The sequence below is a fragment of the Lissotriton vulgaris genome, chromosome 5, assembly GCF_964263255.1.
Source record: "Lissotriton vulgaris chromosome 5, aLisVul1.2, whole genome shotgun sequence".
In the NCBI taxonomy this organism is placed as follows: domain Eukaryota; kingdom Metazoa; phylum Chordata; class Amphibia; order Caudata; family Salamandridae; genus Lissotriton; species Lissotriton vulgaris.
The window spans coordinates 1,155,551,475-1,156,704,907 of NC_141693.1; the positions used below are offsets into that span (position 1 = coordinate 1,155,551,475).

A 1,153,433-nucleotide genomic window follows, 5' to 3' on the forward strand; every position below is an offset into this window, starting at 1 on the left:
TTTAGAGTGCTTACCTTGGGAGAAGGTAGAGAAGAGTACTCACTTGAAGTTGGTGGGTCTGCCTGACTGGGCGTGCGTGACCACCCGGTCTATGGCAGCCAGTAGGGGTGTTCAAGAGGACCTGGAGCCTGAGAGGGAGGCCCATGAACCTGCCTTAGGGAAGTGACAGGGGGCGCTGGAAACCGGCCCCCGATGTTCCCACGGCCCAGGAGGAGGTAGTCCCTGAGGGGGATGCCCTGGAGCCTACCTAGGAACAGGTAGCTGAACTGGGAGACCTGCCTGAGCTGACCCATTGGCAGCAGGAATGAGGCCCTTTCTGCAAGGAGCCGAGAGAATGCCCTTCTCTTGAGGGCTTGGGGCAACAGGCTGCAAGCCAGGCAGCAGGCGATTAGTCTGGATCACATTGGATTTACTGGGAGAATAGTCTCCTGTATAGTGAGTATAAAGTTGCTGAGCCTGGGTCAGCCCGTTTGCTGGTGGTACCCCAGAGTTTCAGAGCCTTCCTACTGGGGCTGGCTCATGAATGATGTGCCATTGGCAGGACATTTGGGGCAGAACAATACCATTGAGAGGCTTGTCACCCACTTTCATTGGCCCCAAATGCGCAAGAGTTCAGACACTCATTGTAGGGCTTGTCAGACTTGCCAGGCAAGTGGAAAGAGTGGGAGGTAGCACAGGGCTCCTCTCCAGCCATTCCCTGTGGTCAGTACCCCCTTTGAGCGGGTGGGGATTGACATTGTGGGGCCACTGGACCCCAAGACAGCCATGGGCAACAGGTTCATCCTGGTCTTGGTGGACCATGCCACCGGGTACCCGGAAGCCATACCTCTGAGGACAGTGACGGCCCCCGTGGTGGGACCAGCACTGAAGGGAATTTTCTCACAAGTAGGATTCCCTCGCGAGGTAGTGTCTGCCCGGACACCAACTTTATTTCTAAATATATGAAGTCCCTGTGGCAGGAGTGTGGTGTGACCTACAAGTTCACCACTGCTTACCACCCCCAAGGAAATGGGTTGGTTGAAAGGTTTAACCAAACCCTGAAGGGTATGATAATGGGTCTTGAGGAACCCATGAGGCATAAGTGGGACATCCTCGTACCATGCCTACTCTTTGCAAACCGAGAGGTGCCACAGAAATCTCATGGGTCAGTCCCTTTGAGCTTCTCTATGGACACCCGGTCAGAGGACCTCTGAGTCTGGTCAAAGAAGACTGGGAGCAATCTCTCAGGAAACCTCCCCAGGATATATATAGCTACATGCTGACCTTCAGGAACCAGACTCGGCGTTTCAGACAACTCGCTGAGGTGAATCTGGAAGCCAGCAGGGGGAGATGAAGCAATGGTATGACCAGAATGTCACTCTGGTAGAGCTTCAACCGGGCCAGAAAGTGTGGGTCATGGCGACAGTGTAGCCTTGCGCGCTCCAGGATAAGTGGACCAGACCATATGAGGTTGTCGAGTGCAAGAGTCCAGTTACCTACTCGGTGGACTTGCGGTCTCCCAGGAACCCCTTAAGAGTCCTGCATGTCAACCGCCTTAAGCCCCACTTAGAGTGGTCTGACGTGGGCATGCTCTTAGCAACAGATGCTGGAATGGCGGAGGAGACTGAGCCTCTTCCTGACCTCCTGTCTGCAACAGAGCAAGATGGGTCAGTGGATGGTGTTAACCTCTCTTCCACCCTGAACTATGAGCAACAGAATGACTGCTGCCAGTTGCTGGGACAGTTTTCAGATCTGTTCTCCCTGGTTCCTGGTGTCACAGATTGGTACGTCCATGATGTGGACACAGGAGACAGCTTACCTGTGAAGCATAAAACTTACAGGGTAACTGACAAGGTGAGGGCTTGCATCAAAGAGGAGGTCTAAAAGATGCTTGCACTAGGGGTGATTGAGTCCTCTAGCAGTCCTTGGGCCAGCCCAGTTGTTTTGGTCCCAAAGGCTGCAGCGCCAGGTGCCGCACCCGAACTCCGGTTCTGTGTGGACTACAGGGTCTCAATTCGGCCATGAAGACTGACGCGCACCCTATCCCCAGAGCTGATGAGTTCATTGATCGGCTAGGGGCTGCAAGGTACCTAAGCACGTTTGATTTGACATCTGGGTACTGGCAGATCGCCTTGACTGATGGGGCAAAGGAGAGGTCAGCAGTCTCCACACCAGATGGGCATTTCCAGTTCTGTGTTATGCCCTTTGGGATGAAGAATGCCCCTGCCACCTTTCAGAGGTTGGTCAACCAGGTGTTGGTTGGGCTGAATGGGTTCAGTGCCACCTACCTGGATGACATTGCAGTGTTCAGTGCCAGTTGGAAGGAACATCTGCGCCACCTCTGGGAAGTGTTGTTGATGTTGCGGAAGGCAGGCCTCATGATCAAGGCGAGTAAGTGCCAGATCGGGCAGGGTTCCGTGGTGTACTTGGGACACCAAGTTGGGAGCGGCCAGGTGGCGCCCCTACAACCCAAGATTGAAACCATCGTGGCTTGGGAGCCCCCAAAACCCAGACAGAGGTGAGCGCCTTTTTGGGACTCACAGGGTATTACAGGAGGTTTGTCAAGGCGTATGGCAACATTGTTGCACACTTGAAAGCTCTGACTTCCAGGAAGCAGCCCAAGAATGTCATTTGGACTGACACCTGTCAGAACGCTTTTGAGGCCCTGAAAGCTGCCATGTGTACGGCGCCAGTGCTCCTGGCACCCAACTTCTCCAAAGAGTTTATCATTCAGACAGACTCTTTAGAGCATGGTGTGGGGGCTGTTTTGTCACAGATGAATGAGGAGGGCCTAGATCAACCCATAGCCTTCATCAGTAGGAAGTTAATTCCACGGGAACAGAGGTGGAGTGCTATTGAACGTGAGGCATTTGCTGTGGTCTGGGCACTGAAGAAGCTGAGACCATACCTGTTTGGGACTCACTTCCAGGTTCAGACAGACCACAGGCCCCTCAGATTTTTGAAGCAGATGAGGGGTGAGAATCCAAAGATGTTGAGGTGGTCCCTGTTAGAAATGGGATCCCTGGCTGGCCAGGGCTTGCGCCAAAGTCAGTCAGAGACCACCACTCCTAAGTCAGGGCAAGGGAGTTACACGCCAAGATAACCCCTGCTCACCCTCTAGGTAACGTGGCGCAAGCAGCAAGGCTAAACTTGGAGGTGATGTGAGTTAAGTATTTGCGCATGCACCCCAGCAACAACACCCAAGGCCCACCACAAAGGAAACTCCACACAAGGTTATATATAAAAATAGCCTTTGTATTACACCAAAACACATTAGATGAAAACACACACTTTACAATGTGCCAACAGGCACGGGCAGAATTTACAGGGGATATGTACAAGACAGGGCCACATGGACCACTGTCAGGAATATGCACTTTTAGAACTTAGCACTTGGTAGAATGAGCACTTAGAATATAGAATATAAATCACTGTAGCATAAAAAAGCACACAACCAGTAACTACTGGTAAAGATTAAGTACCACCTACGCAATCCTAACCACCTTAGGAACAGGTCACGCAGGGAACCAGGACCTCACTAGCAACACCTGTACTAGCAAGAACAACCACCTAAGTATCACAATACCTGTAGGGATATAAGCACATAACACATGATGCAGAACATACATTCAGAGGTGTAAGGAACAAGGCACATGATGCATAAACAACACATTCAGAGGTGCAGCAAAAGAACAATTGCGCCAAACTCACATTTAGGCAGGAACACCAGAACTGTCCCAAAGTCAGGGGCCAAAACGTGGCAGTTGCCCACAAAGTGCCGGGCAACTGGTGGAAACAATGGTGGGGACAACGTTGGAGCCTTCCAGGCTCTGCACAAACCCACTGACTGTCCTCCCAAGAGCCTCGCTGGACTCTAAAACAAATCTGGCACCTCGAGCCTGTCTCAGGGCTCTAAATACATAATGCCCCCTGAGCCCCTCTGGGCCCTACAAACAACTGTAGTGTTGGAGTCCCCTGCCGGATTCTGAGTAAACAGGGGGCGGTGGAGTCTCTCTCGGGGAACTCGTGGACCAATAATGCCGCCTGGAGCCTCTCAGGGCTCAACAACAAATGTGCCCCCGGGGCCCCGTGGGCCTCGCACCACAAATATGGTGCCTCGAGCCTCTCGGGGCTCTCTAACCAAGATGCCGCCTGCTTTGCTGGAGTCCCCCTCCTGGGGACTCAAAAACGACAATGGCCCCCAGAGCCCTCTCAGGGCTCGAACTCAAGGTGCAACACTTCGGGGGGAGCGGCCCTCTGCCAAAAGGGGCCACCCTTAGTGACCACAGAACATGGGGAGCCTCTAAGGCTCAACAGCCAGGCCCGTAGCTCTCCACCCGCCCGTCTACACTCACCGGGCTCTAAGGCGGAGTCTCCGACGTCGCGCTGGGTCTGGTCCCGTCTCCGGCTTGCCAATGGAACTCAGGGCACTCCGACGGGGCAGTAACTTCTTTCTGGAGCTTCCAAGGCTCCCTCGCACTCCTCTTCTGTCCCGATGCCCCGCCTACAACCAGGCGGGCCGCGGGCACTTCCGGGTCGCGCTGCTGAGGGCAGCCAATAGCAGCGCGGCCCTGGGGGTGTGGAGGCGGCACTTCCGGGTCACACTAGGCAGCGGCCCGGCAACGGATTCAATACCCCTGGGCTGCGGCGGTGATTTTCGGGGGTGGGCTCCCTCGCTTGGGGCAGCAAAACCAGTGGGGCAATGCCGGGGGGCACCGGCTGGGAAAGTGCGACAATGAGTGGGGTGGCACCCACGCCGCTCTGCTCCGCCACGCAGCGTGCAGGCAAATGCCAGGTGGGCACCGGCTTTTACAAACAAAGCGCTCCCTTGCGCCGTAACTGGCAAATAAAGAGCTCCCAAGCGCTTTAGGACAATCAACAGCGCTCCCAGGCGCTAGACCAAAAGGAAGGGCTCCCAGGCACCAGAGGTGAAAATCAAGCGCTTCCAGGCGCTATAGGGAAAGTCCAGCAACAAAGTCCTTGTTAGAATGCAGCAAGATGGGGGGGCAAGGCTGAGCCCAGAGCCAGCTCACTGGGTCTCCAGGCAGGGAGACAATCCAAGTGGCGGTCCTCCTGGCCAGCAACAGCAGCAGCCCCCTCAGGATCCTGGAAGAGAGCATTTTGTTAGGGGACACAGCCCCTTCTTATACTGTAAATCCTTTGTTCTGGCACAGGGTGAGCGGAGAAACCAGTCGCAGCTGGTTGGTGAGCACTCTTGATGTGCTCAATCACCCTTTTCATTCACTGGCAGGACTAGAGTCATCAGTTGCACCACAGGGGGTGGAGCCAGCATTGTGTGGGGAAAGCCCAGCCCTTCAGGAACCAGGTGCAGCCCTCCCCAGCCATCAGCATGCTAATCTCACACTCACCACCGGGCAGATCCATCCAGACTTCCTGGAGCCAGGCTCACCAGCCAGCTCCAGCCAATCACACACCAGGCATATTTTACACTAATATGCCAACTCCTAGAAGTGGCACTTCCGCACAAGACACAATCATTCCACATACATCATTGCGAAGCACTCAATCACACGAGTTTGCACATACCAAACTCGAGCATGCACACCTCACGCCTCAGGAACTACCAGGGACACAGACATTCCCCATGCATTCCTATGGGAGGGCAGGCCAACCTTACTCCACGCACTCAGAGTGTGCACGCACTTTCCACTGGGACACAGTGAAAGTGCGCACAACCCAAAAAATCACCATCACCAGGTCACCATTAAAAGCAAAAAGTTTAGGGGTGAACCTGCCAGAAGGGCCAAGTCCAACAGTCCATTTCCCTACAGGGTATGGACTTTACAGTGGAACACCGCCCTGGTACAGAACATGCCAACGCTGATGGTGTGTTCAGATTTTTCCGCCTTGATGAGAACTCCCAGGAGTTAGGGTAGTTCTCCCCACATTTCCGCTGGAGAGGACACTGTTAGACCTGGCACCATTGGCATGGGTCTCCCTTCCATTTTTACTGTTGCTCATGTATTTTTGCTGCCGTTAGATGTTTTGGGCACTGTGCCACTGCTGTCCAGTGCCACAGTGCAAGTGCTCCCTACTGTAAATTAATGTAGTGATTCGGGATTCCGTGATTGGCTTGTTTGGTTTACTTGTCAGACCCTAGTACAGTGTACTGAGTGTGCCCAGGGCTTGTAAATCCAAATGCTACTGGTGGGCCTGCAGCACTGGTTGTAACACCCCCAGAAGCAGCCTTGTAAAATGTGTCTAAGGTCTGCCATTGCAAAGCCTGCTTGCTGTCTGGTACTGTCATGCTGAATGGGCAAGTGCACCCACTTTCCAGTCCCTAAACCTTACCTTTTCTTCATATCAAACACCCCTATGGTAGGCCCAAGGGCAGGGTGCATTGTAAGTATACGGTAGGACAAGCCCTGATGTTTGTGGCATGTCCTAATAGTGAGTTACAGCCATTTTCGTTTTTCACTATTGCAAGGCTATCTGTTCTCCATAGGCCAGAATGGGCAGTTAGATTATTACATTCTTATAATCCTAACTGACTCAGATAACATGGTGGAAATTCGAGTTTAGTATGTCTGGACTCAGAATGATAAAATACATCTTTTAGTGAAGGTGGTTTTAACATTCTGTGTTTGAAAATACCACTTTTAGAAAGTGGGTATTTTCTTGTCTAACTATCCAAAGCCTGCCTCTGCTAGGTTGTGTGTTCCTTGTCTGAAGTTTGTGAGTGACGGGCTGGGGGATTCGAAGAGACAGGATGAGTCAGCCCAGTGGTGAATAGAGAGATCTGCATCCAGATGGGAGGGAGGAGCTGCACCTGAACTTTGAATAGGGCTGTGCCTGCCTCCCACAATACTGGCTCCACCTCCAGGGGTGCGGCTGATGTCTCTGCCCTGCACACTGAAAGAAGAGATGGAATTCTGTCAACAAAGTGCTGCAGGGCTGTGTTTTCCCTCCACAATGCTGGCTCCACCTCCTGTGAGGCGTCTGATGTCTCTGCCCTGCACTGTGAATGGAATGAAGGAGTCCTGTACACAGAGTGCTTCAGAACTGGTTTGGACTGGGCAAAGGCCCCTCTCCCCTCAGAGAACAAAGGATTTGGGGGTATAAATATTGGGACCCTGATCCCTTGAATTTGGATCACTTTTGGACTACAAAAAGAAACCTCTGCTGAGGAGAGGAACCTGAAGAAACTGAGGAGAGACTAATCCTAAGCTGAAGTGCTGCTTAGGGGATTGGCCTGCAGTGGTTGCCTGACTGCCAAAGAGAGGAGAAAGAACTTTGTGTACTTTGTTTTCAACTTGTGAAGGATCTCCAAGGGCTTGGAAACGAGCTTGCCTCCTGCTGAAGTCTCAGGGACAACAGACTTCACCCCCCAGCTCCCCAGAGTTCTTTGGAAGTGCCTGCTGCTGTTTTGGGCTTTCTGAGGGACTGCGTGTCGCAAGGAGCTTGAAGCGCGACTCATCGAAGAAGAAGCGTAACGCCGTCGCTGCTGCTGCCATCACTTCGTGAATGTCAGTGCTGTAGCTGTCATATTGCACCACATCAAGAGAAGCTTCTCGCAACGAAGAGGAAGCGTGTCGCTGTTGATGCTGCTTCCGTCGCAACTTTGAAGGAGGGTGTTGCCGTTAGCTGTCGTATTGCACCTCATCAAGGAGAAGAGTCTCTCAGCGAAGGAAAAGCGTGTCGCCGTCGCTGTTGCTGCCGTCACATCATTAATGTCGGCGCTGTAGCTGTCGTTGTAAGGCTGCCTGAGTGGTCTGTGCAATAAGGGACGAGGTCGTTGTAACCTTTGTTTTAAGTACCTTTTAACTCAGGACTTGTTTTGACTCTGCCTTGTAAGCAACTTATGTATAGAGACCGCAGGGAAAAAGTAAAACAAAAATAAGGATGAGAGATGGGTGATATTTGTCCGAGCGGAGCGTCTACTTCTCATCATGGGTTTTCAGGGCTTGCTGCTCCGGTGGCTTCTCCCCGTCTCAGGCTCCGTGCAAGGCAGAGGTAAAAATAAATAATGGGACCGGTTAATTAAACCTGTACTAATGAAGGCTATAGTGATACCGTCACCATGCGCAGTGTGCAGGGGAAAAAGGGGGAAGGTGTGCGGGAAGGAAGGCCGACAATGTCCGTGTGATTTTACTGCTTTTCACCCCACCCACACCACCAGAATGCTCCCCGTAGTGGCCCTTGCCTTGGGCCACGGCCCGTCAACTGGGCTGCGGCGTCCGGACCCGGGGCGTCCTCTCCCCTCCTCGGGCCGCCGGGTTTGTTTGCCTTATACACTCTTGGGTGGTTCTCCTCCTCCGGGCTCCGCTCCCTCTGTGGCTCCTCTCCTGCAGGCACCCCCGGTGGCTGGTCTCCTCCTCTGCTCGGCACCTCCAGCAGATGGGCTATTCCTCCGGTCGACTCTTCCGACAGCTGGGCTCCTCCTCCGGACGGTTCCTCCAGGAGCTGGTCTTCTCCTCCTCTCGGTTCCTCCCGTAGCTGGGCTCTTCCTCCGGTCACCTCTTCTTCCGCTAATCTCCTGGGCACGTCCAAACAACTCCGCTGCCCTCCCGCCATTGAGGGTCTGATTTTATTGGCCGTTTGCAGAGCCTGTGCTTCGACGTCACCTTGCAAAGCTAGACCGCGGGCATCTTCGGGTCTGGCTTGTACGTCCTCTCCCTTTTTCCTCCACTTCCGGTCATCGGCTTCCTGGTCCGCTTCCTGGTCCTTCTCACAGTCGTATTGCACCGCATCGAGAAAAGTGCCTCGCATCCCCCAGAGAAGCGCTCCGCCGTCAGAGCTGCTGTCGTCGCATCTTGAATGTCAGTGCTGTACTGTAGTTGTTGTATTGTGCAGAAGCTCCTGGCAAGGCCGGAGAAGAGTGTCGCAGCTGAAGCTGGTGACGTCGCATCGCGGAACAAGGGCATTCTCAGAGAAGCGTGCCGCATCTGGAAGATCTTCATGACTTTATTTCTTTGCACCGGAACAACCATTTTTAAGTATAGTATTGTGTATTTTTGTCATTTATGGTCTTGTGTTAAATCTCTATAAAGACACTCTTCGCCGGCATTGCGAGGAGCTTCCACACAATGCGACAACTACAGCGCCGACATTCAAGATGCAACGGCAGCAGCTCCAACAACAGCGTGCTTCTCCGGGGGATGCGAGACACTTTTCTCGATGCGGTGCAATACTACAGCTGCAGCGCTGACATCTACGATGCAACGGCATTGTGCCTCACTACTTGTGTATTTACTGTGGTGAATTGATATGCTTCTCCGTGCCTTTTGCGTGAGGCCGCCTTGAAGGGTCCTGGGCTCCGGAACGGGGACATGTTGGAGTTAAATTGAGGAGCCTGACCCACTTGTGCACCCAACCTATTGAGGCAAAGGCTAATGGAGCAAAAAATGGATGGCGTAAGAAAAGGATTCAGGCAGGATGATTTCCTGCCATGATCGTTCTGCATAATGATGTTTTTTATTTTCAAGTTATAACGGAAATGAGAACTTTGTGGTATTTTACCACCTCACCTGACTGCCTTTTAAAGTAGTCCACACCAACATCAGTGCTTGTGCTTCATATAATTTACCATCAAGGCAAATACTGTTGGAGGACTCCCAGTTATATGAGCAACTGGCTCAATGCACTGTGGGACTTGAAGTAAAGAGAATACAGTCACGTGACCTGACCCTATTAAAAGCACGCCCGAGCGCACCTGAGTGTTTGTTACTTCCATCTGTGAACAAGGCTAGGATGCCGAAACGTCGGAATATGGAAGCAGGCGCTGCCAGTCTTTGGAAATAAAAACCTCTGTTGCAGTATTGGGCCTCACTACTTGTGTGTTTACTGTGGTGAATTGATAGGCTGCTCTGTGTCTATTGCGTGAGACTGCCTTGAAGGGTCCTGGGCTCCAGAACGGGGGCATGTTGTTTGGGGATATATATATATATATATATAAATATATATATATATATATATATATATATATATATATATATATATATATATATATTCTCTCCTTTTGCACCCTTACAAACAACGGGGCACTCCTAGGTGGGTGCCGTATACACGGTGATGCTCCGTGTTTAATTATGCAGCTCCAAAGACCCCCTCTCCCAGCCGGGAAAGAAGAACCACACTCACGGGGTGATCGTCAGTTGTAGTTTATTCACAACGCTTCACAGACGCGTTTCGGGAAACTCCCTTCCTCAGTGTGTTCACGATATGTGAACCGAGGAAACATCTATTTAAAGAAGTTTAGCATTCAGGAAGTAACAATAGTCGAGGTAGGACTGATCACCACTTTCATTTGGTGAGCGCCATATTGTAGTGTGCAAATGTCACTTTTTTGACAATAAAACCAGTGTAAATGTTTAAATACATTGTCGTTATACATCCATTTAAAAAATATACATCAAATGTATAAAAAGACATATATTAAAACCTGGATAAATGGCACAAAAATCTTATGTTGTAAAGAACGATCTAGCAGTGGATCGGCGTTTGGCGGTTCCATACTATGGAGCCGCCATGTAACCTCTGAAATTAAAGCCGTGTATCGGCATATCATATGTACTTCACTGTTTGTGACATCTTTCTTTGAGACATATTGCTCACAAGTGGTTTACATAAAGGATGGTCTAATTTCCTAGGTGGACTGCTAGTTCTTCTCCGCTGTTCAAACCTGTAGGATTTTTTGTTTGCAAGTCAATAATATACCTGGATTCTAACCTTTTGAGTTTTAGTGTCATATCCCCCCCCCTTATATATATATATATATATATATATTTATTTATTTATTTTTTTCTCATAAAAGACCAGCGCTTCGGAGATCACACAAATGTGGGTGTCTTCCTCATTTCCATGCCTCCGTGACAGCCTGTGACCAAGGAGCACAAGAGCTCCGAAACGCGTAAGGCAACAGTTAATCTACCTGAGGGAAATTGAGCCATTGTGCAATAGAAGTTTGGAAGTTGTGTGATCTCGGAAGCGCTGGTCTTTTGTGAGAAAATATATATATATATATATATATACATATATATTGTTAGACCTGGCATCATTGGCGTATATATATACACATAAGGCGGGTCGCCGCTAAAACGCTTCTAGGCTTGGAATTAAACTTTCTGTGCCATATCCCCACGGAGTCAGCGCCTGTCTTTGTTGTTGCCAGGGCTGGTATTGTATAGATACATATATGACAGGTAGTATATGTAGATTAAAGATGCATTTAACAAACTCGGGCATTCTAGTGTTGTTCTACTTTAATCTCATTTATTTGTTTCATTTTTATTTTTTGTAATTCAATAGTGAAGCACATGTAAATGAATAGTAATGATAAAAGATTCACTTATTTATGCAGTCACGTATATACATGCTAAAAACATAAAATAATGTAGCTATTAGTAATATGTACATTTGTTAAGCAGAAATAACAAATATATTTTTAAAAACATAATTATTATGCATGTTTATACAAAACAATACACGTATATAGGTACATATCTATAGTCCAAATAGATGCTTAAAAACAGGGGGATATGCTGTATATTTCTGTTTTCCTATGTTGGTTATGTAGGACAAAGCCAAGTCTTCAGTGGTTTTCTGAAGATAAGGTGGTTATCCGTGGATTTTATGTTAGGGGGTATAGAGTTCCATAGTTTGGCCGCTTGAACAGGAAAGGTTGTGCCACTCATGGTTTTTTCTTGTACATTAGAATTTTGAGGCGAGGTGCCACTCTGGAGCAGAGGTTCCTTTGTTGAATGTGTTTGGTGATTTTATTCCTGCTGAAGAGTGGTCCTGTTCCAGGTATCACATTGTGGGTCATACAAAGCAGCTTGAAAATGGATCTTCTGGCAACCAGTAACCAATGAAGGGCTTTCAAGGCAGAGGAGATGCGTTCATGCAGCTTTATATGTAAGAATAGTCTGGCAGCCAATCCGTTGTTGTTATTTCATACTCTGTAAAAGTTATCCGTGGTGGAGGATAATGACGTAATGGAGTTTGGACAGAACAAGAGAGATGTTGGACTGGAGGACTTGTGGAAATCCCAGATGGGGGAAAATTTGTTGCAGAGTTTTTATAGTAACAAAGTTTGATCTTGCTAGTTTGTCCACTTGGGCAATTAATTGAAAGCTTGAAGTCCGTGGTCCTTCTGAGGTTTCTTACTTCCTTTGATACTTTAGGCAGTGTTCTCAGATCATCAGGCCAGGCTCCGAGGGGGTCCTAATTTTTCCAATCGTCGCACGTGAGTATTTCCATTTTGGAAGCATTCAATTTGAAATGGCTCAATGTCATCCATTGAGGCACAGCTCTGGGACAGCGGAAAATTGGTGAATTTCCAATGTCTTTGGGGCATTCCAGTTGAAGGTGTATTTTTTTCAACAAACCCCCATCTACCCACACCTGCCGAATAAAAGAAATTAATTAGGTATGCGCTGGTTCGCTCCGTATTCAGGATGATAGGGGCATTTAGGAAGATAGTACCATTGTATGACAATACACACTGTATTTCCTTACAGGGTAGAGTGTGAACGGAAACTACACAAGAACAGTGAGTAGATTTTGACTTATTGAAGTGCTGTGTTTAAAACAAAAGTGGCAGTACAGTTCTGCTGAGCTTTGTGTTTAATGTCATTCAGGTGGTCCTGCGCCGCGGTTCTGATGACTAGTACAATTGACTTGTCTTCAATTAGAGAGGTAAGATGCATGGAGGTGGCTGTTGAGCCAATTAGTAGTGTCTTATATGGTCAGAAGTATACACCTAACATAGGTCTCCCCTTCTCTTCATTTACAGTATGTGGTCCTGATGAGAACTCCACAAAAAGAAGAGTTCGAAACGCGTAGACCTTGTTGTATAAAGCCATAAGAACAGAGCAAAAAAAATTAATTTTGTAGATTGCTGATTTATGTTTACATTATAATCTATGGCTATGTAAAAAATTGTTTTTTGAAAGATTATTGCATTTAAGATTGTAAATAAGAGTGGTGTGATTGAGAGTATATCTGAGAGTGTTTGACAGAGATCTGTAGTGATAGTGAGTGTGATTGACAAGAGGGGGATGTTTTAATGTATAGAATGTTTTCATATATTGTTTGTTATAGGTTTTTTTGAAATGTGAAAATTTGGTAAAAAATTATCAAAACAGTTCAAATGAAGTAATACAAAATAAAAAGAAGGATTTATTCAAGAAACTAAGGTTCTCTCACTATTTGTTCTATTCGAAGGTGAGATGGAAGAATAGGTAGTGTATTTAGATAGGCAGCATTGGCATTTTTTGTTATATATTATATAAGGCAGTGGTTTGGCCTTTCTGCTTGGGAGCCCATACCCGGTGGTGTTTAGTAGTACTTATCTGCATAGTTATAGCATGTGATGCAAAATTGATTGATCAGTGTCGGTAATGACTTCATCTAAATGTTGAAAGGCATGGGTGAGATGATAGAGCCTTGAAGGACCCCTGCTTTTGTGAAGTATGGTTTGGATGAGAAAGGGGGGTATGGATGACATTAGTTCTGTTGCGAAGGTAGGATGTAGTCCAGTCAAGAGCAGTCCCCTGTATGCCAGCTTTGTACAGTCTTTGTCAACCATGGCAACCATCTCAAAGGCAGCCCAGAGGTTCAAGAGAAGTAGTGCAGCAACCCCTTTCTGGTCAACTGCGTTCTTCAGGTCACCCCAGATGGCAACGAGGGCAGATTCTGTGCCTCTTCCTGAACCGAATCCTGTTTGGAATTATCTTCAATGAATTGTGACACCTGGAAAATATAGCTCTTTCTATAAGTTTGCCCAGGAAATCTCAATTTGTAATTGGTTTGTAGTTGTCAGGGTTCAGCAAGTCCAAGTTTGTTTTCTTCAATAAAGAGTAGATGTATGACTTTTTATGTTCTTCTGGAAATATTCGAGTAGTTAAGGAATTATTAAAGATTCTTCCTACTGGTGTGGCAGTAGAGGTTATTAGAAGAATTCTCCAGAAGGTTTGCAGTGGACATGGGTCAGAAGGGCTCCCGGCAGGCCTGCTAGCTATGACCAGGTCCATAAATTTATTGTGTGAAATATGTTGGAAGGAACGAAGAGGCTGGGTTAGATAATTCTTAGATTATTGTTTTGGAAAAGGGTCAGTGCTTGGGCTTTGCCTTTGTTTTAAATATGAGGCCAACATTTCTGCTTTGGCTGTGTGATGATTTGCCAGTTTGTCTGTGAAATCTTGAGTAACGGATCAGCTCCTTCTAGGCAATTTGGTTTACGAAATTCATTGACAATTTTATAGGATTCTTTATTTGCACATTTTGCATTTTGAATTGTGTCTGAATAGTATTTTTCCTTAGCTTTTTTGATAGCTGACTTGTAATATCTGTTAAGTTTCTGTAGACAAAGTTTGTCTTGATTGATGTTTGTTTTGAGCCAGGCACGTGCAGCTTTCTAATTTGTTGTTTTATCTCTGTATTTCTCCAGGGTACTTGTTTTCTTTTTTTCTGTTGTGTCGTTTTTAGTGGTAGCAAAATATCAAAACCTTCCTATAGCCACTCATATCGTTTTTGAACAGAATGTATTGGGTCTTGATCTGTACTGGACATTAGTTGTGTTCCTAAGTGTTCCAAATTGAGTTTGTTCCATAGTCGATAGGTGGATGCATGTAGGGTGGTTTTCAGGTGCTTCGCTTTGTATTGTTTTATGTTGGAAAGTAAGCAAATTGTGGCCTGACCATATGACCGATGTCATTGTTTGAAAGGTAACTAGTTCTGTATTTGTAAAAATGACACCTAGGATGTGTCCAGCAATGTGTGGGGTTTGTGGCTAAATTGATGCAGGTTCATGGCATGATTACATGTATAGTATCCCAACCCAAAAGTTAATCATTAAGAATGTCCCAAATTCAACCTCCAAATGCCAGACAAACCTATAATTAAAAGCATAACTTATGTAATGAAGAAACATAAAGAGAAACAGTAACAGATGATGAACAAGATAAGGCATGTGCAAGGAAACTAAAAGTTAACGATGTCCTGAACATTGATTGGCAATCTCAGACAAAGATCGATCAGGGAAATTGGCTTTGTAAGGTCAGTTTTAGGTGAAGAGGTCAGTTTCTTACAGTTCATTTCAGAGTCAAAAAGAAACCTTAGTTAATGTATACATGGACTAAGAAGGCTAGGCCATTTTTTTCGCCAGGCTACCTTCACAGGCCTATGTGAGGGTAACACAAAATGGTGGCACAATATAAAATGGAGTCAGTCTTGAGAATTACAGAACCTCAGACCCTCTTTTGCCATTACGAAGGCAATAACCTAAGACTCATGTTAATCTGAATCTAGGTCTATATCGATATTCATTAGGTCGTCAAGGTGTTGCTGTAACATCATCTTTTTATTCTCTACTTCTCTCTGGACAGGTCTCCGAACACACATAGTAGCACAAAGACTCACTTCTGGTGGACCATTTTTGGATGCTAGAGGCGGAGCAACTTCCTCTTCCATGGCAATTCAGTCAAATGAGAACTTAATTAACATTTACTTTATACAATTGCACTGGAATTGCTTGTGCAACTGTGCCCAAAGTCCGTTCAAAGCCTCTCTGGCAGGCTTCTATCGTCCATCAAATCTGCTTCCATTGTCTTCTTCCGCATTGGGCATCTCGATTCAGGCCTTCCATGAAAATAGTTCTTCTCAGTATCCATTGGAGTGCCCTCCTGGCAAACACTCACAGCTCACTTGAAAGTCTCAATGTCTCAATGCCGTGCACCAGTATCTCTCCTCCGCGGCAGACACTACAGATAGTGTGCTCTTCATTGATCATGGGTACAGATCATCTCATGCAGACCCGGGTCTACATTCTCAGGCTCCAACACTCATTATTCAGTGTCAGAGGACGCTCAGGCTGCTCTTTCATGGGCACCATAAAGTAGTGCCTTTTGTCAATCTTGGATCCTCTGGTGCACTGCCCTTCCATTGGAGCAAAGGAAAAAGCGGAGTGTGTGGCCAAAACTCAGGCTAAGGGGCTCAAGGAACTGCACACTGTCAGAGGTTACCAGCACATGACAGGTAGCATTTGCTCTTTTGCACTGAAACTCTGGTTCTGTGGCAAAACGAGATCATCATTTTTCTCTGATATTCAACGCCTTCTGATGAAGCAAGCACAATGCTTTGAAGATACCATTGATGGCGTGCTGGTGCCTTGCTACTTTCTGGGTGCTGGAACTGTGTCCGCCTCTCATCTGTAGCTATCATTGATAGGAGTTAGGATTTGTCTTGATCACCGTTCTGCAGGGTATCATTCTTCCTTTGACTCTGGAAGATCCCCCAGAACCTAGTGATGTAGGAAATGTGACACAGTTGTTAGTTTCCTTCAATTTAGTACAAAAAACAGTTCAATGTAATTAACAAGGGGACTGCAAACAGGTGGCCTGCAATCTTCAAAGGAGTGGCCATACGCCATGGGACTATTGTGATCTAAAATACACTGTCATTCTCATAGAATACAAAGACAAAGGCAGTGGGCAAAACAGTGACTCTAGCCTCTTCAATTGGGTTTCCATATGAGAGCATATCCTCTACCATCTAAGGGTAGATAACTACATGAGAATTCTATATGAATGGATGTCCTCACACATAGTGATATCGTCTAATGGGGTAAACATTTTTTCTCTCTCAATGATTAAGTCTAAGTGTTCCTAAATTCCTTATTCAGAACTACTCAAAAGCGAAATCATATAATACAAATTATCAGGGACATGTAGATACCTCCCTTTTAATAATTGTGCATCAGGTGTACAATGCAATACAAAGGCTAATGATCAAAATTGGAAACAAAAAGACAAGAACTAGAGAGTCCTGGTATTTCCATTATTAAAACACATCTGCTCTATCAAAAATTAAAGCAGCAGAAAAATAAGAGAAACTGAAAACCACATTAGAATAGGCATTGATTTTGTCATATTAAAAAAATAATTAACATAAGGTATCTCCTATTGAGATGGAAAACTTGTCTTACTATAATATTAAGTCAGTTAACCAGTCTATCACTACTGTGACAGTCAGACTGGAAAACATCGAAGTAGGCCTAAAGAAAACTCTTGAAAACCAGTCTGGTCATACAAAAGAGAATTATACATAATATGGGGGTCCCTGGTACATCACTGCAGTCTGGAAGTGTGAACCTGAACAATACACCAATTATAATAAATGAGCTGACTGGTGAAAGGAATACGGAAAAGGGAAAATAGGAGCAGGACACAGCTAAAATCCCAAATAACTAGGCACAATGCAACATCAGTCAGGGGAGAAATGACAAAAGAAAAATGTATAGGAAGAACAAGAAATTACTCGAGTGATAGTCAAGTTTGTGACATAATACCAAGAGTATGGGTGATACACAAAAGTCACAGTAGTATACAAATGTTTACTCTACCACTGGCCCCTACACCATATACGGTAATCTCAGCTAATGGTCCAGTTCCTTCTTCAAGGGAAAAAATGAAAAGTTTTGTTCACGTTTAGCAAGAGCCACAAATCTATAATTTCATCCTTAGGTCCAATCAAGGAAACATAAATCTAGGGCTGCCTGTTCCTAAGGGAAAGGGCAGTCACGTGACTAACTGAAGGTGACACAATTTGATCCTGTATATCTCTTTTATTTTTCTTCAATATTATATAGCCAAATTTGACATACACTGGTGAAGTGTTGTCTGTCGTGTTCACAGCATGAAAAATCATATCTGTGAAATTTAATATCAGCACAAATTTCCCCAACTGTTGTGCAGCGATATGCATCGTCATGAAAAATCCCTTCACAACATAGGGGAACTTGTAATAGTATCAAAAGCAACAACATAAAACAAAAATATGCATAAGATAAAAAAAATACACACATGCCAAGCCATCAGATATACGCGCTGCATATCAAGCACAAAAAGCATAGACAAAGTACAATAGCATATGTAAATAAGCGGTGACACACAACACCATTGCATGCACTTTATGCACTGTGAACCTGCAGCCCAAAACCCAATATTCTGGCCTGCTTAATTTGTCAGGCTTAAAATCGAAATTACACCAAAATTACTTTCTATTACTTTCCTCACTTTTGACAGTGGATCACCAGTCAGTGGAGATCAGCTGTCAAATACAACTTACTGTGTCGCTTCTGACACACCGGACTAGCAGGAACAATTCATAAAAGGATAAAATGCAAAATCATGAAAAAATGCACGAACATTTCTTTTCAAAGAAGTCAAAATGAAAAACACATCTTATTTTCAACATACTGCTGACACTGCACAGAACACACAAAATATCAATTATAACCAAACATCTTTTGTAAACATGCTAAACCACCTTAATTTTGACTGTCCAAAAATAAAACTCTTTCATAGACACTCTGCGTGTCCCATGCGCCAACCCCCTTTAAGGCCCTGCTATTTTTGAAAGGCTTGTCAGAAATGCACTTCTCGGAGACAAAGCCCTAATGTAATAGGCTGCAGATGTCGATGCGAAAGCCTCGCAATGTGCAAGCTTTAATTTCTGTTTGTCTGAGGAGCTTTTCCAAGCAGTGATTTCTCCATCTGTTTTCACTTACTTCTAAACCCCATCTCACTGACCTTAAGGTCAAAATCTGCCTCGCACGCTCCGCGCTCCTCAGCCCCCCTCTCTTTTCCCTCACTCCGACGCTGACAAAGACAAAAAGCCTTCCTAACTCTTTCTAACCTGCAATAATCAACCCTATTGAAAAACACATGTTATATAAATGACTTCTTTTAGGGGCTAAAATGTATTTATTCTTAGATTATTAAAATATTTACTGTGAATAATTCGTAGAACATAATAACCTAACATACCAGCTTTAGAACAAATGTTTGCTACCACCCATGCAATGGTACTCATTTCATCAACCTCAAATGGATGAACGTTTCAGTAGGTCCTGCTAAAGTTAGAACCTTCAACCCTGATATTAAACACAAACCTCTGCACCGGGCACATTGGCTCACTGAGCTATCAAAAGAAACCTCAAATGGTAACAACCTGCAAGTTTGCATTATACACAAATGTATGCATTTACTGTAGCCTGAGACACATTAAAGCTAATGTAAATGACAAGAATGCTGTTTAAAAGTATATTTAACTCAATTTCGACTTTGATCTCTGGGGCACTTAAAAATAAATATCCTATAATTGTGCTACATATTAATCATCCTCAGAATGTTCTTTACAGATTGCAGAGATTGGACATTAGACATATCTCATGTAAATCCTTAGAAAAATGAGTTTTTTACGCCAGCGCCAAGTGAAATTCCCACATGCTAATTTTCTGATTATGCAGTAACACACAACTTAAATTAAATTCTAATGCTAGGAGGTCATAGTATGAGTATTAAGCTTTATAAATAATAAAAAACGAATTTAGAAGCACTTATTTTTAATAATTATTTTTCATAATTAATAATTATTTTTACTAAACCCAATCATTTTTGATAATTCCACATATAAAAGCAAACTGCATGTCTTGCCTATCATTTTTAGACGCATTCATTTATAAGCCTAAGCACAGAAGCCTAACTTAAAACGTGACAGATTTTTGCGCCACTTTTTTTCAAAAGGACAATCATTATTTAGCAACAGAACCAAGAATATGCTTACAAAAAATGCTTAAAGAGAAGAAAACCCTTAATTGAAATGTCTTCCTGCAATACAAAATAATGAACCTTAGTTTTGGAACCTTTTTAAAACAACATTCTGAAATGCAAAGATTCACCCATGTTAAACTGAGGGCGAAGTCCTGCCTGAGTAAACATTCCTGTCTATTCGTGATTGCTTCGTATTGCTTGCTTAGCGGCAGCAACAGCTGTTTCTTAGTGTTGAAAACGTGGGCACGGTGGCTGTCTATTTAAAACTAAAACTAAGACATTTCAAGTTTCGAAATGCGTGTGCAATACAGCAAAATCCAATGTATTCAGATGATGTTATTGCCTGTTAACCCGTTCCATGCTGATGACGGAGCTGCTCCGTCATCAGCTGCGGTTGGGCTGTGCTGATGCCGGAGCGGTTCCGTCATGGCCCGGCCGCCGCGCGGTGCTGATTTCGCGCCTGCGCGGCGCGTTCTATTGAGTGGGGCGGGCCATGACGGAACCACTCCGTCACGAGCACAGCTCAACCGTGGCTGGTGATGGAGCGGTTCTGTCACCAGCATGCGGCTGCCGAGCGGCCGCCCTGCCCCGTTAGCGCTGGGGCAGAATAGCCGCCGCAGCGAAAGGGTTAATATCTAATACAATGTATCTAAGGAAAATGCTGTAAGTTTATTTTTTGCAAAATACACAATTTCGTTTTAGAGGGCTTTTTTATTCCTAGTGAATGTGAATTTTAATTTTATTTTTTTTAAGCATTTAACAGTTTGTACATGTGTGTAATTGCTTACTCTATAAATTATATAGCAACATATAGCTATTTTAGCATATCACAAGGTTCATTTCAGGATTTTAATTTAATTTCTAATTAATATTAATTAACTAAAATTTTGCATAACAGACTGAAGACAACAAGAAAGACCACAAACACATATTGAGCTCATTTTAGACAGAAACAGAAAGGGGTCAAACACTCAGGACACACAATACGGCGCGCTATAGCCATTCATTTCATAAATAGCGCCATCGCTATTTACTTACAGAAGTTGCACTAATGGGAAAACCACATAAACATTTAAACACACATTTAACCCACAGATCAACACTTAGGACTGAAACAAAGGACTGCCCACAGACTGTACTGAAACCAAACCATTTGTAAATACTAGTTGTAAGTCATATTTACAAGAAACGCTTCTCAATAGTGTTCCAAAAGACTGCAAAAACAGCCCAACAGACTGCTGTATGTCCAGAAGCCGAAATACACTAAATTCACTAGTTTTTGCTGGCAGAGCACCAAAAAAAATCGCTCTGCATATCTCCATTCACAAAATTGCACAGAACAAAGGATCCTTATATGTATTATATCCATATTTTAATTTCCTGGGGATACAAAATCACCAAGGAAGAAATATGTTTTTATACCCAAACCTATTCAGGTATTCCCTCTAGGGGAGCTAGCTAATTTTAATTCCTATCTCACTATGGTACCTTCCAAAGAAGCAACAAATTCTTTGATGTGAGCTTGAAAACAGGCATGCCAAAAATATTGCAGAATATACAATATTATACCCAAAGTAGTGCTTAAAGTACTCTTCGTACGTGCACTGTTCAACAAAATCAGATAGAGAAAAATCTCCTCATTACCTGCCAATACAAATTGCAATTCACATATACAAACCTATACAAATACAAAGTTGGCCAACATAAATTCCAAAATTCCAAAGCTATACCAAACAAATGGTTGTCCAAATTCTAACTGCCAAGTTCTAAATGACCTAACAGTCTTTTTTTTAAATGCTCACGCCAAAAAGGTTCTCAGTCAGGAGTGACATCATGTGGAGGATCAAAATCAGGAAGATCAGAAATATACTGGGCTGCAGAGACAAAGAATCCCCAGAACCTCCGTGCACAGAGTACCTCCTTAGTAGAGTCCTGTCCTGTCCTCCTCAGTAGATTTCTGTCTTCTGACAAGATCACTCCCTCAGATATATAACACAGAAAAAAGAAGACCAGGTCAATGTATGGTGTGCTGTCCTAAATGGTGTGTAGGAATCACACGGATAGACATGTGGATGGATGTGCTAGGTTTCACTGGGCTGAAAAAGTCCCATCAGACCACCCTCTCGGTGGTATATCATCATTTGGGGATGGCAGTTATTCCATAACCCGCCTATGTGACAGTGCGGCCAAGGAAATCAACCGTATTCTGCCAACATAGTGCCCAAAATGAAATGTGTAATAAAGGAAAGCAGTGCTGTGAAATAGGTGATACTTAAAAATGACTACCTAGACTGCGGGGATAGCTTAGCAGCAAAAGTGTAGGTGTCATGATTAAAAACACGCCTAGTAGCGAGAGAGTAGAGCTACATTATGGCGCTGTGTGGAATGGTCGACTAGTTTCAGCTGTTAAGAGTAGTGCTCCAGCTTTCATCAGGACCTTAAATAAAGTGCGCTACTGCCAGATTAACTAAAGGGTGTACAAGTATGAGGAGGCATAGATTGCATCAAAATACTATATAAATGGAGACGTATCACCCAGACTTGGAAACTCTGTGTCCTCTGCAGACAGGAAAGAAATGTTCCACCTGTCGAATAAGCAGAAGATAACAAATCCATGTTACCACACAGTTAGCCACATAACTCTACACACACAATAAAGACAATCAACACCATTGCATGAACAATTTGCGTCCTGCATTTATAGATATGCATATTAGCTATATCTGAATAAGCATATTAGCTATATCACAAGGAGGCATTTCCTCTCAGTGATACTTACCCAGCTTTGTGTGGGTAATAGCCTCACCTTAACCGGCAACCGCTCGGGAAATTGAGGCCCCGCTCTAATGTGTAGAAAAAGGGAAAGGGGGAAGGACTCAATTAGCAACAGTTCAAAAAGTGTCCAGCCCACTAGCTCTATACACAAACCCAAAAAGCATGTGAAAGACTCCTAACTGTCCAAACCTTACCCTACTCTGTCAGTGTGCCCGCACCAATCGTTCATTAGTGCATAAGAAAATGACCCTAAACAAAATAGGCTGATAATCATACCAATAGTGACCATATAATGCACTGTAAGTGATGTTAAGGATAGCACTATGAAGTTGCTGCAAGGGAATGCTGCCAAATCAAGAAGTGTCCAAATCTAAAGTGCAACCCCCGAGTCTGAATCTAATATAAAGGTATACTAGCCGTCAGAGCAATCTCTAGTATACTCATCCACTCCCAAGACAGCCACTGCCTATATTAGGTGTAAAAGACTAAACCTAAACCTCCAACCGCTTGACTGTTTGGTCAGCTCTTTCAAAACTCACCTATCCGTCGGTGCCTCGGCTCGGAGTCGAGCGGAAGTGAAGGGACCGAAGGAGGTGCCTGTTAGATTTTAAATATTGAGGCTACTTGTTGTATCAGCCAATGACAGCCAAAGTGAGGGCCAAATTCCAGGTATGACTAGTACCGAAGGAAAAAACTCTCCCGCGTTAGTCGGGAAAGGAGCCAGATCTAGCGCGTCCGGCACTGCTCTAACCGAGCATGCGCATAAGTATGCAGCCTCAATTCAAGGAGCCATCTGCTAATGCGCATGCGTGGAGCTGTTCCACAACAGCAGGAGTATCGTAGCAGTCGATATGTAGATCGACAGTGAGCAGCGTATATGCTGTGAAATATGGACTCAGTGGGCCATTAATCTTAGAACCTCAGGACAGTATATGTATATATATCCCACGGATAGAACAATGGAAAAGAGCTCGCTGGTGTCAAGGTAGGCAGTAAATGGTTAGTGTGCTGCTCCAACCTTATAGGCAGCTGGGAATAGCGTTGCATGCAATGTTTGTCTATGAAGCAAGGTCTAACCGGAGAGGCTGTTCGCATACACTCACTAATAAATTTAGGAACCATGGCTATGGATAATGTTCCAAGTGCCTAAACTGGAGGGTTCAAGTAAGACAAGTGTAGTGGCAAAAAAAAGGGGGGCAGGAGGAGTCACACACAATGCAGTTTAGGTGAGCTTATATGATGCAAACAGTAAGTCCGTTGCATCTAGGAAAAAAGACCCGCAACTAGAAAGTTGCTCTAAATACTGAAAAACACAAGTGGGGAGGGTCAAAGGGGATATAATTTAATGACCTGTCAACTTATGCCCCAAACATACATATAACACAGAAAAAAGAAGACCAGGTCAATGTATGGTGTGCTGTCCTAAATGGTGTGTAGGAATCACACGGATAGACATGTGGATGGATGTGCTAGGTTTCACTGGGCTGAAAAAGTCCCATCAGACCACCCTCTCGGTGGTATATCATCATTTGGGGATGGCAGTTATTCCATAACCCGCCTATGTGACAGTGCGGCCAAGGAAATCAACCGTATTCTGCCAACGTAGTGCCCAAAATGAAATGTGTAATAAAGGAAAGCAGTGCTGTGAAATAGGTGATACTTAAAAATGACTACCTAGACTGCGGGGATAGCTTAGCAGCAAAAGTGTAGGTGTCATGATTAAAAACACGCCTAGTAGCGAGAGAGTAGAGCTACATTATGGCGCTGTGTGGAATGGTCGACTGGTTTCAGCTGTTAAGAGTAGTGCTCCAGCTTTCATCAGGACCTTAAATAAAGTGCGCTACTGCCAGATTAACTAAAGGGTGTACAAGTATGAGGAGGCATAGATTGCATCAAAATACTATATAAATGGAGACGTATCACCCAGACTTGGAAACTCTGTGTCCTCTGCAGACAGGAAAGAAATGTTCCACCTGTCGAATAAGCAGAAGATAACAAATCCATGTTACCACACAGTTAGCCACATAACTCCACACACACAATAAAGACAATCAACACCATTGCATGAACAATTTGCGTCCTGCATTTATAGATATGCATATTAGCTATATCTGAATAAGCATATTAGCTATATCACAAGGAGGCATTTCCTCTCAGTGATACTTACCCAGCTTTGTGTGGGTAATAGCCTCACCTTAACCGGCAACCGCTCGGGAAATTGAGGCCCCGCTCTAATGTGTAGAAAAAGGGAAAGGGGGAAGGACAAACAAACAACCCTAAACAAAATAGGCTGATAATCATACCAATAGTGACCATATAATCAGCCTATTTTGTTTAGGGTCATTTTCTTATGCACTAATGAACGATTGGTGCGGGCACACTGACAGAGTAGGGTAAGGTTTGGACAGTTAGGAGTCTTTCACATGCTTTTTGGGTTTGTGTATAGAGCTAGTGGGCTGGACACTTTTTGAACTGTTGCTAATTGAGTCCTTCCCCCTTTCCCTTTTTCTACACATTAGAGCGGGGCCTCAATTTCCCGAGCGGTTGCCGGTTAAGGTGAGGCTATTACCCACACAAAGCTGGGTAAGTATCACTGAGAGGAAATGCCTCCTTGTGATATAGCTAATATGCTTATTCAGATATAGCTAATATGCATATCTATAAATGCAGGACGCAAATTGTTCATGCAATGGTGTTGATTGTCTTTATTGTGTGTGTGGAGTTATGTGGCTAACTGTGTGGTAACATGGATTTGTTATCTTCTGCTTATTCGACAGGTGGAACATTTCTTTCCTGTCTGCAGAGGACACAGAGTTTCCAAGTCTGGGTGATACGTCTCCATTTATATAGTATTTTGATGCAATCTATGCCTCCTCATACTTGTACACCCTTTAGTTAATCTGGCAGTAGCGCACTTTATTTAAGGTCCTGATGAAAGCTGGAGCACTACTCTTAACAGCTGAAACTAGTCGACCATTCCACACAGCGCCATAATGTAGCTCTACTCTCTCGCTACTAGGCGTGTTTTTAATCATGACACCTACACTTTTGCTGCTACGCTATCCCCGCAGTCTAGGTAGTCATTTTTAAGTATCACCTATTTCACAGCACTGCTTTCCTTTATTACACATTTCATTTTGGGCACTACTTTGGCAGAATACGGTTGATTTCCTTGGCCGCACTGTCACATAAGCGGGTTATGGAATAACTGCCATCCCCAAATGATGATATACCACCGAGAGGGTGGTCTGATGGGACTTTTTCAGCCCAGTGAAACCTAGCACATCCATCCACATGTCTATCCGTGTGATTCCTACACACCATTTAGGACAGCACACCATACATTGACCTGGTCTTCTTTTTTCTGTGTTATATGTATGTTTGGGGCATAAGTTGACAGGTCATTAAATTATATCCCCTTTGACCCTCCCCACTTGTGTTTTTCAGTATTTAGAGCAACTTTCTAGTTGCGGGTCTTTTTTCCTAGATGCAACGGACTTACTGTTTGCATCATATAAGCTCACCTAAACTGCATTGTGTGTGACTCCTCCTGCCCCCCTTTTTTTTGCCACTACACTTGTCTTACTTGGACCCTCCAGTTTAGGCACTTGGAACATTATCCATAGCCATGGTTCCTAAATTTATTAGTGAGTGTATGCGAACAGCCTCTCCGGTTAGACCTTGCTTCATAGACAAACATTGCATGCAACACTATTCCCAGCTGCCTATAAGGTTGGAGCAGCACACTAACCATTTACTGCCTACCTTGACACCAGCGAGCTCTTTTCCATTGTTCTATCCGTGGGATATACATACATATACTGTCCTGAGGTTCTAAGATTAATGGCCCACTGAGTCCATATTTCACAGCATATACGCTGCTCACTATCGATCTACATATCGACTGCTACGATACTCCTGCTGTTGTGGAACAGCTCCACGCATGCGCATTAGCAGATGGCTCCTTGAATTGAGGCTGCATACTTATGCGCATGCTCGGTTAGAGTAGTGCCGGACGCGCTAGATCTGGCTCCTTTCCCGACTAACGCGGGAGAGTTTTTTCCTTCGGTACTAGTCATACCTGGAATTTGGCCCTCACTTTGGCTGTCATTGGCTGATACAACAAGTAGCCTCAATATTTAAAATCTAACAGGCACCTCCTTCGGTCCCTTCACTTCCGCTCGACTCCGAGCCGAGGCACCGACGGATAGGTGAGTTTTGAAAGAGCTGACCAAACAGTCAAGCGGTTGGAGGTTTAGGTTTAGTCTTTTACACCTAATATAGGCAGTGGCTGTCTTGGGAGTGGATGAGTATACTAGAGATTGCTCTGACGGCTAGTATACCTTTATATTAGATTCAGACTCGGGGGTTGCACTTTAGATTTGGACACTTCTTGATTTGGCAGCATTCCCTTGCAGCAACTTCATAGTGCTATCCTTAACATCACTTACAGTGCATTATATGGTCACTATTGGTATGATTATCAGCCTATTTTGTTTAGGGTCATTTTCTTATGCACTAATGAACGATTGGTGCGGGCACACTGACAGAGTAGGGTAAGGTTTGGACAGTTAGGAGTCTTTCACATGCTTTTTGGGTTTGTGTATAGAGCTAGTGGGCTGGACACTTTTTGAACTGTTGCTAATTGAGTCCTTCCCCCTTTCCCTTTTTCTACACATTAGAGCGGGGCCTCAATTTCCCGAGCGGTTGCCGGTTAAGGTGAGGCTATTACCCACACAAAGCTGGGTAAGTATCACTGAGAGGAAATGCCTCCTTGTGATATAGCTAATATGCCTATTCAGATATAGCTAATATGCATATCTATAAATGCAGGGCGCAAATTGTTCATGCAATGGTGTTGATTGTCTTTATTGTGTGTGTGGAGTTATGTGGCTAACTGTGTGGTAACATGGATTTGTTATCTTCTGCTTATTCGACAGGTGGAACATTTCTTTCCTGTCTGCAAAGGACACAGAGTTTCCAAGTCTGGGTGATACGTCTCCATTTATATAGTATTTTGATTCAATCTATGCCTCTTCATACTTGTACACCCTTTAGTTAATCTGGCAGTAGCGCACTTTATTTAAGGTCCTGATGAAAGCTGGAGCACTACTCTTAACAGCTGAAACTAGTCGACCATTCCACACAGCGCCATAATGTAGCTCTACTCTCTCGCTACTAGGCGTGTTTTTAATCATGACACCTACACTTTTGCTGCTAAGCTATCCCCGCAGTCTAGGTAGTCATTTTTAAGTATCACCTATTTCACAGCACTGCTTTCCTTTATTACACATTTCATTTTGGGCACTACGTTGGCAGAATACGGTTGATTTCCTTGGCCGCACTGTCACATAGGCGGGTTATGGAATAACTGCCATCCCCAAATGATGATATACCACCGAGAGGGTGGTCTGATGGGACTTTTTCAGCCCAGTGAAACCTAGCACATCCATCCACATGTCTATCCGTGTGATTCCTACACACCATTTAGGACAGCACACCGTACATTGACCTGGTCTTCTTTTTTCTGTGTTATATGTATGTTTGGGGCATAAGTTGACAGGTCATTAAATTATATCCCCTTTGACCCTCCCCACTTGTGTTTTTCACTCCCTCAGATAGCCACTGCTCTGATGAGGCCCGCGTTGGCCGCGCCATTTGTAGAAATCAAAAATCCACTTCTCAGGGGTTCCACTGATACTTAGTCCTTTTAAACTCACAAAGAACTTGATACAGAAGCTGGAATATAAAATAACATCTTTATTAAACTCAAATGAGTGAGACTACGTCACACAGAAGCCTTAGCAACTGAATGAGGCAGTCTGTTAGAATGGTCTTACTTCACGTATTATATACTCTTTATCCTGCCCCAGGCATGTAAGGGAGTTGTACCAATTACATTCCTAAACAAATGGAAAATCTGGAGGGTCAGCAGATGAGTAGCCTTTGGGGTTTTAGCAGGATATCGGCAAAACATTATAATTACATAGTTCACAAAGGTTAATTTGATTTAGATGGCACTGCAGGGCATGGCATGATTACATGTACAGTATCCCAACCCAAAAGTTAATCATTAAGAATGTCCCAAATTCAACCTCCAAAAGCCGGACAAACCTATAATTGAAAGCATAACCCATGTAATGAAGAAACATAAAAAGAAACAGTAACAGATGATGAACAAGATAAGGCATGTGCAAGGAAACTAAAAGTTAACGATGTCCTGAACATTGATTGGCAATCTCAGACAAAGATCGATCAGGGAAATTGGCTTTGCGAGGTCAGTTTCAGGTGAGTTTCTTACAGTTCATTTCAGAGTCAAAAAGAAACCTTAGTTAATGTATACATAGACTAAGAAGGCCAGGCCACTTTGTTCGCCAGGCTACCTTCACAGGCCTACGTGAGGGCAACACAAAATGGTGGAACAATATAAAATGGAGTCAGTCTTGAGAATTACAGAACCTCAGTGCTTTGGTGATAGTGTGACTTAGTTTTGTAGAAGAGTGAGCAGTATTTTGTGGGCTTGCAGCAGGTGTGTCCTTAGTGTTGATATTAGCTGTTTGAGGATAGGAATCGTGTAGCTGCTCTGTATTGTGTTTCTCGTCCCGCAGGTTAAGAAGGCATTTTTATGGGTCTGCATTTGTAGGTGGTGGGGACAGTGTTTGAGACTGAATTGGTGCGCTGTGTTGTTTTTGTAGTGCAACCTTGCTGTGTTCAGTAGAAATGGAGAAGCAAAGTTGTGAGGTGTGGCATGTTGCTTATTTTGTTTACGTCAGTTTAGGGCAGAAGGTGTATGAGTTAGGGGTGGTGGTGCAGCATGTGAGTCATATAGTAAGGTTTGAAATGGTCCAATGGGTGAAAGGCGGTTAAAAGAGAGTTGCTCTGTTGGTGTATATATGTCCGGTGTGGGGGAAGAGAGAAAGCTTGGCATTGGAGTTTGTTCATTTGTGTAGTCTGAAAGGTGGGTGCCTGTTTGTAATTTGTGATGGAAAGTATTATGAGGTATTGTGTGTGAGAGATTTTCTTGTGCTGGTGTGTGTTTTATGTTAGGTTTTGTTTTTGAGGAACAGTGAAATGAGGTCCTGATATTTTTGTTTTATGAGAAGGATTTGTTTGTATAGTATTGTTTGTGAGTGGAAGTTGCAAGTTAAAGGATGGTGATGTGTTTCTGAGTAGAGTGTAGAGGAGGTGGCAGTACGGTTCCAAAGTGGGATGATTGCTATCGGTGAGTGGATGGCAAGAAATTGCCTGACGCTCAATTCCGATAAAAGTGAGGTGGTTATCTTTGACACCCTTTCGCCAGTCTGGTCTGTAGCCTGGTGGCCATCGGCTTTAGGCACTCCTCCCTGCCCCACCGCTAAGGTTAGAAACCTAGGAGTAACATTCGATGACCAGCTTAATTTTATGGCTCACGCAAATAAGGTGGCAGCCAATGCCCATTTCAAGCTCAGAATGATAAGGAAAATTATACCTTACCTACCAGACACTGCCGCCAAGACGTTAGTCACCTCCCTGGTCCTGACATCTTTAGACTATTGTAATGGTCTCTTGCTTAATGCACAAAACAGAGTAACCAAAAAGCTACAGACCGTTCAGAACGCGGCTGCACGCGTGCTGTCTAAAAAACCTAAATTTGTACCCATCTCGGATACCTTGAAAGGCTACCATTGGTTAACCATCCAAAACAGGATAAAGTTCAAATCATTGTGCAGAGTTTATAAAATACTGCAGGATCAAGGACCGCGTTTCCTTAAAGAGCAACTAATTCCCTATAATCCGCCCAGAACACTCCGATCCACCTCACTTAACCAACTAGTGGTCCAACGCAGTAGAACAGTCTCTTGGGGCGACCGCCGCTTTCTAGTTGCGGCCGCTAAAATTTGGAACACTCTGCCACACCATATAAAAACAAGCCCCTCACTCCTTCAGTTTAGGAAAAAACTGAAAACATGGTTATTTAATCAGTAATTTTAGCTTCTGGGCTACTTCCTCATCTGTTCAGGGAGAGACATTATTGCAGTTTAGCGCCGAGACGCCCACGGGTAATTGTATGCGCTTTATAAATGTCATTAAATAAATAAATATGTTGTGTATAAGAAGGGATGAAGTAGAGTTAAGAGTGTTTGTCTTAGACTTGATTGCTGCAAGAGGTAATTTGTGTGGAGCAGTGGAGTGTAAGGGTTGTGCAGTAGTGTTATTGTGGTAGAAAGAAGAGGAAGGTGTTGTTCGGAGAATTGATGGAAGGCTGAGTATAGGTTTCTAAGTGACTAAAAGGGGTCTGTCGGGAGTAATTACAGCAGGCAGTGTGTGTCTGGATGGGATATAGTTAAGTATGGTACAGATTTGAGTTGTGTTATTCATGAGTGGATTGGTTAGTGGTATTGGATAGCGTTGTGCACTGTTTGTAGGTTATGGTGCAAATGTGTGTTAGCTGGGATAGAAGGGTGTATAGGTTTGATTTCTGGAGTTTTGTAATGGGTGCTGAAACATTGAACTTTGTCTTGGGTTGGTTTGTAATGAATGAGTAGAGTACATGTTATGTTACAATTTTTGTATAGTGCATGGCTGCCCAGGCGAAGGGCGTCCCAGCACTGATCTCAGTCAGACAGAGGGGCAGGGCAGAGGCAGGCGGAGAAGGAGATTACTTAGGGAAAAGATAGGTTATTATAGCCTTACAGAATACTACATGCTGCGAGTGTGTTACTCTGATTGTGGATGGGGTAGGTTGTGTGCTTTTGTATATGAAATTGGGCAGCATTTCTGGTCCTAGTCCCAACCAGTCTCAAACAGTGGAGAGTGGAGTGGAGAAGTGTGGCTCAATGATAAGAGCGGCAGACCATGAGTCAGAGGTCTAGCCCGGGACCAGGGTTCAATTCCCCGCCTCGGCGGGTCTTGGGCTCAAAATTCCACGGACCTGATAATTCTCGCCTCGGTGCCTATTCCAATCATGGAGTCCCACTCTGCAACTCTGGGCAATAGCTTGTTTAATCTCCACAACGACACCCACAACACTAAGGATGCCTGGCCCCCACCTTGGGGGTGCCCAGGAGTGGACGCCTCACAGGGAAAGCCAGGATGGGTTCCACAGCGGTATTCGTACAAGCGCCTTGAGACCCTTGCAGGTGAGTAGTGCGCTATACAAGTATCAATTTGCTATTTACAATTTACAAACAGGTGATTGCTCATGTTCTCTCTGCCCTTAGCCTCAATGACTGGGCTGGAATACCCTGAACCCTGGCCTTTAATAGCCCTAGTAATCTGGTGACCCCTTAAGCCAATGAGAACCCTAACCCTAACTAATCACAACACTAGACCTAAGCCCGAAATCCAATTGGACAGCAGCCTCTTTTAGCCAATCACAGCCCTAGTCCCAGCAGCCAATCAAGCACCAACGGGGAACAACCTTTACAACGCAACTTTTACAACGCACTACCATTACAACAAAACGTTTACAACGCAACATCCATTACAAAGCATGCCATTACAACGCAACCATTACAATGCATGACACTACAACGCATACCACTACAACGTATGTCATTACAACGCAATTACAAAGCATACCATTACAATGCATACCATCACAACACATAGTACCCTTACACTATCCAACACTTACCCTACTATTGCACCCCCTGGAGTTAGAATAGTAATTTTTACCCCTACACTATCCAACATTTACCCTACTGTTGCACCCCCAGGAGTTAAAATAGTAATTTTTACCCCTACACTATCCAACACTTACCCTACTGTTGCACCCCCCTGGTGTTAGAATAGTAAATGTTACCCCTACACAATCCAATACTTACCACACATGCAATATAATGGTCAGTGTTGTAATGGTAGGCGTTGTAAAGGTAGGATGCGTTGTGTGGAATGTGTTGTAGAGGTAGTTTTGAGAAATGTGTTGTAATGGCATGCTTTGTAATGGAATGCGTTGTAATAGATGTTGCGTTGTAAAAAATTAGTTGTAATGGCATGCGTTGTAAAAGTATGCGTTGTAACGTCATACAACCAGCACCAACCCCAAAGTCCTACATCCAATAGAAGGCCTAGACCAACTCTAGTCCCAACCCGAATCCCACCAGCCAATCATACAGGAACCCTAAGCCCTACGTCCAATAGAAAGCCCCAACTCTAGTCTCAACCCTAGTCCCAACCCTGGTCCCAGCAGCCAATCATACAGGAAACCCTAAGCCCTCCACAATAGCGGCCGGCATGGCTCGAGGAAAGGGGCCGCGAGGGGAGGGGTGAACAGATTTTTTTAATGTAAAACCTAGCTTTCCACTCGGTCCCAAATATTCACTGCTCCTGCTCTCCCGCTTTCCTGCCTCTGACAGTAACAGGAAGCAGGCAGCGAGGCTCCCTCCCCTAAGCCAACCACAAATCTGCAAGCAGTGTTGTGATTGGTCGGGACAGCGCCTATCCGGTGCTAACGGGGTGGCCATGTTCTCCATGCAGGCTGCAATGCAGCCTGCATGGAGAAGGGCAGAGTGTTTATGACTGGTATGGGCGGCCCGAGTGGGCCGACCAAGCAGTCTTTGCGGACTCAGGAGTGGGCAGACCACTCCTCCCCTGCTCAAAAAGCAAAACAGCCCCGCCCGCCCGCAATGCAAAGCAAGCATAAAATGGTAATAACTACAAGTTACTACCATTTTATGTTTTGGCTTTCTCACGATGCTAGAAAGCAGTGGGGAAACGCTCCTCTGCCCTAGTGGAGGAGCCGCCCCTAGACCTACGTCCAATAGAAAGCTAAACCCAGGAACTAATCCGAAAGCCTAAACCTATCCACCAATCAGATCACTAAATCTAAGCCCTACATCAATAGAATCACTGGCCCAGGAACCAATCAGCACCCTCAAATACTCAATCAACACTAACCCTAATCCAATAGAAACACCAGATAGAACCACTAATCAGTGCACACATGTAGCATCCAATAGCAGCCTATATAAGGTCCCTGTGACCTCAGCCAATGTTTGTGACCAGGGGGCTGGAAGTTGCTCCACAATTCAGAATCTCCTAGGAGATGCCCATCTCTCATGTATAAAGCCTCACTCTCATTTCTGAAATTGTAGGCGAGCAACTATTAATTTGTAAAATAATAAGTGCCAGTGCACAAAGTTTTGCTCAGAAAGCCACGGTCTGCACTACGAATATCAGGGTGCTGAATACCAAGGCTGCATAATCCTTTTAAGTTCAGAATAAGTTTATTAAACAAGAAGAGGTGTCAATACAATATATAAAGGTGATACAAAGATAAGAGTAATAGTATTTAAATAGAGCATTGCATCAATAATAAGAATTAGAATGGGCTGTGGAGAGACAAATGAGGCTGTACAATAAAAAGATGATAAAATAAACTGTGATAAAATATGGTAAAAATAAAGTACATAGGAACAATAAGGTCAATCAAGGGGGTTTAGAGACTTCTTGCTGAGTGGGAGATAAGTGAAATTATCATTTAGCACAGACATCAAGGTATAGAGTTATAGGAAGCCACAAATTAGTACGCTTTGTTGCCATATGAAGAGGAAAAACAAAGGCAGTGTCCAGTCTATGATTGTGACAAACATTATACCACCATGCTTTGAATGAGATATTTGCAAAATGTTTCCAATTAACAGTAATTTGTTGGAATGCAACAGCTATCAGTAAGTCAATGATCTGAACATTAAATGTAACGTGACCCCAACAGGGAGAAAGACTCCCTAAAAAATGTGAATAAAAGAAAAGGGAATTTGAGTGTGAAAGATATCATTAATTTGGGACCAAATTTGTTTCCAGAAAGTATGAATGACAGTGCAAGAAAAAAGCATGTGGAATAGAGTTGCAGTCGGTGAAGAGCAGGACCAACAGAGATAAGGGACTAAAGATAACTTTTTACTAAGCGTGTGTGGTGTAAAAAGAAACCTGTTATAAATTTTAAAAAGTGTCTGTGTTAGAGTGGCAGCTCTAGAGGATTTGCGAAGTTTGGTCCATAACTTATCCCACAAAGAAATGGGCCAGGAAGTGGCAAAGTCGCATTCCCATTGTTCCGCTACCTTAGATTTTGGATGAGGCGCAGGTGTTGCGCGGAGGAATTTGTATATAAGAGAGGCTTTGGAAGACGTAGATAAAAAGGAGTGAAGTTTTGAGGTTGGGTTAGGAGACGTAGGGCGAGTGTGAGAGTGCTGGAGACGGGTATAAGTGGACAAAACCGCTTCTTTAAGTATGAGGTATTTACGGGTAATAGAAGCGGGAAGATTAAAAGATTGGCTGAGTGTTGAAAAAGTAAGAAGGTAGAGTTAGAGAAGAGTTGGGGAAACTCAAATTAAACCCTTCTGTCTCCAAGACTTCCAATAAAAGGGCTTATTATTGATAAGGAGACTTCTGTTATGCCAAATGGTAGTGATTAAAAAATCAGCAACCGAGGAGGCAGGGGTAGGAGAGAAAGATAAGAGTAACTTGGCAGTAAACCTGCGTGTGGGAGTGGATAATAACTGTGGTTTACGAGAAAAAGAAAGAAATTCAGCAAAAGTAAAAGGGGAAAGTGAGAGACGTTCTACTGTAACCCATAAAGGGCAAGTATCATCTGGGTCTCGTAAACAAAAAGAAGCTTGGCGCAGAAGGAAAGCCTTGTGGTATGCTGGAAAGTTGGCTCCACCTTCTGATTTGGGACGTGTTAACCTAAGAAGAGACATACAGGGTTTTTTGCCCAACCAAAGAAAGGAAGAAAGAATGGTGTTAATTTTCCTAAAAAACGTCATGGGAATAGGAATTGGGATATTGGAAATAGTATACAGAACAATAGGGGATAACATCATTTTAATGGTGTCAAGACACCACCACCATGAAAGATAGAGGGGATGCCACCTAGTAGTGAGATGGGAAAGTTTCTGGGTGCATTTGTTAAGACAGAGCAAGACTGTGTCTACATGGGAGGGGGTGACATGTAAGCCCAGGTATTTGATATGAGAGGGACTCCAAGTGAAGTTGGAAGCAGCAAAGTCAGGTTTGAAAGTATATTTTGTTAAGGGTAGAATTTCGCATTTGTCATCATTTAGTTTATATCCAGATATCTGCGAGTATTCACGAACTTCAGCAAGGAAGGCGGGAATGGAGTCAGTATGGTTGGAAATAAAGAGCAAAATGTCATCCGCATAAGCAGCAAATTTGATGTGGGATTGGATGTCTGGAATCCATGTATGTTAGGATTTTGCCGAAGCTTGGAGAGAAAGGGTTCCAAAGCTAAGTTAAAGAGAAATGGGGATAGGGGACATCCTTGCTGGACACCCCTGCCCAAAGCAAAAAAAGAGGAGACTAAACCATTCGCACAAACCGCTGCTCTTGGATTGGAGTAAAGAAAGGAAATTAAGGGAATAAATTTAGGACCAAAACCAAATTGTTTAAGGGTAGAAAAAAGATAAGTTCATTCCACTCTATCAAACGCTTTTTCTGCGTCTAAGGCAATAGCCGCCAGGGAATTTTGAAAGCGTGGGGATTTAGACAAAACATTGAACAGAAGCCTAGTGTTGTCAGTAATAAAGCGTCCCTTAACAAACCCAGATTGCTCAGGTCCGAGTAAGTCAGGCAAAAAGGGGGCTAACCGTGCAGCGAGTGATTTAGCATATATCTTATAATCAATTTTAACTAGGGAAATTGGTCTATAATTTTTACAGTATCGAGTGTCTTTCCCTTCCTTAGGTATAATACAGATGTGAGTATCGGAAAAGGTGCCAGAAGAGCTGCCACGGGTGACAAATGAATCTATGAGGGAATGTAATTTAGGTATTAGCAATCTGGAAAAGTGAAGGTAGAATTCAACTGTGAACCCATCAGGTCCAGGGGCTTTGTCTTTCTTGAGAAGCTGGAGGGCAGAAAGTAATTCTTGTTGGGACATGTCCAATTCCAAAGAGGCTAAGTCAATAGGGAAATGGTGTAGTTGTTGGATAGTAGACAAGAAATTAGAGAGAGAATGGGCAGTAGGTTAAGTCTCAGAGGAATAAAGGGTAGTGTAAAAATGGGAGAATTCATCTAAGATATCATCGTCCTTGTTTAAGAACAGAATTTGCATCAAAAACAGATTCAATATTTAACTTATTGTGTTTGATTTCCAAGTAATTAGCCAAAATGTTCCTCATTTTATTCTTCCCTCCATAACATTTCGAACTAGATTTCAATAGATATAAAGAATCATCTTCTGTGGATTTTTTGTTGAATTTCATCTTGGCGTCAATAAGTGCTGTCAAGCTTTCCAGTGAATGAGAGGTGTAATAGGAGTGTTCCAAACCCTTGATTTTTTGGAGAAGATCGCTAGTGTATTTGCGAGCCACGTAACTGATGATGAAATCTCTAGCTGTGGCCTTGAATGCATCCCAAATAGTGTGTTTGAGAATAGAAGGGGTACCGTTAATAGCAAAATATTCATTAAAAAATCAATAAAAGAGGCAGTAAATTTAGGGTCTAAAAGCAAAGTATTAGTAAAACGCCACCTCTTAGGCCCAAAGGGTTTAGGTAAGATATCAATGTTAATTGAGACTGGAGCGTGGTCGGACAATAAAATAGGGCCAATTTCTGCGCGAGTGAGAGTCTGGGAAATGTGATGAGAAATAAAAATGTAATCAATTCGTGATTGGGAATGATGAGAAGGGGAATAAAAGGTAAACTCTTTAGTTGTCGGATGACATAAACGCCAAGCATCGACAAGTTTATGCTGTGACACTGCTTGAGTAAAAAGTTTATGAGGTTTGTTGGGATTTAAAGAAGCCTTAGAGTGTCGATCCAAAAAAGGATCAAGAGGCTGGTTACAGTCCCCTACCATAATAAAGTTATCATCAATGAATTTGGTGACACGGGTGGCCATCTCACGCCAAAAGGTTGGGTCACCGCCTGTGGGAGCATAAACATTTAGAAGAGAGAGTGGAACACCCCTCAAGGAAAGCTTGACATATAACCATCTACCATCAGAATCAGATTCAGTGGCTAGCAAAGAGTGAGAGAGAGATTTATTAACTAGAATAACCACACCATTGCGCTTACCATCACCAGGAGCATAAAATACTTCACCCACCCAACCTTTTTTAAGCTTGACAGATTCAGCATCAGACAAACGAGTTTCTTGCAAGAAAGCAAAGTCTACATTCAGATTGGCAAGGTGAGTTAGAATTCTTTGTCTCTTAATGGGTGAATTAAGACTTTTAACGTTCCATGAAACAATACGTACTGACATTAAAAGCAATAACAAATATGATAAAATGATAGCGAAACAATAAGAGAAAGCCTCAGGATGAATAAAATCGAAGAATGATGAAAAAAGGAAAAATAGAAATAGGAAATTCGAAAAGATACTTGTATTAGAGGACATCATTTTACAAGGAAGAATATGAGTGTCAGAGAAAAAAGGAAAAATATTAATTGGACTAGAAGGAAAGTAAAGAAGTAGTGAGCCATGTCTACAGCACAAAGAAAAGCAATGGAGTAAGGAGAGCAATGAGAAGGAAGCGAAGATAGAAGAAGAAACGACACCTGACTGAAAAGGAAGTGGAAAAAGACAGGACAGGAAAGGGAAAAGCAGAACCAAGAAAGAGATAAGAGGTAAAACATTGGAGAAAAAGACATGCTTATAAAGGAGGGAGGATGGGAGGAGGACGACCAGGAACAATACCAACGAAGGAGGGGGTGGAACCACATGGAACAGACGGCAAGGTACGACGACGTCCAAACGGAAGCCAGGAAGATGATAAAGAACTTAGGCTAGGAACGTGGATGAGGGGGGAAAAGAAACAAGTTAGGACAGAAAAAATCGGAACAAACAGAGACATCAATCATAACAAGCAAGGAAGTAAAGATAAGAAACAGCGAATTAGAGGAGGTATATAACTACAGGCAAAAACAGTACAAATCGAAGAAACCAACTACTAAGATAATCAGACTCAAAAATTAGAGAAAACCAACAGCAACAGGGTTAAAGTTACATTTCAAGTTCAACCATGAGGAGAGGAGGAGGTGTCCATATGAGGTGGGTGACATGAGTTAATGAAACTCTGCAGACGAATAGAATCCTCATATGTTGTCATCTTGTTATTGTAGGTGACTTTAAAAAAGCAAGGATGGAATAGGCCATATCTGGCTCCCAATTGGCGAAGGTCGGCTCTTATGTTTAGAAAGGCTTTACGACGAGCTGCAGTTGCTTTGGCGTAATCTTGGTGATGGATTAAACCCAGATCTTTTGACTGGGTGTGAGTGTTTGATTGATTCAGATGCTCCGTCCATCACCACCCCCTTTCGTACCACTTTTGGCCGCCATAAGTGTGGCAGGGTATGCTCAGACGTGAGTCCCTTGCTCACTTTGCCACTGGATTCAAGCAAGCTGGGCTGAAGACGGCTGGAATGCCAGAAACCGGTCCTCGGAAGCTTGTTTCCGGTCCAGGGAAGACATGGCTTGGCAGTTCGGGCGGGACTGTTCCCATGAGGCACAGGGTCAGACTGATTTGCATATAGCCATGTCTGAACTGGGGTGGCAAAGTGGGCTAAAGAACGGTGATGGATTAAACCCAGATCTTTTGACTTGGTGTGAGTGTTTGATTGATTCAGATGCTCAGTCCATCACCACCCCCTTTTGTACCACTTTTGGCGGCCATAAGTGTGGCAGGGTATGCTCAGAAGTGAGTCCCTTGCTCACTTTGCCACTGGATTCAAGCAAGCCGGGCTGAAGACGGCTGGAATGCCAGAAAACGGTCCTCAGAAGCTTGTTTCCGGTCCAGGGAAGATATGGCTTGGCAGTTCGGGCTGGACTGTTCCCATGAGGCACAAGGTCAGACTGATTTGCATATAGCCATGTCTGAACTGGGGTGGCAGAGTGGGCTAAAGATCGGTGATGGATTAAACCCTGATCTTTTGACTGGGTCTGAGTGTTTGATTGATTCAGATGCTCCGTCCATCACCACCCCCTTTTGTACCACTTTTGGCCGCCATAAGTGTGGCAGGGTATGCTCAGACGTGAGTCCCTTGCTCACTTTACCACTGGATTCAAGCAAGCCGGGCTGAAGACGGCTGGAATGCCAGAAACCGGTCCTCGGAAGCTTGTTTCCGGTCCAGGGAAGACATGGCTTGGCAGTTCGGGCTGGACTGTTGCCATGAGGCACAGGGTCAGACTGATTTGCATATAGCCATGTCTGAACTGGGGTGGCAGAGTGGGCTAAAGAACGGTGATGGATAAACCCAGATCTTTTGACTGGGTGTGAGTGTTTGATTGATTCAGATGCTCCGTCCATCACCACCCCCTTTTGTACCACTTTTGGCCGCCATAAGTGTGGCAAGGTATGCTCAGACGTGAGTCCCTTGCTCACTTTGCCACTGAATTCAAGCAAGCCGGGCTGAAGATGGCCGAAGATGGCTGGAATGCCAGAAACCGGTCCTCGGAAGCTTGTTTCCGGTCCAGGGAAGACATGGCTTGTTTGAAAATTTGTAAATTTGTTTACATTTTGCGTTTTAGTATCAGAGCGGGTTGTGGGTTTATAGGGGAATAGGGTGGGAAGTAATTTAATAATAATTAATTAATTAATATATGTTTGTAAAAAAATTTAATTAATAATTAATTGGTAATTAATTGGTAATTAATTATTATTAATTAGTTAATTAATTAATATAATTTTGTACACATTTTTAATTAATAATTAATTGGTAATTAATTAATAATAATTACATTAATTAGAGTAATTTTTTTATATATATAATTTTTTGTTATTGTTAATTAATTAATTGGGAAAAAATAATATTAATTATTAAATTTAATTAATTACAGCTAATGTGCCAATATATTTACTTTATTGTTATTGTTAATTAATAATTAATTGGTAATTAAATAATATTAATTAATTTTGGGTAAAGGAGTATTTTTAGGGTTCAGGGTCAGTTTTGGGTTTTTGGGTAAAGGGGTATTTTTAGGGTTCAGGGTCAGTTTTGGGTTTTTGGGTAAAGGGGTATTTTTAGGGTTCAGGGTCAGTTTTCAGTTCTTGGGTAAAGGGGTATTTTTAGGGTTCAGGGTCAGTTTTCAGTTTTTGGGTAAAGGGGTATTTTTAGGGTTCAGGGTCAGATTTCAGTTTTTGGGTAAAGGGGTATTTTTAGGGTTCAGGGTCAGTTTTCAGTTTTTGGGTAAAGGGGTATTTTTTGGGTTCAGGGTCAGTGTTCAGTTTTTGGGTAAAGGGGTATTTTTAGGGTTCAGGGTCAGTTTTGGGTTTTTGGGTAAAGGGGTATTTTTAGGGTTCAAGGTCAGTTTTGGGTTTTTGGGGTACAGTCGTACAGGGTAAAAATAAAATAAATTTAAATTAAATCAATTAAATGAAATTAAAAAAAAATAAAATTACATTACATTATTACGTTTTTAATTTATTTTAAATGCATATGTATTAGTTTTAATTTTTTTATTATGTTTTAATATTTTTATTTAATATTTGTAAAATTATATGTATTTTAAAATTATTTTTACATTATTATTAATACATTTTAAAAAACGATATTTTTAATTTCGATATTTTTGTACTACGATATTAATTTTTCGATATTTTTGTACTTACCTTTATGAAGATATGACTCCGATATTTTTGATTTCGATATTTTTGTGTCGATATTTTTGTATGTAGATATTCTGTCTGTCGATATTATGTCAGACATTCGACTCCACCATTGTGTCGGATTTTTGTGAGGAAGAGATGAGAGGGTCCTCAAGTCTAGAATACTCTGAAAAAATGTTTTGTTTTTAATAAAGGTGCCTTTCGATCTGATGGAAGGAGCTGATGAGTCCAACCGCTCCATAAAACTTTCACCAAGCAATCTCCAATTCAATATAAAGAGGATGTCTGGCAGCGTAATCTTGCTTTAGACAAAGAGTCTGGCAAGGGGAGATGCAGCGAAAGGAGATGTAAAAAGCGTGAAGCGGTTTAAAACAGTCACCTCAGAAAAAATTGGACACCAGCAGTAGAAAAAGGGCATAAAATACAATAAAATGCAGCAAGGAAAAACCTCAAGAAGGTCCACTTGTAAGGAGATATGCCAAGTGGATTAGAGTGCACCAATGAGTGTCACCAAATCAAGCAGGGAAAAATGTCCCAAAAATCGAATATCCATCAGTAGACCAATGACGAGTTAAAGGAGAGACCATATTCTGTGGAAAGAGAGAGAACCCTGAAGTAGCTGCGCAGGAGCATTAAAACTGGTGCCAAAAAGAAAAGGTATGAAGTATGCCACTATAGTCCTGTAGTCTCATGAAATAGGAGACATAAAAAAGCTTGTGAAGAAATGAAGAGGCGTGTTAGCAGGAAAAACGCCAAAAAGCAGGACCTCTGGGGGAGAAATGCGCCATCGTGCTAAGAACACAAAATGGCGGCCGCAGTGTGAGTCAACACCGCTACAAACTTACTGCGGTAAAAGGAAGAGAATGTTCGCACTCAAGCCGCCGCCATGCGGTCTATGTGCGTCCCGGCATCTTCCGACGCGATATAATCCCCTCCGTTCAGGTCGGAAAATACTGGAAACTGCATGTCTTCCAAACTGTCCGCGGAGCCTCAGTCGTCCGCCGCCATGACCGCCGGCTGCCAAGCCACGCCCCTCAAGGCTGCATAATCCTGATTTGACCACATGCCTCTGTTTTTTATCATAAGCAACTTCCTGAATCTTTCTCATTCTTGTCTGCTTTTTCCTCCCTGCTTTTTCTGGTATTAGTTCTTTCCTCCAGATCACATGCACAGTGCTGCATGACATATTGTTTACAATTCCCTGGAGCATTAACCAAGTATATGTGTTCGACCTTCGCTTTATGTCAATCCACTCTATGCAACTCCATTCTACTCTACGCCACTCTACTGTACTCTAAGCCACTCTACTCTATGCTACTCCAATATACTCTATGGCACCCCACTTCACTCTACACCACACCACACCAGTAGCGGCTCGTGGAGGGAGTGCCGCGGGGCGGTGGTGTGGGGGAGAGGCAGGGTGGGGGTAAGTAAACACTAGATCATGGTGAACCGGAGTAATGTAAACAAATAAATAAATAAAATGAATTTCATTGTGCACGCTGAAACGCCAAATGCTTTCAGCGCGCGCAATGAAATTTGTTTTATTTATTTATTTGTTTACATTACTCCGGTCGGCCGTGAGCAGAAGTTTACTACCCCTCCCCTGCTCCACCGCCCCACAGCACTCCCTCCACGAGCCGCTACTGCACCACACCATTATATGCCACTCTACCCTACCTCACTCTACTTTACACTACTCCAGTCTACACCAGTCTACACGACTTTATGCTACCCACTCCACTATGTGTTACTCCACTCTACTGTACGCCACTCCACTTTATGCCACTCCGCTCTAAGCCACTGAGTACCACTCCAGGCCAATCTACACCACTCCATTCTATACCACTCCACATTACTCTAATATGTACCACTTCACTCTATGCTACTGTATGCCACTCCATTCCATGCCAGTGTACACTAGTCCACTCATCGCCAATCAATTCTTCTCTATGTCACTTTCCTTTAAGCCACTCTCCCCTGCCCCCACCTCTAACTAAGGGGAAAGAACCTTTACAGTGTGGATTTTACACCTGGATACATTCACAATGCAGTTGTTGCAACGGCCATGTTGTTACAACGCAGTGCCTTTACAACGCAAGTCGTTACAACGGCTTATGCTAGATGGCACTCTAGACTAAGGAATAGTATGATTTACTATTTCAACACCTTCTCTACTGTTGCACACACTGGAGTTGGAATAGAAAACCATCCTATTCCTAAATCCAGCACGCGATATAGCGCAAGTCGTTGTAACGAGTTGCATTGTAATGGCACTGCATTGTAACAACGCAGTCGTTCTAACAACCCCATTGTAAATGTATCACGGTGTAAAATCTGCGTTGTAAAGTGTCATATTCCTAACTAAACCATTAGCTGTTGCTTAAATTAGGTCTATTGGGTTTGCTAATGCTTGTTTGGTCTTTCTCTTGCTCGTTTTTTCCCCCTTTCGTGTTTTTGTCTTTCTTGCTCTGGGTATAAGTATGATGAGGAAAAATAAGTAGAGATAGCGTCCTCCTGAAATGGAAGGCCGTCCCCACCGATCACTCCACTCATTTATATGTATTATCTTTTCTTCTAATAGTGCAATTTCATCCGAACTTGTATTCCAAGTTCTTTTAATTCACACGGTATTCTCCTAATATATTTAGTGTATCAAGTGTTCATAAATCACACTATAAGTAAAATGTCAACAAATATTTGTTGAAATTCCACCTATAGTTTGATTTATGAACACTAGATATATTAGGAGAATACCGTGTGAATAAAAAAATACAAGTTCGGATGAAACTGCATTTTTTGAAGGAAAGATTATACATATAAATTAGTGGAGTGGAACGTCCTTCCATTTCAGGAGGACGCTATCTCTGTTTATATACTTACGCCTATGGATCAGAAGTTGACACCCACCTGCAATCTTGAATGAATGACACTTCTACACAAATCGATAAACATGCAGAGTGCGATTGCCTCCGTCTTTGTCGTGAGGAAAAATAAGTGCCATTGGGCCCCACCTGCAACCACAGGCTCAAATTCAGCACTGGCAGTGAGAAATTCTCGAATGGCGTGCGCGTTCTGAATGTTTACATTTGTGTTTGCATTTAGAGGAGGAGTGCCTACTATGCCAGTATACAGTCTCGGTACCTTCTCTGTATTTTGTGTCGGTTTCGTCACATGATTTCCTCTGCAACCTTGTTCAAGAACACATATTAATGAGTGTGTGGTATGGCTTTGGGTATGTGCGTAGTGGCAATTATACCCCCCACCCATCTGACTTTTCGAGCTACAGATTAATTTCCTTTGGAAGTTATCAGTTTGAGCGCAGCTTTCTTTCACGATATGATAAGACTGGGTATGAGAGAGACGACAACTTCTTGTCCAGCATGTGGCTTTCACTGAAACACAGAAGTGATGGGTGAAATGCTTCCAGGCATCACAGCCACTGACAATCGATCGGGGCGTCACTCTCGCGCTCTTTCCTTCTTTCGTGCATCTTTGCGGTCTGTTAAACGTCTTTTTTTCGTTTTCGTTTTTTGTTTTTTTGATTAGGAAAAGGAAATGTGAGGCGATAGAGATCTGCGCGTGACGTCAGATAGATGCCTTCCCAGTGGGGGCTGCTGCCGTCCGCCTCCTGCCTGTGCGGCGCCTCCCCCTCTCTCGTGAGCAAGGACGCTGTGGGCCAGCAGCTGCACCCAGCAGTGACCAGTGGTGACCGGCAGGAGGGGGGCAGCTGCTGCCAGAGGAGTCGAAGAGGCGAGCAGCTCCTTTCGCCAGGGTAAGTGCCTTGGACTACTCCACCCACTTACAAGCAAGCCCCGACGAGTGCAACTCGCAGGCAGGGTCTGTGCGCAAACATCTTGCACGCAGTCTCTGCAGCTGTCTATTATGTTTAACGTCAGCACTGTAAATATTATTGCACGGTCGGTCTTGACACCCTCTCGCCCTCAGGCTATTCCAGAGTCAACACTGTGCAGATGTCCTGCACTCAAGGGTCAGCCACGTGCCTTTTTCCTTCAGTTTCCAACCATCCGCGACCCGCGACCCACCCTGGCCTCCACTCCCCGCCCTCCCCCGCCCACCTCGGGTACAAAACGGGAAATAAAACAATATACATAAATACACTTTTGTTCCACTGAGTTCTCTGTCTCTGGTGCTGCGCAACGGCTCTAGCTATGTAGTAAGGGGAGGCGAGCTTAGAATGCGCATAGAGCGCGCGGGGATGCGGGTTCTTTATATTTCAGCACTTCCTTAAACATAATAATAATAAGACAAATAATAGTAATAATGATTAGGATGTTTGAGTAGTGAGGCGGCAAAGAGGGTACACTTGGAAAGAGGACAATAAACATGTGTATACATACACACAAGCATACTTGTATATATGCATATGTATATACACACACAAAAATACTGAAATACCCCTTCCGGAATCTTGGCTCCCTTGGAAGCTGGTGCGGAGCCTGCCGGTCGATAAAGGCCACACAAGAGTCCAAATGTGCGCTCTTCTTGGACTCTTTTGTGTGATATATATATATATATATATATATATATATATATACATACATCGATCGTAGTCATAGTTATATTAATTTCAGTGATAATATTTCGACCTGTACAGGTTGCACAGGAGGCCTGGCCAAGTTTGGGGAAATGTCTACTTTTGTGACACACTTCCTTTAACACGCAGCGCTTCCTGCAGTGAAGGGCCGTAGGTAGCATTCGTAAATATATATCTGGGAGGGGCGTTATTGCAGTCTGTCGGCCCTTGTCGGGTACAGTATGTGTATAGGAAGCGCAGTCACGTTTGTGCCGCGAGGCAGGTGTGATTGCAGGGATTGCTTCTTTCTTGGCACGGAGCGAGGCTGGTGCGGGGCCTCCACGGGGCCCGTGGCTTCCATAGTCAGGCAAGGATGGAGGCTCCAGGGAGCCGGGCCACAGTCGTACATGGGGAGCACCTGTAGTGGAGCTGACTGCCCACAGACAGGTGTGCACTCCGTGCCAGAGTGTAGAGCGACTGTGCACGGTCGTGCATGGCAGATTCAAGGTTTCTTTTTTTCAGTTTTACAGCGAGTACTCGACCCGGAGGTTTTGGAGCGCTTTACTTGAGCGCCAGTTCCGTTACACATGCATTGTATTATTCTTGTTCGGCACTGGCCACGGGTAGTGATTTGCCCTCATTGTTACATTTGGTGCGCTCCAGGGATGGGCGGGCCCGGTTGCTCACAGTCATGAGGAGTTGCGCCAGGGTGTGACGTCGACTGCTCATGGTGAGGCAGGTCGGAGGGGGTACTGCACCCCATCGCGATGAGTGTAGCCCAGCGGGGGAGGGGGGGGGGACTGCACACAGTCAGGCTAAAGGTGGTCCTTAGAGAGAGGTGGGTGGTAGGTAACAGGCAGGGAGGGCTGGCTGTGCTCAGACATGCCAGGACTGTCCTCACTGTGAGTAAGGGCACACCTGTCACTGCGCCCAATCTGGCTGCTGTCACCCAGGTGGGGAGGAGCTCAGTGCACATCAGACAGGAGGGAGTGGACGCAGACAGGGTGTGCTGCCGCCTGCAGGCGGGACAGGCGACCCTTGCCAGACAGGAGTGCCCAGGGGGAGGGAGAACTCCCTGGTTCAAGGGGTCACGGTCAGAGACGGTGTACCGCGGTGGGGGATCTCTGACACGGGTGCCCTTGCTGGGTACCCCTTGGTGGTGGTGACTGATCACCAGTGGTGGCTGGTGAACTTTAAAAGTGGTAGGGCATAAATCCTTTTCTTGAGTTCGAGAATGGGGACTACACCAGAATTTATTGAGTTTGAACTCCTTGTGTAAGGTTTCTAACCCTGGGAAGATTTTTTAAAGAAACCGGGCAGATTGGTGCATTTTACAACACAGTTCAGAAACGTTTGGTGAAAACGCCCCGCCCTGAAAGAGCACTTTCATTCTATGCCAAGCAAGCCCTACCATCAGAAGGGGTCGTAAAACTCACCCTACTGAAGTAAATGTTCTGAACAGTGGGCTTTTTATGTAATGTCCCCTAAAAGTAGGTTAGAGCGTTATGAATTACAGGGAGTACAGACAATCTGGTCATGCAAGGCCAAATGTCTTTTTTATTTTGAAGACAAATATTCCATCTTTCTTCACCTTATTTTCCCATTTAGCACCTTTCAAGTAGATTCTTACTCTTAGGTTATGGGTGAGGCTAAATTGAAAAGGCAAGGTGCACAACTCACAAGTTACTCAAATTTCAATTACACAATCAGCACACTAGACAAATACTACAGATTCACTCAGCTACCCTATTACTCAGTTCACATGATCATGTTCAAAGAGATCACATGATCAGAAAGGAATTCTGTTAGCCTAACCCCCATCACCATGTCATTGTCACCATGCACTCACATACACTAGTTCAGATCGGCCTTTCCTATCAATTCATCATGGCAGGTCTATCATATGGTAAATTGTTTTACCATCCTTATGCAAGGGGTAGTCAGAATGTGGGTCAAGAATGGAATTAGTCATTCAGAATGGGCCATGTATAAGCCTAGAACAACCCGAATTTTGATTGGGATTATGGCAGGTTGGCAGGGAAAGGCCTCTATTTAGAAGGAGATAGCCTGAATGCACAAAGATGCACCTGAATGTGGAACGGGTGGTAAAATTTGGAGGGGTCATGGCAGCGGCTGCCATACGGCAATAGCTGCCCCTGGCAGGGAGAGCAGGCATTTCTCTGTTGGGGACATGAACAAATGTGTTTCTAGTGATAATGACCAGAGAGTGGGGACTGTGCTAGCCAGGCAGCTGTGGGCGTCCAAGGTGCTTTTATAAGGTTGGGCCACAGAGTAAACCAGCACTTTCAATGGTGGACCATAGCTAACGCATGTGTACTGGTCATAAGCCCCAACGCCAAAGATCCCAGGCAACACTAACAGGTAATTTTTATGTTGGAGTTAGCCAGCATGTCCCACGGGATGTACACAGTGTTTCACTAAAGGCCCCTAAATGTGTCCTGTAAAAATGCTCACAATATATAAAAAATCTGCCATTATTTTCTCAAGCTTCCCTGTGTGTCCCAAAGCATACCTAGAATATGTCATAAATGTTGTATCACTGTGTTGGGACTAGCTGGTATGCACCCAGCAATAGCCATAAAATGTCATGTCATGTGGAAGAGGTGTGGCGCAGCGACAGGGTGCCTTGCTCTGGACCATGGGGTTCACGGTTTGATCCCCGGTGCGGGTGGAAGGTCAGCCCAGCACCATGTGACTCTGAGCAATAGCTTGCTTAACCCCTCCCATGCTCGTGACGGAACCGTTCCGTCACGAGCCTTGGGTGGGCTGTGCTGGTGACGGAACGGTTCTGTCACGGCCCTCTTGCCGCGCCTGCGCGGCGCGAATTCCCGCCTGCGCTAACGTTCTCTAGTGCGGGCGGGGCCGTCACAGCTCACCCGCATGCCATGACGGAGCGGTTCCGTCACGAGCCCGGGACCGCGGCGCGGCCCCCCCACCCCCTTAGCACTGCGGCGGAATAGCCGCCGCAGTGAAGGGGTTAATCTTCCCGAGGGCACCCAGTGTCAGGAATCCACTTCGGAGGTAGCTGTGCGCATTACAAATTCAAGGTTATTATTGTTTTTATTATCATTATTATTATACCCCAGGGTTATCCAAGTCCAGTGATCAAACACATATAAAAATGCACATACGGTCAAACCAATATATCCACATACACATTTTGATCCTCAGTTGAGACTGAATCATTTAGGTAAAACTCGAAATTAAATAACCTAATATAGCTCCTGCTATTGCTCTTCTGAATGGTAGGTTGTGGTCTCAGAAAAATTAAAATGTTGCCATTTGAACCTGTAGCCTGAACTTAGTTTTCTTCCACAAAATCATGAATCTATTCAGCTATCTTATTTTGTAATCCAGTGCAGAGATTTACATGATTGCTTCCTGCATTCATTTTATTTTTTCTGCACACTCTCAAAGTGTCATATTAAAATATCTCTCTTATATAATATTTTTATTAAACAGCGCTGCATGAGTTGACCTACATTGCAGAAAGAGTACATAATTCACACAGCAGAGACACACATCTCAGGCCAAGAAAGAATATGTTAAAACACATAAAACTGAATTCAAAAAAATCTCAAAGATATGTACACCAATTTAATAACGAGTCCTGCGAGATTACACATAATGGATGCGAAGACATGGTGATTAAAACAGTGACGTGATTCTGAAAGCCTGCGTTAAAGTAAACGTTTCATTTCTCAACTTTGTGAGGTCAGATCTAAAACAACGGAAACATCATAGGCCACCCAGCGCTCAGAAGCAAACATGCAATGTGCTTAGAAAAACTTCACAGCCACTGCAGTAAATGCACTGTTTCTACCGTGCCCTCAGGTAACAGATGCCATTGGTTTGGAATACATGTATAAAGGAGGCAGCTGGGAGAGAGAGCGTGGGGTCCTTCAGGAGACTCACAAAGCATAAAGATGCTGTGACAGCAACTCCCTGTAAAGAGTTGTTAGACAAGATTTGATGAATAGCAAGATGACTGTAATAACAAATAAACAGAAGTGGATAAGGTATGTAGCTTACCACGTGGAGGCCAGGACAACCCTTAACCAGGTTCCAGTCCTCTGTGCACCAGCTACACAGCAAGCTCACACACAGCACAAGGCTAGATCAGCCTCTTGTTTTATGTCTTCCCAACACGAGTAAATAGTCGCATCCCTTCATCATTCCTCTCCCTTGGCTGTAACGTTGCCTTTGGTGAAATGAAAGGCACTCGTCATAAACAATAGGGTGCATGCAGCAGTCATGGCAAAGGCAGTGAAAGCGGCAGGCCCAGGCATTCTGTTTGCATAAAAAGTGAGAACTGACGCACAGCGTGAAGTGACGATCGTTTACGTCGTGAGCTTGAAGTGCCAGCTCATTCATGACGTGGGGAGAACACGCTGGGCTTCTACGTACGGCGCCCAACCATACTTAATATGTTCACCTCTATTCACCACGACCGGCGCTACTTTAATACAGTACAAGGGCTGAAAACAAATACGCCCTATGTCATGATGTCACCCAGTCAAAGGTTGTCAGTACGTACACGCGTGTTCAGCATTACATTGTGTTAGTGTCTGTCTGTGCCTGCAGTGTCAATCGGACGGCAGGTCAAACAGCAAGGTCGTTTTGTTATATTTACTGAATGCGGCGAAAAAGATAAATGTAAAAACGGAAATGTTACAGAGCGTCTGCAGATGAGAGGGGCGCAGATCACTCTCATAACATGGTACCCAAGGGCGAGGGCCCTCTTCGGTTGAAGGGGTGTCTGTTCACAGTCAAGCATAGGTGCTCCAGAGTGGGGCCGTCTCCTGTTGGAGGGGTCACAAACCTGTCAGTCAGACAGGTGTGCACCAGGGTGGGAGTCACTCCTTGTTTGGGGGTGGGGGGTGATAACTTCCAGAAATTGTGGGGGTCCTCTCTGATGGAAGGGGGTCACTGTTCACTGTCTGACTGGTGCACGGGGTGGGGTTCTCCCCTGTGTGTGTGTGTGTGGTGGGGGGGAGGGGGTGACTGTTCACTGTCAGACGTAGGCTCCTCTGGAGGGAGGGGCCACTGCTCACGGACGACTGGGGTGCTCAGGTGGGTTCCTCCCCGGCGGGAGGACTGTCTCTTCAGAGGGGGCGGTCTGAAGTGTCCCTGCTCCTGCTAGAGAGGGAAGGCTGCTGATGCTGTCGCTGTTGCTCTCTCGTTTCTGCCTGCAGAACACACCGCCCCTGCCCGGACATGGCTCTGCCCGAACTCAGCCTCCTGGCCTGGCTCCGGGAGGGCCGGCAGTCCCGGAGGCTCATCCTGCTGATCGTCTACATCGCGCTGCTGCTGGACAACATGCTGCTCACGGTAGTAGGTAGGTGGGCGCTAGCACTGCTGGCAAAACTGAACTTTTCGGCACAAAGAAATGATTTAGAGATGGAGTAAACCTACATAGCGCAATTCATTCATCAATTCATTCATATACCTATACGCACTTACATATTTGACCATTCATCCATCCATCTACCCACCCGTCCACCCTTACAGAATGTCGATCCTTCGTTCCTTGCTCTTCTGGTCCGATCACCCCCCTTGGTTTGACGGCTCGTGTTCTGGCGGAGGCGGAAGAGAGTGAACTCGCCGAGCCTGCCTCTTGGGACAGCAGCGGGGAGACTCTGGGCAAGTGCAGCGCCAGGGAAGATTCACAGAGAAGGAAAACTCACAGAGCGGCGGATCTCGGCGTCGGGGGCGGATTGGCATAAATGCATAATTGCTGCGATCCCCCCCACACACAGATACTGTCAATGCTCAGGGGGTCAGTCAGCGCTTTCATTACAGGCAGAAAATGTGCCCTGCGAGTTTAACAAAACAGCTGCTGATGCCACGAGGCACCAGAGGAGATGCAATTGTCTCGCGGCTGCCTCTCTTCCCGCCGTTTGATCTTATTCCTGGTCCAGCTCCCGATTCTCGTCACATCTCTTTCGAGGAGGGCGTGGGCGGCGGGTTTGCCCTGTCTCCGCTGTCGGTCTGGCAGCTGTCCTCCCAGCAACTCTTGGGGTGCATTTAGGATTGGTAGACCATGAAAGTCACCTCAAGCCCCTGAAAGAGAGCACTGGAGACCGGGGGACATCCCCGGCGGACGTGCTCCCTCGGCGGCGGGGTGGTGGTGTAAAGGTCCGGTGTTCAGAGCTGCTGCCAAACAGTTCCGGATTTTGTTGGTATAGAAAGGTGTATGCATTTATACATGTATTCGTGTAGGTTTAAAGTGTGGTTCAAAGCCCACTGCCCTCTTCTCCTCCCTGTTCGAACTAGTCCCCTGTCCTGGGATTCGGAAAAATGTCCGAGGCTGAGTTGTCCAGTGCAGGCAGTGGGTTACTTAATGCCTCGGACTCGGGGTCACCCACCTTATATCTCTCTTTTATTGTTTGCAATGGGCAAGTGCCTTAATTTAACAATCAATGCATACGTATACTATGGACCTATTAAACATTTGATTGATTGATTCATCAATTTGTTAATTCCTCCCACCTGTCTGTGCATCTATCCATCTGCCCACCCTACAGCAGTCTTTCCGTCTGTTATTCTGTCCAGCCTCCATTAATCAATCATCCATCCATTCATCCATCTTCCCATGCATGCATTGGCTCACCCATCTACCCACCATACACACACTCGTTCTTCTACACGTCGGTACAAGTGTTACATCCCTTGCTCTCCGTCCATCCAGCCATCAACCTACTCGTCTATGCAGCTTCACACCCTATATCTGCTCGTCTGTTCAGCCATAAATCCATACATCCATCCATTTTTTCGTCACCAGTCCGCCCGTCCACCCATCAATCCATCTATCCATTCGTCCACCCGTCAGTCCGTCCCTCCATCCATTCAGCCATTCACCTGCCCATCCCTGGAGACGCCCGCCATACACCTACTCTCCCTTCCTTCCACACGTCCGTCCATCCATCTATCCACCCTCCCACCCACAAAACCATCCGTCAATCCATCCATCCCTCCGTTGATCTACCCTTCTGTCCGTCCGCCCTCCCTGCACTCACCATTCAATCTACAGGTCAGTACATGCCTCCGCCAGTCTGTCCATCCATCCCTTGACCTACCCAGCTATGCAGCTGGCCACCGTACACCCATTCGCCCATCCATTCATCCGTCCACTTTGCTTCTCTGACACCTGTCCTCTCCCTCCTCGTCTCTCACCTTTGTAAAAAAATAAAAATAAATAAATAGATAAATAGCTCCTAAGCGGTAGCGCCTAACCTGCCACAAGGTCCCCAGGGCACCGTCTGCCCGTGATTGTCCTTTTGTGCGCTCGTTTCCTTCTGCAGTTCAGAACGAAAGGGCGCAACGAGGGTACAAACCCACAAATGCAAAGGAAATACAGAAAGTGGAACTAAAACGAGACATCTCTGTTTCCGCCTATAATGGCTGAAGCGCCAAAGTTAAGAGTGTGTTCCATTGACATTTTGTCATGCGTGAGTTGAGGGGCGTGATAACCGAGTACTAGTCGAATGTGACCCAACACCGCGCCAGACAAGTGGTGTTACAAGAGAGTAGTGGCATGGTGTCTACACCAGGGACATTTCTAAGACCGCAAGTGTTCACCAGGTATCCTTGGGAGCTAGACCCGCTAGTCCCCACAGCCGCGGCCGCCTCCAGCCGTGAGCCGCCGCTGAGAGCTCGTTTCGTTGCGTGATTTGACCCTCACGCCTCCACTAATGGCCCGTTCTTCTCAGCAGTCTAGCCAGGCTGTGAGAGACCACCAGAGACAGCCGAGGACCTTCTCCAACAACACGAACCATCTACCCTAGCGCCTAATCACCACACGTGTGTACAATGCATAGTGCCCAGAAGTGTTTCTAAAGCGCCACGATGGTTGCGATATATTGTATTGTATTGTATTGTAATTGTATTTATATAGAGCTTACTACCCCTGAAGAGGCGTCAAAGTGCTTTTTCGGTGAGTTGCACGCTACTCCGGGACCCATAGAGGATTAGTGTTGAATTAATATAGTGGAATATGAAAGTAATTTTAAGTGGTGGATGAGGTAGTCAGTTATTTGGATTCAGAAGGATAGCAGAAGGATAGAAGGGGAAAAAAGGTTTGTATTTATATAGCGCTTGTTAGACCTGATGGGTGTTAAAGCGCTTTTCTGGCGTATAGCACGCTACTCCAGAACCCATAAAGAATTAGTGGTGAATTAGTATGGTGAAATATGAAAGTAATTTGAGTGGTGGATATTAATCAGTTATTTGTAATGAGAAGGATAGCGGAGGGATAGAAGGGGAAGAAAGGTTTGCATTCATATAGCACCTGTTACCCCTGATGGGTGTTGAAGCGCTTTTCTGGCGAGTAGCACGCTACTCCGGAACCAATAAAGGATTAATGTTGAAAGTTAGTATAGTGAAATATGAAGTAATGTGAGTAGTGGATATGTTATTCAGTTATCTGGCTAGAGAAGGGTAGGTGACGGGATAGAAGAGGGAAAGAGGTTTGCATTTATATAGCGCTGGTAACCCTGATGGGGTTTTGAAGCGCTTTTTTGGCGAGTTGCATGCTACTCTGGAACCCATAAGGATTAATGTTGAATTAGTATAGTGAAACATGAAAGTGAATAGAGTGGTGGATATGTTAGTCAGTTATTTGGATTAAGAAGGGTTGGGGAGGGGTAGAAAAGGGAAAAAGGTTTGCATTTATATAGCGCTTGGAACCCTGATGGGGAGTTGAAATGCTTTATTGGTGAGTAGCGCGCTACTCTGGAACCCATAAAGAATTAGTGGTGAATTAGTATAGTGGAGTGTGGAATTTATGGCGCAACATTTAGTAAATAGTATATTTATGAGATGGCGCTTTCAGGCTAACATCACTGCAGCATTCAGGCGCTATATTAGCCTTTTTTGCGATCACTGAATATAAAGACCGGACGTTCCCTTTTAAAAAATTCGCACATTAAAAGGGGATTGGAGATTAGGTTTGATTTGTATCATATTCTTCTCGTGATCATAACTTTGAAATTGTCACGTAAATTCCGTTTTTTTATACACAGAACTTTTCAAAATATTGGACAGATAACTAGGAAAACACGGGCTAGAAACATAGAATCCCTCCAGGAATATGTTTAATTTAAAGACCCACTCAACGAACAAGTTACTTACCTTCGGTAACGATATATCTGTAAGAAACATTAGTTAGTGTTAGATTCCTTACCTTAGAATATCCCCAGGCGTCAGTCTGGATCCGGAAACTTTTGCGTAGCAGTACCCCTGCGCGTCGGTAGGCGTCGTCTGCAGGCGTCCCCTGCGGCTCCGCGTCCGTCGTCGGCGTCGTGCGCCGTGATGACGTCGCTGGAGTACATAGACGCCGCCTCCGCGCGCTGACGTCAGTTCTTTGCACACAGCATTTCCGCGCCAGGAGACGCAGAGCCATGAGAGAACCAACACTGGTGCCATGTAAAAACTAGGGCCCTGAAAGGGATGACCTTAACCCTAGGTATCAGTTCGCAGAACGGGGAGGATGGGTGGGTTCGGTAAGGAATCTAACACTAACTAATGTTTCTTACAGATATATCGTTACCGAAGGTAAGTAACTTGTTCATCTGAAAGAAACACGTTAGTGTTAGATTCCTTACCTTAGAATACATACCCCAGCAATACCAACCCCGGTGGTGGGTCTGCGAACCAATACAACTACACCAGAAAGTCCTGGAGGACAGAACGGCCAAAGAAGCCATCCCTCCGGACTTGGCTGTCCAGGCAGTAGTGCCTCGCAAAGGTGTGCAGCGAGGCCCACGTAGCCGCTTGGCAAATGTCCTGCAAGGGGACTCCCCGGCCCAGGGCAGTGGTAGCCGCCGTGGCCCGAGTGGAATGGGCCCTCAGCCCAACAGGAGGCTCCTTCCGAGCCAAAGAGTAGCACGCTTTGATGCAGAGGACGACCCATCGAGAGATGGTTCGTTTACAGACCGCCCGTCCCTTCTTCGCACCCACGTAGCCAACAAACAGTTGGTCATCCACCCGGAACTGGCGTGTGCGATCCATGTAAAATGAAAGCGCACGTTTTGGGTCCAGACGATGGAGCCGCTCTTCATCCTTTGAAGGATGCGGAGGCGGGAAGAAGGAAGGGAGGGTAATGGACTGCCCGATGTGAAAGGCCGAAACAACCTTGGGCAGGAAAGAAGGCCTAGTCCTCAGAACCACCTTATCAGGATGAATGGACAGGAAAGGAGGTTGGACAGAAAGAGCCTGGAGCTCACTCACTCTCCTGGCAGAGGTGATGGCAACCAGGAAAGCCGTCTTTAAAGTCAGGAGACGGAGAGGACAAGAATGAAGGGGCTCAAAGGGAGCACACATTAGAAAGGTCAGAACCAGGTTCAAATCCCACTGAGGCATCACAAACGGAACAGGTGGAAACATGTGAGTGATGCCTTTCAAGAATCGAGTTACAATCGGGGATTTGAACAAAGAAGGCTGATCAGGAAGCCTCAAAAAGGCTGAAAGGGCAGAAAGGTAGCCCTTGATAGTGCCCAGAGCAGAGCCCTGCTGGGCAAGAGAAAGAAGAAACAGAAGAACCTCCGAAAGAGGGGCAGAAAGAGGATCCACAGCCTTTGCTGTGCACCATGCCACAAATCTGTTCCACCGACAGGCGTATACCGACTTAGTGGAGGGACGCCTGGCTGCCAGAATAACATCACAGACTTCAGGAGGCAAGTCAAATGGCCTCAACTGCCGCCGCTCAATCTCCAAGCATGGAGGTGGAGACTGGACAGGTTCGGGTGGAAGACCGTCCCCTGCTGCTGCGACAGAAGGTCCTCCTGAAGGGGCAGGCGGATCGGGGGACCGACTGACATGTTGAGTAGCTCGGGATACCAGTATCTTCGAGCCCAGTCCGGAGCCACAAGGATAACTTGGGCCCGGTCGCGCCTGATCTTCTTCAGCACTCTGGGCAGAAGTGGTATAGGCGGAAAGGCGTATAACAGACCGCAACTCCACTCGCGCCGAAAGGCGTCGCCGTGCGAGTGCCGTCTTGGAAACTCCAACGCGCAGAACTGATGACATTGCGCGTTCTCTTCGGTGGCGAATAGATCTAACCAAGGCTCTCCCCATTGCAGAAAGATGCCTTGCGCCACGTCCGAGTTCAGACGCCATTCGTGATCCATCGAGCACCGACGGCTGAGTTCGTCCGCCCTGGCGTTCAGAGAACCTGCCAGGTGTTGAACCGTCAGAGTCACGCCCTGACGTTCCAGCCATTGCCAGAGGCGCAGAGCCTCCTGGCAAAGGGTCCACGACCCCACACCGCCCTGTTTGTTGCAGTACCACATGGCGGTGGTGTTGTCGGTGAACACCTGCACCACACTCCCGTTGACAAAGGGGAGGAATGCCTTCAGTGCCAGACGAATCGCCCGCAGCTCCAACAGGTTGATATGGAGCCGGGACTCCGCCGGAGACCAGATGCCTCTGATCTCTGCCTCTCCCAAGTGGCCACCCCAGCCCTGGAGGGACGCGTCCGTCACGACAACGTGCTCCGGTTGGGGAAGGGAGAGGGACTTGCCCCTGACCCAATCGCGGTCCGCAAGCCACCACTGCAGTTGTCTCGCAGTGCCCTCCGAGATCAAGACGTGGTCGGACAAGTTGCCCTGATGCTGGGCCCACTGAAACTTCAGGTCCCACTGCAGAGCCCGCATCCGCCACCGAGCGTGATGCACCAGAAGGATGCAGGAAGCCATCAGTCCCAGCAGCCGCAGCGTCAACCTGACCGAAACCCGGGATAGCGGCTGAAAGATGGGAATCAAAGCCTGAATATCCCGAACCCGCCGTTCCGGAGGATAAACCCGAAACTGCGCCGAGTCCAGAACCGCTCCGATGAAAAGGAGCTTTTGAGAGGGACACAGGTGTGATTTCGGCACATTGATGGAGAACCCCAGGTCGTGCAAGAGGTCTGCCGTCATCTGAAGGTGGTGGACGACTGTCTGGGGCGAGCCCGCCTTCAACAACCAGTCGTCTAGGTAGGGGAAGACTGAAACCCCCAACCTGCGCAGATGGGCTGCGACCACCGCCATCACCTTTGTGAACACCCGTGGGGCGCTGGTAAGGCCGAAGGGAAGCACGATAAACTGAAAATGCTCCTGGCCTACCGTGAACCGCAGGTAACGCCGGTGGGCCGGCAGGACGGGGATGTGAAAATAGGCGTCCTGCAAGTCCAACGCTACCATCCAGTCTTGTGGGTCTAGAGCAGCCAAGACCTGAGCTAACGTCAACATCTTGAACTTCTCCTTCCGGAGGAAGCCGTTGACGTTCCTTAGATCCAAGATAGGACGTAGGCCCCCCTTGTCCTTCTTGGGCACCAGAAAGTAGTGGGAATAACAACCACGCCCTACTTCTGGCCCAGGAACGCGCTCGATGGCCCCCTTGGCCAAGAGGGCCGTAACTTCCTCCTGCAGAAGCGTCAAGTGGTCCCCCGACACACGGTGGTTCTGCGGTGGCATGGCTGGAGGAGAGGTCTCGAAGGGGAGGGAGTAGCCCCTTCGGACGATTTGCAGCACCCACCTGTCCGAAGTGATCGTGCGCCAGTGAGCGTGGTGATGGCGAACCCTGCCACCCACTGGCGTCACATGGGGCCGAAAGCACGGACTAGGAGGATTTTGGGGTAGATGCTGCGGGGGAAGGTGTGGTCTGACCCCGCCGTTGTCCCCGACCGCCACCACGGCGGTTTCCACGGCCGCCACCGCGTTGGAAGGATTGTTGCGGCGCGTGGCTGGCAGCACGTGTGGGGGCGCCCCTTCCTTGGCCACGAAAGGGACGAAACGAACCCGGTTGCTGACGCTGGGTCGAGAGACCCAAGGACTTGGCCGTGACCCTGGAGTCCTTGAAGCGTTCCAGCGCGTGGTCCGCTTTGTCACCGAACAGGTGACAGCCATCAAACGGCATGTCCATCAGGGCATTCTGGACATCAGCCGAAAAATTGGCGGATCTCAGCCAGGCGTGGCGACGAATCGCCACCGTCGTAGACATAGCCCTGCCCAGCGAGTCGGTCGTATCAAGACCACACCGAATTGAATATTTCGCTGCATCTCGGCCCTCAGCCACAGCCTGACCGAGCTTTGCCCGCACCTCCATGGGGCATTCTGGCAGCAGCTCCGCGACCGTATCCCACACAGAGTGGGTGTAGCGGCCCAAGAGGCAGGCGGTGTTGCAAGACCGCAGGCCCAAACTAATGGACGAGAAGACCTTTTTGCCAAACTGGTCATACCTCTTGGATTCCCGGTCGGGCGGGGCCGACGGGAATGCGGACTGGGAGGTCGAGGCCTGGATCACCAGACTCTCAGGAGTGGGGTGGGTAGACAGGTACTTGGGGTCGTCCGGACAAGGACGGTGGCGCCTGGCCACGTTCCGATCAACAGGCGCACCTGAAGCGGGCCTGGACCACGTGCCCAACAGAACGTCAGACAAGGCTTCATTAAACGGCAGCAGTGGCTCCACTGGGCATGACTGCGGTTTGAAGACCTCGGTGAGGATGTTAGGCCTCACGGCCGCGACGGGGAGCTCAAGGTGTAAGGCCTTGGCAGCCCTCATCAGCACCACAGAATAGGCAGCTCCCTCCACCGATGCCACGGTTGGAGGAGAGATCAAACCAGGGTTAGGGGAGTCGTCCAAACCACTGGCATCCCCCAAGTCACCTGTCCAGTCCGGGTCATACTGGCACTCGCGAGCCAGAGGGTCCTCGGACCCCTCCCAACCTTCACCGTACTCCTCATCCTCTCCGTATTCGGAGTCAATGATGAAGACCGGCTCCTCGGGGTTCATGGGCCCCATCGGCGCCGGGACCGGCGTCGTGCGACGCCCGTCCGGCGCCGCGTCCGGCGTCGGAGAAGGTAAGGGGACGGCGCCGCCCGGAGCCGGCGTCGGAACCCCCCCGCCGGCCGGAACCGGCAGTGGAGAACCGGCGCCGCGCGGGGGCGGCGTCGGGGGTAACCCCGATGGCAACGGCGCCGGGGAGGCCGGAAGACCAGCCGGCGCCGATCCCGAAGGCCCCTGCGGCGCCGGGGTCGGAGCCGTCGGCGGCGCCGGGGCCGGAGCACCCGACGGCGCCGAGGCAGGGACACCCGAACCGCTAGGGCCCCCAGACGGTAGCACTGGGCCCGAAGGCGCCGTAGGCCCCGTCGGAGAAGCGAGCGCCCTCATGGCCATGAGGAACGCCTCGATCTCCTCAGGCGTCGCGCCATGCCCAGGGACCGGAGGGTATGAGGCAGGCCGCGCCGGCGACTCTCGCGGAGCCGCGGGGTTGGGGTCACCCGAGCCCCCGGCCGCATCGCGCGAGCGTCGGGGGGAGTCGGGGGTACGATGACGACGCCCCGACTTCTTGTGCTTCCTACCTGACGAGTGGTGTCGACTTCCGGAGCGCCCGGCGCGGCTCCGCGACCGCTCCCTCGAACGCTCTCTCGACCTCCGGCCGGACCGGGACCGCTCCCGGTCCCGACGTGGGGCCGACACCCGGAGCTCCAGCAGCTTGCGGGACCGCTCCCGCCTAGCCTTGTTGGTAAGGGCCCGGCAGTCGACGCAGGAGTCCACGTCGTGGTCAGGGCCCAGACACCGGAGGCAGAGGCGGTGATGGTCTGTGACCGACATCGTGCGCTCACAGTCATCGCAATTCTTAAACCCAGGCATCCTATCAGGCACCGAGAGGAAAAAACAATTGAAAAACTTGGTCAAAGACCGGAGTACTGCTCTTCAGATCTGCGTCCACTGGCGCGGAAAAAAGAAGAACTGACGTCAGCGCGCGGAGGCGGCGTCTATGTACTCCAGCGACGTCATCACGGCGCACGACGCCGACGACGGACGCGGAGCCGCAGGGGACGCCTGCAGACGACGCCTACCGACGCGCAGGGGTACTGCTACGCAAAAGTTTCCGGATCCAGACTGACGCCTGGGGATATTCTAAGGTAAGGAATCTAACACTAACGTGTTTCTTTCAGATCCACCGATGCTTCATTTCGCGCTTCACTTTATTAATGCATTATTGGCCCGATTTACAGATTGCAAGAGTTGTTCAAATGGTTGCAAATTTCGAACTTTTGCCCCCTTTTCATTTATAGCTTCATGCGTAAGTCACATTTCTGGCGTTCAATGGGTAACAAAACGACCATGTCACCAAGCAACTTGGTTACCAGTCCCAGCTTCTTTCCCTCATTAAACTGTGTGACCCTGGGTTTCATCTCCTCCTGCGTCACTGTTCCCAAACTGAGTGCACACACTACAACCTACAATAAATCCTCGGAAAATCCAGTCGGCGGCTCCTCGCGCTCGCTTGGCGGAAGCTGAAGGGAGTCCGAGGTAGAGACGCTTCGTAGCAGAGTAGCTCTTCAAATGCAGCCGGCAGTCACTCTGAGGAACTCCCCACAGCTAGGGCGGCAAGCCTTCTCACATCCATCGAGATTTTTTTATCCAAACTTAAGCACACAAGGGTCAGCAGGACTTTATGACTTTCCATAAATTTAGCAAAATTGCGGTGAAAGTAAAAAAACACTGGCAACGGAAAAGTGTGCATTTTTCCTAGAAAGTGCGCCATTGCCATAAAGATCGTGTTCTGTGCATGTCACAAAAAAAGCATCCTTTCCCGCTGCCGATGGCCACCCAGGCAGTACCACTTCATGGGAGGAGGTGTGGGGGACGGGACAAATCACCCCTGTACAGTGCCCCTCCTGACATCACGGGGTGCGCGCTGTGACGTCACCCGCCATGATGTCACCTGCATACTGCCTAACATGGTTACCCCACATCGTTTATTTTTTAGGACTTGCGCCCTGGGTGACGCAAAATGATGGATCCCCGTTCATCATATGGAGTCTTCCATATCCCACTGATATTCATTGGTCTTAGGCTGAACGAGGGCCCCTGAGGGGTTGAACCCACTGAAGGGTTGAGGGGCACTTAAATGGGTGTGCTCCACCCCCCCCCCCAAGTCGCAAATGCAGCTTGCTTAAGAATATTTGTTACTAAATATACCAGGAATACAATATTTCTGTCCTTTGAACATTGATCATGAGTAAGTAGTGGGCTGCATGCGTTAGTTATGACCCTGCCAGTCCATAAAGCGACGATGCGTGTCCCCCTGACCCGCGGCCACGCCATGCGTCCAGGGTAAACGGGGCTTGGTACATAAAGCACTTTGCACAGCGTTCAGTACATGGTGTATATTGCACACGCCACATGACGTGCAGCTAGCCACTCTGCACACTACATACAGGCGTGCAGCACACACTGGGCTGAGTAAAGAGTCAGACAGGCCATGTGCTGTGCGGACATCATACAGCTGCGAAGGACGTGATGCATTCACCACCACATGCCCTTCGGGGTTTTTTGGGGGGGGATTCTTGGCTTTGGGAACACACTTTAATAGGTTTTTTATTATATCACGCATGAGGCACCTATAACCTTCAGATACTCATTGATTCTATATCACGGAGAATGCAAACCTTGAGACAGTTGGTGAAGGCGATTACGTATATATGACGTAGTTTTTTTTTTAAACTTCCAATCTTCTAATTTGTATGCATTGTGAATTTTGTTGTAGACACCAGAACCGCACTCCCTTGAAGACTTGCAACAATCATCAAAGTTATCACAACCCCTGATGAAGGGTTCAGTGTGAACCCGAAATGCATTGGGTTCTCCTTTTTACTTTTTGTTCACTGAGTATGTTTGCATATAGTTTGTATAAATGTCATGATATAGCCAGGTTTTGTACACCATGGAATATGAGATACTTTATTTCAATGTACTTTGAATTATGAGGTTCTAACCATGAGATGAGATTTTTAAATACATATGAATAAAAGAGCAGTCAATGATCACCAAAGAGTTTATAGGCTTTATTGCCAATTAGCTGTGCTGAACACAGTCCCTGGTTTCCGGGGTCTCCTTGAATACATTTTTCATAGGGGGGGTGGTACTCTTCCCCATTGTTCATTCACGCTTACACATTGACAACAGTTGAATTACATTTCTTTAACCTTGAATAAATTGAGTTGACATTAGGTGTGCAGACCCACCCATATTTCACTTTTTTTGCGTTAAGACCCTGCCAGTCCTTAAAGCGACGACGCGTGTCCCCCTGACCCGCGGCCACGCCATGCATCCAGGGTATAGGGGGGCTTGGTACATAAAGGGCTTTGCACAGCGTTCAGTACATGGTGTATATTGCACACGCCACATGACGTGCAGCTAGCCACTCTGCACACTACATACAGACGTGCAGCACACACTGGGCTGAGTAAAGAGTCAGACAGGCCATGTGCTGTGCGGACATCATACAGCTGCGAAGGACGTGATGCACGTACTACATATAGACAATGGCCTGTGCAGGCCACACGGTATTGCATACTAGCGAGCACCTGCCGAACATTCAGGGCAGGATATAAGGCAACAAAGCACAGAAAGCCTCACCTGGCCCCAGATCCGTGTCCATCGACCCGGACCCAACCCCTCTCTGAACTGGTCCCACTTGGGCTGAGCGCGTCGATTCTGATATCCACAGCATCTCCACCCACCCTCGACGTCCACTCACTGGGCCTAGACTGTAGTCCCTGTCCACCTGTTTGGTATACAGTCATTTTCTATGTATCTAATTCACGCCCCGTCACACCACTTTTGCTACTACTACTACTTCTTTACTGCTCTATTCAGTACTTATAATTATAACAAGGGTACTCCCGCAGCTGATTTTAGGTCTAGAGGAGGGAGGAAGAAAAAAAGGAACTACAAGAGAATACCTCTTACCTGACCTATTTACTTTCAACATGAATACATCTACACATTTAAAAGGATGCAACACTTATGAGAAATATTCAGGTAGACATGTTATTTGTCATATTTTTTACCATTTATTTGCTTTTTCATCTTTCGTCCAATAATCTATGTCAGCAAGGGATGTTTTCGTAAAATGGGGCTAGTTCGTTAAATATAAGTTTCATTTCAAATTTGCCCATATAAATATTAGAAATGCTGGGGGCACAAGATGCCCCCATGCTTACTCCTTTAATTTGCTGGTAGAGGTCTTGTTGGAATTCAAAGAAATCGTTCTGGAGGACAAGCTCTAGGCATTCTAGGAGGAAACTGTCAGGTCTCTGCCCCGGTGTCCTAGCCAGGAGTGCTGCCACCGCATCCATGGCTAGGTCCTGGGGGATGTTAGTGTAAAGTGATTCTATGTGACACGTTACTAAAAATTGTGTGGTTTCACTGAAGGTTGTATGTTCCAAAACGGAGATCATATGGCCTGTGTCTTTTATATATGATTCATATGTCGAGGTAAGGGGACATGGAAAAGTGTCTAGGTATTTGAAAAGAGGTTCTGGGCTTGAATTTATGGATGCCACAATGGGTCTTAGAGGGGGATCTTCTACATTTTTATGTGTCTTAGGGACACCGTACAGCGCTGGGGTCACTGGGTTGGATTTAATAAGAAAATCCATTTCTTTATGGTAAATATAGCCTTCAGAGAATGCTTTGTTAACTGTTTCCTCTATCCGGATCTTTAACCTAGACAGGGCTCTCCTGCTGGTCTTCTTGTAATGTTCCTCAATGGATAGCATTTGAGTGATCTTATTGGTGTAGTGGATTGTGTCCATTACTACTATCCCTCCTGCTTTGTCACAGGGTTTAATAGTTATGTTTTCATTTTCCTGTAGTGTTTTGAGGGCTTGTCTCTCTGTAACCTCCAAGTTGGCTTGGGGTAAAGGGATATATTTCAGAATTTTCTCTAGTTCCTTGATCACATTTTTCTCAAAGATACTCACTTCCGGGCCCAGCATATCTATTGTCGGCATGAAATCAGATGGAGGTTTTCAACCAGAGGCATTAACTTCCTCTTCCCTCATTACTGTGCCATCAAAAAACGTTTTTAACCTAACTATGCGAAAAAATTAGAAGATGTCTTGGGTTATTCTGAAGCGATTGGCCATGGAACTCAGAACAAAGGAAAGGCCTTTGCTTTATACCTTTATTTCATCTGATGATAAAGTATGTTTCGATAAGTTAAAAATGGGGATTGTTGATGTGTCTCCCAGACTTACTGTCTCCAGTACTGTTGTTTCCTGGTTCGCATGTAAGACTGAGCATGTGGAGGGTCTGTTTGGGGATAGTAGTTGGTGTTTCTTCGTGGAAAGCGAGGTCTGCCCCTGCCTCTCAATAAAAAAGGCTGTTGATTATGTGCTCTGGTAAACCTTCCTGAAAAATGACTTCTTGAATTCCAATCTTGATAGCTATACTCGGGGTCTTCACCTCCTACTTGACCCTCGTAGTCAGAGGAATTAGTTTCAGAAAAATTGAGAATTCTCCCCCTTCTGTTGGCCCTTTGGTTGTGTTGTGCTTGGTCAAAGGACTTGGTATCATATTGGGCCTGTTCGTTTTGCCCTTCCTGAAAAAAGTCTGATCTAAGATATGGATAGATTTTTTCATGAGTAAACCATCTCATATCTTTTTTCAGTTTGTCTGTTTTCTTTTTTATCAGATATTTGTCAAATTCTACAATCTTTTCGTTTATCTCCTGTAGCGTTTTCTTAGCATCTTCTACTGCTGGACTAGCTTTCAGTTTCTCCTCAAGCTCTAAAATTTCTTTATGGCGTATAGCAACCATCTCTCGTACAGTTTCTTTTATCAAGAGCATCCAATCTCTTGAGCAGCGGTTAGCTATGAGCGACCATCGCTCAAGAAATTTACGTACCTCGACAAATAAAGCAGGCATGTTTCTCACTCTAAGCCCCGTTGGCATAACTCCCGATTTCAAATATTCACACATAAAAAATGTGTGTGACTCCATACGTTTAGCCTTTTTCTTTAAGTTGAGTAATTTCAACCATTCACTATTGCTATTTGGTGTGGAGTTTGTATTGACAGTGCTGCTGCCGGTTATCTGGCCTAGCATGTTCGCAAAATCCTCATCTGAGAAACCAAAAGATTTTAAAGTATCCATTAATGGAAGGTAGAATTCAAATGTAACAATGTAGTTGTAAAGAGAAAAAGACCAGTGTAGTATTACTGAAAAGAGTGCTAAAGTGAATTAGAAGCAAAAAAACAAAACAAGGCAGAGCAGCCCAAGAAGGAAACCAAATATGCCAAAGATCACTTATGCTAAATTAGTATCATCAAAGCACTATGAGAACAGAAAGAACAACCCCACAGTCAATACTCTTGAGACAGATAATTATAACAAGGGTACTCCCGCAGTTGATTTTAGGTCTAGAGGAGGGAGAAAGAAACAAGCACTGGCGTTGCCAATAGGTCTCGCAGTAGGAACGTTGGAGCTATCACAATTGCAAATAACAATGCCTTTTATTTTTGTTTTCATTTTAAAAACATAATGGGCTTTGTCATTTACAAAACCAATAGCTCCAACTTTCCTACTGCGAGACCTATTGTGCACTGCACAGTGTGGGTGAAAGTGGCACTGCGTGGGTGTGAGTGGCTTTGAGTGAGTGGCGTTGCGTGGGTGAGTGGCGTTGCATGTGTGAGTGTTGTTGCGTGGGTGAGAGGCGTTGCGTGGGTGAGTGGCGTTGTGTGGGTGAGTGGCGTTGCGTGGGTGAGTGGCGTTGTGTGTGTGAGTGGCATTGTGTGTGTGAGTGGCATTATGTGTGTGAGTGGCGTTGTGTGTGTGAGTTGCGTTGTGTGTGTGAGTGGCATTGCATGTGTGAGTGTGGCGTTGCGTGTGTGAGAGTGGGCTTGCGTGGGTGTGAGTGGCGTTGTGTGTCTGAAAGTGGTGCTGTGTGGGTAAAAGTCGATTTACAAAAGGGGGTGGTGATGAACAGAGTGTCTGAATTGAGCAGACCACTCTTACCCAGTCCAAAGATCAGGGCTTGATCCATCACCGTTATTTATCTCACTGCCCCATCCCAGCTCAGAACCTGGCTATATGCAAATCAGTCTGTCCCTGGCCCAGTGCATCATGGGAACAGGGCAGACTAAACTACCAAGCCAATTCTTTACCAGAAAGGAGACAAGCTACCGGGGACCGGTTTCAGGCATTTCAGCCTCTTCGGCCCGGCTTGCTTGAATCCTGATGGAGCAGTGAGAAAGGGACTCATGTCTGAGTATACCCTGCCACACCTATAGTGGCCAAAATCGATTTACAAAAGGGGGTGGTGATGAACAGAGTGTCTGAATTGAGCAGACCACTCTTACCCAGTCCAAAGATCAGGGCTTGATCCATCACCGTTATTTATCTCACTGCCCCATCCCAGCTCAGAACCTGGCTATATGCAAATCAGTCTGTCCCTGGCCCAGTGCATCATGGGAACAGGGCAGACTAAACTACCAAGCCAATTCTTTACCAGAAAGGAGACAAGCTACCGGGGACCGGTTTCTGGCATTTCAGCCTCTTCGGCCCGGCTTGCTTGAATCCTGATGGAGCAGTGAGAAAGGGACTCATGTCTGAGTATACCCTGCCACACCTATAGTGGCCAAAATCGATTTACAAAAGGGGGTGGTGATGAACAGAGTGTCTGAATTGAGCAGACCACTCTTACCCAGTCCAAAGATCAGGGCTTGATCCATCACCGTTATTTATCTCACTGCCCCATCCCAGCTCAGAACCTGGCTATATGCAAATCAGTCTGTCCCTGGCCCAGTGCATCATGGGAACAGGGCAGACTAAACTACCAAGCCAATTCTTTACCAGAAAGGAGACAAGCTACCGGGGACCGGTTTCTGGCATTTCAGCCTCTTCGGCCCGGCTTGCTTGAATCCTGATGGAGCAGTGAGAAAGGGAGTCATGTCTGAGTATACCCTGCCACACCTATAGTGGCCAAAATCGATTTACAAAAGGGGGTGGTGATGAACAGAGTGTCTGAATTGAGCAGACCACTCTTACCCAGTCCAAAGATCAGGGCTTGATCCATCACCGTTATTTATCTCACTGCCCCATCCCAGCTCAGAACCTGGCTATATGCAAATCAGTCTGTCCCTGGCCCAGTGCATCATGGGAACAGGGCAGACTAAACTACCAAGCCAATTCTTTACCAGAAAGGAGACAAGCTACCGGGGACCGGTTTCTGGCATTTCAGCCTCTTCGGCCCGGCTTGCTTGAATCCTGATGGAGCAGTGAGAAAGGGACTCATGTCTGAGTATACCCTGCCACACCTATAGTGGCCAAATCGATTTACAAAAGGGGGTGGTGATGAACAGAGTGTCTGAATTGAGCACACCACTCTTACCCAGTCCAAAGATCAGGGCTTGATCCATCACCGTTATTAATCTCACTGCCCCATCCCAGCTCAGAACCTGGCTATATGCAAATCAGTCTGTCCCTGGCCCAGTGCATCATGGGAACAGGGCAGACTAAACTACCAAGCCAATTCTTTACCAGAAAGGAGACAAGCTACCGGGGACCGGTTTCTGGCATTTCAGCCTCTTCGGCCCGGCTTGCTTGAATCCTGATGGAGCAGTGAGAAAGGGACTCATGTCTGAGTATACCCTGCCACACCTATAGTGGCCAAAATCGATTTACAAAAGGGGGTGGTGATGAACAGAGTGTCTGAATTGAGCAGACCACTCTTACCCAGTCCAAAGATCAGGGCTTGATCCATCACCGTTATTTATCTCACTGCCCCATCCCAGCTCAGAACCTGGCTATATGCAAATCAGTCTGTCCCTGGCCCAGTGCATCATGGGAACAGGGCAGACTAAACTACCAAGCCAATTCTTTACCAGAAAGGAGACAAGCTACCGGGGACCGGTTTCTGGCATTTCAGCCTCTTCGGCCCGGCTTGCTTGAATCCTGATGGAGCAGTGAGAAAGGGACTCATGTCTGAGTATACCCTGCCACACCTATAGTGGCCAAAATCGATTTACAAAAGGGGGTGGTGATGAACAGAGTGTCTGAATTGAGCAGACCACTCTTACCCAGTCCAAAGATCAGGGCTTGATCCATCACCGTTATTTATCTCACTGCCCCATCCCAGCTCAGAACCTGGCTATATGCAAATCAGTCTGTCCCTGGCCCAGTGCATCATGGGAACAGGGCAGACTAAACTACCAAGCCAATTCTTTACCAGAAAGGAGACAAGCTACCGGGGACCGGTTTCTGGCATTTCAGCCTCTTCGGCCCGGCTTGCTTGAATTTGGTTTGCCCTGTTCCCATCATGCACTGGGACAGGAACAGACTAATTTGCATACAGCCAGGTTCTGAAACTGGGATGGTGCAGTGAGCTAAAAAACGGTGTTGGATCTAGCCCTGATCTCTTGACTGGGTGAGAGTATTCTGTTTAATTCAGAGACTCTGTCCCTCACCACCCCTTGTTGTAAATATGTGTGGGTAAAAGTGGCACTGCGTGGGTGTTGCGTGAGTGGCGTTGCGTGGGTGAGTGGAGTTGCGTGTGTGAGTGGCGTTGCGTGTGTGAGTGGCGTTGCGTGTGTGAGTGGCATTGCATGGGTGAGTGTGGCGTTGCGTGTGTGAGAGTGGGCTTGCGTGGGTGTGAGTGGCGTTGTGTGTCTGAAAGTAGTGCTGTGTGGGTAAAAGTGGCACTGCATGGGTGTGAGTGGATTTGCGTGAGTGGCGTTGCGTGGGTGAGTGGAGCTGCGCGTGTGAGTGGCGTTGCGTGTGTGAGTGGCATTGCGTGTGTGAGTGGCGTTGCGTGTGTGAGTGGTGTTGCGTGGGTGAGTGGCGTTGCATGTGTGAGTGGCGTTGCGTGGATGAGTGGCGTTGTGTGGTTGAGTTGGGTTGCGTGGATGAGTGGGGTTGCGTGGATGAGTGGGGTTGCGTGGATGAGTTGCGTTGCGTGTGTGAGTGGTGTTGCGTATGTGAGTGGCGTTGCCTGGGTGAGTGGTGTTGCGTGGGTGATAGTGGGCTTGCGTGGGTGTGAGTGGCATTGCGTGTCTGAAAGTGGTGCTGTGTGGGTGAAAGTGGCACAGAGCCTTTGATGTGGCCTGGCGCAGGAGAAGAGCACAACGGAAAGACAAAATCAAATACGAACTAAAACATATAAACTTGTTTTGGAGGTGAACTACAAATATAAAACAAAACACAAAGAAACCAATTTAGCATTGAGAAACGAAACGGCGTAATAACAAAATAGATCAGAAAAAACGTATCAACAAAACACATGACATGTTTTTAACAAACACAGCAGGCTCGAGGACTGGATACGTGTAAATCCGGGGTTCCTTCTGATGGCAGAGACTGGGATGGGATTTTTTGATGAAAAGATAATTGTTTATTAATCTGAGAGACGTGCCCAAGTGTAATGACGCGCGCCGTCTCTGTGGGGAGTTCCTCCTCTCTGGAGTCAGAAGAGGCATTGGTAAATATTAGAGCCACGCGAGGGGGCCTCGCCGCTGTTCAGCTGCACAGCAAAGCCACGCTACTTTCAGAGGAGTAGCGCAGACAAAGCGGCCCAGAGAAAATAATTACTAGTTTTAGCTGGAGACGCTCTGGCTGCGGCGCACGGGAGCGCACGCAGTGCCGGCGGAAGACCACACAGCCACTCACAGGCGTGGCGGACGTGATGTCTGAGCAGGAGCGGGTGCGGGGCGAGCGAGACAGACTGGCGCGTTCCATGGAATGTGGTGTAGGGCAGCCAATGAGATGCCTTGGGACAGTAGCCTGTAACTACTGTTATTGTGTTGGGCTGTTCCTGGCGGAACAGCAGCTGCATGACTTGAGCTTACCTGCAGAGCCATGGACCTGAGTTAAGGGTAGCCAGGGACAGCAGCTGCAGCTATGCTTGGCTTGAGCACTGCCTGGTTGCAGACTTTCGAGGCTGCTGAAAGTATTTTGTGTTCAATTCAGCACATCCGCTGCCTGGTATAGGGTGGGGGGAGGAGTGGGCAGGTAGGGGGTGGGTCTGAAAAATCACGGCGGGCCCCCAGGGTTCCCTTGCTGTGGAGGTGACTCCTCAACTCCTAAGCCATGATATTGCATGCCTGGGAGAACATGTGCAATGGCATGATAAGAAAAATCTAAATGCTCGGAAAAGCCACTCTGTTTATGCAAGTAGAAAAACAAGCATTGAATAAAAAAAATAAAAAACAAGCGTCTGTAAAGCATTCAAGTCTTCCGTGCTGAAAGTGAAACCAGCCCTCGGCATTGCTGTGGTGGGGGGGGGGGCGGGGGAGAGGCAAGCAGGGAACAAGTTTTAAAAGGAAACGAAACTGAAAGCCTTTGAAGTACACAGGCATGCTGTGACGGAGGTGTGAGAGGTCTGGCAGGGAACAGATGGCCTGGCCGTGAAGCAGGGGGCGGGGCAGCGCTGGGGAAGCCTGTGGGAGGGTGATTGATGACTTTGATGTGGGGAGGGAGGAGAGCCTTTTGCGAGCCTGCAGGAGAAATGCTGCCGATGCGCGTGCATGTTTAATCACGTGATTCACGTGAACTGCATGAAAACCGCGGGGCTGAAAGCCCTTGGTTTGACAATGATTTTCGCCACTTGAATTCTCGCTCCGCTCGATGCGCTTGCGCGCATCGATAGGTCGCGAGACCTAAAAAAGGAACTACAAGAGAATACCTCTAACCTCACCTATTTACTTTCAACATGAATAAATCTACACATTTAAAAGGATGCAACACTTCTGAGAAATATTCAGGCAGACATGTTATTTGTCATCTTTTTTATAATTTATTTGCTTTTTCATAATTCAAAGTAGAAAAAAAACCTTTTTTATAATTTTTTTTTGCATTTTGTACAGTACATTCTATTATTCCAAGACTAGAAATTCATTCAATCCGATGATAAGCTCGGTATGAACCCCACATATAAATAAATAATGTAAACGGTCTCATCATCATTCATTCCAAAACATTCTCCGGTGTGTAGGGCCTACGTACGTTTCGGTGAACTCATATTATTTATGTCACCTTCATCAGGGCCAACATAGACAAAGTCAAGTGCATATACATATATATAAAAGCAGGGGGTTCGTCTTGTCTGAAATTAAAAATATCACATGCTGCATGTTATTTGGCTGCATCACTAGCATCCTTTACACAGTTATCACGTACATTTTATTATATATAAAGTTCTTCATAGTGAGTTACAGGCTAATGGTAGTGAGCCTATTGCTCCTATGGAGGATAGGATTAAAAAATATAGATAGCTACAGTGATCTCTAAGGCGGCTGCCAAGGTTTCAACCGAAAGAGAGAGTAGACGTAGAAGTGGTAGAGAGTTCAAAGAAGAGATAAACCAACATTTCACCTGGGGTGCCTGTTTCTTAATTGTTCATAGTGATCAGACCCTTCACCAAGCGTGTACCCTACTGAAATACCTACATTGGAGACGATATGGCAGCGTATTATGGAACGGTGCTAAGGGGTGCGCTGTCTCTTATTCTAGGTCAGTATCCTGTGAAGGAGGATAATCACGTGTGTTAGTTCTATGCTTTGTATTGTTCAATATCACGAGAGTTTAGCAAAACCTACAGTAGTGTTCCTGTACCTTTCAGTTTATAGCGAGCTTGTGATATGTCAAGTCAAGTCAAGTCAAGAAACTTTATTCGGTTGTTTAAAATAACAACCATAAAAGCATTACACTGTACATATATTGGCTCATACTTGCATAAAAAAGTTAAAAACGGTTTAACAAAGAAACGCTCGCAAAAAAGTTACAGGCAGATTATACATTCAAAATATTAAATAGAAATTTTTGAGAGCATAAAAAAGTTGTCTTTTCAATTAACAGCGCTATTATCCTTCCATACTTTTCCTGAATTTGATTGCCAATTTTAAAAAACTGCATACAAACAGAGTACAATCACAGCTTAGCATCTGAAGATAGTAAGCCTTAACCCTGTACTCGCAATTCCGGAAGCAGCTCAAGGCTCATCTGTTCACCAAATCCTTCCATTAATATATTAGCAGCTTGTTTTCCTTACTCAGCCCCAGCTCCTTCGCCCAGATTTCTGTTAGTTGTAGCGCCATGAAACCGCTGGTGTACGTGCGCTTTATAAATAACTTTAAATTCAAATTCAAATTCAAAGTGCTGGTCTAAATTGAGAAAAGTTCAAGTTTTTTAAGACAGGGTTTTAGGTATAGCCTCCTAGGTATGTTGTAAAATGGACAAAAAAATAAAAAGTGTGCCAGATCTTGCGGAGACTTTTCGTCGCAGCCGCAAGCGGCAACACTTGTCCACAATAAGATCCCTTAGGCACAGCCAGGAGTAAGTGAAATAAATCCAGCCTAAACCTTGTCAACAGAAAACGATCATAACTTGTCATCGGCCATGATAGGTATGGTTCCATGAGCAGGGTTGTCTTTATTAACACATGTTTTCGTATACTACCTTTCCTCATTTCACCAGTCTCCCTGGCTAAGTATCTGGAAGAGATAAAAGCCTTCTTCACAAGAATAACATCCAATTTCGTAATGGAGTTTGGTGTTAGAAAAAGTTCGGGTCGCCCTATATCATTAAAGCAATTTCTCAGGTACTTTATCCAAGGAACCTTCAGCCTATTTCCCCACGTTAACGCTTCCCTTAATATGAGCTGGGTAAGTGGTACGTCGTTATTTAACCAACAGTTTAGCCATCATACTAGAGGGTTTACTGCCATTTTATCACATAAAAATGGCATACACAGCTCTTCATGTACAGAAAAATTTGCTGTTCCCTAGGGACTCTTAGTAACTGCTTGAGAAAATTGTTTTCAACTGTCTCTAGGGCTCCTAGTGGGGTGTATCCCCATATCTCGCTGCCATAACATGCAGTAGTAATACTCTTGGCCTGGTAAAGTTGGAGTAATGCAGCGACTGGGCTGTTGCCCATTTTTCTTGCAAAATCAAATATTGCCGCATTTGCCCTGATTACCTCTCCCTTTTTTTTTGTATTACGGGTCCCCAGTTCAGTTGATGATCAAACAGGACTCCGAGATAGGAGAATGTATTTGTTACGGGAATTGATACTCCATTAACGTTTAAACGATTTGGCTTTTTATTACCTTGGCCAACCTTCATTACGAAAGATTTGGAGTTGTTTATACTCAAATCTCGGGATTTCATAAATGTGAAGAAGGAATTTAATAAAGTTTGAATGCCGTTAGCAGTTCTGGATAAAAGGACTGCGTCATCCGCATATAGCAGAACCGGCAGTCCCTTTCGTCCAATATAAGGATAGTCTGCATTTGTTCTTAGAAGGTGCTCCTCCAATTCGTTTATATATAAATTAAATAGGAACGGGGCTAAGATGCACCCTTGTCGAACTCCCCGGTACACACCAAAGTCTTTTGTCACGTTTAAATCTTGTGTGTACCTGACGTTTACTCTCGTGCCGGAGTGCATATCTTCTAACAGGTTAATTAGGTTCTGCTCTACGCCCGTTTTCATCATGGCGTCCCAGAGCTTTCTGCGGCTTACACAGTCGAAAGCCGATGAAAGATCCATGAACGCCATGTGAATTGTTCCTTGTCGGGCCTTGGTGTACTTCCCTATGATTAGGTACAAATTCAAACACTGGGTAATCGTAGAGTGACCGGGCCTAAATCCGTATTGAATTGGGGATATTACGTTATTTTCATCTGCCCATGTGACCAGTCTGTTTAAAATTACTCCCCCCACTACTTTAACAACAGAGTTGATTAAGGATATTGGTCTGTAGCAGAGGGGGCTATTACGGTCTCCTTTTTTGAACACGGGTACGATGGTGGATACCCCCATGACTTTGGGCAACCACAGGCCACGGCCGCATTAAGTATGGCAGTAAGAACTGGTGCCCATAGCGATATACAGGATTTAAAAAGGTCCGGTGGAAGACCGTCCGGTCCTGGAGCCTTATTGCTTGTCAACCCTTCAATTCCCTTTACAACCTCATTTATTGAGAAGAGCAACGGATTCTCTTTAGATTTAACCGAAATATATTCAGCCTGCAACTCATTACTTTTAAAAATAGAACTAAAATGATTAACCCACTCTTCCTCTGGGATATTTGTACCCACAGTAGAGTTTCTTGAATGATCAAACAGGGGTTTATTTATAATATCCCAAAACTTGGAACTGTTTCTCAATGTTTCAGGATCTAGGAGAGACTCTCAAACGCTTTTCTTTACCTCTCTCCTTCGATTAGCAAGAGACTTTTTATACCTAGCATGCGTGACCTTAATATGCACCGGATCTCTAGGTTTAGTTTTCAATGCTGTCTTGAGCTCACGGCTGGCCTTAGAGCAAACTTTATCAAACCACTTTGGATTGTTATTTACATTCCCAATAACTGACACCGTTAACATTGACCCTACTGTTAAAGAAATATCCTCAAAGGATGCTAAAATTTGTTGCGGTAATGACACAGGTGATATACATGATAAGAGTTCAGAACTACACATGTTATTAATTGAGGTATACAGATTTTCACAGTTCACCATTGACCATTTTAAGCGACGCTTTCCATTTATACATTTTATGGATCCACGATCCACACATAACTTTCGTTGTTCAAAGATTTTCCCACCCATTTTGATACATATAGGGTTATGATCAGTGCTTTAAATGGGAAAACATAAGTGCAGGTACTCATTAAAATGAGCTACAGTTGTAGTGAGTGGGCGGGGCTGGGTGGAGCTAGGGGCGGGGCTAAGGGCAAGACATAATGATAATTAACAACTTCCATAATAGTTGCAGCACACACCAAAGCACATGATAAATGTGTTTATATAAACAAAGCAGGTTAACTCATTATACAAAATGAAAGAGAAATGCGATAATATGTTAACTTTTCCTTTTTTTGCAATAGTTGCACCTTCTTAATGCCATACTGTTATTTGATGATGTTTGGCACAATACTATATATTTTTGAGCATGTGAGTAGGAAGAAACTGAAAATAACCCCACATCAAACCAAAGCTCTTATGGCAACTAGCAAATGAAGCAAATCATCATGACCCTCCCCAGAAGATATCTCTTGTCTCTTCCATTGATCTACACAGGCATCCTTTCTTCCTACCATTTACCTGCTGATGTCCACCATTTACCCTTTACATTCTGTCATCTATTCGGTTTTTCATCCATCATTCAGTTTTTCACCATCCTGTCTGTCCACCCTTCTTATCCAAACCTATCCATCCATCCTTAAACATATCCATTCATCCTTTCACTCATCCATCTCTTTATCCACCCTTTCACTCATCCATCAATCCTTTTGCTCATCTATCCATCAACCCTTTCACTCCTTTATACCATCCACTCAATACCTCCTTTCACTCATCCATCATCCACCCTTTCATCCATCCTCCCTCACTTCCATTCATCCATCCATCCATCCATCCAATCTTTCACTTACACATCCATCATCCGCCCTTTTATTCAATCATCCACCCTCTTTCACCCATACATCCATTCACTCATCAATCCATTCACTCATCCATCCATCAATACATCCACCCTAGCTCACTCATCCATCCACTCACTCACCCACCCACTCCCTCACCCACCAACATTCCCTACTACGTTATTCATGAACCTTTGTCACCACAGACGTACACACAACGTGCCACCCATTTTCTTTAAAATACCTCCTGAGCATGCCTTGATTCTCTCTCTCTCGCGCGTTTTCCTTACAAAACCAGTCATACAAATGCAGGCACACTGGGTAATTGAGATTTCTTTTTTTAGGAAGGTGGGTTTCTCAGTGCAGAACGCTGTTAGATTAGCGCTCAAAGAGCCTCTTCCATCGCATTGTCTGGGCATTAACCCTCTGATCCAGAAAGTACAGGAAGTGTGGGAATCCGACGCCCTTGCCACTGCTAAAATGTATATGTTTAAAGTACTTTTCACTTTCTGAAGTGCTGCGCTTTGAAAATCACACGCGTACACTAGCAGGTAAAATTAATCTCCACCCTGCTTTGTCAAGCACAGCGTGACCGTGAGCACCTCACATTATTCAAGTGAGCCCTGCCGATTAGCTCAGCAGGGGCTCAGATGGGGGCTACAGAAGTGGCGCCTTGGCTGACAGAAACGTCCCCACCTTCTCATTCGCACTCTCAGCCAGTGACCTCCCATGTCATGAGTACCGGTACTCTCCTCTGGCAGAAGAGAAGTGCCGGTACTCAGAGTGACAAATCTAAGAAGTGCCGGTACTCCCTACCGGTGAGTACCGGCCCATTTAAAGCACTGGCTATGATCACTATAAATGCTCATTTGGATGCAGAAGTCCAGAACAATATTAGCAAGATCAGCAGACAATAAAATGTGGTCTATGTATGATCCTGTTGCATGTCCTTTAAATGTGGGAATAGGAAAAAGAGTTTGGTCTGCCACTGTGGACATTGCTGAGATTAAGTTATTTTCATTCATTAGTGTGTTTAGTTCTGTTCCACGCTGCGAGTGATCAAAGTGAAAACTTTCCAAGCTGTTACAACCTAATCGGTCGATTGCGGTCTCTCCAGGGTTTCCACATGGATGTGTATTAAAATCACCTGCGATTAGTATTTGGCGGGGCAAGTGCCCAGCATTATCTCTCAAGAAATCACATAAAGACTGTATATTACAATCACCTGTCTGATTCACTGCATTATAAAAATTGATCAGAGTGAACTTAGTTTTACCCCTCTTTAGCTCTAAAACCTGAATGTTTCTGTTTCCAGTGTGATACTCAGCTTTAAGACATGTAAGAGCCAAGTTAACATAAATTGCCAGTCCCCCTTTTGCTCTGCCACTAGCTGAAGGTTCTGCTGGGATGAAAAAGCTTTGAAAACCCTCAATATGTACATTTTTGTCCACCAGCCATGTTTCTTGGAGACATATTACCGCATGTTGTTTTACTAAAGACAACCAACCAATATCACTAGATTTATCAAAAAGCCCAGCTATATTCCAAGATATTAAACTTTCATTGCAAGGTGATGATGAGCACAAAGTTTTGGTATCTGTATCTACATTAGCCTTTTCAACAGGGATGGGAAGCGTTGGGCCTATACATCTGTCTGCCTGTACTTCCACAAAGTTATGTGTTGTGTCAGCTTGGATAGGAGCAGGGTTTTGCATGTTTAATACATTTATAGGTCGACTTGTCTGGGCTGATGAAGCTATTGTCTCGGCATTAAATCCATGCAGCACAAATGTGTTATCCTCGTACCCTAATCCTCCACCTTGTTGTATACAGTTGCTATGGGCAGGAAGAAAGAGTGTATCGGGTAGTCATTCCACCCCTTCCAGCCCTCTCTGTCCATAAAAGGCATCAAACCTGTTGGAAATGGGAATGTTGTACTGGTTGTTAAAATGGGTAGGGTATTGGTATTCGTGTTAGTGTGTCTGTTGTGGCCCTTCCCACCTATCTAAACTGTGCCCCCAGTTGTTGACTGATGCACCTAAGCCCCATCCATTTGTTGTTCCAGTCCATACTGGCCTGGTATAGGTATGGGTTGTCTTGGGGTAAGTCATACTTCGCTGTTTCTTTCCAAAAAAATCTAAGGTAAGTGGAACAATGGTGCCTCTCCTGCGTTGAGGAGGGAGAATGTTTGATAGAATATTGGGTAGTACAGCTGAATTTGTGAAGTTTAAAATTATACAGTTACCTTTAAACTTTTTTGGATTTTGCCCTATCCAGGGTACCCTTCTGGCTGACTTAAGCTCTCCTGCTAGCTGTTGTTTCCCCCAAGGGGGCATCTGCATATTGCAGACAGCCAGTGCAGGGCCTTACTTGTTAGTGCTGTGGGGGATTCTATTTGGCCTGCAACCAGAGGGGGAGCATTTGCCAGTACCAACACTAGGGGTGAGGCATCTTCTATGAATTGTGGGGAATCTTTTTCTATGCTTAATTTGGTCGATTCAGATGGTTTTGGAGGCAGATCTTCTCTTATCATTGAATGATTATGCTCTATTGCTGGTGCCTGTCCAGGGGGGTTTGTCTGTGGTACATTTGCACTTCCCTCTATCCCTCTCGCGGTAAGCTCTTTGGTGGTATTAGCTAGATTTGTGACTATGGTTGATATATTTGTCACCTCTTCCGCTATCTTTTTCTGGACCGCGCCTAGTTTCTTTACATCAGCAGAGAGCTTATCTAATTTAGCCACTACTGGTTTAATGAGTGCCTTAAACTTGCAATCAATCATATCTGCTATCCTAATAAGAAGCTCTTCATCCACATTTTGTTTATCATTATCATCTCCTTGCCCCCTACTTTTATCCCTAATTTTCGGTGGCGATGCAACCCTCTTTCTTCCTGGGCGAGACCCTCCACGATTTATTTGCGCTTTTCTACACTTTCTGAACGCCCGTGTAACCGGCACAAGAACGGGGGGATCTTCAACCACAGTGTCTGTCTGTGGACTCTCCTGTATAGGAGGATCTTGTTCTATATCATCTACCTGAGAGTCGGTATCATTATCGTGAACCGAATCTTGGTCAGATTCTAGGAGTACACTGTGATTTGGGGTCTCGCTATTGTGTGTCTCAGTATCTAGGACTTCATTTCCTACATCCTGAGATGGTATATCTACCCACGGGGAATTTGGTGGTGGGCTCAGGGGGGAAGAATGGGGGATTGACTTAAACCTAGTGACTGTCTTCTTTCATTGTGAATCTTGGATACTACTGTACCATATAATTATCCATGGTGTTTGCCGCAGCAACAGGAATCTTTTTTGGCATCCTAAATAAAATTAGTTGCAGCACTAGAGCTTTACCATACGATTGGATTTGACAGTATAAGACAAGGATGGTACAATAGTAAACCACAAAGTGAATATAACCAAGAGCAAAATGTCTTACTGTGGCCGGGTAACTTGTATTCAACACGGGCAGTATATCGTGCCCAGTCCAGTCACGGCCTGTCTCAGACTGTCCACCCTTTGTCCGGGCTTAGTCCGACGTCCCGCTCGCGTCCCGCTCGTTGGGTGAGGGCGGGGTTAAATAGGAGGAGTAGGGGGCGGGAAGAGACTCCTGGTGCGCAGCGTTGTTCTGGCGCTGTGAACCCTGTGTCTCGCAGTCCCGGCCCCTGTGTGCAAACAGCAGTTGATCCCTTAAGTCCAAAGCTGGGTCAAAGATTTCAGGAAAGCAGCCTCCACAAGTGCAGTCATGGGCAGAGAAAGACAGCTACGAGCGGCACCCGCGAAGAGGGGGCCGCGAGCTGTAAATGCTCACAGATGCAGGGAGGAGCAGGGGGCGGGAAGAGACTCCAGGTGCGCTGCGTTGTTCTGGCGCTGTGAACCCTGGGTCTCGCAGTCCCGGCCCTTGTGATATGTTCCTATGCTCACTTTATGTCCTCTCAGGCTGGGCAAAAAGAGATGATAAGGGGCTCCGCGTTTGAAACATTGCCTGGAGACCTAATCTGGAAACAACAGTGCAAAAAATCAATGTGTGAGGGCTGTGTCATGCTGTCAATATGATCTAGCTGTGTGATGGACATAGTCGAAATCTAGTCTTACCTGTTGCTCGGAAATTAATTCCCTGTCACATTTCTTTAGTTTCCTGTGGAGAAGCTTCCTTAATGTCTGTGGTGCTGCGATACCAGTGCAAGCCTGTTACGGGAAAAGAGATAGCCAACTTTGTAGTTACACTTATGTGGCAGGCATATGCGCATGAAACTCAGATAGTTCCGTTTTTTTATGGGAACCGATATGCAGATTAAACATATGGGGTACAGGGTCTGTCTAGTACGGAGAGCCGTGATGATTAAATAGATACAGCGCCAGACTCATGCGAGGAAGATATAAGGGCTGACAAAGGTTGGGCAGTTTCGGCACAGAGCCACGTATTACAACGGGCTGTCAGTGATGTTTCGTCATTGCCGAGGATAACAGTAAATTGACTGCTAACTAATTCACGTGCTAGCCGACAGTGTCAAGATTTAAATAAAGAGATACCCGGTCCTGCTCCCCTGTTAAAGATTCATAGCCCACCCTTCGTATGGTCTCTGCCCAGAGTGTGATATTCACGTACCTGCCGTATTTCCAATTTGGTCCTATTTTGCTCTGTCCGGTGCTCGGAGTTTCCATAGCCGTTTGTTCGGATTTTTGACCTTATATATATATAGTCCTATAAGCTGCGACCTAACATCGGTGGTGCCAATTAGCACACATCCGCCTTTGCGAGAGTCTTGGACATAGATAATGGACTCCGGTGGCTGCTCCTATCTCGTATTCAGTTTCACATGCATTGTGAACATAGAGAAGAGACTATAAAATCATATTTCCACCTACCTAAGATGGCGCTCGTGTTTCGGATTCAAGATAATCTATATTCTGCTAGATGCAATTGTATAACTACATATACCTGTCTAGAAATATGACAGATAACATAATGTATCTAAGTTGAGAAAACATATATAGTAAATATGAAGAACTTACTTCCTAATGAGTTCTATAGTTGACTGCTCAGCTACTGAAAGCTCATTCGGAAATGTGTAGTGATAGTCTCTTTTTAAGTTGTTACTATCCATGTAATTTCCTCATTGTGTCCATGACGGACAGTGTCCAGAGTGTAGATCCAGTATGTTTCTCGCTGCTTTCTGAGTTTTGTCATGTCCTTACCTGGGGTATGGTGGATGCGCTCCAAGATGAGCCATCGCATATCTTTCTCTGTGTGTTGATATTGATGATAGTGTGCAACCATAGGTGCATTCAGTTTTCCGGTTTGAATTGCAGACTTATGCTCTGAGAATCTGACCCGAAACTCTCTTGCTGTCTCACCCACATAACCTATGTCACAAGGACATAGTATGAGGTAGATAATGTTTGAACTTTTGCAGTTAGTCATTTCTCTAAGCTGACCTGACTTTTTACCGTAGGTCCACGTTTGGCTTGTGATGGCCTGATCACATGCGTGGCATGTACCACATTTGTGATTTCCTTTTGGGAGTGGCTGACCATCTATAGTTGTTTGTCGCAGGTTTCCTATACTTCTCATTCTGCTGTGAACCAACTTGTCCCTAAGGTTAGGGTTTCTCCTGAAGGCCACCAATGGTCTTTTTAGTGCAGTAGTTTCTTCATTGGTGTTTAAAATCTTCCATTTTTTATAAATCACTTGTCTGATCTTATCATTTAGGCTGGAGTGATTAAGTACACATACTAACTGTTGGTTCTCCTGTTTGGGGGTGGTATTGATCAAGTTGTCTCTGTTGTAATATGTAGCTCTTTTTAGAGACTGGCAAACCAATCTTTTTGGGTAGCCAGCAGGCGATCTTGTCATTTAGATGCATTGAGCATGAAGTCCTTCATGCTCGCGCAGTTCCTCCTTATCCTGAGGAATTTCCCAAATGCCGATTGGTAACTACTGTGTTCTAATATGGTGTTTTTTGCCGTAGGTTTTCTATATAGGCTTACCGTTTACTCACCCTCTCTGCAGTGTTTCCAAATGTCCAGAAACTCAACTTGATTCGGGGAGAAGTTACAAATGAACTTAAGATTTTTGTCTGCTAAGTTGAGCCATTCCATAAATTCTTTAAGAGCTTCTTTCGTGCCAGACCGGATGAAAAAGATGTCGTCTATAAACCTATGCCAGCTAGTGATGTTTTCGTAAAATGGGCTAGTTCGTTAAATATATGTTTCATTTCAAATTCGCCCATATAAATATTAGCGATGCTGGGGGCACAAGATGCCCCCATGCTTACTCCTTTTATTTGCTGGTAGAGGTCTTGTTGAAATTCAAAGAAATCATTCTGGAGGACAAGCTCTAGGCATTCTAAGAGGAAACTGTCAGGTCTCTGCCCTGGTGTCCTAGCCAGGAGTGCTGCCACCGCATCCATGGCTAGGTCCTGGGGGATGTTAGTGTAAAGTGATTCTATGTGACACGTTACTAAAAATTGTGTGGTTTCACTGAAGGTTGTATGTTCCAAAACGGAGATCATATGGCCTGTGTCTTTTATATATGATTCATCTGTCGAGGTAAGGGGACATGGAAAAGTGTCTAGGTATTTGGAAAGAGGTTCTGGGCTTGAATTTATGGATGCCACAATGGGTCTTAGAGGGGGATCTTCTACATTTTTATGTGTCTTAGGGACACCGTACAGCGCTGGGGTCACTGGGTTGGATTTAATAAGAAAATCCATTTCTTTATGGTAAATATAGCCTTCAGAGAACGCTTTGTTAACTATTTCCTCTATCCGGATCTTTAACCTGGACAGGGCTCTCCTGTTGGTCTTCTTGTAATGTTCCTCAATGGATAGCATTTGAGTGATCTTATTGGTGTAGTGGATTGTGTCCATTACTACTATCCCTCCTGCTTTGTCACACTGTTTAATAGTTATGTTTTCATTTTCCTGTAGTGTTTTGAGGGCTTGTCTCTCTGTAACCTCCAAGTTGGCTTGGGGTAAAGGGATATATTTCAGAATTTTCTCTAGTTCCTTGATCACATTTTTCTCAAAGATACTCATTTCTGGGCCCAGCATATCTAGTGTCGGCATGAAATTAGATGGAGGTTTACAACCAGAGGCATTAACTTCCTCTTCCCTCATTACTGTGCCATCAAAAAACTTTTTTAACCTAACTTTGCAAAAAAATGGGAAGATGTCTTGGGTTATTCTGAAGCGATTGGCCATGGAACTCAGAACAAAGTAAAGGCCTTTGCTTAATACCTTTATTTCATTTGATGATAAAGTATGTTTCGATAAGTTAAAAATGGGGATTGTTGATGTGTCTCCCAGCCTTACTGTCTCCAGTACTGTTGTTTCCTGGTTCGCATGTAAGGCTGAGGATGTGGAGGGTCTGTTTGGGGATAGTAGTTGGTGTTCGTTTGTGGAAAGCGAGGCCTGCCCCTGCCTCTCAATAAAAAAGGCTGTTGATTATGTGCTCTGGTAAACCTTCCTGAAAAATGATTTCTTGAATTCCAATCTTGATAGCTATACTCGGGGTCTTCACCTCCTACTTGACCCTCGTAGTCAGAGGAATTAGTTTTAGAAAAATTGAGAATTCTCCCCCTTCTGTTGGCCCCTTTGGTTGTGTTGTGCTTGGTCGAAGGACCTGGTATCATATTGGCCCTGTTCGTTTTACACTTCCGAGAAAAAAGTCTTATCTAAGATATGGATAGATTTTTTCATGAGTAAACCATCTCATATCTTTTTTCAGTTAGTCTGTTTTCTTTTTTATCAGATAGTTGTCAAATTCTACAATCTCTTCGTTTATCTCCTGTAGCGTTTTCTTAGCATCTTCTACTGCTGGACTAGCTTTGAGTTTATCCTCAAGCTCTAAAATTGAAATTAGGCATGTTTCTCACTCTAAGCCCCGTTGGTATAGCTCCTGGTTTACAAATATTCACACATAAAAAATGTGTGTGACTCCATACGTTTAGCCTTTTTCTTTAAGTTGAGTAATTTCAACCATTCACTATTGTCACTATTGCTATTTGGTGTGGAGTTTGTATTGACAGTGCTGCTGCCGGTTATCTGGCCTAGCATGTTCGCAAAATCCTCATCTGAGAAACCAAAAGATTTTAAATTATCCATTAATGGAAGGTAGAATTCAAATGTAACAATGTAGTTGTAAAGAGAAAAAGACCAGTGTAGTATTACTGAAAAGAGTGCTAAAGTGAATTAGAAGCAAAAAAAACCAAACAAGGCAGAGCAGCCCAAGAAGGAAACCAAATGTGCCAAAGATCACCTATGCTAAATTAGTATCCTCAAACACTATGAGAACAGAAAGAACAACCATACAGTCAATACTCTTGAGACAAATAATTATAACAAGGGTGCTCCCGCAGTTGATTTTAGGTCTAGACGAAGGAGAAAGATAAAAAGGAACTACAAGAGAATACCTCTAACCTGACCTATTTACTTTCAACATGAATAAATCTACACATTCAAAAGGATGCAACACTTATGAGAAATATTCAGGCAGGCATGTTATTTGTCATCTTTTTTACCATTTATTTGCGTTTTTCATAATTCAAAGTAGAAAAAAAATAATTTATAAATTATTTTTGCATTTTGTACAGTACATTCTACTATTCCAAGACTAGAAATTCATTCATCCAATGATAAGCTCTGTATGAACCCCACATATAAATAAATAATGCAAATGTACTCATCATCATTCATTCCAAAACGTTCTCACAAAAACATACATACTCATACTGGTGATGAAAAACAACATAAACCGGCAATAACAATAACATGAAAAGGTGACATAAATATTATGAGTTCACCGAAACGTACGTAGGCCCTACACACCTGAGATCTACGCACAAGAGGAAAAAGAAACAAAGGAATTAATAGCTTATAACCTATGTACTATTAAGACACAGAGATGTGGATGTAAACTTGTGTAGAAAGATATACATTCTCAGTTGTACTGCCTTTTCATGTAATTGTTATTGCCGGTTTATGTTGTTTTTCATCACCAGTATGAGTATGTATGTTTTTATGAGAATGTTTTGGGATGAATGATGATGAGACCGTTTGCATTATTTATTTATATGTGGGGTTCATAAAAGTGAAGAGGAAAAATGGCAGGGGTCGAATGAATAGAGGGCAAATCAGAAATGGAGGGAATAAGGTAACACACCAGGTGTGATAAAGATGATAGAAAATAATTAGAGAGGTGAGAAGATAGACTCTTAGAGCAATGACGTAGGGGACAGACAACAGATCAAGGTTAGAAGATAGAGACTGAGGCAGTGAGGGTGTGGAAAGTGGGGCTCACTGGAGGAAGAAGCTGTGGCCTCCTTGGCAACATTTTCAGCACCTGCACTTTTTTTTTTTACAAACTAAGCACTGAACCTAATCCTGTAATGCGCTCTGATACTCTTGGGTCCAGGTAGCGCTATATAAAACCTTTCAAATAAATAAATAAATAAATAAATAATCCGGGGATTGGACTGCAATGTTGCAATGGCGCAGGTAAAATACAGCACAGTGCATATCCGTGGTCACAATAGGGAGGCCAACCTCAAACTTTCTAGCTGCATTCAGTTCAGCCAAACAACAGAGACTGGTGAAATCCGAAATAGATTCTTGGACACACCAAATGAGAATATTTCTATACACGATTTTGGAGAAAAAGAAACGTGCAACGTATTTCCATCACTCAATAAAAGGCGTGATTGCATCGCCCTGTGATGCACCTGTTTTAGGCTATCAGTGATAAAAAAAAAACAACTCCACCGTCATCCAGCTCCTCTGTTAAACAATGTGATCAAACTTTCACTGTCAAACCTGGGTGAGCGCAAATATCCTCTTTGGAATACTTTGCGTAGTTTTGTGTGGGGGGGAGTTATTGGTCAATTCGTTTCACGTAGACCCTCGCACCAATTTTCACAGTCCACTTGTCTCTGTAGGGTGACACACATTTCATCATGTTCACAGAGAAAAAAGGGGCCTCTTCCTTGTCTGTGGGTGGCAGGCACTGCGAAGAACATGCAGGCTGCCAAAGAAAGCCAAGGGTGTGAGGCTGCCCCTTGACATGCAGGAGGCTGGGTGGGAAGGGGCAGGTCCAGGTTTGGGACCGAAGATGATCTTCCCATTTCACTGAGGGAGGGTGGGGTTCTGTTGCGCAAACACCAACCCTCTGGATCATATCTTCACCATGGGAGTGTAAAGCACACCAATAGGGTCCATATGCTGGGAAAGTGTGAGGGATGAGAAGGAGGAAACCTAAAGAGGTTGTCAAGGGACCACTGCTACATATTGGTGGCAGCCCCCCTCTAGTAGCGGGCGACCATCAAAATCCACATCTCGTGTCCACACCCTCTCCTCCATAAAGCTTCAGACGCTTACAAAGGTCTTCCATTGTGTTGTAGTTTCTCCTTTAATAATGTACATTCCTTGCCAAGAATGTACCTATGTCATTGCATTGGAATATGATGTGGGGAGTTGGGATCAGTTATTACTTGGTCTTTGCTTGAACAACTTGCCTCCCTGTTGGGTGTCAATAAACCTCCTTTCACACTACTTTGTGTGTATTCATCTTTATATTACTGGCGATGAGGGACCCAACAGGTGTTGAAGAACTATCAGGTGAAGTACAAACAAAGATTTGATTCTTTAAAAGGTGCAAAGAGTGTTTCTTGGAAGGTGGGTGATTTTGTTTACATTAAAAAAGCGGTTTGGTCACCCAAGGGTGAGTCAAAGTATTTTGGGCCTAGACGCATCGTTATGGTCATGAAAAATGTTGTTATGCTTGCTGGCGGAGATGTTTGGAGTATGTCTCGCTCATCAAGGTGTGCGGAGGGGGATGGTATTGTGAAATCTGGTTCTGACGGATTTGTGGTAAAAAGTTCCAATCACTTACCTCAGAATGTTTCTTCCAATCACTTACCTCAGAATGTTTCTTTTCGCAGCACAAGTACAAGAGTTAGAAGACCTCCTTTGTATCTTCAGGATTACTGTTCTAAGTGAATTGTTCCTTTGTACTGTTTTTCTTGCTTTGTTCTTTTGTTTCTTTTCCTTCTTTTCATTCCTTTTGTTTTTGTTATTATAATAAGGGAGATGTGTTGTAGTTTCTCCTTTAATAATGTACATTCCTTGCCAAGAATGTACCTATGTCATTGCATTGGAATGTGATGTGGGGAGTTGGGATCAGTTATTACTTGGTCTTTGCTTGAACAACTTGCCTCCCTGTTGGGTGTCAATAAACCTCCTTTCACACTACTTTGTGTGTATTCATCTTTATATTACATTGCATATTGTGGGCATATTGGACACCATGATACCCATAGCACAAGGCGGTAATCTTAGGGAATACCGAAAACACCCGGTCCTCAGTATTATTCCATCCGAGGCATATGGTGGCCACCAATGGCTAATGATGGGCACTCTAGCACAGGCAAGCATCCCTGATATTTGGTGTCTGCTATTCACATGTCATGAGCATCCTTGAATGTGCTTACTGGGTTATTTGAGGTGGAATCTGTACAGGTGGAGCTGTAATATATTTGGACATTTGAATAAAATGATACACATATATCTGGAGGCCAAAAATATGGATTAGGTCAATGAAAACTGGTATTTGCGGAACAGAACAGAACAGAACATTCTTTTCTTTTAAAATGAATAAGCTTTTGTTCCGTGGAATTCAATATACTTTCAATAAACGAACATCCAAAATCAGGGAACATGTGCTTTGTTTGAGAAAATTTCAAGTGGATTTTTGGGGTGAAAATGATTCCTCTTCCATTGTATGTTTAATATTTGTCACTGAGTGATAATTTATGTATTGAGTTATGAAAAAATGGGTAACGTTATTTCATTGGTGGCAGAGGGTGCTTGCTGCTTTGGTTGTTATTTCATGACTCACATGGAGGCATTTCATCATTTATGGATATGTCTTCTGTCTCAACTTATTACGGTCTCTGTGCTCTTAGCACTTGTAGTAGTGTCCGAGCCTTTGAAATCCGTCTAACCAGAGTGATAGCTGAGATGTCTTATAAAATATGAAATATTGTAACATTTCACTTTCCCACCTTGTCCTTGGTAAGCAGATGCCTTGTTATGCTACATGACTCAAATTCTACATGGCAAGATGTAAAAATGCGGTGGAAGGTGGATATTCAGTAAGATAGTACTTACATCTTGGCAATAAAATGTGATAATGCCAAATGGCATGCTCAGATTATTTGAACTGCCTGCAAAACCAATGCTGCGCGAGCCACTTTTTTGAAGGTAAACCAGGCTGAAAAATGTATGATTGCACTGGGTTTATTGGGGGTGAGCCCCAAAATCTTAGCCACATTTTAGACAGATCTCAGATTTGGCTGGCATACCATAGAATATTTCTTGAGTGATGCTTAAAAACGGATTGAAAAACCCTACTAAATTTTTATTTCATTCTTCATGGGCAAAGATGTGCGACCCTATTTTGCAAGCGCAAACAGGTTTGTGACCCGTTTGCACATGCAAAACCTAATAGGACCATGTGCAATCCCTATTTAGCGAGATGCAATTTTTTTGTGACTCGCTAGATAGGAATTGCGAGTCTCTATTAGGAAGGGGCGTTTCAAGGGCATCCCTTTCTAATAGCAAGTCAGAGGCCTATGTAAGGATGTTTTGTGATCGCAATTACGATAGCAAAACACTCACAATTTACCGCCCTCTTCAAGAGGGTGGTAAATCACTCACAAATGGGAAGGGGTCCCCTAGGGACCCCTTCCCCTTTGCGAATGCAGGGGAAGATATTTTTTAGGGGCAGGTTGTGGTTCCAGGGACCACTACCTGCCCTTAAAAAATAAAACGAAAACGTTTCATTTTTCTTTTTTAAATGCATACCATATTCCTTTAAGGAAAACGGGCTGCATTAAAAAAAAACAGCTTTATTTAAAAGCAGTCCCAGACACTGAGGTCTGCTGAGCCCAGCAGGCTACCGTACCTTGGAGGGCCAGCCAATCCTAATGGGGTCGCAAATTGCGAGTGCCTTATTAATATGCTTGAGGCATGCAATTTGCAACCCCATTAGGAATCGCTAACAGTGTCTCAGACACTGCTGTACATGGCATTAAGTGACTTGCAAATTGTGGCTCGCAATTGAGCGCAATTTGTGAGTCGCTAAATGACATGGTCGCACATCTGGCCCTATGTCTATTGCATTTTACATCCTTAACAATAAGAGCATACATCCCTTAATTCAGTGGATCGATTAGGCACTTGTTAAAATGTCTGTGATCTGTGGTGAAAATTCAGATCCGGGTTCGCATCTTTTGTTGAGATCTCCATACTTCTAGCGGTCAATTGGTTAATAATTACCCCTGATTGGGTAATCATAATTTATACGTTCTCTAAAAAGTATTTTGATAACGTCTGTATATAAGTAAAACATGTTCAACATTACAGATTTAACTGTTCTCTTCACCCATTGTAAGAGTGTGATTTGTTTTAGCTTCCAGGTCATATTATTGTTTTTCTCAAGACAATGTACAATGATGTTTTCCAAGCCCATCAATTTAGATAACCAGTATCCATTCGGTAGATGTCACACCACTCTGATGTGGGTAACTGAAGGGATTTCTGGGTCTGAATGCAACAATATAATAGTAAATGGTGGGCTGATCAGAATGCAGACTGCAGGGAGTACCAACGGCTTAAAATATGCCCTATTTTGTTTCCATATCAGAAATAAAAGGAGGGTATGTAGCCCTGGGATTGAAGTGCATTCTGCAACACCACACTAATGTGTATGCAACAGCACGCAAGGATTTGGCATGCCACAAAGGTGGTGATGAGGGTTTTGGTTGGGACATAGGTTCCATCTTTTAAACCGGGGGACAAAACTGTCTGCAAGGGCATGAGATTTTTATGTACACTACGTCTGTCTACTAGCTACAGAGACAGCTTTAATTGTTCCCCATCCTCATGTGTTCCCAAAAAGCATAATAAAGTACATGTATACTTAAAAGGGCTCTGGATCTGTCCTCTTCATCAATTTGTCTGTGTAAGTGTCATTCATATTTTGTTTCTGCTCACCACTGCCTACAACATGGGGCAATGTCTCATCTCATTTTAGGCATTGTCTCGCTTCAATGGGAGTGATGGCATTCTGCTCTTGCTCATGTACACATTTGCATTAAAAAAGTCCTCTACAGTGCCAGACATGGTAGATCATTCTGTTTTTATTTCTGCTTTCATTTCATTTTTCATTTTCTTTATTTTTGCAAAGGATAATTTTTTATTTAATTTTTGGAAACACAAGGACACCACCTTTAGATGGCAAAACTTTTAAATAGTATCTCATTTACTTTTCAATATGCATTGCATATGTTTACAACAACAAAATTGTCAGGCTTTCCAAAACCAGATTTTTTGGCTTTACCAGTGCTTGTTTTACCCCCGGCCGTGTTCTGTCTGAGTATAGATGCTGCTGCATAATAGGTGTGCCGTGTGAGAATGCCACTGTTCTTTGGGCCACATATTGATCACTACAGAGTTCCCCCACAGACCCAAATGCATCTTGCTTCAGAATATTGGTAATTAACCATATCAGGATTATTTCTTGGAGCACATTGTGGGACCAGCAGGGCGGCGGGTTTCGGCCTTTGTTACCCGTTGCATCTCCTGCTTGTCTTGAGTGCACTTCTTTTGAAGGCTTGTGCTGCACAACAGACATTTATTTTGTTAGTGCGACGGAGGCATGGCCTTACCCAGGAGTGAATGAGTTCTCCACTCTGGGAGGGCGCGCGCGTATGCTAATCGATAACGGCCAGGTTTTCTAAAGATCCCTTAGGCCTTCGCATTTTTGCAAGTACATAACATCCCAAGGTTTGTTTATTGACTTATGCATCTTTATATAGCGCAGACATCACCCGAAGGTGTCAGATCGATTTACAATAGAACGAACGAATGTTACATGAGGAATTTAGAGTAACAGCGTTGTAGGGGGCAATATGTACAGCTACTACATTTACTCATTGTGAGAGTTACGTATTTATAAATTACATATTCACTACAAATTACATATTTAGAAAAGTTAAAGCGATTAGGGCTACATAAATACATATTACAAATGTACATAGTTGAAGAGGAAAGGTCTTTATAGCTCTTGAGGGTGTCATGTACCAGTAACGTCCACGCCATTGAATGTGAGGGCGCATGCCTGGTAGGGATCTTGGGGAGGAGTTTTATTGAGAAAAATGTCTTTGGGAGAGAAAAGTTTTAAGGTCCTTTTTGAAGGTCCAGAGAGAGGTGGTGGTGCGAAGGTTTAGAGGTTCCCAAAGTGACATAAGTGAAAGTGTAGGGACTTCCTCATTTCTAAAGGGACCTTCAGGGACCAACCTGGAATTCCCAGTAACTCACCTGCATACCTGGGAGCCACCGACGCCCCAGGTATCGGTAACAGCTTGGGGAGACAACAGGGATCTCGCAATGAGGCCAACTGTGTGATCTGGCACCTTAGTTCCTTCCTGAAGACTTAGATCCCTAATCTGTCAGCACTGGGGACTGCATATGCACGATCTAAGCATCACCATTACACAGACCCCCCAGGATATAGCGGCATGGATTAGCAAATTTAGCGGCACAAAAATGGAAATTTAGCGGCACAAATATGGAAATTTAGCGGCAATTTTGCGGCATTTTATGTGGCCATTTTTCCTACAACAAACACAGATATCTTCGTTTTTTTAGTTATTTAACAACATGAAGCTATGTATATTTGGTTTCTTTACAATGTAGACACTTTGGGGCAGATTTACAAGCCCCTTGCGCTGCTTTTACGCCGCCGTTGCGTCACTTTTGTGACGCAGCGGCGGCACAAAAGATGCACCATGGTGCGGGGTATTTACAACGTGACGCATCTCCCAGATGCGTCACGTTGCAAAGCCCTGCGCCAGAAGAGGCGTACCATTGCAGGTCAGTTTGTGTCTTGCAATAGCCTTAGAGCTTGGTGCCACTGTACCTGCTGCACTAATGATGGCTATACCTATCGCCCCTTTACAGTGTATTTTGAACACGACCTGATATCCCACCGGATGCCCGTTCGACAGATCTAAACACTAGAGAAAGAGCAGTCAAAACCGCCAAGTGGTCACTTGTTAAACAGTAGCGAACTGCATGTTGGTACTTGTAGTTTCGTTGCAAAATGTCAGCCTGCAAATCGTCTCCGATTTAAAAGCGGGGACTGGTTGAAGTTGACACCCATGACATGGGGCCACTTGACACCCGTGTTAAATTTCTCGCCTCTAGGATTTTCTCAACCCTCTGACTTCATCCCTTGTCCAGCGCGCCTCTGCAGATACCCCATCCCGTGTGCGCCTCAGCTCTCTCGGCTGAGTGGTTCTGTCTGTTTATCTTGAGGGACAGACATCTCTGCACGGCGCTCCATCTCCAAGCCCGCGAATAGGGTGACCAACTGGCATTGGTGCAAATTCAGGACGGTGAGTGTACAAATTCAGGACAAAGGGTCAAAACTCAGGACACAAATTCAGGACAGGAGGTCAAAATTCAGGACAAAACTTCAGGACAATAGGTACGTTTTAACACATCAGAGGTCGCGCAATAGTATATAAGTAAGCCCAGCCATTTCCAAACATATTCAACCGTTTGCAAACCTATCCATCATGTGTCCTTCCATCTATCATTTCACTCATCCATCCCTTCATCCATCCCCTCATCCATCCTTTCACGCATCTCCATTATCCATCCACCCTTTTACCCTATCCATCTGTACACTTATCCATCCACTCCTCATCCCATCCATCCATTCACTCATCCATTCAGCCATTTACCCTTTCACCAATCCAGCCATCCTTTCACTTACTAATCCTTCCACCCATCCACTATTTTAGTCATCCATCCATCCTCCCTTTCTCTCTCCATCGACCCTTTCACTTAGCCATCCTTCCTTCCATCCATCCTTTCACCCACCCATCATCCATCCATCCATCTGTCCTTCCCCTCATCATCCATCCTTCCCCTTATCACCCATCCATCCTTTTCCCTCATCATCCATCCATCCTTTTCCCTCATCATCCATCCATCCTTCTACCCACCCACTCTTCATCCATCCATCCATCCTTCCCCTCATCATCCATCCATCCTTCCCCTCATCATTCATCGATCCATCCACCCTTTCACCCACCCCCTCATCATTCATCCATTCCCTCATCATCCATCCATCCATCCATCCTTTCACCCACCCCCTCATCATCCATCCATCCATCCACCCTTCCCCTCTTCATCCATCCACCCTTCCCCTCATCATCCATCCTTTCACCCACCCCCTCATCAACCATCCATCCATCCATCCATCCCCTCATCATCCATCCACCATCCTTCCCCTCATCCATCCATCCTTCCCCTCCATCCATCCATCCTTCCCCTCCATCCATCCATCCTTCTCCTCCATCCATCCTTCCCCTCCATCCATCCATCCTTCCCCTCCATCCATCCATCCATCCTTCTCCTCATCCATCATCCTTCCCCTCATCCATCTTTCCGCTCATCCATCATCCAGCTACCCTTCCACCCATACATCCAGCTATTTACATTTTCTCTCCATCCGTCCCCTCTCATCAATCAATCCATCCATCCTCTCTCATTATCCATTTATTCAATCTTTCATTAATCCATTCACCCTTTCACTAATTCATCCAGCCATTCACCCATCCCTTCACTTACTTACTCACTGACCTTTCCATATTAATCTTGAGCTGAGCCTTTTGAGAAGAGGCCCATCAAGAACTTCACCCTCGCTGCAGGGGCCGTTCCAGGACTGGGACAGAAGCCACCCAGGGCGGAGACAGGATCCACCGCAGGGGGGGACAAGAACCATCACAGGTGTAGGTGGACTGGAGCCACAACATGGGGGGACAGGAGCCATCACAGGCGGGGGATGGACTGGAGCCACCACATGGGGGGACAGGAGCCATCACTGAGGGGAGGGCAGGAGCCATCACAGGAGAGGGAACAGGGTGGGCACAGGGGTGGGCATGCAGTATTCTAGTATCATCTTGGGCTCCTCGCCCCCTCCTGCAGAAGACAACGAGAAGACAGGCTCTCTGTCCAAAATGCCATCCCCCACTGTGATGTACATTACTTACAGGAGATGCTCTAAGAGAACTGATTGAACTGATTGTCCACCATACTTTTTTAATCAGTGTGGGTGCGATTGTGCCATTTCTTTATTTTCTTACATTATAGACTGCATGTTGAAGAACCGAGGTTTGCTTACAATTTAGTGACAGTAATTACGCTCTGTGAAGAGAACCACGTGCTGCCTCGGTGTAATCTGGGGTGTAATCTGGCCGAGTCTCGGATGTTTGGGGCCCTGGGTAGAAATGGAATGTGCGAGCCCCCTCCAAATAGCAGAGACATGATGCATTCAGGGCTGTTTGCATGTGAATAGATGTCGCTGCTCCTGAGCCTGCAGCCCCTCCCTCTCAGTCACCTTCGCAGTGCCTCTTAACAGGTCAGCAAGGGCTGGAGGTGTCAGGGCTGCCCCCCCCCCCTCCTCTCAGTCACCTTCGAAGCACCTCTTAACAGGTCATCAAGGGCTGGAGGTGTAAGGGTTGCCACCCCGCTGTGCCTCTCCAATGCTGCTGAGTATCTTGGCTGCTAGCCCAATTCACAGGCGATAGCCACATAAAGCAGACCCCCCAGGATATAGCGAAAAATGCTGCGATTTCTACAAAAAATGCCGATTTCGCGGGCATTTTTGTAAAAATCGCGGCATTTTTTTAAAAGTGCCGATTTCGCGGCAAATCGCGAAATCGCGATATCCTGGGGGGTCTGATTACATGCTATTTAACACTGAAAACGTATATATGATCATCAGTTAGGTTTCCGGTGGTTGGATGCCAAGTTTGAAACTGATGTAAACCAGGGTACCCCCTGTTTGCCTGCCTGCCTACTCAGCACCTCAGTCACTGGTCATTCATTCGAGGACAGCCCCGCTCAACAAGCACATTCATTCTCATTAGGCCTAGCCACTCCGTGTGCATACACATGGCAATCAGTAGCGCAGTCATTTTCAATCAGGAACAATCACACCCTAGGTACAGACAGCACATTGGGCATGGTCAGACCTATTAGGATCAGTTATCCCCACAAGGAGCTGTTGTCCACTTCTGGCACAGTCATCCCCACCATGCACATTTGCCCATTAACCAGAAACACAGCCAATCCTTTCAGAGGCAGAAAGAATGGAAAGAGCGAGAGAGATTGGCAGAGGTATAGATAGCTTTACAAAAAGTGGACGGGCATGAGAAAGACATAGAAAGAGAGAGCCTGAGGCAGAGAGTCAGAGAAATATTAATCAGGCACGAGCACCGTAAAGTGAGAGACTGACAGAGAAAAAGGGTCAGTCAAAGGGGAGAGACAGACAGAAAGAAATATTTAGATAGGCAGACAACGGCAAGGTAAATGAAAAAAGAACAGAGATTATGAGATGGAAATGGTAAAGGGTAGGTAGAGGCTGCAAGTCAAGGAGAGATGAAGACTGAAAGCAAGGAAAGCTGGACAGTTAAAGAGACAGAGAGGCACACACATACTTCTGCAAACGAGTGACAGTTAATACAAAGAGGGAGAGAGAGAAGGAGAATGAGAGAGAGACACATAGGGCCCGATGTAGGTAGGGCTTTACCGATCGGTATCGGCCGAAAATACCGATTTTTGGCCCTTACCGATCGGTAAACAGCCATCGAGATGTAGGGAACCAAAAACAGAACGATTCGGATAGAAAACCGATTCGGAATGAGTACCGAATGGGAAAGAATCCGATACGTACATACCGAAAATCGGATATGCTACGAATCGGAAAAACACCGAATCGGTTACAAAGACCGAATCGGTCCTACTACCGAATCGTTAGTGACACCGAATCGGAAAATCACCGAATCGGTCCTACTACCGAATCGTTAGTGACACCGAATCGGAAAATCACCGATTCGGTCCTACTACCGATTCGTTAGTGACACCGAATCGGAAAATCACCGATTCGGTCCTACTACCGATTCGTTAGTGACACCGAATCGGAAAATCACCGATTCGGTCCATGTACCGAATCGGAAAAAATACCGATTCGGACATGAGCCGAATCGGAAAACATGCCGATTCGTATGATTCTCCGATCGGGAAATTCCCCGATTCCGACAGTTGGGGAGATGTAGGGAGGCACAGAAACACCGAAATCGGCTCAAAATCGGTAGAATTCACTCGGTATTTACCATGGATTGCAATCAGGTGGTAACCAACTCCAACCCATATAAACAGTCCCAAAATGCATTGCAACTTGCAGGATGGCAGCTTTCTATGTCATTGCGAGGCGGCTACGGCTACAGCAGGAAGGACAGAGGGAATGGCTAAGAAATGAACAGGTCTACAGACAGAGGATAACCCTGTTCATGCTCACTGAGGCTGAGATCCTACAGAGATACAGGCTGGACTCTGACACCATACTTGAGCTCATCAGGGACCTTAAGCCATACTTGGATCACCACACCCCAAGGGCACACGCCATCCCTGCGCACGTCCAGGTGCTATGCAGCCTACACCTGGTAGCGTCTGGCAGCTATCAAAGTGGAGTAGCAGCAGCAGGAGGGGTGAGCCAGAGCAGCCTGTCAAGGTTCTTCCACATATTCCTTGACGCCATGATAGACAGGATGGACCAATACATCTCATTCCCTGCAACCCACGCAGAACTGCTACAAACCAAAGCTGACTTCTACCAGATGGCACAATTTCCCCAAATCATCGGTTGCATAGATGGCACGCATATTCCGATTTGCCCACCAGCGGACACCGAATACATATACCGCAATCGGAAATCTACACACACCATCAACGTGCAGGTGATCTGCAATGCCAAGTGCACCATCACAGACCTGGTAGCAAAATTTCCAGGAAGTACCCATGACTCCTATATATTCCAACAGAGCGGCATATATGCACGGCTGATGGCTGGCGAATTTGGAGAAGGATACCTCCTAGGTGAGCCACATCATCAGACCCCCATAACACATAGTAGGTAGGTGTAATACATGTATGCATGTGTCTAATGTGACCCCTTTCTCTTCCAGGCGACAGTGCATATGCCCTCCGCTCATTCATACTCACCCCCTACCTCAACCCCTCCACACCCAGCCAAAGGAGGTATAACCGGGCCCACATACGCACCAGGAATGTTGTTGAACGGACCTTTGGCATCTGGAAAAGTAGATTCAGATGCCTGCACAAGAGTGGAGGTGCAAGGCAGTATACCCCCATCACCTGCTGCAAGATCATAGCTGTATGTGCAATGTTACACAACCTTGCGGTCAAGAAGGGCACTGAGGTGGAGTTGTCTGACTACGAGGACTATGACGACGACGAAGCTGTGCCACTGACACAGCCAGCTGGGGTGTGTACGCCAAGTGATGGCAGATACAGACGTGAGGAGATCACTGAGAACTATTTCTGACTGAGTACAGATGCAAAGACAGCTAAATGTTGGTTGCAAAAAATGAATTTTTAATAGTGATGCACCACAGTTACAGCACTGATGTGCATCAAAAAATGGAGATTGTAAACTCAAATAAAGTCCAGTGTTCTGGTTTGCTCATCCCCCCTTGCCAGGCTATTTTTTGGCCCGCTTTCCAGACCCACTGGGGTGTCCCTCGGCCCCCTCCGAATGCCCAGCAGCATCAGCGGATCGCCTGGTGCTCCTCCGTGGCTCTGATGCAGCGCTGGCTGGGCTGCTGCGGCTGCTGCTGTCTCCAGCATCACCCAGGTCCAGGGCAGGATTGGAGGCAGCGTTTGATATTAACATGGCCTCCATGGCCGTGGTGATCCTGGCCATCCCCCTAGTCAGCTCAGCCGTATGCTGACTGAGCACAGACTCTTGATTGGAGCTACGATGGCACAGTTGTGCAGTCGCCGCTGCAAGGCGGGCCATGGCCCGGTTGAGCACCCGGGCATCCCTCCTGCGCGCAACCTCATGCTCCTCCTGTCGGGCAGATGAGTGGGTGATGGCAGTGGTCAGCCTGCCTAACCCTGCTGCCACCTCCTTGTTGCTGTCCACAACAGCCTGGAAACCCTTCACCAACTCCCCCATCTGCATGTTGTGCTGCAGGAGCTGGCGTTGGCAGGCCATGGTGGATCTGGCCTGTTGGCGCTGGATTTTGACCATCTGTCCCTCCAGGCCCAGGAACACACTGCCCTCCCGTGCTGGTGCAGCAGTGGTGGTGGTGGTGGCACGGCGTCGGGCACTGCTGCTTCCGGCCTGCTGAGTGGGCTGGGGTGCCACTGGTGGGGGTGTGGTGCTGGCCGGTCCCTGAGCCCCTGCTCCCAGGACTGGTTGGACAGGCGGCAAGGCCACGATTGTGGCAGGAGCTGCTGTAGGCGGAATGGTCTGCCTTGTAGGGGAGTTTTCTGGTGAGAATAGCAAGGGGGGTGTGCTGGACAGTACTGGGGAGTGCACGGCTTGGAAATCAATCACCAGGTCTCCCTCCATTCCTAGCCCTGGGGTGTCTCCTTCCTCATCCTCCTCCTCCTCCTGGCCAGCCGGGCAGGTGCTCGGCCCTGCGACTGCAGTGTTGTACGTTGCTGCTCCCTCAGCTGTCACAGTTGTGCCGCCTGATGGTGCCCCTAGGTACAAAGAAGCATTTGTAAACTGAGTGCCGATGTATTACAGTCAGTACAATTATGGCATTCCACATGTCCTTGCATCTCCTTACACCGTGTCACACTGTTTCCTGTCTTGTGATTCTGCACTGACATATTTGGCTAACTTCTGCTGACTACATGTACCATGATGCTTGTCTCTTGTATGTTGGTGACAGTACAGTGCTGGTGTTTGCCTATGCATTGTGTCTAATGGGGAGGTGTCTGGTAGGGTGTGTCATGATGCGCATGCTTCTTACCTGTAGCTGTGGCTCTCGCAGAGCTGTCCAGGGTCCCGATTCCTACAATGCTCTCCCTCTCGATGGTGCTGGAGACAATTTCCTCCAGCTCGGTGAGGGGTGGCGCCGGGTTCTTGCCTCCTCCGGTGTGTCCAGCCTGCCTTTGGATGTCAGCCAGCTTCCTCTTCGTGAGGCTGCGGAGGTCGTAAAGCCTTTTCTTCAGTTCCTCAATGGACCTGGGGGTGACACCAGCAGCATTGACCTTCTGGGCGATGTCGGCCCACATTCTCCTCTTGGTGCTGTCTGGCACGTTGAGGGACAGCTTGCCAAACAGCTGGCGGTGCACCCTCACCACCTCCTCAACCAGCACCTGAAGTTCGGTGGTGGTGAACTTGGGCTTCCTCTTTTGGGAGGACTTCTGGCTTCCTGCCTGATCTGCCATTTTCTGCTGTTCAGTCTGCAACCTCCTTCTCCCACTGCTGCTAACTGTGTGTGTTGGGCTCAGGCAGGCTTTCCAGAAACTTCTAGAAACTTCTTAATTAGCTGCACCTGCCAGGGTTGCCACTCCCTGTTTGGGTGGGGGAGGGGGAGCCACCTCATTGGCTGAATCGCCTATTGCCGAATCGGCTTTTACCGAATCGGTAATATCCGATTCGGTAAAATCCGATTCGGTATTATCCGATTCGGTAAAAGCCGAATCGGTTCATTCAATGCATTCCTATGGGCTTTTTCGCCATGGGTCTATGATTGCCGATTCGGATTTTACCGATTCGGCTTTTGCCGAATCGGTATTCGCCGAATCGGGAATATCCGATTCGGTGGTAGCCGATTCGGTGTTTTCCGATTCGTTGTTGGCCGATTCGGTAATTTCCGATTCGGCCCGAGCAGAATCGGAACGTACCGAATCTCATTACCGATGCCGGCCGATTCGGTATTCATTCGGAATTATTTTCCTACATCTCGTTTTCCGATTTCAGAATACCGATTCGGCCCGCCTCGGTATTTTGAAATCGGAAAATCGCGTTTACCTACATCGGGCCCATAATGTAGAAAAAGCAAGAATCAGAGAGGAAGAGAAATGGAGAGGCAGAAAAATATAGAGAAAAAGAGTTAATATAGAGATATATATAAATTCACACAAGAAACAGAGGTTACAAGTACGTTATAGTTAGGCTCACAATTTACACGCACAAAACCATGGAAATTCAGCAGTTATAGTTAATTATCTCAAGAAACTATAACGTATGCATCCACCATACACAGTTTTCTAATCAAATGTTTTATAGCAAATATTGCAGTGATATCAATGATGTCATAGAAGATGTCATGAGTAATGTAATATGTGGGGCAATTAGCAGTGCTTGACAAGGGCATGAGTTATAGTTACCTTAGGGCACGAGTTATAGTGTCTTGAGATAATTTTAACTATAACTGCTGAACTGCTATGGTTTTTTTAAGTTCAAAAATAATTTTATTCGGGGAAGGAGAAGAGGAACAAGGTGTCAATACAGAATACAGAGAACAATTTAAAATACGGGTAGATCAGTAAGCAATGGGCATAATACAGTTATAAACAATAATGAAAGCTAATCATAAACATCAAAACTAAATAAAATGGAAACAACAGTTGTAAAAATACAATTATGCAAAAGGAAGTACATACAGTTGATAATGTAGGAGAAACAGAATGTGGGGGGCACTTAAGGGGGCTTGAAAACTTCTTGCTGTGAGGGTTGTGGGTGAAATGAACGTTTAGCACATACATCGAGATAAAGCGTAACAGGAAGCCATAAGTCCATGCGCTTTACTGCCATGTGGGCAGGAAAAACAAAAGCGGTATCTAATCTATGATTATGGCAAACGTTATACCACCATGCTTTAAAAGAAATGTTAGAAAAATTCTTCCAATTAACTGTAATCTGCCGAAACGCAACAGCTAACAATAAATCAATAATCTGAGTGTTAAGTTCAGCATCCTCCCAACAAGGAGAAATACTTCCTAAGAAAATGTTAGTGTAAGAGAAAGGATTACAAGTATGAAACATTACATTAATTTGGGCCCAAACCTGCAACCAAAAGTCATGAACAGGTTTACATAGGAACAGCATATGAAACAAAGTTGCTTGCGGGGAAGAACATGACCAGCAAATGTGTGGAGTGGTTGGAAAGCATTTGTGAAGGTCAAATGGCGTGAAAAGAAGTCTATTGTAAATGAAGAACAAGGTCTGTGTCAGGGTCGCTGCCCTACAGGACTTGCGAATCTTATTCCAGATCTTATCCCATTAAAGAATAGACCAGCAAGATCTTGTTCCCAGCATTTCTCCACTTTAGATTTGGGTCTGATAAAGTATTTAGTGTGAAGGTGCTTGTAAATGGAAGAGGCTTTAGGAGTAGTGCGCAGAAAGGAATGAAGTAGTGAGGCAGGGACATGAGAAGAAGAAGGGGAAGGTGCGTGCAAGAGGCGAGTGTAAGTTGCCATTACAGCTCTTTAAGAAGAAGATATTTGTGGGTAAAAGAAGCAGGCAGACCATAGGTGGTGCGGAGAATAGGGAAGGGTATGAAAGAAGAATGCGAAAATAGTTGGGAAACCCAGATTAACCTTCTGTGTCGCCACGGCTTCCAGTAAAGGGCTTATCACGTATCAAGAGGGAGGTGTTCTGCCAAATGGTGGAGGCAAGGAAATCAGCAATAGTCGCGGGGGAGCAGGAGAAGAAGATAAAAGCAGTTTAACAGTGAATTTGTGAATGGAAGTGGGAATAGAGGAAGGCTTGCTTGAAAATGAAAGATATTCAGCGAGGGAGAAAGGGGAAAGAAAGAGGCGTTCAAGTTTAGCCCATAAGGGGCAAAGGGAAATCGGGTCTTGCAACCAAAGGGAAGCCTGTCATAACAGAAACGCCTTATGGTAAACTGGGAAATCTGGGAAATTAACTCCGCCTTCTGATTTGGGACGTATAAGCCGAGCAAGGGACATTCTAGGTTTTTTGTTGCTCCAGAGAAAAGATGCCAAAATTGAGGTAATTCTCCTGAAAAATTTAGAGGGGATGGAGATAGGAATATTAGAAATAGTGTAAAGGACTATAGGGGATAGCATCATTTTAATTGTATCAAGACGGCCCCACCATGATAAATAAAGGGGATGCCATCTAGACGTTAAGTCCAATCGTTTTTGAATGCATTTATTTAAGCAAAGGGAGACCGTGTCTGAAATAGAAGGGGTGATATGTAGGCCAAGGTATTTAATGTGTGAGTAACTCCATGTAAAGTTGGAGGTATTAAAATCAGGCTTAAATGTGAACTTCGTCAAGGACAAAATCTCACACTTGTCATTATTGAGCTTGTAGCCAGATATCTGGGAATAATCTCTTACTTCGGCAAGGAAGGCAGGAATAGATTCAGTGAGGTTGGAGATAAAAAGTAAAATATCATCCGCATATGCGGCAAGCTTAACTTGGGAGTCCAAGGCATGAAAGCCATGAATGTTAGGGTTTTGACGGAGTTTGGATAAAAAAGGTTCTAAAGCCAGATTAAAAAGAAAAGGGGACAGAGGACAACCTTGGCGCACGCCTCTCCCTAAATCAAAAAAGGAAGAGACTAGGCCATTGGCGCAGACTCCCGCCAGGGGAATGGAGTACAGTAAAGAAATCAAAGAAATACATTTGGGACCGAAACCAAACCATTTAAGGGTGTGAAATAGATAGGTCCACTCAACCCTATCAAAAGCTTTCTCAGCATCTAGGGCAATTGCTGCAAGGGCGTTGGGTAATTTATGAGATTTTGATAAGACATTGAACAAAAGTCTAGTATTATCTGTGATGAATCGGCTCTTGACGAAACCCGATTGATCCTCGCCTAAGAGGTTTGGAAGTAAAAGATCAAGACGCGCTGCAAGTGTTTTAACAAATATCTTGTAATTGATATTGACCAAGGAAATGGGCCTATAGTTCTTACAATATTGAGCATCTTTCCCTTCCTTGGGTATGAGGCAGATGTGGGCGTCAGAGAAAGAACCTGAGGAAGCACCTAAGGCAATAAATGAGTCTAGGAGAGAGTGTAATTTTGGAATGAGGAGTTTTGAAAAATGGAGGAAAAATTCAACAGTAAGACCCCATGGCCTAGGGGCCTTGTCTTTTTTGAGAGTTTGGAGTGCTAGAAGTAATTCACGTTGAGAAATATCTAATTCTAAGGAAGAAAGATCAAGAGGGAAGTGATCAGGTTTGTGTATGGTAGAAAAAAAATGATCCAAAGATTGGGAAGAGGGTTGGGTTTCAGAGGAGTACAAAGTTTTGTAGAGAGTGGAGAATTTGGTAAGGATGTCTGCGTCTTTATGTTGGAGATAAGATTGAGTGTCGTAAATGGATTCAATATTCAATTTGTTATGTTTGATTTTCAAATAAATAGCTAAGATTTTCCTGGCTTTATTTCTGCCGCCATTACATTTTGCACTAGATTTCAATAAATATAGGGAAGCATCCTCTGTGGATTGTTTGTTAAAGTTCATTTTGGCATTAACAAGGGCTGTTAAACTGTCTTGTGAATGTGAAGTAAAATAGGCGTGCTCCAATTTCTTGATTTCTTGAAGGAGATCTCCTGTAAATTTGCGGGCAATTTTCAGTTTCTTTGCCACATATCCAATTATAAAATCTCTTGCCGCAGCCCTAAAAACATCCCAGATAGTGTGTTTGGGGATGGAAGGAGTATCATTAAACAGAAAAAAATTGTCACCTCTTAGGCCCAACAGGTTTAGGAAGTATATCAATATGAACTATGGTAGGAGCATGATCCGAAAGTAGAATTGGACCAATTTCAGCATTAGTAAGAGTTTGGGCAATATTGTGAGTGACAATAATATAATCAATCCGGGACTGGGAACGATGGCATGGGGAATAAAAAGTAAACTCTCTCGTCGTCGGATTGCACAAGCGCCAGGCGTCAATGAGCTTTTGTTGGGAGATAGCTTGATTAAATAGCTTGTGAGATTTATTTGGAACATAGGGAGCTTTGGAATTCCTGTTAAGGAAGGAATCAAAGGGTTGGTTACAATCACCTGCCAGGATGAAGTTATCATCGGCAAATCTGGTGATATGATGGGAGAAGTCATGCCAAAAAGCAGGATCACCACCAGTGGGAGCATAGACATTAAGAAAGGAAATTGGAACACCCTTGAGATACAGTTTAACATGTATCCATCGGCCTTCAGCATCAGATTCCTGAGCAATTAGGGAATGGGAAAGGGTTTTACGACACAGAATAGCTACTCCATTTAGTTTACCGTCACCTTGAGAGTAATAAGCCTCACCCACCCAACCTCTTTTTGAGTTTAGCCGATTCTACATCAGATAAATGAGTTTCTTGTAAAAATGCAACATCCACATTTAATCTGGCTAGGTGAGATAAGATTCTTTGCCTCTTGATTGGAGAAGTAATGCCCTTAACATTCCATGTAATTATTTTCAATGACATAAAATATAAAAGAAAAGAAAAAGAAACCCAGTAGCAAAGTGAGAAGGAGAGCCCATGAAAGAAAGTAAGCAAAAGAGAAAAACAATGATCATACATGCCAGAAAGAAAGGAGAGAAGGAATAGGAAAAAAGAGAGAAATATAGAGGAGAAAGAAAAAAGAAGACAGTAAGGAAAAAAGACAGAAGAAGTAGGAAAAGATAGGCATATGCTAGGAAACAGAACAGTAAAAACCGAAGACGTAAGTAAGAAACATGCAGAGACAGGAGAGGATGGAGTAAAATCCTGACTATTAAGAAGGAAAAGTAAATAGATAAAAAAAGACACCTTTAAGCATAGAAAAAATACGAAAGCCAGGAAAAGGGGGGTAAAATGGAAAATAAACATGGTGAACAAGAAGGAAAACTGTAGTTACGAGAAGGGAAGGGAGCACAATCGGGAAGAAGATCAAACGAGAAGAAGAGGAAGGGGGGGTAGAGCCAACTAGAGGAGGTCGGGCGAACAGGGTCAATGAACCACCCAACCTAGGGGACAACACGGAACGCGATATGTAACCTGTGGATAAAGAAGAATAACATTAGGAGACAAAACCACTGAAAATAACGAGCCAAAAAGAGACCATGTAAATAGAGAAAGAAAGCAAGGAGAAAGGAAAACACAGGTAAAGCGAAGTGGCAGAAAGGCAAAAGGTGAATAAAGTGCTAGTGCAAGTAAGAGCTTCACATAGACAAGATAACAGTTTAAAAAATGCAAGTTAAAAAGTCAATAACTTGACACATAAGCTGTACATCACTTTGTAGGTTTAAAGTTAGCAATTTCTGGTCAGTGTATGCTTGTTATTCTGTTTCATGACTCATCACCTTTTGATTCAGCATTTTCTAGGTATGCCTCTGCCATGAAATCCAGGTCTACTTTTTATATTTTCAGAAAGATTCTATAGACCATGGAAATCTTCTTAACTTGAAAATTCTGAGATTTTGCGATACCCAATATAGGGGGTATTGTCCTGAAGTTTTCGTACAACCATAATCCCTGGCTTGAATTCCACTTTTTGCTGATGTGCCTCAGATGTTTTGCTGGTGTTCGATGCTCAGGGCACTGCGCCACGGCCGATCTGTGCCGCAGTGCAAGTGCTCCCAATGTAAAGTGTATATGTAATTGATTTCCACGATTGGATTATTTGGTTTACTGTCAGTCCCCAGTAAAGGGCGCGAGGAGTGCCGGGGGCTTGTAGATACAAATACTGCTAGTGGGCCTGCAGCGCTGGTTGCTCCACCCACAGAAGCGGCCTCGTAAGATATGTCTCGGGTCCGCCATTGCTGACCCCGCGTACAGTCTCGTACTGTCACGCTGACTTCGCAAGTGCCCACACTTGCCAGTCCCCGAACCTTCCCTCACCTTCATATCAGTCACCCCTATGGCAGGGTGCATTGTAAGCGTAAGGTAGGACAAGCTTAGAGTGTGGCATGTCCTAATAGTGAATTACCGCCCTTTTTTGTTCTTCACTATTGAAGGGCTACCTGTTCTCTTAGGTCAGATGAGCTGTCGGAGCTATTACACGCTATAGTACCGGTAGGCTCAGGGAACACGGTAGCAGGTCGAGTTTAGTATGCCTAAACTCAGAATATTAAAATACTTCCTTTAGTAAGGTTTATTTTAATATCCTGTGTTTGCAAACGCTACTTTTAGAAAGTTAGCCTTTGCTCGCCTAACTGTTCAGCCCGCCTCTGCCAGGATGTGTATCGGCTGTCTGGGTTTGCGTGAGTGACAGGGCTGGGAGATTCCCGGGGATAGTCCGGTGCTCCAGGTGGTGAATGGGGTGCTTACACCAGGATGGGTGGGCGGAGTAGTCCTTGACTAGGGTTGTGCTCCACCACCACAATGCTGGCTCCACCTCCTGCGGAGCGTCTGATGTCTCTGCCCTGCACCCTGAAAGAAGACAGCAGCGTTCTGTCAACAAAGAACTCCAGAACCGGGTTGAACCAGGGTCAGGCCCCCCGGCCTGCAAAGACAAAAGAAACACAGTGTAAATATAGGAGCTCCGCTCCTTACAAATCAGATCCAGTTTTGACCACGACAAACCTCTGCCTGACATGAAGGACCAAGAGAAGCTGAAGGACGGAAACCTGTCTGTATCCTGTTGAACTGGCCTGCAGGGGTGCCTTGCTGAGAACGGAGCGGAAAGGACCAGAGAGGACGTTGTAGACTTTTGCCTGAAACGATCTCCAAGGGCTTGATCGAGAGCTTGCCCCCTGAACGGAACCCCAGGACCATTGGGTTCTATCTGCTTGTGCCCGTCTGCTGTTGGGCCTCAGTTCTAATTCCCTCGCCAGAGTTGTGACTCGGGTGCCTTCACCCCTCCCAGGTCGTGACAGCTCGGAGCTTGGCCGCCCCGCCGTAGAGAGCCCCGCTCATCCCTGAGTCGCTCTCCGCTTCAGTGCCGGGCCGCCTGCTCTCCTGTCACCTCGCTGTTAACAGAACGCGCTGTGTGCCTCTCATCTTCTCCAGCCGGAATCGGCACGGAGAGCATTTCATAGCCTCGGACGGTCCGAACGTCGTAACGTACCCGACTGTCTCGCTTTGCGCTCCTGCATACCAAGACTCGTGCCGCACCTCAAGAAAGGTCTCCCCGTACCGTGGTACCGGAAGCCTGGTGCTGCACCCATCTGCCCGAGAACTCAACGCCCCTCACAGATCCATGAGTACGACCCGGCGTGCTAAGAAGTAGTACGTCCCGCAGGCCTGAACGGCACCTCGCCCCGTGAGCTGCATCGATCCCGGATCGCCGCAACCCTCCACAGTCTAGCTCCCCCGCCTCGCTCCTCGCAGGGGACTGAGCCGGAGAGATCCTCTGGAGAACCGTCGGCCTTGTTCGGTGTCCTCCCTCACCAGTAGCCGCGCCTGAAACGCCTCGGACTTCCACCAACAAGGTACACTTGAACTCCGTCCCGAGTTCATATCGGATCCAGGGTCCGCAACGTTCTTATTTCCCTGTCATCGTACCTTCCTGAACAACGATCATTTAAAGACTAAGCTTGCCTATTGTAATCTGGTGGCCTCAACTCACTAAACGTTATTTGGTCTTGTGATAATCCTGGTTGAATCTATCTTTTATATAAAGTATACGTATTTTTGATACAATCATACGACTGGTGTCCATTTGTGGTGGGCCAGTTACTGTGTGTGATCATAAATGCTTAACTTACTATCGCCCGGAGGATTAGCCTTGTCTGCTCGCGCCACACTACCAAGAGGGTGAGCAGGGGCTATTCGAAGGAGTAGTTCCCTTGCCTGGCGTGGAGCTGAGGGTCCTTGCTTGTCTCAAGTGCATACCTGTGCCAACCAGAGACCTCCGGTTCCAACAGCGGCGTAGGCGTAGACGCTCCGATCCCGCTGAGGGGAACAAGCGGTCCGCTACCTTCTTTTGACTCGCTGCAAGCGGGTTACTGTCTCGGAAATTGGCGAGCATGTCGTGAGCTCTACATGCGGCTCCTAGAGGCTCTCCATTGCTGTTTTTTTGGCCGCTGAATCTCCGGTTGCGGCTCTGTCATAGCCGTGGCCGCCATTTTGTTTCTACGAAGTGCCGAGGCTGCCTTTCAGGTATGCGCAGCTTCTCATGATGACCTCTCTTCTGCGCTCCTAATATGTGTTGAGCCATGTTTCCCATATTATTGACCCGCTATGCTCAATGACTGTGATTGCTTCTTCATGATGTTTCTGAATGTTGCCTTCAGCCTCTTCAGCTTTCCAATGATGGCGGCCATTTTATGAATAGTGCTACCCTTCTGAACTCTCCATTTATGGCTGCTGGTCTACCTAAATTTCCTTACTGCATTAGAGACTATTTTTCTTTTTCTTCTGCTACATTGCTCCCATTAAGTTGCTCTGCAGTATACGGAATTTCTGCGCATCTCCTATTTGGATGTCCTTCTTTTTTAACGGCTAGCTTACATGGGTAAACTTACGCTGAACGGCGCCACTAAACCTACGCAGCATATCTTCATTAAAAATTCCAAGGTGTTTTCGGCCTTTGCCCAGTTAGAAGCCTCTCAGACATCTTCTGTCTCTTACCAACCTAATTACTTTTTTGTTTTAGTTTTCACTGCAGTCAATCAAACTGTACAAATTTCACTTTCTGTTTTCAATGCGTATTTCAATGGTTGAAAAAAACCTGTTTTCAAACTAACTACCGAAAAATAAGCATGCAGTAAATGAAATACAGAACAGGTAGCCTGTGTAAAATAGTCCTGTCTCGAGGTTCTGCTGAAATGTACAAATAACCTGGTCTTCAAACTTGTCGTTTCTGATGTTATCAGAACCCCTTAAGGGAAATTTAATTATACTGTTATCTGGTATATACTCTCGACCCTCTCCCCTCGCTCTCCCTCTTTAGTTCTGTCTGGAACTTCTACTTCCGTTTGGGCAGTTCTGGATTCTAGAAAGTGGGATGGATTTTCGTCAGACATTACCCAGTAATATTGGCAATTGGTCACCATTGGCCAGTTGGGTATTTCACAAACTATAAATTTATCCTCAACTTTGAAAACAACGTCACTTTCAAAATATGCTCCTTACGACCTCAAAATATTTATAGCTATACATAACAATTCTCCAAATAAAGAAATTACACTGTATTGAAAGTAACATTATTCATAATATCAATGCAAAGGTGATATTTAATATCACCAGTGAAGCTGTCAATGACATTTGTGAAGTTATCTGTCACCTCATGTGTATCATTGTGAGCAGTGCTTTTGGTGGGTGAGGTATTGTTTTAGTGGTAGAGTGTGAGTTATAGCTTTTGTAACTAACCGTGACAGCCTAATGCCACTTTATTTTAGTTTTTTGCCCTTGATGTACTCCAGTAGGGCGGACTCCATACTGAAATCCACCTTAAAGCCAGTTTGGGATTCATGGAGAAGCCCCCCCTCTTCAATGTGTTTTTCCAAGGCCTTGTTTACATGCTTCTCTATTGCCTTAGAGAGAGCCAGAAGCAGAGAGATCGGTCTATAATTCGTCTGGTCGGGTTTGCATTGGCCTTTTTTATTAATGGAAGAATCTTTGCGTGCTTCCATAATTTTGGCATAAGGCCTGTAGAGAGGGAGGCATTAAAGAACTGATGTACTGTAGGGTGAATAGTGGGGGCTAGTAAGGTCAGAATGTTTGCTGGGCAAGGGTCGGACGGAGAGCTTGACTTAATGCTTTTGAGAAGGGCCATTGACTCGTCCGGCTGGAGCTCAGGGAAAGCATATAAGGTTGGTGGATCCACATTATAACATTTACTGTTAGTACTATGATAAAAAGACAGCTCCTCTTCTGAGATGTTAGAGAAAGCTTGTTGGATCACGGAGATCTTTTTATGAAAAAATTGGGCAATCTGGTTTGACCATGCTACTGTGCATGGCCCTTCATTTAAGCCAGCCTTCGGTGAAGAGAAGGTTTTGACTGTTCCAAAAATGTCTTTATTGTTATTTTTGGCAGTTTCAATCTTGGATTGGAAGAAATTTGTTTTGGCTGCTTTTACCAACAAGTAATGAGTTTTTAGGATGTCTTTGTACACTTTTCTGTCTTCAGGGAGGTAGAGTTTACGCCATTTTCGTTCTTTTTTTCTTCAATTCCTTTTGCTAGCTCTGAGAAAATCACTGTACCAGGGGGCCGGTGCAGCCGACCTCTTAGAGGAACGGGAAACAATCAGAACAACAGCCTCAATGTTAGACCAAAGCCAAGAGTCTATTTGAAGGGCATCCGAGTCCGGGTATTAGACAGCGCAGGACGAGAGTGGTCTAGGGATTCGCCCAGCTTAGGGATGGGTATTTTATGGAAGGCTCTATAGCTGGAGGCCTTTGGCCCTGCAAACACCTGAGGGGCTGAGGCAGAGTAGGGGATATCAAATTTGAGAAGAAAGTGGTCAGACCACGTGAGAAGCAGAGGAGGATTGGCTGATAAGTCAAAGTTATGAACGATTTGGTCAAGGGTATAACCTTTCCCATGGGTATCTGAGGCAATAGATGTAAGCATCTTAAAGGTCAGCAGCGTCTCCTGCAAGAAAGTGGCATGGGGATCATTCCTGTTCTCCGTGTGTATATTAAAGTCTCCCAAGATAAGGCAATCTTTGTATTTTAAGGCAAAGGAGGAGATAGCAGAATTTAATGCAGCGATAACATTTTTGATAGGACCCGGAGGTCTGTATATCAAAAAACCCACAATGATTTGATGAGGAGATAGAATACAATGGAAATCTAATAACTCTGTGTTCTCTATGGTTTCCGTCGAGATGAGAGAACACCGCCGAATATTGGGTTTGTATGTATTTTCTAGGGTCACATATTGACAGTATTTTGTGGTCTGCGTGCAAGCTTTGGGGCTAGTGTGTTCAGTGTACTCTGTATGGGGACTATTGAGGCCTCTGCAAATACCAGGGATTTTATGGCCACGGTATTTGGGGCTTCTGTGCAAAACATTCAGGGCTCTGTGTACATAACATTTAGGGTGTCTATGTATGAGGTTTTTCGGGTTTAATATTTGTGTAATATTTGAAGTTCTGTGTAATCGTGTTTCCTTTGTGCAGCATGTGTGGATTGTGTGTGCAGACCTTTAGCTTCAGTGTAGTCCCTTCTTTAGGCCTTCTGTGTGTAGCACCGGAGTGGTTCATCATGTGCAATATGTGGTTGGACGGATAAGTGAGTAGACGTGAGGGGGGGAAGGATGGATGGGTCGCAGTGCTTAATTTGTGCCGGTGGTTGCGTGTGGAAGGCATCAGCACTCATCCGTGTGTTCCAAATTGCATTTAGTCTTTGAGGTTTCGCCTGTTGCATCCTATTTTTTGCATGTGCAGGTTTATGTGGCGCGAACTTGACCCAAAGGTATCCGAGCACTTTAAATTTAAATGAGCACCAGATGCATTACAGATTGACACATTAATTTTTCTCTAACTTGGGCCCCCTGCTTCAAAGTCGTTCTCCGTAGCCGTTAAGCCACGGCGCACCTTTGGGTGCCAACTGCAGCTTCAAAGATAACTGAGAGGAAGGAAGAAAAATGAGTAAACGATAGCACAGAAGTCTCTGAAAAGGGAGCAGAAATATTTTAAGATCATGGATTCACAAGTACCTTCAGCAAACAGTTGTTTTACTTGATGCCAAACGGATATCCTGGCATTTCACTTGTGCACCCCTGAACTGTGTAATAACAGCTGTTCTCTTCTGTGCTTTGAAATGTCGAAATATTCAGAAAATGAATATCTTTCTCAAATGATGTAAAATGCAGTGCAGTAGTGTTTTGTGTGCACAGGGTTCCAGAGTTTACAATCAATAGAGCTTGTTTTTTGTGCCTTTCTGCCCCCTGTTAGACTCGTTTTTTGTGCCCTTATGCCCTCTGTTAGTCTCGTTTTTCCCTTCTTTTTCTGCCCTTCTGCCCTCTGTTACACTCGTTTTTTGTGCCTTTCTGCCCTCTGCATTACCACATCATCACTCAGCGCTACCCCAGCATCACTCAGCACCACCACATTATCACTCAGCACCACCACATTATCACTCAGCATCACCACAGCACCACTCAGCACCACCACAGCATCACTCAGCACCACCACCGCACCACCACAGCATCACTCAGCACCACCACAGCACCACTCAGCACCACCACAGCACCACTCAGCACCACCACAGCACCACTCAGCACAACCACAGCACCACTCAGCGCAACCACAGCACCACTCAGCGCAACTAAGCATGGGTGAATTTTGAGAATCTGGCGTTCGTGAATTTGCATATTTGCGAACTCGCAATCCGCAAAATCCGCGAATTCTCGCGAATTTGCGGATTTTTTTTGTGTTCGCAAGGGTTTTTGCCAGTTCGCGAGGGTTTTGTACCAGTTCGCAATTGCGAACTTACTTGTCGGCTCGCAACGATCACGACTATGTTGTTTCTACGTCTGGTTCATCATCACAGGTTCCCAGCACCCTCTGTTTCACCACTGCCACCCTCTGTTTCACCCATGCCACCCTCTGGTACATCAATGCCACCCTCTGGTTCATCATCACTGTAGATTATGGGGGGAAAAGCAAGCACTCCTGCCCTGCTTCAACTGACATTAATTAATTTGGGGTTGATTTATTAATGTGTTACTGTTTTAAAATTCCAGTCTGGCACCTGCTTCCTTATCTGTAATTTGCTTTCTGTTGCAGTGCAATTTTTTTTCCAGGACCTTTGTGGCCTACTTGTAGCTATTCTATGAGCCTGCTGTGAGGGTCAGAGCAGGGTCATAGAATTGTTGCAACTAGCAACCGAACTCTGGAGGGGCCCCAGTCTGGAAGCACTACAGGGAATGGTTACTAATGAGGAGTTTGAAGTTGAACTTTTGCACCTGCTGAGTGCTTTCAGTTTTGCAAAACTCGTTTTTCTGCAGAACAGCAACTGTAATGCCCCAAACAAACATAGGCAACTGAACTCTGGAGGGGCCCATCAGAAAGTACTACAGGGAATGGTTACTAATGATGAGTGAACTTTTGCACCTGCTGAGTGCTTTCAGTTTTGCAAAACTCGTTTTTCTGCAGAACAGCAACTGTAATGCCCCAAACAAACTTACTTGTGAAAGTTGATTTCTAATCCAAAAGTGATCCAAAGAAAGTCAAAAGGCCTCAAATCCAAAAAAGTGCAGGCAAATGTCAACCTGAGGAGTTATTCTGATAAAAATCATCATTTTCAGAAGGTCTATGCTGCTTGCTAGTGGATTTCTTGTGCAGAATTGCAAATTTTGTAATTTCGCGAGTGCGAGATTGTTGCTGCCCCCCGCACCTACATGTTCGCAATTGCGAACTCTCGCAATGCGTCGCCAAACTCCCGCGGGACCCGCAGTAAGATCCAAAATGGCGCAGCACTCACAAAATATCGAGAAAAACAACTCGGCAAACGCTGAATGACGGTAAGTGAACCCTGCACGCCGCAATATTGTATCACCAAGAAAAAAAATCCGCTGCCTGCGAATTTGCGGATTTTCTGTAAATTTGCGAGAGTTCGCGGATTGCGAATTTACCGAAAATCCGCAAAATCCGCGAGCGGAACGGATTTTCCGCCCATGCTTAAGCACAACCACAGCACCACTCAGCGCAACCATAGCATCACTCAGCGTAACCGCAGCATCACTCAGCGCAACCATAGCATCACTCAGCGCAACCACAGCATCACTCAGTGTAACCACAGCATCACTCAGCGCAACCACAGCATCACTCAGTGCAACCACAGCATCACTCAGCGCAACCACAGCATCACTCAGCGCAACCACAGCATCACTCAGCGCAACCACAGCATCACTCAGCACCACCACAGCATCACTGGTTCAAATATGTTCTCTCAATGTTTCAAGCTTTATTACAAATGTCACAAAAAATATGTTAATATTTCACTTCTGTTCTTAGATTTTCATCACAATAAAATACACTGAACATAATCTTCACAAAAGTTATTTACAAAAGTTTAAGCTATTGCCATTATAAATTACAATCACTTTTATTTAAGTATTAATTATTTTAAAAAAAATTAAAAGCCATAGTTATTTGTAATATCAATACATCTAAGTACTGTAAATACAAAGCATGTTGCATTACAAATGCTATAGGTGTCACATTTGCGAAAGTTATAACTATTGGCATTGTAAATGACAAAGCTATTAATTTAGCTATTTTCAAAACCAACACATAAATACAAAAATTGTCATTTACAAGACCAATAGCTCAAACTTTCCTAATGCGAGACCTATTGCATTGCAAATGCTTGTTTTACTTACTTGCTTACTTACTTATAATTTTGGTCATTGCAGAGTGGTTTTGGGGCTGTTGTGTAGAAGAAACCCATATTTCACAGGGGCCCATGAAATATTTTTCACGTTGTGTGTTCTTATAAATAATGAGTCTTTATACCATAACACTTTCTTCCATTCAAACACTCAAAGAATCATCTCTGAGATGGCTTACAATATCCTTTTACCATATGCAACAACTATTTTAGACCATATAGTACATGGCCTACCAATTATACGTTGCCAAAAAATATCAAGTCATTGATCCCTTACTTCTTCATATGACTGAGCCTGCTTCTTCATATGTAGAACACAGAAGAAATCTCTGCAGTGCCAAAGTCGATTCACCAATGCCACCAGCTAGCAGTGTGTTGTAAAAGCATAGATAGAGATTTTTAGGTAGGTCCCATTTAAAATAGCTGTAGATGATGTGCTGTAACCTCCAGAGTGATCCCTGCAATCGTTTCATGAATTACAGCTCTACAAAAATTAGCATGCCCCATAAATGTCTTCGATCTGCTAATAACTGCTAATAACTGTTATCTAGTTGCAGGAAAGTAATTGAAATTAGCTGAAAATCTAGCATTCATCATAATGGGTTAATCAGGTCTGACTCTTGACCTGCTTTCACACTGTCTGCTGGCACGGGCAGCCTCCATTCTGAAGACACAACTTGACTGTAACAAAGTATTACTGTTGAGAAGCCAGATGATTTTCTTATTACAGGTGACTAGTAATGTCAAAACTAGACTCCAGTTATAGTTAGCTGGAAATTTTACTGACATAAAACCATTGAAATTCCCACGTTATAGTTAGTTGGACTCACTATAACTTGCGCGCCTGCAATGCACTGCTGATGACGTCACATATTACATCACTCATGACATGGTCAGTGACATCACTCATGACATCACTGATGACACCATCCAGTGAATGTGTGTCTTTCTGAGAAATAAATATGTTTTATTTATGTATATGTTAAGGTCGATGGAAGAATAAATGTTTAAATAAGTGTCTAAATGGATTTTGTTTTAAAAAAAAATTGATTGGTTAACTGGCTTATTAAAAGTATCTTAATGAATACATATATTAGCGAGTAACTTTTAAATATTGAAATATATGTATCAGTGTTTCACTTTGTGTATAAGTGGCTGCATGGGTTGGTGACTGACTCACTGTTTGTATGTGTTTTGAAGACACCATATGTGTAGGATTGTAAGGGTGGATGAGTGTGTATATGTTTGTGTTAGTGAGTGAATGACTGTCTCACTAGTGTCTTTATTAGTAACAACATATGTTTTAATCTAGTATATGTGAGTATTGATGTATATAAGTAAGTATATGTGAGAGTGAGAGATTGTAAGAGTTCCTGTTTAAATAAGTATGTGTTCCTTTAAGTGATTGTTTATGAGAGTAAGTATGTGTAAGTTTCCTTAGAAGTAATGTGCTAGTCTGTGTATACTTGTATATGCAAGTAAATGGACGTTCAAAAGTTTATTTGCATGTGTGAGTATGTGTGTGAGTAACTTTTGGATGACTGTCGGTGTGTAATAGGATGTATATGTGTATCACTACATATGATGAGTGAGTATATGTATGAGTGACTATATAGAACTGTTGCTGAATGAGTGGATGTGTATATAGATGGTGGAATTACTGAATTGGTTGTTTTATCTGGTATGGGTATCTCCATTTTTTTGAAAATGTTAGTTTATATTTTTGAATATGTGTTTCAAGGGTTACATTACACTGAAAGAGGTCTGTCAGTCTGTCACAAGGATGGTGTCATCAGTGATGTCATGAGTGATGTCACTGACCATGACCATAACTGGTGTGAAACCTCTGGTTTTTTTCAGTGAATTTCATAGGTTTTTTAAATGCTAATTTCTAACTATGACTGGTGTGAAACCTATGGTTTTTTCAGTGAATTTCATTGGTTTTTTAAATGCTAATTCCTAACTATATATAGGGCCTCAAATCTCTGTTTTTTTTCAGTGAATTTCAAAGGTTTTTTAATAGCAAATTTCTATAGGTATGAAATGTAATATTTTTTATAATGAATCCTATATTGTATATTTATGTAATACTATTTTTTTATGTATATTGTTCATGTTTTGGTTTTTTTTGCCCTGGAGCGCTCCCGGTGCGCGTCCTGGTGAGCGCACCCGTAAGCGCAGTCTTGCTGCGCGCCCCAGGACGCGTACCGGTGAGCGTCCCGTTAGCGCTTTTGCCGCGAACGAAAACATCATCGTGGAGTATCGTGTAGCCGCGTCCGCGTGATACGCACGGCGTAAGCGCACTCGGAAGCACTCGAGCTCATACGATCGCGCTATGTAACCATCCGACACGCTTACGCCCCGGGGTGCGTAGCGTAAGCGCGTCGGGTCATGTGACCTAAAAATAACACTTTTTATTGGTTCAGGACAGTTTTGGTTTCCAAATGATGAAAGCCCTGGTCATGTGACCTGAAAATAACACTTTTCATTGGTTCAGGACAGTTTTTTTTTCCTAATGATGAGAGCCCCCACCTTTTTTCCTCATTCTCACTTTGTTCTTTGAGTGAGGAAGACCTGTTTTCATTCATTGAGAAATGGCTACAGTAGCAGCAGCAGCAGCAGGAGCATCTGCACCACCACCACCACCACCACAAGGACCACCACAACACCACATTGGTGGTGAAGAAGAGGAGGAGGAGGAGGAGGAGTTGGAGAGGACGTTCCTTCCTGAAGACAATCCCCCTTACAAACCGAGAGAGCACATTGTGTGGGAGTTTTTTAAATTCCCAAGAGGCCAGAAGAAAGTCAATGCAACAAAAGTGACTTGTCTGATCTGTGGCTGTGAACTTTCCAGGGGGAACCCTACAAAAAAATATTCTTTTGGTAATCACACCATGATTCGCCACATGCAACGCAAGCATCCTAACAACTATTCTGCAGCAGAGGTGAGAGAACTGTCCAGAAACCTTCCCCAATCTTCTTCCAGAACCTCAACAAATAAAGAGCCCACTCCATCGGGTCCGGAGGCAAGGGAGATGGTCCCAAACATCAAAACCAAGTTTGGATGTTTAAAAATTGTTTGTATCTATTGTGGGACTACAATTACATATGGCGAAAAAAGTATAAACCTAATCAACCGTGCAGGAGATAACCATATCTGCAGAAAAAAACCTTAATTTTTTTTTGCTCCAGTTGAGCCGTTTACAATTCCCTGTTTTTTGTTTCTCCCCATAAAAATAAAAAAAAAATATAAAACTGTTCATAAAAGCCAAAAAAAGTAAAAAATGTGGGGCGTGGCCAAGATGGCGGGGTGAGCGGACGCTTCCTCCCGTAGCTCCTCCGGCCCAGCTCAGCTCGAGCCCCGATTCCTGCGCTTCTCTCCTCCCGCGGCTGCACTGTGGGCGAGAGAACTGTGCCGGAGTTCTTGGGGCACATTTTGATGCCACTTTGACTTCTGGTGCCCCGGGGGAAGTCCCCGAAAAGTTTGATCAACGATCGATTCGAGGAGTGGAGCCTGGATCGCCCCGAGGAGAAGGGCCTGGAGGCGGAGCGTATCGCGGCGCTGTCCGCGCGCCTCGGCTGGGCCGAGTGCTGAAAGCAAGGGATCCCGAGGGAGCGGACTCGACGGACTCCGCGGAGTGCGGAGGCTTCCTGGACGGCGCCCTTGTGACCAGAGTCATCGCTGGGCGGCAGACCCCAGCCTTGCGCCGGCGATCTATCCCCCTGCCATGGGTGTCGGGGTGTGACGCCTGGCGGACCCCGAGCCTGGAAGAGAGGGACGGTGGAGTTTGAGCGGTGACCGAACTGGGCGTACTAGTTGGTGAAACTGGGGGTCACTGGCATCGCACTTTCCCGACCCGTTGATGTTTGAGGGTCGCCCATAGACTTGCTGGCCTGGGCTGCCCTCCTTGGTTCCGCCCTCCCGCCATCTTGTCGTTGAGGAGCTGGTATTGGTGACCCTCGCCCGCGCCCTTGTCACACGGGCGCCTCGGCTCATCCTGGTGCCTACGCATCTGCCGTCCTCCCTGGAAGCACGCGGCTGAAAGCCTCCGACCTGAACCTTGATTATCGCCCTGCCTGGCTCGATGGTCGTATCGCCCTGGCCCGTGCCGCCATTTTGTCGCCTGTGACGTACTACCCTTGTCCTCGGTGTGGTCTTCACATCTGGTGCCCACGAGCGGCTGGGCGCATCTACAGCGGCCAGCTCTAGGCTTCACCCACCGCGGAGGTCAAGATGGCTGGGAGACGAGGCGCGGCACGGGGAGATCGCACTCTGCCGGACATGCTCGGCAGGGCCCAGCAACTGCGAGACAGGATGCAGCCGTCCCCGGGGTCCTCCCGGGCCTCAACGGACGCCACCGGAGGCGAACCACCAGTCACGAGGTCCTTCATGGAGGACTTATTCAGCTCCCTCAAGGAGGAATTCCAGACTCTCAAGACGGAGGTGGCCGGAGAGGTCCATGAAGTGCGCAGAGAAATCGAGGGCCTGGGCGAGCGGGTCGACACTGTGGAAACGGCGGCCCAGCGTCGTGATGAAGAGATAGTTCATCTCCAGCAGGACGTTCTCCGCCTACGGGAGCAATGTGTCGAGCTCCAGGCCCACTCTGAGGACCTCGAGAACAGGTCCAGGCGGAATAACATCCGGGTGCGAGGCGTTCCGTCCGCGGATGAGGGTGCGGACCTAGTGGCCTACCTGCAGGACCTGTTTCGCGACATCTTGGGAGAAGGAGCGGACTTCCCGATCCGTATCGACAGAGCACACAGGGTGGGCCGCCAGCGCCAGTATTCGGCACCCCCACCTGATATCCTGGCATTCCTGCCGGATTTCCCCCTAAAGGAGCGCATTATGACAGAGGCCCGCAGGAAGCAGCCGCTGTCCTTCCGAGAACGACCCGTGGCGCTCTATCAAGACCTGTCTGCCATCACACTGCAGAAGCGCAGGTCTTTCCTCATCGCTACGGACTTTCTGCGGGAGCATGAGACGGCCTACTCCTGGGGTCACCCCTTCCGTCTTATCTTCCGATGGAATGGGGTGCTACATCAGCTGCGCTCCTTACAAGATGTCTGTGGGGTGCTGGGACTCACAGCTACGGAGGAAGAAAGGGCGACACCCGCATGGAGGCGCCCCGAGCGGCGGGGCCGACGGAGGTCGAGAAGGCGCCAATCGCCGGCGACGGCGAGTCGCCCTGACTCCCCTACCATCAGGGCGGATATGGCGGAGGCCCTGAGGACTGCGGCCAGGAACTTGCCTGAATCTAATGGCGTGGCCCAGACTGCCTAACTTTTCTCCGGGGGGAGAGACTCTTAGCTTCTTCGACGCTGAGCTGGGGCTGGGGGTTGGGGGGGAGAGGTCAGAGGTGTGTGGCTGGACGTCCACCTGACTGGTTTCTACAGACTCGCCCACTAGGGCTAGACTGAGACAATGGGGTGTTTTTTCTTGTTTTTGGTTTTGGCTGGTTGCCATGGGTTGGTTTTGGGGGGGTTCAAGAGCTGGTTTGGTGTTGGGGGAGCCCCGTCCGATATTGTCCGAACACATGCGAGGCCGACTCTGGCCTTCCCTGCACCCTTGCCCCGCGCGCCCCTTCCACTGATCCCTGGCTTGCTGCATAGCGCTTTGCGTCCCTGGGAGCGATGCCGTCCCTGAAAGTAGTGACCCTTAACGTTAAGGGTCTGAATAATCCTGTGAAGCGTAGGGCGATCCTTTCCCTGCTAGAAGGGTCGCAGGCGGATATCTGCCTCCTGCAGGAAACCCATTTACTCTCTAAAGATTGCCATAGGTTGCGCTCTGCCAAGTTCCCCACACAACTCTTTTCCTCGGCTGCGACTAAGACTGCGGGGGTAGCCATTCTTCTAGCCAGCTCCTTCAGGGGTGAGGTGTTGTATAAACATGCCGAGCAGAAGGGGAGGCTTCTAGCGTATCGCATGCGTCTGGGGGGTGTTGCCTTCACGGTTGGCTCCGTGTACAGCCCAAACGACCACCAGGATCGCTTCCTGGAATCTGTGTTGGTAGACGTTACTGCCTCGCCCGATCGCCACGTCATTTTGGGGGGAGACCTGAACATGGTCTTCGACTCCACCTTGGATAGGTCTGCCCAGCGCTTTCCGCAGACGGGGGAGCTCTCCAGAGCGGTACAGGACCAGATTGCAGAGATGGATCTGCATGACCTCTGGCGCACCATGCACCCCGCCGATAGGGACTACTCATATTTCTCCCACGCACACCGCACTTATTCGCGGTTGGACTACCTCTTGGTGAGCGGACCGCTTCGCTCGGCCGCCACGGCAGCAGACATCAGGGTTTTGTCCCTGTCCGACCATGCGCCGGTTTCCGGAGTTTTTGCTTGGCCGGCGGCCCCCCCTCCAGAGGGATGTGGCGGCTTCGGGACACGCTTCTCCATAAGAAATCGGTGGTGAAGCGAGTGGAGGAGGTCATTCATGAGTACCTGACCCACAATAACAACTCCGACACGTCCCTAGCCACGCAGTGGGCGGCTTTGAAGGCGGTTGTCAGAGGGGAGTTTATCTCCATTTCCTCGGCGGAGAACAGGGAGCGGCAACGTAAGAGGGAGGAACTAACGGCGCAGGTCAGGGAACTTGAACAGGTTTACCGCCGGACGGGAGCTCCTCGAGTCTGGAGGCAGCTGAAGGCGGCGCGGAAACTCCTCTCTGCGTTGGACCTGGACCGGGCGGAGTATGCGGCGTTGCGCTTGAAGCATGCCTTTTACACCGGCGGAGACAGATGCGGTAAGCTCCTGGCCCACCGGCTCAGGGCTGCGCAGCAACGCAACGTGGTAAAGGAGCTAGTGGGAGCGGATGGGGTCCCGGTTTCCGGTGACGCAGAGGTGGCGGATTCCTTCCGTGCCTTCTACGAGGCGCTGTACGCTGCAGAGCCCTCCCCACCGGGAGAGGCTGAGGCCTACTTGGAATCAGTAACCCTCCCTGCCCTGGATCCCGCCCAGGCGGACCACCTGGAGAGGGACATTCATGTGGAGGAAGTCATCTCCGCTATTGCACGGTTAAAGCACGGCAAGGCCCCGGGCCCAGATGGCTACACGGCCTTATTTTACAAGACCTTCTGTCCCACTGTCGCGCCTCTCCTGGCTCGCTTATTCAATTCCTTCTCTGAACCGGGAGCTATCCCACCGGACCTTCTCTCGGCGACTGTGTCGGTTATTCCGAAACCGGGGAAGGACCGGACTCTGTGCGGCTCGTATCGGCCCATCTCGCTTCTAAATGTGGACCTCAAGCTTTACACGGGGATCTTGGCGGCCAGACTGGGTCTGCACCTACCAGGTCTGGTGGAGGCGGACCAGGCCGGTTTTGTACCCGGTAGGCAGACGGTCGACAACACCAAGAGGGTGACGCACGTGCTAGAGAAGGCCTCACGCGTCCCGGGTGAGCGGATGCTGCTGTCGGTCGACGCGGAGAAGGCCTTTGATAGGGTCCATTGGCCGTACCTCGAACTGGTTCTCGGGAAACTGGGGATCGGCGAGAAGTTCCGCACTATGGTTTTTAACTGTTATAGGAGGCCGTCAGCATCGGTGCGTGTCAATGGACACAGCTCCAGCAGCTTTGCCATTGAGCGCGGCACGAGACAGGGCTGCCCCCTCTCGCCGCTCCTGTTTGCCCTCTATATGGAGCCGTTTGCCCAGAGGATTCGCGATAACCCGGACGCTATTGGGGTGAAGATGGGGCAATACACACATACTGTCAGCTTATATGCGGACGATGTCTTGCTGACCCTGGATGACCCCAAGCGGTCGCTCCCTGCCTGCGTCCAGGAGCTGACCTCCTTTGCCCGCGTGGCGGGCTTCAAAATGAATATGTCTAAATCGGCTGCCCTGGATGTGTCACTCTCTGTCGACACCAGGCGGGACCTCCAGCGTCTTTTTCCTCTGCAATGGTCCTCCTCCACGGTGCCTTACCTGGGGATTTTGCTTGCACCCTCCCTACCTGCAATGGTCACAGCTAACTACTCCTCCCTGGGCAAGAAGATTAAGGAGGAACTTGGCCGTTGGAACAAAGGCCTGCTCTCGTGGCTGGGCCGTATCGCAGCGGTGAAGATGACGATACTGCCTCAGATCTTGTATCTTTTTCGCGCTCTACCTCTCCAGCCCCCTGTAGGTTGGATACGGCAGGCGCAGGCTGACATCTCCCGCTTTGTGTGGCAGGGCCGTAAGCCTCGAATGAAACGGGTCCTCTCCATGCTAGCCCCGGAGGCGGGGGGTCTCGGTGTCCCGGACCTCCGGAAGTACTTTCAGGCGGCGCAACTCCGATATTTGGTGGAGTGGAGCCGGTGGGAATCGGACAAGCACTGGCTCTTTCAGGACCAGGCAGTTGCGGGTCGTACTCTCCAGGAAGTCCCGTTCCTGCGGCGCACTCACCGCCCGCCTAATCTCTACGCCTCCTTTATCACCCGAGTTCCGCTGCGAGTGTGGGACGCGGTGTGCGAGCTTCGTGAGCTCACCACTTTTCCATCACCGTTCACTCCCATTGCTGGCAATCCAGACTTCACTCCGGGTCTGGAACCGGGAGCCTTTTCCCACTGGGTGAGCGCGGGTTGCAGGGCGCTTTTCCAGATCTACGGGCCGGAGGGGGTGCTCCCCTTCCAGCAGCTCCGACAGGAATTTGGTCTGACGGAAGGGGACAGACTGCGTTATATGCAAGTCCACCACTGGGCTCTTCAACCCCCAGTGCGTGACGTCGCGGCCCGTTCGATTACACCCTATGAGCGGTGGCTGGTAACCCGGACCTCGGATGCCAAGCTTATCACCGACTTGTATAAGTTTCTCCAACCCCCGCCGTTTCATTACCATAACCCAGGGAGGGAGCGCTGGCACAGGGAATTGGGCAGGACCTTGAGCCACAAGGAGTGGGACAGGATCGCGTATCGGGCGAGGCACTCTGCGTACCACACTGGGCTGACGGAGACCTTTACTAAGGTGTCCACCTATTGGTACTACACCCCGGAGAGGCTCTACGAGATGCACAAAATCGGCGATAAAGGTTGCTGGCGCGGCTGCGGACAGGAAGGTACCCTCACGCACATTCTCTGGGAGTGCCCGGTGCTGTCGGCCTATTGGAAGGAGGTCTTGGATGAGGTGGACAGGCATTTTGAGATCGAACTCCCGCGCTTCCCTGCGTATGTCCTGCTAGGCCACCCCAATGACCTGATGTACCCGCTGAAGTCCCGCAGGGGTAGACAGATTGCGATTGCGCTAGGCTCGGCGGTTCAAAACATCCTTGTACTCTGGCATACCCCCACTGCCCCCTCTATCACTGGCTGGCTACACAGGCTCTGGCAGGTACTGGGTATGGAGAAGATGTCGCTAACAGTGGCTGGGAATGTAGACCAGTTTGAAGAGCTCTGGCACCCCTTTTTAGCGCTGCTGTCCACGGAATTTCGCGAGCTCACATGTCCACGGTACCTGCGACTCCTTAGGCTAACGCCGCCGGCGGCTCCAGCGGAGTGAATGTGGCGGGATCGGGGGTTTAGGGCTGGGGGTGGGAGGCGGGGTTACATGCTTCTAATGCTGACTTTCGGACGGGGAGGTTGGGGTATTGTTTTCCTTCTTTTTCTCCTTTGCTTTTCTTTCTTCTTTTTCTCAGGGGACGGGGGGTTGGAGGGATGGTGTGTTTTTCTTTGTGTTGCGGGACGCTACTCTAGCTCGGCCTTGCTCGGGGAATGGGGGTCTTCTGGAGGGTCATTTGTATTGCCTTATTGCCTTATGACTTATGCCTTGTTACCCTCCGGGGCTTCCTGCCTCCCTACTTTCCTTCTAAATCGCTGCACCGTTCCGCATCTTGTATTGTATGTTCGCTTGACCTCCTATTCCCTTCCCCATGTTTTTTGTACCTTAATAAAATACTTTAAACCAAAAAAAAAAAAGTAAAACATTTTCAAAAAAACAAAAAAAATATAAAACAACAAAAAGAATAAAAAAACAGTTATTTTTAGAACTACCTCCAATTTATAAAAAAATGCTTAATTTTTAAAAAAAATCTGTAATTCTTTATTCTTTATGGTACGCTCCCCGGTGCGCGTACCGGCCGCTCCCCCGCGCAAATCAAAAAAAATATATATATTTATTTTGCCCCGCGGGGCCCTTTTATGGTCCCCACATCAAACCTAGGGAGTCAGGGGGTCTACCCTGCCCCCTTTTGGTCATTTCCCCCTTTGTTTTTGCCACCTCTTGTGTCTCGATCCTACCGAGACACAAGATGGCGGCCGCTCCGGACTGTTTGGAAGGTTGACAGACACCCAAGAGCCAATCAGCTTTCCGCGTGCGAACTTGCGTAGCGTGCTGGTGCGCGCCCCGGTGCGCGTACCGGGCGCGCTTATAGATATATATATTTTTTTGAACCTAAATTACTCAAAATCCACTGGAGCACATATCTTGAGACATAGCAAAGGCACATCGGGCTACCAGTCCCTACAATTTTGCTAAGTTTGGTGGAAATCCATTCAGCCGTTCGGGCTAAAAGTGAGTTTGACCGCCCTATAGAAATTAACAAGGGGAAAACACGTTTTGAGACCCCCCTTTTATCTCGGCCCCCGCTTGACGAATCCCCCCAAACTTTCAGGGAAGGAGCGGGGCACCGCAAGGCAAATTTGAGGAAAATTTCAGGCAGATTCCTCAACCGGCGCCAAAGTTATTCCCAATAGAATGTTGCGAATTCCCTATACAAAATAATCCTAACTATAACTACCTACTGGCGACCGCCAGTAGGTAATATATATATGTGTGTGTGTGTATATATATATATATATATATATATATATATATATTCATGCTCCTATGGTACCCTCCGGTTGAGAAAGCACTCAAACATCTGCACTTGATTGAAAGTCTTTTTAATCAGGTATAGATGTTCTCAGCCAGCCAAACCCTTTCACAGCAATGCTGCGGTGCCTGACGCGTTTCAAATGTCTTCCTCAGAGGCAGCGGCGGCAAAGATCGAGTGAAGTCCGGTCACACCCTCTCCTAATAAACGTACTCACACGTCCCCTAATGGGCTGCACCTATGTGACTGTGCAAAGTATTATGGGAGCTGGAGTGCCGGTAGACGTGATGTTCTGTTGGATATTTTAGGCCCCCAGACGAGCCTTAGCAGATGGGAACATCCTAAATCCTTGTGCGTCCGCTCCAGGAACAGGATTGATAGTTACCAGTCCAACCGGCCCCCTATTTTCTCGGGGTGGTGCTCTCTCGGCAGCTGGGTTGCCGCCCAAATATTCATGCTCCTGTGGTACCCTCCGATTGAGAAAGCACTCAAACATCGGCACTCGACTGAAAGTCTTTTTAATCAGGTATAGATGTTCTCAGCCAACCAAACTGACTATATAGAACTGTTGGTGAATGAGTGGATGTGCATGTAAATGGTGGAATTACTGAATTGGTTGTTGTAACTGGTATAGGTATCTCCACTTTTTTGAAAATGTTAGTTTCTATTTTTGAATATGTGTTTCAAGGGTTACTTTACAGTGAAAGGAGGTCAGTCTCTCTGTCACAAGGATGGTGTCATCAGTGTTGTCATGAGTGATGTCACTGACCATGTCATGAGTGATGTAATATGTGATGTCATCAGCAGTGCATTACAGGCGCAAGTTATAGTGAGTCCAACTAACTATAACGTGGGAATTTCAATGGTTTTATGTCAGTAAAATTTCCAGGTAACTATAACTGGTGTGAAACCTATGGTTTTTTCAGTGAATTTAATAGGTTTTTTAACTGCTAATTCCTAACTATAACTGGTGTGAAACCTATGGTTTTTTCAGTGAATTTCAAAGTTTTTTTCAATGCTAATTCCTAACTAAAGTCTCACTTTATAAGTAAGACTGTTAGCGCTCTAGTTGTTCTTTAGAACACTCTGGTACATACTATCATTGGGCTATAGTTGCGCTACATCTGGTTGATATTTGGGCTACATTTGTATTTTTTTGTCTCTGGTGACCATCTTTGGGCTACATTGGGCTACATTGGGCTACATTTGGGCTACATTTGGGCTCTAACATATATATAGCCCAATGTAGCCCAATATATATTTTTTTAAAGTTAATTTTCTTAAAAACAACAGGAGCATATATCTTGAGACATAGCAAACGCACATCGGGCTACCAGTCCTTACAATTTTTCAAATTATTTTTTTTTGTATTTAAAAAAAAATAAAAAATTTGTCTTGGAGCGCTCCCGGAGCGCGCCCCGGTGAGCGCCCCGGAAAGCGTAGTATTTTGAAGCGCCCCGGTGCGCGAACCGGGAAGCGTCTCGTTAGCGCCAATGTCGCGATCGAAAACAACATCGTGATGCATCGCGTAGCCGCGCGATGTGTCTTATGACGCGCTGCGTAAACGCACCCGGAAGCGCTCCGCGGCGTGGCCCGGAGCGCGTGCGTAACGTAAGCGCGCCGGAGCGCGTAACGTAAGCGCATCGGGTCATGTGACTTGAAAATAACACTTTTCATTGGTTCTCATCATTTTTTTTCTCAAAATAATGAAAGCCCCCTCCTTTTTTCCTCATTCTTACTTTCTTCATTGAGAGAGCAAGAGCTATTTTTGTGCAAATGGCATCACTTGTTGCTGCAGCTGGTGCACCCCCACCACCAAGAAAAGAAGGTCCACCACCACAGTTTTTTGGAGGACAAGAAGAAGAGGAGGAAGAAGAGGAGGAGGATCAACAACGAAGGCGCTTCCTCCCTGAAGATCCAAGACAAAGGCACGTTAAAGTGCACTTCATTTGGCAATTCTTTTCTTTTCGAGATGACCAGAAAAAGGTGAACGCCCCCAAAGTCACCTGTCTTATTTGTGACAAAGTTCTCTCCAGGGGCAATCCCTCAAAGAAATATTCTTTTGGTAATTTTACCATGATCCGCCACATGGAGAGGTGGCATCCCAATAATTTAGCCCAGGCTGAAGTCCAGGAACTTCGCAACAACCCACCCCCTGTGGCCAGCACTTCCTCTTCTGTACCCTCACCATCCTACCGAGACACAAGATGGAGGCCGCTCCAGACTGTTTCGAATGTTTACAGACACCCAAGAACCAATCAGCTTTCTGCGCTCCCCGGAGCGCGTACCGGGGCGCTGTCATAGATATATATATTTTTTTGAACCTAAATTACTCAAAATCCACTGAAGCACATATCTTGAGACATAGCAAAGGCACATCGGGCTACCAGTCCCTACAATTTTGCCAAGTTTGGTGGAAATCCATTCAGCCGTTCGGGCTAAAAGTGAGGTCGACCGCCCTATGGAAATTAACATGGGGAAAACACGTTTTGGGACCCCCCTTTTATCTCAGCCCCCGCTTGACAAATCGCCCCCAAACTTTCAGGGAAGGACCGGGGCGCCACCAGGCCATTTTGAGGAAATTTTCAGGCAGATTCCTCAACCGGCGCCAAAGTTATTCCAAATAGAATTTTGAGATTTAACATTGAAAAAAATCCTAACTATAACTACCTACTGGCGACCGCCTGTGTTTGTGACGCCCATAGGGGCGGGACTTACTAATGAATAAATTAGATGTTTCCATACTGCCTGCTTCTTCCGTCATCATTGCCAGTGAACAAGAGCAACAATCTATGCTCGAAACGCGTATGGCTTAAATGGAAAGCTTGAGGCATGCTGTCAACCCTGCTACATGTGGCGGTTTGTGTGTTACCCCTCCGAGTGTGGCAATTCCATAAGGGCAACCTTTGTGTATGGATTAAGAGCGGCAGGTCCAGTCGCCGAATTGCCCCCCCGCTTGCTGGGCGGGTCCTGAGCGCCCAGTGATACGGACACTCGTGTGAACGGAGGGGGCCTGAGCCACAGGCATATATTGGTAAGATGCCAGCATTGTTGACATTGCTTTTCACCTAACGGGAATACATTTTAAGATTGACGGCGGCAGCAGCTCACCTGCTTTTTGATGAAACTATAAGTCTTATAGGCATACAAAGGAACTACCGTAACCATCATGCCTGTGTTTATGACGCCCATTGGGGCGGGACTTACTAATGAATAAATGAGATGTTTCCATACTGCCTGCTTCTTCCGTTATCATTACCAGTGAACAAGAGCAACAACCTATGCTCGAAACGCGTATGGCTTAAATGGAAAGCTTGTGGCATGCTGTCAACCCTGCTACCTGTGGCGGTTTGTGTGTTACCCCTCCGAGTGTGGCAATTCCATAAGGGCAACCATTGTGTGTATATATATATATATATATATATATATATATATATATATATATATATATTCCATCAAACATCTCCCTCGAGAGAAACACGAGTCGCACAGAACCTTGCCTTTAACAATTTATTCCGTGCAGGGTAACAGGACCAGGCATCTTTTCCGACATGTTTCGTTTTTTCTAAAATCTTTTTCAAGGTTGTGCCTGCCACCAAATCAGTTCGTTGGTTTGCCACAGGTAAGATTTTTCAATGTTTATTGGCTCTGAGTAGCTCCGCCCATTCAGGAATCATTTCCTTTAGATGACTGCATTCTGGTACCTGTAGTATTGCCAGCGTCCGATTTTGACTTTTTTAAAACCCTCCAGTGGGTGGTGCATATTAGTCCTGTTCTGGTACAAACCACTTTAAAACAACCTCTGCTGACGATGTTATGCTGCAGGTTCCCCCGGTGTCAGTCCACTCTTCGGATTAACTGGGGGCAAAATACCGGAGTCCAGTCCCCGGGAGCACCGCAGACCCCTAATCCGTGTAACGGTCTCTGGCAAAGAAGGTTCAGGTGCGGGGCTGCTTGGCGCTTCGTTTTGCTGTGCGTTTCTCTTCAGCTGAACCACGCTGATATTTATTCCATCAAACATCTCCCTCGAGAGAAACACGAGTCGCACAGAACCTTGCCTTTAACAATTTATTTCGTGCAGGGTAACAGGACCAGGCATCTTTTCCGACATGTTTCGTTTTTTCTAAAAACCTTTTCAAGGCTGTGCCTGCCACCAAATCAGTTCGTTGGTTTGCCACAGGTAAGATTTTTCAATGTTTATTGGCTCTGAGTAGCTCCGCCCATTCAGGAATCATTTCCTTTAGATGACTGCATTCTGGTACCTGTAGTATTGCCAGCGTCCGATTTTGACTTTTTTAAAACCCTCCAGTGGGTGGTGCATATTAGTCCTGTTCTGGTACAAACCACTTTAAAACAACCTCTGCTGATGATGTTATGCTGCAGGTTCCCCCGGTGTCAGTCCACTCTTCGGATTAACTGGGGGCAAAATACCGGAGTCCAGTCCCCGGGAGCACCGCAGACCCCTAATCCGTGTAACGGTCTCTGGCAAAGAAGGTTCAGGTGCGGGGCTGCTTGGCGCTTCGTTTTGCTGTGCGTTTCTCTTCAGCTGAACCACGCTGATATTTATTCCATCAAACATCTCCCTCGAGAGAAACACGAGTCGCACAGAACCTTGCCTTTAACAATTTATTTTGTGCAGGGTAACAGGACCAGGCATCTTTTCCGACATGTTTCGTTTTTTCTAAAAACTTTTTCAAGGTTGTGCCTGCCACCAAATCATATAAATCAAATACAGGCTCCTCCTCAAATCTCACAGCGCTAGGACCACAGCGCGCGCCAGCAGACGAGGGAGACGGACCACAGGAATCAGCAAAGGTAGTTTTTATTACAGCAACACCACAGAGAACAGCTACGCGTTTCAGGCTACACGCCCTTGTTCACGCTGTAACATTGCCACAAAAGACATGCTATTTTATATATGCTTAATTGTGTACACACCCACTTCTAGTGACATCACAAACCATGTGATTTAGAATAAAAAGTGAAGAAATACTTTGGCTTGTAATTTAAGCAACAAAAAATTCGATATTAATGTAGCTATAACATATAACAGGATAAATCCCAATACAGCCACATATAAAACAATATTGACAAACCATTATGACACGTATTGTTGAAAAAAATGTCAAAAGTAACATCTAACTGCATATTTAAATTGGGTTTGATGAATACTAACTGTATAAATACAGTTTGGTAGGGGGGCGTGGCTTGGACGCCGATGGCGATGGTCGCCTGAGAGCTCGGCTCCGGGACTGAGCCCGTGATTATCCTGCAGATCGGAGGCCGTGGGGCACCCTAGTCCCCGCACACCGTTGATCAGACTGATTGGGACCTGCCGAGGCACCTGGTGCAACTCGAACATGAGTTGATCCGACGGAAAGTCGAAGTTTGTGGTCCCGCGGAGTGCGGCCCAACATGGCGCCCGGACCTCTTTGTCCCCTTGGTCGGGACCTTTAGTCTGGAGGGGCGTCGTTAGCTACAGCGCACCCTCCACCCTTTCATCTTCCTGTGATGTGATGGTCTGGGTGTCGCTCTGATCGTACTTTGGACACGGTGATCGCTCCTGGATGATCGGATGCCCACACTACAGCGGACCTCGACTCACGGACGCCTGGCGGCCCTGGCTGCGGTGCCGACCCCCTGAGCCGTACCTGGCTGCATCCCCCCGAGTGACTAACCTCCATGGGCAGCACGGCGCCTTGGCGCCACAAAGTCTCCGGTGGTGTTGGAGACCCTCGTTCCAGATCCTCATCGGCCAAACGGGCCTGCCCGACCTGGCGCCGATTGTCCCCGCCTCCTCCTCAGTGCCCTCCGACGACACGGTGGTGGTGCGGCCCGAAGTTGTGGAGGTTCAACAGGCCCTGGAGGCGGAGATCGCCCGCCCTCGGCCCGAAGGCCACTAGCCGAGAGAGACATAGCCGACGCCTGCACTCGGTGGCGCCTCAGACTGGCTCTCCACCGTGTGACTCCTGCGCCATGGGGAAACCGAGAGGAGCCAAGGGGACCACCCCAGCCGCCTTAGACTCGGAGGCCCCGGACAAAGAAGAACGTGGGGACCCGGAGAGTTCTGGTGGTGCGCCATTGCAGCAACAATTTGACCGGGTCCTGGAGGCGATCGCGACCACACGCTCGGCCCTCCAGCAGGACATTGCCCAGGTGGCGACGAGTCTGGGCCTCCTTAGAGCGGACCACGGCAAGCTTTCGGATAGGGTCAAGGAAGTGGAGGGCTCGATAAAAACCTTAGAGCCGGCACAGAAAACCCTGGCCGCGACGATGAAGGATGTCCTATCCCGGATTGATGCCCTGGAGCGGCGAGCGGAGGATGCGGAAGGTCGCAACAGGTGAAATAACATTCGAGTGGTGGGCCTGCCGGAGAAGATCGAAGATGGCGACATGGTGGCCTACTTGGAAGCCTGGCTACGGGACACGGTGGCCCCGGAGGGTCTATCCTCCTTCTACACCCTGGAGCGAGCACACAGAGTCCCAGCGAGGCCGCCGCAACAGGGCCGTGCCCCCCCAACCGGTGGTGGCACGGTTATTGCACTTTCGGGACAGAGATCTCATCCTTAATGCCGCCAGACATAATGGCCCCTTCAAGGTGGCGAACAGCCAGGTGAATATCTTCCCGGACTACACCTATGAGACCCAGCGCAGGCGGTTCTCATTCCTGGCGGTCAAGCGCGAGCTCCGGAGCGAGGGCATCCAATACTCGCTCCTGTTCCCTGCAAGGCTCCGCATAGTTGTCGATGACAAGACTCAGTTCTTTGATTCCCCGGAGGATGTCTGTAACTGGCTCGAACTCTATAGAGCCGGAAAGGATGGCTTTGGCTCCTCGTCTCAACTAGCAGTGGAGCCTGGTCAACGACGGGGATCCAAAAGAATTCGGAGTCGCCGTGGCCGGTCAGGCGGACCCTCGACTGCGGAGACGTCGACGGAGCGGAAGGGAGTGTTGGAGTTGCTGTCTGCGCTGTCTGGCTCACGGGATGGTACCATAGAAGAGGAAGCGGACCTTGGTGACGAGGGGGTGCCAACGGACTCGGAGGAATCGGTGACCGACAGTGTCCACACGCCAGTGATCACTCCGAACTCGGTTGAGGACCTTCTGGATGGACAGGGTTGACGGGGTGAGCTGCGTCCATTTGGGTGGGGGCCCGCAGCGGGGGTGGCGGGAGTAGGCGATTGCTCATAATCCCCGGGGAAGTGGAGGTGGGGTGCCCTGCTCGTGCCTTGAGGGTTTTCTCTTATTGTTTTGGGCTCACTTTAGTCTCGGTGGCCCGAGCATCGAGGGCCCATTGCCAACGCCCAGCCCGCACCTGGCCCTTAAGGCCTTCCTGCGGTGGCGACTGCAGGATTAGTCGGGGACAGAGGGTTTGCTGGGGGTATGGTTTGGATGGGAACTAGATGGTACTATTTGGGTCCTGTTCTGGGGAGGGTGGGCAAGGGTTTGGGTCGAACCGGGGTTGTTGTGTTTTGGTTGGGGAAAATGGCTGCCATCAGTGCTGGGTTGATTGTTGTTCTTTCTTTGTTGTGGCCCGGATGGAGAGACTTTGCACGAACAATATGGGACAATGGCTGATGTTGCTAATGTGAAATGCATTACTTGGAATGTACGGGGGCTTCACACTATGTCTAGACGTCACAAAGTCCACGCTTATTTAGTGCGTAGAGGGGTGCAAATGGCGCTGCTGCAGGAGACCCATCTCAACAAGGCGGAAGGGGCGGCGCTACAGCGTAGGTGGAGGGGGCAGGTCTTTTGCACTTCGTACTCCGCGTATGCCAGGGGGGCGCTAATTTGGATCAGAGCTGGGGTTCCTTTTCAGGTTACGAAATCAGTGGTGGATCCGGAGGATCGATATGTGGCCATTTCGGGCACTCTGGGGGGGAGGGACCTAAACGTTTGCTGTGTTTATGCACCCAATGTGGACCAGCTTGCCTTCCTTTCCGGGTTATCGGGTTCGTTGGCCCACTTCTTTTCCGGGCACCTCCTGCTCGGCGGGGACTTCAATTCAGTAATAGATGTGGAGAATGACCGCTCACATCCCCCCCTCCCTGACTCTCCGGTTCGCCGTGTGGCTAAAGGTAGGAGGGACTGGCAGACGCACTGGGGTCTGACGGATATCTGGAGGGCACAGCATCCCGACACTAGGGACTATTCCTACTTCTCAGGCTTGCACGAGCTACACGTCCGACTGGACGGGTTTCTGGGCTCGGCAGAATTGGTTTCAGCGGCGGTCCGGTCTGAATACTTGACCAGGACCATCTCGGATCATAACCCTCTCCTGCTGGACCTTCGCTGGTTTCCGGGGGTGCCTGCTGTGCCCACCTGGAAGTTGCGTCCCGAAACCTTAGAGGACATTGTATTCAAAGCGGACTTAGAAGACAAGATCTCGGAGTACTTCTCGTCCAACGGGGGCACTGCAGGTTTGAGGGCGATAGAATGGGACGCTTTTAAGGTGGTGGTCAGGGGCTTCTGCATTTCCAAGAAGGTGGGCATGAGGCGAATCATCCTTGACGATTTAGACATGGCAGATCGGAAACTCCGTGAGTTGGAACTCCGCCGCCCCGGGTGCCCGGAACTCCAGGAACGCACGGCAGCGGCGAAGGAGGCGGTAGCAGCGGAGGTCGAACGGCTGCGCTGCTTCGACTATAAGGCCTATACTGTTAGGTCCCTCGCAGAGGGGGATAGATCGAGCGCATTGCTGGCGTGGCTAGCTAATCCTACGCGCCAGACCTCTCTGACGACGGCCATGCGTACGGCGGATGGGACCGAAGTGCACACTCAGCCTGAGATTCTGAGCTGTTACCTGCACTACTATGAACGCTTATACCGCAGTCGCTCTGCCAGAGACCCCGACCGGCTTGATGACTACCTGCGACCCCTAGAGCTCCCAATGGTGGAACCTGACGTAGCGAAAGCCCTGGGGTCTGACATTGAACTGGGGGAGATTCGCAGCGCCATTAAAAAGATGGCGAGGAATAAGACCCCGGGTCTAGACGGCCTTCCGGTTGAATTTTATGCCGCTTATGCTGATCTCCTGGCACCGAGGTTGCTGATCGTTTACAGAGAGGCGAAGCGGCTTGGTCGGCTCCCCGGCTCGATGTGCGAGGCCTTAGTGGTTCCCCTCCTCAAGCCGGGAAGGGACTCGTCCGATCCGGCGTCCTACCGTCCTTTATCAATGTTGACGGTCGATTATAAAATACTGAGCAGCATCCTGGCATCAAGATTGCTAGGTCACATGAGCTCTCTGGTGCATGAGGACCAGGCTGGATTCATCCCCAAGCGAAACACGACCATGAACATCCGTAGGCTGTTCCGCTTGCTGGGAGAACCACTCGTGGACGCCCCATGCCCGGTAGTCCTCTCAGTAGATTTGGAGAAGGCTTTTGACAGCCTGGAATGGGACTACCTGCGCACAGTATTGCTCCGATTCGGCCTCGGTGAGGGTTTCGTCAGATGGACCACGGTACTATATACCTCGGCGTCGGCCAGGGTACGGGCAGGCCCGCTGATCTCCTCGCAATATCCGGTGGAGAGAGGCACGAGACAGGGTTGTTCATTATCCCCACTTCTCTTCGCGTTAGCGGTGGAACCTCTGGCGCTGCTGCTCCGGTCGGGAGCCCACTATAATGGCTTATGGACGCCTTCGGGCCCACATTATGTCTCGCTGTACGCTGATGACCTGTTGCTCTTCCTTGAGGACCCGGTTGCTGCCCTGAATGGAGCTGCGACGGCGCTCACGGCGTTTGGGGAGGTCTCGGGCCTTCGGGTGAATTGGGCTAAGACCTGTCTTTTCCCGGTTCGCAAGGGTACACCTAGCCCTGACATCAGTAGAGAGATTAGGTGGGAACCTGACTGCTTTAAGTACCTAGGGGTGTACGTCTATCATGAACCATCAGACCTCTTGGATGGAAACATAGCTCGTAGCACTCGCGCGCTGCGTGGTAGCATGGACTTCTGGGCTACTCTACCGCTTTCGGTAGCTGGACGGATCGCTTTGCTTAAAATGGTGGCGCTCCCCAGGTTGCTATATTATTTCCGGGCGCTGCCGATTTGGATCCCGCCAGCCACATTTCGAATGTTACGGTCAATGGTGGTCGGATTCCTCTGGGGTTCGGGCCGCCGAAGAGTGGCCCTCAAGACCCTGACGAGGCCGAAAGCTGAGGGTGGGCTGGCGGTGCCGGACTTTGAAAAGTATTACTTGGCAGCGCAGCTGCAGACTTTCACCCAGGAGGTCGCCAGGGAATTCCGAGGCCCAGAGGATAGGAGGGGCACAGGGATAGCTAGGCATGTTCTCTCCTTCATAGCGCTGCAACAGCGTTTGGCCTTGCAGGACTTGACGCTTGAAGAGAAGACCATTCGCTTGTGTTGGAACCGAGCCCACGCCCGAGGCCAGTTGCGGATACCGTATGCACCCGAAATACCTCTGGGCATGCTGACGGCCCTGCCTCATGGCGGTGATTGGTCACGATTAGCGGATTGGGAGGACGCGGGCCTACAGTTGGTGGGGGACCTTTACGAGGGAGGGGCGCTTTTGCCCTTTCAGGAGCTCATTGATCGCTTCGAGGTTCCTCGCAGCGATTTTCTTTTGCACTCGGCCCTGGTCCGAGCGATTCAAGCGCACTGGAAGCACGGGCAGGAGGAACCTCCTACTTCTCCGGTGTGCCAGTACGTTATGATGTCTGCGGGAACTGTTAAGGTGGTCACTTGCCTATACGGCAGACTGCTCAATGAGGGGTTGGCCCCCCTCGCTACTTTAAGAACCCGTTGGGAGGAAGACATAGGGAAGGAGATCCCGGAGACGACCTGGTCCCAACTCATGAGGCGGGCCTGGAAGGGCACGCACCACGCCCGCTTTCAATTGGTCCACTACTACGTACTCCATAGGGCATATCTGACCCCGGCGAAGATCCAACAATATTTTGCCAGGGACTCCGCGGACTGCCCCAGGTGCCAGGCGCCTGATGCAGACCTTCTTCATATGTTGTGGTCCTGCCCGGGGCTGTCCTCCTACTGGCTGGAAGTGGGGGATACCCTAGAGGCGGTAACGGGGAGATCCTTATCGGTTGATGCGGCAGTGGGGCCCCTGCACTGGTTCCCACATACCCCCAAAAATAAAATCACTAGTAAATTCATTGATCTGGGGCTTCTCCTTGCTAAACGGGAGGTGACCAGGAATTGGAAGGCACGGGTTGGTCCAACGGGGGCCCGATGGCACAGCGAACTCTTGAAACGGGCGGCGGGGGAAAGCACGCTGCGGTACCAGTTGGCTAGGAGACAACACAACGAGAAGGCGCAGGAGGCAGCGCTAGAATGGGAGACATTAGCGCAGGCCCTCAGGGATTATTGCGCTCCCAGCGATTCCGAAAGTGAAGATGCGGCTCGCCCCGAGTCCCGATAGACGATTGCACTTTACATGTCTGCTGCTTTCCTCATGGGTCCTCTCACAGATCCTACTACGGCTGTTACCGTGCACTGATGGCGGGGTTGGGGGGGGTTTTGGTTTGGTTCATAGTGTTTTGAGGGGGGGGTTTCTTTTGGCTTTCTTTGTAGGATGGTTTAGAAAAGCAGATGACGGAGAGTGGATCATCCGGACCGGCTTCGACTCCCTGTTGAGTCCCCATTGGATATCGCCGCCCGACCCTTGGGTTCTGGGCTAAATGGCTGTGTAATGGTTCATCCTGGTGGGGGACGGAGGGAAGTATTCTACTAATTTTGATTGAATTTATAATGCTGGTCGCTTTGTAAAAATTTACTGATTCCTGCAATAAAAATATATTTTAAAAAAAATAAATAAATAAATACAGTTTGGTAGATGTACCTTTATACTCTAAATACTAAGAGTATCTTATATACATATCTTACAGTTAGTCAACAGTAGTGATCTACATGTGCAAAAATACAAGTAAGCAGCAAAGAAGTTCAGAAAAGTGCAATAAATTTGTGCAGATATATGTGCAAAGTAAGCAGCGAGGAAAATACAGTACTAATGAGTTCAAGAGACAATATCATATTTGTATTCATATTAGGAATTTGTCAAATCCCTGAGGTATAACCAGTATAAAATATGTAATATGTATGATTTTCATATATCCCTTAAAAACAGTTAGTATCAAAAAGTGTCTAAAAAGTATCAAAAGTATCAAAAGGTATCAAAAAGTTAAAACCCATAACCTAAAAACATCTGTAAACATATATATCTATACTACTATTATAAAGAGAGAACACAAACCTTTGAGCAAGGTAAACTCGAAAAGTACACCACCAATCAAAACACCCAAGACATCGTTGAAAACCTCAGGGCAAGCAGATGGACATAGGCTATTAAAAATAAAAAATATGCGTTGTTTAAAAAATTTCGAAATAAAAAGAAAGTAGCCCCTTGCAAGTAGCGCCGGCCGCGACGTCTGCGTGCTGACATCATTTGCGTTTGCGCTCCCTGGCAACACTTCCGGAAATGGCGCCGAAGATCGTGACCTGCTGGGAGGACTGCCGCGGCCCTGCTTGCTGCTGTGCGAAGTGGCGGCCTGTGCGGGCGGGGCGCCTGGAAAGTGGCGGCCTATGTGGTAGGGGCGCCTGGAGAGTAGCGGCCTGTGCGGGCGGGGCGCCTGGAGCGGGACCGTCGGCTGAGGTAAGGATCTCCGGGACACGGGCGGGAGGGGGCAGGAGGGGGCCGGGGGCAGAAGTGCATGCAAGCCTCAAATGCTGCCCCCAGCCCCTTTCTGCCCCAGGCAACGCTGAGGCGGGCGATATATTTACACACCAAATATTTGATAAACACCAAAGATATTTTGCTTCAGCAATCAAAAAAATCTATACATATATACATATACACACATACAAGAGAATATGTGTACATATATATACCATAAAAGAGTACAACGCTGCGAATATATTCATCAAGGAATAACATAGTCATCATGATAAATATTAGAATAAATAGAGAAATACAAAAATGCACTAATTAGTTTCAGACAGAATAGCAAGTTGGCGATGGAACTGGCCATAAAACTCATCAAAATCCTCTGACCCACTCAACCTTCAATAGGGAACCTAACTGACAGGGAGTGTGGATCATGGGGTACAGAGGATTAAAAAAACAATGTATCCAGTCTTTACAAAAAATGATGTAATTCATCTAAATTATTAAGTCCCTTCGGCCAACAGCTATCAAATTCAAGTATCATTCTAGTTTCAAGTTGTCTTAATAAAGTTTCTCGATCACCTCCTCTTTTCCATGGCAATATGGCCCCCACTAAAAATATTTTAGACAGGACAGGTCATTGTTATGAACTCTTCTGAAGTGGCGAGCAACCGGATAAGCCGGATCATTATGCAGAATTGCCCGAAGGTGTTGTAGTATCCTGACATGCACCTGGAGTTTGGTACTGCCTATGTACTTTAGGCCACAGGTGCTTGTCAGGACATAAACGGCATGATCCGTTTTGCAATTGTAATTGCCATTGATAAGTTTAGGGACAGTACTGAAAGGGGTGACATAATGAGTGGTGTTGATGCCGAATTTACAGGCACGACAACTAGAACACTTGAAGAAGCCATTGGAAGGTTGGAGCCAAGGAATTTTGGCTTTAAGTTCTGGAGCAGCTTTGTCTAAAATAGTACCCATACTTTTAGCTCGTCTGAAAGTAATAGTAGGATTGTTAGGTAGCCTGCGATTTAATACAGGGTCACTTAGGATGATAGGCCAGTTCTTTTTCATTATAGCTTTTAGCTTCCTGTCTTCACTGCTGTACGTGGTTATCATGCAGGAACTATTCTCTCTAAGTTCAGAGGATCCCTCCAAAACCGGTATATTTGTTGGGTTAGGAAACAAACTTTCTCTGGTTCTGGATTTGCCTTTGTCTATAGCCTTATTGAGAGTAGTCTCAGAATAACCTCTTGCTCTGAGTCTTGTTAACATATCTTTGAGGCAAGACTCAAAATCATCAGGCGAGCTACAGATCCTCTTTAGTCTTAAAATCTCCCCATATGGAATGCTAGCAATAGTGTGCTTGGGATGCATGCTAGACGCATGGAGTGTAGCATTCCCTGCAGTGGTTTTCCTATGCAGGGTTGTATTGATCTTACAGTTAGAGATATAGATTTCCACGTAAAGAATTTGTATTTTTTTGTTTATCAATATCTGCAGTGAATCTCAAATTGAGGGGATTATCATTCATATGTCTGACAAACGATAGAGCATCCTCCTTGGTCCCTTTCCATGCTATAAAGATGTCATCTATGTATCTTAGATAGCATTTTACATTGTTGTGCATCCATTGGTGGAGATCGACGGCAAGGACCTGCTCCTCCCACCAGCCTAAGTGCAAGCACGCATAGCTGGGGGAGAAACAGGCCCCCATCGCTACTCCCCTCAATTGTTTGTAAATCTGCTTTCCAAATAAGAATTAATTGTTGTTGAGGCACCACTCTATCAGCCACATGATTCCCTTGTTATGCTCATATAGAGTTATGGGACGTTTGTCCAGAAAATGTTTAATAGCAGAGAGGCCCTGAGTGCGGTCAATGTTAGTGTATAGCGATTCTACATCTAAAGAGATCAGCCACATATCTTGATCCCAGTCAATGTCTTGAATCTTTAACAAAAAATCACTAGTGTCTTGTACATAGCTGGGTAAGTTCTTTACTATATCCTGTTGGAAAAAGTCTATGTATTCGCCTACCTTTTCACCCATGCTATTTATGGCCGATATAATCGGCCTCCCCGGAACAGGAGTAATAGCTTTATGAATTTTGGGGATTAAGTAGAGGGCAGGTAATACAGGAAACTCAACAGTCATATATTTATATTCATCAAAAGAAATGAGTCCTGGGGCGTGGCTTCGAAGGCGAAGATGGCGGACGCGGCTCTGTAGAGCTCCTGCCAGCCCGATCTTTATCCGTTAATTTATCCTTGCCCTGCACACTCTTCCCTCATCTCTACTAGTGCAGGAGATTGCTGGAGTCAGGCGGAACACGGTGGTGTGGCTGCTGGAGCCCTGGACCCCGGATGGCACGGCCATTGGACGCCGGGCGCACAGGGCCTACTTGCCGCGTGGTGAGCCGGGGCCTCGATTTCTGTGTCCTGCCCACCGGAGGTCCTTTGCCGCCGGATAGGCGCCATCTACTCTCGCCTGCACCATCGGAGTGGAGTCACTGGAGCAGTGGATGAGGGGCCCGTCGGCCGCACCCAGGGGTGTGGTGCACAGACGAATCGATTGCACGGACCTGCGTTCATCCTGAAAGGCCAGCCCGTACGGACTCGAAGGGGCTGTGGCGCCGCCGGGAGAGGACGGACTGGAGGTGCCGTTCCGGCGATTCTACCCTGGGTTCCTGCCTCCTGGTGCCCGCGCCCTGGTGGGATGCCCTCCCTGTGGTTCCGGCCCTTCTTCAACAGGCTGAGGGCGGACTGGTTGTGTTTCTGCGGAGTGACCGGCAGCGTGTGTTTCTCATCGGACGACCCCGGCGGCGGCCATGACGAAAGGCAAAGGTGGTCCTCCCGCCTCCAAGGGACCTATAGACAAATTCACCGGCCCAGGGGGTGGTGCAGCTGGAGGGAGTCAGGCCGCAGGCCCGGACAATGCAGCGCTGCTGGCGGCCATCACACAGTCCCGGGATACCCTGGATGCGAAAATTGGCGAGGTGGGCGCCGATGTTATGCTATTGCGCCAGGATCTCCGCAATGCAGTCGCCCGCATCACGGAGGCAGAGACTAGGGTCACGACGGTGGAAGGCGACGTTGGCGCCCTGAAGAGGAGAGTCGCCGAATTGGAACAGACGCAGCGGGGCTTGGCGCACCGGGTGGAGGATGCCGAAGGATGGGCACGGCGGAACAATCTGCGTTTTGTCGGCTTCCCGGAGGACTGCGAGAAAGGGCCCATGGATGTCTTCCTTTCCCGGTGGCTGGAGAGTTGGTTGCCCCCGGACTCCCTGTCGCGCTGTTTCGTGGTGGAGCGCGCCCACCAGGCCCTGACACAAAAGCCGCCGGCTGGGGAGCAGCCTCGCCCGATCATTGCTCGGATCCTCAACTACCACGACAGGGACGTTATCCTCCGGGAGGCACGGTTCAAAGATACTCTGCTGTTTGATAACTGTAAAATCATGATCTTCCCGGACTACACTAAGCTAGTCCAGCAGCAGAGACACTCCTTCTTGGCGGCCAAGGCCAAGCTGCGGGGCTTGAAGATCCAGTACTCGCTGCTCTACCCAGCCCGCCTTCGTGTGATTTTCAACTCGAGGACCCACTTCTTTGACTCTCCGGAGGCGGTCTTCGCCTGGACCGACGAGGCGGTCCGGATCCGGCCACATGTCGAACCGGGGCTGCACTCCGGCTCCTCACGAAGTTCTTCCCAGGAGCGGAGCGACCACCCGAACAAAGGGAAGCGACATCGCAAGTCTCGTTCGAGGCGGAGGTCCCTGTCTCGTGACCCCCTCTTGGGTGACACACAGCCAGAGACGGACAACTCTGGCAAGGGGTCCTGACTGCTGTTCGCTGGCATTTGGATCCTTGCTTCTCTTCTGTGGCCGTCCGCTGCGGTGGCCGCCTGCCAGTCGGCGGCTCGGACACGACCCGGTGCAGTATAACCTGACTTTTTGCCTACTGCTTGGGACTGAGTGAACTGATACTCCTTACTATGCGGTGACTATCTTTTGCTTGTGCCTTATTCGAGGGGGGGGGGTGTTGGGGTGCATTCTAGGGGCTGCCTCCTCCTGTTGGGGTTGGGGGGTGTGTTGGGAGTGTGCCTGGTTGGTGGTGGGGGGTTATTTGGGATCCATTGGCATGCATGCATTTCGGGGCTGTGTTCTGGACCTGAAGTACCACATGCCGCGACAGATACTTCATTGTTTCTTGAGGTATTGGGGTGGGGGGTCTTGGATTGTTTGGGGGCTGGTTGGGGGGGTCTGTTCTTCCGGGGTTGTGGGTAGCGGGGCTCCGTTTTGGGGGGTGCACGTGGTCTTTCTGAACTTTGCAACAGTGGGGGTTGGGGCTTGGGCCGGGGGCCGGGGATTGTGGGGTTTGGTACGTTGTACTGATGGTTGATGTCTCACGTTCGGCGCCTTCGAGCGCCTCTATGCATGTTCTTAGCTGGAATGTCCGGGGTCTCTTGGACAAGATTAAACGAGGGGCTGTGCTTCGATGGGCTAAGAGGGACCTGGCGGATGTGCTCCTTCTCCAAGAGACACACATGTTAGGTACGAAGGCCTTGAGCCTGCAGCGCTTTGGCTTCCACCAGGTGTTTCACGCTGGCTTTACCAGGGGCTCCAGGGGGGTGGCTATTCTTGTTCACAGGCGTTTGGCGTACACGCATGAGCGTCAGTGGCTCGATCCCCAGGGGCGCTATGTGTTTGTTCAAGGGAGGATTGGCACGGAGCCGGTGGTATTTGGCTGTGTGTATGCTCCCCCCGTTGCAGTGGGCCTTGGCTGAACGATTGTTTGCTCTTTGGGCTGAACTCCCCCACTCTCTGGCTGTGATTGGTGGCGACTGGAAAGATGTGATGGATGTGGCGCTAGACCGTCAGAGGAGGCTCGGGTGACACCTGTGTCCTCCCCAACGCGGTTGGGAGCTATGGTTGATAGTCTGGGGTGGGCGGATGTATGGAGGCACTTGCATGCTGAGCGGCGCGAATACACTTTTGTCTCGGCAGTCCATGGCTCCCTCTCACGCCTAGATTGCGTGTTTGTTCCGAGGGCCTTCCTTGCTAGAGTGCGGGGGGCGGCGATCCGGCCTCGTGGGCTCTCTGATCACTCCCCTGTGGCGGTCCAGATCGACCTGCGCCAGACGCGCCAGCCTTTCAGGTGGCGGATGTCCACGTGGCATCTACAGCGCCCTGATTATTCCCAACATCTCCGTGGTGCGATTGCCCAGTATTGGCGGGACAACCTCGCTGCGGGTGTGGACGCGGTGACTGTCTGGGAGGCCATGAAGCCCACCTTGAGGGGTGTGGACATTGCCTGGTGTGCCTCTGCCCGCCGGACTCGGCTGGAGGGCATTGTTGCTGCGGCGGGGCGGGTGGAGGACCTCGAGGCTCGCCACAGGGAAGCGCCTGATGATGTCGTCCTGCGGCTGCTCCTGCAGGCGCAGCAGTCCTACTCTTCGGTCTTGCTAGACGAGGCCCGACAGGCATGGTTGGCCACCCGTAGCCGGGTGTATCAGTGGGGGGACAAGTCGTGCACTATGCTCCATAGGCTTTGCCAACAGACCTTGCAACCTCTTACATTGCCGGGTCTAGCGGATGACGCTGGGGTGGCGATTACTGACCCTGCTACTCTTGCCACGAGCTTCGCGCTCTATTATGGGCGTCAGTATGCCTCCCGGGAGGTTCTCTCCCCTGCTGATATTGCCGATTATCTCGCCTTGGTTCCTCCTTCGGCGGTGTCGGATGAGGTACGCGATGCCCTGGATCTTCCGCTGACGGCCGAGGAGCTGGGGGATGCACTGGGTCAACTGAACGTGGGCAAGGCCCCTGGGCCTAGCGGCTTCCCCAGTTTTACAAGAAGTTCCATCTGCAGCTTGGACCCCACTATCTGCGTGCCCTGGAACAGGCGCGAGAGCGTGGCTGCCTCCCACCGGACTGGCGTCATGCCGAAATCGTGGTTTTTCTGAAGCCGGGCAGGCCCCCAGATCGCCATGAATCCTACCGCCCCATCTCCCTTATCAATTTCGAGGCCAAGCTCCTAGCCAAGGCGCTCGCGAACCGTTTACTTCCTCACATCTCAGCTCTTGTCCACCCTGACCAGGCGGGCTTTATGCCGCGCCGGGCTACAAGACATAATATACGGCGGGCGCAGGCGGCGATTGAGGCAGTTGGGTCTTCGGATGATCAGGCCGCGCTACTGCTGGCCGACATCGACAGTGCCTTTGATTCGGTCAGCTGGACCTTTCTTTTTACCCTGTTGCCGCTGCTGAATTTTGGCCCAGTCTTCCTCTCCTATGTCCGGCTACTTTATACTGAAGTCACGGCCTCAGTGCGTGTCTCGGGGGCGACTTCGGCTCGGTTTCCGGTGACCTGGGGCACGCGTCAGGGGTGTCCGCTCTCCCCCTACCTTTTTGCGCTGGCCATGGAGCCGCTGGCCACCAGGGTATGGCAGGATGCGCTCTATCGTGGCTTTGTGTGGAGTGCGGATCACTCGGACCGCATAGCTCTATATGCGGACGACGTGCTGTTCTTCATGACAGCCCTGCAGCGCACGGGTCCTCGTGTCCTGGAGCTGATGCAGGACTTTGGTCGGGCGTCGGGGTTGTTTTTGAACCCGCGCAAATCAACCCTGTGGGTGCTGGGGAGCGGCGTAGTGGACTGTCCTTGGGCTGCGTCCCTTCAAGTGGCTGTGGAGGGGGTGAAGTACCTAGGGCTTTTCCTCTCTGCTTCACCGACAGTGGCATGGAACCGGAACATCCAACCGGTGTGGGACCGGGTCCAGATGGACATCAAGACGTGGTCACGTATGCCTCTTAATATATACGGCCGGTCGGCCATCTTTAAGATGGTAGCCTTGCCCCGTCTCCTCTACCAACTACAGAATCATCCCTTCTTGATTGATCCGCAGTGGTTCCGCAATGTCGACTCTGTGCTGGGCCGGTTTCTGTGGGCCGGGGGTGCCTCCAGGGTGGCGCTCCGCACCTGCTTCCTCTCTACCTACTGTGGCGGCTTGGCGACGGCAGACATGTTGTCCTACTACCAGGCCTCCCACCTTCTCGTGCTCAACGAATGGTGGTATGGGGACCGCAGCGACCCGGCCTATGCCTTGGAGCATTCTCTGATGGGCGACACTTCCCTCCACACCTTGTTGTACTCGGCCAGGCGGGGGCGCTTGCTTCCCGGGGTCACTCAGGTGGTTTTCGCTGTCTGGCGGCGGGCCCTACACCGTATGGGTTGGTGGGGTAGGCTGACGGCCGAGACCCCGTTGTGGCGCAATGGTCTGCTCCCGGAGCTGGCATCCTTGCGGGGGTTTGACGGCTGGGACGCAATCGGGATATCCTCCCTTGGGCAGGTCCTCTCAGGCACTACCCTTAAGTCCTTTCAAGACCTCAGCTCCGAATTTGACATGCCCAGGTCACAATTCTTCCGCTACCTCCAATTTCGCCTCGCTCTTACACCTAGCTTGGTGGGCTTGGAGCAGCTCCCTGACTTCAGTCCCATCGAGGCCAAACTCTTTATGGGAGACTTGGGCGACAAGAAGGTCTCTCAGATCTACCGCTCCCTGGTCACGCACTGCTCTCCCTCGCTCTCGACATTGAAGGCCTCGTGGGAAACATATGTTGGTCCTCTTGATGAGGATGACTGGCGCGAGGCCCTTGAATCTCCCCGTGGCGCTGCGATAGCTGTCCGCCTCCGCTTTATCCAGTTCAAGTACCTCCATTGAGCTTATTTTACTAGGGAACGTTTGTGGCGGGCGGGACTCATTGCATCCCCGGAGTGTCTGCGGTGTGGTTCTGAACGGGGCACCCTTCTCCATACTGTGTGGTCCTGTGTGAGGCTGGCTCGATTCTGGGCAGGGGTGTGGGATTGTCTGTCTGAGGTGCTGGGGTGGGATCTGCCCCCTACTCCTAGACTGGGCCTGCTTCATGTTCTGGAGGACATTGGGGGCAATGTCTACAAGCGTCATTTGTTGTTGCTGGGGCTTGTGGTGGCGAAAAGGGATCTAGCGCAGGCCTGGAAGAGCGAACGCGCCCCCTCACTTAGTGCCTGGAAGGCGGGCTTGGACTTCCTTAAGGGCCTGGAACAGCCTGTTTTCGAAGCTCGGGGGTGCCCCCGTAAACATTTCAAAATTTGGAAAAGGTGGGTGGATTACAGGGGTCTGCCCCTTGACCCCCCCCCGGACATTGACGATGCTTTGCAACTGGATCTTGATCCCGCGCCCTAGGCTACTGGCCAGCTCCACCTCTGTATGTCCTCTTATACTGCTGAACTATGATCACGTGCACCGGGGTTAGGGTGGGATAAGGGGTGGGTAGTTGTGGGAGGGGTTGGCGGGAGTTTTTGGGACTGGGAGGGTGGGTGTTGCTAAGAATGTCTTGCTCTGTAAACCTGGGTTCAATGCTATGTCATTACTGTGTCTATTCGCATCTATCGTTGACAGTCTCCTCCTGACTGTGGAGGGCTGTGCTGAACCTTGCTTGAACTCATAATAAAAACGGTTTTGAAAAAAAAAAAAAAATGAGTCCTTCTTTCCTCCATTGCCCCAGCATTTTGTGTAGAATCGTCTTGGCATTATCGTAATCTAGATTTTTTATAACAAACAGGGTCACTTATTTGTCTAGTTGCTTCGTTTACATAGTCTATTTTAGGCCAAATGACCAGGTTGCCACCTTTGTCAGATTTCTTGATTACTATTTCATGATTTTCTCCCAATTTTTTCATTAGTTTTGTATATTCCCTTTTTAAATGAGTGATCTTCTTCTGTCTCTTTTTATTGGTTCTTGAATATAGTTTTTTGATGTCATTAGTAACACACTCATGGAAAACATCAATCGCGTCCTTCGGCATAACAGGCATAAATTTTGATTTCCGTTTGAAGGGGGTCAGCCCAGCTCCTCTTTGTGGGATCGAAATTTTGCTGAGTCAGCACCCGCCCTGTGTTCGGAGTTTGAGGTGGGTCTGGTGTTATGGATATATCTCTCTCTCTGTTTATATATATATATATATATATATATATATATATATATATATACATATAGTATTTTATTTATGTCCATCATTTTTGACATGTGACTGCACGTTATCACTTTAAATGGGCAAAAAGCAATCTGTATCGCCATGTGACCAAGGCCGCTGGGACGGCCGAAACGCGTCATGACACACTACCTAATGGCTGAATAAAAGAATGCTGAGAAAAAGCTGAAAAAAAAAAAAAAGAATGCTGAGAAAAAGCTGGTCCTTGCCTCGAGTCTCTTTGTAAGGAGCGCTGCTGCGAGGTATTTGCAGATGTTTATCGGCATAGGATTGCTGCCGATTTTGGACCCCCTCCGCGGAAAGCCGGCTTCACTGTGAGCAGTCCTTCGTCGCCTGGCAACCCTCTGAGCTCCTTTCTTGTGGAGGAGAGTTGGCAGGGACCCCGGGGGCACTTTGGATATCCCATTCAAGGGAAGGAGTGGAGCCATCCGATCTTGCACCGTGCGTGAAAGAAACGCCGAAAAAAAGAGAAACGCTAAGAGATCCCACGCCGTGAGGCTGCATCAGAGCGGGCGCAGTTGGGGGATCATCGTGCTTTGTGGCGCCGTGCGGCGCCGATCCACAAACAGGCAGCTGGTCCCGACCTGCGTCCTTGCATCCTGGAAAGGAACAGCCAGAGGCGCGTAGAGGATAAAAGCATATACGGTGACACTCGGAGTGTGGAGGTACGTGTCTTACCGCTAGAGTCAGCTGTTGCTGACACTGACTATTGAAGCACAAATAACAGCGGTTTGCTTTACACGTTATTCAGCACTTACTATTAATTGCCATTAGGTAGAAGATGTCAGGCGATATACGGAGGGCCCGTGAGCTCGCTGCACTAGCAATGTTTTCAGACGATATTGAGCAGGAGGTAACTGCTGAGAAGGAAGTCGGGGCAGGGGGGCCTGAGGGAGCTGCAACGAGTACCGCCAGAGACTTGTTCAGGGAATTGGAAAAGCTAAAACGAAACGAACAGTCCAAATGGTGGGAAGCCCGCTCCCTCAAAAGATATTTGGATGTTGGGAGAGTCCCCAGAGGACTGCGCATCATGCTGGCCCCCAGCTATGAAAACCCCAACCCCTTAATGATGGAGGAATGGGGTCAGTGCAACCTTGAGTCCTCACGCAAATTAATGCAGATCTTAGTGAAGTTTGCTGAGATTGATGGTGAGGAACTTCAGACCAAGATAGATGCTCTTGAAGAGGACATAAAGGCACTACAAGGTGACAAGGAAAACCCGCAGACTACCAAAATGAGGAGTGAAATGTTAACTAGACTTTCAAAGGAGGAAAAAAAAATCAAAACAAGAAAAATATATAAATTCAAAAGAGATCGGGACGACTACGCGAATGGCCAAATATTCACATTTGCACGTCGATACGACAACCTAAGAAGAGCCACAGTAAATAAGAGAGGAGCAGCCAGTGCAGGGGCAGTGCCGGCGGAATCTGAGGAAATATCCACATACAGCTCGGCTGCAGAAAGCGGCTCAGACAATGAAGGGGCAAGAGGCAACGTTGTTCTGACGATGGGGGAAGAGTTGGCGGTCTTGAAAGATGGCAGAAAGGCAACCCTAAGATCGCACTTCCAGGGAAAATTGTCCCAACCAAATCCCAACGCAGGAGGGGCAGAAGAAAAGCAGCCAAACAAAGGCGAGCCAACCAAGCGGGGACGAGGTCGGGGACGGGGAAGGAGCAAGAAACCCCAAGCCTAGTCAAAGACAACACTATGGATTCTTCAATAACTGCGAGCTGTGATGGAGATCAATCCAGCAAGAAGAAACAAGCTAAATCGATAATTAACCTCAGCCCAATAGAACTATCAGCTGCAGAAGAGCAACTACTAAGCTTAGGCCTAAGCTTTTGTCCTGAGTCGAATTTTTCGTATACAACCATGAGGGCAGATATATACAGATTCATAAGGAAATTAAAATTGAAAAAACAATTCCTAAATAAGACAGCCAGCACAGAAAATGCCCCAACAAGATCTACAACTAGCACCTCTGAATTGGCAGTCAGTGACCTAAACCTGTATCGTGACATGTGCCAGCTGGGGATTGATGAGGCTTTGGGGACACAGGAGATAGTGGCATCCAGTGGTCAAAGGAAACCAATTACCCCATTCAAGCCCAAGTCCAAAGACATTCCCCTGGCGGCACGGGATGGTCTTGACTCATTCAGTGATGTTGTGGTGCAACAAGTGAAAAAGATGGCCTTAAAGACTGACAAGAATAAGCGTCCATTTACGAACCAGGAGAGAAAAATAAATCAATTATCCATCAAATTGAAAAATGCTGAAGTTATTGTTCGAAATTCAGATAAAGGTGGGAACATTGTTTTATGGCCAGCTACGGAGTACCTGGAGGAGGCTCATAGGCAACTAGATGACCCACAATGTTATTCCAAGAGCACCCCCCAGAAATACAGGGTGATGTTGGAGGCCTTATCTAAGAACCTGGTGGCATGGAAGGGCCTTGGTATGTTAAGTGGAGATGAGTTTAAGTACGTTAAAAAAGATCATCCACTCACTCCATATATTTATTTCATACCAAAAGTCCACAAGAGTATCTCCAAACCTCCAGGCAGACCCATAATCGCAGCGTGTGGTGGCCCCTTGGAAAATCTTTCAAGGTACATTGATTACTTTTTGCAGCCACACATGAAGTCTTTAAGGTCATATGTACAAGACTCAAGTGACTTTTTGCGAAAGTTGGAAGATGTAGAATGGAGCCCCGACTTGTTGTTGGTAACGTTGGACGTCAGTTCATTATACACATGTATAAAGCACAAGGATGGCCTGCGGGCATGTGAGTATTATCTTAGCCGCAGGGGGCCAGTTTCTCCCCTAGTTATGCGTGCCTCTTTATGGGGTGGTGGGAGGAACTGGTCCTCTTGCGCAAATTTGAAGAATATTGGACTACTAACATCACTTGTTGGCTCAGATTTATTGATGACCTATTTATTGTATGGCGTGGTTCCGAGGAAAGTGTTTTAAATTTCATACATGACATCAATGACAATGATCTTAATCTGCATTTTACCTCTGATGTAAGCAGGGAATCGGTGACATTTTTAGATGTACAGGTTTTTATATGTAATAATGTGATTACCAGTACTCTTTTTAGAAAACCGACGGCAGGTAACACTCTTTTACATGCTACGAGTGCTCATCCCCAACATCTAATCAAATCAATACCTTATGGCGAGATGCTACGCATCCGCCGTATTTGTAGCAATCAGGAAGACATGATTGTCAAACAACAGGAAAGTTTTCAAAGATTTGTAGATAGGGGTTACACTGCTAAGATAGTGAACACTGCTATAAAGAAATCTAGGGTCAAAGAAAGAGGTGATTTGCTGACTAAGAGAGTGAAACAAAGTGACAATATCAATGAAGTTAGACTCATTCTGACCTACTCCAAACAGGAGAAAGAACTTAGGAGTATCGTCAGGAGAAACTGGCACTTTGTAAAAGATGATCCCATGATTGGTGATGTGATGCCCCCTAATCCATCTATTACTTTTCGGAAAAGCCTTAGTATGGGCTCCATCCTCTCTAAAAATAGTCAAGACTACATAGGCAAGGAGCCTTGGAGACCGACCAGCAGGGGCTTCTACAAATGCCTGGCATGTAAAGCCTGCCAACATGGTGTCAACACCAAAAAATATACAACAGTAATCCCCAGAACTACTAGGGAAATAAAACAACACCTAACCTGTAGAACGGAATACTGTGTGTACATTCTAGAGTGCGACTGCAAACTCAAATATATTGGCAGCAGCAAACTGCAAATTCATAAGCGTATTCTACAACATTTGCACGCCATTGTAAATAAGGACCAGAGCTATCCAGTGGCCAGACACTTTGAGGCGTGTCACAACAGTAAGCCTCAGTGTCTCAAATATTTTGCCATTGAGTCCGTACCGCTTACCAGAAGAGGAGGCGACAGGGAGGCGTGTATGCGCAGGCTCGAAACCAAATATATTTTGGAGTTTAACTCAAAGTGGCCGGGAGGTCTTAACACCACAGAGGACCTCCACACATACCTATGACCACTTCATGATAATGTCAGCCTCTAGCCATATAGTTAACACCATGACACAACCATAATCTAAATTATAAGAGGAGTTGGTCCGCACTGTGCACTTTGTTTACATATTTATGTTTATATTGCAATGTACTATGGATAATTTATTTATATATTGAGTGTACTAAATTTCGGTGTGTGTAAATATATGAATTGATTGATTTTAGCCGTCGTTTTAAATATTAGGGTAATGTGTTTTTTATCCTGATTTTTGATGTGATAGCTGATTTTAGTCATGTTACCGATTCCCTCTTTTTTAGATTGCTTTTATGGTGTGATTTTTTCTATGTGTGCAACATTGATGATGTATGTAAGTATCTTGTCTTGAAAATGGAGGTAAAGCTCTGTTTCAATAGGGTTTAGACTTCCCTTCCCCTTTATCTCAGTACTGTATAACCTCCAGCACCAGCCACTTTAGCTGTATTTGCACTTTGACTGCACGATGTCACTTTAGAGGAAGAAACTATAATTAGTTTTTCCAATTGACACGAAGTCACTTTAAACATAAGTGCAACAACATGGCAAAGGATTAGAATGATACAATGGAACCGGAAGAAAGTTAAGGCGCCATATTCTCTTCTTCCGAGCCTTATTTGGCTGGTACAATTTCCGTCATGAATTCATTACTTCGTGTTTCTTTTTTAAAAAGATTCACACAGATAAAATTAATTTTTCCTTTTTTTTGGATCTTTTTTTCACTACTATCATTAAATAGCAGTGATCAACAGTATAAATTTGTATTATAATTTAATACACACGGGTGAGCACTATTTTTTGCACAATACTTGCTATTAGATTTGATGGACTACATGGTATATTCTTTCTCATCACCATCTTGAAGAGTTATATGCATTCATGCAGTTATACTCAATTCTTGTTAAACTGATAGTACTCTTCGCACAATGAATTGAAGTTGTATATGTATATTTTTAATCTTTTGATACATTATGCTAAATGTGACTTATTTATGTATTTATACAGTTATTTCACTTCTGTATTGGCACTAAGAGAAAGTACAGGCAAATGTATTTATACATATAGTATTTTATTTATGTCCATCATTTTTGACATGTGACTGCACGTTATCACTTTAAATGGGCAAAAAGCAATCTGTATCGCCATGTGACCAAGGCCACTGGGACGGCCGAAACGCGTCATGACACACTACCTAATGGCTGAATAAAAGAATGCTGAGAAAAAGCTGGAAAAAAAAAAAAAGAATGCTGAGAAAAAGCTGGTCCTTGCCTCGAGTCTCTTTGTAAGGAGCGCTGCTGCGAGGTATTTGCAGATATATATATATATATATATATATATATATATATATATATATATATATATATATATGTGTGTATGTATATATATATATATATATAATGGCCGACGGAACAGCAGCTGAATAAACAAGCAATTTTCTGCACCAATTTGGGTCTGTGCTCCACGTTTCTTTCCGTGAGAGAGAGCGCAAGCAACCTGCTCGTGGGAGTGGAGTGGCTAAGATATATAAAAAACCATAGGTTTCACACATGTTATAGTTAGCTGGACATTTCACTCATACAAAACCATTGAAATTCCCCCGTTATAGTTAGTTCAGCTAACTATAAGTCGCACGCCCGCAATGCACTGCTGATGACGTCACATATTACATCACTCATGACATGATCAGTGACATCACTCATGACATCACTGATGACATCTCAAATGACATCACTGATGACATCATCCTTGTGAAAGAGTGGCAGACCTCCTCTCACTATGCTGGCCCTTTTTTGTTGGGGACTGTGGGGGGTCCTCAATCCCCCCACGGTCCCTGCCGGCTGCCCGCGTTCTGCGGGAGCCAGCATTTCTTTTCTACATGGGGAGCAGCTAACATGCTACTCCCCATGTAGAAAAGCAAAAGGCTTTGGTTTTTGGAAGAGAGAGCAGGTTTCCAGCTCTCTCTTCCAAAAAGCAAAGCAGTTTGCTATGGTAGGGCTGGAGCAGTGTTCCGGGGGTGGGCACCCTGGGACACTGCAGGAGCCGGCCCTGGGGGGTGGCGGTCCTGAGGGCCACCACAAGGCTCCAGGAGGGGGGCCGCACAGCCCCCTCCCAACATTTAAATGCCCCTGGGGGTGGTGGTCCCCGGGGCTGGGGGGTCCGTCAAGGACCCCCCAATTAAAAAATTTAGTGCCCTGGAGGGGCGTGTGGGGGGGCTTGAGCCCCCCCCCCTCACACAGGTTTTCTTTATTTTCTTTTTTTAAAAGAAGCCCCGAACTGCCAAGCCAAGTCTTCCCCGGACCGGAATCAAGCATCCTAGGACCGGTTTCTGGTGGTGAATGTTTTGCCAATGTGCAACATTCCGTCCATCATCTTGTGTGTTTTGCTGTTCACCCTATGTGGGAAGGGTATGCCCAGACGTGGGTCTCGTGCTCAGTACGCCACTGGAGTCAAGCTATTCTGGCTGTTGACGGCTGATAGCCGGAAACCGGTCCTAGGATACTTGATTCTGGTCCATGAAAGACATGGCTTGGCAGTTCGGGCTGGACTGTTCCCATGAGACACAGGGTCAAGACTGATTTGCATATGGCCATGTCTGAACTGGGGTGGCGTGGTGAGCAAAATAACGATGGATTAAATCCGGATCTGTGACTGGGGGTGAATGTTTTGCCAATGTGCAACATTCCGTCCATCATCTTGTGTGTTTTGCTGTTCACCCTATGTGGGAAGGGTATGCCCAGACGTGGGTCCCATCTTCACTACGCCACTGGAGTCAAGCTATCCTGGCTGAAGATGGCTGATAGCCAGAAACCGGTCCTAGGATGCTTGATTCCGGTCCAGGGAAGACATGGCTTGGCAGTTTGGGCTGGACTGTTCCCATGAGGCACAGGGTCAAGACTGATTTGCATATGGCCATGTCTGAACTGGGGTGGCGTGGTGTGCAAAATAACAATGGATTAAACCCAGATGTGTGACTGGGGTGAATGTTTTGTCAATGTGTAACATTCCGTCCATTATCTTGTGTGTTTTGCTGTTCAATTCACAAAGACATAAAAAATTGATCTTTCTTAGCTAACACATATTTAGTTATCACCATGCTCAACCTGAGGCACTGGTCACACAGCAGCTGCTCCCAAGTGATCGGGCAGCATGGTAGAAATGCTTTGAAAGAGTACTTGCATGCCGCTGCCAGATGCTAACTTGCTCATCTGGTCCTGTCCTGATCCTTGCTTTCCGGATGCTCACGAATTGCTGCACTCTGCACAGGTTCCCAGAAGCGGCTCTCATGCTGGGAATGTTATTGCCATCATTAGAGAAGCTTTAGGATTGGTCTGAGTGGCCTGGTTAGGCACTCAGACAGGACCTGGGAGCCTGCGTCAGTGCTCCACCTGGCTGTGCAACATAGCTCAGGTTGGAGAAATGCTAAGTGTTTATGTCAGTTTGACCATGCTAAGGCAGCAGGCCAAACCGACATACTCACTTAGCAGTGCCCATCACTCTTCCACATTGATCCTGAATCTCATTGCGATGGTCCCGCCCCATCCCTGCCATAAGACTCCCCTGGCTTTGTGAAAATAAAATGATTATATTTTATTTTTCACTTCTGCCTCTGCTGGCTGTCAGCAGTGGTGCGACGCTCTTCCACCATAAGGGTGGAGCCGCCCCTGACGTGTCAATAGTCTCTTTTCCCTTCTAAAACCGTACTGTGTTTTCTCTAAGATGTTCCTTTTCTCTGCCCACTCCTCCAGCCTGAGCAGTAACAGATACCCCATAAGTTTGGCCATACTGTCAATCGGAGAGATAGGTCTATAATTTCCCCTTTTTTTTATATATGGGTACAATTACAGATTGCTTCCAAGACTTTACTGGGCCCTTCTTGGCTATTGAATTAAAAGCATTCACCAGTAGTGGTGTCCAATGTTAATGGTGCTCCTAAAAGAGGATAGCTCTGTGTGTGATCTGTGAGCCCAAGGCGGTCTGATATATTTTCTCAAAATGAGCCACCCATCCTGTTTCCTCAATATGCACGTCTAGAGTAGGATCAGTTACTTCTTTTAGAAACGGGGCATTCACCACCTTCCAGAACTCATAACTGTCCCATTTGCAAATTCGCATAGGCTTCCGCCCTTCGACTCTTTATCCTGAAGGATCTCTCCTCCATATATTTGGTCCTTAAGCTCCGGACCAGGAAGTTATCTCTTGGACTATGCCTAGAGCTGTTTGCAAGTTTGACAGTGCTTTAGTGCATAATGAGTCAAAATATCGGACTGGCAAGCTATTGATCCAGCGCTCCTACTAAAATTCTGCATAAATGATGTCACCATCTACCACCAGACTTACCAATCAATACCAGGCCCATAGAAACAACAGAGTAGCTGAATCATGAGGCGAATGAATCTAATATGTTGTTTTTAAACTTTCTACAATAAACAAGACCAGCTTGTCATTTTAAAAGTTTATTTATAATTTTCAAATATTGCATAAACTTTATTAGCTCTTTATTAATATAAAACATTTAATTTTATTAATTCAGTATAAAACATTAATCATTGGCTCAAAGATCCGACAGTTCAACATTGTAAAAATAATATGAATTAAAGAAAACATTCTATTCCCTAAGTTAGCTTTCTGACCTGAAAAGGAAAATAAATCAATAAACGGTTGAATGCTTACAATCCAATGGGAAATCGGACAGCACTTCGCCCTCAGGAAACAGTCAGCCCCGTTGCCTTCAAGAAGCCCAATTTTTATACTATTTTTGCTCACTAATTTAACTAAATGTAATTCTTCGAGAGACTTCAGCACCCTGATTGGTTGATGACTGTCAGACCACCAAAACCACCTCTTCCAGGGAATGAACGTCACCCAACTATTGTTCATTGACATAGAGTGACATTGACTTCCGAGCGTTATTGCAACATTTTAAAAGTTGCTTCTCAGGCTTCCTCCAAAGCTCGGCAAAATCATCCCTGTTACTTCCTCGGCCTTGTAAAAAGAACATCCAGAGCAGTTCGTGAATAAGTCTCTATTGTCAGAGCCACAGTCTTTTCAAAGGTGAAGCAAAAACATAACTCTCCATGGAAAGCTTCCAAGATGACTGCACTTGGCTCCAACTCTGCTCACGTACAGGCCGACCAACTTTTCTTCAGAACCAGAACCAGAACTAGGCCTTAAACCACTTTCGAGCTAGTATTTAAACAAACACAAAAGAGTGATTAATTCAGGTAAAACAAACCCTTCTGTTGCCCACCCGACCATTGCTAAGTATTAATTAACCCATTAATAAATGACATATAGCAGAAGCAAACAAATAAAACAGCACATAAAATATCTACCATTCTTCGTAAAGTCCAGCTTAGAGTTTCTGAAAAAGTAAAAAGATGATTAAATGATACACAGACAGACAAACACAACATAGGACAAACATATAAGCACATATAAAAAGCACATGCCATGAATAATCAGCCGCATGTTAATAGTGACAAAGACAAAAGGTCAAACATGACAAACAAAACAATATTAATCACGTGTTACAAAACAGACTCGCAAATGCAACAAGAGCACATGTTATTAGTTCCCGCGTGTTTGTGTGTGATGCAATCTTAATCTAAGTTGATTAATAAAACAAATCAGGCAACAGCTCATTAATAAATTAATTCATGTTATAGGAAATTGAATTCACGAGTCAGAATAAAATAATTTCTGAAGCTCGCTTCATCACTATTCTTATGAGGGAGCGCCTGTGCCAGATTAATTTTGATTTCTTACATCAGAGAGATGCTACGGTCACCTGTACTGGAGTAGAATCAGCGTTTAAGCATACAATCACCTCAGACTGCTTGCGATATAGAACCACAGGTTGAAATCTCTCTTTGTCCACTTTATCCCACTTCAAAATGGAACTGTTCTTCCTAGTTAGGGGGGTCAGCTTTGCGGAGTTATCTGATTGTGCTTCATGTGTACCCTCAAACTTTATTACACAAGTGAGAGGCATGGTCACTAAAGCCTGAAAAGTTCACCTCTCTCTTAGTTATCCAGACACTGATACGTTCTGAGGCTATGATGTAGTTGATCATAGACGCCTTCTCTGCACTCCCATAAGTCTTGGCCAAACATCCTTGTTCATACTGATCAGTTACCTATTTAAAGAGTACCCATAATCACTATGTTCAAAGTGTATGATAGCCATAACCGATGGCTGGTCCCTCATTGATTGTGCCACGAGCATACAAGATGCTTCACATCAATAGAGCAAAAAAGCCTGATTAGAAAAAGAAAAAGCCACCCGTTCATGACTCGTTACATCCTTCCTTTCAGATAACAAACTGCTACAACATTGGCCTTCAGGGCACACAGAAAGTGTTCTAACTTGGATCTAATCTTTTAACAAAAACACCACATACTAATGTCTAAACTCCTCAAGTTGGATGTGTTACACCACTTTAAATTCGTGTTAACATTTTGACCTTAATGCAGCCTCCCCATGTTAACAGTAGACAGAAATGGTGAAATCTTGAGAACCACCATATTTTTGCGATCAGGCCTTCCGTCGTTAGAATAATGGCCCAATGGACATTGGGCCGTCGGTCAGTGGACACCGTTCGACGTCATTTTTGGCCATACCATAATAAACTGCAGAGGGTGTGCAACCTCTCATTGATCTTTACTGAACTGTGGCATCGTTTCTAAATAAAATAAACAATGCTTAAAAACAGCAGCACACACGTGATCCAGAAAGGCAGAGATGAGAGTATGGATAACTGAAAGTTAGTCCCTCTGGGACACCGGTGGTGGTGGGAGGAGCTTGGTATCTATGGTCTCTAAAAGTCACAGGGATTAATCTAAATGTGAGATAAAGGCAGAGGGGGAGGGAGTCTGCTGATGATGTTCAGACTATGTGGGCCATCAGCATTTAACTTTTGGAACGGCAATATGTTTTTGGTATTATGCCTGGCTTGACAGGGCAGCTTTTGCCAGACTGTATGTAATCAACAGAAAACCAGCTTTCTGAAGTGCCACTGAGAAAGGGCTCATGCTTGCACACATGTTGGTTTCCTTCAGTACAGCATTTGACTGGACAAAAGTTAGATGCTTCCACTGAAAAATAGATCTTATGTTGCATTTTATTCCTTGTAGGAAAGTGTCTGCTCAAGATAGCAGGACTGAGTTGGATAGTATGGTGAAAAGCCAATGATCAAGGCTGTAGGCCTGATCAGTATATAATGGCAAGTTATGGTAAAAGCATTAGACCTGACATGTTAATTCTGAAAAAGCATATGTTACAGTCAAAAGGCAGCTAAGAGTGGATTGTTATGTGTTTGTATTAAAGCCCAGCACATTCGTTTTTTGTTACATGGACTCTGAAGGGTTACCATAGTGGTCAAGGATTTTGGTGGTGATTGCTTCTGACAACCTTGACAATAGAATATTTGCACTGCGATAATCCTTGTTAGGTTCCCAGAATAGAGACAGTATTTTGCTTTGTCAACAGTAATTTTGTATACATTTGTAAATATATGACTGTATGCCTGATGGTTGCCATGTGGGAAAGCTTCCATACATTAGGCCCCAGTAGATTATAGTGACAAGCCAATGATTAAGGTTATAGGCCTGATTGGCTCACTAGTAAGCATGGGCAGAAAATCCGTTTCGCTCGCGGATTTTGTGGATTTTCGGTAAATTCGCAATCCGCGAGATTCGCGAATCTCCCGCAAAATCCGCAAATCCGCGAGCAGCGGATTTTGCTCGCACTGTTCGAACTGTTCGCGTGAGTTCGCGGCTTCCCAGTACAACTTCGCGCCCCGCGAATAAGTGCAAAATTGCAGAAATACGATCTTAGCAAAACTGAAACTACTTACCAGGTTCAAAAGTTCAGGCTCATCATTAGTAGCCATTTCCTGTAGTGCTTCCTGAGGGGCCCCTCCAGAGTTCAGTTGCCAGTTGGAACTATTATGTGACCCTGCTCTGAACCTCAGAATAGTTACACATATGCCACAAAGGTCCTGAATTACAGCTAAGGGAGACAAGCAGGAGCCAGGCTGGAAGTTCAAATCCATTAATCAGCCCCTAATTCATTATTGTCAGTTGGGGCAGGGCAGGTGTTGTAACTAATTTTGCAACAATGAAAGCACTTAGCAAGTGCAAAAGATCACTAATCAGGAAGCACTAAGGAAGCAGGTGCCAGCTAAAAAAATATTCTGTGACACATTAATCAGCCCCAAATTAATTCAGGTCACTTGAGGCAGGGAAGGTGTGCTTGCGTTGCCACAATAATGTACACTGACTGGACAACCAGAGGGTGCTGTGATGAAACAGAGGGTGGCATGGGTGGGCCAGAGGGTGGCATGAGTAGTCAGAGAGTGGCAGTGGTGACAGAGAGTGGCAGTGATGAAGAAGAGTGTCCCAAACAGGCTGGACACGTAGAAACAACAAGTTCGCGAAACTTGCGACCCGACAGGTAAGTTCGCAATTTGCGCCATTGTACAAAACCCTCGCGAACTGGCAGAAACCCGCTCAAACACAAAAAAAAATCCGCAAATTCGCGAGAATTCGCGGATTTTGCGGATTGCGAGTTCGCAAATCCGCAAAATTCGCGAACGCGAGATTCGCAAAATTCGCCCATGCTTACTCACTAGGATAAGTTATGTCTGACACAACAGGGAGGATCTGTATATTATGAAAAGATAGTTGGCCTGGTTTATTTATGATAGGTTGCATATGTTAAAGGCAATAGGTCTTTTCAAGGTACTTTGTTATTGCATCATAATATGACGGTGAATATCTCCTTCGTTCCTCTAGGGGTTAAAGAAAGATTATATATGTACCAGATTTGTAGTAACATTTAAAAGAAAGAAATGTTTTTGGCCCCTGGACCACACCACCAGGCCTAGGGGTCAGGGTATTCCTATCCTGCCCCCTTCTTTTTTTCACCTTTTTTCTTGATATTCAGATGAGCCCAAGTCCCAATATGGGCGAGAACACTTCAAGGTTGAAGTGTTGGCAGCCAATCAGATCTCAGCGTTAGATCTGTCAAGTCTGCGGAGGATTCAAGTCCCTTGATATACAAATTATTTTTCCTTTGATAACTCCAAGACTACTGAACGTATTTGCGCCAAATTACATAAATCACTCTTTCTGGACTAAGGGCCTTATTTAGATCCCGGCGGATGGAATACTGCGTCTCAAACGTGACGGATATCCCATCCACGATATTACGATCTCCATAGGATATGTTGGGATATAATGGGATTGTAATATGGCGGACTGGATATTCAACCACGTTTGTGATGGAGTATTCCCCTCCACCAAGATCTAAATCAGGCTCCGAGATCTAAGTTTACGCCAAATTTTGTGTACTTCAGTTCACCAGTTCAGGCTGTAGTTGTGTCTAAACTCCCCGTGAGAAATTGCATGGGGAAAACACGTTTTGGAACCCCCTTTTTTCTCAGCCTCCTCTTGACGACTCACCCTGACACTTTCTACACAGCAGTTGATGTAAGTTGCAAACTAGTTTTGAAAATGTTGCGAAAATGTGTCAAACGGTGCCAAAGTTATTAGCAAAACACAAAATGCTTAATCCATGGAAAGAGGTCGTAACTACAGGCAACCACTAGTAGGTAATACAAAGGATTTAGGTCAGCCATCTCTTATCACAAGTCTGTGCGATTTACACTCTGTTGAATATAGACTCCTGGTGGCCTAATAGTTTAGGACCCCCTCCCCCACACACTCCGAAAAAGTCCTTAAAAAGTTTAGGAGTCATACTGGATGTCAATCTAGATTTTAAGGAACAGGCACGGAAAATGGCAGGGACCTGCTACGGTCTTCTGCAGATGATCATGAAAATTCCCCCCTTTCTACCTTTCTTGGCCAGAAGAATGTTAGTACAAGCATTAATCCTGTCCAGGCTGGACTATTCGAATGCTATCTATCTTGGAGCTCCTTTTTCCACCACTAAAATATTACAGACTGTTCAAAACTGTGCAGCCCGGCTTCTTTTAAAAGTTCCTTTGAAGCTAAACCTGCTTTAGCTTCATTACACTAGCTTCCAATCCAAGAAAGTATTCAATTTAAGGCTATATGCATCACACTTAAATCACTGGCAGGAAAATGATCTCTGTTGACTCAGGCTTTGATTGTCCCCTATCAGCCCAAAAGAGTCCTAAGATCAGAGGGTAAATACCTTTCAACAGTCCCAAAACTTAAACGAACAAGAAGTGGAGGCCGTATGTTTTTACATAGTGCTGCCAAGCTGTGGAATCGTGTTTCCCTTCATATCCATTCCCAATCTAATCACCATCATTTTCGTAAACAACCTAAACTTTTCCCTTCCCCTGATATGTTATGAATCTGACTTAGCGTTTCCTTAGCGCTGGGATGCCCTTGGGTAACCAGGCGCTCTATAAGTGCTTGCTCATTCATTGCCATCATTACAAGACACATTATGATGCAAGGAGCCATCACATTCAATCACTGACTTCCTTGCCCTGTGAGTGAGGGTACTTGTATGACAAGATGTGTGCATTTGCCTGAAAATGAGTAGACTTCGGAGGCGTGGCCTGCAACCAACCAAGATGGCTGCAGCTTAACTAAGCTCTGGCTGACTGCTGCGAAAGAACGGCAAAAATCTAGCATCATCCTGATGGGGATCGATCTCCGAAGATGGGGATCTAGGCCTGACTCCCTCACAATCGCACGGGGCTAAGGGAAAACTGTATTGGTTTGTGAAGAAGCGCTAGCACCGAGGCGCGGCCTGCGCGAAGAAAAGTTCCACCTACTGCGGGCGCCGGAGCCCGGATGAAATGGCCGGGCTCGAATAAGGCAATGTGTGAAGCTCAGAAGCACCTGTGCCGGTAGGAAGAGCTTACGATCCTGCGGGCTTTGGTGACGTATGTGGCAGGAAGAAGTTGAGGGACCCTCCGGATGCCATGACCCGCCTGTTGATGTGGACAAGGAGGCCCTAACGAGAGGAAATGTTGGTGTGCCGAGTCGCCTACATCTGCGGAACCGATCCTGAGCCTGAAGATCGTCGGCGGACTGCAACACATACCTGTCCACACTCCAGGATTTCATTGGGCAACAACTGGGAGACTCTACCAGCCATCGTGATTGGGAGGGATGACTTCCACAACAGAGTGAGTGCAGGCCTCGCAGGGAGGTGTGACCCCTCCTTCGGGTTTGAGTCCCCCAGTGCCTTGAAGGAGATGCAGCAGGCCATTCGTGACCGTGAATATCTACAGACCGGGTGAGGCACAACCGCAGCGGTGTCCCGACTCAGAGGTGAGGCAGCGCTGAGTGGCCAAGGAGATCTTCTCTCCTCGACCTGGGACAGTGATAGCTGATGTGATCCTGCCCCGATACCTGAATCCCCCAGCAGGGCTCGAATGCGGGGCAGGGGCTGGGATGGCAAGATCTGAGTGCTGGCAGGAGAGAAGTTGATGATCTTCTAGGCCCGGACACTTTTAAATATAGTCCTCTTGGGGGCGTGGTCAAGATGGCAGCGGGGTAGGATGTGTTCTCCTTAGCTCCTGCCCGCCGCCTCCTGAATTGGCACAGCACGGCCTTTTTGGGGCATGTGATAGCCCGAGGTTCGCTGATATTGCGGCGGGGGGCCCTCCGGAACCATTAGGTGCCCAAGTCCAGGCCGAGAGAGTGGCTGCCGGCAGCAACATAGAATGGCCGGGAGGCAGCCCCGGCCTCTCTGAGTTCGAGAGGCCCCGACAACGCGGCGCTCCGCATCGCGGACCATCGAGGCCAGCACCTCCCCTCCCGGCCACAGCGATACCGGTATGGAGGCCGGTGAGCCATACGACAGGCGCCCGGCGGCGGCGACAACACCCGGGTTGGTCAAGGACCGGGCCTGAGCAGAGTGGGCGCCGTCCCCGGAGGCCGCAGGGAAGAGGAATTCACAGAGAAACAACCGGCTGCCCTGCTGCGGCGGCGCCGTCGTGCTTGCCCCAGGGTGCCGGTCGAGTGCTGCTGCGGCCCAGTTTCCAGCATCCGACTGGGCCGCGCAGATCCCCGGCCCACGGTAGGCGGAGTACCCAACACAGCTCCACACTATGCGGCGAGGCAGCAGGCGAGGCCACGGCGTCCCGGGTGTGGGCCTGCAGCTGTTAATGCCCCTTGCGCTGATTTTCCGGGCGGACACGAGCCCCCCTGCCCCCTATCCACCCCATGCCAGCTGGGGGGGGTCATCTGAGGACCGCGTCCTGGTTCCGGGCCTGGGAGTGGCTGCTCCATGGCGCCAGCACCAACAGGGAAGACCTTCTGAGGCCTAGAGTGGGAAGTGGACCTGCAGCCGGGAGGACAGTGGACTGGGACTGGAACACTCGCCTGCCGGATTTGAATGACTGGGGGGCCCGCTCAAGAGCTCTTCCCAGGGCGCAGTTCGAGTGCTGCTATGGCCCGGTTTATAGCATCTGGCTGGGCCGTGCAGATCCCCGGCCCACAGAGGGCGGAGCACCCGGCAAAACACTACACCACGCGGTGGTGCAGCAGGTGAGGCCGTGGCATCCCGTGGGCGGGCCTGCACCTATTTCAGTCCCCTCACACTTGTTCAGAGAACTGACACGACCCCTCCTGATGCCCGTTCCACCCCATGCCTGCTGGGGGGGGGCAGTTGAGACCGCGTCCTGCTTCCGTGCTTGGGAGTAGCTGCTCCAGGGTGCTAGCATAGTCCTCCAGAGGCCTGGAGAGAGAGGCGGGACATCAGTGGATGAAGGCTGGGTCACTCGCCTGCCGGACTGGGGCGACTTGGGTCTGGCTCTGGACCGCGCCCTGGGACCCTCCGGCGGGGGGTGCAGGAGAGGCCTTGAGAAACAGCGCGGCGCCCGATTGAGTGCTCAGCGGGAACCGGTGGCGGGTCCGTGTCCCAAACCGGTGGTGACCCGAGGGTCGGGAGAGGCCCCAAATTGCACCCTTATTTGGTCTGCGGACACGTTGGGAGAAGCTGCTGGACCCAGATACTGCTGATATTTGGCGCTGGGAGACGGGATGGGCTCGGAGTGACCCATCGCGAGCGGCACTCCCCTGCACCTAGCCTCTTATCTCTCTCCTGACCACGCGGCTTTGCTGTACATACTGCTCGACTGAGGGACGGCCTTCGGGCTGCTTCGGGGGGAGGGGGGGCCTGGCGCACTCAGTGAGTGGCCCAACACCCTAATCACAGTGTTCTCCACTGGAACATCCCGGCTTGCACCTCTTTGAACGAGGAGTATTTGGCCTTTGCCTCCATGTGTGGGCTCGGAGTTCTCCCGGTGGCCATCTTTGACGGAAGAACACACACAATACCAACTCTTTGAATCGCCCTTTCACTGGACTCCAGCTGTCAGTGCAGCAGCAATAGGCAGGGCCCTCACATCTTTGTCTTTGTCAGCACTAACTCTCCAAGGGAGACGACAGCCGCCGTTTGGAGGACCTGCGCCCCCCCAGGAGTCTCCCGACCCTCTGATACTGCTTCATTGGATGCTCGGAGGATTGATAGAGCATGTCCAAAGCCAAGACCAACAAACCGAAATCCCAGAAAGACATCTTTGGTCGCCCACATCCCACCACTGACATGGCTAACATGGCACCGGAAAAGGAGACAGCGAAGCACCCCGCGGCGGCCGGGGTTGAGCCCATCACGAAGGCCTTCGTAGAATCACTCTTCCTCACTCTCAGGGAAGATATACAATCAGTCAAAACCAAATTCGCCATGGGACTCAAAGATATACACCGGGATGTTGACGGGTGGCTGCACTCGAAGAGAAGAGCGATTCCACAGTCACAGACTTGACGACGCTTCAGCAAGAAGTCCTACGGTTGCAAGACCAGAATGTGGACATGCAGATGCAATTGGAAGACTTAGAAAACCGCTCCCGTAGACATACCATCCGAATTCGGGGAGTGAGGTTGACAGACGACACCCGGAACCTCTTTGCCTTCACAGTTGACCTCTTCCGGCAATAACTCGGTGATTCCCACGAGGCAGACGTCGTCTTGCACAGAGCCCACAGAGTAAGTCCGCCCCGTGGTCCCAACGCACCACCGGTGGACATCCTGGTGTGCGTTCAAGATTTCAAGACCAAGGAATCTATCCTTTCTAAAGCACGGACCCTCAATCCTATCTCATTTCAAGGTCATTCCCCGGTCCCGTATCTAGACCTAGCACTGATCACCCTACAGCGATGATGGCAGTTCCATCCAGTGACCAACCACTTGCGGCAACAGGGGATCTCGTACTCCTGGGGGCACCCATTTCGCCTCCTTTTCAGATACAACAGTAAACTCCACCAACTGCGCTCTTAAATGGACGCATGCCGACTGCTGGGGTTGGCCCCACAGAGTGAGGAAAAGGAGACCGACGGGCCGGGATCCAGGCCAGAGATCTCTCCATCAGGATGGCAACTTCAGAGCAGAAGACTGTGCCCTCAAAGACCGCCCGCCTCAGAAATTGCCCGTAGCCAACAGGAAGCACATGCGGCAGCTACAGAGGCCCTCGCAGGAGAGGGCTCTGAGGACCAATGAGGGGACTGAACATACTTCTTTTTTTTTAACCATCCTATTGCTTCCTTGCTGATTCGGGGTGGGAGCGGGGGGAGAGCTTCCTTTCTCATTGATCACGCCACGGACCCCAACTGGATGTTATACCAGTCGTCTTGGGACGATGGACCACACTTCCGAACTGTTCTTGCTTAGGGTGTTTTCGGGTTAGGGGGGGTTATTTGGTGTGGGATTTTCGTGGTTTCTTTTTGAGTGTTGTTCCCCTCGTCCACATTTCATCCCCTTTCAGGTATCAGATTGCAGCACTTTTGAACCTAGGGGCATATTATCAAGGACCAGTGTTAAAATTATTGCCGTTTTATCAGCAGGAAGCTGCCGGTAAAACGGCGATAATGGGCTTGATAATACGCCCTTGTTAATTCCCATAGAAGCCCATGTTCTGGTGTTAACATGGGCTTCTATGGGAATTAACAAGGGCGTATTATCAAGCCCATTATTGACGTTTTATCGGCAGGTTCCAATCGATAAAACAGCGATTATTTTAACACTGGTCCGTGATAATATGCCCCCTTGTTCTCCCCTTGGTAACCAGGAGTTCTTGAGAGGCCCTTCCGGACCTTATCCCAGCCAGTTCCCCCTCTACATGTCCCATGACCCCAACATTGCTTAAAATTCTCACCCTCAATGTCCGAGGTCTCAACAACCCAGTCAAATGCAGGGCAGTCCTCCACTGTCTAGAACACGCACAGCCTGATATCTGCCTCTTGCAGGAGACCCACCTTGTCCCTAAAGATCATCACAGATTGAGGGCCCGGGCATTCCCCACGCAACTATTTTCATCTTTCATCTGGGATTTCGGTTTGTTGGTCTTGGCTTTGGACATGCTCTATCAATCCTCCGAGCACCCAATGAAGCAGTATCAGAGGGTCGGGAGACTCCTGGGGGGGCGCAGGTCCTCCAAACGGCGGCTGTCGTCTCCCTTGGAGAGATAGTTCTGACAAAGACAAATATGTGAGGGCCCTACCTATCGCAGCAGCACTGACAGCTGGAGTCCAGTGAAAGGGCGATTCAAAGAGTTGGTATTGTGTGTGTTCTTCCGTCAAAGATGGCCACCGGGAGAACTCCGAGCCCACACATGGAGGCAAAGGCCAAATACTCCTCGTTCAACGAGGTGCAAGCCGGGATGTTCCAGTCGCCTTGACTATTGCAATGCACTGTTGCTCGAGGCCCCGTCCGTGCTGCTAGATAGACTCCAAAGAGTTCAAACAGTCGCTGCCAAACTGGCCCAGGGCTGGCCTAGGAGATCTTCGGCCACCGTGGCAATGGCCGAGCTTCACTGGCTCCTTATGAAACAGCGAATTGCTTTTAAATCTCTCTGTCTTGTTTTTAAAGCTTTGCATGGAGTCAGGCCTGGCCCCCTGCAATCTATGTTTGACTGGTACATTCCAACCAGAGCCCTCCGATCTACTACTGCCAGTCTTGTCAAAGTACCAAGATTTAAAAAGGTCAGGACAGGAGGAAGATCTTTCAAGGTTGCAGCAGCTAAACTTTGGAACAGCTTGCCTTTGGATGTCCGTCAAACAAGTGAACTTCAGGAAACGGGTCAAAACTTGGCTGTTTCCTAAATGTTAACTGTTCACTATCCTACTGTCCTCTCCCAGTGCATCTATTTTAGGAGTTATCTTCAGCGCCAGGATACATGTAAGGCGATAGCTGCGCTATATAAATGTTTTAAATAAATAATACATAAATAAATAATTCCACTAAATCAGCCGGGGTTGCTATTCTTGTCTCTCACTCTTTCCAAGGTAGGGTCCTCCAGGAGGAGGCAGAGATTAAAGGCCGCTTACTCACATACCGGTTTCAGGTGGCCGGGATTCCCCTCATAGTGGGTTCCATTTATGCCTCCAATGGGTCCGCCATTCTTATTACACGGAGGGCAATAGATGTGGCTGCCTCCTGACTCACAAACTGCGGGAAGCGCGACAACGCCAGGGTGTACAGGCCATTCGAGACCCGGGGGTGAGCTTCAATCAGAAAACGCAGACATAGCGGAAGTTTTCCGAGACTTCTAAGCGGATTTATATTTGAGCAACTCTCTTGACGCTTCTCACGGGCTTGCCTACCTAGAGACCACGCAGATACCCTCACTTTCTCAAGCCCAGGCAGAACACCTTGATAGGGATATAGGGACGGAGGAGGTAATCGCAGCCATCTCTCGTCTCAGACTTGGTAAATCCTCGGGCCCGATGGCTACTCGGCAGCCTTTTATAAAAACCTTTTGCGGTCAACTTGCCCCCCTTTTGCGAGACCTTTGGTGGCCATACCGAGTGAAATGTTGGAGGCCTTTGTCGTAGTAATTCCTAAGCCTGGGAAAGACAAGGCGCTTTATAGCACCTATCGGCCCATCTCCCTTCTAAATATTGATATGAAGCTCTATACGAGTATATTAGTGACTCGCCTAACGCCCTACATGCCCCAGCTTATTGAACCGGATCAGGGAGCGTTCATATCGCAGAGACAGACCAGCGATAACACTAAAAGGGTATTACACCTTATTGAGAAGGCTTCTCGCACTCCAGGGGAGTATATGCTCCTGGCTATTGACGGAGAGAAGGCCTTTGACAGGGTGCACAGGCCCTACCTGGAGCAAGTCCTGTCGTCATTCGGCTTTGGGGACAAATTACGCACACAAATACTTAACTGTTACCGCCTACCTCAGGCGATGGTCCGTGTGAATGGCCAGACATTGTCCCGATTCCCCATAAACAGAGAAACAAGGCAGGGATGTCCCCTTTCTCCCCTCCTCTTCGGGCATGATTTATGGAGCCAGTGGCGCAGCGAATTCGGTAGCACCCTCTTATTGCTGGGATTAAACTTGGGGGCAATACCCATACCATCAGCCTATACGCCGACGATGTTCTGCTCTCTCTCTCTAACCCGATCCAGACTCTGAGGGCTCTCTTCATTGAGCTACACAGCTTTGCACGGGCCTCGGGTTCAAGATTAATATGGAGAAATTCACCGCCCTTGACATATCACTCACGCCGGACTTCCTGGCTCACATCCGCAACGAACACCCGATACAATGGTCCGCTTCCACCATTTCATACCTAGGGGTGCAGTTGGGGGCCACCATCCCTGCCATCGTTGCCGCTAATTATGGGAGGCTCCTACCCACATCCGCCAGGAACTTGATCATTGGAAACATCATACCCCCTCTTGGCTGGGCAGAATAGCAGCCACCAAGATGACCATACTTCCACAGATTCTTTATCTTTTTCAGATGCTTCCCCTGCGCTCCCCTGCGCCCCCCCACGGGCTGGATCCAACAAACCCAATCAGACTTTGCTCGATTCATCTGGCAGGGCCGCAAGCCCAGGTTCAAGCATGCCATAGCAACTCTGCCTCCGGAACAAGGAGGTGTCGGGGTACCCGACCTACAGCTCTACTTTTACGCCGCCCAGCTCCGCTACTTAGTGGAGTGGAGCCATCTCAAATCCGAGAAACATTGGCTGTTTCAGGACCAAGCAGTCGCCGGTACGCCCCTACAGGGTATCCCCTTCCTTAATAAAGCACACAGACCACCTAATCTGTATGCCTCTTACATCGAGGGCACCATGTTGTAAGTATGGGATTGCACTGCCATAAATCATGGGCTGACGTCGTTCCCCTCCCCACTCACTCCTCTATTTAATAATCTGGAGTTCCACCCTGGTACCATTGCCAAGATGTAAAGATCCAATTTCCAGTCAATTTGATGAAGATCAAATAGCTTTATTTGAGAATCAAGGCAGATACCACCAGCACAGCTTCACAGCTCACATATCAACTCCTATAATCAAAAGCTAACATTCTATCCTAGCAACATAGCTAACATTCTAATGATGACATGCAGATGCACTCAACTCTACACATCTCCCTACTTAACATACACTAAATAAATTACACATTTCTTTTATATAAATCATATTTAAGGAATATAATAAATTTCCATTTTTTTATATTCAAAGACATCAATCTTCAGAAATATGAACTGGAGCACGGCATTTGCATATGTTTCCAGTACTCCAAGCTGACCCATCGGATAAGATAACAACTTTTCTTTTTATAGACTTCACTTGAATTGGTGCAGAAAATGTGCTGTCACCCATTGTAGTTACACCACCACGTTTTATGGTCACCTAATCACCAATCTCAAATGTAATATCTTTTACACTCTTCCTATCATTATAATATCTAGTAGATTCAGCTTGCATTTTAACCACATTATCTTCCACAGCAGTTCTGTCCACCTACACATCTTTCACTTTCAACCAACCAGGAACCTCTTTGACACCAGGTTCACGTCCCTTTAAAGATATAAATGGACTTTCAATCATAGACCTTGTGTTAGGATAATGTAATGATGTTAATTAGTGAGCATGAGCGGCACCGGGAAGGGTTGAATTGGGGTCTCCCACTTAGATAGGTGATGTACCTTAAGGGGTACAAAGGCACTCTGCATTGTTGGGGGGCATCAGTTCTTAGTCCGTCATGAAGGGAGGCGGGGAGAGGGATTGGAATTAAGTTTTCTCAAAATTGTTTTGACTTATTGTTTTCTACCTACCTGTTAGGGCGATGCCAGGTTGGGGGATTGTGCTTAATTTGTACCATTGCTTCCCGGTGCTTAGCACCGGCACTTTTTTCTCAGGGCCGGGTCTACGTCGTAAAATATTTCAAATTGAATGCCTCGTCGACGCATGTCTTATTAAGAGGCACATTCCGCCTCCCTGGGACTGCCAGAGAGCACACAGTGGAGCAGTGCCTGCACATGATCCTAAAGCTGATCCTAAAGCTGATAATGATTGATCTCTCTGGCTGTAATCACGCCCCTCCTCCCTAAAAAGAGCAGCACAGCTTCCAGGGCAGGTCAGCCTTCTCAAACGGGCACCTTACCCCACGCTCTAACTTCCCCCGCCTCTCCGCTTCTGCTTCCTGCCCCTGCCATGGTCCTGAGGTCACTCGAATAGCAGCAAAAGGCGGGCAATTTTCTTTACTGGAGGAAACATTTGAAAAAAAATAATGCAGTGGCTCCTGGCCTGCTCCTCCTGAACCTCTTAGGTAATGTGAACTTTCTAATGGATTTAATGTCTGCTGTGAATCCCTGCTCATGTCGGGTGTGATATGTTTTCTTCTGCCTTACAAATGGTCATTCGACTTACAACCCATAACAGGCAAATCGGATTTAATCATATTTTACAGCCTGGGATAGTTTGCTTGTTTATAATTTAAAAATGTCTTATTAGAGCGTTAAAAATTTGACTTTTGCTGGGCTAGGGTTCTTTTTTGGAACTGTGTGGGGACTAGAATGAGCAAATGGTGCAGAGCACACGTAGAGCAAAAAGGGCTATATACAGTAAGGAGGGTTGAATTTGAAGAATAAAGAATGGCTCCAGCATCCGCTCGCAAAACACCTGTTTGGCAATTTTTTTCTGCAACACACATCTCAAATTAGTAATCCGGCAGGGCTGACACAGTTCTTCATCCCTCTAATCGTAATGAAGAAATCCGATTTAGCTTGTAAGAATTCAGCCTCTTCTGTGTGCCATACAAATGGTCAGTACTCTGGAGGGCTGTAGAGCTCAACCATCCGTGGTTTGCATAACTCCCAGAGACCCAGCTGCCTTCAGATTAGCACTGATGGAAAATGCAGTTAATTTTACATGCTTTAAATCTGTCCACTTCATGCATTGCAGGCTGCTGTGTTCTCATTTGCCGCTTTCACTGTGCATCTGCATTAAGAGCACGCACCTGAGATAATTAACCAGTAAGAAATGTATTCCCCACACCACTCCGTCCTACATTAGTTTTATAGCACTAAAAACCCTCGCCACAGTATAATGCCAATTCTGACCTCTTTCAAAGTGCACCCGTACAATAATTACATTACTGCTCGCTGTGGGTTTATTTGTACAAAAAGTGAAAATATCGTTCTCTACCTAAGGTTTATTTTTGAAGGCAGACTTTAAATTGGGTAATTTTATTTTTGTTTTTACATTAGTGCACTCCCTCCACAGGTTATTACATGCATAGATGCTTGCAGGTACTTCCTTTCATCTGGTGGAAAAACCTTGCACATATTCTGCCCTTGCAGTTCTTCGGCATGGCACTAAACAGTAGGAGTTTTTTTTACAGCAAAAAACAGATCTTCAGTTTTTGAATGCAACGTCTATCCTTCAATTCAAGTGCGTATTTATCACTAATTACATATTTAGTACCAGTAACGGTGCAGCTCATTTTAATACTTTTTATATTAACAGAAAGTTCAACTGAATGTTAGACAATCCATACGCTGCATCTCTAAACAGTAACCAGAAATGAGCAACCCAATATACCCTTGAGAGTTTGGGCAAAGGATATGATAGGGTATAAGTACCTTCAAGGGATTTTGTTATTATGTATTTCAAACACAATTTCAAACAGTACTTGACGGCTTTGTACACATAAGACCGATAGTACAAAGCAACAACCGCAAATGTTCAGCCAATTTACGTAAGTTGCCGAATCCGCCGCCACCGCCGAGAGTCACAAAAACTTACCTCTCACACGTCCAGGGAAGGCTGAAGCCACTGCCCACGCCGCCGCCACCGCCAAGAGTCAAGGGACAGCTGACTCCGCGCCGCCGCTCCGGGAGACTCCAAATCCCGGCAGGCAACACGGCGGCGCGTCTGAGTGACGCGACAGCGCCCAGAGAGCGCCAACACCGGCGCTGAAAAGGAGGAGCACCCCGGCAGAGCGGGGGAGAACATTCCGAATCCGCCGCCACCGCCGAGAGTCACAAAAACTTACCTCTCACACGTCCAGGGAAGGCTGAAGCCACTGCCCACGCCGCCGCCACCGCCAAGAGTCAAGGGACAGCTGACTCCGCGCCGCCGCTCCGGGAGACTCCAAATCCCGGCAGGCAACGCGGCGGGGCGTCTGAGTGACGCGGCAGCGCCCAGAGAGCGCCAACACCGGCGCTGAAAAGGAGGAGCACCCCCGCGTCGCGGGACGCGAGAGGGACGCCCGGGGCGAAGCCCGGGCAAAGGGCGGGCCGTCTGAGGCCGTCCGAGGTCGGACAAGGTTGGGTTGGGCCAGGAACTCTGCCCAAACATCTACAGGCCACCAGACGTTCATTGATCTGCAAATCCATCTTCTGTCAGGTAAAACGTTGTTTTCACATCCAAGCTTTACGTCCTGTTATTGCTAAGCCACCTGCACACATGCCTGGTATGCCTGGTAAAAAGCTAACACCTGCAACCAACACCATGGAGAACTATTTAGTCCAGGTAGTGGCGAAAATAAACAGCGATAGAAGGTCCTCATTGGGTTTGGATTCATCCACACAATCCCCATTAGTAGAAATAGAAACAGAGGACCCTTTTGACCTGATAAACACTAGCCTCTCTGGAGTGGCACAAGCTTCCTCACAAGACACTGTCACTATTCAACCCAGTGGCATAGTGGCCAGCACTGAAGACAACAACGACATTGATGTAGTGCCTCTGAGTCCCATGATCTGTGAGCTTATTACCCCTTCCATTGTTCCAATCCCAGCACCAAGGGTTACAGGGGCTAAAAGAAAAGCTATACAAAAACGACCGGGGTTAAGATCAGCTAAAAATAAAATTGCAACACCACCAAGGAAAATCTCTGGCGAGGAGGAGGACGATCCCTTGGGGGAAACATATGTATCCTTCTCTAATATTCAATTTCAGAAATTTTGCAGTTTGATGGACATAAAAATCAAAGGTATAGTCAAACCTCTGATAAGCAAAATTGATAAGCTATCCGCTGAAGTGACTAAATTGGAAGGTCTCCTTGGTAAAACGCTGGGTGAAGTGGGGAAACTCCCTGAAGTCATCACGTCCAATGTACAACCTTTGGTTAATGACATTCTAGCAATTAAATTGCCACCCACTGTTGCCCCAAACCCCCCAGTGGCTCCTCTGATAAACCTACCGGAAACTAGCTCTGGTGTTGCACCCTCCGCCCACTTTATTGACGAACCTAACACCTCGAAAGGGTCATTTGAGCTGGTGGTGGAAGCCTCGCCATTAGTCCTTATACTAGCAAACGTGCCCCCTCTGGCTTCCGGTGAAGCTGAAACAACAGCATCGCTTCTAAACAAATCTTTATGTTGGCTAACCAACAACATGGCCATATCTCCGTGGGGGAAACAGCAACTGGACGAGGAACTGGTAAATGCAAGAAGAGTGGAGTGGATTGGGAACAGGGAAAAAAAGTTCAAGGGTGATTGCGTTGTGCTTAATCTCTCTCACCCTGATGTATTACCAAACATACTGCCTAACATTTTTCCACCACAGAGACGATCTACCTCTATTGTACCATTGACCCTTGACTTCTTTTATCCTCGAAAAGGCAGAGGCCCCAATCCAAGCACCTTAAGAACAAAATGGAACGTTGTAACCAAAAGGGGTAGTAAGAACTTTGGTTCCGTTGAGTGGGGTCTAGGTTTAGAAAACAGATTCTCTGCTCTTTCCAATCTAGATGCTTGTGATTGACAAATAACCAATTGTATGCCTCAGCTGCAAATACCCTCAGCCATGTGTGCAACAGGGGGGCACAATCGAGTTATGGGCTCTCCAAATGAGTTATGTAATCCAGATGTTTCAGTAGGATTAACATATTCAATAGTAGAAGTCAATGTCAATGTGGATGTAAATACGAATAGGCCTGATCAAAGCTCTGAAATATGTGTGGAGCAGGCCTTTGGGAACCTTCTATCTTGGAATGTTGCAGGGCTATGTTCCAAAATGGACTGTGGAGAGTGGTTTGAATTTGTTAGCAAGTATGACGTCTGCATTTTCCAAGAAACATGGGCCTGTGATCCTGTTTATGCTTTGGGGTATCTGAACTTTTATGTACCGGCTATCAAAGGTCCCAAAGGGAGACCAATGGGAGGTCTCACTATATGGGTCCGTCAGTCCCTGAAGATCTTAGTAAAAAATCTAGAGCTAAACCACAAAGACATCCAGCTCATTAGACTTGAGAGGGACTCCTCTACTCCCATTGACATCTATAATTTATATGTTAGAGGGGGTAATGCTGGTAAGTCAGCGGTTTTATCGTCTCTGTACAGTTACCTAGATACTCACTCTTCTGGGAATAACATCATATTGGCAGGAGACCTAAACCATACTTTTGAACCCCTTGATACTGGTGAGGCTTTTTTAGGTGCGGAGGAAGACAATATGAAGAAAAGTGGAAAATGACTCACTCTCCCCACCAGGGATCTATCCAGCAGTTTGCATAATAAAGCAGCATAGGAATTGACAGCCAATCTGTAAAATTAAAAGACATCTTTATTATAATTAATTATGAGGCTTCGTCGTCCAACCGTAGTTTTACAATTGAAAGAGGGAGCCTGCCTGAGCTTTCTCAGGCAGGCCTTTTATACAAAAAGTTTGGCCCTAGGCTCACATTCTTGCTGACGAACACATCATTGTAGGTCGCTCCCATGTTACCATAACAAAGCAGGCTATAATTATGAATTCCATTCTACTTGCCCAAACTGACCAACCCATCTTCCATCATGAACATATGTCAAACTTCACATATTTTCCTGTGCAGGCCGGAGGAGCTCACCATAGAACTGGTTTCCTCCCCATCATATAAACAGTCACCTCCCCATTGTAAAAGCCCAGAAGCAGAGAAACAGAGCCAGGTGTGGAAGATAGAAATGTAGGATAAGGGATGCTTGTGGGTCATAAACAGGCATGGCTACTGTATTCGGCCTTCTAATCTTGCTCAGGCCAATGTACACAACAAGTTGCTCAGATCTTTAATATAGATTGACTAGAGGGCATGGACTGGTTTGGTGAGGCCAACATCACGTAGGCAGATTCAGCCTGTTCAGGTCAAATGGGAGTCAGGAAGAACTCAAGCTAAGGAATACGTGTCCTTTAAGAATCATTGGCTCATGTATATGCCTATGTAAAGGGCAACAACTAAAATGGACGCTTGTTCACAACCTAGAGCCTGTGGGCTCAGAATGAATTTGCCAATAACTCCTGCATGCATCATTGTATCGTGATGAAAATACACAGGCATAATGTCCTGATCATTACCGGTCTATTGATACCAAATTCGTCGTGGTATGATGATATTTTCTGCACGAGTGTTTAGGCCTTGGTACACCATTATGGCAGGGTCCGGAATTTTCAGAACCACAAATATGTGGGAAATCCCTGCACTTGACCTAACCCCAATAACTCGCTGGACCGAGGATATCCTAAGCCTGAATGCTATGTGCCTTGAATATGGGTTAAGGGCTCTGAATGGTCGTACTAAGTCAGACAGAGTATCAGCCATGACCTTTGATAATGGAAGATCTAAGAGTCGTATTGACTATGTTATATGCTGTATGGCCCTATGGTCATCCATTATTGATATGGAGGTAAAGGAAAGGCTCGAGAGTGACCATAATCCTCTTTGCGTTCTTCACAAATGGTGGCTGTCTGATGTGATTGCCCCCAGTGCTCCTATTGATCCCTTACCCCCGTTGATTGTACCTACAAATGATTTACGCAGGCTGAGGTGGACTAGTGTTAAAACAGATCAGCTGGTTCTGGAAAAAATAAGTATGGCAACTGACAAGGCTATCATGGCCCTTGAGGGTGAAACTGGGTTTCTTCCTAGTAAAAATAATGTCACCAAGGTCCATGAAGCTCTCTTTGATGAAATTAAAGGCCATTTTCTGAAACCGGCAAATAAAAAGATGCATGCCCACAGACCAGCACAATGGTACAATCACGAATGCAGGCTGGCAAGAACCTCCTTGGGTGATGCTATTAAAAACAAGAATTTAGAGGCAATTAGATCTGCCAGGAAGCATTATAAACAGTGTATAGTAACAGCGAAAAAAGATTGGGATGAGGCACACTGGAACAATCTAAAAAATGCAAGTGACCGTAAGGACTCCAGGTTATTTTGGCACATAGTCAAATGGGGACACGATAGGATAGAAGAAGCAAGCACTAATAATGTCCCCCAGGATGCTTGGGTTAAGTTTTTTAGCGAACAGTATGCTTCCAGAGATCAGGCAGTGGATAGAAGGTGCACGCACTGTTTACCAACTGGGGATGACATCTTCACTAAGAGTGAAATACTCACTGCCTTAAAAACTGTTCGAAGTGGGCGGGCTCCTGGTATTGACGGGGTGCCGGCAGATGTTTTCCTGAATGACACTGATAGATGGTGCAAATACATCCATCTGTTGATAAATTTGATTACCAGGGGGGCAGATATCCCAGTGACCTGGAGGGGTGCTGTAATCATCCCTATATACAAGAAAGGAGATCGGGCCCAGCCCGGTAACTATCGCCCCATTAGTTTAATAGACACCATTCAGAAAATAGTGGGGCGAGTAGTTGTCAATAGGTTGCTCGATTGGGTTGATGAACACAACATCTTATCCCCCTTTCAGGCCGGATTTCGCAGGGCAACCAGCACTGTGGATCAGGTCTTCCGTTTCCAACTAATACAGTGGAAGACCGTGGTGCTAGGTGGAGGCAGCCTGTATGCAGCATTTGTTGATTTGCGGGCTGCCTTCGACCTGGTACCGAGGGCGAAACTGTGGGAAGTGCTTGAGACACTAGGGGTCCCTGGGGATCTGTTGATTTTAATTATGCGATTGCATGAGGGCAACTATGCCAAAATAAGATGGGGAGGATATGGGAACAACACTGCCGAATTTCCTGTTGAACGCGGGGTTCGGCAGGGATGTTCAATGGCCCCTACTTTGTTTACCCTTTTTATTAATGGTGTTGTTTCCCGCATGCAATCTCGGGCTGTGGATGCCCCTTCTCTCGCTGGGGAGAAAGTCCCCATTTTAATGTTCGCCGATGACACTTTAATTTTATCAAAAACCCCCAGTGGCTTACAAAAAGCATTGGCAATATTTGACGGGTTCTGCACTGACCATGGACTTGAGGTGAATGCGTCCAAGACAAAACTCATGGCTTTTAACCCACATAGAAATTTTAAATCGAATATTACCATGAGTGGCCGCATTCTCGAAGTTGTAAAATCCTTTACCTGTTTGGGGATCTTGATCTCCAATGACAATAAGTGGCAGCAACACCTCAACATTGCTACATTAAGGCACAAGCAGCTATCTGGCACTATAATTAAGGAGCATAGGAAGTCAATGACTAAACCTATTAAACCGCCCCTGATAATATATGAGGCAAAAGCAATTGGGTCTGCTTTGTATGGTGCGGAGCTATGGGGGTATGAAAACCTCCACGAACTCCAACTATCTGAAAATAAATTTCTGAGGTCGTTGATGGGTACCCCACAGAGCAGCCCATTATTGCCCCTGCGTTACGAGTTAGGCAGAAGAGAGCTTACGGAAAAGGCCAAACTGCGCCCGATATTATTCTGGCGTAGACTTTGGACTACACCAGAGCTCTTACATTACGCGGAAGGGTTCTCTGATGTCATTAAAGCTGACCATTACAATAAAATCAGATGGTTTAAAACACTAAAAACGCACTGTTTAATTTAGGACTCCATGCTTTATGGACAGATCCTGCTGGGGCTTTATTTCCCACTAAGACTGTTTTAAAAGACATATTTTGGGAACACGTAGCTAATAATAGCTTACTTAACACCAACAGTGGGACTATGACCACTGGCTACCTAGAAGCTAAAATGTTCCCCATTTATGAAAAGTATTGGGACTACATAATGAACCCCCTGGACAGGAAATTGTTATTTCAAATGAGGGTAGGTTCGCTCCCCCCCTGTAACTTAACAGCTAAATGGAAATCAGGGGGGGCAGTGCTATGTCCAGCATGTGGGGTAGGAGAAGAAACCCTAGGTCATTTCCTGTTTTGTTGCCCAGTATATTCTGCCCCAAGGCAAGCCTGGTTGGCTCCTATGTGTAGGAATTTAGGTACAAAAAGTAGTATGGTGGCACTGCGTATAGTAAAATCTGCTACTGAAGAATGGATCAATATTGCAATTGCAAAGTACCTGGGATGGGCGTGGGTTTTAAGGAAGAGACTGCTGGCAAGTTAAATACTGCCACCAAGTCGATCAGAGACTGCTAGACATTTGTCTATTCTCTGTAATTGCTTAGTAAATAACCAGAGACTGCTAAACTAATGTTTATTCTCTGTAAGTTTTTTAGCTGACCAGAGACTGCTAGACATTTGTCTATTCTCTGTTTATGCAACGTGTCATTGGCTTGAACATTGATTTTTAATGTAATGAATTCTTTTTTAATGTACGATTTTCTGGGGATATTTACATTGTTATTATGAACATCACCCCTCTGGTCTCTTTTTGTCGACGGTAATGATCTTTGCACCTGTACATATGATGTGTCATTGTTTTTAAATTGTTAAAACGTGCATGTGCTTGTTTGATCGACTATGTAAATTTAATTGATTTTTTAATTATATGTTTGTTTGTCTGCTTTTATGAGTAATACTCGAATAAAGCACTTTTTGAATTGAATTGTAAGTCACTTCAAGTGATCAAAATGGAAGAGAGGGAGAGGGTGTGTATGAAAAATTTTATTTAATACTCAAAAATCGATTTGAGAAAAGGGTACGGAGCTCTCCCTAGTGAGGGTAACTGGGGCTGCGAGCTACGTGTTGCTATAACGTGGTGACATTCTTGATACTTGTAACGAATACTCATTGCACTTTAGAGCGATTTTACATTTGCTGTGATTTTATTATTGGGGGCTTATTTTAGTGTTAACGGGAATTTTAATGCAGGCACACTGACACTCTGACCATTTTTGACTTCTCTTCACTTTGCCCAGCCGCTTTCCAGCCGACACTCGGCGGCGGTGGGCGCCATCTTTGGTGAGGCGGGGAGAGCGCTCTAGTTGCGCCGTCCTCCCACCCTCCTTTCTCCCTATATAATGTGTAGGCCGGCCAGACGGCGCAGCGGGCTGGCGCAGCGGGCGCGCCGGACGTGCGCCGAAGCCGCGCCTAAGCCAAGCCCGTCTGCGCCCGTCCGCGCCAGGATCGCGTCGGGCGCAGGGCACGCCGGCCAACATCAACATACCATCAGGTACGATAGTAAGGAATTACTGGCACTACGATCTAAAGTCGGTGAACCGTGTAAGGGATGTCCCCCTATTGACCTTCTCCGGGGCCCTTTCTCATGTTTACACTGTAAATGGATGTCCCCTGGGATACCTACAGAGATGCATAATATTTCTGCCCCCCCAAGGCGCAGCTCTAATAACTTTAAGGGAGGACTTATTAATGCCCGGTCCTTGTCCTGCCATTGCCAAGACAAACACGATTTAATAACGTGTCACGACCTGGACGCCCTTTTTATAACCGAAACATGGCTCAACGACTCTTCCAATCCTGATTTGGCTACAGCCCTCCCTCCGGGTTTTACTATCTTCAGGCGGGACAGGCCAATTGGGCGAGGAGGTGGGGTTGCATTCATTATTAAAAAGTCCTTCTTATGCCATACATTTGATCTAGGAATGAATCTGGAGGGGTGCTGCACTCAATTCACTGAATCTTTCAATGTTTATCCGGTATGTGTGCTGTGCTGGTATGTAGTCTGCAAACTATATGTGACAAATGTGTAAGGCCTGGTAATGAACACTACCAGGACACCAGTACGCACTACTCAAATTCAATTTAACGTTAGTACATTCTTTTAATTTTTACAAGCAATAAACAAAATCGTTATATCATTCATATTGAAGTTTCCATTATTGAGAAAAAAACGCTCTATTTCCACATAAAGTGCCTATAAAATACATAGTTCATACAACTCAAAATCAAAACAATTCATCAACACCCAATGCATTTCGGGGCGTAAGCCCCTTCGTCAGGGGTCTGTGTGTGAGAAAGAAAAAAAGGGAAAGAAAGAAATCACATTACTCTCGATGCAGGAGAAAACTGGAAATCAAGTTTCTATATTGAACAGACTTCTTACCGCTAGTGCGCTGGAATTGTGAATTCCAATATACCCGAATGAAATTCAGTAACCTGGACGAAAAAAACAATATCGAATTCGTTTTAAATATATGCACCCACTGAATAAGGTGAATACCTACTATTCCCTGTATTAAATGACCTGTTAGCTGTATGACTATCTGCGTGAAAATCTGCGGAAAACAAAGGGAGATCGAAAGAAATCTATGTAAGACAACAAGTGCAGCAAGGGATGCTCAAACTTAGTACATGTTGAGAATAATAAAGCTCACCTTAGCTATGGTGCCATATTATCAAGAGCCTGTATGAAAAAAAGGGACTACGGTCAAAAACGCTGAAACAAAAAAGTGCGTTCGAGATTCACTTGCTACTGCAGGACGTCAACAAGAAATTTACCTGCGAGCCTTACGTGGTTAACATCAGTCTCGACAAGTGCTCATGGTTTAGCGAACCTGTCGGAAAAAGCAACAATCTATCAAACGCTGGCCAGCGTGCAACTATTTCTAGAGCGGAAAACAGTCATAAGATGCATTTATCGACCCTTACCGGAAAAGAGTGAAACTGTCGCCCGTAGCAGCGTTCTTCCCGAGTGTCGGTGAAAACGCTCAGTCCTTCCTTCATTATAAACGAGATTGCGCGCATGGATACTGACAACGGACTAACGCTATAAACAAAAATCTATAAACAAAAATCTTCACCAAAATTTCACCCGATTCTCTCAATCGTATTAACCATACGCCGACTCCTAATATATGCGCAAGGTAGTAATGTGTTCACTTATCACTCTAACGTTCTGCCGAGTTTGTGTGAAGATCGACAGTGCACTGCTTTATAATTACACCCGCCGCCATCTTTAAACGGTGAGCGATGATGAAATCGCCCAGTCTACAATGCACCACTGACTAAGACGAACATCAAAAGAATAAAGAGTGGAGGGTCAAAAGAGACATTTTGAATATTCCTTGTGAATTGTTTGAGTCATTACAATGCAATGTATTAAACTGTGAAAAACGAACTACTTAAAATATCTGTTGATGCATATACGAACATGTGAATGAACATTTTGAGATTCATCTAATCGCAGTTATAGTGACCAATAGCATTTGCAGATACACACAGAAAACATTTAGATGGTCTCAAATGATAACAAATCCTACCTATTTACAATCTACAGGGTATGGTATCAACAGTAGGCAGCTCGCTCCCACCCATAATTCCAGTATATGTATGTTTGTATGTGTGAGTGTCATTGTGTTGCAGGTAACCGACAGACTCAAGAAGTACGTGTTTTACAGAAAACAAATGAGGTCCAGTTTGTCATTCAGTCCATTGGGAATAAGAGTTTGGAGCCTACGAATCCAGAAAGTCTCCCTTTGGAGAAGTACTTTTGCATTGTCTATCCACAACCTTTGCGGGACCATTTCAATTACTTGAAATCTTAATTGGGCAATGGAATGCCCCGACTCAATCCAGTGCTTTGCCAGAGGTGCCGTCAAGTTTTTATTGCGGATGCGGCTCTTGTGTTCCGTCAGCCTTATTTTCAGTTTCCTATCTGTTTTGCCAACATATAACAGTCCGCATGGGCACTTTATTGAATAAACCACATGTTCAGAGTTGCAATTAGTGGTGTGCCTCAATTGTATTTTTTCTCCTGTGCGTGGATGCAACAGGGTATCACCAAGTATAGCATTGTTGCAATTTTTACAGTTGTAACATTTTTGGGTCCCTTTGTAAACTGATTTTTCCGCCATGAGATCATTTGTTGATTTGTTCAGTAGTTCCTTTAAATTTTGTGCCCTCTTATATGCAAACAAAGGTCTGTCATGAAAAAGTGTATCAAAGTCTTTTTCTGCTGTTATAATCTCCCATCTTTTGAGAATGATTCTTTGAATATCCTTGGATGCAGACGATTATTTCGAAACGAAAACCATCCTTTTGTTATCCACCTTAGTCTTTTTCTGTAAGAGATCCATCCTAGGCATTGCTTTAATTTTATCCAAGTGCCCTTCTAGCAGCTTATTGGGATAACCCCTGTCCAAATATCTCTGTTTTTGTTGCTCTAGACTCTTATCACATTCAGTGTTATTGGAGGAAATCCTCTTAATCCTCATGAATTGAGAAATCGGAAGATTGTTGATGAGGCTCACAGGATGGAAACTCTCATACAGTAGTGCTGTATTTCTATCCGTCTCTTTTTTGAACAACTTAGTTTGGATAGATCCATCTTGCAGTTCTACAAGTACATCCAGAAAGGGTATAGCAGTGTTGCTTACACTATGGGTGAATTGTATCCGTGGGTTGGCCAGATTCAGACTCTTGATGTTTCGGAGTAACTCTGCAGGGGAACGTTTCCATATAATGAATATATCGTCTATATAACGTTTGTAGTAAACTATTCCTTCCTGCCATGTGGGGTCCTCAAGTATATAATCAAGCTCGAATTTCGCCATAAAGATGTTAGCATTAACACACGCTCCTGGAAATCCCATGGCCGTTCCTGTTAATTGAGTGTAGAAGTCATCTTGCCATAGAAAGTAACTGTTCTGAAGGCAGAACTCCAACAGTTGTAGTATGAAATATTTCAACTCATCTGGTATATCTGATCTCAGCAATGCCCACTCCATCGCTTCAATACCTTGCTTGTGGGGGATTGATGTATATAAAGAAGCAACATCGATAGTACATAGTGTCCAGTCCTCATTGTCAACCATTGTGACCATAGTAAGACTCCTCAAGAAATCTGACGTGTCCTCTAGATACGTGACCCAGTTCTGCATAAACGATTGCATATGCGCATCAATGAAAACACCCAAATTTTCAAAAATTGAGGAACACCCTGAAACGATGGGCCTGAAAGGAGGGTCGTTCAAATTCTTGTGTACTTTCGGTAGAAAGTAAATTTTAGGTCTTCTCGGGTATGCTTGCCGTAAGTACCGTTTTGTTGAACTGTCGATCCAATTCAAATCCTCAGCCTTATCCAAGATGTCATCCAAATTTTGGGATATGTTTGTTGTTGGGTCTTGTTCAAGCTTAGCATACGTTCCCACGTTATGTACATGTTCATCTCCTTTCGATTTATAGAACGTCGAATCCATGAGAACGAGTGCACCACCTTTATCCGCCTTCTGAAATACCAAGTCCTTATTTTTTGCTAGCCTTTGGAGAGCACTGTACTCTGCTCGTGTGAAATTCCTAGCTTTCCTCTTGAACTGAATCCTGTTCATGTCCGCTTTCACTAGGATTTCAAACGTGTCCAGAGTTTTATGGGATGTTGGTGCCATAAAATTGCTTTTTGGTTTAAACCGTCTATCTTCGTCCACAGTATCTACCACTGGGTTCAAGATTGTAAAAAAATGTTTCAACCTCAGGATTCTCATGAACTTGAAAAATGCTACCTCCACTTCCAATGCATTTGTGTGGTACGTACTTACAAAGGATGTGCCTTTGTTCAATAGCCTCCTTTCAAAACTTGACAGAGAATAACTGGAGATATTTACTATGAGGTCTTGGTCTGGCTTCTCAGCCCCGTCTTTTTCAATAGCTCTCTGTCCTTCTCCCTTTCCTTTTCCCTTCCCTTGTCCTCTTCTCGTTTTTTGTCTCCAGTCAGATTCGTTGAAGCATCCGGTGGTTTGCTTGGTGGTAAGTCCTTCTCTAAAAAAGAGACCGAAGATGGTCCTGCTGTTGTGCCTGTTTGATCAGAGGGTTGTAGTGTTGGCCTTTGGGCCTGTGGAATCGTTATAGGCTGCCTTACAGAACTCAGTTCGCTATCTGAAACTACACTCTCATCCGAGGAAGCTGGTTGCTGCTTTTTATTATTGAATCGTCGTCTGGCATAAACTTCTGCCCATGTGTAGGCCTCGTTTAATTTATAGTCAATAGTGTCGCGCTTAAATTTACGCAACTTAGTCTCTTCCAACTCCTTTCCGTACTTATCTAGTCATGTGTTGATGTCTTCTAGGGTTCTGCCCCATAAATCTTCTTCAATTCTCTTTGACAAGTCTCGCTTTAAGTTAAATATCTCCTCCTCCAGATCAGCTATGGTCTTAGCAAGTTCCTCTATTAGCAGTAAAATCAAATCCAGGGAACATTTATTCAAGATCTCGAACCACTTCTCCATGAACTTTGGATTGTTGTTTAGTCTGTATAGCATAGGTCTTATCGCTAATCTTAAGCCTCTGGGTATACGCTTCACACGATGATACTGGATGAGCGTCGTTGCGTGTAATCGCTGGTTTAGTTCACGCCTGGTCAGGTATTCGAGTTGCTTGAGTTGTTGTGTCACAGATCCTCCTTGTGCATCAAAAGTTTTGGATTCCTTAATGAGCTTATATATTTGATTTGCATCTTCCGTCGTATATGCCTTTGTGTTGGCCCTGTTGTCTGTGATGGCCGCTATTGAATCAAACGACATTTTTCAAGTGGTGCTGGCACCCTATGGTTGCAGTAGGATAAGAAATGAATCTGGAGGGGTGCTGCACTCAATTCACTGAATCTTTCAATGTTTATCCGGTATGTGTGCTGTGCTGGTATGTAGCCTGCAAACTATATGTGACAAATGTGTAAGGCCTGGTAATGAACACTACCAGGACACCAGTACGCACTACTCAAATTCAATTTAACGTTAGTACATTCTTTTAATTTTTACAAGCAATAAACAAAATCGTTATATCATTCATATTGAAGTTTCCATTATTGAGAAAAAAACGCTCTATTTCCATATAAAGTGCCTATAAAATACATAGTTCATACAACTCAAAATCAAAACAATTCATCAACACCCAATGCATTTCGGGGCGGAAGCCCCTTCGTCAGGGGTCTGTGTGTGAGAAAGAAAAAAAGGGAAAGAAAGAAATCACATTACTCTCGATGCAGGAGAAAACTGGAAATGAAGTTTCTATATTGAACAGACTTCTTACCGCTAGTGCGCTGGAATTGTGAATTCCAATATACCCGAATGAAATTGAGTAACCTGGACGAAAAAAACAATATCGAATTCGTTTTAAATATATGCACCCACTGAATAAGGTGAATACCTACTATTCCCTGTATTAAATGACCTGTTACCTGTATGACTATCTGCGTGAAAATCTGCGGAAAACAAAGGGAGATCGAAAGAAATCTATGTAAGACAACAAGTGCAGCAAGGGATGCTCAAACTTAGTACATGTTGAGAATAATAAAGCTCACCTTATCTATGGTGCCATATTATCAAGAGCCTGTATTTGTTTCAGCGTTTTTGACGGTAGTCCCTTTTTTCATTCCAGCGCACTAGCGGTAAGAAGTCTGTTCAATATAGAAACTTGATTTCCAGTTTTCTCCTGCATCGAGAGTAATGTGATTTCTTTCTTTCCCTTTTTTTCTTTCTCACACACAGACCCCTGACGAAGGGGCTTCCGCCCCGAAATGCATTGGGTGTTGATGAATTGTTTTGATTTTGAGTTGTATGAACTATGTATTTTATAGGCACTTTATATGGAAATAGAGCGTTTTTTTCTCAATAATGGAAACTTCAATATGAATGATATAACGATTTTGTTTATTGCTTGTAAAAATTAAAAGAATGTACTAACGTTAAATTGAATTTGAGTAGTGCGTACTGGTGTCCTGGTAGTGTTCATTACCAGGCCTTACACATTTGTCACATATAGTTTGCAGGCTACATACCAGCACAGCACACATACCGGATAAACATTGAAAGATTCAGTGAATTGAGTGCAGCACCCCTCCAGATTCATTTCTTATCCTACTGCAACCATAGGGTGCCAGCACCACTTGAAAAATGTCGTTTTTTCAATAGCGGCCATCACAGACAACAGGGCCAACACAAAGGCATATACGACGGAAGATGCGAATCAAATATATAAGCTCATTAAGGAATCCAAAACTTTTGATGCACAAGGAGGATCTGTGACACAACAACTCAAGCAACTCGAATACCTGACCAGGCGTGAACTAAACCAGCGATTACACGCAACGACGCTCATCCAGTATCATCGTGTGAAGCGTATACCCAGAGGCTTAAGATTAGCGATAAGACCTATGCTATACAGACTAAACAACAATCCAAAGTTCATGGAGAAGTGGTTCGAGATCTTGAATAAATGTTCCCTGGATTTGATTTTACTGCTAATAGAGGAACTTGCTAAGACCATAGCTGATCTGGAGGAGGAGATATTTAACTTAAAGCGAGACTTGTCAGAGAGAATTGAGGAAGATTTATGGGGCAGAACCCTAGAAGACATCGACACACGACTAGATAAGTACGGAAAGGAGTTGGAAGAGACTAAGTTGCGTAAATTTAAGCGCGACACTATTGACTATAAATTAAACGAGGCCTACACATGGGCAGAAGTTTATGCCACACGACGATTCAATAATAAAAAGCAGCAACCAGCTTCCTCGGATGAGAGTGTAGTTTCAGATAGCGAACTGAGTTCTGTAAGGCAGCCTATAACGATTCCACAGGCACAAAGGCCAACACTACAACCCTCTGATCAAACAGGCACAACAGCAGGACCATCTTCGGTCTCTTTTTTAGAGAAGGACTTACCACCAAGCAAACCACCGGATGCTTCAACGACTCTGACTGGAGACAAAAAACGAGAAGAGGACAAGGAAAGGGAAAAGGAAAGGGAGAAGGACCGAGAGCTATTGAAAAAGACGGGGCTGAGAAGCCAGACCAAGACCTCATAGTAAATATCTCCAGTTATTCTCTGTCAAGTTTTGAAAGGAGGCTATTGAACAAAGGCACATCCTTTGTAAGTACGTACCACACAAATGCATTGGAAGTGGAGGTAGCATTTTTCAAGTTCATGAGAATCCTGAGGTTGAAACATTTCTTTACAATCTTGAACCCAGTGGTAGATACTGTGGACGAAGATAGACGGTTTAAACCAAAAAGCAATTTTATGGCACCAACATCCCATAAAACTCTGGACACGTTTGAAATCCTAGTGAAAGCGGACATGAACAGGATTCAGTTCAAGAGGAAAGCTAGGAATCTCACACGAGCAGAGTACAGTGCTCTCCAAAGGCTAGCGAAAAATAAGGACTTGGTATTTCAGAAGGCGGATAAAGGTGGTGCACTCGTTCTCATGGATTCGACGTTCTATAAATCGAAAGGAGATGAACATGTACATAACGTGGGAACGTATGCTAAGCTTGAACAAGACCCAACAACAAACATATCCCAAAATTTGGATGACATCTTGGATAAGGCTGAGGATTTGAATTGGATCGACAGTTCAACAAAACGGTACTTACGGCAAGCATACCCGAGAAGACCTAAAATTTACTTTCTACCGAAAGTACACAAGAATTTGAACGACCCTCCTTTCAGGCCCATCGTTTCAGGGTGTTCCTCAATTTTTGAAAATTTGGGTGTTTTCATTGATGCGCATATGCAATCGTTTATGCAGAACTGGGTCACGTATCTAGAGGACACGTCAGATTTCTTGAGGAGTCTTACTATGGTCACAATGGTTGACAATGAGGACTGGACACTATGTACTATCGATGTTGCTTCTTTATATACATCAATCCCCCACAAGCAAGGTATGGAAGCGATGGAGTGGGCATTGCTGAGATCAGATATACCAGATGAGTTGAAATATTTCATACTACAACTGTTGGAGTTCTGCCTTCAGAACAGTTACTTTCTATGGCAAGATGACTTCTACACTCAATTAACAGGAACGGCCATGGGATTTCCGGGAGCGTGTGTTTATGCTAACATCTTTATGGCGAAATTCGAGCTTGATTATATACTTGAGGACCCCACATGGCAGGAAGGAATAGTTTACTACAAACGTTATATAGACGATATATTCATTATATGGAAACGTTCCCCTGCAGAGTTACTCCAAAACATCAAGAGTCTGAATCTGGCCAACCCACGGATACAATTCACCCATAGTGTAAGCAACACTGCTATACCCTTTCTGGATGTACTTGTAGAACTGCAAGATGGATCTATCCAAACTAAGTTGTTCAAAAAAGAGACGGATAGAAATACAGCACTACTGTATGAGAGTTTCCATCCTGTGAGCCTCATCAACAATCTTCCGATTTCTCAATTCATGAGGATTAAGAGGATTTCCTCCAATAACACTGAATGTGATAAGAGTCTAGAGCAACAAAAACAGAGATATTTGGACAGGGGTTATCCCAATAAGCTGCTAGAAGGGCACCTGGATAAAATTAAAGCAATGCCTAGGATGGATCTCTTACAGAAAAAGACTAAGGTGGATAACAAAAGGATGGTTTTCGTTTCGGAATATTCGTCTGCATCCAAGGATATTCAAAGAATCATTCTCAAAAGATGGGAGATTATAACAGCAGAAAAAGACTTTGATACACTTTTTCATGACAGACCTTTGTTTGCATATAAGAGGGCACAAAATTTAAAGGAACTACTGAACAAATCAACAAATAAACTCATGGCGGAAAAATCAGTTTACAAAGGGACCCAAAAATGTTACAACTGTAAAAATTGCAACAATGCTATACTTGGTGATACCCTGTTGCATCCACGCACAGGAGAAAAAATACAATTGAGGCACACCACTAATTGCAACTCTGAACATGTGGTTTATTCAATAAAGTGCCCATGCGGACTGTTATATGTTGGCAAAACAGATAGGAAACTGAAAATAAGGCTGACGGAACACAAGAGCCGCATCCGCAATAAAAACTTGACGGCACCTCTGGCAAAGCACTGGATTGAGTCGGGGCATTCCATTGCCCAATTAAGATTTCAAGTAATTGAAATGGTCCCGCAAAGGTTGGGGACAGACAATGCAAAAGTACTTCTCCAAAGGGAGACTTTTTGGATTCGTAGGCTCCAAACTCTTATTCCCAATGGACTGAATGACAAACTGGACCTCATTTGTTTTCTGTAAAACACGTACTTCTTGAGTCTGTCGGTTACCTGGAACACAATGACACTCACACATACAAACATACATATACTGGAATTATGGGTGGGAGCGAGCTGCCTACTGTTGATACCATACCCTGTAGATTGTAAATAGGTAGGATTTGTTATCATTTGAGACCATCTAAATGTTTTCTGTGTGTATCTGCAAATGCTATTGGTCACTATAACTGCCATTAGATGAATCTCAGAATGTTCATTCACATGTTCGTATATGCATCAACAGATATTTTAAGTAGTTCGTTTTTCACAGTTTAATACATTGCATTGTAATGACTTAAACAATTCACAAGGAATATTCAAAATGTCTCTTTTGACCCTCCACTCTCTATTCTTTTGATGTTCTTCTTAGTCAGTGGTGCATTGTAGACTGGGCGATTTCATCATTGCTCACCGTTTAAAGATGGCGGCGGGTGTAATTATAAAGCAGTGCACTGTCGATCTTCACACAAACTCGGCAGAACGTTAGAGTGATAAGTGAACACATTACTACCTTGCGCATATATTAGGAGTCGGCGTATGGTTAATACCATTGAGAGAATCGGGTGAAATTTTGGTGAAGATTTTTGTTTATAGATTTTTGTTTATAGCGTTAGTCCGTTGTCAGTATCCATGCGCGCAATCGCGTTTATAATAAAGGAAGGACTGAGCGTTTTCACCGACACTCGGGAAGAACGCTGCTACGTGCGACAGTTTCACTCTTTTCCGGTAAGGGTCGATAAATGCATCTTATGACTGTTTTCCGCTCTAGAAATAGTTGCACGCTGGCCAGCGTTTGATAGATTGTTGCTTTTTCCGACAGGTTCGCTAAACCATGAGCACTTGTCGAGACTGATGTTAACCACGTAAGGCTCGCAGGTAAATTTCTTGTTGACGTCCTGCAGTAGCAAGTGAATCTCGAACGCACTTTTTTGTTTCAGTGTTTTTGACGGTAGTCCCTTTTTTTCATACAGGCTCTTGATAATATGGCACCATAGATAAGGTGAGCTTTATTATTCTCAACATGTACTAAGTTTGAGCATCCCTTGCTGCACTTGTTGTCTTACATAGATTTCTTTCGATCTCCTTTTGTTTTCCGCAGATTTTCACGCAGATAGTCATACAGGTAACAGGTCATTTAATACAGGGAATAGTAGGTATTCACCTTATTCAGTGGGTGCATATATTTAAAACGAATTCGATATTGTTTTTTTCATCCAGGTTACTCAATTTCATTCGGGTATATTGGAATTCACAATTCCAGCGCACTAGCGGTAAGAAGTCTGTTCAATATAGAAACTTGATTTCCAGTTTTCTCCTGCATCAAGAGTAATGTGATTTCTTTCTTTCCCTTTTTTTCTTTCTCACACACAGACCCCTGACGAAGGGGCTTCCGCCCCGAAATGCATTGGGTGTTGATGAATTGTTTTGATTTTGAGTTGTATGAACTATGTATTTTATAGGCACTTTATATGGAAATAGAGCGTTTTTTTCTCAATAATGGAAACTTCAATATGAATGATATAACGATTTTGTTTATTGCTTGTAAAAATTAAAAGAATGTACTAACGTTAAATTGAATTTGAGTAGTGCGTACTGGTGTCCTGGTAGTGTTCATCACCAGGCCTTACACATTTGTCACATATAGTTTGCAGGCTACATACCAGCACAGCACACATACCGGATAAACATTGAAAGATTCAGTGAATTGCCACCCTAGATGAAGCTCTTGGGTCACTTATGCTACATTACCCCAACTTCACCCTATTAGGAGACATGAACATGCAACTGGAATCGTGCGTTGACCCTCACGCCATCTGTTTCCAACACACTTTAAATATCTTTGGATTGGCTCAACTAGTTACCGCACCCACCCATCTAGCTGGCCATACTCTTGACGGTATTTGCTCCAACTTAACCACTATGATTACGGCCCCCCCATCCCACAAATTTGGACTGACCATAGTTTCATTCCCTTTGACATCGAGAAACAAGCTCAAGCCTCACTCATAACTAAGCGTCCTCAACCTTCCTTCACGATAAATTGGAGAAAGGTGATCGACCGTATTAAGCTGGACTCTCAACCACCGGCACAGGCCCCTAAATTAATAGGAGATGTATCGGTCGATTCTCGCAACTTTCACGTTTGGATGGATCAAATTATCTCGGAAAAATCTGATCCAAAAGGGGACCGCGTGAAATGTCCTAAAAGAAAACTAAATGCACCATGGTACACCCAGGGCCTAACTGAGAGTCATCTACTATGTAGAATAAAAGAAAGGAAGTGGAGGAAAACATATGACGAGGCTTCAAGAGCCCTCTATGTTCAGCAGAGGAAATCATACCTCTCTAGTATAAAGGCGGCTAAAAAGGAGTACTATACAAAGGCCATCAATGAAGCCCACCAGAAGCAAAAAACCGTCTTCTCCATAGTCAAATCCTTCACCCACCCTAAAGCTCTTCTGCCCGAAATTCCTCCCTCTGAAACTCTGTGTAACCAAATTGCAGATTTCTTTGTGGAAAAAATCGCCAATATTCAAAAGGACTTTCCGCCTCCCTTGATTATTCCTCATCAGGTACCTGACAACCATCCTTCCCTCTGCAGCTTCCAACCTGTCTCCCTCCAGCAGACCCGCAAGGCAATTTTGGCCTGCAAATCAAGAGCACCAACCGACTCCTGTCCTCCTCGCATTCTGCACCATCTAATTGAGGTAGTAAACCCTAACATCAACGCGATCATTAACGCATCCCTTGATTCAGGGGTAGTGACTAATGAATGGAAAAAGGCTATCGTGAAACCCCTGATGAAGAAGCAGAATAAATCTCCAACAGATCTTACCAACATGCGCCCCATCTCACTCTTGCCTGTTCTAGGAAAAATCACTGAACAGATAGTACATTGGGAGCTAAAAACATTTGTGGAGAATCATAACATCCTGCATCCCCAGCAATCTGGGTTTCGCCCCGGTAATTCCACCGAAACGGCTCTGATAGAACTCTCTGATTCCATCAAGTTCCTGCAGGATGAGGAAAGGCAAGCCGTCCTCATCCTGCTTGACCTAACAGCAGCGTTCGACACTATCTCTCATGTCATCCTGATTGATAGAATGCGAGAGATTGGCGTGACAGACACAGCTTTGGCATGGGTAACATCTTTCTTGTCCAATAGGTCCCAATCTGTGTCCTTGGGTCCCTACCTATCCAGCGAGAAACCCATTACATCGGGTGTACCGCAGGGGTCCATATTAAGCCCACTTCTTTTTAACATCTATATGGCACCCCTCCTCGCTGTGATAGAGTCCCATGGGATCCTTGTCACGTCATATGCTGACGACACCCAACTTGTCGTCTCCATCGACAAAAACTGCATGGATACAGAGCTGTGATTTCGGAATTGTCTCACCGAGGTATTCCAGTGGCTGAATAAAAACCACTTGAGATGCAACAGTGGGAAAACCGAAATCATACCATTGGGTAAAATTTTTTCCTTCTGCCCAAAAGATTGGTGGCCCAAAGACTCAGAGGCCCTGCCGAGTGCGGTGTCTTCTGCGCGCAACCTGGGCGTGCAATTTGATGCATCCCTTTCCTTTGACGATCACGTCAGGATCACGGCTGGTTGCTGCTTTGGACTAATTAAATCTTTAAAGAAATTCTTTGACTTCCTCCCCATCACCGCTAGGAAATCGGTCGTGGTAGCACTAATACTTTCCCGACTCGATTACTGCAATGGATTAATGGCAGGAGTGAAAAAGTCCACCCTTAAGAAGTTGCAAAGTATACAGCACGCGGCTGCAAGATTAGTGTTGAAACTCCCCAGAAAATCTTCGGCCTCAGCAGCATTGAACTTCCTCCACTGGTTGCCACTACACAAGAGAATTCTTTTTAAACTTTTACTTACAGTGATCAAATCCCTGAAAAATACAGGTCCTCACTACCTTGTCAATCGCTTCACTCATTACAACCGCGTACGATGTCTGAGATCCTCAGGGGCCAACCGTACGAAGATCCCGAGGTTCAAATACAAAACCAGGGGTGGAAAAACCTTCACAGTCCTGGCAGCAAGGGCTTGAAACAACTTGCCCGTAAATCTCAGATTGATCGAGACTGAGAGTCTCTTCAGGAAACAACTGAAGACATGGGTATATCAGCAATCAGATACCTATGTATTGGCAGCTATTTAGATCTTTCACCACCTATCTCCCACACGCATGCTCAGCGCCAAGATGCTCCTTCCGGAGCGAAAGTTTGTGCTTTACAAATACCCACAAATATCAAATTATAGGAAGAAAATTTCAGAAATAGCAATCAAAAGAAAAATCTCTATAACAATTGTATGCGCTTATCCGCCTGTTCACAGTTGATCTATTACTTAAGCAGACAAAGCGTATATGTCGACGTTTTGGTCTCTAATCTTGAGTTGAGGAGACCATCTTCAGGACATATGAATCATATCTTGAAAACCCTTAAAGACAGTTATAATTAAAAAACAATCTCAATCACCTATATTGGGACACAAATAGTAATAAATACATATCACACCAAACCTCTCTATATCAAAAACAGTAATTACCAGTCTGACTCACTTCGAATACGCATTAAAGCTTCAATTTAGACACTTAGTTCAAATTTGCATTGAAGCTTTGATTGAAAACTATGACATACAACTTAATTAAAAAAATCTATACATATAGCACATATTTAATTCACATACTGAGTATATACATCCTAGCAATCATTTATGAAACAGCCCTCTTTAAACATTTATTTGTCTGAACATTGTATTAAAAGGATGTATCTTCTCATTTTGTAAACACTAGTAACTTTATATGTTGCAACATAATCAGTTTTGCTAAATCAGTAGACCCCTAGAGTTCATACTTAGGAAGACCTTAAGCTAAATAGCGTGTATTTTAAGGCCACACTTATTCATCTTACATTTAATACGGTCTCAATCGCACACTATATGTGTATATCTGACCACCATTTTGACAATTTTGCAAAGGGCTAGATGACACAAATATATTTATATCATGTCCTAGACTGTATGCAAAGATGAGGTTACTCAGAGACTTCCTAATTTACTAACGATACAAAGAATAGCAATATTAAATATTATTGGATAATAAGAACATCCACGATCCTCGGGCTTGGACCGGTACCGCTGAAGTCGCCCCATGTTGGGCGCCAACTGAAGAACTGGGCTTTCTTAGAACCCAGCGGCGCCAGGGGCACGCCCGAAGTCTTCGGATTCACCTGTCTTGGTTTACAGAGACACGGAATACTTCTGGGTGGTGTCAGAGACCAAGTTTTTTAGCTGCCGCTAGTAACAGTGATCCTAAAAATACAGCATGGTGGTATTTCAGGAGACTGCTCAAATTCGTAGAGCAAAACATCCCTTTTTATACACAATAGTCACATTTTATGAAGATACACTCCCACTGCGCCAAAAGTTAACCAATGAAATACATTCTCAAACAAAGTATCACATGACAAACAGTTCAGTTTGCAATGTCCCAACCCAAAGTTAATCATTTGGAATGTCCCAAATCCAATTTCCACAAGCAGGACAAACCCATAATTGAAAAGCACAATGCATGTAATAAAGAACATAGAAAAGGAAACAATGTCTGATAGTGAGCAAGATAAGTATGTGTAAGGAGACTAAAAGTTAACGATGTCCTGAACAATGATTGGTAATCTCAGCCAACGATCAAACCAGGGAAATTGACTCGGCAGGGTCAGCTTCAGGCGAAGGCTTGCAATTCACCTCGGAGTCAAGAAAGACCCTGTTAATGTGTAAGAATACATGAAGGCCAGGTTGCTTCGTTCGTTCGACCACACTTGTCGGCCTGCGTGATGGCAAGACAAAATGGAGGCCTAAACAAAATGGAACCCATGTTCGAAACGAAATCTCCAAATACATGGTGAATTCGCTAGCTAACGTGACAAATTCACTCCACATCAGCCGCACTCGCTAAATACGGTCCGACATCACCAAAATCGTGACGGAACCATGACCTTTCGTAACGAGGCCCATTTTCACGGAACCACACATTAGAGCAGTGTGTCAACTTGGATCTATTGATCGGTAAATATACCATAACTAAGGAGGGTAATTTATATTTATGTTTTGCCAACTTTAGCAGTGCATTCGACTTGGTAGACCATTCAATCTTATGGCCTTTATTGTTGGAAATGGGTGCACCCAAAGAGATAGTATACTTCCTGTCTAGACTATATGAGGAATTATCCAGAAAGGTGCGGTATGGATCCTCAGGTGAATATACCCCCGCCTTTAAAGTTAAAAGAGGCATTCGTCAGGGCTGCGTCCTAGCTCCACTACTATTTTCCTTATTTATTAATGAGGTGGACACAGCCCTAAAGCCTATAGCGGCGGATCCCCCGAGGGTTGAAGGAAATCCAATTCCAATTCTTTTATATGCTGATGACGCGGTTTTACTTTCACGTACCCCCATTAGGTTACAGCGTCTTATTGATGGTTTTACTGTTTTTATCGCAAAAAGGAAGCTTTTAATCAATAAATTGAAATCTTTCGTAATGGCTTGTGGTAGAAACACAACCAGATCCAGATCTTATTTTATAGACGGTTCTAAGGTTGAAATGGTTAAAATCTTCTGCTATCTAGGCATTACTTTTGCAGGGAGTGGGTCCTGGGTACCGGAACAGGACAACGCCCGTGCAAAGATGTTGAGGAATATAAATGGCATATTTAGATTTGCAATTAAATTGGGCAGTCGCCAGATTAAATATATGGTGACAATTTATGAGACTCGATGCGTCACAGCTGCACTCTACGGTGCCGGGGTCTGGGGTCACTGTCATGGCAACTTACTATTACAAACTGAAAATTATTTTTTTAAACGTTTATTGTGTGCCCCACGGTCGGCCTCTATGGAAATCATTCACCGTGAAGTGGGCATTAATTACATTTCGGATCTGGTTTCATTGCACCCTCTTTTACTCTGGAAATCTATATGGTCAAAGGAAGAGACTTTGTAAACACAATCCGTAATAAGGGATTGCCTTAAAATGAAGAATTGTTTAGGAATTCCCTGGCTCAACTACCTCTCCCACTGGTTTAAAGCCTTGTTTAATTGTGATATCCATCAAGATCCCGAATGTGTTGATTTCATTGCAAGAGGTGAGATTAAAACATCCCTGTTAGCCCATAAAACAGTGGACCACTCCCATGTGCTTTTGAATCAAACGACTTGTATGTTTTATATGCAATTGGATCTTAAACAAGGGTTCCAAAGCTATTTGTCTGTCATAACAAGAGCATCACATCGTTATGTGTTAACACGGTTAAGATTGGGTACCATACACCACCTTGTTAATTTTCCTGTTCTGAAACAAGGTTCTACCCTACCCTGCCCATGTGATGGAATCTCTCGTCAAAGCTGTTGCCACATGTTATTACTTTGTAATTTGTATTCTAAGTTTAGGAACATTTACTTAAAACCGTTTTCCTTACGTCTTAACATTAGATCTACTAAAGACGCAATGAATCTGCTCCTAAGACTAGAGGAACCAGGTTTGTGCTTTCATACAGCAACATTCCTTCTGAAAGCGATTAATATTATGAAATCAATGATCTTCGATATTTGAATGTAGGATCTATAGGGCTTTTAAGTAATTTTGCACTCGTATGTTCAGAGATCTGGACTATTTATGTTTATATAAATCCAGGGGGAGTATATGAATGATGTACTCATACAGCAACAGTCCTCCTGTAAGAGTTATATACTAGGAAATTAAATGACTTGTTAATTGATTGTATGATCTATAGGGCCTTTTAAGCAATTCCTGCAAATGCACTTTTTTTTTATGAATACGGACTATCCATGTTTACATATATTCAGGGGGAGTATACAAATCCTGTATCTGCGTTTATTATACTGTTTTCTTATTTCTAAGACTTCTTCTTTATTCACATTTTTACTATTTTATGTATGGATAATTTTATCATTATTTTCTTCTTTGTGTATTGCTGCGAATAATGATAATAATGATGTACATTTGTTCTCCCTTATATGGTTGATTTATTTAACCGAATAAAAGCTTTAAACCTTGACTGAGAGGAAGAAGGATATGGATTGGTGTATGAAAGCCGAAAAAACTGCATATGAAAGCAGGGACTGACCAGATAAGTGGACTAAGGTTTGGGGGAATAGAATGAGAATAGAGGCGTGATATGTACGGCAATACCACTAAGTATGAGCGGAAAATCCGTTCCGCTCGCGGATTTTGCGAACTAGTTGATGCTCAAATTCAGTGACTCATTCATTAGCCCAAAAACAATTGTGAGCGTCGTCGAGGCTGGACAGGTGTGCCTTCTTCCCAACTCTACCGTGGAAAATAAGCTGTGATGCTGGGTAGAGGCCTCACAAGAGGCATGTGCACTCGCATGGAAGCCCCGCCCCCGCCCCAAATCCGCGGATCCGCAAATCCGCAAAATCCGCGGATTTTGCGGATCCACGATCCGCAAATCCGCAAAATCCGCGGATCGTGGATCCGCAAAATCCGCCCATGCCAAAATACCACCATCCAGATCAAGGAAACTAATGATGACGCACTGTGATGTGGAGGGAGGGAGATTGTGAGAACTGATACCCTGGAAATGTATATATTGGATGCTGCGATTTCCTCACCTCGTTGTCGCCTTCATGACTTGTAACGCAAGACTGGAAGTATACTGACTCACTGACTGTTTGTTTTTTATTGTTTAAATCAAAAGATTTATTTTAAATGTAGACTTCATGCCAGGCCTTTAGTTTATCCTTTCCTCCTGTTAGAGATCTCCTTACATTTTTTACCTTCTACTCTTTATATTTCCATTTTTAGTGCATTCCTCAGCTGCCCAAACAGTACTAACGGGCTGCTTACTTGATGATTATTTCTTCTGCAACACGCTACATCTCATACAACAACTGATTGTAAATCATGCAACCATGGTACAGACGTGGGTCCCGTGCTCACCACACCAGTGGAGTCAAGCTATCCTGGCTGATGACGGCTGATAGCCAGAAACCGGTCCTAGGATGCTTGATTCCGGTCCAGGGAGGGCCTGGCTTGGCAGTTTGGGCTGGGCTGTTACCATGGGGCACAGGGTCAAGACTGATTTGCATACGGCTGGGTTCATACTGGAAGGCATGGTGAGCAAAAAAACTATGGATTTAGGCCCAGATCTCTGTACTGGGGTGCATGTATGACATTGTTCTGCATTCTGTCCATCAACTGTTGTTTTTGAAATTGTCACCCGAGTGGGAAGGGCATGCTCAGACGTGAGTCCCGTGCTCTCCATGCCACTGGAATCAAGCTATCCTGGCTGATGAGGGCTGAAAGCCCGATACCGGTCCTAGGATGCTTGTTTCCAGGCCAGGGAGGACCTGGCTTTGCAGTTCGGGCTGGACTGTTCCCGTGGGACACAGGGTCAAGACAGATTTGCATATGGCTGAGTTCAAACTGGAATAGCATGGTGAGCGAAAAAACGATGGATTTAGGCCCAGATCTCTGTACTGGTGTGAATGTATGACATTGTTCTGCATTCTGTCCATCAACTGTTGTTTTTGCAATTGCCAAAAATATTGTGGCACAGCCCAAAACATGTAATCTTGTATTTTTTATATAATTGTCAAATATGTACATTTTTTACAATTTTTAAATGCTTTTGTGTGCTGTAATATGTTCATGAAAGTGATTTGTAATTTGTTTTAGTATTTGCTTTTTTGTTTTGGAAATATTTAGAAGTATTTTTGTTTTTTTTGGTAATTTGTTAAATTACTGGCTGGTTGTATTTGTAGGAGTAGGAGTGTGAAAAGATATTGAAATATATATTTTACATTTGTTATACTTTTTAACAATCTGTAAAATTAAATTGGCTAATTAGATCGTTAATATGTAAATTAAGCCATTGTTGCATTATTTATTTTTTAGTAAAAATGATTTCATTTTCTTCAATTGGTTAATTATAATTTTAGTTGTGTACAATTTTGAATTAATTAATTATTTAAATATGTAGATTGCTAATGAATATTTTAGCTTTATGATGTAATTAATTATGTAAAGTATTGTTTTTGTAAACATTCACTAATGTTGAATAGTGATTTATTAATTTTTTAGTATCATTTCACATTTTTAATTGGGATCTTTTGATCGTAAGGGAGTAGAATCAAAAGAGTTTTTATTGTAAAATAGTTTTTGCATATTAATGACAAAATAATCTTCAAATTGTCAGTTTATGAAATAGTCTTTTAAAAATAGTGTTATGTAGTAAAGTTTTTGACTTAATATAGAAATTGTCTATTTTATTACGTTTTTTTTATTTAGAATTTTCACATTAAGTGTTAATGTTGTAATTCTTTAAACATATTTTATAATAAGTATTTTATAGTTTTTCAATACTTTCCCAACTGTTGTTTAGGTAACTGTGGGAACAGTAAATCTCACACCCAAAGGCAAACACTTTTTCAACTGTTGCTTCGTTTCTAGTGTGAATAGTAAATCTCACCCCACTAAAGTCCAGTGCTTTCCCCATTCTTACTTAGGTTGTTGTGAGACTAGTAAATATCACCCCTCCAAAGTACAACGCTTTCCCTGCTGTTGCATATATTGGATTGGTAATAGTAAATCTTACCCTTCTAAAGTCCAACATTTTTCCTACTGTTGCTTAGGCTGCAGTAGATATAGTAAATCTGACCCCTTTCCTTAATGTCCACCGTTTGCCCTACTGTTGGCTAGGCTGGAATAGTAATAGTAAATCTGACCCCTCCAAATGTAACACCTTCCCTTCTTTACCTTAGTTGGAGTGGGAAAAGAAAATGTTATCCTTAAAAAGTGCAATAGGTTCCCTACTGTTTTTAGATTGAAAAAGAGCTGTAATTTCAATTTTCAAAATGTAACTTTTGTAACATTTTTGGGTGAATAATGTAATGTTAGTTTTCTTTTATTAATGTTTTTGGTAATTTTTTTATTTGTGTTTTTTTGCTTAATATTTATTTTGAAATGATTTTAAGCTTACTACTCAGATGTAGCGTTTGAAATATTTTTCCCTTTTCAGTAAATATACATCTATTTGTCTTGATTTAGTAATTTTTTTAATTGGTGTGTTTGAGTTTTTTTATTGTTTTATTTTGTTATTTGTGTTTTAAAATAATTTTTGTGATTTTATTTCATTACATATGTTATGGTAATTTAATAAACTTAGTCATTAAGTGACTTTGTATTACTACTATTTTTAATAATGTGTCTTTAAAATTCAATTTTAATTACAGTGGGCCATATGTAGGTAAATGGCATTTACCGAATCGTAAATACCGAATTTTACCGATTCGGTATTTACAATTCGGTAAATGCCATGTAGGTAATTATTCTTTAAATATTACCGAATCGGTAATATTCGGTAATTACCGAATCAGTATTTACCGATTCGGTAATAGGAACCAATGGCAATTACCGAATCGGTAAATACCGATTCGGTAATTTAACCGATTTGTCAAGGGGGACAGGGTGTTACTTTGACACCCTGTTGCACCCCTGATTCTGGCTTGTGTGCAATGTGACACACATACATGCCCTTAGGGCATGTATGTGTGCCACATGGCACAGGTGTACATGCACAGATGTGCATGTACACAGAAATTCGTTATTTACCATGCCATTGTATTTCATGGTAAATAACGAATTTCTAAGGGCCTGTGGCACTGTTTCCAGTGCCACCTACATCCCAAATTTCCGATTCTGTACATTTACCGATTCGGTAATTTACCGATTCAGTAAAATTACCGATTCGGTAAATATACAGAATCGGTCATTTTCAGGCCCCCTACATCTGGAATTACAAATACCGGTCGGTAACGGCCGAAATCGGCCGTTACCGACCGGTATTTTGCCACCTACATATGGCCCTTAGTACTTAGATCCTACAATTGTATTTTTCCCATTTTAAATATGTGTAGCATATATATTGTGTTTTGAACCTTTATATTTACTATTAGTATTTGTTAAATCATTGTAAAAAAAAATATTTAGTTATATAATATTTATTTTATGTCATCATTAAATTACATTTATTTTAAAACGTTGTATCTGTTTAAAAAGTGTTACTTTATTTTCACGGGTAAACTGTATATACCCTTACATATTCTATCACAAAATTGTAATATCAAAACATTTTGTAGACTATATTTTTGTAGTTTGCAGTGCAGGTATATTTAGTATCATAATAAGTTTGGACACAATATTTGTGTATCACAAATTTTTTAACCTCTTCCATGCGTCGGACGGCCCCTGGCCGTCTTTCATCCCGGCGGGGGGGTGTATCGGACGGCTGGGGTCCATCCAATTTGTGCACGCGTAGAATTTGGCTGCACAGCGGCAAAATGTGCGCCGCATCGAAGTGGTTAACAATGATACTATGGCATAGAAGCATCACACGATAACTTATTAACAATGATACTATGGCATAGAAGCATCACACGATAACTTATTAAGTGCCTAAATTATGAATGCATGAAGAGAAACTTTCTTTTATAAGCCAAACATATTTGTAATACCAATGTTTGTTTTTAATGTGAACTTTTGTCAATTTCCATTGATGCTATTGAAATATGTGTTGTTGTTTGTAAACACATCCACTTCTCCCCATTTCACCAGTTTGGATAAGAATCTATTGCTCTTGCTGCCTTGAAGCCATGTGATTGTAAAGTGCCCTGGAAGTTTTGCCGACAACTCATGAAAGATGTTAGTAAATATGGGGCTGTTCCTGGAGAAGAATTATTTTAGAGCTTTGAATTTCTCTCTTTAGATTTACAGTGCAACATCAATGACTGGTAATACCTAAGAGGCTATTAACCCTTTCGCTGCGGCGGCTATTCCGCCGCAGCGCTAACGGGGTGGGGCGGCCGCGCGGCGGCCGCATGCTGGTGACAGAACCGCTCCGTCACCAGCCGCGGTTGAGCTGTTCTCGTGACGGAGCGGTTCCTTCATGGCCCGCCCCGCTCAATAGAACGCGCCGCGCAGGCGCGAAATCAGCGCCTCGCAGGCGCGGCGGCCGGGCCATGACGGAACCGCTCCGTCATCAGCACAGCCCAACCGTAGCTGATGACGGAGCGGTTCCGTAATCAGCAGGGGAGGGGTTAAAGATATGTTTGTCATATGCAGTCAGGGTTATACGTGGGCGCATGGCCGGATGGGGCGTAGGGCGTTTCCCCGGGAGACTGGAAGGGTGGGGTCTGGTTTGGTTAGTAGGAGCCAGTTTATTAGTAGTGCAGCAGTTTTAGAAGCACTGCAAAGTTCCTTGAATATGCAGCAGTTTTCGGGCAATAATGAAAATGTCAAGTTAACTGTGGTGATTAATCTACCTGTTGGAGAGAGATGGAGGTTTTGTCTAGTCTCAGTTTTGACTCATTTAAGGTAGCATAGAAGGTTAATTTGCCTGCTGCAAGGAATGTGTACTGTGCATATCAAATAACAGTATTTTATGTGCATAGCTCAGTGAGTTACTGCTTTTGTCGCAGAGATTATTTTGTTACTGTGTGGTTCATAATTTCAATTGTAATTGTCCCGGGTTGGTGTGGGACGGAGAGACAGGAGGGGTAAGGGCAGTAGTAGAAACTGAGTCCGAGACCTTGAAGAAGGTTTTAAGGGAAGGCTTTATTTTTATGTAAGACTTTCTTCTTCGGCTGGTGATTCTCTCTCTGGCAAAGGCGGCCGGGTCAAGGGCATGTTTCCGTAAGGGCTCCAGCTTGCGATGAGGTCAGGTGGCAGCTCCTCCCCCAGATGTCCGGTTGCCGCCGTCCTTAAGAAAAGGAGAGAGATAGGGACCAATTAGTGGAGGGATTTGGGACCAGGAAAAAGCACGGACCGGGAGTGAAGGTAACCGAGTGCTCTGGTGATACCAGACAGCCGAAGTGTAGGAGTGATTGTGAGAGGAATATGGAAAGGGTCAGCAGACTATACACGGGGCTATACAAATTTGCAGGCTACTCTGTAGGTTGGACCCGACGTCCCACCCAGCCCGCCACTCGGCCCCATACCTGTTGGAGCCATGCTCCTCCTGTGGGAGCGTGGCAGGGCGACACGTGGAAACCTCCTGGCTCCTCCGGTCCTGCACCAGACTTCAGGGTGGTTTCTTCCTCACTCTGCTCTCCGCTTCGGTACACTCCTCTCTCCTCTGGGGAAACGCCGTCCGACGCTTCCTGGTTTCTTCCCTCTTTTGACGCTGTGACGCTCTGTAGGGGTGGGGTTTCGTCTGCTGTGTACTCCCTCTTAAAGTGATCAGGTACCTCCACCTTCTTGTCTAGCCACCAGTGTTTGGGGTCTCTTACCGCCCAGTCCTCCTGTGGGTACGAGTCAGGCTGCTGTAGGGAGGAAATGTAAGTTGGTAAAAGTGGGGTGGCGGACCACCAGTCCAGTTCCGGGGTTTGTTCCTCTATCAGGGCACCCGCCCCATCACAGTAATCTAGCAGAGTGATCTCTGAACTGCCTTCAAAGAGCTGCATGCAAGCTACATGGTACAGATTAGAAAGTTATGTTTTTTTCCCAGTCTTACATTATCCTGATTTTGCACACAAAAAAATGTTTGGGTAGAAATAAATTTCTATTAATAAAGTCGACCCTAGCCAATGTGTTATGTTCTTGATCCTTTGTGTGTGCGTCTCCAGACCAATCACTCTTAAAAAGGGCCTACCAGTATGGATGGCATTTGAATCCTACACCTTGCACTTCTGATATTTTCTACACACTGATATACACATATATGATTCATTGTCTCTGTATGTGTATTTGTGTTTAAAGAGCTTCGACACCCTATATTGTTATGAGAGGTACTATAAAACAAATAAAAAACATAAGAGAGGGACTATGGAGTGAGGAGAAACTATGTTGGAGGATTTAAGTGAGGTAATCATTGAAGAGCCCCAACAAAGATTGTGTATCCTTCTCTACAATAAGGTCATCAATTACAATGCTTTAATAGTTAATACAGTTGAATATATAATGACAAATGTGTTGTAGAATGCACAAATTCCCCAACATTTTCTTGGGTGGAGAAACCCCACAAAATCTCCCTTTTTATGGGTCAGGCTTGCTCGCATGCCCATATTGGGGATGGTCTGACAAATGTTGTCGTTGCTGCTTTGGGTTCCCAGTCCACCCTTACGTGGGTGCCGGCATATCTGAAGCAATTAGGTGACTATAGGATCATATCGTCATATGGTGATGGCACGAAGGCAGGATGTCAGAAACCTGGAAGCGATGAAAATCTTCGCATGTCACACCCAGCCTTCTGTGCCAGCAGTGATTCCTATTATAGTGCCCATGCGTGTAGAAATACTGTATGTTACAGAACATGGGCTGTCGAAATCCCTGCAATTTCTTCCTGTGATGGGCCCCAGAAACGGAATGTAAAGGTTTCCCCCAGGGCGATCACTGAAGTTGGATTTGTGGGTCATTAATATGGGCTGACTGCTGGGATCTTTTAACCCCCAAGGTAAATGCCAGGTTGATGGAGCAGAGCTCATGTTAGGAAATGAACTCTTGTATGCGCTCTTTGAGGTGGTATTTATTTGCCCGGCTGTCTGGCCGGCTAATGCCACGGACTCACACCAAAGAGTTTATTTGTTTTTTTGCATTTTGCTGTTACAAAATGGTAGTTAAAATGTTCAGATATTGAGCAATTCTGAATTTTAAAATGAAAGAAACGCATACAAAACATTAGTTGTGATGTAAATTACGATGTGAACTGGAGATTAAGAAGCTCAAAATGGCTTGCAGGGGAAAACAACCGTGGTGGGGGTCCGCCATGACACTTTAATAATGCAGATGAATGGGGTTCCGTTTCCCAGAACCATCCTTGGTTTTCTTGATGGGATGGCATTAAAAAGAGAAGGGCAGGTGGGTCCTTCACTTTTTTGGGTAGAGGGCTTAAACACAAGGAGCAAAATGATAACTAAAAATTGCTAATCTCTACAAAAATGTAATGTGATAAGGTTTCCATACTGGAAATGGAACGTTTTCAAAAGAACTGCTTGGAAATGTGGCGGTCGAGGTCAGCTTTACACGTTCAATTATTATATTTAAATCAGTAGCAACTATCCTCATCCGTCGAAGGCCATAGAAAATACCCGGAAAGATACATTTTCAGTTTGCATTGAGGCATGTTTTTATGCAATGGATTTCGTTTTAGTCTGAGGGATTTATAGGTCTCCCCTAGAGACGGGTTATTAAAGACCAGTTGGCTGCAATAAAATAATATTTTGAGTGGACTTTGGTTCAGCCTTTTACTCATGATTGGATGGCTTTATTTTATTGTCTAACTCTGTTCCATGTTTTTGGCTTTCCTTCCTTTAATTTTTTTCTCCTGTCTAGGGAGAATAGCTTCTTTGCCATTCCTCTGATTGGAAGAGATGTATTTTTCTAGTGTTGACGTCAGGGAACTATATCTATAAAAATGTTTTATAAAATTGGTTGTACGAGACCACAACAGCTGCACACTGCTTCTTGCCTGCTCGGTTGTCTCCTTATCGGGTGCTCCTTGCTGCGCTTCACTTCCCACCTGAGCTTTATTCCCTTTTGTTCAAATTAATTTTGCTAGGCACTTGACCCTGCACGGTAGTGCTGGACTGCTTGCTTCTTTTGGCTTGGGTTGGGTTGCATCGTGCGCATACTTTGTTTTCTTGTTAATTCAGCCTTTTAAAATAATAAAAGAAATATATCAAAATGGTGCCTGGTGCATCACAACAGAGGCAGGAATATGCAAACATCAATGCCCATTCATGTGTGTGTGCATTGTGATGCTCACCAGTGTCAATATTGGATTTGTTGTTTTTCTTCCTCATGTCGAAGCAAACAAGCATTGCCAAAGCCATATTGTCGAACCTCACCATTTAAGTACTAAACTATTGGCCTTACCAGTGCTTATTTCCACTTATCCCTGCCTTACCACTTGAGTTCTCTGAGGACTTAAGGGGCCTTATTTATGTAGGCCTTGCGCCGCCGGTGCGTCACTTTTAACATGGGAAAAAGTGGCGCATCGGTGGCGCAAGGCTTTCATAAATGAGGCCCCAGGATTCTATTTCGTGTATTTACGGCTCTCGCATCATGATTCGTGGTTTATAGTCTTCTTCCTTTTGTTAACCGCATATTCATCCTCTGTCTGTGGGTTGGGGACAGTTCTCTTATCTTCCAAATCTGAACAGTGACTACTTCATACTGGAGTTACCAGACAGCAACAATAGTTTGGGTATGGCTTCTCATAGTATTGAGAGGTTCATATTTATGTCACAGCTTAAAGAAATCTGCTGAGAAATAAACACGTGTTCTCGGTAAGCATCATTCAGAACATGTTTGAAATAAAACGATTATTGGTCTGATTTACTGAAGGAAAAAAAGAACACATAAATACACGACACTCAATGACCCTTTTCTTGTTGTATCAAGTTTCCCTTTTAAATGTGTCAGGACGCTGGTGGAAAGATTATCTATTGCCATAATGGAACCTATTCATTCTAGAAATGGGAAAACATAGTTATCTTGTTTGGCATGTTCGTTAAGTGGTCAGAAGGTATGGAAAGCATATATTGATGCTATGTTGGGTTCTCCGGTTAAGGTGCTTTTGAGGGTGCAAGCCAAGGGCTACTCACAAGAGTTCTCAGGACTTCTGCGGGATTGAAGATCTTCCACCATTTCCCCTTGAGATTAATCATAAGCATCAGAAGAGATGACTGATACCGGTGACTAACTCTGGGGGCAAGAGGGCCTGAAGAGAGACAGAGAGCGAGAGAGAGAGCAATGGTCCTGGTATACCTTGGAGCTCCTGGGAAAAGGCTAGCAGATGGGTGTTAATCCTAAATTCTGAGCATGATCCCTCGAGTTCAAGTGGCAAAGGTGCACTCCTTCAGTCAGGATAGGTGTTCTGCATTAAAAACACAATCATTTCAGACATGCATACACGGGTACTTTACTATCAACCTGTAAGGAATTTGAGTTCATGTGAAGCGCCCTTGAGCACAGACCGCTGCACTGAATCCTGAGTGTGTATTATTTCGCCTCGGCTCAAATGATTCTGAAATCTTTATCTGCCCTTAACGTTGTGTTCCTTCACAAAGTAGTGCTTTCCCTTTAGCCAGGGCTTCCTTATTCAAATTGCTGGGGCACCTGACACAAGTATGGTGAGCATCAGTTCCTCAGTGAAGATCCAGGGACTACGACATAGGGTGGGTCATGGTGTGATGTGTTCACCAGTGCGTATTCGCCAGATTTTGCATGGCAAAACTGGTTCTATATATTGCTGCTGAGGCACCGTAGGCCAGCCTCTAGCAACCATGTAAAACACCACACAAGCCACATACATTGAAGGAGCAGCAACAACATCGGGGTACCAAGATGATCCAGGCTTTTGATATATGGCCTGATTAAGAGTGGACGGATGACGTTAAATGACCAGATATAGCAAGGTGATAGAGCATGTGAGATCAGGAAACCCATTCCAATTACTTGAAATTTTTTTAAAATGCCACATGGGTTGTCATTGGTAGTTATGAACATATGTTTATTTTCAATATAGGCGTAAGTAAAAAAAAACCTCAAATTGCTAGGGTGTTCTTGAAGAAAAAAGAAATACCAAAAATGGAATCTCCCAGTAGTGCACAAACATCATGTCTGTGTAATGGGCCGGAACAGCTGGAGCATTAAACAATTAAAGGATGGTCATAGTCAAGGTGATGGACTAACGGCGGCGCCAGGTTCCAGGGTTCACAATTATTGGAAGCTGCCTTGAAGGGACAGAGTTCCAATAGGGGTTTCTGGTCCCAGATTCCAGATGAAGATGTCCATATTATTCTTGTTGCAGGCAGCGGGACTGAGAACACAAGGGCCACAGTCACAGGAGACACAGCTCTTTCTCATGACTGATGCACGAGGCCAAGCATGGGGCTGAGTTTGGAAGCTGTATTTATACTGCACCATACAAGTGCCTATCTGGAGCCTTCTAGAATATTATTGAGTGTTTCCTATCATTTAGAAGACTGTCTATACGATACTAGGAGTATTTGTAGAGGTCCCAGTGCTGATTGAGTTTGAGAGATACTGCGACACTGATCACACTGAATCGTCAGCATAGGGTTCTTGAATAGCCCAGTCTTGAGAAGTTTTCAGAAGGAAGTTCATTGTCCTTTTTTCCCCAAGGCCGGGGGGCGAAAGGAAGTTCCAAAGTTTGGCAACATTAAAGCTAAAGGACCGTCCTCCACTTCTGCCTCTTCCGGTGGAAGACTGAGGCAGAAAATAGAATTTTGAGTAAACAAACATGTTAAGCAATGGGGCCTTCCTGAAGAATATTGAGCGTTTCCTTTCAATTAGAAGCAGTTTCTGGCAGGAAACTGAGGTATGGAGTAGAGGCCTTTATTCATATGGCAGTACAGCTAAACAAGTAAACAACAAGCAAATATACCTGGTGATCTTAAGGTTAGCAAGAAATAGAGACTTCTATTTATTCAGCACCACCTGTTAGGGCAGTTGAACAAATAAACAACATATAAGCATCAGGCAACGTTGAGGTCACCAGGAAACAGAGGCTTTTCACTAACCAGCACCACCTGTTTGCATTAGCACTTAGGTAATCAGATCTTATAACAGCACACTTAAACTATAGTACATAGTATGCCTAAACAAAGTGCACATGAGAGTACGTGGCACCTGCCCAACTAGAAAATAGTGAAAAGTGCATAGCAGAGTGCATGGCACCTGCCCAACTTAAAAAGTAGTGATAACAATGGAGAAAAAGCAGCACATGAAGATAAGGGTATGACAGAGTAAGAATACACCTTCTTCTTTAGTGAGCGATTACAGTGTACATTCTAAGTTGGATGAAATGAAGGACTACTTGCACAAAATAACTAAAATACAGAAGGGACTTTACTTTGCAGTAGTATTGGGAATAGGATGGTAGAGAGATGTAATTGACTCATCAAAGAACAGTTTAGTTGCTTGAATGAGAAAGAATCAATTATGAAGAAAAATAAAGAAAACTCTGTTGGCATACCCGGTGACTGCTAGGGAGACCATAGGGCACAGCCATTCTGTTTTATATGGAGCAGTGTTTTCAGTACTCCAAAGTCCCTGGTTGGATGCAGAGATTAAGAGAAGTAATGTGGGGATCTAAAGAGATAAAAGAGAATAGCGAAAATGACAGAAGTGCATAAGTGTTACCCTAATCCAAAGGTTGAAGAGAAGGATGAAGTTGTTGAAAAAGAACAATGTGTTACAGCTGAGAACGGTCAAAACAGAGTCCAAGTTCTCCATAGGCATGGGCGAATTTTGCGGATCTCGCGTTAGCGGATTTTGCGGATTTGCGAACTCGCAATCCGCAAAATCCGCGAATTCTCGCGAATTTGCGATTTTTTTTTTATGTTCGCACGGGTTTCTGCAAGTTCGCGAGGGTTTTGTACAATTTCGCAAATTGCGAAATTGTACAAAACGCGTGCGAACTTGCAGCAACCCGTGCGAACACAATAATATGAAGAGAAAGAAGCTCCTGGTCACAGGAACAGCACGGGGATTGCGCTCATGAAAGTCAAGGATGCAAAGGCCTCTACCCAGCATCACAGCTGATTTTCCACAGTAGATTTGGGAAGAGGCACACCTGTCCCGCCTCGAAGACGCTCATGATTGTTTTTGGGCTAATGAATGAGTCACTGATTTTGAGCATCAACTAGTTCGAGCGACCATGTGCGTGTTACTATGCAATCGCCCCGAAGGGCGCAGGGGTCCCTTGAGTGAGCTGTCCATCATAGTGGGTGAATGGCAGGAAGACGGTGCAAACCGCGAGTGTGTGGGCTGGGCCAAACGGGCAGAGCTACCATGTGAGTTCACACATGCTTTTAGTGTGTATAAAAGGTCAGAGAAAGATCAGTTCAGCAGATGAAGAGAAATAAGCTCCTGGTCACAGAAACAGCACGGGTATTGCGCTCGTGAAATGTCACGGATGCAAAAGCCTTTATCCAGCATCACAGCTGATTTTCCACGGTAGATTGTGAAGAAGTCACAGGAAGGGCATGGTAAATATTTTAGGATGGCGCCGGCAAGCTGCCAGCGCCATCCTAAAATAGTCACTAAATTAGCTTCAACAGGAAGCTCTAATAGATAAAATCGAGCACCTGCTTTATTTTATCTATTAGAGCTTCCTGTTGAAGCTAACTTAGTAACTATTTTAGGATGGCGCTGGCAGCTTGCCGGCGCCATCCTAAAATAGTTACAACAGGCCTTCAACTTTTGCCCCCGGAAAAATCCGCCGCTCGCGGATTTGCGAATTCTCGGTAAATTTGCGGGAGTTCGCGGATCGCGAATTTACCGAAAATTCGCAAAATCCGCGAGCGGAACGGATTTTCCGCTCATACTTAGTTCTCCAGATGTATGGAAATCAGAGAGGTACTGTGGAATTCTGTGATGTTCAGTGATAGGTAACGTGTGGCATGCCACCCACATAGTGGTGTCGAGCAATGACAAGGTACTGTGTAGGATAAAGGAGATGAAAAGTGTGTTTTGTTTCAGAAAGCTTTTATGGAGTGATTGTGATGTCAGCGTAAAAGATATTTATGGTAGGGGAACAGAAAGGAATGTGAAAGATGAAGTGATGGTAGATGGAGATGGTACAGTAAAAGAGGAAGAAGTGAAAAAAGGATATTATAGAGACTACAGCTTGCAGGGCACAGCCCGCGCCTAGGCCCACATCCGCCGCCGCAGCTGCAGACCTAAGCAAGGCCACACCCCATTCACCACAGCCCTCTGCGAGCACCGGCAACCACCAGGGTAACAATCTGGCCTCTCCGGGGGCCAGTGGCTGCGGAGCTCCAACCGGCCTCCCTCCAGTCATCAGGGCTGATGAATCAGCAATGTGTGGGACACCAGCCCTCTGGCTAGTCGGATCCCCGGGGGCCCACCGCTCAGTCCCTGCAATGTTGTCCCCAGCCACCAAAGTTCTCCACAGGGCCAGCCAGCTCCCCGCTAATGAGGCAGAGGCCCGGGTCAAGTTGCCCGGGCAGTATCAGAGGTACGCCGCCAACAGTAGTCCTGCAGAGGCCCACAGCCAGGTGCGCACACCTCCTGCCAGTGTCCGGTTATCAAGGTCGATCGCTGCTGCAGCCTCCGTCTGACAGCTCACCATGCGACTCCGCTCAGCTGTGGCTTCTCATCTCCCACTCCCTGCACTCCAGACAGCGGGCCAGCCCAATTCCAGATGTTGTTTGCCGCCAGGGGGGGTCCAATCTTTGCCGATAGTGGCCACTTCAGAGGACCCCAAGTGTCAGCAGACCCGGTGCCATTCAGGGCAACACTTTTTAGGAATATGATGCGTTATATTGGCGCTGATAGTGGTCGGATTGTAGATCAGCCAGGCAGAGCTGCACTAATGTGCAGCCATCTTGCCTGGCACTCTCTAGCGCCACCGTGAAGGCTCCATTGTGCTGATTGTGTTTTAATGGTGAGCTGACTCATGATGATCGACAACTCATACCTGACTAGTAATTCACGGGTATCACTTGGTACACAATGAATTATACAAGGGCTAACTGCACTCCCTAGCCCCGCCCCACATCAAGGCCTGCAGGTGATTGGTTTACACAGCACTCTGAAGAGTGCTCCATCATTGAGAATCTTAATCAGTTCTCCACCCTCTCCTCCAGAAGCTTAAGGGTTTGCTTCTTTTTTGCATTTAACCAATCCAGGTTTTTCCCATGACTGATGCATGAAATAAGGTGGACCCCACCAAGTCCGGAATCTATATCTGAGCTGGGGAAATATACAGAATTTCTCCTGGTGTAGGTTTTTACAATGGGGCACACTTCAGCAGCATCCACGCCTTGCATGCTTTCTGTTGGGAGCAGCAGGTGGCTTTCTTGCTTTCACTTCCTGCTGGTTCTAAAACCAAGGCCTGATACAAAGGGTCATCAGCCTGCTGTCTATATCTTAAATATAGAACCTTCTGTATGTTCTATGTCAGTGTTCTAGATTCCTAGTGGCTGCATCTTTTGTAAAAGAGCATTTACAGGGATATTAGGAGAGGAGGGTGCAACAGACCTTGGGCTGAATGAAGAGTAACTACCTTACTGTTTTCCTGGTGTCAGTGGTATGTTACTTACCACAGCCTTCTTTTGTTCATCCTGGCTGGAATTGATCTGGAGCCTAACACTGAGAATCTAATGCAGTGGAGGGAAACAAAGGCACAAAGCGAATCGCTTCACAAATACTTGATTTGATTCGATTAAAAAAATTATAAAGCGCAAAGAATGCCCGGAGGCGTCTTGGCGCTGGCACTAAAGAAATCAATGTCAGAGAGAATGCATGTGTTATAAGTGTCTGTTTGAAAAAGCCAGGTTTTCAAAGTTTTCCTAAACATAGTGAAGTTCGAGCTACTTTTGATCAAGATGGGTAGACTGTTCCAGAGCTTGGTCGCTCTTACCAAAAAACATCTGGCACCCCATCGAACTTGCCTGAATCAAGGTGCTTGCAACAACTTGTGGCTAGCAGATCTAAGATTCCTCATGGGAGCATAGTATTTTACTCTGGAAATCAGATAGAGTGGACCTCTGCCATGAAGTGCATTAAATGTAATGCATAATGCCTTAAAAGCTATTCTTTTTCTAACAGGCAGCCAGTGCAGTGCCACCAGTCGCTGAGCAACTGATTGGTGTCTGGGAATGTCCAAAATTAATCTCGCTGCAGCATTCTGCAAGCGTTGAAGCTTGCTTAGCTATTGTTTTTGGATTCCAAGGTATAGTGCATTGCCATAATCCAATTTGGATATTGCAAGGGCAAATACCACTGTTTTCAGTGACTCTGGAGGGATAAAAGCTTGGATCTTTCTGATCAGCTTGAGGGTAGCCCAGAACCTTGCTGTGAGGACATTGATCTGACAGTTGAATGTTAGCTGATCATCGAAAATCACCCCACGGTTTCTGACTTTAGAAACAGGTTGGGGACATTCGCCCAACTCAGAGGGCCACCAAGTTGATGACCAGCCCAGAGGGTTAGTTCCCAAGAGTAAAACCTCTGTCTTACTGCCGTTCAATTTCAAACAGTTTGTCTGCATCCAGCTATATACCTTTGACATACAGGTGTTAAAATGGTCTGCCACCTCGTTTTCATTGTCGGTGATTGATACCACAATTGGTGTGTCATCGGCATAGCTGATTACAGAGAAGCCAAACTGTCTTATTAAGTCTGCGAGAGGAGCCACATATACATTGAAGAGCGTAGAGCTCAATGCTGATCCCTGAGGCACTCCGCAATGTAAATTGAAACTTTGTGAACTAGTACCTCCCACTTCTACTCTGAACGATCTTTCAGTCAGATAAGATAGAAGTAGCTCCAATGCTAAGCTATTCACGCCCAGCTCAGGCAGTCTAGAGATAGGGGTGTTATGATTGACCGTGTCGAAGGCCGCGACAGATCTAACAGTATCAAGGCGGCCTTCCCACCTCCATCCAAAGACTGCCTGAGTTCCTCACTAGCCGTCACCAGGGCCGATTCCGTCCCATGCCCTTCTCTGAATCCGTTCTGGGAGTGGTCCAGCAGACTGTTTGAGGAGATTATGGTGGAGAGTTGAGTATTAAGCATTTTCTCCAGGACCTTTGCACAGAACAAAATTCTAGAGATTGGCCGATAGTTATTGGCATCGTCAATGCTCAGGTGAGATTTTTTTAGCAACTATCATTTGCAGGCAGGTTTTTGACTCTGTTCAACCCCCCTCTGTAAGAGATGTGCATGCACTGTAAGAATAACACATGTATCTGTGTATGAGCAATTACACAAATAACAATTTGAAATGACACTTGCTAATTTATTTCTTATTTAGTTCTGTTATAGTGCATCTGAGTTCAGTGTAGGATGTCAAAGCACTTTACAACCCTCACAAAAAGGTGATACAATAAACTTATGTGTAAATCAATGCCCAGGAAATGTTACAATAGACAGTGAGGGCTTTAAGATGTATGAGTAATATATCATTCATACTTGTAGATATTATATGTTAAACGTATATGGTCTAGAGAAACAAAAAGTCAGGATTTAAAACGTAAAGCAGTGATTGGGTTTGTTGGTACTAACAAGAATGTATTACTACCCATAGGAACTTTAGTTTGCAAACTTAGAATAACAACAGTTTAAGAAAAAAACAGTGAGGGGCCCATTAGGATGGCGGGCGGATCGCCCTCGCCAGGCTGGCAGGAGCCACCGCCGGCCTGGCGGGGGCAATCCGCCCGCCATCCTTGCTCTTAAGACCCCCGCCATATTAGTGCTTCTGCACATATCTTGAGCTCTCTTCGTATCGCATTCTTTCTCTTTACAGCCCACAGTCCCCTTGTCCACCCTAAGCTCCCATCAGATCCTGTGGCACGTCACATCCTCACCTTCTCATTATATGCTCTCTTCCATATGTATTTTCTCTTCCTACCTGACAATCTCTCATAACACAACCTACACTCTCTCACCATGACCTGAATTCTCCGGTCAATTTCTACTCTTCACAATAAATGCCTCAGTTCCATACCTGAACCTACCCCACTCACACCAGGGCTCCACTGCTTGCAACCACACTCTGACACACAAAAAATAATTGCCACAAGACACAATATTTTCTTTATAATCAAAGGACAACATTTCAGAACATTCAGAGTCCATCTTAACTTAGAGGGTCTTTCTCATGGCAACCTCATTTGTGCTGCTGATATTGGAAGGCAAGCCTCAGGTTCTCTCATTGTTGGTAGTGAAGGTTCTCATAACACTGATATTGGTGGGGCGTGAACAGGTGAAACACATCGGGTGATTTTTACCCCGTACTCTGTCCGCCAAACCGACGATTCATCCGCTCTTTTTAGAGTTTGGTGGACCATCATGTTTCTGCCAGTAAATTACCCTGTTACTCTGATGGAGGTACAGTCAGCCAGATCTCGAAATTACCACCATGCAGGCTGTCAGTTTTTTAAAGCATTGCCAGGAATTGTCCTCACAGCTGTTCCTATCAATGTTTTTTGCAGTTTGGTGCTGGGGTCCATCAACATGAATGAGCTCTAACCAAACTGGTTTCTTTTTCATTTAGCAGGTTTTCTTTTTGAAACTAAAAAAAGAAAATGGTCCTCTCACAAAGGTGAGAGGAGCATGTAGCGATTTTCAGTGTCCCTTAACGCCAGGGTTTTCCTGGCAGTGATGAGCAATAAAAACTGACCTCTAATTCCACCCATTTAAATTAGGTGGGCGCAATTAGCGGTCTGCAGCTCTTATTCCACAGGGTCGTCGGAGGAACTTAATCACGGCAATAAACAGAGTAGTCTTTGCCGTGATTAAACCAAAGGTCCACACGCATCTAAATTCAGCCAGCGGACCATTATATTGCATGTAAACCTACTCTGTCGTTGTTATGACAGAGTATGCTTACCACCAACATATAAATGGGGCCTATAGTCCTCAAGGTCTATCTAGTACAGTAGAAGTCTGAAACTGCTACCTAATATGAATCACAGAATGCACATTTGAGCTTGTAACAGGTAGGAAACATAAACATCAGCAGTAATCTTATTCAGCAGCTGAATTAAAGTCACAGGAAGTGGTGCTCTGGCGTTTGACCTTCACAGCCAGAAGGTAAGGCGAATGTGAGTGTCTTGTTCAAATTAAGCACTGTCCAAGTTATCTTTTATCAAATAGAATAATGATCCAACATTGTATGGAACGTTCAGAAAATTGTCTTTAATGAAGGTCTCAGGTAAAACGTATTTTGCTTGGAGACTATTTAACCTTTATCAAAGCCAAGCCTTTACAGTGCTTTGAGGCATTCTTTCATATTCAGAGAGTGAAGTCATCCCTGTACCATCCTTTATGTCCATCACGGATACCCCTGTAAATGTCATATTCATCTAGTTGGTGAAGGTGCCTGTGTGCGCAGTAGAGATAAAATGAAATTCATCTGGGGTTTACTGAGAAAGCTGACGAGCTTGTGGAGATGCACCTGTGAGCCTGTGAGGGGCACTGAGACCTGTAAGAATTGTGGCAGCCTGCTCAGCCACCCCAGATGAAAATAGTTGTTTTGTTTATCTCTATCGATGAAGGATAAAATCCAGAAACACATGTGTCTAGAGTTGTACAGCACTAACCTGCTCCAACTTTGGTGGAACACTCCAGCAAAATACCAAGTAAGCATGCACTACAAACTGCACGTACCATAATGCTAAGGGGCGAACTGTGCTGGGAGGTCAGCAGTGTGCTCTCACCCCTTCCTGTACTAAGAAAATGAGCTACAAACATTTCCCGCTCTTCTAAATTCTCCCAAGGCACCATAAAGGCTCTAATTGAACCCCACTCGTTTTTACTGTAGAGTCAGCCAGATTATTAAGGAAACTGTCAAATAAGAATTGCTAAACTGAGACAAATTCACATTACAGAGGACAGTCAGACTGATTTAAACACCATCTCTGGAAAGACTGTCAATAGTGTGAATAAGAGTTCAACGTGGGTGCTGTACGTGCCTGTGGAATACCTTAGATAAATAGCTAGAAATACTTTTTTCTATAATACTGTCCTCTCAACTTCAGTACCAACAGGGGTAGTCTTTCTAACTCCAACTCTCTTTAAGATCTAGAGGGAATTGATTCATTTGTAACTTCTAATATTGGCATTCTGACATTCTTTCGACAAGAGGAAACATTCTTGGCCAAAAAGGTTCCCATATAATCATATCCCTTTTTGCTTCTTCCAGGCAGGCTACTTACTTTGGAATTAAAGGAAAGTGAGGTAAGGCATATATTAAGGGCCTTATTATGAGCTTGGGAGTCCATTGGACCGCCGAACCAGTGCAGTGGTTCGACTACTGCCACACTGCGGGACCACACGTGGCGACCACAGGACCCCTGCGTCCACCGGGGATCAAGGATCCCACAGTGGTCGCGCAGCGTTGAGAAGCACTAATATGCTGGTGGTGCCACTGTGGTACTGCCAAGCATATTACGAGATGCATATCCACTGTCCTTTTCTTGGCGGTCAGACCGCCATGAAAATGGTTATAGAAAGTCAACAAAAGAGGCCCTGCTGCTCGTGGCCCTGAAGGGGCCATAAGGGGGCGAGGGGGGTGTTAGATGCAGTTCCCCCTGGTTTTGCACACCCAGTTCCTGTATGATGTGGCATGTATGCCACACCGTGTAGGAAAGTGCAGTTGGTGCTCTGAGATCGGCGGTCTGCTATTAAGACTCTTCATTGATCCTTATATACTGCTGCCATAGACCACCACAGGACCGCCTGCCATGCCAGCATTTAACTCCTAATCGGTGGGCGGCAGCACCACAGCGTTGGTGGGCCTACGGCAAAGTTGTAATAAGGCCCTAAGGCATGTGGTCAAGTTATTGTCATTGCATCCACCTCCCAGGCTCCCTATGTGTAAGTCTTGGAACAAAAAAAAGGAAGCTGCTAGCTGTGTGTGTAGACAAAGAGGTCCTCGAGAAGTGTCCTGAATAAACAGTCATTTGTAATTTAAAATCTGAGGCCTTTAGTGGAAGATTCTGAGATGATGGGAAAAACTCTGCTTAGAGAATCCACTCAGACATTGTCTGATCCCTTCACATGAGCGGCTCTAAAAGACAGTAAGCTCTACTCCACCCAGTCCATTAGTTGGGTACCAGATGGTTTAACGATGCAGAACGAGTATCCACATAATGCTTTATATAAGTCGCAGTCTGACATTTCTTTTCCAATCTGACTATGGCATGATGATTCGTGACCTGTGGGAGAAAGAAACAAAATGCTCTGTCCCCGCAAATTCAGCCAAAGTCTTGTTAGTGCTAACTTCAAATAGAGAGGATAGAGACTGATTTAGTTTCAGTGACTTTTCCTGTGGTAAATAATCAATCTGAACATCTGTTTTGAAAAAAGCCCCTATCAAAGTTGAGACTGAGATGGGATCCTCTTGCATTGAGACTGAATGAGAAGGAACCCATGTTGGGATACATTCTCTTAAACTCTCTGCAATCCCTCCAGATTCTTCTGCACTGTTGAGGCATGCAGAAGCCAATGGTCCAGGTAAAGATAAGCTGCTCATTCTCGAAGATGAAGATTCACCCCCTTTCTGAACATTCAGGTAGCAGTGATCTAGTCCAAACAGAAGGACTTGGGGATTAATAAGGATTATTCATTACACAAAAGTCTGATACATTGCTGATGTTCTTTCAAGATTTGTATATTGGAGTAGGTATCTTGGAGGTTGATTGTGAACATGTAATCCCCTTGAGATATCAGTGGAATTATCCTCCGAAGTGTTTCCATCTTGAATGACTTTTTCTCAAGTCTGTTATCCTCCTGTAGCCCCCTGAGACTTTAGAGACCAGGAAAATAATGGAGTATGCTTGAAGATCATTTTAGTGTTCCAGCACCGGGATTATAGCATTCTTTTGAAGGAGAGGTTGTATGGAAATCCAACAATGCCAGTCGATTTTCTTGAGAACAAACCGACAGTGTTTGTATGATTGCAGTGTCTAAGGAGAGTAATATGAATTCTGTGGCATACCCCTTCTTCACCATTGTATCACCTATTAATAGGAAATTATTCAGCCCAGGCTTTTATATAAAATTGTTCTTCATTTCTGGTTTAGTCAGGTTCTGTGTTGCTTGCATCCCCCTGTGTCTGTTTTTCCAAGGCTTCTTTCACAGTGAAGATGACTGCTGCCCTCTGGACAGTTGCTGGAAATTTTTCTTGAAATTAGAAGTAGAACCCGGTTGCGTAAAGGAAGAAGAATGCTTCTTTTCTTTGAACATTTTGTGCATTTTGTTTTCCAGTTTTGGCCCAAAAATGTGAGAGCCACGAAAATGCAAAAAAACAGGTATTGACATATGGGCTGAATCTGTGTGCCAGTGTAGTCTCATTGTATTTCCTTAAGCCCTAGTCTCAGACAGAGACAAGAAAAAACAGGAGGGTACTCTGATACCAGCACCTTTTATGGCACCCCAATGATGGTTGGCAGGGTTAGAACCTCAGCTTTTCTTAAGTATTTTTCCTAATTTAGAAGGTGAGGGACACCTCATTTGTAATGACTGGCACGAGCAGAGATAAGACAGAGTTAGTGTCAACTTTGTTGGATAATAGACTGTCAGGAAGGACCAGCTGCTTTCTTCGAGATAGAAAGGAAAGCAGACATACATTGACAGGTCTGGTAATACTTTTAATAGCAGCATTTCAGTCTGGGAGTGAGGTGGGTAAGTGTGCAGGGGTTTGCTCTGGTTGCACGGGCCCAGCTGTGCAGACATTGTGTTAAGAGGAATGCAATTGGCTCATGCACTATGCATCTTGAAAGTTGATGCTGTGTGGCAGACTGCAGTGTACTCCAGGTGGGTGGTCTTGAACTTGGAGGGTGCTCATGTCTGGTGGAATGAGTGATGTTTATAAATGTATCACATGACATGGGAAAGTGTTTTGTTCTGTTATCCTGCTTCTGTTTTATGGAACATTGGGCTTAGGGATTCAATGTGACACAGTGAGACAGCAGTTTGGGGTTTGAAGGAGTGTCATCTGTTAACTGTGTCTGGCAGTGACTGCATGCAGTGTCACTTCAATAAATTCACCTTTTCTACATTTTCTACAATGTTTTTTTGAGTGTTTGTTCACCACAAAATAGTTGGTGTTGAGCAGGAGTAGCAGTCACTGTCTCAATTACCTACGTTTTGTGAGCCACAGACTGAGTCTGCTCTACCTTGCGGGCTCCAATTGGTTGAGGCACGAGAATCGTAGTGCTGTAGTGTTGGCTGGCTTTGTCCAAACATGGGGCTGTTTGAGAGGGCCTTGGAGCCCACTCTGTGCCGCAGTAAGGAGTTTGCTGAAGCCCTCACCAACGGTAGGCTGCTTCCGTTCCCATTTCTCCACAGTGCTGCTTGTGGCCCCGCCGATTCACTCGTGAAGACAGACCCTTCCTCTCGTCTTGTTTCACCAGAAACACAGCTGGGAGGCATGGCGGGAGTTTCAAGGCCATCCCATTCAGCATTGATCACCACATTGCAAGTGAGGTTGTGAGGGTGTGACTATCAGCTGTTTTCTTCATGTTGAGAGCCCCACCGCCTCTAGAAAATTACCAAATAGTTGAATTGCGACAGTTTAAACAGATTGGGAGGGATCTTGATCTTTGTATTTGTAATGACAGCCAATTGGCAAGATAAGTAACTGTTGGATGTACCTCATTTGCTCAGATGCAACGAAATTTAAAGCCTATCTCAGTGTCAAGCCTTCCCTCACAAAAATTCCTATGTTTAGCCTCTAACTGAGTAAGTTGACAGGCATACCTTTAATTTATTTTTACAAAGGCTAACAGGTACTTATATGTACAAAATGATTTAGCCTGTTAAAGATTGCAGTGACAAGCACACCTAAATAGAACGCTATTTTAAAAAAAAGTATAGCATACATATATATAAATCAATGCATTGTTTTGTTGTGAAACATCTTGAACAGTAGTCTTCTTTTAATCTAGTTTGCCATGCAGTCAGTCAACCCTCCTCCACCGTTTTCGAATCTCTTAAGACACCAATGATATAATGGAAGGAGTTGTTCTACGCCTTCAAAATGTATTTAGGAGCTATCGATGCTTCTCGCTTTCGACCGGAAAGAAAAACATTTCTGTTATTACATTCAATAGGTTTTGAGGGTGGGGAAATATACATGCATTTGCCAGTACACAAAGGAGCAGAAGATAAAGAGTTAGACAACTATCAAAAACGTAAGTTTGATACTCCTTCAGGCCTAGTAGTTTAACACCACAAATTCATTAAAAGGGTACAATTACAAGATGAAAGTGTAGATACTTATGAGAGTGAATGATGCAGCTTTAGTTCCCAATGTCAATTTTAAAACCTTAACGGAAAGTTGAAGAGGGATACATTTATTTGCCATTGTCATGATAAGCGCATTCAACAGGAACTGCTGACCATGGGTAACCTTTCTCTGGACGAGGCCATCTTGGTAGGAAAGAGCATTAAACTTTCACAGATTTCTTTAAAATAATTGAATGACACTCTGAGTCAGAAGATAGTGATAGGAGCTGTGAAAGCTAAGAATATCAATAAGAAGGAAAATAAGTCTAATGACAAAGGTTTCTTCAAGTTACAGAATATTTGCTACAGATTTGGTAACTTATCTCATGCAAAAACAGGAAGACCATGTCTTGCCAGGAATGTAGCATGCAAAACATGTTCTAAGGTGGGTCATTTTCCAAAGGTCTGTCAGAGTAATTGTCGGCAATCTACCAGAATAGCATATGTGGAAGAAAGTCAAAATGACTCCTTGGAACATATTGCACAGGATTTTGAAGACATGGTATTGGTAGTTTCTGATGAGGTAGTCAAAGGGAATCCTTTAAAGTGTGTTGACCCATATGTAGACATTGATGTGGGTGATAAGGCACTTTATTTACTACTTGATTCGGGTGCAAGGATCACTTTGATCACTGTGGACATTTTTAAAGAAAAATAGGAAACCTTTTCCACCCAACAGGTCACCAGTATCGTACAAAGGTATGACAATAGTATTAGAACGTTTTATAGAAGACATTCTTGAGTTCAGAAAATGAAAAATTCAAGGAAAAATATTTGTTGCAAAAAAATGTTTAAACATCCTTGGGTGGTTCCACCAATGACTATTTGGCATGGTACTTAGACCAGGTACAAAAGAACAGGTCATGGTAGTTGAAGAACAATCTACACTTGACACATTGTCATTAGAATTCCTAAAAGTATTTACCGATGTGTTAGGTAAAATTTCAAGCACAAAATAAAGGTTAAGCAGGGTGCATATCCTGTAAAACATAAGTTGTAAACTGTTCTGTTCATTTTACAATATGATCTTGAAAAAGAACTGAGAAGTTTGCAAAAGAAGTGTGTGATAGAACCAATTGAATACTCCCTTTGATTGTGTCCACCAGTGGTAGCGCGCACATGGAATGGTGAAATGAGGGCGTGTGTGACTTGCACAGTGTAAATAAGAAAATCTGGGTAGATTCACACCCTTTACCAAAGATCAATGAGCTGTTAGAAAGGGTGGGAGGATCTGAGTGGTTTTCCTAAAGCTATTTAACATCAGCCTACCACCAAGTCGTATCAGAAGAGTCATCCAGACATTTTACTGCTTTTATCTCACACATAGGCACATTTCAAAACTGTCACATGCCTTTCAGACTTGAGTCGGTTGCTTCAGTTTTCCAGAGAATTATGTTCCACCTCATTGGGGGCATTACGGTTGTAGTGGTGTACCAAGATGATTTATTGATAAACGCTACAACTCTGGAGCAGTATGAAGCATTTTTGCAGAGGGTTCTCTCCATCTTCACAGAAAATAGTGTGGTGGTGAAAAAACAAAAATTTGAGTTTTGGAAACAATCAGTTGAATTTTTGGATCACATGATATCATATAGCCAGGTTCTGAAACTGGAATGGTGCAGTGAGATAAATAACGGTGATGGATCAAGCCCTGATCTTTGGACTGGGTAAGAGTGGTCTGCTTAATTCAGACACTCTGTTCATCACCACCCCCTTTTCTGAATCGTTTTTGGCCACTATAGGTGTGGCAGGGTATACTCAGACATGAGTCCCTTTCTCACTGCACCATCAGGATTCAAGCAAGCCGGGCCGACGAGGCTGAAATGCCAGAAACCGGTCCCCGGTAGCTTGTCTCCTTTCTGGTGAAGAATTGGCTTGGTAGTTTAGTCTGCCCTGTTCCCATGATGCACTGGGCCAGGGACAGACTGATTTGCATATAGCCAGGTTCTGAAACTGGAATGGTGCAGTGAGATAAATAACGGTGATGGATCAAGCCCTGATCTTTGGACTGGGTAAGAGTGGTCTGCTTAATTCAGACACTCTGTTCATCACCACCCCCTTTTCTGAATCGTTTTTGGCCACTATAGGTGTGGCAGGGTATACTCAGACATGAGTCCCTTTCTCACTGCACCATCAGGATTCAAGCAAGCCGGGCCGACGAGGCTGAAATGCCAGAAACCGGTCCCCGGTAGCTTGTCTCCTTTCTGGTGAAGAATTGGCTTGGTAGTTTAGTCTGCCCTGTTCCCATGATGCACTGGGCCAGGGACAGACTGATTTGCATATAGCCAGGTTCTGAAACTGGAATGGTGCAGTGAGATAAATAACGGTGATGGATCAAGCCCTGATCTTTGGACTGGGTAAGAGTGGTCTGCTTAATTCAGACACTCTGTTCATCACCACCCCCTTTTCTGAATCGTTTTTGGCCACTATAGGTGTGGCAGGGTATACTCAGACATGAGTCCCTTTCTCACTGCACCATCAGGATTCAAGCAAGCCGGGCCGACGAGGCTGAAATGCCAGAAACCGGTCCCCGGTAGCTTGTCTCCTTTCTGGTGAAGAATTGGCTTGGTAGTTTAGTCTGCCCTGTTCCCATGATGCACTGGGCCAGGGACAGACTGATTTGCATATAGCCAGGTTCTGAAACTGGAATGGTGCAGTGAGATAAATAACGGTGATGGATCAAGCCCTGATCTTTGGACTGGGTAAGAGTGGTCTGCTTAATTCAGACACTCTGTTCATCACCACCCCCTTTTCTGAATCGTTTTTGGCCACTATAGGTGTGGCAGGGTATACTCAGACATGAGTCCCTTTCTCACTGCACCATCAGGATTCAAGCAAGCCGGGCCGACGAGGCTGAAATGCCAGAAACCGGTCCCCGGTAGCTTGTCTCCTTTCTGGTGAAGAATTGGCTTGGTAGTTTAGTCTGCCCTGTTCCCATGAAGCACTGGGCCAGGGACAGACTGATTTGCATATAGCCAGGTTCTGAAACTGGAATGGTGCAGTGAGATAAATAACGGTGATTGATCAAGCCCTGATCTTTGGACTGGGTAAGAGTGGTCTGCTTAATTCAGACACTCTGTTCATCACCACCCCCTTTTCTGAATCGTTTTTGGCCACTATAGGTGTGGCAGGGTATACTCAGACATGAGTCCCTTTCTCACTGCACCATCAGGATTCAAGCAAGCCGGGCCGACGAGGCTGAAATGCCAGAAACCGGTCCCCGGTAGCTTGTCTCCTTTCTGGTGAAGAATTGGCTTGGTAGTTTAGTCTGCCCTGTTCCCATGATGCACTGGGCCAGGGACAGACTGATTTGCATATAGCCAGGTTCTGAAACTGGAATGGTGCAGTGAGATAAATAACGGTGATGGATCAAGCCCTGATATTTGGACTGGGTAAGAGTGGTCTGCTTAATTCAGACACTCTGTTCATCACCACCCCCTTTTCTGAATCATGATATCTAAAGATGGCACACAGGTTTGGTGCAGGCTGCAGTGAAGTGCCCAGACCAAAGAACAAAGATGAACTGTGTTCATTCATTGGTATGTGCAAATTATATTCTAAATGTATTCCTGATTATGCCACAAAAAGGAGAAATTTGTCTAACATGTTTAAAAAAACGGCTCCATTTGCTTTGTAATCTAGTTGTCAAGCCACATTTGAGTGTGTGAAAAGTGAAATGACAAATGCAACAACGCTTAAAATGTATGACCCACTGTTACCTTGTATTGCAACTGTTGTGTGAGCAATTATGGTATTAGTGCAGTACTCACTCAATAGGCTGGAGAGAAAGAAGTCACCATTTCGTATGCATCCAGAGCTTTGAGCGATTCAGAACTGCATTACTATGTGATAGAAAAAGAATTGTTGGCATGCTTTTAGGCCATTGAAAAATGTAAACCATATTTTTGGGGAAAACAATTTACTTTACAAACCGATCATAAACCTTTGGTATTTATCCTCAATGGAGAGAAGATTAAGAATGCCACTCCACGTATTGAAAAATTGACAACAAAGTTGCTGCAATACAATTTTGATGTCAAACATATACCAGGCAAGGGGAATTTTACTGCTGACTTCTTGTCTAGGTGTCTGTTGGAGGATAGAGAAATTTGACAAGAAGAATAGGATATCGAGAACTATTTCATTGCAGTTGATGCTTCAAAGTTGTGTGCTAACACCGAAGAGAAATGAAGAGAAGCGAGTGATGAAGATGCGGTGTTAGTTCAAGTTAAGTAATATATTGTGGAAGGGTGGTCCAAAGAGAAAAATGTGCATATTAGTATTCAACCATTTAAGATTTCTGATAAACTGTCAATTGAAGATGGTGTTGCTTTAAGAGTTGACAGACTAGTTTCTCCTCCTACCATTAGAAGAGATCTAGGCCCAGATGTACGACCATTTATTGCGGTCGCAGAGGGGCATTTGGCCCGTTTGCAACTGCAATAAACTGTGATACAAGGTACTAACAGCCTGATTCATGTACGGGCCGTTTTGCGTGTCCCTAATAGCGAATCATAGCGATTCGCTATTGAGGACACGCAAAACGGCATTCATGTAGGAATTGCAACTTAAATAGCGATTCCTACATGTTCTTTATTTGCGAGTAGCAATTTGCTACTCGCAAATACTCCCCATTCATTCCTATGGGCCAAGAGGCCCATTGGAATGAATGGGGATTTGCGAGTAGCAATTTGCTACTCGCAACTGAGATAGCGATTTTAAGGGTGCCAGGGGCGTCCAAAGGACGCCCTGTAGCACCCCTAAAATGCACCTATGGACAGGTGTTGCGCACACACATGTCCAAAGGACATGTGTGTGTGCTACATGCAACTTTGAAAAATGCTTTTAAAAGCATTTTTCTGAGTTTTTGCTATTTACCGACAGGTCTGACCTGTCGGTAAATAGCGGCCCCAAAAGTCCAAAATCGCTATTTTGTTGTGTGTCATGAATAGCATTTAAGGAATCTCTATTAGAGATTCCTTAAATGCCATTCCACGCAAATATGCGAATTCTTAAATAGCGATTTTTGCATTTGGTATCATGAATCCCAAATGCAAAAATCTCACTCGCAAAGGGCCAGATTCTCAGAATCTGGCTCTTTGCGAGCCGAATTCAGCTTCATGAATTAGGCTGTAACCCCTTTTGGCGAGTTACTAATCTATTAGAAACTCGCAAAATATGGTTAGCAACTCCCTATTAGGAAGGGGCGTGCCAAGAGTGTCCCTTCCTAATAGCGAGTGCTATTGCCATGTATTTATTTATTTATTTATTTCTGATTTTGTATAGCGCCTGGTTACACTGTCAGTGTGTCCCCGCGCTGTCAGAAGAACTAGTTGCTCAGTCAGTAAGACAAAGGCGGGGTATTCTTTAGGAAAGAGGAATGTTTTAAGTTTCCTGCGGAAGATGAGCTCCGATGTTTCCAATCTTAGGCTCAGGGGAAGAGAGTTCCATTTAAGTGCCGCTAAAGAACGAAAGGATCTCCCCCCCCTTCTGGCTCTCTTGTGTCTGGGGACAGCTAGGAGGCCTGCTCCTAATGAGCGGAGTTGTCTGGTTGGCGTGTAGGGGCAGAGGAGGTTCCGAAGGAAGGCAGGGCCCTTGCCATGTACGATCCTGTGACCAATACATAGGACCTTGAAGTCGATCCTTTCATTGATCGGAAGCCAATGGAGTATTTGTAGAGATTTTTTTGAGGCGGCTCGTCTGGGCAGCCGGAGGACCAGGCGGGCGGCAGCATTCTGGATTGTCTGCAGTCGACGCCGACTAGTGGCGTTGGCGCCTAGATACAAGGCATTGCCATAGTCCAGTCCTGAAGTGACAAGAGCGTGGACCAGGGTCTTCCTTGAGGATTCTGGGAGCAGGTCCAGGGTCTTACGGAGTTTCCGTAGAATAGAAAAGCACGTACCAGCTACCCGTCTGGTGTGGTAGTCGTAGTTAAGTTTTGAGTCCACCCATACTCCAAGGTTCTTGACCTGATCACTGGGGGTAGGGAGAGGCCCCAGGGTCTGTGGCCACCAGGCAGACGACCAGACTGAGGGGGGTTTTCCTACAATTAGCACCTCAGTCTTGTCTCCATTCAGACGGAGGCAGTTCTTCGCCATCCATCCAGCGAGCTCTTGGAGGCATGATGAGAAGTTCGCGGCGGCTTGTTCAGCCGGTTGGGTCAGAGCGACCACCAGCTGAGTGTCGTCTGCGTATGTCACTACTTCCACCCCGTAGCGCTCCGCAGTGGTAGCCACGGGGGTGACATACAAATTGAAAAGGGTTGGACTGAGGCTAGATCCCTGAGGCACACCTTGACCGAGGTCAAAGGTGTCAGAGCGTATGAGTGTATGAGTGTTTTGCAACTGCATTTACAGTCGCAAAGCACTGGCAGTTTACCACCTACTTCAAGTAGGTGGTAAACCATTCACAAACGGGAAGGTGTCCCCAGGGGACCCCTTCCCCTTTGTGAATGGGTGCGCAAATATTTTTTGAGAGCAGGCAGTGATAGCAGGGACCAGGTTCTGCCCTCAAAAAATAAAACTGGAAAGTTTCATTTTTCTTTTTTAAATGCATCCCATTTTCCTTTAAGGAAATTGGGCTGCATTAAAGAAAAAAGAATGCTTTATTGACAAAGCGGTCCCAGACATGTTGGTCCATCTCTGGGAGTGCCAGCCATTCCCAATGGGGTCACAAATTGTAACAACCTCATTAAAATTCATGAGGCATGCGATTTGCAACCCCATTGGGAATCGCAAAAAGTGTCTGAGACACTGTAGTACATTCTATTTTGCGACTCACAAATTGCGCCTCGCAATTTGTCGCAATTTGCGAGTTACAAAATCCAATGGTCATACATCTGGCCCCTAGCCATGATGGCCCATGAGGTATATTTGGGTCAACTATGACCAAAAGGAGAGTTAGGATGACTCTTTGGTGGCCTTCCATGGACAATGAAATAGAAGAATCAGTAAAGACTTGTGTTGTTTGTTCAAGCGCCTAAAACCGGGTTGCAGGACCAGGTACATTTAAATCCGGTTGAATTTCCTGATTGTCTATGGAATAAGGGATAGATATGATTGGACCATTTAAATTTTACCACCAACGTTTCTTTATGTTTTTGTTTTGATAGATTATTACATAAAGAGGTCAGAGGTTCAGTTTATGGCAGACTCATCTGCAAGAAATGCATTTGAATTTTTGAAGAAATTCGTTTTTAAGGGAAGATTTTCCATAATATTTAGTCTCAGACATGGTGTACAATTTGTTGTAGCTGACATGGTAAATTTTCTTTTTGAATTTGGTGTAAAAGCTTTGAAGAGCTCATTGTATCACTCCCAAAAACTGGTTTAGTGGAAAGAATGAATAGGGTGGTGACAGATGCCATTACACGGGCAAAGAGTACTGGAAGTGCAGTAGAGGAAGCTATATGTTCCATGTTGTGGTTTTATAGAACAACTCCTCACACAGTCACTATAGTCTCACCGTTTGAACTATTAAGAGGATGCAAACCGACCTCAGTGTATTTCCCTGCCTGGATGTCTAAGCCCCTCCCCAAAAGTGAAAAAAATGGGCACATGATAAAGTGTTGCAAGAATGGGTAAATGAAGCGCAAGACAAACAAAGAGTTTGCTATAATTACAAAATTTGTACTAGAAACAAGGAGATTTCTGTTGATGAATGGGTATGCCTAAGAAAGCCAGGTTCTGTGAGGAAAGGTGATTCTTCTTTTAGCGAACTGGTAAAAGTTATGAGAGTGTGTGATAAATCTATGTTGGTTGAAGGTAACCAATGTTGGAACATGGAGAAAGTAGTAATCGTTTCTAGAGTTCAAGAGAATATTCAGCCCTAAGCACTAACTACTAGTGATCAGTCACAGTGTACTTTTAACAAGTGAATGACATTGAACCGACTAGGTAATACAATGTTAAAAATAAATCTAATGGTAGTGATCAGGCTGAAGGTGAAGTATGTATATCCAGTCATATCAGGAGATTAGCTTGGAAACTTCAAGAGTAAAAGAGTCTTACAATTTATGGTATGTTTAGTACACATTGCACAGTTAGTAATGTGACAATGTGAAATGTTACTATGTTTAATATGTCAAGAGTAAACGAGTCTTACAATTTATGGTGTTGTTAGTGCACATTGTACAGTTATTATGTAACAATGTGAAATTGTATTATGTTAATTTTTTTATTATAATCATTTATGATAACACATTTTTTGTGTGTATTATTTTATTTTTTTAAGGAAGAAAGATAATGTTATGTTATTCTGCTTCGGCTTTATGGAATGTTGGGGTTAGGGATTTAATGTGATTTAATGTGATGCAATAAGACGGCGCTTTGGGGGTTGAAGGAGCGGCATTCCATCAACTGTGTTTTTAGGGTGACTGCGTACTGTGACACTTCATAAACACCACATTTTCTACGATGTTTTGGAGTTTGTTTGCCATTACAGAGAAGTAAGACGTTGTTGTATAAAAAGGAGTAGGATTTATCTTTTCCTGAAATGCTGAATGGCCCATGTGGTCTGCTTGCAGGAAAGTGATCTGTTGGAGGGGAAACATCATTAACAACGAAGGAATTACTACGCGTAACGTTTACAATGAGGCACTTACCACGTAAACGTCTTTTCAACGCGTATGCCTACAACGATCGTCTTTACCATGAAAAAAAAAACCCGTAGGATTAAAAAGGGGGGTTGGGGGGTCTCCCCCCACAAAAAAACGATCCCGCCGTGCCGAAGAAATCAGCGTCGTAAGAGAGGAAGCGGAATAAACTTCCGTTTCCTCTTTACGACGTAAGAGCGACGTGGTAAAGATGATGAGGGGAAAACGAATTCCGTGGTAACGCATGCGTGGAAAAGGCATGCGTTGCAACGGAATTCGTGGTAACGACATATAACCCCTGTTGGAGACGAACCTGCTGGTACTGAGGCACAAATGGAGTGGTCATGTGGGAGGCACGACTTTTTTCCTCAAAGAGGGACCTTGATGTGGGCAGTCCCTGCGGTTCAATTTGATATTCAGCAGACGTATATAGTTCCCCACAGGAGATATACAGTGATACAAGGGAAGGTTGGAAGGAATCTCTTTGGTCTCTTGCCTGTATGCCCCTAATTTTAGGCAGGTCCATTTTCTGATTTATTGCATCCAGTATTGCACTTGAATGGGATGTGTTTATGGTCATGTTGCAAAGGGTGTGCATCAAGACAGCCTATGGTGTACAGCTGTCATTGGCTAGTGTAATAAGAGACATGGCGACTTAGGTATATTGACCTATTGACCTAGAAGACAGTGTTGTCAAGTGGTGTATGGAAGCCTTAGCCACACATCCCCTGTAAGAGATGGTGAGGGGGTCCAGCAAAACCCTTATCCTTAAGCTGACAGTGCCTCTTTGTGTATAGAAGACTTGGAGCCTCAAGCACTGCAGGGGGCTATGCCCCTCGGGTTTCCCTTAACCAGAAATGCAGGAGGGAACTCATAGACCCTCATTCAGAGTGCTCTGCCCTGGTGGAGAGATTGAGGAATCCTGACCTCCTAGACCGAGATAAACTTGGTTTTTACCCATTTTTGTCATAAGAATTATTATCCTCCCACTTCGGTGGATACCAGTTAAATAGCAAGGTATTTGTATGCCTTTCCTCCTGTGAGAATCTCTGCCAAGCATGCAGACCTGCTAGGTGGGCCTATCTCCACCAGTGAAATAGATGAGCCTATAGCACTGTTTTGCCAAGAGGAAGACTCCTGGATTGGACGGGCTTCACCCGAGTTCTGTGTAGCCTATCAGGCATAACTGTCTCCAAGGTTACAAGTATATTCTGATGCCCTTGAGTTGGGCTCTCTGTCCCCTACAGCCAGGGAGTGGCTTGTGGTGGTCCTACTAAAAGCAGATAAGGATCCACTTGATGTCTTTTTTTTGTCTACAGAGATTATGATCACAGGGAAAATCATAGAAAACAGGATACTACAATCAGAGCCAGCTTTACGGTGATACTAACAGTGCAGTCTCACCTGGTGCTGAGCTTGAGGGTGCTCTGTTTAGAAATAACGTATGGGCTTACAAATGCCTAGACAACAATAAAAATGACAAGCTGATTCTGGTAATTAATGTTCCTGTTGAATAGAGATGAAGTTTTGTCATAAAGTAGCACTAAGAGTTAATATGCTTGTTGCAAAGAACATGCAGCATACTCCTCACAGAAATGCATTTTAGGTAGATCGCTCAGTGGGTGACTCCTTTTGCAACAGAGATCCTTTTGTTACTTGCGGTTCAAAAGTTACAGTCCTAATATAGCACAGTGACCTCTGAATTGTCATCAAAGATCTGAATGCAAACTGCGAGGTATAGGTTAGAACATTATGTTTTTCCCCCAGTCTTTCATTATCTTAATTTTGCTAATAAGGGGTTTGTTTGGATAGAAATACATTCTTATTAGTGAAGCCAGTCACAACCACCGTGGTATGTTTTAAATCCTGAGTTTGTTTTTCTCTAGACCAAATATTCTTAAAATATACCACCTACTAGTATAAATGATGGGATTATTACACCTTGTAATCCTCATTGTCATGTCACATTTGCTACAGTCTGCTTTACACGCAAATGAATGGCTGAATGAATGAATGGCATTTTTATACCGCGCAAAAACCTAGCCCCAAGGGGCATCAAGGAGCAATACAGACGGACATGAAAGTCCAGACTCCATATAATTAGACCAAAAGGCCATTGGGAGAGCAAGAATCTAATATGCTTGAGAAAAAAGGCAGGTCTTAAGAAGTTTTTTAAATATTGCTAAGGAGGATTGACTGGTAAGCTCAAGGGGGAGGGAGTTCCACAGTTTGGGAGCCAAGGTGGAAAAGGCTCTACCTCCCCATCTAACCTTAGCAAACCTAGGGACCACAAGCCTATTCTTCGAAGATGAACGAAGCGTTCTAATGGGGGTGTAGGCACACAAAAGAGATCTAATGCCTTCAGATCCTGAGCCATGGATAGCACCATGGGCCAGACAGAGAATTTTGAAAGAGATCCTAGATGGAATCGGAAGCCAGTGAAGGTCACTTCTGGCCATTGTTGCAGACGCTCTCCTAGGAAGGCTTAGAACCAATCTGGCTGCCGCATTTTGCACCATTTGGAGGTGATGGATAGAGCCTTTATTGATGCCACCATAAAGGGCATTACAATATTCTAGCCTCAATAGTACTAGGCCAGCTGTTGCTTGTTTCCGGGCTGCCAAGGACAGGTAAGTGGCAATTTTCTTTAAGATTCTAATAGTGCCACAACAAGTTGACACTGTCCTCTTTACCTGGGGGTCGAAAGAAAGGGCAGGGTCAATTTGTACTCCAAGGTTCTTAGCAATATGAGTGGGGGTCGGACAATCTCCCAAGGATGGAGGCCTCCAATCCTTTGACCAGAGATCTTTTCTCCCTCCGATGACCATAACTTCGTTTTTTTCGCCGTTTAATTTTAAAAAATTACACGTCATCCATTTGGAGACTGCCTCCATACAAGCTCTAAACTTGGAAGCGATCTCACAAACTGGCTGGGTGATGGATACCAAGATCTGTGTGTCATCAGCATATGATAGCACGTCCAGGTCAAAGGATCTTACCACCTGTGCAAGTGGGGTAACATAGATGTTAAACAGTAGAGGGCTCAACGAGGAGCCCTGAGGAACCCCACATTGCACCTTTTGGGGATCGGAGAGGAAGTTGCCCATTTTTACTCTCTGCTCCCAAATATTTCATTGTTTCTGTATAATGGACAGATATGGGGCACAATTAGAGGGCAGAAGTAGGGAAATCCGTGGAGAAGGAGGTCATTAGGCAGGGGCCGAAACAGTTGTTGCACCAAGAACAACTAGCCCCAGAGCTGGCCCTGATTGAAAGTGGTGGGTGCCTTAGTGGATTCAGATCAGAATGAATTCATCCCTGGTCTAGAACCCCATTTTAATCTTTGCCACCTTTTCTGTGTCATGGACTTGTTGCCGCGAATGGACGCCTTGCAGGTGGTGGCCTCCTAGATGTAGAGAAATCTTTCAAAACAGTGTTGTTGCCATACGTATTTGTTGTCCTCTGGAAGATGGGTTTCAAAGAAAACATGCTGAGATGCATTTGCCTCTTATACTTGCTTCCTCTGGTAAGGGTTCTCACGGGCTGGGTGGTCTCCCAGTAATGCACCATTCTCAGAGGCACCAAGCAGGGCTGTCCCTTGTCCCTCATTGGCAATGGAGCCCCTGGTAGTCAGTTTGCGTACTGAAGATTGGGGTATACAGCTTTCTATTGGAGTGCATATTATTCTGATATACATGGTGAATTCTCTGTTATTCTAGAGGGAAGCATTGACCAGTACATTACAGTGATTCAGGTCCTGACCCCTTTTGCATGTATCACCGGTCTGAATATTAATTTGTGAAAGTTGTGCCTATTTCTGCTCTGTGGGGCTGATTCACAGAACTAACTTAAGACAAAATCCTAAACTAACTGCTTTTGGTATTCACAGAAGTTAGGATTTTGTCTTAAGACAGACTTAAGACAGACTTAAGACAGAATCCTAACTTAAGTCCGTCTTAAGTCTGTCTTAAGACAAAATCCTAACTTCTGTGAATACCAAAAGTAGTAAGTTTTGGATTTTGTCTTAAGTTAGTTCTGTGAATCTGGCCCTGTGAGAGCACCCCTTGTTTACAATTGCAATGGATTTCTAAATGATTTGAATATCTAGGGATCCAAGTGTACCGTGATAATGAGCACCTCTTTAGGGGAAGCATAGGCAGGGCACTGTTCTCAGTGAGGCAATCGCTCTCTTTCCGAACGAGATTAGACTGTCCCCCATGAGGAGAGCAGCCACTGCAAACGTGCTAATAATCCCGTCGGTTGTATTATTTTGCAGCCCTCTTTTGAGAATAACAGAACTTTTTGAGAAGGAACTGAACTCGCGCATTTCGAGTTTCATCAGGGGGTGAGATAGGAGCCAGCTGCCCTCAGGAAATCCTATTGATACAAGAGGAATGAGCGGCCCCAGTTATGAAGTGGATTATTTTAGGACACAATTACAGTGGCCCATTTTATGGCTTGGGGCATGTGAGGCAGAGGGTACTGAAGTGTAATTGAGCTTGAGAAGGAGAACAATTTGAAGGTCTTGCTGGGTTGTCTGAAACTAACAAACATGCATATCAGTACATTACTCGTAGAGCAGTGCTGCTGGAACAGATATTTGAAGCAGTTGGTCACAAAGACTGCATACACCCATGAAATATCTTCATGGGATCTACCCAAACAAACAGAAATTGCAACAGCCTATAATGTTTTTCATTTGTAAGGACACATCTTTATGCATGATCACCCCCAAAGTTTTGGACAGATACTGATGGTTTTTCAACTCTGAAGGTGCATTGAGTCCTGCTAAACAGGCTTCAGTGCCTGTGCTCTAACCCTTGAAAAATATATGTCTGATTGGTTCAACCACAATTGGTATACGTATACAAAGTTATAGGTCCCTAGTGGTTTCTTTCAACCACCCTGAGGGATCATCTGGTGCCCTGGGAAGTTGCCTAGGGGCAGTGGCCGACTGGATGGCACTCTCCCACCTAAAGCTAAATGGGGACAAGACAAAACTTATGTTCTTGGGTATGTCCCCGCCACCTAGAACAGCTATAGACTGGCCAACATGTATGAGCACCATGCCAGAACCTAAAGATCAGATTAAGAGTCTCGGAGTATGGCTTGATAGCACTCTCTGCTTTAACTATCAAGCGGTCAAGCTCTCCGCCACCTGTTTCGGCCTGATGAGGTTGTTGAGAAAAGTGTTGCCCCTCCTACCCTTTCAGGCCCGAAGGATCATGGTGCAGGCTCTGATCTTGTCCCGCCGGGACTACGGGTGCCCCGCTTACTACCATTAAAAAACTTCAGGTAACCCAGAACTGCGCTGCACGGTTACTTCTGAAGCTGCCTCGGAGCCATTCAGGGTCAGCTGCTATGAAAAAACTCCACTGGCTACCTATTCAGGCCAGGATTCGATTTAAGGCAATGTGTATAGCCCACAAAGCTATGTGGCTTGCTGGCCCTGCTATGATTTGCTCATTAGTAACTCCCAACCATCACCGTGAAATCTGGGTTCCAGGACATCCTTTTTTGCAGTCTCACGGAAAGTGCAACGAGCTAGATGGGGAGGTCGCTCCTTCTCCTGGAATGCTGCCTCCTCATGGAACTCCCTGCCCCCCACCATACGCAGCGAACCTGACCTACAAAAGTTCCGTAAACCTTTGAAAACATGTCTTTTCCACTAATCTGCGTATCCTGACCGCTGTCCTTGCCCACTTGTCCGAAGTGCTACGAGGCCTCAGGGTAGAAGCGCGCTTTATAAAATTGATTTTAATTTCATTTCATTAGTACATGTTACATGGGGTACCAGGGCCTGTAAGCTAAAGTGTCTCTTGTGGACTGCAGCACTAATTGTGTCACCACGAGTGGTATAAACCAGAGCATGACTCCCAGCCTGCCATTGCTAGAGGGCACAGCAGTTTTTCGAATTGCTAACTCAACGTTCCCATTTAAAATCATGACAAAGTCCAGACCTCCCTTTGTAAGATATATCTGATACCCTTAAGGCAGGCCTATCAAGCCTTAAGGCAGGGTGCTGTATATTAAAATGTGGAACATGTGTTTTGACATTTCATAACAGTAAACCTCCCAAATGGTCATTTTTACTGTAGAAAGGATAGTACAGGGTAACACTCTGATCGCTCAGCTGTGCAACTTCTGAATGGGACTACTATAGTTGTTACTAAATGGTGTCAAAAGAATTGTTACATTAAACCTGACTTGATGCTCAAGTTAAATTTAATGTGAATTTTGGGTAAATGGCAACTTTAGAAAGTTGCCACTCTGCTGTCCAAAGATTTCCAGTGAATGTTTATGGTTCCCGGCCACAGCACAGCCTTTTGCCCTCTTGAAGGAGATGTGAAAGACTCCTAAGAAGGAACATAATGGGTCTGCCATTGGAAGAGGTTTTATCTCTTCCTGTCAGGAAGGCCAGACAGGGTATTAGTCCAAAAGGAAGGCTTTGAAGGGAAAGCCACTTTTGAAAAGAAAATGGTGGATGCAAACAAGAGGGGCTGCTCTTTTGTTCTGGCAAGTTGGCATTAGGAACAGACAGGGGGAAACAGTTCCCAGAAAATGTTTCCAGTGGACGTCTAGCCTTCAGATAGCCACAGCTCTAGGATGGGCTACGGAGCTCCACACACCCAGAGAAGGGTACTGTCATCTTGGAAGTGGGAAGAATATTGCTTACTGGGACAGCTAGATGCCACACTTTGCAGGATGATGTCATCAGGCGGAAGGGGACCTGGTAGACCATTGGCTAGTAGTCATTGTATCCCCTGAGGTCAAGTTTTGATCATAAAGGTTGCACACCTGGCATCAAGACCTCAGATCACGTCTTTAATGAAGAGTGGACCAAAGAAGGAATACCATGCTGTTCCCTGGACCCAGCAAAGAGAGACTGCACATGGCTGGACTGCACCTGCTTCTATTCTATTCTATTCTATTTCTATTTAAGACATTTATTAAGAGAGACAGCTGCCCCAGCCAAGGGGCGTCCCGGCGCTAAAAGCAAAACAGCAGCAAAATACGGAAGAGAGTTTACACAGTAGGAAAAAGAAAGGTTTTAATAGCTCTCCTAAAATGAGTGAGATTGTCAAGGCCACGAATGTGAGGGGGCAAAGAATTCCAAAGAACAGCCCCTCTATAATGGAAGGAACGACCTCCAGCTCGAACTTTCCTGACGCGGGGGACCCGCAGCAAATGTTGGCCCATGGAGCGAAGCTGGAGGGGGGAACATAGAGCGAAAGCAAATCTGTCAGTGAGCTAGGGGATCCACCCTTCAGAATTTTAAAAGCTATACAAAGTGCTTTAAACTCAATCCTTTGAGCCACAGGCAACCAGTGAAGACGGCGAAGGCTGCCAGACACTGAGCAGACTCTACGCAAGCCAAGAAGAGCTCTCACTGCGGCATTCTGAACTCTCTGTAACATTAGTACTTCTGCCTTGTTTACCCCTAGGTACAGAGAGTTCACATAATCAAGCTTAGAAATAATCAGTGCCTGAATAATAAGCTGTCTTTTCGGAGAATCGGCTCCACCCCTCTTTGCGTCAGCATCCTTAAGTGTATCAGCTCAAAACCGAAATGAAACGGATAAATTACTTAGACTAAAGAAAAAAACGATGCGCATGGACCTACATGGCCATTTCTTGCTCCAACACTTGCGGGCTGTCACTATTCCAGGAGGTTTACAAATAAAAAATATACCTGTCATTTTCACAGAGGACCCAATTTATAAGAAGGGCTACAGTTTCATTGAAACGAAGTGTAGCCGGGACCTAATGGTCCTGACAATTGAGACAGCTCAAAGACTATCAAAAGTACAGTTGGAGGAAATTGAGAGTTTAGAATCAAGTATCTCAACAAACCAACAGATTACGGATGCGAAAGGATTATTGGAAAAAGTAGAAAAGGAAATTGGTGAATTTAAGGACTACACCATCTATCAGAAAATCAATCAATTTGACAAAGACCAAAAAAACTTTAATTTAGAGAAGGTGTAGCCGTTCTTACAATCTGATTTTTACTCCCGTCCTGAATCTCGGAGACGTCTGCAGGAGTATCAAGGGAGATCTTCGCAAAAATACATTACTTTTTCGGACACCTCCTCATCAGGAAGTAGCAGTGAAGGAGACAATATTGACCCTAGGAGAAACACCAGTAGAAGGGGGTCTTTTCAACATAACCAACAAGGATCGACTTTTTTAGGGAGAGGTCAGAAAAAATCCAGAGGAAAAGTAAGATACAATCAACCATGAGAAATGTCGACCAGACGCCAAAGTTACAAGAATTGACACCTTCACTAATTTTCAATATTTCCAACAAAATCTTGACAAAGGATGAAGAAAGCGTCCTCCAAAAAGGGCTCTCATTTGTCCCCACGAAAAGAACGGATTTTGTCAAATTAAATACTGAAACCATCGATTTTTGTCGAAAGATCAGGCTAAAAACATTCGTCATAGAAAATCCCCTGGAATCTAGCACTGAAACAACTGGCCTTCGCAATAAATCTACGTTTTGTACCCCAAATCACAAAATACCGAAGGAAGTAATCACTTTTGAAATAACTATCCTATCAGCAATTGCCAACATGGAAAAAAAGAACAAGTGACTCAAACACAATATTACCAAATCCGAATCAATGGCATTGACAAATCTGAAAAAAGATACATCAGTTATCATAAAACAAGCTGATAAGGGTGGGTCAATTGTGTTATGGGACCGCACACTATACATTGATGAGGTAAAAAAACAATTAAGCGATGCTAATTGCTATCGCAAAATTGACAAAGATCCCACATAAGAACTAAAAAAACAACTACATGCTATCATTGATGAAGAATTCCAACTAGGCTTATTTGGAAAAAAGGAATCAGAATATTTAAAGATTAAACATCCTAGAATTCCGTTATTTTACGTGCTGCCAAAGGTTCACAAAAATGAAAAGACCCCCCCTGGACATCCCATCGTTTCAGGATGTGAATCTCTGATGGAACCGATAGCAAAATTTGTAGATTTCTTCCTAAAGCCAGTTATGCCTTGTGTAAAATCTTACATTAGAGACACAATGGACTTTATTAACAAATTAAATGCAGTGGAATTCAACAGGACTAACAACTGGATGGTAACAATGGACATCACGTCCCTGTATACCCAGATACCACAAGACGAGGGCATACATGTCTTAAAAACCATACTGGAGACAAGAGAACGACCACAAAGGGTACCAACAGAATTTATTGTTCAATTGGCAGAGTTTGCATTAAAACGGAACTACTTTAACTTTGACGGTGACTTTTCTTTCCAAGTAGGCGGCGTAGCAATGGGCTGCCCATTTGCCCCAGAGTTGGCAGTCCTTTTTATGTCAAGCTACGAAGAAAAATGTATTTATCAGAATAACCCATTTGGAGCATGGATTAGAAATTGGAATCGTTACACCAACTATACTTTTTTCGAGTGGACTGGCCCCGAAGAAGAGTAGAAAAATTTCCATGAATGGCTGAATAATAAAACACAGGAAATTAAATTCAGCCTTACCCATTCAAGAAGCAAAATTCCCTTCCTAGATGTTGAGATATATCCATCTGAGGAAGGAGGCTTGATGACAACTTTGTATAAAAAGGAAACTGATCGAAATAGGTCACTTCATTTTAATAGCAACCACCCCCGAAGCCTGAAAGAAAACTTGCCATACGGGCAATACATAAGGATTTGCAGAAATTGCCAACATAAAGACGAATACTTGAAACATGCAGATAGACTGACTGCTAATCTGATTGAACGGGGATACCCCAAAAAATTACTCAGACGTTCCAAGAAAAGAGTATGGTGGACGCCACCTGAATGTTTATTGGAGAAAAAAGCCAAACAGAAGTTGGATAGAATGGTACTAGTTACAACATACTGCCCTAATTCGAATATGCTGAAAAAGGTGGTCAATAGCAATTGGCATTTGGTGAAAAATGTGTGCGAAGATCTACAAAAACCTCCTCTATTTGCCTTTAGAAAAGAATCCAGCATAGCCAACAGGTTGGTTAGAGCAGCACTGCCATTGAAAGTTCAACCGACCTTAAGGACCATGATTGTGTTGCCACCAGTCATGGGTCACCACAAATGTGGTGGATGCAACTGTTGCGATACAACTGAAGAAGGGACTACCTTTCAACATAATGAAATAACGTGGAAGTATGAGGCCTTCACGAATTGCAAATCGCGATTCGTGATATATGGGATTAAATGTCCATGCAATTTGTTATACATCGGCAAAACGAATCAAGAGATTCGTACAAGAATTCAGCAGCACAGATCAAGAATAAAACGAAAGGTTCCCAATGCTCCTTTGGTGAACCATTGGCAAATAAAAAACCATGGAGAGAATGAGCTGCGATGGACAGTTATTGCCAAAGTGGACCAGGACATAAGGGGTGGTGACTTGGAGGCAAAACTTTCTAGACAGGAAGCCATGATGATTGTGAAATGTAATTCAGCCATGGGAGGACTTAATGAATTGTCCGAAATATACAAATTGTAGTGACATCCAGACACTTGCCACTGAGTTTATCTGTAAATGTAATTGATCAACACCTTTCCAAAATGGCGGTGAACAGAACCATATGATTTGTGAACAGCATACACCTTCCTCACGATTTGCCCAATTTAAGATGGCGATCCTAGATTGCAACAGTCACGTGACCGGGACCGTATTTATTAAACACCCACCGATATTGCACATATGCGATTTTCCATCAAATCTACATCGCCATAATAGAATTTTTAAGACCGGTGCCGCAGCACACAACCCATGGATAGAATAATAACAACTGCGGGTTAAGAATGGCCCGATATCCACAAGTTGCACATTCCAAGATGGCGCACGTTCCGAAAACGGAAACCAGGTAATGCGGATATATTCTGACATTAAACGCTGAGAAGTACAGACTGACCGGGATTGATAGACCGGAGCCTGACTAAGCCACGAATCATATCGGACAAAAGGTGAGCACCATGGAGCCTTTCAAAACGCGGTCAAACAGGGCAATGTTGCTGACTTAAATTCGTCTGGAAAGAGCAGCTAGATGGTCTGTTATATAGCGTAAAGGATAACAACCAGTGAGTTGCTCACATTTATCAGATGGAAATATTTTGCTGCAACATGAATGAGAATGCATCATTTTACCTTGCAGGTGCATTCCAGATCTACCCCTTCGAAATTCACGTCTGAAAATAAAAACAGCGAATAGGTAAGACATATAACTTACTTACCTTGACACTACAGACAGTGACCATGATTTTATCCATTATTAAACAATATACATTTGTTTCTTTCACAGAGTAGAGTGTGAGGAATCGCAGTACGAGACCAGTGAGTGTCTTTTGTTCTATAAAGGTTGTTTGGATGCAGTAGTTTGAGACTATATGACAGTCCTGCTGAAATGTATGTTTATCATTTAGGTTGTCTCGCGCTGCGGTTTTTGGTGATTAAAGGAAATTGATTTGATTCAATACTAGAAGGGTAAGACGCATACAGGTGGCTGTTGAGCCTACTAGCAGTTTTGTTTATGGTCAAGGAACAAACACCTAATAAGGGTTTCCCCTTTTTTCCATTTACAGTACATGGTCCTGATGAGAACTCCGCACTAAAGAGAGTTCGAAACGCGTAGACCTTGTTATTTACAGCCATAAGAACACCAAATGATACTCGTATTATGTTGATTTTTTCTTTAAGCTACATTCTATGGCTTTGTAAAATTTGTATAAAATGTGTACATGATTTTTTTGTATAAAAGAGTTTTATATAAGAGTGTTGTGAGTGTGAGTGTGTTTGGAGTATGTCAGACAAAGATCTTTAGTGATAGTGTGTATGAATGATGTGAAGGGGATGTAATATAATAGGGAATACCAATATGTTTGTTTATGTTCTGTTTTTTGAAATGTTTAAAGTTTGAAAAAAATGAATGACAAAAAGATAATTTGAAATGAAGTAAAATAAAAGAAGGATTTATTTAAAAAAAAACAGGTACTGCTCACATAGGGCCAGATGTAGGAAAATCATATTTACCGATTCATAAATACCGAATTTTACCGATTCGGTATTTCTGAATCTGTAAATATGAAGGTGTGAGATGTAGGAAAATTCGGTAATTGAATTACCGAATCTGTAAAAATCGGTATTTACCGAATCGGTAAATACCGATTCGGTAATGCCATTGATTCCTATGGGCATTGAAGCCCATAGGAATCAATGGGCATTACCGAATCGGTATTTACCGATTCGGTAAATACCGATTCCAGCAAGGGTGCAGGGGGTGTCACTTTGACACCCTCTAGCACCCCGAAGACGGGCATGTGAGCCATGTGGCACACAGACATGCCCTAAGGGCATGTCTGTCTGTCACATGGCTAGGTGTGCATGCACACATGTGCATGCACACCTGGATTCGGTATTTTACCACCCAATTGAATTGGGTGGTAAAATACCGAATCTGTAAGGCCTGTGGCACTCTCAGGAGTGCCACCTACATTTGGATATACCGAATTGGTAAAAATACCGATTCGGTATTTTACAGAATCGGTAAATTTACTGATTTGGTAAATTTACTGATTCTCTAAAATATATGCCCCTACATCTGAAAGCCCAAATACCGGTCGGTAACGGCCGAATTCGGCCGTTACCGACCGGTATTTTGGCTCCTACATCTGGCCCATAGTGTTCTATTCGTGTGTGAGAGAGATAAATAGATAGTTTATCAAGAAAGGCAGCATTGGCATTTTTCTTTGTAGTATAGGATTCGAGTTAAGGCAATGTGTATAGCCCACAAAGCTATGTGGCTTGCTGGCCCTGCTATGATTTGCTCATTAGTAACTCCCTACCACCCACCGAGAAAACTGCATTCCAGCACATCCTTTTTTGCAGTCTCACGGAAAGTGCAACGAGCTAGATGGGGAGATCGCTCCTTCTCCTGGAATGCTGCCTCCTCATGGAACTCCCTGCCCTCCACCATACGCACCGAACCTGACCTACAAAAGCTCCTTAAACATTTGAAAACATGTCTTTTTCACTAATCTGTGTAGCCTGACCGCTGTCCTTGCCCACTTGTCCGAAGCACTACGAGGCCTCAGGGTAGAAGCGCGCTTTATAAAATTGATTTTAATTTCATTTCATTAGTACATGTTACATGGGGTACCAGGGCCTGTAAGCTAAAGTGTTTCTTGTGGACTGCAGCACTTATTGTGTCACCACGAGTGGTATAAACCAGAGCATGACTCCCAGCCTGCCATTGCTAGAGGGCAGAGCAGTTTTTCGAATTGCTTACTCAACTTTCCCATTTAAAATAATGACAAAGTCCAGACCTCCCTTTGTAAGATATATCTGTTACCTTAAGGCAGGCCTATCAAGCCGTAAGGCAGGGTGCTGTATATTAAAAGGTGGAACATGTGTTTTGACATTTTGTAACAGTAAACCTCCCAAATGGTCATTTTTACTGTAGAAAGGATAGTACAGGGTAACACTCTGATCGCTCAGCTAAGCAACTTCTGAATGGGACTACTATAGTTGTTACTAAAAGGTGTCAAAAGAATTGTTACATTAAACCTGACTTGATGCTCAAGTTAAATTTAATGTGAATTTTAGGTAAAAGGCAACTTTAGAAAGTTGCCACTCTGCTGTCCAAAGATTTCCAGTGAATGTTTATGGTTCCCGGCCACAGCACAGCCTTTTGCCCTCTTGAAGGAGATGTGAAAGACTCCTAAGAAGGAACATAATGGGTCTGCCATTGGAAGAGGTTTTATCTCTTCCTGTCAGGAAGGACAAACAGAGTATTAGTCCAAAAGGAACTCTTTGAAGGGGAAGCCACTTTTGAAGAGCAAATGGTGGATGCAAACAAGAAGGGCTGCTCTTTTGTTCTGGCAAGTTGGCATTAGGAACAGACAGGGGGAAACAGTTGCCAGAACAGTTTTCCAGTGGATGGGTAGCCCTCAGATAGCTATAGCTCTAGGATGGGCTATGGAGCTCCACACACCCAGAGAAGGGTACTGTCATCTTGGAAGTGGGCAGAATATTGCTTACTGGGACAGCTAGATGCCACACTTTGCAGGATGATGTCATCAGGCGGAAGGGGACCTGGTAGACCATTGGCTAGTAGTCAGTGTATCCCCTGGGGTCAAATTTTGATCATAAAAGTTGTACACCTGGCATCAAGACCTCAGATCACGTCTTTAAAGAAGAGTGGACCAAAGAAGGACTACCATGCTGTTCCCTGGACCCAGCGAGAGAGATTGCACATGGTTGGACTGCACCTGTTTCTATTCTATTCTATTTCTATTTAAGACATTTATTAAGCGAGACAGCTGCCCCAGCCAAGGGGCGTCCCGGCGCTAAAAGCAAAACAGCAGCAAAATACGGAAGAGGGTTTACACAGTAGGTAAAAGAAAGGTTTTAATAGCTCTCCTAAAATGAGTGAGATTGTCAAGGCCACGAATGTGAGGGGGCAAAGATTCCCAAAGAACAGCCGCTCTATAACGGAAGGAACGACCTCCAGCTCGAACTTTCCTGACGCGGGGGACCCGCAGCAAATGTTGGCCCATGGAGCGAAGCTGGAGGGGGGAACATAGAGCGAAAGCAAATCTGTCAGTGAGCAAGGGGATCCACGCTTCAGAATTTTAAAAGCTATACAGAGTGCTTTAAACTCAATCCTTTGAGCCATAGGCAACCAGTGATGGCGGCAAAGACTGCCAGACACTGAGCAGACTCTACGCAGTCCAGAAGAGCTCTCACTGCGGCATTCTGAACTCTCTGTAACATTAGTACTTCTGCCTTGTTTACCCCTAGGTACAGAGAGTTCACATAATAAAGCTTAGAAATAATCAGTGCCTGAATAATAAGCTGTCTTTTCGGAGCATCAAAGCAGCCCAGGATAGGTCTCAGCCCATGGAGAAGACCAAAACAGGTGCCCGCTACATTCTTTGTTTGAGTCTGGAGAGGATGTATTACATTACAACGCATACTTTTACAACGCCTACCTTTACAACGCATTTTTTACACAGCAACATCCATTACAACGCATACCATTACAACGCATGCCATTACAACGAATTCTTTGAAACTACCTTTACAACGCATTCCACTACAACGCATACTACATTTACAACGCATACCATTACAACGCATAACATTACATTGCATGTAAGGTAAGTATTGGATAGTGTAGGGGTAAAAATTACTATTCTAACTCCAGGGGGTGCAACAGTAGGGTAAGTGTTGGATAGTGTAGGGGTTAAAATTACTATTCTAACTCCAGGGGGTGCAACAGTAGGGTAAGTGTTGGATAGTGTAGGTGTAAAAAGGACTATTCTAACTCTAGGGGGTGCAACAGTAGGGTAAGTGTTGAATAGTGTAAGGGTACTATGTGTTGTAATGCTATGCGTTGTAATGGTATGTGTTGTAATGACTGCGTTGTAATGGCATGCGTTGTAGTGGTGTGCGTTGTAGTGTCATGCGTTGTAATGGTTGCGTTGTAAAGGCATGCGTTGTAATGGATGTTGCTTTGTAAAAGTTTCGTTGTAATGGTAGTGCGTTGTAAAAGTTGCATTGTAAAGGTTGTTTCCCGTCTGGGGACTAAGCAAAGAGTCCATCCAGACCCCCAAGTTCTTTACCACCCGTTTTGGAGGGGGAGGGGTACCTAGATTCATGGGCCACCAGTGCTCATTCCATAACCCATGATCCTTTCCCACCAGCAACACCTCCGACTTACTAGCATTCAGCTGGAGGCAGTTAGCTGTCATCCAGCCGGCAACTGCCGCAAGATCACCTTGGAACTAAGCGGCGTTGTCCCTAGAGTTACCAGAAAGTGTCACCACCAGCATCCTGTCATCGGCGTAGGAGACCACCATCAGCCCTCTGCTCTTGGCCAAACCAGCCAAAGGTTGTACATAAAAAATTAAAGAGCAGAGGACTCAGAGATGAACCTTGTGGTACTCCGTGCTTGATGGGAAATGTTGATGAAGAAAAAGGGGGAGCCATCACCTGGTAAGACCTGTCTGCAAGAAATGACGCAAGCCACTTCAAAGCAAGGCCACAGATGTCTGCCTCTTTTAACCGACGCAGCAAGATGGCATGAGACACTGTATCGAACGCGGCACTGAGATCCAAAAGGATCAGTGCCAACATCTGTCCTGCGTCCAGTGCTGCCCAGAGATGTTATTGAACCGTCAAAAGCGCTGACTTCTTACCATGGCCTGAGCCTTATCCATTTTGCAAGGGGTCAAGTATATTATTACTGGTCAGGTGGTCCGAGAGAATGGAATTAATGTATGCTTCCACAATTTTAGCAGTCCAGGGGAGCAATGAAATTGGCCTGAAATTCTCCGGTTTTTGTTGGCATCCATGGAGGGTTTTTTAAGCAAAGGCAGTACTCTGGCCTGTTTCCATGCTCTAGGAACGATCGCTTGACTGAGTGATTTATTAACCACTTGGCCAAGAGAGGGAGAAATAGTAGGTAAAATTCTCCTAAAGTGGTCAGGTTTCAGAGGATCGGCCAATGAGCCTGATTTGATTTTTGCACAGAGGGCAAGTAACCGGTCCTGCTCCATCTGAGGAAATACCTCTAAGGTATTCATCGTACTATTGTTGAGTATTTCAGGGCAGTCCAGAGCAGTCATAGGGAAGCCTTTGTAGATGTCGTCTATCTTTTTAAAAAGAATAAAGCAAGTTCCTCACATTGCAGATTCGAGGAAATTAATGGGCCAGCTCTTTCCTTCTGATTTTTTTAATCTGACACAATAGAGAAGATACTCTTCGCGGTATTAATACTATTCTTAATTTTTAGAGCATAAAATGCTGCACGTTCAGTGTGAATTGCCTTGTGGTAGGTCCTTACTGCGTCCCAATAATGCGCTTTCATTGGAGGGTCAAAGTCCTATCTCCAAGATCTTTCCCATTCTCATTGAGCTATCAGAGAAAGGACTGTTCCTGTGGTGCCTTGCTCGAGGACAAGTTGTCCCTAAGTCTCAAATAGAAATAGTGAATCCTCAAGGGTCAGTTGGCTGACTAAATGTTACAGCTACAGGGCCACAAAAGATGAAGAAGTCTGCCTTGGTGAATTGGTAGCCTAGATTGCCTGTCCACCTCTAACCAAAGAAGTACAGCCTGGGATCCTGAGTCCCAACACTCAAACGTTGCACCCACGTTTACTGGACCAAGGAGAGTTGTTGGTGCGTAGTTTGTTTGCTCAAGTCGGACATCAATCAGACTTCGAGGAACAATTGTAGCCAAAGTCAACCCATCATGACCGTGGACTGAGGAGTACCCCCGGACAGGCCCCCCTCACCAAATCAGCATCCTCAGTATTCTTCCGCATCCTGTACCCTTTGCATCAGGACCACTTCATTGAAGTCTATGGAGGTTTGCGTATAGAACCTGGAACTAGACTAGAGACTGCATTGACTGCAAAGTAACTACTCAAGGAAGCCTCATTGGCCCCTGTGACTCACTCCCTGCCAGAGTTGGTCGCCCGAAGTAGGCCCAAAATGTTTTTCAAACAACTGCTAACCACGGTAGTTGGGATATGCTTGCTTGCGATTTAAACGCAAATGAATGATTTATCATTTGCCTAATAATTTATATCTCTACAAACACTTTTGTGGATATTGTTCATTTTGGTTTCTAAAAATTCATAAAAGTAAGACCTATTTTTATAAATTAATGTTGAATTTCTTTTATGTCATGTTTCTTACTCATTCAACTGTTAGGGCACTTTTAAATGTTTTATACTTGTTCCTTTGAAAAGGCTTGACTGCTCAAAGCCACAGTTACCCAGGGTTAAGCTAAGGTTTTGCAAACAAGCCTGACTTGACCAAAGAGGGATTTTTGAGTTTTTACACAGTGAGATCGTACAACCACACATTATCAATACACTGCTTTCCTCACACCAATGGACTCAATTGGGGATTGAGACAGTGGGAAACATATACGTGGCATACCTTTGATCCATTAAGAGAGGTGTATAGTCTTGGTGTGGATCAATTTCTTATATTTGTTGCAATAGTGAGAGCTATAAGTCTGACTTGTGGGTCGGATAAAGAAGAACCACCTAGGAATGATGCTGTCTCTGCACTGTATTGTTTTAGCACTGGCATAGTATTCAGATAAAATAAGTTTTAGGTGGAATTAGGAGGCAAGCATCAACAGGAACTTGTCCGACCAGGATTGGGTGCATGCTGAAGCATGCTACGAGAATAAAAGAAATTGGAGAGTTAAATTCACATTAATTAATTATATACAATAAGCTTACTTGTCTTCAGCAAGAATTGCAAAAATGTTTCAAGGGTCAACAGAAGTTTTTCCATGATGCAGGAGGACAGAGGTGGCTTTCTATCACATTGTCTAGGCCTGTGGGCTGGTATCACAGTTTTGAGAGTGGATTCTTTCAGTAAGAATCAAACTCACTGGGGGTTTGTTAATGTGCAGGACACTTGTCTGCTGGGAAAACTCCCTTGGGTGAAAGCCAACTGGCAAATATGTAGATTTATAGATCTGGCAATGATTCTGGTGAAGAGTAGGATCACCGTGGGTTGGAAGGCGGTGTCAACCCATAGACTTGCAGTATGATGTGTGCAGGTGGACCAGAGCTTAGACTATGTCAATGATGACAATACATAAAGACAACAAATAGAGCTATGCATCATGGAGACTGGGATGCGATCCTTATTAAGTGGACGCTAAGTCTGATGAAAGGCCTCCATGAAGCAATGGTACTGATGTCTTGAGACTCCATATGGGAGATGAATAGCTGCTGCTGGATCAGATGTTGCAAGTTTGCATGCCTACATCTTTGGAGATTGGGTTGGGGGCGCACAAGATTATTGGATGAGACCAAGGCCAAACGATGTTAAGAGAGTTACAAGCTATGATATACTGTAGAGTTTTGTCATGTGATCCTGATACATCTGAACAATACTTAGCACTCAGTTACATGTACGTCAATTCACCAGAATTTCAGGGTAGCAGAAGTGACATCACATGCCCTATGACCTATCATGACATCGTACAAAGTGACATCACATAGCATCACCCCTGGTAGCATTACTGGAAGTGATGTCTTGTGACTTTTGATCCTGATACTACTGTAGGTAGCAACATCACCAAAGTAAAAAAAAGTACAATAAGAGCAAAATTAAAACCAGGGCTCATAAAACAACAAAAATGTGGTAGAGGAAGTGCACGTCTGTTTTAGTTATTACACATATTTCAACAGGGCTGCAATCATTTCAGTGATGAAAATATCACATACCCAATGGGAAGCTATAATTTGTCAGATGGCCAACCTATGCTGCCCAACTGCAGCCCCCAGTGTCAAATTAGAGCCCACAATGCCAGACTCAGCAACACCTGAAAGGAAACAAATATGGCTGAAAGGCACAAAAATTAGGAACAGCTCTAGTAGTGCAGGCTTTATTCCTACTCCAAAACATATGCCAGGAGGGCTTGGGGGATTCTTCCCTGAGAAAATGGTGGCAAAAATAAGGTCAAATGTCTCACAAATTGGTTTAAAAGCCAATGGTGTGCCAAGCCAATGTAGCCTGACGCTTCCCTGGAGTTGACCCCATTTTTAAAAAGTTTGGAGTGGCTGCCCTCTGTATGTCAATAGCTAGGCCCTATATGAAATTGGTATACCTCCTTATGCCAAGAATTATATAGTGTATGCCAGTGCCAGACTTTTGCCAAGAATTACATGCAATGTGACAGTGACAATTGCAATTTTCACTCACATACTTGCAGACACGCACACGAGCGCACACACACACTCCCTCTCTGTACCAAAGACACACTTACAATACAGTTAACTGTTAAATAAAAGCCCAGACAAGGTTATAACAACATTTTGAAATGTTTGCCTACAAAGACTCCCTATATGAGCGTTGCCTGTTCCCCGAAGATGCTTTGTTTCTAGTTGACTTCAGTTAATTGACACGTGTCCAGTGTCGCTACCAGGGCCTGGATGCGGGTTGTCCGTTACTTGACAAATTGTAACAGTTGCTGAGCAACTGTTTACAATCTTAGTGATCTAAGCCACAGTCGACTCTTCTTTGAAAACGGAGAAGGGCACTCTGAAAATAGATTTCTCTTTTCCTGATGTATTCTGGTGGCTACAGTTGAGACCAGGGGTTGCCAGAACAATGCCAGGGGTCGCCAAGAAGAGCCCAGCGGTCGTAACTTCGACCTCTGGTTACCCCTAAATGACGTCCATGCAAATGCATACAGGATGGCGACTATAATATAATGTAAACCTTGTAATAAAGAACTAATAAAAGAAAGAATATTTGCTCACTTGAGAAGAGTGAAGGCCTAAGAACACAGATTTCCCTAGGGCATGACTAAGCCAACATTACATTACCCAGAGTCCTCATAAAACTTTGGAAAAGCGGCATTATGGCACAAAACACAGGCGAGGCTCAAGTAGGGGGGTGTCATAACAAAACTTACACCTTTGTGGGTCACTAAGGCACTGGGTCACTTGAGACATAGTAAGGGCTTCACCCAATGGGACAACATAGGAATCTCCACGGTAGGGGACATGTGGACTAAAGACGGGGTGGTCCCTTTCTCACACCTACAGCAACAGTACAACCTAGGTCCCAACGAAACTTACCGTTACATACAAATATGACATGCGCTGATGACGGCTATTGAGGTGGATACAGTGGTCCCGGAGTCCTCCCCGTTGGAGGATCGCCTGCTCACTGATTACATGCAGACCAGCGCCACGTCCCTCACATATCGAAAACTTCTGAATAATTTGCCAGACCCCTTACTTAAGTTGAGGGAGAAATGGGAGGGTGAGTTAGGTGAATTAGATGAGACGGACTGGAATGCTGCGATGGCATCCCCGAAGGAAGCGGGTATATCGGCTCGATTCCGACTGGTTCAGTTTAAGATACTGCACCGGGTTTACTTCACGAGGACCACCTTGCATAAACTACACAGGGCTGACCACCCGTATTGTCTCAGGGGTTGTGAGGAAGAAGGAACATTGCTGCATACACTCTGGGAGTGTCCGATTGTTGCTGAATACTGGAGGCAGGTAATTCGTACCATTTCCCAGACTCTAGAGGTATCCCTTACGCCCGACCCGCGTGTATGCCTGCTGAATGTATGGGGGACCGAATGACCTGATGCGCCAGGGACAGAAGTGGGCCATAGTGGGTATCATGGTTGCCAAACGAGATATAGCGCAGAAGTGGGGGGCGTCAGATACACCGACGTTGGCGCAGTGGTGCAGGAACATGGATATGCTTATGGTAGTGGAGCGAGCAGTATATAAAATGAGAGTGAATCCTCGCAAGTAGAATAAAATCTGGCTGCCTTGGAACAGCTACCGGGGGCACCTGTGTGAACCTCTATCTGAGGAAGACATTGACAGTTCAGAGGATGAGGAGGACGTAGAATGAATAGTCCAGTCAATGATTAACAATACTGGAAGCGGGGTGGATCGGGGATAGACGGATTGTTCAACCAGTTGATTAATGGGGCCTCGGGGATTGGCGGGGACACGGGGAGCGCCCGGACCAACCTTCCGGTGTAGAAGACTCGATAAATGTCGATTGACCTGTATGTTGCCTACCAATCTATAAAGTCACAAGTTGAGTTCTGGTTGTAATTAAAAAAAAAAAAAAGAAAAGTAAGACGAATTCGGATTCTTCAGGTATTGCCACCACACTAACTGCTATAATGTCAATAAAGTGCTGCCGGACCGGAGGTTGTCAGCTGAATAGCTGTGTATCTTTTTTTTGCATTATCGCTATGTATAGCAGCTGGCCTCAGGGTTGTAGGCGGAATGCTGTGTATATTTGGCAAATGTCAATAAAAGTCTTACGGAAAAGAAAAAAAACTTTGGAAAAGCATTTTAGTGTAGTACTATAAGTTAGTCACAGGACAGAACATGTCCTTGAATGCCTAAAATGCCTAAACTAGGACATTGTTTTGCAAACTGGAAACATGAACACTGGTGTTCACAAAACCCTAAGGAAAGCAGAGAAAATTACATTTTGGCTTTGTGTTCAGTTATTCATCATTACATGTATTCACGACTTCCCTGCTGGCCCCAGGCAAACATATCAGCCACCAACCTCCTCCCAAACATCAGACAATAACTAAGAGTAATTCACCTAGAACTCTTTACCTCAACCTAATTTTAATTGTAGAGTATGGATACAATACGAAAAGCCAGAAACTTACTACCAATCCATTGTGCAATATTGAGGACACAAAGAGCTGGTAAATAAACCCCAAGCTTTCCTTCCAAAATCAGGAAATTGTCACAAGTCAAAAATTATCCAGTTCAGTACAAAAGTCCTCTTTGTTGTTCCGTCCTATACGAATCAGATTCCCTTTCGACACATGCCAGTGAGGGATGCCTGAAGAGATTTGCATATTGAAAGAAGCAATTCTAAGAAGTGATCCTCACACTGGATAATCACTCTGTTACAAAGCATTTGCTCCTGTGTTGACAACTACTGTAATTGTCTCATGTGGTAACTCCTGCACGCATCTTCCGATGTAAAAGTTTAATTACTATAACTGGAACTGGTCGTAACTCATGTATCCTGCTACTGTTGTAAAGCGCTCTGATGCCTTCGGGCCATGTCCGAGCTATATAAAATTGCAAAAATAAGCAAGTGTGGGCACAAATCAGGACTGAGTAGGTAGATCACCCATGCTGGTTGGTTCAAACAGGAGTCTCTGTGATAGTGGTAAGTGAGAGATACCTCGCAGGCAAATATACCCACCTCGCATTCAAAAGAGATGTAATATAGGAGTAAGAAACTAAAAATGATAGAACATATATGAGTTTCTGACAAAAAATGCATGTCTTCTTCCTAAACAGGGGGATCAAGTATACATGCAGCTAGAAATTAGAGCGAAAATAGCAATTCACTTACTCATCAACACCCTCCGCATCCTCATAGCTTTGCATGGTTTGTTCAAAACTATTTAAAAAGGCTACGTAAATAAAAACATACATGCAGGTTTCTCTATTACAGGGCCTCCGTGAGTGCAATAGAAAACGTCGAGCATGAAATCCAGCTGTGTATTTTGGTGCAGTGAGCAGAACTTGTTCTATTTTGCCTAGTTACTGTGATCACAGAGACATTTTTTGAGGTGGGGGATTAGTGATTGAAGTGACACACAGACACACATACATCCATCAAAAATGCACCCTCGATACAGCTAAATAAAAATGTCACAGCCCATAGGTGTCTGAATAAAGACATGCATTAGATTCAGAACCCCTGTTGTTGCTGCATACCCTGTCTTCTGGGAGTGAAACCGTGGCGTTAGTTAGTCACACATTTATTAAAGAACCTGCACCTCAGAGGTGTAGTGCCAGAATAGAGCTGTGAAGTGCAGCGAAATTCAAGGACCAGAGGGTGAGTCTACCCTCTCGATAAGGCTTGATTGACTGAATTATACCTTGCTCACTTTGCCACTGGATTCAAGTTAGCCTGGCTGATGAGGTGTGTTACCCCAAAACCGGACCGATGATGTTTGTTTCTGGACCTGGCCTGGCAGTTCTGGCTGGACTGTTCTTATGAGGAGGAGGAGGAGGAGGATCAAGACTGATTTGCATATAGCTGGATTTGAACTGGGATGGCGATCTGAGCAGAAGAGCGACGATGAATATAACCCAGATCTAATAGTGACTGGGGGTAATTGTCTGAAAGGTTTTAGCGCTCCGTCCATCATCTTATTGTGTTTGCTTTGATTGAATGAATTTACCTTGACCACAAGCTACCTCCAAGTATTCCTTTTCAATGTCATCTGTAGTCTTGGTGATTAAAATGGGCAGGGTATTTATGACACTTTTTCAGCAACAGACAAATGATTAGACCACCAAGCACACAATTCCAACATTTTAAACATAAAACAAAACATTTAGATTTACCATGTGTCTAGTCAGAACTGGGATGTCACAACTAAGAACTTTTAAGCCTCACACACCCCAAGTATCACCTCCACAACATGTACCACCCACACCTAAGGTCCTGCTCTGTCAATCTTGGCAACAGAACCTATTTTATTAAATTTGTGACTGCTTCTGCACATCCAGAAACCCCCCAAAATGGATTAAACATGCCTGCACCAAAGAATGCCATTTGCATTTAAGCAATACAAGAATCCAGCCCTCCTAAATAATCCAGAATACCTGCAACCACAGCAACCAGAGGTTACTGCTCCCACATCTATGGCAACGGTTAATTGGGTGCCGCTCAGCACCAGAGTGGGTAGAGCTATTGATTAGGTGCTGCTCAGCGCTGGTCTGCGTCGAGTCAAGTGAAGCCTTCAGTAGGGTTGGAAGAAGCACACTCAGACACCATCCAAGGGGCCATGACCTTGAAGGCAACGCTTAAGGGTCAGAACTCACTCCGACTGAGACCAGCAGAGAGGTCTAGGTCAGTCCAGTTGGGTCTGGTGAACTAGAAAGCTTGATTTGATTTGTACATTTGTTTTTGTAGTCAAACAATATTCCTTTTAATGGGACACCCTAAATGGATTTAGAAGAGTATGAATGAATATGTTGAGTACCATCTATATTTTTAAGGATACACTAAACCAAACAATTGAAATTGGAGATACACAGTAAAGGATTGTTTGTAATTGTTGTATTAATTATTTTTAGATTGTTTTGGTCTGTGGTTATGGATTAAAGAGTGTTATTAAAGTCCTGACACCTAAACGCGTCGGCATTTGGACAGATAAAAATTGTTTTTTATGATTTATAACTCTGATGAAAGATGTGCATTGGTTTTTAATACTTTTTAAATGTGTTATATGAAAATTAATATTGTATAGGAGGAAATGAAGATAAACAAACTCAAGTGAGTTGGCTTTTTATCTTTGGATTACTGTACCACATGAGTAATAGAGTTGGACTCAAGTTTCTGTTTTGCCCAACTTATGACAATTATCAATGTAAATGACTTTTTATGCTTTTGTGGGTTTTTGATACTGTGTATTGATTTCATGTATTAAAATTTGTACAGAATTTTTTTTAACAAAATACAACCTGAAACAAATAACGTGTGAATAAAGATACATCGTTCATTGAAAAAACGTGTTATGATACTCAATATTAGTGATATTCTTTGGTTCAGTGGTAACTTAAGGTGGTACTGGGAATGAATGTAGATACAAAAGGGAATTTTTTTTAATAGTATTATCACCCGGTCCCTTTTTGGTCTTATCTGGTTAACTCTCTAATTTTTTTGGTTGTCAGCTAAATGACCCTTGGAGCCACTTCTGGGGTCCTGAGTTCAATGCAAGCAGGATGTTCTGAGCTCCAGGAGTGTTCTTATCAAAGGTTCTGATGGTTCCACGTTCATACGAAGTGCCAGCCTATGTGTGTGTGGGGGACACCCCTTTTGTCTAACCCTAAATTGGTCATGGTCAGTTCTTCCCTTCTCCAAAGGTTTGGCTCTAATCTGTCACTTGGAACAAAGGGCAGGCATGCTCAGCTGTGGGCTGTATTTGCTAGTAACAGGATAGGAGCCAGGAAGGGGCTGGGTGCAGCCCCCAAGCTACCTTTTGAAGCTCAAGAAGGGCTGATTAACCCCCCCAGACGATCCTGCTCAGGAGAGGAACACACTTCCTCATACCCAAGGCCTTTTTGTCCCCTGTCTGGAAGGAATACACATTATGCCGCAGGAGAGTAATTAACAGTCATGTGACCCTGGACACTGGCAAAAAAGGCATATTTGGTTCAGGCAGAAAAAAATGCCAATTTTCTAAGAGTAGCATTTTCAGAATCGTAATTTAAATTCAAACTTTACCATTAAAACTGATTTTAAATTACAATTCAAATGAGTGTAAGAAGTATTTCTTTATCTGCTTCCAAACTGAACTTATCACTTACTAAGTGCATCAAGGTAACCCAGTGTTAATCTATAGGAGAGGTAGTCTTGCTGCAGGGAAAAACGTCAAAGGGCATGTAAAACATAAGTACACATGTTCTGCTTTTTAGAATCAATCATTTTTATTATGCGGGAATCAGGATAAAGGTACACAGCTTCCTGCCTACATCTCAAGGCCGGCAGAGCGAGACATGAGCGAAAATACACAGCATTCAAGCTCACTACCCGAAGGCCGTCTGCGCAAAAAGCAATCGTATGTGGCATCTTATAGGCTCCCATTTAAAGGACATCTACAATATAACAGTAATAAGACAAAATAACAAGCGTTTGCAATGCAATAGGTCTCGCATTAGGAATGTTTGAGCTATTGGTATTGTAAATGACAAATTTGTTATTTATGTGTTGGTTTTGAAAATAGCGAAATTAATAGCTTTGTCATTTACAATGCCAATAGTATAACTTTCGCAAATGTGACACCTATAGCATTTGCAATGCAATATGTGTTGTATTTATGTGACTTAACAGTATTGATATTACAAATAACAATGGCTTTACATTTTTTTAAATAATTAATACTTAAATAAAATGTATTGTCATTTATAATGGCAATAGCTTAAAGTTTTGTAAATAACTTTTGTGATGATTATGTTCAGTGTATTTTATTGTGACGAAAATCTAAGAACAGAAGTGAAATATTAGCATCTTTTTGTGACATTTGTAATAAAGCTTGAAACATTGGGAGAACATATTTGAAACAGTTGTTGTTAAATGGTTGCACAGATTGATGCTGTGGTGGCGCTGAGTGGTGTTGTGGTGGCGACCGAGTGATGCTGTGGCATTCAGTGATGCTGTGGTAGTGCATAGTGATGTTGTGGTGCCCCTGAGTGATGCTGTGGTGGTGCTGAGTGATGCTGTATGCTATGCTATGCTATGTTTTGTTTTGCTATCCTATGTTTTGTTTTGTTATGCTATGCTATGTTTTGTTGTGCTATGCTATGTTTTGTTAAGCTATGTTTTGTTATGCGATACTATGTTTTGTTATGCTATGCTATGTTTTGTTATGATATGTTATATGTTATGTTTTGCTATGCTATGTTTTGCTACCCTAGTGTGTGGTTGTGTGTGTGTGTGTGTGGTTGAGTGTGTGTGGTTGTGTGTGTGTGGTTGTGTGTGTGTGGGGTTGTGTGTGTGAGGATGTGTGTGTGGGGGGTTGTGTGTGGGGTTGTGTGTGTGGAGTTGTGTGTGTGTGGGGTTGTGTGTGTGGGGTTGTGTGTGTGGGGTTGTGTGTGTGTGCGGTTGTGTGTGGGGTTGTGTGTGTGTGTGTGGGTGTGAGTGTGTGGGTATGTGTGTGTGGGGTTGTGTGTGTGTCTGTGAAGGGTTGTGTGTGTGGGGGGGGTTCGTGTGTGTGGGGTTTTGGGTGTGTGTGGTTGTGTGTTTGTGTGTGGGGTGGTGTGAGGGGGCAGTGTGTGAGGGGGCAGTGTATGAGTGGACAGTGTGTGTGTGGGCAGTGCATGATGGGGCAGTGTGTGAGGGGGCAGTGTGTGAGTGCGCAGTGTGTGAGGGGGCAGTGTGTGAGTGGTCTGTGTGAGTGGGCAGTTTGTGAGTGTGCAGTATGTGGGGGTGCAGTGTGTGAGGGGGCAGTGTGTGAGGGGGCAATGTATGAGGGGGCCGTGTGTGAGAGGCCACACTTGTCCTCAAAACAAAAACTGCTCTTTAAGGTAAATCACCCAATCTGCACAGAACATATGGCCAACCCCACCCCATACTTTGCTAAAATAATGCAATTATTCAGTAATCCTGTGAATGCTTGACTGCTCACCTGATGGTCAAACTGTGATGTTTAATTTCCTCACTTTTGTAAATATCCACAATGTACCAGTCGCTGTCACGTGATGCAATGTAATCCTCTGTCCTGTGTTAAGCATTTCGCTGTTCTCTTGTTATAGATCCAAACTATATATATATATATATATATATATATATATATATATATATATATATAATGTTTTTATTGAGTTTTACAAACATAGGCCACTAGAGCAACAAACATTGCCACCCAACAGTATAATGTGGACAGTCACCGTAGGCATTCATACAATGGTACCGCTGCCGCAGTAATACTATGTGATATACACCTTGCATATAAAATGCTACAAAGAATGTGGAGTGAGTGTCAGCATGCACCGTGGAATTCGGTCTGAATCGCACCATAGTGTCTCTAACTGGGAAGGAAATAGGAACTGGAAAAGTTTCCTGAGGCAAAAACACAGAGTGTGGCCAAGCGTAACCTGGGGATGGCAGGCAAACTAAAATGGGAGCGGGGCTGGAGTGGCAAAGGCAGGCCCAAAGAAAGGTTCTCTACCTGTTATGTGAGAGAGGGAGGGTAGGAAGGCACTTGGTAGTCTAGATGCTGGGAGTGGGAGCACAGCCGATGTTTTGTTCAGGCAACGACTGTAAACAAGAACAGGTCATACTGGCAGTCTGCTATTTCAGTGAACACACAAGCCCAGATGTCATCGTTAAGAGGCGTGTCTTATCTACTCTAAAAGACAAGCAAATTAGTAAAGTGAGAAGCTACATTACAAACTCAATTTCAAACGTAAGCTTTGTCGGGCTAAAAGCAAACAAATTATAGCGGAAAATCTGGCGAGGTAAATCGGTTAGTTAGTTTACCCAGCCAACTTGATTTAGTTCCACCCTGTTGAAGATAGTCAATCTAGTAAGTATGCTATGGATCGTGACATAACATAGACGGTCTAGGATATAAGTTCACACAGAAGATAAAGGGGCAGGCTAGGAAAAGGATTGCTCCGTTTTTCAAGACACGCATGCAGCCCTTCTTGGTTGAGCAATGAAATGCAAGAAGGGATGGTGTACGAGTCCAGCACTTTCGCTTTAGTTGCTATAAGAGGAGCAAAGGCAACATGAAGAAAATTAGCTGAGGCAAAAATAACAAGCGATGCGTGCTCTGTGCTGGGGGAGGGCCATTAAAGGAAAGGGGCGGAGAGGAGCCTGTGAAAACTCACGGTGGATATCAAAGGAAAGGTGGAAGGGGCATTGGTGAGTGAGCATATGGGGGGCGAGGGGGAGTGCAGCCTGGTGAGCTGAATGCGTGTGGCAGCTGAGGCGGATCGCGGCGCGCGTGCACGAAGTGGAAATGTCTGGTGGCAAATGGGAGCAGTGCAAAATGCGCATGGTTGTGCTCAGATGCACTGTACCCGATCCGCACTTTGGGTACACTTTTTAAAGCCCTTACTTTAATCTCGCCAAAGCATCCCTAACGGGATGGCTTCAGCAAGACCTAAAAACATCTGGAATAAAACACCCCTCCCACCCCCTATCCCACCCCCCTCTCTTCTCCGCATCAGTTCCGCCTTGCACTCTAAGACCTCCTACCAGGGTACTACATAGTACAGGGACTATGCTCATCTTGCTGAGATTTGGATGTTACCAAGGGGTTCTAGCAGCAGGAGCTTGAGTATCTGCAGGTATTTAGGGCATGTCACCTCTCTCTGATCTTTCGTGAGTATTTGCAAGTAAGGGGCCCACAATTTCACAAAGTATTTGCCCTTCTCCTCCACGCTGAGTGACATGCGCTCCATAGCTATGAGCTGCAACAGACAGTGTACCCAATCTAGGACCTCAGGCGGCGTGGTTGTCCACAACCTCGCTAGTATGACCTGCCGTGCCGCCAGCAGCACCAATGCAATCTGCCTGCCTCAAATAGATTTTAGCTGGAAGGCTTTAGGGTGGGAGAGACCTAGCAGCATGTATTCTGTGGAGCGAGGCAGTGCAATCTAGAACGCAGCATCAATGTCATCAAGGATCGCTGTCCAATAGCGTACCAATTTCAGACGATGCCATAGTAGGTGAACTAGCGTCCCCGTTGAACCGCACCCCCACCAGAAGAGATCAGTTTTGTTCTTGTCCCAGCAGTGCACATGATGTTCTACTTTTTAAACACCATGCTCCCTGCCACACGAGCCTTTAGGGCCTACATTAGGCGTGTCTTATAAGTATTAAATAGAAGGTTAAGCCTGGCAAAAAACAGATTTTGGCTGGTCAAAATGGCAGTATAAAACTGCACTACAGGCTGTAGCGGCAAGCCTGAGGCATATTTTACAGTATTACGTTAGTGGTACAATGAAATCTACAGCCTACAAGTAGCATTTAATTCACAGGGCCTGTGTACACGTAGTACCAGTACATGTAGTGCCAATTGCTAAGGTTTTAGAAAAAAATGAAATCGCCAATTAGGTGTATACTAATTTCATCATGTTTGGAAGGGAGAGCAACAACACTTTTCCACTGATTGGCAGGAGTAAGATGCACAGAGTAAGAATGCAACCAAAGCAGGTTCAGCAAAAAAAGAAGAGTGAAGGCAGACATTTGAGGGAATGCTATGCAAAAGATCATAATTTCCAACAAAGTGGTAAATCTGACACCAACAATGGAAGAACTCAAGAGATAAATGTGTGACCACACAGAACAGTTGTGGTTCCTGCAATATAGGGCAGAGATTCAGAGGGGCGGGCATGCAGAAACAATCAACATACGAAGTGAATTGAGGGAAGATATATAGTGACCAACTGAAACAATGGATATGACAATAGGTGGCTGCTGAGGTTTAGACACATTCTTTGCCCTGAAGCGAGTGTATAGAGGACTGATGAGACCTCCTCAACCTGGAACACCCCCCCAGCTTATGTTGGCAAAGTTACTTCATTGCCAAAACAGGGACGATATTCTGCAACAGGTGCATGAAAAAGGTCGTTTGGAAATTGAGAACCACAGAACAATGATATTTCCGGAATTTACTGCTGCGTTCCAACAGCTAAACGCCTCTTTCACAAAAGTGAATTATAGACTACATGAGATGGGAGTTAAATATGCCCACTTAATTCGCACAAAGTTCAAGCTAATGATCGGCACAGGCTCTAGATTTTTTACATCTCTGCAAGAGATCTGGGAGTGGGTGGATGCACATGAGCAAAGAAAAGGCTCAGTTGACTTCCTCAGAAGTACCACAGTGAGTCAACATAGCAGGAAGCAAAGGAAGCAGAGACAAGTAGGGATACTAACCAGACCGCAGGCACAGCGTCAGAGAGACTGAGTAGTCAAGATGACTGCTGGAATCAGGAGTGACACACCAAAAACAGCATGGGGGAAGAAGGAGCGGACTCGGACACCAATCATGAGGCTGATCTTTCACGATCATTGGACAGGGAAGAAAAAATGCAAAGATTACTCTGTGTACAGCAGTTGACCTCCATTAAATTGAGATATTAAATGCTTACAGTAAAAAATTGGAAGGCAGAGTTTTGGATGTGTGAACCTTCATATAAAATGCCTGCCAAGTTATATACAGATGGCTGGTGGGACACTGGCCGGGTGCTGCCAAAGGGTATACCATAAGCAGGGAATCACCCTCCTCCACGAATAACTTATTGATTTTTGCTTGGTTTCGTTTGTCTGTTGGTTAGTTATTGCTCTAACACAGACCATCATTGAATTTAGAACTCTCACTTGGAGTTTGTATTTGGATGGGTGGCCCTAGCATGTCCGGGCAAAGATGGGTGAATTCGTTTTTTTATGGTTTGTAATTTGTTATTGTAGTAGGTGTAGCCTATGGTGGGAAGTGGTGCAGAGACAGAAGGCACCAACAGGGGACAAAATGACAATGACCGTGCAACTCAGATCAAAAATGCGTATCTCATGTTACATGAAGGGGAAGGAGGACTCCTAGAGCCTTTGAAGAGTGGCTAAAAGGTGTGCACATGTTAAATTACTCACATTGAATGAGTGGGGCTCTACTATACGGCTAAATGATACAATGCACAGGCATATGTTAAGAGGGAACCACTAATTGTTGTTTGCATGAATTGCACTTGACCTTCAAGGAGGGCTACACACTACAGGAACGATGGAGGGGCTGAGTGTACTTTACACATTACTCTGCCTTTCCTTGGGGGAGGGAGGTTGTTTGATTTGGATTAGGCTTGGGTTATTGAATATTGAAATTAAGGATAAAGAAGGTAGATATATGATGGTGGTGGTTTGTGGGGGTGGACTGGAAGGGAAGGACAAGCCCTAAATTATTTTTATGTCCCAAATGTTGATTATGTGGCCTTTCTACATTCACATTCCAGGTAATTATGCATTATCCCATGATAACGGGTTAATTTAAAATGTGTTGCTGATTTACATCTGTATATGTTGCACCATCCTATTCCTGCCCGTCCCCCCCCCCCACCAACAATGGAAATGTCAACGGATTTAAAGAGATTGGTGGATCTATAGGGTCTTATTGATGCTTGGGGAGCTAGTTACCCTCATGCCTGAGACTACTTGTTTTACTCTGGGAGGCATGACCTTTAATTGGGCCTTATGCTGTGCCCGCCACAACTTCATGCTAATTTTGTCCATAGTAAATAAGTGCTCAGAACCTTTTCAGATCATAACCCCCTGTTTCTGTGCTTGCACTGTTGGCCCCAAGAATGGCTAACCCCAGTTTGAAGTTGAGGGTGGAGTCTCTGACTCACAAAGGTAAACATACACTAGTTTGCTATTTTTTTGTATTCACAAACTTCGAGTTTAATTCTACTGATAGTAATTTTATGACTGCAGAAACTTCGCACATAAAAAGTTAGGCCTGCCCAATTTTTTAATGCGCTGAGTTCTCTTCTCAGACTGCGCAGAGTCTCCGCAGTCGTAAAATTACTATTAGCAAAATTAAACTTATAGTTTGTGAATACCCAAAAAATTGTAAACTTACACGAAAGTGTAAGTTGATCTTTGTAAATCAGGCCCTGTGTTTTCAAACAAATTACCAGGAAAACAATACAGATATTTTGCTGATAACAAGCGACAGCATCCTCAATATTATTGGAGAGGGAGGCTTTTAAAGGTGTAATTTGCGGGCACTGTATAAAAATGGTTTCCAGAGTTAGAAGGACACTGGTAAGGGATATCGCTATACAAGAGCAAACAAATAAGGTTAGGGGACCCTGCGTTGCAGACTAGACTGGTAGAGGCACATGAAACACTGGCAAGGCTGGTAGAGGGGCTACGATGTCAAGATTATAAGGGGTAAATGACTAAGCTGTATGATGAGGGAGATAAATCAGGAAGCCTGTTAGAGTGGCTGGGAACCCCAAACAAGAGAGTTAATTGATGGAAGCATTTGAGAAATATTATATATATTGGATGCAATTGAGAAATAATACAGATTACTTAGGAAGATGGCACTGGTTATTTATCAAGTGACTTGACTCACAAAGGCTACTGCTGAGGAGGTTAGCTCTACTTTCGCAAACATAGGAAGGATTATAATGCCCGTATGTATGTTTTGTTTTCTCATTTACAATATCATGGTTAAAATCTGGGTGCACATTCTGTTCCCGTTTGGTGTTTTGGAAGGGTTCTTGGTTTTGAAGTGCTGGAGCTTGAGGTGGCCAATTACTACCAACATCTGTGACTTCTAGACAATTAGTATGTTTTGGCTTCACTGACTTCTCTTTCTTTCATATTATAGAAGTGCAATGGACAATTGGTAGTTACATTATTGTTCGTGTATTATAGGCATAATCTGTACTAGCAGCTTTGACTATGGTTAGAGTGTAAAGTTCACATTCTTTGCGTATAAGCAGCATAATCCGCACAATTTTATGACTCATTGATCTTTAAGCAAATAATGGTAAAAGGAATATCAATAATTTATTATTTTATACACATTGCCTGCTCATAGGTATTGCAGAAATATTTTTCAAGTAACATTGACATCAATAAGTGTTTTTCGGTACCAGTCTTTGGTAAGAGTTCTTGTGGTTACAGCAAAACTTGTTTCGGCCTCTCAGCAGCATCTAAGCGTGGGCTTTCTCAAGGCTTTCAGTGATTCTGAAATGGTTCAGGCAGTGCCCAATTGTTAGGTCTCGCCTACACAGCGCGCATGTGTTGCATAGGAGGAGCTTTAGCCATCGCTCTGCTCTTTTTGGTAGCACATACTCGTGTTTGTGGCAGCATCCACCTTGCGGGAGCGAGCAGCGGCGCACATGCTAATTGACTGTTGCTCACTCCCGCAAGGCGGATGGTGCCACAAGCACGAGTGTGCTTCAAAACAGCCGCTCCAGGCAGCGATATCTCAGAGTGCCATTCGCCGCCCCGTCTTCATGCTTCCCCCTTGCATTTTCCATGGCAGGAGCCAAGGAAGGTTGTATGCACCCCTCCTTTAGTGCTTTTTGACACAGCTGGCACATTCACCATAAATGACTTTTACTATCGCAAACCAGCGCCTTCTTTAAAACACTCTATGGCCAAGCAACAACTCTCCATTCTCTTGGCTGATAACCCCAATCCTGTTTTCTTGACTTGAAAGGAAACTGTGTTCATTTGTAAGGCGCAGTTTATTTCCATTCTTGGCAACACCTACTGTCGACTTGCAGACAAAATTGCACTTTCTATTTCAAGCAATGAAAGTGAGGGTTCCTATTGTAAACACGCGCAGAATCAAAGTGTCTGGCTTGCATGGTGCATTTAAGCTAGAGGGATTTACAACTGCATTGACAGAAAAACAACGTGAAATCGGTTATTCTACCAGGAATAACATTTTCCCTTTAAAGCACAGCATAAACTCTCAAAGTTGCATTAAAGGACCTGCAGTTTTCAATGTAGCAAACCATTACAAAATTAAAGCCGAGTGGAATTGTTTTAACTAGGTCATTAGACATTTGCAGATCTTTGCGATCAAAACCCCTTGCTCCAAGTTGAAATACCAGATAACACCTAAACCCTCCAACCCATTTCCGATCTGCTCCTGGAAAATGTCAAACATGTAAATAATCTACTATCCAAAGACCAAATTCACTGTCTTTTAATTTTATGAGTGGGTAAGGTTCTGAACACCTAAATGGGACGCCACTTGGCTTAAAACCTTACCTGATGGCCATTTGCATAGGCTTGTTTCCCTATACTGAAGTTTCCCCTGTCAGTGTTACATGGTGGGCCCTTGGTTGAGCAGTGTGTACAGCATGGCTCTGAGCCATCTGCAAACTATAGTGCGCGACCCCCTTGGGCAGTGAGTGTTCTGTTGCAAAGTGCACATGTCGAGCCATCTTACAATGTACCTTACTCCCTGTTGAAGCTAACTATGCTGCTGTCACCGAGATACAGTCCACCCCAATTTCTTGTCATACATTTCCTGTTGCACCTACATAATTTACATTTCTTTATTTTTCAACTGTTCTCTTCTTCATGTTCCTTTTCTTTTTTTCTACTTTACTGCTGTTTATGCATTTGTTGCAGAAGGTGTCTAGACACTGTTAAAGCAGCAGTGCATTTTTCGTGCTGGCTGCTATAGGAAAGGCACAGGTTTCCAAGTTTACAGCAAAACAGAGGGCTGGAGGCCGTGTGTTGTGCAGTAGAGCTTAGAATGTTCAGATTTACAGTGGGACACAGGTTGTTGAATATCACAGTGGGCCAGTGCTTAATTTCTAAATGAAATAAAAAATATGTGTCAAGGCCGTCGTCAGGAGGCCACTGCAGATTGCAACACCGATTGCCCTGCCAGCGCTGTCAATTTGCAACATGGCACATGGCATAGCCAATAGGTCTGGCTTTGGGACCTTTTACGTGTTTAGCCATGCAACAGTTGATGCTGTTGCACCAATGATATTGTGCTGGATAACTAAACACTTATAAGGTCCCAAAGGCGAGACCTTTTGGCTATGCCAATGCTTGTTTTAAGTTATCCCAGGGCCCCTTGCTATCGTGGACGGGTAAATAAGTAGTCCGTACATTCTCGGAAATCTGTCTGATTCCAGCTCCTTTCTCAAGTTGTGACTTCCCAGAATTTAAAAGGTTATTTTTTTCATTTGGTCTTTCTAATTTCTGACAATTGTTCCTGGCAGATTCGAGGTTTAAAGAGGAATTGTTGCTGGAAGATCTTCCTGCGTCATAAAAAACTATTCTGTTTTCACGATTTTCTTATCTGTTCCCAAGCTCGGCCATCTGATTGCCCAGTCCATAATCTGACATATTTAACTGGCTAAATGCTATAAGGGGGTTTAGAGAATTTAAGTGTTACAAATTTGTGAGGGCCGACGCTCCCTGTAACCATTGTCAATGCCTTGTTTGAATCTAGACTTTAACAATTCTCCAGGGTGCTATGGTCCTCAAAACTGTGTAGCATTTATAATCTGCACTCAGGGTGTCAGGATTCTCCTGCAGCTCTCTTTTGTTATGTCCTTCTTAAATACTGGATGGCCATGTTTTCTGTAGGCAGACAATTCAGAGTTTGCATCTAATAGCTGGTGTGTGTTAGCAGTCATTATATGTGTAATATATAGTAGTTGCTTAATGTATAGATTTCCTGCCGAGGAAATTAAGTAGTTGTGGGTTGGCTTGCTCTAAGATAGTTGGACCAAAGGTCATGGGATTGCCCACGTGCCTTTTGCAAACAAAAATAAAGTTGCTTAAGCAATAAGCACGTGTTCAAAATGGGCCACAATTGTAATTAGACGAGTAATTCATCTCGTGCTAGTTCAGCAAAGCCAAACTTTCCTGGTCAAGTGTTAAGAGGAGGAGGGAAATGGAAATAAGAAGCAGAAGGTGATGCTGAGATGGTTCTGGGTACACCTTTGCCTGTGTGAACAGCTTCTAAGGTGCATGCATTGTGATGCAAGCTCTGCACATTTTCCACTATTCATCTGTTTCACCTTTACCTCCACAGTTCCCATCATTCCCAGCTACCTGTACGGCTTGGAGCATGAGATCAACGAGACGGAGCTACAGACAGCCAGGTCGACGGGAGATGTGGCAGTAGCCTCTACCATCAACAATTTCCAGACCATTTTTTCCTATTACGATAACTCAACATTGGTCACTGGGAACGTCACAGAGGAGATGACATTGAAGGAGCCCAATCCCACTACCAACCGGCCACCAACACCGAGTGCCACTACAATTCCTTCAGATTGTCCAAAGGCAGACTCCGATTTGCTGAACGAAAATGTGCGCGTGGGTCTTTTGTTTGCATCAAAGGCCACTGTCCAGCTGATAACAAACCCCTTCATAGGGCCACTGACCAACAGGTAAGTCCTTTCACTTTTCATTTAACTTTCCTTGAATATATTCCATATCACCAGGGTACCTCAATCACGAATAACCAATTAGATGCATCTCACCCATAAGCCATGACCTGTGCCTTAAATATGTTAATACAAATAAGAAACATGATTTTAAAAGCTTCTGTGTCTTTTATATTAAAGCATTCTGAGTGACATTTATGCATTATTACGTATGTATGCATTTATTTATTTATTTATAGTATTTATATAGCGTGGATCTAACCATATAGGCAACAGAACCCTTTGTAGTTATCCAGAAGTACATTACAGAGTAATATGGAGGGGATACAACATCATTGAGGATATTAGGGTGAAATTGAGGTGGTCATGGAGGTGACTAGTGTTGTACAAATAGTTTCTGAACAGGTGACTGTTCAGGTTATTTCTGAATTGTAGAGGATTGTCATTAATCCTTAAGTTTTTATACAAATCATTCAAGTGTCTCAGGACATGAGAATGCCAGTTCAAAGTCTTGGACTTTCTTACTTTTGGGATTTCGAGAATCAGTTGTAAATGGTTTCTGGTGCTTGTCTTCCCTCCGGTGAGCTTGAGTTTATCTTTAAAGTAAAAGGGTGGTCCTATCTGTATAGGTTTATGTTTAATGCAGGCCATACAGAAATACATTCAAACATCTATGGGCATCAACTGGGGATCTTCAAAGATGGAAGTGATGTCATCTGATTTCTTGTGCCCTTGACAAGATGGAAAGCTGTGTGTAGAATGATCTGAGGGGAGCAAGTGCAGGCTTGTGACAGCCTTCGGGTAAGGCAGTACCCCCATTGAGGTGTGCCAGGTCCAGCACTTCAGCAGTGGTCCTTAAAATTTCAGTGGAATGGAGGGTTTGATCTTTTGTGAATATTAAGTTGAATAAAACTTTTTTTGGTTAGTTTGGTAATGTGTGTTTTCATGGAAATAGTCTGGTTAATGGGGAATCCTAAAGATTTGGATGATGGTGCAATGCTTAACCCCTTCTCTGCAGGGATTTTCACCTGCTGTGCGGGGGGAGGGGGCCTCACGCGACGCCACTGTGCTTGTAATGAGCTCGGCTCATCATGAGGCACAGTGGAGCTGCACTCATGACAAGCGGAGCACGTCACGACCACACCCGTTTTGGAACGTTCAGCACAGCGGGGAAATTATCCCCGCGTGTGAACGTTCCAACGGTCATGACGAGCTCAGCTCGTCATGAGTGCAGCTCAACCGTGCCTCATGACGAGCTGATCTCGTCATGTAAGTCAGTAACTGCCTGCTTTAGAGTTTAGTGGAGAAGACACTACATTGCAATGTTAACAGAGTACCCTCTATACAAAGACTGAAGGTCCAGCCGCCTCATTTAGAGTCGGGTCAACCTTCTTGGTGCTGACAGCAAAGACAACTCTGTCTTTGCCGCAGACATAGACATCCAACGGCACAACAGAGTAAGGGCCGTTGACGGTTTAGCCATGTGTCCGCCCACCTGAACTAGATTGAGTTGACACCAGGAGAGGCTCCTCCATTGGAGCGGAGGAGCGTCACCCCACTTCCCCCAAAGCAAAAGAGATGAAAAAAATGGTAATTCAGACTGAGTGGAAACAGATACATGCTTAGGGACGATGACACAGGAAGTGTGCAGCAGCATTCTGAAAGCTCTGTAGCCTTTCCTCAGATGATTTATGAGCCCCGAATAGAGCACATTGTTGTAATCTAGGTGGAAGATGGTCAGAGCATGAACAATCATCCTCTGGGTAGAAATAGGGACGGCCACAAGGATTTTTCTCATGCATCTAAAAAGGTCAGAACAGCGGATGAACATCCTATTTACTTGTTAATACATCAAAAGCTGTCTGTCCAGCCCTTTACAAAGATCTTTAACAACCTGATTTGAGATAGGAAGTGGCCCTAAATCTTCCAGCCACCATTGTAGGCCGCAAACACAAGCTTGATGTCCCATCACAAGAACCTCTGTCTTAATTCAGTTACGTTTTGAAGAGTGTTCCCCACCCACTGTGCCACAGCAACAAGGCATGGCCTAAGATTAGGCAGTCTATTGTCATCATCTGTAGAAACAGATATGACAATCTGCCTGCAGTGGTGGCTCCTCCGTCGCCCCACTGCTTTGAAGCAGTGAAAGACAAAAACAATTATTTGTACTGCTGCATCAGCTTTGTGTGGAGGGGTGGGGCAGCTATGCTCACACAGCATTGCAGGGGAGGAGTGGTAACACCCTCCTAAGTGCTCAATGACTGTTTGGCCAGCCCTCTCGGACCGGCAAAACAGTCATGCGCACCTTGCATTTTCTCCATGCAGGCTGCATTACAGCCTGTGTGGAGAACATGCCTAGGCCGCCAGGCCCTGGATGGGCGCCGACACACGGCACTCAGACCACTCACAATACTGCATTGCAGCAATGTGATTGGTCGGGGGAGCCTGGCTGCTTCCTGTTCCATTCCCAAAGCTAGGAGAGACAACCGAGGAATGTGGTGGTAAGGTACGTTTTTTGTTTTTTTTATCCCCTACCTCTCCAGCCCTGCCGCCCCCAATCCGTGCCGGCCGCTACTGTCTGCATGTCATTAGGATATGAGAATAAAGTAAGACCTAAAGCTTCCACTATATGGCAGATATATACATTAAAAATAATGGGGCTCAAAGAGAGTCCCTTCAGGACCCCAAAGGGCAGCTGCTGCACCATTGAAGCATATGTTTTTGAGATGCTTTGGAAGGAGTGTTAATGCAGAAATTAGCAAAACCATTTGTATTACGTGACAAGTACATCCACAGAACTGTGAGTTGTTAGTAATGAAAAGGTAGACGGAACTGCAAATGAGGGTAGGAGTACATTGGCAGAGATGTTAAACTCAGTAGTGCAATTCAGGGTGAGGTCTACAGTTCATGGTTCGTGAAAGGGCAAAAGTAACCGAAGAAGGGTGTAACATTCATTAATTTGTAAATTGTTTAAAACAACATACAGAGAGTAAAAATATACATTTTCTGTACACTATCTAAATGCCCAGTTCCCTCCTTTTTACTGATGGCTTCTTCCTTTGAGACTCAGCTTTTCACACAACCCAGGTATGGAATAGAGAATATGTGTATGATGGGGCTATTTGACTGCCATGGTAGTTTAGAAGGGTGAATAACAGCATTCTTATGGGAAATATGAGGGGGAGCCAACAGCTGTGGTTGATAACAAATCCACTGCGGGAGAAAGCAATTGGTTGCAGAGCAATGCCATTCTAGTGGAGAGCACCAACAGATAATGCCAAACTGATCCGCAGGCGCTGCCAGTGTAAGCTGCCATATTGCCCATAGCCCAACATGAGTGCATACACATAGTCACACCCTTAGGGAAGAGCAGGGCTTATCCCTTTCCTAGAGGGAAGCAAGGCCTCTCCTCTTCTTACAGAGGAGCAGGGTGTCTCCTCTCCTTGATATGCATTGCCTCTTTTTGAAGAAGGGCCTCTCCTCCTGCTTCCCTTGCCTTAAGAGGAGTGTCTCTCACCGTCCCGATACAGAGAATGACAGCTCACTACTCTGAGGAGCAAGGCTTCTGATAATCTCGATTGGGAGGATAGTCTTTCATCCCTTGATAAGGAGGAGCAACACATCATTTTCAAAACCCCTGGTGGATGAGCCCCATATCTGCGGTAGAAGCAGTGCTCTCACTGTCCTGGAGTGGACCAGGCCTTTAATCTGTCGCTGGAGTAACACAGGACCTCTTCTCGCCGAGAGGGAAGCCATCCTTTTACATCTTCCCACAGGGAACTTAGACATGAGGAGCTCATCTTTCTGAGCAGAAGGGTCTCTGATCTCTCTGAAGAGTTGGGCCTCTCAGCCCATAAGAAGGACCTATCACCTGACTGTGAAGGGCATCCGTCTCTCTAAAAGACAAGGAAGAAAGCATTAAATCTCCATGAAGCGGAGCAGGGTATCTCATCCACAAAGGAGCAGTTACTCTCATCTTCTTGAATTACATCTACGAGGAGCCACTCCAGTGACAGAGCTTTTCACCTCATAGAGAAATGACCCTTTGTCTCTGCAGCCCTGAGAAGATTCTCAGACCTGGTGGCTCCGTGGACTCATGCATTCACTCTGGCTACCCGTATTTAACTCCAGACAAGTTCACTCAGCCTTTCATCCTTCTTAGGGCATTACCATGAGGACAATTAAGGTGGATAAAAAAAAATCAGTTATTCTACCCCAAAGGATGAACAAGCACTTTACAAATGCTCATATTATGTTAGGGGTGTTTAGCTGCGACCAATACCAGCTCTTGGTCTTGTTTATCCACCATTAAAGTACAAGACCCAGAATGCAAAGAAATAACTTGGATTAGAGTAGTTAGTCATGCAAGGACCTGGGAAACGTGGCAGCAAACCTTTCTGTTATGGTCAAAGGCTTCTCACTTTCTTCGAAGGAGCAGCTCATCTGACCTCTATGATGAGAACTGTGTCTCTTGAGGATGAACTAAACTTCTCATCAGCTGGCTCCTTGCATCCCTAAGGTACAGGGCATCTAACAGTCTTGAAGTGTTGATTAGACAAGTGATTGGATCAATGCAGCCCATGGGTAGAACTAGGCTAGGCATGGGCAGTTGAAGCAAACTGAGTCAAATAGAGGAGAATTATGTTTTTTTTTGTGTTCAGTGAATTAATTTATTGTGCTTACTCAAAAATGTTGTCCGGAAACGTTTGGTAATCAATCTACATTTATAAAAATTTCAGGAGCCTTGCACTTTGCTCGAGCGCTTCGAAACAAGAAGCTTTTTCAAGGCAATAATATTGTTTTAGTGAAGTCTCAAAATAGAGCAGAAAAAGTGTGATGTTGCATTACTGAACTTTTTTCAGTCAAAGAAGGGAAGGATCGGTCAAAATTCGAAAATCATGATTTGTGAAAAAAGTATTCTCCAGATATGGTAAACCTCTGAAAGTAGTTATGGTTAATCTAAAGAGAGCACTGACTCAGGATGGTCAGTTGTGGAATAAGCTCAAGGTTTTTATGTGTACGTCTGTGATTGAACCTTTGCCTTCCGAAGACTAGCTTGTAAAACGACAGAACGCAAATTAGATCATTCCTCTTAATGTGTTTGAACTTTTCTTTCCTATCCCTTACAAGCTACCATTTTTGAAGGACGGCGTGGGAAGTGAGGCTGAAGAACGGGTTTCATAAAGTTCTAGAGCTGTGTTGTGTAGTTCCTATAAACCTATATTGGATCTGCACGTTTAGACAACATATATTGGAGGATTGGTGCCCGGACTGATTCTAGACACCCCTACCGAGTATGTAAGTCTGTACACCAGCTATCTCACAGTACCACTGGAAACCTCTCTTACCAAGGAGAGAATAGTTATTGGGAACAATCAAACATGACAACCCTGTCCCATCAGGGTTCGTAGAAACAGTGCAATACTTTTCGCTCAGTCACTCGTGCTCACTCTGTCTCAGAGAGATACACAGAATAAACGGTGGGGGCGTTTTTAAATAAGCATTTGTTGAAGCGTCTATCTAGTGTAAAATAGGTGTGCTGAAACAACCATTAAACACATAAGATATAAATGATTATAAGCACTAACAGAGTAAAAGTGTGGTAGATTTCTACCATAATTCTAAAACAGTGAATACAGGAAGTATATAAAATACATGACGGTAGGATGCCTACTCCTTCAATGTTACCCTGACTAGATGTACTAAGTGTACCTAGCATGTATGTAGGTGTAAAGCCAAGAATCCCTCTAGGATACAGTCAAACCCATTACCTGAAGTGAGGGACTGTGGGACCCCGTTTTGGTCTCGAGATGGACACCCTGCAAGGGATGTCAGACCACTGCGTGCTGGAGTGTCTGCATGAAGGAGCCTCAGCGTCTCACATCAGTGTGTCGACATGGAAGTCCTTTTCTCCTTTGACTACCTCAGCAGGATGTGGTGTATATATACCCAAAGTGGTACCGGTAGGGGATGTACCTTGCTGTGTCATGTCGGACTAGGTTGACGGAAGGAATGACCCTTACACATAGTTATTATGCGGGGGATGGTAGGCCTACTGTTCTGCTGTGATTCCAAGAATCCTCATGCATAATGAATGAGGTTTAAGCTTTTCGGAGAAAACCTCATGTCATCTTTAGGCATTACCGTAACTAGGTGAGAGGTCAGTACTTAGAACCGTTATGCAGTGTAATATCAGGGGAATGTAGGTGAAAGGTGCATTCATTACCTGAGCCGATATTGGGGTACCTATATGGAGTATAACAGCTGGACGTGTTAATTTGATGGCTTGCAACAGAACATAAACCACAGACGTAGGGACTGGGAGCTGAAAAAGAGGTCCAGTACCCATGCTCCCTAGAACACCCATGTAAAACACTGAAGGGTAGCTGTTCTTAAAGGAGATTCCAGCCAAGTTATTTTTAACTCACTATTGCACTAACTCCACAAACCCGCACTCACCACTATGGTGTTTATTACAAAAAAGATCTCCTCTTAAGAGCCCTCTCACAGGGCCCATGGGGTATTCCAGCTCTGGCCCCACAAGGAGCAAAAACACCCAATAATGAAGCATGACACCTTCACAGGCGTGTGAGGCCAGCTTTTCCAAATAAGGGAATTGCCCTATAATATACATCCATCCTGAAACCTACGTATTTTCTATACCCCACCTTTCTCGCTCCCCCTACCTTTGCTCTGTCCGTAGCCCAATGGGCCGGAATCTCCTTTACGCACAGCTACCCTTCAGTGTTTTGGCTTGCATCAGAATCCCAACAGTAACACTGGGGGCCTTACGTACCATTTAATTTTATGGTTGGTAAGGCTCCGATTCATAAAATCAGAGACTTCTCAACCGCAGATGGGTACTTTTTAATCCAGCAAATCCAAATAGCAATTCGGCGACATGCTACTGTATTTTGAAGGGGTGTGTTAAGGGCATCTTTTCCAGAAATCGAATCTTTAAGCTATGTATAAACGTTTTGCGACCAAAATCTAGTTGCAAAACATTCATATTTTATCACATCCTGAAAGGAGGTGATAAGCCATTCTCAAATGGTAAGGAGTCTCTATATTACCCCTTCCCTTTTGTGAATGCTCACAAAAACTTTTTTCATAAAGGCTGTGGCCCATGAGACAAATGAATGGTAATAAAAAGGGTTTCTGTATTTTTTTTTTAAATGCATTCTGTTTTCCTACAAGAAAAGGTGAATGCATTGAAAAAAAGATTGCTTTATTTAAAAGCAAACTTACATGTGGTCTGCTCCCCCCAGGAGACCACCGTGCCGTTATAGCAGCAAATCATAGTGGGTTGTATTTTGCAACCTACCTCATTCATATTAACAAGATAGATTCAACTATGGCCCATGACCAATCAGAACCAACCTAATAATACAAAAGTCGGTTTGAAAAATACCAATAAATTAGGTAGAAGCCGGTCTGCAAATTGTGATAACTTCTAACAAATCCATTTTCATACATTTGATGTAAGAAATTGCAAATTGTGAATCGTTATTTGTCGCAATTTACGGTTTCGTAAGTTGGATCTTTGTACATGAGGGCCTAGGAATGCATTTAATTTCTCTTGTCAATGTTCATGTAAAGCATTGTCCTCAGTTTTATTTCTTGCGTTCCTTATCATACTGTTTTTGTTCTTTGTTTTTTTAGAATTTCTTATGGGGAAAATATGTCCGTTACAGTTTTTATGCCAAATATATTTTCTATGTTTCTAGAATGTTGAGCACATGTAGCCCACAACCTCTTCTGCCTGTTCCAGCAGCAGAGGTTTGTTATGATTTGAACGTAGACTGTATTGAATACTTACACATATCTGGATCTCCGGTCTCTGTTTCGTGATTTCAACAGTACTTCAGTTTAATTAAGGTTTTTTTTGTGCTTTTAATTCGAATATGCACTAATTATTGTGTGCAGAGAAATAAATGTTAACTTGAAGTTACACATTAGCTACCCGTAGCACTACATGAACTGCGTAGTACCCTGTTTGCACTGTGCAAGATGCCGTTTTCAATGATTGCACAGTGCGGACAAGCATCCGGTACTGTGCAATCATTGAAAACGGCATCTTGCACAGTGCGAGCTGTAGTTTTCTGCTGCTCAAGCAGATTTTTACTCAAGCGGCAGCTTTCTCAACGCAGTCTGGTAGTATCTCATTGCGAGCGGTCGCAAGCATACGCGACCACTCGCAATGAGAAACGTGACCTCCCCGCGTTGAGAATCTCGCCGAGAGGTTTATTTTCCACGCTCGAGAGTGGCAACTTGATGTTGCTGATCGCGAACGAGGAAAAAGTCTCTCCGAGATGTCATTTTGCTTGCTCAGGGTCACCAACTTCACTTTGAGGACCGCGAGCAAGCAAAAAATGACCGCTGCACTACGCTACGTGTGTTTGCACTGTGCTACATGCAGTTCGCGTAGTGCGAAGTAGCTCAAACTACGCAAACTACACAAGCGTAGCGTAGTGCTTTGCCCAAGGTTAATGTGTATACTGACATGGAGCTATAACAATTAAAACAAACTTGCTATCACGTAAGTGTGTTGTTCTGCGTCAAAACCACCTTGTCCAAGGTGGATGCTGTGTCATAATTTTTATTCTCTGCTTTTATTTTTGTCTTACACAACGTGCAATAAGATGTAGATTGTCTATTTCTGAATTACAGTGTTCTTGAAGAGTCTGCTAGAAATCATTTAGCAACATTCTCCAATAACCATCACTTGCACACTGTATCGCATTAATTGAGAAATGTTTCTGTTAATTATGTAGCTAGTTTGTCCGCAAACCTTGGACAACATTAGGTTAGAAGGGAATGAATTAACATTCATATAGTAGGCTAGTACTCCAGTGGTAGGGCTATGTAAAATATTAATTATGACTTGTTGGGATGTTGCTCAGGCTATGCTGACTTTGCAAATTTTGTACTCTTTTATGCAAGAAAACTGTATATAAACCCGTACATTTGGGGAAGAGCCAGAACCATTTAGGCTCCTACTATAGATGCTGCCTGATTTCTTACTGATTTTGCTGCACATTGAGACATTTTCTATTTTCTGGTTGTACTTATTATTTGTTATGTTTCCTAATACTGAGCCTTTATGGGAAATGATTCTTATGTACTTTACTGAGATTCTGCTGCATTTGGAAATTTCTAAGTTCTATATTGCTCTTCCATTTTTTTATAACTTAATGTTTTTCCTAAATTCTGCTCTGTCTACAGTCAGCTAACCATCTAGCTCTAAAACTCACTTCTTGAGTCAGTCCTTTTCATATTGACTGTATTTTGAAATTTTGTTTTGAACCTTGTTTCTGGGACACATTGCCTCATGATTTGTGCTTAACACCATCTTGATCCATCCACCATTTGGGCAAGCCATTGCTAGGCAGAATTTCTATGGGTGCCGTAAGCACAATACAGTGATCATTTAACAGGATAAAAAAGGATCATTCTCATAAATCTGCCTTCCACCCTGAGACCAGGATCAACCCCTCACACTACACATGCAATAGGACAAGTTTGTCGCCAGAAACCTCCTGCCTAGCAGTGAGAAGGTGGCAGGAGGGTAGCAAATGCACTTGAAAGAGACTGGTGCCCAGCGCCATTTTTGAACCCACCCTCACCCCCCTAAAAAAAAAGGTGAATGCATAGCTTGGGAAGGACAGATGGCCTGAGCAGGGTCAGCAACAGAAAATATTTTGAAGAGCTACCACCAGCAGACGAAACCAAATTAATTAATTCTCCTCAAATAAGTGCGAGATAGGCTCGTCTGCACCCACTGGTAGAAATTAACTACTGGACCCTGTCTCATTGTGCCTAAGCTTCCTGTTCTCCATCCCAGTGTTGGGGTACATTGCTTGAATGGGTGTGTTTTCTGTGCATCACTTTAGGGTTTCTTGGCTATCCTCACATACTTGTATGTCTGTCCTGGTAGAATTACATTCTGCATGTTTTAGTGGTTTTGTATTGCCTCTATGTCCTTGTGTAAAGCTCACACATGAAATGGACTGCTGTAAAATCATGTCCCTTTTTACTCTTTTCTGATCTGACCTGTTGTTTGTACTGAGTGAACCTGACAATCTGTGAGTACAGCGATGTGCTCTATGGCAGTGGTTCTTATCTGTGGTCCCTGAACATGAAATAATATTCATAGATTGATAAAGTATACACGCATAAAAACATCGAAATGTTTATTTGAACATTTTAAAACATTCTGTAAATGTGAAGGAATATGAAACTGAAAGTACAAATGAAATTGATATCCTTAGCTGAGTTCCTAGGAGCAGCACAAGTAGAGCAACAAACCTAGCACGGATTACTGGTGGCCTCAATTCAAGGACTGGTATAGGCCAACCAAAAGAGAGGATACATTAGGAGCAAAAAAGACAAAGTGATATGCTTGAGTCCAGCATATTGCATTGTTTTTTAGAAATAAAAATACATTTTAAAAGGCTCCAACCTTCCCATTAACGTTTTCCATTTTGATATTTGTATATTTTGTTGGTGAATTAAGAAAAATAATTTATATTGTATAGTTTGGGAATGGGTTTGCTATATACTTGTTTTTGTATTTCTTTTTATTGTGTTGAGGTCCAGATTGTAAAAAGTATTCATAAAGAGGTCCGGACTCCACCAGTGATTCACAGGGGGTGGTGGTGGGGGGGTCAAAAGTTTAAGAACCGCTGCTCTATGGAATTGTTACTCATACTAGCAGAGCACAATATTCTTCTGCTCAGAGTGACCATCAATAATGTGCTTCCCATCCACAGGAGAGGGTGGCTATGCCCCCTCACATGTCTACAGTCAGCTAACCATTTGGTGCCTGTCCCCTCTTCTGTACTGTTTTTGAACATGCCTGTAAAGATGTACACAGTACTGATTAAACATATTCTGAGCAAAGTGCAACTTTTGATTGCTCTGACTTCCTATTTGTTTCAAATGATTAGGCGGAGCTGACCACATAGTGGAGCGGCACCGGCCTTTGCACCAGTTACCCCAAGGGGATGGCTTACTGACAGTGTTGACAAAAATGTGTCCAGCCTGCACTAACTGGGCGCCCACAGTAGTCCCTTCATGAATGTGGTAGACAACATGACATATAGAGTGTGTGCCATTTAGATTGGTATTAAGTGATGTAATTGTTTGTCTATTTGCTACATGTGTGATGCCCTTTGCGAGGGGATGGTTGTTAAAGATGGAGGCCCCGCTCAATGTTGTCTTTTTAGGACTTTAAACAGTGTCACCAGGCAAAACCCTGTAACATATCTGGGGTGGGGTTGGGGAATACAGATTTACTTCATGCAGGGCCAGAGGTCCTCCTTAAAATAAAGAACTGACAAGAACCAGCGTGGCTGCCTGGGCAGCTGTGTCTATGGATATGGCCAGAACCAACCTACCTTTTTGGGGATTTCTATTCTGTATCCCATTAAATACAAATCCTAGAGTATATCTGCATTCTCACCTGATTCCTGCGCCAACGACTGTTAGAGAGACGCACTCAGAAAGTTGGAACGGTGTGCCTTTGAATTCACATACCTATGCAAATTCTGGTCTTGCTCCCTCCTCCTTGGTGGAATTTCTTGGCTAGCAGTGATTGGCTAACACAATGGATTCTATTCATAGCATAACCTTTCATTTGCATTGGCTTCATGGAACTGCTCCACCGAATTGGACAGTAGCTAGCCATCCAAGATGCACGATGTATTTGTCTGGACTGCTGAACTCTTCAGCAACAGCAGGCAGAGATGTCTGACCAGGAAAAAGTCATTGAATGTTGCAGTTCAGAAGCAAATGGAGATGCCCTGCGGGGAAGATTGAAGTTGTACTTTCCTGTTAAGGATGAGATGTGCTTTCCTAGACTCAGAGCATAATGCGTTTGCCCAGCAGCCTGAATCTGTTCATATGTGCATGGATGAATGCCCAAGGAAGCAAGCTTGCTGTAGTGCTGCAAGCATATGCAGCCAGCTAACCACTTGGAAATGCCCGTGAAGATGTACTCAGTACTGATTAGCCATACTTTAAGCATAGAGCATCTTTTCATTGGTTTGACTTCCTGTCTATTTCCAGCAGCACTGAACAAAACTGGCTCACCAGCGCCACTGCAAGATCCATCTGTCTAAACCTTCATGAAGTTTGACTGTATGAACAGGGTCTGCCCCAGAGTAATTCAAGTCTATAGTCAGTAGGCCTTGAAGAGCCCAGATTACATCTACTGCACCTAGGTTTCAGGATCATGCTTGGACCATCAAAGAAATTGACAACAGTACAACTGACTGTCCCACGATGTTCCTGCCATTTTGAGAGTATGTAGACCCTTTTTTGAGTGAAAGAGAGACAGGAAGGTGTTTACCTTTTAAGCCCTATTATTCTGGAAGTACCTAAAACATTCACCCGCAATATATTTGTCCAAAGATATTGCACCCAAAAAATGCAGTAGGATCTAGTTACTATCAGCCTGATTCATGAAGTGAAATTGCGGCCACAATCGCTGCGAAAATGCAATTGCGGGCGCAATTTCCGTAATCGGCATTCAACATCAAAATTGCGAATTCGCAAACACATAATAGCGAATTCGCTATTATATTCGCAGAATCCCGGTAGGAGAGCATTAGCGATTCGGAAAAAGCGAGAAACCTCGGATTCTGCGAAATAAATAGCGAATTCGCTATACAATCGCAATCGGTATTCAAGAAAAATCGCTAATAGCGAAAAACCTAAAAATCGCAGTTAGCGCCGCGCAAATTAAGGACAACTCAAAGCAGGTGGTAACCATAAAAGCCATGCAAAAATTAAATTTAAAAAACCGTTGGCCAATCACCAACAGGTTCAGGCCTGACCAATCACACATAAGGACAATCATCAGCAGCAGCATAAGGAGTTCCACAATGCCAGGAATGTACATGGTGGTGAGGCGTCGAAGGCTACAGCGATTAGCACGGAGGAGACATAGGATTAGCACGGAAGATAGGATTTTCCGCCAGCGGGTCACCTTGCTAGGCCAAACCAGAGAGCAGATATATGCAAAATACAGGCTGAATGGGGAAATGATAATGCAGCTAATACAGGACCTTGACCCCCTGATGCAGCACCCAACAAGCCGTACCAATGCGGTGCCTACACATGTGCAGGTATTGTGTAGCCTGCACCTCCTGGCCTCCGGGAGTTTCCAGGGGATAGTAGCGGCTGCTGGGGGGATATCCCAGCCCACCATGTCACGCTGCCTCCACACTTTTGTTGACGCCATGCTCACCCAGCTACACCGTCACATCAAATTCCCCGCCAGCCAACAGGAATTGGACATGACCAAGCTACAATTCTACAATGTAGCCCATTTTCCACATGTACTCGGATGCATAGACTGTACCCACGTCGCCATCTGCCCACCAGCTGCCACAGAGTATATGTTCCGCAAAAGAAAGTCCTACCACTCCCTCAACATCCAGATGGTCTGCAATGCTAAGACATACATCACTGACATTGTCGCACAGTACCCAGGGAGTAGCCATGACTCCTTCATATTCCGGCACAGCGGCCTCCACACACGACTGGTCAGGGGAGAGTTTGGGGAAGGACACCTACTTGGTAAGTACACTTTGTCGACAATGTCACATTGCTAAGAAGTAACAGCGCAGCACAGGCAATCACCATCTGCTCCTCTCATCCAGGTGACAGTGGCTACGCCCTCCGTGAATACCTCCTGACCCCATACCTCAACCCTGCTACACCCCAGCAACGGCGCTACAATATTGCACACATACGGACAAGGAATTGCATAGAAAGGACATTTGGCCTGCTCAAGAGCAGGTTCCGCATACTGCACAAGACAGGTGGGGCCATGTATTACAGTCCTGCAGTGTGCTGCAGCATTGTGGCTGTCTGCGCAATACTACATAACATAGCAACCAAGCGCCGGATACCTGTCGACATCTCTGGCAGTGAATCTGAAGGGGACAACCGGCCACCTGCACATGCGCGCCATGCACGGGGGGAGAACCCAGCTGAAGGCCCCAGACATCGCAACCACATCACAGTGAACAGTTTCTAGTGCACCCTCTTCCATCACCCCACAAATCAATAATGCATGCAAAATGTAATAATGACACAACGCTAATGTGTGTAGCAAAATAAATGTATTTGTTTAAATCACAAAAAAGGTACCAGTTCAACTATCTTCCACTAACAGTATTACTGCATACTGCAGTGTCAAAGGACAGGGCAGGCTTAAAGTCAGCCTGTGCCTGTTATTGTCTAATGTACTCAAGTGCGCCTCCTGCGCGTTCTGCCCAAGCGCCTCTGAGGGGCATCGTCTTCCGGGGCTTCTGGACCTGGCGTGGGCCTGGTGCTGCGGCTGAGTGGCGGGATTTGTGAGGCAGAGTGGCTGCTGATGCTGGATGCCCCCTCACTAACATCATCACCCCCAACAGTGGCAGGTATAGCAGGAGGGTGTAGTGCCGTAACCGCCGTGGTCAGGTGCTCCAGGACCCTGGTCATGTCCTCACAGCACTGGACAAGTTGGTGCTGCTGTGCTAGTGACCGCCGTGACAACTGTGAAGTTGCATTGGCAGCAACATAATTCGACCTGCTGTAGGAGGCCAGCCGGCTCATGAGCTGATGGTGGCGGCGGCGTGCTGCACTGCGCTGTGTGGTCATCGCAGCAGTGTTGGCCTCCATGGCTGCAGTCATGCGGGCCATTCCCTCACCCACACCTGCCATGGCTGCAGTCATGTTGTCCATGCGGTCCCCCATACCTGCCATGGCCGCCGTCATGCGGTCCATGCGGTCAGCGACTCCGGCCACATTGCGCCCAATCTTGTGGAGCTGGAGCTGAATGGCACCTTGCTGTCGTGCCTGGCGCTGATGGATTCTCAACATGCGTCTTTCGACGCTCAAATGCGCCAGCCCCTGTCCATTGCCCCTCCTGCTTGCTGAAGTGGTGTGCTGGCGAGACCTGCCACGCCTGCTCTGCTGGCCTGACACTGTGGCTGGCCGCTGTGTCGCAACTGTCGCGGGCCTAGATGTTGTAGCAACAGCTGGTGGTGGTGTCATAGCAGGAGTTGGTGGTGCGGCAGGGACTGTAAGCACACTAGTCGCTGGCCTGGCTGCGGCTCTAGGTGGTGCGCCAGATGCAGGGGGCTCAATAGTCGCTGGCCTGGCAGCGGCTCTAGGTGGTGCGGCAGTTGCAGGGGGCACAATAGTAGCTGGCCTGGCTGCGGCTGTAGGTGGTGAGGCAGTTGCAGGGGGCACAATAGTAGCTGGCCTAGCTGCGGCTGTAGGTGGTGCACCAGTCGCAGGGGGAACACTGCTGGTGGACCTGGCTGCTGGTGTTGTGGCACCTCCTCCTCCTGGACCTCCTCATCAATTTGCAGCCTTTCACTGTCGCTGCTTTCGCCGCCACCTGTGAGGGTAAGTGGACGATCATTAGTTGCATGTATCTGGCAGACGTGCAGTTGCTACATGCATGCTGGGTGACATTCCCTGAATGGCTGTGGCTTTGCGTACTTAGGAACCTGTCTGGCTGCATTGTGGTACTACTACATTGTGGCCACACTACATTTCCCACAATGCTTCAGGGCTTTCCCTGATGTGCAACAATGGCATGCCTATGGGACATTAGGGGAGCCTATTTGGTCATGGACATTCATAGGGGACAGGGTCGCAGTCGCATGCCACTTACCTTGGATGTCTTGGGTGATGCGGGATGAGTCGAGACGTGTGAAGCCAATGCACGCCTGCCTCTCAAGGGTGTCCTCCACCTGGTCCTCCATGGCTGTGTTGGGAGGGACTGTAGGTCCGCCACCACCAGTGCCCGACGACTCTCCAAGGCGCTCCGCCACCTTCTCTTTGGCACGACCTCGGAGGTCGTACCATCGTTTTTTCAGCTCCTCTAGTGACCTATCGGCCACTGCCACGGAGTTGACAGTGGAGGCAATCCCCTGCCAGATCCTCCGTTTTTCTTGCTCCGGGACCCTCCTGGAGTCTTTACCAAAGAGTTTGTCGTGGTTGGCCACCACCCCTTCAATCAAATGTTCGAGCTCCTGCTCAGAAAATTTGAGCTTCCTTTTCCGCCCTGAGGTGTTGCTGGGGCCAGGAACAGGTTCCTCTGACATGGCAGCAATGTAGTAGATGAGTACAAATCACCAGAATAGCAGCAGCTCTCCCACTTGCTCCCTCGAGGTCTGCCTCACTGTGGTGAATGGGGGTGGGAACTGGCTGCTTCCTGGTTGTGATGTCATCACTGTGCTCGAAATGCGACTTCCCGTTTTCCCGATCTCGCGAGTTTGCGATCTCGCAAATAGCGATATCGCAAATAGCGGTATCGCTATTTGCGAGTTCGCAATCCCGGCGCGGGTAGCCGGAAAATTATCGGTAATCGCAAATGGAATTTGCGCCTGCGTGCGAATCACATTTTTTTATTGCTAATCTTCATGAATTCAGATTTGCGATTTCTCAATAGCGATTCGCATTTTTTCGCTATTACAGAATCGCAAATCCCGTTTTTCATGAATCAGGCGGGAAATCCCAATCTTTCAAAATGCTAATGGGTGCCCCATGCCTTCCTGGCACCTCCGTCAACTGACATTTTCAGATATTTTTGAGAAACGCCCCCTTGTGCTTGGGTCCTCTGGAATGCTTTGAACCATCTATCTACAACACGTGGTTCTGGAGATATCACACTAAAATCAGCCCTAAAATCCAGCCCTCAGTCGCAAGAATGGACCAATGGATGCAGTGGGTGGCACAGAATAAATGGGCGTACCCACCATCCGAACAGTTGATCCTCAGGAGTGCTACACTAATTAAAGAATGAGTAGCGACTCCTGTTTTAAACTCATTTTGTGGTCAATTTGAGGAGTAACTAGTATCTCTTGAACTGTATTCAGAACACCATGATCGCTGACAATTGGACTGTGGTGGTCATAATAACTGTTACTAGGAAATTTGACTTTGGACCAGTTTATTTTGCTATCCAGGAAACGGACTGCACAATATGTGGGTTGGGAATCCCATCCACTAGTGGGTGGTGAGATGTTCGGGTTTTTAAAAATGTTGACAAGTTCTCAGCAGCTTGGGCTCAAACCCACTGCCCTGCCATCTTTACATTCAGGAACTAGGACCGAGAATACATAAACCATAGGGCACTGATATATCTGTAATGTACCGTTTGACACCACGAGTCATGGAGAGATATTTTCCCTACAGGAACATTAATACCTATAGCATTCTGGAGATTGTTAAGGACTTGCCTTCTCCAGCCCTGCTATTATAATGAACATAAAATAAAATAGTATTAGAATTATTGCCCCTTTCTATTTATGCACTATAATATTACTTGTGTTTTCTCAGCCCCAAAGAGTGCTGTATCCTAGATAGTTCTGTTTTTGTGCTGTTTATTTTATCATCCCAATTTGCGTCTAAGTAAATAAATGCATTTTTTTGCTCTGAAAGGTACAGCTTAGACTGGACATTGAGTGCATTGAGTGCGATTACAGTGCTTGACTTCCAAAGCAGCTACGACGTCTTGGCACTGGTCGGAGGCAAGTCGGTCAGACTGCTGTTTGAATTTTGAGGGTTTGCATAGTAGCGCTTGCTGCATAGGGCAACCAGGTCTTGAATGCTTCTGTCTTACTCATGCAAGCGTGATCCGTTATATTCATGTCATGTTATATCGTGTCAAGCACCAGCATCTGGCTAGGGTATTTCCACTATGTTTAGAATCTCTAAACTGGATCATTTTGGGATTCCTCCTCAACTACATGGTGGTCTGGAGTCACTCTCACATGTCAGTTAAATAGAGTTCAGAATATTCAGTGTATATTTTATGATGTGTTTTGCCTTATGTGTTGGACAACTTTCAACAAAGCTGAGAAGCCGTTTCTTACCAGGCCTAAGTGTTAGTGAAGTTGAGCAACATTTCTTGAGGGTCACTCAAGTCTTCCTTTCCAGCTCCGAAGCCAATGGGGCTCCAGACACCATAAAAGCAGAAGACCTCTCCTATTCATGGACAGACACCTCATCGGCTTTAATACTGCCAGTTTGACCAGGTCACTTGTCACAGATTTCTCCCAGTGAACCCTTTAAGAAGGCGGAGGCTGCACCATGCACTCCTATCATAACTACACACTTCACCGCAATGTCCCCACAACTTCTACATCAGTATGGCGAGCAGTGGGTAGCCTAGCGGGGGTACCCATGGGGAGCTAGGCACTTGGGAGCTGATAAGGTCCTCTTCAGTGGTGCAATCATATCCATAGGGAAAGGGCAGAGACCGCTGCAGAGTTTCTGTGAAACCAGGAGGTGATGCAGGGAGCTCTTAGGATTGGTGAAACTGGGGACTATTTAGAAGAGGAGCCTTGTGTATGTTTCTCCTTTTTCTATAGTCCTTCTGAAGCCTTTGCTGATAATACCCATCTCTATTAAGCACACGCAATGCATAGGGAGGAGCAGAATTCCTGCACAAAGTGGGATCAGCGCTGTATGGCATGCCACCTGGCCTTTGTCATTGCATAGAAAGACGGCACTACAGTGGCTTGAGAACAACTGTTGTCAAAAAACCCGGCCTGTTCAACTTTTTTTAGAACTAGAGTGGAGAGACCGGCGGCAGGAAAAATGCTGAATAACTGGAAACAGTGATTTTGGGTGACAACAATACCCACATGTTGTGGAAACTAGATGGCTCAAGGCTTGCACCTTACATTTGGACGCAGTTTCTAGGCGGGCAGAATGCTCAAAAAAAAAGATCAGGGCTAATGCCACAAGGGCAGATGTGAGAGTTAGCCTGGCATATGATGTCCACTAGTTCTAGTGGGCACCTTGCACCAGTTTAATAGACCCTTATTGATAGTGGTTGTAAAGTCAACCTTATAGAAAGCTATCCTAGGGGTAGTAATGGCGAGCAGTCTTCAGGCTAAGATTTCAGAGAGCGAATTAAGCTAGTTGTTTTACCAATTATAATCTCTTGAGTATCAAATGAAAGCACACCACACAAGGTATATATCAAATATATATGTATTTATTCTAAACACAACCTCTCTGGACTCTTTATGAGGTCAGAGGTAAAAGTACAATACAAGGAACTTAATTAGCATACGATAAGTTGCACAGTATACGTTTTGCACTAGGGACCTCACAAACCATATACTAAATTAGTGGTATAAGAACCAACTGAGAAATAGAAGGCAGGCCTAGGGCCTAGGGAATCGTTGGGGCTACTCAGGACAACCAAAGGTTAGGAAGTAGGAGGCCCATGGGAGAAGCGTGCAGTGTCTAAACACAGCTGCGGGTTACTATTGACTTTCAATGGGAAACAAACAAGTTACAAATTTACAATTTAAGGACACTTCCGGATGGACTACGATGGAACCCTTTTAAACTAGGACACTTCGAGAGTCAAGACCCACAGGAGCACCGGAGTACTCATGTTACTTCACCCAGGGAAGCCGGGTGCATAGGTGTCTTTTCGTGTCGGGTTTTGTCATCGATTCCAATGGAGAGCTGCGAAGAAGTGCTGCAGGCGACCAGAGGAAAAGTGTCCGGATGGATCCAAGGGTGGATCAAAGATGTGAAGAACCTGAAAGCATAAGGGACAGAGTCTGGGCCACTAGCCAGTGACCAGGGCGGCGATAGAAAGATGCCACCACATGTCAGGTGATTTCAGGTGAAAAGGTGAAGTTTGTCTCTTCAGCCACGAGGACCAGGTGGTGTTGACGATGACCAGGAGCTGGATTCGAGCTGTCCCATAAAGGATCTAGTTGACTGCGGTATCGGTATCTGGATTGGACAAAACAAGCCGTGGCAAATGCAACCCACGTAGGATGTCAAGATTGGCTTCGGTGCAGACCAGCAAGGTCTAAGTAACTTCTCCTTGCAGGGAAGTTGGAGCAAGCCTGAAGCAACCAGAAAAGCAAGTTGAAATAAAGGTTTGTCTTCTTTTGGGCTCACTAGCTAACAGACTAGGAACCATGAAGACGCGTTGAGCAGAAATGCACAAAGCGGGCCCACGGGACACTCCTAGGGTGTGGTGCTCTGAGCTTCAATGCAAAAGGTGCTTGGGTCTGGGGCTTCAAGCACCCCAATGCACAACTTCGGGATTCCTCTGGAAGTTGATGCAGGTAGCAAAATTCAGGATGTCCAGAAGTTCTGGTCCCATGTCTCTCGTGTCCACCACGGGTCTCAGCTTTGCTGTGAATGAAGGTCAGGGTCAGATATGTCTGAAAGTCCATGTCCTGTGTCGCAGATTCTTCGGGATCTAGAGGGAGCCTCGAAAATGCAAACTGGCAAAGTTGCTATTGGTGCCTGTTTGAAAAGGGTGGTCACTCCTTGACCACAAGGGAGATGTCTTCTGTCTAGGTCCAGGATATATGTTTCAGAGTTTCGGCCAGGGTAATCTAAAGTCCTAGGGACTGGCGTTCTAGACTTATAGTACGTTTAGGGGTTGCACTATCTCTAAGGTCCTTCCTATGGGTGGACCTGGGGTGGGGGTGGTTACACCCCTTCCCCTTTGTCCAGTTTCACACCAGAGCTGGGGCTGAGTGCCCCAGCAACCGGTTTGAACTGGGAAATGCATGGAACACCTAGTGTGCCCCATGCAGTGTCTGGAAAGCATTCACTGAATGCAACCCTCCCTGCCCCAATACATAAAGAACCAGTCTGGGGAGGTGCCAGCATCTCCCTGGGCAGGAAACCCATTGTCCAAGCCTCCCCTGCCAGAGTTTCATCCAGCAGCAGGAGGGCAGACTTGTGTCTGTGGCAGCAGCATTCATTTTGTGATGCTGAGGCTCTGTTTAACTTTAACCGGGTAAACCAGTAACAACATGTCTTCTCCCTCTAGAAGGGTGGAATGCTACTGCGCAGCCAGAAGTGGCGGGGGGTAGTATTCCAAAGTGTTTGACACCTTACACAACATGTTTTGATGAAGCTAAACCAAGTTAGCATTAACCGCAAGGATTATGGTATGGCTATAGCATAGAACAGCTATAAGGAGATGGTTCCGAAAGCTGCAGAGAGGCTCAGCTCATGCTAGGGCACCCTCTAACATAAAACCAAGCCCTCTACCTCCAGGATTGTCAAGGTCTACCTTAGGAGTGGCTTATAGGTGTATATGTGTCTGTATAGGTATATAGATATAGGGATACTATATCTAAGTAAGGGGTGATTACACCACCTGACCCAGGCTGTGTGAACAGACCTGTGGTGTCAGTTTGGAAGGCAAACCAGGGGTGGCACAATAAATGCTGCAGCCCCTGGTAGGTCTAGGGTGCACCTATGCCCTGGGTACCTAGGGTACACTATACAGGGGCTCACAAGGGTGATCCAGTAACCAATCTGGTATGTACCTAAAGGACATGGTATCAATTTAGAGAGAGAACAGCTGGGCTGTGGGCCTGATTAGCAGGTCCACAGATTCATTCAAGTCGAAAAACCGGAGAATCACAGCAAAAAGTGGGGGTAACAATGGGAAGCAGACCCTACTCTCCTACAGCAGATGTGTGCCCTTGGGTGAATGCCAATCTGCAAACAGCTCAATGGGAACTTTGCCTTAAATGAATGACAAATTGCCCCCTCAAAGTCTGCCTGCCAGGGGCTTTCGCCAGTGGCCGAGCAAATGTCCCATGGCCTTAACGCAAGAATGGAAATGGGCGGTCCACATACAGTGTCAGTGCTAACATACAGCTATAATTGAGATACAGTGAGCCCCTTGCACCCCTGGAACCGTATGTCACTGGACCTGCTGCACTAACGTAGTAGCTACGTGTCTCCCAGTTCCTCATTCTACGTCTTTCGTTCTCACCCCCTTTCTCCACACCCCTCATCTCTGTCCTCATTTCACCCTCTCTCCTCCCTATCACTTCCTGTCTCTCTTCCCTTCGTTTTCTTATTCTGTCCTTTTGCCCCTTCCCTCACTTTTCTCCTTGGACTCCTCAATGCCTCTCTTCTCTTTTTCTTCCACCCTCCTCTCTCTCCCACTACTCCCATCGATCTCTCCTTAATCTCTCTGTTCTCTCTCTCCTTCCACCATTTCTCTTCACCTATATCTTATCTTTGGTACCCTGTAGGCTTCACCGCCTTCCTTCTGTTCTTTCACTGACATGCATGTTTCTGACTTCTATCTCTTCGCTATCCCATTTACTCACCCTTATCTCTACCCTTTCTGTCACTTCTTCCTTTCCTTTCTGTCTTTCATTCTTTCCTTTTCTTTCATTCCTTTGCTCCCTCGTCTCCATTTATCCCTCATCCCCTATACACTCTTCTCTTGTCCCTCCACCTCGTCCCCACCCGAAAGTAAATAGTCCTAGGGTCCATGCAGGCTCTTGTTTCCACCATTCAGAGCAGGTGGTCTGTACTCTAACTGCATCAGGTATGGGACAGACATTACTTCCGTCCCCTCCCTGGGCTTCCGGTTTTCCCTGCACCCCATGTGTCTCCCACGTTAGAACAGAGAAAGGGCAAAACTGTGTTCGGAAGGGGCAGCCCTGGAGCATACAAAACTGGAAGAAGAGGCACTGGTGATGCCACAGACTGCCGAACGATTGGTACTGACAGTTAGGGCTGAGAATACTCCAGATCTCCTCAGCCATCCTCCAGACAGATTTCACAGGCAAAGCTTGAATTCGCATATCTTGTCAGAGTACTCCTGTCCATTCGTCTCTGCAGGATGAGTGACGGCAAATTACTGCAGAATCATGGAGGTGTCTATAAATTGGCTTCAGACACACCGCACGGGGGCCCAATGTGTCAACCTGATGTAATCTGCTCACTTTACATTACGTTCACAATCAGACCCTTGGATTAATTGGTGCTAAGAATATCAACATGTTCCAGAATAACAATTATGCATACAAGATAATGAAATCAAGTTGTTACAGAACCAAGGGCCAGATGTAGGTAGGCCAATACCGGTCAGTAAAGGCCGATTTTACCGAATTTCGGCCGTTACCGACCGGTATAGGCCTTTTGGGATGTAGGGGACAGAAAAACATCCGAATCGGTAAATTTACCGAATCGGAAAGTTTACCGATTCTGTAAAGTTACCGAATCGTTAATTTTACCGAATCGGTAAAAATGAGTAATTGAGATGTAGGGAACCTCTGAAATACCGAATTTGACTGAAAATCAGTATTTAAGAGTCTGTAATTACCATGGATTCAAATCAGGTGGTAAACAGGTGCAAGGTATAAAAAAGGCCCAAAATGCAACATTTTCTCAACAATGGCGGCATTCTATGTCATTGCGAGGCGGCTACGCCTACAGGCAGAAGGTGAGAGGGTCTGGAGGAGGGAGGAGCAGGTGTACAGACAGAGGATCACTCTATTCCAGCTAACTGACCCAGAGATCCTGCAGAGGTACAGGCTGGATCCCCAAACCATCCTGGACCTAATCAGGGACCTCCACCCACTATTGGAACATCCAACCACAAGGGCCCATGCCATCCCCCCCATGTCCAGGTGCTGTGCAGCCTACACCTGCTTGCATCTGGAAGTTACCAGAGTGTGGCTGCTGCGGTAGGTGGGGTGTCCCAGAGCTGTCTGTCACGTTTTTTTCAATAATTCCTTGATGCAATGTTGCAGAGATGCATTTATACATCCGCTTTCCAGCAACGCATGCAGAACTGCTAAGGACAAAGACAGACTTTTACCAGGTGGCGCATTTCCCACACATCATAGGCTGTATTGATGGTACCCACGTACCAATATGCCCACCAGCTGCCAAAGAGTACATCTATCGGAACCACAAGTCCACCCACACCATCAACGTTCAGGTGATCTGAGATGCAAAATACGTTTTCACTGACATAGTAGCCAAATTTCCAGGGAGTACCCACGACTCCTACATATTCCAAAACAGTGGGATCTATGCACGCCTGACTGCGGGGGAGTTTGGCGAAGGATACTTGCTAGGTGAGACACTGTGTGGAAATCACTTGAATCGTATTACAGGTGGATGTGTGTGAGCATGTGAATAAAGTCAATTTCTCATTACTAATAGGGGACAGTGCATATGCCCTCCGGTCCTTCATCCTCACACCCTACTTCAACCCAACAACACCAAGTCAGAGGCGATACAACTGGGCACACAAAACAACTAGAAACATCGTGGAGCGCACCTTTGGCATGTGGAAAAGCAGGTTTTGCTGCCTCCATAAAAGTGGAGGGGCCCGCCAGTACACACCAATCACCTGCTGCAAAATGATTGCAGCCTGTGCAATGCTGCACAACCTGGCGGTCAAGAAGGGGACAGAAGTGGAACTCTCAGATTTTGAGGACCATGACGACACACATCTGGTGGAGCAACAGCAACTGATGGCAGACACAGACGGGAAGAGGTCACACGCAACTATTTTTAAGTAAGTAAGGTGACAAAGACAGGCATAGTATGCTACAACACTGGTTTAATTTTCAAATCACTTTTGTTATTAAATCACAAAAGTGTAACAAAAACACATTTAAACGGCAATGCTCTGAGTAATGTAGAATTACACCTTGAACTGTGTAAGTCATTTCCTAGCTCGCTTCCCAGTAACACTAGGAGGTTGTTCAACCTGCTCACTGTCTTGTTGGCCTGCGGCCTCAGCATGGCGCCTGCTCCTCCTACTTTCTGTTACAGGGGTGCTTCCAATGCTGCTCCTGCTCGTGCTCTCCTCACTGATAGGCACATTCATTGCAGCTGTGTGCGCAGTTTGGGCATTCAACAGTGCCTCCAGAGCACTGGTCACCCTGCCCATGCCCCTAGTGACCTCATCAGTGTTTTGCATCATGGCCTCCTGCATGTTGGAGTCCCATCATGCATAACAGGGATGCGGCAGTGGCCAGGCTTTTTGATGGCAGTACTTCGGACATGTGCATGACGCCTATCCCTGTCCCTTGCAGCAAAGTCATTGTCAAGTTTTGTGCATAGAAGCTGCACCGAGTTGTTTATTCCTCGCATCCCTGCAGCCATCTCCTTGTTTACCTGCACCATCTCCTTGTTGACCTGCACCATCTCCTTGTTGTCCTGTACCATCTCACTGATGCCCTTTCCTATCTCTCCAATGTTACTACTATTCAGGGACCTCAGCTGTCGTTGGCATGCCTGGATGGCTCTCCCCTACATCCTCTGTATCCGGGCCATGCTCCCCTCCAGACCAAGGAACACACTTCAAACCTCAACTGGTGCATCTCCTGGCCTTTCCTGCACTCTGCGGCGTCTTCCACTACTATGGGCCATCCCTGCACTGGAGTGTGTTGTGCCAGGGCTCGCTGGTACAGGCAAGTTCTGTTGTCCATCACCCTCCATGTCAGCTGCCACGGACTCAAAATCGGGGAGTGGACCCACGACATGCCTCCTGCCTGGTTGTGTTGGGGGTATCACATCATGCTGTGATGCAGGCATCTCTGGTGATGAGAGCAGGAGTGGGGACTGAGATCTGCTAGGGGTTGCCAGTAATTCTTGGGCCATTTCTGTGTCTTGGCCAGTTGGATGGCTACTTGATGCAGCTTTCTCCTGTGGTACGTTGGGGGTACTTTCTCCTGCATCCTGACTCTCCTCCCTCTCAGGTGGTGTCCCTTCAGCCTCTTGCGAGCGCCTACGAGATGTTTCACCTGTGGACATATGAGCGTACATTAGCTAAGCGCTACTGTCTCACAGTCACTACAATAAAATGATTTTCACTTTGGCCATGTTCTGTATGCAGTCATTACATGTACTAGTTGGTTGGTGTGCTCTATGACATGGCCTAACATTTCCTGTCTACATATCGCATCATGCATTGGCCCAGTGTATTGCTAGCAGTACTGGAATTGGGTTTACTTGCTCACTAAGGGTACAGGTAAGGGGAATGGTATGGGGGCAATGCTGTGCATTTCTCTTACCTTTTTTGCTTGCAGCTCTGGCCGAGCTGTCTACGTCTCCCAGTCCGCAGACGCTCTCCGTTTCAAGGGTTGAGGCCACCATCTCCTCCAGGTCAGTCAGGGGGGGTGCTGGGTTCTTGCCTCCGCCTGTTTTCTTTGCCTGCTTGTGTAGTTCCGCCATTTTTGGGGGGGTTTGGCTCCTCAGGTCATAAAACCGTTTTTTTGAGGTCCTCTGTATCCCTGCTGGTGACCCCCACAGCATTCACTTTCTCCATGATGTCCAGCCAGATTTTTCTTTTGGCTGATTCAGCCACAGTCAGGGACTGCCTGCCAAACAATTTGTGGTGCACCCTGACCACCTCCTCCACAAGGACCTGCAGCTCCATGCTGCTGAATTTTAGTTTCCTCCTCCTCAAAGGCTGCTCTTTCTCTTGGCTGCTTGTCATTTTTTACTTTTAAAAGTGCTCTGAACCCTTTCTGCTGCTCCTGCACTCTGCTCTGCTCCAACTGCCTTTCCAGAAGGTTCTGATTAGTTGCAGCTGCCTGTGTAGCCACTTCCTGGTAGGGAGGGGGAGGGTGGTGGCACATGATTGGCTGCCTACTTGAGTTTCACTTTGGTTAGGTTTCCGATTCTGTATTTACCGAATCGGTATTTACCGATTCGGTAAATACCGATTCAGTAGATTCCGATTGTCATATACCGAACTTTACCGAATCGGTATTTTTTACCGATTTTTTTCCCTACATCCCATTTTCCGATCCTAAAATACCGATTCGGTAAAATTCGGTATTTTAATATCGGTATAATCGATTTACCTACATCTGGCCCCAGGAGAATATTCTCGTTGTGTTACTATTGTTTATCCGGTATAAAAAGGCATTGAAAATATGCGTTACATTAAGAAAATCAAATAAAGAATGTCATTAAAAAAAAAACTTTACAGGACAATTCCAGTTATCAATTTCCATATCGCAAATACAAGGAGATGAGGCATGGAGCGCTAAAACTTTTCAGACACTCACCCCCAGTCACAGATCTGGGTTGAATCCATCATTGTTCTTTAGTTCACTTCACCACCCCAGTTCTGACACGGCTATATGCAAATCAGTCTTGACACTGTGCTTCTTCGGAATAGTCCAGCCCGAACTGCCAAATCATGTCTTCCCTGGACTGGAAACAAGCATCCTGGGACCAGTTTCGGGGTAACACCCCCCATCAGCCAGGCTAGCTTGAATCCAGTGGCAAAGTGAGTAAGGGACCCACGTCTGGGCAACTTAGGGCGAACAAAGCAAACAAAAGGAGATGATAGATAGAGCGCTGAAACTTTTCAGACACTCACCCTCAGTCACAGATCTGGGTTGAATACATCATCGTTCTTTAGCTCACTTCGCCACCCCTGTTCAGACAAAGCTATTTACAAATTAGTCTTGACCATGTGCCTCATGGGAACAGACCAGCCCGAACTGCCAAGCCATGTTTTCTCTGGACCGGAAACAAGCATCCTGGGACCAGTTTCGGGGTAACACCCCTCATCAGCCACGCTACCTTGAATCCAGTGGCAAAGTCAGCCACATCACCAAACCTGTGAGAGAGACATTGCAAGTGTACTTTCGAGGTAATACCTGATCAATAGATTTTAAAGTGCAACAATAGTGGCAATGGCAAAATGTATGCATAATTGACCAAGTGCTAACATCTGAGACACAAGACAGGGATCACTAAGCCAGTTATTCCCAATTATTATGGTCTACCAAACAGGCATGAGGGAGACATACTCAGATGGCCTCAATGCCTCAGTAGTTTCTCGCCGCATAATCCCGAAAGGAACTCCCAATGTCTCTAGGCTTCTTGCAGATAGCTTGCCACATAGAAAGGGGGGCAGATGAATCATTGATAGTACCGCATCTTGAAACCAGGCTTCAGTCTTGAGTGGTGGTCCCTTTAGCCACACCTTGGCCACTCTGTGCTTGGTTAATAAAAGCAGCAGAGCTATAGGGCTTCTAACAGATAGAGGAGCATTCTCCACATAGCCTAGTAAGCCAATGATGTGAGTATAACATTGACCTTATTGCAATATATTGAAAGGATCGATGGACCTCATGTCAAGTGAAAAAATCCAGCATCCTTGACTGTACATCTACGATATTCTGGACACACAAAATGTGTGCATTTGGGCAAGGAAGAATTTAAAATGGATGCGGTCGACCTTATAGTTCATCGAAATTGTGTTTTACTTGAAAACAACTATATAACGTAGTCTTGTTGTCCATATCAACATCTAAATCGACTTCCCTTAAATGCTTAACAGGTAGGCACATGGACATGAAGGTGTTTGAACACAATGCATGTAGTTTGGAAACTCACCTATTTGTTTTATCTGAAGTAAGATTTGAGTCAAGGAGGTAAACTCTGGCAGAAATGCCACCGTGGTTGCTTGTTGAAGATGAAAAAAAGCAAATATATTTTAGGCATTGGATTTATATGCTTTGGATTTATAATCCGCAGGGAATAGTAATTGGTGTCAGGGGACAGGGGCCCTATTTGCAAAATCTCTCTTGTCCTGAGGGAAATCATTACCCCAGGTTCAAGCGTCGGCAGAATTCGTGGATTAGGCTACTAAGGCATAGCAGGGGAATAGAGCAGCTTATGCCCAAATTTACCAGTAAACCTCCATCAAACCGCGGCCATTGTGTACAGCCGACGGTGGATTTCAGCAGAGGGTTTAGTTTGTTTAGAGTTTACTATAGTTTGCAATTAGCTGCATAATATCTACAATGATGATGTGCATGACAAAAACATGTACCAAAAGCATTGTTTGCAGATATCGTATTTATTCTGTTCTTTTTATCAGACCTCACTAGGGGCCATATGTATCAAGCCTTTTGCGAATCGCTGAGGCCGAAATTCGCAGAATTTTGGCCTTTGCGAATCTCAAAAGGCCTTTTTGCATGTTTTGGTATGTATGAAATATTCGCAAAATAAGGAATAGCAAAGATTTGCGATTCCTTAGTTTGCCATAGCATTTAAGGAATCGCAATTTTGCGATTCCTTAAATGCAATGTATGTAGCATTTTTGGGCTGCGAATTATGGTTAAGAATTCGCAAATTACCACCAACTTGTAGTTGATGGTAACTTGTGAATTCTTCAAAAAATGCACAATTTGGCATTTTTGAAGGTGGCATGTGATGCACACACATGCCCATAGGGCATGTATGTGTGCCATATGCACACTCATGTACATTTCAGGGGTGCAGCAGGGTGTCTTTGAGACACCCCTGCACCCTTGAAATAATTCTCAAATTGCGATTTGCAAATTGCGAATTCGCAATTTGCGAATTATTTCGCAATCATTCCTCTGGGCCAGCTGGCCCATAGGAATGCATTGGAAATTATTCCTTAATTGGGAATTCGCAAAATGCGAATTCGCAAATAAGGAAGATTGAGGAATCGCTAAAAAAAGCGAATTTCTTCATACATACCATTTTGCGATTCCTAAATAGCGATTCCTTAAAAATCGTATTTAGGAATCGCAAAAGGGTTTGTTGAGACATATGGCCCTAGGTTCGATGCACCTGTGTCTAGTTCTAATGACAGTAGGGAAACTCAACTTTAAGTTTTCAAGGCCCTCATCTTGCCTGACAAGAAATGTCAAAAGTAATATCTCTTATATATTAAGGCCTACAGCCTTCCTGCTCATGCTTCTTCAAGCAACCTGTTTCATGAACACTGCTGCTGCTCCTATTGTGACATCACAAATCTTTGTGAACTCTTGCTTCTATTATCTCTTTCTTTTTAAACTCTAAAAGTTGTAGCCTGCTCTGGATGGGCGGTTTTGTTCGCTTTAGTTACTGAAGTTGTCAAAGTTTACAGTGACAATGTTGAGGGTATAGGCGTTCCATCTTCTGTGCACAATGTTATAAACCATCGTGCCGTTATCAAGATTCACTGGACAGTGGTGTCTATTTACTTTTTCCATCACAAATTGTTCATTTCAGATGTTTTTTGAAGATATGGGACCATGGTGTCATCTGAGGGTCTTCAGAAATTGCCCTGAGCGAATTACCTTTGTTTTTTTGTCTCTTCACCATCCTTCATCTGATTGTCTAATCCTCGTCAATGTCATTTACAAGATCCCTGGTCACTGCTGGAATCTTCTGTAGGCATGTACAATGAGTGCTGAGCTTTGATGGTGTCAGCTTTAAGTGGCTTGAGTATTGTCTTGTATGGCTGCATGCCTGTTTGTCTTTGGATCTGCTCACATTCTGTTGTTGAATGTTGACCATTTACACGTCATATTTTACTGCTAACTAATGGTTCTCCTATTTATGGGCCAATGCTCAGCACCCATGTTCTTCAGTTTATCCACACTGTAATGGGGTTGCTTCCACTCATCTAGCTTTTTGGGCAAATGTATATTTCAGAATTTTTGATTTTCCTTTCACTTGGGTTTTGGGTGGCATTTGGCCCGACATTGTCTCCCAGTTGGTTTGGTTTCTGGAGAGTTTAAGGAGAGCTTCCTAGCTCAGATTGTTAATTTCGTCCTCACTGATGGGGCAAGACAGTTACATTTTCACTAGACCTTGTAGTTACTAGCTATTTATTGACTTTCCTGCAGGGTTGCCCTTGAGAAGGACAAAGTTTATTATTTCAGGGATTCAGTATGCTCAGGGCACAGGCAAAGTTCTCAGCTCATTATTTCTGAGGTTACTCCAATATGGATGCCTTCCCTTTCATGTTGAACATTTTACATATGTCTGTGTGCTCAGATCATGGGCACTGGAAAGTAATATCTTAATTGTGTTTGTTGCTTTGCTCTTATTCTGTGGTATTTTTTATGATACCCTGGGTTCCTTTGGTTACTGGGGATTTTATCTCTTTGGTGGGTCTTGCTCTCAGTTAGGACAAGCTATTGGTCATCCATTAACTCGCTGATCCTCAGCACTATATGGTTCTACATTTCTAGAGGTAGGATGTCTACCTGCTGGTGTGCCTTGTATTCCTATAGATTGTGTCTCAATATTTTGTTACTTCTGTATTTTGTCTGTAATTGGTAATTTTGTCTTGCTTTAGGGGGTGTTTTCATGGTGCTTACATATTGGCTTACGGTCAATGTCTTCTAAATTAAAAACATTGGTTTGATGGTTCATCGGATAACAGCTTTGAATCCGGGAGCTGTGTTTTGGTACTAGTACTCTCAAAAGTGTTGAGTGTTGAATGACTTGTTGAAGACTGCTAAGGTTGTTTGTCCAAGACTTGGCACTGCTTGCTACATCCTTATAATATAAGAACTTTGTTGAGGGACCGAGATGAAGCAGTAATGCTCTCAGTACTGACCAGTAATCCGCATTACACCGAGTCCTACTGTTTTACTGCTGAGTTCAGGGTTCCCTCCCGTACTCCCTCCTTTGTAGTCCGTGTCTTCATTCGTGGATAATGTTCTGCTATTACAAGCTGTAGCTCTGTGTGAGAGGTCAGGTATTTTTGCTCTGGTGCTTGGTAATTCCTCCCCTACCTCCTTCCTGGATGATTGGCCTCTGTGTCTCGGTACTCCCCCCCCTCCTAAAGAGCAGATAAAGAGTCTGGGAGTCTGGTTGGACAGAGCGCTAGACTTCTCGTCCCAAGCTACTATCACTGCCTCGGTATGCATAGGGCTAATGAAAATGCTCCGGAAAGTGCTACCTCTGCTCCCATTCCAGGCGAGGAGGGTCATGGTCCAGGCCCTGATTCTCTCCCGCCTGGACTACGGAAATGTTTTATATCTTGGGGCCCCGGCAACAGTGACAAAAAAACTTCAGGTCACTCAAAACTGCGCCGCCCGCCTACTGTTTAATATCCCTCGCTGGCAGTCAGCGAGAACCGCCCTAAAGGAGCTTCACTGGCTTCCAGTAGCCTCAAGATCACTATTCAAGGCCATGTGCATCCTGCACAAATCCCTTCATCAAACTGGCCCGGCAGTACTGTACCCTCTAATACCGCCGTATGTGCCGCTTAGAACCCTACGTTCAGCTTCACTGCACCTGGCAACCAAAGTAAAAATCAAGAGAGCCCGATGGGGCGGCCGCTCTTTCACCTATTCAGCGGCGAAGGCATGGAACTCCCTACCCCTGTCCCTCAGGAAAAACAGCAACCTGATGTCATTTAGGAGAGAATTGAAAACCCATCTGTTCTCAAAAGCGCATTAATCTTTCCCTGCAGTCGCACACAGAATTCAGTCCCTAGCGCTGCGAGGCCTTCGGGTGGTTATGCGCTATATAAATGGAATTTTCAATTCAATTCAATTCAATTCTTAGGGCAGGGTAAAGAGTGAAGAAGAGTAGGACTCTGCAATGAGGATCACCGGAAGTTAATCAGAAAAGTTAGCTTTGGGTGTACCAAGACATTAAAATCCCAACAACAAAAGAGTGCACTATTCCTTGCAAGAGGAGCAGTTGGGAAAGTATCGCAATGGATTCTTTTAGAAAGCCCTCACTCACCAACCTGGTTGGTGACATGCCTCATCATCAGGCCCCACCAGGAAGGTCTAATACCTCCCCAATGTGCTTCAATGCCAGAATTACTGTGGAGCTGGTTGTTTTATGTGTGTGGGTGAAGAAGTGATGTGAATTAAAAAGTGACTAGGTTGTGTCTGAAATAATTTTATTCGTAGACCAATCTAGCACGGTTAAAAAATGAAACGCAGTCCGTTGAACAGATGGTTGGATGTTTCAGCTATTCCACGTTATATGCGGTCAACATGTTTCTGCCTATCTGGATGCAAGTTGCTAGGCATTCATCAGGACCAGTGTAAAGACCCCAGCGGTATGAGCGCGCTAAGGCTCACCCTAACCTGGCGGTCATAATGTGAAAAAAACAGGAAATAAGAATTCATTGAAACCTGTTGTGTGTGGGGTACCTGAAAGTGTTCGGCACCCAGCAATAACATGAAAGAAAAACAAAACATAAACAAATATATATAGAGATGATTACTTCATCGGTTCGCTGGTGCCAGCTTCCTTCATGGCGTTTGTAATAAAAAGTGCTCCTTTCACTTGGTGCATTATCGAGAGAACTCACAGAACTATTGTGCAGTAACGTGAGTTTATGGGAGTGCACCTATACTTCAAGGTTTAGCGTGAATGATTGTGACAAGGGGACCACTCTATATGCGGAGGTACCTGATGACAGTAGCGCTACTGAGCCTGCACGCCACTCGGGTGTTGATTGGTATGTGTGCGTTTTTAGGCGCACTGCAAGAATATTGTGACTGTCAACACCCTGTTTAGTGTAAAAAGGCTAGTGGTAGAACTAGTAGCGAAACAGTATTGAATTAAAGCTTACATTGGGCGTGTCACTACATGGGTCTCGAGAGGTTGTGGTGACTAGTAGGCACACCCTGTAGAAGAAAAGTAAGCGTTCAGAAAAACAAAACTTAATCTGTTCCTGCAAGTTACTTATCTGTCTCGTAATAGGAAGGGCTGGGATCACTCACGCCAGCAAAGCCAGGCACCCGCTTGGCACCTGGATTTAGCCTCAGTTCACGGACCCCATCGATACTGAGGCCGTGGAAGTACCGGTCTTATAAAGAGGGAGGAAGCCAGTCAAAGGCCACCACCGTTTCTGGACCGGGTGCTGTGAGAGTGCGTCACGGCGTGAATGCGTCAATACACGCGTATAGTTTTGACCAATCACCTTGTCTCTTCACTGAAGCAAGATCAGTGACGCAGCGAAGACTAGAACGCTGAGTAGTTGCTCCGATCAAGTTCCTGACTTGAAGGCAAGAAAAACTTTATAGGCAATATTACTACACCATGAAATCTCCTAGGGAGGAAATCATAGAAGAACAATCGGATCGGAACGTGCCAGAAATCAAAAGTGGAGATGTCGCGGTCCTCCCTATGTGCACAGGGAGGAGGGTATCTGAACCTAGTTGGTGAGGTTACCATGACATGATCATGTAGAAATCTTACATAAATGGCAAAATTGTGTGTTCGTTGCCAGAGGATTTTGTCAATTTATGGCCCACTATTGACAAACCCACCATTTACAAAGGTGAACAGTTAGGTAAATCAGGAGGGCTGACAGCAGTATGAACCTGGTTATGTTAACAATACAAAGCTCAGTCGGTGCACGAACCCTGTTGGGGATTAACAAAAGTGATGATGAAAGGCTGCCAGACCGATGAATAACTGTGTATAAAATAAAATGGGAAAAAGGAAATGGTCAGGTACACTGGACAGGAAAAAGGCACATGTATGTGGCTAACTTTTAAGTATAGAGCTCATGGGAACATTGTCATTGAGCCCAATTTTGTTTGTGCCTAGGCGATGGACCCATCTCTGTTCCTTCTTAAACAAAGCTTGGTGGATGTTGCAGACTGTGTGCACCTGTTCAATAACAGTCCATCTTAACTCTTCTGTGGTGTGTTTTGTTTGAATATAGTGTTCACTGAGTTTAGTTGTGATCCTGCCGCACCTCATGTTACTCCTGTGTTCACACACGGGCTGTTTTACCTTGCGTGTTGTCATCCCTACATAATTCAACCCACAAGGACAGGTGATTAGGTACACTACGTTTAATGAGTTGCAATTAGTATGGGAGATTTGGGACCAGGTTTTTCCAGCTTCTAGTTCAAGAGTTTTTGTGTGCTTAGTCATGTGACATACACTGCAGATGGAGCATGGGTAGTGGCCAACTATCTGTGGTAAGCCCCAAGAAGTGGTAATGGACAGGGGTCCCAATGCTTGCTGAACTCTAGGTCTTGTGTGTACAAGTGAGTCCCTGAAACTGCGACCTTTTTTAACATCACTTCTTCACCCACACACAAAAAACAACCAGCTCCGCAGTAATTCTGGCATCGAAGCACCTTTGGGGATATATAAGACCTTCCTGGTGGGGCCCGACTATGAAGCATGTCACCAACCAGGGCTTGGTATTGCCCAAGAGAGACTTTACTGGAACCAAAAACCAAGAAAAATCAAGACAGAATAACCTGTGTTACCACATTCTCCCCGGCATCTAATGCCATAAAGAAAAGTATTTTAAAGCACTGACCAGTAGTGAATGCCGGCATTCTTAACTTGAAACGTCCATTGTTTGCTTTTAAAAGGGCAAAAAATATAAAAGACCACTTAGTTTGTGCCACACTACCCCAACCTGTTACTAAAACTACTCTTAACGATATGTGGAACTTACCAGCCCTCACTGACCACGCCAAATGTGGTAACTGCATCTCATGTGAATCAACTGTTGAAGGCAAGACCTTCTCCTTTGGTACTATTAAATACGAGAGACACCACTTCACCAATTGCAACTCAACAAATGTAGTTTATGCAATTTTTTGTCCATGCATGTTGATATATGTAGGACAAACAAGCCAGAAGATTAAACTCCTGATGGGACAGCACCGAAGTAGGATCCGCTGTCAAACAGCCAATGCGCCCCTTGTTGAACATTTCCTAGAGAAAGGTCACACAGAGAATGATTTCCCATGGACTGTGATTACACAGATAAAAGCCCCCCCTCGAGGAGCAGACATTTCCCAACTCCTAAACAAGGAGGAACTTCATTGGATCCTGAGAACGGACAGCATTCGGAAAGGCCTGAACCGAGTTGAAGATTGGACCTCACTGCTGTAACTCTACTGAGTAACTGCACCCATAATAAAACTTCTAAATTGATTGACCTTTTGTCTCACACCTAAAATGCAATTAATGTGTAATTATCATTGCTGCGATAGAAAATGTATATAAGTCACTCTTAGCACAATATTAATGCATCTAGCACAATTCACTGTTCACTGGCTCCACTCCAATATGGCCGCCGCGCCACCCTCACTGCCGAGCTCATTCACAGAGTCTTCCAATTATCCCCCAGTCCGCCTTTTAATTCTAAGATTGCCGACCTCGTTAAAACAGTGGCCCGCCAGTATACAGGTAGCGATCACCGCCAGAACTCCACCGGATCTTGCCATCAAGCAAGACATTATCAAGTAAGTACGGCACAATAGAGGCTCCCTTGCTCTCTGCCGTGGCCGCCAGAACCCCTGTGCTGACCCCAATACTGCTTCTGTTTTCTCACAGAATTCCCTGGTCGGAGCAAACCGCTGCCAAACCACGACCCTGAAAATTAACTACGCTAAGTGAGTACAGTGCATGCATGTACTTTGCATGATACCCTATGTATGCCCTTAGTTTGCACCTAATTACTTCTCCCACCCTCCTTTCAGATAACAAGTTATATCTCCACCTGTGCCGCGTTTACCGCGACAGATCGGTGAAGTAAGTATAGGTTAAATATCATTTCCGAACACTAAGCAGCCCCTGGCCATAATGGTATTATAACTAACTCTCTCCCTTGCCCACCCTCACAGAAATATTCAATTCTGCAACACGAGCAGAACGTAGATTGCACCATTCTCCACTCCGGAGATCGTGTGTAATCCACGCAGGTATATTGCCAACCACTCCCTACTTCCCACCTTCCTACTCACTCAGTATTCAATTCGGCACTGCGTCGAAAGGTTTTTTTTTTTAATGTTTTTATTGCTTTTTAACAAATATATTCCCCCCCCTCCTCCCCCGGACAGGTAAATATTCTACACATTAACATCATGTGCTTTACATTGTTCTTGTCATACATACATAGTCATTATAGAAAATTTACAAAATATATTCCCGGCATCACGGAAAACAACAAAAGCAATAACATACATTCATAACAGCATTGATAATGATTAGTTTTGTGCCTCTCGCCATTGTGTAAGAGGAGTCCAGATTTTCATACCCCTTTTGCGTCGCGATCTGCCTTTCCACTTATATATAGCTATCTCGATATTATACACAGCTAAAAGCCTGGCTAGCCACTGTTGAAAGGAGGGTGGTAGCGCGTCAAGCCAAGCCGAGGCTAGGCATAGCCGCAGGACTGCCATACCAACAAATATAAAATCGTGGCCACTCTCAAGGTTATCTGGGTCTTCCGCCCCAAGTACCATTGCTTCATGTGACAAAGTAACATTTCTGCGAAGAACTGAGGTTAAGAACCTCTCTATATCTTGTGTCAAAGGTATTAACACTGGACAAGAGGCAAAGATATGAACGGAATCTGCTTTAAATAAATTGCATCTCGGGCAGCAAGTCCCCTTGCCGGTTCCCCATTTTTCGATCTTATCGGGTGTATAGTAGAGAAAGAAGCAGGTTTTGTAAAATTGTGCATGGAGTTTGGTGGAAATAAGAATGGTTTGGGCTAGCTGATAGGAATATAAAAATCCTTCCATTCAGATTTCGAGTTTACTTTACCACTTCATTGTCGTTTTATCTGAATCGTCCGGGAACATGTCCAGCAATGAACCATAAAGCCCGCCTATTGAGTGTTTCTTAGAGTGTATAATTGTCTCTACTACAGTACATTTTTCCCCGAGTATCCTTGCCCCAAGTTTATGAGTTAAGAAATCCCTTATTTGGAGGTACTTAAAAAAATCCCGCCAATCTAAGTCAAATTCTTCCTTCAGAGCGTTAAAAGATTTAATCCCCTGAGTAGTGTAAAAATCCCCTAATTGTGTTATTCCTAAATTATACCATTTGTGTACGCATTTATCCTTAAAAATTATTGGAGGAAGAATAGGATTATTCAATACCGGAGTAAAATGTGAAATTGGTCCTATTCCTAATATTTTCTTTACGACCTTCCATACCTTAAAACAGCTATAGAGAGTCTTCAATTTGACCTTTTTGTGGTAGCTGTCGTGTATGTGCCTCCAAAATAGCCATAACTGGAATTCCCCACCAGTAGCTGAAAGATTGAAGCGGTATGTTCCTCTGAGTTTTCCCCCACTTGCAGTAGTTCCTTACTGTAGAGTAATACTAATATCTCCTTAAGTTGGGAAGAGCTAACTCGCCTCTGTTCTTAGGAAGGGTAAGATATTTATATGCCCGGCGGGGTTGTGCATATGACCATATAAATCTAGAAAAGGTACGTTCTATTACTGTAAACCACTGACTCGAAAATTCTAGACAGACTGCCCTAAATAAGTATAGTAGTTTGGGAAAATACACCATTTTAATTGCATTTTCCCTTCCAATAATGGACAAGTGGAGATTATCTAAACGTCGTAGATCCTTTTGTACTGTGTTCAACATTGGCTTAAGGTTTATGTCCACGACTTCCTCCAGCTTTGAGGAAATTGTGACTCCCAAGTATGTCGCTCCCTTCACCACCCTTGGATCATCCATCACAATTTTTTGGTTTAGAACGATTTGTGTCTTCCCTTGGTTTAGCGCGTAGCCAGAAACCAGCCCAAATTTCCTGGCCTCGGCCTCGATGGTCAGCATTGCTACTATGGGGTCTGCGGTGACTATGGCAATATCATCAGCATATGCTAATGTTTTTGTAGCATACCCCTGTGATTTAATGGGTGTTATGTTGTTGTTTTTCTCCAAATAGCGAATAAAGAAATCTATATATATTGCAAAGAGCAATGGCGAGCATGGGCACCCCTGGCGAGTTCCCCTGGAAATGATACTTTCCTTGGTTAGACTTCCATTAACCCCTTCGATGCTGATGATGAGCTCAGCTCGTCATGCAGTACACTGGTCGTGTGCTTATGACGAGCTGAGCTCGTCATGCAGCATGGGGATCAGTATATTTCAGCACCCAGCAGGAATTGCCTTAGCAGCCAAGGTGTTAATAGATACAACAGCCCTAGGATTAATATACATTTTTTGTATCGTCTGAATAAACTTGATTCGAAATCCCATTGTCGCCATTGCTTTCCAGGGAAACTGCCAGGAGACCCTATCAAAGGCCTTCTCTGCATCCAACAGAATTAGGGCCATAGGGTCTCCTGTAATTTCTGTTCCGTCAAAAAGCGTGATCACCCTCTGGATATGATTTATCGTTGACCTTCCAGGAATGAAAGTTTTTGTAATGCCTGATATGTTTTAAACTGACTCAATACCTCCCTACCTTCCTACTCACTCCGTATTCACTTCTGCACTACGCCGAAAGGTCTTGAAATGCCTGATATGTTTTACACTTGACTCAATTACTGCATAAATCATGGACAGTTAATCACCGCGACGTAGAGACCGCCCATTGCCTGAGTTCCTTCACACCGGATGATAATACTGAAAAATGTATTGGCATCTAAGCGTGGGCTGATATGTACCTGAATTGCGTGATCTTACTATCCACTCAAGTTCGTAATTTGAGAATTTTCACTCACTCACCACTGTGCACCAAACTTCCTTATCTCTTGGCTATCTAGTAGTCAATCACGCCTCTCGACTCATTCTGTTATAGGGCATCAGGCCCAACAAACTCACGCTACAATTTTACATTTTAAATTGCACACAGCATAGCTTAGTCACCTTGGCTTAATAGAGCTGTTGAATTCGCCTTGAAGCACAGTGTGCCACCTTTCTCTTGTTAAACCTATTCATGCCTAGCAATTTAATGTAATTTGAATTGTTTTTTTCTCCCCATTCTTTCCCCTTATTTTTCTCTATATTTTTCTGTTTTATGTAAATGTCATGCAGGCTGAAATTTAAATGTTCTCAAGACAAACATGATTAATATTTTTGTCCTGATGATGATGCCCTTAATCTGAGTTGTGGCATCGAAACGCCGTCGACCATTGAGCACCATATGTACTCAATAATGTTACATAGTGTTGTATACAATGGTGTGTAGATACAGAATCAAGTCTGTCAAACTGAAATTTAGTACAGACCGCCTTGTGCGCTTTTGCATAAACTTTCCCGTCTTGTTTTGTCTTGTCCTTTGTGGGTCACGGGTTGTGCCCACTTGTGTATTTATGTTGTTTATATGAACTATTGCCAAATATTTAAACTAATAAAATCCTGTCCGGCTGGACAAAGGACATACGTTCTATTTAGTGTATGCCTATCATTTTTCTGATCCTCATAAACTAGGGTCCACTGTTCTTTAAATTATACTACCGCCCAAGGTCCCTAGTACAACTCCTTTTGGGTTTCCCTTGTTCCTCAAAACAATACACTGCAGATGGAGCATGGGTAGTGGCCAACTTTCTGTGGTAAGCCCCAAGAAGTGGTAATGAACAGGGGTCCCAATGCTTGCTGAACTCTAGGTCTTGTGTGTACAAGTGAGTCCCTGAGACTGCGACCTTTTTTAACATCACTTCTTCACCCACACACAAAAAACAACCAGCTCCGCAGTAATTCTGGCGTTGAAGCACCTTTGAGGATGTATAAGACCTTCCTGGTGGGACCCGACTATGAAGCATGTCACCAACCAGGTTGGTGAATGAAGACTTTATAAAAGAATCCATTGCGATTCTTTCCTAACTGCTCCTCTTTCAAAGAATAGTGCACTCTTTTGTTGTTGTGATTATATTTCTTAGGGGGACGAAGAGTGCTTCTTCTTAGCTTACCTTAAAAACCCTCTCTCTCTTGTTGTTTAAAGGTACCAAGACATTAACCAGCAAGAAATGGAAGTTAGCTTTCCACAGACTTTCTTACTCTAGACATTGTAGTAGTGGGAATCCAAGAAGTCCGGGTACAGCAGCAAGTGTACCCCATTATTAACCCTCATTCAGATCAACTCTTTGTACATATTATATATGTTTAGTATGAATAGTCATTGTGTGAATCCTGAAAGCAAGTCTACTTTTCCCATCGGAACTTCAATGCCCTGGAGCAGTGATACTCAAAGTAAGAACAGGGGCCCCTTGTGGCTCTCCTGAACTTTACTTGCGGCCCATAGTTGCATAGCAGTACTAGGCTACTGTTTACTTTACAAAGCACTAATACTCATAAAGATAAATTACAAGCATCTATTTACAGTCGAGCTGAAGTATATAAAAAAAGAAGCACTGAAGCTATCCTGCACAACTTAACTTTAAGAAAACTTTCATTATTAAAGACATCTTACAGGAAACAAGCAAAAAATATGATAAACTGCTAGATTCATCAAAGACCCGTTTTGCGAAACTTTAATAGCGATTCATAAGGAATCGCTATTACAGACTTGCAAAACGGGATTCATGTAGGAATCGCAAAATAAATTGCGATTCCTACACATTCCTTGTTTGTGATTAGCAAATTGCTAATCGCAAATAAGGAATAACTCCCCATTCATTCCTATGGGCCTAAAGGCCCATAGGAATGAATGGGGAGTATTCCTTATTAGCGATTTGCAATTAGCTAATCGCAAATAAGATAGCGATTTCAAGGGTGCCAGGGGTGTCCAAAGGACACCCTGTACCACCCCTGAAAGGCAAATTTAAACAGGTGCTGCGCACACACATGTCCAAAGGACATGTGTGTGTGTAACATGCAACAGAAAAAAATGCACTAAAGTGCTTTTTACTATTTTTTCGCTATTTACCACAAAGTCAGACTTCGTGGTAAATAGCGACCAAATATTGCGAATTCGCAATTTCCAATTGGTTAATGAATTGCATTTAAGGAATCTCTAATAGGGATTCCTTAAATCCAAATCCTCGCAAATATGCGAGTTCGCAAATAGCGATTTTTGCATTTGGGATGATGAATCCCAAATGCAAAAATTGCACTCGCAAAGGGCCAGATTCTCAGAATCTGGCCCTTTGCGAGCGCAATTTAGCTTCATGAATCGGGCTGAAAGTTCCTTTAAAATTCGATAAAGTGTATTTCAATTAACCTGCAGAAGTGTTTCACCTTAGTAGATCAGATTATAAAAGTGCATTGCGATTTTTTTTTGTGACAGATTTCAAACATGAATTTAGAAACGTTTCGTGTCTTTCCATCCCCCTGACAGCAAGGTCAATAGGTAAATTGAAATAAAACAACGGCCTAGGATCGCACAGTTTGGTAAAGTGCGGAGCTGGAATTGATCCCACTTGTAAATCAACCACTAAATGTACATGCCTATAACCACATTACGCCTCCTACACCCCTGGCCGCCATCATGCTTTAATCAATGTGGCCCTTGGCACACCACAGATTAGCTTTTTGGCCTCTGGAAAAATGTTTGCCAGTGCCCATGCCCTAAAGTAAGGTGGTGCTTTTTCACAGGGAGTCTGCTAATCTACAGAGCAGCTTTGTGAAAGGAGGGTTAGGGCTGTTTCAGTAGCTGGATTCAAGAAAGCCTGAGACGCACACTAGAGTCTAGTCCAAGAGTGAGGGACGAAGGGGTTGAATCTACGGTGCCGCATCAGGCAGGGGCATGGGCAGACAGAGGAGCTCGGCGGTCCTTATCTGCCATCAGTATGGGTACATTTGTGACAATTGAGGGCTTGAAGCTCAGGCGGTTCTTGGCCTATTAAGATATAGCATTTAATTTCCTTCAGGCTTCCATCCTTCTGTTTCACATAGCATTAACTTGAGACCAGGATGAGGCTAGGCAGGCCGCTGTTTTAGCACAGAACAGGCTGAAGTGGTGCCTGAGGCGCCGCAGACTGAGTGTGCCGAGCTGATCACAGTCAAGAGCCGTGCTGCAAGTCAGGAGAGTTAAAGTGAAATGCGCTCTATAGGAAACGTCAACGAGATGGAAAACCCTTGAAAGGGTCTGCGCGTTGGCATTAGACAATAATCAATATGCAATTCAGGCTTCTTTATCAACCTTAATAAATGACAGAGGAAACAAACGCTGGGAACTCTAATATCCAAGAGATGAGAAATGCAAAGTAGTCCTACAAACGTAGCGCAACCCAAATATGGCTGCTTAGCAACCCAAATATGGCTGCTTTCCAACCGCTGTAGTTCAACTGGTCTTTTCAAACATATACACCAGAGTCACAAAATGTTTTGGATTGTACTTCTTATGATCGTAAAAACTCAATTTATTTTCTGCCGAATTTCCCAAGGTTGCCCCAGTCTCTCCCAGGGAACACTCATGTTCCCGCTTCAAAATCTGCTGTTCTGGTGGTGGACTCTATATGCATGAATCATATGAAATTTGAAGAACATTCACCAACTTCTTATGTCATGGAAAAGGATTTTGCAATTCTGGGTACCATGGTAATTCACAACTCAAAAAAGTGGAATTTAATGTCACGATTCCCATAAACTGATTCATAAAACGAGATGAATTTTGCTGATTTTTTACATCGCAGATTACACTTACACTTCTGAAGACTGTACTAAATTGGTGCAGCTTTGCACAGTAGTTAGTGAAGTGCTGGGATGGGATGGGGAATGGGTGCTCCCTGTGAAGAGACAACCGAGAATGGTGTGACTGTCAATCAGCAAAGTAATAAATAAATAACTTGTTATTCAAACACGTTAGCAATAGCGTGTTTCATGTTATCTGCACACCGACATTCACTGCTGAAGCACCTAAAGTAAGAGTAAAAAAGTGCTAGGAAGTGCCCCTCACCCCCCCCATATTTTCATTGGTTGGACGGGAATGCTGTGCCCTGCATAGAAAAATCCATGATGAGGATAAAGAGGAGAAAAAAGTAAAATGTTCAGTTTGGTTAAATGACATGAAGATCAAAGTCTCTGTGGTCCATACACAGGAGTATGTTTGGGGGTCAGGGATCCACCTTCAGATCTCGAACTACCAGAATTTCAAAGGCACACTCCGTAGGATTTTGCAAGAACCAAAAAATAAGGAAATCATGCAAATCATATGTAGAAACATGTCCTCGTTTTTTTGTGAATCAGGCACAGTAAATTCGCCAGTTTTAATAAGCATTTGTGACACTTTATCATGTTTATTAGCTTGGTGATTCCTGCCGGACCTTTTCAATAAATGTGTTTAGAAACTGTCAGAAGACAAACAATGTCACTTCCTGTGATGACGTTAAAGCAACAAATGATGTCACTGCCTACCTTTATTTATTTATTTATTTAGTTATTTGATTGATTGACTGATTAGTTGGTTATTAGGATAAAATGCCACTTTATAGTTCTTAAGTTTTTTCCGGCTATTTCAAAATAACGATTTGTCTGCAAGACAGAAGTCATTGTTGCCGAGTTTTGGGGGGATTGCATCTCTTCCGGGTAAAGGGGACATTTCTTTATTGCTTCCCTAAAGATGCTCATTTTAAAATTTCATTTAAATGATGAAACGTTTGACCGGCTGCTTCTGTCCTGATCTGGCGAGTTCCAGAGTTATTGTCATCTCTACTCCTGATTTAGTTTTGGTGAATTCATTCCTTTCTTTATGGTCTATCACATTAGCCATATTTCCAACACATGCGCTATTACATCCATGAATTACGTACTTAAAGTCAAGATGCCAGGTGCCAATTGTCGTGTCTGAGAGGCCACAAACCACACAGACACAGGGTATAATTCTGGAGCTCTTTATTTGCCGCCTTATCCCCTTTGCCCCTACCTTCTATCTGACTACTTCCTTCACAGGCTCCTCCTATTCCCTTTTCCTTCCCACACTCCCAAGTGGCCGAGCCGGTCCTAGTGCCCAGCACTGCTCTCTATATTACACCTCCCCCTTTCCTAATAAGAGAACAATAAAAGCGGACATATAATATTGATAGCATATAAAGCATGAACATAGTTACAGTTCTTCGATTAGACGAACTGGCCTACGAATCGTTCGTCGTGGCCACAGATCTGTCTCTGAAGGATTTAGTTCCTCTCGGACATTGCTTGGTGACGCAGGCCAGTCATTGGCACTCGTTCCATTAATTCTTGTTTCTCCACAAATGGGACTGCTCAACAACTCCTTGACTTTAGGGCTACACTTTTGAAAGTGCGACACATTTCGAGTAATTCTTTTGTTCTCAGACTCTGCAGTAATCATAGTTCCCTTTTGTCGGGTCACCATCAATGGAGTCTCATGAGAGCGACAGTCTGACTTCTTTTGTTGTTCCTGTCGAGCTAACACCCAGTCTCCTTCCTGGATCGCTGAAGATGCAGCTCTCCTACGGTTATCAGCATAGGACTTCATTTTTTCTTTCTTCCGTTGGGAAGTAGCAGCGATTTCTTCATGTTCGGAATCTTGAGATGCCATTCCATCAGCCCATTCCACCATGGATATTCTGGTGCGCTCTGATCGGCCCAGCATCAGAGTTGCCGGACATTTACCAGTGGTGGAGTGAGGCGTATTTCGGTATGCTCGCAATACTTCATTTAGCGCAACTTTAGAATCTTTCTGACATAGTTCAGCTTGTTGAATTGTTTACTTGAGCATAAATGGCCATAGTGGAGTAACCTTGCGGTGTCTAAAGTTTAGGTGTTTTGCAAAGTCTGTGAAATCTTGACTGTTAAATGGGGGCCCGTTGTCAGTCTTTACAACTTTTGGAATGCCACAGGCTGCAAACACTTCATCAAGAATAGGTATGGTGCTGGACACTTTTGTTGACGTGATAAATCGTGCAATAGGAAAACGTGAGTATTCATCCATGATGACTAGAATGTACTGGCTAGATTTAAAAGGCCCAAAGAAGTCCACTGCAACGTGCTGCCATACACCTTCAGCTAGTTGAGACATCTGCAGGGGTGCAGGAGACTCAGGCCGGCTGACCAGTTGACACTAGGGGCAGTCCTTTAACGTGTTCTCAACCATTTGATCTAGTAGCTCGCTTAGTGGCTACGATGCCTCTACGACCTTCATGCGCCAGATAAATGACTCCTTGGCGCAGTTGTTTCGGGATGACGATCCTATTATCTCGTAGTATCAGACCATTAGCAGAGATTGACAGTTCCTCTTTCACATGCCTAAACATAGCCAGTTCCTGCACGTCAATCCGTTCATCTTGCTCATGTTCCTCTAAGTGTCGCCAACTGTTGGTCTGTAAGCACCATCTTATGTCTTGCAGCGTGATGTCATCATGAGGGGCATTGCAGATAGCTTCAAGTGGGACCGATGGAGGTCTAGACTGAGCCACTACAAAATGTACGTACTCCTCAACTATTGATGGCTGGGACTTGGTTGTTTCCTTGGGGTGTCTTGACATATAGTCAGCAGGATTTTCAGCTTTTCCTGGCTTATGCACAATGGTATATGTGTACTCTTGGAGACGAAGACCCATCGCTCTATTCTTGGTGGCATTTTGGCTCTGGGATTGCCAAATATGGCGATTAGAGCTTGATGATCCGTAATCAACGTAAAGTACTTTCCATATATGAAAATGTGAAAGTGTTCACAAGCCCACACAACGGCCAGGCTTTCCTTCTCGGGTTGAGAATATGCTTTCTCCGTGTCTGATAGACTTCTGCTGGCATATGCAATTATGTATCGTTGGTCACTGTCTGTGGTATACTGAGCTAAGATGGCTCCCAATCCCACAAGGCTAGCATCGACTGTGATCTCTGTCTTCTTTTTTGGGTCAAAATAAGCCAGGTTGTCTGCTGATTCAACAGCCGTTTTGATTTCTTTAAAAGCTTGTTCACATTTAGAGGACCATTGAAACGGATGCCCTTGTTTGGTGAGTCTTCTGAGAGGATAGCTGATGGTAGCATAATCTTTGATATATCGGGCACAGTAGCTTGCTATCCCTAAGAATGAACGCACATCCCCAGCATCACGGGGACTTGGAGTGTCTTTGAGAGCGGCAACTTTTTCGGGGTCAGGTCTCATTCCTGTACCAGAGAAGATATGGCCAAAGAATTTTAGGGTTGACTTGTGAAACTCACATTTTTCTTTGTTTAGCGTGAGGTTGGCTTCTATGAGGGCGCGACAGACACGGTCCAATGCTGTGTCATGGTCTTGTGTTGTTGATCCGTAGATCAAGATGTCATCACTGTAGTTTAGAGCATTTGGGACAGGATGAATGATCTTTCTGATGGCTTTCTGAAAGATTTCAGCCACTGAAGAAAACCCAAAGCTCAGTCTTTTGTACCTGAACAGGCCTATGTGAGTTGAAAAAGTCGTAATATATCGGGACCTTTCATGCAGTTCTAGTTGATGATAGCCTTTGTTAAGGTCTAGTTTGGAGAATATTTTGGCACCATTTAAGGAAGCAATCATGTCACTAATGTGCGGTCCTGGGTGTCGTTCCCTCTCAATAGCAGTGTTGGGTGCACTCATGTCCACACACAAACAAACTTAGTCAGTCTCTTCTTTTTTTTGGTACAACTACTACAGGAGAAACCCAGGGTGTGGGTCCTTCAGTTCGTTCAATGATGTCAGCTTCTAGTAAATCATGCAGTTCCTTTTCTACGGCTTGCTGAAGATGAAAGGGGACTCTTCTGTGGTGTTGGGCTATCAGGGTTACCTGTTCATTTATGTGTAGCCTGATCTGACAATGAGCCCTTTTTCCTAGCCCCTTGAACAGTTTGGGAAATTTTTGAACAACATCAAGTTCACCATCAACTTTGTACAGTATGTCCACTAATTTAAGTCGTTCAGCAGTGGGAACACTTAGAAGACAGTCCGCCTCAGGATTCATCAATGACATGAATGTACGCCAATATGGTGCGATCTTGATATGTGAGGTTGGTTGGAAATTTCCCTAGGCAAGGAAGTGGTTTCTTGAACATCCACGTGTAAACTCGCACATGAGCTTTGCTGAGCTGGGGTGGTCTTTCCATCCTGTGATATTCAGCCACTGGTATGTAGTTGAGAGACTCTCCACTGTCCAACACAAATTTGGCCCAATGAGTGCCAATCCTGATGTTAACTCGAGGATATTTCTTCAGGCGATCTGGGTCAGCAACCATACAGATATATTCATCACTGTCTTGTGAGATGGGTGACAGTGACCGTGACTATTGTGAAGACGACTGCCGGGACTGACCTGTTCTACGAGACTGGCAGCTGGAGTGAGACGATCCCGTAGATGAATCTCTGCAGTCACGTACCGCTTTGGCATGATAATGGTTGCTCATGGGTCGAGATTGTCTTCCATGATCTTGCTGCGATTGTCTTTCCTCGACGAGCTGCATACGTTCTCAAAGTGATTTTCTCCCCCACACTTCCTGCATTTTTGACCCAGCGCAGGCAGGCGTCCACGTGAGGGAAGTCATACCCACAGCGATGACACTGGAGTTGGCGCTCTTGTCGTTTGTTGGTTGTGCTTGAGCTGCGATGTCGATAGCCTGCAGATTGGCGTTGACCTTTGGACCTGGAGGACCTCGGTTTCGTAGGCGAGTACTTGCGTGTGCCACGAGACTGGAGTCTGAATGCTTGCTCTCGTTTTTCACTCCGCCCGCTTCCATTTTCTTAGCGTGTTCTTCAGCCTGATCATGTATTCGCGTCATCTCTTCAATTTCATCTAATGAATAACTTTCTTTTAGTAGCCATCTGCGCAGTGACTACGACTGACACCCTTCAATAGTTCTCAGGTGAAGAGCATCTTCTGTCGAAAAAGAATCAAAATCACAATAGCGAGCCAAACGTCTAAGGCACGTGATGAAAACACACATGGGCTCTTCTTTCTCTTGAGCCGCTAAGTTGAACGTGTACCATTCATAGTCAATGTTCTTTTTATGCAGAAATTTTCGATTTAGTGCCTCACACACATCAGCGTAGGACAACGCAACTGCCGCTGGTAGCTCTTTTATGATCTGGCCGACGTCCTTCCCTATCAAATTGCGCAACGGTATCAACTGTTGTCCTTCTTCGGTCACGTGTGACCCTTTCATGAAGTCTTCGAAGTCCTCAAGCCACTCTTTGCATCGAAGACCCATTCCTCCTCCTGTTTCAAGGACCAGAGGATCAGGTGGGTGCAAGAAAGTGATTCCCAGCATCCCCATATGACCAGTATTTGCTGGCGCTGGGCCCTGTTGAGGTGGCGGTGTAGTGGACATTATAGTGCGGCAAAATATTCCTGATATGAAAATGCTGGGTAAGAGACACAGAACACACAGGTATCTCCCTGCGACTCACCTCAGCAGCAAGTATTTGCACAGGCCCAAAACTGCACATGAAGGTCACTTAACATCCTCACAATGGACAGTTCATTGTACGGGTCTCATGCAGGTATGAAATCTGTGAAACGCTCTTAGTCCTCAGAAGAAACACTTTCTACTTTTGCAGTTGCCAAGGTTGCTCTTATAACTTGAAAGAAACACCCTCCGAATACTGTAACCAAAGCACTTGCTCTTGTTTCTTGAAGAAGAGCACTTTTCACTTTACATTTGCCAATGTTTTATGAGTTTCCAATGCTTCGCCTGTCTCCAAAATGGACGCCAGGGATTCCTTGCAGGGGATAGGTGCAGGCGCCTGACTTCAAAATGGCCGCCACCGAAATCTCACACTACACGAGACTTGGACTTCTTCACATCCACGTGGGCTCCCCCAGCAACCGGGACCGCAATAGCGTACTCTCGAGCACTCACCACGTAGGTATAACGTCCCCCGCAGCTCTCAGATCACTCCTCACAGCATACGCGACTGGGGTGGGCTCCCAGCTCGCATCGGGGATATTCATAGCGCGGCGTCTCCACGCGCTACATAACCGGGGTGGGCTCCCGGAGTCCTGCAGACCTTGCCAGGACGAACGGGGCCGGGGTAGGCTCCCGGACCAGCACTGCTCTCTATATTACACCAAAGTGGCACTGAGCAAAAAGATCTAGGAAAAATAATTTGCACCATTTTTGCTGCTAGTGTAAAAGAGAATGGAGCAAACTGTATTTACACCAGGGTAAATATGACAAACAGATTTTGCACTATTTCTAGCTATTTACGTTCTCACTTTTCAAAAGTTCAAGCAGTGAGAATGTTTTCGTAAAATTATTTTTTTTCTTTTTTTGTTACATATGTTTTATTTTTATGAAATGTCATTTGGGGACAATGTTTTCATTGTTCAAAACTCTGTTACTCATTTACAAATGATTTATAAGCTATATTTGCATTATCTATGATTTCTTAATATGTTTCCTCCATTTTGCCCAAGTTCCCAAAAAAATTTGTGACATGGATTGGGGCAGAATTGGTGCCATTTCCATACTAAACAAGCAGCAAAAAATATTTGCAATATGGTCCTTGGAATCCAATTAACTAACTGCTCTTATTTCCGAACATTTATTAGCAACAACTTACGTTTGGATATAATAAAATGTTTGTCTCCTGTGCCTGCTACGGTCTGTCCTGGGTTTGGTAACATCACAAAAGCATACTTCTTTGGGCTTTAATAGATGGGGCCAAATCACTCTCCTACCCTCCATTATAATGTAGTCATTGTTTTACTTCCAGATACTTCTTCGAGTACTACCTGTTCCTATTTGGTACCCTACCACTTGAAAGGAAAATTGTGTGACTTGCTTTGAAGGTGATACTGCTATCTTTACAGTGCTTGCTGCCACAATTTTGCAGCTTTGCAGTGTTGCACCCAACTGTTATTTCTGATTCCATCTCAATAGTATTTTCTTGACAAGCTGAGTCTGAAAGTCCAAATCGCCCCTCCAGGCATCTAGGCTGTGACCTGAAGATTGCACACAGAACTCTGTAGCTGCTGCACTAACCGTATGGTGGATTATTTTGGTGACCAGGTAAAGATTACCTCCCATCGTTAATGCGATTAAGGGGTTATGGCTCTTTATGACTGCACCACAACTCCAGCTGGATAGAAACACTGACCTGGCATTTCATAAGTGAACCGCCTATTCAGACATCAATGGAAAGAATAGTTTCAGGCATATTAGAGTTCCATGAGCTGGGCTTCTTCAGGGCAGACCTGTCAGTGGATAGACCTTGTTAGTTCGCCAGTGACTATGTTTGACTTTGGCAATAGAAGCAGTTGCAAAAAGACCACAGTACATTAAGGAGCATTGGCAAAGGTGTACGAGTTACAAAGAAAAGTTATATTACCATAGTATACATTATATGTATGCACGTGTTTAAAGACCAAACCGTGCCTTTGTGGGGAACACTTTATAAGTAACTAAGCAAGTCAATATATGTTGTTCTAACATGGTTCCAGCTTTTCTTGTAACGCTCTGCTAGTTTGTGTGGTGATAGCCAGTAAATGAGGACTACTCTTACATTATTGCACATTGAAAGGCGGCACTCCAGAAAACAGTGAGATTTGTATTTTACTGCGCATTAAAAAGAAACAGGCTGTCAGCCTAAATACAACGTTTCGACCGGGGTCTTGGTCACGTAGAAAAACACAGGATAAAGTGTGGTTAAAGTAAGGTGGAAAATGTCAGTTACAAATATCATTTTAAACTAAAAAAATACTGAAATGTAACAGTTATAGTTTACTTAGCTAACTCTAACTTGTGCCTTCCCCATGCACTGCTTCTGACCTCACATGTTACATCACCCATGACATGTTCAATTACATCATTGATGACATCACTTATCATATCTCAAATGACATCATTGATGAAACAGCAATGGGCCCTCAGTTTTGGCAGTCAGTTTAAAGAGCTCAGCCCGGCAAGCCTGATTAGGCCTCTGCCATCGCTCTCCACATCCCACAGCCACCCACATTCATCCATGGCCTCTGGATGATGACACATCGGCTGCCCTAAACTGTAGCAGCACAACCAGCTTTGCTGCTCTACAGTTCCACTGACTCACTACCACTGCCACAGCCTCTCTGCATCACAAGAGGCCAGTCATGGAGAAAGGCCAGAATTATGGGATTTGCAGGAATTGGGATACATACAGCATTGCTACCGGCCTCCTGCTAGCCTCTTGCTGGCTTCCCTACCACGCTGGGCCCTACCTTGGTGTTTGGTTCTCCATTCAGGGTCCCCATCCAAGCCCCCATGTTCTTCAGGTACACCGTTGCTGTTGGATACCTGACTTCCTACCTGCTAGGCATCTACCACAGGGCCAAGGGAGGGAGGATACTCGGCTACAGTGCGCATACGTGGTGCTGCCCAAAGGAAGGCGGCCCGGGTGTGTTTTGCAGAAGTCGCCAGCAGATCCCACTTCAAAATTGAATTATCACTCAGCCAAGAGGAGGTTCCAACTCCACAAAATTGTTTCTCGGAAAGTCCAAGCGACCTCAAGCAATATTAACTGCACAATTGCATGCCCACAGCTATCTGAAGGTTCTGATCATTGCTTTCAAACCCTTTCATAATTTGCATTGACTTGACACAACAAAAACAAAACAGATTTCTCTCTACCACACTTACATAACCAAACAGAAGAAACCTTTCCCTCCTGAGGCGGAAGCCGGGAGGTCTCTATCTTTCACTTTACTTGGCACCTTAGAATCTGTATTTTACTTTGTTTGTTGCTCATGCTTGACTAAGAAGCATTTTTAAATTGATAAATTGTGCATTTTACTAGCGTGCTCGATAGCGCTTGACTAAAAAGCGCTCGAGATTAGAGACCCCTCAGCGCTCCTAAACGCTTTGTGCTCCTCCCCCCCTCCCCTACCCCCGGACCGCCCTCGGCCGAGCATCGACGCCGAGGGCTGGGATTCGATCTTGGCGGCCATTTTGGGTGTGGGCCAGGCGAATCGAGCGCTCTAGCAGCGCTATAAAAAGGAAATAGGGACTATCTTCTAGCGATAACCAAACAGAAGAAACCTTTCCCTCCTGAGGCGGAAGCCGGGAGGTCTCTATCTTTCACTTTACTTGGCACCTTAGAATCTGTATTTTACTTTGTTTGTTGCTCATGCTTGACTAAGAAGCATTTTTAAATTGATAAATTGTGCATTTTACTAGCGTGCTCGATATCGCTTGACTAAAAAGCGCTCGAGATTAGAGACCACTCAGCGCTCCTAAACGCTTTGTGCTCCTCCCCCCCCCCTACCCCCGGACCGCCCTTGGCCGAGCATCGACGCCGAGGGCTGGGATTCGATCTTGGCGGCCATATTGGGTGTGGGCCAGGCGAATCGAGCGCTCTAGCAGCGCTATAAAAAGGAAATAGGGGCTATCTTCTAGCGATAACCAAACAGAAGAAACCTTTCCCTCCTGAGGCGGAAGCCGGGAGGTCTCTATCTTTCACTTTACTTGGCACCTTAGAATCTGTATTTTACTTTGTTTGTTGCTCATGCTTGACTAAGAAGCATTTTTAAATTGATAAATTGTGCATTTTACTAGCGTGCTCGATAGCGCTTGACTAAAAATCGCTCGAGATTAGAGACCCCTCAGCGCTCCTAAACGCTTTGTGCTCCTCCCCCCCCTCCCCTACCCCCGGAGCGCCCTCGGCCGAGCATCGACGCCGAGGGCTGGGATTCGATCTTGGCGGCCATATTGGGTGTGGGCCAGGCGAATCGAGCGCTCTAGCAGCGCTATAAAAAGGAAATAGGGACTATCTTCTAGCAATAACCAAACAGAAGAAACCTTTCCCTCCTGAGGTGGAAGCCGGGAGGTCTCTATCTTTCACTTTACTTGGCACCTTAGAATCTGTTTTTTACTTTGTTTGTTGCTCATGCTTGACTAAGAAGCATTTTTAAATTGATAAATTGTGCATTTTACTAGCGTGCTCGATAGCGCTTGACTAAAAAGCGCTCGAGATTGAAGACCCCTCAGCGCTCCTAAACGCTTTGTGCTCCTCCCCCCCCTCCCCTACCCCCGGACCGCCCTCGGCCGAGCATCGACGCCGAGGGCTGGGATTCGATCTTGGCGGCCATATTGGGTGTGGGCCAGGCGATTCGAGCGCTCTAGCAGCGCTATAAAAAGGAAATAGGGACTATCTTCTAGCGATAACCAAACAGAAGAAACCTTTCCCTCCTGAGGCAGAATCCGGGAGGTCTCTATCTTTCACTTTACTAGGCACCTTAGAATCTGTATTTTACTTTGTTTGTTGCTCATGCTTGACTAAGAAGCATTTTTAAATTGATAAATTGTGCATTTTACTAGCGTGCTCGATAGCGCTTGACTAAAAAGCGCTCGAGATTGGAGACCCCTCAGCGCTCCTAAACGCTTTGTGCTCCTCCCCCCCCTCCCCTACCCCCGGACCGCCCTCGGCCGAGCATCGACGCCGAGGGCTGGGATTCGATCTTGGCGACCATATTGGGTGTGGGCCAGGCGAATCGAGCGCTCTAGCAGCGCTATAAAAAGAACGGTCATGACTCCGCGCAGCGGACGTGTACTGCGGACGCGCCAGGCCTGCGCCGGAGTTGTGCCAGAGTCCTGCCCGTTTGCGCCCGTTCGCGCCCAGTCAGGCCCACGGCCCAGGACCCCTGTCACACCAGCCCCACCTCCCCTAACATATTCACGCTTGGCACTCCTTTCCTTAAAGAGGGTACTTCCATTTTCCTGCAGCTACTCTGTGGACCTTGCGCTTGGCTGCCTCTCTTGCAAACATTGCTCCTTTAGGGCAACTAAGGCTACCATTAAAACAATACAGACTCCTAAAACAAGAAAAGCTGAGGTCGCTTTAAAAATGGCATTGGTTAACTGCCGCTCTTTACCAAAACATGCCATAGAAATCTCCCTACTAATTGAAGATTTGGACCTAGATATTCTTTTTTTAACAGAAAAGTGGCTTGGATCTACTTCCGGCCCCGACATTGTCCGAGCCCTTCCCTCTGGATATCTGATCCAACATAGGGATAGAGGACCTAAGGTTGGTGGAGGGATCGCTATTCTCTATTGGGAACACATTATTTGCCGTATGAATGACAGTGCTATCCCAGACTGTGAGAGTACACAATTCTCCATCACACTATCCTCAGAACTGTCACTCTCTGGTCTTCTAATTTACCGTCCACCTCGCTTGATAGGTCAATTTGTAGAAGGGCTAATCGAAACCACCCTGGAGCTAGCCAGTACGGTCTCTAACTTTATAGTGTTAGGAGACCTGAACCTCCATTTCAACAATCCTTCGGATACCATCGCACTGGAATTAACGAAAGATTTAGCCGCCTGTGAACTAAATTTGATAGTCCTGCATCCTACTCATTCCAAAGGGAATCTTTTAGACCCCATATTTTCCAACGTTGTAGAATTGACCTCAGCTGAACCATACCCAATTCCCTGGTCAGACCATATGGTAATCCCTTTTTCATGGAAAATAAATAGATCCAGCTCCTTTAAACCTTCTCATAAAGCCTTAGGTAGGCGCTGGACGAAACTAGAATCAAATGATTGGATAGAATCATTGAAGCAGAATGAACCTCTGGCAAATCAGAACATCGATAGGGCGAATACAGACTTCAACCGATGGATCGAGCAATCACTGGATAGTGTGCTCCCAAAAAAATGTATCACAAATAAAAAAGGTCCTAATAAACAGCCCTGGTTTAACTCAGACCTAAGGTCCCTTAAACAGGAATGCAAACGGGAGGAAAGGCAGTGGCGAAAACATTTTGACGAGGAGAAGAAAAATAAATACAGATCTATCATAAAGAAATATAAATCTGCCCTCAACATAGCCAAATCTACCTTTTATGCAGAAAAAATCGAGAAATCTGCTATTGCCCCTAGAGAGATGTTCAAGATAGTAAAAACTCTGGTAAAAGCCCCTGACCCACCATCATCAGAACTATCTCCTGAGGAATCTGGTGTTCTCTGCAATAAACTTGCAAGCTTTTTTGCCACAAAAATCTAGAATATCCTTCTCTCTCTCCCTCCCCGATCTGTGGCTGAATCAAACCCTTCTCTGACAGGTGACACTGATTCTATTGCTCCTCACCTCTCACTTTTCTCTCCGCTCAGGGCAGAACTTTTACCCCCTCTTTTCAACTCCATAAAAAGCAGTTCCCCGCTTGATCCTGCTCCTATGACCATACTAAAACTGGCTCTACCCCATGTCAGCAAGCACATCATTAACTTAGTTAACACTTCGCTGGAATCTGGTATAGTACCACAAGACTGGAAGTTAGCCATGGTAAAGGCCCTGTTGAAAAAACCAAATCTCGATCCTGATGATTTTTCCAACTACCGCCCCATTTCCCTTCTTCCTGGTATCAGTAAGCTTACCGAAAAATGGGTGAATAAACAGCTGGCAGCTTATTTGGAGACCTATGATTTGCTGCACCCCACTCAAACAGGATTCAGGAAAGGACAGGGAACCGAAACAGCTCTGTTGAGGGTGGTTGAGGTTTCCAGGAGGATTTTGGACGCAGGTGGCAGCGCGGCCATTATCATCCTGGACCTCAGCGCCGCCTTCGACACGGTTAACCACCGTGTTATTCTATCTCGCCTTGAAAGGATCGGAGTCACAGGCAAGGCCCTTATGTGGCTCGGGTCTTTTCTCAGCGACAGAGTTTTTAAGGTTTTCTCAGAAACCAGCTGCTCCTTCCAGTACCATTACAGTGTGGGGTACCACAGGGTTCATCCCTTAGCCCCACACTGTTTAATGTGTACATGGTGCCTCTAGCAGGGATAGTGGCCCCCTTTGGAATCCAGTTAGTAAGCTATGCTGATGACACTCAGCTAGTGGTCTCCTTAAATCAGGTGGAACCCCTTCCGACAAACCTTTGCAGTTGCCTGGAGGCGGTTGCGAAATGGATGGATGCGTCCCATCTGAAGCTGAATGGGGGGAAAACTGAGCTGATGCTTCTAGGAAAAAAAGCCACCTTTAATAATTCCACCCGGTGGCCCTCCTGCATGGGTCTCGGGCACACTCCAAAGTCCGAGATAAAAAGCCTCGGCTTCTGGCTTGATATGGAATTGTCTTTTAAAACCCAGGCAAGAAAGACAGTGGCCACCTGTTTTGGCCTGCTGAAGACAATTCGTAAAATCCTTCCCCAGCTACCCGAAGCAGCCAAGAAAACCATAGTCCAGTCCCTTATTCTTTCTAGGCTGGACTATGGGAATGCACTCTATCTAGGAGCCCCCGCCTCGGTCACCCGACAACTCCAGACTGCCCAGAACTCTGCAGCAAGGTTACTTACTGGTACCAGCCGCCGTGCATCAGCTGCACCCTCGTTGAGGACCCTGCATTGGCTTCCAGTAAAGGAGCGGGTCCACTTCAAGACCCTCTGTCTGGTCCATAAAACTCTTTACGGGAAGGGCCCTCCCATTCTAAATGACATGGTCAGACCATATAAACCATCTAGGGATCTTCGTTCAAACCAGCAAAACCTTCTAATAATCCCCAGGACCAACAGGGCCCGAACAGGGGGCCGTCTCTTTCCGCGAAATGCGGCCAAGTTGTGGAATGCTCTCCCTTCTCCACTCCGTCAAGAACCTAACTTGCTCACATTTCGCAAAAAGTTAAAAACAGTACTGTTCCCTAAGATTTAGATAAGTTGGTCCTCTGTATTTTAGGTTTCTGATGTCCACTTTCTTCTGTTTAACATCAAGCGCTGGGATGCTTCTGAGTAGCCATGCGCTATAGAAAAACCTTTACAATTACAATTACAATTACTTTAGCTAAGTGCAAAGCTAAAGATTTTGCTCAATATTTTGTCTGATGCCCGATGGAGCTCCCTCGTTTAGCTATAGGGCAGATGGGCCGTGGATTCCCTCCTTGGTCGTCACCTGCCCAGTCGGTCTTTAGACAGACTTCCTTTCGTCTCTCCTTGTTGTCTGTTCCCTTTTCCCCCCTTTTTTACCTCCCCTGTCCCCTCCACTACTTTTCTCTCTACTTTCTCTCCTCGCCTAATTGTATTGCCTATTTTTTGATGTATTGTGTACTTGTTGATCTTTTTCTGTTACATTGTTGATTCTCATGTAAAGCGCTCTGATGCCTTCGGGTCTAGCCAGAGCTATATAAAACTCTTTAAATAAATAGCACTTCAAGCATTACATAAGAAATGGTAGGTGTTCCATTGAAAATGGTGGTTCCTAAACAATAACACGTGTGTTACACCTCTTGTTATCTCCTGCACCACTCCAAATTTAAACCCAGCCAATACCTAGAGAGGTTAAACATCCTGAGCAGAGGTCTCCCAGCAATGCGCTCAGGGGGCTTAAAAACAGAAAGCGCCCTTCCACACAAGTAATTTAAACAGAGGAAACAAAAGAAAGCTGGTGAATCAAACACAAAACTTTCAATAAACAAACATACTTGAGCTAGAGCAACAGCTGATTCTTAACCGGCAACTATGATTATGTGGTTCGAGGAATATTGTCATTCGCGACAAGCACAACAGGCCTTTTCAAACTAGCTCTCACAGGTCACCACCCCAATACTAACACTGTCACATAAGTTGCAGAACGAACAAGAACATTTCACACTTGTCATCCGCAGTAGATCTGAAAGCCTTACATTATTCCTACCCCCTCATCACAATGACTTGGTAATCACTTTAACTCCAACAGACATCCAGACCACAGAGAATATGAATCCATCTCAAAATTCATAGCGCCGCTTAGAGGTGCACTCGCCTGTGTATTCCCCAAAACCTTCTCTTCAAGTAAGATCATCATTTAAGAATCTGATTAAGAAGGAAGACCTAGTGCTCTCACCTGCAGTAGAGCAAAAACAACAGCACAATTCAAGCACTCCACAAGAGACATGGCCAACATTATTGTCAACAGTATACAAATCCTCAAAAGATTTACATTTTCAATTGATCAAATTAGACGCCCAGGTCCAAGTGCTCCAGACATTAGCCAGTGCAACTTTTGAACTAGAAAAAAAGGAAAACAGCATAAATAAAATCTTAACTCAAGTTAGTCCATCGATGGAGAAAATAAATCAGGAAACATGTTTTAGTTCCAAGAGAATTAAGAAGCTTAAAGTCCTTTCTGAGTTCTTGAGTACCCTAATTCGACAGTAAACAACTTAAAGAAAGAACACAACCAGAGACACAGCCCATGTCATCACTCTTCTAGCATTTACTAAACAACCAAGGATTGTATCTGAGGTTTACCTTCTCAATGATGTAGAAGATAATTGCACACCTTCTTCACCATTTTTTCAAGAGCTAGCTCAGGAATAAAAACAAACCTGGTTTGAGGATCACAACTGAGACACACATACATAATGACGCTGATGAAAACACGATTTCATTACTAGGGTCACAACAGTCATCAATAGAAAAAAATACATCCAAATTAAAAATCAACACCACAACAAGCATTGAAATGACTATACAACATCCTCGGCATCTTACAAAAAGGCTAAAGAAGAGATTAAGGAAAACACATATTAAAATGCTAACCGTTCACACATCTAATAGAGCAGTGAAAAAGTCTAGCAACCCCATAATAGTGTATCCAGTTCTTACTGCACAAAAGGCAAAGAGTGTGACGAGACTAAAGCAAACAACCAAGTCTACATAGCCAACCAATCATTAAAACTCAATGTAACTCACCCGACCAGCAATACCTTCAAGTACTCCTCCTAGGCCTAAATTAAATTCCGAATAAGAAGAGTCCCAAAATACATGGAGGAGTGACTCACCCAGAGGGAAGGAGACCCATCATAACTTTTAAATGAAGGCAGTATATATTCCACAACATCAGACTAACTCAGTTCTGTCTAAAAGGCGGCATTGGATCAACATGCCAGGGAACATTTTAACTCCTTGAGCGCTCATGACGGCTCCCAGCCGTCATGAGTCACAGTAGGTGTGTGCTCATGACGGCCGGGAGCCGTCCGAAAGTTGCTGCTCGGGCCATGAAGTATTAATTCCCCGCCTGTGTGAGAGAATTAATCAGTGGGCGGAGTTCGTACAGCTCCCGGCCGTCATGAGCACACGCCCACCGTGATTTATGACAGCCGGGAGCCGTCCTGAGTATGGGAGCACCACGTCCAACCCTGCCCCCCCTCGCACTGGGGCTGAATTTTCCTCGCAGCGAAGTGGTTAAACCAGATCATGCTCTGGAAATGGAGGAACATGAGAGCACAAAATCATTGGACCCCTCATCAAACTATTGACTTACAAACAAAAGGATAATTATTTACAATATGGATTCTCCTCCCACAAAGAGAGCCTGTGCCCTTTTAAGTACATACCTCTTACTCAAATTTTAACTACCCACTGAAAGGATTTTACCACCCTAGCATGCCTACAAATTCATATAACTCAAAACATAGCTCAGATCCCACAGAACAATCAAAACAACTAATCTTGATTTGTGAATACAAATCAAAGGGGTCAATTCGGTGTCTTCAACTCAAAAATCTGTTTACACTCTTGAAAGCCTATCTGGACCTCAGCCGTATAAAAACAACAAACAATACAGCTGTAGAATATATCCCACTGCAAACTAGAGGTGAAACTCAGTCTACCAGGATCACAGAGGAAATCAACCCAAAAAAGCAACTTTGAGTGGGTGGTTTAAAATTAACAAACCAACTATAGAGAGTTATCTTCTAATTCTTCAACCAACACAGACAAACAGTCAAAAAAACTACGAGAAATTGAATCAAGTTAGCGCAGACTCATTTGGAATTAAAAAAGCCTCTCTTAATTGATTTTGAAAGACGCAGTCAGTGCAAACAGCAAAGAAAACGTCTGAATCAAAAATTGGAGATCAAATTTTCCAATAATTACCCAAAAAAATCTAATCTGCCACTGATCCCTCAGGAAATGGGGAAATTGCGACTGTCTTCCCCATTCTATAAATGCCCAGAATAAGCCTGACTTCCTTCCTCCTGTGTGGATCAAACCATAAAACATGTTTGCTCCTGGAACAGTGGCAGTCTCAAAAGAAGATGCAGAAATTCTGGTCTACTTCTTCAAATTTGACTATGTATGTTTACAAGGAACAAGGTGTGAAACTGAATTTCTCTTGCCAGGATTTCAAGCTCTTCGTAAACTGGCAAGAGTAAAAAATAAACAAGGGCAAGCAGTTTTTTAAAACTTGGGCAATAAGAATAATATCACATATCTCATAGTTGACAATAACTCCTTTCAAGCACAGTAGGAAGATGGCTCTGTATGTATGACACCACAGTAAGGTATAGTATGCACAGAGTCCAGTGGTACAGCAGAGGACAAAGTAGATAATACTTTACTCCCTTTTGTGGTAGTGTATACAGCAGAGGCTAAAGTAGATAATACTTTACTCTCTTTTGTGGTAGTGTGGTTTAGCAGTCAGGCTTATCAGAGGTTAGTGTTAAGCATTTGTTGTACACACTCAGGCAAGAAATGATATCACAAACTCAAAGACTGAATCCAGAAAAATTGTTTGTACAAAAAGTTGTTAATTTATTGTTATATTTCTAGAACTAAGATTTACTTATTAGCAGGTAAGCTAAACTCTTCATAGAATGTTACTTTTAAAAATACAGGGAACACTGGATTTGTAGAAACATTCAGATTACTGTTGATGGTGAGAAAATAATGTGTAAACATTTCAAAAACACTTGAAATTACTTATAGATTACCTTTGGATTACTTTGAGATTACTTTCCTAGTTTAGCATGAGACACACTCCTAACACAGTTCAAACAACACAGGACATTTGGAAACGGGTTAACCCTTGTGAAGGCATTAAGTTACTTTTTGTTGCAGTACAAAACAGTTCAATACAAGAATTTTAAGAGAAAACTCACCATTCAGTCCTACGGAGAAAAACGAAGTGATAAGTTTACAAGTAAGTAAACGGTTTCAGGGTTGGAATTTTGGAGGGTAGAGCCAATGTTCCCCAAGGTTCAGGTTGGCACTCAAGGGGCCGGGTGCAGTGTGCAGGGTGTAAATGTTAGCCTCAGTTGGGGCTGCTCACGGGCAGGCCACTTGCTCTCGGAGGTCAAGGCCCTGGGGTTAAGATTAGGCAAAGGGGGTCTCAGGTTGGCACCAGATCCACACCACCAGTGACGCAGGAGGGGCCAGGTGCAGGGTGCTCAGGAGGTGTTGGATCCTCCTGGACCTCAGTGCCGCATTCGACACGGTGGACCACCGTGTCCTCCTCCATCGCCTGGCCAAGGCAGGAATTGTGGGCACCGCACATGCTTGGATCAAATCCTTCCTCTCGGGTCGCTCATTTCAGGTGTGGGACGGCAACTCCCGCTCAGACCCCCTTCCGCTCACATGTGGTGTGCCCCAGGGGTCCTCGCTTAGTCCCACCCTGTTTAATGTCTACATGGCCCCGTTAGAGGATGTGGTTACCCCCTATGGGATAAAAATAGTCAATTATGCCGACGACACCCAACTCGTCGTCTCTCTTTCCCAGCTGGACAATAACCCTGAAATCCTACTTTACTGCCTGCAAGACATACATACCTGGATGTGCGAATCCTCTCTGAAGCTGAACGGGACAAAAACAGAAATCATGCTTCTGGGCAACAAATGGTCCTCCGTCCCTCCTTCAGTCTGGCCGGATTCCTTCGGTGACATCCCTAAGCCTAAGACAGAAATTAAAACACTGGGCTTCTGGTTGGAGCAGGACCTCTCCTTGAAGACCCAGTCAGTCAAGACCGCGGGGACCTGCTTTGGCCTTCTCCGTTCAATTCGCAAGATCCTCCCCCTCCTGCCCCCCCTGTCCAGGAAACTTCTAGTTCAAGGGCTCATACTAGCACGTCTGGACTACGGCAACGCCGCATACCTCGGCGCTCCTGAAACCACCCTGGCCAAACTCCAGCGTGCACAAAACGCCGCGGCGAGACTCATTCTCAACCTTCCTCCCAGAGCCCCGACCACACCGGCCCTTAAATCTTTGCACTGGCTTCCGGTCCGCCAGCGAGTGGAGTTTAAGGCCATGTGCATCACGCACAAACTCATCAATGGGGCTGGTCCTGCCGCCCTCAAAGATATGATTACACCTTATAAAGCCCACAGAAACCTTCGCTCGGACAACGAACATCTGGCCACAGTCCCAAGATTCAAGAAGTCGCGTACCGGTGGCCGCCGCTTCTCAGTCAAGGCCGCCTCTAAATGGAACGCTCTTCCTCGCATGCTGCGCCTGGAACCTAGCCACGCACTTTTCCGCAAAAAACTCAAAACCCTCCTCTTCCCCAAATAGTTCCTGGTTTCCACGTCCTGGATTTCACATTCTTATAGCGCGGGGATGCCCTCGGGTCACCAGGCGCTCTATAAATCTCAAAATAAATAAATAAATAAATAAATAAGTTGGAAGTCCAATGCTTTTCAATGGAGGACATTGGTAGCAGGAAATGACTGCAGACTGGAGCCAGAGGACTGGATGAAGGGAACCAACAACTGGAGGATGAAGACAAAGTTTTGCTGGACACCAGGACTCCGTCAGTTGGGCACCTCAGGTCTCAGGAGCTACAGGTGCAGGTGTGTCCTTTCGTGTTGGGTTCTTATCACCGGTTTTTGTTGCGGTTAGGAGGACCCTCAGGATGAGGCTGCAGGCATCGAGGAGAAGGTTAGTGGAGGTCGTCCACTGCTGGAACACAAGTCAGGATTGCTGGGGGGACCTCTATGGGGTGTTGGGCCACTTGAACTCAGGCCGGGGGCGGCGGGTGCAGAGTGCTGAGGACTTGCAGATCCAGCTGGATCTGGAGTCCTGGCTTGGGTTGGTATTGGACAAATCTGGTGTACACGAGAGATCAGAATGTTTTTTAGCAAGGCAGGGCAGGTTGCCAGGGTTCTGGAGGCTGCTGGCCGTAGCACACACCAGTTTCAGGGGTTCCGAGCAGGAGACAGGCTGGTAGGGCTGAGGCCAAAGCATTTGTCATTGTCCTCCTCTTCTTTAGCATGGCTCTTCCATCCTTCTTCTTCTTGTCACGTTGAATCTGAAGAAGCAAGGTTCAGGGGTGCCCCTTAATATTAGATTTAGGGGTGTCACAGGGGTGAGCAGGTTGGGACCAATGTTTCCCTTCCCTGTGGTGTCTACACCGCCTATTATGCCACCCTCCAGTGGGAGGGGGCATTGACCTCTTCCTGATTGGATGGGCCCCCCATCTCCAAGATGGCAGAGACTGAGGGGTGGCCTTCACTTCGCCTAACACCCTTGAGGGGTGGGACTGGCAAAGGTGGGCGTACCTCCCTTCTTGCTAGGTTTTCCCGACAGTTCTTGCATCCAAAATGGAGGTCAGAACCATTGGGAGTTAGTTGCTGAAAGCATGAAAAGGTTGGGGGTCGCTAACAAAGGTGGCAGGCATTTCAAGCTCCCTCTTCGAAGACCCTGCCCATCCATGGGGAGGAAGCATGACACCTTTGCCCAGGATGTGCTTTGTTTCCAGACCCAGAAAGCAGAGGCTATCTACCCAGGTGTCCAGTAACCTGTCTGGTGGTGGCAGATGGCTGGGAGCCAGTCAGGAACCACACCAGGGTTGGTAATTTTTCAGAGGTCATCTCTAAGATGCCCTCTCAGTGCATTTTTTGTTAAATCCCACACTGTCATCAGACTGGGTTTAATGTGCTGGGAACTTTGATACCAAACAACTTCCCAGTCTTCAGTAAAGCCATCATGGAGCTGTGGAGTTTGTGTGAACAAACTCCCAGCCCATGCATTAAAAATTACTTCACTGCACTTCAGTACTTCACCAAGAGGACAACAACATTGTACAAAATTAGCTCTGTAGGATCCCCAACTCTATTATTTTATCATCAGATAAAGTCTAACAGAGTGTAAATCTATAATCTTTGGGTCGCAGAACACTACATTGAAGATTCTCACAAGATCAGTCATCCATACATTTTAATACTCATCTAATAGAGCTTCCTTTTTGGATTACACCTTCAGTAACATTCCAATTTTCTTTTCGAATAGAAGCTTTCAAATAAAAAGAATACAAAAGTGGTCTCATGCCCCAAACCTTCAACATCTTGGTGCATTAAGACACTATAGCACTGGCAATTACAAAATCAGATAATCTCAAAAGGCTGAACTGCAAGAGAAACATAGATACCATATCAGACAAATCAGAAGGCATAATCAGCCTTGTGTATTGCAGGCGAGGGTACATGCACCAAGAAACTGGCCATGTATGAGAGCGCAGCTACGACAATCAGTGGTGTTTGCCACCTGCGCAATTTTGTTTATTACCAAAGCAAAAAAAGGAGTATTTTTTTAAATGTTACTCCATGTAGTTAGTTCTAAATGCAGTTCTGCAATTCAGAGACACTCCCCTCTGACATAAACTGTTAAGTAGCATATGCACCCAATGTATAGAAAACAACAGGATTCACAATGTTGGACCATTATGAAATGTTACTAACACTCTCAATTGGAGTGTTGGTGGAGGGGAATGGTGATGTGCATCAAAAGTATAATATACTGAACATACTTGTGTTTCACTGTAGAACATTAGATGATCGAACTATAAAATTACATCAGACTCAGACATCACTTTAAAAATGGGCATCAAACTGCCATCGCCTTAAAACCCGACACCCAGTTCACTATAATAGATCACTCTAAGATACTGACACTAATGTGACATCGCTTTGGGAATAAAAATCATAATGTACCATGGTGAGAAATGTAAGATCAACAGTGCAGATAAAGAAAACAGATTGTGACTGACATGCCATTAGCAATTAAGGTCAGACTTTTATATTGTGAAATAAACCTGAATTAAGAATTTCACTTCAGTAAATGAAAGCTAACCCCATGACATGGAGGCTAGGTGTATGGCCCTTTGCTAAATAGACTGCATTAGCAGAGTCAAAGGGTATCTAGAAATACAGGCCATAAACCAGCAAAAAAGATGTTATAGAGTTGCACAGATTTTGCTAGGAGCTGAACATCAGTGCTGCCTAATGCCAGGGTGTTGCACCTGAGTACTTTACCACTGCTTACCAGTGCTAAAGCTCTTGCACTCCCTCCCATCCATGGCAAAGTCGGATCACACCTGATTGACACAGTTAATCTACAAATAAGTCCTTAGTGTACAGTACTACATGTATCCAAGCCCTGTAAATTAAATGCTATTAGTGACCCTGCAGCGCTCATTTTGCTACCTACTAAAGTAGCACTTTACACCATGTCTCAGACATGCCACTGCCAGGCCTAAACTTCTATTTTAGTGAATATTAGTCACCCTTAAGATAGGCCCTAAAGGCCCAAAAGGCAGCGTGCATTGCATTTAAAAGGTAGGACATGTGTTCCTAACTTTTGAATGTCCTGGGAGAGAAAAACTTCTAAAGTCATTGATACGTCTGTAAGGCCTATTTCTCCCATTGGCTAACACTGGCCACCCTATTAAACGTAATTAGGGCTAAACTTGAATTGAGAGCAGTTGGATATATCATGCTTAAACTCACATGAATTTTATTTTTAAAACCTCTTTAATGGTAAAGTCAGATAATAAGTTACAATTCTCACTTCCTGAACTTTTAGCTCATTTTTGAAGGTCCTTTTCATCCATTTCTCGATTTAACATTGTTTTACCATCTTTCTCTTTCTCCCTCTTCTGCCCTTCCCTCTTGGCCAGGGTCAAAATCTGAGTGCAGGAGGCCACACTGCAACTACTGACATAAATTTGGCACTGGGACGGTGCAGCCATCTCGTCACCTATTCACACTGGAATTCAAATTAATGGAAGGTCATTACCTCTTCGCATTCTTTGCCAATTCCTGCCACAAAACTCAACTCACAAGAGGTTAAAAACGATTCCACTCATCCTCCATAGATGATGCACATAAAACTACCACTGTTCATGTGATGAACTTAGGGCCAGATGTACTAACATTAGGAATACTCATTTCAACATCTACATGACACCCCTCACACACGTCGCCCGACAGCACGACCTCAACATCATCTCCGACGCCAACGACACCCAGCTGATCCTCTCCCTCACCAAGGACCCCCACACTGCAAAAACCAACCTCCACGAAGGAATGAAGCCCGTCACTGAATGGATGAGGAACAGCCGGCTGAAACTTAACTTGGACAAGACGGAGGTCCTCATCCTCGGCTCCACCCCATCAGCCTGGGACGACTCCTGGTGTCTGACAACAATGGAACAGCCCGACACCCACCGACCACGCATGCAACCGAGGGGCCATCCTCGACTCCTCCCTCTCCATGACTAAACAGGTCAACGCCGTCTCATCCTCCTGTTTCAAACACCCTCCGAAGACTCCGCAAGATCTTCAAGTGGATCCCCAATGAAACAAAAAGAACGTTCACACAGGCCCTCGTCACCAGCAGGCTGGACTACGGAAACGCCCTCTACCCAGAAACTCTGGCCAAGCTTCTGGGTCTTGCTGCAAAGCATCCAGAACACCTCTGCACGTCTGATCCTCGACATCCCCTGCCGAAGCCACATCACGCCCCACCTGAGAGACCTACACTGTCTCCCCGATAACCTTCAAGCTCCTCATCCACGCACACAAAGCTCTCCACAACACCGGACCAGCATACCTCAACAGACGACTCTACTTCTACACCCTCACCCGCCAGCTCTGTTCCACCGACCTCGCCCTCGCTACAATGCACGCATCCGAAGAACATCTGCCGGCGGCAGATCCTTCTCCCACCTCGCCACCAAGACCTGGAACACCTTCCCCACCAACAAACGGCAGACCCAAGACCTACTGGCCTTCAGAAGACTCCTCAAGACCTGGCTCTTCGATCAGTAGCAGCACCCCCTCCCCCTAGTACAGAGTTCTTCAAACTGTGGGGCGCGCCCCCCCAGGGGGGCGCGATACCATCTCAGGGGGGGGGGGGCGCACTCTACTCTTAAATCTCACTTTAGATTATTTCCAGCTGTACTAATCGTGCACATACTTTTGTATTTTGAAAGAAAACTGGGAGTAATTTGCTTTCGGTTTCACATCACAGGAGGCTCCCAGCCGCCCATGGCAGCTGAAACATTTCAGCTCTTGAAAATAACCATCCGGGAGGAAGTTTTTCAAAGAAAGGAGGCAATGTTTCTCTTTAAATTGAGTAAATATGAGCATTCTATACACTCACCGTTTTATTTAAAAATTACAAAAGTGCATGTGTAATTAAGCCATTTTTCATGCATGTTTGATACATCATGTACTCGGCAGGTTGGTTTGGCAACTTACTCCACAGTAATTCATATTGTGTAAGACATGGGTGAACAGCATTCAATGGGCAGATGCTCAAATGGCTCAGAAATTTTAATAGGGTTGGGGTGCACAACCTTACACTTCCTCAAATTAACATGGGGTTTTTCATAGGAAAGATTCGCAGTGCATAACTCCGAAACCAGTAAATTAAAAGTCCATGAAATTTTAATGGCATAGCAACTTTTCGACCATTCAGTTTTCATTCAGTTCTTGGTTTGGTGAATTTTCACTTGGCTCCTTTGGAGATGCCTGTGTCGAACTGAAGGCTTACTAGCAATGTACCCAACTCATGCCTTTATATTTATTTCTTACTTTAGGATCCCTGTAAAGCACCACTTATCGCCTGACTGAATGATGTCTGTACCTTATGTGGCATACAGTTATATAGTAATACAATTGGAAGTAAAAAGACAATAGACACAAATGACAACATGATTAACATTATGACTCAACTGCATCAGTAAAACCCTAGTAAACATAATTTGCACACATTTTATCTTGGATTTTTTTGATTTGTACTGTGTAATAAGCCTCTGTCATTTAAACACAGCCACTCACAAACCTGCAGTTTACTAAACACTCTTTTTTTTTTTCTTTTGTCCTCATCTTGCGATTATCCTTATGCATGTGGAGTGCCAGGATTCTGCCTCGTTATTTTAACCGACACTGCCCCCTGTTCTCTCTTGGTTGGGGAGTTTTGACCATTTTCCATTTGAGGAGATTCCTTTGCTCGTCACATATCACAATGCCTCTGGCTTGAGTTGGATCGGGAGGGAGCTAGCCAGCTTGACTACTCGGCAAGTACTTTACTTGTCCACCAGAAGATAGATCGCTTTAATCATAGGACTTAAGTTTGTTCTTATTCGGAATTTAAATATGACTCAAAGATGTCCCAAAACTTAAATCTTTTGTTTACACTTCCTAGCTTATCAAGTTTGTTAATTCTAATTGCCGAGTTTAGCCATTCTGCGTGGGTTGGGCAAGAGGGTCCTATCCATTTAATACATATTTCTCTCCTTGCTAGAGCTATTAGTACAAAAAGGAGATTTTCCTGTTCTTTATTAAGACCCCCTTCATTATCGGAGCTCAAAATCCCAAAAAGAGTAAGAGTTGTACTTACAGTGAGTTGTTTGGCCAGGATAGTACTCAAGGTCTTACCGACTTGATTCCAAAATTCTTCCAAATGTGGACAGCTTTTAAACATATGGATATCATTTGATTTCTCTTCTCCGCATTTAGGGCATTTTCGTATACCAGCATTTTTAAATTTGGACAGTTTTTTGGGGGTCCAATATGCTCGGTGAATTGTATACAGATGATTCCTCTTCAGAGCCGCGGATTTGAGGGTTGACCAGCATTTAGATACAGATTTTTCCCATATTAGATCTAGATCTGTTATTACAGTGTCTTTCCATATTTGAGCTTCCATATTTGCACTGTCTTCGTTGGCCATTATCAGTGCCCAATACCACTTGGCTACTTCTTTTGGTAATCGCGTTGTTGAGATCATGTCATCCTCCAAGTTTTCATTGCCTTGTATATTCGGTAAAGTTTTGGACCAACTTGACATTTGATAATACTTAAATTTGGATAATGTGTTGTTCGACAGTTCTTGAAGTTCTAACCAGGTTTTTATATTTGGGCCATCTAGTATTTGCCCCCAATATTTGATGTCGGCTCTTTTTAATGCTAGTGCAAGAGTATCTTTTAAGCATTCAGGAATTCCGGGGGATTCCCAAATAGGGGCCCACTTACTGTAGTATGGTATATGTAGTATGCTTCTAATTTGTGTCCACATCTTTGCTGCATCTCTCAGTATCTTAAGCTTTATTTTTTTGAAGTATTTGGGATGTCCATACTTAAACAATGCATGATCCTCTGAATTTGCGATTACTTGTAAATATGCTGGGTAATGTTCATGGTTTTTCAGTAAAGGTTTGATGTTTTTAAACTGAAAGGCTCTGCAATATTCCACCAGGTCTGGACTAGCCAGCCCGCCCTCCTTCTTGCTCCTCCTGATTTTTTTCCATGCGATCCTCGTGCCCTTTGCTGCCCAAATGAAGCTTGTTATATCTCTTTGTGCCCGAGCTAGTTCTGCTTTCCCGAACTCCATTGGAATTGTATTAAATAAAAAAGTGAACTTTGGCAAAATGGTCATCTTGATTATATTTGATCTCCCAATCAGACTCAATGGTAGAGAGGACCATGTCTCAAGTAACTTTCTTACATCTCCGGCAACTTTATTCAAATTCCTGTTTGCGATCTTCTCTATGTCATGGTTTATTAAGATTCCTAAATACCTGATTTCATTTTTTATGAAGTTGTTTTGAAAATCCGTGTTCCATGTCATAATTTCTGTCTTTGTTTGATTCACCAAATATCCTGAAAGTTTACCGAATGTAGTTAGAGTTTTCTCAATACTTGCTTTAGCTTTTAGGTAATCATCAGTAAAGATCATTAAATCGTCTGCATAAAGAGCAATTTTTTTTTCCCAACTGCCAGCCTTGAAAGGTGTTATTTCGTTGTTGTTTCTTAACTTGTTTGCCAGAGGTTCAATATATAAATTGAAAAGTAGGGGGGAGAGTGGACACCCCTGTCTCGTTCCTCTGGTTATTTTTATGTTTTCAGTCAAACTGCCATTTATTAGGACCTTCGATTTTGGATCTTTATAAATCAGGTTTATCATACCTGTAAAGTGTGGTCCAGAATTGTTTTTGATCATAACTTTCTCAAGAAAGGTCCAGTTGACTCGATCAAATGCCTTTGCGGCATCAACAGCGAGTATAGTAAGCGGAATTTTCTTGCTTGTAGCAACGTCTACTGCAGTTAGGAGTTCTTGCGTTACTTCATGTAAGTACCTCCCTTTAATAAAACCTTTTTGATCTTGATGTAGTAAGTTAGATAGTACTCTTCCTAGTCTGGCTGCCATTATTTTTGTAAATATTTTGTAATCAGTGTTCAATAGAGATATTGGACGATATGATTCACATTTGAGTGGGTTTTTTCCAGGTTTCAGAATAATTGAGATTATAGCATCATTCCATGAATTAGGTATTGGTTTCTGTTGTATTAGGATTAAATTGATCAGTTTGGTTATGTGCGGAAGTATGGAGTTTTTTAGTTTCATATATAGTTCATTTGGAATAGCATCAGGTCCTGCTGCCTTTCCTTTTTTCAGACCTTTAATTGCATCTGCCACTTCTTCTTCAAGAACTTCTTTATCTAGTGTTTCTCTATCGTTTTCTGTCAGTTTTAGGAGCTCTGCATCTTCTAGGTAGGAGTTAATCCTTTGCTCTGAGGGATTTAAGTCTTCCGTATACAGGTCTTTAAACAATTTCCAAAATTCTTGCTTGATGGTGATTTCATCAGAAATAGGATTATTCTGACCATCCGGGATGATGCTTTTTACCTTGTTTTTAGCTAGATCTGTTTTGAGTTTCCATGCTAGCCATTTTCCGCATCCCTCACCATATTCATGTTTCGCCAGTTTGCTGGAGTCCCATTTTTTCTGTAATCTCTCCTCCAGGATTTGATTAATTTTATCTTTAAGCGTTTGTTTTTTGCTAATAAGATCTTGCTTCTCGGCCTCATCATGTTCTTCAGATATAGCGATATCAAGAGTACTGATCTCTGTTTCTAAATCTGATATCTCTCGCTTACCTTGTTTATTTTTGCGAGCCCCTAAGCTCAAGAGTTTACCCCTTAAGACTGCTTTATAAGTATCCCACGTTATTTGTTCTGTGGTGTCTGACACATTTAGTTCGAAGAAGATGTTTGTTTCTGTTTCTAGTTCCTTTATGATTTGTTCGTCTTCCAGCAGGGCTCTTTCAACTGTGAATCTCCTTTCGGTTTTATTTTCTGTAATTTGTAATTCCAATTTTACTGCCGAGTGATCTGACAGGTGAGCTGGCAGGTGAGATATTTTTTTTACTTTCCTTGCTATTTCATTACTGATCAGAAAAAAGTCAATCCTGGATTTATGGCCCAGTTTTTTGTTGTGCAAAGTGAATGGTTGTGATTTTTCTCCTTTATCCTTCCAAATATCCACCAAATTAAGGTCCTTTTTGTAAGTCCCAATCCATTGTCTCATTTTTTTTAAATTAGTATGTCTACCTGGAGGAAATCTATCAAGTTTTAAATCCATTACTAGATTAAAGTCACCCCCTAATATTATGGGAGAAGTAACTAAAAGTAGCTGCGAGTATAGATTTCGCAGCGGATTAGCATCATCTAGGTTAGGACCATAGTATCCTGCAACTGTAATGGGGGAATTTCCTATTTTTGTATTGACTATTGCCCATCTTCCTTTGCAATCTACTTCTGAGCTGATTATAATTGCATTTAGGGACTTTTTAAAGATTATTGCTATTCCCTTAATATTGACTTGTTGTGTTGTGCAGATTAAGGAGTCTACCCACCATAGGTTCTTAATTATTTGATCCCATTCTTCCTTTAACAAGTGGGTTTCTTGTAATATTATTATCTCACTTTCCTCTGTTCTGATATATTCTAAGATTTTATTTCTCCTGCTTTTTGTTCTTAACCCATTCACATTCCAGGATAAAATTTGTACCTCTCTACTTTCATTCCCCATTTATTATGTTCATTTGTTGTGATTTTTTTCTATATATCACTCCCTGATGTTTTGATTTCCTGAATTTTCGCAGATGAGGTATTTTTTGGTTTTTTTTCCCTATTTTGCTCCCCACCCTTTTATGTGTATTTTCGTACTTTCTAATTTGTGTATTATAGTTACCCTCCCCGGGGAAGCCTCCATCTTCTTCTCCTTTGGTTATTTTTATAACCCTTTTGGCTTCCCGTCCCCCCCCCCGTGATTCTTATCTATATACATTTAAGAGATGAAAAAAAAAAAAAAAAGGTTTTAGTTGGATTATAGCTCCTACATATTATTATCCTTAAGTATGAGTTTTTTTTTTTTTTATTTATTATTTTTTTTTTGAATATGCATTTTAGCATTTAGCATTTAACTTAGTGGTTCCTCTGATAATACTTGATCTTTGATTTGTTCTATTAAGTTCTTCACTTCCTCCGGCTCTCTTAAATTACGCATTTTGTTTCTCCACATAATGCGTAGTGAGGGTGGGAATTTCATTTGCACTGTGGCACCTAGTTGTTGCAAATCGGACATAAAATTTCCCAATTCCCATTGTCTGGTCTGCGAGGCTTTTGACATATCTGATCTTATTTTAAAGTTCCAACTATCTTTGTTAAATGTTCCTTTTTTCAATGCCTCCCCCAAGATTCTATCCTTCAGCATATACGTTTTAAAGTTTACTAGAATTTTCCTGGGGGTTTTCCTTTCTTTGCTTTTTCCGTAAGGATCTCTGTGCACCCTCTGTATGTCCTCGTTTAAGACCTCTTTGTCCGCCCATGGGAAGTGTTCCGTCAAGAGTGCCAATACAAATGCTTTTACGTCTTTACCCTCTTGGTTCTCTGGTACATTTAAGATCCTTATGTTGTTCTTCCTGGCCTGATTTTCTAAAGATTCCAGTTTATCGTTTGTATTTTTACTCTCCAGTCTTAGGGAATTTATTTCCTTTCTGTTTTTCTCCACCTTCTTATCCAAGCCAGTGACTTCTTTTTCGATTGCCGTAACTCTGTCTGCTAGGGCATTTAGCTTGGTATCCAATTTCTCACAGACCTCTTGTATTTTGTTTTGTTTTGATTCAGAGATGGTGAATTTCTCTTTCATTTCTATCCATATTTTTTCAAGTAATCCGTCCTATTTACAATTTCGTTTACTGCTGCTGCTGCAGCAGGATCGGCGCCTCCTTCAGCCATGTAGATTCCCGTTCCTTCTTCTGTACTGATTTCTCTTTTTTTCCAAAGCTCCTCTAGACTCTTGTTTTCCACCAAGTACTTTTTCTTTGTTCGAGTTTTTCTCCCCTTCTTTGTCTTACTAGGGCTCGGTTTTCCAACCAGTAGGGGGATTCCTTGCTGGTTATCTTTTCTTTGGAAGTGAGTTTCTGTGAATTTGGTTTTTCCTTCCTTCTCCTTCTCACTACCCCCAGCTATTAGTAGTTTTTGTGGTTTTATGTGGCTCGGAGAACCCGAGTTCAGTTCTTGTTGCTGGATTTTGAAGTAGGACCTGAGAGAGGGGGTAACCTTCACTTTTACTTTTGATCTTTCCTCCTTCTCTATGTCGTTTTGTAAAAAATCTCTGAGTATTGTCTTTTGTTTTTTTCTGCTCACTCTCGGAGTGATACCCTTTGGAAACTGCTCCTGACTCAGAAATTTTCTGTTGCGTAGACTGTAGAAAGACCTCCCAGTGCTGGGCTGAACTCCTTGTTGCCAAGGCTCAGACCCTGTTTCGAATTTAGTCTCGACTTGATTTTTTGGGAGATCTTTTAAATCATTTGAATCCTGAGGTTTTTTCTCTTCTGGAGCCTCTTTTGAAACCTCTTTTGAAACCTCCTGTGTTATTTCAGTGGTACTACTCATGTGCTGATTGTTTGTGGAGGTTTTCTCTTCAATCACTTCAATCCTAGTAAGCTGACAAGGTTGTAGATATTTGTATGTTTGGCCCAGCAAAAATTGTTGTAATGGTTGACAGGACTGACAATTAACACTTTTAAGATTATATTGTGTTTTACCATAAGTGTTTACTTGTTGGGCGTTCAATTGTTGGGCTTGCTGTGGTTTGCAGGCTTTGTAAAACAATATGTCCAAAATCTGAGTATTTTTGATGCTTTCAGTTTTTAAACTTAAACTGTTATTTGTCACTTTCGCTTTTGTCACTTTCTCACTTTGTTTAAAAATTATTATTTTCTCCACTCCTGCCCCTCTGGGTTCGTTTTCTTTTTCCCGTCCACTTCCTTGAGTAGTCCTCCACCCTGTTGAATTTTCTAGCGTGTTTAGTCCCCTCGCTATTGAATTCGAAGCCCTGCTGGCCTCCTCGAGCTTCTGCTGCTCCCCAGCCCCAGCCCTGGTGTCTCTGCTGCTCGCGCCCCGGAACTGAAAGCTCAGTCTTCCGGAGGCGCGGCAGCAGCGTGTCTTCGCTCTCTGTGCGGCGCTCCACTTGCCTGTCTCTGCTGCATGGACTCTCAGGTCTCCGGGGCCTCCGAAGCCTTCCAAGCCTCTCCTCACTTCACGCCGCCTGCACACGCTACCAACAGCTTCCGAAGGATCCGAGCCCGGCTGCCTGCACTCCGCCTCTGAAGCGCCGTGTGTGAAACTACCAGCCTCGAGCTCCCAGGCGCCGTTCGACAACCAGCACGCCACACCTTTCCCTCCACTGCGCAGTGAGAGATAGACGGGAGAGACAACCTCGGGGAAAAACACCATCCCAGGTAATGTCCGTGGTTTTAGATAGGAATATCGTTCTATTCCAGGATTAATCAGTACTATGCACCAAAATGTTAGTTCATCTTAAGTTTCATTAAGTTTCATTTCCGTAACGCTGGAGCTGCTTCCCAACCTCAACCTCTGCCACTTTGAATCACGAGGGAAACGGGAGCTCTCCGACCGAGCCTCCTACTCGGCCGCCATCTTCCCCTCACTCCACCGATTATGTCGGGGATCCCCTTGTTCTTACTAAACACTCTTACTGTGTTTAACATTATTTGCCGGATATGGCTTCGGATATGCGAATGGCGGTCGATTATGTGGTGTACCAGAGTCAGGTAGTGGGGAAGGGGGGTCCCGACATCTAAATAAATTCAGCTGGGGGGCTCAACTGAAAAAAGTTTGAAGACCACTGCCCTAATACCTTGAGACCCTCACGGGTGTGTAGCGCGCTTTATAAGTGACCTGATTGATTGATTGATTGATTTCTTACTTGCAATTAATTCTGCATCACAATCAGAAAATCGGTTTATCTAATGTATCAAAGGTTTTATTCCCAAATGGCGAGTCCTAGTATTTCACAAATTGACCTATCTCATAAATATTAAATAGGTAGGTTGCAATTTGGGGCCCATTAGGAATTGCAGCCATCACAGATGTAGTGACCTGCTCCGTGACCAGACCACCATACCTGTGATTGCTTTTTAATAAAGAAACATTTTTTTTTTAATGCAGCCTGTTTTCATTAAAGGAAAATAGGATTTGTTTAAAAAGAAAAAATGAAACTTGGAAATTTAATTTTTTTAAAGTAGGGAGTGGTACGTGGGAGCACTACCTGCATTTTTTCCAACATTTCCAAAGAGAGAAGGGACCCAATGGTACCCTCCTTCCGATTCTGAATGGGTTACCACCTCTTTTAAAATTTAGACTACAGTCACAAAACAGTAATACATACAACACCGATTCGGTATTTGAAAGGGACACCCAAAACATGCCCATTCCATATACTGAATCGCAAATTGCGATTCAGTAACAAGTTACCGAATCACATTGTACATTGAATACATTAGAAAAAGAATATTTTAAGTCACAAAGGGCCTGACTAGCACTTGAAAATGTGTCTGGTCTTTAGTTTCTACCAGACAAAAAGAAACTTTTTTTTTTAACTCATGAAGCAGTGAAATTGATGCCCTGCAGAAGAAAGGCTTTCTTCTCAGTGTCAGCTGAATGTGTGTGCTTCCCCTCAAAATCCACCTTTGTATGACTTGAGAGTTAAATGAAATGTGATTCGCTATCTCCATTGGCCCTCTCAGCTCCACCAAAATAGGAAAAGGTGTTGTATTTGGAAATCAAAAGTTCACCTTAAAGAGCGTTTCTTTAAAGCATCTTCTCCAGCTTTCACCTACAAGGGTCACTTTGCGGTGCCTTTTATGATTACCGCTTAAATCTTGAAATCAAGGGAGGTGTAAAGGCCTAGAAAATGTATACTTATACCACGCTTCAACGAGGACACAGGTCTTGATGTTTTAAAGTTCACCCTATCAAGACAGTAAGGGGAAGGACATTAATCTGTATAGCGCCATGAGACCCTTATGTGTGATTAAATTGTGCTTTACAAATACTGGGTTAATTTTTTTTGTTTTTTATAGTTGTGTGTGTCTATGTCACCTGAAACAATTGCTCAATTCTATCAGTTGTGATTCAATAATAAGGACTCTGAGAGTAAAAAAGATGCTACATAATGTGATATACTGTATTCACGTCGCTCCCTGCCTAAACCTTCTTTGACTGTTATTTGCTTTTTTCTTTGCCCAGTATGTATGTCTTGATTTCTATATGTACAGCGCCCTTAATCCCAGACGGGTCATGTTCATGCTATATAAAACTTCTCGAATAAATAAATAACATAGCAGGAAAAAATAATATGGGGATCACTTTTCAGGCACAAATTTGAGTCAAAGGCCCACATGCATCAAAGTCAATTGCATTCGCAAACGGTGCAAATCGCAATTTTCGGCCGTTTGCGAATGCAATTGACTAATTTGGAATGCATCATGCATTTCGCAATTTTAGGAATCGCAACCATGTTGCGATTTCTAAATATGCGATTGCATTTAAGAAATCGCAATTTCAGATTTCTTAATTGCAATGCATGATTATTTTTAAATTGCAAATTCGCACTTTGGAAGGGGTAAATTAGCATGAAGTTGAACTTCATGCTAATTTACCGAAAACTTTCAAACATGCACTAGTTGCATTTTTGAAAGTTTTAATTTACACACACACATGTCCTTGGTTCATGTGTGTGTGTAAATTGCACTTAAAGTTGCATTTCAGGGGTGCAGGGAAAGGTTCTTTGGACCCCCCCTGCACCCTTGAAGTTGCATTCGGATTTTGCGAATCGCAATTTGAAATTCGCAAAATGTGAATGCCTTCCCATTCATTCGTATGGGCCTTTTGGCCCATAGCAATCAATGGGAAGGGTTTTCCTTAATTGCGATTCGCAAATTGTAAATCGCAATTAAGGAAAAATACTGAATCGCAAAAAATATTGCGATTTTTTAAAGCATAGCATTTTGCGATTTCTTAATTGCTATTCCTTAATTTTCGCAATTAAGAAATCGTAAAATGTTACAATGATGCATGTGGGCAAATGTGATCTGTATAACTTCTGCAATCTTACATAGTGCATGATTACATTACACTTTTTTAAGTACATGAAGATCAATTACTTTGTCTAGAATCATACGATGTTGAACCCAGCCTGGAACTTGAGGCTTGAACCCCAGTTTCAAAGTGACCTGCTGCTAGGTCACATCTCATCTCAGTTAGGTTGAACCTTTCTATATGTGTTGACTTTCAATCCGAAAGAGGAAGACAGAAATACTGTTTACAAAAAAAAGGAAGGAGCCGGTTAACACTCTTCACACGTCTTTTTGCGAGAAATGTGAGAGAGCTGCATGGGGCACGAACAGAGAGCAGGCAGATCGGTATCTAAAGTGCCCCTTTTATGAGTCATTACTTAATAAGGACTGCGTGTGCAAAAAAGCAAATGCTGTGTTCTGTAAAAGGCCACGGTGATGTGAGGGTCACTATGCAGACAGGTACATATAGGAGACCTTGCAATCACCATAACCATTTAGATTGAGCATTTTGGAAATGTGTTGCCTTTTAAACAGGTCAAATGAAAACTCACGACAGACAAAGGGGAGAGAGACAGTTAACACGTCTGCTGAAGAGTTTTTATGGGCTGCAGTTCCTACAATTAAAAGTTTGTTTTTATGCTAGAATTGCTGGGACAGCCCATTGGGGACCAAGGCAGGAGGGAGAACCTTATCTAAATTGAATAACCCAAGGAGTGGAAGACAGCAGAAGCCATGACCCGCAGCAGTGCCTGCTGATAACTCTGCCCCTTTCGACTGCTGCCCCTCTACTTCAACGCTAAGGGAGCGAGAGACATGTGTGAGACACGCCTGCTCATAATCCGCGACCTGCTGCAGCCCCCCCCCCCCCCCCCCCCCCATAGATACTTCTCCGCCTGCTCCCCTACCAAGAGAGTGAGTAACTTTATTGTTGCGCTGCTGGAGATATAAAACCAACGCTCACGAATGGTCTCTCACTCTCATGATACAGGCAGTGAGCAGTGATGTGCGCACCTCAGAATGCTTGTTTAAAAGTGTGTTTGTGTGTGTGTGGGGGGGGGGGTGCTGCAGATAGACGGTAGCAGAAGGAACACAGAAGGGGAGGGTGAGGTGGAAGCAAAACTGAGGGTGCGGGTGTGTGGAAGTAAAATTGATGGCGCAGTAGGGAAAGGGGCACTGAGGGCATAGGGAAGCCTCAATTCCAAGATCTCAAGGTAATTATACCACAGATCAGCAAAATCATTTTTTATTTAACAATTCGGATAGTAAATCACAGAATTTAAATTGCAGGGAAGAGAAAGAAAAAAAACAACCATTCATTTCCCCCAAGATCTCCCAGTAGGTATACAAAGGGAGTGCTTGCCCAGAGCAGTGAAAGAACAAATCACCCCATTCGTACTTCCTCAGATGTTAGGGTAATTATACCACGGATCAGTGAAAGCAACCCATATTCAAACATTCGTACTCCCTAAAATGAACTTAAAATTATACAAAAGAGCAGTGCCTGCAACATTCAGCCACTCATCCTCCTTAGTATGTCAGGGTTATTTGGTATATCGCCTGGTCGTTTTTGAGGCTTTTGGTAGGTTCCGGGCGGTGAGTGCTGTTCACGGCCCCTCCGTTTCGTGGATTGGGGTGCCCGGAAAACCCCACCCCTCCGTGACTCTGGCATCTTGTTATAAACAAACCCCATCTGCTTCTGCTCAGCCTCCCTCCACCCAAAAGTGAATGTGACATCTTTGAGCACCTCTTCCTGAAGGTCTAGCCTTGGAGAACGCAGGCCCGGTGCCCCGGGCCAGGCTGAGCCTGAGCATATGTGGGAGATTTTGAGACGTGTGTGTAGGGGGGGGTGTTTTACACACATACCTTATGTGTTCAGGCCTCTCTTCCACCTCAACCATGCACAAAGTGCACTGGAAGGCCATAAATCCAACATGCCCAGATATTCCTAGCACTTGGCGCCACTGGTTGCCCTGCACACATATGCAACAGCCAGACAACAGGTATGCCACCCGTTCTAGAAGATTCGCTAGTGATTCAACGCTGCCTCCCAGATGAACACAAGCTCTCACAGCACTGTTCACCTACAGCTCTTTGAAGAGCATCTGACATGGGGACACATCCCCTCTCACTACTAATGGTGCAAAGTGAACTAGACGCCATTCGGTGGCGAAAAGCTGGTAACTGCATAGGAACGTCGGCCAAGATCCTGAGGCGATTGCAACGCATCCAGAATGTGTCAGCGCGTCTAATCCTCAACATCCCCCGCCGCAGCCACATCACACCACACCTGAGAGACCTGCACTGGCTCCCCGTCAACAAGAGGATAACCTTCAAGCTCCTCATTCACGCACACAAAACTCCCCACATGACCGGCCCAGCATACCTCAACACTCGACTCAACTTCTACACCCCCACCCGCCAGCTACGCTCCACCAGCCTCGCCCTCGCCACAGTCCCCCGCATCCGAAGAGCGTCCACCGGTGGCTGATCCTTTTCCCACCTCGCCGCCAAGACCTGGAACACCCTCCCCACCAACCTACGTGAGACCCAGGACCTACTGGCCTTCAGGAGAGTCCTCAAGACCAGGCTCTTCGATCACAAGCAGCACCCCCCCCCCCCCACACCCCCAGCGCCTTGAGACCCTCACAGGTGTGTAGTGCGCTCTACAAGTGTTATGATTGATTGGTTGATTGATTGATACCCCTGGACCAAAACTGCATTGATGACATCCCAGCGCCAGATTGATGCCATACACATGCCTGTTGTGTTACTTCATTGCTGCAATCACAGAGCTACAATGCCACATGTGACATTTCCCAATAGTCTTTGCTTCTTTGCGACAGAGCGATGCATTAAGGAGTTATTTAACTATCCTAAACATGGCAACAGTGAAACTTCATGTTACAGAGTAAAAGGTGGTTTTGGTTACTTACAGATTTAGGTGCCCTCCGCTTTCTCTGGTGCCACGGCCTTTCCTGATGTCTGCGTCTGCCCACTCTCAATCGTGGAAGAAGACAGCCCTCCCTCCCCCTGGAGAGCCCGGCATTCTCGTCTTCCTCAGAGCCTCTCGTCGGGGAGCCGCGGTGAGCAAAATTATTTTTGTTGCGAAGAATACATTTATGTTTATTAACAGCATTTTTACTCCGACGATCTAAGAGTTATTTAAGGCTTCCGATTTTAGATATTATAACGCGGGTAAAGTAAAGAAATACATTTTTTTCTATTTGTTTACTTTTTCAGCAATCGCGGCACCCGCGCTTTCCCTTTAACCATGTTAAAGTAAAGCGCGGGTGCTGCTATTGTAGCAAAAGTAAACAAATAGAAACAAATCAATTTCTTAACTTTTTCAACAATCGCGACACCTGCACTTTAGCTTGACATGGCTGAAGGTAGAGCACAAGTGCCGCCAAAGTGAAAAACAAAGTGAATAAATACATTAAAAAAAACAGTAGCCAATAACGTGAAGCGCGAGGGGCTTGCTAAAGCAGAATGAGCACAAAAGAGTGCTTACCCACTAATAAAGGAGACAGTGTAACGCCGCAAGTAAAACATCCAGTCGGGATGGTCCGTCCAAAAAGGAGACAGGGCGGTAACAAAGAAGCCTCATTTTCAATAGGAGGCCAGCATTTAGCATAAACGATGACACCAGCCAATCAAAAAGACGGGCGTGGGCTTCAACTCCACTACAGAAATGTTATTGATTACAAGACGCCTCTCAGAGCGAGGAGCGCATGCGCTCTCCAAAGCTAGGTGAGACCCAAAAAAGGGGATACAGGACAGTGCTCCAGGACCTAATGGCTTGCTGGCAGCTCTCTTCAAAAGCAACCAATAATTCTGGGCTGAGATTTTACCCCTCTTTTAACATCTGCCTAACACCTCGAGTAATCCAAAATTCCTAGCAAGGTCCAATAATTGAAGCAATTTATTAAAAGTGACTCAAAAAACCCAGTGAACTACCAACTTATCACCCTGATAGATACAGAAGCAAAATATTACACAAAGTGCATTCTGCAAAACTTTCAGAGCTGGGTAAAAGAACAAAGTCTTATACTTGCTCACAGACAGATTTCCAACAAAGCAGAGGAACTGAGAAAAACTTCATTGCGCTAGCCATACTTGTGGAAAATACTATAGGAAACAAGTCCTCCCTATACTTTCTGTTTATTGACTTTAAAGAAGCCTTTGACAAGCTTCAGTGGAGCTTACATGGGTACAGATGTAGACTGGCAGGAGCATTTTCTTGAAAAATTATGACCCATAACGGACTGAAACAGGGTTGTATCCTGGCTCCAATCCTATTTAACCTATGTATTTCAAACCAATATAATGAAATCAACCAGCCATTAGCAGACCCAATGAGACTAGGTAACTAAAGCTTGCCAATCATGCAATATGTGAAAGATACAACCAAACTTCCCTGGCCTGCAAAGATCACTGGGCTGTTTAGGTAGGCTTATACTGGGCCTCCATTAAGCTAGAATTGAATATTGACAGAACAAAAGCAATATTTTTGGGAGGAAAATCAAGCTAGAATTTAATTTTGACAGAACAAAAGCAATGTTTTTGGGAGGAAAATCAAACAAAGGGAGCTTGGTTTTCATATAAAAACAAGAATCGAAAATGGTCAAGAAAATAAATAACTTGGGATAACTTTTAATGATCGAGGTACCTTCAAATTGCCCTAAATTAGCTAGGATTAAAAGCCAGCTCCTTGACTCAGGCGTTTAAGTCGCTATCACTTGACCGCAAATGTCCATCTTATGCTTCCTTCACACAAATAATGAACAATAAGATACAACCTATGTTAGCATTCGACCTTGCTTCTCTTCCAGTATGTATATAATTTCAGAATGATTTTGCCTGGAAAGTAACTAAAATGATTTTAATAACAAATTATTTGGTAAGGAGTACATGAATGCCTCTTAACAGATTGTGCAGTGTCTTACAACAACACACCACTTAGCCAAACATAGTATATTTAGGAATGGTAGAAAACAGCATTATGTATGGGAGTTCCACACAGTGAGGTCAGCGCATTGTTCGTGTAAGTGCGATCACAACAGAACAATGTAGAACATATATAACATCAATAAGAGCCTGTGAACCATTATGTTTAAGGTTAGTCAAAAGAGGGCAATTCGTCAACTCCTTATTTTACCTCATAACAATCAATCTGCATCAAGCTCATAATTTACTTCATTGTGGAGGTTTCGATCCATATATGCTTTAGAACCAGGTCTTCTTCAGGACAACAAGGAAGGGATAAATCTTCAAAAACCACTAATTAGTGTGTGGCGGTACTATAGTAGCTCCATTTATCACAAACCTGCGCAACAAGTATCTTTGGGGTCTATTGACCCAGATACCAGTACAGTGGATCGTTCCTGTTCTGCCTACTTACCAAGATGAAGGACTTATATTAGTACCTTGGCACACCATTAAGTGGTTTGTGAGTGGTTCACAAAAATAGAGCATGAGGTTTCTGCATCATCGCTTTGGAATCTTTCCAAATAAGGCCAATGCCTGGCCGTGGGAGCCACAAGACAAAGACAGAAGCTGTTGTTTTTGCGGCTATGGGGATGAATCAGTTCTGCATGTTCTATGTTCTTTCCCTACTCTAGATTCAATTAGAGGTCTCCTGTTAAAAACATGTTTTCTATCTCTGAAAATACTAACCTGTAGGCAAGCATTATTAGCATTTCTTGATGGGGTTACACGTTCAAGTTGCCTGCATTGGCCGAGTACCTGATAATGCAGAGAAACGTAACTTCTTCAACTAGCACAAGAACTTGCCACGTTTTGTTATCATAACTTAAATTGAATGAATGAATGGTACAAAAATGTAAAACATTTTCAGTCTTTCTACATGTTTTTCAATTCTCGATATTCTATGTTTTGTAAAGATTTTAATTGATCTCATTTTTAACATTACTTATTAAAGTGGGACCGACAGAGGTAGACAGTCAGGCAAAAGGGAAATAGTAACTTCTACTACTAACAGCACCTCAAGTTAGGATGTGCTCAATGAGTGTTTAACTATTTGATGACCAGAGAGGTAGAGAAATGAAATTGAGCTAAGGCTTTGTAAACAGTCGTTTGCACTGCAGAATTAAGTAAATCAAGCACGGGAGTGTTTTCAAGGACCACACTAAGGGGGCGATTTATGTTGGGAATGCGCCACGTTTGCGTCACGCAACTGCGGCGTAAACGTGGCGCATCCCTACGACCGATTTACAACGTGACGCATCTAGGCAGATGCGTCACGTTGTAAAGCCCTGCGCCGCATGTGGGCGTTCCGGCGCAGGGTGGGCGTTCCGGGGCAGGTGCGCCTCGCAAAAGTGGCTGAGTGAAATCTATAAGATTTCACTCAGTCACTTTCAGGCCAATGCTGCGTCAAAACCCTGCGCCTGCTTGAAGCAGGCGTAGGTCTTGACGCAGCATTGTAAAGATGGGGCACCCCCGAGCCTTGCTGGAGCTGCTTCGCGCTTTCGACGCAACTCCAACAATGCGTCACTTTTACGGCACAGATGCGTCATGCATCTGTGCCGTTTTTGCCCCATGGTGCGCCGCATTGTAAATGCGGCGCACCATGGGTGGCGGAGCAGCGGCGCAAAATAACTGGCGCATCCCTGGGGATGCGCCAGTTATCATAAATCTGCCCCTTAATATGAACACACAACCCGGTGTTAGAAGAGGGCAAAAGTGTGAAATGTACCATTAAAGGACTGTCATATCTGCTATTTTGTCACACGTGCTAAAGGGAAACAGCAGTAGACCAATCTTTACATCGCTGCAGAGGAGTGTTGGTGCTGTCCCAGTATGCCTGGTAGTACGGCAGCCCTGCTGGAAGGTGTTATTGCTGTCTCTGTAACCGTACAGCAGCTGTGCTGTTACCGTGCACTCCTGGTACCACCACAGCCCTGCTCAGAAGCACTGGCACTTTACTAAGATAACTTACGTTGAGAAATGCTGGCACTGCACTATGTTATAAACTGGATCTGGCTGGACAGTAAACTAAGGCATCCATTGCTGAGAACGTCGTTAAACTTCATGATCACAAGTTTCAATCCAAACAGGCCCACTAAGCCTTCAGCTTTAACAAAAAAGAATGCTGGTGAGGGGAGTGGAATTAACCATCTGTAATTGTCCAAGATAAAATTAGGTGATAATGCACTTTACAATTCGTTCTTGTTCTGTGGCCAATCATGTTGAAAGGTGTCCATATTGCTGCAGCGCTGACAGGATGGGTCTTGGGTACAATGCCCCACGGTGGCCTATGCACTTCCTCTCACGATGCATAAATACCGTTCATGAATGGTACAGCATGTTCAGTATCAGTTCACTCCTTTTTGATCCTCGGAAAAACATTTGTATATGAAGTATGTCCAAAAGAAAAAATATGAAAAGGAATGGGTTTAAGGGTAAGTAATGCTATTTACATGTGTGATTAGTAGGAGAGTTACAGTAGTAAATCCAATGCATCTCATGGCAAATCTTTCGCTGCAGTACATTCACTGAAGATGATTGGGCACTGGAGCTTGGGCTACCCCTGGCAAGGTTGCGCCAGGCAGTGATGGCTGGGGCTTGACTTTGAAGGATACTGAGGTTGCACTTGAAGATTTCAAGGAAAAGACTCCGTCTGGGGGTGCACAATGAACAATGGAAGCTGGCTTTGTGCATGTCAGTGCTCTGTTACTTACAACATTAGCTTTCAGCATTGCTTCAGGCCCTGGCGAATCCTTATCAACAGACGTTCCTGTGTTCAGGGTCTATTTGTAGTGAATTACAGTAGAGTTGTTCAATGTTTTTAAAAATTGTTTCAACCAGTGATTATTTGTGTTTACACTTTTGTGCTGTGTAAAAATCCTGGGGTGATTTTTTCTAGTGAATATAAATACACTGGCTTTTATTTAATTCCTCCCCATGTTCATTCCAATTGCCCAGTCGTCCTTACTTTGGTGCTTCTAGTTACCTTTTCTGTACAGTGTCCTTGAATTTGTTTCTACAAGTAGCGTTATGTTTTTCCCTTATCTCCCTTCCCATCTAATTTTCCAACATGCAAGCTCCTCTTTGCAGCAATCCAGTGCCACCATGTGTCATGGATGTACGTGCATGGGGATATGATTGCACCACATTAAGATTTGATTGTGACAAATAAAAAGGTCAACAGTGTCCTTTTGATGCACCGTCTCCCTGCTCTATTCTTTAGGCAAATGACAAAGACTGACTAAATTCCTTTTTTTCATCCTAGGATATAAGGTTTGTATGGGGGAGGTCAGTGCCCTGTTATTCCAAACCGTTATATTGTGTCACACTATCTGATTATTTGTCTTGAGACACCAAGAAATGACTGAGCTAATAAATGTGGTAGCAGTGTCTATTCATTGCCTATTCCCAACCCAACTTGTCATGGGGGAAAATGTTTCCAAGAAATGAATATGCATTAGAACATTGGAAAGTAGAGAGTTCAATTGAAGACAATGGAGTAGCTCCCAACTTATAATGGCTGGTTTAAGCTCCAAAATCCCAATGTTTGACTTAATGTTATTCTATTTTTAATGTAGAACTTTCCATCCGCACTAGGTGAAATGTTCTAATAGCCATATAGCCCTTCTACCTCTAGCTATACTGGTTGCTAAAGGCCCTCCCCCTCATTATAGGCACTCTCATGAACCGCAGGCCTATTTCTTAGGTTCAGGGTATTTAACAACAGGCATAGAACTCAGCAGCGGACTATAAGGCGCTATAATATTAGCTATAGGATATTTAGAGACAGCAAACATGACTGCTGCACAAGGAAGCTGCTGAGGTAGTGAAGAACCTTCATGACTTGCAAGACGCCTTGGGTCTTTTGCTTGTGCCGTTCACACCTAGAATGGGATTTTGTGTTTGAAAGCCAGCACAAGGACAGCTAAGTATTGATTTATACCAACCATGTGAACCATTGTTTGTTTTAAAGCAGTGAGGGGGCTGTGCGCCTGTCAGGCATGTGTGAGAGTCGCCTAAAGCACTTTTCCATTGTCTTCTGTGCTGCATTCACTGTTCTAGTGCACGTGCCTTCTTAGGGAAGAACATGCACAGCTCAATATATTTCCATTAAATATGGTCACTGTGATGTGTACAGGCTATTGTGTCTATTGTCCAGCCTTGGTTTTACACCATAAGAGGCAGTAAGAATAAAAGTTGAATTTAGCAATACTGGAGCTTTATTATGAGCTTCCTCTTCTGTATGGAGGATCAGAAAGGGTCAGTACACTTGTTGTCGCTCAAATTGTACTCCCTATAACACACACTGGGAAACACAGAGCAGTGGTTGCCTCTTCATTGTTCTGAGCTGCACTGGAGATTTTCTGAGTTTATGTATTCACTATAGGTAGCACAATGTCAGCAAAACCAGTCCATGATTGCTGAAGATGTTTTTGATATGTTCCTTTTTCTGTATGAGAGGCAGCTCGTCTAGGCATGTTTTACACACCATTACAATTTAAAACTAAGAACAAGAGTATTGGGTGCACCATTTAAAGGGAGGACATTGATTTTTAGAGGCATCCGTAGACACAGTGATGTTTGCTTCCCCAATCAGGATAGCTGAGCTTTCAGAAAGTATAACTTCAACCAGCTCTCAGTGAAGAGGGCTGGCATCAAGGAGGTGTCTCTTGCCCTGGACCAAGACCCTGCTAATAGTTCAGCTATGAACCTGCTAGCCACTACACAGCAAGGTGCAGCGAAGAGTGAGCTGAAGACGTATGAGGTAAACCATGCTCCCTCCTAAACAGGATTGGAAGTAGGTCCAGTGAGGCCAGTGGACCTCGCAGATGGTCAAAAGGGCATATTAAAGGGCTTACAGTGGCCAGAGAGGGTCATAGTGGGCAGGGGCATAACACAGGCCCCCAAAGCCCCCTCTGTGTGGGGTGCCCCAAGCTCCAGGGGCCCCCCTCGGCATTGCACTCTGGCCAGAGAGCTCCTGATTGAGCCTGGAGGAGGCCCCTCTTCGTACCGTGCAGGAAGGCCCCCTCATTTTTCGTTACGCCTGTGATAGTGGGATCATCCATCACAAAAAGATAAGAGGGTACTAAAGTCGTAAAAGTGCAGCAAAATCTGATGCTTTCCGGTTTCTATTGAAAATCAAATATTCCATCTGGTAGTGTTTCGTCGGTTATAATCAATTCTAACTGAAAACCGGAAACCCTACCTAGAAAGCCTATGAAACATTCAAATTGTTTGTGATATGATTTAGAATATACCTCAGTTGGATTTCACAATAGAACACATGGGGATTATAATATAATGTGAATTTTAAACATTCATATTATATTGCAGAGATGTAGTTGCCAGTGGCAGTTGTAGAACCCTTTATAGCCCATTTCCCTCTCTTTATCCTCCACTTTGCAACCCATTTTTCTTATCTTTTTACTCTCCTTCTGCATTCTTCCCTTGTGTGACCTGAAACTAATCCCTGATCCCCCACCATATACTTAATTTACTGGCTCTGCTCCCCTTCTTAGCAGTGCCTTCCCTCTTTAACAGCTTTTGTTTGTTTCCCCGGTTCTCTCTACCACTTTTCTTTTTCCACTCACAGACTCCTGCTGGCTACTTGAAATGTGCTTATCAGCACAATAGCTGTATTATTTCTAGACTATGTTCAAAATGCATTTTAGAGCCATATAGTAGCGTTTTTGGTGACAAACTGTGCTTGTGGTTAATTCTAAAAGTTTGTTCGCTTGTGCCATTCTGTCCATCATAAACCAGAATGTCCTGCAAGACCCAGTTTTTCCCTCTGTGCACCCCTTTCCTCCTCCTACCTGCTGTCCCAGACACAGTTTGTGAATAGAACGCTGCATGCACAGCTCCTCCAGTTTCACTCATTTGGTTGTTGCTGGAAACCACTGGGGTGAGCTTAAGAGGGAGAGAAAAGGGTCATGTTACCTTACCACCAGGCTTTACAAGCCCTCTCCCAAGGGCTTCTCAGCCGGGCGTGGAGGCTAATGGAGAATGGGCAAGGGCAGTATTTTGTTTTCTGCCTGTTCAGATTAGGAAGGGCTGCGGTCCAGAGATACTGCCAGTTTCACAAGCTACACGCTCTGTCTAGGAAACAATGACTAATGCAGCCATGCACACAAGCTCACAACAAACGCACATCACTCTCTACTAAACAAACAGGGTCCATCCACCCACCTCTCACTCACCAAACATTGCTTATTTGTATAACAGACTTCTAGATACCCCAACATCCATACTCACTACACAAACTAGAACTCTGTACTACAATCCAAACAAAAACACATTTTGGTTGTATACCAATATCCCATCAAGCATACACCCTCAATTTAACAAACACCCACCCTTTCCAACCCACTGTCTCCTCCTAACATTGCCCTTGTCAACCCTCTGAACCTTTTTCTTAACCCTCTATCATACAGCTACAAAACACTCCACAACAGCCAATAAGGCTAAATCCTTCCCCTACTCAGCCTATGAACATCGCTACAACTCCCATTTACCCACTCTAACATTAACCAGACACTCTCCTTACACTCTATCCCATCCCCTCCTCCTTCAATATACACAACTCACCAGTTCTTCACATTCAAATCCTACACCTCAAAATACTAGATAGTACTAATCCATCAAAACAAGACCAACACACACATACAAAATGTATCTGACCAAATTCTCAGACATACAAAATCACCCACCTATCACAACATAACTACACACATCCATTCTGCTCTGAATACCAACATACATGACACACATTTTAACCCATTTCCGAATCACACTTTTCAATCAAGAAATACACTAACTGATCTATCCTCAAACACACAACAACACTCACTCACGTATCTATCATCCATTGCAGAATTCAGAGCCATAAAACATGCTCCACCACCACCTCTCACCCATATACTTTCAGCTTTCAAAAAATGCAAAGGGAAGCTACTTCACAACTCTGTTCATAACCTCACATACCCTTGTCTAGCACACCACAAGCCTGCCTTTTGGACACTGCTCCCCAGCCCATCCTCTCAATTTGGGAAACATCCTTTACATCGCAGTGATTACACAGCAATACATTTAGAACAGTGCCATTACAAAGCAAGCATTACATCGACTTGCACTAGAGGGCGCTATAACCTAAGGAAGAGTAAGATTTACTATTCCAACACCTTCCCTACTGTACGTAGACTGGTGTTGGAATAGTAAATCTTACTACTCCTAAGTCCAGCGGCCTCCAGCGCAAGTCATTGTAACGACTTGCATTGTAAAACTGCGATGTTGCATACCGCGATCATTTTGATCGCGTTGTAACATCACATATTCCTCAATTTCAACCAGACTCATCTCCACTCTCACATGCAGACCTAAAAAAAATACCTTGTAAGCCTTTTGGAAGAAGATAAAGACAAACAAAAATGACACTCTATCCTGTCTTGCAATTGTGCACACCACCACCAATAGCACAATGCCTACAACTTCAAAGAACAATACTCACTCTGCAGCAGTACAAACTCACACTACTTCCAAAAAACATTCTTTGGAATGACTACTGATAAATGCTTGTTCCATTAAAAAACACATGTTCCACATGTTCAACATACTGACACAGACCGAACATGACAATAATTGTATGCCAGCACTCTCACAGGCAGGGAACCACAGTGTATTGGTATGGGCTCCTCGGGACACATGGAAGTACTATGCCCCAGAGGACATGGGGTCCCTTACAGCTGAAAGTGGTATGAGGAGGGGAACATGTTGCCCTCTCCTCTTTTTAAAGACATTTTGCACTGGGGGATGGGATCCCCTGGGTCCTATAGTGGCTCGGAAAAGTGGGTCACACATCCACCGGCCCTTTTAAAAAGCATAAGGCCCTGGGTGATGGGCTACACAGAACCCTATAGTGGCTTGGGGAGGGGGATCAAATGCCCCTCTCCCTTTTATTTATTATTTGGCCCCAGGGCCGTAATCAGCTCGGGAGGGGTGTCCCATGCACACCCATCTCCCAAAATATTTACATACATTGATACCTGGGATCGGGACCACCACAGGGCACCCATCATTTTAGTTTTCTTTCTGCAATCCAGCGGGAGTACCATTGGATTGCAGCAAAAACAACATTTTACACATTTTTGGACCCCATTGTGGGTTTCTTTGGGAGCTTCCACAGAGGCTGTGGGCAACAGGATATCTCTACCCGGCCCCCGTATATATAATTTTTTTGTTTTTTTGTTTACTATTTTCAGGACAGGGAACTATAGCCCTTGCATCATGTAATGGTGGCTGCAACATTTTTGTTCATGTTGTGGCCAGCCAATCAGAGCACTCGCTCCTGTGGAAACCTCACTCCTGCAGGAGTGAGGTGACCTAAGGGAAAAAAATCCCCCTAAGCCAAACAGAACACTGTAATATATTACTATGTTTAACTATAACTCACACCATCATCATCCACTGCCAATTCCCCACATATTACATCACTCATGACATGTTCTATCACATAATTGGCAACATCACTGTAACATTTCAACTGACATCATTGATGTAAAGACTGTGCATGATGGAGGGGTGAGTCATAGTTACTTTAGGGCATGAGTTATAGTTGCTAGAGCTAAATCTAACTTGTGAAATTTCCCCGTTTTGTTTTAGTTAAGAATGTTAATTTGCCACTGAAATTTCACCGAACTATAACGCTACTTTAACCTTTTTTTTCAATTGAAAAAAAAATAAAACACATGTATATGTTGCACAAAGTCGTCTAATGATTAGACGGTGCTAGCGGTGGGGGTAGAACAAATCCCCCTAAGTGTCATTGTACATCAACTTTAAAAAAAAAAAGGCTGTTGCACACCAGTCTTCAGTAAACTTTCACTGATTTATTGCATAAAGCAACCACCAACGTGCTCCAACTTTTACGAGCCTTGGTCACGGCTAGTGAATCCTTTGTTTGTTTCAACTTTACATACATGTTATCCCGCTCTGCCCTTTATGAAGCATTCTGGGATAGGTAGTTTTACCATAAACAATTAACCTTTGCCATTTAAAATACTTTTTTGTGTAGTTGCCATAAAAAACATATATGAATGGCAAAGATGTTTATGCTACGTTTATAAGTACACCTCCTTGATTAGTACTTTTTGTTTTAAGTATGTATATGTCATATAGAATTGCTTCTATAATATTCCAATGTACATTATAAAATATGTATTAAATACCCATACATTCAAACATATCTATGCTTAATGATCCTGCATTCTGGCTAAGTGCCTCATTTATTCACTGTTCCTACTTGGCTAGGTGCCCATGGTCTTTGTTCGTTCTTCCCTTTACTTGTCACATTAGTGCAAATTTCTATTGTCCATTTCATAAAAATTGTTTTTTACTTATAAGTGCACATACAGTTCTTCATCCGCATTAAGGCCAAAAGATATCTTTGTTCGTATTCTTATTATGTATTTGCTTTCCAATCTTCGAAGTTGTGATGTTCTATCCCCTCCTTTTTCATTTTTGGGGATATGAGCAATACCATAGTACCTCATGGTTTTCCAGTTTGTTTTTTGTGCATAATGTTTTGCAACTGCATAACTCAGGTCCTTGAGTTGGACTGCCCGTATGTGTTCCAATATTCTTTTCTTTAACCCCTTCGCTGCTGATGACGAGCTCAGCTCATCATCAGCTACGGCGCTCGTATGCTGATGACGAGCTGAGCTCGTCATGTAAAGTGGGTTTTTTAAATCTGCAGCACACCGCGGTAAATCGTACCGCGGTTAAGGTGTTAATGGGCACACTGGGCTTCCTACATATTTTGGCCCACATATGCATTCAATGATATATACCACAAAATCTTGTATTGCAGGTTATTTTTTGCATGATTAAAATTACTTTTTTATTCCGATCTTTGATATTCTTCATATTTTTTCCTATTCTGCATGCCTTGCAGTTATTACATTTAAAGAAACCTTTGTTTTGTTGTAGCAAATTCTCCGGTTGTTGATTCACAAAATGGCTTCTCACCAATCGATCTTTAATCGAACATACTTTTTGTATGAAATTTGAGGTTTTGGGCCTACTGCTTTGGTGATGTCATTGTTGCTCAATAGGAAATTACAATGTTATTGAAAGATTTGTTTAATATTTTTATTACATTGCTTTTTATTGATATTTTCATAAACAAAACAACAGAAGAAAAAACAGACATTGCAGAGCTTGCTGTTATAGATAGATACGACATATCCGAAATACACATTTGTCTCTCCTGCGATCAGAGTTCACAGTATACAGTCGTTAGTATTAGACACCAATACACACAGGTCCATCTAATGGCACTTCGATACCGCCCACCCAATGCAAGCTACACAATAACATTCCAAGAGGCGCCCCAGTAGGAACACAAAACATTATATCAGTACATTACACAGCAACGTCTCTAGTGCGCAACCAGGTTATAAACGGTTCCCAGATATCTTTGGGCCGGGATTTAGTTGGCTGGAGTTCCCATTAGGTAGTGAGCCACGTACTACAGTAGGTAACTTGTGTGACACAGTCTTTAGACAGCAGTGGTCTTGATGTTCCCCAGTGTAGTGCTATCTGCCGTTTGCCATCAGTAGTAGCATGGCTGCTAATAAATTGAGTCTTGGAGCAGGAAAGAAAAGTGGCATGAACCGAGGAAACAGCAGGCAACAGCTTGCTGCATGCCAAAAGCTTTAATCCAAGTTATCTAAAAAGGAGCATCCTTAAGGGCAGCTCATTAGGGCATGTCGCAATTATAGCAATGACGATGACTTCCCAAAAGAAAGGCATAACATAATAGAGAAGATTACACCATACTTTTCCAGACATCAAGTAAGATCAGTAATCTTAAACAAGATTAAGTACTCTTTTGGGAAGGAACTAACAAAAAACAAGTTAAAAAAACTGAATAAATAGAGACAACATCTAGAAACAGAAACAGGGGATTCCGTCAGGTTTATAACCACCTTTAAAAAGAAATCCCACAAGGGGAAAAATCTGATGAAGAAACACTGGAATCTCCTAATTGCACATCCCATCATAGGAAAGAATGTAGGACAATATCCAGCCATCACCTATAGAAAACCTAGGTCAATCGGAGACGCAATATTATTATTATATTTAAGTTTATAGAGCGCACAGCTACCCGGAGGTTTCCCAGCGCTAGGGACCAGATGAAGGGAGTGTACCAACGGAAGAAGAATCTGAAGAGAGCGATTATTGGTTAAATAACCAAGTTTTTACCTCCCTGCGAAACTTGAGATAGCAAGGTTCAGGACGCAAGGATAAAGGGAGAGAGTTCCAAAGGGAGGGGGCCAAACAAGAGAAGGAGCGACCACCCATTCTGGCTCTTTTGACCGCATATAACTTGGCCTGAAGAAGGTGGTTCAAATTCATTATTCCACCAAAACGCGTCGCTTGTTGGATTTTACTACACTAAACCGCAAGGGTTCACATCATAAAAAATTGAAAAATGAAAAAGGATACATTCGGATGATGAATCTCTAGAAGGTTTGGGTTTAATGTTTATATTGGTACATTCATTTAGACTGTATTTTCCCATTTTGTATTGTGATTTTCCTGGCATATTTCTAACATATCTGTGTGACTATTATGTGTTCCTAAATTTATATTTATTTTTACATGAGAATATTGATCAAATAAATAAGATTTATATATTAGTTGTTGGTATCTTCGATTTGTGTTGGTAAATAGTTAATTGATGTGGATGTTGAATATGTGTGACACAGTATGTTCTTAGAAAACCCAAAGGGAACTTCCTTTTGACCTAGTGTCTTGTGACCTCCAATACATTGGCAACACCAAATTACCAGTCAAAAAATCATTTTAGAACATCTACAAAGTATCAAAAACAATGACCCTAATTATCCCGTAGACAGACATTTCGATCTCAAGCATGGAGGGAATAATACATTTTTCAAATAATTTATCATGGACAGAATCTTGTAAAACATCAGAGGTGGTGACCGGAAGAAGCAGTTGAGTCTCCTAGAGTCCCAATATATTATTAAGTTTAACACCAAATTCCTGTGTGGTTTTAAAATGGATGAAGAACTATCCATTCATATTGAGATGTAACCACGTTTTGATAGACTTCAGCATCTGTGTTGTTCTGTATATTTGTTGACTCTGAACAACAATGTATTCCTTTCCTGCTGTGATCTTTTTACTTAGTTGCTTTATATAATTGTCTTCTCCTTTGTCTTTGACTTTCATTCCTCAACAATTCTTTCACTTTTTCTTTTGCTTGTCTCTTAGCTGGTAGGCGCATATCTTTTCTGTATATATTAGACTTCTATAAATAGAAAACAACCCTCCAGCCCCCGGTTATAATTATGAATTTGGCCATGTCTAGCGTTTGACAATCACATGATTTAATATTTTAGGTGGAGACTTGCCTCCTGATATGTAGGGAAAACAGTATGAACTAATGCGACAGCACGGTACACTGGTCGTGATGATAGGCTGTTAGTCAGATAGTTGGCCAATCTAAGTTTCCCATGTCAATTCATCCTGTGGGCATTTGCCCCTGATGTTTTCAATATATTTCCCTTTTGCTCTGACATATATTCCCCAATCAACAAGGCATTTCTATATATCTGACTCAACAATTGGCCCTTGTATGGTGCATCTTATGAATGTCACAGAGGGTGCCGTCTTTATTCCCCTCATCCTTTTTTCACATAACCATACCTGGTAGTCCACTAATTTTTACCTTTTGCACAACTAGTGGTATTTGAAGGAATATTATCAATTTACACAGCACTTGCCTGCACTGTCAAAACTGATTATTCTCCCATAGCCCCTGTTTTTCCTGTTACTGTTCCTCATTAGGATTGCTAAAAATTTGAGCTGTGGGACCATTGTAAGTTATCCCTATGGTAAAGTTTTTCCAGGGTCTCCATATTTACTTTTCTGTATTCATTTGGCACATGTTTAGTTACATATCTAGGCAAATTATTTTGTATATGTCTAAAATATGTTTTCTATGTTCATGATTTCTCTGTGTGGATTGCAAATATCATGTTCCACTAATTTGTTTACTTCATGTGCAAGATGCCATTACAGATTAAGTCTGCACTGTCATTGTTTAGAATATGTCTTCTATGTCCATGATTTCGCCATGTGGATTGCCAGCATTATGTTCTACTGATTTATTTATGTCATGTGCGAGATGTTATTACAGAAGAAGTTTACACTGTTATTATTGGAATTACATTTTCTAAGATATATGTAGTCTTTATGTCCAAGCCACAAATGGATGACTTTATACTTTCGGACCAGTTGTGAATGGATGCCCACTCGGGCTTTACTTTAAGTGCTGATTTTCACATGATTAATAATCCATGTTACAGTTAATAGTGATGCACACTGGGGCTTTAATTCAAGTAGTGATTTATGTTTGCATTATACTAGTCAGCGACTTGTTGGCATTTTGTACCCACTTGGTTTGTTGTCACTTTTACTTTATTTATATACAAAGTCGTATGGCCTTATGGTTTCTTTTACATTGAGACTGTACTGAATAGCAGTAGCTCAACACGCTATTGCAGCTATCAGCGCGTTAATTTTGCCGTGTATCACTGACGGTTCGCGCCCCAACATCAGCCACAATTTAACTCAGTGATGGCTTGTTTATACATTTATTTACATTGTTTTTTTGAAATTTGAGGCCTCATGTTATTTGTGGTTAATTTATATTTTGTAACAAATCGTTTTTGATCACTGTAACATAACATGAAGTTCACGCTCGCATTATTTGTGCGTTTATTTCCCAAAAACAATTCTGAGATACTTATATGTGAAAATCGAATTGTAAAGCATATGCCTTAAAACAGTAATTTGTTCAAACTTTATTGAGATGAAATGATAGACAAATGTTCGATACAATGAAGTATGTCTTTTATGTTTGTAACACGTGACTTGCACTTTATTAGTTTGCACTGAAACACAGTCCCTTGCCCGTGACGAAGGAGTGTGTTATACTCCAAAACGCGTCCGACATTGTGTCTTAAATAAATTTGCACTGAAACTTGTGGCCGCGGCTCCAGTGTTACCTTGGATCGAAGGAAAAGTCAAATTGGTGACAGTGTGTATATATATATATATCTTTACTAATATAATAAAGAGAGAGCCCAAACCCTTGAGGCGGGTAATCTCAGGAACCACAGCACCAGTCACAACACCCAATAGAATGTTGGAAAGGGCAGTTGCAGCAGAAGGACTTAGGCTATGCAGACGCCCACCATATACATTTAAAAGGTAAAAGAACCGTGCCAGCAAAGTAGTCCCTCTAGGCGTGTCTGCGTTGTGCTGTAGGCGTGTGCTGGGGGCGTGACAAACGCTGGGGGTGTGTGGTACGTTCCGCCCTTCATGCCATGTCTCATATCGTGTGCTAATCACACCCTGCTCCCTTTAAATACCCCTGCACGCCATAATCATAACCCACCCTTACTCCTTAAAATACCCCAACACCCTTAAACACTAACCCATCTTAACCCTATAAATATACCCGTGTACCTCAAAACCCAAACCCTAAAAATACCCCTGTACCCCAAAACCCTAACCTAGCCCTGAACCCTAAAAATGCCACTGTACCCCAAAACCCAAACCTACCCCTGAACCCTAAAATACCCCTGTAACCCAAATCCCAAACTAGCATAGAACCCTTAAAATACCCCTGAACCCAAAACCCAAACCTACCCCTGAAACCTAAAAATAACCCTGTACCCCAAAACCTACTGCTGAACTCTAAAATACCCCTGTACCCCAAAACCCAAACCTAGCCCTGAACCCTAAAAGTACCTCAAAACCCAAACCTAGCCCTGAACCCTTAAAATACCCCTGTACCCCAAAACCCAAACCTACCCATGAACCCTAAAAAAAACCCTATACCCCAAAACCCAAACCTAGCCCTGAACCCCAAAAATACCCCTGTACCCCAAAACCCATACCTATCCCTAAACCCTAAAACTACCCCTGTACCCCATAACCCAAAACTATATCTGAACCCTTAAAATACCCAAACACCTCAAAACATATATGTCAGTACCCCAAAACATATACCCCTATACCAATACTTACCTTATCCAAACATTAAAAAAAACATGCTTTTACCATTCATGCATTTACAACGAATTTCGTTGTAAATGTATGCGTGGTAAAAGCATATAAAATGTAATGCCTTGCGTTATAATGGCATTGCGGAGTCATGGTACTTTCGTAATGTAAGAGTGATGGTATGTGGAAAGAAAGTTGCGGAATAAAGGTTATTTACCCTCCCCCGGTAAGTACATTGGTGGCACGGCGGTCCACATCTCCAGCAACATACTCATATTTTTTCACAACCCATTTGAAAAATGCACAGGTCTCTCACATTGATGGCCAGCACTGACATACACTTTTAGACACACCTCCCGCCACAAGTTCGAGAATTGCGAACTTTAGAGCTGGGGAGCTACGTTCGAATCTCAGCATCAGCTCAACATCCTGTGATTCCAGGCAAATCGCGTTGTCTCCCCGTGCCTACCACAAATGAATGTGTTCTTCTGTAATGTAAATTGTGCTCATGCGATGTTGCCGAGTTTGCGCTATATAATATTGTAAGGAAAAATAAAGTAGGGAATCTCGAGTTCACACACTACTGAACTTGCACTCTTAAGTGCATCAGCAGTGCACTATGAATCGGAGTGTTTCACAGGCCTGTCACAGATAAGAAATGCTATCAAAACGAAATCCTACAAAACAATATACTACTGGCCGGCAGCAATTCATACCCGGACAATGTCGGGACGGGCTGCTAGTATATATATATATATATATATATATATATATATATATATATATATACACACAGTGCATGTATGGCATGTATAGACATTGCAAACTATGCCTCTCAGAGTAAGGAGATGAGGTTTTTTTTTATATATGTGTTCATGCATATTGAACTACCGTTCATGTTGTAGGCAGATACATTAATGGAAGGGGAACCAACTTTGTATACTTAGGCCACAAGATACATGTGCATATCAGGCCATGTAAATATTGCTGCTTCTATGTACATATTGGTATGTATATATGGAGGGGTTTCTGTCTGCTACTAAATACTTACCAAGTGTCATGTGTCATGTGCATGTATGTATGTATAACTTCATTTCAGTTATTTATTTATTAATTTTTAAATGTACTCTTAAAACTTTGTCCCAACTCTCTCTTCACAGACCCATCCCAAAACTTTATGACTACTATGAACTCCCAAACATCATTTTCAAACTTCCCCCTTCTTTTTAGCCAATTCACCCTTTGTGGAATAACTTAAGGTCCCTGTCAATCCCTCTCTTTCTGAATGTCGGTACCCCTTTCCTGTCCCCTCCCAGTTCTCCATTCTTTCTTTTTATGTCTCCCTTCCCTCTATTCATCCAACTACATGTATTTTATTATCCATTGCCTTGTGTAACTTTTCTTAATCAAATACAGTGGCTTAGGGGGCTCTTTACTCATTCCATGCTAATCAACAATTACACCACCAAACTGAAAATAATTCTTGACAATAAGGACACCACTCTTTAGCAATACACTGATGAGAAACAATCGTACCTCAAAGTATCATATGCCAGTAACATCCTTTCGCAGTGCCTTGTGGCCCTCACAGGTAAGCATGAGCGAATTTTGCGGATCTCGCGTTCGCGAATTTTGCGGATTTGCGGATTCGCAAACCGCAAAATCCGCGAATTCCCGCGAATTTGCGGATTTTTTTTTTTTTGTGTTCGCCCGTGTTTCTGCCAGTTCGCGAGGGTTTTGTACACTTTCGCAAATTGCGAACTTACCTGTCGGGTCGCAAGTTTCGCGAACTTGTTGTTTCTACGTGTCCAGCCTGTTTGGGACACTCTTCTTCATCACTGCCACTCTCTGTCACCACTGCCACTCTCTGACTACTCATGCCACCCTCTGGCCCACCCATGCCACCCTCTGTTTCATCACCACACCCTCTGGTTGTCCAGTGTACATTATTTTCGGCAAAGCAAAGCACACCTTCCCTGCCTCAAGTGACCTGAATTAATTTGGGGCTGATTAATGTGTCACTGAATATTTTTTTAGCTGGCACCTGCTTCCTTAGTGCGCCCTGATTAGTGATCTTTTGCACTTGCTAAGTGCTTTCATTGTTGCAAAATTAGTTACAACACCTGCCCTGCCCCAACTGACAATAATGAATTAGGGGCTGATTAATGGATTTTAACTTCCAGCCTGGCTCCTGCTTGTCTCCCTTAGCTGTAATTCAGGACCTTTGTGGCATATGTGTAACTATTCTGAGGTTCAGAGCAGGGTCACATAATAGTTTCAACTGGCAACTGAACTCTGGAGGGGCCCCTCAGGAAGCACTACAGGAAATGGCTACTAATGATGAGCCTGAACTTTTGAACCTGGTAAGTAGATACTTTCAGTTTTGCTAAGATCGTATTTCTGCAATTTTGCACTTATTCGCGGGGCGCGAACTCACGCGAACTCACGCGAACAGTGCGAGCAGTGCGAGCAAAATCCGCTGCTCGCGGATTTGCGGATTTTGCGGGAGATTCGCAAATCTCGCGGATTGCGGATTTCCCGAAAATCCGCAAAATCCGCGAGCGGAACGGATTTTCCGCCCACCCCTACTCACAGGTGATTTGCTGTGCCTTACAAATCCTTGATTGATTGGTTGATTCATTGAGATCATGTCTCTTTTTATTGATTTCATAATTGGTTTTGTGCTGCAAGTCAACCCAACCACATTCACTCTGTATCCCTGTATGTGGATGGCATAACCTTGTTGTTATGTAAAGTGTTTGCTGCCCCTTAAAGGGGGGCAAAGAGCAAATCCACACTTGGTAAATACCCCTAATAAAAATAAAAACGAACCTTGGGAAGATGAAAATCTTTGTCATCTGTGCCCTGGTCTCAAATCCTGGCCAGGAGAAAATTAAAGAGAAGAAAGGCCTAAGATATAAAGTGCTTTAAACTTTTGCCCTCCCTTCCATTTGGTCATCATCCAGGGTTTGTCTATGTGCATGGTGCCAAGTGAGGGAGCTCTGAGTGGCTCCCGGTTTCCAATACATTTTAAAGTGTGGCGGCACACTTAAGACTCAACACTCAAAGTCCTATGTCTCTTTCACCAACCATTGAATGTCTGATGAAGCACTACAACACTGCAAAGCACTTTCTTGTACTTTGCATTATTTTTATTGAGCAAAAGATGCATTTTTGAGGGATTGTTTTATGTTTGCTGGATATCATTGATTCATGGGTTGATTGACTGATTGATTTATTAATTGATTTGCACAGTTTGCCGATTTCACCATGTTTTAGAGAGAGAACAAGCCTATACCTGTTCGACACATTTAATGTACTTGTACATTCCTAGTATATGGAACTACATGGTAACCAGTGCCTACAAATTAAATGCTGCTAGTGACCTGCAACACTCATTGATTTGTTTTTGTTGCACTAGGACTTATGCTCTTTACCACTGCTAACCACTTAGCAGTGGTAAAGAGCATAAGTCCTAGTGCAACAAAAACAAATTAAGAAAATAGGGTAGGTGAAGGCAAAATGTTTGGGTGTGACCCTGGAGAGAGGGCCAAGTCTAACAGATAGCGAATGCTTTCTCCATTATGTTTCCAAATAATGTATCTGTGTGATTAGACAGTAGTTAAGCTATTTGGATTGAAAGTTGTTGTTTTTCGGCCACAGAAGTATTTTTCCAGTGTATCTTGACTGCAGTCCCTCCTAAAGCAAATCACTGGAAAATACCAGTCCCCATCTTCCTTTCATACATTCTCAATCAAGCGTTTTATTTATGTTTGCATGCATGTAACATATCAGCATTTCAGAGCACCCTACTCACCCATGAATCTTTTTCTAGGTTCAAAGCTGAACCTTAAACCTGACCACATTTTTGGATGCTTGAATTGATGCAGTGTTTTACCAATTTGTATCTTGCATAAAAACATAACAGAATGCAGAGGGGAAGGAGGGTGGGGGTAGGGATGGGCCGTTCAATCCTCGTTCAGTTTGAATGGAAGCATTATGCAAAGAATTGCCAACCGTGTGGAAAATGGAATCCTCATCCATCAGGAGCCTTTTACTCTTTAATAATTACATAGATGGGAGAGATAATGACCCTCTAATCAAATGAAAGAGAAGAAGCTAGTGTGCATGAGTTATCTTCAGGTGAAGTTTCCAAGCAGCCACCGTATTTCACGTTGCAAAGTAAGCCTCAAAGTGGGTTGGAGTGAATTACTTGCAATGTTATTCGTCTGAGCTTAACCTGGTGTGTATTACGTTTCCTTGAAGAATTTGCTAAAACTGATTAAAAGACGAGTATTGTGTAGAGGCCTTGGGACACTTGAAATAGTGAGACAAATATTAACAGTGTTAAATCCAGCCATGGACTTGAGGATTCATGCAAATAAATCATATGTCAAATTAAATGTGGGAGTTTTTTGTTTGACAAAGAAAATATTTACAATTTCAGGTAGACTATCGCAAAAAATCACAGCTACTGCTTTGAGCTGGAGAGGTCCCATAATGTACATGAGATCATTTGACGTTTATCACTTTCTACCCAACAACACATGAATTTAAAGTATCAAGAACAGACTGTGGGAACTTCTGGCTAAAGTTAATTCACTCAAAAGCAAAGCTTGAATATGCCTCTAAGTTTGCCTCAAAATAAAGTTTGAACCAGAAACTACGATTTTGTGTGCAAAGAAATGTTATCAATATGTGCCGAAAACCAACCTTTTTAAAAAAAAAATGGGTAATTCTTGGAAAAGAGTAATTTATCATTGAAAACAAAGCAGGCAGTTCCAAAATAGTTCACTTGGAATGTATGAAAGAAGCATTTGCAAAACCAATAGGCCTGACTTTAATGGTGTAACCTATGCAAACACAGACATGCGCAAATGCTGTGTGCACGGCTTTACCATTTTAAAGTAAGATATAGTCTTCGCCAGTGCTTGTTTTGTTCCAGAGGCACACACAATGTCCATCAGAAACCCTTCACTCATCCTCTAACTCACACACAATACAGTCAAACTCACAATACTGACACATATGAGAAAGTTGTGGTGGCAGTAATGATATTGGTAATAATGGTGATGGTAGTGATGGAAATGGTAATGGTGGTAATGGTATGTTGATGGCAACTGTGTTAGTGGTGTCAATATTAATGTTGGTGGTGGTGGTAATGGTAGTGATGTTGGTAATGGTAGTGATGATAGTAATGGTGGTGATCAGTGCTTAATTTGCACAAGTGGTTTCCAGTGCTTAGCACAGGCACTTATTAGACAGTGCCGGTACTATAGGTTTATATCATGACACAGCGAAGATGCAGATCATTTTTTAGAAACATAAATGCAGGTAGCTGGGCAATTTATTCTTCCTAAGCCGCCTGCAGAGCTGCTGTCATGCATCACTATGCCTGTACCCAGGCAGAGCCTCCCCATTGGATATATAGCTGGGGTGGGCTCATGGCTGAGCTGCAGCAAGGCAGACTTGGAAAGGGCGCCCTGGAATGAATTTGGCCCTCTGTTGCAGGGTCCTGCTTCTGGGAGGGGCCTTTGGAACGGAATTCACTGTGAACTTGCCAGTCGGCAACTTTGTTTCTGTCTCCTCCCTCCTCCCTTCAGGTGCCTCGTTCAACAGGCTTGGCCATGCAGCGAGAAGCCCTGGCAGCTGAGCATGGTGCATGCAGGATGGATGTGTTCCCTAACATACATATTGCATATCCAAAATCGTTGGGGGCCGGGACTTATTTCTTTACAAATTAAGCACTGGTGGTGATAGTATTGATGCTGTGTGATGTGGTACTGGCAAGGGGGTTATGGTGGTGATGTTTATGGTTGTGGAGGTTATGTTGGAGATAGTAATGGTGGTAGTAATGGCTATGGTATTAGTAACAATGGTATTATGGTAATGGTAATAGTGATAGTACGTGAAGCACCATATTATTAAGATCTTGAAAGGTAGGAGGCAAGATGGCAGACACGGCTGTGTCCGAGTGAGGCAGGCGATGTGAGCTCTCCACCGTCAATCACCCTTTTCCCCCCTTGGCAGCCCCCGGTTTTGAAAACGGAGGGAGCGGTAATAGACAGCGGAAGCTACCGGTTTAACTGATATCCTGGTTATGCTGTTGGATTACTTTCGTCTTAGTTGGGTCCATTGGCATTTGCCTTCCAGCGTTTGCCTTGCGAAGAGTCAACGTGGACATCAGAGGGCTTCCGCCGGCTTCCAGTCTCAGGTGTCCGGAACACCGGTAACTGCTGCTCAAACGAAGGATCGCTTGGAAGACCCGGGCTGGATTCGTGCGGCAGTTTCAATGGCACCCAAGAATGCCAGCAGCACTACAGCGAAGGGGCCAAAGACACAGGCAGCCGCCGCCGCTAAAGGTGGAGCCCCTGAAAATCCGGATCACTTGGCGACCCCCACTACCAACAAAGTGGATGTTGGCGCTCCTGGAGTTTCTAATTCTGTGCAAGGGGATACATCATCCTACCCGGCCCCTGCTAGAACGGAGGAGGAGGTCGGGGCGCTAAGGTCAAAACCCCTAGGATATTTAAAAAGAGACCTTTGCTCTGACTGAAGTGAACACTCAACAAAGTATTCAGCAAAGTGATAATCCTAATGTTAACTCTGAGCCAGTAATTGATAAAAACGAACTATTATCAAAGGCAGACTCTTCTCTTCCTTTAAAAGACCGGGAGACTTTGGAGGAAATTGGGCATATTATCGTCAACGCTGATACTGATATTTTGGCTGAGGGTGATATTCCAGCCATTCATGTAGAAATGGCTGTATCTTCTCTTTCACTCTCAGGAAAATCAGGAACCGCACTAGGTAGCCAGAGGGCTATATCAACAGCAGGGGCTGGCGCTAAGCCAGATAAAATTCTTCAAAGTGCCGGGACCATGAGTGAAGTAACTACTGAGGCGGACTCCGGAGACTCGCTGATTTTGTTCTATGTCGGACCTTTCCTATACCTCTGACATTGAGAGTGCTGAAGGTGACTGGCTTGATGATAGAAGTTTGACAAGCTCAGCTCCTCTGGAGGAAGATGAAATTAGTCTGTCAATAGTGGAGGGAAATAGCACAGTGCATAAAATGAAAGAAGCAATGGCCTTGCCTAATTCTCTCTCTAGAGAATGTCTTGGAAATGATGGATCCCCCATATTAGGTCATTCTTCGGCTGAGTCAGAATCCAGTGTAACAAGTGAACCCAGGGGTGGGAACATAGATACTCGTCTGGAAAATCATATTTAGAGTGAAATCAGCTTAGCTACTATCTATCAGGCTATCATGTCACACTGTGAGAAGACAAAAGCTGAAGGCTTGCGGATGCAAGGGGCGGTACGGAAGTTGCAAAACACGGTGCACCGAGTTGTCAAGACTTCCAATGAGATGTCCGCTCGGATCGGGGAGGCGGAAGCCAGAATTTCCTTATTTGAGGATGATATGGTGCAGCAGAAAACGGAAGTCTCTTCTATCCATGCTCTTAGGGATGATATTAACTGGAAGTTAATTGATCTTGAGAACCGATCCAGGAGAAACAATTTACGAGTGCTTGGCATCCCGGAAGGAGCGGAAGGGAGTGACATTATTGTGGAACTGTTCTTAGAAGCCTTCCCTGAACTGACCCAATGGAGATGGGAGGTTGAACTACAAAGATCGGAATGGTACTAGGCCGTCTGATGGGAAGCCCAGAGCTATATTGATCTGTTTAAATAACTTTTTGTCACGTGAAGCTTTATATGATTTAGCTAGGCCAGACCGCAAGAGAAAGGGGAAGGGGATGATATTTTTTGTACGCCCAGATTATTGCCAGGCCACGGTGCAGCAGAGGTGGCATTTGAGGCAACTTCTTCCATTGTTTCAAGCTAAGGGAGTACAGGAATACTTACTTCATCACTCCAAGCTTAAAATTATCCATAAGGAGAAAACACAATTTTTTTGAGTCTGAGATTGCTGTTAAGGACTTTCTAGGTACAATTTAGCATGATGACATTATTTTATAGATAGATTTTTATTGCGCTTTCAATCTTTCTATGCCAGGGGGTAGGGCTGACCAGTGAAGGGCAACTAGCCTTTCTCTCCATCACCAATGGGGACTATTCAGTCCCTTTGCCTCATTTGGGTGGGTGTTTGGGTGGGTGAGGGTGGTTTTCGGGGTAGTAAGGGAGGGGTGGGAGGGGGTGAGTTTGGGGCAAGGAATAGTAGAGAAGTTTTATTAAGCGTAAATTGCAGCCAAGACTTGATAAATAACGACTTTACAATTGCATATTCTGTCTTAGTAGTGCCAAGTAGTACCCTGACCAGGAATTATGTCTTAGCCCTGTTAAACCATTTCATTTACGAGAATGGGTACATTTACAGTTTGTTCTTGGAATATTTGCGGGCTGAATGAAAGGGAAAAAAGAGGTAAAATGGCTCAAATTCTTACTTCCGTGAGAGTTGATTTACTGTGTGTACAGGAGACCCATATTGCAAGGAATAATAGCAGCTGGTTTAAAGATTTGGGTATGGAATTAGTTGGTTGTACATGACAAGGTACAACAAGAGGTGTGGCTGTTTTGAAAAGATATGGTTCGGGGACATGTAAGCGTGTAAAAGAAGATTCCTTCGGTCACTGGGTGATTATTGAGTTTTGTCTGGAAGGTCTTTTTTGGAACATTTGCACAATTTATGGCCCAGATTTAGACGACCCAGATATGATGAATCAGCTCAGTATTGAACTTGCGGCCTGGCCATCTCCCTTAATTTTATGTGTAGATTTTAATCTACGTTTGGTAGGGAAGGTGGACATAACCAGTGATTACATCTATGAAGGGAAGAAAAACAAAGTTTTTAGTGCTACCAGAGGGGTTGTTAACCACTTGGCTGCTAAGGCTTTCCCCCCCCCCCATGCTGGATCCTTTGTTTTCCCATTGTTTCATGACGAGCTCAGCTCGTCATCAGCACAGCTCCAGTGTGCCTCATGACGAGCTGAGCTCGTCATGAACATGGAAGGGGTTAAAGAGTTTGGGCTAGTTGATGTTGGTTACGTGATGGGAATGGGAGCCCCTGGGGGCACCTTTTTTCTGCTCCTTATCAAAAACATGTCCGCTTAGACTATTTTTTCATTACTGCTGGATATGTTAACAATGCCAGGTTCAATATTTTGCCTAAAATAATCTCTGACCACAATCCTATAATTTTAGAGCTAGATGTTAATTTTAGTACTCCTTTGAAGGCCTGGATTTTTTTGCGTAAATTATTAGTTGATCCACTGTATGTCGAACAAATGGGGAAATGGATTGTTGAATTTTTTTTAATTAATCGCAGATCCGCTTCCGCCCATTTGGTGTGGGATGCTTTTAAGTCAGGGTTACAAGGAGAAACATTAAGTTACTCAACCAATAAACAACGGGAAACACGAGAAGAGCTTGCTGTGGAGACAAAGAAACTCAGTGAGTTAGAAATTCAACTGATGACGGTGGTAGGCAGTGGTCAGGATACTGATCGAATTCTGAGTGATTTACCCGCTCAAAAGACAAGGCTATATCAGAATTTTGCTACAAAGCTAGCCGCACAAACTGCAGTATACAGATCAGAGATTTATGAGGTTGGAGACAATTTGGGCCGAATACTGGCAAAAAGGCTGCGTCAGAAAGAGGTTGCCAAAAGGATAGATAGTATCCAGGATGAGTCAGGGTAAATTTACGATAGACCTGCAGAGGTTTTAGAGGTTTTTCATCAATTTTATAGTAAGCTGTATATGGAGGAGATTACATGTGGTAGTGAAGATAATCTAACAGATTTTGTGCTGATATTAAAACTCCTATATTAACACCAGAGCAGACTGAAGAATTAGAGACAGTCATAATATGGGAAGAAGTGGAAGCTGCTTTATTATCATTGGCGGTTGGTAAGGTGGTAGGCCCTGACGGCATCCCGCTTGTATTTTTCAGGGTTTTTCGACAGGTTTTGAAAGAAGAACTCATGACAGTTTTTTTGGAAGCTCAGAAGGGGAATGCACCTTTGTCCTGTCGGAATTCCATAATCAAAATTTTTCTAAAAAAAGATACACCGTCTTTGATGCCCTCCTCATATAGGCCTATCTTGCTTATCAACGTCGATAGCAAAATATACTAACAGATTTTAGCATTGCGTTTATCCAGCATAATTTCATCTCTTGTGTCAAAGTTCCAGCATGGATTCATACCTGAACGCGACACAGCTGATCATGTTCGGCGATTGATCGCTCTTGTGGATTGGGCGCAAGCAACTCATTCCACAATGGGGGTAACCCTGTTGGATGCCGAAAAGGCATTTGACAGGGTTTCCTGGTCATATATGTGGGACATTCTAGGTTTGAAGGGATTCAGTCCTAGAATGTTACTAGCCCTGAAGGTTCTTTATTCTTCCCCAACTTTTGTATCGGTTTGGCTGGTCAAGTGTCTGCCTTGTTCTCAATCTTTTGCGGCACACGGCAAGGGTGTCCGTGTTCACCACTTTTATTTGCCTTATATATTGATCTTTTTTTTAAATAAGCTAAATGTAGCTAAGAATATTAAACCTATTCATGTATGTCATATAGAATATAGAGCCCTTGCCTATGCGGATGACATTGTTGTTGTCACTAGGGATATAGGTAACGCACTACCAGCTATTGATGATTTGGCGGCCCGGTTCGTATCATTCTCGGGTTATAAGCTAAACATTTCCAAGACCCAGATTCTTTATGTTGGTGAAGATCCTCCTGAAAATGTAATCACTGTCTCAGAGGTCACCTATTTAGGAATTAAAATTTCACTACCAGTATGTAATATTCCTGAATTAAATATGAACTCTGCGCTGATTAAAGTCAATTCAATGCTAGAGAGACTCATTTACATTTATCTTTATACGGTAGATCCAACGTTTAAAAAATGCTGGTGTTACCTACATTTTTGTATATGTTTCGTACAATCCCGATTGAATTTCCAGCTATATGCTTTAAGAGATTAGAGAGGATTTCCTCCAGATTTTTGTGGGGTTATAAGAGGCAAGAAAGTGCTTATAAAAAGATGATGTTGCTGAAAAATCGTGGCGGCTGGGGCATACCTTATTTTATGTTTTATTATGTGGCAGCAGTATTGCAATTCATCAGCGCGCTGGTAGTGGGGGATAGGGCCCGAATTTTGCCCTGTCATGCTCCTTCCATTTATGAACTTGGGATGGGTGAGACAATTAGGGGCTGCTTGGTTAAAATAGTAGAACCTAGCTACTTCAATTAAACAACATTTTAAATTCTAAAAGTGGCTTATACGGTATGGAGACTGGTTAAGCGTCAGCTGGGAGTTCTGAAGCTGAATGTGTAAACTCCGTTCTCAGCATCTGAGATATTACCTTTCATCTTTCTGGATCAAACTGCTAGTAGATGGTCTTCTAAAGGAATTCAATGTTTAGGTGATCTTTTGCAAGATGGTCATTTAGCCTCATTTACTGAGCTACAGAGGAAGTTTGGTTTGGCAAAACATACATTTTTTAAGTTTCCCCAAATCCGTAGCTTTTTGCATACTTTAGGCCCTGATATAGAATATCAACTGAGGAAATTTCCTCTTATCGAGGGTATGGGGAAAAAAACATTGATAGGGCAATTTTATTCTTATCTTATTGCACTACTGCCAGATGATCTCGAGAATTGCCAAGATAAATGGGCAACCAAGTTAAGCCGAAAGGGAGTCAATATTGTTGAATCATTAATGTTAGCAAATGGGGTTCTTATGACAGGGAGGATGCGTACTCAGCATTACATGGCTATATACGATCTGTACTATACCCAAGAAAGATATCTAAATGGGGTACTGCTTCGGGGACCAAATGTAATAGATGTGGTCATATTGCTGCTGATGCTGTTCATATGTTTTTTTCTTGCCCCAAACTATCTGAATTTTTTTTTAATTGAACAATTTTTAGAACTAATAATGGGACTACCAATGACTATGAATGGGGAATTGGTTTTGATTGGTGTTAGTTCAGAAACACTTCTTCACACAAGATTTAAGACCATGAAATATTTTGTATTTATCTGTATGGCCGTAGTGCGTGCATGTATTACAAATGATTGTATTCATCCGGATCCTCCTTCCTTTTCTAGTTGGCGTGCGAGATTAATAGCGATTTATAACTTGGAATTGGCTATATATAAGACTAAAGGAAGAAGAAAGAGGGCTATGGGAGTTAAGATCTGGGCGGCTATAACTGATTGGATTTAAGAAATCTTGTATATGTTCTGTATTTCTATTCATTTTCTTTGACTGCATTTGTTAAATGTATCTGTTATGTATGATTTGAACTCTGCATTCCTTGCATAAAATGGGGATAAAACCAATAAAAAAATGTTTTAAAAAATATTAATCTTGAAAGGTCATGCATTGGTACTGTATTCCCTTTTGCTAAACATTACTATGAAGGTTGCTGCTGGGTGCTCTGCAAACCTAAAGAGCAGTCTGGCAAGGGCATCAGAGGCGCTGGTGGGTGCTTGGCACTGAATGAAAACGAGTGGCCTGGCAAGTATGCCACAGGAGCTGGTGGGCTAGAGCAGAGAAAAAGACTGACGTTAGCTGCAGGGAAGTACTCGCAAGGAGGGAGGGGCACAGCAGAACCTGAGTTTGGACTATTTGCATGCATTCCTCCCATCACATTTTGTGTGTTTGATGTAGCACCTTAAGTGGTCAAAGGTATGCCAATAAATAGGCCCCTTGCTAACTGTGCCACACAATCCAAACTGTACCTTTCTGATGAGGCCTAACAAGGAGGAAATCAGTCTGGGATTGCTTGTGTTCCATCCTGGAGTGGGTCCCGCTTATCAATTAGAGATGGACTGTTCTCATAATGAACAGGATCAGGTCTGGTTTGCATAAAGTGGGTCGCTGTCTAGAGTGGCGCACATGGGCACAACACAATGAGTTGGAATGTTACCCAGAGCAGTTGTCCATGTTTTAGGCTACTACAAGTACTCCTCCCATCACCTTTGTGTATGTTGATGTGGAATTAAGAATAGTAAATCTATACTTACCTTTACACACCTAACTTCTTGATATGTTTAGTTCTTGGTATTTTGACCAGGGTATTCCAGTAGCTTGATACTACTGAGACTATATTCAAATTGAAAAAAAACCATGATATGAAAAGCAAATACTGATCCCCTCCTCCTCATGATTCAGTTCCCCAGGGATCCGCCTTATCACCAACGTTGTTTAACATTTATGTAGCCCCCTTAGCTAGCCTGATAAAGAGCTACGGATTTAAGCTGGTATCATATGCTGAAGATACACAGCTTATAGTATTGTTAGACAAGGGTGCAGACTCCAGAGCCTTGGACTTCTGTAGCTGCATGTCATCCGTGATGAACTGGATGAATGCTAACTTTTAAAAGTTAAACGCAACCAAGACAGAGGTCATTGAATTTGGCTCAAAATATCAAATCTGGAATCAGTTATGGTGGCCGAGCACGGCCGGAACACCTCCGACACCAGTTGCAAAGGCAAGGAATCTGGGAGTAATGGTGGAAAAAAATCTTACCTGTGCAGCACAGATCAATCAGGTAACATCAGCCTGTTTCTTTACCCTTAAAGGGTTGAGATAGATCCTCCCATATATACCATTTGCCTTAAGGAAAACTGTTGTCGTGTCAACCATACTCTCCAGAATTGACTACTGTAACACTCTCTATCTTGGACTGGGTGTAGCCCAATTAAACAAACTCCAGGCCATTCAAAATGCTGCGGCCAGAGTACTACTTGGGCTGCCAAGACCTCATCCTACCTCGGCAGCCATATAAAATCTTCACTGGCTTCTAGTGTGCAGACGGATAGAATTCAAATCACTCTGTCTAGTCCACAAGGCTTTGTTTGGAGAGGGCGGGGAAGAGGTGCGGAATCTCTTCTGGAAGTATGTTCCTGCGCGGACCCTTAGATCCTTGTCTTTGGGTCTGCTACAAGTTCCAAAGATACAGAAAGTACGCTGTGGGAGAAAGCGCTTCTCATTTCTGGCGTCAAAACTCTGGAACAAACTTCCATTGCACATAAGAAGCCTGCCCAGTAGACATGCATTCCGCAAGGAAATTAAAACCTGGCTCTTTCCCTAAAGTCATCCGAACATCTGCACAGTGGATGTCTCGTTCCTAACACAGCGCCAAGACGCCTCAGCAATAGCACGCTTTACAAGTAAAACCAGTCAGTCAGTCAGTCATGCACACAGCATTTGTTCACCCCATTGAGGTGAGGTGAAATGGAAAGCTGACCTGTAATTGGTTTACAAGAGATTTTTCCTTTTGGCACCATTTTGGAAATTACCAGAAAATAGTTCAGTATTCCTGCATTGTGTGCAGCATTATTCTTTCACCTCCTAGCAATAATTTTCTTAAGTTCAGAAAAATTCTATTGAAAGAATATGACATAAGGTTACAAAGTAAGACAAAGAAAATAACAAGCAAAAGTATACATCAAGATAATTAAAGGTATTAATATAAGCTACAAAAAGAAACATCAAAAATTGAGAATAAATATAAGCAAAATTGGCAACTGGTATGATATAAGGTAATAAAAGATATACTAAATAAACATTGTAATTACAAGAAAAGCGAAAATAATATTAATATGTTTAACAAAATACAGGAGTTCATCCCTCCTAGCAATAATAAGATGTCTCTGGGAGGATTTGTCAACCAGAGGAGTCAAGCGATGTTTTTGCCCATGAATCTCCAAATGACATACTAGTGGTCTGTAAAGTACATTTTTCTGGTATATTCTACTTTAGGAAAATCATTTCACTTTCTTATCCTATTAGTGTGATCTTGTTAACATGTTAAAAACGCACAATCCTCTGTAAGTTAGTCATTACATTCTGATTTGTTTTGACCAATATTTCGTGGTTGAATATATGCTGTTTGCTAGTACGTTTGAACCCGCTTCTCCTGATTATGCCAGCCAGGCACCCACTTGACCAACAGCACCAGGACATTTAATGTAATTCATCCTTCCCTCAACTTTTTCAATGCTGGCTACCCTCCTATTGAAATAGGTATGATAAGTGGACCTTTAGAACATCACTCACTTCACATATGATGGCTAATCTCGAGTGGGGCAAGCAGAGGATCTACCAACATTTTGGCAGATCCTCCATTACCCAAGCGATTAGTGTTTTTAAAATATTTTTTTGTATTCAATGTAATCAAGCTATTGTTTTAAAGCTTTGATTATGAAGCACTAAACAATGCACGCATTCATTGATATTTATTACACGGCGCGCCTCACAGCTTTCATTCTTGCTTCGAGTTTAATTACACAGCTTCTGGGTTTTTTCGCATTACAATTGCTCTTTATCTTGCACCTTTTTTGACATTTGTCAATGTCCACTGTTTAATATACTATTTTATTTGAACAGTGTTGGTTAAACTGAACTTTTTACAGTGCATTCTGCCAGTTGTGATGTTACAGTACACCATGCCATGCCATACTCAGTAGAGTAGAACGGACTCACATGGGGTGTGGCAACTGAAACTTAAATAGGATTAATATCTCACTGCCAAGGGCTTCAGGTTCCTTCAGACAAATGTCATCCAATGCCTATTGTTTCTCTAACCATGTTTTGTCAATAAAGAGATCAAATTAAAGGAACATGTTACAAGCATGACATAGAGAGGTTCCTGGACTGCTGTTCCACGGTGCATGCCGTTGTACCACTATTATTTGCTCTTGGCTTAATTGCTGAGGAGAAGATGGACGCAATTGTCAGTTCGTTTCCGGTGGACGCATCTAAAAATACCGCTCTCTTTCAGCTCAATAGAGAATAATGCTGCTTCATGCAATGTTGCATTAAAGCCTGGCTTCTTAATGGGAGGCTAAGGCAAATTTGTATCCACCACACATATGTGGATTTGCTGTGGAAGACATTGCTAGCTCTGTATAAGGAGGCATTTGAGAGGGGAGTATTACCAGCTTCAGTAAGAGAGGCAAATATAGTAGTGTTACCCGAACCTGGACGGGACCCCACTGATTGCAAATCGTATATCCCCTTTGGAAAGGATAAATGTAGATGCATAAATATTGGGAACATTATTAGCACAAAGCCTAGAAAGCCTAGCAAAGACAACAGAGGGGATAATACACGCTGATCAGGCGGGATTTGTGTGCGGGCGCACCACTGCTTCCAACATTTGAAAGACATCCCTAATTATAAAACATGTCGTGCAAAGGCGGAATCAAGCACCGTTTCTAATCTAGATGCCCATGTAGCGTTTGATACTATTAATTGGGCATTTATGGACTGCACATTACAATGCCATACCTTAGGGACAGATTACTTGCGATGGGTAAAGGCACTTTATACTGTGAGCCAGGCAAGGGTGAAAGTAGACAATAGAGTGTCTGAAAGTTGGTCGATAGAGAGAGGGACTTTCCAGGGGTGGCCTCTCTCTCCACTGATATTCGCACTAATTATAGAGCCACTGGTACAACTTATACGTATCCAACACACAAATGATGGAATCAATGTGGGAGATAAGTGGGAAATCATGTCATTATATGCTGACGATATACTGTTAACATTGAGAAACCCGATGATTGCATGGCCGGCTATATATAGTACATTAGCATGGGTTGGGGTGCACTCAGGGTTCTAACTAAATGCCAATAAATCGGTGGTGTAACATATACAAGTGTTTGTAGCAGGGGAGGAATGCCTAGAACGCATGAAGCTCCATCCGACTCCATTGAAGTACCTAGGAGTGTATTTGAGCTCAGATTGCAATGAAGCATATGATTTTAATGTGGGCAATTTATTGACATCTCTTGAGCGAAGTGTGCACAAGAGGCTGAGATTCCCAATGTCCTTAATGGGGCGAATAGCAATTAGCAAAATGATCATGCTACCTCGAGTACTATATGTGTTGCAAAGCGTACACCGGAATTTTGCTTCTGCAAACTGGATGAATTACTTCGATTGCTCTACTGGGGAACAGGAAGGGAGCGGATAAGTTTGGAGGTACTGAAACTAGAGTCAGAGAGTGGAGGGTTACGGACACCAAATTCCATTACCTATTATTGGGAAGCTCATATTTAGCATACAGTGCTGTGGTTCCAGGAGGCGGCATTGATCCAGTGGCAGGGATGTTGGCGCGTTTGGTAATACCACAGACACTAATGGCATTGCCCTTAATTCCTTGCAAGAAATGGACAGCTATACCGTTACAGGTTAAGACCCTCCTAGATATTTGGGAACAGGCAACTAAAAGAAAAGGGGATGTGTATATTTAAATGCAGCAGCTGATTCCCTGGGGCTCTGGAATTGGCCCAATGATACCATTTTTCCTGAGACAGCGATGTGAGAATGATACCCCACGCGACATGGGAGACCTGTTTGAGGACGGCTGAATGGTGGGCTATGTGGTGTTTTGTGATAAATGGGAGATGGCAAGTGGATGCTTCGTGGTATATGCTGGTTTGGAAATGGCTGTCCGCAGGCTTGGGAAGGGTTTTCACGAGAACCAAAATCGCATGTATTAAACCAGACTCTTCCAGACATGGAATTTGCACATTGTTGATACCACACACCAGTACCCATATAAACACACTGAAGACACAATGAGAAGGTGATATGGCCATGGAATTAAGGGAAAGGGTCTGGACATCTATATTGAGTAAATGCAGGAGAGTTACAGGTAATGCACAACTTAAACGTATGCATTATAAATTCATACATAGGGATAACATCACGCCAAGTCGCTGCACACACTAGATTACTCCAGATGGAACAGTGCCCTAAATGCAGAATGACAGAGGGAACCTATATTCACATGTGGTGAACATGCCCGGGTGTTAGTGCCTTTTGTGGTAATTCAGACTTTAAAAATACTAACCAAATTGCAACTACAGCCAACGGCACAGATGTGCTTACTGGGGCTAATCATCTGTAATAAAAACACTAAATATGCTGAGAAGGAATTGGAACTAGGTCTCACTGTGGCAAAGAAGTGGGTAGCACTAAGATAGCAGTGGTGGTTTTCACTCCCTAAGTGTGCATGAATGTTTTGCCGGCCGTCTCGGGCCAGCCAAACATTTATGGGCACTTAGCATGTTCTCCACCCAGGCTGCATTACAGCCTGGTTAGAGAACATGCCCAGGGCCTCACTCCCCATCTGAGCGCCGAACCAGGGCACTCAGACCAATCACAACACTGTATTGCAGAGTTGTCATTGGCTCAGGGGAGCCTGTATGCTTCATGGGTGTTTCCTGTTATGGCGGGCGGGAGGAGTGGAGAGACTCAATGAGGAGGATGAGGTGAGGATGGGGTAAGGAGGTAAGTTTAATTATATTTGTATTTACCCCCTCCCCCGGTCCCCCCGCTCCACCACCTCAACCCCGGCCTACCAACCCCACCCTCCCCCCATCCATGCTGGCCGCCATTGTAAGATAGATGTCTAAACGGCTGCACACACGTAAGCAATGGTTATGGGAAGTTGCGAGGTAGGTACAGACTGAATGTGGGGTACGCCACAAGTTGGTTTACAATGGAGCAGAACAGGTAGGAAGGATGGCATGGGACTTATTAGAAGTCCGGTTACAACAAGAAATGGGTGATCCTGGACTGGGACATGATATGGAGGGGACTGTTGATTAATTCTCTTTAGATATGTCTGTGATGCTGATCTAACGTAATTTAATGCAATAGTACAAATAATGCTGCCTAAGTGATCCAATGTCATGTATGGATTTATATTTATTTGCACACGGTGTGACTCACACCTCTCTCCTTGTTTACGGGGAAAATGCTGATGTGAATAGTAATAGTTTCCTTGAGAAGGCTGTCAGATCAGACCACTGACTGACCCCAGTAATGCTACAACACCAGGCACTCATTTCCTCAAGTAATTCATGCTTCAAAACGTTGTGTCTCTAACAAACAGAAACATCAGTGTCATATTGGTTTCCATAGGCCGCGTCTCTTGGGATAGTGTTCCATGCATCAGTTTTGCAGTGGTGTACCATGGGGGAAATAGTCTCATTGTCAGTGTCTATGCAGTGATTAATGTGTGGAGGCTTTCCTCTCTGTCTTATCAGTTCACTAGATTCTCTCTCAGGGTGGACTGAACGTGTGGAATTTCTCTCTGCAGAAATCTGCAGAGTTACTATTAAAACTCTGCGAGATTCCACGGAGTTCCGTCGAAGGGGCGTCTTACTGCTTGCATTGTGATTTAGCACCAGTAGCATGTTCCACATTAACAAATCAGCCCAAACGGCACCACAAGGTGTGCAAGAGTGGGCGGGCACTCAAGTTGATTTGCAGCCACTGAAGAAGAAAATCTACTAGAGAAGCAACCCTCTGACCTCTCACAATAACCCACATTAGAAATTCTTGCCGGAAGCCGAAAATTGCGCTAGGGGAGACCAAATCTTACATGTCCTCGCCAGTGGAGCTCGGCGGCGGGAGAAAAAATTCTGCTAAACTGGAATTGGAAGAATTTGACCAGAACTCTGCATTACAAGAGTAACACAGAGTTGCCTAAATCCGCCAATTCCATCAGCGGAGTGAAACTTTCCACAAAGGCTTAATTCTCACTTGATGCAGCCCTTCTCCTTCTGGGCTTGTTTTACCTTATAAATGTTTTCATTTGAATCAGGTGCTGCCCTACCAGAAGGTGTCAGTGTGTTGCGCCTATTCAAACCATATTGCCTTGCATGGCATCTCTTACAATGAATAACTGCAACATCAAGACTTTAACATTAAGCAAATAATTAATTGTCTACTCCAGCATAAGGCTTAAAAATGTGAGAGCTCAATTACTGTTGTTAGGGACAAAAGGTAGAACAGAGAAGAGAGGAAATGTGAAAACCGGGAAGTAAAGATGGTAAACCTTTGCTGGATAAGGAAGCCAGAGGAGATAGGTTGCCAAAGGTGGGGCAACAGAGATGCAAAATAGATGGAAAGAGGTAAAAAGGAAGGGAGAAAAGTGCATAAGGAGCGTGAATGTAAGACCAAGAGGAATGGAAGGTGGAGAAGAAGAGAAGTAGAAGTGGAAGTAGAAATGAAGAGCAGGAGTCCAAAAATGGCAGAAGGAGAGGTTGACCTATGTGGGGCTGCAAGGGGTCTCTTTATTACAGTGTCCACTGTGCCAGGCCTCTCTGAAACATGTCAGTATAGTTCTTATTATTTATCTAGAGCGGATCAGACACAATTGGCGAAAAGGAGCCTTACATAAAGTACAGATGTTAGAAGACAAAAAGAATAATGGGAAATTAGAAACACCACATAATTTTATGTGAACATGGGAAGAATACTAGGTAGGCACCTGGCATACACACACATAGGTATAAATATTTTTGTGATTCACGATTTGCAAGTGTAGATTTATACCTAAGTGTAAACTTACATGTCTCCACTCCCTGAAATCAGTGATGTAGGACAGACTGTACAAGTATTAATGTATTACTAGTAACTTTTCATCCATAGGCAGAGATTTCTGAAACCATGGTGGCTACCTCCCTTAGGCATTAGGCATAGGAAAAATAATAAACGTTATTAATTAAAAAAATATTTAAAAATGTAAACTAAAATAAAATAACATGCAATAGCATATTACATCATCAAATAATTGTTAATCAAATATTTAATAATTACAATATATAAATCTAATTAAAAAATACTGGCTGAACAACATGTAAAAACCCACCCTCACTAGCATTTTGATATTTAATTAACATTCATTAAATGTAAGTAAAGGTTATTTTTTATAAGTTCAAAATAATTACAAATTGTATTAAAAGTTTAAAAGTGTAATGCCTTTTATAAATAAGTTAATTATTAATTTTTAGAAATATAACACATTTTTATTTGATTGTGATATAATGTTTAATGCATTTTAAAAAAAATTTGTATTTTAATATTGAAATACTTGTATTATTTTGACATTTTTTTCCTGTTTGATATTACTTTAAGTCCTTGCTTCTATTATTTTCTATAGGGGTGTGTTGCAGTGCCTGTGTATGGCCATGTGAGGTGCTAGGTATATTCCAAGGCTGGGCTGGAGTACAGTTATTTCTGTTTTGTAGCATTTTTGGTTGTAGTAATGTTAGAAGTACAGTTTGCAAATTGCAATGGGCTTTCTCTTTTCTGGCTGGTTCATGTCTCCACATAAACCCCTCCTTACCTCTTACCAAATCCCTTCTTACCCATCCCTAAACCTCTTCTATTTAGAGGTAGATATTCACCATTTTCCTACCACTCCCCCTACTCCCTTCTACATTTACCAAGTACTAAACTTAAATGTGTGGAGATCACCCCACTGACAAGCTATGTGAGGTGAATGTGGAAATCTCCACCTGTAGGTTTGTGAATTGCATTTTGTAGTAGTTAGTGCTACTGAAGTACTGTTTTACATACTACAAAATGCAATTTGTGAATGGGGCCCACAGATTCAGCAGGTGAACCATGAGTGGAGTAAAATATATGCAAATAACATATTTACATATGCAGCTAGTGCTGACTTTTCTTCATAAAGAATGTATTCAAGTGTTCCAAGAGATACTTCTCTACCAATACATAATGCTCATGCTAGGAAGGTTGAGGGCCATAGCATTCCTGTGTAATAATACAGCACATTCATAACTTCATTTATATTTTTGATTTATTACTACTTACACATTCAAATTTACAGCACTTTTTGTACATGCGTTGTGTGCCTCTAAAAACTTAGGGGCCTATTCACAAACTGCACTGTGCAGTACATTTAGTAGTACTACAATAGTACTTACCAGGTACCATAAAATGCTATGCACTAACCTACATACAGAGACCTCTGCCTCCAAGCTCCTATTGTTTCCACATGGAGATATCAGTTACGAAGATCTCCAAACACCTATGTACACATTTACGTAGTACATGTGGTAGGGATGGAGGGTATGCACCTGTTACAACGCATTTTTTACAACCCACTACCACTACAACGCAGGCATTACAACGCATACCATTACAACGCATAGCGCTGGGGGGCGCTCTAGGATAAGAGGTAAGTTTAATTTACTATCCAACACCTTCCCTAGGGTCCACGGGGACTGGAGTTAGAATAGTAAATTATACTTACCACTATCCAGCACCCCAAAGCGCTATGCGTTGTAATGGTATGCGTTGTGAATACCGCGTTGTAATGGTATGCGGAGTAAAAGTATGCGTTGTAACATCATACATCCGGATGGAGGGGTGGGAAGGGAAAAGGTGAATATATGCTTCAAAATGTGAGGGGTTAGTGTGAGTTAAGGAGGGGTTTAGTGAGGGACAAATCCATGTCCTCAAACATCCTCAGTCCTAGTCAGAAACCGCTTCTTACCTGAAGGGATCCTTGACATTGCTGCAGAATAGGAGCAGGAGCTTAATTCACCAACAGCCCACTCTCAAACTATCCATGCCCATGGCAAAATACTAGCTGTACTCCATTTCATGGGCTCTGGGCCTTTTTCAAAGGGTCAGTTCTTACAATGTAGGTAATTCACAGGCAAGCAAGCCTTAAAGCTTGCATCAGGTACTGAGATGCAGCAATAGAGGAGTGCACCAGTTTACTGTCATGTCAACAATCACTGCCAGGCAGGCAAAGGGTGACAACGGAATATTATGTACTTTATCACTTACATTTTGAGAGCCATTGACTGCATCCATATGGCACCTCAGCCACATCACCATAAAAGCACTCCTTGTACACAACAGACACATCCCTGCTACACTCCATCAATGTGCAAGCTGTCTCCAATAGCAGGGGCTGCTTTTATTGATGCATATGCTGCTTTTCCTGGAACCACGCAAGACTGCTACATCTTCTGTCAGTCACCTTTTGCATGTCGCTTGGTTGCTGTGGATTTCAGTGACATGTGGGTCATTGGTGAGTAACAACATCTATGGGGCTAGATGTCCAATAGGAGGGTGGCATCCCAAACAAACTTATAAATTACTACAGCTCAATTTGCACACATTACCCTGACACTCACTGCAGGTATGTTGGCATGGTATTACATTTAGAAAACAGGGATCCCTGATATTTAATAGTTAAAAAACAGCGCATGGATAAAAAATGTTTTCCAAAAACAATGTTTTAATTGATGAAATTAAAGAAACAATTTTCAAGTGCTAAGTGACAATGAGGTGTAAAAAACGTGCTTAGTGCTTTGGCAAACGTGATACAAGTACACAATGATAGTACCACAATTTACACAATCTGTAAGCAGTTGTAAATTGAATATCATTATTGAAACTGGTCTGCTCAGTTGGTTAACTGAGCAGACCTGTTTTAAAAATTATATTATTGAAACATTGTTTTTGAATACATGTTTTATCCATGAGCTATCGTTTAGCTATTGAATATTAGGGACTGCTGTTTTTGAAAACCTTGCTTATTTACCCGGGTTTCTTTGGAACCCACGGTTACCCTTGTGTTGTGAAACATTATATTTAGAATACAGCATCTTTTTAAAATATTTTGCATGTCTGGTGATGCTGGGCATGCTCTCTTGCCCCATCTCCTCACATCCTAATGGCCTCCAACCACTCTACGTCAACAGAGGTACTGTAGGGTATACATATGTATACCAGCCATTATTGAACACACTGTTTGGATCCTTAAGTCACAATTCAATGTCTTGATAGTATAGGGGGTTGTTGTTGTGCTCACCAGAAGATTGTTATGGCCTGTTGTGTGGTGCACAACAAGGTCATGTGACGGGGCTTACATATAGACCGTGACTCTGACCTACGCCTACAACCAGGTACCCAGGGTGGAGCACAGAATAGAGGTCAGGGTATACTGGTGTTGGATCAACTAATTAACTTTCTGGAGCAGCTAGCTTCGTTGGTGGGTTTAAGTACTTGGACAGTCTCTTGTCCAAGATAAAGGAAGAACTTCCACACTGTCCATATACTCAAACTCATACCAACGCTGCTCAATTGACATAATGTCAACTACAAACATGCAACACTCTCATAAAAAATATATTGCCACTTCATTTTCTATAACACTGAAACACATTTCGTTAGCAACACTTATGTACAAGCTCTCACATAGCACATTGATCCATTAGGAAATACTTACAGCATAACTTACTTTTGATACATGGATTAAGTACACAAATAATCTTTGTTATAGTTTTTAGGATTTTCTGAATTTTGGGTGTTTCTCTTTATGCAGGGGTCTTCCTCCTGCACTTAGAGCTTTCTCCCAGATAAAGAGGGATCCTTCCTGCATGCGGAGTCTCTGCCCTGCATGCAGAAATCCCCATCCTGCAACAAACAGAACATTATATACAGGAAGAGGAAGACAGACATACATTGTGTGGCCATTCTCAGTCATCCTTTAACCACAGCAGCATCCTCCTCCACCCTGCTGCTCCTTTCATTATCAAAACCATCAACATGAGGGACAAGATGAGAGAGCCCCTGTCATTAATGCAGAATTAGAAATAATTTGTGAGGGGTCCTCCTCCAAACATACTCTCAGGTTTATGGGGGTCCAGATACCAGGCTAAGCAATGCAGCAGGGGCCAAAATTGGAGGGACATCCATACCGGCATGGGAAAGACTGGGAAGATCTTTGTCGCTGGTCTCAGATACCCCCGTAAGACACCACTGTAGAAGAGGTTCCTGAGAGTAGCCTGGCAAAAAACTCCAAATTAAGCAACAACAGTGAGAGCAACAGATAAGCGATAAGTGCATTATATCTATTATGATTAAGAGTACAAGAGTTTTGATAGTGGTGTCCAGTAGTGCATTCAGTCTGAACTTTGACTAATATTTTATGTTGTAGTTTATATGTGTATGCAAGTAATCTTGTATTTTTTGTTGGATTTACAAATCTACATATCATGACACAGTGGTAATGCTTTTCAATGTTTATATTTTCAGAAAACATAAAAGTTAAAAAACAACTTTAACATTTGGGATATGTTACATTTTGTCAAAGTTTGTTTCTGTGATATTGAAATTGTGTACCTTTACTTTATTTTCAAAAGACCATTTTTTCCCATAAAAACATACAAAACATCCCACAATTAGTAAAAACATTTCCAAGATTTTTACATATAAATCAAATATAATACATAATCTTTTAGAAACAATTACACTCAAATGAAAGATAGGGAATGCATTGAAGATGTTGTGAAATATCTTTTGAAAGTTTAATCACACGATTAAGCACACAAACAACCCTCTTTGTCCGAACCTCCACCTTTGAATGCAGAGTCAAATTTTTGGGGTATTTTAACATTTCTTAACATTTCGGCTAGCCAAAACAGGACACGCCAACCAGCCGACCGCAGATCAGAATTACTCCAGATCAGACATGTTTGTCGACACGCCCTCTGTAACCACAACAGCGTTTGTAACATACCTGTATTGCCCTCATGTATCGGTACTGTACTCTATATAAAATAACCTTCTAATAAAATACTTTGAAATAAAAAAAAATGCTTTTTAACCCTTTTATTTTTGAATATCTTATAGCAGATTGACAAAAGCAACCTGGTGCAAGATTTTCTTGTAGAACAACGCATTTCCTCTGGTTTTCTGTTTATTTATTTTAAAGGGAGGGTCCTCTCCCCAAACTCTCTGCTTCTTTTTTCTCTTTAACTTGGGTCCACCCGTAACTCCCACCTTAATTTCCCATAACAACTTTCCATCCCCAGGCTTCCATTAACGCGCCTTGTGCTTTTCCACTTCCCTTTTTCCCCACCCATTTTTTTTGTAAACCCGCATTTTTTGTAATCACCAAACAATTTAGTGAAGCAGGAGTACCAGCACCACAGTACAGTGCTCCTTCTTTCCATGTCCATAACTTTCCCCCTACACCACATTTTAGTGAGTGGACTATGACATTGGATGTTCTGAACTCCATGGATAAGATACAATGATTGTTATGTTATATTCCCTTTTTCTTATCATATGCTTACTACCAGTGTAAGGTTTGGTTTAAGTTTCCTGTAAAAGAGAAAGGAGCAGAGAAACTTGTTCAAAAAGTGACACAAACACAATTATTCACAAAGGAGGCTGGTATTTTTAAAATTCTTGTCTCCTGGTTCCATAGTTTCCATCTTTCTCCTTATATGACAGCTGGAGTGTGGATGTTTCCAATGGCGAGACTTGGGGACTACTCTCACCAAAGAAGTGGGATTTGGTGTTATTTAACCTGCCCACGCATATAACATGAAATTCACAACCAGCATATTTTAGCAAAATGGTAAAACCAGGAGGAAACGTCAAGTTCCCAGACTCCTGGAAAAATGCAACCATCCTGCCACTGCTCAAGAAATCATTGGCATGCTTAGGGAATGGCGGCTGGCAACTCTGAGAGAGCGGGCAAATGATTAGGGATGGGAGCATTGAGAGTGCTACATGCAAAGTGCCTATGAAATAAAAAATAACTTACCTTGCTTGCTGCAGCCTGCATGACGACATGTTCTCCTGCTCAGGTCCTCTTCTTCTCTCCTCAAGGCTTTAGTCAACTCCCTTAATCAATCCTGACGCTGAGGTCATGCTGTTAATCAGCATGAGAGCAGCACCAGGATTGGATAGAGCGTGCTCTTTCAGCACTCCCAAAAGCACTGGAGGCCTGTGTTTTATCTAACTCAGCTGTAAGAGAGGCTTGAAACTCGCATGTTTGGCTGGCCTTCGTAAGATGACCGGCCAAAGAGACATGCGCACTTTAAACTTAAAGTACCCTGGCCATCCTGCTCTCGGCAGCAGCCCCGCCCTGACACTTGACTTGTTCGGGGTTATTGAAAAATAAAATGGTAAAATTTACTTTATTACCCTTATATTTTCATCTCTGGGGTCAATTTAGTTAGTGGGGTAATATCCTGTGCGTGGGATAATACCCACGCACAGGGGATCCGCCCCTGTGCGTGGGTATTATCAACATCACTTAAAAAGAGGATCTGTCAAAAAACAAAAGGTAAAACAAAAAAGCAAGTTATGTTCTTTTGCGTTGGAATGAATTCAAGTTTTTTATCAGTTAATTGTTCGCTATGCTCTGAAGAAATGTTTTATCTTTTTGCATAGAGTCATTTTTTTCATTTTTTATGATTACTTGATCACAATTTATTACAGGTTTAATATGATTAAAATATGTGTTATAAAAGGGCACACGTTCCCCTTCTACAAATGTAGTGAAGCCTTGCCTCTTTTAAGGTAGCTGAGCCTAAATCGCCATTTCTTTTTAGGGACTAGTGTGACGTCACACCCTTGAAGAACAAGTTTAGCCTTTCACTGCTTTAAAGTTATAGCCTTGAATACCTGAACGGTGACAAGTGAGCTGTTGATAATGTTGTGAATAGAACCATCTATAAAATATAAAGTTCTAGCCGAATAGGAATTGTTATGAGGGTCATTTTCCACGGATCGATTCCAAGTGAGATCATAGGCAATGAGACAGAATTTAGAGCGATAATTTACTCCAAATCCTGTAAGTATTGACGTAGCTTAATTATTGAACATGGCAACACTGAGGACAGTGTTGAGAAGTTGCTGGGGTACTTTTGACCACAAGCCCAGCATCCAAATGGAGTGAGTGTGAATTGGTTGTTTCAGTAGGACATCGAGGCAGACAAGTAACATGTTGTGCAAACAAAGGGGCATATTATCAAGCCTGTGCGCTAACATTATTGCCGCTTTATCGGCCGAAAACGGCCGATAAAGCGGCGATAATGGGCTTGATAATATGCTCTGTGGAATTCCAATCGAAGCCCATGTTAGATGTCTTCACATCTAACATGTGCTTCGATTGGAATTCCATAGAGCATATTATCAAGCCCATTATCGCCGCTTTATCGGCCGTTTTCGGCCGATAAAGCAGCGATAATTTTAGCGCACAGGCTTGATAATATGCCCCAAAGTTTTATGCTAAGCAAACGTCCAATTCAAGAGTAAATCCACCAATTCATTGTAATAGAGGCTTATTCAATTTATTTCCAATGTTGAGTTCCAAGATCAGCAATAATACAGCCAGTCTAAACCACAAATGTAGCCAACACGTTTTTCGTCTTGTGGAGAATATCCCACCATCTTTATCAAGGCCACAAAAAGACAAATAACACCTATAACTATCTCAGTTTCTTCCTTTTCACTAGGGTTAGTACAGTGTAAAAGACAACGTGTGAAATTTAAAATCTGCTGCCTCACACACATAGCAATCTGGGGTAACGCCCCACCCTATCTAGCGGAGAGACTCCACCACTACCACCCGTCCTGGACGCTGCGCTCCAGCTCCAAATCCCTACTCAAAATCCCCAAAATAAAAAAGGCTAGATCCGCAGGCAAGTCCTTCTCATACCAATCCCCTTTTATTTGGAATCAACTCCCGCTTGCCCTAAGACAATGCCAGTATCACCGAAAATTCAGAAGAATCCTGAAAACCACCCTGTTCTAATCTCCCCACTACTGCTAATGCTGCGTTTCCAAGCACTGAGATACCCCCTTGGGGGTGATTCAAGCACTATACAAAATCAAATCAAATCAAATCAAAATAAATTTAGTGCGAGGAAGTTCAAAGAAAAACATGATTTATAATCACCAATATGCAAAAAGAAAATTCCCTTGTGCAAAAGAAGGAGTCAAAGGGTTAGTAAATTGTGCGGAGAGGTTCTAAGGCAAATTTAGAATATATCCCTTATATACCACGTAAATAGTATGCCAGAATACAAATAGCCAAAAGAGTCATGCAAGTGATAGAGTGGGAACTACAATAATTCCATGTTGCCACTAGTAAAAATTCAAAATCACCAAGTACCAACTCACCTAATGAGTCACGGTAAAGTTAAATCTCCAATGTCACCAATTATGACCGTACGTTTTCATGGCATCTAGCTATTGACTTATATCATTAGAGTCATTTTCTAAGGGATTTTTAACCACAATTCAGGTATCAATATACATTATTACATTTTTAACTCAAGCCCATATATCCGTAGTCATGATATAGTCAGTACTGTCAGCAAATTAATTGCTTGATTTTCTGTAAACAACAATCAACATGGTATATTGAAAGGTTTAAAAATAAAAACCAATCCAAACCTAAACAGCGTATTTTAATATCACACATTAAATACATTTTATCTACAGCACCAACTCTTCAATAATCATTCACATTCCCGAGTAAAGACAACCGACTCTCACCCATCAATAAGATTCATAGACCTATAACCAATATTCAAGGAAAATTCATATTCAAGTAATCAAGGAGTTAAATGTAAATGTAAATGTAAATGTATTGGCATTTATATAGCGCACTACTTACCCGTAGGGTCCCAAGGCGCTTCGACAGCTGCGAAACCCTTCCTGGCTTCCCTGAGAGATGGTCCCTTAATGGGTATCTCCAGGGTGAGACCAGGCATCCCCGGCGGTCTGGTGGGGCCGTTAGTGAAGATGAGGCAAGCTAATGCCCAGAGTTGCCGAGTGTGATCGCTGATCAGAGGGGCACCGAGGCGAGAGAATTATCGAGTCCGCTGACCCTGGTCCAGAAACCTGCCGCGCCGGGAATCGAACCCTGGTCCCGGGCCGTCCTCTGCTCTCGGGTCTGCCGCCTCTAACCAGTGAGCCACACTACTTCACTTCAAATAGGAAAAGCACAAGCACACAACCACACAAAATATATTATTTTACCGTTTAACCAAGTATATAACTCATAGTGGACAGTAATCCAATACACAGGTCAGTTTCTTACCTTCTGCTGCTCGAGAGAGTGCTCCTCGTTGCGCAGTGGCATTTCGCATGGACACCATTTTGAGCTGCCCATATATTCAGCAGTCACATAATACCAGAAAGCGTACACGGACTACGAACATTGAATTCCATAATGCATTCCTGTGCGCCATATTGAAAAGGAGACTTAGTGTAACAATGGATTTATTGTCAAGAGCCATATAAAAACAAATCAAATATAATGAGTCTTTATAATTCCTCATTAAATGCACTATTTGAATAATTCATTCGATTGCCCATAATGCAACAATGTCATGCCGCAAATGTTCCTTATATAGATAACCGTATTCCCACATGGTTATCTAATAGGTTACGAGTATTTAACTGAAAATCGAAAATTACCATCTCATTTCAAATAAAATAGTGTAAAACAAAATAATCATTATGCACCACAGTTGTGAATAGCATGCATTTGTCAAGAAGATATCTTTTACGACTCCCCTAGCCAACTCCATTGGAGTATCCACCCTATTTTAGGCTAATTTAAAGTAAAAGGATGTCAAGACTCCATTAGCACCTCAACCTTGCAAATATCCAAAATCACAGTGCCTCAGTACTACGGTCAGAAAATATGGTAAACATCCTTCACAACGCGGTCAAAACACTGCGGTGCTATTACGACACATCTTTTACAACGCAAGCCGGTACCACGACTTGCGCTGGAGGGCGCTCTAGACTAAGGAATATTAGATTTACTATTCCAACACCTTCCCTACTGTACGTAGGCTGGAGTTGGAATAGTAAATCTTACTATTCCTAAGTCCAGCACCCTACAGCCAAGTCGTGGTAACGACTTGCGTTGTAAAAGATGCGTTGTGATGTACCGCAATCATTTTGATCGCGTTGTAACATCATACAACCGAAAATATCCCTACATAGATTTAATTATGCACAACCAGACTATCATTCAGTTCTCAAACAGAGAAAAGGAGATACAGAGAAGAAAAATTCAAGAAATAATCAGGAGTATAGTGTAAGCCACATTCTCTTCAAGTGCCCAAAAATGACTGAAACTCATTGCCAATATTAAGGCACCTATCCACTGCATGTACTTTCATGATCCAACAGGCCTCAGTTTGTCATGTCACGATTTCCACCCCTCACATCAGGCATGACATTTTCAATTCCATGAACATTCCTTTGCATGAGCACCAGTAGGGTATCTATCATCCAAATTCTTGACAGCTATGAAGTGTTGTGCAATACGATCCTTCCATGATCGTATAGTGCTCCCCACATAGATTTTTTCAAATTTTTTCACATTTGCAGATGATAACATAAACAACATACATTGTCATACAATCAATATGTGTGTTATTCTTATACCTACGTGAGCCATTGTATTTTAATTCCTTGATTCCGTTAACAGACATTCTGCATATACTGCAGTTTCCACATTGGCAACAACCTTGATTCAATTTATGTAACCATGTATTCCTAGGCACATTGTTAAATCCAGAACTCCAATCATAAGCAGGAAAGAAGCTGGTTAGGTATAGGTTCTTTATTCAGTAACCTTCACAGCAGACACGAAGCAACGTCAGCTCAGTACAGGAACCAGGCAGTAACTGACAAAGGTAGAACACTAAGCAAGGAACCTAGAGGGGGCATTCTAAACAATAGAGACAGAGGAGAAAGAAGATAGACAGAACCATAGATACCACACATCTCCCTTCCCCAAAGGAAAAAATAAAAACAAAGAAAAGGAAGAAGGAAAGAGAAGGGAGAAAAGAAACAGATTAAAGATGATAGTCCTTTAGGTAGGCAGGAACAGAAGTGTTACGAGAACTCCGCCTGAGAGCAGGAGGAAGATTGAGTTGAGCGGAAATGACATTGGAGGGAGAATCAGAACCAACAGGATGAACATTAGAGCCAGAAGCATCATTGAAGACATCAGAAGGAGAACATTGGTCCAACAGCAAGGAAGAAGGACCAGGAAGAACCAGATCATCAATACCAGGAACGACGGAAAAGTCTCTTTGATGAGAAGACGTGGAGGGCTGAAAATCCAAAGATGAGGAGACAGGAAAGTTGCTGTCCTCCTGGTCTCTTAAGTCCTTGGAAACAAAAGGATTAACAATAACGACATTTCTCTTACTCCACCACTTCCCATTAGAAAGTAACACAGCATTCTTGGAGACTCTGACGACTTTAGAAGCAGGATAGAATTTTGAGGAATGATTACTGTTTTTCAGAGGTCTTTTGACTTTGACGGAATCACCCACATTGAAAGAAATCACTTTAGTTTTGAATTTGTCATCATAAGCAATTTTCATCTTGTTTTGCATAGAAACAACCCTGTTGCGAACCTGATCAACATTGGGTAATTTGCCATCAACCTTTGTTTTGTCAAGGACCCAGGGAGGGCTAAGCTTGGAAGAGCCAAAACGTTTCTTTAATAAGACAAAAGGGGTAATTCCAGTTGTGGAATGGGGTGTGTTGTGATAGCTCCATAACCTTTCTTTAACAGCTTTAGAAACATCCAGGTTTTGCATGCAGGCTAATTGGATAGTGTCTTTTAGCATTTTGTTAACCCTTTCAACCATGCCATTTCCTTGAGGACTGTAAAGGGCAACAGTCAAATGTTTGATGTCTAGATTGGATAAGAATTTTTGAGTGACCTGGGACTTGAACTGGACACCATTGTCAGAGACTAGAAACTTAGGGATACCTTCTCTGTGAAAGAGGTCATCCAGAAAATCAATGACACCAACCGTGGAAGGATCAGACATGAACCTGCACTCAACCCACTTGGAAAAATAATCTACCAAGACTAAGGCGAATCTCAAATGAGGCTTCAAGTTGTACATGGGACCAATAAAATCAATGCCCAGTTTTTCCCAGGGGCCCTGAGGATAAGGAACAGGAATAAGGGGAGTATTCCGCAGCTTGAGAGACTTGTCAGCTTCAAAACAACAGGAACACCTACCCACAAAATTTTCAACATCAACATCAAGATTGGGCCACCAGTAGTAGAGTCGTAGCCTTTTCTTGGTGCCGGTGATCCCAAGGTGACCCAGATGAGCCAAATTTAACAATTTAAGTTTGAGTTTGTTGGGAGGAATTAACAAAGAGCCCCTCATCAAAAAATCATCCTCAACAGTAAGTTCATCTTTGACTTTGGCAAATAAACGTAAACCTGAATCAAGATTCCTGTCATCGGGCCAGCCCTTAATGACATGATCCTTGAGTGCATTTAGGACCTTGTCTAATTTAACACAATCCAACCACTCATCCTTGCTGATGATATTCTCTGAGAACAACAACCCATCAACCATACCTACAACACATTCGGAGTCCTCACAAAGGGAAGAAGAGTTTTCACAATCTTTAAGGGGACACCTAGAGAGGAAATCGGCACGGGTATTTTTACCACCAGGGATATGGGAGATGGAGAAATTAAAATCGTACATCCTTGAGAGTAACCTGATTAAACGAGGACTGAGATTACTGTGGTCTTTGTTAGACAAAAGGAACACCAAGGGTTTGTGGTCGGTCACCAAAATAAATCTTCTACCCCAGAGGTAAGTCTCGAAATGTTTGGTAGCCCAAAGACAGGCCAGAGCTTCCCTCTCAATGGTGCTGTATCTGCGCTCTGCAGGAGAAAGGGATCTGGAAGCAAAACCAACTGTTTGTTCCACACCGTCAACCAACTGAGACAAAACAGCCCCTAAACCAATGCCACTAGCATCCACCGTGACAATAGATTGAATATCATCTCTGAAAGAATGAAGAGAGGGGGCTTGAACAATGAGGTTCTTTAAGTGCACAAAAGTTTTGTTAAGGGAATCGTCCCAAACAAACTTTTCACCTTTTCTGAGCAATTTTCTTAAAGGTTCAGTTTGCAAGGCAAAACAATCCACAAATCTAGAATAATACTCGCAAACACCGAGGAAAGATCTAAGTTGATCTTTGTTTTCCGGACTGGGACTGTCGACAATGGCTTTGATAAGGTCTTGTTTGGGAGAAATGCCACTGCTAGAGATGTGATGGCCAAGATAATCAATGCTATCAACCATGAACTTGCACTTTTCTTTCTTTACAGTAAAACCATTGGTTTCCAAGATGTTCAACACCTCAGACAGTTTCTTTAAATGGTCATCATCACACTTAGAATAAATGAGGATGTCATCTTGGTAAGCCAACACATTGCTACAATTGCCAAACATTTTATACATGAGCTTCTGGAAGACAGAGGCAGCAGACGCAAGCCCAAAAGGCATGCGTAAGAACCTGTAGGGACCAAAAGGTGTATTAAAGGAAGTCAAATCACGGGAGTCTTCACTGAGTTCAACCTGGTGATAGGCAGACCTTAAGTCCAAACACGAAAAAACTTTAGAATCACCAAGTTGAGCCAACATGTCTTGGATTTTGGGTAGGGGAAAGCAATCTATTAAAATGTTTTTGTTTAAGGACCTTAGATCGATGCATAGTCTTATGTCTTTGCTACCCTTTTTCTTCGCGATAACGATGGGGGCGACCCATTCTGAAGAATTTATAGGCTCAATAACTTTGTCAAGGCATAGCTGCTCCAAGTGTAATTTGAGTTGGGACCTAACAGATAGGGGAACATTCCTGACTTTATGGACCACAGGAATGGCATCCTTTTTGAGAACAATGCGATGCTCAAAGTCATGAACAAGACCCAGCTTGTCCATGAAAAGAGCACTATGTTTGGCTAAGAGTTGGTGTAGGTCAAGATTGGAGGAGGAACAAACATCTACAAGGGAAATGGGACAAGAAGTGCCTGGTCTTAAAACCATGCCGAATTTGCCCTGATCTTTCCAACCCAAAATGTTGTACCCATTTTTAGCAACATATATTTTGGTAGCAATGGACCTGTCCTCAAATTTTATGGTATCATTGAAGAATCCCAGCATGTCAATGGAATGCCCACCAAAGGAAATGGTGTGGATATCAGGAGGGAATAATTGGGAAGAATTCCAGTGTAGATTATACAAAATGTCAGTGACAAAGGTGATCGGAGAACCAGAATCCACCGTCACTTGGATTACTGTGCTACCAATGGTGATATCGCAGATGGGACCACCATCATCCAACTCTGCATCAATGTACAAAACAATCTTTTTGGAAGAAACAACTGTACATACATTCTCAGGTTCAGAAAACTCAATATTTTCAATCGCATTAATTTTCACAGGATTTCTGTTACATACTCTGGTAAAGTGACCAGTACGTTTACAATTGAGGCAAGTTTTACTCAGAGCTGGACAACCTTTGAAATTGGCAAGATGTGAAGAAGAACCACATCTGAAACATGCAAAGCTCTTTTTAGGTTCTTTGGCATCTTTGTTTTTAAATTGGGAAGGTTTAGGTTTGATGTTTAGAGCATTGACAGCTTCAGTTATAGTATCACCTTTATTTTTGTTCAAAACCCTTTGAGAAGAGACAGATCTCTCGATTCCTCTCGCAAGTTCAAGAGTTTCGTTGAGAGATGGATCCCTGCAACAAAGCAGTCTCTCTTGGACCTTTTTGTTATAACAGTTAACTACTATCTGATCTCTGAGGTAAGAATCAATATTACCATCGAATTCACAAGTTGCTATCAAAACTCTAAGTTCTGTCAAGAAAGTATCAATTGACTCATACTCAAATTGATGTCTGGTATAAATTTTGTGACGCTCTACCACAACACTAGTTTCGTCAATAAAATATTTGGCTAACCTAGAAACCGCTTCTTGAAAACAATCCCATTCAGTTTCATGAGGTTGAGGCGAAACAGGTAAATGGTCAAAAATGCGTTGACCTTCTGCCCCAAGACTGTTATAGAGTAAGGCTAACTTCCTGTCTGGTTCATATTTCTGACCATCTAAAGCAATAATGTAACTGCCAAAACCCTTGAACCATTGTTTCCACTTAGTTTTAGGTACACCAGGATCAGGAAGAAAATAAGGAGGTGTGACAATATTTTGAGACATGTTAAGGCAACAATGTGCGCAGAAAATACAATAAAAGAACCAAAACAAGAAAAACAGAAAATGAATGAAAAAACAATGTTAGTCGATTAAGGGTTAAAGTACTTGGTAAGATGTGCACATCATCGAGTAGAAATCAAGGAGATGTGCTGTGGTAGAAGCAGAACCAAAGACTTGAACAGACGAAAACCAAACCTGAAATCGAATAAGTTGCTTGAAATCCAGGACAGCGTAGTGAAAAATAGGATAAAAATGAAAAGAACGCTGTAAATATGATGACGAATGCGTAGTTCACCGTGACAAGAAATGCGGTGAATTTGAAGAAACGAGCGCATGAAACTGATTGCGCATGCAAATGAGGAAAGAAGACTTGCGTGACCTTTACCAAGATGGAGTCACGTAGCAGTCACGTAGGGTGAAACAACGTGAGGCGCGTCACTCCGTCACGGACCAGGCGGAGAACTGTGACGTGCGCGGAGGCTGACTGGGAGGAGGGACGAAGATGGCCGGAGTAGAAGACTCAATCAGGTACGTTCTATTAGAATCCTTGAGCTGAAGCTGGCTCGAGGAAGGGAACGTAGAGTCTATGGCGCTCGAGGCAGACTCGCTCGAGGGTAAAGAGGTGCGCAGACGAAATGAAGGTGGCGCAGGACCGGTAGGAACAGCCAAAAATTTAAAAATTACATACAACCTTTTGAAGAGGAAGCGCGATAGTTGATGAAGAAGTTCTTGCGCCTTCCGATGGTCGAGTAGGCCTCCCAGTGCTTCAGTGGGTGCTGGGGATGTGAAGGATTCAGGAGAAAATCCCAAACGTCGCCAAATGTTAAATCCAGAACTCCAATCATAAGCAGGAAAGAAGCTGGTTAGGTATAGGTTCTTTATTCAGTAACCTTCACAGCAGACACGAAGCAACGTCAGCTCAGTACAGGAACCAGGCAGTAACTGACAAAGGTAGAACACTAAGCAAGGAACCTAGAGGGGGCATTCTAAACAATAGAGACAGAGGAGAAAGAAGATAGACAGAACCATAGATACCACACACATGTCCCCTAGCATAACTGGACTAATTATGATTTGTATAGTCTTACCTTTACGATAAATTAAACTCAGATGCTCCAAAACATAAGATTGTAATGCTCTATCCGATGTTAACAAATGGAAGTGTCATCTAAATATATTATATATTTTATGTGATCCTGGATGGCAGCCTGTCACAAGTTTCTTCTTATTGACAAGTGTATCAGTCCATTTCAATTTCAGTGATCTTTTCTTAGCCGGAAGGATAATATCCCTGTTGTAACCTCTGGTTAGAAATCTCTGTTCTATGTCTTCAATGTTAAGTAAAAAGTCTGTGCCATTACTACAGTTTCTTCGTGCTCTGAGCATATTCCCAAAAGGGATGGAATTAATCTGGCTCCTAGGGTGTGAGCTGTTTGCATGCAACAGGGAGTTGCAGAAGGTAGCTATTCTAAACTTCCTGATATTGATCTTCCCTTGGTCAACATATAGCTCAATATCCAAAAACACAATACTTTCTTGGCTGTGTGTCATGGTAAAGGACATGTTGAATTTATTATTGTTCAAATGTTCAAAAAATTAATGTAATTCTGTTTGACTTCCAGTCCCGATCAAGAGGCAATAATCAATATACCGACCAAAATAAATTATAAAATCATGCCACCTAGCTCCAGATGGGCCCCAGATGTGTGCCGACACAAACCAACAAATGAATCGGCAGGCAAAAGACTGCGCAAATCTGGAATCCATCGCAGTTCCACATATTTGCTGATACCATTCACCATTAAACATGAAGACATTAAGTTTCAGTATCATCTGTGACATCTTAATCAACATTTCGGAGTGTTCCATGTGTTCAATGGGTCGTTTGAATCAGAAATGCCTAAGTGCTGATAAACCACATTGATGTGAAATGTTCATGTATAACGAAATTACATCCAAGGTCACAAATGTCATATTCTGATCCCAAGTAAGATCATTCAGAATATTCAGTACAGGTTTAGTATCCCTTACATAAAATGGAAGATTACAAACAAATGTGTGTAAAAAAGTGTGCACAAATTCAGATAGTCTCTCCGTAGGGCCACCGATTCCTGAGACAATGGGCCATCCCGGGGGTGAAATGAAGCATTTTTGAATCTTAGGAAGCGCATACAAACATGGAAACCTAGGTCTTTCTACTAATAGGTACAATTATTCATAATTTTTCAGTAAACATGCCTCCAGTCATTGTTTTAAATGTGTGTTGACATTACTGGATATCTCACACACGGGATTATGATCAAGTTTCTTATGCCATTGCGTATTATTAAGTTGTCCCAAAACCTCAGCATCATATGAGTTCTTGTCCATACCAACCATTTTCCCACCTATATCTGCAATTGTTTCAATGCTTCAAGCTCCTAATATGTAAGGTGGTTACTATAGGGCACATGATCATTTCATATCCTTGTCTTCTCCCACTTGTCAATATCATTATTAACTATCTTATGAAACAAATCTATTTTATTTCCACTAGTTAATTGTCGGGTCCATTTTGATTTTGTCTTCAAACCACTGTTTTCAATGAGGTCAGCACACCGTTCCAGATCATTTAATACATCATAAACAGTATCTGGATCATGCTCATTCTCCTTCAGTGATATTAGTGTAATTATATCATGAATATCCTGAATGGATAGATCACCCATTACTGCATTTTATGTGGAGAGTTTATTGGTCTTAGGGTTGTTAGCAAAGAATTCCTTCAGTTTAAGTTGCCTAACAAACTTATAAACATCAATCCTGACATTAGTAACATCATATATCATAGTTGGACAGTAGTTCATGCCTTTCTGCAAGACAGAAATCATATCATTGGTAAGAACCTTGATGGATAAATTAATTACTTGTACCTCCCTATTGGAATGTGTTTCTATTATTTGTTTCTGCTCAAGGATCGCGTGTGCATCCTTACCCTTTCTCTTGGATTTTTTTCTTTCCCTCTACCCTCTCTTTGTTTTGTTGTTCTAAATTGTTTTCCCTCTGCCTGATATCGGTATCTTTGTCTCCAAACTTGAAACGTTGGGTAGCCATCTTCTATTTATCCTTTGAGCAATTTTGAAACCCTGCACTGTGTAACTTTGTAGCACTCTCAAAAATTTGTCCCTGCCACCTTTCATTTTAATGTAATATGTTGTGTTTTTCTTCTTCTGCAGAGTTGGATACCAGCTCCCGATGTTCGCCGGTTTCTGCATTATGTTCGTGTCAACCATCAGTAAGTCTCTCCTTGTGTTTCTTTATTTGCAGCACACACCAGTGCGATCCCACATCATTGATATGTGCTCAAAAGCAATTATATATATCATAAAATATACCAGATGTACTCGGACAAAGAGAACCAGTAACTTTCAACATCCTTACTAGCAGGAGCAAAAAGGGCCCCAATTGAATGACAGGGGGTTAGAGCATCACTGGTGTCATGGTACTGAATTGCCCTGTTTGCTGTGTTCTGTGAGATGAGAACACCCCCTCTCAAGCAAGTATTCCTGATACCAGGTATCACACAAACTCTGCCAAGAATAAGCTAGCCTAAAGAGGTGGAAGTAGACTGCTTGTAACCCTAAAGCAATGATGCATAAGCTCAGCAAGCTGGTTGGGTGGGATCCCTTAGGGTCCTTGTGCTCCAGACAAATGTGTGCCCATGTACTAAATTGAATTTACAACTTTTGTTACCAATTGAAATGTGATCATTGTACTGGTGCTTTTCTGTCGCATTAGGATGTAGGAGTGCTTGCATTCCTATATTATGATGTGTAAATCAAATTTTACATTTTTTTTATTGACATTTTGTATAGTGATGTGAGGACGGCTATTGAGGGGGGAAAATCATTTAAAAACAACTAGCCATGCTAGAATGTCCACAGGGGACATCCCAATAGCTGCCAGCCTTCTAATAATTATTCCAACATATTTAGACTTTTCTCTATGGCAACACTGAATTAATCACCATGTACACATGACCCAACAATCCCTCTAGAATCTAACTTGCAGCAAATCCAGTAGGCTCTACCCGTTTTGAGCCACTGACAGCAAGCAAGCAATCTTTCCCCATTCACAAAGCATACCATTATTTTAAAGGTCATAGTAAAAGGGCGGAGCAAGTATTTTTTGCCTCCTTACAATGTTACAATTTGCTGCCTCCGGTAATGGTGAAAAACATTTTCTTTGTAATTCAAATCCTAGATCCTCTGCAATTGGTACCATAAATAGTCCCCATGTTTATGATACCCATGAAACCAGCCCATCATTGAGAAGGTAAAACCTAGTTTTATGGAATTTCTGTCACAAAGTCAACCATCCAAGCTTCTTTCTGAAGATTCAGTTTAAGGATTTACAATCTTAAATCCATGTATGGAGTCACTTATAGAAAGAAAGAAACACTGCACTACTCAGTTCCCACTACCAACTGTCGAATAATGTTTCCCACGACAAGTTTAAACAAGGTCTCCACATATCAAGGAGAACACCAGGGTTTTTGGGAAATGTGTAATATATCTCAAAATGGTAATTTTTGGCATAATTGACAAAGAGTTTCATATTCCTAACAGTCCCTTTGTGAGTACCTGCAAAATCATTCATTAAACCACATATAATAAGGTGAGAAACCTTTACTTAGAGACTCAAATATAAATGTGTTATTCTAAAGGTACAAAGGGGCTATCACTGGCTTATTCGAGAATATTTATTCGTCTATTTGAATAAATTACCATCTAAACTGCCTAGAGATACTGGGTAAGCAGATTATTATAGATATGTTATTGGGCATTCACACAGCTTCTACACTGTCGGCTACCTGCCAACCTCAATCTATATCAATATTTCATACTGTGCCACCACTGTTCTCCACCTAAATATGACAATACTACTGAAACATGCCCTAGATTTTCCATACTCCACACTCACACATGGCGTTGCATGTGTGAGTGGCGTTGCATGTGTGAGTGGCGTTGCATGTGTGAGTGGCGTTGCGTGGTTGAGTGGAGTTGCATGTGTGAGTTGCGTTGCATGGTTGAGTGGCGTTGCATGGTTGAGTGGCGTTGGGTTGTTGAGTGGCGTTGGGTTGTTGAGTGGCGTTGCGTGGTTGAGAGGCGATGGGTTGTTGAGTGGCATTGGGTTGTTGAGTGGCGTTGCGTAGTTGAGTGGCGTTGCATGTGTGAGTGGCGTTGCATGTGTGAGTGGCGTTGCGTAGTTGAGTGGCGTTGCATGTGTGAGTGGCGTTGCGTGGTTGAGTGGCGTTGCATGTGTGAGTGGCGTTGCATGTGTTAGTGGCGTTGCATATGTGAGTGGCATTGCATGTGTGAGTGGCGTTGCATGTGTGAGTGGCGTTACATGTGTGAGTGGTGTTGCATGGTTGAGTGGCGTTGCGTGGTTGAGTGGCGTTGCATGTGTGAGTGGCGTTGCATGTGTGAGTGGCGTTGCATGTGTGAGTGGCGTTGCATGTGTGAGTGGCGTTGCATGGTTGAGTGGTGTTGCATGGTTGAGTGGCGTTGCGTTGTTGCGTGGCATTGCGTGGTTGAGTGGCGTTGCATGTGTCAGAGGCTAAATGTAGCACAGGCAGACCTCCAGCAGTAAGACAATCAAAAACAACTTAGAAAACATTTCACAGTATGAAAAGATCAAACTCATGAACGAGCGTGATACACCTCAGCTAAAAATCATGATAAATAACAACACACATTAGAAGTGAAACTGCAAGTACATAAGGACCAGCTTTGCTTGTTTAAAACTCAGAGGCAAAAGAAGAGGACATATGTACTTATAACATATGCTCTCCCACTTCAGGCAGATGAGTATGACATATGCTCTCCCACTTCAGGCAGATGAGTGTAATGTGTAAAGCGTCTTGTGGAGCAACCATGTCACATGAGCAGATCGTGGAGTCTGAGAATGGCAGCCGAAGCAAATACAAACAAGAGGAATGACTGTGAGGCGCATTGGTGTGAAGCACATCAAAGGGCTTCTCCTCCCCTAATTAGGTGAGGAGAAGCCGTTTCAGGAAACTGAAAGTACGGCCGGCCTGCGGCCGGCCATGAATAATTAGGGGAGGAGAAGCCCTTTGATGTGCTGGGCTGGCTGGCCCTGAATGCGCGTGCATGTTATCACATGGTTCACGTGAACAGCATGAAAACCACGGGGCTGAAAGCCCTTTGGTTTGACGATGTTTTTGCCACTTGAATTCTCGCTCCGCTCGATGCGCTTGCGCACATCGATAGGTCGCGAGACCTAAAAAGATAATGAAAGTGAGGGCAGCTACACAAAAATGTAAGCAATCCTATTCAAATCCGTACAGTGCTTCCCATTGATCAGACAGTCTCTTACATCCTTTGTTTGTTTTCCTTTAATCTTAAGAATGCCAGAATCAATGACATACAAATGACGCATCAGTGCACACCAATTGCTCCTGGAGGCTGGAGTATTCACAGGACAGACAGATGTATCCACACTCCCAATCCAACATTAAGGACCTTTATACTTCCCTCTGATATTTTATATGTATATTTCTTGTACGGTGGACATATATTATAGCATAGATATATTTTTTAATTGCTGCAGCTTTAATCTAGCAGGTACTCACAATAAGCAAGATCATGTAAAGGCTTGCTGGATTGTGTGTGTGTGAATTATCATCCCAATCTTAGCAGACCATCGATCTGCTAATGCTACTAAGTGATTCTCTCTTGAACTGGACAAGACAGCATAGAATGCCCTCATAGAAATGTTATTCTTTTCTGGATATATTAGTTCTAATATGTTAGATCTATCTAAACATATATCTACAGCTTGGCTGTGCCTAAAATAGTCCTGTTTTGGCACCCATTTAAAAGGACTTTGTTGCGCCGGATTGAATTCTATTTGAAGATACGCAAATGTAGGTAACCCACCGTCTGAAAAAAGCTGTCCTGCTGTCCTTAATCCATTTTTGAACCACTTATACCCAGTGGAAATGTGAAAAACAGAGGGACTGGAAGAGTAACCCTAGAATTGCATGCAGTGATTAATAGTGGTCATTTTTATATCTTTTTCATCAATCTCCCCATATTTTCCAAGCATCTTGAATTTTCTTAAACCTTGTTTAAAGTAATTGGGATCGGTATGTCTCGAAATGCAACAGTTGATATCCATATACAGAGCAAATTGGTATTTTGATCATCATTTACTTTCCCCTTTTTTCCGTTAAGAAGCAGAGGATATGCTGTCCCATGTCTGCCTTAAAATATGTTTTAGCATTGCGTGTGGCCCTCCCACTGTTTTGCTGTGGTAGGTTAATCAAGCGGACAGATCTTCTTGCTCTGCGATACACCCATATAAAGTTGTCAATGTCACAGCCCAAGTTCCTAAAAACTGCACTGGGAACAAGAAGAGGTATTGTGTGCAAACAAAACACATACACTTTGGAAGAATGTTTTATTATATAAAATTACATTGCTCTATGAGACTGATCGGTAGGCGGCGCTCATGATGCATTTGTAATAAACAGAGCCTGCTTACCATTCCATCCTTAGTAGTCCTTTATTGTTCTTTCAGGTTGGATGCAGTCATTCTATTCATTTGCATATGCCATTGGATATATGTTGCTTTGGGGTGCATGAAGAACCTTCTGTACATTAGGGACTGATACTGTGGGTGCCTAAGAAGAAACGAATTTTCTTCCAGTGACACATTCCAAAAGTTGGAGATGGGCTGAGGATCATTAGGGCATATTTTGGGTGCATGTGTGAGTGGCGTTGCGTGGTTGAGTGGAGTTGCATGTGTGAGTTGCGTTGCATGGTTGAGTGGCGTTGCGTGGTTGAGTGGCGCTGGGTTGTTGAGTGGCGTTGGGTTGTTGAGTGGCGTTGCGTGAGAGGCGTTGGGTTGTTGAGTGGCATTGGGTTGTTGAGTGGCGTTGCGTAGTTGAGTGGCGTTGCATGTGTGAGTGGCGTTGCATGTGTGAGTGGCGTTGCGTAGTTGAGTGGCGTTGCATGTGTGAGTGGCGTTGCGTGGTTGAGTGGCGTTGCATGTGTGAGTGGCGTTGCAGTGCGTTTTTAATCCTGTAGTAGAGCCTTACAAAGGATGCCATGTTGGCCCATGTTTGACCGTCCGGGCCCAAATTCCAGCCTTATCAGGCATTTCCGAAGGTCTGATGGTAATTTGATGACCATTTTGTAGGCCTTAAATTGGAATTTGTCCATGGTGTTGACTAGTTTCGACTAGTTGTCCGGATAGGCTTTGTGGCCATATTTGATTATAAATTCAGTTCCCTAGTGTAATTAGTTACTCATTCTAAAATAACACTCGTCTCAGACTATTCACATAAATATAAAATAATATCAAGATAGGATAGTAAGAGAGGTATTTTTCACTATACCACCTTCATTTTTCTTCTTTATTGTATCAAATATATGTATTTTTCTATTCAGAGTTGTCCTAACAAGAGGTATCCTACTTGGCTTCGTGTGGTTATATAACCACGGTCATAATGTTTACTTCTGATGTGGTTTTATTGTTAATTTGAAATACTATTCTACATTTAATAAAAAATGCAGACTGAAACAAGGATGGTTTAAGTAGAAAAGGTGATACACGTTAATACATAAAGGCTCATTTGGTTTATTCAAGATTAACCTCGACCTTTTAGTAAACTGAACTCTTCTACTAAACTCTGGCTGTGTCAATGTCTGAAAGGCTACCTACGCTGCTTACAACAGCGTTTGATTTTAGGCAATCATTTCCTGCTGTGTTTATCCATAGTGCACAAATTGATGTTTTCCTTTTGTGTGCATGATTTTTTTCATTCGTCTGACACTTCAGGGCTGTGGTCTAATGGCCAGAGCTGCCGACATTGAGCTAGGGAACCAGGTTCGAGTCTCGGTTTCAACTCAACATCCTGTGATTCTGGGAGAATCACTTAATCTTCCTGTGCCTACCAAAATGAATGTGCCCTTAACTGGTTTGCAAGCACCAGTGTTGATGATTAACCTCCAGCTCAGATTAAGATCTGCTTTATGGTTTTAATGCCATTGGTATGGGGTGGATACATCCTTGCGGAATTGATGGCTGCACCCATCCCTCCTTATGACAGATGCAGTTGAACCAGTGCCAGTTAGAATGTTGCCTTCATACCGTGGCAAATGGCAATGGTTATTTGTTGAAATTTATTTGACTGTATTTTGGTTGCATTTTTGTCTATTATGTAGATAACTCTTTACAATGTATTACATATAATGAGTGTCAGTAATTAAAGCGGAAAACCCTACACCCTGGTTGATTGATTGAATAGCATATACTAATGGAGCCGAAATAGCAAGGCCCGCATAGAACTCATTGAGCATATCTCAATTTTAAAATTGGCTTTATTTCAATAAGGTAGCATTCATGCATACTACTATTTTAACATTACTTATGCTCTTTTCGCAGTGTTTGCCTTCTCAGGAAGTTATACCTTGCTGTTCATTGCCCGTTCTTTACAAGGTGTTGGGTCTTCTTGCTCATCTGTGGCAGGTATGTTTCAACAACATTGTTTTTAACACTCTTGAAAAACTCTTCCAGCTTTATTCGTTCAGGCCTAGTACAGTGTGTGTTAGTGGGGAGAGCACTCTCATTTTGGGCCATTCCATTTCTGAGTATTTCAGCACTCCCATTTTCTTTGCTGATCACTGTTCACTTTAGAAAAGCGAATCAAACTAATTAAAACAGTTCTGGCTTTCGTGACGTAAACTGCAGTTGCAAATGCTTTATGACCTGCCTTTCACCTTTCCCTGCTGGCTCTAGCAGCAGGCATTTTGACTGTAATAATGTACTATAGATGAGCTGATCAGCACCGTCATTTTCCTATTTCAGTTGACTAGAGATATCACAACTTGATTATAATAGAGACTGTCTTATATACAGAGATTTCACTGCCCCATCATTTTAACAGGAAAGCAAGGAACAGAAGGTAATGGTGAAAGGGGAACTGGGGAAGGTACCCAAACCGGACACAGTATAACCCTATCTGGTAGTGTGTGTCGGACTAGTACCTAAAAGCAAACAACCTCACGGTCCTCCATTGTTTGTGCCTTGCATGCTTGTCCTTGCGCCATCAAAGGAACTTTGACCCTGGAGGCCTACAAAGCTCTTAATCCTGTGGATATAGGCAAGCCTTCTGATAGACAGCTCTTTTTTAACATAACATTATTATTATTTGTTTGCATAATCAAGGCACAGTTACAAAAGAGTTCTTCTTAAGTTAATCTTGCATTGTAAGTAACAGGTGCTACCAGTATCTGATTAAATAGAATTCATTTACCACCCCGGACGCCCCCTACTGCGAACATGACGTTTTTCCAGTCACATAACAGCCGTTTCAGCCTTACCCTCACAACACCCTTAAGGACTGATCTCAGGCATCCAAGCTCACTGGGCTCTGGGGGCACTTCAACATGGCAACCTACTCTGGGTCGTGTGGCATATCGCATCTGTTAGTCACAATCGCGTTTATCTGAGGGATTCAGATAGAAATACCCCCTCCTCTGTTCAGGGTTTCCCCGGGGCTTCCAGCTGTAAAGGTAGGCAGACCTTACCATAGACACGCTGAGAACATCGGTCCTGGTGCCTTCTTGAACGGGATGTTTGGAGCGGCACTTACACAAGGGCTGACATTATTAAATCTGCATGGGGCTTATAATGATAAACCTGAGGCGAATCCATGCCTTTTTCACTCTCAGTAGCTATCAAAGGCAGACAGAGTATTTCAGTGCTAGTCACATAGGTTAGAAAGACACACATTGAGCGATGCTGCTCCTTATTTCCATATATTTGCATGTTTTCCTGAGCAACTCAATCCAAAATGCTGAAAAGAGGTTACACTAAACTTAAAAGGGAGGAGAAATAGAAAAATTCTTCAATGAGAGAGAAGAGTCAGTATAACTGTACAAGACGATTACAATAGTTACTATGAACATTATCATATTTATAGCATGCTGCTGAGGCTGTTAAAAGACATGAATCTGAGTTAATGTCTGGAGCAAGAGAGATGGCCTGTGGTAAGTGAGACGGTCTTTAACAAATGGTTTAGTCTGAGGCAGATGGCCTATAATAGTATTATAATGTTCCATCCACTTAGGCTAGAATGTTCTAACTTAAAAAGGGAGAAACAGAAAGCTAAACCTTGAATGTTGACACAGAAGGTCTGTAGCAGCCAAAACGAAGGTGTCCGTCTGTAACGCAACCAGTGGCGGCTCCTCGAGGGAGTGCTGCGAGGCGGTGGGCGGGGCGGGGTGGGGTAAGGTGGGGGCGTAGTAAACTCGGCATACGGCTGAACGGAGTTAAGTAAATAAATAAAGACAACAAATTACACTGCGCGCGCTGCATCACCATTTGGTGATGCAGCCCGCGCAATGTAATTTGTTTTATTTATTTATTTATTTATTTACTTAACTCCGTTCGGCCGTATGCCAGAGTTTACTAAACCCCACCCTGCCCCTCCCCTGCCCCGCCCCACCACCCCGCAGCACTCCCTCGAGGATCAGCCACTGAATGCAACTGGTTCTCATATAACGCACTTGGATACCTTTGTGTTGAGTTTGTGCTATATAAAACTCCCTCCACAAAATTATTGGCTCTGAACCACTCCATGGTCATCAATGGAGCACTCAACATTAGAACGTTGGAATGTTGGGAGCTCCATTGAAGACAATAAAGTGGTTAAGGGCTTATGACCACTGTTATAAGACTTCTGCTCCGACACTCCAATGTTTGTCTTTCTGTTTCTCTCTTTTTAATTTAGAATATTCTGCCCCTAGTGGGTGGAATGTTCTAATAGCCTTATAGCCTTTCTGTCTCAGGCTATACCTGTTTTTGAAGGCTCTCACCCTCGTTTTAGACCCTCACCTATGGCTTGGGCCAATAACTCGAGTTCAGGGCTTTTAACTACTGTTATAATCCTCTGCAGCAATCTATAAGGCTATATTATAGCCTTAGAGCCCGACCTAGTGGGCTCTACTGGCCATTAAAGGCCCCCCTCCAGCATTAAAGGCCCGAACCCAAGGCAAGGGCCTTTAACAAAGGAGCAGGCCTTTAATGGCCAGTAGAGCCCGCTAGGAGGGCTCTAAGGCTATTAGAACATTCTGCCACCAGAAGGCAGAGTGTTCTAATTACTAAAAACAAAGGCCTATCGGAGCCCGGGGGGGTTTAAATCAACATCATTGGAATGTCCCTCTGCGGGCTTCTACCGACCATTATAGGCACGCTCCCTTGTCAAAGAGAGCGGGCCTTTAGTGCCCGCAAGTACTGCTCAAAGGCTATTTGAACATTCTGGCCCCAGAGTATTCAAATGTTCTAATTGCTAAAAACAAAGGCTTCTCAGAGCCTGAGGGGGTTTAAATCCGATCGAACTCTGAGAGGCATTTGTTCCCAGCAGCAGCTAAGAACAAAAAAACAACATTGGAATGTTGCTCTGCTAGCTTCTACTGGGCCGTAGAAGCCCGGAGCACTCTATAGTATTCAATGGAGTGCTCAACATTCCAATGTTCTAATAAACTATTCTAATCCTTTTCTGACACTGCTCTTGATATAGCCTGTGAAAGAGATGCCCCCTGTGGTGGGCGATGTCACCCACTTGCCAAGATTCAGAGAGTGCTGTTTTTCAGGGGGCTAGATGAAGGTGCTCAGGGTTCTGATAGCTTTTTAGGCTATCAGAAGGTTGTTTATGTGAAATGAACAGAATCTAGATGCGCCACCGAGAGGTTTAGGGAAGCTAATTATTATTATTATGGAAGTTTGTAAAGCGCCTGGTTACACGCACTGGCATGTCCCCGCGCTAGAGTGAGAGAATATGAGGAGGCCAGACAGGAATTGGTTACACAAGTATTGACCGAAACAAGTGAGTTTTGAGAGCTCTACGGAACTTAGCCTCTGAGGGTTCTAGACGCAGCTCTAACGGAAGCATGTTCTAACTCTTGGCTGCAAGGTGCCTAATAGATCTGCCCCCCATGCGCGCTTTGTTAATTTTGGGGATAGCTACCAAGCCAGTACCAGTGGATCTAAGCATCCGCTTAGGTCTGTATGTTGTGATAAGGCTTAGTAAGGGACCGGGCACCTTTCCCCCGATGATGCAGTGACATGTGCATAACGCCTTAAAAGTGAGCCTTTCCCTAACTGGGAGCCAGTGGAGAGCCTCCAAGGCCGCTTTGGAGGCCGTTCTTCTCGGGAGCCTCAGCACCAGTCGGGCTGCGGCGTTCTGTAGCACCTGGAGGCGGTTCAGACTTCTAACCGTGGTCCCCAGATAGAGGAGGTTGGAGTAATCTAGTCGCAAGGTCACAAGGGTGTGCACCAGCGTCCGCCTGGCACCAACGGGGAGCAGGTCCAAAATCTTCCACAGGCTCTTAAGAATTCCAAAGCACACCCCAACCACTCAACCAATCTGGGGAGTGAATGATAGGTTAGAGTCAAACATCACCCCGAAGTTTTTGGCCTGCTGACAGGGCACGGGAGTGGTGCCTAGGCATGCTGACCACCACGCCGAGGACCACACATCCGGACCACCCCCCACCACGAGCACCTCAGTTTTGGCACCATTCAGCTTCAGGCAGTTGTTAGACATCCAGGATGCAAGCTCCTGCATGCAAGCACTGAAGCTAGATGCCGCAACATCGGGCGCCCGTGACAGCGAGATGACCAGCTGTGTGTCACCGGCATATGACACTATTTGCATGCCATGGCTTTCCACAATATTGGCTACGGGGGACACATATAGGTTAAACAGGGTTGGGCTCAGGGCAGAGCCCTGTGGTACCCCTTTATCCAAATTGAACATACGAGAGTAATGTTCCCCCTGTCTAACCTGAAAGCCCCTATTGGACAGAAAGGATTGGATCCACTTCAACGCTGCCCCTGTAACTCCGCCCTTGTTCAGACACTGTAGCAAGGTGAAATGTGCTACAGTGTCGAACGCTGCGCTTAGGTCGAGTAGAATGAGGACCATCGTCTGCCGGTCATCTACCCCTTGCCTGATCGTCTCAGTGGCCATAAGCAGCGCAGACTCAGTGGAGTGCCGTGAGCGAAAGCCAAACTGAGTTGGATGGAGCAGATTGGCCTCCTTCACATAAGCCATCAGCTGAAGATTGGCCAACTTTTCCGCCACTTTGGCCAGATAGGGAAGGAGTGAAATAGGGCGAAGATTGTCTAACCTTTCCCAACTTCCTGAAAGATCTGCCCCCCATGCGCGCTTTGATAATTTTGGGTATAGCTACCAAACCAGTACCAGTGGATCTAAGCATCTGCTTAGGTCTGTATGGTGTGATAAGGCTTAGTAAGGGACCGGGCTCCTTTCCCCCGATGATTCAGCTTCAGGCAGTTGTTAGACATCCAGGATGCAAGCTCCTGCATGCAAGCACTGAAGCTAGATGCCGCAACATCGGGCGCCCGTGACAGCGAGATGACCAGCTGTGTGTCATCGGCATATGACACTATTTGCATGCCATGGCTTTCCACAATATTGGCTACGGGGGACACATATAGGTTAAACAGGGTTGGGCTCAGGGCAGAGCCCTGTGGTACCCCTTGATCCAAATTGAACATACGAGAGTAATGTTCCCCCTGTCTAACCTGAAATCCCCTATTGGACAGAAAGGATTGGATCCACTTCAACGCTGTCCCTGTAACTCCGCCCTTGTTCAGACACTGTAGCAAGGTGAAATGTGCTACAGTGTCGAACGCTGCGCTTGGGTCGAGTAGAATGAGGGCCATCGTCTGCCCCTCATCTACCCCTTGCCTGATGGTCTCAGTGGCCATAAGCAGCGCTGACTCAGTGAAGTGCCGTGAGCGAAAGCCAAACTGAGTTGGATGGAGCAGATTGGCCTCCTCCACATAAGCCATCAGCTGAAGATTGGCCAACTTTTCCGCCACTTTGGCCAGATAGGGAAGGAGTGAAATAGGGCAAAGATTGTCTAACCTTTCCCAACTTAGATTAGGCTTTTTTTGGAGCGGGAGTACCAATGCTTGCTTCCATCTTTCAGGTACTGTATGAGTTTTGAACGATAGATCCAGAACATCCCTAATATAGGGCTCTAGGATTTCGATACTCGCCTCGAGCAGTTTCGGCGAAGCCGGATCGCGAGGGGATCCTGACTTGATGGAGCAGCATATCTGCCGTAGGCCGTCAGGGGGTGGGGTGAAAAAGTTCTCTAGCCTATTCTCACCCACAACATCTTGTTCAATCTCTCTAAAATCCGATCCCCTTCTGTTTCCTCCTGAAAAAGCGGAGTAGATGGTGGCCACTTTTTCTGAGAAAAAAGCTGCAATGCGGTTACATGATTCCTCTGAGACACTAGAAGGTTCAACAGATGAACCACAGAGAGAGATTTCTTTATAAATCTTAAATAACTCCTTTGTGGAGTTTTTAGCTTCCCCTATTCTGCCTGAAAAATAAGTTGCTTTGGAACGCCTGATTAAGCTATGGTAGTCTCTCCGTTTAGCTCTATACTCCTGTTTAGCTTGATCAAGATAGGCCACCCTCCACTGCCTTTTGAGTTGTTTACACTCCGCCTTAGCTCGGCGGAGCTCATCACTGAACCAGGGGGGCAGATTTCTGGGGTCTGCTACAGGGATTCTTGGGACATAGGGGAGCTATGTTGTCCAGGGCATCCTTAATGCGACCTTCCAGTCTATCGGATGCGGAATCAGCATCCTGACCTCCCCGTCTCCCACCTTTAATCAGCTCAGTATCAAACTTGGCTTTGGAAAAAGCAGCCCATTTACGACTTGGGTATTTCGGATTAGTTCGCTCTTGGATGTTACCTGCCGGGACACTTACAACAAAAGGCACTAAAAAGTGATCGGACCAGGGAATTGGTATGGGGTCTTTACTTCAATTTCATCCCAGTTGGCAAAAATAGGGTCCAATAGGTGGCCCTTTTGATGGGTAGGGGCCTGAGATCTAATATGGAGTTGGAGAGAGTGTAGTTCCTGGCAGAAGTCAGTGGCTCCCTTGTCCGATGAGTCATCCAAATGGATGTTAAGGTCACCTAATAGCAAAAACTTATCCCTACGTAGGGCTGCTTCTGTTATACCTTCTATCAAGCTGGTAGTAAAGCGAGTGAATGGACCTGGAAAGCGATAGACCAGGAAGCCCTTCACCGTATTACCTGCATTAACCTTAATAGAAAAGGCTCCTGTCTCACTGTCAGCAGAAGTGAGCGGTTCGAGTTGACAGCATAGCGGTAGCTTAGATATTTTCGCTACCCCACCACCTCTACCCGAGGCTCTTTCCAACCTCACCAAGGTATATCCTGCCGGGAGGGAAGCAACTACATCTGGCTCTGAGTTGGAATCAAGCCACGTTAAGAGCTAAGAGCATGTGCTAAGAGCATGTGTTTATGATGGGAAGGAATTCCCAGGAGTGTTCGAGACAATGGTTTGCTCATGGAAAGGGGTGTGACCATGCACATATTTTAAAACTGGAATCAGCTTCTTGTATAGAGACCCCTGGTTACTGTGAGTGGGTCCACTTGACCCTGGGAGAGGAAGAGCTTTGGAAAGTAGTACTAGATGAAAGCTGGGACTTTTAGCACTTTGTTGTGATGTTGGAAGGAGAACAGAGAGAGGCATAGGAGGCGATTATTGCAATATCCATTTTGCTAAGATTTAGTACATCAATCAGAGCCCCAGCAGAGAAGGAGGTAAATAGAGTAGGGGCTTTCTAGGGTCTTAAACAGATAGCAGTGATGCCTCCATGAAATAAAGGTGCAAATTCTGTACACAGTTATCAGCATTCCTTGCTGCTCATCTTTCAGTGGTGGATTATGGTTCAGTTAAACCCGATCATGCCCATCTCATTTTAGGCTTGCCCATGTAAATAAAAACTGCTCACCAATATTTATTGACTTTTTGAGGGGGTGGTGGGTTGTGCACACTAATGAAGAGCTGGAAAATGATGATTAGCGCTTTATGCAGCACCCCATTAGAATTAGGTACATTTTTTCCAATTTCTAAGTGCCAAATGCTTGGTAGACAGCTCAAAAATTCAATACTCCTGTGTCAGAGGTCTGTGTGTTACATGCAGGGTGCATAACATGCATCTAACGTGCACCTATCATTAATGTAACAAGGCACTTGGGTTTGTGGCATGCAAGGAATCATACAATATTTCAGAACTAACCTTATCAACCTACCTACCCTACTTTGGGGACCCAGGAATGCAGGACCTTCCGTATTGCAATCCAGTGATGTTACGTAGCACTTCAAGCCTTGACCCTCTCAGTGGAGGCGAAAGCCAATTTAGTTTCTGAAGCGAAATAATTGGTGGTGGTTCTGTCATACAATTTACTAATGTTCTAAAAGGCATAATATCCCCCTGGGAACCATCACACAACCAATGCAACCGTTGCACATAGAACTAGAAAGTATCACTGAGGGGAATCGAATAGCGAACTTGTGTTGCTGGAGCTGTACACTTTACATTCACATGATCCCACACACAAACACCATTCCACCAAGGAGGAAGGAGCCCCCTTCTGATTCAACCCTTCCAGCAATTGGCGCGTGCACACTCCTCAGCTCAGTGCAGCCTGTGGACACCGCTGGCTCCGCGAGAACGGTAGTTGACTCCCATTGGAGGTTGTTCTGAAGCAGGAAGCGAATCCTCTTAAGCCCATTTCATGAGTCTGAAAGGTCATGGAAAAGGGTAATTCGGCAAACATTTGTTTTTGCACAGTGCGCTCTGCTGTCCCGTTTGTTTCTGTTCTGTAGTCTGGGGCCTAGTTCAGGCAACACACCGGAGGGCGATGTTCGAGCTCGCTAATCCTGCAGGAATTAGTCGAAGGATTTTCATTCAAACCGGGCATCACCTAACTTAAGTCAGAGTTAAAAGAAGAGTGTGTGTATATATGTGTGTGTGTGTGTGTGTGTGTGCGCATGCGTGCAGGTCTACATCTAGCCCTTACATGGTCTAATCTGAAGATGCATTCAGGTACAGTGGGGTGTCAACTGATTTTTTCCGGTGCTAACAAACTAGTGCACTGATATCGCCCCTCCCCCCTTAGGTTTTCAGATGGGCTTTACACGGACAATTATTGTTTTAACAATCTAAATTATGAGCACCCATAGTCCCTTTTGATTGACAGGGTAGGTTTTGATCTGCCTAGTTCCTATTTTTCAGTTTTTATTTCTGTATATCTCTGTTCATATATCTAGCTCAGTCGTCCCCTTTAATTTTTTCTTTGGGCCCATTGACAAGAGCAACTGACAGGCACTTACAGGTGTTTGCTTGAATCTAGGCATACTTTCAGGCTAGCCCCTAAAGCATGCTGGGGCACAAGATGGTTAAGCCGAGGCTTGTGTAATGAAAGTCCAATCCAAAACAATCTGCCCCACTTCAATCAAGCCCAATCCACCCTCCTCCTATCCAATCACCCCACAACAATCGAATTCATCCCAATCCAGTCCAATTCAATCTACCCGACTCCAATCCAATCCACCTTGCCCCAATCAAGTCCATCCTGCTCCCTCCCCAATCCAATCTACCACAATCCACCCCACTACAATCCAAAACAATATGCCCCACTTCAATTTACCACAATGTACCCCACTCCAATCCAAAATGATCTGCCCCACACCAATCCAAAACAATCTACCCCACTCAATCCAAAACAATCTGCCCCACTCAATCCAAAACCATCTGCTCCACTCCAGTCCAAAACAACCTGCCCCACTCCATTCCAAAACATTCTACCCCACTTCAATCTGCCCACTCCAATCCAAATCCAAAACAATCTGCCCAATCCAGTCTGCCCCACTCCAATCCAAAACAATCTCCCCCACTCCAATCCAAATCAATCTGCCTCACTCCAATCCAAAACAATCTGTCCCACTCCAATCAGCCCCACTCCAATCCAAAACAACCTGCTCTACTCCAATCCAACACATTCTGTTCCACTCCAATCTGCCCCACTCCAATCCAAAACAATTTGCCCCAATACAATCCACCCCACTCAAATTCACCCCACTCCAATCCAATCCATCTCACCCCAATTCAATCCACTTGACACCAATCCAATCCTCCCCACTCCACTCTAATCCAATCCAGCCAAATCCAATCTACCCCACCCCAAGCCTCCCCACCCAACTCCAGTCCACAGTGGAATGGAGTAGGGTGGACTGGAGTGGGTGGATTGGTTTGGCATGGGATGGGGTGGAGTAGATTGGATTGTGGTGGGGAGGATTGGATGGAAGTGAGGTGATTGGATTGAGTGGGATAGATTGGATTGGGTTGGATTGGGTGGGGTGGGGAGGATTGGAGTGGGGTAGATTGGATTTGGTGGATTGTGGTAGATTGGATTGGTGTGGAATGGAGTGGGATGGATGTATTTGATTGGAGTGAGGTGGCTTTAAATGGGGTAAAGTGTATTGGATTGGGGTAAAGTGGATTGGAGTGGGTCGGATTGGAGTAGGGCGGACCGTTTTCGATTGGAGTCTGGCGGATTACAGTGGGGCAAACTGGAGTGCGGTAGATTGCAGTGGGGTAGATTGGAGTGTAGCAGATTGTTTTGGATTGGAGTGGGGCAGATTAGAGTGGGATGAATTTGATTGGGGGAGAGTGTTTTGGATTTAAGTGGGGCAGATTGGAGTGAGCAGATTGTTTTGGATTGGAGTGGGGCAGATTGGAGTGAGGCAGATTAGAGTGGGATAGGTTGGAGTGGGGCAGCTTGTTTTGTATTGGAGTGGGGCAGATTGCTTTGTATTAGAGTGAGGCAGATTGGAGTGGGGCACATATTTTTGGATTGGAGTGGGGCAGATTGGAGTGGGGTAGATTGTTTTGGATTGGAGAGGGCAGATTGTGGTGGCTTGGACTGGGCAAAATTGGAGTGGGGTGAGTCGGAGCTGAATGTTTTGGATTGGAGTGGGGCAGATTGTTTTGGATTGGAGTGGGGTGGATAAGAGCGGGCAGGATAAGGGAAGGCAGCCTGGAGTGAGGCAGATTGGAGGGGGCAGATTGTTTTGGATTAGAGTGGGGCAGACTGGAATAGGATAGATTGGAGAAGGGCAGGTTGTTTTGGATTGGAGTGGGGCGGATTGGAGTGGGCAGATTGTTTTTGATTGGAGTGAGACAGAGTGGGGGAGTACTAGAGTGGGGCAGATTGGAGTGGGCAGGTTGTTTTGGATTGGAGTGGGGCAGATTGGTATGGATTGAAGTGGAGCAGATTATTGTGCATTGGAGTGGGGCACACTGTTTTGGATTGGAGTGGGGCAGATTGCTTTAGATTAAAGTAGGATAGATTGGAGTGGGGCATACCGTTTTGGAATGGAGTGGGGCAGATTGTTTTGGATTGGAGTGGGGCAGATTATTTTGGTTTGGAGTGAGGCAGATTGGAGTGGGGCAGATTGTTCTGCAGTGGGGCAAATAGTTTTTTAATGGAGTGGGACAGATTGTTTTGGAGTTGGGCTGATTGTTTTGGTTTAGAGTGGGCAGATTGTTTTGGAATGGAGTGGGTCAGATTGAAGTGCAGAAGAGTGGAGGGAGGCAGATTATTTTGGATTGGAGTGCAGCTGGTGTGGGGCAGATTGTTTTGAATTTGAGTGGGGAAAATTGAATTGGGGCAGATTGAAGTGGTGTGGGTTGGAAGGATTCACATGTGGTGGATTTGAGTGGATTTGATTGGGGTGAGTGTTTGGGATTGGAGTGGGGTAGGTTAGAATGGTCTGGGGTGGATTGGATCGTGTGGGGCGGATTGGTGTGGGGTGAGGGTGGGTGGTTTGGCATGGATTGGAGTGGGCGGGGGATTGGGGTGTGCACAATTATGTGTCCCTCACCACCCCTTGTTGTAAATATTTTTGTCCACCCTAAGCGTGGAAGGGTATACTCAGACATGAGTCCCTTGCTCATTGCACCATCAGGATTCAAGCAAACCAGGCCGAGGACGGCTGTAATGCCAGAAACCGGTCCCCGGGAGCTTGTTACCTTCCCAGTGTAAGAATTGGCTTTTGTAGTTTGGTTTGCCCTGTTCCCATCATGCACTGGGACAGGAACAGACTAATTTGCATACAGCCAGGTTCTGAAACTGGGATGGTGCAGTGAGCTAAAAAACGGTGTTGGATCTAGCCCTGATCTCTTGACTGGGTGAGAGTTTTCTGCTTAATTCAGAGACTCTGTCCCTCACCACCCCTTGTTGTAAATATTTTTGTCCACCCTAAGCGTGGAAGGGTATACTCAGACATGAGTCCCTTGCTCATTGCACCATCAGGATTCAAGCAAACCGGGCCGAAGACGGCTGTAATGCCAGAAACCGGTCCCCGGGAGCTTGTTTCCTTCCCAGTGTAAGAATTGGCTTTTGTAGTTTGGTTTGCCCTGTTCCCATCATGCACTGGGACAGGAACAGACTAATTTGCATACAGCCAGGTTCTGAAACTGGGATGGTGCAGTGAGCTAAAAAACGGTGTTGGATCTAGCCCTGATCTCTTGACTGGGTGAGAGTTTTCTGCTTAATTCAGAGACTCTGTCCCTCACCACCCCTTGTTGTAAATATTTTTGTCCACCCTAAGCGTGGAAGGGTATACTCAGACATGAGTCCCTTGCTCATTGCACCATCAGGATTCAAGCAAACCGGGCCGAAGACGGCTGTAATGCCAGAAACCGGTCCCCGGGAGCTTGTTTCCTTCCCAGTGTAAGAATTGGCTTTTGTAGTTTGGTTTGCCCTGTTCCCATCATGCACTGGGACAGGAACAGACTAATTTGCATACAGCCAGGTTCTGAAACTGGGATGGTGCAGTGAGCTAAAAAACGGTGTTGGATCTAGCCCTGATCTCTTGACTGGGTGAGAGTTTTCTGCTTAATTCAGAGACTCTGTCCCTCACCACCCCTTGTTGTAAATATTTTTGTCCACCCTAAGCGTGGAAGGGTATACTCAGACATGAGTCCCTTGCTCATTGCACCATCAGGATTCAAGCAAACCGGGCCGAAGACGGCTGTAATGCCAGAAACCGGTCCCCGGGAGCTTGTTTCCTTCCCAGTGTAAGAATTGGCTTTTGTAGTTTGGTTTGCCCTGTTCCCATCATGCACTGGGACAGGAACAGACTAATTTGCATACAGCCAGGTTCTGAAACCGGGATGGTGCAGTGAGCTAAAAAACGGTGTTGGATCTAGCCCTGATCTCTTGACTGGGTGAGAGTTTTCTGCTTAATTCAGAGACTCTGTCCCTCACCACCCCTTGTTGTAAATATTTTTGTCCACCCTAAGCGTGGAAGGGTATACTCAGACATGAGTCCCTTGCTCATTGCACCATCAGGATTCAAGCAAACCGGGCCGAAGACGGCTGTAATGCCAGAAACCGGTCCCCGGGAGCTTGTTTCCTTCCCAGTGTAAGAATTGGCTTTTGTAGTTTGGTTTGCCCTGTTCCCATCATGCACTGGGACAGGAACAGACTAATTTGCATACAGCCAGGTTCTGAAACTGGGATGGTGCAGTGAGCTAAAAAACGGTGTTGGATCTAGCCCTGATCTCTTGACTGGGTGAGAGTTTTCTGCTTAATTCAGAGACTCTGTCCCTCACCACCCCTTGTTGTAAATATTTTTGTCCACCCTAAGCGTGGAAGGGTATACTCAGACATGAGTCCCTTGCTCATTGCACCATCAGGATTCAAGCAAACCGGGCCGAAGACGGCTGTAATGCCAGAAACCGGTCCCCGGGAGCTTGTTTCCTTCCCAGTGTAAGAATTGGCTTTTGTAGTTTGGTTTGCCCTGTTCCCATCATGCACTGGGACAGGAACAGACTAATTTGCATACAGCCAGGTTCTGAAACTGGGATGGTGCAGTGAGCTAAAAAACGGTGTTGGATCTAGCCCTGATCTCTTGACTGGGTGAGAGTTTTCTGCTTAATTCAGAGACTCTGTCCCTCACCACCCCTTGTTGTAAATATTTTTGTCCACCCTAAGCGTGGAAGGGTATACTCAGACATGAGTCCCTTGCTCATTGCACCATCAGGATTCAAGCAAACCGGGCCGAAGACGGCTGTAATGCCAGAAACCGGTCCCCGGGAGCTTGTTTCCTTCCCAGTGTAAGAATTGGCTTTTGTAGTTTGGTTTGCCCTGTTCCCATCATGCACTGGGACAGGAACAGACTAATTTGCATACAGCCAGGTTCTGAAACTGGGATGGTGCAGTGAGCTAAAAAACGGTGTTGGATCTAGCCCTGATCTCTTGACTGGGTGAGAGTTTTCTGCTTAATTCAGAGACTCTGTCCCTCACCACCCCTTGTTGTAAATATTTTTGTCCACCCTAAGCGTGGAAGGGTATACTCAGACATGAGTCCCTTGCTCATTGCACCATCAGGATTCAAGCAAACTGGGCCGAAGACGGCTGTAATGCCAGAAACCGGTCCCCGGGAGCTTGTTTCCTTCCCAGTGTAAGAATTGGCTTTTGTAGTTTGGTTTGCCCTGTTCCCATCATGCACTGGGACAGGAACAGACTAATTTGCATACAGCCAGGTTCTGAAACTGGGATGGTGCAGTGAGCTAAAAAACGGTGTTGGATCTAGCCCTGATCTCTTGACTGGGTGAGAGTTTTCTGCTTAATTCAGAGACTCTGTCCCTCACCACCCCTTGTTGTAAATATTTTTGTCCACCCTAAGCGTGGAAGGGTATACTCAGACATGAGTCCCTTGCTCATTGCACCATCAGGATTCAAGCAAACCGGGCCGAAGACGGCTGTAATGCCAGAAACCGGTCCCCGGGAGCTTGTTTCCTTCCCAGTGTAAGAATTGGCTTTTGTAGTTTGGTTTGCCCTGTTCCCATCATGCACTGGGACAGGAACAGACTAATTTGCATACAGCCAGGTTCTGAAACTGGGATGGTGCAGTGAGCTAAAAAACGGTGTTGGATCTAGCCCTGATCTCTTGACTGGGTGAGAGTTTTCTGCTTAATTCAGAGACTCTGTCCCTCACCACCCCTTGTTGTAAATATTTTTGTCCACCCTAAGCGTGGAAGGGTATACTCAGACATGAGTCCCTTGCTCATTGCACCATCAGGATTCAAGCAAACCGGGCCGAAGACGGCTGTAATGCCAGAAACCGGTCCCCGGGAGCTTGTTTCCTTCCCAGTGTAAGAATTGGCTTTTGTAGTTTGGTTTGCCCTGTTCCCATCATGCACTGGGACAGGAACAGACTAATTTGCATACAGCCAGGTTCTGAAACTGGGATGGTGCAGTGAGCTAAAAAACGGTGTTGGATCTAGCCCTGATCTCTTGACTGGGTGAGAGTTTTCTGCTTAATTCAGAGACTCTGTCCCTCACCACCCCTTGTTGTAAACAATTATGTGTTAAAGCATCACTTCAAAAATTACACACATGAAAGATACAATGCTATTTTGCAATAAGCTAATCCTCATCTTTTGGGAACAGAGTTCACAAGCAAAAAGAAAAGAAAATGTGAGTGCAAAGTGAAAAAAGAAGACTTGGCAAAATAAAAGAAACGTAATTATAGAAAATACATCTTTGCAAATTTTATTGTCCTGATTGGCATGTTTTGTTCAGTCACACGCCTTCTGTTTTCATGGCACTACAAGTAAAATAGAACAAAATTCTGCCTCAATCACGTTGGGAGCAGCGGAAGGGCACTGATTAAGTTGAATCAATCAGTGCTTGGTCCCTGCTTCACAGAGAGGAACGGAAATTATGTTAGGCGTGCCTTGACAAATTACGAGGCTGTAAAAAGAGTGTGACTCAAGCTAACAAATGATAAGCAACAGGGGGGCTCCAATCTATTTTTTGTTAACAACAGTGTCTTGCAAGTGAGATGCATACACTAGTGCATACTCTCTCAGACTGGACCCTAAAAAGCAGCCCACACACAGACATTTCCGAGCAACCCTCCTGGCATTGCCTGACTGCCCTATAGGCCATTCCAACCCTGTGCAACATCACACTAACCCTCCCTGAGAATCAAAAGGAAGAACTTGGCCATTCACTTAAAGCTACGGCATTTATGAGCCATGGTGTTCCCCTCTCTGATCTGTGAGGACAAATATTCGATGACCCTGCCAAAAGGACAGTACATAATACCTTCCACTCACTCCTGGAAATGGCATTTGTGAATCACGGTATCAGTACACACTGAGCAAGAGGAAAAAGATGCTCTGACAATGCCACAGCCACTGCCAGTAAGTTGACCATTGCAGTGTGACATGGGACACTCAAATTGTGAGATTTACAAATGTGTTCTTTTTTAAAAGAAGATCTAATAAAAATGAGAACTCCCCACTGGTGTAATTTTAAGCATAGAAGTGGGAAGAGGCATTGGACAGTGCATGCACTTCAAAAACAAACACTTTAACTCAGTTTTCATGTCTTATTTCCAAAATAACACTATACCTGAAGAAGGCTCATTTCAACCATTGGTCAACATGCAGATGTAGTAGACTCGGCATAGGTAGATATTCTATCTACAATCTAAATAAGATATTGTGAAATGCTGTATGCAAATGTTTTCCAAAAATGTGCTTTCAAATTGTTCACAGCATTGCAGCCCCAGGAGCCCTCTGCCACATTTGTAGGTACAAGCAAGGTTGGGTGGAGTTAGGCCGACTTTCCCAATATCATAGGTAAGGGGCGCAGCACACGGCCCCGGCTCTGTGTGCTCCTTGCAAGTAGGTGTATTTCTAGTTGCAAACACAGCCTGAGAATGGGATTAGGCAGGAGACGTGTACAGCTGGGTAATCATTGTACACCCAACTCGAGTGGGTTACAGTTTTAAGTGTAGGATCAGGTCCCCAGCTGGAAGCATCTGTGCCGTTAACTGGCTATAAAGTCACATAAGCAGGGATGCCCCCAGGATTTGTCTCATCTTAAGAGATAACACTGTTAGTCCTTCAGCAGTTGTTGTGAACTGGTCCTTCTGTTGTGTTCTTGGCATCTTTCCAGTCACGTACTTCAAATAAAAAGAATGATTAAGTGTAAAGGCAGAGGGCAGATGTATCTCACTCCCACGGGCAGATGTAGCTAGTCACTGTCTGCATGTCTGTCCTGCTGTCTTCTGAGCTGTGCTTGTCTCTTTGCAGGTATGGGGATGCTGGCCAGCGTGTACACGGATGATGAAGAGAGAGGCAATGCCATGGGGATTGCGCTCGGAGGCCTCGCCATGGGAGTTTTAAGTCAGTGAGATGAACAGAGGGAACGGCTGTTTTCCAGCGGGGAGGGGTCGTCTTCTATCTCAATGAGTGTATCATTCATAGCATTGGCTGTTCATGGCATTTTATATGTGGTATGCTCTTTAGGATTACATAGCGGCAGCAAAGCACTGAGATGCCTTCATCCACTGCACAGGCAGCATGTCAGCGCTGATGGGTATTGGTAAGGCTTTCCCTGAGTGTATGTGTCTATATACTGATATGAAGACAGCATATCGAAATGAAGTGTTCGTGGGTGCCAAAGCACAGCCACATTGTGTTCTGGGTTACCCAAAAACTACAGCAGAATCTGCTTCAGGTTCATATTATTAAACAGTGCTGTCCTGTGCAAAGAGATGGAAGTGTTCCAGAGGGACAGCACACCTGCTGTTCTGACCCTGCAAGCTTTCATGAACATGCCAGCATAGGTCACTCACACCCATCTGAACCAAAGTACCCTTTTAACTCTACAGGACCTTCAATCATACATGACCATGACGGGCTTTGATGGAGTGGCGCACAAACACAGCTTTTGCAATGTGTTTGCACGTCTGCAACACTGTTTGTGTACAGGCCTTCAGAAGCTCGAATTACTGCAGAATGGACATGAGAGTAGTGGCTGGAGTGTCAGGTCATGACGTCACAAAAGAACGCCCCACCTTACAGGTATTATACTTAAAGATGAAGCCTTGAGAGGTCTCAGAGAGACAGTAATTGTAAGAAGGGCAGCTTAGAATTTTTTTTAAAGAGACGCCTGGCTCACACAGTTCTATTTTTTAGGTAGCGTGCATGCATTGCCTACAAGACCTGCTGTATTCACTGAAATGACTTTAGTCCTGCCTGTTGCTTACCATAAGTTTATTCCAGCATTGTTCTTCTATGCTGCCTCCTAGATTATGCATGCAGCTGATAGGTCATTTCCGTTGAAGACTGAGGCGCACCGGCCAAGTACAGTTTCCTTATGCTTTCAGGGCTTATCTGTTGTTTCGGAGAACTCTTTTTCTTCTGCTGCACTACAAGCCCACATCGTGCCATGCGTGTTCAGGTTTAACAACCCTCTTTGTTTTGTAAAAACATAGGGGCATATTATCAAGCCTGTGCGCTAAAATTATCGCCGCTTTATCGGCCGAAAACGGCCGATAAAGCGGCGATTATGGGCTTGATAATATGCTCTGTTGAATTCCAATCGAAGCCCATGTTAGATGTCTTCACATCTAACATGCGCTTCGATTGGAATTCCATAGAGCATATTATCAAGCCCATTATCGCCGCTTTATCGGCCGTTTTCGGCCGATAAAGCGGCGATAATTTTAGAGCACAGGCTTGATAATATGCCCCATAGTTTCCTGCTCGTCTCTGCCTATTCTTCCCATGCAGTGCCCTCCGCCCACGATCACCTTCCATCCCTGCTTGGTTAAGTTTTCATTCCAATGCAGAACATGAGCCATTGCAGACCCTCCCACTTGCCCTTATTCTTGGAAGCCCAACTCGTGCCTTCAGTTCCATGCTTGTTTATTTAAGCACTCTACTCAGTGGTGGCTCCTCCGGAAAGGTGGAGGAGCGTTGCCACACTGCCTGGCTCAGAGCCAGCAAATGTAAAATAAAACCATGCTCCTGCATTGTTTTATTTTACATCTGCCGGCTCTTAGCCAGCAGTGTTGGAAGGGGCAATGCTTAGGCATGGGAGGGGGGAGGGGAGTGCTACGTGCAATCCACTCCCTAAGTGCGCATATGTGTTTTGGCCAGCCATCTCAGGCCGACCAAAACACACATGCCCACTTAGGTTTTCTCCTGCTCAGCTGCATTGAGAAGCCGAGCTGGAGAAACCCCACAGACTCTGTGGTCTGATTAGGGCATCTTTCCTGCATGCTCAGACCAATCCCCCTGCTCACTCGCGTAGCTAGGGGGGGGGCGAGGGGGGCGGTCCGCCCCAGGCGGCACCTTTTGCTGGGCGGCACCTTTTTTGAGGCGGCCGCGCGGGCCGGCACTAACTGTCTGGACTGGAGGCCGAGGTTCGTTGCGGCCGCCTCTGTGACTGTAGGGCGGCGGCGCTCTTTATTACACATGATCATCATCACTTCAGCACAGACAATTTCTTATGGGATTGCATGGCATAAAGAAGTCATAAATAAATAAATACTGTAAACTTGCTGTCGGACCCAGTAACGGTTCGAAAAACAACATTGTGACGACCGTTGTCTTGAACTTGGGCCCCCCTCCCCTTCCAGCCTCTCTCATACTAGTCCTCCAGGGCCGTCAATCCAGTGGTAGCGTGCGCGGCGCGTGAGAGCGCAACCAATGACGGACCTGTAAGGACATTTTTGGCCAGCCCTCGCCGCACCGTAGCAGGGTGACGCATTATGCGCTCTCGTCGTGTCGAGGAGTGCGTGTCGTGGAGACCATTCTCTTCTTGCCTGACTGCATACTGTCTGTGGCTGCGGCACTTGATGCAGCAACAACTATAAAATAATTCATTTCAAGGTGAGCTGGTGTCGTGAGTGAGATTGGAGTGGAGAGAAAGAATGTGACCGTCCCGGCGTCCAATTACAATCATTGCACCTGACCCGAAGGCACCAAGAAGAAGGTGTGCCTTACATCATGCCTTCCAGGCTGTCTGTATGTGCACCGTGCACATTGGTGAATATGAATGTGTGCCTGGCATAGGGAGTTTCGTCGGGCTGTAACCGTTTCTCCAAAGGTACATCTCGCTCCGTTTAATTCCAACGCTGCTAATTAAAAGGTACTTTTCGAGCAACCGGCTCTGACTGGATTGTGCAACCACGAGGTGATGAAACCCCCCTTAAAAGAGGGCGCGTGCCGTGCCGCTCCAGGGCATGCCTTAATGATAGGCGCCTCACCAGGGAACTGCAGGCCGCAGCCCAGCCGCCCAGCCTCGTTTTGGTGCCTGGAACCTGTTCGCTCCTGGCAGCCATGATCTATGGCTCCTGTGGGCTTGGTCCACTTCCAGCCAGCTGTTTTGTGAATTCCAGAGCTCTGGGAAGCAAAGACACCACAGGCAGTGCTTTAAATGGGCCGGTACTCACTGGTACGGAATACCGGCACTTCCAAATTTTCTAGCCCTCAGTGCCGGCACTTTTCTTTTGTCAGGGAGAGTATCGGTACCCTGATTGGTGGCACAGCAGGCTCCGGTTCTGTATCCCCTACATTACAACGTAGGACAGATGCCGCCACTTTCCAGATCTCGCAATCACACTGAGACACTGGCAAAGTCCAGAGGCGCCCTCTGCAATTCCTCACACTGCAGGGGTTTGAGAGGGCTTGTTTCACACGCTGTGATTAACAGAGCAGGGTCTGGCCAGACCTTGCACTTTTGATTAAGTGTGTAGCGACCATTCAGCTACAAATGCTTTAGCACCCCCTCCCCTTCCGTCAGGTGCATGAAATAGCCTGGGCTGGTGCTGCACTGGCCACACTTAAGCGAGTGGCAGTTCCACACTATCATCGACCTTTTGTTTTAATATTTGTTTTTTTACATCACAGAAGCTGCTTCCCTTTGTGTGCCCCATCAATGAATCGCTGCATTTACATAACAGCGAGGGATCTGTGGGTGTGAAAGTAGCCCTGCTAAAGAGCAAAGCATAGCAGGGGACAGTGCAGTACTCCAGAAAGAAGCTCCTGTGATAACTGGCAATGGATCTGGCTTTGGGGGGGGGGGGGGACGAGATGATGAACATAAAAGGGAGGGGAGGGAGGGATGTAAAAAGGTGAGGTGACGGCTGAAGTTAGGATTGGCACTTTTTTTCCAGTTAAAAGTATCAGATAGTTGTTCAGTTCTGAAATTGGGGCTTTAAAATTGCATTTTAACACAAATTAGTGCAGAATTCAAAATCTGCTGTATTTCTTGTTAACTTTCATTATTGTTTATAAATATATGAATGTATGTGTACGGAAATGCTTTGGCACTTTTGAAGTGATTGAATAATTTATAATTTTATTTACTGTTATATATCATATGTATCATCAGGTCTTGCCCTTAGCCCCGCCCCTAGCCCCCTCGACACACCTCTAGCTCCTTTTAATGAGCACCTGCACTTATTTTTTCCCATTTAAAGCACTGACCACAGGTCTCACCTCAGAGCGCGAGCATGCTGCCATATTGCACTGACTGGAGTCACGGAGTCCATGGGTCAGGGAGGGGCCAATCAGCTGGCCTCATTGGCTGAAGCACCTCTTCTGATATCTTTTAGGCATTTGCTCAGTGTAGTGCATACTCAATAAACAATATTGTTTTCTCTCAGTTCTGATGAAATCCCGCCCATGAATATTTGGTAATTTGACTTGTACATCAGCGCAGACTGTTACTCTGATATACGTTTGGTATACCTGCTCCGAAACACTTACACTTTAGAAACATACCGCCTGATTCATCATTCATATTTGCGCTCGCAAAGGGCCAGATTCTGAGAATCTGGCCCTTTGCGAGTGCGATTTTTGCATTTGGGATTCAACATCCCAAATGCAAAAATCGCTATTTGCTAATTCGCATATTTGCGAGGATTTACATTTAAGGAATCTCAATTTGAGATTCCTTAAATGTAATTCATTATCCATTTTACAATTGCGAAATCTCAATTTCGGGCCGCAATTTACCGCGAGGTCAAACCTCGTGGTAAATTGCGAAAACTCAGAAAAATGCATTTAAATGCATTTTTCTGAGTTGCACGTTACACACACACATGTCCTTTGGACATGTGTGTGTGCAACACCTGTGTTAATTTCCATTGCAGGGGTGCTACAGGGTGTCCTTTGGACACCCCTGGCACCCTTGTACTCGCAATCTCATTTGCGATTAGCTAATTGCTAATCGCTAATGAGGAATGACTCCCCATGCATTCCTATGGGCCTTTTGGCCCATGCATGGGGAGTTATTCCTTATTTGCGATTAGCAATTAGCTAATCGCAAATAAGGAATCAGTGGGAATCGCAATTAAAATTGCGATTCCTACATGATTACCGTTTTGCGAGTCTCAAATAGCGATTCCTTATGATTCGCTATTTGAGCCTCGCAAAACGGCCCGTTCATGAATCCGGCTGATAATGAGGAGACATCTCTTCGAGGCGCACACAGTGGGAACTTACCTGTGCTTTCCTAATTATAAACCATCCTGTTTAACTGAGTGTTTAAACACAATCTAGGACTAAAACAGGCAATCAGTTGAGGGCTCCAGTGTAGCACGTAGTTGTTGAGCGACCAGGAAAGTGTGCGCCCTCCTACCTTATTATGATAGTGATCTCACATGTCTAAAGAGACCCTGAGCTACCTTCAAATGTGAACTCCCTTCTTTTGGTCACTGTATCGTGAGCTGACAGTTATATTGCACTAACTCCTATTTCAGCTGCGTCCAAACTCCCTGCTAGGGGGATAACTTGCCCCTGCCGGGCCTCCAGACAGAAGGCTGCTCGGAGCTCTTTCCATAAAGTAGTTATGGGGAGAAATCCAGCTTGGCAAACTTTTTGTGCCGGCTCCCTCCTACCTTTCACGAGTTCCCTCTCTTACCTTAGAGGAACACCCCTGGGTTTAACTGTCGCCCTCAAAGACACCGTTCTGCCTATTGCCCCCATCGCAAATGTGCCCTTTTTTTCAAGCTAAGAACCTCCCAAACTCCCTTCTAAGGTGAAATACTCCTCAATAAAATGGACTCTTTCCTAGTTCCCTTTAAATGTGAGTTACCTCCTAGATCTGTCGTTTCCATGTCTTCTTCCTGAGCATAGTTTCTGTCATACAAGGTCTCCCCCAGCTACCCCCTGAGGTGAATCTAGGGATCAAGTGATCTTCCAGGCTGCCTCATTACAGCGTTCTTCTTCCTAGGTTCCGCCAAAAACGAGCTTCCTTCAAGGGACATCTTGAGATGAACTCCCACAGGCCAGTCTATGTCTCCCCTTCACACTTCAACGGAGGGGTGCACCCCTCGTCAGCTGCCCTCGTCAGCTCACCGTCCTTTTTCCCGAGCACCCCCCCCCCTCCCAAGGGGCGGCAATCTGAGGGGTAGCCCCAGGCGCCACAAGCTCTAGCTACGCCCCTGCCCCTGCTGCTCTGCAGCACGGGAATTGAATGGGGGTCTGGGTCAGGAAACACAACCTGACGCTGGAGGTGTCTGGCTGTGCCAGCAAAACGTAATAAAAAAACTATAAATTGTATTCCCCCTTCACCCGAGCGACCCCACCCGCCCCACCACCCTTTCTTAATGGCGGCTGCTGCTGACTCTACCCTACAGGTAGCAGTTGGGCATATGATTAGTCATTTGTGTTTCAGATGTGACCGTTACACCAACTGGTATCATCTGCATACAATACAAGCTGGACTGATACACATGAGTTTACAGTGAGCTGACGCAACTACTCTGTACTTCACAGACACGTGCCTCTCCGAAGCCCTGTTGATATATATCTTACGGACTAATTGTAACACAGAAGTGGCTTGTTAGGTATATTGTTAGAATTGGGGGTCTCTAGTTGGCTGAGGTAGATACCTTAGTCCAAATAGGGACCCTTGCTTCTAGTCAGGGAAAGGAGAAACACACTCTTAGATAACCCCTACTTGGCACGAGCAGCCAGGGTTATTTCCAAGGCAATGTGTAAAGTATTTGCAACCACACTCCGAGTAACACAGTGATAACACCACAAATGGACACCACACTGATTTAGGAAAATAGTGGTATCTTTATCAAGAAGAAATACGATGAAACCAAATGATAAAAATATCCAGCATATGCGTATTCAGAATATTTCACTAGGCCGGTTATTAGGCCAAAAATCCTTTGTAGTTTCTGGCCGTATTAATGAGCAGTTCATGATGATCTAATGCAGTCCTAATGCAATACTATGCAGTTCATAATGCAGTTCGTAAAGTGGAAAAAAGACAGTCCTTAATGCGGTTCATGAAGCAAGTAATAATGCAGTTCATAATGCAAGTACTAATGCGGAGCGTAGAAGCAAGTAATGATGCAGTTCGTAATGCAAGTACTAATGTGGATAGTAAAAGCAAGTAACAATGCAGTTCGTAATGGAAGTACTTATGCGGATCGTAAAAGCGTATAATAATGAAGTTCATAATGGCGGTACTAATGTGGATCATAAAATCAATTCGGCACTGTTCGTAGTGCTAGTGAAGGTCTCTATGCCACTCTTGGCTGACTTGTGGTCAGCGGCTGCCAAAATATGTCCCCAATACGGTTATGAAGGAAACAAAGTACTGCTCCACAATCCGACCCCGGTACTGTCACTCCTCAGCGAGCACAGGCCGCGATACTGACTTGAGCAGAGGTTCGCTCTGTAAAGATGGGAAAGGCCGAGAGCGGTCTCTCGTAGCACGCACTCTGCCCCAGACGGCGACACACGCACGCTTGCTGAGCGTTACATGGGGGGAAATCAGTCTCCCTCTCCTCTCCTCGTGGCTTGGGTGTCACTCTGAGCGGCTTCGGGTTGGCGGTGGCTGCTCCTCGCAGTGAGAGTCAGGCTACCAGGCGACAGCCTCGCAGCTGATTGGCTCACGGCACAACTCAGTTGATCTTGGGCAAATGAACTCGGACCCATGATGATGAAGGTTCACAGGTCTCTCCTTGGCAAAGGCAGGCTCGGGCCGGCGGCGGTGATTTCTCACTGCCCCCCCTTTGGGACGCCGGTCCTGGCCGATGGCGATAACGATCACAGCACTTCCGGTCATGCTGTCGATCGAAGCAGAGCACAAGACTGCTCCGGGGCACACAGTCATGGGGCAATTCTCTCGAAGGTCTCAGGATGCAAAAGGCACACGTACACAGTGTCGCTGAGACACACTTGGAAAGTTTGATGTTCCTGTGTTTCCACAACAGGGAGCCAGCTCCTCTCAGGCCCTTGGAGACAAGTTACTTCAGCACACAGCAAAGTCCTTTAAAGCTGGGGGACACAGCAAAGTCATCTGTCCTCTCCTTAGTCAAATCAGCAAACTGCAGGCCAACCCCAGAACACACAGCAAGGGCAGTCCTTCTCTTCAGTCTCTTCAGCTGTTCTTCTATGGCAGAGTGTCCTCTTGATCACAAAGTAGTTTCAATCCTTTTTCAGGCTTGAGTTCAGTCTTGAGTTCAGTGTTTTCAGCTCTCACATTTATACCCCTAAATGCCTTTGAAGTCTTTGTGTTCAGGGGGCTCTGAGCCCGGTCCAAACCAGTTCTGGGTGTCTTTCTGCCAGTGTCCACCTTCTTCCTTTGATAGTGAGGGTCTGGGTCTCAGACAGTCTGCAGGAGGTGGAGCCATTCATTTGTGGCAGCAGCACAACCCTCTTCGCATCAAAGGGGCTACTCCTCCCAACATACCAAATGCAGGCTATTCTGTTGCTGTCTCACCTGCTCCTCCCTGGTGTCAGGACACCTCCACAGACCCTGTTACATTCAAATCCAGACAATCAATACACAACCAGGCAGAGGCATGCAGGATGGTTAGGACAAGAAACCAGCCACTTCTAACAGTGTGGTTTATAAATACACAATTTAAAAACTATCTTCACAAAAAGATGTTTTATTAAATTCTGAGTTCAGGCACACTAAACTCCATCTCTCCATCGTATGCCTATGGGAAGATATGCTGGAACCATGTGACACAGCATTCCCCATTTTGTCCTATGGGCAAGATGGCCTTGCAACAGTGAAAAACACATTTGGCAGTGTATCATGTCCTGTCAGGACATGATACACACCTCAGTGCATGTCCTACCTTTCACATACACTGCACCCTGCCTGGTGGGTACCTTGGGCATACAATAGGGGTGTCTGATATGCATAAAAAGGGAATGGTAAGGCCTGGCAAGTGGGTGCACCTGTCAGGACAACAAGGCAAATAACAAACTGTGAACAGGCACTGCAGTGGCAGGCCTAAGATCTCTTTTTAGGGCTACTTGTGTGGGTGGCACAATTAGTGCTACAGGCCCTACTAGTAGCATTTGCAATACCAGCCCTAGCAAACGTAGTGCACTTTACTAGGGACTTTACTAGTAAGACAAACATACCAATAATGGACAACCAATTACCATAACACTTTATACAGAGAGAATATGCACTTTAGCACTGATCAGCAGTAGTAAAGTGCCCAGAGTTCTAAAACCAACAAAAACAGGTCGGAAACAATACAGGAGGAAGGCAAAAAATTCAGGGATGACCCTGCAAAAAGGGTCAAGTCCAACATATATCTAGTGTTTTGACGTATTAATAGAGAATTGGTTCTAAATGGAAAACGTTTCAATTATGATGTAATTAAACGTTGCGTTAGGACATGGTTCACAGTAATAGGCACCCCATTTCTATTGACCGTGACTGACATCGACCAACACACTCCTTGGTTATTGTGCACATACAGTCATGATTGGACCGAATTTGGGTATAACAGACTTGGCTACATGTACTATAGCAGCCTGGCATATACACTTACGATGTGTTACCCCCCTCACCCAACATGATGGTTGTTGTCAGTAGACTAGCGGCTCCCAGACAAAAGGCAGATAAGAGGAGTCTTCACCTCATTGTCTCTGCCGGCATTATTCCATTGGTAACAAACAAGTGGACGTCTGCCATCCTACATACTACCGAATAGTGAGTATTAAAATGGTTTACATACCTTCGGAGGTTGGCCCAGATGGCCCGTAATGGAGACTGATTTGCGTATTTTTATTCAACATTACATAGTATGTGGAGTAAATTGAGCATGTGACGGAGTGGAGCAGTTGTAGTACTTCGGCCCAACTAAAAGTAATTATTGTTGTTTTAGTAGGTATTTGGAATGTGCATGGCACATCTCAGTGCATGGCGGGTTGCATGTAATTGCCCGTCTTTTGGCACAGATTGGCATGTACTCCCTGGGATGCGTGTCAGCCATTTACTTTGGGAGAAATTTCATGGGTGGTATGAGGAGGTAATTGCATGTACCGTGTATTCTTTCCTCATGAGTGTGATTGTTTTCTAATTATCTGTGAGGCTACACGTTTATATACACATGCGGTAGATCTATTAAACCTACAGAGCCCACATTCCCCCGCTTTGGACTCTTAGAGTATAGCACATATTCCACCACTGCATGTGGGCACTATAGTTTTCCCTACATACTCGTGATTGAACATGGGAATGTGTTACCCCCTGCCAGATATTCCTACAGAAATAAGCATGTGATTATAAGCGCAAGACTTAGACAAGCTAGACATACACTTTTGAGTTACATCACCTTTTTAATTGAGATGACGGCCTCATTTGAATGGCAAATGCTACAGGGTAGACACACGCTTTTTGCTTCTAGTTAGGGAGCACAGTGGCTGTAAACCACTGGATGATGTACTGAATTACAACATCTGAGAAAATAAGATGAGCTACATCAACCAGGCTTTATACTGAGCTATTATTTACCTGGACAATATACTGTGTTATATAATTCATGCCCAAATTACAAATGTTATGAATCATTGACCTATAGACCAAATTTAGCCCCGGAGCAATATACATCCCTAGTAAATATAAAGCGCTAAAGTCCTTGCTAGCCAATATACTGAGCTATAGCTCCCAGGCAGTATATTGATATATATTCCTTTGTCAATATACTGAGCCAAGGCCCTGCAGTACTTCATACCGAGAGGTATGCACATTTCTCAAATGCAACATTTCAAGCAATAATCCAGCTGGGTAATATACTGGCCACTAGGTCTATACAATATATTTATCTGTAACCTCCCTGTACCTCCTCATGCTGTACACTGTTCCACCTCTTGCCTCCCCCCACCCCCAGGTGCCCCTCCTACTTATTCCCTTCTCTCTCTCTCATGCTCTCTCTCATATCTCTCTCTCATGCACTCTTCCCGCCTCCCTCATATTGGTTCACTTCAGATTTTCAAGCACAGTTTCTTTCACGTGTCTTTTGAAAATGTCCGTCCCACAAATCCACGCTCTCCTCCTCTTCTTGGGATATCTTCTGCATACACAGCTGCATCCTCTGTATGCATTTGTGGCCTGCTGTCCACTTCTCTCTCTTTCTCACACACTCTTTCTCCTCCTCTGTCTGGAGTTCATTCACCAATTTGACAACAAACTACCTATCCCTCTCTATTAACCTTTCTTTCCTGTGCAGCTCTCACCCCTATCTATTCACAATGCCACATAATTTCCCTATACAAATACACTACGCCCACACATTCCACCTGACACAAATCCACAACAAACAATTCCAATTCTACCCACAAGTCGACTCCAAACAACATATATCCCCTCCACTCCAAACCAAAGCACATGGGTAAAAGACATTGTAATTTACAACACCAATAGCTCTAACTCTTGCAAATGGAAGACCGATTGCATTGCAAATGCTCATTTCTCCAGATGTCCCCACAGTTTTGATTACCATCTCCCTAGCAACCCTTTCCAAATTTCTTTCTTACTCAAATGACTCCCTCAGAGATTGAGAAGATTGTTAAGTCAATGAATAGTAAACAATGCCTGGGCGATACTTGTCCTTCATTCCCAGTTAAGGAACTTAACCCAACTTTAACTAGCACCAGTTATTACAGAGATTGTTAACAGATCTATGATTGAATCCCTGGTTGTGTGTTGCCTGAAACAAATGTGGGCATCTCAATTAAAAAAAATCATTGTTATGACCTTTGAATCATGAAAGTGCAGACCTGCAAAATATAATCCAGTTACAGGCATCCCAATACTTGGAAAAATTCTGGAAACAATAGTGATTGTGCCGCCACCCTCGCCTGAGGAACATCTAGGCGGTTTACTGGGACAGTCCAGTCTGGTATCAGGCCAAGTAGTAGCGCTGAAACTGCTTTGCTGGATGTAAGACATAGGCTACCAGAGTAGTGGCTGGAGTGTTAGAACAGATATTACTGTTCGCCGTTCTCTTCACAGCCTTCAATACAGTTGACCATATGATCCTTCCTCCTCGTCCCCACCACTCCTTAAGTGGTTTAAAGCCTTTCTTTCTGATGGACACTTTTATATTAAAAGAAAAAGCACAAGCTTCATGTTACTTCACAGAGGGTTCTCCTCTGTCACCTGTTCAGTTTAACACATACATGAAGCCTCTACAAGTTATAGATGGGTAATTAATTTCCAAATATGCTGATTGTAATAAATTGAGTTATTGATTGAGCGGGGTGAAAGTCTCACTCAGGCAACAACCACAGTGCTTCTCAGGGTGAACCACAAAAGTCAATTAACTTGTGCTTAACCCTCTGGTAGCTTGGCACAAAGCAGCCAGGCTTAACTTAGAGGCGAAGTATAAAGTATTTATGAAGCACGCAAACAGTAATTAAGTAAAAACACAACAGAAGAAAATCTCAAACCAATTTCGTGAATATAATGATACCAGAATGACAAAAATCCAATCAGTAAAACTGGAGATTTAACATTTCAAAGTTTTCAGTCAAAATGGTGCCTAAAAGCACAAAGCGCTACTTGCTGTCATATGGTAGTAGTAGACAGTGGAAAGCCACAAGTTCAGGGCAACCGCAATAGAGCAGGAGCTGGATGCAGGAATCAGTTTTGTCCTGCTGAAAAAGTTAACTTCTCCAATTCCCGCATGAAGAGTTCTATTAGCGGCGGCAGAGCGGTGAGGAACATGGAGAGCAACCTGGGTGGTTGTCGCTGTAGCGTGACGAGGAGGCCAAGGGGTCTGGGCTTTTGGCACTGTAGTGCGAAGAGCAGGTCTTGCAGAGTGGTTTGCATAGTGGTCTGCTGGAGCTTTGTGTTGGCAGTCACCATAGGCTGTCTTTGTTGTAGCATGAAGTCCAGATTTCGCATAGCCAGTTGGCTCTGGCTGTCGCTTTAAGCATGAAGAGTCGGGTTCATTGGAGTTTGTGTTGGCGGACGTCGTGGGTAGCAGAGTCTCAGCGCGAACTGGCCTGTTGTGGTCACAAAGAGAACAAATCTTCTGGATTTCACATTCTTTCACAGAAGGACCTCAGGATGCACTTCTTGGAGATTATAAACACACTCCAGCATAGGCCAACAAGGGACAGGAAGGTAAAGTTTCAGGTCCAGGCATGCCCAGCAGGTTAACTGGTCAGTTGCTGGGAGATTTCTGGAGCTTTTTGTGGCCCTGTAGCTGAGACAGAAGGTCTGCTAACTGACCCTTGGAGTCACTAGAGTTAGCCTAGAATGAAGTGAGCAGGTCCAGTGTCCCTTAAAACAGCAGGACAGCCCTCTGGTAGCAGCCATACAGTCCTCTGGGGAGGGGGGCAGTCTTTCTTCTGTACTGTCCACAGGTCCAGGAGTGTACTGAAGAGATGCTCTGGAGGTCCAATATTCATACCTGGTGCCAGCCTTTCAAATGGAGGGATTCCCTATATTACTCCACATCTGGTTCTGAAAATAAATGTCTTCCTTTCCCCTGTTAAGGCTCCAAGAAGTCTGGGGTGGAAAAATAGTGGTGTCATGTTCCTTGGAAATGTAAGTGGTACTGCCCACACTTATCACCCTTTTGTGAGCCTGTCTAAGGGAATAAACAAACCACAACAGCAGAGCCATTCACAGTCATGTGACCCAGGGCACCGGCAGAAGGCACACATTTTAAGGACAAGAAAATGCCAAGATTCTAAAAGTAGCACTGTCAAAATTGTGACTTAAAATTCGACTTCACCATTAAACAGGATTTTAAATTACAATTCATTTGAGTGTAAACACCATCTAAAGTTATCACTTATTAAATGTAGTAAGGTAATCCAGTATACATCAATGGAGGATACATGCCTTACGGTAGTGAAACACTAATTTATTTAGGAGTTTTTCACTACCAGGACATGTAAAACTTAAACCCACATGTCTTACTTTGTAAATACAATGCACACTGCCCGATGAGCCTTTAGGGCTTATCTTAGGGGTGCCTTAAATGTACTAAAAAGGTTTACGCCTGGAAAAAGGTTATTTTGCCAAGTCCAATTTGCAGTTTAACATTGCACTACAGGCAGCAATGGCAGGCCTACAGTGCTTAATTTGTAAAAAAAAAAAGAAGTGCAGGTGCTGAAAATTTTGCCAAGGAGGCCACAGCTCACTTCTTCCTCCGGTGAGCCCCACTTTCAACACTCTCACTGCCTCAGTCTCTATCTTCTAACTTTGATCTGTTGTCTTTCCTGTGCTGCCTGAAATTAGTAGGTCCAGGGATGGCAACGGCATCGGCATCCCCTGCTCAGCTTGCTGTGACCCTGCCTGCTACAGCACAGGCATTGTCCCCAGCCGTAATGCTGCCAATGCCGGTAAGGATGGCTGTTGCGCCTACTGGACTTTCGCACGCTCAGCAATTACCATGCTGGGGTGCAGCGCACAGATTCTACAGGCGACGCCATGGCGCACAAAAGTTGTGTTGGGCCACGGCCGCATCGAGCACGTTGAGGATAGCAGCAATGCAGGGCTGCAGGATATGCTACTTGGCTACATAGCAAGTGGAAAGTCTACACTTACTTTCTTTTATTCTTCCTCAAGAGCCCTCGCTCCCAAGTTCCAAATGCGCTCTCGCAGCTTCCTTGCCTCAACTCCGTCTTGAGCCAGCCCCCAGCTACAATTATCCAATGGGAGGCTTAGGCTCAGGCAGTGGCATGGTGCAGCAGACTCTGGGAATAGAATGAAAGACATAGTTTGTCGTTGACTTCTTGGATTTGTGATCTGCGAGATTACATTATCACTAACTTGGTGATACACAATCATACCTGCCTGGACAGGCGTATGCTGGCCTGTCTATGAACATTTATCAGCCAGAATCCATGCAATGTATATTATTCTTTTTATTTTGAATTTGGACAATTAATATTGAGACCACCACCTACAGGGTCAGAAATTGTAGCCCCAGCCCTGTGAAAGAAGTGCAGGTGCTGAGCACCTGAAAGCTCCTGCTCAAATTAAGCACTGCAGGCCTAGGACATGATGTAAAGTATTACTTTTGTGGGTAGCACAATGAGTGCTGCAGGCCCACTAGCTGGGTTTCATTTATAGACCATGAGTACATGTAGTACTACACAATAGTGACTCATAAGTAAATTAAATGGGCCAATTAGATGTAGGTCAATTTTACCATGTTGGAAAAAGAAAGCACAAGCACTTTAGCGCAGGTTGGCAGGGCAAAAGTGCTAATTCAAACAAAAACGAGCTCAGCAACAGAAGGAAAAATCTAGGGGAAATCCTACAAATAGGACCAGGTCCATTACGGGTGATACGTAGCTCCTAGTTCCTTTAGCAGGCGCTTCAGGCCAACTTTAAACTACCAGATGAGCTAATTGAGGTGATTCACAGCTGGATGAAGGAAAGCTGGTTGGCTCATAACACAAGTAAAATCAAATTGCTTTCAGTGGGTGCAATGTCACTAGCGAATAAACTGTTTTCTACCCTTTAAGGCATTCTCATAGGGAATGAGAAAATGTTTTTTTACAAAATAAAATGCAGAAGTCTTCCTAGACAATCTCCTCCCCATGGAAGATCAGGTCAATCATTTTGCAAAAACCTGTGGCTATTATTTTCATATCTTGGCAAACCATCAGCCATGTCAAAGGAACCATGCAAAGCTTGCTCAGACATCATTGGAGCAAGAATGGATTACTGCTGATCATTGTTTCTTGGAGCATCTCATAAAGGTTTGATAAGGTCACAAAAATATTTAAAATGTTGGTATGATAATGATAGTAATAGAAGCTAAACGTCAGGAAAATATAAAATAATACCAGGCCCATACTAATCAGATTATACTGGATGCCGATTGCTCACTGGATACAATTTAGAGTTTTGATCATGCTGCATAAAACATTCCATCAAACATACACTAACACTCCTCCTGCCTTAGGTCTGGTATGTTTGTTCCAGCAAGAAGTTTGCGAATACAAAATCAGGTCCTCTTGGCTCCAAGTGGTTTTGGAGATCTACAGACAGGGGTGCTGTGTGTGCTAATACTGCCCTCACTCACACAAATGTGTGACATGCTTCATCATAGGGCTGCTTACAATACACCCTAGCGTAGCCACTGCATTTGCACTATTGTCATTCCCAGCCAGTGTGGAATGACCTAAGGAGTTTGCCTTACGCCAAGGTGTACCGCAGGGATCAGAGCTAAGTCCCCTATTGTTCAACATCTACATTCAGCCTTTGGCCGTATTGGCAAGGGATAGGGGCTTGGCACTGGTATCATACGCTGACGACACACAGTTGGTGATCACTTTCTCCCAAAAAAAAATCACAAAGCTGGTGAGGTTTAAGGAGGATCTTGCCACTATAGCGGACTAGATGGCAGCGAACTGCCTGCAGTTGAATGCAGGCAAGTCCGAAATCCTGCTGTTCGGAAGAGACAGAGGGATGTGGTCCGAGAGTTATTGGCCGGACAAGCTGAATCCTGCTCCAGCTCCCAAGGAGACCCTGAAAAATCTCGGCATTTGGTTCGATAGCGAACTAACTTTCGACGCCCAATCGAAAGCTGTGGCCAGATCGTGCTTTGGCGCTCTGAGGGGCTTGAAACCTCTATTGGGTTTTTTCCCCCCGAAAGTTCGCCAGCTCATCCTACAGGCGACCATTTTGTCGCGACTAGACTACGGGAACTGTCTTTATCTAGGCGCAAACCAAGCCAGCGTTAAGCGCTTGCAGAGGGCACAGAATGCGGCTGCTAGCATGTTGCTGGCTCTCCCCTCTACCTGCTCAGCTTCCCAGGTCTTACAGATGCTTCATTGGTTGCCAATAGCAAAGCGCATCCAATTTAGACGCTTTGCTTAGCGCATAAGATCCTATCTCCACAGGCTCCGGTGGTCTTGAGGGGATTGCTGCAGCCCTATACCCCCCATCGCCCTTTAAGATCTGCCTCCGCAGCACTTGTATGCACTCCGCGTGTCCAGAGAGCCAGAGCGGGGGGTCGTTCCTTCCGCTGCCTGGCTGCGCAACTCTGGAACTCGCTCCCCGGGTCAAGCAGAATAATTCAGAACCATCTTGCGTTCCGGATAGCCATTAAGACCTAAGGCTGGTTGCTGAGGTTAATGTCCAGGAGTTGTTGGTTCTGCGCTGGGACGCTCCGTTGCTGGGGCAGCCATGCGCGTTATAAGTCTAACAAATAAAATAAATAAATAAATAAATAACTGTATTTCTCTTTGTGTTGTATTGTCTTCCTCCACCCTATTGCTCCACCCTGTGCGTGGCTACGCCAGTGTGTATTGTAAGCAGCCCTATGATGAAGCATGTCACACATTTGTGTGAGTGGGGGCTGTATTAGCACACACACCACATGCCTTCACAAGATATAAACAATGTGTTACTCCCTATCACTTCTGGTGTACTATACATGTAGTACTATACACTAGGGACATATGAGTAGATTAAATATGCCAATCAGGTGTAGTCTAATTGTACCATGGTTTAGGGAGAGAGTGGAAGCACTTTAGCACTGGTAAGCAGTATTAAAGTGCACAGGTCCTCCACCCCGGCATTAGGCAGCACTGGCGGCGGGCTCCTAGCAAAATCTATGGGACTCTACAACATTTTATTTACTGGTTTATGGTTGGTCTTCTTCACAGATACTTTTTAACTCTTCTAATGCATTCTGTTTAGTAAAGGGCCATACAACTTGCCTCCGTGTCAGTGGGGTAGCTTTCATTTACTGAAGAGAAATTCCTAAATCAGGAACTGAATTGCTAATGGCATGTCAGTCACAATCTGTTCTCTTTTCCTGCACTGTAGACCTTACATTCCTCACCATGGTACATTGTGATGTTGTATTTTCGAAGTTATGTCACAATAGTGTTAGTATCTTAGAGTAATATATGATAGTGTAGGGGGGCGGAGCTAGCCGGCGTCCATGTAAGACGCGCGAGCGCGGAGCTCCTTGCCGATATCCCGCCAAACTCCTGCAAACACATCCTGATTTGGCCCTGCCGGCATTAAAACCTGTGGGGGACCCCCGTACGAACCCTCGGTGGGACGGCGGCCCCTTTGTCCGGCGAAGAACAGACGCGGTGCGACTTGGTGCTGCAGTGCACGGAGCGTCGAAGACCCAGGCCGCGATCCCCAGCCTGACCTAGCGGGCTGCCCGGGTTACGTCGCAGTGCGTGCGGCGTGTGTGCCCGAGGCGGTCCCGGCCATCCGCAGAGGCTCCTGGTCGGCGGTTACGCTCGCGCCCAGCGCTGAGAAGCAGCGGAGAGGACTGTCCCCTGTCCGGTGGCGACGAGCGGAGGAGGCTGCCAGAGGGTGCACTGAGCCCACATTGCCTATGGGGAGGCCCTGAGGAGAATTGCTAAGTTGACGGCGAGAAGCACTGTTCGCCGACTCCCAGCGTCCGGCACCACGCAGAGGGAGGACATCGGAGGAGCGGTGAGTGCCCTGATCCCAAGCACTGAAGCACTTTGACCACCCACTGGGCGAACAGACAACGTGGGGTACTGCCCAGAGACACGTTCTGCGGAACGATTGAATCGGCATTCTGGTGCAGGAAGCCGCCATCTTGGGCAACGGTCCCGCGACGTATCACCCTAGACGGGGGAGACCCACAAACCTGCGCCCACCGCTAAGCCGGACTGCAAATCACAGGTGGTGGTTTCCACACCTCTGTCCCTGTCGGCTGTATGTCCACTAGAACTGCCATGGGGAAAGGGGACAGATCGCAGCCCAAGCTATCTTTCGACCAGAGGAAGGCGAAAGGGGCCGAGGGGGCAACACAAACTTCCCCTCCACGCCCTATGACGTCCGAGACCTCCCTATGTTCTGAAATACGGGACATGCTGGGGACGATGGAAAAAGGTCTACAAGTCAGCATGACAGAGATCAGCACCAAAATCGACGCGCTGACGTACCGGATGGACCGCATGTCCGAGAGGGTGGACAAACATGCGGAGAGGCTGGACATGGCAGAGAGACGGCTCACGGAGGCGGAAGAGGCTCAAACGGAGTGGGATAAGGACCGCAGACAGTTTAGTCGACTGCTCCAGGTCATCCAAGATAAGACTGAGGATTTGGAGGCACGCTCGAGGCGCTCCAACCTACGCATTACGGGCGTGGCGGAATCCACTAGCACCGGTAAAATGGAGCTGTTCGTGGAGAAACTCCTTCGGACCCTGTTAGGGGAAGATGTCTTCTCCCCTATGTTTATTGTTGAACGGGCCCACTGCACTCTGGGGCCGAAACCACAACCTGGCCTCCCGCCACGACCGATCATAGCAAAGCTGCTTAATTATCGGGACAGAGACTTGGCACTGCGACTAGCCAGAGAAAAGGGGAAACTACAGTTCGAGGACATGAACATCTCCCTCTTCCCGGACTTCACGGCGAGAGTACAGGAGGAAAGGAAGCGCTTTGCCCCCTACAAGAAACAGCTGAAAGACCTGGGGCTCGACTACGCCATGCTGTACCCTGCGAGGCTTCGCATCAACAGGCAAGGTCACTCACACTTTTTTACCGACCCAGCGGATCTTAAGAAATCCTTAAAGGAATGGGAGAAGGACAACCGCAACAATCAGGGAAGTAGGCGAGAGGACCTAGACGCCTCCTCCCACTTGAGTGACCAGGAGTAGCCGGACACATGAGGGACGCTGCTGATCTGTTGGCGCTGGGCGGCGCAAAGACTTACACTCAGTCAGTGTGGACCCACCGAGTCATGTCTTTTGGGTGAGATCTACCTGTTTACTCCCGGACTGGTTGGTTAGCTCCGTGGATTGGGTGGGGGGCCGCTCCACTTGCCGGGGGGGGTCAGGGGTAGGCCCCTCTGCATAAGAGACTGGTATTAAGGAACTGTGAAGACTAGAGCTGGCAGGGCTCACTACTTCTGGGCGGGGGGCGGGACGGGAGCACGCGAGAGGTTACTAGCTCTGGTTTCCCAGCTGAGTCGTTTGCTGGCTAGATCCCTCTGCCCCTGCGCTTTTGGCTTCTGGCTCCCTCGGGAGCTATTTGGGGTTCTGTAAAGTTCATAGTTGAGTACGGGGGGATGCTGGGTGGTGATGATTCCTGTCTGACCGGGTTGGGGATGGTCGGCTGTGGGTGGGGGGGAGGCGGTTCTTTGGTTGTTCGTGTATTATTGCTGTCACGCTGTTTGGGGTTCAGGGTTTGCCGGGTGGGGGGTTTGTTTTTGCCAACTACTGCACTGTGTCTATCACACTGTCTGCTCTGCGACATTTTACTTTCTAATCTGCTATGTCTACTGCTGACTCACTGAGTGCGGAGAGCTCTCTGGGCTCTTTGCGATTGCTGTCCTGGAACGTAAGGGGGCTTAACGATTTCCGCAAACTCAGGAAGGTCTTGGCCTATTTGCAACGCCATCACATTGACCTTGCTTTATTGCAGGAGACACATTTACCGCTTTCCAGCCCTATGTTGCAGGTGAGGGGCCTTGGCCCCGCTTGTGTCGCTGCGGGGTTCACAGCGCATGCTAGAGGGGTGCTCATATGGGCTAATCCCAAATCCCGACTGTCGCTGACCCGGGTGGCAGTGGACCCGGAGGGGAGGTTTGTGGTTGCACGTTGTGTTGGAAAAGATCATGATCTCCTGCTGGTGAATGTGTATGGCCCCAACTACGACTCCCCGGAGTTTTACTCTTCGCTTGCTGACAGCTGCAGGCAGTTTGTGGGCTCTAGAATGCTGTGGGGGGGGGATTTTAATTTGGTGCTGAACCCGGACCTTGACAGATCTGCGGGCCCCCCTAGGTCCCCTGCAGCCTCCGCGTCCCTCCTTTTGTCGGAATGTGTGAAACTTGATATACTTGATGTGTGGCGGCATAGACACTCGGGCGGGGTGGGTTCACTCACTACTCGGCCTATCACAACATCCACACACGCATAGATTATTGGTTTGTTTCCCGCGTTTTGCTCGATATGGTTAAGGGTTGCACGGTTCTCCCGCGCACGCTGTCTGATCACTCGCCCTTGCTCCTGTTGCTGGTGGCTCCTCCCAGGAGGATCCCCCCCTTCACGTGGAGGTTCCCCCCGTACTCCCTCTTAGATGAGGTCTTCAGAGGGGAACTCGCCGAGGACATAGAGACCTATTTCGCAACCAATGTGGGCTCAGTGGACAGCGTTCAGGTTCTCTGGGACGCATTTAAGGTTTACATCAGAGGGATGACTATGGCGAAGCACTCAGGGGTGCTCAAAGCTATCAGGCGACGCCTACAGCTGCTCGAGACGCAGCTAGCGAACCTGGAAGGTCGGGCGGTGGACTCGGGGGACGCAGCTGATGCGGTCGCGCTCAAATCCTTGCTAGATGAATTTCAGGGGGAAGCGGACAGGGAAATTAAACATATGGGCAAATACGCGACGGCGCGTGCGTATGGGGAACGGGAGCGGCCTGGTGCCCTCCTAGCTAAACTTATGCGCAACAGTAGGCCCCCATTGGTTATCGAGGAGTTGGTGACGGCTGCTGGGACGGTGGTTACGGAGGAGCAAGATATCTTGGCGGAATTTCACGCCTACTACACTGCCCTCTACTCCTCGAGGGACGCACATCTCGAGGAAGAAATCGACGACTATCTGAGCTACCTTCAGATGCCCTTCCTGGCCGACTGGCAGAGGGAGTTTCTTATGGCCCCCATCCAGAAGGAGGAGATATCGGAAGCACTGGAGGGCATGAAGTCCGGTAGCGCTCCTGGTGCGGATGGTCTCACGGTATCCTTCTACAAAGCCTTTCAGGCACAACTGGTCCCGTACCTGATGCTCTTGTTTGATGATATTTGCCAGCAGGGCAGCATGTCGAAGTCCATGAGAGAGGCGCTGCTCATCACCATCCCTAAACCTGGCAAACCCCTTAATCAATGGGGCTCCTACCGGCCGCTATCGCTGATAAATGTGGACGCGAAACTGTATGCTAAAGTTCTTGCGACCCGCCTGTCGCTGCTGGTCCCGGACCTGGTTGCCCCGGAGCAGGCTGGGTTTGTTCCCTCACGCAATCTCACTTATAATATCCGCACGGTCCTGGGCACGATCCAGCATGTCAAACAAGAAAACAAAGCTGTGGCCATCTTCTTAGATATGGAGAAGGCCTTCGATTCTGTTGAGTGGTCGTTCATGCTGAGGGTCCTTCGTAAATTCGGCCTCGGGGAGCCATTTTTGCAAATGTTGGGAGCCCTATACTACAAACCTTCTGCGAGACTGAAGATAGGTAACCTGGTCACTGCTCCCATCGAAATTGGGAGGGGCACGCGTCAAGGTTGTCCCCTCTCTCCGTTGCTGTATGCCATGGTAGCGGAGCCTCTCGCCTGCGCTATACGAGAGTACCATCGGTTTGAAGGGATCAACTTTCCGACGTACCAAATTGGTATCTCCACATATGCGGATGACACTCTGCTATACGTCCGGGACCCGGAGATTAACCTCTCTGCGGTACTGCGGGAGGTGGTGAGGTTCGGGGCTCTTTCGGGCCTCCGCGTCAACTGGTCTAAATCAGTAGCATTGCCCCTGACACCGGTGACGCTCCCTTTTGACTCGGAGTACCCCTTGCAGTGGACCACGGACTCTATTCGCTACTTAGGGATACGCATTCATACAGACCCGGAGGTTCTGATCCGCGAGAATTATGGAGTGGCCTACTCAAAACTGATGGATGATGTCGAGGTGTGGTCTAGGCTCCCGCTTTCACTCATAGGCAGGATTGCGCTCATGAAGATGGTGGTGCTCCCCAGGTTCCTTTTTCTATTCGTGAATATACCAGTAGTCCTTTCCAAAGCCTTTTTCCGGCAACTTACCCAGACCCTTGTCCGCCTGGCGTGAGGGGGCAAACAACCGCGGGTGCAGTGGCAAACGCTCACCCTTCCGTACGAACAGGGAGGCCTTGGGGCTCCAGATCTGGAGCGATACTATAGGCTTGCTCAGAGTGCCCACCTTCATACGTGGATTCATGGGGATCCAGGCATCCCTCATGTGAAATTGGAGCGGCTCTTTGCAGACCCCGTCCCGCTTCCGGCGACAGTATGTTATCCGCCCGATAGAAGGGTCGGCAATCTGGACTCCATAGCTGCCACGAATCATGCTTGGCATGCTCTGATCGGCTCCCGCGAGTGCACGCTGCTGTATTCACCTTTGCTCCGTGTAGAATGGGCGGCCTGGTTGGCTCCACTAACGGAGAAGGGCGTCCTGAAGGCGCTACGTGACCTAGGCATTGTTACCGTGGGAGACCTCTTTTCAAAGGGCACTCTGAAAACGCTGCAGCAAGTCCTTCAATCCTGTCCCGATGCAACGCTGCTTCATAGTTTTCAATATCACAGGGTCCGTAAAGCGGCGCTTGCTGTTTTGGGCCCGGACCTTGCTGAGCCGCCGGAAGTGCCGGAACTCACCTATGTCATCAAAACCCCCTCAGCTCGCAAACTGATCACGGCTCTTAGGTCACTGGGTGATAGTCAACGGCAATATCCCCCCTCCAAGGCCCGTTTGGCCTGGCAGGCTGACCTCCAATATCCCATCTCAGACGACATGTGGCGTTATTGTGCTACTAATACTAGGAAAATCTCGCTCAACGGTAGGCACCGTCTGGTGCATTTTAAATTCCTACAGCGTGTCTACTACACGCCTGAGAGGTTGCATAGGTATGGCCTTAGAGAATCAGCGGAGTGTGAGCGTTGCCACTTTCACACAGCAGACTTTCTCCATATGGCCTGGACTTGTCCTGCCATACATAAATACTGGGTAGAGGTCTTTGCGGACCTCAGCACTATCCTCGGTGAGGTGATCTTGCCCGACCCGGCGCTCGCCTTACTTGGTTTCTCAAAACCCCTTCCTGTTGCTCTGCGACGACTCGCAGACATGGCATTACTTATGGCGAAGCGGCTGTTAGCATTATGTTGGATGCGGGGGCCAGTCCCTACTAAAAAACGATGGGAAACAGACTTGCTTTACTGTTGCACGCAGTTGGAAGTGTATAGTGAACTCCTACCGCCAAAGAGTAGGCCCAAAAACTTTTGGGGTATGTTTCGAGCGTTTCAGAGTGCGAAGGAGGATGGTGAGTCGGATCCAGAGAGTGTGGAGCTTGATGTGCTACAGGAAGAGGGGGCTGCATCAACTGTGGATGAGGAGTGTGTCAGTTGAAGGCCTTAACGTTGCATCAGTGTGGTGTTTCTCGCCTGACTTTTGAGGTGTTTTGCATTGGGGGTGGCCTGTGACGGCTGTTCTGGTTTGTGGCGACCGCTGTCCCCTTCCCAGAGCGTTATCCCGCCTTAGTGGGCGTTTGTTTATCCCCCTTAGCCCAGCTGCAGGGGTTCATGGTAGTGGTGTAGGGTGGGAGGTGGGTGGTGGACACGGGTTTAGGTAGTCTGGCTTGTTCTTCTTTGGGGGTGGGTGGGTTTGTTCTGGTTTGGGTCTGGGTTTCTGCGCAGTCCTTCCCGGATGGCTATTTCGATCCTGCCACTCTGGCACGCCATGTTGCACCTGGGTCTAATTCTGTTGGCGTTGCGGAGCGTGCATCCTGCTTACAAGTTATGGTTATCCAATGGTAGCTACTATGATCTATTGCCTCTGCACTCTTGTTCCACACCTGCAGTCTCGCCACCAGGCCCTCGGGCTGTTGGTCTTTACGGCTGTGTAACTTACCTGTACCCAGGGGTTTGGAGGGTGTTTTTTTTTTCTTTCTGATGCCGCCGGCCTCCGGGTTGTAGGCGATGTTGGCTGTGTATGTGACATGAGGTTGCAATAAAGTATAAATTTAATTAAAAAAAATATATGATAGTGTATAGGGTGTCAAGTTTTAGGGTTGTGGCACTCTGATGCCCATTTCTTAAAACAATGTCTGAGTCTGATGTAATTTTGTAGTCTGATCATTTAACCTGCGACAGTGAAACACAGGTGTGCCCTGTATATTATAATGTTGATGTACATGACTGCCCCCCTCCACTAACACTCTAATTGAGTGTGTTCAATAAAATTACATCATGGTTCAACCTTGTGAATCCTGTTGTTTTCTATTCCTGGAGTGTATGTGCTACTTAACTGTTCATGTCAGGGGGTGGGGGGGGGGGGGGGTGTCTTTAAATCACAGAATTGCCTTTAGAACTAATTTCATGGAGTAACATTTGAAAGAATACTCCTTTGTTTGCCTTGGTAGCCAACTAAATGTTGCCGTTGGGAAACACCATTGAACATTGTAGCTGCATTCACATGCATGGTCAGTTCCTTGGTGCGCATACCCTTGGCTGCAGCAGAAAACAATTAGAGGGAACCTTGGTCAGGTACCCTCATCTGGAAGCTGAAAGCAAAACTGCACTTAAAAAAGGGATGAAAAGCAAAGTGCAAAAGACACCAGATGGGGAGCAAAATTATAAAAGCAGCAGGAATCATACCACCAATGAAAATTGTGAGGCATCTGTTTCTTCATTGTGCGACTACACAAACTATTTTATAAGTGTTTAAGAAGTTTCAGGTTTGATGTCTTCAGACCAATTACAAGACCGGCATCTCTCTGTGGCCTAGAAGCCCTGCCCATGTCTATAACTCCACAGTCTCCAGAGAACAGTCCACCACACCTTTCAATTGACTTGTTTCTAGGAGTATGCGATTTTTTGCTACAGCTCAGTCTCATCGCCTTCCACATATGTATGCAGCTCCTTGTTGTTCTATGTACCCAGACAGCCATAATAGCCTGCACTACTTCTAAGCAATATGCTGGAAGTGTCACCTGATATCTTATTAAACTGATCATACTATATCTAGAATATTCCAACGAATCTCCAAAATTTCTGGCATCATACAAATATTAAAGTTCCTTAATATTGTGTAAGGTATCATTAGGTTCCTTTTCAACCCATCTCATACGTTTTACAAACAAAATTGATAATAAAACATTTGGCAGAGGCCTTGAAAGAATCCCCAAAATTAAACAGGGGAGTGGGCATGCTGCCCCCCTTCCCTACGCTTTCTTGGGCCCGGGGACCCCGTTCCCCCAAAGTCAAAATATAGTACAATAAAGGGGAGTGGGGCTGTGTGGCCCCCTCCCTGAACCTAATTGGGCCCCGGGGACCTAATTCCCCAGGACCAAAATATAAATAATTGGGGAAGAGGGCAGTGTGGCCCCTGGGCCCTATCCCCTGGGGCTATATCTTTTTAAGAAAGGGAATGAGGTTGAGCACCCCCCCCCCCCCTTCTTGAGCCTATTTTGGCCCGGCGGACCCCATCACCCGGGCCAGCAGTATTTTAAGATGGGTACCCTGGTACCCACCCAGGGCACCCATCATGCATAAAGTTGGGGGCTGTAGGAGAACCTCAGGGCCCATGTAGCCCCATCCAGCTCTCTGCATGCTGCATTGGCCCACAGGGAGTAGCTATTTATGATACTCCCTCCCGGCAGGAGCAATATCTTGATCTGTTTCAGATCTCAACCCTGTTCCCAGGCTGCAGGTAATTTTTTCAGCTCCTGCCCACTGGGAGCAGCTTGGTGTTTGAAGTTTTAGAAATGCTATCGCCAGGTGGGAGAAACTGAAAGTTTCCCTGCCTGCATCAGTGTGGGCAGGGAAACTGCTGTGTCTTAGGGAGCAGTGAGTTAGCCCCAGGAGCTAGGTGAGGTTTACCATGCGGCCTCCCTCCCTTCTCATTCAGTAATGGCCCTGGGGTATGCGGTCCCCAGTACCTTTTAAAACTCAAGGAGGGGGTGCCACATAGGCCCCTCCCTATGAAGTATATTTCCTGCCCCAAAGATGGGGTCGGTGGGGTCAAATACAGTTCAGGGAGGGGAGCTGTGTGCCCCCTCCCCAAATGTATTAGATTGGGCCCCATTCTAATGGGTATGGGATCCCAGTGGCCAAAAGCGGCTGAGGAATGGTGGCCCCTGTACCCCCTCCCTTTAAAAAATACCGTAGGCCTCCGAGGCTGAGGTCTCTGGTCTCTGGGACCAAAACGGCCTGGGGATGGGGGGGGCCACTTCCCCCTCTCCCATTAAAAAGTACTTCAGACCCCGGGGGATGGAGATACGGGGTCGAAAATATCATCGATATACCTACATGTAGAGTTAACTGTGAATATTTTGGTGTTTGATATTTAGTCCCCAATACTGTAGTAAATCACCACTTGATATTCTGAACCCACACCCTCAGACTTAATTGTTTGCATACAATATTTAATACAACCCCTTTGAACCCGTAATCACCAGCTCCAAATACAGTCCTTATGAAAGCCGTGAAGTAGGTGCTTGGCAAGCTCCTGCACCAAATGCCGCTGTTGAGAGAACCCAGTGAACAGGGGCTTCGACCATCTGTACTGGGTTTAGGGGTAAGGCATGGCCACCTCTATGGTCCTCTATGCCCACCAAACCACAATGGGCCATGTACAGGAAACTAGGGAGCCGGCCAGAGAAAATACCCTGCCCGTAGCTCCTGAGTACATAAAACGTAATGCATTTGGCCTTTGGCCATGCAGAGTTGGGACTGGGCAAAGGGTATGGTCATTGGCCAGGCTCTGCAACCAGCCTCTGTGCCTTCAGAACTGCTAGTGCACAAAGTTCAACAAGGTCCCATGTTCAGCATCTGTATGCACAGAATCCCCAGTGCACGGTATTTGTCCATGTGCATTGACATTAGCATGTGACCTCTGGCCACAATCTACACCTAGGACCTGAATTAGAGTTTGTCAGGCATGGCAACCATGGTGGTCCCATCCATCAAACTCATGGTTCCCTCAATCTATTTAAAGTCAGTGGAACCACCCTGTCTCCTATTGTGGAAATATTTGAGCAACAGAATCTCGGACCCCGCCATATTTGGAGCAGGTGTTTCGCTGCACATGTTTTGTGTTCGGACTGCCAGGGATAGACAAGCAATCAAAGAAATGACCCCATGCATTGTTAGAAGCTTCCAGCATGTCAAGACCATTTGATTTATGTTTTTAATAGCAAACTGCCGATTTGGGAGTTTGCTTTTGAAAAACAAAAATGTTGCTCATTGGCACAATAAACATGGTGCCTGCTCAGTAAAATTACAGTGCATCCATCGTATCCACTGCAAAGGAAGCTCTGCTCTAGGCACAAATATCCCCACCTACCTGATGGAGGTTTCTAAGTATAGCGTACTGTGTGCTGCCAGAAGAGTTCACTCCTCCATGGAACAGTAGACTGACCACCCTACACTAAATCACGACCCTAGCTTCTATGCTCCCTGTGCCCTCTGAACATGGCCATGGCTGCACACATAAGGGTCTAGAGACAGAGCATGGATTTTCCTAATTTTTTTAAAGTCAAAGGTGTTTATTCAAATAGGTTAGGTAATCCAGCCATTTTTGATATTGGGTTGGGGTTAGCACAATGCTGTTGAACTTACAGTGATATCATACAGCAAGACAAAAAAATAACAACAATGTAGATAAAAAGCACAGGGACAACAGCACACTTCATTCTTGGCAGGCAAATGCAAAACAGTACATGTGCTGTACCCAGAGATAAATGTTGGTTTAGCATCAAGGCTGTAGTGCAGCTAGCTGGCCTCATAGACTGCTTTGCACTTCCACAATAACACTTGTAATGACCTCTTATCTACCGTCCCATAGAGCTGCGTGCATCAGTGGTCCCAGACATCATATAATGAACATCATTGGCCATATACAATATGAAAGTGGACCAGACATTAGTAAACATCAAGGGGCCAGGCAAGCATCCATGGACCAAGGTAACAAAGGAACACCCATGACCCTATGCAGTTAGCAATACCAAGGACTCATGGCAGTATTGATATCAATGGCCTATTGCAGTAATGTAGTTTGTAGGGGTTAGAAATACTCTTCCTACTCCCAGATAAGCTAAATGATGGAAATTGTTGGACTTTTGATGAAGTTTGATTTACTTTTCCTCTTTATTCTGCTATAGAAGTGTTAGATTTACTATTTCTACTTCAACATAAGCAACAGTAGGTAAAGTATTGGACTTTGGAGTGTTTAGATTTACTATTTTCACTCCAACATAAGCAAAAGAAGTGAAAGTGTTGGAGTTAGGAAACATTGGATATTCCAATCCAATTCCTTTTTGTTTTAAAAAGACATTTAGATACCACATAACATTATGATAACATATTGATTTACAAATGCAATTAAATGTAATGAAAAATATAATAATATAAAATAATTTTGCAAACAACAACCAAAATAAATACATTTAAAATAAATACACTTCCCTCCCTGCTACACAAAGAAAACTATCACCCAAAAAATTAATAAAAAAATAAACCGATATAAACATTAAAATACTAATTAAATGAAACAAATAACATTAAAATCAATAATAAATATAAAATAAATTTCACAATTTGTTAATAAATACACTTTTTAAAACATTACCAATTAAAATACAACAAACAATATGCATAAAAATAATCAGTCTAATAATTTACATCATTATTTACCAATCAAATGTTTAATTAAAATAATAAAATTACTATGTTGAAAAATGTATAATTTAAATGGCTACCTAGATTATTCTCCTACAAGCCTAACAATACCCTACTACATTGTAAATTAGTGATTTAATTATGTAAAACTAAAATTACACAGTGAGAATAACAAAATACACTTCAAAATTAAAAATAACTATTAATAAATTAAACAATGTACATAACAACAAATTAAGTAGTTAGATAGCACATAACATATTCAGATAATTGAATTTATTAACTTTTCACCCTATTCCCAAGCAAATGCTACAGCCTTCTTTGAAGTTTAATTAGTAACTAAGCCTTAGGAAAAAAAAAACATTACAAATCAAAAATACATGTATAAATAACTAAAATGACAATCAATTTAAAAAATCACGTAATGAAAACAGAATTAATATTTAATTAATGTAAAAATTCATTTTGAATAAAAAATCAATAATGTATAATACCTTCCTACTCGATGCTCCTACAAGCCCAACAACCCACTTCTAAATGATAAATTACTAGCTAAATGTAAAAAAGCTAAAACTGCACATTAATAATGACAAACTAAATTTAAAAATACAATTGCATCCATACAGTAAACATCTTAAAATTATATTTTATGTAACTATATTAATATAAATGATATTGCATACAATATTTTTAAACACAATAATATATACATAAAAATACAATAGTCTTGCCTTCTATATTATGTTCCTCAATATTTTTGTATTGACATAATATTAATGCAACTGAATATTTTGTAAACTATTTTATTGACATTCACCCTTTTAATCATCCACTGTGATCAGGAGACATCGGGTCAATAGATAATCTCCCTCAATGCTCTGCAGGAGACCTACTGCCTGATGAGCAGCTGGTGCCTCTTATCAAGAATTCACTGTCCCACTATGCATTGTTATATTGGAGCATGCTTGAAGGTATATACCTGTTTTTCACCTGCCAAGAATTCCAAAAGGGCCTCCCAAGCATAAACCTATTTAGATAGCACCAAAAGTACGTTCTCCAAAACCATAAATCCCAGTAACGGGGCGGGAAAATGTGTATTCCAAGATATGGTTAGCCTTGGAAGATTGTAAAAACCCACAAACAAGTACATAGGTGGCCATTCATAAACTCATCTCATTCCCCTTTCCAAAGTCTTCGATTTTTACTCCATCTAAGGGCTGGCGTAAATCCCTTTCTAGGGTACAAAGGCGAAAGGATCACCTCCAGATATGCAGGAGGTGGGGGAGAAGGAGTTTCTCCAAACGCAGACATATTTTCACTCTAATGTCTGGTTTCGCATGGGAATCTATTCTTCCCTTCCTGGGTGGAGATTTCCATTAATGTCACATCATCTGCTCTGGAATCCGCATGGAAATCTGCTCCTGGCACAGCTTACAATGCAGAATTCTATGAATATTTGTGAATCCCAGGAAGCAGTAAATGTATACTCTTTACTAATTTCTATGTGAATCAGACCTAGACGTTCATGTTGCAATTCACCAAATCACAGGATTTGCATCCACAAAATTACTTTTTGTTATGTATTGAACCTATTTTACGATTCAGTAAGATGTTACAAATAGCAAAGTGGGTTCAGAAACCCATAATAAATAGCTGTTTGGAAGGGGCGTATTAAGGGCGTTCTTCCAAATAGGGATTCTTTATGGTATGTATCAATGTTTCGCAACCAGAATCCATTGAAGTTTTACAGACTACTCAGAGGAAGTAGAAGATAGAGGCACATTTGCAAATTGGATGGGAAGAGACCCTTCTCCTTTGCGAATATAAACAAAAAAAATGTTTCTCTCAAACAAATAAAAACAAGATTCTTTTTAAATGCAGCCCTGTTTCCTTTAAGGAAAACAGGCTGCATTTTTTTTAAGATGACTTTATTTGAAATGCAATCATATAAATGGTGATCTGCTGACCCTAGCGGATCCACGTCCCTGTACAGGCATTTAATAGTAGTGATCCACAGTTTGTGACCTATCTAATGACTATGATGAGGTAGGTCTGATTATGATGATTCATGATTTTTTAACATGCCTATTAGTACACAGGTCACATAATTCCTTTCCATTTGCAAAGTTGGTGTCCAATTTGCGACTACTTTTTGCAAATGGAAATTTCGAACATCAAGCCCTCGGTTCTTTACTGCAAGTGCCTTGCATGAGATTGAGGTATTTATCGGGACTGGTTAATACCAGCACTGCAGGTGAAGTATTTCTAGGGTCCAATAAATACTTCCTACTCTTTATTATCATTTGGAAATGGGACATAACATGAGGAATTTAGGACATATCCAACTAAATGTTGCATGTCTCTATAATTATTAGGCTTTTTTTACTGGTAAATTTCAGCACATTTTATTTGCTGAAACTGAACTGGAAAAAACGGCAGGGGTGTAGAATTTATTTCATCCATGTAATCACCCCATTGTGAAAACCTTGAAGGGTTAAAAATGCCAATTCCTGCATAAGCAGCAGTTTGCATAGGAATTAGGGTGTGCAAAATTAATGTAATATCCTTTTGCATGTTTCCAAGAAATTTTTGAAAATTATGTGAAATGCTAATCTGGCCAATGATGCTGTATTTTTGCACAAAGTGCATCCTCATGTCAAATTTGGGTGTAATGATCTACGTTAAAAAATAGAGCAAAAAACACAAGTGCAGCGAGCAAGAGCCGCACACTCTTTGTCCGTCACATTGTTCCGGTGCTTCCATAATATGATTTTTTCCTGAATGAACTCCAATTACGCCAAGTTGGCAGTGTAACACAAAAGGCTGGGAATTATGCAAAATAATTAAAAATTCACTTGGACTAGTAGCAATCAGAATTTTGGCTGATACTGGTAATCAGGGCCTTCTAAATGACTCTTCCAAGTAGCTATTCAAGAGCCTTTTTGGTTACACTTTGGTTACACTTCTCACATGCATAGCGGTGCAAGCTATTTCTAAAGATAAATTAAAGGATTTTGATGATGATGGGAAATTTGTAAAGCGCAACAAATACCCTGGGGTGTCTAGGCGCTGCCTTTGATAAATAATGAGCAGAGTGGAACAAAGGGGTGAACTTTTACTGTAAACAACCACGTTTTTAGGCCCTTTCTAAATTTGAGGAGACTAGAATCTTTCTTCAGCATGGTTGGCAAAGAGATCCATAGACTGGCAATAGTAGCCGAGAAACTCTTGCTTACCCATCTAACCTTGTTAACTCTAGGAACAATTAATTTACCAGTTCTGCAGATCTAAGGGCTCTGGCTGGAGTGTATGGCTTTAGAAATTTCTTCAGGTGTGTGGGCCCCGTGTTGTTAAGAGATCTGAAATCAATACATAGTGATTTAAATTGAATCCTCCTGGCTACGGGTAGCCAGTGGGGTCGGACTAACGCTGTGGAGACGGAATCAAATTTATGGATGCCCAACAGTATTCTTGATGCTGCATTCTGAGCCATTTGAAGTTTGTTAATGCTGCACCTCAGAGCACTGGAGAAGAGTGTGTTGCAATAGTCCAGTCGAGGAAATCATCTCTGACACCACCATCTTCCTTAAACCCATAGGTAATGCAGGATTTTCAAGATAAAGAAACAAGCAGAAGTGGCCAAGTTGATTTGTGCTTCAAAGGACAGGTTGGTGTCAAAAATGACACCTAGGTTTTGGCCTTGTGCACTGAATTTGGTAAGGAGCCAAGTTGGATCCAAAATGATGGATTGTTCCCCAGCAGCTAGACTTCGATCTTGAAAGAGTTTAGTTTCAGACAATTGTCTGTCATCCATTTCGCTAAATGGTTAATACAGTCACAGAACCTGGATGCTGTCTGGCTAGCAGAGCTGCTCACTGAGACAACGATCTGAGTGTCGTCCACGTACGACACAACGGGAAAGCCATAACTTTTTACTAGGCTGGCAAGAGGTGTGACGTAGAGGTTAAAAAGCGTTGGACTCAAAGAAGAGCCCTGGGGAACCCCGCAGGGCAGCGTGAAGGGGAATGACACAGCCCCCACTATGGAACCATATCTTTTGTGGTCATTGTCTACCCATGAGCTGTTTTTATTGATCAGGTTTCGTTTTGATTATTTTCATTTGCTTTTAGCAGTTCCAAAGGGGAGTTACAGAGGACAAGTGCTAGCACCCTGTGGCTGCAACGGAGTGTCTCCACAGGACCTGCTGCACTTTGTGTTTTTCTGCACTTTTTACACTGTTCCCCATAGATATTTTTTTATTTCATTACTAAAGAAATTACATTTTAATCAGGTTCGCCCTGCTCTTTTTTATTTACAATTATTAAAACCAGACTGTATCCCTTTTGTAGTAGGTTTTTTAAAATCGGCCCTGCGATGTAGATTATGTATGGAGCACTGACAGTTATCCTCTTCCTCATTATCCTTTGCCTTATGGGTCTGTATTTTGCACATTGTTCATTCAGTTTGTATTTATTTCTTGATATGGCATTGGTGACTATGTTTTAAACTTATTGTACCGTAACTGGTTTTTTAGTATCTCTTTTATGGAATTTCTGTATTTGTTAAATGAATGTATTGTATTGTATTGTGGAACTTTTATGGTTTTATCTTCAAAACCGAATAAAGTATTTTGAATGAATGAATGACACAATGTGTGTACACACATTTGTGTATAGAACCTGTAGGATTGAGTATTATTTTGTATCTTTCCTTCATTTCACTATTATTCCTTAGCCCTAAGAGCCAACTGTGCTATGGCTTGTACAGAAAATGTAACAAGGATAGGTTAAACTTGCTTTGTTTACCTATAGGTGTAAGCTTTGGACATTGTTTCCTAAATCGTAGGTGAAGATCTCAGTGCAAATGTAACCTCAACCATGAAATATTTTTACAAAGATATATGTTATGTTAAGATAACTTATAAAGCGCGTGAATACCCAAGGGTGTCTTGGCACTGAACAAAAATGTCAGCTCAGTAAATGAAATGTCTGGTCTGTTTCCCACACGTGAATATGGCTAGAAAGTATCCCTAGAAACATACTCGGTATTAACCAATTCAAATGTTAAATGATTTCATGGTTGAGAGATCATTTTAAACAATGTTCCATGGTCAGCATTGAAAAGATTCCGTCTGTTATCTTCGCAAGTAATTGCCTTTTTTTAATTGTCGTTCACACTGATCATCGTGCTTTATTGAACGTGTTGCTTTTTCTTCCTCAGTGGGTCCGCCCTTTGGAAGTGTGATGTATGAATTTGTCGGGAAAGCCTCACCTTTCCTGATTCTGGCAGCTTTGGCGCTGATGGATGGAGGTAAGTGAGGACTAAACACCTGTATGGGATGAGTGGTCTGGACAACCCATCAGTGCGATGATATTTAAAGGTTTGGCTAGAGATTTAGGACTTCATACAGAGGTCGACTGTGGGCTGCCAAAAACAGACCACGCCTTCAGACGCCATTTTAGCTAGGGGGTGGGGGGGGGCTCCCTGTGATCTTGATTCTGATGGCAGGGACTCCAATGTCAGAAATTTAGCAGCTCTCCCACCTCACCAAGAAAGGGGAATTAAAATTTTAATTGAGGAGGCGCCCACCGATTTTATTGTAGTTGTAGTGCAACCGCCCAACTGAGACCCTTAGAACTCAGATTCGAAGGAATAAGACCGGGGGTGTTCAATGACCCTCCATGTAGACCATGTTCTAGCAATGAATTCAGGAATTAAATAAACATTGGCCAAAAATTCAAATCTAGGTATCATTATAAGCTATTCAGTTACTTGCTTTCATCCCGATATTATCTTGCAATTATTTTAATTACACTATCAATATGTTTGTCATCGTGTATAGTTATTTGTTGATTTTAGTTTTGACACGAAGAAATGGGGGTATGAGCTATGTGTGTATTCTTGGACTGTACAGTGTTGTTCCTGTTTCATATTTTGACCCCAATGCACAGGAGATTTGGAGATTACTGTACCTAACAAAATAAGCATTGGCAAAGCCAACAGGTCGGGTTTTTTGACATGCTAATGCACAGGGCCGGACTGACTATCGGGCGTTTTGGAATGCTGCCGAGCTGGGGGCTGATTTCACTGCAGTGGGGGCTGATATTGTTGATGGAGACCTGCATGTGCTTCGCAATAATTATAGCAAAATGAATTTCATTCAGTACACGCAGGTCCCCATCAACGAAATCAGCCCCCAGCTCAGCAGCATTCCAAAACGCCCGGTAGACAGTCCAGCCCTGCTAATAATAATAATAATAGACAGTTTATAAAGCACCTGGTAACACCTTCCCGGTGTGTCTCCGCGCTAGTGAGGAAGAGCTAGACACTTTAGCATAGACTGCCCACCCCGACGTGCCCCTATAACCTATACAGATGAGTTTTCAGAAATGCTCTAAACTTGACTTCCGCGCTCTCTAGTCTCATTTCCAGAGGGAGCTTATTCCAGCTGCGGGCAGCCATTACACTAAAGGAGCGCCCTCCCATTCTTGATTTATTAGCCCGCGGGACCACCAACTGACCCGAGCCTCCCGAGCGAAGAGCCCTCGAGGGTTCATATCTGCACACTAGGTTATTCAAATAAGAAGGGGCCCTCTTCCATACAATACGATGGCACATCAGGAGGCATTTATATTGGACTCTTTTCTTAACCGGCAGCCAGTGCAGGGTGTCCAGAGCCAGACTGGAGGCTGCTCTCCTAGGTCGTCTCAAAACCAGACCTGCGGCCGAATTTTGTAGGACTTGTAATCGCCCCAAACTTTTCTCGGTGGCCCCCAGGAATAGCACATTCCCATAGTCCATCCGGGAAGTAACCAGCGCCTGAATCAAGGTCCGTCTGGCTGGCAGGGGGAGTAGGTCCAGCGTTTTATTCAGTGTTTTCAGAACACCAAAGCATTTACCGACTAGTCGTCGGATATGTCCCTCATAAGAAAGGGTGGGATTAACCCACACCCCTAGGTTTTTTTCTCCCTCACATGGTACCAGGGTGGGACCCAGACATGGCGGCCACCCCTCTGATGACCAACTAAGACTATCTCCACCCACTATCAACACCTCCGTTTTAGAGCCATTCAATTTTAAGCAGTGGGAGTCCATCCAATTAGCCAGAGCCTGCATACAGGCCTTAAAGTTGGATGCTGTCATTGCAGGGGCTTGGGACAGAGATAACAGCAGTTGGGTGTCGTCGGCATATGATACTAATTCCATTCCATACGCCTGAACGATCCCGGCCAGGGGCGCCATATATAGGTTAATTAAGGTAGGGCTCAGGGCAGAGCCCTGAGGTACCCCCTGGTCCAGTGCCCTTTCAGAAGAGCGGGCAGACCCCAGTTGGACTTGGAAGAAACCGCCCGTGAGGAATGACTTTAGCCATCCCAAGGCAGCCCCGGTTACACCACCATCGCTAAGACACTGCAGTAAGATGGAGTGTGCTACAGTGTCAAAAGCGGCACTGAGATCAAGCATCACCAGTGCCATGGTGTGCCCAGCATCCGCTCCCTGTCTCAACGTTTCAGTGGCTCTCAGAAGGGCCGTCTCCGTCGAAAAACCTGCCCGGAAGCCCGACTGAGAGGAGTGAAGAATCTCAGCCCTCTCCAGGTGATCCACCAGTTGACGATTTACGACCTCTGCCACTTTGGCCGAATAGGGAAGCAGAGATATAGGTGTCAGATTTTCAAGAACCTTCATACCCACATTCAGCTTTTTCCTGATTGGCAGGACAATAGCCTTCTTCCAGTCTGCCGGGAGCTGTTGGGAGGTGAAGGAAACGTGAAGCACCTGCCTAAACAGGTGTTCAAGTACCTCCATCCCCTCAGCCAGCACCCTGGGAGGCGGAGAGTCGTGCGGGGAGCCTGATTTTACAATGCGGCAGATACTGTGAAGGTCTTCCGACGGGGGGATACCGAAGTGCTCCAATCTCACCGTCAACCCTCCCCGCCCCAGTGGTTCTATAAACTCAAGGCCACTAGCAGGTTGTTCAGAAAAGGAAGCATAAATATTCTTGACTTTCCCATGCAGGAGACGTTGGCACATTAGAGCAAAACACGCAGGAAGGAACCAGTAGGAGCAGATAGAAAGGGCCATAGTTGTAAAGTAGTCCCTCATCCAGTTCAATACAAACACTTTTGAGGAGGAAGAAAGATACACCCTAGGTGAAAGATGAAAACTCCACTGAACAGCGCCAAGCACTGATTGACAAAGTCTCAAACCCATGGCTGGTAGAGGCTTACTATCAATAAAAGCCAGTGCTTGGAAAGGGTGGAACTAAAGTCCACTCTATATATATTATTTGACAGCTGCGCTATCAAAACCCGGACCTATCTGCTCATCCCTAACATCTAGCTGTTAAGAGTCATTGGAAACATGCCACTCCATAGCCGTGCGGGGTTCTGTTCCTGTACCCACTGGTAGTTCTCACACATCCCACTGGAAGCACTTTTCATATTTAGCAGAGAGTCTATCAAAAATTTTATTTTTTAAACCTAGTCGATGATCATTTCATTTTTATTCAGCATGGGATCCGTAATCAGCTTCCACAACTATTGCTGTCTTTATTTATATTTCACAGTGATTTGCCGACTGCTCACTAATTATTCCTCTTACATCTAGAGTAGAAAAAAAAGCTTTTCATGCCACTATTTTCAGGTTATGACATCGTCAAGAGAAAATGTTCCAGCAATATGGAGCTGAATGGGCTTTGGAAGGTGATGTGCTTAACAAACAGCAGCGGTAGGGTACAGAGGACGGATCAGGCTGGAAAGATGGGGAGGCGAATTGGGGATAAAAAACAGTTATGGGCGGAGAGAATAGGGTAAGAATACGGGCATTAGCAGGATGGGGTGTGTGAGCTTTGCTGTATGTGTCTCTTGTGCAGTGGTTGGGGTGTTGGTGCATTATGAGCTGTTTTACAATTGATAAACACCACTTGTCCATGATCTAGAGTGAGTATCTGTTCTACATGTAGGCATTACCCGTTTACTTCTTAAACTCGACACAAGCTGTTTTTCGTTTGTTTTGTGTTGCAGCGCTCCAGCTGTTCATCCTCCAGCCCTCCAGAGTCCAGCCAGAGGTAAGTGGCAAAACTCGAAGCCATGTTTCTTGCGCCAAGAGGAGCCTCGCCGGGCCTCATGTATGCTTGTATCTTACAGAGTCAGACAGGCACTCCGCTGCTGTCACTCATGAAGGACCCCTACATCCTCATTGCAGCTGGTACGTAGCCTTTTACTTCTCCAGCCTGACTTCATTGCGATTGTGAAAGACGATGGCGACTGTGCTGGGACCTCTTGGACTGGTGGGTGTTTGAAGGTCAATAGGTAGCACCCATGTTGCGTTCTATCATCCCATCCATCGCTTCCATGACAATGGCCCTAATGCACAGCTGTCATCAGTAGCTAATACCATGCCCATTCAATCACTGGCCTCTCTCCTGTGGTTTCCAGTTAGTTTATCAGCTGATTGTTCGCTGCTACTAATTTTCAGTGGAATCATTGGTAATGCAGGAATATCACACTCTGTTTCTGTTCTCTGTGGGTATGACTCGTGTTGCCTACTGAAAATAGATTACATAAATGTTAGCATCTCATTCAGATAGCAATGCGCACAATTTACACCACCACCAACTCATTCACGCTCTCTGCAAAACCTGCACTTTACACTCCTCCTCTTATTATCTTATGTAGATTTCCCCATTTGCCCAGGCACCTTCACCACAACATAATTACAGCAAATATAGTAGGGATTCCATGTCCCACCATCTAAGTATCTCAGCTCTCAACAAGCACACTCCATCCACTGCAGGGAAGAAATGCTTACGAAACGAGCAATGATCCAGTACTTGTAGGTATAAAAGAACATTGATTTTCAAACAAAGATAGTAAGGCCTATCCTCCTGGAAGGGCGTCTTCAGTCCTATCTACTGACAGTGTGCTCTCGTGCACACATCGGGGGGAGGGTGGAGTGCTCACTACTTTCTCACTGCCAGAGATCCAAGAAGATTTGTTTCACCTGCCCAAACAGCTCCTTGGAACCAGGGCAGACAGTGCGAGGAGCTTGGAGTCTAAGGAAAGAGAATAGGAGATGAGTGAGCCCATGGACAGAGTGTGAGGAAGATAGGGTACACAGACAGTATTTTGAGCAGGCAGCAGCGGACAGTGTGAGGAGCCTGGCGCACAAAGGGTAGTGGGACGCAGTGACATATGGTGTGAAGCAGCTTGGGTCAATGAAAAAAAAGTGGGTAACTTTCAAAACTCAATATGGGTGTGTTCAATGGTTGTGACTGAAAGTTATAGGGCCTCATTACAATGTCAGAAAGAATTCCGACCGACTCGGTCTTGGAATGGTTTCTGACCGAATCGTATTCAGGGAGTCCAGCCGTCCGATTACGATGTCTCCGAACACTGTTCGGTCAGACTCCCATTGACTTCAATGGGAGCCTGTGTTCCAACCGAATACACAGGTTCCCATTGAAGAAAGGGGTGGGTGCGGAAAACCTTGCACCCTGTGGTGGACTCCCCATGGTGCCTGTCACACTGTGCATGTTTGTGAAGAGGTGACCCATTGGGTACCCCACGGGTCCCAACCGGAGGCCTTGGTTGGAAATGCAGTCCATAGAGCCACTTGGATGCGAGTCGGAAAGCCCAAATGGTTTCCAGCCATAATAATGGGTCGGTCGGAAATGTATCCGAGTAGGTCGAAAACATGGGTTCGGACATGGATTCGGACTAATCGAATGCCGATCGGAGCCTTTCCAACCAACATCGTAATGATGCCCTCAGCATTTAGGTTATGCTTTGAGGCATTTAATAAAATTTCCAGCTTTCCTAAAGGTAAATACGCCTACAATTTCTTTTCTGACAGTCACTAGGCGCAGTCGTCTTTGTGCTCTTGCACTAATAAAGATTAACGTAATAATATCTTTTCATTTCCCCTCCTCAGCACAAAGGCTCCCCTGCTTAGACTTTGCCCATCCCTCTATGTCTCACCCATCCCATGTATACAATCAATCAGTCAATCAGTGACACTTATAAAGCGCGCTACATACCCGTAGGGTCTCAAGGCGCTGGGGGGGGGGGGGGTTGGGGGGGGGGGGTGCCGCTACTGCTCGAACAGCCAGGTCTTCAGCTTCTTCCTGAAGGAGAGGTGGTCTTGGGTCAGGCGCAGGTCGGGAGGGAGGGAGTTCCAGGTCTTGGCGGCCAGGTAGGAGAAGGACCTTCCTCCTGTAGTCGCTCTTCGGATGCGGGGGACGGCGGCGAGGGCGTGGTTGGCTGATCGGAGGTGGCGTTTGGGAGCGTAGAAGTTGACTCGGCTGTTGAGGTAGCTCGGGCCTTGGTCGTGTAGGGCTTTGTGTGCGTGGGTGAGGAGGCGGAAGGTGATTCTCTTGTTGACGGGGAGCCAGTGAAGGTCTCTCAGATGTCCGGAGATGTGGCTGGTTCGTGGGATGTCGAGGATGAGTCTGGCTGAGGCGTTCTGGATCCGCTGGAGTCTCTTCTGGAGCTTGGCGGTGGTACCGGCGTAGAGGGCGTTGCCGTAGTCCAGTCGGCTGGTGACGAGGGCCTGGGTGACGGTCTTCCTGGTCTCGGTGGGGATCCACCAGAAGATCTTCCGCAGCATGCGTAGGATGTTGAAGCACGCCGAGGAGACGTTGTTGACTTGCCTGGTCATGGAGAGGGAGGAGTCCAGGATGAAGCCCAGGTTGCGTGCATGGTCTGTCGGTTTGGGTGCGGTGCCCAGGGCGGGAGGCCACCAGGAGTCGTCCCAGGCGGAGGGTGAGGAGCCCAGGATGAGGACCTCCGTCTTGTCCGAGTTCAGTTTCAGGCGGCTGGTCGTCATCCACTCGGCTACCTCTTTCATCCCTTCGTGCAGGTTGGCTCTGGCGGCGGCGGGGTCGTTGGTCAGGGAGAGGATCAGCTGGGTGTCGTCGGCGTAGGAGATTATGCTGAGGTTGTGTTTGCGTACGATGGCCGCGAGGGGGCTCATGTAGACGTTGAAGAGGGTGGGGCTCAGAGATGATCCTTGGGGGACGCCGCAGATGACTTCGGAGGCCTCTGACTTGTACGGTGGTAGGCGGACCCTCTGTGTTCTTCCGTCGAGGAAGGAGATGATCCATTCCAGCGCCTTGTCCTGGATTCCGATGTTGCTGAGGCGCCGTACTAGGGTGCGGTGGCAGACCGTGTCGAATGCCGCGGAGAGGTCTAGGAGGATGAGGGCCGCTGTTTCTCCATTGTCCATCAGGGCTCGGATGTCATCGGTGGCGGCGATGAGGGCGGTCTCGGTGCTGTGATTGGCTCGGAAGCCGGACTGTGAGGGGTCGAGGGATCCGTTCGTCTCGAGGAAGGCGGCCATCTGCTTGTTGACGGTCTTCTCGATGACTTTGGCTGGAAACGGGAGGAGCGAGATGGGGCGGTAATTCTTGAGGTCGGTGGGGTCCGCTGTTGGTTTCTTGAGTAGAGCGCTGAGTTCGGCGTGTTTCCAGCTCTCAGGGAAGATGGTGGTGTCGAAGGATGTGTTGATGATGTCTCGCAGGTGGGGTGCGATGACAGCGTCGGCCTTGTTGAAGATGTGGTGAGGGCAGGGGTCGGTCGGTGATCCGGAGTGGATGGAGTTCATCGTGCGGATGGTGTCTTCGGTGCTGATCGGGGTCCAGGCGTGGAGGGTGGTGGTGGGGGGTGGTTGTTCGGTCATGGTGTGCGTTGGTTGGTTGTTGAAGCTGTTGTGTATGTCCGCGATCTTGTTGTGGAAGTATGAAGCGAGGGAGTACAAGTTCTCATACCCAGCTAAATTGTGGATTAGTAGCTTACCCACATCTTGGTTTTTCTTTGTCTTCTGGGAAATGAGAGTCTAGTAAAAAACAAAAGATCAAAGTACCAGAATGCAAAGTGGGATCTGGAACTGAATGAGACACTCAGGACTAACATGAAGTTATTTGCAAAAATAGAAATTCACCCCTTTCCCATCTTAGAACAGACATCCCCCGCTACACTACATTGACCCATTCCAGGCATCAAGGTTACTTATCCAGACCGTAATCTTTGTGTGATATGTACCCTTACATGCATTATGGCTAAGGCAAAACTACAAGCATCAGAATGCAAAGAGAATGCAAGGCTGGATGAGGTACTCAAACTCCCTCCTTCCTTCCTTCCAAATACTCTAGTAGTGAGAAGTCAAGAAAACTTCACATCATCTGCCTGGATGTACATAAAGCAACAGTCTCCGAGCACTGAGACATCTAAAGCTCTTACACAGCTATACTACCCTGGTCTGCAGCAGACATTCCTAAAGCAGTATTAAGACAACCGCCCACAGAGGTCCTGTAGTGCATCTGTTTCCCGAGTAGTAGTACACTCAGCTTTCACTCTGTTGCAACATCCACAAGTCCTAAATCCCTATCTTTGCTTCATTGTGCACTTGTATATCCTTCACTGACAGAGCTCCCAGGAAGCTCCTCTTTTGTTACTGTTGTTGGATACACTCCCACTCATTCCAGCAAGCAGTTGAAGGGGGCTCCTCTGTCTGCTGAGATAGTTCAGGTAAGTAAGGCTTCTGCTGCATAGTAGGATCTGGACAGGGGCGTAACGCAGGCCCCCGCAGCCCACGCAGTGCGGGGGGGCCCGAAGCTCCAGGGGGCCCCCTCGGCACTGCACTCTGTTCGGAAAGCTCCGAATTGAGCCCAAAGGGGCCCACTTTACATACCTTGCAGGGAGGCCCCCTCAATTTTCGTTACACCAGTGGATCTGGAACTGAATGAGACACTCAGGACTAACAGATTCAACCGCTTGAAATACTAAACATGGCAACTATTATTTTCCTACTTCGTGTGTTGTTAAATGGTGCATTGCAGTCACCAGTGCACAGCGGTCGTGCAGTCTACAGGTCACCTGTCCCCATTGTTATGTCATGGGCCCTAGGCCCACATGCTGATTAATGACTGACACAGACACCGTGGCTATTGTTGATCAACTGGCCCTGAGCACGTGCGCTCGGGCCCTTTTATTAGCAGGCTCACATCACTCGTGACGCCTGTGAGGGATGTGTGTGGGGGTGCCAGTGTGCCCACTCCCATAGGGGAGTGGCTACTAATTCAGTGTCTTTCGAGACACTAGAACGTGTCTCGCAGGAACACAACACCCGTCAGCAGAGACAGCAGGAAACTTCATATCATGTGTTACACCTCAAGACCATCTTTTAAGTCAACAGCACTTTGCTTCTAAACCCATTCATTTGATTCTAAAATGAAAGCTTCAAGTCCAAGAATGCAAAGCACAGTTAGCTAAAAAGCCCAGAAACTCACATGCCATGAATCCCCTCAGCAGCTGCATCAGAGTTAAGCTAGCACAGGTTATTTGTACGCACATTGTAAACCCTGGTTTTCCCTGTAGGCCGCTTGTTCTAAACCCAGTAAAATGGATGGGGATGAGTGTGTCTTCTGTGCAGATGTAAATGTAAGCTGCATGTGGTGCCTTGAAGTCACGTACGATAGCTCAGAAGCTTAGATTACAGTTAGATTCCCTGCGGGACCAAGCTTGTCTTCTGCTCCTCAAAGAAGACAATATTACCAAGCATTGGTAATGCATCGGTTTGTTATGTGATGAATAATAAGCTGTTTTTATCAAACACCTTCTGGGACTAATGAAAGAGCTCCCTTACAAGCATCATGAGAGTTGAGAGGATGTAGTGAAGCGGCCGGAGCTGCTAACTCAAGAGCTGTCATCCTTGTTTGAGTCTCGGCGGCGCAACATCCTGTGATTTGGGGCAAATCACTTAATTTCTCTAGGTGATATGTTGTGCTATAAAAATCTGCTGCAAGACAAAAAAGCATTAAGAGGCAGAACTTCATAAAAAAAATAGCTGCACCAATGCAAATGTTAACAGTATTTTGACGACAGGAAACTAATAAGAGAAATATACAAGGAACAAGCATTGGTAAATGCAGGAGAATATGCTACAGCCAATAGAAATGGAGGAAAGTAAGTGGCAAGCACAGAAACCAATGAAAAGCCAGGAAAGAGAGAGGGTGGGATGTAATCCCCTGTTAAGTTTATATTAAAACAATAGATTTCACAAGCACAGCACAAGCGATGTGCAGGCGAAACCTAAAAATAGCAACACCAATACTTGTTTGTGGAGCTGGGAGGCAGGAGTGAGGAGCGCCTCTACTGAGCGCCAGTCTCTCTCTACAACTCCATTAAACAACTGCTCACGTGGCAGAAAGTATGAAGTCACGAGGCACAAAGCAGGCATTGTAAGGAGATTGGGGGCACATGGTGAACAGTATGAGAGGTCTTGGGCACAAGTCCAGGCACCGTTGAAGGAGTGTTTCTTCAGATAAGCTACACTGCAAAATAGTTTAAAGCACAAGAACAATGTGAAGCACTTGCGCGCACCTTGACTGACAGTGTCAGGAGCTTTTATCACTCAGAGAGACATTGTGAGGAGTTTGGGCCTTCTGAACAGAGACTGTGAGGAGCTTTGGAGGAACTAGGCCTACAGTGACAGCCATCTGTGTCCCAGTCACAGACAATGTGAGGATTATGGGGCACATAAAGCGGCAGTGTGTGGAGCTGGAGGTTCCATAGGCATAGTATCTCAGACCTACCCTTAAGCAGAGACGTTTTAAGGCAGGGGCAAAGTGGGCTCTGGCCCAGGGCCCCAGCCTTTCAGGAGCCACCTGATAGAGTCAGCTCTGACCTGCAGGGAGTCTTACCCTGATGAGCTTGAATAATTCTTGAACAGATTGTTTAAAATACTGTTTCACTATAATGTATTTTAATGTAATTCAAGTGTGAGTCTATAACAGACATTTTTCAGAGAAATGCTATGTTCATTGTTCATGCAACACCCAAAAAAACGTTTCTCACAGCTAATAAATAGGAGGGTGTCACCGTGATTATTTGAGCAGCTACTGTTTTACAATATTGAAAACACGTGTCTCTATCGGAATATTAGATGTAATAACTTTAGGATTGTGATGAGTGTACCTGAGCACAGTCAGGGACCTGGCCAAAGAGAGGATGAAAGGGCTGAAATTGGTTCATAAATGTAAAGCTGTTCTGAACAGGGGCCCCCAAAGTACGTTCGGCCCAGGGCCCCACAAAATCCTTTCAAATGTTCCTGCCCTACGCGCCTATATGGCGTGGGGACACAAACACAGGGTGTGAGGAACTTATGAAACATGAAAACAGGCGTGGGGAGCTTCTGTGCATTTAGGAATCAGTGTTGGTGCTTAGCCTGAGTTTAGGCACTAGCAGTGTTGCCATGTAACGTAACTGAGCCATAAACAAATAAAGTAAGTTGCTCAGGATCACAAAGTGTGGTCAGGTAGGGAAGCCATGATTGTGGGCAACAACTACCTACCAGATTAAAACTCAAATTGAATCCGTGCCTTCAAACTCGATGCTGGCTGGTTTCTAAAATGAATGCCAACAGTGCACCAATCAAAGAGAGACCCCGTGGCAAGCCTGCCTGTGGCGTCATATTCTGCGAGGTGCCCCTGTCCTGTACAAACAGTGCTGCAAATGGCAGCATCGAACTGCCGGTAGTCACTACCTCGATGTAGTGTTTAATACCTGAGAAGTGCAGGTACTCTCCGAATGAAGTATTACACATCTGCTGTAAGCTGCTGGTACTCTCCCTTTCAAGGTAAAGAAATGGGGGTAATTGGTACGGGAAAATACTCTCCCTTTTCAAGCGCTTAGTACAGAATGTGCGAGATAATTTTAGGTCCAATTACATGTAATCCCCTGGCACTGACTGAGCGTGGTTAACAGCTTCCAAATCACGACAAATGAGCGTGAAACAATTACACTCCCTTGACGATTACAAAGCGAGTCCTTACTCACACCACGAAGTCGTGATGTAATCCCACAGACAATGCCCCCGTCATCTCTTGCTACCTTTGCTGCAAACCTCGTTTTCTTTTGTAAACAAAATAACGCTATTCAAGCTGTACCAACCTGAGAGGAAAAACAACTTGTTTTTCTTTTGTTCTGCACGAAACGCGAATCAATGAGTGTCATGGTCTAATTTATTTAAAAATAAAGTAACCCATTTAAAAAGCTCACACCACAAACTGAATTGTCCCTGGATGCTTGAATAACAGAAACCTATCACAGGGACAGCGTAAGTGATCCAACCTCCAGTTGCAGGAATTAAACTGCACATCCCTAGGCATGACTCCAGTGACCTTTAGGTCTTAATTACGTCGCACCCAATGAAATTGGTTACTGTAGAGGTTGGAATTCATCAGGTGTGAAAAATAGCACATATTAGGAGTTTGCACAAAAAAATGGGGAATAACCCAATTTATCGAACTAAATTCTGCATGTTCCAACAGGGGTTTGGGCAGACAGCCATATTATCTGTGTCACTCGTAACGAGCACCGTAGAGTGAAACCCAAGTGCACCAACCTGATTTTTATTGCACTTCAGGAGTCCGTGCTTTCAACCTCTCCCACTTACTGCCTTAGATGCTCAATGTTTTGCCTCAGTTCCTTTTCCCCTCTGTGAGCTCAGGCATTCTCATCTGCAGGCCCTTTTATGTGGCATGTCTCTTTCTCTCCACTTTAGGTCCTTACTGAGTTATGAGTTGTTCCCTCTCAAATGCAAGCCTCACTTCCTCATGCGTGTTTTTTACTAAATGTGTTTGTGTCTGGTTGGCAAAAGACTGGATGAAGAAGTCCAGGGTTGGTTCCAGCACTTCTATGTTTGGACCAAATGTCCGACTTTTATGGAATTTCCCAAAAATCTCATAGTCATAGTTTCCCAGGAGTACTCACATGCTTAATATTGTACGAGTCATTTCCCCAGGTGAAAAAAATTCACATTTCTTTGTTCCCTCCACAAGAAAGAGTACCCTCCACACAGGACTCCCTCCTCCATTAATTTGTGGGGTGTTCGCTCTCATTTCCAGATTGGGAAACTGACTGCAGTCAGTGTGTGGAAACCCGCAAACTTACATCCTTGTGAGAGATAACAATGTGTTCCTGGCAATTATAAGCTTCCAACACAATCTGCTAGTTCGGTTGATCATTAACAAACAATGAATCCCTTGGACCCATGGTGTATGATGCTTCTCTTCTTCTGTCATTTGCTCTTATGAATCAGTATTGCCCTCTTCACAACAGCACATACTTTAAAATGTTAATTGCATAATGTTTAATATTGCAAGTAAATCAGTAAAGTTTCTCTGTTTTTAATTATGTTAGTAATATATAAGGCCAATTAAGTTAATTTCATATATTTTTAATAAATGTTAAGTTGGTTGAACCAGAATCAATTGTATTAGCTGAAATGAGCAGTGGGAAAGTCTCTGCATAGAAACGGGCGTGAACCCCTGCCTGGAGTACCAATTGCATTTGAAACTGGTATCCTGACTTTTTGTTTGGCTGAGGTTTCACACTAATCTAGTGTTTACAAGAGGTTTAGGCCTGTCCCTGGTAATATGAGGTCCAGGTGCCCCCATAATGTGCTTAAGAAAGTTCTTCTAGCCTGGGGTGAGACATATAAAGTGGTGTCAGCAACATAACAGGTTTTTGTGAATCATCAGTAATATAAGACCTCATTCCCTGTGTCAAAGAGAGGGCTGTTTCCCAATCCCTCTAGTGTAAAGTTCAGTTGTTAAGTGAACCCCAGACCATTGCAGTGACATCCTGTATGAATGTAGGCATGTTAAGTGTTAGTCAGTGTGCATACGGCACATGTATGGTGGTAGGGCTGTGTACAGTGAGAGTCAGAGTGCATGGACCAGTCAGATCAATTTCGGATGACCTCTGGTTTAGCCTGACACAAGACGGAGGCTGGATACAGCTTCCCAAGAGAGTAGAAATTTATTGACTACATTCTTGTGGCTGTAGGGGGGAGATCCATCCACTGAGGAGGAAGGGCTCTTCAATGAGACCCTTGTCACTAAAGGTCTGCGGATAAGTTATTCTTTTCCATTTGGTCGATGGTAGGGCTGAGGAATGGGACTGCAGTTTCTGTTCTTCAAAGTGAGTAAGTATCTAGGCAGGGCCTGCCCTTGTGTCTGTCTCTGAATGCTGCTTCGGGAAGGCTGATAACTGTGAAAAGGCCAGGTGCAGACATCTTATACGTTATTGTGTATTTGTTTTGGATACTGCAGCTTGGAGCAGCATCATTCTACCTGCTACGAGAGCTATAATTTGCACAAAGACAGTGTCTGAGGAGCAGCAGGAAAATCACTTTTGAAAGAGAAACAACCTAAACTGATTGTGAAACTGTAGGCAGTGGATCCACATCCCCTCTCTGGAAAATGAGTATAAAGTTTGATCCAAACTACCCCACTTTATTCCAGTTCTAAGTTCTTCATGGCCAAGGAAGGAGTGCTCTGCAGAGTACATGAAAGACTGCTGTTTAACCAATGCTGGGGTTTGCATGACGGCCAGTCTACCAGAGGTGAGGTGACATATTATGAAGCCTGCACTTTCTACTGAAGAAGATGAGTGCCTGCCTAGTTCCTAGAAGCCTTTTTGCCTGCTGATTTGTGCAGTGAACCACATTAAGACTTTTAACAGGTACGAAGCATCAAGTGTGACTGACAACCAGATGTGTGGTTTAAAGACTAAAGCTGTTCACATCAAACCCACAACAATTTGTCTCCGTGATGGGAGCACTGATCAGCCACAACTGCCAAATACACCCACATGGGTTAGATGGGCCTATGGGCTGTATCTGTATATGGGTTAGATGGGCCTATGGGCTGTATCTGCCACCCCAGTTTCTCATCAGCAATTGGCCTAGAAAGACCCCTACTGCTGAAAATAAGAGCAGTCAGGTGACCAGCCATGCCAAAATATCCCAGCCTTGAAGGTTCCAAGTGAGGCTGCAGCCACAGCCTTTACAGTTGAAGGCCCGTTCCTGCACAGCAGGACCGCTTCATGAGTCCATCCGGCACCACCCGCATTGCAACTGAAAAAAACATGGGGCCTGGGCCTAAAACTTTCATTGGAATGTGAAACTTAGGAAACAGACTCAGGTCTGCAAAACAAATGTAAGACTTGTTGGGTGAATGTAGAGGTGAAAGCAAATTGTACTGTTTGTGCATCCCTGCTTGGGGGAGGGGGTTCCAGTGAGTTGCAGCTAGGCCTAATCATTACCTTGTCCCAAGTTATACACCAGACATAATAAACGCTAGGGAAGGGTGTAGTGATTCACACAAGATCTGAAACAAGATTACAACCTTGTTTCTGAATCTCCTAATTGCACTATGGAGTTCAAACTGTGCTGTGCGATTAATGAGCTTTCTTTTAATAAAAAATATATGAACTCCGCTAGACAATATTTTATTTTGCCTGTTGAGTTCTGAGTTCTTGCTTTCCCCCACACTACCGCCCCGAGAAACCCTTAATTTCTCGCCCTTACTACCTTGAGAGAAGAGTGTGAAAATAGTTCTCCTTGGTCCAGTTTGCAGATCCATAGTAGGACGGACCCCAGCACGCCAGTGGCTAACGGCCTGAACCAAAATCAATGGGGCGCAGAATCCCATTCCTGCCCTGTGGCCACTCCAACAGGGGCTTGACAAGCAAGTTGTTCAGAAGACGAAGAACCTGTGAGTGGAATCTGAGGCACTGTGACTTCATTAATTGATTATGTGAGGTGAATCTCAAAGGAGATCTAATGCACTGTAGGAGTCATTTCCAAACGTTGCAAAGCCTCCATAGACTTCAATGGACGTTTGACTTTCATTAGAAGAGCGGAGAAACCCCATCATATGAAGAGCGGGGATCTCCACTCACTGAGTTTTTGGTCATTTTTCATTTCCTCATTTTATTTTCTCAAACACTCAAACGTTTAATGTCCATATGTTGCTCTAAAATAATATAGTTGATACGTTGTATGCCCAGATGCACTATATTTATCGTCTACAGTTATTTCATCGTGCAGTTTGAGGTGATAAATGGTGCATGTTCTTCTCCGGATCAGTTTCTCTCTTGTCTTTTTCTTCTAGGGTCCATCTGCTTCGCCAACATGGCGATCGCCATGCTCGAGCCAGCCCTGCCAATCTGGATGATGGAGACCATGTGCTCGCGGAAATGGCAACTTGGTAACAATATCTGCTTTGCTGTAGTACAGTTTTCTCGCTCCTGAAATGAACTGTTTGGTTTGCTCGGTTTTACTCCCATGCTCCCTTGAGATCCCGCGGCAGTGGTTGGGCTGCGCACAGAGTGTTTGCACAGCTGAGCGCCTCGCAGGTGCTGCTTGCAGTCAGATAAGGTTATTTATTGTGCTGCTTTCCAACGGAGCACTTGCTATTTGCCTTTCCTTGCTGCTTTCCAGTGTGTGTCGGAGACTTACAGTACATCTCTCAGCTCCCGAGGGGCGCAGACCTTTCAACATGTGGCGCCCTCACTCTGCAATCGTACTTTCTTTTGAGTACATTTGAGGAGTGGTTATTAAATGGTGGTGTAACTTCACACGCTAGTCCGCGAACGCTGTGTGACCCTTCCACAAAAAGAGTAGCGTCTGCACGGGTGTCGCCTCATCCAAGAGGTGTTCATGGCCCTCCTATTTGTCGAGAAAAAAACTCATAGGTGCACATAAAGGGCCCCTTTCGAACCCCTCTATATTAGCGCTGATGCCGGTTTCTATACACAGGTGGACTGTCCATCACTTTCATCCTGGTTCTTGCAAGGGGGCTGGATGCACAATAGTCCTTTGACCAGGAGCGGTCCGTGCAGCAAAAGCACGGTTGGGCGGCAGGGGGGTGGGGGATGTCAACAGACGAGAAATAAATAAATCCTATTCCGTCGTCTGTAGACATCCTACCTCACCTCCCTCCCCCACCCCATGGCCCCTGCATGGACCACTGCTTTCGAGGGGGCGGGAGTTGACTAGGGAGATTCAAACAAGTGCTTAATTTGTATTAAAAAAAAGTGCCAGGGCCCTTGTAAGGAGGCAACTGCAGCTTGCGACATCTACTGTTCCTTCTAGCGCGGCAAATAACAGTACTAACGTACCTACTAACCATTACACTTTTACAAGTGTGACAATTTAGACCATTCCATGCCCCTGTGCTATAAGAATGGCTTGGGCGGCAGGTATTAGTCATTTTTACTGTATATTGAATGAATAAACAACTGTTGTCCATATTTCTAAATTTTATATACAGCGCCACCATGTGGCAGACTGTCATAAGTCCTGGTGTTGACAATTAAGTGCCAGTTCCAAGCACCTTAATCTACTGGTTCAAACTCCTCTGAAATCTTGGATTCTCATAAACAATGCAGCAATGTATATATATATATATATATATATATATATATATATATATATATATATATATATATATATATATATATATATATATATATATATATATATGGAGATAGGTTAGGGGTCACAGTTTGAACTGCTCATGTAGAAAGGGGGTCTGGGGAAGACCCGGACAAGGCCCAAGTTCAGAATTCTGAACTATGGGAATTCATGGGAACACATGCCGGGGAGTGGGGATTGGGAAGGGGTTTGGTGGGTGTTTGTTCATGAGACCAATGCTGTCTCCCAACACCTGCACTACACTCCTCATGTGAGACCAAGGACTAGTATTTCCTGTGGAGTGCATATGGTGCTACCGACGATATCTGCACTCTTCAAATGGACACCCAGCGAAGAGCCAATATCACATGGTGAGCACCAGGTAAATTGGAAACCCTTATTCAAAGTGAGTTTCCAACTCGTGTAGTGGCCATGCACTTTCAAAATCCATCATAAAGTTTTCTATCCTCTCAGGGACACACATGAGAAGGAGCTTCAGAAACCTTTTGCTTTTTTTGCTCAGGGTGGGAGGGCCTTTCTCTTGGCCCACTCTCTCCAATGTGTTCTATGGCAGCTTAAGCTGTAATGGCTCAAAGCTCTGCCCTCTTCTTCCAGTTCCTGCTCCCTCTGAGGCCCTGCCTCTTTTTTTAACAGAGTAAAACAGAGTTATCACGCCTGGCCCCGCCCCCCTCGGACCGCGGCGGAATTTTCCGCACGGAGAAGGGGTTAAAGTTACGTGGTTAGGTGTGATAAAAAAAAGATGTTTTTCATTTTTTTGTTTAAACCTTAGAAAGAAACTAAAAATGCAAAAGCTAAAGTAACATTATAGTTAGGTGAATTTATCAGTGACAATATGTAAATATATATTTTTCTACAATAAAAAATTACAGAAATTAAAAAAAAAACCCACAGAAATTCACCAGTTATAGTTAGCACAGATAATTATAACTTTCCACAATGCCCTGCTTATGACCTGACATATTACATCACTCATGACATAGTCTATATTATTTATGACATCATTGATGACATCTCAAAGGACATTGTTGATGGCATCATCCAGCCCTCTTTTGTACACATTGCTCTCGAAACGGGTATAGCATTGCACTTCTAAATGTAAGTACAAAATAGATCATAAGAATGTGAGGCATCATTAATATCATTACATAACGACTCCCTTAGCTGTAAAAAGCATGGTTTATGTGTTGCATTTCCCATATACCATTCACTTCATGGGTAGTACAGTTCATATTAACAATCAACCGCTTATTTATGAGAAACCCTCAATGCATACAGTGTTCAATCTGTAAACAACTGTTCAGAGAAAGCCAAGTTCTTAAAAATACTGAACGTCTGTTCTAAAACGAATGCCCTATTGCAGACAGCTTTTGTCTTTATCAAACCCCTGGCCATCACCAAACTTACATTGAGAAATGAAGTTGATATGAGTAGCTAACCATAACTTGTGAATTTTTATCTTTAATGTTCAGAACGTTAATGTTGTCACTAACAATTTCACCTAGCTATAACTCTAATTTAAACTGTGGTATAAAAGAAAACAAATCTTTTTAACACACCTAACTACAATGCTACTCTAACTTTGGTGTTTTCACTGCATTGCTAGTTTTTTTTTTTAAACGTAACGTAATATTTAATTACAATACATAAATCCAACCTCTGCGGTGAACTGCCTTTGGCCTCGAGTGGCACAAGACGCCCATCCAAGAAGTCATGTGCACTTAGTGTGCATGAACCACTCCTCCTCCCTTTATCACAAGCCCAACCCCAACCCAGCCCCACACCAATGGAAAATAAAATGATAATAACGTTGTTATAATCATTTTATTTGGCCATTATCACCTGATCTGTGAGCAGTGGGTCGATGCTCCTCCGCCTTCGCGGAGGAGCCACCACTGTGAGCAGGACTTTTCTAAAATAGAATTCGAAGGCACAAAAGACCCAGCCCATCCAGTGTGTCCATTACCGGCTGATTCACAGTTCACATTTGCCTGTTAGCCTCCTTGTTCCTTACGCAAAAAACATTGTTGTTAGTTCCATTGACGTTATTGGTCCACTCTTTTGTTGCTGTTATGCTGTTCTTTGCATTGAGTATCCTTCCCTTGCAATGTTATTTCTATGTTTACTGCTCAGCTTTACCCTCACGCACATTATAGAGCACTGGTTGTTTGATATGCTCCTGCTGCAAAGAAAATCTTTGTAAAGCTCCCTGTGGCTGATTTGAACTGCACTCGAGCTGTGCATTTTTCAAAGCATGCGCAAATTACCATCAACTTCAAGTTGACGGTAATTAGTGTTTCCTAAATGCACAGTTTGCATTTAGGAAAGGCTTGATGCATTGCAATTAGGGAATCGCAAATTGCGATTCCCTAAATGCATTCACAATTCAGGAAATCGCAAATAAATTGCGAATTCAAAGCCTTTGATGCATCGGAAAAGGCCTTTTTCCAGTTGCAAACGGGCCGATTCTGCGAATCAGCCCATTTGCGACTGGAAAAAAGTTGATGCATGTGGCACAAAGTGTAATTTGAGTCGATGGTGTATTGTGTTCGGTACCGACACCAAGGGCCATATTATCAGGAAAGAGCTAAACATTATTGCGGCTATAATGGGCTTGATAATAAACCTTTGTGAATTCCTATAGAAGCCCAGGTTCTGGTGTTAACCCGGGCTTCTATGGGAATTCACAAGGGCATATTATCAAGCCCATTATCGCCGCTTTAGCAGCAGTTTCCTGCCGATAAAAGCGGCGATAATGTATCACCCTTTCTTGATAATATGGCCCTTAGTTCTTTACACCGCCTCTTATGACAGACAGCCACATGGTGGAGTAGTTGTCTGACTTTGAGATTAGCGCAAATGCAGTTGTTTAATCACTCCACAAACTTTCATAATGAATAACACCTGCCACCCACATCCTTCCTATACCTTTTGGGTGGCCAGGAATAGTCTCAATTGTTCCACTTGTAGAAGTATTTGTGTTTATTAGTTGTGTTGGCACTGGCACTAGCAGCGGCAATGGGTGGTACAAGATGCAGTGGCCTCCTGAGATGGCCCCTGGCTCTTACCTTTTATTTTTAACAAATTGAGCACCGTCTGTATTTTATTCTCATTCAATCTCCCATCATTGTATCTCGCTCCCTGCTTCCCTCACTGTCTGCCTTCTTCCGTCTTCCCTCTCCTCTCGTTTCCTTCACTCTCTCTCCCCTCTCTGTTTCTATCGTCCGTCTCTCTCGCTCGCCGTCACTCTTCCTTTTCTGTCACTCTTACTTCCTGTCTACTCCCTCTCGGGGCCTCGCTCCCTCCATGTCACCCCGTCTCTCCATGCCACGGTCTCCTGCTGTCTGCCTCTCCCTTTCTCTCCATGTTAATATCGCCCTCAGGGAGGCCTGAAAGGTCCCTGTGTCTGACTCGAGTTAAACAGATTAGAGAGTGCTTCTTGTTCTAGTATGGACGCAGATTTTGCTGTTATTGCTTTCGGTGTCTTATCAGTGCTCCTCTGCGCAGCCGGATATTAGAAGGGGCCCGGATATGAGAGGGGTCCGCCGGACTCGCCAAGCGCCCTCTTATCACGGAGCTATCAGTGCGCATCAGCCCTGCCGCCTTCTCGCCGAATGCGAGGCCCGTTGATAACATACATTTCTTGTTATGTTTTGCAGGCGTTGCATTCATTCCAGCGAGCGTCTCCTATCTGCTTGGGACTAATATATTCGGGGTGCTGGCGCACAAAATTGGGAGGTAAGAATTCATAGAGCGCTGGCCTCCGCCCTCACACTGGCCCGCGAGCCAAGTCTTTTAATGGCGACATCGGAATATTATGCAACACAAACTGAATTGTCTTCTTGCATGAAAAATTTGATCACCATGTTTTGCTAAAAAACACCAAAAACTGTACCAAGAGCTGTGACTAAAGAGTTCTGCCTACCAACCAGCCCCCTTTTCACACACTTTTCACACCACCATTGTACCCCCTCATCTCTCAAGGGAGGATCATGCAATCCATCTTCTCTTTAAATCTTATGCCCTTTCCACTTCAAGCCCCATTCATTGCCTCTACCGGCATCTCCTTTTGCCTACTGGATGCACAAACCTGCTTATATCACTAATTACTTTGGTGCCAACTTCCCTTCACAAGTATTACCAAGATATGGACGACCCAGATGGCCACGCTACCATCATAGGTCGAAGGGATCAGACTCATTCACAGAAAGTCAGTTGTGATGATCCCTACCACTGTAATTAATCTTTCACTGCAACACTTTTGAATACCAATACATCCCAACAGGCATCCACTTTAGTTCCCACATTGCAATAATATGCCACCTTTATTTCTGTGATGCCACCCGAGACAGATTACTACCCAAAATCCACACCATCTTGCTAGTCAATTTCCACACTGATTTTACAATCTTACTAACTTGAACTCCCTATTCTCAATTTCTCTCCAACTAACCACTGATGAACAATCACTCTCTTCCCATCTACTCTCAAAGTAAACCACTTGTACTTATACTTTTCTCCAATAACTTAACTAGCACTCCACCAAGCATTAACCTCTATATTTATCTACATGTAATTTTATAGGCTACAAATTAGCCACACCGGGGTAGCAGAGGGATTTACATAGATTAGTGACTGGTAGTATTGGTAAAACAAAGAATAAGGGAGAATATATAAAGCACATGACATGAGGGATTCACAACATGGTGAGGAGGTGTGGAAATTTACTCCACACATGAAGACATTTCGGTTAACTCTGATATATTTTGGGAGATGTTGGACCTGGGCCTCTTGGCAGGGTCATCCCTAAACTTTTTGCCTTCCTCCAATACTCTCTCTGGCCTATTTTGTTTGGTTTAATGACTCTGGGCACTTTACCACTGCTGACCAGTGCTAAAGTGCATATGCTCTCCCTACTGCAAAGTGTATCTGTAATTGATATTCCTGATTGGGTCATTGGATTTACTATCAGTCCCCAGTAGAGTGCACCAGGAGTGCCAGGGCTTGTAAATGCCAATACTGCTAGTGGGCCTGCAGCGCTGGTTGCGCCACCCACAGAAGCAGCCTTAAAATGTGTCTAGGGTCTGCCATTGCAGAACCTGCGTGCAGTCTGGTACTGTCATGCTGGCTGGGCAAGTGCACCCACTTGCCAGCCCCTAAACCTTCCCGTAACTTCATATTAGTCACCCCTATGGTAGGCCTGAGGGCAGGGTGCATTGTAAGCATAAGGTAGGACAAGCCCTGATGTGTGTGGCATGTCCTAGTAGTGAATTACAACCAAATTCGTTTTTCACTATTGCAAGGCTACCTGCTCCCTTTAGGCCAGAATGGGCTGCTGGAATTATTACACTCTATAATCCCAGCAGGCTCAGGGAGCATGGTAGAAAATAATGTTTAGTATGCCTGAACTCAGAATAATAAAATACTTCTTTTAGTAAAGTTTATTTTAATATCCTGGGTTTGCAAATGCTACTTTTAGAAAGCTAGCATTTGCTTGTCTAACCATTTCAGCCCGCCTCTGCTTTTGTGTGTATCTGACTGTCTGAGTTGTGTGAGTGACAGGGCTGGGAGTTGACAGGTGGTGAATAGCAGGATGACACCTTAGTGGGAGGTGGGAGTTTCCCTGAATGATGCATCAGGCTGTGCTCTGCCTCCACAATGCTGGCTCCGCCCTCCTGGGGAGCGACTGATGACTCAGCCTGCACCTGGCCCAGGAAGGACCGAAGCTTGTCAACAAAGTGCTCAGGCTGCCCCTGTCTTCACAATGCTGGCTCCGCCCCCCTGAGGAGCGGCTGATGTGCCTGCCCTCACACTGAATGCAGAAGCAGAAGTACCCACCACAAGTGCTCAGGGACTGAGAGCAGTTATGCAAAGGCCCCCCTGGCCTGTAAGAACAAAAGAAACTGGGTATAAAAGTAGGAGCCCTGCTCCTTGTAAATTAGATCCTGTTTGCGCTACAGAAGAAACTCTGCCCGAAGAGAAGGACCTGGAAGAAGACTACAAGGAGGAGTGCTGTCTCTGGCCTGTGTCTGGTGCCTTGCTGCAGAAGGAGAGGAAAGAAAAGACTACAAGAAACCTTTGCTTTATTGAACTTTGTGCCAAACTCTGCTAAAAGATCTCCAAGGGCTTGCTGTGGAACTTGCCCCCTGACCAGCGCCCCAGGAACAGTGGGCGCTACCCCCTGACAGAGGAACCGCTGTGAAACGCTGCTTTCCCCCTGCACGCTTATCCAGGAAAAGCGGAGCGCGCTGTAACCATCGCGCTCTTCAGCAAGCTCTGGGTGTTGCCATCCCTCTGAACACCGTGACTGCCGCCTGCCAGGCCCAGAAGCATCGCAAAGACCAGCCCAGCTGATCCGAGCACCGTGACTGGCCCCGAGCCGCAGCTCGCAACGTGAAGAAAGGCCGTGCCCGGTGCCTGCTTGCACCCCTTCGTGTCTTGTGCCCCTGAACTCGCTGGCCGCTGTCCGAGAAACAGCTGCGGCGTGTGGTGCAAGAACGCCTCCTGGATTGCCTGTGGCGTGCTCTGCGGATCGCCGCCCACTGCGTGTGCCACCTCTGTAAGGAAACCCCAAGGCGCTCTGTCCCTGTGGGCCGGCCCGCGCCGCCACGCCAACCTCCGAGCCAGAGCGAGCCGCCGCTCGCTCCACCCCGGGAGGAAGACACCGCGACACGGATCGCCGCTCCGACCTGCGCCCTGACGACCTCAGCCAAGAAAAGGTACTGTTGATTGCCCCGCGGTGCGAGCATTTGGCCTGCCTCGCTCGCACCGCCCTCTGACCAGCGCAGCCCCCGGAGCCGCGTGTTGAGCGCTCCCAGGGCCCCCGCTCTCTCCCCCACCAGCCGTGCACAGCCGTGCAGCTCGCACTGGGAGGCAGACTCGAGCCGACCTGCCCCGCCCGGGCCGGGCGGGCCCCTTTAATTACCGGAGGTGCAGCGAGGCGTCAGCAGGCACCCCGCCTTCGTGAGAACGTCAAACAAGACAGCCCCAGATACTATCGTTTTGGGGAAATAGAGAAATAAGCTGAATAAGAACTACAATTGCTATTTGAAACGCTGAACAAAGATTGCTTATTGCTAATAAGATCTGTGGCATATATAAAGAATCACTGGAACCGTTTTTGAATTGAACCAAGACTGTATTTACAAGCCTGCTTCTAAAAAGTATATAAAGAGAATATATTTTTACAAATACAGTTTGGTGTCATTGTGTGGTGGGTTGGTTGTGGTGGTACGGTATTGCAAATGTTTAACCCCATGTGCCCCAGAGATTAGCCTAGACTGCTTGCGCCACACTACCTAGAGGGTAAGCAGAGGTTGTCTTGAAGGTAACCCTTAGCCCTGACGTGGAAGAGAGGGTCCCTGCTTGTCGCCAGTGCTGCACTGCGCCAACCAGAGACTCCCCTTTCCAACAGGAGGTCTGCTGCAGAAGGGTGCGAGATGGCCATCCGTAATCTGGAATTCTGAACCATTAGCAGGGGCTCAAGAAGGGGGTATTAAAAGGGTTAGGATCTAGTCATAAATACTTAACCAGCTGCATGTGCTTGACATATCTAGGGTCAGAATTAGTACCTAATTTACATCACCATTTCTGGAACTCCAGGAGAATCCTTCGTAATAGCGGCTGATCTGATTTAGATCACACTTGCATGTGACACCGGAAAATCATTCTTTTGAGTCCTCTCATGATGATGTTGTATGAAGGGTTGGTTCATAAAGTTGTATGGATGGAGTTTCATATTTTTGGGCACTCCCAGAGAAGGATTGTCTTATTTTTGGGGAATTCTTGGAAATCAGAGTTTCCACTCAATACTAGTCTGCAATTCTGTTAGAAATGGGGTTTCTTGTTGGCAAGGATATGCACCTAAGCCAGGCCGAATCCCCCACTATCGTCAGGGCAAGTCAGACAAACACCAAGATAACCTGGTGCTCACCCTCAAATGACACAAATCCAATGAGTAGAAATCAAGATATGAATTTTTAAAGAATAAACCAAAAACAGTGTCTAGAAGTAAGAGCAGTTAAAAAATTACTTGAAGTCAGAAAGGACCAGTGCAAATCCAAAGTTCAGACCAACCGTGAAGGAGTGCAGGCCGGCTATAGGACCTATGCAGGGCCGGCAGAGAAAGTACCTTAGGTGGAGCAAAGCATTGATGCTTAGGCCTGGAAGCGTAGGTCTTTTCCATAAATTGGGGCCACTGCCTCGTCTAGCTCCGCTGAAGTTAAGGCAATGCGTTGTTTTCAAGCCGTGCAGGCTGTGGAACTGATGCCGTTGGGCAACCACTGTGTCAACAAAGTGCAATGCCACGGAATTTCTCATGCAGTTGATGCAATGCAGTGTTTTTTTAGGTCTCGCTGTAGCCAATGCGCTTGCGCATTGCTTCTGCAAGAAAATATGTAGGGGCTCCAGGAAAGCCTAACAAGAGGGCTTTGGAATGCGGATTATGGCCAGTGCATGTGAGACATTCAAGCGCAAAACTGGCATCTGGACTGCTTTCGCCAGCGCGCGCTCGGCCTCACTTCCTGCTCCCCCTTTTACAGCAATTAACTTTCGTTATTGCACACACCCCATATGCTCGTTCCCTCCCACCCTTCCTTTGATGTCCGCGTGCTGTCTTTGTGCGCCTCTGTCTTTTTCTTGCTCCATTCCACAGCCTCTGAATTATTCACCACTTTCCTTCAAGCACTCGCAGCCCAGTCTCACTTTAACCCTCCTTCTCTCACTGCCCCTCCTTTCTGTCACTTCTTCACTCAGCCTTAGAATTATTCCATCGTTTTCACTTTTACCCTGTCTCCCTCTCACATTTTCTTTCTTTCTCTCATTTCCTCTCCTCTCTCCCTCTCCTCTCTCCTATATCTCTCTCTTATGTTCTCCATCCCATTCTCCCAAGCTTTCTCTCTCCCTCAGTCTCTCTAGCTTTCTCTCTCGCTCTCTTCTCTCCCACTTTCTCAGGGGCACCACCACATCACTCAGGGGCACCACCACATCACTCAGGGACACCACCACATCACTCAGGGGCACCACCACATAACTCAGGGGCACCACTCAGGGGCACCACCACATCACTCAGGGGCACCACCACACCACTCTGGGACACCAGCACATCACTCGGGACACCATCACATCACTTGGGGACATGACCACATCACTCGGGAACACCACCACATCACTCGGGGACACCACCACATCACTCGGGGACACCACCACATCACTCGGGGACACCACCACATCACTCAGGGACACCACCACATCACTCAGGAACACCACCACATCGCTCAGGAACACCACCACATCACTCGAGGACACAACCACATCACTCGGGGACACCACCACATCACTCGGGGACACTACCACATCACTCAGGGGCACCAACACATCACTCAGGGGCACCACCACATCACTCAGGGGCACCACCACATAACTCAGGGACACCACCACATCACTCAGGGACACCACCACATCACTCAGGGGCACCACCACATCACTCAGGGACACCACCACATCACTCGGGGACACCACCACATCACTCTGGGACACCACCACATCACTCTGGGACACCACCACATAACTCTGGGACACCACCACATCACTCTAATACACCACCACATCACTCAGCCCAGCCACATCATCACTCAGCACCACAACAGCACTGTCCTTGCTTGCTACCAACAAGCATAGCCATAGCCAATAGGACTTGCATTAGGAAAGTGTAAGCTATTGGCTTTGTTAATAACAATGCTATTAATTTATATATTTTCAAAGCCAACGCATATTAAAAAAATATGTCATTTACAATACCAATAGCTCACACTTTTTCTAATGCGAGACCTATTGCATTGCAAATGCTTGTTTTTGAAAGAAGCTGCAGAATACACATCTGAGGCTCAGAACATAGAGGGGGAAAGACTCCCAGAAGCCAGAGTCCAGCAGCACCAGCAGAATTGCATGAAGTCTTTTGTATCCCTGAGACATCAGAAGAACAGGATGCAAGCCCCTGGAGATCACTTGGAGTGAAGGCAGATTCCAGCTCTCCTTTCAGCACAGTCAGGGCGCAGCAGGGCAACAAGCAGAAGAGCAGTCCTTCCAGAAAATCAACCCAGTTGAGTCCTTTATGCAACTCAGTAGTCCTTCTGACAGAGGTTCAGTTCAAGATCCAGAAGTGTCCATTTGGGTGGGTCAGAGACCGAGTACATATACCCAAAAGTGCCTTTGATTTAGGGGATGACTTCAAAAGAACTCTCTGAAGTTCACAAGGATCCCTTTCAGCCCAGTCCTGTCTGCCAGGCTAATTCTGGGGTGTAAGTCAGTCCTTCAGCCTATTCAGATATAAGTGTGAGCCACCACTCCCCCGTCCTTCCCTGGAACACCCATCAGAATGTACATGAATGCAGATGAGTCCTCAGAATGTAGATGAGCCTCACCTTCCTGTGTATGTCTAGAGAGAATGCCAAAGTGTAGTTGTTACCCAACCCAGACGTGCATTGGAGACAGGCACAAAGAGCAGAAGGTACAGAGAAGTGTCCACTTTCTAAAAGTTTCATTTCTAAAACAGTCATGTTAAATGCAACCTCACCAGTAAGGAGGATTTATCGTTACAATTCCAAACATATCAAACATCTAAAAACGACTTCTCTCTGATCAGGAATAACAGCTTATAAGTTATCCGGATTTATTACGCGCGCAGATGCCCCAGCAAAGGGGCGTCCTGGCGCCAGAACAGAACCAAGGGGACCGGACAGAAGGAGAAAACACAACACAACAACAACTGAGCTAAGGTGCCAAGGGGAAAAGGAAGGTTTTTACCGCCTTCCTAAAAGCGAGAAGCCCCTCGATGGCCCGGATATGGACAGGCAAGGAATTCCATAACTTGGCAGCAAGGACTTGGAAGGAACGTCCGCCAATCCTAGATCTCTTAAAACGAGGAACTGTGGCAAGATGGAGAACAGAGGACCTCAGAGTGCGAGTAGGCACATAGGGAGAGATAAGTTGCTGGAGAATTGGAGGGGAAGAAAATTTAAGGATTTTGAAAGTCAAAATCAAGGATTTAAACTTTATTCTCTGTGCCACCGGGAGCCAATGGAGATTATAAATAGTTCTCCTAGCTGAGCAGAATTTGGGCAAGCCAACCAGAGCCCTGGCGGCAGCGTTCTGAACGCGTTGAAGGCGGGAGAGCTCAGCCTGGTTGACTCCAAGCATATTATATAAGTATATTAAGGAATTCCCAATAGTGTCCTATGAGAGGGATAGGCCTCACAGTAGTGACAAATGAAATAGGCTGTTTGTCACAACTAGGAGATGCAAAACATAAAAGTACATGTTCTACTTTTTACTTTCATTGTTCCCTGTCATTAGGGTTACTTAGGGCCTACTGTAGGGGTGACTTATAAGTAATAAAAGGAGAGTTTAAGGTTTGGCAAGTAGTTTTAGATGCCAAGTCGAAATGGCAGTAAACTGCACACACAGGCACTGCCGTGGCTGGCCTGAGATAGATTTGAAAGGCTACTTCTGTCGGCAGAACAATCAGTGCTGATGCCCACTAGTAGTGTTTGAAGTACAGGCCCTGGGTATATGGCGTGCCATGTTTCAAAGGACTTATCAGTACAACAAATATGCCAATCAGGTATTCACCAATCTCATCATGTTTAGGGGAAAACCACATGCACTTAAGCACTGGTTAGCAGTGGTAAGAGGCCAACTAAAGAGTTCAGCAAAAAGAGGAGGAGGAAGGCAAAACGCTTGGGGTGACCCTTCAGAGAGGGCCATTTCCCAACAACTTTGAAGGCTGCTGGATCCACCTGAGATAATACATTTGTGGGACATACAGTTTGGTGTTTCTCCATGCAGTTCCTGACAAATGACAGTTACATATTCCACTCCTCCTAAACCTATTACATCACACCTAATATCCAAATATAACTACCCTCCCATAATTCTGCCCTCATACATTGGCCAACAGCATCTTTTGCACGACTGTACAACTCAAATGAAATATTCAGCACAGGCTTTAGCTGCCATCCTCCAATACAGACCTTCATAACCACCAGCCCATCTCCTCAACCTTGAATGGCTCCCTCCATTTGCTCTTTAAGGACAAAAATGAGGCCACTCGTTCGAAAATGGAGCAAATCATAAACTACTGTACTCTTGAATATTATAAAGCTCCCATGAGCCAGCTTGCCTCTGTACTAAAAAATGCAAAATCTACATACTTTTAAGATTAAATATTCTCCACACTCTCCCACAGATGACTTGCTCACACCATTAAAATCCTTCTCTCTTCACTCGTCTCTTGCTCATTCAGCCCCCTAAGACTGCCTTAGTCTTTACAGGTTATTCTTCCCCTAAAATCACAAATATCAGACGCACTACGACTCATTTTCATCAGGTTCTGCCACACAGTCATTCTTCCTACCTCACATTCCCATCAATGCTTCAAACGCAGCTTTCCTCCTCTCGATATCACAAGCTGAACTTATTCCTAGAATGAAGAAAACCAACCTCCCTTGTACATCATCTGAGTCTTTCATCCCCCATATTGTCAAACCAAATGCCCTTTTATTTTGTACTTTATCCTGCCTGACTTCCTTCTTTAACCATTCTTTCAGTCAAGGTACTTTTTTTCAGTGCTTCAAATCAGCTTCTGTCCTGCCACCACTCAAAACACGTACAGCTGACCCAATTAATTCTGCTACCGTCGCTCTGTATTACTACTCCCTCCTCAAATATCTGGAACAGCTGATCTTTAACCACATCTATGTTTCTTTCATTGCCCAGAACTAATTTAACCCTCCCTACCTGGCTTCAGATCTTTATTCTCCATTGAAACCGCCCTTTACCATTTATCCACCTTCATCACATCTATGTGCCATAATCATTTGTCATCCATACTAACACACCTCAGTCTTTCAGCCTCTTGTGACACTGTCAACCATGCTGGTCTCCTTACTTCACTACCCCTTTAGGTATAATTAACAAGTGCTAGACTGTGGTGATGTGATGTTATCTTTTCCATGTATTCCATATTCCAAGTTCTGTAACCTTGGTGTGTGGAATGTAGAATGAAAGAATATAGAATGTTTTTTATGTTTGGCAGTTGCTACCAGCTTCCTCACTACATAGACATTCTACCATCTCTCATACCAATCCTTTACTGCCTTAGGGTGTTCATCTCTTTCAATGCCTCTTACTGTGCCAGTCAGTGTGCGACAAGATTTTACTCTAGGCCCTCTTCATTTCCTACTAAATGCAACGTCCCACACTCAGGTCACATTCAACAAGGAAACCTTGTGGGCAAGTATCACATTACCATCCTGAATACCAGTAATAGTGCCACAGTACTTCAGTGCTGTAAGTGCAATGATAAATCGCAGTTGAGAAGGTGTAAAGTGTCATGAGACAATACTTGCTTTACGTACGGTTTGATGTCAGGGTAGGGGAAGGTGTACAAGAGCTTGAGTAATTAAGGAACTTTGGTAAGACAGGTCGTCTTGTCTATTTAGCCAATGTGGAGAAGTATTCTGGAAGTGTGTTGCTTAAAGCTGTAACCACACACACCTTGGTATACAAGAGACAGCAGAACTCTACATGGGAATAATTTATTTATTTTAAATATAAATATAACATCCTTGACTATGATCACTAGCAATAAAGTCTCAGACCAGGTACATGCAACATACTTATAATAGAAGCCAAGGTAAAGACAAAGAGCACCTCTTAAAAGAGATTAGAAAATGTTATGTTATGCGTATTTGAATAGCACACACGTAGCTGGGGAGGGTATCTTGGAGCTTCAAGAAGGAGCTGAATGGGTCGTGCCAGGGCAGGTTCTTGGTGAAGAGTCAGGTGTTCAGTATCTTGCAGAATTCAAGAACCGAAGAGGCGGCTCTGATTTGCAGAGCAAGTTGTTCCAGACTATAGGAGCAATGTAGAAGGCATCACCGCCGAGTCTGGTTCTGTGTAAGTGGGAGAGTGGTGTGCGAGTAGGATTGTGGCTCAGTAAGGGCATCTGGTAGGTTTGTGGAAGATTATGGAACTGTTGAGGTACATTGGAGCAATGTTGTCTAAGGCTTTGCATGTGTGCGTGAGGAGTTTGAAGAATGCTCGTTTGTGATTTGAGAGCCTGTGGAGTTCTTTGTGGTGCGCAGTGATGTGAGTGCGGGCTGGGAGTCTTGAGGAGGGGTGGGAGTCTGGAGTCAGGTGGGATGGTCTGGAGTATTCTGGTCAGTTGATCACTGATTCCAGCTAAAGTCCATTACTGTAGTACAGCTTGCTGGTGATAAGGAGGGTGGGTAACGGTTCTGCAAATGTGGGTTGGGAGCCCTTTGAAGGTCTTACTGAGCATCTTGGGTGTGAGAAAGTAGGATACAGAGACTTCATTCATTTAGCTAGTGAGTTCGTTGTTGATTACTGTTCCGAGGTACTTTACCCGGGTTATCGAAAGGGGTGAGTGTCTAAGCTCAACAGACCTGCGTGTGCATCTTTTGCAAAAAGATTTCTACTTCCATCTTGTCTGTGTTGAGCTTGAAGTAGTTGGTTTTCATCCATCTGGTGACTTCGGTTATGCAGGTGTAGAAATGTATCTGGTGTTTGGTGTCGTGTCGGAGCACGAGTATGAGCTGGGTGTCATCAGCTTAGGATATGATGTTGATTCCACGAGCGTGGGTGATGCTGGTGTTAAACAGTTTGGAGCTGTGTGAGGATCCTTGTGGAACTCTGAGCCCTGAGGTTGATGGCATCTGAGGTAAAGAGGGCTGGACGGACTGACTGGGCGTGGCCTGTCAGGAAAGAGCAAATCAGAAAAGTGCAGGTCCTTGAATGGCTTTGTGCAGTCAATGGATAAGGATGGGGTTGGAGACAATGTTGAAGGCTGTGAAAGGCAGGCATTGGGCACACACAAATCATTTTTTAATGGGATTTGTTTATTCCATAGCAATATTTGAAAGAACCTAGCTGCAGAATCCTTTAATTGTAAGCTGTAAATAAGCATGTAGGTAGAATTAGAAATGGGGTTTCTAGTTGGCAGAGGTATGCACCCTGTCCAAGTAGGGACCCACACTCAAGTCAGGGCAAGTAAATCACAGACCAAAGATAACCTGTGCTCAACCCCATGGTAGCTTGGCACAGAGCAGTTAGGCCTGTCCGCCAGAGGCAATTAAGTATTTGTACACACATACAGTAACACAGTGAGAACACCATAAAAGTACCCCACACTAGTTTAGAAAAATAGCCAATATTTATCGGAGTATAACAAGACCAAAATGACAAACATCCAACATATACAAGTCAAGATATGAATTTTTCAAGATTAAATGCAGTTATAGGGCTTAGAAACACAATAGATCCAGTCAGGGCTATCTCGATGTGCTTGATGGGGATGAATCCACAAATTCAAGATACCTCGATGGATCATAGGCCTGGGACGAAGTCACGTAGACCCCAGTACAGTACCTTGGAGACGTTGAGAATCAAAGATGATGCAAGGCGCCGGGAGGTGAGGCATCACGGAGGCAGTTGGGATGTTGATACCGTACTGCTATGCAGGTCGTTGGTGTGTTGGTGCTCGGGGATAGTGGCTTGCACAACAGAGGTGATATTTCACTGAAGCAAGTGACGTGTTGGTTCCTGGAGGCCGTGCAGTGTCAATGGTCAAGCTTTGAGTGATCAACTTTACTGCGTCAGTGTCACACCACAAGGAACTGATGCATTATCTCCCCTGGCAGTAAGGAACCAAGGCATCACTTCCTTTGGGAGTAAGGAACCAACGCATTGCTTAGTTTTTACGGCACCTCACCTTCCCTGCGCCTATTTTCATCTTTGATTTTCACACATCCCAGGTACTGTGTGATGAAAGTGACGCATCCATAGTTTCCTTTGGACTGAACTATTTTGAACCTTTTAAAAGTGATATCTTGAAGATTCCCACCAGATGCTCACTGATATAGTTTTACCCAGACTGTCAGTGGATGATTGCGACTTCATGGAGAGAGACATACCCAATGACGAAATAGCGACAGCGATAAGGTTCCTTACACCAGGCAAAGCCTCTGGCCCTAATGGATTGCCTATTGAACTTTATAAATTCAAGCCTAACAGGTTGGCCCCATACTTAAAGACTATGTATGAAGAGTCGATGCTTTCTGGTCTCTTACCCTTGGACCAACGTAGGGCCACTGTTGTCACCATCCACAAGGAAGGGAAGCCCAAAACTGATTGTAGGTCCTATAGGCCAATTTCCTTGCTGAATGCGGAGCCTAAGATTCTGGCTAAACTCCTTGCGAATCAGCCTTTGACTGTGGTTGAGACCCTGGTTCATCCGGATCAGTCCGGTTTTATACCTCACCATAATGCAGCATTAAACTTTCGCAGGGTACATGGTGTTCTGGGCAGGGCGGCTTCTATCTTGGAGCCGGCAGCCATAGTTTCTTTAGACGCCGCTATGGCCTTTGATACCATCGAATGGCCATATTTGTGGGCAGTGTTGAAGAAAATGGGTTTGGCCCGAACTACATACATTGGGTGCAACTATTGTATTCCCAACCCATGGCCCAAGTTGTGGTCAATAACAACAAGTCAACCGCCTTCACCATGGGCAGGGGTACCCATCAGGGATGCCTTCTGTCCCCGCTCCTGTTCGCCCTAGCGCTGGAACCATTGGCAGCCTGTATTCGCAGAGACCCGATGATTCAGGGTAAGCATTGGTCTCCGGAATGAGAGGACCATATTTCCCTCTATGCTGATGACATTCTTCTCTCTTACCTCTCCGAGAAGATCCCTGACCGTGGTGTTGGATATCCTTGCGATCTTTGTCAGATATTCCGGCTACTCCATAAACTGGAGCAAGCCCCCCCTGTTTGTCGTGGCGGGAAAACCACCGATCCCACTTCGCGGGTGTCCGATACAGACGTGTACAGAAGATTTTAAGTATCTGGGTATTTTCCTCTCATTAGTACCTTCCCGCTGCTACTCTGACAACCTCCGGCCCCCCTTGCTAAGGCTGCGTAAGGATATTGATAGATGGAAGCCGCTCCCACTCTCCCTGTTAGGAAAAGCTGCCCTCTATAAAATTATGTCTTTGCCCAGGTTCTTGTACGCCCTCCAGAACTCCATGGACTCGATTCCCGCGTCCTATTTCAGTGAAGTAGAGAGTCTCCAAAGAGGCCTATTGTGGAACGCAATCCCCGTATCGCTCTTGGTAAACTTTCCTTAAACTGGTACGATGGAGGCATCAGCCTTCCCAATATCAAATTGTATTATTGGGCGACTCACCTGTCCTTCATTAACCACTGCACCTACACCCAGCCTGGAAACCCAGGTTACAGCATGGATAGATGGCTCCTCTCTGGGGGGAACTTTAATAGAGCCCTATACTCCAGACCCCAGCGTTATCCGCTTTCGGGCCCCACTAAGTACGCGTATAACCCATATAGGCAACCTGTGGGAGGGAGCAGATATCAAATCATTTGCCGCCTTACAGCAACAATACAAATTGGCCGACTCAGAGCGCTTCCGCTACACGCAGGTTAGACACGCATTACGTACTCACCTACAACCTGGGACCGCACTATCGGAATCATCCCCGCTAGGAGATAGAGTACTAGAAGGCCATTTACCTGGCAGCACCATTTCACTGATATACAAAAAGTTGATCAAAAACATCTCGGATCCCCTCCAGGCTCTCCGGAAAAAGTGGACCAGAGACGGCATTGAGATGGACGAAGAGAAATGGCAGGAGGCTATCTCCTCTCTGAGAGTGGTGGCGATACCAGCCCGTCTTTGACTGGTCCAACTAAAATTCCTACACAGGGTATATGTAACTGGGCCTCAACTAGTGCGGATGGGGAGGGGGGACGGGGGAGCCTGTAAACGGGGATGTTAGTTAAATTGGAACCTTTTTTCACATAGTCTGGGAAAGCGAGCTGATCAAACCATAATGGCGCGACATCCGTGACATCATTAACACTGTCCTGTCCGTGCAACTCCATGTAGAAGCCCATAGGTGTCTATTAAACATCTGGGAACCAACCAACTTGAATGTCTGCTCAACACAATGGGTCAGGTTGGGACTAATGGTAGCCAAGAGGAACATTGCCCAGCGATGGGGAGCACCGCTTCCGCCAACAGTTAAGACTGGGAAAAAGACTTAGCAATGTTTAGGGAAAAAAATGTATATGTGGCCCGGGGCTGTCCCAAAAAATGGTCTTGTGTGTGGGGCTTGTGGAACTCCTACAGAGGAGATATATGTCAACCTCCCCTGGTTCCTTCTGCCAAAGATCCCTCTCTCACCCTAGACCTTCCATACTCATTTTATGTATGTTATGCCAACTCTACTGTTCCCATGAAGCCTAATGTACTACTCCCTTGGAAATGTAATTGCATTGCTGATGTTTGTTTCTCAATAATAAAAAAATATTTTACAACAAAAACAGTGATATTTTTCCTTGTGTATGTTGGATTTTTGTTGTTCTGGTCTTGTTCAACTTAGATCAATATTGGTTATTTTTCTAAACTGTTGTGGTGTTCATCTGCAGTGTTTTACTGTGTTTCTGTCTGTTTATGTACAAATGCTTTACACATTGCCTTTGAGATAGCCTGAATGCTCGTGAGAAGCTATGAAGGGGTGAGCAAGAGTTATGTTGGGCGTGTAACTCCCTTACCCTGACTAGAAGGAAGGGTCCCTACTTGAACAGGGTGCAAGCCACTGCCAACTAGAGACCCCCTGTTCTAACACCAGTAAATTAAATATGCAAACATGGATAATCTAAATGCCAATACATTGTAGACAAAGAGCAAAGGCACTTTAGCACTGGTCAACAGTGGTAAAGTGCTCAGAGTAAAAAAAACAGCAAAAACGAAGTTAAGCACACAGACAAAAACCGGATGCCTGAAGCGACAAGACTGGGAAACCCACGCCAAAAAATGTAATAAAAACATCATTGGCCACATGTCCATGCAAGAAGCAGAATTTAAATCCATGTGTACATATATAATAGAAACATGTAACTGCAAGTCGTTATATGAATCTCATTATGTAAGAAGTGGCTGAAGGTGTCAAACTAGAGAAAGGTCCACTTGTATACGAACACTCTTCTAGTAGCGTCATGCATAAACGTAAACTTCATGCTAGAATTAAGCATGGTGACGGCAGCTTTAACAGATGCTGTGCCTGAAAGTCAAGTCCAGAGGCATGAGCGAAAAAGAGACACATATTAGGAATACCATACAATTCCCAGTCACAACCCTAGTCATAATTACAGCTGTAAACCGAGTAATGAGTTAAAACTTCTTAAAAAAGGGGAACAAGATAATAAAGGAAAAATTGGGGAAAGATAGAGGGTGGGGAGAGGTATGGTTAAAGTTACCCCACTCCCCATTTGGAAAAAAATAGTATGGGAGATAAACAGTCCTGCATGTGCATATTGATGAAGAACATGTTAAATAAGTAAGATTTAAAAGACTACATGCTTTTCAAACACTCACCGAAATACCATCTAATAAACAAACATGACTGCCCCTTAAATCCCAGAATTCTTGTCCCCACTTCATTCCCCATTTCGAAACCTCTCCCGTTCCGAGCTTCCCCACCACCCTCTCTCAGAACTATTAGCTGACGACTGTATGAGAATAATGTAGAACTATAAGAGGTTAATTGTCTTCTGTTGCAACACTTATACCTATTGTTGTGCTTATCAATCTGTTGATCACCTGCATTGTCGTTCGTAATTGCTCTTCACCATGCTGCTCTATTACCTCATCTCCCCACGTGGGATGTGTATATGCAGAAGCAGCCCAGGCAGGTAAGAGCAGTGGGGCGGGATGGAGGGTGGGGGAGGGACTCGACAGACGTGGAGTGAAAATTAAATAAATAATATATTTTCCCTCGTCGTCTGCCTAGTCTCCCCCCCACCCCACCGCTCTTACCTGCACGGGCCGCTCCTGTGTATATGCCTTCACTACAGACCTCTGCCATGCTTCCCTCTGAGTAAATCAACACTTACTCTGTAAATAACTAAGTGCAGCAGTACATCGTTTTTGGGTTGGGATAAAGTTCTATCTGCATGACTGCTCGTTTTATTTATTTTTATGTTTACTTACCTGTTAAAGTCCGTAATCCATCCATTACTACCTCTCACCCTGCCCCTCCCCACGTCACCGCCCGGCCGGTTCTCCCACTACCGGCCGCGGCTTCTGCAACTGGCCATGCCACGGACACCAATTCACCAAAACTCTGAGGATCTGATTTACAAAGATAAATTTACACTTTTGTGTAAGTTTCCGATTGTTTGTTGTTCACAAAGGGTTTGACAAGTAGTATCTCTATGAGTGCGGAGTCTCTTCACATGAAAACATAGGTCTTTTTATGTGCCGAGACACTGCACTCGTAAAGATACTACTTGTAAATGCCTTTGTGAATAGTAATACAATTGTAAACTTACACAAAAGTGTTTTTGTATAACCTTTGTGACCTAACTTTATGTGCAGAGGAGACTCTACACTCATAAAGCTTCAAATCATAAAACCCTTTGGAATTGCAAATAATCATCAACTTATACAAAAATATAAATTTACCTTAGTGAATCAGGGCCAAAGGGTTGTAAAAATGACATGATACACCATATGGCCTGCCGAAATCATAGTAAAAGTCTTTATCACCAGGGGTAGTATGGGAAGTGGCAACAGCAGCAAAATAAGAACTAAGGGGTATAGCTGCTACCCCTGGATAGCCCTCACTGATATCCATGAGCCAAACCAACATGCAATACAATGATTAAATTCATGTTACATTTACCCACAGTCAAGGGATGTACCTGATCACAGTAGAACTTCATTAGACGAGGTACAAGTCAAACATATGATCAGAGTGGGGTAGGTTCCTGTTGTATCTTGAGTCTCCCTGCTGCTCAGCTAGAATGCATGTGTTGTAGAATGTTGGATGAGTGGAATGCTAGTATGTTATGAATGTCAGTTGGGTGAGGGCTGAGCAGCAGGACAGCTGCTCCTGATGGGGTAACATTGTAACTTATAATCTACTATCTTAATTCAATAAAGTAACCTTCTTAATCAACAAGGAAGACCCAGCTTCTTATTGGTTACATCAGTTCCCCTATGCAGCATGATTTACACTTGCGTCCAGGAACCACGGGGTAGATAATCTGGTGTGCTAAACTGAAACCTACAAGAGATCGGGTGTAGTTTTGATTCTGGAAACCTTCATAATGCACAATTCCTTTGTGGTATACGCATGAATGTATGGCTAGGGAGACAGCCAACGAGGTTTCCTGCTTTCCACTTGAGTGTAAAGTGGCCAATTGTATTTATTTTCTCTTTTTCCATTATGCCTCCAGGAGGACTGGTCAACAGTCACTAGCAGTGCTGAACTGATTATCAAGACATATTCTCATACGTCTCCCACGTTAAAGAACATTTTCTTGTCTTTCCAGGTGGCTCTGTGCTCTGCTCGGAATGATAATCGTTGGAATAAGCATTTTATGTGTGAGTACCATTTCGCATTTTAACAGAAGAAATAACAATAGAATTAACTGCTACCTACTTGAATAATTTGTCCGATGTGTACAAGACCAGAACAGCCTTGTCCTAAAATGACCCAACAATTTGTTTGTAGGATTTTGAGAAAGACATTTCGCAGAACTTTTAGCATTCTTCAAATATTTCAAAGGATTATTCCATGTGTTATGAATTTGGACTTTGTGCATTTTACCCTTGCTAACAATAATAAAGTGCCTGTGCTTTCCATTTCAAACTGCAATTATATACACCTAATTGGCACATTTTGTTTATTTATAAGTCCCTAGTATATGGTAATAGCCGTACCCAGGGCTGTTAAATGAAATGCTACTAGTGGGCTGCAGCACTTATTGTGCCACTCACTGAAGTAGCACTGTAAAACAGGTCTCCAGGGCGGCCATTGCAGCCTGAGTGTGCATTTATTAAGTTCCATTTTGACCTGCCAAAATAAACTTTTTGCCAGATCTAAAGCTTCCTTTTTAAAATTATATGACATCCCTAAGGTAGGCCCTAAATGCATATGGAGCAGAGTGCCTGGTATTTTAAAAGTAGGACATGTATATGTAACGGTTTACATGACCTAGCAGTGATAAACCTTCAAAGTCGTTTTTCACTGTGGTAGAGCGGGCACTCCCAGTGGTTAATACTGGCTTACCCTATTACCCTAAATAAGTGCTAAATTCAGTCTGGGAGTGGCTAGAACAATGGTTTAGGGACGCATTTTAATAGTAATTTAAAATTGAAATCAATAGTCAAGTCGGATTGTATATTACTATTTTCGAAATTACTTTTAGGAAACTTTTCATTTTCCTGACTAAAATGAAAAGGCTTTCCTACCAGTGTCCAGCTGCTACCTGACCACTGATGGGTCCTCTGAGATGTGTATCTCTACCAGACAGTGGACAATGGGCCCCAGGAGTGGGACTCTTCCCTTGATAGGCTGGCCAAGGGAACTGCTGTGTCAGCCCCTTCCTGACCTTCAAAGGATGCCTACCTGGTAACTGTTGGATGAAGCTCGCAACTAAGCCTGTCTCCCCTTTGACTCACTAGCCAGACTGGCACCAAACCCAGTGGGGGTATAGGATCTGACCAGAACTGGTGTAGGGGGTGGACAAAGGCTTGTCTTACACCAACAGGCTGACACCTGGAAAAGATCTGACCCCACAGACTTCTCCTAAGAACGCTCCTGGACATGTGAAGATCAAAAGGAGGACTGCCCTGCTGTCAAAAACTTGAAGGAAGAACAGACCTGCTTACCTCGAAACCAGGACCATAGAAGTGACTTGAAGGGTCAGTTGACTGACCAACTGTTTTAGCTGTAGGGATACAGCAAGCTTCCAGTGTTAAAGAGGCCTTTCTCCCTGCAGCTGCCTGACTGACTGACAGTCAGTTATAACTGGACCTGCTATGGACCAAGCTGCTGGCCTCTGTTGGAGTGCGTCCTAACCCTTAAGTGGTGCCATCAGGCCTTGGATCCTTGTCTGCTGTTAGAGCACACTCCTCCTGTCTTCAAACTGCAATTAGTAGGATTTAGAAATGTTTTGCCAACTTTCTGCCTGAAGAACCAAAGAAGACCAGGGTCACGTCAAAGCTACACCCATCAACGTCGAATTGCAGGTCTGCCTCAGCTTGCTTATTTACCTTGCTGAAGGAGGTCTGGCTTCCAGAAACATTTTGAAGTTCAAAAATAGAAGACTTCTCCGGGACTAAAACTAAGCAGCCTCCAATCTACATCAAAGCCTTCAGAGGAACATACTTTGCTAACTCAGAGCTTTCTTGCTTTTATCGACGACTGCAAATGCGACCCCACTCTTCAGCAACCCACTGTGGTCAAGCCCCACTTCTGATCCAGCTTGCAACTTTCCCCGCTGATGACTCGTAGATAAACACTTTTCCTCCATAAATGTTTCTAAGTTTGAAGGTAAGCATTCCACCGGGGACGAAACATTGTCAGCCTTAACTTTCGTCTCTAACCTGGTCTAGACCAGATAACCGCGGTTGGCGCCTTGTGGTACTATTTTTAATTCAAACTTTGAAAATTCAAATCTCCTGTCCACCTGTTGGATTTTTTATGTTTTGGTGTTCTATTTATTAAAATGTACTCTATTTTTCTAAATTGGTTTGGGATTTTTCTTGTGATGTGTTTTCACTCTTAGTTTTTGAGCACTGTATAAATACTTTACAGATTACCTCTAAGTTAAGCCTGACTGCTCTGTGCCAAGCTACCAGCGGGTTAAGCACATGTTTATTTGGTGACTCTAGTAGTTCGCAATGACAAGACTGTGATTATTATTTGAGGTGGGTTCTCACCCCCTCAACTACACATTTTTTACACCCTGCAATCCAGCTTCCTATAGCAAACGCAAACTTGAATTATGTTTTCAGTGTTACCAATAATGGACCTTCAGTTGACCACATAATTAGCTGCGCATGGGTTTGCGGTGTGGAGATAGAATGTGATGCTTTGGAGGTAACATTCCAATTCTATATTTTTTCCTGCGTATGTGCCAATTATCATGATTTTAGTGAAAAGTGGTGCTGGTCCACCTTTTGTTAGTGGTGCATAACTTTCTCCGGAAGCTATAAACTGTCTCAATCTAATAAGGAAATATAGACTGAAATAGACTGACAGAACCATCCAAGCATTATTTTTGTATTTATTATTTTTATTTACATTAAATATCTCAGATAACAATATTTCATAGTAGCTTTAACATACTCAATAGTAAAATATGTAGGGAATACAGGATACCCATAAATAGAATGAAATAAAAGAGCACAAACGACCAGCGAAATACACCATCTTAATACAATCAGATATTGTGGCCAAGATATACTCAATGCTTTGATACCCCTTATATCTGCGATTCACTGCTAAACTTTGCACTGGTCTGTGAGATCCCATGGAATCATAATAATAGTACTAATTATCTAAATTCTAATGATTGAAAATGTGGGTCATTAATAATGCACTAGCACTTTATTTCTGAATTAGTCTTTACTTCAGAACCAGTATTGACAATCTGTGATTTACTGCCTAATTTTGCATGTTTTTTTCAATGTTGCAATCTGTTTACTATATGCTACTGTATTTAATCATTAATAGAGGCCACATTTGAGTGTGTGTTTATTTGAACATTTACAATGTATTTGTACATCGTATCAAATTCAAGAACTCTGTGTCAAATATTATAAGAGTTGCGTATTTGCACAATTATAGTATATTTCATAACTTTATCGCTTTATGCACATGTCCCTCATAATTCAAAATATTTGTTCAAGTTTTATCATTTCGATGTTAACATGAAATAGCATATTTGGTGCTGATTCGACATTTACTTTCAGTCTGTTTATTAGCTTCACAAACATGGCGTAATTGTTTTTAGAGTCATTAGTGCGCACTTGGTATTTACTGTGCTTCCTATCATGTGGCGCGTCATGTGATCCAGCTCGCACGAGGCGAGCGAAACGCGTCCTGGCGGGCACTATGCCTGAACAATAGGAGACTCATTTTGGAATAAATCTGACATTGCATACACTCAACATTGGAATTGTTTGAATTTTTTTGGAGATATCACTGAGGTCCGTGCCTGGGTGCTCTGCCAAAAGATTGTCAGGGCAGGAGTTGGAGTGACCTCTTATATTCTTATAACATCAGAATTAATCAATCCGAAGACTTGTAAAGCGCACTACTCACCCGTAGGGTCTCAAGGCAATGGGAGGGGGGGATGCTGCTACTGCTCGAACAGCCAGGTCTTGAGTAGTCTTCTGAAGGTAAGCAGGTACTGGGTCTGCTGTAGGAGGATGGGGAGGGTGTTCCAAGTCTTGGCGGCGAGGTGGGAGAGCGATCTGCCGCCGGAAGTCATTCTTCGGATGCGGGGGACGGTGGCGAGGTCGGCGGAGCAGAGCTGGAGGTTGGGGGTGTAGAAAGTGAGTCGCCTGTTGAGGTATGCTGGTCCGGTGTTGTGGAGTGCCTTGTGTGCGTGGGTGAGGAGCTTGAAGGTGATCATCTTGTTGACGGGGAGCCAGTGCAGGTCTCTCAGGTGGGATGTGATGTGGCTGCGGTGGGGGATGCTGAGGATCAGGCTTGCAGAGATGTTCTGAATCCGTTGTAGTCGTTTTAGGAGTTTGGCCGAGGTTCCTGCGTAGAGGGAGTTTCTGTAGTCCAGCCTGCTACTGACTAGGGCCTGAATATCTGCCTGAAGTTCAAATATCTGACATTGGAGCGCCCACCACTCATGAACCCTGGGAGGTGTGGAGGTAATCCATGTCCTTGCAATGCGCGGACAGCTATCATTGCAATGGAAACAATAGTGGATAACCTAGGGCTAATATCAAGTCTACAAGCCAGCATAACATCCTTAGTGGGTATCTGAAGGTCAAGCCCCAGATACTGAAAGAGGGTCGCAACTACATTGGACCAATAAGCATTTAAAGATGGGCACCCAGCAAACATTTGTACAATTTCTGCTGCTTCAAGGCCGCATTTTGGGCAATAGAATGTATCACTAGTATCTTTAAAATCCCACTTACCGATTTTTCTTGCGTATAATATAATACACAGACAATTTTATACTGCTCAATCTTGAGACTATCTGAGAAGACCAAAGAGTTGATTATGTCTAGAGTATTAGGATACCTTCTGGTTGGATAGCCTGATCTAGTCTGTGACTGCACTTACATGCAAGAATAACCAAGTCATCATCCCTGTGATCGCTAATAATATATTATAATTCTGTATATCTCCCTGATCATTAGCTTGCCCTCAGTAGTGAATGAATATATCAGGATATCCAGGTCACTAAGGGCAACACTATATGTAGGATTATGTAGAAAAAAAATCACAAATTTGAAAATATTTTTTAAATGACGGTTACGGAAGATTACATATTGTTTGCAATACTGCAAAAGTACATAGCTTATTGTAATCAGATAACAGCCTGACAGTTTTTAGAGCATGCTCATACCATGATCTGGCTACAGAATCATGAAATACAGAGTGGAAATTGGGATTGCCCCATAGAGGTATAAACAATGGATCGTGGGAACAGATTACTTAAAACTAATTTCACCCCATAATTACAGATATACTTAATAATCTTAAAACACATCCTTTTAAAATAATTTGAATCAGAGTTTCCATAGAAGGAACCTCATGTTAGCCTTCATAGCCATTTCATATTGAGGGATGTATGAATCCATATTATGGTTGCTTAACAAATTCCTAATGCGGATACCAAATGCCGCCATAGATCTAACAATCTGGCAGTGGGAATCAGCCCTGATTGCAGGGGAGCTTCATAAATCATTTAACTCCTCTAGCCCTCTTATATCCACAAATAAAGCTTTCAGTAGTCCTCTCAGATTGCTTAAAAAGGGGGAATCAGGAACCTATAATGGAATTGCACAAAAAAGGTAAAGGCATTTTGCAAGAATATTCATTTTGACATTGTTACATCGTCCAACTATGCTTATTGGGTGATGATTCTAATATCACATCTTGGCTTTACATGATTGTAAAAGCAGCTCATAATTAGGGCTCCCGGTTTTATGGTATATATATATTTTTTTAACATTTCCGTCAGTATTTATCCATATTAACAAACAAACTTTGCCACTGACCTGGGAGCCTTGCCGGAGGAGGTCTACGGAGCACCTTGCCCTCTAACCCTCGGGTTACCACTGCCGCCGCCGCTTCGCGGTTCGCAGTGAGGGGCGGTGCAGCCTGGGCGCTTGAATCGAGGCGGTGCCGGGAACCAACAAGGGCGCGTGCAGCAGGGACTCGGAACACCAGGAGTCCCTGCGGTCCACAGGTGCGCACGGACGCGCCCACAGCCAGACACGCCCCCGCCTGGCCAGATTCAAAAGGCGTGTGCTCTATGAACCGTTTGGGACACCAACAAACTTTGCCACTGACCTGGGAGCCTTGCCGGAGGAGGTCTACGGAGCACCTTGCCCTCTAACCCTCGGGTTACCACTGCCGCCGCCGCCGCGGCAGCTCACCGCACCAGCTCCGCTGGTGCGGCTTCGCGGTTCGCAGTGAGGGGCGGTGCAGCCTGGGCGCTTGAATCGAGGAGGTGCCGGGAACCAACAAGGGCGCGTGCAGCAGGAACTCGGAACACCAGGAGTCCCTGCGGTCCACAGGTGCACACGGACGTGCCCACAGCCAGACACGCCCCCCGCCTGCAACGGCCCCTATATCACGATCAGCTCATCACTCAGCGGGACGCGAGCGGGACGCCGAGCGAAGCCCGAGCAAAGGGCGGGCAGTCTGTGGCAGTCAGGGGCTTTCAGAGGCTGGGCTGGGCCACGTTTCTTTCATCCAGCCCTGGGCCCTGGTGGGTTGCGTGTCATCTCCTAAAGGCGTACCTCCTACCATGTCAACCCGTTCTGGTAAATTACTTAGGAGTGAGAGCGAAAGGGGAGGTGCTGTTGGGAGCCCAGTGATTGGAACTATGGACCGTTTCATAACCAGAGTGGCGGCGGTCATTGAAAAGGAGATTGCCATGTCCGAACGCCGTCTCTCTGAGGTCTATCTCCGTTCTAGACGCTCCTCACTGGGGGCTGTAGCCCAGGCCTTGTCACCGGCCCGTGAGCGGGTCCAATCTGTTCCCCCTGACATCCCGGAAGGCCCTGTAGATCCTCCCCAGATGGTAGAAATTGGGAAAAACATAGATAGGTTGGAACATCTGGCAGCGCTTCTACCTAGTGGCGTAGTGGAAGAGGGTGGCGCAAGTACACCTAATTCACCTGCACCCCCAAACATAGGCAAAACTCAAACATTATCACCAATTCCACCGGTTCCCAACATAGTAAACCTAGCTGGGGCGCCATCTGTGTATGACTCGAGTGGGCACAGTAAAAGGGCCAAAAATAAAAGGGCAGCCAGCTCTAGTAAGGGTAGGCTGGTGAGACAAGCCGCGCTTTACAAGCGACCGAGGAAGCCTCTTGGGCTGGGTGGGAAGGACGTAAAGGGGTCGGACCCAGTTGATAAGGGTGTGGTGGAGGGGGGTTCTGTGGACACACACACGGGTAATAATAATTGTTCGTCCCCTAGTAGTAGTGCTGTAAATGTCTCCGCATTTATTGACCCCAAGATCATTGACAACATTATGGAGAGGGTAAACAGTCTCTTGATGCCCCTGTTGACCCAGGTTAAGGGTTTGGGGGCTAGAATAGACAAACTAGAGCAATCTACCCTCGACGGCTTTTTCTCACTTAAATCTACAATTAAACAGCATAAAAGAGTGAGTGAGAACCAGGCCTTGGGACTAAAGGGGAGTGTGCCCCCAGTAGCTTCCTTGCCACTACAAACGGATTCTAATCCTCCAACTAGGGCAAATAAGGTAGATACTAGCAAAGCGCAAGCACCAGTACCTGTAATTCCTCCCCCGCCAAAAGTAGGGCCCCAACACAAGGGAACGGTAACATCCTCTGAGGTTGCCAAAAGTACACCAAAACTAACACCCCAATTGCAGCCCCCGATAAGTAGAGGGGCGGTAAAGGTTAGCCAAACCCCTGGTACACAAGACAAAGGAAAGGGAGCAGCGACGGAGATGGTCGCCAAAACTGCCCCTCAACCTGTAGTCCCAGTTGCTACCACAGTGGCCCCCCGCAAATCCCCACGGCGGAGTCCCCCCATAAATCTCCCACCAGATTGTCACCCTTTTGTTGCCGTACTAGTAAACGTTCCCCCACTGAAGGAAGACCAGTTGGAGGATCACCAGGCCCTCAAAAATAAGTGTATCCACTGGCTAAAGTTAAACAAGCCAATCCCGAGTGGTGTGGATTGGCTAATTCTAAGTGTTCGCAGAGTTGGGTGGGTAGACCGAGGAAAAAAAACACAGGAGGTGGATTGTATAATAATAAACTTTCAAGATCCCAGAGTGGTGAGCTCCATCTGTGGCCCCATAAAAAATATGGATGCGGTAGGGGTCAAAGTAGTGGATCTAACCTTTTTTTACCCCAGGCCAATTGTTATGTCGCCCTGGGTGGGCCCTAGCACATTTGGCTTAGGCCAAAACTGGGACCCATGTTGGGTTGGGGGTCCTGGGTACAACGGGTTGAACCCCCTGTGGGGGCCAGGGAGATGTTGACTGGAGGGGGGTGATACGAGGGAAATAGCAGTTTCTGATTTGGTAACTGGCAATAAAATAGGGTTAATGACAGCACCACCAACCCGAATATTTTCACCGATAAGTACAGGCGACAGTGGGATGGTAGACTCTCTGCCCATTGCTTTGGACTGTAATTTGCCTGTTCCCCCTGTGAGGCCTGCGGACAGTAGTGTTCTCGCGGTCAGCGACACATCAGCTGTGGCGGACCGTGTTTTCAAGGTTTTCAGCTGGAATGTCGCAGGGATCGCGAGAAAGTTGGCCCTCCCAGACTGGAATGCCTTGGTTGATGAGCACGCTATATGCATCTTTCAGGAGACCTGGAGTTTGGAGCCGGTACATAGGGTGGGATTCTCCTCCTACTTCGTGCCTGCACTAATCTCGGAATCAGGGAGGGGTCGCCCTTCGGGTGGCCTGCTCATATGGGTGGCAGCTTCCCTAGACTGTAGAATAGAGGAGTCTCAGACAGGCTGTCCAGACATTCAAAATATTATTCTAAGAGATTCCAGGGGTCGAACAATATTGAATATTTATAACGTGTACGCCAGAGGGACTAAGGGCGGGAGGAAGTCCACTCTAGTATCTCTTCTGGAGAGCCTTCTGAGCACAACTTCACACAAGATGTGTACCCTGGTCGCGGGAGACATGAACTGTACGTTCGAGCCTCTGGGCTCGGATGTTGCCTTAGACCAGGATGAGGAGGACGCCAAGATAGGGATCCAGCCCTGGAAATTCCACCCATTAGGAGATGGTCAGAGGTGGCGTTGCAGTTATACACCCTGAGTATCGAACTAAATCTAAGGGCAGTGAATGGGAGGACAAATTCAGATGGGGGGGGGGCTCATACTTATAATAGACCAGGACACACTTCTAGAATTGACTATATCTTATTAGATATATGTCTGTGGAGCCAGGTGAGGGACATGGTTGTGGTCCCGACGGTCGAAAGTGATCACAACCCACTTTCCTTGACCATGGCCCAGTGGTGGAGTTTTTCTAAGAAGGGTCCCATTAACCCCACATCAGCTCTCCCTGACGAGTCGGTACTCTCACTCTGTGGAAGGCGTCTAAAATGGGCAAAATTGGTCCTCTCGGAGGAAAAGGTTGGAGAAATATCAACCCTTTTAGACCAAGCACTGTTAAACCTGGGGTCACTCCCGGAAGGGGTGGGTAGGGATTGCGGGGTCTTTGTCTCCCTAACAGAGGCTCTAACAAATGTGTTTACCATCCCCCCGAGTAAGGTAGGGAAGAAAGGAGGTGTAAAGCAAGGTAACGGATGGTACACACAAATATGTAGGGTACACAAATCAAGACTTGTAGAGGCAGTGAAACTCAAATCCCACACTGATATATTGGAAGCAAGGAAGGCTTATAATAGATCTCTTAAATTTGCTAAGAAGGAGTGGGAAGAGAAATTTTGGGAGGACCTACTTCTGGCCAGCAAAATTAAAGACTCAAGGGGGTTTTGGAACCTTGTAGGCTCCCGGAACAGGCCCGATGAAGCTATGAGACCCTGTAATATCCCCCCACAAAGCTGGGTAAAACACTTCGGGGCTTTATACCTCCCGGCAGATGGGGCACTAAATGTCAGGGTGCTCCCCCCATTAGTATCTGAACCTCACGGCTACAATCTCTTTACAGCTCTAGAGATTGAAAAGGTAATTGGGTGGGTAGCCCCCCGGAAAGCAGCAGGCCCAGATGGCTTACCGGGGGATCTCATGCGGGCATATCCAGTGGCATGGGGAAGGGTTATTGCAGCACTCCTAAATGATATTATGAAGGGGGGGGCAGTGCCCGATTCCTGGAAAGGGGCGGTGGTGGTCCCAATTTATAAAAAAGGATGTAGAGAAATTCCGGGAAACTATCGGCCCATAAGTCTTATTGACTCCACCCAAAAGATAGCAGGCAAAGCTATACTTGGTAGGATTCTTCATTGGGTGGAGGAAAATAAAATACTATCAGACTTCCAGGCAGGGTTCCGGGCAGGAACAGGGACGATAGAGCAGGTGTTTAGGCTAGCACTCCTTGGCTGGAAGGTGGTGGAGCTAGGCAAGGGCAGTCTATACTTGGCTTTTATAGATCTGAGGACTGCCTTTGACCTAGTTCCTCGGGAGGAGTTATGGAGGGTGCTTTATGGGCCTGGACTGCCTCCTTACATCTTGTCCCTCCTTATTAGCCTTCACGCCAATACCTTTGCTCAGGTTCGCTGGGGGAGAAACGGAGAGTTAACTGAGAAAATCCCAGTGTCTAGGGGTGTGGGACAGGGATGCGTCCTAGCGCCCACCCTTTTTTCACTATACGTTAATGGGGTGGTGGAATATCTCCAGAAAGAACCAGCCGACGCTCCCTGTCTCGGGGGAGTGCGGATTCCAACCCTACTTTTTGCGGACGATACGCTCTTGATTTCCAAGACTCCGCAAGGCCTCCAGAAGATGCTAACCCGTTTCCAGAACTTTTGCGTTTCAAGGGGCTTGGTAATCAACGTGGATAAAACCAAGTTTTTAATTCTAAACCCTCCAAGGAAACTGGGCCGCCCACCTATTCTCAACTCTGTTCCCTTGGAGAAAATATCCGAATTTGATTACCTTGGAATACGGATTACGGATAGCATGAACTGGTCACCTCACATTGCCAAGATGGTCTTGAACCACAAGAGAGTAAGAGGTGCCCTGCTGAGGGAATTCCGGGCATCACTGAGGAGGTCGCTTGCCCCAGCAATTGACATTTACAAGGCTAAGGGAGTACCATCAGCCTTGTATGGGGCAGAGCTGTGGGGGCATTGCTGCCTAGATTCCCTGGCAACAGCAGAGAGCAAGCTTTTGAAATCTTTAATCGCCCTCCCTCCGAGCACTCCAACAGTGCCTGTGCTGTTGGACACAGGCTGTAAGAATATCAAAGACCAAGCCCGGCTTCGTCCGCTCCTTCTATGGGCACGTATCTGGAGGGGTGAAGAGCTAAAATCATATGCTGAAGGGTTGGCTGAGATAATGAGCCTGGGCGGTTGGGCGAAGATTAAGTGGTTGAGAGACACCAAAAAGCTTTTGGAGGAACTTGGGCTGGGGGACTGTTGGTCATCAAGAACGGCTCCACCAAAAGATGTTCTGAAAAAATTATACTGGAACTGGGTTGCGGATCAGCTAGTTATAAATTCTAGTCATTGTAAATCTACAGTTGCCTTTTTAACAATAAAAGATGTAGTAGTTTACGAACCTTACCTGGACCTAATTACCCTTCCAGCTGATCGAGCACTGTATTTTAAATTCAGAGTGGGCTCCCTTCCAAATCGGGCCCTGGTGTCAAAGTGGAAATCAGGTGCCCACACGTCACCCTTTTGTGCCCGTTGTACCACTAGGACAGAGTCTATACCGCATATCCTGTTCGAATGTCCGGACTATGCTAAACCCAAGAGTTTTTTGCTCAAACCCCTTTGTTGCAATATGGGTACGCGTAGTTATCTGGTAGCCCTTCGCATCCTAATGACGGACACTTTCCCCCCCCCCCCCATTGTTTGTGGTGTAGCCAAATTTTTAAAGCATTTCTGGCTGATTCGTTGCAGGAGATTGTCAATAGCGGTTTAATTCGTTTTTTTAGCTAATTTATTCTGGCATCATATGGCTTTTTATCTTTCTTAAATGTACATTCAGTATTGCTTCTTAAAAATGTTTTTTCTAGTTTTGTAAATGCTGTATTCTGTGTACGCTTTCAAGATATCTTGCATATCGAATAAAAGCTTCAACCAACCATATTAATTATTTTGACATCTTATTAATATTTAGCCATATTTATTTTGAGAATAAATTAAGTTGTAAAATGGTATATTTTCACGTTTATTCAACTCTTGGACATGCACTCATACTGGATGCCTGTCATGTTTTAGCAAATTAAGCAGCCACGTATAACAAAAGACCCCACTCACAGTTAATATAGGCCTGTACTTAAGGAAATATAATCCTGTTTTTTTAACTGTCCATGCTGTCTATCGCTCAGCTGTTGCCTGGAATTCATGAAAGACAACATGGAGAGTCTCTTATAGGAAGCACCATTTTCAGTATTTTTCAGCTTTTAAAAATAAATACGGACAGGAAACACATTGTTTTCTGTCTGTATTTATCTATAAAGATTAAAAAACTGAAGTCTTACTCATAATTCAGCTGCAGAATCTGCTCCACCTTTTTACAGTCCTTGATCCTTAGATAAGTAGTGGCTGGGACTATCCCAGAAATTATTTGATCTGTTCCAAATTAAGAACATTATTTGTTTTAGACAAATTCAACTTATATCCAGAGCCAACCCCAAAACCCTTGGCCTCAATTGAGATTTGGTTAACAGCTTGGATAGGATCTGATGAGTATATCGCTACATCATCAGGATAAGCATACATTTTTATTTCCACCCCATTTAGTACAACCAGGTGAATTAGACAGTTCTTAATAAATAACCTTAGATAGGGTTCTATATAAAGAGCATATAACAGAGGAGAAAGCAGAAACCCCCTGTGAGTACCCCTACATATGCAAAATAGAGGAGAGCAGTGCCTATTAAGAAGAAACCTAGCCACTGGGCTTCTATAAATTGTTATTGTTACTTTAGCTTATATAGCGCCATCTCACCTACAGGTCTCAAGGCGCTTATGACCAAAGGAGCAGCCAGGAAATCTCACGCAGAAAGAAGGGAAAGAGTAATAGATGATATAGATCCAAAGGCTTCTCTAAACAAAAGAGTTTTTAGCTGTTTCCTAAAGCATAGGAGGCTAGTCTCTTTCCGAAGATAGTCTGGCAGCTTATTCCACAACAGTGGAGTCTGTATGGAAAAGGCTCTTCCACCCTTAGGGGCTCATTATGATTGCGGATTTTCCGCATCCTCCGGGCCGGTGGAAGCCACCGCCGGCCCGGAGGATGCGGAAAATCCGCAGCGGACCTACCAAAGACCCACCGCCACATTAGGATGGCTGGTGGGTCCTGGTTTCCGTCCGCAGCTTTTCCTCCGCGGTTGGCTTACAACCGCGGTGGAAAAGCACTAATCTGGTGACGGTGTCTCTCAGACACCGTCCGCCAGATTAGTATTTGCCTGCAAACATGCTTTTCCGCGGCGGCTTTTCCGCCGTGGAAAAGCATGTGTAACTTCACTGTGGGGGCCCGTTGCGGGCCCCCTAGGTGAAGGTGGGGTAGGGGGTGCACATGGGGGGTACCTATGGTACCCCCTGCATTTGTATGCAGAAAGCGGCAGGCACCGCGCGGTGCCTGCCTCTTTCTGCATGCAAATGCAATGCGTGCATTTTTAACATTGCCGCGGGTGCAGCTTGAAGCCGCACCCGCCGCAATGTTAAAAATAGAGGATGTGACCGCCACCCTGGCGGTCACATCCTAATCGCACAGGAGGGGACTCCGCAGCCCAAGCGGACGTCCCCTCCTCCTCAATGATCGCGGACGAACGCAAGTCCGTCCGCAATCATAATCGGCCCCTTAGTTGCCATTTTAAAACGGGGGCAGGCCAACAGCTGGGCGTCGGATGATCTAAGAGTCTGTTTAGGCAGATATGGTGTCAGGCGTTCCTTAATATAGGCAGGCGCCTGTCCATAAAGCGTCTTATGTGCAATGCACAGACTCTTAAACTCCACCCTCTGTTTCACCGGGAGCCAGTGGAGTTTTAGCAATAACGGTGAAGCATGAGAGCATCTAGGAAGCCTAAAAATTAGACGCGCAGCATCATTTAAGACAACTTGCAGTCTGTGTGTCAGATTTTTTGGCAAACCCAAGTAGAGGGCGTTGCCATAGTCCAGCCAGGCGTGATATAATGGTGGTAGAGACCACCGTACGGAGCATGGATTGGGATAGGAGGGGAACTAGCCTACGCAGCTGCCTAATTAGGCCAATACATGTGCCCACGACGGTTGAGATCTGAGCCGTCATTGACAATTCCTGGTCAATTTTTATGCCAAGGCTTTTCACACTTGGCACTGGCAGCGGTGCGGATCCAAGATCTTGGGGCCAGAACAGATCCCAAGGTGATATGCCCATAGATACCACAAGAACCTCTGTCTTTTCAGGGTTGATTTTCAGCCAATTGGCCATCATCCACCCCACTGTAAACTTGAGACCCTCTTGCACATATCCATGTGCTCCAGATGAGTTCTCAATGCTAAATAACAGCTGGGTGTCGTCAGCATAGTTAAAAACACGACAACCCATAAGTACCAGAGATTCGATTAGAGGTTGGCTTTAAACCCTATGTAAAAACCTTTCACCAATAACCATGGCCTGCACTGTCGACCAGAGATAGTGCAATCATTACAACCCTGCTATCCAGTACCTCAATGTTTAATTTCAACATGGATATAGTCCATTATATACAATTAAAAAGGGTGCAGACAGCACAGTGATATATATATATATATATATATATATATATATATATATATATATATATATATATATATATATATACATACACACACACACACACACACATCAGGGATGTCCTATATAGTTCTCTCTATACAGAAATAGTAGGGTATGAGTTCATTAATTGCTGTTCACCGCGACGGCCACATGATGCACTGGCTTTGATTGACGCCATGCCAACTAAACAATTGAACCTGAGCTGGCCAATACTCCAGCGGTTTGGCACAACGCTCAGAGAGGCCCGACAACAATGCAGCCTCATCAGTGACTTTTCTGACAGCTGCTGATCAAAAGGAGCACGCAGAAAAAAACATTCAAGCAGATGATAGCAACAATAGCAGAAGCGAGGGGGCAGGTATGCACTCACAGAAGGCTCAGCCTGCCTCCATGTTTTTACCCTAAAAACACTAAGGGTGGGTGCCTCTATGCGGAGTACCACGGGAGGGTGAAGGGGCCGGCTAACTCCGCTCCGCCACAGAGTCAGAGTTTTGCCTAAACTCCGAATTCCAATGGAATGTGGAGTAGGCCAAACTCCAGAAACTCCCCTGGCGGAGCGGAGTTACCAGCCCGGGGTTAAAAAGCACTCCTTTTTTTCGCTTGTAGGCAAACTGCATCAGAATGGAGTTTCACCAAATACTTAAAACTCGGAGAAGATAAGCTGAAAAGGATTTGCTATTGAGGAGATGAACGTAGCGGGAGAAGTCATGAAGTCAATCTGTCTGGCAATGCATAACCTCGTTATTGTTAAGACTGGATCCAGACCCTAAACCTTACCAGAAGAGACATCAAACAAGGTCTTCTTCAGCAAGTTAACAGCCACGATAGCAAGGAGTGTGCACATCTGCTCTGAGGTTAACCCATTTATATTCAAGCTACATAACAGCCCTAACTCCAGGCCCTCTTCTTTGAAAAGAAAAAGCAAGCATGGCCTCAGAACAGATGTATAGCCAACAATAAGCAAACTTGCTGCTCAATCAATCAATTAATTCTGGCTTAAACAAATTAGCATTTTTGAGAAAGGGCAACAGTCATGGGCAAGGGAATTTATGTGGAACAGACATTGGCTTGGAAGTCAGTTGCTGGGTTACTTATCTGCTTAAATGGCCATGATAGGTTTTTGCCCTAACAGGCATCTGATTCTTAAAAAAAAACATAACCATGCATGGCGCTCGGGTTAGAGAGACCTGTGGTGGCAATGGCTTTAATTCAATCAAAATCGGACTATCCTTTAGGGTGCCCCAAGGCCCTCACTTATGAAAACTGTTTATGAGTACACATAGTCCTGCTTTACCTACTTTAATTGGACAAATGTAAGATCTGACACATACGTCTGCCAGTGATCACCACATCCCCACTTACGTGGACTTTGCTGTGGCACGACAGACAGACATCAGGAAGTGTTCCTTCTTTCTTCCAACCCTAAAAAAACAGTAGTTTTCAGACTGCGATTCATGACAGTAGACAGTAGTTTTCAGACTGCGATTCATGACATGACAGTAGACAGGTGAACTTTAGGACCCTGGAACAAATAGTCAAGTCTGCTCATCCTGGACACTCAACATCCGTTTTGTGACATAAGAGCTCAGGAGAAGAAGGAGGTAAAAGAACACTTTTGGACAGGACAGTGTAAAGGAAGCACGTGGGGGAGAGACAAGATGCCCTCGATTTAGACTCCACATTTAATCAGGGGCTAAATAGAATAAAGCAGTGGTTCTTAACCTGCGGTCTTTGGACACCTAAGAGTCTGCAGCACCTACTCAGGGGGTCTGCAATCGCTTAGAAAATTAAACAATATTAGCAGATGAAAAAAGTACATATACAGAAAAAGTCAAAGTGACATTTTTGAAACCTTTGTAAGTTTGAAGCCAAAACCGAATCTAGTATGGATGCCTGGTGGTCTCAATTGAAGCACTGGTATGTGCTAACAAGAAGAGAGTGCCATAGGAGCCAAAAATGAGAAAGTGATATGCTAGATCTTAGTATATCACTTCGTCTTTTAAAGAGAAAACACAACTTTGAAAAGCTTCATCCTTCCCAATAAAAATGTAGATTTTAGCATTTTGTTTGATTGTGAATTAAATTAGAATATTCCACAGTTTGTGTATTTTGTTTGATGCCTACTTGTTTTTGTATTATTTGTTTGAGGTTCAAATAATAGATATTGCTTAGTTAGGGGTCCCCTGCTTCCAGCAGAGATTCAGTGGGGATCAGTGGCGGCTGCCTCATAACATGGGTGGTGAAGAGTGGAAATGGATTAACATTATTTTTTTTTAAACGTACTTTTCCTTTGCCACCACGCCTCCGCCGCCTCTCCTCCATCCTCTTCAGATCTGCTACAGCACCGGAAGCACTCATGCTTTTGGGGTCTCCCAGCCAATCACGGCGCTGCAGAAGCAGCATCCTGATTGGCCTGAGAGTCCTCTTTGGACACGCAGGCAGTGCCTGGGAGACTGGGCATGTTCTCCACGGGATATGCAACACAGACCAATGGAAAACACGCCATGTGCGCATGATGGTTTGGACGGCCCCAGAGGGCTGGCCAAACAGTCATGAGCACTTAGAGGAGTGAAAACTACTCCTCACTCTCTTTGGCATCACAGAGCTTGGCCCCACCACCACCTGGTTCCGAGTGCCCCATAAATTTTTTTAATTATAATAAAATTCTGTTATTATCATTTTCTTTTTCTTTTGTGCTCTGCTTAGATAGCAGTGGGGTGACACTCCTCCACCTTAGCGGAGGAGCTGCCACTAGTGGGGGGGGGGGTCTACAGAAGTCAAAATGTTAAGAATTTTTGGCATAGATTCATTAGCAACTTGTGGCCGACCTCTTTCTTGTGATTGTACCTTCACTGCTGCAATATGCTGCACTTTCTGACCCACTCTGAAGGGTACTATAGCCCAAGCAACAGTCCGGTACCGACCAGGCTACTGTCTTTAAGATCTGAATAGAGGGATTCCAAGGGTGCTGAAGACATGGTCAATGGGTTTGTGCACCCACTGCCTGTATATATTTTTTACAGGGTTAGGATGATTCTTTAAAGAGGAAGTGTCCTGTTCTGAGAGCATAAATTGAAGGTTGTAGGGCGAGATGAAATCTGTGATCTGTTCCTAAATTAACCTGTGCATATCCCTGGATAGCTTGGCACAAAAAGCAGTCAGGCTTAACTTAGAGGCAACGTGTAAAGCATTTATGCAGTAGACAAACAGTAATAAAGTGATAACACATCGGAAAACTCCCACACTGATTTAGAAAAACAGTAGATTTAAACAAATGACTGGACACCAAAATGGCAAAAATCCCATCAATATAAATAGTTATGAATTTTTTAAGTTTTTAGTAAAAACGAGTGCTTATGAGATCAGTGTGCCAACTGTGGACATCTTGTCACGTGAGACTGGGTCAAAGGTGAAAAATATGGCCCACTGCATGAAGCGTGGTTCGAATTCAAGAAATGGATTGGGCCTGGTCAGCTCTTACCCATTCGGCCGCAGGAGGTGTCTGAATAGGGATCGTAGTCATCGGACAGCCTTGGGTCTAAGCCGCAGTGAAGATTTTGCACTTAGTCTCAGAAATAGAAGTTGAAAATCTCCCACAGAGGGCTTTATCCAAGGACAGTTTCACGAGGCCCAATGCCCCTTTGGAGAAGGAAAGCTGAAATGGATTTGCTGTTGAGGAGGTGAATGTAGCAGGAGAAGTTACAAAGCCAATCTGATTGACGATGCATCTCAGGTAGAGGGGCGAGCAGGTTGGTCCCAGTATCCTCCTGGTTCTCAAAACATGTGCGAATTTAGGTCACCTTCAGCACCCCTTTCAAGGGCCCAGAACTAGTGGGGCGCCAACTGGAGGGTCAAGACTTACTCAGGCTAGGTCCAGGTGTGAGTTCAAGATCGAGGAAGCATTTTATGTCCCTGTTGCTCTGAACAGGAGGCCAGCTAACTAGCAGTTGTGTGTCACTCTGGAGGTCCTAGAACAGATGATGATCCAGGCATTGTACCCAGGCAGAAGGGGGCAGGACAACAGGGTAGCAATTCATAGCAGCAGTCCAGCAGAATGGCAGTCATCCTAACAGCACAGCAGTCCTCCTTCAAGGCAGAGTATCCACAGGTCCAGAAGTGTACTGAACAGTGGGTCTTAATGTCTTATTTTTATAACCTGCGGCCCTTCCTCTGGAAGGTGGGAGAAGCTTCTAGAAAGCTTATTTGAAGTGCATTGAATTTCCTGACTCTCCTGCCCTGGCTCATGGCTGGCAGCAGTGACAATGGGGTTGTTAGGCCCTTTGCGTTAAGTGCACAAGCAATTGAGTTGCAAGTGGGGCTGTGCCCAGTTCTGCCCCTCCACCTACCAGCAGATGGCCAAATGAAGCAGACCCAGTCCCTCTATTGTGTGACTATCTTGGAAGAATTCATAAAGTTTAACTGTCAGCTACACCCAGTCATGTGACAGAAGACAGGTTGCAGGCACAAAGCGCTATGATCAGAAAAATGCCAAATTTATAAAAGTGGAATTGTCATGAAAAACCCACCTTTACCATTAAAGAGGGTTTATAATTACAATTTCATAGCTACTAAACATGATATGGCTACCTCCTCCTAATTGTAAACGATAGCTTATTAGATGCAATAAGGAATCTCCAATGTTATGCTAAGGGAAGGGTAAACCTCACAGTAGTGAAAAACGAGTTTAGGTGTTTTCACTATGAGTACATGCAAAACATAAGAGTACATGTCCGACCTTTCAAATACACACACCAAGCCTTATAGGCTACCTACAGCCTACCTTAAGGGTGATTTTTTATGTAATAAAAAGAATGTTTAAGACTTGGCACGGGGGTGTTTAATGCCAAGTCCACATGGCAGTTTAAAACTGAATTCAGGCTAAAAAGGCAGGCCTGGGATATGTTTTAAGGTGCTACTTAAGTGGGTGGCACAATAAGTGCTGCAAGCTTACTGGTAGCATTTAATTTACCGCCCCTGGGTAGATGGTATACTACTCTACAAGGGACTTATAAGTAAATTAAATATGACAAGTAGGTGTATGGAAATCAAATGATGTTTAGGGGAGTGACCACATGCTTTTTAGTACTGGTTAGCAGTGGTAAAGTGCTTAGAGTCCGAAGATCAGCAAAAACAAATTTCAGCACAAAAATGAAGGTAAGGAGGCAAAAGGTTTAGGGGAAGACAAGCCTAAGGCTGACAGGCATTACATGCACCCTATATGTGGCCTAGACTCTTACATGGAGGACATTTTTGGGATATTTACATCAGACTAAAGAGAGACAGTTTTCTAGCACACTCTCCGAACTCACATATTTCAAAGTGCTCGAAAATGCAATAAGGAAAACAAAATACAGCTAAATAAAACATTTGCCAAGGATCACACAATTTGGTCAAGCAGGGAAAGCGGGAAAAATCCAGGGGTTTCTAATTTCATGTTGTGCCATTCAGCCACTAGATGGGTATCTCTTTACCTCTGCTGTTTTAACAAAAGGGGATCTGGATTAAACCCAGATCTTTTGACTGGGTGTGAGTGTTTGATTGATTCAGATGCTCCGTCCATCACCATCCCTTTTGTACCGCTTTTGGCCACCATAAGTTTGGCAGGGTATGCTCAGACGTGAGTCCCTTGCTCGCTTTGCCACTGGATTCAAGCAAGCCGGGCTGAAGACGGCTGGAATGCCAGAAACCAGTCCTCGGAAGCTTGTTTGTGGTCCAGGGACGACATGGCTTGGCAGTTCGGGCTGGACTGTTCCAATGAGGCACAGGGCCAGACTGATTTGCATATAGCCATGTCTGAACTGGGGTGGCAGAGTGGGCTAAAGAACGGTGATGGATTAAACCCAGATCTTTTGACTGGGTGTGAGTGTTTGATTGATTCAGATGCTCCGTCCATCACCACCCCCTTTTGTACCACTCTTGTTTATAAAGGTCAGAGACCGATCAGCGCAGCAGTTGAAGAGAAAGCAGCCTCCTCGTCACTGGAAGTACAGGGGGATTGCGCTTGAGAAACTCGTGGATGCCTAGACCTCCATCACGGTTTACAGCTATTTGTAGACAGTAGATTTGGGGAGAAAGCACACCTGCCTAGCATCGACCGTGCTCACTAGATTCTTGGGCTGATTAATAATGCGTTACTGAATTTGAACTTCAACTTGGGCACCTGCTTTATTTATATCTGTAAGTGCTTCCTGCTGAGGTTTAATTTTTGTGACAGGAGCCTCGTTGCCTAATTGTAACTATTCTCTGACCCTACTTCGAGGGTCAGAGCAGGGTCAGAGAATAGTTGCAAGTAGGCAACGAGGCACCGCTCAGGAAGCACTTACAGGGTTACAGCAGGTGCCCACGTTGAAGTTAATTTCTTTGTAACCCTTTTGTAAATGGTAAAAAAGACATTAGTTTCAACTTGGGCACCTGCTGTAACCCTGTAATGTTAATGGTTATTTGTTAAGCGCACTTACAAGTGCTTCCTGAACAAAATTTGTCCCGCTTGCGGATTTTGCCGCGGATCGCGAAATTGCAGAAAATATGCAAATTCCGCGAGCTGAACACATTTTTGGCCCATACCTAGCAAGCAGTTGAGGAATCCCATACCCTTGACAGCCCGATGAGGCAGGCAGTTTTAAAATGACTAGTGTGGCCACCTCGCTCCAAACCATTAGAGACACTGTTGCCAGTACTGAAATTTCAACCTCCAAATCATTGAGCTCAGATGTTTTAGTCTAATTAGTTCAGTGGAAGCAAAACAAGACTACAACACCCAGAATGCATTAGGGTATCACAATAAAGATCAGGACTGGAAACAATGTCCATTAATGAACTGAAGGGAGGTGATCACCATAAAAATTACACTGCAGGGCTTCTGCACAGTAACCATATCCCTGGGATGCCTTACTGCTAAAGTATAGATCTGTAATCAAAAACGCATCTCTGTATTGTCTGGTATTTTATTTATGTTTTCTTTGTTTTTATATCGTTGATATGATGCAGGTACCATTTGCCAAAAACATCTACGGGCTGATAGTTCCAAATTTTGGCGTTGGATTTGCAATTGGTAAGTAGTAAACCATAGTGGAGCAATGTTCTACCAATTAAAACTGACACAATTGTCCTATGGACCTTCAGACATGTTGGGGCTATTTAGAAAGCTAACTTGCACTCGTGAGTCATTTCCACATGTATCCTACGCTTACACTTTTAAGAAACTTTACTACCGCAGGCTATTCACAAAATCAAAGTACAAATTCACTCAAAAGTGTAGACTTTCTTGTCTCCATTGCTTGAAAAAGGAAGTGAAGACAAACGTACGAGGTCAAGATACTACTGAAAAAAAACAGTAGTAAGCTCAGAATCACTGATGCAACAACACCTTCCCATAGAAAATAATCAAGGTAAAGATTTCAATTTGAACCTCATTAGACAATGTTAAAATACATTAATTTATTGAACATATTAAGAAGTATAATTAATTTTAATTTAATGTTAAAACCTATTTAAATAGTACATATTTATTATTTCATTGTAAAATATTTTAATAACCTTTTTTGAACTTAACAATTAATGTAACAATAACTTTTACTAAATACAATTAAACTACCATTATTAAATTCTATACATCACTTTTAATGTTTTCAATGCAAAAAAAAAATTTGTTTACTTTTGGTGGGAATTTATTGTGTAATTTAAACTTCAGAAAAATACTTTAATTAAATGTAATATGTTTACATTGATTACAGATTTAATTCAAAATTAAGTTAATAGTCCTGTAGCATGTTTTGTGTTTCATTCTACATTTAAAATGAATATGTGAGATAAAATTACATTAATATTTAACATAAAAATATTTTTACAAACCATTTCAAAGTTTATAATCTTTTTACATTTTCCCAACATTTTACCATATGGACATCTGCTACCAGACTGTGGTAAACTACAGGGAACTTTGGATGGCGAGCTGGTACGGCTAGGCCCACCCATTCTGCCTATTGCTTTCCTTAATCCGCAATTCTTATCAGCTTCACCATTGTTCTGCACCACCAGTGAATCATGGTCTCTGGACCATTTATGACAATGCTCAGTATTTCACAATTCCTCTAAAAGTGACAAAGACATGAATACTCTATTTTTTCTAGAAAAAATATCTGAATTAATAGTGGCAGTTGATACTTCATATACTTGTAGTTTAAAACATGAGTAACAAAAATAAGACACTGTAATGACTATGTAATACTGCATCCTTCTTTGCCTACCATTATATTCTTTCTGTCGAACAATCAACTATCAAGGGTAGTATGTTTTAGTCAAAAGATTTAATTGCGTAGTACCCAACTTTAGCCTTCCACCATTTCTCTACCGCCAGTCTCAGAATGGCTGAGGAAAATTATCAGGGTAAGAGCAAGCAAAAGTGTATGAAGGATGGGATGCAGTAAAAATATAATTAGACACGCATTAGTAGGGGTTTGTATGAATGTGTTCTATACAGTTTGAAAATGTTATTGTATTGATCAAAATGACTGGAGTAAAACTGTGATCATATAGAAGGTTATTCTTGTCTATTTCTATTTATATTGTGTGCTTTATTTGTATATAAATGTTTAAATGCCTGGCACATAAATATAAATGAAAAAACGAATTCCACCATTATTCAGTTCAAGGAGCTGTTGGCTCAATTCACTGTCAAGCTACAGTCTGGTGATATTCAGATAAATAAATACCAAAATAATTATAGTTTGAGATATTTATCATGTAAGTCAAATATAATCATCTAAGTTGATTTTGCATTGTCAGTTAAACAGATAGCCGAACGTTTTGGAAAAAAAAAACACCATGCCATTGCCGCGGAACTTATAATATGTACTTAACATAAGAAAGATCATCTTGCAGTTATGGCAGAAATGGCTGCCGGAGGAGTCACACATGCTCAGTAACACACACACCCTTCAGATGCAACATATGAAGCTGCCATGCAATGTTTGCTCATACCATCTTTGTTTACTCCATGTCCAAGTACCAGGGACATTTTCCAGATGCTTTACTTAATGAATTTCTTTCATATAAAGTTTACACAGAGAATGCCCTTTGAGCAAAGTGTGCAGAGAATGTGATGGGTACAACACTTAAAGTGTTCTCAGCCACTGGTAACTACTGTTGACTGCATTCCAGTACTTACTTTTTGGCTCACTCGTGCCAGTACAAGCAGGGGCATGTAAATGTATGTAAATGTAAATGTATTGTGACTTATATAGCGCACGTATCACCCGAAGGCATCAAGGCACTTGCCTAGGGAACCCGTCCTGGCTTTTTCCCTGTGAGATAACCCCTGCTGGGCATCCCCAAGGTGAAAGCCAGGCATCCCGCAGCGGGTGGGCCGCCGTAGTGGAGATTAAGCAAGCTATTGCCCAGAGTTGCAGCGTGGGACCCCATGATTAGAGTAGGCACCGAGGCGAGAATTATCTAGTCCGTGGACATTATTGGGCTCAGGACCCGGCCGCGTCGGGAATTGAACCCTGGTCCCGGGCCAGACCTCTGCATCAGGGTCTGCCGCTCTAATCAGTGAGCCACACTCCCCCACGCGGTATGGTCACAAACATCACTCTTTTTGTTTTTCTAATCCAAAGAGAGTTTAGAGATGTTTAGAAAAATCGCCCAATGGAAGGAAGAAAACTAAAAACAAGACATTTTCCTACATTTGTTTTATAAAAATAAAGCAAGCAATGCTACACTGTCTCACAATAATGTGCACATGAAACAGCTTTACGTAATGCACTGAGCGAAAACTAAAAAGGTGCCCACTGTATACTAAAAGTATACAGTGGGCGTTTCCCTTTAAGGCTTGGATTTATGAAGCATGGAATTTGTTTGAACTCGTGCTGACAGATTTCCTTGATCTGAAGGTGATCTGTTTCCTGTGGGTGAGCAACACTCATCACTGGTTTCTTGTGACACTCCGTAGAAGTGAAAACTAGAATTGCCCTGACCACATGAGCCATATTTTAAACTGTTGTGAACAATTATCTTACTTTTTCATCATTAATAGTTTTAAAGTATTTATATATTCTGAACTGAATGTTAAGTATTCACTCTTTTAGATTTTGCTGTTCCCGTTTATAACATGTTGTAAATGTTGCCAGTTGTGCTGAGGAGATATAAATAAGGAAAGACTTTACCTGATCATGATGCCATGCAGTGGGCACAGCAACTGGCAGACCTGTTTCCTATTATCGGTAGCTACATGGATGCATTTCTGTTTTTTTTTGTTTTCTCTTAACAGGCATGGTGGATTCCTCAATGATGCCAATCATGGGTTACCTGGTGGACTTGCGCCATGTTTCAGTCTATGGGAGTGTCTATGCCATTGCGGATGTTGCCTTTTGTATGGGCTTTGCACTCGGTAACAATTCTTGGAGCTTTTCTGATTATTGCATGCTTGGTGCACCACCACATTAGCCTAGCTATGTTCTGTGCACCCCCACTGGGTGGGTCAAGATGAATGCTTTAAAGAACGATCACATAATATGCCACCCATCAAAAATACCTTAAACATAGCTAGCAATTATGTAACGTAGTACCAAGGCAGTTTATGATGTGGCAAAGCAATCATGGTACATTTATGACATAACGAAACAAGTGACTTTTTCTTAAGTCTATTCAACGATCACAAACAGGGCAAAATTATGGCACCAAGCACACCTAATTTTAGGCGTCCGATAGAAGGAAAGAAATCACCTCAAAAAATATAATATTAAGTATTTAGAATTTGCATGAAAACAAAGAAAATGGACACGGAAAACTCACTTTGAAAGTGCCTACATGGGTTTGTTCTCCACAATCACATCAAATTCAACACTGTGCCAAGACATACACAAGTTACACCTGGCTGTTCTCCAGAGTACCTGGAAAGCCCTTCTCCTTTAGTGATATCAGCACTGGCCCTGATCCACATTCTAAAACTAAAAGACAGATTTGCTCCTGCAAAACTATTGGAATCAAATGTCTCTTCAATGAAAAAATAAAACAACACATTTCAGAGACTAGTAAGTAACAGAACGTTTAAGTGGTTAAAAACAGCATAACCATATAACCATCAACCCAAAACAGTAATAAAATCACCATTATCTAGTTAGAAAATTCTTTTGTTTATTAGCAGCAGCTAAAAACAAGTTAATTTAAACATATAGTAGGTCGGTCTAAAAGTTGTTAATAGAGAAATACAGTTCTACAACTTGTGAAATCACATGATCTCAACAAAGGAACAAAATAAAAGGTGCCTAGGTGTATGAATAGATAATTGTCACGCGGACAGGTATTAGTGGCATAGTTCTCCTGTGGTAAAATGTAAATCTATTTAATTCCTTACTCCAAAGCTTTTCCTGGTGGTAAATCAACCATGGATATGTATATAAACAGACTATTTGATGCAAAGTGTCCTGATATAATTAAATCATTGAATTGTAATGGCACCGTCAAGCTATAAACCATCCTGAAGGATTTTTGATATAAATTCAATTGCTGGGATATTCCAGACCAAACCCCATAATAACAAGTGAGCTATGGAAAGGCAATCGGCCACATATTTGCAATCCAGATATTCATGACAAGCAAAGGGAGACATCCTTGGGGGGAAGGCCCAATAACGTCTTATAGAAACTATTTTCAACAATCTGTAGGCTGATACAATTCATGTATTCTAAAATACCTGCACTGTAGCTAATTTAAGAAATGCATTTGCTGTTAAAAAAAAATCAGGCAAACAATTATTTGGTTAGTACCCAATTCTTTTCCAAAATTTGAAACTGCACTTGATATTGTAAAAATTGAAGTTTCCTAGTTTTCAATAACCCAGTTCATGTTCCATAATTATCAAAGGCTAAGCCAAGATAATTAAAAGTCCTGACAGTACCGATTTATGATTTTGCATGATCAAGTCTCTTGACATGATTCTCTTGGGCTCCAAGGTCAGAACATGAATCTTGGTAAAATGAATTACTAAATTCAGGTCCTCTATGAACTTAACAAATGACTGATCACTGTCCTTGGCAGAAGTACAGCATCCTCTGCATAAAGGATGGCCAGCATATCTTAGGTGCTAGTTTTTGGAGTGTCCTGTTTAAATATATGTCAACAAAGGGAGAGGTAGGGAGAATCAAGGACACTCTCTTAATCCCCGGTTAAATGTCATACAACAAAAGAAGAGAGGTCTGGTCAGTCACAAGGCTGCCAGGAATATGGAGCAAAAGATAAGAGGGTTTTAACACAGTCACTCTGATTGAGTAGGAAGGCCCTCACACACCGACCTGGTCAGTGTCATGCTTCATCATCGGGCCCCACCGAAGAGACCGAGTGTCTCTTCGGTGTGCTGCGACGCCAGAAAGACTGCGGAGCTGGTCGTGTGGGGAGGACGTGTTGTGAAAAAATAGAGATTAAGAGTGCCTAACAGGGTATCAAAAAAACTTTAATGAGAGATCCCTAAGACACGTGTAGGTGGTATATGTGTCTGAATTTAAGTGCCAAGGTTGTTAGGATTTGGTTAAATTCAGCTAAATACCACGTGGTTAAATTAATCAGACAACATGTTTCTGCCGTACTAGTGGTATGTATTCACCAAGGCATTCTTCAGGACTATACCCCGGCGGTATGGACACTCTAATAGTCCACCCTAACCTGGGGACGTGAAAGTGAAAAAAGGAAAAGTGAAAAAAGTGCTTAAAAATTAGAAGAGCAATTGCTCATTCTGAAAAAACCCCAAATTCAGGGGTGTATCAGCACCTGTAAGAGAGAATATACAGACAAACAGATATAGACATACATACGATTAGTATATGCTAGAGTAAACTTATCATAGTGCTCCTAAGATGGTGGCAAACTTTTGTGTGCACACAATAAATGATATCTTATGCACCATCCAAGTAGCCCTTGGGGATGTTGTAGTATTATACCCTAGGAGGTGGAGTGCTAAAGGTGGTTTAAAACTACAATTGTAGAGGGGGAGTAAAAACACGATGTGAATTCTCCATGAGGAGGGATCAATTTGACCAAAGGGTCGGTGACCCCCCTAAGGTGGTAAATATGGAGGGTATCTCACTTTAAAATAGGGCGCTACTAGCACCATGGGTCTCGGGAGGAGGATTGGAGCGCGCCTGGCACATCCTAAGAAAGGAAAGAGTTAAATGTCATTGCAACCTAAGCATACAGGTACTTAGCTTATGGTGATCGTAAAAGTCGTTCGGCTGAGGATGCAAACTCACGCCCTCAGCGCTCTCAACCCGATTCTCAACCTGCAAGAATCCTCAAAACCGGACCCCGACGATGGAGAGCGGGGCCGGTAAATGCGTTTAAAAGCGCTGTGTTTTTCGTTTCAGCGCGCGATTCCGGGTTGGGCGTGTCTCGCTCAAAGCGAGGCTTGAGGTGCACACGCCCATGTGGGCGGGGTGCGCTTCGGTATCAAAGCGAGGCTTGGAGTAGCGAGCCTATCCTTGGGCTTTACATGTTAGGGATTAGCACGCTTAATGGTTGCTGAGGCAACAAAAAGCGCTCGTTTCCTTGCGCCGGTGATAGTAATGAAATTCAGATGTTGAGATGGGCGAATACCTTTAACTTTAGAAAGATTAGCACTGCTATGATTCAGGGGATAATTGTAAGGCATTATGTGTAAAATGCGCAGACTGTTGGGGAAATTCACAAGCATCTGTGTTTTGCTGTCAGACATGGTTCAATAATAAAGCATTGGTGGTGAAAATGCATAAGTAGTAGAAATGCACCGGTTTTTCCAGTATTCAGAGCACGTCTATTCAGATCACCTTTATATTTTGGTTTCAGATACAGTTTCAGACATATGAGGTTGGAAGCCAGGGGGTTCATGATAGCACTGTGTTCCAGGGGATATCGTCGTTGAGGCCATTGGTGTTGGTCCCCAGACGATATACCCAGCGCTGTTCCTTTTCGAACAGTCTGTTTTGTACATTCCTAGTACCATTGATCGCTTCAATGACAGTCCACCTCATATCATTGGTAGTGTGATTTTTATCCAGAAAATGGCGGCTCAGTTTCGTTGTTGCTTTTTTGCACCTTATGTTGCTCCGGTGCTCGCAGATACGTTGTTTTACCTTTCTAGTGGTCATACCTACGTAACGGAGCTGGCAAGGACAGGTGATGAGGTAGATCACATTGATCGAGTTGCAATTGGTGTGTTCACGTTGGGTCCACACTTTACCTTCTTCCAGTGTCAGTGTTTTAGTAGCTTGTGTTAAGTGGCACACATTACAGTCCGAGCAGGGGTAGTGCCCGGTAATTTTTGGGAGACCCCATGATGTCGTCACTGACGGTGTCGTGTTTGGTGGTTTCTCTTTTGGGCGGGTTTGGACCAGGGCATCTCTTAAGCTGCGTCCCTTTTTGAATGAAAAAAGGGGTTTCTCCCAATCCTTTTTCAAGGTTTTTACAATATTCCAATGTTTGTTTATGCTCTTTTTCATGATGTTTGAGAGACTGCTGCATGTGGTGACACAGGTGAGTGGAATCTGTTCTGGATTGTTAGTTCTTTCTTCAAGGAGTGCCTCCCTTGGTTGATTTTTAGCTCTTTTGAATCCTTTGTTGAGGGTAGATGTCGGGTAGCCTCTAAATTTTAGTTTTTCCGTGAGGTTGATTGATTGATCTTTGAAGTCTGTGGTCGTACTGCAGTTCCTTCTTAGCCTGAGGTATTGTCCGTAAGGGAGGTTTTCCTTCAGCGGACGCGGATGGAAGCTGCTAAATTCCAGGAGGTTATTCTTTGCGGTTGGTTTGTTATGGGTTTTAGTGGTGAGTGTCGTTCCACTAATTGAGATGACCACATCTAAGAACACAATGTCTGTTTTGCTTGTGGTGTTGGTAAACCTTAGGTTGTGGTCTAGGGTGTTGATCCATGTGAGGAAATTTTCCAGGACAATATTACTACCATTCCAGATGAGCAAAATGTCGTCAATGTAACGCTTCCACAGAAGCATTGACGAAAAAAAGGTTGCATTGGGTGGTAGAATATGCTTGGCTTCAAAGTCTGCTACATACAACCCCGCCACGCTTGGCGCAAAAGTACTGCCCATAGATGTACCAGAGCATTGTAGGTACAGTTGGTCTTTGAATGAGAAAAAGTTCTCTTTCAGTGCTATGGTGGCACACTCAATAATGAACTTTTTCGGTGTCTGCTATTGCCAGGCAGTTGAATCAAGTACCTTAGTAAGGACCTCGATTGTGTCGTCCTGTGGGATACTTGTGTAGAGGCTTTCCACATCTAATGTCACAAGGGTGATCGAGTTTTCAGGGAATGTAATCTCTGCTAGCAGACGCAACAAACTTTTTGTGTCCTTAAGGTAGGTTGGTGTAGACTGTACCAATGGTTTTAGAAAGTGATCACAGAATTGTGATAAAGGCTCTAGAAGCGAACCGATCCCTGAGACGATTGGGCGTCCAGGTGGTGGTAATTTGTTCTTGTGCATTTTCGGCAACGTATAAAAGTAGGGTATAACACTACTCGTGTTGTTCAGAAATACTGCTTCATTCTTGGATATGTGGTCTTGATCCTCTGCTTGTTTTACCAGAGAGGTGATCCTTTTTGTGAGGTCAGGAGTTGGATCCGATGTCAGTGGGGTGTAATTTCTGACATCACCGAGTAGATTTTTACAGGTGTTCTCATAGTCGGTTGTATTCTGGATAACAATCCCTCCGCCCTTGTCTGCAGGTTTTATAGTTATGGAGGTGTCGTTTTTTAATTGTTGTAATGCCTGGAATTCAGCTGTACTGAAATTTCCGAATGTTCTCGGGTTCTGGCAATTCTCTAGGTCTTTGAAAAAGGCTTGCTCAAAAGCAGTTATGGCCGCTGGTATTGTGTGTGGAGGAGGAATGAAAGTAGAGCTAGGACTTAATCCTGTGTCACCTTTCCTAACTGATTCCATTGGGTCCGTTTTTCCATCGAAAAACGCTTTCAATTTCAGTTTGCGGAAAAATCCTGCCAGTTCGCAGTGCAACTTGAATTTGTCAGGTTTAGCTGTAGGTACAAAACCTAACCCTTTTTCCAATACTTGGATCTCCACGGGAGTTAGTATTCTAGCAGATAGATTCGTCACTAGACTCATACTCCGCTCGGGCCCGGCTGCTGGTTGCTCCGGGTGTGGTTCGCTACCGAGTTGTCTTCTTGCCAGGTTACTCTGGTGTTCCCTCTCCTTTTGCCTCGGCCTCTCCGGCCGCTCTCTAAAAAAGGCTGTCTATACTGCTGTTGAAAATTGGCCGGGGGCATGAAGCCTGGGTTCCAGCCCATGAATGGGTAGGGTGGCTGTTGGAAGGCATAAGGGTGTGTGCCCATCCCCATTTGTGGAGGATACCACTGTTGGTGGTTACCTTGATTTCCATGTCCGCCTCTGTTGGTTCTATTGCCACGGTTCCCTCTTCTTTTCGTTTGTTTAAAAGAGTTGTTACTAGAACCACTGCTATTAGATGAATCATCATCTGAGTAATCGGAGTTGTTGGCATTGCGTGCTGGTGGAGTGAACGAAGCAGCAGAGTAGGGGTACACTTTTTCGAACTCGAACTTCTTTTGGTCTTTTTGAAGTTTGGTTGCCTTCGATTGCATCAGGTTGTCTTTGTATTCGTTCATCTCCTTGTTTAGTTCATCTAGTCGTTTTTTGTAGCCGGTGATAGTGGCTTTGAAGTGAGACTCAGTTTCTCTGATTTCTACCATAAGGGATTCCGATAGTCTCAATGCTGTCTTTATTATTAAGACCATCCAATCGCGTGTGCAGTGCCATGCGATTGATGCCCAGTCCTTCCTAAAGGCAGCATCATTCAGAAAGATGCGCGGGGCATTTGCCACCAAAAGGCCTTTCGGGGCTGTGTTGGTTGTTAGATAGAACTTAAGGATCGTGTCATGAAGGACAGTACGTATATGCTCTTTCTTTTTCTCTGACAGGTTTTCCCATTCAGCAGTGTTGGCTATTGCTTGTGATATGTGTGGATCTGCAAAGATTGCAGCATCTGACATCAACTCCTTGATTTCCGCCTCAGAGTATGTCAGACCCAGGTTCGCCATAGTGAGATATTAGTATTAAAAGAACAAGCAATGATAGGGGGTTGTTATTATCTTGCTTGAAGTAAAAGACGGCTCTCACAGCTGTGCGCTGCTATGATATATGTCAACAAAGGGAGAGGTAGGGAGAATCAAGGACACTCTCTTAATCCCCGGTTAAATGTCATACAACAAAAGAAGAGAGGTCTGGTCAGTCACAAGGCTGCCAGGAATATGGAGCAAAAGATAAGAGGGTTTTAACACAGTCACTCTGATTGAGTAGGAAGGCCCTCACACACCGACCTGGTCAGTGTCATGCTTCATCATCGGGCCCCACCGAAGAGACTGAGTGTCTCTTCGGTGTGCTGCGACGCCAGAAAGACTGCGGAGCTGGTCGTGTGGGGAGGACGTGTTGTGAAAAAATAGAGATTAAGAGTGCCTAACAGGGTATCAAAAAAACTTTAATGAGTGATCCCTAAGACACGTGTAGGTGGTATATGTGTCTGAATTTAAGTGCCAAGGTTGTTAGGATTTGGTTAAATTCAGCTAAATACCACGTGGTTAAATTAATCAGTCAACATGTTTCTGCCGTACTAGTGGTATGTATTCACCAAGGCATTCTTCAGGACTATACCCCGGACACTCTAATAGTCCACCCTAACCTGGGGACGTGAAAGTGAAAAAAGGAAAAGTGAAAAAAGTGCTTAAAAATTAGAAGAGCAAATGCTCATTCTGAAAAAAAACCAAATTCAGGGGTGTATCAGCACCTGTAAGAGAGAATATACAGACAAACAGATATAGACATACATACGATTAGTATATGCTAGAGTAAACTTATCATAGTGCTCCTAAGATGGTGGCAAACTTTTGTGTGCACACAATAAATGATATCTTATGCACCATCCAAGTAGCCCTTGGGGATGTTGTAGTATTATACACTAGGAGGTGGAGTGCTAAAGGTGGTTTAAAACTACAATTGTAGAGGGGGAGTAAAAACACGATGTGAATTCTCCATGAGGAGGGATCAATTTGACCAAAGGGTCGGTGACCCCCCTAAGGTGGTAAATATGGAGGGTATCTCACTTTAAAATAGGGCGTTACTAGCACCATGGGTCTCAGGAGGAGGATTGGAGCGCGCCTGGCACATCCTAAGAAAGGAAAGAGTTAAATGTCATTGCAACCTAAGCATACAGGTACTTAGCTTATGGTGATCGTAAAAGTCGTTCGGCTGAGGATGCAGACTCACGCCCTCAGCGCTCTCAACCCGCTTCTCAACCTGCAAGAATCCTCAAAACCGGACCCCGACGATGGAGAGCGGGGCCGGTAAATGCGTTTAAAAGCGCTGTGTTTTTCGTTTCAGCGCGCGATTCCGGGTTGGGCGTGTCTCGCTCAAAGCGAGGCTTGAGGCGCACACGCCCATGTGGGCGGGGTGCGCTTCGGTATCAAAGCGAGGCTTGGAGTAGCGAGCCTATCCTTGGGCTTTACATGTTAGGGATTAGCACGCTTAATGGTTGCTGAGGCAACAAAAAGCGCTCGTTTCCTTGCGCCGGTGATAGTAATGAAATTCAGATGTTGAGATGGGCGAATACCTTTAACTTTAGAAAGATTAGCACTGCTATGATTCAGGGGATAATTGTAAGGCATTATGTGTAAAATGCGCAGACTGTTGGGGAAATTCACAAGCATCTGTGTTTTGCTGTCAGACATGGTTCAATAATAAAGCATTGGTGGTGAAAATGCATAAGTAGTAGAAATGCACCGGTTTTTCCAGTATTCAGAGCATGTCTATTTAGATCACCTTTATATTTTGTTTTCAGATACAGTTTCAGACATATGAGGCTGGAAGCCAGGGGGTTCATGATAGCACTGTGTTCCAGGGGATATCGTCGTTGAGGCCATTGGTGTTGGTCCCCAGACGATATACCCAGCGCTGTTCCTTTTCGAACAGTCTGTTTTGTACATTCCTAGTACCATCGATCGCTTCAATGACAGTCCACCTCATATCATTGGTAGTGTGATTTTTATCCAGAAAATGGCGGCTCAGTTTCGTTGTTGCTTTTTTGCACCTTATGTTGCTCCGGTGCTCGCAGATACGTTGTTTTACCTTTCTAGTGGTATTACCTACGTAACGGAGCTGGCAAGGACAGGTGATGAGGTAGATCACATTGATCGAGTTGCAATTGGTGTGTTCACGTTGGGTCCACACTTTACCTTCTTCCAGTGTCAGTGTTTTAGTAGCTTGTGTTAAGTGGCACACACTACAGTCCGAGCAGGGGTAGTGCCCGGTAATTTTTGGGAGACCCCATGATGTCGTCACTGACGGTGTCGTGTTTGGTGGTTTCTCTTTTGGGCGGGTGTGGACCAGGGCATTTACCGGCCCCGCTCTCCATCGTCGGGGTCCGGTTTTGAGGATTCTTGCAGGTTGAGAAGCGGGTTGAGAGCTGAAGGGCGTGAGTCTGCATCCTCAGCCGAACGACTTTTACGATCACCATAAGCTAAGTACCTGTATGCTTAGGTTGCAATGACATTTAACTCTTTCCTTTCTTAGGATGTGCCAGGCGCGCTCCAATCCTCCTCCCGAGACCCATGGTGCTAGTATCGCCCTATTTTAAAGTGAGATACCCTCCATATTTACCACCTTAGGGGGGTCACCGACCCGTTGGTCAAATTGATCCCTCCTCATGGAGAATTCACATCGTGTTTTTACTCCCCCTCTACAATTGTAGTTTTAAACCACCTTTAGCACTCCACCTCCAAGTGTATAATACTACAACATCCCCAAGGGCTACTTGGATGGTGCATAAGATATCATTTATTGTGTGCACACAAAAGTTTGCCACCATCTTAGGAGCACTATGATAAGTTTACTCTAGCATATACTAATCGTATGTATGTCTATATCTGTTTGTCTGTATATTCTCTCTTACAGGTGCTGATACACCCCTGAATTTGGGGTTTTTTCAGAATGAGCATTTGCTCTTCTAATTTTTAAGCACTTTTTTCACTTTTCCTTTTTTCACTTTCACGTCCCCAGGTTAGGGTGGACTATTAGAGTGTCCATACCGCCGGGGTATAGTCCTGAAGAATGCCTTGGTGAATACATACCACTAGTATGGCAGAAACATGTTAACTGATTAATTTAACCACGTGGTATTTAGCTGAATTTAACCAAATCCTAACAACCTTGGCACTTAAATTCAGACACATATACCACCTACACGTGTCCTAGGGATCACTCATTAAAGTTTTTTTGATACCCTGTTAGGCACTCTTAATCTCTATTTTTTCACAACACGTCCTCCCCACACGACCAGCTCCGCAGTCTTTCTGGCGTCGCAGCACACCGAAGAGACACTCGGTCTCTTCGGTGGGGCCCGATGATGAAGCATGACACTGACCAGGTCGGTGTGTGAGGGCCTTCCTACTCAATCAGAGTGACTGTGTTAAAACCCTCTTATCTTTTGCTCCATATTCCTGGCAGCCTTGTGACTGACCAGACCTCTCTTCTTTTGTTGTATGACATTTAACCTGGGATTAAGAGAGTGTCCTTGATTCTCCCTACCTCTCCCTTTGTTGACATATATCATAGCAGCGCACAGCTGTGAGAGCCTTTTTTTACTTCAAGCAAGATAATAACAACCCCCTATCATTGCTTGTTCTTTTAATACTAATATCTCACTATGGCGAACCTGGGTCTGACATACTCTGAGGCGGAAATCGAGGAGTTGATGTCAGATGCTGCAATCTTTGCAGATCCACACATATCACAAGCAATAGCCAACACTGCTGAATGGGAAAACCTGTCAGAGAAAAAGAAAGAGCATATACGTACTGTCCTTCATGGCACGATCCTTAAGGGCTATCTAACAACCAACACAGCCCCGAAAGGCCTTTTGGTGGCAAATGCCCCGCGCATCTTTCTGAATGATGCTGCCTTTAGGAAGGACTGGGCATCAATCGCATGGCACTGCACACGCGATTGGATGGTCTTAATAATAAAGACAGCATTGAGACTCTCGGAATCCCTTATGGTAGCAATCAGAGAAACTGAGTCTCACTTCAAAGCCACTATCACCGGCTACAAAAAACGACTAGATGAACTAAACAAGGAGATGAACGAATACAAAGACAACCTGATGCAATCGAAGGCAACCAAACTTCAAAAAGACCAAAAGAAGTTCGAGTTCGAAAAAGTGTACCCCTACTCTGCTGCTTCGTTCACTCCACCAGCACGCAATGCCAACAACTCCGATTACTCAGATGATGATTCATCTAATAGCAGTGGTTCTAGTAACAACTCTTTTAAACAAACGAAAAGAAGAGGGAACCGTGGCAATAGAACCAACAGAGGCGGACATGGAAATCAAGGTAACCACCAACAGTGGTATCCTCCATAAATGGGGATGGGCACACACCCTTATGCCTTCCAACAGCCACCCTACCCATTCATGGGCTGGAACCCAGGCTTCATGCCCCCGTCCAATTTTCAACAGCAGTATAGACAGCCTTTTTTAGAGAGCGGCCGGAGAGGCCGAGGCAAAAGGAGAGGGAACACCAGAGTAACCTGGCAAGAAGACGACTCGGTAGCGAACCACACCCGGAGCATTCAGCAGCCGGGCCCGAGCGGAGTATGAGTCTAGTGACGAATCTATCTGCTAGAATACTAACTCCCGTGGAGATCCAAGTATTGGAAAAAGGGTTAGGTTTTGTACCTACAGCTAAACCTGACAAATTCAAGTTGCACTGCGAACTGGCAGGATTTTTCCGCAAACTGAAATTGAAAGCGTTTTTCGATGGAAAAACGGACCCAATGGAATCAGTTAGGAAAGGTGACACAGGATTAAGACCTAGCTCTACTTTCATTCCTCCTCCACACACAATACCAGCGGCCATAACTGCTTTTGAGCAAGCCGTTTTCAAAGACCTAGAGAATTGCCAGAACCCGAGAACATTCGGAAATTTCAGTACAGCTGAATTCCAGGCATTACAACAATTAAAAAACGACACCTCCATAACTATAAAGCCTGCAGACAAGGGCGGAGGGATTGTTATCCAGAATACAACCGACTATGAGAACACCTGTAAAAATCTACTCGGTGATGTCAGAAATTACACCCCACTGACATCAGATCCAACTCCTGACCTCACAAAAAGGATCACCTCTCTGGTAAAACAAGCAGAGGATCAAGACCACATATCCAAGAATGAAGCAGCATTTCTGAACAACACGAGTAGTGTTATACCCTACTTTTATACGTTGCCGAAAATGCACAAGAACAAATTACCACCACCTGGACGCCCAATCGTTTCAGGGATCGGTTCGCTTCTAGAGCCTTTATCACAATTCTGTGATCACTTTCTAAAACCATTGGTACAGTCTACACCAACCTACCTTAAGGACACAAAAAGTTTGTTGCGTCTGCTAGCAGAGATTACATTCCCTGAAAACTCGATCACCCTTGTGACATTAGATGTGGAAAGCCTCTACACAAGTATCCCACAGGACGACACAATCGAGGTCCTTACTAAGGTACTTGATTCAACTGCCTGGCAATACCAGACACCGAAAAAGTTCATTATTGAGTGTGCCACCATAGCACTGAAAGAGAACTTTTTCTCATTCAAAGACCAACTGTACCTACAATGCTCTGGTACATCTATGGGCAGTACTTTTGCGCCAAGCGTGGCGGGTTGTATGTAGCAGACTTTGAAGCCAAGCATATTCTACCACCCAATGCAACCTTTTTTTCGTCAATGCTTCTGTGGAAGCGTTACATTGACGACATTTTGCTCATCTGGAATGGTAGTAATATTGTCCTGGAAAATTTCCTCACATGGATCAACACCCTAGACCACAACCTAAGGTTTACCAACACCACAAGCAAAACAGACATTGTGTTCTTAGATGTGGTCATCTCAATTAGTGGAACGACACTCACCACTAAAACCCATAACAAACCAACCGCAAAGAATAACCTCCTGGAATTTAGCAGCTTCCATCCGCGTCCGCTGAAGGAAAACCTCCCTTACGGACAATACCTCAGGCTAAGAAGGAACTGCAGTACGACCACAGACTTCAAAGATCAATCAATCAACCTCACGGAAAAACTAAAATATAGAGGCTACCCGACATCTACCCTCAACAAAGGATTCAAAAGAGCTAAAAATCAACCAAGGGAGGCACTCCTTGAAGAAAGAACTAACAATCCAGAACAGATTCCACTCACCTGTGTCACCACATACAGCAGTCTCTCAAACATCATGAAAAAGAGCATAAACAAACATTGGAATATTGTAAAAACCTTGAAAAAGGATTGGGAGAACCCCCTTTTTTCATTCAAAAAGGGACGCAGCTTAAGAGATGCCCTGGTCCACACCCGCCCAAAAGAGAAACCACCAAACACGACACCGTCAGTGACGACATCATGGGGTCTCCCAAAAATTACCGGGCACTACCCCTGCTCGGACTGTAGTGTGTGCCACTTAACACAAGCTACTAAAACACTGACACTGGAAGAAGGTAAAGTGTGGACCCAACGTGAACACACCAATTGCGTCGTATGGACGCCCACAAATGGTTTTCGGCTGACCTAAAAAAGCAGAAACTAGAACTTTGTCAACTGGAGAGGAAGTGGAGACACGACTACCACGCCACAGATCGAGCACTATACAAGACAGCCCGCAAAAATTACAACGACTCCCTCCTATCTGCCAAAGCCTCCTTCTTCTCTGATAAAATTTCTAACGCCAAAAACAAATCTCGAGAAATCTTCAGAGTCGTCAACGACCTATGCAATGACTCCAGAACCTCTCCCTCTCAACCTGCCTCACAGGCAATGTGCAACCTGCTTAACGACTTCTTCAAGGAGAAAATTGACATCATAAAAAACAGCATCCAAACCAACCATGCTGTAACAGACGACTCGGATATCTGCAGAAACCCTAACACTCTTCAGGATATCCCCCCCATCGAACCACCCAAATTACTGGAGCTAATGAACCGAGTAAAATCGGGTTCACCCAACGACCCCTGCCCCCCGCACATTCTAAAAGTAGTCTATGCTGCTCTCCCCCAGGGCATACTCCCAATTCTGAACACTTCCCTATCACGAGGAATAGTACCTGATTCCTTCAAAAATGCCACCCTGGTCCCTCTTATCAAAAAACCAGGTGCTGATCCCTCCAACCTCTCTAACTACCGCCCCATTTCCCTTCTCCCATATGGTGCCAAGCTACTGGAAACTCACGTAACCAGTTGCTTATCCAACTTCATCGAATCATCTGATTATATGGAACCCAACCAAGCGGGATTCCGCCAGGCACACTCCACCGAGGCGGTGATCCTCGCCGTGCAGAACACCCTAAGGACCAATGCCGATAGTGGAATCCATCAGGCCCTCGTGCTGCTTGACCTATCGGCCGCGTTCGACACGGTGGACCACACCATACTATTACACCGTGTCGAACAAGCCGGCCTCAGCGGCGCGGCTCTCTCTTGGATAAAGTCATTCCTGACGAACAGATCCCAGGCTGTGAAACTGGAGAATTTCACAGCCCTCACACTCCCTACCACCTGCGGTGTCCCACAGGGCTCCTCACTGTCCCCCCTCCTTTTTAATCTTTATCTCAAACCTCTACTGCACTCCCTGAAAGATAGAAAGGTCATCATATTCAACTACGCGGACGATTTGCAGCTGGTATTTCCCCTCAACTCCCCGGACTCTGTCGAGGAATTTCATAAGACCATGCTGCACATCCAGAGCTGGATGGATCGGAACCACCTTAAATTGAACCCAGGAAAAACTGAGTTAGTACTTCCTGGCAACAGCGCACTCAGTTGGGGGCCCCATTTTTGGCCACCCTCGCTGGGTACACCTCCATCCCCCTCCCAGTCAGCCAAGAGTCTTGGGGTCACTCTTAGCGCCGATCTATCACTGAAGACCCAGGTCGGAACTGTGATCTCCTCCTGCTTCTTTCAGTTAAGAAAGATTAAAAAAATCGCTCATCTGCTGACCCACTCTGCTCTCATCCAGGTGGTGCTCGCATTGGTTCTCTCGCGGTTGGATTTTTCCAACTCTACCTACTTGGGCCTTCCCCTCACCATCGCCAAACGCCTGCAGATTGCTCAAAACCAAGCAGCCAGATTAATATTCAAGAGCAATCGCAGGAAGTCCGCCAAACCTCTGTTGGCCTCCCTCCATTGGCTCCCCATCACCCATCGGATCACTTTTAAGACAGGCTGCCTAATCTTCAAGGCTCTTCACGGAAAGAGCCCCAGGTTCATCAACCAACTCATTAACAAATATGAACCTACCCGCGAGCTTCGCTCCACCCATCTGTCCCTCCTCACGGTGCCGACTTTTAAAAAGAAACGACTCGGCGGATCCAGCTTCGCATATCTCGCCCCAAAGACCTGGAACTCTTTGCCCTTGTCCATCCGGAGCTGCACCAAGTTGACAGAGTTCAGACGAGCCTTGAAGACCTGGCTATTCAAACAAGCGTACGGTTAGAGCAATATACCATCTGCCCCTTCACTTACCATCTACCATCTGCTTTCGTCAGCGCCATGAAACCCCTGGGTGACCGTGCGCTTAACAAATTCCGTATAGAATAGAATAGAATAGAATTGCAACTCGATCCATGTGATCTACCTCATCACCTGTCCTTGCCAGCTCCGTTACGTAGGTATTACCACTAGAAAGGTAAAACAACGTATCTGCGAGCACCGGAGCAACATAAGGTGCAAAAAAGCAACAACGAAACTGAGCCGCCATTTTCTGGATAAAAATCACACTACCAATGATATGAGGTGGACTGTCATTGAAGCGATCGATGGTACTAGGAATGTACAAAACAGACTGTTCGAAAAGGAACAGCGCTGGGTATATCGTCTGGGGACCAACACCAATGGCCTCAACGACGATATCCCCTGGAACACAGTGCTATCATGAACCCCCTGGCTTCCAGCCTCATATGTCTGAAACTGTATCTGAAAACAAAATATAAAGGTGATCTGAATAGACGTGCTCTGAATACTGGAAAAACCGGTGCATTTCTACTACTTATGCATTTTCACCACCAATGCTTTATTATTGAACCATGTCTGACAGCAAAACACAGATGCTTGTGAATTTCCCCAACAGTCTGCGCATTTTACACATAATGCCTTACAATTATCCCCTGAATCATAGCAGTGCTAATCTTTCTAAAGTTAAAGGTATTCGCCCATCTCAACATCTGAATTTCATTACTATCACCGGCGCAAGGAAACAAGCGCTTTTTGTTGCCTCAGCAACCATTAAGCGTGCTAATCCCTAACATGTAAAGCCCAAGGATAGGCTCGCTACTCCAAGCCTCGCTTTGATACCGAAGCGCACCCCGCCCACATGGGCGTGTGCGCCTCAAGCCTCGCTTTGAGCGAGACACGCCCAACCCGGAATCGCGCGCTGAAACGAAAAACACAGCGCTTTTAAACGCATTTACCGGCCCCGCTCTCCATCGTCGGGGTCCGGTTTTGAGGATTCTTGCAGGTTGAGAAGCGGGTTGAGAGCGCTGAGGGCGTGAGTCTGCATCCTCAGCCGAACGACTTTTACGATCACCATAAGCTAAGTACCTGTATGCTTAGGTTGCAATGACATTTAACTCTTTCCTTTCTTAGGATGTGCCAGGCGCGCTCCAATCCTCCTCCCGAGACCCATGGTGCTAGTAGCACCCTATTTTAAAGTGAGATACCCTCCATATTTACCACCTTAGGGGGGTCACCGACCCTTTGGTCAAATTGATCCCTCCTCATGGAGAATTCACATCGTGTTTTACTCCCCCTCTACAATTGTAGTTTTAAACCACCTTTAGCACTCCACCTCCTAGTGTATAATACTACAACATCCCCAAGGGCTACTTGGATGGTGCATAAGATATCATTTATTGTGTGCACACAAAAGTTTGCCACCATCTTAGGAGCACTATGATAAGTTTACTCTAGCATATACTAATCGTATGTATGTCTATATCTGTTTGTCTGTATATTCTCTCTTACAGGTGCTGATACACCCCTGAATTTGGGGTTTTTTCAGAATGAGCATTTGCTCTTCTAATTTTTAAGCACTTTTTTCACTTTTCCTTTTTTCACTTTCACGTCCCCAGGTTAGGGTGGACTATTAGAGTGTCCATACCGCCGGGGTATAGTCCTGAAGAATGCCTTGGTGAATACATACCACTAGTACGGCAGAAACATGTTGACTGATTAATTTAACCACGTGGTATTTAGCTGAATTTAACCAAATCCTAACAACCTTGGCACTTAAATTCAGACACATATACCACCTACACGTGTCTTAGGGATCACTCATTAAAGTTTTTTTGATACCCTGTTAGGCACTCTTAATCTCTATTTTTTCACAACACGTCCTCCCCACACGACCAGCTCCGCAGTCTTTCTGGTGTCGCAGCACACCGAAGAGACACTCGGTCTCTTCGGTGGGGCCCGATGATGAAGCATGACACTGACCAGGTCGGTGTGTGAGGGCCTTCCTACTCAATCAGAGTGACTGTGTTAAAACCCTCTTATCTTTTGCTCCATATTCCTGGCAGCCTTGTGTCCTGTTTAAAGCCAATCAGATGTCCTTGACATAAGTACAGCATCCTCTGCATAAAGGATGGCCAGCATATCTTAGGTGCCAGTTTTTGGAGTGTCCTGTTTAATGCCAATCAGATGTTTCTCCAGCATTTAAGTATAGATTTTAAAAGCAGCATAGGCAGAAACTGGATTACATACAATGGAAAAAATAAAACAGGTTTTGTCAGACTCCCAGATAAACGTGCGGGCTGCAATATATTTGAATTTCAGGCATTATTAGTCATTAATCAGCGGTTGCCATCTAAGGAGGTTAGGGCCAGACATCTTTTTGATGATGGTATTGAGATTTCAGTTCCATGATGTCTAGTCTTATATATTGTAAGATAAGGATTTTGAGGCACTGGCGGTTTATAAAAGAACGCCAAAGGAACAACACAAATCTTTCTCACCAAGTGCTTTCATGGGGTATGCTAAAAAAACAATTCCCCCAGGACAATTTGGTTTTTTAGATTAATAAGAATGCAGCTCCCTTTACAATTTTGCAATTTTTGGAGTGACTGACACCCATCTAGTGGGGACACCCATCTAGTAAATAAAACATCATTAGAGAAATAAATGTACCTCTGAAAAGATATTGAAGTCAGTGTATTGTCTTAACCTTTAGCAGCATAGGGTCCTCCGATTGCCGCTCACATAACAGGGGAAAATTTTTCAAATCCATTTTATGCAAGGCAGTCTGCGAGGTGGAGGTCAATCACCAACATCACATACAACAAACTTCTTGGCTTTGGAAACAACAAGAGTTTTAACGGAAGTTAATCTGCTCTTTATTTACTTGAGGGATGAATCTAGGAGGTATTTCATTTTCTCCAGCAATGTGTCCCCACATAAATCAACATAAATAGATACTGAATGAGAATTAAGGAGTAAACCACCATCATCAACTCTTTGAGGAGGTGTAGGAGGTGTGGTCGCCTTCCCTTTGGCTATAACTGTTGAAAACACGAGTTAACAACGTTTCAGATTATGTTCACACTGTGAGTGCCTGGCATGGACTCTTCCAGGCATGGATGGCCACAGAGGGGCTAATAAGACTCTGAAACCAAGGCTGAAATCAGCCCTCTGCTTGTTACTGAACATTATTTGGGCAAATACCAAATGTCCTGGTAAAGTTTCCCCCCAGGTAGATTAGTTTTCTCTGTGATCTGGATCGCAGAATCAGTGCCCTGTCTTTGGCGGGATAAGCTTTACAAAACAATGTAGAGGCACTATGTTTGCAGCAAGGGGAAAGTGTAGAGTTAGCCCTCAGTTGGCAAAGGTTTCTTCTGCCGCTATACAGCTTGATCTGGTCTGAACATTGTGCAGCAAAACCGTCATGGTCATTCAGACTCCACTGGCAAGAGTGGATGTTCCAATATCTGCGGTTATCAGTGTTGCCCAGCTTCAACCTCAAATGTTGGTACAAACTGTAGAAGTAGCTAAGATATCTGCCTCCCCACAGTTCAACTAAATTTCAAGACACACAGGTGAGCAACAGCCTACCTGATAAAACACCTTATGTTCAGGTGGACTTCCAGTCACACCCAGTTCCCTCCAAAGTGGGTGGCAACCGCCAACTGTAGGAGGACAGCTCAGACCACTTCAGAGACTGTTAAAATCCTTCTCCTAAATCGATCACAGATTGCCATTTTAGCTCAATACATATCAGCCAGAAATGTTTGGACATATATCCTCGCTTTGAGTACTACAACTATCTTCTTCTGATGTGCGGTGTCAAACAGTACTGCACTAGAAGGGAACAGCAGAAGGCTCAGTTTGTGAACTCAGTTGCGGGTTTCTAAATGTTACACATCTAGTATGGGCTAAATTCTGAATTAAATTGATTTTAAATGCACTTTTTGTAAACGAAGATATTAAGGAAAGGACAGCATTTACCCAGGACTTGACTTTAAGTGGGATTAAAATACATTTAAAAATAAATAAATACAATGATAGTAGTACACTGTATATCACTTTAGGGAAATTCCGGGGGCAAATGTAGAATGGTTGCTGATAGGCCAAGGACAGCGAACATAATTCTTGGTTCTCTGCCCCCTCTTTTGTCTACCAACGATTCCACCATTCACTCTCGGTAGTGTAAATGCATGCAAGTGGCACGTAGCAATCTGATTTTTTTTAAAATAGCAAACACATTATTTTGTGCAAGCACAAGATAACATACATTTGCCCAGACTCATTTAGCTAACACAATTTAGGTCGCCCTCACACCTGAAATAGCTTATATCCACCTGACTGTGGAATCTTTGTTTGCCCCCCTGCTTCCTGGCTACTCTGTAGAACCAAATGAAAATCAGTGGGTAACCCAATAAACCCTTGAGGGCTTGGGCAAATACTATGTATTGAAAAAAGTACCAGCAAGGGAATTTGTTTAAGAAAATATTTAACAGAAAACAGACTTGGGTATTATTTATGTTCATTAGTCTGATCCAACATAATTGGTGTCCGTACACAGCTATATTGTTTGTCTAACTCTAAAACGAAAAAGAACAGTAAGAAGAAGCAACAACACAGGAAATCTTTTTTATATCAAAATATATTTCATTTATGTATATTTTTGTTCATAAATTCAAAGGGTACATATCAACCATTACAGCTGAACAAAATGCATTCTAATGAGAAAGGAATTTACAAATTGTTCCTATAGTGCATCTGAATAAAAAGTCCAAACCAAAAAGATCAACAACAAGCAAATCCTATGTTTCTTAATGTAGAGGTCATTTGTAAAGTTAATAAATGAAGAAATGGACTCAAAAGTCGATGTTTCGGTCTTTTGTTGTTTACTCCTTAAGACCTCCCTCAGGACAACAGATATTTACATGTGGCGGTGACCCCTTTTCAACTGATCTTGACGTGATTTCCAGCAAGTAAGTTCTAAGTGGACTCTTTGTGACAGCCCCGATTTTCTGAACAATTTTCGTCACTCAGGCTGGTCTGTGTATGCAATTACTTTCTTTCACAGCCAGGCTTTCCTTATATTCTTTATGAATGTAGTTTGTCTCTTTTATATATAAGAGAATTTGCAGAGAAAAATTCTCCGCATGGAATAGAGTCCTTCAAGATCTAAATTCACAAATCTTCTGTCGTCTCGCATGACGATAGAAGATTTGTGAATTTCGATCTTGAAGGACTATTCCATGCGGAGAATTTTTCTCTGCAAAAGGAATGATCAGTAACGGCTACCCCCTAAAGCAGCACTGCAAGGGACATGTTGGAGGAGATTAACCAGACCATATAGGTCCTTACATTTGATTGGCAGTAAAAATAAAGTCACCTCTTGGTAGGAAAATTAGAATAAGAATTACGATGACCACCTTCATTTAGGACATTGTTTTCAGGCCTTGAATTTTGCGTGATACCTTATGGCATTCAAGGTGCTGTAGTCTTGTTTTGCTCATTAGACTGCAACACCTGAAGAACAAGTTACTTACCTTCGGTAACGCATTATCTGGTAGAGACTATCTAGCTGCAGATTCCTTACCTTTGAATTTCGCAGGTGTCCGGCTGGATCCGGAAACCTTTGCTGAGCAATACCCCTTGCACACAGCATAGGGTGGCTCCATTCGGCTCTGCATGGGTAGTGAAGGTTATGACCTCACATTGCCTATATAGGCGCCATCCAGGAACGCAGACGTGAGTACTTTTTGTGTTTTCCATGCCAGACATGCCGAGCCACAAAGTAACTGACGTAGTACTGAAAAGGGGAGTAACTCCAGCCCTACAATATTAGTCAGCAAAGCAGGGAGGCATGGGTGGGGCTCTAAGGAATCTGCAGCTAGATAGAGTTTCTACCAGATAACGCGTGACGGAAGGTAGGTAACTTCTTCATTTGATAGAGACTTCTAGTTGCAGATTCCTTACCTTTGAATTAGATACCCAAGCCATACCAGCCTAGCGGTGGGCGCGGATCAATACCTTAAACTAGAAAATCCTGTAGGATCGAGTGGGCAAAATGCAAGTCTCTGCGGACCTGACCATCCATGCAGTAGTGTTTTGCAAATGTGTGCCATAATGCCCACGTTGCCACCTGACAAATGTCTTGGACTTGGACACCCCGAGCTAAGGAAGAAAGTTGCAGCATTTCCCCTGGTGGAAAGAGCCCTTAATCCCTCAGGGGGCTGCTTCTTTGCCAATGCATAACAGATATTGATGCAGAGAGTGAGAGATGGTCCTTTTCTGCCCTGCCTTCCCTTCTTCACTCCCACGTACCCCACAAAGAGTTGGTCATCCACCTGAAGTATTTTGTGCGGTCAAGGTAGAACAACAATGTTCTTTTTGGGACCAGCTGATGGAGACACACCTCTTCCTTAAAAGGATGCGTGGGAGCAAAGAAGGTGGGCAACATGTTGGACTGACCCAGATGGAAAGGGGTCACAACCTTTGGTAAAATGGATGCTCGGTGGGAAGCACCACCTTGTCTTGAAAGGACATAAGAGAAGGAGGTGAGCAAGATAATACCTGCAGCTAACTCACCCTCTGGGGCAATGTAATCGCCACCAAGAAGGCTGTTTTGATGGTCAACAGCCAAGGGGGACAATTGTGTAAAGGTTCAAAGGGAGCGCACATCAAATAGGTGAGGACCATATGAAGGTCCCACTATGGCATAACAAAGGCCATAGGTGGAAACAGGTGAGCAAGCCCTTTTAGAAATCTATGTACAACAAGAGACTTGAAGAGAGAGGGTTAGTCTGTCAGCCGCAAAAAAGCAGACAGAGCAGAGAGATAACCCTTGAGAGTTCCCAAAGCAGAGCCTTGTTGGGCAAGGGTTAGAATGAATAACAGGACCGGAGAAAGAGAAGCAGAAAAAGGATAAATAGACCTTTCTGTTCAGTATAATACAAACTTCTGCCAACGGCAGGCATATACCATCTTAGTGGAGGGCAGCCTGGCTACCAGAAAAACATTACAGACTTCTGGAGAAAGGTCAAAAGCTATTGACTGTCGCCACTCTTTCTCCATGCATGCAGGCGCAGAGTTGACAGGTTCGGGTGGAGAACCCTCCCTGCTGCTGCGACAGAAGATCCTCCTGAAGAGGCAGCCTGATTGGAGGATCAATGCTCATTCTCAGAAGCTCTGGTTACCAGACTCTCCTTGCTCAGTCTGAAGCCACAAGGATGACTTGGGCCCCGTCGCTCCTGATTTTCTTCAGAACCCTGGGCAGGAGTGGGATGGGCGGGAAGGTGTACAGAAGGCCTGAGCTTTACTCCTGAACAAAAGGCTTCGCCGAGTGATAGCTGCCTTGGAAACTCCCGCACACAGTACTGCTGACCCTGCACATTCTCTTCAGAGGTGAACAAATATAACCAAGGTTCTCCCCACTGCTTAGAGAGGCCTTGCACCACCTCCCACCAGAGATGCCATTGGTGGTCCACTAGGCATCGATGGCTGAGTTTGTCCGCCATGGCGTTCAGAGAGCATGCTAGGTGTTGAACCACCAGGGCCAAGCCCTGTTTTCCAGCCATGTCCAGAGACGCTGGTCCTCTCGACAAAGTGTCCATGAACCCACCCCACCCTGCTTGTTACAGTACCATATGAAGGTGGTATTGTCCGTGAACTCTTGCACCAGCTTTCTCTTGAGAGAGCAAAGAAATGCCTTCAATGCCAATCGAATCGCCTGGAGCTCCAACAAATTTATGTGGAGCCCAGTCTCTGCCAGAGACCAATGTCCCCTAATCTGTACCTCTCCCAGATGGCCACCCCATCCCACAAGTGACGCATCGGTCATGACTGCGAAATCTGGTTGAGGAATACAGAGGGGTCTGCCATTGACCCAATAGCAGTTAGTCAACCACCACTGCAGATCTCTTGCAGTTTCTTCTGAGATCTGGACCATGTCATGAGATTTCTTCAATGCTGTGCCCATTGGAACTTCAGGCCTCACTGCAGAGCCAGCATACGCCACCTGGCATGCTTTACCAACAGGATGTAGGAGACAGTGAAGCCCAACACCCTCAGAGTCAGTCTCACCAAAATCCAGGATAGAGGCTGAAAATTCGGACACATAGCCTGAATATCCTGGACTCCTTGCTCGGGAGGATAGGCCTGAAACTGCACTGTGTCCAGAACAGCTCAGAAGGAAGAGAGCAAGAGAGCATCTGAGAAGGAGTCAGGTGTGACTTTGAGAAGTTTATAGAGAACCTCAGCAAATGTAGGAGGTCCGCCATAGTCTGAAGGTGTGAGACGACTGCCTGGGGTGAGGACACCTTTAACAGCCAGTCGTCGAGGTAGGGGAAGACTGACACCCCTAACCTGGGCAGATGAGTTGCGACTACCGTCATCACCTTGGTGAACACCCGAGGGCCACTGGAAAGGCTGAAGGAGAGCATGGTAAACTGAAAGGGCTCGCTACTTACCTTGAACCGCAGGTAACAACTGTGGTCCGGCAGGATATGATGTGAAAATACGTGTCCTGCAGGTCCAAAGCTACCATCCAGTCTTCTTCGTCGTGGTATGGCAAGACCTGAGCCAGAGTGAGCATCTTGAACTTCTTCTTCTTGAGGAAGAGATTGATGGTTCGTAGATCCAAAATGGGCTGCTATCCTTTATTCTTTTTTGGAATCAGAAAGCAGAGGGAATAACAGCCACTGTCTACTTCTGAAACTCGGACCCTTTTTATAGCTCCCTTGGTCAAGAGAGCTGTAACTTACTCTTAGAGCAACCGCAAATGATCTTTCGTCAGCTTTTCTTGATTTGGAGGAATGAGAGAAGAAAAAGAAAGGAAAGGCAGAGAATAGCCCCCCTGGTCGATCTCCAAGAACCACTTGTCTGATGTTATGGATCTCCACTGGGGGAGATGATGATATTGATGAATTCTCCCGCCAACTGGAGTAGTGTGGTCCTGCAGAGCCAGCCTAGGAGTGCCTGAATGCTGCAGCGGCTGGGGGCAATGTGACCAACAACTTCTGGCTTCCATTCCTGGATCGGAATGCACCGCGTCCACATCCTCGCATGGCTTGGGCAGTCTGCAGAGAACTGTGGCTGGGCTAGGGATGACGTGGTTGGAAACCCCTTCTGTTGCCACAAAGGGGGTGAAAGGAAGAGGAGTGGAGGAGAGGTCCAAGGATCTGCCCCTAGTTGGAGAGTCCTTGAACCTGACAAGACCCGAGTCTGCCTTTTCCCCAAAAATGACAGGTTCCATCAAAGGGCATGTCCATCAGATTAGCTTGGACATGGCCCGAAAAACCAGTTGTTCTAAGCCAGGCGTGGCGCCTCAAGGCCTCCATCGTTTAAATTAATCTGCCTAGCGAATCCATCGTATCTAGGCTACACCGTATGGGGAACTTTGCTGCATCTCTCCCATCCTTGACTGCCTGGAAGAGCATAGCCGGGGCCTTCTCTGGGACCTGTGGAAGCACTTTCACAATCGTCTCTCAAAGGTAATGGGAGTAACAGCACAATAAGCATGCAGTATTCACCAACTGCTATACCAGGCTGCAGGAAGAAAACAACTTCATTCCAAATGAGTCCAGCTTCTTGGATTCCCTATCTGGAGGGGCGAAACGGAACGTGCCCTGGGACATAGAGGCTTGCACCACCAAACTTTCTGGGGTGGGGTGTTGGCTGAAGAACTTCGGGTCCCCCTGAGCTGGGAGATGGTGGTGTGCAATCGTCCTATTCACAGGTGACCCTGTGCTAGACTTGGACCACGTGCTTGGAAGAACGTCCTTAAGTGCCTCATTAAAGGGCAAAAGGGGTTCCGAAGGGGAAGCCCCTGGTTGAAGCATCTCGGTCAGGAGATTAGTCCTGACCTGCACTGAGGGCATTTAGTCCAAGGACGTCAGCTGCCCTATTTACCACCATGGCATAGGATGCCCCCTCCTCCGTAGTAGCCATTGTTGGCAGGGAAAGCATGCCAGTATATTGGGAAGTGTCCAGTCCACTGGCCTCCCCAAGTTCCTCATACCAGTCCATGTTCTCCACAGAGACATCCTGGTTTTTCAGAGCGTCCATAGGCCCCTCCCATTTCTCTCCTGAGCCTAGCACATCTTCAAAGTTCTCAGGAGACAACTTAGAATCCCTGGGTTCAACTAACTTCAGAAACGCCATTGAGTGACGACGTTCCGTCTCTGTCTCCACGGGGTGAGGAAAGGGCTGGCACTGCTGGTGGGCACCGGCAGTGCCACAAGCACCGACTTCGGGTCCGCCATCAAGGGAGGTCATGATGGCACTACCGGTGTTGAACCAGATCCGGGATCGGCTCCTTGAGTTCCTCCGGCACCGTGGCCAGAGCGGACAGCATCGAACCCGATAGAGTCCCTTCCGACTCCGCAGGGCCAGAGGGTTCACCAGGGTCGTTCCACTCAAATACAAGGCACATGGCCTCGTAAAATTCTTTTATTTGAGTGGGAGTCATTCCGGCTCCCGTAAAGGGAGGGAGGCGTGCAGTCAACTTTGGCTCCGGCTCTGCAGAACCGTGTGTACAGTTTTGGTGCTCCTTACCTCTCTCAATGACGGACGTCAGCCGAGGTGAAGATGAAGTCCGCTTCTTCTTCTAATGCCACTTCGAAGGGTGTCCCGAGGACCTTGAGTGGGAAGAAGAGGACTTAGGGCTCCAGGAGCAGTACCGTGACCTCCTAATTTTTGATTGAGACAGGGACCTCCGTGGAGTCTCGCTGGACGGTGTCAATTGCCAGGCAGCGAGGAGCCTCATCGCTCGCTCCCTCAAAGCTTTGGAGCCATGATCTGGAAGTCCGAGCACAACTTCAAACCGTAGTCGCGCTCCAGACAACAGAGACAGACGAGGTGGGGATCGGCGACAGACATGAGGTGGCAGGCACCACACGGCTTGAAACTTGTCTTCCTTAAAGACAACCCTCGCACAGAAAGTGGAAAAATATTTTTAATTCAAAAGTCGAGGGGTAGTTATTCCCAGATTGGAGCCTTACCTGGTGTGGAAAGAAAAGAACTGATGTCCATGCACCTGGGTGGCGCCTATATCGGCATCACAGCGTCATAACCGATGCTACCGACGACATCACGCAGAGCCAAATTGAGTCACCTGAAGCCGGGTGCAAGGGGTATAATTAATTAAAAGTTTCTGGATGCAGCCTGATACCTGGGAAATTCAAAGGTAAGGAATCTGCAGCTAGAAGTCTCTAGCAGATTGCAATGATTTGCATATGAAAACTTCAAGGCTAGAGGCAGAGTCTATAATAAACGTAGGTGTCATGGTCAACCTAATAGCGATCTAACTAGCGAGGATTGCAAAATGGCCTCAGAACTTGTAAGGTGAAGCATCTTCTCACAAACTATTACAGTGACTGAAGAGTGAAAGTAGCAGCGCATAAGGAACCTCAACACATAAGGAACATCAGCACTACCGTACAGTCCCCTGCCAATTATATGGCAACATGCATATCATTAAATCTTGTTCTCAATACTTCTTTTGTCCCAGCACGTGGTCATTTTGAAGTAATGCAACATGAGAAGCACATGATTCCTTTTCTGTTCAGCGGAATTCAGTACCTCAGCTTTTACCTTGCACTGCACCTATTGATGGCCAAGTCATGTGTAAGTGGCTTTTTGCACTTGGTGACATTGAGAGCACGTGAGACACTTTTTAAGTTTCTCCCAAACCCTTCCCTCTTTTACCACTAACTTTTGTGCTGTTTGGTCTGTAGGGTCTTACCCTTTCACAAAAATAATGTCATTCTGTGTGTCAGGCTTTGCACATTTAAACATATCTTAAGAGGGATTTCTAAATTCTCTGATAGATTTAGGTTTGTCTATTAGGCTTTGTACATTCCGAAATATATTAAAATGGTGGCTTTGCACAACCACGATTGGTGAATACGTTGCCTATAGATATGATAAAAAGTGTCTGTCCATGTAATATGCTTTGCTGGTTAGAGGACTGGTTACAGTAAACATTTATGGCTTCATTTCACCAAAATCATAGGGATGGTGGTAATGAGAACCATCATTTAAATCTCTGAAGATCACTGTTGACATCATGTTAACCCTTGACTTAGATGAAATGCTACTCTTCATGGCTTTCTTAGGGATTCTTTTAAAGTTCCAGATGGCAGCATGTTAGGAAAGATTAGTAGTAGGTAGGAAAACATGCAAAAGTAAAAGTAGCAAAAGCTAAATGCAGTTTTAAATTAAAAATGTAATCAGATTGGTTAATCAACAGGGTTACACAACAGTCCCAAGAGACTGCAAGCAGCAACACATGATTAAGCATTACAAACTCCACTGGAATAATCCACCGGAAGGCGAAAGGAGTCTTATAGAACACTATGACAGGTGTATCTTGAGTAGGTTGTGGTGAGTGGATATGATTTTATATTCAGATGCAACAGGTACAACTTCAACTATATGGCTTGAACTCTCTTTTTTCAACAGGACCATCGGCTGGGGGAGCCATCGCAAAGTCTATTGGATTTCCCTGGCTTATGACCATCATTGGAATAGTGGACATTATATTCGCTCCTCTGTGCTACTTTCTGCGGAGTCCTCCAGCCAAGGAAGAGAAAATGGTGAGTAGAGAACTTGAGCAAGCTGAGCAAAGAGCCCAGACTCAAGGAGCTTGGAAAGGCAAAGATAAGCACTCAGTTGAATCTCTTGGTGATGCAGTAGACTGAGAATTGGTAACGTTTCATGATCCTTCGAGGATGCATCACTACGTGCATGCTCTCAGTTACACCACAGTGCCTAGTGGGCTGAGGGTTTGCATAGGTACTCTTGGCACAATTTAGAAAGTTGTACAAAACTTTCTGTATTTTCTGATTACTACTATAATTTAGCCTTTGTATGTATGCTTAGAGTTTCTCAAACGCAGCTTAATGATTCTATACTTAATAGCTAAATATTCTAAGACACAAGCTCTCACAGCAGCAGGTCTCTGCAGACTGGCGTTTACAGAGGATTTACAAACCGCAAGAGTCTTTCTTCACCACGCCAACTCTCTGCTCTGTGGAGAAAGGGCAGCTTGGCTTTCGCAAAGGGGAAGACAGGCATTATCGTTTGTATTTAGACAAGGGAGGAGAGAGTTAGTCTTTAACCCTTTCCCTGCGCATGACGGAAACACGCTGCAGCCACTCTGACCACGTGGCCTGTGCAGGGCATTAGTGAGTGGGCGGGGTCCTGATGGAACCACACCGTCATGAGCACAGCTCGCCCGTGACGCATGACGGCATGGTTCCGTCACGAGCATGGCGGAGCCGCGCTCACCCCTCACTCCCCCAGCGCCACGGCGCAATTACCGCCCCGGCCAAGGGGGTTAAACAGAGGGTGGTGTGGTCAGGGGCGGCTCCTCCAATAGGGCAGAGGAGCGTTGCCCACTGCTTTTTCACAGTGCGAGAAAGCCAAAACCTAAAATGGTAATAACTTTACTTGTACCATCTTATGTTTGCTTTGAGCATTGCGGGCTGACAGGTGGGCGGGGCTGCTCTGCTCTTTGAGCAGGGCAGAGAAGGAGTGGTTTCCCCACTCCTGAGTGCACAAAGACTATTAGCCGGCCCTCTCGAGCCTCCGAAACCTGTCATGCCCACTCTGCCCTTATCCATGCAGGCTGTATTGCAAACTTCATGGAGAATATGCCCACCCGACTAGTCCCAGGCTGGGCGCCGTCCCGACCAATCACAATGCTGCATTGTAGGGCTGTGATTGGCTTAGGGGAGGGAGCCTAGCTGCCTGCTTCCTGTCAGAGGCAGGAGAGCAGAAGCATAGAGAAGACGCGGGACCCAGCGAAAAGGTAAGTTAACTTTTTTTTATTTCCTGCGATATCCCCCGCAAATCCCACCCCCTCACCTTCCCGCAAGCCATGCCGGTCGCTTCTGGGTGTGGTTGGGGTGGCAGGATACAAGGTGTAAGATGCTGCAGGGTGCTGAAGCAGTTGACGCTTAGTTGTATATGGTTCATACATGAATCCTCTAAAACCTTGTGTAAACAGGCCGAGATGAAATGGAAGGGAACATACATAACATATTATTTTACATGAGTAACTGTGATTAAAGGGATTATTTTCACCAAAGGCTTCTGAGTGACATCATAGAGAACTCCAGCTTCACTCTTTTTGTCTATTGGATATCACTCTCAATCACAGGGTGAAAAACATCTATAATTCCACATATTCGGAGTCTTCATGGATTGTAATGAAAACAAAATTATGGTATCTGTCTTAACATTTTTCAAGTTATGTAGGACTATGTGATTTTATGAGATAAGCGTACTCAGTGGCGTAAGAAGGGGGGTGCGGTGGGTGCGGTGGGTGCAGGCAGCCCCAAGTGTCATCACTGAGGAGTGTTACAAAATGGCAAAAATATGTGTTTTAAACACACCATTTTGTCAAGCCAGGAGTGACAAGAAATTTTCCGCACAGGGTACCACCTGCCCTTGCTACGCCACTGGCTGTACTTAATTGCACTCTTACAGTTTAGCAGCTCAAAACCATGTACGAACTATAACACAACCAATTAATAAAAAAAAGTTGACAAAATGGTTGCTTTGTGCTAATTTTAAATGAGGAACGAAGCAAACTGTGTTTACCTTGAAATTTGTTTAGTCTTTACTAGTTTAATAGTAAAGGAAAATGCAATTGCACCATTCCTTACTATGCAAATATATAAACAGAGCACCTCCGAGTGGCTCCACATTTTTCCTTACTCCAAAACATCTTTATGAAATATCCTTGTTTCACTGTCTAGAAGACGAGTAGCAGAAATTCCACAAAAAGTAGTTGGTAAATGTTTCTACAATGTTTAAATTGTATACAACATGGACCTGTCCGAGATATCTTTAGGCGACAAACACTGCAGTAGGTGTTAACAAATATAACACAAAAAGATGATGGACAGAATGCTGAACATTGTCAAACATTCATCTCCAGTCACAGTTCTGGGTTAAATCCATTGTTGTTTTGCTCACCATGCCACCCTAGTTTGGACCCAGCCATATACATATGAGTCTTGATCTTGCTCCCCAATGGGACAGTCCAGCCCGAACTGCCAGGCCAGGCCTTCCCTAGACTGGAAAACAAGCATCCAGGACCAGTTTCGGGGTATTACCCCTCATCAGCCAGGTTAGCTTGAATCTAGTGGTATAGTGACCATGGGACCCATGTCTGGGTATACCCTTCCCAGAGTGATTATAACAATACACAAAGATGATGGATGGAATGCTAAACATTGTCACATCCAGTCACAGATCTGGGTTAAATCTATTGTTTATTTGCTCACCATGCCACCCCAGTTTGGACCCAGTGATATGCAAATGACCAAATTCGGGGTTTTATCCCTCATCAGCCAGGCTAACTTGAATCTAGTGGCATAGTGAGAACAGGACCCACGTCTGGGCATACCCTTCCCACTTAGGGCAACTATAACAACACAAAAAGATGATGGACGGAATCCTGAACATTGTCACCCCCCGTTACAGATCTGGGTTAAATCAATAGTTTTTCTGCTCACCATGTCACCCCAATGGCTGATGAGGAGTAACACAGGGTCAAGACTTATTTGGATGTGGGTGGGTCCACACAACAACAAATAATATCTGGGGGTCAAAGAAAGGGTCAGTAAGTCTAGCAAGAAGGACCACTATACCAAATGCATGCAAAACAATATCAGTGAGAAACAATAGTTAGTGACCGGTCAAGTCAAGACTCAGGAGTACATGGAGACAAATGTATTGTTCCCATCAGAAGCCACACTGTACCGCCCTTGTTGTCATCATTTGGGATCTCCATACCCAGGAGACAAGATGGCCAGTAAGTAATTACCGTGACCGAGATGTGATGTGAGGGCAGAGCAGAAGGGTATGATAGTGGCTAATGACAAAAGCAGTGTATGGTGATTGGAGTGAAAAGGTGAAGGGTAATAATAAAATTAGGTGAATTGGGTGGAAAAAAGAAAATTTATTAATATCCCCCAATCCCTAAGATTAAAAGGCAGGTGTGGGTGCAGGTTTTAAATAATAACCGCACTTAATGGTGGTCGACATGTTTCTGCATTTCACAAGAAAAGATTTTCTAATGCATTCTTCAGGACCTAAAAAGGTACACTACTGCTTTGTAAATATAAATAAGATGAATAATAAAAGGATATCACCTGGACATCCAGGCGTACTCAACCGTATACCTTATGTGTAGGTTGAGAGGCTTCACCCCACCTGGCTGCAGCGCAGGTAAAAGGAGCACCGCTCTCTCCGTCGGTGTCTCCGGGCAGTCTTCAGTACTGCTCGGGGGGCATAGTGACCATGGGACCCATGTCTGGGTATACCCTTCCCAGAGTGATTATAACAATACACAAAGATGATGGATGGAATGCTAAACATTGTCACATCCAGTCACAGATCTGGGTTAAATCTATTGTTTATTTGCTCACCATGCCACCCCAGTTTGGACCCAGTGATATGCAAATGACCAAATTCGGGGTTTTATCCCTCATCAGCCAGGCTAACTTGAATCTAGTGGCATAGTGAGAACAGGACCCACGTCTGGGCATACCCTTCCCACTTAGGGCAACTATAACAACACAAAAAGATGATGGACGGAATCCTGAACATTGTCACCCCCCGTTACAGATCTGGGTTAAATCAATAGTTTTTCTGCTCACCATGTCACCCCAATGGCTGATCAGGAGTAACACAGGGTCAAGACTTATTTGGATGTGGGTGGGTCCACACTAGACTGACGTAAATAGCAAAAGAACACAACAAATGTAGGCCCAGATCTGTGCCTGGGGGTGAGTGTTTCACAATGTTCAGCATTCTGTTCATAGTCATTTTGTGTTAACAAAAACACCATATAATGTCAAAGTAAATGCATGTGACAGTTTTTGCATGGTGTAATACTTTCATACACTATTCTGAAATTCACAGAAAGCATACTCAATGATGGATGGCCTGAAACAAATAGAAATCACGAATTGTAAATAGTTGTGTGACTAAAATAATGTACAAAAAAAGTGTGTACTTATTTATGTATTTTTTTTAGGTCGAGCATTGAGACCTCTTGTATATACTTAAGTATATACTTATATGTGTATGAACTTTGTGGGCTCTGAGTATCAGCCCTAGGACTGGACTGCTTCTGCCTAGGGACTTTTCTTTGTTGAATTGCCTCTATTTAACTGTCTTGATAGAAAACGACCAGTAGAGGTCAGTAAAATGCCAGAATTGCTTTCTGCTTGTTCAACTGCCTCTATTTAACTGTCTCGAAAGAAAACGACCAGTAGATGTCAGTAAAATACCAGTATTGTTTCTGCGGAGGGACTTTATATTTATTTTTCTGGCAACTGCCTCTATTTAACTTTCTTGATAGAAAACTACCAGTAGAGGTCAGTAAAATACCAGAATTGCTTTCTGCTTGTTCCCCTGCCTCTATTTAACTGTCTTGATAGAAAAAGACCAGTAGATGTCAGTAAAATGCCAGTATTGCTTTCTGCTGAGGGACTTTATATTTATTTTTCTGTCAACTGGCTCTATTTAACTTTCTTGATAGAAAACGACCAGCAGAGGCTACTAAAATACCAGAATCACTTTAGCATGCTCTAGATTCCAGTCCACAGAAATTAATCTTCCACCACGAAAACCAGTAGACAATATTCTTTTTTTTTAATCTTGTATTTTCAGTGATATAACCACCAAAGGCCCTGATTTTATATGAAAAACAAAGCTGTGGACTATACCATTTCCCACTGAAAGGCAATATTTCTCTCCATGTGTTCCCATACCTGGCGTGTCACAGGTTTGGGTGCTTACTTTCCCTCCATGTTAAAGAACAGTAGATGTTTCAGCACCCAGGCCAATGTGCTGCATAGCTATATACATATAAGGTCCCAAAGGCGAGACTGATTGCATTGCAAAGGCGTGTTTCTAGACTTCTTACTAAAGCATGCTTTTTTTTTACCTGGGCTTGTCAAGCCACAAAATACAACTGAGTTTTCAAAGTTATCCCCAAAAAATTGAAATAATCCATAGTAAAATGTGTCAGATTTAAACCATACTCTTGCATTTCATTATGGATCTCCCAAAGACTTGACTGGAATTTACTCCTCTGTAGTTCGAGAAGCCCAGCAGGAACCAGGAGAAATTCATAAGATCTTTTACTTGTACGTCATAGGCCAGGGTTTTGATAAACTAGACAATAGTTTTCCTGTTATCCACAATGGTAGCGTCAATGTGGGCTAAAAATGTTTGACAGTAGCAGACAACTCATGACTTCTAATGTCAGAGCAGATCATCAAAGCCTCTTTAGGACTTGCTTGATAATTGAGAATTCACCTGTCTACAAGACAATGGCTATTGGTTCTACCCAGAAGGCTTTTACTCTTTCCCTACATGCAGCTAGCTGTTTCCTGTATTATTCCACCTTCCAGAATTTGCTTCTGGTGGAGTGCATAAGGGGCTATTTTACATCTATGTGTTTGTGTATTTTACATATATGCTTTCCTGCTTTCAGTGTTTATTTTTGTGAATTTCATAGGTGTTTGCTCAGTGTTTTGCAAACTTTTTGGAAGCAGTGTTTATCACTACTTATTGATCAGCCTAATCCAAAAACTGAAACAAAGTGTTTTTCTAGTGTTTTCAACACATGATGCTCTTTTTTGCAGTGATTGATTTAACCCACATATTTAATTTAATGGATCATTGTTTTTTTAATTTTTTTTAAAAAAAAACTTTATTGTGCATTTTAAATATGATTACAACCATGGGCCTACAACCACAGGGGCCGGCCGCTAGAACACGTAAAAGCGATCATTGTATATCACAAAACTGCGGCCAACCTCCTAGAGGTCCGGCAATAATACAGGATACGATTCGTAGCAGCACAGGATGAAATCATAATATAAAGGTATTTTATGTTTCATAAAAAGAAACAAAGAAAAGAAACGAACAAATCTCAAGGCATAAAACAATGTATACGATGTCGCGCTCATACGGGGGGACCCTTAATACAAGATAAACAAAGTAGCAAGTGATAGAGATGGTGGGAATCAGTAGGGAAGTCAAAAATCAGGAAAGAAAGTAGACTACACAAGGAATGTCGGATCAGGGGGATAGGGAGATGTCTGGATTTTCCTCAAACGGGGGCGTACATATGTTTCCTCGATAGGCATTCCATTGGCCCCAGATTCTAGTCCACGCCCCAGGCTTGCCCCTAGCCAAATACACAGTCTTCTCTCTAAACATACACCAGTCCATATTCTCCCTCCATACTGACACGGTGGGGGCCGGTGGGAACCCCACAACTGCGCAATGTCCCTCTTTGCGATCATGTTCCCAAGGGCCGCCCACCGGGCCTGGGCGACGTTGTAATCATTCGGCTCCCACACATTCAACAGACATCTCCGGGCCGCAGAGCAACTCCGGTGACGCACTCCATTACAGCATGCACCCGAGTCCAGTATGCAGTCACCTCCCGGCATTCCCAGATAATATGGAGGAAAGTGGCACTCAACCCACATCCACGCTTACATAACCCATCCGTAGAAAAGCCCATGGAGACCAAACGAGGACCGGTGACATACACACGGTGAAGAATTTAGAGTTGGACGAAACTGAGACAAGCGGGAATGGCTACCTCATTCGGGGAAGACAGTGCAGGCTGCCAGTCTTCATCATCCAGTTCCAACCTGTCCCCAGTCCAGGCCTCCCTGAGACGCACGAGGAGATCTGCCCGATTGTTGATTAACTTCTTATATATTAGTGAAATCGTAATATCAGGCAGATGACCATCGAGTACTCGGTCTTCCAGAGGGGAGGACTCAGGAACATTGGCATGAGAAGCGAAGACCGATGTCAAGGCGTGGCGGACCTGTGCATACCTAAAAAACTCTCTTTCACTCAGCTCGTATTCATTCTGTAGTGCCTCAAAAGTCTTAACCGCACCCTTCACCCAAAGATCACCCACTCTGCTAATACCGATCATATACCATTTCTCAAAACCTTTCGTTGTCCAGAGGCATCCCAATCTCTCCGACGCATACAAAGGGGTCGCTCGTGTCAATCGATCCTTCCAGCCCATGGCAGCATTTGCATCACTCCAGACGCGCACAGCAATCTTAGTGGGCCCTGTTAAATTTCTCCCTGCCGCCCTAGAGTAGAGCGCCCTATTGTAATTCCCCCCGGCAACTGATGCTTGTCCATCTGAAATGCCGGATTTGGGCTGGGTGCATACATTGCGCGATTAATAGCACACAGCTGGGAGGCACAATAGTACCGCCTGATATCCGGGAGGGCCATGCCCCCGTCATACCAGGGAAGAGTTAGCTTAGCAAGAGCAATTCTTGCACGGCCATCCTAAATGAGCCGCCTCTGTAGGCTTTCCACCTCCCGAGAGTAACTTGCCCGGATGATGTCAAACGAATTCTGGAGTGCGTACAGAAACCGTGGCAGGGACATCATTTTAAAGAGCGCGGCGCGACCAAGTGGTGACAATGGCAATCTACGCCAACGAACCACGTCAAGCTTCAACCTCTGGAGAGGGAGGAGAAGATTGCGCTCGTAACGAGCAACCGGGTCTAGCGACACGAAGATCCCCAAATATTTGAAACCCGTCTGGGAAACCTGAATAGGAAATCCACGTGGCAAGGGAGGGAGGCCACCCGAAATTACATACACACAAAATTTAGTCCAATTTATGACCAGACCTGAGTTCTTGCCGAATGAAGTGAGAACATCAAACAAAACGTTAAGCGATTTATGGGGGGGGGGGTAAGGTATAAGAGAATATCGTCGGCATACAGTGAAATCCGGTCTTCAAAGTCGGGAGTCCACTGAATGCCCTTTATCGACGGCTCCCATCGGAGCCAGGCTGCAAGGGGCTCCAAGGCAAGAGCAAAGAGTAGGGGGGACAGTGGGCACCCCTGTCTCGTACCCCTCCCAAGAGTGAAGGAATTGGACACTCGGCCGTTAACCACCTGAGCCAGCGGTTCCCTATACAGAAGCTTCACCCACCCGATAAACTCCTAGCCGAAGCCAAATTTTGCGAGGGCGGCCCAGAGATAAGGCCACTCTATCGTATCAAAGGCCATTATGGCGTCCAAGGAAGCCAAGATGGCCAGCTCTTGAAGAAACCCCGCCCTCGCGAGAACACCATGTAAGCGCCGCAGGTTGAGTGCGGTGTTCCGATGTGGGATAAAACCAGATTGATCCGGATGGATCAGGTCACAAATCATCGTAAGCAGACGATTGTCGAGAACTTTGGCTAAGACTTTAGGCTTGGCGTTCAACAGGGAGATGGGCCTATACGAGGAGCAGCGATCCCGAGGCTTGCCCTCCTTAGGAATTACCACAATTGTTGCTAAACGCTGATCACAAGGGAGGGCGCCAAGGTCTTGTGACTCCAGGAACATATCGCGGAGATATGGTGCGACTTTATCGGGGCTCAGTTTGTACAGTTCAATGGGCAAACCGTTGGGGCCCATAGCCTTGCCCAAACAGACAGAACGAATAGCGGTCGCAATCTCATCCGCAGACAATGGAGCATCCATGAGCTCACGGTCTTCCTCGGATAGGCAGGGCAGCGCAATATCGCGCAGCAGCAAATGGGAGTCTTCTTCGTCTCTATCAGACACCGGGGAATACACAGTACGAAAATAATCCGCAAAACACTCCACAATCTCACTTGGGTCAGTCACACTCTCTTCATTCAAAGTCCGAATCACGGGGACCACACGATTCGCCCTTTCTTTCTTATCAAGCCACGCAATCAATTTACCCGCCTTGTCCCTGACATCATAAAGTCTGCCCTGCTGCTCCCTGTACATTGTTTTGGCAGCATCCGTGACAAGGGACTTATAATCTAGCTGCTTCAAACCAAGGGCGTGGAGTCCATCCTGGGTAACGCCTGATTCTAGGTCATTCTCTAGTTCAACTATGTCCGCCTCAAGACACACAACCTCCTGATTCTTAGTTTTCTTGGCTTCAGAAATTAAGGATAAGGCCTGTCCACGAATAACAGTCTTAAAAGCTTCCCACAGGGACACAGAAGAGGAAACAGACCCCTCGTTTTCAAGGAAATAGTGGTCAAGGGACTTTATCAAATTATTACTGGTCTTGGGGTTACGCAAATACCAGGGGTTAATGGGGGCGACCCGCCCCGCACCATTCACCCCAGTATCCATACAAAGCCACAATGGGGAATGATCCGAAATGCCCCGGGCCAGGAGCCTGATCTCTCTAACAGAAGGGGACTGGGCAGCAGGCATGAGGATGTAATCCAGTCTGGAGAGACTTCCATGGGCCCCAGAGTGAAAGGTGTACTGACTCTGCGTCGGATGCATCAACCTCCAGCAGTCTACCAAACCAGAAGTGTCCAAAAACCCACCAAGCCATGACTGGGACTTAGGAAGATCTCTGGGGGGGTGACGATCTACGGTACCAGAAACAACAGAATTAAAATCCCCACCCATAAGGAGAGTGCCATCAGGGAGCTCCAGCATCACACGCCCGATATCTGAAAAGGTGGAGGTCTGGAGACCTGGGGGGACATATACAGTAAGCAGAGAAAGAGTCTTACCCTCCCACCTACCAGTGAGGGCTGCGTAGCGCCCCCTATCATCGAGGATTACATCGTCAATCTCCAGGGGGAGAGAGGATCGTACAAGAATACCCACTCCCCTAGACCAGTGGTGAACCCGGAGTGTGCGGCCAGGCGAAAACCCCATCTATTCATGGCCTGACACATATTTCCAACCAGATGCGTCTCCTGCAAAAGAACCACATCGGGGGACAGGCGACGCAAGAACTGTAGTACCACTCCCAGTTTTATTCGATCACCCAATCCATTGACATTCCAAGATATTAACCTCAACCCACTATCCCCCATCCCTACAAGTGATGCAGAACTCACCCCACAAAGAGCAGAACATTCGAAGCTTGGAAAAAACCAATACGTTGCCTTGAGAAAGAAAAACAAACTCACAAACACCCCTTCCCACCCCCCAACCAACTCCTGTTACAACTCCCCCCTCCCTGCACCCCTGCAGTAGACTAAAAAGCCACCCCAACATGCAGTGTGCCTGTCGCCCTAACATTTCCCAATCTACAAAAAGACCCCGGAGGAGGAAAGAGGCCCATCCCCCCGCCACCCTAGGGAGAACATCAGTGTAACCCGTGCGTATGAAAAGTATAGAACCCAGCTGACTAGTGTCTAGTATTCGGCGAGCAGGGGCCGAATCATCATATCTGTTAAAGCTCACCACCTTCGGTACCACCAGGGTGCTCAGTTCGGGCGCTCCGGGCAGGCAGAGAATCCAGCCAGTCACTCACATTCTCTGGCCGGTCAAAGAAAAATGTCCACTCATCGTACTCCACACAAAGCCTGGTAGGGAAAAGCGTCGCGTATTTCAGGCCTAAGTCTCGGAGATGTTGCTTTACACCCTGAAAGCCCATCCCTTGCCTCTGGATGAGCTGAGTAAAGTCCGGCTAAAAGTTAACTGTGGAGTTCTCGAATTTCACCGGGCTGCTCACCCTCGAAGCCTGCAGGATAGCATCACGGTCCCTGAAGTGAAAAAGCTTGGCGATGATAGGCCTCCGAGGGGCTAACTGAGACCTGGCTGAATGAGGACTCCTCCCCCGACATCTTGGCAGCTATTCCTCGGGGTATTACATTCTCCAAGCCAACCAACCAGCTGGCAAATCCGGAGGTGGAGTAGCCGCTATTATCAAACTCTCTTTCAGATTATCTTCCCTCTCTCTACTCACCATCCCCCAGGCTGACTGCTTGGCTATTGGACTCGAATCCTCAGTGTCCCCTCTTACCTGTGTCCTGGTATACCGCCCTCCCCAACCCATGCCCAATTTCCCCTCCCTCTTTGGCGACCTACTATCCCAGCTCATACTCAATAACTCCAAACTCCTGGTCTTAGGAGACTTTAACTACTGGCCATCTGACCCACATGAAAGCCCCCACTCTTTGGCTTTCACCGATCTATTAAGCGGCCTCAATGGCCGTCAACATGTCCACACAGCTACTCATTCCAAAGGCCACACCCGAGATCAGGTCTGGACTTACAACCTTGAAATCAAATCACTCACGATACTTCCTTGCTATTGGTCGGACCATTTCTTAATCTCTTTCCTTCTTCTGGTCCCCCCACCGCCCCCCGTAGTCGAGGCCCTAGCCTCCTGGCCCGCAACTGGAATAAAGCAAACCTCGACCTCTTTCTCTCCTCCCTAACATCTTCGGCTCCGCCCGGCCAGGTCCTCTAGACTCCGAGGAAGCCACACTCGTCGATTGGCTGGAATCTGCCAGCGACAAAGTCGCCCCCCTTAAGTCTATCCGTACTAAGCGCCCTCACGACGCACATCGCTGGTTTTCCGACAGCCTCAAAACACTAAAACAGGGACTTCGCCAAGCCGAGCGTCGCTGGCGCCGAAACTACGACCCCCTAGAAAAAGCCCACTTCCTAAAATTATCCGGAGAATACAAACATGCAATCTCAGCTGCAAAATCTGCCTACTTCTCCACAAACATTCTCAACTCCGCGCAAAAATCTAAAGACATCTTTGCTATTGTGGAGGAACTTTCACACCCGGATAGGGTGACCATCAAACCCCTCCCCTCTCAGGCACTCTGCGATTCCCTTAACCATTTTTTCATAGACAAAATCAGTAAAATCAAAAACAGTATCTCCTCCAGGGCCCCAGCAATGTCCCTCCCAGAGGCCGCTCCCTTTCTCAACTCTCGCTCCCTGACCCAGCTCCCTCCCATACCCGAAGTAGACTTTTTCCCCCTGCTCCACAAAGTCTCATCTGGTTCCCCCACAGACTGCTGCCCTCCGGCAATTCTCCGGACCGCTTTTTCGACCTGCCCTGGCCCTCCATTGGCCCTCCTGAACAACTCTCCCCTGCTCGGCGTGGTCCCCAGTCAGTTCAAGAACGCCGAAGTGGTCCCCATATTAAAAAAAAACAACGCCGACCCCACGGTCTTGGGCAACTTCCGCCCCATTTCCCTTCTGCCTTACCTGAGCAAGGTACTTGAGACGCATGTGACCAGCGTCCTCAGCTTCTTCATTGAGGACTCCAATTTTCTAGATTCCCAGCAAGCTGGGTTTAGACCTGCCCATTCGACAGAGGCGGTTATCCTCTCTGTTATGGAGGAACTTCGTAGAGGCGCTGACTCCAACATCAATCAAGCCCTGGTGCTCTTAGATCTGTCAGCGGCCTTTGACACGGTCGATCACACCATCTTAGTCGACCGGGTCAAAGAGGCAGGCATCAGCGGGACGGCCCTTAACTGGGTTTGTTCCTTCCTTGCGGACCGCCATCAATCGGTCCGTCTTTCCCAGTTCACAGCAAACCGGACGAGAGTCACCTGCGGTGTGCCGCAGGGTTCATCCCTGTCACCCCTTCTTTTTAACCTTTACCTCACCCCCTTGATCCGCTCCCTCCGCGGTAGGAATGTCACTGCATTTAACTATGCAGATGACATACAGCTCATTTTCAATCTCGACTCCTCAGACGAAGCGGCTCAAGATTTCCAGTCCACCCTTTGCCATTTCAGTAACTGGATGAGCACTCACCATCTTAAACTCAATCCCGACAAGACGGAGCTCGTTCTTGTCGGAGGCCCATCCAACCCCTGGAATTCCACCTTCTGGCCCCTTTCCCTCGGCACCCCCTCCCCCCCCACCCGGCTGACAAAGTGAAAAGCCTCGGGGTTTACATCTCCCAAGACCTCTCAATGAAGCACCAGGTCAGTGCCACTGTGTCCTCCTGTTTTTTTCAGCTCCGGAAGATCCGGAAAATAGCCCACTTTCTGACCACTGAAGCCCTCACCTTGGCACTGCTGGCGTTAGTCATCTCTCGGATCGACTACGCCAATGCCCTGTACGTTGGCATCCTACAATACCAAATCAACAGATTGCAGCTGATTCAGAATCAGGCAGCTCGCCTTATCTACCACCAACCAAAACATCACCACGTCCGTCCTCTCCTCAAGGCCCTCCACTAGCTTCCTGTTTCGGAACGCTGCAAGTTCAAACTTGGCTGCCTGACTCATAAATCTCTGGCCGGCACCGGCCCCTCCTTTATTTCCTCCCTCTTGCATCCTTATACCCCCTCCAGGAACCTCCGTTCCTCTCATCTTGCGCTCCTTCAGACTCCCCGCTTCAAGCACAAAAAACACGGAGGTCTCAGATTTTCCTTTTTGGCACCCTCATTTTGGAACTCTCTGCCGCTGGAACTGAGACTCTATTCCTCTCACCTCCATTTCAGGTCTCTCCTAAAAACCCACCTCTTCCATGGCATCTACTCATAAACTCTTCTCTCCCCGCTTTCTGCCTCTTGCTGAATAAAGTGAATAGCGCCAAGAAACCGTCCGGTGAATGCTGCGCTCTATAAGTAATTTTTACATTACATTACATTACACAGGGGCGCCCGGTTTAGGCTTTCCACCCGGAACGCGATGGGCACGCTCCACTGCAAAGAACTTGCTCAGTCCAGAAGGGGCAAGATGGTTCAGGACAAGATCCTCAACCAGGAGATCCATCGAGGGATTCTCTGGGTTTTCCGGGAGACCTATGACGCGGATGTTGTTGCGTCTTGCCCTGTTCTCAAAATCTTCCAGCCGATGAGACATGAGATCATTAGCTGATTTCAAATTACCAAGTTCGGTTTGAAGTTCAGACACATCGGCCGTGAGGCTAGAAGTCTTCAAATCCAGCGATTTCACCTTCTCGTTGATTTTGGACAGGTCGGCTCTGATCAGGGTGATATCGATAGCAGGGGGGGGGAGCGCTCACTCTGTGAGCGCTCCCCCCCCCCCCCCCCTGGGCCGGCTACGCCGTTCCCGGTAGGACTCGGCTGCCCGTTTCACTGTATTTTACTGCCGACGTGTTTTTTTCCTTTTTTCCCTCATTACTGTACCTCCCACTTGGCTGTCCCCCCTGTGCCCTCCTGCATTTTGTCTCCTTGTTGTGTATCCCACCTGGTTGTCCCCCTGTGCCCTCCCCGACCCGCTCCCCGCCGCCGTTCACGCCGCCACGCCCTCTTCTTTTCTGTGCCCTCCCCGCTCCCGCCTTCCAGCTGCCCTCCCGCCCACTGGTCCATAAATAGGGACCGCACGGCGCAGTCCAGCGTGACCTGCTTTCAGGACACTCCCGCGCCGCACGGCCACCAGCTGTGCCCTCTCCCCTTGCTGCTGCTCCCAGCCTTGCTCTCATAGCAGGTCAGCCCTCCTCGGCGGCCTGCCCTGCTGCATAGCTCCGCTCGCACTCTGTGAGTGCTCCCCCCCTGGGCCGGCTCCGCCGTCCACGGTAGGACTCGGCTGCCCGTTTCACTGTTTTTTACTCCTGACGTGTTTTTTTCCTTTTTTCCCTCATTACTGTACCTCCCACTTGGCTGTCCCCCCTGTGCCCTCCTGCATTTTGTCTCCTTGTTGTGTATCCCACCTGGTTGTCCCCCTGTGCCCTCCCCGCCCCGCTCCCCGCTTCCCGCCGCCGTTCACGCGGCCACGCCCTCTTCCTTTCTGTGCCCTCCCCGCTCCCACCTCCCAGCTGCCCTCCCGCGCTCCGCCCCCCCCCCCGCTCTCCACATATGGCAGAGTGGCAAACGCGCAGCGTGCACGCGCAGCGGGCGCGCCCTAAGCGCACCAAAGGTGCGCCAAAGGTAAGCCCGTCTGCGCCCGTCTGCGTCTGGACCGCGCCCAGTGCCAGGACCCCTGGGCCCCGCAGACACCAACCCACCCGCCGGACCTACGACGCTGCCACCCTCAACGCACTCACACCGGCCGAATCCCGGGATGCTACCGAGCCACCCAGAGACGAACCCACGGACCCTTCAGCTGCCACGCCTGCAAGTTCACCTGCATCCGGACCTGCCCCGCACCAGCACCCGCCAAGCCGAACACCAGCAGCAACCACCTGAAGTGCATCCTCCTCAACACCGCTCCGTCCACAGACACGCCATCGAACTCTGGAACCTCCTCGACACCACAGCTCCTGACGTCGCCTTCCTCACGGAAACCTGGATGAACGACTCCTCAGCGCCCGACATCGCCATCGCCATCCCAGAGGGCTACAAGATCACCCGAAGAGACTGCGACAACCAGACTGGAGGAGGCATCGCCATCATCTACAGGGACACCATCCACATCAAGACCAACACCGACGACACCCTGACAACCGCCGAACACCTGCACTTCCAGATCCACACGGACCCCAAAACCACCCTCAGAGGCACCCTGATCTACCGACCCCCAGGACCACGCACACAATTCAGCGAGGACATCGCCGACTTCATCAGCCCGCATGCCCTCCCCTCCGCTGACTACATCCTCCTGGGGGACATCAACTTCCACCTGGAGAACAACAACGACCGCAACACCATCACCCTGCTCGACAACCTCGCCAACCTCGGTCTCAAGCAGCTGGTGTCCACCCCCACCCACCTCGCCGGACACACACTCGACGCCGTCTTCTCATCCAGCAAAGACATCGCCTTCAGCCACGCCACTGGACTCCACTGGACGGACCACAGCTGCGTCCACTTCACCTTCAAAAGAACGACGATCCACCACCACCAGCAACAGGTTGCTCATAGAAGCTGGAACAAGATTACAGCCGACCAGCTCGCCGCATCCCTGAGCCAGCACCCTCCCGCCAGCTCAGCGAACCCCAGCCAGGCCGCCGACAACCTCACGAAGTGGATCAGCAACTGCGCGGACGAACTCGCCCCACTGAGGACCCCGCCCAGCAGACCCGGCAGCAAGAAGGCCCCATGGTTCACCAACGAACTCAAGAGCTCCAAGAAGAACTGCCGAGCCCTCGAGAAAGCCTGGAGAAGGGAACCAACACCGGACAACATGACCACCCTCAAGCTTGCCACCCGGAAGCACCACCAACTGATCCGCGCCACCAAGAAAACTGCATTCAAGGACCGGCTGGACAACAACGCACACAACTGCAAGGAACTCTTCAACATCGTGAAAGAGCTCTCCAACGCCGGAAACAACGACATCACCCCATCGCAAGACCTCTGCAACTCCCTCGCCTCCTACTTCCACAACAAGATCGCGGACATACACAACAGCTTCAGCACTCAACCGACGCACGCCACGACCGAACCACCGCCCCCACCACCACCCTCCGCGCCTGGACTCCGATCAGCACCGAAGACACCGTCCGCATGATGAACTCCATCCACTCCGGATCTCCAACCGACCCCTGCCCTCACCACGTCTTCAACAAGGCCGACGCTGTCATCGCACCCCACCTGCGGGACATCATCAACACCTCCTTCGACACCGCCACCTTCCTGGAGAGCTGGAAGCACGCCAAACTCAGCGCCCTACTCAAAAAACCTACAGCGGACCCCACCGAACTCAAGAATTACCGCCCCATCTCGCTCCTCCCGTTTCCAGCCAAAGTCATCGAGAAGACCGTCAACAAACAGCTGGCCGCCTTCCTCGAGACAAATGGATCCCTCGACCGCTCACAGTCTGGCTTCCAAGCCAACCACAGTACCGAGACCGCCCTCATCGCTGCCACCGATGACATACGAGCCCTGATGGACAACGGGGAAACAGCGGCCCTCATCCTCCTAGACCTCTCCGCGGCATTCGACACTGTCTGCCACCGCACCCTAGTGCAGCGCCTCAGCAACATCGGAATCCAGGAGAAGGCACTGGAATGGATCATCTCCTTCCTCGACGGAAGAACACAGAGAGTCCGTCTACCAACGTACAAGTCAGAGGCCACCGAAGTCATCTGCGGCGTCCCTCAAGGATCCTCGCTGAGCCCCACCCTCTTCAACGTCTACATGAGCCCCCTCGCGGCCATCGGACGCCAACACAACCTCAACATCATCTGCTACGCTGACGACACCCAGCTGATCCTCTCCCTGACCAACGACCCCGCTGCCGCCAGAGCCGACCTTCACGAAGGGATGAAAAATGTAGCCGAGTGGATGACGACCAGCCGCCTGAAACTGAACTCAGACAAGATGGAAGTCCTCATCCTGGGCTCCTCGCCCTCCGCCTGGGACGACTCCTGGTGGCCCCCCGCCCTGGGCAACGCACCCAAACCGACAGACCACGCACGCAACCTGGGCTTCATCCTGGACTCCTCCCTCTCCATGACCAGACAAGTCAACGCTGTCTCCTCGTCGTGCTTCAACATCCTGCGCATGCTACGGAAGATCTTCTGGTGGATCCCCACCGAGACCAGGAAGACGGTCACCCAGGCCCTCGTCACCAGCTGACTGGACTACGGCAACGCCCTCTACGCCGGAACCACCGCCAAGCTCCAGAAGAGACTCCAGCGGATCCAGAACACCTCAGCCAGACTCATCCTCGACATCCCATGACACAGCCACATCTCCGGACATCTGAGAAACCTGCATTGGCTCCCCGTCAACAAAAGAATCACCTTCCGTCTCCTCACCCACGCACACAAAGCCCTACACGATCAAGGCCCGAGCTACCTCAACAACCGCATCAACTTCTACGCTCCCAAGCGCCATCTCCGATCAGCCAGTCACGCCCTCGCCGCCGTCCCCCGCATCCGAAGAACGACAACAGGAGGAAGGTCCTTCTCCTACCTGGCCGCCAAGACCTGGAACTCCCTCCCTCCCGACCTGCGCCTGACCCAAGACCACCTCTCCTTCAGGAAGAAGCTCAAGACCTGGCTGTTCGAGCAGTAGCAGCACCCCCCCCCCCCAAGCGCCTTGAGACCCTCCGGGTAAGTAGTGCGCTCTACAAATGTCTTGATTGATTGATTGATGAGCAAGAGCCTCATACTGTTGGCCGATGGTCTCCTTCATGTTGGCGATGGCGCCCATGATGTCATGAAGAGACGGATCAGTAGGGGCGGTTGAGTCTTCCTTGGCGTCCTCCGGGGTACGGCTGTTGCCACCAGGGGATCCTTTAGATTGAGCGTACCGGTCCATAATGTTGGTTTGGACCGGTTCCCCGCGAATGGGCGTCTTAGTCTTCCGTTTCTCGGCTTCGATCCTGGCCGCCATGCTGGAAGATGCGCCCTGGAGGGGCCCGTGAGACCTAGTGAAAATGGCCGCCTGCGGGCAAGGCATCAACAGTCCACAAAAACAGGCTCGCGTGGCCGAGGCAAAGACACAGTTTGATCCGACTGTGTAGAGGATAGAGTCTCACTCTAACTGAACAGAGGCTGGACAGATCACCGACCGATCGGAACTGCCCGGCAGACAGACAATGCCAGGCCCCAAAAGTGAAACCGAAAGTTGAAGTAGGGCTACTGGGGGAAGAGTCCTCCGCCGTTGTTATTCAACTTCGTCCCGGCGTCACAATCTGCCAAGTCCCTGGCTTACCGCAGGGTGGGCCTCAAAAGTTCGAATCGACATAGTTTCGGTTCCCAAAGTCCGACTCAAAATTTTAAAAGAGTTATGAGATCAGCCAAGGTTCCTCTTCAATAATCCGTCCAAAAACTCAGGATGTTGTCAGGATAAGTTGCGAAGAGTGGCGAGGGTCCGGGGAGCTCTGTGCTCACGCGGCCATCTCGGATGGTCGCGCAGCTCCTCCTCTAATGGATCATTGTTGGAGTTTATGTGTTGTCTCCCAATGGTGGGTGTGTGAAATGGAGTTTTGCTAGACTGTGCTCTCACTCAGAATCCCTAACATACCGTAACACAGTTGGGGGGTCATTAACCTACTCCTATTAAATATTGACATTGCAGGGGCAGTCAACCCAGCCAACAGCACAGTACTTTGTAGAACATAGAATTATATCAAATACATTTTTTAAATTGTATTTATTTTTATTTGCAAAATTTTATATAGCGCTGGCTAGACCAGGAGTTATCAGAGCGCTTAACATGAGGATCAGCGAGTTACAGATTACATAGTTACATCAATTTGAATCAAAGAATCACGGGGGAGTAGGAGGGGGAGGGAAGGAGACACAAACTGCGAGACGAGGAAAAACAATGTCAGATGACCGGCTGGGTAGGTGACGGCCAAGGGGCCAGAACTCCTCTATAGCTGTATAGGACAGCTCCACAGGGCATCGGCCAAGGTTGCTCGGACTCTGGGGTAGGTAAAAACAGTGTTGGGGTCCTCGAAGGGGAGGGAAAGAGACACAAACGGGGAGACAAGGAAAAACAATGTCAGATGACCGGCTGGGTAGGTGACGGCCAAGGGGCCAGACTCCTCTATAGCTGCATAGGACAGCTCCACCAGGCATCGGTCAAGTTTACTCAGGCTCCGTGGTAGGCAAAAACTGTTTTGTTATCTACATCAGTTGAATCAGCGAGTTACGGGTTACATAGTAATATCAGTATGAATCAAAGAGTCACAGAGAGAGGCGGAGGGCAAGGGAAGGAGACACAAACGGGGAGACAAGGAAAAACAATGACAGATGACCAGCTGGGTAGGTGACGGCCAAGGGGCCAGACTCCTCTATAGCTGTATAGGACAGCTCCACCGGGCATCGGCCAAGGTTGCTCGGGCTCCGCAGTAGCTAAAAACAGTTTTAGGGTCCGCCCAAGGGGCGTCATAATAGTTCCATCAAAAGCATCTGGTTTTACTGCTGGGTAGGATTGTGAGATGGACGGTGGGAGCTTAGGCCGATCCACAGAGAGGTCTGTTTTTCTGCACCCAATGCTTAGGCGCCATCATAGAAACAGCTCACAGTCACCCCAAAATGCCTTTTTTCTGTGGCATATATGCAGCTCAGGGAGTTCTCTTCGTTGGGCAGTGTACTCCCCCTCCACTGTGCGGCTTCTTTGCGTAGATGAGGCACGTAATGGTGACTATCTGGTATGCAGAGGCCAAGTCAGCAGCACATTGCATTGTGAACCACGGCGGCCATCTAAAAGTCAGGCATGAATTGTGGCTCTGTGTATCATTTCACTGGAGTCTGTGCTCTTGCTGGTGAGTGTGGGAGGTCAGGGTATCTCCACTAGCCTCTTAATCGGTCACAGCGCCTGTATCTCAAGACCCGTGGCCCTAAGTCTATCAGGCTCTCTCCCGGCGGGCGCCATTTTGGAGTCAGGCAGATAGTCTCACCCCATGGAAGATCTAGGCCTCTAGCCTCATAGTAATCTACAGGGGAGGATCATTCTCCCGAGCCCCCCAGTGCCGCACTCCACTGCTCTCGCTGTTCCCCCTTACCTCCGCTTCCTCAAGGTGCCGGGTAGGTTCTTCCCACGCCAGTCACCAGTGAACCGAACCCCTCCTCAGGGCACAGACAGGAGCATTTCTAAGGGCGAGAGACAAACAGACAGTAGCAAGGAGCCAGCAATGCACGGAGACCGCTGCCATGGAGAATGCCTCCATATGTTGTTGGGGCCCTCGCAGCGCCGTGGGGTCTCAGCAGCTCATTCATAGTCAAGAAGTGTTCCATGTGTTAAGTTAGTTGTGACTTTTCAAATACCACCATATTGTATTCTCAGCCTTGAAACTTTGCTGTTAACATTGTAATTATGGACTCAAAAAATTCAGCCGTGAAATACAGTTAGCTAAAATGTCAGGATTAGCTGTAGTTTTCAAACACGACAATGGGACACCTTGTAGCTGTGAATTTATTGTTGTTTTGGCATGTGGAAAGACTAATCATGCGTTCACCACGATTCACAGGTATCTGTCTCTATGCCTTGAATTGAATGGTTTATGGATGGGGTGATTTGCAGTGAACTTACTACCAACACTGGCTTATGAACAAAGGGCCTGATGTAGGAAAGAGTTTTATCCAGTCCATTTCTGTAGGAAAATGTGATAGTACGCAATGGCCAAAATCACTGAGAGTCAGGGCCGGACTGGCCGTAGCGGGCACCGGGCAATCCCTCTGTGCGCCGCACAGGTGGGGGGGCCGGTATGGGGCCCATGGGGGTCGTTTTTGTTACAGGGCCGTTTTTGCAGCACAGCTGCAAAAGCGGCCCTGTAACAAAATCGGCCGAAAAACGCCCTGGCAAAGAGCTCGGTGGCACCCACAACCCCCTGGGAAGGGAGGGGGGGGGCGGGGTGGGGCGGAGAGAGGCCGGCCAAGCATTTGCCAGGACTGGTTTTGGTTCCCAGTCCGGCCCTGCTATGAGTAAACTATTTCACCAGTCCATGATAGAATTAAACATTTTTATGCTCCCAGAAACTCTGTACTGTATAAAATAATGATATCATAACTATGCTTCTAAAGTTTGCACCTTTTATCCAAGTAGGCAAAACTGGAAGAAAAGAATGGAAAAACAGCATTTTCAGTATCATCACATTCCTAAACAACAACAGTGGTGGTCGGCACGGATTTGGGGAGGCGGGGGTGGAGGAGAAGGGGTTAAACAAAAAATTAAATTAAACTTACTTCCTCGCCACGTCCTCCTCATGTGTCTCTCCTCCTCTTCCCTCTGGCCTGAACACAGAAGAGGAAGTACCCAGGGTTCCCTGAGCAAATCACAATGTTGCAATGCAGCGTTGTGATAAGTCTGATTGCAGGGGTTCAGTGCTCAGATGGGGACTGGGCACCTGGTCATGTTCTCCACTTAGGCTGTATTGCAGCCTGGGTGGAGAACATGCTATGTTTGCATAAATGTTTGGCCGACCCAAGACTGCCAGCCAACATTCATGCACACTTAGGGAGTGAAAAACCACTCCTCCCCTCCCCTGCTCTGCCAGCAGAGCAGCCCTGCTCAACCTAGCAAAGCTGCAGCGCCCGCAACAGTGAAAAATAAAATTATAATAACATTAAGTTACTATCGCATTTTTTTTTCCTTACACTGCTGAAGAGCAGTGGGGTGACGCTCCTCCACCTTAGCCGAGGAGCCGCCACTGAACAACAAACTGCAAGCAGACTAGTTTCATACCAGTCTTAGTTGCCGCTGCCTTCTATAACTAATTCACATTGTGTTGGCCCGTTTAGGAATAAATCAAAAAAGACACATTCTCTCTTACTTATATTTTTTTTAATTGTGTTTTAGTTTACTGTCAAACAGGTGTTTATCAGTGTTTTTATTTTTTCACTGATAATGGCTATTACCCTTTCGGTGGACTTTTATTATTAGTTTAAATCTAAAACAGGGAAACATAAATACACCCAATCATCACATTGTTTGTCACATTCAATTCTTCATATCCTATACATATTCTGTATCGAAAGCAATAAACACATGTAAATAGGTTTTCTCAGTTTCTGTGTTTACATGTTTTGGCATGTTAAAGCCATAACCACTGCTTTTGCCAATGCTTGTTTTCTTAGAATTTGGCTTTGTGTTGACCTGCTTTTATAATGTGAAGAAGAAAAAACATGTACCAGATATGATAAAAAAAAGGACAAAGTAATCCACTGACATACTTTGGTGACAATTTCAGATTTCCGAAGTACCAAGACGTTCTCTTTTTGGAATGTATGATTGGGAGCCTTCACTAAATACACGTTACACAAATGACAACATATTATTTTTTAAAAGTGCTTGCTAAATAGTGCAACAGATGATATGGAATGGAGGATTTAACACTGCATTATTTAATATTGTGTAGTATTTTACAACAGTAGTTCGGACTAGAGATGTATCTTTCCTTTGAACAGTTTTTGAGGGATGTGGGAAGATGCGGCTATCTATTATAGCACATGCTGAAGGGGGGCAAGGTTACATTGATAACCTCTCCTTTCCCCAATCCTCTATGACTGAAGTAGGAGATAGCACATGATTTTCTCAGAGAATATTTTGTTGAGGTAGGTCAGATTCCTAATGGTAAAAAAATATCAATGCAGTTCTCCTCATGAACTATTTGATATGTAGCTATTTTGAAGATTTTATATTGATATAAGCTATTTCTGGAGTAAACCATAACTGGGAGGATTTCCTTGCAAGCAATCCCTTTCATTTACAGCCAATGGTAGTACGGTGGATTTGGCAATACTCCTACTGCTGCAGACGTAGATCAGGAATGATGAACTCAGGATTGTATATTTATCTAGGCTAGGTGGAATAAGCTTACACACATTGGAAAGAATGCTGATAATAATAGTGACAAAGACTCATGAGTGCTGTGCTTCTGTTTCTCCTACCCTCCAGGCGATACTCATGGACCACAACTGCTCAATGAAGACAAAAATGTATACACAGAACCACACCCATTACTATCCTGCGGACGATGATGAGGAGGAATCAGAGAGTGGCGAATAACCACGATAGCACACCGCCAAGCCCATGAGGCTACAGACCCAAAATAAGTATTTTGTTGTACAAAAATGCTGTGTTTCCTGTGAAACATCTCATCAACTGAGGGGATAAAAAAAAACTTGTCTTAGTCGTACTGTAATGACATGGTGAAATAGTCAACTAAACCAAAGCTCTTTTTTTCTTTGTTATCCCATGTTTCAAAGAAATGCAGCTACTACTTAAAGGGGAAGTAGCATCTTTCTGTGAAGGATTCGGCTGAAAAATAAACCAAAACAACCAAGACCTCTGAACTCTTGCTCCACACGAGACTAGAACTGTCCCCAAGCTTGACCCAGATGGCGTTCTGCTCTTAAATCTGATAGAATAAGATGGTTGTGCATTTCCTATATATACCAGGGCTACTTCAGTGAGAAATGCCTTTGCTCCTTGCCAGTGGTATCCATATATGAGTCAGACTTGTTAGCCTGGGATGGCAAGTTTTGGGTATGTAATTTTTCTTTAGGTTCTGCAAAAAGAAAATATGTAGTGACCTCTTTCATTGTGGAAACCGAGACTTCTCAAGCCTCCCTGTTTTTATTATCTTCTGGATGTGTCCAGATAGGTGGTCATGTTTGGAATAGGAATGGGCCATCTGGGAGAACAATGCCACTGGCCACTCTCATAAAATATTGATGTGTATCCCTCCCATCCACGCTTTGTAAAAATCTGGAAAATCATGGCTTCTTCCCCTTCTCAATGGTCACTGGTGCCCACACAGCGTTTCCTTATGCTTAACTTGTGTAAATGTATTAGATATTATGCCAGGGTGTTATTTAAATAGACAGACCAGTCATCTTTGAATGGGTTATGTAAACGTGGGTCCTCTACCAGCACTCTACTTGAACAGATAGGGGTATCAAACCCCAGCTCTTCCAGAACTGAGCATGAGTCTGTACATTTATGTATATGTGGCCCAATGCTTACATTGTGTGCTGCTAAGCCGAGAGTTTTTGTTGTGCCCTCACAACCTAATCAAATTAGTGATCTGGTCCAAACCAATCTCTTCCTTTGGTCTGGTACACTAACCGGCCAACATCTGGAGCAACTAATAAGAAGTATTAGCTATATAGTGGTTTTTCAAGTTGACTATTTCATACCTGCCAACTCACAAGGTGCTACCATCTCACGGTGAGCAGCCGTTATCACACGGTGGCAGGGAAAGCGAGTTGAAAACCACTCTATATACTGGTTTTCCAGCTCGTTTGAGGCTTTGAACTGCCAACGTCCATTAAGGGGTGTAAAAACACCCCAGGACATCGGTACCAGCCTCAAAAGGCATTTTATTGCTTTTAGCGGAGGGGGCTTGGGGGTGGGGTGGGGTGGGGTTCAAAAGTGCCTTGTAGGTACTTCTCGGCACGAGGCCCCGCCCTTCCTCACACTGACGGATTGTTCTTCAAGTAGGCAGGTATGCTATTTACAAATGTTTTCTAATAGTGCCAGTTGCAGTATATGGGTTCTAAAGCATCTGTTGAACTGGCAAGTCTAAAATTCCAGTTGATTTTAGTTGCATACTGGAGCTGTTAATTTTGTTCATTTGTTTGAGATGATACTGCTATCCCTAACTAGCAGAATTCTTTCGGACGTCTCTACATCCTGCCAAGTAAAGATTAAGATTGACTGTAACCAAAAGAGTAGAAATGTGCACGGCATTTTCAAGGTGGCAGGAGTGGCACCAAGAAGTCAGATCCTGGGCCTCGAGGTTGACAGAGCCCTCGCAAGGGCCGCATACTGTACACAAAGGAAGTGGGAGCAAAGTCTCAAATGGTGGTGGGCAAAGTCCATCTCATACCTGGTGCAAGGGTGATTATAATAAAAATTTTACTTTTCAAGGCGAACATCCCAGTGATGACACTTCCCCTTTAAGACTCACTGCCAACAGCCTTACCAAGAAAGATAAGCTTTTTTAGCCGTTTCTATAAATAGTGTTAAAAAGTTTATTTTATGTATTTCATTTTATTATTATATTACACAATATATTTTTGATTAAATACTGTATGTGGCGTGTACATCTGTATAAAGCTGTAAACCAGAATGGTTGGTCTTACGTCGGCATTTCTCAAGAAATTTTCTGTTCATGCTTTCCTTGTTCAAAGTCAGGGCAGGGTCACGAAAGACTGGGGTTCAGTGAAAAGTCATGCAGGTGTTTGCTCTGGCAGACACTCAACGACAATGCCAATGACATTAGAAACAAGTATTTAGCTCCCAAAAACATCAACCAGGCTCATTCTTTACAAGAAACAAACATCCGCTCCCTCAGAATGATCTTAATTAATCAATCAATCAATTAAGTTGGGGAAAGGTTTTTATTACAATTCCCAGGTCTCTGTCAAGAAACTTGAGCGCCTTAAAGCAATGCACAATAAATACTTTTCCAAGGACTTAACAAATGGCTTTGTCCTACCCACAAATCACTGTTTCGATTAGGTAGTTGGATATCATTTTTAGTGTTTTTATTAGCTAGCACACCACCATCCTATAGCGCATGCAAATAAGGCTATGGTATCTAAAGGGCGCCTTGCTGCTGCAGGACTTCCAGAAGGAGGCAGCAAAGAGCACTGTACAGTGGCGGCCTGTAATGTGCAGAACGGGTGAGCCAGGCACACACAGACTCACACCCAGCATGTGGTTACGTATGTATATTATGTGTGTGTGTACACACACACACACACACACACACACACGCACACACACACACACACACACACACCCACCCTCCCCTTACCAAAAAAACAAAACTTTCCTGGCCACATCTCGGGTGGCAGGAGGGTAGACTGTTGTTTCTTGAAGGAAAAAAGACCCAGCCACCTCTTCTCATTGGCTGACCTTGCCAAAGGCCAGCCAATGAAAGGAGAACATTCCCTAACTCGTCACACAGTGGGATGAGGGGGGTCAGTTTATTTATTTATTTATGCATTTTTATATAGCGCAGACTTTACCCGAAGGTGTCAGAGCGCTTCACAAAAGGAACAGAAATGAAACCTAATGAGAAACATTACAAAAGAACAGATTACAAAAGCATACGTTACGTTACGTTACATAAGGTAATAGTGAAAATTGTGAGCAAACAAAATACATGAGGTAGTAAAAATTGTGAGCAACCAAAAATACATGAGGTAGTAAAGGTAATAGTGACAATTGTGAGCAAACAAAATACATGAGGTAGTAAAAATTGTGAGCAACCAAAAACATGAGGTAGTAAAAAGTGCACAAGAGGAAAAAGTGACAAGTGTGCAGTTACAAGAGAAAACAAAGTATAATTTAAGGTATAATACTGCAATAAGTATATAATAACTCAGGCACAAGAACAAGCGTTACGTAGGCAAAGGTGGCACTTGTGCAAGTATCAAAGGTAAAAACATGTGAGAGGTAGCAAACCGTGTGTTACAAGGGCAAAGTGGTGTGTGCATGTTACAAAAGGGCACCAAACACAAGTACATGGAAAATACTGCAAAAAGGCAGACACTCCAACCCCAGGAATACACTGTGAAGGCACTTCCATGGTCATGGAAAGTAGAATTTATCAGTAGTGGGAAGTCTTCCTCCAAATAACACGAGGACGTGAATTACTTTTAGAGGTGTCTCTGGAGGAGGAGAACTTTGAGGTCCCTTTTGAAGGCCTGGGAGGAGGCGGTGGTCCGGAGCTGAAGCGGAATGGAGTTCCAGATTCTCACTGCGTTGCCTGAAAAGGATTGGACCATTGTTCTCTCCTTCTTGAAAGTGGGAGGTTCAAGCAGTAGATTCTCCGCATTGCGTGAAGGTCTAGAGCCTCCAGAGAGTTTCAGTTTATTCGCCAGGTAGCGAGGAGAGGAGGAGTGCAAGGCTTTGTGGGTGATACAAGCGGTCTTGTAGATAGCTCTAGCCTCAAAGGGAAGCCAGCGGAGGGTGGATAACATCGGTGTGATGTGATCGCTTCTTTTGGCCCCATAAATGAAGCGAGCTGCTGAATGGAAAACAGACTTAAATGGGGACAGGTGAGATTTGGGGAGGCCAGTAAGAAGAGAATTGCAGTAGTCTAGTCTGGAGAGGACCAGCGATTGCACCAGGGTTATAAGGTCCTGCTCCGGGAAGAAGCGTCGGATTCCCCAAAGAAGGCACAGTTGGTAACGAGCAGATTTTGCAATAGAATTGATGTGAGGAGTTAGATTGAGTTTTTTGTCTAGAATGACACCAAGGGATTTTGCGCTGTCGACAATGATGGGTTTATTGTTTAGTAGATTCATTTGATCCATCCATGATTGAACCGGGGGAGGAGAGAGTGAGGAGGAGAAGAGGAGGAATTCAGTTTTGGAGGGATTCAGAATCAGTTGATGAGTTGACATCCAGTTTTGGATGGAGTCCAGAGTAGAGCTTAGGATGGAGAGATCATGAGTGGAGGCAACCTTGAGGTAGAGTTGAGTGTCGTCTGCATAGAGATGATAGTGAATCCCGGATTTGTTTAGGAGGTTCCCCAGTGGTTCTAAGTAGAGATTGAACAATGTGGGTGCAAGTATAGAGCCTTGAGGAACACCCTGACCTACCGCCATAGGAGAAGAAAGACTGTTCGCTATTTTGATCATTTGGGATCTGTCAGAGAGGAAGGATGCAAACCATTTAAGCACAGTGCCCTCCATGCCCACTCTCTGTTGAAGGATATTGAGGAGTCAGTGAGACTTGTTCACCCCACCCCACACTGCGACGAGGGTCAATGGTGAACACTTGGCCCTGGGCACTTCAAGGGTTAAAACTAAAGCACCCAGGTACAAATCTATCAGTGATGCTCCCCCTTTATCATGCGGTGGAAGCACAAAGAAGACTTGGCCGGGCCGAGACGGTCATGTCCACTGGGTTGAGAAATCTTCAGTCCGGCAAATTTCAGCTCGTGCAGGTAGGCACATGCACAGCGCCTGAATACCTGGCCCAAACAAAAATAGTGTCAATTAGGTAGGGGTGGGCAGAGTTCCACTACACAGAGTTCTGCAGGGTTGCATAAAATCTCTGTGGAATTACGCGCAGCCCTAATCTTTACTCCTGCCCAGCTGCCTGACTCCTCCAGCTGCTCGCTTGTTACCCGCTTAGAAGCCTCTCAGATGCCTTGTGGAACGAAAGGTGAGGACGAGTAGGAGTGAAAGCAGCAAGGCGGCTGCAGTTACGACCGACCACTGCTAGGAGTCTGGGGGTGTATCCCCCACATTACATCCACGGTCAAAGAGCAATAGAAACAAGCATTGGCATAGCCAATAGGTCTCGCCTTTGGGACCTTATAAGAGTTTAGTCATGCAACACTTGATGTTGTTGCACCAAGGCTATTGTGCTGGATAACTAAACACTTATAAGGAACCAAAGGCGAGACATATTGGCTATGCCAATGCCTGTTTTCCTTGCACCAGCGTCACAGGTTTTGACCTGGTGAAATTTGTGTAGAGGAGAAAGCACCGATATTTAACAAAATTTTGTGCACACCTTGTAATGATGATTTTGGCACAAACCCAGTTTGCATCTGAATTGGCATTAGCAGAACCATTAGAAGGAGAGGTGAGAGAAAACAGAGGAAATCCACCAGACAAGCAAGAATGCGTCAACAAAACGAAAAAAGTTCAGCGTCTGTCCATTAGAGCAATATTTCTTATGTCAACCAAACAATCCATATCGAGATGAATTGACGGCATTTCTTCAAAAACACGTTTATTAATCATGTTTATAAAAGGAATAAAACCAGACATAAGACTGGTAAAAAAATAACCCCATACCCCAAACCTGTCGAAGTAACACCTGGTGTTAATCAGCTGTAAACCTTTCTGATGATCTTACCACAGCACCCACTGTCTGAAACACTGAAAAATGTTTAATACCTTAATGCCCGTCACAGGAAATGTGCACCGGGCAAAGGAAGCTTTAAGAGCATCTCTGGAAGAACATGGCTGGTATAGCAAGTTAATGAGTGGGAGGGAGCCATGATGGGGGCAGGGGCGGTTTGACCCCACCTGGCCTACTTTTCTAGTTATGTGTAGGTGTGTGCGTGTTTTGTTTTTTTAAACATAAATGGCTGAAAAACTGCTTGGCCCCTACCTGCCTCACTCTCCACGTCTTCTGTATTTTAATTAAAAGAAAGGTGAGGCCCCGCCTTACTCTATCAGCTTTTAAAAGCGTAACCTTTTAGCAACTGTTTTCAAATGTATGCTTCTTAGATTGTGGACGGAATGCCATCCTCGAGTCCAGAATGCCACTTGCACAGACACTGAAAAGGCTATTGGGGGGAAGCTCTGTTAAAAGTTTGTTTAAAGATACTGGGACGCTGAGTCATTGCGCCTCAAAGACAACCGTCTATGCACCCACTGCTGGGGCGCGTCACTCAGGAACCCAGGGTTTAGCTGCGTGAATGCCAAAATAAATGAGTTAGGCCTAAAAAAACGTACGTCCCTTAGTGTGCCAAATTATCGTGTGACCGCACTGGTGGAAAGCAGGTTGCACTCGTGGAATGTTAGGACTTGCTTTAAACAAAGAACAGGAAGCACAAGTTACTACTTGTGTAACGATATATCTGTAAAAGACATTAGTTAGTGATAGATTCCTTACCTTAGAATAGCCCCAGGCGTCAGACTGGATCCGGAAACTTTTGCGTAGCAGTACCCCTGTGCGTCGGTAGGCGTCGTCTGCGGCTCCGCGTCAGTCGTCGGCGTCATGGGCGCCGTGATGATGTCGTCGGATTACTTAGACGCCGCCTCCGCGTGCTGACATCAGTTCTTAGACACAGCTTTTCCACGCCAGAAACGCAGAGCTATGCTAAAAACCAACACTGGTGCCTTGAAACTAGGGCCCTGAAAGGGGATGACCTTAACCCTAGATATCGGTTCGCAGAACGGGGAGGATGGGTGGGTCGGTAAGGAATCTATCACTAACTAATATCTCTTACAGATATATCGTTACATAAGTAGTAACTTGTGCATCTGAAAGAGACACGTTAGTGATAGATTCCTTACCTTAGAATAGATACCTCAGCAATACCAACCCCGGTGGTGGGTCTGCGAACCAATAATCAAATCAGAAAGTCCTGGAGGATGGAACGGCCAAAGAAGCCATCCCTCTGGACTTGGCTGTCCAGGCAATAGTGTCTTGCAAACGTGTGCAGCAAGGCCCACGTAGCTGCCTGGCACATGTCCTGCAAGGGAACTCCTCGGCCCAAGGCAGTTGTAATCGCTGTGGCCCGAGTGGAATGAGCCCTCAGCCCAACAGGGGGTTCCTTCTTAGCCAAGGAGTAACACGCCTGGATACACAAGATGATCCACCGCGAGATGGTCCTCTTGTGCACCGCTTTCCCCTTCTAAGCGCCCACGTAACCAACAAAGAGTTGGTCATCCACTCGGAACTGGCGTGTGCGATCCAGATAGACCGAGAGCGCACGTTTTGGGTCCAGACGGTGGAGCCTCTCTTCCTCTCTCGAGGGATGTGGAGGCGGAAAGAAGGTGGGCAGGGTGATGGATTGCCCAATGTGGAAGGCTGTGACTACCTTGGGCAGGAAAGAGGGCCTGGTCCTCAACACAACCTTGTCCGGATGGACCGAAAGGAAAGGAGGTTTACAGGATAGAGCCTGGAGCTCACTCACTCTCCTGGCAGAGGTGAAGGCTACCAGGAAGGCTGTCTTCAACGTAAGGAGGTGGAGAGGACAGTTGTGAAGTGGCTCAAAGGGAGTGCACATCAGAAATGTAAGAACCAGGTTCAAGTCCCACTGAGGCATAACAAAGGGAAAAGGAGGGAACGTATGTGTGATGCCTTTCAAGAATCGATTAACAATAGGAGACTTGAACAAAGAAGGTTGATCAGGCAGCCTCAAGGATGCTGAAAGAGCAGAAAGGTAGCCCTTGACAGTGCCCAGAGCAGAGCCCTGCTGGTCAAGAGAAAGAAGGAAGAGAAGAATCTCAGAAAGAGGGGCAGAAAGAGGATCCACAGCCTTTGCTGTGCACCATGCCACAAATCTGTTCCACCTGCAGGCGTATACTGACTTTGTGGAGGGACACCTGGCTGCCAGTATGGTGTTACAGACTTCAGGAGGCAAGTCAAATGGCCTCAACTGCCGCCGCTCAATCTCCATGCATGGAGGTGGAGACTGGACAGGTTCGGGTGGAGGACCGTCCCCTGCTGCTGCGATAGAAGGTCCTCCTGAAGAGGCAGACGAACCGGGGGATCGACTGACATACTGAGTAGCTCGGGATACCAGTACCTTCGTGTCCAGTCCGGAGCCACAAGGATGACTTGTGCCCGGTCGCACCTGATCTTCTTCAGCACACTGGGCAGAAGTGGTATAGGCGGAAAGGCGTACAACAGACCGCAACTCCACTCGTGACAAAAAGCGTCTCTGAGCGAGTGCCGCCTCGGAAATTCCAACGCGCAGAACTGATGACATTGCACGTTCTCTTCGGTGGCGAATAGATCTAACCAAGGCTCTCCCCACTGCTGAAAGAGGCCTTGCGCCACGTCCGAGTTCAGACGCCATTCGTGATCCATCATGCACCGACGGCTGAGTTCGTCCGCTTTGGCGTTCAGAGAACCTGCCAGGTGTTGAACCACCAGGGTCACGTCCTGATGTTCCAGCCATTGCCAGAGGCGCAGAGCATCCTGGCAGAGAGTCCACGACCCCACCCCGCCTTGTTGGTTGCAGTACCACATGGCGGTGGTGTTGTCCGTGAACACCTGCACTACACTCCCCCGGACAGAGGGGAGGAATGCCTTCAGTGCTAGACGAATCGCCCGCAGCTCCAAAAGGTTGATATGGAGCCGGGGCTCCGCCAGAGACCAGAGGCCTCAGATTTCCGCCTCTCCCATGTGGCCTACCAAGCCCTGGAGGGACGCGTCCGTCGCAACTACGTGCTCCGGTTGGGGAAGGGAGAGGAATCTGCCGCTGACCCAATCGCGGTCCGTGATCCACCACTGCAGCTGTCTCGCAGTGCCCTCCGAGATCAGGACATGGTCGGACAGGTTGCCCTGATGCTGGGCCCACTGAAACTTCAGGTCCCACTGCAGAGCCCGCATCCGCCAATGGGCATGATGCACCAGAAGGATGCAGGAAGTGATCAGCCCCTGAAGCCGCAGCGTCAACCTGACCGAAACTCGGGATAAAGGCTGAAATATAGGAATCAGAGCCTGTATATCCCGAACCCGCTGTTCGGGTGGGTAAACTCGTAACTGCGCCGAGTCGAGAACCGCTCCGATGAAAAGAAGCTTCTGAGAGGGGCACAGGTGTGACTTCGGCACATTGATGGAGAACCCCAGCTGGTGCAAGAGGTCTGCCGTCGTCTGGAGGTGGCTGACGACCGTCTGGGGCGACCCCGCCTTCAACAATCAGTCGTCGAGGTAGGGGAAGACTGAAACCCCTAACCTGCGCAGATGAGCTGCGACCACCGCCATCACCTTCGTGAACACCCGTGGGGCGCTGGTAAGGCCGAAGGGGAGCACGGTAAACTGAAAGTGCTCGTGGCCTACCACGAACCGCAGGTAGCGCTGGTGGGCCGGCAGGACGGGGATGTGGAAATAGGCGTCCTGCAAGTCCAATGCTACCATCCAGTCTCCTGGGTCCAGGGCAGCTAAGACCTGAACCAGAGTCAGCATTTTGAACTTCTCCTTCCGGAGGAAGCCGTTGACGTTCCGTAGGTCAAAGTTAGGGCGTAGGCCCCCTTTGCTCTTCTTGGGTACCAGAAAGTAGTGGGAGTAGCAACCATGTCCTACTTCTGGCCCAGGAACGCACTTGATGGCCCCCTTGGCCAAGAGGGCAGAGACTTCCTCCCGATACGCAGTGGTTTTGCGGTGGCATGGCTTGAGGAGTCGTCTCGAAGGGGAGGGAGTAGCCCCTTCGGACGATCTGCAGTACCCACCTGTCCGAAGTGACAGTGTGCCAGTGAGAGTGGTGATGGCGAACCCTGCCCCCCACTGGCGTCACATAGGCCGAAAAGCACGGACTAGGAGGGTTTAGAGGCGGATGCTGCGGGGGAGCGTGTGGACTGGCCTCGCCGTTGTCCCCGACCGCCTCCAGGGCGTTTCCCACAGCCGCCACCGCGCTGGATGGTAGTCTGCAGCGTGTGGCTGGCAGCACGTGTGGGGGCGCCCCTTTCTTGGCCACGAAAGGAGCAAAAGGCACCCGGACTTGGCCATAGCCTTGGAGTCCTTAAAGCGCTCAAGCGCAAGGTCTGCCTTGTCGACAAAAAGGCGACGGCCATCAAACGGCATGTCCATCAAGGTGTTTTGGACATCAGCCGAAAAGTTGGCTAACCTCAACCAGATGTGGCGTCTAATTGCCACCGTTGTTGCCATCACTCTACCTATTGAGTCTGTGGTATCCGGCCCACACCGGATAGAAAATCTGGCTGCATCCCGGCCCTCCACAAGGGCTTGGCCGAGTTTGGCCCGTACCTCCAACAGACACTCTGGCAGCAATTCCGCGACCGTATCCCACAGAGAGTGGGTGTAGCGGCCAAATAGCCAAGCGGTGTTGGAAGACCGCAGTCCCAGACTAAGGGAGGAGAAGACCTTTTTACCGTACATCTCGTACCTCTTGGATCCCCTGTCCGGTGGAAACGACGGGAATGCGGTCTGGGAAGTGGATGCCTGGATGACCAGGCTATCGGGGGTGGGGTGGGTGGACAGAAAAACTGGGTCACCCGGGGCCGGGCTGTGGCGTCTGGCCACGTTCCTATCTACGGGCGAACCCTTAGCGGGCTTGGACCAAGTGCCCAAAAGAACGTCTGTCAAGGCCTCATTAAACGGCAGCAGAGGCTCTGTCAGGCATGACTGCGGTTTAAGGACCTTAGTGAGGAGGTTAGTCCTCACGGCCGTGACGGGGAGCTCAAGGCCCAAGGCCTTGGCAGCCCTCATCAACACCACACTGTAGGTTGCCCCCTCCTCCGAAGCCACGGTAGGAGGCGAGACAAAACCAGTGTCTGGAGAGGTGTCCAGTCCTCTAGAGGCTGACACTCTCGGGTCAGAGGGTCCTCAGACCCCTCCCAATACTCATCACCCATCTCCTGAAATCCAGGTTGTCAATCAATGGGGCCGGTTCATTGAAGTAAAACTCTCCAAGTGCCGTCGAGAGCGGCGCCCAGCGGCGCCGCTCCGATGTCGGAACCGGAGCGAGGGAGGCATTGGGGACGGCGCTGCCCGAGGACGGCGCTAGAGGTGACACCTGACGGACCGACGCCAGGGGGGGTCGTAAGGTCCACCGGCGATGATTCAGATCCTGAAGAGGGTCCAGTGGGGTCCCGCAGCGCCGTGCTCGATGGCGCTGGCGGGACCGTTGGGCCCTGTGGCGCCGGGCCCGAAGGCGCCGGCGGCGTCGGGACCGTGGGGCCCTGCGGCGCCGGCGGCGTCGGGGCCGAAGCACTCTACGGCGTCGGGCCGAAGCCCCCGACCCGCTAGGGGCCCCAGGCGGGTCTGCTGGGCCCGAAGGCGCCGCGGAACCCGTCAGGGAAGAGAGGTTCCTCATGGCCATGAGGAAGCGCTCGATCTCCCCCGGCGTCGCGTCTTGCCCAGGGACCGGAGGGTGTGGAGCAGGGCGCGACGCCCGCGACTCCGGCGGAGCCGTGTGAGCGGTGTCACCCGAGCCCCTGGCCGTGTCGCGCGAGCGTCCGGGGGAGTCAGAAGAGCGATGACGGCACTTCGACTTCTTGTGTTTCTTACCTGACGACGACTTCGACCCGGAGGAGTGGTGCCGACTCCCGGAGCTGTGGTGGCTCCGTCCCCGCGACCTGTCCCTCGACCTCCCGTGGGACCGGGATCGGGACCTCTCGTGGCGCGGGGCCGACTGCCGGAGTTCGAGTCACCTGCGGGACTGCTCCCGCCTGGCTTTCGAAGAGAGGGCCCGGCAGTCGGAGCAGGCCTTGTCATCGTGGTCGATGCCTAGACAAGTTAGACACAGGTGGTGAGGATCCGTGACCGACATCGTGCGGTCGCAATCCTCGCAGTGCTTGAATCCAGGCATCCCTATGGCACCGATCGGAGTCGTACGACTTCGAAAAGATGATCAAAATGATCAAAAAAGGTAGTCAAAAAGTGACTAGAAGTACTGCTTTTTCCAGATCTGCGCTTACTGGCGCGGAAAAAGAAGAACTGACGTCAGCACGTGGAGGCGGCGTCTAAGTACTCCGACGACGTCATCACGGCGCCCATGACGCCGGGCGCGGAGCCGCAGACGATGCCTACCGACGCGCAGGGGTACTGCTACGCAAAAGTTTCCGGATCCAGTCTGACGCCTGGGGATATTCGGAGGTAAGGAATCTATCACTAGCGTGTCACTTTCAGATTTTCTTTTTTTTTTTTAAAAGTCGCCAAGATCAATTTAGTGTGCAGGGTGAGGTCATGCCCCGGCCATATCAAATTCAAGTTTTTTTTGATTGTGACAGCCATACAATTTACATAACAAATACACATACTTTTAGAATTAAAAACATACATCAATATTAAAAAACATACCGTAACAGTGAGCCATGCTGATGCTTAACTAATGAGCAGCTTCAGAATATAAATACATAAAAAGGTACATTCTGTAAAACTGATCAAAGAGTAAAAATTAAGGCACCATACGAGAAACTAAAAGGGTCACCAGGTTAAGATCAGCCAATCATGAAAGTGTTTGCCATATGGTCCTACTACTAATGAAGTGCTAGTGCCTGGGAAATTGAGCAGTCCTTAAAGCGTTGGCTCGTGCGCAACCAAATTATTGCGGCCGGCCCAAAATACATCCGTTGCTGGGTCACAATAATGATTTTGTCCCTACCAGAATTCCATCGTAAGGAACTTTTCACGGGCCACCATGATGCTATAACTTTATTGGAACTAGGCCAAACAATATTTAGCTAATAGGTCGCAAAATTAAATGTAGAAATTCATAGAACGTTAAAGTGCTTCACACATTGGCCCTAAAACGTAAGCAAAAAGTGCTAGTTCACGAACGTTAGTCCATCCTTGAGTTGGCAAATCTTGTAAAAACATGTTATTGCACCCAGCCTCCGAATAAGAAAGTGCTAGTGTTTGAACCTTGGGCATACATATGTTAAGTATTAATCTTATGAGAACATATTATTATGACCAGCAGGAAGTCATATCCTACACCCAAGCACACACACACTCTCTCTTATTTTTTGGTAAAAACATCACATTTGTGAGATTAGCTTTTAATAAGAACCTATTCCATAGTTTGAGCAGAGAAGTTTCATTTTTGCTTGGGGCTTAGTTCTTGCTTTACAAAACCATGTAAATCAATAAATGAACATTTTGGCTCAGGACTGAGTGTCATTCTCGTCCTTACATGTTTCCGAGAACAAGCTTAACCTGTATTCCTGCGCCTGAGAGAGAGAGTACATTAGATTTGAAGGGATTTGTCTTGGGTGACTGTCTAGGTTTCTGAGGGCAGGAAACTGTCTTTTTGTGCTAGACCAGCAGACACGAAAATGGCAGAATCTCCTCTCTGCCTTCCCTCTACTTCCCCTAACATCTCACCGCCTATCCGAGAACACTCATATCTATCCACTTGGGGGTGTGGTCTCAAGTTCCACACCGTGAGTAAGAGGAGGCAGGCACTTTCCATAGATTACGAGCAAGCCCCAAAGCACAGCGGCTCGCCTAGGATTTGAAGAGAAGACAGAACTATCCAGTTGTTGAAGACACTAAATTTATCTTTTGAGGTTGAAGAGCTACTTTTGAAAGGCAAGCAAACCGGTTAAAAACTCCGGATATCAAATGACAGGCCTCTCTTGAGAAGGGCTGGGTGATGCACCATATACAGAACAGGAGGTGCGGCGCCTCCTATAACTGAAGGGTTAACCTGAGACCAGGCCCTCTATTGCAGAAAAATAAATTGTAACTACGGTGCAAGGTATGTTCAGTGCTCCAAATAAAATGCTGTTTTGCAGTTCAGGTGTTCTTTTTCTTTCTAGCAACAAGGCTTTCGAGCTGAAACATTGGGAGAGAAGACTTGCGGCAATCGCGCTTTACTTTTAACATGGTGAAAGTAAAGCGCCGGTGCCACGATTCTAGCAAAAGAAGAAATACATGTTTTTTAAAATTTCTTTACTTTTATGCAATCGCGGCACTGGTGCTTTACATTTAACCGAAGTCTGCTACAGTCAGCTGTGCACATCGCTTGTGCGCGTGATAGTAAGCTGGTAGCCGGGAAAGTAACACTTTTAAAAGCAGCTACTAAATGTCTCGGCCAGATCAGCGCATGCGCTGGATCAGGCCGAGACCTAAAAATGGGAACTTCGGCCCAAAATGCATACAAAGTCAAAGATTGTTTTTGCCTCGAGCAATCTGAAATACACTGTGACCATCCAATATAAAGGAGCCTAACACACACAAACAACAGGTCCGATTGTTATATTACTGGCAGTAACACTTGTGAAAACAATTAGCTACAAAAACACACGCCTAAAATATTCCTCTACACCAGCTTATTTCTAATTCAGTGCATGTCTTAAGAGAGAAAGGAGCGAAGGGCCGGTGGTGCCTGGAAGATCCTGATTGAGAGGGAATTGTAATGTTCTACGAGCTCTTTTCCCGTCCAAGTACCCAGAGGAGGACAGAGCAGTGTGTTGAGAGCAGGCCCTGCCCCATACCACATGCCGTCTTTCCGTGCTCATTCTCCTGAGTACGTTTTGGTTCCTGTTTCTCTTTCTTCCACCACTGCTCTCACTCCACAGACTCCCTACTCGTGTTGCAGCAACTGGCAATAAATGGGGGAGTGTGGCTGCGGAGGGTCACGTGTTTCCAGAAGACCTGCCCACCTCTGATTGGTCAGTGTGAAGGACAAAAGGCCCAAGGTTTTTCAAACTGTTGGAGCTTTCTTGTGGGGGTAGAGGACAATGGGGGGGCGAGGTGATGAATAAGGATAGCCTGGAAAACACATTGGGAAGGAAAGGTGCAACAGTCTTAATATATTGTGGTGTTTTGCATATTGCGCTTTTCGCTTTCTAAGTGTCTGCTCGTCTAAATTGTCATCTATACTACTATTATAAAGGAAGAACTTTGAACCTTTGAGGTGGGTAAACTCTGAAACCACAGCGCCAATCCACACACCCGATACATCGTTGTAATTGTCAGGGTGTGCAGATGGACATAGGCTATATAAATGTAAAAAATATAAGTTATTTAAAAAATGTACGAGAAAAAGAAAAGTAGTAAAATGGAAGTAGCGCCGGCCGCGACGTGCGTGCTGACATCAGGAGCGCGGGTAGGAGCGGCATCCAGGAGCACGAGGAGGAGCGGCGGACATGAGCGCGGGGAAGAGCGGCGGACAGGCGGGGAGGAGAGGTGAGGAGCGGTGAGGAGCGGCGGACAGGCTGGGAGGAGCGGGGAGGAGCGGCGGACAGGCGGGGAGGAGCGGTGAGGAGCGGTGAACTCAGGAGCGCGGGGAGGTGCGGCGGATGAGGTAAGGCTCCGGGGGACCCAGGGACAATGTCGGGGCTGGCGGGGGCCCTGAAGCCAAGGTCGGGACGGCCTGCTTCTCTGGGGGACCCACGGACAATGACAGGGCGGCGGGGGCCAGGGCGGGCGGGGTCCCTGAAGCCTGATTGCTCCCGGACAGGGTCGGGACGGGCTGCTAGTGTCAGATAAAGCACATTTTCATGGTATTGCGGCCGTAACAGTGGAGGCAAACTCTGCTACATGGCGGAATCAGATTTATGGGGGGGGGACTCCATGCTCGCCAGCGGAGCGCGGAGTCGCAAACTTCATCCTTAGAGCGAAGTTAGCTGCCCACCCCTACTGTTAGGTTGACCTTCGCTCAGCCTGACAGACACTCTTCATGCATCAGAAAAAGGTGAGGTAGAGTAGTCAGGTTTTGACAAAGGATAGCGCAGCAATAATCCTGCAGACATACAACCTCACTATACCCTCAAAACTTGGTGGCACTGTCATGTCAAGTCGTACGCTATGCACGTAGGTACACTGAATACTTTCATGGCAGCTGCAGCTATTTCTTGAGGATTGAGTGGACTAAGACGTACTGGGCTAGAAATCTAAGATTGCTGGGTTAACTTCCTTGCAGAGAAAGTGGTGGCCTAATGAAAAAATGGTAGCTACGGAAATGGAACACCCAACTTGGAGAGGAGTAGAGTTTCAAATACACTCATGGTCAAGGACTGGATTTGTAATTTTTTTATGGAAAGGGTAGAGCTTTGCTTAGGGCACATATGTGAGAGTTGTTGGAAAGTTATGTGTTGAGGAAGAACCTCACAATTATTAAGTAACTAGGTTTAGGGTACTCCATGTGCAGGTACAACAAGATGTGATGTTGGTTGCAATGTTATTGTATTTGGGACACTAAGTGGGGATTCTGCTTTAGAGGGATTGAGTCTGGAGGGAGTAAATACAATCAAGCCTGCTAAGTGCATATTGTGGGAGGGGTGAAACGTTCTCTTCCAGTTATAGGGAAAGTGTGGCCACTTGCTATGTGCATCGGTTGGAAAGCGTGAAATAGTGATGCTGACGGAACGCCCAAATTATTTCACTAAAGGAACTAGGGGATTAATTGGACGAATAAAGATCTAGCTAATTTCTTTCAAATAGTACCTTGGCAAGTTGATAGGTTGTTGCAGAGGGATTAATGTTCTACAGTGCCAAACGGATTGATGAAATTAATAGCATAAGCAGGCAGACGCATGTGCTGTTGACAAGTCTGATGGATACAGCAAAGAATACAAGTGAGGGTGGAAGCCAGACTGCTGTAGGCATAGAAATGATTGGTATCAGACACAGGTGTGCCGTTAGTTTGGCATGCATTTTAATAACATTTCTGCTGTAAACATACAGAAAAAATGGTTTAGGATGGGCTTTAGGTTTCTTTATTTTTATAGATGAGAAAGTCATTGTTTATGGAGGAGGGACGTGACGCTCCATATTAGGACAAATGAGGCAATTTCAGCCACATAATACAAGGCTAGCATCAAATCATGGAAGTAGCTGGTAGGATCTATATTGCAGATAAAGTAGACTAGTCAATCAGTGTTAATTGTTGAGGGCTTATAATGAGTAGAGGTTCATGATGTTGTGGCACAGAGTTAAGGTATCCTGCAGGAAGAGAGATGCCTGATACTACAGGACATCCAAAACTTCATCAGTGATGCTTTACGTATAGTTAATATTGTTATTGTTTAATTTATTTGACATTTTTGTATAACACTACCTCTATCTGAGTATCACGGAGTTTGGTGCCAGGATACGGAGGGGAAATCTATGATTGAAGCTGGTATCCCAAACCATGTTTCATGAAATACAAGCTTTTTAACCCGAAATTAGTAAATAGGTGATCAGAGCTAGTGAATACCAGGTCCTTTTCTAGTCAGTTTTCCTAGATTCTGGTGTCAAAATCCTCTGACAGTTTCTGCCTGCTCTAAGATAGCAAAAACTGTCAGTGGGATGGCAAGTGAGTGGGAGAGTGAAGTCGGGGGTGTGGGGGGGATGTTTCCTGTGGAGGGGGAGCATTGTCAGCTCCTCTCATACTGCTGTAGGGGTTGGACAGAGGTTCGACTGTGATGAAGGCCACAGCCCCTACAGGAGTACAGATAGGCTCAATGTCTCCAGGCACAAAATTAATCAGTTCAGAGTTAGTGAATATGATAACTCCAGGCCCGGAAACTCTTTTATTTGTGTGATGCAGAATTTCACCAAGAGTTATTTCTCCAGGTGAATATCACAACCCATAATGTGGTCCTAAATGTCTTCTTGCCATTATATCAGAACACTCAAGATCCTAGTTTCTGTCAGGTAGTATGGGCGCTAGAATCTAATCAGAAGGTAGAACCTTGTCCTTTGCCTTCATCAAAACCCTTTACATTATGCAGTTCAGTTTTAGGCAAGTTTTTCTCAGTCTTCAGTAGTTATCAAAGAATTAGGGTCAATTTTTCATAAATGGCTTGATCATCTCTCCTCATGAATATGAGTTGGTGTTTCCCAATTATAATTGTGGGACAGCAGGCCTCTACCATAGTTTTCCCTCCTCCACTTACAATCCTCAAAAGTGGTTAAATGCGAACTTAGTTTGGCTATTAGGTTAAGATGCACAAACTGAGGCTGTCACTCTATCTTCATGTTCTCATCTCTGTCACTGGAAACCTGAACTCCCTTTAGTTGTTGGAGATCAGGCTGTTGTGGGACTCCTATTAAGGCAAAGTAGGACTATGTAAACGCCCTGTACCCAAGGATGCTGATTAGTGGTTGTGGTTTAATGGATTCACCGTGCTGCCATCCGTTTAGTTTAGATCTCCTGCCTGCTACATTAAGGTTAAGGACCCTCTTGTTCAATTAATGACTTCCTTCAGCTCAAAGTTCGGATGAGGGTTTCATTCATTTTTCACATTTGTTTACTTGCAGGTCTAGATCTGGTGCATCTAGTGAAGTCAAGTCGGAAATTTGTATAGCGCACTACTCACCCAGAGGGTCTCAAGGCGCTTAAGGGAGAGGGGTTCACTACTGATCGTACAGCCATGTTTTGAGTTGTTTTCTGAAGGAGAGGTGGTTCTGTGTGAGACAGAGGTGGGTGGGGAGGGAGTTCCATGTCTTGGCCGCCAAGTAGGAGAAGGATTTTCCTCCCATGGTGGCTCTTCGGATGTGTGGAATCGCGGCGAGGGCTTGGTTGGACGATCGTAGTTGGCGGGTGGGGGTGTAAAAGGTCAGGCGAGTGTTGAGGTACTTGGGTCCTAGGTCGTGGAGGGCTTTGTGTGCGTGGGTGAGGAGACAGAACGTGATTCTCTTGTTGACGGGGAGCCAGTGCAGGTCTCAGGTGACCGTATATGTGGTTATGGCGAAGTATGTCTAGGATGAGTCGAGCGGAGGCGTTCTGAATGCGTTGAAGCCTTTTCTGCAGTTTGGCTGTGGTTCCGGCATAGAGAGTGTTTCCGTAGTCCAGTCGGCTGGTGACGAGTGCTTGGGTGACCGTCTTCCTTGTTTCGGTTGGGATCCAACGGAAGATCTTTCGGAGCATGCGTAGGATGTTAAAACATGATGATGAGACGGCGTTGACTTGTCTGGTCATCGAGAGGGAGGAGTCTAGGATGAATCCCAAGTTGCGAGCATGGTCCGTTGGTTTGGGTGCGATGCCCAGTGCGGGGGCCACCATGAATCGTCCCAGGCAGAGGGGGATGATCCTAGAAGGAGGACTTCCGTCTTGTCAGATTTCAGTTTTAGGCGGCTGTTCTTCATCCATTCGGCTACGTCTTTCATCCCTTCGTGTAGGTTGGTTTTGGCGGTGGTTGGGTCTTTGGTGAGGGAGAGGATCAGCTGGGTGTCGTCTGCGTAAGAGATAATGTTGAGGTTGTGTTGGCGTGCGATGGATGCGAGGGGACTCATGTAGACATTGAAGAGGGTGGGGCTGAGTGATGATCCTTGTGGAACGCCGCATATGACTTCGGTGGCCTCTGATCTGAAAGGGGGGAGGCGGACTCTCTGGGTTCTTCCGGCAAGGAACGAGATGATCCAATCCAATGCTTTGTCTTGTATCCCGACGTTCCTGAGGTGCTGTACAAGTGTGTGGTGGCAGACTGTGTCGGATGCTGCGGAGAGGTCCAGGGTGATGAGGGCCGCTGTTTCCCCGTTGTCGAGCAGTGTTCGGATGTCGTCTGTGGCTGCGATGAGGGCGGTCTCGGTGCTGTGGTTGGCTCAGAAGCCGGACTGAGAGGGGTTGAGGGAACTGTTAGACTCAAGGAAGGGAAGGCGGCGAGCTGACTGATGTCTTCTCTATGACTTTGGCGGGAAACGGGAGGAGTGAGATGGGGCGATAGTTCTTAAGTTTGGTGGGGTCAGCTGTGGGTTTTTTCAGGAGGGCGCTGAGCTCGGCATGTTTCCAGCTTTCCGGGAAGGTAGCGGTGTTGAAGGAGCAGTTGATGATGTCCCGGAGTTGGGGTGCTATGACGGAGTCGGCCTTGTTGAAGATGTGATGGGGGCATGGGTCGGTTGGCGATCCGGAGTGGATGGAGTTCATCAAGCGGATGGTGTCATCGGTGCTGATCAGGGTCCAGGCGCGGAGGGTGGTGGTGGGGTGGGGCTTCGGTTCAGTGGTGAGGGGAGTAGGCTGGTCGCCAAAGCTGTTATGTATGTCTGCCATCTTGCTGTGGAAGAACGAGGCTAGAGAGTCGCAGAGGTCTTGAGAGGGAGTGATGTCGTTGTTGCCGGTGCTGGGATTGGTGAGTTCTTTGACAATGCTGAAGAGTTCCTTGCTATGGTGGGCGTTGTTGTCTAGTCGATCCTTGAATGCTGATTTCTTGGTGGTGCGGATCAGCTGGTGGTGTTTGCGGGTGGCGTTCTTGAGGGTGGTCATGTTGTCAGTGGTTGGGTTCTTCGCCAGGCTTTCTCGAGGGTGCGGCAGTTCTTTTTGGAGTTCTTGAGGTCGTCGTTGAACCAGGAGGCTTTTTTGCTTCCTGGTTTGTTGGGACGGTTTTTCAAGGGTGCTAGTTCGTCGGCGCAGTGGGAGATCCACTGTGCGAGATTGATGGCTGCTTGATTTGAGTCTGTTGATATGGCGGGAGGGTTTTGGTTCAGAGATGTGGTGAGTTGGTCGGTGGTAATTTTGTTCCAGCTTCTGCGGGGAACTTGTTGCGGGTGGTGGTGAGTCGTGGTCTTTCTGAAGCTAAAGTGGACGCAGCTGTGGTCAGTCCAGTGGAGTCTCGTGACGTGATTAAAGGAGATGTGCTTGCTGGAGGAGAAGATTGGGTCGAGCGTGTGTCCGGCGTAGTGGGTGGGGGTGTTCACCAATTGTTTGAGTCAGAGATTGGTGAGGTTATCCAGCAGGGTGGTGGTGTTGTTGTCGTTGTTGTTTTCCAGGTGGAAGTTGAGGTCCCCTAGGAGAATGTAGTCATCGGAGGGGAGGGCGTGTGGGCTGACAAAGTCAGCAATGTCTTCGCTGAATTGTGTGTGGGGTCCTGGGGGTCTGTAGATGAGGGTGCCTCTGAGTATGGTCTTGGGGTCGGTGTGTATCTGGAAGTGGAGGTGCTCGGTGGCTATGGGGGTGTCGTCAGAGTTAGTCGAGATGCGGATGGTGTTCTTGTGGACTATGGCGATGCCTCCTCCTGTTTGGTTGATGCGGTCCCTTCGGATGATCTTGTATCCGTCCGGGATGGCTATGGCGATGTCGGGTGCTGATGAGGCATTCATCCAGGTTTCCGTGAGAAAGGCGACGTCCGGTGAAGTGGTGTCGAGTAGATTCCATAGTTCAATGGCGTGTCTGTGGACCGAGCGGGTGTTGAGCAGGATGCACTGCAGGTGGTTGTTGTTGGAGCTCGGTTTGGCGTTTGTGGTTGTAGTGTGGGTCCTGATGCAGCAGAACTTGCAGGATTGGCAGGTGAAGGGTCCATGGGTACTTCCTGGGGCGGCTCGGTGACAGTCATGGGTGCGGCCGGTGTTGAGTGCGGTGAGGGTGGCGGCGTTGTACGTTCGGTGGGAGGGATGGCCTCTGCGGGGGCCAGGGGGTCTGGCGCTGGGCGCGGTCCGGGCGCAGACGGGAGTTACCTTTGGCGCGCCTTCGGTGCGCCCGCTGCGCGTGAACGCTGCGTGTATGCCGTTCTGACATAAGTGGATAGTGGAGGGGGAGGAGCGAGGTAGGAGCAGCTGGGAGGCGGGAGCTTGGTGGCGAGGGGATCTGCTGAAGATGCTGTAGGGAGCGGGGTGGGGCCGCAGGGGAGTAGCGGCAGGGAGCGGGGAGGAGAGACGGGCTGGGTCAACAAAATGGCACCAAACAACAACAAAACAATGCGGGGCGAGATCGGGGGCACAGTCTGGCACAGATACTGGTTAAAGCAGTCTCAATATGATACGATATCACAGTCATGCACAAATACGATACCACACGCTATCACAGGATGCAGGCGAGATTGGGGGCACAGAATACGATATTACAGGATGCAGGCGAGGTTAAAGCAGTCTCAATATGCTCTATATGATACGATACCACAATCAGGCACAAATACGATACCACACGATATCACAGGATGCAGGCGAGATCGGGGGCACAGAATACGATATTACAGGAAGCAGGCGAGGTCGGGGGCACAGATTGGCAGAGATAGATCTCAAAGCAGATGCGGGGACGGCCAGGAGCGGGTGGAGCGACCGGTTCTGACTGGGTCAGGACGGTCACAGCTCTTCACCGCTCGGGTCCTTCCTTATGATCCAGTGGGAGGGAGGAGCAGCTGGGAGGTGGGAGCGGGGTGGTGAGTGGGGAGGGGATCTGTTGAAGATGCTGTAGGGAGCGGGGGTGGGGCCGCAGGGGAGCAGCGGCAGGGAGCGGGGAGGAGAGACGGGCTGGGTCAACAAAATGGCACCAAACAACAACAAAACAATGCAGGGCGAGATCGGGGGCACAGTCTGGCACAGATACTGGTTAAAGCAGTCTCAATATGATACAATATCACAGTCAGGCACAAATACGATACCACACGCTATCACAGGATGCAGACGAGATCGGGGGCACAGAATACGATATTACAGGAAGCAGGCGAGGTCGGGGCACAGATTGGCAGAGATAGATCTCAAAGCAGATGCGAGGACGGCCAGGAGCGGGTGGAGCCACCTTGCAAACCATGGGGTTTGCAAGGAAGACTGGATACCAGGGATCTCCAACCTTTCTTTGTAATAAGAGCCACTTTGATCAATGAAAATCATCCCAAGCTACTAATCTCATCTCTGTGGTTTAAAACTGAACGTGCCAGACAAGATTACATTAGTGGTCACCCTTTGCAAAAGTACTAGCACTGACCACCTCCGTGCATATGGCAGGATTGCCAGCCATAATGTGAAAAAAGGTGTTGTAAATTTGGAATGCCTTTTTGTGGGTAATGCAAACAGCCATAGCTTGAATGCTACTGGCATCTAGGTAATAATTCTCCCCAGAAGCCACATGATTTATCTCTCAAATTTCAGTTTTAAATATATTTCGGAATTTCAGCAATTTGTTTCCAAACATCAGCATATGTGTTATGAAAATATACATATTTCCGTCTTGAACACATAGTTTTCAGTTTTGGTACACATATATGAATTCAATTAAGCAAAGGCTTCTAATACAGCAAGCTGGGCTGCACAGTAGAGCTATTTCCAGGTGGCTGGAGAGCTACCAGTAGCTCACGAGCTACTCATTGGAGAAGCCTCCTGAATACATTAAAATAAAATAACTGATATTCAAGACACTGCAAAACTGTATTCAAGAGAGTTACTAGGGAATGATGAATTGTACATATTTAATCGAATATCACAAAAACCCAGGTAGAAAGCTGGTTATTTCTGAATCCAGGATGATGACAGGTTCCACCGGAGTCTGGAATGTGATGAGGCTGAGGTAGGCAGAGGACAGTGCCAGTACTCAAGCTCACTCAAATAGTAGAACAAGGAATGATCATAATAGTCACAGTGATCCCTTACATGATATTCAAAGGCCTTGCCATAATATAGGTCTCCACAAGTTTATGTTATACTTTATATGCTCCCTATATGAAGTCCAAGGGATTTATGGAATACCTAACATTCTAAGTATTACTGAACTGAAGAATCAAAGGAGGCCCTAAGGGAGCCGCCTTAACTGCATTCAATATGTAGCAAAGACAGCAGATACAAAGGAAGAAGAATGTGGATGGTTCCATTGTCTCTTAGTTGAAGCAAATGCAAATTCAAAACATAAATGTAGTAAATGCAATCCTGAACTGTGTCGAAACTTCGGTGCACCAACCAGGTATTATTACAAGAAGTCCTTTTGCTTAGAAAATATTTTGAAAAGGGGGACCATTTGTTACACTGTCAAAACGCCAAATTACCAGAAATAAATTGACTAGCATCAGTTCTGTATATTACCGGCTAATGCCTGAACGTTTGACTACTAAGTCTACGTTCATGATTTGCCAAGTGATGAGGGGTACCGGCAAAGGCTGAAGATTCCCAGCGCGTTTTGAAGGGGTATTATCTTTTTCAGTATGTGTTTGGGGTTTTGTCGGAGTAAGTCTATCAAAGGAATATGCGTTTGGTCGTCACTGTAAAGGAGCTAGAGAATTATTTACCTCTACTTTAAGATAGCTGTAAAATGTACAGACTGTTGGAAATCTTGCAATTAAAAAATGCCACTCAAGTCCAAGTTCTTCCATTTCCTGTACTTAGTCAAAGAATTCTGAAGTTTGTGGTTATATTGAGAATATCAAATATGAGTGACAATTTGCGCCCGTCTGCGCCGTCTGCGCCCGTCAGCGTCCCGGAGGCGTCGGGGCGGTCAGGTGCAGGCGAGGATGATCTGCTACACCTCGGCGACGCTGCGAGCTATGCAGACCCATTCCTGCTCTTGCCGCTCTGTTTTCCCGGGGCGTTTCAAGGGTAAACGGCGCTGCCCGGGTTGCGGCTGGTCGCCTACTTGGACACCTGTCAACGTCCTTCGGCCAGTTGTGGCCTGCGTGAAACATCTGTGCCTGCTGCTCAACACGAGGTCTGTAGGCAGCCATGCCCTGCATATATATGATCTCCTTGTCAGGGAAAATCCCTTATGTCTTCTACTGACGGAAACTTGGTTGGGAGAGGCGTCTAACCCGGACATTTTCTCAGCCATCCCCCCGGCGTATAACATTTTTCGCCAGGACAGAGCTAAGGGAAGGGGCGGTGGAGTTGCTGTAGTGGTGAAGAAGAAAGTTTCCTGCTCAGTGCTCCCCCTGAACTCCATCGGGGGCTCAGAGTCTCTTGCTTTCACGCTTAGACTGTCCCCGGGCCAAGCTCTGAAGGGGCTGCTGGTATACAGGCCGCCAGGCCCTGTGGGCTCCTTCTTGGAGGACCTGCAGACAGCTATTTCTGAGTTGGCGCTGTCTACAAAGAATTGCGTCGTGGCAGGTGACTTCAATTTCCACCTCGACGTAACGGACGACCCGGACGCTATTAAACTGCTGGACATTACATCCCCGCTGGGCCTCGTACCGTTTGTGTCGGGTCCAACACTTGAGAAAGGGCATACCCTAGATCAAGTGTTCTCGTCAGTCCCGATTGCTGATATCGAAACCTTGCCGGTGCTCTGGACGGATCATAGGCTGATTAGGTTTTCCATGCTGGAGAACGGGCGGTTGGACAATAGCGCCCCCAAGCTGCCTAGACCAGCTTCGAGAGCGTTGCACAGAGTGACGCCCGACATGTTGGAGCAGGCGCTTGTGGACCATCCATGCCACCTTTCGGGTGATCTGGAAAGAGACACTGAGGCTCTGCAGCTGTGGCTGACCGAAAGGTTGAACGATCTTGCCCCAAGGGCAGCCCCCCGGTCCATGGCTATACGGCAATCTGCGCCGTGGTTCACGGAGGCGCTGCGCGTGGCTTGTAGCCAATGTAAGGTGGCCGAGCTGGCCTGGCGCCTTCTGTACGACGGGGAGGCCAAACTTGCTTATAGGGCGGCTGTGAAGGCCTATCACCGGGACATCATGGGAGCTAAGAAGGAATATCTGGCTAGGAGGATTGAGGCGTCTGCAAACTCCTGCAAGGAGATCTTCACCATCGTGAAGGAGTTTGCGACCCCCAGCTCCCTCTCGCCCCCGCTACTATCTTCTGATGCGTGGGCATGTGATCTCGCTAGCTTTTTTACCGACAAGATCAAGGCGATTCAGGCCTCCTTCGTGGAGAGGTCGGAGGAGGGATGCCGCGGCCCCGGGGCGGGACGCGGTCCATTGTGCACGCCTGTTGCTGTGCTGCCAGACTTTCCAGCTGTCTCCAGCGATGCGTCCAGGTTGCTTCTGGCCAATCTTAAATCTGGCTCGCCACTAGACCCCTGCCCTGCCAAATTCTTGGCCGGGATGGTGGCAGTGGTGAACCCTTTGGTCAACCCCATCCTCAATGCCTCCCTGAGGGAGGGGAGTGTCCCTCGCACCTGGAAAAGGGCGATGGTGATCCCCCTCCTGAAAAAGCCGGGTCTTGACGCCGAGGTTCTGGCCAATTATAGGCCAATTTCACTTCTCCCGGCTCTAGCCAAGATCACAGAAAAACATGTCCATGGTGTCCTGTCGAGCTTTTTGGAAGCTAACAATCTGCTCCATCCATCCCAATCCGGATTCCGTCCTAACTTAAGTACGGAAACGGCTTTGTTGGAGGTCTCTGAAATCATCAGGGAGACCTTGGATACTGGCGGCAGGGCCATGTTGGTCATGTTAGACCTGCCGGCGGCTTTCGACACCGTCCCCCACGAGGCGCTTCTTGCCAGGCTTTATGACATCGGCCTTAGGGGGACGGTGCTCAAATGGTTTACATCTTTTCTTGAGGGCCGCCGCCAGACGATCTGGGTTTCCCAGAGCTCCGCCGAGATGCCGCCATTGGGAGTCGGGGTTCCACAGGGCTCTGTGTTGAGCCCCACACTGTTTAACATCTTCATGTCCCCTTTGGCGGCCGCAGTGGAGGCACATGGGGCCCAGATCGTGTCCTACGCCGACGATACGCAACTCCTCTTCACATGCGGTAAAGATCAGGCGTTTGATGGAGAGAGTTTTCGGGGCTGCCTGGGAATGGTCTTCGACTGGTTCCAGCGGAACAGTCTGAAAGCCAATTCGAGTAAGTCGGAGGTTTTATTCTTCGGCTGTGCCACCGATCCTGAATGGCGGGAATGGTGGCCGTCTGATATGTGTCCTCCTGTACAGTCATCATTGGTTGCCAAAAACCTGGGAGTCAAGCTGGACAATCAGCTTTCGCTGAGAACGCATGTTCTCGGTCTGGCCGGCACCTGCTATGGCATTTTGAAAATGCTCCGCAAGTTCTTACCACTGCTGTCTGTGGAGCATAGGCGGATTACTGTGCAAGCTCTCATTGGATCCAGGCTGGATTACACCAATGCCCTCTTCCTTGGCCTTCCTGACTATCTGGTCCAGCGCCTGCAGGTGGCGCAGAACTCTGCCGCCCGGGCAATTTTCGGCCTGCACAGGCGAGCTCGAGCTTCCGGGTTGCCACAGACGCTCCATTGGCTGCCCATCCGGAAGCGGATCATGTTCAAATCCCTGACGCTGATGCACAAAGCATTGTTTGGCTCAGGTGCTGGATATCTGCAGCGGAGATTGGCCTTCTACCATCCAGCCCGCTCTCTGCGGTCTGAATCCCTCTTTAATGCTGTGGTTCCGCGTTTGAGGAAGGTCCGCGCTGGGGGGCGCTCTTTCAGCTGTAAGGCTCCCCAGCTGTGGAATTCGCTGACGCTACGCAGCACCGCCAATCTGCTTCAGTTCAGGAAGAGTCTGAAGACCTGGCTTTTTAACCTTTAGGCCTTTTTTGTTTTCCCCTTCCCATCTGGTGTTTGTTTGTGCTCTGTTGTGTTATTCTACTCTGAGCTGCATGTGGAAAGCGCCGGGACACTCACTTGAGTAGCCGTGCGCTATATAAACGCATTATAACATAACATAACATTTAGAATGCTGATTTTTTAAAACTTAAAATAGCATGGTATTCTTGTTTTCCAACAACTAGGTAGTTACGTTGCTGCATCTGTCTCAAATGGTACAAAAAAAGGCCACCTTTCAAGGGCCAGCTTTGTGTAACGAAAGGTGACAAAGAAAACATCGCCTACACTGATTCAAGGATGCACTGGACCTATTTAGACCCACATAGAAGAGGATGAAGCCAAAACAGGATATGCAACAGAGAAAACGAAGTATAAAGAGTAGGAATTGAAGCGTAAGGTGGGTCAGTGCTAGTGCAGTCCATAGGCACGGAAAGGCAGATCACAATGAGAAACAGCACTAAACCAAAACAGTCGGAAAATGCAGATGAGGGACATACCATAACAAAAGCTATAGCCCAATTCAGCAGGAGCAAATGGTACAAACATCAAAGGTGAGAGTTGTAGGGCAACTAGGGATAAAGGAAATTTAAATGTATGACATGTGTGCCTATTTTCCCCAAACTATTTGAGGAGGTTACTGTTTCACCAGATTTATAGCCAATCTGTCATAATGGTTAGTTCAGAAAGCGGATGTCTGTTCTGTGCCTAACAGAGCTTGTACTCTGGTCCTGCTGCCATGATGGATAATCTCGACTCACTTGCCATGTCACCCATTTCCAAATGTAAAGACTGGTCTACACGAGATCATTCTAGTAGAAAGTATTGGTGCAGATTGGATAGGCGTATAGAAAAAGACCCAAAAGGTGGCAACAGCTAATTCTCAAGCTTGGATGAAAGTAAATATGTTACATAAAGAAACATAGCCAATAGCTGCTCTAGATCAGGCATGTGTTTAAAAATATAAATATTCCTGAAACGGACATGCCAACTCGCACGTCGCACTGTGTGTAACATGATTTCGTCTCTTTTCACACAGTCACTGGTGAAGAGCCAATATTACACGATGCACACAAAGTTAACTGAAAACCCCTGCACAGAGTGAGTTTTGCACTTGGCCTTCTCTGCAGGGTCACCCACAAACATTTTGCCTTCACCCCTTCTGTTTTCTGAACCAGTTTGTGTTGGGTTTTAGGACTCTGTGCACTGTAATATTGCAAACCAGTGCTAAAATGCTTGTGCTCTCCCCTAAAACACAATTGGCTTACTTGTGATTGTTCCATTTAATTTACTTGCAAGTCCGCATTTATGGGACCGCGGTACAGGACCTGTAAAATAAATGCTACTTGTAGGCAAATGTTCTACCCACTAAAGTAGTCTTTAAAAATGGCTCAGGCCTGCCATTGCAGCCTGTAGTGCAGTTTTAAACTGCCATTTGGATATGGCAAATAACCTTTTCCCAGGTCTAAATCTTCCTTTTTAATATACATATTCCTTCCCTAAAGTAGGCCCTAAACAGCCCACAGGGCAAGGTGCATTGTATTTAAAAAGCAGGACATGTGTTTTTAGGTTTTAAATGTGCTGGTAGTGAAAACTCCTACATTTGTTTTCCACTACTGTAAGGCCTACCTCTCTCATAGGATAACATGGGATTACCTTATTACAGTAAATAAATGCTAACTTTTTATTTGGAAAAACCACAGTTGATGGACAGAATGCAGAACAATGTCATACATTCACCCCAGTACAGAGATCTAGGCGCAGATCTTTGTACTGGGGTGAATGTAAGACATTGTTCTACATTCTGTCCATCAACTGTGGTTTTTGCAATTTTCACCCCGAGTGGGCTGGGTATGCTCAGACGTGAGTCCCAGGCTCTCCACATCACTGGAGTCAAGCTATCCAGGCTGAAGAAGGCTGATAGCCAGAAACCGGTCCTTGGATGCTTGATTCCGGTCTAGGAAAGACATGGCTTGGTAGTTCGGGCTGGACTGTTCCCATGAGGCAGAGGGTCAAGGCTGATTTGCATATAGCCATTGTGCGACCTAGGGTGGTGTGGAGTGCAAAAAAAAGATGGATTTAGGCCCAGATCTTTGTACTGGGGTGAATGTAAGACATTGTTATACATTCTGTCCATCAACTGTGGTTTTTGTGAATTTTTCACCCCGAGTGGGCTGGGTGTCAAGGATCCCCCTCGGTAGAGGAGGCTGTTCATCCACGGGAGCAAAGATGAATGTCCCACACACTTCCAGACAACAACGACCCAAGCGAGGAGAGATAACTTCGCTCAAAGTCAGCTGCTACCAAAAAGTGTGGGGGGAATTTTCCCAGGGAGTATACCACTCTCCCCCAGCAAGGTGACATAGCTGCAGTCTTGATGGCAGGAGATGACTGGAAAATAATTGTACAACAATACTAACCTCACCAGTAATTTACAGGGTTCAACATAGCATTCCACTTACCTCACCAAGTGAGCGTCAGGGCTTTATGCTAGTCGTCAAAGCAAGAATCAGAAGGTATAGAAGGGAACCTGGGTGACAACCAGCAAGGATATCTCCAAAGCAGAATACACACAAATCCAGTCCTGCTCATAAACTGAAGACAGAGCAGGACTGGGGCCACAAGCGCAGCTGATGACAAACTGGTATCACTTATAGAACTAAAGACAAAGTGATACAGGAATTCCCACTTCCAGCGCATAAACTTAAGACAGCGCGGAGTGAGAAACAAACACACAACACAGACAATCCCTACTTCCGGCTTCTAAGCTTAAGACAGAGCGGAGTGAGGGAGCAAACATCGTAGAACACGGACAATAAACACACCACATCCGACTCGTAAACTTAGAGCGGAGCGGGCGTACATGTAACAAGACGAAATAGACAAGCAGCGCTCCACTCGTAAACTAAAGACGGAGTGGAGCGCATAAACACACATCAACAAAACCCCTACGATCACAGAAATGATCGCGGAGAATAACAGAGCTGAATCGGCAGCAGGAAACTGACAAAAGCGAGGAGTGAAGGGTAGGCGGGGAATCAAGGCGGAAGGGAGAGCTAGGCACAGGGGAAGGGCGTGCCGCGAAGAAGAAAGTTAGCGGTGCAGAGCGGGAGGTACAAACAACGGGTAGGACACAGGCCAGGAACAGAATGACCGTGAAACTAGAGAGAAAACCACAGGAACAAGAAAAGAGCACAAACGGGACCTCTAAGGCAAAGCAGGATCTCGGGACGATACGGGAACCTCACGGAGCAGGACGCTGAGTAGAGGGGGCGTGGTCACTAACCAAACAGTAAGCCAAGCAAGGATTCGCGGGTGAGGTTCCCTTTTCTACTAGTTAGGGAGCGTCTCAAAATACCATGGCCTCAGGCAGAAAGAGGTTTAGGGAAAGTCACAAAAGGATCTTCGGGGCACAATAAGGATTGCAGAAAAAAGTATTCTACGCAGCCCTGAGGAATCTACATTGAACACTCATGAATGGGGTCAAATCCGACCACCCCTAACACTGGGTATGCTCAGACGTGAGTCCCAGGCTCTCCACATCACTGGAGTCAAGCTATCCAGGCTGAAGAAGGCTGATAGCCAGAAACCGGTCATTGGATGCTTGATTCCGGTCTAGGAAAGACATGGCTTGGTAGTTCGGGCTGGACTGTTCCCATGAGGCACAGGGTCAAGGCTGATTTGCATATAGCCATTGTCCGACCTAGGGTGGTGTGGAGTGCAAAAAAACGATGGATTTAGGCCCAGATCTTTGTACTAGGGTGAATGTAAGACATTGTTCTACATTCTGTCCATCAACTGTGGTTTTCGCAACTTTCGCAACTTTTTATTTGGAGCAGGTAGAAATGTCTCGAAACTAAAAGCCCTCTTTAATTGTGAAGTAGGATTTGAGATTACAATTTTGAAAATGCCACTTTTAGTTCAAATCAAACAACAAAACAGCTGTGATGCACTCAAAATGTGAATCCTAAAAAAATTCTCAGTAGAAACCAAACTTATTCAGTGTCAATGTGCACCTTCTGAGGTGGTACTACCCAACCACCTGCTCAAAATTGAAGAAAGGAACTAGGACAAACAGTCCTAGTGAGAACGTGCAATATCTTTCCCACTCGACTGAGTGTTTAACAAATGTTCAACACAAAATACATAAGTTCAAGAATGCTATACCAATTTTTCCCTGATGCAAACATGCCATCTTTTTAAAACTTTTCCAAGAATGTCCATGAAGACTCCATGTGATGGTTTTGAAAACCTTGTTTATTCAAAGAAGCAATAACAGAAGACGTTCTTGAATTTCCAAATCTCAAACAAGCATTTCAGGCATGGATCACATCAATCCCAATGCATTTCGGGTGTAAACATTCACCCTTCTTCGTGGGAAATCTGCAAATAAATCATGTAAACAGTAAATGCATCTTGCGAAAAAAACAATGAAACTGCATGCAAAAAGCACGCCTGGCTTTTAAAATCCAGTGAGGTCTTTGTGACTACTACGAAAAAATAATCATGTGCTACACTGTCAGTGCTACTTAGTTTATCAAAACATCTGGTTTACACTGTGAGAATATGAGAAGTGAAAAGAATAACAAGATGGAAGAAGAAACGTCATGAGTCAATAAATGTAACAACCACAGGGAAAAGAAGACACCCGTGCTCATACCGTAGCGAGACCCTAGTAAAACGCAACTATCCAATCGTTGAATAACACAGGGTGCAAGACCTGTAGGAAGGTGAAAGCTGGCATGCAAAGCTACCCCATAGTCATTGAAAAAAAAAATTAAACATACTAATGTACCTCCAAGCCCTCTGGACAAAGTCCTAAGTGAAGGCACGACTAATTGTGCCTGGTATCAGCCACCCGTTGCTCCCACAACCACGAGCACTGAATCACAGACAAACTCTAGATTAATGTGAAGAGGAACACTGCAACAATAATTATTTTATATTAAACCCAGGACTTGAAAAACTATGAAGTATCCCAGCAATGCCATGCTAACCAAAAGCATCTTAATCTGGTGACTCACCTACTCTGTTGTTGTGTTCTTGAGCAGCCCCGAGAATAGGGCTGGGGGATACAATTGGGGGGCACACTCTATGGGAGTAATTGTGAGGTCCTGTAAATAATACGTGGACACGGAAGTGCTGGTAATCTGGTCACCTCGCCATCGCCAACTAGCGTACGTGCGTGCGTAGGCCTCTTTTATTATTCAGAGGTCACATGGTGCTGACTTGTTATGCCTGTTACGCCACAGGCTAAAACACAATATCTCTTGGGTTCCGTTCTGAATTGGTCAATCACAACTTCACATTATAATCAGCAGGCACATATATATGAACAGTCTTACATGAAGTAGTCTCTGAGTCTGCAGGATGGCACTGGGTTCCGCTGCAGTTGGTGTTGTGAGAAACCCCGGCTCTGGGTCTCGTGACATCGGCGTCAGGTGAAGTTTCGCCGGGCCGGAGCTCCTAGTTACAGCCGCTGCTCTCTCGCCTCTCATCTGCCGCTTCGTCTCGCTGAGTTAACACCTGGTCAGGGGACCCCCGACTTACTGCAGGAAGGGACAAGTCCATCAATCCACTGGACTCAGTTTCTTCCCTGGTCGGGGAGCAGGGGCTCTCCTCACGCCTCGTGGGGGAACATGCGGCCCCCGCGGACTGGTAACTTTTGAAGTGAGATACATTGCGGGTCACTGTTTCTCTCCCTCGGGTGGCAATGACCCTGGTTCCATTGACATTAACGACTGTCGATGGATCTGTTTCATAGGGCAGTCTGAACTTCCCACTGGTGATGCGATTCTTTAGCAGCACAGCATCCCCTCTGGTGAGCTGCGGCGCTTTGGCCCTCCTCCGCCGACTGACCTGAGCATGGGCTTTGCGGCGTCTGCGGCGTCTGGCATCGACTTGACTGTCATCGGGATGCTCTGGCCCCCACTGGGGAGGGTGAGGTATCGAGTCCTTAACTACTCAGCTCATGTGGAGGTGTCCGGGGGCTAAACTCGGTGTGGGATGTCTGCTGATTGCTCCTTAAAAATGTGAAGATGGCCAGTTCAAGGGATTGTCCTTTGTCATGGGCAATTCGAATCACCTTATTTAATGTTTGCATAAATCTTTCTACTTCACCGTTCGCTTGTGGCCATCTGGGTGTGATTCGGCGGTGTTGAATGCCTAAAGCACTCAAGTAGGTGGCTAGTTCTTGGCCTTGAAATGGAGGTCCGTTATCAGTTCTCGGCTCGCGCATCAGTCCTTGCGCCGCCATGATCTTCTTCAGTTTGGGAATCACTTCCGTGGCACTGGGTGTTGATATGATCTCCACCTCCGGATACTTAGAGTGGTCGTCAATGGCCACCATTGTGTGGCGGCCATCCGGAAGGCTGCCAAAATCAAGGCTGACAAGCCCAGGGGGACTTCGGCCGGGGCTCCACAATGATCTGGGCCGGTCGAGGGGTTTCTCCTGTCACTTGACAAGCAGCACAGGACCGAACCGTGGCCTCTACCAGTTCGTCCATCAAGGGGAACCATACCTTGGTTCTGAGTCGCGACTTGGTCTTAACCATGCCTTGATTGCCCACATGAGCGAGTTGAACCACTTGGGTGGTTAGTGATGAGGGTATTACCAGCCGGTGTCCTCTTAGCAGGCATCCGGTGTCATCTTCAGTGAGCTCGTCTCTCATGTGATGGAGGCTGTCCATGACACGCTGTGCTTCGGTGGTCAGTATCTTCCATTCCTCTTTGGCCTTGTGCCAATTTCCGCTCTGCAACGCCGCCCTGGCCCGTTGTAGGCAGTCATCCCTTCTGGTGGCCTCTGCTAGGCTCTCCATGGATATTGGTAGGGGACATGATTGGGCGGTGATACACCGGACGTATTCTTCAGTGTCGGCCGCATCTTCCATTTCGTCCCGGTTAGCTGATCAGGGATGTCATGACAAGTAGTCGGCTGGGTTCCAAGAGCCAGGATGGTATTCTACTTTGCAATTGTAATTTTGGAGTTGTAGCATCCATTTCTCAATCAGTGGCGGTGGCTTTGTGGAGGTCCCAGAGGAGAGGGCGACAAGTGGTTTGTGATTGGTTGCTACCATGAAGGGTTTTCCGTAGACATATAGGTGAAAATGACGGCCCCCCAATGTATGGCAATCACCTCTTTCTCGATTTGGGAGTATCTCTGCTCCGTCTCGGTGAGGGATCGGCTGGCAAAGGCTACGGGGGCCAGTTCTCGTCCGGGTGCTGCCGTTGCATCAGCACCGCCCCTAGTCCCATGGGACCAGCGTCCACGGCCACTAATGTCAGTTTCCTGGGGTCGAAGAAGGCAAGTGTGGTGGCCTCTGAGAGTGCCTCTTTGATCTCTCGAAATGCCTTGGCTTGTTTCGGCCCCATCTCAAAGGAGTGGAGTCTTTGGTGAGTTCCCTCAGTGGCAAGGTTAGGTTGGAAAGGACACGGATGAACCTTCTGCAGTAGTTCACCATACCGAGGAAACTCCGGACTTCCGTGACGGTGGTGGGGGCATCGGCGTCTTTGATGTCTTTCACCTTTTCCGGGTCAGGGTTGACACCCTCGGTCGAGAAGGGATATCCAAAGAATTGCAATTTCCGCTTCAAGAACTCGCACTTTTCCCGATGAAGGGTGAGCCCCGCATCTCGCAGGCGCCGGAGTACTTGAGTTAGGCGGGTGTTATGCTCCGGAATGGTCTTTGCATGTATCATAATGTCGTCGCTGACATTGATTTCACCAGGGATGTCCGCGATGAGTTCCTGTATTATGTTCTGGAATACTTCAGCCGCGCTGGATACCCCGAAGCTCAGTCAGGTATATCTCCGGAGCCCAATGTGTGTTGAAAAGGTTGTGATGTTGCGGGATGCCTCGTCTAGCACTAGTTAGTGGTAGCCTGATCGTAGATCCAGTTTGGAGAACCAGCTCGCTCCCGCCATTTCCCCTATGAGGTCATCTATGGTGGGGGTTATGTGGCGCTCCCGCTTGATGGTGGCATTGGGCAGTCGCATGTCCACACAGATCCTCACTGCGCCAGGCTGTTTGGGCTTCCTCGTGATCACGAATGGCGAGACCCAGGGGGTGGAACCGGTTACTTTCTCTATTAGTCCGGCGGCCTCAAGCTTCTTGAGCTCTTCCTCGACCAGCCGTCGTAGGTGGAACGCTATGCGTCGGTGCCTCAGGGCCACCGTCTGGACGGTATAGTCAATGTGGAGGTGGACCTCTTTTCCTCTGAATTTCCCGATTCCTTCGAAGACTACCGAGAATTCCGTCAGCAGGTGTTGGATTGACTCTTGATGGACACCGAAGGCGAACGTCACAACCCCCTAGGTCTTCGGCCGCCCGGCATCCCAGCAGCATGCCTTGTCCGTCTTATGTTACAAAGACGTTGGTGGTGATGGACCGTTCTCCATGTGAGATGGGTGTTCTGAATTTGCCTCTTATTTTGAGAGGTGTGTCTTGTCCATAGGCAAACAAGGTGATGGCTGACGGAAGAAGCACCGGCGGTGGATTTAGGGTTTGATGGAGGGCAGATGCCATGATGTTTATGGTAGCGCCTGTGTCCACGACCGCCATGACGTCTTGGGAGCCTACGCGGATACCGCACTGGGGCAGGCGTTGTGCCTTTCGAGTGGCGGTGCTGATCATGTGCCCCTTGTGCACTATTCGCTCTTCATCCTCGTCATCGTCCATGTTGCTTTGCCCTCGGTTCCCTTCTGGCACGGCGTTGACCACTTGTCTCGGCTTGCAATACTTCTTGGAACTGCAGACCTTCTCGAAGTGGTTAAAGCGTCCGCATCCTGATCATCGTTTGCCTTTGGCGGGACATTCCGCCGCCAGATGGGGTGATCCAACGCAATACCCACAGGACTTAAGTTGCCCTGACGTAGATGCTCCGGATCCCTTCTTGGTCCACCTCGTCGGAGGCTTCATTGTTACACTGTTGACCAATTTGGCCTTCACTGGCGCCTGGAGGGCCGCTTCAATGTGTGCGGCGCGGGCATTCGACAGCTCCTTGGTGCACCCAAGGGTTAGTATGTCGGTGAGAGGTTTGCCTGACTCTTCCAGGATCCGCTCCCGCAGCTTGAATGACCTGGCTGCGGATTTCTTCTGTGGGGTCGGCGAACCCGCACGTGGACGCCAGGTTCTTGAACAGGGCATGATACGTGTCCAGCGACTCCTCGGGTAGCTGCTTTGCCTGCTGGAAAAAGATCCTTTCATAGTCCTGGTTGGTCATTGGTTCGAAGTGTCCATTAAGAGCGTTTATTGGTGTGTGGTGGTTTTTTGGTGTGACTTCCACCAGCGTCTTTGCGATGTTGTGGAAGTCTTTGCCTCCCAGGTGGAGTACCATGGCCCTTTTCTGGTCCTTGTGGACCTTTGTTGCTTCAAAGATGATAAGTAGGCGATCCACCCAGTCCTTCCACTTGGGTGCGAGTGACGAGGGTGATCCCTCCACTATGAACGGCTCTATTGGGTTATTGTGGACATATTGGGTGCAGGGGCGTGTGGCTGTCCCTACAGCGTCCGTAGATTGGTCTGTCCGGTTTGTCCCTTCTGGATTCACCAGTGTCAACTTGGTTGGGCCAATGCTTGATGTCTCGGGTCTGACTTTGCTCACAGGTGGCAATGCTTGTTTGCCTGTCCCTGATGACGTGCTTTGGGCTCCTAACCAGCCGGTGTGTTTCTGGGGCCAGGGCATGTGGTTCCTCCTGTGTTGGGCCCCTCCGCCTTCCCATTATGTGTTGTTGGGCCCACTAGGCCCGTAGTTGAGGCTTTTCTCTTTCCAGGCTTTTCTCTTTCCCCTTGTGAAATTGTATTGCCCTTGTGGCTGTAGAGGGGCCTGAGACCCTATTTGGGGCTTTCTGCAGCGCTCGCTGGGGCGTCAAAGAGGAGAGCTGGCACCTGGAGCTCCTTGCGCCTCCCCCCCTCCCTTCGGGGATCGTCAGCGGAGGATCGCGCACCTCCTGGGCGGGACACCACGTGGCTGCCGGTCGATGCGCGGCTGAAGCGAGGCTTCGCACCGGAGCCGTTGCGCGCCTCACCTCCTACTCGCTGCAGGCTCAGCCGTGACACCAGGCACTCCACCGCAGGCTCCGCCGAGGACAGGCGCAGCTTGCCGCACACCGGGGAACGAGCGCCGTGAGCTGATGGCAGGGCTCGTGGGCGCCTCACCGCAGGATAGACGACACGCGGCGAGGGCACGCCCACCCTCGTCGCCAGCTGTTGTGTTCTTGGGCAGCCCCGAGAATAGGGCTGGTGGACACAATTGGGGGGCCCACTCTATGGGAGTAATTGTGAAGGCCTGTAAATAATACACGGACACGGGAGTGCTGGTAATCTGGTCACCTCATTGTCGCCAACTGGCGTACGTGCGTGCGTAGACCTCTTTTATTATTCAGAGGTCACATGGTGTTGACGTGTTACGCCTCTTACGCCACAGGCTAAAACACTACATCCGTAGTTTGTCAACGTGAAAAATTGCTCTGTTCCTAACTTCACCTGTGTGCAACAAGTGAGCTTGAACTATGTGGGATCCGCATCTCCTGGAAAAACTACTGCCCACTGTAAAGTAGTCAAGAGAAAAATTATAGGTGTGAAGAGGTTGCCGCGCGACAGATTAACCCATCAGTCCCCGGGATCTAACACTCACCGAAACTGCTCCTGCGTGATCCTCCGGTGTGAAGAAACAACTCCCTCCCTACTTGCTAAACCAGTAACCAGATATACCTACTACAGAATTGTGAACGCGTCTCTCAATCAGCCCTCCTGTGCAAACGTGTCGCATCACCACTCCAAAAAGTGGAAACAGAGATAGGACTAAATGAACAACTTCTAGCATGTTATTCAAATTTGCCAAAACATAACGTTTTCCTGTAGCACGTCATAACGTTAATGAAGACAAAATGCCTTTTAGAAACAGGACAGTGTATTGCTCCTTTGGTGCCTCAAGTAGGCTGTCTCACGCTTCTCTGCAAGCCAGACCGTAAATAGTACGAACACGAATGGATGGCTACAATATCTACATGGAAACAGGCAAGTAATAAACATCCATATAACATTATGGAGCTGGAGTGGCCTATTTCTTTTACTGGAGCGTCGTACACATGCAAATTACGAGTGCTACATGCAAGTACTGGACCCTTGCACATAGGGAAACAAGACGGGACAGGCTATGCAAAGTCATGACAAGCGCTACATGCATGCTAATAGAAATAAAATTCATCATGTTTGGCCAAGGCGCTAGAACAAATATTCTAGGCTTAATAGGCAACAATGGTTTTGCAGGATGGCTCTTTTTTTGGAATCACATGTTGTGCATTATTTCACCATCTAGTGGTTGGGTATGGAATTATCTCTTAACCTCTTCGCTGCTAGGCCTACCCTTGCTAAGCCTTTTTTTGACTATTTTGGGTAGGTAGCACTTAGTCCCCTGTAACTTTTTGACGTAAGGTATCCACGCCACATTTGTGTCCTTTTCTTCCAACATCATGAGGATTTTAAAAGTACCCAGGGTTTGTTGATTCCCCCGGAGGAGACCCAGAAATTAGCCAAAATACAGCTACATAGTTTATTTTTACTTTAAATTGGAAAAAAGTGCTGCAGATGAAAGAGTCTGTTTTTCCCCTGCATATGGTATCAACAAAGGGTTTGTGGTGCTGAAACCACCATCTTCCCAGCTTTTAGGGACTGACAGACTTTTGTCAGAAACCTACATTTTATTTACAGTTTTGGCATTTTACTGGGATGCAGCTTATATTTGCTATTTTCTGTGCTTTTAACCTCCTTCCAGTTAATAGTATAATTGGGTATGAAAGCAATAATGGATCCTGAAAAGATATTCATTTCAGAAAAGCAGACCAGACAAGACACGATTCTGAATTCAGCAAGGGGTCACTTGTGTAGATCCTTCTAGGTTTGTTTATAGAAACTAACAGTTGAACATAGGAAAAACTGAAAAGGAGTTGATAAAAACAGCCATTTGTGCCAACATTTTTACCTGTAACAACTTCTTAGTATGACTGATTGTTGAAAGCAATATACTTTTACATCTGCTGAACCCTTATGGTTGTGGGGAAATATAGGACTTGTAGGTTCCCCAGGAACCCAGAGCCAATAACTGAGCAGCGTTTTGCAGTGGTTTTATTGTGTACCAGGTAAGTAGCAATTCATTTGGGAAAATATAAACAGTGACAAATTGTTATGAATGGCAACTATGTATATCTGCAATGGGAACAAAATATAGAGTTTAGAAACATCCCCAGGATGTCTAGTTTTCAGAAATGTGTGGGTTTGGTAGGTTTCCCTAGGTGCCGACTGAGCTAGGGTTCAAAATCTACAGCTAGACACTTTGCTAAAAAGGGGTCAGTTTTCACTGTAAAAATGTTGTGCGTCCACGTTGCTTTTTGCGCCATTTCCTGTCACGGGCACTAGGCCTACCCACACAAGTGAGGTATAATTTATATTGGTAGACTTTAAGGAATGCAGAGTGGGTGGAATTTTGTGGATCCACGCAGATTCCAGAACTTTCCATCACAGAAATGTGAGGACAATGTGGGTTATTTATTTATTTTTTTTACAAAGTTTGAGGTCTGCAAGGAATTCTGGGTAAGAGACCCTGATGAGAGCCACACAAGTCACCGCATCCTGGATTCCCCTGGGTGTATAGTTTTCAAAATGTATAGGTCTGCTAGGTTTCCCTAGGTGCCGGCAGAGCTAGGGTTCAAAATCTTCAGTTAGACACTTTGCAAAAAAGGGTCAGTTTTCACTGTAAAAATGTGGTGTGTCCATGTTGCCTTTTTGCCCGTTTCCTGTCACGGGTAGTAGGCATGCCCAAGCAAGTGAGGTACCATTTGTATCGGGAGACTTTGGTAAATGCTGGGTGGGTGCAAGTTTCTGGATCTGTGCAGATTCCAGAACATTCCATCACAGAAATGTGAAGAAAATATGTTTTTGTTTTTTCTTTACAAAATTTGAGGTTTACAAGGGGTAACAGAACCTTATGAAACAAGTCACCACATCCTGGATTCCCCAGGCTGTATAGTTTTCAAACATGTATAAGTTAACTTGGTTACCTAGGGTGTCAGCTGCGCTAGTACCCAAAAATCACAGGTAGGCACATTCCGAAAAAAAAGTCAGTGTCTAGTGCGCTTTCTGACGCCCTGGGGTGGAGGGATTCGGGGGCTATTGCCCCGATATGCCCCCAAGAGGAACAGAAAGACTGTGGCTATTTTTGTTCGGGGGGCATTGGGATGTCCATTCTGGGCAGACCCCACCTCTATGTATAAAAAAGCCAGCATAATCCATGCCACCTGGTGGGCTCTCTGCCCCCCCCGGGGGGGGGAGATCAGTAGCAACTGACCCCATCTGCCTCCGGGGGGGGGGGGCAGAAAGACTGTGGCATTTTTTTGGGGGTGGGGGCATTGTCATGCCCATTCTGGGCAGCCTCTTCCTTGAACTGTGGGGGGGGGGAATCCTTGGTGCCTAGCGGGCTGCCTGCCCTCAAGGGGGGACAAATAAAGGGCTGTTGCCCCATCTGCTGCCCAGGCGGGGCAGAAAGACTGTAGCATTATTTTTTGGGGGGTGAGGGCATTGGCATGCCCATTCTATGCATATAAAAAAAATCCCTGGTGCCTTGTGGGATTTCTGCCCCCCCCCCCCCCGGGGGGGGCAATCAGTGGGTAGTGCCCCATCTGCCTCCTGGGGGGCAGAAGGACTGTGGCATTTTTATGGTGCGGGCATTGGCATGCTGTTAGAAATGGGGGTCTCTAGTTGGCAATGGCTGGTGCCAATGTCCAAATAGGAACCCTTCTTCCTTTAGTCAGGGCAAGTGGGCTACCCCTTTTGACAACCCGTGCTCAACCCTGTGGTAACGTAGCACGAGCAGTTAGGCCTATCTCAGAGGCAGTGTGTGAAGCATTTATGACCATGTACAACAAGGCAGTAACAACACCACAAAAGGACACAACTGGGGTAAGTATAGAAAAATAATATCTTTATCTAACAGTTTAACTCAAAACTCTCAGTGTTTCAACAAGCTAATATGCACGTAAACTAGTAGGGATTCATAAAGGCAATAACGTATTCACCAGGACGTGGAAATGACTGAGTTCAGGGCCGGGGCGTATGCAACCCGTTGCACACCAGGTACCTGCCGTTGAAAGGGGAAACAGCACGCAGATTCTCGAAGAAGCAGAGACGGTGACAGGCGGACTCCTTGCGGCCAAGTCTTGGCTGGAGAGCGCAGCGTGCACCCACAATGATTTGGGCACTCTGGGACAGGCGGGCTCTCAGCGGCAGCAGCACGCGGCTGCGTCGGCCAGGTTGGAGGGGCGATGACTCTCGCCTTGCAGCTCCGTGGTGGGTTCACAGCGGCAGCAGCTCTCTCTTAGCTGCAGCAGCCCACAAGACGATAGCTCCAATCCTCGACAATGGTAAACAAGCTGGTGGCACTCTGCGACAGCAGCACTCTCTCTTAGCTGTGATGGCCACAGGACAAATCACAATGAGGCAAAGTTAGCAAAGTGCGGGCCCTCAGCAGTAGCAGCTCTCTCTTAGCTGCGGTGGCCCACAGGACGAATCACGATAATGTAAAGTTGGGAAAGGTGCGGGCACTCAGCAGCAGCAGCTCTATCTTAGCTCCGGCGGCCCACAGGACGAAGGGTGATGCAAAGTTGGCCAAGGTGCGGGCATTTAGCGGTGGCAGCTCTCTCCTAGCTGCAGCGGCCCACAGTACAACTCACGGTGATACAAAGTTGGCAAAGATGCGGGCACTCAGCGGCGGCAGCTCTCTCTTAGCTGCAGCGGCCCACACAGGTTCAGCAAAAGTTTAGAAGGTTCAAATTCAGGCAGACTCTCAGCGGCGGCAACTCTCTTAGCTGCATCAGCCCTCACAGATTCAGCGAAAGTTTCACAGGTTCAAAAAAAAAGTTGGCCAAGGTGCGGGCTCTCAGCGGCGGGGGCTCTCTCTTAGCTGCAGCGGCCCACACAACTTCAATGAACGTTTCAAAGGTTCAGTCTGTATTTCCTCACAGTAGAACTAGATGCTCCGGATTACTCAGCGGAGGCCTCACCTGCAAGCAGAATTCCTCGCACAGGAATCCCGACGGCTGACTGGGTGAAGTCTAATGTCCCCGAGACTTCTGCAGGAGGCGCTCTTGATTCAGGCCCTCAGGTAGGTTCTTCGGCAAGCTTGGTGAAAGTTTCAAAGGCCTTTCCTCTGTTCACTCGGACAGCGTTTTATCTTGACAACCAGCTGGAACATACTTGGACAAAGTTCCAGCGCAGCGTTTTATACCTAAAAAGTCTTTGTTCTCCAAGGTCACAAATCACTGACTCTAGTCAGAACCGGTTCGGTGGGGTCGGGGAGCACGTGGTTTAGGAGGCAACATCCTGCCCTTTCAGAATGAGGGGGTCTGCTATCAGACTCCCAGTGGGAGGTGGAGCCATCATTCACCTTGCCAGGCAAGGCCCTGCTCGTATCAAAGAGTCACCCCTCCCCACGCCCTGAAAACCGATCTCTCTCTCCAGCCAGGTCTGACCCAGCTGGCGCTGCTGCTCCAAAACCAGACGGCCAATACACATACTCCCCAAGCCTACTGTAAGGCTTAGGCAAGAAACTACCGTGTTTTCAGAAGAGACATTTCCAAACATGGGATAAATAAACAGTCCTTACTAAAAGATGTCTCTCAATGTCCGGAGCATAAACATCAAAATCGAGGTTCCTATCAGGTTCCTGGGGTCAGATTGGATGATAGAAGGTAATCCTCAACCGGTCCATTCTGGCCTAGGAGAACGGATCATTTCACTGTAGCGACAGTGAAAGGGAGGGTAACTCACTATTAGAACATGCTACACAGATCTAGGCATTATGGTTATCCTAATTCATACAGTCATCTTTACACAGGGAGCATTCGCGCTGTGGCACTGATTAGCAGTGGCATGGCGCCCAGAGCATCTAAATCCAGCCAACATAAATGAGAGGAAGAGAAAAGAGGAAGGAGGACCCACGCCAATAATATCAGGTCTAACACATGCTCATTCTGGGCAGCCCCCACCCCGAACTTTGGAAAAAAATCCCTTGTGCCTAGTGGGCTTTCTTCCCCCCTGTGGTGGGGGGGGAGGGAGGGAGATAAGTGGCATTTGCCCCATTTGCCTCCCGGGGACAGAAAGACTAGCATTTTTGGGGTGGATGGGGGCATTGTCATGCCCATTCTGGGCAGTCCCCACCCCATACTTCTATAAAAGCAAATCCCTGGTGCCTAGTGGGCTTTCTGCCCCCCGGGGGGGCAGTGCAGGGGGTAGTGCCCCTGTCTGCCTCCTGGGGGGGCATAAACTCTGTTGCCGTCTTTGGGGGGTAGGGTGGGGGCATTGGCATGGGTGGGGTATTGGCATGTCCATTCTGGGGAGCCCCCACCCCTGGCCGATAAAAAAAGAATCCCTGGCGTCTAGGGCCACTGTGTGTCAAAATTGAATGGGGGGGAGCAAAGGCTCTTGCCCAAGGAACCGATCCCACCCTCCCTGGTGGGTAGTGTCTGGATCCCTGCTTGGGGATAGCCCTCCTGGGGTGATCCCAAAGCAGGGATCCACTAGGAAAGGATACCATTGGAAAGGGGAGATTGTCCCCTTTCCAACTATACCTCTCCCAAGTGTTTCAGTGCTCAGGGGGCTGTGATATCCCCATTAGCACTGAAACATTCAAACTGAAACTAAGGTTTACTTAAGTTTTCAATTTAATGAAGACAGCACGCCAAGCGTGCAATCGTCAATACATTGAAAATCAGTACCAGGCCTCGGAAGGTTGGAGAAGTTCTTCCCCACCTCCATGGACCCCCCTCAATAAAACGAAACCCCTCTGCTGTTTGCAGCAGAGGGATTTTGTGTACCTGTGCACACGACGGAATGTTTCCGTCAAGAGCACAGGAGCACTGGTGCTCATGATGGAACCATTCCGTCATGAGCACCAAAAGGGTTAATAGTCTTTCTTCTTTATATATATATATATATATATATATATATATATATATATATATATATATATATATATATTGTTTTTTTTTAGGCATCGTCAACCATTTTGAGTTATCCTCCTCCTTGTGTAACATCATAAGTTTGCCCCGAAAACCCTTCGATGCAGTCGCCATCTTCAGATTCTTTATTCCACTCTCAGGTCTGGAGGCATAGGACTGAGCTCCAGAGTCGGGGGGTGTGGGAAGGAAGCAATGTTGCAGGAGTTATAAAGTCTCCTAAAAGAACAGGGAAGCTGTTGAAATCTAAAAGAACCATATTGATGGGGTAAGAACACAAAAAACACTGAGAAAACCTGAAGGCAGCGACCGATGCACAACAAGATCACGTGGATTTTGACAGCGTTTCACCACAAATACTTGCAAAATGACATCCACGAGGTGTGTAACATTTTTCTTGTCAAGGACCACAGTTCAAAGGACTGCACAGATGGCGCGGAGTACTTGCCCAAGATGATCAGGGCAAGACAGAAGCACAGGTGGGCAAGACATGCTGTGGTGGGCAGGCAAGACAGAATAGTCCTTAAGAGATCTGGGCCTATTAAGTGAAGAAAAGGAACTGACTGAAGACATAGAAGAGGCCCACGGAGAAGAGGGAAAAAAGAAGGAGCTCAAAGAAGTAATCAAGAGCAAGCTGAAAAAAGGCATAAGGCGGTGGGAGAAAAGGAGACAAACACACAGTAACAGCAGTGGGGCACATAATACCAGAGTTGAAAACTCTTGAGATTCACAAAATATGCATCTGCGTTTAAAGCCTCAACACCAGAAGGCCAAGCCAAAAGAGCCAAATGGGTTAAAGATAAAGGATAGTGCTGGTGGCACACCTCACAACCAGCCTCTACCTTGAAAGAGGCCCAGAGGGAACAGGAACAAAAAAACTGGAACTTTATGACCTCCAGAATATGAGGAAGAAGCAAAAGACGAGATCTAAGCGGTGAAAGAAGAGGAACTACAGTTTCAGAAACAGGATTCATCACTGACAGAAGAGTCAGTAGAGGACTGGCAAGATATTTACATTAACTCGCAAGATAAGGGGTTAGACTCCTACCCATCAAAATCATCATCACCAGACATTACCACATACAATGCATAAAAGAGCGGAAAGCACATATGGGGTACAAAATGAAGGACAGAAGCATGTTTCTGCCTGAAAACACTGTTGCCAGACCAGAAGAAAACATTGTTCTTAAGAATGTTGCCAAGTGTCCTTGACCAAGAGAGAGAGGCCTTTACAGAACCAGCAGCAGCAAAAGCAATCAGACCAAAAGTGGAAAAGAAATAAAGCTACTCTACAAGTGTCCCCACCCTTACATCAGAAGAAATGTGCCAGAAGACTCTTTAATCGTAGGAACTGCCTGCGAAAGGGCTAACAACTCCACTGCTCACTGTCTGAAAAAGAAATAAAGAGTAGATTGGGTGGGTAGAAAATTTGAGAGCTTATCTGCCACACAGTCGTGTATAGCCAACTCAAATACAATACTCATTCAGTATGCCCTTCAACAATAGGATTGGAAGAAGGAACTAATGTAAATGTAAATGTACAGGAATTTATATAGCGCAAATCACCACGCCGTTTCTAAGCGCTTGCTTAGGGAACCCGTCCTGGTATTCCCCTGTGAGATAACCCCAGCAGGGTATCCGCAAGGTGAAAGCCAGGCATCCCGCCGCGAGGGGCCGTTGTGGAGATTAAGCAAGCTATTGCCCAGAGTCGCAGAGTATGAACCCGTGAATCGAGTAGGCACCGGAGCGAGAATTGTCGAGTCCATGGACATTTTTAGGACTCAAGACCCCGCCGAGCCGGGAATTGAACCCTGGTCCCGGGCTGACCTCTGCTTCCAGGTCTGCCTCCTCTAACCAGTGAGCCACACTTCTCCACTCCACTAATGCAACACTTTCCGCAAGAATTCGAAAAAAGGACAAACCAGCTGCTGTAGGATTGAAAGATAATTGCAAACATCTTTCTCAAGTCGGCTTTAGATGCAGCAGATACAGCCAGTAGACAACTATGTACGGCTACCAATGTATGACGACTCACGTGGCTTAAGATCTCAGGATTCAAACAGGAACTGAAAGTAGACATAATAACCATGCCCTTCACAGGAAACGCCCTCTTTAGAGAGTCAGTTGATAAGGCGCTTTAGCGCATAAAATAGGACAGCAAAATGGCCAAGAATATGGGATCCTTGTAGTAAAAGGGGTCACTGAGAGGGAGTACAGGGCAGAGGGAAAGGGCTTCCACAAGAGGAGCATGCAGCCAAACACTCGCATGTAGCCTTCAGTCAACAGGGATCCACCACTACATCATAATCGCAATGGCAATATGAAACAAACTCAAGGCAGCCTTTTCGTGGGTGTGGAAAAGGTGGGGCTTTGAAAGGGGGAACCCAAACAAGCAAGTGACTGAATGAAGAATACCCGCCTAGACAAGTCACAGGTAGGAGGAAGAATGGAGGGTTTTGTAAATGAATGGAGAAAGACCGCCTCCGACAAATGAATACTAAATATTATAGAACATTCTTATTTACATAGTAAAGACATCTCAAACAATACCACAGAAAAGGAAAAGATTAAAATGGAGGCACAAGATCAACTATGACCGGAAGTAAAGGACCTGTTAAACAAACAGACCTTCACATTAGTATCACCAAGAGAAAGACTACAAGGGTCTACTCGACTTACTAGTGCCAAAGCCAGGCCAAACAACAGACCAATACTGCATCTAAGAACACTAAACAAGTCTATATAAACTCAGAAATACAAGATGCCATTGCAGCAATAAGTCATGCCCCAGATAAGGAAAGGGGATATGGCAACAATAGACCTCAAGGACGATGACCTACATAGGCCACATTTCTAAGGTTCATTGCGGCCAAGTCACTCTACCAATTCAAGTCTTACAGTTCAAGATAAAATAGGCACCACAACTATTCACAAACTGGTTGGCTGTGGTGGTAGTACACCTCAAATAGCAGGGGATACACATGTACCCATACATAGACTGGCTAGCAAAAGCAAGTACATTCAGTCAGTGCAAAGAAATATCCATGAGGTCATAAGAACCTTACACCAAACTGGAGACCTCCATGAACTATGAACAATGATCACCCAAACCAGAAAGGAAGAAGAGGGCAATCAAATTCACACACCACTAAAGCCCTACAGGTGGAGAAGCAGGTCAAATCTAGGCCTGGGCGGTAAATTCAGTTCCCCTTGCGGAATTTGGGTAATTTTTCATTCCACGGAGAAAGCGGAATTGCCAAAAATTCCACGATCCGTGGCTTGGTGATATATTTTGCTTGTTTATCGAAAGATAAAGAGGGAGCTACCCTTTTGACAGGAAAAGGATTGGGTCAACAATCTTATGAAAACAAAAAACTCCTTCTCCTGAGTTTGGCAAATGATTAGTGATGCTGGATTCCCATGGGGGCCGTTTGCATCAGTGAGAGGGATTTAAATATTGCGTAGGTTACTAAATTTACAACTTAATATGTATCAGACCACAAGATAGCATGAAAACATTGCATACACAAAAATGTAAAGTTTCAATCATTTATTCAAATAATGTAAAAATAATAACACATTATTTCATAAAAACAATCTTGTGCACATTCGACTTTGCTGTTAGTCAGCTTTAAAAAAAACTCCAATTTAAAAAAAAAAATGCTGTTTAAGCATTGTTACCCAAGTCTACATATACATCATATTTATTATACAAAAGGAACAAACTGTCGACGCAGCCGTCACTGTTCTTCTCACCACTTTGTCTTCTTAGCGAAAAGACCTGCTTTAAACTTGATTTCCTCCTTTTTTCTTTAGTATGAAATCAAGGGTCACTCCATTGGGCTTTTATAAATTAGCTGCCAACTTTGTTTAGGGTAGCTGAGCTGCGTGGCGTCCTCCTCCTTCCTGGGCTGTTAGATAACGGGTAGCTCTCAGAGGCGTCCTTCCAACCCTTTAAGACACCAAGAAAATAGGACCGGATTGAAGTTGGTCCATTTTTTTAATCAACCCGGGTGCAGTACCAACGAAACTGACATATAAGAATAAGAAAGAGGAAAGCAAACAAAACTTCCTTAGGAGAACATAAGAGCGGAAGAGAACCTGCTCAAAAGACCGAGAAGGTAGTGCCAGGAAGAAAATACAGACCTGGATATGATTTAAATGAACAAGTCCTGAAGAAGGTGCAAGATTATTTGAGGCACCAAAACGCAGCGTCGACAGTTTGTTCCTTTTGTATAATAAATATGAGGTATATGTATATGCTTCTTCCTGCTTTATTCTACAGCATGTCCTATTGATCCTTCTGGCTTTTGTATAAACTTGCAGAATGCAGCAGAAGTATACTCTTTATTCCCAAAACAATGAGCCTGTTAGGCGGATAGCTGCAAGGCTGTAGTATTTCTAAAATTTTCCAATTGCCCCCACAATGAGAACCAAATTGTTTTACAAGCGGGGGGGGGCAGTGTGGGCAGCCAACAAGTACAGCACCCACATTTTGCCCCCGCTAGTAATAAAACAACCCCACTTAAAGTTTTTTGGCCCAGACCACGTTGTTGAACACAGTCTGTAGAGGGGCTTCGATCCAACAGAAATCATTCAGCGATTACCATGTTTGAACTCTAATAGTCCCAAGAAAATAAGAGGAGACATGTAAACCCCCTCATCTCCTCTCATTCCGTAGTCCACTTCTTCCTTCCTGTACTTACAGATGGCCTGGCCCAGACTGGAGAGCTGAGCACGATTCAGAAGTGCAGAGAGAGGCATCTGCTGTCTCTGAAGATTGTACTCAACTCTCAGCTCTACCCAACACTTAGCTCGACCATTAACTTTTCTGCACACCTGCAATGGACTAATTTTACAGCACTTCCCCTTTGTTCAGAGGCTATATTCATCCAAATTATGGGCTGCTCTGTCCCAAAGGATATGAAACATTGAGAGCAATACCAGGTTTCACTGAGACTTTCTGTGAATCAGAACTAGACAAACAACAACAACCTGGTTACTGTGGCCTTCGTAGCTAGGAAAATACATTTTAAGGAGTGCAGGAACATGCAGAGAGACCACAAAGACACTAATCTCCGAGTAGATGCCGTCTAATTGTTGCATTCCACCTTGGTTGGACTTCAAATACCTTAGAAGCTCCAGTTTGGGGTACAACAAGCCCTCATTTGTAAATCTTTCTCTCTCCTGATCCCATTCACTCCACTCAGAGTAAAACAAAAGATCTCCTTGAAGTATTCTGGCCTCACCCTCACATAGTGTTGGTCAAGGTCAATACAGAGTCATGAAGGTGCAAGGAAAAAAATACTACATTAGAAGGAAGGGGGGGCACGGGGGCAGGGGTGGGATGGGGAGGATGGGGGGCACAAGGGTGGGGAGCAGTGGGAAAAAAAAAATTCGACCTCATCTTAACCTTATGTATGGACATATATGACACGAAGGGGCGTCTGCCTTTCCCGATAAAACAAGGAGATGACGAGGGGCCCGGGACTAGGGGATAGAAAGACCATCTTTACCTCCTGGAATGTTAACGGGTTAAGGTGTCCTCGGAGGCAGAGATTGATTTTTAAACATCTAGAACTCTCAACCGCCCAGGTCTGTATGCTACAAGAGACGCATTAGAGCTATGAAGAAAGCAGCACAATCTTCTCTAAGGTCTCCTGGGTTAAAAGCTTCTGTGCCTCATATCAGACATCTCAAAGTAGAGGGGTAGCAATTTTAATTAAACAAGGAGCTCCTTGTGTCATAAAAAAAACCCCAATCAGATTCTTCAGGAAGGTGGCTGGTAGCACAATTGGCATTTGGAAACGTAGCCTTAATATGTGCATCCTTTTATGGCCCCAATATCGACGACCCGGCCTATATATATACAAACTACAGTCGGCATTAATCCTGGAATCTCCACCCTATGTCATTGGAGGGGATTTCAATGTACTGCTCGACCTGTTGAAAGATAGATCCAACTTGAGTCACTATGTCGGAGCAGTAAAGATACGCCGAGCTCTACTTAACATGATACATGATTTGGATTTGATCGACGTATGGAGGGCCCAAAAGGGTGACAAACAAGGGTTTACATTCTATAGTAAGAAGCATGGTCACTCTTCAAGAATTGACTATGTCTTTACGGATAGAAAGTCTAGAGATGGTTTACGGGAGATATCAGTCCTTCCGAGTCATCTTTCTGATCATGCACCTCTGCAGTTTATATATCAGAGTAAAGAGGTACAGCAGCAGCCAGTGAGATGGACCCTCAATAGGGCCAAGCTTCTCGATTCCGAAGTTGCAGAGGTAGTACATGCTCCCTCTTCGGAATTTTTTTCTATGAATATGGGTTCCACAACCCCAGATATTGTCTGGGACGCATATAAGGCTTGGTTAAGGGGGAAACTACATGGAATAATCTCTTTTAAGAACAAAGTAGAAGTAAAGGCACTGAAGGCCATTGAGGGGAAGATAAATAATTTGGAGGAAGAGAGGAATTGACTTAGTAACAGTGACTCGGGACGACTAACACAAATCTTGAAGGATTTGGATGGAGCAAGATTAGAGTATAGAGGAAAACTAGAAGCTAAGTGCAGAGCGCAGTGGAATTCTAGAAGGATGCAGAATTTCGAATATGGGGAGAAGGCAGGCACCCTTTTAGCGTGGAAAGCAAGAACAGACCGCGCTAGAAATGACATAAAAGAATTAACCATCAATGCTAGTGGGGAAATCTCAAGTAAGATCGAAGATATGCAGCTCTGCCTCCTCTCCATCTTTTCGGAATTACATAAAGAAGATCTGGCACCCTTATTGAGTACTATTCAGTCATTCCTGAGGAATAAGCATCTTCCCACGCTTTCGGAAGAAAGCAAGAACAAATTAGACGCTCCCTTTACTGTAGGGGAGGTAGTTGACCAGATTAAAAAGTCTAAGAATAAAAAAGCTGCAGACCCAGACTCACTTCCAAGCGAGATCTATAAACTCCTCAATGAGGAAATGATAAACGTAATGGGGGACACCTTTAATTCAATCTATTGCTTAACTGGAAAGGTCCCAGAGACTTGGAAGGAGGCAATCATTGTCCTGATTTTAAAAACAGGGAAGGACCCTAAAAAAGCGGACTCCTATTGCCCAATCTCCCTGCTGAATGCAGACTACAAGATCTTTATGGGCATTCTGGCAGGGATATTGGCAAAACTGACCCCGAAGTTAATCCACCCAGATCAGAAAGGGTTTGTTGTAGGGAGACATATACAGGAGCAAACACAGCTCTTAATAGGCAATATAGACCTTGCCATTCAGAGGACTGAACCCTTGGCCGTAGTCGCTTTGGACGCGGCCAAGGCTTTTGACAGAGTCTGTTGGGTGTACCTCTGGGAGGTTTTGAAGGTAATGGGGTTCGGTCCCGTCTTTATTAAAACCCTGCAGAACTGCTACCATGGTGCCTCCGCACAAATCCTATTAAACGGGATACTTACATCAAGTTTCAACATTCAGAGAGGAACTAGGCAGGGCTGTCCGATCTCGCCTCTTTTATTTAATATATACAATGAACCATTGGCACAGGCGTTGAGATTGGACAATCTAATTTTTCCTTTTAGATCTGAACAATATAGTTCCAAAATCGCCCTTTATGCCGATGACCTAATTCTGTACACGTGTGACCCCGAGGTAACGATTCCGAGGGTAGAAGAGCTTATGTGTGAATTTGGGGCCTTATCTGGATATCTAGTTAACAAAACTAAGACAGAGGTGATGTGCTGGAACCTGGAGTGGTCGGGAAGAATCAGTGCAGAGTTGAGATACCTGGGGATATATATTGTGAAGGACTTGAAGAAGATACCTGAGCTCAACCTTAACAGGGTTATTAAGGAAATACATGGCCTTTTTAGCAGATGGAGGAACCTCCCCTTGACCTTCTATGGGAAAACTAATCTGGTAAAGATGGTCATTCTGCCCAAGTTGTTTTATTTATTCTCCTCTATACCGTTAACATTCCCGAAAAAAAGTCTAAGCAAGGCACAGAGTAAAATTGGGAGCTTTGTGTGGGGGGAAAAGGGGGTCCGGCTGGCGTGGAAAAAGATCAGACGCAGACTAAAGAAAGGTGGGCTAGCCCTTCCTGATGTCAGGCTATATGTAGCAGCATTCCAGTTTAAAAGCATAAGGATGCTACTTGTCAAACCAGAGGAGTCGGAGTGGGGCAGGCTGCTTGGTGAAATGGTAAGAGCGGAGTGTGGAGGAGAAGGTGAGGCTTTTCTGTATAGGTTTGGATCTCCAAAATTCTTCAAGCGCGTGCGCCTGAAGGTTTTGAGGGCGGCCCTGAAGTTATGGTATTCGCTCAGATGTAGTTGGGGCATAGGATACTATTCAGACAGTGCTCCTGTATGGGATTCACCAGGAACACCGGGCTGCCTTAAAGATAGCCTCGCATTGCCCATGAGACGGGCAGGTATTATCAAATGGACCGAGCTCGTAGATTCTGGAGGGATCCACCCATTGGAACAATTAAGGGCTAAGATTGGCCAGGCTTCTCAAGATTTAAATATTTACAGTTAGCCTCATGGTACGATGCAGAAAAAGGGGAGGTCAGTGGGAATGGAGAGATCGAAGGGCTGTTGCTATCTCTCCTCCCAATCAAGAAGGAAATCTCAGTATGGTATAACAGCTTGTTGGAAGCTGAGGACCATGTGTTCCCCCCCTTGGCTGCAGTATGGTCCGAAACCCCTCTTGGGCCATCAATAGAGTCGCTATATGAGCCTTCTTTAAAGGTTCTGTATAAATATGTCAAACATGCTTGTTTAAAAAAAATACATTTCTTCGTAATTAACAGACTCTACTATACCCCCGCTAGGATCACCAAGTTCGCTCCAGAGCCACCCCCTTAATGTCCAAGATGTTTGTTACTTTTGGCTAATGATCTGCATGTTTTCCTAGAGTGTCCAGTACTGGCAAAATTCTGGGAAGAGGTGGGCGACAATATATGTAATATTCTCTTTTTTTTTTTTCTTTTTTTTTCTTTTATGGCAGAGGCATAAAACATACAAGAACAAAGCAGCATCTGATCAGCAACCATCATTCACATAATTTCTAGTACATTATAGGCATAAAGAAATATCATTGCAGTAAACAGTAATTATTAGGTTTATATCCAATTTTCAATAGGGCCCATAAATTCCTAGCGAAGATCTTCTTTTTCTGTCCCTTCAGTTTATAAACTGCTTTGTCCATTCTATAAATATTTAGCAACTTTCCCAGCCATTGTTCAAATGTAGGCGGATCTATATCCAGCCATCTAGAAGTAATGCAGAAACGATATACAGCCATTCCAATAAACAGAAAATATTCCTGATCAGCAGATAGGTTTTCAGAAAGAAAATAAATACCAAAAATTATCAAAGAAGGGCATAGCTTAATATTGACATTGAGCAAGTTAGTCAAAAAATTTTCAATCTTATCTATATATAACGCCAATTTGAGACAACTGTAAAACATATGGCATGAGTCCGCTGCTAGGATTCCACAACGGCTACAATTAATACCCTTCGTGGCCTTCCATTTGGCTAGTTTCGCGGGTGTGTAGTAGAGGTCCAGGGTAGACATATAGTGTTGACTTTTAAGAGAACTATTAATTAGTACTTTATTACTCATCTCAAAGGCCCTTGCCAAGTCTATATCTTCTATGCTCAATTTTCTTTGCCATTTCTGGGCCTGCTGATCTAGATCATCATGCAACCTATTAACCATTAGTTGATAAATCGTACCAATACGGCTGTTCTTCCTGCAACTCTCTAGAATATCAATAGTCTCCATAGCATCATTATATAACAGATTTTTTTTCTTCCAAAAAGCTACGAATCTGTAAATATTTAAAGAATTCATTCCTAGAAAGGCCAAATGTTTCTTGGAGTTCAGAAAAGGACACAAAAATCCCATTTTGATACAGTTGCCCCAGTAGATGGATCTGTCTCATTTGCCACCGATATATTGCCGTATCTTGAAAAATCCCCGATAATGACGTATTACCAGAAATAGGTGTATAAAAATTGAACTTTGAGATTATCCGCAGGGTTTTATTGATTTGTCTCCAAACTAAAAAAGCAAACAAAAACACCTTGAATTTTGCTCTCTTATAGTAGCTTGGTTCCGTGAACTTCAGTAGACATTGACGCACTTCAGCGCCCATTAGCATTTCAAAAATAGAGGGTGCCATAGAAGTTTCGGTAACATGGGCATGGAATAATAGCACCCTGATTATTTTAAGAGTAATAGCCCAATAATACAGTCTAAAGTTCGGAAATCCCAACCCAGCACGTTCTTGCGGAAGAGTACACCACTTTAAAGATCTTCTTGAGCGGCGGTACCCCCACAAGAATATGGACAGCATCCTGTCAATCTTGTTAAAAAGAGACATCGAAAAAAATAACGGAATAGTTCGGAAAAAATAAAGAAATTTTGGGAAAATCATCATCTTGATGACATTAGTACGTCCGTGTAAAGATAAGTGTAAATTATTTACCTTTTCTAAAGTTCTGTTAGTTGATATAAGCAAAGGATCCAGATTTAATCCAACAATGTCATCAATTTTAGGAGAAATAGTTACGCCAAGATATGTGCTAGTAGAGTTTAATGGGATATCAGTAGGTGTACCAGTCTCAGAGTGTATAATCTGGGTTTTTGAAATATTAAGTTTGTAACCGGAAAATTTGCCATATTCTCGAGCTACTTCAATTATTTTAGGTAGCGCAGTGGTAGCATCAGAAGTTACAATGGCCACATCATCTGCGTACGCGAGAACTTTATGATCTACCTCGTGGAGTTGAACTGGTGGAATATCAGGTTCCATAATTAGTCTGTCCAAATAGGGTTCTAAGTAAAGAATAAATAAAAGCGGGGAGCAGGGGCAGCCCTGTCTGGTCCCCCTAGTAATTGAAAAGGGTCTAGAGGTATCAGTGCCTAATCTTATTACACCCTTGGGATTAGAATAGAGTGCTTGTATAGCTCTAATAAATAACTGATGTATGGAACAAACTTTATTTTAAAGATCCAGGATATACTTTTTTCTCCATTCCTCATCGGAAATTCGTCCGTTTAGATTATTTTTTTGTATCCTCTATGTTTTTGGAGAAAATCCATATTGAAATACTACCTCAAGGTATCTCAGACCATAATCCTATGATCGCTGAGATTCAGTTTCCCACTGATTGTCCAAATCCAATTAGACTGTGGTCATTTCAGAGAAATCTGCTACTAGATGAAGAATATCTTCAATCCATGGCTATAATTATTAAAGATTATGTCTTAATAAATAATGATACTGCCTCTCTACAAGTAGTGTGGGACTCATTTAAATCCATTGTACGGGGAGAGACAATCAGCTTTGCAAACTATAAGAGGAAGAAAATCCAAACAGATTTTAAGGAGAGGCTAAATAAGATTAGGATAGCCGAGATGAATCTAGCTACTGCTTGCAAAAACAACGTAGGAATAGAGGACGCACAATTACGTCTAGTCACTGAACGCTCTGGTCTGTGTGTACTCACATTGCTGACGAAGTAGCGGCGAAATTTAAGCAATATAAAACTGAACGCTATGAATACAGCGAACGTACCGGAAAAGTCTTAGCTCAACGCCTGCGACAAAAAGCCTCAGCTAATGAAATACAGTGTGTTAAAGACATGAATGGTGTTTTTCATGAACGTAGGGAAGAAATATTTGAGGCATTCCATGATTTCTATAAGACATTGTATAATGATCTCAGTAACGAAGTTGACAAGACTCTTGATCCTGTAGATTATCTTAGATGTGCTAACCAGCTTTCACTGTGTCCAGAGGAGGCAGATTCATTTATAAGGCCAATAAGCTGGGACGAGATTGAGAAAGCCATTATGAGTCTTGCGGCAGGTAAAGCGATGGGGCCAGACCAGATACCTCTCGAATTCTATCGGACATTCAGACATATGCTTAAACGAGAGCTGTTAAAAATCTTTAATTTAGCGTCTCAAGGTAAATCTCCTGATTCTTGGTCTACGGCCACTATAGTTGTCTTTGTAAAAAAGAATAAGGACTCAAAAGAATTAGGGTCCTATCGCCCTATCTCCCTTATCACCGCAGATAGCAAGATTTACTCTAAAATTCTTGCAAACAGATTAAATGATGTAATGGCAGATTTGGTTTCCCATATTCAACACGGCTTTATTAGACATAGGGATACCACAGATCACGTTAAACGTGTTATCACATTATTGGATTGGGCTCAGGCAAAGGAATCCCCAGTCGGGGTGATTCTACTTGATGCTGAAAAAGCATTTGATAGGGTCGACTGGGGGTTCCTTTGGACAGTGCTACAATGGAAGGGCTTTCCGCTACAATTTATATATGTAATATTCTCAACACCACTTTAGATATCAATATGTCATTGGTGTTTTTCGGAGATGATGGTCGACTTAGTCAGACCCTCTCCCAGAAAAACAGAGGCTTATTAGTTTACCTGGTACTGTTGGCTCGAAGGGAAATTTGTAAGAGGTGGAAAGACCCCCTACCAACACAGAGGGAGGACTGACTTAAGGCATCATTCTCTATTGGTCGTCTGGACTATGAGGGTATGGAAGACAAGCTATCAAACATCTGGCATCCCTTTGTGAGCTGGGGCCAAAGTCTAAGATTAATATAATTGGTCTAATGATTACACCCAGGTTCCCTCACAAAAAAAGGGACCGGTCGGATGACCCAAGCGAGTGCGGTAAGCCGGAGGGGCCACAGATCGAAAAACTGGCTTCATAAGACCCGTAGAGGCTTAACAGGTGAGATAGGAACCAATTTTCTTTTTTAAAGAATAAAGATTAAAAAAAGAACAGCTCATCCAAGTTTATAAAAGGTGCAAGTTGCATTAGCCAACAACTATAAAAAAGTTTGAAAGAACAATGAAAACATATGGAAAACAATAGCTTTAACCAATTTCTTTTAAAGCCAATAGGAATGGCCGTTATTCTAGAAGGCTAATGAAACCAATGTTACCCTGTGGAAAATACTGACAATGTAAGAAGGAATGTCTTGGTGCCCTTATAACCTTATGAGTGTGACTAGGACTGAAGTAAGGTAATCTTAGAAGTATAAATGGAAAAGCTTGAACTTAAATAGGCTGGATTTCACCTTACCTCCAGTAGTAAGACAAGCTAACTGGCAGGCTTCAGTGAACAGGGACGAAGACGAGACAAGCTCCAGGGAGGAGAAAGGACCTTTCAGCAGTGGAAGCTAGTTACCAGGAAGTCGCAGGATTAATTCGGTGACAATACTTAATCATTTTTACTGGTGAAGACTTGATGGACCTTTTCTCTCTCCAGCTTGTAAAGGAGAGAGCCTTAAGCCAGGCAGAGTTCAAAAGCTTTGGCTGTGGCTTGAGGGAGTTCACAGGTGTGAAATGATTTCTGGGGATAAAAAAGGCTTAAGTGGGGGATAGCTTTGCTGAGGCCAGGGACAGTGCATTTGTTTCTGGACTGGCACTGAAGCTTCATACCAGCCCTCTGACAGAACTGTAAAGAATTAGAAGTTGTTGGATGGTAAGGCTTTATAAGTGGCAGCACTGAGATGCACTCATAGGCGACCCGTATGGGTTTGTTTGTCGGCGTTGCACTCTGAAAATCAGGTAAGGCTCCAAAGGCTGCTCACCTAATACTTTGTCTGACTACATCTCATGGTCAATGTAGGGCAATGCCTATCACTCCTGTACCAGAATGACACAGGATCAAGATTAATTTCTTTGGGGTCTTATGGGCTTGCTGTTTTTTCTTGAGAATAAAGTTATCAGCAGTTAAGACATTTGACATTTCAGGCTCCAAAGCAAGAAGGCAACATACCATTAGCAGAGAACACAGGGATCTCTAGGAACAAGTCAGGAAGTTGCCTTTCTCACTTACTCGACTAGAAAGGTTCATATTTATGAGTTTACTTCATGTGAGAGAAGGAGTTCTTGGTCCATGGTTTTGTGAATTAACTCCACCTTCATCTTCCTCGTCCCATTCATAACATATATCAAAAAATTAATAAATGGCACCTTCACCAGTTCCCAAAGGGCTAGATTAAGGGACTTGCTACATTAACTTCCTGCTTTCAGATTTTTCCTGTCTCCATAAATCAGTAAGTTGTTAATTTATATTTATTTGTAATTAATTGATGTAATTTCGTCGGTCCTCCTGCCTCAGCAGTCCCACACTGAAGGTTTTCATTGCTCTCTGGTTAGGGATGGGGTGGGGTGGGGGCCAGCACGCAGGATCTAATCCCCCTTGGACCACAGTAATAGAAGCTAAGACACGTTTTCATGGTCTGGGCCACAGTACTGTTGTTCTGGCTCTCCCTTTTTTGTCAAGGGCAGATGAGTGACCATGCTCACCAGAGCGTTGTATACCTGGTCATCTCCCTGCTTAGGAGGAGGGAGGGGGCTACATTGTAAATACCCCACAACTGGGGATTATCAATGCCAGGTCTTAAAATGCCAGCAGTGTTGCAATATCTCGCTGCCAAGGGAACCAGCCACAGAAAGTTTTATCCAATTTCAGGATAGCAGCAATCCTAGAGTGTTGCAGAGTGTGAACCATACAGCAAACCACATAAATGCTCTTGGAAGCATCACCACTGCGACAGATTGCACTCCACTGATTAACCGTCCTCTGGCGGAGTTGTGGGCTACAGCTATGAAGACAGCATCTTGTTGATTAGGCTACAGAAGAATAATAAGCAAGCTACAGCTTTGCAGGCCAGGGACAGGGCTCCATCTTCCAAAGAACCGGTAAAGACTGACTTTTTTTTTATGTTTGAAAGCTTTATTAAGAATATAATGACATGACAATAATGGAACAACAGTAGCATATCAGAATGAAAATATGGAAGTATACAAGAAAGGTATACAGACTACTGATGAACCTAAGAAATAAAGGCATTTTCTAATTTTTAAGGGAGGGATGCAGGAGGGGAGGAGAACAGGGGAGGATGGGAAGTAGTAACAATACTAGTATAAATAATGCTCATATAAACTATAACGGCATAAAGAGAAGGCACATAATAACATGAAAGAATGTATAATATCCAGAAAAACAGTATAATATAACGTAAACTGTGAAAGTCAAGAAAATGACGCTAAAAGCGAGAATTCAAATTATTCGGGGGTTTAAAGTACTCTGAGGTGAAGGGAGTATAGGTTCGTTTGGCAGATTGGTCTAAATATAAGGTAAAAGGTAGCCAATATAGTTCAACATTGCGAGGAGGTCTGCAAGAGGAGGCGAAAGCAACATCAAGTCTATGGAAGTTACATAATAGATTCCACCAACAATGGATGGAAAGTTTGGTAAGGGATTTCCAATTAGATGCAATATGTTGGAATGCCAAAGCTATCATGAGGTCAAAAAGACCTCGGGAGTGTGGCGAAAGGTGTAAAGAGTCGGAAATGCTCCCCTAAAACATGAGTGTATTGGAATAGGGAATAGAGATTGTGAAAATGCGTGTAAGGAGAGACCAAACCTGTTTCCAGAAAGCTACCACAGAGGGACAGAAAAAGATAGGATGAAGAAGGTCAGCATCCGGCATATTACATGTCCAACAATGAGAAGAAGAGAGGAAACGAGATAGAGATAGGGGGGAGAGATAAAGTCTATGATAAAGGAAAAAGAGAGATTGGGTGAGGGAGGCAGAGCGAGAATTCTTCAAAGTTCTGGACCATAACTGATCCCATATGGAAATAGACCACAAACAACCAAGATCCTTCTCCCATGAGAGTTCCAATTTAGTTTTGGAACGTAGTGGATTGGGAGCAGAGAAGAAACGATATATAAGAGAAGCCTTAGGCAGAGTGGCCAAGATGGTAAGAAGAGGGGAAGGAGAAAAAATTGAATCAGCAGGTGGTAGAGAGTAAAAGCGATCTAATATGATTTCCATCAACATAAAATATTTCTGAGAAAAAGAACGAGGACAAGAAAACTGCTTCTGAAATTGGGGAAAAGGAAAAGACCGACTTTTTAATAACAGGCCATGGCATCACAAAGTCAGTGGATGCAGCATCTCCTGCAGATGCAGTTGGTAAGGTGGTGAAAGTAGCATGCAAGCATGTCGACTCCGCTTCCAATTTTACCATCCTGGGCAAACCCATTTTTTCCAAATGTTTGTTTGATTTCTGTAAAATATTTAATTTGATGATAGTTGTGCTTTGCCAGCTGACTCTGGTTTTTCTGTGGGTGTCCAGCAGCATCTTTGGAGACACACTTGAAGACTGATGCCTTTAAAGAATCTTGTTATGAACTTTCCTTTTAAGCAATTCACTGCCCAACTGGAGGTCTGGTAACTCAGGGTAAGAATTCAGTATAGGGCTTTTGGGATCCGGTGGTAAGAAAAAACTCCTCCAACTAAAGGCCAGTAGTAGCTGTCCACTGTGCTCAGTTACATCTGTCTACTCTCCTGCAAAATTACCTGTTCATTGCCAGATGAACAACCAGGTGCAACAAACATATCAACCAATGGGGGAGCAAATCTCTGCTCAATGATGTATCCTTCAAGGTGGTAGAATAGGCCAGTGGATTGCTTTAATCGAATATTTCCTTCAAAGTGGCCCAGGTCTGTATCAAGAGACATAGGACTAGTTAGGCCACCACCCCCTATTGAATCTATTTGCCTCAGCTTTAATTGCACATATCTGTCATTTTTGCACTCTTACCCTCCCGAAGGGTGTGTTAAGAAGGGAGGATATATTGGCTTGCTCACTCTCCAGGTATGCCTTTTCCTTTGAATGATTTGGGTCAGTCAATCGTGTAGAGGTTCCATGTTTCTCTAATCACTCCTGGTATCCTCTGATTCTTCAGCTCTCAATACATCCACATTAGTTATTTCCAACATCTCTGTTCCCAGGTCATTCCCCTCGTATTCAGCCTTCCTGCATCCAACTCAGGACCATTGAGGTGGATGTTTATACCCAGCTATCTCAGAATCCAGTAACCCTCATTTTTTTATGCCCATCATTGGCAATAATTTTTCTGGATGGCTACGCTCTAGAAGGTTGCAAGCTGCTTAGACCGTGAAAAGTTATTAGATCTTCCTCCAGTATATATGTTTCCTGCATATGGCCCTGACTTCATTAAGGGGTAAATGTGTCAGCCTTTAGGCTTTTGAGGGTCAGTTCAGACAGTGACTAAATTGGGTACCAGTCTTCTGAGTTTTTCCTTTGCTGCCCTGTGATGAACTCTCTAGTGCAGCATTGGCATCTTTCTTTCTTTGTGGAGAAGTGTGGCTCAATGATTAGAGCGGCAGACCCTGATGCAGAGGTCTAGCCCGGGACCAGGGTTCAATTCCCCGCCTCGGCGGATCTTGGGCTCAAAATTCCACGGACCTGATAATTCTCGCCTCGGTGCCTATTCCAATCATGGAGTCCAACTCTGGGCAATAGCTTGCTTAATCTCCACAACGACCCCCACAATGCTAAGGATGCCTGGCCTTCACCCTGGGGGTGCCCAGGAGTGGACGCCACACAGGGAAAGCCAGGACGGGTTCCACAACAGTATTCGTACAAGCGCCTTGAGACCCTTGTGGGTGAGTAGTGCGCTATACAAGTATTAATTTACATTTACATTCTGATGTTAAGTTTTCAGGATACTCCTTTTTAACTACTTTATTCTACGGATTAAAACTTCATTTGGTCAAGGCTTTATTTATTTTTTAGTGGCAATTAGTTAAGGGTATCATATTGGAGAACGAAGTGCCCTGGGTCTTCGTCTACATCCATTTAAAAAAAATAATCATCTAGTTTTCTCTCTTCACAGGGTGTGGTCCAGTCACTTTTTTCCCCTATTCTTTACTCTGAAGGGAATGTATGTCACTGTTACGTTTATGTTTATGTTTATGGGGCTCTTTCCATATGCTTGGCTCATACTACTCCTTAACACAACCTTAATTCCATCAATGCCACTTATGGACATCATCCTTATACAGCAACTAAGTCATTGGGTATTATGTAGTTATTTTTGTTTTTTACAGCACAGCAGGGTCAGAGCCACAGGGTCCTTTAAAGGATCAATCTTCTGGGTTTGGCACCGCTTTGGGTGCCTTCATGGGGACATCTCCAATGCCACCACCTGGGAGTACTCTCACACCTTCATGATTCATTTGTCCAAATTCTAGTCTTCATCAAAGGAGTCCTGGGTCCCAGCCCACACAACTAGCGAGCTAGTTCATACCTTCTCTGAGGGGTGGATCCTAGTCAATTGGAAATTGGTGAACGTGCCATTTTAGAGTTTTTTTTAGCTAGGGTTAGTCTGTGTACTGAGGCAAAAGCTTCTTATGGTAGGCCTACCACAAGCAAAACTAAGATTCTGGGTAATGAAGATGAGTGTTAAGTAATCTGGTACTTCTTCCTACTACTAAACTATGAAAAAGGTTGTAGGCACAGCTTAAATTATTTATATATTAATTCACTTATAAAAAAAAGCCAATATTAACTTTTATTATAAGCACCAAACAACTGTAATCGCTGCTGCTGTAGAGCGTTGAACCACAAGCAAACGTATTTGTAATGCGTATTGTCAGTGTTATTGCAAAAGACGTTTGTTATCACTAAGTGCATCGGCCCTAGGAAAAATCTATATAACACCGGGTGCATTTAATCAAATACAGACTCCGTGCAGCTCTCACAATGTTGTCATGAAAATTCTATCACTTGCGGATATTAAGTTCCGAAACTGTTATACTGGTTGTGATTCGTTATCTCAAATAACATACCCCAGCTCATGGCCAGTGTTAGTATTTGAGCTCTTGATTAACTCTGCATTGGTTCACATGTTTAAGTCAATTACTCAATTTGAGTGGTCACTGGATATCTTCCAGATCATGGCCACAACTCTTTTTGAGAATATTAACCATTGGTCAATTAATGTGCTCTGAGGAATACTGGTATGGACAGAAAGGGATATACAAAAGTAAAATAATATCTATTAATAGACAAATTGCTTTATTGTAGTCTTTGAAAAAATGACCAATTAATTCTGGTGGACGTGCAGTCAAGTGAGTGAAATATTTTACTGATGTTTCGGCTAACTCAAAATACAAAACTGAAGTAACTGAAAGTAACTTGCTGGTCTTTCAAGAAGCGGCCATGATGCATGTGGAAGGGATGCTGGAAGGGACGTTCCAAGAGTTTCTAAATTAATCAGAAGTACGAGAATATAGCTTCTCAATGTTGTCAGCTGGACTTTGAGCAATGCGTTCTCTGGCAGGGGAGAAGGGTTGCAGTGTGAATTAGTATTTATATTGTGGTTCTCCAAATCATTTTGTAAGAGACTGACCTAACCCCCCCACCCCTCCCCCCAAAAAACTGGACAGAAAAGGCTTTAGCCAGTGTTGAACGGAATACCAGTGTTGGGTCAGTCTTGTGGTTCCCAAAAAAATAAATGTTAACAGAAATTAGAGAATCAATTACCATATGTTACAGACTGTACCCTTAATAAATGAGAATGTAGAAAGATAGGTCTTAGAAGCTTTGGTTGATTCAGTGCTACTTGAGTGTTTGTGGATTTGGGTTCAGTCAAAAGATCAGTCGCCAATTGTTTAAACCAGCATTTGCAATGCAATAGGTCTCGCATTATAAAGTTTGAGCTATTGGTCTTGTAAATGACAAATTTTTTATGTGTTGGTTTTGAAAATAGCGAAATTAATAGCTTTGTCATTTACAATGTCAATACTTTTATCTTTTGCAATTGTAACACCTATAGCATTTGTAATGCAACATGTTTTGTATTTACGTGACTTAGATGTATTGATATTACACATAACAATGGCTTTTAATTTTTTTTAATACATAATACTTAAATAATAGTTATTGTAATCTATAATGGCAATAGCTTAAACTTTTGTAAATAACTTTTGTGAGGATTATGTTCAGTGTATTTTATTGTGACGAAAATCCAAGAACAGAAGTGAAATATTAACATCTTTGTGACATTTGTAATAAAGCTTGAAACATTGAGAGAACATATTTGAACCAGTTGATGTTGAATGGTTGCACAGATTGATACTGTGGTGGCGACGAGTGATGCTGTGGCGTTCAGTGATGCTGTGGTAGCGCATATTGATGTTGTGGTGCCCCTGAGTGATGCTGTGGTGGTGCTGAGTGATGCTGTGGTACCCCTGAACTATGCTGTGGTGGTGCGCTAGATAGAGTGAGTGAGGGCGATGGAAAGAGGGAGTGAGGGCGATAGATAGAGGGGGTGAGGGAGGGCGATAGATAGATCGAGTTAGGGCGATAGATAAGAGTGAGGGAGGGCGCTAGATAGATAGAGCGAGGGAGGGCGATAGATAGGTAGAGTGAGTGAGGGCGGTAGAGTGAGTGAGGGCGATAGAGTGGTAGAGTGAGGGCGGTAGAGTGGTAGAGTGAGGGCGGTAGAGTGGTAGAGTGAGGGCGGTTGAGTGGTAGACTGAGGGCGGTAGAGTGGTAGAGAGAGGGCGGTAGAGTGGTAGAGTGAGGGCGATAGAGTGGTAGAGGTATGTGAGAGGGTGAGGGTGTGTGAGAGGGTGAGGGTGTGTGAGAGAGTGAGGGTGCGTGAGAGTGAGGGTGCATGAGAGTGAGGGTGTGTGAGAGCGAGGGTGTGTGAGAGCGAGGGTGTGTGAGAGCGAGGGTGTGTGAGAGCGAGGGTGAGTGAGAGTGAGGGTGTGTGTGAGGGTGAAGGGGTGGGTGAGAGGTTGTGTGAGGGTGAGTGAGGGTGAGGGTGAAAGGGTGGGTGAGCATGGGTGAGAGGGTGAGTGAGGGTGAGGGTGTGAGGGAGGATGAGGGGGTGTGAGGGTGAAGGGGTGTGAGGGGGGTGAGGGTGAGGGGGTGTGGGTTGTGGGGATGAGTGAGGGTGAGTGAGGGTGAGGGAGGTGTGGGTGTGTGAGGGTGAGGGGGGTGAGGGGGCGTGAGGGGTGCAAGGGGGTATTGGGGTGTGTGAGGGTGTGGGGGGTGAGGGGGTGTGAGGCTGAGGGGGGGTGAGGATGAGGGGGTGAGGGGGTGTGTGAGGGTGAGGGGGTGTGTGCGGGTGAGAGGGTGTGTGAGGGTAAGAGGGTGTGTGAGGGTGTGTGTGAGGGTGTGTGTGAGGGTTAGGGGGTGTGTGAGGGGGAAAGTGTGTGCGAGGGTGAGGTGGGTGGGTGAGGTGGGTGTGTGAGGGTGAGGTGGGTGTGTGAGGGTGAGGTGGGTGTGTGAGGGTGTGAGAGGGTAAGAGGGTGTGTGAGGGTAAGAGGGTGTGTGAGGGTAAGAGGGTGTGTGAGGGTGAGAGGGTAAGTGAGGGTGAGAGGGTAAGTGAGGGTGAGGGGGGTGAGAGGGTGTGTGAGGGGGTGGGTGAGGGGGGTGCGAGGGTGAGAGGGGGTGAGAGGGTGTGTGAGGGTGAGAGGGCGAGTGTTTGTGAGGGTGAGGGTAAGGGTGAGGGGGTGTGAGGGTGAGGGGGTGTGAGGTTAAGGGGGTGTGAGGGTGTGTGGGGGATGAGGGGATGTGAGGGCGAGGGTGTGTGAGGGTGAGGATGAGGTGGTGTGAGGGTGAGGGGGTGTGAGGGTGACCCAGATTGAAGAGTCAAAGATGAAGTTGTGGGTGCTTAAATTTGGCAATAAAGTAAAATTCGTGTTCATATGTGGTAATCTGCATACTAACACTCTATGCGTCACCTTGATTCTGAGGTCAACACAGCTACAATGTTGCCCAATATCACATATGAGGTCTCAGCCAGGTCTAGCTTTACAGCCAAAAGCACACTGCATGCTGGGACTTGTAGTTTCACTGTTAACAGCGTAAGTATAGGTTAATAAATCGCAGCATGCAAAGAGCTGTTGTATAAAAAAGGGCTGAACTGGCTGAACTTATCACACTTCAAGTGGTCCTTCTTGGCAGCAGTAATATGAATAGTTGGCAAGTGGAATAGATTTAGCCAAAGGCACAACTCGATCTCTAGCTATGTCAATTGTTTCGCCTATGTTGTTGTGAATGAGCAAAAATAAAAAAAATGCTTGTTTTCCAATGACGAGAGGCATTTCCAAAAAACAAAGGAAATAAGCACATGCCCATCGCATGTATCTGGCGTTAGCATCTCACATGTGCATGTATCTGTCAAGACACTCCAGTGACACCAGTGTGATGACGTGTACGTCATGATGCAGTAGCCATTTAAACAAGTTTGAACTATTGGCATTGCTAAATAATGCAACACCAATAGCTCAAACTTTAATATTGCGGAGGGCTGCCACAGGAGTAAATACTCAGGTGCTCGACCAGAAGCTGCAGGCTCTGACTTGCATTGTTCTGCAGTAGGAGGAAGGCCTTGGTGAGGCAGTGTATTGCCATGTCTAACGATGGACAGGGCCACCAAGGGGAGCTTATCCTGTTAGTGGCAGGGTTGAGAGCAGGTGTGCTAGGCCTGCCTGCTACAAGAACTGGTGAATTCCACAGTGTCTGTTGCAGGAAACAATTCTTCAGGGACACAGCACCAGAGGTTCAGAGAGCTGAAGAAGGGCTCGGCATGACGACGCCATCCCTGAGCAGATAACTGGGCAGCCCATCTTATAACGATGACTTGTGCAACTTGCCAGCTGGGTACCTCCAAACCTATCATTTAAAAACAAAAGGGCATTACAACAACCAGGTGTGCTCAAGCCCTGTCGAGTGAGTATGTTAAAGACATCGCCGCTTCGTCAAACACCGAATTTTCGGCGCTGCTAGTTGCACACATCTCTATTTGCAAGCAGGGTCCATCTCACATGGCAGTGTTCTAAAGCAATGGCTTTCAGGAGCTCTCTCTGTAGAGAAATGAAAGGCAAGGGTGGACCAGTGAACACAAGCCCATGCACCCACACAGAGGCAGTGACATCCGTACACGCGGCCATACAGCGCACACACCAGCCACACAGCATAGACCAAAATCACACAGGTCTATATAGATGAAGTATCAAATAGGCATATACACTAATTCATCGGTGCACGTTGGTGAGAAGATAAGACAGCTCAGGGTGTTATGGCGGCTGCTGCTGACATGTTTGCGCTGCATGCAGTTTACAGCTACGAGTCTTGGCAGGCAGGCTGACTCTTACTTCCATCTCTCAAGATCCACCGAATGTTCCATGGTGGCTAGAGTCACCTAGTGATTCTCCACACCTAGAAGTAGTAGGCTGTGGCAGCAAGCACTTTAGGTAGAGGGATTTGTTTTAATTTTAGTGTGGAAGCCTACCAAACGCATATGGGTGGTCACACACAGAAGCACAGTTGCACCACACGTACGCGGTATACACACAAGCAAACCTGCTACTATCTGTACAGAAGATCATTGCTTCCCCCCTCCGTCTATATACATCCCCGAACACATTTCTTCCAGTGCTGGATGATTGCGTGTTATCACTTCACCTCCGGCGTGAGATCTCCCTCACCTCAGTCGCTTTTCTGAAACCCGTTAATCCGATTTCGGCTCCTAACAGCTTGAGCTGGAGACCTGCTTTCCAGCCCCCAGATTCCCTTCGTGAAGTTGGCAGGCTGATTCCCCCGAAAGCTGTGTTTAGCTTGACAGGTGTTAGTGAGATCTGCACGTTCGCCCTGGAATTGTTACCGTTCGGTTGTGAGGGAGGGCAAGCAAGCCCTCAGTGTACAAACTAATGAACCAATTGAGCACTGTGACGTGTGCGTGCGGAAAACTGCTGTGGGGCGGGACTTCAGTTTCCTGTTGGAAGCCCGCGCCCACGGATTGGCTGGCTAGGAGAGGAGCAGTGGTGACGCGGGGCTCCCATGCCTGAGGGAGAGCCCCGCGGTGGCGGCTGAACTCCGGAGTTGCACCGATGCGGTAAGTGGGGTTTGGGGGGGGGATGCGCGCGTGTGTAGCTGTGCATGTGTATGTATATATGTGGCTGTGTGTCTGTTAGCTGTGCGTGTGTATATGTGTGTCCCGATGCATTGTGCCTGCGTGGGTATATGTGTGTGTGTGCGCGCATGCGTGACTTTGCCTGTGTGTGATTGAGAGAGCATGTGAATGTCAGGCAGGGGATGTGCACGGAGCCGTGTACGCCCTCGAGGAGGAATCTGAGACAGCAGAGGCACGTGCTTGGACGCTGTCTCAGATTCCTCCAAACCTGCCGACAAAAGGTCCTTTGCTAGCTTCCCTATGCTCGACCTAAAAAGAAAAAGGGGACTTGCCATGTAAGAGTAGTTGACGAAACTCTCCTTACCTCAGAAACTATCTTCTGTAACACTCAACATTACGAGATGACTTGTATGAGAAAACATCACGAAGAAATTAGTTTGAATATTATTGATACACCTCATAGCTAGTTAATATTTGTTTTTTCTAAGGTTACAACATAACCCAAATATAGATTGGAGCAGGGGAAGTGTTCAATTTGTAGCTGATTATTGTAGAATCCATTTTTGAAGGGCAGACCAGTCAGAACACGCTTAAACATCATAATACTACTAATTTATTAGCACCTACTGATGAATATCCATCTGAATTTAAGGAATATCCATCTGAATGTGGAAGGATTATATTGATATAGTTAGTAAAAAGGTAGCAGATATTTTACCACATCATCAACCACATGATTGCCGAATAGTGTTGGAAGGTGATTTATTGGTAGGTGCAGGTATGTACCTACAGCTAGTAATAACACCACATTCACAAATAAGGTCCAGTCAAGTCTCAAATTAATCATTGCCTAACCCTTGCTAGCTTTGCTGACGAGCAGTCAGGCTTAATTTAGGAGAAAAAGCATAGAGTATCACCAAAACAGTAAATAAGTAAAACACAAACAAATAAAAATCCAACACTAATTTATAGAAATAGAGGATATTTTTTCTTTGAAATGACAAAAATCCAATGTGGGAAGCCGGAATTGCTTTGTAGCGCCTGAAAGTGAAAGCACTGGACCGGGACAAAGTAAAAGTTTCAGGCCGACTGCCCTGGATCGCGGGTTGGATATGATGTGCGGTTGGGTTCGGTCACATTTTTTTTCTTCTGACAATCACATTTTGGAGCTTTTTCTATCAACGTCGAACAATTGGGTCCTCGGATCCGGATTTCAGTTCGATGACACTAGCATTCTGCAGCACAGAATTATTAGTGGCTATTAAGATAGCATTTCAAGAATGTGGTCATTATTTGATGCATGTTCTACATCTTCTCACCATTTTTAATGATAATTAAAATGTAAAACTTTTAAAGACTGCAAAAGCAGTGTCTACAAGGTAATTACGGTGGTCTTTGCTTTTTGAATTACTGAAAGAATTGAGAAAATATAACTCATCAACTGAAGAGAGTTGTCTGAATAGCAACCCTGAGCAATACAGTTAAAATGCATTGTTATATTCTGAAGGGATATCCCTTTAAGAATGATAAATTGTATAACCCAAATCAAGACGTTCGATTACAAGTACCACAGGAAAAAAAGTTACTCCAGTTCAGCAGGCAATTATGATGTTGCAAAGACTCGAGAGTTAAGTCAGAGGTGGGACAATATGAAAGTCGTCAAGAGATCTATTAGGACTTATAAAAAAAACTTGCATTAGGCCTAAAACAAATAGAGGGCCTCCTTAATAATAGCTAGCCCCTACTAAACCTTTTAGAATTTATAACGGAAGATCAAGGTTATAATACTTTAATGTTAGCGGTTGATACGCATTGCAAAATAGTACATTTAATTCCTACCAAAATCATGGGGACGTACAGAAGCAGGCATTAAGCACACCTATTGTTTGCCTTCACTTTTATTTGAAATCGTAAGGACTACAAGGACCATCATGCTGATGGGGAAGGTGTTGAGCCCCGCCCACTTAGGGCGGTGTTTACCGATTTCAAATAAAAGTGAAGGTAAACAATAGGTGTGCTTAATGCCTGCTTCTGTACGTCCCCATGATGAAGAGGCATATTGGCCTCAAAACGCGTCGGGAGTCATTGAACTGTGTGGAGAACTGGCGTGAGAGCTGATAGAGGCACACAAGTTGCATTGCAGGAATGCCGTGAAGTGCCCTTCTAGAGCGCAAGAGCTCATGGCAGATATATATATATATACATATCTTTATATATCTCAATATCTTTCTCTCTCTCTCTCTCGAGGTGTATGTATATATATATATGAAAATGAAAGGCATTATTTTCTTTAAGTAAGTTCGAGCATGAGTTTAAAAATTAAAATGTCCATTATTACCTTGAGAAACTTACGTAAAGAAAATAATGCCTTTTATTTACGGACTCCATGCCCCATAAATCACCAGGGGCAAAGAACACCATCGGCCCCCTGAAAGGTCATGGAAATGAATAAAATACCAGAAACAAAAATGAAAGCCTCAAGTGTAATGTTTATTTGCCCATGAAGAAGGGGCCTTCTGGCCTTGAAACGCGTCGGCAGAGAGGAATGAAAAGCAGAGCAAAGAGGAAGGCTGCGTGATTAAGCTGGAGGGCAGGGCGCGGTCGTGTGCCTTTCGAATGCACAGGGCATTTGTTTTCCATATATGTATATATATATATATATATATATATATATATATATATATATAAAAATAACCTACTGGCAGCCGCCAGTAGGTAGTTATAGTTAGGACCTAGTTACCATAGGAAAATCAGAACATTCTAATCCCAATATCTTTGGCGCAGATTGACAAAGCTTCGTGAAATTTTCAAACCTGATGGCCCGCTCTGGTCTGCTTCTATCTTGAAAGTTCCGGGGTGATTCAGCAAGCGGGGGCCGAGAAAAAAGGGGAGTCCCAAAACATGCTTTCCCCATGCAATTTCCCATAGGAAACTTTAGCTGTGGCTACAGCCTGAACTGCTGAATGTAATTACACCAAATTTGGCAGAAAGGTAGCCCTTGGTTCAGAAAGAACTCTTTTTGTTAAATGGTGTAAATCCATTCAGTAGTTCATGAGAAATTTGACAAAGAAAACAGATATCTGGGCGGAGCCTAACCACACATGTCATTGTGAGATCTGATTGGCTGTCAGCATTTCATCCTGGAATTGCTGGCAGCCATCTTGGGACCAATATACATGACAGCACCCCATCGAAATGCATTGTAGTGAATCGAGGATTTTGAGGGTTACCAAAAGGAGAACTATAAAGGATGATAGACTTTAGTTACATTAGAATTCATTTATTGATGGTACCATACTAATTTCATGAATTGTGGTGTGTTCTAAGTTGATTTTACACTGTTGAAAAACCTTCTGCTGGGATATCATGAATCATGTTTGAGAGAAAACTATTTTCACATGCTTCTCCCATAGAGTTTTGGAAGGTGCTCCAGAAGCTAAAATGAGAGCATATTTTCTGTAAATTCCGATTATCTTTCTCAGTCACGTGAGAATGAAGTCTGAAATTCTCAGTAAAACATGTACATCCAACAAGGGCAGAAACTGTCAGTTGATTCCTTTGTGTTCTACTGCAGCTTCCCAGAGTGTTCTAAAGAACAACTGGAGAGCTAACAGCCTTATTTATGACAAAAGTATAGCACACCTGAAGCCATCTTGATTGGAATAATCTGGTAACACTTAAAACATTTAATTTAAAAAGGAACAAAATGATGGAGTTCAATTTGTCATAGAAATTTTGGTTAGTGCTGTAGAAAGAAAATTTAGGGCATGTTCTAAAATGAGATCTCAAATCGTCTTCTATTTCATTAGAAAATTCTGACATGCAGACTGAAACAATCACTTTCAATACCAGCATTAGACTTTCAGTTAAATCCCTGGTGAGCAGTATATTTACTACAGTGATCTAATGAACAACTAAAGTGATAACATTCTGAATTTATGGCAAATGTGTGACACATCTGAATGCCTTCTTGATGGAATCAAAGAAAAAAACCGAAAGCATTTCCTACTGAGGAGACTGCAGAAAATGAGGAAATTAGGAAACTTCATAACACATAAGTCTCCCAAGATGGCCCCCAGAGAAAAAAGAGCCCAAATGTAGCACAAATATCAACCAGATGTAGCCCAAAGACAGAAGTGTGCAAAACACTTTTTAATTTTAGTTTTTCCGCAGTTTTATGTAGTGCAGACTGGCCAGGCATTGGAGCGTTACATCTTACTTGGACCCCTTATTGCGTATTTTGCACGAAGTACATGAGATTGATCTTGTGAAACATTGAACTTTACCATTCTGTTAACCTGAAGCTGCTCTGAGCCGGGCTTTGTAACAACAGTTTTTGACTACTGGTTTTAATAAATTCTCACTGTATTGTATAAGGAAAGAGGATTTACAGTTTTTATATACACTTCTATGATCTATGTTTTGAAATCAGATCGAATAAAGTTTAATGAATTCTATGGCAGGACGGAGGCGAGAATTATGCACATCTTTCCTGACTTTGTTTGCATAGCAGTTCAAAGAAAACGTAACACAACAATCATTAAACAAAAGACTACACAACCCATGAACCATTAGGGGGGTAGTCTCCAAGGCAACTATAGTCATATCACAGTCCATCGCATATAATATCGCGACTTCCCTTCCGCTTCCTCTTTCTTCACTCCTCGTCAGTTAAGTGCATTCCTTACATTCTTGTCTTAATCTGACGTTGTTGCAGTTTGTATAGCGGTCTCTTGTGCACGTTATCAGCATTATTGCCTTGGTATTGTTTCATATTCCCTGCGCAGCAGGCTCTTGCCCGAGTGTGTTCTCCCCCTCGCAGTTTCTCCCGCTGTGCGTTCTGCAAGATCCTGTCAGGCACGTATGTCGAGCGCTCCCGCTGGTCTTTACGCGCGTTTGGGAATCCGATCACTCCTTTAGTGTCTGCTTGATTTCCGGCCAACCCTCACCTAATTTTGAAACCACCACCTCCTTATCACTACCTTTGTACGGCAGACTTAAGGCGAGCCGTGTGATCCTTGACACAATGGCTGGCCCAGGAACTAATCCCACTAAGACTCTTAAAAGATGTACCTCGGGCCTGAGCCGCCCCCCGCTGCGCTCCGCAAGAGGGATTAAATAATTAGCTAATGAAGATGACCAGAGTTAATACATTACACATGTATCCTCTCAATGTAGTTTAACATTCCATTTTTTACTTTTTCCCTTCAGCTACATCTTTCATTTTTTAATGCCTTCAAATTTGTTTAAAAATGTCATGTTTAGCTTCCCTTTTAGAGTGGCCTCTACTGTGCTACTGCACCCATTCCTTCCTTCGTGCATTAGCCGCCTTCTTACGTGCCTCTGGCCTCATGGTTCAGCGGTAGCTTGCGCATTTAGAATAAAATAATAGAAAAAAAGAAAAGACTTGCAATGCAATTGCTCGAGCATTGCTGAAAGTTTGAGCTATTGCCGTGTCATTATTATTAGCAGCGCCAATAGCTCAAACTTTCAGCAATGCGAGCCTATTGCATTGCAAATGCTTGTTACTCCTACCAGAAAGTGGAGGAGGAATGCCCCCCCCCCCCAACTTCTCCCTCCAGCAGTGGACCAAGCCCTCTCTCTGGCTATTTATAGGGCACTGGCTCCTCTTAGGGATCAGGTTGAAAAGCTGGCAAAAAGCATCCCTGGGGTGTTCAGTGACCCAGATCTGGTGGGTCCCAGTAGCTCCTAGATGGGGAATAAAAGGGCCATTAAGCATAACACCGGGCACTTGGAAGGATTTGATAAACTTACGGAGACCTTCCTCAAGAGTGCGCAAACACTAAAACGGAGGAGGCGGGGCACGGAGAAATTTGCGACGCGGTCACTACTATTGTAGACCCCGACATCGGGTTTCCCTTAGAGGGAGAGGGTGTATCGGAGGACGATTTCTGCTCTGATGAGGATAAGCTCTTGGGGCGTCCCTGGCATCCAGAGTCCCACTTCTCTAAGTCCCTGGTTGGGGACGGGGTCCACTCGGACATGATCGAGCCTACCCAAATTTACCATCCTATGTCGGCGGAGTGGACCCCTGAGGCTAAAGTGGCAGAGTATGTGGTGGGGAAAATCCATCAATCCTTTAAAGGGAGGTCAGGAATAGGATGAGGGGAGAATGCCCTACACCCTCACTGAAGGGGAAGGTGGCACACACGCCTGAAATTGATGAGAAACTATGTACCCTTTTCGCCAAGTATATGAGGGATCCCAAAAAGGAATTGATAAGTCTTAGACGAGGTAGGGCCCTTGACCCAAAAATTGGCGGAGTGTACAAAAGAGTCAGGATCCCCTTTGTCCACGAATATTATGGCTGGTTGGGCCCACTACCCTAAACCCTAAAACACTACCCCCTCCACTACCCAAACACCACTGCACTGCCTTAAACCCTACAACACTACCACCAGAACAACTCCCTACACTACCCAACCACTGTACTAGCCTAAACCCTAAATCTACCCCCAGCACAACCCCCTACACTACACAAACACCACTGCACTGCCTTAACCCCTAAAACACTACCCCCAGCATGACCCCTACACTACACAAACACCACTGCACTACCCTAAATCTACCCCAGCATGACCCCCTACACAAGGACCACTGCACTACCCTAAATCTACCCCCAGCATGACCCACTACACTAACACCACTGCACTACCCTAAACCCTAAAGCACTACCCCAGTACGACCCCTTCACTACCCAAACACAACTGCACTACCCTAAACTCAAAAACACTACCCCTACACTACCCAAAAGTCGCTGTAACAGCTGTTTACCGATCGAAGCTGACCTTTGTGCTTCAGTGAGACATTTGATTAATTAGGAGGAAGGAATGTCTTTTTTTTTTTTACTGAAAAGTGCATTCCCGGCTGCTGTATTGTGAAAGTGTCCGCGTGGCCTGGTTTCACTTCCGGTGAGAGAGTGGAAGAGTCTGTTTGGATCTAAAGGAGTTCTGTTGTTGGACGGGGCCGGCGCGACACATCAGAAAACATAGCTAATGGAAATTGTCCTCCCAGAAATGTGAGTCAGTGCCATGAGAGGTTAACGAGTGTGCCTCCCACCGCAGTACAACGGTACCACGTGACTCATGTGCCGCCTCCAGGGTACGGGAGGCAGAAGCGGCATCGCAGGTCCTCTTGAAGACCGTTGCAGCACTAATTCTACATTTTGGTACTAGGGCATTTTAACTTTGTTGTTCCTGCCAGATACAAAGAGATCCTGTGTTGTTCAGTGCCCTGGTTACCTTTTTTGTGGGTGTGGTGCTTGTCACTTCACTGCCCTGCCGGTGCACACGACTGGGCACTCCACCTCGTGTGTCATCTGCAGGGCCTCTGCCCTCGGATCACTGGTTTCGGTTTCTGGAGTGGCAACATAAACAGTTGCTCCCAAAGGACTAGCCTGAACACTTAGGTCAATATCCTCTGCACCAGCATTCCATGCAAATTCTTTCCTAGCTCTCCCACGTCAACAAGGACGTCATAATAGTACGGCTCCGCTCGCGACACCATATGACATCAGAGACACAAGAAGATTCTGTCGGCGTGCTGACATCAGTTCCACCCATTTTTTCCGAGCCACCGAGGCATACAGGTGGACAGAGACATTTTCACATGTATACATAGTATAATAAATATATATATATATATTCACTGAAAACCCATAGGTTTCAGGCACAGTATAGTTAGAAATTAGCATTTAAAAAACCTTAGAAATTCACTGAAAAAACATAGGTTTCAGGGGTGTTATAGTTAGTTGGACATTTACCTCGCACAAAACCATAGAAATTTCCCCGTTATAGTTAGTTCAGCTAACTATAACTCAAGCGCCCGCAATGCACTGCTGATGACGTCACATATTACATCACTCATGACATGGTCAGTGACATCACTGATGCCATCCAGTGAATGTGTTTTTCTGAAAATTAAATAGGTTTTATATATGTAAATCGCAAGGTCGATGGAATAAATGGGTATATAAGTGTCTAAATGGATGATTTTTTTGTAAAATTGATTGTATAACGGACTGATGAAGTGGATCTTAGTGAATACATGGGTTAGTGAGTAATGCTTCAATAAGTCAATATCTGTATCAGTCTCTCACTTTGTGTAGAAGTGGCTGCATGGGTTGGTGAGTAGCTACATGAGTGTCTATATGAGTTATTAGTTGTTTTTTTGAGTATCAGTAGGAGTGCGTGTATGGTTTGGTGAGGGGTATTACTTAGTGCATAGATGCATGAATAAGTGACTTTATTTTTTATATGTGTTGAAGACAGCATGTGTGCAGAACTGTATAGGTGATGAGTGTGTGTATGGGTGTGTTAGTGAGTGAATGACTGTCTCAATAGTGTCTTTATGAGTAACTACATATGTTTTAAGCAAGTATATGTGAGTATTGGTGTATATAAGTAAATGTGGTTGTACTTGTAAAGCGCACTGTGACTCCATGGAGTTTCCTGGCGCTGAAGACCGCTGGGGAACCTGTCCTGGTTTTCCCTGTGAGATGGTCCCTTTCTGGGTATCTCCAAGGTGAAACCAGGCATCCCCGGCGTCTGTGGGGGGCCGTTGTAGAGCTGAGGCAAGCTTAATGCCCAGAGTTGCCGAATGTGTTCCCTGGTTAGAGTAGGCACCGAGGCGAGAATTATCGAGTCCGTTTTTACCCTGGTCCACAACCCTGCCGCATTTGGAATTGAACCCTGGTCCCGGGCCGTTCTCGGCTTACGGGTCTGCCACCTCTAAACAGTGAGCCACACCACTCCACATATATATAAGTGAGTATATGTGAGAGTGAGAGATTGGAAGAGTTCCTGTACAAATAAGTTTGTGTTTCTATAAGTGATTGTTTAAGAGAGTAAGTATGTGTAAGTTTCTGTAGAAGTGTGATAGTGTGTGTATAACTGTATATGCAAGTAAATAGATGTTTGATACTTTGTTTGCATGTGTGAGTAACTATGGATGAGTGGCGGTGTGTAACAGGATGTATAGGTGTATGAGTGACTGTATAGGGACTGTTGGTGAATGAGTGGATGTGTGTAGATCTTGGAATTACTGAATAGGTGTGTTGCAACTGGTATTGGTATGTCCATTGTTTTAAAAATGTTAGTTTGTAATTTTGAGTGTGTGTATCATAGAGTCCCTGGAGTCTAGACCATTTTTAAAGGGCTATGTGCAGTACCCTTTTTCCTTTTCCATTGCTCCTCTAGACTGCCACTCTATCACAAGGATGATGTCATCAGTGATGTCATTTGAGATGTCATGAGTGATGTCACTGACCAGGTCATGAGAGCTATAATATGTGACGTCATCAGCAGTGCATTGCGGACGCACAAGTTATAGTTAGCTGAACTAACTATAACGGGGGAATTTCTATAGTTTTGTACGAGTGAAATGTCCAACTAACTAGAACGCCCCTGAAACCTGTTTTTTTCAGTGAACATATATATTATATATATATATATTTACATATATATATATATATATTCCTTAAGAATCTCTCGCCTCTACATCCCTCATGGCGGAGTCACGGCACAGCAACAGGTAAGTCTTTTCAAAATGATTTTTTATTGACACAACATGTGCAAAGATACCGTGCAGAAAATTGGACGGCCAACGCGTTTCGGCTACACCTAGCCTTCCACTGGACCATAGAGTCCCTGGAGTCTAGACCATTTTTAAAGTGATATATGCAGTACCCTTTTTCCCTTTCCATTGCTCCTCTAGACTGTCAACCTTGCTTACAGTTCGTGGCAGCATAGTGGTCACCATTTTCTTATTCCATTACAGTGAAGTACTAAATTTCACAATACTGACGAAGTACACATTAAAAATCAAAAAAACTTTTCAAAATCAAAAAAACATTCTCTGCATGTTGGCCGTCCAAGAGATTGGAACATATAGGAGAATATGTCAGACAACTCAAAGTCATGGTGAAGTACATCAAAAATTAATGATTGTTATTCATTACATTGTTCTATATTTCTTCATTTGTTGTCTTCCATTATGTTACCAAAAAAGAAGAGAGAGAGGGAGGGGAGAGAAGGGAAGAGATGGGGTTGGGAAGAGAAGAAGAATGGGGAAGGAAAGGAGAGAAGAAAGAGGCAAAAGTTGTTGTTCCAATGATTGGATCAGGGTTCTATTTCCATATCTCCGTGGATATAACTTCAATTCACAGTGAATTGGAGTCTGTCTTTTTTCCACCAAAGTTTTTCAGTCCCATGGCGGGCTTTTCCAGATCTTAATTATCTTGTATAATATGTTACAATACTTACAAGTTTTTACATCCCAAATAGGGGTTCCAATTTTGGGTACTTCCCTCTTTTAGTTGGAATATTTACACTTCTTCATGTTAAGTACATTTCTATTTTGCAACAAAATATATCAGTTTTTGGGATTCAGTTCAGACTTTCCATTCATTAATTTCCCTGCCCCTTCATTGTTCAATTTGCCTTCTTTTTTGTGGTCAACATGCTGTTTTTTATGTATGGTTTATGTTCATTCAGTATTTATTGGCAACTTCATCGCCACTCATCTACAAATTTACACCTAAATATAATTATATGCACATTTCCTTAAGTTCGGAGTTCAAATCTTTCTAAGTTCCTTTCTTTATTCATTGACCTTTTTTCAGTTTATTTGTACCAGTCACTATTTACACATGTACATACAGTTCTGCATCTTGATTGTGTCCATATGGATATTCTGTCCCCATTCACAGGATCATTCTTGATTCAAGTTTACTTAGTTGTTGTGTACGATCTCCCCCTCTTTCTGATGGTTTACTGAGTTTGATCCCTGAGTATTTCAGTAGGTCGGAGTTGCTCTGATGACAACCGGCAAAATGTATGGCCATGGGGTAATTAGGATCCTTGTTTTTTATCGCACGTAGGTGTTGAAGGATCCTAAGTTTAAGTTTGTTTATAGTGCTTCCTATGTAGGCTTTCTCACATGGACACATCAGTCTGTATACCACAAATTTTGGCTTGCACGTTATGTGGTCCCTGATTTTTTCGGTTTTCCCGTTCTGTAGCTTGTATTCCGTAATGTTTGCGCCATGCTCGGAGGCTATACATTTGGCGCATTTCCAGAATCCAGGTGTTGTCAACCATGATGTTTTCTTTGGTGGTTTGATTTGTAAGTGACTCTGTGTCAGAATATCACATAAAGATGATGTTTTCTTACACGTGATACTTGGGAATGATGTTAAGTTTTCTTTCAATGTATCATCAAGGCGTAGGATGTTCCAGTTCCTTCGTAGTGCCATTTTCATTTCATTACTCTGTTGTTGTTGTTGTTTCCGTCATCCTGCCACTTCCTGGTACTAAGAGTTCAGATCTGTTTTTTAGTTCCATCCTTGATTTTGCTGTTTCGATGACTTCAGCTGGATATCCTCTTTCCAGGAATCGTAGGCTCATTTCTTCTATTTCTTTTTCCAGGTCATTCTTCTCCGAGCAATTTCTTTTAGCTTGTAGCATTTGTCCATAAGGGATGCTCCATTTTAGTTTCACTGGATGCCCGCTGTTAGTATGAAGCATGCTATTACAAGACGTTGGTTTTCTGTGTATTTTAGTACACAGCCGGTCTTTTTTCACGAACACCTCTACATCCAGGAATACCAAATTCGTTGAGCTGATGATGGATGTGAAGTGTAGATTGTATTCATTCATTTCCAACGAATCGATAAATATCTGGAGCTCTTCCTCATTTCCGTCCCAGATGACGAATAGGTCGTCAATAAAACAACACCAAAGCTTGATTTGAGTGTTTTTTTCAGTTCTTGGTCCACCACCTCATTCTCCCAGGTGGCCATCAACAGGTTCGCATATGTTGGGGCAAAGGATGTCCCCATTGCCGTCCCCTGCTTCTGCAGGCACACGTCCCCCAAGAGAAAGGCATTGTGGGTTAGACAGTAAATCAACATGTCTATTAGCATTCCAGAGTGTTCCAAATGGCTCACCGATCTTGTTTGCAAGATCTTTTTGATGGCCGTGATTCCATCCTTGAGGCGTATTGATGTTTAAAGCGAGGCAACATCTATTGTTGTCATCAGATAGGTTGTCTTCCATTCAATTCCTGAGATTTTGTTCAGAAAGTCCATTGTGTCCCTCAGATACGAGGGTAGTGATGTTACATAGTTCATTAGAAATACATCAATGTACCTTAACGTGCTCTCCAGTAGTGATCCTATAGAACTTACAATTTGTCGCCCGGGTGGTTTTGAGAGAGCTTTATGTACTTTTGGTAAAAAGTAAATAGTGGATATATATATATATTGTTGAGAATAAATCTCTGGGTTCCCGAAATACTTGAATACCACACGGAATGAAAGTGGTAAAATGCTTCTACTTTTATTGACACCCGACACGTTTCAGCTCTGGTTACGAGCCTTGTTCACAGGTGAAAAGGATTACTCAGCTAGGTCATCACATGACTCAAATGCAGATTTTTAATATACCTCGTAATCATTAAATTCTCCAATGACCAGCATGCATTGAAAGTGAAATACTAAGTTCATAAGCCAATGTGCAGTATTAATAAAATACCTGTCAAATACCATCCATGCGCCATAGTGGCATTATTCATATATAGCAATGCTGGCAAATAAAATGACTGTGCATTTGCAGTTTGTAATTCCACGTTAAAACTACTTTGCCACAACAAAAGCAGTCTTTCAAACAGGGGGCTCCAAGACCAAAAGGGATGAAGTCACACGCCTCTCCTTTCTCACCTCACTTGCAGATATTATTGGAAAATCCAACTAGTGATGCGTGGGCGAGTGAGTCGTGCTCCCAAGTCCGTTTTGACAGCTACCAAATCCTCCATTAAACGAGCCAGGGACCCTGCAGGGCGTCCTCAACTTGCACGGGTGTAGAACACCAGTGAATCTATCCAAATGAAGAGACCTTGAATCATCACGTCGGGGGTCCGCTTTCCACTGCCCAAGATCAACGAAGTTGCATCGGAGGCCCAGCCGTGAGCGAGTGAGATTGTTCCCCTCAGGCCTTTCCCATCTTTGCAGCGCGAGCCTCAGCTCAGGTTCGTATCGCGGCCTGTACTTGCCGAGGAGTAGCAGTACCAGGGCCGGAGTGTGGAGCTGCCCTGTGTTGGGGGCATTTTTTGGCAGTAGCTGACCGCGAGTCAGTAAGAGTGGCATAGAGACCGTCCTGAGCACCGTGATCGATGCCGGAGTACATTATTGTTGGTATTACGAACTGCCTGATTGTTGCATTACGCATTGCATTATGACCTGCCTGATTGTTGCATTACGAACAGCATCATTTTTGCATAACAGACTGCCTGATTGTTGCATTACAAATTGCATTATTTTGGCATTATGAACAGCCTGATTGTTGCATAACGAACTGCATTATTTTGACATTATGAAGTGTCTGATTTTTGTATTACGAACTACGTAGCATTACATTAGGACTGCATTGGATCATCGAGAATTCCTCGTTAATACTGCAAGAACCTGCAAGGGCTTGCTGGCCTAATAACCGGCAAGGTGAAATATTACAACTACGCATATGTTGGATTTTTATGGTGTGGTCTCACTGTATATCTTTTTTTTTTATAAACATATAATTGTTTTTATGAAACTTGTGTGGAGTCTATTTGTGGTGTCATCATTGGGTTACTGAGAGCGTGGTTGCAAATACTTTACACATTTGCCTTGGAGATAAGCCTGGCTGCTTGTGCCAAGCTACAGAGGGGGTGAGCAGGGGCTATCTGAGAAGGTGCCCTTCCTTTCCCTGATTTCAAAGCAAGGTTCTCTATTTGGACTAAGGTACCTACCTCAGCCAACTAGAGACCCCCAGTTCTAACACTAAGGTATCACAAAAGTTAAATTAGTTTACTTTGTGTACTACTAATAAGTGTTCTGATTTTAAAACCGAGATTATGTGAGTCTCTGTGTAACGGTCTATCTCTGTGTGTGTTTGTATGGGTATACATACATAAGCACACACACACATATATATATATGTGTGTAACTGTATGAGTAAGTGGTCGTGTGATTAACTGTCTGGGTGTGAGTAGGTGTGTGAGTAGCTCTATGGGTGACTGACTCAGTGATTAAGTACCTGTATGGGTGTCTGAGTGGATATGTCAGTGACTGTTTTAGTGAGTGAATGGCGGTATGAGTGAGTGTATGTGTTGATCTATGAATCAGTGAGTGCTGGTTAAGCACTGATAGGGGTGTGGCAATGAGTTTTGGACATTGCAGAAGAAGGTCCTGGGGGGGTAGTGGTCCACCAGGGCCATCTTTGGCTTTCCATCCTGAAGGTGGTGGTCCCCGAGGGTGCCATGTGGGCACTCCTCCATAATACAATTGAAAAACCCCAGGGAGGTGGTGGTCCCCAGGGTGTAAATAAAGCCTAGGAGGGGGATCCCATGCCCCTGGGATTTGGCCCACCGGAGGCTTATTTTTAATAGATGTGCGCGTCATGTTTTGATTTTTTTTGCTGCGGATCCACCCGCACTAGCTGCAGAATAAAAAAATTGCTTTTCCCTGTGGACCCTCCCCACCATATCTGGGGGCGGTCAGTGTATTTCTACCCTGCTCCTTTTTCTTTTTTATACTTTTTTGTGGGACTCTGCTTCAAGCTGAGTCCCAAGATGGGTGTCACCCCTTCCTGGTTGAAATGTTGACAGACAATCAAATATCAGTAGGGTCTCAGTGGGCTGTTGGGCTCCCATATATCTACATATTTTTTAACTTAAATATCTTTGAACCTTAGCAGATTTGCACCAAATCACAAATAGCACACAGTCTGGAACAACATCTAGCTTTTTGCCAAATTTGTTGTAATTCCGTTCAGCAATTTGGGCTGTGGTCGTGTAAAAAAAAAAGAAAAAATCCCCGACACAACATGGGAAAAACGCATTCATGGACGCGTTTCCCGGCCCCTGCTTGACGGATCACCCAGAAACTTACAACACAGCAGCCGGACCGAAAAGGAACATTTTTTAAAGTTCCGTAACAATTCGTCAAGCAGCGCCAAAGTTATTTGAAAAACAAAAAACGCTTTTCCTATGGAAACTTCAGTCCTAACTATATATATATATATATATATATATATATATATATATATATATATATATATATATATATATGTATTTTTTTTTTTTTTTTTTCACCAACAACTTCCCAAGAAGTCAGGCCGTACTCACGAGTGAGGAACCTACAAGATCCTGTTAACAGTTACCAGACAAAGGCCCTATGCGTTTTGGTCTCACCGAGACCTTTCTCACGGGTAATATATGCAGTTTCAAACTCAGATGTTAAATACAAAAGCCAATGACATAACTTCCTGTTACATTGCCCCATGCCATTGTGGTCTTTGTAGTACTTAAGAAACAAAGTGCAATACAATTTCATGATATGCGAGGTGGCAGTTATGATTGTATATGGATTGTCTGATCTTTGTAACAAAAAAAAAAAGATATATAATATATTATACCAGGACTTCATGGTCTCGCTCAAAAGGTTATTTTAGTTAGAAGTTCACAATTTGTTTCAACATTTGGGGTGCTTTTTGAAAATCCTTGCAAATTCAGATGACATTGTATACCTTACATCCTGAGACTAATGGACAGAGGACAAATCAAGAATGAGGAAGATAGGTTCATAATTTCATTAAGAAGATAACCTGGTTCCATTTTTGTTGCGATCAGAATTATGTTTTAACAACACTGAAGGTTTCATAACAGGAACTGCCCTATTTTTCATTTCTCAAGGAATCCCTCCTCAAGGGTTCATATAGTGACACAAGAGTTAATAGTATCCATGCAGTATGTTAGCGTATAGAAGAGTTACAAGAATTACTGAAACACATATTGATTGTTCTCAAGTTCAGTATAAAAGGCTAGCGGATAAGAAATGTCAGAAAGCCCCTTTGAACTCGCCTCGATAGAGTGTGGTAGCCCACTAAATACATTAGGCACTTTGAATTGAGGAACTAGTGTTCCCTTTTTCTTAGATCCATTTTCAGTCATAAGACAATTAAATCCATTCCCAGTTGAGTTAAAATTACTGGTAATACTTTAGGCTCATCCTGCCTGTTTTTCATTAATCCCTGCTACAGTCAACATTTAAAGGTATTAGAGTTTGTTTTAGATTCTAAATCAGAATACTAAGTCAGGGCTAATTTGGGCTAATGAAGGTTATGAGGAGAGCTATTGTAACTTATTAAAGATGAATGTTGTGTCCTTGAGCCAGCTTGACGGCTATATGCTGCTGGATTAGGGGCCTCTTCATAGCCCTTAATCATTAAAAACAAGATGTAAAAAAGGTGCACTGTCAGGAAGCATGAGAGAATCAATTAATTGGTGGTAAGAGACAATCATGTGAACTGTACTACCTTGACAATAATGTCCTCAAATTCATCTGAATGGAAGACATACAGTCAAAGGTGTGATGAATTTTACTGATATGGTGAAACACAAGCGAAGGAACTGAAAGATACCTGCAGGTCTAATGCTGGAAGTGACACACTATGCTGTTTCTGAACAAATCAGGTTTTCAAGAAGCGGAACTACTCAAATGCTACTTCCCAACGATGTAGGCTGGAGTCCGTGTCAGAGGTCTGAGCAACCCTTTTTTTGCCAAGAGATCAGTACTGAAGTCTTGTCAAAAGTAGTAGTTTTTGCACCAGTACAGATTTGAAGTTCATGGCGCTACGCTTTTTCTGCTTTCTTTTATCTTAAAATTTGAGAACTGAATTTAAGTTCTGTAAACTCAACAGGATGTTTGTGCATAAGCTATGGATATTCGAGCTCTAAGAAATTCATAGGAAAATATGTTCTCCTGTTATTTAACACAGACCAAGAATTGGTTGACTGAAGGGTTTTTGTAGCGACTGAAACTTCGTAAAGATTACTAAGCAGTTCAAATCATTATTAAAATATAATGTCAAAGCTATATATCAGTTAGAATAAATAAATGTAATTAATGTATATATAGTTGGATGAAATAAGATTAGAAACAAAAGATTACTTTTTAGAAAACAACAATACTGAGAGAAAGATTCAAGGAAGACATAGAAAGATTATAGTGAGCGAGTATATATACATGTAGCAGGAACCTATGCATTTTGATAAGAATCTTACCTACATTTTTCTCTTAACAGGTGTATTTTGGTGTGCTAACCAAGATCATAGGAGAAGCATCTATGGGACAGTTATGAGCAAGCAGGAAATTTAACATGTGATGTAGTAGGGAAGAGATACGGTCTAGTTCACCTCTGCAAAGCAACTTTTGGCTTTTAGTGCTAGTGCTTTGATTCAGTACCACCATCAGTAACACAACCTTATCATGCTCCATGGTTCACTAGCACTGCAGTGTTATTCTCTGAAACACACTCATCTCCAGTTAGATTCTGATACATCTACATTGGGTGTTCTGTACTAGAGGGCCTCATTTTCTGGAGTCATTCGTGCCACATCAAGCTTCATAATAAGCACCTGTTACTCCTATTCACTTAAAACACTATTGTTTTACTGTTCAAAGGAAGTTGGGAGCATATCTCCCCAACCTTCTTGTGGTTACTGAAGAACCACATCTTTTTCATTACTTTCAAACGCACAGAAACCATCAGCTGATACAAAGACAAACAACTTCTTTTAAGGGATTACATCATTTGTGTAGCTTCTGCAAATGTTCGGTTTAGTCAGGGAAACACTGCTGAAGCCTTGATATAAAAGCTTCACCATCCAAACAGCTTGAAGGATTGCACTGCTTTTGTTGTAATTTAAAAGGGGCATGTTCCAGCAAAGGTCTTTGTACTCTTTCGAACATTGAGATTTTTGACAGTTTGAACTTGTTTGAGATTTTCCTGAATCCAAGTATACCATCACAAGCTCCACACTTACTTCCATTTTCTGGCAGACACCACCTTATAAGGTTGCAGTGCTTAGGCACCCATCTTAAAATTCAGTTCTAAATTGTAGTGACTTGATGGAATAAAGCAACGTAGCCAGGCACCTGACTTAAGTGATTTTGTTTTCAGTGCCAAGGGATCTTTCTTTCAAATCGGTAATCCTCGCATCCAACTTCATTCAATTTTCATGGTTTAAAAGGACATCAATCCCAAAGGTCTTCAATGTTCACCTTCAGAGAAGCTTTAGTGTCTTGAACTGCTTTCAGTACATTTAATTCACTGTCATGATACCATACAAATCCCTGAAGAGGTTTGGTGGCCAAGTGATTAATATACCTCTTTGATATGCTGCAAAGGTTACCATACAAGACGTTTCCCCAATGTTGGTACTGTAATTCTCAGATGGCACACTCTACCACCCACAAGACCCACTCTCCATATTGGATCATACCACCGCAATAATTGTGCGCAGGAGACACTTTTCAGATGTGATTTAAGGATACTTTTGTTGACTGACTGATGGAAAAGAAGTGTAATTAATTGCAGAAATGCTTCCCATTTAATGCAGAAATGTGTACCTTAATTAAGCACATTTTGAGCTGCTTCGCTACAAGGGTCATGATTTTAGGGCAGCAATCACATTCTTGTAGGAGAAACTTGAATATACTTAAAATCTACCCATTGGGGGGGTGAGGGGGCAACCCCTTATGGTACCAAAATTACTTACTATCTAGGCTCGCCAACACATTTGACTTCATTATCACAAGTCCAAATCTCAAGAGACTTCTTTTAGGTCTGCTAAATTTATGAATTTCACTTCCTTCTATATAGGTGATGGTTTCCGACCTTCAACTTCTATGATGAAGTTAGGCCTCAGCCTTTGAAACTTGAGAAGCAAAGGTAGTTTTCTGTCAGATGATAGAGTGGTGGTCAGGTTCCCTCTGGGAACTAAATATTTGTCATCTAAGCACATCACAATGTGTCGCTGAATGAGCATCATGGGTGCAGAACCTCAGCCACAGAGGACCGCATCAGGGTAATTAGTATTTACGTAGATCTACTCAGTCTTATCCTCGTCCAGAAAATGTGTATTTGGCTGTGTGACTGACACGAAGCTTCTGAAAATAGGATACAAATGTCTATCCCCAGTGGTAATGTAACTTTAAGAGTTTAAATGGTACACTGGGATGTCAAGGACAACTTGTTTAGATTGGTATAGAGTACTTGTAAGCATGTAGTAGCAGAATTCAGAAAATAATTTTAGATCACATTTTTCACAGAACAATTTAGTGTTGATGGCATAGATGATTCTGACTAATAGAACTCATTTCGTCACAGAAAACACATTTCTTGCAGATGTTGAGATCTTCGCGATGGTGATGTTAGAATCGGCAGCAGCAACTTTACTTGTTGTCTCCTAGGTCAGGAGTCAGCAGGTTGGCATTTGAACTTTAACACTGCAATAACTTCAAATGCGTAATATTCTGTGCCGAACCAGGGTGCATGTGTTATTCCTGCATATTAGGGTACAATCAGTGCACAAGTGTTCTGCGCAAGCTTCCTGCTTACAATTACAAATGGGAATCATGGCATAGACATCTGGGCATTACAGAGTTCAATAAAGGACAATTTCTGCCTGCAACGCTATGGTGAATTACCTGACTTTCAATTTTACTCTAACAAAAGTAGTGGCTCCTTTGTATATCTGGGTTAGACAGGTTCACAGAGGGGTCTCCTAAATCATTTCTGCTCAAATTCAATACTATCGATTATAGATTTTAGGCGGTGTCAGAAATAATTCATAACTATTGATTATGGTGTTTCAGGGGTGCTTGGATTAATCTAGAATGCTGGTTAAACAAATAGCATGTCATGCGATGGAGCATAGAGAACTTGGAAATAAGTGTTTGCTTTCATGACTTTATGTATTTGAGTTGTGGTCAGAGACCTGCTTTAAACCGATTTCATTAAACTCAAGAGTGATAGGGAACAAGGTAAGAATCTCAAATAACTAGCAGCACACTAGAGGAGACAAAACATGGCATGATGTTCATTCCCAAGGATCCTGACACAAGGAAACCAGCTGCAGACCTTTTTAGCAGTAGAAGTTTTGGTTCTGACAACGTTAGGTCTTTAAGAAGTTCTGCTCCTTGTTCATCCCAAACCTGCTCTGTTCTTTATCAAAGCTAACGGATTCCCCTGGTAATCCTGTAATTGTACCCGTATCGTAATGTGACAAATTTAGAAGAGTCCTACTATTCCATGGGCAGGAGAATCAGTCCAGGGCAGAGATTGGCCAGGAATTGGTAATGGCTTGGTGGGAAACATTTCAAAGCAGGAACAGGAAGTCTATCAATATATTTAAAGTGATAATTTTATACGGTAAACAGTTTGAATATAATCACTTACAAGACAAATGTACAGATTTTTGTGATTCTTTAGACATACTGGCTCCAAAAAGCATTATAGAACTAAAAGTGGTGAAAACCTGTAAAAGAAAGATCACAGGAGATAAAATATGCAATAACGTACCGCGGCTATTTATAGTCACTGGGCAGTACCTTTGTCAAAGAGAGGCAGAAGTATAGATGCCAAATGCCTTTAAAAGGCCAAGGAACCCCGAAATATATTGCAAAATATGTTTTAATGTAAAGTATGAGGTTATTGCATTGCATATAATATGTGGGTTTACAGAACAGTCACCTCCTAAACCTGAAAATCTGATTCTTTATCTGTACTGCATAATATCTAGCAACTGATTGTTGTGTATTATCCTCTGCTATGAAGGGTTTCTGGATAGAAGAGCAGGACAACTCAGTCAGTGTTGTAGGTTGCAGGAGTTTTTTTCTACTAAGGCAAATTGTTTCTGTTGACTCTACATTGGAATGGTGCTTCTGCTATTGGTATCCCAGAAGCTGGTGGCCCTGGATAGGCTCCTAACTGAATCTTGTGACTAACTTGTATTTTCCCCATGTGGACTTGAAGGTTTCAACATCAGACTTCCTTTTCCTAAATGTGCCTTCCTCCTGGGAGCCAAAGAGGTACAACCTGAAAAGAGAAGGCATATGATCTTTTGCTGCATTGGATGGAGTAACAACGTGAGACAGAGTCAAGAGGTCCATCGCACAGAATGGATAAGGAAGTGATCTAATGAGGACTGAAATGTAGAGCCTCCTGCTGTGACAATACTATTTGATGTAATGAAGTCTTCCTTAATAATTTATTAGAAGTTTTTTTTTTGTGATGAATTTACCCATCCAGTCTTGTAAGACAAGATCATAGTAGTCCAAAATAGCAGCTCATCTGTAAGCCCTCCAAATGGTAGCAGATGTTTATCTCTTTAAGATTCAAATATTCATCCCTTTCGCAGTAAAACCCAAAGTCATAGTGCTACTATTTAGCTGCAGTTACCTTTAAGGCAGGGGTCTCCAAACCGGTCCTGGAGGGCCGGATCCATTCCAGATTTTTAAAATTACTACATGTATCTCAATGGGGATATCCCAAAAATCTGGCATGGATCCAGCCCTCCAGGACCGGTTTGGAGACCCCAGCTCTAAGGGAACCCAAGGTTAGGTTTTGTTTCAGGGATTAAAGATTAGATTCCACAGCTCTGTATTATTTCTATAGACGTTTTTTCTCAGGTCTAGTTAAGAGGGAACTTAGATAAGGATCCAAGGTTTTCTCTAGGAGACCAACAACTAGAGAAATGATGGGTTTACCTTTTTTCTTCTTTGAAACATGTCAAAGACTACTGAAGTTAGAACTTATTGGGCAAAGGCTTTAATATTACATTTCATTACACCTCTGTTGGAAATGTTTTTGACAGTTACTAATTCTTCCATGGAGATACCCAAGATAGACTGAACAGTGCAAATGAAAGCAAAATATTTTATAAGTCTGAAGATGAATGAGAATCTTTGTTGTACTGCATTGTGTAGGGGATGTAAGCAGAATAATTTCTCTCAGTAAATCTGTTAGTTATAGTTTTTAGGCGAAATTATCCCTCTGGGTCCTCCCAAAGTTATTTTTCTTGTAATGATGTTGACCTTTTCTAGGACACTCCTCCATAAAATCTGTTGGCAGGCTGTCAGGAGTCTAGTCATTTCTTGAAGACCTACGTGACAAGGGAGAGAAGAGACAGAGGGTTAGACTAGATATCTTGATGGAAGGAAGTGCAGTCTTAGAAGTGGACGCTGCATAGACCGGAATTATCATGTGATAACATCTTCAAGGTGTCACAAATTCAGACGTACCTGTATTGTAGGGACGCCACAGTATTTTCTAACTAGTCCTACCAGAAACCACTGCCAAAAGAAACTCACTATTGGCATGGTGGTGTCCCCAGGGGGGTAAAATGGATTGTAAGAGAAAAGAGACAGCTGGTTTAGAGGTCTGTCTCACTGGAATTCTGATTTTCTAGCTTCTCTCTTTAGTGAAAATCTAAAATAAAAGAACACAATGTTACTGAAGCCTATGATTGCAACTGGCAAAATTCTCACACTTGGACTATTGCTATACCTGTGGATCTACATCTTTTTCTTGGCTATCTCTTCTGTACTGTATTCATCTAATATGGCAATCTGCAAAATAAACATACTCTTGTAATGTTCAAACATATTTGAAAACACTTATATTGTCAATACTTGTGTTCACACCCACCTCCATGCCAAGGATACTTGAGAGAAAAACATAAGTTTGTAACACAAAATCTGTAAAACGATTAATTCTCTCCTCACACCTCAGCTGTCAGGAGTCAGCTCAGATCATTTCTAAATGAATCTCAAAAGACTAAGATCATTTAGTGTCCTTCCAAACGCCATTAATTATTGTATGCAATCATTTCACAAATTAAACAATGTTCATCTGAAAGTTCAGACAGTCATTCCCCAGATGTTGAGATGGATACAGTTTTGTACCTAGCAAAGCTAAACTCAAAACAAAACAATGTTCACAGAACACATATGTATTTGCCGTTCCTTATCAAACTTAATTACATAGAATGAAGCTGGGCTCAATTAAATCAGAATTTGTTGGTTTAAATGGCTAGGTTCACAAATTTAACTCCCTGCCAAAAAGAATTCAAAACCATCCAACCATGCGTTTTGGGGTCAGAGTTACAAACCAAGATAAAATTAACTATATCTCCTACTTGAAAGTTTCTTAACAGCATACGGAGATGGCAGTCAGAGGAAAAACATTAACTGGTTTGGGGAGCAAGAAGCTTCCGAAATGCTCTCTCAATTTAACTGTCAAGCAAACTACTTTTTCCAACATCTCGTGAGATAAAACAGGCTTCCTGAAAAATGTGTCTGTGTCTTGACTCATCACTTCGTAAACTTTTGGGTGCCATGTTGAAGTATAATCCTACACCATGTTATTAGGGAAATCAACTTTAATATTGTCAAATGTCACAGCAACAGTTATTTTTACATAGACAATGTATTAACCATTTAATGTGGTTATTTCCTGTGAACGAACAAGTTGCATCTTTATTCACAATACTGGCACAAGGGAACATTCATCAGATTTAGGAGCTGGTGATAAGGTACTGATTCTTTTTCAAGACATGCAGCTACTTAAGACAGAAGAATAGGCTCTTGATATTGGAACAAATAGAGGATGTATCACAAAGCTAAAAAAAAGTAATTCCTGAACCGCTATACTCCAAGCTATAGATACGATGCAGTCCAGTGCCTCAACTTTGACCAGGAATTACAGCTTCTACAAGATTTAGAGAGCATAGCCTTGTGGAGAGATCTGGTCCTTTCTGAGGTGAAGTCTGCCCCTCTTGGTGAGTTGCAATCAGTAGGACTGCCTTCTAGACATTGGTGGAATGCTACTGTTCTTGCACTGATGAGAATCCGCACTTTAACCTTGTACCTCATCTATAAAATCTTCAACAAATAAGTAAATAAATAAGTGATCAGAGGTATGCTTAAATTAATCTCAACCACAGGTATTTACTCAGGGCTGCATCCCAGTCCATCAATGTTGTGGCCACAATGCCACCGCAGATTGGACCCAGCCATATGCAAATCAGCCATGATCCGGCTCCAATAGGAACAGCCCCGCCAGAACTGCCAAGTCCTCTATGAACCAGAACACAAGCAACCCAAAATTAGTTTTGTCCTAGTTGGGGCACTTCAGTCAGATGCATTTTGGTTCCTGTGCCAAAGTGAGCACAGTACCACGCATAGGCATACCCATGATACTCTGGGCATCACATTGAGGTAAACAAAGTGATGGGAGGGATGCTTGAATTAACATCAGACACTGGTAATTACTTGGGCCACATCTTAGTCCATCATCTTTGTGCCCACAATGCCATCTCAGATGAGTCCCAGACATATGAAAATCAGCACTTGTCCTGTACCAATACAAACAGTCCAGCCCAAACTGTTAAGCCAGCTACTCTCTCAGAACACATGCAAACCAAGAGTGGTTTCGCTCTTCAGTTGGGTAAAGCATTGCTCCTGTGGCAAAGTGAGCATGGGACCCAGGTCAGGCATACGATTTGCACGTAAGGTGTCGCACTGATGTAAACAAAAATATGTTGGGATGGATGCTTCAATTAATCTCGTCCACTAGTAATTACTCGGCCACATTCCAGTGCATCCTTTTTTTGCCCACGTCATCTCAGATTAGACCCAACCATATGCAAATCAGCCTTGATCTTGGTTCAATAGGTACAGTCCAGCCTGAACTGCCAAGCCAGGTCCTCTCTGAATCACAACACATGCAACACAAGACAGATTCTGCCATGTTTGAGGCTCTTTGTCAGATGCAGGTTAGTTGCAGTAGCAAAATGAGCAGGTCCCACATCTGATTATTCCAGCTGTACTGAAGTAAACAAAAAAAGTGATGGGAAGGCTGCTTGAAAAAATCTCAGTCACTGTTAATCACTCATTGCCGCATTACAGTTAATTGTTTCTTTTGCCCACAATGCCACCTCAGATTAGGCTCAGCCATAGGCAAATCAGCCTTGATTCTGCTTCAATAGGAACAGTAGGGCCTAGACTACCAAACCAGGTACTCTCTGAACCCAGAACACAACCCAAGACCAATATCTCCCTAGATGGATTCCTTCAGCCGGTGCAGCTTGGTTCTAGTGGCAAAGTTAGCATGGGATCCAGGTCTCGAAATACTAGACCCACTTAGGGCATTGCACTGAAATAAACAAAAAGTGGGGGGAAAACTTACATTCACCTCAGCCACTGGGGATTACTCAGTTCCACATCACAGTTCATTGTTTTTGCTTTGCCCACAATGCCACCTCAAAGTAGATCCCCAATAAGGTCCAGTAAGTGGAAGCAGTCTGTGGCTGCTTGTGTTCCAATCTGCAGGGGACCTGGCCTGGCAGTTTGGGCTGGACTGTGCCTGGTGGAGCAGGACCGATTTGCATAAAGAAGGGAGAATAGAGCAGTTGGTGTAAAAACAATGGTCTAGAATGAGACCCTGAATGATTGCCTGTGGCTGAGACTAATCCAAGCATCCCTTACATAATCTTATTGTTGTCTTTTGCATCATTTAACAAATGGCACATACCTTAATAGTGTGAGGAGGAAAGATAGGCCATTCAGACATACTGGTCATATGTCTTCATAATCTTCCTGCCACTAACGGGGCACCCAGGGAAAACTTTAGCCATACTAAGAAAAAGAATGATGGTAGAAATTCCCCCTCCCCTGACAGAAAAATTAAAATGAAACACACACTGCCTTCAGGAAAAAAAAGAGTGAAAAGGCACCTTGCAGACCTATATGGATGTTGAATGTCTCCTAATCTTGGTCTCCTAAAACTGACTGAATGAACAAAAAAATACAAAATTGCCTCCCTTACGAATATTTCTTTGTCAAAGTTGCTTTCAATTTGAAACCAAGATAACTTCAAAAACGTTGTTCCTGTATCACACACATACCATGGGGTATCTTCTTTTTTGCTGTATATAAAGGAGGATGCCGGTTCAAGGACAGGGTTTTAAGGCAGGCACCCTTCCACAGCAACACTGAGTGAAATCCAGCCAGAATGTAAGTTTGAAAATGATTTAAGAAATGCAAATACGATGGTCAGTACAAAAACAGAATTTAGAAATGAATGCTTGGGAATTATAGTAAGAACGAAATCCCACAAAAAAAACGTAACAATGGAAGGAAAACCGTAAACGTTGAAAACCCTTCCTCTGATATCACTTTTCATTTGATTGAAAATATGAATTTGCAACAATTAATTTGCTGAAAAGTGAGACAACAAAATACCGCTCTAAGCAATTTCATACTACTTATGCTTTATTGAGAATAATCTCCTTCCCCTCATGAGCTCTAAATGTTGTGCTTCACATGATGGCATGATGGACCCGTAGGCTCCGTCTTGCATTTTCAGCACTATATTCTTGTAAAGCACCTACAATTTATGTCAGTATACTGGGTTCATTTGTGCATTTGAGTGAGTCCTACCCCCACAACAAAATCAATGAAGTGACTTGGGGACAAATTTCAAGATAGCTGGCAGATTTTGTACAGAGGCCTGTTACTTGATGTACCTATGACCACACATTGTTTAGTTCAGTGGGGAAGCAAAGAACAAACACCATTGCTGGTTCAATAGTCGACAAATCCCTCACTAGACCATATCTCCTTGCAATGCAAAAAAAGTACCTTATGTGAAAGTGAAAGCATTGGGAAAACATGTTACAACAGGAAATAGATATGTCACCTACTGACTTGGTTCTAGGAAGACTACCACTAGCCCTCACCATCACTGTTGCCAATTTTATTCACCTTACCTTATTAAGAAATCTCGTTCTCATGGGACAACGAAACACATTTTCCAGATGAACAAAATGTCTTGATTAACATTGAGTTTTGCTCACATCTTAAGTAGAAGGAAAAAGCAATAGAGCAGAAGAGTACTGAAAATACATAAGTCCCCATCACAATACTAAACATATGTAAAATTTAACACTGATATGAATAAAAGCGAGATTGCTAAATCAATTTGGGATAGGGATTGAACCAATGACCTTCAAGTAGCAGGAAATATTGGGTTTCAAAATTCAGTAAATTCAAGGAGCCACAAAAGGAAAAAATGTCTGCAACTATAGGACTTTACACCATTATATGAAAATCAAGTTGTGGGACCAGGAATTCTATTTCTCATTTTTTGCATATGGCACAAAACAAAATGTTAGAAGACCGATTAAAAAAAATATTCATGGATCAATGTTCGAGTTCATAAAGAGAAAACACAAAGACCCAGGAACACGATAAGAAACAAAGAGGGTTCTAGGCATCAACAAACCCATCAACAAACCTAAACAGCACACAGCTTGTGAATTGACTGTCAAAGAGACCAGACATATGTACAACATACTTAAAGCTTAAGTAGAGCAGCCACAAAAGAATCTGTTCTTTCTTATGCACAGTATGGGACAGAACAAAAGTTGTACCACGAAGAATGTTTAGAACTTGTGTGTAAAACTATTTCACTAGGTCACACCTGAAGTTGTTTCATGTTTAACTGAGGGTAGAGGAGTTTCTTATATTATGCTTGTAACAAAGGTAGCCTTGTGACCTCTTTCAGGATCTGGTGTGCAGTGATGAGAACTGCATTTTCAAAGAAATGTTTAGGAATGCGTAGATGAAACTTCGAATTGGTTATTCAGGAATTTTGGGCCACTCAGCATGGCAAGCTGAGTCACTTTCAAACCTGTCCCAGTTGGCCACTAACTGGGACATGTTTGAAAGTGACTCGGCATTTTCCAGGGTACTAACTCCCTTGAAGATGGGTAATTACCTGAAACAGGATGAACACATAGTAACCAGTTACAAATTACAGTCTAGATAGTACTTGGGAAATGAAGGGCAGATCCCAATACACTGAACTTTAATCTACAGAATGTGATAAAGGCAGCTCCAGCTGGTCCTCTTACCTGGAAAGATCCCTAAAGCAACTAGAAGCTATGGATCTTTGGAATACAGAGCTTCCGGATAAACGTTTCTCGAAAACAGTGAAAAAACAGGTTAAACATTTATCAATGAACTTGGATGCTAAGGACTTGAGCAAATAAACACACAAAAAAACGCATGCGAAGCAGGCTCTCCCACTTTATGATACTTCGCTGGCTGCTTGTTTTTGAAGAAACATTGGCCACTCAAGTAAAATAGCGCTGATGAGATACCGATTCAGGTTTATTCCCTTTAGAGCATTCTGGTACGACAGGCTGGAGCAAGGCACAGACTGTGCATGCCGCTTGTGTGGGACGGTATCGGAGTCACTAGCTCATGGCACCTGGATTTGCCCTAATCTTGCAATGGCTCAGAAATACTGCCTGAAACCGATGCTTAGGTGCCTTGCTTAGGTTTAGGTTGCCTCACTGCAGGGGAGGTTTGTCAAAGCGGCGAGTCTTGTCAGATGACTTCCTGCCTGCTCAAATTCATGAAATTTACCACCAAGGAAATCAATAATTGTGAGCAATCGTTATCTTGGTGTACGAAAAGAGACTCTACAATCATCTTTATGTGATGACTCTTTAGAGCCCACTTTGGAGCTGGTCGCACTGTAGCACTTTTGAACTTCCTAGTATCCTTTTATTAGTCTGCATGATTTCCATTAATGAGTTTGCAAAGAAATGAATAGTAATGATCTCTCCTTTTACCATCTAGTAATCAGTTTGTCAAATAAATTTCATTGATCATCCTATGCACAATATTTTTAAAATATTTTTTAAATTAACAAGATATGGTGAATGCACTTTATTAGCTGTCAGGATTAAGAGGGCTTTTACTGTGTTTTAACTTATTGAAGGTCATTGGTTTCAGTATGATTTGGTTTTATTACATATTTATTATTTGACTGATCAGCTGATTTGTGCACGTTTGTGTTTTTTTGATTAGACTGTTTTGAAGAAGTTTGAATTAATCTAGCAATAAAATGTACTTATTTACTGGTAATTTTGACAACTAATTTTGGTAATAATTTTTGAAGTATTGAGAAAGGTACAGAATTAAGCAGCAATATCCTGATTTATGCAGAGCTAGTTGCAAGGATGGTTCGGAGGCTCTTGCCAGTTGGTGCATCAATGGCAATGGTGAAGCAGAGAATATGGCTGTTGAATGAAGGAGACCCTTGGATGTTCTGGATGAGATCCAGGGAGTGGATCCTTTGTGGGATTAATATACTCAGGGCCAAGGTGCAGGTGGTTGGCCACAATCCAGTGATACATGTTTGTAAGGCAGTCTGTGAACATTTTGGATTAACAACTAATTCATCACTTTGGTTTCGGAAGCTAACAGTGGAATTCTTTATAAAAATATATTTCATTGTTTAGGGTTTATTAAAAAGATGTACATCACATTCTATTACAAAATCAGTTCTTAAATGGGATCATATTACGTCTCTTCATTCTATATAGATATTACCGAGGTCTTTGATAAGAAAATTTCACCAGAAAGTTGTTTTTGCTATTTGTGCAAGGAATACAATCAAGGTTGACCAACAGTCTACATTTCTTTGAACCCCAAGGCAAAGAATAGGGCATGATAAAAGGCTGCAATAGAAAGACTAAGCATGACCTTATAAAATAATAACACCCTGCCCTCCCTTTCAGTATGGGAGGTACATGCTGCGGTAACCGGCGAAAGTGTTCATATTGGATTACTGAGGCAATAAAACTGTTAAATAAATAAAAAATGAAAGAATTATGGAAAGAAGCTTTCTTTCTAATTTCCATTCAAAATATTGGATAATGGATGTAAAACTTTAGAAACCCCCCACAAACTTGGAAAAGCTATACAACAACTGAGGGTAATAAACAGCCATGAATACTTTGTGCTTTGGCCACTTAGGTAACACAACCTACACGGTCCAAAAAGTCCAGAACCAATATTTCTAAAACAAGTAAATACAAGCAAGGATGCAGAGAGAACAAAGGAATGCTAAATATTACACTGAGTGCAATTGTTAGACAGCAAATGAAAATAACCCGTGAACACATGAACTAGAAGTCAAAACTACACAAAATATAAAGATTGTGAAAACGATAACACTGAAAATAAATTGGCCTAAAATAAAGGTCCGATTTAGATCTAGTGTCTAGGCAAATACTTTTGGAGAAGTTAATGAAAGGTAAGCTCGCATCCACTTGAAACCTGGCAAGGAATGGAATGAAGAAAGACAGATACGTTAATATTAAAATGGCATTTGGGGAAAACTTACAAAGATTTGCACCCAATGTTTGAGAGACACACACTGAACTATTGATAGTACAGTAACATCATTACATAGTATTTTCGAATCTGTAGATACTAGTCTGATGTAATTTAGGTGCAAGAGGAAAGTGCTATTTTATCTACATTTGATATCTGATGGGATTTGCTTAACAGTAGAAACTTGCCTGAACTGTGTTGGGTGTTCGATGAAGATTGTATTTTATTTGGTATCTGATGCTTTCAGTTTGCAGTAATCACAGTATTTTGTATTGTTTCCCTTCAGAGGTTAAAGAGAACTGGTAATGAGTGCAGATCAGCTTTAGTTTTCTCTCATTTCTTTGGAAACAGCATGCATGGTAGGGCTGCTATGGTGTTTATACAGAGCACTGGAATTTAGCAAACAAAGATTGCAGTCTAATGACTATCTTCAGATTTTTCAGAGATCTTTCTCATGAAGCCGGGGAGCTTTGGAAAAAACAGGTTGGAAGGAAAGAAAAGATTGTGGGGCAGTAGACAAATTACTTTCCAACAAGCTTCTTATCTCAGAGGACTGCATGCTGCAAAACATGAAGCACCCCTAAACGTGCTCTTCTACACATCCAAAACCGAATGTTAACCTTTTCCTGAATGAAAACTTAGATGAAATCCTTAAAAACGAAGATGCTTCAGAAAGTAGATGTCTTCAAGACTGTAGAACTGAAATCAACTTAGAACGCTTAAAGATTACAAAGTGTTCATCGGTGACTTTTGCTGGGGACTTGGGAAACTTTTACAATTGTTTTGTAACATAGGAATGAATCAAAACAAGGAGCTGGCAAAATACAAATCACTTCTGGTTAGGGTAAACTCTCCCACACATTAGTTTGTATGCTATTTAGATAGAAGATAAAATAATTTGAGCAAATAGACACATGAAAGAGATAAAACATTTTCTTAAACTGAAAACCCTTTCATTATATAAATAGAAGAGCAATAGTACTTTTGAGAAGAAGCCGATATCCAAGCAGAACAGATGAGAACGTTGCAGATTTGTTGGAACGCTCTTTCAATATAATAACATTTGTTACAATTGCAGTCATTACAGTTATTTTGAGGCACCCTGAAAAACAGGTGCGTACTGAAATGGGTCATGTCGTGAAACAGCACTTCTTCCAGTATCTTAACAAGGCATATCCCATGGCTACCCACAAAGAAATAGCAGCATCACTTTTAAATATAAATATATACAAATATAAAACAATTTGTGGTTAAGCCAACATCTTATAATGCACAATTGTTAGCACGTATGTATACGTGTGGGAGACAGACTAAAGAAATGCTGGCAGCACAGTTACAAAAACACATTCTTAGAAGCACTGTGGAGGACATTTATTGATAAAAGTAATAAAATATGGATGTGATTTATTGCATTGTTCACAGATCCTCTGTTTCAGTATTAGAATTCCTTCCTCCAGAAGGCAACACTAATTATCATATTAAATTCATGAGAACATTATTTTCATACCATTTCGCACAGGGTTACTCAGCAACCTCAGCATAACCATTTACATTCTAAGTGTGCAAGCATGTTCTAAGCAGTTCTTCAGTGGTGGCCAATTATTCCAGCAGAGGAGTATCTTCATCAACACAATGGGGCGTAAAGGGATCTTAACCTCTGGCCCCAACATTTAAGAACAACCTTGAAATGATCAGAGGTTGCCAACTCTTTCTGATGCTGCAAACAACTTTTTCCTTCTAACCTTTTGGATGATTGCTGAAACAGATTCAGGCATTTCAATACAGTCTTTTATTATGTGGGTATACATATTTGGAAAATATATTACTTTATTTGGTGCAAAGTGAAACTAGCCTTTTAAAACCTATATTCTTTACCCGTGGTCAGAAAGTTTTCAGTTGTACACCTTGCAAGACTAAAATCATTTGATGCACCGGGCTAGGGATTTCTCCAGTAGGTAGATTAGGCACCATCTGAAATACTAAGATCAGATTTTGACTAAGCAATAAAATAAAAAATACATAATAAAATAAAAATGAATAAAAGCCGGGCCAATGTTGATCCCTTTGAATAAATCATTAATGGGTTCCCTATCATCTGAGTGACATCCCGCACATCACGAATCTAGTCTTGATGAAAATTTGTGTTCAAGCCACCTATGAAATAACTGCATTCTAGTGTTGTATTGATTTGCAACCGTTAATGCATTTTTATTTTCAAGCAAAACATTTTCATTTCTTTCTGAATTAAAATGTATTTTCCAAAGCTTTGTCTTGGTGCAATCGGTTTAAAAAATTCAACCAATTCTCCAAAAGAAAAAAACAACAAATACTCAAAAGCAATCTTAGTTTCTGGCCCCTGTTAATTTTTACCACATTAAGTCAGGTTTATTCAAACGTGTTGCAGTACAAAAAGCAACCAGGATAGCAGCAGCAAATGTTATAGGTACAACTCTGCTTAGGAAGGGACAATTGAGGTTCTTCTGAATCTAATGAATGGTTCAAATAAACGTGAAAATAATACACAGGAATTTTGAGAGTGAAAATGGGCTAGGTGAGTGGAGAGAATTTCCCCCATTTTAAATAGATATTCTTTTCTCCTCTTTTTTTCATAAAACTATGTAAGGCAAACAAGATGACATGAGTCAAGAAACTAATTTACAAAACCAATGGGGTGAATTAAAAGTCAATGATTGCTTCAATGAGACATTATTTGGCAAAAATGAAATGGAAAAACAACCTCCTCTGAAATATATCTTCCAAAAAAACACAGACAATAAATCGAGAAACATTATAGAATTTAAAATCCCTGGTCCCACAATGATCAACTGTTTTATCTTCTGCCATACAGGGCAAAACAGCATAATCTTCGTAGAATGTATTACCAACGGACCAACAATTCCAAAAGTATCTGAAACAATGTTTGGAAACCAAGGACATCAACCGCTGGGTTCACATAATCTGGTACACAAAGCTAAGAAATAAGAAAAGTAGTAAGATTTGCAATAAATTATTAAAACACAATGTTAAGAACGACCAAAATAAAACCTTATCAGAAAAGGAATGTTACATTGTGGGGCCACCTGTTACAGAAAAGCTGAACAAGGCACCTCCTCGTTCACAGCATCTGGAATAATGCACAGAAAATCATGCACAGGGAGCTCTGGAGGAAGGCGCACTAGGTGGTCAAGCCGAACCATAAGTAGTCTACCATGGCTGCATTGACATCTGGAGAAACCCAAATGAGATCATGGAAAGCCTTTTAACAGACAGTTGCAGGAGTTCAATTTTAGGAACTTCAAGTGAGCTATGATACAAGCCTGTAACACCACATTCCTGAAGAGTGGCATGACGTTAGAAGCAGCCAGAGATGAATTCCACACCACATTGCTCCCTAATCAATTTCCCCTTTCCACCGATTAAAAAGTGAGTAGAGGGACCTAAACTAATTTTCTTGGTGATAGGGGAGCAAGTGGGTTGAAAATAATGGCAGAAATGCGACCACAGAAGCAGCACTTTTGTTTTGCAATAGATTTCGGTTATCTTGCAGATTTCCAGAATCCAACTAAACCTCTGCTTTCCAAACCCCAAACATGGTATCTCTATCCAGAAAAAATGCAGCGTTAATATAAAAGTATTCCAGTGACGCAATCTGATTAGAACAGCTATTACTGACCTAACTGCTTTCATATACATTAACCTGTGGAAGAAATCCTGAATGGTCATCTTACTGACAAGTCTTTACATTTTGATGTGTTTGATATATTTCTTTGATTAAGTGCAAATAAATATTGTATTTTTCTCACCCTACTGGTTACTGAAGCCCAGAAGGCTAAACATCCATCCGTACCCAGGCAACTCTACACTGATTCAGAAGTGTCTAAGATTTGTTCTTCTGATATGCAATTAAAACCATCCGGCTCCACCTGGCTGATGTCTTCTGTATCATCGGCTTCCTCAGCTATGCTACTTGTGTCCTCTGCATATTTAGTATTTTTTCTGGACTGCTGGTCGACTGATGCACTCTCCAATGACTCCAAGTCCTCGATTCCGGCCTTATAGTGGATCATGAGAAGTGTTAATGCCTGAAGCCTTTCACCAGACTTACTTAGTGCAGCAGCTAGAAGGGACTTCTTCCTTGCATCAGTGGTCTCTTTTTCTTCCCGTACCAACGAGTTATTGTGCTCCAGCTCTTGGTCTATTTCATTCTGTAGTTTATCCAACATAAACTCAAGCTTTTGGAACCGTTCATCAGTAGGTAGCCCTCTGTACAGGTCCCGGCCAATCTCCTTCACTGCGATAAACACGCTATCATCCAGCCCACCTTCCTTCCTTGCCAATTTAGCTCCAGCAGCCCGTTTTGAGGGACTACTGGAACTACCAGTCTCTGTGTCACTGCTTTCATTATCAGAAGTGTTTGGAGTGTGCTTTGGTGAGGGCTCAACCAGATCGCTTCCTTGTTCTGCTGGACGGGTTTTGGTGACTTGCCGGAGATTTAATACACGGTAGCTGGTGTTGATGATATGCCTGGTTATACCAGTGGTTCTGTTCACAGACAACTTTGTTTCAGAATCAACCCTCCTTTCCACTGCAATGCAAAATGGGTTTTCAGCCAAACACTTTTCCTGGCATTTTTTATGGCAAACATACGCACAGATCAAGCACTGAGAGGCTGCCTTAGTCCACACTTTCTTTTTGCAGTGCTCACACCATGTAGGGTTCTGGAATTGAGTGTCTTGGAAATTATGTCTGCTTTCAGTGAAATTCTGGCTTAGGGTGGGCTCCTCCTTTAGGTATGTAGAAACTTCTTCCGGAGAACTGCATTCCCTTTCTCTTTCCGTGAGGACACTGGATGTTTCAGATTCACCCTCCATGAAGTATCTAAAGTTTAAAGAAACATCGCCATAGCAAAACTTCTCATTAAATCCTTTATGAACACTGAGACTTCGGAGGGCAGTTCTACTCACAGTAGCTTTGGGCTCAGGTGCATTTAGCCTGAAGGTAGTAAAGTACTCTAAAGACGACATGGCCAGGCACTCTAGGGCTATGTCTTCCAACTTGATACTGCAATGTCCTAGACAAATTAGCCCCCCTGTTTTGAATGCATCTCTACACCACACAGCCACATTCAAGTATTTATGAGAACATTCAACTTCAAATACACAGGAAGCTCTTGACCATCGACCTAGTCTGTTTCGATAGTATGCCTCAGATGACTCCCATATGTGATGGTCATCTGTGCTATCTTTTGTGCTACAGGAGCTCTCTGAAATCTTGTCTTTTGATACATCTTGCTTCACAATGGTTGGCTTTGGTGCAAGGAGGTCGTCGCCTTGATCAGCACTTTTTGCTGGTTTATCTAGAGGTTTCTCACCATTACTAAATGGGGGAGGTGGCCTTTCTGGCTTTTCAAGGACAGGTTCCATTGTTTCTAATAAACAATGAGTTTCAGAAGAAGGCAATGTAAGTTTGATTTGAGGTCTAGGTGGTACTGGGGGCTTAACTGTGGGTCCTTGGGCTGGCCGGGCAGGCAGCTGCGATAGATCAGAAGTCTCAGTAGTTTTTGGTGCTAACTGTTTAACTCCCTCTTTCGGCTGTGACTTCAAAGTTGCTGGCACATTCAATTTACGGTTTAGAATAGGAGAAATAGACCCCATGGGTTTAGAAGCCAATGTTACTACTGTGCGTTTGGGACTCTGATTTGAAGGTGGAATCAGTTCCTCTTTCAGGTCGCTGACAGGCTTGATCTCACCTGCCAAATCTTCAAATTCAGAATCCAACTCCTTGTTATCACAATCTGCCAAAATAGCAGAGGGGTCTTCCTCATAACTGAGTGGGCATGATGGAGGAAGAAAAGCAGAATCTTCCAGCTGCCCAAAGTTTTCCTGCAGTGTTGCAGCTGGTTGATTCTGGCCCACAGGCCGTTCATAGAAGAGCTGCACTTTATCACCAGCCTGTTTGAAGAGCTTCGAAATTTGTACGGATGAAGTAACCTTGACTCCTATTGACAAAAACAGGAATAAAGTTAGTATGAGAATGTGTTACTTCAGCAAAATAAAATGTGTTGTCAGTTACTTACATTTCGGCTATATCGAGACTTCCTTCACCATTGTATACATTTATTGGTGAATTGGTTCACCCATTATGTGCATAAGTCACTTTTTAGATCTCTAGTTCAGAAGAAATCACGACTAAATATTAGCTAATCAAATGGTGCCTTAGAGTTATCTGCATGAACCTTTTTTAAGCTAGAAGAACTCTTTATTTCTGTATAAAATGATTGAGGTTTTATCCAACTGTTCAGCATTTGTACACATGAAAATTATAATACATACATGTATACAAAGAGCAGACTAAAACATGGTAAGATTTTTTTTTTGCACAGGCGTAAATTTGTTTCCTTACACTGTAGGCTGCTTCACCATGCAAATTTGTTGAGATTCACCATACTATGCAAAGTACCGAAAAAGTCTGTAAGGAGGCTTGAAGCCCCTTCAAGGCTTGTGCAGGCCTCTCACTGTCTGTTTTCTGCAAGACTCTCTCTGTTTTGAGCATTTGAGCAAGCTAGGTGAAAATAATTAGATTTGCGTACTGGTAAAAAGAAAGAGAAAGGATATGGAGCTCCTGTTGAAAGTATGTCTTTTACAAACCTTTACCCACCTTCTTCACATTCCTAACGTTTTGAAAAGATGTTATAAAGTAGAAGAAAATAGATCTTCTGTATGCTACGCAGTCTCAAATCATATTCCAAAATAGGTTAGCTACGAGTTGCATGGACATATTTGTCATCTAGAATTACATGTTTACAGATATCAACATGAGTTGTTTTTGTATGCTTTGTGAACTCAACAGTTGCTGCTTTGGTACTTCTGGAATGTGGTCCAATTTGATGAAGGGTAGTCCAGTTACACAACAGCAATAAGATAACCCAATGGCCAATATTTAGGTTAGCTTGCTTGATGGTAGGTCTTACGCAAGCAAAAAGAGCTTGGAAGGTGGAAACTGAGGGCCATCTTTACATTTATTGGTAGCGCATCAGTGCCACACAATAGCTGCTTTTAAAAACTATCAATACAACAAGATGAACCAACTCTCATACTTATAGCGACAGGAAAAACTTCAGGATATATAAAATTAAGATTTAAAAGAGGCAGGCTAATCATGACCCCTGGAGAAATGGAAAAATAATGTTTTATACAACATTTCCAAGAGGGCACATATGCTAAGGATACATCTAATGCAAATGGCCAATTAGCTGCTCTACTATTTCCGGAAGAGTAGCACTTTCAGATTTTGCTTGAAAGATCGTAACTTTTCTAGACTCCTGCAATCTGCTGGTAGGCCCCTATGCCTAGAAAATTTACTGGGAGGGATTCACTAGTGATTGGATAAGTGATTATTATGATCCCAATGTAGTTAGTGTTTAACAGAGTATAGAAGATTATCTTGTCTAGTCTTCGAGAAGACTCAATTGAAGATACAGAGAACTTTGAAGGCAATTCTGTGTTTAACTGACAGCTAACAGAGAACTTACTGAAGAGAATGTGTTTCTAAATTGCAGATATCTAGAGGACTCTGGCGATCTGGTTAAGCACCAGCTATTGCCTGTGCATGTATTTTGGAACCAAAAGGATTACTAGTTTATTCTTGGTAGTGTGATGATGCCGGTTATGCTAAACAACCTCGCTAAAAAAGGGCTGGTGACACACAGTACAGACCAATTTATTTGATTCAGATGAAAATTAAACTACGATGGGGGAGTTCCCCATTATCCAGATGCAAGATTGTGCATTGATCTAAGGAGGGCATATACGCTTTCTAGGAAATTATCCTGGTTTATATTAAGCCAAAAGTTTGGAAGAACATTTCTTTCAGAACAGCGAGAAAAAAAGAAGAAAAGAAATCGGCAACCTAATAAGTCTGATTTTTGTGTAGTAAAAATGTTTTCCTCACCCTTCCCTAGTACACGCAGAAAATGTACAGCATGGGCAGTCACAGTGCAAGCGTCTGCAGGACAATTTCAGACTTCCAGCACCAAACAGGAACAACACTGACAGCAGTGCAGAGTAATGCAGATACCCCAGAAGGAGAACCATAAAGAAGAATGGTTGCAGAAAAACCTTCCTTTCCCTTTCAGGACAGGAGCACCACATGAACCAGTGCAAGATTTCTTGGTAGTGATTTGAAAGGATATATATATATTCTCACACAAAAGGTTGCCCCCATGAAAACGCCTTCACACAAGAGAGTAGAACTCCATTATTTATTGTGGGCTGCAGAAAGAACAAGCCCCCTCCTTCAGTACAACATAGCTGGAGCCAAACGCGTTTCAGGCAGCACTCTGCCCTTGATCACTGGCTAAAAAAGAAAGTCACGGACAGCATGCAGGGAACTCGTTATAAACTAATTGCAAAGTCCCGCCCCTATGGGCGTTGGTCGCGATGCCTGGTGGGACTTGTAGTTCCCTTTCGTGTTCCACAGCCGGAAAAGAGCGATAGGGACCATAGAACAAAACAAACTAAAACAACAAACCCCCCCGCACCCACCACCCTGCACCCCTGTAATGGCTACGGCCTAACCCACTAACAGCGTGCCTGTCGCCCCGGAACTGCCCCACAGAAGGGAAAAAGTACAAGAAGTGGAGGAGGAGAGAAACAGACACACCCCCGGACACCCGTTACCCCCCGCCGGCAGTGACCCCCCCAAGGCACCTTCATCATCAGTCAAAGCAAACAGTCGGCATTATCACGGGGAGGACAGTCACCAATAAACCCCCCCCCCACCCCACCCCTGGCCCGGTGAGATACTCGGTGCAGTCCCGGCAAAAGTGAACTAAGCAATCACAGGAAAGTAGAAGTCAACCCTGCAAGCCTCACGAGGAGATCTATTGCCGAAGTCATAACAAATGCAATCAAAGGGAGCGTCTCAGGTGGTCCGAAACAGTGGTGAGGAGCAAGAGCAACTCAAAGTCAAAGTCAGCCCTGACCAGTGCGAATACGTACCGGAGCACATTTCGACCAAGCCACATCCGTCCGGAGGCAGACAAAGCGTCCATGGCAATCCGAGGCATTGAAGGTGGAACAAAGTCCGGACACAAAATGGCGGCCTCCGTTAAACAGACGGGCCGGAACAAAGAAAAATGGCAGCCCCCATTGACAGGACCCCGAGACTCGGCATTGACGAACCGGACCTCCAACGACGATACACCATCGGATAGGAAACGTGAAGGGAAGACCAGGCACTGTAGCAGATGAAGGAGAAGTGAGGCCGACTCCCCAAGGAGCGATGTCGGGCTGACGCTCGGGCACCTTAAGATGGCGGGTCAAATCGCTCGACTGGACAACAAACTGCTGTTCAGGTGTTGCAGCGTCAGTGGCCGGTCGCGAGCACACATCATCCAGCTTTGCCGCCAAGGAGACACATGCGACGGTGAATTGCGAGCGGAGCGCCACAATCGCTGCCATTACGGAACCCAATGAATGTGCGCTATCCATCCCCTCCATCCCGGGGCCCAAGGGACGGAGGGGGACACAATCTCCAGCCCACATCGCCGGGCTCCGGGCACACAATTAGCGATCTCAACAACAGGGGCGCCCCGAACTGGCACATTCAACACAGTCACCGGCCGTGGGTGCAGCCCGTCAACCTCCGGACCGGGAAACGAGGGTCAGGCACACAGCCCCCAGCCACGGTGCAGGAGGATCGCAGCACAGCACAATGTGTCTTCTCCGGCACCATCCATCAACGAGGTCACAAGTCGAAAGCGGAAAGAATTATTCAAATCCGGAAGACCGGCCACAGTCGCGGTCCCACAGCCGATGTTGATCAGTTCCCGCTCGGATAGTTCAAAAATCGAGGTCCAGGCGTCAGCCCGGGAGTAGGCCGAAAATGAAACACAACATAACTTCGTCGCTGAATAGGGTAGGTAGTACGGGACAGCACCGTTGGCATCAGGTAACCTTCATACATCCAGGCACAGGGCGTGGGTAGAGGATAAACAACAGGATAGACGAGCTGCCGGCGGAGGTCGGCGGAGCCGGGAGCTTATGCGGCCATCTTGGTTCGCGGCGTAGCTCCTCCCCCCTTTTTTCTTCTTTTTGTTGTTTTATATTTATTTTGTGTTTTTTGAACATTTTGTACATTTTTGGCTTTTATGAACTAATTTTAATTTTTTTTGTTATTTTTATGGGGAGAAACAAAAAACAGGGAATTGAAAATGGCTCAACTGGAGCAAAAAAAAAAAAGGAAAAAATTAGGGTTTTTTGGGGAATTTGTGGCTGTCCCCAGCAAGGACGATGAGCTTTATGCTCAGTTCACCATAGGAGATGGTCTTACCACAATAAATACATGTTATTCGGAAATCCCCAAACCTTGGTTGAATGCAAGGGATCGTCTCACTTGCCTCTGGTCCCGATGGAGTGGTTTGCTTTCTTTTGGAGGTGGTGCTTGAAGATTGGGGAGGGTTACTGGCCAGTTCCCTCATCTCTGCAGCAGAATAGTTGATCTGATGCCTGCGCTGCATGTGGCGAATCATGGTGTTGTTTCCAAAAGAGTATTTTTTGTTAGGGTTCCCCCTTGAAAGTTCCATGCCACAGATTAGGCAAGTCACCTTGGCCGCATTGACTTTTTTCTTGCCCTCCGGGATAGAAAAAAACTCCCATACAATGTGTGGTCTTGGCTGGTATGGGGTATTGTCTTCTTGCAGCCACCTTCTCCTCCCCTCCTCCTCCTCCTCCTCCTCCTCCTCCTACTCTTGTTGACCACCAATGTAATCTTGTGGTGGTCCTCTTGGTGGTTGTGGTGGTAGTGCAGATGCTCCAGCTGCTGCTGCTACTGTAGCCATTTTTAAGTACAAAATATAACCCAAAGATATTCAAACAGGTCTTCCTCAGTCAAAGGACAGTCAGAATAAGGAAAAAAGGTGGGGTCTTTCATCATTTGGAAAAAAAAACTGACTTGAACCAATGAAAAGTGTTATTTCCAGGTCACATGACTCAGGCATTCGTCATTTGGAAACCAAAACTGTTCTGCACCAATGAAAAGTGTTATTTTCAGGTCACACGACCCGACGCGCTTACGCTATGCGCCCCGTGTCGCGTAAGCGCGTCGGATGTTTACGTTGCGCGATCGTATTTGCTCGAGTGCTTCCGGGTGCGCTTACGCCATGCGTATCAAGCGGACGCGGCTACGCGATACGTCACGATGATGTTTTCGTTCGTGGTAATAGCTCTAACGGGACGCTAACCGGTGCGCGCCCCGGGGCGCAACGAAAAACTACGCTTTCGGGTGCGCACACCGGGGCGCGCTCCGGGAGCGCACCAGGGCACAAAATAAATAAATATTATATAAATATATTATATAGGATTCATTATAAAAAATATTACATTTCAGAGGTTTGAGGCCCTATATATGGTTAGGAATTAGCATTTAAAAAACCTATGAAATTCACTGAAAAAAACATAGGTTTCACACCAGTTCTAGTTAGGAATTAGCATTTAAAAAACCTATGAAATTCACTGAAAAAACCATAGGTTTCACACCAGTTCTAGTTAGGAATTAGCATTTAAAAAACTTATGAAATTCATTGAAAAAACCATAGGTTTCACACCAGTTATAGTTAGGAATTAGCATTTAAAAAACCTAGTAAATTCACTGAAAAAACCAAAGGTTTCACACCAGTTATAGTTAGCTGGAAATTTTACTGACATAAAACCATTGAAATTCCCACGTTATAGTTAGTTGGACTCACTATAACTTGCGCGCCTGCAATGCACTGCTGATGACGTCACATATTACATCACTCATAACATGGTCAGTGACATCACTCATGACATCACTGATGACACCATCCAGTGAATGTGTGTCTTTCTGAAAAATAAATATGTTTTATTTATGTATATGTAAAGGTCGATGGAAGAATAAATGGAAAAATATGTGTCTAAATGGATGTTTATGTTTATTATGTTTTTTATAAATAAATTTTTGGTTAACTGCCTTATTAAGTGTATTTTAATGAATACATAGATTAGCGAGTAACTTTTAAATATTGATATGTATGTATCAGTGTTTCACTTTGTGTATAAGTGGCTGCATGGGTTGGTGACTGACTCACTGTTTGTATGTGTTTTGAAGACAGCATATGTACAGAACTGTATGGGTGGATGAGTGTGTATATGTGTGTGTTAGTGAGTAAACGACTCTCACTATTGTCTTTATCAGTAACAACATATGTTTTAATCTAGTATATGTGAGTATTGATATATATAGGTGAGTATATGTGAGAGTGAGAGATTGTAAGAGTTCCTGTTTAAATAAGTATGTGTTTCTATAAGTGTTTGTTTAAGAGAGTAAGTATGTGTAAGTTTCCTTAGAAGTAAAGTGGTAGTGTGTGTATAGCTGTATATACAAATTAATGGATGTTCAATAGTTTATTTATATGTGTGAATATGTGTGTGAGTAACTTTTGGATGACCGTCGGTGTGTAACAGGATGTATAGGTGTATCACTACATATGATGAGTGAATATATGTATGAGTGACTATATAGAACTGTTGGTGAATGAGTGGATGTGTATATAGATGGTGGTATTACTGAATTGCTGTCGTAACTGGTATGGGTATCTCTATTTTTTTGAAAATTTTAGTTTCTTTTTTTGAATATGTGTTTCAAGGGTTACATTACACTGAAAGGAGGTCTGTCACTGTCACAAGGATGGTGTCATCAGTGATGTCATGAGTGATGTCACTGACCATGTCATGAGTGATGTAATATGTGACGTCATCAGCAGTGCATTGCAGGCGCGCAAGTTATAGTGAGTCCAACTAACTATAACGTGGAATTTCAATGGTTTTATGTCAGTAAACTTTCCAGCTAACTATAACTGGTGTGAAACCTATGGTTTTTTCAGTGAATTTACTAGGTTTTTTAAATGATAATTCCTAACTATAACTGGTGTGAAACCTATGGTTTTTTCAGTGAATATATATATATATATATATATATATATATGATGTCATGTGATCAAGACTTGTAAAAGCCGAAACGCGTCATGTCGGACTGGTGTTGGGTCGCACAATAAATTGAAAAACCTGCACTATTTATGGGTCCTGCCTCGTCATTCAAGACATCGATTTGTTTTTGACGTTTGTGCTTACCGAATATATATATATATATATATATATATATACACTCCAAGGTGCTCAATTCCAAACGGAAAAAATTTACACAAAATGATCAATACATGAGACTCATCCAAAAAATTCAGGCCAATGAAAATGTTATTGTTAGACAGTCTGACAAGGGAGGGAACATAGTTTTGTGGCCACGAAAACTATACCTGGAAGAAGCCCTCTCCCAACTAAATGATTTGAACTGCTACAGACACAGTGACATTTCGTTGGTCAAAAAAGCTCAGGAAGATTTCCACTCGTTGCTCATGGGGTGGAGGTCCTTTGGCCTACTGAGCATGGATGAGCTCAAATATCTAAAGAACAACCATCCAGTCATGCCAGTCCTATACCTAATCCCGAAGATACACAAGAATCCAAATAAACCCCCGGGAAGACCGATAATTGCAGCGTGTGGGGGTTTATTAGAGAAAACAACAGTGTACGTGGACTCTTTCTTGCAGGAATTTGTTCAGGAGTTACCATCTTATGTGCAAGATTCCAATGATTTTGTAAGAAAGATACAGGATATAGAGTGGGGTACGGATCTGTGGCTCATTACATTAGATGTCACGTCTTTATATACTAGTATTAATCACCAAGACGGATTGAGAGCCATAGAATTCTACCTAGGACTGAGACCAATAATCATGGCTGACCACAATCGCATGCTACTTTCGATGATTTCATTTTGTTTACACCACAATTTTTTCATGTTTAACAATAGATATTACCAGCAGGTCAGGAGTGTGGCCATGGGGGCCTGTTTCTCTCCCAGTTATGCCTGTCTTCACATGGGCTACTGGGAGAGACAGGTCCTCTATGGCACGCACGCTGACATTTCCAGACAATCTATTGTTAGGTGGTATCGTTATATAGACGATGTGTTCCTAGTCTGGAAGGGCACTCGCCAAGAGGCTGAGCACTTTGTTGACCTCATCAATAGGAATGATTACAACCTGAACTTTACCTCTACCATCAGCAGGGATCAGGTGCATTTCCTTGACATGACAGTTACACCAGGAGCAACAAATCTAGAAACGAGGTTGTATCGCAAGGAGACGGCTGGAAATACAATTCTCCACGCCAGCAGCCATCATCCAGCTCACCTTATACGCAGCATTCCGTATGGCGAAATGTTGCGTATAAGACGATTGAGCAGTACAGAAGCCCAGTGCAATCTTGCTCAGCAAGCCAGCAGGACTAGATTCCTGGCAAGGGGGTATAAGGCCGCAATAGTGGATAAGGCCATAACTAAAGCTAATGCCATTCCACGCAACCATGCCCTTCAGCCCAAAGTCCATAAAAAGTCCACCACCACTAATGATCAACCAGTCAGATTGATTTGGGCCTTTAATAGGCAACATGGAGCGCTGGGGAAAATAGTTTCCAAACATTGGAACTTTGTGAAATGTGACCCAGTGATAGGGGACAGAATATCTAATACCCCATCCATCACATACAGACGAGCATATTCCATGCAGAATGCCCTAGTTAAATCTAGCCCAGAAGTCCTTACCAGTAAAAATTGGCTAGGGAAGAGTAAGGGCTTTAGAAAGTGTTCATCCTGCAAGGCCTGCCAGCATGGATTGAACAAAACTGAATATGCTATCCCCTTCACCTCCGTTGCACGCAAGATTAAAAAACAGCTTACGTGTAAAAGTGAGTATGTGGTGTATGTGCTGGAGTGTCCGTGTGCCCTGCGTTATGTTGGCAGTACCAAATTGCAGGTGCACAAGAGGATACTCCAGCACATTAGGGCCATCAACACAAGTGATCCAGCATACCCGGTGGCCCGCCACTTTAAGGAACACCACAATAATGACAGTTCCCTGTTGCGCTACTATGCTATTGACTGTGTTGGTCCTCTCAGGAGAGGAGGAGATAGAGATGGGGCTTTGAGAAAATTAGAGACCAGGTATATACTGGAAATGGATTGCCGAGCTCCGGGGGGATTGAATTCCACGGAAGATTTCTATACGTGTCTATGACAATAACATACTGTCGTGCACTGTTATCTGCTTCCCCTGTTGAGCAGTCTTATGCTCCCAAATATACAATGTTGGTGTATCTGTCTGTCTTGGTATTGAGATTTTTTGTCCTAAGAACACAAAGCTTAGAGGTTTGGATGGTTTGAAAGTGGAGTGCAGCCTAGGCTTAGGTTGCACTTGGATGTACTAAGAGCTTTTTCACTTTTAAAGGAACCAGCCAGTAAGCTCTATAGAGAAAGAGTTGGAGAAAACAATATCACATATTCACATAAAAACTTAAAAACTTTCACATAAAAACAGTGCACAGTTTAGTTTTCTTATTTCTCACTAGTCACGTAGGTACATCCGGGTTTAGGTATGGTCCAACCAGGCAACTAGAGAGAACAGTGGAAGGTTCGCAGGGCAGAGGCTGCGATGGTTTCCCCTCCTTTGGTGGGGTCAACATCTCCTCTGCCCGCGAACTTTCCAGTTCAGTGTATACACATGCGTAAACAAATTTGTGCATTAATAAGGGGATGCTGCGATCTTAGTGCTGGGATTAACGCATTCATGCTATGATATTACTCATGTTCACTATAGATCTCATCCCGCATCAATGGTGTTGTGTTCATATGTATATTTATTTGCAATGTACTGTACAGTCATGGTTTTAATATATATATTTATATATTTATGATACATTATTTATGAATTTATATTTTGTATATATTGGTTCAGAAACTTGGTATTATACATGATTTTGTACAAGATGTATATTGTATATAGTGTATATATTGAGTATGATCCTCATGACACAAATTGCACTTTGCACAACGATTTTGATTTTCACATTTGGATTTATCCAGTGATCTTTGTTGAATATTGTTTACATAAATGTAATTGCATTTGCACTTTAATATTATTGAGTGGACCGTTGCAATATGGCGCTAATTCAGGGATTATCCCAAGATGTTTGTAGTGTATAATCTGTTGTCCATGTCTATGATGGTGTGCAACACGTGGCCAAAACCTACCAATCGGAACGTAATCCCACTGAGCACTAGCACTTTAAAAATTGCCTATTCCCCAGCGTGCGTCATGTGATAAAGGCCTCTGTGTAGGCCGAAACGTCATGCTGTGGTGTGCCGCTTCCTCGAGGGTACAATAAAGGAATATTGCTCACTGCACCTGAGGTCTCCTCTCTTCTTCCTGCGCAGCGGTTTCCAGCACTGGGCTCCGGGCGAGAGGCAGCAGGGATTGTTATATATATATATATATATATATATATATATATATATATATATACATATATACACATTATATATATATAATGGTCTGAGTACCCATCGCGCATGAAAGTGGCGTGCGGGGAAATCACGGCTTCAGTTCAAGGCACAGACATCAACTCTACTATTTGGTTTGCAGCCTAAAAATACCAGGAAGCCTTGCAAAAATAGTTCATTTATTTAACGCCCACTGGAGGAAGGAAATAATTAAAGGGAAAATCAATCACCTGGTAGAAAGAGGCGGAACCGGCTGCTGTCTGAAGAACTTTCCCCTGAAGAAGGCCGAAATGCATTGGGACTATTAAGTTGCAAAACCTTGAATTAAAAATGAAAATGTCCGTGAATTAGTGCGACTCATTCTTGCCTTAATGGGGAAGGTGTTAAGATATATATATATATATATATATACATACAGACTCCTCCAATTAAGAAAAGTATGAGGCCTCTTGAGTCTTGAGGGGAGTTCCAGGAAAACCTTTATTTGCCAAAATTGGGCATAATGCATTTCGGCTAAAAAGCCTTCATTGGATGCCGCTATTTATCAGGATGCTGCTCCACCTACTCCTTTGTAAATCCTGCTCCACTCCGATTGGTCGGAGTGCACCTTGCCCCCGATCACATGACCGTGTGCTGTCTGCAGAGCGATGTAGACTACATTTCCCAGAAGGCATCTTATACGGGTAAGTACTGAATGTGGGGAAGCAGGCATGATGTTACAGTCAAGGTGCAGAGTGGCCGGTTTAAAAGCGCCTGGGATGATTTACAGTCCAATTCCCCTGGGACCCCTATGACGGTCAAGCCCCGCATGCAGATGTCCACCGGGCTGTAAGCCACTGTGCAACAAGAGTGGCTCCACATGAAGTCATGAGCTGTGCCTGGCAGCAGCCACTGGCATGGCGAGCACTGGAGGCGGGCTGGACTAATCCGATCCCTCGGAACAAACACAAAGCTGAGAACAGCAGATGCCAGTGTACTACAGCCGCTTGAAGAACGGGGCCCCATCAGCGCCTATGGCCGGCGTAAATAATTACCACAGACTCCTCCAATGAAGAAAAGTATGAGGCCTCTTGAGGGGAGTTCCAGGAAAACCTTTATTTGACAAAATTGGACATAATCCATTTCGGCTACAAAGCCTTCGTCGGATGCGGCTATACATCAGTATGCTGCTCCACCTTCTCCTTTGTAAGTCCTGCTCCACTCTGATTGGTCTGAGTGCACTTTCCCCCGATCACTTGACTGTGTGCTGTCTGCAGAGCGATGTAGACTAAAGTTCCCAGAAGGCATTTATACGGGTAAGTACTGCGTGTGGGGAAGCACGCATGATGTTACAGTCAAAGGTGCAGAGTGGCCGGTTTAAAAGGGCCTGGGATGATTTACAGTCCAAAGGCTCCCCATGGCCCCCTAGGACGTTCAAGCCCCGCTGGCAGGTGTCCACCGGGCTGTGAGCCACTGTGCAATGAGACTGGCTTCACGTGAAGTCACGAGCTGCGCCTGGCAGCAGCCACTGGCTTGGCGAGCACATATATATATATATATATATATATATATATATATTTATATATATATATATATCACAAGTGTCTCCCACACCAGCTCCCAGGAATTCTCCAAATCACAATCCGATGGGGAAAGCTGGAACAACTGCACAGACTGATACGTTATCAAGATGAATTTATTGTTTCTATAAGTTCAGTTCTGGGGGCAGATGGGGACAGTAGCCCCCAATCTGCCCCCAGTGGGGTAGAAAGCACCCTAGACACCAGAGATTATTTTTTTATAGGCCATGGATGCGGACTGCCCAGAATGGGCATGCCAATGCCCTCACCCTACCTCCCCACAAAGAAGGCAAAATACTTTCTGCCCACCCAGGGAGGCAGTTGGGGTAATAGCCCCTGATCTGCCCCCAGGGAGGGCTGAAAGCCCACTAGGCACAAAGGATTTTTTTAAAGAAAATACATTGGGGTGGGGGCTGCCCAGAATGCTAGTCTTTCTGCCCCGTCCCACAACGGCATATGGGGCAAAATCTCACTAGGCACCAGGGATTTTCTTTTCCCTAAAGTTCAGGGCGGGGGATCCCCAAGATGGGCATGCCAATGACCCCATCCCCCCAAAACAAATGCTACAGTCTTTCTGCCTCCGCCCAGGAGGAAGATGGGGGCAGTAGCCCCTGATCTGCCCCCTCGGGGAGGGCAGAAAGCTCACTAGGCACCAGCGACTTATATTTTTATACCTAGATGAGGGGGCTGCCCAGAACGGGCACCAATATAGAACGTTTCAACAAAAGAACACTGTTCCTGTGGCGGGTGCAAAATGTCAGCCATCCATCTATTGAGAGAGAAAAAAATCATTGGTTGAAACCGCTCCCGATGTACACCTAGGAGAGAAAAACAGGAAAGAACACAAAAAAATGTGCATCAGACTAGCTTGATGCATCATGATGTCACAGCTGTGTACACATAGTCACACATATAAAGACACATGAGGCAAAACGGGGATTACACACCCTGTATGAATGTAACCACCCCAAAAAAATTGCCACAGTCTTTCTGCCACCCCGGGAGGCAGGTGTGGGCAATAACCCCTTATCTGGTCCCTTGGGGGGCCGAAAGCCCACTAGGCACAAGGAACACTGTTTTTTCAAAATTCAGAGGTGGGGGCTGCCCAGAATGGGTATGCTAATGCCCCCCCCCCCAATAAGATGCTACAGTCTTTCTACACCCCCCCTCCCAGTAGGCAGATGGGGGCAGCAGCCATTGATCTGCCCCCCCCCCCGGGGGGCAGGGATCCCACTAGGCACCAGCAATTATGCTGCCTTTTTTATACGTAGGGTTGGGGGATGCCCCTAATGGGCATCCCAATGCTCCCAATCCACCAAAATAATAGCCACTGTCTTTCTGCCCTCCTTGGGGGCATATCGGGGCAATAGCCCCCGATTACCCCCTCCCCATAAAGCCCACTAGGTACTGACTTTTTTCACAATGTGCCTACCTGTGGATTTTGGGTCCTAGTGCAACTGGCACCTAGGGAAACATAGCAAACCTGTATATTTCTGAAAACTAGACACCATGAGGAATCCAAAATGGGTTGACTTGTCTGGCTCTCACTAGGCTCTGTTACCCAGAATCCCTTGCAAACCTCAAAATTTGTTCCAAATTGCACATTTTCCCCACATTTCTGTGATGGAAAGTTGTGGAATCTGCGTGAATCCACAAACTTCCACCCACCCAGCATTCCCCAAAGTCTCCCGATGGTACCTCACTTGTTTGTGCAGGCCTACTCCCTGTGATAGGAAACGGCCCACAACACAACGTGGACACAACACATTGTTACAGTGAAAAAGGACCATTTTTTGCAAGGGCCTAGCTGCAGGTTGTCAACTCTAGCTCTTCCGGTACCAAGGGAAACCTAGCAAACCTATACATTTTGGAAAACTAGACAGCCAGGGGAATCCAGGATGGGGTGAGTTGTGTGGCTCTCACCAGGTACTGTTACCCAGAATCCCTTGCAAACCTCAAACTTCCACCAACCCCCCATTCTCCAAAGTCTCCCGAATAAATGGTACCTTACTCTTGTGGGTGGGTCAAGTACTTGTGACAGGCAAGGGCCCAAAACGTACTATGGAGACATCAAAATTACCCATCACAAAAAACCTGGTTTTGCAAGGAGGGTGGGGAGGGCACATGGGTCTTTGGCCCCGGGCTCAGCGGCCATCTAGGGAAATCTACCAAACCCACACATTTCTGAAAACTAGACACACTGGGGAGTCCAGTGAGGTAAGGCTTGCGTGGATCTCCCAACGTTTTCACTACCCAGAATCCCCTGCAAACCTCAAATTTAGCTGAAAAAAAATCACTTTTCCCATACATTTTTGTATGGCATCAATTTGCCGGCCAAATGTCCTACCACCTAGCGTTCCCCTTGGTGGGTGGGCCAAGTGCCTGCGACAGGGAAAGGCTAAAAACAGGTATTGAGGGTATGGCCCTCTATAGAACTCTAAGCTCTATATTGTTTTTAAAATACGTTTTTATGCAACTCTGCATTGGACACCCACACAAGTGAGGTATCATTTGTATCGGGGGACCAAGGGGAACGCTGGGTTGGTAGGACATTTTATCTGGCACAGTGATCCTACACAAAATGTAAGGAAAATAAGATTTTTCTTAGCTAAATTTGAGATTTGCAGGGGACTGTGTAGGAAAACATTTGGCCATCCACGCAAGCCATACCTCCTTGAACTCCTCCGAGTGTCTAGTTTTCAGAAATGTCTGGGGTTGGTAGGCCTTCCCTGCCACGGGTACTTGGCCGGCCCACACAAGTAAGGTACCATTTTTATATGGAGATGTGGGGGGAAGCCTCGGTGGTAGGAAATTTGTCAGCCCAGTGATTTCACAACTTTCCCACACAGAAATGTGAGAAAAATGTGTCTTTTTCAGTTACATTTGAGGTTTGCAGGGGATTCTGGGAAGGAAAGCTTTTGGGGATCAATGATAGACACACCTCACTGGACTCCACTGGGTGTCTAGTTTTCAGAAATGTGTGGGTTTGGTAGGTTTCTTCAGATGGCCGCTGAGCACGGGACCAAAAACGCAGGGGCCCCCCTTGCAAAACCAGGTCGTTTTCAGATAGATAGGGGGCAACTGCGTTTTTGGTCCCGGGGCCTAAGCGCGAACTACCCCAAATAGCCAAAAAAAGGCTTAGCACATGGCGGAAAAGGCCTAGCAGCGAAGGGGTTAACTTTTGAAAGGTCTATCAGAATCAAATTGTCTGTGATGTGTTCCTCAGTTAAAAATGGTAAAATTACAATTTGTATTGCCTGAAACTCAGCGGCAGCTCCTACGTTATGGCAGAGAAGTGTCTCCCTTTCCCCTTGCTGAAAAAATAAAATGATAATAAAACCAATTTATTATCACTTTATTTTTATTTCCCCACTAGAGCCAGCCAAGTCTGGGCGGGCTGTGTTGCATAGCCATTACCCATGTCATGCATTGGAGAACCAGCGCAGACTCCCAGGCACTGTCTGAGCGGCAAACCGAGCCACTCAGGCTAATGCTGGCACTACTCTCATGCTATTCAGAGCAGCGCTGTGATTGGGTGGGAGCCTGTGCTGGGGTCCCAGAGAATGTGGTGACACAATCAGGAGAGAAGAGGAGCACTAAGGTGGATGGCAGCATCTGAGGCAGATCAGGTGTTTTTTTTTCTTCTCTTATTCTTATTCCCTAATGCCCCGTCTCTTCCCCTTTCTCCTCAACCTCTCCCCATTTGAGTTTTGCGGCGGCCCCCCACTGCAAAACCCTTAGACAACTATGGAAATATGAAATATATGATGCCTAAGCTTAGAAGGGTGTCTTCAAAAGGCATACATATATCTCGGTCTAGTTCTAGCATCACATTTACTGACAAGCCAAGTCTGACATTGGTTACTTTCTAAGACTGACCACACAGTGGCTTGGTATGGAAACTCCCACATGACTGCCAATTGGAGCATCTCAGGGGTAATTTTCCTATCAGAACAGGGGCTCCCTAGCCTCACGGGAACAAGGCACTATAGCACCCTTTGCTAAGTGGTATCTCCAAGAAGTAGATTTTGTTCAAAGCTTAGCAGTCTAACAGGACATATCTAACAAATTGGTTAAGGGGTCAGCACAAAGCTCCACTCAAACTAGGGCTTAGCCATTTTTACTTTCTAGTGCATGGAACGATAACATATAGTTTTATTGCCAAACAGCAAAGTTCCTGAGAAAGCAAATTGATGATACTGCTCAAAATCTGGAGTTGTGAAGCATGGGAATGTTACTAGGATTTGATAGGTTTCATTACAAACAGTTGATTGTTTTTCCCTTTAAAGTAACCCTTTTACGGACTCCAGAGATGTGTTATCCCTGGCATTGAGGAGAATGGATAAAAAGTAACCTGGAAAATACCAGGGAGTGAATAAAAAGTACTAGTATAGAGTAGATTTTATATATGTTGCAGAGGAAGGAGAAAATGCCCCTTTTCGTGATTTGTTGTAGAATGTAAATGTAAATGTAAATGTACATGTATTTATATAGCGCAAATCGCCCACATCGCAGGCATCTATGCGCTTGCTTAGGGAACCCGTCCTGGTATTCCCCTGTGAGATACCCTGGCAGGGTATCCACAAGGTGAAAGCCAGGCATACCGCCGCGAGGGGCCGCTGTGGAGATTAAGCAAGCTATTGCCCAGAGTCGCAGAGTGTGAACCCGTGAGTCGAGTAGGCACTGGAGCAAGAATTATCGAGTCCGTGGAATTATTGAGCCCAACCCCCGTTGGGGCGGGGAATTGAACCCTGGTCCAGGGCCGATCTCAGCTTCCGGGTCTGCCGAGTGGGAAAATGAGAAGTCTGAGTAAAATGTCACTCCTCCCAATTTTTTGCTATTATAACATTAGGAGGTTCCAGTTCTGGTGGTCACTAAAAGAGAGTTCAGAATGATTTTTATCATGAAAGTTAGAACTCTGTTTTGTCAATCAATCTTTATTCAAAGCAAGCATTGCTTTATAAAAGATACAAAAGCAAGTTTAAGATAAAGCATGCTACATTAAAAACAATCATCACAATTTAAAAACATATCTCGATAAAAACGTTAAAAGCGTTATAATACAGTTATGGTCCCTGAGGAGGAGAAGAAAAACTTAAAGTTCAATATCTAGATGGTCTTCCTTAGCCTCACCACTGAAGTTAAAAACTGTGCCGCAGTTATACTTATAAAGTACTGATGTAATTGCTGTAGGTATAAAGAACAAGAGCTGGTCTGCACTGAACAAGATTTACAGTAAAACATACTTCTATCTTGGGTCATGATAAAAACTACAAAAAAAGACAAGATGTTGTTTGGAGGAGTGGTCACAGGTAGAAGGTTAAAGATTAAACAAATCCCTTTCCTCATCCAAAAAAGCAACATACATATGTATTGTGTTTAGTTGAAAACTAGTTAACAGAAAACAGTGAAACCTATTATCCACCCAGCTCAGATATGGATGAAAACCAGTTTGAAAGGATAAAATTACATATGCACAGACAGGTTCTTTGCTAATATTAGTTGTAGTGTGCTCATTATCTCTACATTTCAGCATGGAGAGCCTCAGGTCTTTCCTACTAATCCTATTAAATCCTTGTGGAGTTCTAAAAAAGTTGCCCAACTTTATTTAAGGCGAACAAACATGCTGAAACCAGGCAATTCTTTTAATCCCATCCAGAGATATGCAGTCTCTGAACAAGTTCCTAGTTAGCTCAGATTAAGGTTTTTCCCAGACTGCATGCCATAATAAAAGAGGGCAATTGGGATTGAATCCTAAATAAATAACATTCCTAGCTCCTTGTGACAGATATAGTTTGGACAATTAGGCGGGACAGCTAAAAGTTCTTTAAATATTTATTTTCCAAAATCTGAAGCAAAGCTGTACATGCGTGACCCATAACAAACCGCTTTACTTTTTAAAAAGTTGACATTTCCTCAACCGGGTTCCTTCCTAGTCTTGCAGCAAATCTATCCACAGCATTTAATGTTCTCTCAAAGTACAATTTTTTTTAGTCACATGCCTAGACCAGGAATTAAAAGTGATACCCCAAATAGGAAAAAAAATGTGTCACCGTAATTTTTTCCCCCTGGATAAAAAAGGCCTTGCATTTTTTTTTTGTCCAATGCCACTATCAAGACATACGATTTGCTTTAATTAACTTTTAGACCTTGACCCTCCATAAAAGGCACAAAATATACAAGACACTGTAATGCATTACCAGTGCTGGCCATTAATACACTTGTTCGCATATAATGTGTGTTAGGCTTGAACCAATACAAGACCCAACTATTGCTTTAGCAGACAATGCCATTAATGTATAATGTAAAAAAAAATGACACTAATATGCATCCCAGTCTTACACCCCAACACACATTAAAATAATTAGTAGATTTGCTGTTATGACCATACAGTACCTCTCCTGTAGTATCAGTACAAGCCTGACAAATAAAATTAATATTGCATGTGTCAACCCCCAGATCAGATAAAAGGTCCCATTGCAAAGAGTGGTTAACTAGATCGAAAGTGGATGCGAAATCCATAAATGAAAGGTACAGAATTTCCTGCTTGGCAACTGTATATTTATCAATAGTACAAGCTGAATTGAGGCATTGTTCGGTTGTACCGATACCCTTTCTGAAACCATATTGAATAGCTGACATAGCTTTATGGCCCAGTACCCACCCTTCTAGTTTATCCAAAAGTATCCTCCCTGCCACCTTCATCTAGGAATCAAACAGCAGAATGCATATGTGGCAGTCTGAATCGGGATTATTAACCTTCCTGAAGATCAGGCCTAGAACAGATTTCCTCCATGAGAGAGGAGACCCTTCTTTGACTATAGCATTCAGGACTTTAGCAAATCATCTTGCTGCTCAACTTGATAGCAATGGCCACCTTCTCCGAAGACTGGAAACACTCAGAGATAAAACCGCTACTCAAAGGGCTGTCTGCTGACCCCACACACTCTAGAACTACCAGCCCATCTCCTTACTCCCTTTTCCAGCCAAGGTCCTGGAGAAAGCAATCAACAAACAACTCGCCAATCACCTTGAGCAAAACCATTTCTTCGACTCCTCCAGGTTCTGATTCCGCAGCAATTACAGCTCTGAGACTGCCATGAGCGCAGCCACAGACGACATCCAAGCCCATTTCAACAGAGGAGCTATGGCGGCCCTGACCATCCTTGATCTCTCAGCAGCTTTCTACATTGTATCCTACCACACACTGATCACAAGGCTACACAGCTTCAGCATACAAGAGAATGCTCTCAAATGGATCGCATCATTCCTCACCGGAAGAACGCAGAAAGATCGCCTACTGCTGTTCACCTCCAATCCCAAATAAATTCTTTGGGGTGTCCCTCAGGACTCATCCCTAAGCCCCACCCTTTTCAACTCCTACAGGACACTCCTGGCCAATCTCATCAGATCTTACACAACATCATATCATGCACAGATGATACTCAAGTCATCCTCTCCCTTTCCAAGGGGAAACATCCTTTACAACGTAACTGGTACAACGCGCTACCGTTATGACGCAGCTTTAACAACGAAAGTCGTAACAACGACTTTCGCTGGAGGGCGCTCTAGGATAGGGGATAGTTTAATTTACTATCCAACATCTTCCCTACTATCCACGGGTACTGTTGTTGGAATAGTAAATCAAACTATTCACTATCAGCGCCCCCTAACGCAAGTCGTTGGAACGACTTGCGTTGTTAAAACTGCGTCGTAAAGGGACGCGGTGTAACGGTACGCGTTGTACCGTCATACATCCCTTTCCAAGGACTCCCACCAGAACAAGATTCCACAGATGCATGACGAGCATTGCCAACTGGATGAGAAACTTCCTGAAGCTCAAACACTGATAAAACGGGAGTACTAATCTTTGGCAACAGCAATAATCACTGGAACGCTTCCTGTTGGCTTGTGAAACTAGGACCAGCACCCTCCTGTTGAACCAGATCAGAAAACTCAGCATCATAGTTGGTAGCAAGCTCATCATGACATCCCAGATCAACGCAGTCTCCTCTGCCTGCTTCTTCACTCTGCACATGCTACAAAAGATCTTCAAGTGGCTCCCCCTGATCACTACATGCACTATCTCACAAGTCCACATCATCAGCAAACTGGAGTAGGGCAACACTATCTACTTAGGGATCGCTGCACACCTCCTCCAGAGACAACAGACCATTCAGAATGCCACAGCCAGACTTGTCCTCAACCTTCCAAGACTGACCACCATCACCCCTCATCTCAAGGAACTCCACTGGCACCCTGTACAAAAGATATGCCTGTTCAAGCTGATGCCCGATGCATACAAGGCCCTACTCAACCTATGGCTGACCTTAATTAACCACCGCCTCTACTTCCACTAACGATACAGACAGCTACGTTCCGGTTCCCTTTCACTCACCTACACTCCCAGCATCAACAGAAGCTCGAGAGGAGGATGCTCTTTCTCCTACCTAATAGTGAAGACATGCTATGGTCTCCCCTTGCAGCTCCGGACCGCCTCTTCTCTAAGGAAATTTTAGAAAAGTGCTCAAGACCTGGCTATTCGACTGAGTCCCTTGGACCCAGCAAGTCCCTAGATGCCCTCCTGGGTAATTAGCAGTGCTATATAAATCAACCAATTGATTAAATGAAGCTCACAACTCAATACACCCTATAAATAAATCCAATGGGACGTCGTCTGTACCTGAGGCCTTGCCCTTGCGACATCCCTTGACGGCTGCTATGACATCCTTAACACCAAAAACCAAGCCCTCCACTTGTACTGGCTCAATGTCCCTTACTGAGGTTAAAAGAATCCTCTAGACATGGACCTGCCTACCCTAGGCACATAGCTGAGAAATTAAAGTCCAATCATCTGGAGAGATATTAGACAATAAAATAAGTCCTTTTTCCTCCCAAAAAACTAATTGTTAATTATCACCTTGCCTATGTGCTGCCATGAGATCCTCCCATGCTTCCTTCTTAAGCCTTTGCTTCCTTTCCAACACAGTTCTCTTACAGAGTGGTCCATACAAGATAAGAACATTTTTATACCGTCGGACAGTCTTTAGGCCCGACATCAGGCCCTTATGTGCCTTTCTACATTCATGATCAAACCAGCTCTGTGTTTAGGTCTCGCAAGCGTTGCAGAGCAACACGCTGCTCGCTCTGCGAGACCTCTTGTGATCAAGTAGATTTCAGAAGGGGACTTGAAGCCCCGCCCATCATTTTTATTAGGTTGCATCAGTGTTTATGCTAAATGCACGCTGGCTTCCTATTAAAAAGGATGCTTCTTAGTTACTACCCTGTCTCCCTTTTGGACAGCCCATCCAGACTGGGTCGTCAGCTTCAGTATTTCAGGTATTTCTTATCTGAAGAAGGCGTGTTGTAACAAATCATGTTCCCGAGTCGTTTGACTTGCATCGAGGTTCAGGCAGAGTTCATGAAGCTCCGCGCTATCAGCGCCGTGCACTGAACCTTCGGAGCCCAGCTCTCGTATATTAAGAGTTTTTGTTTATTTTAGGGTGGGGAGAGGATTTAATCACAATTTGCTGGTGGGAGTTAAAGTTGGCACATAAAAGGGGAAATGCGATTTATTTCTCTATTTTTTTATCTCTTTGAGCACGAGCGATTTGGAGAAGGAGGCGGGGAGACAGGCCGTGCGCACAGCTGGCAGCGTTTCTTTACACACAGGGTGGGTGGTTTCGGAAATACAGGCGACGCTGCCAAAGCCAGCAGCAAAGGCTCATAGTGTAAACCAATTTAAGAGGGATTGGGACACATTTTTGGAAAAGAAGTTTAAACAGGGGCACAGCCGCTCTTTAGACTGTGTGGCAAGGGCGATGATTTTCGCGTCCCGGTTGTAGCCCGTGGACGCGACCAGCCAAGACCACAGTGATTTCTGTCTGGTGGTTTCCATCCAGGACAAACGTTTCCCATGCCACGCAAACGAGTACCTTCCGCCCGGGCCGTAGCGTCGACAGCCGTCCTATACAGGAGTAATGAAGAACATGAGGAATAAAAACGTTCCTTCTTTCAGTGAGCACAAAACTTGCATAGTGCCTTAGTCAGATATCTTGGCGCTGTAGAGGATTTAATCGCAATTTGTTGGTGGAAGTTAAAGTTGGCACATCAAAGTGGAAATTTTATTTATTTCTCTATTTTTTTTATTACTTTGAGCACAAGGGATTTGGAGGAGGAGGCTTGGAGACTGACCGTGCGCGCACCTGACAGGGTTTCTTTACACCCAGGGTGGGTGGTTTCGGAAATACAGGCGACACTGCCGAAGTCAGCACCAAAGGATCATAGTGTAAATCAATTTAAGAGGGAGTGGGACACATTTTTGGAAAAGAAGTTTAAACAGGGGCAGATTTAGCGAGGGCGATGATTTTCACGTCCCAATTGTACCCCGTGGACGCGGCCAGCCGAGACTACAGCACTTTGTGTCTGGTGGTTTCCATCCAGGATAAACCTTCCCCACGCCACGCAAATGAGTGCCTTCCACCCAGGGCATAGCATCAGCAGCCGTTCCATATAGGAATAATAAAGAACATGAGGAATAAAAACGTTCCTTCTTTCAGTGAGCGCGAAACGTGCATAGTGCCTTAGGCAGACATCTTGGCGCTGTACTCTTCAACAGTATACTTGTCCGAATTGGTGCGTAATGCAGGGTGGTCCGTTCCATTGGGTGAAAAGGACATCACGGATTTCAGAGGACTGTCCCGGCTGGGGGGGTAGACAAAGCCATCTTGAGCAAGGGATCAAGATGGCTCTGTCTACCGCATTTTGACGCTCCTCATTCAATGAACTTCCTGCCTGTTCTTGTTTTTGTCCCGTTTCTGGACCATGACTTCTTTACCACTGCTGACCATAGGGAACCATGTTTTCATTAGTCTTTTAGCACTCCGAGGGAGCCCACTGCTATTCTTTGCTCTCTGCTCAACATGCTCACCGCCCCATTGTCCCTGTTTCCCGTCCACACATTATTGGCTTTTTGAAAACTTTTTTTGAAAGCTCACAATTGTTTCATAATTACTTTGCCAAGCAGCCAGCAGCTGCCCACTGTTACTAGGCTGCTTGGCGTCCAGTTCATCCTTTGGTCCCCTGTCCCTCCCATTGCCTCACATCTATTAACATTATAAATGACAATACCTTTTATTTATGTTTGAAAAACCAAAACATAAATAAAAGACATTGTCATTTACAATGCCAATAGGTCAAACTCGCATAAATGTGAGACCTATTGCATTGCAAATACTTGCGTATCTGTGCGTTTGGGATAGTTAGTGCCACACAATGTCAGGGTCTGAATATTCGCCTGAAAGAAACTCTTCCTTTTCACTTGATTGTAAAGGCGCGTGCCCAGCTAGAGTTTTTGGTTCCAGAACATCATCACCGACTAAACTTGCAACAGCAAGGGGAGCTACAAACCGTGGTGCTACTTTTCTTCTGTCCGGTGCTCCAGTATGGGGTACCTCTGTTGTGTAATTGCAGTGCACATCTGTCCTAATGAGGGAGTAAATTTATGGCAGCTCCGGGCATTGTGATATTGATCATAGTTGCAGTGTCACGTTCTCTGCCAATTCCGGGCAGGAAACCTTAACTAACGCTCAGGAATCCGAAGGGGGATCATTTAAAGCACGCATTGTGTAGCTTGTCGTCACCTGGCTAGCGAATGCTGCGAGGGTACGATAAACCCTCACGGGAGTGGGAGCTAATTACTCCCATAAGGTTGCGCGGTGCAGAATAAAATACATTAATTAATCCTCAAGGATGAGTCACATGATGTGGGCTCGTTTTAGACATTTCTGAATTTAGGAGGAAGGTGTGGCAGTCCCGGTCGGGTATTCGTTGCAACTGTTAACCCCTTCCATGCGTTCGGCGGCCAACGGCCGTCGCGAGCACTACCTCCGTAGTGCAGCGCACGTCCGTTGGCCGACGCAGCTCCGCCCACTCTGCTAAACCGCTGCACCGGTTAAAAGTCCGATGCTCGTGTTTATTTGTGTTTTGGGGTGTAAACACCATACTCTTTCATTTTAGAATGTATTTTTAGCTGTGCAACCTTATTTCCCCAGTCATTTTCCCAGATGAGACGTTTCAGACTAAATATGAAAGTGAAAGTGTCCAGTTGGAATTATTAGGAGGATAGAAAAAGAACAAGCCTTTCCGATGCAATAGGTCTCGCATTTTCGAAACATTGACCTACTGGTATTGTAAATGACAATGCCTTTTATAATTGCAGGTTTTTAAACATATACAAAAGGCATTCTCATTTACAATGCAAATGGATCAAAATCTTGCAACTGCGAGACCTATTCATTGCAAATGCTTGTTTAGATACTCTCGGAGATCGTGTTAACTGGGATTTCAAATGCTAGGACAAACAGGCATGCATTTTTACTATTACTTTCCTCTGGGTATGGACATTTAAGCACAGCTCTATTTGTGCATTTGTTTTGTCAGTGTTCTGCAAGATGAAATTATTATTCATCAGGAATCTGGTGTCAATAAGCAAAGGCCAGTAGCTGAGGGGTCAGACCTGTCTTTATGAAGGTCTACTAAGACCTGGGTGTCGTTAGCATAATTTTGGGCAGCTCTTCTGTGCATCTCTGCATGTTTTGCCATTGGGATCTATCATATCGACCCAAAACGACATGCTTTTGCTGCTTTCTAACTGTTCTCACCATGTCTTTGTAGGAGAGGCATGTCTTTTCCTCAGTCATACCGGAGGAAGGCAGCATCTGGAATGTGATTTTTTTTTAGCAGCATGGGAATTGCAACTGTTGTGGAGAGTGTAGTCAAAGAGTACAGCTGTGAGCTTAGAAAGACCAGGTTAAAATGAAGACAGCTCAGAGGGTAAATATAGACAAAAATTTAGCAAAGGAAGATTCAAACCACTAAAATATAAAGTATAGAATGTTGAAATACCACAATTGCATATGAAGTAGGAGAACCAAACACGGAGTAATTCTAGAACTAATGATCATGGATATGAGAATAACTGGAGAGGCTTAGTTTTAATATAGAAATTGTTTGATAATGTAATAAATGCACAGAATGGTCTGCCAAAATGTGTTACCAACGGAATATTAAGGATTGATGTATTTGGCAGTCGTCACTTGCCATCAACTTCATGTTTTAAACATGTTACGCCATGTATGTTTGCAAAGTTCACTATCACCTGAGAGGGCATTTTGGTGTTAAGCAGGTGTGTGTGCCTAGTCCTGCCTATGGTAGGTTGGTGAATTGAAAAGCCAGTTCTTCGGCTTCTTGCGGAATTTAAGAAGAGAAGAGGAGGCTTTGATGTGGAGAGGAGGTTGTTCCACAATTTAGTAATGTGGAAAGAATGCGTGTCTAATTCTGTGTATAAATAGGATATGGGCGATTAAGAATCCTGTGGGTCACAGGTGAATATCTGGTTGGTGGAAGGAGATGCGACTGTTCAGGTAGGTGGGGCCTATGTTGTGTAGTGTATTGCATGTGCGTATAGTTTGAAATGAGTACTTTTATGTATTGGGCGTCAGTGGAGGACCTTGAGGTGTGGTGTGATGAGAGTTCTGCGTGGAAAGCTGAGGATGAGTCTGGCAACCAAGCTCTGAATGGTTTGTAATTTCCGGTGGGTTGCTTTGTGATAGGAGGCGTCCCAATAGGCCAACTTGCTGGTAACGTAGGCATTAGTGATGGTTTTGTTGCTTGGGAGCCATCTGAAGATCTTTCTCAGCATCCTCAGGGTGTGGAAGTAGGAGGCAGTGACAGTGTTAACTTGTGAGGTCAGGTCCAATTTCCCATAGATGATGATTCTGAGATTCTTAGTATGAGTGCTGGGTGCGGGTTAGAGTTTGGCTGGCCACCAGTTGGAGTCTATTGGTGAGGTGTTCTTGCCGTACATCACTACTTCTACCTAGTCGGTGTTGAGCTTGAGACAGCTGGCTTCCATCCAGTTAACAGTTGAGGATGTTGTTTTTGTGCGGATGATGTTGGCCAAGAGGACCATGAATGTGTTGCTAGAGGGTGGAGCTAAGTGATGAACCTTGAGAAAATCCACAGATGAGTTTGTGGGCTTCCGAGTAAGGTGCCAGGCTGACAGCTTGTGTTCTATCCCTTAAGAAGGAGCAGATGCTGCAGACAGCAGGCCCTTGCATGCTAATCTAATGCAGGCGCCTGTTGAGGATGGGGTGTGAAATTGTGTCATATGCTACAAAGAGGTCTAGGAGAATGACGGCTGGCATGTCTCCTCCTCAAAGATAATGCAGATGTCATCCTTGGCAGTGTTAAGCGCTGTTTTTGTGCTGTGGTTGTGCCTGAATCCAGACTGTGTGCTGTCGAGGAGATGATGGTTACTGAGGTGGTTGGTGAGACATCAGTTGATTAGTTTCTCTAAGACTTTTGCTGGGTATAGTAGGAGGGAGATGGGTCTATAGTTGGAAAGAGTGTGGTTGCTTGAGCAGGGACGTTACTGAGGCATGTTTCCAGATGCCTGGGAATGGGCTGAGTCAATGGGGGTGTGAAGAATGAGTGTTAGTGCTTTGCTGATCCTTAGGAGACCTTTGGTTAAGGCATAAGAGGGCAAGGCTCAAAGGGCCCCCTTTTAGAACCCCTACCCCAGTGGATGTTCATGGCAGCAGCAGTTCTGACAAGGTCACGATTCATTCTCCAGCTGTGATGGGAAGTTCAGTTGTGATGGTGACACAGTCCGGTTGAATGTCAAAGTTGCAGTATATGGAGGTGATCTTGGTACAAACTACTTTGTTTTGTCAGTCTAATTGCTGCACTAATAAAACCGGCATAGTAAAGAGGAGGACAAGGCTGTATGTTGGTTCCTTGAGCTGCGTAGCTTGATCTTGAAATTCGATGTTATTGTACACAAAATTCAGCAATCCAAATTGTTCCAGAACCATTTCACCTGTACGTTTCTATGTCACTCTTGCATGAAAAGGTAACAAACAGTACAATTTACCATACCCAACATGCACATTAGACAACATGTACAGCTTACCTCCAATAGCTATCAGTCGATCTCCTCTTTGAAGATCTGTTGAGGCAGCCAGAGAATTTGGTGCTACAGTTTCAATACACACATGGCCAGCATCCCCCTCACTGGCTTGTACTTGCCGAAAAGTGAGACCTATGCTCTGTGAGTTTCCTTTGATTAGCTCGGCCTGAGAAGACAAACCAACAGAAATGTTTTCAACAAGCTTATTATTTGGGTTATTTGTTTTTATCATTCAAATCTGCGAAGTAGAAGAATTAAGAACCTAATGGACAATACTCTTAAAATACTAACTCTAGGGTTTCATAAACCTTAAAACAATGGGACTGCATTTTCCTCTACTAACTTTAACTTGGTTTTAAGTTTCAGTGACTGAGTTCAACGCCAGCTTCAAAGACTCTAAAGTTTACTCTTGTCTTATTGGAGTTGCGACTTGTAGGTTGCATAATGTGCGGATATATGTTTTTAAGTTATAACCAAGAATTGGAATAGTTTAGGCTAATCAGGAGTTTGTGATGTGGTGTTAGGTGTTGAATTGTGTTAATCTGCTTTGTATGTTTTATGGAATGTTATGAGTCAAGGTAACATTGGTTGTGGCCACATGTGCTGTGGTATGTCTCATAACTACAAAGACACAAACAAGCCCTTCAAGTATAGGGATGATCCCGAAGAGGCAGCACGGATGAGAGTATTTTTGGTGACTGCTAAGAGTGTCAGGTCAGCACCAGAAATGATAGCCAGTTGCACGCCTTTTCATTGGCGATCAGTGTATGTAAGGCTCTACAAACGGGGCCTGTGAAAACGGTAGTGATACTGGTTTGCCGGTTTCCACTTCATGAACATTTTTTGTAAACATTGGTTTCTTTTAGTCAGACAAGATAATTCTTTTGCTGGCGAATGTCTTTCCAATAGTGAAACAGCACCTAGTTCAAGAGACATTACAATATAATAATAAGAATGGCTACTCGCTCTCATTCCTTTTTAGTCTATTATTTTAGACTTGTTAATAAATTGTGTTTGCAATGCTACACATATAGAATCCTCTTTATTGGAAATGTAAATCACACTTGCGATCTCACCTGTGCTCTTGGTACCTCTTCACTGCTGCATATTAGTCAACTCCACACCACATCATCCACACCACATCAGTTGACAAAGCCCTTACTTTACAAATATGTGTAACTTATTGCCGACATTAATGCATGCTAACCAAAGGCATGGTCAATTGTTTTCACATCGGCCCAAAGGACTGCTGTAAAAGGATACCTCATTCTGATATAGTGGCTGTTTTCTCCACCTACTTCCAAGAAAAGCTAATCCTGTATGCACATATGATAAACACTATTACTTTCACAAATGGGGCAATGTGGCAATGATCAAACAAGTTACTGACCAGATCTACAAAACTAATGTTTTTCCTTTTTTGAGTAAACTCAGAACTACTGGATAAAGAAGAACTGGAATACTTATTGATAAGTGAGAACGTGCACTGTATCCATGACAAGTGACATATTATTAACACCCTATCAAGCAAATTTATTTTTGATCCTGAATGATATATGGAACTTTGATGCAACAAGCTCAGCCTACCTTCAAATGCAACTTTGTCAAAAGAAATCAACACTTCACAGTCAATGTTTGACTTAACATTCCTTTTTTTCATTGCGCTTCTAACCAAGGATATAACAAGACCGGGATTAAGGATTTTCTAGTTATGATGGCCATGAAGAACATTCGGTAGTCCATATTGATAACCTAAAAGCTGATGTCGGCACATCATACAACAACCACACTGATGCAATACAAGACAAGCTGCCACAACACAAAACAAACTCCATATGTGGTTCAACACAAAAAACACCAGGATGAGGTCTGTAAAATAGAATTTTAATCTTGTTCATGAGGGGCCCAACACCAAATACAGCATAATCTGACAGACACGATTACTGCAAAGTGTCAAAAGCCAGCCTTCATTCAATTAATAGGGAATTCATAAAAACAGACAGATATTGACATACAAAAAGCATGAATCTGACAGGAAATTAAATCTGAAAGGAAAAATCAGTTGCTATCGTGTAGGAGCCATTGTTAATATATTGAATAATACTCACTGAAGACTGATGCCCATAACTTGGGTATTATGAAATACAGAAAACTTCTCTTAGTCTGCCGACTGACTTTGTTGCATACAAGACCTATAGTTCAGCAATAATGCATTTGAATGTCCAAAATTAATTCTGCAAGCCATTCCAGTTAAAAAATGTTTTTAAAAATAAAAACATTGACTGGTTATACACACCGGCTTTTCCATGTCACTGTTTAAAAACGTATTGGTGCATCACAGTACTTACAGAAATCAACACCAGAAAAAAAGCCACTGAATTTATTAACAACATCTAAAACTAGCGACATGCCGGACCCTAAACAAGTGTGAAGAAGGAAGTTGGATATCATTTTCTGGATAGACTACCGCATGTTCACCCAAAGCGCCTTGCAAAACTTCCACCTGTCATTTTTTGTATGTTAAAGCTCTTATTCGTAGCTGCCTATCCTCCCAAAGTAAGCCTCAGTAGTATGAAAAGTAGTAACAAATTCAAGCCCTCCCTCTTTAAATCCTGAGTAGCAGGACAAAACGTCCTATGCAATAACTGCATTATCAAAACGAATCGTCATATATGTCAAACCAGTCTATATTATGTTAATTCGAAAACGTAACTATTTTTGATTGATCATTTTTACATTACCGGGGCTCTGTAAATCAACGCTCTTTCTCAGTAAGATATTCAACATAACAGCAGCATAACCGGTATTGTGCAGGTTGTTTTGGGTCAAGGATAATGTCGGGGCTGATCTCACAGTTAGCAAAATTCATTATATTTAACAACCTTTCAGATTTCCACAGCATTTTAGAGGTGCACATTTTGGTTCACTATTCTTTTAAATTGTTTAACAACTGAAGTAATAATAATAATAATAATAATAATAATAATAATAATAATATTAATAAAGGGGCTTATAAAGCGCCTGGTGACGCCTCCCGGCGTATCCCCGCGTTGTGGAGAAGTGTAAAAGAATACACAAAAAATGGCTGGTTTATACAGGTAACAGCCGAAAAGAGAAATTGCAGAGGTATATAAAGGTTTTTAAAAAAGAAAGGATGAGATCTGAAAGCTAAATCCTGTGTTGGCCCAAAAAATCTGAGGAAATTGAAAATCGCATGGCTGATCGAGATTTGGCTGCAAAATTAGTTCCCAAGCACAAAAAAGTAGAGCATGAATAAAGATTGTTTGAGGTGAGGATATCATAGATGCAGTGACAGAGATTCACTAAACCCAATTATGTTTTTACTTAACTATCTAACCAGGTCAAGAGAGCTCATTTACTTGCATGCATTAGGGCCCATGGCACCCGTATATGCCACTGTGCTGGACACAGTGAAGGCAGTCATTTGGGGCATTCTCTGTGCAGCTAGGGATCAGCCGGAATACTTGCAGCCAGAGGATAAAGGTAGAAGAAAAACTGCCTTAGGTGCGAAATTCAATAGAATCCCACCATGAAACGTACAATGGTTATGATATGGCATGTAAATTAAATGCAACACACCATCTTTCAGCTAATTATAAAGACCTCTCCAACGAACACATAACTTTCTTTGGGTAACACTCTTTCTGGTGGATTCTCTGTCTGGCAGCAGATTCCAAACCTTAGAATACTCCACAGATGCCAGACTGGACCCAGAAACCTTTCTCCAGCATGGATCATGTGTACCACTGGGTGGCACTGTGCAGCTCCACAATAGCTCCATACCGCCACGTTAGTGGAGGAGGGGAGCTGCATATAAACTCCGCCCCTGCACACTGATGTCAGTCCTGACTCTCTGTGTTTTCCAACACGGATCTGGAGTTCTGCTCCCAACAGTCGTTCATTCGACAACTTCCAAAATAAATCTAATGTTCTAGAGAACTATGTCCACTCCCAAAACAACAGGTTTCAAAACTATGCTGTGACTGTAGAAAGCAGATGTCAGTTATAGGCTTGCACACAGTGCATCTCTGGTATTTGGTCTTGGGACACAACTCCAAGTTGTGTGATAAATGCACCCTCATGCACCCCAAGGTGATGGGGACCAAGATGCAGTGCTGTGTTTTGCTGTAACCCTACTGGTTCGGTAAGGATGTTTAGTAAGAAAATCATGGCCACCAGGAACCTTGCTGTTATGCCTTGCCACCTGCCTATTCACTGGTGGGCAGGAACAAGGCTTTAACCACATGCCCATCAAGGATTCGGTAGGAATTTTGGTAAAGGGGAACAAGGGCTCAGATGTGGCTGGTGCAGACTGCAGAATTTCGATGAGGACGTTCGTTTTGGTCTCACCTGAGGGCAGCTGCAAATCCAGGACCTAAGCTGCCCTTCAGACCACTACTGAAATTATGCATTCTCTTCAGGTGGTGGCCCAAGTGACAAGTCAAACCTGGTCTCAAGTGAAGTATAGAGCCCCCTGGCCTCTTGCACACCCAAAAGTTCTCATCTGTATAATGAGGGTGGAGGAATCCATCCTCCTTCCATCATCATCCCTGTGAGAAGTTGGCCTGATATGTGATGTGCACTATTCTAGTGGGCACCCTGTATCAGTCCAAACAACCCTTATGGTGATAGTTGTAAGGTCAACCTTATAGACCAGCTATCCTAGAGGTAGCATGGACAAAGTAGTCTTAGGCTTAAACTTCAGAGGGTATGTAAAGCCAGCTGTTTTACCATATGTAACCCCTTGAATACCAAGTGAAAGGACACCACACAGGTTATATATACAATATACATGTATTTATTACTAAAACAACCCCTCTGAGCTCTTTATGAGATCAGAGGCACAAGCACATAACAAGATACTCAATTATCATACAATAAGTTGCACAAAATACAGTAGGGCCCTAGGGGCACGCTAAACCATATACCAAAATAGTGGTATAAGAACCACGTCACGGACAATGGATAGGCCTAGGGCATCGCTGGGGCTACGCTGTACTACCAAAGGATAGGAAGCAGGAGGCCCACGGGAAGAGTGTGCAGTGTCTTAGAACACATGAGAGTTACCATAGAGTTAGAATGGGAACAAAAGAATTGGAAACTAGTTCTTTTAGGACACTTCCGGATGGACTAGGAGAAAGCTACTGAAAACTGGGACACTAGGATAGCCAATACCCACAGGAGCACCGGAGTACTCGCGTTATCTCACCCACAGGAAGCGGATGCATAGGTGTCAAAGTGTGTCGGTTTTGTCGCTGAATCCTATGGAGCCTTGGAGAAAGATGCTGCAGGCGACCAGGAGAGAAGTGTCCGGTTGGATCCAAGGGTGGATCGAGGATGAAGAGCACCTGAAAGCAGAGGGGACAGAGTCTGGGTCACTAGCCAGTGACCAGGAAGGAACCAGGCGATGTCGTGAAGCAATCAGGTGATGTTGTGAAGCTTGTCTCTGCAGCCACGTGGACCAGGAGGTGTCGACGATGACCAGGAGCTGGGCACGGACTGTCCCATGAAGGATCTCGCTGTCGGCGGTGTCGGCTTCCGGATTGGAGTCAACAAGCCTTGGCAAAGGCAACCCACGCAGGAATTGAAGATGGCTTCTTGATCAGACCAGCAATATCTGATGGGCTTCTCCTTTTCAGGGAAGCAAGGGCCAGCCTGGAGCAACCAGGCCAGCGGTGTAAATTCGTAGGTTTGTCGTCACAGAGGCCACTAGCTAGCGGGCAAGTGACCAGACAGACGCGTCGAGCACAAAAACACTAGAAGGCCCCACGCGGCACTCGTGAAGTGTGGAGGGCTGTGCGTCGGTGCAGAAGATGCTGGGGCTGCTCAATCCCCAATGCACAGCTTTGAGGGTGCCTCGGTAGCTGCGCAGGTAGCAAAGTGCAGGTTATCCAAGATGGCCGGTCCCACGTCTCTCGTCGCCTCCACGGGTCTCAGCTTTGCTGTGGATCGGGCTCAGGGAATTATGGAAGTCTGGTTCTCGTCAGGCTCTGTGATCGGGCTCCGGCGGCAGTGTCAATAACGCAAACCGCAGATCGCTGGATGGTGCCTGTATGCACAGGGTGGTCACTCCTTAACCAAAGGGAGATTCTTCAGTTTTCTATCTTCAGTAGAACGTCGAAGGTCCAGAGTTTCGTTTCAAGTTTCAGTTCAGGATAAATCTAAAGTCTCTTGACTCAGCTCCTCCCTATATACCAATCTGAGGGGCTGGATTACCTGCTAGGTCCCTCCTATGGGTGGGACCAGGGAAGGGGGTGGTTACACCCCATTCCCTCTGTCCAGTTTCGCGCCAGAGCTGGGGCTGGAGTGCCCCAGCAACTGGTTTGAACCGGGCTATGCATGGGACACCTTGTGTGCCCCAGGCAGTGTCTCATTTCATTCAGCCCTCCCTGCCCCAATACACTATGGCCAGTCTGTGGTGGTGCTAGCACCTCCCAAGACAAGAAACCTATTGTCCAAGCCTCCCTCGCTGGAAGGACTCCAGCGAGGTCAGACTTGTGTCTGTGGCAGCCGCATCCATTTTGTGATGCAGAGGCTCTGGTTAACTTTAACCGGGTTTAGTAGGAACAACATGTCTTCTCCCTCTAGAAGGGTGAAATGCTACCCCTGTCGCCAGAACTGGTGAGGGGGTAGTATTCCAAAGCTTATGACACCTTACACGACATGTTTTGATAAAGCCAAACCAAAGTTAGCATTCAACCGCGAGGATGATAATGCACTTAAGAGTATATGGTATGGCTATATCATAGAACAGCTATAAGGACATGGTTCCAAAAGCTGCAGACAGGCTCAGCTCATGCTAGAGCCTCATCTCACATAAAATCAGGCACTCTGCCTCCAGGATTGTTAAGACCTGCCATAGGAGTGACTTATAGGTATATATGTGTCTATATGTAAATGTATGTATAGGGATACTACACCTAAGCAAGGGGTGATTACACAACCTTGCCCCAGCTGAGTGATCAGCCAGTTGTGTCAATGTGAATGGCCAGCCAGGGGGGGGCATAATACATACTGCAGCCCCTGGTAGGCCTTGGATGCACCTATGCCCTGGGTACCTAAAGTACACTGTACAGGGGCTCATAAGGTGACCCAATATCCAATTGGTAATGTACCTAAAGTACATGGTATGAATTTAGAGAGAGCACAGGTAGGCTGTGGGTCTGATTAGCAGGCCCACATCCACATTAAGTCGAAAACCAGTAAAGCTAAAAAGCAAAAAGTGGGGTGATCATAGGAAAGCAGACCCTACTCTCCTACAATCCCCATCTTGGGATGTGCCTTGTTCAAAGTCAGGGCCAAACAGATAATAGGGCCTCTGCTTGTGGCCCTGCTAGCGCATCCTCCCTTGTAGAGGCATTTGTTCAGAGGCATGCTAAATAAGGATTGGTGGGGTTTTGTAATCTCAGAGTGTGACATCAGTTGAGATAGGGCTGAAGACTGTTACGTGCCAAACATCAGAATCAGTACCTTCTGTTGCTGGTGGCTTTGGTACCGGCATCGATGTGGACAGGCCAGGTGCAGGTCTTGGACCAGAGTGAAAGTCTTCTCCAAAGTCGGTATGGGGCCTGGAGAGTGTTTCAAAAGGTCCAACAGTGATGAGGATATAAATGCCAATGGCAACCCGACTGGTGGTCCCCTGCTGTTCTTTGGAGGCCAAAGGTGTGCCAGAGTAACCCGAAGTACACCAAAGATTTGCAGTATGGCCTCCTCGAAGGCTTCAATCTGCTGTGGCATTGCCGATGGCCCAGGAAATTCAAAGCACACCAGGATCAGTTGGGAAATCGGCTCCGGGACTGCAGACCTACAGGGAAACAGACTTGCATCATGGCATCCTCCGAGCCATCTCTTTGGAAAAAGAGTAGCGGTAAGCAGTCAAGTACTGCTTTTTTGGGGGTTTGCTGTAGGACTTTAATGTGACCTTATTGAAGGACTTAAACTGTGACTTTCCTCTTGCCGGAACAGCCTCAAGAGCAGGATAGAGTCGGAGAGCCAACAAATTGGAGTAGAGGCAGAACTTACGCAAGGGTCTTGACTTCTTCATATGTTCAGCAACACAGATACAGCTTCGCTTTTCAGTTCTGTATCGTCTTCAGATACATGAGGGCGCATTCATGTCACAACTTCAAATCATATACCCAGTTCAGCCACCAGAGACCCACCTCGTACAGGTCTGTCACAGACATCAGTTTTTTACCAACACACCATGGTATGAAAGCGGTTGTTTTGGGAAGGGACATTGTTCACCTTCAAAATGGTTCTTATTTGCTGCTGCTTGCGCTATTAAATCTGGAGTGGGAAAGAGACAGCATGGAGCAATAGTGTCCACCTAGTGGCGAACTAGAGGATTGCTGGAGAAATGTTTCTGGATCTAGTCTGGCGTTTGGGGAGAATTTTAAGGGGCGGAATCTGCGTTTGGAGGTATCCATCAGAACAATCCTGCATAAGAGGTACCTGACCTTTGCAAACCTGTCCCTTTAGTGGGCAAGTGTGTGGTTGAAAAGAGCCCCACTTTTATAAGCACTTGGAAATGCACTCACGTGAATAAGAGCACTTGTGAGCCTTGCCTTAATGCTCATGGCCAGATGATGATTTCCTGCTCTTGATTTAGTCATGGTGAGCCACTGAGAGCATTGGTTTAATCTTCATTGATGCACACATATTTTCACGAATATGTTAACCCTTTCGCTGCGGCGGCTATTCCGCCGCAGCGCTAGCGGTCGCGGGGGGCGCGCGGGTGAGCTCCGCGGGTGACAGAACCGTTCCGTCACGGCTCGCGGGTGAGCTGTGCTCATGACGGAACGGTTCCGTCACGGCCCCGCCCGCTCAATTAAACGCGCCGCGCAGGCGCGAAATCAGCAGGCGCGGCGGCCGGGCCGTGACAGAACCGTTCCGTCATGAGCACAGCTCACCCGCGAGCCATGACGGAACGGTTCCGTCAATAGCCTCGAAGATGTTAAACACCCTTCTTATTGACAAATGTCTAAAGCACTGCAAGTACTCACTTTTCATTCAAAGCGTTACTCAATTTGTCACTACTGTTTTATAACGCTTTGAACTCTCTCATTGCTTCGCCAAGAAGCCTCAACAGATTCATCACCCCCTGCATAACCTTCATGTCCCATTGCAATGAAACCATAGCTCTGGGACTGTTGATTGATTACATTATGGTTACGGAAACATATCTGAAAACATCTCTTTTCTTTGAATTCCTTTCCATTCTCAAACATTTGCTGTATTTTCCTTGTAACCATCCTCAGGTGCAATGTACCCCACCACCCCGTGAAAAGGAGACGCTCACTGGAGCAAGGTGCACGCTCAACCACACTATAATAACAAAACAATACACATTAATCACAATCGCTGCCAACCACGACACAGGATGAAGATAGATTTCTAGGTAAGAGTAAATGTTGTTCATCTAAAGGCTTTCTTCTGCTTGATGACTAAGGTGCCCAATGACCTATTTAGCGCTCTGATTTTCTTACCATAGCTGGAGCGTCCTTGTTGTTTAACAGAAACTGTTGCCTACAGCATGCATACACAATACAGTCACTGAAACATTAATGACACTTTGCAGTGAAAATCTCTCTTCTGGATGCTCCCAATTGAACATTTTAAAAGGACACCTGCTCAACATTTGCTGCCTAACAAAAAAAGGATATAAAAGGACAACAGAAATCTGATGAGCGACAGGCGCGTCTAAATTTCACCCACATGCTATGATCATTTAGAGGTGTTGTATGATGCGGAGCACCGGGAGTAAAACAGAGCGAGCAATGCAAGATCTGCATTCAACTTAAGTAATACTGACATGACAATTTACATCCACACGTCCTGCTTCGCCAATCACAAAGCTGCAATGCAACATTGTGATTGGTCTGAGCACCACGAATCGGTGCTCATATGGGGACTGGTAGCGTGGGCATGTTCCTACCAGGCTGTGTAATGCAGCCTGGTGGGGAACATGCAAAGTGTGCATGACTGTTTGGCTAGGTCAAGATGGCTGGACAAGCAGTCATAGGCACTAGAAGTGTGCAAACCACTCCTTCCCCTGTGCATCCAGCCCCAACCTATCCCAACCCAGAACCTGAAAAAAATAAAATGATAATAACTATGTTATTATTATTTTATTTTTTCTGCTCAAAGAACAGTGGGGCGACGCTGAGGAGCCGCCCCTGCACAAAATGAAAGGCAATGCTTTTCTCTACCAAACCATCAGTTTACGTATGAAGAAATGCTTGCTTATGAAATTAGATCTTTGTGTTTCGCAAAAAAAGGAGGAATGCAGGGTCCAATCATTGGCCAAGGGGATTCAGCTGAGCTTTTTTTCTTTTAATATTGCTTTATAAAAGAGTAAGGGAAACATACATACAAAATATTGTATATCAGGGATGTCCAATGTTTATCAAATGTGTCATTTGCTGGACAGTAAACGATTATCTAACAGCAACACCTTTGAAAAAACATCTAACAATAGAGGCTATATAGCTGGCATAACTGTACTAGTCATAGTGCTTGCCTTTGTCCCTCCATACACAAATCAGTTCTAGCGTCGACCCTTTTCCATGGACAATGAGTGTCCTAGCTCAAAAAGCACATAAACGACAAAAGCTTTTCATCGGCGTAACAACCTTTTACATTTAACATGTTTTGTATGCCTTCCTCTGCTCCAAAACATAGGAATAAAAAGACAGAGTTAACTGTTTGCATTTTCCAAAAGTTCTGCCAGATACATAAAAAGTCTTGGTCAGGAAAAGAATCCACTTCAGCGAGGGTCACTGTTACAGTCCGATCCACATCTTAACTTGCTCCTTTTTTATTATTATTATTTTTACACACTACACAAGGTGGACAGTATAAATCTCAATACAAATAAAAAGCAAATAATTCATAGAACAGTAATTAAGGGGTATCTGATTGGTACATTCATAAGACTAAAATTCACAAACCGCTGTCAGATAATTCATTGAACATACCGAACAAAATACATGCCTTGATCTAATGTAAACAAGATACAAAGAAGAAGCAAGATCTAAGAAATCAATTAATTTCACAGAATATGGAACAAATGTAACTTCTCCTAATGAATTTATAAAATTATACCAGTAACATTCCTGGGGTTATAACAATTTAACCTAATATAGAGTTAATTTTCAATTCATTACTAACAATTTTACAAATAAAAACAATTTAATCCATGTCCACAAGGATCCATATAGTGTATGAAATCTGGAATCAGTAAAAAATGCAATGCGAAATGGAAATGCATTGTGACGTGCCCTGATGGTGTCTAGATCGCAGATCATCGGAGCCCTGAACAGCCACTAAAAAACAGAACATGTGGTAGAATGCAAATCTAAGGGTATCAACTGTCTATGTAGTAAGCAGTTCGCTCCAAATGTTTGTGTGGCACCAGTTTGCTTGGCATACTCCTCTTTTTGTTGCCGCACTCTGATAATGTTTTTGTATCATTCTGTGGAAGTAGGAATTGTAGTAGTTTTCTGAAATTAAAGAGCGTGCATTTACCATCATGATATAAATAAATTTTTTAAAACACTGTGCTAGGTCTTGTAACAAAGTTACCAATCAAGGGACTTCCTGGTTTACGTTGGATTTGTATATCAAACTATTTCTCAAGATATTCAAAAATTGAGTCCCAGAAGATATTCAATCTATTGCAAGTCCAGATCACACGAGACCAATTAAAAATTTGCAAACATTCGTGACAAGAATTTTCAATTCTATTAAGGACTAGGAGGCGAGGATTATGCTTTTCTCATTTCTTTAATGAAATGCTCAGCAGCCAATGAATGAACAAAAAACTACATCTCCCATGAACACTAGGGAGTAACCATAGAGTATAGCGTATAAAAGGTCAACACATTAGTCTGTCTTCCTCTTTCTTTGTGGGAAAATGTCCAAGTTAAAATAAAATCCTAAATACAACAGGAACAACAATTCCAAACAGGCCGCTGTCATCCAGAGGATCCTGAAAAAGGCAGCCGAAGAACCATGGGTCCAGAAACCAGGAGGAGCAACCGATTCCGCTGAGGAACAAACATCATCACTTCTGGTCTGAACCTGGAAAAAAGATACGAAGCCATAATATCCAAAGTAATACTACTGAACAACAAGTCAGGGAGGGAGAACAAGGAATGAAATATTTGTAACTGCGTATATACAGTCATAATACATTAGCATACAAATATGAAACACGGGTGGGATAATCCTCGCCTCCTAGTCCTTAATAGAATTGAAAATTCTTGTCACGAATGTTTGCAAATTTTTAATTCTATGTCAGGACAGGAGGCTCCGATTATGCTTTTTTAAAGCTGATCCACCACCACAGAAGCCACACTATCAATAGGCTTAAAATAAAACGTCTTAAACACAGAAGCAGATGACCAATCTGCAGCCTTCATGATATCAAACAGAGTAACACCCATGGAATAAGCTTTGGACGCCATCGCTCCACGTGCAGAATGTGCGCCAAACACAGAAACATCAATTCCTGCTTCAGACATAAGCCCCCGCACCCAGCGCGCCAAGGTAGCTGGAGAGACAGGACGAAAAGGCTTTTGTAATGCAATCAGAAGCTGACCCTGCATGTCTGAGCGCAAAGAAGCGGTACTCACCTCATAATCTTTCAGGCATTGAACCACACAAAGTTTGGGGTGAGAAGGAAAAGAAGGATAAGAAATAGAAGGCGTATTAGATTTGGTACGTCTGGAGAGACGAAAGGAAACTCCTTCAGGAGTGAAGCTGCGACCAGCCAGATCCAAAGCGTGTACGTCCGACACGCGCTTACATGAGACCAAGCATAGCAACATAGTCAGTTTTGCCGATAGTTGCTTGCGAGATAAGGAAGCATTGGAAGGCCAGGCCTCCAAGAATCTGAGGACAACTGAAACATCCCACAAGGTAACATACTTAGGAGTGGGAGGTTTCGCAAAACGAACTCCTTTAAGTAATCTGGAAACAAAAGGATGTTCACCCGCGGGTTTCCCATCTATGTGGGCATGACCCGCCGAGATAGCCGACCTGAAACCGTTGATGGTCGAATAAGCCAGACCAGAGGTGGCTAAGGAGGCCAAGAAATTAACAATCATGCTGATATCTGCTGAAACGGGATCAACTTGTTGTTGTGAACACCAATCGCACCAACGCTTCCAGATCCCTTATACCGTTTGTGAGTATTGGGAGCCCATGCCTCACTAAGGAGTTTGGAAGCGTCGCTTGAAAGGCCTGGGAGCGACCAGCGATCCCCGAGATCCTCCACGCGAGAAGGGGGAGGGAGCCTGAGAGGATCAGGGGATGGGGATCTCCGAGAGGGTCCAACAGGAGATTCCACAATGGGGGAAGGAGAAACGGTGGAGCCGAACACATTTCTAGAAGGACCGGAAACCACGCTTGAGCCCTCCAGAGAGGGGCAATCAGAATCAGATCCGTCTGAAATCGTTTGGAGTAGGCCAATACCCTGGGAATCATTAGAAATGGAGGGAAGGCATAGCAGAGGGTCGATGGCCACTGCTGGAGAAAGGCATCCGTGGCCAGAGCCTGAGGGTCCGGCCTCCAACTGTAAAAATGCAGAAGCTGCGCATTGAGGCGTGAGGCAAAGAGATCTAGTTGGCAAGGACCCCAACGCCGATGGAGAGCACGGAAGACCCGAGGATGCAGCCTCCAATCGCTGTAATCCCGGAGATGCCTGGAGTGCCAGTCCGCTATCTGATTGTGGCATCCCGGAAGATACTCCGCAATAACAGTGATCTTCTTCTGCAGACAGAAGTGCCAAAAATCTTTGGCGATCTCCGCCAGGACTTTGGACCTTGTTCCGCCCAGTTTGTTTACATAGCGGACTGCTGATATATTGTCCATCCGGAGAAGGACACAACAACTGGTCTGCAGGGGAGAAAAACATTTGATCGCAAAGGAACCCGCTAGAAGTTCCAGACAGTTGATATGTAGTGTCAATTCCTGAGGGGACCAACGACCCCCGGTCGAGACCGAACCGCAACGGGCTCCCCAGCCCCACCGACTGGCATCGGATTCTATCACTAGATCCGGGGACACACCGAAGAGGGCTCGGCCGTTCCAGGCCTCCATGTGGTCCAACCACCACTGCATCTCCCAACGGACCTCCTCCGTAAGAGGAATCTGATCGGAATATCCGAGGCCTTTCCGGAGATGAAGAATTTTCAGGCGCTGCATTGCCCTGTAATGTAGGGGACCCGGAAATATCGCCTGAATGGACGACGCCAGCAGACCTACTACACGTGCCAACGACCTCAACGACACAGTCGGTCTGGAAATAACAGATGTCAACTCTCTCTTGATATAACGCATCTTTTGGTTGGGTAAGAGAAGTTGACAAGCTACCGAGTCGATCTGGAAACCCAGGAAATCGATACGTTGAGCTGGAACCAAAACCGATTTCTGAACATTGATTAGAAAACCCAGAGACTGTAAAAGAGTGATGGACAATTCCAGATGTTGAAGAAGTTTGCGTGGACAATCCGCCATAAGGAGAATATCGTCCAGATAAATAATCAACCTGACACCCCGAGACCGAAGATGTTCCACAACCGGTCTCAACAGCTTCGTGAAGCACCATGGTGCAGACGAAAGACCGAACGGGAGAACCTGATACTCGTACCAGACTCCCTGCCAAAGAAACTGGAGAAAACGGCGATGTGGTTTGTAAATTGGAACCGAGAGGTACGCATCTTTGAGGTCCAGCCGGACCATCCAATCCCCTTCTCGAAGGAGATCTCTCAAGAGATGGATTCCCTCCATCTTGAAATGGCGATAGACGACTCCGCCGTTGAAGTCTTTCAGGTTGAGAACAAGGCGAGCACCGCCCCCTTTTTTCTCGACCAGAAAGACAGAGCTGGCAAAACCCTTTGGATGACGGGTGGTTGGAACAACCGCCCCCTTCTTGAGGAGAGAGTCTATCTCCTCGGAGAGACAAACCTGATCCTGAAGAGAAAAACGTAGACAAGGAGGGGGACAAGTCTGATGCATCGGGTGATATAATTCTATTCTGAACCCTTGAACAGTTTGTAGCACCCAAGCATCGCCGGAGAGCATGCGCCAATTCTGCAGGAAAAACTGAATGCGACCTGTAGAGTGGGAATCCTGGTATTGTCCCTGATGACCACCGGAACGTCCTTTGCCGTACTGGCCTTTTCCTTTTCTGGAAGGATAAAAGTTGGCTCTCGATGAATAGCCTGCGTCGTAGGAGCCTCTGTGCTGAGAGGAATTGCCTCTCTGGGACTGATTGGCAGAACCACGGCCGAACTAGCGTCCCCTACCTCGTCCGGCCTTTCCAAAAACCGGACGCATGGCTCGCCGCAAGGAGGCCTGCGCCTTGTCGATGCCACTGAAGGTGGATACAAAGCGCGTGAGTTCCTTAAGGAATGGCTGACCAAACAGGAGGCCGTCCGCCTCAGGGCCCGACTCAGAAGTGGCTAATTCAGAGAGTCTAGGGTCAAGCTTCAACAAGATGGACCTGCGACGTTCCGCAGACATTGCACAATTTGCATTACCCAAGTGGCAAATCGCCCGTTGCGCCCATTCGATCATCTCCTTCGGGTTCACAAGGGCAGAAGCTTCTTGTGCTCTGTAACCTAGGTCCAAAATCTTAGTGAGAGGCCCAAGCAGGTCTAACATCTTGTCTTGACAAGACCGCCAAGATCTATCAAGGCCCTTCTTCGGGTCCTTGGCATATTTTTTCAAATACGTGACCATCATAGGGTCAACGTCCGGTGTCTCAGCCAAATGGGCAGACAAATCAGGCCTCGGGCACTCTGAGCGCAACCGGGCACGAACTGAAGCCTCAAAAGGCTGGCGGATATGCGCCTCAATGTAGGCAGCTACAGCTGGAGAAGGCACCCATGAGGAAGAGTTCGGGTGAATGATGTCTGCAGGCTCGAAATTGAGCACCGGAGGACGCTCGGGAGCGTCTACAAAATGTTCTTTACAGACCCGTTTTTTAGGTGGAGGAGAAACATGGTCTGAAGATGCGGAAGATAGCACATTGTCCGAATCAGCATCGTGAAGACAAGCAGTTGAGGATGGCGCAGATGCCAAACTTTTCGCCAGACGCTGAAAGTCAGACTTGTGAGGGTTAACAGGCGACTTCGCCGTTTTCTTGGAAGCAGGCAACCAGCCCTGCTGCTGTGCATAGAGATTGAGATGACGCTTCAAAGGAGTAATAGCACGTACTAGTGCTTTGTTAACGGACTGTTGAACACCCTTGTCTAATTGTTCAACTAAATCCTGTTCCAAGGAGCCTTCCTCCTCATCAGCATAATAGTAGTCGTCTTCAGCGTCATCATAATAGTCAGCCATTCTACACCAAGGTAGAGGTAAAATGCCCACAAGACGACTAGAACAATATGGAGTGTTGACAAAAAACACAAGTCAAGGGGGAGTGTTGAGACCCCAAAGCAGGCTTGGAAGAAGCAGGAATAAACCTGACTCGACAAAGAATTAAAACGTGGAGGGAGCCAAAGCCTGCACCAAATAGAACACTCTAGGCAGAGCCTATGCTTCGAAAAACAACCCAAGCCCTCAAAGACCTCGGTGTCTGACGGGGTTAACTCCGGTGAAAGGCCGTGGGCAAGACGTCAAAACGCCGTCACTCAACCAGCTGAGGAAACACCAACAACCGGAAATGGGACAGCGCGCATGCGCGACTGTCGCCTGCCACCGAAGACCGCCGCAAGAGCGCTCGCGCTCCAAAGCAAAACGGAACCCCTGCTCCCGCTCCACTAACAGCGCGCGAGCAGCTAGGAAGCGCTCGTGCAAGGAAAAACGGAGGTGAGGCACACGCTCCGACAACAAAGCAAACTGCACGCCGGCAGCGGAAACAACACGCGCGACGATATAACGGAGACAGAGCCCCAGACGCGCGACCACAAAGCGCCAAGGCAAAGCACAAAGCAAATAGTAAGCAACAATGCGCCAAGTCAATAAACAGTAACAATATGCCAAGAGAGTAAATATAATGCACTTAACTGGCTGCGGAGCAGCAAAGAAAGAGGAAGACAGACTAATGTGTTGACCTTTTATACGCTATACTCTATGGTTACTCCCTAGTGTTCATGGGAGATGTAGTTTTTTGTTCATTCATTGGCTGCTGAGCATTTCATTAAAGAAATGAGAAAAGCATAATCGGAGCCTCCTGTCCTGACATAGAATTTGATTTGCTCGAATTGCAGCATCCAGAACACATGGCTGAGTTGCTTTGGACCATTCCATATAGTAAAGGGGTAGGAGTATAATACATTAACCATTTAGCATAGAATTGCATCTTATGATAGTTTGCACCTTTATGCATAGAGAAATTCAGCTTAACTTTTCTCCAGATGTTCGCCAAAATATTTATTTCTTCTTCTTTCAGCCATCTATCTGGGATGTTGACAAATATATTAGAGGTTTGAGCGCCCATCAACAAGCTCTATAACATATGACAGGTTTTGAAAATAATTATAAACTAAATCCTCTTGTATGACAAATAAGTGTGAAACATAGAACCCATTGTAGGACCACTGCATCAATTTTTTTTAACTAAATGCTGGCTGATCCAGCTAGTTCATCCTATGATTTCCATGCATTATTATATTAAAAATCCAAAAGCTCATGGAACGCATTGATGTTCAATCTGATTACTATTGCGTGATTTAACAGATTTAGTGTAGCCAAATCTGTGAGGCTAGTTGCAGAATTCAACTGTGGTATTTCAAGATTTTTAAAGAATTGCATTTGTCTATTTATAAACCATTTTAGCACTGTATATCGCACCTTTTTAGGTGATTTAATCAAATAAAGCCTGCCTTAATCATAATATCCACCAAATCAATAATGAATTGAGGTCCTTCTTTAAATCCATTAGCAAACTGAGCAAAAAAGGTAATATAAAATATTTTAAATTTCAGTAGCTAACACCCCCCCCCACCTTGGGATACCACAGCATTAAGTTGTGGTATCCCAAGATTTTTAAAGAATTGCATTTGTCTTTTTATAAAACATTTTAGCACTGTATATCGCACCTTTTTATGTGATTTAATCAAATAAAACCTGCCTTATTATTCTTCCTTAATCATAATATCCACCAAATCAATAATGAATTGAGGTCCTTCTTTAAATCCGCTAGCATACTGTGCAAAGTGCAAAAAAGGTAAAATAAAATATTTAAAAATTCAGTAGAGCTAACAAGACCCCCCCCCCCCTCCCCCCCCCCCCCCCATCTTCATTAGAGCCATACACGAAGTGTCACTCTAGGAGTCAAGTCTTGTCACAGAAAGGAAGCGTATTAATCCAAATTTTTTAAAGAAGTATGTATATCGAACACGAGGCAGCTGAAAAATAAACGTTCATTATTGGCAAGATGGTCATTTTTATGAGTCAAAAAAACAATTGATGGACAGAATGCAGAACAATGTCATACAAGCGCCCAAGGACAGAGATCTGGGCCTAAATCCATCGTTCGTTGCTCACCATGCCACACCAGTTTTGACCCAGCCATATGCAAATCAGTCTTGACCCTGCTCCCAATAGGAACAGGCCAGCCAGAACTGTCAGGCCAGGCTCTCCCTGGACTGGAAACCAGCATCCAAGGACCAGTTTCAGGCTTTCAGTCCTCATCAGCCAGGATAGCTTGACTCCAGTGGCATGGAGAGCATGGGACTCACGTCTGAGCATACCCATCCCACTCGGGGTGACAAATGCAAAAACAACAGTTGATGGACAGTAGGCAGAACAATGTCATACATTAACCCCAGTACAGATAAGTGGGCCTAAATCCATCGTTTTTTTGCTCACCAAGCCACCCCACTTCAGACATGGCCATATGCAAATCCGCCTTGACCCTTTGCCTCATGGGAACAGTCCAGCACAAACTGCCAAACTGTGTCTTCCCTGGACCGCAAAAAGAACCTTTTGGTTTTGCTTTTGTTCGCCCTAAGTTGGAAGGGTATGCCCAGACATGGGTCCCTTCCTCACTTTGCCACTGGATTCAAGCTAGCCTGGCTGATAATGGCTGATTAGCCAGAAACCGGTCCCAGGATGCTTGTTTCCGGTCCAGGAAAGACATGGCATGGCAGTTCGGGCTGGACTGTTCTCATGAGGCACAGTGTCAGACTGATTTGCATATGGCCATGTCTGAACTGGGGTGGGGGAGAGAGCTAAAGAATGATGATGGATTAAACCCAGATCAGTTGACTGGGGGTGAGTGCTTGCAATGTTCAAAACTCCGTCCATCATCCCCTTTGGTTTTTTATTTTTATCAGAGCGACTCGCCTGAGAATCGTAAGCAAAAGTGATTCCCATTTCCCATCACAGCACTCAACTGCACCCAAAATGTTGTTGAATCCGCAAGATCATTAGGCATAATTCTGGACAACTACTTGAATATTCAAGATCACATCAGTGCAACCATCAGAGGAGTCAAATACCAACTTAACGCTCTAAGGAAAACCAAACAGTTCCTGCCTCCAGACAACTTACAGTTAGCAGTCCAATCCCTATGTATCTCCCGTCTAGATTGTCGGAGTGTGATCCTGGCAGTGTTACCCAAAGCTAGGCAGGTCCCTTTAAGGGCACACTGAACTCAGCTGCACAACTCATCACGGGATCAAGAAACCATGATTACATCACACCAGATTTAATGCAACTCAATTGGTTCTCTCTCGAAGCAAGGATTCAGTTCAAGATAACCTGCTTGACACACAAAGCTCTTCATCATAACACTCCTGTTAACCTGGCAAAAAATCTGGAATTATCCTCTATGTCTTTGTCCCTAAGAAGTTATACTCTACTGCTGAATCCACAGAAATTCAAAAATTAGAGAACCTATACCCGCTTGTTCTCCGATCTTGACCCTGGAATACATAGTGCACTTCCTCCTGAAACCAGATCAAACCCTTTGACCCCCTCATTCAAAACAGAAGTAAAACGGTTGCTCCTTAATAAATAACTTCTACAATAGACCTGAAACCACTCAAATTGACTAATATTTCTTGTATACATCTCTGGAAGCCTATACCACTAAGCAATTGTGTTGTCCCATCACTCATTTTGTATATTTAACCTGTTGTGATATGTGCAGTATTTACTATTTTCATGCCTATTTGTTTAATGTGTATGTTTTTTGTAGAGCGCTCTGATACCGTGACGGGTCACGCTCACACTATATAAAACTTTACAAATAAAAAATAAATGAATACACACATTAGCCTTGTTCTTTGTTAATAATGGTTTATAACTCAGATCATAAAAGTCTTCAATATTATTAGAAAATCTAACACCCATATGTGTTTTAGGGCATTCATTTAGACAATAGTGAAGATCTTGCAACAAATTGTCTGGGTATATTGCATTGAAGTATTTCCGTTTTAGATTTATTAAATCTATATCCCTCAAATGTTAGGAATAGTGAAAACATTTAAAAAAATCCTAATTTAATAATCTTTAACTGGTTTTAAGAACAACAATGTTTTCTGCATAGAGCTTATTTTGGGCCATTTGTGGTATAGGAGTATGAATCCTGTCCACATCGCTGTATGTAGCGGTTCTATAAAGTTGGAAATTAGAAGTGGGGAGATCCCTGGCCCACCCCTCTACATACTTTAAAACCTTCAGCTTCTAGGGGATTAATGATCAATTTGGCCATTGTTCTTTTATAAACATGGTTAATGACTTTTAGAATTGACACAAGAATCCGAATTTGCCTATAACAATAAAAAGGGTTCCCATGCCATTAAATCGAAAGCCTTTTCAAAGTTGAGTAAAAAATATTGCAGGTAGAATCTTTTGTGTGTTAAAAAAGTTTAATGCTTCAGTAAGATAAATTGTATTTATATGCATCTGAAGCCCCAGAATAGATCTGCTCTTTATGAATGAGCTTAGTAAATAAGATAGTAAATCTAGTCAATTAATTTCATAAGAATTTTGTAATCAATATTAAAAAGGGTAATTAACCCATATATATTAGGTTTCACTGAGTTTTTAATCCTTCTTTAAGTAGACAACAACTATGCCCTCATTAAAAAATAAAAGAGGGATCGCTCTGCCCATAAGATGTGGGCTTAATTCCTTAATAAAGATTTGAGTAAAGTCTGCAGGGTATCCATCTAGGCCACAGGCCTTCACATTAGCTAAACTCTTTATAGTGTCCATTAATTATGCAAGGGAGAATGGTCTGAGTATCCAGATGTTACCCTTTTTTTAAAATGCGGAATGGGAAGATTATATAACAATTTAAATATTTAATTCAGGTCTATCGTTTGTACATAACTGTAAATTTAAAATACTCTAGAAATATGCTGTTGATTGTTTCAGCGGAGGAGCAGCATTCTACGGTACTGGGGCATCTCACAGTATTTTTAGCATTGAAGGCTGTTTCTTCCCATGCCAGCCAAGCCTATAACCGCCCAGAATACTTACTTTCTTTGTAAGGTTTCTATGATGCGCATGATATAAATCTCATGAGTGTTGTACAGGAGCAAGGAGTCATACGCCTTTCTGATTTGCTTTTCTAAACAGAGCCTTTCTACACTATGACATGTGTTTCGAAATTAAAACGGATTGAAATGTACACCTAAAAGCACCCTAGATCATGTGTCATGATGCAGAGTTTGGGTTTATCTCGAAAAACTTTAATTTTCTCCTTGTTTCTTCTCTACCCACCCAGGAGATTCCAGATATGGTTTGTTGAAAAGCCCTCTTCTAGGAATATTGAAACTCCTGTATTGAGCGTACTAAAGCCGCATGATCGGAGAAACCAGTAGGAGGAAATAAAGAATCAAATTTAATAGATTTAAATGTTAAAAAATATCTGTACAGGTGTTTGACTTCAACCTGGCAGAGAAACATGTATATTCTCTTGTACTAGGTAACTGTGCTCTCAATGGATCAATAAGCATGAAATCTTTCTTTTATTGAGCTAAAACATTAAAAGTCTGACGCTTGGTTTGCTTTTTATGTGGGGGTGGGGAGGAAGTGTATGAATGGGCTTTAAAAAAATTTGAAATCCCCTCTGATTATTACTTGCCCTGGAACTTCGATAATCGATTGGAATAGATAGATTAAAGACTGGGGATTGCCCTCAACTGAAGCATAATAACTAGCCAGAGTGATCAGTGTGGAGGCAATAGTACTACTGACCCAGCACCAACGCCCTCCTTTATCGTTCTATAACTGTGTCGATACATTTTTGGCAATGAAAATAGCAACACCCCTATGTACAGCTTCTGAGGATTGAAAACATTTAAAATCCATCTAGCTTTTCAAGATCCGGAATTTATTAAGTTTAGCAACTAAGACATAGGTCTCTTGGAGAGCAATCACGCTACACGTATATATATTGTGACCCCACCTTCAATGGCCTTAGCTTTTATCCTATTTTACCCACTGACAATTAGGGATAGAATTTTCACTTTACCCGTCCAGTATACCCAAAAAATTATTGGGGTCCCTGACACAAATGAGAGCAAAAGTCGGACTACATGGTTTATAGAGTCACTGATTAGAACTCATGTTTTGCTCGACCACTCCTAGGATTTGTCTTTTGTACAGTTGCATCAGATTCCACACACTTTCCAGCTCAATCTAAATATCCTCAGGCAATTCTAGTTTATTTTTGTTGGATTACAGAATTAAGGAACTAGTCCTGTCCAAAGTTTTACAACAAAGGGAATTCTCTGTTCAGAATGATTTCCCATTCAGAATCTACTCAGATATGAATATCGAAAGTTCATGCTCATTTTTACAGTATCTTAAAGTGAGTAATTTGTAGGTGCCAGCTATACGCCATTGAAAATGTTTGTTGCGCAATTAGATCACAAAATTGCTTTTAGTTGGTAAAGTCTATTCGAAATTGATTTCATTTAAGATATTGGATTGAGAAAGGTTTGATTGTGGAGTTTTACCAAGAGGCCAGTACAGAGGCAGGAATGTCCGGTGGCAAAAGGACAGAGGCGGCCAGCACCAGATGAGCCCTCAACCTCAACAATACGCAAGAACTCGCAACCAACAATATTGGTGGTAGATAATGCCACCTCTATAAGTAAGCAAAGTAATGACGATACTTTGCCAATATACAATTTATTTACCACGGCTCTCAATACAGAAGAAATTTCTATGTTGGGGATTATCATTTGTACCCTGCACTCCATTGAGCAAGTTTAAACTACACGAGGACCTTTTTGCCTTTTTCAGAAAGGTGAGACTTAAAAAATTATTTATGGACAGACCAGCTGAAGAGGAAATCAATAACTTGTCACACTGCAAACCTCACTCAAAATTTACCCCTACGTTGGATATAGTGGGTCCGGAAGTGAACATTTTCGAACAAAATGTCCTTAAAGACATCGCACACATTGCGAAATGTCCGGATAAACCACGGTTTAATTTATTCAAAAAGGAAAACATGGCTTTGGATAAAATTAAGAATGATCAAGATCTTGTGATAAAACCCTGTGATAAGGGTGAGGGGATTGCCATCTTCAATAGGGACCAGTATAATAAAAGAATGTTAGAGATGTTGGCTATTACAGAACATTACAGATTGGCACAACCTAGAGAACTGGCTAGACTAGGTATATACATCCAGGAAATGACCCAGAATGCCTTAACAGAAGGTTATATTTGTGAGGAGGAATATAGATTTCTCAATAAAACCAGTCCCATAACTTCAGCCCTATATGGTCTCCCGAAGACACATAAAAATGAAACAAATCCACCCATGCGCCCAATTATATCTACTATAGGGTCCGATACGGAGCCACTATCTCAATATGTCGATTCATTCCTGTGCCCAGTCACTCAAAAATACGCCTCATTCATACAGGATACAGGAGATAATATCAGTAAAGTTGAGGGACTGCTCTTTAATCCTGAGAAAGAAATTTTGGTAACGCTTGACATTGAGGCATTGTACACCAACATCCCTCAATGTCAGGCGTTACTTTCTGTGGCAACCCTCTTGCAGAGATTTCCCAACAATAGACCGGACGGTTTCATATTGCAATGTTTAGAGGTGGTCCTTCTTAATAAATTTTCGATTTTAATGGGTCCCTATACAAACAAATAAAAGGCACAAGTATGGGAGCATCTTGTGCGCCAAGTGTAGCGAATGCCTACATGGGGGAGTGGGAACTCAAGAACATTTTTAATGAAGCGGCTCCCTTTTTCAAGAATGTGTCTTTATGGAGACGCTTCATCGATTATATTTTCTTCGTATGGAGAGGAGATCAGGAGATGTTGCAGGAATTTATTTTTTGGCTTAATGCCAGTGATGAGAATCTTAAGTTCACTGGTAATTGGAGCTCCTGTAAGGTAGAATTTCTGGACATTGCAATAGAAGGCGCTAATGGATATTTACAAGTGAGTCTTTTCAGAAAACCGACCGCCAAGAACACGATACTGCAGTTCGGAGGTTTTCATCCGAACTGCCAAAAAGATTCAATTCCCTTTGGGGAGTTTCTCTATTACATCTCAAATAGTTTATAATAGCTCAACTGATCCAACCCTGCCTTCCATCCCTGTGCCAAGAAGTGGAGTTGTTTCTTTTGATTTTTGAGATTCCTCTAGTGAATTTTGGGTGCTCATACTCTGAGTAGCCGTCTGAACTTGTTGTCTCTTCATTTTGGCCACCTGCTTAGGCGACATTCTTTGTATGTAGCATGTGGCAACGAGTAGTGAGAGCACCTCAAATAACTTTTGGTGAAGGTACTACAGAGGTACTAGCAACTCCACAATTATCACAGTTCCATTCATCACATTCTTTTAGGGAAGGGGGTTTTCTGAGGATTTTCTCCTCAGCCTAACTTCCACTTTGAGTCAATTAGACATAGAACTTTGCAAACAAGCTTTCCCCTCTGAACATCACCCCCACTGTAGCTTTGAGGCCTGTATCACCAATTTGATTGCTTACAAAATCAAGTCAGCTCCTGTATCTTGTGTTGCTTTTATATTGGCACTTGCCTTTTTGCCTCTTCTGTTCCTTGTCCTGCGAGACAAAGTTACACCTGGACAAATCTCGCACAGTTGGTGTCCGGCTATGGCTGATCACTTCTCAGCTAGAGCTTGCACACTGTATCCCCCTCTCAGCTACTGCTGGGGCCACTTAATACGGCTGAATCATATCACGGAATTTAGCTACTTAGAGGGGGAGGATGGGTGCCGGAAGTGAGGGGAGGTTCAATGTCTAAGCCATCACAGGAAAAAAAAATTGTTTGTTACGTTTTCAGAGTTTAGCCTTGGCGTACAGCATTTTGTGTATCCACTCCCCACCACTGAGCTGGGGTAGAGCCTGGTGCAAGAGGCCAGAAACCCGAATGACGTTACCCCAAGCAGCATTCCCTGTGACAACTTTCAGCTCTTTTGTGATCTATCCAGTTCAATAAGAATATCACTTCTCGTGATTCCAAGGGTAATCTTTCATCCCCGGGCACAATGAAAACCATGTTGGGAAAGTCACTGAAGAAAGCAATAGAGATGGAGGATGAATTAAGAGTGAGATATGAAACGAAACTGATGATGTTCAGTATGTCTTTCCACCACACTAGTAATGACAATAGATGAAAATATGAGCGTAGGTACCTACAGATTTGCCATACTTTCAAACAGTTTGTTTCCAATATGCAATAAGCGAACCTTAAGCTGAGATAGTTTCCTGTTCATGTTGAGAAAGTTGTTCAGAATATCAGACAATCAACCACTTGTCCTTCGCAAGGTTTTTAACTATATCTCACATCTTTAGGCATGATATTTTTCAAAGACTCTTGGGTCAGGAGTGAATATTTAGCTCAGGCTGTAGGCTCTTCATTCGCAGTGGATTGCTCATGACTAGGTTACTTTCGCAGGTGCAGAAGTTCACTTACTCAGCTTTTTATCCTGAAACAAATCCTTATACTAATCTTCATAAGTGTAGATGGTTCCAAGTGTTCACCTGATTATCTTCATTAGCAACATCTAAGAGATCTGAGTTACTGACAAGCAAGAAATAAAGGATTAACACCCAACACCATACCTTGAACCGTACGCTTTAAAAGGGCACCCCAAGAAACCTATTCAAATGATAGTGCTTTATGGCCTGTCAAAAGTAAGAATCATACAAATTCAATGCCATGGTTCAACTAAGCCCCCCTAACTCTAGTGACTTTCCACTATCGTAATCAAGCAAATTATGATAAGGGATGAACCTCATCTATTTAGAGTAAATTTAAGGAAGGAGGTTATCTTTCCTCAGTACATTCTTTGGTTTGCTTGTGTCTTGTGAACACAAGGCTTTCCAACACCCACATCAAGTTTCAGTTACAAGAGAATCTTTTAAGCACACACTAGAGTGTACATGCACTTAAACATGTTGGGAATCTCAAAAGCAATTCAGCTAGTGGTGCCATAAAGTTTGGAAAGAGGGTGTGCCTTGCTTTAAGGAAGATGAGGCTTTCATGGTTTTTGATCACCTAACTCACTTTAGAGATGTGCAGACAGCAGTTGTTGCAGAGAAATTGATGCTTTAATCATCCCACAGTAACAACTTAATTAGATTTTCAATATAGTTTCAAGGTCAACAAAATACTGAAAGTTACATTTTGTAAGTAACTGGGGTGGGTTACTACCACCTGAAGGAATAATGACAACCCTTGACACGGCAAACCCTCAGTCACTAAATTAACCTAGGCTTAACCCGGTAGCTATGTCTCAGAGCACACAGGCTTAATTTAGAGTAATATATAAAATATTTGTACAGTACGAAAACAATACCAAGGTCAAAATGCAAAACAATAAACATCCCAAACTGATTTATACAAATCAGTTTGGGATGTTTATTGTATAAACTTGGGACCAATTAACAATGAAATTGAAAGGGAGGGGCAAGATGGCGGCCGTGACCCACGGCTGAGCTGCAGCGTGTAAGCAGTGATGGCTCTGCCGGGACGAATCCTAGGAAACACCCCGACAAATTAGGCGCACCACTCCGCTCAAGGTTGAGAGAGGGATTCTCTTTTTCTTTAAGTGGCGGCTACTTCGAAAAGCAAATACCACCGAGCGCTAATTAAAAAAAACATGTACGCCAAGGATAAAATGCGAGGAAAGTGAAAAGAAAAAAAAAAGCGATCTGGATTTTCCTGAACAACATTTAGAAACCCGATGCCGTTCTTTTCTTCTTACCGGAAAGTGCTGTCTTGTGAGGTGCTGAGAGCTGCCGCGGCACTTCTCTTCAGGATCGGGCTTGACGCCGGCAGAGCCCGCAGAGCTCACGGACTCAAGGGGCGGGTCCACACTGACCAGGTGAGCGGCTCCAGCCACAGCAACAGTGGTGGGGGCGGGAAGTGCAACGCGGAGCCCGTGAGGTGCAGAGGCAGGCATCGGAGATACGAGCAGACACGAACGAAACAAGCGGAGTGGCAGCCTTCAATGCGTATGACCACAAGGCTGAATTCAGGAGGTAAGCCGGTATCTAGCAGGCGAAACGCCGAAATCAGACCAGCTCCGAAGGAATCAAGGGATACTGAGACTATTAGCTGCCCAATAGTTGCTACTGCAGAGGGAACTATAGACTGTGAAAAAAGCAAAGCAGGGATATTTTCTAGGACTACAGAGAATCAACTGGCATCAGTGCTGTGTACCCCTAAGGGAATGAGGCCCCCAGCAGCTAGGACAAGACAAGCTGCTGCCACAGCTGCCGCCACAGCATCAGTGAGCGTAGTGAAGCTCATGAATCGTAAGGAGAAGGAGAAGAAAAAATTGAAAAACAAAAATACGGAGATGGTGTCTGTGGCAGGGTTAACACCACTACCACTACCTACTGATGGGAACATCGGGTTGGAGCAAGAATCAGGACAGGATGCAGCTGTCGTGGCCACAGTGGACTATGATGCTGATAGTAGGGCTCCTGGGGGCGAAAGATCTGGGACTTGTGAGTTGGCAGGCAAAGAGCCCGTCAATAATTCTATCGCAGTCACTGAGATGGCAATAGCATCCTCAGCTGGGGAAGTGGACTGTCTAATCGAGCCTGTGCTTAATCATGAAATTCCCTCTCGAACTGCCGACATTATTGTGAGTGTTTGTCAGGCGGACTCAGACCTAGCAGAGTATGCAGTGGCTAGCCCCATGGAGGGTCATACTCTAGGTCAAACCTCAGGTCAAGATCAAGATCAGAGAGCCGAATCTCTCACCCGGAATGGCCTAACGGATGGAGGGAAAGAGAAGGAGAAAGAAAAAGAGAAAGAGAAAACCCCCAGTGAGTGTTTCTTCTCAGTGACTGAGGAGGCCGACTGGTCAGCTGATGATGAGGAAGAGGAGCTCCATAGCTCGGACATCGACGGCAGCAATTTAGAATCAGAAAGCGACCCAGAAGAGGAGCCACCACAGACAGTTAAAACATCGCACTCCCAAAAAGGTCAAGATGATCTAACATGGGACCACTCCCCTACGATTCTGCTACAGGGTAACCTAAACCAGGCAGTAGATCCCTTGCAGGATCAGGTGCCCTTATCAATATCACAGGATACCACACAACCCTCAATGAACTCAATGATGTTAATGATGGAATCGATCCATCAGGGTATCACAGCACATCGTGAGGAGACCAGATCCGATAGCCTCAAGGCCCAGGCTACCATGAGGAAAATGAAAGGGGTGGTCAGGAAGCTTTCAAAAGCTTGTGAGAACATGGGAGATAGGGTTTTAAATCTGGAAGAGAGAATCGTCTCTACTGAAGCTGAGGTGGCAACCGCAACAAGAAAAGTGGAATCCCTAGACACACAGGCACAGGACGTCCAGTGGAAGCTGGAGGATTTGGAAAATAGACTAAGAAGAAACAACCTTAGAGTCTTAGGGATTCCGGAAGGTTGTGAAGGACAGGACGCTAAGGCTTTTATTGTTAAAATATTCGAGAAAGCATTCCCAGATGTCGCAGGGTGGAACTGGACTACTGAAATCCAGAGAGCACATCGCATACCATTCAGGATGAGGCAGAATGCTAGAGCAGATGATAAGCCCAGAGCAATCCTGATATATATAGGAAACTTCTTGCTGCGCCAATCTATTGCAGAAAAAGCCAGACCAGATTCTAAGAGGGCTTTTGAGGGTGGCTCTTTTTTTGTAAGGCCGGATTTTTGCCACACTACTGTGGAACGGCGATGGAGATTAAGACAGTTAATCAAGCCATTTCAGGACAAAAAAATACAGGTGTATCTCATTAATCCAGCTCAACTTAAAGTTATTCATCAGGGAAAGACTCTTTATTTTCCCTCAGAAATCAAAGCTCGGGACTTTTTAAACTCATTATAGATTGAGCTTATGTTTAATTAGCGCTTTCTAAATTAGACTAGTTCTAGGTGGTATAACAGTGCTAATATGTGCGGCTAAGGGCAAAGCATAAATTTCAAAGGTTTGAGATTGTGTTGTGTTATGGTATGCTTTCAGGAGTTAAAACAGTTTAAAGGTGGAAAAAAAAAAAAGAGGGGGGAAAAAAAAGGCAAATAAGGCAAAAAAAAAAAAAAGGGGGGAATTAATTGGTTTCTACTTTGTGGGTTTTGAAAAATTTTAGGGTAAGGGTGTTTTCTAATCATATGTATTCTTTTTATTTTTGAATTCAGAGCCCACTGCACGCTGCGTCCATCACACGCACAGACTCAGTCTGCGCGCTCCTTCAGGGTGGGGGTCAGGGTCAGGGGCGGGTTCAGGGGGGGCTGCGACACGGGGTGGGAGGGTGGGATACGGGGGGGAGAAAGCAAAAAAAAAGAAAGTTCTCATAGCTAAGATGTATATTGTCGAAAATGTTAGTTCACCAATGCTAAGGGCATCCTATTCATTTGAAGTTTTCAGGGGAATAATTGATTGGATAGACCAATGGATACGATTCTTGCAGGGCTATGTCTAAGCTAAACGTAGTAAGCCTTAACATAGGTGGCCTGAATAACTGGAAAAAAAGAGGGAGGTTGGAGGAGTATATTAAGATAATAGGGGCCGATATTCTCTGCCTTCAAGAAACTCACTTGCCGTGGAAAAATAAACACTGGTTGAATTTTAGGGGATATGAAATTTTATCATGTTCTTCACAAACATCTACGATAAAAGGGGTGGCAATCATTGGAAAGACAGGATTGGGGGGGGTTAAAAGATGCAAGTCAGATATGTCTGGACGTTGGGCTATATGTGAAATGAACATAGGTCTCACAATTTGTACAATATACGGGTCTAACCTTGATGATCCGGCAGTAATGGATTATTTAGAGCAAGAGTTAACAAATTGGTCAGCCCCGGTAATAATCTGTGGAGATTTAAATATTTCAGCAGATTTTACATATCGGTGTGTATATACAGGTCGGAAGCCACGGGTATACAAGGCGTTATCCTCTGTTATCAAATCCCATGGTTTGATAGATGTGTGGGGAAGCTTAAAGGGTGATAATCCAGGGTTTACATATTTTTCACACCCTTTTAATAAATATACCAAACTGGATTATTTTATGATAACAGCTAATTATCTTCCAAATGTGGAAATAGTAAGGTTGCCCAAGATAATCTCGGATCATAATCCCCTTGTGTTAACAATTGTTGTCAGTCAACAAGGGAAAAAAGGTAGACCTTGGACTTTCGATAGGAAGCTTCTAATGGATAAAAATTATATCTCGCATTTGAAAACTTGGTGTCAGTCATTTTTTGATGCAAATAGATATAGCGCTCCCCGCAACATTGTCTGGGATAGTTTTAAAGCTGGTCTGAGAGGTGAGACAATCAGTTATGTTGGGCGAATGTGGAAGAAAGGCAAGATAGAGAGGGAACGGTTATTGGGTAAATTGGCAGATGCAGAGGAACAGCATAGGAAAGATGTATGTCAGGGGTGTCAGGGTAATCTAAGCTTAGAGCGACTGAATAGTATCAAGGCTGAACTCCAGATACAATTGGCAAAAAAAGCTGCAGCCGGATATCATGCATATAGATCTGGAATGTACGAAACAGGGGAAAGCGCTGGTAAGGCTCTGGCTCTGCGGATAAGGCAGGCTGCTTCAAGGAATATCATAACCGAAATAAAGGAAGGAGATCAAACTTATAAAAAGTCAGACGAAATCCTCGATGTTTTCAAGAGATTTTACCAAGAGCTTTATAAGGAAGAGTCAGAAAATGATGATCCGGGTATAAACTGGCCGGAAATGGGTACCAAACTCACCGCTAACCAGAGAGAAAATTTGGAATGTAGTATCACTATTGATGAATTATCCGAGGCATTACAGGATTTAGCAACAGGCAAGGCGGCAGGACCTGACGCCATTCCTTTGGAAGCATACAAATGCCTAAGGGAAGTAATAACACCCTTATTATTGGATCTATTTAACGGGGTTATTAATACCGGGGCTATCCCGGAATCTTGGACCGAAACAAATATTGTGGTCTTCCATAAGAAGGGGAAACCGAAAGAGAGTCCTGGGTCATACAGACCTATATCATTGATAAACAGTGATAACAAACTATATGCTAAAATCATGGCGACACGGCTGGCCAAGATCATTGGGACCCTGGTTTCTCCCTGGCAGCACGGTTTTATTCCAGGCAGAGGTACGACCGATCATATAAGGAGGGTCATCACATTATTTGATATACAAGCTGCCGAAGGAGGGAGGGCTGCTATGACCCTTCTAGACGCAGAAAAAGCTTTCGACCGCGTCAGGTGGAGGTTCTTGTGGCGGGTAATGAGAGACAGAGGTTTTGGCCCTAAATTCCTACAGGCAATTGGTGCTATGTATGTCAACCCAACGGCTAGGATCCATCTTATGGGTGAGCAATCAGGTAGGATCTACATTTCAAGGGGCACGCGACAAGGGTGCCCGTGCTCACCCATTCTTTTTGCTCTGTATATAGATCCTCTAATAAATCTTTTAATGGATAGTAAAATTAAGCCAGTTGTTACCAAAGGATTTCGGACTAAAGTACTCGCCTATGCGGACGATGTTGCTATTTTAACCACGGATCCGGATGGTGCCCTGAATGAAATTGTTAGAATCACTTCTGAATTTGGGAGATTATCTGGATACCGTCTTAATGCAGCTAAGACGCAGGTATTATGTACCGGTAATATAAATAAAACGGATAATAGATATCTGGACTCAGTTGTCTATTTAGGAATTACAATTAACGCCCAGCCAAAGGACATTATTAAAGATAATTTTGAGCCATTACTTATTAAAATTAAACAGGATTTAAGGAGAATAGACAAACTCCATCTATCAGTTATAGGAAGGGCAAATGTTATTAAAATGTCTATTTTTCCTAAAATTTTGTATAAATTTAGGTCTATCCCTTTCAAAATTGAAGATGTATTGATAAAGGAAATGGAGTCGATATTCATGAATTTTGTATGGCAGTATGGTAAGGTTAGGAGATCCAGTAGGCTCATGTCCCTTCCTCAAGAAAAGGGGGGGTTGGGAATGCCCAATCTCAGGTATTACAATTGGGCCTGCTTCCTTACAGGGATGTCCGTGCTTCTCTTTCCAGATGATGCTAGATACAGCCAGGGAGCTATCCCTACTATTTACCACCTGGCACTGGGGGGGGAAGTACATGGGATTTTGTCAAGGAAACATGACAAACGTTTTTTTAAAGCCTCCGGTTATAAGACTATTGGGGATATTTGGGGGATATGGTCATCTATTTGCAAAGATCAGGACATCCCAAAGTATAATCAGCACACCCTATTATGGAAGTCAGATTTATTTCCGCATTTAAGCGATGATGGCCCATGGAAGCATTGGGAAAGACAAGGGATTAATTCATTAGGCCAAGTAATGATTAAAGATGTCTGCAGACCGCTGGAATTGCTGAGGACACGGTTTTCACTCCAAGGGGTCCAAGTATTTAAGTATATGCAGCTGGTTAATACCATCAAGTTGAAAAGACCGGGTTTGAATATATCTAATGAATGTGCTTTATTAGATTATCTGAAAGGTGGAGGTCATAGAATCAAAGATTTGTACAGGTTACTTATGGAGAGCCTCTCTGACGATTTGATCAAGGTGGAGGAGAGCTGGTCTTACAAACTGCAGGATCCTGACATTGATCTTGACAGAGCACTGGTAATGGACAAAAGGTTTCTGAGATCATCAAATCTAAGAGCACAGCATTTTAAGACTCTTTTTAACCTATACTATACACCAGCTAAACTGTTCAAATGGGGTAAGAGAATGGATCATAATTGTCCTAGGTGTGGCAATGGGCCAGCAGACGTATTACATATGTTTTGTAATTGTATAAACTTGGGACCAATTAAAAATGAAATTGAAAAGTTTTTAGAGGGGCTGCTAGCTGTTAAAATTGACCTATCCCCTACACTTTTAATATTTGGTTGTGATGTAAAACTAGGTTTGAGCATAGAGATAGAGGCGCTTGTTTTTATCTCGACAGCTGTTCTCAGGATATTAATCGCTGCTGCGTGGAAGGATGTGGAGCCTCCAACCTTCCAAATGTGGATGTGTAGGCTGTTAGGGATTCACAATATTGAATCGGAACTGTATGCCCTTAAAGGAATCAAATCCAGAGAAATGGGTTTACGTGTATGGGCACCAGTGGCTAGTTGGAGGAAGTCAAGGTGCGCGGCCCTCTAGACTAGATTATATCAAGAGATACCCTGGCCATTTCTCTGTATGTTTGGTTTTACCCGGTTATTTATTCCTGTCTTTCTTTTTCTTTTTATCAAATATTGTTATTGGTTAATGCTGTTCATAACGTATTTATCATATTATCAAATGTACTTATATATGTCTATATTTTACGTTGATATATTTATGTATAATGATGATCTTAATGTACATCTGGCTGCTGTGAACTTTCAATAAATAAATTTAAAAAAAAAAACATCCCAAACTGAATCAGAAAAAGAAAGTAAAATGTGATAAACAAAATGACACACTAAATAGCAAAATCCAATAAGGGGAACCTTATCAGGTTTGAATACACCAACCAGGTTTGTCGTGGTCCGTTAAAATTTTTTACCTTGCAATTTAGTCTTTTAAGTCCCAACTAACCGTAGGAGTACACTAAGCCCCCAGGACTTCGGGTGAGGCACATAGAGACTCATAGGGTGGAAAGCACATGCCAAACAGCAGGATGCAGTCCATATCTAGTTGCCACTGGTCTGCTCGGTACTTCCACAAAAAGGCCTCTTGAAGCTTATTGTCTCCTATTAGCCACACAGGAGGTCAGCCAACTCACTCTTGGATTTTGTTTCTTTGGTTACAAGAGTTGAAGTGGGTCCAGTCCTTCAGGAATCCTCTCAGGTTACAAACGGCAGGTCCAGTCCTCCTCATCTTCCCCAGGTCTAGAAAGTGTTCTGAAGAGGGTGCCTTGGATGCCACATTTATGCCTGGAAATTATCTAGTGGGTGGAGGTGACTTTTGGACCCTCCCTAACCAATGTGGATGGGGTAAAAGTTCCAAGGCACAGATCTACCTACTTTTGCAGGAGCACCTGTTTTCCTTACTGTAAGCAGGCCCAAAATGTAATGTGCCAGGGCAAATCCAAAATGGCAAAGGTCATCAGCCACACTAAACTTGCCCTCCGAGGCGAGGTGGGGTCGGGGAGTGGCGGTGGGGTGAGTGGAAAGTGTATGGTAATCCTTGTACCCTCTCTTATCTAACAACAAAATCCAGTTTGAAGCAGGCACTGTACCCACAACAAACCTGGAGACTTAAGTGCATATTCTATGGAGATCAGAGTAGTCATCTCTGCCGGTCCAGTTCTATTGTTTATTCTTGGGAAGCATTTCACACATATTCAAGCTAAACACTTGCCGGGCTACTGATGAAGAGCTAATGTATATTAACCTCAAGGAGCTTCAGGCAAGGAAAACATAACTTTATAAAAGTTAGTTTTGCCGAATTTATTAAAAATCCAAATTCACTAATGAATTGGCTTTTTAATAACTATTACGCATAGCTATTTAATTATTTTTCTAGTTGGTCCCTTTCAAGCATTAATATTTTAATCTGCACTCTGGTTTGCTCTATGGGACAGCTAGGCTTGCAACAGTGCAAATAGCTTTTTGGGCATTGTCACTGTAGAGACATGGTAATATTAATGCTCTACCTGTCTCACTTTTATATAGTATGAACCCCACCTTGGGGGCTATAAGGTTTACATAGGGATGACTTACCAATATTCAAAAGTGAGAATTCTACATCTCAAAAAGGATCATTTTAACCAGTTGCACTGCAGGGTTACCACTGCTGCAGTCAGGTTACATAAGTACGCCTGAAGCCATGTTTGCTTTGCCACTGTTGTGGATGGCACAATAGGAGACGTTGTTCACTAATGACACTTAACTTCAAGGCCCTTGGTATATTTTGTATACTTTATATTAGAGACGGTTGTATGACTTTACAAACCATGCTTTTACCATGAATGCCTTTAACCACACATTTTTTACAATGCAAGCTGTTACCACACATATGCCTTTACCAAGCAGCATTTAGCCTCAGTGTACAGCGTTTTGTGTATCCATTCCTCGCCTATGAGCCTGGGGCAGAGTCTGGCACAAGAGGACAGAAAACCGCGATGACACTACCCCAGGAGCATCCGCAGTATCCCCTGTGATGCTTTGGTAAGTATAGCTAAGGGAAGTGAAATAAATGTCCATGTAGCTATGAATCTATCTATCTATTCACCCAGTTATGCATCTATCACATTTTTAATTTTGTACCGCCCCACCCCCTCTTTATTAATTATCCTTACCACCCTAGGCACCTACCTGCCCATAAACCTTAAAAATACCTTTACCACCCTATGCCCCTTACAACCCAAAACCCTTACCTACACCATAACCCTAAAACAACCATTATCACCGAATACCCGTACCCACTCCTAAACTCTATAAACAACCTTACAAGCCAACACACTAACCCTCCCCTAAACCCCAAAAATACTGTTACCGCCCTATACCCCTACTCACCCCTAAAACCTAACACAATCTTACAACTCAATACTCCTACCTAACCCAAAACCCTAAAAGAACCTTGATCACCCAATACTGATACCCACCCCTAAACATACGCATACACACATATACTTACTTTAACTATACTTATCATGTCCATGTGTAGTAAAGACTTGCGTTGTAAAGACTGTGTGGTAAAGGCACTTAGTGGTAAAACAGCGTTGTAAATTATGTTACCCATTAGAGACATATAAACACAGGCACTTTACTACCGGTTCGCAGGGGTAAAGTGCACAGTGTTCTAAAGCCAGCAAAACTGATCGAGCACAAATCTGGGAGACATCACAAAAAATATGGTAATTTCCTAAACATTTGGTCAATTTTCATCTTTATACAACTCAGTTTCGAAACTGAGGTTCAGAGGTTTCCACACGGGGATGATCTCAGACATGAACAATGTCAGCAAAGTTTTAAGACTCCCAGCATTTCCTCCAACTGTCTGCGTATATTAATCCACAAATGTTTACACTCTGATATGCTGTGAAGAGAGCTACAGTTGATGGTAATTTATTTGCATGCTTAGTTGACTTCCATACAGCATTTTGCAAAGTAAATTAGTACTGCCTGTGGTGGAAGCTTCATACAATGAGGATATCAACAAATCTCTTGTCCCTGATCAGAAGCTTCCATCATTATAGGGGGACCCAGGAGCGCATTGGCAGCAACAGTCAATAAAGTAGTAAGAATTCCAGTTTTAATAGCTCGAAGCAAAGATGAAATTTAGCACCCCCGGTGTTCTCCTTATACATTGTTGTCCTTGACAAACTAGAAGCAGAAGTATAAAGTGGCAGGTGGCTCAGGACTATAGGATCCTTGCCATACTCCACACAAACCACCACAAGGAACTGACAATATCATTGACAATGGCTAGACTGAACTACAGTAAGGTGGAATAAACTAGCCCTCCCAAAATATCGATAGATAGTCAGCAATATTTTGAGATCAGGCAGCAAGGCAGTGCCTGAATCTCTTTGAGGCATGAGCCTGTAAAGTCAGATGAAGAACTTCTCAACTGGCTGAGCTTTTAGCAGAGATTTGCCTCTGTGTTTTAATCTATTAAAGGTTTATTGATTAAAAGATGCAGTGAACCTTAAACTGAATGTGTGCTTCACGCAGTAGCTAGTGGAATGATTTTACCTTCGAGTGATTGCTTCCGGGGGTCCAGGCACAGTCAATGTTTGGGTACCACAACTGTTACGGACCAAACTCATTATTTTATTGCGCTTGGATGTGCGAGTATCCCTAATCCTTCTTTTCACCCAAGTGCAATTATTGTTATATTAATCAAAATAGATACAACTCCATTAAGAGCGTATGGAGCTCCAAAAGAGAGGGTACACACGCACATACTCTTCAATAAGAGTGAAGCATGTGCTTTAATCCATGAACAGCGTCCACCAGCGCTGTTCAAATCGACTTGACTGTAGTACTTCCGGTATCAACACTCAGATTATCTTCAAAATCTATCATTTAAACGAAGGAAGAACAAACAAAACAGTATACTCAAAAAGCGTTGTGTTTGTTATCTAAGCTATATTTTTAGATCATCAAGCAGCATATAAGCATTTTCCATTGTTTTAGATGGGGTGAACATATAAACTTTACAGCCTAGTGCATGCTAGAACAGTATTATCCATACGAGTACAGATTCAGTGCTACAGAAAGGTGCAGAAAGTAACTAAATTGTAATTGCCAGCGAGATGAGGGACTAAAGGGCTGCTGAAGCCGGCCCAATCACAGGAAGCAATAACCATCGTGTGCCCAGAAGAGCGCACACAGACGCACACACACATACCAAGAGGCAATCATAGCTTTCATTTTAAAATTAGGCCTCAACAAGCAGTTGTTGCTGAAGCTTTCGACACTGCAGGCGACGAAAGGCACAATGATGGTGCTATTGTATACAGGATTTTCCATTTCCTTTTGTGCTCTACGGATACAGAGCGCTTGGCTAGGTGGTCTGTACTGTAAAAAACACAAACAGGAACTCGACATCTTAGACATCATTTTTTTCTATTTTATTATGTTATTGAATCCAGCTACCGATTAAATTACTGTAGTTCTTGGTGGCACTCGAGTAAAGGTAAAAGGAAACTCAAATTAAAACGAGACAATAGGTGTTTACATTCACTGTGACCGAAGGGGTGTGGTTTCTGCACAGATCTTTGGCATAATTCTTCAGACAACCAGCCAGTGAGGCTGAAGTGATGCCTTCTCTTTCATCTAAAAGAAACTATGGTAAAAACGGCCCGAGTAAAACCCCTGGTGCAAAACACCTCTCAAAAAACACAATCGATGCCACTCTCTTTGTGTACGTTGCTGAAAGGTCAGTAAGTGGGGCATTATTCAGTTATTCACCACACGTCAAGGTTAATCAGCAACTGTCAGCGAGCTGGATGCATGCAAATCGAAGTTCACTCTCAGGAGTCAGGGAAACTTCGTGGGTGATAAAAAGTGCAGAATGATTTATTGATTGAAGGTGAAATTGTCCCTTCCTTTCAAATGTTGGAATTCGCCATCTGGGTGCACCGGCAGCCTTATCCTTTTGTCTGTATTCACCCATCTTGATGTGGGGCTGAGTAACGCGGCCAGATCCTTGCTAATTGTTACACTTCTATTTTCTCCATTAAAAGTGCCTTCTTTCCAAGAAGCTCATCAAACTTCAATCACGTATTTCAGTTAACTGTCTGCACTCAACATTATGGGAAAAAAACACTTAGAGGCTTTCTTATGAACACATTACTTGGATTATTAATGCTACTTAGGGCTTTGTGTACTGCCAAGCATCACACTTTAAAGAATGTGGGTATATTTCCACATCATAGGCACACAACCATAATCTGGATTGCGTATTGGTCTATCTAAAGAACATCAATTGACCCCTCACCGAGACTGGAGAAGTGAAAGTCATTGGAGAGGAGTAGTAACATGCATGTGCAAAAGTATTTCACCTATTTGGGTAAGACATCCTTTACAAAGACTTTTATCAGGTCACAATTAGATTAGGTCAAGCATGAGCCATGCTGGAGAACAAGCGCCTCGCAACTCCTTGCCAGCAGATCTGCCTTGACACAAGTGTATGTGCTCTTGGGATGTCATGCTTGTCATTCCTCTCACACCGAGTCTAGTCTATCCCTGGCCTTCTCTGTTGCTCTCCACTGGAAGCGTATGGAGACCTCCGGATCCTGTTCAGAATGGCGATATGGTCTTGCTTCGAAAGGAGATTAATTCGGCCAACTAATGCATGCTCCTGACCCACCATCGATTAGTAAGCCTGTGAAGATATGACTTGCTCTCTAGGCTTATGTCTCATTACTTTCTTATGAAGTACGTGGAAGGCAAATGGTCTGTCCTTATGTTGACAGCTGAATCAATGGCTGGGAAGCCTGCAGTGCCAAACAAATTGCTTACAACTCTATAACATTGACATGAATCCGCTTTTCCTGGATTGACCAGTGCAAATTGATTTGGCCTGGAGTCTGGAATGAAAGACTGAGCGAGATATTGCTATCTATCAAACAGAAGAGTGCAGATTTGAGTCCTGGTGTGACATTAACTTTGTCGTCAAAATCTCTCTTGACCGGTTTCCTCTGGCCATCGAGTCGTTGCCAGCCTGGCTTCATATGCAGATAGAAAGCAGGATTCAACAGAACACGTGAAGGCATGGATCCTAATTATGTTCTATATTGTGTGGCCATATACAATGGTCTCTTACTAATGGAAGACTCCAGAGGATGACTTTGTGCCCCATATCTGGATGGGAATACTTTTATTTTGCTTGTGTTGCAACATTCTTCTTGAAACACTCAGTCCTTGGTGGATGTCAAAGTGGATTTTGCCTTGTTGAAGCAGATGCATAATTATTGCATCAGTTCAGAGTCAAATGTTACAATGTGTGCCTCCTGAACTGATTGGGCTTTTAAAAGCCATTTGACAGGAGGGTAAATATATTAAAGCAAATCACCATTTTGAACAACTGCTTCAAAGAAATGTGAGAAGCGGACGCGAAACCAAGACGTGCCAACATCCTTTCGGACTTTGTAACGAGAAATGACTGGAGGAAAAGGCCTTGCATCCTTGGTATTCTGGTATCTTACCCTACAATTCACAAACAAGCCTTCTTTCATGCAACAGAGTTAGAATAAGGCATATGGCGCAGTCAGGGGTGTGCGTCTTTCATAAGAGCAAGTGTGCAACAGATTCATAAGGGTCATTACATAAATGTTGAAGCCACTTCGTGCATTTGACCTGACAGTGCCTCATCTGAAGTAGTTGTAAAGATTTCCTCTCGTCCCTGCCATTGTAATAGGCTTTCAGAAAGAGTCCCAGATGTGTAATTAGGTTTACAATAAGGCCCCCAAGAGAAGGAAAGAGGAGCAGAAATATAAGATGTAAGAGCTGAACTTCGAAAAATGGACTCTCGTGTGAAAGAGGTGGAAGGGATCACAGCAGACGTAAACAGGGACCCCACCGTGCTGAAACAGCAAGTCACTCAACTGTTGGACCAACAGGCCAAAATGGAGAAACAACGAGACGAGTACGAAGGTAGGCACACAGAAATAACATACAAATTCTTGGCGTCCCAGAGTGCATGGAAGGACCTGCTGTTGACTTGTTCATTGAAGTCCTGATTCTGAAGAAGACTCTCAAACTACTTTTCTATTGAACACTCCCACCGCGTTCCCAGAGGGAGGCCCAAACCCGGGGCCCCTCCAAGACCTATCGTAGCTCAAGTCTTCAACTTTCGGGACCGAGACATACTTCAAACCGCACATGTCACCCCACAGCTCAAGCTGGAAGACAGTGCGATCACTTTCTTCCCACACTTCACCGCTAAAGTCCAGGACCAGCATCGCAGTTTCTTAGCGGTCAAATGGACGCTCAGAGACACGGAGGTGAAATATGCTATGTTCTTTCCTGTGAAACATCGGGTGGAATCTGATGGTAAAGCCTGGCTTTTCTCCTCTCCTGATGAGGTACGGGACTGGCTGGAGGGCTGGCATCACGCCGAGAAGCATAACAGAAACCGCAGCAGAGGTCCTCCGACTGCCAGAACTGAGCTTAGTGCTGGACAACGTGGAGACATCAACAGGCAAGAGAAAGACTCGGACTAAATGCCATGCTACTAGATGGCAGGCTCCATCAGATCTGGGGTGGGCGTGATTGCTGTACCTGTGGGTTCTCGAGGGGGGCAGTGAAATAAACAACCGAATGGGAGCCTTTTCCCGGCACTGGGCTTCCTTATAAGGCACTCAACACAAATGCATGGGATTGTGAAGTTGATCCTGCAGTGGTCCCCGGTTGGTGGCAGTGAGAATTGGGGCCGGGATTCACTTACTAAATGGTGATGTACTATGCTCTTTTCCTTACAATGTAGCAGGGGTGGGACGGCTGCAACCCTAGCACCTATCAATAGGGGGTGGGGCAATAGGCACTCTGCCTGGTTGGGGAGTGGGTAGTTTCAAATCCACTGGGAGTTTTGTTGTATGGTTTTGGTTTGGGTTCTATTTTCCAATCACACTCAGAGGACAGTTGCATCTATTGTGGGATTCCCCCACTTTGCACCTGAGGTACACAGTCAGGCTGCTTCTTGACCGCCTGCTGTCAATCGACATTCATCGACGCTCGCACCCAGTGAACAGAATACACAACACTGCATCTCCCATACCCATTAAATGACGGGTGACACAATAGAAACTTCACTGTCAGTTCTCATGTGGAACGTCCATGGTTTGGGGGCCAAAATTAAGCGAGGTGCGAAACTATAATACCTCAAGACACATGCCCCGAATCTAGTGGGTCCAAAGAGTCAGGCCCTTACATGTGGGGCTACAAACTCCTGGTCCATGCAGGATTTACTTTTGGTTCCAGAGGTACCGGTATCCTCGTTCGGAGGAGCCTTGCACTCACTCCAAACCGCATGTGGGCAGATCCCCAGGGGGTCCTAGAGGCTAGCTCGGAGGGGAAGACACTCAATGTGATCTCTGCATATCTACTACTGAATATGGGTAAGGAGCGCTTGAAGACTTGGGGAAAAATCATTGTAGATCTCCCGGTGGGGACTCTAATTCTGGGAGGGAATTTTAACATGACAATGGATGAACAAAAAAACAGGCACCCTCGACGCCCTCCTACCAGTCACACGACGCAAATGATGGATTTCACCCAAGCCATGGGCCTGGCAGATGTGTGGCGCTCTACAACCAGACATGACTCACTTCACGTTCCATTCCAATGCACGTAAGAGTATGTCCCGTATAGATTACTTTCTCACTAACCTGGCAGATATTGTGCACTTCAGCACCCCCGAGCCTTACTAAGGGGCATTTCCGACCACTCTCCAGTGTGGGTGGAGCTTACCTATTTTCAGTTTAGACACCGTAATGCCATATCCATCAATCCATGTGTATAAAACAGTGGTGAAGGGGCAAGCGTTAGCATTGAAAGTGGGCTATATTCGCAGACAGAACCAACAACTGCCCGACCTAGAGACAGACCTTCGACAGCTGGAAGACCAAAACGTGCACTCACCCTGTGAAGCCACCACCCACCAATTAATCATTAAACAGTTGGAATACAGATATCTGCCAGGGAGAAAACTTGGGCCAAATTGTTACACACCCAACACATGGTTTATGAGATGGGAGACAGGGTGGGAAAGATGCTGGCATGGCTAGAGAGACGGGAATGGGGTGAGCGCTGGGTACCCAAGCTGACCCTGCCTGCGATGGGGCCAATTACGGACCTACAGGGCATTGCGGAAGCCTTTGCCGATCACTTGGAGAGGGTTTATACCTCCTCCACTACATATACGATAGAAGATTCACGTCAACTGCTAGCTGACATGACATTACCTACCTTATCTGATGCTGATAGGGAGAGGCTGGAGGAGGACCTCACAGAGGACAAAATTTGCAGAGCCATAAACTATATTCAATCCGGGAAAGCAATGGGGCCCAATGGCGTTCCGATTGAATTCCTTAAGACTGTGGCCACACAAGTCGCCCCCGACCTTAAAAACATGTTTACTGAAAGCTTCGATAAGGGTATCCTCCCGCACAATCAGTGGGTTGCTTTGTTTGTGGTCATCCGGAAGCCTGGGAAACTGGCAGATAGTTGCGGTTCCTATCGACCGATCTCTTTGATCAATGTTGAAGCCAAAGTCCTGACCAAGCTCCTGGCTAACCGTCTTATCCCACTTCTTTCATCCCTAGTTCACGCCGACCAGCCTGGCTTCATGTCAGGGCGGAACACAGCTCTGAATATTCGCCATCTCTACAATGTTTTGGGTCAACAGCGATACATACAGGAAGATGCAGTGGCGCTCTCTTTGGATGTCTCTATGGCATTTGATTCCATAGAATGGCCCTACCTTTTTCAGGTGCTGGAGCGTTGGATTAAATTGCTATATACCGACCTGCGAGCCCAGGTCAAAGTTAATAACCGACTATCTCAAATGTTTACTCTGGGCACAGGTACCCGACAAGGCTGCCCGCTATCCTGTCTTATCTTTTCTTTGATCCTGGAACCGTTGGCCTCCTGGGTGCAAAGAGACGTGTCCCTTAGAGGACTGAAATGGAGTGAAGTTCATGAAGATAGAATATCGTTGTTTGCCAATGATATATTGGTGTACCTGGCATCTCCCTGCGCGTCCCTAAACAGCCTCCTGCATATTTTTACCAACTTCGGCAAGTACTCAGGCTACGCCATTATTGGACAAAATCAGTAATATACGTTCTCTATTGCCAGACCCGGTGTTTGCCCCCGGGTTGCGACCTGGAGGTGGCCGTTGGCGGCTTTCGTTATTTAGGGATTTTTATTACCCCGACCCTCGCCTCTCCTATGACAAGAACTTAGCTGCCCCTTTAGACAGACTCAGAAAAGATGTTGCCCACTGGAAAACGTTACCTCTGTCCCTGCTGGGCCGAGCAGTCCTCTTTAAGATGTTGGCCCTCCCCCGGTTTTTATACGTCCTTCAGAACTTCCCGTACACAATTTCTGATTCGTATTTCAAAAGTATTGATAGTGACTTGAGATCACCGTTATGGAGAGGAGGGACGCAGCGTATTGCATTACACAAATTGTCTACGGGGTGGTACGACGGAGGGATCGCCCTCCGGACAGGCGACTGTTATTGGGCATCGCAACTAGTCGTAGTAAACCACTGGTTGTACTGCTCTCCGCTGGACCCCGCGTATATGCTAGACCGGTACCAAATGGGGCGGGAAGGGTATTTAGGTGCCCTCTACACGAAGGTCCAGAAAGGAAGGTTTGTGGGTCCCACGGTATGCACGGTGCAAATCTGGCACCAGGCGACCAAACGCTCGGGCTGGACTGATGTACTGACGCAGTCCACTCCGTTGTGGAACACACAGAAGTTGGGACTCTTGTGCTATCACCAAGGGTTCAACAAATGGGACGCGATAGGACTCTCCAATATTGGTCACCTCGTGAAAAAGGGACGAGTCCTATTGTTCCAGGAACTGCAGGAGAAACACGAAATGGCCCAGGGGGAGGCGTTTCGATAACTGCAGATTGATCATGCCCTAACGACCGCTCTCCCAGACATGGGAAACCTCCCAGAAGGGTCTCCTCTTGAGGATCGATCACTCACTGAATCACTCCCTGACAAGGCCATTTCCTTAACGTACCGCAAGCTGTGTAAGAACCTACCTGACCCTTTCCTAGGTCTCCACAGCCGGTGGCAAGCCGGCATTGGTCACATTGACGACGACGATTGGCAAACTGCGCTAATGTCACCGAGAGAGGCAGCCATTTCACTTCGCTTCCGGCGGATTCAATTAAAAGTTCTGCATAGAACTTACCTCACCGGGGTTACACTAGCTAAAATTGGGACGCGACAGGACTCATCTTGTCTGCGGGGGTGTCACCAGGATGCGACCTTCTACCATACTATCTGGAATTGTCCATCCCTGCGTCCCCTATGGGAAGGGGCTACCACATACCTGCAAGACACACTAGACAAACTGATTAACCTCACTCAATCATTGGGGCTCCTTAACAATTAGGAACCGTCCGACCTTACTGAAGTGGAACAACTGGTTACCTTGGGTTATGTGTTGGTGAAGAGAGCCATTGCAATGAAGTGGGGGTTGGTGGGACGGCCTTCAATCAACGCATGGGCGGCTGTGCTAGACAAATGTATAGTGGCGGAAAAAGAAGTATTCAAAATCAGAGGATGCCTCAAGAAATGGGACAGAAAGTGGAGTGGGTGGAATGCTTATCGTGTAAACCTATGCGTATCTTCGACTGTAGAATTGGAAATGGCTAAAGGGAAGCATCTTACACTTGACACAATAGAATGAATGTATAATTATGTTCAGTAATCTGTAACTGATGTCCCAAGATCGAACTGTCTGATTTACACCTGTGACAATGGGAATTCTCTTATTAATAAAAAAAAAACAGGTTAAAAAAAAATAGAAGATGTATGAACAACAGCACTGCATAGAAAGTTCTCCCTTCAAATAGTGGTACTTTCCTATTGTGCTCTGAATCCGGATAGCTACTTATAACTTATTTGATAAAGAATTCATTAAAAAAATGTTCTGGTCAGAAACAGTTGATTAGAGTGGAGTTCTTCACAGGTACTCCCTCACACATGGTGTAGCCTCTGGTGGAAGTGACGTTAGGAGCACTTGGTCTAGAATACACCCAAAGCAATTAGGTGGATGCGCTTCTTACAGTACTACATGAAATGATATGTTAGAACCGCTATTTCATAATATATAAATCCAGATGTGGGAGTGAGCATACACCAAGCTCCATGAAACAACAAGAGTTCACATGTCCATTGAAAAGTTGTCCTTTATTTTATCAAATATTTGATAATTTAAGAATAAGCAGCCAATGCGTTTCATTACTTGAAATAATGGAAGTTCTTCAGGGCAAAATCTTTGTATAATTTTCAAAGTACAGTCAGCTGTCTCCCATATATTTATTATTTTTAGGATGGTGGTGATGACCAGACACATAGTAATGACACCACATCTTACAGCATAATTGGCAGTTACATTTTAGTCAAAGGGGAACGTTGAGATGTAACTGACTATGCTGTAAGACACAGCCAATACAATGCAACAGGTCATCAACACTATTGTGAAAATAGCTATACAGGAGACAGCTAACTGTACTTTAAAATTCTACTATCTTTAATGCCCTGAAGAGGTCCCATTATTTCAAGAAACTACGGACGTTGGCTGCTTTTGCTTGAATTGTCACATATTTAATAAAATAAAGGAGGACTTTTAAATGGAGATTTGAACTCTGCCTGTTCTTGGTACTCGCAGTGTGCTCACTTCCAAATTTTGATTTATGGATTTTTTTCTACACATGGTTGCAGTGGTGCACGTAGAAGATGAGCACCAGGCAGAGAAGAACCTGTTAATCAAGTCATGGTCAAGACTAATCAGGGTTGTGCTGGATCTCTGTTTTGTCTCAGCTGCTGCAAATGTGTATTCTATTTCGTAAATTATACTTTGTATTCCCAGAATATATTTATTAATTTATTGAGAAGTTTTATACAGCACGACCATGACCCGGGCAGGGTATCAGAGCGCTGTACATACAGCAGTCAAGTTATGTATACAGGGAAAAATGCAAGAAGGGATAAGCAAGCAGCAATATAGATACAATATACCAATCGGTTAAGCAGATTCAGAGGTGCCCACAGGAAAATAGTCAAGCTGAGTGACATAAGGAGTACTACTGAAGGAATCTAGTCTGTGAGTTTGTACTGTTTCAGGAGGCAGTGCGTTCCATATTCTTGGGGCTAGGCCGGAGGAGAGGTTGTAAGTTTTCTTTTTGTTCAGTTTTTGTGGTTTCAACAATAGCGAATTAGTGCTTTTGAGGGGCAACTACCACCAGATAGTGCATGTATTTTGGCTAAGTAAAAGACACACAATTGATGGACAGAATGCAGAATAAATCACAACATTCACCCCCAGTCAAGAGATCTGGGTTAAATCCATCATTCTTTTGCTCACCATGCCACCCTAGTTCAGACCTGGCCATATGCAAATCAGTCTGGATCCTGTGCCTCATGGGAACAGTCCAGCCAGTACTGCCAAGCCAGGTCTTCCCTAGACCGGAAAAAAGCATCCTAGTACGGGTTTCAGAGTTTCACCCCTCATCAGCCAGGATAGCTTGATTCCAGTGGCACAGTGAGCCCGGGACCCACATCTGGGCATACCCGGCGCACTTAAGGCGAGAAAGCAAAAGACACACAATTGATGGACCAAATGCAGAATAAATCAAAACATTCACCCCCATTCAACAGATCTGGGTTAAATCCATCATTCTTTTGCTCACCATGCCACCCCGGTTCAGACCTGGCCATATGCAAATCAGTCTTGACCCTGTGCCTCATGGGAACATAGGTTGGCAGGAGTGTTATGGTGAAGGACCTTGTGTGTCATGCAAGCTATCTTCAACTGGATTCTTGATTTAAACAGGAGCCATTTTAGTTTAAGGTCTGGTGTAATGTGGTTGAATATTCTGGATCCTGTGATGAGCCTAGCAGCTGAAGTCAATGCAGCCCAAACGGAGACAGCTTTACTTTGGGTAAGCCTGCCTACAAGATCAGCACTCCCCTAATCAAATCGGGAGATGACTAGGGATTGGACTGCTAGCTAAAAGTCATCAGGGGGCAAGAATAGTTTGATTTTCCTTATTAAGTTCAATTGGCTCCCATAGTGGTTGCACTGATCAGGCATCTTTACTAAGAAACATCCAACGCCTGAGTAAAACAAACGTGAAAGCAATCAGTCATTGAGCATATGACCAAAAGTGACTGTTTCAAGCCGGTGCATTCACAGGCTTAGGCAATGGCACCCAGGACATCACTAGACTCCGACAGGTGTTGATCCCATTCTGCCTATTGCCAATCTTAAGAACAGGGGCCATGCAAAGGGCAAACATCAAATGGTGTGATGGATGGAGCATGACAAGCAACCCCCTTTCATACATATCTAGGTCCGAAATAGCCTTAACCTTGAAGAATCCTTCTTTCTATAGCTCATCCTTTACTGAGTGGGGACGCTCTCCTGAAAACACGAACAATCAACCTACTAAGTAAAGACTGATCGTGACAAACTACAAGGTTGTCCCATGAGCTCAACAGGGGGTTACAGTATGAACGTGATTTATGAACGGTATAGCCTACAGTGAAACCCTCTAAAGATGCAAAGTCTCACAACCTTGATATATTGAACCTGCAAAACTGCCCTATCTTTAACATTGTAGGGCAGCAGAGATACTGGATGGGTATGGCCTTTCTTGCAAAGTAAGTGGATTTCTGTATTCCTCTACAAGGAGCCCATAAAATCTTACAACATTCATATCCCTGCACAGTTGGGTCTTCAAAAGGAAACCAACTCTTCACTATATATAATACTTTTATTTTGATTTGTTAAAATCGTAAAAGGGTGGAACTTATCACCATGTGATAAACATCAACATATTGAATCAGCGTGAAACAGCATAAAACATCCCCGTGTCCTGGACGACTTTGCACAGATATACATGATAAGTAAAAACAGGGAGAACGTTTTTAAATGTACAAAGATAAAAGGAAGCAGGAGTAGTGCTTTTATAAGGCAGTGGCCCTCATTAAAAGATTGGGGCCAGCAAATAACAGTTATAACAAGGGGTGCTGCACACATAAGGACTTATATTTGATTAGATGTAACTGTCCCCTCTTATCTTAAATAAAATGCTTGCAGTGTCTTAATACAAAAGAGAAGAAGAGGGGGGCTGTAAAGAGGATGAAAGATGATCTGGGTCCGGCTGCAAAGTGTCCATATGTCCCAGTTCCTCTTATGCTCCTTCCTTTTTTTCGAGCTCTTGAGCAGCAAATGTCAGGAATTTTATCGTTTTGCAGGAAAGTTGTATCGAAGACCCACTGAGGGATTATATCACAGCGGCCCTGCAGGTCCTGACTTGTGTTTCCCTTAGGAGTGGCCTCAGAAGGATCTTCCTTTGATTTTGTAAGGCCTGACAGATACATAATAAATGCAATAACGGCTCTACTCCCTTATCACAGAGGCGACAATCCAGAGTTTGCCAGGTCCGTAACCATTTTGGGGTGAGGTCTTTACTCGGAAACCACCCCAACCTCAATAAGCTTAGTTTCCTCTTATAGTGATTCCTGAAACATTCTTGAAAATAGGATTGTTGTTTCAGTTGTTTATATGTTGGCATCACGATCCAGGAATGACTTTTGCAGGCCACTAATGCTTTGTCAATTAGCAATGATGCTCATTCGACGGCTTTGTTGGTAGTTTGTTTAAAAGCAAGATGTGACATTGGTGAATGCCAAGCTTCTTCCAGATTTAGTGATAGAAGCGCTTGCCTAAGAGACTTGCATGTGGAATTGGTCTGCCTAGCCTGTTTTTCGACCTCTTCCCAACAGAGATGGGCAAGCGTGTTTTCTTCAGCATCCCTCATGCGCCAGTAATATTTGGCCAGGGCTCCTTGTCTGGCCGGTATCTGGTTTGTTAATTCGTATTCCAAGCGTATTTGCGCTTGGGAAATATGTCGCGGAATTGTGAAGTGTTGTTTAAACAATCTTGATTGGGCAAGGTTTAGCGTTCTAGAGTCCTTGGTGGCCATCATTTCCGAGCCATATGTGATTGAAGGCAGAAATGTTGCTGCTACAACCTTTAGCAGGAGACCGGGTAAACTTCTGCGTAGTTTTTTTTTTTTTTTAAATAACGTATATGGAAAGAATCGAGGGGACTACAGAAAAAAAAGGACCAAAAAAAACACAATTATATGAAGCCAAAAACAAAATACACAAAACGTCTGCTAAAGTAACAGGTTTCACAGCACCAATAAGAGTCCATTTCAACATATTTGGCCCCAATAGTTAAAACTTGTGTTGGTCAAACGCTTTAGTAGACCGCATACTAAGCCAGAGTAAACCACATCAAGGCATTTTGTATTTAGGACATTACATTATAACGGTAAAGTACTTAAAGATACTAAAAGAAGTGCTGTTATACTCTGCGTTGTAACTGGTGGAAGCGTAGAAGCTACAATATCAGTACTCGTAGCTACTTTCCACACGCCAAAAATGATATGCTCTTGATTTGTCATGGTTCCCTTACCTTTCAAAACTAAAAGACTTTAGAAACCCTCCATTGAATAAAAAAGTTTCAATATGTTGATACAGCATTGAAAGTTTGGGACAAAAAAAAAAAACATGTGTAATTCGTCAGCTGCATATAGCCCGCATCGACTACATGTCGTACCTGCCGTCGTGCTCCACTTAACAATTTTGCTGGGAGTGTAGTAAAGATTATGGATACACATGAAATGTTGGGATTTCATCATCCCTGTTATAAGACAGTCTGAAGCCATTTTAATCGACAATAAAATATCAACATCAGGTATACCTAAACTGTTGGCCCATTTCAACTGGCATTGACCTAGGTCATCCCCATATTCCTGCATTAAGCTAGAATAGATGATTCCTATACGGGGTTTTTTTTGCAAAAGCTCTAACAATGGAATTGTGACTGGAGGAATTAAAGGATGATTCTGAGGAAGCTACGAAGTTGAAGATATTTAAAAAAATCATTTCTTCCCACAGAAAAATTATTCACCAAGTCCTGAAATGAAACAATTTGATCATTATAAAATAAATCACCCAGATACCTTATTCCTTTCTGCTGCCATCTATACATGGTTAAATCGTAGGAAATTTCTGGTAAGAGGTCCTTTGATATAAAGGGGGTGTAGAAGTTTAATTTCCTTAGTTTTATATGTTTTCAGACTTTTTGCCAGACTCCAAAAGCGGACTTCAATACCTTATATTTGGTTTTCTTGTAATAACTGGGCTCTACTATCCTCAAAAAGCTGCCCTTAACTTTCTCACCCATAATCATTTGATAGATTGAAGGAGTCTGGCAATCTAGCACTGCCACTCTATCTCCCATAATTAAGGGGCTAATGTATTGCAATGCAGCAGAAAAATAATAAAAAAGAAAGTAAGGAACATTCCATCCGCCACATTCATTGCTGAGTATCATTTTCTTTAAAGCTTTCCTAGGACGTTTATAGCCCCATAAAAACCGAAAAATAGTTCTTTCTAAATTTCTAAAACTAAGCAGTTGAAATTCTAAAGGTATTGTGCGAAATAGATATAATACTTTTGGTAGGATCAGCATTTTTAAAATGTTAAGTCTGCCATAAAGAGATACGTGTAAATGATCTAGGCGCTGCAGCGAAGTATTAATTTGAGATTAAGATAACTGCGGAATTGTTATTGCTTGGCATAGACCATACTGTTATTAGGCCAAGACCAACCTCCTACTTTCTTTTTCTCTGTAAGGCTGCAGTTAGATCATGTATCACTAAGGAATGGATTAGCCCGGATCCGCCTACATTTATTGTGTGGCGTGAAAAATTATTATTTATGTACAACGTTGAATCTGCTATATATAAGTTGAAGGGGGTAAAAAAAGAGCCATGGGGGAAAAAATTTGGGCACCAATTGCCGAGTGGATTTAATTTAATTTATTTTACTGTCTGACTTATTTTTTTAGAACACATTGTTATTCTGCTTATTATGTACTGCTGTATTTCCTTGCAATAAAATAATAAAACTTAAAAAAAAAAAAAAAAAAGAAACCCTCCATTGAGCACTCCATTAACCCACCATCATCTACTCCACCACACCCCAAGCCACCTTCACCCCAAACCACTGGGATCACATGCTAGATCAAACAACAACTTGAAAAACCAATAGGTCTCGCCTTTGAGGTGTACAGGCTTTATTAATGGTTTAGAGCCATGCTGCAGAGAATCCCTGTTGTGCAGCAAAGCTAAATTAGAAAAAAGCCTATTATGCGTCCGGCTGTGTCAATTTGTAGGCACATGTACCACAAAAGTGCATGTGCTTACAAAACGACACGGACAGCGGCGCACGTCTGCAAAATGACATGCCCACTTTTATTTTATTTGTATTTGCCAATCCTAGTTGGATCAGCAAATCAACAGGGAAAAAATGAAAAATTGTTTTATTAAAGCACATTTGGGGGGGGGGGGACAGCATCGAAGCGTAGGGGGGTAGAGCAACATGGAGGGGGTGGGTGGTGGTGTGCAACATTGAAAGCTAGGGATCAGGGAGCAATGTGGGAGAGAGGAAATTCACTGAGTAACAGAGGGCACAGGGAAAGGGAACCAATACGGAGGGCAGTGAAAGAAAGAAACATGGAGGATGGGGGTGGGATGGTGAATCAACAGGTGAGAAAGCAACATGGAGGGGGTTGGTGAGAAGTACACCGGCAAGAGAGTTGGAGGAAATATATGGGGGAAAAGACACAGAGGGGTGTGGTATGAATGAGAAGCAACGGTCGAGAGAGCAATGTGGAGCAGGTGGGTGAGCAGCACACAGGCGAGATAACCTGAAGGTGTGGGGGGAGTAACACAAAGGACAATGGAGTGGAAGAGAAATAATGGGTAATAAAGCAACCCTAAGGGGGAGAGGCACTCTGGGAGAGAAAGCAAGGCAGGGAAAAGTAGGCCACAAGAGCGATCACAACATGGAAGGAGGAAGTGAGAAGCACACTGGTGACAGGGAGCATTATGGACTGCTGGGTGAGAAAGTAAATGTGGGAGACCGCTGAAAAACACATGCACTCTCCTGGAGTGAATAACCATAAAGAAAACGACATGTGCCTACAAAGCAAGCAGTAGAAGCACAGAAGGCAGATAATTAAAATAGATTTTTAAAGAGGCTATGCTCCCATGGGAGGGTCAAACACAGGACTGACAAACTTGGGCACAAATAAGAAGCAGAAAATGAGAGTGACAGGAAAGCCAGCCAATGCCGAGCATTCTGTAGGCTCCAAACCATTGTATGTGATTGGTAAGCCCACAATATGTCTCGCAACAGACAGTGTATGTGCTGTCTAGCACCCGCAACCTAATGGACCTTTATATCTACACTGCTTCTCCAAACTTATGTCATAATTATTTGTTTCGCTAGGCAGGCTTTGAGAAATAAACAAATCAAGACTTCAGGCCCAGACGTCACACACCATTTACAACGTACCACGCTTAATTTCTATTTCTAGTCTATTTTTTGCCAAAGAAAGATTTCCAATCAATGATGTGAGAGAAAACAAGTTATTTAGCAATTACAACGAATTGCTGAGACATTCTACCTTAACAGTAATTACAGGCGAGCAACATAAGCACCGAAAAGCAGCAGGCAGCCTGCATTTAAGTTTCCCAATAATGTCAGAGGCAGGTAAAAGGCTGAGCCTCTGTTTTACTGACAGCAATTTAGCGCACACGACACTGACGCGCGCACTTAAGTGCCTCAAACCTCGACATCCATTTAAAACGAATTATGCCCAACTGTGATATTTTTCCCTCCGTGCTGAGAAAATGTGAGGAATATCGATCTTTCTTTCAAGCGGATATTCTTGTTTATGCATTTGATAGAAACCCTGAATACTCCAGCACGCCCGGACAGCGTATTTTCAATATTTTGTAAAGGTGCTGGACAAACAGAGCATGGTAATACAGCAAAGAATCATTACACTTTCCTGCAAGCCTGTATCCACCCACGAGCTCTGCTGCTGCTGAAGGTTCAGAGCATCATCAATCTAAATTGTAAACTGAACTCTGAGAACACCAGTTAACCCCAAAAAGTGCCTGTAGTAGCTGGCTGTTCTCTCTACTTACACATATCACCTTTTGATGGGGCGAAAACAACAGAGCCACACACTCTCTCAGGGTTAAGTCCATCTAACTGGTGGCAGAAGGAAGGCGCATTCCCTCTGGCACACAGAGCTGTGCACGAGGTGACTCACTACTGACTGCCTGGCACGCCACTGATGAGAAACTATCATTCTCGTCATTACCCACGAGTCATGTACCAGTTACTTTCTAACTCTGGTGGCCAGCACTCACTTCTTTAAGGTAAGTGAAACCCACATCAATCTATGCCTGATTTGAAGTTGGAGACTGAGATAGCAGTGATTTGGGATTTTTGATACCACAATGCCAATGAGATTTTCATTGATACCATAGTCATCAATCAACGTATGGTGCAGCAATGGGTTCACAATTTATTATCGGTGGAAGACAGGGCCACTGTGGCAACATCCATTATTGGCTTGAAGACTGATCATGGTAACTCCATTGTGGCTGGAACATTTTAGAGTAATTCTGATAAAAACATCAAGTTCTACAGAACACAGCAGACATAGTAGTTGCCAACATTAGGAACAGCCCATATTTCTCCCGTTCTCAGGCACCTTCACTGGCTGCCAGTGGCCTTGAGGGCCGACCATAAGAGCCTTACTAACATCCATAAAACAGTGACTGGTTTCCCTGTATGGCAAATGTTTGGTGGAATCTGCTACGAGAGGATCTATACAAAAACAACAATTGATGGACAGAATTCAGAACAAGTCATACATTCACCACAGTACAGTGATCTGGGCCTAAATCCATTGTTTCTTTGCACTCCACACTACCCCAGTTCAGACATGGCCATATGCAAATCAGTCTGACCCTGTGCCTCATGGGAACAGTCCAGCCCAAACTGCCAAGCCATGTCTTTCCTGGACCGGAATCAAGCATCCTAGGACCGGTTTCTGGCTATAAACCGTCTTCAGCCAGGATAGCTGAACTCCAGTGGTGTGGAGAGCATGGAACTCACGTCTGAGCATACCCATCCCACTCGGGGTGACAAATGCAAAAACAATTGATGGACAGAATGCAGAAGAATGCCATAAATTCACCCCAGTACAGAAATCTGGGCATAAATCCATTAATTTTTTGCACTCCACACCACCCCAGTTCAGACATGGCCATATGCAAATTAGCCTTGACCCTGTGCCTCATGGGAACAGTCCAGCCCGAACTGCCAAGCCATGTCTTTCCTGGACCGGAATCGAGAGGATCTAAGGCATTGGAATCAACTCCTCACATCTAAAAGGGTGATTAAAACACATCTGTTAGCTGCTGTCTTCAAGTAGCTCCCTTTTATGATGGTGCTTGGGAAACTATTTTAGCGCCTACAGCCTTTATGGTTTTTTTGTTGCTATACAAGTCACCTGATTGATACAGTGAAACACAAGCATTCCCACATCCCCAGTACAATTGCCTTTCCTGTCTGTGACCTCTTGCAAAGACAGAAAACCAGATAACCATGAGCTAAATGCAAACTCTGAGAGAAAATACTCTGCTTAGCAGACTCTGCGTCGTATGGCTCTCCCAACAGGGGCGTTTCTGGTAATTTCTCCATCTGCCAGAACAATTTGCTTATGGTTATAGGGCACACGTCGCTGCGGGCCAGTCGAACAGCAAGGCACCGTCACTTCCAGTTACTGACGACAAAGCAGCTTGCCTTGGGTCAGAATTACATATTGTTAGATCACTTATTGGCTAAAGCTGCAGCAGCCTGATTGAAATGTAATATCTTAAAGGAATTAGTTTCATGCCAGAGAATTCATTGTGACACGATAAATGTCTCTGCTAATATTAAACATTACACTGCCTGGAACACGGGCTCTGCAAGGTCTGCAGTGGGTTTCATGATAAACACTGTAATGCTTGATGTACCATAGTGGAGTAAGAAAGAGTGGCATTTTCATATTAACGGAAGCTTCCCAGATCTCAACAGTAAAAAAAAGTTAAAAAGTGGCTGGAAAAAACAGGAAAGCAGGGGAAAGATGCATGTATGGTTCCACGTTTTGGGCCTGTACTTCAGCATCCTTGAAACTTGAAAGATTATCAAAGTTCATGGCTCACAGGTGGGATATGTTGTTTCTTGCTGCACAAGTGGTCCGTCTCAGAGGTCTACTCCACCTGCACACAGCGTGCTCTTGTGCTCATGTTCTGACCAGTCTTCATGTTCCATAACCTCACCCTGCCACCTCTGTGGCAATTACTGCCGTTTCTCTATCGCATACCAACCTCTTTGGATCTATGAATGTTTCCGAGCCATGTTAACATCTATTGATAATGTCGCTGCATTATTGCCAAAGATGGTTCAACCAATGCAAATGTCGCAAATGAAACAAGGTCTATCTACCTTGCTGGGAACTCTGCACTTCATCCATTGAGCGTAGTGGTTCAACATAGCGCTTTAAAATCAAGAGGCATTTATCTGCCACTGTCTAACACTCTATAAACACAATGGTTTGCAACAGAGGAGAAGAAACTCGGTTTAGGTGTTAAGAAAATGCATTGAAATTAAGGGCTGCAAGGCTCTATGTGAAAAAGAATTTTTTAAAATATTTAGGAGTGAAAGCTAAAACCACCAACAGTAAGGTTGAGTGAGAGTACATGAGCCGTAAAAGAAAAGTTGCACTCGGATTCTCCACTCGATACAATTTCTTAACTTTTATTTTAGTCTTTCCTGTATTGAATGCTTTTTCAGTCAATGCAGATCAATGGCGTTTGCATACGTCTCCAAATATTTTATTTATAGCTTTACGTTGGGTCTAATGGTCGAGCCCTTCGTAACTGTGGCCTCCTAACTAACCATATTCTTGCATGTGGTTTCTTATGTGCCAGAAAACCTGTCATTTAATTGGTCTTCTCACGTGTAATGCGGTTGGGTTTTACAATTCCTGCTACACCCCAATAGCAAGCCTCTCATAAATCACCTCTCTAGATTGCCTTAAGATGCCGATACCCCACAAATTTCACAACATACTATTAACACATTTCTAGAATTGTTCACTCTTTGCTATCCATTTGGAGAGGTTAGGCCTGAATGAACATTAAGTCTGACCTCATTTCTGCTCGTGGAAGCAGCTCTAGTCTATAAATATACTAAGACTGGTTAAAAAAATCCAGTTTATATATGTTGCATGTAAGGATACATAGGCAGAGGATCACGAGCACTGCAGACGGCATGGGTACAGCAGAGGACACAGGAACTGAGGGCATGGTTGAGGCAACATGTACAAAGCAATGCTACATGCCATTAATTATAGGAGGCAGGGTGGAAAGCAGGACAGCAACGATAACAGGATCAACAGAATATCTGGCACCTGACTAAAAACGAAGTGGTGCAGAAGACAGACTGGTTTTTCAGCACTCAAGTAGAAAATAAAGGACAGTGAGGGAAGCTTAATCAAAGTCACAGCCCTCTAGCAAAAGCTTCTTCTGGACAGTGTTGATATCGTGTAGGAGTTTTCAATCTCCAGGGAGTTTGTTGGTGTGGTCCTTTTTTTGGGCAGGGTCAGCCCGCAAAAATCCTATCTAGGCATTGCTCTCTACTCTTCATCACTGATCTTAGAAAGAAGCAGCTCACCTCGTAAACCAGAATCAGACTCCTCTAGTGGATCTCAACAGTGATCTGCACAACAAAGGCCAGAAGCTCCGACAAGAGAAATTGCATCTTGTAGCGCTGGCAGAGACTATGTGTTCCATGGGTCATAAGCCACGGCTCCAAGACACACATCATCCATGCATCACCTTTTATAGGCATATTTTTTATGGATGTTTTCAAATTAGCTGCGTTATACTTTTAGGGACACGAAACCTACCTAATGAACTATATCAAGAGTGAGATGCATTGAAGCAGAACCTAAATATGTTTTCCTAGCAAAATGCAGTAACAATTCTTAGAGCAGAGTGTGGCTCATTTGTCAAAACCTATTCATGGTATTAGAAACCACCAATATTGAGTACCTCTCATTACATGTAGGAGAGGCTACTTTCAGGAACTGTAGCGTACTCTTGGATGTACTTAGTAATGGTTTTCATTCCTTACAGGAAAGGCAGTACACAAGGCTAGAGCAGTTGATAGCTCAGGAGCTCAGGAGCCAATCGGAGGACAATAAGGTATGCAAGACAGAAGACAAGGGTAGACTGGTCACTGTAATTAAGAATAAACGATTCTGAGATGCCATTCATTTTTTTAAGCAGACTATTCAGGAGTTAGACATCCTCGGGAAAAAAGGCCGGAAAAAGGTGATTCGATAAGTAACGCTTTCTGAAATAGCATCAGCATGACGTCTTTTCCTTCTACCCTTTTTTCTCCTCCCACCTGCCATCCCCTCCCTTGCCCCAGATGGCCATGACAGCCTGGTGCTTGGGATGTGTGGAGGAGGTGGAGCGGAGGCGTGAACAACCAGCTTCAAGGCACCTCCATGGTGGAAGACCAGATACACCTTTAAACTGCATTTAAAGGAGAATTTCTTATGCCTTTGGTTACGGTTCCTGGCTCTAACTACGTGCGGCATTTTAGAGGCCACAGAGCTTGACACCCAAATCTTCCCTAATCCAGTGCCAGTGGAAACTAAGGCTTTACTCTACAGACAAACGGAAATAAAAAATAAAAAAAACACCAAGATACACAAGTGTATTATTTTCTACAACGCTCTTAAAAAACACAACAAAAGAAAGAATTCCAGGTGTAAAGCATATTTGTGTGATGCATGAAGAACAACGTGGGGTATCCGAAATTGCTACAACATATACAGTAGCCTTGCTGTAAGACAAACAAGGAAGATAATAGAACTACTCAAGACGTGGAGAAGTGTGGCTCACTGGTTAGAGGAGGCAGACCTGGAAGCAGAGGTCAGCCTGGGAACAGGGTTTAATTCCCGGCTCGGCGGGGTCTTGAGTCCTAAAAATGTCCATGGACTCGACAATTCTCGCTTCGGTGCCTACTCGATTCACGGGTTCACACGCTGCGACTCTGGGCAATAGCTTGCTTAATCTCCACAACGGCCCCTCGCGGCGGGATGCCTGGCTTTCACCTTGCGGATACCCTGCCGGGGTTATCTCACAGGGTAATACCAGGACGGGTTCCCTAAGCAAGCGCTTAGAAACTGCTCGGTGATTTGCGCTATATAAATTCCTGTACATTTACATTTAACGTGAGATTTGCTTGCCTACGTTAATATTAACAATGTCGATATGTCTAGCACACAATACAAATTCAAAAGTTTTGGCAGTTGATAAAAATAGTTTTTACTGCTTCGCTCAACTGTACTTATTTTACAGATTTGAGAAAGAAATATCGATTCGATGTTCATGCTATGTTTTGAGTCTGTCACAACATGACACATGAATTACAAGATCTTGAATAACAGTTCTATATTTATTCATACCATACTCTTTGTCTCACAGAAAACACAGGCATGTAGGCCCGATATTTACGTTTAGTTAGTTAGTATATGTTGTTTGTGCTTACTGCAATTTTGACTAAATAGGACGATGTTAAAGAATTTAAATGATGGGAAAACTACATATATGTCCTGACAAAAACACCGGAGTGGCCTAATCACAGAGGGCTGAAACAGGTTGACTGGTTATTAGGGTGAGACAATACCTTATTCTTGATTCAAACCCATATAACATGCTCTTAACCCCTTGGATGCTGCGGTAATTCCGCCGCGGCACTAGGGGGGAGGGGGGGCCGTGCGGCGCCGGCATGCTCGTGACGGAACCACTCCGTGACGAGAGCGCTGTGCTTGTGACAGAGTGGTTCGGTCAAGGCCTCACCTGCTCATTAGAACAGCCGCGCAGGCGCGGAATTCCTGCAGCGTGGGCGGGGCGGCTGCGCCGTGACGGAAGCACTCCGTCACCAGCACAGCGCATCGGTGACTCGTGACGGAGTGGTTCCGTCACAAGCACGGAAGGGGTTAACATACCACAGGCACCATAAAAAAGGGATACCTTGGTGACCTTTAGGTATTTTTATTATGGTAGACTCTGTTAGGATAAATATCAAAAGTGCTCTATGGTAAATGGTAGAGCTTATCCTGGTTTACAAGGGACCAATATGAGACCTGATGATTAAGTAGGACACCAACAAAGCAATTGAGGGTCCAAAGAAAAACAACATAGGGAAGCTATTATCTGGATAGGTAATCAGTCAGAAAATTGACTAAGCTAATACAGGTATAGGATACCCTAATTGTGCCAGTTTCAGATTATAAGTGTCCTATCCTCCCAAAAAACTCTCACCCGACCCCGGAGTTATAAAGGATCTGGGGTTTGGTTTCACACCCTAAATAACACTATCACAAAATGTAACGGTGCTCATTTTACCTAAGTCAGAAGGATGGAATCCTGGGTCAACGTTGCGAGGATTCAACCTTGTGACTTTCGGATTCCTGAATGTTTCAATGCTGAGGGCTGAACTCGCTGAAGCATCCTGCCAACTACCAACGCAGCATGTTGCGCAACCCTGAGACTATTTCAAGATGCACATGAACCATGCACAAGGTTTTTCCCTTTAAAAAACATTCTACAATTAGTGGGGTGCGGGATAGAGAGAGGAGTAGATATGATGTGACTGAAGCAAAGTGATTGTCATACAGTATACTTTTTTTCATCTTGTTTTAAACCTACTGAATTCTCAATTTATGCTTTTGATGTCGGTCTAATTTAAATTTCAAGTGAGCCAGTTCCTGACAACTACAATAATCAGTGAGCTGAGAAAGCAGTTGTTATTGGGACAGCAGAAAAGAGTGGCACCTGTGGGCGCTTTTTTTTCAACTCATAAACATTCAGCATCACATCACAAGGAGCCCAGCCATACATAGCCTCAGCAACTATGCCCTACGCAGGTACAAAAGTGCCAACCTCTTTGAAAAGGATTGGAATGCGTGCACAGCGGCACTGTGCAATCCCAGCCTTGACGTGGCACCTGTTCAAAATGTTGAGTGCCACTACTAGGGTGTGTGTCTTTGCCGGTTGCTTGCTGCTCGGAGCTCCCTACCTGTCCGCTGCTGCTGTTGTCTGGGCTTTCCCACATCATCGCGGAACCTGCCTTGTATCGCCCAGTACGCTGCCCTGACATCGCCGGTCTCCTCCCCCCGCCGCAGCCTCTGACTATCTGTGCTGCCGCCGAGCGGGGGAGTTGAGACCACAAGCCCCAGAAGCCTCCGCGACCTGGACGGAAGTCGCGTCGAGGCTGAGCGTGCCAGGAGGCGCACAAAAAGGGGGCATCCCTTGCTGGGGAGCGGGTGTGTCTTTGCCGGTTGCTTGCTGCTCGGAGCTCCCTACCTGTCCGCTGCTGCTGTGGGCTGGGCTTTCCCACATCATCGCGGAACCTGCCTTGTATCGCCCAGTACGCTGCCCTGACATCGCCGGTCTCCTCCCCCCGCCGCAGCCTCTGACCATCTGTGCTGCCTCCGAGTGGGGGAGTTGAGACCACAAGCCCCAGAAGCCTTCGCGACCTGGACGGAAGTCGCGTCGAGGCTGAGCGCGGCAGGAGGCGCACAAAAAGGGGCATCACTTCCCGCGTCGCGGGACGCGCGCGGGCAGGCTGAGGCCCTCAGAGGTCAACAGTGGTCGGGCGGGCCACATATCTAACTTCCATTTTCAAGGTGAGCCCACTGCATTAATAATGGGGAAACGCAACGTCACAAGTAACACCACAAACACAGACACACAGGATACTGTAATTCCTGCATCTTTTCAACTCTCCTTTGAGACACTAATAGATACTGCCTTCAATGAGATTGCAGAAACTGAGAGGAGGCTCTCTTTGGGCTCACTTAATATTAGCCAACCTACTACAACAGCCAGCCCTAATCACACCACACCCTTATTCCCTGAAGTAATTGTCGTAAAAGCAATTCCTGCAGTCAGCTTGTCTGATCTACCAAAAGATGGAAACACCCCTAATACAGCCCCTGGTGTTGCTCCTGATCCCGTATCGCAACCAGCATCATCACCAATAACTACGAACATTGATACAACTGAGAACACCGGAGCTAAGCGAAAAAGGGGTCCAGTTAAGTCCACATTAAATAAGAGGAAGCAGCCCCCTAGGAGTAATAATCAGCCAACCCCACAGAGCATGTGGACTAGGGGGAAGAAACAACAAACAGGGTCTTTGTCAGCTTGCTCTGATCCAGGAGAACACTGACACCGTTGTAATAAATGATGGCACAAATTCCATCTCTACACAGACAGAATTCCCAAATGAAAGTAGCCTTCCATCGAAATCAAAGGGAAATCTTATAGCGACTATTGCTGACACAATTTTTAAACAACTTGAAGGTCAAATGATCAAGCAATTTAATACTATTTTTAAGAGACTTGATAGACTGGAAACCCTCGTGAAAAATGACGACGCTAAGAGAAAGGGTACGGTATGCCTAGATAAAATTAGAGGCGAACGTCTGTTAAAAGACTTGGAGTCTATTACTAGCGCTTTTGCAGTGGAGACCTTATCAAAAACTGTAATTCACTCACAGCTAAAGGGGTCAAAGAAGTACCTAATGCTAGTAGTCCGTCCTTACTTACAACACCCTCGGTGGAAACAAATACAAGGCAAAACAATTCTGCCTCAAGCTTGTCATCTATTCCTTTACCACCTACCACCGCTTCTAGCGTCATAAAGAATAACCAGAAGTGTAATCCCCTCACAGGCACAGACAAGCAGAAGGTATCCCCCAATCCTGGCCAGCACAGGGCTCAACACGAGGACAACAGGCCGTTAAAACATCAAGGTCCTGCTTTACATCTTCCTCCTGAGGCATGCCCCTACGTCTTGGTTCTGGCTGGTATACCACCGCTTAGGGAGGGACAAGGAGAATCTTGGGGCCAGTTACATAACAAATGCATTGACTGGTTAACCAAGCACAAGGGGGTCGGCTATGACATATCTAAAGAAATTTTATCCACACGTCGGGTAACCTGGGTCGGTCCTCTCTTCAAAAACATTAACGGGGACTGTATCATAATTACATAGCCAGGCTCTCGCAACTACATTCATGTATGTTCCAACAGGTACAATGACCAGAGTCTAAAGGAAGCGCAGAAGCAGGTTCTTTGATGTAAGTCCTCTTGTCACAGCAAGATGTTTATTTTCTCCAGACTTGAAATAATACAAACGCCGACACGTGTTTCGTCGTGTGCGGTTGAGTCACACGACTCATCAGGGCTGGTAATACAAAATAATGTATGCAATTGTTAACTAAAACATGTTCTGCTGTATACTGCATATGGTGACATTTGTGCACCCGACATGCAGTTTATGGTGTTGAAATGTGGTAAGGAAAACTTGCATGGTGGAGCAAGTGATTGGACTATGGTGCTAATGTGCACGTAGCGAGTGAAATGAAGTTAAAAAGACCCAAGTGTGGTCATGTGTCACTCGTACACAGTGGTCCTATAGTTAAGAGGGTGTTCATAGTGATGGTGAGTGCAACGTGAAATGTCCGAAACATTTAATTTTTTAAGAAAATATATACATTATACGTGAGGAGGTATGTGTCCGACAAGGCCTATATGTGCTGGAGATCCAGAGAGCACAAAACATGCAAATCCTATTATTCAAAGGATAATAAATATTACCTTCCACTCCGATACCAATATGTGGATGGAGTAAGTCTGGACCTCTGAAAGCTCTGTATCGAGCTGAAATGCAGTGAAGGAAAAAATGCGGAAGAAAGAAAAGGGGACTCATAAGGAGGCTTGCAACGAAGGAAATGTTTACAGAACTGTATTGAGTTTGGGCAATAAAGGAAAAACCAAAAAGCCAATCAATCTCTTACCAATGGGTTAACTAGGAGATTATGCAACAGTAGATGCTGTGTGGCATAATGTTCGGTTGCAGTATAAGGATAATAGTTGTCTTATCCCACTGGTAATTTTCTGTGTAGAAATAGCACTATGTCTACAACAAAAGGGGGATGAGTGAAATTGTGAGTCAACATTACATAGTGCCAATAAAAAGCTGGAGCAAGTTAGCTAGGTCATGGGGATAAAAAAACACCACGCGTTTACCCAAACGTTTGTTCTATAATAAATGTGGTTAGCAGAATTGTGAAAAATTACCTGCTATTTGTTTTGTAGTCAAACGGAAAGCCGGGAGGGGATTCTTTATGGCGTCAAAAAATGAAGGAAACGGGTACGTGTCCTCCGCAGTGGTTTGCTATAAGTAAACACAGAATATCCAATGAGAAAGCGTCTCTAGAGACGAGCGTGTAGAGCATTGCATGCCCGACGCTTGGGTTACAAGACGCGGGTATGCGGAGAGTTAGAACAGCGGTGGGGAGACATGAAACTTACCCACTGCAGGCAATCCCTCCTCTGTAGTTTCCCGGCGGTCGTCTCTCGTGTACGGACACGTGACCCCGGGAGAGGAGGGATTAAGTAGTGAAAAAGTAAAGATAGAAGAAGTACTGTCGCAAAAGAGATAATCTGGGCGCCATTGTTAAATGGGGAAACTTGTGGCGAAAGGAGGACGTTTTGGTCTAATCCCTATTAAAAATCCATCCTTATTTATATTTGGTCGCCACATTTACAAATGACGGGAAAGGAGTGAAAGTAAACTACTACCTGATGTGAAAAATAAAGGGGAAGCGAAACCTATTCGCTATTCACAGTACCTCAATGGTTATTACTATTCATATGGGGAAAGAGTTGCAGCGCTGTTGGGCATCAAAGAGATCAAAAACCCCCTGTCCATCGAGGCAAAAAGTTCAAATTGATGGGTGAGGAAAAAATAAGCTGAGCAGGGCCTGGGTGTGGCCAGATTTTTCTGGATGTATAGTACAAAAGGGTGAAACATGCAGAAATTAAAAGTGAAACAAAGGTGAACGAAAATAGTGAGGGACCTCATGTCCATATACATTTGGAGTAATTAAAATCTTTCAATGCAAAATTGCGAAACCAAAACTTAGGATATGTGTATAGACAGTAAGGATTACGAATTGGCAAGCAATGTTTGTATTGTCACTCTTAATAATCAAAAAGCATGAGCAATCATCTAAAAACATGAAATATATACAAGGTTTATATTACAAACACATGCATGGAAGTAGAATACATTTCTTCCCTAAAAAGAGGCAATCTAACGTATTGTTATTTGTTTTCCTCATTTTAGGGCTCCTAGTGTTTGCGCAGTTAGTTAGTCTGTGTGCACCAAGGATCCCCCCAGTACATTATTAGTTTCCAAGAAAATATTGGAGCTCAGAATCATAGTTAAGCCCGTGTTCTACGCTACGTAAGCGCATGATCCACGTAGCCTCCCTACGCCTGAGCATCAGTTCGCGATTGCCCCCATTGAAGCCATCACTAAGGTTCTCTCTAACAGACCGGCTTCACTATGGGCACACACAAACATGTTAATTCAAATGATGAAGATCATCTTGGAAAACAACTTCTTCATGTTTGATCGTAAATGGTACAGACAGAAGAAAGGAGTAGCGATGGGCTCCAAGTTAATGTACTGGGGGGATCCTTGGTGCACACAGACTAACTAACTGCGCAAACACTAGGAGCCCTAAAATGAGGAAAACAAATAACAATACGTTAGATTGCCTCTTTTTAGGGAAGAAATGTATTCTACTTCCATGCATGTGTTTGTAATATAAACCTTGTATATATTTCATGTTTTTAGATGATTGCTCATGCTTTTTGATTATTAAGAGTGACAATACAAACATTGCTTGCCAATTCGTAATCCTTACTGTCTATACACATATCCTAAGTTTTGGTTTCGCAATTTTGCATTGAAAGATTTTAATTACTCCAAATGTATATGGACATGAGGTCCCTCACTATTTTCGTTCACCTTTGTTTCACTTTTAATTTCTGCATGTTTCACCCTTTTGTACTATACATCCAGAAAAATCTGGCCACACCCAGGCCCTGCTCAGCTTATTTTTTCCTCACCCATCAATTTGAACTTTTTGCCTCGATGGACAGGGGGTTTTGATCTCTTTGATGCCCAACAGCGCTGCAACTCTTTCCCCATATGAATAGTAATAACCATTGAGGTACTGTGAATAGCGAATAGGTTTCGCTTCCCCTTTATTTTTCACATCAGGTAGTAGTTTACTTTCACTCCTTTCCCGTCATTTGTAAATGTGGCGACCAAATATAAATAAGGATGGATTTTTAATAGGGATTAGACCAAAACGTCCTCCTTTCGCCACAAGTTTCCCCATTTAACAATGGCGCCCAGATTATCTCTTTTGCGACAGTACTTCTTCTATCTTTACTTTTTCTCTACTTAATCCCTCCTCTCCCGGGGTCACGTGTCCGTACACGAGAGACGACCGCCGGGAAACTACAGAGGAGGGATTGCCTGCAGTGGGTAAGTTTCATGTCTCCCCACCGCTGTTCTAACTCTCCGCATACCCGCGTCTTGTAACCCAAGCGTCGGGCATGCAATGCTCTACACGCTCGTCTCTAGAGACGCTTTCTCATTGGATATTCTGTGTTTACTTATAGCAAACCACTGCGGAGGACACGTACCCGTTTCCTTCATTTTTTGACGCCATAAAGAATCCCCTCCCGGCTTTCCGTTTGACTACAAAACAAATAGCAGGTAATTTTTCACAATTCTGCTAACCACATTTATTATAGAACAAACGTTTGGGTAAACGCGTGGTGTTTTTTTATCCCCATGACCTAGCTAACTTGCTCCAGCTTTTTATTGGCACTATGTAATGTTGACTCACAATTTCACTCATCCCCCTTTTGTTGTAGACATAGTGCTATTTCTACACAGAAAATTACCAGTGGGATAAGACAACTATTATCCTTATACTGCAACCGAACATTATGCCACACAGCATCTACTGTTGCATAATCTCCTAGTTAACCCATTGGTAAGAGATTGATTGGCTTTTTGGTTTTTCCTTTATTGCCCAAACTCAATACAGTTCTGTAAACATTTCCTTCGTTGCAAGCCTCCTTATGAGTCCCCTTTTCTTTCTTCCGCATTTTTTCCTTCACTGCATTTCAGCTCGATACAGAGCTTTCAGAGGTCCAGACTTACTCCATCCACATATTGGTATCGGAGTGGAAGGTAATATTTATTATCCTTTGAATAATAGGATTTGCATGTTTTGTGCTCTCTGGATCTCCAGCACATATAGGCCTTGTCGGACACATACCTCCTCACGTATAATGTATATATTTTCTTAAAAAATTAAATGTTTCGGACATTTCACGTTGCACTCACCATCACTATGAACACCCTCTTAACTATAGGACCACTGTGTACGAGTGACACATGACCACACTTGGGTCTTTTTAACTTCATTTCACTCGCTACGTGCACATTAGCACCATAGTCCAATCACTTGCTCCACCATGCAAGTTTTCCTTACCACATTTCAACACCATAAACTGCATGTCGGGTGCACAAATGTCACCATATGCAGTATACAGCAGAACATGTTTTAGTTAACAATTGCATACATTATTTTGTATTACCAGCCCTGATGAGTCGTGTGACTCAACCGCACACGACGAAACACGTGTCGGCGTTTGTATTATTTCAAGTCTGGAGAAAATAAACATCTTGCTGTGACAAGAGGACTTACATCAAAGAACCTGCTTCTGCGCTTCCTTTAGACTCTGGTCATTGTACCTGTTGGAACATACATGAATGTAGTTGCGAGAGCCTGGCTATGTACTTATGTTTTGTCTTTTGACTTGTTTGGACGGTTAAGGGTGTTTGCCGTCTGCTCTTCACGCACTACATGAACTACTGTTTTGCTTCTTACACACTTTGTAACGTATTAACCCAGGCAGCGCGCCCTTTAGTCCTATCTTCAAAAAACCCCAGTGTCACTGGAATTCTGATTTGGCTTAGGACCGGGTGCCTCCACGTTACCAATTTCACCACTGTAATTACCACACAGCGGGCTTTTGTCCAGTTAGAATGGACAGAGACAAAGCAGCAGCGGATCTCTTTGAGAACCTTGCCAAAGGCATGCCCACACACCAGGCATCGGCCGCAGCAGGTCCTGCTCGAATAGAGGGTCTTAGAGACAAATTCCTGAAACTTGAGAAGCTCAAAAAACAAGAAAATTCCAGATGGTGGGATGGGGCCACTCTCAAACACTATTTGAAACTCAAAATAGTCCCTAGAGGTTTACGGTCCCACATCTTCCCCACCTATGATGATCTCGACCGGGATCTCATGGTGAAATGGGAAGATTCATTAAATCAAAATTCTATCACACTCATGGACATTCTTATTGAGAGTGCTGATCGTAAGACTGGAAAATTACAAACGGAAATTTCAATTATTGAACAAGAGATCAAAGATCTCAATAAACCCGAGGCCACCGTAAAAAATTACACTTTACTTGATGAAATTCTGCTCAAACATCAGACAGAAATAAAGAATAGAAAGGCACGCCAAATCAAGAGGGACGAGGCAGATTATAAAAATGGGAGAGTCTACACTTTCGACCGTAAATACGACTCACTGATCCCCAAACCTAGGAGTAGCTCGCAGCCTGGAAAACCAACCACTTCCAACTCCGCCCACTCTAGCACCACCTCCCTGAGTTCTACTGGACTCAGTGATATCGAAAACGAAATCCTTGCCAACGCACAACCTAATAATTCAACCTTTTTTTTTAGAAGTAGAGCGGGTGCGGAAGGGCAACAGAACCCAGCCCCTACAGGCCGCTGTAGACCAAAACCCCACAGGGGCAAACGCGGGAACAAGCGAGGAGTATCGCAGAAAGCTGAGGTCAGGGACACAGAGACACTAACAACCCCACTTGATATTGTCCAAGTTATCAATCTTTCAACATTTGCATTGACACCTGACATGATTTCCCTACTCAGCAAAGGTCTTAACTTTAACCCCTATGCTACAGGGGATTTATGCCAAACGAAAATTGACCTGTTCAAGTTCACACGTAACCTGAAACTTAAAAAACATTTTGTGGGATCACAACAGTCACAAACACAACCTACTCTTGTTCCAACTGTATTTGATGATGTACCTGTAACGATTAAAGACATACAAGCAACACATCTGCTTCTTTCTTTGACGGACAGGGAAGATAGTCCATTAGAAATGGAGCAGTTACTAGAAGAACTAGATATAGAAACAGATTACAGTATAACAAGTGGTCTGAAATGCAAATCCAAATGGATACCAACACTATCAGGTTGCAATTCTATTGACAACTTTCACAAACGAGTTCTAGAGGATCTAGATCGAACCAACACCAAACACCTAGACAACAAATTTAAATATAAAGACAACCTAACTAGAGGAGAACGATCAGCTCTTTCTACTCTCAGTAAGAACTCCAACATCATCATAAGGGAGGCTGACAAAGGGGGTAATGTAGTGGTCATGGATTTGGTTGATTACAACAACGAGATCCATGGCCAACTGAGCGACTGCTCTTGCTACGAGTCCCTCAACTACAACCCTACTGGTCCACTTACCAAGTTAGTGAATGAACAACTGTTACTTTGGAAACAATCAGGTCTATTAGAAGATAACGAATTTCTATATCTCAAGATTCACAAACCAACACACCCTTGGCTCTATACTCTACCTAAAATCCACAAGGACAAACCGTTCCCACCTGGCAGACCTATAGTGTCAGGGATTGGTGGTCCCACCGAGAGGCTCGCGGAATACGTGGACCTCTTTTTGGGACCATTAGTGAGAAACCTTCCCTCATACATACAAGATTCAAAGCATATACTCAACATCATGGCTGACATAGATTGGCAGAAAGACACCATACTGGTCACGATGGACGTAGTGTCCCTTTATACCAGCATTAACCTAGACCTAGGGATTGAAGCCATCACTAAGGTTCTCTCTAACAGACCGGCTTCACTATGGGCACACACAAACATGTTAATTCAAATGATGAAGATCATCTTGGAAAACAACTTCTTCATGTTTGATCGTAAATGGTACAGACAGAAGAAAGGAGTAGCGATGGGCTCCAAGTTTTCACCCTCCTTTGCAAATCTCTTTATGGGAGCATTGGAGGCTGATCTCATCTGGGGCAATAAAGGTACACAATACACCGACTCCATAGTGTTTTGGGGTCGATACATAGATGACTGTTTTCTCCTTTGGTCCGGTACTGAAGAACACCTAAACTCCTTCTTCGAATACCTCAACACCAACAACTGGGAAATCAGTTTCACTATGCAACACAGTCAGACTCACATTGAATTTTTAGACCTGGAATTCTATGTAAGAAACGAGCAGTTACATTCGAGACTTTACAGAAAACCCACCGCATGCAATTCCATTTTGCATGCTTCAAGTTTTCATCCTGAACATCAGATACGATCAATTCCCTATGGCGAATTTCTTAGAGCTAAGCGTAACTGTAGTGAAGCCTGTGAACTTGACAACTGCATTACAACCATGAAGAGAAGATTTCAGAATAGGGGTTATACTAGAACCTCCCTCAAAAAAGCAGAGTCCAGAACGAGAGCCATCACTAGACCTGATTGTCTAAAAACACGTACTGAGATGAAAACTACTGATAAACACGTCAGGTTCATTACAGAATTTAATGCCCTAAATCAGCTCACTAGAAAGAGTCTGAATAGACATTGGAAACTCTTACTAGAGGACCCCATACTGAAAGAATTTATTCCAGAGAGACCGTCCATCACCTACAAAAAAGGTTTTACCTTGAGAAATAAACTAAGTCCTACCGTCCCCACCAACACCACAGCTCAGAACTGGCTTTCAACACGTGGAATTGGTTTCTACAGATGCGGATTCTGTTCTATGTGCATGTGGGGGAAACACGGTACAAAAAACTTTGCAGGATATGATGGTATGGTATATCATATTAAACATAACATCACTTGCCTTAGCAAGTTTGTGGTGTACATCATCGAATGCCATTGCGGCAAAAAATATGTGGGGAGCACCATTAGAGCTCTCAAAGAGAGGGTAGCTGAACATATGAGAGCTATACAAAAGAGGGACCCCAGATACCCAGTAGCACTTCATGTAGCAGAATGTCAACCTAATGAGGATGACATCAAAGTACGTGTTTTTGGGATCGATCAAATTCCCCTCAACATCAGGGGGGGCAATCGCGAACTGATGCTCAGGCGTAGGGAGGCTACGTGGATCATGCGCTTACGTAGCGTAGAACACGGGCTTAACTATGATTCTGAGCTCCAATATTTTCTTGGAAACTAATAATGTACTGGGGGGATCCTTGGTGCACACAGACTAACTAACTGCGCAAACACTAGGAGCCCTAAAATGAGGAAAACAAATAACAATACGTTAGATTGCCTCTTTTTAGGGAAGAAATGTATTCTACTTCCATGCATGTGTTTGTAATATAAACCTTGTATATATTTCATGTTTTTAGATGATTGCTCATGCTTTTTGATTATTAAGAGTGACAATACAAACATTGCTTGCCAATTCGTAATCCTTACTGTCTATACACATATCCTAAGTTTTGGTTTCGCAATTTTGCATTGAAAGATTTTAATTACTCCAAATGTATATGGACATGAGGTCCCTCACTATTTTCGTTCACCTTTGTTTCACTTTTAATTTCTGCATGTTTCACCCTTTTGTACTATACATCCAGAAAAATCTGGCCACACCCAGGCCCTGCTCAGCTTATTTTTTCCTCACCCATCAATTTGAACTTTTTGCCTCGATGGACAGGGGGTTTTTGATCTCTTTGATGCCCAACAGCGCTGCAACTCTTTCCCCATATGAATAGTAATAACCATTGAGGTACTGTGAATAGCGAATAGGTTTCGCTTCCCCTTTATTTTTCACATCAGGTAGTAGTTTACTTTCACTCCTTTCCCGTCATTTGTAAATGTGGCGACCAAATATAAATAAGGATGGATTTTTAATAGGGATTAGACCAAAACGTCCTCCTTTCGCCACAAGTTTCCCCATTTAACAATGGCGCCCAGATTATCTCTTTTGCGACAGTACTTCTTCTATCTTTACTTTTTCTCTACTTAATCCCTCCTCTCCCGGGGTCACGTGTCCGTACACGAGAGACGACCGCCGGGAAACTACAGAGGAGGGATTGCCTGCAGTGGGTAAGTTTCATGTCTCCCCACCGCTGTTCTAACTCTCCGCATACCCGCGTCTTGTAACCCAAGCGTCGGGCATGCAATGCTCTACACGCTCGTCTCTAGAGACGCTTTCTCATTGGATATTCTGTGTTTACTTATAGCAAACCACTGCGGAGGACACGTACCCGTTTCCTTCATTTTTTGACGCCATAAAGAATCCCCTCCCGGCTTTCCGTTTGACTACAAAACAAATAGCAGGTAATTTTTCACAATTCTGCTAACCACATTTATTATAGAACAAACGTTTGGGTAAACGCGTGGTGTTTTTTTATCCCCATGACCTAGCTAACTTGCTCCAGCTTTTTATTGGCACTATGTAATGTTGACTCACAATTTCACTCATCCCCCTTTTGTTGTAGACATAGTGCTATTTCTACACAGAAAATTACCAGTGGGATAAGACAACTATTATCCTTATACTGCAACCGAACATTATGCCACACAGCATCTACTGTTGCATAATCTCCTAGTTAACCCATTGGTAAGAGATTGATTGGCTTTTTGGTTTTTCCTTTATTGCCCAAACTCAATACAGTTCTGTAAACATTTCCTTCGTTGCAAGCCTCCTTATGAGTCCCCTTTTCTTTCTTCCGCATTTTTTCCTTCACTGCATTTCAGCTCGATACAGAGCTTTCAGAGGTCCAGACTTACTCCATCCACATATTGGTATCGGAGTGGAAGGTAATATTTATTATCCTTTGAATAATAGGATTTGCATGTTTTGTGCTCTCTGGATCTCCAGCACATATAGGCCTTGTCGGACACATACCTCCTCACGTATAATGTATATATTTTCTTAAAAAATTAAATGTTTCGGACATTTCACGTTGCACTCACCATCACTATGAACACCCTCTTAACTATAGGACCACTGTGTACGAGTGACACATGACCACACTTGGGTCTTTTTAACTTCATTTCACTCGCTACGTGCACATTAGCACCATAGTCCAATCACTTGCTCCACCATGCAAGTTTTCCTTACCACATTTCAACACCATAAACTGCATGTCGGGTGCACAAATGTCACCATATGCAGTATACAGCAGAACATGTTTTAGTTAACAATTGCATACATTATTTTGTATTACCAGCCCTGATGAGTCGTGTGACTCAACCGCACACGACGAAACACGTGTCGGCGTTTGTATTATTTCAAGTCTGGAGAAAATAAACATCTTGCTGTGACAAGAGGACTTACATCAAAGAACCTGCTTCTGCGCTTCCTTTAGACTCTGGTCATTGTACCTGTTGGAACATACATGAATGTAGTTGCGAGAGCCTGGCTATGTACTTATGTTTTGTCTTTTGACTTGTTTGGACGGTTAAGGGTGTTTGCCGTCTGCTCTTCACGCACTACATGAACTACTGTTTTGCTTCTTACACACTTTGTAACGTATTAACCCAGGCAGCGCGCCCTTTAGTCCTATCTTCAAAAAACCCCCGTGTCACTGGAATACTGTATCATAATTAACTTCAGGAACCCTGGCACTGTAAAATTCTTATTGAACAAGAATTTTGTCCAGCACGGCCCAACCACTGTGGTGACCCCCTTACCGCTGAGTTATTTTTACAGACCCCCCACATAGAATGCTGCAACCACCTCCCTTGTTTCCTTTGCATAAGAGATTTTCGGCACTTTGTGACCTGGGCACCCTGGACTGACTGCCAGCTACTGATGAAGATCTAGCTGCTGTGGTCCCTGAGGTTGAATTTGTACAGGAAGCACTGTTTGAGGTATCTTTGACACCATCTGACTTTTCTTTACCTCCCAACCAACAATGTAACCCACTGGACAACCAAATAGCAACCACCCAAGTGTCCACTCAGGTTGTTTGTTCACGGCCTGATAAAAACCTGTCAATTAGGAGTTGGAACATTGCTGGTCTGAAGGCAAAAATGGAAATTAAAACTTGGAAGGATTGGGTGAACTGCCACAATGTGCTAATGTTTCAAGAAACCTGGTGTACAACCCACTTGTTATTTGAAGGGTATAGCTGTCATAATAGGATTGTATCGGCCCCCTCCCTGGGCCGTCCCAGTGGGGGCTTATCGATTTGGGTAAAAATAACTGCAGAGGCTAAAACTGAAGTAATACAAACTAATAACCCAAGTTTTATGGCATTGATATATACAAAGAGGGTAAAACTATGTCTGATTAATTTCTACAATAATGATTTTTTATCCCATCCCAATCGTAATTTTATAGATTTGTTTGATTTTTTCGATGAAATAGCGGAGGGACGGAAATACGGGAAATTCGATGGCATTTGTTTAGGAGGGGATTTCAACGCACACATACACTCAAGCAATCCCCCCTGTAGGAAAGGCGTAGAACTATCTGATCTCCTTGCAACTAGAGAACTTGTAAATTGCATGGAGTTTGCTGGTACTGACATAAGCACTGCCCCGATCTCCACGTTCTTCGGCCATGGGAGTGCAACAACAATTGATTATATATTTGTTTCACCTCCCCTCGCCGATGTTTTATCCAAAGCCGAGGTAGTGTCTAAAGTATACAGTGACCACTATCCCATTGTGATCTATTTGAAATCATTGGGGGGGTAAGTTATCACAAAACGAAATTGGAGCAACAAACTTGGAAGCATCAACGGACAGACTAAGGGTTGTTTGGAGGGGAGTGGATAACAGGGGAGTCCTGGCAAGGGTAATTAAGAAACACCCAGCATTGATCTCAAACTGCCTTACTATTGATAGTTGTGGGGGCAATGTGATTAAATCATTTAGTGAACTCTGCTCCGCAATAAAAAGCGAGATTTCCAAACCAGCATCGAGGAAAACCGCGGAAATCCCAAGATGGTTTGATGCTTCTTGCTCCAAAGCACACCGGAATTTAAGGGCTGTACTCAAGTCCGAACCACGGGATATTTCCCAGGTAAGGTTGCTGAGAGCAAAGTACAAATCCACCTTACGCATCAGATCCAATGAACTAGTTAAAGATCACTGGGAATCCCTTGTACGTATGGCAGACCTAAAAGATACCACAGGGTTTTGGAGGGAGGTAAAGAACCTAAGAACTCTAGGTTCAAATATAACACCAATTAACTGTAACATCATCGGGCCTGTGTGGGTTGACCATTTTTCGAAGATCTATGCCGCATCTGGCAACCACACAGCAACCCTTCCCCCCCCCCCCAACCCCTTTGAACATCTCACTGTTTGAGGTTGAGGATGCCATCATAGAAAGTGCTGGTAATAAAGCCCCTGGTCCTGATGGCCTTTCGATTGATCAACTAAAATGTGAAATCAACTTTTGGGCACCTCTGTTGTGTAATGTTTTTAACAACCTAACAAACAAATCTATCCCCGAAACATGGTCGTGCAGTACTATTGTACCCATTTTCAAAAAAGGCGACAGGCTGGACCCTGGGTGCTATCGCCCAATATCATTAATTGACAACACCCTGAAAGTTTTGGGTAGGGTAATCTTTAAAAGAATTAGAATTTGGGCAGATGAAAGTAATATTCTACACCCAAGCCAGCTAGGTTTCCGCAGTAGTGTGGGCACGGTAGAACAATGTTTGAACCTGAATTTAATAATGGCAAAATATAACATCGCAAAAAAATCCCCCTTATATTTTGGTTTCATGGATTTAAGTTCTGCCTTTGATTTTGTAAATAGTTCCCGCTTATGGTCCGTCCTTCTTAATTATGGTTTAGATGATTATTTGGTTTATTTTTTATCTTACCTTCATAGCGACCTAAGAGCACGTGGGCGTATTAACCAATCTGGTGAAGTTTCTAGCGATATTGTCATTGGCAGGGGGGTCAGACAGGGATGTGTTATGGCCCCCCTGCTTTTTATTTTATATATTAATGAACTGAGCAGTTCCTTGAGTACCCAAACAAAAGATGTACCACATGTAAATGGGACCCCCATACCCACCCTCCTTTACGCAGATGATGCGGTCCTAATGGGCCGCACCCCAAAGGCACTGCGTATTTTAATTACAGGTTTTGTTAGTTTTATGGCCGACTTAGGTTTAACCACAAATTTGAAAAAATCCCTTATGAGTTGTGGCCCGTAAAAGTACAAAATTACTGAGATTATATCAGGGGTAAATGTTTTAAAAAGTACCTGCACCTTCCCATATCTGGGACTGCTGTTCTCCAACACTGGTTCCTGGCAACCACATGTCTCCTATGCAAGGAACAAGTTAGGTAAAGCGATAAATTCGATTACTTCCCTGCGCCAACCTAATCATGCAGATGTGATTGTGCCATTAGTAAAGATTTATCAAACTTAATGCATTCCAACGGGCACTTATGGTGCAGAGGTATGGGGATATACTAACTGTATCCATATCCAGACCGAAGAAAATAGGTTTTGTCGGAAGGTGTTGGGTGGAGTCATTTGTTCCTCAAACTATATATGTCACAGCGAATTAAACATCTCATACATAGAGGACTTTGTTAGATCAAGGCCAGCTCTTTTCTGGCTAAAGATATGGACGAATCCGGCTGCCACATTGACAAGTGATATAATCTTGGACTGCTTAAAATGTGACAGGGCACATTGTATACCGTGGTTGAAAGCCGTAAATGAATGTTTAATGAGTGTAGGGCATGGACATTTGTTTACCTCCCCTAGTCTTATAGATCGTTCACATAAGACCTTGATTCAAAGGGCTCTATATAATCTCTATAGAGAGGAGCGGGAAAGGAAAAACTTTTCAAAGTGTACTGTTATAAAGTATATGGGCCATTTTGAGCCCTCTAGCAGTCACCCTGGCCCGCCCCAGAAATACCTACGTTAACACCTTGGTAGATGGAACAGGAGTCTACTGTTCCGCTTTCGGGACGGGAGTATTGTAAATTTATTAAACTTCCCCCTGGGTTACAACAAACATTTGGAAACCCTAAGTTGTCCGTGTAACCCAAATATGAAACCGAGTCTTATGCATTTCTTGTTCTTCTGTGACTTTTATAAATTGTTTACTGCACATTATTTAATGCCTTACTGTCGGAAACATGAACTGTCGGATTTTAGGATAGCATTGAGGATCTTATTATTGTTGGGTTCAGATGAAATAATATTGTGTGAGCTGTTTTCTTAAAGCTGCTGTCCGCTCACGAGCTACTTTGCACATTGATGGATAATATTTGCACATTGCACTTCGCACTTTATATCTCTTCTAATTTGCACATTTGTATTTTCTATATATATCTGCTCAGATTTTACTATTGTCGTCGCTATTTTTAGCTGATTCAAAATCTTTTAATTGTATATACTGCTTTTAAAAACATCCCTGCGTTTTTGTAGAATTGGTCAGATTAAGTCTCTGTTGGTTGTTATATCATTGTACTGTATTTTTCTGCAATTGTATCCTGTATGCACCTTTATGGATGTTTTATTCCGAATAAAGATCTTTGACTGACTGACTGACTGAGTGCCACAACTGATCCGAATGACAAATAAAAAAGTTACCTGGTACACTACAGTCAGTCAATAAAAGAACCCACCATACCACAATGAAAATGACAAACAAAAAACATCAATCTTGAAAACAAGGTTTGTAGTAATGGCAATGCTTGTTGGTAGCAAGCAAGGACAGTGCTGTTGTGGTGCTGAGTGATGATGTGGTTGGGCTGAGTGATGTGGGGGTGTATTAGAGTGATGTGGGGGTGTATTAGAGTGATGTGGGGGTGTATTCGAGTGATGTGGGGTTGTATTCGAGTGATGTGGGGGTGTATTCGAGTGATGTGGGGTGTATTAGAGTGATGTGGGGTGTATTAGAGTGATGTGGGGGTGTCCCAGACTGATGTGGGGGTGTCCCAGACTGATGTGGGGGTGTCCCAGACTGATGTGGGGGTGTCCCAGACTGATGTGGGGTGTCCCAGACTGATGTGGGGTGTCCCAGACTAATGTGGGGCGTCCCAGACTAATGTGGGGCGTCCCAGACTAATGTGGGGCGTCCCAGACTAATGTGGGGCGTCCCAGACTAATGTGGGGCGTCCCAGACTAATGTGGGGCGTCCCAGACTAATGTGGGGCGTCCCAGACTAATGTGGGGCGTCCCAGACTAATGTGGGGCGTCCCAGACTAATGTGGGGCGTCCCAGACTAATGTGGTGTGTCCCAGACTAATGTGGTGTGTCCCAGACTGATGTGGGGTGTCCCAGACTGATGTGGGGTGTCATAGACTGATGTGGGGTGTCCCAGACTGATGTGGGGTGTCCCAGACTGATGTGGGGGTGTCCCAGACTGATGTGGGGGGGTCCCAGACTGATGTGGGGGGGTCCCAGAGTGATGTGGGGGGGTCCCAGAGTGATGTGGTGGGGGGGGGGGGGGGGGGGTCCCAGAGTGATGTGGTGTTGGTGTTCCTGAGCGATGTGGCGGTGGTGTTCCTGAGCGATGTGACGGTGGTGTTCCTGAGTTATGTGGCGGTGGTGTTCCTGAGTTATGTGGCGGTGGTGTTCCTGAGCGATGTGACGGTGGTGTTCCTGAGCGATGTGGCGGTGGTGTTCCTGAGTTATGTGGCGGTGGTGTTCCTGAGTTATGTGGCGGTGGTGTTCCTGAGTGATGTCGTGGTGCCCCTGAGTGATGTGGTGGTTTCGGTGAGTAATGTGGTGGTTTCTGTGAGTGATGTGGTGGTGCCCCCGAGTGGTGCCCCTGAGGGATGTGGTGGTTTCTGTGAGTGATGTGGTGGTTTCTGTGAGGGATGTGGTGGTGCCCCCGAGGGATGTGGTGGTGCCCCCGAGGGATGTGGTGGTGCCCCCGAGGGATGTGGTGGTGCCCCCGAGGGATGTGGTGGTGCCCCCGAGGGATGTGGTGGTGCCCCCGAGGGATGTGGTGGTGCCCCCGAGGGATGTGGTGGTGCCCCCGAGGGATGTGGTGGTGCCCCCGAGGGATGTGGTGGTACCCCCGAGGGATGTGGTGGTACCCCCGAGGGATGTGGTGGTACCCCCGAGGGATGTGGTGGTACCCCCGAGGGATGTGGTGGTGTCTCGGAGGGATGTGGTGGTGTCCCGGAGGGATGTGGTGGTGTCCCGGAGGGATGTGGTGGTGTCCCGGAGGGATGTGGTGGTGTCCCGGAGGGATGTGGTGGTGTCCCGGAGGGATGTGGTGGTGTCCCGGAGGGATGTGGTGGTGTCCCCGAGGGATGTGGTGGTGTCCCCGAGGGATGTGGTGGTGTCCCCGAGGGATGTGGTGGTGTCCCCGAGGGATGTGGTGGTGTCCCCGAGGGATGTGGTGGTGTCCCCGAGGGATGTGGTGGTGTCCCCGAGGGATATGGTGGTGTCCCCGAGGGATATGGTGGTGTCCCCGAGGGATATGGTGGTGTCCCCGAGGGATATGGTGGTGTCCCCGAGGGATGTGGTGGTGTCCCTGAGGGATGTGGTGGTGTCCCTGAGGGATGTGGTGGTGTCCCTGAGGGATGTAGTGGCGTCCCTGAGGGATGTGGTGGTGTCCCTGAGGGATGTTGTGGTGTTGTGTAGCGTTTCATTAGTGTGAGGCCTGCAGCAGTGTGTGGTGTGCAGCAGTGTGAGGCGTGCAGCAGTGTGAGTAATGCAGCAGAATGCAGCAGTGTGTGGCGTGCAGCAGTGTGTGGCGTGCAGCAGTGTGTGGCGTGCAGCAGTGTGCGGCGTGCAGCAGTGTGCGGCGTGCAGCAGTGTGCGGCGTGCAGCAGTGTGCGGCGTGCAGCAGTGTGCGGCGTGCAGCAGTGTGCGGCGTGCAGCAGTGTGCGGCGTGCAGCAGTGTGCAGCATGCAGCAGTGTGAATAATGCAGCAGAATGCAGCAGTGTGTGGCGTGCAGCAGTGTGTGGCGTGCAGCAGTGTGAGGCGTGCAGCAGCGTGAGGCGTGCGGCAGTGTGCGGCGTGCAGCAGTGTGCGGCGTGCAGCAGTGTGCGGCGTGCAGCAGTGTACGGCGTGCAGCAGTGTGCAGCATGCAGCAGTGTGCAGCATGCAGCAGTGTGAGTAATGCAGCAGCGTACGGCAGTGTGGGGCGTGCAGCAGTGTGAGGCGTGCAGCACTGTGAGGCGTGCAGCACTGTGAGGCGTGCAGCACTGTGAGGCGTGCAGCAGTGTGAGGCGTGCAGCAGCGTGTGGCGTGCAGCAGCGTGTGGCGTGCAGCAGCGTGTGGTGTGCAGCAGCGTGTGGCGTGCAGCAGTGTGCGGCGTGCAGCAGTGTGAGTAATGCAGCAGCGTGCGGCAGTGTGGGGCGTGCAGCAGTGTGAGGCGTGCAGCAGTGTGAGGCGTGCAGCAGTGTGAGGCGTACAGCACTGAGGCGTGCAGCACTGTGAGGCGTGCAGCACTGTGAGGCGTGCAGCACTGTGAGGCGTGCAGCACTGTGAGGCGTGCAGCAGTGTGGGGCGTGCAGCAGTGTGGGGCGTGCAGCAGTGTGAGGCGTGCAGCAGTGTGAGGCGTGCAGCAGTGTGAGGCGTGCAGCAGTGTGAGGCGTGCAGCAGTGTGAGGCGTGCAGCAGTGTGAGGCGTGCAGCAGTGTGTGGCGTGCAGCAGTGTGTGGCGTGCAGCAGTGTGAGTAATGCAGCAGTGTGAGTAATGCAGCAGCGTGCGGCAGTGTGGGGCGTGCAGCAGTGAGGCGTGCAGCAGTGAGGCGTGTGGCAGTGTGAGGCGTGTGGCAGTGTGAGGCGTGCAGCAGTGAGGCGTGTGGCAGTGTGAGGCGTGTGGCAGTGTGAGGCGTGCGGCAGTGTGAGGCGTGCGGCAGTGTGAGGCGTGTGGCAGTGTGAGGCGTGTGGCAGTGTGAGGCGTGTGGCAGTGTGAGGCGTGCGGCAGTGTGAGGCAGTGTGAGTAATGCAGCAGTGTGCAGCGTGCAGCAGTGAGGCGTGCAGCAGTGTGTGGCTTGCGGCAGTGTGAGGCGTGCGGCAGTGTGAGGCGTGCGGCAGTGTGAGGCGTGCGGCAGTGTGAGGCGTGCGGCAGTGTGAGGCGTGCGGCAGTGTGAGGCGTGCAGCAGTGTGAGTAATGCAGCAGTGTGCAGCAGTGAGGCTTGCAGCAGTGTGAGGCTTGCAGCAGTGTGAGGCTTGCAGCAGTGTGAGGCTTGCAGCAGTGTGAGGCTTGCAGCAGTGTGAGGCATGCAGCAGTGTGCAGCAGTGTGAGTAATGCGGCAGTGTGCAGCATGTAACAGTGTGCGGAGTGCAGCAGTGTGGGGCGTGCAGCAGTGTGTGGCGTGCAGCAGTGCGAGATTGCAGCAGTGTGTCGTGCAGCAGTGTGAGGCGTGCGGCAGGGTGAGGCGTGCGGCAGGGTGAGGCGTGCGGCAGGGTGAGGCGTGCGGCAGGGTGAGGCGTGCGGCAGGGTGAGGCGTGCGGCAGGGTGAGGCGTGCGGCAGGGTGAGGCGTGCGGCAGGGTGAGGCGTGCGGCAGTGTGAGGTGTGCGGCAGTGTGAGGCGTGCAGCAGTGTGAGTAATGCAGCAGTGTGCAGCAGTGAGGCTTGCAGCAGTGTGAGGCTTGCAGCAGTGTGAGGCTTGCAGCAGTGTGAGGCTTGCAGCAGTGTGCAGCAGTGTGAGTAATGCGGCAGTGTGCAGCATGTAACAGTGTGCGGAGTGCAGCAGTGTGGGGCGTGCAGCAGTGTGTGGCGTGCAGCAGTGCGAGATTGCAGCAGTGTGTCGTGCAGCAGTGTGAGGCGTGCGGCAGTGTGAGGCGTGCGGCAGGGTGAGGCGTGCGGCAGGGTGAGGCGTGCGGCAGGATGAGGCGTGCAGCAGTGTGCGGCGTGCAGCAGTGTGCAGCAGGGTGAGGCGTGCAGCAGGGTGAGGCGTGCAGCAGGGTGAGGCGTGCAGCAGGGTGAGGCGTGCAGCAGCGTGAGGCGTGCAGCAGGGTGAGGCGTGCAGCAGGGTGAGGCGTGCAGCAGGGTGAGGTGTGGGGGAAAAATGCACTGAAAAAGAGTGGGGGGAGCACGAGCCGACAAAAGAGTGGGGGAGGGGATACTCGAGCCGACGAAAGAGTGGGGGGAAAAACAGGTCGAGCCGACAAGAGTGGGGAAAAAAGGACTAGCAGACGAAAGAGTGGAGAAAGAAATGCATGATCTGACGAAAAAAGCATGAGTCAAAGACGAAAGTAAAATGTGAGCCAGAGAAAGACAGGAAATAAGTAACGAGCCATGTAGAAAAACAAAAAGCTCTCTGCATTGCTGTGGTAGGGGCGGGGGAGTGCATTCCTTTCAAGTCTGATGCACGGGCGGGGGAGCGGCAGCCTTTCAAGTCTGATGCAGAAGCACAGACAAATGGTGGTGTGTGATGTGGCTGGCGATGATGAGTTGAGTTTGAGTTTGAGTTTAAAAGTTCTTCTTAAGCGCACGTATACCAGCGGCTTCTTGGCGCTGTAGCTAACGGGGACTGAGGGTGGCGACAGGGAGGTCAAAGCGGGCCATTAGTCAAAGGATTTTGTAAAAAGATGGGTTTTGAGGCTTTTACGGAATTGTGAATAGAGGGGGATGGAGCGAAGTTCAAAGGGAAGGGAATTCCAGAGAGTGGGGGCGAGGACAGCGAATTTAGATCCACCCCACTTCTTTCTCCGGAAGCGTGGGATGGTAAGGAGGGACTGGGTGGAGGATCGTAGAGCCCTAGTGGGGACATAAGGGACGATCTCAGAGGAGATGAAAGCTGGCGCCGAACTGGTGCGGGCCAGGAAAGTAATGCATGCGAGCTTGAATTGAATTCTAGCTCGCACGGGGAGCCAGTGCAGTGATTTCAAAAGAGGGGTAGAGTGGTGGAATTTGGGAAGATTGAAGGCCAGGCGGGCCGCCTGGTTCTGTATTTGTTGAAGGCGACGCAAGCTGTATGCGGGAATGCCGGCATACAGGGCGTTCCCGTAGTCCAGGCGGGACACCACCATGGCCAAAATGATGAGTTTAAGTGCGGAGAAAGTGAAAAATCGGGACACCCTGCGAATAGTGCGCAGTGAGAGAAAGGAAGAAGATACCACAGAGCTAACCTGGGAGTGAAGGGTGAGTTGAGAGTTGAGTTTAATGCCTAAAGTTTTGACTGTGGGAGAGGGAACAGGAGAAGGACCAAGAGAAGGGGGCCAGAAGAGAGGGGACCAGGGGCTGGATGAACCGCCCGTCAACACCAGTTCTGTTTTATCGGGGTTGAGTTTAAGGTGGTTGTGGTTCATCCAGTCCCTGATATGAAGCATCACAGTTTGAAAGTTTAGTGTAGCAGAAGGAGAAGAGAGATTGAAGACCAGCTGGAGGTCATCCGCATAATTAAATACGGTGACCGCCATCTGTTGAAGAGAGAAAATGAGAGGGGCAATATACAGATTAAATAGGAGGGGAGAGAGAGAGGAGCCCTGGGGAACCCCGCACTGAACTCTTCGGGTGTCCGCTGTATAGTCACCCAGGCGGACAGCCTGGGTGCGGTCACTCAAGAAGGAGGACAACCAGACCAGGGCACTCCCCCCGATCCCCGCCGCCGCGATACGGGAAAGTAAGATGTTGTGGTCCACCGTATCGAAAGCGGCTGAGAGATCGAGGAGCACAAGCGCCTGGTGCTGATTGGTGTCCATACCCTCCCTGAGGGTGTCAAGGACCGACATAACAACAGACTCCGTGGAGTGTGCGGGGCGAAAACCGGCTTGACGGGGGGCAAGGGCACCGTGTTTCTCCACAAAGGAACTCAGAGCACAGGTGACATGGCGCTCGAGCACCTTAGCCAGGAAAGGTAGGAGGGAAATGGGACGGAAATTGGCCGGGACAGAAGGATCTGCCCCCGGTTTCTTCAGAATGGGCACAATGACCGCGGATTTCATGGAGTTGGGAACAATGCCTTGAGAGAGGGAACTATTAAGGAGATGGAGGGGAGGGTCTGGGCAAGAGACAAAGACGTGGCGGAGGATGTGGGCAGGACAGGGATCGAGCGGAGAGCCGGATTTGATCAGTGGCACTACAGAGGTCAGACTTTCCCGAGTGATAGGGGGAAAGGAAATTAGTGCACCTTTTGGGGGAGGACATTGAGGATCAACAAAAGATGGGGAGGGAGGGGGGATGTTGGCCTTAATGGTGGTAATTTTATGAATAAAATAATCATTAAGAGAGAGACAGAGGTCTTCGGATGGGGCTGGTTTGAGAGTAGTTCTGTCCGAGAACGCCAGGTTGTGGACGATGGAAAAAATCTCTTTGGACTGGTTCTCTGCTGCTAGGATTTTCGAAGAGAAGTAGGATGTTTTGGCCTCCAGGATGGCTTTTTTATACTGGCTCAGGATGTTGGTGTATTCCAGTTTCAAAGTGGGGCAATAGTTTCTTCTCCAGGCCCGCTCTGCGCGACGGACAGTTAATTTGGTGGTTTTAAGCTCATTATTAAACCACCGATTGGCGTCTTTGTCGCGTTTGGAGGTGATGCGTTTGAGCGGGGCAACAGAGTCGCAGCTGTGAGTGAGCCATTGATTTATGGAATCAACCTGGGAAGCAGTGGTGAGACCCTGGAGAGCGGGAAGAGAATTAGTCAGGAGGGAGGAGAAATTTTCAAGATTGACACGACTCCATGATCGGACCCAGGTGTTTTTGGGTCGGAGGGTCTTAGCTGGGGGAAGAATGGGAAGGAGAAAGGAGATCAAGTGATGGTCAGACCAAGGGCAAGGGGAGATAGAAAGTGATTCCACAGGGCAGTTCAGGGACCAGATCTGGTCGAGCCGATGACCTTTAGTGTGGGTAGGGGAGTGGACATGGGATGTAAAGTTGAGAGAGTGAAGGGTTTCGGAGAATTCCTTTGATGAAGGGCATTCGGCAGGATCGGAGGGCCAGAAATTAAAGTCGCCAAGGAGTAAAATAGAAGAATTGTTGACAGTAATAGTGGCCAGGACCTCCAGAAAGTCGGGGAGGAACTGTAGAGGGGACTGGGGGGGACGATAAGTGAGGAAGCAGGTTAGGGGGGGAGAAGTGGAGAGTGTGCGGATCACCAGGAATTCAGTGGTAGCAATGGTAGGTAGGGATAGGATTTGGAAGGGGAGATCGGTACGTGCGACGACCGCCACGCCGCCCCCGGCTCTACCTGATGGACGATCAGCCCTAAGGGCGTAGTAGGAGGCCGGTAAGGTGGAAAGAAGTGCGGGGAGGGAGTCGTCGCAGAACCAGGTCTCAGTTAGGAAGAGGAGATCGGGGGTGTGAAGGTCCAGCAGGACCGAGAGTTCGTGCGCATGGGCGACCGCAGAACGGGTGTTGAGGTAGATGACTGTGAGGTTTTTTGGGGTGAAGGGAGTGAAGGGAGTAGCAGTTCCACAGTTGGTGGGAGAAGAAGTGATGATGGGCACGCGTATAGCTCACATGATCTGTACGCGATCCGCAGCTAGGTAGACTTTTCTTTTCCGCTTACTATAATCTCGCCTATTTATCCCGGCGGGATAGTATAGGCGAGACATAAAAAGTAGGTGTTGCTGGGGTGCTCCCTTGTGCACCAAGAGGACAGAAGACAAAACAAGACAGAAACGTTGCCGAGGGGAATGGAAAATAAAACATGAGGCCCATGAGTGCAGGAAATGTCCAACAGTGGCAGATCAAGGACACAGAATTGAATAGGAGGCAGGCAAAAACCGAGAAAGGGTGGGAGTTGGAGAAGAACAAGAGTAAATTAATAGCAAAAAACTAAACCTTTTCAATCTTACATTGTTGTCATCGCACACACAACTGTTACCCTGAATATGCTTCCCACAATATAATTTCCACAACACTCACACATAAATCTTATTTCAGTGCATAATGACCTACAATTGCAATGACACATGGGACAACAGGCGAGTTGGTGCCTTCCTCAGTTAGTGAAATGAAGCTCTAGATTCTGGGCTGACACAGATGGGTTGCTGACCATCAGGGGGTGTAAAAGCCAGAGCAAGGCGTGCATCTCATGTTCTGAAGATCTGGAGCGGTGGTTTTGAACAACATTGGAGCAATGGTGGGACTTAACATTAAATAAGGCAAGGCCCACAACAGTTGTCTCAAATTATATCTGAAAACTTACTGTGGCAAACTGGGAAAATCCCGTGATCCATGATCCCAACAAGGTTCATTTCCCGATTGTCATTGCATGCTTAGCCAACCCAGAAACAACTGAGAAACATGGAAGATAATGTGTAGAGGAACTGAAAATCTCGCCTTATGGATCCCACCTCGGATTTCATTAAGTTTTCTTTAGTTCTTTTTATCATTATGAGCTACCAGTCTTCACAAAGCCAAACTGAAAGAGCTAAACACTCATTTGGGATTTGTTTAGATCTATAAATCAAAGAGTAGATGTGGGCATCCACAATAGAGTCAGAGTATTATTTCTACAATTTCGTGCCCTCTGAGAATGGACATAAATGTTGTGAAATGCGTGAGGTCTTCAGCAACATAAAAGAGTCATCACTGAAGCGATCGATCGGCAATGTGTTCATGCAGCCTACAGGTACAATCAGGAACAGAAATGAGGGAGGCTGCATCGGGAGGGAAATCAATGCCACTTAAGAGTGCCTTCCGCCAGCGGCAGCAGTCATCAGGGCGATAACTGATGGGAGCCGACAAGGCTTGCTCAAGCATTTCAGATGCCAACCTTCCTTCCCTCCCTCAAGCACCACCTGGGAGAACTGTCCAGTTATGATTCCATCCAATCCTTGATGGTTCCAATTGACAAATTTATTGGGATGTACACAAGGTAAAACCAGAATCAGACTGACATGAACGTGATGTTATTAATGCTCGTTAGTAAAAACTTTGCACACAGAGAAGGCGGCCAAGGGAATCTTTTCACAGACACACGGGCTTGATACAATTTGCTTACAAGTTTTACTTCTAGGAGCTAAACATTCCAATAGTATCGAATTCAGCAGTGCTACAAGAGCAAACTGCAGCTACGTTCAGAATTCACGTACCCTTTTTATTAAACACGCACAGTGCTCATTCCGTAGGTCTAAAAACAGATTTGAGGCTATTGTTCTGTCTTTGTAGACCAATCTGCAGTTTCCTGAATAAACGACCCATAGGATTATAGATGCAGAAAATAAACGCACATGCTTACAGCTGCCACTGTCTATTTTTACATTTATAAACCATTACTTAGCAGTATCACTTTATAATTAACACACTAAATTAAGCCACGTAATGGGAACCAGCTGGCAGTTCAAAATGGACTTGGACATCTCTTCCCATTAGCTCAAAAAATGTAAGTAAGCAATCGCTGACCTTTAAACAACACATTACCAAATATTTCCTTCTCAAGAGAAAACAGCAATGCCATGGCTATGAATTTGATATCCAGCTAATTCATTTGTAGGAGCTTGTATGCTAAGATTGCCCATCTATAATGTGGATATGTGATTACATGTAAAATTCTTTATTTCACAAAACAATACAGACTGCACCCTCGAAACACTATAGACCCAATTTAAAAATACACAGCTGCGGAGACCTATGGCTGTTTGCACAGTTCAAGAAGGTCCTAGGAGTACGAAGACATCCACAGCTGAAGGACGCTGTGGTAAACACTTTGCATTTGTATTACTATATAATGAATACCTTTTTGTTTCTTGTTCTGCAGTTCTTTCGAAGGTATGTAACTTTCGTTCCCAATCTTAAAATGAATGCTCAGCTGAGAAGTATTTTGCTTGTATCTCCTATTGGTCAATGAGGTTTTTCAGGTCTTCAACACTTTATCAATAAAACAGCTGTCTCAAACATCAACATCCATGCACCTTTACAAATGTTTTGGTTTGTTTATATCTCAGACACCTGGGATTATGTACAGTTTTTGTCCATCACTGAAAACATCCTAACAGAAAGGGGTCAGTTTTCCGTTTTATGAGTAAAGGGAGTGACAAACTGAATTAAATAGGTAAATTTAATATTCTATAGTTTCCGTTTTTCTCAATATTTTTTCCCCATACATTTGATATGTAGAGGAGAAACGTGCAATGCCAGAAGATAAGTAATAAGCTAAAAATGTTTTTTACAAAGCTTGAAAAAAGTTTTTTTTTAAAGAAACAAAGTTTTCACCATTACGTACTTGAAAACCTATAATAACTTTATGACCAATAACACAAATTCCTCATTTACGTTAGTTACGTAAGCTTAAGTGAATACTGAAACCTTTAAAAAGATTATTCATTGCAATACAGTAGTCGTGAATTTTGAATGTTCAAAGTTTAAGCACACAGTAGACAATCGTCAAACAACGAACTGCTTAAGAATTGGAGAGACTGTCCACTTTGATGTAACATGATTCCAGATGAGGCCTATTTGTTTAGGCTGCTGAACTTTAATCCGTTGACTGTATTGTTTGATATACATTTTTGAAGGATTCCTATTAATTGTGGAGGAAATTGATAAAACTAGCTTTCAGAGGATTGGTGATAGAATATACCGATTGAGCCCAAATTATGAGATACGCAATGGATAGACTAAAGAAAAAAAATCAATTTTGAGATAAACTCTAAATATATTTTTTCAATTTCACTTGTTAGCCTTTAAAATTGCAGCATTATCATGATGTTAATGGGACCGCTATTCGAATTGCAAATTAGCATTTTCTACCGTAATCCATACGTTATTTACTTTTTTTTGTTCATGACATAGCAGACGCAAGATCCTCACGCAGGGCGACAGTGTTCTGCAACACAGTGTAGCAATACATAGTAAAGGTTGCCAGCTGAATAACAACATTGGCAAGTACTAATGAAATATCCAGTCTTATCGATAAGAGTCATTATATGAATTCTCATAACACTATTGCTAAATCATTTTGCATTGAAATATGATACATTTTTCAATCTATAAAGAATCTGTGACCTGTAACTGCGCCACCAACACAAATGTTCCTGCTGCAGCAAGTCAATCAGATGACTCCACAATCGGCGACAAGAGAACTTTTTAGGTTCACCCGGATTCTATGTCAGGATCCGGAGACTCAGATTATGCTTTCTCTTTTTTTGCTCAGCCGCCTTTTAAACAGCATATAACATTCAAAGCTTACATATCCCCTGAGTCTTTGCAACAAAACCATAACACAACCATAGAGTCAGTCCTATATATCCAACATTAAAGAAACCCTTCCTCTTTCTTTGCTGCTCAGGAGCCAGATAAGTGCTTTTCCTTCATGTGGATATATAGTTGCATGTGTGTTCTAGTTTAACGATTGTTTGCTTATGTTGTGACAGTTTTATGTCACCTAGTGAATATGCGGGGCAAGGCCTTTTCGCATCTCCTGATATCTCCCGCCAAGGCGGGGCATGAGAAGAGGCTTTGAGGGCCTGGACAGCACGGCAGGTGCTACTGGCAGCTCGTGTTCAGGTCTCTGCGGTACCGAGGAGTATGTGGTGTATTGCATCTGGTGCCCATGTGGCCTGCCGTACAGAGGCCAGACCCAACAACCTGTAAAAGCAAGAATTGGGCAACACAAAAGCCGCATCCGACGGTAGAACACTTTGCAGAATACAACCACACAGCGGATGACATTAAGTGGCAGGTTATTGACAAGGCCTGTCTACCTGCAAGAGGGGGAGACATGACACAAATCCTACAACAACTGGAATGTCGTTGGATTGACAAAATCAAGTCAATAACACTAGGTCTGAACTCCGCAGAGGAATGGAGGGCTTTTGTGACGTCACTAACAACAAGATGAACAGAGAGATCACACTACCAGTTACTGCTGCTTTGAGGATTGATCATACCTTAAACATAGCAACATAAGGTTGAAATTGGTCTTGTGTAATCTGGAGGGGGCACATAGGTATGTTTTCCCAACCTGCACTCATTTCTTTTCCGTATACCCATAGATGGTCCTCACTGCTACGGCAGTGCAACCAGGAAACAGCTAATGCTCGGCCATTAGACAAACAAACATTATATCCTGAATGTGAGCCTCATATATTGATTAATCCCTTTGGCTCAACCCTGACTGCCGTTACATACAATTGTTATCAATATTTATACGCACCACGCATGAGCAATTACTTCTACCTATATGGATTGATTTATTGTTTGCAAAACTTAAATACTGTCTTTTCAATGATTAATCGCACTCTATATTGTTGGCTTACATATGAAGTGCCAAATAACTCATTCTGTTAAAATTGCAAGATCATGCTGATCATTATTGGCAAATATCACAAGACTTTAAAGAAATAAACTATCTGTGTATGTAAATATTTGTAAATGTTTTTACACTATGGGAGATATGTTGTCTAAACTCACATTTTGTGTAGCCAACACCAGAGACATTTATTAATATTCATGTTAACATTGTACAAAGCACATAATGCAAAACAGAAAAACCCGGTCTTTCTACTCTTTCTTCTTTTTTCTACCCCGTTGGTCCATCACCATGAACGGCAATCTACGTTGATGCCTTCCGTGATGACCGAGCAGCACTGACTCATTGCTTACTTATTCCCGCCACCCGCTCTCACGGTCATTGAACCAGTACAGCCGCAGAAGGGGAGACGCGTAGCGGCTGCACGCGTTTTACAAGAGAGTACCCCCGTTCTCCTTATAGCATCCTTGATCAGAATTATATGTGTATTTGTATAGAAGGAGCCAGAATGCAAGACGGCTCAACTCAGTCTCCGTACACTGAGTATACTTGGCACCATTAGAAGCGGGCTGTGTTTTCTAAACGCGCTGACACAATTAAAGAAATCACCGCGGCCAGTACTTGTTTGACCACTGCGTACAGATTAGTTCACCTTTGCCTGCTTGGGATCGACAATTTTGTTGAAATTACGGACACTATATGTGTCACTTAAGATACCTGCACTTAATACATAGTGTAACTAGTAAATGGGGCACTCGCACTCTATGTAATGTAACCGAACGTACTTTTAATTAAGTTTCACATCTCTAACGTTAACAGCGCTTGACAACACCACTTTTGCATGTTGTCATTACAGAAAACACAACCAGGAAACAATCTCTTCCCGCTTTTTATGCATCGTCTCTGCTATCATTGCAAATCGATTGATGACCCTGCACGGGTAAGAATCACTCTCTGAATGCACTACATTCTGCTACTTTACGACATGCTGTCTTGCCCTAAGTTGGCAGGTTATGCTCAGCCGTGAGTCCCTTGCTCACTTGGCCACTGGATTCAAGATAGCTGAAGATTATGAATCCGAAGCCGGTCCCAGGATGCTTGTTTCCGGTCCAGGCAAGACATGGCTTGGCAGTTCGGGCTGGACTGTTCCCATGAGGCACAGGGTCAGACTGATTTGCATATGGCCATGTCTGAACTGGGGTGGCTGAGTGAGCTAAAGAATGATTATGGATTAAACCCGATCAGTTGACTGGGGGTGAGTGTTTGACTTGCTCAAATGCTCCGTCCATCATCCCCTTTTGTATCGCCTTGACGGTGATGGGCAATGATTCTCTTACAGATATTGTTTTTGTTGCTGTACAACAGACACAAGCATCCACCGTGCCCCATCCACCCTTGCCAGCCCTTCCCATTTCCGCTTCCCTCACACTGAGGTAAGCCCCCACCCTTCATGTTACTGCCAAGATTGACAATATCACTAACTTGTGTGGTTCCTAACTCCTCCTTCTTCTTCTCTCACTCTTGTAGTACCCGGCTGGGTCCAGTGTGAGCATCTTTATCTTTTTCTGCACTTGACCGGTGTTTTCACTCAAATCAAGTGGCTGCGCATACATCAAAAGCTTTGTTCCAGGTACATCTCCTTTTTGACAAACCAAAGTGCCTACTTACAAACAGTGAGCACATTAGACTTTAAGCTTACACCACTCCTTTTTCGGTTTGCAGATGTCCCTATATCATTAGGTCCTGAAGAGACCCTGTATTTATTGAAACGCCGTCGACATTATAAGAAACAGATCGTTAATCCAACATTGACTATTGTTTACAGTGTTGCAGAAAATTGTTGAAAGTGTATAAATGGTAGTTTCTACAGAATAATGGAAACCATTTTATAATTTTCACTACATGTTACTCAATTTCCTTTGTATATGGCTCCATTTTTGCACTGGGGACACTAAGCACCATTTGTTGTTCGTATGTGTAATTGGTCTACATATTTACTATAAACAAAAAATAAGCTACTACAGTGTACTTGGCTACTTTTTGTCTGATATCCACGCTACCCATGTACATTGCCATTGTGCATCTTGTCCATTAGTTGTATTGCATACTATTGTCTTCACGAGAACCACTGTTTCTTGCGATATAATGCATACCCTGGTTCTTTGTGAATAGGGTTTCCCTTGTGCTTGTTTAACATGAATGCACCAGGTGGCACAAACGGTAAGCGTTACCCCTTACTTCCTACTTTCTGGTTGGAACTATTGGCAGCCAATCGGATCGCAGACTTGACATATATGGAGAAATGTTTACATTTCTCAGCAACTACTGAACAAATTTACACCATTTAACAAAAAGAGTGCTTTCTGGACCAATAGGTACCTTTTTTCCAAATTTGGTGTAATTCAGTTCTGCAGTTCGGGCTGTAGCCGTGTCTAAAGTTTCCTATGAAAATGAACATGGAGAGAACATGTTTTGGGACACCCCCGACTCCCTTTTACTCAGCCCCCGTTTGACGAATCACCCAAAACTTAACACAGGAGCTGAGCTGACCTGACTGCCCCATTAGTTTTGAAAATTTGCGAAGATTCGTCAAACGGCACACAATATATTGGTAAAAGAAAAAACGATTTTTGAATAGAAACAAGGTCCTAACTAGGACTACCTACCAGATAATATATATATATATATATATATTTATTTTTTTGTACACTTTGGGAGTCGCTACTGTATAGTTATAGTTGGATCAGAGTTTACATAGGATGATAATTTTTTGTTTTCTTGCTAACTTTGGACCTGTTTCACCAATCTGCACGTAACCTTCAAGAAAGTTAATCCACCCTGATTAATTCATGTAAAGATTTGTGCTAAGAAAAGCAAGGGCCAAAAAAAAAAAAATAGATAAAAGGAAAAAGTGTGATTTTCCCATGTTAAATCTCATTGGAAAATTATCTCTCTGATACAGAAATAAAGGCAGAGCGGAATAACACCAAACCTTGCAAAAATGTAGAACTTTATTCAGAAAGCATGCTTTTTTGCGATTTGGTGTAAATCTGTTCAGCTTTGTTTGAGACATTAGTGGTTAAAGAGGGGTTCGGGTTGGGCTTGAAGAAGTCCACCCTCAGAAAAGGTTGGGTACAACTGGACCATTAGTCCACAATGACTTGTATGGTACCGGGAAAAATAAATAGTGGCTTGTGAGTGTTGAGGGTGCTTTTTCTTCTGTAAGCAAATCAATTCCAGGGGGAAAGAAACAATTTGATTGGCTGGCCACAACACTTGACAAAACAATGCAGCTCCATTACAGGACTATGCAATGCTTATGAACTAACTATTTATATCAATAAGTACAACAGCTAAAAGCATGCCATAAAGTTAATACATACTCAAACCCAATAAGGACCATATTCATTGTAGTCTTATTAATAGTGTTAATGATAATGTAATATGTAACCTCATCTGTAAGATGACATTTGTAATTGCATCTGTCACAAATCGGGGGTAAAGCCATTAGCACTGCATTTGCTGAGTGAGTTAATAGACTGCATGGTTGCTGCGTGAGTTACTGAAGGTGGAGAAAACTGTAAATGACAAGTTCCTTTTTAGTTCTTATACATAACCTTAACTGTTTTTAAAGCAAATTTCAGAGGATTTGTAAAACACACTCTCGAGTGTTAAAACCAAAACTAACCATAACTTCGCTTTAATTGAGGTCTGTTTTCATTTCAGGGAATATACTTATACCATGTCTGTTAAACAAAATGTAGACCAATAACATATGATTTAGAGAAACTGCACCAATAAACACATTCACAAAATGTATTATTACAGGACAAAGGTGAAATTTGAGTTCCTCGTCAAAGTAGCGAGAAATTTACATGAGAACACACTTTACTGCCTCAGAGATTGCATATTCTGATTAATTTTCAGATGGAAACAAATCTTCCACAAGTGAGAAAGCGCCTTCAATGTTATTTTCTTTTACTGAACAGATGTAATCCCCCTTGCTGCACGATTTTGGTTAAACAGCTTTTTTTTCAACAAATACACATGAATACATGTCATGTAATAAACCATATATTCAGATGTACTGAGTACGCTATTGACATTTGTATACGTTCTGCATATGTACAGTGGGTGTGGATAAAATTGTAACTCTGCAACATGGTCGAATATTGCATAAGAGTGGTTCTAGTGACATCAAACTTTTGCACAGGTCACCAGAACCCGGAGATGGAAATACAATAATGTAACCCATTATGCATTTTTTGAGTACATGTTTATTTTGGGGAATTAGCTTGAAAAACCTGTTTTCTTCAGCAATTGTGTTTTTATATTTTAGAAATAAATTGTTGAATAAAAAAATAGGCAGTGGATTTTTGGCATTTAGTGGCTGCAGTGTTTACTCCATAATTATGGATTTACCACATTATGCAAAAAATGAGAACGTCCCCATAAAAAATGCATTCCTAAGCTTAAATGAGACTATGCCACATAATTTGCATTTTTGCTGGATAATTTAGATAACCAAGCCCCATAATTTGATAGTCATGTCGATGGTAAACCTCTGCAGAGTAGACTGGGGTCTGCCACCAGAATGTTTAAAAATAGTATTTCATAGAGGACTGTAATACTTTCCAAATTTCAAGGGTCTCTGTAAAATATGGGTTTTTATATCACTGCTCTTTGAGCAACAGAATATATATATAAATATATAAAAAATTCTAGAACACATACAGGCCACGGTCAATAAGGATAAAATGAATGCAGTGGCTGAACACACGGAACAATGCCACACAAGTGATTGGAAAACCCTGAAATTCTACGGAATTGAGACAGTGCCACAAACTATTCCTGGTGGAAACAGAGAAAAAACATTACGGCAAACAGAATCACGCCATATTCTAATCTTGAGAACTCTCGCACCGAATGGACTGAACCAAAGTGAAGAGATGTATATTCATCTGTAAAACTGTGAATAAAATCTGATCCATAATGTAAATCTTTCATTTGCCAAAAATTCCCTCGTAAAGCTGGAACAAAAATTTCATTTTTGTGAAAAAAAGAAAAAGATAGCACGTTTACAGAAATACATATGAAATCAAACCATGACAATAAAGGGCCAATGAATACCCACTGGAGGGTACAAAAAGGAAGAAGAAAAAATTAGAATTCAAATGCAGATCAATGGAGTGAACATTGTACAGAACAGATAAAATTAATAACTTGTCAAAAATATAAACATGGAAATGACATTGAACTGACAAATAAATTGGCTGGTTGTGAGAATAAACAAAGATTAAAAAAAGAAAATATCTAGACTTCAAAGATGAAGCATTGAAATCATGTGAACAAAGACTTTTTGTTTTCATATGTAATTAATGCACACTCACTGTTTAGTTTAATTTAAATAATTTGTTGTCCACAGTGCACAGCGAAAGAGATAAAATAAGTTATGAGGACTACATATCCCAGAATGCTAAGAGGTTGACACACAATGAAATAGGAAATGACATCAGTAAATTTAAAAATTACTAATACTGCTTTTGTCAATTGCCATTTTGATTGTGACCAAATTGCAAAACACACCAGACTTGTGACCAAATTGCAAAACACACCAGACGTGAGTGCGACCCAATTATTCCCTTCCCTGATGGAGGGAGTTTGGATGGATGGATGGATGGATATATATATATATATATATATATATATATATAGATATATATATATATATATACACACACACACACACACACACACACACATATACATACACATACATACATAAAATCCGCTTTCAGGCTTAGTGTGCCGCATAAATTATACAAAATCAAGGCAGAAAACTCTGGATACTTTTGAAATGTAACTTTATTTAAAATGGTTCATTCTTGTCACAAAAATCACCCGTGACCAAGGCGAGTTTGGTTCGCCGAAACGCGTTGGGTTTTGTTCCATGATCCGCGTTGTTACTATGCTGGAACCGAAAATGGATTAAACACTGCTTGAGCACACGCGTTGTTTCTGGAGTGTCTTTGTAAGAGGCCGGATTGGAAGTGCATTTGCACAGCAATCGCTGTGCGTGGTGGAAAGTACATATATATATATATATATATATATATATATATATATATATATATATATATATATATATATATATATATATACACACACATACACACACACACACACACACACACACATATACATACACAGACATACATACATAAAATCCGCTTTCAGGCTTAGTGTGCCGCATAAATTATACAAAATCAAAGCAGAAAACTCTGGATAGTTCCCAAAATAAAAAAATAGTCACATAGTGCCTGTGAAGTAATAAAGAGTTTGCAAATGAAGTTTCACTACCCATGTAAATTGAGAATAAATGAATGCGCATACAATTATCCAACTGCATTCAATGGATCAAAGACTCAACAAGTGCGTTCTCCTCTCAAAGCAGCTCATGCATTTTCATAGTCACTAAATTTGGCTAATTCACAGATATGAGATAATTCAGATAATAATCTTCGTCCACAGTTTTTCTACTTCCATTACAACGGGTGTGAGACGGGGTTAAGTGAGCTCTGAATTGCACTGCAAAAGGTAGAAGAAGAAAGCAAACAAACCAATGAGCTAGCCGAGCTTATTATGCGCATCTAAAAACGATTGTTGCCGAGTCTATGGGCACACAGGTTCAAGTAGTGCCAGGGTGGAAACTGCTGTGTGAGGGAGGGACGCTGACTGCTCGCTCAGGCTAATTCAACTACTTTCTGTAATAGCATGCATTCACCGGGCACCGAGAATTACCTGATAAGTGGAAGTAACTAAAAACAGAAGACAATAAAGATACCACACCTTTTGGTTGGCTATATAAAGGGCCACATTTGAACAGTTATTTTACATGAAGTGAACGAAAATTATTCAGGAGAGCGCACCTAATAATGTGCATGTGATTATGCCTAGTGATCAATTAGCAAGTATCTGCGAGCTTTAGCCTCTAGTAGCTCTATCATGACTGGTTGAACTAAACTGGTTCTGGAAACGCCTATTCACTAATGTTCATGAATATTTTTTTTGATTTATTTTTTGACTTGGGCTTTTATGTATGAATTTCAAATATTATTCGCTGTGGTAATTTTGCTGTGACCGAATAGAGTTAGGGTCCTATCTTAAATTGTATATATGTTTTTTTACTAAACCCGATGTAAGTATCTATATCTTGAAAAATCAGCAATGTGGCTTGAAATGCGTTCCTAGTGAACATTGTTTTTTGCTTCTATAAATTTGCGAGGAGTCACTCATGTAGCTGTGTTACGAATATCTGCTACTGATTATCCCTAAAAGGAGACTCGAAAGCTGCTCTCCCCCTGGTTGACTTTCACTTTACCATGTCTGATAATAACCTACCCAAAAAGTCATAAGCTGACAGATTTATCATTATTTATTTGAGCCATCTACTGAAAAGTAGTACTTGCTGGTTTTAAATCTTGTCCTGCGAGCACAATAGTAATATCTTCAAGTTACCAACTAAGGGGTCGATAATGATGGCGGACGGATTGCCCCCGCCAAGCTGGCAGTAGCCACCGCCGGCCCGGCGGGGGCAATCCGTCCGCCATCCTCCCTGAAAAGACCCCCCGCCACATTTCCGCCGCTGTCGCATTCCGACCGTGGCGGAAAAGGTCTAATATGGTGGCGGTATCTATCAGATACCGCCAGCCATATTAGGATGGGCTTTGGGGAATGCATTTCCGTGGCGGAAAGGCATACGGTCTTTGCTTTGGAGGCCCGTTGTGGGCCCCAAGGGTGAAGGGGGTGGGGGTGCACGGGGGGGTACCTATGGTACCCCCCTGCTTTTCAAAGTACAACATGGCAGGCACCGCGCAGTGCCTGTCATGTTGTGCTTTGAAACACACAACATGCATTTTTAGCATTGCGGCGGACGGTGCTTTCAGCACCGCCCGCCGCAATGTTAAAAATGCGGGATGCACCCACCACTGTGGCGGGTGCATCCTAATTCGGTGCACGGGACCTCCGCCATTATGGCGGACGGTCCCATGCTACGACAGGATCGTCCGCCATCCTAATCGACCCCTAAGTTTGGGAGAGGTAAACGTGTATTGCTGTTTTCACATCTAGGCTATGTAAGAACAGCTCTTCCTTCGTGAATGGATCTGGCAAAAAAAAAACACAGCGGAAATCAAAAGGTTTGAGCAAAAACTGGTGATTTGAATAAATCACATTATACGTGAAAAATATGATACAAAGCTCCCAAATAAGCCAATTCTTCCATCCGAAGAAACAGCAGCGAGAAACCGAACCAAAAAGTTGAAAACATTTGAATCCACTTACTGTAAGGGCTCAAATGGGAATGCTGCAATGCGGGTCATACTCAGAGGCTGGGAAATGTTACACTGATTTCTTCAATAAATGTCCTCAGCAACCTAGCAATCAAAGGCTGAACCTCTTCATACTAGGGACTCCTGGACGTTCTGACAGCTGTACATTGAGCCCTAAGAGTTGACGTCACTAAACGTATAAAAAACACTTTAAAAAGAAAACCTAAATCAGCACTGGTGATAATAATACTCCAGACCATCTATCGACTAGCTCTACCCCATTTTTCAAATAACTGCCAATGGAAAGAGTATGCCTTCAGTATAAAAGAACGCCTGGATTGCTGTATTAAATGACTACCTTAGGAGAAAACCCTTATGCAAGAAACCTACCCTCTCAACACCCTAGCACGTAACCAAAGCCGTCGCAACACATGATGTGGAAGCTGAAGACCTGGGGGAATAAGGCACTAACTTAATCTACTAAAAGGAAAGCATTAATAGTTGTAACAGCAGCGAAAATAAAGGGTCTTACCAGAAACAAACCACCAATAGAAAAGTTGCCTGATTTTCGCTGACCTGCAACGTCCTCAAAATCATGAAAACTGAATGAAATGCATATATCAAGGCTTTCGGTGACTTAAAAGACATTGCATCCAGCTTTTAAATGTCTGGGCAAGGAGTAATCGTACAGATTTAGGGAAGCAGCATATCCTCCCTAGTGCCAACAGATTTATCTGTGGTAACCCAAACTTTCTCACCAACCACTGGAATATCTCCAGGGTCAAAGACAAGGTATTAGTTGTAGTAAAAATTCCACTCATATGATCCACTGCCCAACTGTCTTTTCCTGGCAAATAAATCACTCTCAGGGACTGCAGACTGACCTCTGCCCAAGCTCTAATCTAACAAGATGCAGTACAACATTGCTAAATAATACATGGACAGTACCAATACCTCTCTCGTCTGCGAAACCTAATGGCTTTGCCAAATGCTTTTTTTCTGCTGCAGAGGGAGGGTGGGAAGGGGGTAAGCAACAAAATGGAAAGGAACAAGCAACAACAGAGTAGGGTGAGAAGGGACACGCAACGACAGGGGAGAGTGGGAGGGGACAAGCAACAACAGGGGAGGGGACAAGCAACAACAGGGGAGGGTGAGAGGGGGACAAGCAAAAACAGAGGAGGGAGGGGGACAAGCAACAACATAGAAAGCAACAACAGGGGAGGGTGGGAGGGGGAAAGCAACAACAGGGGAGGGCGAAAGCAACAACAAGGGCAGGAGGGAGAAAGCAGCAACAGGGGAGGGTGGGAGGGGAGAAAGCAACAACAGGGGAGAGTGGGAGGGGAGAAAACAACAACAGGGGAGGGGGGAGGGGAGAAAGCAACAACACAGAGACAAGAGAGTGAGAAGGGACAAGAGAGTGAGAAGGGACAAGAGAGAAGGAAAGGGGCAAGTAACAACACGGAGTGGGATGGAGAGGTGACCCACAACATGGACCGAGACGGCAGGGTGGAAGGGGCAAGTAATAACAGAGTGTGAGAGGGAGAAGGATGGGAAGGAGACAGCCTCAACCATATGCACACTTAGGGAGCGCTACAACTAAAAGAATAAAGTAGCCCAGGATGAAGCTGTGAACATCGAAGGGCACTCAGTTGGAAAAGACTTAGTACTTGGAACATGCTCCACGAGAGGGACAAACAGATGAAGATGAAGTGAAGCCAGCACACGCTGACCAAAGAAAAGCAAGGAAACAAAAGTGACGATAAAGCCAAATGATGGTGAGCTATTGGCGGGCCCTGAGCACCTTGTAAACTAACAAAATATCTTGCGAACGACAGCCCATGCGCTGTCTCAGGTGAGACTTAAACTATAAATCTAAGACAAGGGTTTTAAGTACTGCTGTGTTCATATTCGTCTTAGACCTGGCAGTAATAAAAATCTGACTTTGAAGCAGGTCCTTAGAGGGTCCCATATTGATGCACCAGGGGAAAAATACTTATCAATTACTTAACAAATATGACTGCAAAAACATTTAAGTTAATCAATGTCAGTGAGGAAGATCCTGTTTACATTTCAAACGTTTTACTTAATTTACGTCCCTAATAGCGTCTGCGTTTTCCAGGAAGTTAGACTTTTGTTTTAGCATGCATCATGTTAGTGTTGTACTGGGCTTTCTATGAACTGGGTCACCTGAAAGACATGGGGGTAGAGATTCCGATTACTAGCTTCTTGAGGGACCTATATACGGCGTGCAGAGCCATGGTTAGGATTAAGTGCTAGAGGAGAATGCATAGAAAATTTTGGCGTGGAGAGAGGTGTGAAGCAGGGATGCGTCCTAGCCCCTTTCCTGTTCTCCTTATATATTAACAGTGTGGGGGAGGAGTTAGTGCCAGACGCAAACGATCTTCCACAAATAAGTACACGCCCTGTCCCAGCCCTCCTTTACACCGATGATGCAGTCCTAATGGCCAGCACCCCATTGGCCCTACAGTTATTGCTGGCTGATTTTGTCAACTATATGAAGAAATTGGGCCTCCAAGTGAACCAACCAAAAACCTACATTATGAAGTGTGGGAAGAAAACCACGAAATGTAGGGATATATCTATAACTGGAATAAAGATTTGGTTCACAGACTCTTTTTGTTATTTAGGGGTCCTATTCGACAAGGCCAGCTCATAGAATACGGCAATTGAAAATAGACAAACTATTCAGTAAGGTCTGCTGGGCTCTCAGAAGCTTTGGAAAACGACTGGGCTCAAACCACCCTGAGATGATGCTGAAGATATATAAAGCAAAGTGCCTCAGCATAGCATTATATGGGGTGGGCATATGGGGATTTAAGAAATGTGAAGAGGTGCAAGTTATAGAAAATGATTTTTTAAATACCTTTTAGCAATCCCGAAAAGTACCTCAGTATCCCATACTGAACTTGGTGCCCCATTTGGCGTAGACATGATTAAGTTACAACCAATTCTGTTGTGAAATAAAATATGGACTTCAGATCACACAGATCTCAACAAAGCAATAATTGGCGACTGCTTAAAATCACCACCTTTATTTCTGCATCCCAAGGCTTGAGCGGTTCTTTAGTGACATGGCCCACCCTGAGAACTTTGAGAAACCCGAAACACTAGGTATGATCAGCAGAAAAATGCTAAAAAAGGAAGCTATGGCGCAATTGGAAACACTAAAACCGACTACTGAACTTCTTAAACAGTGTTTTAAAAAATCAACTGATTTTAATTACTTTTAACACGCAGCCAAATCTTAACTCTGTTTTAAATGCTCACCACAGGTTTCTTCTTACGCGTCTAACACTAGATATATTACACAGATTTAGTTACCTTTCCCACTATGAATGACTGGTCTTCAAATCTTACAAACTGCCCTTGTAATGATAAGATGCCCCACAATACAATGCACGTGATACTCTTTTGCAAATGTTACACTGCACATAGAAAGAGGTATGTTCTCTCGTTTATCAGACATATATCTTTTATACAATGTCGTCCTGCTTGACTGTATTTACAATCTTTGTCAGCATTGGTGATGTACTGCGGAATGTCATCTTTTCAATGGGCAGTTTTTTACACGAAAAAAACATGAGATGTTACCATCTAGGACGTGATAAACAGAATATGCACAAAGGAGAAAGGTAATATAGTGGGAAGAAGAGTAACGTGGAACTGAACACGAAAACAAAGTATAAATGTATTGGCAAAGGAAAAAATGGAAAAACCTATGGAATGTCTTTAAGGAAACGTGTAAAGTTAGCTTTATAATTATTAGTTTTTAATGAGATGAGTCTACGTTTACACTATATAGAACTGTAATCTATTAATATAAAGCGAAATAACTGGATGTAAGTTTTTAACAAGAGGTGTCCACGTTTTTTATCTTATTGTATATAATTGTAACTTAGTACTAGAAATTTAAATGAATTAGATATACGTTTTCTCTTTTTTGTATAATTGCTTTTATGGATTTTTTTTTTTTACTCCGAATATATTTATATGACCATCTGTAAGTGTCTATGTGAATTCAGGTTGTGGGTGGTTGTTTATAGTGGGCCACGATTGAGAGCGCTGAGGTTGAGACTGAATAGTGCCTGACAAGTTCAGACTCCAATACTTTGTCCCTCTGCAGAGCTCAAAGAACATTGATGACATGCCAACTGTACTTGTGATTATATGCAAACTAGTGTGAAGGAGGTACAAAGCTGATAAAATATTGACAGAATGAAAGTAAAAGAAAATGTACAACTTACAGGTGAAAAGGTGAGGTGTGTTTGTGTTTAGAGATGGTGTAATGCAGGAAATGCATGGAAGTACATTTTGAAGGACAGTGTGAGAAAGAGGAAAGTGTTGAGGTGGCAAATATACAGATGGAGGATTTCATAAAGTCGTGGAGGGAATAAGAGTGTAAGTTCTTACAGACAGGTGCAAAGGAGTGATGTGCAGGGAAGAACAAGAGTGATAGGTACACTCTGAAGACCACCACCTTGTTCTCAGACCTAAGTAATGTTTAATTCACAGTCTTACATTTTCAGAATTTAAATATTTAAAGTCTAACTATTCACAATATCATTATTAGTCATTTGTTCTCATACTCCTGACAAATATTGTCAAAGTCAACAGGCCTGGCATGTTGTAAGTGTATGTTTTATTGTGCATGATGTCTGAATGCTGTAACAGAAAGATCAAAGAGAGGCCCTCAAATACAAGTCAGATGGCACAGTGTGTGAAGGACAAGATTTTAGTTTAAATATTAAGTCACGCTTATTTGCGGAGGAGCGCAAATAAGTCTTGGAAAGGATACACAGATGTTTTTCTTTGGGCAAGAATCTATGAGGAGGAGCAAAAGATGGTGGAGTGATTGTGGTATCCGTGACCAAGGAAGACGAAGATAAGGTGAGACAACAGATGCTTCTGTACAAGGGTGCCTCAAAACACGTCATGTCAGCATAATCAGCTTCCCAGCAACTGCCACAGAACCCTCATATTCCACATTACATACCTGACATTCCCATCTCAAAGATTCTAAAACCCATATGTCCGATCTGAACGCTACATTGATATCCATGGACTTGTGAAAGAAATTATTTGCATACTGCACTAGGGATCAAAAAGAACTCATTATGGGCTCTTTTTCCAACTGTCATACAAATAATTGCACAAATATTTTTAAGGTGGCATTTGTCAGAAGAAAACACCCCTCTCTGCTTTAATGAGTCCAGGGGAAGGCTAGGGGTCCCAGGCATTGGAAGATGGGTTCTCCTGACACTGATTCACTCCTTATTAAAACCTAATGCCCTACGTAAATGAGGGACAGCATCAGAGGAGCAGACTATGCAACAACAAAAAGATTTCTGTCCATAATGTAATTAGAAGGCTCGTGGAAACTTCAGCACACCGACATTACAATATATGAGCACGTTCACAAGACCCTCTCCCAAGAACCAGGACATTGAAAGTGTCAGATGGTAGATAGAGTGCATGAAGCACTTGAAATCTCATTGTGGCACTTTATCTTCACCCATTGCCAGTACTGCTGAAGCCGCCTGTGCCCATCTCATAATTGATGATCATAGGTGAAACACCAACATGACTCAGAAATAAGATTGAACATCCACTGAATTTTAATTCCATGGCCTCCCAAATCCTCATATTCGATGGAGAATAATGCAATCAGAGCTGTGCTGCCTTTCTGATTAGTTTTGAACAGGATTTTGAAATCCATGCATCCCTGCACCGAAGAAAGCGAACATAAAGGTATATACAAATAAAAGTGTTTTAAGTAGATTCATGCACATGGTACCCTAGACATTTTCTCCGAAATCCACCAAAAGTTATTCTTGTCTTTGAGTTTAATACATTAAATGTATGACTTTAAGGGCACCAACTTCAGAGAAGTATCTAAACTACGAATCTATTTTAAAGCTCATTAAGACAATCAGATTGGAAATATTTTAATTTAGATGTCGGTCCGTGAGAGAGATTTGATGAGTTGCAGTCACCGATTCAAATCCTAGCATAGAGCATCCAGCATTTTAAACGCGATAAAAGGAATACAGTTGTGTTGGAAAATAACCACCAATGACGCTCAACAGGGTAAGGTGCAGTGTATTGATCAATAGTGGATGAAACCAGGGCAGTCATGGAGACTCCTCTAGACACGAAATCTTTTTTACAGCAATGCTTTCTTGACTATTCCAATGATCAGTTACACAGAAAATGCACAACAAAAGGAACACATACAACTGAAAGTCAAGTATCTAGCGTCACATTATTGTTCTATTTGAGCGGTTATACAAACAAAATATATATAGGTAATATGAATCGTAGAAACTATTATGCAAAAAGCTGTAGTTCCCTCAGGCATAAATTATTTATCGATAGGTCATAAAGGCACCATCTAAAACAAGTAAACGGAAAATCAACACAATTCTCGGTGCCGGCGTACTGCTAGAAAACTACTATTTCCGAGCCAGGCAGTTTGCTGTGTCCGATTAAACACCGTTATCTCCCTTGCAAAAGACCATACTGTTTATATAAAGCGCGGCAGCTTTTGATGCAACCCGTACCTATTTATTCAAGGAGATTGAGTCACTGTAATGAATCAAGTGTTCGGAAAATGAGAAACCCAGCTGTCTGCAAAGCCACTTCACACCCTCGCCACTGGTCCAATATATGCATGCGTATCAAAGCAGATTAGCATGAGAATAGGGCGCACATCTATGGATCCTGAAATAATGCCCCTCTTACGAGGGGCACGCCAGCTGCCGTTATTAGGGAGAAAAACAAACAGCACAATTTCCACATCTGAAGATAAAAAAGCAGCAGCATTATTAACGCATATCCGGCAGCACTTCCCTAAAGAGATTAGGAAAAATGCATCCTTTTGGGCAATGAGGAAAGTTCTAAATTACCTATGTCACCATGTCAATATACATTAGTAATTTAACAGAGCGCACACACAAATGATATAGTGATAAACTAAAGTAAAAGGATCCTTTTGAGTACAGAAAAAGCAGGTAGGTTCTGTCAGGGCTCCATCCTCCCTCCAACTGTTACTTCTATCCTAGCTTCCACCTCATACCTAACACCAACATGTTACATCATTCACTCTCCTCACTGGAGACACCAACTCAGACATGCAGGGAATGAGGGCACACAGGATAATATACACCTTCCTTTCTTAAAAACAATAACACAGAACAGCCATTCCCTTGCATATAAAGCGCAGGAACAATAATTAATCACTCGAATTCCAAAATGTCAAGCTTAAACATTCACCAAACAACCACCGGCTAACTCTCCAATACTAAAGCACACACACAAAGAAAACAGCATTCACAGAACTTCTGCGACTGGGCAAGACATGAGGCTCCCCAGACCTCATGTCATGAAAAGAAATGTGCAATGGTACTCACAACACAGTTGTTGCCTAAAAGTCAAAAACATGCAAATTAGGCCACCACTGCAGACGTGAGGCCCTACCAACACTTCTGCACACTCACAATTGACATCATACATTGATGAACACAGGACATATAGACATGGATGCTCAGTCACAAGTACCTGGAACTCTGTCTTCCTTCCAACAAAGGATTTCCCCATTATCGCTAGGTCTTCACATTCAAAGTGCAAAGAAACAAAATATGAAAAGTGTAACCATTCTTCACTTGAACTAAGACCACCATTGAAAGCACTCCAATACAAAACCTGTCATCAAAACTACAATCATTCACAAAGTTCCCAGGCATCCACCTCACATTACCAAACTAGACTGCACGGCAAACCCTTCTACCTTTTCCATCGTAAACAAGAAACACACACATCCACATAAAGACAACACACTGCAATATACACTTACACACAAAACTGCAGCCCAGCAGTCCAACATGCCACATACAGAGTCACACCAGCTGGCCCAACCAACAAGACTAAGTGTCAGGCCGAAGAAAGCACTTCATCTGCACCAAGTATCACGCTCTATGAAAATCGTCAGTATGTCTTCCGAACAGAATGACTACAGCCTCCAGTGGTTACATACTGAAAAGTTGTTGACACAACACAACAATCAATCATTAGGGCGGTCTAGAAATACCACAGTTGAAACTAGATCATGCCTGCAAGAAAAGACGTACTCAACTATAGCACTCTGGAGTAACATCCAACACTACAATTACAAACTGACCCACTCCATTAAGCACAAACTGAAGAAAACTGCACCCCAAAACAAGCACAAACTTACTCCACTTCCTGTACAGCACACCTGTCAAATCTTGACATTTGTACAGAATGATGACTCAGGCCAAACTTGTGGCTGTCACCTACAACTCTCCTGTGAAATGTGTGGCTATCACCCACAGTATCATGGGGTACTACATGTCCTCACATTTTCACTTCATGGGGTACTTCTCAATGCCACCTCGTGACATGGTCCAGTTCTGGGGCTCTCCACTATCCAATTTCTCATAACAGGGTAATACACTTCCCCCGCATTGATTACCATTGGGTATTCTCTGCGTAGTACTTCTAGTGAAAAGGTGCTATTCTTCCATTGAATTGAATTGAAGAGGTTCTTGTATAGCGCATGGCTACTCGGGAGCATCCCAGCGCTTGATGTTGAACAGAAGGGATAAACAAAGATCTGAGATGTGGGGGCTAACTCATCTGTATCTTGGGAAACAGTGCTGTTTTAAGTTGTTTTCGAAATGCCAGCTGGCTGGGTTCTAGGCGAAGTGAAAGCGGGAGGGCATTCCACAGCCTTGCTGCATTTCGCGAGAAGAGATGGTCCCCAGATCGGGCTCTGTTGGTCCTGGGTATTGTAAGGAGGTTTTGCTGTTTAGAGCGAAGAGCCCTAGATGGAATGTATGGTCTGATCATATCGTTCAGAATGGGGGGGCCATTCCCATAGAGAGTTTTATGGACCAGACAGAGGGTTTTGAAATGGACCCGCTCTTTTATTGGGAGCCAATGCAGGGTCCTTAGTGAGGGTGCTGCTGAGGTACGATGGCTGGTACCAGTGAGTAGCCTTGCTGCGGAGTTTTGGGCCATCTGAAGTTGTCGGGTAACTGAAATGGGGGCTCCTAGGTAAAGTGCATTCCCATAGTCCAGCCTTGATAAAATGAGGGCTGGACTATGGGAATGCACTTTACCTAGGAGCCTCCATAACTTAGCATACTCTGGGTACGTCCACGTACAACCTCTATCGATCAGGGTACTGCTCTAGTCTTTACTCAGTTCGCACCAACACACACACACAAGTGTACTACACTCCTTTCTCCTGCAACACTCTACTACTTTTCCTCACATCCTCAGCGCATGGACACGTACAACCAGCATGTATGTTCACAACCACACACAGGTGGATACTACTTTCTCTTCCCTAAACTGCTAACTAGCCTCCATGTGGTGTTGAAAGTAAATGGTCACACTGTACTCAAAACGACCTATAGGTGGATACTTTACACTTCCCAACCTGTCTTGCAGTACTAAGCATTCAGCGCACTACAACTATTAATAAACTGCAGTCCTCAAACAAAAGTCAACTACTTTGAAATCAATGAAATGAAAAGGAGATTTGTATAGCGCAGCTGCTGCCCGAGGGCGTCCAAGCTCTGAATTGAGGGCGTAGAACTCTGAGGTAAGTGGGGGTAGTTAGTTTCTGAAGAGGAAAGTTTTTAGATCTTTGCGGAAGGACGAGAGGATCCGGTTGGATCTTAGGGAGGGGGGAAGGGAGTTCCAGAGTTTGGCGGCATTGAGCATGAAGGACCTGCCTCCTGCCCTGGACCTTTTGATTCGGGGAACTGCGCAAGGCATGCATTCGTTGATCGGAGTTGTTTGCCGGGTCAGTAGGGGGTGAGAAGAGAGTGGTTGATCTCGGGGCCGGCTCTATGAAAGGCTTGATGGGAAATGCAGAGGACCTTAAATTTTATTCTTTCCCTAACAGGGAGCCAGTGGAGGGATCGGATCCCTGCTTTGGCCGATTCTCTGTGAGGAATCTAGAGTAGGATACGAGCTGCACAGTTCTGGGTCCGCTGAAGTTTTTGCAACACGTATTCTGGGGCTCCCAGGTAGAGGGCGGTGTTGCTGCAGCACCACCAAGCATATTACAAGTTGGCTTTCCACCAACCTGTTCATAGCGATGGAGATCATGTAAAGAAATCCGCTACAGCTTTTACAGAATCTCCTCTTTGATGTTTATACTATTTTCCCATTTACTATCACATGTTGCTATCATCATGAGGTTACTGCTTCCATTGAGAGAAGCTTACACCTCCTGATATATATCCCTATAGAAGTGTCCACTATAACTTTATTCCTCCAGCATTGTCTGTATGCCTCATTTATCTGGGCATAGTCAACTCTAAGTCACCTTCATGTCTCCCTTAATTCCTATTAATGTATTTCCGAAAATTGCCCACAGTTGCTTTCAAAGATCACAACCTCATCTTTAAAAGTCACACCCCTGCAACTTGATACTTCATCTCCGGTAGCTCATCTACTAATATCACCAATCATTTGCATGAATTCACATACCACTAAAATAACACACTTAACCAATATTAGTGTAATCTACCATGTTGAAACTGGAGTAACATCATGGAATGGTTTCCTTAAGAGCACTAGGCTAACCCCAATAACCAATGGGGAAAAACACTGACCTTGGGTTCCAAATCAGCATGCTTTCTGGTGAAATGTGCTTGAATGCCTCATCAGGGGCAATAAGCGGTATGTAAATGCAATTAATATACACTACCGTATATAACACTACTAAAACTAATACAAAAATATTCAATAGATGAGGAGTCTATTCTAGTTCATACATGCTGCATAGCAATTCCATTACACTGCTTGACACTCTTAAACTCACATAAGACAGTGTGTCCTGCCCATCACACATCACTCCACCAGCACACAACAATAAAATACTTACCACCAACTGAAAAGCCATGGACTAACTCATGAAATCTGCCACATGATGCTGGCCTTAATTTAGCCCACCATTGCAGATCCCAACAAGCTACATACTATGACCACTTCTTGACAGCTCACAATGACAATCACCATGTTAATAACAAGGTCCATACCTGCAGATCTCTCCACCATTTTTCTCGCCAATCTAGGTCTGCTCAGGACCATAATCTTTAAACAAAATATCTCAGAATGAACAACCGAGCGCAGTAACCAACTAAGTGGGCTATGATTATAAAAAATACTAGAACGAGACCTGCAGAACTGCTTAAAGCTGCTAGCCTACTGAAAACTAAACTGCAGGCCTAGGTTTCACACTTCTTCAGTCTACACACTGAAGTGCTGCACCCCATAACATGATAACCCCAATGTGGTGATCCTCACCATAACATGGAAACACTTCCCACATAGCATCACAACAAAAACAACACCAATCCAAGCGCACACACCCCACATGGTGCAGCATGATGCCCATGAAGGGAAGCACTTTAGCACCCCACATCAAGGCAGTAAGTGCTCTATCTATGTTGAAATATAATATACAGACCTAAAGAAATGTACTCACTATTGCGAGTAATGTTTTATAAGGGCAAGCTATTTTTAGGGCCTACTGGCCCCATGTAATAGGTGGAACTTGGAAAGAACAGGTGTTCTGTTCATTCAAAAGTGAGTGAGCACTAAAGATGCCTTTACATTTTGTTTTTATTTGGTCATATTTGCTGTGTGTTCACAGATAGAGGTCAAATGTCAGCCTAGGCCTTCTTTCGTTTTGCTGCTTATTTTATCCTGGTTCACTTTACAAAATCATCTAACTTTGCAGTCAGAGAAAGAAAAGTAAATTGAGCTGAGGTCGGGTGTGTAATGAAACGCAGTCAATGTCAGTTTTTTTCATAACACGCAGCATTTAACCCTTTCGCTGCGGCCGCGATTTTACCGCTGTGCGGTAAACAAAAGAACAGGGCGGGGCCGTGACGAACCCCAGCCGTCATCAGCACACGTCCACCGCGGGGCGTGACGGTTGGGGTTCGTCACCAGCATGGGAGGGGTTAAATAACTTGCAAATTAACTGTACAAATATCTAAAAATATATCAACAGTTAGGAAGCACTTTTTGTGATTATGATTTCCATGCATTATCATTTGTATGCTAAATAGTTTTAGCAGTAAACCTGTATGTCATAGGAGAGGTTTGTGGGCATTTCAACTGAAAATGTGCTATCACAGTGCACTACCACATCATGCTTTGGTAATATATTTATCAGAAGTGAGTTTGTAAACGTGATCTGAGAAAGATTCCCGCCCCGCCCTGATGACAATGCTATTAGTGAAGAGGGAAGTGAGGGGTCATGTGTACGGGCTAGATTCTTATTCTACGTGGAAGAAATGTTTAGTCTATAAATTCAAACAAAACTCTTTGTTGTATAGCTGACATGCAGATCTCACATATTTGAAGGTGTTCTTATATGTGATAATGAAGAAAAAGGCAACTCTGGGAAACAAAGTATTTGGCTAGGATCACACAATTTGAGACCAGTTTATGAGTCAAGAGCCTTACAGTTAGATATAGTACATTATTCTATATCAAGTCACTAGACCTGCAGGTCTAGTAACATTTTTATGATGTTTTTTAGGCCTCCTCCATCCCAAATGTCTTAGCTACACCTCCAGGTACCAGGCTTTGTCACTTGGATGACAAATTTGGTTACGTTCATGATGAAGAAATTGTGGCTACTTCTCAATAAAAGGAACCATAGTAAAAGCCAGATTGTATGCTAACCATTCAGTCACAAGGAAAATTACTCACTAAAGGTTGATGTACAAAACAAAATCTAGTACATGAAGTTTTATTTGGCAGAATCTTAAACATTTTTATTAGTGGCTATACAATTTGATGATGAAAAGAAACTTCAAATGCGCAGAAAAATAAATGAAAATAAATTGACTAGACCCACACTTGGCTGGGGCCAAATGGCCATTTACTTCTCTCGGGTTAATTTAATTCAAAGGTATGCATTCTTAAATGCAACACCATGCCGCGGGACCTTTTAAAAGAAAACAGGATCATAAAACAATGTCTTAAAGCTGAAAAGTGTGGTGTAGAAGATGGAAGGATGAGTTTCTCTAGTTTTATACTTCAAGAACCTTTCTGCTGACCTTTTAACTAGGGTTCACATCTCTCACATGGTCACAGAGATGAACGTGTTTATGGTTCTTACTGTCTGTTGTATCTCTCTTCTAACCAAGATGATACCAGTTGGTGAGCACTCCACTATCTATAATAAACGTGTGTGGCTATTTTCCATTTTGTATTGTATCCTCTGGTTTACAAAAACTTTTCAAGGTGCTATGGTGAGGTGTCCTGACGCATCAAAGGCGAATCAAAGAACACGTTACTTACCTTTGGTAAAGCTCTTTCTGGTCAATACTCTAACTGCAGATTCTTCACCTTAAGAATATCCCCAGGCACCAGACTGGATCCAGAAGGTTTAAACTACATTGATCCAGAACACTAGTAGGTAGTGTTGTGCTGCTCTGCATTAACTGAGTTCCACCCTGAAAGTGAAGGTGAAGCCACATATAAACACCAGCCCCTGCGCGTCCAATTCAGTTTCTTTCTTGACACGGTCTGTGTTTTCGGATATGGAGCTAAACAATAATCAGAAGTACCAGTGAGCAGAGCTCTAGTTGGGACCGCTTTAGATGGGAAAAGCGAGCATTTCCCATAACGGAGAGAGAGAAGGCCAGTGTGGAACATGCACTTACACAGAGTATCCACCATAAAGAGTGTTATCAAGTTTAAGTAACTTGTCCTTCTCAGGGATAATTCCAACAACAAATTCCACACCTTTAGAATAGACACCAAAGCAGTACCCTCATCTGTGGAATGGTTCAGCCCAAAATGTCATGCCGGACTGAATGGCCAAATCGTACTTGCCGTCAGACCTAGTTGTTAAGACAGTATTGAACGTGTGCACCGATGCCAACATTGGGGCATGACAGATGTCAATGATGTACACTCTGGGTGCAAACCCAGAGGAAGCAGACTTGGCCCTAGTGCAATGGGCCGTCAGTCGTTCTGAAGACTGTCTCCTGTTCAGTGTGTAGTATCCTAATAGAACTGACTATTCATAGTAATGCATCCTTTTCTGAACTGCCTTGCCTTTCTTCGCCCCCAACAACCTCACAACTGATTGTCCACCCGATGGGATTTGGTTATGTTATATCCAATTTATAAGCGCCGGTTCAACAGGTTTCTTGGCGCTGGGTTAAAAGGTCGTCATTTAGTCAGGTTTATAGCTCTATGCTTGTGAGAATAGCTACGTTTTAAGCATCTTTCTAAAGTACATATCGTTTTCTGCCTGATTACAGTTGGGGGACCCAGGACTGAGAAGGTGGTTCCTCCCAACCTCTTGCGTTTAAATCTCTGAACCATTAAAACGCTAATTTGTGATAACCGGAGGTTGCACCACAGGATGTAGCTCTGGATTCTTGCAAATATTTATTTAGGGCATTTGTTGTGGAGTGATTTAAAGAGGATACATCCTGTTAAAAATATGGACCGCTGAGCCACCGGGAGCCAGTGTAGCTTTCACATCAGCAGCTTGATATGGTCATTTTTTGGTTTTTGGAAGAAGATTCTACCTGCTTGATTTTGCCCTATTTGAAGTCTATGATTGAGGCCTTTAGGGAGTCCTAGGTAGAGGGTGTTTACATAGTCAGTTCTAGATATGACTAGTGCAATGATCATTTGGACAGTTGCTTTGATTGAGAAGAATTTCCTGATTGTCCTACTTTTTCTTAGTTGGAAGAAGCACGATGATGTTACAGTAAGTTCAAGTTCAAGTCCAAAAGACCTTTATTCGAATTTCATAAAATTCATAAAAGTACCGAATACAGCAAAAATACACATTTATATATAATTCAAACAAATGCTTAAAAAAAAGTTTATACAAATAACATTCCATATTGTCATAATAATTCATACAATACCTATACAAAAGATTTCATTTCATTATAATATTTACACAGTAATGTTACAGTAATTATCTGGGGTTTCATGGACAGGTTCTCATCAATTTGAATACCTAGGCTTTTTACAGCTGTCTTCGGAGTAGGGGGGGGGGGGGGGGGGGGAGTCCATCACTGGTTGCAAATAAGGGGAGTTCCAATTACATATCTTGTTGTTCGTTAAGACAATCTCGGTCTTATCAGAGTTGAGTTTAATATGTATTACATGGTGTTCTTGAAGAACTCCCTTGAGTTAGGTGCATCATCGATGGTAAAGATCAACTGCATGTCATCAGCGTAATGATATATTTTCACCTTTTTCTGTTGGATAGTTTTTATTAAGGGATGGATATAAAGATTGAAAAGATTGGGAGTCTGAGAAGATCTCTGTGGTACTTCGCAGTTCAGAAGAACTTTCACTGAACAATAAGAAGAGAGGTGGACAGACTGGGTATGGTCTTTAAGAAAAAACTTCATCCTATCGAGGGCAGTCACGTTTAAGCCTGCTGCTTCAATTCAATCAATCAGAATGCCATGATCCACCTTGTTAAATGCCATGGATAGGTAGAGTAGAACCAATGCCTGAGTACTACCTTCATCTGCTTTGCCTTTCATGTGATCCACCACAGAGAGGATGACAGATTTGGTTGAGTGGGATGGGCAGAAGCCTGCCCGGAGTGGGTTGAGATATTTAGTGGTCTCTAAAAACAAGCATAGGTGTTTTGCCACATGTGCCTCTAAGATTTTAGCTTAGTAGGGGAGAAGGGAAATAGGTCAGTAGTGTTTTTTAGCGCTGCGGGAACTTGTCAAGTTTTTTTTGTAGCGCTATTACCACAGCTTCTTTAAATGATTGAGGGACTCGGCCTTACGTACGGGATTGGTTCATGAATGATTAGACAATTTCTGAGAAGGAGTAAATTATGATTTTTTTAATTTGTGGGGGGCATACATCTTTTGGGGAGTCAGATTTCACTTTTGTTATTAGTTCCACAAGGTGATCTTGACTGATGTGAAAACGATGTAAACGCTCTTAGCTCTTCTGGGGGTCAAATCGATGGATTCTCTTTGCCCTTACTTCGAAGGGTGAGGTGCAGCACAAAATGTTGGGAGAGTGATGGATTGCCCAGCGTGAAAATAATTTCAACAATTGGAACACAGGCTATCCTCAACACCACTTTACCTGGAAAAAAAATTGGTGTAAGGGGTTGCACCAAGATCATTTGAAGTTTTCTCTTGTGTTACAAGCTAAAATTACTGTGACCAAGAACAAAGAGTTCAGAGTCAGAATACATAATGGACAGATGTGCATTGGTTCAAAAGAGTGAACATGAAAGTAAGGATCAAACTGGGGTCCCACTGTGGCATTGCAATGGGTTGTCCGGGGGAGGGGTAGATTTGTGTCAAACCTCAGAGAAACCTCATCACATGTGGCTTGAATAGAGACGTTTGGTCTAGCAAATGCAAAGAGACCGAAAGGGTTGACAAATAACCTTTAGGGTGCCCACTAAAAGTTCTTGCTGGACAAGAGATAAATCAAACAACAAGACATGAGACAGACTTTATAGAAGGACACCTGGTAGCAAGGATGACATCTGCAAGTTGGGCAGAAATGTAAAACGCAGTCAGCTGCCGCCACATAATCTCCATACATGGAGATGCAGATTGTTCAGGGTCGGGTGCAGGGCCCTGTCCAATTGCTGCGAAAGGAGATCCTCCTGAAGTATACCCTTGTCAGAAGCCAGATACTCATGCCCAGAAGTAATGGGTACCACTTTATCCATGCCCAATCCAGAGCCACTAGGATCACTTGGGCCCAGTCGTTCCTGATCTTCGAGAGAACTTAGGACGGAGGGCAGAAGTGACAAGGGGTACAGGACTCCTCTCCTCCAACCTATCTAGAATGCATCCATGAGAGAGAACCTTCTTAGAAACTCCAGAGTGCAAAAATGTTGACATTGCCGTCTCACTAGAGACAGCTTTACAGTGGAGAAAAGATCTAGACACGGTTCTCCCCATGGCTGTAAGATTCCCTGTGCCACCTAGGGATGTAAGGCCTACTCATGATCCTCCAGGCACCGACTGCTGAGTTTGTCCACCCTGGGAATTGCCTTGTTGCTCCAGCCAAGTCCAGAGGCGAAGAACCGCCGCAAACAGGACCCAGGATTCCACCTCCCTCTGCTTGTTGCAGCACCACATGGTGATGGTGTTGGGTATGAAAACCTGAACCAGCCTCCTCTTGGACAACAGGAAGGTTTTCAGTGCCAAGCAAATGGCCAGTTACTCCAACAGGTTGATATGGAGTCCGGTCTGCTCCAGAGACCAGAGTCCTCTGATCTCAACCTCTCCCAGATGAACTCCATAAACCAGCAGCAATTCATTTGTCACCTCCAGGTGGGATGGGGGAAGTGGTCTGCAACTGACCCAATTTTAGTTGAATTACCACCACTGCAGGTCTTTCGGAGTCTCCTATGAAACCTGGATGGAATCCAACAGGTTCCCCTGATGCTGGGAACACTTGAGAATTCAGATTCTACTACAGAGCCCCCACTTGCCAACTTGCATAGTAAATAGGCAATATGCAAGATTCCAAAAGACCCAGAAACCTCAGGGCCACTCTCAGAGAGACCCAGATCTGAGGCTGAGTCACTGGGATCATAGCTGAATGTCCAGCACTCAGCACTCAATATGGTGGAGTCTCCAGGATGGCACCAATGAAAGGAGCCTCTGTGAAAGAGTCAGGTGTGACTTCGGTACGTTGATAGTGATTCCCAATAATGTTAATAAATTTGCTCTTGCCTGGGGGTGGTCTACAATTGGCTATGGGAAGCCTACCTTCAGTAGCCAGTTATCAAGGTATGGGAAGACTGGTACACCTAACCTCTGAAAATGCACTCCGACAGCGGCCATCACTTTAGTGAACACTTAAGAGGCACTGGTGAAGGCAAAAGGGAGCACCGCAAACTGAAAATGCTCCTGGCCCTTTGTGAACCATAGAGAATATATGTGGGCATTCAAGACGGGAATATGGAAATATGCATTCTGCAGGTCCAATGCCACCATCCAGTATCTAGGATCCCAGGCAGACAAAACCTGGGCCAGCGTGAGCATCTTGAATTTGTTTTTCATCAAGAAGACATTCAGTGGGCAGAGACCTAAACTAGGACAAAGGCCCTAGCATTGACCTTGCTGTGCCCAGGAAGTCATGATCGAGGCCCACATAAGCACCACCCTTGTGTGTCAACGTCAATTCGGTACTTTCTGCGCCTTTTCCATGCGTATCCAGAGCTCACTCCCAACTTCTTCCTTATGAATTGCCAGGATTTTTTCTTACAAAATGTAACTTTTTTTTCTAGTGTGTAAGGGGACTATAGCCCCTCATAAGACTACAGAGTTTAAGACTTGCCTGGACTGTCTCAAGCAAACAACTGAGACAGATGCCAACAAGATGTGCTTCTGGTGTTTAGTTCGACTTCAAGTCATGTGAGGAGTGTGTCCTTATGAATCAAATAGAACCCGGGAATGCAAAGTGAAGCTGCACGGCGCCGAACACCAAAGTAAGTCTCAGAAGTCCCGCTCCTGCTCAAAAGTCAAGGGTGTGGACCAGTTCCCACTCCTCATGCCTTTTTCGTTACAAGTCCTCGTCGCCACCATTCTGAGTCATACCCAACTTAACGGCCATTGTGTACAATCCTAAAATGACCAGTGGCAACACTTACAGTGGCAGCAGGAAGGAAGAGAGAGAAGTGGAGTTGAGAAGACACTGGGCCACAGCAGTGCATGCTGTTGACAGGAGAAAGCAATATCGGACCTGGAGGGAAACATGGTTGGGGGGGGGGGGGGGAGACAGCTAGAGGTAGAGGGGAAACATGGTTGGTGGGGGGGAGAAAGCTAGAGGGAGATAAAGCAGCAGGACATAAGTCTGCCTTGATAGGAAAGTCTCAAACTGCACAGCAAAAATACCCCACAAATATTTTCAGATGTTTGTAGTGCAAGGATACAAACAGCAGACTAAAACCTAAATGTTCCAGGGCTTCACAATCACAAACACTAGCAAATGGAAGAAAACCACTGAACTAGAAGCATGGAAACTGAATAGACAAGAAGGCCACCTAGTCATGAGCATGAGGCAGACCCAAAGCCCACCCTTTCTGGAACAGACAGCAAAAGCAGTTCTGTAGGTAGACAGCAAAGAAGGGTCAATGCGCAAAACACAAACCTTACTTCACTTTAACAGAACGCAGATACACAAGAAAAGACAGGCTTGAAATGGAAATAAATAAAGGCGAAAGATAAAGTTATACCTTACATAAATGTTCTCCCTTGGCCGCTGTGTAAAGGGTGGCTGATGTTATTAAAAGAAAACAGTGTGCTGTCTGGGAAGCGTACAGTACATGTAAATGTTAAGTATTATGAAACGCACGTGGACTCTATTCTTGCAGAACATTTCAATCCCTTTTATAAGAATGTGCAGCGGAACATAATTGCCTACAATTAGCCACATGCGGGAAACTGAAGGCCCGGTCTGTAAGCAGTGCGCGAAATTATGCTGCCATGGCTTACCCTGTATACTAAAAGTGCATCATCACTGCATTCAGGCCGGGCCAGGACTCATGAGGACTCTAGCCGCAGGCCGAGCGGCAGGTAACCACCCTGTCAGCATTAATTTCCGTGTGCGCCATGACAGAGGTCTTTGAAGTGCAAAGCTAGAAGTGAACAGACTCTGTGCCGGAGAACTACTGCACCGTGTCCAAAGAGAACAAACCGTTGCACAACGGTTCGTGTTCAGGTGCAGGGAAACGAAATGTGCTATCATTTATGGTAAGGATGCCGTTAATCCCAATCCCAAAGGAACAAAGCAACTCTCCTTCAGACATGCTCCAATTTGGTATAATTTCGTGCCCCTCGTTTGCTCTGCTCGGCGTCAATTTTGTGATGTCGCATGCTGAGCCGACACCGGGCGGTGCTTACTGGACCACGTCTTGTGCGACTGCGGAATTTCCCAGTAACGCGGAAACGCTGTGTCGGGTACACGGAGATACAAGCCCCCAAGGCCTAGAGAATAACGGATTAAACAGTCCTGATAAAGAAAACCGAACTAGAGGTCAAAGCCAACAAGGAGCAAGCCGAGATGACCCGGAGAGACTCAAAGGTTATCGAGAGGGCCACGAGAGAAAGAAAGGGAAACCAGTTCACCTGGAGAACTTAGGCTACCCAATGACAGCCTTATTCTTTAATTGCTCAAACTGTTTTACCCAACTAGGTAGCCTCAAGAGTGCGGGAGAAAACGAATCCACGCTTACTAGATCTGCCAAGGGGGGAGCCCAGGGAGAGCCAGGCGCGAGCTGGTCTTTCCCTGGGTGCGTTCGCGCGAGCAATCTGGGAAGAGCAGGTGGGGTTGATTAGGGGAGCTAATAAAAGGGCTGTTGGGCAGGCGGTTGGGAAGTGCGTAGCTAGAGGCAAGGGAAGGGAGGTTCTTTTTGCTAGCCTAGCTATTTGTTGACCTGTCCGGTGGGCCATGGAGGAGGCGTCGGAGGTTCGAAGGGCTGTTCAGTTGCTTTGCGCTGCTGGGCGCGAGGACCTTCTGCGGCCCGGCGTGCCGGCGGAGGCGGGGTTGGCCCGTCCCCCTCGCAAGGCTGCCGAGGGCGTGTCGCGGGTGGTGACAGCCTGCTTGTCACCCGACCCGTAAGAAGAGGAGGACGGAGAGGCTGCCATGCCGGCTGTTTTGCCGCTGCCGGCTCTGGTTCCCGCAGCCTCGGGGCCCCCGCCGGTTGACCCGGGCGTCCACCAGCAGGTATGTTTATTACCATTGGGGAATGCTGGCTTGCGTGGGGCGCCCGGGGGGAGGCGGGGGCGCTCTGTGGGTCGGCAGGCCCAGCGCTTGGGCGGGGCCCCTCCTGGCAAGGCAAAGAAGCCTTCTGTGTGTCCTGGGGCTAGGCGGGGGAGGAGCCTCGGTACTCAGCCTCCCCAGGGCCCATTTTACTGCCCCTGTGCCCGGGGGTCACCCCCCTCATGTGACTGTGTTGCCTGACGGGGCTTCGCCCTATTTGTGGGTTAATGGGCAGTGTTACCTGCTGTCTCCTGCCACTCCTGTGCTGGGACAAGCCCACCCCCCTTTATCCAGTGTTGTGGTTCAGGGCTGCCCAGATTTTGGGGCCCCCCCTGCTGAGTTGCCTGGTTTTTCCCCTCTCGGGGGCCCCCTCGGCCACTGAATTTGTCCACTTAGGTGATGTGTCCTCCTCTCCACCCCCCCTGGCGGATGTACCATGTTACAACGCATACCATTACAACTACCTACCATTACAACGTGACCATTACAACGCATACCATTACAACGCATAGCGCTTAGAGGTGCTGGATAGTGGTAAGTATAATTTACTATTCCAACTCCAGTCCCCGTGGACACCCGGGAAGGTGTTGGATAGTAAATTATACTTATTCCCTATCCTAGAGCGCCCCCCAGCGCAATGCGTTGTAATGGTATGCGTTGTAAAAGTTGCGTTGTAACAGTAGGTAGTTGTAAAAGTTGCGTTGTAACAGGTGTATACCCCCCTGGCCCCCAGGTCCACGGCTCCTGGGCATGTTGGCCTTCCTTCTGCTTCACAGCAGTCCCAGGCTTCTGGTGGGTTGGGTTTGGACCTTAGGGGGGCACCCTCTGCTTCCAGCCAGGTGCTGTTCCCGGCTTCTCGTGAGATGCCCGGTGTTTCCCAGGGTGGTTTGGCGGACGGGTCAGGTGGTGGCTCTGGGTTTGCGCCTGTTGCTGGGTCTGCGGTGGGTGTTTCCCTTGGCTCTGTGGGGGGTGGCATTCTTGCTGGTTCTTCACAGCCTGGCTTGAGCGGCCGCAGTTTTCATGTTGCACCTCCAGCTGGGCGGCTGTTGACTGGTTCTACGGGATTGGGAACTGTCCCTACGGCTGTTTCCAGTGGTGGGGTCATGGGAGAGTTATCTGGAGCGGATCTCTCTTCTGCAGCTTTGCGCGCGCGGCGCTTTAATGACATTGATTGGCAGTTTTATGATGGGGGAATTGGTGATGGGGCTCTGCCAAGTGGCAGTGCACAAGTTTCATTTTCTGGAGATGCTTTACATCTGGATATACAAGATGATGATTTGGAAGAAGGGGAATTGAGGGATAAGGATGTTGGGCTTTTGGCAGCACGGGCCCAGAGGGGTGGGCTGAGGCAACTCCCTGTTTCTCGTATCTTGCAGGAGTCATGTGCGGACCACGCAGCGGTACGTGAGGCAGCGAGGAGTAGACCACCTCAAGGGGATCATGTTGATTTTCAGCAGAAGTCGGCACAGTTGCCAAGAAGTAAGGATGCATGGTGGGCTGTTTGGAAATCAGGGGAAAGTCTCCCGGCTAAGCGTACCAGATCAATTGGTACGGGTGATGGGGTTATTGGTGAGCGAGTCGCTCTGGCAGGGGGGACCCAGGGAGAGCCAGGCGCGAGCTGGTCTTTCCCTGGGTGCGTTAGAGCGAGCAATCTGGGAAGAGCAGGTGGGGTTGATTAGGGGAGCTAATAAAAGGGCTGTTGGGCAGGCGGTTGGGAAGTGCGTAGCGGGAGGCAAGGGAAGGGAGGTTCTTTTTGCCCCACCCACCCTCCCCCTTTTTTCTATAGCTAGGTTCTAATTTGCGGTGCTAGGCGCTGCTCTGGTCTTTGGGCTTTGCCACTTTTAGGACAGGTGTCTTGGTTCTTTTAGGAGGCGGTTTTTGCTAGTGGGGTGGGCAGCCTGGAGCGGGTTGGCCATCCTGAAGGTTAGCTCATTGGGTAATCCAGGGGGTATTCGTCAAGAGTTAGTTTCGGGTTCAGTTAGGTAGGGATGTTTAGGCATACTGTGAAGATGTGAATTTTATGAAATAAATAATTAATGTGTTCAAGAAATGTATTATGCACCTGTCTTAAAATAAAGTGGCCTTTCTTGCTCCTAGAAGAAGTGTGGACAGTGATTTCTTGCGCGATGCTCCATTACGATACCTCATAGACCAGTACAGGGGCACCGTGCACTTTTATAGCATATGGTAGCTTTGTGCAGGATGCTTTGGCTACTCCTTTGTTCCATGCTCAGATTCGGTCTTGTTATTGTATGTTTTTAGGACTGACTTGGCAGCGTAGATAGCTGCAAGAAGCACGACTTAAACTTCCAATTCTTTACAATATGTATACAGAGTGGGCTTTGGCTCTGCCCAGAGCAGTTTTTCTTTCTCACCTTTTTCAACTCACTGTTTGATGCATCATTCTACTCCCAAATTTGGTTTCATTAAAACGAATTATTAACTATTTTACATTATAAAATGCCACTGTATTATTGCACATTATAATTTCGACCTCAGAGGTGGTCTCTTAAGCCATATTCCTTGCTTTGCCTAAAAAAAAAAAAGATGAACCTAGCAACAACGAAACTCAGTAATACGACAATGAAAAAAGCAGTATCGCATTAAGCATGATTATGCACAACTAAGCATCAGTCATAGATGCTTAGCAGTTTTAAACAAGTTTTGCTCCATTTGCAAGTTGCCAGAAACTTAATCAAAATAATTGGACCAGCATCTGTTTCTCTATGGCATCTTTGGGACAACTCTTCATGTGTATAGCGATTATTATTCGAATCAGTGTTACTACTAATAAAAGTAATCAATCAATAAAACATGCATTTGAAAAGCAAAACACTGTCAACCATAAAGGAATCTGGGCACGGTATCTCAGTTAAAAAGCCAGGTCTTGAGTCTCTTTCTGAAGTTTGCCAGCGAGGGGGCTGTATGGAGGTGGAGGAAGGTTGTTCCAGGTATTGGCAGCGATGTAGAAGGAGGAGCGGCCACCGCAGGGATGGATGCAGGGGTTTGTGCGAGGGCAAGTGAAGAGAAGCACAGGTGTCTAGAGGGTTGGTGGAAGTCCACTCAATGGGTGATGTAGGCGGGTCCTAGGTAGTGGAGGGCTTTGTAGGAGTACATGAAGATCTTCAGCTGGCATCTCTTCTGGAAGGGGCGCCAGCGGAGGTCTCATGTGGGGGACGATGTGTGTTCATTTGGGGAGGCCCACAATTAACTGGCTGCAGCATTCTGTATGGTCTAGAGTCTCCTGAGGAGCTGGCTGGAGATGCCAGTGTAGAGGGTATCGCTGTAGTCGAGGTAACTGGTAATGAGGGGCTGAGTGACGGTCTTTCTGGTGTTGGTTGGGATCTATCTGAAGATTTGCAGAGCATGCAGTGAGTGGAACTAGAAGGAGGCAACTGCACAGAGCTGTCCTTTCATGGTCAGTTGGCTGTCGAGAAAGATGCCTAAGTTGCGTGCATGGTCAGTAGGTGTGGGTTTAGGGATGAGTTATTTAGGCCACCAGCTGTGGCCCCATGTGAAGATCAGTACTTCAGTTTTGTCGGAGTGGAGTTGGAGGCAGTTGTGTCTCATCCATTTGGCTATATTGGTCCTGGAGGGATGTATGTCGTTACAACGCATACTTTTACTCCGCGTACCATTACAACGCGGTATTTACAACGCATACCGCTACAACGCATATCGCTTTGGGGTGCTGGATAGTGGTAAGTATAATTTACTATTCTAACTCCAGTCCCCGTGGACCCTAGGGAAGGTGTTGGATAGTAAATTAAACTTACCTCTTATCCTAGAGCGCCCCCCAGCGCAATGCGTTGTAACGGTATGCGGAGTAATGCCTGCGTTGTAGTGGTAGTGCGGAGTAAAAAATGCGTTGTAACAGGTGCATACCGTCCTGGAGTCACAGAAGTTGGTTTTGGCGTTGGAGGAGTCCTCAGTGAGCAAGAGGATCAGTTGAGTGTAGTCTGCGTAGGAGATTATGTTGAGCCCATGGGATCTGACGACGTCTGTGAAGGGGGAGGGGGGGGCGGGGTCATGTAGATGTTGAATAGGGTGGGGCTGAGGGATGATCCTTGTGGTTTGTCGCATATGATGTCTTTGGTGTGGAAGTGAACAGAGGCAATCCAGTTGTCTTGTGAGCATCCTGTAAGGAAGGAGGTGATCCACTTAAGAACGTCTTGTTGGATGCGTAGGTTGTAGAGTCTGTTGATGAGGGTGTGGTGAGAAATGGTGTTGAACGCCGTGGAGAGGTCGCGGAGGATCAGGGCCCCAGCTTCTCCACAGTCGAGGAGTGTTCCGATTTCTGCTGTGGCAGCGATCAACATGGTCTTAGTGCTGTGGTTGGTACAGAATCCTGATTGTGAGGGATCCAGTAGATGGTTTTGTTCCAGGAATTTGGTGAGCTGCTGGTTGATGGTTTTCTTGAGTACTTTGGCTGGGTGTGGAAGCAGGGAGATTAGACTATAATTTTTTTAAATCTCTGGGTTCGGTGAAGGCTTTATTTAGGAGAGGTCTGACGTCTGCATGTTTCCATCTATCAGGAAAGGTTGCTGTAAAGATGGAGGAGATGAGGATACTGGTAAGTTGTGCGCTAATTGGGTTCAATGCGAGGTTGTAGAGATGATGGGGGCAGGGATCGGTGGGTGCCCCGGAGTGGATGGAAGACATGATGGGGGAGGCGATCAGGGCAGTGAGTGGAGACCATGTGGTAGTTGTTTGGCTGATGTTCGCTGGTTGGTTGAGGTCGTTGGGGTGGAGGGTGGAGGGTTGGAAGTTGAAATTGTTGTAGATATTGGTGATACTGCTGTGGAAGTAGTCTGATAAGGTGTTGCAGCGTTCGTGGGAGGGGTGTATGTTTTTTTCTATGGCCGTCGGGATTGAGAATTCTTTGACTATTTTGAAGAGTTCCTTTGTGTGGTTGGCTACAGAGTCGATGCAAGAGGTGATGGCTGCTTTCTTGGTTTCTTTGATGTGCCACTGGTAGTTGCTGAGGGCTGTTTTGTGAGCTGCTCTGTCGGCGAGGATCTTGGTGGTGTGCCATTGTTTCTCCAATTGGTGGCAGTTGCGCCTGGTGGTCCTGATTTCTGGGGTGTACCAGCTGGCATGTTTAGAGGCCCGGTTTGACTCTGTAGGTTTCAGTGGGGTGCCTCTGTTGGAGCGGTCAGTGACTCAAACAGCAACGTTCTGGACAGCCTGGTCAAGGTCTGTTGGGCCTCAGGTTGGGAGGTGGTGAGGGTCTGTGACCTCTGATTTTCATTGATCTTGCTCCAGCTGAAGACGAGGGTGACTCATCGTGTTCCATGAGAGGCGTGAGGTTCTCATTGGTGAAGGTGCATCTGATATTTTCCGATGCCTCCGTCTTATTTGTTGGTAGGGTCTCAGTAAATCATCTTGTAGCATGTGGGAGTGGCAATGGTGAAGTCGGGGTTCTACAAGGGGCTAGGCCATGTTTCGTGTTGAAGGCAATGTCCTTGGAGAAGGTGGTGATGGGGTCCCAGATTTCTGTGGAGTGAGTTGGTATTGAGCAGGATACAATGGAGCGAATGCTAGGTGTTCTTGGTCTTGTGGGCAGGAATTGGTGTGGTACCGTTCGTAGGTTGTCGTAGTAAAAGGGGCAGTGGCAGCAGGTGAAGAGTCCTTTGGTGGATCGTGGGGAGGAGGAGACAAAGCTGTTTTGGCGTCCAGGTCTAGGAGTTCCTTGGCGGTGTACCCTCGGGTGGTGGGAGAGCCAGGGGTCTTGGCGCTGGGCATTGTCCAACAGGCGGTGCGATGGCAGGGCACCTGTTGCGGGCGTCCGATATGTGGCCATGCGGCGCCCTCTATTAGTGATCCTGGTGGTGGTGGTCCAAGTAGACCTGGGCACGAGCAAAAACTTGGAGAGGGCAGCACAGGTACAGCAGGCAGCTCAGGGACCAAAGTAGCAAGTAGCGTGGGGACAGCAGGGGCAGGCACAGTTCATTAAGCAGGGGAGATGGGGCCCAGACAAAAGAAGCCCAGCTCTTCCGGGCACGAACGGGCCAGGGCTTCGTCCTTGCATGTATCGCGATGTGGTAGCCGCAGGAGAGTTTTGTTGGGTGCCGAGAGGTTAAAAAAATCTAAAGACCAGCTGGCCCGCTTTCGGCCATGTTGAGAAATGGAATCTGGTCTAGTGAGTCTGAGGGAGTCAGAGGCGCCCGCAGAGCAGCAGGCAGCAACAGGAGGGGAGCGCATCATGGAGGGAAGGGCGAAAGGTGGCTTCCTTCGATGTGTGAGCCGCAGAGGTGCTTTATTCGGCGCAAGGAGGAAGGGGGTCCAAGGCGCTCTCAGCGTGGAGCAGAAGGCAGGCAGCAACAGGAGGGAGTCACTCTTTCTTTGCTGGTGGGGCATATACCAGGCAGCACCTGTAACAACACTCTCAGCCAGCTGTAGTCAATCGGATGCCTCCTATCCTCACCCCTGCCCTGAAGTCATCCCTATCCTCGAATTGCTGCACGGCAATAGAATGAGGTGGCCGGGTCTATGCCCGTGTATAGTTTCGAAAAGTAGTCCATAGCAGATAGGCGAGTCTGTGCCCAAGATTTTGTTTTTCTGTTCATGAAAACACATTGTGTAAATTCCTTTACTTGCTCTTTCCCAGGCACCCCGTGGGCGGCTTTGGCCCTCGTCACTGCCTAAATCTAGGCCACCCTGCGTTACTTCCAATAGGGAGAACATCTCAACAAAGGTCTCCTCTCCTTTACCGCAAGGGTACCAAACTTGCCAGTGGAGTTTTGAGTTCAATTTATGGGCGAATCACCAGGTGACGTCTAGTGTAGTCATTGGCCAGCCTGCTTTTTCTGTGTTCAGGGTGGAGCCCTATTGCCATGCTGCTGTAGGGTTGGCTGTCTCTGACTGAAGGACCCTTATTTGACCCTTTTGGCCAGATCCAGAGGCAGCCCGGGGTGTGTGAAGTTCTGACCGCTGCCCACGCTGAGTGAGGTGGATGCTGACCTTGCTGTGCTGGAACCGTAACTCTTTGTGCTTGCGCTAAACCTGCTCCCTTGCTCCTGATCCAGCGCTCCCTGCAGAGGCTGAAACCCTGGCCAGGCATACGGTGGGCAGAAGTCCCCAATCTCCAGCCACAGCTACCATGACTGGCTCACTACTTGGGGGGCGTGGGTGGGTGAGGTTGGGCAATAGTGTTGACAATGCCTACCTGCATAGCACAATTGGTTATCCTGTGCCCAGTCCCCTCATGTGATCCTGCTCCCCTCAGTACTGCAGGCCTGACCCCAGCACCTCACCTTGCGATGCGCTGCCCCAGAGATGCATCTCACCTTTGGGTGGCAGGGAGCAGCCACCCTGCATTGCATCCCTTTTTCTGGAATCCACTGAGTTGGCTTCAAGTGCCTTGCAAACACTGGGGACCCCTGGCTCAGGCCTCCCTCTCTTTCACTCCCTAAGGCTGTCGGGCAAGCTGAAAAGAACCCTTCTCGTCTTGTGGTGGACTGCTGTTAAAGCTGCAATGTCAAGTTCCTGCCTGCTCCTGTCAGTTGAAATACTTGCTACGGCTCAAAGGGGCCTGATGCTTGGAGAACCTCCTGGTTCCCCTGACCTTTTCTTTCGAGCTCCAGTTACTGTTAAGGCTTGAACGCTTTTTGCTCCTGAAATCTGGTGACTTTCAGGCCTGGGCTATCTGTCCAACTCCATTTAACTGCTGCTGCTGCAGCTGATACGGGCACTCCATTGGCACCTTCATCTGGTTTTGGCCCTTGACACCTGGACTACTCTAGGCACTTGCTCCAATATCCACCTTTGGCCGTGTTACTACACCACCTCTCTCACTTGCCTGAATAAGTCCTCCATTTCAATCGCCGGGCCTCTGTCTTTTGCCGTTGTGCTAGTAGCTTCCTTTCTGCTTTGTGCATGCGGCTCCTTGCAGGCCTGGGAGGGGCATAGGGTGAAGCCATTGCCTCATGGTCCTCTGAAGTGGGCGGGCTTGCTATGTGTTCTCTCCACCTGGCCTGCCCGCCTGCGCTGGCCTCTAATGCCTGCCCAGGAGGAAGTTGGACATGTTCCCAAAATGAGCAGTTCTGGCCACAACAGCCTCACTCGCTGACATGATCTGTTGCACCCTGTGACTCTCCATGTGCACCTTTGTCAGGTGTTCAGCAGGCTTCCCACAGGTGATCCTCCAATGGCTTTCCTGAGGATTGTGGCAAACCATGATGCTGGTTCTGACTGCCGCTTTTGGCTGTGCCACAGTCCTGCCCCTTTCACCCCCACCGGGCATTTTGAAATGAGCCGGCCAATTGCCAGGATGGCATTTTGTGGGCTTTCGGTCCTGGGTGATGTTAGTCCTGGTCCCCTCTAGGGTTGGCAGTGCCTCTCGGGTCCAGGATTCTTCTCTGTAGCACTCCATGGGGCCGCATGCCATTCGTTGTCCTCGTGCAGTCTCACTTCCTCTGCTTTACATTTTATATGTTAGCTTTATTTTTCACTTTGCAAGGGCCCATAAGACAACACTGCTATCAGACCTCTCACTTTTTAGCATTTGCTCTTGCACTGTCAACTTGCACTCCACTCAGTAAAGTGGCCCCCCAATTGCTCCATTTGCTGCATACTTCTCTCTCCGCTATCCACTCCCCCTTCCTACTCCCGACACCATCAACTACCCCTTCCTTGTGCTCTGTTTTTACTTTTTTTAAATTAATTTATGAGGGATTATTCCAATTTTAATTCTGCCATTTTGAGGTAGATCAATTAAACAAAAAAGAAACATACACAGGAGGCCATCTTGGAATGCTTTATGATAAAATTCATATCAATAAGGTAGAATGATGACTATCAAACAAAGAACAAGTATTTCAAATGACCACTCATTAGTGACCATCTGGTGCTCATTTTGGATTTTTGGGGTATTCAGTTTTTATAATAAACGTATACATTGTAAATAAGCACTCACAATACTATGCATTCTTGAATGCCATTCATGGTTTACCATTGGTTGACTTCCCTTGTCACTCATTTGCCTGCTTCTTACTCGTGCCTCAGCTTCTCAACCTTGTGTTCGTTTCGTAACGGAGAACTGTCTATTTACAGGGTGTGTCTGATGTCTGTGCTCGAGAGATTTTTAGGTTTCGCCTATCATCATTCGCTTGCGAATGTAACAGGCGAAAATTCAAGGGCTCGATCCACTTGTCAAACCACTGTGGTTTTTTCACAGTGCATGTGAGTCACGTGACCACAAAAGCAGGTCACGTGACCACACAAGCACGCGCATCTCCCTAATCCGCAAACAGCATTCATTCAAAAACACAGAAACCCCTGCCCCATCCGGCTTCCCTCCGCGCATATGCCTGCCACACTTCTCTTCCCCTCGCTCGCATTCCCGCCCCCCCACCAGGCTCTCCCGCCCCCATCCGGCTTCCCTCCGGCCATTTGCCAGGAGCTCTCCCCCGCCCGCAGCTTGTTGTCTTTGCCACTTCTTGTTTTCTTTTCCTGTTTCTTGTTTCCTTTGAAGCCCCTGGGACACCGTGCTGCCAGGCGAGAGAAACGTGTTACATGTTTTCCAGACAAAAGTGTTCTTCTTACAGAATGACCTCGTACTGTGATTGTTTAGTGAATGTTGTAAAAAGAAGCAAAGTGCGCCAAATACGTCTCCATCTGCTGACGTGAGCGTTTACAACGCACTGAAATTCCAAAAGTCGCATGGAGACTCTTGACAGCTTCGCTTTTTGATGAAACAATAGTGCCTGAAATAGCCACAGTTTGGGACAGTCCCGCTGTGTGTTAGAAGCTTACTTCCCCGGCGCCCAGCTCAGCGGTTCTATGGAGTGAGCAAGCCTCCAACACAACTGTGAATACATGATCAGTGCATGGATGGAGAGTTCTAGAGAAGTTACCACACGCGCTTGCTAAAAAATAAAAAACACGAGCAGCAGCACACATAACAAAAAAGTGTTAAGCAGCTTTCTCCACTGTTACGGTGGCGCCGAGTGTCTTGTTTAGTGTTACCCAACTCAATGGTACTCAGTTTATCGACTTATGAAGGATAACATACTAAGTAGAACCGCCGAGATGTTTGTCCATACGGTCTAACACAGACAAATAAAAAGGTTGCATTAATCCACTGAGCAAGGAGGCCGAGCCTTACCTACTCGTCTCACAGTGTGCGCCCAGAAGCAGCCTACAGCACAACAAACGCACTCATGTGCTAACCGGTACATGTAAATATATATTGTGTGTACGCGTTTAATCTGTATATGTAGCCATTTCTCCATAGTTTTAACTACTCGTGATGTTTTGGTATTTCAGTGGGGCGTTTACTAATAAACAGTGAGGGCACCAGTAAATCTTGGGGTACCTTATACCTGCTCCAGGGCATACTTTGAGGTACAAGACCCTATCGGAAAGCGACCTCATTCTATAAATCGATTTATGTAAACTATGCAGCGGGTCTCTGAAGTCGTGCTTTTCACGGCTCAAACAGCTCGGTATCTCCCGCCGCCCCCCTCGCCCCCCCCTCCCCTCCGTAAGACAACGTTTCAACACTTTATGTTTTGGACTTTGTAAAGTGACATCTCCCCCTCCTTCGGCAAGGCCAGTGTGTTTGTTTGCACGTTATTGCACCTTCTTACTGGTTAGGGATCAGGCATCGGCCATAACCGTCCAAGGAGAGATGTTATTTCAATGTTAATAAACACTTGTGATGAAGCCCTGGGCCCCTCCCTATTTTCACCTTCACAGAGATGCCTCCGAGTCACGGATGTGACTATAAATCGACTTTTAGGGGGGTGGGGCTGTGGGGTAACAACAAACGCCTTCTCTTTCCTAACAAGCACTGGCGTTGCCAATAGGTTTCGCATTTGGAAAGTTGGAGCTATTTGTTTTGTAAATTACATTTTATATTTATATATCGTTATTGGCATTGTCAATAACAATATATAAATATAACATGTCATTTACAAAACCAATAGCTCCAACTTTCCAAATGCGAAACCTATTGGCAACGCCAGTGCTTGTTTTTTCTTTTTTGTGGCAAGCACTCAGACAGTGCTTGTGTTTTTGAGCTATCTCCCTCGTGCCACTTCCTGCCGCCGTGTGGTTCTCAACGCCCTCTCCCTCTTGCATCAGTCACATGTGCCCCCCCCCCCCCACCCCCGTTGGTGTTTTGTGTCCACCCGAGCCCCCTTGCTGCTTCCATGTTACTTTGTCTTTCTAATGTTGCTTGTATCCCCCTTGCATTCCCAAGTGTTGTTTTCAATCCCCCTGTTGCTTTACTCCCATTGCTTTCGCTCCCTGCCCACTTAAAAATAAAAAGACCCTTTAGCGCACTTTGTTTTTTGGTTGCGATTAAAACAAAAAAAGCGACTGCACCTTTTTGGTGCACACGCCGAGAAATTGATGCAGAAAGTTGAGTTTTTTGGGGTTTTACTATAGACATGCTGCACACCATCATATATGCTGTGCAGTGTGGCTAAAAACCATTGGCAAAGCCAATAGGTTACAAAGGCGAGATCTATTGGTTTTGCCAAAGTTTGTTTTCCATAATGGCTATAGTTACTGCTGTCGTCACTAAAAGGATTACCTTTATCCTATCCTGTTTTTTCGTGGTCAACCATCTACTAATCTGTTAACTTCTGACCATTATTTGGGCACTTCAACATTAAAAGGCTCGAACAGATGTCATTGTTTCTTTTAAATTAGGACAACTATCTTGCTCAAAGGGGCAATGAAATTCAGGATTTAAAAACCACATCTCTTGGGCTGTGAATCTTTTCTTTTTTCCTGAGACTACGTAAATTGTACTCAAAGTTTTTATTGTATAAGTACCTAATTCGTTTCTTATTTTTAATCCATCTATGCACTTAAAAAGAAAAATCTATGAATAGTGTTTTTCTTTATTGTCTGTGGATATGCTTTTTGTTGGGGGCTGAAGCCCGAGTTCAATACTTACCGCCTGAAGTGTGTTCTAAGTGATCCTTTGAACCCTGAAAGCTTTAATCTCCAAAGCACTCATTGTTGCTATCTTTGCGAAAAGCTAGCGATCTGTAGAATAGTGCAAGTGACGGACCTTGAGCACATAATTATGGTGTGTAAGTGGAGGTGTAGGGATTGCACGGGTAATCAGACCCATGCTTTGCTTTAATGCTTTGAGGACAGGCCTGTGTAAATTAGAGATCTACATTTTGAATGGTGTCAAAGTGCAAATTCCTGTGGTAAAGGCAAGAAAGTCCTTGAACAGTGTCAAACCCATGCAAAACACATGTACCCTAGTTCAGCCAGCATACCTACCATAGAAATATGCGTGCATTCAGAAAATCCAAGATTAGAGTCTTGACAGGCAAGTTTCAGCTTTGCTAAACTGATAAAATAAGTACTGAATTGTACAAACAGTTCTACTGCAACTTAGTCTCAAAATGATGTCACTAAGAACTAGAACATTTTTTATATTATATAGAGTCCCTGGTTTCAGATGCAGTCACAAAATCATTAAGATAAACAAAAGAGCAAGAAGGCTTCTCCTAAATGGGATTTCAATTGACAAATGAATAACACGTTCTAATTTCACTGCACATTGAAGGTGAAAAAGTGGTTTGTGCTCAGAAACAAGATAGCGTTTATGTTTAATTGGAAAACAGATTACGGCTACTGTGCAAGCAGAAGTTCTGAACTATTTCCCAGTAGGCTGCTCTTCTGTTATCAAACTTTACAAGGACACAAATCCTCATAAAAAGACATTTTCAAAAAAGAGCCCAGTTCGCCTTAATCCTACTCTTTTTCCTTTTCACGGGATTAAATTCCTAAATGGCAAACTATAAAACAAACTAACTGTGAGGCATTTGGGTTTGCGTGGATAAATAAGCAGCACACCAAAGCCAGCTGTGAGGCATTTGGCCAAAACGGATCTGCAAATTAGCCTTTGTAGCAGCCTTGGATCTGACATTACAGAAGTACATCTTGCAGCGTTTCATTTTAATAAGATGGAATTGGTGTTTAAATTCCGACTTTTCCCAGCATGCACACGAGCTGCATAAACCAAGATGCCTAAGGGCTTTTGCAAATAGTAATAGGTACGACCAGAATAAACTACATTGAATTAGAAAAAAGAAAATAGAACTCATTTCATTTTGGTTTTAAAAACACCAAGCTAATTTCTAAATTAACTACACGCCATAAATTTATTTTGCTCATTACATGCAAAACTAGTAGCATGGTTACATAAATTCATATGCTCATTACGCTCAAATGACCATTTAAACAAATTATTTATGGCCTGATTGCGAGGGCGAGGTTGGAGGTCTTTGGACCACTGTAACGTCGGCATCTAATTCACTCTTTGCTGGGTAGGTGGTCCGCCGACCGTGTTACGATGTTGTCAGTTTTCAGAATGAAAGACCGCCGGAGACCCGCCGACATTGCCAGCCATTCGCAGACTGCTGCGGCATCGTTAGGGGGAAAGCAGCTGTGAGAGGGCAGTACAGAGAAGGTCCCCGCTGCCCGAATTATTGGTAGGCTTCCCAACATGCTGACCGTGGCGGGAAGACCGCCTGCTTCAAGTCGATGGAATCGAAGGATTTGGTGTGCATACTCACCCATTTCGGTTTCTTCCCTTCAGTCTCTGATGTGGAACCCTTCCTCCAGGTCACCCATTCACAGCAGGATCTTGACCCTGAAGAAAACAAACCTGGTGGCGCAGAAATCCAGGTAAGTAAATTTTGTACTTTTTACCCAGACTGGACTGGGCACATATGGTCCAGACTCCAGCAACGGGAAAGTACTTGTCGTAGATATTTTTTCATATGTCATGAATATATGTACATTCAACACTTGCGAAATCAAAATATAAACACAAGCATGGACACATATGACAAAACACTCGCCGCGGTCAGAAACATCGCCGTGGTACCAGCGGTGACATCGTAATACGGCAGGTGGAAGAGCGTCAAACCCGTAATCAGGCCCTTAGTTATCATTACAGTTTGATTAAAACTATCACTGTTATTCAACAAAAGACCACTAACTTAAATTATTATAAGTCAAAAATAGAAAATAAAAATCTCGGCTAAACTGCCTGCAAGCTACACACGATTCAGAGCTGCATTGTCTCCGAAAGATGCCAACTTGTTACTGCGGTTGTATGACTCAATATCAACAACAATATCGACTTCCTGCCCTAAATGTTCAATATCATGTCAAAAATACTGTGCCTAGAAAAATATCAATTTAACATTTTGTATGTAAACTACCAAAATATTGTGTCAAAACTATCATGTAACAAAATATCGTAAAAAACAGAAAGTACATCACAATTTTAATATTTGCATAATTTCGAATGTTTAAAATATTAAACTAGGATAATTTAAAATAGTTTCACTAAGTAAAGTCAATAAAATGTAAATATGTATTCTTAAAAAAAGTTAAAACAGTTTTCAAAATACATTTAATATATTAACACTAAAGTGCAAATGAACTAGCATATACATAACCCAAACATATGTAACCTAATTTAAAAAATAAAATTAATATAAAAATAGGATATTAATACTGTGAACAAAATATAATAAATGTATTATGTTTTAAAAAAAAATGTAGTCCTCATTTCACCATAAGCGTCTGCAAGATTAACAATAAAAGCCCATTCCGACCCGGGCGCCCTGGGCCCATGTTATTGCATTTGCTTTAGGCCAACCAGGCCAGCTTCTTTTGTGCGAGGCTTGGTGTAATCATTGGACCATTGAGACCTTAGACCAGCCTAATTTCCGTACTCCAAGATATCAATGGTGGCCAGATGTTTTTATCGCTATTGTCTACCAGGTCCTGCTCCAATCGTGCCAATACTCAATGCCGCACCCAGCCAGTTCTCGTATCGCGGATCGTCTTGGGTCTTTCCACAATTTACAGATCTCCCTAGGGGCAATCAGTATCAAACAAAAAAATAAGCCAACTTGCACGGCAGAAAGCTGTCTTGTAAGATCATTGTCCAGACCAAAAATGACTTGAGCTAGATTTAAATTCAGCTTGAGTTTAAAAATGCCTTCCAGGGCACGCTGCACAATTTACCAGAAGTCTCTTAATTGCACACAATCAAAAAATATATGTATATATCGCCCGCCTCGACCAAATCTCATCTAGGTCACTTGGGAGGTGGGCAGGAAACAAATCTTGCAATTTTCTTAGGCGTATAATACAGCCTATTAACATAAAAATGATTCTTTTTAAGAGAAGCAGGTTTAACAAACTTATATAGGGTTTGAAGGGATAGAGCATAAAGATTAACAGATGTATCTCCCAAAACGGATAAATTCCAAACTAGGTGAGAGGGGGAAGCTCTACATCCTCAGCGTCTAATAGGCTCCTGTCCCAGAATCCAACCTCCTTTTTTATAGGATTTGCGTTCTGAAGTCTACACTTGATCTCCCAATTTCCACCCATATGCTCCTTCTCTGCTGAAAACCAGGAGCATAATTGTAAATATTTAAATCTGGAGAAGGAGTCGCCAATTTTAGATCTTAAAACCTCCCAAGGGAGGACTCCGTCAGATGCTATTAGGTCGGACCAGATCGTAATTCCTGCCTTCTTAATAGGGGAGGCTAAATTGTCTTCTAGACACACAGGCAGTCCCGGGGAATGACAGATTGGAGCAAAGTCTGACTAGTATCCTAGCGCCCATCTCGCCTTAACTTTGTGCAACACATTTAATGCTGATTTTAATAACTTTAGGCGAACCTTTTTGAAAAACCTTGGCGCCCGAACTTGTAAAGAAATCCAATACCCCCTCACTCGAAGCTGGCCATGACCCTCAGAATCCTCCCCTAGTTAGTTTCAACGGGACTAGAGAGTAAACAGCGTATATTTTTGAACTGGAAGGCAAGAGAGTACCAGAGCACATCTGGAAGGGCTAAACTGCCCTTTAAAAGTCTTCGTTTTAGCTTCTTCCAGGATAGCCTGGAGTTTTTATTAGACCATATGAAACTGCCTATTTTACTTTGGATTTTACCCAAGAGCTTACCTGGGAAATCAAGGGGAATAGTGCTAAATAGATTCGTAAATTTAGGCAGAATAACCCTCTTGACAAGATTTACTCGGCCATAGATGGTAAGTGGTAAATTCTGCCATCTAGAAAAAAGATGGTCAATTTCCTTAGCCACTTTCCTCAAATTGATCAGGGGAATATTAATTAAATTCTCTACTATGGTTATCCCCAAGTACCTGAGCTCCTTACTGCAGTTTCCGGACCAGCTATTGATGCCCCAGCACATTACCTCAGTCTTGGAGGAGTTAACTAAGTACCTAGAGTACAGACCAAATTCCTTCAGGGTAGTTTCCACCTTAGGGAGCACCTCCGCTGGGTTGTTAGTATAGACCAACAAGTCATCCGCATATAGGGCTAACCTGCACCTATACTCTGAGACTTGGAAGGGAGTGATTTGTTCATCCAGTCTCAGAGCTTGGGCAAGAGGTTCGATATAAATGTCGAACAATAAGGGCGAGATAGGAAACCCCTGCCGTGTTCACCTTTTTATACTAAAGCTTGATGACAGTGAGCCATTCAAGAGGATGGCTGCAGAGGCGCCCTCGTAACATCTAATGAGAGTTTGTATGAATGTTAAGCCAAATCCCATCATTTTTAGAGTTTTCCAGAGGAAGACCCAGTTGACACTATCAAACTCCTTGGCTGCGTCATATGCAGCCACTGCCAAGGGTTCCGACCGTGCCAACGCTAAATCGATGCTACCTATTAGCTGTAAAGATTGTTCCTGGATGAACCCTCCCAGGATGAAACCCTTTTGATCAACATTGATCAACTGTGGAACTATCTTGACCAACCTACCTGCCAAAATGCTGGTAAAGATCTTATAATCTGTGTTTAACAGGGATCGTGGTCTATAGGAGTCTGCTTGAGAGGGTCCTTTCCTGGCATCAAAATAAGCACTATTGTTGCCTCCTTCCATGACGGGGGGATCCTACCTTCAGGGCTGTAAATGTAGTTAACACAATCTAGGAACTATCACATCCTGAAGAGCCTTATATATTTCACCCGGAAGAGCATCCGGCCCTGCAGCTTTGCAGTTCTTGATCTTCTTTATGTGGAGATTTATTTCCTCTTCCTTGATTGGACCATCCAGCATGTTCATACCATCTCCTGTCAATGTTGGTAAGGCTTCATTTTTCAGCCACTCCTGAATACTATCGGGCTTGGAGTTATCTCCTCTTTATATAACTTAGAAAACATAGAAAGGAGGCACCTTTGCAAATCCTCTTGATTGCAAGAGGTCGCACCAGTCTCGTCTATGATCAATTTGTTGATATTATTTTTTACTCAGTCCACCTTTACCTTCCATGCCAGAATGGCTCCTGCTTTTTTACCATATTCGTAGCTTTCCATATTATGGGCTAACCATTGTGCTTTTACTTTTTGGTCTACCTTTCCCCTGTACTCTAATCGCAGGTGCTCCAAGTCGCTAAGAATTTGTGCCAAATTGTCAGGTTGACAGCTCAGCCTAACTCCTTCCAACCTAGATATCTCTTTCCAATTTTGGGAATTCAAGCGCCTCTTCCTTGTTCTTAGAGCATATCAGGCTGTGCAGCAGGCCGCGAATATGGGCCTTAAATGCGTCCCATACGTGATCTAGTGATGTAGAACTAATATTTTCAGAGAAATACTCAGTAGTAGACGTTTTAATAGCACTGATTATTTCTTGGTTAGATAACATTGCCCTTTTTAGTGTCCACCTAGGGGTGGAGTTAGACTTAGAATTGTTCCCTAAATATGAAAAGGTGATAGGAGCTTGGTCAGAAAGAATACGTGGGAGAATAGAAATATCTTCTAGATTCTCCAGGCTCAATCTATCCGTAAAGATATAATCAATTCTAGAGGAGGGACCGTGCTTTTTAGTGAAAAACGTGAAACCTGGCTCTACACCCTTCTTTGCCCTCCAAGCGTCTACTAGTCCAAGCTTGTTAATCATATTGATCATTGCCCGACGTGTGCGGCAGGCAGCAGCATACTGACTATAATTTGACCTGTCTTGAAGGGGATTGAGAAGAACATTAAAATCCCCACTAATTACTACCGGAGTGGTGACATCTACTAATTTGGTCTGTACTCTGAGTAAACAGGCAGGGTCATCGACATTGGGGCCTTAGTAGGACACCATGGCAATCTTGGTCCCCCAATGGCCACTGGTACCAAAATCCTTCTACCAGTTTGGTCAGTTAATGTGGACTTAATGGTACCACCAACGCCAGATCTAATTAGGACCGCAACCCCCTTGTTATATACTGTCTGTTCGGAGCAGCAAAAATGTTCAACCCATCTATATTTTCCGAAAACAGTCTTACACTCAAGATGACTTAGGTGAGTCTCTTGTAATAGGCACACCAGGGCTGAGGATTGTTCTAAAAATGTCATAATCAGCCTTTGTCTTCGCGGGCATCGGAGCCTATTAACATTTCACGAGATGAACCTTATCCTAGTGGTTGTCATCCTTTACAAGTTCTTCCTACCTCCCTCCCTTAGCTGAAAACCCTAAAGGCGGCTTACTGATCAAAAAAAAGGAGAGAAAGAGGACATTTTTTATATTTTCTCCCACTGCAACCCCACCAGTGCTCCCACTCCCACCCCCTCCCCCGAGTGACCCCATCAGCCCCTCGCAACCCTCCTTTCTCCTCTGAGCATACGCACTTCAGTCGGGAGCCCCCCCATCTGTGTATTTCTAAGAAAATATTTAAATAAGAAAAATACATTCATATATTGATTGATTCAAAATTACCCTCAACTAAAGTATAAATTACTAACTGAATTAAAATAAAATATACATAAAAAAATCACAAAATACACTTAGTTAAACTAACATAACAATCATTTTACATAAGCACCAATTAAATATTTAAAATATAAATTAATTCAAAGTACACAATGTAGAAATTAAATAACTTCCCAACCTGTTCCCACACAAACCCAACAACCTGCTACTAAATTATAAATTACTAATCAAATGTACAAATGAAATCACACATTACAGATTACAAACTATACTTAAAAAAGTTAAAACTAATTTCATTAATGATATTAACACCGCCAAAAATATATTGACTTATACATATTAAATTAATTTAAAAATATTTAACAATTACTCTAAATTAGACACTATATACAACAATATTTTAAAAATAGTATTACGTACATAATTTATACATCACTACAAAAATACTGAGAAATAGAACATAAAAGTATTCTGGAACTCAATATATTTTGTTTGATATTTATGTCCTTCAACTATTACTGTACCTGTGGCCCCAGACATCATCCCCTTACGTTACAGACCCAAACAGAACACAATCTACCATCGAGCAGCACTTCTCTCATTGCCAAAGGGCAAGTCATTTAACAAGGTATCTCTGCAGATTTCAAGCAGAGTGTATCTGATCTTTGCAATTCACCTCAGCACAACATTTGGATTTAACAGCAAGCTCTCCCATTATTGGCTTCTGTAAAATAATTATTTCCTAACTTCGTTTCAGTGGTGCCCACTGATGGGTAGGAAATGCAGCAAGTGGTTAATTTGTGCGAGCTCTCGCTTTGGGGACCAGGACTTTCAGTGATTAACTGCACGGTACATGTTTGCGCAGATGAGACCAACTAATATGATTTCATTGGGTTTCTGTTCCACACAGAAGCAGTGAGGCCCACACAAATGCTTTTTGCAAGATGAAGATCGTATACAAGTAACAGTGTAACATTTCCTGGCTTCAGTTCGAGGCAGTCCGTTAAACTACAGATGGCCTCTCACAAACTCTGCCATCCCTGCCTTCATTTAAACCTTTTAATTACTGCTTGCAGAAAATCAGCCCTCTAAACTGTGACCCTCAACACCTGCAGTGGTTGTAAATTTCCTATGGATATCTGCAGAGAGAGAGAGAAAGCTGAAGTAACAAATGACGAGGCATACTCGTACTACTAGACAGACTTTTACTTGGGTGCCAGCTCCAAAGAAGGGATGAGCAAACAACTGCATATGACACCTTTCACAATATTAGTCTGGGCTAGAAGTTGATAACAATAACTTACTTTCTTCCAATAACTTCCTACAGTGACGTAGCAAGGGGGGGAGGGGCAGTCCGCTCCAGGCAAGACGAGTTTTAGGAGTGGCGGCCTCCACCCCACACTTTTACCAGCGGCCACAACAATAGCCAGCACCCCCCTTTCCAGGCGGTAAAGGCTGGCGCCGCTACGGGTAGCACAAGGCCTAGCTATGCCACTGACTTCCTATAAGTATCTGGCATTTCAATTATACAAGTTGTAGCACTGAATTCACAAGAAAGCAAAGAAAGTTGTGTTCCTTGCCCCAGTCCAATTAGCAGTCTGTAAACTGCAAACTAGGGCACAAAAGCGGTTCATAACTTTGGGTCTGTGACCACTACTCAGGGGTCCTGCAACTATTTAAAAAATGAAATACTATTCACAGATTTAAAAAACGTATAGTTGCATAAAAAAGATAAATGTAAAACTGAAATTTATAGAAAGTTCTGTAAATAAGGAATTTCAAATTGGAAGCTAAAAATAAGGTGGGATCCTTAGTGTGATTTGTGGGAGCAGCTTAAGTACAGCAAACAGTACTATGAATAACTTGTGAACTGAATTATAGCACTAGTATGCACCAACAATAAAAAGATAATATATTAGAAGCAAACACACAGATCAATATGCTAGAGCCGGTCATATTGCTTTGCCTTTTCAAAATAAATCCAAATTTTGAAACGCTCCAACCTTACCATAAAAATTATAATGACGATTTTGGCATACCTTTAGTCTGATTTGAGGTTCAAATCGTAGACATGGCTTAGGCTGGGGTACCTAGTAATTAGTAATCATTCATTAGAGGGGTCCCCAGAGGTCAAAAGATAAAGAACAATTGTGGTAATATAACACAAGCACTCCGGGCACTCAGCCAGAAATCTAAAACCTACTCCCTTAACAAAGAAACATTACAGCAGTCCCTTGTTAGAGTTCAAACAGTTGCAGTTTATTTACATTATAAGAAGTATATGGACTACTCACAAGAGGGGCAAAGTACTTCAATTATTCATGACATTTTATATCAAACTTGACAATAATCCACAATTAATGATCAGGCGAAGTTTAAGTCAGTCTTTGAGTAGTTCTGTCTTGGGAGTACTCACAGTATCAGATGGTAGGCTTAACTCACTACCTTTGTTATTTCTGTAGAAATGTTTGTGCATTCACTCTTTTTGTGCATTGGCAACAAAGAATATGGCTGTCCTCTCAAAATTGCATATAAACACCGATATGGTGTTATTGGATTTGAAAAAAATGTGCTATGTATTGTTAAAGGATGTTTTTGTGTTTTATCTTCACTAAGGGCCATATGTAACAACATACCCTTTTGCGATTTCTTAATAGCGATTTTTAAGGAATCGCTATTTAGAAATCGCAAAATGGTATGTATGTAGAAATTGGCTTTTTGCTGGTGATTTCTTAAAATTCGTTAATTGCGATTAGCAAATTGCTAATCACAAGTAAGGAATTATTTCCCATTCATTTCTATGGGCCAGGAGGCCCATAGGAATGTGAAATGAATCTCAATTTGCGATTCACAATTTGCTAATCGCAAATTGAGAATAATTTCAAGGGTGCAGGGGTGTCCAAAGGACACCCTGTTGCACCCCTGAAATATGCATGGGTGCATATGTGGCGCACATACATGCCCTAAGGGCACGTATGTGCGTCACATGGCACTTTGAAAAATGCAAAAATATGCATTTGTAAAGGAATTGGCAACTTACCACCAACTAGAAGTTGGTGGTAATTTGCGATTCCTTAAGGCCAATTTGAGAATTTTTTGGGCTTCTTACATTGCATTTAAGGAATCACAAAATTTGCGATTCCTTATATGCAATCGCAAAATAAGGAATCGCAAAATTTGGGATGCCTTATTTTTGAAGCAGATTTCCTTGATACATACCATTTGTCAAAATTGCATTCGCAAACGCCGAAATTCTGCGAATTTCGGCGTTTGCGAAGTCGATTTGGCTTGATACATATGGCCCTAAGTCTCAATTTAGGGCTAGACGCTATCCTATTCAAAACTGATACCTCTTCTTACATATTCACTGTTCATCCTTTCTGCAGAACCCAGTTAAGCAGCATCAAGGGTGTTTATTTCCATTGACTACGTTCCTGCTGTCCTCGAAGAAATGTTTCCAACATGGACATAATAATGTTGCATTTCCCAAGGCCTTCCGCTAGCTCACTAAACTTCATTAATTCACAAACATTTGCTGTTGGTGGTAGGTTTCTATTAGAGACCAGAATCCGCTGACTCCACCTCTCCCAAGCTGGCCTCACCAGCCTAGTAGTGATGCATCCATCCCTACGGTCAGCCCTTGGTGAGTTAAGGAGAAGGGTATGCCACTGGTCCATTCACAGTCTAGCAGCCATCACTGCAAATCTTAAAGAGTCTCCTCTGCAATCAGCATGGCATCATATAAGTTCCATTGGTGCTTGCCCACTGGGAATTCAGATCCCACTGCAGAGCTTGCATGTGCCAGATGGTGTGGTTGACCAGCAGGGTGCAGAAGGTCAATAGTCTCAGCATCCTCAGTCCAACCATGACTGAAAACCTCAATGGAGGATTAAACATTGGGATCATAGTCCAAATGTCCTGGACTCTCTGCTCTGGATGGAGGGCAGAAAACTGCAAAGTGTCCAAGATGGCTCTGTTGAAAGGGAGCAACTGAAGTCAAATGAGATTTCAGCAAGTTGGGTGAACCCCAACGATGTAAGGTAGTTCACTGTCATCTGGAGGTGGATTATGACTCCAAGGGGAACTCGCAGTCAACAGGCAGTCGTCAAAGTAGGGAAAGACTGCACATCAAACCTCCGAAGGTGCATGGAGATCACCAAAATCATTTTCATGAACACAATGCTCCTGAAGCACTGTGAACAGAGATAAGCCTGATGGCTGCAGGACGGGTACATGGTCTCATATGACCTTCGGGTTCATCTGAGGGCAGTCACTAGAGTTGTGTTACAACCCCAGGTATCACAGAAATACCTTGCGGAGATCCTTCACAGATATTTGTTTGAAACAGTCCCCATAAGATTTAAAACCTGCCGATTTGGAAAAATACATGTTTTCCTTACAAAGTGGTAAAAAAAAAAGTTTGTGAGAAGTTAATTAAAGTAGAACAAAATGGAGCTCTGGATCTGCATCTGAAGACGTGAAAAGAAAGGAACTGATGTCAGCACACCTGGTGGTCATTTTTATGCGGCCCGCTCATCACTTCCATAGCAGAACATCATCAGTGCAAAGCCACACAATACTATACATTGGCAGGAGTAGGAGTGATGCTTTTGAGTTTCCAGGCCCAGATGGATACCCGGGGAATATTCACATATTGAAAAATCTGCGGTTAGAAGTAGCCTTCAAAACAGATTAGACCTAGCATTAAGTCAAATACCTCCACCATCCTCTGGTACTCTTCCAACATTGAGTCGCCAAAATAATTTTTTGTAATTGTGTCCCGCCACTCTCCTGCACCATTATTATAAATACCTCACCTACCCAAATGCGTAAAAAATATCTGTGTGCTCATTACCCTTCTCCATAACCATCAACATAACCTACCAAGAGCTCCATCCTACTATTTAAGAAAATAAATAAAAATACTTAGTGCCCTTCCACCCTCACGTTCCACCTGCAGCTCCTTCTCAATATAAACAATAATAATCCATAACTGGTGTATTCTAATGCAGTCCGCACCATCTAAATCAGCTTCCTGACTAACCCATGTAATATAGCCTTAAGCCCGCCGTAGAGGGCTATACCGGCTATTAAAGTGCCTCTACAGCGTTAAAGGCCCAGAGCCGAAGGCGAGGGCCTTTAACAAGGGAGAGGGACTTTAATAGCGGTATAGCCCATCTATGAAGGGCTATAAGGCTATTAGAACATTCTGTCACTAGAGGACAGAATGTTCTAACAAAAAAAACAAAGCCTTTTGGAAGGGTGAGGGGATTGGAATCCCCTCAGGTTCCCTGAAGCCTTTGTTCACAGCCAGAGCTGTGAACAAAGAAACATTGGAATGTTGGAGCTCCAGGCTTATACCAGCCATTATAAACTCTGAGCACTCCATGGTTTTCAATGGAGCTCCCAACATTCCAATGTTCTAATGTTGAATACTCTAGACTCCACTGACAGTAGAGAGGTGGCACTGTGCGGACAGTAGTTCTTCGACAGCCATTCATCAGCAAGGCCTGCAATGTCCTACGTATGCACAGACCAGTCCTGGAACGGAAGCGGACATTCCCCTGCCTCTCTTGGGTTTGCGGAGTTCCAAGGGAAGCAGGAGGGACGGTTAGCCTCCTTTGTGTCTTTGGGCAGATGGTAGATCAGCATCCGCTAGTCCACATGCTCCAGAGCCCAGTTTCTACTGAAATGAAGTTATAGTAGAGAGACATGGAAAACATTACTTACATATAACAATCAATCAGTTAGCAGATTCTAGTGCTGTAGATCACAAGCTGAGCACATTCCTGCCATCTGGTGTTGGATTCAGGCATTGCAGCTTAGTTTTCTTTGAAAGTAATAATTTCGGTTTCGAGACAACTGATGAAACATGCAATTTAATTAAAAATACCCCAGGACACAGACTACACCTCAGATTGAATGTTTCCCCTCCGGGCAAGGGTTAGTGTGCAAGTCAAAGCATTAATAGGCCAGTCCTAATCAATCAAAGCATTAAGAGGCCAGTCCTACTCAATCCAACATAGACAATGCTTCAGCATTCCATTGCGGGCCAACCTATCCCACAAAGGATCTAAGTATTCAACAACAGAAGATATGACTATCCTTCGCAGCACTACATTGTCAAGGCATAAGTGTTCCTGCCATGCCAAACCACTCACAGAAAAACGGTCGCATGTATGTGCCCTATACAATGATTATGCATGCTGACCAACTTATGTTTTTTGTAAACATCATTATATGATGGCACTTTTGGTTTTAATGTACAGCAATCTGAAACCCACGGGTCATGTTTAGGACTTTAAAAAATGAATAAAAAGCGTATCATTCAAACATCTAAAGTATGTAAAGCTCTCTCTGCAATTGATTGTGTTTGCGGGAAGAAAAGGGTAGTTTAATAGACTGGGAAACATGAAAGGGAAAAAACCTTGAGCAAGAAACAAGGGTGTATTTTAAGCACACCTCCACCCCGATGTACCCGTATGAAAGGTTCTTCAATGCACAAATCTTGTAGCTCTCTGACTCTGCATAAAGATACAATTGCTGCTAAGAAAATCACCTTCAATTAAAGCAACTGCAGTGGGTACGAATGCAGGGGCTCCAAAGAGGGGCCCATAAGGTGAGTGAGGACAATGTTTAGATGCATTGAAGGTTTTGGCAGGAAAATAGGAGTTATTAACTGCATCAATCCTTCCATGAAGGTTTGGACAACTGCCATTTTAAAAACAGACTGAAGCTGCCTGTTTGCAATTAAGCCTCTATAGCCCTTAAATGTAAACATATCAATGTATAGGCAAGAAGTGGCTTTTGGAAATGTTTCAGATAGTAGTTTGTGCAAGGACATTTATGGGCTGTTTAAAATGAGAAAATAATGAATGAAATATTTCCATTTACTGCATAATGCATACCGTTGAGTGGTTTTGCAGCTTCTTAACATTTCCACACCTTCCACAAGAAGTTATAAGTAACAAAATCTAGGATGCCATATCGCAGGATTGAGCTGACTGGGACGCCACTTGTGGTGTGAATAAATATGGACGAAAAAGAAGATTCTCACGAGGGTGGAGAAACATTCCTAGATGCACTGTGAGCCATGTTTGTTGGTGAAGATGGAAGCTATGAGGATTAGATCAATCGAAGTCTGTTGCATCTTCCGGATGACAAAGAATCAGTGGTACCCTGGAAAATGTTATGTAAATATACCTGAGCAGTATATCCATAGGTCATTGCCCGGCAACTGAGGGTGAAGGTACTTGGAGATGTATATGATTTTGCATTCTTCTATGATGCGAACAGGTTTATTTTGGGCAAACATCCGGAACAACAAGGCCAGAGCCACGAGTTCTGGAAGCCCGCAAGCAAAACAACGACTTGCCCGAACAACCACTTTGCCTTACCCACGCATGTGCGTGGTTAAGGCAAAGTTGGTTTAGAGTTCAGGATGGGCAGGGAGAGAGGAACGTTGGAAAGACGACAGGTAAGTGGGGATTCAGGGTAGTTTTCAGGGGGTGGGGGTTCGGGGTAGTTTTCAGGGGTGGGGGTTCTGGGTACTTTTTAGGGGTTGGGGGATAGGGGTAGTTTTTAGGGGTGGGGGTTCCCGTTAGTTTTTAGGGGTGGGGGTTTGGGGTAGTTTTAAAGGGTGGAGGGGATTCGGGGTAGTTTTTAGGGGTTGGGGTAGTTTTTAGCAGTGGGGGTTATGGGTAGTTTTTAGGGGTGTTCGGGGGTCGCTTTTAGTGGGTTGCAGAAGTTTTTAGAGGGTGGAGGGGGGTTCATGAACATTTTCAGAAAGGGGTTCTGGGTATTTTTTTAAGTGGTTGTTTTTAGGGCAAAGGGAGGGAGATGGGGTAATTTATAGGTATTAGGGGAGAGCAGGGTTGTGTTTAGGGCTCAGGGGGAGGTAACCTTAGCCATGCATAGCCGTTTACCATGCATACCTTTACCACGAAAAATCGTGGTAAAGCAATTCGTGGGTGCGATGCGGTCGTTCTAGAGACCGCGTTGTTAAGGAACTCAGAGTTCGGAAATACAACCTTATTATTGATGTGGTCGAACTTTGGAAGTAACAGCTTAGTACTCAACTGTGGATTTCTCACTCAATGGTTGCTAAGAATCTACTGAAGAGATCTTCCAAGTCACTGTCCACCCCAGGAATATGCTCCGTTAAGAGATGTACTTAGTGGTGAATGGACTGGTACCAAATGTTTTGTGCCAGGTGCAAAAATTGTATGGCGTCTGTGCTGCACACTGGGCTACACCAACACTAGATATTTCCATTCCCCAGTCACTTGTGATCAATGTCTTGCAAGACCGTCGTGAAGAGGATGTATGTGCAACCTTTGGGCTTGGTGCTCATTAGGAGTATTGCTTCCAGTTTTCTGTTTTAACAGATAAATACAGACAGAAAACAAAGTGGTTACTGCCTGTATTTATTTTTAAAGGTGGAAAAATACAGAAAAGGGTCTTCAGTGAGAGAACTAATGATGAGCCTCACTGTCTTCTAAGGTCTGGAAAAGGTTACACAGCCACTGAAATGCAATCTCTATTGTTGTTTGGTTAATATTTACCCCTTGTTGCATTCAGTGTGGATCTCTTGAATCCCCGAGTTTTAATTCTACAAAGACAGGATTTTTTCCATTGATCATGAAATCCAATTTGAGAAGGAGGTGAATATTTTGGGGCATGTGTACTGGGTACTGTGCACAGCTTCTCCCTTTCACCTGGCAGTCGTCTAGATACAGACAAATGAGACTGCTCCACCGCTATAGCAAGACATTTGGTGCAAATTATGGGGACTGTTGTCACCTTAAATGGTTGCACTTTGAATTGGTAATGAACACCACTTACCACAAAAAAGGAGCAGGATAAAAAGGCGTATTTGAGGTCAAGTGTCATGTTGTAAAGGAAAGATACAGAGACGAGAAATAGAAGTAAACTCTTGATTCATTCCAAGTGACAACTTAGGAAAAACTCGACCAGCAGCGCCGGGAATCAAACTGCCTCTAACGGCTTTGTAAGAGAACTCTCAGCTCGGGGCACAGAACATGTGAGCACAAGCCCAGAGCGAGCCACAAGCTTGAGCAGTAAATGTGGATAAAGAGAACATAACACATCTCCTTTCCTTTAACACTAAAATAAGAAAAATAAACATAAAATATGTGTGAATACACACAATACAATAATCACTATCCACTCCTTTCCTAAACATTTAAACAAAATCTTTTAAATATGCAGGTGAATTTCTTTTACGAATAGGTCTACTCTCCTTATTGTCAAAAATCCTTTGAAAATCTGACTGTAACAAGTTCAAATTCGGTTGTTTATCTTTCTTTTGATATAGTGCCACCCTGTGGAGATTCCAAGTTTGACAATTTTGTAACCTTACATAGTTACCAGTTGATGATTTAACCTGAAAAGGCCCCTTGAATTTGTTAAACATTCTATGATTTCCACCAGGTTTCACTTTAACCAGGTCACCTTCAGATATGTTTGTTGTGCTATAGTTACTTATATTGTGATTCACACCTACATCTGCCTTCTGCAACCATGTTGGAACCAGTTTTGTCCCAGCTGATCTCCCTCTCATAAGTTCAAAGGGTGTCTTAGTCATGTTCTGATGTATTGTGTTTCGATACGCCCAAAGCATTTCCTTTATTTCTTTTTGAACAGAGCGATTCGAAGCTAAAGCAAGTTGCATAGTACCCTTGACCAATCTATTCACCCTCTCGCAAAGGCCATTGCTTTGTGGGTTGTATAATGAAGTACGCAAATGTTTCAAACCTACATGATCAAAATAAATTTCCATCTCCCTAGACGTAAGTTGTGTCCCATTATCTGATAAAATCATAGAGGGAATCTCTTCTCGTCTGAAAATGTCGGTAAGTACTTTAATAGTGGATTGTGTATTAATACTTCTCATGAATGCAACTTCTACCCACTTTGAAGTCGAATCCACCAACACCATGGCAAACTTTTCACTGTCTTGTAGTTCATGAAATGGACCTATAAAATCAATGCAGACTTTTTTCCATACACCTTCCTCAGACACTACTCGTCCAAATGAGTGAGTACTTGCACCTACTTGAAACCTTTTCTGAGACTCCCTGCAAAGTTCACATTGCTCCACCCACGATTTAACCTGGGAATCTATGCCCGGCCACCAAAAATTCTCTTTGAGACGTCTGGCAGTGAGCGTTTGGCCCAAATGACCTTTGTGAGCCAAAGCAATGATACAAGGTCTAAGAGATTCCGGTGGTATGTATTTCTCGCCTCTCACTAAAATAAAATCCCCTTGCATTGAGATTTCATCTTGCAGTTGTACGTAAGTTCTAAGACTAGATGGAACTGTGCTTTGTCTAGACACTCCCTCCTTATACATTTTAATTAAATTCCCCATGATTTGGTCTTTCTTCATGGCCTCCATCCACTCCTCCTTGGATATTGAACTAGGGAGATCTCCTGTTAAATCCTCTAGATATGCAACCACATTATCAGTTACTAACTCTCTCGGCTTTGCTTTCGTGTCTGGCATCCTTGACACACAATCCGCAACATTATTGCACCAACCTGGCACATACTCAACATTGCACATAAAGTCCTGTACACTGGCAGCTAATCTGGCTAGTCTCCCTGAACAATTTTTGATACCCCCTGGAGCTAACACTTTTAATAAGGGTTTGTGGTCGGTCCCGAGTGTAAATGAGATCCCCCACAAATAAACTCTGAAATACTTTGTAGCCCATGCAGCAGCCAATGTCTCTCGCTCGATGACAGAGTAATTTCTCTCACTCTGTCAAAGAACGAGATGCAAAGGCAAGCGTGTGTTGCTGTCCGGCATTTTTCTGTGTTAAAACTGCCCCAATGCCCACCGAGCTTGCATCCATGGTTAGGACAGTGAGTAAAGATTGTACAAAACTGGAAAGGATATTTGCATTTACGATGTTTTCCTTGATCTGGTTAAAAGCATTTTTCTGTTCAGTTCCCCAAAGAAACACTTTTCCCTTTCTTAAGATATTCCTCAAAGGCTCAACTTTTTCTGCAAAATTTCTCACAAATGTTGCATAGTATTCCACCATGCCCATAAACGATCTCAACTTGTCTTTATCATCTGGCTCTGATACATTACATATGGCACTAACGAGATCATGCTTAGGTTGAATACCACACCCACTAACATGATATCCAAGATAGTCTACCTCATTGGCTGCAAACACACATTTTTCTTTGCGCAACGTTAGTCCAGCCTTGGAAAGTCATGTTAAGACTTTATCCAAAATTGAATTATGCTCAGTGGAATCTAGGCCATAAATCAAAATGTCATCTTGAAAGAAGACTACACGTTCAATGTCTTTGAGGATATCCGTGATAATTCTCTGAAAGGTACTGGCCGCAGAGCATAATCCAAAAGGAAGTTTCTTAAATTGATATGTGCGCTCAGTGATGAATGAAGTGTATTCCTTCGAGTTTGGATGAATTCCGATTTGAAGGTACGCGCTTCGTAAGTCGAGCTTCGAAAACACTTTTCCACCCCCCAAACCATCTCATTAATGTTGGGAAGCGGGAAATTGTCCATTATTACTGCCTTATTTAAACTCCTCATGTCCATACAGAAACGCAAAGATGTATCCTGTTTCTGTGTGATCACAGCTGGACTTAACCACTGTGTGGCTTCTACAGGCTCAATAATATCATCATCAAGCATTTGTTTAATGATTTTCCTCACTTCATCCCTAGCAGACAAAGGTATCTTACGCGCAACATCTTTGCCTGGTACAATACACTTTTTAGTTTTAATGACATGTTGATATCCAATGGCCTCTCTCCCAATTTTGTACTAAATACTTTCTCATGTTTGCTCAAAATGTTTTCTACATTGTCTGGGACACTACAATCGTTTTCACTACTAACACACATGACTGGTGGGTCAGCCCTTGAATCTACTCTGATATTTAAATCGTATTGGTGTTATCAACCTAAAATGGCGGGCCCATAAGGCGAAACATACATCTTACCCTGGATAACTCTTGCTTTGAATGTAATACATGCCTCAAAAAACCCAAGCACTCCAATGCTTACTCCTTGATAACCTTTTAAAATCACGTCTGATGTAACCATGGACAAGAAGTGTCATATAACTTTTTAGGAATTATTGTATATAACAAGACAAAGCTTGAGGACCCCTACGTTATGGGCTGATACCACAGCGAGAGTGCTTTGCTTGCTTCACATTTTGTCATGCAGACTGGATTTTCACTTATCACAGTAGTCTAATTACATGCAAGACCCAAGAGAGGCCACGATGTGGCTATCCTTAGTATGCCATCTATTTGGAAGCCCAAATTTGTCATTACCAATTTATTTGGCCATTGTCAATCAGACTGCGGTCAGGAACGGAATTCTGGAAGTGAACACAACTGCGTAGTGACTGGCCATTAGCTAATGAGTGCCTCTGCCCTTCTCCTCTAAACAGAACCGATTCGGTATAACACTGCAATTCAGATCGCAGGCAAACCAATCTTTTGGGAATCCTGACACAAGCATGCCCTGGTACCAATTGACCATTTTTATGGACAGTGGCACAAAGTCACTCTCGATATAAAGTCCGGCCTGATCATTGGAGGTATCACTAATTGGTACATTGTCTCCCTGCCATTTTAGGAGGCCAAACAGTCAAATGAATGGTCTCATTTGTGACGCATTATCTGTGGATCAGGGGTTAGTTCAGATTAGTCGTTTCTGGGCTACATGAAATATCATCAAAATTCTCCATTCTAGTTCTAACGTCTGCTCAGTGAGGCTCAACTGGGAGGTACTCTTGGGTAGAGACTTTACACCTGAAAATAGGGTGACCATCATGAAAAGATATTTAGGGAGTACAAATTAAAATTCTTACACTTTAAGGTCACAATCCGTACTGGATCACACAGAAACAGAAGAGAGACAAAATGCTGGCTCATAACCCATGTTGGAAATGTAAAGACAATAATTGTGACTTCACTTATGGACCTGCCTGGCCGTAACATCCTACTGGAGGGAAATATGAATCCACATACAACATTTTAGTTCCATCATTATCCTTCCTTCTCCCCATCTGGCTATCTTGTATGATATATCAAATAATAGGGGGGCTGAACACACATACACACACAGGTAAATGGCCATGTCGTTAGCCGAGCCAAAAGATATATTCTGCAATGGCACCAATAATTGAAACTGAGTGGTTGGTAGAAATACACACAATAGCACACTGTGAAAGGAAGACGTACCAACTAATTAATACATTTGAAATGCTGGATAGGATTTTGGGTGCTTTGCTAACACTAGAAGGGAGAAACGCTTGAACATTCCACTTATGGGTCACATGCTACACTGTAATAATTTCCTGGGGGATTGGGGAGACATAGGAGTTTTAGGACAATACAAGGTCCAAATCACTAGGAAACTGGTTTCTTCGCTCTCCTAAATCCCCACTCCCACCCCTCACTCTATTCTTCTTCCTTTATATCAACCATTGGTACTATACCATTTTCTGCTTCTATGCGACAACAGAAGAAATCCTCGGGATGAACTTGATGTATACTGATCTACAGCAGCCTTGCCCATATGCCCCTACAGTTCCAGAGGAAGTCACAATTCCTACCGTGCCAAAGGACTTATTACGCTATAGTCTGAGCCTTCAACCATACACTAATTACCTACTAGATTCGTATCATATGGTATCACTGTTAAAAAGGGTTTCAAAGACAACCAGTAACCAAAGACCCTTTTATGTTGCCCGGCGGTATCGCCTCTATGACCCACCAATGTTAATCAATGAAGAAGCAGGCGCTGGAGACTGGAAGGCAGGAAACGAGGATTTTATTCTCTCCGGAGGAGAACACATCAATTCAGACAGCAAGTATCGTCACGAGGTGCTCTAACCACATCTCTGAGGCCTGGCCTCTTATACTAGGGTTTATGACCTTTATTGCACATAACACATTCTCGCAACACTTTGATAGTTGAAAGAACATCCTCGGAATCTCCCCTTCAGGCCCGTTCCCACATACATTTACAGTTGGATTCCCCACCCCGGTCACAACAGGTGATGGTTGTCGCACAGCAGGGCATTCCGCCGATTCACGGAATGCATGGGGTTGATCGGATCTCATAGGGTGGGGGCTTTGATCGGCTCGAGGGTCTTTTGATGGGGAGGGGAAGCTTCCTACTGTGCGGGGTAATAAACAGTATCCGCAGGGCCAGGTGGCGGCCTGGGAACAAGGAAGACAAACGGGGACACAGGAAAAGGGGGTTTGCATCAAAAGGATCTGAGGCCATGAAAGGAATGAGGGGAGGTGTCGCGCTGGGAACAGGATGGGATTCTGTGGTGAAGCTGCGCTGAAGAGGGGTTTATGACCCAGGGCATGAGAGAGCGGGGGTTGTCAGTGTGCGGGGGGGAATGCTTGCGAGGTTAAGAGAGAGAGAGAGACGCGCTGGCTATCAGCGAGGGGCAGGGAGGCCATGGTGCTCAAAATGGCTGCCGCTTACGCGCACGAATGGGCTCGAAAAGGGGCAAGATGGCGCCGATAATGTTGACGTTTGCAGTCTAATCTTTAACAGTCCTCCCTTTTCAACATATCTTAGCCAACTTGCTTACTCAATGTCAATCTTCATCAAATTCCTAACCTCGGCATCATATATTGCTCTCATATGTTCGTTTCCAAAGTCTACAGTCTTAGGGCAAATACAATTTACGCATAATGTACACAGAGGTGGTAGACATTGAATTCCTAAACATAAACCGCATATTACAACCACAGGAATCAGGATAATGGTGAATAGTCTCCAGCCCCAGTTCTTAACGGTGCTCCAGAACCACCCACCAAGCGACCATTCTTCTTGTTCTTGGTGGACTTCTGAAGAGAGTCTATGAAGATGTTCGATGGCTTTGTACACTGAGGGTGAGTTGTCCGGTATGTACGTACAGCAGCTGGACCCAATAATGCGGCATGCCCCACCACGATCCGCAAGAACCACATCTAGGACAAGGCGGTTCTGGAGGGCCACCAAGCGGACCGCTTGAAGTTCAGCGGTGTTGTTAGCAAGGATACCAGCCGTGATGTTCATTGTTGTCTCAACTGCTTGAGTCAGATGTCGGATGGCACGGCTGTTTGCCATCGGGCCCCAAAGGGGGACAAGTCCTTTCATAGCATCGATGAACTGCGCTCCTGCTGAGTCGGCTTGTTCAATGTCCTTGGCTCGTTTTTGTCTGTGATGATTTGCTGGTGCCACATAAGTCGGAGGAAGGATGAAGGAAATGAAACAAGTGCCCCCCCAGCCTTTGGGGAGCCAGGTGTAAGCCTTCGTGCCGCAGACGAAATACGTGTTTGGAGATGCCACAAAGGAAGGTGGGTCGGTGGAGTCCAGAGTTCTGGAAAACCGGCAAGCACTGTGGCCTACCAGCTGAGTCCCAAGCCCTTCCATGCACATGTGGCCGGTGACGTTGATGACTGACAGGGCCACAGTCAGAGTGGCAGCCGTTCGTTTTCGCAGGTAGGAGAAGGTGGTTCTGGTTGGATTATTGAACACTTGCATTTCAACTTGTTCTTTAGCAGGGATGTCCAAGTGGATTGTGTTGTTGGTGGTCTGCGGGCAGAAGTGTGTCTTTGTTCTATTCCGCCAGACCCCGTGGTAGAAATGCGTTACGGTTTTGCTGGAGGTGGCATTGTCCTTAAAGCTTTCTTGCAGAAGCATTAGCCAAGCAAGACAGGAGCCGTGAACTGAGAAAGGTGAAGGGATGAATGGTATCGAGTGTCCAGTGGCGTGGGGTAGCAACCCACAGATCCAACAGTTGGTGGCATTGGTGGCAAGGTTGTGCTGGTGAAGTAGTTGTACGAAGGAGTTATTCCAAAATTCCTTTCGCCTCTCTCTGAGTTGGGGAGAGAGCGAAATCAGATAATGTTCCTTCATGGTGGTAGGCTGGGCAGTGGTCAGGAATGTTTCGTGAGCAGGTGCATTTTCTTCCACAATCCAGAGTGTGGTCATGAGGAGAAAGCAGAAAAGGATTGTGATGAAGAGTGCAATTGTCTTTGAGCTGTGGAGTCTGTCTGCTTTTGGGTTTCTGTGGTGGGTATTTCCTGTTGCCTTCATCATCTTCTTATTTGGCGCTTCCATCATCTTCTTATCTGGCGCTTCCATCATCTTCAAGGTGCTCGGTAGCGGGCAGAACCACAGACTTTGTTTTGCTTCTCTCCGGGTAACCCTTGGTAGTGTTTAGGTCACCGTTCTGAGATTTAACTCAGTCCGTGGTCTACTTAGCCGAGGCTCCCTCCTTTCGACGCAGGAAATACCCTTCTTTCGATGGCACTGTGGGATCAGAGAATTTTGAAAGTTCAAGTGTTTCGGTATCAGGATAGCAGGTTAGTGACGGTCGGTCCTTGTTCAGGAGCTCTTCTTGGTTGTCGATGTTTTCGGTCGAGGTCAGGGTCGAGGAGATCTTCTTACAGTGGTGTGCATGCAGCCAGTTGCGTTTTCCCTCCACCCGTAGTGCTGTTCGGGTGGTGATGAGGACTTGCCAGGGGCCCGTCCACCGGGGTTCCAGACTCTTGGCACGCTGGAAGTTCCGGATCAGGACGAAATCCCCAGGCTGGATGGTGTGTCCGGGACCCCTGGAAGTGTCAGGGATGGCATGCAGCACCTGTTGATGGATAACAGACAGTGTTTTAGTCAACTGGCATAAGTAATCAGACATTAGGATGTCCGGGACGTCATGAATGGAAGTTGGTTTCGGTGCAGACCAGACATTCATAGGCCGGCCGAAGACAACCTCGTATGGTGTCAAGTGGTGTTTGGTAGGGGTGGAACGCATTGAGAGCAATGCCAGGGGGAGTGCGTCTGGCCATTTCAGTCCTGTGGTAGCTACTATTTTGGCCAATTTTAGTTTCAGTGTGGCGTTATGTCGTTCAACTAGTCCAGCAGATTGGGGGTGGAAGACTGCGTGGAACTTTTGTTTTACACCCAACCCCTTCAAAATGAGTTGGATAACTTCGGCTACGAAGTGGGGGCCATTGTCGCTCCACAAAATTCGACAAAGGCCGTAACGGGGGAAAAACTCCTTTAACAGTACCTTTGCCGTGGCCATAGCAGTGTTGTCACGGGTTGGGTATGCTTCCACCCATTTGCTAAATGCGCACACCACAACAAGTACATATTTCAGGCCTTGACATCTGTCTAGTTGGATGTAGTCCATCTGCAGGACTTCAAACGGGTGATTTGGGACCCCAAACCCTCCCCGGGGTACTACAGTTCCTTTCCCGGGGTTGTGTTGCAGGCATATCAAGCATTGTTGGACCAGACGTTTGGCGGACTCTGTGATCTTATCATTGTGCCAAACTCTGGAGACAAGTTCAATCATGGGGGCTGATCCTATGTGGGCAGGGGAGTGTGCCATAGTCAGTATGGGAATCAGATACGAGTCAGGTAGCAACCATTTGTTTGTGTCTTTTGTCCGCCAGCAGCCTTCGTCATCTTTTAATCCCACCCGTGTCCATTCAGTCAGTTCGTGTTGGGTGCTAGCTATTTGAATGTCTCTAATAGTGTCCCTAGCGTCAGACCATTTTTCTGCTTGTGACCTGGTCACGTACATGCGTGTTGTCATCCTATTTTCAGCTGTCGTTCGGGCAGTGGTGTCGGCTAGTGCATTTCCCTGTCCAACAATGTCTGTCACCTTTTTGTGTGCCTGGCATTTGATGACTGCAAGCTTTTTGGGGAGAAGGACGGCTTCGATCAAGGCGGAGACTAGGTCCCCGTGCAGAATGGGGGTGCCGTGTGAGGTCAAGAATCCCCTCTCCCTCCAAAGGAGCCCAAAATGGTGGACCACCCCGAAGGCATACTGGCTGTCGGTGTAAATGTTTGCTGTGGTTCCCGCTGCTAGAATACAGGCTCGTGTCAGGGCAATCAGTTCCGCTGCCTGGGCAGATCGTTGCGTTATGCGGGCTGTCTCGACTACAGTTCGAGCCGTGGTGACTGCATAGGCAGCTGAAGTGGTGCCATCGGGGAGTTTGATGCAAGAACCGTCCACCCACAGCTCTCCGTCGGGGTCGGGAAAGGCCGTGTCTCTGAGGTCAACCCTACTTCTGGTCTGTTCGTCTGTGAGGGTCACACAGTCGTGTACAGGGTGCGCATTGGGATCGTTTTCTGGTAAGGGCAGCAGGGTTGCGGGGTTCAGTGTGGTGCATCTCTTCAGAGTGATGTGGGGTGCGAGCAGAGTCAGTTCGTATCCAGTCAGTCGTGCACTCGTCAGGTGTTGCGTTTTGGTTTGGTTCAGGAGGGTGTCAACTGCATGGGGTACCAGTACTGTGAGGGAATTCGAGAGCACGATCCCCTCACTCTGTCGGATAGAGATCGCAGCAGCAGCTACAGCTCGAAGGCAAGCAGGCAGGGCTCTGGCTACAGGATCAAGGGTGGCTGAGAAGTAAGCGCATGGTCGTTGCTTTGAGCTGATGGACTGGGTCAGGACAGATAAAGCGCAGCCCTCCCTTTCGTGAGTGTAAAGGGAGAAGGGCTTTGTGTAATCGGGGGTACCCAACACAGGGGCCGAGCAAAGGGCATCTCGTAGTTGCATGAAGGAAGCCTGACACTCAGGGGTCCAAGGGAGTGGGAAAGGGATATCCTTAGCTAGCAGTGAAAGCAGTGGTTTTACTACGAGACTAAAGTTGGGTAACCACTGTCGGCAGAAGGAGGTGAGGCCTAGTAGGGAGCGGACCTGTTTCTGGGTCCTAGGGATGGGGGTGTCGAGAATGGTTTGGATCCGGTCAGGAGTCAATTTCCTTCCGTCTTTGGACAAAAGGTGGCCTAGGTAAGTGACCTGGGGTTGGCAGAATTGCAACTTCTTCTTAGAGACCTTGTGGCCATTTTCTGCAAGGAAATGCAGGAGTTGAATAGTGGCTGTGACAGCTAGTGGAGTGGTGTCGGCTGCCAAGAGGATGTCATCGACATATTGCACTAACACCACTCCATCGGGTAACTGGACTTGATCCAGTTGTCTCTTGAGGGCCTGGCTGTAGATGCTAGGGCTTTCTGTGTAGCCCTGGGGTGCTCGGCAGAACCTATATGAGCGGGCTTTTAGGGTGAAACCGAAGAGATATCGGCTGTCTGGGTGGATGGGGATGGAAAAGAATGCGTTTTTGAGGTCAATGACAGTGAAGGTGGTGGCAGTGGAGGGAATCAAAGTCAGGATGGTAGTAATGTCCGAGACCACAGGGTACTGGGGTACCACCACTTTGTTGATCTCTCGAAGGTCAATGATGAAGCGGTATGCTTTCTCATCTCCCTCTCCCTGTTTCTTAATGATGGGCAAGATTGGGCTGTTGCAAACGTTGCTAACCACTTCCTCTACCACTCCTGCGTCTATCAGTGATTGGATGATTTCTACCAATGCCTTCTCGCCCTCGGGCGATATCCGATATTGTGGAAGTTTTGGGAGTGTTGCATCTGGTCGAACAGTAATGTGCACTGGGTCGATCATCATGCGTCCTACATCCGAATCCGTTTTGGCCCACAGATACGGAGGCAGAGTGTCGAGCAGGGAAGTGTCAGTGTCGGTGATGGAAAACATGCGTCTGGGGGGGCAATGTCTAAGCAGAACGGGATTGTCGTAAAGGAAAACTCGGACTCCATCTTGGGAACATCTAATCGTTGCTCGGAAGTGTTTCAATAAGTCGAGTCCCATAATTGCGTCAGGGCTATTGGAGGAAAGCAAAAACGTGGTGTCAGTGGTGTTGTTTTCTAAGTCAAAGAGGATCGGGGCGGACAAAGGGTTAGTGGAGGGCGTTCCATCGAAACCTGTCGATGTTATTAGTGAGCCAGACAAGGGTGCCCTTGGAATCAGTCGTTTAGATAATGCACTACGTGTTGCGCCAGTGTCTACCAGGAATGGTGACTTTGTACCCAAGACCTTAGCAGTGACATAAGGGCCTTGCTGGTCAACATGGAGCTCGACTGGATCCCTCCCTTGCCCTAGGCAGTCCTATGCAAAGTCATGAACATCATCGTAGTCAGATTGCTGGCATTGGTTCTGTCGGGGTCGGTCAAATGTGTTTGGCCTACCTGATCTGTCATTAGTTGCGTCGTTTGGGGGCCCTCGCTGTGGTCCCCTATTTCTTGGTCCACTAGCTGTATCCCTAGGATCTCGATTTCTGATGAGTTCCAAAAGAACTGGGCACTGAGATTTCCAGTGGCCCGTTCCTTTACAGAAAGCACACTGGTCCTCCCTAATGTCTGTACGTCCAATGTGGGGAGTCGAAGTACGGTCCTTGGGAGGTGCTGTTTTAGGGACGTTCAGCTGATGGTTTCCCCGGTATTGGTCTCGTCCCATAGTCACCCCTTGCAGTTGAGCCATCATCACCCTCTCCTTTAAGTCTTTCTTCTTTCTCTCTGTTGTTCTATCGTTTTAGTTTTTCTGATGTTCATAATATTGGGCCATCTGGAGGATAGCCGTAGGTTTGGAGGCTGCCCAACTACTTTCGCTGGCCTGCAGTTTCTGCGAGACCTCCGGTGATAAACCCTTAACGTAATTCTGGACAAACAGATGGTGTCCGGTTGCAGTGGTCAGGTCCTGGCCGCTGTAATCGGAGAACACCGTTTCAAACCGGGAGAAGTATTCCGATACATCCTCCTGAGGTTTCTGGCGACAGGCCGTTACTATCGACCAATCCACTTTCTTTTCTGGAATCAGGGTTTTTAATTTCTGTACGATTTTATCCGGGAGGTCTAAAATGGCTTTCAAAGGCTTTTGTCCGGGTTCTCGTTGTCTGTCTATGCCATCGAGTTGTGACCAGTTATGTCCAAACAGCTCAGAGTGGTCGACTTTCCGGATTTGCTTCCACACATCAGCTGGCAGACATAACCCGAAAAACAAGTTGATGTCAGCCAGAGTCATAATCGTCGATCCTAGGGCTGTACCCAACTCAGTATAGAAGGCAGTGGGGTTTTTACGTAGGTCAGGCAGAGATTTCCGGAAGGTCAGAATCTCTTGCCGGTCCCATGGTTGGTAGACCCAATTGTACACTACCCTTCCCTTTGCATCTTTGTTGTTTGCGTCATCGTGAGTTCCTTCACCTCGTGGAGGAACCCAGTAAGGGGCAGCCTCTCGTATCGGCATCATGGTGTTAGATCGTTCAGTTTGTGGTTCGGTTGCTACGGATGTTGTGGATTCGATTTTCGGCTTTTGTTCAGTGAGGTGGCAGAAAACCTCAAGCGTACGCGTAAGGAGGTCCGTCACATCACTCTCACTCTCATCCCCGATATCAACCTTCCGGTACAGAGTCGTTAGGCTCTGGGGACCTTTTTCTTGATATCGGTCCTCGTATGCGTTTAAGACGTGGTAACACAGTTGTACAGTAAAGTGTCGTCTGTGACTCCCTGTATAAGAATTAAACACATCCGTGACGGACTCTTCATCTTCCCTCTTCTCTACCAGTATCTTTGCTATCTTATCGACCCCTGCTCGCTCATTTTTGCTTAGTCTGTATGTTCTGGCAGGACCAACCCTTCGGGCCTCTGGGCCGCCCAACGTTGTTGTTTGCGTAGCATCTAATACAAGGAGTTCAGCCGGCACAGAGGCCATGGGGGCTGAAGCCGTGGTGCTACTCTCGCTTGTACCTGGGGGTAGTGGGTGCTGTGCTAAGGGTTGGGAAGGGGCATATGGAGGGGGCATGTGGATGATCGGAGGACCTAGCAGCAGATCATCGTTGGTTCGCTGTTTCGAGTGTAATTCAGGGTAGAGCGTGGAGGGTGTTCTAACCAGACACTGGCTTGACGTTTCTATTTCTAGTTTCTGTTTGGTATCCTCTCTTTCTTTTATCTCTTTCTCTAGTTTCTGGGCCGCTAGGTGGGCTGCTTTCCGCAGCTCTTTTCCCAACCTACTCTCAGTTCTCTTTTTGCGTTGTTCGGCTTCTTTTCGCCACATGCCGAAGCTGTCAAGCATAGTGGGCGTCGTCTTGTTCTTACCAAGGGCTGTTTCTAGTGCGTTTATTCTATCGTCTTCAAAGGATCCTATCAGTGGCCACTGACTTTCTCGATCCTTTTTCGTATATTTATGCCACAGCTGGCTATAGGCTATAGCGATTAATCCATGCTTCATGAACATGTCCTTATTAGGGGTGCCTTCCAGCGGAGCCGGATGGTTCATCTCTAATAAGCGGTCCGGGCTAAACAGGCTACTAACCAGTGGGGAGAAGACAGGCATGACGGATCACAATGGGATAATAGTCAGCACTACCTATCTTATCGCTGCGTGCAAAGACTAGACAGAATATTTCTATTCTACGTTGTTTGCACGTAGTGAATACCTCATGAACCAATCTTGAGCAATCAATGTTAGGTCAAAAATAAAAAATCAATATGGTCAATGGGGAGAATAAGTAGGCTCGCAAAGGTTCGCGTCACCTACCCTTTCACTATCTGCAAAGAGGGGACCTATTCTTCCCTGTTTGCAGACAGAGAATCTCCAGAAAACAATCTATAACAGTTAATCAATGGGGGGTGGGGGGCAATTGTTCAATGGGGGAGAAAGATAGGTCCGACGGGTGCGTACCTATCCTTCGCTGTTTATAAAGGGAGAGCCTGTTGTTTCTCCGTTTGCAGACAGCGAATCTCCAAATAAATTAACAAAAAGTAACACTAGTATTTTCTCATCAATTATCAATCTCTTTCAATTATCAATCACTTTCGCAATTCGTCGTGTTTACACGACCTTACCCGGACCGCATGGACAGTTTCTTGTCTTCCGAATCCAGCGCCCGATCGTCCTCTTCTCTTCGTACTTCTCGTGGCACTCCTGATGGTTCCCATTCAGGACCGCAGATCACTCGAGAGAGGTCTGTTCGGAACCAGTGAAGTTCGGATGATCGGCTGTCAGACGAGGGTCTATCGGACAGGGTACCTTCCGATCGTTGCAGTCGTTCACTCTGTCGTCAGGAGCTCTCCCACTGGATCCACGAGTCGCTGATGGGCCCCACGTTTGGGACGCCAATTGTTAAAAAGGGTTTTAAAGACAACCAGTAACCAAAGACCCTTTTATGTTGCCCGGCGGTATCGCCTCTATGACCCACCAATGTTAATCAATGAAGAAGCAGGCGCTGGAGACTGGAAGGCAGGAAACGAGGATTTTATTCTCTCCGGAGGAGAACACATCAATTCAGACAGCAAGTATCGTCACGAGGTGCTCTAACCACATCTCTGAGGCCTGGCCTCTTATACTAGGGTTTATGACCTTTATTGCACATAACACATTCTCGCAACACTTTGATAGTTGAAAGAACATCCTCGGAATCTCCCCTTCAGGCCCGTTCCCACATACATTTAGAGTTGGATTCCCCACCCCGGTCACAACAGGTGATGGTTGTCGCACAGCAGGGCATTCCGCCGATTCACGGAATGCATGGGGTTGATCGGATCTCATAGGGTGGGGGCTTTGATCGGCTCGAGGGTCTTTTGATGGGGAGGGGAAGCTTCCTACTGTGCGGGGTAATAAACAGTATCCGCAGGGCCAGGTGGCGGCCTGGGAACAAGGAAGACAAACGGGGACACAGGAAAAGGGGGTTTGCATCAAAAGGATCTGAGGCCATGAAAGGAATGAGGGGAGGTGTCGCGCTGGGAACAGGATGGGATTCTGTGGTGAAGCTGCGCTGAAGAGGGGTTTATGACCCAGGGCATGAGAGAGCGGGGGTTGTCAGTGTGCGGGGGGGAATGCTTGCGAGGTTAAGAGAGAGAGAGAGACGCGCTGGCTATCAGCGAGGGGCAGGGAGGCCATGGTGCTCAAAATGGCTGCCGCTTACGCGCACGAATGGGCTCGAAAAGGGGCAAGATGGCGCCGATAATGTTGACGTTTGCAGTCTAATCTTTAACATCACCACTTGTATCTTCAATGTGCTATGGAATTCACATACAACTGGGTTATTACAAAGTCACAGCCTTTTAGATATGTAGCCACAAAAATGTGGTTGATCATGTCCAATATGCTGTTAGTCACCTATGTAATATCTTATAAGAGCAAAAAGTGAAACTATGCGTTTGTTAGAGGGGTCTCCACCTTTAAATAGACACGGATATTTTCTGGCCAATGTCCGCCTCTCCCTCTCCCTGGCACCCTCCTCTCCTTCCCAGTTTCCCCCTTTCATAAAATGTAGTTTATTGGAACCCAGGAATGACTTGCTGGGACCCTGCAGTCTGTGAATAGACTTGGAGCTTTTGATGGAGAAAGGAGCCTTTTTTCTTCCAGTATTTCTATCTTTGCTGTGTATGTTAGACTCAGATATATGTCTATGCATACTTGAAACTCATAATAAATAAATGTTGAAGAACAAAATACGATTAAGTAGGCCACTCAAACATCTGGCCCTTGGTGCAATAGCACCTCGCTGATCGCTACATCCATGTCTCACTAACTCTCTCTCACAATCTTCCCTGCGGTCACTCTGGACTCACTGAGTCGTTCCCTCACATTCACGTTCATGTACTCGTACTCATTCTCCTTAACTCTCTGATACTCAAACACACTAACACACATTTAGGTTCGCTTGGTCTCATTTACTCTCAATCACAACACATTCAAAGCCACAAACTGAAGCATGCACTGAAAAACAACTACTTGTTTTCTTTACAACCCTTGCTTCAGTTGCTGGAATCTTGGAGGCACCATGGCAGCAGCAGTACTTCGACATTGGAAGCAGCAAGGCACGATTACCAAACAGGAGCCAGACAGAGCAGTAGGGCCAGGATTAAAAGGTGAAGACCCACCTCAACCCCTCTCTCAGCTTCCTGATTGGACTGGAAGCACAGCCATAGCAGGAGTTGGAACAGTGGTTGACATCCATTCACTGCTGCTGTGTGTGGTTCCCCACTGGCCTCCGGAATGCACCATTGAGCACCCTGTCTTGTGCACCCTGATATCCCTATTTGAGCAGATATGTGATGCTTGAAGAATGTGCAGTAAGGCTGCTAAATAAAATAGATTTTGCCTGTGTGAGGGGATCCTAGTTGAATTGCTCCCTCAGACTTGCACAATTCAGACATTCACCCACAGTGTGTGTTTTTAACCACCAACCTGTAGAAAGACTGTCCCTCAACCACCTTCCTCCACTCACCATCAGGAGCCTGCAGTATTAATGAAAACACGAAAGCTGTGTTTTCATGAACACTATTAAGTTAAATAATTGGCAGGTATGGGCAAAGGCAAGAGCAGTAAGTGGCGGCTCGAAGGAGGTAGGGCTGCACCCGACACCCATATTAAGGAGCTGCCTTTGAGGCAAGCACGTCTTGGACCAGAACAGTATGGCAGGAAGCTGCATGTTGTTCGTCCTCTTGGCAACCAGCGTTTTAGTGGAGGCTGAAATGGTCCGTGGGCCACATCATTCAGAAGTCTAAATGCCTGTATCAGAAAATTGGTATGTCTCTTGTAAGACCCATGATCTGGCAGAGCGAAACTCTTCTTTTTAAGGATAAAAATATACACTACTGAGTAGGGAAAGAACACCTGTTTAAGTGGCAAAATAATTGAATTAGCACTCTGTCTCATAAATTAGACAACATGTCATCAAAAGTAACAACATCCTTATCAAAATAAAGCTACCGTTATCATCAGTAAAGGAATCCTTAATCCAACAATTACATCAGACATCTATCCAATATGAAGCATTTATGTATTCATGTATCACAGACCAAGCTTCTGGGTCAGCATATCGCTTCGCAAATAAAGTAGCCTAAGACCACTTAACATTTGTGGTAAATTAAGCTCACCTTTTTTCTGACCCAAAATGTAATTCTTTGTATGAAAACCAATGATCATCTTGTGTTGGCTTTTTTAACCTACATAGGTCCTCCTTAAACTGGAACACAAGCAACCCAGGACCAATTACGTCCTAGTTACCAGTGGCCGAGATTGAAACAAGCATTCCATAAATTCACCTGTTTGTTTACTGTGGAGGTAAAGAAAGTAAAGGGCAACCCAATAATCATTGAGAGCGTGGTTCTAAGTATACAGCAACAACAGCAATGCAAACAAGGGGGTAATAAAAAAAAACATCCTTTTAGACAACAGAATTTTTTTTAAACACCAAAGTAGAAAATCGTAACAAATCTCAATGATGTTTTGTACTCATTGCATATTGGACAAATTAAATTGAGAAAATAAATCCAGAGGCGTACTTATGAGATAAAATGGTTTAATTCTTTCCAACAGATTACAACAACCTATTTACGTAACCTATTTCTATTCAATAGATGGTGAAGGGGTTATTCTTTCCTACCATGCATGTTCTTTAGAAAAAGTTTTCTGAACAGGGGTTAGGTGAATGCTGGTTCACTCCTGCCCAAACTGAGTCTGTTGTAGAGAGTTATCCATTTGTATTAGGCCAGTCAGCCTTAGCGTGGTCTTTCCCCTAACCTTTTGCCTTCACTAATTCCTGTTTGGGTGAAGTCGTTTTTGTTGGCCGGTGAACTTTACCACTGCTAATCAGTGCTGAAGTTTGTGTGTTAACTGCCTAAAACATGATAAAATTGGCGTACACCCTGCTGCGTAATTGGGTGCTCTTCGCTTCATAATTTCAGTGACCCTGGTGATAGCACTGTGTGTTTTCACAAGGAGCATGCAAGCCTGTGCACACAGTTACTAGGGATACAATGGGAATGTGTGCTTCTTGAGATTTTTGGCTATAGGAAATTAAGACTTATACTGGCAAAGGCCCAGCAGCTCCTCCAAAAATAACACAATCCATGACAAAATTATGCTGTGGTTTTGGGTATGTGGCAAGGTGAAGTAACCCCGGGTCTTTTTTGTCTATTTTTAGTTTCTTTGGAGAACTTGAAGCTTCAGAAAACAACATAAGTAATTTTGTGTTTATTTACAGATGCACAAATCTCACACAAGCACAATTCACCAACTGATTTAGAACAACACTTATGCCTTCTACGTAGGACAGGTTTTAGCCAGTCAGCAAAGATGGCGTCACAATGGATGACTCATTGAAATAGGAGGAAAATGAGTTTTTGTTTTTAACCAAAGTTTGACTTTGCAAGGGCTTCTGAGTAAAATTATCTAGTGAGAGCCACACAAGTCATAAATCCCAGGACTCTCCTAGTTGCCTAGTTTTAAAAAGTGTGCATGCATGTTTGCTGAGACACTCTAGGTGTAGGCTGAGATAGGGCCCAAAACCCACAGCAACCTACGTTGCAAAAAAGAATCTGTTTTCTGTGGAAAAACATGAAGTGTCCAGGTTACATTGTGGGCCTTTTCCTGCCCAGGCACGAAGCCTACCTACACAAGTGAGATACTAATTTCATTGGGAGACTTGGGGGAATGCTAGGTAGTAAGAAATATGTGGCTCCCCACAGTTTCTAAAACTTTCAATCACAGAAATGTGAGGAAAATGTATGTTTTTAGTCAACGTTTATGTTTGCAAGGGCATCTGATTAAGAAACCTTGGCAGAATCATGCAAGGTCTGTAGCAGCAGATACTCCTTGTACTGCTTCCTTTAAAAGCCATCGCAATAGGGGGAAAATGTAGGGAGAAAAAGGGACCTGCTTGGGCTTCAGTCACATGCAGGCAACGTGAGCACTGGAGCACAAAGTGAAAACGGAAGCTAAAAGGTTAAAAAACCAGCTCCAGTTGAAGGACACCTCCCCAGATGTAAACCCTGAATAATATTTTGCGCGACTGAAAAGGCGGAAAAAAATACATAAAATAAATTGGGCGCTGCACTTTAAAAATAAATAAAAAGTAGCGTGGCGTGCCCTGCTGTTTTTCAAAAATATATTGTACATTTAGATGAAATTGTGCGATCCGCAGTCGCTATTGTTAAAGCTGAAGAGCGGTGTGCTGCACTGCTGATATTAAACGTATTAATTTGCACAGCTGAAACAATACATAAAATAAAGCGCGGTATGCTGCGCTGCTTTTTAAAAACATGCATTGTGCAGCTTATATTAAATATATGTTGTGTGCAGTCGGAAGATCGAGTTAGGTGAGCTGCACATAAGAAAAAAAAGGTGCGGCCACTATCATTGCAGCTGTACAAAAAACATATAAGGCCTGTTGCACTGGTTAAAAAAAAGCGGTTGCAGGAGAGCATGTCCTGCCTACAACAGCAGGCAGGAGAAAGTAATTTAAGAATAAAGTGCTCACAGACTAATTAATACATCCAAAGTAACACATGTAACAGGGGTAGTCCTCGTAGGAGGTTACACCAGGGGTAAAGCAGGTACTAAAAAGGGACTATAAAAGCTACCATTTACAAAAACCAGTAATAGGAGCCAATGGAAAGATGGGTGGAAAATTGGTGGAGCTTAAAGGCCATACTTGAATACAGCATGTCATAAGGAGACAGCACACGTGCTGCCTAGGCAAGACATAAAAAGGGGTCCGTTTTCTGAGGAAAAATGTGATGCATCAATGTTGCGTTTTGGGACTTCGTTTTTTGGGACTTCTCCTGTCGCAGGACCCGGGCCTACCCACACAAGTGAGATGCCATTTTTAGGTCTCGCCTAGCCAGCGCGCATGCGCTGCTCTAGCAGGGCCTTTAGCCATCGTTCTTCACTTTTCAAGCACTGCACTCATGCTTGTGGCGGCATCCACCTTGCGGGAGCAAGCAGCGGCGCGCCATAAGCACGAGTACAGTGCTTGAAAAGTGAAAACTGCTCTCCCAAGCCCGCACGCGCACCACTCGTGGGCTCACCTCCTGCTTCCCCTCTAAGTTCACGGTCTGCTTTTCAGGAGTGTGGGGTCACAGTGCCCCCTCTCCCTCCTGTGGTACTAACAGGGATCGATGACGCGGGGCTGCGTCATCACCGGCTGCTGTGATAGAGGCACCACACTCGAGGGATCTCCTCTCTTCGGTACTGGACAAGAACAGCCAGCCACCCACAGCCGCCGAGATTCTGATTTAAAGGCGCAGGAGTCCCATTACTCAAGACTGTTTTTTCAGAGGTGAAAACAAGTGGAGGGGCTAAGTGCCACCCACCTAGTTGCAGCCTTTCTCTCTTGCTCCACGCCAAACTTTTCTCCCCCATTATCTCGGAATCTCTTTCTATGTTTCAATGGTTTCTCTCTCTATCAGTCTCTCTCCACTGTCTCTTTCTCTTCCTCACTTATCATGAACTCTCTTTCTCTCTCCCTGACCATCGATTTTTCGCTCTATGCACGCCTCTCTCACTGTAGCTCTCATGTCTCTCTGTACCTGTTAATCGCCCATTATGTGCCCGTCTTCTCCTCTCTCTATTTCTGCCTACCTCATGGTATCTCTCGCCTCCTCTCGGTGCCTCTCCGTTTATCGCGGTCTCGCTTTCTTATCTCCTATTCTCTTCTGTTGCTTCGCTATTTGCTGCTGCGTCACATTCTCAGTCCTCTGACAGCGTTCCCAAGCGGTAACAGAAGCAGTATTTAAATGTGGCTTTGCTGCTCTCCCAAGGGAGGAGGCCAAGAGAAACCAAAACAGAGAAACCAAAACATCATCTAAACGTTATCTAAAGTATGCTTTGCTTTTGCGAAACAAAAAGCAGACCCAGACTTAGTTTCAAAGTGCATTTTGGGAATTCCACTGGAAAGCCTTATACAATATTTTGTTCCATATTGACTTGGGTCTTGCTATCAGCGGAAACCAGGTCCATGCAGGATCACTGGATGTTGTTCCCCACACTCCTAACATTTTAAACTGCGAAGGGGAACTTTGTGGTCAGAAACAGGCAGAGTTTTAAATGGACTGTCTGGTACTGAGCACCTGCACTTCTTTTACTTGAAAGAGAGTGTTCCTGCCCTTCTCTGCACTCTTGCAGTACATTTAATGGGAAGTACCCGCACTTCTCAGGAGAAAACAAGTACTGTGGATAGTGAGTACCTGCACCTCTACATTTCCAATTAAAGCACTTGAAAAAGCAAGAGGTTTCATCTTCAGAATGAAATTAATTGGATTAGGTTATGTTAATTGTCACTCTAAGCTGTCTGCATGGTGTACTGTAGCAGTACTCTGTGGTGCCTGGACGGAGAGTTGCTGCCTGGTTATGGGATGCACACACCAATAAAAGCGAGCATCATTGTGCTAGGATTATATTAGTGGAGTTGTAACCGTTGTATGTGTGCTTTCGTCTGTGTGTGTACTTCAATGCTTACTGTTTGGTGTGCGTCATCTTTGTGACGTCAGTTGCACAAAGGAGTTTCATGCCAGTTATAGTGCCAAAAAGACATCCTACATGGGAAAGGCACTAGCAAGCAGAAAACAAGCATTGGCATAGCCAATAGGTCTCACCGTTGGGACCTTATTAGTGTAGCCATGCAACAGGTGATGTTGCACCAAGGATATTGTGCTGGATAACTAAACACGTATAAGGTCCCAAAGGCGAGACCTATTGGCTATGCCAATGCTTTTTATTGAGAGACTTGGAAAGTGTGGTAGGAAATGTGTGGGTTCCCACAGACTCCAGAACTTTTCATCATACAAATGTTAGGAAAACGTACTGCAGCTATTATAACAGTAACATTATTTCTTGATAGAAATAATATATTCGCGACACAACCGCCACAGACATGTAAGGGCCAGCTTGCAGAGCTTTCCTTCCGATTAACACCCATTCCTATAACGTACGCTAAATACACTGTAGAGTCAGGGGATTGAACAAGGAGAGACAAATACAACAAGCACTGGCAAAGCTAAAAGGTCTGTGTTGAACATGCTACCACATGCAGTGTAAAGGGGAAGAACAGAGGGCGGGAAGAAGATATGAAAAGGTGAAAGGTGGGGGAACAAGGAGTAAATGACAGAAGGAGGGAATGGCAAGCGAGAGAAACAAAAGGGTGACAGGTGGGGGAATGAGTTGCGTGCGGGAGAGAGGGGGAAGGAGGAGCAAGAAGAGGCACAGATAAAGACACAGCAGGGAGCCATTAGAATAAAAGTCAACATCGAAGGGAACTCCATACTCGACCCCTCCCTATCCGGATTCCGCACCAACCACAGCGCCGAGACTGCCCCACTCGCCAACACAGACGACATCCGCACCCTCCTCGACCAAGGCCACACCGCTGCCCTGATCCTGCTTGACCTCTCTGCAGCCTTCGACACAGTCTCCCATCACACTCCCACTGCCAGACTCCAAGGCGCCGGCATAGAGGGAGCCACCCTCGACTGGCTCCGCTCCTTCCTCACCTGCAGAACCCAAAGAATCAGACTCACGCCCTTCCTCTCTGAACCCACAGAGATCAACTGCGGAGTGCCCCAGGGATCGACGCTCAACCCCACGCTCCTAAACATATACATGGCCCCCCTCACCGCCATCGTCAGACAGCTAGGGCCCAGAATAGTATCCTGCGCCAATGACACCCAGCTCATCCTCTCCCTCACCAAAGACCCCCACACCACCATACTCCGCTTCCAGGAAGGAATAAAGGACGTTGTATCCTGGATGAGCTCCTGAAAAATGAAACTGAGAAGCAGGAAAAAATACAATCAATTCTATATTTAATGATTACATGAATTAATCATTGATAAAACTCAAAAAAATTCTGTTTGAGCAACAGCTGCCAGAAGCTCAACTCGGAGAAGACAGAAGTACTTGTCCTCGGACCCTCCCCCTTGCATGGGACAACACCTGGAAGCCCACCGCACTCAGCAGCCACCTCCCACCCCCCACAGACCACGCCAGGAACCTCAGCATAATACTCGACTCCTTCCTCACAATGACCCGCCAGCTCAACGCCGTCGTCTCCACCTGCTTCAACACCCTCTGCATCCTTCGCAAGAACTTCAAATGGATCCCCCTGAATCCCGAAAGACCGTCAACGATGCACTCATAACCAGCAGACTGGATTATGGGAACAAATCCCTGCTCTGCAAGCTCCAGACCATACAGAACACCTCTGCCAGACTCGTCCTCGGCATCCCTCAACATGAACACATCACCCAACACCTGCGAGACCTCCAATGGATCCCCGTCAAGAAGAGTAACCTTCAAGATACAAATGCTACCACAACACCGGACCCCAAAATCTCAATGAATCTCCTTCCACGTACATAAGAGAAATCTCCGATCCACCAACCTCGCCGAAACCCCGCACATCCCCACAGTTAGAACGGGTGGAAAAGCCTTCTCCTACATTGCGTCAAAGACATGGAACGAGCTCTCTATCAACATCAGACACACCCCCACTCTGCACACCTTCAGGAAGAGCCTCAAGACCTGGCTCTTCGGCTGAACCAGAGCTGCCTGTCCATTCCCACGCCTCCCAACAGCGCAGGATAAGAGCTGCAAATGCATAATAAAACGATGCAAGAGCACCATTTTATTTTACATTTGCTGTTTCTTGTTTAAGCAAAACTCTTTAAAACCTACCATAAAGCAAAAGTCAAGGAAAGAAAACAAGACAATACGTGTTTCAAGTATGTTCCTAGTTGCACTTTCTAAGGCTGAATAAACTTGCATTGCCATTCTCGAATGTAGGAGCAAATTTATTAAAATTACTCAACTTTAATTTTTTACAACTCCTCTCCCCTGCATTAGCATTACCATTTTAAATAACCTATTAATTTTTAAGACAACAAATTGACTTACATGGTGTTTTGCCACGTTACAATGAAGAAACGTTGCTTTTAACGTTAATATGCAATACAAAATGTAAGTTCAAAGTACACCGTTGCGGTGATGATCTCACGTGAAGGACGAACCATCATTGTGAAAAAGCTCAATGTACTGCGATGGGCTTCACTGGGGAATTGCCTTTCACTCATAACTGAGACCATACTGCCATCATCAGACAGAAATAGATCTCTGCAGCAACCTGTGAACTGCTGTGTTATAATGTATTCTGGATGGAGGCTTGGAATGCCAACAACCCCAGAGTGTTGATTTACAAGTAATGTACTGAACTATCAAAGACTCGGAGCGTCATTTTTCTGGCAATATAAATAATAAACCTAGAAATATAAATGAAGAGGGCATTCAAGATATTCAAATTCAGCCCTAAGGAACCTGAAAAATTCCGAGACGAGTATCAAGGTCTTTTTACTTTATATTACGAAAATAATACGGATAGCGTGCAAGCGAATAATCCTAAACCTGTCAAAGGTGTTACTTTTAGGCAGTGTAATGTTAGGTGCGGTCTTCAAAATGATTAAATCACAATTACAAATGGAGCTGGTCAAAAAAATGTGCCAGGTGGAGAAGGACGAAAAAGCTTTGTAATACGAAAGGCGACAAGGAAACACAGAGTAAGGTATTTAAACACGACGGAAAGCAAATAGAGGCAGAGACCAGACTCAATTTTACATCAGTACTAGAGGTCGACGAGATTGGCTCTTAAAGACCGGATACGAGCCGAGCCCTAAAAATGTTTCCAATGTAATTATTAATAAACATCACTTAAAATATGATGCAGTCTCTTCAAAATTGGATAAAGTGTATTTCTTTAACACGTGTAAGCTTTGACGTTTATATGTCACATTATAGTACTGAACTGAGAAGTACTTATTAAAAGTGATAGATTTTAAACGTGAACTTAGAACCATTCCTGCCCCGACAGTACCTTTAGTGAACCAAGAGGCAAGCAGTTGTAATGTGAACCCTGTAGGTGGCCCAGATTACTTTAAAGCAACATTTTAATACTACAACAAACATCATTGATTTTTGTAAAGTTAAGTACTCACTCATGTATAATAGTGCTATTGAAGGCCAATCTGAAGATAAAAGAGTTTTGTAAGACAAAAAATGTACCTAAGATCACACAATTTAAGCAGGGAAGCTGCAATTTACTCAGATTTTCTGATTTTGCTTTGTAAAAATCAGCCACTAAACGGGTATCTATTTGTCGCTCCTTTTTATGTTAATGTTTTGATTTTATCTCATTGTGCATTTCCTGCACTTTTGTATAGGGTAAATACTACACGAAGATACTGGAGCATTTTACATGAGCATCAGCTACATTACACAAGGTCAGATTCGTTTCTTTAAGCATGTTGAGATTACGTGATTGTCAAAAATCACATGATGTTTATTTAGCAGACGCCGAGATACAAACCTGGTTCCCAGTACCAAAGTACCTTTGGCCTTAATGCCACACCCTGGGTACAGCAAGGGTGGCAGACAGAACCCACATCAAAGCTCAGCTTGTTGTGGGCAGGAGGTTCCAACAGGGCCTCGAGCTGAGCTACACCCAGGCTTCAGGTAGAGCTACCAGTCTACCACATTATCTTCCACAGCCCCCATCACCTCACAACTGTTCTCCATAATCATTGGTGTTGCACCCAAACTCAACACTATACTGAATAAAATCACCTCACTATGAAAAGACTCAAACATTTGCTCCAACTCACTTCCTAACCTCACAACGACAACAAACACTAGGCCTGCTGCTAGCATGCACCTAGACTCTTCTACACAATATTGCCATTTGTTTTCTCACTGAAGCTTGGCTAAACGGCCACTTGGCTCCCATTATCTATCTCTTCATACCACCAGTCTTCTCAATCTTTCACTGCAACCGTAAGGATCGTATTGGTGGCAGATTAGAAAACTTCCCCCAAACTGTAATATGCTTAATACCCTTCCACACAGCTGAATACTCTATCTTCGAATATACAGGAGTTGATCTTTCCTCTGAGGACTTCAACCCTATCAAATTTCACATAATTTTTCACATTCATGGCGAAAAAACTACAATTCTTTGAGGATCTAACAGACTTAACACAAAACTCCCTGAATGACATCACATATAATATAACTGGAGACTTAAACCTGCACTTGAAACATACCAAAGATAAAATAGTACAAGCCTTATCCACCGTCTTTAAAATGAAAGTCCTCACTCAACACAACAAAATACAAACTTTCATCAAAGCCTCCACCTTTGACGCAATCAACCCCAATACTGTATTCCTCCAGTCTATCCTTCCCACAGACTGGACCGGCTGCCACGTAATTCTATTATATCTCAATGCAAACCAAACTAAGCTCCACACCAAAACTAATCATCCTAAGCACTGAGCGAGGATCATGCCCTAAATCCCTCAATCAAAGTTAGAATCCTTAATCAGTTCCCAAATTCTGCCCCCTCCTGACCTTACCTTGGCCAATAACCTCATCTCACACTATAACACAAAAATAACAGAACTCCTAGACACGATGGCCCCTTTCAAATAAAAAAACAAACAAGAAGCATACCCGTCAAATCTTGGTTCAATAAAGACCTTAACACAGAGAGACCACTCTGGCTGGCTGAAAGAACCTGGAGACAACAACCCTCACTGACCCATCTCTCCCTCGCCTCCGAGCTGAATGCCTAAAACACAAAAAACATATCTATAGAGAGAAATCATCTTTTTTCCGAGCCCAACTTGACCACCCGAGAACCAGACCGAAAGACCTCTTCAGCATCATAAACCAGCAAACCTCCTCCTTCCTGCAACCTCCAACTATTAACTCTGCTCAGCGCTGAAAAAACAACAAGCATCAAACTCTCATTGGACTGCCCTCAGCCCCCCATCCCTGCACAAAAGATCCCCCCTCTACCAAAGACAGTCACCCCACTTCCTCAGTTTCAATCAGTGGTAGTCCACCCCCCCCCCCCCCCAAACTCACCCCCTCAACGAGATAAAAAACCAACCACAATTACATACAGTTGAAAAGAAAAATGCAAATTAACCAGTATGCATCTGTTCTTGGCATGTAGAGCTGTAGATTCACATGCTTTGCATAGCCTGTCATCTAGTATTGGGTCCAGTTGTTTGCACTTTGTTTTTCTTCTAAGAAATCTTTTCCAGTCACAAGGTGGGTGACTCCTCCTTTCGGTTATAGTGCGCATGGTTATCGACTCCATTGTTAGATTGTTTTCCCGCAGAGGGTGATAATGGAGTTAGTGAGAGTAGTAGAAAGAGATGTCCATTTATATATGTATCTAACTAAGATGTCACTGCAATAGGTATAGATACCTGGGGAGGAGAGTGGGCGCATGTGAAACTACAGCTCTACATGCCAAGAACAGATGCATACTGGGTAAGTAGCATTTTCCGTTTGATGCATGTGAGCTGTAGATCACATGCTTTGCATAGACTATATAGCAATTATCTCCCAAAGCGGTAGCTAACCTGTAGCTGTTGCAGTCGTTTGAAATAGTGCATGTAAAACTGCTTGGCCCACACTAGCTTGCTGTCTTGCTAACACATCTACACAATGGGGTTTTGTGAATGTGTGAGGTGTAGATCATGTTGCAGCTTTGCAGATGTCAAAGGGTATATTTCGTAAGAATGCTATAGAAGCCCATTGTTTGCGTGTGGAGTGAGCTCTAGGGGGAATTGTCAATGTTAATTTTGCATAGCATGTTTGAATGCACTTGACTATCCACCGTGCAATACCTGATTTTGATATGGGATTGCCTTTATGTGGTGGAGGAAAAGCCACAAAATAGTTGTTTTGTCTTACGGGAAGGTTTTGTCCTTTCTATGTAGTAAAGTAATGCTCTTTTCACATCTAAGGTGTGCAAAGCACGTTCTGCCACAGAATCTGGTGGAGGGAAGAACATGGGCAACTCAACAGATTGGTTGATATGAAAGGCAGAAATGACCTTGAGGTAGAAATTTAGGGTTGGTCCGAAGAACCACTTTGTTTTGGTGTACTTGTAAAAATGGTTCTTCTATGGTTAGTGCCTGAAGCTCACCTACTCTCCGCAGTGCTGTGATAGCTATGAGGAAAGCTACCTTCCAAGTGAGAAATTGCAGCTCACATCTGTGCAATGGCTAAAAACATGGACACCTCAGTCTGGGGAGGACAATTTTGAGATTCCACACTGGAGCAGGTGGAAGTCTTGGCGGAATGACTTAAGTTCCTCCATAAATGCTGTAATTACAAATGTTGTCTATTCTGGAGGTATATCACTATTGCAGCTAGATGTAAGCGTGTGGATGTGTACGCTAAATTTGAACGCTGCAGATGTAATAAATAGCATATAATGTTTTGAAATGAAGCATCAATCTGGTTGATTTGATTGTTATTACAGTATATCACAAACCGCTTCCACTTTGCTGCACAACAGGCTCTTGTGGTAGGACGTCTAGCCTCTTTGATGATGTTCATACAGTCTGGCGGGAGATTGAGGTAGCTAAACTACAAGACTTCAGGTGCCAGATTGTAAGGTTGAGATGACTGGGATCTGGATGTCTCATCTCTCCATGACTCTGCTTGAGGAGATTGGGTGTGAGATGTAGTTTTTGGTGAGGAACTACTAACAGCTCCGACAGGGTTGCGAACCAGGGTTAACGGGGCCATGTGGGAGCAACTAGGATTAGTGTCAGGGATGCTTGTCTGAGTTTCCGAACCACTAATGGAACGAGTGAGAGAGGCGGAAAAGTGTAGGCAAATATCACTGACCAATTCATCCATAGTGCGTCGCCTCTGGACAATGGGTGTGGATACCTATATGCAAAGCTTGGGCATTTTGCGTTTAGTTTGTGGCAAACAGATCTATGTCTGGAAAGCCAAACATCTGAAAGAATGGGAGGAGAACTTGAGGGTGGAGTTCCCATTTGTGGATCTGTTGTCTTTGACGACTGAGTAAATCTGCAATCTAATTGTTTACTCCTGGAAGGTGTTCTGAGAGGAGATACATTTTGTGACGTATGGCCCATCTCCAGATTGTCTGTGCTAGTTGTGACAGCTGGAGAGTGTGTGTCCCCCACACCCCCGCGGTTTTGTATGTAGTACATTGCTGTCATGTTGTCTGTACGAATCAGGACAGCGTTGCCTACTAGATGAACCTGAAATGCTTTGAGCGCTAGAAATATCGCTAGTAGCTCTAGATGATTTATGTGAAGCTGCTTTTGCCGTAAGCTCCACATGCACTGAATTGTGTGAGTCTGGGGATGAGCTCCCCAAACAGTGAGCAATGTGTTTACTGTTGGCACTATCTGAGGACCTGGGTTGATTAAGGGCAACCCTTTTGAAAAGTTTTGTGTATTCCACCACTGCAGAGAGGGATGGGTGCGGCCGGCCACCAACACTAGATCTGATAACACACCATGAGCTTGGTTCCACTGACGTGACAAGCATTTCTGCAGGTGACGCATTTGAAGTCTTGGGTAAGGGACTATTAGGATAGAAGACACCATCATCCCTAGTAACTGCATGAACACTCCAGCTGGCAAGGAGTGTTGAGGTTGAAACAGAGTCTACATATTGCGGACTATGGCCGGTTTGGGGTAGGCCAGAGCCTTTTGTGTATCTATAGTGGCTCCCAAATACTCTGGTGTGTTGGATGGTTGGAGATGGGACTGACAGATTTACTGTGAATCCAAGATCGTGGAGCAACTTCACTGTTTTGTGAGTGTGACGTAGACAGCTTTGTTGCGAGCTGGCTTTTATGAGCCAATCGTCTAAGTATGGGCAGAAGTGAGTGAGCTGTCTTCGTAGATGAGCTGCGACTACTGCCAGGCATTTGGTGAAAACCCTGGGTGCGGTAGTTACTCCGAATGGGAGCACCTTTAATTGATAATGCTGGCCTGCTACCACAAACCGGAGGTATTTGCTATATGAGCATGGTGTTTTGGGATATGGAAATAGGCGTCCTCTAAATCCAGAGTGGACAGAAAGTCACCTTGCTCTTCAGTGGGAGCACTTGTTGGAGTGCACCATATGAAAGTGGTCCAACTAAATGTATAGATTTAGTTCTCGGAGGTCTAGTATAGGCCTGAGAGTGGTGTCCTTTTTGGGAATTAAGAAGTACAGGAAGGATACACCAGGTGAGATGTTCTTGTGACATTGCATGAGATCTTGTAAGAATGTTTGGGGAAGTGTCTCATATTGGATAATCTGTAGAACCTATTTGTCTGAGGGGATTGTAATCCAGACAGGTAGAAATTGGGAGAGACGTCCCCCAACAGGAGTGGAATGATAGGGGGTAGCGGAAGGAAGTCACTGCTTGTTATTTGCGAGGGAGGTGGGTGTTGAGCTGTCGCTGCCTTTTCCCTTACCATTGTTTACTCTAAACCCACCTCTAAAATAGCCTCTCGATGCTGGCGATTGGTTGTTACCCTTGTAAGAAAAGGAAGGATTCTCTGTGGATATATTCTTGGAGCCACCCCTGTAAAAGGAGCGACAAAAGGATCCCCTATTTGAAGGTAACTGCAAAGACCCCATGTACTTGGCGACCTCAGTGTCTTTTTTCAGCGAAGTGTCAACTGCTGGGCCAAATAGGTGTTCCTTGTCAAATGGTTGGTTGAGAATAGAGGCTTCCACCTCAGGTTTGAATCCTGACTTTCTCAACCAAGCATGCCTGTGTAGCAGTACGCTGGTGTTTACTGTGCGGGCGGCTACTGTGTCTGCTGCATCTAAGGCGCACCTGATGGAGGTCAGGTGATAGTGATGGTGGTGAATTTATGGGTGTGATGAGTATATTTGGATCAGTGGGCAAAGGAGGTGGAATAAAAGTGGAGAAGGGTTAGTACCCACACTTTTTCTCTTCAGAGGAATGTGGTAAACCTCCTGCAGGCCCATTTTCGTTTTCTCAGGTAGTTTGGCATGTACATGTCCAATGTATGGATGTATTACCATTTTTTTCTGTTTCGGATCTGAAGGTGGAACATCGAACTGAGGCTCTTTTGGTGGAGTCTTTTTGTCTTTGGTTGCCGTTTTCAGAGTCAAAAGTTTCGGCTCCGAAGATTTACTCTTCTGTAACGGTGGAATGGTTACCAAGACATGCTTTGGTTTCGGCTCAGCACTGGCATGGGGCTGACTCGAGCCAAGGCTTTTCCTTGTGTTTCAGTGCTGGGCCCGAGGGTGGGGCGCCCGAAAATTTGTCTCAGTGCTGACCTTGGCCCGAAGATAGAGGAAGGACCGCAGCCTTTATGGTCTTGCGTTGCTGGGGCAAGAGGGTTTCTGTACTCGCGGTACGCTGACCCGGTATAACTTGCTCCTCTTTTTCCATGTCGAAGTCGGCCTCAGACACAGAGATGTGTGCTGCTTCTTCGGTTCCTGGAGCATGTAGTTCTTTTCTATCGGAATTTTCGACAAAGATGTCCTGTGTGGAGCTACCCTGATGTTGCATTTCGTGAAGTCGAGCACGGCGGTCACGGAGCGTCTTCTTCAATCGAAACTATCAGCACACATCTCAGTATTTTTCGTTGTTTCCCAGGAATAGGCAGAGGTTGCATACTTCGTGCAAGTCGGTGCGCAGAAACTTAGCGCAACACCCGGGACAGAGCTTGAATGGAGTTCGTTCCATTGACTGCTAGCGAGCCCGGCGCAGGTAGGCCCAAAGGTCCTACACAAGTTTTCCGATTGAAGGTCTTTGAGTCAAAACGATACACGGAGAATGGGAAACCCGTTCGAGAAACAATACCGTTGAGGGTAGTGGATTGCGCGTCGGAGGGAACCCAAGAAACAGTGCCGAACCGCACAATTCACATCCGAACCCGATGGTGGTAATAAACAATCTAACAATGGAGTTGATGCCAATGCGCATGATCACAGAAAGGAGGAGTCACCTAGCTTGTGGCTGGAAAAGACTTCTTAGAAGACCGAGAAAGTGCAAACATCCAGACCCAAAACTAGATGGCAGGCTATGCAAAGCTTGTGATCTACAGCTCACTTGCCTCCAACACAATGTTTCCTGAACCAAATTTGAAAACACCACTGAAGACATCAAAATACTTGCAAGCATGAGGTAGACATTCCATTTCTCTGACCCTCTTCCCTTCTCTCTCGAAAAAAATCTTAGACACATCATCTCCCCAACATGGACTAAAATCATTAACTCCTCCCTATCCAGTGGCTCTATGCCAACCTCCCATAAACTCGGGCAAGTCAACCCCCTCATCAAAAAAAGACTCCTACCTGAACAATCCTAATATTTACAGAACCATAACCAAATTACCCCTCCATGCCAAAACTATTAAAAAATGTGTGCTCTCACAACTTAACAACCATATTGAAAAATATGTATAACTGGGTTCAGCAAAGACTGCAGTACCGAGCCTGCAATCCTGAACAACACAGATGGCCTACACAGATCTCTATACGATGATCAGGCCTGCCTCTGAATCCTCTTGGACCTCTCCGCGGTTATTGGTACAGTAAACCACACAATTCTGCTAAACACACTCTCACAACATGCAGGCATTAACACTACTGTCCTTGAGTGGTTTGCATCATACCTCATCCCACTTACCAATTCCACCTTTAAAGCAGCATCAGTCCCACAAAGAGTTACCCAAGGATCAATCTTATCACCTGCCTTGTTTAATCTCTATAAGGAACCCCTGGCCAGCAATCATGAAACAAGCCAAAATGTCCTACCATCTCTACGCAGAGGACACACAACTCTACATTAAAATCTTGTTATCTAAAGACATTGAGCACCTAAAGAACACACAGTCCATGATACAATCCTGGCTGACCAAAAATCACTTAAAGCTTAACCCCAACAAAAGCTAACTCCTCCTCATCCAACCAAAAGGAAAGTTCTATCCTGTCCACAACTGGCTCCACAACCTAACTGCACTCAACTTCAAAAAAAATAAAAATATATATATACATCACAGATATATCACAGATATATATATATATATATATCTCCAAATCTGTGAAGTCACTAGGGATTACACTGGACAAAAACCTGGACATGAAAGACCATATCAATGTCTTGACAACAAGTGCCTTCTACACATTGAAATAACAAAAATAAGAGAAAACAAACCTTCATCCCCATTGAAGGTTTAAAGACTACAAGCCCTAGTTCTCTCCAAGCTGGACTACAGTAACACAACTATTACCGATACCCCAAAAACCTACCTTATCTCAATGAAATCCACACTCAGTGCAGCAGCTAGATCCCTCTCCGGGTAGAGCCACTATAACCACATTTCTCCCACACAAACTCAACTGGCTAACTATTGAAGCAAGAAGTATTTTCAAAATGACCTGCATAAGCCACAAAGCGCTCTACACTAAAAAAACCTATCTACCTTGCAAAATAAACTTTCAAAATCTGGCCGAATGAGGCCTTTGCAAAGCTCAATCTTCTCTTGATTCTGCCCAAATTTAGGGGAAAAAAAAAACTTTACTCACCTGCTTATTCTTCGTGAATGCGCCTAGAATTTGGAATGCTCTGCCACAGGATCTACGCACCACTCAATCATTCCTACGCTTCAGAAAAAACTTCAAACTACTTCTCAACAAATACCTGAACCCTACCTCATAAAATAATCTGTGTCCCTGGATACTCTTCCCCACTCAACCAAAGAAGAGTCTGATCTTCTCCGCCTCTTGAAATAACTGTTCATCTACTCCTTCTTATCACACACCAACCTACCATCACTAACGCCAAACTATTTTGCCCATCTACTACGCCAACTACTGTATATTATTAATCTGTGTTTTTCTCCAATGTATCCATTGTATATGTTGCTGTGCACATAATTTCGAGTAACGCTTGTTACCCAAAATGTTGTTACCCCACCACATTGCGTAATTACATGCAATTCATGGCCAAAATGTATCACAAGTGCACTGGGACAACATGAACGACCAGAACACAACTGGCTACCATTTGCTTAATTTTTTTCAGTGCAAACTGCACCCATTTCATTCTAAAATACAGCTCAAAATGCCAGTTTTGCATTTTGCATAATTCTTTCCAATTTTGTTTTTGAATTATGCAAAAGAAAATTAAGTTCATTTCACACTCATAATTGTGACAATTTAGTTGTGCTGTGATAACTTAAATATCAGCTTTCAGAATACAGTATAAGAAATGCGTTACTTACCTGTAACTGCAGTTATCCAGTATTAGTGTCTTTCATAGATTCACATGCCTGAATCATTCCCCGTCGTCGAGACGGGAGCCTCCGGTACATAAAAAAGTAATGTCCTAAGACATACATAAAGAGAATAGGTCTAAGGGTCTAACCTTAGTAACCTATCTAGGTCCTTATGCAGGAAGGACCAAATAGAGTAGGCTCCAGGGTCCCACCTTGGTAGCCTATCTGCGTCCTTTTGTAAAAAAGGACCAAAACAAAAGGAACAACCAATCAGCTACTACCTCCCTCTAGAACCTTCCTGTGAGGAGCCTCAGTCTCTCAGATTTTCGTACGCACCAAGTTGGATAGGTGTAAACCTGTAGAGAGAGGTGAGTCCTTCCAGGGGAGGCGGGAGGGTGCATGTGAATCTATGAAAGACACTAATACTGGATAACTGCAGTTACAGGTAAGTAACGCATTTCTTATCCAGTATTTGGGTGTCTTTCATAGATTCACATGCCTGAATCAGAGTAGCAAGCAATACAATATGCACATTCTGTGAAGATACAGACAGTATATTACTGCAAGAAATGAACATTTGTGACTGTAGGAAAAAAACAACAGCATACAATGTCATGCAGAATCTAGTAACAAAGAAATGTGCATACCAGTCAAGGATGGTGGGAAGTAGGAGGGCTCACCTCACTGGAATAGATGGCGAAGCACTGCTCTGCCCACTGCTGCGTCTTTCGTCAGCTCAGCGTCCAAGCAGTAGTGCCTGGTGAAGGTATGCGGGGACTTCCAGGTCGCCGCTCTACATATGTCTAGGAGTGGCACTCCAGCAAATAGTGCCGCAGACGTAGACATGGCTCTGGTGGAGTGGGCTTTGGCCCGTGAGTCCAGAGGTCTTCCTGCCTTCTCGTGGCAGAGAGTTATGGCTGAGGAGATCCATCGTGATATGCTCTGTTTAGTTAAGGGCATGCCTTTCCTAGGCCTGCTGAATGCGACAAAGAGTTGGGATGACTTCCTGAATTGTCTTGTTCTGTCAAGATAGAATTTTAGGCATCTTTGAAGGTCTAAAGAGTGCAGTGATCTCTCAGCCGGGGTAGATGGGTTCGGAAAGAATGATTTAAGAACCACCGGCTCATTAAGATGGAAGTCCGAAGGGACTTTGGGTATGAAACGTGGGTTGGTACGCAGGATGACTCTGTCCTCCTTGAATTGAAGGAATGGGTCCTGGACGGAAAGGGCCTGTAGCTCGCCTACTCTTCTGGCCGAGGTCAGAGCAAGTAGGAGGGCTGTCTTCCACGACAGGAATTTTATGTCAGACTTGTGGATAGGTTCGAAGGGATGTTTCATCAGCTGGTGAAGAACTATGTTGAGCTGCCACGTTGGAGGGACAGGTTTTGGTCTAGGGAAGGACCTAAAGAGGCCTTTCAGAAATTGCTTAATGAGTCTGTCCGCCCACAGAGAGGGGCCCCTAGAAGTTCGAGTGAACCTAGAAATCGCTGCCAAGTGGACCTTGATGGACGCATGGGCCAGGCCTGAGTGCGCCAGGTGTAGAAGGTATGGCAGGAGTTGTTGGGGAGTGACCCGGAAGGGGTGTAGACCCTCCTTTTCACACCAGATGCAGAAGCGTTTCCACTTGAGAGTATAGGTCTTTTTTGTGCTGTTAGCTCTGGCGTTGGACAGGACATCTTTGCACTCTTGTGGGATGTTTAGATGGCTGAACTCACGGTAGTCAGGAGCCAGGCTGACAATTTCAGAGGGCCCAGGTTCGGGTGGAGAACCTGCCCGTGAGACATCGTGAGCAGGGTTGGGTGACTGTGAAGACGAAGAGGTGGGTGGACGGATAGACGGTGGAGCTCCGTGTACCAGTGCTGCCTCGGCCAGGATGGGGCGATGAGGATTAGAGTGCAGGGCTCCGATTTCATTTTCCTGATTACTCTGGGTATCAGTGGGAATGGCGGAAAGGCGTAAGCAAACACGTTCTGCCAAGCTATTGAAAATGCATTCCCTAGAGTTCCTGGTTGGGGAAGCCTGCTTGCGAAGCTTGGGCATCTGGCGTTCTCCCTGGTGGCGAAGAGGTCTATCTGTGGTGTCCCCCACTTCGTGAAGATGTGGTTCAATGCACTCTCGTCTAACTCCCATTCGTGGGATAGGGACTGTTCTCTGCTGAGGGCGTCCGCCAGGACATTGTCCTTGCCTGGAACGTATTCGGCTTTGAGGGTGATGCCATGTTGTAGAAGCCAGTTCCAAACTCTCTGAGATTCTCGAGAGAGAGATAGCGAGCGCGTCCCGCCCTGTTTGTTCAGGTAGTGCATAGTCGTGGTGTTGTCCGTCCTGACTAGCACTGGGGAGTTTCTGATGCGCGGGAGGAACGATTGGAGCGCCAGGAAGACCGCCCGTAGCTCTAGAATGTTGATGTGGAGCTTGGACTCCTGTGGCGACCATTTTCCGTTGGTCTGCAGTTCTTGTAGGACTGCACCCCAGCCCTCCAAGGATGCATCCGTGGTGATGATATGTGGTTGCGCCGGAAGCAGGAACGGTAGTCCTTGCGACAGGTGTTTGTCTGAAGTCCACCATTGTAGACTGTTGATTAGATGTTGAGTGACTCGTAAGCGGTCCTCGAAGGATCCCTTCGCTTGTGTCCATTGTTTTGACAGTTCTTCCTGAAGGGGGCGCATTTTTAGGCGGCAGTGAGGGATGAGAAGGATACATGACGACATCATGCCAAGGAGCGATTTGAAGAGGCGGACGGTCAGAGACTGTTTGGATGCCACTGACTTGGCCAAGGAGATGAGTTTCGACTTTCTCTCCTGTGATGGAAAGGCCTTCGTGCAATCCGTGTCCAGGGTAGCTCCTAGGAAGGTGATGACTCGAGCTGGTGTCAGGGATGACTTTTCCCTGTTGAGGGTCAGTCCAAGGCGGCGGAAAAGATGCAGACAGGCGCTGGAAGATGCAGCTGCGGCTGCTCTCGACGGAGCTTTTACCAGCCAGTCGTCCAGGTAAGGGAAGACCTGGTGTCCCTGCTGGCGGAGATAGGCTGCGACCGGAGAAAGGCATTTCGTAAAGATCCTTGGAGCAGATTTGAGGCCGAAGGGGAGTACGCGGAATTGGTAGTGTATCCCTGCGACTGCAAACCTTAGGAACTTTCTGTGACCCTTGAGGATAGGGATGTGGTAATAGGCGTCCTGTAGGTCGAGTGATGTCATGTAATCGCCTTTTTCCAGGAGTCCCAGGATCTCCTGTAGCGTGACCATTCGAAACGATTGCTTCTTGAGAAACACGTTGAGGGCTCTTAAGTCGAGAATTGGACGCCATTTCTTCCCCTTCTTGTGGATGAGGAAGAAGTGGGAATAGAAGCCCTCCCCCATCTGGGCGTGTGGAACTTTTTCTATCGCGCCTTTCTGGAGCATGGATGTTAGTTCTTGCCGAAGCAGCCGCAGGTGTCTGTGAGGACGCTTGACAGGTGGTGTCTGAGGAGGGTTTGAGAGGAATTCTAGAGAGTGGCCGAATTGAAGGAGTTGTAGAACCCACCGGTCTGTCGTTATTTGCCGCCAGTTTTGAAGGTAAAAGGAAAGCTTCCCTCCAAGTCGCAAGGGAAGCGATGGTGGAGGGGCTGGCCAATTGGAAAAGTCATTGTCGATTGCCTGCTGGTCTCTTCTGTCCTTTCCCTCTGTAGGACGATTTATTGAAGGAGGACTGACGTCCCGACTGGTTTTGGCGCTGTTGAAATTGCGTTTTACCCTGAGAGTAAGAGTAAGAGGACTTGTTTTGATAAGATCCTCTATAGGAGGATTGTCCCCTCCCCCTGTTGGCACGAAAGGACTGAGTGCGAGATTGCAGAGTGCCCAGGGCTCTGGCTGTGTCAGTGTCCTTTTTAATTGCAGTGAGGGCTTCGTCAATCTTCTCGCCGAATAGGTGATCGCCATCATAGGGCATATCTAAGATCTTGGTCTGGACCTCCTGTCTGAAAGAGGTGGCTTTAAGCCAGCCTTGGCGTCGCAGGACAGCGGCTCCCGCCAGCTGTCTGAATCCAGTCATGGCCACGTCAATGGCGCAGTCTATCAGTTCTGATGCCGATGTTTGGCCCTCAAGGAGGAGCGAGTGTGCCTCCGCTTTAGCATCTTCCGGCAGGTCGGCAATGTAAGGCGCGATGTCCGCCCAGAGTTGGCGGTTGTAACGCCCAAGAAGGGCGATGGAATTGGCAATTTTCACCGTTGTCGCAGAGGTAGTGGAAAAGCGTTTCCCAACTGCATCTAACTTCCTGCCTTCTTTATCTGGTGGTGTCGATAAAGGTGATGCAGGGTTACGCGAGTTCTTCTGCGCCGCCTGGGTGACCACAGAGTCCGCCTTGGGGTGACCCGTGAGGCATGCTGGAGCTGAAGACGTAGCTCTGTACTTTTTATCCAGTTTGGGTACGATTACCTGTAGGGAAGCTGGAGATTGCATGAGCTGCTTGCCCTGTTTGAGTAGATAATCAATGATCGGAATCGATCTAGTAGTTTTCTTAGTTGGTTCTTTAAAGTCATAGAGGAAACATTCAGTTTCCTGAGATTCCATTGACATATGGAACCTTTTGGCAGCCCTTTCCATGAGGTTATGGAAACCTCCAATATCAGCAGGTGGAGACTCAGAAGATTGTGGCTCCGGAGAGGCTGGAGAGTGAGTAACATAGTCCTGGTCCGCATCCACGTCCGTATCATCATCTCGGACTTCCCCTTCTTCATGTTCCCTGTCCTCTTCCTCGGACGAGATAGGATCTTGAGCAGGGTCCTGTGTCCTAGGAAGGATCAGTGGAGGGGGCCTAGGTCTTGTCCCTTGTGCAGGAACGGGCACAGATGGCTGCGGGGTTGGTGGGACAGTAGGGGTGGCTTTCTGCGGAAACCGCAGTTTGTAGTCTTGGACGAGAAAGCTCAAGTCTGCAACCAATGAGGCCGGCAAGCACACCATTGGGGTCACCTGGGTGTGGACTTGGGTAGGCACTACTGGAGGGGTCGATTCCTCAACCTCCTGCTCTTCGTCCGTACTCTGGCACTTGACAATTAGGTCGGAAGGACTAGTGGCTTGGGTAAACTCCTCCTCCTCCTCCGGCTCCTGGTCCTGTAAGAAGCAGGATGGTGTCAGCTGTTGGACCTTACTAGGTGAGGTCATCTCCGGAGTGATCTGCCTTTTGGTGATCCTAATGGAGACATGGGAAGTCTGAGCGTCCATTGCGTGTGACAAGAGCTCGGATTCTTTCCAGGTACCAGTAGCCGTCGGTATAGTCTTCGTCGACGGTGCATCCGTCGACGACCCTCTCGTCGACGGAGCTTTAAGCAGCGTTTCCTTCGTCGACTGCTTCGTCGTCGGCGCCGCCGTCGACGGAGCGCCCTTCGTCGACGGAGTGTCCCTCGTCGACGGCTTCGTCGACGGTGTGACTTTCGTCGACGGTGTCGTCGTCGACGTCTTCGTCGACGGTGCTGTCGTCGACGCCCTCGTCGACGGTGCCGTCGTCGATGTCCTCGTCGACGGTCTTGTCGTCGACGGTGCGGAGGATGAAATCGGTCGTCCTGCTGACGACGAGTAGGTTAGAGTCGTCGATGAGGAGGACGCCGACGATGCCATCGTCGTCGATACCGTCGTCGTCGATGTTGAGACGGTTTTAGGCGATGAGGTGGTCGCCGATTGCGCCGTCGTCACCGTAAGCAGTGGTTGCTTCCTAGGGACAGGAAGGTCCTTGCTAGATACGGCAGGCTTGCCCTCTGAAGCCTTTTTAGACCTCTTAGGAGGGGTCGCTGAGTGGCCAGGCGAGGAAGCCCTAGGCCTCTTCAGGGAAAGTTGTGAGGCGACCGACATGCTTTCACCCTCGGAAATGAGGTCGGTCGGTTTGTTTTTGAGCCTGTTCAGCCAGATAAGAAGTCTCCCTTCCCGGTCTTTCTGGGTTTTGACGGAGAACTTACGGCAAATCTTGCAGTCGATGGTCTTGTGGTGAGGGTAGAGGCAATACAGGCATTCCTCATGTTCGTCGTCCACGTGGAGCCTTAGTTTACCACAGGAGGCACAGGGACGGAAAAGTGCTCTTTTCTTGACGTCAGCCATAGTAGAAAGTCGAAAAAACTGTGAAGTTTGGAGAAAATACGATATTCCTGAGGAGAACTCAGGTGGAGACTCCCTAGCACAACGTGCGGTAGAAAATCTGAGAGACTGAGGCTCCTCACAGGAAGGTTCTAGAGGGAGGTAGTAGCTGATTGGTTGTTCCTTTTGTTTTGGTCCTTTTTTACAAAAGGACGCAGATAGGCTACCAAGGTGGGACCCTGGAGCCTACTCTATTTGGTCCTTCCTGCATAAGGACCTAGATAGGTTACTAAGGTTAGACCCTTAGACCTATTCTCTTTATGTATGTCTTAGGACATTACTTTTTTATGTACCGGAGGCTCCCGTCTCGACGACGGGGAATGATTCAGGCATGTGAATCTATGAAAGACACCCAAATACTGGATAATGATTCATTTTTCAGAAACTAAGGCAGGTATCAGCAACATAACTGTTACCAAACATACAAACGCCCAAGTTGATACCTTCCTGTATGTAAGCTTCACGCGCAAACATTACGCATTTACGGAATTTGTATCGTTTTGAGACGCATCAATTTAGGAATTGAACAGATAAAAAGGAAAGGTCTACGAGGGATGTACAAAGAAGGACGGGCAGAAAAGATGTGCAAGGTATACTACAATAGATAATAACTTTAGAAGTCAATTCAGAGCCAATGACCCTAACTGAACAAGCACTGACAAAAGCAACAGGTATTGCTTTACTACGGTGAGAGCCAAGCTGTTGGCTTTGCCACTGTTTGTAAGGTAATGATTAAAAAAGGGCAAGGAAAGAAAATTCTAAATACTGGGAGTAAAGCAAATATCTTTTCGTATCTCAAAACTGTACATTGAGTTAAATGTATTTTGTCTTCATAAATGGTATGGCGCTTATTCAATTGCTCTTTTCACTCAAGAAAGTAGTAAAATAATATAAAAAGAATAAGGAAGTGTCCGAATGTAAAGGTAAGGGCTTGCAAAAGACGATTTACCTTCCACAGGATTCAGGAATATTGTTCTCTGTAGTAGCTCAGGGTGCATGTGTATAGGCCTCCAAGAGAACTATCAAACTAAATACACTTTCTGCCTCAGATAACAGCTGAGTGAGTGCAGCAGATAGTCATTCCGCTAGTGCTATAAAAGCATTTATCAGCTGAAGATTTTCATGGAATGAATGGAATGGCAGGGATAAATTACAAGCATTTGCCTTTGGGACATTATAAGTATTTAGCTATGCAGCAAATGATTGTGAGTACAGCAACATTTACTGTTCTATTGTGCCAGACATAAGGGAGTCTTGGACTACCAACAGTAGAATAGCAATAAGCAAACAAAGAAAATGCATGAAGCAGGGACAGGGTGCAGTTCCACTGGTTGTTACTAGGTGTCACTTGGGACCTCTTTTAACCACATAAGTTACTGCACCTTGAAATCCTGAAAAATCCAACACATATCCAATGATCCTTCGCTCACCCAGGTCCAGGAGCCATGAAAATGCTTAATTATACCATTAGCACAGACAGTCTCCCATGCAGAAGAATGCTCCAGTTTTAAAAAGTATTGCACAGAGGAAAAAAGCGAAGGTGTTTCCATATTCTTTGATGTATTTACATCGTGAACGGAAATGCTATCGGTGATGTTACAGTCCGAACTTTACATTTTTATATTTACTGCTTGGTCATTTAAACAGACTAAGGAGCAGAGGGGGTGGAGTGGAGAGGGAATACAAAATAGATAGTCAGCCGGGTGCACTTTGACAAAGAGTTGTCTATGCCATTTGCTTTTAAATACCAGGCGAAGAGCAGGCTCCGTGCTTGGGAGAGGCAGAGTACAGACCTACGAACAAAGGAAGGGAGCAGCTGGAGCCACCACTAGGCTGAAGGGCATGCCCACTCGCCCCCTTCTATTTCCGGTGAAAGCTTGCTGACTGTCTCCTGTGGTGCACTGACGTCCGGTAAAGGGGGCCTGTGAAAGACAGTGAGCGAGACCCTCGGAGCGATCTTTGTTACAAGAAACAAATATTTGCTTTCACTCTTTCAATAGCAGTAAGTATTTGAAAACACAGCGCTGACACCACCACAATCTTAAATTATGAGCTGTGATTGTTTGCAAATGCTAGTTGCTGTAAAAACTATGTGTTTTTGAAGCCAGCCTACTATAAACATTTTACACAATGTTTAAGGGAACAAGCTGGCTCGAGGCTGCAAGTGTTATGCATCCTTTCATTTGCAACTCATCCAGACTGGGTTACAAAGGAGGAAGTTTCCCAGGTCATGTTAAGTTAAATTGTATTTCATCCATTGGAGTGTGCAGGATTTCTGGCTGGGCCTCAGCGGGAGTGGTATCTACGCTACAAGAGACCACTCGGAGTCCCGTCTCCACATTCCACATTTGTGGCTGCTGCTTTAAGGGGCATCTCCTGACTTGTCCCGGTTGTTAAAGTTAAAGCGCGGGATGGCGCGTTGCCAAAAAATAAAAGCTAACGTTATAATAGTTGAGCGGGCCACGCAGAAGAAATGAAAGCACTGCAAAAATAAAACATATAATGTTTTAACGCTGGCACTCTTAAAGAGCAGTGCACGCTAAGCAACAGAAAAAATAAAATCACAACTCAAATTGCAGGAACAACTTGTCGGGGAAGTGCGTAGCGGTCGTGCCTGCAACGCCAGCTATGACGAAGAAGTCATTAACAAAACAGTGCTCAGAATCTATAAATAAAACGTACCGAGTAAGTTCACATGAAACAGGAGCAGTCCTCATGGGGAGGTTACAATAGTAGAAAAGGAGGGACACCTAAAGAAATTAGCCGAAGAGAAAGAAGCATTCCAAAAAGACAGTCAAAGGAGCCAATTAAAAACATGGGCGGAGATTAAAACCCATATTCTGAATACAGCATGTTTCAAAGAGACAGCGTAAACGCTGCCTAGGCGAGACCTTAAATAACAAGCCTTCAAGTCTGCTCTTCAGCCTTATGCCAGCAAAAGTATTCTTGTTGGTGTGCTTTTAGAGGCAAGCTGGGAGGTATGGAGGCAACAGACAGCAGGGGGCTTTCAAAGGGGAAGCAGCACTTGAGGGAGAAAAAATTAGCTTCCTAAATATGCGTAGTGGATGGAAACAAGTCAGCCGATATAAAAATTTGTAGAGAGGCTATGCCCCATGTGACGGACATTGCAAAAAACACAGCTGATGGACAGAATGCAGAACAATGTCTTACATTCACCCCAGTACAAAGATCTGGGCCTAAATCGATCGTGTTTTTGCACTCCACACCACCCTAGGTCAGACACTGGCTATATGCAAATCAGACTTGACCCTGTGCCTCATGGGAACAGTCCAGCTCGAACTACCAAGCCATGTCTTTCCTAGACCGGAATCAAGCATTTGAGGGACAAGCATAAGAAGGGGATGGGCAAGCATAAGAAGGGGAGGGACAAGGGGAGGAAACAAGCTCAAGAAGGGGAAGGTAAGCCACTGAATGAAAAGCAAGAAATTTAGAGTGATAATAAAGCAAACCAATGGTAAGCAGCAGGATCCAGGCGAGACAGCTGCAAACCCAATGCAAGTTCACAATATGTATTTTGATCTGTCTGATAGGTGAAGCCTAGAAACAGTAAAGCAGCATTACAGAATAACTTGAAAAACAGATGAAAACAATTTTACCTGTTGGTATGGTGTAAGCAAAACTATTTAACCGTATAAAAATATGTCTCTAGCATTGGTCTCAAAGAAATATGCAAACATTTTTACATTTCTCCACAAGCTTTTTGGCAGGAGAAAGTAAACTACGACGAAATCTTCGCGCCATTTTTAACAATTATACATAAGGTCATCTACTGTACAAACTGCTTCAAGGAGTTTCTGCCCCAAAATCACAGGTATTAAAATGTACGATATTTTGATACTTCGGAAAAACAACACTAGTATAAAATATTCTGTTTTTAATGAGACTTAACACCTCTAAGTTTAAATCCCATATTTGAAATAGTGTCTACACAGTGATAGTGTTAAGCGCTTTTAATTCACATGGTAATCAATGCGGAGAAGGAAAAAAGTTGGTAAAAGAAATCATTAAGAAATTGTAAAAGACATATTCACTGCCTCTTTACATACACTTAAGTAACACCCTCAGAAATCTCAATAGAAATATTTGTCCAAATCTGAATTTGAGAACCTCCCCTCCCCCGAAAAAGCTCATAGTAAAGATCACAGTGGTATTGCACAAGTTTAAAACTAAGTTTACAGTTCTTATAAAAACCCCTTCTGAACAAGACAACGGTATGCCGGTGTTTCAGGTGCCCAGAAACAGGATACATTTTAGAGTACCAGAAGCTGTATTACAGACCGTGCCCTGGGGGTGCAACTGGCGTTTGTGCCCGCTCTGCATGTCCCTGGGGAACTTTGGTAATACAGAAGGGGCCGCAGACGCTTGTGCAGCCCCTTCTGTAATACAGATAGCGCTGGTGCACATGTATAGTCTGATATCGAGGGAGGGCGTTCCCTCATTTGCATGGGGGCAAACCCCACGCAAATGAGGGATTCACTTTGCCACTGCGCCCACAATGTATTACCAAAGTTGACACAGATGCAAACATGCCTTCAGAAGGCACACTGAAAGCGCACCACAAAAAGGCAACGCACTTCCAGTGCGTCCCGAGGCCAACCCTCTTTAAGGGATCAAAAGGGGTCCCACGGACATCCAGACATCCTATGTAGGCGGGGGCAGTCACTCACTGCACCCGCCTGCAAGGGGATCTCTAATCTCCTCTGAAAGTGCACGTGGATTGCAGCCTGCACAGAGAAACAAAGAACAGCTTTTAAACAGCTGCTCTGTATTTTTCCTAAATACGCTGCTCTGGGAGCAGAGCGAGTTCGTGGCTGGCCTGAGGGCTACCTATTCTTCAAAATAGGGTGCCCCTGCTTAAAAGTGCGCCATGGCGTAAACAGGCAAAGTGTGCTCTTCCAGAAATACAAGCCCAGGACTTCGTGTTGGTGTGCTCCAATTCGCAGATAAGGAAATCTTAACTAATTTTATTTAGAATGTAGCAAGCGAACTACAGTAGCATGATATTACAGAATCACGAAAGAGACAGATGCTGCCTCGGTGATGCTGGCACAACCAAATCTGCCTATTGGCTGATATTTTCAGCTGGGTGGGATTAGAAGGGGCTTGGCAGGTGCGCTTTTGTTGTCACGGTCAGTTTCTGATTATGCCTGGTTACTCTCCAAGCCCCTGTAGCCAAGACTCGGGCCAGCTCTCCCTCACGTGAAAGCTGGGTCAAGCACCTCAGTGCTCAGTGTGCAGATCTTCCCTGCACCCAGCACCAACATGAAGAATGTGCATTGTATGGTGGACAGTGTCCTGGCCACTGGCGTACGCCAGCAGCACAGACTTACAGTCACATTTCACACAGTCTAACTACTCAGGTGTGCCGGTCCAGCACAATAATTGGCCATTTTCAAACTGCACTTTAGGTCACAGGAGGAGACACACACAGATATGCAATGTGTATGTAGGCATCTTTCACTTCTTTTTAGAGCCTGAACAACTGAATCGGGGGGGCTCATCAAATTTGTCGAGCTCCTCTGAGAGCTCTGCCCTATCAATATGCCTACCCCACTCACGCAACTTTATGGACATCCCTTCTGGCACCCAGTTCCATAGATAATGCATTTTGTTTAGGAACCATACACCATGCCAGCAGAAAAGTAGCAATATAGCCACTCTGGATAAACAAGGCATGAAGCCCATCGTTGGTCTAGTACTGGTCCATGCATCATGGTAGCAATGCTAGGCATATTGCAAGCATCTATGGCATGACGATGCACACCCCGGTAAAACGCTGGCACTTCCTGGTTTGTTATGGATAGCCATAGCACAATGATGGCCATCCTTGGAAAGCTGCCCGCTCTAGCATACAAGTGGTACTTGGCAAGAAAGGCAGAGTCTATGTACGGCAATCGTACATATGAATACTGCATGCAAAGGAAAACCTGGCATTTTGACATCAAACGAAGTTATTAATAGTAACAAATGTACATCTCAGGAACAGTTCTTTACATAAATAGGCTAAACATTTGTTTGGGTGAAATCAGTTTATACTGCCAGACGAAACGCATATTTGATGGTCAAACGTACATTTTTTATTACATACTAAAAAGCTTAGGTTTGGGGGACAAAATTATGGCATTTCTAAATATATATTTACATGCTTATTAGAGTGATTATCTCTACCGCTGTGTGAAACCGTAATATGTAATGGATCTGCTGTGTGAATCTGTAAAGTCTCCTTAACTTGAGCGACAGCACTTATGAATTAGCCTGTAAAATAAGTCCAGCTCTGCTGTACTAGCTGAGATTGCAAGGCTTGTCTACATTTTTAAAACTGTCCAACCCTCACCTTTAAAAGGATATGCTCGTTCATAACATGACTGAGAATCCAGCCAGAAGAGGCCGGATGGAAAAAAAAATAGTTAAGTGTGGATTGCAGTACTTGAGAAATTGCATTTAAGTCTTTGGCTTCCCAAACATTTTGTTGGGAAATTGTGTGAAAACGGAATAATGTTGCCACCTTTTTCTCATATCTAACAACCAGCAGGCATATCAGGAAGAAACTGGGGCAGGGTTAGGCTTGCTTGGCACACAATAAAGTACTGCATTTTTTAATTAAGCACAATTTGCCACCTCTAACTGCTTGTATAGGAGACCGATTTAATGGAATTGAGTCCTGCTCCCCCCTTTTCTAAGCATAAGACAGTCAAAGTTGTATTTATTTTTTTAAGTTCGGCTACCCCAAAAAAATAAAAGAAAATCAATATCTAATTAAAATGGTGTAAACACTTTGCAATTCATAGTGCAGAAGCTGGTTTATCATTGGTAAAGTTTAACTTTGTAGAGAAAATTTGAAGAATAGTGCCCTCACGATTTGTCAACAAGAGTTCAAAGAGAAAATTCAAGCGTTCTTTGGAAAGTTTCAAGTGAGTGGTTTTAATTTTGTTGGTTACATCTGCGGAAAAGGGACAGCAGTCCAACTTTTCTCTACATTTACCCTTACAATGGCTCTAGGGTGAAGCCTTTTATGAGGAATGTGCCACAACACAATTGGGCCCTGACAATTGTAGCACCTGAGCCCAGAGACTTCCACCCAAACAGTTAACCATAAAGTTTAACTTTGTCTGTGAAGTGGCTTTCCACAAGTCTTCAATATATAAGCAGCAACTATATTAGAAAAGTACTAGGTTCTCAACACACTCTAGTGTAGCAAAGTCAAGCGATTGAATGAACCCAAAGTAAAAAAAAAAAAAAAAACACAGGACTCGCTCGGATGTGAGACAGTCAGAACTTCCAGGCCTTGAATGGGGCCTGCATGATACTGCTAGAGGGGCTACAGAGGGAGGTTCTAAAAAACGAACAGTGTTTCTTACCACTCTGATGGAGCTCCTCGACTTCTCTTTCCAGGGGCTGCTGCCGAGTTCCATGGTGCAATGTACATTCAGCTCCTGGTCGTAGGACCCGTTTATCAGCAATCTGAAAAAAAAGTAATTAGGGAACTATTAACTAAAAAAAAACATAAACTACTTATATATCACATGCCAAAACTTTACTTTATAGGTCGCTTGACGTTTCAAGGAGTCATAAATACCACGTCGGACCGCGTTATTAAAACTCTGCAAAGGAGGCCTTCAAAGATATGTAAACAGATGTGCGTGATTATTTTATTAAATCCAAAGTAATGTGGGTTGCAACTGACCAGCAATAAAGGTCATGCATTAGTCCCTCTAAATGTCCACCTTTGGTTTAACTGCAGCCTTCGAGTTCATCATTTTATTTTTGTTATTCCTTCGGCCGACAGCACAAGAAAGTCAAATATTTAGTAACTGGAAACCTTTATCCTAGCAGAAAAATGTCAGTTTAATAGGTCTAATAAGAGGATGGCATGGCAGTGAGGTGTACTCTTTGCGCTCGTACATTAGAGCAGTGCGTGGTCTTTGCTGTTAAGAAAGGCGGTCTATCGTAAAGCTGGGTTTCTACTCTTCTCCAAGTTCACGTTTGTATCTGCCGCCATCTTGTGGAGGGCAGCATAACACTTATGGCAAAGCAAATTGGTCTGGCAGCTGCCAGCATTTTGGATTTTGGCAGCACTTGCTCTTTTATTTTGTCATGTTTTTTGAAAAACGTTACTGTTTAAAAAGCAATGGGAAAACTCAAAACATTGTGGTCTTAAAAAGAACAACTTGCCATAACAAACCATGGCAACGAGCTCCTTTGTGTGTACATCTGCTCCTCACAGTGAAGTTAGCTCGTGGCTAAAATGGGGTGACCCACTGTCCCATGCTGTAATGGGCAGAAGAAAATGTGGAATACACAAAGCAGACCAATGAATTAAGACACTGAATGAAAGCTACTATAAGCAGGTATATTATACATAAAATCTTTGAAAAATCAAAAGCTTTTGGCTAATGTCAGGCCTAAAAATCACCTTTCTACATCCCTTTAAGAGGAAAGGAATCAATCAATCAATCAGTGACACTTATATAGCGCGCTACCTACCCGTAGGGTCTCAAGGCGCTGGGGGGGGGGGGGGGGGGGGAGGGGGGTGCCGCTACTGCTCGAACAGCCAGGTCTTCAGCTTCTTCCTGAAGGAGAGGTGGTCTTGGGTCAGGCGCAGGTCGGGAGGGAGGGAGTTCCAGGTCTTGGCAGCCAGGTAGGAGAAGGACCTTCCTCCCGTAGTCGCTCTTCGGATGCGGGGGACGGCGGCGAGGGCGTGGTTGGCTGATCGGAGGTGGCGTTTGGGAGCGTAGAAGTTGATTCGGCTGTTGAGGTAGCTCGGGCCCTGGTCGTCTAGGGCTTTGTGTGCGTGGGTGAGGAGGCAGAAGGTGATTCTTTTGTTGACGGGGAGCCAGTGAAGGTCTCTCAGATGTCCGGTGATGTGGCTGGTTCGTGGGATGTCGAGGATGAGTCTGGCTGAGGCGTTCTGGATCCGCTGGAGTCTCTTCTGGAGCTTGGCGGTGGTGCCGGCGTAGAGGGCGTTGCCGTAGTCCAGTCGGCTGGTGACGAGGGCCTGGGTGACGGTCTTCCTGGTCTCGGTGGGGATCCACCAGAAGATCTTCCGTAGCATGCGTAGGATGTTGAAGCACGCCGAGGAGACGTTGTGGACTTGCCTGGTCATGGAGAGGGAGGAATCCAGGATGAAGCCCAGGTTGCGTGCATGGTCTGTCGGTTTGGGTGCGGTGCCCAGGGCGGGAGGCCACCAGGAGTCGTTCCAGGCGGAGGGTGAAGAGCCCAGGATGAGGACCTCCGTCTTGTCAGAGTTCAGTTTCAGGCGGCTGGTCGTCATCCACTCGGCTACCTCTTTCATCCCTTCGTGCAGGTTGGCTCTGGCGGAGGCGGGGTCGTTGGTCAGGGAGAGGATCAGCTGGGTGTCGTCGGCGTAGGAGATTATGCTGAGGTTGTGTTTGCGTACGATGGCCGCGAGGGGGCTCATGTAGACGTTGAAGAGGGTGGGGCTCAGAGATGACCCTTGAGGGACGCCGCAGATGACTTCAGAGGCCTCTGACTTGTACGGTGGTAGGCGGACTCTCTGTGTTCTTCCGTCGAGGAAGGAGATGATCCATTCCAGCGCCTTGTCCTGGATTCCGACGTTGCTGAGGCGCTGTACTAGGGTGCGGTGGCAGACAGTGTCGAATGCCGCAGAGAGGTCTAGGAGGATGAGGGCCGCTGTTTCTCCATTGTCCATCAGGGCTCGGATGTCATCGGTGGCGGCGATGAGGGCGGTCTCGGTGCTGTGATTGGCTCGGAAGCCGGACTGTGAGGGGTCGAGGGATCCGTTCGTCTCGAGGAAGGCGGCCATCTGCTTGTTGACGGTCTTCTCGATGACTTTGGCTGGAAACGGGAGGAGCGAGATGGGGCGGTAGTTCTTGAGTTCGGTGGGGTCCGCTGTTGGTTTCTTGAGGAGAGCGCTGAGTTCGGCGTGTTTCCAGCTCTCAGGGAAGGTGGCGGTGCCGAAGGAGGTGTTGATGATGTCCCGCAGGTGGGGTGCGATGACAGCGTCGGCCTTGTTGAAGACGTGGTGAGGGCAGGGGTCGGTCGGTGATCCGGAGTGGATGGAGTTCATTGTGCGGATGGTGTCTTCGGTGCTGATCGGGGTCCAGGCGTGGAGGGTGGCGGTGGGCGGTGGTTGTTCGGTCATGGTGTGCGTTGGTTGGTTGTTGAAGCTGTTGTGTATGTCCGCGATCTTGTTGTGGAAGTATGAAGCGAGGGAGTTGCAGAGGTCTTGCGATGGGGTGATGTCGTTGTTTCCTGCGCTGGGGTTGGAGAGCTCTTTCACGATGTTGAAGAGCTCCTTGCAGTTGTGTGCGTTGTTGTCCAACCGGTCCTTGAATGCTGTTTTCTTGGCGGCGCGGATCAGCTGGTGGTGCTTCCGGGTGGCAAGCTTGAGGGAGGTCCTGTTGTCCGGTGTAGGTTCCCTTCTCCAGACTTTCTCGAGGGCTCGGCAGTTCTTCTTGGAGCTCTTGAGTTCGTCGGTGAACCACGGGGCTTTCTTGCTGCCGGGTCTACTGGGCGGGGACCTCAGCGGGGCGAGCTCGTCCGCGCAGTTGCTGATCCACTTCGTGAGGTTGTCGGCGGCCTGGCTGGGGTTCGCTGAGCTGGCAGGAGGGTGCTGGCTCAGGGAGGTGGCGAGCTGGTCTGCTGTGATCTTGTTCCAGCTTCTGCGGGCGGCCTGTTGCTGGTGGTGGTGGGTCGTTGTTCTCTTGAAGGTGAAGTGGACGCAGCTGTGGTCCGTCCATTGAAGCTCTGTTGCGTGTATGAAGTCGATGTCTGGGCTGGAGGAGAAGACTGCGTCCAGTGTGTGTCCGGCGAGGTGGGTGGGGGTGGACACCAGTTGCTTGAGTCCAAGATTGGCGAGGTTGTCGAGCAGGGTGCTGGTGTTGCGGTCGTTGTTGTTCTCCAGATGGAAGTTGAGGTCCCCCAGGAGGATGTAGAATAAAGGGGCCCGAAAACCCACAATGCCACTATGTCTCTTTCACCATCTCATCAAAAAAGCAAACGAGTTAGATGATAAAAGGGAGAAGTCTATTAATTGACAGCTTGCCCCACTTACCTTCTGAATAAAAATAATCTGCCAGCTGAATGAAAATTTAAATACAGACATTGTTGTACCAACTTAAGGCACACCAGAGATGGGTTATCAGTAGTGTTGAAGACAATCTGTCTGCAAAAACAATCCATGTTGAAGCACCCCATGTTACCTCAGGGAAAATAGAACATGTTCCACACGTTCTAGTGTTTGGTACATTAACACTGTGTTGTAGGTCTGTAGAACGACCTTTTCATTTCAAAATTGTACCAAAGTAAATAAGTGTCAGGTGGCAGGCAAGTCAGGTAAAGATACAATTGGTTAGTGAATAGGAGCAGAGACTTGGCAGATGATATGTTCATCAAATCGTCAGGGAAGCCAATGATCTCCCCCGTCCCACGACTCCTCTCAAATTGTCAACACTTTCACAGCACAGATGCACAAATGGTTATGCTCTTGAGTGAGTAATAGAGGCATTTCTTTCAATACATGAGAGAACATCCAGCAGAGACACTGCCCTTCAAAAGCCCAGCCTCTCGCGCCATTCTTGAAAGGGACACATCTGTAGACGCAGCAGGGTCCTTGAATGCCCCTCATCAAATAGGATCATGCACCAAAGAACGGAACCATCTTTTTCGAAGGGCATGGTTTTAAAACATATTAGTCAAACACTGAGATTTAGTGGGGAGGATCCTTTTGAGAGATGCCACGCTTCCTTCTCTTTCAAATACAAGCCTGGCTACAATTGGAGTTTTTTTGTTCATGTAGGATGACCTGAAATATTGTTTAGAAGGACATTGTTGAAATAAAAATCTGTAGTTGATTGGCATCTCAGAGGGCCAGAAACAGGTACAGTTTCAGACTAACTGGCTCAAATCTTGAGCCCTCCATAAGACTGTCTTCTTGATTCTTTTTGGAGCAGCCCCACAGGGAACTAATAACCAGACCCACGCCTCCCCCCGCAAATCATCCGTCTGTCCATCCAATTATAGTCAAGGTTCTGAATTATGCAGACTGTAGATCCTTCCAAGAGATGAAACAAAAATTGCATGCTAAGCGACTGCAATACAGGTTATTTTATCCAGCCAAGGTTCAAGTGCTGAAAGTCACACCTCTTGAAGTCTCTTGGAGGGGCGTGGAGAGGCAGCTTGACACCAGTGTGAGGACCGATATTCTGATCCCTCAAGGATACAATCCTGCACCTGGATCTAGTCCTTCCCATCTGAAGAAGAAACAAATGTGGGGTAGGTGTAGACAACGCAGTGGCTCCAAGAGACATACAGCAGAAATAAACCAAGGGCCATCCTCTTCAGATTCAAGTGATGACGAGGCCCAGCAGATGGTGACAGCCTCTAAATCCTATCCAGACTTGAAACTGGGTCGCTCACCCTATAGAAGTGCTTAAGACTGGGGGGGGGGGGGGGGGGGGGGGGGGCAGTGTAAATCTGCATAACAGGGAGCAGAACCCAACGCAAGTGACAGTGTGACTAGACTACAGCTGGTATGTACAATTCCGCAGCTGGATGGACATTCTAAGCAAATGGAAGTCTCTAAGCTGTTAGTTAAGGGTGACAGATACTCCACATTGGAAGTATGGGGTCAGGTGGATGTTGAGAGTGGGATTTGGTTATTTAAACCTTTTGTGCCTATGCGGCTTACACAGGGAATAGGAGCATGCATCAATACTTGACTATCTGGGAAAGAAAGGGAAACATAACAGGATCAAACTCAACTTGTGGAATGTTAATGATCAGCAAAATAAAATAAAGAGGGGGAGCTATACTGCAATGTGCAGTGCGACAAACTCCCAACATGCTTTTTTAGGAAAAACATTTATTAGGCATAAGGTGTAATTTCTTGTCCAGGTATGGTTTTACCATAGAATAACATTTGGGATTCCTGATGGGGTCCCATGGGTTGGCAATACTATATAGAAATCCTTCCAATTAGCAGTGAGGAAAGTCCAACATGAAGCCCTGGGATGATATGTGCCAGTATACGGCCAATTAGATGGCGTCTTGTGGACATTTGTGAGTGTACATCTCTCAAGATCTCTGGTGAATACATTACAAACCCTAACGGAACTGTCCTTGTCAGCACCCCCAGGCAAAAGGTTCTTTGGGGGTGATTTTAATTCGGTAATGGACGCCAGGGCTGACACTATTAGTTCAAGTTCTTCACTGCAACATGCCCTCCTTCCATACTGGACCACCTCACGGTGACAGAGTGATGTTTAGCAGGTATAACACCCGTCAGCTCGAGAGTATGCATTTTACCCTAGAGCTCACCAGGCACATTTTAAATTCTTTGTGGCTGCCGCAGATGTAACCGGGATCAAAAACACTGCCAAGATGTCGGGCTGACCATTCCCGGATTAAGTGGACTTTTGGGACCCTGTCGCCTGCCCACAGCCAATGGCGCCTAAATGATTGGTGGTTTCTACACCCGCAATTCTTCGACGTAGTAAAATTCTTGCAACTCAACTTCCCCTCCGTTGTCTCTCCCATAACATATAGTAAGTACTGAAGTTAACACTACGGGACAGAGTTTTCTCATACGTAGCAGGGCAGCACAGAGACCGGGATAAAGCTATCAATGACCTGGAAGCAGAATTCAATCTAGACAGTTAGTAGTCCTTAAACCCTGACAGACACCTTGAGGCATTTAGAAAGAGCACACATAGCCATCAAAGAAAAGCTTGAAGAATGTGCTAGAAGTACATGGGCTACCTCACAACATAGGATTGATGATCAGGGGGGGAAAATGGTTAAATTACTGTACTGGTTGACAAATATCGAGGTATAACTTACAATAGTGCTCGAAATCGATTACCCCCGATAAGTGAATTGTCACCAGAGAAGAAAATACCACCAAATGCTTTGTCAAATGTTATTAGTCTCTACATGATCAACCCAGAATACCTAAAGAAAGGAGAGATTTCGATAATTAAGGGCATGCCAATCACCCTTTTACAACGGACAAACTGATGTAGGGTTCCCCAATTTCTGAAGAGGAAATTCTGTTGATGATAGCGGCAACACCCACTAGTAAGATCCCTAGTGCCGATGAGCTTCGACTGGAATATTTTAAAAGATACACCAGTCACCTAGTAACCCTCCTGCGGGCCCTGTTTCAGGAAGTGGTACAGGCTTCTTTCTCAAAATGTGACTAAAGTGGGGCCAACACATTGTGGTACTCACTAAACTGGACTGCGCCTGCCTATAGGTCCATATCTTTATTTAATGTTGTGGCAAATATCATAGCCAACTGATTAAAGATATTCACTCATTAATTAAGCTGGATCAAAACGGTTTCTTACCACATAGAGGAACCAGACACTAATGGGAGATTTCATGTCGTTCTCACTAACCTAGACAAGATCCCAGAACCTACTGCTCAGGTTCTAGCCTACTTTCAAAAACCTTTTGATTTGGTCTCTTGGTCATTCCTCTACCAAGTACTGGAGAAAATGAACTGTGGCCCTAGATTCCAGTCCTATGTGCATTTACTCTAGTCCTCTCCATGGGCAAGAGTCTGCATCAATGGTGTACTATCTCTGTAATTCCTGAAAGAGAGATGGGCCCATCAGGGTCGTCTCCTGTCTCCAGTCCTGTTCAAACTGCTAATGGAGCCGCTGGAAAACTGGGTTAGGAAAGATGCCCAGGCCAGGGGGATAGACCGTTGTGGGCAGTGGCCTGGAAGACTGAATAGCATTATATGTTGACAACCTGCTACTCTATTTGCGAGAAAAAAAACAGCTCTCTGTCCATAGAATCGTGTGTATGCTAAACGTCTACCGCAACACCTCTATCCTCCGAGTCAACTGGCATGAATCTATAGTAGTGCCAATTACTGAGGTAGACAATAAGTGGTGTCTTAACATTCCTTCCGGTAGCTTCTATCGGGGTCACTTTAAATCCCCCAGGATACACATTTCACAGACCTCGGAAGAAAGCTGGCAACTTAACATTGCCCCTTTACTTCAAAAGCTGAAAAGCCAGATCCAGGCCTGGGGCAAGAACCAACTTACCATAAAGGGCAAAGGAGCTCTGTGCAAAATAATCGCACTGCCACAAATTCTACATACTTTACAAAATGATCTCTACAAATTGTCCCTCTTATTCTTTAGGACACAACAACCCATTGCACTGAGACATCCTTCCATTGGGTCGGGGACCCTCCATGTGGTCACCCTATGATGGCAGTTTGGGTTTCCATGACATCAAACTTTTTTACTGAGATCTCAAATGATTGCAACCAATGACCAGTGGCAGGTGTCATAGATTGGGGGTGGTGAGGCGGGGGGAGAAAGGAGAAAAAAAATATTACACATACCTCTTTACAACTGCCGTCTCTCCTCCGCTTCTCTACCAGACGAGCCCCGGAAGCAGGAAGCACACAGGCTCCCCTAAGCCAATCATGACGCTGATGTCAGCAGCGTCGTAATCGGTCTGAACACAGTGCTTTGGCGCTCAGACAGGAAGTGGGAGCCTGTGCACGTTCCCCACCCAGTCTGTGCAATGCAGCCAGGTGGAGAACATGCTAAAAGCGCATGACTGTTTGGCCGGCCCAATACGGCTAGCCAAACCATCATGTGTGCTTAAGAGAGTGACCACCACTCCTCCCTCTGCTCTTGGCTGCCGAGCCCTGCCCTGCACCTAGAACTGAGCTACTACAGAAAAATAAAATGATAACATTGCGTCATCACTTTATTTTTCCTTTTTTGCACTGCTGAAAAGCAGTGGGGCGACGCTCCTCTGCCTTAGCAGAGGAGCCAATGCAATCAATGACAGGATATATGGAGACAGGGATGAGCAAACAATTAGACTACAACTGCAGCTCGTCTTCAGTAGAAAGCGGTTGGCTTCCTGACCCGAATTACAACGAACACCTAGAAGAGCTGGTACTAGGCACTCAAATGGACAGGGTGGGAGAGGAAATTAACCAAGCAAACACCATTCGTGCGGGGAACTGGATGCATAGGGTGGCAACCCTGACAGAGTTCAGGGCTGGAAGAGAGCAGGCATTTCTAAACTGGAGGATATTTGGCCTTCATAATATATGAAATGATATGCGTACCTCTGCTCCGAACGCTACTTGCATCGATCATTTTTTCACTTCCTACAACCATGCCATGCAGTTGGGATTCACAAATGTGGCCTTTGCCCCATTCCGAAATGTAATCCAATAAGACCTGCTCTTACTATGGACAAAATAGAAAAGAAATGTATCGAAAAAGTGTAACGCGGACTGCCTCTAACTCAAGAATCAGCGTGACCTCCTCATACATAAATAAATGAGCATAGTCACAGAGAGGAGAGCTTCAAGTCACAAAATGTTTCAAAATGCCTTGATAAAAACTTGAGGTCTGGCACGGTCACTGTTTGCTTTCACTAAGCTTTTATTACTGGGTTTAGACATGAGTACAAGGCAAACAAGCGTGCAGATACAGAAATAACTGATCCCACAGAGATACTAGTGTTTGATTGTATACAGAAACTCTGGCTAGTGAACAAACAAAGATACAGGCACGGCTCATGCAGAGTAAATATTTCTGACAGTCAGCACACAGAAGAATACCAAGTGAATGACAGGGACGGCTGTGAAGAATGAGGAACAAGAGGCGTGGGGAACCTCGAGGAGAGAAAAGCACAAACATCCAGATGTACTCGTATAGGGAACCATCAGGAAAGTATGGGTAAAAGTGGAGAGCATGGAAGGCCTACCCATCTGCAGCTGGGTTCAAGAAACTTGCAAAAAACCTAGGGCTGGCTCTCTGCCCCTCAAGACAATTGTACACACACCCCGATCTTCGGTGTCGAGAAAAAGAAATTCGATGCATGGAGTCATTTTTTTCAACCATTAAATAACACTGTGCATGTGAGGATTGGTTGCTAGACCATCTGCAAACAATGGGACGCTGAAGTCTAGACACCTCGCCTTGAATTGCTAGTAGGCCATGGAATTTTTACAGATTGTGATGCAAAGACCAGTGAGATACGGATATATATCACCATTTGCAGTGCAGATCAAGGGCAAGGCATTTGGACTACAATGCCATTCGACAATCTACAGTGCTCCTTGAAACGCTTGGAATTAGTCCACTGAAAAGAAAGCAATTGTGCCATCTAGGGGTACAAAACGGGATCCGCTTTATATTACAAATAGCGTAAAACCTGCAATGGCCTGTATACGATGTAATTACTCTTTTAGATAAGTTTAGCTGAGATCTTGGACCTTTCTTTACAATGCGGTACGAAGGAACGAAAGGTTAATCACAGGAAACAGGACCCTTAAACCATTGTCATGTGACAGTAAGTGCATCTAAACATTAATGTGTGTGAAAACCTTGGCCTAATAAATAGCGAGTGCTTTGCAGACCTCAAAAAACGGATTTCAACGAGCTTGTCCTTTCTGTGCGATACGAGCACACGAAACCGAAAAACTAAGGGTGTTGCATAAACTTGTCCCCATTCTCCGTCGGTTTCCAATACAATATCTGCTTTTCTCGCCAGATGATCCTGCTACTGCACCCCTCTACTTACCTGTCAGTCAAAAGGAGCATAGCTGCTAAGGTTTAAGATTGATTAGGTGTGACATTTTCATAATTTCAATGTAATTATGAGTGACACTCAACTTTCTCGCAAGAAAAATCAAACAGTGAAGACAATGGAAATTTCAGAAATTATAATTTTTGAAGGCTATTGGCCGACACAGCTGGTGTCCAAGATGGCGGAGTGAGGACGCGGACGAGCAGCAGCTAACCTGGAGCTCCTCAGCCCCTCTGAAGTGAAATCGGGAAAACGTATTGATGTCGGCGATTTCCCCCGTAACCCCTGAAACCCGCAAGAATAAGGAAAAATAAGGAACATTTAAACTGAGTCATATCGGCGCTTACCGATGCTCTGGCTTCTAGATTTCTCACGGACCGTTAGGCACTCAATCGGGCAAGCGATCCGTAGCCTGCTCACTAGCTCGGAGTTTGGCTGGATTGGTCTTCGGGCCGCAGCCCGTGCACGGTGGATACACAGAATGTCCCCGAAGAATCCGCCTCGCACCACCCGTAACGCCAAAACTACCGCTGCTGCTACCTCTCCCCCCACTACGGGCGCAACGACTACGCAGTTTGTGACAGCTTCGGTGCCCCCTCACTCCTCGACAGGAGCAACGGAAACAGAAGCGGTGCCTTCTGACACTTTGACCCCTTCAGCATCGGAAAACAATCCCTCTGCAACGGCGGCACCTGGAGTCAAGGGTACACATAAGGACACTGAAACTGCAGCAGCCGGTAAGCCACTATTACGCCCCCCAACGTTGACTGTTTCCAGTATTTCATCTAAAAAAGCTGCTAAAAACACTGCTAAACTAAAAGCTAAACCGGGGGGTCTAGCGGCATCTCTGACAGGAGGCAAGGGTGGCGATGAAACTGACTGTTTAACTCTCCCGGCAAGCTCAATAACCGTATCTGTAGCAGGCACAGTAGAAACTACAGGAGCTGTAGCAAAGTCTCAACTCGATAACAAAGTTCCAACTCCGATCCAGATACAGTCTCATACAAATTCAGAATTAAACTCTAACCTGTCATTATCTACAGAAGTATCCACAGAAATAGTAACTATAATTGAAGAGAGTTTGAAGAATGATGGCGACTCAAACTCAGCTGCTAGTGGAGACTCTAATGATTTGGTGATTGTCAGTGTATTGGGGCATACAAAAGAAATGGCAATGGCAAACGAAGAGACAAGCAGCATGGCTCTCAGTGAGGGCGCGACAACTAGTGGTACTGGATTATCAAATAAAGAGGCCTGTCATGCTTCTGAGGAGTTGGAAGAGGATAACGGAGACCTGGGCTCCCATGACGAATATGAAGCAGAGACGGAAGAAGAGATGGCTGATCCCTCTGAAACCTCAATGAGATCTTTGGCGACTAGAAAGTGCAAACTGAAAACCAAGCCCAAGACTAAAAGAGGGGGAAAAACTAATACCACTCAAAATCGGCTGATTACAAACAATATCTCAGCTACTAAGAAAATCCTCATTGATAAAAGTCCTCTTAGGAAATGGATAGAGGCGAAGGGGCTCGTAAAGAGCATGACACTAAGGTTATCCGGGACAAGCCCTACGGATCCGGACCCCATCTCGGACCTCCTGGGCTGCTCCGCTTCCCCGGAGAACAACGTTGCATGTGAACTCCTTAATGCAGCATCAAACGCAACACCCAAACAAGACACGACGCCTCTGTCTTTGTTACAACCCAAATCAGAAACTCCATCAACTTGTGGCTCGCCGGTGTCTACCAACTCAAAGACGTCAGCTATAGATGGAAATGGGGGAAAAGGGGGAAATGACACCAACCATAAGATTGCTAACAACAATACTTTAACTTCGCCTATCGCTCTAATCTCGGCAATTACAGTCTCTCCTATGATTGACAAAAGTATCCCATCTCGAGATCCAGAAGAAGAAGACAAGCAAGAGTCAAACTCCTCCCAATTGGATACTATACTCCAAATACTAACCAATCAACGTACAGAAGCACAAGAACATTTTTTACAACTGCGGGAGGATAATAACAAACTGCAGACCTCCTTATTAGAACTGACCTCTAACTTTAGCGGGGTCTAGCAGGATATTGAAGAACTGCAGCACCGAGTAGTAGGCGTAGAAGAAGTAGCGTCTCGTATGAATATAGTAGTAAATCAACATGACACTCAGATAACGACCCTTCAACTGAAAGTTGAAGATTTGGAAAATCGGCAGAGAAGATCAAACCTGAGACTTTTTGGGGTACCGGAAGGATCAGAAGGCTCAGACCCTAGGACCTTTCTTGTTGGTTTACTACAAAAAGCCTTTCCAGACTTAGCAGACTGGTACTGGGACTCTCAAATTCAGCGAGCACACCGCTTACCCCTAATTTAAAAGAACAAAGAGTAAATTCCCACGTCCCTTTCTTATTTTTTTTGGTAACTTTCTACTGAGACAAGCTGTTTGGCAGAAAGCACGACCCAATGCCCCTATAATTATAGAGAATCTGTCGCGGTTTGTTCGCTCAGATCTTAGTAAAGCCACGATGGACAGACGCTGGGAACTACGCAAACTGATCGACCCAATTAAATCCATGGGGGGGGGGGGGGGTAAGTTTTTCTCCAGGAGCCTGCACGTTTTAAAAGTCATCAAAGGCGGGCTCACACATTTCTTTAATGATACTAGAGAAGCCGAGCAATTTTTATCGTGCTTAAGTAAAAGTTAGACTAACTATCATAATATTTAGCTAGACTCATGACTATGTCAATACAATAGTTATTGAAAATAAGTCTCAGGTGGCGATGGGTTTTCTCTCTTCTTCTGCTCCTTAGGAAAAGCTACTCTTAAGTGACTTTATTTACAAAAGAGGGAGGGGTGGGGGGGGGGGGGGGGAAGGAACATTAAAAAAAAACACTTCAGAGGTGAGGGTGGTGGGGTCTCTCCGGTAATCTGCTGCAGTTGCTGCCTCTTCAACGGCAGCAGAAGCTGGAGGGTGGTCCCTCCCCGTTGTGGGTGGGTGACAGGGGGGTGAGGGGAGGGTGTTTTCTGTTCTCCGCAGGGTGGGGGTGTGGGGGGGTAAAAAAATTGGAAAAAGGTGTTTTCAATCTGAGGGGGAGACATTCTACTGAAGATAAAAATACAAGTAAATATTCATATCTGTGTGGCTCAAGAAAAATTTCCATTTGGTGTTTCATTATGCTGGTTTGTTTTCTTTTTTTTTTAAAATGCATAAAATAAAGTATCGCTTGGAACGTCGCGGGGCTTAACAGTAAAAATAAAAGACGTCTCGTGTCGGAAGAGTTGAGACTGTATAACCCTCATCTCAAATTGCTATCTGAAACGCATGTAGCTGGCAAGGATAAAAAACTACTTTGTCAACTAGGATATGATATTGTCAGCTGCTCTACTTTCGGGGCTTCAATCAGAGGGGTGGCAATCCTTAAGGATAAACGAATCAGGGTAGAGACTTTACAAACTGCTCACGATAAAGACGGTAGATGCCCCATCACTCAAATGGACATTGAAAATCACAAATAGGTTGTCTGTGTGGTGTATGGCTCAAACCAAGATGAACCCAGGGTTTTTGATGACTTAAACATAAAACTTTTAGATTGGGATGGGGAGCTCATTATAATGGGGGACTTTACTTGTATCATAGATTACCAACTAGATACTACTAGGCCCGGGAGCTTTCAGCGGATGCGTAAAACTAGAGCCTCAATTTTAGATTTATGCCGTACACATAACATTAAAGACGCTTGGCGACATCTACACTTACACACTCCAGGCTACACATATTACTCCGCACCTCACAAACTTTGTTCTCGGCTGGACATCGCTCTAGCTAACGTTAAATTACTGAATACTAGTCTAATGGAGGTATGTCCTCGAATCTCTTCAGATCACAACCCCATAATGCTGACTTTTGATACTCCACACATTCACACATGTCCTAGACCATTTTCTTTTCCCAGATACTTAACATCAGACTCTGTTTACATCTCACAGTTAAAAAATCATCTTACTGAATTTATAGAAATCAATCAGAACTCTGCCATATGTAATACGGTCTGGGACACCTGCAAGGCAAGCATTCGAGGATTCATGCAGGGATACGTGCTTAGACAAAACTCTGAGTGTCGCAAACGTAGTGAATCCCTGATATCCAGCATAGCTGCCCAGGAAGCACAGCTGGCCACAGCATAACGCTTAAATTCGCCTACGGTAGTAGAGATAGGCCTTAAACTAAGTCAATCTAAAATTTGAAACTAAAACAAAGTTTATTAAAAAAAATAGCTCTAATATACACAAATTTAAGATCGCACAATACGAGGGTGGGGATAAAATTGGTAAAATCTTGACGTACAAAGTGGCTGAAGACAAAGCTAGCACCATGATCGCAAACATCCGAGGCTCTGACAACAAGCTATATGATCAGCCGCATGACATATTGGAACAATTTGTGGATTTTTATAGGACCCTGTACACTCCTGAATCTATCCCGAACGAAGCTACTATACAGAATTACTTAGATGAGACCTTAACGACTTTACTTAACACCTTGGAAATAGATTCACTGTCCGAAAATATCACAGGGCAAGAACTACGCCAAGCTATTGCCGCTTTACCGACAGGAAAAGCCGCAGGGGAAGATACCATCCCTCTAGAGATATATAAAATCTGTTTAGAGGAACTAGGACCTTTATTATTACAGGTCATACAATCTATTGGGGTGACTGGGAGGGCCCCCAAGTCATGGAATAGAGCTAAAATAATCTTCCTTAAAAAGGGCAAACCAAAGGAAGAGAGGGGGTCATACAGACCCATCTCTCTGATTAACACCGACGCAAAAATATTTGCAAAAATTTTAGCTACTAGGCTATCTCCTATTATGCCTAAAATAGTTAATCCGCAACAACACGGATTTGTCACTGGGAGAGATACTACCACTCATGTCAACATGGCCATAACAGCGTTTGACGTGGCTGAGACCGAGTCCACCCCACTCGGCATGATTTTGCTGGATGCCGAAAAGGCTTTTGACTGAGTGGAGTGGGTTTATCTCTGGCACGTTATGACTAAAATGGGGTTTAGCGGACATTTTTTAATGTGGATTCAGGCACTATATGACAACCCTTCAGCCCATATTAGCTATGGGGGACAGACCTCCACAGATTTTATGATTTCCTGGGGCACTCGTCAAGGTTTCCCCCCATCACCTGTACTATTTGCCCGCTCACTTGAACCAGGTTTACACTCTCTTCAAGCACAACCTAGAATTGTTCCCTTCAAGTCTAATGAACAGGTACTGAAAATTACGGCATATGCCGACGATATTGCTATTTATTCTTCTGACATTACTAAGGAATTACAAGGGATCAACATTGGAACTCGCAAATTCGGCAAAGTATCCGGTTATAAGTTAAATATAAACAAAACACAAATCATAGCTAATCATATACCAGCGGTAAAAGTCCCCGAGATTTGTAAAACTGCCACTTACTTAGGTGTCAAAATTACATCTAATATATGAGAAATAAACAAACTTAACTATAAAGGATTAATCAAATCTACTACCGTATTGCTAAAAAAATGGCACAGATTGCCTTTGAACTTAATTGGCAGAATTAACCTCATCAAAATGAAGGTACTACCTAAATTTTTATAACTTTCGCTCCATTCCATTAGCACTAAATAACTCTTTTTTTAAGCAATTAGACAGAATATTTAGCAGCTATATCTGGGGGTACAAAAAAGATAGAAGATCGCTGAAACTCCTTAAAAACAGCACATATAAGGGAGGTCTAAACTTTCCCGATGTTAAGTTGTACTTCTGGTCTTCATTTATTAGGCGCCTTCGGTCTTTGTTACATACTGAAGACACTTTTTTTTCTTCTTTTTTTATGTTAAAATCTGACTCAAAAATATTTTTACTCCGAGCGAATGACCCCAACTACTACAAGAGGGTGAAATTTAAGGATATGGGTTAATATTCTATCCTACTGTAATACTTGCTTTTACCATCCGAAACTGCAGCTATGGGGCAACCCGGGTCTCCCGGGGATTTTCAACGATGGCATGGCCCTAAGATGGTCTGCTCAGGGAATTAATGTTTTGGGAGACCTATGTGGCGCACAAGGGTTTTTAGATTATCATACACTTCAAACTCTGTATAATTTGTCGGAAACAATGAGATTTAAATATCTACAAATACATGATTTTTTAATAAGGAAGAACCAAATATACAACATTCTAGATTGTGATATCTGGAACTGCTTATATTCTACCAAAAACAAATCATTGATAAGTGAGGCTTACAAACACCTTTGTGCTTTCAAAAACGATGATTGTCAAAAATTAGCTGAAAAATGGAGTAGCAAAATTGGCTTAAATATAACTCCCAAACAAATATCATGCTCTCTATCTAACATTAATAATTCTGTACGATTATCTAGCTTAAGGTTGCAACAGTTTCGAACAACATGTATGCTATATTATACACCGGAAAAGATCTCCAAGTGGTCCCTTAATAACACCCAAGGTGATCGTACCAAATGCCCTAAATGTCTCGCTTACGCTGTAGACTTAGGACACATGCTGTTCTCCTGCCCAACCTTAAAGGATTTTTGGGGGGAAATATAGTTTTGGAAATTAAGAAGATCTTTTTACCCTCTCTCACCGTACCAATAGTATTACTTGATGTACATCCTGTTTCCCTCCCACAATCTGCTTTGATAACGATTCTTATTTCTTGCGCTAAACTTATATTGGCTAGAGTTCGGATCTGTACCAAACCCCCTAACATCAGAGAATGGTGGTCACTAATTAATGAAATTCACTCTATGGAGCTAGGGCTTGCAAAACCTAGAGGAGCTCGCTCACAAAAAAAAATTGAGAAAATTTGGGGCAACTTTCTTTGAAGGCCTTTTTGGTTACCTAACTTTTCTGTTGGATAGATACTTTGTTGTTGCTGTTAACTGTATTTTTACTGTTCTCGCTTTATGTATGAATAACTGAATTGTGTTGCAATGTGGTCCAAGTGGAAACTGAAGCAAATCTCCGTTAGGGAGCAAGTTACATTTATTTTGTAAACAATTGCTTTCTTATTATATGTACACAGTTATGTCTTCCTTATCAATAAAAAAAATTTAAAACAAAAAAAAAAAAGGACATTTCAGAAATTACACCCATTTGAGCAACAAGACTCTTTAAGAAGATCTTAAACAAGCTGCAGAGCACCAGAAATGGAAGGGCACTGTGGCACCAGACTGTACCAAACGGGATGTGAGAGAACCTAGCTCGAATGATCGCAGTCTTGCTTTCAATCTGCAGCTGGCTGGTGTTCCGGACGGCACCTCAATATTCTGCACATGGAAGCCACTTGCACTCAACTCTCGAAGAAAATCTCCTGATTAAATGCACTCCCAGGAGCCCTGATTGAATGCACCCCAAGGAGCCCTGATTGAATGCACCACAAGGAGCCCTGATTGAATGCACACCAAGGAGCCCTGATTGAATGCACACCAAGGAGCCCTGATTGAATGCACACCAAAAAGCCCTGATGGAATGCACCCCAAGGAGCCCTGATGGAATGCACCCTAGCAGCCCTGATGGAATGCACCCCCAGGAGCCCTGATGGAATGCACACACAGGAGCCCTGATTGAATGCACACACAGGAGCCCTGATTGAATGCTCCCCCAGCAGCCCTGATTGAATGCACCCCTGTAGTGTAGTTTCTATATTCCCAATAGGCTCTGCCCATTGGAATAATATATCCTATAGATGTGACGTAGGACTTATGTCTACTAGGTCGCTATGGTTTCAAAAAGGAGGGAGGCGAGAGGACACTATTAACCACTCAAGATGGTGGAAGGTCCAGTAGCAGCTTAGTGTCCGTACTGAGTACTAAAGATTCAAATCAAAAAAGGGGGTTGCTGCACTGTTCCTAGAGAAAGAGGAAGAAGTGGGGAGAGTTTCTCCTGGCGTGACCAAGGGTGATTTAATGATACCCTGGGGCATCCATTATGTTGGATGTAATTTGCCTCACACACCCCGAAGAGTGTCATGCTTCATCATCGGCGGTTGCTCCTCGTCGGGGAGGCGGTGCAATCCCCGACGGGCACACCTCAGAGAGGGGCTCTTTGGCGGAGATCTTTTTTCCAACTGCCTTTTGGTGAAGTGGGGGTATGTGGGCAGGATGGTGTATTCCTGTGATCAGGTGGTTAAAATGTAACAAGGGGTACCGGAATGGACTTTATTCTGGGGGTCCCCTGGCTACAGTTAAAAGGTGGGGCTAGTTTCCTAGGTGTCAACTAATTATGTTGTGTGACCCTAGAAGAGACTAGAAGTGCATGTGGTCAACATGTTTCTCGCTAATGGTATCTTAACTGCGATTCTTCAGGACCAAAGTGAAAACAACAACATGCTAGTATCATATGTGTTGTGTTTGTTACCTTAGTGGATCCTCCTATGCCTATACATAGAGAAAGGATAAGGAAACAGTAATTAAACAAAAATGCAAGTCACAACATTGCCAGGGAAAAAATACATACATATACTTACATGCTGGTGGTACTGAAAGTGATTTTACACATCCACCGCATGCCAAGTGTATTGAGCGTGCAATGTAAAAGGTGAAGAGCACACGCAATAACTGAAACTGTGACTAGGACTGTGATCAGTGAGGGTGATGGCTTAAAAACATAAATGTAAAGATTCCTAGTTAAAAATGCAGCAGTCTTAATATAAATGCCTGCCTGTAGTGTATCAGGTACTGGGCAGGTCTTTTGTGCTAACACCAATCGGCCACTTTATAGGCGTAGCAACACACTCCCACTGTGATCTGAACAAACCATTTATAGAAACACGTGTAAGGTTACCTACTCACCTACTGGTCATATGCTAGAGGCCACATGAGTGATCGGCGGGGCAGAACTACAAAGCTGAGCCCTAAAGGTGTGGCTGAAGTAGGGGTAGACAAAACGCGGTAGAGAAAACGTGTCCCTGCATTAGTATAGGTGGACTACACAAGACCAAATATCTGTATTGGAACTAGTGGTTCACCCTCTATCAAGCGCTAAACGCACTCACCTTTAGTCTTCTGAGTCCGCGTGTTGTGACCTACCCATGCCCGACGAGCTCGAGTAGATGTGTGAGCTCGGCGGCGCGGGTTATTTCAACAACACCGGACGACCTGCGTGACGCGTTTGGTTATCGCCCCCTGCCCAAGGTCACGTGTGGAGAGCCGAGTGTGTGGCGGCCATCTTGTGATGGTGTAAACACAGCGGAGTAACTACTGCCCTGGGTTTACCACCGTTTTAAATCGCTTAACATAGCTTCGGTTGCCTCGGTTGCTCGGACCTATGAACAGTTGAGGACACGGAATGGACCTAGATGGGTATGGCGGTAAGGGTTGTTAAGACGATCCGATAGCTATGACCCTCACGTAGATGCAAACCGGGCTGGTGTCTTATTACGGATGGCGGCCATGATGTAAGGGGTCCCTGGGATTGCTAGAGCATCGAGATGCAGATGACTGTGTGAGGTCATGCTGCCCCAAGGTGGCCATGGTGTCAAGGACTATCCTAACTATACCAAAATATGTCGGTGACAGAATCGGGTCTATATATGTAGTCGGACCAAGGTGTCCATATGGTGGGGGGCCCATGGCAGTGGGTGTCCTAAGGTCAGCAGTGGCACTGGCGGGGGTGGGAGTAACCCAGAAGTGGTCTGTGGTCTGTGGTCTGTGTATCTGTCAGATCTCCAGGCACGGGAATGTGGCTGGTAACTGTATCTCATGGAGGGATTTCAGAATGTAGGAATTTATAATGAATGCCAGGGAATGTCTTCGTTGAGCCCCTGTTTATCAGATGACAACCGATGCACCCATCTCTGTTCCTTGTTGAAGAGGACTTTTGTCGGGCAGTTGGGACTGGATTCCAAAACTACCCACTTCATAGAATTCTCATCATGGTTCACTTCCACATAATGTTTGCACATTTTGGTGTGGGTCTTTCTGCAGCTGAAATTGCTGCGATGTTCTATGATTCGAGTCTTGATGGGGAGGGTAGTCATCCCTATGTACTGTAAGCCACACGGGCATATTAGCAAGTATATACAGTGTGATGTATTGCAATTTGTGTGTTGCCTGAGTTCCCATTTGAAGGTCTCGGAGAGTTGTATGGTTTTGAGCGTCAAGGTGTATCTACAGACCCCACACATGCCACAAGGGTAGTGGCCCATCACGGGGGGTAAATGCCATAAGGTTAATTGGGTTTCTTTCCTCACATGTTTAGGCCTGGTGCTAATCAAGATATCTTTTAGATTTTGTGACCTCTTGAAAGCAAACCTGGGTTCCTCTAGGGTCATGTCACCTGTGTTGAGTATGCCCCAGTGATGTTTAATCGTGTTCCTGATTTTATTGGACAGGGGGCTAAATGTGGTTACACAGGTGATCGGTTGGTTTTCAACAGGGACTCTCTCCTGCCGTTCCAGCAGGGCTTCTCGATTATGGTTTCTGGCCCGTTTCCTTGCCTTGAGAACATCACTCTTGGGGTAGCCCCTGTCAAGAAGGTTCCTTGAGAGAAGTGCAGATTCCTTCTTGTAATCAGCCACAGCGCTACAATTACGCCTAATTCGTAAGAATTGGCCAAAGGGCAGGTTGGTACGTAGGGCCCTGGGGTGGTGACTCTTGTAGTGCAGGAGGCTGTTACGATCTGTAGGTTTACGGTACATGGTGGTCTTTATGGAACCTGCTTCCAATCTGATAGTTAGGTCAAGGAAAGCGATTTCATGGGGTGAGGATGCCATGGTGAAGTGTAGGTGAGGGTTTAGTGTGTTGACCCATACCAAAAAACCTTCGTGTGAGGTCGGTGGACCGCTCCACAGGATCAGGATGTCATCTATGAAGCGTTTCCACATTCTGATGTTATTAAGAAAGGGATTAGACTCATGGTGTATATGAGTATCTTCAAATTTAGCCATATACAGACAGGCCACCGAGGGGGCGAAGGTACTGCCCATAGAGGTCCCCTGGGTCTGATGGTAGAACTTGCCTCTGTATTCAAAATAGTTTTCCGTCAGGGCTAGTGTGGCGCACTCCATGATGAAGGTCTGGGGAGTGTTGGAGCTCCAAGGTTCTTGACGCAGTCTTTCCTCAATTACCTCTAGAGTGGCCCTCTGGGGGATGTTCGTGTAGAGGGCTTCGACGTCTAGGGTAATTAGAAGGTCAATCTCTCCTGTGTCCTGGACTGTATCCAGTATTCTTAGATAAACGGAGTGGTGGTGTGGCACACCTAAGAGTTTAAAGTGTAATCCAGTAGTACTGTGCGATAAGCTTTTTATCAACTTTTTTGGGCGCCTCAAGAATGTTTCTCTCCCGGCCGGTGAGAGAACAAATTGGAGACAATATCAAGGGGGGCGTAGGAACATCCCACGCTCAATCTTGAGGAGCACCAATGGGCCTTGGCCTCTAAATTATCAAACGTTGCTTCTGTTTGAATTTGAATGTGTCTTTATTCCAATTATATCATCATTGTTGTATATTTAAACATCATATAATCAACCGTGGATTTTTCATTGGAGTCAACATTAACGTTTCAATCCTTTGTAAATCCCATAATTAATCCCAATGCATTTCGGGACTTGGGGTCCCTTCATCAGGGGATCTATTGGGGAGATAAACATCGTATTAGGGCGGACCTAAAAATGGGGCTCATCTAACACATAAGTGAATAAAGTAAAAAGAAAGTAAGTGCTCAGCATTAAAGTTGTGGCTTCACATGCAATCCCAAATCGAGGTAGTAAAAACGTGCAAGTGGTTTAAAGTTCGAATAATCAGACATTGCAAAAACCATGACACGAGAGAAACGAAAGTCCGATGAAGTCTAACGTGAATCCCAGTTAAAATACCACGGTGATGGTGAATGCGTAAACAAAAAGTCACAAACGAGGATAGTCGAAGGTGCAAGAGCCAACTCAGAAATAATCGACACAATTGTTAGCGTGAATAAACCCAAGTGCTCTGTCTTGACGGACTCTAAAGTCCAATATGAAATGCCTGTTAGGACTCACCGAAGGGTCGAGCGTGTTGTTAGTATTCTGGCGTTTCCGCATTCTGTGCCAGTGATGGCGTGCAGGGGCGGGTGATAAAGAAAAAAGACGGACTAGCGAGATAAGGACGGGTGAACTGTATGGAGACATAAAGAACGGACTCAAGGGAACAAATAGCTAGTAAGGTGGTGGGAAACGGACAACTGGAATAGGTTAAGATGTCTGAACATAAACACTAACGAGGGACTGAACTAGAAAAACTATCGGGTGAATTTGCAAGTGGACATAATTCAGATCTTAAAGCAATAATTCTAAACTGTGTGGTTTAAACATTATAGAAAAAAAGTAAGATATATATACACATTGAAAGACAAGGGAGTTAAACCGAGAATATGTGAATTTAAAGAAAGTTCAGAGAAGGAGAGTAAAAAGTAGAAGAAAATGGTAGAGTGAAGATGAGCTAGATAAATATAGAACAGAACAGTACTTATAAGAAACAACTATATTCTGTACGGTCATTCAAACCAAAAGGTTGGCAAGAGTCCAAGATTTTCATCCAAATTAACTCTCGTTGTAGAAGTCTCTTGTGATTATCAACTCCCGGTCTCAAGGGGACAACCTCCAGTGCAAGGAATCTCAGCTGACTGATGTTATGAGAAGCAGATATGAAATGTGCCGCCAACGGGGATTTTGCATTCTGGGTTCTAATGGTACTTTTATGTTCCGTTAAACGGATTTTTAATTTTCTCTCAGTCTTTCCCACGTATGGTAAACCACATGGGCATTTTAGTAGATACACCAAGTTCATTGAGTCACATGTGGCGTTAGTTTTAAGGTGTATGACTTTGCCCGTACGTGGATGATTGATGGAATTGCCACTGATTATATTATGACAGTGACCGCAATTGTGGCATGGTTTCGTTCCAGAAAAGGTTTCAACTCTGTGAGGTGGACTGTGTTCTAACATGTTTTTTAAGTTCTTGGCTCTTTGGTAGGCAAACAAGGGGGTGCTGTTGAAGATTCCCTGAAAGTCTGGTTCTAGTTGTACCATTGACCAATTGTGTAGAAGGATTTTTTTGATGTTTGGGCTATTAGAAGAATATTTTGACACAAATACCGGTCTCTCAAGTTTTTTTTGGCGTGTGCACTGAGACAATAATTCTTCTCTAGTTTTTGTCTTTATGCGTTCTTGAGCAGCTGATAAAATCGTGTCAGGGTATTTTCTGTCTCTGTATTTGTGTAAGATGTTGGTTTCAAATTTCAGGTAATCTTGAGTTTCGCCACCCCCTTGTTTGCCTACCAAAGAGCCAAGAACTTAAAAAACATGTTAGAACACAGTCCACCTCACAGAGTTGAAACCTTTTCTGGAACGAAACCATGCCACAATTGCGGTCACTGTCATAATATAATCAGTGGCAATTCCATCAATCATCCACGTACGGGCAAAGTCATACACCTTAAAACTAACGCCACATGTGACTCAATGAACTTGGTGTATCTACTAAAATGCCCATGTGGTTTACCATACGTGGGAAAGACTGAGAGAAAATTAAAAATCCGTTTAACGGAACATAAAAGTACCATTAGAACCCAGAATGCAAAATCCCCGTTGGCGGCACATTTCATATCTGCTTCTCATAACATCAGTCAGCTGAGATTCCTTGCACTGGAGGTTGTCCCCTTGAGACCGGGAGTTGATAATCACAAGAGACTTCTACAACGAGAGTTAATTTGGATGAAAATCTTGGACTCTTGCCAACCTTTTGGTTTGAATGACCGTACAGAATATAGTTGTTTCTTATAAGTACTGTTCTGTTCTATATTTATCTAGCTCATCTTCACTCTACCATTTTCTTCTACTTTTTACTCTCCTTCTCTGAACTTTCTTTAAATTCACATATTCTCGGTTTAACTCCCTTGTCTTTCAATGTGTATATATATCTTACTTTTTTTCTATAATGTTTAAACCACACAGTTTAGAATTATTGCTTTAAGATCTGAATTATGTCCACTTGCAAATTCACCCGATAGTTTTTCTAGTTCAGTCCCTCGTTAGTGTTTATGTTCAGACATCTTAACCTATTCCAGTTGTCCGTTTCCCACCACCTTACTAGCTATTTGTTCCCTTGAGTCCGTTCTTTATGTCTCCATACAGTTCACCCGTCCTTATCTCGCTAGTCCGTCTTTTTTCTTTATCACCCGCCCCTGCACGCCATCACTGGCACAGAACGCGGAAACGCCAGAATACTAACAACACGCTCGACCCTTCGGTGAGTCCTAACAGGCATTTCATATTGGACTTTAGAGTCCGTCAAGACAGAGCACTTGGGTTTATTCACGCTAACAATTGTGTCGATTATTTCTGAGTTGGCTCTTGCACCTTCGACTATCCTCGTTTGTGACTTTTTGTTTACGCATTCACCATCACCGTGGTATTTTAACTGGGATTCACGTTAGACTTCATCGGACTTTCGTTTCTCTCGTGTCATGGTTTTTGCAATGTCTGATTATTCGAACTTTAAACCACTTGCACGTTTTTACTACCTCGATTTGGGATTGCATGTGAAGCCACAACTTTAATGCTGAGCACTTACTTTCTTTTTACTTTATTCACTTATGTGTTAGATGAGCCCCATTTTTAGGTCCGCCCTAATACGATGTTTATCTCCCCAATAGATCCCCTGATGAAGGGACCCCAAGTCCCGAAATGCATTGGGATTAATTATGGGATTTACAAAGGATTGAAACGTTAATGTTGACTCCAATGAAAAATCCACGGTTGATTATATGATGTTTAAATATACAACAATGATGATATAATTGGAATAAAGACACATTCAAATTCAAACAGAAGCAACGTTTGATAATTTAGAGGCCAAGGCCCATTGGTGCTCCTCAAGATTGAGCGTGGGATGTTCCTACGCCCCCCTTGATATTGTCTCCAATTTGTTCTCTCACCGGCCGGGAGAGAAACATTCTTGAGGCGCCCAAAAAAGTTGATAAAAAGCTTATCGCACAGTACTACTGGATTACACTTTAAACTCTTAGGTGTGCCACACCACCACTCCGTTTATATACAATTTCTGGCTACCTTGTGTGAGCACCCTGTCTTGAAAATGTCCTACGAAGAAATATCCAACCTCACTGCAAACCGTGCAGACACATTTGGATTTGATATTAAAGAAACTAAAAGGATATATTCACTCGTAAAGGAGGTGGACCCTACATCTTCCAGTACTTTTTCCAACCCCAGCATGCTGAGACAACTATTGTACATGTCTAAAAGAATCATCAACCAGCGTTTACACGCTGGAACATTAGTGAGATACCATAAAGACCAGCGCATCCCGAGAGGGCTACGTATTGCCCTTAAACCAACTCTCTGCAGGAACAACCCGAAGTTCTCGGAACGATGGTACGCTATTTTAAATCGTTGTTCCCTCGACCTAATTCTTTTGATTGTAGAAGAACTTTCCAAAGTCATTTTAGACCTTGAAAAAGAAATAGGTCAAATTCATAACAATCTAGACAAAAACATGAACAAGGACGAACTGGATAAAGCTTTACAAGACATCAATATCCAACTAGACAAATACACAAAAGAGATCAATGACAGGAAAATAAGAAAATACAAAAGAGACACTATGGACTACAAATTGGGGGAAGTTTATAGTTGGGCTGAGGTCTATGCCCAACGCAGACAACAAAGATCTTCTACAAATCAATCTTCCGATGAAACTTCTTCTGAAGGGTCTTCCTATCAAAGACGAGGTCCACCACAACACAGACCCCCTAGAACAACTCCACAAACTGACATCACTAGTTCAGATACCGTGGTTCACTCAGATGCAAGTACTTCTAAATCTATTCCCACTACTTCTGGTGTGCATTTTTTGGAGAAAGGTCCAGTTACCCACGAAGACTCAGGCGGAGCAGAACCCGCACCAGAGCAAACAACCACGTCGATAGCTCAGGCAACCAGGAGCAAAACCAACTTGTCATAAACATATCTCGAATTCAACTATCACCAAACCAGATGAAGGTTTTACAGAAAGGAACCTCTTTCGTCCCCATATACCATTCGAATCAATTAGAGACTGAAATCAGTTTCTACAAATTCATGCGAAATCTCAGATTACGCCATTTCTTCACTAATGTGAACCCTCCAATGGGCCCCAACATTCAACACGCGTGCAAAGAACTGAAAGCCAAGAGCCAATTCATGGCCCCTGTCAGTCACAAAATACTGGATTCATATGAGACAATAACCCTTAAGGCACTACAAGACCACCACAAAAAAACTCCACCCAAGATAAAGAACTTTGGTACCAAAGATTATAGGGCTCTACGAGAAATCACCAACAATCAGAACATTACCTGCTGCAGAGCGGATAAAGGAGGAGCATTAGTAATTCTGGATCATGATTACTATCATCTCAGTGTCACAGCCCATGTAAATGATGAACAACTCTACATGAAACTAATTTCAGATCCCACACAAGCATTTTCTAAAATTCTGAAAACCATCCTCGAGAAAGCTTCACTCATGGGAACGCTTTCCCAAAAGGATCTAAAATATTTGATGCAACCCAATCCGAAATGTCCCAGCATTCACATGCTGCCCAAAATACATAAATGTCTACAACAACCACCTTTCAGACCCATTGTCTCGACCAAAACATCGATCCATGAACCAATCGGGAAATTTGTGGATATGTACCTGCAACCACTTGTAAAAGATATGTCCACCTATATACGTGATTCCACGGATTTCTTAAACAAGATGAACAAAGTGACTCTGCTTCCTAACATTGAATATACTCTAGTCACAATTGACGTATGTGCACTATATACATCCATACCCCACAAAAGAGGTATAGACGCACTGGAATCTTTCTTACTACCACATTCAATAGATGAAGATCTAAAAATACTCATCTTGGAACTGATGCACTTCATGCTATATCATAGCTACTTTGTTTGGAACAACGATTTCTTTCTCCAAAGAGTTGGAACTGCCATGGGAAATTGCGCAGCGCCGAGCTACGCTAATCTGTTTATGCATCGGCTAGAAATCGACAACATTCTTGAAATTCCTCATTGGCGCAACAAAATCCAAACCTACTGGAGATACATAGATGATATTTTTCTAATTTGGTCTGGGGCTCCAGAAGAGATAGTTGAATTTTTGACCTACCTAAACCAGGTTGACGACCACATACGGTTCACTCACAACATTGATCCTAACAGTTTGCCTTTTCTAGACATTCAGGTCTCTATCAACAAGGGCAGAGTAAAAACTAGTCTATACATCAAAGAAACGGATCGTAACAACGCCCTACTATACACCAGCTGCCATCCATCTTCCTTGAAGAGACATTTACCATACTCCCAATTGCTACGGGCTAAAAGAATCTGCTCTGAAACTCAAGATTACCTGAAATTTGAAACCAACATCTTACACAAATACAGAGACAGAAAATACCCTGACACGATTTTATCAGCTGCTCAAGAACGCATAAAGACAAAAACTAGAGAAGAATTATTGTCTCAGTGCACACGCCAAAAAAAACTTGAGAGACCGGTATTTGTGTCAAAATATTCTTCTAATAGCCCAAACATCAAAAAAATCCTTCTACACAATTGGTCAATGGTACAACTAGAACCAGACTTTCAGGGAATCTTCAACAGCACCCCCTTGTTTGCCTACCAAAGAGCCAAGAACTTAAAAAACATGTTAGAACACAGTCCACCTCACAGAGTTGAAACCTTTTCTGGAACGAAACCATGCCACAATTGCGGTCACTGTCATAATATAATCAGTGGCAATTCCATCAATCATCCACGTACGGGCAAAGTCATACACCTTAAAACTAACGCCACATGTGACTCAATGAACTTGGTGTATCTACTAAAATGCCCATGTGGTTTACCATACGTGGGAAAGACTGAGAGAAAATTAAAAATCCGTTTAACGGAACATAAAAGTACCATTAAAACCCAGAATGCAAAATCCCCGTTGGCGGCACATTTCATATCTGCTTCTCATAACATCAGTCAGCTGAGATTCCTTGCACTGGAGGTTGTCCCCTTGAGACCGGGAGTTGATAATCACAAGAGACTTCTACAACGAGAGTTAATTTGGATGAAAATCTTGGACTCTTGCCAACCTTTTGGTTTGAATGACCGTACAGAATATAGTTGTTTCTTATAAGTACTGTTCTGTTCTATATTTATCTAGCTCATCTTCACTCTACCATTTTCTTCTACTTTTTACTCTCCTTCTCTGAACTTTCTTTAAATTCACATATTCTCGGTTTAACTCCCTTGTCTTTCAATGTGTATATATATCTTACTTTTTTTCTATAATGTTTAAACCACACAGTTTAGAATTATTGCTTTAAGATCTGAATTATGTCCACTTGCAAATTCACCCGATAGTTTTTCTAGTTCAGTCCCTCGTTAGTGTTTATGTTCAGACATCTTAACCTATTCCAGTTGTCCGTTTCCCACCACCTTACTAGCTATTTGTTCCCTTGAGTCCGTTCTTTATGTCTCCATACAGTTCACCCGTCCTTATCTCGCTAGTCCGTCTTTTTTCTTTATCACCCGCCCCTGCACGCCATCACTGGCACAGAACGCGGAAACGCCAGAAAACTAACAACACGCTCGACCCTTCGGTGAGTCCTAACAGGCATTTCATATTGGACTTTAGAGTCCGTCAAGACAGAGCACTTGGGTTTATTCACGCTAACAATTGTGTCGATTATTTCTGAGTTGGCTCTTGCACCTTCGACTATCCTCGTTTGTGACTTTTTGTTTACGCATTCACCATCACCGTGGTATTTTAACTGGGATTCACGTTAGACTTCATCGGACTTTCGTTTCTCTCGTGTCATGGTTTTTGCAATGTCTGATTATTCGAACTTTAAACCACTTGCACGTTTTTACTACCTCGATTTGGGATTGCATGTGAAGCCACAACTTTAATGCTGAGCACTTACTTTCTTTTTACTTTATTCACTTATGTGTTAGATGAGCCCCATTTTTAGGTCCGCCCTAATACGATGTTTATCTCCCCAATAGATCCCCTGATGAAGGGACCCCAAGTCCCGAAATGCATTGGGATTAATTATGGGATTTACAAAGGATTGAAACGTTAATGTTGACTCCAATGAAAAATCCACGGTTGATTATATGATGTTTAAATATACAACAATGATGATATAATTGGAATAAAGACACATTCAAATTCAAACAGAAGCAACGTTTGATAATTTAGAGGCCAAGGCCCATTGGTGCTCCTCAAGATTGAGCGTGGGATGTTCCTACGCCCCCCTTGATATTGTCTCCAGTATTCTTAGAACATCCGTAGTGTCCTGAATGTAGGAGGGGATGCTTTTCACCAGGGGTTGTAGGAAGTGGTCACAAAACTGTGAAAGGGGCTCCAACACAGAGTCTATCCCAGAGACAATTGGTCTCCCTGGTACTGGCCTAGTGGCTTTATGGATTTTAGGCAGGATGTAAAAATATGGTACCCTAGGGTCCTTTTTCATGAGAAATTCTGCCTCCTTTCTGCTGATCCATTGATCACATTCAGCACTGGTTACCAGGCTTGTGATCTTGGTCTGTAGTCGTGTGGTCGGGTCATCAGTGATTGGAGTGTAATATCTCTGGTCACTGAGCTGTCTGGTACATTCCAACTCATAATCCACAGTGTTCATCAGAACTGTGGCTCCCCCTTTGTCTGCCTGTTTGATTGTGATTAAGGGGTCATTTGCCAGTGATTTTAGTACAGCCAACTCATTCTTAGAGATGTTTGAGAGTGGTGTCAGCCGGTCAAGCCTATTGATGTCTCTCAGTACTGCTTGTTCGAACGTCAACACTTCGTTAGGAACCATTCCATTATGAGGTGTAAAGGTTGAGGGATTGTGGAGTCCAGAATCTTCAGTGGGTTCACTGGGTTTCCCTTCAAAGAAGGCTTTTAACCTTATTTTTCTGAAAAAGGCTTTGAGTTCCCTAGTTTTTTGGAACTGGTCGATCCTGGGTGTTGGGACGAAGCCCAAACCTTTTTGCAGGACTTCTTCCTCTCTTTGAGTAAGGTGGCGATCTGATAGATTGACCACCAAGCTCACTGTTGTCCTGACCGGCTCGTGCTCCTCGTGTCCATCCCTTGGGGGCGTGTGTCCTCCCATTGGACCCTTTTCTCTGCTGTGTTCCCTCTTTTTCGCCCTCGCCCTCTGCCCCAACCTCTGCCTAAAAAAGGAGGGTGTGAGGGGTTTTGGGGGGGATAGAATGGAGGGTATTGTGTTGCAAAAGGAGGTTGGAAGTGGGGGAATTGTGGGTATTGCCAGAGCGGGGGACCCATCGGTTGCCCCTGATTTTGGTAATTGGGGAAGTTGTGCTGTCCCTGCCCCCTACCTCTTTTAGCTCTGGGGGGCATCTGTGCAGGGTTGTTGTCCCCACTGCTGTCCGAGCCACTATTTGAGCCCCTCCTTGATGAAGTCGTGCTAGAATCTGAACTATAGCTAGTACCCGGGGGGACATAGTCATCCCTTAAGTAGGGGTAGACTTTCTCTTTTGAGAATTTTTTGATGTCCTTTTGCAATTTGGCTACCTTCTGGTTCATAAGATACTCCTTATGTTCTGCCATTTCTTTGTTGATCTCGGCCAGTTTTATTTTGAAGCCTGGGTTTTGTACCGTAGTCTTCAGGGCAGCCTCTGCTGCTTGTATTTTGACTAGAAGCGCATCTGCTAGTCGTTTAGCTGTGTTAACTATAAGGATGAGGAGGTCGTGGGTACACTTCCATGAGACCTGTGACCATTCCACCTTAAATTGTCCGTCCTCCCAGAATATTCTTGGGAAGTTTTTGACTATCAATCCATTGGGTGCAATTTTAGCTTTGAAATATTGTGCCATCATTGCTCCATGGATTGTTATCCTAATCCATTCCCGTTTGAGGTCTGACAGGGATTGCCACTCGGTGGTGTTGCTGCTCGTTCCTGGTTCGATATCTATGCCAAAGAGAGAAGGTGTCCTCATTATGGCTGCTGCATCCTCCTCACCAAAACTCAGTCCCTGCCCCTCCATAGTGGTGAGGTCTAATAGGACTGGTCCCGGTGTGGTGGGGTCCTTCACAGAAGGTAGGGAATGAAAGAGAGGGGTGAAGTAAGGGTAGTTCACATCAGAAGCACACCCTTGAGAGAAATAAGAGAAGGTCCCACGCCGGATTCGGCTATGGTCCGGGTATGAGCCACCGCAGAAGTGTGGGCTCAAGTTTTTTGGGGGATTTGAACAGACTAACCCACCATATGAGAGCTCCCACGGTTACACCGTGCACGAGTAGGTTTCAAAAAGGAGGGAGGCGAGAGGACACTATTAACCACTCAAGATGGTGGAAGGTCCAGTAGCAGCTTAGTGTCCGTACTGAGTACTAGAGATTCAAATCAAAAAAGGGGGTTGCTGCACTGTTCCTAGAGAAAGAGGAAGAAGTGGGGAGAGTTTCTCCTGGCGTGACCAAGGGTGATTTAATGATACCCTGGGGCATCCATTATGTTGGATGTAATTGCCTCACACACCCCGAAGAGTGTCATGCTTCATCATCGGCGGTTGCTCCTCGTCGGGGAGGCGGTGCAATCCCCGATGGGCACACCTCAGAGAGGGGCTCTTTGGCCGAGATCTTTTTTCCAACTGCCTTTTGGTGAAGTGGGGGTATGTGGGCAGGATGGTGTATTCCTGTGATCAGGTGGTTAAAATGTAACAAGGGGTACCGGAATGGACTTTATTCTGGGGGTCCCCTGGCTACAGTTAAAAGGTGGGGCTAGTTTCCTAGGTGTCAACTAATTATGTTGTGTGACCCTAGAAGAAACTAGAAGTGCATGTGGTCAACATGTTTCTCGCTAATGGTATCTTAACCGCGATTCTTCAGGACCAAAGTGAAAACAACAACATGCTAGTATCATATGTGTTGTGTTTGTTACCTTAGTGGATCCTCCTATGCCTATACATAGAGAAAGGATAAGGAAACAGTAATTAAACAAAAATGCAAGTCACAACATTGCCAGGGAAAAAATATATACATATACTTACATGCTGGTGGTACTGAAAGTGATTTTACACATCCACCGCATGCCAAGTGTATTGAGCGTGCAATGTGAAAGGTGAAGAGCACACGCAATAACTGAAACTGTGACTAGGACTGTGATCAGTGAGGTGATGGCTTAAAAACATAAATGTAAAGATTCCTAGTTAAAAATGCAGCAGTCTTAATATAAATGCCTGCCTGTAGTGTATCAGGTACTGGGCAGGTCTGTTGTGCTAACACCAATCGGCCACTTTATAGGCGTAGCAACACACTCCCACTGTGATCTGAACAAACCATTTATAGAAACACGTGTAAGGTTACCTACTCACCTACTGGTCATATGCTAGAGGCCACATGAGTGATCGGCGGGGCAGAACTACAAAGCTGAGCCCTAAAGGTGTGGCTGAAGTAGGGGTAGAAAAAACGTGGTAGAGAAAACGTGTCCCTGCATTAGTATAGGTGGACTACACAAGACCAAATATCTGTATTGGAACTAGTGGCTTACCCTCTATCAAGCGTTAAACGCACTCACCTTTAGTCTTCTGAGTCCGCGTGTTGTGACCTACCCATGCCCGCCGAGCTCGAGTAGATGTGTGAGCTCGGCGGCGCGGGTTATTTCAACAACACCGGACGACCTGCGTGACGCGTTTGGTTATCGCCCCCTGCCCAAGGTCACGTGTGGAGAGCCGAGTGTGTGGCGGCCATCTTGTGATGGTGTAAACACAGCGGAGTAACTACTGCCCTGGGTTTACCACCGTTTTAAATCGCTTAACATAGCTTCGGTTGCCTCGGTTGCTCGGACCTATGAACAGTTGAGGACACGGAATGGACCTAGATGGGTATGGCGGTAAGGGTTGTTAAGACGATCCGATAGCTATGACCCTCACGTAGATGCAAACCGGGCTGGTGTCTTATTACGGATGGCGGCCATGATGTAAGGGGTCCCTGGGATTGCTAGAGCATCGAGATGCAGATGACTGTGTGAAGTCATGCTGCCCCAAGGTGGCCATGGTGTCAAGGACTATCCTAACTATACCAAAATATGTCGGTGACAGAATCGGGTCTATATATGTAGTTGGACCAAGGTGTCCATATGGTGGGGGGCCCATGGCAGTGGGTGTCCTAAGGTCAGCGGTGGCACTGGCGGGGGTGGGAGTAACCCAGAAGTGGTCTGTGGTCTGTGTATCTGTCAGATCTCTAGGCACGGGAATGTGGCTGGTAACTATCTCATGGAGGGATTTCAGAATGTAGGAATTTATAATGAATGCCAGGGAATGTCTTCGTTGAGCTCCTGTTTATCAGATGACAACCGATGCACCCATCTCTGTTCCTTGTTGAAGAGGACTTTTGTCGGGCAGTTGGGACTGGATTCCAAAACTACCCACTTCATAGAATTCTCATCATGGTTCACTTCCACATAATGTTTGCACATTTTGGTGTGGGTCTTTCTGCAGCGGAAATTGCTGCGATGTTCTATGATTAGGATAACAATCCATGGAGCAATGATGGCACAATATTTCAAAGCTAAAATTGCACCCAATGGATTGATAGTCAAAAACTTCCCAAGAATATTCTGGGAGGACGGACAATTTAAGGTGGAATGGTCACAGGTCTCGTGGAAGTGTACCCACGACCTCCTCATCCTTATAGTTAACACAGCTAAACGACTAGCAGATGCTCTTCTAGTCAAAATACAAGCAGCAGAGGCTGCCCTGAAGACTACGGTACAAAACCCAGGCTTCAAAACAAAACTGGCCGAGATCAACAAAGAAATGGCAGAACATAAGGAGTATCTTATGAACCAGAAGTTAGCCAAATTGCAAAAGGACATCAAAAAATTCTCAAAAGAGAAAGTCTACCCCTACTTAAGGGATGACTATGTCCCCCCGGGTACTAGCTATAGTTCAGATTCTAGCACGACTTCATCAAGGAGGGGCTCAAATAGTGGCTCGGACAGCAGTGGGGACAACAACCCTACACAGATGCCCCCCAGAGCTAAAAGAGGTAGGGGGCGGGGACAGCACAACTTCCCCAATTACCAAAATCAGGGGCAACCTATGGGTCCCCCGCTCTGGCAATACCCACAATTCCCCCACTTCCAACCTCCTTTTGCAACACAATACCCTCCATTCTATCCCCCCCAAAACCCCTCACACCCTCCTTTTTTAGGCAGAGGTTGGGGCAGAGGGCGAGGGCGAAAAAGAGGGAACACAGCAGAGAAAAGGGTCCAATGGGAGGACACACGCCCCCAAGGGATGGACACGAGGAGCACGAGCCGGTCAGGACAACAGTGAGCTTGGTGGTCAATCTATCAGATCGCCACCTTACTCAAAGAGAGGAAGAAGTCCTGCAAAAAGGTTTGGGCTTCGTCCCAACACCCAGGATCGACCAGTTCCAACAAACTAGGGAACTCAAAGCCTTTTTCAGAAAAATAAGGTTAAAAGCCTTCTTTGAAGGGAAACCCAGTGAACCCACTGAAGATTCTGGACTCCACAATCCCTCAACCTTTACACCTCATAATGGAATGGTTCCTAACGAAGTGTTGACGTTCGAACAAGCAGTACTGAGAGACATCAATAGGCTTGACCGGCTGACACCACATTCAAACATCTCTAAGAATGAGTTGGCTGTACTAAAATCACTGGCAAATGACCCCTTAATCACAATCAAACAGGCAGACAAAGGGGGAGCCACAGTTCTGATGAACACTGTGGATTATGAGTTGGAATGTACCAGACAGCTCAGTGACCAGAGATATTACACTCCAATCACTGATGACCCGACCACACGACTACAGACCAAGATCACAAGCCTGGTAACCAGTGCTGAATGTGATCAATGGATCAGCAGAAAGGAGGCAGAATTTCTCATGAAAAAGGACCCTAGGGTACCATATTTTTACATCCTGCCTAAAATCCATAAAGCCACTAGGCCAGTACCAGGGAGACCAATTGTCTCTGGGATAGACTCTGTGTTGGAGCCCCTTTCACAGTTTTGTGACCACTTCCTGCAACCCCTGGTGAAAAGCATCCCCTCCTACATTCAGGACACTACGGATGTTCTAAGAATACTGGATACAGTCCAGGACACAGGAGAGATTGACCTTCTAATTACCCTAGACGTCGAAGCCCTCTACACGAACATCCCCCAGAGGGCCACTCTAGAGGTAATTGAGGAAAGACTGGGTCAAGAACCTTGGCGCTCCAACACTCCCCAGACCTTCATCATGGAGTGCGCCACACTAGCCCCGACGGAAAACTATTTTGAATACAGAGGCAAGTTCTACCATCAGACCCAGGGGACCTCTATGGGCAGTACCTTCGCCCCCTCGGTGGCCTGTCTGTATATGGCTAAATTTGAAGATACTCATATACACCATGAGTCTAATCCCTTTCTTAATAACATCAGAATGTGGAAACGCTTCATAGATGACATCCTGATCCTGTGGAGCGGTCCACCGACCTCACACGAAGGTTTTTTGGTATGGGTCAACACACTAAACCCTCACCTACACTTCACCATGGCATCCTCACCCCATGAAATCGCTTTCCTTGACCTAACTATCAGATTGGAAGCAGGTTCCATAAAGACCACCATGTACCGTAAACCTACAGATCGTAACAGCCTCCTGCACTACAAGAGTCACCACCCCAGGGCCCTACGTACCAACCTGCCCTTTGGCCAATTCTTACGAATTAGGCGTAATTGTAGCGCTGTGGCTGATTACAAGAAAGAATCTGCACTTCTCTCAAGGAACCTTCTTGACAGGGGCTACCCCAAGAGTGATGTTCTCAAGGCAAGGAAACGGGCCAGAAACAATAATCGAGAAGCCCTGCTGGAACGGCAGGAGAGAGTCCCTGTTGAAAACCAACCGATCACCTGTGTAACCACATTTACCCCCCTGTCCAATAAAATCAGGAACACGATTAAACATCACTGGGGCATACTCAACACAGGTGACATGACCCTAGAGGAACCCAGGTTTGCTTTCAAGAGGTCACAAAATCTAAAAGATATCTTGATTAGCACCAGGCCTAAACATGTGAGGAAAGAAACCCAATTAACCTTATGGCATTTACCCCCCGTGATGGGCCACTACCCTTGTGGCATGTGTGGGGTCTGTAGATACACCCCGACTCTCAAAACCATACAACTCTCCGAGACCTTCAAATGGGAACTCAGGCAACACACAAATTGCAATACATCACACTGTATATACTTGCTAATATGCCCGTGTGGCTTACAGTACATAGGGATGACTACCCGCCCCATCAAGACTCGAATCATAGAACATCGCAGCAATTTCCGCTGCAGAAAGACCCACACCAAAATGTGCAAACATTATGTGGAAGTGAACCATGATGAGAATTCTATGAAGTGGGTAGTTTTGGAATCCAGTCCCAACTGCCCGACAAAAGTCCTCTTCAACAAGGAACAGAGATGGGTGCATCGGTTGTCATCTGATAAACAGGGGCTCAACGAAGACATTCCCTGGCATTCATTATAAATTCCTACATTCTGAAATCCCTCCATGAGATACAGTTACCAGCCACATTCCCGTGCCTAGAGATCTGACAGATACACAGACCACAGACCACAGACCACTTCTGGGTTACTCCCACCCCCGCCAGTGCCACCGCTGACCTTAGGACACCCACTGCCATGGGCCCCCCACCATATGGACACCTTGGTCCAACTACATATATAGACCCGATTCTGTCACCGACATATTTTGGTATAGTTAGGATAGTCCTTGACACCATGGCCACCTTGGGGCAGCATGACCTCACACAGTCATCTGCATCTCGATGCTCTAGCAATCCCAGGGACCCCTTACATCATGGCCGCCATCCGTAATAAGACACCAGCCCGGTTTGCATCTACGTGAGGGTCATAGCTATCGGATCGTCTTAACAACCCTTACCGCCATACCCATCTAGGTCCATTCCGTGTCCTCAACTGTTCATAGGTCCGAGCAACCGAGGCAACCGAAGCTATGTTAAGCGATTTAAAACGGTGGTAAACCCAGGGCAGTAGTTACTCCGCTGTGTTTACACCATCACAAGATGGCCGCCACACACTCGGCTCTCCACACGTGACCTTGGGCAGGGGGCGATAACCAAACGCGTCACGCAGGTCGTCCGGTGTTGTTGAAATAACCCGCGCCGCCGAGCTCACACATCTACTCGAGCTCAGCGGGCATGGGTAGGTCACAACACGCGGACTCAGAAGACTAAAGGTGAGTGCGTTTAGCGCTTGATAGAGGGTGAGCCACTAGTTCCAATACAGATATTTGGTCTTGTGTAGTCCACCTATACTAATGCAGGGACACGTTTTCTCTACCGCGTTTTTTCTACCCCTACTTCAGCCACACCTTTAGGGCTCAGCTTTGTAGTTCTGCCCCGCCGATCACTCATGTGGCCTCTAGCATATGACCAGTAGGTGAGTAGGTAACCTTACACGTGTTTCTATAAATGGTTTGTTCAGATCACAGTGGGAGTGTGTTGCTACGCCTATAAAGTGGCCGATTGGTGTTAGCACAAAAGACCTGCCCAGTACCTGATACACTACAGGCAGGCATTTATATTAAGACAGCTGCATTTTTAACTAGGAATCTTTACATTTATGTTTATCAGCCATCACCCTCACTGATCACAGTCCTAGTCACAGTTTCAGTTATTGCGTGTGCTCTTCACCTTTTACATTGCACGCTCAATACACTTGGCATGCGGTGGATGTGTAAAATCACTTTCAGTACCACCAGCATGTAAGTATATGTATGTATTTTTTCCCTGGCAATGTTGTGACTTGCATTTTTGTTTAATTACTGTTTCCTTATCCTTTCTCTATGTATAGGCATAGGAGGATCCACTAAGGTAACAAACACAACACATATGATACTAGCATGTTGTTGTTTTCACTTTGGTCCTGAAGAATTGCGGTTAAGATACCATTAGCGAGAAACATGTTGACCACATGCACTTCTAGTCTCTTCTAGGGTCACACAACATAATTAGTTGACACCTAGGAAACTAGCCCCACCTTTTAACTGTAGCCAGGGGACCCCCAGAATAAAGTCCATTCCGGTACCCCTTGTTACATTTTAACCACCTGATCACAGGAATACACCATCCTGCCCACATACCCCCACTTCACCAAAAGGCAGTTGGAAAAAAGATCTCCGCCAAAGAGCCCCTCTCTGAGGTGTGCCCGTCGGGGATTGCACCGCCTCCCCGACGAGGAGCAACCGCCGATGATGAAGCATGACACTCTTCGGGGTGTGTGAGGCAATTACATCCAACATAATGGATGCCCCAGGGTATCATTAAATCACCCTTGGTCACGCCAGGAGAAACTCTCTCTACTAGGTCGCTATCAAATATATTAAACTTAATTGTGAGTGCCAGCTAGCTCAGAGGTCACTAGAAACTTTCTCGAATTCACAAGAAGAGATTTAGTTTTTGACAACCGCATAAACAGGACAACTTTGTTTCCCCAAGATAAAACTGATCTTCAGAGTCGTGGAAACAATAGATAGATATTTTACTCAGTCATTCGTGCATGCTTAGTTTCACCAGGGGTGCAGAGAAATAGAGAGACGGGCGTTGTCAATTAAAGTATTTATTGAACAGTCTTCTTTCTCAAGCAGAAAAAATGAACTGCTACAATTGTGATACTGGTTGCAAAGTATAATGTGTACAGTAAGAAGACTATTATAAAATAATACGGTAAAAGCATTGTATGGTTCCTAGACCATAAATAAATACATACATAAATAACAAAGGCTAAAAAGTACTCAACTGGTGCTTCTAAAATACGCCTACCCCGATGTACCTAACCTAAGTCTAGTATGAGGGAAGAAGTAAGTGAGGTGTAGCATAAATTTAGTATTCTTTACCAAGAATCTATCCATGATTTCTCTTAGGGTCTAATCAGCTCTGTACCTTGGTTTAGAATGAAGGAGGTCAGTCTCAGGACTCTATTTCCCCAACAACCCGCAAGGGTAGCTTGGAAACCCTGGAGCTGGATTTCTCGGCAAGAGAAAAGACAGCGTCTCTCTCAGTGCGTCTGCTGGAGGGTCGGCTTCCTTCGGCACTTGCTGTAGCAGGATGCGTCGGGCAAGTAGATAGTCGAACTGCTACAAACCACCGTGTGTTTGCTTGGGCAAGTTGGGCATATTTATACCTTGAAGGTGCAGAGTTTGACGTAAAGGTGGACATAATAACAAATCAAAGAGTCTCAGTTCTTTGAAAACTCCATGAGTTCTTGGACAAATGAATATTCAAGCAAGGGCAAGTCCCTCGCTGCTGAAGCCGAGTTTTCCAAGAAATCGTTGTGGATTTTCAGAACTAGTGGAAGTAGCCATGCCGTATTTGGAATGCATAAGCTATGTCTAAATATGGTTATGATTTCTATGCCTATATAAGCATATGGCGATTTATACCTATATAAGGACATGAATCGGGAAAATTACACTAGGGTCCTAAAATGCTAAACAACACCCCCAGCAGCCCTGATTGAATGCACCCGCAGCAGCCCTGATTGAATGCACACGCAGCAGCCCTGATGGAATGCACCCCCAGCAGCCCTGATTGAACACACAAGAGCCCTGATTGAATGTACCCCAGCAGCCCTGATTGAGTGCACCCCCAGCAGCCCTGATTGAGTGCACCCCCAGCAGCCCTGATTGAGTGCACCCCCAGCAGTGTCAGCATCCAGTGCTGTGCTGTCAACATAGTGATGTCAGCGCGAAGGGTCTGATTAACTGCACCCCAAGGTAACAAGGTCAAAGCGCGATGTCTGTCCCTTTAATAAGGCACAGCTGTGACCTTGAACCACAAACAAACCCTCATCTGAGTAAACACCAAGAACATTTGTCTGACGTGAGCTGAACAAAAAAAACAGCAGTTTTATGTGTTGTGAATAAACAATACCTACAATAACACTGTTCTCTGCTCAGTGCTCCGAGCCCCAGGCCCGCGCTGCATCAAATATACCACGGAAACAATTAATATACGTTTAACCTTTTCTCCAAGAGACCACATGTGGCAATAATGCAATTTGAAAATAGCAAAGTAAGTAAAGGAATTCAAATGTCTCTTAAGCATCTGGACGACTCCACGTGGAGCAACATAAATGTGAATAAAATCAAGAGGACAGAAATAAAAGTCAGCATAGAAGGGGAGAACGGTGCCTTTATTTCAGGAGGCAGTCGCTTTGAGCAGGCGACATCCGGCTGGCACAGGTTCCTCCCCCCGCCACCTCTGCGCGCAGTTATGAGCCCCAATGAGGTATGGTGAAGAGCTGATACCTAGGGGTCAGGTGCCTAGTTGATGCACTACATCCAGTTATAACAGGGAATAGAAAGCTAAGCAGTGAGCCTGTTACATGCAAACAGTCACCACAATGATGATCAATGCTCTAAAATGTATTTATTACTATTTAAATTACCTGTTTGATACTAGTAACAGCCTGTCTTTGGCAGAGCGAGCCACGGTGTACGTCCAGGGCCACAGCATCATGAGAGGGTGCAAGTACCTAACTCTCTCATGTGTTCTGCATTCAAGAAGCATCCAGGCACACCAAATACTGCCAGCAGTGTTGAGCAGCCTCACTATAGCCAGAAATCATTTAAGACACTGACAAATTTACTGGCGCCCAAATTACAAGTAGTGTTTCGGGGTTGGCCTCTGGCAAATTAAACCATTGGACACATTGCTGAAATGAGTCTCCTGTGAAGTCATGCTGTCACATGACTGAAACTGGAGCCAGCAAAAGTGGCTGAGCCAGGTCCCAAGCCCTGCAGCGGTCAATGTCTGTGAAAAAAGCGTGGATTTCGTGTTGCGTTGCTCACTTACAGCACTCCGGCGTGATAGCTTTAGGAGGACGCTATAAATGCGTGACTTTGCATTTTAGTGTGGGGATGTGGACCACCATATTAAAATGCGGGAGTCTAACCCCAGATGAGTGGTACTTGGCAGGGCTGAATGAGTGGCTGCGATCTTGGAGCTATGTTGCGGCAGTGGTGTAGCAACGGGACGGATGGGGGGGGGGGGGGGGCTGCGGTCTGCCCTGGATGGCGGGTGTGGTATTCTATATTATGTAATTGGTGGAATTGTAGGATGTCATGTAGAATGTTATGGGGAGAAGGTAAGAGCAACGTTGGCGAGCCAGAGATCGGTTGAGTCTGCCTGGTCTCCCTCTAGTGGATGTTAAGCTGTTCTTCTGTGATAAATCATCTTACAGAAACTTGTGTTTCCTGACTTCTATTCAACACAGTAAATTGGCGACGATTGGGGATAAGTAATTTAAAGATTGGAGACAGCGCTCACTCTTCGCAAGTCTTCAAACCATTTATTGACTATACAAAATATTTCCTTACATCAATTGTGGTGGATTCCTGTTTGAATGTCCATCAGTAACTTACTCTTCAATTTTCACTATATGTGATAAAAGTTTTTTTATTTAACCTAGCGCCTGTGCATATTTCTGCACTGACTGTTAAAAACCTGTGAAGCATTTTAAGTACTATTGCCAATTTCAAACATATTTGCTTGCTTGGAAACTTCCTGCGCTAACGTATAATTATTTCACTCACTTTGGCATCTTTTTTTCGACCGCATCTATCGAGCGGTGAGCAACGATTCTCTGAGGGCATTTTTTAAAATTCTGCACGCACGAGTTTCTTAGGAACTCGGAGCGTGCACAACAGTCTGCTTCCGTGAGGGTTCTCTCTGGACTGCTTGTGGTGCATGCTGGGATTGACAAACTTTGACACCACGTAGCACCGGCAACTCGCATTACGTGACTCCATGTTGTAAATTATTGTCAGTTTCTTCTTTTTCAGTCGGAGTCGTACTTCATTCACGGCAACATTTTCTAACACTATTAGTATTATTTAGTGCTTTAAATTAACTAGCACCTGGTTTCAAGAAATTCTTCAATTATTTAAACATCTTCGACTCCTACATTTTTGTGTGTTCATCAATAGTAAGAGGTACTGTCATCATTTATCTTTCTTAATTGTTCTTATTTACAATATTTTGTTACTGAACTATGTCTAATAAAGCTGCACCATCACACTTCTACAAGTTGCTGGTGAGCCAAACATTGAATGGGATTTATGGTTTCCTATGTTCTTGGCTTATGTGGATGTTCTAGTAAAAAATGGATGCTCAGCAAAAAGAAAACTTGCGTTACTGAGACATTGTTTAGGAGGTGCTGGCATAAAAGAGTTTGACAAGTTACCTCAGATTAAAGAAGCAGGAGACATGGATGTTTTTGAGAGAGCCACCAAACAAATGAAAATTAGTTTTGGGAGAAAGATGAATACAGTAATGGAAAGATTCAAATTTTATTCACGTGCCCAAAAGTCGAGGAATCTATAGAGGATTATGTTTCAGCGATACTTTCTCTGGCTTGTTCATGTGCATTTGAAACTATTTCTTATGAGCAGGTGCTCAGAGATCAAATAATGATGAAAACTAAAAGTAAAAAAATCCAAGAAAGACTTTGGTTGGGTACAGAATCTACTCTTGGCGCCATTAACAATATTGCTAAGGGAATCAAACAATCTGAATTATTTGTATCTGAAATAAGAAACCAAACTTCTAAAGCACAAAATTCTGAACCAGAAGTCTCTTTGGTAAAAAACCAAACAAGCAATTCAAATCCCAAAAGCTCTGTCAAGAAAGATGTGGATAAGAAACCTGTGGATAACACGAATTTTTTCAAAAGAAATACTATTGAATGTTACAGATGTGTTAGTTACAACCATGTTGGCAATTACAAAGGGTGTCCTCCTTGGGATAAAGTATGTTTGAAGTGTAAAAAAGAGGACATTTTAGTAATGTCTGTCGTTCTGTTCAAAAAGTAAATTACATTTTTCAAGAGGAAGAAGTTCTACATATCTTAAATTGCATACTTTCAGAGAATGAAACTGAACACAAAAAATATCCCTCTTGTATCACCAATATTAATGGAAAACCAGTGCAATTGATGGTAGATTCATGTCCATGGTATACCATTATAGGAAAGAAATGATTTAATGATACTTGGGGAATAAGTAAACTGTCTTCTCCTGACATACAACCTGGAGGGTATTCAGGTCATAGAATTGACCTTGAAGGTTTCTTTTGGGCAGATATTGAATTCAAGGGTAGAATGATTAAAGGCAAAGTGTATGTAGCATCTAAAGGTGTATCGACTCTAAACTGCCCTATGACAGGATTAACTTGTGTAATAGGGTAAATTTGTTAACAAAACGGACATTGCTAAAAGTTGAGATTGAGCACATGAGAGATACGATTAATGTCGATAACAATACTTCTATAAATAGCTAATCACGCGGTACAGCCCACTTCATTTAAATAAAGCGTACAGGATAAAGAGCATAACCTTGAAACTGAAAAATGGATTGATCTGAACCGACTAACATTTAGGGTTCAGAATGTAAGGAATGCCTTAAACCAAGGTAGCCATACTATGATCAGTAATTCGTTTCTGCAATGGGGTTTTAAACCAACAATGTAAAATACTCCACTGAATACCACATATCTCTTAAGAGTTAAGTAACCCTCTAGGAGTAGATAAAGGATATAGGCAGTCAAAATGCATATATATATATATATATATATATATATATATATATATATATATATATATATATATATATATATATATATATATATATATATATATATATATATATATATATATATATATATATATATATATATATATATATATAAACACAAAAACATTTAATAAAATGAAACCTGGAATTATTTTATCCTTTAACAGATGTTCTAGAGATCGTGAGGACTAGAATTAGCTGACAAAGCATATTTAGCACACGGCTACAGCGATTTACCAAGCCCATCTCTAGGTGAGTTCTCTGGACAATAGGGCAAGCGTATGCAGATTATTATTATAATTAATCCTATGGAAGAGTTATTAGAGCCTCTTTCATATTTTATATTTATTAGTTTATGTATACCAATTGGTGGCCCCTCCGACACAGTGAGGAATCGACAGACCTGATAAAAAGGTATCTTGTGACCCGAGTATGTTTCAGTATCAAAGTAGGAGAAGAATATGGGCTCTTGCATGACCTAACCCACAATACCTCCCTTTTTTGGACCTTTTAGACAATATCAATTACAACTATACCCTGACTGATCAAATAAGATATTTGTAGTCTTGAACGTGGACCCAAAACAGGACACCTCCTTTTTTAACGATCCCGACCTCAGAATGAATATCTGAGTGAGAAACTTTTATATTGTTTGAGGTAAGAGACTCTTACCTTACAGATTGGGTCATATTTAATGCCAACTACAATGGGTACTACAACTCTTTGGTACTTTATTTATTGAATTTTTCAAATAATTCTACATCCCACAAGATTATTGGCACAACCACCAGTATAGAGTATTAATGCTGGCATGCACGAGAAATGTTATCTATAGGATGCCTACACTGTAGAAATGTCTGATTTGTATAAATGTCAATAGTAGCAATGTGTAGTAGTAGGATTTAGACGCTATAGCCTAAGGTGATAAAGACTATTCCCTATATAGTTTGTGACAGTCAGATACATTGGACAAATGCTTAAAGACACTGTGTGTATGTTCAATTACCATCTAGTAATTTTGTGTTTCTTTATAGAAACTGTCCTGAAGAAGGTTTTTAACCGAAACGCTGCGTCGACTTGTGTTCTCAAGAACATTTTTAACGTATTGTGCAATACATTGTAATTTTTGTAAACATGATGTACTCAACGATTGTATGAAAACCATAAAATTTTAATTTGTCCAGAAGTGTAATAAATATATGCTCAATTTTTAAACTTTTTGTTGTATTGCTTTAACCTGTCACAAATACACATGAAATTGTCTCTGAGTGATTGTTATAACTGCATGCTGTTTTCCAGTCTAGGATTGATACATACCTGAATTGTTGTGATTTAGATAACATCTTTATATGTACTTGGTGTTGCGCCTATAAATTAAATTAAGCGTAGTGGGTACTAAGTCCCGGGTGATCATTTTCACGGGCATCTTTGACTTTAGGGACATTGTAACTTTTTTTCTCATTCCCCTGGTCCCAGACCTCATATTAGGGGGCCTCCTATACTTTCTCTGTGTCCATTCTTGATTGGCCACTTCAAAAAGAATTAGGGATAAAACTTGACACTAATGCTTCTCCTCCTGTATGCGTGGTGAGTACCAATAGTGAGTTACCTAAAAGTATACAAAAAAACACAAAATGTTCAGAATAATCATAACAAGAGGTTTGTCATTAGCATTAAAGAAAAGTACTCTAAAGTTTTGAGGATACCTTAGGAAAATATATTGGTTTCCAACATAAGGTTATCCTCAATGAAGGTGTGACTCCTGTCAGACAAAGTCAGAAATGTGCCTTTGTCCTATAGACCCAAACTTAAAGAAATGCTAAATGATTTGGTGTCAAAACAGATAATTGAACCTATTCAATCATCCCCATGGGTTTCGACCATTGTTTTATCGCTTAAGAGAACTGGCGATCTCCGTTTATGTGTAGATCTCCGCAGTTTAAACAGTGACATTTGGATAGATAAACACCCTCTGCCAAATATTCATGAGATAATTTCCACTTTATCTAATGCTACAGTATTTTCTACAGTTGACCTAGCAAGTGCGTATCAGGTGGAATTGCATGAGGATTCTAAAAAATTCACTGCTTTTGTTACTCCGGAAGGCATGTTTAAATTTTTACGCCATTCGGATTAGCAAGTGCAGCTTCTGTTTTTCAGCGTTTAATGAAGGAATTGTTAGAGTGTTCTCTAACAATTCCTTGATTAAACTTTGGAAGTAATTGTGAAGAGCATGATGAAAATTTAAAATCTGTTTTGCAAAGAATTCAAAAGAAAGGTCTAACTCTTAAATTTTCCAAATGTAAATTCAGACAGAATTAGGTGGAGTACTTAGGTCTTCAAATTTCTTCTAAGGGAATTAATCCTAAAATCAACCATGTAAAAAGCATCACTATGGCACCTATTCCTACTTCTAAAGATCAACTGTTGTCATTTTTAGGTCTTACAGAATTCTATGGAAAATGTGTTCAAAATTATTCTACTATTGTGCATCCATTACGGATTTTGTTTAAAAAAAAAAACAAATTCTTGTGGGGTAAAGAAGTCCTTTGATTTTCTAAAAAGCAAGATTGGTGATGCTACATTTTTTAAACATTTAATGTTGGTAAAGAATGTATAGTTTGTGTGGATGTCAGTAACGTGGGTTTAGGAGCAATGTTAATGCAAAAAGATACAGATTGCGAATATGTAGTATCCTATGCTTCTAGATCACTTTGTGATTCAGAGTTTAATTACTCTACCATTGAGAAGAGTTACTAGCGTGTACTTGGGCAGCTCAGCATTTTCGTCAGTTTCTGTGGGGTACCAAATTTTCATTGAGGACTGACCACAAGCCATTAGTAAACATTTTGTCGGCTGGTGGTGGTAGAATGCTCACTCCTCGTTTAGCAAGATTGGCTGCCAAGTTGCAAGAATTTCGTCGTCAAGAAACATATGTTCCAGGCCGATCCAATGTTCATGCAGATTGTATGTCACGTTCCCCATCAGTAAATCTGTTGACCCTGCAATTGGTGAGGAGTGTGATGTAGCTTATACCTTGTATGATGTCAATTTGATTTTTGGTAAAGTAAATTCTAATGTTATTTCTGAAACCCAATGGTCAGATACGATGGAACAAGATGATGTTTTAAAAGAAGTACATGTATTTTTGAGTAGAGGGTGGCCTGAAGAAAGAAAATTGAGTGGTGAGTTGATCTCATTTTTTAAAATCAAGGATTAACTCATGTCTAATCAAGGTATGGTGATGAGCTGACAAAATTATTCCTCCTAAAAATCTCAGAAAGTGTATCTGTAGTTTAGCCCATGAAGGTCACATGGGCATGTCCACAACCAAAAGAAGGATTAGAGAGTTTTATTGGTGGCCGGGTATTGATGGCAGGGTGGACAGATGGGTCAGGAATTGTTCTCCGTGTACCCTTAGTGATAAATCTGCTAAATCTCTTTCTGTTGGTGTCACGACGGTTGAATTTGCTCAAGGGCCCTGGCGGAAGTTAGGCATTGATTTTATCGGTCCATTCAACTATCAATCCGGTAAAGAATTGTTCGCTTTAGTTTTGATTGACTATTTTACCAAATGGCCGGAGTTAAAAATTGTGGAAAAAGCTTGTTCAGAGAATGTGGTTGAGTTTTTGGAGGAGGTATTTAGTAGAGAGGGTTCACCTGAAGAAATTATTTCTGACAATGGTCCATAATTCGTAAGCAAGGAGTTTGAGTCTTTTCAGACTAACTGTAATATTTTGCATAAAAGAGTTTCTAATTATTTTCCACAAGTCAATGGTCAAGTAGAGTGGTAAAAGAATCTTGTCTGCTATAAAAAGAGTGGATTGAAAAGGAAGAAAGCTTTACAAGCAACATTGCTAACTTATCGCACATCACCTAATTCGGTAACTGGTTTATCTCCATTTGAAATGTTACGTGGTAGAAAATCTGGTTCTAAACTTATGCCATGGTGGTTAAGGGTCAAACATTCTTATGACACAAAAGTAGATTTGAATGAAGTGAAAGACCGGGTAAAAAAGTATGAGGATAAATTATACAAAGTAATCCCAAAACACAATTTAATGTTTCTGAATTGAGAGTTGGTGATTGAGTGCGAGTGAAATTTGGTGGACAAGTTCATAGAAAACAGTTTAAATGGTCTGATCCTGTGAGAATTATTGAAATCTTTAGCAAAGCGGTTAGAGTTGAAGGTGGTAAAATTTGGAATTTCAGACGTATTTCTGTGTGCAAGTCACATGTTGATGAATAGATACCTAGTGGTTCAACATCCAATTCTCAGTTGGGCAATGTCAATGATTCTAGAACATTTTTATCAGATAATTCTTTTGAAAGTATGGATGGATTATCAGGTTTTCATGAAGCTTTTGATCATTTAGATCCTTAAAATAATATTGAGAATGAAATGTCACCTGAAAGAAATGATTGTAACAATGAAAATGTGGATGAAACTGTATCTGATTTTTTATCCAATGCTGAACAAGAAATTGATGTTACTGGGAGAAGTTCACGTGTTAAGAATGCTCCTATTAAGCTTAAAGATTTTGTTTGTTTCTAGTTTTTTTTGCTTGGTTTTTTGGTTATTTTGTTTCACTATTTAATTTTTTTTTTTTTAAAAAGGGGGGAGGTGTGTGGTATTCTATATTAGGTCATTGGTGGAATTGTAGGATGTCATGTAGAATGTTATGGGGAGAAGTTAGGAGCAACGTTGGCGAGCAAGAGATCGGTTGTGTCTGCCTGGTCTCCCTCCAGTGGATGTTAAGCTGTTCTCCTTCTGTAATAAATCATCTTACAGAAACCTGCATTTCCTGACTTCTATTCAACAGCGGGCTCCACCCCAACTTCCCCCCCAGCGGTTGCAGGGCGACAAATGCAGGTATTGCCAGCAACCCGCCTCCTTCCACCACCACATGCAGCCACCACGAGCCGGAAAACTCAGGGGCTGCTATGGGCAGCATAAGGTCTAGCTACGCCACTGGGTGGCGGGTATTCGGCCAGTTATTTGCGAGTTTAAAGCAGCTCTCAACTGCCAGCTGCAGTGCATCCTAGCAGAACTGACTCATCCATCCGGTTCAGCAAAGAGATAGCCATTCAAATGTGTAACAGTAACATCTATTAATTATAGTAACAACCGCAGTACATTCTTAAGTGGTATTATCAAGAAAAATGTATTAGTATTATTTACAACCCCTTACAAGGTGCTTGTCAGTGAGGTGCTTATAATAGGAAAAGAAATTGATGACTATAAACTCTTACATTCCTTTACTAATTTATATATTTTTCTCTTTCCATTTGGGACTGGATATGAATATTAAAATAATTACACGTAAGGGTGACTTTTATAACTGAGCTTTTACTAATTTGCTTGGACTTCACATAGCTCAAAAAACAACTCTGACTCATAGCTCCATTCACATTTTTGTAGTAAGTCTCCCATTCAGTGTTTGTAGGGGGATAAGTGGGACTTGTGTTACTCAAGAAGACTTCCAATTCGCATTTTATAGAACTTTGTACATTGTGTTATCCTCAAGGGGCGAAGCGCTGTGCCATGGATCATTGCTGGAATCTACTCTTCCGTTCTGGAGGACTTCCTCATGAGCTATTAGGTCACTTAGTTCCTATATGTGGAAGCTTATTTTCCATTGGTAGGTGCAGATTGGTGGGCCCCTTACATAGGTTTCAGTGAAAAAAAAAATGTCTCCAGTACTCAGTATAAAGCCCTTCTGATGTTATGAGCCAGCTCACAAAGGGCATTATTTACAGTTTGATCTGGTAGAGTAACTTATGCACTACCTGTGTGCACATTTCACATAATTTTCACAGTGGTCAAGCACGCACAGTTCACTATTAGTTTCCCTCGTTTAACATGAATATATTGTAGAACGTTTGTTTACGCCACCTCATAATGACCCTAGAGGTAGGCGAGCCAAGGATTTAACAGGGCAATCCAAGCCTAGGCTCTAGCTTGGCTCTTAGAGTCAGTGTACGAGCCGAGCCCGAAAATGTTTCCCATGTAAATCATACAAAAACATCACGTAAAAGATATCAACTTCAAAGATCAAAAAAGTGTCTCTCTAATGTGGAAGTTTCAACATTAATGCATCACACTATAGCATTGAACTGAGAAGTACTTATTAAAAGTGATAGTATTCCTGCCTACGTCCCCACACCGGTGACAGTGCCACTAGAAAACCAACAGGTAAGACTTTTTTCATGTGAAGTCTGTAGCCCAAATTTATATAGCCCAACATTATGGTCTATTAAATCAACCACAATAGGTTTTTGTACAATTGGTATTCTGAACTCACCCATCTGAAAGTTTTGAAGAAATAAAATATAAAGGAAGGTCTCTAGTTGCTACTGTTAGAAGTACAATAGTGTCTCCAATTGAAATTGAATATGATAGGAGTGTCCAATTGAAATTGATTATGATAGGAGTGTCCAATTGAAATTGAGCATGTATTGGAAAAACAGTTAAGTGCTGTGAAGCCGAGAAAGCAGAGCCACTGGTGCCTTTAAAGCCTAGCACACTCACTCTTCCCTTCCTTCACACGACTTCCACCCTCCTGCACTCGATCTATCATTCCTCTCAACAGAGAGTGTCACTTTCTCTGAAGAACCCTCATCTGAATGTTAGGAAGTGAAACTCAAGAACAGACCAGAGTGCTGATAAAGCACTTGAGCTCTAATATTCTCTATGATCATAGATTAGAGCGAGTAGCTTAGGCACCCTGCAGCAGCCGTACTAGCTTTAATGTCTATTTTAAAGCTGCTCTTTCGTGCTTCATCTCAGAGCAACCCAGCTACATCAAACAGAGGACTACGGAATTCCCAATACGCGATACAATACTTTCCAGTTAAAATAGCGAAATTCTTATTTACATGTAGATTGTGGAAACTTGAGACCGGTGCTGAAGAAGTGCCAATTGACCTGTTAGGAGCAAGACTAGACACGAAACATGTCGACCATACACATATAGACCACCCCCTTGGAACATCATCTTACCTACAGGGGTACACACTAGCTTTTAATTAGGCTGAGGCTACCTCTTTATTAAAGTTTGATTTAGGAGGACTGCCCCATACCTATTTTATCCATTTTTTCACCTCACTGTGCACTACCCAGCCCACACACCCGCACGCACCTTAAGGCTGCTTCTTCAAAAGATCCCAGACAAAGAGCCCCGGTTTCGGGAGCCAGTCAGGCATTTCAGCGCCGGCGTGATGAGGGGCAACCGCCCTATGATGAAGCATGATACCTCTCGGGGTGTGTGATGGCATCATGAAGAAAGACCTGTCTTCCCCCCACGTCCACACAGGAACTGCACATCTTCTTTTAACTGTAGCCTCGCTCTGGAGCTTATGTGCAGGACCTTATAACCTAGCTCTCTGTCCCCCCTTTTTTTGAATAGCACCAAAGGGACATGTGGATTTTGTTTTACAGGACAAGTAGATTTATAAAGCATCCTGTTCCATGGGCAAGTAGCTATTTTATTAAATTACACACACCCTAGTTGGCACCAATTCCCCCCTCCCCCGAGGGGATGGAGAAAGCAGACCTGCAGGCCTACCAGGGATAGAGAGGGTAGAGAAATAGAAAGACTGTAGAGTCCGTTTTGGGGTGGGAACAAGGCTCAATGCCTTGGTGAGCCACATCCATGCCCTTTTATTTTGATCTTTTTTCCCCGGGTTTCTATTAAGCCTACTTACCCCTTGCCCCCCACCCCAACTCTGCAGACGGGAGTAAATGACCAGGCAAGCTGCTACACCACCAAGAAAATGTGTCTAGCAAAAATGCAGTCCTTAAGCAAGGATCCACCATGGGAAGAGAGCGCTAGAAATGGGACATTGTTCCCTTTCCAGGGCTGCCTCTCTACCACACATTTGTGCACTAAGTAGAGTAATGCTCCCCGGCACTAATCAAAAGTAAAGCAGACCGTCCTTTATCTCAGACTGCTATGTCATTTGACTGTTATTGTTTTGCTGTGACGTCAGTGCACAGAGAGAGGCAGGACAAACCAAAGAAATTAAACTCAGGATGCAAGGGAAGCACTTCCCTCTTGTCCAGACTTTGATTTCACAAAAGAAAATGTTTCTGGTGTTCTCACCAGAAAAAATGTTCTTTAACAGTACGGAGTATGACCCGATGATGTCCTCCGTACTAGAAGATGTTAACAGGGGAGAGTATGTGGCGTTATGACAAGAGTTGTCGACGTTGGAATTGATGAACCATGTTCATATCTCTGCATTGGGTCAACATCCTGTAATTCTGGACAAATGACTTAATCTCCCCTTGCCTAAAGAATTGCCTGCCCTTGTGTAATGTAATTGGTGCTCAAGTAATGTGCTCCAATACTTTTGGATTGAATTTGGGCTATATAGACCTGGAGAATAAAAAAAAGACGTTAGCAGGTCATCCTGCACACTGAAGGAGTTGAATACTTTATCACCCTAACTAAATTTGTGATACACTCAGATGTTTATTGCGACTGAAGACGATGGAGCTCAATGTAATCAACCTAATATAAATGACAGGCTTATTGGGAGGGCAAGATTGGAACCAGTGCCCAATAATTGACAGGCACACTTCACACATTGGCTTACCAATCCTGCTCTTGAACAATGTGCATGTCTGTACAATAAATGGTCTCCTTGAGTGCAAAGGACTACCTTGTGCATTCACAACCAAAGTAAGCATTAACAAAGCCAAAAAGTCATCCCTCAATGTCAGACCTGTTGGGTTTGTCAATGCTTGACTGACAGGATAATATAGTGAGGCACTTAAAAAAATACATTTTGGCTGAGTGGAACAATGCCTTCAGCTGTACTGAAAAGCAGAAAAGGTGACTTTGTGGAATGCATGAATTAATCTCAGTAATGGGTAATTACTCTGGGACACATTCCAGTCCACGGTTGTTTTTAACTAACACGCAACTCAAGAAACACTCTCTCGCTAAACAGGATAAGTTAACCGTGCTATAATAAGAACAGTCGGACATGAAGTGTCATGCCAAGTGCCCTCTTGAAGGGAAAAAATCAACACCAGACAGGTTTTGAACTAGTTGTGCCTCATCAGTGAGGTGCACCTCGAGTCAATTGTCACAGTTAACAAGGGGCCCATACTATTATGTTTAAACAGATATCTGCTTACAGTTCTAGGGCCTTGGGTACAGTACTAGACATACCTGGAACATTCCATTAAGGTGACCTTCAACCGACCTTCTGTGAGCCCCACATCGTTGAGGGAGAGTTCTGTATCTTCGGGTGGAGGTAAAACTTGGAATGGGAAAAATGGTTTGTACCTAGAGGAAAAAACAGACAGCTATTTCATTTTCAGAAACATACTCAAGCAGTGTTAGCATCTGAAGGTGTGATGTATGAATATATCGAAGTACTGAAAACGAATTGACAATTTTGAGTTAAAAAGGTTTTAAAAAGATTAGATACAGCAGTTAGGAAACCACACTCCATTTTGCTTTGTACTTGAAGCCACGAATAATGCATCAGCTGTCTACATAACTCACTGGACCAATCACAAATGTTTACTCAAACAAAAATTCTGAAAAATGTGTTTTGCCAAACAGTTCAGGAGGCAAGCTCTCTCACGCCATCTCCCAAAGACTGACAGTGCCTGTTTGAAGTCCCATATCGTGGGTAAAGAATACATTGTTGTGGTTTGTGCCAATAATTACAGTATTGGATAAGCAGAGTGGCCAGAGCCAATGGATTAGGTTGAAGCACACTGCACGAAGCTGAGAGACGTTACCCAGTGAATAATAGAGAGTTAATGTCCCTGTTCTTCGGCACTACAGAATGTTTTAGTGGGGGAACAACATTTTTACAACAAATTGAACACAAACCTTTAGTAAATGTGTTCCTTCCAGGAAGTAAGACACCACCGACTGCCAGACTTGCACAGTTTGCCAAGAAGCAAGCTTTTCAATTTTCTATAAAATATGTTCTAGCGAAAAACAAGTTACATGCGGACTGCATTTCTTATCTAGCAGACAAGATAATGAAATGATGGCTGCAGAGTTTGCATTTTAAGTGGATTAGACTTTTCAAGACGCTGAGAAAGGGATGAGCTGTTTACTTTCGAAAGAGCCCAGTGAAGAACCCATCAGAAATGATGCAGCACTGCCCATGCAGAGGCAGATTGCGGAGTTCAGCTCTCACTGAGGACACCTGGGGTGCCTGGAGGTCACCAGTATGAATCCGGTAAAACAGCTGCACCCTTTCATTCATTTGAGCATACATTGGAAATTAGATAAGGATACAAACTAATGAATAAATAATCGCTGCTCACTCACAAACTGCACTGCCTCTCCCTCCAACTATCCATCCACGGTGACTCATCTTGTACCCATCTCTCTCCACCCTTCTAACATCTTGCTCACCATTATTAGCCAAAAGAAAAGAGACAAATTCAAATTCCTACACTAAAAGTCCTAATGTAACAAAAGAAGATTCAGAATATCATATATAGAAAAATTAGCATAAACAGATCAATACCCTGTATACCAACATCCATAGGACGACCGTGGATCAACAAACTCAAAGAACTCAGAAGAACATATGTTTCAATAATATGCAGACAAGTTAATCACAATAAAGTTAGTGACATCAAAGGCATGATCAAAGGACAGAAACAAGAAACTCTTGACATTGGAAATAAACAATTTAAATATAACTAAGACATAGTATGATATTTGAAAAATACAGCGAAAGTGCAGGCTTCCAAAATGTGTAGGAATATTGAGTACATCAAAAGAAAAATTACCTTTCTTAAAGCTAGTGAAATGTTTCATGACACTAAACAATATCGAGATATCCACACAATCTCAAAATATCCACAAGTGAACACAAACTGAGGCGATATGAAATAAAATATTGATGTAAACAAAGGGCAACCTCAAATAGGAACCAAAAGGGTTCTACAGGAACCACATTAACAATTCAGATGTATTCACATCAAACGGAACAAAGAAAAGTGAATTTGGGAACACATTCCATGTACACAAAACATATGGTAAGCCTATGCATTAAAATAGATGCTCTACAACAGAAAACGCCCTTTAAGGAGAAAATGGCAGAAAACCTACAATGGATATCAAACAAGAAGAAGCTAAGCATTCAAGCTGTGTTCAATTTCTGAAATAACAATATGGTAAATCAATATGGTAAACACTATTTTTTCTAGACCCATGGATTTTTATAACTTCTACTGACTGAAGGTAGAACCGAGACAAAGTACATGAGCACATTGGGCTATAATCACTCTTCTTTGTCGTAAGACACCACCCTATGGTCAACAGCTAATACATGGGCTTGGAGGTCAAGTGGAGGGAGCGGGCAGACTCTGGGGGATGGCCCCCCATCCCAGAGATCACAGGTTTGTAGACAAGCTGAACATGTGGACATAGAAGTGACAGGAAGTCGGACTTCGTGTACCTGGGTTAACTACAGCCACCGTTGATATATTTAACGCTTAAAGACTTCAGCTTGTAACAGGTCGAAGAAGATCTAGAGATTAAGGGAGTGATGGCCCAGCTCTTCACCCAGGACCTGAAACTTCAAATAGAGGTAGGTGCGGTGGGTCAACTCCACTGGCCTGGGCCCAATAGGACGGGCCTTAGATTGCTCCTATGCTCAGTGCAAGAAATGGGACGAGCAGCAAAGCCGAGATTGACACAAACATCAAATACCTATTTCAGCAGTAAATCCAAAAGAATAGAAGTAAGCAGACCCCCAGACAGAACGCTAAAAAGATCAGTTAATAGGGAACTACAGGACATGCAGATCGAACGACAGAAGAAAAAGGGAGGCACCTATGGGCACAGAAGGAAAAGATAACTCTAAAATAAAATAAATAAAATAAATTAAGCAATATGTCCAGAACCTACTACCTAAGGCCATTTTGTAACATATAGATGAAAACCCAGTCCCTCTGGATTCTGCACACAGAATTGCAACTTTTACGGTCAATGAATTTCTAGTTCCAGACATACTTCCGTAATTGTTTTACTCTGAAGATGAAGAATGAATAATGGTCCAACTCAGGAACAATAGTGAAATCTCCTTCAATAGTGTGAAGCGGCAACTGTTTAAAGATCTAGCTCTCGTAACTCTACAGAAGAGCAAAGAGCTTACACACATAACTACATTTTGTGGTAGGAGGTGGGTGGGTAGCAGGTGGGGGGTGTTGTCACAAACTCATGGCGTGTTCCTGTCCATCTGATGTTTTAATGTAGAAGAAACCAATGTTGCTTGATGAACCATGCTCAATCCTAGGTGTGAAGAATAGGAGATATCCAAAACGGAAGGAGTCAACTGGATTCAAGGGGAGACCTGCCATGGTGGAGGATTTCCAGAAGGAGACTGACTGGTACAGGGTAAGAAGATAGAGAAAGGAAGAAAGGAGAGAAACCATGTTTCAATTGAAGAAATAAATTCTACGAAATAAATGAGATACAGAGGGGAAGCATACAGGCGAAGCATAAAAAGGATACCTACTAATATAAAGATTAGGAGCTGTCCCTTCCGTCAAACATGACATTTGATCACCTAGAAAGTGAAGGCTGGAGAGAACCATGTTCTAGTGTAACTTGTAGGAGATGTGCCTGTGGGATGCTAGGGATTAAAGGTCCAAACCAGGCTAGCACTGTCTGTCCATGTTCAAAACTATTATACATGTAAAATGATATAAAAGCAAAGGATGTGTGATATTTTGGCAAATACTTCAAAAACAGTTTTCTGCATTTTTGCTTAATCCGGTCGCTGTTATGGCTCCAGTAACTTACACAAGGCGCAAAAATGAGGTAAAAAAAAGTTATAAAAATCATATGTTGCATTTTTTGGCAACAGTACAAATATTATGTAATGCAGTGCCCTTGCCTTTCATTTACCAAATCAGAGAATTATTTACACTGTGTCCTATATTGATTCCTTAAAGCCAAATGAACTCTGTATAAAGGCAGACCTGCCAAGTACCACGCATCAGGCATTAGACTAAAGCATTTCAGTGTGGTCCCCATACTGAAATGCAGTGTCACGCATTATAGTGCATAAGCTGTCAAGCGCCAGAGGCTGCTATAATTCACCATACTGGAGCTGCAGTGGCAGCGCGCGGTGTATGCTGCTCCCTGCAGGCTTGGGAGAGGAGGCTCAGCTGCTAGAGCTCAGCCTTCATAGTGTTGCAAAGTAACACCACTCTCTGCATCGGACACTGGTGCAGCATTAGCAATGCCAATCACGGTCGCCAGAATATCAGTGCCGATGGCAACACAGAATTATTTCGAGACATGATTAATAAGAGGAGGGTCCTTCCGCTCCTGCTGCGGTACGAGCATTCGGGCCACGTAAGGAGTTTTTGAAGTTTTGGCTGCAGATGTGGCATGCAGCTGCTGGGCATATGGCAGAGCAGTTCGCCACTTTCACGGCGGGTTGGAAGTATCATATCCCAGTGATTCCCGCAATACCGAAATACCCGACCTGCCACTGTGACTAGCGGCTCCCTACCACTCGTTGTGAACCTAGGCCACCACCGCAGGACACAACCCCAGGCAGCGCAGACGGCCGATGCAGTGTGTGCAGCTTTGAGATGAGCCAAAGTTGCCGAGGGAGTCAGTTAGTTCACAGAGTCAATGCAGCCACGGGGGCCCGCCAATTGCCGTGGCTCCCGCTCGCTGGCGGTCGAAAGAATTAAGTGTGCCTGACTCAGAGTCCTGTGTATAGTAGTTATTAACTTGCTATGGCTGCTAAAATGTGCTTCATTCTGAGCTGCCTGTCGTGCCCCTATAGGTTTCCCTTGTCTTAATTACTTGATTTTGATTGTAAGAAATTTTGATTGTAAGAAAGTGTCCTTCATAGTCATGAATCCCTTGTGTACTCAGGCTACGTCACGCTGGGCGTGTGCTCAGGACGGCCGGAGGCCATCCGAACGCCGCCGATTTCGCAGCGCGGCGCAAATTCCCCACCTGTGTGGAAGAATTAATTAGTGGGCGGAGTTCGGACGGCCCCCAGCCGTCCTGAGCACACACCCAGCGTGACGTAGGACGGCCAGGGACCGTCCTGAGCACGCAAGGGGTTATGCCCCCTAATTAAATCCCCGCACCGCGGCATAATTCACGCCGCAGGGAAGGGGTTAAAATGTCACTCATAATGTCACTGAAATTATGAAAATGTCACACATAGTAACTCGAAACCTTGGCATCTATGTTAAGGTAATTTGTAAAAGGAAATCCCTAAAGAACCAGTGTTTGGAGTACATGAAAAGCGATCCTGAATCCCAGTGTATTAACATATGTTTGTACATGGGAGAAGCAGATACCAAATTACAGCGCTAAGTGGGAATGATTACACCAAAGAAGGAAAGGGTGTGGTAGGCTTCTAGACTTCACTGCTGCCTAAAGGTGATCACTAGAAAATGACTGAGAATGGGGCTGGTATGGAACTGGGATAATCCACACCTGGTAGATGTGATATCTCCAAAAATGGGTAGGGACAAATAACAAATCGGTCTTGGTCCTATGTTTTTTTCACCTCCACTGGTACTTATTCCACAGTGACAATGAAGATTTGCAGTAAGGCCTTTATCTGTCCGAAGGTCAGCAGGATAGAATCCAAGGGACCAAAGGAAAGGACAAGAATTAACAAAATGGTGGACCCGGGTCGTGGGCATCAATGGAAACCATCTCAACATGGCAAGTGTTGGGTTGTGGTGCGCCAGCTGCAGGAGAAAAACAGGAGGGGGTTAGTAACAGAAAAGTCGGACTATTGTGCTAGGCGCCGGGGACTCCCCGGACAGAAGTCAATATACTCCGTACGCGGCTGGCAGCAGGGGCGGGCGCATGCGCACTGTGCGAACGTTACATGTTTAAAAGAGGGCGGAATACCCGGGCTCGGGCACAAGTTCAGAGCAGCGCACGGAGTGAGCTCACAAGCCGCCAGCGCGCAACGGACTGAGCGAGGCTTGCACCGCAGGCGCACGGACCATGGGTTATATTGAGAGACATCGCTTGCCTTTGGAGCACCAAGACAAGAGTGGGATCCCGTCCGAGGATTCATCATGAATAACGTTTAGGTACGTGGAGCTGCTAAACTACATCGACTATGCCCCTTGGCTTGAGGTGGACCCTAGTGTATTGAGTGCTACATTTGTATATCGCATCCCTACCCTTGATCGGGACTCGATGCGCATGTAATGCAGGGACACAGCCTGTAAGGAGGGCATTTTACTTAGCCCACTTCCAGTGTTGCTGTTTTGTGCTTTGTTTAGCACGTGGGTGTGTCGTTTCTTCCCGCATATGTATGTAAGTTATTCTCATGCAAATTTAGAGTTGTGTGTATTTGTCTTCATGCTGCATTTCTGTTGTGGCCCCGGAGTCAGACAAGTTTAGTGGTAGCTCCTGTTGTACCGGTCTGTCAAGAGCCAGGAGATGTGACCTGGGGTGGGGTAAACCCATAACTCCTCAGTGTATAGTTAATAGAGGATTGGGATTTTTTTAACCGCTGCCTTTTCAGGCAACGCAGTGAGAATCTGGAACTCACTTCCGCCTCAGCTCCGGACCACCACATTCTCCCAGGCCTTCAAAACTGACCTCAAAGTTCTCTCCTTCAAAGACACCTCCAAATTTAATTCACACCCTCTCTATTATCTGAAGGAAGACCTTCCATTATAGAAACTTCTATTCTCCATGACTATGGAAGTACCTTCCCAGTGTGGTGTTCTTGTGGTTTGAGTGTCTGCCAAGTATTGCAGCATTATCCTTCTACCTGTGTTTGGTACTCTTTTGTAACATGCACACGTCACTTTTCTCTTGTAACACACTGTTTGCATTTTGTTTGCTTTAGATACTTGCAAGTGCTATCATTGCCTACGTAACGTTTGTTCTTGTGCTTGAGCGTCTGCCATTTAATGCAGTATTATACCTCTACTTTGTACGCTTTTGTAACTTGCACACGTCACTTTTTCCTCCTGTAATGTACCGTTTGCTACCTCTTGTATTTTATTTGCCTCATGTAACTTAACATTTGCTTTTGTAATTTGTTCACTTGTAATTTCCTCCTCATGTATCATTACTGTTCCTATTGTGAAGCCCTCTGACACCTTGGGGTAGAGTACGCGCTGTATAAAGACGCATAAAATAAATAAATAAAAATCCTTTTCAGGCAACGCAGTGAGAATCTAGAACTCCCTTCCTCCCAGGCCTTCAAAACTGACCTCAAAGTTCCCCTCCTTCAAAGACAATTCCAAATGTAACCCCTTCCATGCTGGGCCGTTTCCGCCGCTGTGCGGTAAACAAAAGAACAGGGCGGGCCGTGACGAACCCCAGCCGTCATCAGCACACAAGCACCGCAGAGCGTGACGGCTGGGGTTCGTCACCAGCATGGAAGGGGTTAATTCACGCCCTCTCTATTATCTGAAGGAAGACCTTCCATTATAGAAAATTCTATTCTCCATGACTATGGAAGTGCCTTCCTAGTGTGTTCTTCTTGTTTTGAGTGTCTGCCATTTATTGTAGTATTATCCTTCTACCAGTGTTTGGTACTCTTCTGTAACATGCACACGTCACTTTTCTCTTGTAACACACCGTATGCTACCTCTTGTATTTTGTTTGCTCACAATTGTCACTTTTGCATCATGTAACTTAACGTTTGCGTTTGTAATTTGTTCACTTGTAATCTTCTCCTCATGTATCAGTACTGTTCCTATTGTGAAGCGCTCTGACGCCTTCGGGTAAAGTCTGCGTTATATAAAAACGCATTAAATAAATAAATAAAAATCTAGCCAGCACTAATTATCCACCAGTATATGTGAATTATGAGTGTATGTAATTGTATGTGTGTCCACTTGAATCTGTATTGCCATGGGTGCGTGCATTGGTGCTTACGTGTGCATCTGTTTTTTTATATTTTCTTGCGTGTTTGTTAAGTAACTGTTGGCCTGGCTGCAGCTCTGTTGCACTGTGAGAACAAGAACATGTATGTCACTAGGTAATGCGTACAATAGTTTCTAAGCACCTGGTGACGTGACGTGCGATTTTTTTGTGAAAGTGTTCAATTATTCATACCTCAATTCTTGTTGCTTCTAAAGCTGTTTTAGAAACCTTAGGTTACAAAACCTTTACTGTCAGTGAAAGATTGCCAAACTAGGTCAGAGTAATGGGACTATACAACATGTTGTAAAGTGTGCCTTTTCGGGGTTATTAAAAAAACCAAATTAACACAGCATCGCGTAGGAACTTAAAAGCAAAGCGATACCAAGACTTTGACTGTCACTCAAAAAGAAGTTGCAGTACTTACATCTGCCTGTGGCAGATCCAGCATGGATCCCAGAGCGTTGCGGGGTTAAGCTGCACAACCCCAAAAGAGTAAGAGAAAATGTAGGAAATTCAGGTTCAGTAAAAGGACAGTGGAGCAAAGGGCCACACATTTTTGTAATGCAGATTTTTCCCTTGTCCGATCTTTGGGTCTCTTTTGTTAAGGAAAAAAATGTACTAACATACTTATAACTGCTGCAGAGAAGGCGAAGATTTTGGGGCCATAAAAAAACTTTTCGAATAATACTGACAGTTCCACAAAGTGCATTTCCCGCCGACTTGTAGTCCACAGCGGTATCCTTATTCTATCTAACTTTGGCCTGCACCAGACTCTCGTGGCCACTTAACTCTACCTGAATATATTCTTTAACCGTGGAACGGCAGAGCCTGCTATCACAGCTTTAGACATTATTTTTTAACTCAACTGCAATCGCTGATGTAATCTCCAAGGTGAACCGCGAAGGAATAAAATAGGAAGAGGAACCACACAGTTCTTGCAAAAGATAATTCCTGAGCCCACTTTAAAGTAAGCAAGTACCGACTGCGTATGAGTCGACTCAGTACTCTTCCAGTCCAGTTTTTGGTGTGTTCCACGGGGTCAATATTATGGTCTCTAGCAGGACTTTAAGTGGGCCGAGTCTCTATCGGGCTCTGTTTTGTGTCCTGGCACAGGCGGTCTGTTTTTTTAGGTTTCACCTGTCGAAAGCTGCGCAAGCAGCGTTACGCTCAGGCGAAATCTTTTGTCTAGAGTATGTGTGTGTAGTCCCGCCCCTCTGTTCCATTGGCTAGCTCCATAAATGGAGGCTGGCCATTGGAACAGAGATCTGCCCGTCAATGCCGGAGCAGATTCGTGGGCGTTCGCGAGAATTTTAGGCTTTTGCCCACGTCATGCGGCGGTGGGCGGATGTTATATTTTTTTTTTTTTGGGAGGCCATGTTTTGGTCATTTTCTAAGTGCCTTTATCCGGAGTGGTCTGCGAGATTTAAGTTGCCAGAAAGTTGTTTTTATTTCCGATCAGGTAAGCAGCATTTTGTTTATAATTTTGATTTCCATTTGTACGTGTCCCCCGTTTCATGTCGTCTCCCTGTTTGTTTTACGTTTTTGCGTGTTTTGTTGCTGTTCCACGGTATATTTTTACGTCTTTGTGTGTCTAGAATCCCCTGCCTGTCCCACCTCCCGCTGTCCGTGAGCCCGTCCCGCCTCCTGCTGTCCGTGTGCCCGTTCCCCCTCCCGCTGTCCATGTGCCCTTCCCCCCTCCCGCTGTCCGTGTGCCCTTTCCCTCTCCCGCTGTCCGTGTGCCCGTCCCCCCTCCCGCTGTCCGTGAGACTGTCCCCCCTCCTGTAGGCTGCCACGACCGTGGTACTCTTCTGAGACCTGTACTTGCAGGGGGGCCCTTTTGTGTATACAGGTCATTCATACATCAAAGCAGCAATTTGAAATAAATGAAATGATCGCACGGTAGTTGTGCGCGCTCCAAGCTTATTCGTCTTTTGGTTGTTGGAGTCCCTTGTTTAGTTTATTCTCAGCACTTTTTTTTATTCAAGTGCACAGAATTCAAATTATGAAATAGTGAACACCAGTTTTTTGAAAACCGAGCTCGCATACAGATTCAACTAGTGCAATGATTTTCTTAATTTAAATATCTCGCCATCCCTCGCACTTAAAAAAAAAGATTGGGTGTGCTTGTATCTACAACTTTCGGTGACAGCAACTCAAAATGATTTACTCACATGCCAACTCTCCTTAGTTTTTTTTAGCCATTTTTAAACTGATCAACTGGTGTTTTCCCCTCGCCCCTTTAATAACCCTATTAATTTATTAAATATATTCCTTAGTATCTGGCTGCCGCAAAACTTTCCTTCTCATGCGAGTCAGAATCGACAGACCTGAACACGTGAGGTTCCATGTCGGGCTTTTCGGCCAACAACATGCATTATGGGATTTGTAGTTTTGATTTTAACGTTGCGGGAGCTCAAAATCAAATTGCCTCTAGGTTTCTCTCACTTCCCCCTGCATTTCAGTTGTTAGCAGCTTCATCACTGACACACTGTGTGACTTTGGGCTTTGTTCTGGCCCTCTCGCTTACGGACCCAAGTACAGCTGTTAGAAGCAGGTGGAGTTAACCCCGTCCATGCGCACAAAAGGGGCAGAAGACAGGCTGTGGTTGCAGAGGGGCCATTGGGAAGTCCAATGAGCTGGCAGTAGCTCTCCTGTCCTTAAAGCACGCCAGTGCAGAGTCCGCCTTCTCTCCAAAAAGACGAGAGCCAAAGGGCATGTACATAAGCAAGGTTTTGACGTCCCCTGAAAAGCCATTGGCCAGACAGGGAGCTGAGTGGCTGCTGACAAAGAAAATCACTCTACCCGGAGAGTCGGTTCTGTCCAGTCCACATTGTCTGGTGAACTTTACTGAGTCTCTCCCGTCAGCAATAACCTGGGCAGCCAAATCCCAGACCATATGGAAATATTCTCCCAAAGGCCACAAAGTGATCACCAAATGCAGTTTAAGGCTGGTGGGTTAGAACATACTCTTCCTAAAGAGATCTAGCCTCTTGGATTCCCTACCCAGTAGAGTGGTAGGGAATATGCCAGGGTTGAGATTGATGCATGGACCAAAATGCTATATGAGTTGGGGTACTGGGTAATGAAACAGGGGTCCCCAGGAGCAGGACAATGGTGGTGGGCAACCGGCCTATGCAGAGGAGCCCCTATGCAAGACTTAGACCAGTCCCAGAGTAGATCAGTAAGGGGTTCATTAAAAGTTTGTAAGGGTTCTGATGAGGCGACTCATGCCTAAATTACCTCCATCAAGACGTTAGTCTTGACGACCACTGAGGATAACTAAAGGTCCAAGACCTCAGTAGACCTATGCACCACCATAGAGGAGGTTCCGCCTCCCTAGCCATGGTAGGGAGAACAAAGAAAGCGGGTATCTAAACCATTGGCCTTGGCCAGCTCTTCAGACCAGTTGTCCTCAGTATTGTCTTGGGGATGCTGGTATCCATAAGGATCTTAATACCCCCTCCAATTTGTCTCCCTCTCCAGGCCTCATGATTGAAAAAGCACTGGCTCCGATTCGGTGGTGGGCACTGTCCCGGCCATCGCTAGAAGTGGCTTAGGACGACGGCTCGCCAGCTCTGTGTAAGAGTCGAAATGGTGATGGGGAAGGCACTGCCGTGGGATGTTGGCGGCGCCAAGGGCATCAGCAATAGAGCAGGTTCAGAGGTAGATCTCAGTCTTGTAGGCTGTCCGCTCCCGATCAAAAACCAGATCAATGGGGTCAAACTCGCACCTAGGGTGAACTCGCTGGTGAGGATCCAGTGGTGGCCCAAAGGCTTTTTGCAGCGGGACTTACAGGATGACGAATACCGGGTGCGGCTCCATAAGCGATCCCGGGACCTTCTGCATGACTAGGACCTTGAGCATCATGGGGTTGTTGGTTAGCAAGGAGCTTGAGGAAACACTCCTTCAGCACCTTCGGGTGAATGGCACGGAAGTCCTTGTAGGTCTCAAAATTGTGTTCCCTCTCCAAGCACCACAAACAAACTAAGTGTGGGTATGTGACAGAAATCTGCCTATAAAAGGCACCCTATGTTTGAAACTAGCAGGTTTCTTTGTGGATATCCTGTCACACCAGTAGAAATGAATCTCCCGAAAAATGGTTGCCAAAAAGTCAAGGGAAAAATACTGTCAAAAAGCAACTGAGGGCAGCTCTTCACAGATTAGCACCAGCTGCCAAGGAAGGGAAAGAATTAACATCAGCGTGCCGAGTTGGAGTCTAAATAGGCAACGCACACATCATTTCTGGTGCAGCCAACACCAAACTGGGCTCTCTGAATGCCAGGGCGGACAAACTCAGATGACTATGCTTAACATCTCACAAATGGAGTCTCCGTCCGGAGGTGGTGCAAGGTCTCTTTCAAGAGTGGAGAGAACCATGGTTAGATAGGTTTGCCACCACTGAGAATATGAAATGTCTGCAATTCTGCAAGCTGCAGTTACCAAGGTGGGTATCGCTCGGAGATGCTTTTCTTCTCGCCTGTTTTCCTCCAGTCTCCTGTACACCTTTTCGCCAATACCACTCCTGCCCAGAGATCTCAGAAGATCAGGAACGACTGAGCACAAGGTGTTCTTGTGGCTCCGGATTGGACAAGGAGAGTCTGATATCTCAAGCTGTTAGCATGAGCATGGGTCCCCGATCAGGCTGCCTCTTCAAGAGGATCTTTTGCCACAGCAACAGGAAGAGTCCTGCGCCTGAACCTGCACACCCTTCACCTTCATGCATGGGGATTGAGTGGCGACAGTTGACAGCCTGAGACCTTCCTCCTGAAGTCTGTGATGTTATTTTGGCAGCCAAGCATCCCTCCAATAAGTAGGAATATGCCTACCGCTGGGATAAATGTGTGGCATGGTGTGCACCTAGGAACATCAATCCTCTTTCTTCACCTCTTTCTCAGGTTCTTGTGTTTGCTTTACCCTTGGCCAGTAGGTCTCAATATGGGCATGGTTAAAGGTTATCAGCCGTTTCAGCATTTTTGGGGTTTCAGGACCTACCTTCTTTGTTCAAGTTGCATGTTCTGGCTAGGTTTCTCAAAGGTTTGCAATATGTTTCCTCCCAGGTCATCCATCATGCCCCAGTAGGACTTAAACAGTGTCCCGATTTTTCGAATGCACGCTCCCTTTGCACTCTTCTGTTATTAACCGTAAAGTCTGCTTTTCTAGTAGACGTCATTACATCGGCCTGATGGTCAGAAAATTTCAGGCACTCACCCCCTACACCACCTTCTATCCTGACAAGCTGGTATTCCAGAAACATGCTTCCTTCCTTCCCTGCAAAGGGAGACTCTTTTGTAGGGAGGAATACCACTCTGCCTACCCTCTTTGCTCCATCTCACCCTTTCAAAGAAAAGGAGAGACTCCACCATCTGGACCCAAAAAAGCATTGTTGTTCTACCTTGATTGCACAAAAGAGTTTCAGGTGGACGATCAACTCTTCGGGGGGTAGCTAAAGGACAGGAAAGGGAAGACTGTGCAGAAACCAACCATCTCCATCGAACTACAGAAACGAGCTCAAGCTTTATCAGAGAGCCTGTAACACAGCTAGAGCCAACTATGTAGCCTCTTTTTAACCTCGTAAAAGAGTCAGCAGGCTCCAATACATCAGCCAAACCTCTTCCTCTGAACAGTTTCCAGTGTGAAGAACTGGCGAAATATTTCACAACGAAGATTGAGACAATCTACCAGGATATATTAAAACAGCACCAGGTTCAAGCTAAAAGGGCGCAGGACCCCGGCCCTAACATAGAGGACATCTCCTCTCAACCTCATCTGTCCTATGAGCCACTAACATCGTGGCCCGGGATCGACGTTCAGGGTCTGCGAGACATCCTAGGGAAAGTAAAATTTGGCTCGCCCACCGACCCCTTTCCGATCTCAATACTCAGACTCCTGGACACCCCACTACTCACCGTGATATGCCAAACCTTGAACTTATCCCTCTCCACGGCTAAGGTCCCGGCATCCTGGAAACATGCCATGGTTTCGCCTCTACTCAAGAAACCATCGGCTGATCCAAAAATCCTGGCAAATTTCCGTCCAATATCCCTCCTGCCCGTCTTCTCCAAAATCTTGGAGAAACATGTCCATGAACACCTCGCAAGGTTTGCGGAGGTTAATGATATTCTGCACCCCTCCCAATCGGGTTTCCACCCCGGATTCTCGACGGAGACAACACTGCTCTGAGTGATGGAAAATCTCCGCCTCCTGGTCGATAAAGGGGACTCAGCAGCACTGATTTTACTCGACCTCAGCGCAGCGTTCGACACCATCTCCCACAACATACTGCTTGCCTCACTCTCCAACATGGGCATTAAAGGAAATGCACTGGATTGGATTGCATCTTTCCTGACACTCAGGACATTTCAAATCTCCTCCAGCACCGCGGCATCAAATGTCCATCTCTCCCCCTATGGAGTGCCACAAGGATCGGTGTTAAGCCCCCTGCTTTTTAACCTTTATGTAACCCCGCTCGCCCAGATCGCTGAAGCAGCTGGTCTTAATATGTTCACATACGCCGACGACTCACAAATCGTATTCTCCCTCTCAAATAATGACCACGACTCCCCCTCCCTCATGCAGACAGGCCTCAGGAACATCGCCACCTGGATGAGCCCTAATATGCTTAAACTTAATGGCAGTAAAACAGAGGTCTTAATAGTGGGTCCAAACCAAAACCTCTGGAATCCTAGACACTGGCCATCTGAAATGGGTCCCTTACCAACCCCGTCGCAACAAGTCCGTAATCTTGGCTTTACCATTGACAATGGCCTAACTATGGAGCCCCAAGTCAACAACCTCACAGCCACCTGTTTTACAATTTTGAGATGGCTCAGAAAAATCATTTGGATGCTCCCGGACGACACACAAAAGACTGTGGTTAACGCACTAATCACCTCCCGTTTAGACTACGGTAATGTCCTCTACTTAGGGGCATCACAGGCAGTCATGCGACGCCTCCAACTGGTACAAAATGCTGCAGCTAGACTGCTATGCAAATACCATAGGAGGGAACGTATATCCGGTCACCTTAAGGCGCTCCACTGGTTAAGAATCGAAAATAGGGTTAAGTTCAAAACTCTTAGCCTCATGCATAGAATAAAATGGGGCAAAGCCCCCAGATACCTCCAAACCATCGTGCATAGCTACACGCCGGCTTGATGCCTGAGATCCTCCACTCAAGGCCTTTTCTGTGTCCCCAAAACACGCCTAGAGCGAGGATGGGAGGAAGATCCTTCTCCCTTCTAGGCCCCAAGCTCTGGAACTCCTCCCACAACCCCTCCGTTTGGAAATTCGCTACACTCATTTCCGCAAAGCCATTAAGACCTGGCTTTTCGACCAGTAACTGCTCCAGTCTCTTTCCTGGGATTTTCTTCTGCCCTCATGGTTCAGTATCTTCCAGCGCCGGGAAACCCTTTTTGGGTAGCTGTCGCGCTCAATAAGCCCAATAAATAAATCAATAAATCTCAAGATTGATAGTACAATGCATCAAGATCTGCATTGGCCAAGAAGCAAAGGTGGCTTGTATGCTCGTTTCACCACAGCCAAGGCAGAAACCACTGCATTAGCCTGCGGAGTCACTGTCCTGGACTTCTGTCAGGCAGCAACGTGGGCATCTCTGCACAAATCTGGACAGTCACGTTCATTGTGATGGAACTTCGTCCATTCGGTCCTGCAGTACTTTCTTGTTTAAATTGGCTTTGAAGACACAGCTCGGGGAGGCACTGCATGGGTATCAGGGGGGAATGGGGTGGTCAGCTCGCTTTTAGCTCCTGCTTTGGAAAACAGGATAGTTGTATTATCATTCAGTGTGGGTGACTACTACCACCACAAGTAATATTTACAATACTTGTCAGAGTGAAGCCCAAAGTCAATTAAGTTAAACTATGGCACAAAGCAGACAGGTTAAACTTAGGGCATTATGTAAAGTATTTATGCATTACTAAAACAGTAATGAAGTCAAAATGTAAAACAATAACAATCCAATACCAAAAGAACGAAATTGTGTACAGTTTAATAAATGAAAGGATACCAAAATCCAGGAAGGGGAACTAATTTATAAATGTTAAAAATGTTATGCAGAAATATCGCCAAGAAGCATAAAGTTTTAATGGCCATGCTAGACCGGAACCTAGGTGCAACTTAATGCTAACCGTGATGGGAAGAGTGTTTGATATACCAACCAGGTTTATCCTGGTCAAAGATTTTACCTTTTGACTTTAGTCCTTAAAGTTCTAGTCCACAACAGGAGTACACGTCCAAAGCCCCCAAGGACGTAAGGCGCTAAGCAAAGACCATACAGCAGAGTACAGTTCAGGTACAGTTGCCACTGGTAAAGCTAGCTAGTTGCAGGAAAAGGCCTCTTGTACCTTGTTGTGTTCCTGAAGCTTCAACAGGAGGTAAGCCAATTAACCCATGGAGTGCACATATTTTTTTGGGTACAACTCCTTCAAGGCTCTTCGCAGGTCGCAGACCGCAGTTTCAGTCCTCTACTGATCGCTCCCATGTTCAGGAAATTTCTGAAATGGATGTCTGCATGTGTCACATTTATGCCTGGCATGAGTCGGAATGACTCCTATGCATGTCATAACCAATTGAGTAAAAGTTCCCAGGGCTAACCCGATCTACTCGGGGCATTTTAAAGATGGTGAAAATCTTTGGCCACACAAAACTTGGGCTCAGAAGGCTGGTGTGTGTGTGTTTGTGGGGAATGTACTATGGCAATCTGTTGGAATTAGGTAGCCTGGCCTAGGGCAAGACTAGCATATCAGAGGCACAATGTAAAGGTTGCAGACCACCCAAAAGTAATTCCACGCAATAGCACTCAAAAAGAAAACACTACACCAAAATTGTGTGAAAATACGTACTGCTTTATATAAAAATAATATACTCTCTGTTCTCAAATACAAATAGCTCAGAACATTTCAGGTCACTTTAGTATCAGCAATTATATTACTAAACGGCTAAGCAGTTAATCAATTCCCTTGTCAGTATTCTCACACATTTTACTCTAGGATACACAATTCAATTACACTGCAGTTTGTGTGGAATAAAGCAGAAGTACTTCCCAATTCTAAATCCTAATGACCACCAGCATTTATAGAATAGATAGATCTCTTAACCAAAACTGGTAGATAACTCTGACACTTGTTTTAGCTCAGTTAGGCTTCTACTGTACTCTGTTTACTGTATAACTTTTCTTATCACTGTATTACTTTGTATTTTTGGCCAGATCAGCACTCAAAACAGATTAGAACACATTTTCTTTTACAGGGATAACATTACAGTCCTCACTCTATTCCTGTTCAGGAAGAAATTGTTCAAGCACCACTTCAGACACCTCTCTATAGGACTGTTGTAAATAGAATGAACCCCGACAGGGATTCCTCATAGACGCTGTACTCCCAGAGTCAGAGTCTTAATTTATATCCAATAAAAACCTGTGGAAGACAATCCCCCACGCTTTCTCCTTACTTGTGACTGTGGCTGTTGGATAGTTCTGCCCCAGATGTATAGGGTTAATAGGCGCGAGGGCCCGGGGGAACCAAGGCTGAAGAGGCTCTCTCCCGCCTCAGGCCGACTCCTTTGCGCTGCACTTGCGCTGGAAACGAACAGGGCGGCACCACAAACCCCCAGATCCCTGCCGGGCCTTATACCTCTTCCTCCCTGCCCAGGCCGGCTCCTCAACGCGGCGCTCGAGCAGGAAGGAGCGAGCCGATTCCTCAGCCAGCCACAGAACCCTCTGGCGCCTCTCCTCAGTGCTGGTCTCCGCAGCCGCTTCTCCGGCGGGCATGTGCGGAAGCGCTCTCGCCGAGGTCGCCTCCCACTGATCCCGTTCCAGGGCGAGACGCTGCACTCTCGGGCCTGCTCACCTCTCGGCCCCTCCTTCCGGGGATAGCTGCAACAGACGGGGCGTGCGCAGTGACTCCTCCAGTTCCTTCAGGACGAGGTCGCTACCGGCGACGCGACTCCAACGCGATCGGCGCCCCCGGGGTCCCGCTCACAAAGGGAAGCCTCGCCAGGCTTCTCAGGCTCAGTGGATCCCGGGCGGGTGCTGGCACAGAGCGCGATCGGTGTTAAAAGAGGTCCCGCTCCCAGTTCACCTCACACCTTCCACACAGCAGGCAGAGGGGTTGGCCACACGCCACAGGACCAGTCAATGGTAAGGAATGCTGTCAGTTGTTCAATGTAGATATTCCCTTTCTTCACTAAAATGAAGAGGAGGGGAAGAGGGGCTCCTTCAGGATAAGGCCAGATTGTACTCTCTTGGCACTAACCCCCTATTCCTCCTTACTGGGCAGACTAGGGGCACAGGGGAACTCTCAGCTCAGCTCCCAGGACTACTAGAATTAACCCCTTCACCTATCTGTCCAGGATCAGCAGGATGAGCTAACTTGGCTAGGACAACAGGACAAAGGAGGTGGGAAAACCTTGACAGAGGGCTACTCTTGTAGAGGAAACCACCCTTCAGAATCCTACCCCCACTAGACCTCAGCCTTCACTCTAGCTGCTCCTCACTGACAGACAAAATGGCTGTCCAGCATTCCGCCTTATATAGGCTGCCCTCTCAGTGGTCCAGAATGGACCAGAAGGTTCTGGAATGCCCTATGTTAGGCTATGGCCAAGTTCTGTTTGTGACAGTTGGGGCAGTTGGTGGCCACCATTTTAGGTGGTGCCAACTTTCCTGTCAGAACAGGCCTCTGGGCCTGAGGTAAAAGATTATGAGGGGGAGAAAGAACACCTATCCCCCTGGCCAACACCTACAAAAAGTCAGTGGACACAAAAATTAATAAGGGTATGAGGGGCAAAAAGGGGACAAAATAAATAAAAATTAGGAGGGACTTCGCCAAAAAGCCAGACAGGTCTAACACGCGTCCCCCCCCAGCTGAAAGTGGGGAGAACTACCCAACCCCTTGGGAGTCCTCATCACTAAGGCGGAAATACCTGGAGAGACCGTCTGCATTGGCGTGGTCCACTCCAGGCCGATGTTCCACCCGGAAGTCCATTCCCTGTAGGGAGATGGACCACCTCAACAACTTGGGATTTTCCCCCTTCATTTGCATCAGCCAACGAAGGGGTCGGTGGTCAGTCTGAACCAGGAAGTGCGAGCCAAAGAGGTATGGCCGCAGCTTCTTCAGAGCCCACACCACCGCAAAAGCTTCCCTCTCAATGGCACTCCACTTCTGTTCCCGGGGAAGCAGTCTCCTGGATAAGAAGACTACAGGTTGATCCAGGCCCTCTTCATTCAGTTGCGATAACACTGCCCCAATGCCATGTTCTGATGCATCTGTTTGGACAATGAACTCCTTGGAGAAGTCTGGGGCCTTCAGGACCGGTGCCGCACACATTGCCTGTTTCAACTTCTCGAAAGCTTGCTGACAAGCTCCCGTCCAAACTACCCGTCGAGGTTGTTTCTTGGAGGTGAGCTCTGTGAGGGGCGCTACAATAGTGCCATACCCCTTCACAAAGCGACGGTAGTAGCCTGTGAGGCCCAGGAAAGCTCGGACCTCAGTCTGTGTCTTGGGGGTTCCCAGGCCATGATTGCCTCAATCTTCGCCTGCAGGGGCTGCACAGTCCCCCTACCCACCAAGTGTCCAAGGTACACAACCGACCCCTGCCCGATCTGGCATTTGCTGGCTTTGATGGTCAATCCAGCTTGTCTCAGGGCCTGGAGAACGGCCTGCAAATGCTGCAGATGGTCCTCCCAACTGCTACTGAAGACAGCAATGTCATCCAGGTAAGCAGCAGAGAAACTCTCCATTCCAGAGAGGACCTGGTTCACCAGCCGCTGAAATGTGGCAGGGGCGTTCTTGAGCCCAAAGGGCATCACACAGAACTGGTAGTGTCCCTCAGGCGTGGAGAAGGCTGACCTTTCCCTTGCTCCATCTGTCAAGGAGATCTGCCAGTACCCTGAAGTGAGGTCAAAGGTACTCAGATATTGGGCAGCTCCTAGCCGGTCAATCAATTCATCCGCCCTAGGGATCGGATGAGCATCAGTCCTTGTCACTGAATTTAGTCCTCGGTAATCCACACAGAACCTCAGTTCAGGTGTGGTGCCTGGTGGTGCGGCTTTTGGCACGAGCACCACCGGACTGGACCAAGGGCTGTTGGAAGGTTCAATTACTCCCAGCTCTAGCATCTTGGCAACTTCTCCATGGATGCTAGCCTTCACCTTGTCAGACAGCCGGTAGGTCTTGGACTTCACTGGTAGGCTGTCTCCTGTGTCCACATCATGGGTACACAGGTGGGTCCTTCCCGGGACAAGGGAGAACAACGAAGAGTACTGCTCCAGGATCTGGCGGCAGTCCTCCCGTTGCTCAGGAGTTAGAGTAGGAGAGAGAATCACTCCCTCCACTGACCCATCCTTCTCTTGGGACGAAAAGAGATCTGGGAGAGGTTCGCTTTCCGCTTCCTCTTCCCCGTCAGTCACCATCATCAGCATGACTTCGGGCCTCTCATGGTGGGGCTTGAGTCGGTTGGCATGCAGCACCCGTAGGGGCTGTCGAGGGGTCTTAAGGTCCACCAGGTATGTGGCCTTACCCTTCTTCTCCAACACCTCAAAGGAACCTGTCCAGCGATCCTGGAGGGCGCTAAGCTCTCCAGGCTCCATCACCCACACTTTCTGTCCAGGCTCCAGTTCCACCTGGTGAGCATTGTGGTCATACCACTTCTTCATGACTGCCTGGCTGGCCTCCAAGTTGTCAGAAGCTTGCTTCCACAACTTCGCCATTTGGCTCCTGAAGGCCAGCATGTAGCTCACCACATCCTGGGGGGGTTTCCTGGGAGACTTCTCCCAGCCATCCTTCACCAGGCTGAGAGGACCGCGTACAGGGTGCCCATACAGAAGCTCAAAGGGGCTGAAGCCCACTCCCTTCTGGGGCACTTCCCTGTAGGAAAAAAGTAAACAGGGTAGGAGGACATCCCATTTCCTCCGCAGGCTCTCGGGCAGACTCCTGATCATGCCCTTCAAGGTCTTATTAAACCTCTCAACCAGTCCATTCGACTGGGGGTGATAAGGAGTGGTGAACCGGTAGGTCACTCCACACTCCTTCCACATTGCCCGCATGTAAGCTGACAGGAAGTTGGTCCCCCTGTCGGACACAACTTCCTTGGGAAATCCCACTCGGGTAAAGATTCCCATTAGGGCTCTTGCCACTACAGGTGCAGTGACTGTCCTCAGAGGTATTGCCTCTGGGTACCGTGTGGCATGATCCACCAGTACCAGGATAAACCTGTGACCAGCTGCTGTTGGTGGATCCAAAGGCCCTACAATGTCGATGCCCACCCTCTCAAAGGGTGTGCTAACGACTGGAAGTGGTTCCAGGGGAGCCTTTAGCTTCACCCCTGTTTTCCCACTGGCCTGGCAGGTTACACATGTCCTACAGTATGTGTTGGACGCCACTTTCATCTGAGGCCAGTAAAAGTGGAGGACAAGCCGTGCAAAGGTCTTGTCCTGACCTAAGTGTCCTGCCAGGGGTATGGCATGAGCCAGTTCCAAAAGAAAGGCTCTGTACTGTTGCGGGACTACCAAGGCCCTCGATGAACCAGGCGAGGGTACCTTGGGTTCACTGTAGAGGAGTCCATCCTCCCAGTAAATATGGTAATGTCCCGTAACATCACCTGCTGCTTGGGCTTCAGCCTGTCGCCTCAGTCCCTCAAGGGTGGGGCACTCCCTCTGCCCCTTACAGAATTCCTCTCTGGTAGGACCTCCCTCCACATGCCACTCCGCAGGGATGGGTAAATCCTCCAGAGAGTCTACTTCCCCCTCCACGGACTCCTGGTCCACCACCGCAGGTGGCCGATCTGTCTCATGGGGTGTGGAAGCCGGAGCAGGCTTTCTCTGTCTCCGGGTCTGTCCCTTCTTAGCAGCGGGTTGGGCCATTGTTCCAGGCTCCAACCCAGGCGAACTCCCTCTCCGGGCAGTCGCAGACCGTGTGCTGACACAGGCCCAGTCAGGTGTACCCAGCATCGCAGAATGCGTCCGGTATTCCACCTCTCTCCAAGTGTTATGTTCCATGTCATTCCCCAACAGACAATCGACTGGCACGGCAGGGCTTACGGCAACTCGAAGTGAACCTGCAACCCCCTCCCACTCAAAGGGAACCTCAGCCACTGGATAGTGGCCCATTCTGCCGTCAGCCATCGCGGCGGGGTGGAGTACATTAGGAACAACCTGCTCTGGAGACACCAGCTGACTTCTCACCATAGTCATGCTGGCTCCTGTATCTCTCAGAGCCTCCCCTCTCTGGCCATTGATGGTAACCCATTGCCCATACTTTGTAGTATTTGGGGGCACCTGGATCTTTGGCACCATCTCCCGCTCTCCCAGGGACACTAAGGTGACACCCGCCCACTCACCCCCCTTATTTAAGGGCAACTCCTCCCCGAGCGCTACACTAGCTACTCCCGGTGACTTTCCTCCGGTGGGAGGGGGTGGTCTCTTTGGGCATCTGACATCTCCCTTATAATGTCCAACGCCACCGCATTCAAAACAGTGGAGAACCCTGGGCTGCTGGCTTTGGCCAGGATTAGGGTTCCGGGGCGGGTTTGCCTTAGGGGTGAAACCTGCTCCCTTCCCTTGGAAGTTATTTTGGGGACCTTTAGAGAACTCTTTCTTTTTCTCCCCCCCCTCCTTCTTCTGGGGGGCGCCCTGTCCGGCTTTTTGAGATTCCCCTCCAGTCCCCTTGGAGGACACCCGGGTACTTGCCCAGATGTCCGCCTCCTCTGCAAGCTTCCGGGGATTGGTCAGCTTGCTGTCCACCAGGTGTTGGCGCAGCTCAGGAAAACATTTCTCGAGGAGGTGTTCTCTCAAAAATAGATCGTACAGCCCCTCATAATCTTTTACCTCACTGCCCTTGACCCAACCCTCTAAGGCCTTTCTGGCGTAGTCAAGGAAGTCCACCCAGTTCTGAGTGCTCAACTTGTGGCTCCCCCTGAACTTCTGTCGGTACTTTTCTGGGGTGAGCCCGAACTTCCTTAACAACGCCAGCTTCATGGTGGGGTAGTTTGTCTGTTCCTCTGGATCCAGGGCCAGCAAGGTGTCCCGACCAGCAGGAGGCATGTACTTGTACAAACTACCCCCCCAGTGCTTCTCCTGCACTCCATGAACCCTCAGAGAAACCTCATAAGCGGCCAGCCACTTAGCTACATCGTCCCCCTGACTGAAGCTCGCTATCAGGTCCTTTGGTATATAGGGTTTGGTCTCCCTGGCTGACTCCTTTGGTTCGCTGCCACCATTCCTATCAGGAGAGGACCCCCGTCGCAGACTTTGGAGCTCCAGTTCCTTCAGTCTAAACTCGTGGACCATCCTCCTCTCCTCTTTCTCCTTCTCCAACTTAGCCAACTCCCACCTTAACTGTCTTTTCTCCCTCCTATCGGTGAGCTCGGCTTCAGTTAGGCTTCCCCCAGAGATGCTACTGCCCTTTCTGGAGTAGGACACTGGTCCGGTGAGTAAGTTTTCCCCCTCATGGCGGAATAACTCTTCTACCTCCCCCACCGTGTCCTGGTCGACCTCTTCATCCTCCTCCTTCTTTCCTTGGTGTGCCTCCACCCAAGCCCTAAGACTGGTCTGGAGCTCCCCCTTCCTGGCACCATGTTTGAAAAAGACCCCCATCTGTTGGCAGAACATTTTCAATTGTGACACGGAATAGACTTCCAGGTTTTCCACAGCGAACTCCATTGTGAGTCAGGCAAACCTGGGTACACACCAGAAATTTCAGAGTGGCAAGGGCAACCTAAAGCCAACTCCACCCACCACCAGGAATAAATTTAGAAAAAACAAAAAGACTAATTGGGAGGGCCGCAAGGAGAAAACTCCTGGTGTAGGTTTGGTGTATTACGTCAAATTACTAGTAAGTAGCTGCAACCAAGTCAGGATCCCACCGCTGCCACCAATATGTTGGAATTAGGTAGCCTGGCCTAGGGCAAGACTAGCATATCAGAGGCACAATGTAAAGGTTGCAGACCACCCAAAAGTAATTCCACGCAATAGCACTCAAAAAGAAAACTACACCAAAATTGTGTGAAAATACGTACTGCTTTATATAAAAATAATATACTCTCTGTTCTCAAATACAAATAGCTCAGAACATTTCAGGTCACTTTAGTATCAGCAATTATATTACTAAACGGCTAAGCAGTTAATCAATTCACTTGTCAGTATTCTCACACATTTTACTCTAGGATACACAATTCAATTACACTGCAGTTTGTGTGGAATAAAGCAGAAGTACTTCCCAATTCTAAATCCTAATGACCACCAGCATTTATAGAATAGATAGATCTCTTAACCAAAACTGGTAGATAACTCTGACACTTGTTTTAGCTCAGTTAGGCTTCTACTGTACTCTGTTTACTGTATAACTTTTCTTATCACTGTATTACTTTGTATTTTTGGCCAGATCAGCACTCAAAACAGATTAGAACACATTTTCTTTTACAGGGATAACATTACAGTCCTCACTCTATTCCTGTTCAGGAAGAAATTGTTCAAGCACCACTTCAGACACCTCTCTATAGGACTGTTGTAAATAGAATGAACCCTGACAGGGATTCCTCATAGACGCTGTACTCCCAGAGTCAGAGTCTTAATTTATATCCAATAAAAACCTGTGGAAGACAATCCCCCACGCTTTCTCCTTACTTGTGACTGTGGCTGTTGGATAGTTCTGCCCCAGATGTATAGGGTTAACAGGCGCGAGGGCCCGGGGGAACCAAGGCTGAAGAGGCTCTCTCCCGCCTCAGGCCGACTCCTTTGCGCTGCACTTGCGCTGGAAACGAACAGGGCGGCACCACAAACCCCCAGATCCCTGCCGGGCCTTATACCTCTTCCTCCCTGCCCAGGCCGGCTCCTCAACGCGGCGCTCGAGCAGGAAGGAGCGAGCCGATTCCTCAGCCAGCCACAGAACCCTCCGGCGCCTCTCCTCAGCGCTGGTCTCCGCAGCCGCTTCTCCGGCGGGCATGTGCGGAAGCGCTCTCGCCGAGGTCGCCTCCCACTGATCCCGCTCCAGGGAGAGACGCTGCACTCTCGGGCCTGCTCACCTCTCGGCCCCTCCTTCCGGGGATAGCTGCAACAGACGGGGCGTGCGCAGTGACTCCTCCAGTTCCTTCAGGACGAGGTCGCTACCGGCGACGCGACTCCAACGCGATCGGCGCCCCCGGGGTCCCGCTCACAAAGGGAAGCCTCGCCAGGCTTCTCAGGCTCAGTGGATCCCGGGCGGGTGCTGGCACAGAGCGCGATCGGTGTTAAAAGAGGTCCCGCTCCCAGTTCACCTCACACCTTCCACACAGCAGGCAGAGGGGTTGGCCACACGCCACAGGACCAGTCAATGGTAAGGAATGCTGTCAGTTGTTCAATGTAGATATTCCCTTTCTTCACTAAAACGAAGAGGAGGGGAAGAGGGGCTCCTTCAGGATAAGGCCAGATTGTACTCTCTTGGCACTAACCCCCTATTCCTCCTTACTGGGCAGACTAGGGGCACAGGGGAACTCTCAGCTCAGCTCCCAGGACTACTAGAATTAACCCCTTCACCTATCTGTCCAGGATCAGCAGGATGAGCTAACTTGGCTAGGACAACAGGACAAAGGAGGTGGGAAAACCTTGACAGAGGGCTACTCTTGTAGAGGAAACCACCCTTCAGAATCCTACCCCCACTAGACCTCAGCCTTCACTCTAGCTGCTCCTCACTGACAGACAAAATGGCTGTCCAGCATTCCGCCTTATATAGGCTGCCCTCTCAGTGGTCCAGAATGGACCAGAAGGTTCTGGAATGCCCTATGTTAGGCTATGGCCAAGTTCTGTTTGTGACAGTTGGGGCAGTTGGTGGCCACCATTTTAGGTGGTGCCAACTTTCCTGTCAGAACAGGCCTCTGGGCCTGAGGTAAAAGATTATGAGGGGGAGAAAGAACACCTATCCCCCTGGCCAACACCTACAAAAAGTCAGTGGACACAAAAATTAATAAGGGTATGAGGGGCAAAAAGGGGACAAAATAAATAAAAATTAGGAGGGACTTCGCCAAAAAGCCAGACAGGTCTAACACAATCCTAATATCCTCACACATCTAACCCTAACATTTAGTTTAATGCAGCCACTTTACCCCCAATAAACCAACAGACAGAAGTCTGGTAGAACTTTCTAGCAACCAGACAGTGGATATGCAAGAGATATTTTGGTATCCTGGTTCCCTTCCTTTCACGTGCACCTCCAGTGCTCTATCTAAACCCAGATGCCCTGTAAAGCAGTATTTTACATGCAAGCAGGATATGACACTGCAGTGTCAAAAAGAATGCTTACGGCCCCACCCTACTTTTTCTGTCGGGTTCAGAGGAGTCATCACTGCCCATTCCGGTCAGCCTATTGATTGCACCTGGGAGCTCTTTGAACCTTTTTCACACCTATTGAAATGCCAATCACTGGCTGGCAGAAGCCGGACAGCAAATTCAAATTTAGCCTGCAGGAAATTCAAGCAGTGGAACGGCAGCTTTCAAAAAGCTACTTTTGTTTAATATTTAGTAAAAATCCAACATCACTGTTGTATTGGATTTTTAACAAATATTAAAAATAGTTGTTTAAATTGTTTTCAAACTAGTCCTATGCCCGAGATACAGTATTAGGATTTTTTAATCTGTACTCTGGTTTTCTACAGAGGGCAGCTAAAGCCGTCACAGTGAAAAATAGTTTTTTGGGTGATAGTCACTATTAGGACAAAACATTACATTCTACATGTCCTACTTTTAAATACCATTTTCACAAGTTGAATTTAACTTTTAAAACTGCTACAGTCAAGCTACATAGGGTTGCATTGAAGCCATATTTTACACTGTCACTAGTGGAAGGAACAATAGTTGCTGCAGTCCACTAGTGACATTTAACTTACAGGCTCTGTGTATATTTTGTGCTATAAAATTGGGCCTTACAGGTAAGATAAATAAACCAATATGCCAACTGGACCATGGTTCAAGGTGGAGCACAGGCAGTGTATCACTGGTTACCAGGGCTAAAATATATTGAAGTCAACGCCAGCAGAAATGTAAGGTCCAGCAAAAGGCAAAAAAAGAAGGTGACCATTCAGAGAAGGCGGATTTCCTACAACAGTGAACAACACTTTTGCTCCAGATATAAGAAGTACACTGAAACCACCTGCTATGATAGGTCCTTTCCTTCAAGACGAAATAGCAGGGTCATTTCTCTTCATGGCTACATTGCAGTTGCTGTGTTTATTAAAAGGCTACAGCGAAGGAACTCTTCCCTTATCCAGTCCGTCATTATGAACCTTAGAAAACATGACAATCCAGAATATACTTGCTATGCCTTGTGCTACTTCAAGTAACTCAATGCACAAAAAGTGGCCCTGCTGACATACAGCAAGGCTTGCGTTCTAGTTAACATTTTAGGTGCCCTTAAAAAAAAGCCATGCTGCATGTCACTTCACTTAAAGACGAACAAACGTTAATAGTTGTTGCTTTGAATAACCTCTTTATCTCTGCAATATTCATACAACAAATTGTGCATCTGAGGCACCTACTTAGATGAACAACAAAACGTTCAAGTTTTCAGCTCCCACACACTTCATAAGGTTCTTATTCCAGCTTTGCACAATTCCCAGCTTAACCTTTTCATTCGACTTATGTTGATCTTCCTAACTGGGCCAGCAGGCACCACGATCTGTTAATCTCTGGCTGCCGCTGTGACCTTGCGCATTACGGTCACACTTTACCCCTCATACTCAACTGAAAACTCTGTAAAATATGTTGCACAGTATCCCAGGGAGCTCAGTAATTCCAACAGTCAATGCTCACCACTGCAAAGCGAACTCAATATCTGCCCACTACATGCGGCACTAACAGGCTCAATGTCAGGTCAGGGTACAGACAAACATCGAATTTAAGAACTAGGACACGCAGTAAGTAATTTAGCATAAAGCTCCTGAAAAATATTCGAAAGCGCCCCACCGAAGTCGATCAGTTGTAAGGATATTTTACAAACTCAGATCACAACAGCCATCATTTATGGTATTCTAGAGGTATCAGCTACTACCCTGGCTTGTCACCGCCCTTGCGACCTCTGGTATCAGAGGTTGCAAGGGCATTGGCAGTAAGATATCGAGGACTCAGCCAGCCGCTTTACTTTCTGCAGCCTTCGCCCTCTCTTCGACCCTTCAGCAGCAAATATTAGACTATTAAAGGCCTATTGATGGACAAGCGCTGGGAACGTTTCCCCTGGTCCCACTTCGAACTCATCAGCAGGCTGGTAATGGAGGGGATGGGGTTATTTGAGGGGCACTGGATGGGAGCTTCTCTCCTCACAAAAGAAGAAGTTAAAGAAAATAAGCAACGGCAAAACCGACAGGCCTCACCTTTGAGATCTATTGACTGTGTCAATGGTTTTTAGCCAAGCTATATACAGCATCCCATGCTGCAGGACTAAATAAGACAAAAAGCCTATGATGCGCTTGGCTGCATCATTTTGAAAGCATGCGCCCCAGATTGTATTGGCAAATAAAAATAGGGGGAGCCATGAAGAGAGGTAGGGATGAGAACCAAAAGCGACAGGAGGGCGCTGGTGGGGAGGAAATAACAGGGAGGGTGGGGCAGGGAAAAGAAAGACAACAGGCGAGATAGCAATGTGGAGTGGGTGGGGGAGAAGCACACAGCTTAGCAAGCAACAGAGGGAGGGCATGACAGTAAGCACATCAAGGTGCAGACAGAGGACAGTGAGCAACATAGAGTGCAGAGAAAGAAGTACACGGCGAGACATCTGGAAAACACACAACTCTTTTGGTGTGCCTAACGAAAATGAAACAAGCATTGGAAATGCAATAGGTCTTGCATTTGTTTGAGTTAAAGCTATTGGCATTGTAAACGTGCAAGACTACCTATAATGCATGCAACACTTCGTTAGTAATTATATTTATGTAGCGTTTACTACCCATGATGAGCTGAACCATATTTCCCCCACCTTTGTGGGGGGGTTTTATTGGACACTGCAGTACTCCTCATTTTGAGAGGCAAAGGAACCGCATAAAATACAAGTACAACACCAGCAAACTCAGGAATAAACAAAGCATGTTCTGTTGAAAATAAATGTGATTGCGTTGTGACGGAGGAAAGAGCCACTTCCAGATACAACAAACATGCAAGAGAACCTATTATGCATGCAGCACTTTGTACTTGTATTTATAAAGCGCTTACTTCCTATGATGAGGCATTGAAGCTCGAGCAGCATGCTTTACATATAGCTTTAATTAGAGTGTAACTACAAATAACACAGTAACTGTAAAAGAGTAAATTAATTCACAAGCATTCATGGCTATACCTTAGAAAAGGACCTGTACTTGAGTTACCTTCACCGAGCTCTGAACTAATGGTGGGGAGAGGGGGATGCAGACTCCATGGCGGACCCAGGTGCTTCAAGTTACAGCTCTACAGCTTCAAAGACAATCACCCTCTTGACACCCAACGGAAGTTGCGGTGGGACAGACAGCGCAAGTAACAAGCATTTACAATGCAATGGTCTCGTCTTTGGTAAAGTTAGAGCTATGGCATTGCTCATGACATTTTTGTTTTTACATACATGGCATTGTCATTTACAATGCCAATAGCTTAATCTCTCGCAAATGCGAGACCTATTGCATTTGCACCCACAGACACACACAGAGCCACATGCACCAACACACACACAGAGCCACACGCACCCACACACAGAGCCACACACACAGAGCCACACACAGAGCCACTCACACTCACACAGAGCCACACAAACAGAGCCACACACACACACACACACACAGAGCCACACACAGAACCACACACACACAGAGCCACACACACACACAGAGCCACACACACACACACACCGAGCCACACACAGAGCCACATTTACAATGCAATGGTCTCGTCTTTGTTAAAGTTAGAGCTAATGTCATTGCTCATGACATTATTTTTGTTTTTAAAACATAAATAAATGTCATTGTCATTTACAATGTCAATAGCTTAATCTCTCGCAAATGCGAGACCTATTGCGTTTGCACCCACACACACACAGCCACACGCACTCACAGAGCCACACGCAGAGCCACACACAGAGCCACACACACACAGAGCCACACACACACATAAACAGACAGAGCCACACACACAGCCAGAGCCACATACACACACACAGACAGACAGAGCCACACACACACACACACACAGCCACACACAGAGACACACACACAGAGAGCCACACACACACACACAGACAGAACCATACACAGACAGAACCACACACACACCATCACATGGGGTGTCACCAAAATGCAAAATAGACAATAATCTCATAGCAGAGACATAATATCATACACAGACAGTAATAATTACTGTCTGTCTATGATTGTATGTCTCTCTGCTATGAGATTATTGTCTAATTACATTTTAGCTATAATACGACTTTCGCAACGTCACTCACGTGACATGGAGGATCCCGGACCCTCTGTTTTCATCAGCCCCCGGACCCGCCGATTTCATCAGCCCACTGCCCACACCCACGGTCCCCAGCTGACTGAAAAGAGTTTCACTCAGAAAACTTGCTAAACCAGAATGGGAACGACCTAACACCTCCTCTCAGTGAGCCCAGTGGGCGGACTCTCCTTCATTGGTTCTCTGAAACAATATCACGAGCCAATCGCATGGGGGCGTGGCCCCGAGCTGCCTATGGTAGGCAGAGACGCCAGATAGGCTCTGCCCTCTTGCTCCGTGCCCTCCACTGACAGAGCAGAGGGAGTCTGGTGAACAGGTCTTGAGGTGTGTGAGCCCCTGGTGAGCCATGGTGCCTCTTACCTCTGTGACGGAGTGTGGTCGCTTCTGGCCTGCGCTGCACAGACTGCTCTCCGACAGACACATGGATCACATATTCAAAAATTAGAAGAGCATGGCGACAAAATATAAACATGTATAACAATAACACGTGTAATCGACGCATGCACACACAATATCAATAAAATGCACATGGAACATGCGCCCTTTACCTCGATCTCTCCTCTCCAAATACTCTGCAGCCGCTATCAACCGCTGGATGTTGATCATGTGCACACCATCCATGTTTAAATCGTTTTAAAATGCTTTAAAAATAATCCTTTGAAAGGTCGACGAGTTAAAAAAAAAAAATAAGCGTACTGGTTTCTTTGAGTAAATTTGAAATTAAAAAATGCACCGTTGATCGCCTCCACGGGGGAAATATCGAAGCAGCCGATTAAAAAAATGAAATAAATACAGAGATGAGTCTGGCTGTGGGCACTTTGCAGGGCCATTTTGGAATCGTGCTCGTATTTCAGTGCTGTTGCTCTTATCTTTGCAAGGTATCAGGGCTCGTTAAAATACGCTTTAAAAGAAGGTATATAACGGCAGTAAGATACAAATAATAAATAATAATAATGGTGGATGGGAAGCCTGTCCGCAAACCCTGGGCTGGCTGCTGCCTTGCTGCTGTCAGTCTTCCTCTGCTGCACAGTTTTGTTTACCTCTGGATGATGCTGAGCCTGGAGAGAGAGGAGGAGCATGGCAGCAGCTGACAGCAGAGGGACGACAATGCTTTCTGGGTAATGTAGTTTTGAAGCCAGAGAACCCAAGGGCAGCAGAAAGAGAGGAGACAGTTGGTATCACAGGAAGTGTAGTTTGGTTTCGAAGCGGAAGTTCATGAGGCAATGAGGAGCACGTATGGGATAGGTAGTTCCAAAGTGCACTTTGGATGCTCAGGGAGGAGGAGCAGCATAAACAGGCGTATTGGGTAATGCGGTTTATTTTTAAAAACACGACATGGTGGAACTGAATAGAAAGGAAGTTTGGCGAGAAACCTATGTTGGAAGTGTCAGCCGTGGTAGTTGACAGCGAGGAAGCGCTGCACAATTGGAAAGCAGAATTTGTGGGACTCTAAGGCTTAAAAAATCTGAATGTGGCGCGAGCAACGAATCAAACGGAGTCTTAGGGGTAACACCACCTTGTTTCTCCGAGGTCAAGCAGAAATGGCTTGGAGAAAAGCCCCGTCATTTTCAGACTGGGGGCGTGTTTTTCTCTCTCTCCTCTTCCCATTGGCTGGAATGTAAACAACGGGCGTGTTTTGACTTGTTGTTGTTTACATTCCAGTCAATGGGAAGAGGAGAGAAAGAAACGAAAAAACACACCCCTCGATCCCAAATAGACGGGGCTTAAATGGAAAGACAAACCTCTTCTGCAATGGCTGGCCTCCGTTTAGGAAGCCAGCCAATGGAGAAAAGGGGCGGGTTTAAGTCCCATACTAAGAAACATAAAATCTTGCAAGCGCAGCCTTCGCTAGCCGAGACCTAAAAAGCATTTTCAATGCAATAGGTCTCGCTTTTGGGAGATTTTAAGCTTTTGCCATTGTAAGTGACAAAGCCTTTTATTTATGCATTTCTAAAAACAGCACATATATAAATGGCACTGACATTTCTAATGCTAATAGCTCAAACTCTCGCAAATGCTGGGTGTGGAGCGTCCCTGTTGAGACTCTAACCCGGTTCCCCTGCTTCGCGGTCGACCACTCTAGCCGTAAGACTACATCCTCTCCCCAGCCTTGCCAGGTATAGATTACTTGAATGAACTCCTAGAGGAACAACATTTATTATGCTAGGTAGCTAAACAAAAGTTGTTCATCAGACTATTTTTCTATTGAGTGGCGGACAATTAATTCTGCAGGGACAGTACTAAAACAATTTGTGAGACCAATTAAACTGGGCCGGGAAAGAGTTTGCTAACAACGGAGAGTAAAACACAAACAGTAACTAATGCAGAGGCCCAGCCTGAGTTACACATACAAAACTTATCGTCTTTAACTACATTTACCCCCAGAAACTAAACAGATGTAAACCACAGCTCTGACTAGCACATAAAATGCGGTGTTTTACAAAGTGGATTCTGTTTCTCCACCGCCCTAAAGTCTATGGCAGCCAGTCCGGGGTAATCCGTGGAGAACGAAGCAAAAACGTTGTGTAAAAACAACCATCTTATCACACAATTCCATTGCATTTCTTGCGAATACTGTCCATAGACACCCACTGGATTAGTTTTGACACAAAGCGCATTCTGCACACTGGTTGTGTGTGTTCATTCACATGCCCCTTAAGGGGGCGGGCGAGACCTGCCGGTGCCTGTCGCTACCACCCGGCGAATTTTTTCCTCCGAACAAATTTTATCACTTGATAAAATGCAAGCCTCCAACTATCAGATAAAAATAGGACGTCCTGTCTGCCTAAAGCATGGGGGCTACAAACACACGTACAGCTTATAAACATGAGTGCACACAGAAGTAAACCACTTGCATGCTGGACTGCACAAACTCGTTGTAACCGCTACCCGCACAGAACGTCAAACACAGCTCCCAGGTAATGTATTTATTAATGTAAGGAAAAGTTTGTCTTCGCTGTGCCGGACAACAATTTTCGCTTTTGGTTTCAAGATCACATTTTAAGGTAATAAGAATAACAAACCGGTCAATTACCCACAAATGGCAGTCACACATTTGCTATCACTGTCGGTTCTCACAGATTCTACTAACGACACACAGTATCGAAAATATACTGAACAAGCATTTGCAATGCAATAGGTCCGACTGCATTGCAAATGCTTAAGTTTAAAACTGAGCGCAGCGCCGCTTAAAGGACACGGTTTATGTTGTTGTTTTCTTAAACTTTAACACTGAGTGCAGTGTCCTTGAAGCGGAAGCTGCGCTCAGTGTTAAAGCTAAGAATTATATATAAATAAATTGAGCGCTGTGTCCCTGATGTGGACACCGCGAAAGTATATATAAAGTAAGCGCTGCGCTCATTAAAGAAATAAAAAAAAATTTAAAACACTTTAGAGGGCATAGCGCTGCAGCATCAGCTTCTTGGACGAAAGACAAAAAGTAAGTGCCTACCAACTAATTAAAGGAGACAGTCTAATGCCGCAAGTAAAAGATCCAGTCCGGGTGGGCGGGCCCAAAAGGAGACCGGGTGGTAACAAAAAAGTCTCATTTTCAATCGGAGGCCAGCGTTTAGCATAAATGATGACGCCAGCCAATGGTAATGATGGGCGGGGCTTCAAGTCCCCTTCTGAAAGCTTATCTGTGACAATAAGCCTCGCAGAGCGAGACCTCAAAAGCAGTGGCTGAAATGCAAGCAGTAGAAGCAGAGAAGTCAGCCAATCAAAAGAGATACTAAAGAGACTACGCACCATGGGTTGGATGAACACGTGATTGATAGGTGCGACACGAATAAGAGCAGACAAATAAGAGTGACAGGAAAGTCAATCGATGTGAAGTAATGGACAGGCTCCAAGTCCCTGTATGTTTTTGGCAAGCCCACAATGCCTATGGCAACCATACAAATGCACTGTCTGGTATGAGTCTCCTAAAAACTTGCATGGTGGACCTGTCTGACAAGAATTATACGGCACGAAAGATGGTCTCTGTGAGCAAGGTGTGTTAGGCAGCGCTCACAAATGGCATGCCCGTCCAACCATGGAGTTTACTCTTGCTCCTAAGAAGGTTTTTTCTTGTTCTGGCTGTCTTAATGATTTCTTGCAGTGTTGTGATCACCCGATGGACGTGTGTGTAACATCGTTGTTTTGAAATTGCCTTCACCAGCCAGTATTCTAGGTAGGGATAGACGGGTATCCCTCTCTTTCTTAGTAACGCAGCCACCGCTGCTGGGCACTTTGTGAATACTCTTTGTGCCGACTTTATCAAGAAAAGCAGGACCTTGAATTGGTAGTGAGTCTTCTCATGGAAGAACCAGCGGTATTTCTTGTGAGCTTGGTTCATGGGGATGTGCAGATCGGCGGCCTTTAGATCTATTGTTGAAATGGAATCTCCCCTTTGCACCTGCGGGTTTACCTCCTGCAGTGTTGCCATCTTGAAGTGGTGTGTGCGAATGAATTTGTTAATGAACCTGAGGTCTAAGACGGATCTTAGCGAGAGATCTTGCTTTGGTACCAAGAAGTAATGTGAATAGGTTCCTTTGAAATGTTCACTCCTTGGTGCTTTCTCTATTGCTTGTTTTCGCAGAATTCTTTCATTTCTTGTCTTAACTGTGAGAGTTCTGTTTCTTGGAACCTCTTCTTTTTTGGTGGGTTTGGTGGGGGTTTGGCTTGTTTGTTTGTGTGTTAGTTCTATACAATAGCCGTGGCGTACCACATTTAAAATCCAACTATCTGTGGTGATGTCTTTCCATTGGAGTAGGTGGTGCACTATTCTGCCTCCCAATGGTGTTGTGTGGGGGTCTTTCGTTGTGGGCAAGTCGTTTGGAGTTTGCTCCTCCTCCTCCTCTCCAGGGTTCTCCCCACCTCTTCCTCTGACCCGAAAGGGCTGCCTTGGTTGCTGTTACCAGGTTTGGTATCCGCAGTGCTGGTTTGATTGCTGTCCGCCACCTTGAGTTTGTTGTTGATGGCTTGTTGAGAAGACTCACCTACCTGTGGGTCTTCTGGTGTTAAAACCTCTTCTTTTGAAGGTGCCTCTCTGTTGTAAGGCTCCCATAGTCCAGGCTGTTTCATTGTCCTTTTTTATTTTCTGAAGTGATTCATCAACTTCACTTCAAAGCAGGACGTCTCCTGTGAAGGGCCTGTCGATTGAGGTTTGTACCTCTTGTTTGAAGACAGGTGTGCCTTCTCAATATTGTGCCTGTGCACATTTGTCTTTTGGCTGATTCTAGGGCTGATTTCAGGCAGGTGTTACCTATGTTCTTTCACTCCTGTATGATGGATTTTGCCCTCTTTTGTTCTTTTTCTGAGAGCTTGTTCATCAGTTCCTCAATGTCAATTGTTGGTGGCCTAATGCTTGAGGAGACTATTTGAGTTTGCAATGCGCCATTGCGTTGCTGCTTCTTTCTCCATCTTTCTCCCAACCATGTCCATTTTTTTGCTTTCTCTCTCTGGAGGTGGACCAGTGGAGGAGTGGGATTTGCCCCTTGTTCTTGCCTTGGTGACGATGACTAATCAGCACTGTTTTCCCACAAATGTATTTAGAGTCCTTTAGTGGAAGGCTTATATATTTTCTCGACCCTTGGGGTTACCCCCTTTGCTGAGGGAGGCTCCTTGAAAGCCCCCTTGCCCAGATTCATGATGCTTGGTAGCTTTGGGAGATATGAATCCCTTTAGTGGGTGGTGCCAATGTCTCTAGGAGGAAACAGGAGTCTCCTTTAAGGGGATCCCGAAGGTATCAGCTGCTCTCTTGATGAGGCTGTTGTAAACTGCTATGTCGTCTGGTGGCAAAGCTTTCGAGCGAAAGCTACAGACTTTTGGGCTTTCTGTGTCGAGGTCATTCCATTCTTCCTTGAAAGTCCCCGAGGCTTCCTCTTCTTCTGGAGCGTCGAGTTTCTCTTCAATGTTATCCTGGTGCGGGGTATGTTCTATAGCCCATACTTTGTCCTCTGTTGATCCATCTGCGTAGCTGCTCTGTCGGGGTCTCCAAACGGAAAAAAGGGTGTCTGGAGGTCCTTCTCCGGTGTCTTCGTAGTCGATTGATGGTTTTTTCACTCAAATTCTGTGATTCCTCTGTGATTTCGTCCAAAACTTCAGAGGGTCTCCCTTTGCTTCCAGACCCAGCGGCGGAGAAAACAATCTGAAGATGGCTACCACACACAGGAACTTCCGGGGCGCCGTCTGACGTCACACAAGAGATGAACCTAGCACCAAATGGTCAATGATGCCCCAAGCGAGAAAAACACAAAAACTACGACTATTACACACCCAACCACTAGATGGCAGAATAATGCACAGAATGTGAATCCTGAAAAGGATTTATGCTGCAAAACAACGGTACAATAGGGACTATACCATTCCAAGATGACTACCCAGTTCATCAGCAGTGGTCATGCGAATGAGGAGCCTTGTGTCAGGACTCACTGTGTTGCCGCAGGAATGTCATGGAAATGAAGGACTTCCCCAAATAACTTATTGCACCCAACAAGGGCAAAGTGACAATGGCAATCTGGGGAAGAAGGAAACAAAACAAGGAGAAATAAGGGTCCCACATCGAACCCCCAGGCTGCAACAGGACCAGGCAAGGACAAGGCACAAAACTGTAAGCAAGAGAGAAGAACAGAAACTGGTAAGTATGTAGTAGGGTTCGATTTCTAGCCCAATGTCTCGCTAATGCGCCATTCCATACCTTAGGGTTTCCCTTCTTCTGGTTAATTCAAATAACTAAGGTTGTCAGATGTGTAGGGGTCTGAAGGGAAAAAATAAGTAACTACTAATTAAAGGGAAACTTTGATAGAAAGGAACAAAAAATGGAATAAAAGATCCCATGTTAGAACCCACCTCTGTTAGAGGATTTCTGTGTTGCTTAATGTGATTCACAAACATAAATGTTTCTTAAATCTACATAAAAATGTAACCTTATATTCAGATATAATATTTATTGTCCTTTTTTCTTTCTTTTACAGGAAACTTAACTCCAAGGCAGAAGGAACGGACGCCCGCAGCTTCAGGAGCACAGGATTAGATAAGTACATGCAGGGGCAAGGAAAATTGAAATAAATGTCAGCGCAAAGCGCTGTTATACTCTACGCCAGTAATGCAGCCTTTTTTAGGTCGAGGTACTATCCGGTCCTCAGAACCGGAAGTAGAGAGATCTTATGTTTCTTAGAGGGGCTCTTTATCCCGCCTCTAATTTTGGCTCTCTCCCATTGGCTGGCTTCCTAAACGGAGGCCAGCCATTGGAGGAGAGAGCCATCCCTCCGAATAGGCTCCGTCTTTTTCGGATTTGGGGGCGTCATTTTTGCTGTTCTTTAGCTCGTGACGTAGCCCGTCACTCAGGACAGCAAAACCACGCCCCCAAATCCGAAAAATATCGGAAGCTTATGGCCGCCATTTTTCTGCACAGTAAGATGAGGTAGGTCGCCTGCTCCCGCTGTTCGTAGCTCCCGCCCCTCCCGCTGTTCGTGGCTCCCGCTGTCCCCCTCCCGCTGTTCGTGGCTCCCGCTGTGGTAGGTCGCCTGCTCCCGCTGTTCGTAGCTCCCGCCCCCTCCCGCTGTTTGTGGCTCCCGCTGTCCCCCCCTCCCACCCCCTCCCGCTGTTCTTGGCTCCCGCTGTCCCCCCTCTTGCACCCTCCCACTGTTCGTGGCTCCCGCTGTCCTTCCTCCCGCTGTTCGTGTATCCGATTCTTCACCAGGTGGCAACTTTGCTTTAATCTGGAGCCTTCCAGTCCTCCATCTAAGAGTCGGACACTGCCAGCAAATAGCATATTGAATGACTAAACACGGGTCCCTCTTTTGTAAGTGCTCCAACAAAACATGACGTGCACCAATAGCTCTGAGTACTTTAAACACAGACGAGGTACTTAAGAATCCACAGTAGATATATTCTTCTAGTTCTGATCGTGAACAATTGATCTGTAGTCGCTGAAAAAATAGGGGAACAATAGATTGTGTTGGTAAGCATAAACAGCTCAGATTTATTACAACACCTTCTTAAAACAATAATTTACTATCTGAGTTTACAGTAGTTTGATATAGTTTGCATCCTAAGCAGTAGTCCTCTTCACCGGAAGTTAAAAAAACTCACGTTGCAGTTAAAACAAAAAGGTTATGCCCTGTACAGCGTTCTATACTCCAAATGTCTAACTATCAACAACTTTAATGATATGGTCATCATCGCATAACAAATTTAAAATTACGCGCATCAACTGAGCCAAGATGGGAGGCCGCTCGTTTGCCCTGTTGGCCCCATCCTTATGGAATTCTCTTCCTCAATCCCTGCGCATGGAATCGTGCTTTTTGAAATTCCGTAAGGGAATAAAAACCTGGCTTTTCAACAACTAATGTTCCTCCCTCCTTTCACCGATCAGTTTGCTCTAGCGCCGGGAAACCTCCGGGTAGCTGCGCGCTTAATAAATGTAATAATAAATAAATAAATATGGTGGTGAACAAAATGTCCGCAGTGATGCGCAATATGGCACATAAGGGAATATGCTTATGAAACTCGAAACCATAATCTGTGCTTAGATTCACATACTATAATGAATCATAGAATGCAGATCCATATATGTTTCTAATAGTCACAATTATTTTACTTTAATATACAATGAGCATTTTAATGGACTGACGACTCTAACATTGCTCTCATAAAGGTTTGGATGTTGTTTTTGTGTGGCTCGTTAAGGAGAGCAGCCCTGAGAGGCGCAGCCATGTCCCCCTTGGGGGACCCAGTGGCGCGCGGTGTTCCGAGCAGGATGGTGTGTCATTGTACACTGGTGCAGTCGCTGCACTGCTCACTAATCTCCGAGGGTGACGTGCATTGAGACCGCCTATTACTGTCAGTGTTTGTTCTATTTAGCATCCACAATGAACCCCTACAATGATTTGCATTTTCGATCACAGTTTCAGAATTAGCAAAGAGTTGGTCCCATTGCGATTGCCCTCCGGATCTGGTATGCACTCACACATTTTGCTTACTGCTACAGCTTCTGGTAGCTCATTCGTACTCGTCAGACTCTTAATATACGTTACAGGGATAGGTTTGGGAGTTTCCAGTCTGAATCAGGATTGGTTTATTCATCTCTATGTGCCCTAGTACTCGGTTACCATCGGTGACGCCTTTTCTAGAAATTCAACACAAAATGAGATAGATTTGATTGGTTTCTGGAAAGTCTGGAAAGACTTGTGATTTCTTTCTCTCGTGTCCTGCTTCAATGCTCCCCTCCTCTAAACACACACCGCACCCATGCACTCCTTGTTGCTCCCTCATCTTTCCCCCCAACTTCGTCCATTGCTTCCCCGCCATCTATTCCCCGACTATTCTAACTCACTTTCACTCCCTTTCACTACTTCACTCTCTTTCTATCTCACTACATCACAACCTCACTCTCTGTTTCTATCTCACTACCCCAGAACATCCCTCTTCCTCACTACCTCACTCTTTCACTACCTGACTCTCTCGGTCTCTCACTACCTCACTCTCTATCTACCTCACTCTCTATCTACCTCACTATCTACCTCACTCTCTCTCTCTATCTCCCTACCTCACTCTCTCTATCTCACTACCTCACTCTCTCTCTGCTAATGCAATAGGTCTCGCATATGCAAGCAATTAAGCTATTGCCAATATAAATGACAATGCCATTTATTTAGGGATACAAAAAAAAAAAAAATAATGAGCAATGCCAATAGCTCTACCTAAAATATTGCCGAGACCATTGCATTGTAAATGCTTGTTCTGTTTTCTTTTCTAGAGGACAGCGGGTAGTCGAAGAGGACGGAATTCGGCAGGCGTACTGAACAGTAACACCGAGAGAGGAGGTTCTGGAAGAAGAACAACACCTCGACAAAGCAGGTTCCCGGAAGTGCTCAGGAAGACCCAGAAGGTAAGCCACACAATCCTGGAACTAGAATGTGAAGTGTTGCCGCTCGGGATGGTTGTGCTTCGACCTGTCTGGTCTGCTGCTGCGCATGCGTGTCTCCATGCAGCGGCCATTTTAGTAGTTCATGCGACTCCTAGTCCGGCAACTGCGACACCTTGCACATTAAATGAGCTGCAAACAAGGGGCTTAGTAGGACTGTCTGGGAAGCTGTGGTGCGAAATTTTTAAGAAGAAAATAAATCAAAGGAGACCAAAAAATATAAAATACACAAAACTAAAAGGATTGGTCCACCAGCTTAGGCAATAAAGCATACACATTTTTAGGCACATGTAACCAGTGAACTAGAAAAAATGGCGCAACTCACAGGGCAATCGAGCCTATTGATGAATGAATTATTAAATTACTAGACTTATGAATGGATGACTAGAATGAATGAATGACTAGGCTTATAGAGCACATGGCTACTCTCAGTGTAACAGCGCTGAGGCTAAATACAGGTTATTAACACTAGCATTACAGTATAAAAATAGAGGCTTTTTAGCAGTTTCAAAAAGCAGTCTCTCTCAATCATATTTCGAAGTTGAAAGGGGAGATGGTTCCACATTGTGACAACACGGATTGATCAAGTGGGCTAACTGACTGCTCAAACTCACCAGAGGAAGAAGAGGGCTGACCGAAAGCCCATCTATGCATGTATATACATTTGTCACTGGCATGTACAAGATGAGCAAGAGCAATGAAGGCTCTGCGGACACTGAAACGCACTGAAAATGTGAATGTTACTCTTCATGGACTAGCCACTGGCAACCCAAAGCTATTTGTCTCATTGTTATTTCTTTATTTGATTTGTGGTGCCTAGTGGTTGAATCAGTCGGTATTGACTTGTTATGATGTATACTCGTGACTGTGGCAGTTGTACTATTACGTAAATCAATAAATTGTTTTTAAAACAAAATGCATGTGTATATATATATATATATATATATATATATATATATATATATATATATATATATATATATATATATATATATATATATATTCATTCATATGTATGTATTTTATATTGATTTGTGTATATTGCAAGAGGCTGGCAGACAACTAAACCTTTCAGGTTCCTCTAAAAGGTTCTAGCAAAGATTACCAAAGTACAAATCATCTAGCCCAAGGGTTTGTCAAAGAGGGAGCCAACATCAATGGCCTTCCCTAATAAGCCGAACCATGAGCTCCCTTGTAACACAATACTTGTCGACAGTCTTTAACTTAACATAGTGCAATACCAATACACCTCCAAAGGAATATTAGCTGTCTTTAAAAAATGCTTTTAACAATAAAGAATTCATGTTTACTACATTAGTCTTAACTTTTCATCATAAATAGATTAGACCTATGGTATCTAACAATGTTACCCAGAGAACCAATAAGGCCTCTAGACTTTAGTGTTGGCTTGTCAACAAATCAACTAATGCTTACTGCATTAAGATTACACTTTCCCACAAGGCAACCATCAGACATACAGTCATACAATTACAAAAATACACAAAATTACAGTCTGCAAAATAAAACACAATCCTTTTAAGAAGGCCTTACAAGGATTAGCCCAGTGAAAGCATTCTACCTCTAGAGTTTGTGAAAGTGGGCAACCAATACCAAAACATTTCACTACTATGGTAAACTTTGAGAGTCCATGAAAATAGCCTGTGTGGGCTTAACACACTGTAATAACAGTCCACCCTTAATGGCCAGCTGACTTTTACATATACTTTTTTATAGTAAATAAGACAAGCCAACTCTCTTTACCATAACTTTTTGTTATAAACAGATCAGACCAATGGCTTGGAACATAACTTTCCCCATTGAACCAATCAGACCTTAGGTGTTCATCACTGGTTTGTCACCATAACCAACTTAGGTCTACTGTACTGAGCATTAGTTTTCTCACAAAGCAGCCATCACGACTACAGTCATAAAAAACAAATATATACAAAACTACACTTCTTTTTTTTTTACGAACAGTCATCAAATAATAAAATTCTTACTTACTATGTTAATCTCTCACATTTCATGTAACAAAATACCTCCCTACAGGTTTTAAAAAAGTGTACTTACAAACCGCCATTAAACGGCTACTGGTGTTAACACATGCTTTATACAATATATGCGCCTGCCATTTTTGTCATAAACTTACGATGTCAAGCCACATCTAACAATGTAGATTTCTCAAGAGCCAACACACCCAAGATTAAGCTAAGCATGATACCTTTCAGAAAATCCCCCCCACGACAATTACAATTGCAAGTCAGCTCGGCAAAAATCCATCACCCATCACTCGGTTTCTAATCTACCATGAAATAACACAGGAGATTAAGTTTAACATTTTAGTGATAATTTCATTATCCAAGTCTATGGAGGACAACCATGTCAATCAATTATGTAGAAAGCCTCTAATTTATTCACATTTTCACATTAGAAACACAGTGCTAAAGCTACATACTACTTCCAGTGCAACGTGAACTTCACCTCATAGATAATCTACTGCTCAAAGAGTCTTTTGTTTCTCTTTCACTGTCAAAGTGCTTTAACAAATCATGAACGGAAAATATATTAAAACATATTTTAAAACCCGATAGTGTATTGCAAGAGATATATCTAATAAGTATAAGATAGGTAGACTGAAATCCAATTGGAATTAATATTATAGAAAGTTTCTATATCCCAGCATGGTCAGACTGACCAGTTCCCAAATAAGCTTCACATTCTGAAATAACAAGCAACAGCAAAACCAATAGGTATGGTTTTGGGAAGTTTTATTTTTTTAAGTTTTTAATTGAAAGTATAATTCACAAAGAAAAAAAACAAAGAAAAACTCCCCCCCTCCCCCTCCCTCCCCCCCTCCTACGCCCCCCCCACCCCTACGCCCCCCCCCCCCCCCCCCCCAACTCCCCACTGGCTAAAACGTGGCGCCATTTTCTTTCGCTTGGAATCAAAACATTTACAAAATAACCATCACATATAATTTTAAAAGAACAATAAGTCTGTTTCCTAGCAGACCAATGTACTTAACAGATTTAGAAACCTTTTTAATGTTAATAGACACTGAAGACACTGAAGACAGATGTGCCATGATAACTGGCTAAACGCTCACAGTGCATAAAAGTCAAAAGCTGAAGAGGTCAGACTCGCTGCACCTGCTTGCTGTATGCTGTAGATGGCAGAAGCAAATGTGAATGACATTTCAACAGAATAAGAGGCTAATCTAAAGACCTTTTAAGTATGAATCATTTCTCATTTATTTTGTTATGACATAAAACTAGCAGACCTTTAAGGCTGTCTCTACGCCAGACCTAGAAAACGGTCTATCCCAACAGATACCAAGATCAATAATTTCACCAGCCATCTTTTTCATTATCATTTGACCCTTTGAAATACCATTTGTGAAGGAGTCTCAAAACACTTTTGGTATTTCCACTTTTAGAATTCTACCTAACATTTTGCTCTTCTGTCATGATGAATTAAACCATCTACTACAATACCAGGCTCCCCAACGCTGAAACGTTATGTTATGTTATGTTATATTTAATTTATAGAGCGAACAGCTACTCTGAAGTGTCCCGGCGCTAACTTCAGAAAGGAGAAAAAAGCACACTTATCCGGTTAAAAGAGTAGCGTTTTTAATTTTTTCTTGAACAGCAGAGGATCTTGGATGTCTCGCAAGGCCAGGGGCAACATATTCCAGGACAGACCTGCTCTGCAAACAAAAGAATTTCCAACAAGTCGCTGGCGCTTAAACTTCGGAATCTGCATCAGCAACTGAGCAGAAGGCGCAACTGTCTCCCTGGTATGTAAAAGGCAAATCTCTTCTGCAAATAAATAGGGCCAAGACCATAAAGGGCCCGATGAGCGATTGACAGCATTTTAAATTTCAGGCGAGATTCAACTGGAAGCCAGTGCAGAGAACGCAGATGAATCCACTATGCCTGGATGACAAACCCACAAGAAGTCTGGCCACTGAGTTTTGCACCACTTGCAATTTCTTCACAAGGAAACCCGGGCTGCCGACCAGGAGGGCGTTGGCATAATCCAAATGGGACAGAATCAAAGCACAGACCACAGTTTCTCTGGCCGAGCTAGGCAGAAAGGGAAGAAACTTCCTCCAGCTTTTCAACAAAAACAGGTGCTGGCCAGTTTCTTTACTTGCGTCACAAAGTTCAGATTTTCGTCGAACCAGACGCCAAGATATTTGGCTGCACCATTCCTCTCAGAAGGGCGAGGAAAACAAGAAGGCCAGAGCCTCTCTCTAAATCTGTCTCAAAGAAGCCATACAACAGCACTTTCAGACTTTCCATTGTTGCATTTTCAGCTATGCATTTGCCAGCCAATGAAAGACTGATGACAGACAATGTTGGGCTATCCCAACGAGTCGTCCTCCTTGTTCCAAGTAAACAACAGCTGGGTGTCTTCAGCATAGGCCATCACTTTAGCCCCCAGTGACTCCGCAAGGTAAACCAGCGGAGTCCCGTAAAAAGGAGAGGGCTAAGCGATAACCCCTGCGGTACCCCAGTGGTCACACGCATGGACGCAGAGGCACTTGGGGGGAGCCAAACCTGCTGCAGCCGACCTTCCAAGAAGGAACTAATAGATTGCAAAGCTGTGCCAGAAATGCCTATTTCAGATAGGCGATCGAGGAGCATGGCATGAGGCACAGTGTCGAAAGCCGCCGAGAGATCAAGCATAACCAACGCTACTCTCCCGCCGGCATCCAAACACTCCCGAATCGACTCTGTGACCTCTAACAATGCAGACTCCGTGCTATAAGAAGCACGGAAGCCAGAATGAGCTGGGTGAAGCGAACCTGCCCCCTCAACAAAGTTGGTAAGTTGGAACGTAACCACCTTCTCGCATACTTTAGCCAAACTTGGCAGAAGCGAGATAGGGCGGTAGGTCCACGGCACCAAAGAGTCAAGAGTCAAGGCTTCTTAAGTAGTGGGAGAATCTACGCATGTTTCCATGCCTTTGGAACACACGCTTCACAGTGACTTGTTGACCATAAAGTTCACTTCTATATTAATGGTGTCTGCCACATCAGACAGTAGCCTGGCTGCACAAGGGTTGTTGGGTGAGCCAGACTTAAGGGCCTTAAGGATTCTGAGAGAACTGGCAGAATCAACAGGCCTAAATTCAGAGAAGGTGGAGGCCGGTTCCACCCTAGGCATAGGCAACGCCAACGCAGAGCCGAAATTCCTAGGAGAAAGCGAGAGCGTCTCTTGGATACTAGTTATTTTATCCCTAAAGAATAAAGCGAAGGTGTTGCACCAGGTATCTGAGGCAGGTGCAGCCGCCGCCTGGGAACTAGGGGCCAAAAAACTCTGCACAATTGCAAAGATTTCTTTGGAGTTGTTGTTGGCCAGCTCAATACGAGAGGCTTAGTGCTGGCCTTTGGCCTCTCCTATCGCCACATAATAACGTTTTTATTTAACTCTGAGAGTGTTTTTATCAGTTGGGCAGTAGCCGCAGGCACGCCAAGCTCTCTCTGCTATTTTGCAGGCATGTTTCAGAGTCCTCAGCTCAGAAGTAAACCACGGCTTAGAAGGAGACTCTCTCCTCAGCCTAGGCTGACATGGGGCCGAGCTTGCAATCCAATCAGCAAACTGGGATACATTATCCTCCAGACCCCCAATAGGAAAGGCCGGGAAGAGGCCAGGGCAGTGCTCAGCAGACCTGGGTCCATTTTCCTGGAGGCTGGGGGATGAAGGCAGTTGGCCGGTCATGGAGAATTCTTCAAGATCCATGAGAAGAATATAGGAAAGTGATCCGACCATATATTATTATAGTGTTCTGCAAAGGGGAGGACGAAGAGTTACTGTGATCTTGTCCATTGTAGACCAGAAGAAAAAACATAAGTTGTCACTAACAGACCTGCCAACTTGTGAAACTCTTTCACCGTGTGATGAGGGGGCATGGCTTCGAAGGGGCTGGGGCTTACTGCCAAGCACAGCACGAGGCACTTTCAAATCACTTGCTCAAATACCCCCTCCGACAATCTTCCTCTCCATATGCCCTGCAAAAAACAAAGCTTTTGAGGCTGCCACCGATGTCCTGGGAGGTTTCACACCTAGTCATGGGCAACAGTTGAGCAGAACCTCCAAACAAGTAGCTGGAAACCTGCTCTCTTCAGGTGTTTCCGGCTAGTTGTGCACATTGTGCGATATCGGCTCCTCACAGGGTAACCATGTGATGGGAGCCAATATTGCGTGACACACGGTGGCATTGTGTGAATTGGAAGGTCTGTACTAATTTTAAGACAAAGAATGCATTCCTGCCAACTCACACAGTACCACCATGTGACACACGATATCGCTCCCATCACATGGACTCCCAGAGAGCAGCCGATATTGCCTGGTGGCAATGAAAACGAGCCGAAAACCACTGTAAATAGTAGTATTCCAGCTCGTTTTCTGAGGCTTTGAACTGCCGACGTCCATTAAGGGGTGTGAAAACACCCCAGGACATCGGCACCAGCCTCAAGTTGTTTTTGGGGTGGGGGCCTGTGGGAGTTCAAAAGTGCCTTATAGGTACTTCTTAGCTCAAGGCTCCACACCCTCCTCACACAGCGAGATTGCTTTTTAAGTTGACAAGTATGAGAAGGCAATATAGAGTACACCTTAAATTGGTGATCATGTGCTATAGTAGTGGTTAAGAAAGGAAACTAAGTTGAACAAGCATTGGAAATGCAATAGGTCTTGCATTAGGAAAGTTTGATCTATTGGTATTGTAAATAACACTTTTTTTATTTATGTGTTGGTTTTGAAAGTAGCACAATTAATAGCTTTGTCAGTTACAATGTCAATAGTTTTAACTTTTGCCAATGTGACACCTATAGCATTTGTAATGCAATGTGTGTTGTATTTACGTGACTTAGATGTATTGATATTACAAATAACAATGGCTTTTAATTTTGTAAATAATTAATACTTAAATAAAAGTTATTGTAATTTATAATGGCAATAGCTTAAACGTTTGTAAATAACTTTTGTGAAGATTATGTTCAGTGTATTTTATTGTGACGACAATCCAAGAACATTGCATTTGCACCTACACACACACAGCCACACACATGTAGATGTGGTGGTGGTGGATCTGGGGGATATGGTGGTGGTGGATGTGGTGGTGGTGGTGGATGTGGTGGTGGTGGTGGTGGTGGATGTGGTGGTGGATGTGGTGGTGGTGGTGGATGTGGTGGATGTGGTGGTGGTGGTGGATGTGGTGGATGTGGGGGTGGATGTGGGGGTGGATGTGGGGGTGGATGTGGGGGTGGATGTGGGGGTGGATGTGGTGGTGGGGGTGGTGGTGGTGGGGGTGGTGGTGGGGGTGGTGGTGGGGGTGGTAATGGTGGGGGTGGTGGTGGTGGTGGGGGTGGTGGAGGTGGTCGATGTGGTGTTGATGTGGTGGATGTGGTGGTGGTGGATGTGGTGGTTGTGGATGTGGTGAAAGTGGTGGTGGATGTGGTGGTGGAAGTGATGGTGGTGGGTGTGGTGGATGCGGTGGTGGATGCGGTGGTGGTGGATGCGGTGGTGGATGAGGTGGTGGTGGATGCGGTGATGGTGGATGTGGTGGTGGTTGTGGTGTTGGTGGATGTGGTTGTGGTGGTGGTGGTGGATGTGGTTGTGGTGGTGGTGGTGGATGTGGTGGTGGTTGATGTGGTGGATGTGGTTGTAGTGGATGTGGTGGATGCGGTGGTGGTGGATGTGGTGGTGGCTGTGGCGGTGGATGTCATGGTGGATGTGGAGGTGATGGTGAATGTGTTGGTGGATGTGGTGGTGGTGGATGTGGTGGTGGTGGTGGATGTGGTGGTGGTGGATGTGGTGGTGGTGGATGTGGTGGTGGATGTGGTGTTGATGGTGGATGTGGTGTTGATGGTGGATGTGGTGGTGGATGCGGTGGTGGTGGTGGTAGTGGTGGATGCGGTGGTGGTTGTGGTGGATGGGGTGGTGGTTGTAGTGGATGTGGTGGTGGATGTAGTGGTGGTGGGTGTGGTGGTGGTGGTGGTGGTGGTGGTGGTGGGTGTGGTGGTGGTGGTGGTGGATGAGGTGGTGGATGAGGTGGTGGATGTGGTGGTGGATGTGGTGGTGGACGTGGTGGTGGATGTGGTGGTGGATGTGGTGGTGGATGTGGTGGTGGATGTGGTGGTGGATGTGGTGGTGGATGTGGTGGTGGATGTGGTGATGTGGTGGTGGTGGATGCAGTGGTGGATGTGGTGGTGGTGGATGTGGTGGTGCTGGATGTGGTGGTGGTGGATGTGGTGGTGGTGGATGTGGTGGTGGATGTGGTGGTGGATGCGGTGGTGGTGGTGGATGTGGTGGTGGATGCGGTGGTGAAGTGGTGGTGGATGTGGCGGTGGATGTGGCGGTGGATGTGGCGGTGGATGTGGCGGTGGATGTGGCGGTGGATGTGGCGGTGGATGTGGCGGTGGATGTGGCGGTGGATGTGGCGGTGGATGTGGTGGTGGATGTGGTGGTGAATTTGGTGGTGGATGTGGTGGTGGATGTGGTGGTGATGGTGGATGTGGTGGTGGATGCGGTGGATGTGGTGGTGGTGGATGTGGTGGATGCAGCGGTGGTGGTGGATGCGGTGGTGGTGGTAGTGGTGGATGGGGTGGTGGTTGTAGTGGATGTGGTGGTGGATGTAGTGGTGGTGGGTGTGGTGGTGGTGGTGGTGGTGGGTGTGGTGGTGGTGGTGGGTGTGGTGGTGGTGGTGGATGCGGTGGTGGTGGATGTTATGGTGGATGTGGAGGTGATGGTGGATGTGTTGGTGAAAGCACAAGGAGGCAATAAGGCCTCAAAGGGTGCCTGGCATAACACCCTCTTCTCCTATTTCCAACCCCCAAAAAAATCCGCTGACCACATAAACCCATTACTGACGTGCCAAAGTCTAACCCAGTATACGTATACCCTACGTGGTTTTCAAACAGTTGGTGTGCAGGGGTATAAAAGCTGAAACTAAGAACAGAAGAGGACTGGGATGGATAAGCAAGGTCGGAGGTCAAACATGCCATCTCAAATTCTTTCGGGGTGGGGGCAAGGAACGCACGGCAGGAAGTGTCGGCCTGTGTCAAAGCAGCAGCCAGCTGGGAGATGAGCACGTGCCTTTTGGGGGTGGGCTGTTGCAGAGAGTGCTCATGTGACCTTCCTCAACACAAACAATGTGCATTCAAACCCTCCAGGGGAGGGGTGGGCGTACTTGGACCAGGAGGTTAATTGCGGCTGGCAAGTGGCACACTATTTTAATACAATATGGAGTTTTGTGCAACGTGTGAGTTTGGGCTGCGGGGGACTGTGGGAGTAGGCAGCAAAAATGCTTGTTAGTATGGAGTGCTAAAAGGTAATATGCTAGAAAGTTATTTCAAAAGTATTGTGTGTGTGAAGGAAGATTGTATGGGTGAATGGCAGAGTATGGATAAGGAAGAGTGGGGGGCAAAAGATATAAGAGCAGCAACTTGTTGATAGTAAAGTTATGGAAGGCAAAAGGAATGTGAGCATATTTGTAGAGGCGAACTAAATTGTTTTTGTGTGTTGTCGTGTTATTTAACAGAAATAACTAACAATTGTAGCATTGTAATAACATATAAAAACAAGTAAACAATAATGAGAAGTAGTAGAAATACAAAAGTTGCAGTACAGCTCCAAATTGTTATATTAAAATGGATGCTGTAGTAGGTAGAGACAGGGAGGGAGAGAAGAAGATAGTAGCAGTTGCGTAAGAGTAAGGTAGTATTGTGTGCAAATGGTATGATGTATTATAAAAAAAACAATAAGGGCTTAATGGAGAAAGGGAGGGTTAAGAACACGGAAGATGGCAAGCAAATAGTAGTGGCATGTAGCTAAAGCAGAAGGGACTCAAGAAAAAGGGAGGTAGGGAGGGAGAAAGCAGGAAGTGCAGTATGGTAAAGTGTTAGTTTGTGTTAAAGCAAATAGTAGCAGATGCACTGAAGGCGCCTTGCAGTCTGTATTTTTTTTTTTGCAAGTAAATGGTCCGGTATTTAATTAAAATAAAAGAAGGGACTTGTAGGACACAGGATGAAAGGAGCGCGCAGGACGTTAAGCAAATAGTAGCAGATGCATCGAAGGTGCCTTCCAGTCTGACAACACAGAATAGATGGCGAGGTAGATTAGGTTAAGGAGAGGCCGCGCATGAAGTAATGAAGCGGACGCGCTTTGTGGTGGGGGAGGGGGGTGCATCTGTTCTGTTAAAGTGTTCATGAGTCTGTATGAAGGGGTTTAGATGTTTGTGTGTGAATTTTATAGTTGTCAAATTCTTTGTAGTTGAGAGAGGCAAACAGAAAATACAGAATGACAGAAAAGAGACGGGTGAAAAGGAAAGCAAAAAAGAGACGGAACCAGCTTTGCAAAGGGGCAGATGGAAATGATCTAGACAAAAGAAGAGAGGGGAAAACTGAGCAATGCAGGCAGAGAGAGAGTGAGGGTTCGAGAAAAGAATGAGGCGTTGCGGTTCTCTTTCTCCCTCTGGTCCCTCCTACCTGGGATGATCCCTCGCTTGTGAAAAAGGGAGAAGAAACGGTTTTCACGTGAAAGGGCATGTTTTGGGAACAACTTCAACTACACACGTGCAAATTGTGAGATCGGGAAATGCATTGCGTCATTCCTTCAGAGGAATAAATGGAAAAAAATGCTTCCGTGCGGCAGCGCTGATTGAGGCGAGTATGTAAGAGGAAAACAGCTTAGGGAGCCACTAGAAGCTTTGCCTTCATCCAGAGCGATTCTGGCGGGCTGAGATTGGGAGGGTTTCAGCGCTGCTAACTTTTCGCTGGGATTTCACGTGGTGCGTGCGCACACAAAGAAGGGAGGGGTAGTGAGAGAGAGGAAGGGGGAGAAGAGAGGGGGTAGTGGTACACGAGTGCAAATTGTGAGATTGTTAAAAGCATTGGGTCATTTCTTCAGAGGAATAAGTGACTCCGGGGAAAAGGGAGGGGGCGGAGCGGGTAAAAAAAAAAAAAGACGGAAGGAAGGCAGAGAAGGGGAGGGGGGAGGAGAAATGCGACACGGCAGGCAGGGGAGGGGGCGGAGCGGGGGTGTGGGAGGAGTGCGCCTGAGGGAAAATACATGCAAGCAGGCGGCTGGGGGCATGTGCACGCGCTTTTAAGCTCAATGCGCATGCGCATTGAGCTTAAATTTCACGGGCACTGCAAGGAATCGCCACGATTCCTTGCAAGTTGGTTAAAGACTGTTTAAGCCCCCATAGTCTCGCAAGCTCGATGCGCATGCGCATCGACAGGCGAGACCTAAAAATAATGAGTTTCCATGAGACTGCAAAAACATCGGCAGTTGTCCTTTCCCTAAGGTCAATACAAATTATACATGCCTGGAGTAAGCATTCCCACGCTTGTTATTCCTGGTGACAGAAATAACCACTAATCTGAATCAAATAGGGGAACACCAACAACACTGCACTTTTTAAGATAAAACTAATAAGGAAGTAAAAATAAGCATGTCCGAGTCAATTTCGCTGTGGTACATTTTAAGTATCCTGCGTTCATAAATAAGTCAATACAGATGCTCAAGTAAAAATACACCTGTTGAAGCAGGACCTGTAAAATGATCTTCATTTCCGCCCTACTACAGACAGGTATAAAAGGCTGGCATAACCTGAACCTGGGATATCGTTAGCATCAAAAGCCCTGCTTCAGCAATCACCAAAGAAGTCTGGTGCTGAAAAGGAACAAATTATTAATCAGGGTTAACACATTTCATTTAAAAATGTATGGCTAGTGTGAGAGAATTAATTTCTGGCGTGTGTCACCCCCATAACCAACCCCCCCCCCCCCCCCCCCGCCCCCCAACCGCGTTCATGCTTTTAACAAGTACACATTGCAAAGATGAATTAAACGCCCATTAGAAATACACAAACATGCAAATCATTAGGTCAGAAATCAGGTCTTGCTGTTGAGGGTGTGAGTTAAGTGGTGTCCAAATCCATGCCAAACCATGAATTGAGAGCTGCAAGAGCCGACCTACGTTCAGAATGAAGAGAGGGAGTACGAGACAGATGCGGCTGCGTTGCTCCCAGTTATTTTCTGTCAAGCGGACACAGAGGCAGGGGTCATTCCACGCATCTAGTAATACTTGGCCTATGCTGGGTCTTGATGACCGAATCATGTGGTGTGATGTCACTTGTAAAGATTCTTCTGTTGTGGTGTAGGTAGACTAAAGAAACTGGAAAGTGTGGATTTGATTTGAGCTCTGTAGCCATTTTGTCTTTGACCCATTAGCTGTGTACTGCGAAGTTGGAATAAAAGTGCTTACCTGCTCCTCTGTTTCTGAAGCTTACATTCAATGGTGAAGATTTTTAGCCAACGGATTCGCCTCCAATTAATAAGAGTAAAGGATAAACCTGTCAGTGCCTGTCTGTAGGAGTGGAGGTCAAGATCTGCTGTTTTAGTGCCAAGTTCCTTGCGACTTCAAAACCAACGTTTTTCCTGCAGACCAATGGTACTTCCAAAGCAAAAAAAAGAAATATTGGGTGTGCGTCTCAGAAAGGACTTTGCTGAGACAGTATGTGTTGGTTCTGACAGTATGTGGTGGAACATTATTTCATGTTTCATTGTGCATTGGGGAATTTTTTTGGAACTGTGTACTTGGTGATGTCTATTAAAAATATCACCAAATTGTCATCTTGGACTCGTGTGTTACTGGGACTGACATATGGGGCAATGCTGTGTTATAATGTTTACCTGAAGTCGTCTTGAATTTCTACTTCAGTCCAATGCTGGACTGAGGAAGAAAGCATCACGACATCTTAGTTTTGGATGTGTGCATCTACAGTGAACACCCGTACATGGGTAGAAGCCTTTTAAAATATTGATATATTCTATTACTGTGCAAATATAAACAGTGACACACACAGCTTGGTCAAACAGATGTCAATTGTCTTAGCTTCAAACATATTTTATCAGTCCTGCTGCAAAAATCGCAATTCTAAGTCTTCTCATTATGTATATTTTAATTATTATGGTTCACATAGGTTTTCTCCTTACGTATTGCAGCAAAATTATACGACTTCTAGTCCTTATTTATTTAACTGGGCAGAATACGTCAGTACGTGTGACAGAACTAACTCTCTAACCATCCTTCCTCTGCACTACTCCTCGAGCATTGGGACGTATGGATTGATGTTTCGGTGAGTGCAACTGATTGAGACGTTTTTAACCCATAAAATACATAAGCGCTCCTGCATCATTTTCTGGAGAGTAAGGGACAAAAGATTCACAAGCAATTACCATAGGACACAGTCTTCCTATGTCAGGAAGACATGGTGGATGAATATTCTTCTGCTATTAAAATTTTACATGTCATTTTAACCAGTGAAGAATGCTGCCTTAGAGAGGCACAGTTTCCTGAAAACACACCAACTGCCAGATGAGCTTGTTGAAAGTTTTGTGGGGGCTCCTAAAGCACGAGCCACAACTAACAAGTACAAAACATTTTGAGGAAAAACTGGCGAGACCAGTTTGTGAAAAAGATTAATACCAAAAAGGTCCAAAGACTATTATTGGCAACTCCTAATCTACACCAAGCAAAAGACTATTGAAGAAGTTGTGAGAGGCAAAACTGTTTACAGAGAAGAAATATTGCTCGTTTCAGAACCTCAAAGTGTGCACAGTGAACTAGCTGGTGGCAAATCTGGCAAGGTGGACAACCAGGGCTTTGCAGGGAAGAAAGCAAAAGGTTTTGAATGTTATAGGTGCAGTAGTGGGAATTACCAGGGTCATGCGAAATCTTGTCCTACTTTAGGTCAGACTTGGAGTAGGTGCAAGAAAAAAAGCCACTTTTCAAGAAAGAATGTGAACACTGTGGACGTCCAGGTCAAATGCAATAAAGAATCTGAAAAGGGCATTTTCCTTTCAGTTGAAGATGCTATAAAGAATAACAAGCATTTACAATACAATGTTCTCGTCTTTGTTAAAGTTAGAGCTATTGACATTACAAATGTCATTTCTTTCATGTATTGTTTTTTTTTTTAAACCGATAAATATATGGTATTGTCATTTACAATGGCAATAGGTAAGCAGTAGAGAGTATTAGCAGTGATTAATAGTCAGTAGAGAGTGACTAGTTGATTAATAGAGAGTATACTTGCATAGAGCAGAGTAGGAGTGAGTTGTAGGCAATAGTAGTTAGTGAGTAGTGTAGATTAGTGGAGAGTAGTATAGAGTGAGTACTATGTAGTGTGTAGAGAGCGTGTAGTAGTTAGCGAGTAGTAGAGACAGAGTAGTAGTGAGTAATGAAAAGTACTAAATAGAAATAGATGTAGTGTAGTGAGTTATAGATAGTATATGGAGTAGTATATCTATTTAATAGAGTGAGTTCCGAATGAATTTTTGTTTTCTTTATATATAAATAATATGGACAAAGAACTATCCAAATTGTGCGTGGATTCCCCCCAAATAGGACATCGAGCGGTGCCCGTATTGCTCTACGCGGACGACGCAGTGCTGCTAGCTAGAACACCGTTGGGGCTCCAGAAGCTGATTGATGGATTTGTCAATTTTATGGCTAAACTTGATCTATCAGCCAACCTGGAAAAATCCTATGTCATGATAGCAGGAGGCAGAGCAAAAAGGAATTTCACATATAAGATTGGGTCACACAAAATAGGCCAGGTCAAGACTTTCTCGTATCTAGGTGTGTTGTTTGATGAACACTTAAATTTTAAACCCCTGATGGAAAAACATGCAGCGAAACTGGTGGCATCATCAGGGGCCATGATTCGCTATGGGAGAAGACTTGTCAGATGGTCCCCAGAGCAAGTGTTAAATTTGTATGGATCAATTTGTTGCGCCAAAGTAGCTTATGGATCAGAAGTGTGGGGTTTCACAAACAAACATTTGCAGCAGATCCAGGTGGAGGAAAATAAGTTTCTCAAAAGAATTTTGAAAGTGCCACAGAGTACTCCATCCTATATCATACATGAAGAACAGGGGGAGCCCTACATTGAAGATCGAATTAAAATCAGGCCACTTTTGACCTGGATTAAAATCTGGACTAACCCAGAAGCGGGTCTCACCAGGCAAATTCTCAAAGACTACCTGAACCGCAACAGAGGGGGCCAAATCCCATGGATGAAATATGTAAAAGACTCTTTGAAGGCAATTGGCTGCAAAAACTTTTACACTGCACCGGAATCTTTAAACACCCAGAATAAAACAATGGTCAAAAAACATTTTACCGAATGGACACTTACGAACAGGGCCGATGCTGAAAAGTGCAAACCTATAGTTTTATCTTATTGCTCACTGAAAAAGACACATGGAATGGAACCATACCGCGCCGTGATGCATAACGCACAGGATAGATTTTATATGACTCAGTTCAGACTTAACATGTTACACCATCTACTCTCTGTCCCCTCTGGATTTACCTTAACATTGGAGGCGAAGGGTACCTGCGGCTGCGACGGTAGGTCTCCGCAGGATACCCTTCACTTTGTATTGCTATGTCCCTTTTACTCTGTTCCCAGACGCAAATTTTTGGTGGGGATCCTGAAAGAAGCCAAATTTAGACAAGCAAAAGTGGCCCTAAAGTTTCTGCAGGAAGCCCCAGATGCTTATACATTGTTCTGTACAGTAAGCTTCATCAAGGTGGCAATGAGGTTAAGGAACACAAGAGAAACAACCGATTGCAATGCCCCATAAATAGAGACTTATTTCGGAAACCCCCCTTTTAACCTAATGTCTTTTAGCCTTTTTAAATATTTTTTTTTAAAGATTTAAAAAAAAAATGTCATTATCCATGTACTTCTATGGTGTCTTTCTAAGTGCCGAATAAAGATTTGAAATCGAAAATAGAGTGAGTTGCGAATTAATTTTAAAAAGAGTATATATTAGAGAGTAGTAGTTAGTACTTTTTAGTATTAGAGTGTAGTAGAGTGAGTATAAAATTGTGGATAGTGTAATTTAGTGAGTTGTGAGGAGTGTGACTTGAATGTAGTAGAGAATAGTTAGAAGGTATATTAGAGTGTGATTAGTTGAGTCAGTAGTAGAGTGTCAATTGAGAGTATTAGAGAGTAGTAGAGATTGAGTAAAGTGTGAGTAGCTTACAGTAGTAGTAGAGTGAGTAGTTAGTAAAGTGTAGTAGAGTATTAGATAGTTATAATACAGAGTATTATAGTGAGTAGTAATGAGTAGTATTTTGTAGATATAGTTATTACAATAGTTTGAGTAGGATATTAAAAAACGGAGTATTAGATAGTTAGTAGTAGAGAGTGAGTTGTAGAGTGAGTAATAGTGAGTAGTAGATAGTCTTATATGGTGTGTAGTAGAGTAGTAGTGAGTACTATAGAGTAATAGGTATTAATATTGTAGAAAGTTAGTAGTATAATTATTTTGAATAGTAGAGAGTGTGTAGTAGAGAATTATTAGTGTATTAGTGAGTAGAGTAGTAGAGTGTATTAGGATATTCTAGAGTATTTGAGTGAGTAGTATAGAGTATTTGAGGTGTGGCAAGTGAGTATTATATTGTAGATATAGTTATTAGTATAGTGTGAGTAGGGTATTATAAACTGAGTAGTAGAGTACAATGCAACGGTCTCGCCTTTGCAAAAGTTAGAGCTATTGGCATTGTAAATGACAAACTTTATGTGTTGGTTTTGAAAACAGAAAAATAAATGGCATTGTCATTTACAATGGCAATAGCTTAATCTCTCGCAAATGCGAGACCTATTGCATTTTCAATGCAATAGGTCGCGTATTTACGCGAGTTTGTGCTATTGACATTGCAAATAACAATGCGTTTTATTTATGTTTCAAAAACCAAAACATAAATAAAAGGTCTCACACTGCTGTCTTTCCCAAGAACACACACTGCAGGTGTGGGTTTCCAGCCCATATATGACACACAGACAGACACAGAGAGAATTTTAAGCAAAAAAATTAGAGTGGCAGATGATCCAAACAATGGTTAGCAGTGTGTGTGATTCAAACCTAATATGTGCTTGGTAAGCCCACAATTTGTCTTGCATTAGGCAATGCATGCACTGTCTAATAGGCACAACCTAAAAAGTATTCTCCAATACATAGAAAATCATTGTGGTATGAAATAATTATCCCTATTTTATTCAGCTAAGAAGCATGCTCAATATCGGTCACTGATCTGTCAGACAAAACTATTTGAGGGCTTTCAGTCCATCCTGCTCTTTGACTGTATATAAAACACAAACATTCAAAGTGAGCAGTACCCAAACAATACCTACTAGCAAACCCTCCAACCTCCTAATACCATCATTTGATTGTTTTAAATATGAGGATAGTGAAGTGACATAAGGCATCAGAAATCTATTGAGATAAATAAACATATTTTCTGTGATCCCGCTTTTATACTGACAGTGGTACTGCCTCTTAGTTTCATCTGGTCTTATATATGTTGGCTAGAACATATGTTGAGGGGTCCTAGTTCTTCTGAACTTTGCGACTAGATAATGAAACTCCTAATGTATCAAATAGGAAAACACCTTTAACTAAAACTAAAAGTAGTTGTTCCCCAACGTGAATTAACATAATCACAGCATTTACCTTTTGTCTATACCTTTCTACTGTAGTGAAATCCACCTACAGTGGGCAGCAATGGACTGTTTACTTTGTAGGTTTTCATAAGGAATGAATTCTCACTACTACACTTTACAGTGTGGTTTACTTAGCACTGCCTACTTAATTATGTGCATAGCAGCTGTGTTCCTAAATTTTCTTCAGCTTCGGGTTTACTTGATGTTTACCACACAGGGACTTTAGAAGAATGTCTTTTGAACTAGAAACAGTCTGACAGAACGGTACATTACATGTTCATTACACACGTCTCACCAGGATCCACTTTAATATTCATGACATCAGACTTTGAAAAGAGATACAACTCATTTATGATTGTTGCACTATGGGCACCCTCTTGGAAACACGGCTGCTTTGACAACACTTGGTGTAAACGTGAACCTGCATGAAGAGTGAAACTAAATCTGATTACGAGGTGGAAGGATCATCATTGTCTTCCTTTTTCATTACATTTAAATCATGTTTAGAGCGAATGTTTTCAACTACAGGCAAAACACCTGCCCACAGTCCATATTGGTAACTCTTTCACTATGTGTTTTACAACTCCTGAAGAAGGAAAAGAAGAGAACAGAAAAAAGTAAAACGGAGCATGAAAGTAAAATAAGTACATGCTGAGCAGGACACACACCCACACACACAGAGACACAGACAAAGAGCCCCACACACAGACACAGAGCCCCACACACAGACACAGAGCCCAACACACAGACACAGAGCCCCACACACACAGTATGGAAGGACAACAACAGACAGTGCCCCTTCCTGTGGTGTGACTGAGAAGGTGGTACACTAAGCATAGGCTCAGATAACAACAATGGTGGAGGTGTCTAATGAGTGGGGCATCAGATGGGCTAATGGCAAGTTCACCAGGTGTACGGAAACGCAGTAGAAGAGGGTACTCTGGGTAAGAGCAATAGAGTGTCAAAGGGCGCAAAGAGAGCAAACACTACAGTCCCGGAAGGATTAAAAAAAGCCAGGGTTGGTGTCACAATTGAGGAAGAAAATGCAAAAGGCATAAAGAGGTAAAAGAGCCACAGCTGGGTTCACTGCGGTTGGGAAAAACACAGTGTGGATAGCAAGGGAGGCATCAAAAGGTCGTGTGGTTATGAGGACAGTGGTAGGTATATTGCAGAGTATGGCTATTACGTAGGAAAGATGGCACTAGCCATTGGGTAACAGGGGGTAAGAACAGGAGGCAAAGGAAGTACTAAGTGTGGAAGTAGCTTGAGGTTGACAAACGTTTGTGAGTTAGGTCAAGATAGAGATGTGTGAAGTATCGAGTGCTGAGCAGGATTCCACTGACAGGAGAGGTGGGCGACAGTGAGGACTGCACATATAGTTGCTAATGGTGAAAGTAAAAAGTTGACATGGGTAAGGACAGACAGGAGACATGGGTCAGGGTACAGAGATTATGGGTGAGAGTGCACACATGACGGGCGAGAATCAGCTATGGTTGAGAAGACAGTAGCAGGTGAGTGGTAACAGGTGACAGTAGACGTAACTGAGTAACCAATTGTGTGGTGTGGCACACAAGAGACAGGTGAGGGGCAGGCAGGTGGTGAGGGCAGGCACGTTGTAAAAAAAACACGAAATAAATAAGGCATGTACAGGTGAGAATCGAAAGTGTGGAGTGGAAGAAGTGGTGACAGCAGATGGGGCTCCTTCAGGATAGAAATGTTAAGGTTATACTTGTATAATGTGGGTGGGTCTGCACACCTCAATTCAACTAATGTAATCACAATCTTTAAAGTGTTGATAAATTTGTATGCGTGCGGTGCATGGGGAGAGGGTACCACCCTCCCTGGAAAAATGTATGAGTTGAGTCCTCGGAAACCGGGGACTATGCAGCGCACAGCTATAAGGTAATGTACCTCAATCTCTGATATCTCAATTTCCAAGAAAATGCTTTGTTTATTTAGTAAACAAAAATTATAGTTCTAAATAAATCAATCAATAGACATGACATTAGAAATGCAACATTGTACCATGTATTCTATAACGTTCATGAATACATCAATGAAAATATTGTACATAATAGTCAATAATTGCGGTTTTCAAAAAAGAAGAAACATTTCCAAAATAACCCAATGCATTTCGGGTCTCTCCTGACCCTTCCTCAGGGGTGTAGAAAGTATTCAAAAAGCAAGAGTTTCAAAGTTCAAAATCCTCAGGGAAGATTCAGGTTGCGAATCTACAATAAAATACGTATGAGGTTTCAAAATCAAAATTGCATGTGTTTCAAGGCAATACCAACAATGATTACAGCTTCTTAAAGTCACACTCATGACGATCTCAGGGTAAAACTTGCATTTTCCAATATTCAATTATAAACCATCAAAACCTGTGATCTTAAACCCAAAGTGCTAAATCAATAATGTTGGAAAAAGTGCCAAGTAGTCATAGAACTCGAAGCTATGTACAATAAAGGTGACAGGTAAAGATGTGAAAAGTGAAGTAGTTCTGGGTAATGCCTCTGTGTAAAAAGAAAAAAATAATCAAGAAAATCCACGTGTACTAGTGCTGGTGAATGGAAACAAGCATGCCAAAAGTAAAAATGATATATATACCGCCGGGTCTCCAGCAAGATGCTACGTTTCAAAAGAATATCTTCAACATAATCATCCCGCTCTGTAATTGAAAGACAACCTTGGTACACCAATAGGTCACTAGAGACACTAGTCTGTCGTAAACTTTAGTCAAAGGAGGAAGAAAGAATGTCTACATACCCGGCTCTCAGAATTAAATCCAGACGGTAATCCAAAATTAATAGCATAGCAGCGTCTCTGTTAAAGAATATGTATCAGCGTTATATGTGGCTCTATGTTAGTGAGTGAGCTTATGTACAATCAAAAAGGGACCGAAGTCTCCTTCTTACCCCCAACAGTACTGAAGGTACTGTAATCTACTATCCAGTTAATTGCGCCGGGTTCGTCTCGTCTTCCGAATCTGCAAATTAACGAACAAGCGGGAATCCTGAATGAAACCCCCAAGCGCGTAACTACCAACTGTTCCCCGTAGCGCCAGAAAGGCACGCACCTTGTTTTTCCTGTTATTCTCCTGCTTCTAAAGTCGCCTCCAGTAAACGCGATGAATGTTAGTCTGAAAGGAGGCTTAAAATGATACGCGGTAAACGTGACTCACAGCAGAAAGAGGACTATAGTGAGTTAGTCCACTCCAAAATTGCCCCTGTCTAAAAACGAACGTACTAAGTGTGCTGTGTGTATAAACTCATCCAAGGGAATCTTATGCAAAAATAAAATTAAAATAAATATAAGATACAAGCACTGAATAGTAACAAAATCGGGTGAAGAAACATAAAGGAGTGAAATAAATTAAAATCAAAGATAGGATACAGGTGTTCGGTGTAGAAATGTCAGCTGATATTGTGAAATGCAATTTACCCCTTACAATCTAATACACATTCAGTTTATAAATAACATAACAATTCATAATGGTCATTCAGACCCCCTGGGATTATGGTCCCCAGTTTTTTTTTATCCAAGCTGTTTCTTTTCGGGCTAGAGTGGTATTGATGTCCATACCCTGGTGTAAAGTAATGTGTTCTAGAACAGTGAAGCGATGTTGAGGAATGGTATGTGTAGCATTTACCCAATGTGCTGCAAATGAAGAATTTAAATTTTTGTTCCCGATACGACTTTTATGCTCCACTATTCTAGTCTTTATTTTTCTACTTGTTCTGCCTATGTAAACTAACCCACACGGGCATTTTATGGCATAGATGACATTTTCAGTCGTGCAGTCAGAAGTATGTTTCAAAGGTATTGGTATCCCTGTCCTGGGATGTGGGAAAACCTTTCCTGTGATTACATTTCCACATTGTCCACAGTTGTGACATTTTCTCATACCTTTAAAATTCTTGGGATTCTGTCGAATAGATGGTTTTTTCAGCAACTCACGTAAATTGGATGCCAGAGTATGCGCAAATAGCGGTGGTTGAGTGAAAATGTTTTGAAAGTCTGGTTCATTTTCTATCAACTCCCATCTTTTACGTATAATGGTTTTAATTTTGGGTGCTTGTGCTGAATATTTTAGTACTAGTACCTCTCTCTTGGATGCATTTTTAGTTTGTTTTTTCAATAGATCTTCTATTCGCTTGGTGGACAGAGTCCTTTTAGCTCCCTTAAGCGTATGGTCCAGATACCCTCTATTCTTGTATTTTCTTTCTTGTGTTTCAATCTCTTGTTCACAAGTATGTTCATCTGAAGTTATCCTCTTAATCCTCATCATTTGTGAGAGAGGTAGGTGTTTTAGAGATGTAGGATGTGCGCTTGAAAAATGTAGAGCGCAATAACATCAGTTGGTTTCCTGTAGACACAGGTTTCTAGACCCTTGTCAGTTTTTAATATTTCAATATCTAGAAAATTTATCTTTCCATTGTCCACCACTGATGTAAATTGTATTCTACTGTTAAACGTGTTCAATTCAATGATACAATCTTCCAGTTGTTTTCTCGGGCCCTTCCAGATGACTAAAATGTCATCAATATATCTCATAAACAAGATGGTGTGTTCTTGCCATATGGGGTGATGAAGGATGTACTGGTGTTCAAAGTATGCCATGTAGGTAATCGCATACGCAGGTGCCCCTGGAAAACCCATAGAGGTACCTGTTCTTTGCATGTAAAAAAGGAAATTAATCAACGACTGCACGCGACCACACTCATTGAATATCACAAAGTCAAACGGATCCCACGAGGATTAAGGATTGCCCTTCAACATATGCTATTCAAATTCGATAAAGCATTCATGGCGCGTTGGTACGCAATTCTTAATAAATGCTCTCTTGACTTGATACTCCTGTTAATTGAAGAAATATCCAGTGTTTTGAGGGAACTAACATTGGATATTGAGAGACTGAAGGATGAATTATCTAGCAGAACAGAACAAGAATGTTGGACAAAAATCTTGGAAAACATCAACAAGACCCATGACATCCATACCCGTGAGGTACATGAACGAAAAACCTGGAAATTTAGAAGAGATACTATAGACTATAAGTTAGATGAAGTGTATACATGGGCTGACAACTATGCTCAAAAAAGAATTTATAAAAAACCTGGGACAGCTTCATCTGAGGAGAGTGTGGTCACCGATCAGGATCTATCCATACAAACACCCAGTGCCATATCTGTTTCTCAGAGTAAGGCGAAAACGAGAGAGGAAACCACAGCAAGCACTTCTTCGGGACAGCCTTTTTTAGAATCAGGCCAGGGAGACAAGATGCCTCCAGACAAAGGAACCTCAGACAACGTAGGACCCGCAGGGGACAAAACAAAAAAAGTGACACCAGTAGAAACAGGTCGTCCGAAGAGAGATTTGAAGAAATAACTGCAGAAGAATCATTAGTGATTAATATTTCTCACAAAAATTTGAGCAATAAGGAACTCCAAGTACTCAACAAAGGGATGACATTCGTTCCCACATACAATTCAATCGAGTTAGAGACAGAAGTGTCCTTGTTCAAATTCATGAGGAAGTTACGTTTACGTTGGTTCTTCTCCAACCAAATCTCCGTTGAATCAATTCCAACCTCTGAACAGCAATTCAAACCTAAAAGTAAATTTATGTCGCCCATTAGTCACAAAACATTGGATAATTTTGAAGTCTTGGTGAAAAAGGATCTTGAAAAAGTGAAGTACACAAAACCGGTACACACAAATTTTTCTATCCAAGAAAGAAAACTCTTAATAAATTGAGACAAGATCCCTCCATCACTTTGCAGCCTGCGGATAAGGGAGGTGCCCTAGTGGTTTTGAATACTGATTTCGACCATCACAGTGTTGACACACATGTTCAGAATGAGGATACCTACATACACCTCACGTATAATCCCACACAGGAGTTTCAACAAATCTTATCAAAAATTCTGGACAAAGGATTAGCAATGGGTGTGATTGATGAGAAAACACGACAATTTTTGTTCAACCCTACTCCACAAATTCCATCAATATACATGTTGCCGAAAGTGCACAAGAGTAGAGAAAATCCTCCATTCCGCCCCATAGTAGCAGGGTGCGGTTCAATACATGAAGCGCTAGGACGCTACCTGGATTATCATCTTTAGCCTCTGGTTCAAGCATGGTCCACTTATGTAAGGGACACGACGGATTGCTTACAAAAACTGGAGACTATCAAGGAACATTTTCATGAAGATATACAATTATGTACCATAGACGTTGTGGCGTTGTATACGTCCATCGCCCATGGAGAAGGACTTGAGGCCACAGAGTGGAGATTGTTGTCATCAGATCTGATGGAACCTAAGTGTGTTTTTTTACTAGAATTGTTACACTTTGCCTTATATCACTCCTACTTCCAAGGGCAAGACCGATTTTACGTGCAAAGAACAGGTACCTTTATGGGTTTTCCAGGGGCACCTGCGTATGCGAATACCTACATGGCATACTTTGAACACCAGTACATCCTTCATCACCCCATATGGCAAGAACACACCATCTTGTTTATGAGATATATTGATGACATTTTAGTCATCTGGAAGGGCCCGAGAAAACAACTGGAAGATTGGATCATTAAATTGAACACGTTTAACAGTAGAATACAATTTACATCAGAGGTGGACAATGGAAAGATACATTTTCTAGATATTGAAATATTAAAAACTGACAAGGGTCTAGAAACACGAGTCTACAGGAAACCAACTGATGTTAATTGCGCTCTACATTTTTCAAGCGCACATCCTACATCTCTAAAACAACACCTACCTCTCTCACAAATGATGAGGATTAAGAGGATAACTTCAGATGAACATACTTGTGAACAAGAGATTGAAACACAAGAAAGAAAATACAAGAATAGAGGGTATCCGGACCATACGCTTAAGGGAGCTAAAAGGACACTGTCCACCAAGCGAAGAGAAGATCTATTGAAAAAACAAACTAAAAATGCATCCAAGAGAGAGGTACTAGTACTAAAATATTCAGCACAAGCACCCAAAATTAAAACCATTATACGTAAAAGATGGGAGTTGATAGAAAATGAACCAGACTTTCAAAACATTTTCACTCAACCACCACTATTTGCGCATACTCGGGCATCTAATTTACGTGAGTTGCTGAAAAAACCATCTAATCGACAGGATCCCAAGAATTTTAAAGGTATGAGAAAATGTCACAACTGTGGACAATGTGGAAATGTAATCACAGGAAAAGTTTTCCCACATCCCAGGACAGGGATACCAATACCTTTGAAACATACTTCTGACTGCACGACTGAAAATGTCATCTACGCCATAAAATGCCTGTGTGGGTTAGTTTACATAGGCAGAACGAGTAGAAAAATAAAGACTAGAATAGTGGAGCATAAAAGTCGTATCAGGAACAAAAATTTAAATTCTTCATTGGCAGCACATTGGATAAATGCTACACATACCATTCCTCAACTTCGCTTCAAAGTTCTAGAACACATTACTTTACACCAGGGTATGGGCATCAATACCACTCTAGCTCGAAAAGAAACAGCTTGGATAAAAAAACTGGGGACCATAATCCCAGGGGGTCTGAATGACCATTATGAATTGTTATGTTATTTATAAACTGAATGTGTATTAGATTGTAAGGGGTAAATTGCATTTCACAATATCAGCTGACATTTCTACACCGAACACATGTATCCTATCTTTGATTTTAATTTATTTCACTCCTTTATGTTTCTTCACCCGATTTTGTTACTATTCAGTGCTTGTATCTTATATTTATTTTAATTTTATTTTTGCATAAGATTCCCTTGGATGAGTTTATACACACAGCACACTTAGTACGTTCGTTTTTAGACAGGGGCAATTTTGGAGTGGACTAACTCACTATAGTCCTCTTTCTGCTGTGAGTCACGTTTACCGCGTATCATTTTAAGCCTCCTTTCAGACTAACATTCACCGCGTTTACTGGAGGCGACTTTAGAAGCAGGAGAATAACAGGAAAAACAAGGTGCGTGCCTTTCCGGCGCTACGGGGAACAGTTGGTAGTTACGTGCTTGGGGGTTTCATTCAGGATTCCCGCTTGTTCGTTAATTTGCAGATTCGGAAGACGAGACGAACCCGGCGCAATTAACTGGATAGTAGATTACGGTACCTTCACTACTGTTGGGGGTAAGAAGGAGACTTCGGTCCCTTTTTGATTGTACATAAGCTCACTCACTAACATAGAGCCACATATAACGCTGATACATATTCTTTAACAGAGACGCTGCTATGCCATTAATTTTGGATTACCGTCTGGATTTAATTCTGAGAGACGGGTATGTAGACATTCTTTCTTCCTCCTTTGACTAAAGTTTCCGACAGACTAGTGTCTCTAGTGACCTATTGGTGTACCACGGTTGTCTTTCAATTACAGAGCGGGACGATTATGTTGAAGATATTCTTTTGAAACGTAGCATCTTGCTGGAGACCCGGCGGTATATATATCATTTTTACTTTTGGCATGCTTGTTTCCATTCACCAGCACTAGTACACGTGGATTTTCTTGATTATTTTTTTCTTTTTACACAGAGGCATTACCCAGAACTACTTCACTTTTCACATCTTTACCTGTCACCTTTATTGTACATAGCTTCGGGTTCTATGACTACTTGGCACTTTTTCCAACATTATTGATTTAGCACTTTGGGTTTAAGATCACAGGTTTTGATGGTTTATAATTGAATATTGGAAAATGCAAGTTTTACCCTGAGATCGTCATGAGTGTGACTTTAAGAAGCTGTAATCATTGTTGGTATTGCCTTGAAACACATGCAATTTTGATTTTGAAACTTCATACGTATTTTATTCTAGATTCGCAACCTGAATCTTCCCTGAGGATTTTGAACTTTGAAACTCTTGCTTTTTGAATACTTTCTACACCCCTGAGGAAGGGTCAGGAGAGACCCGAAATGCGTTGGGTTATTTTGGAAGTGTTTCTTCTTTTTTGAAAACCGCAATTATTGACTGTTATGTACAATATTTTCATTGATGTATTCATGAACGTTATAGAATATATGGTACAATGTTGCATTTCTAATGTCATGTCTATTGATTGATTTATTTAGAACTATAATTTTTGTTTACTAAAACAAAGCATTTTCTTGGAAATTGAGATATCAGAGATTGAGGTACATTACCTTATAGCTGTGCGCTGCATAGTCCCCGGTTTCCGAGGACTCAACTCATATAAGGTTATACATGTGACAGGTCGGCAAGGGCACATGTGGGGTGTGTGTCTGGAGAGGACAGACCGAGGCGAGGGTTCACCGGGAGTAGTGCTGACAAGAGGAAGTGTTGAAGGGGCATCCAGTGGTGACAGTACTGGACTGCAATCCTCTTCCGGGTAGGAGTGGAGTCCCGCAGCCCCTCTCTCTTTCTATTACTTAGCACCACCTCGCAGGCTTTCCGTTGCTGTGAGTGGTGCACCTTCTTCACCGCCTTGTGTGCAAGGATGTTCTCCAGGGTGAGGGTCAGGAACATGTTCTTGGTCTTTTTGCCCTCATGCATGGGCGCGGCGGGGCTGCGGTTGCTGGGCTCCTGCCTCCCGCAGCCCCGGCCTCCGCCTCCTCCTCCTCCGTGCCTTGCCCTCGCTCTGAACACTACAGAGGACATGGAGTGGAAGGCGGTTTGAGGTGCCCCCCTTGAAGCTCCCAACTTCAACATGAGCAGCGCGGGGTGAGCAGGTGTTGTCAGCGGGGATGGGGGGTCAGCTTGTGGTCAGCGGGGATGGGGGGGCGGGTGTGGTCAGCGGGGATGTGGGTGGGCGCGGTATGGGGGGCGGATGTGGGCAGCGCAGTATGGGGGCAGGGGTAGGCAGCACGGTTCTCTCTCACCAGAGCAATGCTCATGCATGGGCGCGGCGGGGCTGTGGTTGTTGGGCTCCTGCCTCCCGCAGCCCCGGCCTCCTGCGCCTTGCCCTCCCTCTGCGGCTGCTCCACTCGCACACGGAAAAGGTGGGAGCTCGCTACCCTTACCGCCCACCCTGGGCCATACCTGGCAGAGCGCACACCGGGGTCAAAGCCTCTGCTGCCCGGGCTACAGGGGGAATTAACGGTACACGGAAATGGCCGGCTCTACCATCAGCAGCGACCTGCACTCGCCATGTTGGAAGGAAGTGACGTCACACACACAGCTCAGCGGCAGCCAGGGAGCACACGGGCCGGGCCGGGAGGGGAGGGGGAGAGCCGAAGAAGAGAGGTGAGAAGAGGGGTGGTGGAAGAGGAGGCGACGAGGATAAGGTGGAATACGAAAGAGGGTTAGGAAGAGGCTAAAAATAGATAAAAAGGAAGGAACCAAGCCCCGTCCTTTTCAGACTGGGGGGCGTGTTTTTAATCTCTCCTCTTCCCATTGGCTGGAATGTAATCAACGGGCGTGTTTTGACTGGTTATTGTTTACATTCCAGCCAATGGGAAGAGGAGATAAAGAAATGAAAAAAACATACCCCTCAATCCGAAAAATACGGGACTTAAATTGACAAACAAACCTCTTCTCCAATGGCTGGCCGCCGTTTAGGAAGCCAGCCAATGGAGAAGAGGGGCGGGTTAAAGCCTCACTACTAAGAAACATAAAATCTCGCCAGCGAGACTGCGCAAGTGCAGTCTACGCTAGCCGAGACCTAAAAAGGACAGGAATAATGACCACGTTATGCGTGTTGGTGGAAATAGTATCTCATGACTTTAATGTCAGATTGATGTGATGTAAATGTCTCAATAATGGATGATTCAGGTCTACCATGAACACAGATTGCTGTGAATGAATGGAAAATTTTCCCAACTGTTACATTAAGAGACAGTCATGTAGACCCATTGCCTTTGGCAAGAAACACATTGATATGTTAAGGGAACCTGATGCAGTCAAACGTTAAAGATAATTCCCTATCCAGAAAGTTTACTGCTGCTCAAGACAGTTCTTGTTCACTTCGATGAACAGAAGAGAGGATTTTAGAGCTTGTACTAAATCCAAACAACCCAAGAAGGCAAGTGTTGCTTAAAATGCAGTACATCAGAGTGGAAACAAAAGTTTATAGAGGTGTTCATTTACAGGCTGGATAAACTGAATGGTTTCTCCAACCAAGTACAGCTGAAATCGGGTGTGTAACTGCTAGTGAAAACAAATGTTTACAGTTCCCATCACACCAACAGGAGAACTGAAAGACGAAGTAGACATCCCATATACAAAGAATGGCATCAAATCCATAAAGGAAGATGAGTGGTTGTCTCCTATTGTTCTGTCACCCAAGGCCAATGTATCCCTTAGAATGTGTGTCAACTTCACACAAATTCCAGGATTTGGATTGATAGGCATTTCTTAACAAACATTACAGAGATGTAGGCCTTACTTAAGGAAGAAAAAAACTGTTCACAACACTTGATACAGCTTCTTGTTACCAGGGTTATAAAAATGTATTGGAGTAGTAGCCATTCAGGCTGGCATCAGCAATCATTTAACATGTTATAGAAACCCCTCATTTACAACTAATGGAGGGTTGTGTGTTTCAACGATCATATGCTAATATATAGTGTAGACAAGGGAACACATGACAAAAATGTTAGCCTGGTTTTGAGTATATATAAAACAAGCATTGGAAATGCAATAGGTCTCGCATTAGGAAAGTTTGAGCAATTGGTATTGTAAAGGACACTTTTTTATTTATGTGTTGGTTTTGAAAATAGCAAAATAAATAGCTTTGTCAGTTACAATGTCAATAGTTTTAACTTTCGCAAATGTGACACCTATAGCATTTGTAATGCAATGTGTGTTGTCTTTACGTGACTTAGATGTATTGATATTGCAAATAACAATGGCTTTTAATTTTGTAAATAATTTATACTTAAATAAAATTTATTGTAATTTATAATGGCAATAGCTTAAACGTTTGTAAATTAATTTTGTGAAGATTATGTTCAGTGTATTTTATTGTGACGAAAATCCAAGAACATTGCATTTGCACCTGGTGGTGGATGTGGAGGTGATGGTGGATGTGGTGGATGTGGTGGTGGATGCGGTGGTGGTGGTGGATGCGGTGGATGTGGTGGTGGTGGATGCGGTGGAGCATGTGTTGGATGTGGTGGTGGATGTCATGGTGGATGTGGAGGTGATGGTGGATGTGGTGGTGGATACGTGGTGGATGTGGTGGTGGATGTGGTGGTGGATGTGGTGGTGGTGGATGCGGTGGAGCATGTGGTGGATGTGGTGGTGGATGTCATGGTGGATGTGGAGGTGATGGTCGATGTGGTGGATGTGGTGGTGGATGCGGTGGTGCATGTGGTGGATGTGGTGGTGGATGTCATGGTGGATGTGGTGGTGGATGCGGTGGTGGTGGTGGATGTGGTGGTGGATGCGGTGGAGCATGTGGTGGATGTGGTGGTGGATGTCATGGTGGATGTGGAGGTGATGGTCGATGTGGTGGATGTGGTGGTGGATGTGGTGGTGGATGCGGTGGTGGTGGTGGATGCGGTGGTGCATGTGGTGGATGTCATGGTGGTTGTGGTGGTGGATGCGGTGGTGGTTGTGGTGGTGGATGTGGAGGTGGATGTCATGGTGGATGTGGAGGTGATGGTGGATGTCATGGTGGATGTGGAGATGATGGTGGATGTGGTGGTGGATGCGGTGGTGGTGGTGGATGTGGTGGTGGATGTGGTGGTGGTGGATGCGGTGGAGCATCTGGTGGATGTGGTGGTGGATGTCATGGTGGATGTGGAGGTGATGGTCGATGTGGTGGATGTGGTGGTGATGGTGGATGTGGTGGTGGATGCGGTGGTGGATGCGGTGGTGGTGGTGGATGTGGTGGATGCGGTGGAGCATGTGGTGGTGGATGTCATGGTGGATGTGGAGGTGATGGTCGATGTGGTGGATGTGGTGGTGGATGCGGTGGTGGTGGTGCATGTGGTGGTGGTGGATGTCACGGTGGTTGTGGTGCGGTGGTGGTTGTGGTGGTGGATGTGGATTTTGTCGATCATTTAAGTATAAGCACTGTATGTCAGTCAACTACATTGTACTGACTCTAATAGATGGAGATACATAGTTTTAAGCACAATCACTTTAACAATGGAGAATTGGCTTGCTCAACACAAGAACGTTAATATTTATCATAGGATACCCAACAAGGGACTTCAGTGAGACTAACATATGGGATGACCACACTCGTGAAGCAAATGGTCAAATAGTCCAATTCCTAAAAACATTTCTCTTTATACCAAAATAAATAAGGAATCACAAAATATAAGAAATTAGGGCGATCAAATTGGTGGTTCATTTGTAATTAGGATAGGACATACAGAGATAAGCATGAACGTACTAACTGTCCGGCTTTAGAAGATGGCTGCCGTACTTTCACATGTACTTGTAGTCTTGATATCTGCGATACTTAAACATATAGTATCATACAGTTGCACCAAGGGATTGAGCAATTATAGATATGAGTGTCAAATACAACCCAAAATAAATATAAAAATGACTTAGGCAAAGACGGCACAAATAGAGGTTATATAATATAGACAATTACCAAAAATAATGAACAGAGCGGACTTTTTAGTCCTTAAAGATGGCCGCAGTGTAAACGACAAACCAGAAGTCCTTCCTCGATCTTTACACTGGTAGACAAGGGAGGAAATCAACACACCACGAGATCACGCAGATCTCCGATAGTATTTCAACAGGAACGCGGGAGTCTCTCACTCGAGCGTACTCTGCCTCGAGGACCCCGGGAGGCGTCTCGATAACTTCATGAAATCCGAGAAGGTAAGAATTACTGACAGCAACCTTAGGGATATGCGAGCGAAAACGAGCTAATCTCACTTTTAAGAGCCGGCGAATAGCTATAAGAGAATAATTTATGGGACTTTTTTCAAGAACACGAGGGGTTTTAACATATGGCTGGGGAGTTGCAAAGACCGTAGCACGGCGGGCAGGGGAGGGGGCGGAGCGGGGAGAGTTGCGACACGGCAGGCAGGGGAGGAGAGTAGGAGGGGGGAGGAGAGTAGGGGAGGCACGGCCTAGCGGCCGTGCAATCAAGAAGTGAGGGGGCGGAGCTGGGGGAGGCTGTGAGAGAGAGAGTAGGCAAGGCAGGCGGCTGGGGGCATGTGCACGCGCTTTTAAGCTCAATGCGCATGCGCATTGAGCTTAAATTTCTCGTGCACTGCAAGGAATCGCCACGATTCCTTGCAAGTTGGTTAAAGAGTGGATAAGCACCCATAGTCTCGCAAGCTCGATGCGCATGCGCATCGACAGGCGAGACCTAAAAAAGGGCTCATCTTTGAAAGTAGGAGTTTGATGTATCTCATGTAGACTACGTAGTTTAGCACTTTTCTGCTCCAAGAACTGAACATTCACACTTATTGAGTTTTGGAGGGACAGAGACTACCTACTCTGTGATTGAGGGTGAGGATTTAGCATGTTGGTTTGTTCACCATCAATGAAAGGTGATGGCAAAGCTAAGCGGGTTGCAGGAGTTGTGTTATGAAGTAGAGCATATACCTAGCATCAGAAAGTTTTATGCTATTTCTTGACAGAGTTATCATTGTGGGACACTTTGAAATTACATTAAGATGCATATTGAAAAGTATGTAGAACAATGGTACTCAGTTTGTATGGGGTACGTTTTCTGATTTTATTGAAGGCAAAAGCATCAAAGATAACACTATATCTCTATCACCCGCTGAGATATATAGCAGGGTGATAAAAGAGAATATATAACCCTCTGTGTCAAACCATCTTGATCAGGTGTGTGAGCTATTGTACCATGCCCAATGCTCATATTGGTGTTTTGCCTTTTATTATCCTCAAGGTCAGAGTCCCAGGTTCCAAGTTAAATAGGTCACAGATGGACAAAATGAAATTTGTAAAAAGTTCTGGCATAGAAGTTCAATGTTAAAGAGGGCTGACTTGGTGAGAGTGAAATGACCTGGTACTGCGCGGAATGGTAGTTCCAGGTTCATAGGTCGCATAAGTTTGTTGATGATTAATTCTGGAACAAAGACTCCTTGTCAATTGTATAACAGTGTGTGTTTGGTAAAGTATTGAAGAGATTGAGATTTCAAACTTACGTTGGTTCTGATGTTGCTTATAACAATTTTCGAGCAGCAAAATCTGGGATGTCCAGGAATATTGAACCATCAGATATGAATGGTGCTAGAATCAAATCTGTTGCACGGTGCACGAGATCGAATTGGGAAAATTCCTCCTAGAAGATTAAGGCATTATGAATGTGCATACTTCTAGAGCATGACTGGTTCAGTAATATAAGGTTTTGAGGTTATTATCCTGTGATTTACTGTGTAAAGGGGAAGATGTGGAGAAAGAGAGAAAAGGCAGGTAGATAGATAGATATGCAATTGTTAAGTAACTGGTTAGGATTCTTCTGTTGCTGTGCAAGTAAAATGTGTGGATTTAAATTCAGCTGCTGTTGCGCCCTCAACCTATGGGCTGTATACTGCAAAGCTGGAATAAAAGTACTTACAGCATACATATTTCTGATGTTTCTTGTAGTCTACATATAGAGGCAAGTTGATTACCAGATAGTTTGCATTCTGCATGGTCTCTTAAAATCATGAATTGGGACAAATCTAAAAATTTATCTGGAGGGAAAAAAGTGCTAAAGAAAGAGGCACATTTGGGCTTGGAAACTCTGTACTTACATTTACTGTGTTGAATATGAACAAATGCCACCTGCCATAAGAACCAAACTGAATTTGTCTGGATGAAGGTCAGGGGTTTTTAACCTTTTGACTTCAGTGAACCCCCACTTATTCACTACTGGAACCCAGGGAACCCCACTGAATCATTATAGGAATGCAAGGACTCTTACAGAGTCATTAGTGGAAGCCAGTGTCTCAATCTTACGCATTTTCGATCATTGGAACCACAAAAAAATATAGAAACTAGCAGTACCAAACAAATACACACATGATGAAGAATTTTATTTAATTTATAAATAAATATTTAATGGGAAGGGTGGAATCTTTCCAAACTCAATTGAGGCCACTAATCAGCTACACAATATCTTGTTTGATGCACTTGCACTGCTCTCACAAATCAATCCTAACCTAATTTTTAGCCTCCATTTTTACATCTTGCTTCTTTATGTACAATGTATTAATCTCTTAATATTATTTAATTTTCTAAGCTTTCATGGACCTCTTGAGGTACCCGGACAACAGATTAAGAACCACTGATGTGGTGGATATGGAATTGGAAGAGGAAGTAGAGGCCACTGGTTTGAGGTTATGATCATCCATTTCCTTCTTTGTACCAGGGAATTTTCAATTAGATTTATAAAATATTTCAACAGCAAGTTGCCGAGCTGCATAGCTCTTTAGCACCTAAGTAGCTCAAACGAAAACGTTCCCCTAGAAGTTGTCAGTAATCACAGGTGTTTGCAGTATCATACACTAGGAACATACTCCGTGTTTTAAAGTAGCTAATAATGCATTTTCCATTTGCGCAGTTTTTATCTTCTCAGGGATACCACAAAACTGCTTTGTATGGAGCCAATACATCTTTCAGATACCTGGCAGGTGAGCCACTGCCTTGTGTACATCAGATAGGTAGTGAGAACATGCATGAGATGTCACCCTTAGTTAATGCACAAAAGAAACCGCTTTCTAAACCAAAATTGCATGTTGGGTAAGTATCTCAGTCTTAACTGTATTTAATTTGAGCCATTTGCTTCCTATATTTACTTTACTTAACGTTTTCTATAGGGCCACAGTGCTATAACAGTATTTGAGCACTTTATACAGAGCAGTTATGAATCATATGACAACAAATTGCAGAATCAAGATATCAAGTCAAAGCAAAAACAATATACCAACATTTTTATGTTGCAAAGGAGAGGTATGCGCATAGGTAATTACAGAGATTGAGAATATATTAGTTTATGAATAACCTCCAGAAACCTTTGCCAAGAAGTTCCATACAGTTGCATGTACTTTAGGCTGCCACTTCTTAAAGAGATCTTTAAGATGATGCAGCAACCAAGTCCCGTCAGGCTATCATCTGCACACACAAGTGAAATCAGTGAGCCTGGACAATGGCGGTAACATGACAAACAAAAACGTTGAACCAGATGGGCGATATTCACTGTCTCTGTAGTACACCACATCACAGACTCTGACAAAGTGAGAGCACCACTACAGAGTATGTCATGTATATTCATGTGTGTGCACAGGATGACTAACCCGCATTAGGATTTGCTGTAAGTGGATTAAAGACACTCGAGGAACTAATGAACAATAGTTCCTCTTTTCTAAAAAAGACAAAGATGTTGTACAAATTGACATTCCATTATCATAATACAAAATCCTTTTAAAAAAAGGAAGTTAATAAACCTCCAGAGTTTTGTTCCCCTCCAGAAGTAACAGGTGGTCATCTAAGACTCTACTTGAGGGTTCCCTCCATGCGCTCACTTCAAAACAAAAAAAATGACAAGAAATACACAACATCACTTGCAGGCCTCCACGTATCCACTCACCCGTACAACTCAACAACCTGAAACCCTATGGTCCACACTCTTTCTCCATCACTTACCCCCTCAACTGCTCAGCTAACGCCACCAAAATCTTCAGATGGACTACTCAAGCAACGCCCAGAAACACTCATCGCTGACCTTTACTACAAAACATCGAAAGGACAAGGAAAAAATTATTTCATTTTCTACACTACCCGCCAAGATAAATGGAGAAATATGGCAAACCACTTACGGATAACAAATGCCACCAACAACTCTTACAGCCAAAAACTGATAATCTGCAACTCACCAGCCTTAAAAGGCAGCACTATCATAACAATATACAGAAACAGCAATGTCATGATACAAGCCAATGACATCAACCTGCACATTTGAATACACATTTCCTACGCTATGCAACTCCATCCTTCATCCCTCCAACAATATAACCACAACCCAACCCGCTCTTAAGAGGGCACTGCAGGGAATAACACTCACAAAACTCACCAGAAGCTCATTCTAAATCTACACCTCTGACCTACACTCCACCCTTATGACATGTACCCCTACGCCTACTACAACTATCCCTCACAACTCCATCACAACTCCTCTCTCCCTCATAACTGACCACTGTAACAACATCACATCAGCCAGATGGGCGCCCAGCACCATTACCAGCTCCAGACCTCAGCTCTACACCTGCATCAACATCCCTCCCCCCAGGATACCCCCTCCTGATCTCCCCTCCCTCCCACACCACACAAAACACTAACCTAGAGATTCCTGTCCCGGGAAGCCCCAAACTACCTTTAACCCCCACCCAAACTTTAGGCAAGAAAACGCAAAGTTGCACTCTGAATGCACACACTATAGTCCACACTAAGGAAGAAACACGTGGCAATACAACGCACACTCCCAATGACCAAAACCCCCCTAGCCCTGATCAATATGCACGGGCTAACTCACTGCTTAATACCCTCACTCTCTACATTGAATTTGATATCTACGGTCAAACTAGTTGAACATCTAACTCGTATGCAACAACAACTAGAGTCCCTCTCTCCACGGGACCCTAGGCCCACGAATACCATAACTGAAAGTCTAAACAGCCTTCAAAGACAAATCAACATAGTAACACAGGGCATCAATAAAATTCTTATCAACACCAAAAAAAACTCTGATCCACCCCAACACTTGCAAATTCCCTCTCACAACATCATCAGTGAACTCCAACGGATTTCCAAATCCCAACCCAACAGCTGGTGCACTACCCTTAACAACAACCTTTCTCCCAGGCTGAAAAGAAAAAGCCCCAAGAAGAGGAGACGGATCTAGCAAAATCGTATGACATTTGCAAGGGACAAACTCACAACAGAGGCTCGCATTTAGAAGCTATTATAGCCCAAACTGATTGATAAGCATAAACAGCACCCTCCCAATCAACTGGTCAGCCCACCACATCACTTTGTTTTTCATTAACCAAGCAGCAGAACCTCCTAACCGATCTCAGAAAACCCGCCTATGGATTAGGAACCTCAATTTGGTCCCTTTATCGGACATGGAAAACTAAATGTCATTCCTACTCCTTCCTACCACAGACAACCTCAGTACAGATGCGCTAGCAACCCTCTACAACTCGACAATTAAAACTGCCCTGGACCAACTAGCCCCCCTGAAGTTAAAAAGGGTCGCAGACAACCCCTCAAGATCCTGGTTCAACAAAGACCTCAACTCTGAAAGAAGACAAGTAAGAGGTGCTGAAATACTCTGGGAGCTAACCCTTCCACAACCCACCTCCACTAGTTAAGAAGAGAATGCAGCAATTACAAAAGAAATATCATAAAAGAGAAAGCCACCTTCTTCCGTAATGCGCTAGACTAAGCAAGAGCTTTTTAGCATCATGAGACAACAAACCTCCAAAACCTACCAAATAAACCCACTCCGCTGCCTCAAAACAACACTGCAACAACTTGGCCAAATTCTGAAATGATAAAATCACAACGACACAGCTCTCCTTGGACTGTCACCCCTGGAATCACTATCAATTCTTTTCCCATAATGGAAGTAAACTCAACCCCAGATCACCACTCGATTTCCAAAACAAAGGCCCCTCCCACCAATTGGCAGAATCAACCAATGCCCAAGGCAGCACCCAAGACCTGGAAGACTTTAAACCCATTCACAGAGGAGGACATACATCTCCTTGGTGATTGCCAAATCCAAGCTCTTTTCCCACTATGCAGACCCATCCCATCCATCCCTGGCAAAAAAAAAACTCAACCATGCCTTAACCCCTCTATGGACCAAAATTATGAACAGCTCCCTGAACAACAGGCTGATGCCTGTCTGCCTCAAACAAGGATACATCACCCCCCTTTTAAACAAAACAGAAAGATCCCAAGAATTTCAGACTCCTCCCCAACCGTCCCTTATTGGCTAAAACTCTCGAAAAAAATGTGTTCTCTTTCAACTCGGCCAACACATGGATTCCAATAACCTACTTGACTCATACCAATCAGGTTTTTAGGAAGGGATGTAGCACTGATACAGCTATACTGAGTATAGCAGAAGACATTTGTTATACATGGGGGTCTCTACTTGGCAATGGTTTGCACCATTGTCCAAGTAGGGACCCTTCTTCCTAGTCATGGTAAGGAGGATACACTTCTAAAATAACCCCTGCTCTCCCCCCTTGGTAGCTTGGGACGAGCAGACAGGCTTTCCTCAGAGGCAGTTGTAAAACATGCGTGCACACATACAGTAATACAGTGAAAACACTACAAATGGACACCACACCAGTTTGGAAAAATAAGTTATCTTTATCTAAACCAAACTAGACCAAAACATCAAAAATCCACAATAAATCAAAATATGACTAAATAGATCTGTTCATAGAAAAAGTTGGATGCAACACTTTCAGCACAAAGTTCCTTGGATGAGTCAAAAACAAAAGCAAAACGGGTCACAGGGAAGGTGATGCGTTGGCTCCTTATACACAGTGAAGGTGATGCATCGATTCCTTGCTCCGTGCTCCTTGCTCCGTGGAAGGTGATGCATCGGTTCCTTACTGCTGTGCAGGGAAGATGATGCGCCAGTTCCTTACCAGAGAGGAGGTGGGGCGTCGGTTTCTTACTGCGTCCCCCAACGATGCGACAGACCTGGTGCATCGATGCAATGCGTGACGATCCGGGACGATGCGATGAGTGATGCGATGAGTGAAGATCTTGGATGCGGTGAGACTATTCCAGCTCCTTCCCTTCGATACATCGGTTCTTGCACAGCAGTGCACACGTCAGTCAGTGCAGTGATCTCGGACGTCGGAGATCGGTGCACAGGATCAGTCACACAGAAGACACTTCAGCTGCAGGCAGGTGCTGCATCAATTCTTCGGCTGTGGCAATGCGTCAGAATTTTTTCTCTCACCACCGATGCGTCGGAACCAGACTATGCGTTGATTTTCACAGTCCTTTAGTCTTTTGCAGTTCTCAGCTCCAGAAACAACCTCCAAAGGCCCAGAACACTGGCAGGCACCTCTTGGCAGGTCAGAACTCCCAGCAAAAGAGTTCAGGAGGGACTGGGGCTGAAGTCTTTGTGTCCCTGAAACTTCAGAACAAGAGGCAAGCTCTGCTTCAAGCCCTTGGAGATCTTCCTCAAGTAGTGGACGCACCAAAGTCCTTGTCCTTTCGTTGGCAGAAACAGCCATATACAGGCTAACCCCGGATGGCTCACAGTAAAGGGCAATACTTCTCATCAGTTTCTCCAGCTCTTCACCTTGGCAAAGTTTCTTCTTGAATCCCAGAATTAATGTAATAGTCTGTGGTCTGAGCTCCACATTTTATAGCACAAATTCCTTTGTTCTCTGGTGGCAGAGAAGTTCTTTGCCCAACCCAAACTAGTTTTACCCCCTCTGATGCAACTTTCTGGCAGGAGGTGGAGACAGCATTGTCCAAGGCACATCAGGCCCATTCAGGTGTGAAAGAAATCTCCCCCCCCCCTACTTTGAATGCAGCCCAGGTCTATTCAGCCCAGACCTCACTCACCCTGGAAAGGCAGGACACAACTCAGCCCCCATTAATGTCTGAACAGAATGCACATCCCCAGCCCCTGTCACTCCAAAGCCAGACAGTCAATACACACACTAGCAGAGGTACACAGGATAGTTAAGCAAGAAAATACCTAATTTCTAAAAGTGGTATTTTTGACAGAGAATGTAAAAACTATCCTCACTAAAAGATGCATCTTTATAATCTGAGTTCAAGCATACTGAACTTTATCTTCCTATCTTGTCCCAATGGGAAGTTATATTTATAAGATGTTATAAATGAACTCCCATTCAATTGTATGTGACAGATAGCCTCTCAATTGTGAAAAACGAAATTGGCAGTATTTCACTATTAGGACATGCCACACACATCAGGATATGTCCTACCTTTCACATACATTGCACCCTGCCCACACGGGTACCTGAGGGGTGACTCACATGTAAGAAAAGGGAAGGTTAGTGCCCGGCAAGTGGGTGTCCTTGCGAGGTTGACATGGCAGTACCAGACTGCACACAGACACTCCAATGGCAGGCCTGGGAACCTTTTGCAAGAATGCTTGGGTTGGTGGCACAACCAGTGCTGCAGCCCACTAGTAGCATTTGGTTTACAGGCCCTCGGCACACACAGTACACTGCACTAGGGACTTAACAGTAAACCAAATAAGCCAATTATGGAAACACTAATCAATGACAACCGTTTACAGAGGGAGCACTTGCACATTGGCATTGTACAGCAGTGGCAAAGGGCCCAAAGCATCAAGACCAGCAAAAACCAACACACAGTACAACAGAGGTCTTCAAACTTCTGTTGGCCGAGCGCGCCCCCCCCAACCCCCCCCCCCCCCCTCTAAACCTTTTTACATGTCGAGCCCCCCCACCGCCAGCACAACCACCACCACCTGATAAAGTTCTGGAAGCTGGTACTCTGCATCATTGATGGCCATTCCCTCCTGCAGAGCTCAGGTTGTTTAGGGAAAATAATGTATTAAATAAATTAGGAGTGTTTAGTAAACGGACGTTTTTGAAGTGCATGTGCTTATTCTAAAGTTCAAATGAAAAGAAAACAATTAGCACAAAAAATTTCATTGGTGCTTTATTTTTCACATAAAACACAACATTTAGAATAGATTAGCAAATACACTCCCAAAATACAGGTGTGGGAGTGCATTTTTTCTCCACAGAGACAATGTGTGGATGGATTCTTCTGCCATCCTTAGGTTGTGCTCCACTTCCAGTCTTGAGCAGTGCTTGAAAACGGGAGTGCTCACAAAATGTTGTAATATATTTTTTTCAGTTTTATATAGGGCGAACATGACCCAAAAGGAATTGGAGCACTTTACAGGACCATCTTTTACATTACGCACTCTTCTGTGGGGTGCGTACACTGTTCAGTTTCATAGCAGGCAATGCCTTTCTCCTTGTAAAACCATCCAGCAGTAATGCCAGAAGTTGTCAACAAGAATTCATGGCCCTGACTCCGGCCTAATCCATATGCATGCAGCATTTGCAGCATGCTGTGTCCTGGAATGTAGTCCCTCCCAATTTTACTGGCACACAGCTCAGCCCTTGCTCCATAGGGAATCCAGAATATTGTACTTGTAAGGCTGGTTAGGCTTTATCAGTATTTGTGACCAATCAGCTTTCTTGCAGAATGGAAAACCTCCAACCAAATGTTGCATGGCCACTGGACGATTGGCTCTTGCCAGGGCATAGGCAATAACAGCCTCACCTGGACGGGGTTTTACAAGCCAAGATACAGACATTTGTTGGGCCCAGGCATCAGGCCACATTCCTTTAGATGCGCATATTACACAGGAGGAGCTGGTGTTGTGAGCATTCTAGCAGAGGCAGTGCAGCAAGCCTCCTGGGACTTACAGCCTTCTTGCATTATTACCCAGGACTATACCACAATACATTGGGCAAGAATAGGGCTTTCAGAGCTACAAGGAACTGGACAGCTTCTTGTTTTTTCTTTCCCCCTCTTTTTTTCCTTTTATACTTATACACATACGTGTTCTGTTGCGATCAGGACTCCTTGGCTTCCCTTAGGACACTGGGCATTGTGTGCACCCTAGCAAATTTATTAGCCCCATTATTTTGAACTACCTCATACCTGTTGTATAGTGGATATTATTTTCTAGCTTTCCAGTTACAAGTTTTGATTTCAATGGGGGATTAAGCTTACTCCGACATTGGTTAGTGACACTCCAAAATTGGACTGTCGATGTTATGTGCCTGAACCCCCCCTTTATTTATACTGGACAATTCACCTCTTTTTGACCATAGCATTATATTCACTTTCTTCTGTCCACTGAGGTTGGGTTCCGTATCCCATTTCTCTCACTGTCAATCCACATTTGCTTGCTAACTTAGTTAACTCATGATCAAAATATTAGGTTTTAATGTACAAGGCCTCAACCCCACGATGAAGCAGTTTGTACTCTTCTCCTTTCTCAAGGAATCCAAATGTGACATAACTCTCTGATCTGATTGGAAACTCCTTCGCTCTTGTTGGTATGATAGTCAGTTTTTCTCCTCAGGGCCCTGGAAGAGACATAGGATGGCAATACTGCTAGCCTCACACTTTCCAGGGAAGGTACTTAAAATGCAGGTTGAGCTGCCTGGGAGGTTGCTCTCCCTTCATTTGGAGGTGAGGAGGAACTCCTTTACAATCTCCTCCGCCTATGCACCTATGCACCAAATAAACAACCGGAAAGCTTTCCTTAAAACGCAATTGGGAGAGTGGTGTCCTTACCGGACAAAGACGTACTGGTAGGGGATGACTTTAATGTGATAAATGATGTACACTTAGACAGGTCCACACGGACAGGAGGGCAATTGGAAGCTCTTTCAGAGGCAATGCAGGGGTGGCTGGCAGACATGGGATATGAGGATGTGTAGCGACAACACAATTCAAACACAAGGGTATACATATTCATTTCTGCTGCATACCAGACATATGCTCGGATAGACCTCTTTCTGAACTCCCCTCGTCTCACCTAGGCAACTGTGTCAGCTGACATTGGGGAAGCTGCTTTATCGGACAACTCACCTATCCCTCTCACATTGCGGCTCCCTGGGGGAGGGGGTGCCTCAACAAAGCACCTGGCATCTCAAACCCAAGCGACTCATATGAAACTAATATATATCTGAAATTGCAGGAGTAATCCGAGACTTCTTTGAAACCAATGACACGAATGATACACCAATTGCATTGGTGTGGCATACCTTAAAGGAGGGCGTGAGGGGGAATTTCATTGACATGTCGTCTGGGCTTAATAAAGACAGGTGGAACAAATGCGAGTAATTGAAAAGGGAAATTAGGGAACTGGTAGGAGTTCATTTATACACTGGCTCTCACAAGGGAAGACTCCAACGTACGGCATCTTGTAAATAACATAGAGCGTATGATATGGATGCAGCAGAATATGCACTCCTGCACACTGGACAGAAATGTTATGTTGGGGAAAAAAATCAGGCCGGCTCCTCGCACAGTGGCTCCAAGCCCAGACAATCAGCAACGGGTTTCCGAGATTGTGGGTTTGATGGGGGCCCGAGTGTATTCTGATGATCAGATAGCCAAAGAATCTGAGCATTTTTATTTCCACTTTGTATACTGACAAGCACTTCACAGTTCTTTTAAAGACCATTTACGCGTTAATGAGGCTTTGTTTTTCACCCCTTCTTAGAGCCCCTGAATCTACACTCTTCCTAGTGCTGGAAGAATTTCCCCCCCCTCGCCCCCCCCCCCCCCCACTCCCCATCACCTCCGAAATCGTTGCGCCTCTGGCCGTTAAAGACCTGTGCATCCAGACACTCTCAGCCCAGCCCCCAGCAGCTGTGCCTGCAGCAGCTTGACAGATACAAAAGAGGCGCCTGAAAGCAACAATAGAAGGTGAAGTGCGCGCCCCCCCCCTCCCGGGGGGGCGCGCCCCACAGTTTGAAGACCTATGCAGTACAAAACACAGGAGGCCGAGGCAAAAAATACAGTGGAAACCCACAACAAGGATGCCAGTTCGAATAATATTCATAAATCCCTAGACTCAAACAGATGCCGCCTTCTCATTCTCGTTGACCTATCAGAGGCATTTGACATGGTTGACAATATGTTACTTTTGGATGCCCTACGAATCATAGCAGATGGCACTCTTCTGCAATGGTTTACCTCATTTCTGCATAACCGATCCAAACTAATAAAAATCAGCAACCCAATGTCCTATATTTCACCCATTGTTTGTGGTGTCCCACAAGGTTCAGTCCTCTCTCCAACACTCTTCAACATTTACTTGCAGCGTCTCACTACAATTCTGGAACAAGCTAATATTGCCCCCATCACCTCTATGCTGACAACACCCAACTCTACCTAAAAATATCCTCCCTGAACGACATCTACCATCTTAACACCACACTCTTAAAAGTACAAAACCGGCTATAACACAACCACCTCAAACTTAACGATGAGAAAAACTGAAATTCTTGTGTTCTCCAACCACAGCCACTCACCACAGATGCAAGAGTGGATAATTACCCTGGACGCCCTGAACTGCAAGCTTACCCTAGAGGACTCCACCTAGTCTCTGGGGATCTCTCTGGACTCCCAATTAAACATGAGCTCACAGATAAGCTCCACCGCAAAGGGTGCTTTTTATAGCTTAAAACTCACCAAATTCAAGCCCTTCCTCCCAATAAATGACCTAAATCCCCAACACAAACACTGGTTCTGTCCAGGCTAGACTATGGAAATGCCACATTCACAGGAAAAGCTAAAGCACATGTAGCCTCCATGAGAGCCACTTAAAATGCTGCAGCAAGAATAGTCACTGGAGCAAAGAAATAAGATCACATCTCCCATGCACTGCAAACTTTGTGGCTACCAATCAAAGCACGCTGCTGCTTCAAAACTGCCCGACTCACCTACAAAGCCCTACACACTGGTAAACCAGATCATCTCGCACCCAAACCAATAAAAGCCGGCCAAAGAGAACCCTATAAAGTTCCAATACACTTTCTCATCCTCCCCAAAAGACAAACAAAAAACCAGCTCACGCGGTTTCTCAGGCAACACCACCAAAATCTTGAACTCTCTCCCAATATACATCAGAACTAACCCCTCCTTCATGAGCTTCAAGAGACAACTAAAATAATTTCTGCTAAACATGACCCTTTATCCCTCCAGGAAATAATCTAATCAACAGGACCAAGGAAACTCCTTGTTAGACGCATCTCTACTGCAAGCTCTACACAATGACTTAACACTCAACTCCACAATCATAACACACTATTCCCAAATAAGAATGACTAGGGTCTCGAAACTGCATTTTGAATGCACTGTGACTAACAAGTGTCTTGACTCTCGAAATTGTATTCTTATGGACTGATAATTGTCATAACGTTGCTGTAAAGTGCTTGGTTACCCCTCGGGTTAACAGAGCTATATAAAACTCCTAAAATAAATTTTCAAAAATGCTCTAGAAACGCAGTCTCAACCAGTCCCCTGGAGCAGTAAGAACATGTTCCATAAACTAAAACCAGTCTGGATCCCTCAACTACAACATTAAAAAGAACATTTCAAAGCAAAATGCAGTGACAATCACATTTCAAGATCTTGATTAGGGAGAACAGGTTTTATGAGGTATCAACTTGGCATTGTTAATGTCTTCCTCCATAAGGGTTGCATAGAACTGCAGAAACTTGAGACCAAAAGACGTTTTGTTGTACCATGCTATCACTGCACTAGGATAAGGATCCACATACAATTTAATTTTTTGCTTCAAATTGTTAACTATGCCAACTTTAACACTTCTCCACCAAGCAGAAGAAAAATTCACACAACAGAGGAATTGATTTCACCTCATTATGTTACAGGTGCACTTGCATAAGAGATACTAAAGTTTCCAAATACTTTTTTTCACATTTAAATGCTTATTTGTCAAAGATCCTCTTTCTGCATTTGGTCTTCTTTTATTAAATGCAAAAGACCATCTATTTTTCGTTCCGTTTCATACTTTTCCTTTTTTTTTTTTTTAACATTCCCCATGTAGCTAACGTTGGTGAACCATTAGCAGGGCTCGAAAAATCCACTCAACCGTTCGCATAGTGGAGCTAAATTTAATAAGTTCGAGCTGTTTTTAGGTTCTACTCACCCTTTCTGGCGAGTAGGAAAACAACACCAACTTTTGTCCTCTGTCTGTGAAAACGGAGCAACTGTGACAAGATAACAAGACTTAAAGGCAGTTTTATTGCTCACAAAGTTAATAAGCAATAAAGATGCCTTTAAATCTTGACACATTTGCTCAGCTTTCAGAGACGGAGGTCAAGTAGGTTGCAGTTAGGTCGAGGACATTTTTTACGGTACTAGTTCTGTAGGACTAGTACCATTTTTTTGATTTTTCGAGCCCCGATTAGAAAACAGACAGTGCTCTGACTTCGAGCAATCTTCACCCGTTTCGAGACATAGGCAGTGGGCCTGACAGGACTGCCTCTTAATATCACGGTCAGTAATATTTTTCAGTCATCAACCCCAATCATTGTTTATGCTGAACCTGTTTAAGTCATCATTTTGGCAGGCACACCATCCAGCATCAATCGGGCAAGAAAGTCTATTAATAATATTTCCACCAATAGCATAACATTGTTAACATTTCGTTCACATTACCTGTTGTCTAGATCTTTATTCAACAGTGGAAGTAAGGGACTGGAAACGTTAGTGCTTTTATGGTTATGTGAGAATCAACAGGATAGGGCTTTGGCTCCGCCCACATGTTGGGAGCCAAGAGTAGTAAGTAGAAAATACTTTGTTGCACGATTAGTTCAAACCTTTGCAACATAAGTAAATACATCAAGTCCAAATTTACATGCTCCATAAAAGGTTGCCTATTTGAGAAATACATACTTAAAACAAATATAAGTTAAAAATCATTTGGACATAAAAAAAAGTGGTCAGGTGTACAGATTACTAAAACAGTGGTGCTATTATGTAAAATGCATGTATGAGTAAAATAAAAGAAGCCGGGGAATTCGAATTGTTGCACTAATGAAAGAGTGAGACAGATTTAAATAAAGAGGTTGTGAACTTGACTAGATGCCTGCACTTCCTGATGCAATAGTATCAACTGGGGCTTGTCTAATAGTCTTAACTAAGAAGGAGGGATACCATTAGGGGGGTGTAATCGAAGGCAGGGGATTACGGAGCCTGGTAATGGCCTATTAGTTTCTCAGCCCTTCGCCTACATGATCCTGGGCCTATATCTTTCTTGAGAAACGGTGAATGAATTTGACCAGAACACAGTAACATATTAGATGGGTCAAAACAGGCCAGTACTGCTTCCTGCAGGATCTTATATCTTTAGCAGTCCACCCCCTTTGTAACAGAGTCCTCCTAGCCTCTAGCAGGGTGGGGCACAGGCACAATACATGTATTATGTCTTCTTTTTGCAGATTGCAGAGCCAGCACGTTGCCTGTTCCTTGCCCCTTTTCCAATCTGGAAGATGATATGGGATAGGGATCACCCCCAACCTCAGCTTCATGAACTGTGACTTTGTGTTTTCATTGTAGGGGTTGTTCAAACAGCACTGAGGTTTCAGGTATTTATAAGTACAAAGTGTCATCCCGTCATGTTTCCGTTCAGAGAGGCTGGCCTTACTTCAATTAATGAAAGCCATTTTGTGCCGATTTTTGCCATCTTTTTAAATTCCTGATGACTAGTAGGTACATCACAAGTGGTTACTAAGCCAAGTGTGCCAAGGGCTTGGGTCAAGTAATGGTTTTCCACTGACCTATTTTTGTGGCTAATTCGGTCCGCAAATGGTGGGCCAGGGTACCTTCCTTTGAGGCCCTGAGCTTGTGGTAGCCTATTGCAAAGGCCACCTTACAAGCCAGCGACTGTCTGCATATTCCAAATTCAGTCTTATTTAAGCTGGTGATGTATGGGAGGGAAGCTGGAAGACTGTTCTGTAGATCTTCACGAGCGTTTTGTTGAGTGTCACACTTTCCAGTCCTTTAAGTGCCTTGCTCCCATATGTTAAGGTCGGAAGAACCTTGGCCTGAGCTACTTGGAGGATAGGCGTGAGAGTGGGGACTTTTAGTTTTGCATATGTAGATCTAAGAGGGAACGATAGTGCAATGCCTTTCTTTTTTATTTTGTTCATCTGACTCCCTTATCTACCATTTTCATTAAAGAGGACTCATAAGTGTTTGTGGCGGTTGATTGCCTCTAGTTTCTCCCGCTCAAAGACCACATTGGCTTTTGCGTTCTAGCCACTCGAACCGCGAGGAACTTGGTTTTCTTTTTACTGATCAACAGACCCTTCCGAGAGGAAAATTTGATGGGTGCGTCCTGGAGACGTTGCAAACCAATCTTTGTTTTACTGATGAGGACCAGGTGGTCTGCATACAGTGGATTTGAGAGGCACAGGCCCCCCCCAGTTTTGGCAGTTGAGAATTTACTGAGCTAAGGACCAGGGACAAGTCAGATAGAAACAAGTTGAATAGGGTAGGCGAAAGAACACAACCTTGCTTGAGGCCTTGCATAGTGGTAATAGGCCGTGACAAGCACAATACGACCCCAATTTTTATTCTGAACCATGTGTCGTGTTGCAGCAACTATGGGGCCATAAGCAAGGCATCCAGGATGTTAAGAAGCGCAGGTTTCTGCCAAAGCTTCCCCCATCGACCCTGTCAAAGGCAGATTTATAATCTATGAAGCCCATATATACGGGATGATTGTTGGATTCTGACTGGTCAATCAAAGAGAGTGCAATGGGCCGAGAGTACACATTTTGAGTGGGCAGTAATTATCTGCTTCCACAAAAAAGTTCTCATCCTTCACACATCTGGGACCATTTTTTTTTATTTATCCAGCTGCTTGATTGAGCTTGAACTTTCAGAGGCCTACACATGTCAGTGTAATGCTATTAACGTTTCTTAGATAACTAGATAGATTATGGCGTTTTTCTCTGACAGCTGTACAGATGGGAGTAGGGCAGCCACTAACCTAGTTGCATGTTAACGTATGTTAGAGGTGGCAATGCCAGTGTAAGGTTGAGCAAGGCTCAAGCCTGAAGCCTGGCTCTGACGCAGCTCAAGGTCCAGTTGGAACCTCGAGACCATAACAAGCAGAGCTTTCATTTGGCTTCGGTCTGCCTCTTTACATGTGCCTGGATGTGGCGTTAGGGCCAGAGTGATCCGCTTTGGACCTGGGGAACCAGGTACCCATCTCGGTGTCTGCTCAGTATCCTGCGATTCCGGGCAAATCACGTCATCACCCCATCCGCATCAATAATGCAAAGAATGTGTCCTTGTGTAATGTAACAGTTGCTTATCGAAAGCGCTTCAATACCTTCAGGGTGAGTTTGTGCTATATAATTACTATAAAAAGGACGACTAAGAGGTAAAAAGCAGGCCTTAAAATACAGTATATTGCGCTATAATAAACTGGACCACATAAAGGATTTACATGACAATCATCTTGCCTATTAGTTCACTAATGGTTCATGTATTAATAAAGTACTTCTCCCTGCAGTGCTTTAATGTCACATATTAATGTCAAAGCTTCCATATGCTAAAAATTAACTTTTTTGAATTTTGAAGAGACTTTATCATATTTTACATGATGTTTGATCTATGATAGGAAATATTTTCAGGGCTCGGCTTGTGCACGGTCTCCGAGATCCGATCCACGCCAGACCATTGGCTCAGTATCGGTCTTTGATCTCCCTGCTAATTGGTTGGCTTGCCCATCTCTAGGTATAGTTTGACAGAGCAACTGCCAGTTGAACTGTTAGCCTGCACCAATATTGTTCTGCAGTTCTTTATTTCCACACAAATACATACCCACTTCCATGCTAATTACTTGTAATGCTTTGCATTACCATAGATAATGTATTTAATGCCTATTGGCACTGTGAATGCTTGTTTAGATCTTGCGACTTGTCGGGCAAAACCACGTTTTAAGTATAGAGCTAATTCTTGGACAGTATGTATCATACATAGGGTTTTTAATAAACTGTTAATGCAAACAGTGTCTAGTGGTTAAAGCAAAATACTAAGTATAAGGAAAATCCAAGTATAGGCCAGTAAAATCAAATGTTTTTGGCTTTAAAAAAAAGGAAATGGAATAACAACCATGATTTAGAATTACTGCTGCTTTGTCATTCTATAGGATTTAGAGATAAAATATCGAATGCTAAACTTCAACTTGTTTATAATCCAAAAAGGGCACCAACGCACACATGAATTTCTTCAGATGGATTGCAGGAGAAACCTGCCTGAACTTTTACTATGAAAATCGGCCCTCTCCCTTCAATACCATTATCGCTATACACTGTCAAGCAGCAGTGTTAATGTCAGTAAGTGTGTGAGCTACATGGGGCAGCTAGGACTTAAACCTAAGGGAACAACATGACCAACAAAGTTAACTAAAATGGTCACGATGTTCCGGCGGGAATACACACGTCACATATTGGGCAAGCATACTGCGAGAGATAAATTAGAGTGGCTGTCACACGAGGAATGCAGATAATCCCACCATTAACCTCTGGAAAAAAATGCGGATGCCTTACATAACACCTACTAGTACGATAAGTCGTGCAAGAGCGCCGGCCATCTGTGACTGTTAACAGAAACAAATTAGGACGGATAAGGCAAAGACGGCACGCTGAGGTAACAGTCCACGCCTGCTGCTTTCTCACACAGCCTCACCTGGTCCGCGAGTGACCCGTTGCTATTCAATACCGATGCTAACCAGTTCCCGTCGTCCTGTTCAGTGAAGATTTAATTTTTAAACTACAGATTTCAAGGAGCACTTTACAAAAATATCTCAAACTAGTGAGTACCACGAAACTTTGACAAGACATTTACACAACACCTTTTAAAGGCAGGGGCGGCTGGTGACATTTGAAAGTGGTGTGCATAAACTGATTTGCATACTGCACCGTAGCGAGCGAGCGAGCGAGCCCGAACCCCATTAGGGGTTGAAAAAAGAGAAGAAAATCGTGCATTTTCAAGCAAATTTGAGAAAGCAGGAAGGTTAATAAACCAATTGTGAAAGTGCAGTTATTACATTAATAGATGCCATAACATAGGTAGCTGCTTATTCAGTATAACCACAGAGCTTCATACATTCCGTCCCATTACGCTGCTGAATTTAGACTATAAGACTTTCATGAAAATCTCAGCTCTAAGAGTAGAAGAAGTTGCAGAGCAGTTGGGAAACAGCCTTCACAAAGCATTGGGAACCATGAATCACCTTTACCACGTTTCCATTAGAAACATGGTGCGTGTAACACAGTAACCCAGAAGACGGCAAGGCGTAAAAAATTGCTGACAAGAAAATTAAAATTAAGCTAGTGCTTCTCCCTAGCCCACGCCATTTCAACCCCTTCATGGAATTCACACTGACTTCATCTCTGTACTGTATTACAGGAAACAGCCCACAAACTTTCCATTTGAATCCCTGAGGTAGCCATAGTGATTTCTTCATGTTCGCTACTCAAACGCCATTGCCTAAAACTAAATCAGTAACCCCGAATTTCCAGACAGCCTGTTCCTGGCTCATTTATACCAGCTGTGACATACCACCAATATTTCTGTATGTGATCGTTGAACAGGACACTTGATTTACACAACAGGACAGTCTGTGACGTTATGTGTCTGCCAAGTCACACACCCACATCTCCCCTGCCTTATATTGGTTACCTATTGGTTACAAGCTGCTTTGAATCACTCACTAAGCATACCTAGAACACAAACACTTTTCATCAGGAAAAAATTAACAAATGCATTCAACATAGAAACCGCCACTCAAAACTGGCAGCCGCCTCAGAGTCCCACCATACATGAATAAAAACATGGCAAAATAAAACGCAACACAATTTCCACAGTTGTATGATCAGACTCTGGTTTGTATGTGTGTGAAATCCGTAGGCCTACTTAAACAGAGGCCTAGAAACCCAATGGCGTTGCAGCCAAGTGCAGCTTGTGTGAAATGGCCGCCGCCACTGAGTGTGGGTGGCAAGACTTCTGTTAGCTGTCCTGCTGACATGCATTATTCAGGCATGTATCTCTGTTGGCTCACAAGCGGCCAGGCATATCTTCCTATTGAACCAGTTTCTTGTAAATCCAGCCCCATTCAAGTATACACGCATTGGCGTTGTGCCCTAAAAAAACAGACCTCGGGGACAAATCTTCCTGAAAGAGTTTACAGCGCTGAGTTTCCTTCGGCGAAAAAGTGGCCTACATTTAATGTAATCCGATTAAATCTTTGTTTTCGATCACTTGAGTGAAAAATCAGCTCTCCGTTTAGAGCGTGCTTGGTGAAAGGAAAGAATGTGTGGGGCCCTTTGTGCAAGGGAGGGTGCCTTTCACGCACAGCACAGGCTCGGGTCGGGGACAGGGTTGACGTGACTCTGCATACGCACAACAACCATATAGTCTGCAACCAAGCGCCAACCCGCATTTACTCACGAGGCACCGGACGTAATCATTTACAGTGCAGGCTTTTCATGTTTGGCTGCTGCTCACCTCAGTTCTAAATTAGCTCGTTTAAGGACTGACTCACTCTTTTCTTACAGCGTTCAGTGTAATACAAGCATTTCGGTTGCCTGCCCCAAACTATAACTGGCCTGTGGGCAAACAGCGGGCCTTGCCTTCCTTCCAAGAGAGGCACTCCCAAAACAGGCCGCAAACAGTAGCTACAGAGAGCCTAAAATCCCTCACTGGCCAACGTGTTCCACAAGAGCGCCATTGTGCTGCTCTGCCTAAAACTGGTTTAAAAGAGACAGCCCTTCAATCAGAAGCAAGACAGTTCCACCTTCGAGGCATAATGAACTTACAATATGAAGTGTAAAGGGACATAATGCAATAATAAAGCAAAATAAAACACAATACATAACTAAAAATACAATACAAAAACCGTTTCCACAATTACATGTTCAATAGTACGAAGGAACAAAAGAGTACCAGAGGGTCTAGAAGGAAAAAGGTGGGTTTATAGTGTGTGAAGCCAAACAGCAGTGACCCTTTCACCTGACCTGTAGAGGATGGTAATCAATGACACCCTGATAGATGGTCAGAGATACCCATCAGTCACCACTCGGAACCGCCCTTCATCATTTGGGATTTTTCAAAACCATCTACTCAGATGTGTTATTCTCAGAAAGAAGGAGACCAAGATGTTAATAGATCACTTCGACTGAAACAACAGGTAGTATGGTATACCACTTCTTAAGGTTAGTGAGTGGTAAAATGTGGGATGACTGGTGGAGTGCAGTGCAAAAAACTACGTGAAAAAAAAAATGAAATGAAAGAGTGTGTTTAAAATTGGATGAGGGAGTACAGAACAGAATTTATTCGGGTGATACTCACTCCGCCAACATTAAAACATTTGTTAAGACAGTTTAAGAAATTAGCTGTCTAGAAATGGAACCAGGTCAACATGTTTCAGCAATTTGTGGACAGGATTGTCCTTGCTTTCTTCAGGACCTTACAACAGTCGGTTCAGACGCCAGCTTCGAAGTACCGACGGAAAGAACGGTGCTTCACTCTACTCCTGTGCCACTGCCAGGTGGGGTGAGGTCTTCACTTCTTACAAGTTATGTGAATGACATAACCTATAAGGAACAAGACAAGACTCTTCACCTAGAGACTGCAGATGACCTCAGTACTTGTCTTTGAACTTTGTTTCTTATTGTCACTTATTTTTTCTTTTATACCTGCAGTAGCATATATTTGTTGTAAGGTCCACACTATAAACCCACCTTTTTCCTTCTAGACCCTCTGGTACTCTTTTGTTGCTATGTATCTGTTGGGAATGTTCCCAGAGCTTGGTCTTTAAATATTCCCCTGGGTCCCACTTTACTGTTGTGTTGTTTTTGTTAACAGTACGAAGGGACAGAATACAATATTGCATGCTATTGTGCTTTATATTGTATTCTGTCCCTTCGTACTGTTAAACATGTAATTGTGGAAAAGTTTTTTGTATTGTATTTTTAGTTATGTCCCTTTACACTTCATATTGTAAGTTCATACAACTGTGGAAATTGTGTTGCGTTTTATTGTTAATTACACAGGGGTAAGATGTAACATTACACCGGCTAATATAAGCCCGTTGTATTGGCACTCTTTTTCATAATGGAGCGGGCATTTCATTCACCACACTAATAAATGTACCCCGACGCATATTCTCAACGTACACTACACAGTATTTTACTTCGTCATCGTAGTCTCTCTATGCACTGACATCCGCCCGAGCACATCACGATTCACGATCACGGCGTGACTCTCCATACTTTTGTTTTCCAATCACGCAGTTTCTGTCGTGCACGCCTGTATTTATTGTATGGGTATTACCTACAGATCACAGGAGGCTCAGGTGGGTCCCGAGTCAAGTATGGGAAAGCTCCAGACAGTAAGTCAATGAAGTCGGACGTCTGCTGCAAGCTGCTGCCTGCGCGCCCGTGGCGACTCGAGCCCCGGGCCTACATTAGTAGATCTAGAAACTACTACTGAAAAGTAAAGTCATGGCGCACGCACGTCCCGTCCGAATGGCCAATAACTCATTCACATGCTGAAGTCACAGTGATTGGCCATATGAACTGCGGCTGAGGCAGTGTGCCACCACCCACGCGCGGCATCCAATAATGGATTACCTGCACGGTGGGACCAGCCAATCCTGGCCCTGCATGCAGCGCCAGGATTGGCTAGGGGGGCACAGTGACTACTCGCCCTGGCACCTTTGAAACCCCAGGGGCTGCTGCGGCCTGGCTAAAGCAGCATCCCCTTTGGTTCCTCTACTAGTCAGGTTACCAGCGCGCATGCTCGGGCTAGGTGCCATCCAACAATCCTCATGCGCAGTACTGCTGCTGGCCTGCTGCAGACGGTCACTCAAGCTGCAGCAGATCAGCCAGCCCCACCCCCTGCGCACTCTCCGGATTTAATCAGGTGTGTCCCGGATTGAAGCGTTGCACTGCGGCGCTTATTATATATTGTGCTGCTGCATGTAAATTCACAAAAATATTTTAGCGGTGCGTCCAGGCTTAGTGGGGCTACGCCCCAATGGACGCACCGCGGCTGTTTAAAGGTCACTCTCACCCATACTTTTCAAAAAGCTCTTGTGCTGTTCGATCTGTGATATTGCCCACACGCCCAAAGTGTGAACACAAAGGCTTAAGTTGTTATACGTATGTAACCTTGTATAATTCCCGTACATATTTTGAACCTTTCATATGAAAAATAATCATAAAAAGTTTGCAGGAGAAGTTGTTCTGGCCTCTTTCACTCGCAAAAGCCGTTAATGCAGGATTTTTTCAGGAAGCGGACAACACACCTGACATAGACCGGTGCACAACATGAAAATACGTAGGGAAAGCAGCACGAACAGAGACACGTAAGCTGAGGGGGTTGAGGCAGGGGAGGGAGGAGGGGGGCGGGCTTGGGGGTTGGGTATGGGGATAGAATGTAATGTACCGCTGTGACAGTGCTGCAGTTTGTTGTTCCTGTTTTGTTGCAAATGGCTTTTTGCAGTGGTTATACACATATATGATTTGTCTCTCCACGTAGGACCAGGGCGCATTGACTCCTTTACGCTACGGGCATGCTTAGGCGCCCAAGGTTATCGCGCCTGCTACCTGTGTGTAATGCTTCATGGCTATGCCACATTGATTATGTATTGGAAGCCGGACACAGCTGAAGAGCTGTACTATCTGCAATGGCGCACCTACTATAATGTTGAATTGTTTTTTTTTAAAAAACGAAATGCCAATAAACAGTTGACAAAAAAATAATGCAGGATTTTTCAGCCTTTTTGTTCTTTAGATGAGAATCTGGGCAGCTGGCAAAGCTTAACAAATTACAAAGTTGGTGAAGTGGAACTATCCACATTCTACACCTTGGTACTCCAATATGCTTAAGTGAAAAACATTGGATTTGGAGGGTGCCTCTTGCCAGGTGATGCTGTTGCCACTGGACTCTGTATGGATTTTGATGCCAATGCATAACATAAATGAAGTTAAGAACAAAAAAGTAAAATGTGTAGTCTAGCAATTTAACTTACTACAGCATTTTGGAACTTATTTTGTCAAGCAAATAACAGGATTTTAATACATACCACATACAGAGCTACATCTTGAATTTTATTCAAGAAGCAGCCAAAGAACACACAAGTCAACGAGACTGTGTTCCACAGACCCTACTGATCTTTCTGCACACAGGCGTGGCAGGTCTACATACTTGGAGGCGTGTATGCTTGCATGACAGATGGAACAAGACTAGCTTGTTGAGCAACAAATTCCTCAAATACACGTTGGGTCAATCTACTCCGCTACTCTCTGCCTTAAGGTACATTCCTTGTTTAGACAAGGGCTTTCATGCTGACTGTTTAACCCCTTCACTGCTGGCCCGTTTCCGCCCCCGTGCAGTAAACAAACGAACAGGGGCGGGCCATGACGAACCCCAGCCGTCATCAGCACACGAGCACCGTAGTGCATGACGGCTGGGGTTCGTCATCAGCATGGAAGGGGTTAAGTGCTTGTATTCAATGTTATCCATCCAAATAGATAGACAAAGAACAAGCTCTAACTCCCAGCACGCACACTTGTGCAGTCAGAGAAAGTACACAGGCTTTAATACATTTGGTTTTGAAAAATTCTGATTATCATTGTAAATAACGTTACCTATTTATTTATTTAGTTAGGAATTTTAGAAAACACAACACACATCACCTAGGCCAATGAAGAGCACTGGAAAAGAAAAGAGATAAAAACATCGCAATAAGTGTTCATGAAACATGAGAATTGTAATCTAGCAAGATGATTATGACAGACCAAGATCATACATTGTTCAGTCACCCCTACGATAATTGTCGACTTCACTCAAAGAGGGGTTAAGGCGTTTAGTGTTCACAAGTTTACTGAACTGAAGGTAACAGCACTATGGCTGCGGCCCGAAGTGGAAGAAATGGAGCACTATGATTCAGTTCCAAAACACCAAACTCGGGCTGCTAAAGGATCTTTCATCACACGTTAGTCTTTTGGATCGCTGGATAGATTGAGCCAACGATAATTACAGGTTCAGGGGTGGGACACAGGAGTCCGTGCTGCATCTCAGTAGCTGGGGCCTTTGATACAGTACATTTTCGGCATAATGCACAATGTTCTTAATTATCTTCTCGACTCAACAGAGAACCAATGGAGAGATTTCAGGGCGGGCTTAATATGGTTCCGTTTCCATAAGGTTCTTCTTGTTTTGCACTCTTTTCTGCATGGCGATGTGTTTCTTTGGGAGGCTAGTTAAAGTAGTCCAGTTAGGCTTATTTATTTATTTATTTTATTTATAAAGTGTTATATCCTATATGGAGGGTGATGCAGTGAAGAGATGTTCTGTTGTATTTGCCTGTAAGAATTCTGCACCTCAAGAATGTAACAATGTAGTATGGTGATTATTCAGAATCAGATCCTTAAAATTGTTCGGAGAATTCTCGTTGCAGTTTTTCACTTAGATATGGGATATTTGAACTGAAATCGTACAACAAAGCAATAACAGTCCCTACTACAAACATACAATGTCCCTATTCCTACTTACGTGGTTATTAGTTAAAAACACAATATGCAACAAAACTAAAATGTAGTTCTAAGTAAGTCAGTAGAGCACTGCACCATAAATCAACAGAACAGAAATTACTTAAAAACATCAAATTTTATAATAAAAAAGAGGGATTAGCCTCCTCATATTAAAAAACAATGTACATTTCATATACAGAAAAACCAAACAGTCGACGCAGCGTTTCGGTGATTTCAAGATGTAACACCTTTTTCAGGACGGTTTTCTCTAGTCTTTACTTGGAGACTAGTCATCAGGCTTTAGTTTAAAGACAAACAATTCAGCTTTATGATTTGCGTTGTTGCCGGTCCTGGTATGGGTAAAATAGAATAACCTGTTATATGACAGTCAAGAGCAATATATGTGCTGTACGTGGGACTGCCACTGTATTTAATTAACTCTGGGCTCGCACATCACAGTAATATTGTGAAGAATTTTATCCGGATTTGTGGTTTTTATTAGGTCTCGCCTGTCAATGCGCTTGCGCATTGAGGTTGCGAGAGATATTGAGGCTTAACGAGAGCTTAACCATCGGGCGATTTCATGCTGTGCCCGTGAAAAGCAAGGCTCAATGTGCAAGCGCATTGACCTAAAAAGCGCGTGCACATGAAAGCCAGCCATCTGTGCCACACTTCTCCTCCCCCCTAATTGCTTGCACTTTCACGGCCGCCAGGCCGTGAGCTACATCAAAGGGTTCCGATGCCCCGCCCCCTGCTTCATTGCCACCAGCTTTACTCATTTTATTTAGCAGCTCTGCTTTCAGAAAAAAACGCAATAACTCGGAACCAAAGAGAAACACACTGATCCCTTTTGCGCTGGCATAACGAAGAAAATAGCTTCTTAATAGACCCCAGATGTCAGCAGGAAGAGTGAAACCAATTAAACTATATTTCTGATTCACTCTGTCCTAGCTTATAGCAGCATGTCATATGTGCTTAACATACTATCAAATCTATCTCTGCAGATCGGTTCAAATACGCTAGTACCTTATATTTTTAGCTGGGTGAAGATTGTTTTCCTTTTAATTTATTCTTCAGTCTTCCCGTCCATTTTAGACATGACTGGGCTCTTCAGTCAACAACTAGCAGCAGATCTCCAGCTGGCGTCGTACCGCAGCCTGTCCCCAACCCGTCGATTTGCGCAGCAACCACTGCTACTTCACAGAGTAACGAGTGTGAGGAAACACTAAACACATACTCCGCGTACATATTAATTGGCTCGCGGTTTTACTGCAGTCACCCGCAGAGTGCCTGAGGTACGTCGGCAATGAGCACGCAGTAACAGGCGGGGAGCCTGTTAATGACAAGCAGGCTGCCGCACCCCTATACAGGAATAGATTTACCAGTGAAATGAAACAAAGGATCAATGTGTAATTCCTGGAATTAGGGGGCTGTGGAAGAGACGGGCAAATTTATTCGGCAGTGGTTTTACGCTGTTGCGGCTGATTTGTATTCTTTTTTTTCTTCAGTCAGGTACACCGCAGCGCTGTCAGACAGCCTGCAAGGCAAGCGAAGCGTTTACATGTTTAGTGAGTGCCTTAACATTGATAACTGTCACTTGTGTACAATGAAACCTGATACGCCGAGAAGTATTCCAAAGCACTACTAAACCAACATGTTGTCAATATTTAAACTGCCCATGCACATAGCGTGCACAACACGACCGAAGTATTTCTGCCGGCTCGATTTACGTTGGGTGTGGATGTACAGCAGAGCTATCTCGTTTGCTTCTCTGTGAATCGTAGGAGCATTTTCTGTTGGAACTGTTACTACCCTTCATTTTATATTTAAGACATCATTCACTGAAGCCACTGTGAATGAAGTCCTTTTGAACAAAAACCTGGTCATTCACTAACAACATAGCCGTTCAATGGCACAAGCGCACCTCGAAGATTCCAGACATGAGAAGTATCTTATACGTGCAAATAGTCCGGTGAAAGTTCACAGCGGGACTTATTAATGTGAATTTCCAATAACTAGACATTTTTGTCAGTCAAAATGTGAAAGCAGCCTCATTAAAGTGCAGGTTAGGCTGCATCGGTCTCCTTTTGATCCATGGTGACATCATAGCATTGACCTCCCACTGCCTCCGATTTACTGCTTAAAAGATCAAGGAGTGGAAATTACAAAATGAAAACTGCTCTCATTGTTGCCGTTGTTTTTTTCTTTTTGCAGTTTTACATAGTACGAACTTATTTGCAATGCATTAGGTCTCGCATTATTAAAGTTTGAGCTATTGGTGTTGCATTATTATTAACAAAGCCAATAGCTCAAACTTTAATAATGCGAGACCTATTGCATTGCAAATGCTGGTCTTCTTAGTAGTGCTAATGATTGCACCTACTTGGAACTTGCCACAATGTGTCTGGACCACTTTTTTTTTATAATTAAGGGTCTTCAAACGGTCTGACTCGGAAGCTGTACATGGATGCTAGCAGGGAGGCCGTCAGACCGTTTGAAGACCCTTAATTATAAAAAAAAGTGGTCCAGACACAGTGTGGCAAGTTCCAAGTAGGTGAAATCATTAGCACTACTAAGAAGATAAAAACCACCAATCTGGATAAAATTCTTCATAATACTACTGTGATGTGCGAGCCCACAGTTAATTAAATACGGTGGCCATTCCACGTACAGCACATATATTGCTCTTGACAGTCATATAGCAGGTTATTGTATTTTATCTATACCGGGACCGGCAACAACGCAAATCATAAAGCTGACTTCTTTGTCTTTAAACTAAAGCCTGATCACTAGTCTCCAAGTAAAGACTAGAGAAAACTGTCCTGAAGAATGTGTTACATCTTGAAATCACCGAAACGCTGAGTTGACGGTTTGGTTTTTCTGTATATGAAATGTACATTGTTTTTTAATATGTGGAAGCTAATCCCTCTTTTTTATAATACAATTTGATGTTTTTAAGTAATTTCTGTTCTGTTGATTTATGGTGAAGTGCTCTACTGATGTACTTAGAACTACATTTTAGTTTTGTTGCATATTGTGTTTTTAACTAATAACCACATAAGTAGGAATACTGACATTGTACGTTTGTAGTAGGGACTGTTATTACTTTGTAATACTTCACCCTGTCCCTATTGGATTTAAGGGTATCTCCTTTTGTTTTGTGTTGAACTGAAATCGGACAGCCCATGTGGGTATGCAATTAGAGGGGGATGATGATTTAAAGAAGTTTGAAATTAATTAAATCACTTTCAAGGTACATTTTAATTAAGCAGGTGCTATTAGCAGCAAGGGTTTCGAAAACGAACATGAATGCAGGGTGGGGCCCCAAATTTCTCATCCATTTGCGTAACTTCCTCTTCCAACAGAAGTTCAACAAAAAGAAATATAGTTAAGTGGATGGGTGGAGAAAGGTAGCAGAGGAGGTTTTTTGTGTTAATAATGATGGTTTCAAAATACTGGAGATCATAGCTTTGAAAAGGTTTGGGAGATCAACATGGCGTTCCGGTAATGCGCTGTGGTGAGTTTTTAATGAATAAAGGATTGGACAAGTCTAGTAAAAATGTTAAAGAACAGCTCTTTTGGGGCCTTGCTGGTCTGTGTGGTTGAGGTTTTTTTTTTCTTGGTTATCTGCCTTGGGATACCCACCTCTGGATACTGCAAGTAAGTTCATCCGAGTCTAATGAAGAGGCACGACATTACTAGTTTGGCTTCAACAAATGAATGTAAATGTTGCCAAGTCATCACTACACCTCGTTAGGAGCTTTGATCTTAGTATTTTGATTTCTAATTGATCTAGGTGCCAACTTATCAAAAGTGTACGAAATGTCATCGGAGGAGAGTAAGGTCTTATCTGTCCAAACAAAAAGAATGATTTAGGTCAGTTAACTCATAAAGATAGTTTCACTCGTCTTCCCCCATGTTGTGCAGTTGCCATGACAGCAAAGACAGAGTAGTGATATCTGAGATTGGTGAAGAGGTGACAATTAAACAATGGTACAGCAACTTCAGTTCCACCCGTAGCGATTTATTTTTAATGTGGTGGGTGGGCATAAGCTCCAAGTTATGACCCACATCGCAGATGGGACCATTCACTACTTTGCTAAAGCACAAGGGGTATAAGTGCTTAGTCGATTTCTGGTGCTAATTTTCTTTTTGGGCTTTCTATTCACAGGTTAAAATGACCCATAGTAATATCTTTCTGGGCAACGTATTGAATGTGTAAGGCCAGTTTTGAGTATTTTGTCTAAGAATAGGTGGTTATGTCACATTGTTCAGTAGGTAAAGTGTAAAGTAAACAAGCTATTCAGAATAACCATGGAGTATTTAAAATGCATTTGAAGGACCAGAAAATCGGCTTCTGGATTTCCGTAATTTGTTATTATTCGTAAACCACCATCATCTTCTTCCCCACTCTAAACTTCTATGTTTTTTTTTTATGGTTGCATTTGTATCAATGGTGATCAGGTCATCAAAAGTGATAACTGAGTGGTCCTTGAACGAAGTCTCCATCAGAACAAGTAAATGACCAACAGGCAACATATGTTCAAGACATATTTGTTTGGCAAGGGAGTATTCATAATCTCATGTGTGGATAGGTTGTGTATTCGAGTTGTTCTGCTTCATATTCTCCTGTAGGAAGGTCAGTATTGTAAGATTAGTTTCTGGGACTAGTGCAGCTTGTAGACAATGTTTTAGCAGACCCTGCTGGACATTCTTCAGAAAAGGTGACACATTTTCAAAGGTGAGCTGGTGCAGATACTAAGGATGTAGGGGTTGGGGATTCAAACTTTGCAATAGTAGAATGTTGATCTGTGAGAGAAACAAGGCAGTTGGTTAGCTAAGACCCTTGTTCTACTCTTAGGAGTTGGCGCACAACAAGATGGATCCTTTGATTTTGAGCAGAAGATTAAAGACTTCTTTGAATGAGGTCAGATTACTATTGTTGGCTTGGACCATGCCATGGTAATAAACATTGACTGCATATCTTTTAGGAAAGGAGGCGTTTTAGACTAATGTATACTTATTTATAGAACAGTTAATGTAAGTTAGTAATAACAATTATAAAACTTAGGCTTGTTTGCAAAGATAAAAATCGTAGCCCGTAATCTCTCCCAAACAATGCGACTCCCAACACACAAAAAGGTAAAATAATTAATCTACAATAAAAATGTTGGGACATCAATCTTACAACTTTATTTTCTGGTTTATTCATATGAACCTGGGTCCATGCAGAAGAGAAGGGAGAAATGTGAAACTCAAATGAGATCCGCTGATTTAGGTTAGTCCAATGGGCATGGAGTAATGTGTGGAAAAATTCTGTCAATTTAGAGATGCTAGGAAGGGGGTTTGGCTAATCTCCTTTTGCAAGTCTAGACAATGAAGTCCAATATTTTAGCAGAGCAGAATAGAACACAAATAACTGTAAATTATAGGAATGGTCGGAGGTGATGAGAACACCGCTCCAACACTTTTTCAAAAAATGTGATTAACAAACTCTTAAGACAATGGCTGAAAGAGGTTGCTGGGAAAAAAAGTCAATGAATGAAAGGGATGGTCTCAAAGCCCACTTTAAGCATCATAGTTGGCCAGCATACCTGAACAGCGACTCAAGTTCCACGCACCCCAAAGAACCCAACGATCAGCCCAGCTCTCCTACGGCGTGGTCTCCCGCACCAGAAATACCAGATCGGGAGGCCGCTCCTTCTGCTTCCGCGCGGCCAGAGCCTGGAACGACCTTCCGCTCCACCTTAGACAGATAATATCGCTCCCCATCTTCACAAGAACCTCAAAATCTGGCTCTTCGACAGACCCCCTCCTTGAAGGACTAGAACCTTCGACCCCCAACCCACAGCACCTTCAGACCCTTACGGGTGAGTAGTCGCTTTTAACAAACACCTGATTGACCTGATTAAAGCATACTCTAAGTAAGGGGAATGTCTTACATTCCCACTGTCCAACCCCAGACCTAACAAAAAAGCAAAACACAAACATCAGTAAAGTAATTGTTTGCATACATTTTCCTTATTCTAGCTGTGACAGTATTCCAATGAACTGTGAAAACAGATGGGAAAAAAGCATACAGTCTTCAAAGTGCATAACTAGCTTCAAGTTATCAGGCCACAGGATGCCCACTGAAGAACAAGAGATGATGCTGCTGCCTACGAGTCAGAAAAGGGGGTGGTGATGAACAGAGTGTCTGAATTAAGCAGACCACTCTTACCCAGTCCAAAGATCAGGGCTTGATCCATCACCGTTATTTAGCTCACTGCACCATCCCAGCTCAGAACCCGGCTATATGCAAATCAGTCTGTCCCTGGCCCAGTGCATCATGGGAGCAGGGCAGACTAAACTACCAAGCCAATTCTTCACCAGAAAGGAGACAAGCTTCTGGGGACTGGTTTCTGGCATTTCAGCCGTCGTCGGCCCGGCTTGCTTGAATCCTGATGGTGCAGTGTGAGAAGTTGGCCTGATATGTAGTGTTTCCAATTCTGGAACCACTTGGTATCAGTCCAAACAAACCCCAAAGATGTCTGGTTGTAAGTCAACCTTGTTAGACAAGCTATCCTAGTGGTAGCATGGACTAAGCAGCCTTAAAGGCTTAACTTAAGAGGTCGTGTTAAGCGAGCTGTTTTACCACATACAATCCTGTAATCAAATGAAAGGACACCACACAAATATATATTATAAAAATATATGTGTTTATTTCTAAATTAATCCCCAGTACTCTTTATGAGGAAAGGGGCACAAGCGGTAAATCAAAAGCACAGTATAACATACAAAGTTGCACAATTTTGGATGAGGGCCGGTGGCCACTCAAACCATATACTAAAAAAATGGTATAAGAGATACCAATCGAACAGTGGTTAGGCCTAGGGCCTAGAGAATCGCTGGGAGCAGTCAGGACTAGCAATGCTGAAGTCGGGAGTAGCCCACAGAATTCGGGTGCAGCACGGACAGTGCGGCTTGCACCAATGCAATGTCAATGGTGCGTAAAAGTTACACAAAGTGAGTTTAAAGAGACTTCCGCTGAACCTAGAGGAACAAAACTTAAGACACAGACCCTAGAGGTGTGGACCAGTGTAGGAACACCGGCGTTGCAATGTTACCTCACCCACAGGAAGTGGGTGCACAGGGTCGAAGTGGCGTCGGGTTTTGACACGCAGGCTCTTGGTGCTTGAAGCTGAAGAAGCTGCAGGAGATGGGAAGCAGAAGTGTCCGGTGTGATCCAAGGGCGGATCGAAGTCGAGATGTATCTGAAAGCAGAGGGGACAGAGTCTGGGTCACTCAGCAGTGACCAGGGTGGAACCAGGACGGAACCAGGCAATGTCGGGCGCAATCAGATGGTTGTCGAGAGGCTTCTCTCCGCTGTCACGTGGGCTCTGGGGCATCTGCGACGTCCAGGAGCAGGTCACGATCTGTCCCACGTAGGCTCTCGCCGTCAGCACCGTCGGCTTCAAGATTGCAGCAAACAGCACTTGGCAAAAGCAATCCACGCGGAACCGGGAGATTGCTTCTCACTCGAACCAGGAGGGTCTAAGTGGGGGCTCCTTTTCACAGGAGCTGGTGCAGATCTGGAGCAACCAGAAAAGCAAGTCGTATTCAAGTTTTCGTTGGCACAGGGGCCACAAGCCAGCTGGCAAGGGACCGGGCCAACGCGTCAAGCCAACACAAGCAGAAGGGCCCCACGCAGCACTCGTCGAGTGTGGAGGGGGTAGCTTTGGTGCAAGTGTAGCTCGGGGTGGGGGCTTCTCAAACCCCGGTGTACAGCTTCGAGGGTCACTCGTGGGCTGCACGGTCAGCGTCTCGTGGCCTTTTCAAGATGGCGTGCCCCACGCTTCCGGTCGCCTCCACGGGTCTCAGCTCTGCAGGGACTGTGGATCGGGCTGGGAGAAGGCAGGCAAGCTTGATCTCGTCGATCTCTGTCGCTCGAGTTCCGGCGGGAACTGCAACAAAGCAAGGGTCGAGGGCTGGATGGTGCCTGTTTGCACAGGGTGGTCACTCCTTGACCACAAGGGAGATTCTTCCGTCTTCTATGTTGAATAGAATGTCGAAGGGTCCAGAATTAGTTTCTTATGTTTCTTCAGGATGATCTGAGTTGCATTGGCACTGCTCCCACTCTTATTCGAATCTGGTGGGCTGGACATCCTGCTAGGTCCCCTCCTATGGGTGGGACCCAGGAAGGCGGTGGTTACACCCCTTTCCTTTGATCCAGGCCGCGCTGGGACTGGGGCTGGGATGCCCCAGAACCGGTTTGGCCGGATTATGCAAGGGGCAGCCTTGTGCTCCCCAGGCAGTGTCTGGTTTCTTTGAAACCTCCCTGCTACAATCCACTATCTCCTGTCTGGGGTGGTTTGACACCGCCCTGCGACAGGAAACCCTTTGTCCAGGCCACCATTTGCTGAGTTTCGGTCAGCAGCAGGAGGACAGACTTGTGTCTGTGGCAGAGGCATCCATTTTGTGGATCTGAGGCTCATTTTAAATCAACAGCGTTTCAGTAAAGTAACATGTCTTATCCCTCTAGAGGGGTGGAATGCTACCCCCGTCGCCAGAACTGGCGAGGGGGTAGTATTCCAATTCGTATGACACCTTACACGACATGTTTTGATAAAGCCAAACCAAAGTTGCTATATACCAGCGAGGATTATAAGGCGCTTAAGAGTATATGGTATGGCATTATCCTGGATCAGCTTAGGGAGTTGTTCCCGACAGCTGCAGACAGGCTCAGCTCATGCCAGAGCTCCATCTCACATAAAACCACGCACTCTGCCTCCAGGATTGATGAGGCCTTCCATAGGAGTGGCTCACAGGTTTATATGTGTCCAGATATAGGTTTAGATATAGGTATACTATATCTAAGCAAGGGGTGATTACACCCACTTGCCCCAGCTGAGTGATCAGCCAGTTGTGTCAATTTAAGAACCAGCCAGGGGTGGCAAAAGCTATGCTTCAGCCCCTGGTAGGCCTTGGTGGCACCTATGCCCTGAACACCTATAGTGCATGGTACAGGGGCTGACAAGGAGTTCATTTCCAATTGTGGTATGTACCTATAGCACATGTATTATAAATTTAGAGAGAGAACAGCAGGCTGGGGGTCTGATTAGCAGGCCCACAGCCCCAGTAAGTCGAACACCAGTGAAGCAAAAAGCAAAAAATTGGGGTGACCATAGGATATGCAGACCCTACTCTCCTACATGCAGTGAGCAAGGGACTCATGTCTGAGTAACCCTGCCACACCTTTAGTGGCCAAAAACGATTCAGAAAAGGGGGTGGTGATGAACAGTGTCTCTGAATTAGGCAGACCACTCTTACCCAGTCCAAAGATCAGGGCTTGATCCATCACCGTTATTTAGTTCACTACACCATCCCAGCTCAGAACCCGGCTATATGCAAAGAAATTGGACTAATAATTGAGGGGAGCAGGTGAACCCCTAAAGTCCTTAAATAAACCTATTCTTAACCCTCTGGTATCCTGGTACAGAGTAGCAAGGCTTAACCTAGGGGCAATGTGTAAAGCATTTATCAAGCAGTCAAACACCTAGACCATATTGGTACCAGTGGAATGTTTACCTTCAGACTTGGAATATTTTATGGAGGTAAAGTGCTTATTGAGGAGTTGTCGGGGGGTAAGCTGCAAGCTGGATCTGAAGCTGGGCTTGGCAACAACGAAGAGAAGGGTTCTGGTGCAATTGTCGATAAAGGCAGGAAAGATCAGTGCAGGCGAAGTCCAAAGTAGGTGCCTAGACATAGTCGAGTTGCTGCTTGGCGTCAGTCTCGAGAAAGCCCTCTATGTTCGTATTTTGAAACTTTTATGGAAGTCAGATCTCCTTCAGCTGTTTCCAGCACGCTGTTTCCATTGGTTCTCTTGGCAGAAAATTGGCATAACGGTTCTAAGTCCTACATCCTGCAGTTTGGGGACAGGAGGAGTACACTGTAACACCAGACAAGGGTCCAGGAACTGGCAGGCACCAGCTGGTGTTTAGGACTCATTTCAACAAAGCCAGAAGCAGGGCCCAGGGCAGGTCCAGTTGGTACTGGTCTGCTGGACAGTTGCAGGGAGAGGCACCTTTCAAAGCTTGTTGGTCAACCAAGGAGGTCAGCCCACCTACCCCTGTAATCACTTCTGGGTCCTAGGTTCAAGACAAGCAGGTACAGTCTTATTCAGACAGAAGGTAAGTCCTATTTCTGATTCTCCACAGGTCCAGGGATGTTTTGAGAAGAGGTCTGTGTCCTCCACATTTATGCCCAGTGCCAGCCTGAGTGTGGAGGGCAAGCCTTCGTCACGTCACTAAACCAGTTTTGGTCAGTTCCTCTACCCTTACTGGGTTAGGTGCAATCCACACTAGAGAAACAAAGGGGAGGCAGGCTAGCTGTGAGTAGCATCTGCCAGTGACAAGGTAGGCGCCCTTCAAAGGTCAGGAAGGGGCTGGGCACAGCCTGTGAAGGGAGGAGTCTCCCTCCCACTTCCACTCCCAGGGTCCTTGGTCCACTGTGGCAGCAATACACTTCTCATCACAGATTAGTCATCAGGGGTCAGGTGACAGCTGTAAACTAGCAGGTTTTAGGCAGGAAAATGGCAACTTTCTAAAAGTGTCATTAGCAAAATAGTAATATAAAATCCAACCTAACCATTGCGTTGGATGTTAAGTTGCTATTAAAAGGAGTCCTCAAAACATTTTTCTGGCTATTTCCAAACTGAATTTAACACTTATTAAAAGAAATAGTGTAAACTAGGGTTAACCTATGGTAGAGCCAGCCTTTCCACAGAGAAAAACAACTTTAGAGTTTAAAACATTAAATGTACATGTGCTATTTTTAAAATAGTGTGCACTCGTCCTACAGGAATTTCGGACCTACCTTAATGGTGTCTTATAAGCAGGGCCACTTGAATTATGTAATTGTGCAGCCGCAGAGGTTCTCGCACACTTATACATTTGCCACATAATCCATCATCTGCTGCATACTCTGCGGATTTTAACGAAAAAATGTTTCTAGCCCCAACGTTCAGAAGTTACAAAAAATGAAGCGACATGTTACCGTGAGGTGGAAGTCTCTTTGCAAAGCTGGAATTGTCAACTTTCCGTTGCTTATTGCTAAATTTGGGTGTTAAATTGGTAATAATGGGAAGCAACCACTGCTCAGACAGTGCTACCAAGTTCAACAAGCATTAGCATTGGCATAGCCAATAGGTCTCCCCTTTGGGACCTTACAAGTGTTTAGCCATGCAACCCTTTTTTTATTTTATATAAACTAACTGTGCCATTTTAAAGAGGACCAATCATGCATACTACAAAACCAAGTATGTTGCTCATCTGCTGTAAACTGAAAAAAAGAACTAAAGCTACAGTGCAATGCAAAGCAACAATACCCAACCCACCTTCCACCACCCAGCCTGCCCGCCCATCCGAAGAGGCAATACCAACTGCATAACGACATGCAACAGTACCAATGGGAGTTCAAAACCAAAAAATGGTGTAACTATTGTGGTACACTCTGTGTGGGGGTGAGGCGGTATCCGCTTCTGCGGATCATTTGTTGCTTTGCTGATAATTGCGGCAGAATTGTTGAGCTTCTGTAGGATTCTCAAAGAAACGTGCCCGGCCATTCACCTCCACTCTCAGCCTGGTCAGGTATTTCATGCTGTATTTCAGCCCTAAGTTCTTCAGCGTTGCCTTCACCCCCAGGTATTTCCTCCGAGCGTCTTGTACCATGGCGGTGAAGTCTGGGTACGGTGAAGTCTGGGTACAGCGACAGTCTGGAACCCTGCCAGAAGAGTTCGCCATTTTCCCGTGCCAGACGCAGTGCTGTGTCCCTGTCCCGAAAGTTCATTATACGCGCTATGATGGGTCTAGGAGGGCAACTGGGATTGGTGCGGGGGCACAATGACCTGTGGGCACGCTCCACCACAAATCCAGTAGTGAAAGACTCCTTCCCAAAGAGGTCCGTGAGGACCGTTTCTACTAATGCTGTGGATTCCGGGACACCTATCAAGCGAATATTATTGCTCCGGCTGCGCACCTCCAAATCTTCAACGCAACTTCTTTTAGGATTGTTTCCATGCGGTCTAACATCTTCAACAATTGCGACTTCCCATCCTCCAGGTCTGATGTGCGCGACTCCACAACATCCAATCTTCTATCATGCGCTTGGATCTTGGCTCCCAGCTCCGCCATGTTCCTGTCCAGGGATTCGAAGCAGACATCTAGTGCCTTAAACCCTGCTCTAATTACCAGCAGTAATGGGTGTAGTTGGTGAGGGTCCTCCGCCGAGGTTGATTGGGGTTGACCACCTTCTGCCATGGCTGTGGACCGGTCTCTTTTGAAAAGCTCTGTAAGCTTTTCAAAAGAGAGCACGCTCTGCTTTGGATCTTCAGGTAGGTCAGATCACTGTCTACCAATCCCAGAGGGAGTGAAAACCAATGGTGTGGTGCAGGGGGGACACAACAGGTGTAGCAGAGCAAGGACCCACCCCGCCGTCACTACTCACAGGTTACCCTCACAACCAGCCTCGATGTTTGCCCGGGTGGGCCTCAAATGCTGCCAGCGCTGTCAGTCACCCACAAGAAGGCAGGGCAGGAAACACACACCCGGGCTCCACCTGAGGAGGAATGGATGCAGTGTCTCCCCTGTGTCTATGTCCTCTTCAAAATTAATGAGCCTCACGTAGAAATAAGCGGCCAGATGTACAGCCAGAGACTGTCTTTGGTTGCGAGCTGAGCAATGTGGAGAAGATCCCAGCCCAAGGCCGCTATAGAAGTGGTGTGAAGAGGGGGGGGGGGGTCGAGGGGCCGCCCACGTATTCCCAGCGCTGGGCCCCCGATCTGGTCGTTTCCCCTGGGGGCCTGCAAGAGTGTAACTGAAGGGCTCACCCAGAGAACAGAGGCCGCCTCCCCGCACTTACGAAAGCCCTCAGGGTCGGAATCCGCAGGGCACGTCACGCGGGAGGCCGGAGGGTCCCCCACAAAGCTAGAGGTTCTTGCCGTGGATGTCAGGCCCCCAGGGCTCCACGGAGAACCAGCATTCACCGCCCATCCTCTGCGCCGTTCAGGGGCTGCTGTCCTGCGGCGTTCCCCTCTCCTCCTCCGTCCGTGTCCGCATCTCCGCCATTTTGTGTAGACGCCCCCGGAGCCGACAAAGCCGCCAATCGCCTCACGCTGTCAATGTCGGAGCCCCCTCACAGATCTCTCAGCCGCATACAGGTATTATTGGCCGCATTTAACACCGGGAATTAATCTAATTGGGGTTATGGCCGAGAGAGCTTCAGCTCCGTGCGGCCATCCCAAACAAGGCGTAGCCACCCCCCCTAGCCATGCAACACTTGATATTGTTGCACCAAGGATATTGTGCTGGATAACTAAACACACTTGTAAAGTCCCAAATGCGAGACCTATTGGCTATGCCAATGCTTGTTTCTACTGGAGTTCAAATGTGTCTGCCCAGGAAGACGTCACCGTTGCTTGCAAAATCTGAGTTTAGCAAGAGCATGCATGCAGCAGGTCTGACATGACACATATCCATAAATGGTCTTCCTAGTTTGTTACTAGGAATCCCTGTGTAATGGAGGCTGTAGAGTTAATTAGGGTGGAGGGGACATCTAATAAAAACTTGGATCAGCCTATACCATCCAGAGTTGACAGTTGTGTCAAAACAGGAACTACGAGGCGGGTAAACGAGGCGAGGTGTTTCTCATGCCTAGCTGTGGAGGGTGTAAAAGAAAGGTAGGAGGAGCTAAGTTGAGGGTAGGATCTTCCAAAAAAAATGAGAAAGCAAGATTTGTATGCCCAAAGCTCATTTGTATTGTGTTTAGAGTGTGCTTAAGGAAAGGCAAGGAATGGTAAAAAAGTGGTACAGGATATAAAAAGCGTAGAAAACTATAATACTGTGCATTTGATTGATTGTCAGTGTTGTTGCTGTGCCTGGAAATGTAGCTTCCTTGTTATGGACATGTAGGTTCGCACGGGATTGTAACTGCCAACCTTGAATTGGTGTCTTGTACATAACTACTTTCTTATGTCCAAAACAACTTATTCCCGTTTTCTCTTCATTGGTACACTTTAGTGGGTACACTTTAGTGGACAATTTGGAAACAATGTACTTTCTCAGTAAGTAAGCACCCAAACTAGAATATTTCTACATAGCGGCCACCCACTTGGTAAACTGTTCTTTATAGCAGCGAGGATTGGTAGAGCAGAACTCCATCAGTTTTTGAGCACTGGTCTTTTATTTTACACATTGCCTCTACGTTAAGCTTTGTGCTAAGCTATCAGAGGATTAAGCCAATGTTAACTTAGTGACTTTAATTAGTTCACCCTGACAGGGAATGCGATTGAGTGGGCTTCCACCCCTCTCGACTAGTAAGCCAATTTCTTACAATTTCTCAAACAGTCTCTTTATCACTGCCCATTGGATGTCATCCATTAAGACTCGCCTGGTTATGAGAAAGTCCTGTGCCATCAAGGATCTTTCATTAAAAAGAAAAATACCTCAATTAGTGTATGCATAGAACTAAATAATGGGTAAGCATTTTTATACAGCAAAGTCCTCATCCAGACAAGTACAAATTGGTGTTGCCATTTGTAAGCTCACAACTTGACTACTTTTGAATCTAAGAGGCCAATACCTGGCAATGGCAGAAAAAGGGAAAGCAAAGGGCTATTAGTCCATTTTTTTAATCTAACTTCTCATTTTTAATATAACCTTTACCAATATTAAATGCTGCCATTGTCTCCCATCTACTAGTAACACAATATTGCTGGTTAGCATTATGGAGGAAACTATCACTGGTGTAGACTTAAAATCGTGTTAGGATGAGCTAATACAAATTTCTACTCGTCCTTCAATAAGCCAATTTTTTTTTCTGTGACTGCTGTGTAAATATTAACTACACATACTCATCACAGCATTCCACTGACCTGCTTTTGGAAATGTTCTCATTAGCATCATACAACAGAAGTGAGTCATTATCAACATTTGGAAAAAAGTGTTAAAAATCACTTTTACTGGCAGGAATCATTAAAGATAATAGAACATTATATTATATTAAAAATATAATGTCACATACTAGTTAATAAGGCCCTGAATGGGCTTACAGCCTCTTTACATTCTCCCCATATGACAGTCCTTCAATCTCGCCCTGGATGGGCAATGTCAATACACAATTAATTTCCTTTTTACATCAAACAAATGCCCGCATATATACACAGTCTTCACATTTCATTTTTGTATACATTTCAAAATTGTTTGTATATTTTTTCATGTTTTAGCTGTTCATTGTTCTCACCTACATTGATTATCCTATCATAAATGTGTGATCCTGTTTTCATTAGGAACCTTTTGAAATCTGATAACTCGAGAGGCTTACAATCAATCACTTTCCAAATGGAATCATGTAACTACATTTTTAGGCACTATGTTCCAACTAACATATTAAAAGAATGGCCATTTTAAGAAGAGCTGTCTGGATCATTTAGCAGGCATCTATTTAGCAGGTTTGGTGGTCTACTCTTTTCCTAGAAAAAATTAACTCGAGATTTTACAGAACTGCAGTTTTTGCATGATGATATTGAAGTCTTGGTTACTTCCTTAATACTTTTTTATGGATTGCAAATTATATGCACATGTGGGTAGAAATGTACACATCATTGTGGGTAGAATGCTTCTTGAGTGAAATTCTTTATCAGAATTAAAAATGTGGCAATAGGTGTTGAACAGTAATCGAAGTTTGGTGCGCAAGCTCTGTCCACCCATCTGCATAAAACGAACATGAATCTTCCAAACACAAATAAGTCCACGGCCATCCATAAAGAGGTTGTTGAATGTAATCATTAGTCACACTGAACTCTCTCAGACTGAAACCTATTACAAATGCATATTACCAATATTCCAAACTATCTGACAGAATCAAAGTTGGCCCTTTACCTATCAGTTCATCAATCAATCTCGCCACAAAAAAGGTGCACAAAACATATCATCTTAAACAGGTAATCACAGGAGCTTTCAGACTCCAGTTTGCAACCATGTCGCAGGAATGGCAAGAAAGTCACCCTAGATAAATACAGACAAACAATATCACTCTTCGTCATGGGTTGAACCTAATGTTCTTGTCAATTACTTACAGTGTATGGAAAAGGCAAGTTAATGGATGCATTTGGTGACGGTGAGGTTGAATGTATGTATGGAGCTACTATGGAAATTGTCACATCACTTCATTCCCTACCCAAAAATGTAACTATATACTGGGCAGTTTATTGGGCCACCAACAATGGTCTTTCTCTACTTGAAAACATCAGTTGATACCAGTATGCTGCAGCTTGCTATCCTGGTTTGATTGTGTAATGAGTCACGAGTAAAACTGAAGCTGCATACTGCAGCTTTCTTAGCACAAAACATTATGGCCGATTTGACCAACGAAACGTGTTATTTTTAAATTATTTTTTATCTATTTACTTTTCTGAACTAGTCAGATGAAACCGCTGGGAGGAAGCAGACACGTCCTGATGGTGACAATAAATGACCACTGCATTTGCTATAGAATCCCTCCGCCAGTACATTCGATACTTGGTTAATCTATGTAACACAACCTCCTGAACTTTAAGGTACAAACAGGCAACGGACCTGCGTATTACTGCTGTACCTCAAGATAGCAGAGGAGACGAGTGCAAGCAGGAGTACAGTAGGCACTTTCAATGGTCTGACACTTGAGACAAGGGCCTTCAGATTCAAACGCTTTGTCCTTGCAGCTCACGTTTCTTCCAGAAAACCAGTAAACTAAGTCAGCTGGCTCGGTTAAACTGCTGATGAATTGCATGTCTGAGGTCATCTAGGGTAGGCCTTTTGCAGCAGAGCTCGTTTTGCCACGTACATTTTTTGGTACAGTATAGAGTGGATATGAGGTAGAATGTAACACTAAAGTAGTTATTAAGGACCAATTTGGTAGAGGATGGCCAAGTAACAAGTAAGGTCATTTCCAGTCATTCCGACTGGTGGAACCTCTGAGGGAATAAGCTCTATAACGTAAAATAATAAAACCTAGCTTTACACGGTTTCATACCACATTGTGGGGTTTCTAAGAGATATAAAATAACAGGTGTCCTTATTGTCTCTTTTTATGGAACTCAATTTAATAACCTCAGAACACTGGATGGCTTGCCAGGATTGGAACTCATGATCTCCAGAATATTGTATGTCACTGGTGAAGTCGTATTTGACAAAGCAACTTCACAGAAATTATAATTCTATACTCTGGTAATACAGATGGTAAACTCGTGCAGGGAAGCCAACAGTTCTTACTTTAATGCACTAATACATGCAAACAAAGGCACACAAAAAATGCACACACACTATTAGTGCTATGTCTGGGTGCATCTCTGTAATTCTGTGTAAGCATCTGTTTGAATGCATTAGCACATTAAAGCCTTAGCTGCTGGCACTTTGCATGTGTTTGAGCGCTCTTGTTTTTAGGTCGAGGACCGCAGGCTGCGCTCGCGCAGTCTCCGGGAGGAGATTTAATGATTTGGAGTATGGGGGCTTGAACCCGCCTCTCTAATCCTTTCTCCTCCATTGGCTGGCTTCCTAAACGAAGGCCAGCCATTGGAGGAGACAGGCGTCACTCAAATAAAGTGCCGTCTCCTTCGGATTCGGGGGCGTGTTTTTTAGCGTTCTTTCGACTGTGACGTCACCCGTCGCTCAGAACGCCAAAACACGCCCCCGAATCGGATATTTTCGGAGCTTTGCGGGCGCCATTTTGCTGCTCGCGGTATCTGTTAGCCGCAAAACTTCCCTCAGAGAACACATCTTTCACTCTGTGATATCCTGCCTGTCCCGCAATAACCAGATGTATGTAATTGTCTTCACACTATTTGTTCTTTTACGCCATCACAGTGAGCTGGAAAGAGCACAGGGTTTGATATAAAAAAAAGACAATATCAGAATGGCTACGAACAGATGATCTAACTCCCCCGCCGAGGGCCTCCGCCCCCCTCCCCGTGCACGGCCGCGTTGTTTAGTGTAACAGGACCACCGAGGCGCTTTGTGCGGCATCGTCTGCCAGCGGTTCTTAACAATTGCTTTTTCGCGGTCCACCGAGCGGGGTTTCAAGCAATTACTTTCATGTTTCCATTAATGAGAGGGACAAATTCATTTTTAATTCATAATGAATTTGATTTTGGATGTGCGCGTCTCATTAGGAGCCTGAAGTGAAGGTTAATTATTTGATGAACCTACGATGAATGCATTAGGGACGGCCTGCGGGGGGGCGAGGGGGGCCTTTGATCCGTGGGGGTCTGGTGTGCAGCTTGGGTGGTGCTCACAAGTGGTGTAGGCGGGGGATGGGTAAATAAGGGTGGAAAGCATCTGTAGGCGTGATCCACCCCCAACGCCAGTGGCCGGAGGCTTTTGCGTTAGAAAGAAATGTGGGAACGTTGTAGGTTTCAGAAGCACATGAAGTGTGTTCCAATGCAGGCTTCTCCACTTTAACATCCCTGTGTGACCCTGGGCACTGAATCATCCCGGACTGCTGTTCCTTCCCCCAATTTAACAAACACTGAAGGCGCTTAGAAGTATGATAACCCGCAATGAAAAGCGCTATATGAAAGTTGGAGACTGACATTTATGGCGCCCCCCCCCCGGGGAGGAGACGCTTCACAGGACTGCCTTGGCTGGAGAAGGGCTGCGGTGACTCTGCCGTCAGAATCCCGCAGTGTGAGAGAGCCCCGCAACGGAAGCAAGTAAGAGAGAGGAGCCCTCGCCTGCAGAGACCCGGTGAGTGCAAGACCCGGGTTGTTGGTTTCAGGGAGGTGCGGGGCTCCTCGCACCCATCACCGAGCGGCCCCGACTGGCAGTGGGCCGCTCGAACGTAGCTCCCACGTGCCCCTTGGATCTACTGTTGACCCCCCGGTCTGAGTTTCAATTTGTAAAAAGTGTATCTATGTTTTGTACCCAAGTCTCGTGACCCTCGGTATTATTGAACTTTTATAACACCTTTCATGACCCTGACCATGCAGCCGCAGTCGGACCACAGTGATTCGAATGATAAAAGAACCCTTCACTTCCCTTTAGCCTTGTGTTTCTTTGTGTTTATAAATCCAGTAACACAGTAAAAGAGGGCAGGGCAAAATAGGCACTGTTTAGGTCTGGCTTGAACGTGCAGCTGTTAGTGCACCTATTGTTAACAATTATTTAAAATATACGAGGCGGGCCTCAGAGATGCCACCGTCGTCTCCGGGCGCTTTAGGGAGTCTGGCACACCGCTCAACAACCCAGCAGCTGTGGCCAGTCACCCTCAACATCCCCGGCAAGTACGGCTTGCAGGTGACCAGCTGCAGCGGCTCTAACTCTTCCGTGAACACCCCGGGCTGGTGTAGCTCACCCATGTATTTTAACTCACCCCCGAAGAGCCCAGCAGGTCTACCTCACCGTTGAACACTCCAACGGACCCAGCCCACCCTGGAACACCCCAGCAGCCAGTCCAGCTCACTCTTGGAGCTAGCCTCAAATACCACCAACCGGTCTAACCCCCCTTTAACATTCCCAACATGTATAGCTCACCCAGTTATAGTTCACTGGTGAAAATCCTTGGAGGTCCGAGGGGCCGTGCCTGAAACTGCTGCACTTGGCAGACACGGAGGAAGGAAGGGGGAGAAGTCAGGTGTGAACCGGCAGCTGAGACAGCCCAAAGCGGCCTCATTGTAGCAGGCTCTGCGACCCTGAGGGTGGCAGGGGGCGTCCGACTGGGAATGCAATGAGGTGGCATGCGGCAGCGGGCACACGTATACATAGGAGCGGCGCTCCTCGCGGGGCAGACCCTCTAAGGGGGGCGGGGAAGCCCTCGGCGCTCATGAGGTGGCATGTTGCAGTGGTCACGCATGTAAACACAGGAGCTTCGGCCGGCACCGCCTCTCCCTGCCGGGATATCTTTGATTTTCAGCACCCTCATGATGCAGTCCTCCTCCTCCTCCTCAGATATGTGCCCACCATCCCCGGTGCCTGAAAGGATCCCCCACTGCCTCTGGATCCAAGGCAGAACAGCCCTGCTTTTAATTCCAAGAGGCATTGAGCAGACTGTTAACTTTTTTGAGATGACATTTGGTTTGAGGGAGGACGGGACTCTGCCTGAATAGTTTTGATGTAACATATAGTGTTGATGTAACATTCCTTGAGGCTTTTTATTTTATTTTAACCAAAGATGTCAATCATTCAATCATTCATTCATTCGCTGATTTAAAATTAACCTCTATAGGTCATGCCGTGTGTTTGTCGAATGAGTCTTTATAAGTCTTTGACTTTGTAGTATGCACTCTAAACCTTCATTATATATGACCGAGTGTGCAACGGACTGTAAGTGAATATTTCCACATATTCCTCATGACGAACTTGTCAAAGGTTTCAAATCACGTGACCTCAATATCGGAAGTGAATACGATCCATAAATGGGACAAATGGCGCCAGTGACATCCATTCAACCCAATTTTCTAGGTGTTAAGAAAGAGAAAGCCACAAAACTGTTCAATTTTTTGCATAAATTACACTACCGAAAATTAACATATCCTCGGCAGAGATGAATGCAGGTAAATCCTCTTTATGGAGCTAAAGTAACAGCCCCTCTACTCATATAGTAGTGGACCGTGGGTGTCGGCCAAAGGTTTTCTGCACTTTTTGGGGACCTCCTTGATTCTTTGCAAGAGGATAACTTGTTCTATCGCCCCCTTTTGTTCAGAAAGTTCTTTCATCAAGATGGTTCTGTGAGGGGAGAGTGCACAGGCATAGCTTGACAAGCGAAGGCTTTCTGCTGAATGGGACAGAGCATCCCAGTCAAAGGATCTGCAGGGCCCACTGGTCTAAAGTTCCAATACCCCATTCCCACGGCAGTCCCTGCTCCTCCCTGAACACGACTTCTTTTTAGAGGAGTTAACTGTTAGGCACGAAGAGGAGGTGTGGCTGCTGTCTTCGACAAATACATTGTCAGCTATAGCCACAGAATTTCCTATAATGCGGATTAAATTGCTTCTCACTCTCGCCTCCTCACGGGCTCCCACCCCCTCAGTATGCCGGGGAGCCCTGTCGCCAGTCTCCGCCCCCTCCCGTCTCCCTCTGCCCCCCATTATTTGCGCTGATCCCACTCAGAGCTCGCACAAATCCCTTCTCCGTGTCTCATTACTCTGCGCACTCATTCCCTGATTCTTGCTTCCTTTATCCGTGTCTCTTCCTCTCGCTCGTGTTTTCTTCGCTCACTCTTCTTTCCACTCTTTCCTGGCCTTCCCTCTTTTCTCTTCAATCTCCTTTCCCTTCTCTCTCCCGCGCACCCTCCCCTCTTCATGTCTCACTCCGACTCCTCCTCACGGCCTCCCACCCCCTCAGTATGCCGGGGAGCCCTGTCGCCGGTCTCATCTCCCTTATCTCACTCGCTCCCACACCTGTCCGACAGCTCACCTCTTTCTCTCTTTATTAAACAGTACAGAACCCCATTCACCAGTCTGTTCCCCCTCACCAGCGTTTGTTGCTTAGTGTCCACCCCTCCCCCAATAACTGTCCCTCATACCAGTGTCTATCCCTATGCATGTCCCTCCCCGTACATCTGTTGCCACCTACACTAATTTCTGTCTCCCGCCACCAGTGTCCACCCTCACCTCTGATGTCTGCCCCAACACCAGTGTCTGTCCTCACACAGGTGTCTGCCTGTTCCCATACACTAGTAACAGTCCCTCTGCAGCAGTGTCCGTTCCCCTTCAACCAGCGTCTGTCCCCCTTCAACCAGAGTCTGTCCCCCTTCAACCAGAGTCTGTCCCCCTTCAACCAGAGTCTGTCCCCCTTCAACCAGAGTCTGTCCCCCTTCAACCAGAGTCTGTCCCCCTTCAACCAGAGTCTGTCCCCCTTTAACCAGCGTCTGTCCCCCTTCAACCAGCGTCTGTTCCCCTTCAACCAGCGTCTGTTCCCCTTCAACCAGCGTCTGTTCCCCTTCAACCAGCGTCTGTTCCCCTTCAACCAGCCTCTGCTCCCCTTTACCAGCCTCTGCTCCCCTTTACCAGCCTCTGCTCCCCTTTACCAGCCTCTGCTCCCCTTCACCAGCGTCTGCTCCCCTTCACCAGCGTCTGCTCCCCTTCACCAGCGTCTGTTCCCCTTCACCAGCGTCTGTTCCCCTTCACCAGCGTCTGTTCCCCTTCACCAGCGTCTGTTCCCCTTCACCAGCGTCTGTTCCCCTTCACCAGCGTCTGTTCCCCTTTACCAGCCTCTGCTCCCCTTCACCAGTGACTCTGTTCCCCTTCACCAGTGACTCTGTTCCCCTTCACCAGTGACTCTGTTCCCCTTCACCAGCGTCTGTTCCCCTTCACCAGCGTCTGTTCCCCTTCACCAGCGACTGTTCCCCTTCACCAGCGGCTGTTCCCCTTCACCAGCGGCTGTTCCCCTTCACCAGCGACTGTTCCCCTTCACCAGCGACTGTTCCCCTTCACCAGTGACTGTTCCCCTTCACCAGTGTCTGTTCCCCTTCACCAGTGTCTGTTCCCCTTCACCAGTGTCTGTTCCCCTTCACCAGTGTCTGTTCCCCTTCACCAGTGTCCGTTCCCCTTCACCAGTGTCCGTTCCCCTTCACCAGTGTCCGTTCCCCTTCACCAGTGTCAGTGCCCCTTCACCAGTGTCAGTGCCCCTTCACCAGTGTCTGTTCCCCTTCACCAGTGTCTGTTCCCCTTCACCAGTGTCTGTTCCCCTTCACCAGTGTCTGTTCCCCTTCACCAGTGTCTGTTCCCCTTCACCAGTGGCTGTCGTTTAGTGTCCACCCCTCCCCAATATCTGCCCTAACACCAGTTATTTTTCCCTCATACCAGTCTCTATCCCCATACATGTCCCTCCCTGTACATGAGCCGGTACCAAAGGGTCGCCTCTTTCCCGCTTTCCAAGAAGCAGACTCAGTTATAGGTGAGACTATGTGTGGGTGGCTCTGTGTGTGTGTGGGGGGGGGGGGGGGGGGGTGGCTCTGTGGGTGTGGGACAAACAGAAAGTGTACTACACAGCCATCTCCTCAGCAAAAAGTTCCCATTTTGCTGCTCGCATTGATAGGGCGAACAATAATGCGAAGGAAATCTTTGCCATTGTGCAGAGTTTTGTGGCTCCTTGTGCACAGGAGGCTGTTGCTACCCCCTCAGTCACTTGGGCGAACACTTTGTCCAATCACTTTAGGGAGAAAATCAGGGATATTCAAGATTCCTTCCCAAAAACGCCTGCTTTGTCCTTGGGGGAGGGGGGGGGGGGGTCTTGTGTGGCAAAGGACTTGGATTATTCCCTTTCTGCCTTTAGCCCCACCGACCTCTTGGCCTCCCACAAAATCCTCGGGGCTCTGAAATCTGGTTCCCCCCATGACCCTCGCGCGGCTCGGTTGCTGGCAGATCTAGCGGACTCGATTAACCCGGAAGTTAATAATCTGATTAATCATTCGCTCCGCAAGGCTCATGTCCCGCTTGTTTGGAAGCAGGCCCTGTTATTGCCTTTACTCAAGAAGCCTACTCTCGACCCCTCGCTTCCTGGTATCTACAGACCTATTTCTCTTTTGCCTAGCTTGGCCAAGGTCTGCGAAAAGGTGGTCACTTCGCAGCTAACCAACTATGTGGCGAAGTCGGGCGCGCTACATCATGCGCATTCGGGGTTTCGGGCTGCCCACAGCACAGAGTCGGCATTGTTGGAGGTGGCTGAGGCTATTAGGGACTGTTTGGATGCTGGCGGGAGAGCAGCCTTGGTGATGCTGGATCTCTCGGCGGCTTTCGACACAGTTCCTCACTCTCTCCTTCTTAACCGACTGGCCGATATCGGCATTACGGGTACGGCGTGGAGTTGGTTGCAATCCTTTTTGGAGGACAGGTCACAGCAAGTCTGGCTGCCTCCGTTTTCCTCGTCATACTCCCCTCTCTCCACTGGTGTCCCGCAGGGCTCTTCCCTTAGCCCCCTTTTGTTTAACATCTTTATGACTCCCCGGGTTTACCTCACGGAGTCACTGGGGGCTAGGGTGATGGCATATGCGGATGACACGCAGTTATTGTTCACTTGGAGAAGGGGTGAGGACTCGGTCATCATGGTTCAGCGATGTCTTTCTGCGGTGTTTCGCTGGCTGGCCAATGCACAACTTAAGTGCAACGATGAGAAGTCGGAAGGTGCTCCTGTTTGGGGCATTTCCTGCTGGCTTTAGAACTAGACTATGGCCTCTGGACTTTCCGCCCCCTCAATCAGACAAGGGCCTTGCAAAAAACTTGGGGGTGTGGTTTGAGGAAAATCTGAATTTTGCGCCGCATGTCAAAAAACTCACAGGGACTTGTTTTGGTATACTTAAACCCCTGCGAAAATTCCTCCCACTTCTGCCTATGGAGGCAAAAGAAACAGTAGTCCGGGCTTTGATTCTTTCGCGGTTGGATTATTCCAACGCGCTTTTAGTTGGTTGTCCAGGCTACTTGATAAAAAAGTTACAGGTAGTCCAAAACGCGGCTGCTCGGCTCCTACTGGGCCTCTCTTCCAGGCAGAGCGTGCGGGTCCATTTCCGTCACCTTCATTGGCTCCCTGTTGAGGCCCGTTTGAAATTTAAAATGTTGGTCATTGTCCAACGGGCCTTGTATGGATTGGGCCCACTCTATCTGCAGAAGCGTTTTACTTTTTATTCCCCTACTAGGACTCTGCGGTCTTCGGACCAACTCCTTATCCAGACTCCGCGTTTTTTGCGCCATAGGTTAGGTGGCTGCTCTTTCACCCGTAAAGCTGGCCTAGCCTGGAATGAGCTTCCTCTTGCTCTTAGGAAGGTTGCTGATCCGGCTGTCTTTAAAAAGAGCCTAAAAACACTATTGTTCTGAGACCATTCTTTTGAGTCGTTGCCTGCTGTGTTGGTGGGCGGGGGTTCAGGGTAGCAGCGCCGGGATACTCTGAGTAACTGTGCGCTTTAGAAATGCAGGATAGCGTAACATAACAAATGCAGGATAACGTGTGTGTATGTGGCTCTGTGTGTGTGTATGTGGCTCTGTGTGTGTGGCTGGGTGTGTGTGCGTGTGTGTGTGTGTAGCTCAGTGTGTGTGTGGCTCTGTGTGAGGGTGGCTCTGTGTGTGTGGGTGGCTCTATGTGAATGACTGTGTGGGTGGCTCTGTATGTGTGTGTGGGTGGCTTTGTGTGTGTGGGTGTAAATGCAATAGCTCATGCATTTGCAAGCGATTAACCTATTGGCATTGTAAATTACAATGCCATTTATTTATGATTTAAAAAAAATTTTTAAATGTCATGAGCAATTCCAATAGCTCTACCTTTAATAATGCCGAGACCATTGCATTGTAAATGCTTGTTACCTCTTCTCATCTCAAATTCAGCATGGGAGGGGAGCATTAGTTGGCGTTAGGATTATGACAGGAATGAAGAAATAGTCTGTCAAACCCAATTTTATAGGGGCAGAGATTTGTATGTGGCTTTTTTTTTACGAAATCCAGCCTCAGTGTAGAGCCCTAATCGTAGGTAGGGTAAGTGCAAGGTTTATTAGGTTGTCAGATTTGAGGAGAATTTCGTATGCCTTTGTGTTTTTCCCCGATGGAGTTGAAATCTGCTGTAAGACCTGATGTGAAGGAGGGGAGTTGATCAGTGTTCGAGTAAAGAAAGCCAACATTTTTTTGGGCTGCTCTGGACCGTAATAGATGTTAAGACTCACTGGTTTATGTGTTGTAAATATATTTTCCAATGTGAGGCATTTGAATGAGCAGTTTGTTGCCCTATTCTTTCATAAACCTACCACCCTCTCCTCCCACCATTTATTCCTGTTGGACGCTGAAGACTACTGGCAACAGTCTTATGAAAGATAAGCAGAACCAGCTCCCGATGAGTGAAATAGCGTCACAGTCTTGGGCAGCAGCAGACATGGAAGTTTCATTAGCGACTTCGAAAACCTACACTAAAGGAGGGTAACCTTGATACGATGTGTAAGGACATTGGAGACTGGGTTCAGAGGGGTGAGTCTTCTGTGGTTACTTGGGCAGATTTATATTGGCGAGTAGAGCATCTAGCTATGGATGCTTTAGTAAAAGGATGTCCTATGAGATTTGTGGTCACATGGTACTTAGGTGTTTGGGGTGCAATAGAAGCTAAATGGGTATTGGAATACTCCAAAGCATTAGGGTTTGCGAGCATTTTGGGCTCTTCACATGGGATCAGTTCTAAGTGTGTGTTCTGTAGACTTTTTAACATGTCATACAGGTGAGGTGATCCAGCTTTGACACCAAGCAGTTCATTTTGGAAGTCTCTATAAAATCTGTGCACTGATCAGCAACAAGTAGCTATAATAAAGTGTAAGGCAAGTGTTTGCACCTCTCACATGGATTATGCCACAGGGTAGTACAGTCTTTCCGGGGCGGCTCTGGTGACTATTGGAGTATGCTGTGGGTTTGTTCCTCCACAGACTTCTAAGTAGCTTTGTTTCAGGTTACAGTACAGTTTACCTTGATTATGTCAGCAACTATACAAGATTATGCATGTGTAACAGAAATTTCCGCCAGGCCTACCATCAGCACATCTAGGAGCAAATATCACATTTAAATGCACAAATACAATTAGGAGCAAAATCACTATTGGTGCTAACTAAGCAAGGAAGTGGAATCACAAGACAGGAACTGTGGTAGTGAGTTGTCAAATTCGGTGTAAAATATATAGCATCAATGTGACAACACATGTGGCCGACCACACAATGAAGCATATCATCAACCTTAGTGCACCATCAGCAGGAGTATGGAAAACCTTAAATGGAGTATTACAAAATTAGGGGCTAGATGTAGGTATTAGCAAATTACCGAATTGTAAATACCGAATTTTACCGATTCGGTATTTACTAATCGGTAATTGCTATGTAGGGGGGGGGGGGGGGGAAATCGGTAAAAATACCGAATCGGTAAGATGCGGTAATTACCGATTCGGTAATTACCGAATCAGTATTTGGCCTTGAAGCCCATAGGATTCAATAGCAAATACCGATTCGGTAATTACCGAATCGGTAAAAATACCGAATTTCCAAGGGGGACAGGGTGTCACTTTGACACCCTGTTGCACCCCTGTTTCTGGCTTGTGTGCCATGTGGCACACATACATGCCCTAAGGGCATGTATGTGTGTCACATGGCACAGGTTTACATGCACAGATGTGCATGTACACAGAAATTCGTAATTTACCACCCAATAGTATTGGGTGGTAAATAACGAATTTCTAAGGGCCTGTGGCACTGTAAACTGTGCCACCTACATATTGAATTACAGAATCGGTATAGTTACCGATTCAGTATTTTACCGAATCGGTAAATATACCGAATCGGTAAATATACCGATTCTGTATGTTTTAAGGCCCCTACATCTCCATTAGCAAATACCGGTCGGTAACGGCCGAAATCGGCCGTTACCGACCGGTATTTGCCGACCTACATCTGGCCCTAGGTGTAATAATAAAAGGAAAGTGGAAACGCTTTTAGGATCACTGATCACATTTGGAAATACAAATACGCATAGGTGCAAAATCATATGTAGTTGCAAAATCACAGCGAACATACTTGAATGTACAAACATTACATTTAGGCCATCATTGGTGCAATATTATAAGTTGTGAAACAGACGCAAAAACACCTTTAGTTGCGCAGCTACACTTGGGACAACAACATGAGAGCGGTGGAGTGACTTTTAGGTGCACAAGCTTAGTTGAGTGAACAATCACCCTTGGTCTGAGATAAGATGCAGTATGGTCTCACATGTTGGCACAAAATCACCAAGTACAGAGGAAGGGATGTAGTAAGATAACATCAGGTGTAAAAAATGTGAACTGGTATTACATTGCATTTAGTCGAAGCATGTCCAAGTTCATTTTTGGTGTAACCTCCGCATGAGTATGCAAAACATTTAGAAGCACAACGAACATTTAGGTGCCACATCACTCTTGGTGCATAGCGAGGACACTGTGGTATCAGATTTATTGGCAAAAAATTACTTTATGGTGCATATTTACTATTGGTGCAGTATCAATACGAGTGTAGAAACACCCTTGGAAGCATAATGTACATCCACTACACAGCATGGAAGCCTAGGTTCACAGTCTAAGCACTGCGACGGAAGGCAGTCTTTAGGCAGGAGGAGTAAGAACTGTAATAGCATAATAAATCTCATTTGGCATGATCCAAGGTGTGAATGAATGTCACTTTCTTTAAGCAATGGCTTAAGGAAGCTGTACCAAAAGGACCAATGGCTAAAAAACGGGCTGACCTGAAGCCCCTTTTCTTTATACATTTTTAAATAAATCTCTAGCACAATGCTAAAGCTACCACGCCAGACATAATAAGTGAATCACATGCATTTATGCATTTCTGTGATGGTATTCCAAGAGCTCTCCAGATTCTTTAAAGGCTATTGGACAAACCTGGCTTCAGACTACAATGTGCACATCTAAAAATTCGCATCTTCCTCCTTAGTATTTAAAAATGCTATGTGCTTATGTGAATCTATACCTATGATGGCTCAGTCTATTGCAGGTCAACCTTTCATGCCCAGAAGAGAGTTTGCGCCCATGAATATAAACTTTGTAATGGAAGCAAGGCAGGAGCGTTACGTTGGGCCCTGCAGCCCTGTGGGAGTGAAGGGTGGTGGGTGGGGCAGGCTTTGTCATCCAACATGTCCCCTCTGCACCTGCAACGGCTAAAAAACCAAGGCCCACATGCATCATTGTTACATTTTGCACTTCCTAATTTGCGAAAAATAAGGAATCGCAAATTAAGAAGTGCAAAATGCTATGCATCATTGTTTTCGGTATTCATTTGGGATTCGGTAAAAATCGCATTTTTTACCGAATCCCAAATGAATACCGAATTCTTAAGTGCATTTTCGCAATTCCTATTGATTCCTATGGGCCAAAAGGCCCATAGGAGTCAATGGGAAGGCATCAGCAAATTGCGAGTGGCACTTTGAAAATTTCATGGGTGCAGGGGGGGGGGTCCAAAGGACCCCCCCATGCACCCCTGAAATGTATTTTTCGCATCATGTTTCACACACACATGTCCTAAGGACATGTGTGTGTGAAACATGAATGTAGAAAAAAAAACATTTGCAGCATTTTAAACACTTTTTCCAAATTTACCGAGTGGTTCAACCACTCGGTAAATTTGGCACCCTAATTGCGACTTTGCACTTGTTAAAGTAATGATGCATTGCTTTTAAGAAATCGCACATCTGCGACTTCTTAAAAGCACCCGCAATTTTAGAACTCGCAGCAATGTTACGAATTCTAAAATTGCTTCATGCATCCCAAAAAGCACTTTTGCATTCGCAAACGACCGATTTTAAGTAATCGCACCGTTTGCGACTACAAAAATGCTTGATGCATGTGGGCCCCAAAGCTCAAGGAAGCCGTTCTTACACAGAGCTGGAAGAACGAAGACGTGCGAACACCCCCCCACCCACCAAAAGAAATGAATATTTGCGAGGAATTGGAGACTAATGGGCCCTTCATCATATATTGCAGGGGGGGTCATTTAGCTTAATACCACTAGGGAAGGGGCCTATTAGAGCAATGTACAGGTGCTTATCACTTCCCCCACCCTTTTCCACCTGTGTGCCGTTTTCACACCTGGGTTCTTCTCCCCCCAACATCTCCCGCACCATTGCACTCTCGCTCTCTCTCTCGTCCATTTGTTTATCACACTCCACACTCCTCTCTCTGTTTGCTTCCCTTCCCCTCATGTTCACCATGTTGCTTCCACCTGCCCCTTCCCAACTCTGATCCAACTTGGATAACTAAACAAAAAAAGGAAAAAAAAACATTGCATCATTTTGTAGGCACCACATGTGTGGTACACATGCCTAAAAATTGTTCTCTTTTTTAGCCATGCTGCACTGCATTGATACAGAATGGCTAAAACTAATGGCAAAACAAAAAGGTCCCAAAGACGTGACCTACTGGCTTTGCCAATGGTTGTTATGACTGGACCTTCAATTGATAGATAGTCGGGCACCCAGTAAAGAGCTATTCTTTGAGAATGGCTGTGCCAATGATTGTCAAGACTAGAGCTCTGATGGGCCGTGGGGCACCCAGTTGAGGCTTATTCTTGGAGGGTGATTATGAAGTATAAACTCAGTAACTACAACAAACACTTCATTAGTACTTAATAAATTAGAAGTGTCAAAGAGCAGAGGCTTCAGTGTATATTGTGTATTTGCAACTGTTTTTTTAAATCATAACATTATTGGCGAAGCTTAAAATGGATTTAATTGAATATGTGTAACAAGTGGCTTTTCCTGTCACATTACTGCCCCACAAGCAATGCCTTCACATTAACCCCTTGTCTGCAGGGCTAATTCCTCCATGGTGCGGGGGGGGGGGTGAGCATGGTACCTTAGTGCTCGTGACGAGACCAGGCCGTCATGAGTCATGGTGGAGCTGTGCTAATGTCGGCCTGGTCTCGTCCCGGCCCTGCCCACTGATTAATTTGCCCACACGGGTGTGGAATTAAGCGCACGTGTGTGGAGAAGCGCTGTTATGACGAGACCATGCCGTCATGAGCACAGCTCAACTAGGACTCATGACGGCCTGGTCTCGTCATGAGCATGTTAATACTACAGGTTAATAATACAAATTTGAGCCAGTCCCCACTGTAGGAAGGTGGATATCTGACTATGGTTGCCCCCAACTTTGTGCCTGGTGTTTTGCTGGTTTTTCGACTTAGTTGACCTGGGGCCCTGCTATTCAGGACCCCAGGCCTACTGCTCTCTCTGTAAAATGGATTCCACGTACCTTAGGTACATATCTAATTGGATACTGAGTCACCTTATCAGTCCCTGTACAGTGTACCTTAGGTACCCAGGGCATAGGTGTACCCAGGGCCTACCAGGGGCTGCAGCATGTATTATGCCACCCCTGGCTGGCCATCCAAATCTGACACAACTGGCTGCACGACAGCTGGGGCAAGGTGATGTAATCACCCTTTGCTTTAGATATAGTATTCCTTTATCTAACCTTAAAATGGACACATGTATTCCTATCAGTCACTCCTATGGCAGGCCTTAACAATCCTGAAGGCAGAGTGCTTGGAATTATGTGAGATGGCGCTCTGGCATGAGCTGAGCCCGTTTGCAGCTTGCGGAACCAAGTCCTAATAGCTGTTCCATGATAACGCGTACCATATACTCTTAAGTGCCTTATAATCCTCGCGGTTATTTGCCAACTTTGGTATCGCTTTATCAAAACATGTCGAGTAAGGTGTCATACGAATTGGAATACTAACCCCTCGCCAATTCTGGGGGCGGGGTTAGCATTCCACCCTTCTAGAGGGACACGACATGTATGTAACTGTGAACACCGGTTAAAGCTTAACACAGCCTCAGCTCCACAAAATGGATGCTGCCACCACAGACACGAGTCTGACCTCCTGCTGCTGGGAGTCCTTCCAGCGAGGAGAGCTTGGACAAAGGGTTTCCTGTCAGGGGCGGTGCTAGCACCATCCCAGACAGGGTTTTGTGTATCCCAGGTAGGCAGGGCTGAGAGGAAGGTGACTGCAAGTGGCACCCCGGTGCTCACTGTGCATATGCCGGCTTGAACCAGTTCCAGGGGCACACCAGCCCCTGAGCTGGGGAAAGTCCGGACAAGAGAGAGGGGTGTAACCACCCCCCTTCTGGTCCCACCCATGGGCAGGACCTAGTCGCGTGCCAGCCCCTTGCTTTAGTATAAAGGTAGGAGCGGGCCCCCTTCCCAAATTAGATAATTCTGAACCTTGATGACTTTCCACAAAAGAACTCTTGAACCTTTCTGAAGACTCTCCCTTGTGGCTAAGGAGTAGCCACCCTGCACCAGCGGGCACCATCTAAGCGCATGCGGTTTGCTGCAAGTCCATCCTCCGGATCAAGACTGCCCAGCTCGACGAGACCCGGATTCCCTGCCATCTCTGACCTCTACCTGCATCATCAGCCCAGTTGAGATTCGTGGGTGTGACGAGACCCGAGGGACCGGCCATCTTCAAGACCTGCACGACGCTTATCCAGCAAGACCGCCGAGGGATCCTCGAGCGAGTGCTTTGGGGTTTGAGAAGCCCGAACCCTGAGCAGCTCCAGCACCGAAGTCCTGCCCCCCAGCATCCATGAGATCTGTGTGGGGCCCTTCTGCTCTTTGCTGCTCACCGCGTTGCCCGGCCACTTGCCTGCTGGCTTGTAGCCCTCCTGACGACGAACCACGACACTTCCATCACTGGTCTGGTTGCTCCAGACTGGCCCTTGCTCCCCTCCAACAGAGGAGCACCCCGGACGCTCCTGGTCCACTCCAGACGCCATTTTGAGTCCAACGCGTGGGCTTGCCTTTGCCAAGAGTTGTTGCCCCAATCCTGGGTCCAGCATCGCCGACAGCAGATATCTTCGTGGGACAGCTTGCACCTCCATCCTGGTCGCCGACAACGCCTCCTGGTCCGAGAGACTGCAGAGCCCAGCGTCGCCCACTCACCTGATCGAGGGGACTTCATCCGGTGCCATCCTGGTGCCCATCTAATCACTGGCTAGTGATTAAGAACTGAGTCCCCTCTGCTTTCAGGTCATCTCCATCATCGATCCAGGCTTGGATCACATCGAACTTCATCACTGGTCGCCTGCCAGCAACTTCTTCTTTCAGGCTCCATAGACTGTAACGAGGATTCCCGACGTCTTTTGAACCCTATGCAGCCGCAGCCCCTGGGCTAGGTAACCTGAGCATTTCGGTGCTCCAACGTAGGTTCACTATCTAAGTGTCCAGATCCTTTTTCGTTTTCAGCCTATCTAGTCGGATTCGTCCGATAACTGTACTTTTACGAGATACTAGTATCCATAGACTTTGTCCCGCATCCCGCGTTAGAGTGCACACTCTGCACCCAATCTCCCTAGGCCTCCTGCTCCTAACCTGAAGGTTCTGTAGTGTAGTCCTAGCGATCCTGAAGCCTCTGGATCTTGTTACTTACCTGCTAGTATTTCGCATTCCACTTTTGTAGTATATGGTTTTTCGTGCCCCTCGGGCATTTGTGTAAATTGTGCAACTTAAAGTATTTTCTTAAGAGTTTTGTTATGTGCTTAGCTCCCTGACTCATAAAGAGTTCAGGGTAGACTTGTTATAAATAAATATCCTTTTATTTTCATAACAACTTGTGTGGTGTCCTTTCACTTGGTGTTCAAGGGGTATATGTGATGGTATAACAGCTGGCTTAACACGCCCTCTAGAGTTTAGCCTAAAGACTGCTCTTGTCCATGCTACTAGGATAGCTGGTCTATAAGGTTGACTTACAACCAATCATCAATAAGGGTCGTTTGGATTGATACATAGTGATCACTAGAATAGTGAGCACTGCATATCAGGCCAACTTCTCACACCCACCAATAGTTTTGCTAATCTGGCTCCTATTAACCAATACTCTTATTCGCCCCCAAAGGACTGGCCGATGTTCCTTCCAGTACATAATATTGCTTTTTCTGTAGGTGCAAAACAAAGGAATACACGCATACACATGTAACTTTCCAAACTTAAACACGTTTGTGTGCCTCTGGACACGACCACGTTTAAAGCCTCGCCTACACGCCCAAAAAAAACTCTCTCACTAGATCACGGACTAACCAACATGCAAATTTCATAAGTCAGTGGCTAGGTTGGGCGCCGTTATTATAAAGATTGGGCGCCGTTATTATAAAGATTGGTACTTTATCTTGTAGCTATCAAGAGGGGTATTATATACTTGCTAAGATTCAAATGCAGCAATGTGCATTTGACAAAAGAGACAATGGGCCAAAATACAAGAAAGTAGAAACAACTCTATGAATCTGTATACAAGCATTACAGTGTTGCAGGTCAAATAGGTTGCTATGAAAAAATATCTTCTTTTTTTTTTTTAGAGACTGGTGGAGAATGGTCTTAAGAGTGATGCCTCCAAGCTATTTCACCATTTTCGATTTATACGGGGCCAGAGCATATCTGTTTAACTAGCTATTCTAAAAGAGCAGTTCTCGGTGAATAATGTATTTAGAATCTTCTTACCAATAGCTCTAAAAACAAATTATAATGGTTGTTAAAAAGAAAGAAGCTCAAAGATGATAATGCGAGAGTTAAAAATATGCAATTAAAAATTGCAGATAGGCATTGTTATGTGGTAAATCGGTCGACCAAAGATTTAAGTAGCACAAAAATAGCAAAAGCTTGAATTAAACTGCCTACCAAGTGCACATAGACTGACTCAATGTCAAAGTACATCATAGAGGTTCCTTCATTTGCCTCAGTGCAAGCCTGTGAAATAGATTCCTTCGATGTTATTATAAGTTATGTTATTGACTTTTTTAATGCACAATCGGCCATTGGTATGATACTGCGGCACTTTCAGCAGTCTAGGGATGACTTTCTAAATGCTTCGGAGGTTTCCTTCTGTCACAAGCCGAAGTCAGGTTCAGCGTGAGCAAGTCTGATGTCAGCAGTGTGCCTCACCTTACTCGAGTTTTTTTTTACTTTATAGGGTTTTAAAAAAGACACAAGGTCTCGGTCAAATTGTTTACATGCCTTCTTGGTGGACTAGACCGTGGTGGAGCATCTACTCTATGTATTGTAAAAGTTTTGAAATACCTTTTAAACCTACAGTCCCCTGCTCGTAATTAAGTAATACGCCACCAACAGTGAATGCGCAGGATCAAACACTATTGACTATCTGAATTGTACGAGCCCCAAAGAGAATAATTAAGTAATTGAGCCTCGAAAAGGAGACACAAACTTGAAAAAAATATTGGATTAACTAGCTATTGTATGAGTCAAAAGTATTCACAACAGCCTTCGCGAGTAACTTGGCAAACTCACGCCATCATCGAAACTTGCAAACTGGAGGACAGGATTGCAAGCAGGGCTTTCCAAAGGATAAAGAAGCATAAAGCATCTCAATTCTACAGTGGCGAGCTTAGGTCTAGGCCTCATACAGCAGCCTCTTCACAATTGTATTCACATACATTTCTGTATCCTTTCTGAAAAGCATGCAGTCAATCTGCTAAATGTGAAAGCGAATGCCTCGTGAAGGGTGCATCAATTAATGTCAAACTGACCGCAGATCTCGCTGCACTGCCGGCTGTCATACCAAATGGCTTAATGAAGTGGATTCCTATCAAAGCCAGAAGAAAGCAAGAGTAGACGCTGAGCAAGCCGTTGCTACTGAAGGAGGGAAAGACGTGCAAGCAACCATATGTACTTTCTTAATGTAAATGAATGTCACTGTAACAAATTGGTGTAACCAAGCGCTTTACAAATATTCGACTTATTGTTAAAAAAGACACAATGTTAATGTTTCCATTGATCTTTGTATTAATATCTTCTGTAGAGTTTTAAAAAAATTACACAATTTACGGTGAGGGGTGGGAGGGGCGTTCCCTTCCTAATTGCACCCGCAATGATGTGTGTGAATGTTTTGTGGCCGCAATAGCGGTCGCAAAATACTATCAAATTACCACCCTCTTCAAGAGGGCGGTAATGCAGTCGCAATTTGGAAGGGGTCCCCACAGGACCCCTTCCACTTTGTAACGGTCTCTAAAAATATTTTTAAGGGCAGGAAGTGGTCCCAGGGACCAATGCCAGCCCTTAAAAAATAAAACGAAAACATTTTTTTTTTTTTTTTTTTTTTTTTAATGCATCCCGTTTTCCTTTAAGGAAAACAGGCAGCATTTAAAAAAAAGCTGCTTTATTAAAATGTAGTCTCAGACATGGTGGTCTGCTGAGCCCAGCAGGCCTCCATCCCTGGGAGGGTTGTCATTCCCAATTGGCTCGCAAATTGCGAGAGGCTCATTAATATTAATAAGCCTCGCAATTTGCGACCCCTTTGAGAATCACAAAAAGGTGTAATAAAAACCACTGTACATTTCATTTAGCGCCTTGCAATTTGCGACTCGCAATGAGGCGCAAATTGCGAGGCGCAAAATTAAAGGGTCGTACATCTTAGCCCACACTTCCACAGGCTTTTAGCCAGACCTCTACATCCACTGGGCTGTTATAGTGTCATTAACATTTTCTTCCACCCACACCAGCATACTTTAAACTACTGGTTTCACTATTTGCTTAATTCACTGCGAGTGACGGCATTCTACCCTTTCACAAAGGGAACATCCTTCCACAAAGCAGTCTCCTAAGTACCAGGGATTACTACAGCAATGTGTGCTTTCTGAAACAAAAAACATTTAATCAAATTTTTTTTTAACCCGGTGAGGGCCCAGCGGCTTCCCAACAAGGTTGGCAAAAATCAAGATAAAACGAGCACTGGCTAAGACAAAAGACTGGCGACCAAAGTCATACCTACTGGCTTTGTCAATGCTTGTTTACAAAGTAAGGATGGCTTCTAGGTTTGACCATTGCTCAACCTGGATCACAAGTCCTGGTCCAAAGAGCTTATCAAATATGGTAAGAAAGAAAGGAGGCACTTGCAATTAATTATTTATTTTAATTGCAAGGGTGATACCGTGGGAGCAGGATTAACTGGAATTAATCCTAGCAATGCCCTATTTAATGCACTACTAGTGCACTGTAGAAGGGCACAGCCAAAGTCAATCCGTCACGAAAAGAAAAAGTAGAGAGAGGCATGCAGCAAGTGTCTTGGTAGCAAAACAATTCTTGTAGCCTAGGCCAAGAGTAGCCGGCGAGTGGCAAGCAACATGGATGGCCGAGAGAAGGACAGGAGTAGATGGCAGGGAAAAGTACATCAAGCGACAAGTACAGACAAAGAGGCTTTCAGGCGGAAGATCATTTAACGGAAGCGGTGATGTATTTTACAAATAAAGCTACTTATCGTCTGTGTACATCAGAGTCCCTGTTTGAGCAACTGATCAATTATTGGTGAATATTATGCAAAAGGAAACCTTGCACCTTTTCTCACTGTTCCGACATGGTCAGCACACTTCATCCGGTGGCAAAAGAAGTTGCATACAAGAATGGGTTCGCTTAAGTGTCACTGCGCCAAAACATAAGTATAAAAGCAGAAGATTACAGAGAAGTTAACTTTACCTATTTGTTGTGTTTATTCTTACTTTGGCACCTGCCTCAAACATGAAATAGCTTTAATGGATGTGGACAAATAAGGGAGAAAAGACAATCCAGTATATAGTTGTCCCATTTCTCTCTCTTTAGGGGCAGGTGGGATGAGTGGAAGGTAGCGAGGACTTTGAAAGAAACTGGCACTATAATTTTTAGAAGGGTCTGGGCTGGTATCAAACCTAAAATGATATCTTGCATGTAGCCGGTTACAAAAGTAGCCAGTTACAAAAGTAGCCAGAAAAAGCCAACACAATGGAAAAAAATGAAAATAAAGCTAGCTAAAAAAGTAATAATAGAAGTTTAGACAGCCTTGGTACTCTTCCTCTGCATTTTATCCCTCGGTTTAATTTTGAACCATCCTACAAAACTTCATACTACACGTCTGGTGTGTCAAAGTGCAGTAAGTAACAGATTAGAAGAATAGTTAATTTTATGTTATTGAATTTTCGGGATTTTGGCAGGATGGTAGGTACAGTTTACCTTGACAAGATACAACTTTGTGACCTTCAGATCACTGCAGACGTAAACAATAAGTTGCCAAAACATCTTGGGGTCTTCTGAATCAGAATATCAATTCAGCTTGTATTTGTCAAATGCTATGTTAAAACTTTGGTCAGACAATGAGGTTCCAGAATAAGCTGCAGATCCTTATGTGTTGTAGGGAGCAGAGAAGCTGGCTTAATATATTGTGCACACGTATGTAAGTGAGTGCCCTGCACTACACCAGACAACCCTTATGGTGATTTTAGTGGTCTTAGACAACCTTAGAAAGCTCTCTAAGTGGTAGCCGAGGAGAGCAGCCTTTAGGCTTAGACCAAAAGTTTAGAACAGCTTGTTTTACCAGCACATACACTTATTGGTATATATTAAGTGAAAAAGAACCACACAGTGTAATTATAAAAAATATGTAATTATTATAAGACACTCACTAACAAATACAGATATCTCCTACCTGGAGATATACGGAGACCGAACCACATACTAAAATAGTGGTATGCGACCCACAACTCAAGTCAAGACTATACCCAGAAGACATAGAGGTGCCGGGGACCTAAGGAAGCACCCGAGGTAAGTAACCAGGAATCCCACAGAGGCCACGTGCAGAGTGGGAAAATGACCACTGGCTCAATACAAGTCGATAGGTAAGTCGCGGTTGCACTTTTAAAGAAGAAGGACCCTTCCTAGTGAACCCTGAAGAAACCCAGTGGAAGACATAGTTAAAGAGCCAAGCCACCCCACCTGTGGATACCCTAGGAACCAGGATACCTATACAGGAAAGCTAGGTGCATAGATGTGAAGTGGCATCAGAAACCATAATCAAACTCAGTGGAGACTTCAGGAAGATGCCTCTGCTAGAGAAGGCAACAGTGTCCGGTGGAACCCAAAGGAAGATTCCAGATGAGAAGTACCTGCAAGCAGAGGGGACAGAGTCTATGCGACTCAGGAGTGACCAGGAGACACGGAAGACGAATGCTGCAGCTGTGCGGACCAGGCGACCCTGTGGAAGACCAGGAGCCATTCACGAACTGTCCGAAGTCCGAGGTCGGGAGATGAGGGGGGTGTGGGAGGGGGTCGATGCCCGTTGGGAGCACCAGCCAGCCTTGGCAACTGCAAACAACTTGGGAAACAAAGAAGGTGCAGTGTCGGGACCAGCAAGGTGAGAAGCGTGGCTCAGTGCTTAGAGGTGGCAGACCCGGAAACTGAGATCGGCTGTGGACCAGGGTTCGATTCCCCTCTCGGGCTCGGGCTCAAAATTCCACGGAATCGACAATTCTCGCTCCGGTGCCTACTCGACTCACGGGGTCACACTCTGCGACTCTGGGCAATAGCTTGCTTAATCTCCACTACGGCCCCTCGCGGCTGGATGCCTGGCTTTCACCTTGTGGATACCCGGCCGGGATATCTCACAGGGGAATACCAGGACGGGTTCCCTAAGCAAGCGCCTTGGGACCCCTGGGTTAAAGTGCACTATATAAATCGAAACACATTTACATTTACATTTACAAGTGACTCACCACAAGCAGCGGAGTCATGGCAGGCCCGAGCAATCAGGGGAGCCCGTAGAAATCAAAGAAGACCCTCAAGAGGACCCACAGGCCAAAGGCACTGGAGTCGCAAGAAGACCTTGAGCAGCTCACCAAAGATGTACACCCACAGTGCAAGTGATGCGGTAAGGACAAAGATATTGGTCACAGGAGATGCTTGAGGTTAGGTCTACTTAGAGCCCGAAGTTCATGCAGGAAGGAAGACAACAAGCCTTTGCAACGGCAAGTCGATGCGTTGCACAGGGGTTCGGTTCCTGCGGCGCTGACCAGGCATACTGACCTCAAACTTGGTGAGAGGACAGGGCATGGCTTGAGGGATGTGAAGAACCATCACCTGTGCTTATGAGCTTTTCAAGTCCGTGGGAGCTCGGGATCAGCAGACCAGTCAACTTTGTTGCGGTGCCTGCAGATGCAGGAAAGTGACTGCTTTACTTCAAGGGAGATTCCTTCATGTATCTTGGATATCCAAAGGCCTTGGAAGGTTCCTGTATGGAGCACGGGCAGAGACATTGCAGCAGACTTGCAGGATGATGAGACCAGGAGCTGTAGGAGTTTCCCAGTTGTAGTCTCAGAGCAAGGTCCTGTGAAGTCCAAATTGCCCAGACGGTCAAAGAAGAAGTAGTGTCTTGAAATGAATCTTGTCCCACAACTAATCTAGGAACCCACCTACAGGTAAGCCCTTAAGTACCCTAACAAAAGGGTTGGGACGATTCAGGGTTCCCTCCCACAGGAGAGGTCAGACAGTGAGGAGGATACTCCCATGTCCTTTGTACAGTTCTGCGCGGGGGCGAACGGCTCCCTGAGCTGCTTTGAATTGGATTATGCAAGGAGGGCATCAAATGTGCCCCTCAAGCAAACTGAGTGGAGCTGGCAAGCGCTCCCACCCAGCCCCAATAAACTAAACCCTGTCTCAGAGGTGGTCACACCTCCCTGTGGCAGGATACCTATTGTTTTGCCTTCCCCTGCTCGAACTGGTCTCCACAGCAGGAGGGTGGAATCGTGTCTCAGGCCGGCAGTAGCCACGTTGTGCTGTCCGGGTCTAGAAGACTGGTACAGGGAGCAATGTGGGCCTCCTGGAGGAGCTTTACAGTGCATGGAATTATACCTTTCACACTGTTTACGGTGTTGGGGTATGATTCCACCATGTTTGATACCAAACATGACAGGGTTCATTACAGCCAGTTTATCACGTAGTGACGCATGGCCAATATATGTATCATAATTGCTGATGCACTTACAACCCGTAAAAATTGACTCCGAAGGTTGTAGGGGTGCCCTGCTCATGGAGGGGCACGTTCACACTTAGAACAGAGCACCCTGGCTTCAGGATTGAAAGGCCTGCCTTAGGGGTGACTTGTAGGTTTTAAGTGCAGTGACCTCAGATATAGGGCATCCTACAACTGTTGTAAGTGTGGTAGCACCAGTTTACACCGGCTGTGATGGCAGGCCTGTACTTACAGTTTGAGTGATATCCCATGGGTGGCATAATACATGCTTCAGCCCATGGGGACCCCTGGTGTACCTATGCCCTGGGTACCTCGGTACTATATACAAGGGACTTATAAGAGTACACCAGTATCCAATCTGGGATGTACCCAAGTAAGTACTTACCATAAGCAATTTAGGGGAAAAAGCACAGAGACGGGGGTCCTGATTAGCATGATTCCACGCAGACTAGTCCGAAACAGTATAGCACCAGACAAAAAGTGGGGGTAAGCATAAAAGAAGTTCCTACTTTCCTACAGATGCTACCTGACAGCTGTTTAGGAGGAGTGGGGGGAGCTTTAAACCAGCATCCATGGGGGCATGATAATATCCTCTGGGGGGACGGCTCACTCCTACACCCATTTCCAATTAAAGAGACCATCAATGACAGGGAGTCACACTATGATCCAAAAAAGCCACAAAAGAAGAAATATTTGCCAGAAACCATGTGCAATTGACCAGTTCACGATCCACACTGATGTACACCATCCAGGTGATAGATCCCAAAATAATTTTCTTTTCTGTGCTTTCTCAATGTTCACAACTTTGATTTTTTCTGAATTACTTCCAATATTTGAAATCCGAGCTAGGCATCTGTAATACATGTTTAAGAAAATATATTGAGACCAATATTTTGATCAATTTCTTATAACACATTTCTACACTTAGATATGTTCCTTCACGGGTCTCAATAAGTCTCCTGCGTGCACCAGCCAAAGTGAAGCACTTTCTATTGCAACCTGAGGAATCACAAATATGGGCTCTTTAGCATAACAAAGTAAGACTATCACATTTTACAACTGAATTAAAATGTATAGGATTTAGATTCCCGGTATCCATTTAAAGGTGGCAAATATTTTGCACATTTTGACCACAAATAATTTAAGATTGATTCACCCTCGTTATGCACATTAGAGGATATTTAAATGTGCACTATATTGGAGGCTGTAATGTTCAACAACCTTCAACAGACATCAGCTACACAACACAGATAGCCTCTTAGAGGACAAATTAAGGTTAAGATTTCTTTGCCTGCGTGCACACTAACATGACCCTGGAGAACAAAGTGTATATGGCTTCTCCAAGGACAACGCATCCTGAGGAAATCCAGACTGAGATTTAAGTGAAACCAAACTAGAAGACGAGAGAAAGTATACTTTAGTCAGGCATGATTTAGTAAGATAAAACTTGCACTTGTTTCCCTCCAAAATTCCAAATACAAATGTTCCCAACATCTAGGTTGATCTAATTATGTAAATGGACAGGGTTACACAACCATACTGTGTTACTGTGTTTTGTTATCAGTGTGGCTTTACCATTTCAAAGTGTATATTTATTTCATGGCTTTCATTTTTTAGGTCTCACCTGGGCAGCGCTTGCGCTGTCTCTTCGTGAAATTCTGTATTCAGCATATGGGCATAAAGCCCCGCTCACTTTCCGTCCATCTTTTTAATTGGCTCCTGTACTTTGTAAATGGTGGCTTTTCATTGGTCAATAGGCTTAGTAGTCGCTCCTTAGTACTGCCTTGTCTCTTCTTGTAACAACCAATGAGGACACACTCTGTTACATGTGTTGTTAGTCACAAGGTTTTAATTACAGTCTCAGAGCACTATTTTCTTAAAGGGCTTCAGGCAGGACACACTCTTGGTCCTAATAAGGCTGGCAGTGGTTACTTTCCTCACTTGCACATCTCACATTTATATGAGACCTTCTATAAATGCCTCTTCATCAGTTCCACACAGAGTACAACCTAATTAATATAATTGTCACATTTTTTAAGCTACTAATTGTATAAATGGACATAGCTATTTGAATGTACTCGTGGTACTGTCTTGCATGCCATGTATTATAGGTAGGGTGGATTTACCATATCTTTCACCGGGTGCAGTACCATATGGAACCAAAAGAAGTCCCATGGGATCACTTTTAGCCACATATGGTACTGCACCCTGGCTAGGTAAAAACATTAAAGGGTAGAAGGACTTGCACAGTTCTACCAGGACGGGTAGTGGACGCATGAGTGTTCCAAGTGCGCTTTTGGAACCCAGTTTCCTCTTTACCGGTCTACACGGACTCACGTGTACAGGCATCAAAGAAAAGAGAATATTCAAACAAGCACACTCGCTGGTCGGAGTGACTTATATAAAGCACACTGAGCATTATTTGCTTTTAATTGGATTTTTATTCATTTACACACATCGCTATGATCTACCAGTAATGTTTTACGCCTCACTTTACTTGGAGGACCACAGTAACGGATTCCTTTCTGTCAGCTCCCCTCACTGGGAGCCCAGCTGGGTCCCATGTGAGTAACCCCTCCATTCTATCACTTTCCTGTGGTGCACCCTTGTCACGCTGACATTTTACCTCTCAGATGTTCCTACATAAATAGGTCCTGAAGAGACCCCTTATTGTCACAGGGGTCGAAACGCCGTCAACAATCGTTCAAAGCGAATCATTTACCAGCCCCTATAATTGTATAAGGAGGCTGCTTCTACCACTTATCGTTTCATAGTTGTCTTTACCTTATTTTGGAAACCCTTTTCTGTTCATGTCACAATAGGTCACTATTGCTGTAGTTTCCATTTTATACAGGGGACACTTTTCACTGTGCATGAATTGTTTTTGTAATTGTTTATTGCATTATATACATAAATATTGATTGTGAGTGCTAAACATTGAGTAGTGTATGGTTACTTCTCCCTTGGATATCAACTTAACCCTGGTCTATTGCGATTGTGCTTAAAACTATCAACATTACTATATTAGTCCACAGGAACCACTGTTTCTGTTTATAAACTACGTACCCTGGTTCCAAGTGAGTAGGGTTTCCCTGGTCTCCTTCTGTCGATGGGTAAAATTATTGGCATAAATGCCAATAACTCCAACTCAAACAAATGTGAGACTGACTGCGTTTCCAATGCAATAGGTCTCACATTTGTTAAAGTTAGAGCTGTTGGCATTGAACAGGACAATGTTTTTTACTTTTTTTTATTACTATTGGCAATAGTGCCACGCAAATATAACTCCACTGCAAATGACAAAACAAAATGCAAATGCTTGTTTTGAGCACTTTAGAAGGGGATGTTATCTGGGAATTTGGTGGTCGTAATGGTTAAGGAACAAACTTATGCAAAATCCACTCATATCACAAAATAAAAAATATGAAAAGCATACTCTGCATGTTGGCAAATTTCATTAAGTATGCAGGGCCAAAATGTTATATCGCCTTCACAAGGTTTTCTTCCAGGAGTTTCAATTCAGTTGTGCCTTGGAATAAGCTTCTCTGAAGCCCGATGTTCTACTCCATACAAGAATTATTTTCTTCCAGAGAAAATGTTTAAACTCCTTTGCCACACACTCAATCCTTAACAAGTGTTGATTTGAAGTTGTCAATGGTTCTTTTCTGCTAAAATCGTCGAGATTTCCCCTCTTGCACAACTCTAAATGATAACCTTAGCACAATTTAGCACTGTGGGTCTACATTCCTGGGTTGTTAAGGTTACTGCCCTGAATGGAACAAGCACATGTATTTCATCTTAACTCCTGGCTATAGCTGGACTCATCTTGTGGCAGGTATATTGTGGTTCTGTCCTGCACCACAAAGCACTAATTCTGGAAGAGGTTTATTTTTAGGTTTAAATCTAATTATTGGTTTAAAAGACAAGAAGGACAAAGCAAGATGCATCAAGCAATAATGCCCAGCTCGCGGGCCTTAGGCAATTAAAACGCTGCATAGTGCATTAAGAACAATCAGGGAAAACAACCCGACTCCCCCCCCCCCTCCCCCCCCCCCTGTCCCACCCAAGAAGTTTATTTTTGTCGACACCATGCCTATAGTTCCCTTGACTTTCAAGACTTATTTTCAAGTACTGCACGCTCCTAGTTCCAATAACTTTCATGCTATCTCGAAATTCTGCACTACATTGGTATTTTCAGTACCTCAATTTCTTTCACGTTTAACATGAACATTAGCTCCTTCCCAGACCTGCATTTTTACAGACTCCTCCATGGACTGCTCGGAGCTTGACACAATATTTCCATGAAGCAAGGACGAGATTCACAGGTTCTCACATTATTTACACGTACCCGCTTTTTATTTCCCTATTGTTATTAAAGAAGAAAACAAATTCTGCAGGGGTTATTGTCATATCACATTTAAAAAATGTATCCCCAAAGATGGCTGGAGCTTCCTTTTCTAAACAGTTACACTTGTTGACAAAAACATGCCAGTAAAAACCAGGATCAAGCAGGAACTTCTCAAATAACAATGTGCTTTATAAAACTCTCCACTTCATGAAAATATTTTAAGTAAAGAACCTTAAGAACCAGAAACTGAAATATCACGTCAAGACGCCTTAGGAGGGACATGTTGTCATCCTAGTAGAAACTTCAGCTGAAAGCAAAATATAGATAAAAAAGATGGAAGGACCCGTCTATGTGGAAGGTGAAACTTTTCCTCCAAGATGCAAGCCGTCACAATTTCTCACTGTAACAAAACATTCTTGCATTAATGCAAGATGCATCAAGTCGAATGTAAAGGTTTTGATTCGAATGTGCCCTTCTTGGATCTCTAGGCGACAAGCTATTAGGAATACTCGGCAGAACTAAAATAGCAAGGGCATACTGTGGCCCAGTAAGTAGCAGGGGCTTGCGAATTCCAAGTAAATCAGATCAATGCCCTTTACATCTGTCGCATGCTGCAAGGTCAATGGATACAGTCGTAAAATAGCCATTGGGACTGAACTGACTTCAGCGCTAATCATTCGCATTAAAATTCAGACAAGCAACATTTTTTTTTATGAAACAAAAGATGAGTAATACTCTGAGAAATAGGGCATACAAACATCACTAATCAAGGTCGCTTAAATACGATCCTCCAAGCCATGCAACTATATTTAGAAAATACGTTGATAGTTTTGACTTTCAAGGCACAATATAGGCACTGAAATAAGATCTCGTACTTTATCGGTATCTCTCTGGGAACAAAGGGGTCTCCATTCTTGCACACGTAAGAACAAGCAAACAACTATTTCCATCATGCATGGAATTAGTTTGCTTACATGGAAACAAGCAAATGAGAAAAGCAAATATGTTTTGTGAAGGAATAAAATTAACATGAAAATATAGTGGACAGCACAAAAACTATTTTAGAAGTATGACATTCTCTTAAGGAATTAAAACTTGGCGAGCAAAATGAATAGGCGGAGGAAAGGCCTGCCTCAATGGCCCGGCTGATCTTTTTCAGACACTGACTTCCATACATTGATGACAATCAGACGCACAAACAAGGACCTTGTTATGGGTGAGGCAGATTAAGTTCCTGCCAACTTATAAGATAGGGCATGGTTGCTGCGACTGCATGGTCTGAATCTTGTTTCTATTTTAGATATCTTTTTATGACTTGGGTTGATTAAAAAAGCTCTTTTGTGTCCAAAAAAAGTGAGATGCAAGTGCTAGCTAGAACGACTCAATGAGTAAAGAAGCAAAATTGCAGAACGGCATGCTTCCACTTGAGATATTTTCACCCCTTTCCTACCCATTGAAGTAACTAGTAGGGTTAGAAGAAACTCACAGACTTTATACTTTCACAATAAGAACTCATTTAACATCTCACCAGCAAAACCCTCTTTCGATTTGAAAATAAAGTACTTTATAGATCGAAGCAGCCTACAGTTATATAAAATGTCAAATTCAGTCATAGGCTGCGCAAAACATGTTGGGGTATCTACAATCAAGCCATTTACCAGCGTTGCTTTTGAAAAAAACCTAACTCGTAATTGTCTAACTTTTTCATTGCCAAAAGTGACATGCGCATGACAGCATACTGAGGGTGCGGCACTGGGCCATTTTGAAATTGTTTATCTTCTGAGAAAACATCTAACTTTCTGAAGGCAAGCTCACCCGTGTTAGGATTAATGGAACAGGACTTAGACTATTCGTAATGCTAGGTCACACTCCATGCAAAACAAAGGCAACAAAGGCAGGTTGCTTACTGCTCTATAGGTTCTACATCACTTGTATATTAGTAAGAATTATTTGGAATTGATTTGAAGACATAAGATTAAAAAACTTCAAGCTCGAAGTATGTGGTCAAAATGGATTCCCTTCAGCAACAGCAGGTTTTGACCCATATCAGGCTTCAAAGTCATCTTTCGAAAAACGATGCACAATTCTTACTGTAGCTCAAACGAACGTTACAATATCTGCGCACTCCACTGTCTTACTGCGTGACTGAATTGCTTACAAAATAGAACCAATACTTGTGTATGATTTTCCAGATAAGTAAAATTGCCACGAACCAAGAACTTCATGGTTTACTTCAGGGTCCACCATTTGCCCCCGATTTACACATTAAGAAATAATTATTTCGCATTACTTAGTTTGTCAAAAAATACAATCCTGGTCCTATGATATTCCAGTCATCCACAATCAGTAGCACTACTACAGCTCTACTGAACTATGAGAACACCTTCTACTCGGGGCTTCCATTAAGGGCTGGAAAAAACCCACAATGCCAAAGTCGGATTACATTGACAGTTAGTCACAACTAAAATAAAATTTAAACCGCATTTCTATGCTACAAATACCTTGCTGGCACAGCAAGATAAACCAATGCATAGGAAACCATCAAACCCCAAACTAATGTTTAGCATCCACTCCCTTAATCAGCCGAGCTCTACGCAGCAGTATGATATATATTACAACGGAAGTTTACTTCTAAGTAAATGTTCTTGCATCCATTGAGGGATAACATTCTTAGAGGAGTAAGCATGCATTACTTCTATAATATGCTCGAACGATCTACACACCTTGTGAGTTAACATAAATTCAATGAAGAACAAAATTCACTAGCACAGATGATGAATCAGGCCGTCTAACTAAACTAAGCACTCCAATTAAATGTACTTTCACAGGATACCATACGTCTTAAACTGCGAGATTCTTACTTGTACTTAAACCTAGATCTGTGATTATGACATAAAAAGCAAGATGCTTGAATTGGCGTTTAAGGGCAAAATATTAATACATTATTTTTCTAACAACTGAATGTAGTGCCTTTGAAACAGAGCACCCAAGGTAAAGAAAGTGGTATATCAAGAACTGAAATTGATAAATAGATTCACCCAACACCCTTGTAAAAAATGAACTAAAACAGCAACCATCAATTCTAGACAGCTACAAACATAACTTTCTGGATTATCCTGCCCCGAAAAAAATATTCAAGCAAAACATGCTAAAATGAATCATTTAAAGCAATTGCAATAATTCAAAACAATTTCTGAAAGTGAAATTCTTAGCACATTCCTGATAACTGTCTTTCGACTAAATAGAACACCTATGCATGCTCCATTTTCTGCCACTCACTTTCAGCCATGCCGCAGATATCAGTTGCATGTGTTCCATTTCAAGGTGGATTTTCCACCTGGTAGGGGGCAAGACTGATAACATATGCTTACTTTAGTTTCTCATATAGTGTGATTAAGACCCTACGTAGAGAGGTCTTTATACCATAATACAGTGAGGGGCAGTAGATATGGAAATACAAAATGATTGTCAACTGGAATTAATAGTATGGCAAGTACACATGAGTGAAACATCCTGTATTAGGAAACAAGTTGACATTGATTCATGCAATGGTTGTACATTACAGACTGATGATGGCGCAGATATGCACAAGCATAGAGGTTCGTATAATGAAAATCTCGAGTAATTAGCAATGATTCTAATTCAACATCCATCTCTGTTGCGCTGTTGAAGCCTATTTAATCTGCCAGGATTCGAAACTGTAAATCTTACTTAAAAATAAATCTGTGCTTCTGTTATATTAACCTGAGTATTTTGTGAGTTGTTCATTTAACACTGAATGCACCGATTTGGGACTGGAAACAGAGAATCCCACAATTCAGCCTGGGCCCTTATAGAAACTGAAGAGATATAGAAGAAAATATATGTTTAACTCAAGTTTCTTTCACAAAGAGCTCAAACTCTCAAATCGCACTCAACATCGAGCTACCGATATTATTGCACAGAAACTCATACCTAAAGTATTCAAACAGATATTAGATAGGATATTTTAGGCCACCACAATTCAAATCACATAAGCCAGGTATCAACGAACGAATGCCTTGTAAGGGAGCAAGCGCATACTCATGGAACCCTAATGGAAAACAATTAACTGTATACTCCAGTTCCTCCTCTCGAACATATGGCTCGGTAAAAAAGCACAAGGGTGCACGAAAAGGGAGTGATTGGGGAAATCATTGGGCATCTCCAAATTATAACTAGGCATAGCACAACCATCACTGTATGTAAAAATCCATTTACAGAAGCATGTAAACAATTATCCATGGTACTTAGGGAAGTTTGCATCTGATCATTCCAATGGTCTAAGATTACAGGGAATAGCAGCATGCTGATAAAATGTTTAGCTTATCAAAACATCATGATCTAATCTTGCAGTTGTTCATACTCAAGTTTTTAACTTCTTATTGGTTATACTCAGGGCCACTGGAAGTGTGAATGTGCAGGTGTGAGGATTTTCACATAATTATATGTTTGCCACATAATCCATCATCTGCCACATATTCTGCAGATTTGAACAAAACATTTTTTTTCTAAAGGTTCAAAAGTTACTAAGAACACAACAACACCTGTTACTGTGCAGTGAAAGGCCCTTTAAAAAGATGGACTGGTCACCTTTCTGTTGCTTATTGCTATATTTGGGTGTTAAACTGGTACTAAAGAGATGCAACCAATGCCCAGACAATGTTTCTAAGTTTAAAAATGACGAAATTATTAAGTAATACTATTACAAAATAGGTTGTCATTTCTTGCCACATAATTTACTCAACACTGCTGTATAATGTGTCCCTCTGCTGCAAAATTCCAGTGGCCCTGGTTATACTGATGCAAGTTTGTAGTAATTCTGGACACCTGATCTCAGGTAGTAACTGATCAAGCCATTCTTACCCAATCATGCAATTTATTACACATGCTGACCTGAACCTGCAGCTCAGATTAGTAGGAAAGCGCGCTTAGCCATGTGGTGGGCTTGGCTTGCCTCATCTACTAAATCGCTATGATATATTTGTCTAGGCATGTAGCAAGTTTCAGCACTGTCCAGTGCAATCCATATATATTTGTTCAGTGTCAAAATCTTCAGAGAGTCCAAGGCCCTTACAAAGTGTAATTCTGGTTTGTCCATCTATCCACCCAGCCATGTCCCGGCCCCAACGCGAGCAGTCACACCCATGGTACTCAGAGACACTAGCAGCAGAAAAAAAGCACTGCAAAACACTCGAGCGTGCCTGGAGGCGTTCCTACGACCCTTTAGCTAAGAATACCTACAGATCTGCTACCAAAGCATAACATAAACTCATTAAAAAAACGAAAGAAAAAAAACGAAAGAATAAAAACGAAAGTAGCTTTCTATACTAACATGATTAAAATCAGTCCCAACCAATCTAAAACCATCTTCTCACTAATCAAAGACATGACTAAAGGAACAGAGGGAACCAACAATACAATTGTTTCCAACTCCAAATGTGAAGATTTGGCTCGCTTTTTCATTAATAAGGTAGAGGGGATCTATAAACTGCTGCACACCAGTGGGACACCCCCCCCCCCGATACCTGTCCGACCCCCTGGCCCGCCGGACACCTGTTACTCCCTCCCTACTCTCCCGCTCATGACCAATAAAGACCTTGAGCGCTTGGCCATAAAAGTAAAGTCTGGGTCACCTGATGACCCGGTCAAACCGGATACCTTCAGGCAATTCCAGGACACCATTTTACTTAAGGGTGGGGAACTGATTAACAGATCCCTCCAGTATTCCACAGTCCCCAGAAACATGCCAAGGTTATCCCCCTGTTAAAAAAAACCACTATGGACCCCTCCCTGCCAGAAAACTTCAGACCCATCTCCCTCCTACCGTACCTGGCCAAGGTGATGGAGGCCCATGTGAACTCCACCCTGACCAGATATCTGGAAACACATGGGATCCTGGACGAGTCACAGAACGGCTTCCGGGCAAATCATAGCACGGAGTACGCGCTCCAGGCAGTCACGGAGCAACTTAGGGCCTCACAGGACCTTGGACTCACCTCGGCTCTGATCTTGCTCGACCTGAGTGCGGCGTTCGACATGGTCTCCCACTAGATCTTACTCAAAAGTCTCGGGGAGATCACGGTCAGGGGCAAGGCTCTGGCGTGGTTCGCATCCTTTCTGTCTGATCGTTCCTTCCAGATCCATGCTCCACCTTACTCATCCAGCAAATTTCCTCCCAAATGCGGCGGTCCCCAGGGCTCTGCCCTCAGCCCTACGCTGTTTAACGTGTATGTTCGCCCCTTTGCCCTGCTAGCAAAAGAACGCAGGATCAAATTGGCCTCGTACGCTGACGACACGCAGCTTATTTTTACCTTCTCCAATAACACTGTATTGGATCAGGTAAAATTTCAGGAAGATGTCTTAGCCATCTCAAGCTGGATGACGGAGAATTGACTCCAACTTAACTCCTCGAAAACTGAGGTGCTCCTGATCGGTCGGGACTCGCAGAAATGAGGCGACCAGTGGTGGCCCCCGACGATGGGCCCTCCCCCGATTCCCAAGAAGGAAGTTAAGAATCTGGGAGTCCTAATGGACAATTCCCTCTCCCTTGAGTCACATACTAAAAAGGTGGCCGGTACCTGCTTTGGACGACTACGCACCATTAAGCTAATTTTTGCCTTTTTTGAGCCGCCCACTAGACAAGTAATAGTTCAGTCCTTGGTCCTATCCCACTTGGACTACTGCAACAGCCTATTGCTTGGTACCAACTTGATGACCATGAATAGACTCCAAAGGGCTCAAAACGCAGCAGTGCACACTCTTTTTGCCCTACCTAAACGCTGCCACAACTCACACATCCTTCGCCGTCTTCCCTGGCTGCCGGTAAAACAGAGAATCAAATTTAAAACACTCTGTCTAACCCACAACATCCTACAGGGCCAGGCCCCCCAAATACTACAGGGTCTCTGCTCCTTTTACGTCCCCACACGTGCCCTTCGTTCTGCGGAACTCCATCTCGCACGCACCATTAAGGTACGCAAGAGCAGAGCAGGAGGACGGCCCTTCAAATCCCTGGCTCCTTCTCTATGGAACTCCATCCCCCTTGAGGCATGCACCACGCAAGACCACTGGCTCTTCTGGGAAAAAAAAAACCTGACTGTTTGCCTCCATTTAGCACGTGCCTCTCTAGGCCAACCTTACATTTTTGTTCACTCATCTGTACACTCCACAGCACCCCCCTGGTTGACTTGTCTGCAAGCGCTGGGACGCCCTGTTGCTGGGGCAGCCATGCACTTTACAAATATACCTAACGTAACATAACATCTATCGACCCGGAAACGCAAACGTGCCCACATCTATCCTCCCAGCCGCACAGACGCGACCTGCACCTATCCACCCAGCCGCGCCCCACATCTATCCACCCTGTTGCGCCATATCCATCCACCTGGCCACACAGACACGCCCCAAATCTATCCTCCCGACCAGGGAGAGGCGACCTGCATCTATCCACCTGGCCGCGCATCTATCCACCCGGCCGCGCAGACGCACCCGCATCTATCCACTTGACGCAGACGCAACTCGCATCTATCCACCCGGTCGGGCAGACGCGCCCCGCATCTATCCACTCGGTCGCGCAGACGCGCCCTGCATCTATTCACCTGGCAAGACAGATGAGCCCAACATCTATCCCCCCTGCAAGGCTGATGCGCCCTGCATCTATCCTCCCGGCAAGGCAGAATTAGCCGCGCCTATCCACCTGGTCAAACAGATGCCGGTCGCATCCATCCACCCACCCACCCGGCCAAGCAGATGCCAGCCGCATCTATCCACCTGGCAAAGCAGACACGCCCCACATCTATCCCCCCTGCAAGGCAGATGAACCAGCATCTATCCTCCCGGCAAGGCAGATGCCTACCGCACCTATTCACCCAGTAAAACAGATGCTGGTCGCATCCATCCACCCGGCCGAGCAGACGCCTGCCGCATCCATCCAGCCACCCGAGCAGACACCTGCCGCATCCATCCATCCGAGCAGACACCTGCTGCATCCATCCACCCGACCAAGCAGACGCCTGCCGCATCCATCCACCCACCCGGCCGAGCAGACGCCTTCAGTATCCATCCACCCGGCCGAGCAGACGCCAATCGCATCCATCCACCCGGCCTAGCAGACGCCTGCCGCATCCATCCATCCACCAGGCCAAGCAGACGCCTGCCGCATCCATCAATCCACCCCGCCTTGCAGACGCCATCCGCATCCATTCACCGGCTGAGCAGACGCCTGCCACATCCATCCATCCGAGCAGACGCCTGCCATATCCATCCATCCGAGCAGACGCCTGCCGCATCCATCCACCCGGCCTTGCAGACGCCTGCCGCATCCATCAATCCACCCAGCCGAGCAGAAACCTGCTGCATCCATCAATCCACCCAGCCAAGCAGACACCTGCTGCATCCATCCATCCACCCAGCCATGCAGACACCTGCCACAACCAACGATACACCCGCCGAGCAGACGCCAGCTGCATCCATCCATCTACCCGGCCGAGCAGACACATGCCGCATCCATCCACCGGCCAAACAGACGCCTGCCACATGTATCCACCGGCCAAACAGACGCCTGCCACATGTATCCACCGGCCAAACAGACGCCTGCCACATGTATCCACCGGCCAAACAGACGCCTGCCACATGTATCCACCGGCCAAACAGACGCCTGCCACATGTATCCACCGGCCAAACAGACGCCTGCCACATGTATCCACCGGCCAAACAGACGCCTGCCACATGTATCCACCGGCCAAACAGACGCCTGCCACATGTATCCACCGGCCAAACAGACGCCTGCCACATGTATCCACCGGCCAAACAGACGCCTGCCACATGTATCCACCGGCCAAACAGACGCCTGCCACATGTATCCACCGGCCAAACAGACGCCTGCCACATGTATCCACCGGCCAAACAGACGCCTGCCACATGTATCCACCGGCCAAACAGACGCCTGCCACATGTATCCACCGGCCAAACAGACGCCTGCCACATGTATCCACCGGCCAAACAGACGTCTGCCGCATGTATCCACCGGCCAAGCAGACGCCTGCCGCATGTATCCACCGGCCAAGCAGACGCCTGCCGCATCCATCAACCCGGCCGAACAGACACCTGCAGCATATATCCACCGGCCAAGCAGGCGCCTGGCGCATCTATCCATCCACCCAGCCGAGCAGACGCCTGCCGCATCCATCCATCCACCCGACCAAGCATGGCAGACGTGCCCCGCATCTATCCTCCCGGCAAGGCAGACGCTTGCTACGCCTATCCACCCAGTCAAACAGACGGCGGTAGAATCCATCCACCCGGCCAACCAGACGTCTGCCACATCCTTCCATCCACCCGGCCGAGCAGACGCCTGCCGCATCCATCCATCCACCCGGCCGAGCAGACGCCTGCCGCATCCATCCATCCAACTGCCGAGCAGACGTCTGCCGCATCCATACATCCACCCGGCCGAGCAGACGCCTGCCGCATCCATCCATCCACCAGGCCGAGCAGACGCCTGTTGCATCCATCCATCCATCCGACCAAGCAGACGCCTGCCGCATCCATCAATCCAGTCAAACAGGCGCCTGCCTCATCCATCCATCCACCCCGCCGAGCAGACTCCGCCGCATCCATTCACCGGCCGAGCAGACGCCTGCCACATCCATCCATCCGAGCAGACGCCTGCCACATCCATCCGAGCAGACGCTTGCCACATCCATCCAAGCAGACGCCTGCCGCATCCATCCATCCACCCAGCCGAGCAGAAACCTGCTGAATCCATCAATCCACCCAGCCGAGCAGACACCTGCCGCTTCCATCAATCCACCCAGCCGAGTAGACACCTGCTGCATCCAGCCATACATCCACCCAGCCATGCAGACACCTGCCGCATCCAACGATACACCTGCCAAGCAGACGCCAGCTGCATCCATCCATCCACCCGGCCGAGCAGACACCTGCCGCATCCATCCACCGGCCGTGCAGACGCCTGCCCCACCCATCCAAGCTCACGCCTGCCGCATCCATCCATCCACCCAAGCAGACGCCTGCCGCATCCATCCATCCACCCAGCCAAGCAGGCGCCTCCCGCATCCATTAATCCACCCAGCCGAGCAGACGCCTGCCGCATTCATCAATCCACTCAGCCGAGCAGACACCTGCCGCATCCATCCATCCACCCAGCCATGCATACACCTGCCGCATCCAACGTTACACCCGGCTGAGCAGGCACGAGCAGCATCCATCCATCCACCCAGCCGAGCAGACGCCTGCCGCATCCATCTACCCGGCCGAGCAGACGCCTGCCGCATCCATCCATCTACCCGGCCGAGCAGACGCCTGCCGCATCCATCCATCCACCCGAGCAGACGCCTGCCGCATCCATCCATCCACCCGGCCGAGCAGACGCCTTTCGCATCCATCCACCCGGCAGAGCAGACGTCTTTCACATCCATCCACCCGGCAGAACAGACGCCTGTCGCATCCATCCAGCGGCCAAGCAGGCGCCTGCCACATCCATCCATTGGCCAAGCAATTGCCTGCCACATCTATCCATTGGCCAAGCAAACGCCTGCCACATCTATCCATTGGCCAAGCAGACGCCTGCCACATCGATCCATTGGCCAAGCAGACGCCTGCCACATCGATCCATTGGCCAAGCAGACGCCTGCCACATCGATCCATTGGCCAAGCAGACGCCTGCCACATCGATCCATTGGCCAAGCAGACGCCTGCCACATCGATCCATTGGCCAAGCAGACGCCTGCCACATCGATCCATTGGCCAAGCAATTGCCTGCCACATCTATCCATTGGCCAAGCAAACGCCTGCCACATCTATCCATTGGCCAAGCAGACGCCTGCCACATCGATCCATTGGCCAAGCAGACGCCTGCCACATCGATCCATTGGCCAAGCAGACGCCTGCCACATCGATCCATTGGCCAAGCAGACGCCTGCCACATCGATCCATTGGCCAAGCAGACGCCTGCCACATCGATCCATTGGCCAAGCAGACGCCTGCCACATCGATCCATTGGCCAAGCAGACGCCTGCCACATCGATCCATTGGCCAAGCAGACGCCTGCCACATCGATCCATTGGCCAAGCAGACGCCTGCCACATCTATCCATCGGCCATGTAGGCGCTTGCCACATCCATCCATCAGCCAAGAAGGCGCCTGACACATCCATCCATCAGCCAAGAAGGCGCCTGCCACATCTGTCCATCAGCTAAGAAGGCGCCTACCACATCAATCTACCGGCCATGAAGGCGCCTGTCACTGGTATCCACTGGCCAAGCAGACTCCTGCCGCATCTATCCACCCGGCACAGCAGATGCCTGCGCCATCCATCCTCCCGGCACAGCAGACGCCTGCCGCATCCATCCACCCGGCAGAGCAGACGCCTGCCGCATCCATCCATCCGGCAGAGCAGACGCCTGCCGCATCCATCCACCCGGCAGAGCAGACGCCTGCCGCATCCATCCACCCGGCAGAGCAGACGCCTGCAGCATCCATCCACCCGGCAGAGCAGACGCCTGCAGCATCCATCCACCCGGCAGAGCAGACGCCTGCAGCATCCATCCACCCAGCAGGGCAGACGCCTGCAGCATCCATCCACCCGGCAGAGCAGACCCCTGTTGAATCTATGCACCGGCCAAGCAGACGCCTGCGGCATCTATCCACCGGCCAAGCAGACACCTGCCGCATCTATCCACCAGCCGAGCAGACGCCTGCCGCATCTATCCACCAGCCAAGATGGGGCCTGCCGCATCTATCCATCGGCCATGCAGGAACCTGCCACATCTATCCATCAGCCAAGAAGGCGCCTGCCACATCTATCCATCAGCCAAGAAGGCGCCTGCCACATCTATCCATCAGCCAAGAAAGCGCCTGCCACATCTATCCATCAGCCAAGAAGGCGCCTGCCACATCTATCCATCAGCCAAGAAGGCGCCTGCCACATCTATCCATCAGCCAAGAAGGCGCCTGCCATATCTGTCCACCAGCTAAGAAGACACCTGCCACATCTATTTACTGGCCATGAAGGCACCTGTAACTGCTATACACTGGCCAAGCAGACGCCCGCCTCATCTAGCAAAGTAGATGACTACAGTCTCTATCCATGGGCAAAGCAGGCACCTACCATGTCTAACCAAGTGTCAAGGAGACGCCCACTATGTCTAGCCACTGGCCAAGCAGAAGACAGCCATGTTCAGCCACTGGTCAAGCAGAAGACAGCCATGTTCAGCCACTGGTCAAGCAGAAGACAGCCTTGTCCAGCCACTGGCCAAGCAGAAGACAGCCATGTCTAGCCACTGGCCAAGCAGAAGACAGCCATGTCTAGCCACTGGCCAAGCAGAAGACAGACATGTCTAGCCACTGGCCAAGCAGAAGACAGCCATGTCTAGCCACTGGCCAAACAGAAGACAGCCATGTCTAGCCACTAGCCAAGCAGGCCTCCATCACATGGTAACCAGACACTCATATGTTACAGTTGGGTACATGAATTTATAAAACTGTGACAATTATGCACTTCTAGATTTGCTGTTAAGCAGTCCTAGTCAGCAGTTGTGCACATAGCAGTCATATTGTTTTGTCACTGGACGGGGGGCATACCAAGCCCATCAGTTGGGCACGGAGTACTTATGTGAAGGTGGAGATTATATATATATATATATTCACTGAAAAAACCATAGGTTATAGACCATATATAGTTAGGAATTCGCATTTACAAAACCTTATTTTACTCACACAAAACCATTGAAATTCCATATATAGTTAGTTGCACTAACTATATATCGCGCACCCGCAATCCACTGCTGATGATGTCACATATTACATCATTCATGACATGGTCAGTGACATCACTGATGACATCACTGATGACATCTCAAATGACATCACTGATGACATCTCAAATGACATCACTGATGACATCACTGATGACATCTCATTTGACATTACTGATCACATCACTGATGATATCATTCATGTGATAATACGATGAACCTCTTCAGACTCTAATATAACCTTAGATACAATCAGTGTAAACAGACACTCACAGACTGTCACTCATCCATGGAGTTACTCACACACCTAGTCAGTCATGCAAAGAATCAATCACACCTCCATTTCCTCAACTATACAGTTATACAAACTTTACTTATTCAAACATATACTAACACATATTTACTCTCTTATACAATCCCTGATACAAGTTCACAATGATCCATACAGCCACTCACACATTCACTGGCTCTTATGCACAGTTATTTATATATGTCAACTCTCACATGTACTGTGTTTTACATATGTACTTACTTTGACATGTAGCACTGAGATATCCATTCACTCACCAATACACTCATGCACACAGTCAACCGCCCATACAGCTGTTTCCACATGCACTTTTGAAACCATACATCTAGTGAATCAACTGCTCACACATCTATGCACAGAGTCATACACCTCCCAGCCACCCACACACACACTCAGTCTCCCATACAAATACTTGGGCAACCAATCAATAACCCATATAGTTACTCATATAGCTACTTATCAACATATGCAACAGTTTACAGAACAACAGACATAATGATGCACAAATTAAGACAGTTTAGTCACTAACCCATGCACTCAGTGAGACACATTTAATCACTCACTCATACAGTCAGTCATGCACCTACTAAATCCTTCATCCAGACACTTATACATCCACTCATTCTTCAATATGTAAGACATATTTTAACTTTACAGAAACATACAGTCACTGGATGTTGTCATCAGTGATGTCATCAGTGATGTCATTTGAGATGTCATCAGTGATGTCATCAGTGATGTCACTGACCATGTCATGAATGATGTAATATGTGACATCATCAGCAGTGGATTGCGGGTGCGCGATATATAGTTAGTGCAACTAACTATATATGGAATTTCAATGGTTTTGTGTGAGTAAAATAAGGTTTTGTAAATGCGAATTCCTAACTATATATGGTCTATAACCTATGGTTTTTTCAGTGAATTTTCAAGGTTTTGTAAATGCTAATTCCTAACTATATATGGTCTATAACCTATGTTTTTTTCAGTGAATTTTCAAGGTTTTGTAAATGCTAATTCCTAACTATATATGGTCTATAGCCTATGGTTTTTTCAGTGAATATATATATATACATACATATATAAACATATATCATCTGTATATCTATATAAATACAAACATAAATGCATGCATACATATACTTATATGCATTTTAGGGTTGTTAGGGCGTTTTCGTGTGTATTATGTTGCTTTTTTAGGGCTTTTGGGTCAATTAAGTAGGGTTCCCGGAGCCTAGGGCTGAGGGGCCGGTTCAGTTTCGTGCGTATTGGTGTTGGCAAGGTTTTGAAGGTTTTTGGCGGTTTTTGGTCGAGATTTGGCCGTTTTATGGCTTTTTTTTGTGTTTGCGGGTGGGCGCGTATTCGGGTTGAAATTCGTCCCCGTTCCAGTGGATGGATTGGGCTGATTTTTGGTGAGATGTTAGGGAATCGCTGGAACTAGTGTCCAGCCTCGTTTGAAGCGGATCGGAGCAGTGGAAGTGCTTTAAAGAGCAATTATTGTGCGGAGTAGCGAATTGCCATGTTATTCAATGGGAGTTTTTGGTGCGCATGGAGAAGGTGAATTTGGGGTGTTCCAGTTGCGCTAGAGGGACGGGGCTTGGGTGAGCTGTAGGGAGAGTGGATCGGCAGGTGTGCCGAATTTTTGGGATTTGTTGGCCGAAGGGAAGGGTGTGCTTGGGCAAAGTCGATTTGGTGAAAACGGTGCGTTATTTACATGAAAGTTGAAAAAACACTAATAAAAGCAAAGCTAAAAAGCCACCTCATTACAAACAGAATGGCTTTAACTTAAACGAGGGCGAGATCTATTGCATTTTCAATGCTTGTTTACTTTGGTTCCATCAAGAAGGCATTCAGATGTGTCACACATTTGCCATAAATTCTGAATGTTAGCACTCTAGTTGCACATTAGATCACTGTAGTAAAGCCACTGCTCACCAGGGACGTCTGCTGCTGGTATTCAAAGTGCATGTTTCAGTCTGCATGTCAGAATTTTTTTAATGAAATAGAAGAGGATTTGAGAAGTCACTCAAAATGATCCCTAATTTTTCTTTCTGAAGCACTAATCATACTTTCCATGGCAAAATTAACCCCCTCATGTTGTTCCTTTTTAAATTGAGTGTTTTCAGACTTACCACTTCATTCCAATCAAGATGGCTTCTGGTGTGCCATACTTTTGTCATAAGTAAGACTGTTAGCGCTCTAGTTGTTCTTTAGAACACTCTGGGACATTCTGTCATTGGGCTATACTTGGGGTACATCTGGGTGATATTTGGGCTACATTTAGGCTCTTTTGTCTCTGGTGGCCATCTTGGGAGACTATGTCAGAATTTTTTAATGAAATTAAAGAGGGTTTGAGAAGTCACTCAAAATGTGCCCTAATTTTTCTTTCTGCAGCACTAATCATAATTCATATGGCAAAATATACCCCCTCATTTTGTTCCTTTTTAAATTAAATGTTTTAAGAGTTACCACTTTATTCCAATCAAGATGGCTTCAGGTGTGCCATACCTTTGTAATAAGTAGGACTGTTAGCGCTCTAGTTGTTCTTTAGAACACTCTGGGACATTCTGTCATTGGGCTATACTTGGGCTACATCTGGGTGATATTTGGGCTACATTTGGGCTCTTTTGTCTTTGGTGGCCATTTTGGGAGACTGCATGTCAGAATTTTTTAATGAAATAGAAGAGGATTTGAAAAGTCACTCAAAATGTGCCCTAATTTTTCTTTCTGCAGCACTAATAATACCTTCTATTGCATAATATACCCCCTCATTTTGTTCCTTTTTAAATTAAATGTCTTCAGAGTTACCACTTTATTCCCATCACGATGGCTCCTGGTGTGCTATACCTTTGTAATAAGTAGGACTGTTAGCGCTCTAGTTGTTCTTTAGAACACTCTGGGACCTTCTGTCATTGGGCTATACTTGGGCTACATCTGGGTGATATTTGGGCTACATTTGGGCTCTTTTGTCTCTGGTGGCCATTTTGGGAGACTGCATGTCAGAATGTTTTAATGAAATACAAAAGGATTTGAGAAGTCACTCAAAATGTGCCCTAATTTTTCATTCTGCAGCACTAATCATACTTTCTATGGCAAAATATACCACCTCATGTTGTTTCTTTTTAAATTAAATGTTTTAAGAGTTACCACTTTATTCCAATCAAGATGGCTTCAGGTGTGCCATACCTTTGTAATAAGTAGGACTGTTAGCGCTCTAGTTGTTCTTTAGAACACTCTGGGACATTCTGTCATTGGGCTATACTTGGGCTACATCTGGGTGATATTTGGGCTACATTTGGGCTCTTTTGTCTCTGGTGGCCATTTTGGGAGACTGCATGTCAGAATGTTTTAATGAAATAGAAAAGGATTTGAGAAGTCACTCAAAATGTGCCCTAATTTTTCATTCTGCAGCACTAATCATACTTTCTATGGCAAAATATACCCCCTCATGTTGTTTCTTTTTAAATTAAATGTTTTAAGAGTTACCACTTTATTCCAATCAAGATGGCTTCAGGTGTGCCATACCTTTGTAATAAGTAGGACTGTTAGCTCTCTAGTTGTTCTTTAGAACACTCTAGGAGGCTGCAGTAGAACACAAAGGAATCAACTGACAGTCTCTGTCCTTGTTGGATGTACATGTTTTACTGAGAATGTCAGACTTCATTTTCACATGACTGAGAAAGATAATGTGAATTTACAGAAAATATGCTTTCAGTTTAGCTTAAAGATCCCCTTCCAAACCACTGTGGGAAAATCATGAAATATTAGTTTTCTTTCAAACAATATTCATGATATCACAGCAGAAGGTTTTTTCACATGGTAAAATCACCTTAGAACCCACCACAATTCCTAAAACGAGTATGGTACCATCAACAAATGATTTATAATGTAACTAAAGTCCTAAAACCCTCTATTAACTACAATGCTTTTTAATGAGGTGCTATCATGTATATTGGTCCCAAGATGGCTGCCAACACTTCTTGGATGAAGTGCTGACAGCCAATCAGATCAGATGTGTGGTTAGGCTCCGCCCAGATATATATCTTGTTTTGAACCTAAATTACTCAAAATCCACTGGAGCACATATATTGAGACCTAGCAAAGGCACATCGGGCTAACAGTCCCTACAATTTTGCCAAGTTTCGTGCAAATCCATTCAGCCGTTCGAGCTAAAAGTGAGGCCAACCGCCCTATGGAAATTAACATGGGAAAAAAGCGTTTTGGGACCCCCCTTTTTTCTCGGCCCCCCCTTGATGAAACCCCCCCAAATTGTCAGGGACTGCTCAGAAACAAAATGTTCCATTTTCCTGAAAATTTCAGCCAATTCCGTCCACAAACGCCAAAGGTATTAGACATAGAATTTTCAAAAATCCCATAGAGAAAAAATCCTAACTATATATACCTACTGGCGACCGCCAGTAGGTAATATATATATATATATATATATATATATATATATATATATATATATATATATATATATATATATATATATACACACACACACACACACACTTACCCTATCTAGCCATTTTGGCAGAGGGGCACACCCAGTACTGTAAAAAGTGCTCACCTAGCTTCTGAGTCGCACAGGACATAAACATGACGATTTGTGTAAGTATAATGCACTAACCACATCTTGTGTGTAAGATATGAGCTCCTCTGTTTTGGAAGTTGCATGTGGGTCACTCATATGGTCTTGTGGTGGTTGAGCCATGTTTTCCTGGTCTCCCGTTTACAAAAACAGACTCATGTTAACTTGCCATTGGCCAAGACCTACTATTCATATGAAGGGTGTGGTCTTCTGACTGTACATTTAAGAGAGCTCACCTGATCTTATAGTTGGGCAGCATAGGCTTTCTCTTAATAACCTTCTTTAGCTGGTTGACAATGATGGAGGTGAGCTGGGGCATAGGTCTGCATCCATCCATCCACCCGGCAGAGCAGACACCTGCTGCATCCATCCACTGGCCGTGCAGACGCCTGCCCCATCCATCCATCCATCCAAGCAGACGCCTGCCCCATCCATCCATCCACCTAAGCAGACGCCTGCCGCATCCATCCATCCACCCGGCCGAGCAGACACCTGCCTCATCCATCCATCCACCCAAGCAGACGCCTGCCGCATCCATCCATCTACCCGGCCGAGCAGGCGCCTTCTGCATCCATTAATCCACCCAGCCGAGCAGACGCCTGCCGCATTCATCAATCCACTCAGCCAAGCAGACACCTGCTGCATCCATCCATCCACCCAGCCATGCAGACACATGCCGCATCCATCCATCCACCCAGCCAAGCAGACACCTGCCGCATCCATCCATCCACCCAGCCATGCAGACACCTGCCGCATCCAACGTTCCACCCGGCTGAGCAGGCGCCAGCAGCATCCATCCATCCACCCGTCCGAGCAGAGGCCTGCCGCATCCATCCACCGGCCGAGCAGACGCCTGCCACATCCATCCATCGACCCGGCCGAGCAGACGCCTGCCACATCCATCCATCCACCCGGCCGAGCAGACGCCTGCCGCATCCATCCATCCACCCGGCCGAGCAGACGCCTGCCGCATCCATCCATCCACCCGGCCGAGCAGACGCCTGCCGCATCCAACGATACACCTGTCGAGCAGACGCCAGCTGCATCCATCCATCCACCCGGCCGAGCAGACACCTGCCGCATCCATCCACCCAGCCGAGCAGACGCCTGCCGCATCCGTCCATCCACTCAGCCGAGCAGACGCCTGCCGCATCCATCCATCCACCCAGCCATGCATACACCTGCTGCATCCATCCATCCACCCGGCCGAGCAGGCGCCTCCCGCATCCATTAATCCACCCAGCTGAGCAGGCGCCAGCAGCATCCATCCAGCCACCCGGCCGAGCAGACGCCTGCTGCATCCATCCCCCGGCCGAGCAGACTCCTGCCACATCCATCCATCTACCCGGCCAAGCAGACGCCTGCCACATCCATCCATCTACCCGGCTGAGCAGACGCCTGCCGCATCCATCCATCTACCCGGCTGAGCAGACGCCTGCCGCATCCATTCATCTACCCGGCTGAGCAGACGCCTGCCGCATCCATCCATCCATCCACCCGGCAGAACAGACGCCCGTCGCATCCATCCAGCGGCCAAGCAGGCGCCTGCCACATCTATCCCTTGGCCAAGCAGACGCCTGCCACATCTATCCCTTGGCCAAGCAGACGCCTGCCACATCTATCCATTGGCCAAGCAGACGCCTGCCACATCTATCCATTGGCCAAGCAGACGCCTGCCACATCTATCCATTGGCCAGGCAGACGCCTGTCACATCTATCCATTGGCCAGGCAGACGCCTGTCACATCTATCCATTGGCCAGGCAGACGCCTGCCACATCTATCCATTGGCCAGGCAGACGCCTGCCACATCTATCCATTGGCCAGGCAGACGCCTGTCACATCTATCCATTGGCCAGGCAGACGCCTGCCACATCTATCCATTGGCCAGGCAGACGCCTGCCACATCTATCCATTGGCCAGGCAGACGCCTGCCACATCTATCCATTGGCGCAGACGCCTGCCACATCTATACATTGGCCAAGCAAACGCCTGCAACATCCATCCATCAGCCAAGAAGGCGCCTGCCACATCTGTCCATCAGCTAAGAAGGCACCTACCACATCAATCTACCGGCCATGAAGGCGCCTGTCACTGGTATCCACTGGCCAAGCAGACGCCTGCCGCATCCATCCACCCGGCACAGCAGACGCCTGCCGCATCCATCCTCCCGGCACAGCAGACGCCTGCCGCATCCATCCACCCGGCAGAGCAGACGCCTGCCGCATCCATCCACCCGGCACAGCAGACGCCTGCCGCATCCATCCTCCCGGCACAGCAGACGCCTGCCGCATCCATCCACCCGGCAGAGCAGACGCCTGCCGCATCAATCCACCCGGCAGAGCAGACGCCTGCAGCATCCATCCACCCGGCAGAGCAGACGCCTGCAGCATCCATCCACCCGGCAGAGCAGACGCCTGTTGAATCTATACACCGGCCAAGCAGACGCCTGCGGCATCTATCCACCAGCCAAGCAGACACCTGCAGCATCTATCCACCAGCCAAGCAGACGCCTGCCGCATCAATCCACCCGGCAGAGCAGACGCCTGCAGCATCCATCCACCCGGCAGAGCAGACGCCTGTTGAATCTATACACCGGGCAAGCAGACGCCTGCGGCATCTATCCACCAGCCAAGCAGACACCTGCAGCATCTATCCACCAGCCAAGCAGACGCCTGCCGCATCAATCCACCCGGCAGAGCAGACGCCTGCAGCATCCATCCACCCGGCAGAGCAGACGCCTGTTGAATCTATACACCGGCCAAGCAGACGCCTGCGGCATCTATCCACCAGCCAAGCAGACACCTGCTGCATCTATCCACCAGCCAAGCAGACGCCTGCCGCATCTATCCACCTGCCCCATCCATCCATCCATCCATCCGAGCAGACGCCTGCCGCATCCATCCATCCACCCGGCCGAGCAGACGCCTGCCGCATCCGTCCATCCACTCAGCCGAGCAGACGCCTGCCGCATCCATCCATCCACCCAGCCATGCATACACCTGCTGCATCCATCCATCCACCCGGCCGAGCAGGCGCCTCCCGCATCCATTAATCCACCCAGCTGAGCAGGCGCCAGCAGCATCCATCCAGCCACCCGGCAGAGCAGACGCCTGTTGAATCTATACACCGGCCAAGCAGACGCCTGCGGCATCTATCCACCAGCCAAGCAGACACCTGCAGCATCTATCCACCAGCCAAGCAGACGCCTGCCGCATCCATCCACCCGGCAGAGCAGACGCCTGCAGCATCCATCCACCCGGCAGAGCAGACGCCTGTTGAATCTATACACCGGCCAAGCAGACGCCTGCGGCATCTATCCACCAGCCAAGCAGACACCTGCAGCATCTATCCACCAGCGAAGCAGACGCCTGCCGCATCAATCCACCCGGCAGAGCAGACGCCTGCAGCATCCATCCACCCGGCAGAGCAGACGCCTGTTGAATCTATACACCGGCCAAGCAGACGCCTGCGGCATCTATCCACCAGCCAAGCAGACACCTGCTGCATCTATCCACCAGCCAAGATGGGGCCTGCCGCATCTATCCACCAGCCGAGATGGGGCCTGCCGCATCTATCCATCAGCCGAGATGGGGCCTGCCGCATCTATCCATCGGCCATGCAGGAGCCTGCCACATCTATCCATCAGCAAAGAAGGCGCCTGCCACATCTATCCATCAGCAAAGAAGGCGCCTGCCACATCTATCCATCAGCCAAGAAGGCGCCTGTCACATCTATCCATCAGCCAAGAAGGCGCCTGCCACCTCTATCCATCAGCCAAGAAGGTGCCTGCCACATCTATCCATCAGCCAAGAAGGCGCCTGCCATATCTGTCCACCAGCTAAGAAGACACTTGCCACATCTATTTACTGGCCATGAAGGCACCTGTAACTGCTATCCACTGGGCAAGCAGACGCCCGCCTCATCTAGCAAAGTAGATGACCACAGTCTCTATCCATGGGCAAAGCAGGCACTTACTATGTCTAACCAAGTGTCAAGGAGACGCCCACTTTGTCTAGCCACTGGCCAAGCAGAAGACAGCCATGTTCAGCCACTGGTCAAGTAGAAGACAGACATGTCCAGCCACTGGCCAAGCAGAAGACAGCCATGTCTAGCCACTGGCCAAGCAGAAGACAGCCATGTCTAGCCACTGGTCAAGTAGAAGACAGACATGTCCAGCCACTGGCCAAGCAGAAGACAGCCATGTCTAGCCACTGGCCAAGCAAAAGACAGCCATGTCTAGCCACTGGCCAAGCAGGCCTCCATCACATGGCAATCAGACACTCATCTCATGTTACAGTTGGGTACATGAATTTATAAAACTGTGACAATTATGCACTTCTAGATTTGCTGTTAAGCAGTCCTAGTCAGCAGTTGAGGACAGAGCATTCACATTGTTTTGTCACTGGACGGGGGGCATACCAAGCCCATCAGTTGGGCACGGAGTACTTATGTGGAGATATATATATACACACACACACACACACCCTATCTAGCCATTTTGGCAGAGGGGCACACCCAGTACTGTAAAAAGTGCTCACCTAGCTTCTGAGTCGCACAGGACATAAACATGACGATTTGTGTAAGTATAATGCACTAACCACATCTTGTGTGTAAGATATGAGCTCCTCTGTTTTGGAAGTTGCATGTGGGTCACTCATATGGTCTTGTGGTGGTTGAGCCATGTTTTCCTGGTCTCCCGTTTAGAAAAACAGACTCACGTGGACTTGCCATTGGCCAAGACCTACTATTCATATGAAGGATGTGGTCTCCTGACTGTACATTTAAGAGAGCTCACCTGATCTTATAGTTGGGCAGCGTATGCTTTCTCTTAATAACCTTCTTTAGCTGGTTGACAATGATGGAGGTGAGCTGAGGCATAGGTCTTCCTTCAAACTGTGATTTGACCTCAAAGTCAATGAGAGGGTCTTCCAGGAAACAAAAGCTCCAGTGGGTGAAAGGCAGACGGGTGAAGGCCAACCGCAGCCTCCCCAGCACGCGGGAGATCTTGACAAAAAGGTATGCCGATTTGCCAAAGACTAGGTCCACATCGATGGCCAGGTGGAAGCCACCGTTGTACTCCAGCTGCACCTCAAAGGCTAACTCCTCAGGTGCAACAGCCGACTCATCCCCCCCAGGTGGGACAGCAGGACCAAGCAATCGTACTCCAGTGAAAACAGGTAAGGCTTCCCCCAGGCACACCTCCCTGAGACTCAGTCCTTCAAGTAAGCGCCCAGCAGTCCGAGTCAACAGGAGCTCTTCTAACTCGACCTTGATCTTCTTGGCCACCCATCGTCTCAGTAGTGCTGTATCTCTCAGCTCACGAAACAGGAAAAGGAAGATCGCGTTGAGGAAGTGGCATGTTTCTGGTTTGGGGATTCGCGTAGCTCCCCCGGCATGGGAGGTAGAAGATTGCTTTGGGACCTGAGTATCAACTCCCTCTGCTGCCTCCTTGTGATTAGCTTGGCCGTCCTCTTCCTGCTTGCCTACTTCAGGCTCCCCAGGGGCTTGCAGATAACCCCTTAGCTGGGGGCCGGGCACCCCGGCCCTACCGGGGGCACCCCCTAACCGTGGCCTGGGCTCTGGCTTCCTGCGATAGAGCAGCAGGCACTGGAGTAACAGGGTGAGAAGTGTCCCGGCAAGGGCCGACAGCAGCATCAGCAAAGCAGGGTACATGGTGCCAAGGCTCACCCTTGCTTAGCAATGTCAAGGCGTGTCTCCTTCCATGGCCCAGCTCTCCCCGCTGCTGCGAAAATGCCCAAAGCAGGGTGGTGCTGTTCTTCGCCCCCGGAGCCCCTCGCTCTCTACCTCTCTCGCTCTTGACTCGGACTGACGCGAGCACTTCCGGGAAGACTAACCTCCCCACTCTCAGCCTGTTGACGTCAAGACGTCAGAGAACTCCATACGCCGCCCCGCCTCCTCCAATCCCGGAATGCGTTTTGGCTACTGAACTGGCAAATGCGCAGCCAACGAGCTAAGCGCGCATGAGGATTGGTGAACGTGGTTGGGGGATGACAGGGAAGTGTTACGATGTCGCCTGTGTAATGACTTAACCATGCACCACCTTTCTAAATAGGTTCTGCAGTTTGGGACGGGATCATCCTAGGCGGCTTTACGGCAGACTCTAATGGCTGAGTAACAGACGGGCGGGCAGGTGCATAGCTGCCAAGATTTCAGATTGCTAAATATGATATTTTCGTAAATTAATTGTAATTATGAGTGACATTTCAATGACCATGAGTGACACTTTCTTGCGAGCAACATCAGGGAATGAAGAAGAGGCGAACATGTACATATAAAAAATGACACCCATTTGAGCAACAAGAAACTCTAAGAAGATCTTAAAACGCTACAAAGCACCCATAGCTGCCAAGGTTTTAAATTGCTGTGTGTGACATTTTCATAATTTCAGTGTAATTGTGAGTGACATTTCAACGACTATGAGTGACACTTTCTCACAAACAAAATCAAGTAATGTAGATGATGGAAACATATAAATATTCAAAATTACACCCATTTGAACAACAAGAAATTCTAAGAAGATCTTAAAACTGCTGCAAAGCACCAGAAATGGAAGTGCACGAACCGGAGACAGACTGCGTGACTGCAGTTCTCCGTAACACAGGGCAGACAGGCACTGCAGCTGCTCAGATTTCATGCTAGCCGAAAAGCTAATTTTATAGTTTAGCATAGCAAGTGTAACTAGGAGATTAAACCATCACTCAACGGTCACTAATCCCAAGGGTTCCGACAATGGGGTCGGCGCCCTACCAGTGGTTCCAATGATTTTAGCTCAGAATTAATTTAGGATGTGCCCACAAAGCAACAGGAATTCATCGGCTGCAATCACTTAATCTGGCCTGGTTTAAGGGCCCAACGATTAATCCATCTATCGTCCACTGGCTTTAGTGTATGAATTGAATTTACCGAACTTTTATGTGCCTCTTTTCACCTGTAGTGGAACAATGGAGTAACCATTATTTCTCCTCCTTTTTAAATGAACTGTTCTGGACAACAAAGCAGTATTAACTGTCAGTATTTTAATTTAAAGTGGTATTTACTTCTCGTGAGGTTGGGGCACGTCGGGGGGAAGGAGATGTTCATCAAGTTTTTATACTGTAAAGATTTTAAGTAATCGTGCAGTTCATCAATAAATTGTCAAATTGCCATCACTCAGTCTCAGGCATAATCGGGTGCTAATGCCATAAGGTAAAAGAAATATATACGGTTTCCTCCTTTTGTTCCTAAGTTGTAAGTGTGTAAATTCCCACTGAGATTAGACACTCTTCTAGCTTTGTCATTTATAAGATGACCACTTCCATGATAATTGTATGTGTTACAATTGCTGCCTCTCTTCTTGGCAAAACATAAATGCTGTGTGCTACAGCTTCTGTGCCGAGCGCTAATGGACTGCTTCCTCCTATATCTTCTCCTGCACCCCTGTGAGCAAAATCAAGCAATGCAGTACATGGAAAAAGAAACGTATCGGAAATTACACCCACTTGAGCAACGAGAAACTCTAAGAAGATCTTGAAACTGGTGCAAAGCACCTGATCTTTGCACATGCATTTTAACCCTCTGCGCTACTTTATGGTGATTAAAAACTGCTACTAGGCAAAACTCTGATCTCTCTCCAAAATGAACATTATTTATAAGTTAACTTTGATGTTTTTATTGTTGTGGGAAAACTGCTGGACCCACAAGTAACTCTTCAGCAGGAACTTTTACACCAATAAGTTATGTCTAAGCAAAGCATCCCCTACCCCAACTCAGCTGCAGGTGCAGCTGAACCATAAGAAACAAAAGGATCTCTGTGGCAAAACTTATAACCCACTGAGCTATCTACATAAAATGCAGTTCGGTTCTTTGCTGAAGACATGTTAACCCTCTGCACTACTATATGATAAATCAGCTCAAAACTGGCACTAGAAAAAAAACTGATCTCTCTCTAGCAAGTCTTTCACTTACTATGAATTACTGTAAGTGCTGGGAAAAATGCCCGCTGCCTCAGGCTGGTACCAGTCTATGCAATCACAATATCCTGGGCTAAAACAGACACTGCCTTCTTGGCTGTGACGGTAGACCCCCAGCCCACAACCTGCATAAAGAAAAACAGTGGGAAGCTGACAGATCTTGCCACTCATAAAAATTGAAGATGACTTAAATATGGATCGTGACTACATAAATGTTCAAATACGAATTCAATTATACTCGATTGTTAGCCTTGTAACATAACAAAACTCGCTTCAATAAGGAAAACAATCAAAAAGCAACTTTTATAGAATCATTGTCTGTTGTGTCATATAACTAACAGCTCTCCTTTTTCATAATGAAACCGTTACGCTTGTATGAATTAAGTAATTCTAAATTGTCTTAACTCATAGAAAGGTTTCATTAGCAACTTCCCATTATATGAACAAGTTGGTGCGAGAGAGACTTTATATGTAAACAGTTTAGCGTGAAAAACGTCAGCTTTCATCTACACACTTGGTAGAGAGCTTCTACAAATGGTGAAACACACAGCCTAAGACAGCTCTCAAGTGGGCATTCATTATCTCTCGGCAGCAAACGAAATGCAGGAGTGAGGGTAGACAAGATGCCAATCCTGCTCTGCAATTGCAGACAGAGGGTGTCTAATATTAATTTTACTTCCCTTGGCATCTGTGTGAATGAGTCCACGTCACTTCTTCTGATGTCTGCGCTGCTACAGCCGGCCTATGAATCTGCCTTTAAACTTTATTTTCTTGCACACAGAAAAATACACGATTGCACATGGGGCTAAACCAGGACCATGATCGGAAGATCGATTTAAGCTTGGCCTCACATCCACATTTTTTAGCTCATGGATGTCGAAGCCTGGAGGGCAGAGAGCTCAAAACAGCTTTCAAAATGTAGATATTCTTCAAAGAGACAAAAGGACGAACTGCTTGAACCTTTTGATTAAATGTGTATGCAGAGTTCTTTTGAGAATATGTCATTATCCAAAACAATGTAAATCTTGGCGTACGTAAACACAGCTCACACTAATATCTAGTCTTCATTCTGTCACTGGCTTGGCCTGGTGAAGTACAGAACACGTATTGAAGTGAATAAAGATTAAAATACACAGACTGCTCATACAGACCCGACAAGAAAACGTATCTACCCTTTGCCACATCCAGTAGCAACCACGTCTGAGGGCACACCCCCCCCCCGTAATTGGCAGTGGTGCGCTCCGCGTCGCTGGGACAAGTTACAACTGATGAGAGCGGACTAAGAAGGGTATCTGAGTAGTACTGAGACCTACTTTATTAATTATGGGCTTTACAGAGACTGCTATGTGTCTCTGTGTTCCGGTCGGTCCGGCTGCCGCAGCGTAATCCACACTGGGACCCGTGCGGCAGCACAGCACACCACACTGCATGATGCACTCTTCTCCAACAGCTGCTGACTGACTCTTCCCCCACCCGGCGGGCCGCACTTCTTAGTTTGCGCCTGCGGCGATCATCACCATGATGTTGATGTCGCCTCTGATGGTGCGCTGCGGCGGCCATGAAACGCTGCCCCTGTCATAAAAGGGCACGCTACTCTATTATTTTTTATTCAGAATTGTACGTTATACGCAGATCACTTGCGAAAAAAGTATCAAAATCACGGTATTACTTGAATATTAATGTTTCCTCTCTAATCCGATGTTCCTGTGTCATCCAAGTCATTTGTTTACCATTTTCTCAGGAACTTTGGCATTCCTCTTGGCCTGCTTAAATTTAGTCAGAATACTCCTCCCATGGCAGACTAGCATCGTCAGACTGTATCTGAATGTGAGTTCGGTCCCGGTCCCGATGGCGGCGGTGAGCTGCACCGGTGTCGTGGCCCAGGCGCAGCACCGCACCTTGGCTGCCCGAGGCCTCTCATGCGCGGCCATGATGCCGAGAAAGTGTTGATACTGCCGTAAAGTCAGACGGTCCAACGCCGGGTAGATATGAGTAGGCACCGCACTGACTGTGAACTTCAGTTTATAGTTAGCCCGCCTTCTGGCTGAATCTGACCCCACTTCCATCCAGGACGTAAGGTCACATCCTCCCCCCCTCCCTCCCCCGCCCCCCAGGATGAGGCACATTGGCTAAAGAAAGATGCAACATTGTAGTACTCAGCCAGCAGACAAGAACATTAACTGGCTACTGATCTTGCTGCCTACAGTGTTGAAAAGTCTGCGGGGGTGAGCAGCAGAGCCGACGTATAGGTGTCAGGTGCCGGCGTGCGCGCTATCAGCCTGGCATAGTCAGTTCAGCTCTGGTACAACAGAGTGAACCGTGGTATTAAAATGCGTGACAATGCATTTCAGTGCGGTGGTGCGGAACACCACACTGAAATGCGTTAGTGTCACGGCTGATGCGTGATACTTGGCAGACCTGAGCACCAGAAACGGTAGGGCACTAACTGGAGACAGACTGTTTGGCTGCAGTTATCGGTAACAGAGGACAGGCAGACACTGCAGCTGCTCAGAAGATGATCTCATTAATCTAATCATTCATGACCGAGCTCTAGTCTAAAGTGCAAATTTTATAGTATGACATAGCAAGTGCAATTAGGAAATTCAGTCTCAGGCATTTCTTTGCGAGCCAGCGCCGCAGCAACAGGCGGGCCCTGTCACACTTAGCAAGCTGTGTATGTATGTGTGGCGTTTCAATGCTTTATGTGTGACCCTTTTTCATGAGTCGAGTAACACATCTGAAGTGCTCTTTACTGTCACAACCCTACCCCTTTTTTAACATGATCATTCTGGAATTATTTCCCCTGGGTTAGATAAGGAAAGGGACTAAATATATGTTGGATCTTCCTAGGCAATAGTGCTGCCCTCCTATTGCAAAAGAACACTTGAAGCACTCCTACTGGTACTGAACTGTCAGATGTAGTTGGGCGGTAACCTATGGGCTGCAGAGCTAACAGGACAACACCATTGTCATGCAAGCATTCCCATTATACCTTGACTACAGATCACTGCTCGGCCACTTTTGACAGGTCTGCAAGGGCAAGAGTGGTTTACATCTGGTGCAACTTCATACCCACACCTCAATCAATCAATCAATCAATCAATCAATCACACACATTTCTAAAGCAGCTACATACCCGTGAGGGTCTCAAGGTGCTGGAGGGGGGCGCTACTGGTCGAAGAGCCAGGTCTGAGAAGTCTTCTGAAGGCCAGCAGGTCCTGGGTCTGTCGTAGGCTGTTAGGGAAAGTGTTCCAGGTCTTGGCAGCGAGGTAGGAGAAGGATCTGCTGCCGGCGGTGGCTTTCCGGATACGAGGGACTGTGGCGAGGGCAAGGTTGGCTGAGCGGAGGCTTCGGGTGGGGGTGTGGAAGCTGAGTCGGTTGTTGAGGTATGTAGGTCGGGTGTTGTGTAGTGCTTTGTGTGTGTGGATGAGGAGTTTGAAGGTGATCCCCTTGTTGATGGGGAGCCAGTGCAGGCCTCTCAGGTGGGGTGTGATGTGGCTGCATCGGGAGATGTCGAGGATCAGTCGTGCCGAGGCGTTCTGGATTCGTTGTAGTCGTCTCAGGAGCTTGGTTGTTGTTCCTGAGTAAAGGGCGTTTCCGTAGTCGAGTCTGCTGGTGACGAGGGCCTGGGTGACGGTTTTTCTTGTGTCGGCAGTGATCCATTTGAAGATCCTGTGGAGCATTCTGAGGGTGTTGAAGCAGGATGCGGAGACGACGTTGACTTGCCTGGTCATGGAGAGGCTGGAGTCGAGGATGACCCCCAGGTTGCGTGCATGGTCTTTCGGTTCCGGGGCTGTGCCTAGCGATGTGGGCCACCAAGAGTCGTCCCGGGCTGATGGGTTGGGTCCGAGAATGAAGACCTCTGTCGTGTCTGAATTCAGCATCAGTCTGAGGCTGAGGGCGGCTGTCTCTCCTTTGTCCACCAGGATCCTGATGTCGTCAGTGGGGGCGATGAGGGCGGTCTCGGTGCTGTCGTTGTGGTTGGTGCGGAAACCGGATCGGGAGGGGTCCAGGATGTTGTTGTCTTCGAGGTAGCGGGTTAGTTCTTTGTTGACTATCTTCTCTGTCTCCTTTGCCGCTAACGGGATCAGGGAGAGGGGCCAGAAGTTCTTGAGGTCTTTGGGGTCCGCCTTGGGCTTCTTCAGAAGGGCGTTGATCTCGGCGTGCTTCCAGCTTTCCGGGAAGGTTGCTGTCTCGAAGGAGCTGTTGGGGCAGGGGTCAGATGGGGATCCGGAGTGGATGGAGTTCATGGTTTTGATGGTGTCTTCGTCGCTGACGTGGGACCAGGCGGTCAGGTGGCTGGTGGTCGCAGGGGTGGTGGACTCGATGGTGGGTGCGGGGGTGTCGGAGTTGAAGCTGTCATGGATGTCGGTGATCTTGCGGTGAAAGAAGGTGGTCACGGAGTCGCACAGGTCTTGTGATGGTGGGATGTCATTGGTGTTGAAGCTGGGGTTGAAGAGTTCTTTCACGGTGCTGAAGAGCTCTTTGGTGTTGTGTATGCGTTGTTGTCTAGGCGGTCTTTGAAGGCGGTCCTCTTGGTGGTCCTGATAAGTTGGTGGTGTCCGCAGGTGGCGCTCTAGTGGGCTGTGTGGCTGTCTGGTGTTCGGTTGAAGAGCCATTTCTTCTCCAGCTTCCGGCAGGTGTGCTTGGAGATCCGTAGGTCTTCGGTAAACCAGGCGGCTTTCTTGTTGATGTGGTTGGTTGTGGAGGTCTTGAGGGGGGCTAAGGTGTTGGCGGAGCCTCAACCTGAGGATAGAGAAATGTGCGAATTTCAGGACTGCATGGAATAAAGAATGCAAATAGAACAGCAAGCCAAAATCTATTGTCACACAGACACCTCCAATCTAATCTGAACATGAAAACACCCTCCAGTGCACCTATAGTTACAAACTTATTCACAGAACTTTAATCTGTCAGTGACTATTCTCCGCTCCACACAGCAATACCTTGCACCAGTGAGCACTCCTTGCTCTCTGCCTATCCCATACTTGTGACCCTGGCAGAGATAAAAGCTGGAGGAATATAGTATACTGTCAGCAGGTAATAGTAATATACTGCTCCTCATTCAGCAAGCATCTATCATGCGCATCGCAATGCACAGACATGAGTCAGAAAATGTTTCCCGAAATCTAGTTCATATGTGTTTAAAGTAATTTAATAGAGCACATTAGACTATTTGTTTAAATTTAAAAAATATTTGTGTATCAGTTCTGTCAAAAGAGTAATTAATTTAGTTACTTATCATTGCAATGTTGTAATTTGGCAGCAATTGGGTTAGCATTAGCAGAAGCCATCCTGTATTTAGAGGCTATCTTATCCATTTTGTGGAATCCATTTTGTATTTTTGGCAGCCATCTTGTTTGCCATGTGCTACCACGTGCGTGCCATGTGCTCTGTCCTACTTTGCTGTTGTCTGCTCTTGGAGTCTGCCTAGAGACAGGTTATATTTAGCTTCTTCTGCGTCGCACATGCTCAGTTGAGCTTGCAGCTGTCCATGCTGCTGCTGTTCGTCTGTAACTGTCAGGATGTGTTCACCAGAATTAGCAACTGTTAGCTCCTCCCACTTGTTGACTGTGCATTTTCTGTATGACCTTATATGTACCTAAAACCTTCTTGTTGTACTCGTACCGCCTTCTTTTGAGCCCCTGTGTGGGTATAAAAGGACCAAGCTCCTTCCATTTAGTGTGCTACTTCATACACTACCAAAGGGTGTTGTGTGAATGTAGTTCCACCTCATGAGGTTAATAAATACTTTGTTTTCTATTCCAGTTTCTGTGCCAACATCTATCCTATTGGTCTGAGGACTCGTGCAAAGAATGGCGAACCCCTATCACTGGTAGGCCTTGCTGAGGCTCACCACTACAATTGGGCGCCCGACACGTGGGGCTCATCGGCGACTTGGATGTCCGAAGGAGTAGTCGAAACGGAGAAGTGGAATCTTGCTTTGGACGATCACTGCCTGAGGAGAGCCGCGTCTTGGCAACCACAGCGCTTTTCCTCTCCTTCTGATCTGACCCTCCAGGTGGTGCCGGTCCTCGACTGAGATCTCTTCTGTTGATTCGCCGTGCAGTAACCATTTGGTCAATTTTGAGAACTTGACAGTTGGAACCTGGACACCAAGTGATTGGTAAGAGTCGTTATGCGGCACTTGCTGTTGGTTTTTGATGCCTGGGATTGGTAAGGCAGTTCAGTAACGCTTACTGTGGCTTTGGAATTTTGGAATTTGTGTTGGCCAAACTTGGATTTGTATGGGATTAATATATGAATTGCAATTTATATAGGAAAGTAATGAGGAGAATTTTCTCTATTTGAATTGATTTGAACGGCACATTGTACTAAAGGTACCTTAAGTGCTACTTTGGTTATAATACTGCATATTCGGCACTATTTTTGGCATGCCTGTTTCTAGCACACTTCGTAGGATGTGTTGCTTTTGTAATGGTACCAGTTTGAGACTTGATGAAGCACAATGCCCCCCCCCCCCCCGGAGGGGACGCCTAATAGGGATATGTGTATTAAATATGGTATTTCTTCTATAATGTACAGCAGGTTATGGAATAAATATACTCGGATCCTGAGTTGCGTTGGCCTATGCATGGGTCATTTGATTTACGAAAGATGCAGTATGTGGAACAATGTATGTTTGAGTGATAGACTAGGCACAATATGTTTGACTATGTACGAATGTGGGAGAAAGAAGTGCGTGAACAAATAAAGCGTGAACAAGCCTTGATTGAAAAAGAACAGCGAAAGAACATCCATGAGAAAGCATTAGAAATGAAAAATAAGAAAATAAAAGCACTAAAAGGGAGAGAAGATAGGGAGCGCCATTTACAGGTAACTGGCCAATACGCTGTTCGCCGACCACTCTATCCTATTCTGAATAAACCTCAAGATGATTTTTTGTTATTAGATCGTTCTCCGCCTCCGTATATTTTTTCTTCTGCTCCTTATGAGTCAGATGAGGATTCTCCTATATATCAGGATAAAGCACAAGCAACTCGTTCTATGTTGACCACTGCACGTTCTGCTGAGCTTAGGTCTGCTGCTTGCAAAGCCGCCCTTAGTACTGCTTCTGCTTCTCAACTTTTAGATGACATAAAGGATTGGCAGGAAAGGGAGCAAGTATATTTTACAGAGGTGTTTGCCTCAGAAGTTGTTGAACGGTTTAGGAAACATTCTGAGGAATTGGAGCCTGTTGATATAGCAAATGATTGTAAGCAAATGCGTGATGGTCTATTTGTCTTTTTTCAGGTGGCTGACTCAATCAGGCGTTTGGTTAAATTACGTGTTGAGACAGTCCATTTGCGAGAGGAGAAAAAAGCAGCAGGCGCAGCTTCTATCTTCAGAACAAATAAGACTATGATAGTTCATGCGAAACCTATGCGGGAAGCAGCACCTTTGTATGTTCCTCCTAAAGGAGCGGGTACGAGTGATGATAAGGCTTCCTCTGATGCAAAGGGTTATTTTATTTAATATTGGGTTTACACTCCTTGGAGTAGAGCAGATGTTATGGCTCTTAAAACTGCATTGCATGATCCGCGGAAAAATCCAGCGGCTTTTTACGAGGAAGTTGAGGGTGCTATTAGTTCTTGTACTATGACTCTGCCTGATATTGACCTGTTTTTCGGATTGATATTACCCCCTCATATGTAGAGAACTGTACGTAAGGTTGATGATCATGCAACTTTTGGGGCATTATGGAAAGATTTAGAACGACTGGATGTAGAGAGGGAACCTGCACAGAAACCATGTCAGTTAATTTTAGATCTTCCCGCAGCCATATTAGTTAAGTTAAAAATGATTATTCCCCCTAAAATGATAGATTGGACTGTATTAGCGTCTTCTAAGCAAAAGGCAGATGAATCGGTTTCTGACTACTTTACACGCTTTGAGGGGGCATTCCACGATTTTAGTGGCCAGTCATTGACAGTTGACACAGGCAGGCATCTGTTCGTCGATAAATATGTTGTAAACCTGTTGCCAGGAATAGCTAGTCGCCTTTAGGCCAGTGAAAGCTCATGGACTACTCTTCTCCAGTTTCTCTATTGACTATGGCTCAGTATTATGAACGGCAGGAATTAGAAGCAAAGGGTAATGAGGATAAAAAGACTAAGGAATTGAAGACAAAGGTTATGTTAGCTCAGGCCTATAGTCCGCCCTCTAGAGGAAATGATAGAAGTAATGATAGAGGTGGACATGGATCTTATGGCTCGTTTTTTTCTTCTTATACTCGTTCGAATTTGTCCATTGATCAGTGTGCGTACTGCAGGAAATTTGGACATTGGGCTTCTGATTGTCCAGCATTGCGTGCTCAGCAGTATCCAGGTGGTCGGGGACAAATGAGAACTCGTTCAGGAGATTCAGGGTCTAGGGGAAGCACGGACGATCGTGCTAGGTCTGATTCTAATACACGTGGACAGGATGGGTTTAACACTTTTGATAGATGGAACCAATATCAAATGTCCGCCTATGTGCCGTCTGATTTTAAAGATTCTGCTTATGCATAGGATTGCCTAGGATGGGGTAAGGAATCAGTTGAAGTTCCAGTAGATCAGAAGGGTCCCTATGTTACAGCACATGTTTTGGGTTCTACTGATCAGTTTCTGGTTGATACAGGAGCTACTCATAGCGCCTTATCTAAACAATTGGTTCCAAGGGCTCCCCTGTCTGGCTTAACCATGGCTTAACCATTACATCGATAGGTTTCGATGGAACACCTTCCCTATGCCCACTATCACAGCCACTTGCATTCCATGTTGATAAATTTACTGCTCCATGTCCGTTTTTGCTCTCTCCAAACACACCAGACAATACTGTGGGACTTGATATACTCAAATATTTCAGGGCTACGATACAATGTTCTCCTGACGGTGTACGTGTTATTTTAAATGACAACCACCCCGTGATTGAGAGATCTTGTCTTATTAAAGAGGATATTGCATTAGCTTCACTTCCCAATACTTTGTGGGCTACTTCAGACATGGATGTAGGGCAAATTCCACCAGTGCATATTAGTGTCAAGGAGGGAGCTTCATTGCCACGATTGCCGCGATACAAAATGTCTCAAGAAGGAGAAGAAGCTCTTATACACATTGTTCATGATTTGATTGAAGTGGGGGTTGTGGAAGAAGTTCCCTTTTAATGTTTGCAACAGTCCTATTCTTCCCATTTTGAAAAAAGACACTGATACTAGGATTTACAGATTCATTATTGATTTGCGAGAAGTTAACAAGATTGTAGTACCCCAATACCCTGTGGTTTCTGACTTAACGACACTTCTTACTTTGGTTCCCCCGATAGCGACTACATTTTCTGTGACTGACCTGAAGAATGCTTACTTTTCGGTTCATTTTCATCCAGATAGCCGATATTTGTTCGGCTTCACTTTGAATAATCGATGGTATAGATTTTGTTGAATTCCTCAAGAGTACACTGCAAATCCTAGCATTTACAGTCAAGCATTGAAGAGACAACTTCATTCTTTCGTTTTGCCTGAAGGAGTAGCTCTCATGCAATATGTCGATGACATCTTGTTGGCAGCCGATACGCCAGAACAGTGTGAAGAATGTACTTTGTCTTTGCTTTCTTTTCCTGCTACACACCATCAAAGTGTCACAGAAGAAATTGCAATATTGTAGACCGAAGTTAACCTATTTAGGTCACCTTCTGTCTAAGGAGGGCCGTGCATTGACACCAGATCGCATTCAAGCAATTTTAGACACACCAGTGCCTTCCACTCAGAAAGATGTTTGTGCATTCATTGGTTTGACTTCCTTTTGTAGGCAATGGATATTAGGGTTTTCACACATTATTAAATCCCTGCTAGAGCTTTTGACTAAAGACACTCCAATGCTCCTTCCGTGGACAGATGAATGTGAGAATGCTTTTCGACAGTTACAACAAGCTCTTTGTTCTGCACAAGTGTTAGGTACTCCAGAATACATGAAGGCTTTCACACTCTATGTACACAAGAAAGATGGGTGTGCATTGTCGGTTTTAGTACAGACACATGGTGACAAGCAGCGTCCCTGTGCATACTTTTCAGCAGTTCTTGATCCTGTTGCTCGTGCGTTGTGCCTGGATGCTTCCGTTCAGTTGCAGCAACAGCTGTGTCCATACATCAGAGTGAAGGGATAGTTTTGTCACATAAACTGTTGGTGCTATTACCCCATGCAGTTGATGCGCTTTTGAATCAGACTAAAACGCAGCACTTAACTAGTGCTCGCCTGACAGGATATGAATTGACACTTTTGGCCCCTCACATTACCCTAAAGAAGTGTGTGACTCTGAACCCAGCTACTTTGTTGCCATATCCTGTGACTCAGTCTCAATCAAAAGAGCCTCAGGATTATATATTCCTTACCGAGGAACAGACAAAGGGTCGCGTCGATTTGTAAGATACACCCCTTTCAGGTGTAGATGGGGAACTGTGGGTTGATGGGTCCTGTTTGAAGTTGGTGAACAACAAATTGACTGAGCTGTTCCTAAAGAAGAGGAGAAGGAAACGGTCACTAAGGTAGGAGGGATAGTGCTCAATGGAGAACCACCCTTGGGTATCCAATTAGTTGGATATAATGGCCTCACACACCCTTGCGAGTGTCATGCTTCTTCATCGGCAATGCTCCTCGTTGGGCAGGCGGTGCAATGCCCAACGGGCTCACCTCAAAGAGGGGCTCCTTATCGGAGATCTTTTATCCAACTGCCTATGGGTGAAGTGTGGGTGAGGGGCCAGGAAAGGGTAGATAGTGTGGGTGAGGATAAAATGTGGCACAAGGTACCGGAAAACAATTTTATTCTGGTGGTCCTCTGCCGCAAGTAAAAACGAAAGTAGTCTGTGATCGCTGGAACTTAGGTTTCCAAGACACGATACAGACTAGCGTGCAACTGGTGTGGTCAACATGTTTCTCGCTTATAGTGCATTGACTGCGATTCTTCAGGACCTAATAAAAACTACTATCAACAAAACATGACCTATAATAGTATCAGTTTAAATACAGTACATAGGTTACACTACCTGTTCGACACTGCTCTTGCCTAAGGGTTAGAGTATAAAGGTGTCAACAGTACCTGGTAGGACTGACATCAAGGAGGAAACCATAGTGGTTGAGGTTTCAGCTGCCTTAGTCAGTGCCCGTTTTGCCTACCCATCACTACCGGGTCCGGATACCACTATCGAGCAGTGTCGAACAGGTAGTACAACCTATGACCACACCAGTTGCACGCTAGTCTGTATCGTGTCTTGGAAACCTAAGTTCCAGCGATCACAGACTACTTTCGTTTTTACTTGCGGCAGAGGAGCACCAGAATAAAATTGTTTTCCGGTACCTTGTGCCACATTTTATCCTCACCCACACTATCTACCCTTTCCTGGCCCCTCCCCCACACTTCACCCATAGGCAGTTGGATAAAAGATCTCCGATAAAGAGCCCATCTTTGAGGTGAGCCCGTTGGGCATTGCACCGCCTGCCCAACGAGGAGCATTGCCGATGATGAAGCATGACACTCGCAAGGGTGTGTGAGGCCATTATATCCAACTAATTGGATACACAAGGGTGGTTCTCCATTGAGCACTATCCCTCCTACCTTAGTGACCGTTTCCTTCTCCTCTTCTTTAGGAACAGCTCAGTCAATTTGTTGTTCACCGTTTTTGGGGCTCTGACTGTGGCTGGACCTTCCATTCTCCTTTCCTTGAATGGTAATCTTAGCCCTATTGGATCATAACCTGATCCTTTTCTTCCCCTACCTATTGTTACATTTCCTGTTTGAAGTTACCAGATGGCACGACCTCAGCTGCATATGCAATTACGACACTTAAGACAGTAATGGAGACAGCTCGCATACCACAGAAGTCAGCTCAAGCAGCTGAGCTAATAGCTTTAACACGAGCGTGTGAACTTAGCACTGACTTGCCTGTGAACATCTATACAGACAGCCACTATGTTTTGGAGTGGCCCATGATTTTGGCCTACTCTGGAAGGAAAGAGGCTTTCTTACATCCCACTGGATGCAGCTAATGCATGAAGAACTAGTGCATAATCTTTTGACTGCACTTACATATCCAAAGAAAATTGCTATTATTAAGTGTAGCACGCACATGAAAGTCATCGATAAGATAGGACAAGGCAACGCCTTTGCAGTTTGCATCGCTCGTGAGACTGCGATGCAACGAAGCACTACATCCATGTACGTAGTGAAATCACAAGCTGAACGTTGGCATGATGCTAGAAAAGAAGTATTAGATATACAGAGATCTGCCTCTGTGAAAGAGCTGAAGCAATGGTCTAAAGAAGGAATGTTAGACGATGAGGGCTGTTGGCGTAACAAAGAAATGGATAAGTGGAAATTGCCTGCTGCTTATTTACAACCTATGGTTCAAATGGCACATGGGCTGGCACATGTTGGAGCTCTACCAATAACAAAATTGCTTACGCGAGTTTGGGAGAACCTGAAATTGCCAGAACAGCTAAGAGAGTAGTACAGTCCTGTTTGATCTGTTAGGAGTATAATCCTGGTAAAGGGACACAAACTCCTACAGGAGGGTTTGCTACACCGACTGCACCTTTTGGAGTTTTGCAGATGCATTACATCCAACTTGAACGCTGCAATAACTTAATGTATGTCCTGGTGGTGGTGTGTGCCTTTAGTGAATGGATAGAGGCATACCCTACAAAGGATAATACAGCCCTCACTACAGCGAAGGTGCTTCAAAAGGAGTTTTTTCCTAGATATGGTGTTTGTAAACTTTTATGGAGTGACAACGGACCTCATTTTATTGGGCAAGTTGTTGAGCATGTCCTGAAAGGATTAGGGATCAAACAGAATCCCCATGCAGTCTTCCACCCTCAATCAGCAGGATTAGTGGAGAGGTACAACGCTACACTAAAGCTGAAGTTAGCGAAAATACTGGCTTTCACGTCTTTGAAGTGGCCAGATGCACTACCCTTGGCATTGTTGTCCATAAGATCGATGCCGTGCCACATTCACGATCTGGCCTTACACCATATGAGGTGGTATTTGGAAGACCGATGAATATTTGGGGAGTTCCAAAACCACACCCTGTACATGATGTACCATGTGTTCTGATGAATTGATTATTTGGCACAGTTAACCGACAGTTTGATCTCTATTCATCAACAGGTTCGAGAATCTCTTTCTGACAGATCTACAGGTGAGGCCCACGATTTCCGGCCTGGAGACCAGGTTATGGTCAGAATATTTGAGAGGTCGAACTGCTTGGAGCCGAGGCGGCGAGGACCAGAGCAAGTGCTTTTGGCTACGAGGACAGCAGTTTGAGTGACGAACAGAAAGAATTGGATCCATAGCACACACTGCAAACGTGTGTCACCTACCTTGGTGGAACCTGCTGTGCTGACCGACCATCAGGAGATCCTGGATACAGAGAAAAACCAAGCCATCTCACCTGACAAATCTGAGGAAGTCTTCCCGGACCACACGATTTCTGGAGTATCACGATACCAATTGAGACCACGGAAAGAGCCTGCATTATCGAAAAGAACTGGTTGAGCTACCGCCCTGGGTTGGTGAAACGGAGTGGCGATGAGGCAAGGGGGGGATCAGTACTGCGAAGTGACACCCGTCTTGACCCTCGGTGAAGAAATCAACGGCTGCCCAGGGATAAGAGCTCCAATGGTTGTTTTTTTTTTTGCAACAAAGTGATCATGTCTGCCGAGAGATCAAAAGTTGCTAAGATCTGCACTAAGAAAATAATTTGTGCTGTAGGGTTTGTTGGTGCTATGGTGGTTATGGCAGCAATTACCTGGTATGTTGAGAAAGTGGCTCTTGTTCGAGAGCTTTTGATCTCCACTACTCCAGTACTAGTTGAGCACCACTACTTTACGCTTCCCTACCATGAGCAGAAGCATTGACAATCCTACCTGAATAATACATTCATCCAGATATTGCATCATACACATAATGCCACAAATACTACCAACTGTTGGTTGTGTGGGATGATACCTGTGCACCAAAAGAAAGGAGGTACACCTTTCATTCCTCTTCCATTCTCTCATAATGGTTCTTGTCAAGCATGGTTTGTGCTCTTGTTTTCCTCTGAAAGGGCCAACATTACAGAAATGACAGTAGGACAGATTAATTATCATCTTAATAAAGAATGTAATCCCGATGAGAATGGGTACCCTCAAGCTAGAGGAACAAAATGGGAATGGGAGGAGTATCAACCTGACAATATTTCTATGCCATATGTGTTCACAAATACAAGGACTATGAAGAACAATGGACCTTTTGTAATTTCAGTGACAAGAGCTAAAGCAGACTTATGTGTTAGTAGTGTTGGGAGAATTCCAGTGGGGAGAAGTGAATGTACTGTAATTCTGACAATTGAAGGTACCAATAGTAGCAGTTATGTTTCATCGCATAATACATACTTTGTTCCCGGTAATAAGGGATACTACCAACTACCTGTGGGGTGGTCTGGGGTCTGCTACATGTCCTTTCTGTTGCCCCCTGTGTTTCTGGCACCTACATCATATCATAAGGACTATAGACTGTACAATGACATTTCCAAGAACAGAAATAAGAGGACAATAAGTATGGATGAAGTTGACCAAACTGACACTGCTTTGCAACAATATGTCGACTTTAACTTGGGTTTATTCTTTTTTGTGGGTGCTGCATTGAACAGCAGAAAGATAAGACGATTGACTCGTGTTGTGGAAGCTGTTACCAATCAGACAGCAATGGCACTTGGGAACATTACGGAAGAGCTACAAGTTGCGAGGATTGTAGCACTCCAGAATCGCCTGGTACTTGATGTGATTTTGGCTGATCGAGGTGCTGCATGTCGCATCATCAGTAGAAGTTGTTGTGTCTTTATACCTGATCACTCACCTTCAGTATATGATGCAATCTCTAAACTGCATAAGATTGCTTCAGAGATTCACCCAGAGACTGGTACATGGACTTTCTCGAACTGGATGTGGACACTCTTTATTACTTGGGGCTGGAAGCTACTGACTGTTCTCTGTATACTACTGGTGATACTATTTACATGCTGTATATGTGGTCCCATGCTGTGCTCCATTTGCATCACTGCTTGTACACCTGCCAAAAGAAATGTTGCAGAAATGAAAGCCCAACAAATGCTAAATAAAGAGGTCACTGAATTGATGAGCATTGATGTACAGGATGCATATCTAAATTACCCCAGATGAACGAATGTCTTCAGCTAATGCTAAAAGGGTTGTCTGTTGTAATTTGGCAGCGATTGGGTTAGCATTAGCAGAAGCCATCCTCTATTTAGAGGCTATCTTATCCGTTTTGTGGAATCCATTTTGTATTTCTGGCAGCCATCTTGTTTGCCATGTGCTACCACATGCGTATCTTGTGCTCTGTCCTACCTTGCTGTTGTCTGCTCTTGGAATCTGCCTAGAAACAGGTTATATTTAGCTTCTTCTGCGTCGCACATGCTCAGTTGAGCTTGCAGCTGTCCATGCAGCTGCTGTTCGTCTGTAACTGTCAGGATGTGTTCACCAGAATTAGCAACTGTTAGCTCCTCCCACTTGTTTTCTGCATGACCTTATATGTACCTAAAACCTTCTTGTTGTACTTGTGCCGCCTTCTTTTGACCCCCTGTGTGGGTATAATATGTATATATTATATATATATTTTTTTTTTTCAAGCTCCAAGTTTGCCCCCCCTAGGCAAAGACGCACTCTACTTCAGGTAAGAAAGCCATTTATTGGTAAAGGACAGACTCGGAATGCCGATGCTAGATTACAGCTTTGTGTCGAAATATCACCTGACACGTTTCAGTGCCTTTTGACTCTTCCTCAGAGGCTTGACAGTCTTGAGGCACAAACGAACCACACCCCTTAAGTGCACGGTTCTTGCCCTCCAATGGGCCGTCCTGATGGGCAGCGTGGCCTTATGGGTCAGGTAGTTCGTAACATTCAATCCCAAATGGGTGCCTTATTTTGCATGCTGTTAAAAGTTTTTAAGCCCTCAGATGGACCTCAGCAAACCGACCTGTCCATTAATCTATTCTTGATGTCCCACGAAGCAACTTCCGAACATCCCGAAGCTCGTAGCCCCCATGTTAGCAGGGTGGTGCGTCTTTCACAGCAGGGCTGCCGCACAATATTCAAGCTCCAAGTTTGCCCCCCTAGGCAAAGACGCACTCTACTTCAGGTAAGAAAGCCATTTATTGGTAAAGGACAGGCTCTGCATGCCGATGCGAGATTACAGCTTTGTGTCGAAATATCGCCTGACGCGTTGCAGTACCTTTTGTACCTTCCTCAGAGGCTCGACAGTCTTGAGTCACAAACGAACCACACCCCTTAAGTACACGATTCTTGCCCTCCAATGGGCCGCCCTGATGGGAAGCGTGGCCTTATAAATCAGGTAGTTCGTAACATTCAATCCCAAATGGGTGCCTTATTTTGAATGCTGTTCTAAGTTTTTAAGCCCTCGGATGGACCTCAGCAACCCGACCTGTCCATTAATCCATTCCTGATGTCCCACAAAGCAGCTTCCGAACATCCCGAAGCTTGTGGCCCCCATGTTAGCAGTGCGTTGCCTCTTTCACTGCAGGGCTGGCGCGAAATTCTTAAGCTCCAAGTTTGCCCCCCTAGACAAAGACGCGCTCTACTTCAGGTAAGAAAGCCATTTATTGGTAAAGGACAGACTCGGCATGCCGATGCGAGATTACAGCTTCATGTCGAAATATCGCCTGACGCTTTTCAGTGCCTTTTGCACCTTCCTCAGAGGCTCGACAGTCTTGAGGCACAAACGAACTACACCCCTTAAGTACACGATTCTTGCCCTCCAATGGGCCGCCCTGATGGGCAGCGTGGCCTTATGGGTCAGGTAGTTCGTAACATTCAATCCCAAATGGGTGCCTTATTTAGCATGCTGTTAAAAGTTTTTAAGCCCTCGGATGGACCTCAGCAAACCGACCTGTCCACGCAATATTCAAGCTCCAAGTTTGCCCCCCTAGGCAAAGACGCACTCTACTTCAGGTAAGAAAGCAATTTTTTGGTAAAGGACAGACTCGGCATGCCGATGCGAGATTACAGCTTCAGGCGATATTTAAACTTCAGAATATTTAAATACCAAATACAAAATAATGGACTTTGTTTTCCACCAATAGCCTTATTGGTGCCTTAACACTTTTGAAACACATATTTCTACAGGCTCCCTTGTGAGGAGCACTCTGCCCATATGGTCTTGCAGAACAAAGTTGAACTGTGGTCCCATTGCTATGAACCCTATGTTAAGATATAATGGTACATTGCTTTATTTATGCAGTCAAAGCTCTTTTTGAAACAGACATTCCAATTTGATGCTTGGACCGAGGTAAGGTGTTGAAAAATCCAGGCTTGTCTGCCACTGACCTTGCGGTTGGATAGTAGCTAAGAGGACATTGATAGGTAACAGTGCGTATGCCTATTGAATAGACAACATTCAATTCATGTTGCTCTCCTCCCCCCCGTTTTGCTCTTTATCTATCTGTATTCCCAATTTTCTATCTAGTGTTTCACATACTTTTTAAGTTTGCTCACGGTATTGGGACAGGAATGTCCCCTGGGTGATGTACAGTCCTGTCCCTTACCCTGTGTACCCGAATGCATAGCTCTGATTCAGTTTTTAAAAATGTTGGTCATGCCACACACTAATTCCAATCGCGCACATTGACCTAAGCCGCTCTGAGGACAATCCTTTGTTTTGGTGCCAGGCCTAAACCGCAAGGGATTCTCCAAGCTCACCCTCACTGTGAGAGAGGACTGCCGTCACTGTCTCACATTTCATGCGTGAAGCCCAATGGTGACAGCTTATCATGTTAGTGCTTTAAAATTACAGTCTTTATAGCTATGAGATGTTAATCTGTGCCCTCTGGCTCATTCATCTCAGGTTCTACTGTTCATGATGAACTCGGAAAGGTAGAAGTGACGTACTGTGCGTTGTGTGTGTGCATGAATGCTGAAAGCAGTAGTGTGCTATGCAGTACATTGTGTATGTATGCTATAAGCAGTAATGTGCCATGTAGAAGTGTTGCAGGTCTGCGGTTCTAACTTGAAACTCACAGCCTGGACCATACTACTAGGTGAAGGACAGTTTGGTTTTCTCCAGACATTATATGGGTATTTCTGGCATCTCCTAATTGTGTGTGTGGGAGGGGGGGGGGGGCACCAGACACTATGGTGAGGAAACACAAGATAGGCTTTTCTTAAGAGTACCAGGGCCCTTCCTCATACATGGGGTTGGAAATTACTCTAATTACAGTTGCCATTAAGTGGAAGGCCAGGGATATGAGATGAGGCCTGCAGTATCTGTTGATAGGGCAAAAAGTCCTTTGAAGGGGCACATATTCCTGTCTCTCTTTCATATATCTGTGAGGAAGTGTCATAAATAAGTGGGTGTATCCTGCTCTCATACCTTTGTACTTTGTGGTGGACTCTCCACCTGGAGACTGTCCTGCTGGGCAAAGCATCTTTGCAGACAGAGGTCAGGCATGGAAAGTGGGCTGGCCAGGACACAAGAGAGGGGAACTGCTGCAAATCATTTCCAAGGATTAGACCTCAAATACACATTTGTGCTATTACCAAACCCATTATTGGGGTGCAGTGGCCGCTCACACCATTTCCCCAGTGCCAGTGCACCTGCTGCACTAATGGTAGCGATGGCCTTTTAAAAAAAAGTAATGAGTCCACATTTCTCGACACCTTTTTCCGGGTATCTATCTTAGGAAGAGGGGGAAACTTTCTTATCTTATTTTAAAGGAAATCGCACCCTCCTGTGGGCCATCTCTTTGACTCTATGCATGGATTTCACTCCTTCACGCTTTCTCTTGGGCCATTACCCAGAAACCCCAGAGGTTCGGACAATCAGGCCTCTGAATATGACCCTTTTGTCCTCCTCCCTTCTACCCTCTCAACTCACCTGAAAGGACATCTGCATGTAAACAAAGGTACCCATGTGTTTTTAATTTTACAAAAACTGTACTCATACTTTTTGTTAAAAACAACCATCCCAGATTTGCTAATGGGTTCCTGGAGGAACCTTTGTGTGATAATTAAAGGGAGGGGGGCGGGGCGGGGGGTTAAAGTGATTTCATTTATGGAGTCACTTGAAGCATCTTGATGACAACTATGAATTCTCTTTTAGGGGTAATGTAAGGATGCTGAGTTTTGGAAAGTGTCCTTTAAATGGAGTTATAAAAAAAATGGCTGCACTAGGTACAGTCTAGTTAGCTATTACGAATATGCATTCTTTGAAAGCACTTGTTGTATCATATACAGGGTCACTGGAATTATGCAATTCTGAAGCCGTGTCATTTTCCCCATTATTACGGTTTTGCCACATAAACCACCACCTGCAGTATAATATGCAGATTTAACAAAAACTATTTTGTTTCTATCTCAAACAGATCAAAAGTTACTAAAAATGTCGTGATGTGGTTGCCCGCTGTGGAAGCTCTTCGCAGAGGTAACTAATTGGTAATCTTTCAGTTCCTTATTTCTGTGTTTGGCTGTTAAGTTGGTACTAATGAGGTGGAATCTTTGCCCAGACAATACTACCATGTGAAAAAAATTCAAAATAATTAAGTAATCCTAGCAAAACCTGTGCTACATTATAATGCATAATTTGTCTTTTCTTGTTGCATAATTTTGCAACCCTTGCCGCATAATTCCAGGACACTCATCACATACACTAAATCATTGTGTGGCAGCCTATCTCACACAGTGTTTAATACAGTTTTAGAATAATGGCTTACTTATTTACATTACTTTCTGTCACATGCTGGGACCTTATAACACTATAAATACCCAAGTCACTATTATGCACTGAACCAATCAGGATTCAGTTCTGTGACTGTCTGGTCTCACGAACAGACATCTAAAGGGATCACATTAACCAAGTTTCATAATTCAAAGGAGTGTATTTTCCATCAATTTCTTTAATGTGCATTTATTTTACAACTCATTTTACACTTTTAAGTGTGTGCATTATTTTAATGCAGTTGCAATGAATGTGTAAATACAACAAAATACTTATAGAATATTTGGATGTTTTTAGCCAACCCTGCCACCTCAGGGCTCAGGATCACAGCTACCTCACTTGGTATACATCCTTTACAACGCAACTTTTACGACTACCTACCATTACAACGCAACTTTTACAACGCAAAAACTTTTACAACGCATTTTTTTACAACGCAGGTACCATTACAACGCATACCATTACAACGCAAGTATTGGTAAGTATATAATTATATTTTAAATGTTATATGTTTGGGGTAAAGGGGTATTTTTAGGGTTCAGGGTCAGTTTTTAGTTTTTGGGTAAAGGGGTATTTTTAGGGTTCAGGGTCAGTTTTTAGTTTTTGGGTAAAGGGGTATTTTTAGGGTTCAGGGTCAGTTTTTAGTTTTTGGGTAAAGGGGTATTTTTAGGGTTCAGGGTCAGTTTTTAGTTTTTGGGTAAAGGGGTATTTTTAGTGTTCAGGGTCAGTTTTTAATTTTTGGGTAAAGGGGTATTTTGGGGTTCAGGGTCAGTTTTTAGTTTTTGGGTAAAGGGGTATTTTTGGGGTTCAGGGTCAGTTTTTTGTTTTTGGGTAAATTGGATACCCAAGGGTGGTTCTCCATTGAGCACTATCCCTCCTACCTTAGTGACCGTTTCCTTCTCCTCTTCTTTAGGAACAGCTCAGTCAATTTGTTGTTCACCGTTTTTGGGGCTCTGACTGTGGCTGGACCTTCCATTCTCCTTTCCTTGAATGGTAATCTTAGCCCTATTGGATCATAACCTGATCCTTTTCTTCCCCTACCTATTGTTACATTTCCTGTTTGAAGTTACCAGATGGCACGACCTCAGCTGCATATTCAATTACGACACTTAAGACAGTAATGGAGACAGCTCGCATACCACAGAAGTCAGCTCAAGCAGCTGAGCTAATAGCTTTAACACAAGCGTGTGAACTTAGCACTGACTTGCCTGTAAACATCTATACAGACAGCCACTATGTTTTGGAGTGGCCCATGATTTTGGCCTACTCTGGAAGGAAAGAGGCTTTCTTACATCCCACTGGATGCAGCTAATGCATGAAGAACTAGTGCATAATCTTTTGACTGCACTTACATATCCAAAGAAAATTGCTATTATTAAGTGTAGCACGCACATGAAAGTCATCGATAAGATAGGACAAGGCAACGCCTTTGCAGTTTGCGTCGCTCGTGAGACTGCGATGCAACGAAGCACTACATCCATGTACGTAGTGAAATCACAAGCTGAACGTTGGCATGATGCTAGAAAAGAAGTATTAGATATATAGAGATCTGCCTCTGTGAAAGAGCTGAAGCAATGGTCTAAAGAAGGAATGTTAGACGATGAGGGCTGTTGGCGTAACAAAGAAATGGATAAGTGGAAATTGCCTGCTGCTTATTTACAACCTATGGTTCAAATGGCACATGGGCAGGCACATGTTGGAGCTCTACCAATAACAAAATTGCTTACGCGAGTTTGGGAGAACCTGAAATTGCCAGCACAGCTAAGAGAGTAGTACAGTCCTGTTTGATCTGTTAGGAGTATAATCCTGGTAAAGGGACACAAACTCCTACAGGAGGGTTTGCTACACCGACTGCACCTTTTGGAGTTTTGCAGATGCATTACATCCAACTTGAACGCTGCAATAACTTAATGTATGTCCTTGTGGTGGTGTGTGCCTTTAGTAAATGGATAGAGGCATACCCTACAAAGGATAATACAGCCCTCACTACAGCGAAGGTGCTTCTAAAGGAGTTTTTTCCTAGATATGGTGTTTGTAAACTTTTATGGAGTGACAACGGACCTCATTTTATTGGGCAAGTTGTTGAGCATGTCCTGAAAGGATTAGGGATCAAACAGAATCCCCATGCAGTCTTCCACCCTCAATCAGCAGGATTAGTGGAGAGGTACAACGCTACACTAAAGCTGAAGTTAGCAAAAATACTGGCTTTCACGTCTTTGAAGTGGCCAGATGCACTACCCTTGGCATTGTTGTCCATAAGATCGATGCCGTGCCACATTCACGATCTGGCCTTACACCATATGAGGTGGTATTTGGAAGACCGATGAATATTTGGGGAGTTCCAAAACCACGCCCTGTACATGATGTACCATGTGTTCTGATGAATTGATTATTTGGCACAGTTAACCGACAGTTTGATCTCTATTCATCAACAAGTTCGAGAAGCTCTTTCTGACAGATCTACAGGTGAGGCCCACGATTTCCGGCCTGGAGACCAGGTTATGGTCAGAATATTTGAGAGGTCGAACTGCTTGGAGCCGAGGCGGCGAGGACCAGAGCAAGTGCTTTTGGCTACGAGGACAGCAGTTCGAGTGACGAACAGAAAGAATTGGATCCATAGCACACACTGCAAACGTGTGTCACCTACCTTGGTGGAACCTGCTGTGCTGACCGACCATCAAGAGATCCTGGAAACAGAGAAAAACCAAGCCCTCTCACCTGACAAATCTGAGGAAGTCTTCCCGGACCACACGATTTCTGGAGTATCACGATACCAATTGAGACCACGGAAAGAGCCTGCATTATCGAAAAGAACTGGTTGAGCTACCGCCCTGGGTTGGTGAAACGGAGTGGCGATGTGGCAAGGGGGGGATCAGTACTGCGAAGTGACACCCGTCTTGACCCTCGGTGAAGAAATCAACGGCTGCCCAGGGATAAGAGCTCCAATGGTTGTTTTTTTTTTTACAACGAAGTGATCATGTCTGCCGAGAGATCAAAAGTTGCTAAGATCTGCACTAAGAAAATAATTTGAGCTGTAGGGTTTGTTGGTGCTATGGTGGTTATGGCAGCAATTACCTGGTATGTTGAGAAAGTGGCTCTTGTTCGAGAGCTTTTGATCTCCACTACTCCAGTACTAGTTGAGCACCACTACTTTACGCTTCCCTACCATGAGCAGAAGCATTGACAATCCTACCTGAATAATACATTCATCCAGATATTGCATCATACACATAATGCCACGAATACTACCAACTGTTGGTTGTGTGGGATGATACCTGTGCACCAAAAGAAAGGAGGTACACCTTTCATTCCTCTTCCATTCTCTCATAATGGTTCTTGTCAAGCATGGTTTGTGCTCTTGTTTTCCTCTGAAAGGGCCAACATTACAGAAATGACAGTAGGACAGATTAATTATCATCTTAATAAAGAATGTAATCCCGATGAGAATGGGTACCCTCAAGCTAGAGGAACAAAATGGGAATGGGAGGAGTATCAACCTGACAATATTTCTATGCCATATGTGTTCACAAATACAAGGACTATGAAGAACAATGGACCTTTTGTAATTTCAGTGACAAGAGCTAAAGCAGACTTATGTGTTAGTAGTGTTGGGAGAATTCCAGTGGGGAGAAGTGAATGTACTGTAATTCTGACAATTGAAGGTACCAATAGTAGCAGTTATGTTTCATCGCATAATACATACTTTGTTCCCGGTAATAAGGGATACTACCAACTACCTGTGGGGTGGTCTGGGGTCTGCTACATGTCCTTTCTGTTGCCCCCTGTGTTTCTGGCACCTACATCATATCATAAGGACTATAGACTGTACAATGACATTTCCAAGAACAGAAATAAGAGGACAATAAGTATGGATGAAGTTGACCAAACTGACACTGCTTTGCAACAATATGTCGACTTTAACTTGGGTTTATTCTTTTTTGTGGGTGCTGCATCGAACAGCAGAAAGATAAGACGATTGACTCGTGTTGTGGAAGCTGTTACCAATCAGACAGCAATGGCACTTGGGAACATTACGGAAGAGCTACAAGTTGCGAGGATTGTAGCACTCCAGAATCGCCTGGTACTTGATGTGATTTTGGCTGATCGAGGTGCTGCATGTCGCATCATCAGTAGAAGTTGTTGTGTCTTTATACCTGATCACTCACCTTCAGTATATGATGCAATCTCTAAACTGCATAAGATTGCTTCAGAGATTCACCCAGAGACTGGTACATGGACTTTCTCGAACTGGATGTGGACACTCTTTATTACTTGGGGCTGGAAGCTACTGACTGTTCTCTGTATACTACTGGTGATACTATTTACATGCTGTATATGTGGTCCCATGCTGTGCTCCATTTGCATCACTGCTTGTACACCTGCCAAAAGAAATGTTGCAGAAATGAAAGCCCAACAAATGCTAAATAAAGAGGTCACTGAATTGATGAGCATTGATGTACAGGATGCATATCTAAATTACCCCAGATGAACGAATGTCTTCAGCTAATGCTAAAAGGGTTGTCTGTTGTAATTTGGCAGCGATTGGGTTAGCATTAGCAGAAGCCATCCTCTATTTAGAGGCTATCTTATCCGTTTTGTGGAATCCATTTTGTATTTCTGGCAGCCATCTTGTTTGCCATGTGCTACCACGTGCGTATCTTGTGCTCTGTCCTACCTTGCTGTTGTCTGCTCTTGGAATCTGCCTAGAAACAGGTTATATTTAGCTTCTTCTGCGTCGCACATGCTCAGTTGAGCTTGCAGCTGTCCATGCAGCTGCTGTTCGTCTGTAACTGTCAGGATGTGTTCACCAGAATTAGCAACTGTTAGCTCCTTCCACTTGTTTTCTGCATGACCTTATATGTACCTAAAACCTTCTTGTTGTACTTGTGCCGCCTTCTTTTGACCCCCTGTGTGGGTATAATATGTATATATTATATATATATGTATTTTTTTTTTTTTCAAGCTCCAAGTTTGCCCCCCCTAGGCAAAGACGCACTCTACTTCAGGTAAGAAAGCCATTTATTGGTAAAGGACAGACTCGGAATGCCGATGCTAGATTACAGCTTTGTGTCGAAATATCACCTGACACGTTTCAGTGCCTTTTGACTCTTCCTCAGAGGCTTGACAGTCTTGAGGCACAAACGAACCACACCCCTTAAGTGCACGGTTCTTGCCCTCCGATGGGCCGTCCTGATGGGCAGCGTGGCCTTATGGGTCAGGTAGTTCGTAACATTCAATCCCAAATGGGTGCCTTATTTTGCATGCTGTTAAAAGTTTTTAAGCCCTCGGATGGACCTCAGCAAACCGACCTGTCCATTAATCTATTCTTGATGTCCCACGAAGCAACTTCCGAACATCCCGAAGCTCGTAGCCCCCATGTTAGCAGGGTGGTGCGTCTTTCACAGCAGGGCTGCCGCACAATATTCAAGCTCCAAGTTTGCCCCCCTAGGCAAAGACGCACTCTACTTCAGGTAAGAAAGCCATTTATTGGTAAAGGACAGGCTCTGCATGCCGATGCGAGATTACAGCTTCGTGTCGAAATATCGCCTGACGCGTTGCAGTGCCTTTTGTACCTTCCTCAGAGGCTCGACAGTCTTGAGTCACAAACGAACCACACCCCTTAAGTACACGATTCTTGCCCTCTAATGGGCCGCCCTGATGGCAGCGTGGCCTTATGGGTCAGGTAGTTCGTAACATTCAATCCCAAATGGGTGCCTTATTTTGCATGCTGTTCTAAGTTTTTAAGCCCTCGGATGGACCTCAGCAACCCGACCTGTCCATTAATCCATTCCTGATGTCCCACAAAGCAGCTTCCGAACATCCCGAAGCTTGTGGCCCCCATGTTAGCAGTGCGTTGCCTCTTTCACTGCAGGGCTGGCGCGAAATTCTTAAGCTCCAAGTTTGCCCCCCTAGACAAAGACGCTCTCTACTTCAGGTAAGAAAGCCATTTATTGGTAAAGGACAGACTCGGCATGCCGATGCGAGATTACAGCTTCATGTCGAAATATCGCCTGACGCTTTTCAGTGCCTTTTGCACCTTCCTCAGAGGCTCGACAGTCTTGAGGCACAAACGAACTTCACCCCTTAAGTACACGATTCTTGCCCTCCAATGGGCCGCCTTGATGGCAGCGTGGCCTTATGGGTCAGGTAGTTCGTAACATTCAATCCCAAATGGGTGCCTTATTTAGCATGCTGTTAAAAGTTTTTAAGCCCTCGGATGGACCTCAGCAAACCGACCTGTCCACGCAATATTCAAGCTCCAAGTTTCCCCCCTAGGCAAAGACGCACTCTACTTCAGGTAAGTAAGCAATTTTTTGGTAAAGGACAGACTCGGCATGCCGATGCGAGATTACAGCTTCAGGCGATATTTAAACTTCAGAATATTTAAATACCAAATACAAAATAATGGACTTTGTTTTCCACCAATAGCCTTATTGGTGCCTTAACACTTTTGAAACACATATTTCTACAGGCTCCCTTGTGAGGAGCACTCTGCCCATATGGTCTTGCAGAACAAAGTTGAACTGTGGTCCCATTGCTATGAACCCTATGTTAAGATATAATGGTACATTGCTTTATTTATGCAGTCAAAGCTCTTTTTGAAACAGACATTCCAATTTGATGCTTGGACCGAGGTAAGGTGTTGAAAAATCCAGGCTTGTCTGCCACTGACCTTGCGGTTGGATAGTAGCTAAGAGGACATTGGTAGGTAACAGTGCGTATGCCTATTGAATAGACAACATTCAATTCATGTTGCTCTCCTCCCCCCCCGTTTTGCTCTTTATCTATCTGTATTCCCAATTTTCTATCTAGTGTTTCACATACTTTTTAAGTTTGCTCACGGTATTGGGACAGGAATGTCCCCTGGGTGATGTACAGTCCTGTCCCTTACCCTGTGTACCCGAATGCATAGCTCTGATTCAGTTTTTAAAAATGTTGGTCATGCCACACACTAATACCAATCGCGCACATTGACCTAAGCCGCTCTGAGGACAATCCTTTGTTTTGGTGCCAGGCCTAAACCGCAAGGGATTCTCCAAGCTCACCCTCACTGTGAGAGAGGACTGCCGTCACTGTCTCACATTTCATGCGTGAAGCCCAATGTTGGCAGCTTATCATGTTAGTGGTTTAAAATTACAGTCTTTATAGCTATGAGATGTTAATCTGTGCCCTCTGGCTCATTCATCTCAGGTTCTACTGTTCATGATGAACTCGGAAAGGTAAAAGTGACGTACTGTGCGTTGTGTGTGTGCATGAATGCTGAAAGCAGTAGTGTGCTATGCAGTACATTGTGTATGTATGCTATAAGCAGTAATGTGCCATGTAGAAGTGTTGCAGGTCTGCGGTTCTAACTTGAAACTCACAGCCTGGACCATACTACTAGGTGAAGGACAGTTTGGTTTTCTCCAGACATTATATGGGTATTTCTGGCATCTCCTAATTGTGTGTGTGGGAGGGGGGGGGCACCAGACACTATGGTGAGGAAACACAAGATAGGCTTTTCTTAAGAGTACCAGGGCCCTTCCTCATACATGGGGTTGGAAATTACTCTTATTACAGTTGCCATTAAGTGGAAGGCCAGGGATATGGGATGAGGTCTGCAGTATCTGTTGATAGGGCAAGAAGTCCTTTGAAGGGGCACATATTCCTGCCTCTCTTTCATATATCTGTGAGGAAGTGTCATAAATAACTGGGTGTATCCTGCTCTCATACCTTTGTACTTTGTGGTGGACTCTCCACCTGGAGACTGTCCTGCTGGGCAAAGCATCTTTGCAGACAGAGGTCAGGCATGGAAAGTGGGCTGGCCAGGACACAAGAGAGGGGAACTGCTGCAAATCATTTCCAAGGATTAGACCTCAAATACACATTTGTGCTATTACCAAACCCATTATTGGGGTGCAGTGGCCGCTCACACCATTTCCCCAGTGCCAGTGCACCTGCTGCACTAATGGTAGCGATGGCCTTTTAAAAAAAAGTAATGAGTCCACATTTCTCGACACCTTTTTCCGGGTATCTATCTTAGGAAGAGGGGGAAACTTTCTTATCTTATTTTAAAGGAAATCGCACCCTCCTGTGGGCCATCTCTTTGACTCTATGCATGGATTTCACTCATTTACGCTTTCTCTTGGGCCATTACCCAGAAACCCCAGAGGTTCGGACAATCAGGCCTCTGAATATGACCCTTTTGTCCTCCTCCCTTCTACCCTCTCAACTCACCTGAAAGGACATCTGCATGTAAACAAAGGTACCCATGTGTTTTTAATTTTACAAAAACTGTACTCATACTTTTTGTTAAAAACAACCATCCCAGATTTGCTAATGGGTTCCTGGAGGAACCTTTGTGTGATAGTTAAAGGGAGGGGGGCGGGGCGGGGGGTTAAAGTGATTTCATTTATGGAGTCACTTGAAGCATCTTGATGACAACTATGAATTCTCTTTTAGGGGTAATGTAAGGATGCTGAGTTTTGGAAAGTGTCCTTTAAATGGAGTTATAAAAAGAATGGCTGCACTAGGTACAGTCTGGTTAGCTATTACGAATATGCATTCTTTGAAAGCACTTGTTGTATCATATACAGGGTCACTAGAATTATGCAATTCTGAAGCTGTGTCATTTTCCCCATTATTACGGTTTTGCCACATAAACCACCACCCGCAGTATAATATGCAGATTTAACAAAAACTATTTTGTTTCTATCTCAAACAGATCAAAAGTTACTAAAAATGTCGTGATGTGGTTGCCCGCTGTGGAAGCTCTTCGCAGAGGTAACTAATTGGTAATCTTTCAGTTCCTTATTTCTGTGTTTGGCTGTTAAGTTGGTACTAATGAGGTGGAATCTTTGCCCAGACAATATTACCATGTGAAAAAAATTCAAAATAATTAAGTAATCCTAGCAAAACCTGTGCTACATTATAATGCATAATTTGTCTTTTCTTGTTGCATAATTTTGCAACCCTTGCCGCATAATTCCAGGACACTCATCACATACACTAAATCATTGTGTGGCAGCCTATCTCACACAGTGTTTAATACAGTTTTAGAATAATGGCTTACTTATTTACATTACTTTCTGTCACATGCTGGGACCTTATAACACTATAAATACCCAAGTCACTATTATGCACTGAACCAATCAGGATTCAGTTCTGTGACTGTCTGGTCTCACGAACAGACATCTAAAGGGATCACATTAACCAAGTTTCATAATTCAAAGGAGTGTATTTTCCATCAATTTCTTTAATGTGCATTTATTTTACAACTCATTTTACACTTTTAAGTGTGTGCATTATTTTAATGCAGTTGCTATGAATGTGTAAATACAACAAAATACTTATAGAATATTTGGATGTTTTTAGCCAACCCTGCCACCTCAGGGCTCAGGATCACAGCTACCTCACTTGGTATACATCCTTTACAACGCAACTTTTACGACTACCTACCATTACAACGCAACTTTTACAACGCAAAAACTTTTACAACGCATGTATTTACAACACATTTTTTTACAACGCAGGTACCTTTACAACGCATACCATTACAACGCAAGTATTGGTAAGTATATAATTATATTTTAAATGTTATATGTTTGGGGTAAAGGGGTATTTTTAGGGTTCAGGGTCAGTTTTTAGTTTTTGGGTAAAGGGGTATTTTTAGGGTTCAGGGTCAGTTTTTAGTTTTTGGGTAAAGGGGTATTTTTAGGGTTCAGGGTCAGTTTTTAGTTTTTGGGTAAAGGGGTATTTTTAGGGTTCAGGGTCAGTTTTTAGTTTTTGGGTAAAGGGGTATTTTTAGGGTTCAGGGTCAGTTTTTAGTTTTTGGGTAAAGGGGTATTTTTAGTGTTCAGGGTCAGTTTTTAATTTTTGGGTAAAGGGGTATTTTGGGGTTCAGGGTCAGTTTTTAGTTTTTGGGTAAAGGGGTATTTTTGGGGTTCAGGGTCAGTTTTTAGTTTTTGGGTAAAGGGGTATTTTTAGGGTTCAGGGTCAGTTTTTAGTTTTTGGGTAAAGGGGTATTTTTAGGGTTCAGGGTCAGTTTTTAGTTTTTGGGTAAAGGGGTATTTATGGGGTTTTGGGTCAGTTTTTCGTTTTTGGGTAAAGGGGTATTTTTAGGGTTCAGGGTCAGTTTTTAGGTTTTTGGGTAAAGGGGTATTTTTGGGGTTCAGGGTCAGTTTTTAGTTTTTGGGTAAAGGGGTATTTTTAGGGTTCAGGGTCAGTTTTTACTTTTTGGGTAAAGGGGTATTTTTAGGGTTCAGGGTCAGTTTTTAGTTTTTGGGTAAAGGGGTATTTTTGGGGTTCAGGGACAGTTTTTAGTTTTTGGGTAAAGGGGTTTTTTGGGGTTCAGGGTCAGTTTTTAGTTTTGGGGTAAAGGGGTATTTTTGGGGTTTAGGGTCAGTTTTTAGTTTTGGGGTAAAGGGGTATTTTTGGGGTTCAGGGTCAGTTTTTAGTTTTTGGAGTACTGGGGTACAGGGTAAAAATAAATTAAAATTAATTTTAAATTAAATTAATTAAATGTAATTAAATTAAATTAAATTAAATTACATTAAATTATATTTTTTAAAATTAATTTACGATTATAATTTTAATCTATACTTACCAATACTTACGTTGTAATGGTATGCGTTGTAAAGGTACCTGCTTTGTAAAAAAAATGCGTTGTAAATACATGCGTTGTAAAAGTTTTTGCGTTGTAAAAGTTGCGTTGTAATGGTAGGTAGTCGTAAATGTATGCGTTGTAACATCATACATCCGCCTCACTTTTGTCTTACACTTCAACTTTCATGTAAATGAAGATGACCTGGAAACGCGAAAAATAAACAAAGTCGTTCTTCCAGGGCATCTTCATTCACAAGTATTGAATTGTATTAATTGTTCGAATAATTAAAATCATTACAGTAAAAGCAAAAAGCTGTTAAAAAAGAATAATAATTGAACTAAGGAGTTTCTTCCTCCTGCACCCAGCACTGTCCCCTACTCATCCTTTTCCTGGCTTTGTGCTCAGCCGTTTACCCTTAGGCACATTATACAGTCTCTAGTGCTACTTGAAATTAAATTTTGATTAAAAACAAATAGATACAACATTTTTTAAATATTCGGACTTGATAGTTCTGATTAAAAGGGCGGCACTCCTCAGTGCCTGTCGGGACCAGCCTGCTTGCTTCAGCGAAATTTGGCTTGTCAGTTACAGGAACAGGATTGCATTCCTGGGGGTCCTCTAAGGCAATCCTTATCATGTCCGTGAATTTCCCCGATCTTGCTAAATTCATTGTCTTTGATCTGGAAAAGCGTAAGGCTGAGGCTTCTCTGCAGGTCTTTGCTCCATTTACAGTCCAGATTGGCTGAAGGAGGCGCCGACGCTCATTATTCAGTTTGGGGGACATACTCAAGTACTTAATGAGGCATTTGCGCCCCCTGGGAACGCAACCACAGACCCAGAGAGAGGCACTCGCCCTGGTTTGAAGACCTCTACCGTAGAGTACTCAGGGACTGCACTAACTACCAACTCCCCAGAGGCAGGGAAGATTGCCTGGAGTATGATCTGAAGTAGTATTACTGGCTGTAGTGTTCGGAGCGTGAGGCAGTGGTCTAGCTGACCCACGCTGCCGGAGCACTCCGCGCTGACGCGTGACGTCAGGCGCGGGGGAGTGTATATAATAAAGAGGCTTGGCCACGACAAATCAGTTGGGACCACACGTAACCAGTAACGAAGGCTCCTGTATTTATTTAGCGTTGCAAGGCCGCACTAAGTAGCGCTAGCCCAGCGACAAACGCTACACTGGTGACGAGGGTCTTTTTGAGCCCACCTTGCACTTGTCACGGCGCCTCGCTGCTCTGCCCATCCCCGTGCGGAACACCAATCTCAGGGGAAAACGAAAGTGACGGCGACCGGCCAAGCCCAGGACCCACTACGCGGTGGCGCGTCCGCAAGGAGACGCGGAAATCAGCCACGGCAGAGCCTGAAGGAGCAGCAACAGCGCCCCCGCACAACCGAAGCGGGAAGGAGCAGCGCACCACGCCGCCACCTCTAACTAAACATCATAAGACGGGCAGTAGGCACGCAACAACGTAGAGGCCCCGAGCCCAGGCCTGTGAGAGCGCGCCCAACATCAGAGTGACGGGGCAAATAGCCCACCAAACGGACAATAGTCTAACCCAGGACCAGCTCTAACTCTATATCGCCGCTAGAGGTGCAGCGCGGAGCACGTGCCAAGATGGCGTCCATTCCCGCCCTTGAACCTTTTGTGGTTGATGGAGCCCCGTCATCCCTCGCACCACGTCGGATGGATTGGACTGACCGCCTCCAGATCTACTTTGAGGGTGCTGGAATCGCTAGAGAGAGGCGCAGATCCCTACTACTGCACCTAGGAGGCAAAGACATACACTGCATCTATAAAACACTGACTGAGGCGACACCCAAGACGTACCATACGCTACTCGCAGCACTGACTGCCTACTTCGAACCAAAGGCAAGCAAGGACTATGAGCGGTTCATATTCCGCCAAGCGAAGCAGGAGGCCGACGAGTCACTGGACGCATTCCATGGCAGGCTAAAAGAACTAGCCAGTTCCTGCAGATTCCGAGATGAGCAAGAGGAGATCCGAGGACAAATCATTCAGGGACGCTCCTCATCCAAACTCCGAGTGGCGATCCTACAGGAAGATGACAAACCCCTAGTGGATATACTCAAACTAGGCCACTCCAAATAACTGTCCCAAGCGAGGGCCTCCCACATGGAGACAGCCCTACACCGGCCGATCTAGAACGAGCAAGTCAATACCGCGGAGAAAGTGAACGTGGTAAGACCCAAATGGAGACTTCCAAGAGGAAGGAGTGTGGGTACTGCGGAGGCCAGCACGATCACTTGCAGGACTGCCAAGCGAGGGGAAAGAAGTGCAGCGCATGTGGGTGGATGAACCACTTTGCGGCAGTATGCAGAACCACGAAAACCAAGAAGGAAGCGGCACACGTGGTGAGAGATGAAAGAGACAGCGAAGACATGGACGACGCCGCCGAAGTCTATCCCGTCCACTACGTATACATAGGCTGTCCGGTTTTCGGTTTAAACCGACTCTGAACGAAAAAACACTACCGAATGAAAATCAGCCGACACTGTTTAAACCGAGTGTCACTGATTTTCATTGCCGTTGCACCACTTGCCCACTTGATGGAGCCAAAGCATTGCAGACCAAACTGCAATTAAGGCACCAAGAAGGAAGCAGCCCAGAACGTGCGTCACCCCCATTAAAAGCGGGGAGACACATTGGTTGGCAAGGTTACTGGGTGTTTTAATTGTTATTCCATTGCAAAATCGGCCCGTGAGCAAGCCCCCCCCTGCCTGGCTAACGTAGGGTGGGCGACGGGTAAGGAGGCCGCATGCTTCCAATAACTCCCTCGCGCTCATCACCACACACAGCGCACTCACAAATACACACACCCTCTCACATTCATCAACACACACGTAATCACACGGTTTCTGATTGTGCTTGGAATCGGGCCACAGTCATAACTCCTGCAGAAATTTTTTTGTCAATATTTGCGCACTTCAGTGTCGAAGCCACGTTACTGTCTCTGCCGTCAGCTTGTCTGACCCACCATTTTCTGTTGGCCCTACAAGTTTCACTTTTTTAAATTTTATTTATTTGTGTTTTTTTAATAACCAGGCGGCCCACAATCGGAGGCGCCACATGAATACTGTCTCTCCTGCCCCCCCAGAAGATACTCGGGGGGCTCCTGCCTCCCCCCCCTCCCCCCCCTCTTGGGTTCAGGAGGGCCTACTGAGTGGCAGCGTTTTTAGGAGAGCAGCCTGGCTGCACCAGAGAAGACACGTGCACCCCCCCCCCCGTTACTGGGGACCCCGCCCACTCATCAGTGCATTTGCTAGAACCCCACCCGGGCCTGCTTTACGTCAGGAGGTGACCCCTGACCTCGCTGAGGGTCCGTGTTTCCATCCAGACATGGCGGGAGGGG

At 44.9% G+C, this 1,153,433-nt stretch overlaps 2 protein-coding genes across 2 annotated transcripts; one reads left to right on the forward strand and one right to left on the reverse strand.

Annotated features, from left to right (window-relative positions):
- Positions 1 to 44,550: 44,550 nt before the first annotated feature.
- Positions 44,551 to 577,323, forward strand: SLC18A2 (solute carrier family 18 member A2). The gene is made up of 16 exons (XM_086922918.1): positions 44,551 to 44,654; positions 50,633 to 50,775; positions 265,705 to 266,065; positions 402,352 to 402,410; positions 408,590 to 408,673; positions 425,193 to 425,285; positions 459,782 to 459,871; positions 463,585 to 463,628; positions 463,708 to 463,768; positions 475,521 to 475,616; positions 480,502 to 480,580; positions 498,280 to 498,331; positions 519,864 to 519,927; positions 523,144 to 523,263; positions 550,880 to 551,013; positions 574,460 to 577,323. Exons 2-16 carry the CDS (start codon positions 50,655 to 50,657, stop codon positions 574,568 to 574,570), a joined length of 1,569 nt encoding a protein of 522 aa, XP_086779044.1. The 5' UTR covers positions 44,551 to 44,654; positions 50,633 to 50,654; the 3' UTR covers positions 574,571 to 577,323.
- Positions 577,324 to 673,647: 96,324 nt separating this feature from the next.
- Positions 673,648 to 1,117,613, reverse strand: PDZD8 (PDZ domain containing 8). Its single transcript, XM_086922919.1, has 5 exons — positions 1,116,542 to 1,117,613; positions 952,742 to 952,858; positions 899,610 to 899,712; positions 705,680 to 705,842; positions 673,648 to 678,728 (listed from the first exon to the last, which is right to left on the reverse strand). The coding sequence occupies exons 1-5, from the start codon at positions 1,117,417 to 1,117,419 to the stop codon at positions 676,588 to 676,590; spliced, it is 3,402 nt and encodes a 1,133-aa protein (XP_086779045.1). The 5' UTR covers positions 1,117,420 to 1,117,613; the 3' UTR covers positions 673,648 to 676,587.
- Between the last annotated feature and the right edge of the window lie 35,820 nt (positions 1,117,614 to 1,153,433).

Excerpts from the sequence above, each read along its gene's own strand:
- SLC18A2 (XM_086922918.1), top strand. The coding sequence starts at position 50,655 with ATGGCTCTGCCCGAACTCAGCCTCCTGGCCTGGCTCCGGGAGGGCCGG. Across the intron at positions 402,411-408,589 it reads TATGTTCGTGTCAACCATCA|TGTTTGCCTTCTCAGGAAGT; the intron begins GTAAGTCTCTCC and ends CTCTTTTCGCAG. Across the intron at positions 463,769-475,520 it reads CTACATCCTCATTGCAGCTG|GGTCCATCTGCTTCGCCAAC; the intron begins GTACGTAGCCTT and ends TTTTTCTTCTAG.
- PDZD8 (XM_086922919.1), bottom strand. The coding sequence starts at position 1,117,419 with ATGTACCCTGCTTTGCTGATGCTGCTGTCGGCCCTTGCCGGGACACTT. Across the intron at positions 899,713-952,741 it reads ACCTTAATGGAATGTTCCAG|ATTGCTGATAAACGGGTCCT; the intron begins GTATGTCTAGTA and ends CTTTTTTTTCAG. Across the intron at positions 705,843-899,609 it reads CGAGGAGCTCCATCAGAGTG|GCCGAGCTAATCAAAGGAAA; the intron begins GTAAGAAACACT and ends TTGTCTTCTCAG.